The sequence below is a fragment of the Schistocerca americana genome, chromosome 2 (assembly GCF_021461395.2).
Source record: "Schistocerca americana isolate TAMUIC-IGC-003095 chromosome 2, iqSchAmer2.1, whole genome shotgun sequence".
NCBI classification, from domain to species: Eukaryota; Metazoa; Arthropoda; class Insecta; order Orthoptera; family Acrididae; genus Schistocerca; species Schistocerca americana.
In genome coordinates, this window is record NC_060120.1 from 927,475,446 (window position 1) to 928,628,878 (window position 1,153,433).

The 1,153,433-nt window shown below is 41.5% G+C and overlaps 1 protein-coding gene and 1 non-coding gene across 2 annotated transcripts; one reads left to right on the top strand and one right to left on the bottom strand.

The window, feature by feature from the left end:
* Positions 1 to 112,780: 112,780 nt before the first annotated feature.
* On the bottom strand, positions 112,781 to 675,938 carry LOC124594870 (diacylglycerol kinase eta). The gene is made up of 25 exons (XM_047133339.1): positions 675,862 to 675,938; positions 510,560 to 510,664; positions 449,334 to 449,433; positions 437,453 to 437,589; positions 437,190 to 437,281; positions 410,379 to 410,509; positions 400,795 to 400,966; positions 387,703 to 387,805; positions 364,116 to 364,261; positions 361,548 to 361,706; positions 330,096 to 330,255; positions 325,138 to 325,221; positions 320,239 to 320,418; positions 299,173 to 300,541; positions 265,035 to 265,211; positions 259,211 to 259,310; positions 233,823 to 233,991; positions 233,496 to 233,596; positions 222,131 to 222,318; positions 221,729 to 221,835; positions 207,769 to 207,968; positions 149,986 to 150,103; positions 148,986 to 149,081; positions 143,769 to 143,894; positions 112,781 to 115,677 (listed from the first exon to the last, which is right to left on the bottom strand). Exons 2-25 carry the CDS (start codon positions 510,611 to 510,613, stop codon positions 115,396 to 115,398), a joined length of 4,551 nt encoding a protein of 1,516 aa, XP_046989295.1. The 5' UTR covers positions 510,614 to 510,664; positions 675,862 to 675,938; the 3' UTR covers positions 112,781 to 115,395.
* A 406,055-nt stretch (positions 675,939 to 1,081,993) lies between these two features.
* Trnag-ccc lies at positions 1,081,994 to 1,082,065 on the top strand. The gene has a single exon. It is a non-coding gene; the product is annotated as a tRNA-Gly (tRNA).
* Positions 1,082,066 to 1,153,433: the final 71,368 nt, after the last annotated feature.

Consider the following 1,153,433-nt stretch of genomic DNA (forward strand, 5'->3'; position numbering starts at 1 on the left):
ACTGGAAGCGAGGTGTAGCAAAGCTAATGCAGTGAGTACTCAGCTACGATCTACCCTCTTCTGCAAGAAGGAAGTCAGTACCAAGACTAAGTTATCTGTGCACCGTTCAATCTTTTGACCAACTTTGTTGTATGGGAGCGAAAGCTGGGTGGATTCAGGTTACCTTATCAACAAGGTTGAGGTTACGGATATGAAAGTAGCTAGGATGATTGCAGGTACTAGTAGATGGGAACAATGGCAGGAGGGTTCCACAATGAGAAAATCAAAGAAAAACTGGGAATGAACTCTATAGATGTAGCAGTCAGGGCGAACAGGCTTAGATGTTGGGGTCATGTTACGCGCATGGGAGAAGCAAGGTTACCCAAAGGACTCATGGATTCAGCAGTAGAGGGTAGGAGGAGTCGGGGCAGACCGAGGAGAAGGTACCTGGATTCGGTTAAGAATGATTTTGAAGTAATAGGTTTAACATCAGAAGAGGCACCAATGTTAGCATTGAATAGGGGATCATGGAGGAACTGTATAAGGGGGGCTATGCTACAGACTGAACACTGAAAGGCATAATCAGTCTTAAATGATGATGTTGTTGATGATCAGTGCAGCAAAATTCTGGGTGTTGTCAGTTTCTTGTAGGATTGCTATATCATATCCATGTAGAAAGTTTCTTGGAGCCATGTTCATTACACTTTTCAGACCTCTATATTCCATAGGAGGGTCTTTAAGTTTCCTACTGTTTCTGTATCTTTGATTTTTTTAAACAGTGTTTTTGTGACTTATTCAAGGGATGCCCCTCCATTTTATTGGAAAAGGTCCTGGGGGATCTCAAGCATTCAACAGTGACCCCTACTGACTTGAATTCAGTTTTATTTGCCATTTATAAGTAGTTAAAGGGGAGTCTTATTTTTAAAAGATTTTGTGTTATTGTTGTTAGTCACTTCTTCACATATCAAATTTTCTTTGTCTCTCTTCTTACTGAGGAATTATTTTATTGAGTCTGATGCTGTCTCAGGTTTCAGTTGTCCTATGTAGAGCCAGGACCTCTTATCTGTGGCTTGTAGTTTTGCATCTCTTGGTCAGTTAAAGGTCAGTGACATGTGTTGCTTAACTGGTCTCCTCTTTTATGTGGGTTCCTGTCGTCCATTGCTTTTTGTTTATATTTTTTGATCTCATGTTATATTTCTTATTGCAGGTGTTTGGTCTTTATTCATGATGTGTGAGACTTTTACTGTCCGCCCTTCCATGTCAGTGTGTCTTTGTTGTGGTTTTGGTATCTTTTGTCTTGTGCTTTCAGTTTCTTCCTAAACCATTATGTTGCTATGAAAGCCAGCATTTTGACAACCTTGGCATGCAACAAATAGGCAATTTGTGGGAGATACATAACTGGAATTGAATGTGCTGAGAAGAAGAAGATACAAGATATCGGTATTATCAAGCAAATGTTTTGTGCAGAGGTGAATAAACTATGTAAGCACTGCAGCTATGACATCCTATTTATCTTCTACCTTTGTTGGCAAGAAGTTGACTTCCAAAGTAAATGCATCAATATAGACATATTAACCCAAGGGCAATAAATCCTCTGTAAACTTGCATATGGGTATTGTAATCTTGTCCTCCCACAGATCACCATTAAAGTTCTCGTTCTTTGCACAAATTTTTGAAAATTGTGAGAGGAGTAAGATTACAAAAGAAGAACTTTTTTACTTATCTTCATTATTTCATCGTTGTTGTATGTGGCTCAAAGTCTTGTGCAGGAGTACCTTCTTGCAGCTGAAAATTCGATTTCTTAGTTCCTTGATGACAAAGTAACTGATGAAGAGTTGCCTGTTGCTATGAATATCTTTTTATTTTATCCCATTCTTCTAAATCACACTGACTTTGCAATTTCCACATTCAAAAACCAATAATTTCATTTTTGTTGACAAGTGTAGCAAAATACGTTCATTTCCACCAGAGGAAAATACTGCAAAAGCAAAGAGAGCTTCACTGCAAATTTAAATGCAGCCAAAACCTCTCAGACAAACAGAAGCTAAATGATGTCACAGTTACAATAAGGAGGGCAATGCGTGAAGCATTCAGTGAATTCGAAAGTAAAATTCTATGTACCGACTTGACAGAAAATCCTAGGAAGTTCTGGTCTTATGTTAAATCAGTAAGTGGATCGAAACAGCATATCCAGACACTCTGGGATGATAACAGCATTGAAACAGAGGAAGACACGCGTAAAGCTGAAATGCTAAACACCTTTTTCCAAAGCTGTTTTACAGAGGAAGACCGCACTGCAGTTCCTTCTCTAAATCTTCGCATGAACGGCAAAAAAAATGGCTGACATCGAAATAAGTGTCCAAGGAATGGAAAAGCAGCTCAAATCACTCAACAGAGGAAAGTCCATTGGACCTGATGAAATACCAATTCGATTCTATACAGAGTACGCGAAAGCACTTGCCCCCCTTCTAACAGCCGTGTACCGCAAGACTCTAGAGGAACGGAAGATTCCAAATGATTGGAAAAGAGCACAGGTAGTTCTAGTTTTCAAGAAGGGTCATTGAGCAGATGCGCAAAACTATAGGCCTATATCTCTGACATAGATCTGTTGTAGAATTTTAGAACATGTTTTTTGCTTGTGTATCATGTCATTTCTGGAAACACAGAATCTACTCTGTAGGAATCAACATGGATTCCGGAAACAGCGATCATGTGAGACCCAACTTGCTTTATTTGTTCATGAGACCCAGAAAATATTAGATACAGGCTCCCAGGTAGATGCCATTTTCCTTGACTTCTGGAAGGCGTTCGATACAGTTCCGCACTGTCACCTGATAAACAAAGAGCAAAGTAAGAGCCTACAGAATATCAGACCAGCTGTGTGACTGGATTGAAGAGTTTTTAGCAAACAGAACACAGCATGTTGTTCTCAATGGAGAGACGTCTACAGACGTTAAAGTAACCTCTGGCATGCCATAGGGAGTGTTATGGGACCATTGATTTTCACAATATATATAAATGACCTAGTAGATAGTGTTGGAAGTTCCATGCGGCTTTTTGCAGATGATGCTGTAGTATACAGAGAAGTTGCAGCATTAGAAAATTGCAGCGAGATGCAGGAAGATCTGCAGCGGATAGGCACTTGGTACAGGGAGTGGCAACTGACCCTTAACATAGACAAATGTAATGTACTGGGAATACATAGAAAGAAGGATCCTTTATTGTTTGATTATATGATAGCAGAACAAACACTGGTAGCAGTTACTTCTGTAAAATGTCTGGGAGTATGCATATGGAACGATTTGAAGTGGAATGATCATATAAAATTATCTGTTGGTAAGGCGGGTGCCAGGTTGAGATTCATTGGGAGAGTCCTTAGAAAATGTAGTCCACCAACAAAGGAGGTGACTTACAAAACACTTGTTCGACCTATACCTGAGTATTGCTCATCAGTGTGGGATCTGTACCAGGTTGGGTTGATAGAGAAGATCCAAAGAGGAGTGGTGCGTTTTGTCAGAGGGTTATTTGATAAGTGTGATAGCGTTACGGAGATGTTTAACAAACTCAAGCGGCAGACTCTGCAAGAGAGATGCTCTGCATCACGGTGTAGGTTGCTGTCCAGGTTTTGAGAGGGTGCGTTCCTGGATGAGGTATCGAATATATTGCTTCCACCTACTTATACCTCCTGAGGAGATCACAAATGTAAAATGAGAGAGAATCGAGCGCGCACGGAGGCTTTGCGGCAGTCGTTCTTCCCGCGAACCATACGCGGTTGGAACAGGAAAGGGAGGTAATGACAGTGGCATGTAAAGTGCCCTCCACCACACACTGTTGGGTGGCTTGCAGAGTATAAATGTAGATGTGGATGTAGATGTAGGCATGTCCACGACTACCTAACTTCTGCAGTACTCACAATTTCCAAAGGGTTTACAAAGCAATAGAGTTTACAAACTTTCTTGACTGAAGAAATATCTTTACCAAATTATATCATTATTTCATAAATAAATCCAGAAACAAATTTAATAATTAGTGTTTGATTGCACAGTTAATAATATGAATTTTAAATACGCCAGAAATGTTGTAATTTCAATTATTTTTAAAAGAAGAGTAATTTTTAACTGTTAGTACAAATCAGTTGTAATACATTAATTTCTTTTTTATACATTTTAGCCTGAAATACAATACATCATATACAAAATCATACGAATTCTTTTAATGAAACAGCTGAGATAATTTTAACCTATGCAAGATTCAAGATTATACATGGTATCAGTTATCTCTATAAAAAAACAAAAGGGTAGGAAGATTCATTACAATATCCCCCTCACAAAATTTGAGAACATAATGTTTACAATATTTTGTGACGGACTACAAGGTTTGCCAAACAGTGTACAAAATGTTGCCCATGACAGCAGATAGTTGTATAGAAATATCTGATACATAACATATTACAGAGAACATAAGAAAAATATCTACCATAAAAATCATAATCTATACATATATCAGGAAATGGCATTCAGATTTTCAGACCTGTGAAACATACTGTCACAACACAAATAATGCAAGGACAAAACTACAACATTACACCACTAAACTATAGAAATAAATACAGAGACAATGTAAATTACTAGAAATTATACATTTTGAGTTAAGATCTATACAATCAAACCTTCAAAATCTTCAGAAGAGAAGAGAACAAATTTCAGAGCCTAAGTGTTCAACAAATGAGCCGACTCGAAAAATTCAATGACAGGTACAGACCAGAAGAATATACTCAATCAACCATAGTATTTACGGATATGTTGACTCATGAATGAACAAAATAATGGAAAAATATTAGGCCCTAAGTTTATGATGTGGGGATCGACCAATGGATCCAAACCATACAGGGTACAAACCATCAAAAAAGTTTTGACACAACAAAATGAATAAAGTTCATAATCATATCAATGAGTTCAATCATATGCAAAGAGAAATTGTGAGAAGCATCTGGCTTCAATCAATGGTTGTACACTGTCCTTGAGTACACACTCACCCAGTTGCGATGACCTGGGATACCCAAAACAGAACTCAGCATGTCTCTGCATACAACTCAAGATCCAGTGAGATACAATATTGCAATATTCAGGATAAATTCAAGTAAACATAGTCATAGTTAGCTTTGAATGATGGCACAATCCAGAAGCTTGAGAACCAAAATCAGACATGAAAGAAAACATGTATACATCTAATTATATTGTCCGTACTAGTATATGTCTTCCACACTAACCTACGTATACAAGGACCTAGAAGATTTATTTGCAATTGACATAAAAAAAACTGATTTAAATTTGCATAATGCTTGGAGAGTCAAGCCCCTGATAGTAAAAAAAAAAAAACACGATGCATTTATACTGAATAACATTGTCTTTAGCACTCTTGGTTAACAATTCACAAATGTCAGAGATAACACACATTCCAGTCGACAGATGCTCGAGTACGTTACCCAGCACCCATGATCTCTTGCAAGATGACTGGTCCGGCAGGGTACAGCCATACAGCAGTGTGGGGAGTGGATCTACCTACACCTTTCAGCTTCCTCCTTAGAGTTATCGTCACATGCTCCAACGGATAGGTAACTTCCTGTCTAGCATTCACATCAAATCTTGAAACATTGTTTTGTGTACTAAATATGTTGTTCAATACCTTCTTCACGTCACACAAGATATGTTCTCCATCTTCATTTTACATAGTTAAATGAGATTTATGTCAGTTGAGATTAAAAAATGTTCACATATGAAACACTAATAATCACAATTAAGTGCAATAAAAATGGACTAATAAGGTAATGCACACAGATATGCTCAAATACTATTCCTAATCTTTAAAGTACAAATTATGAATATTGTCCTATTTCAAAACTGTAAAAGGTTCTTCTCATTTTGTGTCATGGCATATATGTATCAAATTTGGAGTGCAAATCCATTACAGAACATAATTGTATAGAGTATCATAGATTTTAACCCAGTCAATACATAAGACAGAACTTCAAAATTCACATCAACTCACATACTAAATTTCAGAAAACAAAACACAATTATATAGTCTTATGAATCTACAGAGAGATTTAAACTATCTCAATGGATAAAATAGAACTCTGGGAATCACATCATCTTACATACTAAATTCATGGCAAACAAAACACTATTAAATAGTCTTAAAAGTCTACAGACATAGTGAATATTTTCTTCTAGACTAGGTGTCATTATGCATACATGTTCATATATCTTGTCCTTGACACTAAATGTTAACAGTACTTGGCATCTTACATACTTGCTGTGCTTATCAGTAGCTCCTCTTCTGTTTATACGTGCAATGGACATTTACACAGAATTCTGACTATATTGGTTCTCATCTCTGTATTGTTCAGACATGTCACAAATGGGCTGCCTGTATCAATCAAATAGTTCGCTTCCCACTGATCTATCTTAATTTTAATGCAAGGACATCCAAAATCTGAATTATCATCTCTGCTATTAGACACTTCAAGTAAAACATCACTTTCAATTTCATCAAATGCTACATCTACACTGTTTTTGCAAGGTTTTATCAACTTCACTGGTATCATAGCATTACTTTGGTTACACATGTTATCAGCTAAAGATTGAACTCACTGGAATGGTTCCATAGCACAACTAACATAACATATTACAGAATGTACACAAAATACATTACTGTCAAAATTCCATTTCCTTCTTAGATCCTCTTTCACTTCATTCCACCAATTTGGATACAAACTTTGACTAACCACAGGTATCTTATTCCAGAATGCAAATTTATCTATGTTACAGTGTCATCAATATAGTTCCAAAAAAATTTCAAAAAATTTCACCTTTATTCTCTAAGTTTACAGATAACCCACCTTTACTGCTTTGAATGTACTGGTATCCCATGACTCTGACTTACATCATCAAAAATATCACTTACCTTACCTGTATTTGCAAATAACTCTGCAACTCCATTATTCTTAACCAATACAAAAATGTGATGATGATGATGATCATCATCATCATCATAATCATTATTGTCATCATCATATTTTTTCAAAATTATTTCATCAACAACATCATTAACATCACAGTTCTCATCACTATGAAAGTCACGTACCTCACCTACATTCATTTGCAATAAGCTACCAGTCTCAGACTTACCAACCTCAGTCATTTTGCAGCTCTCATTCACATCTACATAAAAAATACCACCTAATTCAGATCCAGTACAGTCAGCACCTTCTTTCACATACTTCGATTACATGGTTTTCTGACCAAGAGAAGACATCATTAATACATACTATATCAATGGCACATCATTGTAATTAAACATAATATTCCAAAACTTTTGATCAAAACATAAATGAGAAATTGGAAGTTCCTTCTGTTCAACTTCAGATATCTGTGTTACATTATTAATACTGTTATTATTGTCTAAATGTAAATGTAAATTGGGGGTCCTGTATTTGTTGTGTTTCCTTGCCCCAGAACTGGGAACCTTCATTTAAGCGGACCACCATTTCCTGAATAGTTGCCTCTATGTTTGTTTCTCCTATTAAATTGCCCATAGTTATCCCCATTGTTCTTATTCTGCTGAGGTTCAAAATTTCTGTCTCTATTACTATTTTGACCCTGATTGAAATTACCATTATCTCTGCTTCCGTAGTTGTAACCATTGTGATTTCTATCATTACGATTTTTATGGTACATGTTTCTTTCTAATGCCCTATCAAGGCTGTCTACATATAGTAAAAATTGTTCTAGACAGTTGTCAGGTCCATGGACTAAATCCCACTGCAACCTTTCTGGTAATCTCCTTTTTAATGCATCAATTAAGGTCTTTTCATCAAATGGCCTGTCAAGGTGTGCTAATTTCTTAAGTTGATCCTTACAAAATTCTTTCAGTGTAACGTCCCTAGTCCTATAATTTGGACCATTCAGAAATTCACTTTTAATTCTACCTGACCAAAATTTATTTAAAAAACTTTTTTCAAAACTTTGATATGTCTCCCACTGACTTAAATTTAGATTTACCCATGACAGAGCTTCACCTTCAAGACATCTTTTATAAAATTTAATGTTTCGGTCATCACTCGTGCCTGACACAAAACTGTCTCTACGGTGGTGTAGAAAATCTACTGGATTTTAATTGTCTGATGGAAAACTTTTAATTGGAATGTTAGACCATGCAATACCATTGTTTGAATACAGATTACTGTGAGTACAATTTTCCTGAACTAATGAAATTCTTTGGTCTAAAACATTTACATTAGTTAGCATACTGTTTTCAATATTTATTATTTTTTGATCTAAACTACGTAAGTTCTGTTCCATTCCTTCTGCTATGGTTTTCTGTTCAACTCTCACATCACCAACATTCTTTGCTTGTTGTGCCGATTGGGCCACGAACTCATTTTCCAAAACAATAAATTTATTTTCTACTACATTGCCTTTCTTATTCACACTTTTTAATCCCTCTGACAACCCATTTTTTAGCTCTGAAACCTGATTACTAAGCAGGTCTATTTGGTATTGTACCCTGTCCATTTTATCATTGTTTTCAGACTGTTCTGTTTTAATTTCTGCTAACTGATCATTGACTGCACTAAATTTGCTATTGTTGTCCATTTTTATTCTGTTAACTGATCATTAACTGCACGCAGTTTTGCCAAAATAAGCTGCGTAATATCGGTTTTCACTGTTTCCTAGCTTTCTACACTTTCACTTGGTTCAAACATGTCTAGGCTACAACCTACAGCTTTCACTTCATCACCACTACCCACATCCCTATTCATTTTGCTAGCAATCACACGAGTCCACCAAGAAGAATTAATTTCACAAATGGTTTGTACTTATCTTTTCTGATGTCCTTCATTGTAGTTGTCAAGTCCTCTTTCAATTCATCTGCTCCATCACTGTTGATATTATATGAAATTCTCGTCACTAATGATAACGACTTTGTTGGGCAGTTCTCTGGTCTTCTTTTGTTGAGTAATTGGAGTTCCGAATCTTCATTTACATGAAAACTGAAAATACACATATCCAAAAACCATTCGTCTTCTGCCACAGCCAAAACTTCGTTATCAGTCAACAGATCCCGGCTGACGCCACCACTTGTGATCCTACCCTCCCACACATCACCATTAAAGTTCTCATTCTGTGCACAGATTTTAACTGTTAGTACATATCAATTTTAATACAATAATTTCTTTTTTTTATACATTTTAGTCTGAAATATAATACATTGTGTAAAAAATCATATGAATTCTTTTAATGAACCAGCTGAGATAATTTTAACCTATGCAAGACTCGAGATTATACATGGTATTGGTTATCTCTCTAAAAAAGATAATGTTAGGGGAGGATGATTCATTACTGGAAGAACAATCTCCATGATAAGACAGCTGATGGGAGGTATTCGTGTATTGAGTAGCAATGAATAACATACCTCATATGTTTTCCTCTCCACATTTTTTCAAGCAGTTGCAGTTATGATATGCACCCAAAACAAAGTAATAGAGAGCATGAAAAGGTCATAACAGGAGTTCCTGTATTGAATTGAATGGATGACTTCAATCAAAATACAGCAAGCTATCAATAGGGTTTCTTGCACAGAATCCATGGCAACAGTATCTACTGTACTTATACAAGAAAGCCTAAATGCAGATGTTGCCTCAGCAGTGTCAGAACCGGTGGCAGATACAGAAAAACCTCAAGGAGGGGGTGCTAAAGATATCTTGAGCTACCTTTACTTTTACCATTATAAAAAATAATCAAGTTACATGCAAAGTTTAAGAAAGTTTTATTTGAACTGATTATACATATATACAAGACAATGCCATCTTATGATATAAAAAAGTTACAGTTATGGTTCTCTTCCTTAAATGATTAATTCTATGTATCTATTCTTCCTGGGAAATTTGTTAATTACATCGTCAATACAACAATCAATGTCAGGGTGAGTGTTCAACAGAGCTAAGCCATTAAGTTGATCCTCTTTCATTGTTGACCTCAGCCATGTCTTTGTACGCTGCAATGTTGAAAAACTTCTTTCTACTGTAGCAATAGATGCAGGTAGGCAAGCAAATATTTTGTATACAGTGTGTGCAAAGTAGGATAGTCAGATCTAGGACAAACAGACAACAATTGCATAATCATTAAGGGCATTTATGCTCATTTGCTTACATTGAAGAATCTCTCCCATTAATCTCTTTTTAATCACAAAACAGTAAAATATTCGTGACTTTTCTCGAACAAATACCAGACAGAATAATGTATCGAGATCACTAGAATGTCTGCGACTTTTCTCGTAGGTATCAGTTAACTATCTGTGCGCCAGACAGAAATGTATAAAATATGATGACACGTGTGCTACATAGGAAAGTACAGCTACTCGATAACTCGATTCGGTGGAGTCGACTGACAAAAGAAATGTACGAATAGCATGCGGGCTGACAGAATGGCGTGGGTGGGGGACCTTGAATTGGAAGGGGGGGGGGGGGTGGCCCTCGCACCCCCCCCCCCCCCCCTGCCGCCCCATATGTATCCACCACTGGTCAGAACATTATGCTATTGTGATTACAATATTACAATAGCTTTTTGGATCCATTATTTTGCTGCCACAAAAAGGTTCTGAAGTGGTGTAGCTGTAATTTCATTTCCAAAGGTCCTTTCTCTATGTGGGAGCTGGAGTCCATTCTGTCTAAGGTTCTGGACATGTCTCCTGACAGTGATTAGGTCCAGTATAGCATATGGTAAAAATTTAACTGTCAATGAAAGACAACTGTCCCCTAACTTTTAGTCAAATGTGGCAGACATAATAGTTTCCACATTTTCAGAGAGAAACAATTGTCATCACCTTCCTGAAACCAGGGAAGTGATGTGCATGATTGAATGCTGACTGAAATGTTGCATTTGCTAGATGCTTAGAAAAAACTTTGAGTGGATAGTAATTACAATTAACTAGGGTTCTAGAAATCAAGATGCTCCTTAGTTGCTCCCAGTGTGGATTCAGGAGATATTTTTCAACTATTGATAATTCAACCAATTGGGGGCACCTATTAGGTGAGAACCTAGACAGTCAAAAACTAGTAGCAGTTTTCAAGGAGAGAGAGGAATGACACAATACTACTTAAATGCTTCACATTCTACAAGGACTCCACAAATGGAAAGTCTGCAGCCCCCAGCATTCAGAATCTGCCAAGTACATTGTGGCACTTAATACATGTTAAATTCCTGTTCTAATCCCAGAGTAGAGCCAATTGCCACCTTTTCATAATATTGTTACATTACAACTCAGATATAACTGTCATTTGAGATTTTCTTTGCCTCATGGATAACGTTGTTAAATATTGTTTTGTACATTTTGAAATATGGGTGAAATTTATCAGCCCCTATGCAAGTTTTTGAGATGTTATGAAGTTTTCATTTTTCTGCACAAGATACTGTAATACAAATAGAGAGCCGGGATAGATTTCTGACACAAAATTGAAGTTTTTGCTTTTTGACTGGGAATGATACATTACAATGATGGTAATTGTTTTTGGAAAACAAATTTTTCACATGTATTGTTATATACATCCAGCAATCTCAAAATAGCTTTAAGTTTATCAGCCAAAATTCTAAAAGGCATAGGAAATAAGCACACTGATTTGGACACCACAGCATGTATTAATAAACCCAATGTTTTAGTTATTACTGAGCTTTGATGCTCTGAAGAAAAAATTCTCACTATTCACCCATTAATAATGAATTTTTACCCAGCTTTCATTAGGGAGGAAATGTCTGATGTGATAAAATTTGCAAACTGTATAGTAATTATCATGCCGTTAGACATAGGTTGTCATTGAACTTTCTGCGATAAGATATAGAAGGGAGAGGCAACATATAATCGTAGATATATGTGGACCTCCATTTGCAAGCATAGATATTTTTCTAGCTAATCTCTATCAAGTGCTTGGAGAGATAGATGGCAGATACTCTGGGAAAGGTAGCTGGATAAATGTAATAGCAACTGGGAACATCAGTATTGATACTCTATCTAATAATCATACTATAAAAATTACTGCTCTTACTCAAAAGTAAAGTGAGTTCGAAAGTAAAGTTCTATGTACTGAGTTGGCAAAAAATCCTAAGAAATTTTGGTCTTATGTCAAAGTGGTAGGTGGATCAAAACAAAACGTCCAGACACTCTTTGACTAAAATGGTACTGAAACAGAGGATGACAGACTAAAGGCCTAAATACTAAATGCCTTTTTCCAAAGTTGTTTCACAGAAGACTGCACTGTAAATCCTTCTCTAGATTGTCGCACACATGACAAAATGGTAGATATCAAAATAGATGACAGAGGGAAAGAAAAACAATTAAAATCGCTCAAAAGAGGAAAGGCCACTGGACCTGATGGGATACCAGTTCGATTTTACACAGAGTATGCGAAGGAACTTGCCACCCTTCTTGCAGCAGTGTACCATAGGTCTCTAGAAGAGCGTAGCATTCCAAAAGATTGGAAAATGGCACAGGTCATCCCCATTTTCAAGAAGGGACGTCGAACAGATATGCAGAACTATAGACCTATATCTCTAACGTCGATCAGTTGTAGAATTTTGGAACACATATTATGTTTGAGTATAAGGATTTTTCTGGAGATTAGAAATCAACTCTGTAGGAATCAGCATGGGTTTTGAAAAAGACGATTGTGTGAAACCCAGCTCATGCTATTCATCCACGAGACTCAAAGTGCCATAGACACGGGTTCCCAAGTAGATGCCATGTTTCTTGACTTCAGCAAGGCGTTTGATACAGTTCCCCACAGTTTAATGAACAAAGTAAGAGCATATGGACTATCAGACCAATTGTGTAATCGGATTGAAGAGTTCCTAGGTAACAGAACACAGCATGTCATTCTCAATAGAGAGAAGTCTTCTGAAGTAAGAGTGATTTCAGGTGTGCCACAGGGGAGTGTTGTAGGACCGTTGCTATTCACAATATACACTCCTGGAAATGGAAAAAAGAACACATTGACACCGGTGTGTCAGACCCACCATACTTGCTCCGGACACTGCGAGAGGGCTGTACAAGCAATGATCACACGCACGGCACAGCGGACACACCAGGAACCGCGGTGTTGGCCGTCGAATGGCGCTAGCTGCGCAGCATTTGTGCACCGCCGCCGTCAGTGTCAGCCAGTTTGCCGTGGCATACGGAGCTCCATCGCAGTCTTTAACACTGGTAGCATGCCGCGACAGCGTGGACGTGAACCGTATGTGCAGTTGACGGACTTTGAACGAGGGCGTATAGTGGGCATGCGGGAGGCCGGGTGGACGTACCGCCGAATTGCTCAACACGTGGGGCGTGAGGTCTCCACAGTACATCGATGTTGTCGCCAGTGGTCGGCGGAAGGTGCACGTGCCCGTCGACCTGGGACCGGACCACAGCGACGCACGGATGCACGCCAAGACCGTAGGATCCTATGCAGTGCCGTAGGGGACCGCACCGCCACTTCCCAGCAAATTAGGGACACTGTTGCTCCTGGGGTATCGGCGAGGACCATTCACAACCGTCTCCATGAAGCTGGGCTACGGTCCCGCACACCGTTAGGCTGTCTTCCGCTCACGCCCCAACATCGTGCAGCCCGCCTCCAGTGGTGTCGCGACAGGCGTGAATGGAGGGACGAATGGAGACGTGTCGTCTTCAGCGATGAGAGTCGCTTCTGCCTTGGTGCCAATGATGGTCGTATGCGTGTTTGGCGCCGTGCAGGTGAGCGCCACAATCAAGACTGCATACGACCGAGGCACACAGGGCCAACACCCGGCATCATGGTGTGGGGAGCGATCTCCTACAGTGGCCGTACACCACTGGTGATCGTCGAGGGGACACTGAATAGTGCACGGTACATCCAAACCGTCATCGAACCCATCGTTCTACCATTCCTAGACCGGCAAGGGAACTTGCTGTTCCAACAGGACAATGCATGCCCGCATGTATCCCGTGCCACCCAACGTGCTCTAGAAGGTGTAAGTCAACTACCCTGGCCAGCGAGATCTCCGGATCTGTCCCCCATTGAGCATGTTTGGGACTGGATGAAGCGTCGTCTCACGCGGTCTGCACGTCCAGCACGAACGCTGGTCCAACTGAGGCGCCAGGTGGAAATGGCATGGCAAGCCGTTCCACAGGACTACATCCAGCATCTCTACGATCGTCTCCATAGGAGAATAGCAGCCTGCATTGCTGCGAAAGGTGGATATACACTGTACTAGTGCCGACATTGTGCATGCTCTGTTGCCTGTGTCTATGTGCCTGTGGTTCTGTCAGTGTGATCATGTGATGTATCTGACCCCAGAATGTGTCAATAAAGTTTCCCCTTCCTGGGACAATGAATTCACGGTGTTCTTATTTCAATTTCCAGGAGTGTGTATAAATGACCTTATGGATAACATCGGAAGTTCATTGAGGCTTTTTGCGGATGATGCTGTAGTATATCGGGAGGTTGTAGCAATGGAAAATTGTACTGAAATGCAGGAGAATCTGCAACGAATTGACACATGCTGCAGGGAATGGCAATTGAATCTCAATGTAGACAAGTGTAATGTGCTACGAATACACAGAAAGAAAGATCCTTTATCATTTAGCTACAATATAGCAGGTCAGCAACTGGAATCAGTTAATTCCATAAATTATCCGGGAGTAGGCATTAGGAGTGATTTAAAATGGAATGACCATATAAAATTAATCGTCAGTAAAGCAGATGCCAGACTGAGATTCATTGGAAGAATCCTAAGAAAATGCAGTCCGAAAACAAAGGAAGCAGGTTACAGTACACTTGTTTGCCCACTGATTGAATATTGCTCACCAGTGTGGGATCCGTACCAGATAGGGTTGATAGAAGGGATAGAGAAGATTCAACGGAGAGTAGCGCGCTTCGTTACAGGATCATTTAGTAATCGCGAAAGCGTTACGGAGATGACAGATAAATTCCAGTGGAGGACTCTGCAAGAGAGACGCTCAGTAGCTCGGTGCGGGCTTTTGTTGAAGTTTCAAGAACATACCTTCACTGAGGAGTCAAGCAGTATATTGCACCCTCCTATGTATATCTCGCAAAGAGACCATGAGGATAAAATCAGAGAGATTAGAGCCAACACAGAGGCATGCCGACAATCTTTCTTTCCATGAACAATACGAGACTGGAATAGAAGGGAGAACCGATAGAGGTACTCAAGGTACCCTCCACCACACACCATCAGGTGGCTTGTGCAGTATGGATGTAGATGTAGATGCATTTAATTTAAATTTACTAACTAAGGAACCAACTAAAGAGGTAAGTGACAGTAGTATCTGTCTGGATAATGTTCTCACTACAACAGAAAGTTTCAATGTAAGACAGCTGCCATACTCACTATCTCTGACCATCATGCTATGGCATTATGAAGTCCATCTAATATAAACACTCCACTCAATGAAGTGAAACAATGTACTGAAAAGAATTTTATACGAAGATCATATTGAGGAAATGCCGCATGGGCTGAAACAAACTGTTACACTTGTAAACATTTTGCTAGTGACTCACTCTACTATTTTGACACTGATTGCCCAATGAAAACCATAGCAGTGAAAAATAAACAAAATATACATGGAAGTAGGTGTAGTGACAACAAAGTTGTACAAGCAAGGAAAAAATTAACACTTTTCCCATGCAAAATGTTGGAACCTGGTAAAAATGTTTAGCTAAAAGAAGCATACGGCAAATAACATGAATATAATAAGGACTTATTAGTGTACACAAGAACTAAATATGTAACTCACATACTAAAAAGAATGGAAGCAATACTGTGGCTAGTGTCTGAAATGACATAAATAGCTTCTGCAAAAGAAAGGATAAATTTGTTCATGATTTTGTAATAAACTGCAGTGTTACTATTGAAGAATGCAAACATATTGCAAATTCTGTAGTTTTACTGAATAGTTCTGTTCTCTTAAGTCCATCAACAATAATTTCAATAACCTTAAACATGACTTTAAGGGCAGTTCTGCTGTATACAGCAAGTATTGGCAGCAATGAAGTAAACACCATAGAAAAATCATTAAGAAATTTTAAGTCTGCTGAATATGGTGTGCTAAATATAAACATTCTAAAGTCCTGCATTGGAAACATCCAGATCTCTTTTCAATGCAATTAATAGCATATTAATTAATATTAGAAGGTTTTCTTGGCCCATTGAAAACAGCCCAAATGACTCCTGTTTTCAAGAAAGATGACAGACTGAAAATAATAAATTTGCATAACCAGTTATGGTGCTATGAGCATTATTTTTGTTTGAACTATAGGCCTATATAGCAGTCACGATCTGTTGTCAGGATCAGTGCTCCCTGTACCATATGGATCTTACTTTTGGGAGAAAAGTATGTGTGGAGTTCTGGAAGAGAGTGGAGTGGGAGGCATTCAGGGTAACCTTGGCACATATATCTCATAATTTGCTTTAGGAGAAGCTTCTCAACTGTGTTCTTTGTAATTATGGCTGCTGTGAGGTGAAAATTTTGTAGGTGGTTTTTTAGGTCATCATTGATTTGGAACTACAGTGCTTCCTGAGGGTCAAGTGTTGAGTCTGGACCCATAGGTCATATGGATAATGCATCAGAATTAGCATCTTGTGCTGCCAGCTGATGATTATGAATTGCATAAATATAATTGCCAAGGAAGAGGGCCTAGCATTGGAGATGGGTCTTTTTTCAGAAAGTAAACAAGGAAATCTGTGGTTTATGGTCACCAATGAGGTGAAATTTTGTGGAGGAAAAAAAAGTTGAATTTCTGAATGTCCAGGATCACTGCAAGGGCGTCTTTTTTGATGTGACAATAGTTTATTGGAGCTGAAGCTAATGTTTTATATGCATATGTGATTAGTTGCTCATGCTCATCAGCATTTTAGTGAGAAATGACTGCCCAGACACCATGTTGCGAAGCATTGGTGGCTAGGATGAGACATTTTGGTGGGTCAGAGGGCACCAGACAAGGCTTGGACTTCAGATATTACTTTAACTTATTAATAATTCTTTTGAATACCTGAATGTGTATTGGAGATTAGAAATCTTCAATTATTTAAAGCATGAAGTAGAGAGCCACAGAATCAGTGAAAAGTATTTTGCACTTACCTTATTTCTCATTGTTTATTGTTGGAGCTTCTCTTTCTTGGAATAGCGGTCATAGTTTGGTGATGCCCTCATGCAAAAACTGCAAAGAGGTATCAGGATTTGGTTTATCCATACATAAAATCGGTGGCATCATGAAACAGGAATATAAATTCTCTCCATTATTAATTTATTTCATATTTTGCAGTTTCCACAATTTAACACACTCCTTTTCACTCACCATAACTGCATACAACCAACTTGTTGCATCTCAGAACAATAACTGCCTTCCACCTACCTCATTCCAAAACATAACACCCACTTTGCCTGTGCAGACAAGAACAGCTGTATCAAAATGATAGTACAAAGATATGTATGTTGACCAAAGAACTACAGTTGATTAATATTTTATGAAAGCAAAAACAAATACAGGCTTCTATTGATTTCATATTTTTTGAACAATTATGAAATACAATAAGTTATGTGAATTACATGAATACATGGTGCCTGTGCTTTTGGAGATGTATGAAAGAACATACAGTGCGATAAAGATAATTTGGGCAGGAAGAAATGAAACAGGTAGATTTTAAGATAGAGAAAGAGGGTGTAGCACAGAAAATGAGGAGGAAACAGTGCTACAGCAGCTTGGGGCCCTGTACTCACCAAACACATAATGTACTAATGAGTATATATTCCTCTGGAGGATTCATATACATTTTCATACAAAATTGACATATTGCATCAAAATAATGAAAATAATAGTAATTTCATGTATGTACATAAATTTGACAATCAATAAATGCATCTATCAATATTTGATTAATACAAGAAAATATTCAATTCTATTTCCAGTGAAAAATCTTTTTCTTTCAAGTACAAATTCTTTAAGAATTATCACCACCATTCTGCTTATATGGTTTCAAAGCAGTGTTCCTAAGCCCAAGAAATTTCCTAGATTTTGGGTAGATCAAGCAGTAAGCATTAGGATTTTGATTTTTCAAAATTTCAAATGGACCAATACATATATTAAAAAAAACTCTTTTTAATTCAGCAGTTAGCATTATACACCTTTCATGTGATTTGACACATACATAATCTAAATCTTTAAGTTTTGTTGTTTTTACTTTATCATCATGCCTTCTTTTTCCTTGTTCCCTATTTTTCTCATAGTTTCTTTGATAATTGCCTCAGGTTCATGTTCAGGCTTAAGTGTACATGGTAAAAACTCACTAGTTCAGAAATAATGTTTGCTGACTTTTTGTGAAAAGTAATTTCAAAAAGTGATAATCCACTAGAACTGTGTTGTAAGCTGTTCATAACATCCTCAAACTCACTCACACGTTCTTATCACATTTGACATTTATGACTACAACATGCACAACACAAATGCCTAATTTCATGCATGTACCTCTCTGCAGGATCTGATGGTGAATTCTGTTCTGAAATAAAAATGTGTATAATTTCAGAGTTTTCTATAAATGATTTCCAATTCTTACATAGATAAAAACCATGAACTATTGTCTCACAAGATAACTTTTGGTTTCTCAACATTTTTGAAGCAGTCTTTTTGAATTTTTGAAATAATTTCTGTACTTGTAGCTTTCCTGACAAGTACAACATCATGAATTTTGAGAAAACAGCTAGCACAATAAGAATATAATAGAGTGTGTCTTTAATTTCTGGTAAAGCTCCATAGAAATCAACAGCCACTAAAGCCAAAGGTTTTTCAGGAATAATATTTTGCATTTCACCTTGACCTGTCAATTGCTTACCTTGACTCAATGACATTTATCACAAGTTGATGACTCTTTCCATACATTTCTAGCCATATTATAAAAATAAACATTTTTCTGTAGTTTTTTCATGGTTTTTGAAATCACAATGACCATAGCTTTCATGTATTTATTTAACTAATCTCTCTGCTTCCTCCTACAGCCAGCATAATTTACAATTATCAGAATCTGCATATGCTCTCCTAAATAGTGTACCTTGTTATACTCATCCAGTTTGTCATATTTATTTTGTCCTAAACAGATTTTTACCTGTGATCATGATTCTGACTTCCCCTATTTTTTATTTTTATTTTTATTTATTTATTTATTTATTTATTTATTTTTTTGCCCAAGGACCTAATGATTTTTCCATTATGTATACCTTTCAAATAACTCATCTCAAATTTTTTTTCATTAAATTTTATTAATTCCCCCTAATAGCATTCTTGACCAAACATCTTCAACAGAGCCTTTAATATATCTCATTTCTGTCAATCTGGTAAGTCTGCTTTAAAGTCTACATTCCTGAAGAGATCTCAAAGCTTCATGATTTGAATCTACTTTTATATTGCAAAAAATAACTTCTGAACTTTGTAAATACCAAATGCATTCCTAATAACTTATTTTCAGTAAAGGTGTAAGATTTTTCATGTTTTAAAAGTGTTCTATTTATGAAAGCAATTGTGTCATGTATAATTTCTCCATCAATTTCTCTTTTCTGAAATAATTCTGCACCCAAACCAAAACCACAACCACTACTGTTGGTGTGTAAACAAAATGGTAAATTAAATTCAGGTCAAAGTAACACATTTTGGTTATTTGATTCTTTCTTGAAATTTTCAAAAGCTTAATGGCATCCTTTACTCCATACTCACTGTTCTTTCTGGGCAAATTACTTTGACAGTGTGAATTTAAATTTTGTCTACTGATAAATTTTCTGTAAAAAGCACACAACAACCAGAAAATAACTTCACTTATTTTCTGTTATGCGGGGCTGGACAGCCTGAAATAACTTTAATTTTCTCTGGCTCTGCTAAAACTCCTTCTTTAGTAATCACATCCCAAAAATTTTAATTCAGGTACTGAAAATTTACATTTTTCTAATTTTAATATCATTTCTTGTTGTCTTAGTTTTCCACATATGTGTTTCAACAGGTCAGTGCATTTGTTCCCGTCACACCTGGTTACCAAAGTGTCATCTAAGTAAACTTTTAATTTAGATACAAGTTCCTGTCCAAGTACATGGTCTAATGCTCTAATAAATTCTGCTACAGATGAGTTTAAACTAAAAGGTACCACATATCATTGATGAATATCCACAGTAAAGAAAAGCAGTATATTTTCTGGTTTTGGTGTTAAAGGAAACTGATGAGCTCTTGATGTTAAATCTAAACTTGAAATAATCTGAATATTTTTGAGTTTATGCATAAGTTCATTAGCGTTTCCAAGATGATCTGTTTCTCTATACAACAGTTTATTCAAATGTCTAGAATCCAAATCTTGCTTCACTCCTCCATCTCTTTTTGAAACAATTACATGGGGATTGTTGTATGGACTAACACTACTCCCCATAATAACACACATTCCTTCTTTGTATAACTCCTTTCCAATAGCTGCTCTTTTTGCAATGGAGACCCCATATGGTTTAATGAAAAGGGGTTGCTGCAGTTTTAACTGTAAGGTACACTTGCATCCTTTAATAATCCCTGGTATGTTACTAAAACATCAATATGTCCCAACAATAAAGATTCCAGCTCATCAGTAAACCCTCCTGTTTCAAAAATCTTTGTGTCTACCAGTATTTTAAAGACTGTTTCATCTGTGTCTAATCCTACAAGTACTACATCTTGTGAAAAATCTTATGCTGTTTATTTTGTCATTATAGGCTACATTTGATGTAATAAATCTAGTGCAAATACATTCTCCATGTGTGCTGTCATGCAAAACTTTTATCCTCAGTGGTTGAACCCTGCACTCACATTACCTATCCAAGCTGTCCCCAGAATAAAGTCCTCATAGAGATCAGGTGTAATTAAATATCCATGTGTAAAAGTCTCTCCTTCAACAGTAAAAGTTAATAAAGTTCAGTATTTTACTACCTTACTACATCTTCCATATTTACACCAATTACAGGCAACTTAATATAATCCTTTCCACATCTCAATTTTTTTACTTAAACTTGAAAGCTGTCTACCTCTGTCTATAACACACCTGCCTTCCCAAGAACCAATCTGTGGTTTGATAAACGGACTGTAGAATTCAATACTGTTATTAGAACCAACAGCTTCATGTAATAAGTCTACCTCAATTTCTTGAAAAAAAAAATAAAATAAAATAAAAGACCTCCAGATTTACTGTTATTTGCTATCTTTGTTTCCATGATACACTATCATTTAACTAACAGAAGCATCATCATAATTATTATTTTCATTAATAATTTTACTAAGCCAATTTCACTCATTTGTTTGACACTGTTCTTCACTATGGTATTTACTTTTCAGTTGTTCAACAATAGTGTATTTAATGTTATCTGGATACAAAGTTATAAACACACTGATAATCATTTTCCAGAAGTTCTCATCTTTACTAATAGCATCATTATTTAGATACAGGTCATAAAAATTTTACTTTTCCCCATTTCAATAGGGAACTTATCTTCACTGCCACATTAGGCAACTGAAATATTTTTAACATCTACGTATGTTTTTCACAAGAAATCAAATCAAGCAACTCATTAGCTACTACGCTATCATTAATGTTACTCAAGTCTCTAATAATGTCCTTTGGTATCTCCACAACATTCTTACCATCACTAATATCCTCATCAATTCCCACTGCTTCTAATTCCTCCTCAAAACAAAGAAAATACTTCTCTTCTTCATATGTTACTAAGTCACGATAGCCAATATTCTTCCTAAATAATGCCGCCCTCCACTACTCTTTCAACACTACTTGTACATCCAACTACATTTAAATCATTTTCAGTTAACACAGTCTTCACATCCTACTTACCTAATTCCTTTATCAACTTTGCAGTTCCTAAATCATTGTACCAATCAGTTACCTGCTCAGTTTCTGACAAGTGACAAGTTTCTACCCAGTTATAAAATTCTGCTAAGCTAATTACTTCATTTTCTTCACCAGCATGTGGACTTTTCTTATCTTTACCTGCATCTTCCAGTTTGACTGGTTGACATACTTCATTTTCAACAGACATTTTATTGATAGAATGATCCACATTTGAGAAAAATGCTAATTTCTTTATATGAGCCTTTGTGTTCTGTGTTGTTACTATTGGTCCATTGGTTATTCAGTTAATTTGCTTTCCCCCTCTCCTGTGCACCAATAATGGAGTGCGTGCTAGTTCTTCATTTCCTGAATAGTTACATTACCTTGTTTCCTTATGTCCATGCCAACTTCTGTTTCTATTGTCACAGTCTCTATTCCCATTTCTGTCCCAAACATTCCCATAGTGTCCCCTCATAGGAAAATGATTAGCAGTGTAATTATTGTATTCTCCTGAGTGAAGTTATCACCATTGTTATCACTGTGTTCCCTTCTATTATGGTTAGCATTTCTCCAGCTTTTATTACCTCCCCTTTTGCAAGAGACTTGTTGTGGTGTTGTCTGCCCATTTTCTCTGTTATTCTGTCTAGCTTGTCCATATATTTTAAAAACTGATCTATAGTATCATCTGGCCCATACACTAAGACCCATGAATGTCAGCTGGTAACCTCTTTTTCAAAGGATCTATCTATATGAACTCATCAAATGGTTTGTTTAAGCATGCTAACTTCTTTGTTTGATCTCTGCAAAATTGGTTCATGCTACTGAGCCCATCCATATAATTCAGTCCACTCAAAAATGCACTTCTATCCTGTCCTGCTCTTTTTCTCTTGAGATTTTATTTAAAAGCCTTTTTTTATGTTCTGAGTAAGATATGTCCAGAGAAAAATTATATTAGCTCATGACAGTGCTTCACCTTTACAAAATTGTTTGACAAACTTAATTTTCCTGCTGTTGCTATAAAGTTCTCTTTCTAATGTCACAAAAAGTCAATTGGATGCAAACTACCCTCATCTGAAAAGTTTTCACTTGAATGTTACACCAAATATGCCATGTGTCTTTTTAATTAAATACCATTTTGAAATAAAAATAAAACAAGTAGATTTTTCTTAGCAATATTATTTTTACATTAAAGCCTGTACTTTAACCTACTTCTTCACATAATTACCATCAATATCAAGGCACTTACCATATCATACAACCAGCTTTGAAAACCATCCTCACAGAAATCTGCCACCTGAGTGTAACTTTTGATAATTTAACAGGAAGTGTGCATCAAGCACACAAATATTGAACTAAAAACTGTATCTAATCACTTATCTGACTGTAAACAAATTAAATGTGGTGTACCCCAAGGATCAGTAATGGGACCCCTTCTGTTTCTTCTGTACATAAATGATCTAAGCTTAAATGTTGATGCGCACAAGACTATCATATTTGCAGATGACACCATGATTCTACTAAAAGGAGATGACGAATAACAGTTACAGCAGACAGTAAACACGGTCACGAAACAACTTAGCAGCTGGGCACAGAGTAATCAGCTTGTAATAAACAGTAAGAAAACCATTGCTCTAAAATTCCACAATGTTCCTAACAAGGACATGTTTATCCCATCAATCTCTATCAATGACGAACCAGTTGGTAACATTTCTGAAACCAAATTCTTAGGACTTTGGCTGCAGAGTAACCACAGATGGAATAAGCATATTGAATATATCAATGCAGAACTGAGCAAAACATGTTACCTTCTTTGTTCATTAAAATCATGCTGTAGTGAGAAAACAGTATTGAATGCATATCATGCGTACTTTCATTCTCATCTTAGATATGGGGTCACCTTCTGGGGAAACTCTAAAACAGCTAATAGCACTTTTAAACTACAAAAAAGGGCCATTAGAATCTTGTTTGGGTGCAAGCCTAGAGACTCTTGTAAATCCCTGTTTAAAAAATATGGTATTCCTCCATTACCATGTGTATACGTGATGGAAACCCTTTTGTTCTTTAAATTAAATGTAATAGGCAAGGACTGGAGACTGCAAAAAACTGTGATATACATGATCACTTTACCAGACAAAACAGAAACTTACATATGACTCAAATCAGCACATCACTGTCCCAAAAAGGTACTTTTCACATGGGAGTTAAGCTTTATAACAAACTTCCTGAAAACATAAAAGCTATCACTGAGGTCAATACATTTGGAAAATCTCTAAACTCATATTTACAGCATCACTGCTTTTACTCCATTGAAGAATATTTAAATTTATGAAATGTGCTATATAAATATTTACGTGTAAAGTGTATTATTGTAACCTTAAATATGTATGCCTTGAAATGACTTTCAGCCTGTATATTTATAACTTGACTTGTCCAATGTCTTATGCATAAGCTGCTATGTAGACAACAGGACCAACAAAAAATCAGTCTGTATATTTATAACTTGACTTGTCCAATGTCTTATGCATAAGCTGCTATGAAGACAACAGGACCAATAAAAAAATACAATACTATAAAGTACAATACAAGATGGCTGACTTTGCATCACAAGCATGCATAATGGAGCAGTGGTTCTTTATTGTTTCATCTCAATAATGTCGTCTTTTGAGAATGTTCTTGCTCAGCAGTACAGTTATTGGTATGCTTATATTTAATTGAGGTATGTGATTTTACACACATGATTTCAGTCATCTTACATGTTAGCGTAAAAAAAGAGAAATCCACTAAAATGAAAACTGAAACAAGAAATGAGATAGAACCCAAGGCTGATTGTAGCAACTTTGCTGATGCGGCAGTTGAGATTGCTGGAACTTCACTTCACATATTTTCACACATGCTAAGAACTCAGGTGTCCAACGCACAACGGGCACAATGATGCAATGTCATGCTCAACCATTCTGGGGCCTGAGTGCCAGACTTGATTGTCACTGTAACTACTGGGCACTGTAATCTCCCCTCTCCTTCCTTCTTCCATCTATTGTCCACATTACAAAATTCCCAGTCCAAGTAATTAATAAGCAAAGTCTTTTATGAACATTTGAGAGGAGTGAAGATTTCAATAAACTTTCAAGTTTACTTAACTCGTCGTTTTCAAATGGCACCAAGTTCTTCTTGTCTAGGGGTCTGATTCTTGAAGCTTAAAATCTAACATCAGGTCCTCATGGTTAGTTTGAACTAAATAAATTGGAAGATTGTTGTTGCAGAATTTTTTATGTAAATATATTTTCCACTGATTTTCCCACATTTTAGTATATCATACATCTCTCAAACGTCATTGTGCTCGATATTCCGCACAGGTATGACTTGCCTCAATTCTTGTGTGTTTATAGGGCATACATATACAAACAGTCAATATACAGAAATTTTCAACTGTTATGTGAATGTACAAATGGTTAACATGCAAAATTTTAGTAGAGAACTTTACACCACTCACGGCCTTCACCTCAATCGGCGTGGAAAAAGTCACTTAGCATCCACTATTTGTGAAATCGTCTAAATGCCAGGAACAACATATACTCAAGACACACACATTCAAAGAGTGAGTGCTCCACAACACAAGAAGACTGCAGGAATGGGTATAGACAGACAACATTGGACAAATGGCTGCTGAAAACACCAGGTAAACCTGATTCTTCCCAGTCTCCCAATACATGGAAACAGACCAACTCGACTAAATGGATAGTGAAAAATACCAAACTCACTCTGTCAACTGATATTTCTTTTCTAGGGATAAATGTGTAAGTGGTTATGGAAATCAAAATCTGACTCTTTACCATCAAAACATATGTAGCCTGAGCAACAAGATTAATGAACTCTTAATTAATATCCAGGAGCCACAAGATATAGATTATGCCCATGTTCTGTGCTTTAGTGTGCACCATTTTATGTTAGATATTGAAAAACTTGCTATAGATAATTACTGCTTAGCAACATCTTACTGTAGAAAATTCATAGAAAAAGGTGAAGTAGCGATCTATGTCAGAAACAGCATCACATGTAGTGTAATTAATGTGCAGAATTTTTGTACAGATCAACAATTTGATGTGTGTGCCATAGAGCTGGCTTTAAATAATTCTTATATAGCAGTAGTGGCTTTATACAGTGCACCTTCAGGTAACTTTAGCATTTTTTTGAAACAGTAAGATGCACTCTTAACATACGTATTTAAACTCAGTAGAGATGTCATAGTTGATGGCGACTTCAATGCAAATTTCCTAACGAGCTCCAGAGACAGAACAGACCTTGAGAACTTGATGTCCTCATATAATCTTGCTTCTGTTGTAAACTTTCCCACCAGTATAACTTCATGAACAAAATCATTAATTGATAATGTATTTATTGACATAACCAAGATTGATGATATAGCTGTCAGGCAAGTCCTGAATGGTCTCTCTGACCATGATGAACAAAGACCCCATTAACAATTCAAGAGATTAATAGCGGTCCCAACTGGAAAATTACTAGGAAATCTACTGATGAAACTACTGAGATCTTTAAATCACGTCTCCAAAAAGTACACTGGGGTCCAGTATATATAAGGGTCACTCCAAAAGCAATGCACACTATTTTTATAAAAATATAGTTTTCATTCTCCATGTGTGAAAGTTTTACAGTCTGTAGATACATCCTTTCCGCTTGTTTTCAAACTTAGTTCAACCTGTTCCCGTGAGTGGCGCCGTCACAGCATGTCTTCAAGATGGCTGCTACACTTGACGTTCATCAAAAGCAACATGCTGTCATAGAATTCCTGTGCTGTGAAAGTGAGACAGTGGGAAACATCCACAAGAGGTTGGAAAAGGTGTATGGAGCTGCTGCTGTCGATTGCAGTACAGTTAGTCAATGGGGAAGCAGGTTATGTGATGAAAGTGGGCACAGCAATGTTGAGGATTGTCCCTGCAGTGGCAGGCCTCATACTGCACACACTACAGACAATGTGCAGAGAGTTAACGAATTGGTGACTGCTGACAGACTCATCACAGTGAACAAATTGTCATGCTACATTGGGATAGGGGAAGGAAGTGTTTGCAGAATATTGAAAGTGTTGGCGTTAAAAAAGATTTGTACCAGGTGGGTTCCCAGGATGTTGACAGTGGCTCACAAAGAAACAAGAAAAACAGTATGCAGTGAACTTTTGGAACAGTACGAGAATGGTGGAGATGAATATCTGGGAAGAATTGTGACAGGTGAAGAAACATGGCTCCATCATTTTTCACCAGAGATGAAGAGGCAATCAATGGAGTGGCATCATGCAAATTCACCCAAGAAAAAAAATTCAAAACCACACATCTTCTGCTGGAAAAGTTATGGCTACGGTGTTTTTCGATTCCGAAGGACTCTTGCTTGTGGACATCATGCCAAGTGGGACCACCATAAATTCTGATGCATATGTGACGACACTCAAGAAACTTCAAGCTCAACTGAGTCGTGTTTGACCACATAGGCAAAAGCAGAATGTTTTGCTGTTGCACAACAATGCACGGCCACATGTCAGTCAAAAAACCGTAGAAGCGATCACAAAACTCGGATGGACAACACTGAAACACCCGTCTTACAGTCCTGACCTGGCTCAATGTGACTATCATCTCTTTGGAAAACTGAAAGACTCTCTTCATGAAACAGGGGTTGAAGATGATGACTCTCTTGTGGATGCTGCCAAACAGTGGCTCCGACAGGTTGGTCCAGAATTTTACTGTGCGGGTATACAGGTGCTGGTTCCAAGATGGCATAAGGCAGTTGAGAGGGATGGAAATTGTGTGGAGAAATGAAAATATTGTTCCTGAATGATGTACCTACACACTGTAAAACTTTCAAACATGTAGAATAAAAGATGGATTAAAAAAAAATAGTGTGCATTTCTTTTGGAGTGACCCTCGTAATGTATAAAATGCCAATTCCAAATGCAATCTTTTCAGTAATGAAGTGGCTATAATATTTGAAAGTACTTTCCCAAAAAGAATATATAAAACCCAAACTAAAAAATCCAGCAACAAGCCTTGGATTACCACTGGAACTAGGATTTCATGCAAAAGAAAGAGCGAGTTGTACATTGCCTCAAAAAATCAGATGACCCTACCCTTTTAAATAACTATAAAAATACTGTAAAATATTGAACAAAGTCATTCAGAAATCAAAAAGTATGTATCTGTGCTCAAAAATTAATAACTCCATTAATAAAATCAAAACTGTGTGGGAATGATAAGAAATGAGACTAGTGCAAATTACCCCAACAAGACCAAAAATATTGCTCTTAACAATGAAGGTAAGCTAGTTCAAAATCAAGATATTGTAGCTAAAATCTTTAATGGGCACTTTTAAACTGTTGCTGAGAAAACAGCATGCAAAGGCACTTCAGAAAAGGCAATAAAAACTCTGGAATAACATTTCCCTGATTCTACAGACATGATAGGTATGGCCCCCATAACTGTGCAAGAAGTAAGAAAAACCATAGTTTCTCTAAAAAGTAAAAATTTATCAGGTGTAGACAATATTTCCACCAAACTGCTAAAAGCCAGCTGTAATCAACTCTCTAAAGTTCTAGCTGATATATTCAATGTCTCTATAAATCAAGGAATCTTCCCTGACAGAATGGAGTATGTTACTGTGAAGCCCCTATACAAAGAAGGTGATCCCACAGATGTTTCCAACCGAATTAATAAGTCAAAATAAAACAAATGCAGTAAGTAAATTGTTAAACCCCCCACATACAAATCATACTATGGTTTTCATACCTACAATGGATGCAGAAGTGTCAAACCTAATAAAACAACTTAAAATTAAACATTCATCTGGCTTGGATGGTGTCACATCACATCTCGTAAAGGAATGCAGAGAATGTATATTAAAGCCATTGACACACATGCTGAATGCTGCGATAGAAGAAGGTATATTTCCAGATTCACTGAAAGTAAGTAAAGTGAAGCCAATATTTAAGAAAGGGAACAGGGATGAATTAGGAAATTACAGGCCAATATCATTGATCTCAACATTTGCTAAAATCTATGAAATGATAATAAAGAATAGAATTGTAAGTTTTATAACAAAGTACAGTATACCGCATTCATCACAACATGGTTTCAGAGAAGGGAAGTCAACAAAAACAGCATCAACAGATATAATTGAGCACATTCTTAATTTATGTGACAGGCAACAAAAGACTTGTGGGATCTTTATGGACCTATCTAAGGCATTTGATTGTGTGAACCACTCAAAATTAATGATGAAATTATATCAGTATGGAATTAGAGGAAAATGCTATGACATACTTAAATCATACATTACAAATAGGAAACAATGCACAGAAATCAGACATACTAGTGGGGGAAATATAACAAACTACAGATCAGAATTACAAACAGTTAAACACGGTGTGCCTCAAGGGTCTGTGCTTGGGCCAATACTATTTATACTCTACGTAAATGACTTCCCTAGCTATATAAATCAGAAACTTATAATGTATGCTGATGACACAACAATCATTTGCACAGCTGACACAAAGGAGGAGCTTGAGAAGGAAGCTCTCCTGACTATCAAAAATGCAAATAAATATTTAACACAAAACAACCTGTTTATGAATCAGTCTAAAACAATGAATGTAGTATTTCAGACCAAGCATAGTGAAAATTATAATATAAATGTTAATGTAAATGGAAAGACTATTAAAGAAGTAACCAGCACAAATTTTTTAGGAACTATAATAGACAAACATTTGGGATGGGAGGAGCACGTAGATGCACTGTGTAAAAAGATAAACAAACAGATCTTCATCATGCATAAAACAGCTAAGACTGTGGATGATAAAGTCCTCAGATCAATGTATTATGGACTTGTCTTCCCACATTTGTCTTATTCAGTTCATGTATGGGGAAGTGCACAAGCTGGCTACCTAAAAAGAATATTCACAATTAAGAAAAGGGCAGTGAGATGCATTGCAAAAATACCACCACCTGTAGGCAAGCTTTTGTACACTATAATATTATGACAGTATATTCACTGTACATATATCAAAGCATAATGGCGGTAAGGTCAAGTGATAAACACCTCCTAAATAAAGATATACACAAACACGGTACAAGAGGAAATGAAAATTACTACATGATAAACAGAAATCTAAAACTGTCTATGGCTGCCCCAGAAGAAGCAGGAAAAAGGTTTTTTAATAAACTCCCCAAAATCATTAAAAAAGAAACAGACCTAAAATGTTTTAAAAATCATTTGAAACTATATCTCACAGAGAAATGTATATACAGTTTGAGTGAATACTAAGATGGTGTTTAATATGTTATATCATTACTGAAATGTACGTTTAAAAATTATCATGTATGTCGTTTGGATTTGTGTGTACACATAATGTGAAACATGTAATACCTTTGTATGATTATGGACTATTTCTGTTTAGTCATTTGTTTCATTTATATATAATGAAATCAAGTTTGGTGTTAATAGCCTATTGTATGACACACCCAATACTCTCAGCAGAATTTCCAGTTGGAGTCCATGGGCAAAGAATAAATAAATAAATAAATAAATAAATAAATAAATAAATCTTCCTATCTCTGTTGTAACAGCATTTTCTAAAGTCTTTGAAAAATTAATACACGTCAGGATTGTCAATCACCTTGAAAAACTTACACTAATTAGTAAACAACAATTTGGTTTCAGATCAGGTATATCTACAACTGAAGCAATTTACGCACTTACAGATAACGTTTTAGAATGCTTTGACAGGAAAAAATTACCTGTTGGCGTATTCTGTGACCTGAGTATGACTTTTGACTGCATCAATCACAGAATACTTTTAGGAAAAGCAGCCCAATATGGAATCCATGGACAAATGGGTATCTGGCTCAGGTCATATCTAGAAGACAGACAGCAAAAAATAGTATTAGGTGTTAACAATCTAGAAGTAGGATAGGTAGAGTCTGACGGGCAAATAGTACACCATGGAGTTCCGCAAGGGTCAGTCCTTGGTCCCCTCCTATTTATTATATATATTAATGACCTACCCCTGTCCTCGAACAGTGTTAGCAACATCACAATTTTTGCAGATGACAGAAGTATAGTGACAGCCAGCAAAATCTCCACTGACATAGAGTTAAATGCCAACCAAGCACTTGCAAATGCTTTGAACTGGTTCACAGCAAATTCTATAGCAATAAACCTCAGTAAAACAAATTACATGCAATGCCAATCCAGTTACATAAGCCCAGAAGAGATTAATGTCACACATGAGAGCTAACAGTTACAGAGTGTTCAGTGCACAAAGTTCCTAGGCGTTCACATAGATAACCGGCTCAAATGGGAATTCCACATACAGCAAACACTAAAAAAACTTAGCTCAGCAACATTTGCCATCCGAATAATCTCCAAAATTGGAGACATCAACATATGAAAATCTGCTTATTTTGGCTACTTTCATTCAGTGATGTGCTATGGAATAATCTTTTGGGACAACTCAACATTAAAAAAAAATTTTTTTTTGTAAGCCAGAAAAAAGTAGTCCCAATTACATGTAGTGTTCCTCCAAGAACCTCATGTCGCAATCTTTTTAAACCTCACAATATCTCCTCTCACTCATGGCTTTCACACTTCTCAATTCCTCTTAATATGAAACAAATGAGGCATACCATCATTATAACACATGGCGGAAAGGTGAAATGCACTGTGAACAGAAAAATCTGTCTCTGGTAGAAAAAGGGGTAAAGTACACAAGTACAAAAATCCTTAACACACTCCCAGGTAATATAAAGTGTCTAAAAGAAAATGAAATGCTACTTAAAAAAATCTAAAGGAATTCCTACTGGAAAAATGTTTTCTCTCTTTAGATGAATTCTTCAGCAAGGATAAATAATTTGACTAGTAATTCAGATTATTTCCTTTGTCATTGTATCTGTATTGTTTTTTATCATTATTGTATTTTTGTATTGTATTGTTTATTATCTCTGTTATATTATTGTACTGTACCAGTTTTGAATCATTCATCTACCATATGTAATAAAGCAGTCTGTTTTGTATTGTATGATATCTATATTGTATCTGCTTTGACTAGTTCCACATCCATGCGTAATCATGCCATACTGGATCTATGGAGTATGTATCTCAAATAAAATAAATAAATAAATAAAAATAAATAAACAGTATTTTGATTTTTCTCATTAACAAAGCCAAAATTACATTATTCACACCTATTATACAAAAATACGTCCAATCACATCAGCGGCATGTTTATGACTCTCACACTTTGCAGAAATACCAATATTCCAAAGGGTTAAAAATTTTTCTTAATAAATGAATTCCAACTAATTTTCATTACATTATTAATTTTGATTATTATTTCATAAATGAATCCAGAAATAAACATAGTAACAGGATTGCATAATTAATGATACAAATTTCAAGAGTGCAAATAATTCATAATTTCAAATGTTTCTGAAAAAACAATTTCAACTGTACATTCAGAACTAATGCTTAACAATTATAGCATCAAAAGTGAAATATTTTATAAAGTATTTCCTTTTCATAATTTTTAGCTTGAAATATAGCATACTTTGTATAAAGTTACATGAAAGTTTTCAGAAAAACAACTGAGATAATACTGACCTGTCCAAAATTCGAAAAATAATTCTGGTATCGACAACTACTCTTGAGGAAAAGTAATGCTGCAGGAGGATGACCTGTTACAATATCCCCCTCACATAATATGGAAACAATGTGTTTACAGTATTTTTTGACCTACTATAAGGTAAGCCAAATGCTGTACAAAATGATGTCACAAGATAGAATATAGATTGTCAAAGTTAAATTCCAAAATTACAAAGAATTTTAGGTTATATGATCATCACTTCCCTATGAATGTAAGGATAGGATAGCTTACAAAAAACTGCAAAAGGTATAGAGGGAATACATAGCATCTGACAAATTACTGATTAGAACAGAGTTCTTCTTCCTTACAATTTGTCTATAGTCCAAATAAGTGTGAAACCTGAGTAGTGATATGGCAAAATTAACATATGGTGACAATTTCCCAAATTATGGATAAAATTCACTTGAAGTTGCTCTAACACATCTAGCTTCATAGAGAATGATGTAATCTAGTGTAATCTTTAAGTATCTTTCTGCATTGCAATGAATGAGGTTTAAGTATCTGTTAATGTTATGTAAAAATGAATAATGAAATGCTATAGAAAAATGTTACCATAATAATCTAATGTAAATGAACATAATACAAAAGTGAAACATTGTTCCTACAAACATAGTAAATACCACAAGTGTAAGCATATTAACCATCATAAAGTAGAATTCAGATGTATAGAAGTATCTGATACATAACACATAAATTACAAGATTATTAATTACACCAGTTTATAGGTCTCATTAACCAATATACTTAAGATTAAATGAGCTCTATGAATGTGAGTGACAGGCTGTTAGTTAAGAATGAAGTTATGCGAGAAACACTGCTTCAAATCAGCAACTTAAGAAGCAAGTACAACTTTAGTGCAATATAGGTTTAGATTAATGTGTTACAGAACGTAATTACAATGATCCCAAAACCAGAATCTTGACATATTACAGAAAATGTAAAAAAATAACTACTATACAAGTAATAATCTATACATATTTGAGGACATGGCATTCATATTTTCAGATCTGTGGAAATTCTGTCCCAAGACAAAAGATACAAAGTCAAAACTACAGCATTTCAACACTAAACTATAGCAATAAGTGCAGGGGAAATGTAAAGTACTAAAATTACAAATTGCAAGTTTACATCTATAAAGTCATATCTTCAAAATCATCAAAAGAGAAGAAAAAGTTCAGTGCCAAAGTGTGCGACAAGTGAGCTGACTCAAAAAACTCACAATGATGGGTACTGACCAGAAGAATATACTCAGTCAAAAGCAGGAGTACAGCACAAAATCAATCAGCCACATAAACCAGAGTATGTAAGGATATGTTGACTCATGAAAAGAAAATGTAATGAAAAAATATTAGGGCCTATGCTTATGATGTGGGGACCAACCTGTGAATCCAAACCATATTGGGTACACACCAGCAGAAATGTTTCAACACAACAAAATGAATAAAGTTCATAAACATATATCAATAAGTTCAATCATATGTAAAGCATAATTAAGGGGAAGCATCTTGCCTCAATCAATAGTTGCTCACTCTCCTTGAATACACAAACACAGTTGCAATAACTGGGGGTACACAAAACAGAGTTTAGCATGAGTTTGCACACAACTCTAGTTCCAGTGAGATACAATAACACAGTACTCAGGATAAATTCAGGTAATGGGAGTAATTAATAGCTTGGAATGATGACATAATCGAGTAGCATGAGGACCAAAATCAGTCTGTGAAATCAGAATTGTACACATGTTGATATACAATTTGCACACAATGTATGATCACGAACGGAAATGTCTTCCACACTATTTGCTAATTGTTCATACAGACTAACCAATGTACATAGAAACTTAGAAAATTCATTTACAATTGATAAAAAAATACATATTTAGTGCTGAGATAAGAAAGTTTATGAAATACACAACTAATAACTTAACAGTCCCTAATTTTATCAGATTTTGATAATTATTTACAACATGGTTCATAGAACATACTTCTGAACTTTTTAAGTTTTCATATTTCTGTATTGAACATAACAAATCATCAGTCATAGAATATCAACCTTCCACAGCATTAAACCCAAGTCAAGCAAGATTTAAAATTACATAATGTATTAGGAAGTTAATCCCCCTACTTGAAAAAACATACATTTATGTGGAATAATATGTTCATAGCAGTGAGTTTTTTTCCAAACAAATAGTTTCTTGAAATTTATTTAAATACAACAATTTTGCATATAGGATAATTTCTTGGCTAACAGTTTACAAATTTCAGTCACAAGACTGATGTAGTTGACAGATGCTTGAGTACAAGATTAAAGACATTAACGGGACCTACAACTTCAAATATACAGTCAAATTGCTCTCAGAGGAACACAGACAGAGACAAACTACTTACTTTTCTACAAGTTAACATACGTTGTATTAGAAATAAAATTTTAGAATTAGAACATTTATGTAACACTGAGCATGTAGATGTTATATGTGTATCTGAGCACTGGTTAACACAAGAACAAGTAAATATGTTCATTCCCCAAGGGTATGTTGTGGGAGACATGATATGTAGAAAACAGAGCAAGAATGGTGGGGTGGGAATTTTTGTCAAAGAAGGAATAATGTTTTCCAGAATTGATGTATCTACATACTCCTCAGAGCTAGATGGGGAGTTTAGTTGTGTAAAACTAATGAATGAAAATATAGTGGTAGTTAGTCTATATAGGTCGCCAGATGGTGATGTAAATTTGTTTATTGAAAAATGTGAATTAATAATTAAAAAAATATTGAAGAGTAAAATGAGAATTGCTATATGTGGTGATTTCAACATGGAAATGGTAAACACACAGAGACCAGTTGCTAGGACATTTTTGAATATGCTAAGATCATTAGACCTCTATTGTACAAATAACTGTGCCACACGTAAGAATGCCTGTATACACAATATTATTGTGAATTTCCATAGGGAGGATTTTACAGTTAGACTTGCAGGAAGTGGACTTGCAGATCATGAGCCACTACTCCTTACCCTCTGTAAGAGGCAGCCAGTTAAAACTGAAGAATCTAAAGTAGTAGTGGTACGAAGACAGAAGGAAGAGTACATAAATATGTTTGTTGATAGATTAGGAAGTGCAGATTGGGACTTTATACATAATTGTCAATCTGGAAAAAGGGAAGCTGAAATTAGCTTTGGTAACTTCTTTAAAAAGTACACAGATTTATGGTATTCTTGCTCACCAGTAAAAAAAAATAGATATCCAAATGAAATGAAAAAGAAAAGTCTGAACTGGTTCACACAAGAGCTAGTAGAAATTAGAGGAAACTTGCATATGCTGTACCAGATGCATAAACAAGCCTCTGACCAAGGGGCAGAACAGAGTGTGAACATCCATAGGTCATATCTGAAATGCAAAAAATACTATAAAGCTAAACTACTTCTGGCAAAAAAGCAAGCAGTGGAGAACTATATAGAAAGAGCTCCCAATAAATGCAAGGCAGCCTGGCAAACAATAAAACAAGAGAATACACCGAAACGCACAGAAACAGCTCTGCTTGATCCTGAAGAATTAAACGAGTACTTTTTAAACTCAGTTAGAGAAATAAGTAACAGTATCAAAGCAACAAATTCATCTGCAATGAACCTTGTTGGAACACCACTGCCTGTTAACCTGGCATTTCAATGGAGGGCTGTCACACCTGCTGATGTTATAAAAGCTGTATCCAAATTTTCAGGTTCTAAAAGTATGGACTGTTATTGGTTATCAAATAACATAATGAAAAAGACAATACACTCAATCGCCAAACCATTAGCTTATATTTCTAATAAATGTGTAGAATTTGGAGTTTTTCCCGATGCACTCAAGGTATCAAAAGTTGTCCCAGTTTTTAAAAAAAGAGACAAACATCTCCCCCAAAGCTACAGACCAGTCTCCATTGTTCCAATATTCTCAAAGGTATTTGAGGCGCTGATACACACACAAATAAGCAACTTCTTTGAAAAACACAATACCCTATGTAACAATCAGTTTGGCTTTCGAAAGGGGAAGAACACAACAGGGGCCATCTTGGAAATCATTGACCAAACCTTAACAGCTTTTGAAAATAATAACATGGTATCACTGGTATTATGTGACCTAAGCAAAGCTTTCGATTGCATTCCTGTTGACATACTACTGGGGAAACTAGAGTTTTATGGGGTGAGAGGGAGCACTTTATCTGTGATAAATTCTTATTTAAGTAACCGAAAACAATTCGTTTCAGTCAGAAATTTAAATTCTTCCATCATGGAAATCAGCACAGGTGTACCACAAGGGTCTATCCTTGGACCCTTCTTCTTCATTGTCGCTATTAATGATTTACCTAAAAATATAGCTCACCCTGTTGTGTGTTATGCTGACAATACAACACTACTTACCACACATCAGAACATTTCAGATCTGAATAACCTAACAAAAGAAACACTAGATAAGGCCCTGGACTGGTTTGCAGCCAATAAGCTCCTATGCAACCCTGACAAAACACAACAACTTTTAATGGGAACATCAAATGAAGTAGGCAATAAGTCGGTAAAACTCTTAGGTATTCACATTGACTCAAAACTATATTGGGAGGAACATGTCAATCATGTATGTGAAAAAATATCTCGGGTGGCATACCTTCTCTTGAAACTAAGGGAGGTAGTGAGCTTGGAGTACCTCAGGGTGATATACTTCGGGCTGTTCCAGTCACATATTTCATATGGTCTTATTATATGGGGGCACTCCCCTCACATCAAAAATGTATTGAAATTACAAAAAAAAGTCATACGTATAATATGTAAAAGAGGTCATAGGGTGCACTGTCGTCCTCTTTTCTCCAGACTCAGAATACTTACAATTATAAATTTATACATCTATGTGTCTGTACTCTATATTAAAAATAATATTTCAGAATTTATTGCCAGAAAGGGAATACACGAACACAACACCAGGGCGAACGGTAATTTAGACATACCGCGCCACAGATTAGCGAGAACAGGAAATTCCCACAAAGTTAACCCACTCAAAATGATCAATAAACTGCCAATTCATGTTCAGTCTATGGATACAAATTCTTTTAAAATTAAGTGGCACAGCTGGCTGTCAGATCATCCATTCTATGACATTAAAGAATTCTTTGAGATGCCTGAGGAGAATATAAGCATTTAAAAGTTGTCTGTAGTTAAACATATTATTTTGTGCTGTGGTTAATTGTGTGTAATTACAAAGTTTATACTATAAACAATAAAATACCTTATTATATTAGATTATAAGATAGCTTGTTGCGTTAGCTTTTAAAAGCTATCCTTTGTAATTTGGTGCACTGCCATGCTTCAAATGTATTTATAATGTATTGACACAAGTTTATTTTGTTATTCTGTATGTACTAGTACATCTTGTATGACGAAGCCAATATCATTGTAAAATGATCTATGGTGAGTAAAATTCTTGAAATTCTTGAAATACATTACACAGCACCTATGATCTCTTGAAAGTCAACTGGACCAACAAGGGCACAGCCATATAAGAGCATGGGAGTGTATCCACCCACATCTTTCAGTTTCCTCCCTAGATTTCTCATCACACACTCCAATGGATAGGTAACTTCCAGTCTAGCTTTCACACTGAATCCTGTAGCTCCTCTTATCTTTACACCTACAATGGACATTTCCACAAAACTCTTACTATACTTGACATTGTCTCTAAATTGTTCAGATATACCACAAATCTGTATCAATCAAACATTGGCTTTCCTACTTATCAATCTTAATTTTAATGTAAGGGCATCCAAAATCTGAATCATCCTCTCTGTTGTCAGACAGTCCATGCAAAAGATCACTTTCAATTTCATCAAATGGTCCATCCACACTGCCTTCACAAAGTTTTATTAACTTTATAGGTATCATTACATTACCTTGATTACTCATGCTGTCAGGTTTATTTATTTATTTAATCGTATGGCTAGGGCCCCCCATTTCGGACAGGCCGTTCTCTGGGTGCCGGTATTTCAATTTGATGCCACTTCGGTTACCTGCAATCGATGAGGATGACAGGATGATGATGAGGACAGCACAAAACCCAGCTGGGAATCGAACCTGGGCCCAGAGGATTGACAATCCGTCACGCTGACCATTCAGCTACCAGGTGCCAGACATGCTGCCGCGTAGAGATTGAACACAATGGATAAATTCCATGGCACAACTAACATCACTTGTTACAGAAGGAACACAAAACACATTACTGTCAAAATTACACTTTATGCTTAGATCCTCTTTCACTTCATTTCACCAATTGGGATACAAATTCTGACTAACCACAGCTAACTTATTTCAAAATGCACCTTTATCTAAGTTATCATTAATCTGGTCCCAAACAAACTTCAAAAAGTTTCCACCTTCATTCTCCAAGCTGACAGATACCTCATCATCACTGTTTGGATCATTACTGTGCATGGCATCAATGAAAAGCTGTTCTGACTGGACTGGTGTTCCATGACCCACACTTACAACATCACATATATCACTTACCTGTATTGCCACCATCATTTACAAATAACTCTGAAACTTTGTTATTATTAAACCCCATAAACACCTGATACTCATCATCATGACATTCCTCCAAAATTACTTCATCAACAACATCACTGACAATACAGTTCTCATCTCCATCAAAGTCACTTACCTCACCTATATTCATTTGCAATAAGCTACCAGTCTCAGACCTACTAAACTCAGTTACTTTACAGCTCTCATTCTCATCTATATCAAAAATACCTCCTAGTTCAGATCCAATACAGTCATCTCCTGATTGACATACATCAACAACACTGTTTTCTCCCTAACAGAAGAAATCATTAGTACATACTACACCAAAATTCTCACTACTCTTACATTCTTGTTTGTGGTTAGCACTTACATCACCATTATTAAACATAGTATGCCAAAACTTTTGATCAAAACATATATGAGAAATCTGATATTTCTTCTGTCAAATTTCAGATACATTGTGCCATATCATTAACACTGTTATTAGTGTCTAATTGCAAGTGTAACTTAGGGGTCCTGTGCTTGTTATATTCCTCATCCCCAAGACTGTGGACCTTCATTGAGGCAAACTGCCATTTCCCAAGTAGCTACTTCTGTGATTGTTTCTTCTATTAAAATGCCCACAGTTACTACCATTATTCCAATTGTAGAGCTGTTCAGAATTTCTCTCTCTGTTGTTACTTTGATCCTGATCAAAGTTACCATTATCTCTGTTTCTGTGATTACTCCCATTGTGATTTCTATCATGCCTATTATTATGGTACTTACTTCTTTCTACTGCTCCATCCAGCCTGTCAACATCTCGTAAAAACTGTTCAAAACAGTCACCAGGTCCATTACCAAATCCCATTGCAATCTCTCTGATAATCTCCTTTTAAGTGCACCAATCGAGGTCATTTCATCCAATGGTTTGGCCAGATGTGCTAATTTTTTAAGTTGGTTCTTACAAAACTCTTTCAAAGTGCTGTCCCTATTCCTATAATTAGAACAATTCAAAAATTCACTCTTGTTTCTCCCCTGTTCTGTTTCTGACCAAAATTTATTTAAAAATCTTTTCTCAAAACTCTGATATGTTTCCCACTGATTTATATTTAAATTTACGCATGGAAGAATTTCACCTTCAGGAAACCTTTTAACAAATTTAATTTTTTGATAGTCATTCACACCTGACACAAAGCCATCTCTGCAGTGGTGCAGAAAATCCACTGGATGTAAATTATCTGATGAAGAACTTTTGATGGGCATGTTGGACCATGCAATATCATTGTTTGCACATAGATTTTTGTTAATACAACTTTCATGAACTGCTGAAGTTTTTCGATCTAAAACAGTTAACATTAGTTTGCATACTGTTTTCTACATTTAAATTTGTTTGGTTTAAATTGGCAACATTTTATTGGGTGGTAGCTCCCAACTCGCACAGTTTTTCCACTCTGGCCTTCTGTTCAACTCTGATGTTATCAACTTTCTTTAATTGTTTCACTGACTCAGTTACAAAGCCATTTTCTAAAACAACAAAGTTATTTTCTAAAACAATATTATGAAAAGGAAAGTTGCTACTCACCATACAGTGCAGAGGCTAAGTCACAGATGGGCACAACAAAAAGACTGCTAGAAAGGCCTTCATCAAAAGTAGACAAGAGGACCCCGCCCCTCCACACACACACACACACACACACACACACACACACACACACACACACACACACACTAATGCCAATGCAACTCACACACTCACACACACAACTGCAGTCTCAGGCAACTGAAACCATACTGCGAGCAGCAGCACCAGTGCATGATAAGAGTAGTGACTCGAGTCGGTCGGGGTAGGGAGGAGGCTGGGGTGGGGAGGGGGAGGGCTAGTAGGGTAAGGGTGGCAGGCAGTGAAGTGCTGCAGTTTAGATGAAGGTCAGGAGGGAGGTGGTGAGTGGGGGTGGGGGTTAGGAGTAGCGGGAAAGGAGGGAAGTAAAGAGACAGGGTGCGATGGTGGAATGAGGGCCATGTACTGCTGCAATGGGGTTAGGGAAGGGGCTGGATGGGTGAGGACAATGACTAACAAAGTTTGAGGACAGGAGGGTTACAGGAATGTAGGATGTATTGCAGGGAAAGTTCCCACCTGGGCAATTCAGAAAAGCTGGTGTTGGTAGGAAGGATCCATATGGCACAGGCAGTGAAGCAGTCTTTGAATTGAAGGATGCCATGTTCGGCAGCACACTCAGCAACAGGGTGGTCCACTTGTTTCTTGGCCACAGTGTGTCACTGACCATTCATGTGGACAGGCAGCTTGTTGGTTGTCATGTCCACATAGAATGCAGCACAGTGGTTGCAGCTTAGATTGTAGATCACATGACTGGTTTCACCGGTAGTGCTGGCTTTGATGGGATAGGTGATTTTAGTGACTGGACTGGAGTAGGTGGTGGTGGGAGGATGTATGGGGCAGGCCTTCCTTCTAGGTCTGTTATAGGAGTATGAACCATGAGGTGAAGGGTTGTGTAGGGATGGACAAATATATTGTGTAGGTTTGGTGGATGGCAGAATATCACTATGGGAGGGATGTTAAGGATAACGGTTAGGACATTTCTCATTTCAGGGCATGACAAGAGCTATTTGAAACCCTGGCAGAGAATATAATTCAGTTGTTCCAGTCCTGGGTGGTACTGAGTTATGAGGGGAATGTTACTCTGCGGCCATTCCAGAAATCCAGCAGGATCTCCTGTCACTCCTCAAATTCTTAAGCCCATCCCAGAACCTCTCCCCAGAGTCCATCTCTCTGCTCACCCCTACCGCTCCCACCTTCTACATGCTTCCTAAAGTCCATAAATCAAACCATCCAGCATACCCCATTGTAGCTGGCTACAGTGCCCCCACTGAGAGAATCTTTGCTCTTGCTCACAATCACCTTCAACCTATTACCCGGAACCTCTCCTCCTATGTAATGCATACCAACCATTTTCTTCACCAATTCTCCACCATTTCTGTTCCTTTCTCACACGGTGTCCTGCTTGTTGCTATTAATGGCACCTCCCTTTATACTAACATCCCTAATGCTCATAGCCTTGGCACTATTGAACACTACCTTTCCCAACACCTGATGGATTCCAAACCAACAGCCTCCTTCCTAATTGTCATGACCAACTGTATCCTCACCCACAATTACTTCTCCTTTTAACGAATTACCTACAAACATATGTAGGGTAGGGCTATGGGCACCCACATAGCTCAATCCTATGCCAACCTGTTCATGGTCTAGCTAGAGGAATCCTTCCTAAACACTCAGAATCCTAAACTGCTCACCTGGTTCAGATTTGCTGAAGACATCTACATCTACATCTACATCCACACCCCGCAAGCCACCTGACGGCGTGTGGTGGAGGGTACCTTGAGTACCTCTATCGGTTCCCCCTTCTATTCCAGTCTCGTATTGTTCGTGGAAAGAAGGATTGTTGGTATGCTTCTATGTGGGCTCTAATCTCTCTGATTTTATCCTCATGGTCTCTTTGTGAGATATACGTAGGAGGGAGCAATATACTGCTTGACTCTTCGGTGAAGGTATGTTCTTGAAACTTTAACAAAAGCCCGTACCGAGCTACTGAGCGTCTCTCCTGCAGAGTCTCCCAATGGGGTTTATCTATCATCTCTGTAACGCTTTCGCGATTACTAAATGATCCTGTAATGAAGCGCGCTGCTCTCCGTTGGATCTTCTCTATCTCTTCTATCAACCCTATCTGGTACAGATCTCACACTGCTGAGCAGTATTCGAGCAGTGGGCAAACAAGCATACTGTAACCTTCTTCCTTTGTTTTCCGTATGCATTTCCTTAGGATTCTTCCAATGAATCTCAGTCTGGTATCTGCTTTACCAACGATCAACTTTATTTGATCATTCCATTTTAAATCACTCCTAATGCGTACTCCAGGATAATTTATGGAATTAACTGCTTCCAGTTGCTGACCTGCTATTTTGTAGCTAAATGATAAGGGATCTATCTTTCTGTGTATTCACAGCATATTACACTTGTCTCCATTGAGATTGAATTGCCATTCCCTGCAGCATGTGTCAATTCGTTTCAGATCCTCCTGCATTTCAGTACAATTTTCCATTGTTACAACTTCTTGATACACCACAGCACCATCTGCAAAAAGCCTCAGTGAACTTCTGTTGTCATGCACAAGGTCATTTATGTATATTGTGAATAGCAACGGCCCTATGACACTCCCCTGCGGCACACCTGAAATCACTCTTACTTCAGAAGACTTCTCTGCATTGAGAATGACATGCTGCGTTCTGTTATCCAGGAACCCTTCAATCCAATCACACAATTGGCCTGACAGTCCATATGCTCTTACTTTGTTCATTAAACGACTGTGGGGAACTGTATTGAACGCCTTGTGGAAGTCAAGAAACACGGCATCTACCTGTGAACCCGTGTCTATGGCCCTCTGAGTCTCATGGACGAATAACGTGAGCTGGGTTTCACACGACCGTCTTTTTCTAAACCCATGCTGATTCCTACAGAGTAGATTTCTAGTCTCCAGGAAAGTCATTATACTCGAATGTAATACGTGTTCCAAGATTCTACAACTGATCGACGTTAGAGATATAGGTCTATAATTCTGCACATCTGTTCGACGTCCCTTTTGAAAACGGGGATGACCTGTGCCCTTTTCCAATCTTTTGAAATGCTACGCTCTTCTAGAGACCTACGGTACACCTCTGCAAGAAGGGGGGGAAGTTCCTTCACGTACTCTGTGTAAAATCGAACTGGTATTGCAGTAGCCACCAGAAAGATCGCGGGAGGTGCACATCCACACGGCGCGTCATGGACGGTAGTTGCCGCAAATAGAGTCCCGTCCACCAGAGGGCACGCGAGAATTTGGACGCGACCTCTGCCAGCGGAACAACAAAAACTCAGGCAGCACGGGCCGTGCCCAGTCAGTTCACATCGGGCATGCCTATGAGACAGTTCCCGGTCTACTCAGAAGTGCGACGGAAAACGTGAACCGTGTTACTACAGGTTTCCCATCAGGTCCAGTGGCCTTTCCTCTTTTGAGCGATTTTAATTGTTTCTCTATCCCTCTGTCGTCTATTTCAATATCTTCCATTTTGTCATCTGTGTGACAATCTAGAGAAGGAACTACAGTGCAGTCTTCCTCTGTGAAACAGCTTTGGAAAAAGACATTTAGTATTTCGGCCTTTAGCCTGTCATCCTCTGTTTCAGTACCATTTTGGTCACAGAGTGTCTGGACATTTCGTTTTGATCCACCTACCGCTTTGACATAAGACCAAAATTTCTTAGGATTTTCTGCCAAGTCAGTACATAGAACTTTACTTTCAAATTCATTGAAAGCCTCTTGCATAGCCCTCCTCACACCACATTTCGCTTCACGTAATATTTGTTTGTCTGCAAGGCATTGGCTATGTTTATGTCTGCTGTGAAGTTCCCTTTGCTTCTGCAGCAGTTTTCTAACGCGGTTGTTGTACCACGGTGGCTCTTTTCCATCTCTTACAATCTTGCTTGGCACATACTCATCTAACGCATATTGTACAATGGTTTTGAACTTTGTCCACTGATCCTCAACACTATCTGTACTTGAGACAAAACTTTTGTGTTGAGCCATCAGGTACTCTGCAATCTGCTTTTTGTCACTTTTGCTAAACAGAAAGATCTTCCTACCTTTTTTAATATTTCTATTTACAGCTGAAATCATCGATGCAGTAACTGCTTTATGATCGCTGATTCCCTGTTCTGTGTTAACTGTTTCAAATAGTTCGGGTCTGTTTGTCACCAGGAGGTCTAATATGTTATCGCCATGAGTCGGTTCTCTGTTTAACTGCTCAAGGTAGTTTTCAAATAAAGCTCATAAAAAAATTTCACTGGATTCTTTGTCCCTGCCACCCGTTATGAACGTTTGAGTCTCCCAGTCTATATCCGGCAAATTAAAATCTCCACGCAGAACTATAACATGGTGGGGAAATCTACACAAAATGTTTTCCAAATTATCCTTCAGGTGCTCAGCCACAACAGCTGCTGAGCCAGGGGGCCTATAGAGACATCCAATTACCACGTCTGAGCCTGCTTTAACCGTGACCTTCACCCAAATTATTTCACATTTCGGATCTCCGTCAATTTCCTTCGATACTATTGCACTTCTTATCACTATAAACACGCCTCCCCCTTCACTGTCCAGCCTCTCTCTGCGGTATACATTCCAATCTGAGTTTAGAATTTCATTACTGTTTACATCTGGTTTCAGCCAACTTTCAGTCCCTAGTACTATGTGGGCATTGTGACCGTTTATTAATGAGAGCAGTTCTGGGACCTTTCTATAGACGCTCCTACAGTTTACTATTAGCAGATTAATATTGTTATTCCCTGTTGCATTTTGCCTACTCCTACCTTGCCGCATCTCAGGAGGCGTCTTGTCGGGTCCAAACCAGAGGACCGCGATCAGTTCTGGGAACGATACTACAAATAGTTAGCTCAGATTCCACCCCGCAAGCGAGGCTTTCTGCCTTCACTAATTCCGCCAACCGCCTGTACGAACTGAGGATGACCTCTGAACCCAGACGGCAGGAGTCATTGGTGCCGACATGAGCATCTTTGCAATCTGGATCGAGGGTGAGGACACCCTATCTACATTCCTCCAGTACCTCAACAACTTCTCCATTTCCTTCAACTGGTCCTACTCAACACAACAAGCCACCTTCCTAGATGTTGACCTCCACTTTAAAGATGGCCACATCAGTATCTCCATCCACATCAAAGCTAATAACCACTAGCAATACCTCCACTTCCACAGCTGCCACCCCTTCCAGACCAAGAAGTCCCTTCCATACAGTCTAGCCACCCATGGTCATCACATCTGCTGTGATGAGTGATCCCTCTCGAAATATACCGAGGGTCTCACTGAAGCCTTCACAGACTGTAATTATCCTCCCAAACCTGCACAAAAACAAATCTCCCATGCCGTATCTTTCCAGTATCCCACCACCTCCCAGAGTCCCACTGTCTGACCACAGAGGAGCATTCCCCTCATAACTCTGTCTCGCCCACGACTGGAGCAACTGATTTACATTCTCCACCAGGGTTTCAACTTCCTCTCATCTTGCCCTGAAATGAGGAATGTCCTGCCCACTATCATTCCCACCCCTCCCACAATGGTATTCTGCCATCCACTAAACCTACACAATGTACTCATCCATCCCTACACAACCCCTGTTCCCAACCTCTTACCTCATGGTACATACCCCTGTACTAGACCTAGATGCAAGGCCTGTCCCATACATTCTCCCACCATGACCTTCTCCACTCTGGTCACAAACATCATCTATCCCACCAAAGGCAAAGCTACCTGTTGTAATGCACCTCTTTCTCTGGGGGACAAATATTAATTATTATCAGTAGTAGTATATTAAGCTACAAATTATCATTTTAAACCTGTGTGGCCTCCCTGGTGTGCCTAGTCGACCACCAGTCCCTGTCATGCTGTTCACTCTAACAACAGAGTACATACAGGGTTAAAGACATGGAGAAAGATAGGTATCATCACAATTTGAATTTAGAGTAATATAACTTTCTTACCTTTATTGGTCGTTGTTGCACACTCGTCGGCCAGTGATGAATCTTGCCATCCGCTGTTTGTTAAATCAATTTGAGGTCCAGGGTGTGTATTTTGCTGCGTAAGAACTGACACATAGTTAAACTTCCAACTTTTATTTTATAAATGCTGATCATGACGATATTCAATAATTTTCATTGTAACAGGTTTTCCAATACATCATTTCGTTCACTCCATCCTTGACCTTCTGAAACCACGCGTATTACAAGACGTCTCAACATCAACTGCCCATTGTCTCTACACCCGCCAACAACTGGCTCCTGTTCACAGAGCTTACAAACTGTGCAGTACTGCCAACCTTGATTGTATATCAATATTTTACACATTGCACGTATACATATATGAAAAACATAGTATGAAAAATGAAAAGTGTTTATAATATAGTTCTGTGGCAATATACCTCATTATTGTCATAATATTAACAGTTTTGTAACAAAATAATAATATTTCACTTTATGTTTATGTAGTTAAAGTTCACTTGCTCCTTCAAGTTGACTGACGGCACCGCACACCTCGCCAGCCGGACTGGTGGTATCGGTAGTTTCAGTGGTCCATTACATTACACTGTGAAGCCAGTCATGTGATCTACAATCAAAGCTGCAACCACTGTGCTGCATTCTATGTGGGCATGACAACCAACAAGCAGTCTGTCTGCATGAATGGTCACTGACAAACTGTGGCCAAGAAATATGTGGACCACCCTGTTGCTGAGTGCGCTGCCAAACATGACATCCTTCATTTCAGTGAGTGCTTCACAGCCTGTGCCATATGAATCCTTCCCACCAACACCAGCTTTTCTGAATTGCACAGGTGGGAACTTTGACTGCAGTACATCCTACATTCCTGTAACCCACCTGGCCTCAGCCTTCATTAGTCACTATCCTCACCCATCCAGCCCCTTCCCTATTCCTATTCCAGCACTACACAGCCCTCATTCCACCATTGCACCCAGTCTTTTTACTTCTCTCATTTCCCACTACTCCCCAACCCTCCCCCCCCTCCCCACCCACCCTTTATCTAACATACAGCATTTCACTGTCTGCCACCCTTACCCTACTCTCCCTCCCCCTCCCCAACATAGCCTCCTCCTTATCCCGACCGACTTGAGTTGCTGCTCTTATCATGCACTGGTGCTGCTGCTCGCAGTGTGGTTTCACTTGCCTGAGACTACAGTTGTGTGTGTGAGTTGTGTTTGCATGTGTGTGTGTGTGTGTGTGTGTGTGTGTGTGTGTGTGTGTGTGTGTGTGTGTGTGTGTGTGTGTGTGTGTGCGTGCGTGGGGAGGGGGGGGGGGGGGGCTATCAATTATTTTTGATGAAGGCCTTACTGGCTGAAAGTTTTATTTGTGACAGTCTTTTTGTTGTGTCTGTCTGTGACTCAGCATCTCAGCTAGATGGTGAGTAGCAGCTTTCCTTTTCATAATATTGTTGCATTTCATTCTGGCTTTTCCATTGTTTTATTTTCTAAAACATCAACTTCTTCAGTCACACTTTTTAGCCCCTCTGACAACTCATTTTTTGTCTCTGAAACTTGATTAGTAAGTTGACCTATCTAATCTTGTACCCTGTCCATTTTACTATTGTTTTCAGTTTGCAAGTCATTTAATTGTCCTTATAGTGAAGTTTGAAAATCATTTACGCTTTCATTATTCGTACTAAATTTGCTATAATAATCTGCTTTTATTTGCTTTAGTTTTGCCAAAATTAATTGCAAAAACTTCAGCCTTTACTGTTTCTGTACTCTCTACAATTTCACTCAGCTAAAACATGTCCTGACTGGATCCTGCATCTTCCATTTCTACCTCACCTTTTATTTCATCCCTATTCATTTTGTTAACAAGAGCACAAGTCCACAAACAAATTAACTTCACAAATAGTTTGTCTTTAACTTTCCTTCTTGATATCTCTGGTTGTAGTTGTAAAATCCTCCTCACTTTTGTTAGATCTGGTCCATCAGTATTGGTAGTGCATTGTCACTGTTGGTATGAAGGTCCTTTGTTGGGCAGCATTCAGTACTGCTCCATGTGACCGAAATCTATTCATACCTAAATTTCAAAAATCAATGAAATAAAACAATTTCTGCAACAGACAAAACTTCATGATTAATCAGTTAGTCACAGACAACGCCCACACTTGTAATCTCCCCCTCCTTCCTTCTTCCATCTATTGTCCACCTTAAACAATGCCCAGTCCAAGTAATTAATAAACAAAATCTTTTATGACGATCTGAGGGGAGCGAAGATTACAATAAACTTTCAAGGTTACTTAACTTGTCATGTTGAAATGGCTCCAATTCTACTTGTCTAGGGATCTGATTACGAAGCTGAAAATCTAACATCAAGTCCTCATGGTTGTTTTGAACTAGATAAATTGGAAGATTGTTGTTGCAGAATTTTTTACATAAATATATTTTCCACTGATTATCTCACATTTTAGTATATCATACAGTTTTTTGATTTTTCATATTAGCAAAGCTGAAACTACATTGTTTACACCTATTATACAAAAATATGTCTAATCACATCAGAGGCAAGCTTATGACTCTCACTCTCTGCAGAAATACTAATATGCAAAAGGGCTTACAATTTTTCTTAAATTAATTCCTACTATTTTTCATACCATTATTAATTTTGATTAATTTTAGCTGTACATTCAGATTATAACATTGAAACTAAAATATTTTATAAAGTAATTCCTTTTCATAAATTTTAGCTTGAAATATAACATACTGTATATAAAATTATATGAAAGTTTTCAGAAAAGCAGCTGAGATAATACTGACCTGTCCAAAATTTGGAAAATAATACTGGTATCGACAACTACTGTTGAGGAAAAGTAATGTTAGAGGAGGGTGTGCCATTACAGTCCGCCATCATTATTGATTTGAACTGTACATTTTGAAATAATATAAAATTACCCAGCAGTGATACTTACACTTGCATGTCATGGATATTAGTTGCAAAAATGATTTTGACTCTGTGAATGCATTCATCACAAGCTTTAATAGTTTAACCACCATATATTGCACTATGAGTGATGGTTTGCAGATGAAAAATGAAAAGATCCCCCCACGGGATTACAGGTGCATGTAATACACCTAACTTATACTTTGTTATTACTATCTGTGTCAGAGTTTTACTTGTATCCTAATGAAGAAATTTTTTTCAATATATCGTATACAGGTCATACATTATGTAATAGTAATCCTATTGTACAACTGTTTCATGTAACCATGTAATGCTGGACTTGATGAGGCAATCCTGGGTTACAAGGAGAACTAAGCAGACATTTCCTGGTTGATGACCCCTCTATCAGAAATCTGGTCACTGAGATGGGTCCCACAACAGCCAATAATATTGCCTGTGCCTTATAACTGAATGGAACACCTGAAGCTGTCCTTTTGATGTTAATTATTGTATAGCTACCAGTTTTGGTGATTCAGTACACCATCTTCAGGCCTTAACTGATGCTGACAGTGTGAGCTCCAATCATATACATGATCCCATCAGTGGCCAACATCTATGAACTGGTTTCTGTAAATGTTATGGCAAGGACGGGTGGCAGAGAAACTATGTAAAGCCTGAAATGGACTTGAATCACGAGTCAGATGTTGAAGATGAAGTTGATAAATGCTGATGTTAATTACAGAGGTATGAATGAGAACACCATTTTGTGGAAGAAACATTCTTTATCAAAATACTGCTCTGCTGCTTTCGACATTTAAGCAGTTTTACAGAAGATACATAACTTTCTTCAAAATATTTGCTGTGCTGCAGCTGACATTTCAAAGGTTTTTCTGCTGTTCCTAGTACTTTCTCAAGAGTACGATTTATTGATTTCAGTGTCTGTGCACAAACTTCTTTATCAGATGCATACATAATTATTGCACCACAAACTAATGATTCAGCAGAGAATTGTTTACAACTTTGATTTCTGCACAAAAATTGACACTTTTGGGTCAGACTTCTAAGATCAGCTGCCCATGCAGCATATGACTAATGCAACTTCTTGTGACTATGGACATATGAGCCTATCTGCTACAACATACATTTGCTGCTTGTAATGCTTAGAGAGCAAAGCATTGCTTTCTGACAATTATAAACACTCAGGTTTAATGAGATGATGTAACTTTTGTAGGAGGCATATTACTTGGCAGGTTAGTAGACAGCAGAAATGTATACTGTTTAGAAATGTTGATTATATTTCACTACTGGAAGTGGAACTGTAGACATTTGTACTATCAGTCCTAGTCTTCTTCTTCTGGATGAAATGGCATGAATAGTGATGGTGTACACTCATATAGCTTGACATGCTGTGTAAGATAAGCTGCTGCTGTTCCACATTTTGTGTCTGCTGCCTTTTTTGTTTTTCTTGTTGTCATTGTTTTTCTTGTTGTGCCTGCTGTTGCTTTAATATCTGAAGCTGTTGCTGTCACAGATAGTTTCTCAGAAATCTGGTTCCATGATCACTGAACCTACTCTGTTGTTGTAACACACATGCTAAGTTTGAGCCCTGATTGCCAACATTACAGCTTATAAAGGGCAACGAACACTCTTTATTACACAATAAGGATATACACAATTATAACGTAGCAGATCACAAAACCAGTCCATGCTGGGTCATTGTAAAGTTATAGACACACACCAAGAGAAGAATTAAGGTAATCTATGGCCGTGATTGTCCATCAGCATCCATATATTCACAATTCAAAGAGTTGTCAATGGGAGATTTAGCAAGCAGTCCGGTTACATATGCACCGAGATATGCTACAATACAGCACAATATCAAGTGAATTCTTGTTGGGAAGGTGACTGGTTTTATTTTTTGCAAGACATCAGAAGCCAGGCTCATGTAATTGCTTGTGGGCATCTCTTATTGAATACAGGTCAAGATTGTGGTAGCATATATAGCATGTTATTGACATCGATGTCTTACGGCACAGATATAGCAATAATAACTGCTATCAAAAATAGGGAATATGTTATTGGTATATTCCTTGATCTTTATAAGTCATTTGTCTTTGTCAATGTAACAATACTTGCAGAGACATTATGGATCATAGGTATTACAGGCATTGTTTATAATCTGATAATACTTTATCTAACTAAGAGAGAGCAATCTGTACTATTGAAAGCTGCAAGTGGCACACACATGTGTAGTGTTACTGACATGAAATATGAGGACTCCTTCATTTCTTGATCTATGTATACGACATAAAAATGTCATTCCCCAAATTCAAAGAAAATTTTGTATGCTGATGATACATCTTGTTCTAACTAAGAACACAAGGAAACACATAGCCATAAAAGAGATACAGTTTATTGGGTCATGGGATGACGCAAACAAGAATACAGTGAATGTGGTTTACATACCTTGAACACATGAACAACTGAGGGCCCAGAGGCCCATCTATGCCCTTGTAAAGATGCTCTGCACATCAGATGTTGCTGGTGTAGTGATGCGTGTGCATGGTGGCCTCAATGACAGTGGCTAGCATCAGGGCTGCCTCAGTCGGCCACCTTGAGTAGTTGCTTGCATGCTGTTTGAATGTTGACACACGCTGCACTTGCTATAGTGGCCCAACTTACATCCACTGTGGCTGATAGGCATAGCACCCAGTGAGTTACTAAACTCATCTTTCCTTGCAGGGGAAAGACCAGAGGTTGTCATCCACAGTGTCCATGGTGGGGCCATGGGCCTAGCACCCAGTGAGTTACTAAACTCATCTTTCCTTGCAGGGGGAAAGACCAGAGGTTGTCATTGATGGAGTCCATGGTGGTGCCATGGGCAGTGACCATGATGTGAGAAGTTCCAGATCTTCCACCTGAAATGGTGTGTATGAACAAAAATGGGCTGACTGGCACCACCACTGCCTGCGGTCCCTGGGGTGTCCAGTGGACAGAACCAGCAACATGGAGGTGGGAGCTATCTGCACACCAGAGTCCATGATGAAAGGCATCCACCCAGGAAATGATGACAGCAGACTGAAGAGGAGAGGCTGTGATGTTGTTTTATTTATTTATTTACATGTCAAATTCCATGGTACCATATTGAGGAGCAAATCTCCAAGGTCATGGAATGCGTGAGTATATGAAATTACAACATAAAAGTAATAACAGATAAAAATAATATGTTTATGGACCCAAAAATGTCAAGCTGTAAGTTTCAGTAAATGCAGTCAACAACATAACATAAGAACCAGCTTAATTTTTTCAAGGAACTCCTCAACAGAGTAGGAGTGACCCATCTGCCATTGATGCTGACAAAGACCCACCCAGCAGGGCAAGGAGGCATGATCAGTCCTGCATTACCAGAGGTTGTCGTCCATGATGCTGTGACATGTCAACCATAGCAGTGCCATGGGCAGTGACCATGATGTGAGAATTCTTGATCTGATCCCGGGACCGGTGCATATGGACAAAAGTGAGTGGACAAGGGCACGCCTGCTGCTTGCGGTCCCTGTGGTGACCGTGGACAGAACCAGCAACATGGAGGTGGGAGCCATCCGCACATCAGAGTCCATGATGAGGGGCACCTTCCGGGCAAAGATGATGGCAGACTGGTGAGGAGAGGCTGTGTGACCCCACTGATGGCGAGTCTGGGTCAGCACAGTGGTGGCACCAGATGTGGCTGCAGGGAGGAAACCTGCCATTGGTGCTGATGAAGACCCATCCAGCAGGGTAGGGGGGCATGACCACTCCTACATGACCCCTGGAGTGGTGAGGGCTGATGAAAAACAAGGCATTGGGCCCACTGTCCAAGGAGATGGCCCTGCAACCATCCTGGGATGCAGCTGGTTCTGGTGGCATGCCACGAGTTGATCTTTGGTCATAACCATGAAGGCACATTGACTGCCCTGGCTGTGGATGACAGCTGGAATTGAGTGAAAGCATTGTCCAAATTCCCTGGCCAAGACTGGTGTGCTAGACATGAATCTCGACAAAACCAGTGCTGCTGGGGGCACCTGCCTGGCAGTAATAGGCTGAGCATTGTCCATGGCTGATAATCATGCAAGAACTTGGTGAAGTTCTTGGCCTCAATTGACATCATTATGTAAGAGTTTAAAAAGTGTGACAGCTTCCTGAGCTGGGAAATGTTCTATGTACTTGGGCATCTGCATCTTAAACGTTTAGGGAAGATGTTCTATCCTACCATTTTGCTGCAGATGGAAGGGAGGCGCCATGACGAGGTGAATGTTATTGTGTGTACAAAAGTCCTCGAAAAGTTGTGCCATAAACTGAGGACTATTGTCTGAAACCATGGTGCAAGGCAAGCTTTCTCTGAAGAATATCTTCAACAGGGCCTTGACAGTCATATCTGCTGTTGCAGATGGACAATGAATGAATAAGGAAAATGAGGAAAAGCATCAATTGCTAATAACTACAGTGTGTCTAGAAAAGGACCAACGAAGTCAATGTGGACTTCCCAAGGTTGTGTCGGGAGCATAGGGGCCAGCCATGGTGAAAAAAACTGTATGATTCCACCTGCTGGATTGAACACAGTGGCACACCATGACAAGGCACCCCACTTCCTGCTTGACACCCATCAAAAATACATGGTGACGTACCAACAATTTTGTGTGTAAGATCCTCCTGTGACCATGATGGAACAAGAGGAGGATCTCCTGCTGTAGAGCCACTGGAAACACAACTCATGGAGTAAATCCTTTCATTGACAGGTGAATAATGCCATCCATGAGGGAGAGGTGATAGTGACGCACATAAAAATGCTGAAGTAGGCCCCATGCCCAGCCATGCAGATGGTCATGCTACCCATGCTGTATCGTGCATACAACCTGATGGATCACCAGATCTATCAGCACAAGGGAGACATATGGGAACTGGTGAGTGTGGTCTAGTCCTTCAACCATGTGGTTCACCTCAGTATCCAGTTGAAAACAAAACAGTTCCTCCTGGTCGAACTAGGGCTCAGGGCCCTTGGGAAGCTAGTACAGGACACCTGCATTTACATGTTGTGATGTGGAACAAAAATGGACCTCATAATTGTAATGGAACAAGAACAGAGCCTAGCTGCAAAGACAATGAGTGGCTTTGTATGGTAAAGATGCTGACAGATTAAACAGGAAAACAAAGTACTTTTGGTCAATAATTAAATGAAATTTTGCTCCATACAAGAACACTTGATTTTTTTTAAGGCATAGACTATAGCAAGAGCCTCTTTTTCCCCATGAGAATAACGTTGCTAAGCCAAGTTGAGTGTTTTTGATGCAGAGGCACTAAGCTGTTCAGAGGCGCTACCCCATAATGGGACATGTTCATGGCCAGGAACAGATACTTGCTGTGTTGAAATGTTACAAGACAAAACATGGGATGAAGACTATCCTTAAGCTGCTCAAAATTATGCTCACAGGCTGCAGGCCAAACAAAAGGACTTTCTTTCCACAGCAACAGTTGCAAGGGGTAGGCGATAGTATTTGCTTTGGGAATAAGTTTGTTATAGGATGCCACTTTGCTAAGGAATATCCGAAAGTCTTGTAGACTAAGTGGACGGGGCAAAGCTGTAATTGCAATGTGTTGTTCCATGGGGAGCACACCATTCTGGGAAATTTTGTGACCCAAACAAACAATGGAAGAAAGGAAAAAGTGAGACTTAATGAGATTACATTTGAGGCCTGTAGCCTGCAGGACAGTACACAAAACATAGATTTTACATAGGTGATCCTCCATGGTAGCACCTGTTATGACAATTCACCAATATAGTTAATGCAATGAGGAACAACCATTGTAACCTGTTCTCAAAATGTTGAAAGATGGTAGGTGCACTAGTGACTGCAAGCATTAGCCACTGATTTAACTAGAGGCTGAAAGGCATGTTAACTGCAAGCAACTATTTTGATGCCTTGTCCAACAGAATCTGAAGGTAGGTTTCAGCCAAGTCAGTTTCCAAAAAGAATTTGACCTCCAGCCAACTTTGTAAGCAACTCCTCTGGGTGAGGCAGGGAGTAAGTATCTATGACTAACTGTACAATAACAGCAACCTTGAAGCCACCATAGAGCCAAAGCTGACTGGATGGCTTCTTTATTCTCATCAAGGCCACATTCCATTCACTTGAAGAAATCAGTCTAAACACTCCCAGTGACATTAAGTAATCCAGCTCAGTCTCAACCTGGTCATATAAAGCTATCGGCACCAGCCACACCAAAAAAAAAGTGAGGGTTTGAGAGTGATGTGTACTGCGCGTTTGCACAAACTAACCCTGGGGCAAACAGATCAGAAAACTCAGAATACAAGGAATCCAAATCATGATAAGGCACTTGGTCTGGCACCAGATACACTGCATCTGCAATAGGAAAACCAAAAGCAGCAAAGACATCTGACTCGAACAGATTTTCAGTACTCACATTGTTAACTGCCAAATCCACACTGGAACAGACAACTGAATTGACAATTGTGGTCAGCCATGAATCTGATGTTTGTTATAGCTTACTAATTGACACTCGATGCTTGCCAATGATGGGGACCCTAGCTTGGCATATGAGACATAACATGTCATACACAGAAGAGATGTTCCATGTCTTTGATACCCATTGGTCAACAAAAGATGTTCATCAGTTAAGGTAGTTAGTAAGCAGAAAGCTCCCCACTTTTGGGAGATTTTTTGATGGTTTATGCAGGTCAACATGGTACTGATCCTGTGCTATTGGTGATGTGGGCTGCAGTTTGGTGCTTTTACTTGCTGGGTGGAGCAGTTTTTTCAGGGGGGCTATGAGGGAAAGACATGGAGCACATGTGACCTTCATGATGTCAAAGAAATCATCACAGCATTGATGTTCATTTTTTATTGTACTATTGTTCTGAGTCTAATGTGAGACTAATGCATGTCAACATCTATCTGGAATGTGACACATGTGTAACTGATTTATTAAGAGAAGTTAGACTTCTATGTTATAGGAAATACATCGGGTTCAACTTTTTTCAGTGTGTTACTTCACTGAAACAAGAAAAGTCTCTTTCAGCGTCTTAGATGCAACAGAATGAACTTCATGGAGGAGAAGCTGTATCATGGTTCAAGGGTACTGAATGGCAGGACCCTTGCAGCATTGGTATTGTATCGTTACCATGGAAAAAAGTAAGAGAAGCACAATACCTAGCAAGATATTGAAGTTACGGATAGACTAGTGGGTTGTTTCAGTGGCCTACTCCCAGAACCCCCATTATGGAAATTATGACCATGGAAACATTATGTTTGTTGTAAAGGGACACTGGCATCTCAAATGGAAAGATAACTGAGAAATATCTGCCTTTAGAATAAGGTGTAAATATGCACGGGAAGGAAGTTGACATTACACAAGCATTCTCCAGGCTAGTGTAATGTGGTATGGACTTGGCAGATTAAACTTCATAAATCTGAGTACATTTCTAACATGGTTTAAGGAAGCAAGTATCTGAGGCAAGGAATAGAGAAACACACTTAATTTCAGTTCAGGAAGTAACTCTTTGAATAAATGAATGAATTAAATGATTACTTTAAAATTGTGAATAGTCATGATATGAATACCTCTGCCAAGATCTGGCATAAAAAGGACATGACAGTAAACTCTTGTCACCTGTGTACAGCAAAGAAAGCAAGATAATTAGTTAAGAGTAATACCTCGAGGAACGTACAGAAACATTTGTGCACGTCAGAATACCCATAGCTGAGGGAATATGAGATCATGAAGCTTGGGTAATAAGGATGAAAGGAGAATTCTAAAATGTAATCACACAATTAAAATATCAAAATGATTGAGCAGAGATGAAATTATACTGTGATAAACAAAGACTGCAATACAAAAGAGTAGTTGTATGTCACCAGATCTGAACATAGCTTGGTGTTGGGTAAATTTATGGCAGGAAGTAATTGGTGAAATATGAGCTGAGTTGAGTGAAACATTATGCAGAGTCCCAAAGGCAAATGAAATGCAAACAACCTTAGTATTTTGTAAAGTTATAACATTTACAACTGTCTGCAAATTGATGTTTATTGAAAATGTGCTAATCTTTAAGAATTAAGTTTATCTTTCATCACAGTGAGGGAAGTGGCATTTGCTGTTCCTGCAGCCAGCAATGTGTCTGTTCACATCAGCCTGATTGGCATGTTTGTACTGCGGCTGCTCCCCTCCCCACCACCACCAGGGCTGCACACTGTCAACAATGGTGACATCACTCCAATTGTTTCATTGTTGGACCATGGCTCAGGAGACCTTGAACAACTCTTGGACATTCAAAACCACTCCAGCATAGTGTCCTCAAACTAAAGGGCATGTTGAGGCACCTCCTTACTTGGAGCTGCACAAATAATTGCATCTCTGACCATGGTGTCCACATAAGATGCCTGAAAATCAGCCATGCCAAACTGATACTTATCACTGAAGTCATGAAGCTGGGCCACCCAAGCTTGATATGATTACTGTGGCTGTTTGTGAAACTGATAGAATTCAACATGTGCAGTGACCACAAGTGATAGGAGGACAGCAAATGACACATCTCAAAAGAATGCTATGCTAATTCTTGCAGAGATGCTAACTGGCACAGTAAGGCAAAGATATGATGCAGTATCCATGATAAGAGATGAGCCTTACAGGCGTCATTGTCAACCACTCGGAATGCCATGAAATGTTGGCGAAGCAGCTTCTCTAACCATCCTGTCTTCTGCGGATTTATCATAGGATAAGAATGGTGGCACATGAACAACCAGTGGCTGAGCTATGTCAGCGTAACCAACAACTATTCCAACATGACTGTATGTGCCTGCTGTTGTTGCAGAAGTGACTGGTATGAAGCAACAAACAGCAAAGAACCACAGACTCCAAAACATGTGAAAATCTGATGCTCATTGTTGCCACTTGTGTTCTAACTATGAGTGGAAGGAAAGGTATGGCTGTAAGACAGATACAATTATTTGGGTCATGGAGTGGCATCAACAAGAATACAGTGACTGTAGTTTACATGTCTCAAACATACTAACAACTGTGTGCCCTTATAAAAGATACTCTCCATGTCAGTTATCACTAGTGTAGTACTGCATGCACATGATGGACTTGGTGATGGTGGTTGGTGATCTGGTTGCCCCTGGCAGCTGCTGCAGGCACACCATTTGAATGTTGGTGTGCACTACAATTGCTGTAGTGGCCCAACTTACATCCCCTGTGCACAGTAGGTGTAGTAATCAGCAGGTTACTATACATCTAATGTGTTCAAGCACAAAGATTAAGAGCAGTTACAAACTTCTCATCCTGTATGGTAAGCCTCTCCTAACCCACAGTTCTGGGTGACTTTCCCAAAATCTACCCCTCTTCCTAGACCTCTCCAGTCATTTTCCTTCACCCTTCTTCCTTCTCGTTCAACGCTTCTGCCTGAAGAAGGAGCCACTGGCTCCGAAAGCTTGCCAATCACAGCAGTCTTTCATGTGTGTGTTCTGCCGCCGCTTGTTGAGTAGATTTTTTTTTATCCATCCAGTTAAATGAAATTGTTTGGTACTGCAGTGAATGTTATCTCAGTATCAGCACCATAGATGTTCCTTCCATTAAGACTTTGGATGGAGTTAAGGGCATTTTTCAATTTCTAAGGGGAGTACAGAGATTTCTACTTGGACTTCTGTGTAAACAAATAATAGCTATTTTAAATGTGGTGCATTCTGTCTCAGGCATTTCAGAAACATACTCTGCAACTAGATTTTCAGTGAAAGTTTAACTGTTCCTTTTGCAAAATTGATATTTCTATATTAGGAGGTAGAGCAATGGCAACCATCAACCACAAGAACAGTAACTCTTTTTGTGTTCTATGATTAATTGAGTGTGATTTCTGACTCCCTCATCACATGACTAAGAGAGAATTTGTCAGATTGGTGACCCTGGACTCATTTCATGTCTCTACTCCCATTATTTCAGTGACTGATTATGTTGAAGTGCTGTACCTTACAAACAATGAGCCTACCTCAATTCAGCTTGTCCACATTTAACCTTTGGACTTGATTGTAACTGTGTGTTACTCTCTGCAAACTGCTGTTATAATGCAACAAGAACACTCACCTCTCCATGCAACACAACTGGCCTCTTTAACCCGTTTGAGCCAAAAACGGTGCCGATTGCTTTGTCTTCCATCCTTAAGCAACATCACACTGACATCAGTACCATACAAGTTCCACAATCTGCTGCTCACATGTACTTCAGACTGGATATCACAGCTCAGAGTGGAACAATGGTATTTCATAGTTCACTGTTGACCTTTTCAAACTTCACTGTTGACCTTCAGTGTCAGTGACCATGAAAAAATGAACTATTTTGCTCATCATACTACACAAAGGACTGTACATCCTCTGATCATATATTTTATGCAACTTGCATTACCGTCTACCACAGCCACTGCTGTCCTATAAGCATTGGTCGACCATGCTTCTGCACATCCATCATTGTGGTATCTCCCCCCTCCCAGCCCTTACCCCCCCCTCCCCCCCTCCCCCCCCCCCTCTGGGGGCCTTGGGTGACACATCAAAAAGTGTGCTCACTCTGCTTGTACGTGTATCACAGCCACATGAGGTGACATTGGTCATCTTTTCTGTGCTGGTCAACTGTGTTCCCACATCTATCATGTCATGTTCTGCATGTAAACTTGGGTTACGGTGCTGTGGGACATGCCCACTGCTCAATCAAAATTTTGACATGTCATGTATGCATCCTCCAGGTCTGACACCAGCTTTCATCCAAACAATGGGTGCTGACAGGCAAGTTTCCGAAACAACTTCACATGTCGAAAGAAAACCATTGGACCTGGTTTGCTCTGGCTGTCAATCTCTTCTATCTTCACTATATTATGAATGATGACCCATGCTTTGCCTGCCTCATCAGCCATCTGCACAAACATATGGGCTTGATCAGTAATTTAGTTCTGTGCCCACCCACCCACCAGAAGTACTCTACTATGAAAGTCATGATCATCAAGTATTTATTGTGCCCGCTATCTGAAGTGTTACACCACATCATACATGAAGAGAGATTAGGATCATGGACCCCATCCCAGCTCTAGTAATACCTACATGCATTGGTCGATGTAGAATTCATGCTGGACATTGTGCTTCTGACTTATGACTTTTTAGACTTCAGTATGGGCTACAACTGCAGTTACTACATCACACTTCAGAACTTTTGGAGTCTAAGCTGTGCCTCACCAATGAAGCTTACAGCATTCTTCGGCACTGGCACTACCTCACCAATACAGGTGCCAGCGAGGAAGATAGTGTATGTGCCAGTGATTAACCCCACCACCTCCACATCGGCCAGCAAGCAGATGCCACTTGAGAGTGTATGCTCTACATCAGGACAACACAAGAGCCACTTCACAGCAGCCTCCACACACTACCTGCACTGAGCATTTGACCCTACCAATCATTGCCAAAGTTTCTGCCGACTGCATGGCAGACACCACTTGGACAACAACAGATGGCATGCGGCAGCACAGAATACACCTACCACGCATATCCACTGTCCTGGTTTTACACTGCACTACAGTATGGAATTGCCAACCTCGTTGCGCAGTCCCAAACTCTGCCCATGGACCAGTTTAGGTGCACAGGCCCGCGCCAACTCCTCATCGCACCTCACCAAGCAACAGTCAGTGTATGCAACACACGTACCACATGATCATCTATATGTAGTGGACTGCGCTTAAATATTTGATTGACACCAGCGTGGAGACCAATATAATTGCGATTGCACTTGCACCTGCATGTACATCACGAACAAAACTGATTTTATGCGCTATGAATAACTGTAATATCAACATTCAGGGCACTACAGACATTCATGGTCTTATAACAATGAAAACAAGCAATTATTGACAAAATTATTTAAATATGAATAAATATTAATATTATTAATATTAAATATTATTAATTAAATAATAACAATAATAATAATAAATAACAGTGTTAAATATTATTAATATTAAATAAAATTGTTAAATAATTTTGTCATGCATGGCCTTAGTTTTACATGGACTTTGCATGTCATGAATGTCAATGAACCTGTGTTAGGTATTCATTTTCTTAAATAATTTGGATTTTCCCCTAATATCCAGGATACTCCATTACTGCACCACACTTCCAGTACATTGGTGATACAAATGAACCTCTCAGATTGTTTTCCAAAAAATTCCTGCCTGCAAAGTGTAAACGGTCAGTGATCAACCGTGAGCATCTCAGAGTCTACGAGGTGTTCAAAAACATCCACAATGATACTGAGGGGTGTGAATTCATCTCCGTGCTCTAAAGAAAGACAGGATGTTCTGCGTCTGTGAATTTTACAGCCAGTCCTCAACATCCACACCATCACTGACAATTACCCAATCCCACATACACAGGGCTTTGCACTCAATAGTGCACAAATGTATATTGTACTTGATTTCATCAAGGCCTGCCATCAATTAGCTATGTTCAAAGATAACATTCCTAAGACTGCTCTAATCACCCCTTTCAGACTGTTCGAGTACTATTTCATGCTGTATGGTCTCAAAAACATGGCTAAGACACGGCAACACTTTATCGATTCAGTACTGTTTAAACTCACATTTGAAAGTCAAGGAACACAACAACTGGCTCAAGCCAAGGCAACAATGTGTAACAGTGGTATCAAAATCAGTCACAATAAATTCCAGGTAAGTAGTCCCATTGTGACTTTCCTTAGTAATACCATATCGACCAACGGTATTTAATGAACATTCAGTCATGATGAATTTATTTGTAACCTCCATATAACCATGGGCTACGGTGAGCTCTGCAGATTCCTTAGCATTATTAACTTCTACCATTGACATCTTCCCCATGCTGCATCCATGCAAGACCCCCATCTCTCACTGATGCTTTGATCAGAAAAACACAAACATGCCATGGACACATGAGACGCTTCAAGCCCTCGACAGCCTTAAGTCTACCCCTGCTCACACTGTCACATTAGTTCATCCAATACCTGACACCCACATCTCAATCATCACTGATGTGAGTAATACATTTGTATGCATGATGCTGTAACAGCATGCCAGTGACATCACCGAACCTCTCAGATTCTTTTCCAAAAAACTCTCACTTGTCCAGTATAAATGGTCAATGTTCAACCCAACTCCTCGCAGTCAATGAGGTGGTGAAACACATCTTGAATGATATTGAGGAGTGTGGACTTACCATCTTTACCGATCATCATCCACTTGCAGATGCCATTTGCAACCCTGGCAAGGATGGCCAACCCCCCCCCCCCCCCCCCCTGATATGCCTGCATGACATGTACGTAATCTGCCTGTATTTGATGCATGTTCACTATATACATGATACACAGCTCTGATTACATGGCCACTGACTATCTGTCCAGGGTGGACAGTATCATGTCCCCTACTGACATTGATGAACTGGCTTGCCTGCAAATCAATGACACCATGTTGACAGACATACTCAAAGACACAAATTCCATATTGACTCTTGAACCTACTTCACCCAGTAGTATCCCACTTCTTCAATGGGCAGTGTTTGCATCACCTCACAACCTAGCCCATCCTATCATCAAAGCCACTACTGAACTGATCAACGAACAATTCACCTGGCATGGGTCAAGAGTGACTGCCGCAAATGGATATGTGCTTGCATTCCCTGTCAGCAGACATGCAAAGCCTCCCCTCCTCCATGGTCATTCAACATCCCAAAAAGATGCCTGAGCCATATACACTTGGACATCATTGGCCCACCTCCTCCCTCCAATGGCTTCTACCATATATTCTCCACAGTCAACCAAGTTAAAAGATGGGTCACAGCTGTCCCACTAGTAGATATCACAGTTGCCCATGCTTTGGTTGCACACTTTCCATTACCTGTAACCAGGACCACCAATTTGAATCCTCACTGTTTTCCAAACTTTGCAGTGTTGACAAATTCCACACCATTGCCTATCACCCGCATAGAGCACTGCTACTGCACCCTTAAAATGACACTCATGTGCCACAGTGGTTTCTGGTCAGAGGCTCTTCCATGGGTCCTCCTCAGAGTATGCATCACCCACAAAGAAGATTTACAAACTTCACTTGCCAATGTACTCTTTGGTGAGCCCCTGAAACTTCTTGTTGAATGTATTGAACACACTTCCCTTCCAAATAATGACAAACTCCCTGCTCTGGTCAAGCATATACGCAATCACATTTCCCGTATCTGCACCCCTCCACAGAGCCTCACTCTGTACCATGAGCCTTTGTACATGAAGATCTCACACACTGTGATTTTGTCATGCTGTGTGATGATTCTCTCCATGTCTCTCCATAGCCCCTATACTTGGGCACTCAAAAGGTCCTCAGTTGAAGGTAAGTACCTTGGACAGGTCAAACAGTTTCTGTGAATAGAGTTAAACATTCATGGTCATTGGTTGATGCCCTCGTCTTTCAAGTTACCCACAGACACTGACCTCGACTTCATCACAGCCAACATTGCAGGCAATGGAACACCCTGTTACCATTGCTTGCCAATCCCAGTTTTTGAACTCCGCTCTGTTCGACGAACTACCTCTTACCCTCACATGTGGGATACCTACTCCAGCCTCCTAGGTGGATACAAAACTACATCATGGCCACCATTTCCTGTTCTGATCCTCCCCCAAACTATGCACTGTTGGAGGAGGGGAAGGGAGGCTTTGTGGTGACTATCAACAATAATAACATTATCTGTATTGTTTGACCTACATTCTCTTTGACTTATGTTCATTGCTTCACTCCTAATTGAGGGTTGTCACATGCTTGTTCATTGTGTTATTGTCTACTAGTGAATGGAAGTTTTCTATGATTAAACAAGTGTTCGTGGTTTCTGATTCCCTCATCATATTACTAAGGGATAGAATTGGCCATAAACCTTACCCTCCTGCTGTTCCAGACGACAACCAAAAGATTTGTATTATATTATTAAGTTACTTATGAGCATTACACTAGTTTTTGCTATCAGAAGAGAGCCGAAGTATTCGGGCAACCACAAACTTAATCATTATAAAATGAGGAGAATCTTCCGGTGTCTGAAGTGAGGCAAAGTAAAACATCATACACTAAAGAAATTACTAAGAATTCATTGTTGGATTACCTACTGACATGGACTAAAAACAGTTTTTCTTATTTATGAGTCAGTCTTATTAATCAATAAAATTCTTATAATATTGCACACTTACATTTGATTGTAAGTGAATGAGTACCTTACTCTGTAAAGAAACTGCTGCATTTCAGAGTACAGTATACAGTTCATTTACTGTGTACCCATGAAGAATGTTTCTACATATGCAATTTGAACAAATAAAAGTATTTTTATGTGCAACTGAATTGTCAGTATTTTTATTATGTGCATGTGGTGTTATGTGCCATAGAGAAACAATATTCTTTTGTGACTTATTTTTACATGGACATTAATGTTTTTTCATGATAAAAAGAGACCTGCATAGTATGTAAGCTTAAAATGTTGACAACTCTGGAAGTATCTTTTTTTTGTCTTACAACATTCTCTTGTCACTTTGTTCATTATCCTGTCCTAGCCTCTATCTTATTACGTAATTATGTAAGTTATTTTGGATAACAATAAGTATGATTGAACAGACATATAGCATTGTACTCATTGATTTTCTAACACTAATGCTACATTTTTAACAGCCCCTACTTTGAATGTGAGGGTGGGTTGGCTTCATGATCAGAATTAGCTGACTTTGACATGATCTAATTAGCCACCATTATGTCAATAACATTGATTCAAATAGCTCCAAGCACTATGGGACTTAACATATGAGACCATCAGTCCCCTAGACTTAGGACTACTTAAACCTAACTAACCTAAGGAAATCACACACATCCATGCCCGAGGCAGGATTCGAACCTGCGACCGTAGCAGCAGCACGGTTCAGGACTAAAATGCCTAGAACTGCTTAGCCATAATGACTGGCTATAGCATTGAGATAACTATTAATTGCAGTAATTATATAGAAGCTGCTAGTTTTTGCAAACACAAAGTCCAGTGCACGAGTGTGAATAAGAATAGCATACTAGAAATATTTAAAATTCTTGGTAACAGAAAAATTAACCATGCCAGCTACATTTAAAACACAATATTTCATGTTTTTCATTTAACAGTTGATCTGGAGATGGGACTTGGATAAACTGAAGGAACCAGAGGTTGTAGAGAGGGACAAATTGGCAAGAATGGGGGAAAGAAATACAGTAGAAGAAGAATGGGTACGTTTGAGAGATGAAATAGTGAAGGTAGCAGAGGATCAAGTAGGTAAAAATACGAGGCCTAGTAGAAATTCTTGGGTAACAGAAGTGATGTTGAATTTGATTGATGAAAGGAGAAAATATAAAAATGCAGTAAAGGAAGCAGGAAAAAAGGAATACAAACGTCTCAAAAATGAGATCGACAGAAGGTGCAAAATGGCTAAGCAGGGATGGCTACAGGACAAATGTAAGGATGTAGAGGCATATATCATTAGGGGTAAGATAGATACTGCCTACAGGAAAATTAAAGAGACCTTTGGAGAAAAGAGAACCACTTGTATGAATATCAAGAATAGGATGGAAAACCAGGTCTAAGCAAAGAAGGGAAGCCAGAAAGTTGGAAGGAGTATATAGAAGGTCTGTACAAGAGTGATGTACTTGAGAGCAATATAATGGGAATGGAAGAGGCACAGATGAAGATGAAATGGGGGATATGATACTGCATGAAGAGTTTGATAAAGCACTGCATGACCTAGGTTGAAACAAGGCCCCAGGAGTAGACATCATTCCATTAGAACTACTGATAGCCTTGGGACAGCCAGCCATGACAAAACTCTACCATCTGGTGACAAGATGTATGAGACAGGCAAAATACCCTCAGACTTCAGGAAGAATATAATAATTCCAATCTGAAAGAAAGCAGGTGTTGACTGGTGTGAAAATTCCCAAACTACCAGTTTAATAATACAACTGCAAAACACTAACATGATTTCTTTACAGAGAAATGGAAAAAGTGGTAGAAGCCAACCGTGGTGAAGATCAGTTTGGATTCCGTAGAAATGTTGGAACACATGAGGCAATACTGATCCTACAACTTAACTTAGAAAATAGATTAAGGAAAGGCAAACCTATGTTTCTAGCATTTGTAGACTTAGGAAGCTCTTGACAATGTTGTCTAGAATACTCTCTTTCAAATTCTGGAGGTAGCAGGGATCAAACACAGGGAGAGAAAGGCTATTTGCAATTTGTACAGAAAGCAGGTGGTGGTTATGAGTCGAGGGGCATGAAAGGGAAGCAGTGGTAGGGAAGGGAATGAGACAGGGTTGTAGCCTATCACCGATGTTATTCAATCTATATATTGAGCAAGCATCAAAGAAAACAAAACAAAAATTTGGAGTAGGAATTAAGATCCATGGAGAAGAAATAAAAATTGTGAGGTTTGTGATGACACTGTAATTCTGTCAGAGAAATCAAAGAACCTGGAAGAGCAGTTGAACGGAATGGACACTGTCTTCAAGGAGGATATGAGATGAACATCAACAAAAGCAAAATGAGGATAATGGAATGTAGTCGAATTAAATCAGGTGATGCTGAGGGAATTAAATTAGGAAATGAGACACTTAAAGCAGTAGATGAGTTTTGCTATTTGGGGAGCAAAATAACTGATGATAGTTGAAGTAGAGGGGATATAAAATGTGGACTGGAAATGCCAAGTAAAGTGTTTCTGAAGAAGAGGAGTTTTTCAACATCGAGCATAGATTTAAGGTTCAGGAAGTCTTTTCTGAAAGTATTTGTATGGAGTGAAGCCATGTATGGAAGTGAAACATAGACAATAAATAGTTTAGACAAGAAGAGAATAGAAGCTCTTGAAATGTGGTACTACAGAAGAATGGTGAAAATTAGATGGGCAGATCATGTAGCTAACGAGGAGGCACTGAATAGAATTGGGGAGAAGAGTACTTTGTGGCACAACTTGACTAGAAGAATGGATCAGTTGATAGAACATGTCCTGAGGCATCAAGAGATCACAAATTCAGTATTGGAGGGAAGTGTGGGGGGTAAAAATCATAGAGGAAGACCAAGAGATGAATATACTAAGCAGATTTAGAAGGATGTAGGTTGCAGTAGGTACTGGGAGATGAAGAAGCTTGCACAGCATAGAGTAGCATGGAGAGCTGCATCAAACCAGTCTCTGGACTGAAGACCACAACAACAACAACAACAACAACAACAACAGCTGGGCAGTCAATGTACATTTGGTGACAGCATGAAGAAAACTGTAGAAGCACTTCATTCAAAAGCTTGGAAAGTTATCATCTTTTTCTATATGCCTTCTAACAGTTTCTTTATAAGAACTATTTAATTTGGAAATACTTTTACTTAGTTTGAATACCCAAGTATTTACTGTCTGCTGTTAGCTTGTTTTCAGATGTTGCATTGGAATTCAAAGCTCTGCTTCACAAAATATGAAAATAAATACTGTTTCAGTAAGGAAAGCCGTCAATGGCAAACATAAAAACTGCAGTATAATTTTAAAAGCAGTTCATCTGAGGACAGCATCTCTCTCTCTGCCCCAACTGGCCTCTGGAGGCACAGCGGTACTGGTTGGCCGTTGTGTCATCCTCAGCCCAAAAGCATTGTTGGATGTGGATATGGATGGATGTGGTGTCAGTACACCACTCTTCTGGCCATTGTCAGTTTTCATGACCTACAGCCACCACCTCTCAGTCAAATAGCTCCTCAGCTGGCATCATAAGCCAACAGGACACAGCAGATGGTACAGTTATCTATAATGAAATACTATCTGAAAGAAGCTGAATAAATATTCAGTCAGACCTTGATAAGATTTCAACATGATGCAGAGTGTGGCAACTTGCTCTAAATGTTCAGAAATGTACAATTGTGCCTTTCACAACCTACAACTATAATATCAATGAGTCACTGTTGGAATTGGGCAACTCATACAAATACTTGGGAGTAACACTTTGTAGGGATACGAAATGGAATAATCACAAACGTCCAGTCATGAGTAAAACAGGCGGTAGACTTTGGTTTATTGGTAGAATACTGGGGAAGTGCTATCTGTTTACAATAGAGATTGCTTACAAATCATTTGTAAGACCCATCCTAGAATTCTGCTCAAGTGTGTGAGACCTGTACCAGATAGGACTAACAGGGGATGTTGAATGTATACAGAGAAGGGCAGCATGAATGGTCACAGGTTTGTTTAATCCATGGGAGAATGCCACAGAGATACTGAAGGGACTGAGCTGGAAGGTTCTTGAAGATTCTGAGAAATTCTATTAACAAAGTTTTGAGAACCAGCTTTAACTGATTACTCTAGCAATATGCTACTACCCCCTTTGTATTACTCACATAGAGATCAAAAGGATAAGATTAGAATAATTAGTGCATGCAACAGTCATTCTTCCCACACTCCAGAATGAGAATGGAATGAGAAGACACGCTATTAACTGGTACATTGGGATATACCCTCTGCCATGCTCCTCATGGTGATTTTCAGAGTACAGATGTAGATGTATTGCCCGGCAACAATTATTGTCAGAAGGGTTCACGACAGAGGAGGAAGCATGATGTTCTGGGGAATGTTTTTGTGGAATTGCATGGGTGATCTTGTCATTTTAGAATGCACAATGGATCAACACAAGAATGCATCTATCTTTGGGGACCATGTGCTCTGCTTCAAGCAGTTTGTTTATTTCTTGGCACAACGGCATCTACCAGTAGGACAACGCAATGTGTCACACAGCTCACAGTGTATGGGCCTTGTTTGAGTTTACTGTACTCCGCTACAAACTACCTGAATTGAAACCTGTTGTGACTCGCCGGTCTTTCAAAGTGCCGCCGCGCAGTTACGCACGTCCTATACATGCGGCGCTGTCTGCCAGCCATGCAGCAGCTGCGCCACCTAAGCGGCCAGCCAGCCAGCAGCCGCTAGACTTGGACTCAGTGCTGATTTGACTGTTACTGTGTACACATGTCTTACCTTGTCTACTTGCTCTGTGACTTACATGTGTTGAGTCGTTTTTTAAATATATGTGTTCAACTTGATGTTATAACAATTTGCGATGAGGTAGTGGATTTTTCCTTTTCATCGTTGACCCATGGTTACTTTAGAGCAATTATTGAAAGGTCTCATTGAACAGCAAACGCTTCTCACATTGGCGATTCGCGATTTTGTTGCGGCATCAAATGCGGGGCGTTTCTCGTCGTTGTCTATACCCCCTTTTCCTCCTTATGACGAGATGGGAGAAGACTGGTCTGATTACAAAAAACGTCTTCGACAGCACTTCTTGGCATTTCATGTCACAGATGAACAAACATGTAAGTCTCTGTTCCTTTCATGGATTTCACCTCAAATGTATCGGTTGTTGTCGCAATTGGCTCCTTTTGAAGATCCTGCGTCTTTGTCTTTTGCTGACATGTGCTCACTTCTGTCCTTATATTTTCAAAAGCATACGCAAGTGGTAGCCTCTTGTGTTGCCTTTTATCACTGTCAAAAACAACCACATCAATCTTATCATGCTTGGGCTGCTGAACTTCACGGCCTCAGTAGAAAGTGTCGATTTGTTACTGAAGTTTACAAAGAATCCTACGCCGATTCCATGGTACGGGATGCTATTATCAGGTCGGCACCCAACATAGAAGTTATGCAACATGCCCTTCAGTTAGCAAATCCAACTCTAGATAAAGTTCTGTCCATCGCGCAGTCATTTGAAATTTCTTGTGCCACTGGAGCGCAAATAGAGGCGTGGGGTGACGTTTGGGAAATACAACATTTGTGTGCTGTTGACGACTCGTGCGGCATGTCCCTGCCGGCCGACATGGCCACAGTACGCTCCCAAGTGCAGCCTCAGCCTAACTGTAAACAACCCTCTAAGAAACTGCAGCAAATCCCCTGGCAACTTCCTTCATGTCTGCGGTGTTTTACGTAACATTCACAGGAGGATTGTCCCCAATGTTGGGCCGTGTGTCACAATTGCAAAAAGAAGGGTCATGTGTCATCCGTGTGCAAATCCGACCGCATACATGATGTTCATGAACATGACACTGATTCTGATTCTGTGTTCTCTGTCAATTGTACTTCTTCCCTTTCAGGGAAGTTATTCCTCACGGTCCAAATACTTGGTCATGATGTTCGCATGCAGGTGGATGCTGGTTCTGCTGCCACTATCATCAATTCTCAGACGTATCTTCAGTTGGGTTCTCCAACCCTATCACCTGCCACTAGGCAATTACGGATGTACAATAAACAGAAGATTTCTCTCTTGGGACAATTTTATGCTGAGGTATCTTACAAATCCGTCATTCACACTGTTCCCATATTTGTGGTCAACCACAGTAATGCAGAGAATCTTTTTGGTTTCAATGCCTGTCATGTTTTTGGGTTCTCCATAGATGACTCTGTCAATATCGTCTATGATGCCATTCCTTATGCTCAATTGGATTCCTTGTCAATGACATTTTTATCCCTTTTTTCTCCTGGATTAGGCCCTGCAAATGATTTTGAAGCTCATATCATGCTCGGACCCACTGCTCGGCCTAAGTTTTTTCAGGCTCGGCCCATTCCTGTGGCCCTTCGTGATCGGGTCAAACGGGAGCTGGATCGTCTCACTGCTTCAGGGGTCTTGCTTCCTGTCTCTTCAAGTGAGTGGTCCTCTCCTGTTGTTGTCGTTGCTAAGCCTAATGGTGATATTCATCTCTGTGGCGATTTCAAAGCCACTGTAAATGCCCAATGCCTCATCAACACTTACCCTATGCCCCAACCTGAAGAATTGTTCACTAAACTTGCTGGAGGTCAGTATTTTTCTAAACTTGACCTGTCAGAAGCTTATCATCAACTTCCTCTTGATGCTGCTTCCCGGCAGTTCCTGGTACTTAACACGCCTTTTGGCCTCTATGAATACCAACGATTGCCATTCAGGGTTACCAGCACCCCTGCGCTCTTTCAGCACTTCTTGGAACAATTATTGCTCCCTGTCCCTGGGTGTATAAATTACATGGACGACATTGTTGTCACTGGCTCCACCACTGAAGAACATCTTCAGCATCTCCACCAACTTTTTCATGTCTTACAGACTGCCAGTCTTAAGTGTAACCTTCAGAAATCAAAATTTTTTCAGGCATCTCTCACATACTTGGGGTTTCAAATCTCTTGGGATGGTATTCGTCCGCTTCAGCAAACTGTCACTGCGATCGATGCTCTTCCTCGCCTTACATCTGTTAAGGAGCTGCAGGCCTTCTTGAGGAAAATAGCATACTATCACAGGTTTTTACTGTCTGCTGCTTCGGTGGCTCAGCCGTTGCATCGCCTGTTGCATAAAAATGTGCCTTTTCACTGGTCTGCATCATACGATGCGGCTTTCCAGAAATTGAAGACTATGCTGAAACAGGCTCTGTGCCTGGCTACTTACGACCTGGCCAACATCTTGTTCTTGCCACGAACGCCTCTCAATACGGGGTTGGTGCAGTCCTTGCGCACCGTTTTTCTGACGGTTCTGAACAACCGATTTCTTATGCCTCCAAGATGCTCATGGATGTCCAACAAAAATATTCTCAAATTGAAAAAGAAGCTTTGGCCATTATTTATGCTCTGCATAAGTTTGGTGCTTTTCTTTATGGATCCCAATTTCATATTATTACGGACCACAAACCACTTGTTTCCTTGTTTCATCCATCATCGTCACTTCCCGACAAGGCTGCACACCGCCCCCAGCGTTGGGCTCTTTACTTGTCTTGTTTCAATTAAGAGATTCATTTCCGGCCGACGGCTCAACATGCGAATGCTGATGCACTGTCTCGCCTTCGCATGGGTCCTGATCTGGCATTCGATAGGGAAGAACTTTTGTGTTGCCACCTGGATGTTGCCGAGCAGCGGGTTGTGGATGGGTTCCCCTTCACCGAGTACCGGCTGGTGGCTGCTACGGGTTCTGACCCTCCCCTCCCCCGGGTTTTACGCTGTATTCAGAAGGGTTGGCCAGATTATCTGTTCCGCTAAGACTTCTGCTCTGTTGCGGAACTACTATGCTTTGCGTTACCATCTCACAGCTAGGGATTGTGTTATCCTCCTTTCCACCGAAAATGCTTCGCCGCATGTGGTGGTAACTGCGTCTTTGCGTGCTTTGGTCTTGCGCCTCCTTCACCAAGGGCACTGGGGTGTCTCTCGCACAAAATCTCTGGCACGCCGTCATGTGTACTGGCCCGGCATCGACTCTGAAATCGCACACATGGTAACTGCCTGCATCCCTTGTGCGTCACAGGCCGCAGCCCGGAAGTCATCTTTGTCACCGTGGCCTTCGCCTGAGATGCCCTGGGAGCATATTCATGCTGACTTCATGGGACCGTTTTTAGGTACTTATTGGCTACTCGTAATTGACGCCTACTCTAACTTTCATTTCATTGTCCGTTGCACGTTTCCTACCACCGCGGCAACCACAAATGCTCTAGCTCGCATTTTCTCTTTGGAAGGCCTTCCTTCTACTCTTGTTACTGATAATGGTCCGCAATTTGCCTCTTCCAGTTTTGTGGATTTTTGTGTCTGTCACGGCGTCATGCATGTCACGGCTCTGTCGTTCCATCCACAGTCAAACAGTGAGGCTGAACGACTGCTCCGCACATTTAAGGCTCAGATGAGGAAACTCCTGACTTCTTCTGCTACTGATGATGCGCTTCTCCAATTTCTGGCTTCTTACCATTTAACCCCCATGGGTGACCACAGCCCGGCTGAGCTCTTACATGGCCGACAGCCCCGCACACTACTTCATCTTCTGCAGCCTTCCACCTCACGGCCATGGGTGCCTTCGCTTGGCCGGTTCACTGCCGACGACCTTGTATGGGTACGGGGATATGGCAGGTGGCCACAATGGAGTCCTGGCCACATCTTATGACACCGTAGCCAACGCCTGTATGAAATCCAGACGGACACGGGTGTTGCAGTGCGTCATTTGGACCAGCTTCGGCCTCGTGTGCCAGCAATGCCTGTTCCGAATGCTGCTACACCACCTTCGGCTCTACCTGACACTCAGGATCTTGGCATCTTTCATTACTCACAACGCAGCCCTCTCACCATCATCGCGGTGCCAGCACAGGAACGGACGCCACCAGGAGACGTGCCTATGCAGGAACTGGATGACCATCATCTGTTGGAACAACTCTACTCGCCTCCTCCTCCTATGGACACCAACACATTGCCCATGTCTCCTCTATAACAACCGGACTTGCCGCAACGGGCAGATTGGTGCACGGGGACCCAGCAGATTCGACCCCTATGTCTCCTGTCATTTCAACCCATTACCATCGGGGACACTTCCGTCCGTACGTGAAGCCGCCTCCTCGAGACTTTACGGCCAGTCAAACAACACCTATGGACATTAGCCATCTACAGGCCACATCCATCAAGACCAGTGCAAACAATTCAAAGGGGGGAAAAGTGTTGTGACTCGCTGATCTTTCAAAGTGTCGCCGCGCAGTTACGCGCATCCTATACGTGTGGCGCTGTCTGCCAGCCATGCAGCAGCCGTGCCATCTAAGCGGGCTCAGTGCTGATTTGACTGCTACTGTGTACACATGTCTTACCTTGTCTACTTGCTCTGTGACTTACATGTGTTGTGTCGTTTTTGAAATATATGTGTTCAACTTGACGTTATAACAAAACCCAATCAAGAATCTGTGGTATCACCTTGGTCATGCTGTTTGTGCCATGGATCCTCAGATTTGAAACCTGACCATGGCACTTCAGTCAGGATGGCTCCATGTCCCTGTTGGTACCTTTCAGAACCTCAATGGCTCTCTCCCTGCTCTTCCAAGTTGCAAAATGTGGTTATTCAGGCTTTTGACATGTGGCTGCATTAATGTGACTGGATCATGTGTAATACAATCAGGCAGCTCCCTACACAGACTAAAAATAGCCCAGTTTAACACTGAACATTCAAAAAGTTGACAAATACAAAACTGAAAATTATATACCAATCTTGAAACAATCTGTATTTCCTAACCAGGGAAAAATGGGAAGAAGTTTACAACATTGCAGGCACAAATGAAAAGTTTAATGCTTTCAGTAACACTTTCTGCTATTACTTTGAACTTGCTTCCCACCAAAAGCAAGAAGATAATACACAAAATTAAGAGAAGTAAGTTGCTCACACCAGACATACTGATATCACTTAAGAAAAAGAGATATCTATATGAAGTATCAAAATAAAAAAATCACAAGATTTTGATGGTTATTTTAGGAATATAAACATATCCTAAGCAAAGTCATTAAAATGTCAAAGAAACTAACAAATGAGAATTCTGTAAAATGTGTCTGAAACAAAATGATGGCTATATGGGACATAGTAAGAAAAGAAACAGGAAAACAATGTGAAGAACACCACAATATTGACTTGCTGGAAAACTCAATCAAAATATCAGACCTAAAAAAAGTTGAAAATAAATTTAACTCTTGAAACTTTCTGGCAGATTAAAACTGTGTGCCGGACTGAGACTCGGACTCGGGGCCTTTGCCTTTCGCGGGCAAGTGCTCTACCATCTGAGCTACCCAAGCATGACTCACACCCCACCCTCATAGCTTTACTTCTGCCAGTACCTCGTCTCCTACCTTCCAAACTTTACAGAAGCTCTCCTGCGAACCCTGCAGAACTAGCAATCCTGAAAGAAAGGATATTGCAGAGACATGGCTTAGCCACAGCCTGGGGGATGTTTCTGGAATGAAATTTTCACTCTACAGCAGAGTGTACATTGATATGAAACTTCCTGGCAGATTAAAACTGTGTGCCGGACTGAGACTCGAACTCAGGACGAGGTACTGGCAGAAGTAAAGCTGTGAGGGTGGGGTGTGAGTCGTGCTGTTTAAAAACAGCTAATGGACACAGGTAAAAAATTACAAACCAATCTCTTTAGTGTCTGGCTTTTCTTAAATATTTGGAAAAAGATTTTATAAGAGGCTGATTCATTTTATACAAGAAAATAACCTTTTCTCAAAATCACAGCATGGTTTCTGTAAATGTAGGTCTACAGAAACTGCCATCTTAGATTTTATAAATGAACCCCTTGTAATGCCACAACCCCTTTTGGGATCCTGTATCTTCATCCAGTCTCATCCCCACTCTCCCGAAGAAGGCATATGTGTAATATCAGTAATTTACACCAATTTAAACTGTCCTTTGACTTTGTCTTTTCTGGTTATCTGGATTCGAATACACTGAAGATTTTTTGTGCAACAGATTAGTAATTTGCACTAATTTAAGCTATTGATGTTTATGTTGGGCCTCACCAGTATGTGGAATGAAGGAAACATGTTGGATTAAAAGCTAATGTACCATAACAATTTGGACATAATACAAACTACAGGCACATGATAGGAATAAAATTGGTATTGTAATTATGGAGTAGTTAAATATTAAATTTCTGATATTTCTAGTCATCAAGAGACAGCTATTTTTATGCTATGTTAAGCCAAAAAAACTAATTGTATCCCTGATAGAAATAAAACATGATGATTTTTCAGTCAGAATTACACATATTCATGTTTTAATTGGTGTTAGTTAACAGAACTGTAATTACGACTATATAGGAATGTTGTTGTTTGTTGTGGCCTTCAGTCCACAGATTGGTTTGATGCAGCTCTCCATGCTACTCTATTCTGTGTAAGGTTCTTCATCTCCCAGTACATAGAGCAACCTACATCCTTCTGAATCTGTTTAGTGTATTCATCTCTTGGTCTCCCTCTACGATTTTTACCCTCCACACTGCCCTCCAATACTAAATTGGTGATCACTTGATACCTCAGAATATGCCCTACCACCAATCCCTTCTTCTAGTCAAGTTATGCCACAAATTTCTCTTCTCTCCAATTCTATTCAATACCTCCTCATTAGTTATGTGATCTACCCATCTAATCTTCAGCATTCTTCTGTAGCACCACATTTCAAAAGCTTCTATTCTCTTCTTGTCTAAACTATTTTTCGTTCATGTTTCACTTCCATACATGGCTACACTCCATACAAATACTTTCAGAAACTACTTCTTGACACTTAAATCTATACTCGATGTTAACAAATTTCTCTTCTTAAGAAATGCTTTCCTTGCCACTGCCAGTCTACATTTTATATCCTCTCTACTTCGACCATCATCAGCTATTTTGCTCCCCAAATAGCAAAACTCATTTACTACTTTAAGTGTCTCATTTCCTAATCCAATTCCTACAGTGTCACCTGATTTAATACGTCTACATTCCATTATCCTCATTTTGCCTTTCAATACACTGTCCATTCTGTTCAGTTGCTCTTCCAGGTCCTTTGCTGTCTCTGACAGAATTACAATGTCATCGATGATCCTCAAAGTTTTTATGTCTTCTCCATGGTTTTAATTCCTACTCCAAATTTTTCTTTTGTTTGCTTTACTGCATGCTCAATATACAGATTGAATAACATCGGGGTTAGGCTACAACCCTGTCTCACTCCCTTCCCAACCACTGCTTCCGTTTCATGCCCCTCGACTCTTATAATTGCCATCTGGTTTCTGTACAAATTATAAATAGCCTTTCACTCCCTGTATTTTACCCCTGCCACCTTCAGAATTTGAAAGAGAATATTCCAGTCAGAGTCAATGTTGTCAAAAGCTTTCTCTAAGTCTACAAATGCTAGAAACGTAGGTTTGCCTTTCCTTAACCTATTTTCTAAGATAAGTCGTGGGGTCAGTATTGCCTCACGTGTTTCAACATTTCTATGGAATCCAAACTGATCTTTCCCGAGGTTGGCTTCAAGCAGTTTTTCCATTTGTCTGTAAAGAATTCGTGTTAGTATTTTGCAGCCGTGGCTCAATAAACTGATAGTTCGGTAATTTTCATGTCTGTGAACACCTTTTTTCTTTGGGATTGGAATTATTATATTCTTCTTGAGGTCTGAGTGTATTTCACCTGTCTCGTATATCTTGCTCGCTAGATGGTAGAGTTTTGTTAGGCCTGGCTCTCCCAAGGCTGTCAGTAGTTATAATGGAATGTTGTCTACTCCCGGAGCCTTGTTTCAAGTTAGGTCTTTCAGTGCTCTGTCAAACTCTTCATGCAATATTATATCTCCTGTTTAATCTTCATCTACATTCTCTTCCATTTCTATAATACTGTCCTCAAGAACATTGCCCTTGTATAGACCCTCTATATACTCCTTCCACCTTTCTGCTTTCCCGTCTTTGCTTAGAACTGGGTTTCCACCTTAGCTCTTGATATTCATGCAGGTGGTTCTCTTTTCTCCAAAGGTTTCTTTAATTTTCCTGTAGGCAGTATCTATCTTGCCCCAGTGATATGCACCTCTACATCCTTACATTTGTCCTCTAGCCATCCCTGCTTAGCCATTTTGCACTTCCTGTCAATCTCATTTTTGAGACGTTTGTATTCCTGTTTGCCTGCTTCATTTACTGCATTTTCTCTTTTCATCAATTAAATTCAATATCTCTTCTGTTACCCAAGGATTTCTACTAGCCCTCATCTTTTTACCTACTTGATCCTCTGCTACCTCCACTATTTCGTCTCTCAAAGCTACCCATTCTACTTCTACTGTATTTCTTTCCCCCATTCTTGTCAATTGTTCCCTAATGCTCTCCCTGAAGCTCTCTACAACCTCTGGTTCTTTCAGTTTATGCAGGTCCCATCTCCTCAAATTCCCACCTTTTTGTAGTTTCTTCAGCTTTAATCTACAGTTCATAACCAATAGATTGTGGTCAGAGTCCACATCTCCACTTGGAAATGTCTTACAATTTAAAACCTGGTTCCTGATTCTGTCTTACCATTATATAATCTATCTGAGACCTTCCAGTATCTCCAGGTTTCTTCCATGTGTACAACCTTCTTTTATGATTCTTGAACCAAGTGTTAGTTATGATTAAGTTATGCTCTGTGCAAAATTCTACCAGTCGGCTTCCTCTTTCATTCCTTACTCCCATTCCATATTCACCTACTACGTTTCCTTCTATTCCTTTTCCTACTATTGAGTTCCAGTCACCCATGACTATTAAATTTTCGACTCCCTTCACTACCTGAATAATTTGTTTTATCTCATCATACATTTCATCAATCTCTTCGTCATCTGCAGAGCTAGTTGGCATATAAACTTGTACTACTGTGGTAGGTGTGGACTTCGTATCTATCTTGGCCACAGTAATGCATTCAATATGCTGTTTGTAGTAGCTTACCCACATTCCTATTTTCCTATTCATTATTAAACCTACTCCTGCATTACCCCTATTTGATTTTGTATTTATAACCCTGTATTCACCTGACCAAAAGTCTTGTTCCTCCTGCCACCGAACTTCACTAATTCCCACTATATCTAACTTTAACCTACCCATTTCCCTTTTTAAATTTTCTAACCTACCTGCCCGATTAAGGGATCTGACATTCCACACTCCGATCCGTAGAACGCCAGTTTTCTTTCTCCTGATAACAACGTCCTCCTGAGTAGTCCTCGCCCAGAGATCCAAATGGGGGACTATTTTACCTCTGGAATATTTTAGCCAAGAGGATGCCATCATCATTTAACCATACAGTAAAGATGCATGCCCTCAGGAAAAATTACAGCTGTAGTTTCCCCTTGCTTTCAGCCGTTCGCAGTACCAGCACAGCAAGGCGGTTTGGTTAGTGTTACAAGACCAGATCAGTCAATCATCCAGACTGTTGCCCCTTGCAACTACTGAAAAGGCTGCTGCCCCTCTTCAGGAACCACACATTTGTCTGGCCTCTCAACAGATACCCCTCCGTTGTGGTTGCACCTTCAGTACGGCTATCTGTATCACTGAGGCACACAAACACAAGCCTCCCCACCAACGGCAAGGTCCATGGTTATGGGAGGGGGGGATTTAATAAACTGAGTCTAGGCCTTTCATTCAAAAAAATTAATCCCTCCGTTCACCTGAAGATAGGGTGATAGGGTGATTATCCTTTAAGTAAGTAAAATTATGTATGCAAATTAATGAAATATATTGTTGCAATGATAAAACATGTAATTTATAGTCTTAATAGAAACAGATTCTTTCCTGTCTTTGTATGAAATTATTCACTGTTGTTTCGTGTAAATTTCTATGTAATTTGGGAAGACGTATGTAAAAATTTTAATTGTATAAGTCTAAAAATTTAATATGTAACAATGACAGTATGTGTTTAAAACCATATAAATAGAGGCACTTTGTACACCACCATAGGGTCAGTCTGAGGTCAGTCTTACATCAGTCATGAGGCAGTCTTAAATCAGTTTTACACATGTAATTCACCACATCTAGCGTGTAAAATAAAACTCTTTGTGAACAAGAAATACTGGAACTTATTTCTACCATTGCAAGATTCCCATGTGGTGATGCAGTAACATCAAAATGAACCTATGGCTGCATTAAGAAGCAGCACCCCGGATTACACAAGATACATATTATTTATTTGGTGGAGGTTATCCGTAATATGACGTGGTATATTGTTTTTCTTGTGTGAAGCAATAATACGCATTCCAGACTTTACCAACAAAAACGTTTTTGCCATGTTATTTACACTCTGACCTCAGTAGACCATAAACAACACTTACCTGCTATATTTTTGGACCTCACCAAAGCTTTTGATGTCATTAACCATAAACTGCTACTCTCAAAATTGGAACATGTAGGTGTCAGTGAAGTGGGATACAAATGGATACAATCATATCAGAACAACAAACAACAAATAGCGGAAGTTAAACATCAAGAAGGAAACAACATACATATGTACCAGTCATGGAAACAAAATGTTAAATATGGTATCCCCCAAGGTTCCACTCTAGATCCAATCTTGTTCCTGCTGTTTATAAATGACTTAGAGTCAGCAACCCATTCCCAGACATGTATAAAATTTGCAGATGACACCTGATAAAAGGGAAGACTGTAGATGAAATGGAGAATGAATTCAAAGTATGCATCATTACACATAAATGATTGGTTCTCCAGAAACAGGCTCATCATAAATGCAGAAAAGACAGTAACTATGCATTTACATACAACACACAGGGTACACCTCTCAAGTCCTGTCATAATGTTATCTGTCAGACAATTAGAAACTGTAAACTGCACTAAATTTCTTGGAATATGGATCCAAGAAAACCTAAAGTGAGACAAACATGTAAGCTTCACCAATATGAAATTAAGTACCACCTCTTATTGCATGAAAATTCTTACTGGCAGCATAACACAACAAATGATAATAAATATATATTACACACAGGCAGAATCACTGTTGAGATATGACATAATTCGCAGAAGTTGCTGTATTGTCCAAAGGAAATGCAACTACTAGAAGCTCATACAGGCCACTATTTAAGAACCTACAAAGTCTTCCACTATCTTGCTTACACATTTTGGAAGTTACATATTTCATTAAGAAAATATAGATACTGAAGACCAACTAGTAACCAGAAAATTAAACACTTCATAAGTACAATACACAATGGAAAACGGAACTGCATAGTGAACATGCAGAAACAGAACTTAGACAAGATGGGCCTCTACTAGCAGGGAAATAACATTACAACAAGTTACCACACCACATTAAGACACAAAAAATTAAGGAATTTTAAAATAGCATTAAAAATGTATCTTTTAAATAAACTGTATTATAGTGTTGATGAATATATACAATCATAAACTGTATAGAAGCTAGTGAAGCTAGCTGCTTTCTAAAATCTGGATGAGTTCCTGTAGAATACTTCAGTGTTAGTGTGTGTGATGTAAATTGTAAATTCTTTCTAATCTTTAAATTTGTGCCATTTGTACAAATGCAAAAGCTGTAAACTATAGTCATGGAGATGCCACAAAAACTGGAAATATTACCATGTTTTTATAATTATTTAGAGTAATTGTTGTTAATTCATAAGAAAAGTGTTATTATTTAACGTAAATTCATTTCCTTAAAAAAATTTGTATGCTACGATCAACACAATAATTTAAAGATCCTCTTGCTTTTTAACTAAAAAACAGATATAAGTTCTTCAGAAAAGGATAGAGACATTAACCTGTACCTATACGCTTGCTTCCAGTTTTCCATATGTAAATTTATTCATGCTGTAGTCGATATACAATTCGCACTCATTCTATAAATTCATGTTGACTCATCTCATCAACTCATAAAAACTGACGTGTCCAATATCAATTTAAAGCTATGTACAAAAATGAGGAAACAGACCAGTAAATAATTAAATCAATGCTTTAATGAAAGCCACCTAAATGTAAGAACCATGAAGTTCAATAAAAGTAGATTCAGTAACATAATTAAACTATACGTAGGCTATGAAATGGTAAATATGAGTTTACTGTTAATTTCCTGAGTTTAACTTTCAATCTGAAATGGGACACACGTTAACTCTCTAGCATGTAAGTTATATGAGAATGTATTTGCAATCAATACGATTAGTGTTGTCCTAAAGACTGTATACCAAACTTTATTTTCCTCTGGACTATAGGACAGAAATGTGAGGAGTGACAATAAAAGTAAATATAAATAAGGTACTGATTCTTGAAAAATGGGCTATAAGAATCATACATGGCACTAAATATAAAGAATCATGCCATGGCTTGTTTCCAAAACCCGGTGTGCTGCCCATAGCAAACATGTACATTGTAAAAGCCAAACTGCTTGTTAAGAGTTTGCACCCCAAATGTACTGTGATTTGCATCACACAATACCGGAAATAAAGACAGTCACTCTATCAAAAATGGTCCATTATGTGCACGATTAAAATTAACAAATGCATTTCACAGTATAGTTATGAGTCTTCCCACATTGAAGCTTAAGTTTCAGCTTAAGACATTCCTTTTACAAAACCCTTTCTACATATTAGAACATCATTCTTAGATGCAGAATAAAAATATATGTATTAATATATATGTATTGAATATAATAGAGGGAAACATTCCACGTGGGAAAAATATATCTAAAAAGAAAGATGATGAAACTTACCAAACAAAAGCGCTGGCAGGTCGATAGACACACAAACAAACACAAACATACACACAAAATTCTAGCTTTCGCAACCAATGGTTGCCTCGTCAGGAAAGAGGGAAGGAGAAGGAAAGACAAAAGGATATGGGTTTTAAGGGAGAGGGTAAGGAGTCATTCCAATCCCGGGAGCGGAAAGACTTACCTTGGGGGGAAAAAAGGACAGGTATACACTCGCACACACACACATATCCATCCACACATACACAGACACCGGTGTCTGTGTATGTGTGGATGGATATGTGTGTGTGTGCGAGTGTATACCTGTCCTTTTTTCCCCCCAAGGTAAGTCTTTCCGCTCCCGGGATTGGAATGACTCCTTACCCTCTCCCTTAAAACCCATATCCTTTTGTCTTTCCTTCTCCTTCCCTCTTTCCTGACGAGGCAACCATTGGTTGCGAAAGCTAGAATTTTGTGTGTATGTTTGTGTTTGTTTGTGTGTCTATCGACCTGCCAGCGCTTTTGTTTGGTAAGTTTCATCATCTTTCTTTTTAGAAATATATATGTATTAATATATATGTATTAATATCTGTATTAATTTGTAATCTTATCATAAGGTTATCAATAATGTATATGAAATAATGTATTATTGCATTATGTATCAAGAATTGTAACCTATGCTGTTCTTGTACATATGCATTGAATGATTCAGTGATGAATAATTAGATGCGGTACTATACATGAATGTAAAACCTTGTATTGTGCTTGAGTACATCACATTCTGAGGAAAGCTTTTTTTCAGTTGTTATCAAGAAGTAAATTTATTGGAATATAATTGTGAAGTATGCTCTATAAAGAAATCTCTACATAGTTTGCACAATGCTTTTACTGGTTGCTTGTGTTGTGTAAATACTTTCTTGTTGCATAAATACAGTCCATGTACATAACAACACATTGAGTGTTACTTCTTAGACCAAAATACATGGAGTGGTATTTGTTGGATAGCTTATGAATGTACTGATTGTAGTTTAATTCTTTATGCAGTAGGACATATAGGAATTTTATGTGCAGCATTTTGTTTCGTGTGTCATTTTTCTATTGATGTTGGTATTAACCTAATATTGGTCTTTGTGAGAATAAAAGTGAAATCACTGGACATGACGCCACTACATATCTCTTCAGCTATAGTCTTACTATGGTTCACTGTTGGTGCCACTCTTCACTGTGTTCCAGAAGCAAGCATTAAAGTTCTGTATAAACAATTAACACCTTCTAGAGGTTATTTAAATAGCTGAAAACTAAGAGATGCCATATGCATAAGTTTAAAGAATGCAGTGTTTCAGCTTCTCCAAATATGAGTTTACTTTTACTCTTGTGCAATGATCTGAGAATACTGAAAATGTGATAACTATGAAATGTTATGAAGAAGCAATTCATATTGGTTAATGACATATTTGTTTTGTGTGTATCCATAGTCATGCAATGGATGTGACAGAGTATATAGAAATGATCAGTTTCTCAATTTTGTTACATTTCATGATAAATGCATCTATGTGGTTATTACAGCAAGATAGCTTAAAATACCAAAGGCTTTAAACTATGATCTATAAGTTGATTCTGAAGTTTGGTTAATTTTGTTCAATACAGGATCTAGTATACCGGTTTACAAAATTGCAAAGAGGTTATGTATCAGAAACATTTAATTTGCAAATGATTATCAATGTCATTATTGCTTTAGATGAAGTATTCTGCTTCCAAATTCTGTTTCAAACATTCTAGACTATCATTAATGTTTCTTTTTCATCATATGGTTGTTAAATAATTGTGTTACTAGGAACTTAGCAGGTTATCTGCAATGATTAACATCAGTTTCAGAATGAAAAGAGAAGCAAGTACAGGATAATTCACAAATAGCTACAAAACTGTACAAATAACTTCTTTACTTTGCTGTAGTACTACAGTTACTATTATTATGCTAAAATCTTGCTTTGCATTTACTTTGAATGTAATGGTTACACAAACTATGTTGGTCCACTTAATAATATTGAAATAAAGTTGAACTTACTCTAAAATTACATCAAAGCATTCCATTTTGGAAAATGGTAGTTTTGTGTTATAGTTTTATTTGTGCTCTTGAACAGCTATGGCCCTGTTGTAATAACAGGTTCAACTAAACTCATAACATGTAGAAATGCAGAACATGTTAAGCTTGTAAATTTTGTATTCTTAATTTTTCCCTTCTCTGTTCTCATCTGTATGGAAACATGTGCAATGGTGTTTGTTTCTTTTAAATAGTGATTCAGGTACAAACCTAACACTTTAATTTCTCAAAAATTGTTCTCTAAAACGACTTGCAGCCAAACTTCTTTTTTTTTTTTTAATAGAACATAGTCCCAGTAGCCACACAATCATTTATCTTCTGGAGATTTGATAACTTTATGAACTTGCATGAACAATGAAAGTATTATGCAGAGCATAGGACACAATTATCTTCAATAACAGAAGACTACTTTCAAAATATGTAGGCTTCACTGCACCAGAGGTTACAACGACATGCATCAATATTTTGCCATACATAAGTTTTTGCAAGTGCAGGATAACTGTTCTGAAGTAACTTTGTGAGCACAAGAAGGAAAAGCAAATAAAATTTCCATCTCTTGCCTATGATTGGAAACTGCGATGTGAAAGAGACAATCATATACTAAAACAAAGGATGGACTTACTGTTTGTATGCTTATGTTCAAGAAACACAAGTTGAAAATATAAAACAATGAACTGCACAAAACCCTAAAAAGTGTTTCTTGATAAGTATCTTTATCAGATGTTCTAAAATATTACTGTGGGCTTTTTGTGCATTCTTCCAAAAGTTTTTCAACCCTAAAATAGAGGGAAGAAGAAATATATTGAGATTACTGATAGCTATATTCTTCTGTGCAATAAAAATTCATGCTGAACATATGAATATTAAAACAGACTTTTCTGTTTTCATCCAGTACTTTCTTCCAGTTTTAGTTGTCTTCTTTGATCTATTGATCCCTGTTCTTCGTTGTTAATATGTAGAGATTTGAATCTTCGTTGTTACAGTCCATTGTTACTTCTTACTGTTTTTGTCTTTTCGAATTCAGTACTCAAACTCATTTTCTTCTTTCCTCTTTCACATGTCAGTTTTTCTTTATAATTTCCTATATGCTTCTGTCTTCTGACAGCAAGTTTTGTAATGTTCCAAAAGATGAGTTTTCATGCCTTTGTGACATCAAAAAAAGGTTGTGGAAAAAAATCATATCAAACTGACTTGTCTCTAAATATAAAAAATGATTTATTTCTAAAATAAAATTTTTAGATGTCTGACTATGGCACATCACTGAACCCAAAGTCAAAATTTTTATATACTGCAGACCGTCAGAGTGAACCATTACATGTTTTCACAGTTAATGACAACAGAGAAGGCAACATTTGAAACGTGCTAACAAAAGTAAAACTTATTTTCACAATTAATGTGGAAGTTCAACATCATAACCAATTCATTATTCTTTTGAAGACACAGTTAAGATACAAATCAGTCATGTACATAGGCTGTAAAATGCATAGCCATACAACTCATCTGTGAAAATGGCAACGGAGCAACCAGGCAAATATCTTCAGCAAATAAAAGCAGTTTGGTTAGCATGTAGTGAATATCCTACATTGATTACATTTGTAAATATTTCTGTATTTTTAAAAATGGCTGAATAAGATTTCTTACAAATGTTTTGTTAGAGATCAAATGATATGTGCTTTACATATTGTGCTTGCTGACAAGTGAAACAGCAACACAGTTGACACGAACATGTAACAACAACACAAGAGATTGACACAAAGTCAGAGGTTACATATAACTGGAATGCCACAGTTAAGAGTTACTTGAAAGAAGTATGAACTAACTGAGGTTCCAATATTGACAGGATCTTGACATGTGAGTACCAGAAAGTTGAAAGAAAAACTGAGTGGTATTTTCAGTAGCTTCAGAATCCGTTCACATAATTTTACTATCACTTGCTAACAAACTCTGCAAATGGTGCTGTGACACTTCCAGTGTTCCTATCTCCCCCCCCCCCCCCTTCCCCACCCATCACTTTCATTCACACACACACACACACACACACACACACACACACACACTATTAAAAAACTTTCCTTTTTTTTGCTCTTTTCTTTCTTTTATTTTAAATTTCACCCACATTGGTGGGGAAGATATATCTGCATATCTCTCTCTTTCAGCAATATAGAAAGAAACTGATGGCTTTGATACACAGCTTACAGAAAAGAATGTCTTAAATCATCTCATCCATATTAAAATCCTTAGGGATGGAGAATAAACTTGTATAGGTCAAGGATAAGGAACTATCCTGACTTTCACCTTAATCGATTCAGGGCAACCACAGAACTTAAATTTGGCTGGCGAGATATTGGTTTTAACCCTGCACCCCCTGAATCAGAATTCAGTATGCTAACCATTGTCCCACCTCAGCTGGTGAACAACCTGTGTCTACAATTCTTCGTGTATGAAACTGTCAATCTGTTTACTGTTTCAAGTATCAGTTAACACATCTGTCTGGTAATTTGTATTGCTAATCAGTTTCACTTTTCTTGATTGATCTGATGAGAACAATCTCACAGAAAAGAACATTATTTTCTGAAATGACTCATTAAACCCAGTATTGGGAAAAGCATTACGAAATCGATTTTAGAATGCTTACATTTTTTTTCACAATGTCAGAAATCTTTGTAAGTTTTCTTTCTACTTTGTTACCATGATGACATCTTTAAAAAGAAGCTACTACTAATTGTATCATAGATTGTGTTCTGGTATGTTTTATTAATGTAAATAAAATTTATTTTAATAGCTGATAAGTATTGTTACATAATGTAACTGTTATTATTAAATGTGATTGAATTCACTCAGTGCATATAAATATTAGAAAAATTACAAAATTGATTGTTTTCAGTTGGGTCTATCAATCACTTTATATTCAGTTTATACTTATCTTTGCTACTTTTAACTGACAGAATATTAGTTGTATTGGGTACCATACATAACTGTATCTTTACTTTAGTACGAAAATAAAAGTATGTGAAAGTATGTAAAATGGTCACATTGTTCTCAACTATTTTATATGTTCTCTATATTATGTTTCTAGTTGATTAAAGTCCTAATATTACTATTTAATCTTTAACAGCCATTGTTATATTTACTTACATAATTACAACTTTCAGTATTAGAAAATACATAGTTTACTGACACATGCAATGAACTTTGATCACACCCCTAACATAGTGAGAGAATGAGGAGCATATAAAAAGATAGAGAACTCTTTGTAATATTTAATTATGCATAATATACAAGAAACAAAATTTTCTTCATCTGAAATGGGACAAAGAATAAACACTGTGCAATTACTTTGCCACAATGTGAACATATCAGCATATTTAATTACAATATATTTGTATATAAATAGAGGTAGATGTTCGTCCAAAATATATTCATCCAACATGTTCATTTTAAAAAGAAAACATAGTGCTGATTGTTATTTTAACAAGAACCTGCGTTCACAGTCAATGTGCCAAATAGTCAACAATTTTCTGAAATGAATGATTTACAGCATCCAGATAATGGGTATGTTTAGATTGTGTAATGTTAAAATTGTCAAATTCTGAAAAAGGCACGATTTCCTTAGACGACTATAAAGTACAATATTAAAATCATGCATACTCTAAGTTATCTTTATGACCAGTTCATAGATACACCCTCCAATACACTGAAATAAGCTGTCATGATACCAAAAGCATGCAAACAAAACTATAACATCCATCAATCATTCCTTCCTTTTCTGAGAAAAAGAGAAAGAGAAAGAAAGATAGATAGAGAGGGGGGGGGGGGGAGGAGGAGAGAGAATTGATCACATAAAATTACATATTAACTAGTTACATTTTTGCTTTTATGAAGGGCATTTTACAGCTGTATGTTATATTATTAATGAAGTTGTAAGTAAATCATCAAGTTATTTGACATTGCATGCTGAGAAAGTTCTTCCTTGCACACTGTCACATCTTTTTCTTGTGAAGTATGAGTGTTATTTACCAGTGATACCAAAAGCAAACCAGACTCTCTTTCTTCACTTGCTCTTTTACTGTCCTCCTCCAAACTTCCACAATACCACAGAAATTAGAAGAGACAAGAATAAATCATTTCAAAAGTGATGTTTCAGAAGAATGCTGAAAATTAGGTGGAATCATACGATAACAAATTAAAAGAGTCACCACACAGCTAGCAAGAAAATGACCATTTCAAAAACATCAACTACAAGAAGGGAAAGAATAAAAGGTCATTTGTTAAGACATCAGAGAATAACTTCCCTGGTACTAGAGGGAGTTGTGGAGAGTGAAATCTGTAGGCAAAGACAGAGCCTCTGATGTCGACAACAAATAACTAAGGACACTGTGCGTTGCTCCTAGATGAAGACATTGGCAGAGGAGAGAAAATCACAATGTTAGCATTAAACAATTAGAACAGCTGTTATCCAATTTCTAGGTTTCAAAGAAAACACAGGTGGAAGCTGCTGGTGTTACCAGTTGTTTCCTTTACTTTACGTCTCTGGTCACAAACTTTTTGTTAGCAGATTACCAGTTTCAGTCTATGGTGACCATCATCAGATCTGTTTCATAAAAACAAAGTTCTAATGTACTGCAGCCATAGTGGCATCGCCAAATGTTAAATGCAGAATCAGAACAAGCATCGTCAAATATATATAAGTAACATCATATGCACAAGTCATATTGTCAGTAGCAAGTGAGATGGGGCAGTCAAAGCACCTTAAAACTTTTTTGTGTTAATAGTAGAATATAAGTCAGATTAATGTTAATAGCGGGAAGTGTACATTGGCAAAGAAACATTGAATAGAACTAAGGTAATGAAACAGTGTTTTGGGGTCACAAACAATGGAGGCAAATAAATCTGACTGAATTTAATAACATTTATAATACAAGGAGAAAATAGATACAGGGGAGTTTGTGTTCCAGCTATGATACTATCTCCCTCAAAAAGTTACAATTCCAGATTAAGAGTGCAACACTGGTGTTTTTTATGCATGTTTTCAGTATTCAAAACTTAATTCACTATTAAGATGGGTGGTGGCCTGTTCATTTTGTGAAGCTCTCACTTATATTCTTTTGATGTAACCTATACCACCTAAATCCATGCAATCTGTAGGAACCACCAGCAAAGTAGAAGCATTTAGTGGACATTGGTGGTTACTCCATGACAGATGTCAAGCCGGAATATGTTTATTCTTTGTTTTTCTTGGTGAAAAGAGTTCTGTTTGTTTAGGCTTGACTTCACTTGTCTATGTAAGTTAATTTGCAAAATAAAGAGCTGGATAAACATAAAGTTTAATCTATAGTTATGTTAAAATAAGAGCTGCAGAGGCTAAAGCAGTGACCCAGAAAACTAATGGTAAACAAGAAGTACTATGTACAGGCGATCAAGATTATCAAGTCCAGTGGCCTTAGGCAAGATCGAGAAGATGTGATTTGTAAGTCTCCAAGATGAGGAACAGAAGCAACTCAAAGAACTTAAATTGATATTAGAGATGCAAACTACTCTAATGACTTGCACTTGCATGCCAGTGGACAGAAAAAGCATGAAGAAAAACAAGGAACAGATGAAAATACGGACACCACATTTCATACTGGAAAAACCAGAACTCTGGTTTATGATGATCAAATTCACTTTCAAGCAGAATGAGGGCATCATTGAGCACACAAAGTTCATACTGATGGTGAAGCTCAATGCCAGAGCAACAGCAGTGGGAGAGGACATGGTGCTTCAACCTCCAGCAGAACAACCATATACAACCTTAAAAAGATTCTTAGTAGCAGAATGCATAAATTGTTGAGTCAATTCACATGGCAAGCACTCAGGGAGGAACATATAGGGGTAGGATGCCCTCAGAGTATTGGAGACATCTATGAGGGATTGTCGAGGAAGTGAGTTTGACAGATGTGACACTCAAGCACATTTGACTGGCTCAGTTGCCAGGTACAGCAAAAGCAGTAGTTGTAATCTGAAGGAACAATGACACCTTACTATGTTGTAAATAGCTGACAGACCACACACAAACTTGTATTGATCGCATGCAACATATATAGCAGTAATTAAGGAGGGAGGTACATCACAAGTGGTGGCAGAAATACACAAAACTCAACAAATAGATGTCTCTAAATAACCACAAGAGCTTGCACAGCAAGTGACATTGTTAAAACAGCAGGTATCACAACTGTTGCAAAATGGAAAGAGCATGCACAGCAAGAATTATGAAAAGAGCAACGAGGCTAATCATGGATGTCAACAAGGACAAATGTGTTCATAGCACCAGCGTTTTGGGGATAGAGCTAAGAGATGTTCAAAGCCATGCATATACCCAAGTATTAGCAGCTGCCAGCAGTACATGCAGCGGACCACAACACTCAGGACAAGTGCCTACAACAGAGAGGAGGGCATGATGTGGACTTCAGAAGGGTGAGTAATGTTAAAAAGTTTCCTACCCCTCTAGAAGTTCATCAGTCAGGGATGTTAAATCAAACCACTCCACTGTTATCAAGTGGATACTGGATCAGATGTCAGTGTATTGTCTCTTGCAAATTATCAGACTGTGAATGTCATTACATTAATGCAATTAACTTCAGCAAATAAATTGGCCATAATTACTTATGGGACATCAAGTTAGAGGTGGATTTAGGACTCAAGCAAAGCAGCTGCTTCACTTTCATTCTGGCAGAGATTTCAGAAGCAGTATTAGGTTTTGATTTTCTTTATGGCATGGACATCTCAGTAGATATCAATTACGCACAGATTAAAAGAAATTACGAGACAGTAACTAGCATATTGGGACAAGACACTTACTTTGCCAATAAGCATAAATATGGAATGGTGTCACATGTCAAAAAGGCCAATACAGTGATAAGTGTTCCCACAGTGATTCACAAGACTGTGCATCACATCTACACCATACCTGGTTGACCAATCCATCAATGATCTTGCTGGTTAGCTCATGATCTGTTCATAGCAGGGAAAGAAGACTTTGAGGAAGTACCGACATCAGGTGTGACACATAGGTCAGATAGCCCATGGTTGTAATCTATACCTTTGGTGAAGAAAACAGATGGGCTGTGGAGGCCATGTGAAGATTTTTTACACATTGAATGCATGTACCATACCAGACTGTTACCCAGTTCCTAACATTCACGATTTCATAAATGTGTTAGCAGGGGTGAAGCTTTTTGTGTCACCGACTGTAACAAAGCTTATCGCAAGATACCATTAGTGGAAGAGGATGTATGTAAGATGGCAGTTACAACACCATTTGGTTTATTCAAGTATGTCTGAATACCTTTTTGGTTGAAAAATGCAGTGCAAACACAACAATGCTTTATTATTAACAGGGTTGAAAGTATGTTTTTCCAGTCTTGATGACATATTGGTGTCATCAGTGTCAGATGAACTGCACGAGGGGCTACTGTCTGCTGTGTTTGAATGTGTCAACAAGCATGACACAGTAGTCAATGACACAAAATGGAATATGCCCATTCAGGTATAAGATACCAATAATCAAAAAGATGACCTGACCAGTGATTTACCAGCAACTTTGGAGCTCTCAGGATGCAGTCAATTTCCATCGACAGCATCTGCCAAAAGCAGCAGAGGTACAGGCACTGTTAACAGACATTCTTGCAGGGAAATACACAAACAGCAAGTGCACATTACAATGGAATGCAGACTTGGACAGCCATTTTCAACATGTGAAGGCAGCCTTATGAAAAGAAGTACCAACAGCTTTCCCAGATTCACAGGCACCTCTATCAATAGTAGGAGAAGCTAGCAAGCGAGCACTGGAAGCAGCACTACATCAATGCATGAACAGGAGATGCTTCTTTTTTTTATTTCTCTTAATTTTCTGTCCATATGCTTACAGTATTGCAAATGAAATGGAGCACTTATGACAAGGAACTGTTGGCAGTCTAGAAAGTGGTTACATACTTCCACTCATATGTAGAGGAATTTATACAGTGTATACTGACCATAAGCCAATAACCTTTGCATTCAATAAATTGAAAGATGACTGTTCTCTATGACTAGATCACAAAAGCCAGTAATCTTGAAAAAAAAATTAGCATGAAATTCTGAATAACAATAATATGTCTTCAAAGTATCTAAAAATTTCCCTGTTCTTGCTACTGAAACAAAACATTAAAATTACCTACTCTACTAAGGATACAAAATAGTAATTTGTTTCTTCATGTAAAATTATGAACATAATATTAGACTAATGAAGTTAGTATAATACTAATTTCATACATTAAAAGTAAAAGGATGTGTTAAAAGATTGTGCTCATGATACTGTGCTTTCCCTCCCACAGCGAGTTATGGAGAAATCAGATTTGATGGATTTCAGTACCTTTCAGAGCATCATCTGATCTGAGAAAAACATTTACCAATAATAGAGAAAGTAAAAATATATTTTGTTTATTTTTAATTTCACAAAGAAACAGATGGCTTTCCAGTGTTTACCTCAAGTAGGTGGAACAATGTGTGTCCATCAGATGTACTGAGAGTTGCAATGTTACTTGATCTTTCATTCCGAGAACTGCAGAATTAGTACGCACACAGTACATAAAAAGAAAAGGTGTTTGGAAATATACCCACTCAGCTGCAGTTTTGATTTGCAAATAAAAACTTGCTGCAAAGAAACTGAATAAATGATTGATCCACAGACAGTCTATTAGTTTTTGTTATCCTTATGTATGATTTATGTTGTGTAAGGGAAGTGTGGTGCAATGATTGCATTCATACTTTTTTGTTTATTCTTAGTCATTCTTTGCTACTGTGGAAACAATTATAATAACGGTTTTTTTTTTTATAAATGTGACAGATGAGATAGACTTTGCATGTTACTGAATGGTATAATGTGGTCAGTCTTGCTCACTAAATGTTTAGCAAGAGAAAAAATATTTGTCCTGGTCTGCACTGAAAGATGTTTTTACAAGTTATCAATATTTTTGTCCTGACATAATATCTTGTTACAAAAGGCCTGGCACTCGCTGTAACAACTGATATATTTATTCATTTATTCAGATCTAATGTTCTGCAGATCTCAGAACATCCAGTAAATCAATGAACAGATCATACACTACACGAATGTTTACTGTTGGCTTCACCCAACTAATACAAAAAACAACAACGACTGTTCATCTCAGTACATAGGAATATTACTAGCTGGAATAAAAGCTGACCCAACCAGTTATTTTACTTGGCTATTGTTTTGCTGTTATTGTGTACTTGATGTATTTACATTGCTACATGTATACATAGTTGTAAAGGCACCTTATTTCACAAGAAAAGTATTTCATAGCTAATACTCGAAACATTGAATAAAGAACATGTGCAGCACATAAAGGCTTTAGCAACATATTAATCAAAATAGCACCCCTACCTTGTGCTGTGTAGCAGGTTCTTTGAAAATCGGAAGCTCTGACATCTTAGTTACACAGGTAACTAAATATTCACAATTAGAATGTGCTCTAAGGCCTACTATAATTTAACCAAGTTCATCAAAACAGAGCTGCATAAGAAAAAGACCTGGCTAAAGACAACCACCTGCCTGTAGAGAAAGCAGCAGTGAGTGAGTAATTCAATTATTTGTATTCCAACACCTAAATTTTCTATTATTATTTTGATTTAACAAAGTAATAAGTATCACTAATAGAACCAATGGATAGCATAACTACCTCAAACATCACAAATTCACAACAATTTTCTGACAAAAGTAAGACTTTAGTTCTTGAAACTAATGAGAACTGCAAATCTCCATATTACCCCGAAAATGTTTATTGAAAGACTACATGAACTTCACCAGTGCCACACACCTGGATGATCAACTGGTGGTGCCAGTGCCTCCTGGCCACAAACTTTCTCCATTGGAAGGAAGGTTAGCATTTAATATCCCACTGATGATAAGGTAACTGCTTAATTTTTCACTGATGATGAAGTCATTAGAGACTGAGCACAGGCTTCGATATGTGGACAATGAGGGAAACTGGCTCTGCTTTTTTTCCCCCAGTTTCTGCTTTAAGCAGTTTAGGGAAACCACATAAAACTTAAATCTGTGAAGCCAAATGGTGATTCGAATCACGATCCTCCTCAATACAAGTCCATTGTCTGTGTCTGACAACTGCACTACCTCGCTCTGCTTTCTCCTACATAGTTATATTAATAGCAGTTATGCTGCAAGAGTACAGCACTTACACATGCTAAATAATATAAGAAATCTTTAAATTTAATGAAGTGATTTTCTCCCATATTTGTCAAGTAATCATGCTAAGGCATCTCAGAAATTAAGTAAGTGGGCTTAGTAAGTGAAACATGAGTGCCAAAAATTACAGTTGACAGCTAAAAGAAAATATAATTTATTTCATGTTTTTATGCATTTAATGGTATAGAATCCAAGCAAGGTCCAGTTTGTCACAATATTATGAATTACATAGCAACTATGTTATCTTCTGGAGCTTGTTGCTTGTTTGGTGTGGTATGTTGTTGGCATTGGAGAAGTTTAAAAATGTTGGACAAAAAGGTAAGGTGGCACATTTATTATTAGTAACTGTAATACTTAGGTCACGTCATTTGTTAGTTAATTTCTTATACGATAATTTAGCTCCAGAACGAGCACTGAAAACATCTCATGTAGTTCATATCCCTATTGTGTGTTTAACCAATGCACTGCTGAATCCGTACACGCCAATATGAAACATTATTTTTCAGCCACTTTAATTTGTGAAATTATTTTGTATTCTTAAACCATGTTATACCTTTCAGTTTTTAGGGACTAAGTAGTTTTTGGGAAATTTAAAAGGGGTGCCCACTGGCAATTCCACTTCATGAAACTGAATTTGAAACTGTAAAGAGCAAGAATTATGGAGCTATGATGAACAACAGCTCAGTTATTTTAGTAGCTAGTTGAAAATGGATACAGCAAAAAATTGTCAGTTACTCTTTACCGGTGTGCTAGTTATTAAGAGATAAGGTAATAATCTATAATAAAACACCTATCTCACACTTTCAGGCAGTTTTTGTCTCTTGACATTTTCTTTCAGCTCTGCTTCCCGCATCGTACCTCATTATTGACCTCTTGTTTAGCTTCAATAAAGGCTACTCCATAAATAAAACCATGTTGTTGTGATTGAGTTAGACACAAAGAAACTTTCATAGTGGCACTTTTTGCCATTTTTACAAATAATTTGATTGTAAAGAGGAGGACCAAAAAGTAGAGAGTATTCATTTCTTCCAGAAGACAAAGCATGCTAGTTGCTTCATAATACACTGTTCTGAATCGGTTTATCAACATCTTCCAAAAGTGAGTATCAGGAAGACTTGAGTGCTTGTTTTCATACATTTGATGATTTTCACTTGCAGATAAGACAGAATAACTTGCTAACACCATATTCCATTCCTGTCAGTTGTGGAAATATTAGCACAGTTTCAACAGAATGCTGAGAGAAGCACTTTCTTCTACACCACTATGGGCAAAGAAAGCAAAAAAGATAAGCAAATTATGCCAGTTTGTTTATTGCAATGTGAAGGATTGGGTTTGCCATGATTTTGTTCCCATAGGTACCACAGGTAATCAGTATTACCAGCTCCAAGTGCTCAAATGATTGCATGAGCCATTTTGAAATAAACAGGACCTGCATTATAATGATAAAAGATGTAATTCCTCCACCATGACAACACTCTATGTCACACAGTGCTGACTGTCAAGCAGCTTTGGGCAGAAAGTAAAAATTATAATGGTTTTGTTCACGTCTTGTCCATCGAATCAGGCTTGGTATGACTCTTTCCTGTTCTGCAGAATGAAAAGGAAACTAAGGATGAACCATTTTCAGGACACAGAAGGGATGTATAAAAGTCCATTGAGGCCCTCTGTAGTGTAAGTTCAGATGACTTTAAAAACTGTTTCATCAGTGGGTGTAAATTTGGAACAAAAGCATTAGATCTGATGTACTCTGTTTTGAAAGAAATGTCTTTTGCAATGTGATGTGAAGTATGAAAGTATAAACGAATAATTCTAGTTAATATTGGGTTTGCCTTTTATAAACCATAAAATTCAACAAATAAGGTAATGTATCTAAGGGGTTCCCTTAAGTGACTCAATATTTTCACAGTCAAGATGAAAACTCATGGTTGCAGAAATCACAAACAGAATATCAATAAAATTCAAAATGGGAGAACATCATACATAACATTCCTCTTGATGTCAGTATTATTGTTTATAAGATGTAAAAAGAATGTTCAGAAATTTTAAGTTTTTTAGTGATAGGACGAAGACAACAATACTAGATGCATGAAAGCAATACATACACAGGCTTATAGTGGGTGCAGTGTAAACAATTGCACTCAGTCTTTACAAAATCCCACATTATGTAGCCTAATTACAAACTAATATCTATGATTTATCCACTGTGCATGAAAAAAAAATCATGGCATTCATTATCTACAAACCCAATACTCTGCTATTAAAAAAAAGGTTCTTCTGATGTAATATTAATCTAAAGATCTGTGTCAAAGTAAGTTTCTTTTCAGAAATTCTGGAAAAACATTTTTATGACAGGGACATAAAATTCATAAATAAACATTCACCTCTCACCATTTAACCATTTAACAAAAACATGGCTTTAGAGAGTCTAAATCTACACAAACAACAATTTTTGAATCCTTAGACTGTACTTTAAAATTTCTCTATCAATGTAAAACAACTGCTGCTTTTTCCAAGACTTTTCAGAAGCCTTCAGTATCCTGGATCATAATATCCTGCTCGAAAAATTAGAAAGTTGAGGTTTAAGATGTGTAGCAAATAGCTGACTATGACTGTGGCTAGAAAACTGCAGGCATCTAGAAAACTGCAGGCAGAAGGTACCACTTCACTAATGGTCTAAATCTCTGAACAAAACAAAAAACAATGTTTTTGTCTTCAGTGAATAACCAATAAAATATGATGTGCCTCAAAGCTCAACCTCTAGGACTGTTGCTCTTCTTGATTTATGTGGATGACCTAGTGTTTCAAGATGAAAACTCATGGTTATAGAAATCACAAACAGAATATCAATAAAATTCAAAATGGGAGAACATCATACGTAACTATAGGATCATTTTCTGGGGACACTGACACATAGAATAATTGTTTTTAGAATTAAAAAAGGAGCACTACAAATTTCTGTGAACTTCACTTCTGTGAGCTTGGTATTTTGAATATGTCATGCTTATTCATCTGAGAAACTACCATAGTTGCCAGTGACACAAGGATATTGCTCACTAGATCCAGCCCATAAACCTTACATTCTACAGTAGAAAGTTTCATGAAAAGGCATTCAGAGCGTTTCACCAAAAACAAACTAATTTTGATACTGAAAAAAATTTTGTATCAACTTTCATTTATTTCCGGCACCTAGACAACTGTCTATTCAAATAAGATTAAAAAATGATAATCTAAAAAAATGTGAATCTAACAAAATTATTGGATCTGTGGTGGTAATTGGGCTCTGAAATGAAACATACATGTAAATAACATGTCAAAGGAGCTCTCCTCTGCATGCTACTGTCTAAGAATGTTAAGTTCTGACACAAGAAATCCAACAGTACTGCAGGTACACTATGCACAGTTCCACTCACTGCTCCACTATGGGATCATCCTCTGGGGACACTCAGCTCATAGCATAATTTTTTTTAGAATTAAAAAAAGAGCACTAAGAATAATTTGTGGCTTTAAAGAAATTGAGGTCTATCATCTTCACTTTAACGACCTTGGTACTTTGAATGTTTGATGCTTATTCACCTGTGAAACTGTCTTATTTACTAGGATCTATGTCACGAAGACACACAATTTATTGCAGAACAAGAACATACACAGCTACTGTACCAGTGAGCTATGCAATATTCACCAAAATGTATTCCAGAACATCTTGAAAGAAATTAATTTTATGCAATGGCTGTTTTTTATATCATTTAATTTTTATTTTGCATAAAAAACCCAGTTCCAGAAATACCAGAAATCTTGAGATTTTCCACCAACAAAGTTAGAAATTTATGAAGATATCAAAACATTTAAAAACAACAAAACGAGTGCTGAAGACTCCATTACAGCAGAGCTAATGACATGGTCAGAATCAAAGATTGCAAGTTATCCGCACTTGCTTTTATCTACACTTGCTTTCTGAGAACAGTTGGAAAACAGAAAGGATTCCAGAAGAGTGGGAAACAACATTAATCCATTCGCTACATAAAAAGGGAAACAAGCAAAGTGCAAACAATTACAGAGGAGTGTCACTTCTGCCAGCTGCACACAAAATATTATACAAAATTGTCCTGCACATAGTTGAAGAAACTTTCGAACAACTGGTAGAATACCATCATGGTGGATTTTGAAAATGGAGGAAGCTGCATATAACAGGTTTTTAACTTAAACAGTAATTCACCACAGAATGTTAACTAACAAACCTATAATAGTATCATTTATTGATATCAAGGAAGAATTTTATTTTGTAGACAGGGGAACAACACATAAATTCGTTAGTAAATTTGGTGTTAAAGCAAAACTAGCAAACATAATTCATGAAACTGTAACACATATGATACCCAAGTTAAATTTATGGTAGAGGCATCTCAATCATTTGAAATGAAAACTGGTGTTAGACAAGCAGATTGTTTATCACCTTTACCATTTAATTGTGTTTATAAGAAAATTATAAGGATCTCTAATTTGGAGAAAAAACACAAAACTGAAGCAGTAATTCTGGGTCTGGAATTAAAGTAAACTGCCTGCATTTTGCAGGTGATATGCAACACTTGCAGAAAATCTGATAGAACCACTTACTTGAATAAAACTTCTGGAAAAAATAACTAAAAGGATCTGGTCTCACAAATTCAGTTTGGGGAAAGAAAATTCATGACAAATACAAAAATATGCACCAAAATGCATGGAAACACAAATAGATAAAATAGAGTGAGTTAGTAAATTTAAATATTCAGGTGAAACTATACAATGGGACAGACTAGACAAATTTGAAATAACTGTAGAGCTTAATAAAATAGAAATAGCATAAGGTTTGACAAAATATATATGCAGCAAGAAATGAATATCAGTAAAAACAAAACTAAAACACCACACCACATTGGTAAGAGCATAATGTTTGTATGCTTGTGAATCTTAATGAAGAGCTGTAAGTCAGACAGAACAAAGATATTTGAAAGATGGATTATTAGGATAGTAATACCAACTACGCCTACCCGGCTAGCCATGCGGTCTAAAATGCTGCTTCTCTAGCGTGCGGTCCCCGGCACAAATCCACCCGATGGATTAGTGTCAAGGTCCAGCATGCCGGCCAGCCTGTGGATGGTTTTTAAGGCAGTTTTCCATCTGTCTCGGTGAATGCGGGCTGATTCCCCTTATTCCACCTCAGTAACACTATGTCAGTAATTGCTGTGCAAACAGTCTCTATGCACGTGTACACCATAATTACTCTACCACGCAAACATTGGGGTTACACTCGTCTGGTATGAGATGCCCCTGAAAGGGTGTCCACTGGGGACTGAACCGCACCATAACCCTGGGTTCGCTGTGTGATGGCAATTAGGTGGGTGGTCTGCTGTGGGGTTGTGAACCACTGAGGGCAATGGCGGGAGGAAGCCTCTCTGTCATTTCTAGGTCCCCAGTTCAATACACAATACACATTACCAACTACAGATGTTTTGAAAATGAGAAGTAATGAGGAGATCTTTGAAAATATACAGGAAAAAATCAGAAGTAATGGCAAAGTGAAGACCACTCTTCTTGGGACTCCTCTACTGATGGAATGAAAACAGGCTAACAAAACAAATAGTCTTATACTTCTGGAAAAAGAAGTCAACAGTGTGATGAATTATAGAAATAGGACAAAGACTAGAAAGAAACATCATCAAAGAATTGGAAACAACAGAAAAAAGCTTTTTATGAATAACAAACAAAATTTAGAAGGCTTTGAAGGCAGAAGAACTAAGAAATTGTGAAAAACATTGGCAGAAGAAAGGAAAAGACAACTTGGGGATAAAATGAAGGAGTACAGGAAAAATAAGAAACAAAAACAAAGAAAGTAGATGAATTGAAATTGTTACCCTATCCTAGTTGGTCAATTTGGAAAAAAAATGAATATAAAAACAACCAACGTAGGAAAACAATTTCTTTCAAGAAATTTATAATGGCTGTGCACGGCGTTGCAACTGAAATATTCCAGAACATGTTACTGTTAGTGGAGCATAATTAACATTGGCATCATACAACACAAGAAGATAGTAGAGGGAGCACAATTGCTACATATGCAAAATTTAAAATGAAATATAAGGATTTCTAAAACAACACTGTTTCTGATCTGTACCAGAATTTCTGGATATGTAAAACCAGACATCACTCACCAATTACTGATAAATTTAGATTATAAGAATAAGTGCCTAATTTTAATCCACCTGCCTGTTTTGCTGATATTATCAATTACTATACCTTCACTTTCATCTGTCCTTAAACAGTTGCTGATAAACTTAGATTATAAGAAGATCCATTTACTTAACTTTCACTTCTTTTTTGTTGGCATTAAATATAAGTGTATTCTCATTTTGACCTGTCCAGTATCACTTGGCAATCTGTGCTATATGATGAAACTGGACAGATAAAAAAGAAAATCAGTCAATCAGTATTAACTTTTGATTCCTACATGTTTGTGACATTATTATCTTTTTGTAGACAAGATAGGAATTATTCGAGGAAAATCATGACTATCTTTTTGTAGACAAGATAGGAATTATTCGAGGAAAATCATGATGCAACAAAGCTTTATGCTTCTCACCTACCAATTCAAACTGTATGACTAAAAGTCCTAAATATGTACAAAAAAGTTTTATAATAAATTAAAATGGAAGATAACAACACAGTTGAAGTTAGATCCACTGAAAAGGAACCTATATGGTCTCACAATACACTGATACATAAGCAATATTATTCAGTGGAAGAATTGATGAAAAACAAACTAGTAATTTGAGCTGGATAAAACTTGTAATTTATTCAAACAAATGTCATTTCACTGTTATATTATTCTACATTTGTGTAAAAATTATTGTAAATATATCAAAAATTTCTGACAAGTCTGCTGTGCGGAAACCTAATGGTTTGCAGATGTTTGTCACATGATGTATAAACTACGGTTCACCTACAGACCAAAAGTTTAGATCCTAGTAACAGATAATACGTCACATACTACATGATACTCTACATTTAAAACTTCTTGTCATGAAAATGGATAATAAAGTGAGATTAAATGATTATTTTGATAATCTAATGAAATATTTATTTTACTCTGGTTTGCACTGCATGTATAGGTCATTACTTTATCTATAGACAATACAGATGTGCAAATTAGGATATAATTTTCCAAAACAATGCAAAGATAAACAAAACATTACTTACTGAAAGAAGTAGCAATAATATTGTGTAAAGTCAATACAAAAACTATTTGCAGAGTGTTTTTCATGTACCTTGGTGGGTATTTTCTTTTCGAAGTTATAGCTGTTCTGATAGTTAAAAAGTTTACTTATACCGGCTGAAGTATATGTACACACTAATTATGAATGTAAATAGGTTACAGAGAAGACTTCCTGCTGTTTGCTGCTGTGACATGCCTATGTAATTTAAAGCATTAACTTACCTCAGCTGTCACAGTTCTGTGTCAGTCTCTCACGAATAAATATTCTGCTTCATGAGAAGCTCTACAAAATACACAGTTCCTTCACCACAGGTAAATACAGGTAGCAGTGCACATGAACTAATATCTGTGCTAATCTCCAAGTCAGCATTTTAGGCAGAAAAGAAGTAGAGTTTCTCTCCTTACACGCATATCTCACACTGAAGACCATGAAGATAAGGCGATTTCAGCCATATCCTTAAGGCAAGCTGATGTTCTGTGATGGAAATTAAAAATATTATCAGAGCTCAGACCACATTTAACCCTAAATCATCTGAGGTTACCTCCTGTGTGTTCTGTCTTCCATTTATTTTCAGAATAAAAGACAGACTGTGTTCACAGACAGTTACTAATGAATACTCTTTTTGTCAGAAGTGTTTAAATTGATGTATGCAATGTGAACTGCAAATTTCCACTATAATTTTCCTTCCTATCAATGTTATTTACACTGAACAAATGAAAGCAAATAATTCTACATTTCCCAAGAAGGAGAGCAAATTGTTGGCAGAATAGTTGTGGCTTTTGTAAATTACTTGGTTAACTGGAAAGACACTGAATGTGACCCATAGTGCTTCAAATAAGTAATAAACTGATTTTTGCGATGCAAAAATATTTTTAAGTAATTCAGGATTCAGTTTTTAGGGAACACATAAAAAACTGACCGACACGAATTTCACTGTGAAACTTGAACTTCTACTGGCAAATTAAATGTTCAAATAACTTGTGGAAATGCAGATGGATAGCATTATCGATAACCATTAATATTTCAGCAGGTCATTAAAACTGATCATGAAAGATTGTAAGAGACATTCTGGCTGATAGCAGATATATTAAAGTCAGTAGAACTACAAACTTTATGAAAAAATTAGAAGAATGAAACCTTTGAGTGCAACCCATTCCACATGTATTGGCACAACAAAGAAAAATATGATAAAATCATCAGACATGGAATACAAAATGGACAAGACTGGGGAAGGAATCAATTGAGGCCTCACTGCAGAAGCAATCCATATAGAGATAATGGCTAAAGCATTTTCCGAAAAAGTAACTAATCTTGAAAATATTAACAAATGCATAGCAGTGATTCACAGAATGTGGCAAAGAATGCAAACAGAGATGTAGAATCATCTTTGGAGAATAAAAAGCCAAATTTAGAGCCAGAAATGCTGTGGAGGGATGAAATCATATTTTTGCCAGAACCAGGAGATGTTAAACACAACACCATGGAACTTTGCTGGTGTGATTGAGAATGACACATGAACAATCTAGAAACTTAGTATAAAATGTGACTACTGCCTATGTAGCCAAGATTCCTAATACATGCTTGATCTGTGGCACTTGGAGGAATCTAGTTTGAATCCTACTGACAAAGAAAATTTTTATTGGTAGTATTTTGATGCCAAGAGGATGAGAGATGGAGACAAAGCCCCAGATCACCAGGCTTTCCACCAGTGTCCTGAAGTATACTCTAAACCAATGTTCAGTATCTTGTGATGTGAGGGTATGTCATACTGTTGATGGTGATCAATCCATCAGGCACGAAAACTGAGTTTAGCAATCCCCTTAGGGATAATTAAGGAGAAAACTAAGTGTCAGAAAAGGGTTTCATCCTTTTGCTTATATCTGATGATAATGACAAGCACAATATCATCACCATCATCATCATCGGCAGTGAATCATACAGAAAATAAAAGTGACAGCAGCTAAAAACAACAATGAGAATTTTCTGTGGTCACAAATAAGTATCATTCAAAGATAGTTACACTTTTGAAAAAGAATTTTGTACCTGAGGAAATGAGTATTTAGAAAGACTTAAGATGTATAGAGCATGATGTATATGATGTTTGTACATTGGTAAACAATGAATTGAAATAAAGTGTATACTCATCATCATACTGATACCCAAAGGTGTCAAATACTTTCTCTGCAACCACTTTTGACCACATAAGATCATCAAGTTCAGACAGTTTCAACATTTCAGCATTTGTGGATGTTCAAGCCAATACAAATATGAAGGTTATTTGGAAAGTATAGTCTTGTTGGTCGCAAAATAGAAACCACAGGGGGAGGGGGGGGGGGGGGGGAACTTCGATTTCCAACAATTAGCTACACCTTCCAGCTACTTCCCTACATAGCTGCTGCTCCAACTTAGACATTTGTCATAGCATTGTACCAACTTTTCATTACCCTCGTCAAAGAAGACAGCTGCCTATGCTTTCCAACAGTTCTCTACGCTGGTCTGCAGCTAGTTGTCTGTGCCAAATGTTGTCTTTATAGTGAGCAGTTCATGTGAGCAGAGACGAAAATCAGAGGGAGCCACATCTGGACTGCAGGGTGAGTGATCAAACAACTTTTCATTGAAAATGCTGCAGGAGCATCCTCATTGCCCCTGCAGTGTGTGGCTGAGAAGTGTCATGAAGAAAGAAATGCGTGACAGTTACATTATGTGGAACTGCATGAAATCAGGCGAAATCTCTCAGCAAGCACCCAAACTTGATGGGAGACAGTATTTTTCTGGCATCTTCAGAATTGAAACCCAACATCTTTGTGCAAAGCTTCATTGGATTATCACTGTGGTTTCCATTTTGTGACTGATCGGACCTTACTTCCAGTGACCTCCCTTGTTAATGTTGTGTCCCATATAATGAAACCTGAAAGTATGATTGCTGACCAACAGGTTACATTATATTTTCCAGTTCATTAAAGTGCATAATGATGAAACAAGAATACAATAATTGAAAATCTAGAAGGTATGAAATTTTAACACACAATCGATAGCTAATATTTTAATGACTAAATTATAAGTGTGGAAAGGGTCAGCTTAATAACTAAATAAATGATGGAATGTAAAACTTAGAACTGATAATGTAATGAAAGATACTAAAAAGAGCTAATAGCTTAAGAACATGTTTTTGATCACAAAGAGAAAAGGTGAAGAATTTTGGATAGCTCTTGGCCTAGTGACCATTGTGTACTTATCAGAAAATGGGCATACTCTAGCTATCCTACCATATGGGGACAAACTTTAAACATTAAACACTTCCTCCAGCCCAGGCAAATTGAGCAAATTAGTTGGTTCTTTTGCAATAGGTGTGGTCTAAGGTTCTGAGGTCACCAACATATGTTTTTAATCACCATTTTTTCACCAATAAAACTTTATGATGGCTGTCTCAGTGTAATGAGCACTTCACGCCTATACAGGCTTTCTTGACCTGGAAATTATTTGATGGTGCCACCTGCTGGCATAAGCATCTTACAAAACATTATTTTGTCTTACAAAACCATTGTAGTTCCAAATCAAACACCACATTTTTTGGTACACTGTACATGTAACCTAAAAATGTTGTGCATTTTATGTAAAACAGTGTAAAGTGGACTTGTGTTGGATGGGAGATGATTTTCTATTAACCTTATATTATTCACTCATATTTGTTGTTTACATATACATTTCAAAGTATACAAATAAGCTGTCAAAACTTTACTGACCTACAGAATTTGTTTTATATAAGCAGCACTCCCTGCTGTAACAGGGAAATGAAGGCAACCAGCTGAAAAATGCTCTATTTGAGTGCAGAGAAGGCTATAATGCTCCTCTTTAAGAGACCCTGTCTGGAAAATGGGGACCCAGCTACCTCATTCCACCTTCTTCACCAAAAAGTTTGGTGTGTGAATATATAGGAGCTTTCTTGTGCTGAAAGAGAGTAACACAGAGATGGTGAAAGTGGAAGAGAGAGGAGATAGAGCCACTAGGAGAGGAAGAGAGAAGAGACAGTAACTGTGGGAGGGAGGAAGTGGCAGTGAAAGAGACAGAGAGGTGAATGAAATTGGAGCCAAACAGAGAGAGGAGACAATGATGATCAATGATATGCTGGCAGCAAAAGAGGAGAGAGATCAATGGAGATAGTAACAGTGGGAGCAAATGAGAAAAACAGTGGAAATGAAGGAGAGAGATGAATGGAGAAATACACAGGCTAAAGAGGGTCTGGAAAAACCCAAACTGGGAAACTTCAACACAAAAGAATCTGCCCACTTGCCCCCCTTGCCTATACCCATGTGTTGAAGTTTCCCAGTCTACATGTGAAAACCCCAAGCAACCCATTCCCACAGACATGTGTGGAGGAGAGACAATTGTCACTCAAAATTAAGACAGCAGACTGTAGGTGAAGAAGAAAGAGACAATAGCAACAGGGCGGAAAAATAATGTGACAAAGACAATGACAGGGGGACAGAGAGAAAGTGAAAGTGCAAGAGGAGGAGACATTGGCAAGGAAGAGTGAGAGAAAGGGATGAAAACAGTGACAACAGAAGAGACAGACAGGAGGATGAGTCAATGGAAGAAAAAGGAGATGGTAGGAGAGAAGCATATGAAGAGAGTAGCAGTCAGAGGGAGATGCCGAATTTGAAGGCTTCACTACAAAGAGAGACTAGGTAAAAGGATTTAGAATGTTGTATTAAAAGTGCATGAATATGTTTTAGTGAGGAAGGCGAACGAAGATTGAGGCAACTGGTTCCACACTTTGTTGTCAGATTCTTTTAAAGAAGAGTATATTCACTTTTTTTGTGCACCAACAGGAGCATTTTTCAGCTAGTATGTTAAATAGCTTTACGCAGGATAACTGTTTACCAATGGTATGCATTTAGTCAGTATGGTATTGGTCATACAGTAAAATAGGCACTGGGCCACTTGACATATTGAAGTGAAAATAATGAACTTATGTATTTAAATTATTGATGCAAAAAGAATGTTCACATCAAAGGGAAAATTTTCTTGAGAAAACTATAACTTCACAGTGATATAGAATAACTGGGTAGTATTTACCATCAAGTGGTGAAATTTCAGTACTGCCGACAGACACATTTAAAAGTGGAAACACTAATCCTAGTTTTCAGCACTAATAGTTTCTTCCTTAGGGTGGAAGGAGGGGAAGAGGTTTTCCCACATCCTCATCCTGGGTTCTGAAAGACATGTCACTCCTTTCTAATCTTCCCCAACACATTCCTCTTTCCTCCTTGAAGAAAGAATTCATAGTTGTAAAAGCTAGGATTATTGTTTTCATTTTTAAATGTGTCTATAAGCAACACCAGAATTTCACCTCCTGATGGTAAGTGATGGTCAGTCATTCTGTCTGTTTGTAATTTCACAGTTTTCATAACAACATTCATGAATCATAAGAGCTTTCCATGGTAAGCAGGACTAGAGACATTCACTAAGACACCAAGTCAGTTACCTTGTCTTCATAAGAGGGTGTGTATATAGCTGATCCTAATTTCCTTAGTTGTTAATTGAGAAACATTGTATGGCAGCATAATGTTTGCATGAAGCCTGGGGTTAGAATTAACAATGAATGTTGATATCAGTGGTTGAGTACTGTAATGAGGGACTTTCCAACTGGAGCTCATGGCCCAGTGGTTAGGGCTGCTGTCTCTAGATTGCAGGGTTCCAGTTTTGAATCCCAGACAGGTCAGGTCAGAGATTTTCTCCACCTGGGACTGGGTGTTTGTGTTATCCTAATCATTTCATCTTAACTTCATCCTCATTGATGTGAAAGTTGCCGAAGAGGCATCATATAGAAAGGCTTATACCGGACATCCGAACAATCCTACACAGTGTCTCCTGGCCAATAATGTTATACACTCATCTTATTTCATTATGTCAGTTGTGGCAGGTACAGGAAATGCTGCCAAATAAAATCTTGATAATTGTGTTGAACATGCATTGTATATGTCGGTGGGTCCACTCCGAGTGTAATTGAGTGTTCTGACTATTTGTTATAGAAACAACTGATTTATGCCTAAAAGTTTACACACTTTCAATGTAAGTCTGCAACAAATTCTCAAAAGTTAATGTCTGACCAAGAGAGAGTATTGAGGAATTAATAATCGTTTATGTTACATTAAACTTGTATTACTGCAGGAAGATGCTAGGTTTAGCTGACTCAGTAGCACTGACAGATGAAACAAGCTATCATTAAGATAAGGAAGATGCTATGTGGAGCAGTCAAAGTGGTCTATAAATTTTTGATTCCCATCTGGTCATATAGCCCTATCAGTGTCTTCTTATGTATTATGTAAAAATGTTTTTGGTGTGATGCTGCACTTATAACATCTACATACAATTATTATGGAAGACAGGTAATTTTATGCAATGAAAATAAAGAATGTGGAAGGGTGGAATAATTATGGTTAGATAATGTGATTGGTAGACCTTATTAAGAAGAGAGGTTCAGCACAAGGAAGCCATGATAATTTTAAACAATCAGCATGATGTGATCAATCACATCGAAATGTTTTACCCACTTTTTCCGGGTAGTATATAACAGTTAATTCATACTAATAAATATGGGTTTACTGCAATCTGAGATATACGTAGTCCTTATGTCCGTGTGTGTGTGTGTGTGTGTGTGTGTGTGTGTGTGTGTGTGTGTGTGTGTGTGAGAGAGAGAGAGAGAGAGAGAGAGAGAGAGAGAGAGAGAGAGAGAAAACCAACGCAGAGAAAATAAAATAATGCCAGTCAATTAATCTTTGATGTGCACAGAACTGTGTAACTATGACACAATCATGGTTCCATAAAGAAATCACGACTCATGATCAAATGGCAAAAGTTTCATCAGTGAAAATAAAGCGCCTCCTTAAGGACCTACTTTCTCAAAGGAAAGCCATCCTAACAACAAAATATATACAGTTTTCATCATTTTAATTATTTTAATCAACACCAGCACCTAAACATTGATAACTGGTAACTGATAATATTGAGCTGCAACTCACTAGTTCATGGCATTACTGTGTAGTGCTGAACTGAGCATTGATAATAACTTTTAATGCCCATGTTATACGGGATTTGTGATTTGTGTAGACAGGATAATACTCAAAGGTCTTTGATTAGAAGTTACTTTTATAGATTTCAAATTAAGTAATGTGCCAGAAGCATAGAATAATCTTTTCAAATATTTAACTTTTTGAACATTAAAGATTTCCAAAATGATAAATATATTTGAAACTATGGACAAACATTTCACTGATTTGTAATTCTATTCAAATCAATAGCAATAAAATTGTACCTTCCATTTCTCTTTTATACATTTAAGAATTTAGTACTGGTGCATGAGTGACTGATTGACTGCTCATCCCAGGAGCATATACCTGGCTTCTAACCAAGTATGCCTCACTCAAAATAACACGAAGTTCTGTGCGCTGCAGGACCAGTTCACAAGAAGGACACTACAACTTGAAGAGGCTGAGTACACAACAATCTGCCAGCCAGACCAGATTTCCACACAAATCTTCCCCAATGGAAATGAGGAAAAAAAGTGATAACCATTTTGCTGCCTCAAAATAGATGCTATAAATAAAACATAAAAAATATGTCAGTTTCAGATTATTTTAATTATTATTGTCTTAGTCTGTGAATTTCATCTAGACAGCAGATGTTATTCAGAAAGTTCATAGTGGCTGAGGACCCACAAGCAACAAAATTAATGGATGTATCATGCAAGCTCTAGTTAAAGTACCTGTATATCAGAAGAAGACGATCAAGTTAGTCAACTTGCCTGAAAATGAAAAATTGAATAGAAAATGTCCCTACGTATGTGCAAATCAAAGTAAAAATTACTGCTACAGCTTCTAGGTGCACAAAATCAGCATGTGAACATTTGTGGGCAATAAATGAAATACATAGTATTTTTCATTTTTAAAAGCGTAATGGCTGTATCTCTGAAGTGGTGTTAAACTAAAAGGCTTGCCTGGCTTTTATTTACTTATTAATGTAAATGATGACTAACTCAGTACTTCAGTACAATTCAAATAGCACCAAACAACAATACTTGCACTTTAACAAGTGCTATGCTTTACATCTGATACGTCCATACGAATCGTAACACCCAACAAAATTAAATATGTGCAAACAGATTTAGATGGGAATGTTGTGTACAAGAATAATTTGCAAATGATTCACAATGATGATGAAATTCCACATATTGGTATTACTGTTCCACAGTCACAAGGTGGAAAGTGTATGAAAGTGCTTGGCATTACTTCTGCAAGTGCACAATTACATGAATGTGATGGAGGTGGACTATGATGGACCAAGATGAACTGTGTGAGATTTTTGCATGGGAAAAACACGTAGTGACCCATAAGAACTGTGAGTAGCGAATGGTAGTGAAAGAGCCCTGTCACACGACATGTACAGCTTGTTCATTAGTGGCAAAGAAACCATATACAAGAAAGTGAGCAAAGGATAACTGCCAATAAGTAAAATATGAAAGAATACTGATGCATTGTCCTAACTGATTATGGCTGACAGGAAAATTATACAATTCGTGATAAACTCAGTTTTAAATAGAGAACATACACTGAGTATCACATCACTTGACATAGGAACAGAAGGAGCAACTAGTTAAAATACTGTTCATGATTACTGTAAATTAATACTGACGACCCAGTATATCTAAAAAGGTGCTTATTAGTAAAGAATGCCATCAGAGAACAAATTCTGAAATTATTAATGGATTCCTCTAGAAGTCTTCAGTACAACAGAAATCCACTTTGGTCCTGATGTTTGCAAGAAATGTTCACCAATTTTTGCCATAGTTCAGGCATAATTCTAATGATGTGGGTTACTTAATAAGTAACTGGCAAACTGGGTCTCTCATGTGACTGTGATAACAATGGAATAGAAACTATCATGCAGCACAGCCATATAGCATGGCAATGTGAGGCTTAATGCCAGTCATATTCATTAAACCTCAATCCATTTGGTTATTCATTATTTGATGACTTGAAAAATTTACTATAAATCATAAGTTCAGAAAACTGATGCATTGCCGGCAGCTGTGATGGCATAATACTCCCCACTGCTACTGTTACTGAGTGTATTAAGTGATTCCATACGTTGGACAAAATTTAAGAAACATATTTATTATTATGCTACTCTAAAATGTTTCTGAATTCCTCTTGAAACAAAAATTCATCTGTAGAGAAGAAAAACAGGATCTAGAGAAATTTGTATTCCTATTACATTCTGAAATGCATTTACTGTTTCACAAACTAGTAAGACATCAGCTCCTTCAAACAAAATTTGGAAATGCTACAGCTGTGTGGCATTTTATATTTAACTATGAATACTGGGTTCAATTATTCTTTCATAAATATTTAATTTATTTTCATTATGAGATAAATGTATATTTTATCAGCATTAGTTCATTCATAGAAGGTTAAAGAAATGACTCCAAACCCTCATGTAAATTTAGTTTATTAAGAATTCCACACGAAATAATTAAAAGACAGTAATTAACTGAACCGGAGATATGTCAGCCCTTTCAGAAGTTACAGAAGAGATATAACTGAGTTTTAAATAAGCTCTCCCAGGTAGACAGCAGAACATAATGAAAAATAAATCAAAGAGAAAAGTACCTGTTTGCAGAGATTCTCTTCACAGTATCATGTTCCACATCATTATGAAATGTCATATTCGTGATCTATAAAACAAGAATTAATGTAATGCCCTGCACTCGTAGGTAGCACACTGCACCTTGTACATGTCCACTACAGCACTCAGGGCTCGCAGCACCAAATTACGACACCTGAAGATGGGCGTATAAGACCCCGAAACCGGTCATGTGATAATAAAAGAACTTTACCACTGTAGCAGTATTTTTAACCTCTGGTAATGTGTGATTGTTTAAACTTCTTTATCCTTAATCTTACAATCTTACCTATCTCCTTCCCCAAATCTCTGTAGGCAAGTATAAATATGAGAGTCTGAAAACCTAAGATTACATCTGTAGCGTTTCAGCTACGATATCTGATTGTTGGTTAATGAAGGTAGTATCAGTACTGTGAACCTGTACTAAGCATGCAAACAACTGTAAAAATGTATTGATTATATGTATACTTGAAATAATTCTTCACATCAGGGTTTATTATGACACTTATATACTAGAAATGCAAAGTAAACGGATATTCAAATGCACATATTAAAACTACAGCATAAGCATTTTATGCCAACTCAATTAAATGGAAAAGCAAATTATCTGTGAATGTTTGGTCTACTTTAATTTTTTAGTATGCATGTAGGAATGTATGTTGCACAGTATATTTTTACTTTAGACTTGATATGAGCAAATAAAAAGCCAGAGTCAATGAATAAATAGATAAGCAGCATGCTTTGTGAATGAAACATCAAAAATAAAAATTTATGTCTTTAATTTATAGCACTGAAATGTTTTCACATATAATTCGATCTTTTGCTGTGTAATACAAACAAACTGCAATTTTCCTGTAAATAACAAGGTATAAACATACCCCAATACCTGCTTTACAGTGTGTGGAAACAACATTTGTAAATGAGATTAAAAAGTGAATACAAAATGAAGCATAAAATTGCATCAAAAATTCAGAAAATGTGTTGACTTTATGGCCATTACTGATTATGTAACCGCAATAGCGGATTTAGAGTGACCACAAATGTGGCCAATAACAATAACACGTTATCTCCTTATTTAACAGCAGTAGTAATGAAATTCTGGAGTAGAAAATAATTTTTCTGAACTCTGTACTACTGCAACGCTCAACAGACAAGAATAATAACAAGCTTTCCAAATAATTATTGAAACTTCTAATGAAGTTTAGTATTGCTCAGAAGGAATATGTACTACATATACATTTTCTAAATATATTATTATATCCTTTTACACAAGGTGGAGCATCCTTGCTTACACCACAAAGTACTCACAAATTTCTTATACCTGACTTTTTTCTCACTATTGTTTGTTTAAAAAATCTTCTAAAAGGAATTCTATAACACTAATCTAATAAGAAACTATCAGGCAACATTTTAACACACCAGTCTAAAAGTACAGAAACACATCATTTTACAGTAAAAGGAAAAAAAATCTAACATATGTCTTTATGAAAACTGTTTTGGAGATGTACTCCTATAGGAAACAGGCAGAATGTGGTTTAGTAGTGACTTAACTTAAGCTAGACAAAATTAAAATCAACTGCATTTACATTACCCGTACAAAGATACAAAGCAGGACATTACACTGAATTGCCCTGCTGTATGAGAAACAAGATTTTTATGAATTTAAGGATACTGCATATTGAGACATACGAAGCACCTAAAAACCTATGCCTAATATCACACACATTATTCAACTCATTCAATAATATTGATTCATTTTTACTAACCATTAACAGTGTTTCTAAAAATAAAAAGTGAGAACACAATTACCATTTCAGTAAATGCACAACCTCTCTTTAGGAAATGGTCTTTACCAGAGTCTTATTAAAGAATACTTAGTAACTATATTTACAAATTTAAACTCAATACACTACAAGGGAAAAAATATTTGTACATCAAAAATCACATGGGTTCTATATTCTGAGCTTCATATAGCTCTCTTTCTGGTAAGGCATGGAAGACACTAGGACTCAGAGGGCAGCAGCCACTACATAAGGAATGTTACAAAGTACAATGTTGAATTCAGGACTTATGGCACCATGGAAAAAAGTATTAACAACAGGAAAGAAAATTAATCGGGTAGTTAGTAGATACTGAAATGTTACTTCTGCTGTTTTCCTATGTTGAAGAGAACAGGCTATGTGATGTAGTGCTAGTATCTTGCTTAAATAAAATAATGTGACTGAAGAAGAAATAAAGCCATGAGTAAAGAGTACATAATATATCACACTGAGTATGCAATAACTTTTTCTTCTTTTAAACTAATCATTTCCTTCTTAGCAGCCATGTGAACAGTACACTCTCTTACCACTTTGCTCTCACTGTTCAAGACTTCATTCTTAAACTGAAGTATGATTTGTCTGTTCTACCATGATGTATGTCATCTTAGCTTCCCATTGACATAACCACTCAACAGACATCAAACATATTGGACAATTATAACCGATATCTTATATTAGAAATATGATGAGTATTATTCTTCACACTGCAAAAGTACAAACTTTTGACTTCCTGTATTCAACACTGACTTCATTGCAATTGAAGAGCATTGTGTTAATATGCTTAGCAAAATGTAGTTAAGCAAATTTCAATGAAGATGTAAAGCATCTCATAAAAAGTGAAAGTGAAGTATTAGGCACAGAGGTAAATCCTTTCTTATCTCATTTTAAAATAATTTTTCAGATCTAACCAGTAAAATCTTTTATACTTCATTGGTATAATTTTAGCCAATCTTATAAGATACAATGTTTCAATGTTTTCTCTCTCTCATTGCTGCAAAAAGATTACTGACTCTTTCTCAACAATATGTATGTTGTATTACTCAGTATGTAAACATTTCTACAAGAAAGCATTGTTTGAAGTATAAAAGAAGATAATTAAAGTTTTCTTGAAAATGTTCAATGCCACAGTGACAGATGTTCCACACCCAAAGGGACACGAGGCTATTTGCATTTAACCGAAGATCTATGCACCTGATTGACAGAAAAGGCACAAATGCCATAACAAGTATTCACGCATCCATCCATTGCATTTTGCAAATAGTCTGGAGAGAAGGCATACACAAATTTACCGTGTGCACACAGAAATATGTAAACACACACACACACGTGCGCGCACACACACACACACACACACACACACACACACACACACACACACGGACAGACAGACAGACAGACAGACAGACAGAGAGACAGAGTAGTAATAAGCGTAAATGAGACAGCTTCCACACTCTGAACTTCCATCCAGAGAAAGACACATCATAACATTCACTGTAATTTTGTTTGAGCACAGAAGGTCCTTTGTCCATATGCCTCTTATGGTTCAACTGAGAGATCGTGTAGGTGTTACCACCTACACGCTCTTGGATCACGAACTCAGGTCCCTTATGGCAGCAAGTATTCGTTTGACATGTCCAACTTTAACTACTCCAAGTTCACGTAAATCTCTGCGTCCAAGTGCAAGGAGTTCCCGACCTCGAATGTCATTGCGTGTGAAACTTTCAGCATACTCGGCAAGACCCAGGGCTTCAAGCCATGCTGCAACTTCAACAACACCCCATGCTGAAACTTCTCGTACTGCTCGACTGCTACCCCGTCGGAACTTGAGACGAAACAAACCACGTGATCGGCTCTTGCGTTCACCTGCACTCTGTAATACAAAATATACTACTATTACTTATACTGTTATTATCAACTAACGTAGAAAATAATCACTGTTCAAGTATGTAAAAAATAATTTGAGAAAGCTTTGTTATTCATTAATAGCATGTAACAATTAGATATAGATAAAATATTCAGAACATTTTAATTTACTTTAATTTCTAGTAAGACTCAATAAATATAGTTCAACACTTGTTCCAGGACCCAAGAATCTGAACTACAATATAATCAAATAATGATATTCAGAAAGTACACAGTGATAAATTTTATGGGTACTAATAAATCAGAACCTGCATTGGATAGCCCAAATCCTAGACTTTATGAAGTGTCATATTTCAGGAGGACTAGAGTAGTCCTGTCACAGGTGTCTCCGACCCCTCAAGGGCAGAGTCACCTGTGAAACCAGCCATGTGGACTATCAACTGTGCAGCATTCTATGTGGACATTATATCTAATAATCTGTCTGTTGATATGAATGGCCACTGCCAAACTGTGGCCAAGAAACAACTAGACCTCCAAGTTGCTGAGTTTGTCAGCCAACACGGCGTCCTTAACTTCAACAATCGTATCGCTGCCCAAACCATCTGGATTCTTCCTACCAACACTAGTTTTTCTGACTGTGCAGGTGGAACACCAGCTTTTCTGAACTGTGCAGGTGGGATCTTTCCCTGCAGAATGAACTTCATTCCTACAAACCACCTGGACTCAAACGTAACTAGTCCTTGTGCTCCTGCATCTTATCCCCTTCCTTGCTTCCACTCTAGGCTTACACTGCCTTCTATTCCCCCAGTGCACATGGGTAGTCTTTTCCCCTTCTGTACTTCTACTTTTCCATTCTCCCTCCTCCACCTCATTCCACACTTCTTCTATACCACAACTACTCAAACCCACTGATATTGCTGCTCACGACAATCAGGGCTCAGCATGCAGAGATGACAGTGGCCAAGTGTGTGTGTGTGTGTGTGTGTGTGTGTGTGTGTGTGTGTGAAACATGTGGATGGATGTGTGTATTTCTCTGACTGAAGAAGAACTTTGTTCTGTAGTCCAGTATATCTTGTAAAGAGTATGTAGAGTTTAAATAATTGCCAGTGTGTGCAAGATGCTGATGAGAAACAATTATACACATGTTTTATGGACTGTGATGATGCTTTTACTCCTGACTCATGATGTGCACATCTGTACCAATACTCCACAAGCCACCTCCTGACAGTGTGTGGTGGAGAATTTTTCTGATACCACTCACTGATCCCCCCTTTCCTACTCCATTATACTATCAGCAGTTTGTGGATCGAAGGAATCACTAGACAGTGGAGTCGTTTAACATACCAGCACTTCAGGACTAACAGCATGTAAATTTCCTTCCCTCGACATATCTAGTAAGGAAGTGACCATTATTATGAGATATTGTTACAGCTTGAGAAGTATACACCTTTTGCAAATTGCATTCAGAGAGAATATGTAAGATAACAGTATAACAGTTAGCACAATAGACCACCCTGAAGTCTTATTATCAATGAGCAATAATCACTATATGTACTACCAATACAACAGGGCTGTGTATTGTAGTTATTGTATTCATGATTAACTGCTGTACTATATGACATATTTGCTGCATTCTTTGATAGACAATTAGTGGAAGATACAGCACCAGACAGTACTGAACCAAGTTCAATCACAAATGAACTTCACAATGCAGCAGCAGAAAACAAAGTCAGACATGGCATTAACCTTTATTACTAGCTCTCACTTGTACCAAATTGTTGAAGAATAGTGATCCTACTAGTTAATTTATCAGTGCAGTGCTATCACCATTTGATCTAGAACATTTGCTCTTCCTTTTCAGTGTCTTCTGTATAATAGTATAAGTAATAAGATATATTTTTGTGTTATTTGTTTTGTTCAGTCAATAATTTGTGTGTGTTGTGTCTAGTCATATCAGATTTAGTGTTAATTAATTAAGTAATTAATTATTTTTTTCAGCACTCATGCTCAGTTTAAAATGGTGCCTCCAGAGCTAGGAAATTTTCAATCAGTTGAGGAGGTACAGGAAACAGGAGCAGTGAGCTAACCAGTTATAGATCCCTTAACTGAAATGTTGAAGTAACTAAGATTGTTCACAACTCAACAAACTGAAATGACCACTACACAAGCTGAAATAGCAACTAGATAAAGTGAAATAGTCAATAAAAAAACCAAAATGACTATCAAACAGAACAAAATGGCTGAGCTAGGCTTCCAGCTCTTGGCTGATACACATCTACAGAGTGGCAAATTAAGTGTTTCTCTTGTCCTGTGTTTTCCTCATAGTAAATTTATTAACCATTGTGTGTGTTTTCTGTTTGAGAGGTTCAATCTCGCATTTTTGTAAGGGTGAATTCATTCAGTCTGTAGTGCAGTAGCTGCTCACTGAACAACCAGTACACAGTTCACTAACACATCAGCATCTGTTGGTGACACATCAGGAGGGTAGCAAGTTGCATATCAAGAATTCTGTGTACTTTTACAGTTCACTTCTTCAGTTAGTCTTGCTAGGATGGTTAGAATCTGTGCCTCCAGATCAGCCTTCAGCCTATTCTGGGTGCAACCCATCTGATCACCTGTGATGTGCACACTTTTAGAAAGCATTGCTCCTGCAAAACTCAGCTTACCCTTTTCCCACATGGTTTATTGTGGACTGTGGATGAAGGGCAACAAGCAGATGCCATATTTATAGATTTCTAGAAGTTATTTGACACAATGCCCCATTGCAGGCTGTTAACAAAGGTACAGGCATATGGAATAAGTTCACAGATTTGTGAGTGGCTCCAAGACTTCTTAAGTAATAGAACTGAGTATGTTGTCCTTGATAGCGAGTGTTCATCACAGACAAGAGTATCATCAGAAGTGTCCCAGGAAAGTGTTCTCTGTACACGTAGATGACTCGGCGGACAGGGTGGGCAGCAATCTGAGGTTGTTTGCCGATGATGCAGTGGTGTATGGTAAGGCGTTGAAGTTGAGTGGCTGTAGGACAATACTAGACAATTTAGAGAAAATTTCTGGTAGGTGTGATGAATGACAGCTAGCTCTAAATGTGGGAAACTGTAAGTTAATGCACATGAATAGGAAGAACAAACCTGTAATGTTTGGATACAGTATTTCTAGTGTCCTGCTTGACACAGTCAAGCCATTTAAATATCTGGGCATAAAGTTGCAAAGCAATATGATATGGAATAAACATGTGAGAACTGTGGTAGGTTAGGTGAAGGGTCAACTTCAGTTTATTGGGAGAATTTTAGGAAAGAATGGTTCACCTGTAAAGCAGACCACATATCAGGGTGTATACATGGACAAGGAAAAAAAATTCCTGGATTTTTCCAGGATTTCCCGGTTCAAAATACACTTTCTCACGGGTGAAAATACACTTTTTCCATTTTAAGTGACAGTATACTTTTCCTCGGCACTGTAAAACTTCTCAATCCTTAGAATGTTTATGGTTTTCTACACAAGCGTAGAATTTTCCGGCACTTTAGAAAACAAAACACAGGAGGAATAAAAAAATGTTTTGGAAAGATCTTTGATGTGCAGCAACATGTAAGCTACATTGTTTTGTGTTACGGAGGTATAAATTCGAATTCCACCAAACAGTGCATGTTACTTTCCGAAGCAATGAAATCGAGATTGCGACACGCTTTTGTAAGACAGTCATGGCTCATGTCACGTGATCTCACCAGCTGATCACAGGACACATGATGTAGTCAGCCAATAGCAAGATCACTTGTAAGTAGCGCGAACACACAAAAAAGAAAAGTTAATGGTTTAAATTAATACACATAGTATTGCTACAACAAAAACAAAGTTTTCATAAATAATATTGGTCTTGAAGATTAATAAGCTGCAAGAGAAGCTAAGCTTCCACATATAATGCTGATCTTTTTGCGTGCGTTACACTTTAAGATACATCACACAAATGTGCCAGTAAAATTTTTAATAACGACGTAAATGTCTGATCTTCTGGGCTCGAATTTCTTCTAGATGGTTGCCCTCAAAGAGTTGATTATTAAATGAGAGTCAAACACTCTGTGATTTAAGAAATTCATCGTACATTCTCGCACATAGTTCATCTTGCGTAAAAGGAAATTTACTTTGAAAGTAACATTTTTCAACCCATCATTCGCAATATTTTCCCGTGACCTGTTAGAAATTGGTTCGTTTCAGCAGTTGCCAGAGAGCGCCAGATAACAGGCGTCACTGCGCCTGTGCAGCTACGATGACGCAGGAAGCCCGCATCTTCGTGCGTGTAAAACGTTAAAAGATCTTGCATTATGTCATAAAAGAAACAAGACATCAAAGGATACTTCAAGAGCATCGGAATTTTGTGAACCATACTAAAATGCATAATTCGGCTTAAAGTGCACAATCGTTATGTCCAGATTCGGATGTAAATTTTCTTGAGTACCAGTACTGTATTATCTCATGTTTGGTTCTTTATTATGGCATAATGCCATACGAGCTAGAAGATGGAAAACGTGCACTTGAAATGCAAGTTGAAACTAGCCAACAGTGTGAAATTAAACACTTCGTTTCAAATAAATTGACTGCCTCTGCACAAAAGATTAATAAAAGCCGAATCGTTTTAGCAAACCGACAAAAATAAGTTCATTGTTCTGCAAGGCGATTAATGCTTGACTGTCAGAAAGGTAGAAATAAAACCTCAAACTAACAACATATTTTAGCCTTCCGTAATTATGTGAGCGTATTTTAATTCATTTGGTAGCTCCTGACCACAGAAATCAGTTTTGTTTTCATTTAATGTGAGAGCAATAAATGAAGAGGAAACAGCAAAATCACTAAACGTAAGCACAGGTCACGTGGAGACTATCCACCGTCCCACTTCAACTCAGAGTGCTCTGTGCATCAGCCCCAGATCTACAATATATTTCCGAACCGGAGAAATTTAGATAGTGGCGCCCAGCCACACATATGTAGCCAGAAGCGGGAGAAGGTACTACTCATACGCGACTCAACTGCGCATGTGCAAGAGCCCGCCCGCAACTGCTCAAATGAATCTAATGTAAACAGCTGTCACGTCACGCTCACCAGAGGCAATTTGTTAGGAAGCACTGCATATTCTTCCTAAAGCCTTTGACACACTTTGGTTGGCAGATGCCTGTATGAGCACTGTGTTTTGTTGTTGTATATGGCACATTTCCTTTGTGACTTAAGTTTTATCTTCGTTTTTTTTTCTCTCGTTCATGTTTTGTTGCAGCAGCATTATTCTGCAGAAGCGGGATACAGTAATATACTTCATTAGCGTATTGGTTCTTACCAGTCAAAATCACATAAATTTAACTGGTAACTAAAACAATGAAAAATTTCCGGAATTCTAAAAAAAAAATCCTGGGTTTTTCCCGGTTTTCTCCCAGACGAAAAAATTCCCGGGTTTTTCCCGGATCTCCCGGGTCGTATACACCCTGTATATAGGATGCTGGTGTAACCTATTCTGGAGTACTTCTTGAGCATTTGGAATTCATAACAGGTCAGATTAAAGGAAGACATTGAAACAATTCAGAGGCAGGTGTACTAGATCTGATACCAGTAGGTTCGAACACTATGGAAAAAACTTAGAGAACTGGCATTTGATGATGACTGCCAAATGATTCTACTGCCGCCAACATACTTTGGGCAAGATACAATAAATTAGGGCTCATTCGGAAGCACGTAGATGGTTGTTTTTCCCTCGCTTTATTTGCGAGTGGAGCTGGAAAGGAAATGACAAGCAGTGGTACAGGGTACCCTCCATCACACACTGTATGGTGGCTTGTGGCGTACCTGTGTAGATTAAGGCCACTAAACAAACTGGAATGATAACTAAACAAACCAGAATGACCACTAAACAAATCAAAATGACCACTAAACAATTCAAAATGACCACTCAGGTTACAGAATTAGTAGAAGAAGGGGCAGAATAATGAAAAGCTGAAGAGTAAATTCCAGCTGTTATAGAACAGCTTACAGTCAAAGTTAATGATATTTGGGATAGACGGTTATCTGGAAGTAATATGGTAATAACTTTTCGAACAAGCAACCAGCTTGTCCACTGGTTATGAAGATAAAACAGGAGAAAAGTTCACCATACATAAACAGCAGGATTCAGCAGATACTTGAGTCAAGGCCAAGAAGGAACAAATCACATGATGTGTGAATCAACAAACACAGGCTACTGTTAATATGTCAAATGAAAATTCCCCACTGCAAGTGAATTGAAACTGGAACTGCAAGAAACAAGGGAACAGACAGGTTACGATTTCCCTCAGTGGACATAAAAATTGGGGAAACAGTTGAAATGGGCAAGAGAGAGATATGGGAGTCCAGGGGGCGGTGCGAGAGATCAAACGAGAATGACGCGATGTCAAAAGAGCACAGACCTGAAGACCCAGGTCACACTGTGACAATATGCACATACCAACCAATACAAAAAAGTCACATTCTGTGCATGGTATGTTGCCAACAACTACAATGTAAGTGAAAATGTTAACTCAGGAGAAAATGCTCAAATACATGCAGTTTCAGATATTTTCTCCATACAAGAAGATTGTAAATCCTGTAGTGTTTATCTGTGGATAAACCCTGATCTTGGGCGGGATCACAGAAGATTGTTATTTCACAGGATATATTTTTGGTGACAGTGCCCTATGAGCGACAGAAATAATCAGTTCATGAAAGATGTCTGAAGAGTTTGAGAAAGCATTTCTTGCTAAATACTGATCTTGTGGTATTCAGGAAAGATTGAAAAAGGAAGTACACAGTTCTTAACCTTTCTTGTTTAAGATTGGAAGTTTGTGAAGATATTTTGAAAAATATCTAATCAAGGTGTGTTACTGTGACAAGCCCATTTCACATCAAGATATTCTACAGATCCTGAAGGCAAAGCTGCCTATCAATATATACGAAAACCTATCCATATACCAGAGTTAAACTTAGAGGAATTCATGTCAGTCTCAGATTCCATCAATTTAATCCAAGAGGATATCAGATCATGACTGGGACATGGAGATATTTATTTGCAGGGGTCTAGGACAAACAACAGCCACAGTGAAAACCAACCACACAAACTGAATGTTAGTTGTCCAAAGTCAGGTAATCAAACACACAGGTTACCTTCCATTAGGAGAGTGTGTGCACTCAGTGACTGTGACATGATTTATAAATTATAGACTACAGCAATCAGTCATCCTTTTTTTTCTCTTTGCAAGTTTTATTTGGCAAATCCACATTTCAGCTAGTGCCTAGCTATTATCAATGCTAAAAAATGCAAGAAGAATATGGTCAGGCGATACAATAAGTTACAACTAATGGTATAACCTATATGGCTTATACATTCGATGACATACCGCTATTCTCTAGTCTTGATGCATGTTAGTTCCCTGTTGTTTGTGTGTTAGTCACAGGTTTTTGAATGCTACTGTGTAAAGGAGGTAGGCTGTGTGGAGAACACACTGATTGGTTTTATGGCACCCTACATATGAACTACGTAATATATAACATTTAAAGGAAAATAAAAAACATCAAATTTGCATGGCAATTACATAAAATAAAACATAAGTAAAATTCTTTACATTGCTGTCCAACTTATTTCCACATTTGCCAGTAAACATAGAAAATATAAGAAAATTTCCAGGTTCACTCCTTGTGAGTCAGTTGTTTTATTCTTTAAACACATATCTAATGTCAGATGGGCAAAACCGTTTTTTAAATTTATTTATAAGACACAAGGAGGAACATGCTATATATAACTATTAGATTTGATCTGATTAAATGTTTTTATCTTTGTATTATTTTTTCTCTTTATTTAAACATTATGGCAGGTATGTTGTTCCTCTTATTTACTGAATAGTTTGTAGATGGCACCAAATGTCAGCAAGATGGATGGTTGGTGTGACTTGGCATTCCGTTACAGATGTGGAGAGTACTAGTCTCTGTGTCACTTGAAATGGATTTTACTTATAAATACAATAAAACCAAGACACTGAATTGCTGTTATTAACAATGTACATGCATCTAAACTAACATACCATGGAGAAAGTTCTGTAGATTCAGTGTTATAACCAACATACTCGTACAGTATTATGCCAATGGCTGCTATATATTGACAAGACAGCAGGAGCTACCTGCGTCAGACCTTACACTGTTTCCTGTGTTCTCCACACAGCCTACCTCCTTAATAACAGAAGTAGCTGATGATAGCAATTGTGGTGTCAAACAGCTTCCAGTAAACTAACTCCAACCACATCAAGTCCCAGAAAATCAGTCATAACATGGGATAGGGGCTGTGACAAAACTATGCAGTTCTTCAGGTATGATGGTGGAGCCAATGTGACAGAGGAACACTGTGCAGATGTGAACAAATGCAACCAGGAATATCCATGAGTTCCATAATCTGCAGTTAGGGCCATGGTTGATGATATTCCAGTCACAACTATTTTGGACACAGACACATTAGTTGCTGTGTTCTCAGCAAGCTTTTTTAATAAGATGTTTGGGTTGCCAGTCTTTCCAGTGCACAGCTGCAAAATTGTTGGAGCAATAGGCATGAGATCAAAAGATGACAGTTAGGCTACAAAATGTAGTGGCTTAATGCAGCTTTTACATGGTTGAAGGATTAATTGAAAGCTGTATTCCAGACCCTGAATTTATTCACGAGAATTATTCAAGGTTGATGGAGCCAGAACTCAGCCTAAGTTGCTGTGGAAGGATGATAGCCACAGATTACACTGCCAAGGTTTCTGGATTGACTTTATTGTCAGACAATATCACAGGACGTGAACATTTCTGGTGCATTCTATAAAACTACCTGGGGTGGCAGCACATGTATAGTAACAGATATCAGAACCAGAGAACCTTACCAACAAACAACAGTGACAGTTTTTTGATCTCTTGACACAATATTTACAAGTGTTTAAAAAAAGCTTTGAATAATATGAGGATATAAATGTTATCTGTAAGTATTTCCACAAAAAACTTTGCCATAGTTTCCACACCATCCCAAAGTCATAACGTGAAGCCGTCAACCAAGCAATCAAAACAAAATATGATTGTGACAAAAGATTAATTAGGATACAAAGATTTCAAATGGGTGAGGAAGTGCTACTGAAAACCCATCCACACACACACTGATCTTGAACAAGAAAAACAAGAAGTGACATTTACTGTTCACTAGACCTTTTGAGATTATAGGAATTCCAAGTCCCAGTGCTTATTTACTAGGGTATCCAGACAGTCATAGAATTAGAATATCACATCAAGACTTAAAGAAGTATTATTTTTGATGAAAGTAGAGTACATTGTTGTGAACCACAACATCAATTTCATAATTTTTTAACTAAGGATTTGTTATACGTGATACATGGGTCAAGATTTTCTTAGACTTTTCTACATGATGTTTTATATTTAGATTTAAAGTATGTGTCTTAATTATTTATGATGATGCTACATGCATTTATGTATGATTTGTTGAACTAATGAAGTTTGTAGTTGATAAGTGTTATCCTGTGAAAAATCCTGGAGCTTTTGTTTTCTTTCACAATTTTCATCAGTTATTTTCTGAAAATATTCACAATGGGTCTTCACACTGTTAAGATTTTGCTTGCAATTGAAGTTATTATCACAATACAATTCAAGCAAGTTGGATATCTATATAGATGGAACAATTCTAACTTGGAAAATTACAGATCACTTTTCCCCTGCTATCAACAAGACTAGCAAAGAATTGAGTCAATCCGATTTGGAGGACATTTGAAAAATAATTAACATTTTAGAGTTGGTCTAGCTTGTATTTTAGAGTCCTGCATTTTTTCAGATCCCTTTCCAGAGCCATATATTGGGTTTCCATTACCAGTCTGGGGGTGGTCTATGATATATTGAGCACCTTGCTCAAAGTTTTCAGTTATTCTAAAATTATGACTTACGGAATTTCTCAATCTGTGAGGTCCACGAGAAACAGATTCACCACATGATGCCAAACAACAAACCTCCAAAGACAATGTTGTTGGGTTGAGATGTGTAAAAACATGTACACGCTCATGAATACACTCAAGTCCAGTGTCATGTGAAGTTTAACCTTTATGGGGTGCATGAATGGAATAAAAGAGTTCCAGCAGTTTGCTCAGGAATGCAGCTCCACAAATGGCACATGCAGACAGTATTGTTCCTGCTGTATTGCAAGGCAAGTGCCTCTACTGTTCTGATTTCATCTCGTGAATGTAATGAGGACACTTTGTGACTGTGCTACACAGGCATGAAACAGTTCGCCAGTAAAAGTGAAGTAATAGATTAGAACAAACCAAAAAGATTGTTCTATTAAGAATTAGTCTAATTTGTACTACAGCTCTTCCAAATCCAACAAATTCAGTACAGACCAGAAACTACAGCAAACAGAGTTTCTCTGACAAGGTAATTAAATGTGTACTAATCCCATGCGTTCCAGGTTTTTGAACCAATGGAACTTCACTCATTAATTTTTTACTATGTTTCACATTCACACACCATTGGTGTGAGCATGGTGTTTTGAGGGTCCAACCCCAATCGCTTTACTATCCTGTGATCAGCCATGTTGCTCTCCAACTCACATCCTGGCTGACTGAAAAGGGGCTTCAATGGCACACACCTCAAGTCCATGTCCAGCTAATCTTTGGCTTCATGTGAACATCATGCTGACATCATAAGAATCAATTAAGAGTCTTTATTTTTGTTCAAATATTATTCTCAACTCACATCATCAAACTTTAACATTGTATACTAAACTGACTTCTCAATGTAAAATATGAATACTTGTAAGCTAATCAAAATTTCACATGCATTACTTGCAATATTTTTGAAGATTCAGTTTCTAATTACAAAGAACAACTATTTATATATGTATATTCTTGACAGTAAACCAAGGTTGATCCAGCTTCGCTCCCAGTTTTCCAAAGTTTCCCACGGAGACTTAACCAGAATAGGGAAGCTATCAATAAATAGAATCACAGTTGCACTAGCTGCTAATAGTGAAGTAAAAAGTGCTAGTTGCCTAAATACGTCAATCTTAAAACTTTTTGGGTAGCACATCTATAACAGCTACCAAGTAATAATGGTGGAGTAACACACTGCTCATGCCATCTTATGCCGCCAATTTTATCATTTTATTTCAATGAGTGAACAGTCTCACGAATATCAACCCTATGAACAATCGCAATATTTTCTGCAAATTTATATGAAACCTGAATAATTTTACCTTTCCATAAGCATCAGGAAGTTCACCATAATAGAGCAATGTTGTTGTTGTTGTTGTTGTTGTGGTCTTCAGTCCTGAGACTGGTTTGATGCAGCTCTCCATGCCACTCTATCCTGTGCAAGCTTCTTCATCTCCCAGTACCTACTGCAACCTACAGCCTTCTGAATCTGCTTAGTGTATTCATCTCTTGGTCTCCCTCTACGATTTTTACCCTCCACACTGCCCTCCAATACTAAATTGGTGATCCCTTGATGCCTCAGAACATGTCCTACCAACCGATCCCTTCTTCTGGTCAAGTTGTGCCACAAACTTCTCTTCTCCCCAATCCTATTCAATACTTCCTCATTAGTTATGTGATCTACCCATCTAATCTCCAGCATTCTTCTGTAGCACCACATTTCGAAAGCTTCTATTCTCTTCTTGTCCAAACTATTTATCGCCCATGTTTCACTTCCATACATGGCTACACTCCATACAAATACTTTCAGAAATGACTTCCTGACACTTAAATCTATACTCAATGTTACCAAATTTCTCTTCTTCAGAAACGCTTTCCTTGCCATTGCCATTCTACATTTTATATCCTCTCTACTTCGACCATCATCAGTTATTTTGCTCCCCAAATAGCAAAACTCCTTTACTACTTTAAGTGTCTCATTTCCTAATCTAATTCCCTCAGCATCACCCGACTTAATTTGACTACATTCCATTATCCTTGTTTTGCTTTTGTTGGTGTTCATCTTATATCCTCCTTTCAAGACACTGTCCATTCCATTCAACTGCTCTTCCAAGTCCTTTGCTGTCTCTGACAGAATTAGAATGTCATCGGCGAACCTCAAAGTTTTTATTTCTTCTCCATAGATTTTAATACCTACTCCGAATTTTTCTTTTGTATCCTTTACTGCTTGCTCAATATACAGATTGAACAACATCGGGGAGAGGCTACAACCCTGTCTTACTCCTTTCCCAACCACTGCTTCCCTTTCATGTCCCTCGACTCTTATAACTGCCATCTGGTTTCTGTACAAATTGTAAATAGCCTTTCGCTCCCTGTATTTTACCCCTGCCACCTTTAGAATTTGAAAGAGAGTATTCCAGTCAACATCGTCAAAAGCTTTCTCTAAGTCTACAAATGCTAGAAACGTAGGTTTGCCTTTCCTTAATCTTTCTTCTAAGATAAGTCGTAAGGTCAGTATTGCCTCACGTGTTCCAGTGTTTCTACGGAATCCAAACTGATCTTCCCCGAGGTTGGCTTCTACTAGTTTTTCCATTCGTCTGTAAAGAATTCGTGTTAGTATTTTGCAGCTGTGACTTATTAAACTGATAGTTCGGTAATTTTCACATCTGTCAACACCTGCTTTCTTTGGGATTGGAATTATTATATTCTTCTTGAAGTCTGAGGGTATTTCGCCTGTTTCATACATCTTGCTCACCAGATGGTAGAGTTTTGTCAGGCCTCCCCACCAACGGCAAGGTCCATGGTTCATGGGGGGGGGGGGGGGGGGGGGGAAGAGCAATAATAGCAATATTAATGGCTTAAGATGCTGCTCCCACAGGGGGCTTGTGTAGTACATCTTGTGAAGAGTATGTAGTATTTGAATAATTTGTAGTGTTTCAAGGCCACCGTCAGTGAGAAACAATGACACAGATGTTCTATGGACCATAAAAAAGCTGTTTACTCCTGGAAGCTTCAGGGGGGGGATTATTCTTTGTGGAGGTTCTTGTTGGGAGAGTATGTCTGGATAGATGACTTGTATTGTTAAGAGACGCCATTGGAGCAATTTTGTAATTGTGAACCTATGATCTGAACTGTGGATCAGACTGAAGATTAATTTATGATTAATAGTAGAGAAAAGTGTTTCAGATGTACGAGAGTAAAACTCACGTACATGTTAAAGGTAATTATGATGTATTATTTTTGATGTCCATGATTCTACACTCCTGGAAATTGAAATAAGAACACCGTGAATTCATTGTCCCAGGAAGGGGAAACTTTATTGACACATTCCTGGGGTCAGATACATCACATGATCACACTGACAGAACCACAGGCACATAGACACAGGCAACAGAGCATGCACAATGTCGGCACTAGTACAGTGTATATCCACCTTTCGCAGCAATGCAGGCTGCTATTCTCCCATGGAGACGATCGTAGAGATGCTGGATGTAGTCCTGTGGAACGGCTTGCCATGCCATTTCCACCTGCCGCCTCAGTTGGACCAGCGTTCGTGCTGGACGTGCAGACCGCGTGAGACGACGCTTCATCCAGTCCCAAACATGCTCAATGGGGGACAGATCCGGAGATCTTGCTGGCCAGGGTAGTTGACTTACACCTTCTAGAGCATGTTGGGTGGCACGGGATACATGCGGACGTGCATTGTCCTGTTGGAACAGCAAGTTCCCTTGCCGGTCTAGGAATGGTAGAATGATGGGTTCGATGAGGGTTTGGATGTACTGTGCACTATTCAGTGTCCCCTCGACGATCACCAGTGGTGTACGGCCAGTGTAGGAGATCACTCCCCACACCATGATGCCGGGTGTTGGCCCTGTGTGCCTCGGTCGTATGCAGTCCTGATTGTGGCGCTCACCTGCACGGCGCCAAACACGCATACGACCATCATTGGCACCAAGGCAGAAGCGACTCTCATCGCTGAAGACGACACGTCTCCATTCGTCCCTCCATTCACGCCTGTCGCGACACCACTGGAGGCGGGCTGCACGATGTTGGGGCGTGAGCGGAAGACGGCCTAACGGTGTGTGGGACCGTAGCCCAGCTTCATGGAGACGGTTGCGAATGGTCCTCGCCGATACCCCAGGAGCAACAGTGTCCCTAATTTGCTGGGAAGTGGCGGTGCGGTCCCCTACGGCACTGCGTAGGATCCTACGGTCTTGGCGTGCATCCGTGCGTCGCTGCGGTCCGGTCCCAGGTCGACGGGCACGTGCACCTTCCGCCGACCACTGGCGACAACATCGATGTACTGTGGAGACCTCACGCCCCACGTGTTGAGCAATTCGGCGGTACGTCCACCCGGACTCCCGCATGCCCACTATACGCCCTCGCTCAAAGTCCGTCAACTGCACATACGGTTCACGTCCACGCTGTCGCGGCATGCTACCAGTGTTAAAGACTGCGATGGAGCTCCGTATGCCACGGCAAACTGGCTGACACTGACGGCGGCGGTGCACAAATGTTGCGCAGCTAGCGCCATTCGACGGCCAACACCGCGGTTCCTGGTGTGTCCGCTGTGCCGTGCGTGTGATCATTGCTTGTACAGCCCTCTCGCAGTGTCCGGAGCAAGTATGGTGGGTCTGACACACCGGTGTCAATGTGTTCTTTTTTCCATTTCCAGGAGTGTATGTTCCATTGTATTATCAGTAGTTTGAGGACTGAAGGAATCAATGGGAAGTGGAAATGCTCAAAAAGCCTGCATTTCGGAACTATCCCTGTTTAGGGAATTTTTAGATTAACTTTGAAATACAAATAACAGCTATAATCTAGTACCCACTGAGGCTGCCACTCTTGCGCAATGTGTGATCTTCCTTCTGTCTACAAGTTGTAAAAAGATTATAAGAGTAACTTGTATTTAGTAAAGAAATGATCTTTATGACTGGATACTGTTACAGCTTGGGAGGAATCCATCTTTCGCGCACTGCATTCAAAGAGAATACATAACACACCAGTTATAACAGTTAGCACAATGAGTCAAATGAAAGCCTTATTGTCAAAGATAAGTAACCTCTATATACAATCTACTTAGTGATCCTAAAATATCTTGAAGATATCCAACAGCCTACATGCAATGTGCCTGTCTGCTGCTCAACACCCATTATATGTCATTAGTAGCAATCTATCAGTGCATTGTTTTAACAACTATTCATCTACGTCAGGAAAAATAAAACGAAGAATGATTGGCTGAAAGAAGTTCACCATTATTTAGAAGTATGAAATATAACATTGCAACACATCAAAGGCAGATGAGAGAAGAGGATTCTATTCTGCAGTGGTATGAGACTCACAACTAAAACCATATGAATGAGGTCAACTCTGCATTGCTGATGAAGGAAGAACAGTTGTATTGTAAAAAATGCAAAAGTATTGGGAACAGAAGAGGAATCCATAAGAAGCATGTCTAGCTAATAATCCAAAGACTATAGTGAATTTGGACTAATTCAACTCATTAAACTATGTAAACAATAACAATAATAAATAATAATAAAAAATGGTATTTAAATATGTCTGCTTGTGTCTGTATGTGTGGATGGATATGTGCGTGTGTGCGAGTGTATACCTGTCCTTTTTTCCCCCTAAGGTAAGTCTTTCCGCTCCCAGGATTGGAATGACTCCTTACCCTCTCCCTTAAAACCCACTTCCTTTCGTCTTCCCCTCTCCTTCCCTCTTTCCTGATGAGGCAACAGTTTGTTGCGAAAGCTTGAATTTTGTGTGTATGTTTGTGTTTGTTTGTGTGTCTATCGACCTGCCAGCGCTTTTGTTCGGTAAGTCACCTCATCTTTGTTTTTATATATAATTTTTCCCACGTGGAATGTTTCCTTCCATTACAACAATAATAAATAATAAATATACATGTTGTCCAAAAATTATTTTTACACCTTTAGTCTTTGATAACCTGAGAACTGTGTTAGATAAGAGCAACTAGATTTCAACATGTTACAGGATAACAAAAGTTTTTTATTTTATTTCACAGCTTTTGCAGATTAGATGAAAAATGTGGAACCATAGGAGCAAGTTCAGTATACAGCATAATCTTAGAAACAAAATCTGATAGCCAAGTACAGTGAAATTTTTGAACACAATATGGAAATGATCAACCACCAAACCAACTATTCAGGCTCAGCATATGTCATTTATGGAAACAAGTAGCATTCTCCATAAACAAAGGGCACATTGCCCATCTGTTTAAGACACCAATCTACACAAATTATGGCAGGTATTTGCAATGAGTCTGGCAAAATAAGTGCATACTGTGGCGAGAGGGTTGGATATGCCACGATCAACAGGGCCCAAAATCTTACACAAGAGGTTATGTCTTTACACCTACAAGTTATCACATGGGCTATTATGCACTTCTCAGCTAGGAAAGCTCTTTGTCCCAATGGCATTTAAAAACCTGTCCTCAACGAGTTCATGGATAAAGCCATGGAATAGTAACATACATCATGAATGCCATTCTATGACACCAATTCTTCATTGTCTTTTGGAAGGTGGCCAAGATCCTGGTGTTCAGAAAGCCAGGGAAAGAACACTCCCTCCCACAAAACTACCAACCCATCAGCATCCTGAGTTTGCTCAGTAAGATTGTTGAGAAGGTGATTCTAAAACAACTCATTAAACATTGCATCAACGATGACACCCTGAGACTGGAGCAGTTCGCCTTCAGGAATCACCACCCTACAATGTAACAACTCCTCCATACAGGAGAACATATAACAGATAGCTGCAACCCCAGCTAAGAAACGAGGGCTGTGTTCTTCGATCATCTCTGGCACAACAGCCTCAATCATAAACTCAGTGGCATTGGTTACCCTGATGGACTCTTATGTCTCACACACTTATATGTAACTAACAGAAGTTTCAACTCTGACAGTTGAGGCAAACAATCAACACAACATGGTATGCAAACTGGAGTATCCTGGGGACCCTCTTGTTTAACCTCCACATTAATGATATTCCAATATGATGGTTGCCATCGATGCAGATGACACTGCCATCCCAGTGCAAGATTGGAAACCATCCGACATTGACTCACAAATACAAACAGCATTCAGAACTGTTGAGCCTTGCTTGAAGAGACAGCACATGAAGGTAAATGTCAACAAGGGCACGGCTGTTCTGCTTACATGCAAACCAAAACAACTCCCAAACATCAACATTGTAGACAAATGACTCTACGCACATTTCCAATATGTTTCAGTGAAAAAGTCAGATACTGCAGTATCTGGATGGATTGGAAACTAACATGGGGGGACCACATAGAAAATTTTGCTAAAAAAGCACATGCATGGCTCAAACAATTGTACCCTGTGGTTAACAGTCACAGCACACTGAGTATGAGTGTGTCTTGGTCCATGAACACAACACTTATTACACCTCTGATGACATATGCTGCTCCAGTCTGGAGTTACACAGCTCCAACATATCTGTGCTGTCTGTAGTTCATACAGAACAAGGTGTTATGGATCGTAAGCAAAGCTCCAATACACATACACACTGCGGATTTATATGATGAATTCTGACTCAGTACTCTTGTGGAGTTATTTAACAGACTCACCTCATGACTGTACAAGGACTCAAGACACTCGAAAACCTCTTCATCCTGAATCTGGGAACTCCAATTATAACCACAGGTGGAAGCATAAGCAGCCAAAAACATTTTTGCTTAGAGGCAATTGAATCACCTATGGAAGGCTTAATTTAAGCACACAAACAACACTATTTAGGCGAACTCCTGTACTACAGCAAACCTGACAGGCGCAGCCAGCTGTATTCATAAAGCCAACTATTTGGCTTGAAGCAGGGAAGTCGGACACAAAAAGCCACAAACAAACCCTACGTGACTCCACATAGCAAGTGGCCAATTTCATACTCAGGTAACAGTTGGTATGTTGTAGGAACACAAACACTGCAGCTGGCCCAGGAGATTTTATAGGAGGCCAGCTACAATGGTAAGATTTCCTAAGACCCAAGTATGAGCTGTCACTACTGGCACAAATCCAGTCTTACTACCTGCCCAGACTATCAAAGACCTTTTTTCTCATCCACAGTTGTTTCAGCCACTAAAGCTAATGGGAAAAACTCACTGTGAATATTTAGCAGCGGATATGCAGCCCATGACTGATGCAAAAAATGACATTTGGGAAAAGATTTGTTTCTTATGAGTCAACTTTTCATGTCGCTGGCAAACTGATCCATCATAAGGTTTATACATGGGGATCAGAGTGCCCTCATTTACATATTAAAAGAAAAGAATGGTAGCCAGCAAACAGAGCCATCATAATGTCCATACATGAGGTTCAGAGTGTCTTGCAAAATATGCACATGCTGATCGATTGTACTTGAGTAAAAGGTACACAGGGTGTATACTTGGACAAGGAAAATTAATTCCCGGATTTCCCGGTTAAAAATACATTTTCTCCCGGATGAAAATACACTTTTTCCGTGTTAAGTAACAGTATACTTTTCCTCGGAACTGTAAAACTTATCAGTCCTTTCAATGGTTGTGGTTTTATACACCGGCATAGAATTTCCCGGCACTTTAGAAAACGAAACTCAGGGGAAAAACACGTTTTGGAAAGATGTCTGATGTGCTGCAACATGTACACTGTATATTTTCGTATTACGAAAGTATATATTCAAATTCCACCAAACACTGCATGTTACTTTCCGACAAAAATAACTTCATTGTTCTGCAAGGCGATTAATGCTTGACTGTTAGGAAGGTGGAAACAAAATAAAATCTGAAACTAATAACATATTTTAGCCTTCTGTAATTATGTGAGTGTATTTTAATTCACTTGAAAGCTCCAGGCCACAGAAATCCATTTTGTTTTCATTTGACGTGAGAGCAATAAACGAAGAGGAAACAGCAAAATCACTTAACGTAAACACGAGTCACGTGGAGACTACCACCTCCCCACTACAACTCAGACTGCTCTGTGCATCAGGTCCCGATTACGATATTTCCGATCCCGGGCAATGTTAGATAGTGGCGCTCCTCCTTCCTCCAGCGTTTGAGGCAGGGCGCCAAAAATTTAAAAAATCGACTTTTCAAAAATATCTTCATTTTGTAGCGCACATCTTTCTGAAGAGTCTGATAGATAAAACATATATGTTCAAGGGAATGTAAGACATGTAATTTGGCCTGTGTGCCGAAGTGCAGTGCCACACCTCTTCACACAGCATTCTTCCATCGCATGTCTCTGTATTTCGCTCTGTGGAATTCAAATGTGTAATATTTTGTAATGGGTGCCATCAAACTATATTCAGGCCAGTGAAAATTAAAATGTCCTGTGGTGCCTCTCCCGCTACCAGTCGGCCAGTTTGACATCCTACCCCTCTTTAAAAAAAAAAAAAAAAAAACTTACAATTAATACTGGATAGCATTATCTGCAACCGGCAAAACAAGAATTCTTCAGATAATTTGCAGTCTTTACTGCCTATTAGCTAATAACTTGCTGTTTTGTGTGGCATAAAATTAAATATAGGATACATAAAAGAGTAAAGACATGAGACAAGCAAGACGGTACTCATTTCTTTAATCCTTAAGTCCTTGATTTTTTTTCTCTCTAATCTTGCCACAGCTTTATATGGCATACTTTCCTTTCTGGAAAACAATCTATTACCTCATCAAAGTTCTTCAACATTTTCCTACATGAAAAAACAAAATGTTGTTGTCTAATACTAGAAAAGCTGTTAATACAAATAGTACCCAAGACTGGTGTGGTTTCTTGATCTGTTTACGTGTATTTTGTCACTGTCTGCTAGATAAAACGAAGTAGGCTGGCCTAATATTGCAGCAATTGTTACACACCCCAAATAAACAAGACTGTTTTGGCACAAATGGTCATTTTTATACCACAACAGAATATAACAAACGAAGTACCAATATCAAATGCCTATTAGGCCTACTACAAGCAAAAAGTTTGATATTAGGAAATAGTTTCACATTTCATTCATACTCTCTAGCTTCTGAAGAATAATATGAATTTGACCCCCCCCCCCCCCCCCGAAACTGCCACCCGGGGCAGATATCCCGGTTTGTCTCTGCCCCCTAGTTTGGGGCCTGTTGCGCATATGTGGATCTGGCAGCTTAGGCGCATCAGTAAAATTTTTCCGGATAGCATCTGGCTGCTTGCTGCTACTGCTTATACAGCTAACTGCCATACTCCTGTAGCCAGAAGTGGGAGAAGGTACTACTCATATGCGACTCAACTGCACATGCGCATAAGCTCACTTGCAACCGCTCAAACGAATCTAATGTAAACAGTTGTGACGTCACGCTCATCGGCAGCAATTTGTTGTTATGAAACATTGCATAGTCTTCCTAAAGCCTTTGACACATTTTGCTGTTGGCAGACGCTTGTATGAGCACTGTGTTTTGTTCTTGTATATGGTGCATTTCCCTTGCATCTTAAGTTGTTTCTTCCCCCCCCCCCCCCCCCTCGTGTTTTATTGGTGCAGTATTATTCTGCAGTAGCGAGATACAGAAATATTCTTTCTCAAAGTATTGTTTCTTACCAGCCAAAGTTCCAAAAATTTAATGGCAAACTAAAACAATGAGAAATTCCCGGAATTCTAAATTCCCGGGTTTTTCCCAAATCTCGCGGTTGTCCCAGGTCGTACACCCTGGGTACATCTTTCACTTACTTCCACATTTTTTTGTTCTTGTGCACTTTCTTTGGTTTCTTTGTAAAAGATTTTGTGTGGAGACATTCTAAAATTATGGTAGACTGAAGGTTTGCGTACAAACATTTTGTTAATAATTTAGTTTTCCATTTTTATGTTACAGGCAGGGTCTCTGTGTAAGGGAGAGAAAACCCAATGAAGAACCTCTTTCCAAATTTTAGTTGCTAATTGATGAGTTCTCAATATGGAGCATCAGTAAATGAACTCCAGAGACATTGGGTGGAAGCTACAGAAATCACTTCTGATTACAGTTACAGAGCAGTTCAATGAAAAACAAAGAAAAGCTCAATCTACTCCATCTGCTAGAGCAAAAGTCATTCCTGTTTCAATGAGGGAAAGGAAAAATGTAATAAATAAATTTTGTTATTGATTTTGTGTTTCTGACTGAACTGTATCGCAGCTACAGTGGTTCACTACACATGATAAGTTGTAATAAATACAGGTGCAGCCTATTTATAAAGCAGTAGAAGATCATTAAATGCTAGAATGAATATCATACAATAACTTGAGTAATAATATTAAACTGAGTTATTCATGGAGTTTAGTCAAATTATGTCAGGCTATGCTGAGGGAATTATATTTAGAAATGAGACACTAAAGATAGTAAATAAGTTTTGCTGTTTGGGAAATAAAGTAATTGATGATGGGCAGAATTTAAAAGAAAAGGTGATAAAATCTGAACAGGCAAAACCAATGAGTTCTTCTGAAAAACAAAAATTTTGTTAACACTGAACATAAACTTAAATGTTATGGGGCCTTTTATGAAGGCATTTGTCTGGAGTGTAGCTTTTTACAAGAGAAACATGGATATCAAACAATTCAGTCAAGAAGAAAATAGAAAATCTTGAAATACTGTGCTGCAAGAGAATGCTGAAGATTACATGGGTAGATCACGTAACTAATAACCAAATACTGCATCAAATCAAGGAGAAAATAGATTTTTCCCACAACATGACCAAAAGAATGGATTATTTGATACGATACATCCTGAAATATCAGGGAGTGGTTATTTGGTAATGAAGGGAAGTGCAGAGGATAAAAATTGTAGAATGAGACCACAGTTTGACTACAATACAAAAATGGATGTAGGCTGCAGTACTTATGCAGAGATGAAAAGACCTTCTCAGGATAGGCTAATGTGAAGAGCTGCACCACTGTAGTATTTGGAGTGAGGACCACTAGAAGAAGAAGAACTACTACTACTACTACTACTACTATGTGATCAGGCCCAGTGGACCGCATGCATCTACAAGTTTCCTCCTCCACTGTATTCTGTCCATTGCTGCTATCCACCATTCATCCACATCTATTGACATTTGTTTTAAATCTTCATGGAGTCCATCCCTCCAACACTTCTTGGGTCTCCCTGGTGGTTTCTTTCCTGTAGGTGTGAAACCCAGGAGCTTCTGAGGCCATCTGTGATCCTCCATCCAGGCCACATGGCCGGTTCACTGCATTCGTTTGGCTTTGATAGTTGCTGCTATGTTGGGCTGCTGGTATAGTTCCTCAAGCTCTTGGTTGTGTCTGATCCTCCATTCCCCCGTATCTGCATCCAGAACCGGACCAAAGATCTTCCGAAGCACTTTTCTCTCAAAAACAAGGAGCTTATGGAAGTCCTGTTTCCGGATACTCCATGTCTCACAGCCATTTAGAACAACAGGCTGGATCAGGGTTTTGTACAGTCGAATCTTGAACTGTCTGGAGAGAGATTTGGACCGAAGCAGTTGTGCTATGCTGTGGTAAGATCGGTTTCCTGTTTGTATTCTGGCATTGATCTCTGCTTCACATGACGAGTTCTCAGTGAAAAGTGTCCCTAGGTATTTGAATTCTTGCACTCTCTTGTAGGAATGGTCCACAACCAGTAGTGATTGTAGATGATCAGCAGTCTGACAATGACCATGTGTCATAATGAGGTAGTCTGTCTTAGCTTCGTTTATGTTTAGCCCAAATTTGCTGGCAGCCTCCTTTAGTGCTTTGGTCATTTGCTCCAACTCCTCTTCCGACCTAGAGAGTAAACAGATGTCATCTGCATAGGCTAAGTATGCCAGTCTCTTTCCTTCGATTTAAATCCCTTCGTTCTCTTGGAAGGTCTCGCGTACGATCTTCTCGAGGGCAAAGTTGAACAGGATAGGGGACAACCCATCTCCTTGCCTGAGTCCTGTCACAATTTCAAATTCCTTAGTTATGCGATTTCCCATCTTGACCTTTGCATGTGTTTCATTTTGACCTTTGCATGTGTTTCATTCAGACAGATATTTATCAGATTGATGAGTTTCTCTGCTATGCCAAACTCCCTTAAACAGTTGAGCAGGCTCTTGCGATGTATGCAATCATAGGCCTTCTTAAAATCAACGAATAAAATATGCAAATCTTTACCATAGTCACCCAGTTTCTCAGTGAGCTGCCGGAGACTGAAGATGTGATCTACTGTTGACCGTCCTGGCTGGAAACCTCCCTGGTACTCCCCAATCACCGATTCTGCCACTGGCTGAATTCTATGTATGAGGAAACTGGACAGGATCTTATAGCAGACGTTAAGCAGGGCGATTCCTCGATAGTTGTCACATTTTAGTTTGTCGCCCTTCTTATGTATTGGACAAATCAGAGCTGTTTTCCATTCTCCTGGTAGTTCTTCTTTGGTCCATATTGCCTGTATCAGTCGGTGTATTTTTTCTGCAAGTTTCTCTCCTCCTGCCAGGATCATTTCAGCCTGTATTCCATCTTCACCTGGACTCTTATTCTGTTTAAGGTATCTGATTCTGGTTTTTATCTCATCCAGGGTAGGTGGGGGATAGTCTGCATAGGCTGTAATTGGGTACTGGAAATCAAACTGCAGTTCGGGTTCATCACAATTTAGCAGCTGTTGAAAGTACTCTTTCCATCTCTCAGCTATGTCCCTATCGTTCGTCAGGATCTTATCACGGGAATCTTTGACAAATTTCTGCTTGGCCTGGTGACCTTTGCAGAGGTACTTCACCCTCAGAAACATTTCCATCATCTTTTGTCCTCTGAAGTCTGTTTCTGCTTCAGTGATGATATTCCTTATGTATTTCCTCTTTGGTCTTCTCAGGATTGCTTGTGTAGTCTTTTGGACCTCCTCAAATTGTGCTTTGGCCTGTGCCAGATTTGTCCTCTTCAGCCATTTGTTCCTGGCTTCCTTTCTCCTTTCCAGGGCATCTGAACATTACTTTACAAACCAGATCTTCTTGCCCACTGGGTTTCCCATGAGTGTTTCCATTGCTGTATCCCTAACTGAGCTTTGGATGTTTCCCCACATTAGTTCGAGGTCCTGATTCACGTCCACTTCACTGAGTGCTTCAAAGCGGTTACTAAGTTGCAACTGGTATCTGGTCTTCGTTGCCTCATCTTTCAGTTTCTCCACATGGTACCTTTCCACTCTTTTTAACTTAGGCCCCGTTCTTCCTTTACACTGTGTGTTTAAACGGCCTCTGACCAGGAAATGATCACTCCCACCTTCGGCACCCTGCGCTGTCTTAATGTCTAACATCCATCTCTTGGCTCTGAGATCAATGGCAACATGGTCTATTTGATTTACAGTTCTCCCATCTGGTGATACCCAGGTTCCTTTATGTATGTTTTTCCGCTGGAAGTTTGTGCTGGAGATAAACAACCTTAATGATGTAGCGAAGCTGATGAACCTAACTCCATTGTCATTGCTTAGGTTGTGTAGACTGTGCCTACCTGTTGTGTCTTGGAATATTTGTTCTTTCCCAACCTTGGCATTCATATCACCAAGGAGGATTCTCAGGTGTCCATTTCGTATAGCGTCCATCACTGCCTCTAGCTGTGCATAGAACTCGTCTTTCACTTCACATTCGCTCTCCTCCGTGAGAGCATGACAGTTCACAAAAGTCGCTTTAATATGCTTTACTTCCAGTGTTAGAACAGATATTCTTGGGTTGCCTGAAATGAATTCTGAAACATTAGTAGCCAACGTCTTACTGACGCAGAAACCAGTGCCTAACAGATGACCTCGTTCACAGGCTCCATACAGAATTGTACAGTTTTCAACATCAATGCTCCCAGCATCGTCCCACCGGATTTCTTGCAGTGCAACTAGGTCTAGTTCGTACCTCTGAATTTCCTTGACCACACTGATTGCAGCTCCTGTCTTGTACAGACTCCTTACATTCCACGTTCCAAATCGTATACTGTTTCTTTGCCATTGATGTCGTCTATTTTTGTCAGTAATGTTCCGAGGCTTACTTGTAGTCTTGAAAGCATGTTTAATATTTTATGGAGAAAGGGTGCTGGCCTCCCGTCCAACCTGCGGTGTTACCCTCACAGCTCACAGGACTGCTGGCTTTTCTTAAGGGGTATGTCATGCTCTTCTATAAATAAATAAAAGAAAGTCCTACACTGTGGTTTTATCTGTATAGGAATTTTGATACAGTTTTCACTAATAGACAGGCTGATACACAAGGTAGGTTTACATAATCAGGCCTGGCAAAGCATGGCTCATGAGCCATTCACCTCCAGCAAGTGCTTTCCCCTCCAGCCCCACTCACATGGTCTCATTACAGCCTCACCTATGGTTTGCTTATTTGTCTGCACTACATGAAAACATATTTGCTTTAGTCCCATTGCTTGGAGAAACAGGCTTGAATATTTTTTAATGTCATTAACAAACCACGTGGTTTTCAAAAATGCCCTGCAATTTGTATCAATGGTGTACCAGCTATGGCCAGTAATGCATATGTCTTCATTGGTCAATTAAGAAAAAACTGAATAAATTGTTCAAATTTTAAGTGGATTATGTTTCAGGAATCACTGTGTGAGAAAAGGGTCTGAATGCTGCCCACAGTGAAAAAGTTACAAAAATTAAGAACATAATATGTGATGGAAATCAATTACTATCTCAACAAAAATCTAAACAATTTCTGGAAGAAGCTGTTGTGAAATATGGAAATATAATTCTTGATCTCCAACTTCATTGGCTGGGTGCAGCAAAATCTTTAGCCAACCCCCCCCCCCCCCCCCCCCCGCAATTCCCCACCAATTTTTTTTACTTAGAAAAGAACTTGTCAAAGAAGATATATAATCAGATACTATGGTATTTGAAAGTAAACTGAAGGATTCACTTTTTTATCAGAATTATCATTTCTAACAGATGTTACCAACACAAAATAGTTTGAATTTAAATTGAAAAGGAACAGAATACACTATTTCTGATATCTTTGTAGATATTAACTGATTCTGGTGTAAAAGTGCATTGTTTGAATTGCAACTAAATATGGAAAATGACTGTCATTTCTCGAGGTGCTATGAACTGAAACAAGACCACAAGGAAGTAAAATTTTCAAGATTTACTTCCATTATTGATGAAATCGCCAAGAGTTTCACAGTCATTTAAAATATACTAAATCTCTAGTGTGGGATATCATTTTCTTTAATAATCCAATGAAAATTAGTCTTTTAAGTGTTGGAAATGATTTTCAATTAGAAGTGTGCAGTTCAGAAAATGATTCATTAATGTTACCCAGAATGGAAAGTGATGCTGCAATTTTTGAAGTCATAAGCACAAGATTGGTGACCAACACTAACTGGTCTTGCTCTTAAAATATTTTATTTTATTTTATTTATTTATTTCTTTCTGACTCACAAATTATGAATGCATATTTCTTTCAAGCAATTACACTAAATGTGCTCAGCATAGTGAAGTGATCAATGAGTGGCTGGATCACCATCTTCATTTCGCTACAACATAAGCTGAAATTGATTTGCAGAATTTTTCAAGATAAAGCTAAGTGAAGCTAAACAAAAATTTAGATATCTTGTTAATGTAAGTTGAAGAGTTTGTGAGGAATAATGAAACACAAATCGAACTTTTAATAGTTTATGTCTCATGACATTTACATACAGGAAGTAGGTAGGGTCTATTGCCCGCGAAGATTGACAGTCGTCACTGCAGTTGGCCGGTGTGGCAGTGATGGGACCATGACAGTATCGCACAAGACAAGTGGGGGGAGAAGTACTCACAGGAGGGGAATGCCTGTGAACCAAGCTTTGCCAGGCCTGATGTAATTTATAAATATTTCGCACAAACTGACTGAAGTATGATGAATTAAAGTCTCCAGCTTCTGTGAAAACGATGCCATTGGGATCTACTGGAGAATGCCAGAACTGCTTGGAATCATCTGTATGTATCATTGTCATATGGCAGAGGGTGCTTTGTGCCAATGTTGCAAGGCAAAGGGTGCATCATATTGAGGTTACCTGGCAGAGGCTGCTTTATACCAATGTACCAAAGTTATGTGGCAAAGAGTGCTTTGTAGCAATGTTACATGATGAAGGGTGCTTTGCACCAGTGTTATGTGGTGAGGGTGCTCCGTGCCAATGCTGTGTGGCAGAACAGAGGTGCTCCATTGACTATAGAGGGTGCTCATACCACTGTTACTTACATATGGTTCTTTGTTACGATCTTTCATTGTGGAGGATCCTTCATACCAATATTGTGCATGGCAGATTGATGTTGCATAGCATGCTTTGTACAAATCTTGCACGGCAAAGGGTGCTTCATACTGATGTTTTGTGGCAGAGTGTGCTTCATAACAATGTTGTAAGGTGAAGGGTGCACCATACTGTTGTGTGTGGTAGAGAATGCTTTTTTGACAATGTTACTTTGTACTGATGTTGCATGGCAGAGGTTTCTTCATACCAATCTAGCATAGCAAAGGGTGCTTCACACCAATATTTCATGGCAGGTGGCACTTTGTAGTGATGTTATGTTTCAAAAACCAGGAAAAGGTCACACAGAAAATATAGCTTACAGAAGGCTGACACAGGAGTCAGGTGTCCAGCAAGTGACTGTATCTTGTGTTGAGCTCTGCTGCTATTGAGCAGACTGCACTATACCGATACTGCAGTCGAGTTGCCAGCGAGTGGCCGTAGCTCGTGTCGAACTAGCACTGCAGTTGGGCAGACCAGTCAGCATGTTAGCTCACAGATTTCATAACTGTCATGAGATGTCACTCCAAATGCCAATTAAATATGGAACAAGTAACATTTGTGTCTTATGCACACTTTCATGGCCTGCATTGCTTAAATCATTTTAAGATGTATGAAATTTATGATCTTCATTTACATAATACATTTCTCTGAATTTTAATCACTGCTATACACAGTGGCCCATAAACAAAATTACCGCTCTGTCAGATAAATTGTCTAGTCACTGACATGTGCGAAGCCAGGGCAAGGCACTAGTACCATTAAAAATGTGAAAGCAAATTAATTTTTTATCACACTTACATTTATAGTTGTGAAATTTAACTTTATGGGACTTGCCATTATTGTGAAAGACTCTGAAAATTTTATATGTACTATTTTGTTTGTACTTTTTTAACTTCTCACGATTTGAATACACGTTAAAAAGTGGAAAGTGGCTTACCTGGTCATCAACAAGTGGTTGGAAATGTACAAGGCCAGCGCTATCATATGTAACACAGCGCCTCAGCTCCATCTCAAGGCTTCCCAAGGCAGCACTTAACTTTCCTTCAAGGTCCTCTCGGATTCTCTAAAAATTTTATTTTAGTAAGTAATGTGAATTATGCCATGGAAACTGTTTACTAGGTACAGCATTAAATCGAATAGAATTACTTGTTTTTACGTGATTCATTTCTACGATTACAGTCTATGTTGTAAAAAGTGGTGTGAATAACAACACAATGAATTGTTTGCTCTGCAACTGAATGGAGACTGCAATGGACCTTCCTAAAAGATGAAAAGTCAGTGGGGTGCTCAAATTGTTGGCTTCTGCATTGAGTCACCTGAAAATTATTCATAGCCTGACTTGAAACTTCGGTGTGCCAGCAACTCTTTCCTACTTTTCTGAACTCAATAGAACATCTCCTGCATGTCTTGTTGGACTTGTACTCCGGGAAGGAAGTGTAGAGTGGAGAATAGTTTAACTATAAAGTCAGTCATTTTAAGAAAAAAATTTTGTCTTCCACTATGCAGCAACACTGAAAATACTACACCAAGTCTCATAAGTGACTTTTGAGACTAATGATCTTCCCAAATAGACCAGTTTTTCCTACTGTTCCAAACTCCACAGAAGCCTTTAAAAGGCACTAAGCCTCATAAGTGACTTTTGAGACTAATGATCTTCCCAAATAGACCAGTTTTTCCTACTGTTCCAAACTCCACAGAAGGCTTTAAAAGGCAAGAGATCAGGTTGAAATCCGGACAAAAACAAAAAACATCATTTTTATCTGCCAGCATGTATCATTACAGTGAACACTGTACTTAAAAGTGAAGAATTATGCTACAACGTTCTCTACCTTTTAGTTTTGTTGAAAATATAAACCAGCTAGGTATGTAAAAGGCCTAAATGAAGATGTTCCATAGAAGTTCTCAAATTCCTTTACTGACATAAGAGCATTTGCAGTTTTCAAATCCTTGACACTCCTGTTAATGAAATTGCATTATGTCTTATGCATTTTGGTTGATTTGTGTTATCTGATGTTTGTTTAACATTATTACCCCACATTTCACTTACTAATGTCTTTAGTATTTGTTCTGCTACTGTCAAATGAGCTTAAAATTTTAGGCTGAATGGCTTTTCTTCCCTATAAGTGTATAGTAATAGTGACACATACTATATCACTGCAGCTGACTGATGTTATTTCAAGGAAGATGTATTACAGAAATATATATGTTTCTACTGTAAGGTCCATGACATTTAGAAATCTTCCCATGGTTCCTGCTGGCAAGTAGCTAGTGCAAGTCCCTTAGGGGTCTTCTTATGAAGAGCACATCCATAAGTTGCACATGTGTGACAGAAATGTTTCCAGATAGATGATTATAACATGTCAAAGAGGCACCAACTGGAAACCAAGGGGTGACTTTTTCTGTGTGCACAGGACCATCAGTGATGCTGCTGGGGATTGCTGTAGCTGGGACGTGAACCAAGACTGATTGCTACTTGCATCCTCACTACGCTGTGATGAAGTTACTGTCTGAAATCCTTCTCTTGCTCTTTCCATTTGGAGGGTTCCAGACTGCACTGAGCTGGACTCCTTAATCCCTATTGTAATGTTGTTTGTCATGTGAAAATGTATCACCTCCATTAGAATGCAGTCTCAGAATGATGAAGTTTGGGATATAACCTACACCTACACTCCTCAAGACATGTTAGAGTGTGTGTGCTGCAGGGTACTTCATGTACCATAATGACTTCTTCCTCTTCCTGTTCCAATTGTGAAAGGTGCATGGGAAGCACAGCTGTTGGTAAACTTCCATTTAACCTTCAAGGTTTCATTGCAAGACAGATGCAGGAGGAAGTAATACATTGCCTGAGTCATCCAGGAATGTACAATCTAATAATTTTAGCAGTAAAACACACCATGATGAACAACATTTCTCTCATAGCATCTGCCACTGGAGTTGAATGAGCACCTCTGCATTGTGTTTGCACTTACTAACTGAACCACTGACAAAACATGCTGTTCTTTGCATCTTCTCTATATCCTCCATCAATGCTATCTGGTAGGTTGGAGTGGCAATAAATCAAGTATCGGTTCAATGCGAGTTTTGCATGCTATCTCCTTCATGGGTAGAGTCCAGTCCTTTGAGAATTCTCCCAATGAAGAAGAGACCACATAGCAATTTGATTTTTGTAATTTTTTATATTTATGGTATGTGAAGTTCAGAACTTAACAATCATTCAGTCAAAGCAATTCAATGCAAACCTCTAAAATTCTCCAGTAAATCATTTCTGATGTTTTCTAAGTGTCTTCAATACCCTAAAGTAAGGACAATTATTTTTGACCACTAGCATGGCTCTGTGGTAGAATGCTTGCCTGCCATGTAGGGATCCTCATTTCAATTACTAGCTGATGAAATTTTTTAAACAAAGGCGCCTGCTCTACTAGTGTTTATGTGATGCACAAGATGGAAAATAATCAGTAGCCCTCAAGACTGGTAATTGCTGGTTTGAGCTTCCATTCCAGATATAAATTCTTAACAACCTATGTCTTATAAAAGATTATTAATAAGGCTTGCTTAAATTAGAAAAAAAATTACAAATTATTATTTTTTATTCCTTATATATTTTACACTTCATGGAAACACTGATGAAACATGCACCTTTGTTTAAAAATCTACCACAGCTGGGAATTGCACCCAGGCTACCTCCATGATAAGTGAGTATTCTACAACAGAGCCATGCAGCACATTAAAAAAAAAGCTTTAGGGTATTAAAGATGATCAGAAAACTTTACAGTCAATTTCCTGCAAATTTTTGAGAGTTGCATCAATCTGCTTTGGCTGCTTCATATCTTAATTCTAAACTTCACATAGCACAAGTATAAAAAAATACAAAAATCTGGTTGCCATGTAGTCTCCTTGTCAGTCAAGACTCTGGCTACCTTAAAATTAGCTTTATGAGGTCATTCCACTTCAGATTTCTTTGTACACAAGCTCCCAGATATTTAACGGATTTTACTATTTCCAGCAACTCTTAGGTAATTGTGTAATCAAACAAAAATGGGTCTTTCCACCTGTTTATGCGCAATATGTCATATTTGTTTATTTTGAGGGTCGACTACCAATTCCTGCACCAAGTGAACAACACTCACTCGGAACATGCTTGAAGGTGCTTTTACATCTGAAGATTTCTCTCCCTTAAGGATGATATGTTGTGTCCTGTTTGCTAGGAACTCTTCAATCCAATTAAAAACCTGATCTGATGATTCCATATGCTCATACTTTGTTCATTAGCTCATAGTGTGGAAGAGTATCAAACAGCTTCCAAAAGTCAATGAACACACCATAAACTTGGGTATCAGTATCTACTACAGTATCTTTTTGTTCTTGTACATGACCAGAGTGAATTGAGTTTTGTAAGAATGTTGTTAGTGGATGTTGATTCCTAAAGAGAAGATTTTCAGTCTCCAGAGAGATGATAATATGTAAGTGTACATATATTCCAAATTTCTGTAGCAGACTGACATCTGTGATATAGACCGTGGTTGTGTATATTAGTTGTATGGCCCTTCTTTAAAATGGAACTGACCTCTGCATTATTCCACAGTTATATCTCATGGACACTTATCTCAGTATCTCTAGTATCTTTCATTTTGATCTGTGATCTTTATGTGACACTTAAAAGGAGGAACCAAAGTCTGATCTCCCTCAATGAAACAATTTTGGAAAACAGAAAAACAGAATAATCATTTCCGTTTCCACTCTACTATCCTCAGTTTTGCTGCCAGTGTGGCCACTGAGTGAATGGAAAGTTAGATGATCTGTTGACTGATTTAAGAAACGTTCTAATACAACATTTCATACCTCGTAAAGTATCATCAGAGTCCACACCTGAAAATGTTTTACAGCGTAAAATTGCATTTCTAAATTTATATAGCCCATCTGAAACCTTCTGGTGTCTTCAGATCTCTTCCACTTATACAACATTCTTTCATTATTCTTAAACCAAATGTTAAATGTGTATCATGTGATGTCTTATTATATTCTTTGTCTGCAGTCTATATTCTCCTACCATTCTGCCTTCTCTTCCTTTCTTTACTATTTCCAGCACCCCATCAAAATTAAATTTTTGTCTCCATTAATGTACTGAATAATTTCTTGTATCTTATCATATATTTTCTTTAAAATCTCATCATCTATGAAGACAGTAGGTAATCTACTTGTACTACTGGGGTGGCTCATAATTTTGTGTTTATCTGAGCTATGGTGATCCATTCCCTATGTTGTCCATAATAGTTTAACTGCATTCCTATTTAATTATTCATTTTTAGACCTACTTTGGTGTTATCTCTATTTGATTTTGTGTTGACAACCGGTCCAGTTGCTAAATGAACATGGTTCTCCTTTTAAAGCTGGACACAATTGTAAGTCATTTTCTGCCTACATGGTATCACTTCCCTAAATTATTCATAACCTTTTTACTATGTTTAGCTGTTGGTTGGCACAACAGTAACTTTGATTAAAAGTACAGTTTCTCAGTATATAAAATTTTGGAGTCTGTTTACTTGATTAAACAATTTATAAATTAGAATTTATCACAACTATTACATATTGCAATATTAATCCATTTTTGTAGCAAATTATCAAGTGTGCACTACATTTTAACTGTTTTGTCATTTCTTAGGGACTGTTTATTAATTACTTGGCTATCATTTCAAATCCAAAATAAATAAGATCTTCTTGAAGCTGCCCACACATTTCAGGGAAGGTGCATTGCAGTTTACTGATAATCTGTAAGAAAGCTTCATTTAAGTGTAAATGATCATCCAGTTTCAGCCTACTTTACACTACTCCATTAAGCAATGTTTCTGACATCTGCAGGCACCATCACCAATTTTAACATTCAGAATTTTAACATTCAGGCACATTCACAATGAATTACAATTATTGCATGTCCAGATTTTGAATACACATTGATGTTTTTATTAGAAGAGAAGGTATTTTAATTTTGCATGAAATAATGAACTATCCAAATAAACATAGTGCAGTCTCAGTTCTACTGTATATTGTATTAATTGAAATTTTACTGTAACTTGAAACACGTTTCATTGATTTTCCTGATTTTATGCAGTGATAAAAAATAATGTCTAAACAAAGACAAATCTAACTTTTGATTTACCAATGTCTGAGCTTTATCACGCAACAGACTGCAAGCTTCCTCATACAACTGACGTGCACTTGAAACCAGCTCTGTGACTTGAGGTCGTAGATTTGGCTGTAACATAAATAATAATAATAACTGTAACTGTTCTGTCAGTGTTCACACACTATTTTCATAACCAAAATTACAATTATTAGATATTAGTGTGAAACAGAAAACTAGCAGTGGGCAAATAAATGTTTGGTGAAAGTACAGGATTTTGTATGTTAAGCACACAAAACAGTTCTTAAATGCAAAATTAAGTTTTCGATTTCAGGGTTAAATTGTTGCTTATTTGTACTAATACTTTTGAATTAATTGTTAGTTTACAACAATGGGGAACATGGGGGCTCAGTGCAGACTAAACTGCTAAATTTATCTCTAATGTAGATTATTGATGGAGGAGATATTCATAACAACAGTAAAATGTCTAAAGTTTCTTATTGTATATCATAAAAATGACTATCTGTGTTTTTCTTATCATAGTTTTGCACTCTCATTATCCATTAGAGGCAGCATTCTGCAATACAATTGCTAAAGAAAATGACTACTTGCTCACAAATTAGTAACAGTTCATAATTTTGGCAATTTGGATGTATGTTAAAAATAACTGCTACATGTCAACTTAAGAATGAGCTATCCTTGTAATAAATGAGGCAATACACATTTATTCAAGGATACTTGTTTTGTAGTGATATCATGTGGAAAAATAATTAGCATATTAAAGTAAATCCAAACAGTGTCAATGATTATGCTACTTGGATAAAAATTAGGTCTTTGGAAATCATGTACTCATATGTTACTATTAATGTATACTTTTTTCATTGTGTGCATATTAGAAGTTGTAAGATTGATGCTGTGACTGACACAATCTACCCAGTCATGACTGGTGAATGACCAAATACAAGGATAAATTGTGATAGAAATAGCTCAAGTTTACATAAATAAAACGAATTGAGATAAAAGATATGAAACTTACTCCTTCAACAATTTTACCACCAGGATGCACTTTCTCAAGATGTGTAGACGCTTGTACAGCAAGTTGATAGAGCTCTGGTTCTATCATGGGGTGACTGATTGCTACCAGTTTTACATACCTGAAACAGATTTTGTTATCTCTTAGTTTTTTTAAAAAAACACTGTTATTTACAATATAACGTATGGTAAACAAAATTATCATATGGCATTATTGGCAGGGAGTTGTCTGGAGTTGTTTGGCCACCTGGTGAAAGTCTTTCTACCTGATACCACTTCAGCAACTTGTGCATCCCTGTGAAAATATGAGATGAAATGTTTTGGACAATGCAACCATATACTTTCCAAGTGAAGAAAATCTCTAGCCTGGCCTCATCATCTTTGAGGTTAGTTGCACAACTAATTTATGAAAGTCTTCAAAACAAAAATGCACTTCCATTAAGTTTCTGCAAATTTCCCCAACAGCATGACTTCATGATAAATAAAGTAGTTAGGAGAACCTCTTATGGCACACATGAATAAAAAGGACCAAGTGTCTTTGTAAAAGGGGCAAACTACCTAGCTCTTGGTCCTAATAGTCCCTACTTCTGGAAGAGAAGAGAAATATATAAGAGAAGCTTAAAAGGAAGGATAGGATACTCTGACCCTAGGACAAGAGAAACCCTTACTTGTAGTGAGGATGGGAGGAAACAGGTGGGTCTCTCCCATTATGGGGTCTCAATACCTTGTCCTTCCTTTTTAACCTTCTCTAACTTATACCTTTCGCCTCCCCAAAGGATGAGCTATTAGTTCCAAAAGCTAAGCAGTGTGTATGCTGAACTTTTATAAGTATTGGCAGTGCTATACATTTCATCTCATGATGTAAGTAGTAGCCAGCAATTCTGTCATAGCTGATTAGTTTTTTAAATTAAATTTTCCTTCGATTCAACAGAAACCTTGGTCTGCCAGACACACACACACACACACACACACACACACACACACACACACAGAGAGAGATAAACTTTCGGAATTACATAAATCAATTTGTTACAATTAAAGATGTCTTAAAAATAAAACAATATCTCTTCAGACATAGTTTACTTCTATAACACATTTCAGAAAACACAGACTTTGAATAAATGTGCTTGGGCAGAAAAAAAATTTAAGCAATACAAGTTGTTTGGTATCAGTGTTGCTTTACTGAGTTGTGATATAAGTCCTTCATGTGTATATATTACAAGTATTTATATTTGCAACTAAATACTGGATTCTGTATTATCTGGTTGACAACTACAATGCAAGATCATCACAATATATCAGATTAATTACCATAACACAATAGTGTTCAATATTTGAGGGAATGGACTACATCTCAACCACAGCAGGTGCCATGGATAGAAACAGCTGCTAAATTAACAAAGAAAGTCACAAATGTGCTTCAGTAATAGTAGTTAAGAATATAACCGTGTTCACATACATATTCTATTGAAACAGCAGTTGTAACCTGTTAGCTGTTAGACAAAAGTTGCACATCACTGTAAAAACTGCAGCAGATACACGAGAAAAGTCACCTTCCTGTATCTCATTAATCATGAAACCTACTGATAATATCTGTGAAACACATTCAAGCAACAGATAACAAACTGTCATTCACAAAGGTTATTAATGTATTCACACTAAGAATATGGGACCATTTGGGTAAAGTCATTCATCACTCATTCGTTCACACACCATGCTCTGCAAACCTCACAATGAAGGAGAGCTTTCAATGATCTGTAGCAAGTCATGCTATGCACTAATAGGCACAAGCAGTCACTGCAGGCAACTTCTGTATAATATGAACATTAATATTAACCAGATACATTATAGAAGGATTGGTATAAGTGTAATTTTTTTTACTTTGTTTTTGAATATCTGGCGATTTTCAGTTTTCTGCTTGACAACTACTTTTTTGCAATTCTTATGGTACCAACTGTGTCTTTATAAACTGCAATCAGTTCACCACTCTCATCTCCACAGAAGAAATGTTTAAATTAGCTGCCATGAGTCCCTGCTAGAGAGGGCTTGCCAGATATTGTTAGGCGGGACTACACACACCACAAGAGGATGCCATCTTCACATAACCTCACTGCCTGTAACTGTGATTTGTCCACGTGTCTTTTTACGCTGTTGCACTCAGTGCTTCATCTAAAATTATCCCAGATTGTCCACAGATTATCATTAGAATACTCTCCAATCACACCAAGCATCTGGATGACAGTGTAATAAGAAATTTTAAACTATGACTGCTCATGAGTACTGGTACACAGGACTAGTGGAACAGAAAGAGAGACTGCAGGATACAAAATTATGTATGCTTTATATTGAATATATTATAAGTAAAGAAATTAATGTTTTAATCCTCCAGTAGTGTTTGATATGTTCTAGAATGTTCATCCAAGGTGTTTACACCAATTGACACAACAATTCTCAACTCCAGTTAGGGTCATATAGTCTAAATAGAATTTATTTTCTCATCTAGCACTGTGGTTTTGAATTTCACAGTCCATTCTAAATTCACTCTTATTATTAAACACAAATGATGTTAGGGAGTAAATGCATTGGAATGCAAGTGTAGGAATCCCGAGGTGGTTAAAGAGGCTTCTGCAAGGTGTTCAGTTATCAGCTGTGCCTAATACTCTTACTGACAATTGAGAAAAGGGTAGATTACTAATCACTGTAAAGATGACAGTCTGACCAGAGCGGTCAGAGATAGCAGTCATGTGCTCATGAGGTGTGCCTGCTTGTGTGAACGTATGTGTGTTTTCCTGTCCTTTCTTAAGAAGGTTTTGGCCAAAAGGTCAGTGTGTAATTGTCTATTCATTGTGCTTGTCACAACTCAATGTATCATGTTTACGGTGAGCAGCAATCTATCCTTTTCAAACAATGGAAAATCCAGGATATGTTTGCCCCACTCCCAAACTCAATCATGCTGGACTTGTTAAAGATCTTCTTCCCTTCTCCCAACCCCTATACTGGAAACACTTTTTGCCACTAATCCTACCAATCAGACTCCACCAAAGACCAATGTTGAACCCTGCCTGACTTAGTCCATTCCTCCATCCAACTGTGATCTATCCCTACTGCCCCCAATTCACCCCTGTTAACTTCCCAGAATTTCTTAACCTTGAACTTAGCCTCATCATCACTCCCCAAATCACTCAACGTGCAAGCTAACCTTAGATCTGCAGAAAGAACTGCAATCCACCACCTACCAACTGATCCTGACCTTATAATCCTACCTGCTGAGAAAGGCTCCACCACTGTTGTTTTGAACTACAAGGGTTACCTGGCAACTGCCAGATTCGTCCCCTTTCTAGAAATCCAGCAGGATCTTGAGTCTCTCCTCAAATCCTTAGGCCCATCCCAGAACCTATCCCCAGAGTCTCTCCTACCTACTCACTCCTACCACTCCCCACATTCCTACCTACTACATGCTTCCTAAAGTCCATAAACCAATCCACCCAGCTCACCCAATTGAAACAGTTACTGTCCCTCACTGAGAGAATCTCTGCTCTTGCAGACCAACACCTTCAACCTACTACCCACAACCTGTCTTGCTATATAAAAGATACCAACCATTTTCTTCATCAAATCTCCACAATTTTTGTTCCTTTCCCACACAGTGTCCTGCTTGTTGCTATTGATGCCACCTCCCTTTATACTAACATCCCTAATGCTCATGGCCTTGGCGCTATTGAACACTATGTTTCCCAAAGCCCACTGGATTCCAAACCTACAACCTCCTTCCTGGTCACCATCACCAACTACATCCTCACCCACAACTACTTCTCCTTTGAAGGCATCACCTACAACCAAATCCAGTGTACAGCAATGGGCATTCACATGGCATCATCCTACGCCACTCTACTCATGGGCCATCTAGCAGAACCCTTCCTAACCACCCTGAATCCCAAACCCTCCACCTCATTCAGATGCATTGATGACATCTTCATGATCTGAACTGAGGGTGAGGGCACCTTATCCACATTCCTCCAGAACTTCAACACCTACTCCCTCAATCAATTCACCCAGTCCTCCTAAACTGAACAAACCACCTTCCACAATGTTGATCCCCAACACAAAGATAGCTCCATCAGTACCTCCATCCACATCAAACCTCCAACCACCAGAAACACCTCCACTTTTGACCACTGCCACCCATTCCATACCAAGAAGTCCCTTCCATACAGCCTAGCCAACCATGGACATCGCTTCTTTAGTGACAAGCAGTCCATCTCAAAATACACCAAGGGTCTTACTGAGTACTTCACTGACTGTAATTACCCTCCAACCTTGGACAGGAATAGATCTGCTGTGGCTTATCTCTCCTGCCTTATCTCTCTAGTCATGAAGCACTTCCTAAAGTCCCACCATCTGGCACTGGAGCAACTGAATCACATTCTCCACCAGGGTTTTGAATAACTCTCGTTGTGCCCTGAAATGAGGTATGTCCTACCCACTATTCTTCCCACCTTTCCCATACAGTGGTATTCTGCCACCCACCAAACCTACACTACATCCTCATGCATCCCTCCTCAACCCCTACTCCCAACCCCTTGCCTGATCACTCATATCCTTGTAATAGACCTAGCTGTAAGATCTGTCCCATACATCCTCTCACCACCACTCACTCCAGTCTAGTCATAAGCATCACCTATCACATCAAAGACAGGGCTACCTGTGAAAACAGTCACGTGATCTATAAGCTAAGCTGCAACCAATGCTCTGCATTCCTCGTGGGCATGACAACCAACAAGCTGTCTGTCCACATGAATGGGCACTGACAAATTGTAGGCAAAAAACAGCTGGACCACCCAGCTGCTGAGTATTCTGCCCAAAACAACATTTTTCAGTTCAAGGACTGCTTCACAGCCTGTGCCATCTGGATCCTTTCTACCAACACCAGGTTTTCTGTACTGCACAGGTGGGAAATCTTCCTGCAACACATCCAATGTTCCCATAACCCTCCTAGCCTCAACCTTAGTTAATCACTGCCCTTCATTCACCTATCCCCTTCCCTGTTCCCAGTCCAGCAATACACAGCTTTCTATTCTGTCAACATATTCATAGTGTTTTTACTCCCCCACCTCGCCCTCCAACTAACCACCCAACTGCATCTAGTTGCCTTACCCTCTCCCCATCTCATTTTCATCCCTGTATGCTCCCACAAGCAGCATTTTACATCCCCCACCCCTACCCTCCTACACCTCCCCCTTCGTGTCCCAGCCTCCTAACCTCTACCACCCAGACTGCTTCTCCTATCATGCACTGTTGCTTGCAGCCTGACCACATCAACCAGAGATGGTGATCATGTGTGTATGAGTCGCATTTGCATAAATGTGTGTAATTCAGAAGAATGTGTGTAATTCAGAAGAAGACCTGTCTGTGACTCAACATCTTCACAATGGTGAAACACTGTAGCCTTTCCATAATCTGTCCTTTTCATAATTGTTGATACTCAAACCTGAACTGAATGTTTCATTCTGGAGTGGAGTGTATGCTGTTTGGAAACTTCTTGGCTGATTGTAAGTGTGAGCCCCCCACCAGGACTCAAAGCCAAAACTTTGGCATTCATGGTAATGCTCTTACCAACAGGACAAGCAAAGTATAGCCCATCCTCACACTGTCACTTCTGCTAGTAACTCTCTCAAACTTTCCTAATATTACAGAAGATCTTCTGCATATGTTGTTGGACTAGCAGTCTTGGAAGTCACAGTCTGAGGGTTGTTTCCAGAATGAATGTCTCACTGCTGCAGAGTGTGGCTTTTTTGCAACCTTTTTGAGGGATTAAAGCAGCATTCCAAACAATTATACAGACATATTTGAAAGATACAATTTTTTGACAAAAATGATTTCTCAAACAACAGCAAAAGATAGTGCATCTACAAAGAGAGTAGTAGAAAAGAAAATCTCAAATGGAACGAAACTGATTGGAGTATGAAGAAGACAAAATGGAATGTTATATTGGGTAGGCCTCACTTCTCAGCAGTTAAGATGGCAGATGGTATAATAACTAACAGACAGGAAATTGAACAAGCATACGAAGGTATCTTTAAATATCTGTAAAGTTCAAGTGATGAATCAGAAACATAGACAATGAGGAATGAAACTAATAACATGCTGGGAGTAACGGTAGATGAGACCTGTGAAAGCTTTCAAGTAATGAAGAAAGGAAATGCACCTGGAGATTAGTTCTCAATAGAAATAGTTAAAGTGGGAAGAAAAATAATATTAAAGTAACTTCCAAAATTTTTCACAAAAATCTCCACAAAGGAAGACAGTTTTTTAAGAACTGGAACAACTTTGTACTTATGACACACCATAAGAAAGGAGATAGAAAAGACATACTCCACATCACCAAAACTATTCTCAGCAGTTCTAGAAGAAGTTCCCAGATCCATGAACAAAAACAAAGAAGGAATATATGTCAATGGAAGAAACATGAACCACCTTAGTTTACTGATGACGCTGTGCTGTTTACCTCTAGTGCAAGTTAACTTCATCAACAAATACAAAAACTCAACAAAGAACATTTGTAAGTAGCCTTGAAGATCAATTACAAAAGATTAAAATAATAAGTAACTAGCGTGTCAATAAGAAAGTAGTGTAAATTAATAAGGAATCCACAGAATCACTCTATAAGTTTTTGTTCTTAATGAAGTTAAAGACAGTGATTGAATGTATAGCAAAAGAAATAAAAAGTAAAGTAAAAATGGTATGGAGTGGTTTAGATAAACTAAAGAGGCTTTTCAAAACCAGACCTCCAATGTGTCTAAAGAGAAAAGTTTACAGTCACTTTTGACTTACTACAGTGAGCCACGAACTTGTAAATTGAAAAACATTCAAAAACTGAGTGTTGCTCAGTAAGAAATGGAGGGATGCATATTAGGAATTACTAGAAGAGACAAAATAAAAATAAATGAAATATGATTTAGAAAATAGATTGGAGTGGAACACCCAATGTAACTGGATGGGTGGCTCACTTAGCCAAGTTAACGGACGGCAGATGAACCAAGGAAGTTCTTTGTTGGATTTGAAGAGATAAGCAGACAATGAGATAATGACCTAAATGGAAAGTGGGTAGACGTCATTAGGAAACATTCAGGAGCAACATGGATGTATGGAGAAGTCACAGGAAGTCTTAATCCAGTAGTGTATGAGAACTATCAGATGGTAATGATGTTGTGATTATACAAGTGTTTTGTGTCTCATAAAGAAGGCACTAATCTGAAACAGGATAACCCTATCTTACTACAGGTAGGGATTAATGATTGTGGTAAAAAATTTACATTTCTTCCTCACCACTCTTTCTATGTACTGGTTGACCACACCTCTAAAAATGTGATGTAAAACATGGTCTTCATGGGCTATTGATAGAAGCCCATTTACACAATGATTTAAAGTGCTGGGCTGGAGGCAGATTAGGGCCACACGCCAGGTTACTATGACAAGCATAGTGCATGTCAACAATCAAACAACACACCACACGATGACCGAGAAGCTAGCACAGGCAGCCTGATTGGCAACAACAGTCACCTTGTCTGGTTTGCGTACACAGTGTGACACCAGCGGTGTCTATTGGTAATTGTATCTTTATACAGACATCCACGGGCCTCTGAACCCTCAATTCAAATGTATCTCTGTCATGTAACTACTCTCTGTATATTTGTGTTCTTGTTGTCACTCTGTGACCCAATAAACTTTGTTATTTTAAGACTGTGTGTTTCCTTATGTTCCTCGTTACAACACAAGTGGTGACAAGTGGGTGTAGAATTTTTGCGTGTTCTGGATCCTGTGGGCTTATTACCATTTGGTTCTATCACAGAGGCTCTCCTTCAGCCAGTCACCCAACAACAGTAAGATACTGTAGCCATGTTGGACTGGTGATTGGCTACATTGACTCAGGCTCTGGCACCAGTTGCTCAGCCACCAGTTCTCACCCACCACCCTCCAATCATTTGGCAGAAGACTGGGATCATTACGAGAACCAGCTGTGCAAACATCTTGTGCCATTTGGGTGGTTGATAAGAAGGTCTGTAAGACTTTTTTTCTTATCCTGGATCTCCCCTTGCATTTATCACTTACTGTGTCACCTACCACTTCAGCAGGAGCCAGTGTCACTTTCCTTTGATGATATGTGTGTTTGCTGTCCTCTCATCAGCCAAAAGCATATGCATGTAGCCACTGTGCAGAATCAATTCTATCAATGTCACAAACTGTCACAGGAATTCTTCCATGCTTGGGTGGCCAATCTTCACAGCCTCAGTTGTAAACATCTTTTGTCATGGCCCGGCCTCGGGAGATGTATGCGGGCACCATGGTCTGAGATGCAATCATTCTTTTGGCCACTGACAAGGAAGTGCACCACCATGCTCTGCTGTTTGAGGACCCTAAGTTGGAAGAGGTTTCGAATACTGCACAGTCATTTGAGGTTTTCCACACCATGGGCAAACAGTGGGAGGCCATTGTTGACAGCATAGAAACCTGTTATGAGCAGCCTAGCACGCTAGAGAAGGGGGACAAAGCTGCAGTACAAACACACTTGCCCTGCTGCAATGGGCAAACATATCAGCAACAGCAGGAACAGTGAACTCCACTTACTTTGTGTCCCCCATTTTGTACAGCATGAGTGGGTGGCCTCCCTCAGGTGGTGGGCCACTTGCCATAGATAATGCAGGAAGGCCACAAACAGCAGTAGGTCAATCTATAACCCCTCAAGAGTTGTTGCAAGAATCAGTGGACATAGATATTCATACCTGTTTCATTGTCATGTTCACCATTGTCGGAAGGCAGAACAAACTTTTCATTGAAGTCCAGGTGATAAATCAACCACTGTGGCTACAGGTCAAAATAGGAGCTGCTGTGTCCCTACTCAACTCACAGACATTTGCCAGGGTCAGGTCCCAACTGTTGGCCTGCGTGGAGCATTGATTGGTAATCTATAACAAACACCAGATTCCTATTCTCAGCTATTTCACACTCAACACTGTTTACAAATTCGTTGTCTGTTCTGCCACATACTTGGTGGTAAATGATGTCAGTACTGAAAATTTATTTGGGTTGGACACCTTTGCTACTCTTACATGAGATGTATTCACAGTTATGAATACTGACAACCATAAATTGTACAATGGAATAATGACAATGCAAATTTGTGTTGGACCAGGACTCGGACCTGGATTGCCTACTTATCATGAGCAGTTACAGTCTGGCACACACTTTTATTGTTGTCATTCCATTATACAGCTGATGGTTTGCCATATTCGCAACTGCAAATACATTTCATGTATTTCATAATGGCTACTGTCACATGCATGCATGCATGTCTAAAGGAACTTTGCATAGTAATTTGGAATAACACTAGCACTGCAATACTGTATTTGCTACTTTTGGTTTTTCTATCATGGATGTGGTGCTTCTGGTGCCAGTGCCTTACCACAATTTGGATTACATGTGTTCTGAGTTTTCAGATCTGTTTGTCTCAGGGTTAAGTTGTATAAACAATTTCAAGGCACATGTCATCCTTAAACTCTCAGCTTGCCCCCATTTTTTTCAGGATGGGCCAGTGCCAATAGCTTTGTATGACAAGGTTAATGTAGAGCTAGATTGCTTAATGTTGTTGGGAGTGATTAAATTGATTTCCTTCAGTGACTGGATTACGCCCTTAGTGACTGTAAAGAAGCCGTTTGGTCAGCTTCAGCTCTGTGGAGATTTCTAGGTAACTATCAATACACAGGCTGTCATGGACACTTACCCCTACTTCGCCCAGAGGAGTTGCTCTCTAAGTTGGCCAGGGACCACACTTTTTTCAAAATTCGACTTTGCTGAATCCCATTGATTCTGTTGGTCGAGGCATTCCAACAGTTACTTGTGGTCAATATGCCTTTTGGCCTCTATCAGCATCAGTGGCTAATGTTTGCGGTTGCTAGTGTACCACCCATTTTTCCATGTTTTCTAGGACAGGTCACATCAGTTGCTCCCAAGCTTATCAACTATCTTGATGATAGATGATATCATCATGACAGGTGCTGCCATGGAGGGTCACCTACGTAATCTCTGTTCCGTATGTACTGTTCTGCAGTCTGCGGGCCGCAAGTGTGACCCCCTAAAGTCTCAATTTTTACAGCCTTCCATTGTTTATTTGGATCATAAAATTTCCAAGCAGGGTATATGCCCCCATGTCAAACACCTGGTTGTGGCAATGGATGCATCAGAGTATGGGGTGGGGGCAGTTCTGGTCCAACGTCATTCTGATGGTTCTGAACAGCTGACTGCCTTTGTGCTCAAAGACTCAAATTGGCTCCACAGCATATTCTCAGGTGGAGAAAGAAATCCTTTCTATCATCTATGCCGTAAAAAGAACAATATGTTTTTGTATGGTTCCAAATTTCATATAATAACCAATCATAAACCTTTGGTTTTTCTGTGTAGCCCATCGGTATCCTTACCAGACGTTGTCTTCAGTATTGGGCCCTGTTTTTGTCCAGATGCAGTTATGAGATCTTTTTTCATCCTACATCACAATATGTGAATACAGGTGCACTATCCTGAATCCCCATGGGCCTGGACCCCTCTTTTGATCAAGTGGAACTGCTTTGTTTTCATTTGGATGCAGAGGCAGTACACAGAGTGGATGGTTTTCCCATCACTGGTTCCCATATTGCCTCTGCTGTGAAAACTGATCTAGTGCTCAGGTATGTCATTTCCATGATACAACAGGAGTAACCCATTCAGCTAAGAGTTTCATAGTCAGACTGGCTTCAGAACTATTATGCACTTGGAATCATCTGTCTCTCTTGGATGCTGTTATTCTCCTGTCAACTAAAGAGTTTACTCCCTGCATCATGGTTCTGTGACTCTGCAGTGGGAGGTTCTCCATTTATTGGATCTGGATCACTCTCTCACACCAAAATGTTGGTGTGCTGCCATGTGTTTTGGCTGGGCATCAACTGGGAGATGGAGCACTTTGCCATAGCCTTCCACAAGTGTTCAAGAGAGTAGGTACACTGCACACAGTTTTTCTGCCATGGCCGCCTCCTACGCAGCATTGGGAAAGGGTCCATATTGATTTTGCTGGTCCTTTCTTTGATACTTTCTGGTTGTTGGTAGCTGATGTTTTTTCTCATTTTCCTTATGTTATTCACTGCCTGTTTGTGACTTTCAAGGCCCTGTCTGAAATAGTCTGCACTGAAGGCTCGCCTTGCACCTTGGTTTTGGACATGGGTCCTCAGTTCGTGGCATAACCTTTTACAGATTTCAGTGACCACAATGGCATTTGCCCTGTAACACCACCAGCTTTCCAGCCACACGCAAGAGAGAGGGAATGCCTTATCTGAACATTTAAAACACAGCTGCACAAATATGTGGAAAAGTTTCCTGCTGAAGAGGCTCTTATGTTTTCCTTAAGCTCAAACAGAATGATGCCAATTGGGACCAAGAGTACTGATGAGCTCCTGTATGGCCATCAGCTGTGCACACTGCTTATCCTCTTGTTGCTGACTGGATGTCCCCAGCAGTGCAGGTTTCATCGATGTTTGCACCTGGCACATCTGTCTGGGCCAGAAGTTTTGGACTGGATTCCAGCTATCATCCACAGCTCGTGTGGCCACCATGTATTCATGGTCTTCATGGTTTGGATCATGGCATGCAACCAAAACCAGCTGTGTCACAGGAAGGGCACCAGGCCAGAGCTGGCGACCTGCTGCCACTGCCATCAGCTCCTTGTCCTGTGCAGGCCCTGACTGCTCTGAGGGTAGGACAGACATTGTTGTGCCCATCTGCCCAAGTGGTTGGGACTATATCAACAGTAACAGCAGTTCAGTTTCCTATGGCTGGTGTTGGCCCCTCCCTTGGCACTTTGCCAGTGACGCTGGCAGCAGGGAGGTACACTGGTGCCTAATCTCCAGTGTCTTTCCTCACCAGTCAGTAGTCATCACTCCCTGAGCTGGCACCCTCTACTGTGGACCCTCCCATCACTGGTCCTGTCTACTGGGTGCCCCAGATGGCAGGGGTGCCCTTGTCCTACTCTCTTTAGTCCATAGGCTCCAGTTCCAGCATATTAGAAACCTTTGACTGCTGTCACAGACATGATGGATGTCTGAACAGCCACAGCATTGTGGATAATGGCACCTGGTCTTTTCCCAGAAATGGAGAAGGAGTGTAGTAACCTGCTAGTTGCTATACCTGCCATAGCAGTAGATCACGTTACTATGACAAGCACAGTGTGCGTCAACAATCAAACAATGTGCTGGAGAACGACTGAGGCAGCCGGAAGGAATGGTCCAACTGCTGACAGCAGTCACCTGTTCCAGTGCAGTGCAATACCAGCAGTGTCTGCTGGAAATTGCCACTTTATGAGTGGGTCTCCTGAGCCCTCAGTTCAAATGTATCTCACTCATGTAGCTACTCTCCATATATTAATGTTCTTGTTGTCACTCTGAGACCCAATAAATTTTGTTATTTTATAACTGTGTGTTTCTTTTGTGGTACTAGTTAGAATAACTTATACAATGGAAATACAATAAAAATGAGTTTATAAACAATGTTAAAAACTATAAAAATTTAAGGAAAAGAAATGCCTAACAATATTGTCATTCAGTAACACACAAACAAATCTAAGGCGGGTTGGGCAGTTGTTAAACCAGAACTTTGAAGTAAAGCTCAGAACCAATTTAAAAAACTGAAATCCAAGGTATTTTAATTGTAAACCTTGCTCAAATGCCAGAATATTTCAATAATTTTTTTATAACTGCAGCAAAATATGACAGCAATGTAAATCATTATCTAGAAAATGAACATTGATTTCTTTTAAAATCAAGCTGTGACAGTGTTTCGGTAATTCTAGTGACAGGTGAAAAGGTAGAAAAAATAATATTACACAGAAAAAATTAAAACTTTTTGGTACGTTACACCCACTAATGTTCTTAAAGCATCTTGCAGTATAATAGCACGCCCATTATCAATGATTGTAAATCAGCCATTTGGAGAGGGATACTTTCCAGATATGCCGAGGTCTAAACCTTTAAAAAAAGGCTTCTAAGAAGGCACAGGAAATTACCATCCCATCTTTCTGCTTCCAGTGTTTTCTAAAATCTTTTCAAAGCTTGTTGGAAGACAAGTTAGGAATTTCATTAGAATATTTAATATCATCTCTGTAAATCAACTTGGTTTCCAAAAAGGCAAAAGCTAAATTTGTGCTATTAAGATTTTCTGAAAAGAATCAGTTCACATATATACAAGTCTCACAAAACCATGGGAATTTCTGTGACGTATCAAAAGTCTTCATCAGTGTAAAGCACTGTCTACTTCTATAAAATATGTAATTGAGGATTGCCTTTTAAAATTGTTTAAGTCACATCTAACAGAGAGAAGCCAAAGGTTTATCATTACATCAGGCAACAGAGGAGAAGGAGATTAGTGTTTAATGCTCTGTCGACAACGAGGTCATTAGAGAAGGAGCAGAAGCTTGGATTAGGGAAGGATGGAGAAGGAAAGTGGACATGCCCCATTGCAAAGGAACCATCTCAGCATTTGCCTTAAGCGATTTAGGGAAATCACAGGAAACCTGAATCAAGAGGGCCGGACATGGGTCTGAACTATCGTTCTTCCAAATCTAGCTCCACAAGGCTTTATATTAAGGCCAATATATTCCTTTGTTATTTAAATTGCGGTATCAACAGCATCTTCACTAAGCACACCCAGCATGCCACACGCAGCCACATGGAAGATGGCACATTTAGACCTGCTGCCAACATACTGCTGGCTATTTTGCTCTTTCATCGGTCACTGTCTGCTATGGGGGACACCATGCAAACATGCCACCAGAGGACATTCAATTCACATGAGCTCACTTCCTGAAACTCTGACATGCTAGTGCATCTTTTTAAGCAACCTCATTCTGAGCTTCGCTCCACATTCAGTGTATCTTCAGAGTTGTATTAATCTTAGTGCAGTAGACTGCAGTGAGAAAATATAACAACACAGGACAATGCTACGAAGCATTACTATTAGTCAGTGACTATCAGATTTTATTAGAATTCAATTCTACTTGTTTATATCAAGACCATTACACTCCTCGTACACACTCAGCACAGCAGAAAAACTCGCAACTCAAGGTTACAAATATCTTAAATATAAAAAGCACATATCATAAATAAACTTTTTAGTGTGATACCTTTCTGCACATGTCTGAGTACCTTTCTTGGCTTTATCAATTACTGGCACATCATAAATGACCTACCTCTCAACATAAATTCCCATGCACTACTATTTGCAGAGGATACATCAGTACTGATTGAAAACAATAACACAGACAAGCTTGCTATATGAGTCCAAGAAAAGTTAAGATACCTGGTCTCACTCAAATTGATTAAAATTAAATATTTCAAAAACCTAACTGATGCAGTTTAAAACAAAACAATCAAAACTCATAATTTAAGTATATCAGTTATATTTATATAATCCACAAAAATCAAGAACTAAATGAAGTCGATTAAATAAAAGTCTTGCAAATGTGACACAGTGAAAACCTGTCATGATAATCCACTATTGGATGTTTGAGAAATAAATTAAACAGGCTGGCATTTGCTACAAAAATCTTAGCAAAAAAAAAGCATGCAAGAACAATAGTATATAATAGTTACGTCATATCTGTGGTGAAGAGCAGAATTATGTTTTGGTGGAACACAGGAAACATGATGGAGTTAGACTAGGTTACAAATGGGACAACCTACAAATAGACTGACTAGTGTTTGCACACGACCTTCCCTTCCCCACCCCCCCCCCTCCCCCCACAGACTCAATGGAAATAGCCACTAGACAGACACAATTGCTGAATGAACAAGGTGAAAAAGCAGGCTTACAAATCCCCTTTGAGGAAACCAAGAACTAACAAGATGAAGTACCTAGAAGAAGTAACTGAACAAGACATTTTGGAGAAAGAATTCATCAGAGCAAGAGTTAATAAGATGAAAGGGATGAGTTAAAGAGCAATCATGGTACAGAAGACATCATAACTGTGAGCTTTATACACAAAGTGAAAAAGTAGCGGACATATTAGGAAAAGAAGACTAGCTTTCTATGGCAACATCCATACGACTACTCACAACAAATGACAAAAAGATTGTTCACTTTTTCAGTGAATTAAAAATGGATAACACATTGGGCAAAGAAGGTGGAAGGGATAAACTCCGAATTACTCCACAAGATACTGAGGAATGACTGCCACTCAGAAGGAAACTGCAAAATTCTAAAGGCTTCAATGAAGAACCCAGGAAGAAGATGGGAGCAACTTGGACAGAACAAAGAATATAGAAACAATGAGGAATGACGAGAGAATCTGGAACAAAAGAAAGGAGAAACACGTAAAAAATAACCATAGCCCACTGTGTCTCACATTTAAAAGAAGAACTATGTGTGAAGAAAGGCCAAAGGCCTAAGACTGGAATTCTGTCGTAGCTGCTGGTGGTAGTGGTCATGTGTGCATGAGGTGTGCTTGCTTGTGTGAATGTGTGTGTCTTTTCTTTGCTGAAGAAGGCTTTGGCTGAAAGCTATAATGTGTAACAGTTTTTTCATTGTGCTTGTCTGCAAATCAATGGATCATCTTTATGGTGAGTAGCAATCAATCCTTTACCTAATATATTTAATGGTCAGTTCAAATGGTTCAAATGGCTCTGAGCACTATGGGACTTAACTTCTGTGGTCATCAGTCCCCTTCAACTTGGAACTACTTAAACCTAATTAACCTAAGGACATCACACACATCCATGCCCTAGGCAGGATTCGAACCTGCGACCGAATGGTCAGTCCTTTTCGTAATACACACATCAAAAACAGTTTTGCATCACCTCAGTTCTGAGAGTTCCAGAACTTGTACAGAAAATTGGAATAGAGATCAACATAAACATCATTTCTGCCCTTTTTATTGCTCATGAAAACCACACATTGTACGTTGTACCACCATATAGTGAGACCTTCTGAGGTGGTGGTCCAGATTGCTGTACACACCAGTACCTCTAAATACCCAGTAGCACGTCCTCTTGCATTGATGCATGCCGGTATTTGTCAGGCCATATTATACACAAGTTCATCAAGGCACTGTTGGTCCAGACTGTCCCACTCCTCAATGGCAATTCGGCATAGATCCCTCAGAGTGGTTGGTGGGTCATGTCGCCCATAAAAAGCTCTTTTCAATCCATCCCAGGAATGTTCGATAGGGTTCATGTCTGGAGAACATGCTGGCCACTCCAGTTGAGCGATGTATTTATCCTGAAGGAAGTCATTCACGAGACGTGCATGATGGGGATGCGAATTGTTGTCCATGAAGATGAATGCCTCACCAATAAGCTGCTGATACGGTTGCACTATCGGTCGAAGGATGGCATTAAACACATACAGCCGTTACAGTGCCTTCCATGACCACCAGCAGTGTACATCGCCCCACATAATGCCACCCCAAAACATCAGGGAAACTCCACCTTGCTGCATTCACTGCAAAGTGTGTCTAAGGCATTCAGCCTGACAGTGTTGCCACCAACCCCATCTCCAACGATAGTTTGATTGAAGGCATATGTGACACTTATCGGTGAAGAGAACATGATGCCAATCCTGAGTGGTCCATTCAGCCTGTTATTGGGCCTACCTGTGCTGCACTGCAAGGTGTTGTGGTTGCAAAGATGGACCTCACCATGGATGTCAGGAGTGAAGTTGCGAATCATGCAGCCTATTGCGCACAGTTTGAGTCATAACACGATGTCCTGTGGCTGCACAAAAAGTATTATTCAACATGGCGTTGCTGTCAGGGTTCCTCCGAACCATAATCAATAGGTAGCGGTCATCCACTGCAGTAATAGCCCTTGGGCAGCCAGAGCGAGGCATGTCATCGACGTCTCCTGTCTCTCTGTATCTCCTCCATGTCTGAACAACATCGCTTTGGTTCACTCCGAGATGCCTGGACACTTCCCTTGTTGAGAGCACTTTCTGGTACAAAGTAACAATGCAGACATGATCGAACCGCGGTACTGACCGTCTAGGCATGGTTAAACTACAGACAACAAGAGCCGTGTACCTCTTTCTTGGTGGAATGACTGGAACTGATTGGCTGTCAGACCCCCTCCATCTAATAGGTGCTGCTCATGCATGGTTGTTTACATCTTTGGGTGGTTTTAGTGACATCTCTGAACAGTCAAAGGGACTGTAAATGATGTACCTTCACTCAAGACATACTTGATTTCAGAGATTGGGCACCCATACAACATGTGTAACACACTATCTTAATACATTGTGAGAACTGAGCAATTTGGAAGAGCCGTATGTTACGAGTTGTCATTGTGGTGCTACTTTTCACACCATTACTTTACTTGCTATTTGAACAGGCAGGTGGGTGACGAGATGGGACTCTCAATTTTTCCGGAATGGCAAGAGCTACGCGGAAAATCCGGTCTGATAAGGCAATGACAAGCTACCTGCAGTAATTAACACCCAAGTGATCCAAGAAATTCATGCACACCAAATGTAAGGAATAAATAAAAATGAAAACCCACTGATGATGGCACAGTGGTGCCGAAAAATGTTTGGGTACTGAGAAAAATGGTGTTTTGCATAAGTGGCGGACCACACATCCAACAATTTTAACTGCAAACACGGCCAATACATGGAGCTGCAAATCAAAATGATGGATAAGATGACACAGTTAGAGAAATAATCTTCGAGCTATTATGAAACTATATGCAATCATATCTCAGACACATATGATAGGGTAGAAGTATTAGACCTAAATAAAAAAACTTATTGAAATTTCTAGTGATCCGAATACTTTAACTGATTTGGAAAGGGTTTAGCAGAAATGGTAGAGCAAAACGTACACAAAAAAAGTAGATACCAACGATGTTATCTCCAATTCTGTGGACGATACTATTAACAATAAGAGTGAGTTACAGAACTTATGGAAAGAATTAGAAGATAGTGAACAGGAACTCGGAAGCAAAATAGCTACATCTAACACAAGATTGTCACCAGAATTATTAGATGAATTACAAACAGGAAATGGAGTTAATCATGCTAACCAGTTTCCAAAGCTTAAGCCAGAAGGAGAAGTGAATCCATTGTATTCCTTAAGAGTATTTTTTCAGTCTATTCCTCAGAAATGGGATGATATTTAAAAAATATATTTTGCACTTGGATATATACTAGCTGATGCAGTGGAAAGGAGAACAGCTCATTCACAGGAATTTAAATTGTGGGAATATTTTCAGGAAAAATTTAAGAGCAAATTTCGGTCCACAAGTCTGCAAGAAAAATTTACACTAGAGTTATTAGATCCTAAGCATTATAATAGTTCATGGGATCATATGAGAAGTATACTGAGTGATGTCTGACTAGGGCTAAGTATTTTGATAACCCACTAGATGAAAAACATTTGGTTCGTGTGCTGATAAAGAGACTGCCTTATTTCGCACATGTTGTTGTTGTGGTCTTCAGTCCAGAGACTGGTTTGATGCAGCTCTCCATGCTACTCTAGCCTGTGCAAGCTGCTTCATCTCCCAGTACCTACTGCAACCTACAGCCTTATGAATCTGTTTAGTATATTCATCTCCTGGTCTCCCTCTACGATTTTTACCATCCACCCTACCCTCCAATACCAAATTGGTGATCCCCTGATGCCTCAGAATATGCCCTACCAACCAATCCCTTCTTCTAGTCAAGTTGTGCCACAAATTTCTCTTCTCTCCAATTCTATTCAATACCTCCTCATTAGTTATGTGATCTACCCATCTAATCTTCAGCATTCTTCTGTATCACCACATTTCAAAAGCTTCTATTCTCTTCTTGTCTAAACTATTTATCGTCCACATTTCACTTCCATACATGGCTACACTCCAGACAAATAGTTTCAGAAACGACTTCCTGACACTTAAATCTATACTCGATGTTAACAAATTTCTCTTCTTCAGAAATGATTTCCTTGTCATTGCCAGTCTACATTTTATATCCTCTCTACTTAGACTATCATCAGTTTTTTGCTCCCCAAATAGCAAAACTCATTTACTACTTTAAGCATCTGATTTTCTAATCTAATTCCCACAGCATCACCTGATTTAATTCGACTACATTCCATTATCCTCATTTTGCTTTTGTTGATGTTCGAAATATCCTCCATTCAAGACACTGTCCATTCCGTTCAACTGCTCTTCCAGGTCCTTTGCTGTCTCTGACAGAATTACAATGTCATCGGCGAACCTCAAAGTTTTTATTTCCTCTCCATGGATTTTAACTCCTAGTCTGAATTTTTCTTTTGTTTCCTTTACTGCTTGCTCAGTATACAGATTGAATAACATCGGGGATAGGCTACAACCCTGTCTACCTCCCTTCCCAACCACTGCTTCCATGTTATGCCCCTTGACTCTTACAACTGCCTTCTGGTTTCAGTACAAATTGGAAATAGTATTTCGCTTCCTGTATTTTACCCCTGCCACCTTCAGAGTTTTAAAAAGAGTATTCCAGTCAACACGGTCAAAAGCTTTCTCTAAGTCTACAAATGCTAGAAATGTAGGTTTGCCTTTCCTTAATCTATTTTCTAAGATAAATCTAGGGTCAGTACTGCCTCATGTGTTCCAACATTACTACGGAATCCAAACTGATCTTCCCCGAGGTCGGCTTCTACCAGTTTTTCCATTCAACTGTAAAGAATTCGTGTTAGTATTTTGCAGCCGTTTAATAGTTTGGTAATTTTCACATCTGTCAATGCCTGCTTTGGGATTGGGATTATTATATTCTTCTTGGAGTCCGAAGGTATTTTGCCTGTCTCGTACATCTTGCTCACTAGATGGTAGAGTTTTGTTAGGCCAAGCTCTCCCAAAGCTTTCAGTAGTTATAATGGAATGTTGTCTACTCCCGGTGCCTTATTTTGACTTAGATCTTTCAGTGCTCTGTCAAACTCTTCACACAGTATCATATCTCCCATTTCATCTTCATCTACATTTTCTTCCGTTTCCATAATATTGTTCTCAAGAACATCGCCCTTGTATAGACCCTCTATGTACTCCTTCCACCTTTCTGCTTTCCCTTCTTTGCTTGGGACTGGGTTTCCATCTGAGCTTCATTCATGCAAGTGGTTCTCTTTTCTCCAAAGGTGTCTTTAATTTTCCTATAAGCAGTACCTATCTTACCACTAGTGATATGCACTTCTACATCCTTACATTTGTCCTCTAGCCATCCCTGCTTAGCCATTTTGCACTTCCTGTCGATCTCATTTTTGAGACGTTTGTATTCCTGTTCGCCTGCTTCATTTACTGCATTTTTGTATTTTCTCCTTTCATCAATTAAATTCAATATCTCTTCTGTTACCCAAGGATTTCTATTAGCCCTCGTCTTTTTACCCACTTGATCCTCTCCTGCCTTCACTATTTCATCTCTCAAAGCTACCCATTCTTCTTCTACTGTATTTCTTTCCCTCATTCTTGTCAATTGTTCCCTAATGCTCTCCCTGAAACTCTTTACAACCTCTGGTTCTTTCAGTTTGTCCAGGTCCCATCTCCTCAAATTCCCACTTTTTTTTACAGTTTCTTCAGCTTTAATCTACAGTTCATAACCAACAGATTGTGGTCAGAGTCCACATCTGCCCCTGGCAATGTCTTACAATTTAAAACCTGGTTCCTAAATCTCTGTCTTACCATTATATAATCTATCTGATACCTTTGAGTATCTCCAGGGTTCTTCCATGTATACAACCTTCTTTCATGATTCTTGAACCAAGTGTTAGCTATGATTAAGTTATGCTCTGCGCAAAATTCTACCAGATGGCTTCCTCTTTCATTTCTTAGCCCTAATCCATATTCACCTACTATGTTTCCTTCTCTCCCTTTTCCTACTCTCGAATTCCAGTCACCCATGACTATTGAATTTTCATCTCCCTTCACTACCTGAATAATTTCTTTTATCTCTTCATACATTTCATCAATCTCTTCATCATCTGTGGAGCTAGTTGGCATATAAACTTGTACTACTGTGGTAGGCGTGGGCTTCGTATCTATCTTGGCCACAATAATGTGTTCACTATGCTGTTTGTAGTAGCTTACCCGCATTCCTATTTTCCTGTTCATTATTAAACCTACTCCTGCATTACCCCTATTTGATTTTGTATTTATACCTGTGTATTCACCTGACCAGAAGTCTTGCTTCTCCTGCCACAGAATTTCATTAATTCCCACTATATCTAACTTTAACTTATCCATTTCGTTTTTTAAATTTTCTAAGCTACCTGTCCGGTTAAGGAATCTGACATTCCACACTCCGATCCATAGAACGCCAGTTTTCTTTCTCCTGATAACAACGTCCTCCTGAGTAGTCCCTGTCCAGAGATCCAAACGGGGGACTATTTTACCTCCAGACTGTTTTACCCATGAGGACGCCATCATCATTTAACCATACAGTAAAGCTGCATGCCCTCGGGAAAAATTATGGCTGTAGTTTCCCCTTGCTTTCAGCCGTTCGCAGTAGCAGCACAGCAAGGCTGTTTTGGTAAGTGTTAGAAGGCCACGTCAGTCAATCACCCAGACTGTTGCCCCTGCAACTACTGAAAAGGCTGCTGCCGCCCTTCAGGAACCACATGTTTGTCTGGCCTCTCAACAAGAGCCCCTCCGTTGTGGTTGCACCTACGGTACAACTACCTGTATCACAGAGGCACGCAAGCCTCCACACCAACGGCAATGTCCATGGTTCATGGGGGGAGCGGGGAGGGGAGCAATTTCGCACATAAGGAAATATTATATAATGGCTGGACTACCGTAGGACAATAACATTTGTAAATGATGTACCTTCACTCAAGACATGCTTGATTTCAGAGATTGTGCACCCATACAGTTTACAGGCCCACTTATAGAGGCCATCTGGGTTGGGCCCCTTGCACACTTTGGTGAGCCACCAACGAAATAGTATTATTTACATGATTGCAAACAAGTGCTCAGCCTATACTGTAACCTGAAATACTGTTGTCTAGTCAATGTGCTCAGTGCTATGCACAACCTGTACTTCATTGTATCTTACAAGTTTCTCTATACTGTACTACACTCCATATTTTGTGTTTGTTATTGCTATAGCAAACTTGGTGATGAGTCAGTGTTTTCTCTGCATGTTAGTGTCAGTGCTAACTCACCCGATGAGCACCTCAATGAAAGAAATACTACAACGTATCATTGTCCAGTAGCAAGCTTTCACAGAACAACAGCAGGCTCTCGCCACTGCTCTAAATCAAGGGGCCTCTGTGTGCTCACAGCAGGTTTCTCTCCTGTCAGTGCAACCATCACCTTTTCCAACATGTGATAAATCGGCTGAAGATTGGCACTACTATGAGGCACAGTTACGCCAACATTTCCAGATTTTTTGCATGGATGATGCAAACCTGTGTAGGACTTCCTTTCTTTCCTGGCTTTCCCCGCACATTTATCAGTTGTTGTGGCAACTTGCACCTTTGTAAGAACTGGCCAGCTCGCAAGTTTCGCTCAACCTATTACTATGACAGAACGCATGTTACTGCAACACGTGCCGAATTTTACCATTGTCAAAAATGGCAAACCCAATCTTACATGGGTTGAGCCATCATTGTAAATTTTTCACTATTACCCATCAAATACTGCACTGATCACATGGTGCATGATGTTATTATTCATCCGGCTCTAGATAGGTAGCTCCATGAAAAAGTACTTCAATGTGAGAATCGGACACTTATGGATGTGCTCAATGCAGCATGGTCCTTTGAAGTGTCATGAGCTGCAGGCGATCAGATTGCTGCTTGGGGGGAGATATCAGAAGTTGCTCAGTCAGTCCATGTTAGGCAAGCTGCAAATGTTCAGGATGAGGGCAAGCATTGCAGTAGTACGACCTTTGACTCAGCATTGCATGGGGCAGTGTCAGTTACGGCCATATCAGTAACAGGATGCATTACAGCAGTGGCCATGTGTCTCCCCTTCCATCTTGCCTGTACTGCTTCGTGCAACATGAGCATGCTGCATGCCCCAAGCATTGAGCAGGTTGGGCAGTTTGCAACAAGTGTCAAAAGAAAGGCCACATTGCATCAGTGTGAAACTCACCTTTAAACATGGCAGCACACTAGTGTTGATGGACATAAACTATATTACTACTGTTTCCTCAAACAAATTGTTTATTGACTTGCATTGTTTAACAAACTGCAAAAAATGCATGTAGACACAGAAGCTGCACTGACTTCAGTAAATGCACAAACATTCATTGACTTGGGCTCCCTTCCTCTCACACTGGTTTCATGGAAACTGGTTAGCTACAATAAATAGCAAATTCTAATCCTAGGTCAGTTCTCTGCTCTTGTCTCTTACAAATCTGTTGTTTGCCCTCTCACCTTCCTTGTTGTGGGCCATTCACACACAACAACCCTGTTCGAGTTAGATGCCCTTAATGCTTTCAGTTTCTCCATTGCCAACGAGATTAAATTTAGAGTCAGATCAAGTTCCAAATCAGCAGTTGGAATTCCTCTGCTCTGAGTTTCCATCTCTGTTTTCCCCTGGGTTGAGTTGTGCTACCGGTTTTCAGGGCCACTTTACCATGAGAGAGTCCACCCGCCCTCAGTTTTTTCAGGCTTGACAGATGCCTGTCGTGTTGCCTTATTCCGACAAGGCCAAATTAGACTGGTTGCTGTCACTTGGTGTCATTCAGCCTATTTGTTTCAGTTAATGGGCTATATCACTGGTCATTGTTAACAAGCTGATGGGTAAACTTCGCCACTATGATAACTTCGGTGTCACAATTAATGCACAGTCTGTGATAGATACATTCCCTTTGCCCTGTCCTGATGAGTTGCTTGCAAAATTGTCAGTGGCCACTACTCTTCCAAGACTGATTTGTTGGAAGCATACCTCCAGGTCCACTTGGATAAGACCACTAGGTGCCTTCTTGTTCTCAATACACCTTTTGGCCTACACTAATATCAATGCTTGCCTTTTGGCATCACTAACACGCTGATGCCTTACCTTGCCTTCTGATCAGGTCAGAACCGGTGCCTGATCAGGTAAAGTTGCTTTGTTTCTATTTGGATACTGAGAACCAGTATGTGGTCGATGGTTTCCTCATCACTAGTGCCACGGTACAATAGGCCATCACCAAGGATCCAATGCTCAGTCGGGTCTTCTCTTTTGTGCCGCATGGTTGGCTGGAAAAACACCCGGGCCATGCCTCAGATCCCTTGTGTAATTGATTCTCCCCCCAGCCCTGCCTTTGTGTGTTTTATGGGATTCTTTTGCTAGCTACAGAGAATGCTGCACCCCAGATCGTGATTCTTGTTTCCAGGCGTCGTAATGTACTGTGGCTTCTGTATGTTGGTCACTGGGGGACCTCTCACACCAAAGCTTTGGCCCACCAGCATGTGTATTGGCCAGGAATACCCCATTATGCTGCTTGCACTCACTGTGTTCAGTGACAGGCAGCCCTGATGGCATCTTTTCCCCCATGCCCAATGCCGCAGCACCCCTGGGAGTGTCTACATGTCAATTTTTCAGGGTCTTCCTAAAGTGGTGCATTATCCGTCCACGTCTGCAGTGGCCACTATTTTGTTCCTGTCTAAGATTTTTACAACTGCTAGACATATGTATACCATGGTTATGGATAACATCCCCCTGTTTGCATCTCACAGCTCTCCCATTTCATCTTTAATCTAATGGTGAAGCCACATGTATGGTCGAATGTTCAAAACTCAGATGTGGAAGTATGTATCCAGCAGGTCTCTTGTAGCTGCTTTAGACTGTTTTTTGAGTTTGTACCATTTCACTCTGGTGGCAGACAAGTGCCCGGAGGAGCTGCTACACGGATGACAACCACAGACTCTCCTTCACATGCTGCATACGACACCACGTTTGTCAACATTGCCAGCATCATAGATGGTGTGGTTTGTGCCGCAGCAGGGGTCACTGCCTGGCAGATCACTATCTGGGTTTCCTGTCTCTGCCCCCACTCCTTGAATGCCATCACCGGTGCAGACCCACTCCACCTGATGTCACAGCTGCTGCCACCTCTGTTGCTGGGTCCTGTGCTGCTGTCATCTCCAATGTCCACGCTGGTGCCTCCGGCATTGACCACTGACCTCGACAAGGGTGTCGCTGTGGGGATGCCATCCCTGGGCCTGCCCTATGGCCTCTCACAAAAGGGGGGATGGCATGCCAAACCATCCCCTTATCACTTCTGCCCCTACTTGCTGGTGCCTCCCCACCACATGCTGCAGCAGCCGTCATCATCGGGCGATGGAATGGACATTGTAATAAAACTGATTATGATAAGATAAATGAACTAACTGATCTTGGATCATATGAAGTGAACGATATCACACCACAGACATAAATACCAAAAATCCACTACTACACAGTTATGCAAAAATGTTTAAATGTCAACCTTTGTAAATACTTAATGTAATTGCAACAATGAATCTGCATTTCAAAAAGGATACATAATTATTTGTATTTTATTTGTGAAATGTATCTTCCAAAGATTATTTTTCATAAATAGATCGATGTATGATAGTAATTTCTTTGCTACAAGTTGTTAGAGGTATATCTTTGTTGTTTTGGTTAGTTGGCTATAGAGTTTGGAGTGCGGGGTTGGACAGCGAGTTATGTGTGTTTTATTGATTTGTATTGTGAAGCAAAATGACTGAAAATATATGTGTAATTCTGCAGAAAGTCCACCAGATTTCATGTTACTGAAGTAATATTCAGATCATCCTCCAGACAATTACAGAAAAATGAACCACAGTAAGGATGAGAACAATGAGCCAATGACATATAGCAAAGACGAGCAACAAAAAAGATGAGTATTTGTATTGTTAACTGAACTGGTTATTAAAATTCGACTGTCTGTGTCACCTGCTGCAATGTGCCACTAACTATCTCAATGTGGCAAGTGCTGTGAAAATGTGACCAGCCACCCAAATTACTAACTTACTCTAAACCTCACCAAGTTCAACACTGAGCAACAAGAGGTGGGGTTGGTCAGAACGTCAGCACAGTCACTGGTGTTTTCAGTGACTTGTAATCTCAGTGCCTTGTGAGATCAGTGCTTTATAGCACAGTACCGGTTGAAATATGCTCACTATTTTTATATACTTGAATTTAGCATATTTCGTGACAGTACTCACTTTTCCGTGGATGTTTATAAGATGATATTTGACTTTTTTGTGTTGGCTTCAGTCGTCTAGTGAAAGTATGATTCCATAACACTGTTTCGTTGGCTGCGGAAATGTCCTGGTTCAATGTGTTTGCCTCATTTTTGGTGCTTCAAATACCATTCTTCCGAATGTGCTTCCTTCTTGATGTTTATATAAAAAAGTAGTAGATTAACTCATTTTTGCTGGTCACTTGCAAATTATTATAACGGGGACCTGTACGTTGTTCCACCGTCACACACCAAGTGTTCACTGCCGACTGACTACTGTCAAAGACGACCTCAGCATCAAAGACATTTCACACAACACACAAGCTTCCACTTGTAACCAGTCTCTTTGATATTATTCGTCACATCTACTAATATTAATCAATATTCTGTCACTCTTGAACATACAAGCAAATTAGCGTAAAATAAGAAAAATTACAATTCACAAAAAATATTCTGACAAAAATATAAGAAAACATTTACAAAATGGTTCAAATGGCTCTGAGCACTATGGGACTCAACTGCTGTGGTCATCAGTCCCCTAGAACTTAGAACTACTTAAACCTAACTAACCTAAGGACATCACACACATCCATGCCCGAGGCAGGATTCGAACCTGCGACCGTAGCAGTCGCACGGTTCCGGACTGCGCGCCTAGAACCGCGAGACCACCGCGGCCGGCAAAACATTTACAACCTCCCTCATTAGATTTGGTATCGACAAATCCGGTAGAAAATAACACATCTCCCAGATCCATTACACGGTGCATTTTTGACACCAGTGTTTTTTTGGTACCAGTGAATTTTTTCTGTACCATGTATTCTTCTGTGCCCAGTGTTTTAATGTAAGTGGTTTTCTCACTCCTGGAAGGGAGGAGTGATGTACCTTCACTCATGACATGTACAATTTCAGAGATCATGTGTCCATACAGTTCACAGGTCCCCTTATATAGGCCACCTGGGTCAGCCCCCTGGCACCCACTGGTTAGCTGCCCGCCAAACAAACAGTATTATTTAAGCGATCACAAACAAGTGCTCGGCCTGTTCTGAAATCTGAATTACCGTTGTCTAGCCAATGTGTTCAGTGCTACACACAACCTGTACTTTACTGTATCTTACATGTTTCTCTATAAAGTGCTTTGTTCTATAAACCACACCTGTTATTGGTATAGCAGTACAAGGTTTGGATACCCTGAACAAAGAAAGAGGTGATTTTAATCATGCAGAAAACTGGAATACAGGAAATGAGGGGAACACTGCACATCTAAATTTTCCAGGATAAAAGAGAATAATATTTGTTGGATAGACAGGAGACCATATAATTATTGCAATAGAAAGAGACATAATAGTGAAAGGAATAATTCTCAGGTTTTTGTAACCAGTGGCCCAAGCACCACTGATGTTGTGGTAAAACAGAATGCATCATGTGTCAAAAAAAGTACAGATGCAAATAAATATCCAATAACAGTATCAGAAAACAGGTAACATCCTGGGGCTTGGGCCAAGATTCAGGATGTAACAAAACTATCACAGGTGCATACACTGAAAAATAAATTGCATTGACTCATATGATACCTACAAGAGAATGGTTATTACAAGAAGACAGTACAGAAGAGGAAAAGCAATTAAAACCACTACAGGGGAAAGGTATTACATATAAATGTAGACATTTATAAAGACTCAGGAAGTGAAATTTCATTAATTTCACAAGAATACCAGCGCACTCTTGAAAATAAGAATAAATGTCCCATATTACTGGTGACAGGAGTATATATTGTGAGAATGGCAGGAAGTAAAGGAAAGCAAATTAACAAGGAAACTCAGCTGCCATTAGAAATAAGTGATGTTGAATTTATGCAGACTATTAGTAGTACTAAAAGTGAACCTACAGATATTATTATACCTAGGCTGTTTATTAAAATGTAAAGTAAAATTTGACTTTGATGATAATGTGTTATACTGGATCAAGGAAGTCTCTAATCACATTACACCAATTAGTATAATAAATTATTAACTAATGGGGATTTACTACTAGTTGCCACTCCTGAGTTAATAAATGATGAAGAAGAAACAGACAATATGGAAGGGTGTCAGGAACAAATAAATATTAAATATCAGGAATTTAGCCTATTAAGTGAAGAGCAACAACACAAGTTGTGTTTGATCTTAATGAAGTACGAGTGTGTATTTTCTGAAAAACCTGGCGTGATTGGCAATACTATTTATCAATTTTCGATAAAAAAAATTAGGAAGCATTTTTTTTTTTTTTTTTGCAAAACTTAACAAGTTCCCATAAGTTTAAGACCAGTAGCACACGAGGAAATACAGAAAATGGTAGAAAATATGGTGATAGAAAGAAGTGTAAGTGCATGTAAAAACCCTTTACCTGTAGTAAAGAAACCAGCAGGAGGAATGTGACTAGTGTTAGATGCACGGACTTTAAACAGACATTTAGAGATTATTTATTATTTGTTAACAAAATTCAAACAAGAAAGGTATTTTAGTTCAGTTGACTTGGCTACCAGGTAATGGCAGGTTAAATTACATGAAAATATACTGTGTCCCTTTTCAATGGAAAGTGTTACCTTTTGTGTTAAACATGAGGCACAAGGTAAAAAAATTGCTACAAGAATGTAGATGATATTTTTTAGTATCCAGTACATGGGAAGAACACTGCATATTATTAACTGAAATGCTAGAAAAGTTTCACGAAAAGGGTGTTAGTAAAATCATGTTCTGGAAGAAAAGAACTGATATTTCTAGGACATTTAGCAGAGACGAAGGGAATAAGACCAGATCCTGAAGGAATAGAGGCCAACGAAGACTGTCCGGAATCATGAAATGTAAAACAGTTATGCATGTTTCTGGGATTAGCCAGATTCTATCGTTGCTAAATACAAGGCTAACCCATGAATGATCCCAGATTATTGTCATTACTGAAACAAAGAACAAAACTGATATGGGATGAAGGAGCATCCAAAGCATTCTCTAATATGAAGGAGGCACTGGTAAATGCACCAGTTCTGTGACATCCAGTAATGCATGAAGTCTTTAAGTTAGCAACTGATACTTCTAAATATGGTATTACATGTGATCAGTTCCAGGATGAATGGAATCCCGAATTAGATCACAGAACAATAGTGTTCACTAGCAGAAGTCTTGTTAAACACAAACCAAATTATACAGCAACAGGAAAGGGATTATTAGCTATTGTATGCAGTATAAAAAAAATTACTCATTTGGGTGTCGAAAATCATAATATATTTCGATCATCAGGCATTATATTTTCTTATCAAAAATATAGATTAATGAGATTAGGATTATTCCTACAGGAATATCAAATAGAAATTAAATATGTAAAGTGTTCAGACAATGCAGAACCATATGCAATGTCCTAACTATCTTTAGGTATGAATGACATAACAAGAACTAAAGGACTGGGAGTAATATTCAGTATTATCAGTATTAACTTCTTGGCAATGAGTTATACAAATGGCGAGGTAAGAAGACTAGCATTAAGAATAAAACGAGACATAAGATCAGATGGATATTTTAAGAAAAAAATTACAAAAATGTGGAAAGCCACCAATGTTGGTGGTTGTTGTTGTTGTCTTCAGTCCTGAGACTGGTTTGATGCAGCTCTACATGTGACTCTATCCTGTGCAAGCTTCTTCATCTCCAAGTACTTACTGCAACCTACATTCTTCTGAATCTGTTTAGTGTATTCATCTCTTGGTCTCCCTCTACGATTTTTACCCTCCACGCTGCCCTCCAATGCTAAATTTGTGATCCCTTGATGCCTCAGAACATGTCCTACCACCCGGTCCCTTCTTCTTGTCAAGATGTGTCACAACTTGAAGTCTGAGGGTATTTTGCCTGTCTCATACAACTTGCTCACCAGATGGTAGAGTTTTGTCAGGACTGGCTCTCCCAAGGCCGTCAGTAGTTCTAATGGAATGTTGTCTACTCCCGGGGCCTTGTTTCGGCTCAGGTCTTTTTATGCTCTGTCAAACTCTTCACACAGTATCATTTCGCCCATTTCATCTTCATCTGCATCCTCTTCCATTTCCATAATATTGTCCTCAAGTACATCGCCCTTGTATAGATCCTCTATATACTCCTTCCACCTTTCTGCTTTCCCTTCTTTGCTTAGGACTGGGTTTCCATCTGAACTCATGATATTCATACAAGTGGCTCTCTTTTCTCCAAAGGTCTCTTTAATTTTCCTGTAGGCAGTATCTATCTTACCCCTAGTGAGATGAGCCTCTACATCCTTACATTTGTCCTCTAGCCATCCCTGCTTAGCCATTTTGCACCTCCTGTCGACCTCATTTTTGAGACGTTTGTATTCCTTTTTTCCTGCTTCATTTACTGCATTTTTATATTTTCTCCTTTCATCAATTAAATTCAGTATCTCTTCTGTAGTAACACGATTCACGTTTCCGTCGTACTTCACCTAGTGTAGACCGGGAACTGTCTGCTAGACCTGCCCGATGTCAACTCACTGGGCCCGGCCCGTGCTGCCGGAGTAGTTGTTGTTGTTGTTGTTGCTCTGCCGGCAGAGGTCGCGTCCGAATTCTCGCGTGCCCTCTGGTGGATGGGACTCTACTTGCAGCAACTACCGTCGGTGATGCGCCGTGCCAATGTGCGCCTCCCGGGATCTTTCTGGTGGCTACAGCACTCCTCCTCCTTCGAGGGGTGAAGCCACTGTGATCCACTGCATCGGAAGGTGGAGCGTCGGGCAGGAGCGATGACCTCCACATCCATTGGATGGCTGGAGTCGAGGGGATCTGCCAACCCTCGAGCCGGAACCTTCGAATACGGCTGGAAGTGACCCACATGAAGAGGCCCCCGTCGTCCCACAACCGGAGCCCGGGACAGAACGGGCAACAAGCTGTCGAACGCCGGATCCTGTTCCACCTCGGGAGGGGCAAGACGCAGTGGCGGGGACGAAGGGGAAGGGACGACCACAGGTTAACCAGCCTCCTGAGAAACCGGGCCTGCTAGGGGGGCCGGCTCTCACTGGGGCATCTCGAACGATGGTGATGCTGGTGCTAGAGCTACTGGAGGCTGCCAAGGCTGAGAACCATCGCAGTGCGGCAGAGTCACAGCGGGGAGAGGAGGTAACGTCCCCTGTGAAACCAACACGGGTGCCAGCAATGGGGAAGCCGGTGTCTGAGAGGTCGGAGGGTGGGTGCCCGAACGTGGACGTAGCTGATTTTGGTGACGACGTGCCACCCGGTCCCCCGCCTGCAAGGTATGGAGCTGGCGGCCACGTCGGCACAGGACCACCGCCGGTATCCAACGTGGATTGTGACCAAACCCATGGGCCCAGACTGACATACCCAGTGGAAAGCCAGGCACTCCGTTTTGTGAAGGCTGGTGAGGACCAGGCCGGAGGAGGTGCAGCAGAGTCTTAGGTTGATGCCCACGGAGGAGCTCTGCGGGGCTGCGTTCTCCCACAGGTGTGGTCCGGTATGCCGTCAAGAAAAACGCCAATGCTTCCTCCGCAGGAAATTCATGCACATACTTTTTCATCTGCGTCTTAAATGTGCGCACCATGCGCTCGGCTTCCCCATTCGATTGTGGATGGAAGGGGGGAGAGCAAACGTGCCGAATACCGAAGGGCCTACAAAAATCCTGGAAGGTCTGCGAAATAAACTGCGGTCCATTGTCTGAGACCAGGGTGATTGGCAGACCTTCCACAGAAAAGATTTTTGCTAGTGCCTGGATTGCAACTTCTGAAGTGGTTGAAGAGCAGCGAACCACATATGGGAATCGGGAATAAGCATCAATGACAATGAGCCAAAAGCCATTGAGAAACGGGCCCGCAAAATCGATGTGAACACGTTCCCATGCTTGGGTTGCCGGCGCCCATGAAGAGAACGCTGCCCTGGGAAATGCTTGTTGGCTCGCACACTGGGAACAGGCGGCCACCAAGTGCTCAATTTCTCTGTCAATACCGGGCCAGTACACATGTCTGCGAGCCAAGGTTTTAGTACGGGAAAGACCCCAGTGCCCCGCATGTAATAAGATGAGCACCTCCCTTCGTAAACCCGCAGGAACAACCACGCGAGGAGCTGTATCATCGGTAGCCAGAAGGAAAACTCCTTCCAAGACCGAGAGGCGGTCTCGTAGAAGAAAATAATTACGAAGAGGGTCCGAGGCCCGGCCCGGAGGGCGGGATGACCACCCCTGCTGAATGAGGCGAACTACGTGCCGGAACTGGGTCAGCCACCGTTTCCCTGGCGACTCGAGAACTAGTGATCGGGAAGCCATCAACCGCTTGGTGGGACGCCACATCCAAATGAAAACAAATAATCTCCTCTCGATCGAACATAGGATCCGGGCCCACCGGAAGACGGGAAAGAGCGTCGGCGTTGGCATGCTGTCCTGCAGGGCGAAAATGAATGTCATAATGGTACTTAGAGAGGAACAAGGCCCAGTGCTGTAGACTGTGGGCCGCCCTATCCGGAATCTGAGAGGTGGGGCCAAATAACGATATTAACGGCTTATGGTCAGTGATTAACTGAAACTTCGTGCCATACAAGAAAGGGTGAAACTTGGTAACAGTGTAGACAATGGCCAAAGCCTCTTTTTCCACCTGGGAGTAATGGGCCTGCGCGGGACTAAGCGTTTTAGATGCAAACGCCAGTGGTTGCTCGGAACCATCTGCGTTGCGATGGGCCAGGACCACCCCCACCTCATAATGCGAAGCATGTCTAGCCAGGACCAACAGCTTATGGGGATCAAAAGTAGCCAAACAAGGGGCTGACATGAGGAGGCCCTTCAACGAGGTGAACACTCGCTCGCATGCAGGCGACCAATCAAAAGGAACACCCTTGTGCAGAAGGCAGTGCAGGGGGTGGGCTATAGTGGAAGCCCTGGGAATGAACAGGTGGTAATAGGCTATCTTGCCTAAAAAAGCTTGTAACTCTTTCAGCGAAGCGGGCCGAGGAAGGTTGACAATACCTTGGACCAAACTTCCGAGTGGCTGGATGAAGTGCCGAGAGATGGTGTAGCTCACATACTCAATGGACGGTTGGAAGAAGGTTGACTTATGCAGGTTGCAACGCAAGCCCACAGACCTGAATTTGAGAAAGAGGGTGCGAAGGTTGTGCAAGTGTTCCTTCGTGCTGCGGCCTGTGACAATTATGTCATCCAGGTAATTAATACAATGAGGGATTGTCGACGTGACATGCTCAAGATAACGCTGGAATATCGCCGGGGCACTGGATATTCCAAAGGCCAACCGTTGGTATTGGTAAAGGCCAAACGGGGTGTTGACGACCGCCAGCCATTTGGAGTCCTCATCAAGTGGCATCTGATGATAAGCCTCCGACAGATAGATTTTCCAAAAATATTGGCATCCAGCCACGGCGGAGAACAATTCATCAGCACGAGGCAAAGGATAGGTGTCCACCACCAATTGGGAATTAATGGTGGCCTTGAAATCGCCACAAAGACGTAATTTTCCCGAGGGCTTCCTTACAATAACGAGGGGCGAAGCCCACTCACTGGAAGAAATGGGAAGAACGACCCCTAGGGCTGTCAGCCGGTCTAGCTCTTCCTTTACCTGAGGGTAGAGAGCCAAGGGGATCTGCCTCGGGCGTAGAAAACGCGGGCGAGCCGACGCCTTCAACATCAAGTGAGCTTCAAAATCTGAAACCCGCCCCAGGCCCTCCTCAAAAATATCTGGAAAGTCTGAGATCAAAGAATCCAATGATTGATAGGGAACGTCTTCGGAGACCAACTGCATGGTGTCAGCGATAGAAAAACCGAAAGCTTGAAAGGCATCCAGGCCAAAAAGGGTAGCGGAGCTCGCATCACTGACAACAACAAAAGTAATAGGCCGAGTGGCTGATTTGTAAGTCGCATCGGTAGTGAATTGACGCAGCAGGGGAATTAACTGTTTACCATAACTGCGTAGACGCCGGTAAACTGGCGCCAATGGGGGCGATCCAAGGTCGGAATAAGTTTGTGCATTCAACAACGAAACTGCCACGCCCGTATCTAATTGCAGTTGTAACCGGCGCGACCGAACCGACACCTCGATAAAGAGTTTGGGTGCCGATGCGTCGGGAGCCTGGCCCGATGAAACTTCCTGAATGTCAATGTCCATGTCCTCTGTACCTGCTTCCTTCGATTCTTTTGAGGCTGAGCGGCAAACTTTAGCAATGTGACCTGTTTTATTACATTTGCGACAAACGGCCCAACGCTGGGGGCACTCTGACCGATCATGATGTATATAGCACAACGCACAGGACGGCAACAGGGGCCGGCGGCCGGGCATGGGCCGTGCGGGAGCGGCCGTAATGGCCGGATTGTACCGCTCGCATGTCGTCCACCCCGGACACAGTGGACGCGGCCGCGCCGCCCTGAACCTCCGTGACGTCGCACCATGCTTCCAGCTGTTGACCTGCTGCGTGAGAGACTTCATACGATTGAGCAATGGACAGGACTTCCTCGAGGGAAGGGTCTTCTAACTGCAGGGCCCGTTGCCGGACCTCCCTATCAGGGGCCGAACGAACAATGACGTCGCGGACCATGACGTGGGCATACGACTCTCGCGACTGCTCCGTGACAAAATGACACTTGTGACTAAAACCGTGCAGGGTAGCTGCCCATGCCCGTTAAGACTGATGGGGCTGTTTCTTGCATTGATAGAACTCGACCCTAGCCGCCACAACATGCGTGCGGCGGCGATAATATGAAGACAGCAATGAACACAATGCGTCAAAAGACAAGGACGAGGGTTCCTGCAACGGCGCTAGCTGCCGCAAAACTTGATACAGCGAGGGAGATATCCAAGACAAGAAGAGAGCACGACATACCTCTGCATCGGCAACATGAAACGCCTGGAAATGCTGCCGAAGGCGTTGTTCATATGCGTCCCAATCCTCCGCCGTCTCGTCATACGGGGGAAAGGGAGGAGGGAACTGCGCCGGAGCAGACGGCGTGGAGAGCAACGCCGGAAGCACTTGTTTCATGGTGGCCATGAGCTCCGTCTGCTGCGCAACCAAAACCCGCACCAAATCCTCCATGCCGTGGAGAAGCTGCGAAACCGGAACAACGACGCAACATGCGAAAGAACGACCCTACTCGTCGCCAATTGTGTAGTAACACGATTCACGTTTCCGTCACACTTCACCTAGTGTAGACCGGGAACTGTCTGCTAGACCTGCCCGATGTCAACTCACTGGGCCCGGCCCATGCTGCTGGAGTAGTTGTTGTTGTTGTTGCTCTGCCGGCAGAGGTCGCGTCCGAATTCTCGCGTGCCCTCTGGTGGACAGGACTCTACTTGCAGCAACTACCGTCCGTGACGCGCCGTGCCAATGTGGGCCTCCCGCGATCTTTCTGGTGGCTACAGCATCTTCTGTTACCCAAGGATTTCTACTAGCCCTCGTCTTTTTATCTACTTGATCCTCTGCTGCCTTCACCACTTCATCCCTCAAAGCTACCCATTCTTCTTCTACTGTATTTCTTTCCCCCATTCTTGTCAATTGTTCCTTTATGCTCCTCCTGAAACTCTCTACAACCTCTGGTTCATTCAGTTTATCCAGGTCCCATTTCCTTAAATTCCCACCTTTTTGCAGTTTCTTCAGTTTTAACCTACAGTTCATAACCAACAGATTGTGGTCTTAGTCCACATCCGCCCCTGGAAATGTCTTACAATTTAAAACCTGGTTCCTAAATCTCTGTCTTACCATTATATAATCTATCTGAAACCTGTCAGTATGTCCAGGCTTCTTCCATGTATACTACCTTCTTTTATGATTCTTGAACCAAGTGTTAGCTATGATTAAGTTGTGCTATGTGCAAAATTCTACCAGGCGGCTTCCTCTTTCATTTCTTAGCCCCAATACATATTCACCTACTACGTTTCCTTCTCTCCATTTTCCTACTACCGAATTCCAGTCACCCATGACTATTAAATTTTCATCTCCCTTCACTATCTGAATAATTTCTTTTATTTCATCATACATTTCTTCAATTTCTTCGTCATCTGCAGAGCTACTTGGCATATAAACTTGTACTACTGTTGTAGGCGTGGGCTACTTGTAGTAGCTTACCCGAACTCCTATTTTTTTATTCATTATTAAACCTACTCCTGCATTACCCCTATTTTGTATTTATAACCCTGTATTCACCTGATCAAAAGTCTTGTTCCTCCTGCCACCGAACTTCGCTAATTCCCACTATATCTAACTTTAACCTATCCATTTCCCTTTTTAAATTTTCTAATCTACCTGCCCGATTAAGGGATCTGACATTCCACTCTCCGATCCGTAGAACGCCAGTTTTCTTTCTCCTGATAACGACGTCCTCCTGAGTAGTCCCCGCCCGGAGATCCGAATGGGGGACTATTTTACCTCCTGAATATTTTACCCAAGAGGACGTCATCATCATTTATCCATACAGTAAAGCCGCATGCCCTCGGGAAAAATTACGGCCGTAGTTTCCCCTTGCTTTCAGCCGTTCGCAGTACCAGCACAGCAAGGCTGATTTGGTTAGTGTTACAAGGCCAGATCAGTCAATCATCCAGACTGTTGCCCCTGCAACTACTGAAAAGGCTGCTGCCCCTCTTCAGGAACCACACGTTTGTCTGGCCTCTCAACAGATACCCCTCCGTTGTGGTTGCACCTACGGTACAGCCATCTGTATCGCTGAGGCACGTAAGCCTCCCCACCAACGGTAAGGTCCATGGTTCATGTTGGTAGAAGATCAATCTATTTGGATGATAAGGAAAGAAGCATTATTTTGGAAATTATGTAATAATAATGCACAGTGGAAGTTATGTATTCCACAAACCATAGAGAATGAATTAATACAATTCCTATAGAAAGGATATGGACATTCTGGAGTGTGCAAATATATTAAGTATATGAGTAGTAGATTTTATTTTTTTAGGAGCTTAAATCAAGAAAAAAATAACTAATACATGTGAGATATGCCAAAAAGTTAGAGATGATAGCAACCAGGTATCATAAAAGATGTATCCTATAATACCAAAAGCTCTGTATGATCTTCTGGCAGCAGATATTTTTCGACAGCGAAGGAGTAACATGTATTTTTGTCTTGGTGGAATTTTGGTCAAAATACATAAAATTATATCCTATAAAAAAGGCAACCATGGAGACTGTAATAAACTACTTGAAAGAATATTTTATAAATATAGGAAAACCAAAAAGATTATTGACTGAAATGGATCACAGTTTATAAGTAACAATTTTCAAGAATTTTTGCTTGTGAAGGAGTTAAACACATATGTATATCGAAATACCACCAACAATTGAACTATGTGAGAAGATTATGAAGGAAATTGGTCATTTATGTAGAACATATTGCTCTGACAAACATACAGCTTGCACTTAGATGATTCCAGTGTCCCAAGTAATATTGAATGAACTACCTCATATGTCAACAGGATTGTCCCCTGTCGAACTATTTATTGAGAATTTTATCAGAGAACTTCTGCTAAAGCTAACTAAATGGCCATTGTTACGAAATATAGATTCTGAGGAAGTTGCAAAGATAGTAAATGACAATTTGAATAGTTAGGCAGAATTAAGAATACACAAATATAAAGGAAGGGCACAAATACCATTTTAGTACTAATAAAAGAGTGTTGACAGAGTTCAAATATTCAGTCCCAAAACAGGATCCAGAAAAGGACATTATAACAATGATACAATAAAAATGTTTAAGTCATCAGGATACTCTGCCCTCTTTAGTTTTCTATGAGGCAATTTCTTCCTCTTTAACTATTCTATCATCTTTCAACTTTCCCACTACCTTAGAGAGATTTAGTGTGCGTTGAAAAGGTACAGATTGTGATGAAGCAAGCTGGGATATTTTTCCTCCCCTCTTGTTTTACAATCTGCCTCCTTAAATTCGTTTTTTCAATTTTAACTAATTACAATTAACATAAATGAGTATAATCTGCATTTCCATAAAAGAGAAAGGTTGGCCCCCAGTTTTAAAGAATATAACACCAGATCTAATTTTGTACTTAGTTTTATGTATGTAACTGATTTTCTAATTTATTTTGACTATTCCTAGTTAGTATCCTTTGTTATTGGGTGAAATCAGTAATTGTTCCATAACTTAAATTCTATTGCTGGTGTATAAACAATATAAATTCTGTACTATTTATAAACATTTAGAGGAACAACTAATAGTATTCTTAGAAGATCTATTTGGCTTTATTCAAAAACATGTTAGCAAAGCCGGCTCTTAATTAATTCCAAAGTAATTAACAGTTTTGCCCAAAGTATTGTTTGCATACTTATATTTGTTAATTTCATGATTTAAACAAATAATTCGGCCTAACGCTTGTAGTAGAAGAAACTGTTAAAAAGAACAAAGTTTTCCATATATGCAGTTAATTTAATGATTTAAGTTTTAATTGTAATTTCTGTAAATTTAACTTCGAACAATGTGTAGTTTCAGCACCTATTATTGTGAGGACGTATAAGGGCCCAATTTTTAGTCCCGGCCGAGTCCATAGCCGAGTTTTAGACGACAAACCTGTGTTGGTTAGAATAACTACAATGCTCCAACTTAACTGTGAAATAAGTGTTAAACAATTAGGTCATGTGTTAAAACAATGACAGTGTCTGCTCGATATGCACCTTTCTATTCTTCAAGAACAGTGAACTTTGTGGTTAGGTTTTTACTGCTCGCAGATGTTCAAAAGTAAACTAATGTCGCAGTATGTGGAGGTTTGCCTGCAAACTATTAATGAGGCTAATGGAAGTTTAAACAATAGTGCACTGACCATACATAACTGTGTATTATTGGGAGGTTGTGAACAGTGAAAGTAAAAGACAGTGAAACGCAAGTGTGCATCTGTAGACTCCATCATTAACAGTAGACAGCAGTTGAACTTCCACCCCCCTATTTTTTCAGCCAGTACATTGACACCGAGGAAAATCAATGAAGAAATAAAAGTAGGCAAACCGTCACAAGATATACCTATATTCTGAATACATAAGTATAGCATAATCTCTGTAAGTTGGTGCAGGAAGGTAAAGGTTTACTATAATAATTGAAGAAAATACTAGAGTACAATAAAATTAGGTATTAACTGGTACAATCTTTATAAAAATGATCCAAATACTTTTATATAAAGGGTATTCCAAAAAGAATGACCCGATTTTAACTTGTAATGATAGTGAGACAAATGTTACTAGGTAACTGAAACAGCACTAGATATAATTGGCATGATCTAGAGTTCCAGAAAAAATCCGCTAGATGTCACTACGAGTGCAGTTTCCTCAATGCCAATGTGCCTCAACATTGGATAGGGCGTACAGGACCACGAGACCAAGCTTTACACTCTTGGTCTCCTAGGTCCCCTGACTTAACACCTTGTGATTTCCTCCTGTGAGGATATGTTAAACAATGTGTTTGCATTCCTCCCTTGCCTCAAGACAATGATGAACTAAAAACCAGAATATCAGCTGCTGTAGCTTCAGTAACAGAAGACACCTTATGCTCAGTTTGGGATGAATTCAGCTATTGGCTAGATGTCATCCGTGCAGCCAATGGAGGATATATTGAACATTTACGAAGGATTTTTATAAACTTCTGTCCTTTCTGAGTAATTTAGTTTCCAATTTGTTGGTGTTAAGCCCTCCTCCCTAATAAATAATTCTGTTTAAAATCGGCTCATTCTTTTTGGGACACCCTGTATTTTGTATGTGGAATTTTGTATTTTTTCCTTCCATTTCAACAATAGGTCGGGTTTTATGTATGTTTTATGGGGGGGGGGGGTTAACTACTGGAATAAATAACATTTTTCTAAATACAGTAGTACCTGTCACATGTTTCTTATACAGGGTGTATACATGGACAAGGAAAAAAAATTCCTGGGTTTTTCCCGGATTTCCCGGTTGAAAATACACTTTCTCCCCGGTGAAAATACACTTTTTCAGTGTTAAGTGACAGTATACTTTTCCTCGGCACTGTAAAACTTATCAATCCTTTGAACATTTATGGTTTTATACACCGACGTAGAATTTCACGGCAAACAAAACTCAGGGGGAAAAACACGTTTTGGAAATATCTTTGATGTGCAGCAACATGTACGCTACATATTTTCGTGTTACGAAGGTATAGATTTGAATTCCACCAAACACCACATGTTACTTTTGAAACATTGAAATCGAGACTGTGACGCGCTTTTGTAAGCCAGTCATAGCTTACGTCAAGTGATCTCGCCAGCTGATGACAGCATTGGACACTGATGTAGTCAGTCAACAGCAAGATCGCTCTTTAGTACGAACACACAAATAAGAAAAGTTAATGGTTTAAATTTATGTACATAATGTTGCTACTAGAAAAACAAAGCTTTCACATATAATATTGGTCTCTAAGATAAATAAGCTGCAAGAGAAGCTAAGCTTCCACATGTAACGTTGATCTTTTTGCGCGTGTTACACTTTAAGATACATTACACAAATGTGCCAGTAAAATTTTTAATAACGACGTAAATGTCTGATCTTCTGGGCTCGAAATTCATCTAGATGGTCGTCCTCAAAGAGTTGATTTTTAAATGTGAGTCAAACGCTCTGTGATTTAAGAAATTCCTCGTACATTCTCGCACAAAGGAAATTTACTTTGAAAGTAACGCTTTTCAAACCACCATTTGCAATATTTTCCCGTGACCCGTTAGAAATTGGTTCGTTTCAGCATTTGCCAGAGAGCGCCAGATAACAGGCGTCACTGCTCTTGCGCAGGTACGATGACACGGCAAGCCCGCACGTTCGTACGTGTAAAAAAATCAAAAGATCTTGCATAAATGTCATAAAAGAAAGAAACAAGACATCAGAGGATACTTCAAGGGCATCGGAATTTCATGAACCATACTAAAATGCAGAATAATAATTCGTATGTCAAGAGGCAGATGTAAATTTTCTTGAGTACCAGAACTGTATTATCTCATGTTCGGTTCTTTATTATGGCATAATGCCATACGAACTAGAAGATGGAAAACGTGCACTTGAAATGCAGCGAAAAGTCGAAACTAGTCAACAGTGTGAAATTAAACACTTTGTTTCAAATAAATTAACTGCCTCAGCGCAAAAGATTAATAAAAGCCAAATATCTTTAGCAAACCGTCAAAAATAGCTTCATTGTTCTGCAAGGCGATTAATGCTTGACTGTCAGAAAGGTGGAAATAAAACCTGAAACTAATAACATATTTTAGCCTTCCGTAATTATGCGACGTATTTTAATTCATTTGATAGCTCCCCGCCACAGAAATCCGTTGTTTTCATTTAATGTGAGAGCAATAAACGAAGAGGAAACAGCAAAATCGCTAAACGTAAACACAGGTCTCGTGTAGACTACCCACTACAACTCAGACTGCTCTGTGCATCATCCCCAGATCTACGATATCTCCGAACCGGGGCAATTCTAGACAGCCACACATCAGTAGTCAGAAGCGGAGGAAGGTACTACTCATACGCGGCTCGACAGCGCAAGCACAAGAGCCCACCCGCAACTGCTCAAAACGAATCTAATGTAAACAGCTGTCACGTCATGCTCATCGGAGGCAATTTGTTGTTAGGAAACACTGCATAGTCTTCCTAAAGCCTTTGACACACTTGGCTGTTGGCAGACGCTTGTATGAGCACAGTGTTTTGTTGTTGTATATGGCGTATTTCCGCTGCGACTTAAGTTTTATTTTCGTTTTTTTTTCTCTCCTTCATGTGTTGTTGCTGCAGCATTATTCTGCAAAAGCGGGATACAGTAATATCCTTTGTTAGAGTATTACCAGTCAAAATCACAAAAATACAACTGAAAATCAAAACAAAGAAAAATTCCCAGGTTTTTCCCGGTTTTCTCTCAGACGAAAAAAATCCCAGGTTTTTCCCGGATCTCCCGGTTCTCCTGGGTCGTAGACACCCTGTTATATATAGAATGACCAAGTACCCAAACAGTTGTTAAGATCCACAAAGGTGACTGAAAAAGACATTAAGACAAATGACAACAACTAAATGATGGATAATGTGTGACTAACAGATTTCTAATAGCTGTCAATAGGAGTGGATTAGGATCAATTTTCGGTGTCTGTGACAGAGAAGCTGTGACAGTCAGTTCTCTAGGGCAGTGTTTTTCAACCTTTCTGAATGCGCGACCCCTTTCCAAGAAAAAATATTCCTGTGACCCCCAGAACCATAATAAAAGTATGTCAGCGATTTCAAAGGCAACATATTCAATTTTCTTTCTATTGATACCATACCGATCGAGAAATCAAGTGCAATGTGAAAAGAGGTCGCAGTGCTCAGCGGGCAGAAATAAAATTATATTCTTTGCCGCGATAGCGGTGTGGGGGTGGAAAGGGGTCAGCGGGGGCATAGTCGCCGAGTACGCCAGTAAGTACTGACGTGATTATTATCTTCACTCTGAGTGAGCATAAAATGGGTAAGTTTCATATAAGATCTGTGCAGCCCTCCACATCTGGTACAAGTGGCAGTGGTGGAAGTGAATTAAAAAATATAGACTTTGTGATGACAGTTATCTGAAGTATGGTTTTACTGTCACCAACAATAAACCTCAATGTGGAAACCGCAGTGAATTATTGTCACATGAGAGTGTGAAACCATATAAACTTCTGCATCACCTCTCAACAAAACGTTCCAAGGAAGCTGATAAACCACTGGATTTCTTAGAAAGGAAACGGAAAAACTTAACCAGCAGCAAACTACTGTGATTCGGGTAATAAAATAGTAATGTTATTTGTTGATTTAAAATATTATTAATGTTTCTGATTTTTTATTTGTTTTTCTGATTTAACAATATTTTTTATCTGATTTTTGGTATCCAGTCTCAACGAGAAAGTGTTACTAACTAGCTACCGGATTGCATTCCAAGTTGCTAAAGCACGGAAGCCGCATACAGGTGCAGAGAATCTTATTTTGCCAACAGCCCTGGATATGTTTGAAATTAACCCTTTGTTTCCTGACATAAGAAAATTTTTACTTTTTAACATTTTCTTTGCAGAATTTATGCTATTGTGGCCTCAAATGCCGGTAGGACTTTTTGTAAAATTTTATTTTATTTTTTGCAACTTTTTTCTCTCCTGGTACTCAGAAGTACCGTCAGACTCCATGGACAGAATCACAACATGCGCAGAACAATGCTCCAATTTTTATAACTTGTACTTTATTCCACATAAATATTAAATATTTTTACATTAGAAAATTAACAGAAATATGATATTTCTGAATTTTTTTTAAAATTTTGCATAAATTTATTCTAGAGGAACTTCACAATACATAGTAACTTGGCTATACATTTTTGACAGTATATACGTATCACATATTTAGTGATACCTCATGAAATTGTAGGAAACAGTTCTTTTTCTCATTGCAGCACAAATACACTTTACATGTACTACATTGTGAATGTGGTCTCGACTGAATTTTATTTTTTGCACACATTTCGCATCGTCCTCTTTTACAACTGAACACTACAAAATGGTTTCCTCGGTTGCCAAGACGTACATCCTTCGGAACAGAAAAGTTATCCTTCCTTCTCTTTGGGAGAGTTATTTCATCTTTACCAGAGTTTCTCTTTTTGAGATTTTGCACTTGCTGTTCATTCATTAGCCCTAGTGCCACAGCACGCCTGAATTCCAGCAGTGGCAGTGCCCCATGTAGATCACTGAAAATGACGTAAGCATTGACAAAAGCAATTTCTATTGCTCCCCAGAAGAGACGGTGCCACCATTTCTTTGATCGCTTGTCAAAACCGTAAGTTGAACGTAATCTGTCTGCATGATCCACACCACCCATGTTTTTATTGTAATCACATACAATAACTGGACATGGTATAGTCATACTAGTTGCATCTTTCTGTTTTCTTGTCACTACGCTCTGTTCGGTGCTATGGAAGTTTGACTCAAAATACACTACTTCATTTTCCTTCCATTGAAATACTGTTAGTTCTAAAGATGACACTCTGTGATTTGATTTAGACATTTTTCTTTAGGTAAATTCCCTGGCAAACCTTTCCTGTTTGTTCTAATTGTTCCACAGGCAAATGTATTTACGGATTTCTGTGTGAGAAAAAGTGGACAGAACAACTAGTGAGAGGTAACGTGTTGTTGCTACAATAAAGTGTTCGCTCAACCTGATGGTACTAATAAGTCCGCCTTATATTTTCCACTTTATCTCATTCACTTGTAACGTAATGCTTCAAACTGTTATAAAAAAACAAAGAAGGTAAGTACGTACAATGGAAAACTCAACGGAAGTTTCAATAATTTGCGCACAAATTCAGGCAACACCATGGAAACAAGCACATACAATCTTCTGTTTTCACAGCAGCGCGCGAAAAACAATTTCAAGCTCTGACCACCAGAGAGGTCTATGTATTGCACAATAACAAGTATGATACAGTAGAGCAGAGTTACTGTTACGTACCGACAGGCTCTCAGATCACGAAACTGCACCACGAGAAAATAATGAGGGTCAAAACTTACTGGTACTTTTAAGTACCGTCAGGCAACAAAGGGTTAAGTTAGGTAAGCAGAGGCAAACAAGCTAAAAAGCAAATGATATGGTCGGTGACATTCGAGAACAATTAGTTGAAAAATTAAAGAAGAGCCCACATTCTGCTTTGCAGTTTGATGAATCTACTGATGTTTCAGATTGTGCTCAATTTACAGTATTTGTGTGCTTTGAAGCAGGTGAAAGTATCATGGAAGACCATTTTATTTTGCAAAGCACTCCCTGCGAACACTACTGGCCAGTGTTTGTATGATATGTTTTTAGAAAGCACTCGCAACTACGAGATTGATTGGACAAAATGTATCGCCATTTGTAGTGATGGTGCTAAAACTACGAGTGGCAGTGAAAGTGGGCTCATCGTGAAATTAAAATCAATAATGCCAAATTTTTCATGGACACACTGCTTTCTTCATCATGAAGCTCTGGCAGCCACGATTTTAACTTCTGATTTCAATGATTTGCTTAAAGAGGTGATCAAACTCGTAAACTCAATTAAAGGTAAAGCGTTGCAAGCTCAACCGTTTAGGATCATTTGTGAAGAGATGGGTTCACTCCATCAAAAATCTCCTTTATCACACAGAGGTCAGGTGGCTTTCCAAAGGAAAGGTATTGAAACGAGTTCTGGAACTGAAAGATGAATTGTTAAAGTTCTTACAAGATTCTAAATCTGGATGTGCGAATTACTTTTGTGACCCTGTTTGGCTATTAAAATCAGAATTTCTTGCAGATCTTTTTAACCACCTAAATATTTTAAACAAGAGACTCCAAGGGAAAGAAGAAAAAATTATAAGAGCTAAGGATAAAATCAAAGGATTTCTTGCAAACTTAGTTTCTCGTCAACGTTTTTACAAAAGATGATGTTTGCGTCTTTCCCTTCTATTTAGACAATTGTCGAAGAAATTGCAGTGGACCAGTCAGTGGTAATAAGTTCCCACATTCTTTGCATGATACAGAGCTTGCATAATTTGGAAGAGAAACTGATAAGTTACTTTCCAGAGCTGAACTCTGACGCTGACAACGGTCATCAGCGGATACTACATCCTTTTTTAGATATGTCAGAACAACTGGCTGATCTGAGCATGATGATGTAAGACACACACATAGATTTAGCAGCTGATGGGATGCTTAAAATGGAATTTAATTCACAAAAGATTAGACGTATTCTGGATGAAGAGAAAAGAAGAGAATCCACAGCTGGCAAAGCGAGCTTTGAAATTATTAGTGCCATTCGCAACTTCCTACCTTTGTAAATTAGTGTTCTCTTCAATGGTGAATATAAAAACTAAGAAGAGAAATAGACTTCAAGTAGATAATGATTTGATGTTTTTCGCCTAAGAAATAGAATCACAATTTGACAAATTATTAATAAATAAACAGGCACACCCTTCTCATTTAAACTGTTGTATTTTTATTGTAATCTAGGACCTATAACGTTTGCTTACTTTGATCTGGCTAAGTGGCACCCGCGGCAGGTATCCCTAGTGTCCCCCTATGAATAAAAATTCTTCAAAACAAAAAAATCTTAATAAGTGTCAAGTATACTTTTTAATAATACAAATGACAGAGACTAATCATAAGGCATCAAATTGCAGTTTTGCCTATAAAGTGTTGTGCATCAGCATATAATTGCTGGATAGTACCATTATTGTTATTGACTTTACTCTTGGCAGTATGACTTCTTATGATCCGTGGGAAAGAAGTGACAGTGAAATAACAGAAAATGTGGAGGAAAAGGAAGTGCATTGTTTTACATCAGTGTTATTATTATTATTATTATTATTATGAGTGAAGTACGTTAGATGCTCCGACAAAGACAATGCCACTGACAATGCAGCATTCAGATGTACTGTTAACGACACTCCTCACAATGCAATTATTGTAACCAATACCTCCACTCGGGTCTCCTCGACAAAGGTGCCAAATTCTTTGTGACAGTGTTGCAAGCGAGACTCATCTTACTTCATGGCATTGAAATACCTCTATACAAATTCCATTTTAGATATGTTGTTGTTACCCAACACAAATTCAATAAAGCTGTGCATTAACCAATATGTAGGCAGATGTTTCATTCAGCAAGCCATCTTCTGTGTTTATGACTCATTTCGAAGAGAAGGTAAAAACAAATGTCTCTAGATGACTTCTGATAAAAGAGGACATACATTTTATAAACTGAAACTTCCTGGCAGATTAAAACTGTGTGCCCGACCGAGACTCGAACTCGGGACCTTTGCCTTTCGGGCAAGTGCTCAACCATCTGAGCTACCGAAGCATGACTCACGCCCGGTCCTCACAGCTTTACTTCTGCCAGTATCTCGTCTCCTACCTTCCAAACTTTACAGAAGCTCTCCTGCGAACCTTGCAGAACTAGCACTCCTGAAAGAAAGGATAATGCGGAGACATGGCTTAGCCACAGCCTGGGGGATGTTTCCAGAATGAGATTTTCACTCTGCAGCGGAGTGTGCGCTGATATGATTAAAACTGTGTGCCCGACCGAGACTCGAACTCGGGACCTTTGCCTTTCGCGGGCAAGTGCTCTACCATCTGAGCTACCGAAGCACGACTCACGCCCGGTCCTCACAGCTTTACTTCTGCCAGCATCTCGCCTCCTACCTTCCAAACTTTACAGAAGCTCTTCTGCAAACCTTGCAAAACTAGCACTCCTGAAAGAAAGGGTAATGCGGAGACATGGCTTAGCCACAGCCTGGGGGATGTTTCCAGAATGAGGTTTTCACTCTGCAGCGGAATGTGCGCTGATATGAAACTTCCTGGCAGATTAAAACTGTGTGCCCGACTGAGACTCGAGCTCGGGACCTTTGCCTTTCGCGGGCAAGTGCTCTACCATCTGAGCTACCGAAGCACGACTCACGCCCGGTCCTCACAGCTTTACTTCTGCCAGTATCTCATCTCCTGTTTTAGTATTTTTTCGGAGTGGGATGTGGGATGCATTATCCTTTTTTTTACATGGATTCCAACAGAAAAATTTGTTTCGCCTAACGAGTGTTTCGCAGTGCAGGTAAGACTGAGAAGCAAATTATCCTCACTAAACAAGGTCCCAATGTATAGTCAATTTGCAAACAAGAAGATCTTTTTTCGAATTTCTCACAGTTACTTGTTGGATCTTTTCATTTAGTTATCAATTGGTTCCAGAAAACAGTTTTCCAGTTTTGCTTTTATTTATAGTTAACACAGTGTATTTATTATAAAACAATCTACATTATACTCAATTCAGAATTAATGTTAAACAAGGAATTATGTCATTTTAATAAAAAATAAATACCATTTTCCATAGGCCAATTTTTTTTTCTATAACAGAACCCCTAGTTTTGAGACATGTTGCAGGATGGTTATTTCATTTACTTTCATTCAGTTTCAAAAGAAGACAACATTTATTTTTAACTCATTGCGAGAATATGTAGTATATATTTTTATAAACGATGGTACTAGTTTTTTGTAAGATATTTTTTTCAACTATTTTTTTTATATATATGTTTGCATACCTATTCAAACTCTTCAATAGGTTTAAATTAAATTCGTATTCATTATTATAAATAAGTACCAGATCTGAACGAAAGTGAATTTGCAAGGTGCTTTCACAAAACCTTGTCACTTCTGTGTGACATTTATATATAGCAGATGATCATCATGAGACACATGCTGCAACTGCTTACTCCTGCAACTGCGACCCCCTGAGCAACGCTTTGCGACACCCCCCAGGGGTTCGCGACCCACAGGTTGAAAAACACTGCCCTAGGGAATGCCAACCATCTTCTACCTCCAGCGTTACAGTCATGAACCTTAGCAGAAGGGGAACCTTAGGTGGGTGGGGGAGGGATAGGGTTGATGGGTTGAGAGGGGGGGGGGGGGGGGGGGGAGAGAAATCTGTCTTTGGGGCCTATTATCTTTTTCTTCTCGATCCTACCACACTTACTCTTATACTTCCTTTCCTTTCTTCTTCCTTAGGAGTACCAATCCTATCCTCCTCTTTCCATATGCATAGTTATTATTGCTGTAACCCTTCTATTACCTGGACCATATAGTGGTAATGACACGCTGTTTTCACTGGCGAAGCTGATTGAACATGACAAAGATGACATAGTGACACAGACTAAATTTTTTTTCTCATTAAGGTGTTCAGTATTCCCCAGTCTTTTGAATGGGAGAGGGAGATAGGGCAGAAGGAGGTACAAGTTAAGAAATTACAAAGTGACATACTAATATAAGATAGGTTAGTCAGAGGCACTTATATCACATAAATAACAACACATTGAGAAACAGGAGTGATAAAAGAAAGAAAGTAAGAAACTAATATTTTATTTAGATTTTGGTAAGTTCACTTTTCTGAGGATAAATCTTTAGTATTAGAAGTGGTAAAAGATGTATGGTCAGAGACTAGGCATATAATTGTAAGCACGAAGGCGCAGTGTATCCAGATTCATAGAGAAGAAGGAAAATGAGAGGGTACATTTGCCTAGGAAAAAGGAAATCTATACCTGAGGCCAGGTGAATCCAGAGAAGGATGGACCTCAATCAATTTGTTAGGAATGAGAGATAGGTTTACCTTCGAAAGGGGGAACCCATACCTAAGGTCCTATGGTCAGGTGGATCCAAGAAAAACGAATTCCGAGATTTGTAAATGTGGAAAGTAAGGTAAGATGAAATGCCAAAATCCAGCCCCTTAAGGTTAATGGCAAGGTAAATTAACCATCTCATGGAAATTAAACAAACCATGTTATTAAAAGAATGATCTTAAATAAGTATAGTATGAAAGTTGGATAATAAAGAGAAACTGCCTCTTGTTTCATTAAGTTCAATTTGAAACTAAATGAGCTTTAAGCCATCATGATTAATGTAAGAAAATCAACCATTATGTATCAATTTGATCTTGAAAGGCATGCGCTGAATTTAGGTCACATGGCACCTCAACATAAAAGTGAAATAAAAATAATGGATTGCTTATAAGATAAGCCGCACTGTCTACAGTTGTGTAAGTTACTCCACATGACATCTTTCACCTTAGTGGGGGAATCTGTAGAGGTACTTGCTGCTATAAAGCATAGCAACATGTCTTACTTTCCTTTTACTAGAACGTTGAAAGATGTCCATGTGAAAAAAGTGACTTTAATTAGTAGTAGCACAAAGAGCATTTACTGTGCCAGAGTTTGTTGGAATTTATATGCAGATATGAGACAGAAAAGTGGAGGCACAGTGCAGAAAGTGACAGTGGACGGCCAGAGAGGGGACACTTGTACTTTGCTGTCATGTCTGAAGGCTGCTGTGGACTCCAAAGGAGAAACGGGCCTATTATCAACGGCCGAGCATTAAAGAAAAATGAATGTTGTTATAAGACTCTATGCCATGCTATCTTGAGTTAAGTATGAACTTATGATTTTGGTCAAGCACTGAGGCATCATGTATGAACATGTTGTCCGGTAAGCTTTGTTAATTATCAGCTGTCAGGAGTTGAGAACTTATTTGAAAGCAGAACAATTATGACAACAGTGTTTGTGATGTTGCAGTGAGTTGTTTATATGTAGGAGCTCACTTATGGCTCTCACCCTTATGCAATTGGAGAAGAAATCACCGGTCAAATACATGCCACTGCATAGCAGGATCACAACAAGCAGAGAAAATGAGACAGTGACTGGGAAATTCAGAAAAGAACGTAACTGTTATTACAGGGAATGAGTAAATACTTGGTATCTCACAATACATCGATTACTTAAAATCAACCCATAACAAGAAAAACACCTCTGTGTGTGTGTGTGTGTGTGTGTGTGTGTGTGTGTGTGTGTGTGTGCCATCCTCTTTAGTTATTTGCCATCTCCTTTTCATTTTTTAATTTCTCTATTAATTTAACTTCTTTAATTTCTCTATTAATTTAATTTCTAATTTCTCTTTCTCTCAATCCACCTTTATTTCTCATTCTATCCTTACATCATTTCTGGAATGAAGCTGACACAATGCTTATAAACACACTACCGTTGATCTCTTGCTCTTTTTAATGACTAGGGCCCAGATTTTCACTATGTAAAAAAACAGCAAAATATGCAAGCATTTGTGATCTAATTGTATATAAAAAAGACCTTAAAAATAAAATATGACTTTTTATAAGTTTACTTGAAAACATTCTTGATGACTACTTTATCAACCATGTAATACAAAATTCATTTCTGAATAAATTGTGAGCCTTGTATTTACTTTTTTCAGTGTCTGAAACTAACTACAACTTATTTTTGAAATGTCTGCATGTGTCCAAAAAAATGTGAAGTACAATGAAAACAATAACACCTACACAAACAATAAAACCATTTTCACTACTGCACACCACTTATTTAAAGTATTTCAAATTAGTTAACATATCATGTCAGTCGTCAGTTTCTGCAGAGTTGTGCTGGATCACAAGGTGTTTTCAGGTTTTCTATTTTTCAAAGGTCTATGGTTGTCACTGAGGATAGTTTTGTACTTGAAAAAGCGCCTCCCCATATCACAGAATGTCACAGGAGATTTTCTGAAGGCAGCGAGGCCACTGCAAGCCAGCTTTCCTTCATTGTCTTCAAATATTATGGCATTCCCACATAGATTGCCACTAATTTTGTATATTTAGAATATCCTGAATATTGATGGAGAACACAATGCAATTTGTTGTTCACTACGTTAGACACATGTGCACAAGCTTGAACCAACTTACTCTGCACATGTTGTACAGTATTCAGGGCATCACACAGTTGAGTACCAGCAGCTCCAGTCGTATGATGGCTTTTGACACTACTGATGTATGGCAAGGTTCCAGACAAAGTATTTGTAAAGACCTCTTCCACAGTTTTGGTAGGACTTGACTATACAGTGAGTAGCAATTATCCTTTTCATAATACTGTTACAGCCCATTATGGATTTTCCATTGTTTGAGTCAACAAAAACATTTTCAATATAACACCCACCCACATTGGTTGTTTCATCTGTGGATGCACAGACCTTTCGATTAGCAACACTAATTCATACTTTATTGAGCACCTCCTCATAGCACGTGGTTCTTCCTCAATGTAGATTCATCTAGAACTGGAGATGTATTCTTCTCCAAGAACTCTCTGAAATGTGGATTCTTCACCTTCTCCGATGGGATGCTGCAAGACACCACATCTCACACAAGTCCTTGAAGAATGACATATTTTATTTTAACTACAAGTTTACTCATAGTGATACAAGTTATATGATGAGCTTGTTTTGGTATTTTGCCATTATCAAATGTATCTATGAAAATGGTTTGGTATAATGCCCTAAAAATTCTACACAAAGTACAAGTAATGGACATACAACAAACATTTTGGAGGAAATGGAAATTTACACCCATACAGAAAAATACCCAGAAGACATACTCAATGACCAAACAGACTTTAAACATTAAAAAATACCTTGAAAGTTTTATTGACATTATAAAAGAAAAAGGGTAAATTATTGCAAAAGCCCTACTTCTGGGAAGACCTGATGGTACCCGTCCAATCGGAAGACCCAGAAAGCAATGGGAGGATGAGCTACAGAAAAACCTTTGCCAGCTAGGAGTCCATGACAACTAGATCTAAAGTGCACAAGATTGCCAACTACAGAGGAGCATTATGAGGTTGGCGCATGATCTACACGGTCCTCAATCGCCGATGATGATGATGATGATTGCAATAAACACAAGAAAATAGAGCACTTATCATTTACATAAAAACCACAAAAATGTTATCTCAGAAAACTTAAGTGTAATCACTGACTTTCCATGAAACAGAAATTCCACTGCAAATATATAGGATTGCTGGAGTCAAAGCCATCAAAACGGCATCAAAAATAACTTTACAAGATCACACAAATAAAAAGTAAACATATAAATAACACTCCGAGATGCTATACGTAGACATAGACAACATGGATATAAGGAGCAATATTAAGTCTATTATACCATATTCACAATTACACTTGATAATGGCAAATACAAAAACGAGCTCGTCATGTAACTTATATCACTATGAGCAAATAAGCAAATAGTGCGTCATAAAACTTGGTCATTCTTTAACCTCATGCAAGCTGTGGGCCCCCTGGAAAGAAATTCCTTGAAGAATGATTGCATGGTTCAAGATGGATCTTTTTTATCAAATAACAGTGTTTGTCTTTTTGCACTTCTATTTACACAGCTGCTGTATTTGATGGTATTACAATGTTATTGCACATTACAGTGGTTTTCTGCACTTACTTTAACTGCTCATAGTTTACAAAATAAGAGTTCTCCATCAATACTGAAGAAATCCTTTCTAAAATCACGAGCAGAACCTCACATATTCATGCTGCTGGATCAATTAACTTTTGGCTTTTGAACTAGACTAAGTTTGAATTCAAGTTGAATAGTGTAATCATGTGTGGAATGTTTATTATGTCAGCAGCCACCTTTGTTGACTTCGAGAGAATTTTGTGATCCCTCACAACAATGTCTCATGTCAGCAAACTCACTAGTGTGGGTTGCTTGTATAGTATAGTCCTGAAAAATAAAACTTTGGAGTGATTGTTGTGTTTATTTGTGACAACATCACTGACAACATTGCCATGTGAGCAACATTTTCATGTTTTTATTCTTGTGGTCTTAAAGATATGACAAATACATGAACTTTTGGCAAAAGTTAGCTAAAATATGATTTATTACTAAAAACTGTGTAAATATGACTTCACAGGCACAATAAAAATACATTTTCTGCACTACATTACATGGATTTGTGCATAAATTATTGTAAAATTCACCCAAAGGTTTAGGAAACAATGTGACTTGTCATTAAAATACAGGTGCTACTGGTGACCCCCATTAGTCTTTGTGTCTCCTCCTCTTGACAACAAGTTGGTCCCTCTTGTCTTCGAGTCTCAGTCACCTGTCCTTCCTTCACCTTCACTGATTTATCCCTCTTTGAATCCATTTATGAATAGTTCCAAAACCTAGGATTAATTTCTTCACTTTCAAATGTGTCTATTAGTTGTACTGGCATTTTGCCTTCTGAAGGTAAGTATTGACGAGTCATTCTGTCTGTAATTCTATGGTTTTCTCTAGAGATTTTTCCATTTGATAAAACCATTACAATATTCAGACAATATATGCCTCAATTCAAAGGCCACATCTTTCCAGTAGGCCAGTCATAGATCATGCAACAATATTACTAAACAGTTACCTGATTAAAATATCAGCTAGCAATATCAACTCACAAATGTTTTGTATTTATTTACAAATGTACGCATCGTCTTATGGTGTGAAATATCAGTAACCTCAACTGCTTGATTCCTGGAGCTAATTGGTACAGCAGAATTTTTTTTTGCAAGCCTAGAAGAAAGAATTAACAACCTCTGTGGACAGGTCCATACTTTGTGGAGAGCACATCCTGCCACAATGCTCACTCTGGATCAGTCCATTATGTAGACACAGTCAGATAATGGTGTGAACATTTATTACAATGGCATCAACACCATTGCAATGAATTGTGGTTCTACACTACCCTGGATGACCATCATCGATGAGTATGGCAGCAGCCTGGAGAGAGCTTCCATTTTTCCAGTTTTTTGAAGAGGAGCAGTATTGTTATTCCTAGTATCATAATGTGGGGAGCCATTGGATATGACTTCAGGACACAGCTGGAAGTGACTGAAGGAACTGTGACAACACAATGATACACCATGGACATTCTGCATCCTCTTGTGTTACCTCTCAAGCAGCACTACTATGGTGCCATTTTTCAGTAGGACGATGCTGATCTGCTTATGCCATGTGTCTCTATGAACTTACATGGCCACAAGATCTCCAGATCTGTACCTGATAGAGCATGGAGGGACTAGCTTAGACATCAATTCTATCCCAGTGCCAGTATACAGGATACCAAAGACCAGTTACAACACTTGTGGGGCAGAGGATATAATGACTTTACGACATGCTTCCCAAATGAATCAATGCATGCATCCAGGTCATAGGGATGCAACTTCATACTGATAAGTGGGCCCATACTGCCAAGTTCTTTGTTAATATTACTGCATTTTGTAATCACTGTAACGACATCAAGTAACCTCCAACATGTGAAGGTTCATTTATTGTCCTTGATCCATTCTAGGTGCTTCACTTTCTTTTCGTCAGGCAGGGTATAAACTGTATCTAGTGGATAATATCGGAAGTTCCATGGTGCTGCCTGCAAAATGCTGTTGTATACAGGGAAATCACAACACTACAAAATAGTAGCAAAATGTATAGGATCGACACTTGGTACAGGGATTGACAGTTGACCCTCACATAAAAAAATGTAACATATTGTGCATAAATAGATGGAAAGACCCATAACTGTATGATAACATGTTCTGAATCACAAAATGCTTTACTATCAATTTTCCAAGAGTGCATGTTCCTAGAAAGGTTAACTAAAATATTGTTTTCTCCTACATATATCTCATGAAAAGATATAAAAGTAAAATGACAAGAGATCTGAGCTCATATAGAGGCTTAGCAACAATCTTTCTTTCTGCATACCATTCGCTGCTGGAACAAGAAAGGGGATAAATAACAGAAGTACACAATTTACCCTCTGCCACACACCATATGATGGCTTGTGGTGTATAGATTTAGATGTAGATCAAGTTAGTACTCACCAAAATAGATAACATATGGGACTTTAAGTTGGAATGCATATCAGAGAAATATCTTTAAACATTAAGTAATGCTCTACTTTTGGAAGTAGTTGAAATGTCTCTCCATATTTGGTGCCACCAAAATTTCATGAGCTCCCATTGTTCAGAAATTATCCATCTATAAAAGCCTTCTTGGACCATTTTTCATGTCTCTATTGAATCAAAAAGTGCCCTGCTGAAAGATAATTATTAATTAACAGGAATGCTTCCTTACCACCCACCCCACAACTTAAAACAGTATACCATTTTTTTTATTTTTGTTTCCTTAATTCAGTAATCTAAAAGAACTCTTATTTGTTGCCTGTTGTCTGCCTCTGTAGCTGAGTGGTCTGCATAGCAGATTGCCATTCAGAGGGCCCATGTTCGATTCCTGAACAGGTTGGAGATTTCATCCACTCAGGGACTGTGTGTTGTGTTGTCCTCCTCATCATTCGATGATCACTGATACAAAAGTCGCCAAAGTGGTGTCAGATAAAAAGACTTGCACTGTGTGGCCAAACCACCCCAGATGGGAATCTCCTAGCCAATAATGCCATACAATCATTTCATTCTGTTGCCTGTTATCACGTTGTGTTATTACGATTTCTTATCAGGCTTATCTGTGTGTATGTTGTTCCACAAATTTATTTAACCATCAGATAAACCAATAATGTAATATGGTGCTGGCTCCTATGTGTTTACACCATACGCTAATACATAAATATTCATTCACTCATATACTATGTTTTGTAAATCCCATAATCAAGGAGAGGTTTCAAGGATGTGCAACAAGTCAAGTTATATAGCTTGGGGCAAATAAAAGTGGCCTGGGTGAGGGGTTATGATTGGATGTGAAGGTAGTCAGTAATTAATAGTGGAGGAAAAGACATACAGTTACTTCCAACAGGTTGGAGAAACTGTCCATACAGCCGGCCAAAATTTGGGGCACATTTTAACAATCTGCATGTCTGACAGAGTTGTTAGCGGAGGTCAGTCTGGTTGTGGCCCTAGGTCACCTGGTCTGCCAGTGTAGGATTACAATGTGTGGGGAGTCCTCAAGTCTAAGATGGATCACAACAACCCTTGTAGTCTTCAAGAATTGCAGCAGAACATTTCAGATGAGACTGCAGCAATTCCAGCAGTCCAGCTTTGATCTGCCTTCAGCAACTTGCTGACCAGGGATCAAAGGGGCCAAGAGATGAATGGTGGTCACTTTCAACATCTGCTTTAGTCAGGTTAGTACTGTGTTTCTTTTCTTCTGCTGTGTTTCTTTGTACCCTGGAACTCAGCTCTCTGGACCACTTTTATTTGCCCCACCCTGTACATTGACAGGCAGAGGCAGCCACTGCCTACTTCTGTAAAACACACTTACAACTAATTATGACTACTGCTAATCTATTCAAACTTATGATACTTACTTCCACGTTACTTTACATGAGTATCTTAAGAGAAATACAGCTTCTTTAAAAGAAGTCACTGATCCTCCTCCTATACTGCTCACCTAATGTTATAACCAAATATTTCAAACAAATTATCTATGTAAATTTACACGGACCACTATCAGCTGTGTATATACTGGCAAAATTAACCATGTAGGATAAGACAGATTGCTATTACCATGAAGAAGACATGTCAAGTTTCAGACAGGCACAATTAAAAGACACTTACATAAAGCTTTTGGCCATTGTCATCATCAGTAAAACACACACACACACACACACACACACACACACACACACACACACACACCATTCACACACACACAAGCAAGCACACTTCACACACATGACTGCGAACTCCAACACCTTGGGCCGGATGCTGGAATTGGCGGTCATGTGTGCATAAGGTGTGTGTGTGTGTGTGTGTGTGTGTGTGTGTGTGTGTGTGTGTGTTTGTGTTTGTGTGTGTGTGCATCTTTTACTGATGAAGACTATGGCCAAAAGCTTTATGTAGGTGTCTTTTAATTGTGCCTGTCTGCAACTTGACATGTCTTCTTTATCGTAACTAGCAATTTGTCTTTTCCTACATGGTTCACACCCTGACCTAGAGTTTCCATTGTTTTACACTCACAAAATTAGGATCCACCTAACACAAATACTACTGTTATGTAAAATTTATCTTCTTGAGTCCAAGTATTCTGTTAAATTATAATAGGAGTGACCTTTTGAAGCATTCTTTTATTTTATACATGTAAAAACAGAAAGTTACAAGTGGCAGAGAAACCAACTAAAAGGAAAATAAGACTGCAGAGACAAAAAATATACATAGAACAGGGACAAGACAGAGAATACTTAGAAACAAAGAACAGAATCAAGGGCAAGAAAGGCAAATACAAATGTTCTTATCTGGAGAATTTTCCAAAAATTAGTTAGTATGATTTTTATACAAACTTACATACACTATCAGATCACTTACTTGACAACAGTTGTAGTTGATTCAATAAAACTTAGCAGCAACTGGTTTTCCTGAGGACTGAAGGGTGAGAGGCGACTGGGGATAGACGGTCCCATAGCTTGTGCAGGTCCATGGACAGGCTGTGTCTGTGAGTGTGCAGACTGAGAATGCGTCATCTGTCGTTGTTTTTCTTCCCATGTGCGCAGTGATGTTTCCAGTGCCTGTTAAAAGAACAGGGTGCAAGGATCTGCACTGTAAATAAGTGCATGAAAATTTTTATGCATTATAGGAGAAGTTCCTATGTGATTGGTGCCATTAAGGAAAGAATTTATATGTTAGACTTCCACAAAAAAGTGAAACAATGTTCTTAAATTTCAGTTCCCTGTAAAGCAGTAAAATTCCCCTATCATACTACAAATGAAAGTTTCAAAAACTAATTTATTTCAAAGCAACACAGTTTCAAATAACTGTTAGTAAATTAAACTTAAACAATTCAGTCATATTTAGATCTTTTGACAAGCATAATGCCTTGCATTTAAAATGTTCATTTTAAACAGGCCCTAAGAATTCACATAAAATAAGAATAATGATTTTAACATGTTACTGACTGAAAACATCTTATTCGTAACTGTTGTTAATATGAATCAGCATGCAAGCATCCATCATCTACTTCTACATATATATCTACCCTGATACTCAGCAATCCACCTTACTGCACTTGATGCAAAGTACGCCATATCACTGCTAGTCATTTCCTTTTCTGTTCCACTCGCAAACAGAACAAGGAAAAAATGACTATTTACATGCCTCCTCATGAGCCCTAATTTGTCGTATCTTATCTTTATGGTTCTTACAGGAAATGTATGTTACAGGCAACAGAATTGTTCTGCAGTCAACTTCAAATCCCGGTACTCTAAATTTTCTCAATAGTGGTCCACGAAAAGAATGTCGCTTTCCCTCCTGGGATTCCTATTTGAGTTTCCAAAGCACCTATGTAATACTTGTGTGTTGTTTGAACCTACCAGTAACAAATCTAGCAGCCTGCCTCTGAATTGCTTTGACGTCTTCCTTTAGTCCGATCTGGTGCAGATCTCAAACACTTGAGCAGTACTCGAGAATAGGTCACACTAATATCCTACATGCAATCTCCATTACAGATGAATCACATTTTTCTAGAATTCTCCCAATAAGCTGAAGCTAACCGTTTGCCTTTCCTACCACAAGCCTCACATGCTCATTCCATTTCATATTGCTTTGCAATGTTATGTCCAGATATTTTAATGACATGACTGCATCAAGCACAACATTAGTAATGCCGTGTCCAAACATTAAAGGTTTATTTTTCCTACTCATCTGCATCAACTTACATTTTTCTCATTTAGAGCTAGCTGCAATTCATCACACCAACTAGAAATTTTGTCTAAGTCATCTTGTATCTTCCTACAATCACTCAACTTCAACACCTTACTGTATTCACAGCATAATCAGCAAACAACTCCAGATTGCTGCCAACCCTGTCCACCAAATCATTTTATATGTAGAGAATAATAGTAGTCCTATCACACTTCCCTGGGGCACTCCAGTTAGATATGATACTTTGTATACTTGTTATCACACTGCTTCCTATGCTCATGTATTGTTGCAACACATGAGGCAAGAAATCATGGCCTGTGTATGACCCTAGTGTATACACCCAGCTCAAACAGGTCTCGATGATGTATGTATGTATACTAGAATGTAAATTAGGCAAGCAGTTCCACTTCCAACCATTGCAACAGAGCTGATAAATAACTGGAAGTTCATTATTCTTTTCCTGTGATTCAATATTTCTGATGATGACACTTTGATGCTTAAAACTGCAAGAGATTACATTCAATTTTCTCTGCATCTTTAATTTGAATGCGTCAGTTGACAAAAGTACAATGCATTCATTTGACACAATAAGCTACTTTCACTGCAGTAAACTTCTTTATGCTCAAGGAAAGGAAACATCAGGATTTAAAATTCTATTGACGATGAGGCCATCAAAGTAACAATGAAAACCTGAGTATGGATAGTCAGTATAGGATCTGAATACCATTTCTCCTCACCTCAGTTGGTTGATGTTCAAGGGTGATTTACATGGGTCAGCTGGATTTCTAGCTTCAACCAGTAAGATACTTGTTACACAATGAAATGAAACTGATTACTATTTAGTATATGTCAACAATTTTAGACTTTTGCCCTCTAACAATTATGCCACTTGCAGTCACTGTCAGGCAATGGAAATATTACGTAATTTTCTTATCAAAAGTCAGTCTGTTTGAATGATATTTCAACGATACGTTACCTTTATTGCTGGTTCAAATGACATCATGTAACATTGGTGAATATGCACTGAAGAGCCAAAGGAACTGGTACACCTGCCTAACATTGTGTAGGGCCCCTGCGAGCACACAGAAGTACTGCAACACGTCGTGGCATGGACTCGACTAATGTATGAAGTATTGCTAAAGGGAACTGACACCACAAATCCTGCAGGGCTACCCATAAATCCACAAGAGTACAAGGGGGTGGAGATCTCTTCTGAACAGCATGTTGCAATGCATCCCAGATATGCTCAATAATGTTCATGTATGGAGAGTTTGGTGCCAGCAGAAGTGTTTAAACTCAGAAGAGTGTTCCTGGAGCCACTCTGTAGCAATCCTGGACGTGTGGGGTGTCACATTGTCCTGCTAGAATTACCCAAGTCTACCGGAATGCACAATGGACACAAATGGATGCAGGTGACCAGACAGGATGTCAATGTATGTGTCACCTGTAAGAGTCATATCTAGACAAATCAAGGGTCCCATATATCACTCTACCTGCACATGCCCTCACACCATTACAGAGCCTCTAGCAGCTAGAACATTCCCATGCTGACATGCAGGGTCCAAGGATTCAAGAGGTTTTCTCTAAATCCTTACATGTCCATCCACTTGATACAATTTGAAACGTGACTCTTCTAACCAGACAACATGTTTCCAGTCATCAACAATCCAATATCAGTGTTGATGGGCCAAGGTGAGGCATAAAGCTTTGTGTCATGCAGTCATCAAGGGTACATTAGTGGGCCTTCAGCTCCAAAAGCCCATATTGATGATGTTTCGTTGAATGGTTCACATGCTGATTCTTTTTGATGGCCAAGCACAGAAATCTGCAGCAATTTGTGGAAGGGTTGCACTTCTGTCATGGTGAACAATTCTCTTCAGTTGTCGTTGGTCCCATCCTTGCAAGATCTTTTTCCAGTCGCAGCGATGTTGGAGATTTGACGTTTTTCCGGACCGGTGACATTCATACTACACTCGTGAAATGGTCGTATGGGAAAATCCGCACTTCCGCTATCTCAGAGATGCTGTGTCCCATCGTTCGTGCGCTGACTATAACACCATGTTCAAACTCACTTAAATCTTGATAACCTGCCATTGTAGCAGCAGTAACCAATCTAACAACTGCACCATACACTAGTTGTCTTAAATAGGCTCTGCCAACCACAGCGCCATATTCTGCCTGTTTATATATATCTGTAATTGAATGCGCATGCCTATACCAGTTTCTTTGGTGCTTCAGCATATGTTTTAGTTCATGTAATATTCATCATCATTTCCAAAGAATGTATCGAAATTAAAGATACAAAGTACAAAAAATATTTGCTCTTACTTAACTTGAAATATATTGTAAGGTGCCTTTAGTTACTTTTGTACATGAAAACCGTCAATATCTGCTTATTTTGTTTGCCTTGGTACAAGCTTTTTCATTTCAACACTTTTGAAATGTTACACTTGTTCTCTACATTAACTTTTTTCAACATTTTGAACCTTATCACTTATCATTATCAAAATTATTTTCACCAAAGTCTTCCTCCAGCTTTGGAAACAATAAATTATACATTCTAATACATTTTACATTTTACCAAAACACTCTAAGGAATAAAATAAATAAATAATGATGCACCATGAAGGAGTTATGCAAATTGGCCACAAACTGCTACCATACAGGTATTGATGAACAATGCAAAATTGTAAACTTTGGCAGCCAATGGATGAATGTGTGATGCTGCAGTGCAGTTTCATCATACAGATGGCAAAGATGGTAAACAGCAGACATTTTGATAACAGGGCATGAATTTCATTCCTTGTAGTCAGCTGGATAGTAACTGTGCCTCACAGACAGGTGAATGAACAATATACTTAGATGTCAGTATTTGAGAGAGGACATGTAATTGGGGTCAAAAAAGCCAGTTGAAGTAATTGGCGAATCGCTTGATATTTGAATAGAGGTGCATGGCTAGTGTTCCCGCTGTCATGTATTTTACACCCTGTTTTTAACGTATTTCCACCTCACTACGTTAATTTAAATTACTACGGTCACCGAGTTGCTGCTTTGCCTAACCGTGAGCGGCATTAGCAGCGTATATCGATATATCCCATCTCGTAGTATATTTGCCTGACTGCTATTACTTCCCGGTCATTGTCTGTTGTAGTTGAGTTCGGGTTGCGAATTTGGGTCTGACAGTCAGTTGGAATGCGTCTGGATTTGTCTTCATGCGTGCTTAGTTACTGTTGGGTATTATTCAGGTTGGAATGCGTCTGGAGTGCATTCTGGACCTGCCAGTCAGGGAGCTGCAATGCGGCACTAGTGCAGTTGGGTTGGAGCAGCAGTGGGGTCTGCGTCAACACGGCTCACCTGACCATTGCCGCCACGCATCACTTGAGCTGGGCCGCAGTCTTGGTGGACCATTGGTCGGTCGTCCTACTGGAGGATGCGTTTTGGCTCACCGATCATTCATGAGTCGGCTGTGTGTGTGTGCATCGACTCCTGATTTGTCTTCATGCGTGCTTAGTTACTGTTGGGTATTATTCAGGTTGGAATGCGTCTGGAGTGCATTCTGGACCTGCCAGTCAGGGAGCTGCAATGCGGCACTAGTGCAGTTGGGTTGGAGCAGCAGTGGGGTCTGCGTCAACACGGCTCACCTGACCATTGCCGCCACGCATCACTTGAGCTGGGCCGCAGTCTTGGTGGACCATTGGTTGGTCGTCCTACTGGAGGATGCGTTTTGGCTCACCGTTCATTCATGAGTCGGCTGTGTGTGTGCATCGACTCCTGATTTGTCTTCATGTGTGCTTAGTTACTGTTGGGTATTATTCAGGTCTTCGTGCAAGTGTTTGTCAGGTTGTGCGTGTACTTGGCATTATTTCCACTGACGACAATTTCAGATGTTGTTGGCATTCTGAGGTGAGTTGGTCGGTTGTTGCGCACGAGGGAAGTTATCTCTGTGTGGTGCATTCGGCTGGGCCTGCTGGCAGTCCCTGCGCAGTGTTGGAGCATGTGTGGAGCTGTCCGATAGCTACGATGTTCGTGGTTCACCAACCCAGGATGTCAAAGTTGAGCAGTGGTTTCAACTACTCAAGCCATGGCCATCCATGTTGTGGTGGTTTGTTTCGGTGGTTTGCTATTGGGGAGGTTTTTCTGTGAGCAACACCAAGTGTTTCTACTGCTGAAATTTAGCCGCCATGCGGTGCAATTGACTATTTTGGTTGACTACAGTTCAAGTGCACCAGTGGAATGTTCTGCCTTGTGGCCATTAGTGTTCTGGTTACCTGCCCTGGGCACTGACGTAAATTCAAGCAGTGTTCTTTTGGGTGAAGTTAACTATATTGCCGTGTTTCAGATTCAAGTGTACCAGCGGAATTTTCTGGCTAGTGGCCATTAGTGTTCCAGTTGCCTGCCCTGGCCACTAACATAATTTCAGGCAGCATCCTTTCCTCACCTGTTGTCGCTGTCTAACATGGTGTGTAATTTTGACAGCTAATACATACTCCATAGTGGATTATCACGTTTGTATCCTTTGGTGTTTGAGTTCTCATGTACTGATTGATGGGAAACATGTCGTTGTGTCAGTTGGTCCATGGCTGTCCCCCGGTTGGGTTCCGACGGATCAAGTGTAGCTGGGCTCACCACCTGTCTCGCCTAAGTGAATGAGGGCCGAATGACCTCCCTGGAGGCTTCTGACTGCCATTGTCTTTACTCTCTTTCCCACCAGTGTTTAATTATCTGTTTTCAGGTACTTAAAATTTAAGGCTTATGGTTATTTTGTCTTTTTTTTTCTTAAAAATTTTGCAAATTAATTGTGGGCTTTCAGTCTTGCAACCTTATTCTTAAAATTATTTTTCAAGCTTAAACACTGTGGCCTTCTACCTTTAAAAGATTATGGCAATATATTTTAAAATTTTGAAACTTAATTGTGGCCTTCAGCCATTGGTATTGCACCTTGCATATGTTTGTTCCATCTGCTTTGCCTTGAGGCTTTCCACTTAGCTGTGATATATGTTTGTTTATTTTTTTAATTTGCTTTTTTTAATTGGATTTTTATCTTGTTGATTTTTAAGATTTCTTGTTTTTATACATTGTGGCCTTCTGCCTTTGAAAGTCTATGGTAATATATTTTAAAATTTTGAAACTTAACTGTGGCCTTCAGCCATTTGTATTGCACCTTGCATATGTTTGTTCTATCTACCTTGCTTTGAGGCTTTCCGTCTAGCTGTCATAGATGGTTTTTTTAAAAAATTATTTTATTGCTATTTTAATTGGATTTTTATCTTGTTGATTTTTTTAAGATTTCTTGTTTGGAGGCCTTCAGCCATGAAAGGGTTGCATTTGGTAAAGGTTCGGCTATGTGCTGCTTTGGTTGTAAATGTGTTATTAAATTACAATTAGAAGGTGAAACTGACCCCAACCTTATTTGGCCCTTTCCACAATCCTAATGACCTGTTCTTCCTAGTGGATTTAGTGTGCATCTCAGAGGTGATGACACTATTTGCCGATGTTGATAGGAATTCGTGAACCACAGCCGAACACGTCGAGATGGAAATGGTCGACACAGAGAAACGACTGAATGTGAGGACTGAGCAATCATCAAAGTGACACTCAAAACCATGGATTCACTATCATCATCATCAACCCAATGTGCAACTGGTGCTTCAGTCACCACAACAACCGTTAATAGTCGGCTCAGAGAAAGTAGGCTGAGCTCATGTCATCCTTTGCACCAACTTCTTTTGACATCTGTACATGAACAAGTCTGCTTGCAGTGGTGTGAGGCACATTTGACCTGGATTTAAGTGACTAGAGTAGAAATGGCTTCACTTTTGAGTCCTACTTCAAATTGAGCCCGATGATCAGTGAAGATGTGTCTGGAAATGCCCCAGACAGTTGTGGAATACCAACCTGACTGCCACCCACCATGCATCTGGAAATGCCCCAGACAGTGGTGGAATACCAACCTGTCACCCACCATGCGGCCCAACAAATAGGAGTGTTGATCTGGAATGCCATGTCATTTCACAGCAGGACCCCTTTGGCTCCCTTTGGCTATCATCCATGGCACACGTATAGCACAGCAGTACATAATGATATTCTACACTCCATTTTGTTGCCCTTCATGAAAAGCCATCCTGGGCTTACATTCCAGAAACATAATGCCTGCCCACACATGACGAGAGTCTCTAATGCTTGTTTTCGTGTTTGCCAAGCTCTACCTTGGTCACCATGGTCACCTGATCTCATCCAACAGGGAATATTTGGAGCATTTTAGGTATAGCTCTCAAAGCAGCTTGAAATTTTGATGATCTAAAACACCAACTGGACAAAATTTGGCATGATACCCCTCAGGAGGGCACCCAACAACTCTACCAAAAATGTAAAGCCAAACAACTGCTTGCATAATGGCCAGAGATGGACCAACACATTATTGACTTGCTCAAATTGTGAAGTTCTTTCTCTTGACTAAATCATCCAATTTTTCTGAAACTGTAATCATTTGTCTGTCTACAGATTTCCATCCCATTCAGATAATTCTTTTGTGGTGCATCATTTTGTTTTGTCTTAGAGTGTGCATGAGAAACAATGTTATAATTTTTTTATTATAATTAGATTGCTTGTGAATTATCAAATACTATGAGCCTGAAATACTAACAAAGCAGAACTTTTCTATTTATTTTTCATGAAAATGAAGAACCCATGTAGACAATAAATTGGATGCTCTGTTAAATTTATTTGAAGTTGGTTTTTTATTTTGGTGAAAGGAATGGATGTGATATTTTAGGAAGGGCGCTGGCTAACTTGTAGTGATTTTATTTATTTTTTTTTTTATTTTATTTTATTTTTTTGTATAATGCTATTCTGTTGCTTATTTCCTTGATGTTTGATTTTTATGTTTAGTATTATTCTATGAAGGTCACAGTTTAAGTTTGTATTCACTATTTTTGCACAAAATATTACTTTTAATTTGTATATACTTATAATCACATCTGATTTTGGAATTATAATCACATCTGATTTTGGAAACAGGCTGCAACATCATCCTCTGGTTCTGGCACTACAAATTATTCTGACAGCTATTTCTCACAATGTCAGTAATGTGTTTAGTGTGAGTTCTGTTGTTGAACCCTATACTTCTACTGTATAATTCAAATTTGATGAGGCTAATGAATGATGTGCAGTTTTTAGCACATACATATCTTTACAATATTTGCTAACCATGTTTATGGAAAATATCTTCTTAGCTAGCTTACAGGCTAGGGAAAGCTATAGGCATATCCCACTTGAGCTTGTCCTGGATTGTTATTCCCAAGAATGTTGGCCATTTTTCCTTTTTCTAAACTTTGTTTCTGGTGGATAATTTAGTACCAAAATATATTTGTTTCCTGGTGTTAAATTCTGTTGTTTCAGTCTTTGAAGCACTTATGGCTTTTATTGAAATCTTCACTAATTTGTTGGTAACACTGTTTCACAGCACCTCTAGACTGCCACAGCCTTTGTGTTTGCACACAATTAATACATCATCTGCATACAACATTTTTTTACAATTAGAGGAACTGTAATTCATATCATTAACATAAATCAAGAAAAGAAGAGTCTCAACACATAACCTTGAGACACTCCACATTGGATTTAAGTAATTTTGGATTTGAATGACCCTCTGTTTGTTTTAAGCAATATAAATTGTTTCTTGTTGCTATATATGGATTTAGCAACTCACAGCCTGATCCTCTAGTACACATGTCCCATCAGTTATTGTCAAGTTAATATACTGATGTTAGCACAACCAAATAATTTTTCAAGGTCAAGGAACTGTTCTCTATGGTAATTATGGTTTTGTCTATTAACTGTGCTGCAATTACTCAAGTTGACTTGATTTTCATAAAGCCATTTTGATTTTCAAATACTAGATTGTGTTAACTTAAGGATGTCATTAATATAGTGTAAATAACTTTCTAAACTAACTCAGAAAATTCAGCTGAGATTGAGATTGTTCATTAGTTTTCAGTTTAGATTTATTGCCTTTCTTGTAAATTGGTGTTCCCTGTGCTACTTTTAGAGTGAGAAACTACCTGACACAATTACATCATTTATTGCTGTTGCCATCATATCAGACATGTTGTCTACGCATATTTTTAATATGCTTAGAGACAGCCCATCATAGCTGCTGATTTTAAATATTTTACTGATCTGACTATGTATTTTATCTCACTGCTGTTAGCCCAAGTACATGCTTTGCTTAACTGAAATGCCCTTATATCTACAGTGGAGATTGTTCAAATGGTCACTGATGGATTTTTACAACAGAAGTAGTCATTAAAAACATCTGCAATTTGGTATTGGCATTTGATGATAATCTCTTTACAGTCGATGAGATGTGTTCCTTATCTGTTCCAGGATTGTTTGGCATTAAGATTAAATGTTTCATTACTTTCTTTGGTGATAATTGTGAGTGGAACCTTTCTTTTCATTCTTAGGTATCTGAAGAGCTATGAAGTAGAGCTGTCCACTTGAAGCAGTTTTTCTTATACAACAACAGTACAGTTCAGGCCTGGCAAATTGTGCCACAGTAAATGGACAATTGAGGAAACACCAGTCAGTTCCCCACAATTTTGTATAGTTTTGTTCTAGAACTTGATTTCACCATAGTATCCTTACTTCAAGGAGTGATAGTCCCTAAAGGTATGCAGGAGAACTTCTGTGAAGTTTGGGAATTAGGAAAGATGTTTGTCAAGGTATTTAATTTGGTGAACTACTCAACCAATTAGTTCAGTAGTTGAAGATGAACACTTCTCTCATGCACAGACCATGGATACTCCATGAGGTTCATATAACCCAAATGTTGTGACCAAGTTATTGTTTGCAAAGGTTTTAGATACTCACAAGGCTGAATTACAACTTTCCTTGGAATATACAACACTCTTTGGAAACATAAACTGGATGAAGGAGAGTAAATTCTCTCCAAGCAACCATCATCTGATTTGTGTAAGAAAACAGTGGGTTTACTCCAGAGCACAAGAAAACACACAATACGTGCAGACCACCATAAGAAACCTGTAGTATTCACTGTTAAAAAATCTATCTCTACACAAAACATTGTCTACACAATACATAAATTTTACAGTTAAGGAAAATGCATCATTACTGATAAGCCAGTCTTCACAGTGATCAGTCATTTAACTGAGAGCTTCCTGGGCCCATGTGAATTGCTATCACAAATGCTGTGCTGTTTACACAGATACATTGATGGATTTAATGAATGCTAATAACACCTTGCCATTTTGGCCATTATACAATATGTTACTTTGAATCTGACATTATACTTGCCTATGAATTGTTTGCTGTGGGAAGTTGTGGTTCACTGTGGATGTTCCTTATTGTGTATCTGCCTTTACACTGTCTGTGTGCTCATCATAGATTCAATACAGTTTTACTGGTACACTGATGCCATAAGGACAGAGGAGTGTGGAATGTTCTGTACATATGGCAACTGCTATGATACGGAAATGTAGGTTTTTGTAACATGAAAACGTGATAGAATATTCTTGGGTTTTTCGCTGTGTCAATTCACAGCACATCTGTTATGTTTTGGAAGGCATACACACTGTTAACCAACACAGAAAGAAACTCAAGAAAATGTTACTGCAATGTCTGTTACATTGCTGGCTGTTAAAAGTACAACACCATGAAGATGGCATGCAACATATGTCAAATTGACATGAAGTGTGCGAACATAGAATCAATGGGTTCAGGAGGGCTATGTTTATTTCCATGTGGTACATCAGTGACCCAACATGACTAGCACCTGAGAGGACAGACATACTGTTTGGCTATGTCAGATGAAACAGACATGTTAAGTACGCTGAGTGAGGAAATGGTCTAGTTTGCAGCAAGACAAGTAACCAATCAGACAATATGACAGTGTCTGGCACACCATCAACTGTCAGCCCAGCAACCATTGTTACAGTTTTCACTGGTGTAGCAGCAGAGGCAGGCACTCAACAACACTGGACACACGAGTCGCATCACATCACCTATTCATATGAATCCTGGTTCCATGTACAGCTTCATGATGGATGTACATTTGTAGAAGCTCCAAGAAGAAATAGCCTTCCAGATTGTATTCATCATTGACATACTGGCCCAGCACATGGCATGATGGTATCGTGTATCATTGGGCAATAACATCAACTGTGTTTGCATAGCCAGTAATCTGGACAGCAGCCAGTGGCTGTGTTTTATCTTTGAGTTCTCTATGACATTATCTTTCAACAACATAACATAATAGTGCACATTGGCTGTACTGCCGTGACCTGCCTCGATACAGATGGTGTATAGCTCCTGCCCTGGTGTTTGGCTGTCGCCCTGGCCAGCTCATTTTACACATCTCTCACTCATTTAAAAAATCTGGTCATAGGTTGTCAAGATACTGGCACTCCACCATTATACAGTCATTATCATTGGTGAACTCTGGCACAGAGCTGAAATAGCATGAAATGACATGCCCACATCTGTTATCCAAGCTCAGATCAACTTTATAACCAGCCACGTTTGAAGCTTTGTAGCTGTCAAAGGCAGCAGTTCTGTATACTAAGTTTTAAACCCTGCACATCACCCACAACAAATTTGATCAGGTATTCTTCCTTCCAAAATGTATATACACAATTAAAAGAACTGTTATATGGCCAGCAGTGTGTATTTGATGTGAACTCTGCAGTCTGCAATATCTTCGCAACAGATGCCTAGACTATTTTCAATGGTAATGAACAAAGGAAGTAAGTCTACGTAACTGGAAATTACTGAATAATATACTCATTTGTTGTAAGTACTAATGAACATCATTTACTCCACCAACAATATTTTCTCTTAAACAAATCGCTTCCATTATATACTGCTGTTGTTGTGGTTTTCAGTCCAGAGACTGGCCTAACGCAGCTCTCCATGCCGCCCTATCCCATGCAAGACTCTTCATCTTGAAGTACCTACTGCAACCCACATCCTTATGAAACTGCTTAGTATATGCATCTCTTGGTCTCCCTCTATGATTCTTACCCTCCACGCTGCCCTCCAATACTAAATTGGTGATCCCTTGATGCCTCAGAACATGTCCTACCAACCTATCCATTTTTCTAGTCAAGTTGTGCCACAAATTCCTCTTCTTCCCATTTCTATTCAGTACCTCCTCATTAGTTATGTGATCTGCCCATCTAATCTTCAGTATTCTTCTGTAGCACCATATTTCAAAAGCTTCTATTCTCTTCTTGTCTAAACTATTTGTTGTCCATGTTTCACTTCCATACACGGCTACACTCCATACAAATACTTCCAGAAAAGACTTCCTGACACTTAAATCTACACTCGATGTTAACAAATTTCTTTTCTTCTGGAATCTTTTCTTGCCACTGTCAGGCTACATTTTATATCCTCTCTACTTTGGCCATCATCATTTATTTTGCTCCGCAAATAGCAAAACTGATCTACTAATTTAAGCGTCTCATTTCCTAATCTAATTCCCTCAGCATCACCTGATTTAATTTGACTACATTCAATTATCCTCATTTTGCTTTTGTTATGTTTATATTATATCCTCCTTTCAAGATACTGTCCATTCCATTCAGCTGCTCTTCCAGTTTCTTTGCTTCTCCATGGATTTTAATTCCTACTCCAAATTTTTCTTTTGTTTCCTTTACTGCTTTTTCAATGTACAGATTGAATAACATCGGGGATGGTCTACAACCCTGTCTCACTCCCTTCCCAACCACTGCTTCCCTTTCATACCACTCGACTCTTATAACTGCCATCTGATTTCTGCGCAAACTGTAAATAGCCTTTCATTTCCCGTATTTGACCCCTGCCACCTTCAGAATTTCAAAGAGAATATTCCAGTCAACATTGTCAAGCTTTCTTTAAGTCTACAAATGCTAGAAACGTAGGTTTGCTTTTCCTTAATCTTTCTTCTAAGATAAATTGTAGGGTCAGTATTGCCTCACGTGTTCCAACATTTCTATGGAATCCAAAGTGATCTTCCCCAAGGTCGGCTACTACCAGTTTTTCCATTTGTCTGTAAAGAATTCATGTTAATATTTTGCAGCTGTATACTACTGTATACTATATGTAATAAATTTATGAAAAGGTAAGTTGCTGTTCACCATATAATGGAGATGTTAGATGCAGAAAGGCACAACAAAAAGAATGTTAGAAAGGTAGCTTTCAGTCAACAAGGCCTTTGTCAAAAATAGGCAACATACCCACACAATCACACAAACATAAGTCACACACACAAGATCACAGTCTCTGGTTCTATCTGCCAGAGGCTGTAGCCATATGTGTGTGTGTGTGTGTGTGTGTGTGTGTGTGTGTGTGTGTGTGAGAGAGACTCAGCTTCTCCACTATCTGGCAAGTAGCAACTATCCTTTTCATAATATTGTTAAGTTCCATCCTGGATTTTCTATTGTTTGATACTTCATAAATTTCATTTACTTAATTACTGTGCAATCACCATTCCCATCTCCCGACCTTGTCTCACACGGTTTGCCCCTCTTCCTTCGACAATATTCTTTCTTCATTAGCCACTCCCTGTGCATGGAGCAGATGAATGTTTAAATCAATATATTTACTCATAACATAAGAATAACATTACCCTGTTCCGGTACAGCATTTGCATTCGGTTTTTATGTATGATCCGTATCATCCCAGGAGGTTGAATCCAGGCTTCTCCATCCACTTGTACAGGTACACCTTCATCACCTAAGAATAATAAAGAACTTATTTAATTAGAAGATGACATATGGATTATAAAGACTGTTTGGACAACTTAAATAATAGATAAAATGTGCAATGGAACAAAATACGTCAATCTTTGTAAAGCTTTATTATACTTTTATAATGCTTCATCAACACAGCTTATACAGTCATATGTTTTGTAAAGGATGTTACACGTGGCCAAGAGTGTAACTAATTTTTGGCAGGGTTTATTTAAAGTTAAAACAAACTAAGCTGCATCATATTCCACAAACAAAGAAATTCTTAATAAATAGCTGACCTAATATGTTAATCTGGACTGAATGACATTGGGCGATACGATGGTGCTGCAAATTGATGAGACGTGAGGCTGCCATCTGAACTGAACCAAATACAGCTACAACTTCCAGAATACGATCATCAAAACTTGGTGCCAGGAAGATGTCATCCTCCTTGGTCCCACCCCAAAAATTGGTCCCACCCATGAAACTGAAAACAGAATATTAATATTTTGTTTAACTACCAGAAAGTTGTAACAACATTATTGAAGATATACTGAGCAAGAACTAATTTCAAATTCTGACAATATGAAGTATCATCACTAATTACGCAGCAGTTAGGTTTATACACTGCAACAAATGATACTACTATAACAAATATATTATTACAACCTATAAGACAGGGTTCTTTTTGTAAAGTCACTACATTTTTTATAAACAGCATATCAAAATGCAGTGAACTTTCCAAATTTTGCGGCCACTTCATATAAACTACAGTGTCTAAAAATTAATATAGTATCATATACTTTAACTGGTGTAAAGTAAAACATATACTATATTGTACCTTATGTATAGAACTAAATATACATGTATGTACTAAAATGAAAGCATTATGTTCAAATTTTATTAAAAAGAAAATAATATAATGCTACACTGACAATTGCAACATTAATTTACAACATGTTTCTGAAACTGCAAGCATACTCATTATATGTTAATTACTTTAGATCCTGTGTGAACAATTGGTTCAAAAATATGTGACAGATCTCTGTTCCTCAAACATTTCTCTTTGTGTAAATGTAAAGAATAAAAGAAAACTACCAGGACTGTGTAATACACAACTGTATATGTTGTTGTTGTTGTGGTCTTCAGTCCTGAGACTGGTTTGATGCAGCTCTCCATGCTACTCTATCCTGTGCAAGCTTTTTCATCTCCCAGTACCTACTGCAACCTACATCCTTCTGAATCTGCTTAGTGTATTCATCTCTTGGTCTCCCTCTACGATTTTTACCCTCCACGCTGCCCTCCAATACTAAATTGGTGATCCCTTGATGCCTCAGAACATGTCCTACCAACCGATCCCTTCTTCTGGTCAAGTTGTGCCACAAACTTCTCTCCTCCCCAATCCTATTCAATACCTCCTCATTAGTTATGTGATCTACCCATCTAATCTTCAGCATTCTTCTGTAGCACCACATTTCGAAAGCTTCTATTCTCTTCTTGTCCAAACTATTTATCGTCCATGTTTCACTTCCATACATGGCTACACTCCATACGAATACTTTCAGAAATGACTTCCTGACACTTAAATCAATACTGGATGTTAACAAATTTCTCTTCTTCAGAAACGCTTTCCTTGCCATTGCCAGCCTACATTTTATATCCTCTCTACTTCGACCATCATCAGTTATTTTGCTCCCCAAATAGCAAAACTCCTTTACTACTTTAAGTGCCTCATTTCCTAATCTAATTCCCTCAGCATCACCCGACTTAATTAGACTACATTCCATTATCCTTGTTTTGCTTTTGTTGATGTTCATCTTATATCCTCCTTTCAAGACACTGTCCATTCCATTCAACTGCTCTTCCAAGTCCTTTGCTGTCCTGACAGAATTACAATGTCATCGGCGAACCTCAAAGTTTTTATTTCTTCTCCATGAATTTTAATACCTACCCCGAATTTTTCTTTTGTTTCCTTTACTGCTTGCTCAATATACAGATTGAACAACATCGGGGAGAGGCTACAACCCTGTCTTACTCCCTTCCCAACCACTGCTTCCCTTTCATGTCCCTCGACTCTTATAACTGCCATCTGGTTTCTATACAAGTTGTAAATAGCCTTTCGCTCCCTGTATTTTACCCCTGCCACCTTTAGAATTTGAAAGAGAGTATTCCAGTCAACATTGTCAAAAGCTTTCTCTAAGTCTACAAATGCTAGAAACGTAGGTTTGCCTTTCCTTAATCTTTCTTCTAAGATAAGTCGTAAGGTCAGTATTGCCTCACGTGTTCCAGTGTTTCTACGGAATCCAAACTGATCTTCCTCGAGGTTGGCTTCTACTAGTTTTTCCATTCGTCTGTAAAGAATTCGTGTTAGTATTTTGCAGCTGTGACTTATTAAGCTGATAGTTCGGTAATTTTCACATCTGTCAACACCTGCTTTCTTTGGGATTGGAATTATTATATTCTTCTTGAAGTCTGAGGGTATTTCGCCTGTTTCATACATCTTGCTCACCAGATGGTAGAGTTTTGTCATGACTGGCTCTCCCAAGGCCGTCAGTAGTTCCAATGGAATATTGTCTACTCCGGGGGCCTTGTTTCGACTCAGGTCTTTCAGTGCTCTGTCAAACTCTTCACGCAGTATCGTATCTCCCATTTCGTCTTCATCTACATCCTCTTCCATTTCCATAATATTGTCCTCAAGTACATCGCCCTTGCATAGACCCTCTATATACTCCTTCCACCTTTCTGCTTTCCCTTCTTTGCTTAGAACTGGGTTTCCATCTGAGCTCTTGATATTCATACAAGTCGTTCTCTTATCTCCAAAGGTCTATTTAATTTTCCTGTAGGCGGTATCTATCTTACCCCTAGTGAGATAGGCCTGTACATCCTTACATTTGTCCTCTAGCCATCCCTGCTTAGCCATTTTGCACTTCCTGTCGATCTCATTTTTGAGATGTTTGTATTCCTTTTTGCCTGTTTCACTTACTGCATTTTTATATTTTCTCCTTTCATCAATTAAATTCAATATTTCTTCTGTTACCCAAGGATTTCTACTAGCCCTCGTCTTTTTACCTACTTGATCCTCTGCTGCCTTCACTACTTCATCCCTCAAAGCTACCCATTCTTCTTCTACTGTATTTATTTCCCCCATTCCTGTCAATTGCTCTCTTATGCTCTCCCTGAATCTCTGTACAACCTCTGGTTCTTTTAGTTTATCCAGGTCCCATCTCCTTAAATTCCCACCTTTTTGCAGTTTCTTCAGTTTTAATCTACAGGTCATAACCAATAGATTGTGGTCAGAGTCCACATCAGCCCCTGGAAATGTCTTACAATTTAAAACCTGGTTCCTAAATCTCTGTCTTACCATTATATAATCTATCTGATACCTTTTAGTGTCTCCAGGGTTCTTCCATGTATACAACCTTCTTTCATGATTCTTAAACCAAGTGTTAGTTATGATTATGTTGTGCTCTGTGCAAAATTCTACCAGGCGGCTTCCTCTTTCATTTCTGTCCCCCAATCCATATTCACCTACTATGTTTCCCTCTCTCCCTTTTCCTACACTCGAATTCCAGTAACCCATGACTATTAAATTTTCGTCTCCCTTCACAATCTGAATAATTTCTTTTATTTCATCATACATTTCATCAATTTCTTCATCATCTGCAGAGCTAGTTGGCATATAAACTTGTACTACTGTAGTAGGTGTGGGCTTCGTGTCTATCTTGGCCACAATAATGCGTTCACTATGCTGTTTGTAGTAGCTTACCCGCATTCCTATTTTCCTATTCATTATTAAACCTACTCCTGCATTACCCCTATTTGATTTTGTGTTTATAACCCTGTAGTCACCTGACCAGAAGTCTTGTTCCTCCTGCCACCGAACTTCACTAATTCCCACTATATCTAACTTCAACCTATCCATTTCCCTTTTTAAATTTTCTAACCTACTTGCCCGATTAAGGGATCTGACATTCCACGCTCCGATCCGTAGAACGCCAGTTTTCTTTCTCCTGATAACGACATCCTCTTGAGTAGTCCCCGCCCGGAGATCCGAATGGGGGACTATTTTACCTCCGGAATATTTTACCCAAGAGGACGCCATCATCATGTAATCATACAGTAAAGCTGCATGCCCTCGGGAAAAATTACGGCTGTAGTTTCCCCTTGCTTTCAGCCGTTCGCAGTACCAGCACAGCAAGGCCGTTTTGGTTATTGTTACAAGGCCAGATCAGTCAATCATCCAGACTGTCGCCCTTGCAACTACTGAAAAGGCTGCTGCCCCTCTTCAGGAACCACACGTTTGTCTGGCCTCTCAACAGATACCCCTCCGTTGTGGTTGCACCTACGGTACGGCTATTTGTGTCGCTGAGGCACGCAAGCCTCCCCACCAACGGCAAGGTCCATGGTTCATACAACTGTATATAATATACCTATAAGTACCATACTCTGATCTGTAAGTACTGGAAGGAGTAAAAGTAACAGCTCACTGCACAGTTAAGGAGTCAAATGGCTAAGAGCCACATAAAGGAGACTGAAAATTTTATTAACCTTTCCAATGATGTCCTTCTTCTGAGCTAGCTACAGAGTATACATACATATTATGAAAAGGACAGATTGCTTACTCACTATATAGAAGAGATGTTGATTTGCAGAGAGACACAACAAAAAAACTGCTATACATATGCAAATAACATTGCCATTATTCTACCTTAGATTTTCTGTTATTTGAATACACTTACATATGTATACAGCTGCATGGCTGCATTAGCTGAACTGACTACATTGTTACAAAATTGCAGCTCGATTATGGTGGGGGAGATGTATCAGATGAAGAGAGCAAGAGGACCTAGAAGGGAGGGAGGGGGAGGGGAAGCGATGGTTGGAGAGAAGGGTGGCTGACAACTGGGAGAGAGAGAGAGGTAACACGTGGGTGGAATAGGAATGTGTCACCAGTAATCTCATTCTGGCACAGGCAGGAGGAATTGCACGTGGCACATAATGACATGGAGGAGTGGACTGTGAGAAGAAGGCAGAACTGAGGAAAGTACTGACTGCACAGAGTAGAGTGTTCCTATGCTTTGAGACTTTGAAGCAGTCTGGCCTGGGCTGAGAGTACTCAGCCAAAGTTTTGCATGGTCAAGCCTTAGGACTCTTGCAAGCTAATATACAATTGGCAGTGTTTTTGGAGATCTTACTGCTATGTGTGTTTTCCTGTGGCACTGGACACCTGGCCTGGTTGAAGCAACACTGGGAGTAGTGGACTGGGAAACTCAGGCAATGGTTTTAGCTACTTTGTGTCCACATTTTGATACACAACATTTGGCAGATTACACATTTACAGTCACCTCAGAAATCAGCGACTTTAACTTTTTATTTGTGAACAATGAATTGTAGAACTTTTGGATCCAAAGATAGGGTGTTGATGCAGAAAGGGGACTTAACATCAAATGGCATATGGTACGGTTGACAGAAGTATGGAAAAAATGAAGAGTAAATAGAATTAAAATCAGGACATGTATTCTATTAAAGAAAAACAGTGCAGGGAAGATATTCACATTAGACTTCGTCACAACAACAATAAATTAAAAACAATATTACAGATAGTAAAAGAGTGTGAGACATATTACCAAGATTTCGAGTTATTTTAAAAATAAATGAAAGATATTCCATGTAAATCATTCAAGTTTGTGCATCTATGTGATTACACTCTAATAAGGAGACAAAAGACCTCTACAAAGAACTTCAGTGACTGGTACATGGCAGCAAACCAAGACAATAATTGGGGATTTTAATGTAAGAGTGATATCAGAAATGATAGGGGTCATATGTTAATAGAAACTGCTGAAATGAACACGAGATTTGACTTAAACAGATTTGTCCATAAGAGAGCCTATGGAGGATGGAGTTGGCACAGATTAACTGCAAATAAATCTGACCTTCAATTCATGAGGGATCACAGATTTGTAAGATACAGAGTAAAAATATAAGAATTTTTAACATTGTGCAGCTCTGTCAGCAACTGTGATAACTGAACATGTAAAAATACGTAAAAGTAAGTACAAATATAATAGAGGGAAACATTCCACGTGGGAAAAATATATCTAAAAAGAAAGATGATGAAACTTACCAAACAAAAGCGCTGGCAGGTCGATAGACACACAAACAAACACAAACATACACACAAAATTCTAGCTTTCGCAACCTATGGTTGCCTCGTCAGGAAAGAGGGAAGGAGAAGGAAAGACAAAAGGATATGGGTTTTAAGGGAGAGGGTAAGGAGTCATTCCAATCCCGGGAGCGGAAAGACTTACCTTAGGGGGAAAAAAGGACAGGTATACACTCGCGCACACACACACATATCCATCCACACATACACAGACACAAGCAGTGTCTGCTTGTGTCTGTGTATGTGTGGATGGATATGTGTGTGTGTGCGAGTGTATACCTGTCCTTTTTTCCCCCTAAGGTAAGTCTTTCCGCTCCCGGGATTGGAATGACTCCTTACCCTCTCCCTTAAAACCCATATCCTTTTGTCTTTCCTTCTCCTTCCCTCTTTCCTGACGAGGCAACCATAGGTTGCGAAAGCTAGAATTTTGTGTGTATGTTTGTGTTTGTTTGTGTGTCTATCGACCTGCCAGCGCTTTTGTTTGGTAAGTTTCATCATCTTTCTTTTTAGATATAAAGTAAGTACAAAGTTAGAAAGGAATAGGCTCATCTGGTGAGTAACCAAGAATGTAAAATATGAAATTTATTTGAGAAAAGGAAAGTATACCACATTAAATTTAGTAACAAGCCACAAGTTCAGCATATCGGAAAATGAAGATTACAACTAAATAGACAAAAGGAGTAATTATTTAGGAAACACACTTAGGCAAACAGCAAAGAAAGGTTGCATGTATCAAGAAAGCAAAGGAAAAGAAAGCCACAAATGGAACAAGGCATATCTTAAAAGGAAGGCGGGAGTCATGAGGAAACAATAAGTGGGACATGATATAATAAGCTGATTAAACAAAACTTACCACCATTGTCTTCAAGAACATGTAAGAAGATACAATGAGGAGTTGACTAGAGGAATGATTGCAGACAGTAAGAAAATGAAAAAGACAGGATCAAAAAAATGTGCTGACTAGACACCACGTTCCATCAGTTCTGGTGACAGATGCCACTGTAACTACAGAGAGAAAGAATCAGAAACACATTAAAATTATGGTATTCCAGAAGCACTGCCATAAGGAGTATATAAAGCCACTGTGGTGAACCAGAAGGAGGAGTGTCTGGAGAACATGGCTTTTAATAGCAGTTATTAAAGGTGAAGGAAAAGTAATAAAAAAAATGATTACCCACAACTTGAACAATGCTCTCATTTTTTACTTATACGAAACAACACTGGCAGCACTTTAGAAATTATAGATCTATCAGAATCATCTCTGAGGAGGTCTGATAGCATGTCTTTCTCATTCACCAAAGGTGAATCCACTGAATTTCTAGCTATGACGACATTTAAAGGCATTGGGGTGTGTTCAATCGATTGACAATGTGCAGATGTTACAGGAGCATACAACCAATGCAAGTAACACAGTCCAAATGGAGCCAAGTGCATTTGAGAGAATACATGACTCACTGCAAAGAAGGACTACTGAAGGAAGTGCATTAACAACATGCAGCAATGCCTATAAAGTCTACTTCTATGTAACAGACAGATGGGAATGAGAGGACGGAGTGACCCATATCTCAACAGTTATTGGTTTCTGGACATATCATCTTGTCTACCATGTAGTGGGCCCAGGCTCGATTCCAGGACAGGTTGGAGATTTTCTCCACCCGTGGCCTGGGTGTTGTGTTGTCAACATCACCACCATCATCATCATCATCATCATTGTCATCATTATCAACATATCATCACGAACATGCAGGTTGCCCAATGTGGCATTACCTGAAAGAAGACTTGCACTCGGTGACCAAACTTCCCAGGATGGGTCTAACGGCCAAACATGCCACACAATCATTTCACTTTTTTTCATTACAGGAACTTTTGTTCCAGTTTTGACCAACCTGTAGGAATATGTGGCACATTTCTTTGAGCAACCTATATGTCCTCAACAAATCAAGTTTTCAGTAGGGTTTTAATCTGCCCTGGACAATGTCTGCCTAAAAACTGCTGTTGTCATAATCATAATGTTATGAACCTTTGATTTTAGCACTATGGAGCTGACATTCTCGGAACACATATATGCTGTGTGCTGTTCCACCAGTGTGGGCTTAAATTTGACTGTGTAAACAGTCTGATTAAGTTGTTGCTGAGAACACTAGCAGATTTATAGTTTGCAGAACACATGGAAAAACACTATTAATCAATTGTGCTAAGAAAACCTGAGAGATCATATCACTAGGAGCATCATGATAATCAGAAACAGGTTTCAAACACTGGCTGACTATGTATCAAACATAATCTAGATTTGTGTGCTGAAATATCAACTTTGTATGGTATGCTGTATGTCTCCATTCCTGTGGGCTTTATAAGCAAGCTGATACTCTTGAGACTAGAGTTAAGCAGCTGGTTGACAGCTTCTTGCTCAGATAGGAAGAAATGGAATCTATGGCCTAATTTAGAACAGTTGGATAGGAATATTAATTTTTGTGCTATTTCTTTGAATATGCGGCCTATAAAAAGTGAACCCTAGAAAGAAATAAGTCAAGTTCTTGCTAGGTCAGGGTGTATACATGGACAAGGAAAAAAATTCCTGGATTTTTCCCACTTGAAAATACACTTTCCCCCTGGTGAAAACACGCTTTTCCCGTGTTAAGTGACAGTATACTTTTCCTCGGCACTGTAAAACTTCTCAGTCCTTTGAATGTTTATGGTTTTATACGCTGATGTAGAATTTCCCGTCACTTTAGAAAACAAAACTTAGGGGGAAAAAGCACGTTTTGGAAAAGACCTTTGATGTGCAGCAACATGTACGCTGCATATTTTCGCATTACGAAGGTATAAATTCGAATTCCACCAAACACCGTATGTTACTTTCCAAAGCATTGAAATTGAGACTGCGATGCGTTTTTGTACGCCAGTCATAGCTCATGTCACATGATCTCGCCAGCTGATAACAGCATAGGACACGTGATGTAGTCAGCCATAAGATATATCACACAAATGTGCCAGTAAAATTTTCAATAACGACATAAATGTCTGATCTTTTGGGCTCAAAATCTTCTCTGTGATTTTATAAATTCATCGAACATTCTTGCACATAGTTCATCTTGTGTAAAAGGAAATTTACTTTGAAATTAAAGCTTTGCAAACCACCATTTGCAATATTTTCCAGTGACCTGTTAGAAACTGATATGCTTCAGCGGTTGCCAGAGAGTGCCAGATAACAGGTGCCACTGCTCTTGCGCAGCTACGATGACGCAGGAAGCCCGTATGTTCGTACGTGTAAAACATTAAAAGATCTTGGACTATGTCACAAAAGAAACAAGACATCAGAGGATACTTCATGAGCAACGGAATTTCGTGAACCATACTAAAATGCATAATTCAGCTTAAAATGCACATTCGTATGTCCAGATTTGGATGTAAATTTTCTTGAGTGCCAGGACTGTATTATCTCATGTTTGGTTCTTTATTATGGCATAATGCCATGCGAGCTAGAAGATGGAAAATGTGCACTTGAAATGCAGTGAACAGTTGAAACTAGCCAACAGTGTGAAATTAAACACTTCCTTTCAAATAAATTGACTGCCTCAATGCTGAAGAATAATAAAAACCAAATCTCTTTAGCAAACCGACAAAAATAACTTCATTGTTCTGCATGGCGATTAATGCTTGACTGCCAGAAAGGTGGAAATAAAACCTGAAACTAACAACATATTTTAGCCTTCTGTAATTATGTGAACATATTTTAATACATTTGATAGCTCCAGGTCACAGAAATCTGTTTTGTTTTCATTTAACATGAGAGCAATAAATGAAGAGGAAACAGCAAAATCACTAAACGTAAACACAGGTCTCGTGGAGACTACCCACCTGCCCACTACAACTCAGACTGCTCTGTGCATAGCCCCGAATCTACAATGTTTCCGAACCAGGCAATATTAGATAAAGGTACCCAGCCACACATCCGTCGCCAGAAGCAGAAGGTACTACTCATATGCGACTTAACTGCGCATGCACAAGAGACCGACTGCAACTGCTCAAATGAATCTAATGTAAACAGCTGTCACGTCATGCTCATCAGAGGCAATTTGTCGTTAGGAAGCATTGCATAGTGTTCCTAAAGCCTTTGACACATATTGCTGTTGGCAGACGCTTGTATGAGCACTATGTTTTGTTGTTGTACATGGTGCATTTCCTTTGCGACTTAAGTTTTATTTTCGTTTTTTCCCCCCTCTCATTCATGTTTTGTTGTTGTTGCTGCAGTATTATTTTGCGGAAGCGGGATGAGTAATATCCTTTGCTTAAATATTGGTTCTTACCAGTCAAAACCACAAAAATTTGACTAAAAACTAAAACAATGAAAAATTCCTGGTCTTCTAAAAAATTCCAGGGTTTTTCCCAGTTTTCTCCCAGATGAAAAAATTCCTGGGTTTTTCCCAGATCTCCGGGTTGTCCCGGGTCATATACACCCTGTAGGTGAACCATTTGCTTAGAATTGCCAAACTGGAATTTGAGATTGAAACTTCCACATATGCGTTCAGCACTTTTCTGCTTTCTATAGACACAACACCACTAACACTCTTCCTCCATACCCACCACCAAGGATTATGGTTGGTATTCAGAAAGCTGTAACATGGAAGAGCCCTTCTTGTATTTCAATTCAACAAATCTGAGAATCTCACTTCCTTAGGTAGCCACAAATGGAAAATTATCTCATGTGATAGCTCTCTCTGAATAATATGTTTTTAATGTATCACAGGAGATGAATCAGGCAGCTGAACCACAACAGCAGCCTCACTGACTAATTGATTGCAATTGAATCCAAATGTTTGATCATGTGTCACTGGAAATATAACAAAATTCCTTTAGCCTACAGTCATTTGGTAGCTCTTCTACCATACTTTCCAGATTTTTGACGCACTTATATGCTAAAAATCCAGGATAGTTATTCAGCCCCCAGTCTTGTGTCCACAGAACTTATAAATTTATTTAGCAATTCTATAGGGACACACATAACTTTATAAACAGTATCAGAATAAGTTCAATGGTTTGAATTATTTCTGAAGAAGTGGGGAATCATGGAAACAGGGGAGATACAATCATTGTCTGATTTATTAGTGTCTGTGCATGAAAGTAAACAAATGACAACAATAAAGAGACTGAACAGCCTCAGAGCAGGTTGATGATGAAGTAGTTCAAAAAATACTAGCCTTGTTATAAAGTGTACTTTATCAGTAAGTTATTACTTCATACATCCTATCAAATAACTATCCTGCTTTCTTTGCCTTCACAGATTGCTGCATGTCCTCATTTTCCAGTCCAGAGTTTCCTTTCTGCTAGTCTATAATAAAATTCTCTCTGTGTATAGAAAAATGTTTGCACATACATATTTTTTGTTTATTATGTTTTTGATAATAAAGTAGAAAATTAAAAGTTTAAATATCATTAATTAATTTGCAATTTTTTAATGAAAATCTTAACAGTATGCTATATAATTTATGATGGAATACCTTGGAATGTTGAGTACAACTATACCCTGTAGTGACGGTAAAGGAATTCTTTGGCCATCACATTCAAGCTGTACACGCTGTTCCAAATTTTTATACGTTTTCTGTGAATGAAAAGGAAAAAAAAACAGGTCTTCTAACAAGCTCTGCTAATGATGTGAATGAAATCTTTCATAACAAATCATCTCCATAAAACACATGACATATATGAAGTGGATAAAAGAGAACCAAATAAACTTAACATATGCTCTTTGGCATGAAAGACAGAAAATACTGGATGAAAATTTGCACATAAATTATGTAATTTAATTTTATTATTTTTGTTGTTACCTGTAGCCATTCTTTGCTGCCCAGTACACCATACCACATATAGTTCTTAGCTCGTGATCGACATTTCTCTGGATGTTCTTCTCTTTTCTGATGGAAATCCAATGAAATTTTGGCATCAATTCCAATACCAAAGTAGTTGTTCATGACACACCTTTCATAGTAACCTTCCCTGCAACAGGATACATGTAAATTGCTAAAAAAACTGCTTTAGCCACAGGAATATCACATTATACTTTGACAACTGAGTTAATGTCTATAAAAACCACTTGTTTGCTAATGTCAACAGACATGTTATACACAACTGAATGCATGACTCACTGCTCTTCTTTAAAACTAGTCATATCGCAGGAAGGAGTGCTGTCTTTGAGCAGCTGTTTAATTGTATAAAATACCTAGCAGATAACAAAACTACACATGAGGGAAAAATCAGAAAATCTTTGTGCTTACATTTTTTTTTGTTAAATTACAGCTGTAAATGTGAAGTCAAAATATCCACTCCCAGTGATGGACCTTTCTTGGAATATACTGGCCTTATCTGCCAAAATCACTGCAGCTAGGCACTGCTGTCAGTTTTGCAGATGATGGTGTGCTTCACATGTCCACAGTGTACTAGTAGCAAATTGTGATTCATTTTCTATGGAGCAAGGGATGAATGTCTGTCAAAATCCACAGGGAAATGCAGCCCTCAAAAAATTTTCATGCTTTGAGAAGTGTGGGGTGGTGGCAGTGAGAGTTCGCATAAGGTGAAGAAAACCTGCATGACAATGATCATTTTGAGAGGCTGTGTTTGTTGTTGACTGACAACAAAGTTTCCTGCATGGATGCAGTGGTGAAAGTGGATTGGCATGTGACCCTAAAGAACACTTCCCATGAGCTTGGCATTTCATACGAAGTGTTTACAACATTATTCATTGCTCCTTAGGGTGCAAGAAGATTTCTTGTTGGTGTGTGCCTAAACAGTTGGATGACATGATGAAAGGCAAGTGAATGGTTGCTTCACTGAATCATCTGCAATGGCGTGCTAAGGAGGGCGACAATTTTCTGGACCACATTGTTACTGGCAATGAAATGCACATACTGTATTTCACACAATCAATGCTGACAGTTATTGTTACACACTGTCACATTTTCAGTCTGCCATCAGGAAGAAGTTCTGAAGGATGCTCTATGCAGACAATACGGTTAGCCTCCACAACAGTGCAATGCCACATGTGGCAATCAGAACTGCCAACAAGCTCTGGTCAGTTCACTGGGAGAGCCTGGACCACCCACCATACAGTATGGATCTTGTTCCTTAACGATTTTCACTTTTTCAGTTCCCTCAAGAAGCTCCTCACAGGACAGCGATTTGCATGCAATGATCAAGCCAAGACAGCAGTCTGACGGCGTTTCTGCAGTCAGTCAGATGAATTCTACCACAGAGGCATTTAGTGCTGCAATGGGACAAATGTCTGAACTGGAGTTGGAACTATGTGGAAAAATAGTAGAGGTACATAGAATTGTATGTATATTTGTAACTACCTGCATGCACCTTATTTTGGCTTTCATAAAAAAAAAGGAGGCAAAGACTTTCTGTTTCCCACTCGTATGAAAGTAATTTGAAAATGTTGCTCCTCAACTACTCACTAAAAGATTTATTGCCAATAAATTAATAGCTTATGTAATACAAAAGAATTACATGATGACTTCTATTGTTCAACTAAATACCGTTTTTATGTTATGTGAACTCATACAAAAATGATCAGCAGGCAGGTATAATTCAATTTTCCAGTAAATTGACTTGTTCTAAATCGTTAGAATATAAACTATCATAATTTGCTGCTTAATAATATTTGTGCTTATGTCAATTAAATGTAACCTAGTAAGTTAGCAAGAAAATTACTACCATGAAAGATAAAAATGCTACTAATTCTTCAGTTACAATAAATAGCTGCTGTTTATCACCTTTCAGGTTAATATTTACATGAATATAGAGGTAATTTAAAAGAAGATAGATAACTACATCTACAACAATGAAGGCCTGTTTGCAATACACTACCTATTATCTCACAGTTTTAGAATGTATACTAATATTTGCCATGGAGTTAAGAAAAACTTCCAGTCCACAATCTAGATAATTTTTAAGGGTGAGGTATTGGATTAATAGGAATCCCCAACATCTTGCTTTGGTTAGATAGGAGCTACAGCTACTACTACTTGTTGCAGACCTTTTCACCAGACTAATTAACTCCACTCTGAATCCTAGGCATGGATACAAAGTCTACATGAAAATCATTTTTGTCTTGTATTGTGTCTGTGAAAATAACAGTTCAGCTGATACCGATTTTTATGTTCAGCAACAAATGTTATTAAGGAGAAAATTTACTGGGGAAGTACTGTGGAGCCACCGTCAGCTGTACAGCAATTTGTGCACACTGAGTTGTTTAGCGCCACTGTCACACTTATGTAGATACTGAAGTGGCAACAAAGCACACTCTAATGTGTAAGATGCTACTTTTATTTTTCTTCCCTTTTCATAGTATTAATTTTGAGCCACCATGGACCCGATGTTACTGCAATGCTGGCAGGAGCAGTTGTGGCTATAGAAGGAGCAGCAGCAGCAAGAGCAGATCCAGGTGCCGATAAACGAGAATGCAGAATTGCTTTACTCCCATGCCAACTAGTTGACAGGCTAGGCTCCTGCTGGACTGGTTTCTTCCCTGCCCCCAATGCAGTTTGCCGATTATGATGAGTCTACTGGAAGGTAGAAAAATTATCTGCATCAATTCTTGCTGCACTGCCAGGTGAGGCGTACTGCCTATCTAGTTGATAATGCCATCTTGTTATTCTCCAGCTGAGTGGAATTATATGAAGTTGTGCACAGTTTGATGCCCTCCACTAAGCCCAAAGAACTACCCTTTGACAAACTTTGTTGGTGGTTTACACAATATTTTGGGCATCAAACCCATGTGGTGGCAGCTCGTTTGCAGTTTAATCGGTACCACAAGCACCCCGGGCAATCGATGTGGTATGGGTCACCATTTTGTGGAGTCTCTCACACAAGTGTATTTTTGAGTGTCCCAAATGCACTAACTTGTATGCAGGCTAGCTAAATTTGGAATATGACTGTCCAGTTAGCACCTGACGCTGAAGTTCAAACTAGGGTGTTGACCTCGACTGACCCTTCTTTAGCTGACTTTGCTGAATTCGAAGAATCATATGAGCTTATGGCAGCAGCAAGGGACTTCATCTTCATCATCATCATCATCATCATCGTTTTCTAATTCCTGAGTGTGGTGTACAAACACTCGCCATCTCCTTCGGTTTTGATACATCTTCTGTTCCAGGACAACTTCCCATTTGTGGGCAAGGGACATTCTTTCCAATAATTGGCTGGTGGAACAATCAGATGTGCATGGTAAACAGCCCCCAGTCCCCATGGGGAACCCCAGATGGTTTTCCTTCCCGCTGAGTCAATGTACACTATGTGATCAAAACTATCCGGACACCTGGCTGAAAATGACTTACAAGTTCGTGGCGCCTTCCATCGGTAATGCTGGAATTCAATGCGGTGTTGGCCCACCCCTTGCCTTGATTACAGCTTCCACTCTCACAGGCACACATTCAATCAGGTGCTGGAAGGTTTCTTGGGAAATGGCAGCCCATTCTTCACATAGTGTTGCACTGAGGAGAGGTATCAATGCTGGTCGGTGAGGCCTGGCACGAAGTCAGAGTTCCAAAACATCCCAAAGGTGTTCTACAGGATTCAGGTCAGGATTCTGTGCAGGCCAATCCATTACAGGGATGTTATTGTCATGTATCCACTCCACTGCAGGCCGTGCATTATGAACAGGTACTCGATCGTGTTGAAAGATGCAATCGCCACCCCCAAAGTGCTCTTCAACAGTAGGAAGCAAGAAGGTGCTTAAAACGTCAATGTAGACCTGTGCTGTGACTGTGCTATGAAAAACAATGAGGGGTGCAAGCCCCCTCCATGAAAAACACAAACGCACTACAACACCTCCACCTCCAAATTTTACTGTTGGCACTACACACGCGGGCAGATGACGTTCACCGGCCATTCACCATACCCACACGCTGCCATTGGATCACCACATTGTGTACCACGATTTGTCATTCCACACAATGTTTTTCCACTGTTTAATCGTCCCATGTTTACACTCCTTACACCAAGCGAGGAATCGTTTAGCATTTACTGGCACGATGTGTGCCTTATGAGCAGCCGCTTGACCATGAAATCCAAGTTTTCTCACCTCCCACATAACTGTCATAAAACTTGCAGTGGATCTTGATGCAGTTTGGAATTCCTGTGCATGGTCAGGATAGATGTCTGCTTATTACACGTTACGACCCTCTTCAACTGTCGGCAGTCTCTGTTAGTCAACAGACGAGGTCGACCTGTATGCTTTTGTGCTGTACGTGTCCCTCCATGTTTCCACTTCACTTCACTATCACATTGGAAACAGTGGACCTAGGGATTGTTTGGAGTGTGGAAATCTCACATGCAGACGTGTGACACAAGTGACACACAATCATCTGACCACGTTTGAAGCCCATAAGTTCCGCGGAGCTCCCCATACTGCTCTCTCACGATGTCTAATGACTACTGAGGTCACTGATATGGAGTAGCTGGCAGTAGGTGTCAGCACAATGCACCTAATATGAAAAAACATACGTTTTTGGGGATGTCTGGACACTTTTGATCACGAAGTGTATGCTGATGATTCTGGTGCAATGGCATTGTGGCAATCCCTGTCTTTGCCTGCATCAATCCTGGCATCATAATTCCCACCTGTGGCATTTTTTGGGTCCTCAAAATCACTCTACTTCCACTCATAGGGTGAGCTAGCAGACCTGCCCTGACTGTTTTCCACTTAGTAAGTGTATGTGACAGTCGGGGCACGCCATGGATTGATCAACGGAAGCCCTGTGTTTTCAATGGACTGTGGGGCTGTTTACAATGCCCTGCATGTCACCCCAGCATAGTTTGCTGACTTTGGTAGTGGAGGGTGAGCAGTTGAATTTCAAGTGGACACAGGAGCAACAGTTCATCTCATTAACATAGATACGTACAGGCTCTTTGCCTGCGCAGTGCTGTAAGGGCCACTATGTCAAGTTATTTCTTATGGTAGACAGTGTTTGAGGGGTTAATTCTCCATTTCACCATGTTATAAGAATGTGGAATGGCGACTTAGTGTATTTAAGCAAGTCTGGAGCACACTTTTTTTTGTACCATATGCAATATTCAATTTTGGGGTGCACATAAGATTCAGTGACACATTACATTCAAGTACAAACTTCAATCCGTCATTCACCAGCAATGCCACTGAAATTTAGATACTGTTCCCCAATGCATTGTTGTAATACTCACTTCATGCACACACAAGCACCACCTCCAGCATCTCTGGCCCAAGCCGCTGGAGTTGCCAGTCGTGTGTGCATGAGGTGTGCTTGCTTGTGTGTGTATGTTTCTTTACTGACGAAGACTGTGGCCGAAAGCCACATGTGTGTGTCTTTTAATCACACCTGTCTGCAACTTGAAGTGTCTTCTTCATGGTAAGTAGCACTCTATCTTTTCCTACATTGTTGATATTCCTACCTGGAGTTACCATTGTTTGATCAACTTCAGTACATTATTGTTGGCCAACTAAGACACTGTGTGTTTGCATTAGATAGACACAAAATGGAAGGCTACTTTCAAGCATATAGTAATTCTTTACGCTGAAAAATGTTGTTAACAGGAGGGCAGGACAAGAGTTCAATGTAGTTGAGAGTAATGTTCACTAATGGAAGAAACAGATATTGGCACTACTACTAATAGAAAAAAATTCACTGGCCCTTGCAAAGAGGGACACCCTGATGTTGAAGTAAAAGTTTTGAAATTCATCCACGAAAGGAGAAGGAATGGGCAATCTGTTCCTAGTGAGACCATATGAAATAAAGCAGAAGGGAAGCTGCAGTTCTTAATATACGTTAGCAAAACCTGCCCCATGCATCCCCCCACAACCACCTACTCCAGTCCTGCTACTGGTAAAACATACACAATTCAAGGCAGGGCCACATGTGAAACAACACATGTCATTTATCAGCTGACATGCCTGCACTGCACAGCCTTTTACATCAGTATGATGACAACTAAACTGCCTGAGCGCATGAATGGGCACAGACGAACTGTCCGCCTTGGAGATGTCCAATAGTGTAGCAGAGCATGCCATCCAGAACAATTCTAGGGACCTAGGAACTTGCTACAACGTAAGTGCCATTTGGCTCCTCCCACCCAACACCAGTCCCTCGGAACTGCGGAGATGGGAACTTGCACTCCAACACATCCTTTCATCCCGCCATCCCCCTGGACTGAACCTACGTTAACCAATCTCACTCCCATTTACTCTTCAGTCTTCTCCTTTTTCCCTCTCCTCTTTAGCCATTCATGCATCTTTTCATCCTACATAGTTGTGTTTATCTTTTTACTATATAGCTCTTTACTTCGGTACGCATCCTCTTTGGTTTGAAGCTGGCAAGTACTTAACAGTATAATATCTTTGGCTTCCCTCTGACAACCATGCCTCCATCCTTGCTACCCTCCCTGTTTACCTTTCCCTGTTGCTTCATAACCTGGGTTGTGAGTGACTGAATCCACTTTCCCTTCTTCCCTTTTTTCTCCTCTCTCCTCCCTGATGGAGGAACAAAGTTCCGAAAGCTAGGAATATAAATTTTCTGTTCTGTTTTGTAAATCTATCGGCTGTACTGAGCTAAGTACTGGCCAGCCCCTCAATCTCTTTGTTAGTATTTGGATTATTTTCTTATTAGCTCAGCCGGGACTTCATTCGTTAGATCTTGCTTGCTCTCTGGAAAGCCAACCTGATACAGTCAACAAATTATGCCCCGTTAAATGAGTCAGGTTTTGACCATAGGTCACTTTCTCAAACACTTCTGAAACAACAGGATTGCATTACGTGTCGTAAGTACAGTGTGCAGTATAAGTACAGAGTAGCAGAACTGTCTAGTCCACATACATTCATACTACCCATGGCATCACCTTTTGGAGACATAATAAGACAAACTTCACAACCAACTTCACTGTATAAAACAAACCTGTTACAATAATACCAACAGTCCTAGGGTAATATCTTCCAAACAATTATTTAAACAGCTAAATATTATACCCTTGACATGCATCAACATACAAAAAAGTGTAACTAATATAAAAAGATACAATGACAATTTCGAAACGAACTCAAATCTTCATTCTTACAACATAAGGATGTGCAAAGACAACCATATAAAAATAGTAAACTGGGCTATAACACAAAAACAAACAAACATTAAGTGTACTAGGTTGTACAACAAACTTCTGGCACAGATAAAATAAATTAAAAAAAAAAAAATCTTCGTTTAAAGCAGCAGTATTCAAATTTTGATGACTAGCTGCTATTATAGTGTAAATGAATATCTGCAATAAACCTGTAGCAAATAACTATATTCATTTACTCTACGTCAATAAGACTTCAAGTGCTTGCTATACTATGCAAGTGTTTTTTGAACAAAATTGTTGGAGTTCAGATTTTATTTGTATGTAAATACCTTTTGCATACATTTTCATAATTGGTCAAAGTTTTATAGGCAATTTCGCATATTATATTGCAAAAGGCACTATGCATCCTCGTATTATGTAGTGTACTGCACACACTAGTATTTTTTATAAGGAGTAAAATAGATCTAAAGGTGGGTTGCTCATCTCTGGTTTTACAATTGAATGTTACTACAGCACATTTAAATATGCTAGGAAATATGCCTTGAGACAATGACTGATTACAAATATAGCTATCAAGTCACCACAAGATTTTAGTCCTTTGCATGAAACACCACTGTAGTGTAGCATTCAAGTATTGACAGTAACATAGATGTCTTTACTGCCTGAGTGACATCAAGTAAATATTTTCAAAATTTTAATATATGTCTGTTTGATTTATTTCCAAATATTTGTGCAATTCTGTTTGTTTCTGTTTCATGGAGAGTTTATGAGTTCGTGACAACTTGGCATCATATGTCACTGTGAATTTTTTGACACTAATGTGTGTTGGTAGTGGTTTTTTATTACATGAATTGTTTTGACTAGTCTACGGGGGAAGGGGGGGGATTAATTATTAAATTTGATGGCCAATGAGACAACATTACTGTCACAGTCATTTCCTCGATGTTATAATATAATGGATATATATATATATATGAGCTCTCTACACAAGTAATTAGAGAAAATATGGAGAAAGGAAGAGTTGCCATATACGTCAAAAGTTATCATTGTGTAAAAAGTATAGAAACAAAAAAGTTTTGTGTAGAGAAACATATAGAAGCATGTGCCTGTGAGCTTAAATTAAATAAAGGCACATTTATAATTGTAACTGTATATAGGTCCCCATCAGGAAATTTTCATCTATTTCTGAAAACTTTGGACTCCTTGTTGTGCTATCTGTCAGACAGGGGGAAGCAAATTATTATTTGTGGGGACTTCAATGTAGATTCTCTGAAAGAAGGTAATAGGAAAAATGACCTTGAAGTATTACTTGGTTCTTTCAATTTGACACCCGTTATTGATTTTCCTACCCAGGTGGTAAAGGACAGCAGCTCACTGATAGATAACTTCTTTATAGACCAAGATAAGTTTAACCAGATAAATGCTCAGCCTGTTGAGAATGGTCTTTCTGATCATGGTGCACAGCTAGTTACAATATATGACATAGTTCCACTCAGCAGTACTAAACAGTCCTCCAAAGTAGTACGTTCAGTCAACGATTTAACAAATGCAAATTTCAGGGAAAGCCTACAGCAGTTAGACTGGGATGAGGTGTACCGTGAACCTGATGCCAATTTAAAATATAATTTATTTCATGACACTTTTGTAAATGCATTTGAAAACTGCTTCCCCAAGAAAATAGTTAAATATACTCTTAAGAAACCATGTAACAAACCATATGTAACAAGCATATAGCTAAGGCAGAATATTCAAAATTTTTAGGTGTGTCCATTGATGAGAGATTAAATTGGAAGAAACACATTGATGATCTGCTGAAACGTTTGAGTTCAGCTACTTATGCAATAAGGGTCATTGCAAATTTTGGTGATAAACATCTTAGTAAATTAGCTTACTATGCCTATTTTCACTCATTGCTTGCATATGGCATCATATTTTGGGGTAATACTAAGGGTAGAAAAATATCTTGTAACCGGAAAAGGGAAATGTATCTGACAGCAAGAAAGAGTAGTGACCCAGAAACTATCAAACATTATAAAAATTGCTGTGTTATATTAAGAAAAGTTATTAAAAAATCCAGAAGTATGTGTATCATGTCTGAAATCAGCAACTCTGATAATAAAATTAAGACAATTTGGAAAGTTATTAAAAGAGAAACAGGTCAACCAAGAGCACAGGAAGACAGTATTACCATCAAATTGAATGAAAACTTTACGAACAAAAGTCAGAAATTGAAAATATTTTTAATAATCATTTTCTAAATGTTGTGGATACAGTAGAATCCAGGTGTTCATTAGACGATGCTAGGCAGTTAATGGAAGAGGCCATACCCATGCAATTAGATACAATTGAAATCTCACCCACTTCTCCCTCTGAAATTAGGAAAATAATAAACTTGCTTAAAAGCAAAAACTCACATGGAATTGATGGCATTTCCAGCAAAATACTAAAAGCTTGTTCTCAACAGATAAGTAAGATTCTCAGCCACCTGTGTAATAGCTCTCTGCAACAGGGCATTTTCCCTGATAGACTGAAATATGCTATTGTTATACTTTTGCATAAAAAAGGGGATGGATCTGATGTCAACAATTACCGTCCAATCTCCCTTCTAACAGCTTTATCCAAAATTTTTGAGAAAGTAATGTATTCAAGAGTAGCTTCACATATCTGTAAAAATGAAGTACTAACAAAATGTCAGTTTGGTTTCCAGAAAGGTTTTTCAACAGAAAATGCCATATATGCTTTCACCAATCAAATTTTGAATGATCTGAATAACCGAACACCACCCATTGGAATTTTTTGTGATCTCTCAAAGGCTTTTGATTGTGTAAATCATGAAATTCTGCTAGACAAGCTCAAGTATTGTGGCATGAGTTGGACAGTGCACAAATGGTTTAAATCGTACCTAACTGGAAGAGTGCAGAAAGTTGAAATAACCAGTTCTCATAATATGCAAAGATCAGCACATTCCTCAAACTGGGGAACTATCAAGAATGGGGCTCCACAAGGGTCGGTCTTGGGTCCTTTGTTGTTCTTAATATATATTAATGACTTGCCATTCTATATTCATGAAGAGGCAAAGTTAGTTCTCTTTGCTGATGATACAAGTATAGTAATCACACCTGACAAACAAGTATTAACTGATGAAATTGTCAGTAATGTCTTTCAGAAAATTACTAAGTGGTTCCTTGTAAACGGACTCTCACTGAATTTTGATAAGACACAGTACATACAGTTCCGTACAATAAATGGTATGACGCCATTAATAAATATAGACCTTAATCAGAAGCATATAGCTAAGGTAGAATATTCAAAATTTTTAGGTGTGTCCATTGATGAGAGATTAAATTGGAAGAAACACATTGATGATCTGCTGAAACGTTTGAGTTTAGCTACTTATGCAATAAGGGTCATTGCAAATTTTGGTGATAAACATCTTAGTAAATTAGCTTACTACGCCTATTTTCACTCACTGCTTGCATATGGCATCATATTTTGGGGTAATTCATCACTGAGGAATAAAGTATTTATTGCACAAAAGCGTGTAATCAGAATAATAGCTGGAGTCCACCCAAGATCATCCTGCAGACATTTATTTAAGGATCTAGGGATATTCACAGTAGCTTCTCAGTATATATACTCTCTTATGAAATTTGTTATTAACAACCAAACCCAATTCAAAAGTAATAGCTGTGTGCATAATTACAATACTAGGAGAATGGATGATCTTCACTATTCAAGATTAAATCTAACTTTGGCACAGAAAGGGGTGAATTATACCGCCACTAAAGTCTTTGGCCACTTATCAAATAGTATCAAAAGTCTGACAGATAACCAACAAGTATTTAAGAAGAAATTAAAAGAATTTCTGAATGACAACTCCTTCTACTCCATAGAGGAATTTTTAGATATAAATTAAGAAAAAAAGAAAAAAAATATTTAAAAAAATTAAAAAAAAAAGTTGTTACATTAACTTCATTATGTTGTTAAATTAACTTAATTTTGTCATGTATTGGAAAATTTGACTTGTTTCACATCATTACGTAATATCGTATTCATGATCCATGGAACTAGTATTAATCTAATCTAATCTATTTGGATTACCAGGTTTCTTTCTTCCTCTTTAGCAACATTTCAAATTGTTTTTCGTCTATTCTTGAAGCATTATATTTTGTGAATAGTGCAAGCATTTTCATTTTTAATAATAGACCAGAGGATTTTATATCGATGGTGGTAATGGGATTGCAAGAATTTCTTACAACTTTTGCCCTCACTTAGGGTTGTTGAAATTTTTAATCCTACTGAGATATTTATTTATTATTTAAACACATAGTGAAAACATCATGCCACTGTTGTTACTTACACGTTTTGGAATGATTGAAATACAAATTTTAGTTACACATGGGAAAATGCAGTCATCTACAAAGCAGATTGCTTATACATCATTTGTATGTCTCATCTCAGAATACTGCTTACGCGTGTGGGACCCACACCATATAGGAGTAACGTGAGATATTGAACATACACAGAATTATAGCACATATGGTCACAGGTCTGTTTGACCCATGGGAGAGCACTGTGGGGATGTTGAAGAACTAGAATTGGCAGATACCTGAAGATAGACGCCAGTCATCAGATTAGGTTAGACTAGGTGCACTGCCTATGCACTAGGTTTCAAGAACCAGCGTTAAGTGAAGAATCTAACAGTATTCTTCAGCCCCCGATGTATCACTCACAGTAAGACATCTTAGCCTTGCGATTTGATTAGTGGCCAGAGTGACGAATGGTAGCTAAGGTGTGTGCCAAGTGATACAATAAAATAAGCTGAGCACCCAAATAGTTAAGAATATTGAACTGATACCAGGAAGCGATAGTGTGTGTGAATAAATTTATTTGTTGTTGAGGCTGGAGTGCCAAACCATTAATGTTATTGTTAGAAGAATATGAAAATAGCCTAAGTGCAGTTTAGAAACTATAATATATGTTTGTGTTTATATGTGTGATGAAGAATAACTTATACCAAACAATGGAAAATCCAGGATGGAATGTAACAATATTGTGAAAACGAAAGTTGCCACTCACCATATATTGGAGATGCTGAGTCGCAGATAGGCACAACATAAAGACTATAACAAATAAAGCTTTTGGCCAGTAAGGCCTTCGTCAAAAAGAGAATACACACACGCACACACAACAAACAAATGCAACTGCAGTCTAAGGCAACTGTAGCCACAGTGTGTTGTCTGTGGGTTTCTGTCCTGCTCTATTACTCTATCGTAAGTTTCAGGTTATGGTTTGCCTCAGTATGACTTTCAATGTTGAGGAAAAGAAATTAATGTTGGTTAACAAATTGTTTTAAAGAGTATTTGGTAACAAATGATGTTCAATAGTTTTCCCCAGCCCATCCTCTAGGACTTGTCAGTTGGCATCCTCCTAAGACACAATTGCTTGTTACCTGTATCAGTTGAGTTGCTAGAGCATGGTTGTTACATTCTAGTCCTACCCTCCTTCCACTGAACATCATTTGTTTTTCTTGTATTTTTTTTTATTTTCTCGTTTATTTTATTACTTAGTGTTGCATGGAAATTGTTTGGTCCTGATTATTGTTTCAGGTACTCTATGAAACTGGAATCTCATGCCATAATCAGAGTGAGAACCCTCAAGAAGGAGCAGCTTAAGCACAAATTGTGAGGATGGGGCCAAAGTGAGGATGGCGGCATCAGTGAGCTACATGTGCATCTCCGTGCAGCAGTCATGATTCCCTTGCACATCACAGAGGAGCGTGTAGGCCACATTAATATTGCACTAGCAAGTTTCTCCATTTCCCTGGTAGAGTTAGAGAAGAATGTCGAATCCTTGTCCGACACTACACCCTCTTGCCTGCAAATTTATCACTTACAAGTGCAGATTGCTCATTTGTCCAATCAAGTGGAGGACTTGAGATCTGTGGTTTCCGATGTTCCCTCTAGGGCTAAGGTAGATGAATTATTTCTCATGGTAACATCCATGCAAAGAAAGCTAAGTGCCTTATAACGGGACCAATGGTCCTGAGAGGGAGAGGGGAGTGGCCCTGCAGAGGAATATCCAGGGGAAACTCACAGCCCCAATGAAAAAAATATGCCTAATGAGGTGGTGTATTTTGCAATACTTCCCAATCCATTTCATAGCATGATTAAGGGTATAGATTATCTTGTCATGGATACTGCAAACCAGTTAGTGAAATTTTTGTGGTTCTCTGTAAACTTAGAGGAGCAAGTCACTGTATTTAAGCTATCTTGGAATTTAATTTTTCAAATCATTTACACACTCATGTACGTGTTTGTTAGTTGAAATTGTTTGGCCTGGTCCACAGGGGTGATTTGCATAAGTTACGCTTCATGGTCGTTCAGCAATGTCTGTCTGCTTGATTCAGGAACAAGTTAATTCAGAAATATTTGTTTCACATCCAGCAGGTTGGAGAACCTCTTACTGATTACATGTGTGAAGTGCATATCTGCCGCACTTGCATTCGAAATGCAACTTTCAGAGGCAGGAGTAGTTGCTAGCATTGTGCAGGGCACCAATTCAAAGAATCACTCTCAGGTTTTGTTTTTGTAAAGGCCTACCACACATCAAGATTTAGATCATCTGGTTTCTGATTCGTTGGGGTTACTACACCTGAGTACATTAGGAAACCCAGGCGTCCTCCGGGCAATAGGATTACTGTTACAACTAACATCACTTGCAGTAAGGGGTGGTGTTTCCATTACAGGGAGCTGGGGCATTTTGCCCACCGGCGATTGACCTCCTTCTGTGCGGATGCAGACACTTTGCCTGAACTCTTATGGGACTCAGTAGGACTGTCTGCTGCGAGTAATGAGTGTAATGGGCAGGGGCACTATGACTGTAGTGTGTGGACATTAAGTTGAGAATGTGGGTCTCACGGGGAGTGTGCAAGGGATAAATCCATGCAGTCCCACTATCCTCTGTGCCCTCGGTGGCTCAGGTGGATAGAGCATCTGCCATGTAAGCAGGAGATCCTGGGTTCGAGTTCTGGTCGGATCACACATTTTCAAACTGTCCCCGTTGATGTATATCAATGCCTGTCGGCAGCTTAGGGTCTTGATTTAATTGTCATTTCATTCTAGAGAGTTGCATGGTCACCGATGTTATCTGTTCTTTCGGACATGTCCAAAAGAACAAATACCATCTTCATATACCCCAAATTTTGATTTATCCTTTATTTTACAAACTGATGCTTCAAATTTGGAAATAGCAGATGTGTTGCTGCCCAAACAGGATGGGTGGCATGCCCTATCGCTTGTGTGTCATATGCTTTAATGACCATAGAGGCCAAATATTTGACCTATGATCTTAAGGTACTTGCTGTCCTAGATAGTACTGAAAATTTTAAGTTCTACCTACAGTACCATCAGTTTACTTTACGAACTGACAACCAGGCTCTTTCATGGTCATGGGACACCCCTGTCATAAATGGCATAGTGCAATGTGGTCGGTGCACATTTCTGCATTTAAGTTCTCATCACTGTTGTGCTAAGCCCTATGTTTGACTTGGGTTATGAGGAAACTTTGGTTCCACGAGTGTCTGACGAGGGAGCTACTATTAGGGCAAGTCTTGGTGGATGTGCCTGAGTTTGGTGATGTTGTGCAACAACATGATTCTGACCCAGAGTTGTTATATATTAAACAGTCTCTTCATTGTGGGGAGGAAGTGCGTGGCTACTAGATTCAAAAAAAGGAATTTTGTGTTCACAATCCAAGAGTGGTGGTAAGTGGAAAATTTGTTTGCCTTGGGATCTCAGTATATTTAATATTACCATCAGTTTCTGTTAAGTGGACATTTAGGCACTTATAAAAATCATACACAAGATTAAACAACTTGTGATGTGCCCTCACTTTACAAAGATTTAAGGAGAATGGTTGGATAGTGCAAAATGTCCTATGGAATGTATTTTCATTGATTATGTCAGCCCCCTTCCCTGGACTCAGATGGGTTACCGCTATATTTTTGTAGCAGTGGATGCCTTCTCACGTTTTTTATGGTTGATGCTGAGCATGAGGGGGGGTAACTGCAGGGGCCATCACTAAACATGTTATTAAAATCATTTCTCTCTTTGGTCCTCCTGTCATTTTCATCATTGAGAACGCCCCAGCCTTTGTGTGTCATGAAATCCGCTGGATTTGTTTTCGGCATGCAACTACCATTGCCTATTACCCTCAACCATCTTTTGCAGAAAGGGTTAACAGGAACTCGAAGGCTGCTCTTATTACTTACCACTCAGACGCTCTGTCAAAATGAGTATGTTCCCTCCCACAGTTGAATTTTGCCTCTAATACAGCAAGGCATGAAGCTCATCAAGTCGTACAAGCATCCATAATGTTTGTCCATCACATAAATTTGCCACTGTCCAACTTGAGAGAAATAGCAGCCTTGCTTCCTGATCAGACTACTCATGAGGTTCTTAGGGATAACTGATAGAGACCGAGAGCAGACACTGCTAGGGCCCATCAAAGGCTAATGATGTGCTTCAACTACAGATGCCAGCCTGCCACTTTTAAGGTGGTGACATGGTCTCCATTCATAACATTGGAGGTCACGAGGAAGGAGGAAATGTATCCAGTAAGTTTATGACATGTTTTGTGGGTCTGTGCCATATCCTGTGGTAGTCCACTCTCTAGTCACAATGTGAGTGAAGGATGAGGCATCGACCAGATGCAAAGGGTACATGTAAGTCAGGTTAAGCTTGCTGAACTCTCCAGGTGTTCAGTTTACGTGGGAGAGGCTGAGCCATGCACCAAGTTCAATACCACGTACCCGGCATGTTGAGCACATTCTTTGCTGATTACAAGGTCTCTTGTGTAAAAGAGGAAGTGGGCTGTGTAAAAAGGAAAGGTGCCGGTAGGGACTTGGAAGTTATGGTGGATAGTGTGTCCAGTGGAACATAGGGGGCTTCCTGGAGAGCAATTGGTCGGCACTGCTGGTGCACCGTTTTTCTGGTGCGAGCAATGGCAGTCGGCATTCTCCATGTATGACAGTGTGGCTGCTGTGGCAGTGTGGCTGCTGATGTGCCATGCTGGGCCAGCCAAATCCTGCTCCAGCTGTACTAGTTTGCACAGTAATTGAGTTCTTCCTACGGAATTTGGTGTTAGTCAGTGAAGCTCTCCAGTCATTTCCCCTTCTGCATTAGGTGACCAGAATGCCTTCACCACAGGATTTTACTGGGTACTGGGTCAGTACCTTCTTCAGGTTCCTTGGCTGAGAGGAAAGAGCCCGGTTGTCCTCCCTCAAGTATATGGTTGGCATCATATGTTCTCCACAGAATTGTCACCGATGCTGATGTTGGTTGTGTTCGAAGCAGCTCAGCACTGGTCTTCTGCTTGATTTTTCAATTTTTTTTAGTTGTACTGCACTCCTACATTTTCTGTTTAATGTGATTTTGAAGTGGTTTGTGGCATGTGTTCAGCAGTCTCCCATGGGGAAATTAGCTTCTTTCTAGAGTAAATGTTTTTAAAAAGAACTTGGGAACTTATTTTAAGTAAAATTCTGACTGTTGTTTTGGTGACTAAATCTTAAGGCCTAGAGGCCTATGCCAAATTCTGTGTCACATTTTGTCACTACGTTGGTCTTAAGAGAAGAGATCCACTTTATTTAGTGGCAGTGACTGATTTCTTGCAGCCAATAAGTTTTTTTTCCCTCTTAGGTACCATAACAGCCTTTATGAGAAATAATTGAAATATTTTATGTAATGCTTAATGATGTTTGCCTCTGTTAAATTGTATCTAAAACGTGCTAAAAGCAATTCCATGAGGACAATTAAATTTTTGACAACCTCTGATTTGATCATTAAGCTAATAAAAGGACTTTTGTACACCTTCGGTTGTGGGTACTAGTTTGAAGGCTCCTTCTGCATTTATTTATTAAGATTGTGGTTTTATTTGTTCTACACTTAAGATACTAATAATTTTTTATCCTTGGCCAGCAGTGATTCTGGCTTATAGTGTATACCTCAATTAAACCTGTTAACTTTAACTAGAACTGCAGTACAAGTTAACATTCACCAAAGGCTCTGGTTTTATCTAACCTGTTCACTGCTTGAGAGAGCTTTGCTGTGCACTACCTATTCTCTCTTGGCTTATTGTTACCAGGGGGCTGGGTCCAGAGGTCTACATCTGGGGTCTTTGTGTCGTCTGTGGGTTTCTGCCGCTCTATTACTCTATTGTAATTTACAGATTATGGTGTGCTTTGGCATGACATTCAATGTAAATTATTTTTATGTAATGTTTTGATGAATCGTATTTTTTCAATGAAAAAACTTTAAAGAATATCCAAACTGTTTTGCTTCTGGTATTTCACATTTAATGCATTTTCTTATAGCTGAAAGCTCAAGTTTAATCATTAATGTGTTTTTTAACTTGAGCCTTGTAAACTGTTGCTGTTCAGAAAAAGGAATTATTGTTGATTAATAAATTGTTTTAAAGAGTGCTTGGTGACAAATGATGTTCAACAGTTTTCCCCCGCCCTTATACAAGGACCTGTTGATTGGTGTCCTCCTAAGATATAAGTGCTTATTACCTAATCAGCCTTCTCTGAAAACTACCTAGAACAGATAGTTCAGAAAACCCCTTATGGTGGAAATGTACTGGATCTAATGGCAACAAACTGATCTGACCTCTTTGAGGATGTCTACATCAATACTGGTGTAAATCATAATGATGTGCTTGTGGGAACAATAATTAGCAAAGCACAAACGACAATTAAAACAAGTAGAAAGACATACAGAGTGTTCTGCTAAATGTGTTTGCTTGCCTCTGTAAGTTATGAAGTAATAGGCGACGGAAATATTCATGAATGGAGGGCTCCATGTGGTTCCCAAGTGGAAATATTTATTGCAATAGGTCACCATAAGAAATATTACACTGTCTGCGGAACTATGAATATAGTTTATTGTGTTACTATCCAAAGAGTTACAGCAAAATGATAAAATTTTTCAAATGGAAAAATAGTTGTTTCTATCATGCATTGGAATCAGTAACACCAGCTGTGTATACATCAATTTAAATTACATTCCTATCACTTTTAGTTTGGGAGCAACAACCCTTCAAAGTTTCAGGGGCAGATACCACATGCTGTACATAATACATGGCTGTGTGGTGGGTGATGGATGTTCTGGCAGTGGGAAGTTGATTTAAATGAGATGTTCAAATGTGTGTCCACGTTCCTGAATGCACAATGCAATGCGCCTTCTAAAGGATTTGCAGATGAGATGTAACATCGCTGGTGTCAAGGAGCAACATGTGTCCCCGATGCACCGTTTTACATCATCTGGGGATGTGGGCTCAGTGACATAAACACGTTCCTTTAGATATCCTCACAAAAAGAAATCTAATGTGTTAAATCGGGTGACCTTGCAGGCCATGAATGGGGACCATAGTGCCCCAACCACCTTCCTGCAAACCTGTTGTTTAGTTCTTCCACAACAGCACATGCAGAATGGGCTGGGTGACCATCGTGCTGCATCCATATACAGACTCTCGTGTGTAGACACGCAAGTTCAAGGAGACCACCCAAACTGTAGACTATAAATGTGCGATATAACTCACCTGTCAGTGTACCTGGGAAGTAGTGTGGACTGATGATTTCATCCCCAAGGATTCCACACCACACATTAATAGACCACCAACATTGACGGTCACCAGGTTGTACCCACCGAGGATTGTCTGTGGCCCAGTAGTGCATGTTATGGTGATTCACTGTACCATAATTTGTGAATATGGACTCATCAGAGAACATAACACCTTGTAAAGACTCCAGCGTGAAATTATTCATGGCCCATTCACAGAATGTAACTCTCACACGGAAATCATTCCCATGCAGTTCCTGGGTCAGTGGCAGGTGGTACGGATGAAACCTGTGGCCGTGTACTATACGCCACACAGATGTGAGACTGACACCAGTGACTGCAGCAATGGTTCGTAAGCTGACATGAGGATCATGGTGTACTGCAGCTAAAACCAACACCTCCGTCTTCTCACTTCTTGCAGTTCTTCATCTGTTACTGCGGCGCATTACTAAGCTGCCTGTTTCCTGCAGTCATTGTTCGGCACATAAGAATGTAATGTTTGCTGGAGCTCTTCACCTAGGATATCTCACGGCGTACGCCATGGCTGCTTCAGTGGCATCGTGTTGGCACTCGCTGAGCATCAGCAACATGTCAATGCACTCGTTGTTTGTGTATGCCAACTTCATCTGATGTCAGTAACTGTGGTATATTGAGCCCAATTTGTTTGTGTGGCTTGAACTGTTAGGTATACAGCTGTGTGCGGCGACAGTTGGCAGTCTAAAAGCGCATCAAGGAAGCTTCTCGCTCCATGACACCGGCGATGTTACAACTCGGCCGCACCACATTCAGAAGGCGCATTGTGTTCTGCACAGCGTGTGTGGTATCTACCACTGAAACTTTGAAGGGTTATAGCTCCCAAACTAAAGGTGATAGGAATGTAATTTAAATTGATGTGAACACAGCTGGTGTTACTGATTCAAGTTCATGATAGAAACAACTATTGTTACATTTAAAAAATTTTATCTTTTTGCTGTAACTCTTTGGATGATAACACAATAAACTATGTTCATAGCTCTGCAGACAGTATAACGTTTCTTGTGGTGACCTACCACAATAAATATTTCCGTCGCCTATTACTTCATAACTTACAGAGGCAAACACATTTAGTGAAACACCCTGTATATGTTCAGTACACTAGATAAAACAGCAGTAGTGTCATATCTCAATGAGGATCTTCAAACTCAGTACAGAGCAGGGCATAGGAACTGTGGCTCAAGTTTAACATAATAGTTAACCATGCACTGGATAGATATGTATGCAGTAGAGCACTCTGTAATGGGAGAGATCCTCCTTAGTATATAGTCACTGTAAAGAAACTTCTAAAGAAACAGAGGCAACTGCAGAATAGGGGTAAAATGAAGCACAGAACTGTAGATAGAGAGATGCTGAATGACACACATTTGGCTGTCAATAAGCCTTCAATAACAACCATAATAAAACATTGTCAAATGGTCCTTCACACATAGAAGAAATTCTGATTGCATGTACCGGTTGTTAGTGGCACCAAAGTTGGTGTCCAGTCACTCATGAATGTGACAGGAATTGAAAATGAGGGCAGCAAAGCAAAAGCTGAAATGGTTAATTCTGTTTCCAAATATTCCTTTACAAGGAAAATTACCCCAGTTTAATCCTCACACCACTGAAAATATGAGTGAAATAAGTGTTAGTGTCACTGGCATTGAGAAACAGCTGAAATCATTAAAACTGAACAAAGCTCCAGAGCTGATGAAAACACTATCAGACTCTATACTGAAATTGCAGCTGAGTCAGGCCCTCTTCTGACTATAATCTATCATAGAACACTGTAACAAAAAATGGTGCCCAGTAGTTGGGTGAAAATGCAGGCCACACCTATTTACAAGAAGCATAGTAGAAGTGATCCACAAAACTACAGTGTAACATCCTTAACATAGATTTGTTTTAGAATCTTAGAACATATTCTGACCTCAAACATAATGAGGTACCTCTAACACAATGACCTCCTCCATGCCAACCAGCATGGATTCCGAAAACATCAAACATGCGAAAACCAACTCACACTGTTCTCATGTGACATATTGAAAGCTTTGGATCAAGAATGTCGGGTAGATGCAGTTTTTCTTGATTTCTGAAAAGGACTTGACTCAGTATCACATTTATGCCTAAACTCTACAGCATGGTCACATGGAATGTCAAGTGAAACTTGTGACTGGACTGAGGATTTTTTGGTAGGGAGGACGCAGCATGTTATCTTGTATGGAGAGTCATTGTCAAATGTGCACTTCGGATGTGCCCCAGGGAAATGTGTTAGGACCCTTGCTGCTCATGCTGTATATATTCATGACTTTGTGCACAATATTAATAGTAACATCAGACATTTTGAATATGATGAAGTTATCCACAATGAAGTACTGTCTGAAAGAAGCTGCATAAATATTCAGTGAGATCTTGATAAGATTTCGAAGTGGTGCAAAAGTTGGTAACTTGCTTTAAATTTTCAAGAATGTAAAATTGTGCACTCACAAAATGAAAAAAAAAAAAAAACCGTAGTATTATATGACTATAATATCAATAAGTCACAGTAGGAACAGGCCTACTCATATAAATATCTGGTTATAACACTTTGTAGGGATATGAAATGGAATTATCACATGGGGTCAGTCATGGGTAAAGCAGGTGGTAGACTTCAGTTTATTGGTAGAATACTGAGGAAATGCAATCTGTCCGCAAAGAAGACTGCTTACAAAACACTCATGCAACCTTTTCTAGAATATTGCTCGAGAGTGTGGGACTGGTGCAAAACAGGAGTAACAGGGGATATTGAACATGTGCAGAGAAGTGCAGCACGAATGATCAGAGGCTTGTCTGATCCATGGGAGAGTGTCACAGAGACGCTGATGAAACTAAAATGGCAAACTCTTGAAGACAGACATACCGTAAACTATCCCAAGCCAACCTACTTTCAAACACTGCTTTAAATGATGATTTTAGGATTATGCTACAATCCCTTATGTATCATATAGGCATAATGATGAGAAAATTAGATTAATTACAGCATACACAGAGGCATTCAAATGATCATTCTTCCTGTGCTGCATATGTGAATGGAATGGGAAGAAACCCTAATGACTGATACAATGAGATGTCCATCTTCCATAATTTCACAGTGGTTTGCAGAGTATAGATGTATATGTTTGGAATAAGAGTATCTTTTATAAACTGTATTGAAAAGATCATAAAGAGATAACGCATTTAATGATGAAAACTGGACATAAACTAGAGATAAAAAAACATCTGCAAAGCTGGTGACAGTTGCTTTATTAGAGTTTATTCATTGTAAGTACACAATTAGTTTGTCATTTTTCTCAAACACTGGCTTTCTAAATTTACAAAGCAGTGTTTCAGAAGAACAAAGTTGCCTCTCTTCAAAAGATTCCACTTAAATTCTATGAAAATATGTTTCAGAAGAACAAAGTTGCCTCTCTTCAAAAGATTCCACTTAAATTCTATGAAAATATGTACTAGACCTGTTCTGATTTGCAACATATCTAGTGATGTGTTCCTCAATCTGACTGATGTTTACTGTCATGCATATTTAATAATGACTAACATGCAGAATCAGTACTCTACAATTGGTTACACTAGCATCCAGTATGCAATTCCTTTTAAAGATGTGCTATATTTTTCCCAGAACCCTACCAATGAAACTAAGTCCTGCACTTCTCTTTCAAATACTGGTTTCACATGTTCATACCATTTCATTTTGTCTCAACATTATTGCTTTTAAGTATTTAAGCACTGTGGCAGGCTAGAGAAATTCATTACAGAATATTATAACTGTTTTCAGTATGGAATTATGTCATTTTGTCAAGGGAGTTATCTTGCATTTATTTAGGTTTTGATAGTTGCCAGTCAGTACACCAAGTAGAAATACTGTTCTGTGTTTTCTTACAATCATCCAGTGACAGTCCTTTCTAACAGACAACATCAGTCAATACTCTAAAAGTGCTGCTGACTTTATCTGAGAAATCATTTATATGTACTGAGTTACTGGTGCTCCTATAAGGGGCAGTCAAATAAAAACAAGACAGATGGAAAAAGTTGTTAAACTGTTTAATACTTCAAAAGTAATTGCCATAACTGTTAATACATCCATCCCAATGTGATATAAGATAGTCAGTGCCTTTATGGAAAAACATTTGCAGTTGCCTATGGAACCACAATCAGGAATGCATCTCTTCGCCTGAAGTAAATTGATGGCAATGAATGTCTTTCTTCAGGGTTCCATGGAAATTGCATGGAGAAAGATCAGGACTGTATGGAGGATATGTAGGGCTTCCCAGCAAAACATTTGCAGTGTAGTTGAAACAACCTTGGCAACATGTGAGCTGGCATTATCCTGCAACATAATAATGCTGTCTTCTGACCTACTGTTCATTGACTTCCTGGGACACAGCGCCACAAATAACACACTGCAGGCACTATGCAAAAATTAAAGCATTCCATCAAGTCCAAACGCCTGGAAATGTTGACAGACAGCTTCATTCTGTTGTAGGATAATGCCCACCAACATGTTGCCATGGCTGTTTCAAATACACTGCAGATATTTCACCCTTATACATCCTTCATACAGTCCCGATCTCTCTCCATGCAATTTCCATATTTTTGGAGCCCTGAAGAACGATATTTGTGGCCATCAATTTGCTTCAGATGAAGAGCTGCACACCTGTATACAGTCATGGTTCTGTAGGCAATCACAAGCATTTTTCCACAAAGATGCTGACCACCGTGTCTCACATCAGGTAAACGTATTAACAGTTATAATGATTACTTATGAAATAATATGCACTTTACTCACTTTTCTCCACCTGTCTCATTTTCCTTTGGCTGCCTCTTATATTTTGCCTTTTTGAATACACCTGATGTTACCATCAATTTTGTTGAATATCTACATCTACATCTACATGGTTACTCTGCAATTCACACTTAAGTGCCCCTAGCAGAGGATTCATCAAACCATTTTCATACTACTTCTCTACCATTCCACTCTCAAATGGCACGTGGGAAAAAGGAACACCTAAATCTTTCCGTTCGAGCTCTGATTTCTCTTATTTTATTATGATGATCATTTCTCCCTACATAGATGGGTGTCAATAAAATATTTTCGCATTCAAAAGAGAAAGTTGGTGATTGAAGTTTCGTAAATAGGTCTTGCTGCAAAGAAAACTGCCTTTGTTTCAGTGACTGCCACCCCAACTCACGTATCATATCAGTGACACTCTCACCCCTATTGCACAATAACACGAAACGAGCTGCCCTTCTTTGCACTTTTTCGATGTCCTCCATCATCCCTATCTGGTAAGGATTCCGTAACGCGCAGCAGTATTCCAGCAGAGGACGTACAAGTGTAATGTAGGCTGTCTCTTTAGAGGATTTGTCCCATCTTCTAAGTGTTCTACCAACAAAGCGCAGTCTTTGTTTCGCCTTCCCCACAATATTATGACCTCGCACTTTTCTTTGTTTGGTGCAAGTTGCCACTTTTTGTACCATACAGTAATTTCCCTCTAGATCATTTTGTAATTGGAATTGATCGTCTGATTACTTTACTAGACGGTAAATTACAGTGTCATCTGTAAACAATCTGAGGGGGCTGCTCAGATTATCATCTATATCATTTATGTACATCAGGAACAGCAGAGGGCCTATGACATTACCTTGTGGAATTCCAGATATCACTTCTGTTCTACTCCATGATTTACCATCTATCACTATGAACTGTGACCTCTCTGAGAGGAAATCACGAATCCAGTCACACAACTGAGACGATACTCCAATGCATTCAATTTGATTAATAGTTGCTTGTGAGGAACTGTATCAAAAGCCTTCTGGAAATATAGGAATATGGAATTGATCTAAGATCCCTTGTTCACAGCACTCATTACTTCATGGGAATAAAGAGCTAGCTGTCCCATGTTATGTACTAGGTTCTGATAGAAAATTCAGTGAGAAAGAGAGATAGTTGTGAAGATTTGCTATGTAACTGTACAACTATGCTGGTTATCAGTTAACAATGTGCTACAGTCTGTAATGCTTTTTAGAAATTTAGGACGATAGAATATTTGAAAGATTTGTGTGATGCTAATTCTTTGGAGCAGCTTCTGTTTCTTCAGGTTTGTCATAATATTCAAGCATAGAATATACTCTAAGATTTTAAAAACTCCTGACATGTTCAGCAAGATGTCAAGGAGGACATGGAGACACATATATCTTTGTGTAAGGCGTGATGTACATACAGATCCAGCGGTTACATAGTTTTTATATGTAAGTACCCAATATATAATATAATGTTTTGACCTCGGGCCACAGGGACTTCTTGCCACTGTCTCACAGTTTGAGTATAATGATCAAGGCAGTTCTATCTTACATTATCATAACTAGAGAATTAGCGTCTACATTCTCTGAAGATAAACTTCAAAGTTAAGTATAATAAAACATGTTTACTGCTGTAATCAATGTTTATGAAACATTTTACTTACAAAAGTGTTTCATCAGGATCCATCAAAGGTGAAACAGCAGCACAAAGAGCATCAGCATTTGCCAAAAGTACTTTACTCACAACACCAGCACCACTTACATCTGCAAAAAATGAAACAGTGTACATTAGGAAACAGAAAAAATGGAACAGAATGTTAAGTACGAGTAAGTAATGCTAAATTCTCCTCAATATAAACAAAACAGTGCTTTTGATGGACACACTGCTGAATAACTATCATAATTATCAATCACATGTGACAGTATTACACCATTACTGACATACAGATGTACAAATCACAAGCTTTATGTATCTTGCCCTTGAAATATTTTTTTTCTTTCTTTTTCCATTAGTATCAACAAAAGAAGTATATTTCAATGATATTTAATGGAAGCTGAAGGTGAATTGTGGAGAAAGGACTACAGACTTTTATCTGATAGTACATCTTATATGTAACACTTTAATGATTCATATAATATGACCAAGAAATTGATTCTGAGAACAATAAACATAAATAATTACATTATTATATGAGAAATTCATAGGAGAGGATACCCCTTCCCACCCTCTCATCCCCAAAATAGAATTATGATTTTTGCAAATTGATCCTGCCTCCAGACAGACAGATATATCAATTTAAAGAAATCCAGAAAGTAATGGATATTGTCTGTAGCAAGTGTATAAAGAGGCACTTGGTGTGAATTCTCATAACTATTTCTCTTTTGTCATTATTTTCTTTGGATCTGAAAGTACCAGATGGCTCTGGGTTTAAAAAGCTCCCAGCAGAATTGTACCTTTCATTCACAAAGATTTCCTTGTGTTATCAGACAATGTTGAAAACTACTGAATGTGAAACATAAATTATTCATATGAACCTAAACATTATCTGCATGGCAGCAAAATATTATGTGCCAATCTCATACAAACTATCCTTTCTCAGTTAAGCACACTGTAAATAGCAGAAACCTATTATAAAGTGGTAGTATTAGTATGTTTGGTCATTAATAAGCACCATTTTTTTCAATAATTTTGGGTTTTATTTTGTTGAAGATTGTGCTTAAATTCCTCCACCTCTCCCTTTTCCACAAAACTAATAGGAGACCTGCCCCCACCCACTCTCCTAGCACAGATCCTGCGTATGCTCTTGGGCATAGATAATATGTATGGTAGCCCTAGAAATAAGAGAGTAAAATAGTTAATACTATGTTGTAGGAGAGGAAGCAGGTGGCATTTTATAACTTACAATACAATATTTGTTTTCTTTTTCTCTTCTGTAATAACTGGAATCCAATTCATGGAGACTGTTCTATCTTCCCAACTTCTGGTGTATTGTGGCAGTTGCTTCCGATTTAAATTGAACCAATCAGTTGCTTCCTTAAATATGAAGTTTTTGCATACCAATAGTCTCTTTCTTATTTCTACACTTTATGCACCTTTCTTGAAGCATAGTTCAGATTTGCTTGTGTTTTCATAGTATTCTATTTATCATCTAAACTTCTTTAACTCAGTTTTTCCTGAGAGAATTTTGACTTGATCTCTGTTATCAACATATGAATAGCTGTTTTCCTTTTCCAGCAAATGCTATCTTATTGGTTTAATTTTCCCCTTTTTCTTCCCCTTATAAAGGGAAACTCTTGTTGCAAAATGTCATTATGCATCTACTGCTATTTGAAGTCATCTTTTCAAATTAGAACTTCAATTACATGTAAATAGAAAAAACAAACACTCAGCTCATCAAGTTGTGCCAGAAGCACCTAACAAACAGTCATAAAAAATAATAATAATAAAACTAACAAGTCAGAACTGGGAGTTCACTTGACAAAATATGCAGAATGGGGTTGGAGGCAACAACACTAAAAAGAAATAACCAAGAAAAATCACTTCAAGCCATGAACACAGAGGTAGGATGAGAGAAAAATCAACAGTGAAATGTTAGCAACAGATGAAGTCCGAATACACTAGAGCTAGAGGGGTGGCAATGAGGACAACTCAAGAGACATATGATGACTAGACTAAGAATAACAAGCCTTATGAGATGTAAATGGATAGTAACAATTAAAACTGAACGATGGAGCAACGAGCAGAGAAGATGCAGACAAGGAAAGAAAAGTCCAAGAACGCTGCAAAATTCTCCCTTCCAGCAGCAGAACTTCATAGATGGAAACTTCCTCTTCACCATGATCTTGATCCCTCCTCCCATAAAGGTTCAACTCTATGTTAATCACTTCTGCAGCTATTAAGAAGTCCTCCCAAACACTTAAACACCTCAGCTCCATGAAAAAGATTTGCAATGATCCAGAATTCTTAAATTTCTATCATAGATACAAAAAGATCTATAGGAAGGTGCTGACTGCTGCAAAAAAAGCCATTTAATGACAAAATAACATATAATTCAGAGAATAAATGCAAAGCAGTCTATGATGTTATAAAAAAGGAAATGGGGAGAGGCAAACAAACACAGAATAACATACTTCTAAGGGAAGTTGCTACTCACCATATGACGGAGATGCTGAGCCGCGATAGGCACAATAAAAAGATTGACACAATCATAGCTTTCAGCCATTAAGGCCTTTTTTTTATTGTGCCTATCACGACTCAGCATCTCCGCTATATGGTGAGTAGCAACTTTCTTCTCTTGTACTGTTACATTCCATCCTGGATTTTCCATTGTTTGATACTTCAAAGGGAGGGGGATGAAGTAATAAAGGATCCACAGCAATTGGAAAACTATGTAAACGAGCATTTTTCAAGTAATGCAAAGAAGTTACAGCAAACATTGCCCCAAACAAATACAACACCTGTAAATAACGTTGCACTAAATACAATGATGTTATTTCCAACCACAGAGAATGAAGTTAGTACAACAATTCAAAAACTAAAAAATAAAAAGTCTTTAGGCTTAGATGAAGTACCAATGTGTGTACTGAAACAATGCATAGTGATTAGACAAGGCCCCTTAACAAATATAATAAATGGATCCTTCACATAGGGACATTTCCAGAGCAGTTAATACAGGCAAGAATTGTATCTTTCCTTAAGAAAGGTAATGCAGAAGACATAGAAAATTACCGGCCCATTTCCCTGCTGTCAGCATTCTCAAAAATAATAGAAGCAATTATGAAAGACAGATTAATGAATTACCTGAATAAATACAATCATTTAAGTGAATCACAGTTTGGTTTCCGAAGTGGCAAAAAATACGGAGTCAGCCACAGTAGAATTCACAAAAGTTGTACTTGATCCTCTTGATAAAGATGAGTCTGCCACAGGCATATTTTTGGATCTTTCTAAGGCGTTTGATATAGTCAACCACATGATTCTATTAAATAAATTAGAAGCATTAGGAATAAGAGGGGTAGCTAATGACTGGTTTCGATCATACCTAACAGATAGGATACAAAGAGTAGAGATAACACATACTTCAAATAGATCTAAACATTTAGTAAAACACTTATCAGAACCAAAATACATTAATATAGTGGTTCCACAAGGTAGCATATTAGGACAAATACTGCTCCTGATATACATCAATGAATTTCCCAGTAGTGTTACTCATGGTGAAAAAAATCCTCTTCGTTGATGACAGCAATATTATACTCACTGAGAAAACAAGAGAACTCCTTGCCAAGAAAGCAAATGAAACTCTCAAAGAAGTTTATGAGTGGCCAATAAGTAATAAAGTGACAATGAACATAAAGAAAACTAATGCCATGAATTTCAGTTTGAAGAGGAAAAATGACAATGTGAAATTAAATGTAGATGGCACTCCTATAGACTGTGTAACAAATGCAAAATTTCTAGGAATCAATATTGATTCTCAGTTGAAGTGGTGTGAACACACAAAGGTACTTGCAAACAATGTCATCAGCATGTTATGCCGTTAGAATCCTATCATCGGTGTGTAACATGCAGTGTCTTTTAGTTACATATTATTCATATGTACACTCAATTCTTAGCTATGGAATTCTTTTTTGGGAAACAAATGCACAAAATATGAACACAATTTTCAAACTCCAGAAAAGAGCCATAAGAATAATAACCAAAAATACTAGTCGAGCTCATTGTAAAGATCTGTTCAGAACACTGGGGATTTTAACAGCTCCATGTAAATACATTTACCAGTCAGTTGTACACATCAAAAATAACATTGGTAATTACTGCACAAACAGGTCTGTCCATGACCATGCAGCAAGAGATAGACTCAACTTACATTTACCAAGAAAAAATAAACATAAAACTCAAAACAGCATTTTCTACCAAGGAATAAAACTGTACAATAAATTACCAAAAGAGATTAAAGAAATTGCCAAAATACACTTATTTAAAAAGGCAGCTAAAAAGTACATGTTATGCAATACATTTTATACACTGAAGGATTACTTAGCTAAAACAGAGTAGGGGTTTGATAAAAAATGTTATACAAATAAATAATAATAATAATGATTATAAAATATCCAACATTCCACATAACACCTTCACTTTATGTTTTTTTCCTTCTTTTTTCCTTTCTAGAAATACTTACCCCCAAGCTATGCATAGCACAATACAAACACCTCTTCCACATCTCACTCATTATGGAGGGATGCTGACTGAGTTTTTCAGGATAGCACATGGGAAGTTGCGGTACAGAAAATGGCCCAGAGATCACCAGTGTGTGTGTGTGTGTGTGTGTGTGTGTGTGTGAAGTGTTATGAAACAATGTGTGTATAGTGTGTTAGTGTGTGCAGTGACTGACAGTGAGATATGAGTGAACAATGTGGCATTACATTATTTAATAAGTTATTTGTAAAAAAAGTATTATAAACCAGGAGTAAATCTAATGATTGTCTCTAACTAGAAGTCTGTAAATATGTGTATATTAGTTAGCTTATTTTAAACTGACCTAAATTTGTAAATACTTTGACATGTCCTGTTGTTGTTGTTGTGGTCTTCAGTCCTGAGACTGGTTTGATGCAACTCTCCATGCTACTCTATCCTGTGCAAGCTTCTTCATCTCCCAGTACCTACTGCAGCCTACATCCTTCTGAATCTGCTTAGTGTATTCATCTCTTGGTCTCCCTCTTCGATTTTTACCCTCCAATACTAAACTGGTGATCCCTCGGTGTCTCAGAACATGTCCTACCAACCGATCCCTTCTTCTAGTCAAGTTGTGCCACAAGCTCCTCTTCTCCCCAATTCTATTCAATACCTCCTCATTAGTTATGTGATCTGCCCATATAATCTTCAGCATTCTTCTGTAGCACCACATTTTGAAAGCTTCTATTCTCTTCTTGTCTAAGCTATTTATCGTCCATGTGTCCTATATCCTTGTAAAAAGAGATCTACTGATGAATAAAGCTACTACTACTACATCCTGTCATCCTTCCCCACACATCCATCACCACCATCATTTTTCATCTATTTTTCTTTCACATCTCTTTGAAAAGCTTGGCTTGTAAAAATTCTTTCTGGTGAGATGCAAGGGAAAGAAGTATTCTAAAATAAATACAAACATAAATCAATCTAATTTGTTTTTCTGGCAAAGAGAAGATGCTTGAGTAAGGTGGTCAAATACACTGATCTCATGCTCATCCGCTGACTTTACAGCTGAAAAGCAGTTCTACACAATCTCACAAACAGTGCAAAAAAGAGGTACCAAAACATATTTGAAGTAATTTTTCATAGGCAATAAGTAGCTACTCTTATTTGATTTGGTTTCTGAATAACTAGATGTTATGTGTTTTAAATTAATAACTGAACAACAGATAGAAAACTATATACAAAAATATATTTATTCTGAAAATTTGTAAATTGAAGATAATATGAAGTTCTTACTGTCTGGTACTTACTTGGCCACATGGGGAGACGAACAAGTGGATTGATGATGGGAAGGCGTCTGTTGCTTTTTGGAGTGTCCTCAGGTTCCTTCGAAAATGCATCTGATTTCATAAACAAAGAACCACTAGAAATTCTGCGAGTAGCTGCTGGTGAGCAACGAGTGCCTCCAAATGCTGAGGCTGCTGATACTGAAAAAGGAAACTAAATAATAGATCTCAATCTACATTGACAAATCTCCAATCCTGTCTAAAATACAGAATGTACAAGTTACTATGAACACCAAGGAGAAGAAATCATAGCAGTATTGTGATTCTTCGACTTCACCCAGCATAATTCATTGCAAAATAGTTCATGGGTGAATGGCAGAATGCCAATGTTTAGTGGGCCCATTGAACACTGACACCCAGCCATTCACCCAGGAACTATTTCATTCATTCAATACTAAACAACATTAATTATCTGAACTGTGTAATTATGAGCAAGATTATCAATGAAACGGTATGTGACTGGCAAATTTCACACAAAATAACTAATTAAGCAGTTAAGCTTCAGCAACTTGAACCCTTATCACATTGGAATTATTCTAACAAGGATGTAACAGAATGCTTAATATCCTTGCCAACAGCCAACATTCATAGTGACTCTGAGGTGCTATAGACTGTGGTCGGCAACAGCAATGGGGCAGGGCAGGTAGCTGTGATTCAGCCTAGTCAGTCTGTTGTGTGAGGTACTATCAATCGTGCCATTCTGCATTTCACCCCTTCATTGTACATAGACTTTCTTGTCCTTGTATTTGGCTTTCATTTAATATACTACTCTCAACAAACTTGGCTTTGTTTATAGCTCACACATTTGTGTCAGAAGCAGACAGAAAAGTGGTGATAAGGTCTTACCCTTTCATGCTTTCAGTAACATGATTGCACCCAGTGCCAGTGTCATGGATCACTTTCTGGAACTTTGGTAGCAACAGTAGCAATACCAGGAACTATACAGCAACAGCAAGAAAAGCAAGTGGCTGTCCTGCAGCAACAATGTCAGTTGGTGGTCACGGCTACAATGCCACCATCATTCACTGCCTTCAACCAGTCTTCTGAGAGCAGGGAAGTCTCCCTCAGTCACTTTGAGTTAAGATGTTTTGTTTATAGCACAGTGATTTGTCTTTCAATGCTCTCAGTGCTCAGTTAAAGCTATAATTTGTTCGCTGTTATAAACAACATGGGTTACTGAGTTTTGTATGTGAAATCACTGATTGGGATGTGCCTTGCCCGCCAATAGGAAAGTTTCAGCAAAAGCTTTGACCATGTCCAATCCTAGTCTCAGTGAGTTGCTTCACATTGTTAAAAAATTTCGAGATTGCACCTGTAGCTCAACATGCTTTCACAAATGAAAGCTATGTATCCACAATCAGTTCATCGCTATCATGAGCAGCAGTCAGCGGATGAGTCCTACTCATCATCATCCTTTTGCAACTTTAAGTTTCACTTGATTTTACTGGTATCTGTATTGTTGGCATCTTGTGAGAGAAATAAGTACATCAAACATTCTGCTCCTCCCTCACCATTGAGTGAACTTTTGTGTAATATTTTCTGTACAGGTCATAAACATCCTTCTATTGTTGACAATGTGATGTGCTTCATGTGAGTTAAGAAACTTCAGTCCTACCCTGACAGAGGTACCTGGCATTCCACAAGAAACTGTCTGCACCTTGAAATGGATTGTTGGGCCTGTGGCAAAGAAGGGCACCTCACAGCAGTGTGTCAACAGGTGATCTGTTATTTGCAAGCTCAGCCACGGCACAGGGACAGCACAGTGGTCCACATCTACACAGCTGCACACCAGACAATTCTCCTCGCACTGTGGAAGCTTACATTGTCCACGAAATTCCAGCTGGACACTGGCACTGCCGTGTCCTTAATCAATGGGGACACATATTAGCAGCTTGGCTTTCATTTGCTGTGAAGGAGCTGAAACCAGATCATGCCGTAGTAGAACTGTCACTCGCAGCTAAGTATATTAAAAAAAAGTTATATTAACCTTCTTAGTTCAACACTCTACTACTGCTGCAAACATTTTCAGCTTAGATGTCTTTACCAGTTTCATATCAAAATAGTTGACCAAGTCAATTTACTGTCCAAAACAGTTCCTTTTTCTGACCTGTACACACTATGAAATTCATACTATGAGCTCTTTGAACCAATGTTAGGATGAGCCCATAATTGTACCGCTCACATCTCTATGAAGTGTTCTCACTTACTTATTCAACTGACAATCAGGAACCTTGCATTTCATGCGCAAGTCTTACAAGATGCCTCCAGCAGATCCCGTCCAGTGCAGCTCCCATCCTGCTTCTAGTGAATCCTCGTTGTCATAGGTGTTTCCATAGTCCATCCTCCCATCTTGTTCATTGTCTTTCTCAGGGACACTTTCCCTCCGGTGTTCCTAGCAACACTACTTTTGGAACAGAATCATCTGTCATTCTCACAACATGTCTGTCCATTGTAGTGACTTAACATTTGCTTTTAGTACAATATTACGCTTGCTCATCATAGCATATATTTTTTTTTATTTTTCAGTCCCCTTTACTGTGTTTCTTCCTTCATTGGCACAAAAATCCTCATGATCCTTCTCTCAAAAACCATCAGTATTTCTCTATTGCTCTTGATGGCATTCAGCATTTCTATGCAATATAACAGCACTGGGGTCATTATTGCATCATATGTCTTCATTTTAACTTTAATTGAGATTACGTTTGATTTCATGACTGGTTTTAGGCTGTTATATGATCTGGAAGCATTAACAATTTTTTGGTTTACTTCGCTGGAGATTATTCCTCCAGTCGAAGCATGATACCAAATATTTAAAGTTCTAAACCATCTTCAACTTCACCTCTCCTATCTGTAAATCCTCAGGCACACTGTGGTTCATACTACTTAGTTCCATCAACTCTGTCTTTTCTGGGTTTATTCACAACCACTCCTTCCCTGCACTATTGCTTAGGTCCTCCATTGTTTTTGTCATTTTTTTCTCTTGACTCCGATATAGCTGTCATATCATCTGTATATGTTAGCATCTGCAGATTTCCATTCAGATTGATGTCCTTTACCACTCTTTTCATCTAGACCACAACAATTTCAAAGAAAAGGTTAAATAATATGGATGACAATGCGTGATCTTGTCGTACTCCAGTTTGTACCTCCACTTCCCTTGACTTTCCTCCTTGATATCTTACTTAAGCTTTTGTCTCTGTTGTACGCACTTTTAGCAGGTTCATTAGTTTCTCATGTAGTCAAAACTCCCTAAGAATGTTGTATAGGATCACTCTATGGATACTACTGTATGCTTCTGAAAACTCTACAAATTTTGTGGATACTGGTCTGTTAAATTCCTTATATTTTTCCCATGCCTGTCTCACAGTAAATATATGACCAATTGTAGATTTTCCTGGCCTGACACCCGCTTATTGCTTATCAAGGATAAGACTTTGTAGCTCATTTTTAACAGTGAGATCCCTCTATAAGTATTACAGGCTCGTTTCCTTTTCTTCTTATGGAGTGGAACAATGATAGCTAGCTTAAATTCTCTTGGTATCTCTTCCTCCTTCTGTATAGTTTTAGTTAGTCTGGTCAACTCTTTAATGAGATCCCTAGCTTTCTCCTTGATCGTCTCTGCTGTTATTTGATATTCTCCTGGCACCTTCCTCTTCTTCAGACTATTTATTGCCTTTCTCACATCCTCTTCAATAATGTCAACTGTTTCATAGTTCTTTTCTTGTTCTGTTTGCTGCAACATCTCTTCTGGGTCTTCAGCATTTAATAGACTAGCGAAGTATTCTGTCAATTTTTCTATGATAATTTCTTTGTCAAGTTTCATCTGTATATCTATATTGATAGCGACTAGTGACTTGCCTGTTCTTCCACGTCTCACTTGCTTGATATTTTGGAACATTTGACTACTGTTACTTTTTTGACCTGCCTACTAATTTTTTTATTTTTTTATTTTTAAAGGAAGGAAGTCAGATATATTCTTTTCTGTCATCAGTACTCTAGTCTCTTATTGCACTTTGAAGTATTCTTCATGACTGTTTTCACTGTTTATGTTGTTTATCCATATTTCTCTTGTTTTCCTTCTTGCTTTTACTGCTTACTCACATGTTTGATTTAGCCTGTTTCTTTTCTTCTTTTTCTTTTCACCTGTCATGTCCTTTTCTGCATCTATCACTCCTTCATTTATTCTGGTCCACATCATATCAACATCCACCTCTTTGCCATTCTGTTCCTTATTCCTCACAGCTACAGGGAGTTTTTGCACTCTCTCAGGCTGATACAGGTTAGCTACATCAAATGTTGTGTTGCTGTTGCTCATTTGTTTCCTCCATTACTGCATCTGTAGTTTTACCTTCTAACAAATAGAAAGTAATCCATGTCCCCATCTGCTCCTCTGTATGACCACACACCTTCTATGGTTTTCTGCTTCATGTCTACTACTAGGTGGTGAAGCTATCAGCAGCTCAAAAATGTAGAGCTCGCCTGCTACTATTTCGGTTAAAGAGGCTATTCAAGAGAACCTTGCCTGGCTTCAGGGCCAAGACATCATCTCTCTGGCTTCAACCAGTTAATGGGTGATGCAAATGGTTCTTCTCAGAAAATCTAACAGGCCTTTATGAATTTGTGGTGATTTTAAGTCCATTATAAACACCCAATCTAACACTGATCTCTGTCCTGTGCCTCGCCTGGAGGATTTGGCCAGGGGCCACAATGCACGGTGCCAGCTGCTACCCTTACATATGCTGTTCGGTTTCTACAGGTATATTTGCATACCATTTGTGTTTCTGGGATTGCTAGTGCACCTGCCATTTTACAAAAGTATTTAGAACAACTGAGTGAAGGTGTTTTGCACTGTTTTAAGTATTTGAGTGATATCATTGTTATGGGGTTGATACATCTGGAACACAACAGAACCTCAAATCGCTTCTCAATGGTCAATGGCTCCAGGAAAAAGGCTTAACCTTCAATTGGAAAAGTGCAGTTTCTTCACCTCCAATATGAAATAATTGCTGCACACTCTTAGTCATAAGGGTATCACATTCAAATGTGGCCACATCATTGTGATTACTAATGTGCTGACCCCTACTCAGCTTAAACAGTTGGAGCTGTTCCTGAGTAAAATCATGTATTACATTAAGTTTATCCCCCAATTGGTGCAAATTGCAAACCCTCTAAATCATTTGCACAAGAAAGGCATCAAATTTTTGGGACAGCTCCTTGTCAGCAAGCTTTCATCACCTTCAGGACAATATCAAGTTGGCACTTGTCTCATGCCATATGCCTGCCATTGACACTCACAATGGATTTATCCCAGTAAGGAATTGTGTCAGTTTTGTGCTACACAGATGGTTCTGAACAGCCAATTGCCATCACCTACAAGACAGAAATTATAAACTGAGAAGAAGACTTCAGCGATCATTTATGGGGCAATAAATTTCAGAAAATTTCATCACCTGTTGATTGACCATAAACCATTTATTTCACTGTTCAGGCATTGTTCTAAGCTCCAGGAAAGGACTGTGCAGTGTCTTCAGTGCTGGGAGTCGTTTTTAAGTGAGTATTACTATGAAATCCACATTCACCCAATGCCCAACACACCAATGCAGATGCCCTGTTCCGCCTCCCTCTCTGTCCTGACAGAGAATTTGATCACCAAGAAAAAGTTTGTTTAGCCCTGGACCAACATTAACAACAAATGCAGGTTGAAGTCCTGCTGAACACACGCGATGTAGCCATGGTGTCATCCTGCAGAAAGTTATATCTATGGTAAAGAACGAGTGGCTAGAGGATGTTTGCACTCAGGCCAACCCAGTCTTTTGAAATTATATTGGGTTGGAATACAGGCTCAGTATCACCACAAAGGGTTTCTAAACATTGGCTACAGAGGACTCTGACTGCAGCACTGTCATTCTGCACCTGCTCCATCCCACATTCTCCAATTCCTTCATGCTTCACTTTAGGGGATGATGTGCACAAAGGAAAGCAGAATGCCGTATTTACTCGAATCTAAGACGCACTTTTTTCCGGTTTTTGTAATCCAAAAAACCGCCTGCGGCTTAGAATCGAGTGCAAAGCAAGCGGAAGTTCTTAAAAATGTCGGTGGGTGCCGCCACAACTTAGTTCTGCCGTCGAATATATGTAGCGCTACACAGGCATGCTTTGTTGGGTGCTGTTTGTAGGCACACAGAGATAAATACTGGCGCCAAAACCTCTGCGTCAGTAAACAAATTAAAAAAAAAAAGGTGGAAGACAAGCTTTTTTTCTCCGCGCCGAGTTTCGACCACTGCATTTTCATACATTATCCAACGAAGTAAATACTAATTCCGTATTGTTCATCTTCGAATGTAGCAACATTTCAATGTACTACGAAAACCCGACTGGCAAGAATGTTTGGGATGTTTGTCAATATGGCCAACTCTACGTTCTGAATGTTTTCCTATCTGTGAGAAGAGATGGTTGCTAATACGAACTTTTATAAATTGTGAATCACATGCAGTATTCTCGTCACCATAAGAATAATACGAATATAAACATTTTGCCATGTATTGTTTCGCGTTTGCTACTATCTCATTTAAATCATGTCTGCGTAATAAACCACAAAACTAGAGTGAGACAACAGCAAACGCGGAAGAATATACATATCATGTCATGTGTATATTCGTATTATTCTTATGCTAAACAGTGATACAGTCAGAAATGAAGCGAGGCTATTGCCTAGATTTTTAAATCTAAGATGACTCTAATTTCTGTGCAGAATGTAATGTACTAAAGAGGCGCCTGCAAAGATTTTCAAATGGAGAAAAATTTTCGCTAAACTCTCGTTCAGAACATCTTCTATCATACGCAGTCTATTATTTGGTTCTTGTTAATCATTATCAAAGAAAGCAGCAGTGTAAGTAACAACAAGTAGCAGTCTCTTGCCATTGTTTCGCTAATGAGACGATTCCTCTCTCTCTCTCTTTTTCTTTTTTTTTATTTGTAAGCGGCGGTAGCGCGCTCAAAAGCAAGCCATGCCGCGATCGGCGACAGGCCGTAAATACGCAGTATCAGAGTACGACAAACAATGCATGACACAGTACAGTAATGCATTTTCAGCGTAGAGTGTTGTAAACACCTATAACAAAGAAAACTGCGCTTATCAGATCAAAGAAAAATAAGCAATCAATTCAAACCAGACGAAGCACGTGAAAAAGGAAGGGTACCCGTATAAATACGGACGGAGCGCCTGACGCATAGCAATGGCTACCTGGTAAAGCTTAACTGCTAAGCTTACGACTCGAACCAAACTACTGTAGCAGTATAGTCATTCATTCGACCTAAATTGTCTCATATTACAGTGGACCAACTTTGTTTCGATTTGGAGATGCTGCCTAAAACTTTTCTCTCCCCTTGAATTTCGAGTCTCAAATTTCAGGTGCGGCTTAGATTCGGGAAATTTTTTTTCCTTGATTTCGAGTCTCATTTTTCAGGTGCGGCTTAGATTCGAGTGCGGCTTAGACTCGAGTAAATACGGTGCTTATATATCTCTTGCTCAAGATCCGTCCTCCATGTAAAAGAAAACACGCTTTCAAGGGCTCAAGCAGAAATAAGAACAATCAAGAACTGGTGCCAACAAAAGTCAAGGGACACCAAAGTCTGTCAGATGGCAGGAACTTGCGAAGTTTTTATGCTGGATTAAAGAAATATATGGGCCTGTTCATTCCTTGTCAGAAACCTTGAAAGCCGCCAACAGTACAACCATCCTCATGACAGTCAACATATCTTGAATCACTTGAAAGAGTATTTTACGTCACTCCTGAACTGTAATTCTACTGTTGCTATGACTTTCTTGAACATGTCCCACAACAGCTAACACAATGTTGTATGACAGTCCCACTGACGTTTCATGAATTCAGCAAGGCTCTACAAAGTATGAAACTGAGAAAGGCACATGGACCTGACAATATCCCAATGGAGATCATTCAGATTGGTGGATTGCCTCTAAACACCAGATTCTTCTTTCTGCTTCCTCTAATTTGGGAAACCCATAAGGTACCAGCTAATATGTGGAACTCCACAATTGTTACCATCTTCAAAAAAGGTGATTGAGCATTGCTAATTGGTATGGCATATAAAATGAAGGTACTAGCACAGCTCCTGGAACTGTCTTTCTGGATTTCAATACATTTGTTTCCAGCACATCTTTGGAACAAGTATATCACTTCCTCTACCTAGGAGGTACATTTTCAACTAATTGCTCAACAAAAAAAGGTGTGGAGGAACAGTATACATGCTGCATATGTTGCTTTTGGATGTCTCCTACATTGGGTCTTCCTGAATAAAGATCTGACACTATACACTAAAGTGATGATGTGTTGAGCCGTTGTTTCTACCCTGCTCTATGGTTACGAAACCTGGACACTATATCACTATGATCTTAAGAAACTAGAATAATTCAATCAACAGAATCTTAGACACACAATGAACATCAAATGGGCTGACTTCGTGTCAAACACTACTGTTCCTGAGAAGGAAAAGATGTATAGTATAGAAACCACCATTATTAGACTGCGGATTTTAGGTAAAAACGTATTTTGTTCCTGAGTTCCTATTTGCATAAAAATTTGTACTTATGCATTTCATGACTGTTTACACTTAATAGCGTTAATTCTATAGGACCTAAAAAAGCCTATTTCAACATTAGTGCCTATTTTTGCCTATTTCGGCTTTAATATCCTAAAAAGTGCCTATTTCATCATATAAGACAGGGGCTCCAAGTTCTTCCACACTATACGACAGATGTAAAAAAAATTTCTGCCCAGCGTGCAGCAAGGTGGCTAGTTGATATGCGCTCATGCTTCGTATTTGCCTAACACTAACTAATTAAACCTAACTAACCTAAGGACATCACACACATCCATACCTGAGGCAGGATTCGAACCTGCGACCGTAGCGGTCGCTCGGTTCCAGACTGTAGCGCCCAGAACCGGACGGCCACTACGGCTGGCCAAATACTCTTTATACGTGTTTTATTATTCATATGTAAAAAATAGATCACGGATCTTTAGGTTAAAACCTATTTTTTTCCTAAGCTCCAATTTGCGTATAAGTTGGTACTTACGAGTTTCATGACTAACTGAACTGAATACCGTTAGTTCTATAGGACCTAAAATTGCATATTTTGACGTTGACGCCTAATTTTGCTTACTTCGGCATCAAAATCCTAAAAAGTACCTATTTCGTTAATCTGACAGAGTTCTTGTGTTTCCAAAGATTAGAAAAAGGAAGTAAACTTAGGGCTTTACGTCTCGTCGAAGGTCGTTAGACACTGTTTACAATTCCTTTGCTTGCCTTACTACCAACAGCACTCGGCACGGTTGAATGGTCATCCATCCGAGTACACGCTGAGCGCGACAGTGCTTAACTTCGGTGAGCGAATGGGAACCGGTCAAAGATTTGAGTTACACATTAGAATCGAACGGGACAGTAGCAAATGTTATGTTTGAAAATATTTCGTTCGTAGGATTCTGGCCAGCTGTGTATTCTCGCAAAGAAACGGTTTCATAGGCCTTAAGCTGAGCACAGATTAAAAAATTACAACGTTAATCGTAGACGCCCACTACAGCTAAATTACTGCCCTTCGCGCATTTTCTCGCTGCTGTCTACAGGCAGTCCTATCAAACTACTCTGTTTCATGAAAGGTATTATACGTGAATTTTCCGGTTCGAAAAATAATCTGCCAGTAGTGAGATGTTTTCATCTGAAGCACTGGTAGATTCCATTTGCTTGTTCAGAAGGGGCAGCCATCTGTCAGGTGCCATATGACCAGCAACGAGTACGGTACATTCCGTACCGCTCCCATGCAGCGCAGTTAAAAAAAAAAAAAAATACAGGTCATCTCTCACTTTTTCCCAGCGAAAACAAATCAGTACATTGTGTAGCGACCAACGTGTTAAGTGTTACTGACGTACTGATGTTCTAAGTGCAAAATAAATTCTAGTTTCTGTGTGAGAATACTACGCCATGCCGAAAACAGCTAGTTCAAAGTCTACTCATATAAGGCAGTGGCTGCAAGATTTTCCGCATTATACAACAGATGGGAAAATTAATTTCTGCCAAGTATGCAAGAAGGAGGTTAGTTGATGTTTTTCTTAGACTTCTTATTTTCCTGTCACTTAAGATTTTTTTTATCGCTATCGCTGCATATATGATAGCAGTGTTTCAAGTATTAAAAGTATTCTACCCATTCATGCTGCACGTAGCTTGTGTAGTGCATGGGATCAACTGCATAGCAGAGCAAGTAAGGCCACAATTTCCTAAAGTAAATAAATTAATATCTATGGTGAAGAAAATTTTTGTTAAGGCACCATCAAGAATACAGGCATTCAAAGAACAGCTTCCAGATGTCCCATTGCCGCCAGAGCCTGTTGTCACCCGCTGGGGCATGTGGCTGATAGCAGCAGAATACTATAGTACGCATCTCTCAGCTGTCCAGAAGGTGGTTGAAAATATACCGGAGGATGCTGCATCCGTAACTGCAGCAATGGAGTTACTCAAACATTCTTCTTTAAAACGGGACTTATATTAGGGCACACAACACATTTATGGCAAGAATAATTTCACAATTAGAAGGCTCAGGGATAACTATCTACGACAATATTTCTTTGCTTGAAGAAGTCAAATTGAAAATTAATGAAGCGTCAGGTGAAGGAGGGGAAAAAGTACGGGCAAAAATGCAAACGGTTTTGCAGAAGAACACTGGCCTGAAGGAGTTGTGTGCAGCTGCCGACATACTTAGTGGAAAATCCAGCACTCCTGACTGCAGCATTCCTGTCCAACATGTGCCGAAAATGAAGTACCCCCCTTTCACATCTGTTGATGTAGAACGTTCTTTTTCAGCGTATAAATTGATTCTGACTGACAAGCGCCACAGTTTTTCACTAGAAAACCTAGAAAAGATTTTGGTTATTTATTGTGAAGCCAACTATGGTCAGAATATGTGAAACTACGAATCTATTAATTAAACCATTGCCACATCTTTTTTACGGAGATCTTTATCTTGCAGGAACTCAAAAATATTTGAAGTTATGTTCAACATTAATGTTGTAGATTGCTATGCTCTGTAACTGTGTAAATATTCATGCTCCTTGTTTTAATGACTAATAAGATGTTCATACTGTCAACACTGTGTATTTTAATTTATTTTTATTTTTTCTGCATCATTTTTATTAGAGTCTATTTTAGGTTTTATATAGCCTAAATGAACTACTGAAGGAGCCTATTTTAGGTGCCTAAAACACACTTTTTTATGACCTAAAAATCCGTGGTCTAACCATTATTGATCACTAACTCAGATGGATTTGTCATTTTCAGTGAATGAGCAACAATAGACTTCCTAAACAAATTTCATATAGTGAAGTGAGTGCAAGCAGAAGTCCCCATAGTGCTCCTCTGAAGTGTTATATGGAGCAATTTAAGAAGAACCTGAAGAGTCTAAACCATGACCCAAGCATCTGGTACACAGCAGCAGGAGATCATAAACATTAGTGCACACTACTACTTCAGCTTCTGTCTTACATTTTGGGCAGGAATGTTGGAGGCAGGAATATGAAAAACATCAGAGATGCAAACTTCAACAGGCCCAGCCACACCCTTCATCTTCTTTTTTTTTTTTTGTTATGTGGCCACATGTTTCACACCAGGATTGGTCGGATAAACCATCAAAGGCATCTCCACAGCTGAGCTGTGATGCAATACTGGAAATGCAGGAGAAAAATGAAAACTTGGATACTTGTATCAGCCGGTGACATTACCATGAAGGCTACTGGCTCAGCACTGATGCTGACCATGAATGGATGTGCCACTCCTGTCATGCCTGCTACCTCAACCAGGCAGTCCCTACGCAACAATTTTTGCCATGGCCCCACCTTGACCACCCATGGGAGGGTCCACATTGGTTCTACTGAGCCATTTTAGAGAGCTATATGGCTGCTACTGGTGGATCCCCTCTTGAACTTCCCTTATGTGGTGCAGGTGCCATCTATTGCCACCCTTCCTACCATCTGTGCTCCGAGGGAGTGCCATGCTTCCTGGTGTCAGGTCATGAGCCCCAATTTACATCAACACAGTTCCAGCCCTCCTTTCACCATAACTGTCTTGGATGCCTGACTGTCACCCCCTTTTATCCAACCTCCAACATGGAGGCTGAGCGGATTGTATGTACATTCAAAACACAGATGTCGAAGGACTCGCAGACATCATCTATCAAGGAAGCCCTGCACAGCTTTGCTGTTTCATTAGTTATTTGGTGTCAACTTCCCTGGTCATATACATTCAAAATATGTTATTCATAATCTTTGGCCACAATTATTTAAAAGTTCAGGTAATTGATTTTGTTCAGTGATGAACATCTTGAGCTCTATTGTTGTACAGCTCTGAATATGTTAATCACTGACTGGATATAATTGTCTGGACTTTTATAAAACTGTGCTCAAAGATTGTGAATAAAGCAGTTTGAATATTCTCTGAATTACTGGCAACTATGGTAATTCATTTAAAGCATAATATGTCATTTGGTAATTGGATGTAATACATTTTCCAGCTGGGTGCATGCTGGCCATTTACAAATGTCTCCTGTACCTATATTTGCATTTTTTAGTTTCAAAACAAACCACAGTGCCATTTGAGAATTCCAGATTGTATGAGGGTGGTTTGAAAAGTTCTCAGAATCACACCAAGATGTGTCACTACTCCAGAAATCATTGTAAAAGTGCACAAAATGGTCATGGAGAATCGCCGACTGAAAGTGCATGAAATTGCTCACGCTTGCCATATGTCATCTGAAAGGGTATATCACATTTTAACTGAAGAATTAGAAATGAAAAAAAATTGTCTGCAAGATGTGTGTCGTGACTCTTGACACTGGATCAACGCGCACCTGCAAACATGTGCTGTTGCCATGGTAAAATTACACAAACTAAGGTTCGAAATGTTGCCACACCCGCCTTATTCACCTGATATGGCTCTGTCAGACTTCCATCCCTTCCCAAAACTGAAAATTTTTCTTGGTGGACAAAGATTCACTTCAAACAAAGAACTGATAGCCGGAGTTGACAACTATTTTGCAGGCCTGGAGGAAACTCATTTTCGAGATGGAATCAAGGCACTGGAACATCATTGGACCAATTGTATTAATCTACGAGACTAAATTGAAAAATAAAATAAAAAATTCAGTGATGTAAGTACTTTTTTTTCTATTCCGTTGTGAGATGTTTTCAAACCACCCTTGTAAAAGGACAGGAATTTGAAAATCTGAGAGACCATTTTTTAATGAAATGTACTAAAACAGGTTGTATACAGGAATAAGAAAAAGATATTCCTGGATTTCCTAGTTAAAAAACACACTTTTCACTGGGTGAAAATGCACTTTTTCAGTGTGGAAATACGCTATTTCCAGAGTGAAAGCACACTTTTCCTGTGTTAAGTGACAATATACTTTCCCTCAGAAATGTAAAACGTGTTGGCATAGAACTTCCCAGTAACCACAGAAAAACACAAGGCATTTTGGAAAGATCTTTAATGTGTGGCAACATGTAAACTGCATATTTTGGTATTACAAAAGTATAAATATGAATTCACAAAATACAGTGGGGTAGTTCCAAACACGGAATACCAAAATTAAGGAGCTGCAATGCCCATGCTATGATACGGAAGCAGAGACCGTAATAGTGCTCCGAGTGGCCTGTGGGGCAATAGTATGTATTCTTGCTTTGCAAAATATGACTACTAGATGACATTTTATCAAATAAAGCTAAGTTTTTACATATAATACTGGTCGCAAAAATTTTTCCTGTTTTCTTCCAAGAGTATGGTTAAATTGCAGCATATGAATATTTCTGACAAGCATGATCGTAAATTTAACTGCCATGCACTGAACATTTTGTGGGTTACCTGGATGGATACATGTTCCGTCGAGCACTTCGACTTTTCCACAGAAAAGCTGGTTATGTGTAAAATTGCTAAAGAACTCACCTTTCACTTTATTTTTGAAGGATAATTATGCTTTTTGCCATCATTATTTCATAATTTGTAATCTATGAAAGAACTAAAATAAATACGAAAAAATTAAAGTTTAAGACTGGTCTTATTTAGCGTGTGTTATCGTTTAAGATCAATCAAATATGAAAGTACTGGTAAAATTTTTAATGATAGCATAAATGGCTGTTCCTCTGGAACTGAAATTTTCCTAAGCGTCTGGTCCTTAAAGTGTTATGTTTTGAACGAGAGTGAAATGTTTCATGATTTAAGAAATTCATCACGCATTCTCATGCATAACATAATTCGTCTTGTGTAAAAGGAAATTCACTTTGATAGTAATGCTTCTCGAAACACCACTTGCAATATTTTCCTGTGATCTGTTAAAAATGTAAAGAATTGTGATGTCACTTTCACCAAAAGCAGTTTGTTGTTAGAGTCCACACAGAATATGGTGGCCGATATACAGTGACCAATTTTTGTTCAAAGCGCTTGGGGAGTTCATTTGTTTGTTTGGAAGCAAAGGGTGACACTGTCTGCCACCTTTCAGCTGGTCAGCAAAGACAGAATTGAGGTGCATGCCTTGCAACCTTTCTCAAATGATTTTACAGAAATTATTCAGTAAAAAATTTCATTTTTGCTTTACTTGTAGCTTTATATGTCAGCTTCATAATAACATGACCATCATTTTGTTATTTGTCATAGGTATTGTGATATTTACATGGAAGTAAGACACTGTGTGTAACTCAAAAAAGTGTGCACGGGAAACAGGACTCACTATGATTTTTTTGTTTGGTGCATATTACATATTATGTTGCTGCATATGAAGAATTTTTCTTTAGACTTGGGTGAGGATCTCTATCTGTCACCAATCTCGAGAAAAATGATCTGATGTAGCACACTCATATGCAATCATGCCGTGCCAGCGATAAAGCCCGAGTTAAATATCCACAACACTTTATAAACAGTTTGAGAGGTCAAAATGAGATTTTGGAAAATGACAGCTCACAAGGAGGAGAGTATTTTGTTATATGGTTAATATGCAAAAACAAGATGATCTATCATTTTTACCCACTAATTACAAACTCTTTCAGTGAAAGAATACAATATTTAAGAGCCTTCACTTGCTGGTGAAACGACTTATGCTATGGGTTTTGGTGCAACGTAAGTGAAGACATTGTTTATTTTATACCGAGAATGTGTTTCTTCACAAGATATTGATCTTACTTTTCTTCAGTTCCTCACTTAACAAACTTAATAAACCACTGTTTCAGTGTTCCCTGACAACTGCATCTGCACAACATGTTACTGAGGTGACACCGTGTAAACTCCATTGAGTTTTGGCAAAATAAGCAAATTTTAACATGGGAACACGAGAAATGTTTTGGTTTTCCTCAAAATTCTCCACTCGTGACACTTCTCTGAAAGTTACAAATGGTTAACAAGCCAGGTGAAAATAAATCATTGCATTTTTGGCTGAATTCTTTTTAGATACTAGCTGAAGCAGAACAGTCACCATGCAAGTGTGGGTGTGGAGGGGCCATGCTTAATATTTACAAAAAACATGAGGTGCTTCAGTTTAGAATGGCACTTCTCCTCCAGCATTTGGCATTTCCCCTACAGTGCCTGTTGGCAGCCCCGACCATTACCGCTTTCCCCACCCGTGCCCTGCCATCTGTGCATCTACTGGCCACAGTATTCTGCACATGCTCTACAAAGTTTGGCGTAGTCATCATCCTAAAGCATTTGAGACATTCTGCCAAGAGCAGATGCTATTATGTGCACTGTGTCTTGTTGTAAATCATGAATTTTCTTTGCAACTTAAGTTTTATTTTGATGGTATTATCTTGTTTATGTTTTATTGCTGCAGCATCATTCTGCAGTAGTGGGCTAGAATGTCAGTTCTTACCAGTCAAAATCACAGAAGTTTAGTTACAAATAAAATAATACAAAATTTCTGGACTGTCAAAAAATTCCCAGGTTTTTCTTGGATTTCCCGGTTGTCCTGGGGTGTATATGCCCTGTAATACCCATTAAAGTTGTTTGTAAATATGAGCACTACAATGTGAGATTCAAAACTGGTGGTCAATATTATTCAGTTTTGAAGACAAAGGAACCTTGTTCCAGAGATAAATCAATGTACTCTTATGCCATATAATACTCCATTTACAAGCTAATAATCTTAAACTGAAAGTCATCTACTGCACAGGCATGTTTACATCAGTCTTTCTTGTCATCAGCAGAACATTGTTCAAATACATCTGTGTTCTTCACACTGTCTGTGATATTTACATAGAATGACATACTGATGCATCTTGCTGTATTTTCATCGGTGATATAACTCCCATGACTATTGTTTTTACTAGCCATTCTGGTCCTGAGCTAATTCTGTTCCGCTGTGCACTTTATCCTTGATTAGGACATCAATCTCTCTTTTTGCATACCGTGGAGAGAAACATTTTATATGGATTGAATTGGACAAGCCATTGAACAGGTTGTCATCTCACTTGTGACCCAGATTTCGTCCAGTCATAAGTTATGTCTGACTGTACTATTGTGAGTGTTCCAAAATAAGCAAAAAAAATTGTGTTTCTTTGGGCTTATAATTACATCTACCTTCTTAATTTTTTTTCTGTATGAGCAGAAATTTAATCTGAATGTAAGAATGAATGTCCATGAATTGGGAAGAAAATCCATGTTTTTCACACTCACACTCACTGGTGATCTGCTCCATAAATGTAACACTATGTCTTGCTACATGCTACAACAGTGGTACGTTGTTAACTGCGCAAGCCACCTCATGGTGTGTGATGAAGAGTACTTCTGGTACCACTTTCTGTTTCTTCCTTTCTTGTTACATTCATAAATAGCATGTACGAAGAATGTCATCAACATTTACATCTACATGACTACCTTCCAATTCACATTTAGTGCCTAGCAGAGGGTTCACTGAAACACTTTCACACTATTTCTCCATCATTCCACTCTCAAACAGCATGCAGGAAAAATGAACACTTAAATCTCTCCATGAGAGCTCTGATTCCTCTATTTTATTATGATGATCATTTCTCCCCACGTAGGTGGGGGTCAACAAATTTCTTTTCTGCATTCAGAGGAGACAGAGACTGAAATTTTGACCAGCAGTAATCTAGCAGAGGATGGACAAGCACAGTGTAGGCAGTCTCTTCAACGAAAGTGTTGCATCTTATAAGTGTTCAGCAAATAAAACTAAGTCTTTGGTTCACCTCCCTCACAACATTATCTACCTGATTGTTCCAATTTAAGTTGTTCATAATAGTTATTCCTAGGTATTTAGTTGAATTGACAGCCTTTAGGTTAGTGCGATTTATGATCTAGTCAAAACTTAACGGATTGATTTTAGTACTAATGTGGATGACCTGCACTTTTCATTATGTAGAGCCAATTTCCACTTTTTATACCATACAGGTATCTTGTCTGCATCATTTAACAATTGGTTCTGATCTTCTGATGGCTTTACTAGATGGTAAATAACAGTATCAATTGCAAACAATCTAGGAGAGCTGCTCACCTTGTCTCCTATATCATTTATGTAGACTAGCAACAGTAGACTAACAGTAAACCCCTGAATTAGTTCTAATTTCTCATATTTTCTCATTGTCACCATTTCACCTGACACATGTGGGAGGAAGTAATATGTTACCTGACTCTTCATAGAATGTGCACTCTTGAAATTTCAATAGTAAACCTCTACATGATACACAACACTTTTCTTGAAGTGTCTGCCACAACCTCTACATGATACACAACACTTTTCTTGAAGTGTCTGCCACTCGAGTTTGTGGAGCATCTCTGTAATACTCTTGTGCTGACTAAATGATCCTGTGATGAAAAGTGTGGTTCTTTGTTGGATCTTCTCTATCACTTATGTTAATCCAGCCTGGTAATGGTCCCAGACAGATGAGCAGTTCTCAAGAAGTGGTCAAACAAGTGTTTTGTAAGCCACTTCTTTTGTGGACGAATTACTTTTCCTTGAGATTATTTCAGTAAATCTCAGCCTGGCATCTGCTTTTCCTACACTTTGTTTTGTGTGGTCTTTCCATGTTAGGTCACTCCAGAACACATTCTGACTTGCTTTACATTCCTTGAGATGGAAGAGCTTTTGTTCACAAATCAGCACCAATTCTGAAAGCATCAATTGTGCAAAATTCAGCTTGCCCTTTTCTCACATGTGGTCCCACAACCTATGGACAGAGGGCAACAGGTGGATTCCATCTTCTTATATTTCCAGAAAGCAAATGACATGTGTTCCACTGCAGACTGCTGACAAACTTCCAAGCATACATATTATGTTCCCATACATGTGAGTGGCTCACAGACTTTTGAAGTAAAAGGACCCAGTACATTGTTAAGAAGATGAGTGTTCATCAGAGACAAGGGTATCATCAGCAGTGCCCTAGGGAAATATGATAGGACCACTCTTACTATCTATATACACAAATCACCTGATGGACTGATAAGCAGCAATTTATAGCTGTTTGTTGATGACAATGTGGTGTACGCAAAGGTGTCATCATTGAGTCATTGTGGGAGGACATGAGATGACAGACAGAATTTCTAGCTGGTGTGATGAAAGACAGCTGCTGGTGAAGTATCAGTGCAGCAGTAGTGCAGTAGCGAGTCACATATTTAGCTTTCATATTTGTTTTGTAGTTTGATTCTTAATTTCTTTCCAAGTGTCTGTGCACTTGCATATTTAATTACATAAAATCCTTGCGTATTCTCGTGTTTGAGAGGAGTAATATTGCTTATTGATAGCCGTAGAGTATAAATTCGCAGAGTCACTAGTCAGTTGTTTGTTTTGGACAGCCAGTGTGCTTTTGACACAGCTCAGTGAGCCTTGAGCAGCCGCTGGTGAAGTATCAGTGCAGCAGCAGTGCAGTAGCGAGTCGCATATTTAGCTTTCATATTTGTTTTGTAGTTTGATTCTTAATTTCTTTCCAAATGTTTGTGCACTTGCATATTTAATTACATAAAATCCTTGCATATTCTCATATTTGAGAGGAGTAATATTGCTTATTGATAGCCGTAGAGTATAAATTCAGGGAGTCGTTAGATATTAGCAGTAGGATGGATAGGGTGTGTGCGTGCTGCGTGCGGGCGCAGGAGGAACTGGCCGCGGTTCGCGAGCAGCTGAGTGTGCTGTTGGCCACGGTCAGCCGCCTTCCGGCTGCTGCCTCGAGGTGCAGCGACAGCAGAGGGTCTGGCATGTCGCTTGAGACACCCCAGGTGTCGCTTGCTGCATCTGCTGACTCAGCCGCCGAGGCACCTTCTATTGTACCCGGCGCGTTGGGGCCCGAGCAGGCACATGGGGGCAAAGGCTTGCTGGTTATTGGGAGCTCCAACATTAGGCGGGTGATGGAGCCCCTTAGGGAAATAGCGTACAGGGCTGTAAAGAAATCCAACGTGCACTCGGTTTGTCTGCCGGGGGGCCTCATCCAAGATGTGGAGGCGGCCTTGCCTGCGGGTATCGAGCGTACGGGATGCAGTCGTCTGCAAGTAGTTGCTCACATCAGCAACAATGATGCCTGTCGCTTGGGTTCTGAGGCGATCCTCAGTTCGTACAGGCAGCTGGCGGATTTGGTGAAGACGGCTGGTCTTGCACGCGAAGCTCTCTATTTGCAGCATCGTTCCCAGAGTGGACTGGGGTCCTTTGGTTTGGAGCCGAATGGAGGGTCTCAAACAGAGGCTTCATCAACTCTGTGACGGTCTTGGCTGCAGATTTCTAGACTTGTGCTATTGGGTGATAGGTCAGGGGTGCACTACACAAAGGAAGCGGCTACTCGGATAGCAGAGTACTTGTGGTGTGCACATGGTTTTTTTTTAGGCTAGGCAGTAGTGCGAGGTGTCCTGATGAACACTCACCAGTCGACGTGCAGGCAGGGAACTCAGGACATGCTCAGTGTAAAGACACTTCAGCTATCAAGATATTAGCAGTAAATTTTCAGAGTGTTCAGGATAAAGTTCCTGAATTTACTGCTCTCCAGGAAGCGTGTGGCGCACAAATTATTCTCGGGACTGAGACCTGGCTGAACCCTGAGATAGGAAGTTCTGAAATATTTAGTGAGGGTTGGAACGTGTATTGGAAAGACAGATTAGACACCGTAGGAGGTGGTGTCTTCATTGCAGTTGACAAAAATATTGTGTCTACTGAGGTTGAAGTAGAGTGTGATTGTGAAGTTATCTGGACACGTTTAACTGGGCTAGGGGAAATAAAGTTAATTGTGGGGTGTTATTACCGGCCACCAGGTTCCACCGTGACAGTTCTAGAATCATTCAAAGGGAGTCTACATTCTGTATCCCAGAAGTACCCGGATCATGCTATATTAGTCGGAGGCGACTTCAACCTACCTAGTATAGACTGGGATGTCTATGGATTCATTACAGGTGGTACAGACAAACCGTCGTGTGAATTACTTTTGAACACATTATCCAAAAACTGTCTTGAGCAGCTAAATCGACAGCCAACACGTAATGGAAATATCTTAGATCTGGTAGCCACAAACGGACCAGACCTCATCGACGGTGTCAATGTTGAGACAGGGATTAGTGATCATGATATTGTCATTATGACTATGGTTACAAAAGTTAAAAAGTCGGTCAAGAATGCTTGGAGAGTATTCCTACTAGAAAGAGCAGATAAGCAGTTGTTAGCATCCCACTTAGTAAATGAATCGACTTCATTTACTTCCGGTATGATGGACGTGGAAGAATTATGGGCAAATTTTAAACACATTGTAAATCACGCATTGGACATGTATGTGCCAAAAAAGTGGGTTACGGACGGAAAAGACCCTCCGTGGTTTAACAGCGCAATTCGGAAAATGCTCAGGAAGCAAAGCCAGTTGCACTCGCGGTACAAGAAAGATCAGGAGAATGAGGACAGGCAAAAGTTAGTAGAGATTTGTGTTGCTGTAAAAAGAGAGATGCGCGAAACATTCAACCACTACCACCGTCATACCTTAGCAAAAGATCTTGCTGAACACCCAAGGAAATTCTGGTCTTACGTAAAATCGGTAAGCGGGTCGAAGGCTTCCATCCAGTCACTCACTGATCAGTCTGGCCTGGCAATGGAAGACAGCAAAACAAAAGCTGAAATTTTAAATTTAGCATTTGAGAAATCTTTCACACAGGAGGATTGTACAAACATACTGCTGTTTGACTCTCGTACAGATTCCCATATGGAGGACATAGTGATAGACATCCCTGGGTTTGTGAAGCAGCTGAATGGGTTGAAAATAAATAAATCACCACGTCCTGATGGGATTCCAATTCGGTTTTACAGAGAGTACTCTACTGCATTGGCTCCTTATTTAGCTTGCATTTATCATGAATCTCTTGCCCAATGTAAAGTCCCGAGCGACTGGAAAAAAGCGCAGGTGACGCCTGTATATAAGAAGGGTAGAAGGATGGATCCTCAAAATTACAGACCAATCAGTTTGTTGCAGGATTCTCGAACATATTCTCAGTTCGAATATAATGAATTTCCTTGAGACAGAGAAGTTGCTGTCCATGCATCACCATGGCTTTAGAAAGCATCGCTCCTGCGAAATGCAACTTGCCCTTTTTTCACATGATATCTTGCGAACCATGGATGAAGGGTATCAGACGGATGCCATATTCCTTGACTTCCAGAAAGCGTTTGACTCGGTGCCCCACTGCAGACTCCTAACTAAGGTACGAGCATATGGGATTGGTTCCCGAACATGTGAGTGGCTTGAAGACTTCTTAAGTAATAGAACCCAGTACGTTATCCTCGATGGTGAGTGTTCATCGGAGGTGAGGGTATCATCTGGAGTGCCCCAGGGAAGTGTGGTAGGTCTGCTGTTGTTTTCTGTCTACATAAATGATCTTTTGGATAGGGTGGATAGCAATGTGCGGCTGTTTGCTGATGATTCTGTGGTGTACGGGAAGGTGTCGTCGTTGAGTGACTGTAGGAGGATACAAGATGACTTGGACAGGATTTGTGATTGGTGTAAGGAATGGCAGCTAACTCTACATATAGATAAATGTAAATTAATGCAGATGAATAGGAAAAAGACTCCTGTAATGTTTGAATACTCCATTAGTAGTGTAGCGCTTGACACAGTCACGTCGATTAAATATTTGGACGTAACATTGCAGAGCGATATGAAGTGGGACAAGCATGTAATGGCACTTGTGGGGAAGGCAGATAGTCATCTTCGGTTCATTGGTAGAATTTTGGGAAGATGTGGTTCACCTGTAAAGGAGACCGCTTATGAAACGCTAATACGACCTATTCTTGAGTACTGCTTGAGCGTTTGGGATCCCTATCAGGTCGGATTGAGGGAGGACATAGAAGCAATTCAGAGGCGGGCTTCTAGGTTTGTTACTGGTAGGTTTGATCATCACACGAGTGTTACGGAAATGCTTGAGGAACTCAGGTGGGAGTCTCTAGAGGAAAGGAGGTGTTCTTTTGAAGAATCGCTACTGAGGAAATTTAGAGAACCAGCATATGAGGCTGACTGCAGTACAATTTTACTGCCGCCAACTTACATTACACAGAAAGACCACAAGGATAAGATAAGAGAGATTAGGGCTCGCACAGAGGCATATAGGCAGTCATTTTTCCCTCGTTCTGTTTGGGAGTGGAACATGGAGAGAAGATGCTAGTTGTGGTACGAGCTATCCTCCGCCACGCACCGTATGGTGGATTGTGGAGTATGTACGTAGATGTAGATAGATGTAAATGTAGAAAAATTTAAGTTGATGCGGATGAGTTGGAAAAGCAATCCTGTACAGCAGTAGTAGCATTAGTATGCTTTTTGATGCAGTCATATGCTTTTTACAAAGTCACATTGATTAAATATCAAGGCATAACACTGCAAAGTGGTATGAAATTGAATGAGCATGTCAGATTACCAGTAGGGAAGGTGAATGCTCAACTTCTTTTGAGTGGGAGAATTTTGGAAAAGTGAGCTCACCTATAAAGCAGACAGCATATACAATACTAGTGTGACCCATTTTGATCAACGTCCACATATTATGGAGCTGCTTCATGAACTCACATAGGAATCCCATGAGGAAAAACTGTTCCGGCATAACCACAAGCACCAGTACGAAGACCAAGAAAGCAAGAGCAGAGAAGGCAGTGAGACAACATCAGCCAATAGCCCACTGACTAGGACCGCACCACAACAGGAGTGGCCTCTGCAAGAAGAGAATACAAGGGCCGCTCCTGCCAGCCTCAGCCACACAGTATTTGCACAGTGCCAGACCGGGACTCGCAGACCAGCACAGTACTAGGAGAGCACTATGATAGCAATGACATGTGATCCATACCAATTGCTTACATGGACTCTGTATACAGCAAAGGATTTTGATTGCCCATCGCTTGCGACACTATTGTAAATTCAAAGTTCAGTACTGTCTATCTTCTTTATTGTAATAAAAACTATTACAAGGTGAATACACAGACAAAGGAAAAAAAATCCCAGATTTTTCCCAGACTTCCTGGTTAAAAATACGGTTTCTCCCAAGTGAAAACACACGTTTTCCATGTTCAATGACATTAGATTTTCCGTCGGAATTGTAAAACTTATCAATCCCTTGAATGGTTATGTTTTTATACACGGGTGTAGAACTTCCTGGCACTTTAGAAAACGAAACTCAGGAAAAAAAAAAAAACATGTTTTGGAAAGATTTTTGATGGGCAGCAACATGTACCTTGAATATTTTCGTATTAAGAAAAGTTTAAATTCGAATTCCACCAAACACGCATGTTACTTTCCAAACCATTGAAATCAAGATTACGATGTGCTTTTGTAAGCCATTCATAGGTCATGTCATGTGATCTCGCCAGCCGATGACAGTGGATATTCAGACCATAGGGCACATGACATATTCAGCCAATACCAACATCACTGTTGAGAAGTGCGAATACCAAAACTGGAAAAGTTAATGTTTTAAATTAATATACGTAGTGTTGCTACAAGAAAAGTAAAGCTTTCACATACTGTAACAGAAGCCAAGATTTCATATATAATGTAGATATTTTTTTGCACGTGTTACATTTTAGGATATATCCCACAAATGTGCCAGCAAAATTTTTAGCCAAGTCCAGTGACTTGTCCTCGAAGTTTTCCACAAATAAATTAGTTACCAGAGAGGACAGAGGACTTCCCATAGTACTACATCAATTTTCTCATAATAACGACATAGATGTCACATTTTCTGGGCTCGAAATTCTTCTAAATGACTCGTCACCAAGGAGTTAACTTAAAATGACAGTCAAACGCTCTGTGAGTTAAGAAATTCATCGTACATTCTTGCACATAGTCCAACCTGCGTAAATGGAAATTTTCTTTTAAAGTAATGCTTTTCAAACCACCATTCACAATATTTTCCTGCAACATGTTAGAAACAGCTTTGTTTCAGTAGTTGCCAGAGAGCGACAGATAACAGGCGCCACCGAGCTTGTGCATCTACGATGACACAGGAAGCCCGTATGTTTGGACATGTAAAACATTAAAAGATCTTACATGATGTCATAAAAGAAATGAGACATCAGAGCATACTCCAAGAGCATCTGTATTCCGTGAATCATACTAAAATATGCACATTTAAATTGTATACTTAAAGTGCATATTCGTGTGTCCAGATTCGCAATGAAGTAGACTTCGACCTGATATTAAGCTTTTCAGTGTGGTTTTGTGGGATGTAAATTTTCTTGGAGTACCAGTACTGTATGCCTCATTTTTGGTTCTTTATTATGGCATAATGCCGTACGTGCTAGAAGATGAAAACATGTACTTGAAATGCAGTGAACAGTTGAAACTAACCAATAGTGTGGAATTAAAAACTTCATTTCAAATACTATGACTGTCTCAGTGGGAAACATTAATAAAAACTAAATTTCCTTAGCAAACCGACAAAAATAACTTCATTGCTCTTCAAGGCAATTAATGCTTGTCTGTCAGGAAGGTGGAAATAAAATAAAATTTGAAAACTGAAACTAATAACATATTTTAGCCTTCCGTAATTATGTGAAAGTATTTTAATTCATTTGATAGCTTCTGGCCACAGAAATCCGTTTTGTTTTCATTTGAGGAGAGAGCAGTAAACGAAGAGGAAACAGCAAAATCACTAAATGTAAACACAGTTCACGTGGAAATTACACACTTCCCCACTATAATTCAGATTGCTCTGCGCATCAGCATCCGCACTTGGGCAACATTAGATAGCAGCTCACCCCCCCCCCCCCCCCCTCCCCCCCACCCCACCCAAGCCTCCGCCATCGAGTGTTTGAGATAGGATGTAAAAAATTCACACAGAATTTTTTTATCGCACGTCACTGTATTTCGCACTGTGGAATTGAAACATGTAATGGATGTCATCAAACTATATTCAGGACAGTGGAAATTAAAATGTCCTGTGGTGCCTCTCCTGCTCCAAGTCGGCCGGTTTGACATTCTGCACCTCTTAAATAAATGTCACAATTAATACTTGATGGGATTATTTGTAATCGGGAGAACAAGAGCTCAGAAAAATTGCGCTCTTTATTGACTACTAGGCAACAGCTTTCTGTTTTGCTTGACATAAAACTAAATATAGGATACATAAAACCAGTAAAGACAAGAGACAAAGCAAGACAATACACTTTTCTTCAATCTTTAGCTCCTACCAGTTTTTTCTCTCTAATCTTGCTACAGCTTTACATGGCATGCTTTCCTTTCTACAAAAGAATCTATTACCTCAACAAAGTTACTCAAACGTTTTGCTACATGAAAAATCGAAATGTCGCTGTCTAATATTGCAAAAGCTGTTAATATAGATAGTATACAAGACTGGTGTGGTTTTCGATGTGATTATGTCTATTTTGTCACTGTCTGCTAGACAAAACAAAATAGGCCTTTCTAATATTGCAGCAATTGTAACACATATCAAATAAACTAGGTTGTTTTGGCACAGATGGTCATTTTTTATAACACGACAGAATATAATTCACAAAGTACCAATATCAAATGCCTATTAGGCCCACTACAAGCAAAAAGCTTTTTAGTTTCACAATTCATTCATACGCTCCCGTTTTTCAAGCATGAGATTGAAATGTAGTAGTAGGAAATTTTTATATAAATATGGAATCGTAAAAAAAAAAACCTTGTTTCCTGTGCATTTGACACGTTCCACATCACAACGGGTTTTCCGTGCTATTGATCAATGGAACATGTAACTAACTAACTAACTTCCTAATTTGTCCCTTTTCCTCAAGAATATGAATTGCCCCCCCCCCCCCTGCCCCTCTACCACCACCACCACCACCACAGATCCAGGCCTGATGCGCATGCGTGAGTCTGGCAGGGAGTAAAATTTTTCCCGGTTGCATCTATCTGCTTGCTACAATAGGTTACAGAGCCAACAACCACATTTCTGTAGACAGAAGCAAGAGAAGGTACTACTCAACCGCAGCTCAACTGTGCATGCGCATGAGCCCACTTGTAGCTGTTAAAACGAATCTAAATGTAAACAGTTGTGATGTCAGCTCATCGGAGGCAATTTTTTGTTATGAAGCACTGCATAGTCTCCCTAAAGCCTTTAACACATTTTGCTGTTGGCAGACGCTTGCATGAGCACTGTGTTTTGTCATTGTATAAGGCGCATTTCCTTTGCAATTTAAGTTTTATTTTCGTTTTTTTTTTTCTCTAGTTCATGTTTTATTGCTGCAGTAGCAGGATACAGTAATATCCTTTGTAAGAGTCTCGGTTCTTAGCAGTCAAAATTACAAAAAATTAACTGAAAACTAAAACAATGAAAAATTCCCAGAATTCTAAAAAATTCCCTTGTTTTTCCCGCTTTTCTCCTGGATGAAAAAATTCCTGGATTTTTCCCAGATATCCCAGTTGTCCTGCATCGTATACATCCTGTATTAATGTGATTTGCTTGAATTGTTGTATAGCATTCCGAGAATGCAGCATCCTTTAGGCACCCTATAAGCAACGAGTGGGCAGGACCCCTCAAAAACAATGCTCATTATGTGAGGCACTATTGTGTAAATTTAGAGAACCAGCATTTTACGCTGACAGCAGAACGCTTCTACTGCCACCAACAAACATTTCATGTAAGAACCATGAAGGTAAGATGTGAGAAATAAGGGTTCATATGGAAGCCTATAGACAATCATTTTTCTCTTGTTCTTTTTTTGCGTGGAACAGGAAAGGAAATGATTATAATAGTGGTAGTGGTAAGTGGTATCCTCCACCACGCACCATATGGTGGCTTGTGAAGTATGTATTTGCAAGGGAAGATTGGAAAGTAATGCACAGTAATTTTACTACCAAAAAGTTTAGTACATAGCAAAACAATAGAATCACAAATGAACTTACAACTTTTACCTACTTTTGTACATAGTCACCAATGTTCTTAAAACATTTCTCCCATCATGGGTTCCTGTTAGTAGATGCTCATTTGGTTGGAGTATAACCACCTGCAGACTGCTGAATATACTTCTGCTTCTATCAGAAAGTGTCAACCAACCAGGAATTTCTTCACGGGACCAAACAGATGAAAGTCTGATGGTGCAAGGTCTGGACTGTATGATGGATACTGGAATGCCTCCCACCTAAATCTGGTGATTTTCTCAAGAGCAGGAACAGCAACATAGTGGCAAGCATTGTCATGAAGAAGTTTAACACTGTCAGCATTAATGTTGTGGAGTTTGTCACGAAGGGCATGATGCAACATAACCAAAGTTTCACTCTAGTCTGGAGAATTCAGTGGTTCCATGTTGAGCAAAGTTCATCTATAACAAACCACGTATGTCCCACAACACTGTCACAAGCGCTTTCCTAGCATATTGAGTCACTCTGAATTTTTTTCATACTGGGAAAGCAGCATGTTTCCACTCCAATAGAGGCCTGCTGGGATTTGGATGTGTAGTAGTATGCCCATAACTCATCACCAGGGATGATTCCTTTCACAAAGTCATGCCCATCTGTGGCATAATGCTTTAAGTGATCCAAGCTTGTCATTATTTGCTGGCCCATGTGGTTGTCTGTCAGGTTCTTAGGCACCCAGCGAGCACTAACTTAATGAAATTTCAATGTGTCATGAACAATATCATACACTGAATTACAGGAAATGTTGAACTACAGTGATAAGGGTCACAGTTGCACATTCGGTCATTCAGATTTGCTGACTCAATGGGTCTGACATTCTTCAGGGTTACTGCTGTTACCAGCTGTCCAGAGCATGGTGAATCACTGAGGTTCAAACAGCACTCTTGGAAGAATACACACCATCTGCAGACATTTTTACTGCCCATACAGTCGTCCCCATAAACATCACGCATGTCCCTCATAATTTCACTTGTTTTATGCCCTTTGACCCACAAATATTGAACTACCCTTCATTGCTCTTCACAGGTTGATAACAGTAACATGCATGCCATGTTTGTTTTGTAGTACAGGCTGTAGTACACACTGCACGCGAAAACAGAATAGCCTCTGTAGAGGAAACTTCAAACTATATCATTGTGAAATTTCAACATTCCAGCACAATACCAGGAGAAAAAATTCTTGTGTGTTACTTTCCAATCCTCCCTCATAGATGTAGATGATTATTCCTACGTATTTTATGCACCGCAGTGGAGTTCTTCACCCAGTTTAATTTTTTTTAACAAAAAACAGACACATACTATATTAGTTTCGCTGTTCTTCTGATTCACTCCAACATTACCCTCACTGGCCCACACACAGATTTTTGCAGCTTTGCTACTACACTGCAGTTAGTGAACTCATGTAATATTATCATCACCAATAGTAGGTTGGCAATGAGGAACATTTTCACTGTCCAGTACTTTCACTATGGATCCACAGTTTCCTGTATTATGGAAACAGCTGGAACAGCAGTAGCATCAATAACAGCAACAGAAGCAATAACAATAATAATCAGTCCAGGAAAACATGCAACTATCACAACTGCTGCCACAGTCAATAGCATCACCATTGCTTTTTGCTGCCTTCAATGGAACAGAAGAAAACTGTAATCTCTGATTATGGCATTTCTTATTCTGCTGAAGGAAAATTCATTTTCAGGCCCAGATTGGCATTGTGCTGTATTGTATCTTACAACTAGAGACCGGATTATATGCATATGCATGCTGCATATGCATTTGCATATTTGCATGCAATAAATTGTAATTGATGCTTTGGTCCAATAGTATTAATTAAAAGTTAATGCTGTTCAAAAAAAATTATGATTGTATGTTGTGTTTTAAATAAAATATTATGGAGTTCTTGAGCGTGCCCCTCTCCGTGTGACATATCTCGAAGTTGGTCCTGCACATATCGATTGTTTTGCTGCGACTCACTCACATTGCATCCGCTTGTTACCGAAAACAATAGCAAAGAAGAAACAATTCTTGAAACCCAGTATGTGTCCCCATTTTGCAAATTTTTAGAATATAATCTCAGAAAGCCCCCTTCCTAACCTCTACCAGAGAGTATTCAGAAAATATCAGCGTTCTAAATGTACGGATTTTTTTGCGTGGCTGGTACTCTTCCTAGTAATTGATATGCACAGGTTTGACTTTGAGATATAATGCATGGAGTAACTACCATGTTTTTTTTGTATTTTTTTATTTGATCTTGCATATTTCGACACTTTTCGTGAATTTTAAGAATTTTTCATGCATATTTTAAGGATTTTATGATGCGTATAATCCAGTCTCTACATATAACTGCCACTTACATGAAGTGGTATAAAAGTTGCAACCATTGGCTGGTTCTGGCATAATTTTTTCTGTTGTGATTTGCTGAGAAACATCACAGTGAGAACCTCACATTGTAGCTGCAAGACTTTAATTTAAACAATGAAAAAACAGATGTGTCAGTCCTATGAGCCTTGTATCACAGAGTTGCGGGGCTTATCCTGCCACTGCAATGCAATATATCTTATGCACCATCACTAATTCATGATGTCATTGCTTGGTAAGCACCAGACAAAACAAAGGCATTAAGTTTTCCAGACTTATCATTTGATGAGGTAGCCACTTCTGCTCAGCAAACCTTTGATGACAAAGTTTGTATTTGCACAATATCTAGCAAATAAAATTTAGTTATCTGTTGGGATCACATATATTTCTAATGTTGTGATCACTTTCAGTTCTATCAAATCACTTTCAGATCTTAGTATGTTGGCTACAAGAGTAACATTCTATAAGTGATATAAATATTGACGTTGCTTACGGAATTTGATGGATTACTTTTTATGGTAAGGATATTATAGGAGAAGCATTACAAGTGAGAGCAAGAGTTACTGCTGGCCTTCCTGAATCTTGAGAAGGTGTGCACTGCAATAAGGCAGAGGAAAACTTGGAGAACTAAGGTGTGAAAAAGTACACAGTTGACAGGATGAAAGAGATCCACCACAGAAGTAAAAGCAATGTTAAAGCTGAAAATGAGACAACAGATTAGATAAAGTTGAGAAGGGAGTTTGAAACAAAGATGTGCCCTTTCATGCTTAATTTTTGTCACTGTCACGGATGACATAATTTACAAGGTAGCAAAAACAGTAGGAGAGGACAGTGATAAGTTAATAGCCTTAGGTGATGAGCTAATGATCTGACAAAATAAGGAAAACAAAGTTCACAGCAATTAAATGTGAGGAAGAGTGAGTTTATGTTTGGGATCAGGAAGAGGGAGTGGACTGCCCCACTACTCATGCTGGCAGCCAAAACAAGCTGACAGCTCCAAATACCTTGGAAGAACAGAGACAGCAAATGGAAGAAATGGCAAAGTAAATTAAGGAGGGAGGTACACAGCAGCATTTCTAAGAAGTGTCAGGAGCTTTCTGCGCAATAAAGAGGCCTGCAGAAGATCAGGGGAATGGTTTATCAATTCTCCTATATGGCTATTCTGGCCTATACTTTTGAAATCCGAACAATGAAGAAAATACAGTTAAGGAAGACACAGACATATGAAATGAAATTTCACAGATGCAGAGTGGGAGTAACAAAGATGGGCTGAGCCATAAGTAAAGAGATCAAGGAGATAATAAAGGAAGCATCCTTTCAGAAGAGATAGGATCATTAAGGTGTAAGTGGTATGGGCATGTAAAGACAACCATTTGGGATACAATATGAAGGTAGATACATTAACAGGGTGTATATGCAGACAAGGAAAAACCAATCCTGGATTTTTCCCTTGATTCCCAGTTAAAAATACACATCTTCCTGGGTGAAAACACACTTTTGCCATGTTACGTGACAGCATACTTTCCCTTGGAACTGTAAAACTTATCAATGGTTTGAATGGTAAAGGTTTTATACGCTGGTGTAGAACCTCCCAGCACTTTAGGAAATGAAACTCAGCAAAAAAATAATGCATTTTGGAAAGATCTTTGATGCGCAGTGACATGTATACTGCTTATTTTTGTATTACGAAACTATAAATACAAAACACAGCACATTAGTTTCTGAAGCATTGAAATCAAGATTGCGATGTGGTTTTGTCAGAGTATCATACTTCACATCATGTTATCTCACCACCAAATGACAGCAGATATCCAAAGCATAGGACATGTGATGTAGTCAGCCACCAGCAACACCACTGTTAAGTAGCACAAACACACAAATACGAAAAGTTCACGGTTTACATTGATATATACATAACATAGCTACAAGACAAACTAAGCTTTCACATATAATATTGGTCTTTCTTCTGTGCATTACCTTTTAAGATATCTCAGGCACAAATGTGCCAGTAAAATTTTAAAAGATGACATAAATGTCTGGTCTTTTGGGCCCAAAATTTTTCTAAATGGCAGGTTCTCAAAGTATTAAGTTTTGATGAGAGTCAAACACTCTGTGATTTAAGAAATTCATCACACTTTCTCACAAGTAACATAATTCATCTTGTGTAAAAGGAAATTTACTTTGAAAGTAACACATCTCAAACCACCATTTGCAGTATTTTCCCATGACCATTGTTATGCCAGGCTCATCAAAAGCAGTTTGTTGTTACGAAGTATTGCAAAGTCTTGGTCCTAAAGCCCTTGACACATTTTGCTGTCAGCAGACACTTGTGTGCGCACTCTGTCTTCTTGTTGTCAATGGTGCACTTTCTTTGGAACTTAAGTTTTATATTGGCGTTTTTCTCTTGTTTATGTTTAATTGGTGCAGTGTTATTCTGCAGTAGCAGGCAAAAGTAAAATTCTTTGTTAGAGTATCAGTTCTTATCAGTCAAAATTTAAGGCAAAACGAACACAATGGAAAATTCGTGGAATTCTAAAAAATTCCTGGGTTTTTCCCTGTTTTCTCCCAGATGAAAAAATTCTACATGTGCCATCTCAAGTCTTCTTCTAGACCCCAGTTTCTCAGAACTCTGCAGGTGTCAACTGGAGCAATACCATGTCCTTGGTTCTTGCCACCCACCTGGTCTTATTTTATGTTAATTTCTTTGGTCTCAGCATTTCTTCATGGTAACTATTCCTTTCTTCATTCCCTTTTACTTTTCTGTATCTTTCATTTTCTGGTCTATCTATTTTCTGCCACCCCCCCTCCCATCTCTAAAACATAAACTGCACTTAGCTTTTCATGCATAATGTTTTGGCAGTAATCTCTGTCTTGCATTTTAAACTGTCTTCCACCTTCTAGCTCTCAGGTTTTCAAATCTCATCCAGTGCAGTCGCCAACAATCAGTCTTTCCTTCTCATCCTGTCTGGTAAGTTTCCTGATCCGGGATTCTGGACAACTTTACCGAACTCAACCTCCTTTCCTATACCTCGCCAGTCCTTTTCCTTCACTCTTCTTCCCTCTCCTTCAACCCCTATGTCAGAAGAAGGACCTACTGGTTCCAGAAGCTTACAAACTTGAATATTTATTATACATGTGTTCTCCTACTGTCAAGTGGTGAGTAGATTTTTATCTATCAAATTACATTATAGAAAATATATGGAGTAATTTTGTAATTTTGTGGGATACATTTCCTTTCCTCTCAATACAGTGGGAATGAAAAAGAAGCAAATAATGGCAGAAAATTAATAGAAGAACCTGATGGCATACGGGGGAAAATATTAAACATTGCAATTCATCAGATTGGTATGAAATGAAATGTAAACAACACAGTAAATTAAAGTAACACAGGCATCCAGCACGTATGCTGGTGTTCTGGAGAGAATGCCTATAAGACACAAAATCAGCAACTTTCTTCTCTTCTAACAATTTTGTGAATATTTTTCTCTCATTTATTGATAGATGGGGATTTGTTTCTTGTGTGTTTGCAACAGAGGCCTTGAAATCAAATATCTAGAAAAAAGAAAGAAAAAAAGCTTTTAAATGAACAGCAAAAGAGAGAATAGCAGCCCCCCTTGAAGAAACTTACATAAAACTGAAACTCTCAAAGCTCTGAAATCTTGAACCAAGCATATACTCCACAATCTTTTGTATTCTTGACACACTCTGAAGCATATGGCTAATAAAAACCTAAGACATATTACTTTGTGTGTTCCTCTCATTTTTGGTGTTTTGGTGAGTACAAGCATTCCATATGGTTTATTCTTTCTACTTGTTGTTTTTTGCTATTAAAGCTATTTGCTTTCTTTTTAAATAAACAAAGCTATTGTCATAAATTTCTTTGAAAGCTGCTTTTTCAGTCTTGGCTTCTGAACCAAGTGGAACTGAAGTCCTATCTCTCTTTCTTTTTTCTTAAGTGATTACAGAGATGTGATTTTAAATAGAAGAATTAAAAGTTAAGTAACTGAGATAAGAAATGAAAAGATCACTCAAAAATATCCTTAGACTTAATCCTTCAGTGAACATCAAGAAAAAAATTAGGATTTAATATGCCCTTCAATGATGATGTGCTTGGAACATCTTTTATAAACAGGAGAAAGGAATATGATTGTACTAAATTCTGTCACTGTTTGGAGTGGCATCATTTTTCCAGCCACATTGTTACTTACTGTCTGGCAGCCATTTATATGGAATGTGCCGATAAAGGGAGAAACACACAACTGAACATCGACATCCACGTTGATGTGTTAGAAGTAGAGCACTATTACTAGAAAATAACTGTCATCACTATGGAGTACTTACATTTTCCAGTGCTGTCATCACTGAATCTCCGGTATACTGTGGCCTCTCTGTCATCAGAATGTGCAGGAGACGGTGGGTCAACAATTACACTAATCACTGGGGGGAAAATATTAGGGCTTACACTTGGTCGCTCACCAGGACCTTCATCTGGGCTAATTAAGCCAGCTGCCTTCTGACCCATTATATGATACTGAAGCAACTCTTCATCAACTTCAGATGGTGTGAGACTTGGTCTATGTTCTACCTCACTAGTAGGTGGTGCTAGTTCTCCACTAAGGTTATTGTTAGAGCCCTGAATCTGAATTTTAACAACATCTAAATTTTCACTTTCATGTTCTGCTAAGGCCTCACTTTGTTGAATAGCTGATTTGTCAGTCGCAGTTTTACGTACAGGCTTTATTTGTTTATAAAAAGATCGTCTAGCAATATCGTTGCCTTCAGAAAAATGGGCCAAACTGCAGCCCCTTACAATTTTGGCAGTGTTTGTGCTTTCTTCATCCAAAGGAATTTCATCTTTCACTAACGGTTCTGTCTCATCCTCAGGAGAAGACACTATTCCACCACTATACACATCAAAACCTGCTGCTACAAGTTCACTTCGTAAACTTATCTCAGATAAATCTTCACCTTCCATTAATGTATCTGTTAAATGGTGCCTTACCACAAGATCAAGGTCATCATGCTTTATTACCAGAGTGTCATCCTCCAAAGTATCATCTGCAATTTGTTCACTATTGGGTTCCATTTCTGTAGTCTCTGGTGAATCTATGTGACCTAAATCTTCAAGGCACACAACAGATATTCTTCTGGCAACATCACGCTCCCGCATTTCTCTTTCTTCTGGACTAAGAAGATAATCCTGGTTTTCTTGTGGCTTACTGTCTATCAAATCCGCTCCTGCTGGAACATGAACTTGAACTGTAGCTTCAGCAAAAGCACTTTTCACCTCCAAATCACTCTTGGGAGAAGCATCTGGACTGATAACACTCACTCCTGATTCACTTGTTTCTGAACTGTAAGATTTTCTTGCGTCTTTGACAATAAGATTTCCAATATCCTTAGCTTCTTTATCACTCACTGAAGATCTCCTACTGCTGTTGTCATCATCAGAAGGCACTGTAAGGAATATCTCAACAGGGCTGGGACTGCTGGATGGAACGCGAGACGTGTCTGCTGGTGGTTCAAGGCTGCGTCTTCTTGCTTCCGCATCAGCAAACTCATCAGGGGCAGGCAGTGTAAGCATTTCATCATATGCTGAATCTCTTCTCAAGTCTGGCAAAGGTGAAATAGATGTCAGGCGTTCTGTGAGAAGTGGTGATGGGCATGGGCTTGGTTCAGTGCTGGATGCTGAGTCAATTGAAGAGAGTACCTGCAGGATGGATAAATCTTATTAATAAAGACACCTACTTGGTATTGTAAAAGTGTTAACACACCTAATACTTATGGTTAGTTTTCTGCAATCATTCAAAATTTTTAACTATTTAATACTATACAAATCCCCTTTATGAGATTTCAACCAAAGAATTTGCCCATTGTGGGCTACTTACCACACACGCTTACTTGTTCTAGCTGTGTGACATGCCTTTCGGGGGACTCGACAGAAAATAAAAATTATAGCTACTTAGCACAATACTATCTGTGGACCAGAGAAATATCAACACTTTACTGCTTGTATGGAGGTGGATGGAAAATAAAGTTCCCTACTTTATTGCTCAGAAAAAATGGGCATAAGTTTTGTTAGCATTAGTACAAAGATGCACATGAATTAATGGAAAAGAAACTTTCAGAGCATTGTGAAATGACAAGAGTTATCAGACAAGTTGTTGCAGGTAAGTGATGTATGCAACTACAATGTCTGGTATGAAAAACAATACACATAATGAATGTTACGTAATTATCTATTTAATCAAAATGCAGCAATTCCTCTTGTATTTTTAGACAGGGTATGTTACTGGTTTATTATTGGCATCACTTTGTGAGAAAACAATGAAGTGTTGCATTAGCCTTAATTGTTATTTTCTGTTCCAGCTGTAAAAGACAATACTGAATATTGGGCAATAATGTTTTACCACCCTTTTAATATTTATTGTCGTACCTTGCTCTTTTCTCCTTTCAAATACACATTTGTAGGATCTCATAATCAAGCTTTTGGAGTAAATGTGCTTCTAAAGCTGTTACTTTCATGGAAGATGGTCGCAGCATGCATTACACTGCGGAAGTATTGAAATTACACCTTTCATAATTTCGAGATCCATAATAATGCACAGGAAAAATGGATGTTATGCAAGGAAACAAGGCTCAGACATGAGATAAGCAAATTGACAAGAGAAGACCATTTCTTACAACTTAGAGTTCTCTGCAGCTGTCACACCACTACCATTGAAGCACAAATTCTAGACCACCAAATTTGAGGGGCCAATGTTACCGAGAAGAAGCCAGACTTCAATGCAGGAGACCTGCTACAGGACCAGAACCCATCAGGGAGTATCACACAGATCGACTATGTTTTGCAAACGAATATTGCAGCTGGAGGCTACAACAGTAGGAGTGAGTGTTGTTCAGCAACAAGTCATGATATGGCCTGCATGAAGAAGGCCTGGAGAAAGGTATTCCCCTTGCACATTCTCATCCACAACACCTCCAAGATGGTTCTCTGATGGTGTGAGCAGGAGTTAATGTGACTGCAAGGATGGAGCTGGTCTCTGTTGAGCATGGGAGCTTTGCAGCACGCTAATATGTGGAGTAAAGCCTTTTGTTCTATTTACTGGAGATGGCTTTACACTAATGCATGACAAAGTACGCATACAAGTTGAGAGAACTGTGTGAAAGTTTTTGGATGAAGAGGAGATTCATGTTATGCCTTGGCTTGCTCATAGTAATGATTTGAATCCTACTGAGCATCTATGGAACCAGCTGGGAAGAAGTGCCTATCAGCACTATTCAGAGGCCCTACAGCACATACAGGTGGTCATCATGAAAGAATAGGAGATGATACTGTGACTAGTGTCATCAAAATTCAACAACTCAGGGGCATGCATAAAAGACTGGATGCTACGATTTAGTGTGAAGTATATACAAACAAAACAGAGGTGCATTACCTTCATGAGCTTCCTTAAAATGTGCTGGTGTGTGAATCCATTCATGTTTCTTCCACATCTATGGCTTAATTTGTTTATAATTTTCCTTTTTTTCATTGTTCAGACACCTAGACGGGACTGTACCACAATATTTTATCATGAAATAGTAAATCAGTGTCATAAAAGTGACTGGAATTTGAAATTTTTCTTTAAGTTAACATGTTGGGTTTCTCGCACCTGTCAGTATATGTATCACAGATGAAAAAAAAATGACACTTGCTTGTATGAGTTATCATGGTGTAGCTGTGCACAATTGTTTCTTGACCTTGAACTGTGTCCTTGAATAGTTTCAGCAAAATTCAACAACCCAGTGGTATTATGTGAACAGTTTATCACAGATATCTGTTTAACCAGAAGACAGAAACAGCACAGCATCTATACAGTCTCATAGAAGAAGAAATGCATAAATGTTCTGAGCAGTGAAAGGAATGAAAACAGACATGAATAGACTTAAATGAGTCCTATAGTCCTTCGAAAGCAAGTTGGCTAAGCAGCCCTACCAGCAATACATCAATGAGAGCCAGACATTGTTGGCTTCCAATGTGGTGACACATCTATTGTGCAAAACATTAGATTAGGTTAGATTTACTTTCATTCCAATTGATCCGTAGTGAGGAGGTCCTTCAGGATGTGGAACATGCCAGAAAAACAACAATACATGACAAATATTTACAACTAAAACAAATAAGCTAATGTACCATTCAACAGGTCCCAAGTGTAATGATTGTCATTTTTTAATGAACACTATATGAAAGTCATTTTACAAGTACTAATGCACTGAATTTAAAATAAAAAAGTTTTTTATTTATTTATAAGGTAATAAACATGTAATACAACTACTATAATACTAATTTACAATGAACACATTACTGCACTGAAATGGTGCAGAAGTTAGATTGTACACACACACACACACACACACATATATATATATGAGGCAACAGTTTGTTGCGAAAGCTTGAATTTTGTGTGTATGTTTGTGTTTGTTTGTGTGTCGGTCGACCTGCCAGCACTTTCATTTGGTAAGTCACATCATCTTTGTTTTTATATAAACAAAGATGATGTGACTTACCAAATGAAAGTGATGGCAGGTCGACCGGCACACAAACAAACACAAACATACACACAAAATTCAAGCTTTCGCAGCAAACTGTTGCCTCATCAGGAAAGAGGGAAGGAGAGGGAAAGACAAAAGGATGTGGGTTTTAAGGGAGAGGGTAAGGAGTCATTCCAATCCCGGGAGTGGAAAGACTTACCTTAGGGGGAAAAAAGGACGGGTATACACTCGCACACACACACATATCCATCCACACATATACAGACACAAGCAGACATATTTGAAGACCATCAGGAAAGTGGTCTTCAAATATGTCTGCTTGTGTCTGTATATGTGTGGATGGATATGTGTGTGTGTGCGAGTGTATACCCGTCCTTTTTTCCCCCTAAGGTAAGTCTTTCCGCTACCGGGATTGGAATGACTCCTTACCCTCTCCCTTAAAACCCACTTCCTTTCGTCTTTCCCTCTCCTTCCCTCTTTCCTGATGAGGCAACAGTTTGTTGCGAAAGCTTGAATTTTGTGTGTATGTATGTGTCTGTTTGTGTTTCTATCGATCTGCCAGCGCTTTCGTATGGTAAGTCACATCATCTTTGTTTTTAAATATATTTTTCCCGCGTGGAATGTTTCCCTCTATTATATATACATATATAAATATGTCTGCTTGTGTCTGTATGTGTGGATGGATATGTGCGTGTGTGCGAGTGTATACCTGTCCTTTTTTCCCCCTAAGGTAAGTCTTTCCGCTCCCGGGATTGGAATGACTCCTTACCCTCTCCCTTAAAACCCACTTCCTTTCGTCTTCCCCTCTCCTTCCCTCTTTCCTGATGAGGCAACAGTTTGTTGCGAAAGCTTGAATTTTGTGTGTATTTTTGTGTTTGTTTGTGTGTCTATTGACCTGCCAGCGCTTTCGTTCGGTAAGTCACCTCATCTTTGTTTTTATATATAATTTTTCCCACGTGGAATGTTTCCTTCTGTTATATATATATATATATATATATATATATATATATATATATATATATATATATATATATATATATATATATATATATATATATATATATATATATATATATATATATATATATATATATATATATATATATATAAAAAAATAAAGATGATGTGATATATATATATATATATATTTCCTACGTGGAATGTTTCCCTCTATTATAACTATATATATGCAGCAGCCTTTTCAGTAGTTGCAAGGGCAACAGTCTGGGTGATTGACTGATCTGGCCTTGTAACAATAACCAAAACGGCCTTGCTGTGCTGGTACTGCGAACGGCTGAAAGCAAGGGGAAACTACAGCCGTAATTTTTCCCGAGGGCATGCAGCTTTACAGTATGATTGAATGATGATGGCGTCCTCTTGGGTAAAATATTCCGGAGGTAAAATAGTCCGCCATTTGGATCTCTGGGCGGGGACTACTCAAGAGGATGTCGTTATCAGGAGAAAGAAAACTGGCGTTCTACGGATCGGAGCGTGGAATGTCAGATCCCTTAATCGGGCAGGTAGGTTAGAAAATTTAAAAAGGGAAATGGATGGGTTAAAGTTAGATATAGTGGGAATTAGTGAAGTTCGGTGGCAGGAGGAACAAGACCTCTGGTCAGGTGAATACAGGGTTATGAACACAAAATCAAATAGGAAAATAGGAATGTGGGTAAGCTACTACAAACAGCATAGTGAATGCATTATTGTGGCCAAGATAGATATGAAGCCCACACCTACTACAGTAGTACAAGTTTATATGCCAACTAGCTCTGCAGATGACGAAGAAATTAAAGAAATGTATGATGAAATAAAAGAAATTATTCAGATAGTGAAGGGAGATGAAAATTTAATAGTCATGGGTGACTGGAATTCGAGTGTAGGAAAAGGGAGAGAAGGAAACGTAGTAGGTGGATATGGATTGGGGCTAAGAAATGAAAAAGGAAGCCGCCTGGTAGAATTTTGCACAGAGCACAACTTAATCATAGCTAACACTCGGTTTAAGAATCACGAAAGAAGGTTGTATACATGGAAGAACCCTGGAGACACTAAAAGGTATCAGATAGATTATATAATGGTAAGACAGAGATTTCGGAACCAGGTTTTAAATTGTAAGACATTTCCAGGGGCAGATGTGGACTCTGACCACAATCTATTGGTTATGAACTGTAGATTAAAACTGAAGAAACTGCAAAAAGGTGGGAATTTAAGGAGATGGGACCTGGATAAACTGAAAGAACCAGAGGTTGTACAGAGTTTCAGGGAGAGCATAAGGGAACAATTGACAGGAATGGGGGAAAGAAATATAGTAGAAGAAGAATGGGTAGCTTTGACGGATGAAGTAGTGAAGGCAGCAGAGGATCAAGTAGGTAAAAAGACAAGGGCTAGTAGAAATCCTTGGGTAACAGAAGAAATACTGAATTTAATTGATGAAAGGAGAAAATATAAAAATGCAATAAATGAAGCAGACATGTCTGCTTGTCTGCTTGTGTCTGTGTATGTGCGCATGGATATGTGTGTGTGTGTGTGTGTGTGTGTGTGTGTGCGAGTGTATACCTGTCCTTTTTTCCCCCTAAGGTAAGTCTTTCCGCTCCCGGGATTGGAATGACTCCTTACCCTCTCCCTTAAAACCCACATCCTTTCGTCTTTCCCTCTCCTTCCCTCTTTCCTGATGAAGCAACTGTTTGTTGTGAAAGCTAGAATTTTGTGTGTACAAGCAGACATATTTAAATATGTCTGCTTGTGTCTGTATGTGTGGATGGATATGTGTGTGTGTGCGAGTGTATACCTGTCCTTTTTTCCCCCTAAGGTAAGTCTTTCCGCTCCCGGGATTGGAATGACTCCTTACCCTCTCCCTTAAAACCCACTTCCTTTCGTCTTCCCCTCTCCTTCCCTCTTTCCTGATGAGGCAACAGTTTGTTGCAAAAGCTTGAATTTTGTGTGTATGTTTGTGTTTGTTTGTGTGTCTATCGACCTGCCAGCGCTTTTGTTCGGTAAGTCACCTCATCTTTGTTTTTTTATATAATTTTTCCCACGTGGAATGTTTCCTTCCAATATATATATATAAAGCGCTGGCACGTCGATAGACACACAAACAAACACAAACATACACACAAAATTCTAGCTTTCGCAACCAACGGTTGCCTCGTCAGGAAAGAGGGAAGGAGAGGGAAAGAAGAAAGGAAAACCCAAATCCTTTCGTCTTTCCCTCTCCTTCCCTCTTTCCTGACGAGGCAACCATTGGTTGCGAAAGCTAGAATTTTGTGTGTATGTTTGTGTGTCTATCGAAGTGCCAGCACTTTCGTTTGGTAAGTCACATCATCTTTGTTTTTTAGATATATTTTTTCCCACGTGGAATGTTTCCTTCTATTATATATATATATATAATAGAGGGAGATATATAAAAACAAAGATGATGTGACTTACCAAACGAAAGCGCTGGAACGTCGATAGACAAAGAAACACAGACACACACACAAAATTCAAGCTTTCGCAACAAACTGTTGCCTCATCAGGAAAGAGGGAAGGAGAGGGAAAGACGAAAGGATGTGGGTTTTAAGGGAGAGGGTAAGGAGTCATTCCAATCCCGGGAGCGGAAAGACTTACCTTAGGGGGAAAAAAGGACGGGTATACACTCACACAAACACACACATCCATCCACACATATACAGACACAAGCAGACATATTTAAAGACAAAGAGTTTGGGCAGAGATGTCAGTCGAGGCGGAAGAGCAGAGGCAAGGATGTTGTTGAATGACAGGTGAGGTATGAGTGGCGGCAACTTGAAATTAGCGGAGATTGAGGCCTGGTGGATAACGGGAAGAGAGGATATATTGAAGAGCAAGTTCCCATCTCCGGAGTTCGGATAGGTTGGTGTTAGTGGGAAGTATCCAGATAACCCGGACGGTGTAACACTGTGCCAAGATGTGCTGGCCGTGCACCAAGGCATGTTTAGCCACAGGGTGATCCACATTACCAACAAACACTGTCTGCCTGTGTCCATTCATGCGAATGGACAGTTTGTTGCTGGTCATTCCCACATAGAATGCGTCACAGTGTAGGCAGGTCAGTTGGTAAATCACGTGGGTGCTTTCACACGTGGCTCTGCCTTTGATCGTGTACACCTTGCGGGTTACAGGACTGGAGTAGGTGGTGGTGGGAGGGTGCATGGGACAGGTTTTACACCGGGGGGGGTTACGTCTATTGATGTGCCAGCGCTTTTGTTTGGTAAGTCACATCTTCTTTGTTTTTAGATATATTTTTCCCACGTGGAATGTTTCCCTACACACACATTAGTTGGTTTTACTGAGAAATTCATCAATGGAGTAGAAGGAGTTGGCCACCAATAAATCCTTTAGGCTTCTCTTAAACTGAATTTCATTGGTTGTTAAGCTTTTTATGGCTGCTGGCAAGTTATTGAAAATGTGTGTTCCTGAATAATGCACACCTTTTTGTACAAGACTAAGTGACTTTAAATCCTTGGTTTGAAAAAGTGATATACACTCCTGGAATTGGAAAAAAGAACACATTGACACCGGTGTGTCAGACCCACCATACTTGCTCCGTACACTGCGAGAGGGCTGTACAAGCAATGATCACACGCACGGCGGACACACCAGGAACCGCGGTGTTGGCCGTCGAATGGCGCTAGCTGCGCAGCATTTGTGCACCGCCGCCGTCAGTGTCAGCCAGTTTGCCGTGGCATACGGAGCTCCATCGCAGTCTTTAACACTGGTAGCATGCCGCGACAGCGTGGACGTGAACCGTATGTGCAGTTGATGGACTTTGAGCGAGGGCGTATAGTGGTCATGCGGGAGGCCGGGTGGACGTACCGCCGAATTGCTCAACACGTGGGGTGTGAGGTCTCCACAGTACATCGATGTTGTCGCCAGTGGTCGGCGGAAGGTGCACGTGCCCGTCGACCTGGGACCGGACCGCAGCGACGCACGGATTCACGCCAAGACCGTAGGATCCTACGCAGTGCCGTAGGGCACCGCACCGCCACTTCCCAGCAAATTAGGGACACTGTTGCTCCTGGGGTATCGGCGAGGACCATTCGCAACCGTCTCCATGAAGCTGGGCTACGGTCCCGCACACCGTTAGGTCATCTTCCGCTCACGCCCCAACATCGTGCAGCCCGCCTCCAGTGGTGTCGCGACAGGCATGAATGAAGGGACGAATGGAGACGTGTCGTCTTCAGCGATGAGAGTCGCTTCTGCCTTGGTGCCAATGATGGTCGTATGCGTGTTTGGCGCCGTGCAGGTGAGCGCCACAATCAGGACTGCATACGACCGAGGCACACAGGGCCAACACCCGGCATCATGGTGTGGGGAGCGATCTCCTACACTGGCCGTACACCACTGGTGATCGTCGAGGGGACACTGAATAGTGCACGGTACATCCAAACCGTCATCGAACCCATCGTTCTACCATTCCTAGACCGGCAAGGGAACTTGCTGTTCCAACAGGACAATGCACGTCCGCGTGTATCCCGTGCCACCCAACATGCTCTAGAAGGTGTAAGTCAACTACCCTGGCCAGCAAGATCTCCGGATCTGTCCCCCATTGAGCATGTTTGGGACTGGATGAAGCGTCGTCTCACGCGGTCTGCACGTCGAGCACGAACGCTGGTCCAACTGAGGCGCCAGGTGGAAATGGCATGGTAAGCCGTTCTACAGGACTACATCCAGCATCTCTACGATCGTCTCCATGGGAGAATAGCAGCCTGCATTGCTGCGAAAGGTGGATATACACTGTACTAGTGCCGACATTGTGCATGCTCTGTTGCCTGTGTCTATGTGCCTGTGGGTCTGTCAGTGTGATCATGTGATGTATCTGACCCCAGGAATGTGTCAATAAAGTTTCCCCTTCCTGGGACAATGAATTCACGGTGTTCTTATTTCAATTTCCAGGAGTGTATTTTTAATGACAAATTTCATTAAGGAATAAATATATTGGGAAGCAGTAGTTAGTATCCCTAGTTCCCTAAACAGGCTTCTGCAGGATGTTCTTGAGTTCACACTACATATAACTCTTACTGCACGTTTTTGTGCCCGCAAAACTTTAGCTTGGCTTGATGAATTACCCCAAAAAATAATCCCATATGACATTATGGAATGAAAGTAAGCATAGTATGCCAGCTTTTTCATTTTTATATCCCCTATGTCTCACAAAATTCGCATTGCAAACAGAGATTTGTTAAGACGCTTCAGCAGTTCTGTGCTGTGCTCCTCCCAGTTGAATTTATTATCAAGCTGTAATCCCAAGAATTTAACGCTGTCCACTTCTTCTATCTTCTTGTCATCATATGTTAGACATATACTCATGGGACACCCCTTACAAGTTCTGAACTACATGTAGTGTGTTTTTTCAAAGTTTAGAGACAAAGAATTGGCTAGGAACCAGTGATTAATGTCCACAAATATTTTATTAGCTGATCTTTATAAGACTACGCTTGATTTGCTATTTATTGCAATGTTTGTATCATCGGCAAACAAAACGAACTTGGCATCTGGTAATGTTACTGATGAAAGGTCATTGATATACACAAGAAAAAGTAAGGGCCCCAAAATGGAACCTCGTGGGACCCCACATGTAATTAGTTCCCAGTTGGATGATGCCTGCTAGCTTGATACATGTCTCTTTCCTAATAACACCCTTTGTTTCCTGCCAGATATATAAGATTTGAACCATTTTGCAGCATTTCCTATTACACTATAATACTCTAATTTACTTAAAAGGATATTGCGATTTACACAGTCAAATGCCTTTGACAGATCACAAAATATACCAGTTGCCTGCAATTTTTTGTCTAATGAATTAAGCACATTTTCACTGTAAGTGTAGATAGCCTTCTCAATATCAGAACCTTTTAGAAATCCAAACTGTGACTTTGACAGTATGTTATTTGAGATAAGATGGTTATAAAGCTGACTGTACATTACTTTTTCGAAAATTTTTGAGAATGCTGGCAACAGTCAAATTGGACGGAAATTTGATGCTATTTCTTTATCTCCCTTCTTAAACAGTGGCTTAACTTCAGCATATTTCAGCCATTCAGGATATATTCCACTGATAAATGACTGGTCACACAGATAGCTTAATACGTTACTTAGCTCAGAATCACATTCTTTAATTAACTTAACAACCAATGAAATTCAGTTTAAGAGAAGCCTAAAGGATTTATTGGTGGCCAACTCCTTCTACTCCATTGATGAATTTCTCAGTAAAACCAACTGATGTGTGTGTAGGGAAACATTCCACGTGGGAAAAATATATCTAAAAACAAAGAAGATGTGACTTACCAAACGAAAGCGCTGGCAGGTTGATAGACACACAAACATACACACAAAATTCTAGCTTTCGTAACCAACGGCTGCTTCATCAGGAAAGAGGGAAGGAGAGGGAAAGACGAAAGGATGTGGGTTTTAAGGGAGAGGGTAAGGAGTCATTCCAATCCTGGGAACGGAAAGACTTACTTTAGGGGTAAAAAAGGACAGGTATACACTCGCATACACACACATATCCATCTGCACATACTAGATGTTTTTGATTTTAAAGGTTTTATGATGGACATTATTTCTGTTGGGGTAGTGAGGGTCAAATTCATATTATGGAAGTTGCTTGAAATTTCTGGTCTGAGGTATTCCATAGCAGCATCTACCGAACCTGACAACCCCATCTTTTCGGTAACAGTTATAAAATGTCTATTAAAAAGTTCTGCAACACTATACACATCTGTCACCAATATATCATTTACTCTTAATGCTATTTGTTCCTCTTCATGTCTGGTTCTACCGGTCTCCTCCTTCACTATATCCCATATTGTCTTTATTTTGCTATCTGATATGACTATCTTTTCCTTGTAATATATTTGCTTTGACATCCGTATTGCAGTCTTTAATATTTTGCAGTATTTCTTGTAATGTGCTATAGCATCAACATCGGAACTGTTTCGGATTGACAGATACAGTTTTCTTTTTGTTTTACAAGACTCCTCGAGTAATCCATGGCTTTTTTGTAGACTTTGCTCTAACCTTGGTAAGTTTTGGGGGAAAACAGTGTTCGAATAAGGTAAGCACTTTATTAGCAAAAGTGTTATATTTTTCATTCATGCCATGAGCACTGTAAACATCAGTCCAGTGAATGTCTCTGAGGAGTGTCTTAAAATAGTCAATTTTTGGCTTATTGATTACCCTCTTGAGCTCAGATTTAACATTGTGCCTGCCAGTTCTAAAATAGGAAACCTCCAGCTGTAATTAAAGTTAAGAACAAATTTTTGATATTCTTAGAAATATTAGAGAGAAAATATTATGATGACAGGTATATTTTCGTTGTGTAGAGCTACCCGTACCTAATAAATATTCAAACACGCACTGAGAATGTACTTGAACGGTTTATTACTTAGTATTACAGAAAAAGCAGCACAGTAGCTATATGTAACTTGTAAACAACAAAACAGTAGCCAAGGAACAGAATAAACATAAAAACAAAAGTTATAACTCCAGTAAGTAGTAAACAACATTATTCAGTGCTCCAAGCAGCGGATTCAAACTTGGTGGTTTACGCCATACATTTGTTGCCGTGCAGTCACTGAATTCACGACACAACTGTATCTACAAATGGCACGAACAGAACTAACATATGCAGACACAGCAGTTGATGTGAGTAGCGGTCGCTACAGGAGCCCCCTTGATGAAAGCGGAGCATGGTGCGTCTTCTCTGAACCTGGCCGGGAAGTGGACATGTCGTCCGGAGCGGGTGGTGTGTGTAGGTTCTCCATCAACCAGTTGTGGTGGCAGTGCTGAAAGTCGAGGTGTTGCATCTGTCAAGCGTTGAGCTCTTGACCGTAAGGTGAGTGATGCCTCCTTGAAAATGTAAGTCGGCTTCACTCTGCTAAGAGACACAGTGGCCTGTTTGCCATTTACTATGATGACCATTGTGTGTGTATCTCTGCACAGGACACTATGAGGTCCAGTAAACGTGGCTGCAGGGGTGGCTTGACGCAGTCTGTATGTAACATAACATGCGAACAGCTTTTGAGGTTGTTATGCACAAAAGTTGTTGGACAATCATGCCTGGAGGACTTTGTGGGTTTGATTTGGCTTACATGTTCCTGTAACTTGTGAAGGAACTCTGATTGGTCGTCCATTTCTGACAGTAGGCTTGTGTCGACAAACTCCCCTGGTAGGTACAGAGTCTCGCCATAAACCAATTCAGCTGCCAAGGACCCTATGTCTGGTTTGTATGTGGTTCGTGAACCCAGCAGGACTATGGGTAGTGCAGATGTCCAAGATGTCCCATGGCATATTAGCGCAGCTTTCAGTGTTCAATGCCAACGTTCAAGCATGCCACTGCTGGCCAGATGATAACTGGTCACTTTGTGATGGACATAGCCACAGAACTTTGCCAACTGTGTGAACAAATCTGACTCGAACTGTCAGCCTCTGTCGGTGGTGATATGGAGTGGACAGCTGAATCTCGCCAGCCAGGTTAATGTGAAAGTTTGGCTAATGTTTCCACGGAGATGTTGTCCGTAGGTACTGCTTCAGGCCATCACATATATCTGTAAATCATTGAGAATATGTACCGCTGGCCATCCGATGGCGGAAATAGTTCTACCACATCAAGATGAACATGGGCGATGTGAGAAGTATCCGGGAACTCTCCTAATGGGGGATGAATGTGGTGAGTGATTTTGCAAATTTGGCTACGCTGACAATTTCTCGTCCATTCGCAGCAGTCTCTTTCTATCCTTGGCCACATGAATCTTTGAGACACTAGCTTGAATGTTTACCAGGCTCCTGGGTGGCAAAGATTATGTAAGGACTCAAACACTGGCCTGCAAAATGCAACGGGAACAAAAGGGTGTGATCTGCCATGTGACACTTCAAGTACAATTTCATGTTCACGCCAGGAATGTCGACTTGCTGTAACTTGAGTGCTGCAGTGTTGTCATGCAATATGGTGTGTAGCTCGGAATCTTCTTGTTGCACCCTGGAAAGCGCCATCATGTCCACAGGCTGTGAGACACTGGCAACTCTGGAGAGGCAGTCTGCAACCACATTAGTGATGATATATATGGCGGATATGGCGGATGTCCATACTAAACTGGCTAATAAATTCCAATTGGCTGTACTACCATGGAGAGCAAGTGTTGCTGTTTTTCTTGAAGGCATAAGTTTAAGGCTTGTGGTTGGTGTATACCACAAACTCTCGTGCCTCAAACTGTGGTCGAAAGTACTTGATTGCTCGATATATGGCTAAAAGTTCCCGATCATATGTGCTCCATCTTTGTTGTGCAGGTGACAGCTTGTGCGAGAAATAAGCCAGCGGCTGCCAGGCATCATCCACCCATTGTTCGAGTTCTGCACCAATGGCTAACTGACTGGCATCCACCACTAATGCCAGTAGAGCTTGGAGCTTGGGGTGTGCCAGCAGTGCTGCTTGTGCTAGGCTCTTTTTGCTTACTTCAAAAGCCACATTCATCTCCTTGGTCCACTGCACAGGAGAACTGCTCTTAACCTTGGAACCAACCAGTGCTGCGTTCAACGGCGCCTGTTGTTCGGCAGTGTGTGGTAAATGACGGTGGTGAAAATTGAGCATACCTAAGTATCTACGTAGCTCTTTTATTGTAGATGGCTTGGGAAATTGCAATATGGCTTCAATGTTCTCAGTGAGTGATAGTAAGACTGATGAAGATCTTCAATGACCCAGGAAATCGACTTGATGTTGGCCAAACACACATTTAGCTGTATTTAACACCATGCTGTACTTCTCAAAATGCTCAGAAACTTCTCTCAGGTGCTGGCGATGTTGCTCCTTGGACAATGAATACAGTAACACATCGTCCAGATAGGCAAAACAAAAGTTCAACCCACGCAAGATAGAATCGATGAACCTCTGCCAGGTTTGAGCAGCATTACGCAAGCCGAAAGTCAAACTTTCATACAACCCAAATGGCGTAATAATAGCGGTCTTTAGAATGTCCTCTGTTGCCACAGGAATCTGGGTATATGCTTTTGTGCAGTCTATAACACTGAATACAGTGGATCCATGCAGTGCGTGGATATAGTTTTTTAGTAGTGGCACTGGGTAGCGATCAGTCACGGTCCATGAGTTGATCACTCTGTAATTGCCACTGGGGCGCCAGGCTCCTCCCTTTTTGGGTACTAAATGCAGTGCAGATGACCATGGACTACTTGAGGGTCAGATGATACCTTCTCGTAACATTGTGTCAAATTCTGTTTTAGCAATGGCAAGGCGTTCTGGAGCTAATCGTCTCAGCCGGCAAGACACAGGCGGCCCATCTGTAGTTTTTATGTGGTGGACCATATCATGCAAAACTTGCTGTGGTGTGCTTGGAGGCCTCCTGAAGGACAGGAACTCATGCAGCAGCGAGCAATACTCCTCGTCTGCAACCTGTATAACCTTGATGTTGTTTGTTCTGGCATCACAATGGCACCCAGTGGTTGTAAGTCTGGTAACATTGTCTATTAGGCAGGAATTCGCTACATCCGGCAGGAGCTGATAGTGAGCTAATAAATCGGCACTAATTATTGCTTCGGCCACGCCTGCTAAAGTAAAGTCCCATGTGAATTGACGGCGGAGCCCCAAATTCAATTCTTCACACCGCGTGCCATATGTCGCAATTGCTGAATTATTTGCGCCAGACAAGCTAAATGCAGTGGGTGGCCTGCAACAGTGCAGTGACGCTCTTAGCAGGATACTAAGATCGGACCCTGTGTCTATTAAATACTTCCGGCCTGATACCCTGTCAGTAATGAATAGGGGCCGGGATGTAGTTGAGCAGTCGGTGGTGTCTGCGTCCGACCGCCAGTTGCATATGGGTAGGCACAGGGGCTAGTGCATGTTTTAGCCTGCTCACCAAATCATCTGTGGTACCAACAAGTGGTCAGACCAGCATCTGATACAGACTGAGTCTAGGAACAGCTCCTAGATCATTTGTGGCTACGTCCTCTGTAGCGACTAGGACATCCTTGTGACAACAGTGTGCCAATCTGTGGGCTCAGTGCATCAACTTTGGTGGACCAAGCATTGTAATCTGCTTGTGAAACAGGAAGGGCCACGGAAGCGACACTACCGGACATTGTCACAGCACTAACATGTTCGTCCAGAGCGACGGCATCTTGGATGTGGTTGGCCAGTTCCGTACTGGTTGGCCAGTTCCGTAACAGTGTACAGGGATGTGTCTGTCGCCTTTACCTGCGGCATAGCTCCATAGCGTATGCAGAAGATTGTCAGGCACTATTCCTAAGTCCACCTTGCTGTGGAGGTGACACAGGTACTGAGACGGTTTTCTGTCGCCTATATCTTCCTGAGTCAGCACTTATCTGATACTGTCTTACTGCGATGCTGAAACTCTACGAATAAGCTCAGTCTTTAATCTTTCTTATGCATTCTCAGTCGGTAGTGCTGTGATTATATCTTGAACTTTGGAAGCATAGGGTTGCTCGAGCTGACTCACTATTAATGCAAACTCAGTTGCATCTGCTGTAATTCCGGCATAGCAAAAGCTGTCCTCAACCTGAGTGTGTAACAGTCTTTTAATTGTGCCTGTTTACCATTCAAAATGTCACCTTTACGGTGAGTAGCAATCTATCCTTTTCATAATGCAGTATTGTTGATGTTCCAACCTGGAATTCCATTGTTACATACTATAGAGATCTACATCATATGAGAATTTCATAATTTTTATATGGTTTTTGTAGTAGTTGTAGACTGTTAACCTCATACTTGTTATGACTTAAATAATGATAAAATTAGAAAAAAAGCATTCTTTCCTTATGCTTACACATAGCAAATAATCTGAAATATGAAACTTTGAAGAGATCCATTGCTGAATGAAATACTTTGGTAATCAATGAAAAATATGTATTTCAATGAATTCAGTAATTTTCAAGTTATGGCATGATAAGTTTCCAAGACATGAAACATTACATCAGTTTCATAAAATTTAACATGACTCCAGTTCTAACTGAAATTAAGAACATATTTTCTATGTGTTTAATGACACTGTTGAGATATGTACTGCATGTGTATTTACATATTTTAATGTGATTTTTGTGGGAGAAACAGACTTTAAAGTGATTCTTTTTATGTTATGGAAAGTGGAGCACTGTGATAGCTTCCCGTAAGCAAGGCTAGTCACAAGAATTTTGCAACTTCTGACAATGCACGTAAGATATCAACTAATTTAAATAAAAGGTAATCATCACTATTAACTACACAACTACGCAAATTTGCAGCAGCAATCTTGTTTCTTTTGTCAGACATCATAAATGATATTTTCTGGCAAATCAAATCATCACATCTACAGTAAACTGATTTTCCACAGTCACTGACTTGCATATTTTAATTCATCTGCTTTCATTGACCAATTCCTCCTACTATCATATCCAATAGAAATTGCACACTATTCTGAGTGGTAATAGACAACAAAGCATTTGGAAGAAATTTGGACTGTTAACTCCTATGTTTTTGTTTTCTTGATTCTTGGATGGAATATGTGTCATAGAATACTTTTTACTGTAGCTGTGCAACAAATGACTGCATAGGAGTGCATGCTGCTCTGGAGACATCCATTATATCAAAACACTCAGCCGCACTGCTCTTATTACAGATATCATAACATTTCACCATACAATCCTAACCCACAAACAACAGAATGAGCGCTGAAGCCTACCAGTTCCAAACTCAATATCAAAACTATCCTCCTCAGTTTCCCCAAAACATATTCAATCATTGTAGGACTCCTTCTCTTTAAGCACTACCTCCCAACACTTCCTGAACCGTATCTTCAGACATTGTTCTGCCTTATTCTTGTATTAATGGTGATCTGCAATGCAAATAATTGTAAAGCCTCCAGACCTTCAGAAGATCTGATAGCTGTCACTATAGAACTTTTTACCTCTCCTGATTTGCACAACCTTGCCCTTTACCTACTAACTGAAATGCACAAAGATAATAATCCTGGCTGTTCAGATGTGGTAGCATTCAAAGTTTCAAACCAAATGGTTCTCAACTTTGGATGACCAGCTCAAGCAACCTATCACCTAGTACCTCTCATTCTACACAAGAATAACAACCACTTGCAGGAGCATCTCACATCCATTTCCTCTTTCTTGCTGCAACATCCCTTGTCACCATTAATATCTTTCTGCATCAACGTAGCACATACAAATAGAATCTCTGTCTTAAACACTACCTCTCCCAGTGCCCAACCGAGAGTCTCCCAAACACATTGCTCAACATGCTAACCAATTACATCTCGATCAATGAATTCTTCACCATTGGGGCGAGACATAAAAACAAATCGAGGAGGTGGTTGAGGAAAGTACAAGACTCTCAATATATGTTATCTTTTTCAAAGATTACACAGAGGAATCACACCTTAACTCCAAATACTCTATTGTGCCCCTAGCATAATAAAAAATTCACTAATGCTATCTTAGAGTTCTGGACCCACCAGCAAAGAAGAACTTCTTCACTTCATTCAACAGTACAACTCCTTCTCCTATCCAAAATTTACTTGATTCTTTTCCAAATGTGAAATGATTTCCAAACACAACTCACGATCCACTCTGCCAGTATCTATCATTATAACTTCACAGAAGTTTTCCTGTATTCCTCACAGGACTAAGACATCTCAAAGAAAGGATAATTTGGAGAAGAACCTGTCCACAACAGATAAAGGTCCTAGGTTCTATCCTCTTTTGGCACACAGTTTTAATCTGCCAGTAAGTTTTGAATCTGTGCACACTCTGGTGCAAAGTGAAAATACATTCTACAGACAATCCCCTAGGCCATAGTTAAGCTATTTCTTCACAATATCCTCTTCCAGGAGTGCTAGTTCTTCAAAATATGTAGAAGAAGTTCTGTGAAGACTGGAAGGTAGGAGAAAGGTACTGGAGCTTTGAGGGCAGGTCATGAGTAGTGTTTGAATAGCTAAGGTAGCAAACTATTTACCTGCAAAAGGCAAAGGTCCCAGGTCTGAGACCCAGTCCACCACACAGTTGTAATCTGCTAGAAGTTTCACTGTATGAACATATTTAAAACAAACTGAAAATGAATGGATTTAGACGATGTTTGTAAATAAAACATCTGACAATAATGTGGAGCTGCAATTTGCAGCCTGTCATGCTTTGTTGACACAATTTCAAAATGCCAAGTCTTGCTCAAGAGTGTTATGTTCTGGTTAATGTGTGATATATTGCAGTTCACATTGGGAAAATGTGGTTTCATGCTATAAGAAAAAATCTCATTATGCACAAGAGTTGAAAAGTATGTCTCCTCACGTTAAAATATGGACTAGGATGTCATCACACTACCTATAACAGATCATATTTTTTTAATGGGAACAGGAACTGAAAATATTATTTGGCAATGTTTTGTGAATTCATTAACGCACACTTTCAGGGCCACTGAATAGGTTGTGGTTCAGCAACACCTCCAGCTTCATTGAAACATCCAAGTTGTAGAGGACATGGAGATACATGGATCTCTTTGTAAGATGTGATAGTGCACATATTGGTCCTTGTGAATACATCATTTTTTATGTAAATCCTTTACTTTATAATTTACAGTACATTGTTTTGATCTAGGGATACAGGAACTTCTTGGACAAACTGTATGTACTAGGTAAAAACAATGCAGTTTACCTAAATAGGTTATATTAAATTTTAGACATCGAAGATGGAGACTTTCCAAAATGATTTTGAGATTACATCAGTAAATGACCTTATACACAAGAATGGAGGGTTTTGCTTAAATCCTGCATTGAATAATGCTTTCTCCCTTATATTAAAAAAAAAAAAAAAAAAAAAAAAAAAAAAAAAAAAAAAAAAAAAAAAAAAAAAAAAAAGGGACCAAGGTGGCACTTCTTGTTCACCCACTGTTAGGTGGCACTTCTTGTTCACCCACTGTTATTTAATGTTTCACTGTTGATAAGTCTAACACTGGTTATCTTTGGTTTGTGGTGGCGCTTGTTTACAGTGTGTATTATCTCCCTACATATGCTGTCTTTTGTTCCCTGGTTGATGTAGCCCTGCTCACTGATGGTTTAAGTTGCCATACATAATAATGTCCCATTTCCTTTGCACTTTGAAAATGATGGCATTTCACTTGTCAAAATATTGACAGTAGTTAGGAACATTGTCCAACTGCATTCCCATAACTGCAGTTGCTGAGTCATCAGTGGAAAGACTTGTATCACACTATCCCAGTACCCCTCCTATCCTCATGTATCCTTCTCCACACCCTCTTAATTTTCATCTGCCCAAGCAACTGATATCGATAATCAACAGTCACTCTCATCATGGCCACAAGTGTGTACTTTACTTTTGGGTATCTGTGTGTGTGTGTGTGTGTGTGTGTGTGTGTGTGTGTGTACATCTACTAGAAGAAGAGCAAGAGCTCAAAACTTACTATAAATAGTTTTCTGTTGTGTGTTTCTATGCACCACACATCAGTCAGTTACAGGGGAGTGGTTGCCTCTCCTTTATTTTACATATTATTCCATACAGGAATTTCCATTGGTGATATAACTGTATTTGTAATACACTTACATTTTGGTGTATAGCTTGATGTATTTAGAATCAATTTGCAACTTATGCAAGTACTAACATTATTTACTACAATTACTAAAACACACAATAAACCTTACTTTTTGCCATGAATATCTCAACCTAAAATGTTCATGTTGATTTATAGAGTAACTTCCATTTACATTAATTACTCTTGCGAGAGACTGTAGACCCTCTCTTTTTAATTTCTTATTTTCATAAGCTGATATTTTCTACTTCTCAAATGTATGAAGGATATAGTACAAAATGTAAAATAATAAAACTGACAACCTTTAGCGAGTCCATTGGCCGAAGGTCATGCGACCTCTTGCGCTGCTGCTGCTGCTGCTGTTGCTGTTGCTGACTATTTTGCTCATCAACAGCTTGTTCCGTATGTTCCACTAACTGCCTTACTGCTTTCTTAAGGCTATTTGCCCTTGACATTAATGCCTCTTTTTGGGCAAACTGCAACTACAACATAAGAAAGTAACAAATATTAGCATATATCACTTTTCTTTTCCTACTGAGTAATCTGTGAACAGTAACACACATATTGAAAATTTCCACTCAGATTTACAGCCTGTATTAGTTTCTTTAAACCGTTGTTAAGAGGGTATCAACTTGTTACCCAGCCAAATAGCATTTAACACATTTTTTTCATTTCATTGCTTTTCTTAATTTAATGTTCATTTGTCAATACAATCATTAGAGACAGTTCAAAGGCACAGGAACCAGTAAGGAAAGAGTCAACTGTCTTACCTAAGGAATCATTTCAAAAGTAATTTGAGGAAACCAATTAGGAACCTAATGAGAATATATTCTAGGACTGTATTCATGCATTTATTTACTGTAATATTTAGTATAACTTCTCTTCCTGTTTATATTATTCATCCATTCACAGTCAAACACAATTTTGTATGAATTCAGTAATCTCCTGTAATCAATATTTTATTTACATTATATTGTTGTTATGTAAATTATATTTGAACTTTGATCAATTTGACAGGCTCCATATCCTTATGATTCACTTGGTACCTGGATCCATGGAACATGAAATAAATAAAATTAAAAAAAAAATACATTATCTTCTCAAAGTATCTCTTCCTGGATTTCAAGTAATAACAGGCAGAGGTATAATTGGAGATGTGAAAATATCAGACACAATCAGGGGAGGGGGGGGGGGGGGAGAAGAGAGTCACATGTCATAGGCAAGAATAGGAATCCAAATTACGATATAACATTTTAACTTTGAGAAGATCATTAGAGACTGAGCCTGAGTTCAGTTGGACAAATCTGAGACAGAAAATCAGGCATATTTTTGTTGAAGGAAACCTGAAATGATTTATGAAACTGATAAAAAAGGTGTAATCAGTATAGTCAGGTGATGATTTGAATCCTGCTGCTGTTGAATAGGAGCTCTACAGTTTAACAATTTTGCTACCTTGCTTACTTTAAGAAGCAGGAAAAAAGTGAGTTTGTAAGCAAGATGCAAGCAAAGTGTACTAAATGATATCCTGGCTGCAAGATGGTGAAGACAAAACCATAACTTTACTATCATTGGAAATATATGACTTTCATAAATAATAATACTTATGATAGGTGCAATAATAGGGAAAAGCTATAATGTATGGACACCCAAATAGTGATGAATATAGGCAAGGCAGAAATATTGGCTGTTCTAATAATAAAGATATTATGATAAGGTCAATCATGAAGATGTACAGTAATAAGAGAAGACAGAATGGCTCTAGGCCACAAGAGCACAAGCGTGGCAAGAAGAAAACGTTATGAGAGAATGAAATGTGACATAGGACAGGAGGATACTACAACAGTTAAGACAGAGGAAAGGAAATCTAATTCACAAAAATGAATTGATAGAGAGGTAATGTAAATGTGACAATAAGCAAGTTTGGTACATGCCTGATGTAAGAAAAGCATTCAAGGAGTGAGAAGGAACAAAATGAACAAATGATGGACTTAAAAAGAAATTATGGACAGAAAAATAAATAAATTTATAAGTACAATGATCAATACAGTACCGAATAATGAGCTTGTGAATGCTGTGCCTCAGACTACTACGGACAGTCAAGGCTGGCATTTTGCTTATGTTAATCCAAACACGTATGGTAAACATATCAACAAAAAATAATCAATGTTTGAAAATATAATATGAACAGATATAAAATCTTCTCACCAAGTAGTGGTAGGAGAAAACATGAAAAGATCTGAAAATGCGTGATCTTCTGGCAGAAGGGTTGGGAGAAAAGGTAGAAGGATGAAAGGAAAGGCCTGGTAAGATTTAGAAAAAGGGGAAGAGTTACAGAAAAGTCACTTAGAACCCCAGGTCAGGCAAGACTTGCTTTACACTATGAAAAGGAAAGGCTGATTGTTGATACCTGCACTGGATAAGATTTGAAAACCTGAGAACTTAAAAGATGAAAGAATTAATAATAAGCAAGACAGAGATTACTGATGTCTCAGGTTTTCAAATCTTATCCAGTGCAGGTACAAACAATGTCTTTTCCTTCTCATACTTTAGTAAGTCTCCCATAACTTGGAGTTCTGGGTTGTTTGCATAAATCTTCACATTTTCTAAACCTCACCAGTCATTTTTATGGGCTTCCAGCCAGTTCCACCTTCATTATAGGAGTCATTTTAAAGCTGCACTATGACATGGGCAAGGATGTCAGAAAATCTATAGCACAGGTGAGGCACCTGGGATAGGCTGTGGTTGGCCTGATTACGCCTCAAAAAGTGCATTCTCCGAGACAAATTAACTAAGGCCTCCACTGACACAACAGAAAGTAGCAAGGTCAGTGAGCCATGCTATGAAATTTGTGGATATCACATAGCTGGAAGTGAAGAGGAGAAATTGTGAGAGAAGGCAGAACAGCTCCAGCAGATTAAAGTAGAAGCATACAAAGAAGAGAATATAATCTGAACAGCAATACAGGGTAAGAGGTGACTTAAGTGGTTACAGGAATTTTGGAAATTATGGAAAAGACAGTACACAAGAGGAAATTGCTTATTCACATTCTAACTCATTCAAATAGCAGTTCAATATACACTATACTGTGATTAAAATTGCTTGATAGTTGACACTCCATGTGTTGGACATGTCTTCTTCCAATCAGACCACTCAGTTTTGTACCTGAACTGTTCACCAATCCCCAACTGTCACAACAAATGGTCAAATAACTTCCAATGCCTTGTCTAGCTTTTTTTTCTTCTTGTGTTTGGATCTCGAATCCTGAGTTGAACCCTTTTATTTTGCATTTCATGACACATCAGAAACACGCATGCATGCTCACACAAGCGCGCACACACACATGCACACACAAAATATGATAACAAAATATGAATATTTCGTATACACCACTAGCGGACAGCTACTGGATGAAGGCAGAAAATGATTGTTGCAACTGGTTACAAAAATAAAACAATTTAATCGCAAAGAAGTACTCTGTAGCGCAGTGGTGACATCACAGACTGTGATGGAGAAGGAGGTGGGTTCAAATATGAAAATATTTCTTTTTCTTTTTTAAATATTTACCAAAATTACCATTATTGTTTCAATTAATTGGTTTCAAACAATTTTTTTTTTATTTTGAATCTTTTGCTGCATCATTTTCATCATCATACTTTTTTATTTGCTCATATTTTTCTTCCTATGATTCTGCTTTCTTTTGGGATCTGCCTATGTTGCCCATAACCTGTAAATGAGTTCCAAAGGTGAGAAGTTACAGTTCACTTTTAGTGCTGAACTGAATTTTTTTCTGTCTTGAGCTTGCTCATACAGTTCAGCTTTAATCACTGTGAGCAAAGCAAGCACGATGATTAGTTCTGCTGCAGGTTGCTGACCACTCTTTTCTCAGAGAGACTGCACATGAAGATGTTGTGGTTCGGTTAGGACATGAATGCAAATTCAGGGCTGCAAAATGTGCTGTCTGCCACAGTTCAGTCATTGGCCATTTAAAATCAGCTGTGGACTGAGTATCTTGTGTTCCCATCATACCTAATGGCAGCAGCTTCCAACATTGTTCTGATTTACATTAACAGCATTTCAGCACTCATGAAGCAACTAGCCACGCTTGCGTGTCATCTTTAACCAAGTGGTAGCCAATGTGGCAACACTGTAGCACAAAGTGATGGATGTCAACTATCAAGTAATTTTAAATGGAGTATAGTAATGAAAATCATAGCAAGTTAGATATATAAAAAGGGAAATTCACATGAGAAAGCATAAAATTATGAGACAGAATGGCTGGCCAGTAACCTTTCCTCCCCAGGGTATGAACAAATAGCTTCAAAAGCTAGGATAATTTCTTGTACTTTTCTTTCTTTCACCAGTACTAAGAATTTCACCTCCAGAAGGAAAGAACTGGCCAGCCATTCTGTCTCTTCATTTTGTCAGACTAGTTTGTGAGACAATGTCAGACTTATAGGAATACATGTGATTTCCCTTGGTTTGTTTATTTTCTTCACTACTTAATGAGCAAGTGAGCAGAGACCTCCAATTGTGTTTCTGCAATTCTACTACTAAGAGAAAAAGAATTTGTCCTTTGATGTTTCATACTAAACACTCATGGAACTGTTTTCTAACTTCTCATAAAACAAAACAGTTCAGCGAAAGGTTAGCAGTGTTATGGCCTCTAGTATCAAATTTTAATATTTTATGCTTTTAGCATTATTGCTTTTGGCGTTTTCATATGTAATTAGGTGTGTCCACTTAATATTGCCCTGCAAACTGGCAGAAAACTGCATTCTGCAAACATATTCCCTCACCCTCAATCACAGCATAATTACTGTTTACTTTACCTAAAGAAGAGGTCTCGCAAATAAAATAATACTGCTCACGTATCACATTAAGAATTAATTCTTATTATATGAGCATTAAATTTCATGGTCTTAGAGGGAGTTACACAACTTGTAGGATATTTACTGATTTAATTTTATGAAGGCTTTTTTCAAGTTATAATATATCAGTTGCAACAGGTAATCTTTCCACTTTCCTCTGGATATAATTTCTTCCTTTTGTGTAAAAAGAGGCACATTTCAGGCTCATTTTTAAAGAGCACAATAGTTTATTTGGCTATACTTTTTGGCATACTGGCAGTGTATTCTAGGATACACAGTAAAGCTTCAATGTTCAGAGTTACTGCAAATCAATATTTGAAATACAATGTTTACCCTTTTTGGCTGAGGAGTTTCTTTCTCAGGTTGTTCCACAATACCCTTTTCTTCTCCTTCAGGCAATATTCCAGTCACAGTTGGCTGAAAAGTAGTAAGCAAAATCAGTGAAATAATGTACTAATTCAATTCAAAACCTAATTATATCTTGTGTTATGTAACTAAAATTGAAATGCAAAACTGAAACATGACTATTAATAGATTCAGAACAGTAGAAGGAGAAGGTCTCCTTACTGACTTCAGACATAGCAACCAGAAAAAAGTGCACACACACGCTAAACACAGGAAAAACACATTGAACCTCTTTCATTTAGTGTTTTTCAAGATCTCAGAATTTTATGCTCACATATTTTTACAATGCTGGACAATAAATTCCTCTATAAAGGTCAACATGGTTTCCATAAACATTGACCCTATGAAATACGGCTCACTCTGTTTGTCAAAGAGATCCAGAGCACCATACACAGCAGCACCAGGTTGATGTTATGTTCATCAACTTCAGGAAGGTGTCATTTAATGAATAAAATATGATATTACCAAGGATTAAACCAGGTCCGTGTCTGGAATCAGGACTCCCTCATAGAAAAAGCTCAACATATACCCTTGGCAGAACAAAACTGACAGATTTAAAAGTAATTTCACGAACACCACAAGTGTGATAAAAGCATATATATAAATGATCTAGCAGATAACGCTGGATGCTTCATGAGGCTGATGTTGTAGTTGTCTATATGCCAGAAGATTGTAGCAAACTACTAGAAAATTAACAAAGGATTGACGATTGGTGCAGAGGACTGGCAGTTGACCCCAAACTTACATAAATGCTACATATTATGCATAAATAGGTGAAGAAATCCGCTACAGTTTCATTACAAAATTGACAAAAATTCACTGGAAGCAGTAGTTACCATACAATACCTAGAAAGTAACTGTATGGAACAACCTAAAGAGGAATGAACACACAAAACAATTTCTAGGAAAGCTGATACCAGAGTGAGATTCACAGAAAAGATATTAAAGAAATGTACTTCAAACCATGAAAAAAGCAGCTTAGAAAATAATTTTTTGTCAGTTCTTGAGTACTGTTCATCAGTTTGAGATCCTTACCAGCTGGGTTAATAGGGGAGATAGAAAAGAATAACATGTTTCATCCCAGGATTGTTTCATTGGCATGAGAGCATAACGCTCTTGACAGGCTCTAGTATCAGATGCTACAAGAGACACATAAGCATGACAGAGAAATTTACTATTGACATTCAAAGAGAGTAAGTTCTGGGAAGAGTCAGACAACACATTACCTCCTTCCATGTACATCTTGTGAAATCACAATAATGAAAAAAATATCAGAGAAATTGGATCTAATATGGTTTATCAACAATCATTCTTATAGCACACCATTCGCAAATAGACGGGGAATGATGGAAAAAGAAATTGGCACCATAAGTACCCTCGACCAAACACCACATGGTGGCTTGCAGACTATACATGTAGAACAAAGAGCAATAAAGAAAGCAGCAAGCGGAGTAAGTGCAGATTTCTAAAGGAAAGAAATCTATTAATTAAAAGGAAAGTAAAGTGCAAAAGTGGAATCCAAAAAAAGCTTCTTGTTAAACATCACATCCTTACATGTTTGCTATTGCATATTTTCTTTTCTGCCTCTCTCTTTTGATAAAGATATCATCAGAAAGTTGTGAAAACTAAAGATTCAACTGCTGTTATTCTTTTGTGTGTGTTAAACTTACTCCAGTAGTTGCTGTTTCAGTAACTGGTAAATTAATGTTTCTTTTCCATCCTTCCCACAAACCATATACACTCCACACAATATTATACACTCCTGACCAAATGAATTGCAAATAACTATTGTGTTGGAGGGAGATGGAATGCCTTGCAGTAATGACAGTGATGCCACATCAAATAGATTTCTTGGCATGCCTCTTGATCCAAAACCAATGTGGGGAAATCACAAAAACTACATATCTATTAAATTAGTCTGAGGCATCTATTTGCTAACTGAACTTGGGACTTCTGTAAGTGCCAAGTTATTACTTAACTCTTATTGTGCTCTTTTTCACAGACGTTTAACCTATAAAATATTGTTATAGGGCAATTCTTCAGGCACAAAAAGTATTATTTGGCAAAAATGGTGGTCAGGTGCATTTCTTGAGTGAGAAATCATGTATCCTGCAGATCATATTTAAAAAAAAAACTAAAATTGTTGACAGTTATATCCCTTCATATATGATGAATGAAAACATCGCTGACATCAGGTAAAACTCAGCTTTCATTGACCACACTACCAGTTTCACAGCTTACAGACACATCTTCAGGTCCAATCTACATATTTAAGAACTGAAACATAATTATAAACTTTTTTGTGCTATTATAGATGTTTATTTGAAGACTAGTACTTACAAAAAAGCAATTATATACTGAACAATATTAGGAAAAGGATACATTGCAACTCACTGTAAAGACGAACCACTGAGTTGCAGACAGGCACAACAAAAAGACTGTTACATGTTATAGCACTCAGCCATAGTCTTCTTCAGGAAAGAAACATACACACATTCACACAAGCAAGCACTCATCATAAACACATGACTGTTACCACCAGCACCTCCGTCTGGAATCTGGTCGGAGTTCCCTGTGGTAGCGGTCATGCGTGTATGAGGTGAGCTTGCTTGTGTGAATGTGTGTGTGTTTCCTCTGCTGAAGAAGGTTTTGGCCAAAAGCTATAATGCGTAACACTATTTTGTTGTGTCTGTCTGCAATTCGAAGAGTCATTGTTACGATGAGTAGCAATGTATTCATTTCCTAATATTGCTTGTATTCCAAACTAGAGTTTCCACTATTCAATCAAACACTTAGTTGTTTGTTGCTACCAAGGAAAACCTACAGAATCACAAACAGGAACAGTCTATATACAACCACAACACATATCTCAGGTAAATGATTAACAATGCATCACTGAATGTCTTTGGGAACACTACACAAAGATGGCTCAACCAAAAGGCATTATAGAATATAAAAAAATTTAAAACATTTAGCGAAAGTGATCTTTCTATTAAATATGGTATGCCTCCAATTATTAATGTTTCCTTTGTGGTGGTTTTCTAGTAGTTTACTGCACCATTTTATCCTTATTGTGTGTATTGTCCAGCTGTAGCATTACTTATGTTGCATACAGCTCATTTACATTAACACATTACTAACACAGATGCCTTATAATACAGATATGCACTGTACATATGTGTATGTATCACAATGACACTCCTTATTTTGTACAAACAATGATAAAATCAACAGTATTTACAATGCTTGATGATGGGTAAATAAATGAATAAATAAAAAACAACATTTGAAAGACAGAAGCCACTGTCAATTATCATAGATTGTAGCAACAGATAGAAGTTCCACAGTGGAGCAAATCTCTCGCCATTTCAATGCTGGACAACATCAACCAGTGACACAGCGTACTATTGTGAACCAACTCGTCCCTATAGGGCACAGAAACCCTATCTCAAAGGGCATTCAAATTAATGTGGCCAAAGGAACAACATGGCCACCAGATGCTCAAAATGTGGACAAAAGGTTACCTTGACTGGTTATTCATGGTATATGTTGGTACAAACTAATGGCAGAATACTGAGTACAAAAAATCACATGAGATGATGTAGTTCTTTTTTCAGCAGGGCACCATTCAAGCAAGTTCTGGAGGTATTCTCATGTGGGGCATATGTAAATGGGATGAAATGGTGGTGCCAATAAGCCTACCATTATCTGTCACCAGCTAATGATAGGCTACATAAGCCCACAGTTTGATAATGTGAATCTGTTTTATTGCCTTCAGTATACCACAGGTTACCTGCACCTTCAGCAGGACAAAGCACCAACCTATTTCTTGTAAACTGTGACATAATGATCTGAGGAAGGCTCCACAGTGACATGAGTGTGCTTGTGTCTAATGGAATCGAAGCCATAACATGTTGTCACCATCATCAAATCAGACAGAGTTGTTAACATGCTACTATGTAGATGCCCCTAATTCAGCTGCTCATTGGTTTACAACTGTGAAATCAGTAATTGTAACATGTTTTTATATCTGCAGCTCATGATCAAACAATACACCAAAATAGTATTAATAAACTAGCTTATTATTCCAGTGTGTCTCTAGCACATAAGATTCTCTTACATACTGAAGAAAATTACCATTAAAAGAAAGCATCTGAACTGAACATTCCCAGCTATAAAACACAATAAAAATTAAACCTATTACAAATTAATTCAATATTTTAACATTACTTTCAAACTTTTACATAAAGAGAACTATAAAAAGTTTCATAGAACTGACAAATATAGAAATAAAAAATTCACAGCAGAGGTAAATGGGTCCTATGCTCACAGTATTTGAAAGCAATACTTAATTCTGACACATGGGCACACAAACACACTTTTTTAACAAAACTATCTCAGACTTTAAACTGTTAGAGCTGATTCTCAAAAGGTGGCAGAATAGAGAATTAAGGCTCTTTGATTTGCTCAACAACACGCATTGCCTATGTAAAAAGATCAAATATTACTATGGTTAAAATTCTACATTCAACTGTACATTCTCATATAACAGGCTAAATGAACCAGTAGGAGGTTACAAGATGGCAAAGAGCAAACCATTCCCAACTATACAAAGGCTACTAGAGCATTATGGTGTTCAGACCAACATTCAAGTATATGACTGCATTATTTTACTTTGATAATTATTGGCTGAAGAGGTTCTTCACTGATAAATTGTATTGGTTCTTGGTTCTGAGTTAATCTGTTCTTTTCATTGTCACAAGAAATCAGAAACATCCACTTCCATTTCTTCAACATATTATGCTCATTTCAAACTCTCACTTAATCACTGCATTCCTGTGTTTGTTTGTGTGCTCATGATAATAAATATTCATTATGCACTATACCTCAGGCTTTGCAATCTTCTCTTCATCATGTAGTGTAGCCAATAGCAAATCAAGCTTCTCATTAAGAACTTTGCATTTTCCACCAAACTGATCATCACCTTGACCTAAACTGATTTCAGCTGCTCGCATTGTAAAATCCTTCACAGTCTCACACAAGATCCTGAAAATAAAATAACCTAGGTTAAGGATAAGATCTTGAATTTTTAAAATCACTAAAAAAGAATACTATTATTTATTTCTTTTTAAAATTCAGCTGCAATCACAGGCAAAGAAAACTTGGATTTTTAAAATCACTAAAGAAGAACACTATTATTTATTTCATTTTAAAATTCAGCTGCTATCACAGGCAAAGAAAACTGAAAATGGAACCATTCAAATGTAGATGGAGTGGCAAAAAGTTTGGGTGCTAACATGAAGAAATTTATGAGAATATTAGCTTCCCTTGCAAATTTCACTGGTGAAACCATTTTTGGTTATCAGTCAAGTAACAGTATGTCAAAACAATGTTTTGACAAGTTCCACAGTAGCCAGTTATAGGTACAGTGCCAGTTCCCACAAAAAATGACCTTTTATAGAGTTTGGGCTCTGCAACACCTATGCCCCAGGAATATCAGGCAGAGCAATTTTGAACCTCTGGAATGGCATGTTCCAGGCAATGATGGAGGCTGTAGTTAGTGGATGAAACTGTGTGCCTGAAATCAAAATCCTTCTACAGGTATATAGGCATACCTATGTGTATATATGGTTTGAAAATTTTACCACTAGATGGCACGGTAAGCGGCAGAATATACAAAATACACAGCTGTTCCTCAGTTTGCAATTGACCTGCTCAGCATGACTATTGCAATCCAGGAATACAGGTTCTTTTGAAGTGCAGTGTGGAAGACGGAGGAAGATAATTGACCCAAAGTCAGTACACGGTGTGACTACATCATTGCAGGAAAAGTCGAGTGGTGGTATGGTAACATGCAGGACATGGGGAATTGCCTGATCTTTGGACATGCCTGTCAGCATGGTGTATAAAATTCTACAAAACATCCTGCTTTACTATCCACATTAAATTATCATGTTCATGAGTTGCTTTATGGTGATCTGCCAGTAAGACAAACGTTTGTTCTTGAATTTCTGCAAAGGTAACTGTATGGTACGGTTCGACGGCGTCATTTATTGTATGGCCTTTTTTATATATATATATATATATTTTTAAAGTGAGTCCTATGGGTTCTGTTACCTGTACCATCACTGGTAAATACCAATGTCATTCCAGCCCTTCAACAGTGTTAATGTACGGGTAGGATCATTTTTATGCAAGATGGCACTCCTCCACACATTTCACAGCCAGTGAAGCAGCTGCTGCAGATGCATTTTGGAAATGCTAGAATTATAGGCAGTCATTTACCTACAGCCTGATCTTAATCTGTGTGACTTTTGGCTATGGATTCTGAATGTGACCCCTTTTGTGGAACATGCTGTTTCTTGATTCCAACCTATGGGTGAAAATGGTAGACAGCATACTGAGTAAACATGTCTTGCATCAGTTCCACAACAATTAAAAACCGATTTTGTTGTTGTTTTTCATCTGATTTTTGGCTTCAGGACAATTAAAAACCAATGTCATTGTTGCTTTTTATGAGGTTTTTGGCCTTGAGGGATAGGGAAGGAAGTCGGCCGTGCCCTTTCAAGGATACCATCCCAGCATTTACCCTAAGTGATTGAGGGAAATCACAGAAAACCGAAATCCATATGACCGGCCAAACTTGTGCAGTCACGCACATGGACAGTACATTTAGCTTAATGTGCAACTTGCACTATAGGCATCTCATTGCCAGTCATCTGCCATTTGTAGGTGAACCCATTTACGTTATGATGCTTACAGCACCATTTAGGTGGAAAATTTTCATTAAATTTCTTTGTTTCCACAATGTTTCCCCCTTCTTTGGCAATATTCTACTCAAATTGGACACCATTCTAAGCAGTGGTTTCCCATAGCATTTTGAAACTGGAACATGAATTATAACCACATTATGTTTACAATATGTGCTACTTTAAATATTACATTTGTAAGGTTCACTGTATCACTTTCACGCCATTTGCCAGAAACAATTGCTTGAAAATTACTGACCTACAGCTTCTAGGAAAAGGGACAGGCAAAACCTATAAATAGGATATTGGCTGTGAACATGTTTGTCTCAAGATGAATGGGCGAATAACAGAAAAACACTGCAGGGACATCCAGCACTGAGACTGGGGCCCAAAATGTCTTCAAACAGTACAACATGAATCACATGCACCATAGTGTACTCTAAAGAAAAATATTCATTGAAGTTATAATGGAAAACTTCAGGTTTCCATTTTTTTTATTTTTTGAGATATAATGGAGATGCTGAGTCGCAAATAGGCACAAAAAAAAGACTGTCACCAAATAAGCTTTTGGCCAACAAGGCCTTTGTCAAAAATAGACAACACACACACACACACACACACACACACACACACACACACACACACACACACAACTCACACACACACACATGACCCAGTCTTTGGCAGCTAAAGCCACTACTAGTTGTTGGACCAAAGATTATTCTGGGACAGTCTTTTTGTTGTGCCTATGCGCAAATCTGCATCTTTGCTATATGGTGAGTAGCATAATATTGTTACATTCCATCCTGGAGTTTCTAGTTTGATTTTAAAATTGCTTTCAGAAATTGCATGCTCCAATAAACATTTAAAGCCTTACAGAATGTAAAATTTGTTGATGTTTATGTCTAAGAAAGAAACCATTCTACAGGATACAGAATACACAGGAATCACTTCAGGGGAAAAATCCCTTGCAAACATAATCATAACAGAAACATATGTCTGAGAAGACACCAGTCACACTGAAAGAAACTGCTCAAAATAAAAACTTGAAATCATTTGCAATAGGAGAAAATCACGTGGCAGTGTTGAATAATCCAGTCGCAACAGCAGAAAGGAAATCACCACAAGGAGAAGAATCACATCAAAAATTATTATTCAGCTGAAACCCAGCACACAATGATCTTGCATCTATCTAGGAAGTCAAGTCCACAGGTAACCCCAAATGTGTTACGCCCAAACAATTCCACAGTGTCTCCAAAACTTTATGAATGGAGTTATCATTTGTGGTGTCAAATGTTTTTAATGGAAACTCATAAATAACCATAAACATAGAAATTCCAGATACAAAAGCTCAATTAAAATCACCACCTATTCAAATACAAAAGAGAAGATAACACCAAAATGAAAATGGCTGATCCATTTACGATTAAGAAGTGAGGACTTTTGGTGGTGAATTAAATATACCTGCTCCAACCAGTACGTCAAATTTCAGGCCAGTTTATCAAAATTTCCAATCTTTACCAGGCAAGATAAATGAAACTAAAATACTGACCTACTCCAATGAGCATTGGTTAATAATAATAATAATAATAATAATAAATATAAAAAAACACTAGCACTCAGAAGGCTTTGTGGTTTTAATTTGTCACCATATGTCTGCAGAAACACCTCTGCTCATGGACGAAAGAAAACGGAAGAAGGTGAGGGTCTATAAAGACTGGGTTGGTGAAGGCTGGGGAAGGAAATCAGCCACTTCCTTTCAAAGGCACCATCCAGTGTTTGTCTTAAATGATTTAGATAACTCACAGAAAACATAAATCTCGATGAACAGAAGGGGATTTGAACCACTATCATTCTGAATAATAGCCCAGCACCTTACCACTCAGCCACTCTGCTCTGTGCTCATGAACGAATGTGTATTTGTTAGGAGAGGTTTTGAACACTGACCTCTACAATTCACTGAAACTATAGTTACAGAGCACGTCTTTAAGTACCTGCGATTGAACTTATCACATTATAAAATAGATATTACTATTTGTTTTACAGAAGTGCACATGAAAATATCAGCAATTTCTTCAGCAAGCTGGAAAATGCTTTCAGTGCATCAGAAGACTTAATGACCGTTATAACCAGTGGAGATTTGAATCTTAACTTCAACAAGCACTCTGATGATCAACAAAGATTGAATGCCTTGTGTGTAACGTACAACTGCATACAACTATAAATTCCTCAACCATAGCTGTCAAATTATCAAGCACTACCATTGATCACAGAGACATAAATACATACAAAGAAGAATATAACATATCATTACAGGGTGCAATGATCATTATATTCAGTTCATTGTTCTACAAACAAAAATCAACCACCACATAGGGTTATTAGAGCAAGAAAAGACAGGGATTTCAACCATCAGACGTGCAATCTTTTAAGCTACTGAAGAGGGAAGCATGGGATGAAGTGTAGAGAAGAGAAGACACATGTGAAAAATGTTATTGTTTCCTAGAAACATTTACACATCACTTTAATGCATCAATTCCACGTAATAAAACAAACATTTAAAATGCAGTGGCAGAAATCTCTGATAATGTTAGTATTAATAATTCTTGTGCATAACAACAGAGACACTATGAGATCTCAAAAACTCATAAGGCGACTGGTGAATTTGATCAGTATTTCAAAACATAAAAATAATATCTAAAGCTATTAATCTAATGTAATCTATTCTCCAAGTGGCAGCAGGAGAAAAACAAGTTCTTATCAGTATATGCATTATGGATGATGCACTGCAACTGTGATTTAAATTGGTGACTTTTCAGAGTACTAAGTTTCTATAATGCCTCCATCTGATGATGAGCCTGCAGTTGTTTGAAAACTAGTTAACGGTACAATAAATCATATAAAAAATCCAAAAAGTAGTTGGCTGCACGTTTATACCCAGATAAATTACCAACTTATTTAAGTTACGGAAATGTTCAAGCTCTCGGAGCCAGTGGATCCTGCTTCTAACAGCAGGGTTGGAAGGAAAGGAAGAAGGATGAAGGAAAAGGACTAGCAAGGTTCAGGAAATGGGCAGAGTTATGGGACAGGTGAGACTTACCAAATGTTCAGTAAGTCTCCTCTGACTCAGGATTCGGGGTGACTTTTCCATAAATCTCCCAGTTTTCTGAAATTTTCTGAACCTTGCTTGTCCTTTTCCTTCATACCTCTTCCTTTCCCTTCAACTCTTCTGCCATAAAAAGGAGCCACTAGCCCACAAAGCCTTTTATAAGTGTTTTCTCCTGCTGCCACTTGATGAGGACATTTTTCATTTATGCAATTATATTTTCAATAACTGATTATTTTCATTAAAGTTATTAATCACACAAATGAATGTCCAGGTTAGAATATCAACAATTTATGAACAGAGTACAATGTTATTCACCATAAAGATGACACACTCAACTGTGGACGGGTCAATGAAAAGACTGTTACACACTGAATTTTTGCCCAAAGCCTTCTTCAGAAAAGAAAAAAACGAACTCACAAACAGTCACACAAGCAGGTGTGCATGAAGTGAGCCTTATTGTGTGAATGTGCACATCTAAAGCTATTACACAAGGTGGCACAAGTACATCTCATACACACACACACAACATTTGTGTGACTTTTTGTGTTTTCCTTTCTTTTCTCAAGAAGGCTATGGAAAAATGCTCAGTGTGTAACAGTCTACATTTTGCCTGTCTGCAGCTCAATCTGTCACCTTTACTGTGGGTAGCAATCAAGCCTTTTCATAATTGTTGATATTCCAACATCGACTTTCCTTTGTTACAATATTGTATTATATTCTGGGCAATACAGCATGAGGCAAGAAGATTTCTCAGATGCAAAAAAGAATTTTAAGGATAATGTAAGGAGTAAATAATTATTTAGAAAATTGGTTTTGTCCTAGTTGCTTGTGTATATATTTATGAGATTGTTATATTTGTTATGAAATTCACAACTGAAAATGGAATGCAGTTACCAGAATAGAAGATATGGTGCAGGAAATCCGTTTGTAGGCTAAGTTTGGGATATAGCAGTGGTTCAAGAAGGCCTCAGTGAGACCTTCAGCACTGTAACATATCTCCCAATAACTGGAGGAGCACCCCTCCAAGAGTTATTCAATTTATTGACATCCTATTCCCACCTTGGAGTAACACTACTCATCAACATCTATCATGTTCCCAGTGAACAACATCATTAACTCCTCATAGCATCTAGTCCTTGCCTTGTAGACCCTTTCCATCTGCCACATTCCCCAAGCTTCCCTCCAATATCCCACAAAACCCAGAATCTAAACAAACCCAAAATCAACCTTCGTCATCACTCTAATAAATGCCTGCACATCCATCTTCTACAAGTTTATCAAAATTCATAAACCCAACAATTCTAGAGACTCCATTGCAGCTGGTTACTGTGCTCCCACTGAAAGAATCTCTGCTGTTCTCTGCCAACAACTCCAACCAACTACCCATAGCCTAGCTTCTTATTTAATGATATGAACCACTTCCTTCATGAATTTAAATTATCCCCACCCAATTATCACTTAGATCTCTTCCTGCCACTGGTGCTGCCACCTCCCTATATGTCAACATCTCCCACATCCAACACCTAATCCCCCCGTCACCCTCAAGAACCAGCTACAAAGGGGGATCCCCCCCCCCCCCCCCAACCTCACACAATGTCATCCCAGACTGGAAAACTAAATAATATCCTTCATTACAGCTTTGGCTATCTATCATTAGGCCAAGAAATGAGTCACATTCTACCCACAATCCTTCCTATCCCCCTAAAGTCGTATTCCACTGCTCACCCAAGCTCCAGCCTCTTACCATATGGGTCATATCCCTGTGGAAGACATGATGCAAAGCTTATCCTATTCAGCCACCCAGCACATCCTACTCCAGTCCCGTCACAGGCCAATCCTGTCCCATCAGAGTTAGGGCCAGCCACATCATATACCATCTATGCTGCAATCACTGCACAGCAATTTATGTGGTCATGACCACCAACCAACTGCCTACCAAAATGACTGACCACCACAAAACTATGGCCAAGAGCAGAGTTGAGCATCCAGCAGCAGAACAGGTTGTAGAGCACTACATCCTCCATTTCACTGGTTGCTTCACAACCCGTGCCTTCACCCCAGCACCAGCTTTTCTGAACTACATGGATGGGAATTATACTTGCAACCATCCTTCACTCCCTAATCTCCCTTACTTCACTCTCAGCTAACCCCATGCACCCACACTCTCTTCTCCATAGTCTCTGTCACACCCTCACAATCCACTCCCTATGTCCATGGCACCATATTCTGTATGAACTAATTGGCTCAAGTGCCTGTGTGCGGTATCCCTATACCATACACCTGTTGCTTCTCTGTCCCACACTCCTATCTTGTACACCTGCTACCCCCCTCCAAGTTGTCAGCCAAAGTTCCCTAACTCTCCCTCCCACCTGTTTTCTCCATTTGCTCACTCTACCCAACACAACCTTTCACCCCAGTGTACCTGCTGGACTGCAGGTCATATTAGTCTCAAGGAGCAGGGAGCAGGAATAACAGGCAGCATTTATTCATATGTAAAGCAGAAAAAAGTGAAAAATACTTTTAATAAACATTTTAAACATGAGAATGCACTTCCACAAAATGCAATTTTTTAATTTAGTGTTAATTTTCTTGGATTTCCCGCAAATTTGTCAATTACTTTCTTTTCTAACAGCTCGCAGTTTTCTTTCATGTAACTTCCATGTATGCTCATCAGGCATAATCCAGTAAGCCCTTCATCTCCTATAATGCATGTAAGCCATGTCTTTACTCTTCAAAGTCTAGTGAAGGATTGCTACACAGTCACCATTGTGCACGGAATAGTGCTAAAATTTGTAGTGCTTTTCTCATGCTAGAGAAGAAGATATTGGTCTCATTAAACAGGCAATGACTTCTATGCCCTTTAATTTAGCTTTAGATATATTCTTTTTCATCCATAAATTGTACCACAGGCCCAGTCCCCTGGCAATGTCATCCAAACCATAATTTTATTAAAACAGTTCTACATTTTTATGAAATTCTGTTGTACTAGTTTTTCCAATATTCAAAGGATGTAGCTTATTATTTAGAGCAAAAGCTGGAGTATCTTTGGGGTAAAATCAAATACTAACACCGACATGAAGTGATTTGATGTATGGTATTACCAGCGAACATCTACCAGTATTTGCTGTCACTTTCCAACGGTGGAATGCTTCTGAATTTTTGCTTACAAGCAAAATGTGGAACAGCAGTTTCTATTTCCAGTTCCTCTGCAGTGGTTTCTGCTTTCCAAGTAATTCACTAGTTGTTCTGTCTTGCTTCCTTTCAGTCATTACTAAGAATGTCAAGGATTCCTTCCTTAGATTGCAGGACGTTAGCCACTGGTTCCAAACTGCTGAGTGTTTGGCTACAGTTTGTAAAGCAAAAAGGAACACTAGTTTTTTAATGGCTGAATCCAACTGATATTCAGATTTTCTCATTGCATAATTTCCCTCTGTGGACAATGTTTCTAGAACTCTCACAACCTCTGGGGAATGTTGAGAAAATAGTCTGATAGATTTATATTTTTCATACCATCTCGTCTCACACATTTGTGATAAATTGGGAGCACATTTCTGCTGTGTAGTCGATTCTCTAAAAATGTTTATAGTGTCTTCTATAGTGGCAACAGTCTTACTAATTTCTAGCACTGTATTTGCATCATTCACCACAAGGTTGAGATTGTGACTTGAACAATGAATGTATGAGGCTCAATAATACTTCTTTCCTAAAATGGCTTGCACACTGCTCTCTCTGCCTACCATTACTGAACGGGTGTTGAAGCCAAATACTACACAATCTTCTGCTGGAAGATTATTATGATCAGGAAACTATCAATTACTTCAGTGACTGATGAGGTATTTTGTGAATGTAGCTCTACAGAACCTACAAGTTCTTCCTGGATTTTCACTTTGCTTTCATCATAGAATCACATGCCTACTTATAACTGTCCCTTCCCAGCTATGTCTACTGTTTCATCAGCCAAGACTGCATAAAACATTGCTTTTTTATGTCAGTGGCTATATTCTCCTAATAACAATGCCAAACAAATTTATCAATTCATTTTGCATTTTCAGTGATTTGTAAACAGCACTGTGGTGACAATTTTCCAGATGATTCCTTAACTTGTTGTCACCAGAATCAATTCTTAAATCTGGTAAAACACCTTCATATGCATGTTTTCCTATAAGAGGCATATCATGTGCACCACAAAAAACTGTAAAAGAAAGAATTGATGACAATATCTGCCTGGTTTTATCAATCACTTTTTGATGTGCATTATGCAGACAGACATCTACAGGTACTTGTCCAAGAAAAGTTTTTGTTGCAGCTAATGCTGTTAACTGAGGCTGGGTTTTGACATGTTTCTGACAGTCTTCATGCATACTCTTGAATTTTGTGAATGGTATAATCACAAATGATCCCAAGATGCCTCTAACAGTGCCAGTGACAGGAGGAAACAAACACAGTGCTTGTATAGCGCTTCTTCTAGTAACTTGGAATATACTAGCTACAGTGCATACTTTTCTAACCATGTGCGATTAAATTTTCTTTACAAATGGCTTGCATCCCTTTCAAAGTCAGAATTTCTTGAAGAGGTCCAAGGATTTAGTAAGAGCTCCTTCTTCTTTTTCACTCTATCTGAGTAACTGGCCCAATATAATGACCCAGCTATTTTGATTGCAGTCACTTTTAATCGCAATTTCTGAACCACCTTTGAACATACAAGCTACTTGGGATGCTGACTGAGAATTATGGACAGGGACTACACAGTTACTGGTATTGTTGAATCTGATTGCTGCTCAGTGTCAACTTTAGGTGTTGATCATGACACTTCATTTTTGCTATGATCGTCATTGCTTCCATTGCCACTATTTTGATCCTTTTCCTTTCACGAGGATTAGAGCCTACAAAATATATACAGGGTTATTACAAATGATTGAAGCGATTTCACAGCTCTACAATAACTTTATTATTTGAGATATTTTCACAATGCTTTGCACACACATACAAAAACTCAAAAAGTTTTTTTACGCATTCACAAATGTTCGATATGTGCCCCTTTAGTGATTCGACAGACATCAAGCCGATAATCAAGTTCCTCCCACACTTGGCGCAGCATGTCCCCATCAATGAGTTCGAAAGCATCGTTGATGCGAGCTCGCAGTTCTGGCACGTTTCTTGGTAGAGGAGGTTTAAACACTGAATCTTTCACATAACCCCACAGAAAGAAATCGCATGGGGTTAAGTCGGGAAAGTGTGGAGGCCATGACATGAATTGCTGATCATGATCTCCACCACGACCGAACCATCGGTTTTCCAATCTCCTGTTTAAGAAACGCCAAACACCATGATGGAAGTGCGGTGGAGCACCTTCCTGTTGAAAGATGAAGTCGGCGCTGTTGGTCTCCAGTTGTGGCATGAGCCAATTTCCAAGCATGTCCAGATACACGTGTCCTGTAACATTTCTTTCACAGAAGAAAAAGGGGCCGTAAACTTTAAACCGTGAGATTGCACAAAACACGTTAACTTTTGGTGAATTGCGAATTTGCTGCACGAATGCGTGAGGATTCTCTATCGCCCAGATTTGCACATTGTGTCTGTTCACTTCACCATTAAGAAAAAATGTTGCTTCATCACTGAAAACAAGTTTCGCACTGAACGCATCCTCTTCCATGAGCTGTTGCAACCGCGCCGAAAATTCAAAGCGTTTGACTTTGTCATCGGGTGTCAGGGCTTGTAGCAATTGTAAATGGTAAGACTTCTGCTTTAGCCTTTTCCGCAAGATTTTCCAAACCGTCGGCTGTGGTACGTTTAGCTCCCTGCTTGCTTTATTCGTCGACTTCCGCAGGCTACGCGTGAAACTTGCCCACACGCGTTCAACCGTTTCTTCGCTCACTGCAGGCCAACCCATTGATTTCCCCTTACAGAGGCATCCAGAAGCTTTAAACTGCGCATACCATCGCCGAATGGAGTTAGCAGTTGGTGGATCTTTGTTGAACTTCGTCCTGAAGTGCCATTGCACTGTTATGACTGACTGATGTGAGTGCATTTCAAGCACGACATACGCTTTCTCGGCTCCTGTCGCCATTTTGTTTCACTGCACTCTCGAGCGCTCTGGCGGCAGTAACCTGAAGTGCGGCTTCAGCCAAACAAAAATATATATATATATATATATATATATATATATATATATATATATATATATATATATATATATATATATATATATAAAAAAAAACAAAGATGATTTGACTTACCAAATGAAAGTGCTGGCAGGTCGACAGACACACAAACAACCACAAACATACACACAAAATTCAAGCTTTCGCAACAAACTGTTGCCTCATCAGGAAAGAGGGAAGGAGAGGGAAAGACGAAAGGAAGTGGGTTTTAAGGGAGAGGGTAAGGAGTCATTCCAATCCCGGGAGCGGAAAGACTTACCTTAGGGGGAAAAAAGGACGGGTATACACTCGCACACACACACACACACATATCCATCCACACATATACAGACACAAGCAGACATATTTAAAGACGAAGAGTTTGGGCAGAGATGTCAGTCGAGGCAGAAGTGCAGAGGCAAAGATGTTGTTGAATGACAGGTGAGGTATGAGTGGCGGCAACTTGAAATTAGCGGAGATTGAGGCCTGGTGAATAACGGGAAGAGAGGATATATTGAAGAGCAAGTTCCCATCTCCAGAGTTCGGATAGGTTGGTGTTAGTGGGAAGTATCCAGATAACCCGGACGGTGTAACACTGTGCCAAGATGTGCTGGCCGTGCACCAAGGCATGTTTAGCCACAGGGTGATCCTCATTGCCAACAAACACTGTCTGCCTGTGTCCATTCATGCGAATGGACAGTTTGTTGCTGGTCATTCCCACATAGAATGCGTCACAGTGTAGGCAGGTCAGTTGGTAGATCACGTGGGTGCTTTCACACGTGGCTCTGCCTTTGATCGTGTACACCTTGCGGGTTACAGGACTGGAGTAGGTGGTGGTGGGAGGGTGCATGGGACAGGTTTTACACCGGGGGCGGTTACAAGGGTAGGAGCCAGAGGGTAGGGAAGGTGGTTTGGGGATTTCATAGGGATGAACTAAGAGGTTACGAAGGTTAGGTGGATGGCGGAAAGACACTCTTGGTGGAGTGGGGAGGATTTCATGAAGGATGGATCTCATTTCAGGGCAGGATTTGAGGAAGTCGTATCCCTGCTGGAGAGCCACATTCAGAATCTGATCCAGTCCCGGAAAGTATCCTGTCAAAAGTGGGGCACTTTTGTGGTTCTTCTGTGGGAGGTTCTGGGTTTGAGAGGATGAGGAAGTGGCTCTGGTTATTTGCTTCTGTACCAGGTCGGGAGGGTAGTTGCGGGATTCGAAAGCTGTTGTCAGGTTGTTGGTGTAATGCTTCAGGGATTCCGGATTGGAGCAGATTCGTTTGCCATGAAGACCTAGGCTGTAGGGAAGGGACCGTTTGATGTGGAATGGGTGGCAGCTGTCGTAATGGAGGTACTGTTGCTTGTTGGTGGGTTTGATGTGGACGGACGTGTGAAGCTGGCCATTGGACAGGTGGAGGTCAACATCAAGGAAAGTGACATGGGATTTGGAGTACGACCAGGTGAATCTGATGGAACCAAAGGAGTTGAGGTTGGAGAGGAAATTCTGGAGTTCTTCTTCACTGTGAGTCCAGATCATGAAGATGTCATCAATAAATCTGTACCAAACTTTGGGTTGGCAGGCCTGGGTAACCAAGAAGGCTTCCTCTAAGCGACCCATGAATAGGTTGGCGTACGAAGGGGCCATCCTGGTACCCATGGCTGTTCCCTTTAATTGTTGGTATGTCTGGCCTTCAAAAGTGAAGAAGTTGTGGGTCAGGATGAAGCTGGCTAAGGTAATGAGGAAAGAGGTTTTAGGTAGCGTGGCAGGTGATCGGCGTGAAAGGAAGTGCTCCATCGCAGCGAGGCCCTGGATGTGCGGGATATTTGTGTATAAGGAAGTGGCATCAATGGTTACAAGGATGGTTTCTGGGGGTAACGGATTGGGTAAGGATTCCAGGCGTTCGAGAAAGTGGTTTGTGTCTTTGATGAAGGATGGGAGACTGCACGTAATGGGTTGAAGGTGTTGATCTACGTAGGCAGAGATACGTTCTGTGGGGGCTTGGTAACCAGCTTCAATGGGGCAGCCAGGATGATTGGGTTTGTGAATTTTAGGAAGAAGGTAGAAGGTAGGGGTGCGGGCCGTCGGTGGGGTCAGGAGGTTGATGGAGTCAGGTGAAAGGTTTTGTTGGGAGCCTAAGGTTCTGAGGATTCCTTGAAGCTCCTGATGTCCAGGCAGAGCTTCTTGGAAAAAGGCACCCGTCTACAAGAAGGGTAGTAGAAGTGATCCACTAAACTACTGTCCAGTACCCTTGACATCGATTTTATGTAGAATCTTAGAAGATACTCTAAGCTCAAACATAATGAGGTATCTTAAACAGAATGACCTCCTCAATGCCAATCAGCATGGTTTTCGAAGACATTGATCATGCGAAACCCAGCTTGTACTTTGGTAGATGCAGTATTCCCTGATTTCTGCAAATCATTTGATGCAGTACCACACCTACGCTTATTGCCAAAAGTACAATCATATGGCATATCAAGTGAAACTGTTACTGGATGGAGGAGTTTTTGGTAGATAAGGTGCAGCCTGTTATCTTGGATGGAGAGTCATTATCATGTTGTTGTTGTTGTCTTCAGTCCTGAGACTGGTTTGATGCAGCTCTCCATGCTACTCCATCCTGTGCAAGCTTCTTCATCTCCCAGTACTTACTGCAACTTACATCCTTCTGAATCTGCTTAGTGTATTCATCTCTTGGTCTCCCTCTATGATTTTTACCCTCCACGCTGCCCTCCAATGCTAAATTTGTGATCCCTTGATGCCTCAGAACATGTCCTACCAACCGGTCCCTTCTTCTTGTCAAGTTGTGCCACAAACTCCTCTTCTCCCCAATTCTATTCAATACCTCCGCATTAGCTATGTGATCTACCCATCTAATCTTCAGCATTCTCCTGTAGCACCACATTTCGAAAGCTTCTGTTCTCTTCTTGTCCAAACTAGTTATCGTCCATGTTTCACTTCCATACATGGCTACACTCCATACAAATACTTTCAGAAACGACTTCCTGACACTTAAATCTATACTCGATGTTAACAAATTTCTCTTCTTCAGAAACGCTTTCCTTGCCATTGCCAGTCTACATTTTATATCCTCTCTACTTCGACCATCATCAGTTATTTTGCTCCCCAAATAGCAAAACTCCTTTTCTAATTTAAGTGTCTCATTTCCTAATCTAATTCCCTCAGCATCACCCGACTTAATTTGACTACATTCCATTATCCTCGTTTTGCTTTTGTTGATATTCATCTTATATCCTCCTTTCAAGACACCGTCCACTGTCAACTGCTCTTCCAAGTCCTTTGCTGCCTCTGACAGAATTACACTGTCATTGGCGAACCTCAAAGTTTTTACTTCTTCTCCATGGACTTTAATACCTACTCCAAATTTTTCTTTTGTTTCCTTTACTGCTTGCTCAATATACAGATTGAATAACATCGGGGAGAGGCTACAACCCTGTCTCACTCCCTTCCCAACCGCTGCCTCCCTTTCATGCCCCTCGACTCTTACAACTGCCGTCTGGTTTCTGTACAAATTTTAAATAGGCTTCCGCTCCCTGTTTTTACCCCTGCCATCTTTAGAATTTGAAAGAGAGTATTCCAGTCAACATTGTCAAAAGCTTTCTCTAAGTCTACAAATGCTAGAAATGTAGGTTTGCCTTTCCTTAATCTATTTTCTAAGATAAGTCATAGGGTCAGTATTGCCTCACGTGTTCCAATATTTCTGCGGATTCCAAACTGATCTTCGCCAAGGTCGGCTTCTACCAGTTTTTCCATTCGTCTGTAAAGAATTCGCATTAGTATTTTGCAGCTGTGACTTATTAAACTGATAGTTCGGTAATTTTCACATCTGTCAACACCTGTTTTTTTGGGATTGGAATTATTATATTCTTCTTGAAGTCTGAGGGTATTTCGCCTGTCTCAACATCTTGCTCACCAGATGTAGAGTTTTGTCAGGACTGGCTCTCCCAAGGCCGTCAGTAGTTCCAATGGAATGTTGTCTACTCACGGGGCCTTGTTTTGACTCAGGTCTTTCAGTGCTCTGTCAAACTCTTCACACAGTATCTTATCTCCCATTTCATCTTCATCTACATACTCTTCCATTTCCATAATATTGTCCTCAAGTACATTGCCCTTGTATAGACCCTCTATATACTCCTTCCACCTTTCTGCTTTCCCTTCTTTGCTTAGAACTGGGTTTCCATCTGAGCTCTTGATATTCATACAAGTGGCTCTCTTTTCTCCAAAGGTCTCTTTAATTTTCCTGTAGGCAGTATCTATCTTACCCCTAGTGAGATAAGCCTCTACATCCTTACATTTGTCCTCTAGCCATCCTGTCGATCTCATTTTTGAGACGTTTGTATTCCTTTTTGCCTGCTTCATTTACTGCGTTTTTATATTTCCTCCTTTCATCAATTAAATTCAATATTTCTTCTGTTACCCAAGGATTTCTACTAGCCCTCGTCTTTTTTTTACCTACTTGGTCCTCTGCTGCCTTCACTACTTCATCCCTCAGAGCTACCCATTCTTCTTCTACTGTATTTCTTTCCCCCATTCCTGTCAATTGTTGCCTTATGCTCTCCCTGAAACTCTGTACAACCTCTGGTTTAGTCAGTTTATCCAGGTCCCATCTCCTTAAAGTCTCACATTTTTGCAGTTTCTTCAGTTTTAATCTACAGTTCATAACCAATAGATTGTGGTCAGAATCCACATCTGCCCCTGGAAATGTCTTACAATTTAAAATCTGGTTCCTAAATTTCTGTCTTACCATTATATAATCTATCTGATACCTTCTAGTATCTCCAGGATTCTTCCATGTATACAACCTTCTTTTATGATTCTTGAACCAAGTGTTAGCTATGATTAAGTTATGCTCCTTGCAAAATTGTACCAGACGGCTTCCTCTTTCATTTCTCTCCCCCAATCCGTATTCACCCACTATGTTTCCTTCTCTCCCTTTTCCTACCCTTGAATTCCAGTCACCCATGACTATCAAATTTTCGTCTCCCTTCACTACCTGAATAATTTCTTTTATCTCATCATACATTTCATCAATTTCTTCATCATCTGCAGAGCTAGTTGGCATATAAACTTGTACTACTGTAGTAGGCATGGGCTTTGTGCCTATCTTGGCCACAATAATGCGTTCACTATGTTGTTGGTAGTAGCTCACCCACACTCCTATTTTTTTATTCATTATTAAACCTACTCCCTTTTTAAATTTTCTAACCTACCTGCCCGATTAAGGGATCTGACATTCCACGCTCCGATCCGTAGAACCCCAGGTTTCTTTCTCCTGATAACGACATTATCATATGTTGAAGTATATTCCGGTGTGCCGCAGGGAAGTTTGTTGGGACCCTTGCTGTTCATGTTGTATATTAATGACCTTGCAAACAATATTACTTGTAAAATCAGGCTTTTTACAGATGATGGAGTTATCTATAATGAAGTACTACCTGAGAGAAGTTGCATAAATATTCAGACAGATCTAGATAAGATTTCAGCATGGTGCAGAAGTTGGCAACGTGCTCTAAATGTTCAGAAATGTAAAATTGTTCACTTCACAAAACAAAAAAATGTAGTACCCTATAATATCAATGAGTCATTGTTGGAATTGGCCAACTCATACAAATACCTGTGTGTAACACTTTGTAGGGATGTGAAATGGAATGATCACATAAGCTGAGGCATGGGTGAAGTACATGATAGGCTTTGTTTTATTGCTAGAATACTGGGGAAGTGCAAACAGTCTACAAAAGAGATTGCTTACAAATCATTCGTGTGACCCATCCTAGAATACTGCTGAAGTATGTGGGACCCATACCAGATAGGATTAACAGGGGATATTGAACGTATACAGAGAAGAGTAGCACGAATGGTGACAGGTTTGATTAATCCATGGGAGAGTCACAGAGATACTGAAGGAACTGAAATGGCAGACTCTTGAAGACAGACGTAAACTATCCCGACAAAGTCTGTTAACAAAGTTACAAGAACTGAATTTCAATGATTACTCTAGGGATATACCACAACTGCCTACATATTGCTCATACAGGGATCTTGAGGATAAGATTAGAATAATTACTGCATGCACAGAAGCATTCAATCAATCATTTTTCCCATGCCCCATATATGAATGGAACAGGAAGAAAGCCTAATAACTGTTACAATGGGATGTACCCTCTGCCATGCACATCACAGTGGTTTGCAGATTATAGATGTAGATGTAATGCTACCTTGTGTTCAACATACGCGCAATGCACAGACACATTCTGTCAGTACTGTTGCTGATTATCTACACAAGCAGTGGTTGGTGCATCAGATAGGGCTCTGGAACTCACTACCGTCTTCATTGTGTATGCAACATTACTGGGTTGGTGCAGAAGTTTGTAGCATTCTTCCATAAGTTTACATGCAACAGAGACTTTAATCATCAACAATATATCCTCCTTCAGTGTGAACAAGACTACCAATGCTGGGTTAACTTTTCAATTCTCCGACTGTAGAAACCACATGGTTTTGAGGAGAAGAACTCGTTGAACCATGTTCAGAGTGCATTTTCATCAGGAAAGGAAAAGATGACTATCTGAGGGCACAAGATAAGATGAATATGGTGGATGCGGAATGACTTCCCCACCCAAATACTGTGTAGTGTTTTTTGTCAATCTAGTGGAATGCAGGCAAGTGTTATTGTGGAGTGCATCACTTTAAGCAGTCTTCCTGGTCTAGGATTGCAGCTGTAAGATGTCTCAGTTGTTGACAATAGATATCAGCAGCGATGGCTAGACATTGGGGAAGCAATTTGCGGTACACCACGCCGTTGCTGTTGTACCAGATGCATAACATTATCGTTTATGGATGACTGCAGGTCTTTGCATGGGGAGTTGCTGCATTGTTTGGGCTCAGTCATTCCTTTCTTTTCCTTACAATTGCATAAAGACACCGTTTCTCATCACCAGTAATGATACAGGAGGAATGGTCAGTGTTGTTCACAAGCCAACAGATGATGGGCAAGCACAGATGCACATATGGCCACCAACTGATTTTTGTGATTTTGGCACAGATGACAGCTTAGGCTGCATTCACAGTAGCACCAACAATGGTCATCAGATGCCGTTGCCAAAGGTTGCCCAATAACACCGGGCGACAGCTTGATCACTATGCATCCGATCTCATTTGTCAGTTTTTGATGGGATCGAGGAGGTTAGGTTAGGTTAGAATCCATTTTATGTATTAAGTTTATTATATTTTGACCTCCAAGGACATGATGTATAATATTCATGCAAACAAAGTTGACACTTGGTGTGGTGGCTGATGGGAGTGACTGTAAACGGCAAATGCCTGTACGGTCGCTTCCATCAACCACCATGTTGAGTGTCAACTTTGTTTGCGCTTGTAGTATTATGATGCATCCATGCTTGGAGACGAATGCTGCAGTGTGGCTGTTGGTATTAAAAGATGCATGTAAATGAGTTATATCTGTCTTGAAATGAACATGGTACTGTACATTCTGTCCTCAGTTACTGGAATTACGAGACAAGTCTTATGAATATGCAAGAGGAAGGGAAAAACACCATGCCACAACAGTTAAAAACACTTTAACTTTGTGATACCACTTTCCTTCGCTCAACAGTGGTTAGCAACAGAATCAGCCACCACCTTAGAAACTAACAAGCCGTAATTGATATTTTTCATATTTATACACTTGTATTACGAAAATATGTAGTATCAGTGATACACTGCATTAATGATCTCTCCAAACCTTGTTGTTTAGAGTGTTGTTTATTATGCTACAGTGGCAGGATGTGTGACTTCAGTGTGTACAGTTTTTGCCAATAAGGTTATGAGCAAGCAATGGTTAATTTATGTGGTGAAATTACATGTTTCTATTATACGATACATTGATAAAATTTGTGTAAGAAAGCAAGTATTATTCATTTAATGAAAGGCAGATTTGTAGTTTTAAAGCAGCTCACTTTATTCTAAAAATGATGAAAATTAATGCAGTAGGCAGGGCATTCAGATTCTAGTACACATCACTACTCTCTAAACACTTACCCAGTGGATTTGAGAAAGGAAGTAACACTACTCCTGGGGGCAGTATTACTTCAGATTGAGTGTTGATTTTAATAAAGAAAATCAGCAAAATTGCAGTGTCTTTTAGTGCACTTGCACGGCTTCAAAATTTGGCATAGGAAAAATTAAAAATTTCATAGCACAGGTATTTGAGGTGCAAGAGTGAAAATATTAGATCTTAAATTAGTATTCCAAGTGTCATAAATAACATCTAACATATCACAGAAAAATTTTGAAACTATGCTTTTCAAAACGTGGTATAAGCCTAAGTATTAGAAAGATGTAATAGACAGATGTTAAATATCGAAGTGTCACTTCTGGTTTTACTTGAACCAGAACTGCATTTTTAATGTGAGAATTGGATTTTTTAATAGACCTTGAATCACACCTCTACAAGTAGGGCCCTACTTGAAATCTGCTTTGCTGAATTTCTTTTACATTGTGCAAGCATACATCAATTAACCTTCGATAGCTGTCATTCAGTATATGACAGGCAAACAAAAAGTTCAGTCTACAGTGCTCTTAACATCTAAAGCACTGAAAATTGGGGAACACATATGTACACCACATTTGCAAATTGCATAATGTAACAGAATCACCACCCTACCGCCATAAAAACACCACCAGTAAGCAGTAATAATAATTTGTAAATAATCACAATCCAAAAATATTCAATATAATTATTTTAAGTAAAAAGTAAGACATCCTTGTCACTTGAACAAATTATTTTTCTAGCTTGTAATCCACAGGAAAAATGTTTGATAAAGAGTTTGCCCCTTTGTGGCTTCCAATAAACCTATGATTTCAGTCCATAGATTCTGCAAACTGTATCTTTGACTAAACTTATCAGCTCCCCACAGCTCATGTTTCATGTTTTGTTGGCCATTATGACTGGACACACACACACACACACACACACACACACACACACACACAACTGGTTTGAATTTCACCGGTTGTCATATGAAACACGTACTTTCAGATGATGAGGTCGGCTACATTGTGAGCACACATAGTGGTCTACCGATTTGAAATGATCAGCTATCTTCTGCCAATGTTGGTTGTCAGCAGAATCCACCAGCATCAGTGCTACTGTGACTTCAGCCTTACGTACTTTACGTGTGAATGGACTGTTTGTGTGTCATATTTAACCAAAATTTTCTCTTGTTAGAAAACTCTGACAGAGTTCTGATTTGGAGTAGATGAAAATGTGACGTATTCTTAAGCTTTCGTACACATAATGTTTTCACCTAACTTCAATATAGAAAAAGTTTCCCCCATGTCAAAAATTCTGTAACATTGTCAGAAAATGCATTTTCATAAACTGTCCATAAACTGTCCATGTATCGACTTTATAATTTGTTGCCGCACATAAAACTAAAATCGAAATGCAGTGCAGCTCTTCTAGAAAACACTGATGCCAGTTCCATACTTGCACTTTGAATAGTTTTGTAGCCACTATGTAGCTCCATTCTATTAATGATAGACTCATTCATATTCTTAATGTTCAACTTTATTGTGAAGCAATGAGCCAGACATTAACATAGAACATCTAAGACAAAAACAAACACAAAGCAAAGAGTAAATGATTATGTACACACTAGAGTCTTTGCCGCTGCCCCTATACTGTGCACACACAACTATTCATCTGCATGCTCCCACAGTTTGTCTGTTTGAGCAAGTTTAATGAAACATAAAATTACATATGTGTTCTGTGCTGGACATGGCAGAGGACATACACAGAGAGAATCTTCTCAAGAAGGAGGAGAGGTACTGAAGAACAACTCTGTCCTCAGAGAACATGTTTCAGATATTTTATTCTCAGAGAATGTTCTTTTGCTTTGAGTATCTTCTCTGGATAATGTTCCATTTTTCTTTCATATGACTGTCACAGATATACCACGCGAGTTGGGATGTCAATCATTAAAACTGAGGCTTTTTGTTGTGGAGAGATCTTTACACAAAATTTTAGTCTCTAACTTTCTCCCTCGAATATGAAAATATTTTGACATCCAACTACATACGGAGAAATGGTCACTGTAATAAAATAACAGAAATCAGAGATCACAAGGAAATATTTAAGCATTCATTTCTCCAGCACTATTTGGGAGCGGAATGGTAGAGAAATAATGCGAAATTGGTTAGATGAACCCATTGCCAGACACATAAGTATGTATTGGAGAGTAGTCATGTAGCTGTAGAATTTGTTTACGTACTACATCACATGTTACATCAGTTTATGTAGAGAACATCAAAATGTTAATAATCCTTTTGTTACCTCACAGATTACAGTATAATAAAGTAATGTCTTAGTTTAAAATGCACAAAAAATTTAGTTAAATGTCCTGTCCTTTGAAAAACAATAACAAAGAAGTAGGTAATGTAACTAAACTCTCCTTTTTTTTAAAAAAAATCCTGATATCTGTTTGATGATAATAATAACTTCACAAAACAATGAAAAACTTGGTAACTGATATATTCGAAAGATTGGCTCCCAAAACTAACGATCTGCTTGAACTTCTGCTGTTTACACCATTGTGGTGCACACTTCTTTATTGGTGCTGGCATTTGGAATATTTGCTGCTGTCCAGGGGAACACATTAACCCGCTCCCCGTGTACAGACGTAAATGTGTTTCGATTGTTGCTCGCATGACGTCACTGTGGAACGCTTGTTGCAATTTTTGTATGTAGAAAGGTACACTGAGTTTCTCATGTTGTTGATTTGTTTTCCATTGTTTCAAGTACTTCGATGCAGGGCATAATTTGTATGCAAAGATGATCGTAGAGTCTTACGCAATGCTAGGCTGTGCTTTTCTAAGTTGTAATTTGCACGATTGTAACACAAAAGGAAGTGAAATTTCACTAGCAGGCACGGTTAGAAGGAGTTTTGTTGTCAAAATTATGAAGAAAAAAAACAATCCGAAAGTAGCAAATGGTTGTATTTGCTCGTACCATTTCCAAAAATATGTTTAAGCAGGATACTTTTGTCGGTCATAATCGATGACATTACTGTATGAAAAAGTGTTTCAAATAGGTACATTCCATCAAGTACACTACAGGCCATTAAAATTGCTACACCAAGAAGAAATGCAGATGATAAACGGGTATTCATTGGACAAATATATTATACTAGAACTGACATGTGACTACATTTTCACACAATTTTTGTGCATAGATCCTGAGAAATCAGAACCCAGAACAACGACCTCTGGCTGTAATAACAGCCTTGATACACCAGGGCATTGAGTCAAACAGAGCTTGGATGGCGTGTTCAGGTACAGCTGCTCATGAAGCACGATACCACAGTTCATCAAGAGTAGTGTGAGCCAGCTGCTCGGCCACCTTTGACCAGACATTTTCAATTGGTGAGATATCTGGAGAATGTGCTGCAGTTGAACATTTTCTGTATGCAGAAAGACCCACGAAGGACCTGTAACATGCGGTCATGCATTATCCTGCTGAAATGTAGGGTTTCACAGGAACTGAATGAAGGGTAGAGCCACAGGCTGTAACACATCTGAAATGTAAAGTTCACTGTTTAAAGTGCCATCAATGCGAACAAGAGGTGACCGAGACATGTAACCAATGGCACTCCATACCATCATGCGGGGTGATATGCCAGTATAGCGATGACGAATACACGCTTCCAATGTGCATTCACCATGATGTCGCCAAACACGGATGCGACCACCATGATGCTGTAAACAGAAAAAATGACGTTTTGCCATTCGTGCTCCCCGGTTCGTCGTTGAGTACACCATCGCAGGCACTCCTGTTTGTGATGCAGTGTCAAGGGTAACCGCAACCATGGTCTCCCAGCTGATAGTCCATGCTGCTGCAAACGTCGTCAAACTGTTTGTGCAGATGGTTGTTGTCTTGCAAACGTCCCCATCTATTCACTCCGGGATCGAGACGTGGCTGCACAATCTGTTACAGCCATGCAGATAAGATGCCTGTCATCTCCTCTGCTAGCGATATGAGGCCGTTGGGATCCAGCACGGCGTTCCGTATTACCCTTCTGAACCCACCGATTCCATATTCTGCTAACAGTCATTGGATCTCGACCAACGCAAGCAGCATTGTCGCAATACGATAAACCACAATCACTATAGGCTATAATACGACCTTTATCAAAGTCGGAAATGTGATGGTATGCACTTCTCCTCCTTACACGAGGCATCACAACAACGTTTCACCAGGCAACACCAGCCAACTGCTGTTTGTGTATGAGAAATCGGTTGGAAACTTTCCTTATGTCAGCATGTTGTAGATGTCACCACTGGCGCCAACCTTGTGTGAATGCTCTGAAAAGCTAAGCATTTGCATATCACAGCATCTTCTTGCTGTCGGTTAAATTTTGCGTCTGTAGCACGTCATCTTCGTGGTGTAGCAATTTTAATGGCCAGCAGTGTACTTTCCCATGCAGTAGTGCTCAAACCATCAGAAAAGTGTCTTTGAATTAAAGTTTGTTCTTGTGCATAAACACAGCAACTTATTCTGAGCATAGCTCCTTTAGTAATGTACATGTATCCCTCTCTCAAAACATGTTATACTTTGATGTTACAACATACAGTCTGTGATTATGACATGCAATTAATGCATACGTCTTAACAGTATTATCTTTTGACAACAGTTATATAAAATAACCAAAATCGATCAAGAGCAAAATAAATGTTTTAAGTGCAACTGCCAAAGTTTGTCATATTTAATGCACTGCATGATAGCATCACTCTCATGAAGGCAAACTTGCATAGTTTCTTGTAGGTTATAATGTGCATCAGTTAATTCCTTGTGTTAACATATATCAAAAGATTGTGCTCCAATTTCCTGAATTTTTAACTCAACGGTTCGAATTAAAAGATGGGCCAGTGACAAAATACATATGTGATTTGATTTGTTACAAATGTGCGGTGCATAAGCCCATCTTAGGAAATGAAACATTTATAAAATTAATACTTTTACAGTAGGAAAGCATTTTGTATTTAAAAAAGCTGGGATAAATGATGTTGTTCATGGTGATGTCACAGCGCCCGAAAATGCTTCTAAATCCTTACATTTGTCCTCTAGCCATTCCTGTTTAGCTACTATGCACTTCCTGTCAGTCTCATTTTTTAGATGTTTGTATTCCCTTTTGCCTGCTTCATTTACTACAGTTTTATATTTTCTCCTTTCATCAATTAAGTTCAATATCTCTTGTGTTTCCCATGGATTTCTACTAGGCCTTGTCTTTTTATCTATTTGATCCTCTTGTAACAAAACAGGCTGTACTGGGTCATGTGGAGTACCCAATACAGCAGGTTTCGTAGTATGCGATACATATTGAAACAGATGTAGGTAGTGTATAAGGACAATCAGTGAATGAGGTCACTTACTGCAACAGTGTGAAATAGTTGTAACAAAAAAGTTAAACTGTGCCACAGACTAATTAATGTATGTTCTTAATCAGGTAAAGTAACGTACAGTTAGGATAAGTCATTACCATTTTGATATGAATTGCGGGACATTTTGAAGAGAAAGAACAAGTTCTGGAATCAGTGTTAATAGTGAATAAATGTTAGTAACCTTTTATATTCAGTTTTGTAATTATAATTCAATTAGTAAAATTCATTGTTTACCATAACGCAAATTAACTGTGTAAACCATTAATTTTCGAAAAGCTTAACATTTATGTATCTTTGCAAGTCAGGACAACATATTCTTATGGAAATCACCAACTAAAAATCTGTAATTAAGCTCATAATTATTGTTTCTGAAACATAATAGAGAAATTCAGTGCAGTGTCCACAAATTATGAAAACTAGAGAAGTTTCATTTAAACTGGAGACATAACCTGATTCAGAAAGACAATTTGTATCATAAATAATGTTAGAAGAATGAGTCATTAACCTTCTATAGCATGATTTAAAGATTTCAGGTTGTACATAATTATTCCACATTTTAGCCTTCAAATGTTATAAAAAGTCATTTTGAACATTTGAATTGTAATTTTGTTGTTGTAGAAATATTACCAGCTCAAAATTGTTTCCAGAATGAGATTTTCACTCTGCAGCGGAGTGTGCACTGATATGAAACTTCCTGGCAGATTAAAACTGAGTGCCCAACCGAGACTTGAACTCGGGACCTTTGCCTTTCGCGGGCAAGTGCTCTACCATCTGAGCTACTGAAGCAGGTAGGAGATGAGATACTGGCAGAAGTGAAGCTGTGAGGACTGGGCGTGAGTTGTGCTTCGGTAGCTCAGATGGTAGAGCACTTGCCCGCGAAAGGCAAAGGTCCCGAGTTCGATTCTCAGTCGGGCACACAGTTTTAATCTGCCAGGAAGTTTCAAAACTGTTTCATAAAATCGCATAATTAATTAAATTCCAAAAAGATATTCGCGAATGTTCTGGATTGAATAATAAGAACTTAATTGTTAACTGTATGTATGTTTTAAAATTGCACGTATAAAAGATAATTAATTTCAGAAATATGCATTATCATTGTACACATTTTAATTTCTACTAAGACTCCGTATTGTCATTTTTTGCTGGCTTAGCTTATTGCAATTGTAACATCAAACATGAAATAACATAATAATGTCAAAGAACGTAATTGTTAAAATATGTATAAATATACATTGTCAAAAAAGCTAGAAAGAGAGTGGTTGGAGGACTAGCTGGTGTGTTGTGGTGTCTGTAAAGTTGTGACAAATAAACAACTGTTGCTAACAGATTAATTGTGTTGTGACCCAAGACTTTCTGCAGCAAATTTATCACCTCCAAAAATGTAAAACATGTTGTGCTTCTGGATCTGGTTATGATTTAAATGGTTTGATGAGTTGGTATGGTTATGTTAGACTCTTCTTCCTTCACTATTTCATCTCTCAGAGCTACCCATTCTTCTTCTACTGTATTCCTTTCCCCTGCTCTTGCCAATCATTCCCCAATGCTACCTCTGAAACTCTCAACAACCGATGGTTCTTTCAGTGTATCCACAACCCATCTACTTAATTTCCTACCTTTTAGCAATTTCTTCAGTTTTGATCTACAGTTCATAACCAATAAATTGTGGTCAGAGTCCACATTTGCCCCTGCAAATATCTAACAATTTAAAATCTAGTTCTGAAATATTTGTCTTACCATTATATAATCACTCTGAAACCTTCTAGTGTCTCCATGTCTCTTCCATGTATACAAACTTCTTTCACAATTCTTAAACCAAGTGTTTGTCATGATTAACTTATGTGTGTGTGGTTTGAGGTTTCTGGGCGCTAAACAGCATGGTCATCAGGTCCCAAATTAACTTATGCTCTTTGCAAAATTCTGCCTGGTGGCTGCCTCTTTCATTCCTTTTCCCCAGTCCATACTCACCTATTGTTTTTCCTTCTCTTCCTTTTTCTACTACCGAATCCCAGCCCCACATGTCTAATAAGTTTTCTTCTCGCTTAACTATCTAAATAATATCGTTTATCTCATCACACGTTTCTTCAATCCCTTCATCATTTGTGGAGCTAGCTGGCATATAAACTTGTACTACTGTGGTGGGTGAGAGCTTTGTGTCTATCTAGGCTACAATAACGCATTCACTATGCTGTTAATAGCTTACCCGCACTCCTATTTTCTTATTGATTGTTAAACCTAAAATCACATTACTCCTACTGGATTTTGTATTTATAACCCTATATTCACCTGTCCCATTTCTCCTCCCATCTAATTTCACGAATTCCCACTATGTCTAACTTTAACCTATCCATTTCCCTTTTAAATTTTCTAACCTACCATCATTTAACCATACAGTAGAGCTGCATGCCCTCGGGAAAAATTACAGCTGTAGTTTCTCCTTGCTTTCAGCTGTTCACAGTAGCAGCACAGCAAGGCTATTTTGGTTAATGTTACATGGCCAGATCAGTCAATCATCCAGACTGTTGCCCCTGTAACTACTAAAATGGCAGCTGCCCCTCTTCAGGAACCACATGTTTGCCTGGCCTCTCAACAGATACCCTTCCATTGTTGTTGCACCTATTGTACGGCTATCCGTACCGCTTAGGCATGCAAATCTCCCCACCAATAGCAAGGTCCATGGTTCATGAGGGGGCATTGCTTCACACATACTGAACATTTTGTAAATGTTGTCAAAATTCAGTCACACTCGGTATGGTCACCAATTGCAAGTCACGTAGTGCCATCAACTGTTTTGTCACCTATCAGGCAGCTTCTGTCATGCACCATTTGTCTACAGTGATTAAAAAGTGGTGTTTTGAAGTGTAATTTTCTCAACCAAGTACCTCTCAAAACAAAGTGGAAGTGAACATATTAAGTGTATGATACAACAATGGCTGTATATCATTAACTGTATTGAGAAAGGTGAGGACAGAAATAAGATTGTGGAAGAATGTATAGTTGGTTCTTCAACAGTCTATGATGTTAAAAAATAAATAAAGATCAACTTCAAAAGTTTGCCTGATAGATAGTTGCAATAAAAGACAATGAATCATGAAAAACTTTGAAAAAGCCTGAACTACATCAGATGATTAAAATTTTGTACAAGTGGTCCTGCACCAAAAGGTCTGAAGGAAAACCTGTAACTTGACCTATGAATACGGAAAAAGGTAAGCAGTTCTGTGACAAATTGGGGTTATCAGAAACTGAATATATATTTTCTTTCTTACTGACTTACTTAATTCCTTTTACTCCAATGTGGAGCATAGGGCACAATGTATTTTCTTACAGATGGCTATACCAATTGCAAACTCATCATAGAATTTGGGGTGTTACAACTGGCAGATTTAAAAAAAAAACTTGGTTTGCCTGAGCAGAGAAGTGGTGTACTGTTGCTAGATAACTGTGTCTGAATTGATCTCAGGTAATATTTTCACCACTTACCTTCTGACAAATCTTTTTCCTTCTGTTGTTTTATACAGTATCACACAATTTTATCAATTTAACAGAAGCGGAGAATGTACAATACACAAAGGCCAGTCGCCCGTTGTTTACATTGTGTCAAATACACTGTACACTGCTATTTTTAGATGACACTGCAATTTACCATTTTTGGTATCCTGCACCGACAGGATACTGAAGGTATGGGATTAGAGGGTTTCTAATGTACATCTAAATGGATTTACAAGAGAAACATGGTGAATTAGTGATTGTTAGTTTAAGTAAGTGACTGAACACTGACGAACAGACAACATGAAATTTTATCTTGCACGCTCTCTCTGCAAAATTGATGGTTTGCATGTTTTTGGGATTACAGCTGAGCTGTTATTTTCACTTTATACAATATTTCAACATTTCCCCTAGTTATCTCCACCATGTGTCATATGCAGATCAGACATTGTTGCTCACTGTTTGGATTACAACCAAACTGAGAATAATACATATTATTTCCCACCATAAAAGTTGTCTCCAAGCACTTTTATATAATAAAACAGTCACAGAAATTCAAATCCACAGGGGATGTACACTGTCAGACAAACAAAGCCTCACAGAAGAATTCAGACAAGTGACAAAAATTTTAAAAAAGAAAAAGTATGTAGAACATCAGATTGAGCATTCCCTACTATGTACATTGTCACCACTTGCAGAAGGAAGCAACACCAATGAAAAGCCACCAGAATTCCGTATTTTCCATACACGGGCACAATCTTTGGGAAAATACGAGAAAATACTTAAAAAATACGACTTCAAATGTCTGTCCACCCATCCAATATCTATTCTGTTGTTTAGAAGATAATGTAAGACTTCAAAAAGTGGATTACATACGACAGCAGATGTGATATGCACATCATTTTCCTTTTTTAAACTTTTTTACACTTGGCATAGCTTCTCTGTTGGATCTGAATTTCTGCAGACTAACTGTTTAAAAGTATAGGGAAATAATACAGCAGGGCATAGTGTATACCGTTCACAGTTCAGCTGGAGTCCAAACAGCAAGCAACAAAATCTGCACTCAACACTTGATGACGACAACAAGTGAAGGTGTCGAAGTATTAAGTCAAGAGAAAATGACAGCTCAGTTGCAAACCCAAAAATTTGCAATCTGGCATTAGATTTATTTAAAAAATTAAATTTCATTCCTTGTATATCAGTGTGACATCAGCACAGAACACAAATGGGAACAAAACTATGTAGACTACAGCAATGAATCATCAGTGCTGTCCAAACATGCTCTAATCTTGTGATGTTCAATGCTTTCTGGCATATTAACTGAATATGTTGTTCTCAGGTGTACTGCTGAAACTGATTGTGCAAATGTAATGAAATTTCTTCAAGGCAATCCTCTCGACCTCATCTTATAAAATGCAGATTCTCGCAGAGGAATGAAAAGTCTTCTTTTTTGGAAATTAGTAAATATAGGGAGAAAAGTGTCTGAATAGGTTAACTATGACATTTTATAATGAATTTAGAAATCCTTCACAGTCTCTCCAGTAATTTCAACTCATTATGGTAGTCACACAAATGAGTTACATTCAACTTTTTTGGATGCTTTTAACATTTTATATTTACAAGTTTATTAGTCCCTTATACATCTCTAGTCTACTTTGTACAGAGAGGAGAGATGTGGGATAAAGCTGACACATTTATTTAAACTGATGAGGCATCTCATCCGTGTAAAGGTATTTTAGCCATTCTTTTCAAAGCAACATGAAATAATGTCAAGGACTTTTAAAATATAATGTCTCATAACATTAGAACCTGGAACTTCATATAATTTAAAGAATACAATATTAATAACACAAACATATTTCTTTTATTCATTCACACATTGTGTTCCATAAATCTCATCATGAAGGAAAAACTCCAGGAATATGAAAACAGTCAAGTATACATAACATACAGATGTAGACACTGCAGGCTATTTCTGTAAATTATACTAATAGTAAATTTTAACTCGAGTTAATCTATGCATATTGATAACTATGGGAAATAGTTCTAAAGTAATTTACATCTATTTATGTACTGTATGTAACAATAAAAAACAGCTACTTTGAAAATAGTGACAGTTTCTTCTTTTCTGCAGTTGAGCTACTGTTTTTATCTAATACTTCAAACAAAACATTTTCCCTACCCTCAGTGACTCAGTTTTATATTCACAAGTGCTTGTGTTTATTACCACTCTTTTTGAAGTCTATACGTACAGGGTGCCCCACGATGAATAGTCAATATTCAGGAATACGACAGGAATGATCATTTGAAGCAAAAAACTTCATATGGATATATACCCTGTTCTGAATGGTTTCTGAAATAGATTATTCAGCACTTTGTCAACTTTACACAGTTACAACTGTTAGTAAACATTACCACATGTGTTTTACAAAGTATCAATTTAAAAATATGTATTTTTAACACATTCACACATGCATTTGTGGGACATTGATAAATGCAGAAAGTCACCATGTGGTGGCAGTGAGACTATTCTGCATCATTTCAACAACGTGTTGCAGTTTATGCACAGGATGCTGAACTACACTTGCAGAAGAAATAGGGGAACATGGAAGAACACCTGTTTCATGCAATGTGAGAAAACTTTGGTAAACACTCTATGATCAGAAATTCTATGTGTCACTATTCTTCGACACCAACAGGTGCACTACCGTTGCAGAGGCTGTAAACATACATCATATATACATATTCTTCTTTATAGTGTAGAAGTGTGGCATTTTAGTTAGCACATGTACAAACACGGTTAACCGATGCTCCCTTCTGATATACTTTCAATCCCTTGCACTGCTTCACCCACTAAACACCATGGACAACTGCATGTACAACGGGCTATTTTAGTGGCAGAAGGACATTATGAGCAAAGAGGTTGAAAGCAATGAGGTGGCTTGCACTAGAATAAAACTTTAAAGTGGCTGGGTGGGCAATAAACATGTGTGTGCATCAACAGACCAAAAACTAATGTGCATTAAATGTGATCTATTTCAGAAACCATTCAAAAAAGGCCTTGTCCATAGGGTGCTTTTTGCTTCAAACGAGCGTTCCTGCCAAATCCCTGAATATTAACTCTTCCTCCTGGGATATTTTGTATAGTATTTCCCTCGTGTTTATAATTTGGTTGTACCTATATTCTAGTATCCATTATAAACATTTATAATTACAGTATTATGAGTCAGTAATCGATTTAACATACTGTACATGAAGTCACTTGAAGTTTCTGCACAGAGACAAAATTAAAAGCTTCTTTTTCTACTTACTTATATTCTTTCAACAAATTTCAATATGATTCTCTTCTGATACTGAAAAGAACATATTGCTGACAGAATTTAAAGAAAATATATTGAGTTCTGACTCACTTTGCAGATGAGATAACTTCCGAATGTTCATCTGACTGGAGAATTTTTGTCAGATGATTTACTACTGAATCCTCATAGGCAGCCATAGAGAATGCTGGATCAGTCTGGGACAGTTTTCGTGCAATAGTTATACTCCTTTCAAAAGTCATGATGCTCCACCTATGCAAAGAGACAGTTTTAATATTTTCACATTAAACTGCTTAAGTAAATTTTTTCTATACAAGAAATGTGGCTGATAGTCTACGGCTGTTTTTTCTGAGTTGGCCTCCAATGATTAGTTTTTGTCAAATGGCAAACTGAATACAGGTGTTCAAAAAACAGTTTAGAAAATAGTATACTTTTCACACTGTAGCAATAGTTTGAAATTGGGCCTTTCTGTATGAGCATGATAATTATTTTGATCACAAAGTAAAATCCAGAAGATTTGATGGCCTTGCCTTCTCAAAGATCCAATTTGAATTTAATCTAACATCTCTGGGATGAATTAAGCATTGGCTGCATGCTGGATAAATTCGCCCCCCAAACAATCAGAAACAATTATTTACCACATATGACACAATTATTTACCACGTATGACACAATTATTTACCACATATGAAACAAGTAAATAATTCCACCTAAGCTGTATACTGTAGCATCACGCAATGGATCCAACTATTCACCATACTTCAAAAAGAACAAATTAATTCTGCCTTCAGTGTATCAGAGATTCATAAAAAAACTTCCTCGAGATTAAACATAGTAATAGTATCAAAAGGCTGTCCCCTATACAGGCCACACGATGATCCAAACAGCTGATAGGGGTGCCAAGGTCAGTAGACAGGATGTATCACAGTCCATAGTGGCTGCTTGGTGCATCAAACTGAGTGATGCACTCAAACGCAAAATTTCTATACAGTGCGTATCACAATTAGTGTAGCAAAAAACAGCTATGGATAAAAGTTCATGAGGGAAAAGTGGGGTGGAAAGTGCCAAATGAAAGTTGCTTGTGTGGAAAAATGTTCTCGGACCGGTCCTCTCTAAATATTATCGGTTACATGACCGTTACCTTTGGAAAGAATAACACTGGCTTTGCAGAGACTTTTAGCCACAGACTGTACATTTATTTTTAGTCTATACACTAATTCTCCACCATATTTTCTGACATTATTTTAATTAATTACTTAAAAACAATGTTTACTTTAAGGGAAGAAAAATGATGCACCTCAAAGGAGTTGTACAGCTATGCGAATCAGCCAGAAAATGATATTTAAACAGGTATCAACAAAAAATGTAAACTTGTAAACTTTGGCAGCCGATGGACAAATGTGTGATGCTGTAGTGCAATTTCACTGTGCAGCTGCCAAGGATAGTAAACACGGGACATGTCAATACGAGAGCATAAAGTCTTCATGAATTTCATTCCATGTACTCAGTTGGACAGTAAATATGCCCCCCCCCCCACACACACACACGAACAATATACCAGATACCAGCATTTGAGAGAGGATATGTACTTGGGCTCAAAGAAGTAAATAGGAGTAACTGTCAAATAGCACAACATTTGAATATGAGTAATGTCACTGTTTCATTACGTTGGCAAGAAGGGCAAATCATAGTGTCAAAAAGAAAGTTGTCGACCTAGAGGGATGATGGAACATGAGGACCAAGCAAACATCAAAGAGGCACTCTGAGTCCCCCAATTCATCATTATGATTGATCCGACACGCAAGTGGTGCTTCAGTGACCCTAAAGACCATTAATAGGTAGCTCACAGAAAGGGGTCTCAGCTCACAGCACTGCTTGCACCAGCTACCATTGACCTCTGTACACCAACAAGCCTGGTTGTTTGCAGTGGTACTGGGCACAATTGAAGACAAGCCTGAAGAAGCCCATACAGCAGTGGGATATCAATGTGACAATCACTCGCAATACAGCCCAACGACCAAGAGTGATGGTCTGGGTAGCATTTCCTTTCATAGTAGGACCCCTTTGGTTGCCATCTGTAACACCCTTAGTACACAGCAGTATGTCGTCGATATTCGGTGCCCCATTTTGTTGTCCTTCAAGGCAAGCCATCCTGGGCTAACAATTCAACAAGCTAATGTTCATCCACACACAGTGAGAGTTTCTACTGATTATCTTCAAGCATGCCAAACCCTACCTTAGCCAGCAAAGTTGCCGGATTTCTCCCAACTGTGAATGTTTGGAGCATTACGGGGGTGGGGGGCACCTCCAGCCAGCTCAGGATTTTGATGATCTATTGTACCATTTGGGCAGAAATTGGCACGATATCTCTCAGCACAATGTCCAACAACTCTATTAATCACTGCCAGGCTGAATAACTACTTGCAAAATGGCCACAAGTGGACCAACACATTATTGACTTGCTCAATTTGTGAAGCACTTTCTCTTGAATAAATCATGCAATTTTTTTGAAATTGTAGTCATCATATCTCCTGATTTCCACCCCATTCAGATAATTCCTTCAAGGTGCATTGTTTTGTTTTTTTTTCTCTTTTTTTTTTCTTAGTGTGTATTTACTATGAACCTGCTTACAAAGAATTAGCACTGCTAACGCATATCTACCTGTCAAGCATTTTTGTGCTGGCCTTCTCATATCGCTCCAGAAGTTGAGGCAGATTGCTGTCATCATCACAAGAGCTGCCCCATCCCAGCACTCTGGCAAGATCATTGCCAGTGCCCAGTGGCAATACTCCTACCTGGCATTGCTTCTGTAAAACATATATGTAGTGACCAATTACAATCTTTACAAATATTTCTCATATCTTTACAAATATTTCAGTAACTTACAAATATATCACATTTTCTAGGGAAACATACTGTAGACAGTTTCAGATGAAAATACACTGATCAGCCAGAACATTATGGTCACCTTCCCAATAGTTTGTATTTCCACCTTTGGCATAGACAACAGAGGTGATGCATCATGGCATGGAACCCTAAAATTCACATACTCCTATTCCTGTGACATGGTGCAGTATCTTGTGGAAAAATGCCACTGGCATTGGGAAACACGATAATCATGAAGGGATATATGTGGTAAGCAGCCAGTGTACAATACTCCTTGGCCAGCACAGGGCCTTCCAGGGGCTCCACTGGACCCATGGATACCCACATGAATGTTCCCCAGAGCATAATGGAGCTGCCACCAGCTTGTCTCCGTCCAGCAGTACAGGTGTCGAGGAGCTGTTCTCCTGGAAGACGACTGATTTGCGCCTTCCTGTCAGCATGATGAGAAAGGTATTGGAATTCATTTGGCCATGCAATGCTATGCCACTGCACCAATATCCAGTGCTGATGGCCACATGCCCATTTCGGTCATAGTTCATCTACATCTACATCTACATGATTACTCTGCAATTCACATTTAAGTGCTTGGCAGAGGGTTTATCGAACCACAATCATACTATCTCCCTACCATTCCACTCCCGAACAGCGCATGGGAAAAATGAACACCTAAACCTTTATGTTTGAGCTCTGATTTCTCTTATTTTATTTTGATGATCCTTCCTACCTATGTAGGTTGGACTCAACAAAATATTTTCGCATTCGGAAGAGAAAGTCTTTGCTTTAATGACTTCCATCCCAACTCGCGTATCATATCTGCCACACTCTCTCCCCTATTATGTGATAATACAAAACAAGCTGCCCTTTTTTGCACCCTTTCGATGTCCTCTGTCAATCCCACCTGGTAAGGATCCCACACCGCGCAGCAATATTCTAACAGAGGACGAACGAGTGTAGTGTAAGCTGTCTCTTAACCCTTTTAGTGCCAAATACGATCTGATCGTGATCCAGATTTTCGGCGAAAAATGCCAGTAACGATCTGATCATGATGCCTTTCTCATTCATTTTTTCCGCGCTTGAAGGCAAAGTTGTTAGTATTTCCTAGCGAATGAGAAAGGCATCACGATCAGATTGTTACTGGCATTTTTCGCCGAAAATCTGGATCACGATCAGATCGTATTTGGCACTAAAAGGGTTAAGTGTTCTGCCAATGAAATGCAACCTTTGGCTCGCCTTCCCCACAATATTATCTATGTGGTCTTTCCAACTGAAGTTGTTCGTAATTTTAACACCCAGGTACTTAGTTGAATTGACAGCCTTGAGAACTGTACTATTTACCGAGTAATCGAATTCCAATGGATTTCTTTTGGAACTCATGGGGATCACCTCACACTTTTCGTTATTTAGCGTCAACTGCCACCTGCCACACCATACAACAATCTTTTCTAAATCACTTTGCAACTGACACTGGTCTTTGGATGACCTTACTAGACGGTAAATTACAGCATCATCTGCGAACAACCTAAGAGAACTGCTCAGATTGTCACCCAGGTCATTTTTATAGATCAGGAACAGCAGAGGTCCCAGGGCACTTCCCTGGGGAACACCTGATATCACTTCAGTTTTACTCGATGATTTGCCGTCTATTACTACGGACTGCGACCTTCCTGGCAAGAAATCACGAATCCAGTCGCACAACTGAGATGATACCCCATAGGCCCGCAGCTAGATTAGAAGTTGCTTGTGAGGAACGGTGTCAAAAGCCTTCAAGAAATCCAGAAACACGGAATCAACTTGAGATCCCCTGTCGATGGTGGCCATTACTTCGTGCGAATAAAGAGCCAGCTGCGTTGCACAAGAACGATGTTTTCTGAAATCATGCCACAACATTGGCTCATGCATAGGACATCGGCTCTGGAGGCCAATTGTTAGGAGTGCTCCGTGGACTGTGTGCTCCGACACACTTGTACACTGCCTAGCATTATATTTCTTCTGCCACAGTTTGCCATGCTATCCCGTTTTACCAGTTTGCCTGGCCTACGACGTCCGACATCCATAATGAGGGATGGCAGCCCCACGATGTCTGGTAAAGGTTTCACCACATGCTGAAAACACTCTCCACAGAACTCCTCGAACATCTTAAAAGTCGTGCAGTTTCTGAAATATACGTGTTGAGCCTCTGGGCCATCACAATCTGCCATTGGTCAAACTCAAATAGACTGTGTGCCTTCCTCATTTTACACACAGACAGCCAGCTCACTGATGCTACATGCAACGTGCATGTGTCTGACAAGCTGTCATTCCTTGGCAGGTGATGCTCCTATCGCCTGGAAGTGTTTATATCAATAGTAGGTCAGTCGTTGTAATGTTCCGGCTGATCAGTGCATAATCAATATATATCTATAAGGCACAAATTTCAGACATTCGCTAACTAGAGGCAAGTCTACAATGCCCTGGAACCAGTCTCACTATTAAGTAACAAGACTATCTGTTTATCACATGCCCAGTTTGACGAGATACTGAAAACAAAAATGAGAAAGAAGTTAGTACACAAACTCATTATGGCGCCTATGTGCCTCTAGTTTCTAATAATGAGGTTGTGTTTGTGTGCACACATACACACACGTGACCCTGCTTTTATCAATATGTAGTACAAAAATACTCCAATATTTTAATAAAACATACCATAAGGCAGAAGATTGTGCATTAACTCAGAAATTAACAATCTGATCAACAAGTGGTTTAATTTCACATGAGTAAGTGGAATGGAAATTGAATAAACTCTCCCAATATGACATTACAATTAAAATCAATGAAAAGGTTATAAACAGCCACTTACAAGTAGCAACTACTGTTATCTGATCATTTCCTCAATGGCATAAAGAAAATATGGTTAAACAGCTCAGAAGAAAAATGAATGCATTATATTGAAAATCAATCAAAAAACATGTCACTAGAAGTCTCAACCAATACCTCTTCTGGAAGTAAAAATATAATGAATTGTTTCAAAAACAAAATTCCTGTTGTATTCAATATCTTCGATAGAATACCTGGGAGTTGTTCTCTCAATTAAGTAATGTATTAACTGAAATATGTTAAATATCACCAGCTTGGAGCATTTTCTGAGAGAAATTAAAATACATCATCCTTAAATCTCTTAATATAAAGGACAATGAAAAGTTGTCAGTATTGACTCATCAGCTTCATTGCCATAATAATAACAGTAATAACAATAATGTAGTTTAAAAAATAATTATTTAGTACTCAGAAGGATTGCTAATCTAGGAATACCACTTATATATTCACCACATACAAGAACTAATTGTGATTGGTCCAAGGTATTTGTAAAAATCATTACATTTTTGTAAAAAAAAACAAAAAAAAAAAAAAAACTATGGCTTTAATATGTATTTAATATAGCAAGCACATGTTTCACATATTATTTAACTTTACAAGATGTAGAGGTAAACAGTTCAACTAAAGGAGGTAGTACAAAGTAGAATTAATCATATACACTTAGTAGTATTCATTGTACAGAAATAGGTAATATATACTGCTTATTCATGAACATCGTGTAGACAACTACTTTAGAAACTAGGCATACTAACAGGAGCTGCCCAATAAAACCAATAAATTTAATTTATGATTGATTTTGTTGGTAATAACCAGCCAGAATCTAAACTAATGGTAAGCATCGCATATCTAACACTATAAACAAAATTGTTTTCCAATATTTCCTTTTTTCATCTGTAAATGGATAACCTGCATCCTTATGAAAATAAATGAAACTAAATTAAACAAATAAAGTTAATGAAAATAGTCTGTAAACTATCCAGCTCCATGTGGAGATGATCTCATACAAATGGTTTATTGAGCATGAAACTAACTTATAAAATCTTTTTAATGGTCTCTTGACTATCACAGAACAAACTTTCATCACCTTGAGTAATACCATACTTCAAGACATTTCATTTGTATTGACAATTGTTGGGGCTGCATGGACTGACATTTTTTTGATTGTTGTATGTGTTTCCAAACTTTGTACACCCACTGTCAGTTGCACTCTGTGTGACAGAATTACTGAAAGCATCTTGTTACCATATTGTCATGTAGAACTGTGTCTACAGAAAACAAAAAAGTAAGAACTAAGATGGCACTACGTAGATGGTCGTAAAACACTTCATCCATAATGGAATGTTTACTGCAGACTGCAAATGGTTGAATAATAAATACATAGCATCAATATTATGCTGTTTGAGACTTTCCTGATGTAATAACTACTTTACTGCTTCACAGGCATAATGTCGGATAATGTTGTGAAACACGCACAATGGGAACTTTGCTTACTGAGGTGCTGCTGCAATTGTTTGTCAATATATACGCAGGCTCCCTTGAAAAGTGTAGGCACCAAGGGATGACCGAGCGAGGTGGCGCAGTGGCTAGCACACTGGACCCGCATTCGGGAGGACAACGGTTCAATCCCGCGTCCGGCCATCCTGATTTAGGTTTTCCGTGATTTCCCTAAATCACTCCAGGCAAATGCCGGGATGGTTCCTTTGAAAGGGCACGGCCGACTTCCTTCTCCGTCCTTCCCTAATCCGATGAGACCGATGACCTCGCTGTTTGGTCTCTTCCCCCAAACTAACCAACCAACCAAGGGATGAGGCTACAAAATCATTGTAGATGAATCATAGAGGACTTTGTCATTCAGAATGTTCTGCCAGAGAAACAGGCCATGTCTTTGCATATGTGACATGGGGAAAGTGTGCCACAAATCGCGGCCCAGTGCGCAGGTGCAGGCAGTTTGTTACTGTCCAGTTTAAGTATCCTAACTTCGATTCCTTGTCTCTCTTGATGTGCAGGTTTCATTCATCTGTGGACAATAATGCCTTAGTACTCCCATTGCTGGTTCCAGTGCCATGCTAAGTGAAATTCTGTGTCTCTATTAATCAGGTCATTAGTTATACATATTTCAACTGCTTCTCTAATTATGGAGTGCCAGTATGTGGAGGTGAAGAAAATAATCTTTGTCTTTCCATAGTTCATGCTACGTCCCATGTCAAGGCAGTGCTTAGCAACAGCAAGCTTTTCTGGCTGGACTAATCTAGTGCGACATCTATGTTTGTCGCATCGGTTTTAACATTGTGACACATTTGAGCAATGGAGGACTTCCCACACTGGTGTGGAATTTTATATATTCCTGGTATCCTTAGACCTGGGATATCTTTAACAGGACCAAATACCACTTGCACCCTTGTTGGAGGGCAGCAGACACATTTCATATGATGTTTCTCGAATAGCTTGCTGATCTTAACAGTCACATCACCAACATAAGGTAGAAAAATCATCCACGCAGAGTGCTCCCTTTCTTCTGACTGTTCTTGAGGCTTAGTGCATGCTGGTACAAATGCAGTTCAAATTTGCTAATCAGAGTACCCATTCTGGACAAACATTGAGCAAAGATAAATAAGCTCTGCTGATAAGCTTCTCTTGGTCTGAGGCAACTCTAGCCCTATTTGAACAACAGTCTGAAATACACCACTGCATAGCGATATGTGATGGCAGCTCATAGATATAGGCCATTGTGAAAAATTATTTTGAGCAAACAGATGGCATTGCTATCGGTAGCCCTTTGTCTCCCATAGTAGCTAAACATTTTATGGAAGATTTCGAGAACAAAGAACTTGAGTCAAGTGTTCTGAAACCCAAATTTTTCTGGAGACATGTGAATGATACTTTTGCAGTATGGCCACATGGAACAGCAACACTTCCTTCATTTCTGGAATACCTTAACTCAATCCAACCAACCATGTGCTTCACCAAGAAAAAAGACAAAAATGGAGACATCCTGTCTTTTTGATGTCTTGGTCCACAGAAAAGAAGACAGTTCTCTGAGTCACAATGTGTTCTGTAAACCAACTGAGGCTAACCTGTACCTATGAGCTACAAGCTGCCATCATCCACCTCAGTGCTGTGCTGTATTATGGACTCTTGTTCATAGGGCCCTGTGTTTCTCCAGAATGAGTACTCTGATAAGCAGATCCAAAACACATTACAATCAGCACGCACTAAAGTTCAAGACCAGCCAGAAGAATTCCACAAGGATGGTTTTTCTACCTTATATCAGCAGGCTATTCAAGAAATGTCGTGTAAAATGTGTCTTCCACTCTCTAGCTTGAGATTAAGCAATGATGGGTTATGTTAAAGACAGCCTCATTCCAAGGAGACCAGGAATACATAAAATCTTGTGTCAGTGTGGGAAATCCTACACTGACCAGATGTGTTGCACTGTTAAAAATACTTGTGATGAATACAGACATCACACAAAATTAAGTCAGCCAGAAAAGTCTGCTGTTGCTGAACACTGGCTTGACACGAAACGTGGCACCAACTGTGGAGGCATAAAGATTCTTTCTTCCATCTCTGAGTACTGGGACTCCATCATTAAAGAAGCAGTCAAAATACGTATAACAAATGACTTGATTAAAAGACACAGGATTTCCACTTAGCAAGGCATGGGTACCAGCATTGGTGGTACAAAGGCATATTCACTGCAGACGAATGACTCCAATGAGTCAACACAGACAGGAAATCAAAGTCAGGACACATAAATAGGGTGCCAACACACTTTCAACACGTGCTGGGCTGCTATTTGCAGCTGCTCCTTTTCTGTGTTGAGTATGTGAAGACCATGAGGGCTACTTTTCCAGTAAGAAGCTCTGAATGTTGCAATCCTCTCTGCTTCATCTACAATGGAGTTATAGCCCCATCCCTTGGCAGCTACACTTTTCTAGTGAACCAGCACATATATTTTCAAGCATCTGCTGCAAAATGTCAGTAAGCAACTGAGGATGATGAGCAGCTGTCTTGTTGAACTATTGTGCATCTTTCACAACATTATCTGACAAGATGTCTGTGAACCACTGGAGCAACTTTGTTACTATTAGAAAGTAAAGCTGTCATAAATCAAAAGGTTGGTTTGAACATCACAGTGCTTTATTACGTATGGCCCAAATGCAGATGGTATGCTGCTGCCTTCCTCCAACCTTCATACTAGTTAACCCAATCAATTATAGTGTTATCTACAGTTTAACGTGGACTCTGAACCACAATGTAATTCAGAAGTTTTCACATCCACAAACATGTTGCAGATATTCTGTAATGCGTCCACTATGTGTTTTGATGGTAATTACATCAGGTGACTTTCATTCTGTTTACATCATGGACTGCATTTGTGACATGCGCTCATGATGACTTTTTGGCAGCCATTGGTGTGGCAATTAGGTTATGTGTCATCTTAAAACATTACAGATAATCTTTTTATCTTATCATTTATCAAAAATTATGCAATTCACGAAGTAAACAGAACAAAATCCACCTGCTGCTGAAGGAATGTTCATCAATACATGCAATGGGCTTAAAAATTTGATGTGTTTCATGATAATGTGTGTATGTATGATTTACTGTCCACAAAATTACTGAAGGGAAAAAGGCAGCAACACAAAATCATGAAAATAAAATTGTATGTGAAGCAGGTACATCATTTTAATAATTGTGAGAGTAGACATCAGAATTTTGCAACTGCAAGAAGAATTGATGCCAAGGGCTTGATGTACATAAACTGTAAAACTGTGTATCATTTCACATGCGTATGTGTAAATCCAATATGAAAACTATGGTGTTGTAAAATGTGTAATGAATATGGTCTAGGCAAACCAATAAAGAAGGAGGATTCCAACTCAAAATTATTGCTTTGCTGTTAGAAAAGGTGCTTGCTTTAAAACAAAAATGTGACAAACTGAAGCAGCCAAACAGTCAGCTGGATATGGGAAAAAAGAGTGAACTGTTGTAAGATACTGGTACATGGACTACTGAACAGAAATGTGATAGCGTTTGTAAAAAATACGCGAAAACAATCGAAAATGGATTGATAAAATGTCACTTTCAATGTGTAAAAGTGGACTCCTCATTGAGAGGAAATGAGGACTGAATTAAAATATGGTTGTGTAATGGGTGTAATAATATATCAAGTAGGTCTACAAACATTATTTTCATGAATAGAGTTCTCAGTGACGTTAGTGACAATGGTGCCGTTGTAGGTCATACTAAACATATCCAAAAACTGTGTGCTGCATTAACACTTCACAAAATGCTATTGCTTCTAAATCTCAACATGAAGATATTCCAGTTCCGTGTGGTGCTGTTTCCACTCCTCGAACACAATTCAGATTGTAACTGGTTGAGAAAGCTTGTCAGCAGCCACAGATGTAGGATTGCTTCTCACGTAAATGAAGTGCCAACGACAGTAAGGCAACAGGTTTTATAAAGCAAGAAATATCCTTGTCTGAAATAGGACAGCACATTCTTTTCAAAGGAATGGCTAAGTTGTTGAAGGATTTCATTGTACTATCTGATGGTTCAAATAAAGTCTACAAGAATGAAACATCAGTAGGCTACCAAGAACTAAACAAGTGCTTGTGTTATCTGGGGCACATGAATGTTACATAAATGGTTTTTCTGAACCAGTAAGACTTACCAACTAGGTCATGTGTAAAGAAAGAGTTTAGTGTTGCAAGTGAACAGCTTTTGAATATATGTAAATAGTTCCATTTGAATATACATAAATAATTCCAAATGAGAATATTGACCAAAGAGTCCACAATATGTATGGTCTTCATCTGATTGGCCTTGGGGAAAACAATCATAACACAAAAACATAATTTCTTCTTGAACCTGTTGATTCCACAGCTGATATTAATGTTAATGACTAATGGAAACCACCTTGGCTGTATTTATACACATTTATTGCATTATAACTGGTTTTGTTTCTCTGAACATCTTCATGTTGCCAGATTTATTCTTGTCTGTTGAATTGCAAGGGCTGTTCATTACGCATGGTCAGGCAGACAGGAAAAAATCTTGATTATCTTGGACCCACAGATGATATTAATGTTAATAATTAATGGAAACTACCTCATTGTAAAATGTAAACATTCATGAACAGACTAAAGACCCTACTGATAAAGTTCTTAGAACTATTATGCGGTTGATGAAGTCCTTTGTCAGCTGGAGCAATCAGAAAAGAGTGTACAATTCAGTTGAGCTACCACCAAGACTCTGTGGGCCGCTAAAGGTGCTTAAAGAACATGTTTCTTTGAGATCTATAGTGACTGCCATTGGTTCACCCAGCTGTTCAATTGCTAAATTCTTGACAATATGACTGTCTGAAAGGCTGTATAGAGAGGCTACAGAGATCGTTAAACACACCAGGAATTTCAATAGGAAGGAGGACAGTATGAAACTGAATGACATCTGGATCCTGGTGCTGAAGAAGATGTGTATGAGTATTTCACGATGGGGTGACAGCAACAGTGGACGACAGCAATCTACAACAGCCAATTGTGCTCAAGTATTCAAAGCCTGTGACACCACGCCACTGTGTGGGAGCATGCGTAGCATGTCAGGGCGTGAATTGGATGCTCAATGAAGTTATAACCTCCTTGAAAGTGTCCTCTGCAGATGGGGGTGAAACACTGGGTTTTAATGTGAAATCTACCCGACCACACCATAATAGCTTGGAATATGTTATTAATTACGAAAACCATCAATCTGCATTTTTACACGTTTATTGGGTCTCAGCATAATAGCTTGGAATATTTTATTACTTGTGAAAACCACCAAGCTGCACTTCTACACATTTGTTGTATTACAACCGGTTTCATTTCTTTGAACATCTACAGGCAGCAAGTTTTAATCTTGTCTGCTGAACTGTAAGGGCTGCTTGTTTTGCCTGGTCTGACACATAGGAAATAATTTTCATCATGTTGAGCCCACAGCTGACATCAATGTTAATGATGAATGAAAACCATCTCAGCTTTATTTTTACACATTGATTGATTTCTTTATTAATCCATGTAACAATTTACATTGTGTGGATTTCGTCCGCAAAATCATATACAATACAATATACCTACAATTTATACACATAAAATTAATATTTACACACATTTTTAAGGTATCTTACATTAGTTTTTTATCCTTATGTAATTTTCTTATGGTACTGAACAATTCTGGATTTCATATTATAATTTTTTTCCTTGTGTATTACAATACAGGCTACTTTAATTACACTGTTGTTGTTGTTGTGGTCTTCAGTCCTGAGACTGGTTTGATGCAGCTCTCCATGCTACTCTATCCTGTGCAAGCTTCTTCATCTCCCAGTACCTACTGCAACCTACATCCTTCTGAATCTGCTTAGTGTATTGATCTCTTGGTCTCCCTCTACGATTTTTACCCTCCACGCTGCCCTCCAATGCTAAATTTGTGATCCCATGATGCCTCAAAACATGTCCTACCAACTGATCCCTTCTTCTAGTCAAGTTGTGCCACAAACTTCTCTTCTCCCCAATCCTATTCAATACCTCCTCATTAGTTACGTGATCTACCCACCTTATCTTCAGCATTCTTCTGTAGCACCACATTTCGAAAGCTTCTATTCTCTTCTTGTCCAAACTGGTTATCGTCCATGTTTCACTTCCATACATGGCTACACTCCATACAAATACTTTCAGAAACGACTTCCTGACACTTAAATCTATACTCGATGTTAACAAATTTCTCTTCTTCAGAAACGATTTCCTTGCCATTGCCAGTCTACATTTTATATCCTCTCTACTTCGACCATCATCAGTTATTTTACTCCCTAAATAGCAAAACTCCTTTACTACTTTAAGTGTCTCATTTCCTAATCTAATCCCCTCAGCATCACCCGATTTAATTTGACTACATTCCATTACCCTCGTTTTGCTTTTGTTGATGTTCATCTTATATCCTCCTTTCAAGACACTGTCCATTCCGTTCAACTGCTCTTCCAAGTCCTTTGCTGTATCTGACAGAATTACTATGTCGTCGGCGAACCTCAAAGTTTTTACTTCTTCTCCATGGATTTTAATACCTACTCCGAATTTTTCTTTTGTTTCCTTTACTGCTTGCTCAATATACAGATTGAATAACATCGGGGAGAGGCTACAACCCTGTCTCACTCCTTTCCAAACCACTGCTTCCCTTTCATGCCCCTCGACTCTTATAACTGCCATCTGGTTTCTGTACAAATTGTAAATAGCCTTTCGCTCCCTGTATTTTACCCCTGCCACCTTCAGAATTTGAAAGAGAGTATTCCAGTTAACGTTGTCAAAAGCTTTCTCTAAGGCTACAAATGCTAGAAATGTAGGTTTGCCTTTCCTTAATCTTTCTTCTAAGATAAGTCGTAAGGTTAGTACTGCCTCACGTGTTCCAACATTTCTACGGAATCCAAACTGATCTTCCCCGAGGACCGCTTCTACTAGTTTTTCCATTCGTCTGTAAAGAATTTGCATTAGTATTTTGCAGCTGTGACTTATTAAACTGATAGTTCGGTAATTTTCACATCTGTCAACACCTGCTTTCTTTGGGATTGGAATTATTATATTCTTCTTGAAGTCTGTGGGTATTTCGCCTGTCTCATACATCTTGCTCACCAGATGGTAGAGTTTTGTCACGACTGGCTCTCCCAAGGCCATAAGTAGTTCTAATGGAATGTTGTCTACTCCCAGGGCCTTGTTTCGACTCAGGTCTTTCAGTGCTCTGTCAAGCTCTTCACACAGTATCTTATCTCCCATTTCATCTTCATCTACATCCTCTTCCATTTCCATAATATTGTCCTCAAGTACATCGCCCTTGTATAAACCCTCTATATACTCCTTCCACCTTTCTACCTTCCCTTCTTTGCTTAGAACTGGGTTGCCATCTGAGCCCTTGATATTCATACAAGTGGTTCTCTTCTCTCCAAAGGTCTCTTTAATTTTCCTGTAGGCAGTATCTATCTTACCCCTAGTGAGACAAGCCTCTACATGCTTACATTTGTCCTCTAGCCATCCCTGCTTAGCCATTTTGCACTTCCTGTCGATCTCATTTTTGAGACGTTTGTATTCCTTTTTGCCTGCTTCATTTACTGCATTTTTATATTTTCTCCTTTCATTAATTAAATTCAATATTTCTTCTGTTACCCAAGGATTTCTATTAGCCCTCGTCTTTTTACCTACTTGATCCTCTGCTGCCTTCACTACTTCATCCCTCGGAGCTACCCATTCTTCTTCTACTGTATTTCTTTCCCCCATTCCTGTCAATTGTTCCCTTATGCTCTCCCTGAAACTCTGTACAACCTCTGGTTCTTTCAGTTTATCCAGGTCCCATCTCCTTAAATTCCCGCCTTTTTGCAGTTTCTTCAGTTTCAATCTGTAGTTCATAACCAATAGATTGTGGTCAGAATCCACATCTGCCCCTGGAAATGTCTTACAATTTAAAACCTGGTTCCTAAATCTCTGTCTTACCATTATGTAATCTATCTGATACCTTTTAGTATCTCCAGGATTCTTCCAGGTATACAACCTTCTTTCATGATTCTTGAACCAAGCGTTAGCTCTGATTAAGTTATGCTCTGTGCAAAATTCTACCAGGCAGCTTCCTCTTTCATTTCTTCCCCCCAATCCATATTCACCTACTATGTTTCCTTCTCTCCCTTTTCCTACTGACGAATTCCAGTCACCCATGACTATTAAATTTTCGTCTCCCTTCACTACCTGAATAATTTCTTTTATCTCGTCATACATTTCATCAATTTCTTCATCATCTGCAGAGCTAGTTGGCATATAAACTTGTACTACTGTAGTAGGCATGGGCTTTGTGTCTATCTTGGCCACAATAATGCGTTCACTATGCTGTTTGTAGTAGCTAACCCGCACTCCTATTTTTTTATTCATTATTAAACCTACTCCTGCATTACCCCTATTTGATTTTGTATTTATAACCCTGTAATCACCGTACCAAAAGTCTTGTTCCTCCTGCCACCGAACTTCACTAATTCTCACTATATCTAACTTTAACCTATCCATTTCCCTTTTTAAATTTTCTAACCTACCTGCCCGATTGAGGGATCTGACATTCCACGCTCCGATCCGTAGAATGCCAGTTTTCTTGAACCAAGTGTTAGCTATGATTAAGTTATGCTCTGTGCAAAATTCTACAAGGCAGCTTCCTCTTTCATTTCTTCCCCCCAATCCATATTCACCTACTATGTTTCCTTCTCTCCCTTTTCCTACTGATGAATTCCAGTCACCCATGACTATTAAATTTTCGTCTCCCTTCACTACTTGAATAATTTCTTTTATCTCGTCATACATTTCATCAATTTCTTCATCATCTGCAGAGCTAGTTGGCATATAAACTTGTACTACTGTAGTAGGCATGGGCTTTGTGTCTATCTTGGCCACAATAATGCGTTCACTATGCTGTTTGTAGTAGCTAACCCGCACTCCTATTTTTTTTATTCATTATTAAACCTACTCCTGCATTACCCCTATTTGATTTTGTATTTATAACCCTGTAATCACCCTACCAAAAGTCTTGTTCCTCCTGCCACCGAACTTCACTAATTCTCACTATATCTAACTTTAACCTATCCATTTCCCTTTTTAAATTTTCTAACCTACCTGCCCGATTGAGGGATCTGACATTCCACGCTCCGATCCGTAGAATGCCAGTTTTCTTGAACCAAGTGTTAGCTATGATTAAGTTATGCTCTGTGCAAAATTCTACAAGGCAGCTTCCTCTTTCATTTCTTCCCCCCAATCCATATTCACCTACTATGTTTCCTTCTCTCCCTTTTCCTACTGACGAATTCCAGTCACCCATGACTATTAAATTTTCGTCTCCCTTCACTACCTGAATAATTTCTTTTATCTCGTCATACATTTCATCAATTTCTTCATCATCTGCAGAGCTAGTTGGCATATAAACTTGTACTACTGTAGTAGGCATGGGCTTTGTGTCTATCTTGGCCACAATAATGCGTTCACTATGCTGTTTGTAGTAGCTAACCCGCACTCCTATTTTTTAATTCATTATTAAACCTACTCCTGCATTACCCCTATTTGATTTTGAATTTATAACCCTGTAATCACCCTACCAAAAGTCTTGTTCCTCCTGCCACCGAACTTCACTAATCCTCACTATATCTAACTTTAACCTATCCATTTCCCTTTTTAAATTTTCTAACCTACCTGCCCGATTGAGGGATCTGACATTCCATGCTCCGATCCGTAGAATGCCAGTTTTCTTTCTCCTGATAACGACGTCCTCTTGAGTAGTCCCCACCCGGAGATCCGAATGGGGGACTATTTTACCTCCGGAATATTTTACCCAAGAGGACGCCATCATCATTTAATCATACAGTAAAGCTGCATGTCCTCGGGAAAAATTACAGCTGTAGTTTCCCCTAGCTTTCAGCCGTTCGCAGTACCAGCACAGCAAGGCCGTTTTGGTTAATGTTACAAGGCCAGATCAGTCAATCATCCAGACTGTTGCCCCTGCAACTACTGAAAAGGCTGCTGCCCCTCTTCAGGAACCACATGTTTGTCTGGCCTCTCAACAGATACCCCTCCGTTGTGGTTGCACCTACGGTACGGCCATCTGTATCGCTGAGGCACACAAGCCTCCCCACCAACGGCAAGGTCCATGGTTCATGGGGGGGGCTAATTACACTACGTGTTTTAATTCAGATAGTCCATTACTGTGTAATAACTTTTATTTCATAAAAGATATTTTTAGTTTTGTTTCGAACCTTCCAATTGTGTCAATATCTTTTATATTTTGGGGTAATTTATTATATAATTTAACGGCATTGTACAACAAGCTCTGCTGAGTTTGAACTTTATTTTTCCTCTTTAGGTGCACATTGTATTGGTTTCTAGTTTATAGCTGTGTACTAAAGAATTTTTAACATGGCAGTCAACATTTTTTTTTACATACATAATACTTTGAAAAATGTATTCACAGGGGACAGTTAGGATTTCCAGCTTTTGGAAATGTTCAAGGCAGTGAGCCCTGGTTATTATACGAATTGGTCTTTTCTGTAATTTGAAAACTATTTGAATATTTTTACAGTTGACTCCCCAAAATATTATTCCATAGGTAATAACAGAGTGGATATAAGAAAAATATACAGATCTGACACATGTAGTATCACACACTGCAGTCAGAATTCTAAGAGCATAGCATGCAGTAGCGATTCTGTTACTATGTATTTTAATATGTTCTTCCCACTTTAACTGACTGTCAACATGCATACCAAGAAATTTTGTGTAGTCTACACATTCTATAGTTTCATCGTTTAACTTGCATTACTACCGATTTCATTTCTCTGTCAATGAACAAGACTAAAACTGGGAACCTGAAGATGTTCAAAGAAACGAAAATGGTTATAAAACAATAAATGTGAAAAAATGCTGCTGAGGTGGTTCTTATTAATCATTAACAAAAATAAAATCTTCTGGTGACAACCCATCACAGTAAATGTAAGAAAAAACGTTTTTTTACAGTAAGTGTTCCCCCACAAACAACTAAAATTAGTGATGCCATCACCAGATGAATATTGTAAAGCGTTAAAACTAATACACCACAATATTCAGTCTCTGGAAAATAAGTTCCCACAGTTCAAATTAGTGAATCTTGAACTAAACATTGATATTTTATGTGCAACTGAACACTGGTTAGACAAAGACCAGATTGTGTCAACTATGATTTCTGGATACAAACCTGGCAGTTATTATCACAGAAGTGGTAGCAAATGAGGTAGAACAGCTATTTCAGTGTTACTTAAAATTTACAGCAGTAGAAAAAAATCAAAGTTTGTTAGTGACAAAGACTTTTAACTATGTGTACTGTAGTTGATTTAGTGGAGTTTAATATCTCAGCTGCAACATTTTATAGATCTCCATGACTCTGGAAAACATTAACTACAAATTCCAAAAGGCTGCTTAATAATATTAATTATGACAGAGTGTGGTTATCTGTGGAGATTTAAATGCAGACAGAGATCCAAACCGCAGACATGAGTTGTTAAATATAGTTAGGTAGTCTTGGGTCTATACCAACAATCAGCTTTCCAAGTAGAATTACTCCTGAAAGTAAATTTGTAGTTAATCTTTTTTTATAAGACTGTGATTTTAACTGTAACAGCAACATTAGGAATATATGGTACAGTGATCATGAAGCTCAGCTTCCATCAATTAAACAGTGAAAGACAATGGTGATCAAAAACTAAAATATTTGAACAGAGAGAGTTCAGTGATGAAAACATCAGAGTATTTAATTTTGTGCTATCAAGGGAAACATGGGAGTATATCTTCAGTAAAGCTGAAGTAAATAGCATTTTCAATAGCTCCCACAATGTGCATCTGCAATATTTTCATATAGACTTCCAATGAGAATGAGGAGGATTAAGAGAGTTAAAAATAAGTTTTGGATATAAAAAAGCATTACTCAAGTATAAAGAAGATATTTTTCCAGTCTTTCAGCAAACCCAATAATACTACACTAGAATTTAGAAATTATTTGAAAAAATGTAACAAAATATTTAACAAGGTGATAAAAGAAGCCAAAAAACAGCAGTGATAAAATTTCAAGGTCATGAAACAAGAAAAAACTGTGTTGAAGGTTGTCAGATTAGAAACTGGCATAGAGCAGCCACATCAAAAAATATTTCTCTGGTAACAGAAAATAACAGACTCTCAGATTCAAGGAGTATAGTTCCTACGTTTAAGGTGTATTTTGGTAACATAGCAAGTCAGTTAATCCAAAATTACTATGCCAGTTGACTTGTGTGTCTTCCAAACTATTTAAATAATACTCTGAAGTCCATGTCCCTTCAAGAGGTCACACAAACAGGGAACTAATAATAAAGGAACTCAAAAACAAATATTTGTGTGGAGTGGATGGTCTGCCAGATTTTGTGCTTAAAAAATTCTCTAATTATTTAATGAAATCGTTAATGTACATAGCAAACACATTCAACTCAATAGAAAGTAGCCTTATGTAACTCCTCTATTACATACAAAAGAGACACTGATAACGTAAACAATTGTTGTTCAGTATCTCAACTCATTGTTTTCTCAAAAATAACTGAAAGAGCTTCCTGTAGTGGGCTTCAAAGCTACATTACAAAAAATTCATTATCAGCACCAAATTAGCATGTACTATATAGCAAATCCAGTCTACCTAAACAGCTGTGTATGAGTATTTAGAAGCTCTTTTTAAAGCACTGGATGACAGAGAAAGTGCTACTGGTATTTTTTCTAGATCTGTCAAAAGCATTTGATATAACTGACCATGACAGTCTCAGCCACAAATTAGCCCAAAAAATTGTTGGAATGATCCCAAATCTCTGGATAAGTTCTTACCTAGAACACATGCAGTAAATGATGATATTAAGGAATGATGACTCCAGAGAAAATGTCATTACAATAACAACAACACATTTAACCAATAAACTGACAATTAAGTATGGAGTCTAATTGTGCAATTGACTAGATTAAAGCAAAAAAATTGCATATGACACCAGCATTTTAATTACAGTCCAATTACTCACTGGTTCCAACACAGGAAGACAATAATTAAAAAAAAAAACATTTCCATGAATTTCCACTTTACCTCACTTTTACAAGAACACAGTGACAACACATTACCAAATTCAGTTACTGAATCTAAAGTTCTAGGAATACGTGTAAAAAATTATCTAAAAAGGGACAGTCACATGATCCCTCTCAAAACAAAGGTTTCAAAAGCTTGTTATACTCTTCATGTTCATATATAAGACAATACCTCTTTTATTGGTAAATTGTACAGCCCCTTTAAATAGAGATTTTCATGACCGCAACACAAGAATTAGGCAAAATTCCCACATTGTCGTGAAAAGATTGAAAATGAGAGGTGGGGTCCTACAAATGCAGTAAGCTTACAACAGCCTGTCATTTAGCATAAAGAGCATAAAAGAGCTGAGCAGTTTCAAAAGAAAATTGAAGGACCATATAATCTCTGGGTGTCGGCATGAGGTGCAGTAGTACTTGCACGCAAAGCCATAGGACAAATGTAAAAGTGAAGTTGGAAATAGAGTAAAATACTCTTTTTTCAAGTGGAAACAAATTTCTTGAAAAAAGGAAAAAGTAAAACAAAGTGTAATGCTAAAAGTACAGAAGAGAATATATATACTAACAAGGAATAGTCCAGTCAGACATGTCAAAAACTGCCCTGAAACTTTTTATACAGGAAGAATACAGTGAAAGAAATACACAGTTAAAATTTTAGCTGCAAAGACGCACAGTAAGTATTTTTTAAAAAATATTGAAAACTGACAAATTTGTAGCCCACCAGGCAGCCGGAGAAATGTATACCACTAACAGGGCTGTGGCATACTGTGCATACACAAATGGCAGTCGGATGTACTTGACTGATGGTGCATCAGTAAACAGATAACACAACACAATCCAATCATAATTGTAAAGTGAATTTTGATAAATGTTAACAATGGAGATAAAACTGAATTAATATTCATTGTATTTTCTTCATATGAGCATGCTAATAGCATCTGTCTGTTTCAGTAATGCAGACTCCAATTAATGTTCCCAGTCTTGCAAAGGCAATATATGAAGAACATGGTATGCAGTTGAAATCACCTAATTCTCCTGAAGACCTATATACATGTTATTTGTTAGTTAATTTCTTGGACTTTCATCTGAATGATGTCGACCTTTCATTAGAAACTGTGGGAACTTCAGAAGAAGTATGTCATGCCTTTGATGATTCTCCAAATTGTGAATTGTGATTTGAATGACAATTATTGTTCCAATAAGAGTCTGGAACAAGAATAACCTAGCCCAAAGAAAACATGAAGAGACATGAGTGACAGAGAATAGGCTGCGAATTTATGGTTAAATGAAGGAGGGAGAAAATGCTTAAAATTAAGCAGTGCGCAAAGCTGGTTTCATTTTGTGAAATATGGATGTAGCCTGTATAAATAGAAGACAGACTTACACGTACTAAAAAATATGCATCAAAATGTATTTGAAAGATTTAGAACTGCTTACAAGAGATACTGCATCATTACTGTGGGAGATCTACGAATTGCAGGTGAGATGAAAATTTTTGGTTTCCATGCTTCTTTGACCTGATTAAGCTGATTCAAGCATTTAACAGGCAGTACTATAGAGAAATTTGTAGCTTGCTTGCTTGAATACGAAGCTTCCTGTTATTCCCATATTCGCTGGGTACAAAGCTGATCAGTCAAATTTCGTGAAAGAACTGCAGGAAAATCACACTGTATCATTTCAGTCCTGGGTGGGAAGGGGGGGGTGGGGGGGGTGGGGGGGGGGGGTGAGAGAGGGAGTAAAAAGAAGAGGAAAAAAAAAGACAGAGCTAGTTGTGCAGATGACGAACCCTATGACACATTCGTATACTATAATGCCAGTGATAACTATTAGTAGTCTACTGTTCCTCTACCTTTATATTTGTTGTTGGCAAATTATGACCACAAATAAAAAGAAAGGAGTCTTTAGTTGCAAAATTCTTATAATGGACGTGTTAAAATTAGGAAAAATGGGAAAGAACAATTTAAAACATTTTATTCAGAAACACTGTTGATATAACTGGGGTTCCAACTGGAATAAGTAGTGTGGGTGAACATGCCGATAAGTAACTTTTTTGGCAATGAAAAACATTTTTCAGGGAATTGTTAGGCAATATAACATCTGATAACACTTTGTCATTCCCGTTTTATCATCGGAACAGTGTTCTCAAACTGGAGATATTTGTGCATTATCAGTCTGCGTCACCACGTTTTATGAATATTATCAACTATGACTGCTTTGAAGTGTGATATGCCAAACAATGGCATCCATCCCCAATTTGTCTACATAAAACTAGTAATTCTGTGCCTGAAGGCATTAATTTATCTTTTATCAGATGTTCCTGGTGTAAGGAGAATGTCTGTTTTCACATTTCAATAGACACTTTGCATTTTTGTGATATCTATAGGGAAACAACAAGGAACTGTTGCAGTGTTAGTAAATTCACATTATTCAAAATTATTATAAGAAATGTGATACAGTCATTATTACTGTGTAAGAAATATTTCACTTCTACAAATTAAAGCCTTGATTGATGGAAGTCGTTTGTAATGCAACATCAAACATGGCCTTAATTTATTTTCCTCTGCTAGTCACCTTTGTAAATACTACATCCAAAACAATTCACCTACCAATATGACCCACAAGTTTTTCAAAAAAATTTATTATATACAACTTCTTGGTACGGCTTAGTTGTTTAAAATTCACATATGTGCAGCCTGCATTTTTCCCCTATGCTCTCTTGTCAAGGCTGTTTTGGCTAATTTGTCAAGCTGTACACTAGGTAGGAAGTGCTGTAGAAACTGCTATTATCAGCAGTTTTCACTTGGCAAAAATGAGCACCTTCAACATTTTTTTAACAAGTACTTGCAGTGTGTCTTAACAGCTAAAATTTTCACAATGCATTTCTTTGGTGAATTCTTTCTATGTACAAAATTCCATGTAGGTTTTAACATTTCAGACTGGACCACTCCCTTGTAAGTGTATTTGGAGCAAATGTGATTTAAATGAGTTTTTACTATGTATAAATGTCCAAATTTTTCTGCATTTATGATCCAAAAATGTTAGTTTTCAGTTTGTATAAATACAGTAGTATTTTCAGCAGATGGCAAACACATAACTTTGTAGACTTCCTTATATATGCAAGACTGTTGTGAAAGTTAACAGGCTATTAGTATATATTGTCCTGTGTATACACTATTGTTTATCTGTAAACATAATTATTATGAAAAAATTGTTTTATGTATGAATGACAAATTTCTAAGAAATTTGCATATTCTGTATTAACTGGCAACATGACATATCTAATATCATCATACAATATGATTTATGGACAAAAAAATAAACTATACTGTACTACGTGATAAACCAAAGTTTAAACAGGCCGACAGTGATTCAGACATACACTCCTGGAAATTGAAATAAGAACACCGTGAATTCATTGTCCCAGGAAGGGGAAACTTTATTGACACATTCCTGGGGTCAGATACATCACATGATCACACTGACAGAACCACAGGCACATAGACACAGGCAACAGAGCATGCACAATGTCGGCACTAGTACAGTGTATATCCACCTTTCGCAGCAATGCAGGCTGCTATTCTCCCATGGAGACGATCGTAGAGATGCTGGATGTAGTCCTGTGGAACGGCTTGCCATGCCATTTCCACCTGGCGCCTCAGTTGGACCAGCGTTCGTGCTGGACGTGCAGACCACGTGAGACGACGCTTCATCCAGTCCCAAACATGCTCAATGGGGGACAGATCCAGAGATCTTGCTGGCCAGGGTAGTTGACTTACACCTTCTAGAGCACGTTGGGTGGCACGGGATACATGCGGACATGCATTGTCCTGTTGGAACAGCAAGTTCCCTTGCTGGTCTAGGAATGGTAGAACGATGGGTTCGATGACGGTTTGGATGTACCGTGCACTATTCAGTGTCCCCTCGACGATCACCAGTGGTGTACGGCCAGTGTAGGAGATCGCTCCCCACACCATGATGCCGGGTGTTGGCCCTGTGTGCCTCGGTCGTATGCAGTCCTGATTGTGGCGCTCACCTGCACGGCGCCAAACACGCATACGACCATCATTGGCACCAAGGCAGAAGCGACTCTCATCGCTGAAGACGACACGTCTCCATTCGTCCCTCCATTCACGCCTGTCGCGACACCACTGGAGGCGGGCTGCACGATGTTGGGGCGTGAGCGGGAGACGACCTAACGGTGTGCGGGACCGTAGCCCAGCTTCATGGAGACGGTTGCGAATGGTCCTCGCCGATACCCCAGGAGCAACAGTGTCCCTAATTTGCTGGGAAGTGGCGGTGCGGTCCCCTGCGGCACTGCGTAGGATCCTACGGTCTTGGCGTGCATCCGTGCGTCGCTGCGGTCCGGTCCCAGGTCGACGGGCACGTGCACCTTCCGCCGACCACTGGCGACAACATCGATGTACTGTGGAGACCTCACGCCCCACGTGTTGAGCAATTCGGCGGTACGTCCACCCGGCCTCCCGCATGCCCACTATACGCCCTCGCTCAAAGTCCGTCAACTGCACATACGGTTCACGTCCACGCTGTCGCGGCATGCTACCAATGTTAAAGACTGCGATGGAGCTCCGTATGCCACGGCAAACTGGCTGACACTGACGGCGGCGGTGCACAAATGCTGCGCAGCTAGCGCCATTCGACGGCCAACACCGCGGTTCCTGGTGTGTCCGCTGTGCCGTGCGTGTGATCATTGCTTCTACAGCCCTCTCGCAGTGTCCGGAGCAAGTATGGTGGGTCTGACACACCGGTGTCAATGTGTTCTTTTTTCCATTTCCAGGAGTGTATTATGCATACTTCCATTAATTATTTTGATATGGGTTAATCTTCTGGTAAGAACTCAGTCCTCAGCATGTAAGTCTTTAAGATGCAGAAAAAAGCTGTCTCTGCTATTTGAAATTTAAAGAAACTTGAAACATATAGATCACACTTCATCCAACTAAAAATAATGAACCTATCAAGCTACAACATACCCCAACTGTCCATAAAGTTTCTAGAGTTGATTAATAAAATACAGTAAAGTTAAGATGGTGATTGTAATGCTTCAGGTATTCTACATAGTCTCATCCCACTTGAGTACAATGCACAGAATGTTCATATTACTATGTGAAATTGGCATAAAAGTCCAGTTTTGGGATGTTGTTCAAATCCTGTGTCACCACACTGACCTGAATGTCAGTTATGTCATCAAAGTGTTAACCCTTCACGTGAATTTCCATGCTATGTCATTTTGTGGTAGGTTCACATTTGTAACACCAAGCCTCATCACCAATGATGATGCCATTGATCATGGGAGCTGTTGTAAGAGACATGTTGATTCAAGTATGGAAGGACATGGACTATCGACTAGATATTTGCCATGTCATGATGGGTGACAATATTGAGTCTTTGTAAGATATGTAAAAAAACTTTGATATACTACCTTACTTTTCGTATGTTAAGGATTCTAGTATCATTTCAGAAGGCCCATGAACATTCTTTAGAAAAGAGTGCATTCTTTTCTAGACACCTTGTATATATCTCAAAGCAACTTAGATAAAAATAAAGTTTCATAAACAGTCATGCTCATGAACAGTACAGTAAAAATACAAGTTCTAGGTATATTACACATTTTAGAGAGGTAGTCACATAACATTCAAATTTATGTTAATAAGATGATTAGCTGCAAGTAGTTATACTTACATTAGATTACAATGAAAAAGCATGAACATAAAATATTAGCAATGAAAATATTTTCCAGTATGTGATGAATTATATATTGCAGCCGTGCATAGCTTCTTTCTCCCTTAGTGCCACAATATTAAAACATGAGTTGTAAGTAAAGTGCTCACATGCATATCAAGACGGTCAATCTCTGACAGCACCCAGCCCACTGAACCATCACCACTGCACACCAGGATTCTGAATGGTTCAAAATGGCGAAAGAGACGCAGTCTGAAATGAACACCAAAGAACTGTTTTCCTTTCTGTATAATTCATTATACATTATGATAGTGCTAAAAGTACAAGCTTCAATTTAATCATTTATATGTATTAAGGGACAAAAATGATGGAAAGTATGATGTCAAAAAAATTTATTAAACCTAAATATAGAATAAAAACTGTCATTTTAAACTGAACGACAGAATGGTTCCTGAACCATCAAGTTACCTATCTCACAGAAGATACTAACATAACTAAATTCACTATACATGGAAACAGCATTACCAAAATATTTAAAAGATGGCTTTGAATGACTATTCACATTTTTCTAGTTATATCAACCTTCTTCCCAAGTATTTTATGAAGTCAAGCTATGTGTTAAAACACAGAAATGCTGACACTAAGCCAATAGCTTCAACACACACAAAAGCACAACAAATCATTGCATGCAAGCTGTCATTTGGAAAAAGATAAAGTTTATGAAGTATACAAACATTCAGTGAAATTGCAACAGTAATAAATATGAGGCATATTCCAAATCTAAGATTTGTGTGATCATAACAAAAATGAGCTCATGAGAAAAGATTTTTATTGAGTAACATTTTACTACACAACTGCTTTGCTTTTCCACATAATCACTGTTCACATCTATATACTTTCTGCTTATACTGTACCAGTTTCTTTAATGACTCTGCTGCCTGCGAATTGAGCCAGTTAGTAACTCAAATCTTGTGTTCATAATCATTTTGAAACTGTTGTACACCCAGCCACTTTTTCGAATGCAAGAAGACAAAATAGTCACTTGGAGTGAGGTCAGGACTGTACGAAAGCAGCTCAAAAAGTTCACAACGGACATTGTGAATATTTTCCTTGGTTTTGACAGCAGTGTGAGGGGGTGCATTGTCATGGAGGAGGATTATGCCAGATGGCAAGATAACCTTTTCATCCCAAAAAAACAGTATCCATTATTTTTCAATTCAAGAATGGAGATTGTTTAAACTTTTTTTGTTTGATTGAACTTGAATGGCACCACTGCATTGATTGTTGTTTCGATTCTGGACTTGTGTATGATATCCATGTCTTATCACCTGTAACAATGTGGGTAAGCAAATCATCTCCATCTTTTTTACAACACTCCAAAAACAGTCACGCACTACACATTCTTTGCCCTTTGTGCTGATCAAATGGTTCAAATGGGTTTGAGCACTATGCGACTTAACATCTGAGGTCACCAGTCCCCTAGAACTTACAGCTACTTAAACCTAACTAACCTAAGGACATCACACAATCCAGGTCCGAGGCAGGATTCAAACCTGTGACCATAGCAGTTGCGCGGTTTCAGACTGAAGTGCCTAGAACCACTCGGCCACCGCAGCCGGCTTTGTGCTGATCAGTGAGCATTTTAGAAACCAACCTCGCATACAGTTTTCTGATAGCCAACCTGTTCAACGACAAGCAACATTTTGGAATTCGTTAGCCAGACCACAAGTCATCAATTGCCGACTGCTTTGAAGTTTTTGGTTCACTTGATCACAATGTCATAAGCCTGAATAATGGGCCTGCCACCCCACTGTTCGTCATGAACATCTGTGTGCCCATTTTTAAATCCTCAACACCATTTTCAAACTAATCTGTCTTTCTTTACTCCAAGTCCATACACTAGATATAGCTTATGATGTATTTCAACAGCTGAAGATCCTTTTGCTACCAAAAATCTAATCACATTACACACTTCACAACTGGTGGGTCTTATGATTGTCTCAACCATTGTGATCTGCTCTCACTGATTGGCAAATGACTGTTGGAAATTTGTGATAAGTTCCTATGGGACCAAACCGCTGAGGTCATCCAATCCTAGGCTTACACACTACTTAACCTAACTTAAACTAACTTATGCTAAGGACAACACACACACCCATGCCCGAGGGAGGACTCAAACCTCCAACAGGGGGGAGCCTTGTGAACCGTAGGCAAGGCGCCTCAGACCATGCAGCTACCCCAGCGGTAATGATTACTGAATCAAATCAACACTGCAGTAGTTTCCTAAAGAGTTGGTAGACAATGCTGCATGTGTGAAGCTTCATTCAGGGCTACCAAGTTAATTAAATATCAGTTACTGGACTTTAGTTTTGGAATATGTCTCTTGTACATGTGACTAAAGTGAACTTTATACCATAATTTAACTAGTGACAATACAAAAATTATTAGGACTGCAAAACTGTACATGGCATTTGAATTTGAGAATACAACACTGTTTGAAGCCTCCATGTGCTGCAGTCAGAGCCTCTAAATATTTTGGAACCAGGTCAAGAAGAGTCTACACATGTTCCTGAAGATTGTGTCTTGATACAGTTTGTGTGAGAATCCACAAAATGTCAACAATGGTTTCTGGAGGGCTTTTAAGAACAAAATGCCAATCAGACATTTCGTAGGAAACACACAGTGCCCAATGAAGAAGGTTTGCACAGCCCGTATCACATGATCCCAAACTGCAAGATCAGACAGAATCAGCAGAGTGATGCCTGTGTTCACCTGTGTTACATTGCACACTGCCCCACCACTTGAGTCTGCATGTGCTTACCTCTCTGAAAGCAATTAGAGGTGACCTCTTCAATCTATGTACAGTAAAACTACAGAACCAATTAACTTTATATTAAACAGAGTGTCTTACGTACTGAGATGTTGTTTACTGTTTTCAACCACCTAATATATATTAGATATATGGGATGAAATCCTTAATAAGGTTAATAAATACAGGATATATATGTGGACAAGGAAAAAAATTCCCAGGTTTCCCGGTTAAAAATACACTTTCTCCCAGGTGAAAATAGATATTTTCTGTGTTAAGTGACAGTATATTTTTTCTTTGAACAGTAAAACTTAGCAATCCTTTGAATGGTTATGGTTTTATACACTGGTGTAGAATTTCCTGGCACTTTAGAAAACATGTTTTGGAAAGATCTTTGACGTGCAGGAACATGTACACTACGAAAGCATAAATTCGATTTTCACCAAACACTGCATGTTACGTTACGAAACATTGAAATTGAGATTGCGATGTGCTTTTGTAAGCCTGTCATAGCTCATGTCACGTGATCTCGCCACCCGATGTCAGCGGATATTCAGAGCATAGAACACGTGATGTAATCAGCCAATAGCAACATCACTGTTCAGTAGTGGGAACACAGAAATGGGAAGAGTTAATAGTTGAAATTAATATACAAAATGTTGCTACAAGAAAAAGAAAGCTTTCACATAATAAGATTAATAAGCCGCAAGAGAAGCTAAGCTTTCACTTATAAAGTTGATCTTTTTTGCTCGTGTTACACTTTAAGGTGCATAACATAAATGTGACAGTAAAACTTTTAATGATGGCATAATTGTACGATCTTCTGGGCCTAAAATTTCTCTAAATGGTCATCCCCAAAGAGCTGATTTTTAAATAAGAGTCAAATGCTCTGTGATTTAAGAAATTCATTTTACATTCTTGCACATAGTTCGTTTTGAGTAAAAGGAAATTTATTTTGAAAGTAACGCTTTTCAAACCATTCGCAATATTTTCCAACGACCTGTTAGAAATAGGTTCATTTCAGCAGTTGCCAGAGAGCGCCAGGCAACAGGCATCACAGCGCTTGCACAGCTACGATGACATAGGAAGCGTGTATGTTCGTACATGTAAAACATTTAAAGATCTTTCTTTATGTCATAAAAGAAACAAGACATTAGAGGATACTCCAAGAGCACCGGAATTTCATGAACCATACTAAAATGCATAATTCAGCTTAAAGTACATATCCATATGTCCACATTTGGATGTGCATTTTCTTGGAGTACCAGTACTGTATTATATCATGTTTGGTTCTTTATTATGGCATAATGCCACACGTGCGAGAAGATGAAAATGTACACTTGAAATGCAACAAACACTTGAAAGTAGCCAATAGTGTGGTATTAAACACTTCATTTCAAATAAACTGACTGCCTTACCAGAAAAGATTAATAAATGCCAAATTTCTTTAGCAAACTGACAAAAATAACTTCACTGTTCCGCAAGGCGATTAATACTTGACTGTCAGAAAGGTGACAAGAGACAAGCAAGAGAGTATACATTTTTTCAATCCTTAAGTCCTGGCATTTTTTCCTCTCTAATCTTGCTACAGCTTTACATGGCACACTTTTATTTCTGAGAAAGAATCTATTACCTCATCAAAGATCGTCACACACTTTGCTGCATGAAAAAACAAAATGTCATTGTCTAATACTGAAAAAGCTGTTAATACAAATAGTACCCAAGACTGGTGTGGTTTCTCAATCTGATTATGTGTATTTTGTCACTGTCTGCTAGATAAAATGAAATAGACCTGCCTCCTAGCGCAGCAATTGTAACACGCACCAAACAAACGACACTGTTTTGGCACAAATGGTCATTTTTATAACACAACAGAATATAATTCATGAAGTACCAATATCAAATGCCTATTAGGCCTACTACAAGCAAAAAGCTTTTCGTTAGGAAATAGTTTCATATTTCATTCAAATGCTCCAGCTTCTCAAGCATGAGATCGGAAAGCAGTAGTACAAATTTTTATATAAGTTTGGAATCGACATATTCTTCCATAATTTCTGTGATGTCCCTATTTCTTTTCCTCCCTTATTCTAATAAACAATCTTTTCATCACTAATTCTGTAACTATTTCTGCCATTGTCAAAACTCATTCTCTAGTTAACTTCACTAACCTGCCACAATCACCAGTTTAGTTATTCTGCATTTATTCTCTGGTTAGGTGTTATTACGTGTCCATACAATGTGTTTTCCATGCTACTCCAAGAATAGAACTTAAGCAGCTGCTAGCCAGGAACTGTAAAACTGGCCCTTACTAGTATAGCAGTCTGGCCAAAAATTTTCTGTCAAAATTTGATCTTCTTGGATACTTGGATACACCGAGAATATAATACGTAATCTGTTTTACCTGTTACCACTGTTAGTCATTTATTTCCACTCTAGTCTGAATCTATGTATTTCACTAATAATTAGAACAATGGTGATTTTGCATACCCAATCAACCACATAAAAAAACAGCATTCGGGTTTATTTGGCTCAGCTCGTGTAGACCCATCCCCTTTTGTCTGCAGGAAAGATTTTTACTTCTTGATGTGCCGGGGTTTCCCCTGGCAGACACATCATGTAAACTGTGCAAGCATTCAAAAATCAGCTTATGGTTCATTCAGAAATCAACTTAGAATATGTTCAAAAACCAACAGGGCTGCATATCAAAATCATATGGCCATTACAAATGTCTGCTTGTGTCTGTGTATGTGCGGATGGATATATATGTGTGTGTGCGAGTGTATACCTGTCCTTTTTCCCCCCTAAGGTAAGTCTTTCCGCTCCCGGGATTGGAATGACTCCTTACCCTCTCCCTTAAAACCCACATCCTTTCATCTTTCCCTCTCCTTCCCTCTTTCCTGATGAAGCAACCGTTTGTTGTGAAAGCTTGAATTTTGTGTGTATGATTGTGTGTCTATCGACCTGCCAGTGCTTTTGTTTGGTAAGTCTCATCATCTTTGTTTTTAGATATATTTTTCTCATATGAATAATCGATAGATCAACATGTGGTGCAGGAAGCTAGACGCTTTGTGAAATAAGTTTTTTTCCTCAAGAATATGAATTTCACCCCCCCCCCCCCCCCCCTCCTGAAACTGCTGCCCAGGGCAGATACCCCAGTTTGCCCCCTAGATCCGAGCCTGTTGCTCTAGCATGAATCTGGCAGCTTGCTGTTACTGCTGACACAGCTAACAGCCGCACTTCTGTAGCCAGACGTGGGAGAAGGTACTCATATGCGACTCAACTGTGCACGCGCACGACCCTGCTTGCAACTGCTCAAACGAATCTAATGTAAACAGTTGTGACATAACGCTCATTGGAGGCAATTTGTTGTTATGAAGCATTGCATAGTCTTCCTAAAGCCTTTGACACATTTTGCTGTTGGCAGGCGCTTGCATGAGCACAGTGTTTTGTTGTTGTATATGGCGGATTTCCTTTGCAACTTAAGATTTTTTTTATCTTGTTCATGTTTTATTGATGCAGTATTATTCTGTAGCAGTGAGATACAGTAATATCCTTTGTTACAGTATTGTTACAGTACTCTTATCAGTCAAAATGACAATGAAATATTCCCAGAATTCTAAAAAATTCACGGGTTTTTCCCGGATGAAAAAATTCCTGGATTTTTCTCGGATCTCCCGGGTCGTATACACCCTGAAATAATAAATGTCCCCCAACATGCACATTAGTTCCCAAAAATTACAGTTTGTAATTAACAGTTACACTGAGAAATTCTCCTTCTAGTGTGTCAACAATTACAAAAGGGATAGACTGCTACTCGCCATAAAGATGACACTTTGAGATGAAGACAGGCACAACAAAAAGACTTTTACATACTAATCTTTTGACCAAAGCATTATTCAGTAAAGTAAGCAGGCACACCTCACACATAAATGACTGTTATCTCTGGCCACTCTAATTGGACTGACACTGTAGCGATGAACAACAGCAGCAATTGGGAGTGTAGCAGGGAAGGTGGAGGGGCAGGAGAGTACAAGTGGAGAGAGAGAGAAGAGTAATGTCTTGGTGGCAGGTGCAGCTCTGCTGCAATCATTGCATCACCCCTACCACTCCTGCACTCCATGCTTCCTAAAGTCCCTAAATCCAACCAGCCAGGATGCTCCCTTGTGGCTAGTTAATGCTCCCCCACTAATAGAATCACTACTTTTGTAGCCTATTACCTACAACCTACCCTCCTACATAAAAGACACCAACCATTTCCTCCACCAACTCTCCACAGTTCCAGTTCCTTTACTACACAGTGCCCTGTTTATCACTATTGATGCCACTTTCCTTTACACTAACATCCCTACTGCCCATGGCCTTGCCACTATCGAACACGACCTTTCCCACCATCCGATGGATCCCAAACCTACAACTTCCTTCTCGGTCACTGTGACCAACTACATCCTAACTCACAGTTACTTCTCCTTTAAAAGCATCACCTACAAACAAATCCAGGGTCCAGCAATGGGGAGCCATATGGCACCATCCTATTCCAACCTATCCATGAGCCATCTAGAGGAATCTTTTCTAACCACCCAGAATCCCAAACACCTCACCTGGTTCAGATTCACTAATGACATCTTTGTGATCTGGATTGAGGGTGAGCACATGACATTGACATTCCTCCAGTACCTCAACACCTTCTACCTAATTTACTTCACCTGGTCCACCTCAACCCGACATGCCACCTTCTTCGTTGTTGACGTCCACCGACATGGTGGCTGGATAAGTACCTCTGCCCATATCAAACATACCAACCACCAGCAATACCTCCACTTTGACAGCTGCCACCCATTCCATACCAAGAAGTCCCTTTCATACAGTCTAGGCACCCGTGGCCATCGCATCTGTAGTGACAAGCAGTCCTCCTTGAAATACACCAAGGGTCTCACTGAGGCCTAAGGAGACTGTAATAAACGTCTGCTCCTAACCACTTGCCTCACGGCAGATATCCCTCTAATAGACTTAGATGCAAGACCTGTCCCAAACATGCTCCCACTACCACGTGCTCCAGTCTGGTCACAAGCATCATCTATCCCATCAGAGGCAAGGCTACCTGTGAAAACAGTCATGCTAAGCTGCAACCACTGTGCTGTATTCTAAGTGAGCATGACAATCAACAAGCTGTCTGTCAGCATGAAGGGCCACTGACAAACGGTGGCCAAGAAACAACTGGAACACTCAGTTGCTGAGCATGCTGCCCAACACAATGTTCTTCATTTTAAGAAGTGCCTAAGAACTCTCCCTGCAATATATCCTACATTCCCGTAACCCTCCTGGTCACAACCCATTAGCCATTGTCCTTCAACCACCTATCCCCTTTCCTGTTACCTCTCCAACACTACACAGCTCTCTGTTCCCTACCCTCTCTTCCCCTCATCCCTGTATGTTCCCACAAGCAGCACTTTACCCTACCCTATACTCCCCCCCTCCCTCCTGACCCAGTCTCCTCCTTACCATCACCACACCGACTGCTTCTCCCATCAAGCGCAGCTACTCGCAGTCTGGCCTCGGCAGCCAGACAGTGGTCACATGTGTGTGAGTCACATTTGCGTGAGTGTGTGTATGTTGTCTAATTTGGAAGAAGGCCTTTTTGGCTAAAATCTGCCTTGTTTGACAGTCTTTTTGCAGTGCCTATTTGCAATCCAACATCTGCGCTATATGGTGTGTAGCAGTCTATCCTTTTGATAATAATGTCAATGGAAATATTAAGTTTAACAACACAAGTTATAACTGAGTCGGGTGTTAAGCATTAGGCTGGTAACTAAACAGGATTTGTAACTTAGCTTTCAGTCAATGTCCTTCACAGTACAGTGTGTGCACACGTGTGTGTGTGTGTGTGTGTGTGTGTGTGTGTGTGTGTGTTAGCTGTGAAGAAGAACAATGTCCAAAAGTTAAACTATGATTTCCAAATGTTGCTTCTGTGCCTGCCTATTGCTCAACAGCTCATCAGCTACACGAGGCCTGGTTATCTTTACTCTTTCCAATGCCTGTATTCCACCTAGGACTTCCCAGTATCACATTTAATAACGTTCTATTATCATGGGATATAACTGCTAGGTTTCCAATGATTTTTAGGGTTCTCTGCCTCAATCTGTAAGAAGGTAACCCTTACAGGATCACTTTATTGTCTGTCAACCTGTCTGGCTGTCCAACTGTTAAGAACCCTTTTTCTTAGGAATGGGCAGATTTATCAAGTTTAAATTTATTTCACATGCTAAGGTCTATGGTCCCTTGACGGCATACAAATTGTAAGCTTCTAAGTCAATGCAATCAAAAGACACGAGCATTTATATAACATATTTTGACCCTCAAAAACTTACTCATCAAAATGTGTAGGGTGCTTCCCATTGACCTACAACCATGAAATTCGACAAGAAGAAAGCTTTCACAGTACAAGTACAGTAAAAAATCTGAAACTTGTAAAATTTTGATTATATCACATAAAAAATATTTTGTTGAGATTCTCGATTCCTAGGATGGAAGGACTGTATACATTACGGTGACAAAAGTCATGGGATGCTTCTCAAAATCATGTCAGACCTACTGTTGCCCAGTATAGTGCAGCAAGCTGATGTGAGATAGACTCAAGTTGTAGAAAGTACTGTGCAGAAATATTCAGCCATGTTGTCTCTATAGCTGTCCATAATTGCCAAAGTGTTGTCAAGGCAGGATTTTGTGCACGAACTGAACTCTCAATTATGTCTCATAAATGCTCGATGGGATTCGTGTTGGGCGATCTGGGTGGCCAAATAATTTGGTCATGTTGCCCAGAATGTTCTTCAAAACAATTGCGAACAGTTGTGGCCCAGTGGCATGGCACACTATCATTCATAAAAATTCCATTGTTGTTTGGGAACTTGAAGTCCATGAATGGCTGTGAGTCATCTTCAAAGTAGCCAAAACTAACCATTTCCAGTCAATGATCGGTTCACTTGGACCAGAGGACACAGTCCATTCCATGTACGAGGGTGGTTCCTTAAGTATCCAACCCAACTATTTTGGAAAAAAATGTATTTATTTTTCAGCATAATCTCCTTTCAGCTCTATACACTTTTCCTAGTGATGTTCAATAAGTTTGATACCCTTTTTATAATGAGAACTGTCTAACTCCTCAAAATAGCCATTAACTGCTGACGTCATGTCTTCATTTGTTGAAAATCTTCAACCACCAAGCCATTTTTTCAAGTTTGGAACAGAAAATAATCTGAGGGGGCTAAATCTGGTGAATAGGGTGCATGAGGTAGCAGTTCAAACTTTAATTCATTAATTTTGGCCATTGCAATAATGGCTTGATTTCTTTGCCCAAACGTTGCAATAAGTTCACATAATACTTGCCATTGATTGTTTTTCCTTTTTCAAGATAGTCAATGAAAATTATCCCACACGCATCCCAAAAAACCGAAGCCATGACCTTGCTAGCAGATGAAATCGTTTTCACCTTCTTTGGAGTCAATTCTCCAATTTGTGTCCATTGTTTTGATTGTTCTTTTGTCAATGAAAATTATCCCACACGCATCCCAAAAAACCGACGCCATGACCTTGCCAGCAGATGAAATCGTTTTCACCTTCTTTGGAGTCAATTCTCCAATTTGTGTCCATTGTTTTGATTGTTCTTTTGTCTCGGGAGTGAAGTGGTGGACCCATGTTTCATCCATTGTTATGAAATGGCACAAAAAATCAGCTTTGTTCCAGTGAAACTTCACTAAACACTCAATGGAAACATCTTCACGACACTGTTTTTGCTAGAGTATGAGCAAACGTGGCACGAGCCTTGCACACAATTTAATCATGTCCAAATTTTCAGATAATATGCGATGTAATGCACTTTTGAAATGCCTACTATGTTTACTAACTCATGCACTTTTAGTCGACGATCATCCAGTACCACTTTGTGGATTTTCTTCACCATTTCTGGAGTCATCACCTCATTTGGTCGACCACTGTGATGCTCGTCTTGGCAGCTTGTATGGTCTCGTCTAAACTCAGCTACCCAATATTTTACTATTGACAATGAAGGAGCAGACTCTCCCAAAGTAGAGTCTAGCTCAGCTTTAATTTTAGTTGTGCTGAGGCCTTAAAAAAAAAAAAAAAAAAATATTGTGTCACGTAACAATGACCAATTTTCTCCATTTTCACAAGTTCACTCACAACGTTCACTATTGATGGCTGCGAAACAAATACTAAACAATGTGGCATCTTCAAACTTAAAACATATGCTTCATAGATCGTATACTTTCTAACCGAGAGATATTTTTCAACAATAACTGCCATCTCTCAGGCAGGCCAGGTACTTATGGCACCACCCTCGTAAAGACAGCCCACACTATTATGAAGCCAACACCAACTCACAGTGCCTTGTCGACTACTTGGGTCGATGGCTTTGTGTAGTGTGTGCCATGCTCAAAACCCTACCATCATCTGTTACCTCCTGAAATTGAGACTCATCTGACCAGACCACAGTTTCCCAGTTGTCTAGCGTCCAACCAATATAGTCACAAGGAGAGGCTCTGTGGGCACTGTCATGATGTTAACAATGGCATTCACATTGTTTGTCTGCTGCATAGCCCGTTAACACCAAATATTGCCACACTGTCCTAACGAATATGTTTGTCATATGTCCCACATTGATTTGTGCGATTATTTCACTCAGTGTTGTTGGTCTGTTAGCACTGACAAGTCTGTCTAAATGCCGCTGCTCTTGGTCATTAAGTGAAGGCCGTCAGCCACTGTGTTGTCCAGGCTGAGAGGTAATGCCAGAAAACTGTTTTTTTTTCGACACTCTCTTGACACTGTGGATCTCGGAATATTTAAATCCCTAACAATTTCCGAAATGGAATGTCCCATGCATATAACTCCAACCATTCTGCACTCAAAGTCTGTTAATTATGGATGTGGGGCCGTAATCACATTGGAAACCTTTCCATTTGAATCACCTAAGTGCAATGGCAGCTCTGCTAATGCACTGACCTTTTAGATTTTGTGTATGCAGTACCACCACCATCTGTATATGTGCATATCGCTAGACCATGACTTCATATCTCATGACTTTAGTCACCTCAGAGAGAGAGAGAGAGAGAGAGAGAGAGAGAGAGAGAGAGAGAGAGAGAGTGTGTGTGTGTGTGTGTGTGTGTGTGTGTGTGTGCGCGCATGCGTGCGTGCTTGTGCATGTACGCTTATGAAACCATTAATGTGTGAGTCCCACTTGCACCTGGCCAATTTTTTTTCATATTCATAACTCACAAATCTCCTTGCGTCACAAAGTTCTGGACAAAGAAATTTGGAAATACTTTTCAACTTATTCCTTGCAACCTCCTTAGATCTTTGTTTATATGCCTTTACTCACTGTTCAACCCGTCCCCCCCCTGTCTCTCTCTCTGTGCCCACTATAGCTGTAAACCATAAAGCAATACAGCCACACAGGAAATGGAGGCAACAAAATAACATGAACGATAACTTCTAAATAATTTCTAGCACTATACCTCACTAGCAGGAATACATAAGAAATGCACAAAAGATTGTACTGAGGCACTACAGGAGCTAATTATTACTCTGAAAGCAGAGGCCTCTGACTTTAAAATAATATTTTTTATTTCTGGTTACAATCAGTTGTTACTTCTGTTCTGATGTGAGTTTCCTGTTGAGTTGTCCTAGTAACAAAACTTTTCATTTTCCTCTTGTCTTGCTCTTTAATTCCCAATGATGAAAAATGATTCTCATGCAATTCCCTAGATTTAAAATAATGATGTGATTTTAGTGGGTTCAACCGTGGATTTTTGGTGAATAGATGTATATCGTATATTACTTATGTATATTGTATTACCTAAGTGAAACACTTTTTTAGCCTCGTTTCACAAACTTTTTTATTACTACGTGACATAAGTATCAAGTTATAAGCCCAGTTTTTAGTACCCACAATAATAAAGTTTGTGAAACATATATATATATACTTTTTTTTTTTTTTTTTTTTTGCATGTAATGTCTCGAACTAATATGTTATGAAGTTGGTTGCACAGAATATCTTTTATGAGAGCGCAGTATCAATGAGACAAGATGTACACTGATACAATATATACACTGCTCTTAGAGAAACCAAAACATGCTATTTGATAGAATTTTGTATCTAAAGGAAAGGTACAACAGCAATTTTTTTGTCACAATATTCCATCAAGATTGTAATTTTAATTTCTTTAGTAAGTAATTTTGGCTACTGTCATCATCAGATTCTGTTAAAACACAAAATGACAACAGGTCATTAGAAACAAACTAAATAATTTTTATTATTCTGATTTTTATGGCTTCAGCTGCCAAGAATTGCATTATTTAGTAGTTATGCCAAACTATATTTTGTTTTTTCAAACTGCCCTGATCAGTATTGGTCAGTGCTTACCCAAGACGAGGACCTCCATGAATGAGATCAAACACCTGGGCAGGATTCAGCAGTTGTTTGAAGCGGCGCAAGAATTTCACTCCTTGATTATCCCCTGATTTAGAATTGACAAAGACGAGTAGTGGTGAACAGCCTTGGGGCCTTACAGCATCCCAAACTTCATCACTCCCCGCTGTAATGAAACAATGTTAAAGAGTATAGTAATTTTTTGTTCCTGTATTAATGATATATGAATGACACAAAGCAGAAACAGAACAACACATGGAAATTAAACGATTTTTTCTCTTGAATGCAATTTTCTTAATGGAGAACCACTTATACAAACCGTAAACATACATGTCACGTTAATTAACACTGCAAACCTTATTTTGATATAAGATCTCACAAAGAAGCATACTCACCAATCTATAGCAGAGCTTAAGTAAACAAAAAACTTCATGACTGAACAGTGTGTTGCTATTGATGCAGCAAAACAAAACAAATTAACCTAATGGTACAGTCAATAAGGAGTCTACTTACACAATAACCATATAAAAAAAATCAGGTCCCATGTGCACGCATGTGTGCAGGCCCCCCCACACACACACACACACTGCATTTATTGTTTTAGACAATTTGGCACAGTATCAGGGTTCCATAACTCAATTGGTAAAAATGCAATCCTTATAGGAACACCCTGTTATCCTTCCATGTAGGCTTTCACGGCCGGCGTCTTTATCAGTAAACTCTTCCGGGCTAAGTTGCCGTGGTCGATCTGTAGAACTTCTTCTCCCTGACGTTTCGTTCTCAACTACGGAGAACATCTTCCGAGGTGAGTCGACGACTGGCTGCTAGGAGCTGGGGCCGCCGCTTATATAGAGATCGTAGGGGGCGCCACCACACGTCACATGGCGTCGATGTGCAGCTATCTCTGGCTATCGTCTGTTCTCTCGATTGCAGGCAATCGATTGTCACGTGATTGATGCAACGTCGACCGCCATATCTTATCCAATTTTAATCCTTCTTCTTTACGATTAAAATTGTATTGATGTTTGTGGATTTCAATTGCCTCTCTATACATACGTGTATAATAGTGCGACGTCCTCGCTAGCACGCTTGTTTCATCAAATTTTATGTCGTGATCTCCATCCTTAAAAACATGTTCCGCTACTGCCGATTTGTCGATATGTCCCAAGCGACAGTTTCTTTTGTGCTCCGTCAACCGTGTATTGATGCTTCTTTTGGTAGTTCCTATGTAAACCCTGCCGCAACTACACGGAATTTTATATACCCCTGGGGTGGCTAGGGGGTGACGAGCATCTTTTGTTGATCTTAGGCATTCACTAATTTTCTTAGTAGGTCTAAAAATGGTCTCTACCTGAAACTTGGCTAGTACTTTTCCAATGCGATGTTCCTTTGAGACCAATAGTCAGCGCAATTGGAGCTCCTACCCAAGAACTAGCCAGACACCTTGTCTCTTTGTTACAACCTCACATAGGCAAAACTGAGAGTCATATTAAAAACTCTCTACACTTCATTGAGAAATTGAGGGAAATTACTGTCGGTCCTAATGACATACTTGTCAGTTTTGATATAGTGTCTTTGTTCACGATGGTTCCAGTTGATGAAGCTCTCTCCCATATAGCCAATATGTTCCCTACTGATATAGTAGCCTTGTTCCAACACTGTCTATCCTCAACCTATTTTCAGTATAATGGTGAATTTTATGAACAGATCGATGGGGTAGCCATGGGAAGTCCCCTAAGTCCCGCAATTGCGAATTTATTCATGGAATATTTTGAACATCAAGCATTGCAGTCGGCCAAAAAAAGCCCCTCGAAGTGGTATCGGTATGTGGATGATACCTTTGTAATATGGAATCATGAGGAAGAAGACTTGAATGATTTTCTGGTACACTTAAATAGCATCAACCCAAAGATTAAATTTACTATGGAGAAGGAGAAGAATGGACAACTTAACTTCTTGGATGTATCAGTTATCAAACGGGCGGATGGGACCTTAGGCCATAAGGTCTACAGGAAAGGTACACATACCGATCGCTACCTCCATAAGAACTCAAACCACCACCCTAGGCAAAAGAGGGGGGTTATAAAAACACTAGTGGATAGGGCCAATAATATTTGTGAACCAGGCTACTTACAAGAAGAACTAAATCATTTACGAATGGCCTTTGCGAAAAATGGTTATACAAAAAACGAGATTAATCGAGCACTTCACCCAAATAGAAAAATGCCTAAAAATAGGAGACAGCAACGACCATCAGCTGGAAAAGTATTTCTTCCGTTCATCCATAATATCACGGATCGCATTGGAAAAGTACTAGCCAAGTTTCAGGTAGAGACCATTTTTAGACCTACTAAGAAAATTAGTGAATGCCTAAGATCAACAAAAGATGCTCGTCACCCCCTAGCCACCCCAGGGGTATATAAAATTCCGTGTAGTTGCGGCAGGGTTTACATAGGAACTACCAAAAGAAGCATCAATACACGGTTGACGGAGCACAAAAGAAACTGTCGCTTGGGACATATCGACAAATCGGCAGTAGCGGAACATGTTTTTAAGGATGGAGATCACGACATAAAATTTGATGAAACAAGCGTGCTAGCGAGGACGTCGCACTATTATACACGTATGTATAGAGAGGCAATTGAAATCCACAAACATCAATACAATTTTAATCGTAAAGAAGAAGGATTAAAATTGGATAAGATATGGCGGTCGACGTTGCATCAATCACGTGACAATCGATTGCCTGCAATCGAGAGAACAGACGATAGCCAGAGATAGCTGCACATCGACGCCATGTGACGTGTGGTGGCGCCCCCTACGATCTCTATATAAGCGGCGGCCCCAGCTCCTAGCAGCCAGTCGTCGACTCACCTCGGAAGATGTTCTCCGTAGTTGAGAACGAAACGTCAGGGAGAAGAAGTTCTACAGATCGACCACGGCAACTTAGCCCGGAAGAGTTTACTGATAAAGACGCCGGCCGTGAAAGCCTACATGGAATGATTCGACGCCTCTACGGGGAGGAAATGTCAACTAGGGTACGACGACTGGAGAACCTACGCAAGAAGAAAGGTCAACAACTTTGCTCACTCACTTTTCTGCTACGCTGCCGTGATACCGGTATAGTTCCCAAGTTTTTAAAAGTGAGAAGAATGTTTCATTCGCCACAAGCTAACCGTATTTATTCTCGTATGGAACTGGCATTACTACGTGAGCGGATACATCAGACACGACGAGGACTGGCGGTATGTGATGGCCAACTGCTAAATCTTCATTTACTTATTAGCAATACTATGCAGTTTTGTCATTGGAACAAAGTGGACAGTTTAACATTTAGATCTATGGAGATTAGTGCAGAAGTGTCTTCCAATAGGCAGAAGGACAAGTTTGATCGTCTACAAGAGGGTCGACAGGACACAGCGATTCCAAACAATTCCCAAACGGTTATTAATTTATCGGAAAAAGAATTGTCTAAGGAAGAACTTTCTGTTCTGTCTAAAGGAGGGAATTTTGCAATAACTCCATCCAAGATTCCTGTGGAGGACATTATTGCTAATATAGAGGCAGGAATTCGTCAGTTACCATCATATTCTGCTGATGAAATTAGAATGGAAACCTCCAGGATATTACGCAAAGCTAAGCCACCCAGCAGCAATCTGTCTCAAGGGGAAAGGAAGGCATTGCGGGAGATCAATGCAGACAAGAATGTTATTATAGTTGCCGCTGACAAGGGAAATGTTACTGTTTTAATGAATACTGAGGATTATCACAAGAAGATCAGTGATCTCCTGGAACCCAGCACATACAAGAAGTTGAAAAAGGATCCCACAACGAATGTGCTGAATGCCACCAAGCGTCTGATAAAACAGTCTTCAATTCCTACAGAAGTCAAAAAGTATCTTTGTGACACGGAGGCTTATCCTCCGAGATTATATGGATTACCAAAGATACATAAACCTGATGTTCCTTTGAGACCAATAGTCAGCGCAATTGGAGCTCCTACCCAAGAACTAGCCAGACACCTTGCCTCTTTGTTACAACCTCACATAGGCAAAACTGAGAGTCATATTAAAAACTCTCTACACTTCATTGAGAAATTGAGGGAAATTACTGTCGGTCCTAATGACATACTTGTCAGTTTTGATATAGTGTCTTTGTTCACGATGGTTCCAGTTGATGAAGCTCTCTCCCATATAGCCAATATGTTCCCTACTGATATAGTAGCCTTGTTCCAACACTGTCTATCCTCAACCTATTTTCAGTATAATGGTGAATTTTATGAACAGATCGATGGGGTAGCCATGGGAAGTCCCCTAAGTCCCGCAATTGCGAATTTATTCATGGAATATTTTGAACATCAAGCATTGCAGTCGGCCAAAAAAAGCCCCTCGAAGTGGTATCGGTATGTGGATGATACCTTTGTAATATGGAATCATGAGGAAGAAGACTTGAATGATTTTCTGGTACACTTAAATAGCATCAACCCAAAGATTAAATTTACTATGGAGAAGGAGAAGAATGGACAACTTAACTTCTTGGATGTATCAGTTATCAAACGGGCGGATGGGACCTTAGGCCATAAGGTCTACAGGAAAGGTACACATACCGATCGCTACCTCCATAAGAACTCAAACCACCACCCTAGGCAAAAGAGGGGGGTTATAAAAACACTAGTGGATAGGGCCAATAATATTTGTGAACCAGGCTACTTACAAGAAGAACTAAATCATTTACGAATGGCCTTTGCGAAAAATGGTTATACAAAAAACGAGATTAATCGAGCACTTCACCCAAATAGAAAAATGCCTAAAAATAGGAGACAGCAACGACCATCAGCTGGAAAAGTATTTCTTCCGTTCATCCATAATATCACGGATCGCATTGGAAAAGTACTAGCCAAGTTTCAGGTAGAGACCATTTTTAGACCTACTAAGAAAATTAGTGAATGCCTAAGATCAACAAAAGATGTTCGTCACCCCCTAGCCACCCCAGGGGTATATAAAATTCTGTGTAGTTGCGGCAGGGTTTACATAGGAACTACCAAAAGAAGCATCAATACACAGTTGACAGAGCACAAAAGAAACTGTCGCTTGGGACATATCGACAAATCGGCAGTAGCGGAACATGTTTTTAAGGATGGAGATCACGACATAAAATTTGATGAAACAAGCGTGCTAGCGAGGACGTCGCACTATTATACACGTATGTATAGAGAGGCAATTGAAATCCACAAACATCAATACAATTTTAATCGTAAAGAAGAAGGATTAAAATTGGATAAGATATGGCGGTCGATGTTGCATCAATCACGTGACAATCGATTGCCTGCAATCGAGAGAACAGACGATAGCCAGAGATAGCTGCACATCGACGCCATGTGACGTGTGGTGGCGCCCCCTACGATCTCTATATAAGCGGCGGCCCCAGCTCCTAGCAGCCAGTCGTCGACTCACCTCGGAAGATGTTCTCCGTAGTTGAGAACGAAACGTCAGGGAGAAGAAGTTCTACAGATCGACCACGGCAACTTAGCCCGGAAGAGTTTACTGATAAACCCTGTTATCCGTCTGTCTGTTTGTCCATCTGACTGTTAAGAACTCTTTCTCAGAAAAGGATACACATATCAAGTTGAAATTTATGTCAAATACTAAGGCCTATGGTTCCTTGACGATGTATGCAATTTAAGTGGCTTTGTCAGTGCAATCAAAAGATATAGCAATTTATGACACATAATTTGATTCCTGCAAACTCACTCATCAAAATCTATAGGGTCCTACCTGTTTACCTAAAATCATGAAATTTGAAAAGGAGTAAGGTTTCACAGTACAAGTAATGGAAAAAAATCTGAAAACAGTTAATTTGTAATTATATAACATGAAAAAAGTATTTTCTGTCATGTTATCTGACTTTCTGTCTGTCTGTCTATCTATCTATCAGGACCCCTTTTTCTCAGGAACAGGTAGACTTATGAAAGTGAAATTTATATCACATACTAAGATCCAAGGTCTCTTGCAGTGTACAACATTTAAGCTACCAAGTAAGTGCAATCAAAAGACAGAGGCATTAATGTCACATATTTTGATTCTTGCCCTGTATAGATATCAATAACAGGGAAAAGTTGTCAAGATTCTCGATTCCCAGGGTGGATGAACTATCTACACACATAATTAAGCTTGTACAGAATCATCAGTGTGTGAGGAGTTGTTACCTTTACTCCAAAATTACACGCTTTCATTTCTTATTTTTTTCTTCTTGGGTAACGTCACATCAGAAACACATTATTGTTAGCATTAACAGCTGCACTACAGTGTCTTCACATCAGGAGTATCATACTACTTTATGAATTTTGCAATATTATTCTACACTACACGCCATGAGTGGTCGCCCAATCCCTTTGCTGCTTGTTATGAAAACCAAGGCATTACAGTCAAGGAAGTCAATAGTAGACAACTTTATCACACAAATGACTTGTATTTACACTCCTTGCAGTGGGCCAACAGTAATAAAAATGGTATCACATTTCCTTAGTTTCAAATTATGTTAACTGAATTCACTTACGACAATATTCTACTTTTATATGGCCGACAGAGGTGCTGTTGCCTCAGTTCATCTGAAAGCATTACACGATCCTATCATAATCAAGATTACAGGCATGGAGACTGTGACAAAAGCAAAAAAAGAATCAAATATATATTAGGCAGCATTAAACAAGATGAGAAAAGGAGATACTTCGGTTTCAAATTTGTAATTTCTACAAAGACGTCTTCAAACAGGTATTACCATCAAATGGTAGCCTATCAATTACTAATAATGTTTTTAAACATGTGGAAACACCATAAAAAAAGATAGCAGTCATTCCAATAACATGGATGTTCTGTAAACTATTATTATTATTATTGTTGTTGTTGTTCCAAACCTATATAAAATTGTAAAATCTGAAGAACATAATTAATTTCTCTCATAAATATTCACTTACCACATCTTTTACTACTCATATCTGAATGGGATGAGTGGTTCAGATCAGTAAGTTCAGCAACTCTCTTGTGAATGGCGCAAGGCCCTCTGCATAGAGCTCAACTCATTACTAACATTAGCTGTTAATTTCTTTGCAACTCAGTTGGTTAGCAAATTGTCACTAATTGGCTTTGCACATGGTGAAATAGAAGTTCACAATAGCAGTAGCTTGTCATTTGCTTCATTTAGCATAGTGCACCCACTTGCTGGCACACAATACAGAAAATTCCACACACTTTAAAGCATCTGTGGCACAAATTCTTGTGAGGAGTACATATTGCTTGAGAACTGACACTATCAAGTTTAGAAAGGAGTGTAAACAAAATTCTGGATTTTTATATATAATGGAACTGTGGACTTTTAATAATGCCTGAAAAAGTTAACTGAATTTCATAAAATACATAAAGTCTCCTACAAAGAAGTAGAACTTATATTCCTCATCACAAAGAAATTTTGGTTCCACTTATCATTTGCACTTGAATACTTCTAGTGAGAGCTTACTTGCAGGATTAATTACCAGAATAATCTCACCTAGTCAAAGCAGTAGCCATATTATATCTGGGTTTTTCAACGTTTTTTCCTTGGCATTTTAAGAGTATCTTCTCCTGAAAGACAGAGCTACAGAAAAAACATTTAGGAAAAATGTTCACATTACAGATTAAATAAAACAGAAACCCACTGATGATGGCACAGAGGTGCTGAAACATTTTTTGGAGCTTGGAAAAAATGGTGTTTTGCATAACTGGTGGAGCTTACATCCAACAATACAGTTACAGTTAAAAAAGATACTAGTAAAACAAAATACTCCAGCCTGCTCATGCTCATCGATCTTACAGAAAATTCATTTAATTGCTTCCCACAAAACATTATAAGCCCCATAAACAAAAAGACTGAGTTTTTAATGTACATACTGTAAAGTTAAAGAACTGATGGATCACCAGCAAATGTGTTGTGCTTATCAGAACATCACATGGAAATCTATGAAATGGAGCAGATACAGCTTGTTGGATGAAAGCTATATAAGCTAATATCATACTCTTGTAGTGGCAGTGATTTAGGAGGAGGGACTTCTTCTACAAAAAGTTGATTTTTAATCCCAGAGTCTTCAGTTTCAAGAATATTGTGCTCAACAGCTCTTTAAATGCTGTGCCACAACAGTGATCACTAAACACACAACCTAATAGTACTGACACACTACAGACAATCAGTAGTAAAAATCTAAAGCTGCCAAAAAAATAAAAAGCTAGAGACAGTTTAACGACACTATGGCAGACTAAATATGGGAATCATTGTTTATGGAGACTTTGATTTTCTGTCACTTAGTACTGACTAATGACACATAGAGTTGTTGATGCCCAGCTCTGAATTATTTCACACAGTGAAGGTCCTAAAGAGGAATGATCATGTGAAGCAATAGCTTATGGTTTATCTAGCCATGGTCATCAAATGTTAACAATAAAATATTCTGACTAACTGGGTTCAGATCAAAGAAGAAAAGTATTATTACACAGAGTCATTAACAGTGTCTCAAACATAGTGTTTAGGGAGAAATGATAGGAAAAGTATTGGCACAAGATTTATAATGAACACTGTGTAGATGGAATATTGAACTTTGTCTTAACTCAACACAGTGAAATATTCATTCTGGAAACAATACCCGAGGCTGTGGTTAAGCCATATCTCCACAGTGTCTTTTCTTCCACGAGTGTTAACCCAGAAAAGTAAACACAGAAAACTTTTTGTGAAGTTTGGAAGGAAAGAGGGACAGACTGTCTGAAGTAAAGCTGAGAGGGTGAATCTGAGTTCTGCATGGATGGCTGAGTCGATAACAGCACTGGAACTTCCTGGCAGATTAAAACTGTGTGATGGACTGAGATTCAAACTCAGGACCTTTACCTTCCATGGGCAAGTGCTCTACGAGCTAACCAAGCAAGACTCACAACCTGTTGTCACAGCTTTACTTCCACCAGTACCTCATCTCCTATCTTCCATACTTCACAGAAGCTCTCCTGCGAATCCTGCAGGAGCAACACTCCTTGAAGAAAGGGTATTGTGGAGAATGGCCCAGCCACAGCTCAGGGGATGTTTCCAGAAAGCATTTTTCACTCTACAGTGGAATATGTGCTGATGTGAAATTTTCTGGTAGATTAAAACATTGTGCCACACTGAGACTCAAACTCGGAATGGTTGCCTTTTGCAGGAAAATGCTCTACCAACTGTGCTACCCAAGCACAACTCATGACCTGTTGTCACAGCTTTACTTCCACCAATACCTCATCTCCTACCTTCACAGAAGTAATCCTGTGAACTTTGCACAACTAGCATTCCTGGAAGAAAGGATAGGGATAAGAGTGTAGACTGTGAAATCAAGGTTCCAGCATACATTTTAATCAATTAGAAAATTCCAAAACAACACAAACTTTACTGCGCAGTGGAAGATACATTCTGGAATGTTAACTATGTGTAGTAATGTCATGATTACACCTGTTTATCAACAGTATATCAGACCAATTTAAACATCCTCAAGATATTCTGCATGAGTAAATTCAATTAAAAGCTGTACTGACCAGCGTTATGTAAGGCAGTTGGTGGTACAACACTGAGGCGACTCGGTCCCAGTAGGCAGTGAACTGGTAGCAAAGGTCTGCAGGCCGTGTGGACAGTCGTATGACACCACAAGCAGCGCCAGTCTTGCAATCTGAAACAGTTCCATAGAATAAGTGCTGACAATGGAGTAAGGTAATAAATTCCTAACACCTAAAATGTTGGAAAAAGACAAGATTACTACTTACCATAAAGAAGACACGTCAAGTTGCAGACAGGCACAATTAAAAGACACTTACATATAGCTTGCGGCCACAGTCTTTGTCAGTAAAATAAACACACACGCACACACACACACACACACACACACACACACACACACACACACACACACGAGACAAGCACATCTCACGCACACACAACCCCGCCAACTCCAGCGTCTCGGGGCCATGAGTTCGCGTCGTGTGTGCATGAGGTGTGCTTGCTGGTGTGTGTGTGTGTGTGTGTGTGTGTGTGTGTGTGTGTGTGTTTTACTTATGAAGGCTGTAGCCAAAAGTTATATGTGAGAGACTTTTAACTGTGCTTGTCTGAATCTTGATGTCTCTTCTTTATGGTAAGTAGCAATCTGTCTTTTCCTGCATTGCTGATATTCCTATCTGGAGTTTCCATTCACTGATTTCTGTCATCTGTTAATCATATTGAAATTAACAGTGGCATCAGTATTTAGTGAGGTGGCAGACAGGAAAAACTGAATTGATAGAAATCTAAATACAATGACTGGTACTGAATGTTTCAAAGTGGTAACTGTTAACTGGTGGGAGCAAGAAGAAAGCATTCAATAACAACAGATGTCATTTTATTTCTATCGATTTGGCTAATCTGTACAGTCATCTCACCAAGAGTTTTCTTAGAGTGTACATGAGACTGCACACAGAAGAAGCTATAAGATTAATCTCTCTCTGACAGCACCAGAATTATAAATACATACAATCCTTATGAACATAAGTAGCTTTCAGAATCTGGACTTCCTTCATTTGATGGAAAGAGTTCTGGGAAAATCAAGAGATTTGAAATGGCAGAGAGAGCAGCTGGCAAGTTAAAAATATACACTGCAAAACTTGTTCTATGCCACAATCCTGCCAATGATTATCTAAAATCAATAAGCTATTTACCAGATGGACTTTCTATGTCAGTATGACAACAATCGCCAAGAAAGTGTAGATGCAGACAAAAATTTCTATTGGCAACAGAGAGTACTTTATCTATAGCACAAAGTCTGCTTCAGCACATGGATGTCTTGGATTTTATTTCCAGCATTAGTAGCTTGGAATTTCGTGGAGGATATTTTTCAGTAATAATGTTGGCCTCCTCCACACACACATCTCTTCCATTGTCGTCCAATTCTTTTTTGAGCTGAAATTTCACACTTCACACCAGGCATCCTTACTCAGACCCTGTATTTTCACCACACCTTTTTAGCCTCTCTTTACCTTCCACTATCGAATCTGCTCTGTTTTTCTGCTGACCTGCATTCTTCTACATTATTCATTTTACTCATACATGCACGTGCCCAAAGGCAAGTGCACACACACAGACACAACCTTTCATTTATTTTCGAAATTCATGAAAACTGTGGACCTAAGCTCAAAGAAAAACACACACAATATTATTTATAGTTTTCTTTTGTTCTTTCACTCACCTATTTATTATTCTGACCTTTTTTACAAATATAATTAAATTGTGATTTAAACCAGTTTAAGATCAGTTTTATCTACATTTTTCATACTCTTGCTTCCCAAACCTCAAACCTGTTGACGTCCTTACCAGATTTGGAAACCTCATATATTGCTGGTGTTTTGTTGTTGAGTTCTGTCTCATTCTGTGCTGCTGTACCTCCATTTAATAAATGAGTGACTTTCCTGTTAATACAATTCTAGAATCCCATTTTCTTTAAAACTTTCTTTTCATTTAACCATGTGAATAAACCCAGGTTCCAAAAGTTGGTTTATCTCTGTCTACCTGGCAAATATGCACACATTTACAGTCAAAAGTCAAATGCCTCACTAAATAAGCTTACAGACCTCTATGCACTATAAATTATTATTTGACAAAGTTTCAGATGTTTTATGTGCTATAAGAATTTTAATTATTTAATAGGTATCCAATCCACAAACAAATTATTCTGATATTTCTTTTTGTTTAGAGCACAATACAAGTTAATTCTCTGTTATTCTACAATGCCACAATGCTGGCTGTTGGACAAATTGTGAGTTACTAATTCATTCCATGTTGTCTTAGCTTTGACTTTAACTTTTCCATGAAGACATACTGGTATGTATGAATAAATGAAAATAAAATTGCTTTATCTTGTGTTAAATTTGTCTCCCTTAAAACAGTTTTGTGCTGTTGTGTGTTTAATGATGTGTAGATACTATGAAGATTACCTCTTTTGTCTATTTCAGGAGGGCGCCTAAAGGCATACCTAATTATGTTCATTACGCAGTTCTGAAGAGATAGTATCTTCAGTATTCATCTCCAGCAACAGTGGTACTGTAAACACTTTAACATGGTGTCCAGTACTCTGGAATAAATATTTTCCTTTCTTAGGTGGTGTGGTATCAGTTACAGGGATAGAAGGGTATCCAAAGCAGAGTGAAATAATGAGCATTGACGGAATGACACAAGAGGCCGAAAATTAGTGGATATTACCGTAATATGATGGCTTCAACTCTGTTGGGACACTTTCGAGGAGGTGTCTGAATGTCTATGGAGGAATGGCAGCCCATTCTTCCTCAAGAGCTGAAAACGAGAATGTAGTGACGCTGGGATCTGGACTGAAGTCATTGTTTTAACTTATGTCAAAAGTGTTACACTGGCTTCAGGTCAGGGCTCTGGGCAGGACAGCCCACTTCAGGAATGTTATTGTCCACAAAACACTACCTCACAGACGTTGCTTTATGACAGACTGTATTGTCACATTGATACAAACAAACTCCATCTCCGAACTGTTCCTCTTCTGTAGGCAGTACATAACACCGTAAAATGTGTTCATATCCTTCTGCATTTGGCATTTACTTTAGTGAATTAGTGGCTGAAAAACATCCCCTTACCTTTTAACACCTCTTCAATGCTTCACTGTTGTTACTACACATGAAGGCAAGTAACATTCTCCAAGCAGTCATCAAAACCCAAACCCTTTCATAAGACTGCCACAAAGTATAGCATGATTCACTGCTCATTTCCAGTCACCCACAGGCTTCTTTCCTAAAGTGCACTTAACACTGACCACAAAGATGTAGGCTTATGAAGAGTTGCTCAACCAATGTACCCTATTCTTTTTAGCTTTCTATATGCCATCACTGTGGTAGTTGGACTATGGGTAACACTCTGAAACTCACAAGTTATTCCTTCTTCTGACTTCATGCAATTTTTTACAACCGCCCTCGGCAATGCGTGACAGTTCCTGTCAGTCTGTATATGACATCAGTATTATCTTTGTTTAGCTGTGGTTGTTTCTTCATGTTTCCACTTCACTATTATTACACTAACAGTCAACTTGGATAGCTTTACAAGGGGTGAAATGTCCCTGATTGATTTGTTACTCATGTGATATCCAATGAAAAGTTCACATTTGAAGTTACTGAGCTCTCCTGCCTGGCACACTCTGCTGTTACTGCTTCTCTACTGACAACAGGATATCACAGTACTCCCCATCTTCTTTTACAGTGGTGGGTCCATCTCTCATAACACCTAGTGATCAATGCCACATTATATAGGAGTGCATGGATACTTTTGATCAGATAGTGTACATAGAAGAGTCAATGAGGGAAGCAAAGGACTATCTCAAAATGGGAGTTGTTTACTACAGGCAGAAAGTCAGCATTACACAATTTGCTGATGACATAATATTGGTCACCAAAAGTGTACAGATGTTGAATGAAATGGAATGTGTTCTAACAGATAGCTATAACATGCACATAAACAAAAATAAAATTAAGGGAACAGTATGTGCAGCTGTTGCGCATGATGGATTATTAAATGTCAAACTAGGGCAAGAAACTCTCAAAGAGTTAGACGATTTGTCTGTCTCAGAAGTAGGAACGATAAAGAAGGAAGATATAAGAAAGAGGCAGAAGTAAGGACTGCACAAGGCAAAATGGTTTTGCATGAAAAGAAGTATCTGCTAATAATCAGAAATATAAAACGTGAGGTCAGAAAACAGTCATAAAAAGCTATGTTAGGACCACAGCTCTGTATGGGTGGGAAACATGGAGAACTGAAAAGACAAAATTAAATGATTAGATGTCTTTGAAACATGATCTTACAGTTGACTATTGAGGTCAAGGTTCAAGACAGTGGGGTGTCTGAATTTTAACTCCACATCTGAATGTCAAAATATGTTGACAACGAAAAGTCCTTCACACAGTGTAAAGCTTTTCCAAACATTTTGTCATCATTTTTTAAATGTTTCCTGTCTTTTCTTAGTGACGATTAAAAGTGCACGTTAAGTGTCAAGTTGAAATGTGTTCGTAAAATGTCCAAAAATCCAGACTGACACATATACACTAATAAAATACTCAGAGCAAGTTGGCTACCATATTAGACATGCAATAAAGTGATTCCTAATTAAGTGTTGATTTGAAGTGAATAAGACACTCTTCAGCAGAAATTGTAGGGCATACAGCTATCTAAGTACCAGTGGTTCATTGTTAGTGAAAACAACATCATCTTGAAAATTAAATAATAGCTTAAATATGATGACACGTCAAGGTGCTCGTTGCACACGGTCCCACCCTAAGAACAAAAACATGGATGTTTCTTGCCGTATATGTGGTGAAAGAGTGATAAAAGGTTTCCGAATTTGTGTTGAAACCCAACTAAGGATTCATTCTTTCTGCATCCAGTGGCTCAATACAAAAAATTTGTTATGTTAGAGTGACAGTGAACAGTGCATGCACACAGCCAAGATGTTGTAAACTTGTGATTTAAATACTGAACAATTTGTCAAGGGAATGCTCATAAATGATATCTTCCAATTAAAAGAAGAACTACAACTATTAAGAACAAATACACATAGTAATAACAGAAGTGTGTGCATCGAACAAGAAAAAGAAAATGTAAACACTATTGAAGAAAAATTTAAAGCATTCAACAGGCCCGCAGAAACAATTGGTAGTAAGTGAATAGAATTTAACACAGACAATACATTGCCAACAGTTGTGACAGGAAAAAATTATAGTGTATTAGCTGAAGAAGAAACTGAGCCAAAGAATAAACTTTCCAAAAAGCAACCTAACCTCATCTGCAAAATATGCAAACATCGTTTCCTCAGCATACATGGCCAAGATAATGCCAGCAAATAATAAACAAGCAACGTTAAAAAAACAAGCTGTGATGCTTGGTGACAGCCACTCCAGGAGAAATGCTGAAACAAGAAATGATTACAGTACGTCACTTACGGCCACAGGAAAAACAAAACCAAAAACACCTTTGACAGAGACAATAAAAAACGGTAACTCGCTGAATGAGTTATCTAAGAATGATACAGTCATTATCATGGGTGGAAGCAATGATGTTTACCAGAATGAGGGCAAACATGCTACACAGTGCTTAAAAACTACACTACACGATCTCAAAGTGCCCAACATCATAATTACTAGCATGCAACACAGAGACGACCTGCAAGATAACTCAGTCATAAATTTGGAGCTTGAAAAAATAAATAGACAGTTTGAAACAATATGCAAGGCCTATCATAATGTGACATTCTTCGAACTTCCCATATCAAGAGAACTGTTTACGAAACATGGACAATGCTGTAACAAAACTGGGAAAGTTGCTCACTGGTAAACTGCTAGCAAAATTAATACAGAATATTGACCACATTACAAGAAAACCAACTGTTGTAGAACCAGTCTCTACAAAAACAGTACCTAGTAACTGTCTGAGAAAACCTGAAACATGTAATTCAGGAATTATTTGTGATGAAACTTCTGCAGCTATGAACAAACACAGAAAAGAGACACCGATAGGCAACAAAACTAAAATGTCAAAAAATAAAACCACAGCTACAGGGAAAAAGATGTCCACAGTCAGAAAACAAATAAACTGTAAAAGATAACTAGCAACAAGGAACCAGGATTTTTATGGCCTCACCAGAAAAAGAAGACTAAGCAGACACCAGTGGTGAAAATGAACAGGCAAAAAAGAAGGTAAGTGGTCAGTTACATATGCTTGAACTTGACAGAAGTGCAAAATTTATGCTCTTTCATCAGAATGTTCAATCTTTTCTGAATAAAATCAAGAAATTCGAAATACTCTTGTCAGCTGAGCTCAAGGAAGCTTCTGTTGTATGTTTAAGTGAACATTGGTTGAGTAGTGATATGTTAGCAGTCACAAAATTACCAGGATTAACATCATCCTCATCATTCTGTAGGACATCCTCTGCCCATGGTGGGACATGTATGTTTGTTAGAAGTAGCACCGAACATCACTGCTTAAAATCCTTAGAGATACTGTGAAAAGAAAAAGACTTTGAAATTTCAGTTACAGAAATAACATCACTAAAACAATAATAATTTACCTGTACAGCAGCCCAGATGGAGAGTCACAATTTTCCTACAGAAACTAGACAGTGCACTCAGAAAACTTAAAGCTAACAAGAAAAATCTAATAGTATGCAGTGACTTCAATATAAATTACCAGTAAAACTTAAATGTAAAACAAAATCTCACAACCATTCTTTCAATGTATGGTTTATAGGCCACTATAATCTCTCCTACTAGAATTACCAAAACTACCTGGACCACTATTGACTAAACATTCATAAATGCAGAAAAAAATGGCTTCCAGGCTGGAACCATAAAAACAGGATTTAGTGACCATAATGGACAGTGTATTTCTTTCCATACACTACCAATACCTAAACCCACAATGCCAGCAGAACTAGTCAAAGAAGAACGAAACCTAAGCAAACAGAAGATAGAAACCTTCAGACAACTGTTAGCTAAGGAAACGTGGAATGCAGTATATGAGCATGGAAGTACATGTGAAAAGTCCAACAGAGTTATGGAAATATTTAGCAAGTACTATGAAACTGCATTCTTCATAAAGAAACATAGACTGAGGTCTAATAATAGAAACAGATCTTGAGTAAAAACTGGAATAAGGATCTCAAGCACGAAAAAGAGAAAACTATAAAAAAAGGAAACAAAGAAGAAGTTGACAATTACAGGCCAATTGCCCTATTGCCTGGATTCTCAAAAATTCTAGAAAAAGTTTTCCACAAAAGACTTTCAGTCTTTATGGAAAAATATCAAACCCTATCCAAAGCACAACACAGGTTTAGAAAGAGCTGTTCAACCAACAGTACTATCTATGAATTCCTAAGTGAAATTTACAAGAAAGTGGACAGTGGTGATTATATCACTAGTGTATGCCTTGACTTGTCAAAAACATTCGATATTATAGATCATGAAGCACTCCTACAGAAATTAAATCAACTAGGCATCAGAGGCACACCTAATGACTGGATCAGGTCATACCTTTGCGGATGGAAATAAACAGTGGAAATACAACACACTGGTTTAACAGAATCACAAACCATACACAGATTACCAAGACATGAAATATGATGTTCCCAAGGATCAGTACTGGGACCAGTGCTGTTCCTCCCATATATACTCTTAAATGACCTACAAACAAACACACAGTGCCAAAATGCTTACCAGTTTGCTGATGACACAAATTTTGTCATTACTGCAAAATCAGAAAACCTACTACAAGAAAACAAGACAAAGACATTGGATAGCGTAGCAAAATGGTTCACATACAATAAGTCAGTCATAAATGAAGGACAAACTGTAGCAACCAACTTCCATAACGTCAAGGAAAAGGTTCCACAAACTGCAAATATCAGATTGTCAAATAAAGCTGTAAATATAGTTGACCTGGCAATGTATCTCGGGCTGTGGATCCAGGATGTCAGGTGGGGAACTCATATTGACAATCTCAGCAAAAACTTGAACACATTCTGCTGTGTGATGAGGATCCTTGAAAGCTGCTGTAGTAAAGACTGCCTAAAAAGTGAGTGCCATGCCTTAGGGGTAAGTCTTTCCGCTCCCGGGATTGGAATGACTCCTTACCCTCTCCCTTAAAACCCACTTCCTTTCGTCTTCCCCTCTCCTTCCCTCTTTCCTGATGAGGCAACAGTTTGTTGCGAAAGCTTGAATTTTGTGTGTATGTTAGTGTTTGTTTGTGTGTCTATCGACCTGCCAGCACTTTCGTTCGGTAAGTCACCTTATCTTTGTTTTTATATATAATTTTTCCCACGTGGAATGTTTCCTTCTATTATATATATATATAAAAAATTGTTATAACTCCATAAAGATTTACTGTAGACCTTACAGAAAATTAGCCTTTGCACTGATGAATTTCATTTTGAAAAGAAGACAAAAAGAAGGAAGATGTTAGAATAATACACATAGTGTATACAGTAACAGTGAGCCATGATTTTGAAGAGAGCTTGATATGATGCCCATCAAACTCAGTTATATGTATAATATTCCTCAATGTATTTTTATATCATTTATACTACTCTCTGGAATGTAGGAGTTCACAGTCTGAACACCAGTTGGGGCTACAATGTTTGTTACAAATTGAAGGTTTGGTATGGAGGCAGAGAGATGGGTGAAGAAAAATTTGAGACTATTGAGTTTTTTTGTTAGGAAGCATGCGGCATGTTATCTCAGATGGAGAGTTATCATTACGTGCACATTGGGTGTGCCCCAGAGAAGTGTGTTGAGACTCTTGCTATTCATGTTGTACACTAATGATCTTGTGGACAATATCAATACTAACCTCAGACATTTTGGTGATGATGTAGTAATAATAATGTCATGTGACGAGGGCCTCCCGTCGGATAGACCATTCGCCTGGTGCAAGTCTTTCTATTTGACGCCACTTCAGCAACTTGCGCGTTGTCTTGTGACAGCCAGAGCGACAGCACCAGCAGCAGCGAGTACTGTTTGTATAAAGCGTTTATTTTGCATTTTGTTTACGACCTTCCACTAAGGAAGGGGTTCTATTTGTGTTTATCTGCTCTGCATAGTAACTAACAGTTCTTGATAAAACTATACGTAGTTTTCGTGTTAGATTTCTTAGTGTTTTCTTGATCGTTTAGAACAGAAAGCGCCCTAAAACCGTCTTTTGTTTGTTTCGCGGCCGTTAGCCACTAGTCACCTGAATCGGCAGTTGTCTTGTGACAGCCAGAGCGACAGCACCAGCAGCAGCGAGTACTGTTTGTATAAAGCGTTTATTTTGCATTTTGTTTACGACCTTCCACTAAGGAAGGGGTTCTATTTGTGTTTATCTGCTCTGCATAGTAACTAACAGTTCTTGATAAAACTTTACGTAGTTTTCGTGTTAGATTTCTTAGTGTTTTCTTGATCGTTTAGAACAGAAAGCGCCCTAAAACCGTCTTTTGTTTGTTTCGCGGCCGTTAGCCACTAGTCACTTGAATCAGCAGTTGTCTTGTGACAGCCAGAGCGACAGCACCAGCAGCAGCGAGTACTGTTTGTATAAAGCGTTTTTGTACTTATTTGCTGCGCTTAGCTTTTAAATAGTTTTTCTGGGAAAACCTAGCGTAGTTTTCGCGTCTCGTATTTCAGTGAGTGTTTCTTGATTATCAGAGTAGCTCATCAGAAGATTATCTTGGGAATTTGTCACCGTATAGAGTAGGGTAAACATAGTCATGTGTAGGGGCTGTGGTTGTTGTGAGCGGACGCAAGGAGAATTGGCCACTCTTCGGGGGCAGGTGGAGGCTTTGTCTGTTAGGCTCATCGAGCTCGAGGCGCAGGCGTCGGCTCGTAGTGGCGTTGGGGCAACTGTGGTGAGACCTATGCCTACTTCGGTGGCCTTGGAATCACATGGAACCCCTGATGTCGCTGCGTCTTCCGGCAGTGAGCATCTTACCGGTCAGCCATCACTCCAGGGTGAATGGCGGACAGTGGTGGGCTCGCGCGTGCCTGGCCGAAAGGCGAAGGTGGGATCTGGCCGCGTGGCAGCTGCCTTACCCCTTTCCAACAGGTACGGGGTGCTTCCTAGTGGTGATGACATCGTTTCCGAGCCACCACAGGGTGCCTCGCCTGTTGGGCCAGTGGCCGATTCTCCGGCAAGGTCCCGACAGTCACAGAGGGCGGGCCTATTAGTTATAGGGAGCTCCAACGTTAGGCGGGTTATGGAGCCCCTCAGGAAAATAGCGGGTAGGTCGGGGAAGAATGCCAGTGTGCACTCGGTGTGCTTGCCGGGGGGTCTCGTCCGTAATGTGGAGGAGGCCCTTCCGGCAGCTATTGAACGCACTGGGTGTGACCGGCTGCAGATAGTAGCACATGTCGGAACGAATGACGCCTGCCGCTTGGGTTCTGAGGCCATCCTTGGTTCCTTCCGGCGGCTGGCTGATTTGGTGAAGACAACCAGCATCGCACGCGGAGTGCAAGCTGAGCTTAATATCTGCAGCATAGTGCCCAGAGTCGATCGCGGTCCTCTGGTTTGGAGCCGTGTGGAGGGTCTAAACCAGAGGCTCAGACGACTCTGCGACTATAATGGTTGCAAATTCATCGACCTCCGTTATTGGGTGGAGAACTGTAGGGCCCCCCTAGACAGGTCAGGCGTGCACTACACACCGGAAGCAGCTACTAGGGTAGCAGAGTACGTGTGGCGTGCACACGGGGGTTTTTTAGGTTAGAGGGACCCCCCCTTGGGCGAAACGATAAAATACCTGACGGCTTACCAGAGAGGACATTATCATCGTTGATAAAGAATGTCCGTCCTCAGAGACCAAAAACAGGAAAAGTTAACGTAATATTGGTAAACTGCAGGAGTATCCAGGGCAAGGTTCCTGAATTAGTATCCCTTATTGAAGGAAATAGTGCGCATATAGTATTAGGAACGGAAAGTTGGTTAAAATCGGAAGTGAACAGTAACGAAATCCTAGACACAGAATGGAATATATACCGCAAGGATAGGATAAACGCCAATGGTGGAGGAGTATTTATAGCAGTAAAGAATTCAATAATATCCAGTGAAGTTATTAGCGAATGCGAATGTGAAATAATCTGGGTTAAGTTAAGTATCAAAGGTGGGTCAGATATGATAGTCGGATGCTTCTATAGACCACCTGCATCAGCAACCGTAGTAGTTGAGCGCCTCAGAGAGAACCTGCAGAACGTCGTGAAGAAGTTTCGTGATCATACTATTGTAATAGGGGGAGACTTCAATCTACCAGGTATAGAATGGGATAGTCACACAATCAGAACTGGAGCCAGGGACAGAGACTCTTGTGACATTATCCTGACTGCCTTGTCCGAGAATTACTTCGAGCAGATAGTTAGAGAACCAACTCGTGAAGCTAACGTTTTAGACCTCATAGCAACAAATAGACCGGAACTTTTCGACTCCGTGAATGTAGAAGAGGGTATCAGTGATCATAAGTCAGTGGTTGCATCAATGACTACAAGTGTAATAAGAAATGCCAAGAAAGGAAGGAAAATATATTTGCTTAACAAGAGTGATAGGGCACAAATCGCAGAATATCTGAGTGACCACCATCAAACGTTCATTTCTGAGGAAGAGGATGTGGAACAAAAATGGAAAAAATTCAGAAACATCGTCCAGTACGCCTTAGATAAGTTCGTACCGACTAAGGTCCAAAGCGAGGGGAAAGATCCACCGTGGTATAACAATCATGTACGAAAGGTACTACGGAAACAAAGAAAGCTTCATCATAGGTTTAAGAGTAGTCGAATCATAGCTGATAAGGAAAAGCTGAACGAAGCGAAAAAGAGCGTAAAGAGAGCAATGAGAGAAGCATTCAACGAATTCGAACATAAAACATTGGCAAACAATCTAAACAAGAACCCTAAAAAGTTTTGGTCATATGTAAAATCGGTAAGCGGATCTAAATCCCCTATTCAGTCACTCGTTGACCACGATGGAACCGAAACAGAGGACGACCGAAGAAAGGCAGAAATACTGAATTCAGTGTTCCGAAACTGTTTCACTGCGGAAAATCGTAACACGGTCCCTGACTTCAGCCGTCGCACGGACGCCAAAATGGAAAATATTGAAATAAACGATATCGGAATTGAAAAACAACTGCTATCACTTAGTAGCGGAAAAGCATCCGGACCAGACGAGATACCCTTAAGATTCTACAGTGATTATGCTAAAGAACTTGCCCCCTTTCTATCAGCAATTTATCGTAGATCGCTGGAAGAACGTAAAGTACCTAGCGACTGGAAGAAAGCGCAGGTCGTTCCCATTTTCAAGAAGGGTCATAAATCAGATGCAAATAATTATAGGCCTATTTCGCTTACGTCAATCTGTTGTAGAATAATGGAACATGTTTTGTGTTCTCGTATTATGACGTTCTTAGATAATACAAATCTCCTTCATCATAACCAACATGGATTCCGCAAACAGAGATCATGTGAAACTCAGCTCGCCCTATTTGCCCAAGAAATTCACAGTGCCGTAGACACTGGCGAGCAGATTGATGCCGTATTCCTGGACTTCAGGAAGGCATTTGATACGGTTCCGCACTTACGTTTAGTGAAAAAAATACGAGCTTACGGAATATCGGACCAGGTTTGTGATTGGATTCAGGATTTCCTAGAAGAAAGAACACAACATGTCATTCTTAACGGTTCAAAATCTGCAGATGTAGAGGTAATTTCGGGAGTACCGCAGGGAAGCGTGATAGGACCTTTATTGTTTACAATATACATAAATGACTTAGTTGACAACATCGGTAGCTCCGTGAGGCTATTTGCAGATGACACGGTTGTCTACAAGAAAGTAGCAACATCAGAAGACTCGTACGTACTCCAGGAGGACCTGCAGAGGATTAATGCATGGTGCGACAGCTGGCAGCTTTCCCTAAACGTAGATAAATGTAATATAATGCGCATACATAGGGGCAGAAATCCATTCCAGTACGATTATGCCATAGGTGGTAAATCATTGGAAGCGGTAACGACCGTAAAATACTTAGGAGTTACTATCCGGAGCGATCTGAAGTGGAATGATCACATAAAACAAATAGTGGGAAAAGCAGGCGCCAGGTTGAGATTCATAGGAAGAATTCTAAGAAAATGTGACTCATCGACGAAAGAAGTAGCTTACAAAACGCTTGTTCGTCCGATTCTTGAGTATTGCTCATCAGTATGGGACCCTTACCAGGTTGGATTAATAGAAGAGATAGACATGATCCAGCGAAAAGCAGCGCGATTCGTCATGGGGACATTTAGTCAGCGCGAGAGCGTTACGGAGATGCTGAACAAGCTCCAGTGGCGGACACTTCAAGAAAGGCGTTACGCAATACGGAGAGGTTTATTATCGAAATTACGAGAGAGCACATTCCAGGAAGAGATGGGCAACATATTACTACCGCCCACATATATCTCGCGTAATGATCACAACGAAAAGATCCGAGAAATTAGAGCAAATACGGAGACTTACAAGCAGTCGTTCTTTCCACGCACAATTCGTGAATGGAACAGGGAAGGGGGGATCAGATAGTGGTACAATAAGTACCCTCCGCCACACACCGTAAGGTGGCTCGCGGAGTATAGATGTAGATGTAGATGTAGATGGGGATGAAATGATAATGATTAGGACAACACAACACCCAGTCCCTGAGCGGAGAAAATCTCCAACTCAGCCGGGAACGAAGCCGGGCCCTTAGTATTGACAGTCTGTCGCACTGACCACGCAGCTACCGGGGCAGACAGATGATGTAGTTATCTATAGTTATATATAGTGAAGTACTGCATAAATATTCAGTCAGATCTTCATAAAATTTCAAAGTGGATTGGAAACTTGTTTTAAATGTTCAGAAATGTAGCACTGTTCACTTCACAAAAAATAAAGAAAATCAGTGTACTATGACCATAATATGAATGAGTCACAGCTGCAATCCACCAAATCCAACAATACCTTGGTGTGATATTTGCAGGTATATGAAATGGAATGCAGTCTCCATTTTATGCACAAAAAATGGCTTCCTCTCATGTTAAATCAGTGTCCGGAGGTAAAATAGTCCCCCATTCGGATCTCCGGGGGGTGGAGGGGGGGGGGACACAACTTGAAAGGAGGCAAAAAATCAAAACGAGAATTGGTACCTGGAATGTCAGAACTCTGCTACAAGCAGGAAAACTAGAAAACCTTAAAAGAGAGATGGAAAAGAATCATATGGACCTCGTAGGAGTTGCTGAGGTAAGATGGAATGGACATGGAGAGTTGCAGTCAGATGAATATGTATTCTACTACTCAGGAGGAGAAGTAAAAGGAATTAATGGAGTAGGAATGATTATGACAAAGGAATTGACTAAATGTGTGGAATATGTAGACTATGCAAATGACCGGGTTATTGGTGTAAGGCTGAAAGGAGCACAAAAAGATTTACTGATTCTCCAGGTGTATACGCCAACTTCAGAACATGATGACCAAATTGTAGAGGAAACATACAATGTAATAGAGAGAATAATGGACGAAAATAAAAAATGCTGCAAAATAGTAATGGGAGACTGGAACGCCATTGTGGGAGAAGGGAAAGAGGGAAACATAGTAGGCAGTTATGGTCTTGGAAAGAGAAATGACAGAGGTGAATGGTTAATTGATTTCTGCAGGGAAAGGCAGCTGATAGCGGCAAACACATGGTTCAAGAACCATAAGAGGAGGCTCTACACTTGGAAATCACCAGGGGGTAAATATAGAAACCAAATCGATTTTATACTGGTAGAAGAAAGATACAGGAATGGAATCAAGAAGGTGCACACATTACCAGGTGCAGATATTAATAGTGACCACAACTTACTTATGGCAGAAATAGAAATAAGAATGAAAAAACTGAAAAAGGCGACAATGGTGAAGAAGTGGGATCTAGAGAAGATAAGGTCCAACAAAGAACAAATTACAGAAATGCTGTCTCGGGACTTTCTAAACACATTACGAGACAAAGAAGCACCTGATAATGCCAACGAGTACTGGAATATGCTGAAAGAAGGAATCATTAAAGCAGGACAGCAAAATATAGGATATGTAAAAGGTCAAAAAAACCATGGGTCACACAAGAAATGATTTCCAAGATGGAGGAGAGAAGAAAATTGAAAAACAAGAACACTGAAGATGCAAGAAAGATGTACCGAAGGTTAAATAACGAACTGCGAAGAGAAACAGAGCAGGCTAGGAAAAAATGGCTAAAAGAGGAATGTGATGAAATTGAAGAACTGGACAGGAAGGGAAGATACGACTTACTATATAACAGAGTAAAGACTATGACATGGGAACAAAACAGAGTAGGAAGTGCTACTATGGAAATTTTGAGTAAAGACGAACAGGTAGCGTACAAAGATCGTGACGATGTCCTCCAGAGATGGGAAGAATATATAAAAGAGCTATATGACACAAATAGCAAACCAGAAACTCAGGAACTTGAATCACACAACAGTGTAAGTGATGAAGAGAAAGGACCGACCATCATAATGGAAGAAGTAAAGTCTGCCATTGCTGCAATGAAAAATGGCAAAGCAGTAGGTACAGATACAATACCGGGAGAAATACTAAAATGCTTGAACCACAATGGAATAAGAGAAATATTGAGGTTATGTAATAAAATATATGACAGTGGTGAATGGCCTGAGGACTTTTTGACAACAGTAATGATTCCATTACCGAAAAAACAAGGAACCAAGAAATGCAGCGAGCACAGGACAATCAGCCTCATTTCACATGCAACCAAAGTGATGTTAAGAATAATTAATAAAAGACTTGAAAAAGTAATAGAGGAGAATCTCGGCGAGGAGCAGTTTGGCTTTAGATGGAATACGGGCACCAGAGATGCAATAGGGCTCCTATGAATCTTGGGAGAAAGGTTTATTGAAAAAGGAAGAGACCTATATATGTGCTTCATCGATTTAGAAAAGGTATTTGACAATGTGGTTTGGGTCAAGCTGGCGACTATTATGAGGGAAAAGAGAGTGGACTGGAGAACCAGAAGACTTATAAACTCATTGTACCTTAATCAAAAAGTTTCAGTTAAAGTGAGAGGAGAAAGTACAAACTGGATAAGACTAGGGAAAGGAGTAAGACAAGGATGCTGTTTATCACCTACTCTTTTCAACCTGTACTTGGAAAATATGATTGACCAATGCTCATTAGATGACAAAGGAGTAGAAATTGGAGGAAGAAGAGTAGGATGCTTGAGATTTGCTGATGACATGGTCCTTCTAGCCACAGGGGAAAAAGAATTACAGGATTTGGTGGACACCATTGCAACTAACGGAAAAAAATATGGAATGAAAATTAACACAAATAAAACAAAAGTATTGGCAATAGGAGGAAATAAGGAAATAAAAATTGTGCTGAATGGAGAAACACTAGAACAGGTGCAAAATTTTAAGTATCTTGGAAGCAGGATAGACACCGACTGGAAGTGCACCACAGAAATTAAAACAAGGATAGCAATGGCAAAAGAGGCGTTTTATAAGAAAAGGAGAATCTTCTGCAGCGGTCTGGACAGAGAACTCAGAAAGAGACTCATAAAATGTCTTGTATGGAGTGTTCTTCTATATGGCGCTGAAACATGGACTATGAGGAAAAAAGACAGAGAAAGGCTGGAGGCTTTTGAGATCTGGACATGGCGGAAGATGGAAAGAATAAGTTGGATGGACAGAGTAAAAAATGAAGAGGTACAGAGAAGAGTGGGAGAGAAAAGACAGTTACTAGATGTAATAAAGAGAAGAAAAAGAAATTGGATTGGGCATATATTAAGAAAGAATTACGGACTGATAAAAACAGTTTTAGAAGGTTATGTAGAAGGGAAAAGGAAGCGAGGAAGGAAGAGATTCCAGATACTGGATGACATGATGGACGGTACAACATACAGCAGCCTTAAGAAGGAAGCAATGGATCGCAGAAAATGGAGAGGCAAAGGACCTGCTAATATAGCAGATAACTGATGATGATGATGAAATGGAATGAACACACAGGCTCAGTCAAGGGTATAGCATGTGGTAGACTTCGATTTATTGGTAGAATACTGGAAAAATGCAGTCTGTAAGAGAAATTGCTTGCAAATCACTCATGTGATCCATTCTGGAATTATGCTCAAGTGTGTGGGATGGGTACCAAACAGGACTAATAGGGGATATTAAATGTTTACAGAGAAGGGAAGCACAAATGGTCACAGGTTTGTTTGTCTCATGGGAGAGTAACACAGAGATGCTGAATAAACTAAACTGGCAGACTCTTTGAGGTAGATGTAAACTATCCTGAGAAAGCCTACTTACAAAGATTAAACAACTGGCTCTAAATGACGTCTCTAGGAATATACTACAACCCACTACTTATCACTCAAGTAGGGATTGTGAGGATAAGATTAGATTAATAACAGCACACAAAGGCATTCAAACAATCATTCTTCCCACACTCCATTAATTAATGGAATGAGAATTAATCCTAATACCTGGTACAATGGGGCGTACCCTCTATCATGCACTTCATAGTTGTTTGCAGAGTACAGATGTAGATGGATGTAGAGATGTTTTAAACTCGGACAAATATTTAACTTCATTCCAGATATACCTATATATGTGAATGTCTTAAGCATAAAAACTGATTAAGTTTAATGGAATTATAATTCTGTACGCAAATGTATGAATATAGCCGTGAACATCATTTAAAGCTAGATATACAATCGTTTGGCTGCCACTTCATACAATCTGTGACAGCAAGATAAAAATTTCTTGGCTTGACAATGAAAGATTGTTGTTTTTTTGTAAGAAATTAACTTTTTTGTGGTATAGTTTATTTCAGTTCAAAGCACTTTATTCAGCATAAACACTTTATTCAGCATTTTTCCAGTGAATAGATTCTATCCCTCAAGAGTGATTCCAGAATTTCAGCAAAGATAGTAGGGAAAGGAAGAAAAAGAAAAATAATAAGAGAAATTGGGTTACGGCAAAGAAATGAAGAGGAACCCATCCTGTAGAATTTTGCTTGGAGCATAATTTGATCATCATTAACACCTGGTTTACGAATCATAAAAGAAGGTTGTGTATGTGGAAAGATATGGGGATGCTATAAGGTTTCAGATTCATTATCTAATGGTAAGAAACCAGATTTTAAACTATAAGACATTTCCAGGGGTAAATGTGGACTTTTACCATGTTATGAGCTGTGGATTAAAATTGAAGAAAATCATAAAGGTAGGAATTTAAGGGGATGGTACCTCAATAAGTTGAAAGAACCTTAGATTACTGAGAGTTTCAGAGGGAATATTACACAACAGTGGACTGAAACAGGGGATGAGAACAAGATAGAAAATGGATGGATAGCTTTACACGATGAAAAAGAAAGAACAGCATAGGATCATGTAGGTAAAAAGATGTGGCCTAGTATGAATCCTGGGATAAAAAGGATGAGCAGAATTTAATTGAAAAAAGAAGAACATTTAAGAATGTAACAACTGAAGAAGGCAAAAGGGAACATACACATCTATACAAAGGCAGAGATTTAGGAACCAGGTTTTAAATTGTAGGACATTTCCAGGGGCAGATGTGGTCTCTGACCACAATCTATTGGTTATGAACTGTAGATTAAAACTGAAGAAACTGCAAAAAGGTGGGAATTTAAGGAGATGGGACCTGGATAAACTGAAAGAACCAGAGGTTGTACAGAGTTTCAGGGAGAGCATAAGGGAACAGTTGACAGGAATGGGGGAAAGAAATACAGTAGAGGAGGAGGAGGAGGAGATTACTGTTTAACGCCCCGTCGACAACGAAGTCATTAGAGACGGAGCACAAGCTCGGATTAGGGAAGGATGGGGAAGGAAATCGGCCGTGCCCTTTCTAGGGAACCATCCCAGCATTTACCTGAAGCGATTTAGAGAAATCACGGAAAACCCAAATCAGGATGGCCGGATGCGGGATTGAACCTTCGTCCTCCCGAATGCGAGTCCAATGTGCTAACCACTGCACTACCTCACTCAGTAGTAGAAGAAGAATGGGTAGCTTTGAGGAATGAAGTAGTGAAGGCAGCAGAGGATCAAGTAGGTAGAGGGCTAGTAGAAATCCTTGGGTAACAGAAGAGATACTGAATTTAATTGATGAAAGGAGAAAATACAAAAATGCAGCAAGTGAAGCAGGCAAAAAGGAATACAAACGTCTCAAAAATGAGATCGACAGGAAGTGCAAAATGGCTAAGCAGGGATGGCTAGAGGATAAATGTAATGATGTAGAGGCTTATCTAACGAGGGGTAAGATAGATACTGCCTGCAGGAAAATTAAAGAGACCTTTGGAGAAAAGAGAACCACTTGCATGAATATCAAGAGCTCAGATGGAAACCCAGTTCTAAGCAAAGAAGGGAAAGCAGAAAGGTGGAAGGAGTATATAGAGGGTCTATACATGGGCGATGTTCTTGAGGACAATATTATGGAAATGGAAGAGGAGGTAGATGAAGATGAAAGGGGAGATATGATACTGCGTGAAGAGTTTGACAGAGCACTGAAAGACCTAAGTTGAAACAAGGCCCCGGGAGTAAACAACATTCCATTAGAACTACTAACAGCCTTGGGAGAGCCAGGCCTAACAAAACTCTACCATCTGGTGAGCAAGATGTATGAGACAGGCGAAATTCCCTCAGACTTCAAGAAGAATATAATAATTCCAATCCCAAAGAAAGCAGGTGTTGACAGATGTGAAAATTACCGAACTATCAGTTTAATAAGTCACAGCAGCAAAATACTAACGCGAATTCTTTACAGACGAATGGAAAAACCGGTAGAAGCTGACCTCGGGGAAGATCAGTTTGGATTCCATAGAAATGTTGGAACACATGAGGCAATACTGACCCTACGACTTATCTTAGAAGAAAGGTTAAGGAAAGGCAAACCTACATTTCTAGTATTTGTAGATTTAGAGGAAGCTTTTGAAATTGTTGACTGGAATACTCTCTTTCAAATTCTGAAGGTGGCAGGGGTAAAATACAGGGAGCGAAAGGCTATTTGCAATTTGTGCAGAAACCAGATGGTAGTTATAAGAGTCGAGGGACATGAAAGGGGAGCAGTGGTTGAGAAGGGAGTGAGACAGGGTTGTAGCCTCTCCCCGATGCTATTCAATCTGTATATTGAGCAAGCAGTAAAGGAAACAAAAGAAAAATGTGGAGTAGGTATTAAAATCCATGGAGAAGAAATAAAAACTTTGAGGTTTGCCGATGACATTGTAATTTTGTCAGAGATAGCAAAGGACTTGAAAGAGCAGTTGAACGGAATGGACAGTGTCTTGAAAGGAGGGTATAAGATGAACATCAACAAAAGCAAAACGAGGATAATAGAATGTAGTCGAATTAAATCGGGTGATGCTGAAGGAATTAGATTAGCAAATGAGACACTTAAAGTAGTAAAGGAGTTTTGCTATTTGGGGAGCAAAATAACTGATGATAGTCGAAGTAGAGAGGATATAAAATGTACACTGGCAATGGCAAGGAAAGCGTTTCTGAAGAAGAGAAACTTGTTAACATCGGATATTGATTTAAGTGTCAGGAAGTCATTTCTGAAAGTATTTGTGTGAAGTGTAGCCATGTATGGAAGTCAAACATGGCCGATAAATAGTTTAGACAAGAAGAGAATAGAAGCTTTCAAAATGTGGTGCTACAGAAGAATGCTGAAGATTAGATGGGTAGATCACATAACTAATGAGGAGGTATTGAATAGAATTGGGGAGAAGAGGAGTTTGTGGCACAACTTGATTAGAAGAAGGGATCGGTTGATAGGACATGTTCTGAGGCATCATGGGATCAGCAATTTAGTACTGGAGGGCAGCGAGGAGGGTAAAAATCGTAGAGGGAGACCAAGAGATGAATACACTAAGCAGATTCAGAAGGATGTAGACTGCAGTAGGTACTGGGAGATGAAGAAGCTTGCACAGGATAGAGTAGCATGGAGAGCTGCATCAAACAAGTCTCAGGACTGAAGTCAACAACAACAACAACAACAACAACAAATAGGTTGACAAAATGCACATAATGGAAAACAGGAGTGGCTAGAACACAAATGCAGAGGTATAGAAACACACATAAATAACACAAAAAATGGCTGTCACATACAAGGAAATTAAAGAGAAATTTGGAGAAAAGAGACACAACTGCATACATATCAAGAGCTCAGATGGCAAATCAAGTATTAAGCAACAAAGATAAGACTGAAGGCTGGAAGGAATATGTGGAGGGTCTTTATAAGGGAAACATACTGGACAATAATTTTATTTTATGAGAAGAGGAAGTAGGTCAATATGAGATGGGAAATTTGATACTGGGAGAAAAATCTAACAGAGCAGTGAAAGATCTAAGCCCCATGGAATAGACGGCATTCTGGCAGAGTTATTGAGATCTTTTGGAGAACCAGCCATGATAAAACTATCCCACCTGCTTTGCAAGATATATGAGACAGCTGGAATAGCCTCAAGCTTCAGGAAGAGTGTAGTAATTCATATTCCAGTGAAGACAGGTGTTGACAGGTTGAACACTACTGAACGTTCTGTTTAATAAGCCATGGTGGCAAAAAAACTGACACAAATTATTTACTGAAAACTAGTAGAAGCCAAACTTGGAAACGGTCAGTTTGGGTTTCAGAAAAATGTAGCAATATGCAAGGAATATGCAAGGTAGGAACACTTCGACTTGTCTTAGAAAACAGAATGATGAAAGACACCTACATATATAGTATCTGCAGATTCAGAAACATCTATCGACAATGATAACTGGAATATACTCTTTGACATTCTGCAGGCAGCAGTGATAAACTATCGGGAGCAAAAGGATATTTACAACTTGTACAGAAACCAGACTGCAGTAATAAGAGTCAAGGATCATGAAAGGGAGGCTGTAGGTGAGAATGAAGTGAACCAAAGTTCTAGCCTACCCCTAATGTTATTCAGTCTGTACACAGAGCTATCTGTGAAGGAAACAAAGGAGAAACTTGGTGAGGGAATTAAAATGCAGGGAGAAAAATAAAAACTTTGAGTTTTGTTGATGATACTAATTCCTTCACAAGAGCATTTGAATGGAACAGTGTCTTAAAAATAGATTATAAGATAAACATCAACAAATGTAAAAAAAAAAATGGTATGGAATGTAGTCAAATTACACTCCTGGAAATGGAAAAAAGAACACATTGACACCGGTGTGTCAGACCCACCATACTTGCTCCGGACACTGCAAGAGGGCTGTACAAGCAACGATCACACGCACGGCACAGCGGACACACCAGGAACCGCGGTGTTGGCCGTCGAATGGCGCTAGCTGCGCAGCATTTGTGCACCGCCGCCGTCAGTGTCAGCCAGTTTGCCGTGGCATATGGAGCTCCATCGCAGTCTTTAACACTGGTAGCATGCCGCGACAGCGTGGACGTGAACCGTATGTGCAGTTGACGGACTTTGAGTGAGGGCGTATAGTGGGCATGCGGGAGGCCGGGTGGACGTACCGCCGAATTGCTCAACACGTGGGGCGTGAGGTCTCCACAGTATATCGATGTTGTCGCCAGTGGTCAGCGGAAGGTGCACGTGCCCGTCGACCTGGGACCGGAGCGCAGCGATGCACGGATGCACGCCAAGACCGTAGGATCCTACGCAGTGCCGTAGGGGACCGCACCGCCACTTCCCAGCAAATTAGGGACACTGTTGCTCCTGGGGTATCGGCGAGGACCATTCGCAACCGTCTCCATGAAGCTGGGCTACGGTCCCGCACACCGTTAGGCCGTCTTCCGCTCACGCCCCAACATCGTGCAGCCCGCCTCCAGTGGTGTCGCGACAGGCGTGAATGGAGGGACGAATGGAGACGTGTCGTCTTCAGCGATGAGAGTCGCTTCTGCCTTGGTGCCAATGATGGTCGTATGCGTGTTTGGCGCCGTGCAGGTGAGCGCCACAATCAGGACTGCATACGACCGAGGCACACAGGGCCAACACCCGGCATCATGGTGTGGGGAGCGATCTCCTACACTGGCCGTACACCACTGGTGATCGTCGAGGGGACACTGAATAGTGCACGGTACATCCAAACCGTCATCGAACCCATCGTTCTACCATTCCTAGACCGGCAAGGGAACTTGCTGTTCCAACAGGACAATGCACGTCCGCATGTATCCCGTGCCACCCAACGTGCTCTAGAAGGTGTAAGTCAACTGCCCTGGCCAGCAAGATCTCCGGATCTGTCCCCCATTGAGCATGTTTGGGACTGGATGAAGCGTTGTCTCACGTGGTCTGCACGTCCAGCACGAACGCTGGTCCAACTGAGGCGCCAGGTGGAAATGGCATGGCAAGCCGTTCCACAGGACTACATCCAGCATCTCTACGATCGTCTCCATGGGAGAATAGCAGCCTGCATTGCTGCGAAAGGTGGATATACACTGTACTAGTGCCGACATTGTGCATGCTCTGTTGCCTGTGTCTATGTGCCTGTGGTTCTGTCAGTGTGATCATGTGATGTATCTGACCCCAGGAATGTGTCAATAAAGTTTCCCCTTCCTGGGACAATGAATTCACGGTGTTCTTATTTCAATTTCCAGGAGTGTACATTAGGTGATGCTGAGCGAATTTGATTAGGAGACGAGACACTAAAAGGGCAGTGAAATACCTGATAGTGAGCTAAGTAGAAAGGATATAAAATGTCTGAAAAAGAGGAATTTGTTAACATTTAATATACCGTAAATTTATGAGTTAGGAAGTCTTTACTGAAGGTATTTATCTGGGGTGTAGCTTTGTATGACAGTGAAAAGTGAACAATAAGCAGATCGGCCAACAAGAGAATGTGGTGCTGTAGAAGAATGCTGAAGATTAGATGCGTAGACTGAATAACAAATGAGGATGTACTGGATCAAACCAGGGAAGAAGAAATTTATGGCACAACTTGATGAAAAGATGGGATTGCTTGATAGAAGACCCTAAGGCATCAAGGAGTTGTCAATTTTGTAATGAAAGGAAGTGTGTGTGTGCGTGGGGGCGTGGGGGGGGGGGGGGGGGGTATAAACTGTAGAGGAAGACTAATGCTTGAATACAGTAAGCAGATTCAGAAGGATGAAAGTTGCACGAGTTATTCCGAGATCAAGAAGCTTGCACAGGATAGAGCAGCATGCACAGGGCATCAAACCATCTGCTAAATATGGTGAAAAGAGAGTGTCCAATAGTTCACACTCCAAATCCCTCACTTTCTCCTGTGCCAACAAGTTTTCGGGGGTACCAATGAAATATTTTTTTTCCTTTCAATCATGATGCATTTGTTCATCCAGTCAGTCCAGAACATTTCTGTAGCATTTGCAGTTATTATTTTACCCTGTGCTGAACAAGAATAAACTCTTTTATATCCTCTGAATTACTAGCCATAATATTTCCAGCACGTGACATTACATTCACATTTTTGTTGCTGGGACATGGCCTTCTTTCACCAACTATAAATGAACTTCAGTTGAAGATAAACCACTGCATATTCTCTTAAACATCTGTTAATTTAGTATTATTATGGGCCTAATGTTAAGATAAGCAACCCTATGTCTGTTATCCTGAATACTAAGTCTGCATCATTAAGAATCTTCATGTAGTCTGTGACTCAGACTATTTGTTGATGAATTGTAGGTGTAATGTGGATGCAAGACCTGTGACACACCTGTTTCAATTTATGTAATATCATTTTCTGCCTAGTACCTTCAGAAACTATTTACATTTAACATAAATCCTAAAGCAACATATTCATTCATAAACATGGAGCTATTGCACTCAACAAATAAGAACAAAAAAGTTTCAAATAAAAAAATTACAAAATACTGTTCTTAGACAGTGATCTGAATTTGTTATGCTAGTTTGCCATAAAATATTCTCATAAAAATGTATCACATGCTATTGATAAATAGTAAATGCTAATGAACACAAATTTCATATCACAAATCATATTGCATCAGTAAAGATCTTTGTTATTTATTCTAGATAATTCAGGAAGGAAGGAACTTTATAAAAGCTTAACATCCTGTCAATATTGAGGTGATCAGATGTGGAGCACGAGGTCAGACAGTTAAGGATGGGGAAGTGAACTGGGAATGTATCATTGGAGGAAACTTCTCAGCATTCACCTGGCATGATTGAGGAAACCAGAGGGAAACCTAAATGAGGGTGCAGGCCATGTATTTGACTCTCATTCCCCCTGAATATGAGTCCTGTGTCTTGCATAATCAAGTGGATCAGTTATAAAGGATGTCCCAAAAACATAGTGCATAATTTTAGGTACAGTATGTGTTCCTCATATTAGACAACAGTAAAAGTTCATTACATCATATGTTCAGAAATCCTTGGTTTCCAAGTTAGAGCCTACAAAATAGTGATATTGAAGGGAACATTCTTCTGCTTGCAGGTAACTACCATGACATCACACAGTTAATTTTGAGGCAACATTGAGTATAGTGCTTGGTGTTTCACATGCACTTAAATTAGGAGCTGCCAGAAGTGCACTTCACATATGGCAAGGCGGGGGGCAATGCTCTACCAATTCATCACTTGTATCAGAAGAGGTACCAAAAGTCAGGATATCCGGCTTGGAAGACATTTGAACATTTCCAATGCTGTCTGTGCATTCATGGAAAATACAATTCTCTTTTTTACAAGAAACCTTATTATCTGATGTGTTAACCTTCCCTTATCCATCCTAAGGAAGTGTTCAAAGAACACAGTTCTCTTCCTGACAGTGTCTTGTAAGCACACAGTGCAAAAAGTGTGGTTGCAGAAAAAGTGACATTTTTATACCCTGAAAGCAATGAAAAGACAGTTTTACCAATTTTAGAGGTGTTTATTGAAGATTATGAATAATTAAACATACTCAGTATATCATTTAGTTGTCCTACCAGAATAGTCAAACATGCCCTAGAAATCATAAAGAGAAAATGCCAGCATCACCTTGTTGTATCACTTAATTTTTCCTACTGCTGACAAAGAAACCTCTCTTCCTGACACCTTTAAATTCTTACTGGCAGACTTCGAACCAGTCTTTGGACTGAAGACCACACCATCAATGGCAGACTGCTTGTATTTACCCTATATCAGATGCTCTACAGCTGATAACATATAGGAGCAATGCTTTGCAATTTTCTGAATTTACAGAATTCTTTTTTCATGGTGCCACACATGCAATACATTTGATATCACAGCTCTAGCTCTGCACAGGAGACTCACAAGCTCTGAGAGCATGTGCTAGATCATTCTGAATGTTAACCAGTCAATGGTATAACATCTGTTACTCTACACAGGTGGAGAAAAGTTACTTTCAGATGAATAAACTCTGTCCATATGTTTCTTTGTCCTCAGAAATCTTATCGGTCATTTGGCTGAGGACAGAGGAGATTTTGTAGCTTGATAGGATAGGAATATCCTATTGCGAAGTAAACAGCCACAGACAATATCTGAGCAGATATCTAAGAAAAGTGTGACTGGATCTAGTACACACGAATTATGGAAATGTGGGAAAGAAGACAGATGAAAACTGATCTGAAAATATAAGAGAAATTCTCATGTAACATGCTATTAATAACACAATATATTTAAGTACAGCAGTATATTAATACCAGTACTTTATACAATTAACAATTGAGCTACCCCCTCTCTAAAAACCTCCAGTTTAAACTCTTCAATCATAATTTCACTATTTTAATCTATTTATTGTACAGTTCTTTCATTTTATCTCCAGTGTACCTTGAAGATCAAAATGTCTTGATAAAATGCACACATTATATGTAATGACATACCTTAATACTGAACCACATGTTCGTTCACAAACTGCACATTTTGCTGAAACGGGCAGATTTCCTTCCATCCACTGGTGTGGCATTGTGAGATTCTGTAAGGTTGAAGAAAAGGTTCAGAGCTGAAGTACAGGAGGAAGCAGTTCACAGCAGCATCAGGAAAGACTTCTGTGCTATCAGAAGAAGTAAAACACTAGTATCATAAAGCATTAAACATTATAAATAATGGCATTAAGAAATGTAAGAGATTAACTGCCGTAACATACTCCATCCATATCTTCGATAATGTCCTTCCCAACACTGGAGAGAGTGGTCCACTTGCAGTTACTGATGGCCTTGACTGCACATCTTTTATGAACTTTGAATTTACACACCTCACAGCTGAGACCATGCGACATGACGCCTGAAAATAGGATAAAATACATTGTACACAAAGCACAAATATTGTAAATGTTTCTTATGTAATGCCAATAACTATACAACTGTTCATTATTTAATGACCAGCTTTCATATTTGACAATGATGTTTTTGTATAATGTACAACCATTCATAGAGTGGACAAACATTTAATTTTGAATTTTGTCCAGCTGAAGTAAACATATATTCAAGATTTATGAGTTCCTTAATCATTACTGAATGAAAATATTCTTTAGAAATTATCTTTACTAAACATGCTCTTTTATCATGAATTAGTAAGCTGCTGCTTTTAATTTTCTCTCTTTTCTTTTTTGTTGGACATCAGAATGGCAACTAAGAACATTTATAGCCTGAAGCAAATAAGTTATATTAATAAAATCATCTGAACATTGTCTTCAGTCATGTAACATAAATGAAAAGAAGTTGTGAAACTTAAGTACACAGTCACAATTAGAAAGGTTTGAAAAATTGATCGCACAATCAGATCACTTTCAATGACTGCTACTGTGAAGACACAACATCAGGTAAGAATAAACTGCTGGTTAAGAAATTAACAGGGACCACTAGTCAACAAGAGCATGGAGAAATGACACACATACACAACACACACACACACACACACACACACACACACACACACACACACACACACACACATCAAAAACAATTTTGCATCACCTTGATTCTGAGACTTCTGGAACCTGTACAGAAAATTGGAATAGAGATAAACATAAACATCATTTCCGCCCTTTTTATTACTCATGAAAACCACACATTGCATGTTGTACCACCATACAGTGAGACCTTCAGAGGTGGTGGTCCAGACTGCTGTACACATCGGTACCTCTAATATCCAGTAGCACGACCTCTTGCATTGGTGAGGCCTGTATTTGTCACGCCATACTACACACAAGTTCATCAAGGCACTGTTAGTCTAGATTGTCCCACTCCTCAACGGCGATTCGGCGTAGATCCCTCAGAGTGTTTGATGAGTCATGTCACCCATAAACAGCCCTCCTCAATCTATCCCAGGCATGTTCGATAGGGTTCATGTCTGGAGAACATGCTGGCCACTCTAGTCGAGTGATGTCATTATCCTGAAGGAAGTCATTCACTAGATGTGCACGATGGGGACGCGAATTGTTGTCCATGAAGACGAATGCCTTGGGTATATGCTGCTGGCATGGTTGCACTATCGGTCGGTGGATGGTATTCACGTATTGTACAGCCATTATGGTGCCTTCCATAACCACAAACAGCGTACATCGGCCCCACATAATGCCACTCCAAAACAGCAGGGAACCTCCACCTTGCTGCACTCACTGGACAGTGTGTCTAAGGCAGTCAGTCTGACCGTGTTGCCTCCAAACATGTCGCTGACGATTTTCTGGTTGAAGGCATATGCGACACTCGCTGGTGAAGAGAACATGATGCCAAACCTGAGTGTTCCATTCGGTATGTTACTGGGCCCATCTGTACTGTGCTGCATGGTGTTGTGGTTGCAAAGACGGACATCGCCATGGATGTTGGGAGTGAAGTTGTGCATCATGCAGCCTATTGCACAAAGTTTGAGTTGTAACACAACATTCTGCGGCTGCACGAAAAGCATTATTCAACATGGTGGCATTGCTGTCAGGGATCCTCTGAGCCACAATCTGTACGTAGCAGTCATCCACTGCACGATTAGTCCACGGGCGGCCTGAGCAAGACATGTCATTGACAGTTCCTTTCTCTCTGTATCTCCTCCATGCCTGAACAACATCGCTTTGGTTCACTCCGAGATACCTAGGCACTTCCCTCGTTGAGAGACCTTCCTGGCACAAAGTAACAATGCGGACATGATCGAACCGTAGTATCGACCATATAGGCATGATTGAACTACAGGCAACACGAGCCGTGTAGCTCCTTCCTGGGGGAATGACTGGAACTGATTGGCTGTCGGACCCCCTCCATCTAATAGGTACAGCTCTTGCACGGTTGTTTACATCTTTGGGTGGGTTTAGTGACATCTCTGAGCAGTCAAAGGGATTGTGTCTGTGATACAATATCCACAGTCAACGTCTATCTTCAGGAGTTTGGGAACCGGGGTGATGCAACAGTTTTTTTTTATGTGTGTGTGTGTGTGTGTGTGTGTGTGTGTGTGTGTGTGTGTGTGTGTGTGTGTGTGCGTGCGTGTATATATAATTTCAGTCACACATGAAACAGTATATCTAATATCGCTCTCCATTACCTGTGGATAACACCCCATCTTGCAGGTGATATAAAAAGGAAGGGCAGGATCAAGTTGAAATGTAGTAAGCATTGAAATGTAGTAAGCTTCCCTGTCAGCTTCCTTGTAACATTTATTTTACAGAATAACACTCATTTTACAGAACTATTGCAGTTTATTTGTTCATGTATGGTACGAGCAGAAAACATTAAAGTCTTTCAAACTGGATATCTGCTAAAATTAACATAATAGATTCATTGACACATTTTTTTCTGAATTCAGTAGAGTATTTGGAAAATCCTGAATGGACTAGCAATATGAATTAGGATGGACTGCTAATCATCATACACAGGGGGCACTGAAGAGCAGACAGGCCCATTTTAAAGAGTACTGTAGGATACATTTATTTATCAGACAAAGTCCTTTACCAGGTGAACATGTGTGTATGACCTCTAACAAACTGTCTGTCCAAATGAATGGCCACTGTCAAACTGTGGCCAAGGGACAACTGGACTATCCAGTTGCCAACTATATCACCAATGTCGTGTGCTTGACTTCAATGGCTGGATCACAGCTCATGTGTGTCATCTGGATCCTACCCACCAACACCGGCTTTCCTGAACTGTGCAGGTGGGATTTCTCCCTGCTGCACCTTTGTTTCCATTAACACCCCCCAGCCCCCTCAGCCTTTGCTAGTTCCTGTCCTTCACCTGCCTCTATCCTGTTCCTTGCTCCCATTCATCTCACACAGCCTCATAAACCCACAGATCACTTGTGTATGCCTTACCCTTTCTTTGCTTCTCTCCTCTCTGGTTCAAATGGCTCTGAGCACTATGGGACTTAACATCAGAGGTCATCAGTCCCCTTCTTCTCTATGGTTCCTTCTTACATTCTCTTACATAGTTCTCCTGATGTTGCACCAAGCAGCCTACCATACTGTTCCCACCACATCCCTGCTCTGCTATCCCTCTCTCTATACAACCCATGCCTCTTCTGCACCCACTGCCCACCCCAATGTAGCAATCTATCCTAAATTCATACACTTATGTTTTCAGTTTGACCTAAAATACTTCTTCAAGGCAATAGTAAGGTTTACGAATTGTACCTTGTATCAGGTATAGAATTTAATGTCTAGGTCACACTATAAATTCTCTTAAAGATAATGATTTACATGGTTTCCCTGTGAGTAATGTGTCTAAACATCATTTTGTAAAATATTTTCAACCAAGAACTGAAAACCATACCTCCAAAATATGAGTTATTGAGTCATGTTTAATACTTTATAAATATTTGTCTCCCCCCCCCCCCCCCTCCATGAACCATGGACCTTGCCGTTGGTGGGGAGGCTTGCCTGCCTCAGCGATACAGATAGCCATACTTTAGGTGCAACCACAACGGAGGGGTATCTGTTGAGAGGCTAGACAAACGTGTGGTTCCTGAAGAGGGGCAGCAGCCTTTTCAGTAGTTGCAGGGGTAACAGTCTGGATGATTGACTGATCTGGCCTTGTAACACTAACCAAAACGGCCTTGCTGTGCTGGTTCTGGGAAAAGCTGAAAGCAAGGGGAAACTACAGCCGTAATTTTTCCCAAGGGCATGCAGCTTTACTGTATGGTTAAATGATGATGACGTCCTCTTGGGTAAAATATTCCGCAGGTAAAATAGTCCACCATTTGGATCTCTGGGCTGGGACTACTCAGGAGGATGTTGTTATCAGGAGAAAGAAAACGCATTCTACGGATCGGAGCGTGGAATGTCACATCCCTTAATCGAGTATAGATTTAAATGTCAGGTAGTCATTTCTGAAAGTATTTGTGTGGAGAGTAGCCATGTATGCAAGTGAAACATGGACATCAAATAGTTTAGACAAGAAGAGAACAGAAGCTTTTGAAACGTGGTGCTACAGAAGAATGCTGAAAATTAGATGGGTAGACCACATAACTAATGTGGAGGTATTGAATAGAATTGGAGAGAAGAGAAATTTGTGGCGCAACTTGACTAGAAGAAGGGATCGGTCGGTAGGACATGTTCTGAGGCATCAAGGAATCGCCAATTTAGAATTGGAGGCAGCATGGAGGGTAAAAATCATAGAGGGAGACCAAGAGATGAATACACTAAGCAGGTTCAGAAGGATGTAGGTTGCAGGAGGTATTGGGAGATGAAGAAGCTTTCACAGGATAGTGTAGCATGGAGAGCTGCATCAAACCAGTCTCTGGACTGAAGACCACAACAACAACAACAAATATTTATGTATACAATGAAACACTTTTATGTATTATGCTAATCCAAACTGTCAGAATGAAATTTTGTGAACTATGGAGGGAGGGGTAGTTATTAGGAGAAGTATTAGAACCGATATGAAACAACAGTGGCGCTGTCAACTAGCAAGCATTAAAAATTGGTGTAGCATAAAAAAATTGTCTGAACAGTAACAGCAGCAAGACCTATATGAGTACGGTCATGGAGAATTAACTGGTGGCAATTTCTAAGAGTAGTATATGAAAAACTATTGTGAGTGAAAATCATTTAACTGTGTATAAAAATAATTACAGTGATTTTAAATAGTTCTCATGAATCTTATTCTGACTTAACAAGTATGGTAGACCCTCATGGTAGTTGCTGTATACATCATTAGAAGATCAAGCAGAAGCACTGTGAACATGACATCATCAAAGTGTGAGTTTTTCTTTTCTTTTTTGTAGTGTCTGTAAATAAAATGAAACACTTGAAGTTTATCTGCAATGTGACAGTTATTGAGCAATCACATGTCAAGCTGATGAACTTCCATGTTATGTAAGATGATGCTAACAGAACAAAAGACTAAACGAACTACTGCCAAATGAGTTAAAGTTCTTCAATGGCCTATGTGGAACAAATGGTCAAATGGTGTCACTTGACCAGGCCAATAATTCAGAGAGAAATGTAATGAAAACTCCATTCTACAACAGTTTTATACTGTGATTTGAATTTCTGACCAACTTAATAAAGGAGCGTATATTTTTCCATAGTTTTATAAAGCAATCAACATTAATAAATCTCCCCGATTGACTTTTCGAGAATATATTGTAGATCCTGTATTCCTTAGAAATGCACACACAAAATAACAGCATTGTGCTTCATATTAAAATAATTTAATCCTTAACCAAGAGGGAACTGCTGGTGCTTTCTGTGAAATTGTAATTTTGTAAGGGAACTGTCTGATACCACTATGCATCTGGTTCTACACTATACAATGAAAATTTACATTCTTTTTGGAAGTCTGGCCAATGTAATTATTGATCCCCCTATGATCTATGGACCTTGCTGAGGTGGTGTGATCACGATGGAGGGTACCTGTGGAGCGACCAGGTTAATCCATGGTTCCTGAAAAGAGACAGCAGTCTTTACAGTAGTTGCATGGGCAGCAGTATAGAGGCTTGACTGATCTGACTTGTTGTTGTTGTCTTCAGTCCTGAGACTGGTTTGATGCAGGTCTCCATGCTACTCTATCCTGTGCAAGCTTCTTCATCTCCCAGTACCTACTGCAACCTACATCGTTCTGAATCTGCTTAGTGTATTCATCTCTTGTCTCCCTCTACGATTTTTACCCTCCACGCTGCCCTCCAATACTAAATTCATGATCCCTTGATGCCTCAGAACATGTCCTACCAACTGATCCCTTCTTCTAGTCAAGTTGTGCCACAAACTCCTCTTCTCCCCAATTCTATTCAATACCTCCTCATTAATTATGTGATCTACCCATCTAATCTTCAGCATTCTTCTGTAGCACCACATTTTGAAAGCTTCTATTCTATTCTTGTCCAAACTATGTATCGTCCATGTTTTTTTGACCATCATCGGTTATTTTGCTCTCCAAATAGCAAAACTCCTTTACTACTTTAAGTGTCTCATTCCCTAATCTAATTCCCTCAGCATCACCTGACTTAATTCGACTACATTCCATTATCCTTGTTTTGCTTTTGTTGATGTTCATCCTATATCCTCCTTTCAAGACACTGTCCATTCCGTTCAACTGCTCTTCCAGGTCCTTTGCTGTCTCTGACAGAATTACAATGTCATCGGCGAACCTCAAAGATTTATTTCTTCTCCATGGATTTTAATACCTACTCCGAATTTTTCTTTTGTTCCCTTCACTGCTTGCTCAATATACAGATTGAATAACATCGGGGAGAGGCTATCTGACTTAAGTCATTTAAAAGTTTGCTGTGCTAGTACTGTGACCAGCTCAAAGCAAGGGGAAACTACAGCCATAATTTTTCTTGAGGACATGCAGCTCTACTGTGTGTTTAAATGATGATGGGATAGTCTGAACGTAAAATAGTCTCCCATTCGGAGTGGGGGCTACTCAGGAGGATATCATCATCAGGAAAAATAAAACAGGTATTCTATGGTGAGAGCATGGAATGTTAGATCACTTAATTCGGTAGGAAGTTAGAGCATTTAAAAAAGGGAAATGAGTAGGCTGAAAGATACAGTGTGAATTCGTGAAGTGTAATGGCAGGAAAAACAAGACTTCCGGTACGATGAGTATGAGATTATAAATACAGCATCAAATAAGGCTAATGCAGGAGTAAGTACAATAATGAATAAGCAATACAAAATCTCATAAGCAACTATCAACAGCACAATGAACACACCATCATAGACAATAAAATGAAGTCAACACCCATCCCGGTAGTACAAGTTCGTATGCCAACTACCTCCACACATGATGAAGAGGCTGAAAGAATGTATGATGAGATAAAAGAAATTATTCAAATAGTTAAGGAAGATGAAAACTTGATGGGGACTTAAATTCAATATTAGGAAAAGGAAGAGAAGGGAAATAGTAAGAGAACTTGGACTGGGGGGGAAAGGAATGAAAGAGGAAGCCACTTGGAAGAATTTTGACTCGAGCTTAATGTATAGTTGGAGCCATGAAAGATGGCATCGAGTTTAGGTTGTTCTTCCCACCTATGTCACGCATTCTCCAACATTCAGTGAATGTTCAGTGGTGTTCTGAGCACTCTGCTGTGAATGCTGTAGCTAAAGCGACCATTAAATGTGACTGTAGCAAGTTGCTTAGTGAATTTCTATTCCATCTGTTGCGGGTTATCATCACTAATGGTGGTAGTAAACAACAAATTCTGCATAAGCAAGTGGGACACATAATTTGCAGGATTTCAAGTGCAAAATATGTACATGAGCCTACCGCAACTGTTGCTTGGAACTGGCAACAATACAATCAACATCCATGCCCCAACATACACGAACTGCCATCATTCATGGATCAGGCTACAGTCAGTGCTAACACTAGGTTTAAGAATAATGGAAGAGGTTGTATACACGAAAGAGACTTGGGGTCACTAGAAGGTTTCAGATTAATTATACAATGTTAAGGCAGATATTACGAAATCGATTTTCAACTGTAAGACATCTCCTGGGGCAGGTTTGAACTAGAAATTTAAGGAGATATGACCATGATAAGTTGAAAGAAACTTACACTACTGAGAGATTCAGAGGGAGCTTTAGGCAATTCTGATTGAAACAGGGGATGAGAACATAGAACAAGATGATTAGGTAGCTTTGAGAGATTTAATAGTAAATCCATCTGAAGATCAGATAGGGAAAAAGACAAAGTACATTATAAGCCCTTAAATAACATGTGAGATACTGAATCTAACTGAGGAAAGGATAAAAAGTAAAAATTCATCCAAATGAAGCACATGAAAAGGGTACAGACATCTAAAAAATAAGACTGATAGAAAATGTGAATGATAATGTAAGAACAAAAATCAAACAATGGATAATCCAGGATGGAATGTAACAATATTAGAGAAGGAAAGTCGCCACTCACCATATGGCGGAGCTGCTGAGTCACGATAGGCACAACAAAAAGATTCACACAATTATAGCTTTCGGCCACGAAGGCCTTTGTCAGCAATAGATACACATACACACATGCACACGAACTCACGCAAACGCAACTTGCACACACGTCTGTAGTCTCAGACAACTGAAACCACACTATGAACAGCAGCACCAGTGCATGATGGGAGCGGTGACTGTGTGGGGGTAAGGGGGAGGCTGGGGTAGGGAGGGTTAGTGACAGTATGGTGGGGGATGGTGGACAGTGAAGTGCTGCAGTTTAGACAGATGGCAGGAGAGAAGATGGGGAGGGGGGAGGGTAAGTAGTTGAAAAGACAGTAATAAAAGAAATTAAAAGACTGGGTGTGGCGGAGAGATGACGGCTGTGTAGTGCTGGAATGGAAACAAAGAGGGGGCTGGATGGGTGAGGACAGTGACTAACGAAGGTTTGGGCCAGGAGGGTTAAGGGAAGGTAGGATATATTGCAGGGAAAGTTCCCACCTGAGCAATTCAGAAAAGCTGGTGTTGGTGGGAAGGATCCATATGGCAAAGGCTGTGAAGCAGTGATTGAGATGAGGGATATCAGGTTTGGCAGCATGTTCTGCAACAGTGTGGTCCACTTGTTTTTTGGCCACAGTTTGTCGATGGCCATTCATGTGGACAGACAGATTGTTGGTTGTCATGCCTACATAGAATGCAGCACAGTGGTTGCAGCTTAGCTTGTCAATCACATGACTGGTTTCACATGTAGCCCTGCCTCTGATGTGATAGGTGATGTTAGTGACCGGACTGGAGTAGGTGGTGGTAGGATGTATGGGACAGGTCTTGCATCTAGGGTATGAGCCATGAGGTAAGGTGCTGGGAGCAGGGGTTTTGTAAGGATGGACGAGTATATTATGTAGGTTCGGTGGATAGTGGGATACCACTGTAGGAGGGGTGGGAAAGATAGTGGGCAGGACATTTCTCATTTCAGGGCACGACGAGAGGTAATAAAAAGCCTGGTGGAGAATGTAATTCAGTTGCTCCACTCCCGGATGATACTGAGTTATGAGCGGAATGATCCTCTGTGGCCAGGCTGTGGGACTCTGGGAGGTGGAGGAGGGCTGGAAAGATAAGGCACAGGAGATATGTTTTTGAAAATAAGGTTGAGAGGATAATTACGGTCAGTGAAGGCTTCAGTGAGACCCTCGGTATATTTTGAGAGGGACTGCTCATCACTGCAGATGTGACGATCATGGGTGGCTAGGCTGTATGGAAGGCACTTCTTCATATGGAATGGATGGCAGGCACCGTTTGGTAAAAGGACAGAAACCATGGTGAGTCGGTGGAGGAAATGGTTGGTATCTTTTATATATGAGGATAGGTTCCTGGTAATAGGTTGCAGATGTTGGTCTACAAGAGCAGAGATTTTCTCAGTGGGGGCACAGTAACTGGCCACAATGGGGTGTCATGGGTGGTTGGGTTTATGGACATTAGGAAGCATGTAGAAGGTAGGAGTGTGGGGAGTGGTTGGAGTAAGTAGAGATGGACTCTGGGGAGAGGTTCTGGTATGGGCCTAAGGATTTGAGTAGTGACTGGAGATCATGCTGGATTACTGGAGTGGGGTCACTGTCGCAACGTTTGTAGGTGGAAGTATCTGACAGCTGATGGAGTCCTTCCGCCGCGTAATCCTTACTGTTCAAAACAACGATGGTGGAGCCATTGTCTGCAGGTACGATTAAAAGGTTGGGATAAGTTTTTAGATGGTGGACTGCAGTTCTTTCTGCAGATGTAAGGTTAGTTTGCATGTTGAGGGATTTGGGGAATGATGGTGAGGCAAGGTTTGAGGTTAAGAAATTCTGGAAAGTTAACAGGGGGTGGTTTGGAGGTAGTGGGTGTGGATCACAGTTGGATAGAGGAGTGAAGTGAGTTAGGCAAGGTTCAATATTGGTCTTTGGTTGAGTCTGATTGGTCGGGTTGGTGGTGAAAAAGTGTTTCCACTGTAGGAACCGGGAGAAGGAGAGAGTCTTTAACTAGTCCTGCATGATTGAATTTGGGAGAGGGGGAAAAGGTGAGGCATTTGGAAAGGACTGATAATTCTGTGGGACTAAGGCTTCTGCAGGAAAGGTTCATGACTGCATTGCAGGTCTATAAGACATATGAAAGGGTGTAGAAACATGCATAAGTAAGGGAAAGACAGATCACACATAGAAAAAGTGAAGAGACATTTGGAGAAAAGAGGTGCAACTGTACGAACATGAAGAACTCAGATGGCAAGCCAGTTCTAAGCAAAGAGGCGAAAACTGAAAGATGGAATGATTTTATATAGGGGCTCTACAAAGGAAATGAACTTGGAGACAATATTGTTGAAAGGAAGGTAGAGCTAAATGAAAATGAGATGGGAGATACGATACTTTGAGAAGAATTTGACCCAGCACTGTGTCGGAACAGGAATCCTTGTGTTGATTACATTCCCTCAGAATTATTGAGATCCTTGGAAGAGTTAGCCATGACAAAACTATTCAACCTGGTGTGTAAGATATATGAAATGGGTGAAATACCCTCAGACTTCACGAAGAAAGTAATCATTCCAATTGCAAAGAAGGCAGGTGTTGACAGATATGACTATTTTTCTTGAACTATAAGTCTGATACATCATGATTACAATATATTGACACAAATTATGTTCAGAACAATGGAAGAACTGATAGAAGCCGAACTCCGATATTACTTTGGGCTCCAGAGAAATGGGAGGAACATACAAGGCGGTACTGACCTAGACTAATCTTATTACATAGGTGAAAAAATGGAAAATCTACATTTACAGCATTTGTAAATATAGATAAGGATATATCATTTTATTCACAGCTGTTATTTTTCAGTTGTGAGTTACACAGATATTTTTATTTCACTTTACTGGTTTGGACAAATTAATTTTTGTATCTGTAGAAGTTTACAAAATTACAGGAAACTCACCACAACAATTAACATTATTCATGCCTTTTCTTGTCACTCCTTCTGCTATCACTACTGAACTTGTTAACCTAAAGTATATAGCAGTTAAAAACACATATCATGCAAGTCTTGTACGGAAACTTTATAAAAATAACACCAACAAGAATGTAAACCCCTCTACAATCAATAAAAAAGGCCATATTCTTAAGAAATACACTACAATCCCATTTTTTGGTGACATTTCATATTGTAAAGTTAATTTGTTCAAAAAATGTATGACATTACTGTGCTCTTTACGCATAACGAGAAACCTCCAACTGACAAATTTCTCAAACCTGGGGTACATTCAGTACAATGTAATACATGTTCAAGTTTTGTAAAGGATAGGATGGGAGGGTATTTAACATCTGCTTTTGTGAACACTTGCTCAACAGAGAAGGAGAGATTTCATATAAGTAAACTTTTGCAAAATATCTCAAAATTGAGAAACACACTTCTTCCACCTACATCCTTGCTTAACATGGCAGTTTTCATATAGTTGCCAGGGGCTACAAAATGAACCTATGAACTGTACAAACATTCCCACCTAAATGTAAAACATTTGTTGGATTGGCTTATTTATATTTTAAATACCAGTATTCTCTCTCTCTCTTTCTCTCTCTCTCTCTCTCTCTCTCTCTCTCTCTCTCTCTCTCTCTCTCTCACACACACACACACACAATTAGTTCTCCTTGGTACTCACCCGACAAAGCTTCTCTGCAGACATTGCAATAAGTGGGACGAGCATGGGATGTTGCATACCAACGGTGCTGCCCTGAGAGAAAGTCATGATTCTCTCCACTCTAGAAAAAAATAATAAATTTCAAGTTAATGTCAAATTAGAAATCATTATTATTTGTGTTGTCAGCAGAGAAAACCAAAGCCATATAAGAAACTAGTTACTGAAAAATTATTATCTAGAATTACACAAAAGATGTTAATATAGCAAACTACTAAGAAATGGCACTGATAGTGTTTGTTTCATCATGCCACAATTAAAAGTACATGCAACAGGTAATTAATCAGTAAAGACTTTTTCAAATCATGATCGCATAAATATTTAATTATTTACAAACAACCGGTTACGACACATTTTGCTCTTATCTTCAGGTCTTCAAAAATTGTTGTTGTAAAATGTGTTCATTTTGGGTTGGATTCCACGCTAACTTGTCATGAAGATAAAGTGTAGCACATTATTTAAAGGTTTGTCATAAATAAAACATTTACAATCAAAAAGCACCTTGTGCACATGGCCATGTCCATGTATGCAGCCCTCACTGATGATTGTTACGTCATAAAAAAGACGGCACACAATAAAATGCTCAATAGCATAACTGTTAACCTTAGCTGGACATGTAATAATCATTGAAGATTCACTTTAGATGGCATATGCGAGGACATGCGACGTGAGCCAAATATATCTTCTTTTAAATTCTCGAGGAAAGTTACTATCCCCTGTTTTCAGGTAAGGGCGAGGTTTTAGAACATAAATTCGAATTGACCGATCGATTACTTTACAGAAATTGGCTGCTTCACTGCCTATTTGAGTGACATTTTCACTAACATCGATGAACGAAATTTAACCCTTCAAGGCAAACAAGTGAAAGTACTTATCGCTCAAGAAAATATTCTTGCTCTCAAGAAAAATGAATTTTGGAGAATTTGTATGCGCTCCAGTAAGTGTGGCCGCTTACCAACAACAACATTCTTTCTAGAAGAGGTTGGGAGTTGAAATGAAAGACACATTTATTGAAAAATTATACAGCACTTGAAAGGTTTGAAAAAAAGGTTTCAATCCGTGTTTTACAAATGAAACCAAATTAAATATCAAAGTGAATTGTGGGATTAAATATTCAGTCATTGTCAATACACGCCCTTCGACAGTGTCAGCAGCTGAATGCGAAACTTTTATTGCATTTACCCTGGAAGAAGAAATAGAAATTAATGCCGTTAGCAGAGTTCTATCGCGGTTCAAGAAGATGAATATCCTAAATTGCAGCAATAGACTGTGTTGGTACTTTTAAAATTTGAAATTACATTCATATGCAAAACATAGGTCTTAGCTTATGTGTCGAAACAAATACATACCGCAACATACTTTTCGCCGAATCTGTCATGAGAATTCTACCTCTAATCTACAGAACCTGATATTCTGTCCCATGTAAAAATAAGAAGTGGGCCTACTCTTCTCATTAAAATTTAGATTTCATAGTCATATTTGGTTATGTTCTTTATTAAAGCTAGTACTTTAAGAAATTTGGTATTATTTTTAAATAATTTTTTGAAGCATATAAATATTGTTGTAATAACCTACTTACAGAATGTTGCGTTGAAAAATACTACAGGAAAAAACCACGGGTTCTGCAAGTGGGTAAAAGTGGATATTAAAAAGGTTCCATCTTCAGAAAAGACTAAGAAACGCTGCTCTAGACGAATCGTTTTCGTAATTCTCAATGCTGTTTGGTTATTTAGAACATTCGTTAATCAAATCCTAAAAAAAATGACGTTTTTCGAATGTTTATTTCCGAAATAGAGCCAATTACATTTGATGAGCGTTATTAGAAAGAAAATATTCCATTGCATAACCGAGCGAGTGGCGCAGTTGTTAACACACTGGACTCGCATTCGAGACGACACTGGACTCGCATTCGAGACGACGACGGTTCAAACCCGCGTCCGGCCATCCTGATTTAGATTTTCCGTGATTTCCCTACATCGCTTCAGGCAAATGCCTGAATGGTTCCTGCCTTCCCTAATTCGATGGGACCGATGACCTCGCTGTTTGGTCCCTCTCCCTAATACAACCAACCAACAACCATTGCGGGATTTCGAAATCCACAATGGCCTCAGTCCTCGCATCGGGAAGAGATCCTATAGTCGAATGGAGAGAAGTGTTTGTCTAATGAGGGCAGAATTGTGGCATATTACACTTCTGGAGAAATTATTTGGGACAAATGAAAAAGTTAACAAAAGCCATAGCTTTATACAGTAACATTGATTAGCCTCAGCTCAGAGAAAGAGAGAACTCAATATCATCCGCAGAGACGCTTTGGTACACTGCAAACAGAATAGCTCCAAGCTCCAGCTGCGACTTTCCGCATACAGACTGTGCTTAGCTCGACTAAATCAAGGTCTTTCTGTGTCCTTGGGATTATGATGGTGGGAGTTCATTTGACCTTCTGTAAATTTAAGCCAAACTATGGGCTGAAAGGCACAGTAGATAAAGTGATTGGGATAATATGGAGAATACAGACTGACAAACCAAATGAAGACCAAATTCTTAGCAGCGTGTTGCTACACCTTTGTTACGCAATACAGCAACGATTCTGCATGCCATGGCTTCGACACGTCCTTCCTTGGTAGGTTCGCGTGAGCAATGGTCTCCTGCAAGGTACCCGACTCCAAATGTACATGTTCCCTTCGCAAAGTTCGCTAGGAAAGATTATGTAGGATGGTGTGTGCCCTTTCGGACACCCGATAGAACAGGAACCATTCATTCGATCAGCAACTGTATTCAGTTCATGACGAAACAAATATCCAACATTTAGTAGCACTGGGGCATTGGACTCAACGGTGACAGATGACAGATGAGCGAACATGGATGTCTGAAAGGGCAGGCACCAGCCATATACACTGAAGAGCCAAAGAAACTGGTACACCTGCCTAACATCGTGTAGCGCCGACGCAAGCACGAAGAAGTGCCACAACACAACGTGACATGGGCTCGACTAATGTCTAAAACAGTGCTGGAGGGAACTGACACCTTGAATCCTGCAGGGCTGTCCATAAATCCGTAAGAATATGAGGGGATGGAGGTATTACCTGTACATCGATCGGTGTCAGACTGTAGCAGCAATCGTAATACACTCCTGGAAATTGAAATAAGAACACCGTGAATTCATTGTCCCAGGAAGGGGAAACTTTATTGACACATTCCTGGGGTCAGATACATCACATGATCACACTGACAGAACCACAGGCACATAGACACAGGCAACAGAGCATGCACAATGTCGGCACTAGTACAGTGTATATCCACCTTTCGCAGCAATGCAGGCTGCTATTCTCCCATGGAGACGATCGTAGAGATGCTGGATGTAGTCCTGTGGAACGGCTTGCCATGCCATTTCCACCTGGCGCCTCAGTTGGACCAGCGTTCGTGCTGGACGTGCAGACCACGTGAGACAACGCTTCATCCAGTCCCAAACATGCTCAATGGGGGACAGATCCGGAGATCTTGCTGGCCAGGGCAGTTGACTTACACCTTCTAGAGCACGTTGGGTGGCACGGGATACATGCGGACGTGCATTGTCCTGTTGGAACAGCAAGTTCCCTTGCCGGTCTAGGAATGGTAGAACGATGGGTTCGATGACGGTTTGGATGTACCGTGCACTATTCAGTGTCCCCTCGACGATCACCAGTGGTGTACGGCCAGTGTAGGAGATCGCTCCCCACACCATGATGCCGGGTGTTGGCCCTGTGTGCCTCGGTCGTATGCAGTCCTGATTGTGGCGCTCACCTGCACGGCGCCAAACACGCATACGACCATCATTGGCACCAAGGCAGAAGCGACTCTCATCGCTGAAGACGACACGTCTCCATTCATCCCTCCATTCACGCCTGTCGCGATACCACTGGAGGCGGGCTGCACGATGTTGGGGCGTGAGCAGAAGACGGCCTAACGGTGTGCGGGACCGTAGCCCAGCTTCATGGAGACGGTTGCGAATGGTCCTCGCCGATACCTCAGGAGCAACAGTGTCCCTAATTTGCTGGGAAGTGGCGGTGCGGTCCCCTACGGCACTGCGTAGGATCCTACGGTCTTGGCGTGCATCCGTGCGTCGCTGCGGTCCGGTCCCAGGTCGACGGGCACGTGCACCTTTCGCCGACCACTGGCGACAACATCGATGTACTGTGGGGACCTCACGCCCCACGTGTTGAGCAATTCGGCGGTACGTCCACCCGACCTCCCGCATGCCCACTATACGCCCTCGCTCAAAGTCCGTCAACTGCACATACGGTTCACGTCCACGCTGTCGTGGCATGCTACCAGTGTTAAAGACTGCGATGGAGCTCCGTATGCCACGGCAAACTGGCTGACACTGACGGCGGCGGTGCACAAATGCTGCGCAGCTAGCGCCATTCGACGGCCAACACCGCGGTTCCTGGTGTGTCTGCTGTGCCGTGCGTGTGATCATTGCTTGTATAGCCCTCTCGCAGTGTCCGGAGCAAGTATGGTGGGTCTGACACACCGGTGTCAATGTGTTCTTTTTTCCATTTCCAGGAGAGTATTTAATTGTAGTTACACTGGTAAATATGCTCCTGGCTTCCAATATTCTTGTGAGGGTAGTACGTATTTGATGATCTGTAAAGAAGTTTGCCGGTGTGACTGTCAATGCAATTTAGCGATCTGTGCAAAATAATTTTACCGCTGAAAGTCCTGTCTGCAGAAAGAAAGAAAAGGTGGATGATGCTTCGATACCGGAGGCATTAGTAATTCGGTGGGTAAATTCGATAAGATCGATCATAATGGTCGATTCATTCACATCCTTTGTGCTGGGATATAGAAGCCTCTACATAGTGGTGAGAACATTTGTGTCTGTTGAGAGCGGGAATGGTAACATGTTACGAGCGCTGGGAAGAGTGCGTTCGACGTTATTCTGCACTATTTTCGTAAACAGGTTCTGTTAGGGCAAGAATTTCGGCGCATACAAGCTGAGACAACAGGAGAACTCCGACAAAAGCGCAGGTTAAGTATTTCTGGGACAGTACGCAAATTAATATAGTTCGACTTGGTTATTATTTTAGATAGGAATGTGGCTCCAGTATAACATTGAGAACGTTGCTAGATGCGCTTGCGATGGTAAGTAGCTACGTGCAGTGATACGTCATCCACACGTCATGCATGGTCTATTAGAATCACTAAGGAGAAAGCAGCTCGTGCTATTCTGGAACGGATTTCTGCAGCGTCTTCGCCGGGCCACAGTTAGAGGGAGGGTAGCGACGAACCCACGCGCACGGTCCAGCTTGGAGCGTCTGCGCTCTGTAAATACCTAGTACGAAAGGGATGTTGTTGCCTCATGCGTGCGGGTATCTGTGTGTGGTTTGACAGCTGATGGCCGCATCAGTTCATGGGGCTGTCGGTATCCTCCAGTGCAGTCCAGTGGACAGGGTGTGGGGGAGTGGTGCTTGCGCATGTTGATCGCATTATTTTGTGAGGGGACCTGTAGGCTGTGCCATGCACTATTTGGACAGTTTATGAGTACTAAGCGTGTCTAGACATCACTGTGCTGCATTATTTAGAGCAGTTTGCAGGTCTGTACTGAAATTATTTTGGAAAATTAGGGAGTAGTTTACATGTCTGTGGGCTGTGTGGCATGACCCCAGCATGTGTTTTGTACCAGTGTAATAAATATACTCCATCCCTAAATAAAATATTTCAAAATAAATATAGGCCTAGTATACTCCTTCCTTACTCTCTCTCGCAGTCCAGCACAGGCTGAGTCATTTTTGTGCCATTATCCCCCCACATACCACCATCTCGGATTATGTCACAGGAGGGATGACAGCACCCTCTGGTGGCAGTATTGTGTACTAGGTCAGTTGGAGTCTAGGTCTCATGGTGGAGACACTGCCTGCAAAATAAAAACTCCTGTTCACCACAGGCAAAGTCGTTTTCCCACCATTTACCCCCACCATCTTGGGTTACGTCATGAACCAGACAGCAGTGGTCTCTGGTGGTGGTTCTGAGTACTAGGCCCAAACCTTGTGGTGAACACACTATTTGAAGGCATCTTGGACAACGGTACTTGAGTCATCACCTGACATCATGAACGCCATTTTGGACGACAGTGCTCTGTGGTGGTGGTAATGAGTACTAAATCAGTTGGAGTGCGGACCCCCTGGCGAACACACTGGATGGTGGTGCTGTCTCTAATTGCTTAATTAAAGACTGGTGCATGATTTCGACAGCTGAGGATTAGCAAGCACGTTTGCAGAATGTTTTAGATAGATTATTAGTTTGACAATTTAAGAGTTGTTTGGCTCTCTGGACGTATATGTATTGCATTATTTACGAGTGGTTTGCATGTCTGAAGGCTGTGCAGTGCATTATTTTTGACAGTTTACAATTAGCAAGTGCATGTGTAGAGCATTATACATGAGTTATTTAGGAGTAGTTTGCAGGTCTGTATGTTGTTTGGCATGTCAGAGTGTGTGGTCTGTATCACTGTGATAAATATAATACATCCCTAAATAAATTGTTTGAGAATAAATAAAGTGCACTCCTCCCTCTCTCCAGAAGCGGTGGCGGTCGTTTGACTTAGGTTAGTGGAGGTGCACTTTGTTTCCTGCAGTTTTTTTTGGTTGGTAGCGAAACGCTAAGTGACATTTCTTTACCACTAAAACTTGACGCCAGTTCGTAGGAGGAGGTGGCGGTCGGATGACTTACATTAGTACAAGTGTTCTTTCTTTGGTGTCATTTTCTTAGATTAGCAGCGAAACCCCAAATGATCTTTGTTTACTGTCAAAATTCAAACTTGGCGCCAGTTCACAGGAGGAAATCGCGGTTGTGTGACTTAGGTTAGTGGAGGTAGCCCAAGTGACTCATTTTCCCGCGAATTTCTTTGCTTAGTAGAGATAACTGTGGTGTGATGCATTATCCTGTTGGAATTTGAACTTCCCACCCTTTTTCGGCGGGGGGGGGGGGAGGGGTTAGGTTAGTGGAGGAACCCAATTTACCATCTTCCCGCCAAAATTCAAACTTCCCACAATAATCCGCCATCTTGTATGACGTCATCGCCGCCATCTTGGATGGAATCATGCACTATTGCCACAACTACACGCCGCCATCTTGGATGACGTCATCGCCGCCGTCTTGGATACATCTGGCAACAATGCAGAATGGCATAGAAATCTCTTTGTCCCAATACTCCCGTCGTGTGGCCATAATGACATCAGAAACCATACAACATGTACCACCTGTGTACAAATACAACATGTATCACCTGTGTACAAATAACAGCTCCACCAGTGCACTGCCCTTTTATATCATGTGAATGCTATGCTACTGCCATCTGTATATGTGCGTATCGCTATCCCAGGACATTTTTTGTCACCCCAGTTTAGCTAGGTTGCGAGTAAGGTTATCAGTGGATAAGGGGCGCTACTCTGCAACGTGCGGAATATGGAGATTTGGGTCGGACGGGATGTGTGTACAGATGGCCGAAGCACTAAAGCAACCGCTCGTGTAAAGCGGGTAAATCCGGGTTCGACTCCCCGTCCGGCACAAATTTTCACCTTTTTTTGCTCCTTCAACAGCGGTTGAGATGACCTGCATTCCCTGGGATAGATAGATGGATGGATATGTTGGTATGGGCGCACAACAGCAAGGTCTTCAGCACCCGCGCGAAAACAGTTTGGGACGAGTGTCGGGAAAATACACAAAACAGGAGTATAAAACAGAACGGAAACCAAAAGTAACAGAATGTGGAAAACTGTGTGTCTACCTACATGGAAGCACGAAACGAAGTAATGCCAATATTAAAACATCAACCAAACACGAAAAAAGTGGTATAAGGAGATAAAACGATATAGCAGATGGACGTGATTGGCTGACCGCAAGAATAAAAAACGGGTGAACTAGCCACTCTGCAGCACACTAAAACTTTCAGCCTAAAAGCTTAGAAGGGAGTCCAGATACATCACAAAACTTGAACACTTCAGTCACACTCGTCTCATCATCATCTAAAATAGAAGGTAGATCCCAACCGATATTTGCTTTTGCCCTTGCTTCACGGTATAAAATGAACTCTGTTAAAATGTGGCGTACAGAGATGTGCACGTCACAAGCATCACAAAACGTGCGATCCTCGCGCCTTAGTAAAAGGCCACATGTAAGAGGGCAGTACCCAATGCTAAGACGTGCGAGGGGTCACTTCATGCCGCCTGAGCAACAGGCAGGAGGAATGCCACGGCCAGATAGTCGACTTCACCAGCTGCAGCTCATTGTCCGTTACTGCCAGCCATTCCTCGACCCTCGATAAGGTGTGACATAAATCTCTAGTTCCCATCGGTTAGGATCTTTCTACGCTCACTGTTCGTAGGCCATGTTACATGCCTGCAAGTGGTATCCCATTTCCTGTAGACACGTTGGGCAGTCCACGATGATGCACCAAGAAATCAAGCAACTTCATGCACGCTGTACTTATGGGCCCGGCCAAATTCGATGGCTCCTTTCTGTCAATTTGTCACGTCTCCACGTCGACCCATGACACTGTGCTGACTCCAGACAACCGACTGTCACATACACAGAACACTTCACTGCCATGACTATACAGTCACCAGTACAGAATTACATTAGTGTTTTTAGATATCCATATTTTCGCGGGATGTCCCGACTTTTTTGGGGGTGTCATGACCAGTACCGCGTAAGCCTTAAACGGGTCGCCATATATCCCGACTTTTGCGAACTGTTAACAATTCTCTTAAAAAATTATAGGCTACGTAAAAGTTCAGAAATGAGTTTCTGAACGCGTCGAGGGTGGTAAGGAAGAAATACGCGGCGTCTCGAAATGGCGATCAGACGATGAACTAAAGTAGGGATGGGATATCGGACATTGAACATCGAAACGTCGATTAATCTCTATCAGTTACGCGATGTTTTTACTAGATTTTTATATCGGTAACATATTTTGTGGCGATAAATCAGAAAATATTATTTCATCAAATCTATCATAACTAAGATAACATCACTTTCTTTTAATATTGAAATAGTCACAATAAAAGAACGGTAGCTACGGTTTTATTTTTCCTTATAAGTTCTTAAAAAAATTTCGACTTGTCAATAGTGTATTTTGGTAACCTCCTCTCACTCGGAAGTAGGCTGGTAGAAAAGTTTGAAATGTAATTCTCGAAACATGGAAGGTAAAAAAAAAAGAGAATAACTCTAGACATTGAAGACACTTCTCCAGAGTTACCAGTATCTTTATGAATGCCACCTGTGGATGGTCAGGTGATAATCCATTCACAATTTGGAAGGAAATATCTCAAATTAGTTCCAGTCTGTATCAGAAAGCTAGGAAATATTTATTAATTGGTCTTCAGTTCCGGCAGAAAGACTATTTTCAAAAGCTGGTGAAGTGATTTCTCTCAGAGAAGTAGATTGAAAGCAGAACTTGCCAACAATTTTTTTAAGTTCTTTAGGAGATAAATGTCATTTGTAGTATACGTATTTTGAGAGTTTTTTCTTTCTTTTGTTTCATACGATATAGTACAACTTTTTAAATTTTTTCCTAAGAATTTTCTGTTTGTATGTAAAATAATGTACGGGAAACAGGGTTATTTGGCGCACAGCTTGTACTGGGGTAGCGGGGGAGCGGGTGAAGATGCAGCATCAACCGTAACTTCAGTCTGCTTGGAAGCGCCATGAAAGAAGGACCCTTGTGTCATCGTTTTTCTGACTGGTGAGTAAATTTTTTCATTGCAGATTCTGTGGATCAAATTGCGGCTGTAGTGATAACGGTTTTCGAAAGTGTGGTTAGTTGTGGTTGTAGGCATGTGTCATTGATCTTTTGTTTCCGATGTTATGGGTTGTGTGGCATCCATTCCACTTTTCGTATTTCAGTGGGGCCAGTTGGCGTGGTTATGTTTGGGATCGGCTGCCTTAGCTATGGCAACTCGCCTATGCGAACTAACCCCTCCGTTATTGTTCGTTAAATAATAAACAATTTCCGTAAAAAATGACTAAATTCACATCACCAAAGAAGAACCTCGGCCTTTTCCCAAAGCCGGGCACGACAGCAATCCAGGCATGGCAAAAAGAGGAGCTTTATTGCCATTGTTACAGACAGTACCATCAGAGACAGAATCGCGGCTGAAAGGGCCTATAAGAAGAAAAAGGCGCCATGACTAAAGTTCACAAGTAGAAGAAAAATAACTTCCCGGGAGAAGTCGATTCGAATTTTCTTATAAGGATTCTGATGAAGGCGTGACAGACACTAGCTATGTCGAAAATGACGACAACCTGCCCTTCCTTAATGATAGTTCAGATGCTGAAGAACCTCTCCACGGCGACGAGCTTTCATCCTCAGCCTCTTGCCAAGACGATGAGACGTGATGAGGGTTCTCATTCGACAATTCCCATGAATCTTCGGGGACCTCAAAAAGATACCGACGGATGACATCGAACGAGGCCAACAACGAGTCTTCCACGGTCTTAATGGCCTGATCATCCTGAATACCACGAAAATGACTTTGTTTTGGCGAAGTAGCATGACCGCCAGTACTCTGGTCCGATTGTCAACACCGATGGCAACGAATTTTCGTGCCCACCATGCTCAAAAAGCGGAAAAAGTGGACGTGGTCAAACAAGGATTATTCAGTCTGATGTGGCCAAAGTACAAATGCGCGGAAATTGAACTCACCCGTTCAAATAAACGAGCGCCGAACTCCTACACTCGTGGCTGATTTGAAATACTGAGCTAATTCTATTTTAATAATTATAGGTATCCACAATAACAATCGGAATTTATTTTTCTTTACGGAATCACTGTTCGTTCATACGTTTAAGTTCATTCTACTGTTTATACGTTTAAGCGGAATTTATTTCTGTTCGAGTATTATTTTTTCACGAAGAATTTAAATTTGAAGAATTTATTCTTTGAAAAGGAAATAACCGGAAGTTTTGATAAAATAAAACATTTTTCATCGAGAATTGTTGTGTTCCACCTAAGGATCGCTACCCATTCGTATGGGTATGCCAACTAACGCCACACTCGAGGGGCGCCGCATTCGCCAGAATCTCTCCGACATCTGCACAAAAATATAGAGAAATCAAAAACCAAAAACTAAGCCAACTGCCCCTGCTCTCCCCTATTATTAAATTTGGTTTTCCTTATCTTTTTTATTATCCATAAAACCTACTCCTCTCAGCTGTAAATAACACGTGAAATCAGTATCTGAATTCTAAAACTAAACTTTGGAGTCGATATATCGATACTTTTCATCGTTAATCGCAGATATTTGGACCAGCGCCAGTCGATTACGTCAAATATCAATATGAATCTGTCGACGCCAGATGCCTTAACTAAACGGTCGCCTCAGTGCATGCGGCAACTGTAAGTTTTTACAGACAGCCGCGTGGTTTCCATTGTCCTATCGTTAACGCCACGCAGCTGCTTTCTGAACAATTTCATCTTCGCCCGTTGACAGCTTCCAACTTCTGATTACCTTACAAATGAGTTATGTGTCAAATACGAGGGTGTGCTCGAAATTAATGCTTACGAAATTTTTTCTTCTGTGTCAATATCGGTTGAGGTATTACATGTCATGCATACTACTCGATCGACTCCGCTGACAGGTTGCAACCCTTACCGCTAGAGGGCTCCGAATTGTGGCAAGTAGTGTGGCGGTGTGCCGTGATCGAGTTTCGAACGGGAAGAGTTCATCAACACATGGTGAATACTCTTCTTCAGCATGACAATGCCAGTCCACAGACGAGCGCTGCGACATGTGCAGCAATCCAACACCTTGGGTTCAGTGTCTTCGCTCATCCTCCTTACAGTCCCGACTTGACCCACCCGACTTTCAGCTGTTTCCAAAACTTATAGAACACCTCCGGGGAATTCACTTTGACTGTGATGAAGTGGTGCAAGCACAGGTGAGGTTGTGGCTCAATTAACAAAGTCGAACACGCTACAGCGACCGTATCAACAAATTGGTCTCTTTGGATTAAATATGTTTGTCGTCAGTGTGACTATGTTGAGACATAAATATGTAGACTTGCAGAATAAAGATGTAGAATGTTACTGAAGTTTATTTTATTTAAAAAGCTGAAAGAGCTTTTATACACACATCAAGAAAGTTTTGCATCACCTCGGTTCCGAGAGTTCTGGAACCTGGACAGAAAATTGGAAGAGATAAACATAAACATCACATCCACCCTTTTTATTGCTCATGAAAACCACACATTGTATGTTGTACCACCATACCGCGAGACCTTCAGAGGTGGTGGTCCAGATTGCTGTACACACCGGTGCCTCTAATACCAATAGCACGTCCTCTTATAATGATGCATGCCTGTATTCGTCGTGGCATACCATCCACAAGTTCATCAAGGCACTGTTGGTCCAGACTGTCCCACTCCTCAACGGTGATTCGGCGTAGATCCCTCAGAGTGGTTGGTGGGTCACGTCGTCCATAAACAGTCCTTTTCAATCTATCCTAGGCGCGTTCGATAGGGTTCATGTCTGGAGAACATGCTGTCTACTCTAGTCGAGCGATGTCATTATCCTGAAGGAAGTCATGCACAAGATGTGCACGATGGGGGCACGAATTGTACTCCATGAAGACGAATACCTCGCCAATATGCTCCCGATATGGTTACACTATCGGTCGGAGGATGTCATTCACGTATCGTACAGCCTTTACGGCGCCTTCCATGACCACATGCGGCGTGCTTCGGCCCCACGTAATGCCACCCTAAAACAGCAGGGAACCTCCACCTTGCTGCACTCGCTGGACAGTGTGTCTAAGGCCGTCAGCCTGACCTGGTTGCCTGCAAACATGTCGCTGACGATTTTCTGGTTGAAGGCATATGCGACACTCATCGGTGAAGAGAACGTGATGCCAATCCTGAGCGGTCCAATCGGCGTGTTGTTGGGCACATCTGTACCTCGCTGCATGGTGTCGTCGTTGCAAAGATGGACCTCGCCAAGGACGTCTGGAGTGAATTTGCGCATCATGCAGCCTATTGCGCACAGTTTGAGTCGTAACACTATGTCCTGAGACTGCACGAAAATTCAACATTGTGGCGTTGCTGTCTGGGTTCCTCCGAGCCATAATCCGTAGGTAGCGGTCATCCAGTGCAGTAGTAGCACTTGAGTGGCCTGAGCATGGCAAGTCATCGACAGTTCCTGTATCTCTGCACCTCCTCCATGTTCGAACAACATCGCTTTGGTTCACTCCGAGGCGCGTGGACACTTCCTTTGTTGAGAGCCCTTCCTGGCACAATGCGGACGCGATCGAATTGCAAGGCATGGTTGAGCTACAGACAACAAGAGCCGTGTACATCCTTCCTGGTAGAATGACTGGAACTGACGGCGTCGGACCCCCTCCGTCTAATAGGGGCTGCTCATGCATGGTTGTTTACATCTTTGGGCGGGTTTAGTGCCTTCTCTGAAAAGTCAAAGGGACTGTGTCTGTAATACAATGTCCACAGTCAACGTCTATCTTTAGGAGTTCTGGGAACCGCGGTGATGCAAAACTTCTTTTGATGGAGTATAAAATATTCGGAGGCATTACTTTCCAGCAGGCTTTCGTATTTGACTTTAAGTATGCAAGTGAGAAAAACTTTAGGAAAGGTTTGAAATTACGTGCGAAAATTGTTGGAAGTAACTAAATGCTGTCATTCTCAACTATTGGATGAATACAATTCGGGTATTTGCGCGCCATCATTTTACGCTACCTCAAACTTCTAACGTAGGATTATACCACATAATAAGTAAATTATACATCATTTTAAATTTTTTAGTGCGGTCAATAATAACGCGAGATATTGAAACAAGAGGTTTTGGTGCCCCTGGAAAGCGTTAGATAGGCCACCCTCAACTAGTACCGTGTACCGGGGTGCCGGTTCAATAACATGGAGTCCATTGTGGTGGAAGTCCCTCGCGCCCGATTGTTCGTTCGTTCGAGATTTTGTTTGTAGTTAGAAACAAAAGGCAATGAAAATTAAATGTGTGGCTAGGGCCTCCCGTCGGGTGCACCGGTCGCATGGTGCAAATCTCTAGTCGACGTCATTTGGGCGACCTGCGTGCCGATGAGGATGATATGATGAAGACTGCACAACACGCAGGCCCCGAGCGGAGAAAATTTCCGACTCTGTCGGGAATCGAACCCTGTTCCCTTGCATGACATTCTGCCGCTCTGACCATTCAGCTATTATTATTATTATTATTATTATTATTATTATTATTTTCAGCTCATTATGTTCGTTATTGGTAGTTGTATTTCTTTGGGGCGGACGTCTAATGACGCTTGTTCGATTTCGTCGTTGATCCATTAACTCAGTTTTTTTTTTTTAATTTTATTACAGGGGGCAGCTCTATGGCCAAACATGCTGAGCTACCGTGCCGGCTACTATCGAGGCGAACATAAAAGGCAATAGGCACGTGTCTTTTGGGTGTCTGCACAACGCCTCGTCACCGTTCTCAGTTCCTTCAGTTCAGTCAGCGGAAACGCGACTGCTAAGTAATTTATTGGATATATGTTTGAAAACACAGCAATACAAACAATCAGAATGAAGCTAAATGCTAGATATATTAAGGAACTGCACTTCACAACGCTAAACACTAGCGTTGAGCCGGCCGCGGTGGCCGAGCGGTTCTAGGCGCTTAGTCCGGAACCGCGCGACTGCTACGGTCGCAGGTTCGAATCCTGCCTCGGACATGGATGTGTGTGATGTCCTTAGGTTAGTTAGATTTAAATAGTTCTAAGTTCTAGGGGACTGATGACCACAGATGTTGAGTCCCATAGTGCTCAGAGCCACTAGCGTTGAGTAGTATTCTTGAGACATGCGAAGCATAATTATTTGTTAAATGTGCCTTTCTTCGTGTTTAACACTTAAATGCGCGGCTTTTTGTATTAACGTTTTATTTATTTATTTTTATATTCGAGATTACAAGTCACAAATATCTGGAATATTAATGAGAAGTCAAATCTAATTTTTGCAAATTTTTGTTTGTTTCCGACTTGAAGTTGGTACATTTGATGAACAAAAGAATAGTTTTGAGTACAGCTGCAACAGTGTGTCAATTTTGTTCAATATATATTTTAAGAAAATACTTATCTAATGATTAAAATTTCACTTCCTTTTATTTCGTGTCCCAACTTTTCGGTCTTCGCTCCGCCGATTTTTTAAACCACCTCTTCCTAAGGCCCGATTTTCCGCAAACAGGATCTCTCAACACTAGGGTAATATGGCCATCTACAGCCCTCCAAAGAAACCAGTGTTCTTTATAAATGGAATGGCTAATATTTTATCCGATGAGCTTACGTAAAATATAAAAGTCCGGGTGTAACAGAAATAATGATATGATTTCTTTGACACTACAGTAAGCTAAATTTTGAATTCAATCCGGACTGAAATAAAGTTAGCAACTCCTATTGATGGTTAGTTTGTGCAAGTGAACAGGCAGCATCCGGTTTACCGTCCAAGCGAAGTAGACAACTAGCCACCTCGGTCGCCTGAACTTGGGGCACAAATCCAAAAAATTCCTACAAATTGAGTTTTCTGTCAGTTTATTTCATAAGCTATTTTTCCTGTTGACCACTGCAACATAAGCATTTCTCTTGTGGTCAGGCTATCACCAGTCACCTGCCGCAACTTGCTAGCCTAAAAAGGTGTTCCCCGTACTTCACCATAAGAAAACGATGTACATACTATGGGTATTACGTCCATATTAAAAGTTTTTTTTTTTTTCATACCTAGCTACTTATTTAAACTTATATATGAACATGTGTCCAATTCCTGCAAATTAGTCGTTAGTCCTTGTAGGCTTAATAGTTAATTATTGATTAGTAAATCCACTGCGCATCATGTCGTACAGTCTAAACAATGACATCGGATGAGCTGTCTAGTATTCGTGGTAAAATTTAAACCTCAGTTTTCGTGTCCAAATTGTTATTAGTGGCGTAGAAGTCGAAATTAAATCGGCGTAAAATGGTTCAAATGGCTCTGAGCACTATGTGACTTAACATCTGAGGTCATCAGTCACCTAGAAATTAGAACTACTCAAACCTAACTAACCTAAGGACATCACACACATTCATGGCCGAGGCAGGATTCGCTATGAACACTGGTAAGTGTGTGTGTGTGTGTGTGTGTGTGTGTGTGTGTGTGTGGTCAGCTCCGTCGGTGAAAGCATTAAAACTGTGAAAGGTAAGTTTCTGCGTTCGATCACTGGCCAATTTTCCAGGAAGTTTCAAAACACTGTACACTGCACAGTGAAAGATTTTTTTTCTGGAAAATGCCTGTTGTCCGAATGAAATCACTTGTTAGTTGACACTTCACGCCTCGGACCTCCATTCGGAGAACATAACTCACACACAAAGCTATTCGCCGTTGCTTGTATGCCACTCCGAAGTCTCGCTATCAGTTCACTTATGAACAGCGGCTAATTTGACGATCGCCAAGCGCTGTGGGAGAAGTGAATTTTCCGGCCGGAAGATGCCCATTCGACCGAGCCTTAAACGATGTGCAACTGAAATTTATTGCGCCAAAGCTGTAACACCAATACTGGTAGTGGTAACCGGCAGACATCAGTTAACACGTAAAGTGGCCCCTAGACGGTCAGTATCACTGCTGAGTATTTCGGGATGTGCAATAATATTCAGCGTGTGTTGGTTAGACTGAGCAATATAACTGAACACACTAAAAATTGCCGTTTCTGGGCAATATTGACAGTGTCCTTGTCTGTCGCTCACGCCCCTGGGCGTCTATGCGTTCGGTATTGTGTCTACTTACTAAAATGAGTGTAGAAGAAGAAATATCATTCGAGAACCGTAAAATTACGAATGATTCTTGAGCTGTTGCCCACTAAGTACAGGAGAGCCCTACCATGTAGCTACGAATGAAGATTACTTACTTAAGAACGAAATTCTTGACGCTCCAGTACATTCATTTTTCATATATCTTTATTTATTCTTATGCTTGCAACAAAGTAGCGCAATTACCACAGCAGCAGCGTCTTGATAGTCCAACAATATAACCAGACTACTGCACGATATTATTGCCCATTTTTATTCAGAAGACTACGGAGAAGAGCTATAATATTGCATTTTTTTTTTTTAAAAAAAAGATAATGTTGTACAAGGCTTGCAAATAAGAGTGAAAGCTAATCAGTTTACTGAACGGAATTTCGATATACGTATGTTTCCAGTAATGGCAATGGATTAACTCCGCGCTGTGCATAAATGAAGGGAATTAATATCCTTGGCCTCGGCTGTGTAATTAGAATATCTGGGCTACAGAGTGCATTGGATTTTTTTCTAACGAGAAGAAATTGCAGAACGAATGTGTTCATTAATCACTGAAACCTTTGACGTTACTAATCCATATTATTACGAAAATCCAAGCAAGTTGTAATGATGACAAAACATATGTCCATACAGTAATGTTTCTATTTCGACTGCGCCATCTGTAAGGCTAGTGATCAGTCTGCAACTGCTAGTTGCAAATGACTGTAGTCGATAACATTATTCACCAAAATACAAAACACCCTGTCTTTATTGAATCTAACAATAGTACTGGAACAATAGTATCAACACTTCAGTGTTATTTCTCGTCTTTTGTTTCAGATTCGATGAATAATCTTGAACAACGGATTCCCAACATTTACACCATTTACGTGATGCAAATACATCAAACTGCTCAGTAACTACACTTCGGTCAAAGTCAATTACTGACACTGAAATGTACAAAGAAACTAGTTTCATTACAACTTTTCAATATTTTTTACTTGCCCAAATATCACAACCCGCTGAACAACTCGGTAATTGACATTCATCGATCTTAAATCTTACGGTTTATTGGTGTGTTAACATTACTTGCTTCCTATTGACGCTTTCGTTATGAATTTTTTCTGGTAATTCTCGTCTACGATACATGCTGGAGAAATATTTAAGTATAGATGCCTACTGTTCATGTCCAATTACGAACTACAGCAGCATCTCTTAAAGCAGTTTGCGGTTATAAAAACCTACCTACTGTTCCATTAGCTTTTAAAACTACGAAATAAGATGTCAAAACACTTACAGTCAGAAAACAACAACAGGCACCCATCTATTCTTGGAAGGAACAACATTACGTGTTTTGCCAGTATTTGTAGAACATATCTGCTCGCTGATTACGAAAATCCTAAAAGTTACAAGCTATAACATGACAAATAATGTCTGACAGTAGTTTATTTCTGAGATCTGTAAAATACACACGACTTCGGCTACTACTGAATACTCGACGAGACAGTGATACAAATACGTTGCTGTGGGCGACATGAGCGCTATCCGTGGCCGATTTAATAAACTAAATCGAACCTCTGTACATCAGCCAGGATAAAAGTAGGTGGAGACAAGTTTAAGATCTTGTAGCGTACTTCACCTTCTGTTTCCACTTATTGCATACCCGTACACAATCACCACGCTTACTTGCAGAAAATTTCGGAAATCATTTATCGCTGTTGTGTTTACATCTTAAGCCTAGTTTACACGACGACACTAGGTTGCAGGCAATTGCGCTACGGGCCACTGCACATGGGCGCCGCGCGTTTGCGCAACTCGTTGGTGAAACTAAAATTTTCGGCGTGTTCAACTTTGGCGACACCAACTAAAATTTTCAGTGTGTTCCAACTTTGGCGACACTAGTTGCATGAGTTTTGAGGTTATGTATGGTCGTAGAGTGTAGACAAACTGAATTACGAAGTGGGGAACGGAGAATCATGTTCGCTTTTTGGATATCTATGCTTTGCATAGGTGTTTGTGGGATTTTAGTGATGCTGATTACAAAAATAAGCAACATATTGCTACAGCTCAGACCGTCATGTGCGATCATAACATAGATGGTTTGACAATATCTGAGTTGCAGGACAAAATTTATTGAGTTAGGAGCACATATACAACTGAATTAAGAAAAATACAAGGTAGTGTAATTCTAGCTGTGGCAATGCTCTCGTCTACAAGACTAAAATCCCATCGTTCGAGGAGGCCAATTCTTTGTTAAGGAATATTGTTGGCATGAGGGAAGGCTATACAAATTCAAGAAGCTGCATTCTTTATTCAATATTCATCTATTTAAAACGTCGCTGCAGTGCTCCCAATTTACATATGTTAGAAGTTTGAAATATTGCCACTGTATAGATCTGTCTTCAAGAGAGTAGCTTGCAAACCATTCTCTTCTTAATGCGGCCTGCTTCGAATAATTATTGTTGCTAATGTTAATAATCATTATTGTTAACGTTAATAATTATTGGTGTTAATGAAATAGCGTCTTTACCAACTAAAACCGTATCTTATAACATGCCAAGTGTTCTCGATTGTAATGCACGCAATATGATACATAATTTCAGTTCTGGCGACAGTGCTTCATGCATTACAGTACCTTTATTCCTTATCGCATGATTAACTCTATTTAGAAGAAACGTGAACAGTTCTGGAGACATTCTAAGATAATTAAAAGAACTTCTGGGATCTTCCATTGTAAATTATTTCAGCAAAGGTGCTGAGCAACTGAGCTGACGTCTTTTCTTCATCTAGTCACGAATCGAAACACGTTTCTAATTTTTTTCTTATGCACCGATTCCACGCAACAAACTTTAGCTCCATAACATCTCGTGCGACGTGCAGCTGCCAAAACTTTCATTTCAGACACGTCTCAGCGACCCACTAAACGACGAAACTGAAGTATACACTGGTTTCGCCGTGTCTATAGTCAAATATGAAACCATTTGCGTGCAACTCATTCCACTCAACGAGTGGTGCAACCCAATGTCGTCGTGTAAACTAGGCTTTAGGCGTGACTCGATTTTGTCGGTCCGATCACGCCGGTCTCCCCGGCGTCTGTTGTATTGTACAGGGATGGTTATACTTAAGAGATGGGTCAACTCGAGTTACCAAACCGGGTTAACTTTGGTTAAGAGGATTTCAAGTCAGCCCGCGTTAAACTGTTATTTAACCAAGTTGTGCTCGCGGGATGAGCGGTGGCCGCCAATATCGATGATGGTTTCGCCGTCGCGCCGACTGTACCCGAATTGAACAGTCAGAGCGGGACGTCACACTCTATGATCTTTAAAAGTGCAGTAGCTTATTATAATTGGTTTGGTTACAAAACATAAGCTTTATGGCAACTCGGAAATTAAAATTTTGAATAGAAAGTGACTGAGGGAAACGATAACGAAGTGGTAACTTTACACCATTCAAGTTCGAGAGTGGTATTTAGCTACCTAAATATCGTCCGATAGTGTCAAAATCCTTACAATAAATTCCAGGAATGTCATGAGTGTATTTTTGAATTGCGACCTACAGCACGGCAACCATTCATGCACATGTCGAGGCATTTAGCTACCTTAAGATCGTCCGATCACAGTTCAAATCTTGCAGCAAATTCATAGTGTCTCATGAGTACATTTTTAGATTTCAGTCTGTAATGTGGCATCCATTAATCCTCTTGACGAGACATTACAGCATATACAGGGTGTATCAGCATCTTCAAAAATTCATGTCAAAAGCTAAGACGAGTTGTCTTTTTTGTGTTCGCCTAGCTATCACTCGCATGAACACGTGATATGATGCGTATGAGCTGGCAACTCTGTTTCACACCATTGTCGTTTGTCAGCCACAAAGCAACTTTAATCGGAGAATAGTGAGCCGAAATGAAATGATCGTATGGCATTGTTGGCAGGGAGGCCCCATGCGGGAAAGTTCGGCCGCCGTATTGCAAGCTCTGTTTAGTTGACGCAACTTCGACGACTTGCGTGCCTCAATGATGATTAAGAACACACAACACCCAGTCATCACTAGGCAGAGAAAATCCCTGACCCCGCCGGGAATCGAACCCGGGACCCCGTGGGCGGGAGGCGAGAACGCTACCTCAAGACCACGAGCTGAATAGCGAGCTACTGAGTACAGAATGAAACTCCTCTGGTTTACCGAGCGAGGTGGAGCCGTGGTTAGCGCACTAGATTTGCATTCAAGCCCGAGTCCAGCCATCCTGATTTAGGTTTTCCATAATTACCTACATCGCTTCAGATAAATGCCGGGATGGTTCCTGTGAAAGGGCACGCGCGACTTCCTTTCCCATCCTTCCCTAATTCTATCGGATGGATGATTTCCTGTTTGGTTCCTTTCCCACGAATCAACCAACCACCCTTGGTTAGCTGCCATGCCACTTGGAGCGCTGCAAGTTCATGAGTCCATCATCTCTCTTTCTTATTGGTTGATTTTTAGTCTTCCATGTCTATTTTCTTTTCTTAGTTAATAGAAGTTGATTTTATTACAGTGTCCTTCTGGTTACAACTTCTCGAGTGTATTGCACTCTTTCAATTGCATTGTAACTTGTCGTGCTTCTCGCATTAGTAATTTCGGATAAAGTAAATAATTCCAAATTTTTCTTGTTTCATATAAAACAGAAGCTGCTTTCGTTGCATGATGTTCTGCGGACTTAACGTGTAACTGTTATTGCTTACGAATCTTAGTGTGAACAGCATGATTTAAATGCATTGTAAGTTGTTGTTTGTTGTGGTCTTCAGTCCTGAGACTGGTTTGATGCAGCTCTCCATGCTACTCTATCATGTGCAAGCTTCTTCATCTCCCAGTACCTACTGCAACCTACATCCTTCTGAATCTGCTTAGTGTATTCATCTCTTGGTCTCCCTCTACGATTTTTACCCTCCACGCTGACCTCCAATGCTAAATTGGTGATCCCTTGATGCCTCAGAACATGTCCTACCAACCGATCCCTTCTTCTAGTTAAGTTGTGCCACAAACTTCTCTTCTCCCCAATCCTATTCAATACCTCCTCATTAGTTATATGATCTACCCATCTAATCTTCAGCATTCTTCTGTAGCATCACATTTCGAAAGCTTCTATTCTCTTCTTGTCCAAACTAGTTATCGTCCATGTTTCACTTCCATACATGGCTACGCTCCATACAAATACTTTTAGAAACGACTTCCTGACACTTAAATCAATACTCGAGGTTAACAAATTTCTCTTCTTCAAAAGCGCTTTCCTTGCCATTGCCAGTCTACATTTGATATCCTCTGTACTTCGACCATCACCAGTTATTTTGCTCCCCAAATAGCAAAACTCCTTTACTACTGTAAGTGTCTCATTTCCTAATCTAATTCCCTCAGCATCACCCGACTTAATTCGACTACATTCCATTATCCTCGTTTTGCTTTTGTTGATGTTCATCTTATACCCTCCTTTCATGACACTGTCCATTCCGTTCAACTGCTCTTCCAAGTCCTTTGCTGTCTCTGACAGAATTACAATGTCATCGGCGAACCTCAAAGTTTTTATTTCTTCTCCATGGATTTTAATACCTACTCCGAATTTGTCTTTTGCTCCCTTCACTGCTTGCTCAATATACAGATTGAATAACATCGGGGATAGTCTACAACCCTGTCTCACTCCCTTCCCAACCACTGCTTCCCTTTCGTGCCTCTCGACTCTCATAACTGCCATCTGGTTTCTGTACCATTGTAAGTATATTACTCGTGTTCTACGTTAAAGTTTGCTTCCGCTTTCCATATTTTCTTGCATTTAATGGAGAACTCCTTGTTAGCTGGTTTTGACAGTACTGGTATTCAACTTTATTATATCTTGCCACGGAATGGATATGTAATTCGCCTTCAATGGTGTTGCTTCTTGTTACTGAGTGCCATGCGTTTCACAGAGGCTTGCAGAGTACGGATGTAGATAGAGATGAGTAGGCCCTATGCTTTGTAGTCTCGGTGAGTAGGGCACTCTTCGCAAATGCTAGAAAATCGATAGTAGTTACGCAAATGTTTTCACATGTTATTATCAGGTACTACAAACAGTATATTTTAGCAGAAGTCAAAGAAAATGTCGGTGGCCTCCATTAAATGCGGGAGTATGAAAAACGGTTGGTACCAAAATAATGTAAAATACTAGCAATATGTATGTACAGAGCATTTAAACCGAGAAATTCACACACGGATTCGTATGCAGTAACAAACAGATGAGACCACAGAATACCATGTGACGAAAGCACTCTCTGTTTCATCTGAAACAAGAACAAATATGTAATCATTTACTTCCCTCCTGCCCTCCCCCCTCCCTCCACTTACGTGTTGTGATTTGGCAAGACAGCCAAGCCACTAGGAGATAGCCGAAAGGCACGCGTTTAAGCTCACGCAGGCTGGCGTGAGGTCTGGAACAGTTAAAGGAGTTGAATCTAGTAAAAAAAGTACGTAGCTTCTGGAAAACTTTAATCCATAATTGGTGAACATCGGTCTGACGGTACATGCATCACAAGATAAATAGCAAATGATAATGGCGCCTTGCTAGGTCGTAGCAAATGACGTAGCTGAAGGCTATGCTAACTATCGTCTCGGCAAATGAGAGCGTAATTTGTCAGCGAACCATCGCTAGCAAAGTCGGCTGTACAACTGGGGCGAGTGCTAGGAAGTCTCTCTAGACCTGCCGTGTGGCGGCGCTCGGTCTGCAATCACTGATAGTGGCGACACGCGGGTCCGACGTATACTACCGGACCGCGGCCGATTTAAAGGCTACCACCTAGCAAGTGTGGTGTCTGGCGGTGACACCACATTACGGATGAGAACAAAAATTAACCAGAATGCGAGCAACATATTTACTTTGCAATTCAAAGAGCAATACGCACAAGAATGTCGTAATCAAGAACATAGCTTCCACTTGGTAACAGCCAGACGGTCGAAACTGGAATACTGCGTTTTACAAATAAATACACTTTACCGCCAGACCCACGCATGAAAAATAAATAAACATATTGTCATATAGTACCTGTATTTTGAAAAAAATTATATTGACTTCTGCACCGTATTTGTCGTATTCAGAGTTCACTGCCACGCCACGCTATCGTTCTGCTTCCGTATTGTAACACGGGACGTGCACTTTTCATATTTTGGTGTTATTTGCTATTGAGCTCACTGACGGATGGTATATGTACATCAACTACAGGGTTTCAGGTGCGTGATGAAGTGAGGTTTTCAGTACTTTCATAACATTTTAAATAAAATATGCATGTCAGCGAACTCGACAGAATTAGGAGGAGACTGTAGAAGAAGAGATGTTTAAAAATCTTATGCATACCACTTAGTGCGTAATAACTGTTTTGTTAACACACCTAAATCACGTCGTTGTGGAAAAAAGTGCGAACTGGTGATTTTTGGAAGATTATCTTGATAATCTTTTGGCAACCTGGAATGGCTAGAAAATTACCGAATGAGTAAAGACATTCACAACCTCCTCCTCCTGCTCCCCCCCCCCCCCCCCCCTCACACACACACACACACACACACACACACACACACACACACACATATACATATATATATATATATATATATATATATATATATATATATATATATATATATAGAGTTAGCGAATGTATTGTCACTGGACAGTGTGTACGACAGCCTTTCCCATTGAAAGCAAGTGGGTAGAGCAGTTAACAACTGGTCAACTATCGAAAATATTCAGTTAAATAAGAAAAGTGAATAACTTCCTTCACTCAACGCAAACCCGCTTCGTCCGCACTAATCAATATCTTTGAAGGTGAGGAGGAACCTGAGAACGGTTGGGCGTTAATCATTTACACTGGAGCGAATATCAACTGTGGAAGAGGCAATCCAACGGATGAAAGCGCAGTTAGAGAATAGATATTGGAGTGCTTACATGAATAACCAAAGCGGTATTGGGAAATCAGTTTACGGAAACTGGCTTTGGATGTCCCATGTTGCCGGCTGAAGTGGCCGTGCGGTTAAAGGCGCTGCAGTCTGGAACCGCAAGACCGCTCCGGTCGCAGGTTCGAATCCTGCCTCGGGCATGGATGTTAGTGATGTCCTTAGGTTAGTTAGGTTTAACTAGTTCTAAGTTCTAGGGGACTAATGACCTCAGCAGTTGAGTCCCATAGTGCTCAGAGCCATTTGAACCATTTGTCCCATGTAAACATGGTAAAAATTACGATTGGTATGGTTAATGTGTGTGTCTAGCTGGTTGTTTGTTTTTTTTTTTTTTTACTTATGTACGCATTTATTTCATCTGGAAGATACGGGCCTTCAGTTTCTTTCTTTCACCCAACCGGATGTCCTTAATGAATCAACATTACAATTTATATAATACAGGAGTAATATACTGGATGTTTCACAATTCCAGTTACAGGTTTATAAGGGGTGTAGAGAGGGCATCGTAGTTAAAATTTTGATAAGGAACTCATGTCCGGAAATGTACCGCTTGGATACAAAATAAATTTGAATCGGGTCACTTTCAAATCTTTCGCTATACTGAGAGGAGCGCGCCGTCGTCACTCCTTGTTATAATTACATTTCATATAATTTTCGACCGACTAAAACAATGGCTGCAAGAAACTGATACATTCCCAAATGGGAGCGCTGACCGGTTTCTAAGGACTTGTAGATACGACAGCTTGGCGATTCGATGATTTCCTAATCACCCTGACTACGCTAGTGCCACAACACCTGACAGATGGTTCAAATGGTTCAAATGGCTCTGAGCACTATGGGACTCAACTGCTGAGGTCATTAGTCCCCTAGAACTTATAACTAGTTAAACCTAACTAACCTAAGGACATCACACACATCCATGCCCGAGGCAGGATTCGAACCTGCGACCGTAGCGGTCTCGCGGTTCCAGACTGCAGCGCCAGAACCGCGCGGCCACACTGGCCGGCACACCTGACAGACTTCACAGCTACTCCGACAAAAACAACTAGTTTGTTGCCGCTCGTACGCTTAGTCATTTCTTGTCGGTAGTTGTATTTCTACTGTGCGCGTGTCCAATCAAAGTGATGGAAAACAGCTTAGTTTGCGCGGTGTGAGAAACTTCCGTGCGTGAATAGCCTACTAATTATGCGTGTTAAAAGATGCTCATCAGAGATCTTGCGAAGATGAACTTGCTCTGTTCTTCTGCGAGATCAGCACTTTGGCTGATCCGCGTTCCTCGATTTCAGAAAGGCACTTGACATCGCCCAGCACTACCTTCCAGTGAAAGAAAAAAAAAAAAAAAAAAAGATCGAGACTACTGAGTATCGGACGAGATTTTCGACTAGTTTCAAGACTTCCTTGCAGACAGAACTCAACACGTCGCTCTTAACGGAACAAAATCGACAGAAGCAAAGGTAATTCTGAGAGTACGCTATGGAAGTGTGACAGAACCGTTACTATTAACTCTATATACAGGGCTATTACAAATTATTGAAGCGATTTCATAAATTCACTGTAGCTCCATTCATTGACATATGGTCACGACACACTATAGATACGTAGAAAAACTCATAAAGTTTTGTTCGGCTCAAGCCGCACCTCAGGTTTCTGCCGCCAGAGCGCTCGAGAGCGCAGTGAGACAAAATGGCGACAGGAGCCGAGAAAGCGTATGTCGTGCTTGAAATGCACTCACATCGGTCAGTCATAACAGTGCAACGACACTTCAGGACGAAGTTCAACAAAGATCCACCAACTGCTCACTCCATTCGGCGATGGTATGCGCAGTTTAAAGCTTCTGGATGCCTCTGTAAGGGGAAATCAACGGGTCGGCCTGCAGTGAGCGAAGAAACGGTTGAACGCGTGCGGGCAAGTTTCACGCGTAGCCCGCGGAAGTCGACGAATAAAGCAAGCAGGGAGCTAAACGTACCACAGCCGACGGTTTGGAAAATCTTACGGAAAAGGCTAAAGCAGAAGCCTTACCGTTTGCAATTGCTACAAGCCCTGACACCCGATGACAAAGTCAAACGCTTTGAATTTTCGGCGCGGTTGCAACAGCTCATGGAAGAGGATGCGTTCAGTGCGAAACTTGTTTTCAGTGATGAAGCAACATTTTTTCTTAATGGTGAAGTGAACAGACACAATGTGCGAATCTGGGCGGTAGAGAATCCTCATACATTCGTGCAGCAAATTTGCAATTCACCAAAAGTTAACGTGTTTTGTGCAATCTCTCGGTTTAAAGTTTACAGCCCCTTTTTCTTCTGCAAAAAAAACGTTACAGGACACGTGTATCTGGACATGCTGGAAAATTGGCTCATGCCACAACTGGAGACCGACAGCGCCGACTTCATCTTTCAACAGGATGGTGCTCTACCGCTCTTCCATCATGATGTTCGGCATTTCTTAAACAGGAGATTGGTAAACCGATGGATCGGTCGTGGTGGAGATCATGATCAGCAATTCATGTCATGGCCTCCACGCTCTCCTGGCTTAAACCCATGCGATTTCTTTCTGTGGGGTTATGTGAAAGATTCAGTGTTTAAACCTCCTCTACCAAGAAACGTGCCAGAACTGCGAGCTCGCGTCAACGATGCTTTCGAACTCATTGATGGGGACATGCTGCGCTGAGTGTGGGAGGAACTTGATTATCGGCTTGATGTCTGCCGAATCACTAAAGGGGCAATAACGAACATTTGCGAATGCCTAAAAAAACTTTTTGAGTTATTGTATGTGTGCGCAAAGCATTGTGAAAATATCTCAAATAATAAAGTTATTGTAGAGCTGTGAAATCGCCTCAATCATTTGTAATAACCCTGTATAAATGATCTGGTAGAACGCGTCGGAAGCTCTTTAAGGCTGGTCGCAGATGAAGCAGTTGTCTGTAAGAAGGTACTAACGCCAGAAAACAGTAACGATTTGTGGAATGACGTACAGAGGATTGATGAATGGCGCAGAGATTCGCAGTTGACCCTGATCGTAAGTAAATGTGACATGTTACGCATACATAGGAAAAGAAACACACTACTGTACAACTACACTGTTGATGACGATTTGCGGGAAACAGTACACAGGGTGGTCCATTGATAGTGACCGGGCCAAATATCTCATGAAATAAGCATCAAACGAAAAAACTACAAAGAACGAAACTCGTGGTCTTGCTCGTACTGAGAATTATCATGTAATAATTTCAACAACTTCACTAGTTTTGTGAGAGATATTAGATGTTTTAATTAAGGTGAACTTTTATTAGATGTTGAGATGGACCAATTAGAAGCGAGTTGGAGGAGATAGGCGCGAAACTGTGGTTTAGCGTCTGCAGGGGTTGCGATCTGAACTGAATGGTGTAGAGACGTGTGTTGTAAGTGATAGCACACTGAGTGACACTGAAATGTTTCGTTCGATATTGCTGGAAGATACACTCCTGGAAATTGAAATAAGAACACCGTGAATTCATTGTCCCAGGAAGGGGAAACTTTATTGACACATTCCTGGGGTCAGATACATCACATGATCACACTAACAGAACCACAGGCACATAGACACAGGCAACAGAGCATGCACAATGTCGGCACTAGTACAGTGTATATCCACCTTTCGCAGCAATGCAGGCTGCTATTCTCCCATGGAGACGATCGTAGAGATGCTGGATGTAGTCCTGTGGAACGGCTTGCCATGCCATTTCCACCTGGCGCCTCAGTTGGACCAGCGTTCGTGCTGGACGTGCAGACCGCGTGAGACGACGCTTCATCCAGTCCCAAACATGCTCAATGGGGGACAGATCCGGAGATCTTGCTGGCCAGGGTAGTTGACTTACACCTTCTAGAGCACGTTGGGTGGCACGGGATACATGCGGACGTGCATTGTCCTGTTGGAACAGCAAGTTCCCTTGCCGGTCTAGGAATGGTAGAACGATGGGTTCGATGACGGTTTGGATGTACCGTGCACTATTCAGTGTCCCCTCGACGATCACCAGTGGTGTACGGCCAGTGTAGGAGATCGCTCCCCACACCATGATGCCGGGTGTTGGCCCTGTGTGCCTCGGTCGTATGCAGTCCTGATTGTGGCGCTCACCTGCACGGCGCCAAACACGCATACGACCATCATTGGCACCAAGGCAGAAGCGACTCTCATCGCTGAAGACGACACGTCTCCATTCGTCCCTCCATTCACGCCTGTCGCGACACCACTGGAGGCGGGCTGCACGATGTTGGGGCGTGAGCGGAAGACGGCCTAACGGTGTGCGGGACCGTAGCCCAGCTTCATGGAGACGGTTGCGAATGGTCCTCGCCGATACCCCAGGAGCAACAGTGTCCCTAATTTGCTGGGAAGTGGCGGTGCGGTCCCCTACGGCACTGCGTAGGATCCTACGGTCTTGGCGTGCATCCGTGCGTCGCTGCGGTCCGGTCCCAGGTCGACGGGCACGTGCACCTTCCGCCGACCACTGGCGACAACATCGATGTACTGTGGAGACCTCACGCCCCACGTGTTGAGCAACTCGGCGGTACGTCCACCCGGCCTCCCGCATGCCCACTATACGTCCTCGCTCAAAGTCCGTCAACTGCACATACGGTTCACGTCCACGCTGTCGCGGCATGCTACCAGTGTTAAAGACTGCGATGGAGCTCCGTATGCCACGGTAAACTGGCTGACACTGACGGCGGCGGTGCACAAATGCTGCGCAGCTAGCGCCATTCGACGGCCAACACCGCGGTTCCTGGTGTGTCCGCTGTGCCGTGCGTGTGATCATTGCTTGTACAGCCCTCTCGCAGTGTCCGGAGCAAGTATGGTGGGTCTGACACACCGGTGTCAATGTGTTCTTTTTTCCATTTCCAGGAGTGTATATAAACTAAATATTAAAGGATATTATGTGCACTGAGACTGTTATTTAACGTGTTCAGGAAATATTTCTTACATATTCCGTCCTCACAATCGTATTCTGCACATCAAGACGATTCATTCGAACCCAAACTCGATAAGGTAGAGTCAATTTTGTATGAATTCATGTAAGCAATATTCAAATCTAATAAGTAAATCGCAAGTGTGCACCGAGGTTGAAAAAAGTCGAGGCTGGCGTACACAACATGACAGCCACAGGAATTTTCGTTCTAAAGAGGAAACCAGCCCGATGAGTAGACCTTCCCTTCAGAGGGCTGGGTCAACAACATATCTACTTGGGCCGAAGCGACCGCCCAGAGAGAAGACAGCTTTTGCTGGAGCGAAGGGATAACGACCCCCGTGTTCGATTTAAAAGCAAATTCCGCTACATTGTGTGGGAGCGCCCAGAAGACGCATTTTTTCACGGACCGACTGCGTAGTTACGGAGTTCTCACAGGAGGACAGTATACGCCTAACGGAGATACTACAGATTTCCGCATTGGTCGACTTAAACGAAACGTCATTCTCCCGTTTGAAAGAGCAACGCTGATTGGCGGAAAATTTCTGACACAAAGAGTCAGAGGAGTGAGGGAAGGCAGCGAATGATATACCCTTGCAACTTTTTCAGAAAAAGGGGCCATTCCGTTGTCGCTCTTGGAGCGGGAACACGTAACAAGAGCGAGTGCGCTCGTACGTGTACGCAAAGAGCGGGGAACAAAGTCTCTCTTCAGTACTTCACTGGGAGAGCACCTCTGTCGTTAGCGAATCGGAGTGACACACTATACTGAGTCGCTCGTGATTAAGTGTTGTTCACTGTGTTGGTCGCCACACTTATCGTGCGGTGTGAACACGGACAGAGTACTACGAGGGTTGTTTTTTAAGTAAGGGCTGTTCGCGCGTATAGTCCCGTAGTTCGCGCGGACGCCGCAACAAGCCACCACGCCACTTGCCGGCATCCTTCCCGTTCACACTGATGCAAGTTGCAGCTCTGTAGCTGATGTGTACGCATCGCTGTGCTACTTTATCATGTTTACGATTATTGAATCGCCCGGCGCGTGTGAGATACGATCAGTGATGCGTTTTTTGACCGCGAGAAGCCTATCAGCTGCAGAAATTCATCGTCAGTTAACAGAAGTTTATGGCTTGAATGCAATGAGTGAAGGTAAAGTGCGTCAATGGTTTAGAGAGTTTAAAAATGACCATCAAAACGTCCATGACGAAGAACGCTCAGGCCGGCCCTCTGTGATCACTGATGATTTGGTGGCTGCAGTCGAAACAAAGATTCGTGAGGACAGAAGATTCACAATTTCCACTCTTTCTTTGGAATTTCCACAAGTTTCAAGATCGGTTTTGTACAAAATTGTGTCTGAAAACCTAAACTTTAAGAAACTGTGTTCTTGGTGGGTACCGACTCCTCACAGGAGACCACAAAGGGAAGAGATTTGCCACTTCATTGGACTTTTTCATTCGTTACGAGGAAGAAGGGGATGACATGCTGAGTCAAATTGTCACTGGAGATGAAACATGGGTATCCCATATCACTCCCGAAAGCAAGCGACAATCGATGGAATGGCGACACACAACCTCACCCGTTAAGGTCAAAGCCAAACAAACGCTGTCAAAGCGCAAGATTATGGCAACTGTGTTCTGGGACCGGCGCGGTGTTTTGCTAGTGGACTTTATGCCACGAGGAACGACAATCAACTCAGATGCCTACTGTGCAACTCTAAAGAAGCTCCGCAGAGCAATTCAAAACAAAAGGCGCGGCATGCCGACAGAAGGAGTTTTGCTCCTGCACGATAACGCTAGGCCTCACACCTCTCAAAAGACTCGGGATTTGATTAATTCTTTTGGCTTGGAAGTTTTGGACCATGCACCATACAGCCCCGACCTTGCTCCTAGCGATTTTCACCTTTTCCGGCACCTGAAACACCATCTTGGTGGGCAGCGCTTCAATGACGACGATGAAGTGAAAGCGGCCGTGAACTCTTGGCTGTCGGAGCAGGCGGCCGAATTCTTTGAAGAGGGGATTAATAACTTAGTTGTACGGTATGACAAGTACTTAAATAAACAAGGGAACTATTTAGAAAAATAGGTAAAAGCGTGTAGAATCAGAAAATAAAAAGTTTATTTACAAAAGTATTTGATAAAAACGGCCCTTACTTAAAAAACAACCCTCGTAGTTAAACGCCTGCGAGCGAGTATTGAGTGGCATTGCGGTGGACTGGTTATCTGACCGGTGTACCATGCCAATAGTTAGACTAGGGGCGGATAGGAGTCCTTGACTTCATCATGGTGTAGGAAGAGTTTGATTGGCGAAGGTCAATCCAGATAGTTGTGTTATTTGTCAGTAGCAAGCGATGCAGGCAGCAGTCGTTGCAGCCCTTGGTATTATGCGCTACAGCATATGCGAGCCCCATCTGTCCTCCATAAGAGTACACTCCATTACACTTATCAGGTGACAGCCTTGACCATACATAGAAAAGTTATTCAAGTTGTGTAGGTGCGGCTCTCAGCCATTCTGCCAAGTAAATACATTCTTAAAGAAAATGGAGAAAAGAACCTTACCATACTTTGTAAAATAATAGCATTCCTATCCATAAGAGGCAATCTACTGTTCCAAAAAGTTTCACTTTATTTCTCAGAATTTTTTTATAATAAATAATATTTTTCGTTCGTTCAATGTTTTTCTTACACTAACTAGCAATACTCCCGTACCCAAGCACTCCACTAGTTACGTAAGAATATATAGAATATTTTTGTGTCTTTTCCTTACAGCGGATGACTCCAGAAGATATTTGTTGCTGAATATTTTTCAAGCAGTTCTTGTTGGTACATTAGGAGCGTCTGTCTGAATTCTGTAGTAGTGTGAGGTGGAAACTGTTTCTTGCAGAAGCCAAAGGGTACTTGTTGGCTCAATCCATTGTGCAACTTGACAATATAAAACCCACACTCTCACAATGGCAAAATTCGAATAAATCTGGAGCGCTATTTGTGGCATCCTAAGTCACTGTCCATTCCTTTATTTCGGCTGAGTCATAATTTGGAATTTTGTTTTGCACCATTGTACGTCCTTGCACCAATCGATATGGGAGCAACGAACTCGCGTCCCGTTGAGAAGAAGAGTTCAGTGGGGACATCAACATCTACAAATGGCATCTACAAGACATCTGCATGAGACGCCTTGTGAGCTAAAACACCTTCAGATAATCAGTGAAGATATAGGGTGCAAATGCAGAACAGTATTAGAGACTGAAATTCAGTGCCGGCTGGTGTAATGTGTGGAATCGGAAGCCCGCATTTTCGGTAGTATCTAGTAAGCACTGAGCATATGCGTTGAAGACCATCGTTTAGATGATAAAAAGGCTTAATAATCTGCAGTGCACATCACTTTCCACTGCTTATTTTAACTTCGCTATTTTTCACCGTATTTGTGCTATAAAATGGCTTCCAAGACACTCGTCCAACCATAGGCGACTGGGTTGATTGGTTGGTGTGGTCTTCAGTCCTGAGACTGGTTAGATGTAGCTCTCCATGCTACTCTATCCTGTGCAAGCCTCTTCATCTCCCGGTACCTACTGCAGCCTACATCCTTCTGAATCTACTTAGTGTATTCATCTCTTGGTCTCCCTCTACGATTTTTACCCTCCACGCTGACCTCCAATACTAAATTGGTGATCCCTTGATGTCTCAGAACATCTCCTACCAACCGATCCCTTCTTCTAGTCAAGTTGTCCCACAAGCTCCTCTTCTTCCCAATTCTATTCAATACCTCCTCATTAGTTATGTGATCTACCCATCTAATCTTCAGCATTCTTCTGTAGCACCACATTTCGAAAGCTTCTATTCTCTTCTTGTCTAAACTATTTATCGTCCATGTTTCACTTCCATACACGGCTACACTCCATACAAATACTTTCAGAAACGACTTCCTGACACTTAAATCAGTATTCGATGTTAACAAATTTCTCTTCTTCAGAAACGCTTTCCTTCCCACTGCCAGTCTACATTTTATATCGTCTCTACTTTGACCATCATTAGTTATTTTGCTCCCCAAATAGCAAAACTCCTTTACTACTTTAAGTGTCTCATTTCCTAATCTAATTCCGGCAGCATCACCCGTATTAATTCGACTACATTCCATTATCCTAGTTTTGCTTTTGTTGATGTTCATCTTATATCCTCCTTTCAAGACACAGTCCATTCCGTTCAACTGAATAGGCGACTATTGTTCATTAATCTGGGACCTTTACCAGGTAGGACTGATAAAAGAGACAGAGAGGATCCAACGAAGGAAGGGCGGCGCGTTTCGTCACGGGATTGTTTAGTCCGCGCGAGAACATCACAGAGATGCTCAACAGATTCTAGTGGCAAACGTTACAAGTGAGGCGCTGTGCATCACGGAGAGGTTTATTGCTGAAATTTCGAGAGAGTAATTTACGTGAAGAGCCGGACAAAATATTACATCCTCCTACATACGTCTCGCGAAACGACCACAACGAGAAATTAGCGTCGCTGGATGCGGGTACGGAGTGGCATGTGGTCAGTACACCGCTCTCCCGACCGTTGTCAGTTTCCGTGACCCGGAGCCGCTACTTCCTGATCAAGTACCTCTACAACTGGCCTCACAAGAGCTGAGTGCAACCGGCTTGTAGCGCTCTGCAGAATGGGCGGTTACCCATCCAAGTGCTAGCCAAGCTAGACAGCGGTGATCCGTCGGGAACCGGTGTTACCACAGCGGCAAGGCCATTGGTAATATACAATTATGAGGAAATCTACTTTGTTAAACAGCGAAGTCGGTTCAGGGCGCACAGTCCTACTTACAGGTTGCCTACCTAAAGGCCTCCAGATTTTAAATAATTACTGACCGAATTTAAAATACTGGCATAAAGTTCTAAAACAGCTTGGGCGTTACTGTACGGGGTGGTCTACAACAGACTGCAAAGCTTATAAGCCTGTTGCAGGGTAGGTTTTGCTGAGAAATAATTGTCAAGAAAAATTCGATACGTTCCGCCGTTTAGGAGTTAGTTACACTACTGGCCATTAAAATTGCTACACCAAGAAGAAATGCAGATGATAAACGGGTATTCATTGGACAAATATATTATATTAGAACTGACACGTGATTACATTTTAACGCAACTTGGGTGCATTGATCCTGAGAAATCAGTACCCAGAGCAACCACCTCTGCCTGTAATAACGGCCTTGATACGCTTGATCATTGAGTCAAACAGAGCTTGGATGGCGTGTACAGGTACAGCTGCCCATGCAGCTTCAACACGATACCACAGTTTATCAAGAGTAGTGATTGGCGTATTGTGACGATCCAGTTGCTCGGCCACGGTTGACCAGACGTTTTCAGTTGGTGAGAGATCTGGAGTATGTGCTGGCCAGGGCAGCAGTCGAACATTTCCTCTATCCAGAAAGGCCCGTACAGGACCTGCAACATGCGGTCGTGGATTATCCTGCTGAAATGTAGGGTTTTGCAGGGATCGAATGACGGGTACAGCCACGGGTCGTAACACATCTGAAATGTAACGTCCACTGTTCAAAGTGCCGCCAATGCGAACTAGAGGTGACCGAGACGTGTAACCAATGGCACCCCATACCATCACGCCGGGTGATACGCCAGTATGGCGACGACGAGACACGCTTCCAATGTGCGTTCACCGCGATGTCGCCAAACACGGATGCGACCATCATGATGCTGTAAACAGAAACTGGATTCATCCGAAAAAATGACGTTTTACCATTCGTGCACCCAGGTTCATCGTTGAGTACACCATTGCAGTCGCTCCTGTCTGTGACGCAGCGTCAAGGGTAACCGCAGCCATGGTCTCCGAGCTGATAATCCATCCTGCTGCAAACGTCGTCGAACTGTTCGTGCAGATGGTTGTTGTCTTGCAAACGTCCCCGTCTGTTGACTCAGGGATCGAGACGTGGCTGCACGATTCGTTACAGCCATGCGGATAAGAGACCTGTCATCTCGACTGCTAGTGATACGAGGCCGTTGGGATTCAGCACGGCGTTCCGTATTACCCTCCAGAACCCACCGATTCCATATTCTGCTAACAGTCATTGGATCGCGACCAACGTGAGCAACAATGTCGCGATACGATAACCGCAATCGCGATAGGCTACAATCCGACCTTTATCAAAGTCGGAAAGGTGATGGTACGCATTTCTCCTCCTTACGCGAGGCATCACAACAACGTTTCACCAGGCAACACCGGTCAACTGCTGCTTGTGTATGAGAAATCGGTTGGAAACTTTCCTCATTTCAGCACGTTCTAGATGTCGCCACCGGCGCCAACTTTGTGTGAATGCTCTGAAAAGCTGATCATTTGCATATCACAGCATCTTCTTTGTGGTGTCACCGCCAGCCACCACACTTGCTAGGTGGTAGCCTTTAAACCGGCCGCGGTCCGTTAGTATACGTCGGACCCGCGTGTCGCCACTGTCAGTGATTGCAGACCGAGCGCCACCACACGGCAGGTCTAGAGAGACGTCCTGGCACTCGCCCCAGTTATACAGCCGACTTTGCTAGCGATGCTACACTGACAAATACGCTCATTTGCCGAGACGATAGTTAGCATAGCCTTCAGTTACGTCATTTGCTACGACCTAGCAAGGCGCCATTACCAGTTATATTGAGCTTATCATTAATGTACCGTCAAGAGCGATGTACACCAATTGTGGATTAAAGTTAAGTATTACATCAACTACGTACTTTATTTGCTACTAAAAACTCCCTTAACTGTTCCAGACCTCACGCCAGCCTGCGTGAGCTTAAGCGCGTGCCTTTCGGCTTCACCTCATAGTGACTTGGCTGTCTTGCCAAGTCACAACATTCTTCCTGTCGGTTAAATTTCGCGTCTGTAGCACGTCATCTTCGTGGTGTAGCAATTTTAATGGCCGGTAGTCTACTTGAGGAGATATGGTGTCATAAACATTGAGATGCGTGTAAAACTATCTATTACTTCAAAAGGGGCACAAATTACCCAGAATTTACCTATTAATCCAGTGTTTGGTTATGAGAGTACTTACCTACTACGGTCGCACGTTCGAATCCTGCCTCGGGCATGGATGTGTGTGATGTCCGTAGGTTAGTTAGGTTTAAGTAGTTCTGAGTTCTAGGCGACTGACGACCTCAGATGTTAAGTCCCGTAGTGCTCAGAGCCATTTGAACTGAGCTATTTTCAGCAAATCAAAATGTAATTTCAACCTTTTCGAAACTTTTTGTCTCCTACATGTTGAACCTCACATATTTAACACAGTAACTCACGTTTAACGTATCGAGACGTTTGAGGCCGGTTTGTATGTGGGTGTACGATTCTTTAAGATTGTGGTGGGGGTTTATTGTTTTTTAACTAATGACTGAAAATGTCTTTTATGTCCCACTCTTAGATCCTCAAAAGGCTGATTTTTTTAAATCATCGGTCCGTTATTCCTGACTTTCTGCAAATTGTTTTTTGACAGCACTAGTCGGTAATCAAGTCTAGGGGTACCCACTACAGCCTCCACTCACTGTTTCGGAATTCGATGCCCCCCGTATGGCAAGTCAATGGCTACCCATGCTTTCTACCATGGCTCGTAGTAACACTTCCCAATGTTGCATAAGTGACCTCTGAAGATCAGCAGTGTTTGACAAGCACTTATGGCCAGCCGTTTTGTGCAAGCTTGTACAAATTGCCACAGCTTCCATATAGTTCAAATATCGCTTTGTATTTCATATTGCGTGTCTCGGACGACGAAAACATGCTAATTTTGTCCTAATTTGCCCTTGTGATGCGAAACGAAACGAATGAGGTAACGTGAGATGGGAATAAAGACCAGTCAATGAAAAGTAAAATGTAGATTTGCTATTACGTTGGACTGAGCTAGGGATGGCAGTTATCGTTGAAACAACTGTTATACAAGTGTTTTTCGTCTTTGTTTTAATCTTGTTGTTAAAGCTGCTCAAAATAACCGGTTTCTGAAATAACCGATTTTCGGTTTTTTATTGCTATTATTGCTAGCAATAAGTGCAAACATCGAACAAAGATTGAAAATTTCGAAACCTCTCTCAGATTTTTGCATTATACTTTTCAAGATACGTGGATTCAAAATATGAAATACGTTAAAAAAAAAAAAAAAAAAAAACTTCGTCCGCAACCATTCACTGCTTTTGTCGAAAAGTAATGAGGGGTTAAATACTGCAAAAAAGCACCTGTATTCTCCTATTGATTGTAATTTTTTTAAACTAAAGAATGCTGCTGTAATCGACGACCACACCGATGTTTGGACATTACGATTAGTCAGTGCTAAGGGGTGAAAACTAAGGTCGGAGAACTCTATTTTTCGTGTTAAGTTGTCCGTTTCCAGGGGCTACAAGTAGACGAAAGGATATTATACAGACACAAGCAGCAGATCAGCTATTTATATTTCCATAATAAAATAGGGCCGATGGCTGAATTATTGTCTCAGCAATGACAATGACAAACCAATTGGGGGAAATCTTAAGCTCTGCACGTGCATGTTCGTCGTCTAACATGTCACGCCACACAGCAACAGTTTATACTATTGTGTCCGCGATGCTGTAACGATTCTTACTTCATGTGTTTGTTCTTCAGTGCCAAATGTCGGCGTTGTTTTTGAAAGAGCACTGAACGCTTTTCCCATTTTCCGTAATAAACGAATGTTTCAAAGCAATGGAAATGTTACAAATAAATATTACTCGTTTTTTAAAAAAAGTTTTATTTAAAAGCGAAAAATTTTAGCATAGCCGCTATGGCATTTTACCCAGTTTTTAATAAAAAATAAAAAAGAAACCTACTGCAACAAAGACCAAACAAATCGCGAAAAATACCTGTTATTCAGAGTTAAAATACCGGTACTGGTTTTAACGGGTCGGCTTTTCCCATCCCTTCTCTGAGTTAAAGATATATCTACACGGTTGGATACAATTATTTTATGATCATGATATGTAACAGACCAGCTTAAGAGGTTTAGTGCAACGACAGTCCAGTTTAAGAGGTTTACTGCAACGACAGATACTACAAATTTTGGTTTATTTAGGGCATGCAATCACCCAGATTCCAATAAACACTATAATTATAATGTAAATACAACGTTTGCACCAGTAATCTCTACCTTGTGAATGATATAAAGTGTGTATGATGTTGAAAACAATGCACCAAACCTATAGAGCCCAGTTAATTTGTAGGAACGTCTGATATTAACGTAATTCTGTTCTAATTATTGAATAATGAAATCCTATCATGCAGTGTTATTTAATTTTCGTCCATTGGTCTAAATACCTGAAGTAACATGTGATTTGATACTGTCAATCTGTAAAACAAATGTACATAATGTAAGTCTTTAATTCTCAAAGTAATTAAAATAATATTCGAAATAATGCAGCCTGAAATATGTAAACACTTTACCAAACAGAACTTATATCTAAAAGAACAGAAGTATTGCTCATACTCATAAAAGGATCTAACCATACATAAATTAGAAACATATTATGAGAGTCATGCTTCATTCTGTCATCATATTATTTAGGAAACTAATAAGTTCATTGCTTGTTTTACATATTTGATGTAAATTCCTGTAATAACATTGTAGTTTGGCTAACTTTTACGTCGAAAACAGAAGATAGTATTTGAAAAGATATTTTACGCAAGTCACTTCATTTGGATGCAATTATTTTAATTGTGTCGAATATCTGTAACAGCAACAATGAAAACGTTACCTGGAATCGTTACAGCACGAAGTGCTGTAACTGTATGAAAAAAGCGAGCGGAATCGCTGTTTGGGAGAAGGGGGGCTCTTGCTGCTCGGTTCCTATTTGAGCTACGAACATCGGGTACAAAGTTTTTGGTTTAGCCCAGACCAGAGGCCGTTTTATAGCTGTTCGAACATCTGTGTTACTGGGCTATGATACCGTATAGTAAGCGAGATCTGAAGGAAGGAATAGAACTGGAGCCCACGTAAATTGTACGGATCGATTAATTCCTTTTGCAAAAAAATTTGAATTGCGCTGAAATTAATGTTCAGCTAATTACCAAACAGAACTATGTGCACCGCTCGGATTTTACGTGCAAAAACAATCATCCTTGAATAACTCCGTACTGGAGCGAAAGTGATCGTTCAAATTTGCTCCACTGGTGTTTCGGACCTTGATCTAAGATAAGTTTTAACTGTTTAAAAAAAATCTTGCTTCATTTGGATTTTATGTGGAAAAAACAGTTTTCTTGGGAGGTTCTCGAAATGTACTATTTCTATTCTTTAAACTTGTACGAACCTGTTCAAACTTTGCACGAACTTTGAATTAAGACAAAACGAATTTTTTTGTCCAGTGATCTTTACCCGTTGTCGAGATATGACGGTTTAAAGTCAAGCTAAATGTAGCAGGTAAACTTTGTTCTTAAGTGAACTGAATGCGCGGAAACACTTCAAAGTGAATCAATTAAATACAAATGCATTCTTACGATAAAATTACCAACTCGCTTTCGAAAATCTAGTTTCATTCGCATTTTACGTCAAATAACACGTTTTTTGTGAGTTTTTTACGCCCGCCACTTCTATGTTTCAAACTTGTGTGAATAGATCAAATTTTGTAAGAAAATAGACAAATACATGTAATTAGTGGTCGTCCTGTTGTTTTGTGAAAGCTTTACCCGTTGCTACGATATCGCGGTCTAAAGCTGCGCGCAATATGCCCATAAAATCCGATTGTACGCGAATCGTACCTGCTGAGGCTGTTTAAAGTGACACAGATGATATTAAAAATATATTCTTACGTTAATTATAAGAAGCGTTTGTAAAAATCTTTCATCGTTCGGGCTTTACGTGCGAAAAGTCACGCGGTCGGAAGTGAAACTGTGTTCCGTAGAAATGGGTTGCATTCTAAGCACTGCATTTGGATATAATTAAAGACTGGATATTTCAGTTGATTATCGTTCGATTGTTTATAAATTATGGATTTCATTCATCAGTGGCTTAATCATCGAAATATCTCTGGACGTGCAAAACAATGCATGCACCAAATCAAAATTATGCCCAGCTTTGTACGAAATGGTATACCGTTTGATCAATCATTTAAAGCGTCATCGACGACCACGCAGTAACTTAAAGTAACCCTAAAACTGCTATAAAAATAATTATCGAAGGAATGTCACCTTGTTTGTCACCAACAGAAAATCTTTTACTGCGTTTCCTTCAAAAACTATCATGTCATACAAAATTGATTTTTGGAGGAAACAACTTAAATTCGTCAATTTTCGCACAGGACTGAAAAGTTGATAGTATTTTGTCGAGTATACATCGCTTCGCAGTTCTTCTGCTTATTTCAGTCAATCGTACTCTTACTTAGTTCGGATTGGTTGTTGCAACATTTCACGCCAAAATTGTTCATATGAGCTTTTTAGCGGCAGTTTCTTGGATTTCAGTTTTTGTTTTTGCACACTTTAAATAAACAATGACAAGAACTTTAAGATAAGAGATCGGTGATTTTGTTCCTGTGGGGACACTAAAACAAATTTTAAATTTCTGGCTTTGGGAGAGCAGTTGATTTTTTCCCCAAGAGGACCATTTCTCCCCAAATCCACTTACTGTTACTTGCATGGTTGGGGGTGTAATAACAAATAGACACAAATTTATGTGCTTCTGGAGAATGGGATGCATCTGCAATAGGAAGCATCCGAGAGTGGAGGTGGGTCTATAATATGAATTATCCCAGAATGACGATGCTTGCATTCTAAAATTAAATGACACTTTGTATCATATTGCACTACGTGACAAATGCCGTGTTGGATGGTGTGAAGGCATGTGTCATATTACACGATATGACATCGTGTACCATGTTACTTTACTTGACACGATGCAAGATACAGAGTGTCCCACATAAAACCGGTAAGCTTCGTGTACGGGTTAATCATCTGTAGTCGAATTGCTTGTGAAGTAGCAACACAGTCCTGAAAGTTGACTACACAGCATTTTAACGGAAAGTTGCGTCATTTGTGAGGAGCCCGTATTGTTATTACAGAAATGGAGCAGTTTGCATTAGAACAGCGAACTGATATTGTGGAGTGTTACGTACAGACAGGCTCTATCAAGGAATGAAAATAAATGTTCCAAGCGAAATATGCTGGTAGGAAACTCCCCACGACCAACACTATCAAGATCTGTACAAGAAATGGAGATCTGTCTCTGAAACTACAGAGAGAATTGACGTGGACGTTACAAGAAGTACCCGTAAGTCGCTAAGGAAGTTTTCGCAGCAGGTTGGTGTATCTCGTACATCGTGTACGAAAAGATATGAAATTCAAAGCCTGTCGTGCTGAGCAAGAGTTGAAATTTGAGGATCAGGAAAAAATAGAGTTATAGAGTTATTATTGTAACTGGCTGTTAACATCAATTGCAAATGATTACTTTAAGTCAGATGAGACATGATTTCATTTGTCAGGTTATATAAACTCCCGGAACTGCAGATACTTGACGCAAGACAAAACACATATTCTGCATGAATAACCTCTCCATTCAGAAGATAGGTGTTTGGTGTGCATTGTCCAGCATTTGCATGATTGGTCCTTTATTTTTCTATTACACCATAACCAGTACCAGATATCTAGAGATCTCTGACTTTTTCTATGCACTGTTAACAAAGACAGAGAAGCTGTATTCAGTATTCCAACAACATGGAGCAACCACTCATACATCCAGCCGAAGTGAGGCTCACATCAACAACGTATTCCCTGAAGAGTGACTTGTCAGTAGAGGCTTCTGGCATCCAAAGACCTCGGTATTAACACCGTGAGATTTTTTTGTTTATGTGGCACACTAAAAAGCAAAGTGTATGCTGACAATCCTCGCACAATCGACGATCTTAAACAGAACATCAACATTAAACAGAACATCAACAACATCACGCCTGCAGAATTAAAGCGTGTTGCTGGTAACGTCATCACACGAAGTCATGAAACCTTGATGCCCATGGCCACCACTTCCAGCCTCTCTTATAGACTGATAACTACACGTTTTAACCATACTGTAATCTATTCTTTTTAGTTAGTTTGTTGTTACTTGAATCTTGGACGTGACGCTTATTGCTGTTATGTGGGACATCCTGCACTAAATAACACGGATACTAATGCTAACAAGTTAAAAAAATCGCGAATATGCAAGATGTTTTGATTTAAATCTCTTTGAAGCAACTGACAAATAAGCCGAAAAGCTAGTTAGTTCCCTTCTTTTACATAACTAACTTTGCCCAAGACATATTCGCTTTTTTGTGTGATGATAGGAGCATTTTCCAAACTGGTGATGTGTAAGGAAGAGAGCAAGCTCAGTGGCAGGCTTTGTTGTTCACAGGTCTTGTGACACAGGAGTTATGTCACTGTGTGCAATAAATATGCAATGAGAAGCATACAAGGTACCCGTCAGGTTAGCCGAGAGCGCTAATGCGCTGCTCCTGGACTCGGGTAGGCGCGCCGGCCCTGGATCGAATCCGCCCGGCGGATTAACGACGTGGGCCGGTGTGTCGGCCAGCCTGGATGTGGTTTGTAGGCGGTTTTCCACATCCCGCTAGGGGAATACCGGGCTGCTCCCCACATCCCGCCTCAGTTACACGACACGCAGACATTTGTAACACTTCCGCACTATTTCATGGTTTACACTAGATGCGGACAACTGGGGTACACTGATTCCATCCTGGCGGCAGGAAGGGCATCCTTGCCAAATCCGTTGTCACCACGCCGACCCTGCGACCATTGCGGGACAAAGGCGCAAGTGAAAGAAAGACAGAAAGAAAGAAACAAAGCATTCAAGGTGATTCAGATGCCCCTGCCTACAGGTTTTATGCCACCCGCAATGCTTTCAGATGCCACACACAAGATTTTCATATCCTCTCGTTCGCTTTTTTTTATGTGCAAATTATCAGTCCTAGAGCAAAAAGGAACAGGAACTTTTTGTAGGAAATTTAGTGTACGAGGGTAATCCCACAAGTAAGGTCTCCTATTTTTTTTATAAGTACAGAACTCTGTTTGTGTGGCAGTTAGTCACACAGTTATGAAGAGTGCTTCACGCGGTGTGTGTAAACATGTGTACACCGCGCTGAGGTGCTCAGTCTTGGCTTGGCACTCGTTGAGAATGGAGCTCCCGTTGGATGTTACTGCCAAGTGCGAATTGCGCGCAGTAATTCGGTTTTTGAACGCAAAGGGCACTGCGCCGACTGAAATCCATCGCCAATTGACGGAAGTGTATGGTGAGTCGTGCATGGATGTCAAAAAAGTTTGTAAGTGGTGTAGAGAGTTTGCGGATGGTCGGACCGAAATTCACGACGAACAAAGGAGCGGGAGACCATGAATTTCTGAGGAGACAGTGTTGAAGGTTGAGCAAAGCATGCCTGAATATCGGCGGATCACCCTGGACGATCTCTGCACGTTGGTTCCTGAGGTTTCCCGAAGCACCGCTCACAGAATTTTAACGGAAACATTGAACTACCGGAAGGTGTGCGCAAGATGGGTGCCACGAATGCTGACTGAGGACCACATGCGGTAACGAGTTCATGCTTCCCGCGCATTTCTTCACCGCCTTGCAGCCGAACAGGACAACTTTCTGGACTCAATTGTCACGGGTGACGAAACCTGGCCATACCACTTTACATCTGGGACCAAGCAACAATAACGCCAGTGGCGGCATCCTTCTTCGCCAAAGCCGCGGAGCTGGCGGCGAGCTGGTATGACATGGGCATACAAAAACTGCCACAGCGTCTACAAAAATGCATCGACAGAAATGGTGATTATGTCGAAAAATAGCTAAATGTTCGAGATGTAAACTGATGTAAGCCATTGTAGAAATAAACAGGTTTATGTACTTATAAAAAAATAGGAGACCTTACTTTTGGGATTACCCTCGTAGTTAAACTCTGTCCTGGGTTACGTTCTCGCTAGAGGCTGTAGTTTTCGAATTATTCAAAGAAAACATACAGAAGTTACCATCAAACGGGTTTTTTCTTGAATAACTCCGAAACAGTAGCCTCCAGTGGTACAAAATGTAACTCTATTAACATCTCAGCAAGTGAGAGAATAAGAAAATCTAGCGCATGGTTTCTGAAGGTGTTGCGGGTTGCATAAAACCCACACGTATGGGCAGCTGAATCACCGTGTATAGGCGTATCCAGCTCTTATTTCACCTTATATGCCGTTTGAATCTGAAGTGTGAATCCAGTTATCGGCTAAAATTCCAGGACAACGAGCAGACTTCAACATAAGTATTGTGTGATTTTCAGTTACACCTCCCATACCGACCGTTTATATTTCATCGATCTTCCGACTGCAATAACTTTACGTAAATTCGTTTCATTTCAAAGAGAAATATTACGTCGCAACGTGGTTGCTGGGAGCGAATTAAGTTGTAACGTAATAATCAACAGAGCAACATAAACTGAATGAATAAAATGTTAATGACCCTCTCCCCCCTTAAAATAGCACACTGGTCACTTTGAGCACTGGTATATAGGGTGAAAAGTATTTGAACCGACAAACTCTGGGAGGTTGTAGGGGACATCAAAACAAATATTTTCCCCTACTGTCATTTTTTCCTATGAGGATTATTTAAACCGGTGGAGGCTGTATTACGCTCTTCAGATTTTAGAGGCCGTATTACGATCTTTAGTTGTTAGAGGGCGTATTACGCTCTTCAGTTGTAGGTAACTGCTGTCCACCAGTGTAGTAGTGCATTGCCTCTGTTTACTAATGGAGCGATACACCTGGAGTGAGAGCACGGATGCGGTTGGTGCGCACTACATAGCGCACCACTACGGACTATCCGCACAGCGGATTGATCAACAAGTTCGGTTCTTCGTTAATGTGTGAGTCGGTGTTGTTGGGGACTGTTTAATTGGGCCGTATCTGCTACCTAGGCCGTTAAATGGCAGGCACTATTACAATTTTCCCACCAGAGCATTTCCAGACTTGCTGGAAGACGTCCCGCTCCCTACAAGACAACGCATGTGGTTCCAACATGACGGGGCGCCAGCACATTTCAGTCGTCGTGTGCGTCGATTCCTGGACCGAAGGTTCCCAAAAGCGTGGATTGGCAGAGGTGGTCCTGTACCATGAGCTGCTCGACCCCAGATATGTCCGCTCTGGACTTTTTTGTGTGGGCAGAGGTGCGCAACCTTGTTTACACAACTCCTGTTGCATCAGGAGAGGATCTGGTAGCCCGGATAGTAGCAGCAGCAGGAACAATTCAAGATACTCCTGGGGTTTTTGCCCGTGTCAGACAGAACATGATCCGACGGTGTAAACTTTGTTTAGGCCTACATGTCAATGGAGGCATTTTTGAAAATCTACTGTAACTGAAATTGGGTTGTGTTAGTGTGTTGTCTCCTGGTCATAAAAAATGGAAAAGTATTTGTTGGTTTAATTAATTTGCCGCCAGAGAAATCTTCCTCTACATTAGAGAAAAATATTTGTTTTGAGGTCCCCTACAACCTTCCAGAGTTTGTCGGTTCAAATACTTTTCACCCTGTAGAACTGGTACCAGGCGATCACGTGACCCTCCACTGCTGAGGTAAGTTACGGTAGTGAAGTTGTGTGTATGTGCCAGCGGGCTGTGTGGAATCAGTGCAGTAAGACGGATCAACGTGGAGACGTGACGGAGTGGCATAAATGAGCTCCCGTGTTTAGAAGTGTCCACGACCACACCTTGAGTGAAGCTGCCCGGTACCTTAGTGCATCAACGAAGGCTGTCCAACGAGTATAAGATAAATGTTGTACCACTCGCAGGCATGTAACGCTGCCTGAGAACAGCGGTCGTATGAAGACACCAATCGGCGGGGACCGGACACGGGTGTCACGCCCAAAGATATAAAATACCATAGAGAGGCAACACCGCGACCAGAGTGAAGCAAATTCAACAACCCTCCGCCATGTTTTTGGAAGTTAAAACAAAGGGGCGTGGTACATGAGAGCGCGTACGGAAATTAGGAAACCTAGCCTAAAATAATAAATTCACATATTCACGTAAAGTGAAACACATGAAAGTTCTTTCTGTGCCGATTTATTTCGTTGTTTCTTTATTATAGCTTGCATGTAATGACACTACGTTGTTACAATTAAATGTTAGCTAAGGACATATCACTTGCGAAAATCCTTAGGAAGTATTAAGACGAACGATAGTAATTTTCGAAACTATAACCGATCGCTATTGTCGTACCGTTAGAAACGAGCAATGGGGGAGTCAAAGGAAGTATGTTCGTATCCCGGTACATGTTTTTCTTTTAATCTTCGCGTTTGTAGCAGACTATGGGACATTTTTATTCATGTAACAGAATTACATTCTGCAACGTTTGATGTTACCTGCTTATAAGAGAGTGCTCAGTCAGTAATAAGTTTCTTCGATTTCGTGACTGTATTCGGATTAACAAACGAAAGATGACGTTGCTGCGAGTGAAACAACCAGCAATGACATTTATATTCTTTCTCGTCACAAATATCTGAAATTATTTTCAGAATATTTTGCGATTTCAAAGGGTGTGGTTAGGCAGGAATCTAATCTAACTGCTGCGAGTGAAATGAGCACCAATGACATTTATGTTCTTACATGTCAGAAATACTTGGCTGTTTATTTCCGAATATGTTGCGATTTCCGACAGCGTGAATAGGAAGGAACCTGCAAACACAGCTTGATTTGCTGCGAATGAAACGAGCAGCAATCATATTTATAGTCTTGAATGAGATTTTCGCTCTCCAGCGGAGTGTTCGCTGATATGAAACTTCCTGGCAGATTAAAACTGTGTGCCGAACCAAGACTCGAACTCGGGACCTTGCCCGCGAGAGGCAAACGTTCCGAGTTCGAGTCTCGGTCCGGCACACAGTTTTAATGTACCAGGAAGTTTCATATTTATAGTCTTGTTTGTCACAAATATTTCGCTGCCATCGAATTCTTAACAACGATTTTGAAAATTTGGCCGTCAGGACAAAGATCGCACCACGCAGCAAACAATTAACACCACATGACCGATTTCCGAACGCCAGTTGCAAGCGGTAATCCTTCCTCATTTTTAGTCGCTCGTACACAATGTACGCGCGGAAGTACTTCCTCATTTTTAGTCGCTCGTACACAATGACTTCCGAAAGTATGGCGGATAATAGTACATGAGGCACCGCAGTGAGTGTTGAACAACGTGGCGCAGCCTGTCTATTTATACTCTGTCTCTTCGGTCACGCTTTTGACATACGATTTCAAACCTGACAGAAACTGCGATTGGCAGTGAATGCAGATCCATCTTAAACTACACTGAAGTTCCAAAGAAACTGGTATAAGCATGCGTATCCAAATACAGAGATATGTAAACAGGCAGAATACGGCGCTGCGGTCGGCAAACGCTTATATAAGGCAACAAGTGTCTGGCGCAGTTGCTAGATCGGTTACTGCCGCTACAATGGCAGGTTATGAAAATTTAAGTGACTTTGAACGTGGTGTTATAGTCAGCGCACAACCGATGGGACACAGCATCTCCGAAGTAACGATGAAGTGGGGGTTTTCCCATATGGACATTTCACGAGTGCACTGTGAATATCAGGAATCCGCTGAAACATCAAATCTCCGACATCGCTGCTCCCTGAAAAAGATCCAACAAGAACGGACCAATGACGACTGAAGAGAATCGTTCAACGTGACAGAAGTGCAACCCTTCCGCAAATTGCTGCAGATTTCAATGCTGGGCCACTAAAAAGTGTCAGCGTGCGAACCATTCAATGAAGCATCATCGATATGGGCTTTCGGAGCCGAATTACTACTCATGTACACTTGATGACTGTATGACACTGAGCTTTACGCCTGGCTCTGGTCCGCCAACACCGACATTGGACTGTTGATGACTGGGCACATGTTGCCTAATCGGACGAGTCTTGTTTCACATTGTATCGAGCGGATGGACGTGTACGGGTATGGAGACAACTTCATGAATCCATGAAGGCTGCACGTCAGCTCTGTAATGATGTGTCGCGTGTGCAGTTGGAGTGATATGGGTCCCCTGATACGTCTAGATACGACTCTAACAGGTGACACGTACGTAAGAATCCTCTCTGATCATCTGCATCCATTCATGCCCATCGTGTTTTCCGACAGACTTGGGCAATTCCAGCAGGACAATGCGACACACCACACGTCCAGAATTGCTACAGTGTAGCTGCAGGAACACTCTTATGAATTTAAACCCTTCCGCTGGCCACCAAACTCCCCAGATATGAATGTTATTCAGCATATCTGTGAAGCCTTGCAACGTGCTGTTCAGGAGAGATCTCCACCCCTTAGTACTCTTACGGATTTATGGAAAGCCCTGCAGGATTCATGGTGTCAGTTCCCTCCAGCACTACTTCAGACATTAGTCGAGTCCATGCCACGTAGTGTTGCGGCACTTCTGCGTGCTTGCGGGGCCCCTACACGATATTAGGCTGGTGTACCAGCCTCTTTGGCACTTCAGTGTGTACACACTTACGAAAAAAAATCGCAACACCGAAAAGTAATTAATACCGGATATTGCAATTTTGGGAGTACATTCGCCGAGCTAAGATGTTTAAGCTATTTAACACTGTAAGATACCAGGTTAATGCAAGCGCTAGACAAGCCATTGCAAATGTGAAATGCTGGTATATTAATAACCGGTGGAACCGCTGGAATGTTGAATGCAAGCATGCAGACGTGCATGCACTGTGTTTTACAAGTTCCGGATGTTAGTTTATGGAATGGAGTTCTACGCCTGTTGCACTTGGTCGGTCTATACAAGGACGATTAATGCTATGTGGATCGCGCTGGAGTTGCCGTCCGACGATGTTCCGTGTGTGCACGATTGGAGACAGATCTCGTGGTCGAGCAGGCCATGGCAACAAGTCGACACTCAGTAGAGCTTGTTGGGTTTCAACAGTGGTATGTGGGCGAGCGGTATCCTGTTGGAAAACACGCCCTGGAATGTATTCATGAACGGCGACACAGCAGGTCGAGAGTACAAATCTGCATTCAGGGTGCGAACCACGAGAGTGCTCCCGCTGTCATACGATATCGCACTCCAGAACATAACTTTAGGTGCAGTTTGAGTGCGTCTAGTACACAGGCAGGTGCCCTGCAGGCGCACAACAGGCCTCCTTCTAACCAAAACACGGCCATCAGTGGCTTCGAAGCAGATCTCTACCCTACCCTCCAGTGAGGTCTCACTTGGCACCACTGACGTCACAAATGGCGGTGTTTTGGGTTAGTGGAATGCACGCTACAGGCCGTCTGGCTCGGAGCTGTCCTTGACTTAACAGATTTGTAACAGCTCGGTGTGTCATTGTGGTGCCAACTGCTGCTCAAATTGCTGCTGCAGTTGCAGTACGATGCGCCAGAGCCATACACCGAAAACAATGGTCTTTTCTGTCATTAGCGTCACATGGCTGCCCGGATCTCAGTCTTCTTGCGAAGGTACATTCTTGTGACAAGCGCTGCCAGCAATCATGTACGGTGGCTACATTCCTGCCAAGTCTTTCTGCAATATAGTAGAAAGTATATGCATCTTCTCGTAGCCGAATAACACGACCTTGTTCAAACTCAGTGAGATATTGATGACGGTGTCTTTGTGGCCCTAAAGGCATTCTTGGCCAACATCAACTCACCACGGCCACTCTAGAGGGTAACTAACGCGTGTATTTAATGCTAACCGGATTTGCGTCCTCACAGTGGCTCTACTAGCGCCACTCATAAGTGACCGGCGTGAAATTTGAATAGACATGTAGAAACACGCCTACCAACTTTCATTCGCATCGTAAGACACCCCCTCAGTATTGCGATTTTCTTGCCGTTAGGGTAGGTACCGAGCATTCGCCCCCTTAGCTGAGTGGTCCCCGTGTCTGACCTAAGAGTGGCGATTTTTCCTCTTTTCAAATGATGTCGTCCGGTATGGCCAGTTTGATGTTTAGCAGTTATGATGGGGCTATATTAATATACAGGGCTATTTCAAATGATTGAAGCGATTTCATAAATTCACTGTAGCTCCATTCATTGACATATGGTCACGAAACACTACAGATACGTAGAAAAATTCATAAAGTTTTGTTCGGCTGAAGCCGCACCTCAGGTTTCTGCCGCCAGAGCGCTCGAGAGCGCAGTGAGACAAAATGGCGACAGGAGCCGAGAAAGCGTATGTCGTGCTTGAAATGCACTCACATCAGTCAGTCATAACAGTGCAACGACACTCCAGGACGAAGTTCAACAGAGATCCACCAACTGCTCACTCCATTCGGCGATGGTATGCGCAGTTTAAAGATTCTGGATGCCTCTGTAAGGGGAAATCAACGGGTCGGCCTGCAGTGAGCGAAGAAACGGTTGAACGCGTGTGGGCAAGTTTCACGCGTAGCCCGCGGAAGTCGACGAATAAAGCAAGCAGGGAGCTAAACGTACCACAGCCGACGGTTTGGAAAATCTTACGGAAAAGGCTAAGCAGAAGCCTTACCGTTTACAATTGCTACAAGCCCTGACACCCGACGACAAAGTCAAACGCTTTGAATTTTCGGCGCGGTTGCAACAGCTCATGGAAGAGGATGCGTTCAGTGCGAAACTTGTCTTCAGTGATGAAGCAACATTTTTTCTTAATGGTGAAGTGAACAGACACAATGTGCGAATCTGGGCGGTAGAGAATCCTCACGCATTCGTGCAGCAAATTCGCAATTCACCAAAAGTTAACATGTTTTGTGCAATCTCACGGTTTAAAGTTTACGGCCCCTTTTTCTTCTGTGAAAAAAACGTTACAGGACACGTGTATCTGGACATGCTGGAAAATTGGCTCATGCCACAACTGGAGACCGACAGCGCCGACTTCATCTTTCAACAGGATGGTGCTGCACTGCACTTCCATCATGATGTTCGGCATTTCTTAAACAGGAGATTGGAAAACCGATGGATCGGTTCGTGGTGGAGATCATGATCAGCAATTCATGTCATGGCCTCCACGCTCTCCCGACTTAACCCCATGCGATTTCTTTCTGTGGGGTTATGTGAAAGATTCAGTGTTTAAACGTCCTCTATCAAGAAACGTGTCAGAACTGCGAGCTTGCATCAACGATGCTTTCGAACTCATTGATGGGGACATGCTGCGCCGAGTGTGGGAGGGACTTGATTTTCGGCTTGATGTCTGTCGAATCACTAAAGGGGCACATATCGAACATTTGTGAATGCGTAAAAAAACGTTTTGAGTTTTTGTATGTGTGTGCAAAGCATTGTGAAAATATCTCAAATAATAAAGTTATTGCAGAGCTGTGAAATCGCTTCAATCATTTGTAATAACCCTGTACTGCCATACTGACGTGACGTGAAAAGATACGTAAATAACATACGATTGTAAGAACTAGGTTATACCAGCTCATGTATGACTGATTGTACTCTATGCATTTCTGGTTGTTTCATGCATGCTGTACACCGATACTGTGATGATGGCTATAAATCGAAACTGGTTGTGATAATAAGGGACGTATAGACAGCTGCGTGTCATGCATTTCATAAAATACACGGCGATCCAGAAAGGATACTTAGTATTCAGGGGTAAGACAGGAACGATCATTCCAAAGCAAAAGCTCTAGTGCACATGGGCTCTAAGATATATACTTTAAGAGCTATGATTATTTGTTCACAATCCATTATATGAAGCTATTTGTTTTCCATATTTTGAGAGGAGGTAGTATTGACAAAAAAAAGAAGAAATGTTAGTAAGTATTTACATGCAGTCATAATAGTCTGCACTTGTCATCAATAATTCACGGACCAGTCACATTAATATGACCACCGGAGTTCGACGTCAACACGCAATAACCACTCACAGACGGCAGATTGTAGGATTAGCAGTTCAAATGTTCAAATGTGTGAGAAATCTTATGGGACTTAACTGCTAAGGTCATCAGTCCCTAAGCTTACACACTACTTAACCTGCATTATCCTAATGACAAACACACGCACCCATGCCCGAGTGTGCTCCCTGCCGCCGTTGGATAAGCAGCTGCCAACAGAATGTCGTATACTCCCAGCTCACTTATTTGTTACATAGTTTAATTCTTCATTTCTCTACGTGTTTTTGGGTACTTGCATTGTTTAATTCATAAATTTCGGGCGTATTATAGTATTTGAGAGTTGTAGCATCGCGTTTTAGTACCTGAATAGTGTAAATTCGCGTAGTCGTCTGTCTTCTGTTTTTGTTTTGAACGGCCAGTGTCGGTTGGTCCCTTCGCTCACAGCTGCAGGCGGCGCTGACTTCGGATGCGCATCTTGAGGCTGTTGCCAATGGGCACCACTGTGGGGAGCCGGACTTGGGTATCATGGGCATGTCAACCTCGTCCCATCTGTCCCCAGATTGGTCTGCTGCTGTGGTTGCCCCGGTTGCTGCCCGCAGTGGGGCTGAGCCCTCGCCTGTGTTTGATTGGGAGGTCGTTCCAAGGAGTGGCAGGCAGCAAAAGACGTCCCCAGAGGCTGATCAGAAAGCCTCCCCGATGCGTCTGACAAACAGGTTTCAGGTACTGTCTCTGGCTGAGCCAGATGCAGCTGCCTGCCCTGTTTCAGAGGGTGATTCTCAGCCTTCAAGGTCTGGGCAATCACAGAGGGTGGGCTTATTGGTAGTTGGGAGCTCCAATGTTAGGCGCGTAATGGAGCCCCTTAGGGATATGGCGGCTAAGGAGGGGAAGAAATCCAGTCTGCACTCCGTGTGCATTCCGGGTGGAGTCATTCCTGATGTGGAAAGGGTCCTTCCGGATGCCATGAAGAGCACAGGGTGCAGCCAGCTGCAGGTGGTGGCACATGTCGGCACTAATGACGTGTGTCGCTTTGGATCTGAGGAAATTCTCTCTGGATTCCAGCGGCTATCTGATTTGGTGAAGGCTGCCGGTCTTGCGTACGAGATGAAGGCAGAGCTCACCATCTGCAGCATCGTTGACAGAACCGACAGCGGACCTTTGGTGCAGAGCCAGGTGGAGGGTCTGAATCAGAGGCTCAGACGGTTTTGCGACCGTGTTGGCTGCAGATTCCTTGAATTACGCCATAGGGTGGTGGGGTTTCGGGTTCCGCTGAATAGGTCACGAGTTCACTACACTCAGCTGGCGACTACACGGGTAGCGGAGGCTGTGTGGCATGGACTGGGCGGTTTTTTAGGTTAGAAGGCCTCGGGAAAGTACGGGGTGGGCTGCAATCTCAAAGGGTGCATGGCAAATGCAGGACGTGCTTGATCAAGGAACAGTCGGAATTGTAGTTGTAAATTGTTGTAGTTGTGCTGGGAAAGTACCTGAGCTTCAAGCGCTAATAGAAAGCACAGAAGCTGAAATCGTTATAGGTACAGAAAGCTGGCTAAAGCCTGAAATAAGTTATGCAGAAATTTTTACGAAGTCTCAGTCAGACGGTGTTAAGGAAAGATAGATAAGGCAGAATTGGTGGTGGAGTGTTTGTGTCTGTCAGTAGTGGTTTATCTTGTAGTGAAGTCGAAGTAGATACTCCGTTAATAATTGGCTCCTTCTACCGACACTCAGACTCCGATGATATAGTTGCTGAACAGTTCAGAGAAAATTTGAGTCTCGTAACAAATAAATACCCCACTCATACGATTATAGTTGGTGGGGACTTCAACCTTCCCTCGATATGTTGGCAAAAATATTTGTTCAAAACCGGTGGTAGGCAGAAAACATCGTCCGAGGTTGTCCTACATGCTTTCTCCGAAAATTATTTCGAGCAGTTAGTCCACGAACCCATGCGAATTGTAAATGGTTGCGACAACACACTTGACCTCTTAGCCACAAACAATCCAGAGCTAATAGAAAGTATCATGACTGATACAGGGATTAGTGATCACAACGTCGTTGTAGCTAGGCTCAATACTGTTTCTTCCAAATCCACCAGAAACAAACGCAAAATAATTTTACTTAAAAAAGTGGATAAAGTGTGACTAGAAGCCTTACTAAGAGACAATCTCCATTCCTTCCGAACTGACTATGCAAATGTAGACGAGATGTGGCTCAAATTCAAAGATATAGTAGAAACAGCAATTGAGAGATTCATACCTCATAAATCGGTAAGAGATGGAACTGATCTCTCATGGTACACAAAACAGGTCCTAACGCTGTTGCAGAGGCAATGCAAAAAGCATGCAAAGTTCAGAAGAACGCGAAATCCCGAAGATTGGCTCAAATTTACAGACGCGCGAAATTTGGCACGGACTTCAATGTGAGATGCCTTTAATAGGTTCCACAATGAAACATTGTCTCGAAATTTGGTAGAAAATCCGAAGAAATTCTGGTCGTATGTAAAGTACACAAGCGGCAAGACGCAGTCAATACCTTCGCTGCGCAGTGCCGATGGTACTGTTACCGACGACTGTGCCGCTAAAGCGGGGTTATTGAACGCAGTTTTCCGAAATTCCTTCACCAGGGAAGACGAATGGAATATTCCAGAATTTGAAACACAACAGCTGCTAGCATGAGTTTCTTAGAAGTAGATACCTTAGGGGTTGCGAAGCAACTCACATCGCTTGATACGGGCAAGTCTTCAGGTCCAGATTGTATACCGATTAGGTTCCTTTCAGATTACGCTGATACAATAGCTCCCTACTTAGCAATCATATACAACCGCTCGCTCACCGATAGATCTGTACTTACAGATTGGAAAATTGCGCAGGTCGCACCAATGTTTAAGAAGGATAGTAGGAGTAATCCATCGAACTACAGATCTATATCATTGACGTCGGTTTGCAGTAGGGTTTTGGAGCATATACTGTATTCAAACATTATGAATCACCTCGATGGGAACGATCTATTGATACGTAATCAGCATGGTTTCAGAAAACATCGTTCTTGTGCAACGCAGCTAGCTCTTTATTCGCACGAAGTAATGGCCGCTATCGACAGGGGATCTCAAGTTGATTCCGTATTTCTAGATTTCCGGGAAGCTTTTGACGCCGTTGCTCACAAGCGATTCTAATCAAGCTGCGGGCCTATGGGGTACCGTCTCAGTTGTGCGACTGGATTCGTGATTTCCTGCCAGGAAGGTCGCAGTTCGTAGTAATAGACGGCAAATCATCGAGTAAAACTGAAGTGATATCAGGTGTTCCCCAGGGAAGCGTCCTGGGACCTCTGCTGTTCGTGATCTATATAAATGACCTGAGTGACAACCTGAGCAGTTCTCTTAGGTTGTTCGCAGATGATGCTGTAATTACCGTCTAGTAAGGTCATCCGAAGACCAGTATCAGTTGCAAAGCGATTTTGAAAAGATTGCTGTATGGTGTGGCAGGTGGCAGTTGACGCTAAATAACGAAAAGTGTGAGGTGATCCACATGAGTTCGAAAAGAAATCCGTTGGAATTCGATTACTCGATAAATAGTACAATTCTCAAGGCTGTCAATTCAACTAAGTACCTGGGTGTAAAAATTACGAACAACTTCAGTTGGAAAGACCACATAGATAATATTGTGAGGAAGGCGAGCCGAAGGTTGCGTTTCATTGGCAGGACACTTAGAGTATGTAACAAGTCCACTAAAGAGACAGCTTACACTACACTCGTTCGTCCTCTGTTAGAATATTGCTGCGCGGTGTGGGATCCTTACCAGGTGGGATTGACGGAGGACATCGGAAGGGTGCAAAAAAGAGCAGCTCGTTTTGTATTATCACGTAATAGGGGGGAGAGTGTGGCAGATATGATACGCGAGTTGGGCTGGAAGTCATTAAAGCAAAGACGTTTTTCGTCACGGCGAGATCAATTTACGAAATTTCAGTCAGAAACTTTCTCTCCCGAATGGGAAAATACACTCCTGGAAATGGAAAAAAGAACACATTGACACCGGTGTGTCAGACCCACCATACTTGCTCCGGACACTGCGAGAGGGCTGTACAAGCAATGATCACACGCACGGCACAGCGGACACACCAGGAACCGCGGTGTTGCCCGTCGAATGGCGCTAGCTGCGCAGCATTTGTGCACCGCCGCCGTCAGTGTCAGCCAGTTTGCCGTGGCATACGGAGCTCCATCGCAGTCTTTAACACTGGTAGCATGCCGCGACAGCGTGGACGTGAACCGTATGTGCAGTTGACGGACTTTGAGCGAGGGCGTATAGTGGGCATGCGGGAGGCCGGGTGGACGTACCGCCGAATTGCTCAACACGTGGGGCGTGAGGTCTCCACAGTACATCGATGTTGTCGCCAGTGGTCGGCGGAAGGTGCACGTGCCCGTCGACCTGGGACCGGACCGCAGCGACGCACGGATGCACGCCAAGACCGTAGGATCCTACGCAGTGCCGTAGGGGACCGCACCGCCACTTCCCAGCAAATTAGGGACACTGTTGCTCCTGGGGTATCGGCGAGGACCATTCGCAACCGTCTCCATGAAGCTGGGCTACGGTCCCGCACACCGTTAGGCCGTCTTCCGCTCACGCCCCAACATCGTGCAGCCCGCCTCCAGTGGTGTCGCGACAGGCGTGAATGGAGGGACGAATGGAGACGTGTCGTCTTCAGCGATGAGAGTCGCTTCTGCCTTGGTGCCAATGATGGTCGTATGCGTGTTTGGCGCCGTGCAGGTGAGCGCCACAATCAGGACTGCATACGACCGAGGCACACAGGGCCAACACCCGGGATCATGGTGTGGGGAGCGATCTCCTACACAGGCCGTACACCACTGGTGATCGTCGAGGGGACACTGAATAGTGCACGGTACATCCAAACCGTCATCGAACCCATCGTTCTACCATTCCTAGACCGGCAAGGGAACTTGCTGTTCCAACAGGACAATGCACGTCCGCATGTATCCCGTGCCACCCAACGTGCTCTAGAAGGTGTAAGTCAACTACCCTGGCCAGCAAGATCTCCGGATCTGTCCCCCATTGAGCATGTTTGGGACTGGATGAAGCGTCGTCTCACGCGGTCTGCACGTCCAGCACGAACGCTGGTCCAACTGAGGCCTCCAGGTGGAAATGGCATGGCAAGCCGTTCCACAGGACTACATCCAGCATCTCTACGATCGTCTCCATGGGAGAATAGCAGCCTGCATTGCTGCGAAAGGTGGATATACACTGTACTAGTGCCGACATTGTGCATGCTCTGTTGCCTGTGTCTATGTGCCTGTGGTTCTGTCAGTGTGATCATGTGATGTATCTGACCCCAGGAATGTGTCAATAAAGTTTCCCCTTCCTGGGACAATGAATTCACGGTGTTCTTATTTCAATTTCCAGGAGTGTATTATGTTGAGCCCAACCTTCATAGGTATGAATGATCATCAAAATAAAATAAGAGAAATTAGAGCTCGAACAGAAAGGTTTAGGTGTTCGTTTTCCCCGCGCGCTGTTCGGGTGTGGAATGGTAGGGAGATAGTATGATTGTGGTTCGATGAACCCTCGGCCAAGCACTTGCATGTGAATTGCAGAGTAATCATGTAGATGTGGATGTAGATGTCGAGGACTCGAACCTCCGCCGGGATCAGCCGCACAATCCATGACTGATTAGCAGTGGACAGTAAGTAACGCGTGTGAGGGGTACGCGGAAAACAGTGCAGTCTTTGCCGTAATGCGGAGACGGAGCGATTTATCTGAGGCCCAAAAGGACGTGAGAACTGTCTTTCGGACCAAGGGTGGAAGTATTTCCGAAACTGCCAAACCTGGAAACTTTTCGCCTGCCATAATGGTTAAAGTATACCGTGCATGGTAAAATTGCGACTGTGGTGCACCACAGCCCACAGATAACAAGGGTGAACAACGGCTCGGGAGATGTGTACGGGCAGATAAACGCGCAACTGTTGATCAACTGTTGAGTGAATGTTGCTGCGTATGGTCCTACATAGCAGTCGCCTAGATCATGCACCCTTGCTGACTGCTGTTCATCAACGACGGAGGCTGGAATTTGCATACCAGTAGCGTAACTCGATGTCCAGTGAGTGGCGACAGGTGGTCCTTTCAGAAGAATCGGACTTTATGCTTCATCGGACAGATAGCCATCAGCATCTACGGCGTCAAGAATCTGAAAGCAAACACAACAGCCGCAGGAGGGTGCGTTATGGTCTGGAGAATGTTTTCATGTCATTAACTGCGTAATCTTGTCATTCGGGAAGGCACAATGGATCGGCACAAGTATAGATCTATCCTCGGGGAGCATTACCACCTTTTCATGCAGCTCTTTTTTCCGGACACGATTGCATCTACCAGCAGGACAATGCAACATGTCATACAGTTGGCATTGTACATGCAGCAGGATGAATTTATCGTATTCCCCTGTCCACCAAAATTACCCGGTTTAAGCCCAATCGAAAATATTTGGGAGCAGCTCGATTGGGCTGCTCGTGCCATGGATCATCAACCGAGATACCTAGCGCAGCTGGCTGCGGCTGCGGCACTGTAGTCGGCACGGCTGCACAGCCCCTTGGTACCTTTCAGAATCTCACTGGCTCTCTTCCTGCACGTCTCACATAATCAGGCTTTTGACAGGTGGTCACATTCATGTGACTGGTCAGTGTAGTATGCGCTTTCACACAGGCGGGTATAGCTTTTTCTTCGGTTGCGTGCAACATTCATCAGCAGGGTGGCGGTCGCGAGTTTAGGCATCCCTTGTAACAACGAGGCGTCTTTCTTCCTGCAAGTTTCACATAATCAGGCATTTGACAGGTGGTCACATTAATGTGACTGGTCGCTACATCTACATCAACATCCATACTCAGCAAGCCACCTGACGGTGTGTGGCGGAGGGTACCTTAGGTACCTCTATCGGTTCTCCCTTCTATTCCAGTCTCGTATTATTCGTGGAAAGAAGGATTGTCGGTATGCTTCTGTGTGGCCTCTAATCTCTCTGATTTTATCCTCATGGTCTCTTCGCGAGATATACGTAGGAGGGAGCAATATACTGCTTGACTCTTCAGTGAAGGTATGTTCTTGAAACTTTAACAAAAGCCCGTACCGAGCTATTGAGCGTCTCTCCTACAGAGTCTTCTGCTGGAGTTTATCTATCATCTCCGTAACGCTTTCACGATTACTAAATGATCCTGTAACGAAGCGCGCTGCTCTCCGTTGGATCTTCTCTATCTCTTCTATCAACCCTATCTGGTACGGATCCCACACTGCCGAGCAGTATTCAAGCAGTGGGCGAACAAGCATACTGTAACCTACTTCCTTTGTTTTCGGATTGCATTTCCTTAGGATTCTTTCAATGAATCTCAGTCTGGCATCTGCTTTACCAACGATCAACTTTATATGATCATTCCATTTTAAATCACTTCTAATGCATACTTCCAGATAATTTATGGAATTAACTGCTTCCAGTTGCTGACCTGCTATTTTGTAGCTAAATGATAAGGGATCTATCTTTCTATGTATTCGCAGCACATTACACTTGTCTACATTGAGATTCAATTGCCATTCCCTGCACCATGCATCAATTCGCTGCAGATCCTCCTGCATTTCAGTACAATTTTCCATTGTTACAACCTCTCGATACACCACAGCATCATCTGCAAAAAGCCTCAGTGAACTTCCGATATCATCCACAAGGTCATTTATGTATACTGTGAATAGCAATGGTCCTATGACACTCCCCTACGGCACACCTGAAATCACTCTTACTCCGGAGTCAGTGTAGTATGCGCTTTCAGACAAGTGGGTATAGATTTTTCTTCGGTTGCATGCAACATTCATCAGCAGGGTGGCGGTCGTGAGTTTAGGCACCCCTTGTAACAATGGGGCGTCTTTCTTCCTGCACATCTAGCATAATCAGGCTTTTGACAGGTGGTCACATTAATGTGACTAGTCAGTGTAATATGTGCTTTCACACAGGTGGGTATAGATTTTTCTTCGGTTGCGTGCAACATTCATCAGCAGGGTGGCGGTAGCGAGATAAGGCACCCCTTGTAACAACGGGGCATCTTTCTTCCCTCACGTCTCGCATAATCTGGTTTTTGAAAGGTGGTCACATTAATGGACTGGTCAGTGTAGTATGTGCTTTCAGACAGGTGGGTGTAGATTTTTCTTTGGTTGCATGCAACATTCATCAGCAGGGTGGCAGTTGTGCGTTTAGGCATCCCTTGTAACAACGGGGCGTCTTTCTTCCTGCACGTCTCGCATAATCAGGCATTTCATAGGTGGTCACATTAATGTGACTGGTCAGTGTAGTATGCGCTTTCACACAGGTGGGTATAGATTTTTCTTCGGTTGCATGTAACATTCATCAGCAGGGTGGCGGTCGCGAGTTTAGGCACCCATTGTAACAACGGGGCATCTTTCTTCCTGCACGTCTCGCATAATCTGGCTTTTGAAAGGTGGTCACATTAATGTGACTGGTCAGTGTAGTATGCGCTTTAAGACAGGCGGGTATAAATATTTCTTCTGTTACGTGCAACATTCATCAGCACGGTAGCGGTCGCGAGTTTAGGCAGCCTGTGTAACAACGGGGCATCTATTGCGCTGGAAGGAACCTGAAAATGGCCACTAAAGTTTTCTGGCGCAAAGGAGAGGAATTACGCAGAACTTGCATTCTTTAGGATACGTATTCAATATGTCTGCGCGGCGCAAATTTGAAGGCCTACAGCACCACACTCACCTCGTAGTACTCGCGACTGCTGGAAGCTTTCAGCGCCGATATCCACTCCTCCATCTCCTTCCGCGATTCTGCACACAGCACCAACCGCCGGAATGGGGTTATCACCTGCAACACGGCCAAAGGCGTCGGCAATTAGCAAAGCTCAAGCTGTACTCTCTCCATGCAGCTATTGCAGCCGTGAGTACACTGCTTGGCAATTGCTAAGGAACAACTAACACTTGCTGAGGAACAACTGACAATTGCTATCGAGCAACCGACAAATGCTTCGGAACATCCGACCAATAATAGTAAAAGGAAATGTAGGGGGCGGGACGTGTTAACTGCAGCGAAACCAGCGCGTTCGACAATTCATGAGGTACGGTTTATGACAAAGGTTGTCGTCAACTGATTAGTGCGACATTCTGTGTGGTACAGCAACATATCTGCAAGACAAAATTTGAGTGCTTACGATCGTGGACGTTCAGTTGGGCGACCACGGTAATGGGTGTGTCCAAAAGTGTCATATCGCGATTACAAAAGGTCGCCGGAAACATGCCAGTGGTTGTAGACGGACTAGCACATCGCAAGAGAGTCAATACGTTGCCCAAGTGGCGAAAAGGAAGGGACATCTCACTCCGAGGCAGATCGCTGCAGACCTCGCAATCGCTGCGGGTACACCTGTTTCTGCTAGTATCATTACACGGTGTTTAAATGCTCAGAAGCTTGTTAAATGCATCGCACTTCAACCAGTCGTCATCAGTAAAGAGTTCGTTGGTGTAGGGATGTAAGGAGTATGTTGGTTGGAATCAGGGAACAGTAATGACTCCGACGAATCCCGCTTCACTGTGGCAAGTATCCCAGTTAGTGTAGAGAGAGAGAAAGAGGGGGGGGGGGGGCGGGGGACACGTTACACACCACAAAATGTTCATGAACGTCCTCTGTGTGGCTCTGAGCACTATGGGACTCAGCTTCTGAGGTCATTAGTCCCCGAGAACTTAGTACTAGTTAAACCTAACTAACCTAAGCACATCACACACATCCATGCCCGAGGCAGGATTCGAACCTGCGACCGTAGCGGTCTCGCGGTTCCAGATTGCAGCGCCTAGAACCGCACGGCCACTTCGGCCGGCTCCTCTGTGTGGCCTAGGAGTTATGATGTGGACAGGCATTACGTTGTTGTTGGTTGTCAGTATGTTAAGCGGGCCAATGTTGACAGTAGCGTCGGCGCTAACATGTCTACAAGTTGCGAAGAGGGTGTTTTGGTTGAACAGCGTTGCGTATCTTTGCGCGTGGTACCGCTGCAGCACAGTGAGATTATTGTGGATCATATCCGTTTGTTTAGGGGTGCGATAGGTTCCGACCTTTACGGGTGACAGTGGCCTTCCATCCAGGACCTCTCAGAGAATTGGAAAGTGAAGCTACTGAAAGTATGGAATGGCCTGCATACTTCCCGGACATAAAGCCTATAGTGCATGTCTGGGATGCTCTTGGTAGACTTATTTTTCAACCAAAAACCCTCTCTTCTAACCGTGCAAGAACTGAAAATTGCCTTGAGTGGGACAATACCCCACAAGAAGTCCTAAACTGTTTGGTAGCCAGCGTGAATAACAGGGGCAAAATGTGCCCTACTGCCCGAGGAGGGCATGTTCCTTATTGAGAGTCCGATGCTGACATTTTGTTCGGAGCCTGACCTGTATAAGACATTAGGTGAAATCTGAACCTTTTTCTTTATAAATGTACCACTGACCACTATTACGTATGTATTGTGTGTCTCAACGTCGTCCACCACTGCCTGTGATTATTCCTGTCCAACAATGTCTCTGCTCCTTAGCAATTATCAAGCGGTGTACTATCGTCGTGCCACGAGGTGTCTGTTGTCTCAGGGGCGAGGGATAGGGTGAGAGGAACGTGCATTGTGTGGCCTTTTGTTATCAACATTTTGTTGCTTGTTAGTGCGTTAAGTGGGCCAATGTAGCAGTTCAGGCTGCAGCGTCGGCGCCCACTAACATACGTAGGAGCTGCGTGGGCATTAGGCACACCGTAGCTTTCCAGAAAACAAAGAGTTCTGTGATTTAACACCCTGGACTGTATCTTTGGTTTTTCATAAATCATGAAAATAAGATTTCGATAAAACAAGCCAACGAAAAAGTATATTTTGCTAGGTAGCAGCTTAACCCCACAATTTTTTGGGCACTGAATCCTTATCCCAACTCAGTTTTCGCCTGTCGCTTAAAATTTTGTCATAATCTAAGTTCGTTATAAATTAGAAAACTGCCAAAACATGTGAAACTGGAATAAAAAAAAAATTAATTTTTCAGTATGTGCAATATTAAATCCAGTGTAGACTTTCGAAGACAGCTCTCAGAGAGTTCCTGATCAATACAGGTGTGAGGCAAGGAGACGGTATTTCGTGTATGTCGTTCAAGTGTGTTCAGAAAAAAAAAACAATGCAGCGGGCTTCGGATTAAAGATGAGGATCACAGTAGATAACCTAAGGATCCCATGCCTGGTCTTTGCTGATGACCTGGCTTTACTAATAAATGACATGCAAGAGGCTCTCATTGAACTCCAGAAACTATATTAAACATCAGAGAAAACAGGTCTATTCATCAAACTCTGGAAAGACTGAATTCGTTACCAATATTAAAGGCGTCCCTAGGATGATAAGAATGAGAGCTACATGATGAAAGATTTATAGACGAGGGTAGGATACTCTTAGCAGTTCCAGTTGTGTTGACAGTTCGAGCGGCGCCGTCTATTGGCCGATGAATTTGTAGCAGTTCTGAAGCGAATGCCTTGAAATGTACAGTTTAGAAATGGTGTTGAACTTACGAGGGCTTAAGTTCAGTAGATGCGTTTTTTAAAAGGGCACAGTTTCAACGCGACAATTAACCAGTGTATTGTGACTGTTTGATAAGCAAGCCATTCCGTGGACTGTTGGTAGACATTCTTTATATTCAGTTTCACTTACCGAGAGTGAGATTCAGTTTAGAGTAATTGGCATTATAAACTGTGAATTTAATTTACAGTTTACGTTCATGTTCAAAAGTAGGGTAGCAAAGGCTATTCTAGATCATAATAAATGAGTGACATGTAAATCAGAATTTAAAAGTCACACAGTTTTGAACTGCAAGTTTTTAGATAACAAATTTTAAGCTAATTAATTTCACTAACAAAGCATATTAAGAGAGTCAAAACCATGAAGTACCTTGGAGAATGGATCTCAGATCATCTTAGTGAAACTGCAGCTCTCTAACAAAGTAGAAACATACTACATAGACAGGGCATACTGTGCTTGGAAAAAAATGTACGCCTCAAAACATCTACCGATGAAAATCAAACTAAGATCCTATAACACAGCAGTCAGGCTGTCAGTCGTCTAGGAAGCAGTGTGTCTATTCCTAACCAAGAACATCCTAATAAGAATCCTCGAATTACGAGAAAGGAAATTCCTGCGAAAGATAGTGTCATCAAGGATCCTACCAGGTGGGAAACGATAGTACTAACCTTATCGTGGACTCAACCAACACAAAGAAATCTCGCTGATACCACCAGAAGAAGACAACTAGCGTTCTAAGGGTACCTGTTCTATAAGAGCTTCAGAATAGCGAACAAGGGTAAAGCCATTGGATCCCTGTGGATCAAGCAAATAAGAAAGACCATGCAGAACTTCATATTAGGTAAGGCATAGTAACTAATAGGAGTGCCTACCAGTTTGCTATTGAAACCAGGCCCTTCATAGCATCTCTTACATAAGACCAGTAAATGGTCCCAATAACACAAAACAGAGTGCACCAGGAAAATGGAGTAATACTGGGCTAACACGAAAGCTCAAGGTACTAACAAGGAGACATCTACTAAACTTCACCAAGAGCATCAAATGTGGCAGACGACAACAGCACAGCAAAAGCACAAGCAACTTGATCCACAGATGAACCAAACGACTTTTAAAAAAATGACAAAGATTTTACTGAATTATAAACGTGAAACACCTCTTTTATTACAAAGGCATTATGTGTACTTTGGCTTATAAACTGTAACGTAACAGCTTAAATTAGGCCAAAAAATTTATTAAAACTTTTTCGGTTAAACCATGTCCATAAAAATCGAAACAAGAAGTATCAACGTTTTTAACTATGTGAACTGTAAGGATGTTTTCTAACTACGCTGAATGCCTTTGATAATCGGTTAGAAAATGGAGTAATTAATATAGTTTAACGAAATTAGAAGTATTATAATGAATGATTTTTATAATTATAACGACTGTAATCTGCATAGGGTATTTAAAAATGTATGATACTTTTGAAAAAGCAAATAAGAAAGTAAGGGATCCACTTTAGGTTTTCAACATGTGGTTTTCTTGCTGAACTTGGCGCAAAGTGGCACGGAGAGGACAGTAGGGAATGAAAGACGATTGTCACAGGCAGGGCAGCCTGGGGTGTGTTCATACATGTGTCATGTCTGGCGATGTTAATATTTTATGAGTGCTAAAGCTATGCATAATCGAGTGAAAGTTGGGGTGGCGACGACATTTCTGACGTACGGTCGTCTCCAGAAACTGCGATTTTTGGAAAGTAACAATACCCACCATTAACATAGAATTTGGAGCCAACGCAACATTAAGAAAAATGGCTACCACAGGCAACGTGGTAGTAATAAATTAATTTCATCACACTGGAGACATGAAGAGCCTTGCCAATTATCATTATGCAATTTACCATTGTCGCATCACAACAGCCACAATAAACAAGGCAAGTCTTTTTTATTAAATATGAGTGAACAGAGGTGTAAAAATATTACAGTCAAAAACTTCATTTGCAGCTATTGAATAGTTTCAATTATTTAAAAGTATGTGTTAAATTCATTATCCTAAAGTCACAAACTGAGTCCTAATTTCCTGTTCATTCTGTTTAAATAATTCTGAGCAATACTAACCGGTCAAAAGAACGTATAAAATAATTTTGGAATCGCAATAATGAAAGATTGTCGTAAGTGTATTTGAAAAAGACGGTTTTTAAATTTATTTGTGTGCACATTAAATTGACTGGTCGCGTTACTAATTCAGTTAATGCTTCATATTTTGAGATATTTCACTTAATTTTGAGTTATTTCATTTTCATTAATACGTAACTGCAAAATTTAAAGATGGTAGCCACTGAGCTATGTTATAAACTCACAGCTGCTTTCGTCTTATCTACAAGTAGAACATTGAAAGTTAATTATTATAACGTAAATTCATTTCAGTAGCAGTTAAATAACTTCTGAAAGAATAAAGGTAAATTGCTCCCTGAGAGCTGGCGACCACAAATCTTCGTAGGGACTATTGTACGGTAAGATTATATCAGTCTACAATCCGTCCACTACTGTGATGGAGATAAAGCTACAAGGTAGACAGTGACGTGTAATATCCTTTTTTGTGCACCGAAGTCATTGGAGGTCAAGCCCTAATATTTGCAACGCATTTTGGAGAGAGGTCCAAGAGAAAAATAGATGCCTAAAATTAACAATATTCCGTTGGGTTGCATACGATCAAATCAACAATTAAACATTGTCAGAGTCAGCAAAATATTAACAGTTATAAAGTGCAACGTAAATACCAATGCTTTACTGAGTGCACAAAACGGGTGATACAGCAGCCTGTTTTTTCGTAGCTCAGTAGGTGTCGATGCACTTTCTTTCAGTAACTTAAAATATTATTCTGTATCATATTACACATCACAGAGAACAAATACAGCTATTGGAATAACTACAAGCTGCCAGTTTTGTAATTAAAAAGAAATGCTTTTCCCACTAGTAAAACATTAAAAAGTCCTATTACACGCGATTCATGTACTTTAAAAATTTTAGACGAGTCGTTCACACGTGAAATCGGCAGATTCGTTTTCAAAGCATACTGGAGACTCCCAGGAGAGACACACACAAACCATTTGTATGTTTTATGTTTTTGTTTGTGTGTGATATTCAGAAGTACAAACGTGGGTCATTAGTCTTTGTATGGCCCATTACGTATTCCTCTCCAGTACTGACCTCTTCATTTCAGAGTAAGAATGGCAACCTACTCCTCAGTTATTTGCTAGGGTATTCCCAGCTGTCTGCCACTACAGTTTTTACTCTCTACAGCTTCTTCAAGTACCATGGAAGTTATTCCTTGACGTCTTAACACATAACTTAACATTCTGGCACATCTTCTTTCCAATATTTTCCACACGTTCCTCTCCTAGCTTATTCTGTAGAGAACGTCTTCTTTTCTTATTTTATCAATCCAAATTTCCAACATCCTTCCGCAGCACCACATCTCCGACACTTCGATTCACTTCCTTTCCGGTTTTCCCACAATTCATGAATCATTTCCACACAATGATGTGCTCCAAACGTACATTCTGGAATTTTTTTCCCTCAGGTTAAGGCTGATGTTTGACACCAGTAGACTTCCTTTGGCCATGAATGCCCTCTTTGCCTGTGTTAACCTGTTTTTTATCTCTTCCGTGCTTCGTCCACCGTACGTTATTTTGCTTCAAAGGTAGCAGAATTCCTTCACATTGTCTGCTTCGTCTCCCACAGTGTTGTTGTTAAGTTTAGCAATAATCCTATTTCTGATAAACGTCAATACTTTCGTTTTCTCCTGTTTATTCTCAATCCATATTCTACACTCATTAGACCATTCAATAGTATAATTTGTCCCATAATTCGTCATCACTTTCACTAAGGATAGGAATATTATCAGCGAGCTTACCACTGGCAACATTTCAATCTGGATTTTAGCCCCGCTCTTGAACCTTGCTTCTTAGACGTAAAGAGTTAACCGTAGGCGTGAAAGACTACATCCCTGTGTTATACCTAGGATTGCCATCCGTCCCGACATATCGGGGCCATCACCGTTAAGGACCACTTTGTCCCGACATAACCAAATTTCGTCCCGATTTTGCAAAATACTGTACGAGCTTGGCTCAAGTACTGAAGTAACACCATCTGATGTCGCAACATATGAACGCGGCCTCCGTTAGTTTTTTGTCAACAAGTTTATGTTGACAAGGTCGTCTCACAGATGGCGTTGCATGATGCAAGCACCTTATAGATCTATCACCATCATTCCAGAAAATACCAGACTTCTCCAGTAGTACGGGACTGAAACTATTTAAGCAGCGCCAAGCGGAAGAATCGGGCAGTTCCCATTTTGATAGCGTTCTGATAAGACGATTCTTTCTAAACGTAATACGAACAACGAGTACAAGTTAGTACTGTTTGAAGTGTTCACCGCGGGTACATAGAGCGTGAAGCGTATAGCGACGTGGCCTTCAATTACTATAGTATTATTTTCAACTTTTACGAATACCCAACCCCCCCCCCCCCCACCCCCCCCCCCCCACCCCCACCCCCACCGCCCTCGTGAACCATGAGATAGCAACCACAACGGAGGGGTATCTGTTAAGAGGTCAGACAAACGTATGGTTGCTGAAGAGGGGCAGCAGCCTTTTCAGTAGTTGCAGGGGCAACAGTGTGGATGATTGACTGATCTGGTCTTGTAACACTAACCAAAACGGCCTTGATGTGCTGGTACTGCAAACGGCTGAAAGCAAGGAGAAACTACGGCCGTAATTTTTCCCGAGGGCATGCAGCTTTACTGTATGGTTAAATGAAGATGGCGTCCTCTTGGGTAAAATATTTAGGAGGTAAAATAGTCCCCATTCGGAACTCAGGGCGGGGACTACTCAGGAGGACGTTGTTATCAGGAGAAAGAAAACTGGCGTTCTACGGTTCGGAGCGTGGAATGTCAGATCCCTTAATCGGGCAGGTAGGTTAGAAAATTTAAAAAGGGAAATTGATAGGTTAATGTTAGATATAGTGGGAATTAGTGAAGTTCGGTGGCAGGAGGAACAAGACTTCTGGACAGGTGGATACAGGGTTGTAAAAACAAAATCAAATAGGGGTAATGCAGGAGTAGGTTTAATAATGAATAGGAAAATAGGAATACGGGTAAGCTACTACAAACAGCATAGTGAACGCATTATTGTAGCCAAGACAGATACGAAGCCCACACCTACCCCAGTAGTACAAGTTTACATGCCAACTAGCTCCGCAGATGACGAAGAGATTGATGAAATGTATGATGAGATAAAAGAAATTATTGAGATAGTAAAGGGAGACGAAAATTTAATTGTCATGGGTGACTGGATAGTAGGAAAAGGAAGAGAAGGAAACGTAGTAGGTGAGTATGGAATGGGAGTAAGGAATGAAAGAGGAAGCCGCATGGTAGAATTTTGCACAGAGCATAACTTGATCACACCTAACACTTGGTTCAAGAATCATGAAAGAATGTTGTATACATGGAATAAGCCTGGAGATACTGGAAGGTCTCAGATACATTACATAACGGCAAGACAGAGATTCAGAAACCAGGTTTTAAATTGTAAAACATTTCCAGGGCAGATGTGGACTCTGACCACAATCTATTGGTTATGAACTGTAAATTAAAACTGAAGAAACTGCAAAATGGTGGGAATTTGAGGAGATGGGACCTGGATAAACTGAAAGAATCAGATGTTGTAGAGATTTTCAAGTAGAGCATTAGGGAACGATTGACAAGAATGGGGGAAAGAAACACAATAGAAGAAAATGGGCAGCTTTGAAAGATGAAATAGTGAAGGCAGCAGAGGATAAAGTAGGTAAACATACGAGGGCCAATAGAAATCCTTGGGTAACACAACAGATACTGAATTTAACTGATGAAGGGAGAAAATACAAAAATTCAGTAAATGAAGCAGGCTAAAAAGAGTACAAACGTCTGAAAAATGAGATCGACAGGAATTGCAAAATGGCTAAGCAAGGATGGCTAGAGGACAAATGTAAGGTTGTAGAGGCGCATATCACTAGGGTTAAGATAGATACTTCCTACAGGAAAATTAAAGAGATCTTTGGAGAAAAGAGAACCACTTGCATGAATATCAGGAGCTCAGATGGAAACCCAGTTCTAAGCAAAGAAGGGAAAGAAGAATGGTGGAAGGGGTATATAGAAGGTCTATACAAGGGCGATGTCCTTGATGACAATATTATAGAAATGGAAGAGGATGTAGATGAAGATGAAATGGGATATATGATACTGCATGAAGAGTTCGACAGAGCACTGAAAGACCTAAGTCGAAACAAGGCCCCGGGAGAAGACAACATTCCATTAGAACTACTGACAGCCTTGGGAGAGCTAGGCCTAACAAAACTCTACCATCTAGTGAGCAAGATCTATGAGACAGGAGAAATACCGCCAGACTTCAAGAAGAATATAAGAATTCAAATCCCAAAGAAAGCAGGTGTTGACAGATGTGAAAATTACCGAACAATCAGTTTAATAAGCCACAGCTGCAAAATACTAACACGAATTCTTTACAGACGAATGGAAAAACTGGTAGAAACCGATCTCGGGAAAGATCGGTTTGGATTCCGTAGAAATGTTGGAACACGTGAGGCAATACTGAGCCTACAACTTATCTTAGAAAATAGATTAAGGAAAGGCAAACCTACGTTTCTAGCATTTGTAGACTTAGAGAAAGCTTTTGACATTGTTGACTGGAATACTCTCTTTCAAATTCTGAAGGTGTCAGGGGTAAAATACAGGGAGCGAAAGGCTATTTACAATTTGTACAGAAACCAGATGGCAGTTATAAGAGTCGAGGGACATCAAAGGGAAGCAGTGGTTGGGAAGGGAGTGAGACAGGGTTGTAGCCTATCCCCGATGTTATTCAATCTGTATATTGAGCAAGCAGTAAAGGAAACAAAAGAAAAATTCGGAGTAGGTATTAAAATCCATGGAGAAGAAATAAAAACTTTGAGGTTCGCCGATGACATTGTAATTCTGTCAGAGACAGCAAAGTACCTGGAAGATGGTTCAAATGGCTCTGAGCACTATGGGACTTAACATCTGAGGTCATCAGTCCCCTAGAACGTAGAACTGCTTAAACCTAACTAACCTAAGGACATCACACACATCCATGCCCGAGGCAGGATTCGAACCTGCGACCGTAGCGGTCGCGCAGTTCCAGACTGAAGCGCATAGAACCGCTTGGCCACAACGGCCGGCAACCTGGAAGAGCAACTGAACAGAATGCACAGTGTCTTGAAAGGAGCATATAAGCTGAACATCAACAAATGCAAAACGAGGATAATGGAATGTAGTCGAATTAAATCGGCTGATGATGCGGGAATTAGATTAGAAAATTAAACGCATAAAGTAGTAAATGAGTTTCGCTATTTGGGGAGCAAAATAACCGATGATGGTCGAAGTAGAGGGGGTATAAAATGGAGACTGGCAATGGCAAGGAAAGCGTTTCTGAAGAAGAGAAATTTGTTAAAATCGAGTATAGATTTAATCGTCAGGAAGTCGTTTATGAAAGTATTTGTATGGAGTGTAGCCATGTATGGAAGTGAAACTTGGACGATAGATAGTTTAGACAAGAAGAGAATAGAAGCTTTCGAAATGTGGTGCTGGAGAAGAATGCTGAAGATTAGATGGATAGATCACATAACTAATGAGGAGGTATTGAATGGAATTGGAGAGAAGAGAAATTTGTGGCACAAGTTGAATAGAAGAAGGGATCGGTTGGTAGGGCATATTCTGAGGCATCAAGGGATCACCAGTTTAGTATTGGAGGGCAGCATGGAGGGTAAAAATCGTAGAGGGAGACCAAGAGATGAACACACTAAGCAGATTCAGGAGGATGTAGGTTGCAGTAAGTACTGGGAGATGAAGAAACTTGCACAGGATAGAGTAGCATGGAGAGCTGCATCAAACCAGTCTCTGGACTGAAGACCAGAACAACAACAACGGTCTAATAAACTTATCATAGCTTATGAAAATACCTAAGGATGGAAAGAGAGAGTTTCACATTTCGGATGATTACATGCAGTAAGAGTGGTATTTTATCGAGAAAGGACGAAGGGATCAGGAAGCGTTGTATGAGATTTGTAGCTGTTTCATCTTAGCAACTCCGCGGTAGCATCGACATCAAAGCATATTTCTACATTCATGACTAAAGAAGATGCTCACGAAGAACTGCTCGTTGCTGCTGCAGAACTAACAACAGCTTATAAAGTTGTCAAACATCGCCAATCCTTAAGTTTTATTGACTGTATAGTAAAACTGAAATGCCGCAATGTATCCTGACTCCAAAACTGCCGCAAAGCAGTCTACAATCAGGACCAAAGCTACACCGATTGCGGAAAATATTCTCATACCACACTCCGTGTCAGAATGCATAAAACTATTGCAGAATGTTTCATATTACGGCACAGGCACTGACATATCGAACTACAAGGCTGAAAAGACGTTTCCATTAGTAGTTCAATACTTTACCGAAACTGACGGAATCCAACAGAAGCTGTTGAGCTTGTTTCGCTGAATTACGAAACACCGGGGCAATTGCATAGTTTTGTCTAGACACTTTAAGACAGCTGCAAATTTCATTAGATAAATTAATCGCTTTTTGTGGAGACAATACTGCGGAGGGCTTCAGCGACGCGGCGAGCGGAATGTGTTTCACCAAATTAAAGAAGAAGTAGGGAAAAATGTAGAAGGAACTGGATGCCCTGCCCATATCTCCACAATATTACATCAAGCGCTGCTGTCGACATTGAAATAACCATCAAGAAAATATTTAATTATTTTTCAATACACGTGGTATGGACATATAAGCTGAAAGAGTTCTGCTTATACGTTGATATCAATCGTCAGAGTCTTCTATCTCGAAAAAAAAAAAAGGACGGATGTCGTTAATGTCTGCAGATCAAAGAATGCGTAAGCTTTGTATTCCATTAAAATAGTTTTTTGACCCAGAAGACAGACCACCTAAAATAATTTCAAATTTCTTCAGTAGTTCGCTTAGTGAAATGTAGGCCTACTTCATGTTTTCACAATCAAACTTGGATCTGAAAAAAAACACAAAAAGCGTGGAGAAAAATAAAGTATCGAAAATTGGAATAAGAAATATATCAATCGACACTGAAAGATTTCTGAATGAAAAGAAGACTGCCAATTTTATTAGCAGGCAAGCCAAGATGAATTTGAAGAAATTAAAGAATAAGAATAATAAATGAAAAGCACCAGTTTGCTTTTGTTCTACAATATTACTTTTACTGTTAACCGGTTTTCTGCTTACAAGGCCATCTTCAGACATTATAAAAGTAATATTGTAGAACAAAAGCAAACTGGTGCTTTTCAATTACAAGAACCAACGGAAGATTCTGTTAATAAAGAATAAGGACTTAAGAAATAATTTGATTTCGAAATTTGTGGCTTTCTATACCATAGCACTTGATTAATATCATGTATTTGATTGGATTACGCTATTTGAAACGCCAGATTGGGTGATGTTTGAAAATAATGTTATACACTTGACTAAAATGGCACGAAGATTTCAGGCGACAATTGTTTTCAGGTATATATTTATCTGGAGAGCCTTTTAGAAACCAAGTATGACTCGGAAGAATGAAAGTCTAAACACTTCGTGGGAGAAAGGTGGTTTTACTTTGTTAAGGAAACCGAAAATCCTGAACGCAAATGCCAACTGCTAAAATTACGCGAATATTTGTTTCCTATTTACACACAGAACGCCACTGTGCATAGAATATTTTCACTGTCGACCCATGGACTCATGAAAGAAATCGACTGCTGCCAGAGACTGTGAAATCAATGTTACAGTGCCAGTTTAACTACACGGAGTTTTATAAATACGTAAAAGGGAATAAAAGACTTGCTGGAAAAGTTGGCATCTTCGGAAAAATATGGTGCACAAACTACTTCTGCCGCAACAAGTTCCGTCTAGTTGTGTTCTAAATAAAAAGTAATTAGATTAAATAAACGTTTTACTTCATTTCTGCACCCCTTCTCAGAGTGTCCCGACGAGGGTCCGGCTAGATATGGCAACTCTACATATATCTGATCTAATTGGAACACTTCGTTGTTGGTCTTCTATTTTTTCCCATCTTGGTTTTTGCCTTATAATGAGATCGGACTTGAAAAACTCTACAAGGCCACAGTCGCCCGGTGTGTACATGTATTGAATAAAATTTTGCCGATAAAATAATTAACAAGTGAGGGGCGAAACAATGACTTTGATATGTAACAAATTCACAGTAGTTGTACCCCACGTTAAGAAAAATCATCCATTTTAATTTTCCGTGGTTTCCTTAATTGCTTAGGTGAGCTGTCCTTTTTGGAAAGGATTGCAGTAGTACAATATTCTTAATGTGGGATAAGTTCGTTATTCAGCCTGCAGTATGTATCTAAGACGACGTCGTATTCTTCGTCAGATCGCAAGCTGCGCCCCCTAAGATCATATCTCTCACACATCGGAAGATAATTCAATAATTATAGATTCTTGTACGCTTTCTCGTCTGAGTGTGAGCGTTAGTTTTATAATGCACCAGTTAAATACTGTTATTTTCGAAAATACAGTTTTATAATCCGCAACAACCGGATTCGTTGATTTCTCTCTTGCTGTACCGACCGAGAGATCACGCTTAACTGCAATATTTTTTTCCGATCCGTCAACTTTGATATTCTCAGTACCTTTACTATCTAAAAATCACTTAATTAGTGTATCGTCAGTTTCATTATGAACATGAACATTTAAAATGAAATAGTCATTTACTTATTGGACATACATGGGCCTATAGTATCATGAAATTTCAAACGTTTGTACTTGGTTTGTTTTAACCAGAGATCATAACTACTTCTGGGTAGTTAAATGATATATAATATCCACCTTTACAAATCAAATACAAATTGGCTGTAAATTTCAGCACTCGCATCTCCGAACTGTTTATAACGTGCTAAATAAAGAATGTTTCAGTATCAGCCACAACTTTGAACTGATATCCAATCAGTTAAATAAAGTTATTTTTCCCACTTAAGTAAGTTTTCATCAGCCAAAGATAACTTTTACTTTTTTCTTAGCATCAATAAGAAGCTAGTGTTTTTTTACTACAGAATATGGCCAATTCTAGACCGCTTAGAACCGAAGACTATGGTGCAATTTTTTTTTATCTTCCCAGAAATACATGCGTTGGCTGATGGCCTACCTATGTTCACTCGATAAAAGCTCATATTTAATTATGTAATTTCTGACATCAGCGCTACTGACTCTTCTTATTACTTTTTCAAATATTCTCTTCTCGAAATTATTAAGAAAATACGAACGCCAAGATTTTCTAATAAACCTCAGTATTCATGATTGTTTTATTCCATCAGCTGCGTAAAGTGTAGTGTCACGTAATAACTTTTAATTACAAGATCAGTAACAACTCTTCACATTTCCAGATCTCAAAACAGACTGAAAATTTTATTATACAAACTATATCTTTCTTTTTGTATTCATTGTTAACAAAAATAGTCTTAGCAAGAACTTAATGTTCTTGGCGTCTTCTTCATCTCCTTGGCCGTCGAATTAATGGAGAGTACAGCCGGTGGCATTAACTGCTCTCTCGGATGTGAAGAATGCCGTCACTGCCGATGTTGCACTCATAGAATAAAAAAAAAAAAACACCTTTCGTACTTACATGCGAACAGTACAAATTAAATTAACATAACGTCATAAATGATAATTACTTTAAAACTTAAATTCAGCTTACCACATATCGTCGTTGCTGAAAAGAACAGTAATGATAAGACTGAATATTCAAAAATGGCTTAAATGACTCTAAGCACTATGGGACTTAACATCTGAGGTCATCAGTCCCCTACACTTAGAACTACTTAAACCTAACTAAGGACACCATACACATCCATGCCCGAGGCAGCTTTTGAACCTGCGACCGTAGCAGCAGCGCGGTTCCGGACTGAAGCGCCTAGAACTGCTCGGAAACAGCGGCCGGCGACTGAACATTCCTTATCACTTCAGGACACTGCCAACCTCCTTTTCCATCTTGTACCTTCGCGAGCTTGTTCTTCATCTCCAGTCGCCCTGTCATCGACGCGAAGTCCAATGCTAACAAGGCCCTCTCCCCTTCCACCAGGGTGTCCCTACAGCAGAGCTCATCACAGTTACCTCGGAGCGCATGTCAGAAGGATGAGGCATTGTTAGTCACGTTCCAAAAATAGCATGCGGAACTGACTCATGTCGGAACACTACGTGTCTGACGCATTTCAATGGCAGTAGCTCGCGGAGGTTTCCATTTGACTTCATCCCCCATGTTGCGGATAGGGAAAAAAGACTGCTCCAGTAACAATGCAGACGCAAACAAAACAATGTAGTACAAAAAATGAAAAACAATGATGGAAGGGCTTCTCTGGGCCAACTGATGGCTCGCCGCTGCCAAGTTCGCTGCGGCGCACAGTAGCAAACACAATATACAGTACATCGTCCGGCTGCGCCGTCCATCGCTCGGAGCAGTGTTTGCTGCCGCCGAAGGGGTGCGAGGTGATGTCTGGAACCTGTGTGTGTGTGTGTGTGTGTGTGTGTGACCTGCACAGTACATGCACACGCACGGCCAAATCCAATTACGGGCTGTGCTGTTCAGGTGTTTGTGGAAGCATCGATCGGCAATGTGGCGAGCACTTGGGCCGGCCCGCAGCGTTTATTTTGCCCTTTTATAGGCGGGCCACCCCCTCCCCACCTCCCCCCTCCCACTCCAACCCTCCGGGCATACAGTGCTGCACCCAACCCCTTTTTTTTTTTCCTTTCTCGCCACCAGCAGTGACATGACACACCACAGGAAACAAAAGCAAACAGAAGCTCAACTGGAGCGTCCCTCTTGGGAGGAGTACAGTGGCGCTGCGCAGCGGACCAGCAAATCAACTAATCTTCCGCCGCTTTCACGCGGCCGGGCCTATGGATAATAACGACGTTTTCTCTCGGCTGCATCTCGTCGCTGTGCTTCAGCGATGAGACGGCAGGAGAGACTGCTGGAGGTCAGCAGACGACGCTCGACCACGTTTTGGTTTGTTTTTTCCTAACTCATGTAGCCATTGTCAGGGATTTAAACCAAATAAGTATTATTTTTAGTCCCTAAGAACAGTATGTTTTGTCTCGCACATCTCCCCTCCTTAGTGGCAGGAATCTATTGGTTGTTACTCGTATAGAGGGGTCCAAAAAATGTATCCACTGTTTAAAAGTCGATAAATTGCAAACTAATTGACGGTCTCATTTTTGGTGCCGGCCGGAGTGGCCGTGCGGTTCTAGGCGCTACAGTCTGGAGCCGAGCGACCGCAACGGTCGCAGGTTCGAATCCTGCCTCGGGCATGGATGTGTGTGATGTCCTTAGGTTAGTTAGGTTTAAGTAGTTCTAAGTTCTAGGCGACTGTTGACCTTAGAAGTTAAGTCGCGTAGTGCTCAGAGCCATTTGAACCATTTTTGGTGAAAGTGTAGCTTAAAGTCCAACTTAAAGATATCACTGTAGGTGTTCGGAATGGTCACCATTAACATCCACACACAAACGATGCCGCCGAACTGCAGCACGAACTGACTGCAACGTGTTCTGTTGGATATTTGCACGTGAATGTACGATGGATTCTCGAAGTTCATCCAATGTGCGTGGCTTTTGTCGATAAACGACGTCCTTTAGTGTTCCCCACAGGTAAAAGTCCAGAGGAGTTAGGTCTGGGGAACGTGGTGGATACTCCACAGCACCTCTAAGGCCTATCCATCTTCCTGGTAGATTATCGTCGACATACGCCCTAACACGATTTTGTTAGTGGTCTGGGGCACCGTCTTGTTGAAAGTAAACTCTTCCGTCTCCACACAAGTCTCGGATGGCAGGTAAATTGGATGTCTGAAGTTTCTGAAGGTACACCTCACCGGTAACTGTGCCGTCAAAGAAGAATTGCCCAATCAAGCCCCGGTAAGACAACCCACACCACACATTTACTCCTGGCAAATTCACGGCTTTGTCTACATGGACGTTCGGATTTTCGACTGCCCAGTAGATGCAATTGTGGCAATTTACTGTACCATTGAGTGCCTCATCAGACCACACAATCATCTCTGCAAACTCTTCATCGTTGCGCACCATGTTAGTAAACCACTCGCAGTACTCCATTCTACGATCTGGCTCGTCCTCGTTCATTGCGTGTAGCAACCGTGGGATGTAGCACTTCGCTGTCTTCAAAATTCGCCGAACACTTGAGCGACTCACTCCAGTTTCACGGGCACACTGTCACAGGCTTCTGTAGTGAGCGAGTGAATTGTTGCAACACACGACGGGAGTTAGCTGGACTTGTTACTGTTACAGGTCGTCCAGATCGTTGTTTGTGTGCATCTTTAACGCAGCCTTCGGCTTCAAATTTGTCTCGAATGCGACGAATAGTTAAACATGTCGGTGGCTCTGTTTGATACTCATTTCGCCATTGCCGTTGAACCTCATGAATGCTTTCGTACTTAAAATACCACTTCAAAACTGACTTCCTTTCATCGAATGTAAGCCTTGCGCCAGCCATGTTTACTCGAGTAACTAGGTGCAACTAAGAGCAAAACACTGACTATCTGGCGACTGTCATCTGACATAACAAAACAACGCAATACAACGCTTGTGTGGCGATTGCCGAACTACAAACTATTACACTACTAAATATGAGACAATTCCGTCAATTAGTTTGCCAGTTATGGACTTTTAAACAGTGGATACATTTTTTTGAACCCCTCTGTATTATTGCCATTTTCGTAGAATTTATGTACTTACCTTTATGAGCTAGGTTCGACCGATAACCTACGCGTCATTTCTTCAAAGACTGAACTCACATGTATCAAACAGCTTCAAAAATCTTCCTATAGGTGACCCTATAAATAGTTAACGTGTTAAATATTTGATGTTAAGCGTTTAAATAATATATGGTTGAAAACGCAAAACCGAAATTTAGTTAGTTTCATTAGTTTTGGGGTATTCACCCATCAACTAATGAGAAACTCAAAACCAAATGTGGTAAACCAAAATATAGATGCCTATAGTCTGGGTAATTTGTGCTCCGGTTTAAGAAAATGTATTTTGCCACATTTACCAACGTTTATGATGTCATACCTCCTGAACTATGTGTAACAGAGAGATATAATTTCGCAGGTACATTCAGTGGTATATGTGGATTCTGTCTGTAAAAAATGGTTCAAATGACTCTGAGCACTATGGGACTTAACTTCTGAGGTCATCAGTCCCCTAGAACTTAGAACTACTTAAACCTAACTAACCTAAGGACATCACACACAGCCATGCCCGAGGCAGGATTCGAACCTGCGTCCGTAGCGGTAGCGCCGTTCCAGACTGTAGCGTCTAGAACCGTTCGGCCACACCGGCTGGCATTCTGTCTGTAAAATTTGTGGTGTTTGGACTAGTAGTAAAGGAGTAATAAATTAAATCAGTATGCCAGACGCTGAACTTTTACTGCATGGTCAGTGGAAACGTGCTAAGCAATAAACCTTTTTTCTTTCATTCTTTTGTGGGGGTTGTCAGCGAAAAAAAGTTTCAAAATGATTTGAAATTACGTGCAAAGTTTGTTGGAAACTGGTAAGCGCTCATATTCTCAGATAAAGGATGAATATAGTCTGGGTGTTCTGCGCAACGTGAATCACGCTGGCTCAAGACATATGCACAATTTCTAATCGTAATATTTGTGTTAGTGTGCTTAACATTTAATGAGAAGATTATGAGAGCTTTTTCAATTTTTAAATTGTGTCAGTAATTATATGGGATACTGAAAATCAAGTTTTTATTGCTCCGATGAGCCTGTAGACAGCCAGTATGCAATTGGGATCTTGTGACCAATTTAACCTTTTTAATAATGTAGATAGTGACTGATAGGGGTAAGGGTGATATCATGAACGTGTGGTAGTAATTTGGGCCCCGTCAATATCTAAAAGCAAAGTCGCGCAGTGTTGTGGTGAATTGAAAAGATCCAAGAAATCGTGGTCTCTAAGTACGCAGGATGCGAAGCTCGGAGTACTGTACACGCCCGAGGGCATCAGTAGGGCACTGTTGGCTCTGAATATATTTATTGTCAGCATTCATACAAGGGTTGCCCAGAAAGTAATGCACCGCATTTTTTTACCAATCCTTGTCCTGGTGGCGGAGCCAGTGCTTCAGTGTGTGAACTTCCTTTGTTGATTGACAGATGCAACTGCCGAGTCGTAATGCGTCTGTTCTGTCCTTGCGAATGACATCAACTCGCTGCATCATGTCAGGTGTGACAGCCATGGATGGTCTCCCCGACCGCTGCAAATCGTGGAGCTCAGCCGATCCGCTTTCTGATGACCTCACCCTCCGTGCCCAGCGACAAACTGTACTTCTCTCGACAGCAGATGCTCCATAGACTTTGCACAAGCGTTTGTGAATATTCCCCATGGTTTCTTTCTCTGCAGTGAGAAACTGAATAACGGCACGTTGCTTGTAACTTACATCACCTACAGACGCCGTTTGGAAACAGACCTGCAGCTACCCTATCTGTCGGAAGTGACGGAAACTCGGCGCGCTCACTCAGGAGACTTCAGATAATACGTACGTAAGGTTTCGCATTTGTAGCATTGTTTTCGGCTGAGAAAAAAGTGCGGTGCATTACTTTCTGGGTAACCCTCGTACACTTAACAAGGGGAGGCCACGACGATTGGAACGCAGATTTACTGTAAACTTCGTACACTCGTAGTAATCCAGGAGGACAACAAAATGCGTAAGCAGTAGCGCGTACTTCTCAAGCGTTACTGAGAAAATCGCAAGATAATTTCAGTCGTCAAATGTATATCTGTGCGTGGCCATTTTAACCATAAAGTGGCTGCAGCCGAGTGGTGCCGGCACGGTAGCTCAGCGTGTCGCCGGCACGGTAACTCAGCGTGTTCGGTCAGGGGGTTCGTTGCCCTCTGTAATAAAGAAAACTGAGTAAATGGATTAGCGACGACCTGAAACGGGTGTCTACCGACGTCCGCCCCGAGCACATACAACGAAAACGAACAAAATGAGATTTTTTTTAAAAAAAGCGTGTACGGTCAGAGCGTTAGCTTTCCTTTCTAATAAAAAAAAAAAAAACTGAGCGAACGGATGAACGACAAAACTGAACGGGTGTCATCGGACGTCCGCCCTGAACAAATTCAGCCAACAATAAAGAACAATTTTTTTTAAAGGTGGTTGGCGTTCAAGTCGCTAGATCGCTGGATCGAGTTCCGTTCGTCAGTTTTTTTTTTTTTATTTTCAACGAAGTCATTTTCTTTACTGTTTATATTACAATTGATATAATGGGGAAAATACGTGTAATCGGATGGATTATTTGTGACGATAAAAATTAGTAGACTGCCAAATAGCATTGTAAATTTAATAAAAGTTCATCCGATTACACGTATTTTCCCCGTTACATCAATAGTAATATAAATAATAAAGAAAATGACTGTGTTGAAAATAAATAAAAAAAACTGACGAACGGAACTCGATCCAGCGATCCAACGGCTTGAACGCCAGCCACTTTTTTTTTTTTTAATTGATCTACATTATCCGTTGAATTTGTTTAGGGCGGACGTCCGATGATACCTGTTCAGTTTGTTCGATGGTCCGTTCGCTCAGTTCTTTTATTAGAAAGGGTAGCTAACGCTCTGACCGAATACGCTTTTTTTTTTTAATTGATCTCACTTTGCTCGTTTTGGTACGTTGTATCTGCTCGGGCCGGCACCACTCGGCTGCAGCCACTTTATGGTTAAAATGGCCACGCACAGACGTATATTTGACGACCGAAATTATCTTGCGATTTTCTCAGTAACGCTTGAGAAGTACGGGCTACTGCTTACACATTTTGTTGTCCTCATGGAGTACTACGAGTGTACGAAGTTTGCAGTAAATCTGCGTTCCAAAGGTCGTGGCCTCCCCTTGTAAGTAGCTTCCTAGTGGCATTGACCGGTGACGGATGGAGCGGCGTCCGTGGCTGGGAGTCGCTGACTCGCCCAGCTCAGCACGTGTCGACGTTGCTTTGTGTCGTCTGGGACCGCGCACTCGGCGAAAGCGGTGTCGTATAAGATGTCACCCTGACTGTTTCCAAGCATTGCCTGTCCAGCAGGAACGGTAACAGCTTGGCGAAATTTTCCACCTAGGCGCTCCCGTGGTCATCATAGTTTGCGTCCTGACAAGGGAACCTCCCCGTCGCACCCCCCTCAAATTTAGTTATAAGTTGGCACAGTGGATAGGCCTTGAAGAACTGAACACAGATCAGTCGAGAAAACAGGAAGAAGTTGTGGGGAACTATGAAAAAAATAAGCAAAATATACAAACTGAGTACTCCATGCCCAAGATAGGCGACATCAATGAGCTCAGGAGTGCCGTGGTCCCGTGGTTAGCGTGAGCAGCTGCGGACGAGAGGCCCTTGGTTCAAGTCTTCCCTCGAGTGAAGAGTTTACTTTTTTATTTTCGCAAAGTTATGATCTGTCCGTTCGTTCATTGACGTCTCTGTTCACTGTTCACTGTTTAGTGTCTGTGTTTTGCGACCGCACCGCAAAACCGTGCGATTAGTAGACGAAAAGACGTGCCTCTCCAATGGGAACCGAAAACATTTGATCGCAAGGTCATAGGTCAACCGATTCCTCCACAGGAAAACACGTCTGATATATTCTATACGACACTGGTGCCGGCATGTGCGTCACATGACAGGGATAGGTTGTCGTCCCACCTAACTTGTACACTTGGCGAATGGGTAAAAAGATTCTTCTACCTTGCCCGATTTAGGTTTTCTTGTGGATGTGATAATCACTTCCAAAAAAGTGATGAAAAATTAAGAGTTTGTCACATAAACTGCAACAAATGAATGCAACAGTTTCACAGTCGCACAGTTATCCCTCTGCTCTGTCAAAACATATGTTTTTAACGTTTTCAAATTTTTCCGTTTAGGTGTAGCGTCCCCATACTACGGCGCAGTTACCTCGCATCGGACAGCGGACGGACGGACAGATAATAATTGTCTGAAAATAAAAAATTAAACTTTTCACTCGCGGGAAGACTTGAACCGAGGACCTCACGTTCCGCATCTGACCACGCTAACCACGGGACCACAGCACTCCAGGGCTGCTTATCTTGCGCATGGACTACTCAGTTCGAATATTTTGCTTATTTTTTTCATAGTTCCACACAACTTCTTCCAGTTTTCTCGATTGATCTGTGTTCAGTTTTTTAAGGCCTATATACTGTGCCAACTTATAACTAAATCTGAGGGGGGTGCGATGGGGAGGTTCCCTTGTGAGTGGCGGCTATGCATGAGATAGCTTCGTTCACTGGAATAATGGTAAATAACGACACGACATGAAAACTAACAAGAATATCACCTTGGCCCAAGTGCGTTTCTTTTAATTTGTCAACGAAATGATATGATTTTTGACTGTCAGTTCCTCCGACACAAGGTTGCAGCAGGGAGGCCAGGCGTCTAGCTAATTCGTGGGTGGGAGACCCCAAAGCTAGGAATAGGAAAAACTCGTTTAAACGATAACGCGACGAATAACGCGAATTTGGTGCTTTTTAAGGAAATAACGGGAATTCAGCTGTTTTTAAGAAGGTAACGCGAATTCGGCGGTTTTTAAGGAAGTAACACAAAATCGGAGTTTTTCAACAAAATTTCTCTGTGACCTCGTAAGAAGTGTCGTAAATCTAGTGACGTTTAATGTTGAAACGTTCTATGTTCAACTGTCGCACTACTTTTTTGCAGTCGTGACGTAACTAGTGGCCTTTCGACTATCGATTTTTGAGTGCGAGTACGAACGATCGCTGTGTGAATTTCGATTATTTATTTCTTTTGCAGTGTATGTGACGCAGTGTGTCGTTTCAGAGCAATGGCGCATTGGAAATCTATCAAAAACACATCACCAATGTTTATTAAATGCGGTTAATAACACAGCAACGATATAAGGCTTGAAGAAATGTGATCACTGAGACGAGACAGTAGCTGAATGAGTAAGCCATGACGTCACGGATAGTTTCGTGGTTTACGATATGAATGGACGTAAGTTTGTGTTCCACTGATGCTAAAATGTATACCTTTCCATCGTAGCGTTCTCGACACAGTCTGGTTCTTTTGTTATAAGTGTAATGAAAGTATTTGGAAGGAGGGTGAGTGCGAACACTGCCAACACCGACATCAATCATTAAGCTTACAACTCCACCACCTTTCACAGTAAAAGTAAAGGAAAAAATCCGAAAGTGTAATACAAGTATGTTCTGTAATAAATGATGCATTTCCGTCTGATTAGAGATCGAAGAATGAAATAAATATTTGGGTGTTTATTTCCGAATATGTGATGAGTTCCGAATGGTTGGTGAGGCAGGTATCTTACAGGACAGCGTTAATTTCTACGACGTAAACGAGTAGCTATAAAATTCATCTTTTTGGAATTCCAGCACGCTGGATTAATAACAGGACAGCAACCTGAGTTAATCAGATTGATGTAGAAAACAGCCAGTTACTTTTGTTTAATTGATGATCGGTTTCACGTATCAGAACCTTTTCTCAAATCATCCAAACAAAGAAAAAGGTGTACTCCGTGATAGTACGCAAACCACGCTAATATTGTACATGATTGTGTTTAAGCCATTAGTCAAGTTCGCAGAGACAATTCATTGGCAGGACAACTGTTTTACGTATGCTCGCTGCCAACCCTTGCTAATGAGTGCGTATTTTTCTGCGTGTATTAATTACGAAAATTTTAATTAATATGGATATGATTGTTTTCAAATTTCGTTGAAATAAGGTTTGTTTAAGCAGTTACCAGACAGCTTGCCGCGTATGAGCAGAGCTGAAATCGCGTATAAGCAGCGCCTACTCCTGCTTCTGACTACTTGGAGTGTGGCTGTTTGGTGTATAAACAGTGAGAGAAAGCAGCCAGCATGTACCCGGAAAAAAATTTTCTGACGCTGAAAAGCTGCCAGATCCGCGAATGCGCATAGCTGTCTGAGTTAGAGTGGGGGTACACTTCACTTGATTCGTGTTTTGTTTGTGGCGTGTTTTTCGATCGTTTCGAAGCTATTGCAGTTCCCACGTTCGGATATTTCACGTTTACACTTCACTGTTAATAGTAAGGTAAGCATATCAGATGTTTTGTCTGTTTGCGCCCCCTTTGTGCAGGTCTTGTTAAAAACAGCTGAAAATGCAGTACATAAATGAGTCATATTACCAGTTGTATATGTGTGTCAGAAGAAAAGATACTACGTTAAAAGAAAGTATTTTTGTATCAAAAGGCTGTGTTACTCATGGAAAATAGAATTTAAAACTCAAAACGTGTACTGAAACATATTATAAACTTTGTTTCCAAGCAACGTATGAGTGCACATAAAAAAATTAAGAAAATTAAATTTTGTCTTATTTTTAACCCTAGTTAAATACCTTTTGTAAATGTTTATAAGTATTTTGTTACTTAGGAATACTTAAAAAATAACCTTCAAGCCTTCTTGGTGATATTCACACAGAAAAATGTCTTGGGGAGCAGCCAAGACATTTTATTTATTAAGAATAGCATTGCAAAGGCAGACATTTTTCTTTACATTAAAAGATATTCTTCTATGTTTCATTATTGTTATCCCATAAGAAATTTGAGCCATTTAACATAAATATTTAAGTCGATGAGAAAAGTGATCAAGTGTCAAAAATTTATTGCAGACTGAAAAAAAGGGAACATAAATATTTAAGTCGATGAGAAAAATTGTCGAGTGTCAAAAATCGATTGCGGACTGAAAAAAGGGAACATAAATATTTAAGTCGACGAGAAAAATTGTCGAGTGTCAAAAATTTGTTGCGGATCTGAAAAAAAGGGAAGTTCTGTATATTTTTTAATCTGCTGGATACATCATTGATAAATTATTTTTCCCAGTATTTAAATTATATGTATCACTCGACACCACTCTGGCCAAGCGCAGCAGCAACAGTGTACAAACGTTAAAAATTTACATAATAGTCTCTGTTGCAGATACTTATTGATGACAGGTTTCACGCTCCTAGCGGATCTTCAGATCATTCTTGAGCAGCGGAGACCGGCTTCTGTGGTCTCCACGGCTCAAGAACGATATGAAGAAGCGGGAAACATGTCATCAATAAAATATCTGCAACAAACTGTTATTTTAATTTTTACCTTTGGTGTTTGTTTTTAATTAATTATTTGTGCCAAAAATTTTTGTTAAAATAATTTTTCTCTACACTTGTCTCATGTTTGGCCCACCCTATCTTAGGAATAGTTCCATTTTCAACACAGCATTGAAAAATGGATAAATATGACAAAAATAGATAACTGATAAAAGAATAAGCTTGTCAGAAAATAACACCGACAAATAACACCGAAAAGTGCAAAAAATAACACCGATTTGTTCCTGTCCCTACCTATAGCAATACGCGATGTCAGTACCAGCCTTGAAAGCTTACATTGTATCATCATACCTGACATTATTTTTCAACACAGTCACCAAGTCACTGTAAACCACGGTCTGAACTTTCTACCAGTGGTTCAATTCCACGACGATAGAAATCGCGCCATTCCAGAACCACTGTTTGAATGTCCTTATCATTGGAAAATTCTAGCCCAGACGTTCTTTCAGCTTACCGAAAAGATGAAAATTGCAAGATGCAAGTTCTGGACTTTCCAAACTGTACCACCAGCGTCTGTGGCGCTTTGGTCAAGTTGTTGGCGCCATTTTACTACGACTGGACGCGACATTGTGTTTGGTCCATACATCGCCAGAATTTCACGGTGAATCTGTGTGCAATTTACAGTTTCAAAACACGAGTTTATTGAAAACCGCTAACATCGTCAGCTTCTCCTGGTCTCCTCTACCTACATTTGTTAACTTTTTACCAGAAGATTCCGTATAACGGCACAGACAGTCTCTAACAGGAGCTCAGTACGATTCCCTGCCCGCTCATCTAGCTGTATGTTTCAGTGATTAGGCCTTCCCTAAATCTCTTAACGCAAATACCAGGATGTTTTTCCCACAAGAATCGTACTGTCCTGCTTACTTCAGAGTACGTTTCCAGTTGGGGCACCATTGCAAACGACACTGTGATGCACCTGCTATCCGTTCCGCAGCACAACCGTGTCTGCAAGAAATCTGGACATGTAATGTACTCTCTTCTAACACTCTTGTTGCGCAATGGTCTTAACGTGGGGCGACATGGGTAAAATAAAATCTGAAGTCTATACATAGGTACAATAAAAGGCCGTTTTACTAATATGTGCGAAGAAAAACAGTTTAAAAACATGAGTTTATTGAAAACCGCTAACATCGTCAGCTTCTCCCGGTCTCCTCTACCCACATTTTGTTGTCTTTTTACCGCATAACGGCACTGACAGTCTCTAACAGGAGTTCAGTTCGATTCCATGCCCGATCATCTAGATGTATGTTTCTGTGATTAGGCCTTCCCTAAATCCCCTAATGAAAATACCAGGACATTTCCTTGGAAGAGTACACAACCAATTTCCTTCCTCATTCATTTTCATCCTAGGTTTCGTTCATCTCATATCTGCGGAATGTTAAACACTAATTTTCCTTCCTTCTAACGGAATTACACGTTTCGTGGTGGATTCCTACATTAATTTTTGATCCATCAGATTCCTAGAGCAAAGAATTTTTCAGAAATGGACTTAGAGTTGGGGGAGAACCATTTCCGAGAAATTTGTCGTTTCTTGCTTTGAGAATATCAGGCATATAATTAAGACTGTCGATATTTTTATAAATATCGGGAATTCGATACATCGATATTTTAAAAATTATCGGCCATGGAAATATGGAAAAAAGTATCAATATATGGACGAAAAAATATCGACTTACCGGCCTATAAAAATATCGGCTGCACGTTGTTGATATACTGCCGGTTTTATACCTTTATAAAAAATGGTTCAAATGGCTCTGAGCACTATGCGACTTAACTTCTGAGGTCATCAGTCGCCTAGAACTTAGAACTAATTAAACCTAACTAACCTAAGGACATCACACACATCCATGCCCGAGGCAGGATTCGAACCTTCGACCGTAGCAGTCACGCGGTTCCAGACTGAAGCGCCTTTAACCGCACGGCCACACCGGCCGGCTATACCTTTATATTTAAGTATTGATTTATTTTTAGATATTCTGTACACCAACAAGTTATCTGTCTGCTTATGACCCTTATGGCAAGAGTTGGAAATAAAACGACCCACGTTCACGCTTGGCGATAACCATCTTGCTAACAATGGTAACTGCATGAACGGGGCGACAATTATTGAACAATATGAAATAAAATTGTCACAACTTCTGAACGGTTTGCGTTAGGGCGTTAAACCTACACGGTTGGCGCGGGGCATGATGGGAATTAGTATGATCATTGTTGTTTGGTTTTGCGACGAGCTACGGTCGCAGGTTCGAATCCTGCCTTGGGCATGGATGTGTGTGGTGTCCTTAGGTTAGTTAGGTTTAAGTAGTTCTAAGTTCTAGGAGACTAATGACCTCAGAAGTTAAGTCCCATAGTGCTCAGAGCCATTTGAACCACTTTTTTGCGGCGAAGCCCACTTTCTTTTGGATTGGGAACTGAGAATCCGCATTTTGCGATTGAGAAGTCTCTTCACCCTCAACAGGTGACTGTGGTGTGCAGTGTCCAGTCACGGAATAATCGGCGCGATATTCCTTGATGGCACGGCGACTACCGAACGGTACGTGAAGGTTTTGGAAGATGAATTCATCCCCATTTTCCAAAGTGAGCCTGATTTCGACAAGATGGAACTCGGCTCCATAGAAGCAGTTTGGTCTCCTGGAGGAACAGTTAGGGGACCGCATTCTGGCTCTGGGGTAGCCAGAGGCCACTGGTATGGGCCTCGATTGGGCGCCATATTCTCCTTTTTGTGGGACTATATAAAAGAGAAGGTGTACAGCAATAACCCCAAAACCATTGCTGAGCTGAAAACATTCAGGAGATCATCGACAGCATCGATGTTCCGAAACTTCAGCAGATCGTGCAGAATTTAGCTATTCGTCTATGCCACGTCATCGCCAATGATGGCAGATATATCGAACATGTCATAACCTAAACCCGAATATCTGTAGTGACGTTTACATGTTAAATACAGGGTTATTACAAATGATTGAAGCGATTTCACAGCTCTACAATAACTATTTATTTGAGATATTTTCACAATGCTTTGCACACACACACAAAAACTCAAAAAGTTTTTTTAAGCATTCACAAATGTTCGAAATGTGCCCCTTTAGTGATTCGGCAGACATCAAGCCGATAATCAAGTTCCTCCCGCACTCGGCGCAGCATGTCCCCATCAATGAGTTCGAAAGCATCATTGATGCGAGTTCGCAGTTCTGGCACGTTTCTTGGTAGAGGAGGTTTAAACACTGAATCTTTCACATAACTCCACAGAAAGAAATCGCATGGGGTTAAGTCAGGAGAGCGTGGAGGCCATGACATGAATTGCTGATCATGATCTCGACCACGACCGATCCATCGGTTTTCCAATCTCCTGTTTAAGAAATGCCGAACATCATGATGGAAGTGCGATGGAGCACCATCCTGTTGAAAGATGAAGTCGGCGCTGTCGGTCTCCAGTTGTGGCATGAGCCAATTTTCCAGCATGTCCAGATACACGTGTCCTGCAACGTTTTTTTTCGCAGGAGAAAAAGGGGCCGTAAACTTCAAACCGTGAGATTGCACAAAACACGTTAACTTATGGTGAAATGCGAATTTGCTGCACGAATGCGTGAGGATTCTCTACCACCCAGATTCGCACATTGTGTCTGTTCACTTCACCATTAACCGCGCTGAAAATTCAAACCGTTTGACTTTGTCATCGGGTGTCAGGGCTTGTAGCAATTGTAAACGGTAAGGCTTCTGCTTTAGCCTTTCCCGTAAGATTTTCCAAACCGTCGGCTGTGGTACGTTTAGCTCCCTGCTTGCTTTATTTGTCGACTTCCGCGGGCTACGCGTGAAACTTGCCCGCACGCGTTCAACGGTTTCTTCGCTCACTGCAGGCCGACCCGTTGATTTCCCCTTACAGAGGCATCCAGAAGCTTTAAACTGCGCATACCATCGCCGAATGGAGTTAGCAGTTGGTGGATCTTTGATGAACTTCGTCCTGAAGTGTCGTTGCACTGTTATGACTGACTGATGAGAGTGCATGTCAAGCACGACATACACTTTCTCGGCTCCTGTCGCCATTTTGTGTCACTGCGCTCTCGAGCGCTCTGGCGGCAGAAACCTGAAGTGCGACTTCAGCCGAACAAAACTTTATGAGTTTTTCTACGTATCTGTAGTGTGTCGTGACCATATGTCAATGAATGGAGCTACAGTGAATTTATGAAATCGCTTCAATCATTTGTAATAGCCCTGTAAGGTGTGTGCTCGCTATAGTTTGGCCTCACGGTTAGAGGCGCCATGTCACTAATCGTGCTGCCCCTTCCGCCGGAAGTTCGAGTCCTCCCTCGGGCACGGGTGTGTGTTGTCCTTAGCGTTAAGTTAATTTAAGTAGTGAGTAAGCCTAGGGACCGATGACCTCAGAAGTTTCGTCCCTCAGAAATTCACACAGATTTGAACATTTGAGCTGTAGTTTTGTAACTAATGTATAAGGTTTTTTTCATATTGTTCAATATTGTCACCCTGTAAGTGCCACAATAAAAGATGTCCGATGGGTCCGTCGTCCGGTTTCGTCACATATCGGATTCGTCGAACAGTTCACGCCGACTTCCTGTATTTTCATCTCTGCAAACGCCATCGACCTAACAGTTGTAGTGTAAAATTGCGTGGTGAAGTTAAACGTTGCACTTTCTGCCGGTAGCGCCGAGCACCGATTACGTCAGCGACACAGGTCTCCACCCACCGCAAAAACCAATCTTGTCATTTAGTTTATGATAATTTTTTTCAGCAGATGTGTCTGAAGACTGCAGATGTGAAGAAATTGCACACTAGTTACGTTAAAAACTGTTTCATAACGCAAAAAAAGAGAAATGGTTCAAATGGCTCTGAGCACTATGGGACTCAACTTCTGAGGTCATTAGTCCCCTAGAACTTAGAACTAGTTAAACCTAACTAACCTAAGGACATCACACACATCCATGCCCGAGGCAGGATTCGAACCTGCGACCGTAGAGGTCTCGCGGTTCCAGACTGCAGCGCCTAGAGCCGCACGGCCAATTCGGGTGGCTTTTTAACGCAACTGACGTGCTAGTTCTCCACGTCGGAAGTCTTGTTATTCCATTCACATCACCATCCCTCAGTGCAATCGCACTTCTTGTTTGTGTCACCTATACTTACTTCACACAATCAAAGGGAAAGACTGGACGTGATGCGAGCTCAGATAGTAATAAGACTCCCTCACACAGTGGAAGTAAGATTATGTTCTACTACCATTTCAGTAGAATAATTTCATATATTTACCGAAAATTGCGAAAAAAGTGTACTATAAAGTAAAAACATCGGCGCTCGATACCGAATTCTCAATATCTATATCGATATATCGTGAAAACGACGTGTGTCTATATCGATTTGTTGAGGTAAAATATCGACGTATAGATGTTTCATGAGCAGACGCACATGTGACATGGTTTAAGCTTAACCACATATATATCGAATCAGCGCGCCGGTTTATCCACCTTTGGTCTGATACGCAGACCAGCCTGCGCGTGGTCTGTTGTGTAATCTCGAAAGAAGATCCCTGATGTCGGCGGTATTGTTACATGCTTCCAACTGCGTAGCGCAAACGGCTGTAGGCTAAAACAATAAATTAGTTTCTATAGATGTGCGGCAACACCGAGGCGTTGCCATAAGACGTTTACAAGATCGCGTTACGTGACTGGTTGAGGTAGTGGCCCGAAGCAGTCGTATCAAGCGCACTGCCGACTCCACTTTAGTACTTTTAGTTTTTTTCATCTGTGGGTCGCTTTTACGAGGATATTGGATTTGTGGTGCAGTCAATAATTAGAAGTTCAAGGGACCTCAGAAAAATTTCGAATAATTGAGCTTTCGATTTAATGAAAGTGTAACTGATATAGGAAGAGTTAAGAAATAGTCGAAGTAAAGTATCCCCTCTACAAATAAAGTTAAAAAATTTCGTTTCAGTTCGTATTTCCTTACAAAGCAGTAAACAGTTCTCAAGAGAAATATAATTTTTTTTTTTTACGTTTCATTAATTCTTACTTAACATGTAAAACGAAAGGCACACACAAATTTCCGAAAATACAAAAGAAAATTTCAGTTTTATTTTGCAAAGAAATGAATGAACTTTTTCTGCTTCAGTAACCTCCAGCGTGCCTGGTCACACACATTTCCTACTCGACCAAAACCTAAAATATGTCATCGTTTACTTCCATTCTAAGGGAATACAAGCATAACGTCTCCAATGACGACTTTTCCTCTTTGGGATCACAGATAGATTTGGTGCTCCTTATTGTTCTTGAAAATGGTGTTATCGGGTCCGCTTTGTCCCTCTGTACGAAACATTTTCAACGGTCCCATATATTTGCTTCAGGACTGTCGAAGGTGGGGATAACAGAACTTCCAGAGTTTTCACTATATCCTTTTCTTTTCACGCTATATTCCAGGACTTCAAAAACAGAGAGTCAAACACTTGTGCTTCTATGATATCACTTTTACACCTGATTTATGTACTTTAATACGGTATGCATTATTGAATGAACAAAGGACTGTCGCGAAGAGTTGAGTGACGAAACAAACACGGAAAAAATTGAAAAATCAATACGAAAAAAAATTGTTGTAAGGTCTTATGGGACCAAACTGCTGAGGTCGTCGATCTCTAAGCTTACGCACTGCTTAATTTAACTTAAAACAACTTACGCTAAGAACGACACACACACACACCCTTGCCCAAACAATTCTAATTACCGAGTGTGAGACGACCGCTCGAGTCACAGAGTTTTTTTTTCTACTTTATTAAATGACTTTTGGACATTCTACGTACTCAGCTTCAGAATGATTTTCAACGCTTAAATGTATAACAGACTGAGCAACGGAAAGATAATAATTATCCGATACATTCATTTAACTTGGAATTAAGTTAGAGATCTAAGAAATTTAAAATACAATGAATGAAAAATTTTAGCGGACAATTTAGCAGCATGGTCACCTCAAGAAAGATTTCCACAGATGGGGATCTAAAAAACAAAAGGGAGCCGGAAGCGCATTCGTAGATGGTAAAACTAATCGACAGGGCAAATTCAAACTCTCTGAAGTAGCTTCCAAACTCACTGCTGAACTTATAACGGTTTTAGAGGGATTTAAATACGCAAAAGAAGTTCAAGAAGAAACAATCATTATTCTATCACATTCACGCTCAGCACTGATGCTGTTAAAATGCTATGTGGTCAACAACTCCTAAAATGATCTTGTATACCACATTATAGAAGCAATTCAGGAACTGTATCGCTTCAATAACACTACCATCACATTTAGGGTGAAGGCACACAGCGGAATAAAGGGAAATGAAAAAGTAGACCCTCTGGCGAAGGAAGCCGTGTAGAGTAGTTCAGTGAAATATGGTAAAGTTCTACCTGAAGATCTCCTGCATACTGTAAGTATTAGACACAGGGCCCGATGGAACAAAAAGCTCCATCGATCTTACGAAATTAAATGGAGACATGATGTCGCAGTGCTAAATAATCTCCCATCATGTCCTTGATACCAAAATTGCATGTACAGGAGAAACCTTACAGCGACAATAGCACAACTATGATTCAATCATCAGAGAGTTCAACAACATCTCTAACACCTCAACATTGTTGAGAAATGAGAATTCTTTGATTTCCTGCATAAAATGAAATACAGAACGTACATTGGGACCGAGCGAGGTGGTGCGTGGTTAGCACACTGAACACGTATTCGGGAGGACGACATTTCAAACCCGCGTCCAACCATTCTCATTTATATATATACTAAGATGGTATCCGTTCTTTCGGACAGATGAAAATATGTGCCCCGGTTAATTGATCACTAACTTGATAATGCATCGAACAGTAATGTTTGATAAATGAATGAAAGGAAATTTTGGTCGGCAGAATTCTCGACCTTTTTTATGGTATAAAGTAGCTTATCCTTTAACGAGCCTTATCTATTGAGAGAGGTTTCTGATTACTTTGTGTGGAAGGACTCCAATATACTTGTAACGACGGCTTGGAAAGACTCAGTTGCTTTGTTTGACAGTGAAAAGAGTCGATGTGTTACTCCATTAGCATTCAGCTTAAATTATAGATCGTCAAATTACTCATTATATTCTATGGCACGAAGGAAAAAAAAGGAACAACGTTATTTTTCATTTAATGAAAGTGGTGATTCGAGTTTCTACAAATCCCTGTAACAATTTAAGAGTAAAGATAAATAGGACCCGACACCAAAGTTTTGTTATAATAAAGAAAATTGTTAATTGATGTGGTAAGTATTTTCTCTCTCTTTTTTATTTTGTTAGTTTAACCTGATACTATTCAATAAAGAAATAAAATATTGGGTCAAGTCCCTGAGAAAAAATGGTTATAAAAAAGTTACCAATCTATGAAAGTCAAACACAGTGTTAGGTGCTTTGCATATTAATAAGAGATAATTACAAGCTATCATCTAACTTTGAATATCAAAGAAAAAGGGATATTAGATCATACAGTCAGATCAAGATTTATGAAATAAGGATTATAGAAAGAGGGAAATATCAATGATATTATCTTTTTATTGTGTAAGATCAAAAGAATATAGGTTGAAGGTAACCAGTAATGTAAAAGAAGTTATCTCTGACTAGGAACTTCTTTCATCTCTGAATTATTGCTACATTTAATAGCAAAGAAAAGCTTTACTATGAAAGTTTCTGCTTTACGTAATAATCGTTCTGTAATTTTAAAAGGGAAGGTTTAACTACAACTCCATGTTAATACAGTAATTAGAAACCTCCAACTGGGAAAGCTTGTATTACTTACATCATTAGCAGCAAAGAAGTGACAGATTACTCTTAGCTAGCAGTAATTACTCACGGTCGTATTTATTTGGATCAGGAGGAATATTCATTACGAGCCAGCTTTGACCAGTGACATAATGTAAATGGCTGCTGTAACGTCACATTTTGGTGTGTGTATTGACAATTTTGTTGTTAGTTGGCGAAGCTAAAGAATGTGAAAGCAAAACAAAAGCTGGTTGTGGAGACAGATTTATCTGTAGCTAAGGTCTAGATTAGGTTGGAAGGTGACAGTTCGAGTATGAGTTGGCAAAGCCAATGAATGTGAAAAAATAAAGGCTTGCACCCGGCGAACGGTCTACCCGACGGAGGTCCTAGTCACACGACATTTTAACACATAAAAATCAGAATACGTTTAGTGATAATGAAAGTGCTATATGTTAAAAATCTATGATATATACGTAGAAAGACAGGAAGAATGGCAGAAACAGAAAAGAACCGTGAGTAACGATAAGAATTAATAATTTTTATAGTAGTAAGTTAAAGCGTACGAACTGTTCATGATATTAGCAAACAAAATTGTAAGAGATAAAAAACAAATATTCTTACAGCGACCAAAGAAGATACTTTAGAATAAAGTGAAACGCATTTGGTCTCAAAAAGGCTTCCATTACAGTTGTAAAAGAGGGAATTTAAGCTATACAACTTTTGTATCAGCAACTGTGAAAAAAAGAGGCCGAAAAATAAAGGAGACAGTGTGTTCAAAAACATTCCTTTTATAAAGATTTTCTTTATACAAGTACTTTTAAAAGAAGTAATTACGTTAGCTAGAGACTGGTCATCTTATTCTTAAAAAAACGAATAGAACAATATCAATTCGAAATAAAATTCCATGGTCATAGCTTTTGAATTTTACATATTGCTTCCGAAGGAGAGAAAGATAAGACGGTAAGGCCAGGGCACACTTTGAGACAGTACAAAGGTCACATTTTCACGAAATGGAAATCATTGTGAGTTTTTATCAACTAAATTAACATATGATCTATATTTCCAGTATCATGTGATTTGCTGTTGGTACATTAATAAAAAAAAAAAAAAAAAACACAGAGTTTCTTTCCATGAGAATTATGTTATGCGAGAATTCATATATAAAGTGTGTTTCAAAAAGAATGACCTGATTTGGACGCTAATAATTACGAAACGTGGGACGTCAAGGCAAGGAAATTTGTGTAATTTGAATGGGTGTGGCCTAGAGTTTCAGAAAATCGCCTTTAGATGTCAATGTGTCTTCTCAGTTTGCAGTCAGTCAGAAGTAAGATGAAGATGGTGTCCGCTCAACAGAGGGCGTTTCCTGTGCTGCGGTTTGTGAAGAGTGAGTCAGTGATTTCGGTCCACCGTGCTTTTCGCTGGCGTTTTGGCATTGATCCACCTGCTCTCAAAAACATTCGTCGTTGGTATCGTCAGTTTGAAGAGACAGTATGTCTGTGCAGTGATAAGAGTCCCGGCGGACATCCCACTTCTGATCACATTGTGGAAATAATTCGGCAAACGTTTGAGCGGAGTCCACGAAAGTCCGTCAAACAGAGAACTGGCAATGCCCCATACGACTATCTGGCGACTGTTACGGCATTGTATAAACCATGCAGTCTACAATAAGCGTAAGCATTTCAGGTTGGTGGTAAAGGAAAAAGGTTGACTTCAGGAATGCTCTGCTAGAGGACAGGGAAAACGATTGCCGAGAAGACCGCCTTCCGCTTGTGTCCTCGAGCAGCATCGTCTGTTTCTGGCGAGTCCACACCAGGCCGTCTTCAGTAAACATTCTAGGGGGCAACAGCCTCCAGCCTTAGCTTCTGGAATAGTAGTTGAACTTCAGGATCTGCTGCCTGACTCGATTTGTACGAAGTTGAGTATTCGTCAATAAATGTGTGTCTTCTTGTCACTAATCACTATCAGTGTTTCAGTGTAGAGGGTGACGACGAGTAAAATCTCCTACTGTGATTTTATCAAAAGTTCAAAGTATGATACAACAAACCCGAACTCGCTTCAGTAGCCTTCATTACTTACCTGATGTAAAACATTCTTCTGTGGCACCACATTTCAAAATCTCCTGCTCTTATTCCCTGTACTGTTTATTGTTTAAGTTTCACTTTTAAACAACGCTACACTCCAAAAAAATACTTCCAGAAAAGATTTCGCAACACTTAAATTAATATTAGATCTCAAGACTTTTTTTCTTGCTGTTGCCAGGCTGCATTTTGCATCTTCTCTATTGCTGTCAAAATAGCAAAAGTCATGTACTACTTCTATATAGTGTCTCTTTGCTCATCTAATTTTTTCAGGAACAGCCCATTAACCTTGCTTTACTTTTCTTGGTGTTTATCTTCTTAGCCTTTACAATATTGGTTTACCAAAAATGAAGTTCTCATTCAAGAATGATTTTTCAAACAATTTTCTGAACAATTCCTGTTTAATAAGTGACAGCGACAGTGTCTCTCATCGTTTACTTTGTCGGAAACCTGCTTCTTTCTGCCCTAGCCTATACTACAGCAATAAGTGAATGCTCACATTCTTGATACCTTACTGGACGTGCTACTGCAGCTGTAGCCAAAGATTCAAATCCCGCTGGAAAAATATTGTTCAAGTCAGATGGCTTTGCTCCTCCCCTACTGTCATTGAAAACAATCACAACGAAATTAAATATAGGAATCCTACGAAACCCTTGAGTTCATACTGCGTTGCTGTGCAGATGAAACAAGTAGTTTTTCACAATTATCATATGACAGATGGAATTCGTCAGCTTGCACTAATTATGAGTGCATTATTAATTGTTGGTTCACAGGCGCTTTTTTGCCGCTTATTGTTACTGTTTTTTGAATGTTAGAGGTGGAAGAATAGAAACATCAGATTTTCGCCATATGGATTATTTGAATTCACCTTTAAGTCTTCACGTTTCGAGTAAAGGTAGAATATCCGTCAGAAAAGCTGACAACAAGAAGCCAAGCCTGTCTTCTGGCGGATGTGCCAATGACATTGATCTCAATAACAATATTGTATAGGAAAGATACGTTGCCATCTCAACCACTGGAGAAGATCCAAAATTATGAATCGCGTCTGGTGAATACGCTTTCAAGGTTTCGGTCCGATTAAGACAGTAAAACACAAATAATTTGATTTTTAGTTTGCACTCAGTGCATCGATGTATTACAAGTAATTACACTCGAGCCCCAAACCTAGTTACAGAAATGCGAATAAGACTCATTGACATAAAATGAGGATATTGCGGCTCTTGCCACCCGCAACTTTGAGACGAAGCTATAGTCACTTCCGAGGTCACTCACAGAACACATCAGCTAGTATCCTTCCTGGCGGTATAACTGAAACTTGGAAACAGCACAGAATATGTTAACAACTCTGTGATCGACGAGTTACTTCCTTGATGACACAGAACTATCCTGCTAGATTCACTTGATATTATCGTGTCATTTCAGTTGAATAATGTGCGTGATTTTCTCTTGAGATGTGGCATAAGGATGTCAGTTAATGATTTTGAATCAACGAAAGTCGTTCCACACGGGAAATTCAACTACTATCGTCTGTTATGCTGCGATTTATCTGCCATAGCGGCTACTGGGCCAATAAGTAAGTCAAAGACACCGCCCCTGTTCGTTAGCTCCTAGGTAACGTGTTTGCCTATCATATGCACGCTGACTTTGTTCGCCTTTCGAGACTCGCTGACCGCCAGATTTTTAATTCTTTTGTAGCAGAGCTACAAGCAGGCAGATATAGTCACAATAAGAGAACAGGAAGACAACGCTCGAGCAAAATTCGTCTTGCTACTTTTAGTACCTCTTAGTGTCCGAGAGAAAACCTTACGGTACTGCAAAATTCATAATGCCACTTTTGTTTTCTGCCTACATATTTTTTGTTGTTGTGAATACATAATTTTATCTATGAACTGCCACATTTTCATAATACTCGTGAATGATAACAGGACATGAAGTAACTTCTGTGACTTGTTCCTACCACACTTATAAAAGTGCCATCATCTTCTTCCGATAGTTCATCTTACAAATTAAGAAAACATTTGCGTATATTTTGTGATACATTTCAGGTCAACTAACTGGGGGCAATGTACCACCGAGCATACCTGTTTTGTTGAGCCTACAACTAGTGAAGTAAACACATAGGATAAAATCGATAATATTAGAAGGTAAGTGGCAACGTCTCCTACTCAACAGCGAACGATACACAGAATTTGTTCCAGTTAAGAAAGGGCCGTCGGTACAACACTTATATTGATTTGCAAGCCTTTAAACACACATTACAATTTATGGTAACATTTTTGGGAAAACAGCGATCTTGTAATCTAAGTAAAATCAGTGAAAAAAGTCCTTATCGCGATGGTTATTTTATTAAAATGACCGGTTTCGGCCTAGGCTTAGGCCATCTTCAGACAGCATCATCAGCTGATGCTGTCTTGTAATCTACATAAAATCAGTGAAAAAATAGTTCTGATCACGATGGTCATTTTATTAAAATGACCGGTTTCGCCCTAGGCTTAGGCCATCTTCAGACAGCATCATCAGCTGATAGACCATTAACTGATGCTGCCTAGACCGAAATCGGTCATTTAAATAAAATAACCACCGCGATCAGGACTCTTTTTTTCACTGATTTTATTCTTTTTACAATGGTGGCAAGTGTGTTTTCATTGTTGGCCGTCTTGACATTTTTTTTCTATGGCAGGGCCTAAAAGTGCCGTTGACAATTAGATTATTAGGGACGAAACACAAGCGCTGTTTACGGAAGTATGGGGAGGCATATTGGCCGTGCGTTTTCAATGGAACCATCCCATCCCGCCATTTGCTTTAAGCGGATTAGGGAAATAAAGGAAAACATTAATCAGAATGACCGGACGGGAATTTGAACCGTCGTCCTCCCACAATAGGAGTCCAGCGTACCAACACTGCGTCATCTCGCTCAGTCTCCTTGCGATAGAAAACGTAGATTTACGCTTCTGTAGTCACTGTATGAGTCGTTTTTCCCTCGTTCTATTTGCGAATGGAACAGGAAAGAAAATGATTAGTAGTGGTACGGGGGACCTTCGCCACGTACCGTAAAGTGGACTCCGGATTACCGGCGCAGATGTAGATGTAGATACGAAAGACACTGTAACGCTTCTCCCTAGATTTACGTAAGACAGATTAACTGGTAGAGACGTTTCGTTTGACGGAAATATTTGACGTATCCTGTAAGCTAATTACTGCAGTCACTTCGTTTCACTTAAAAGTTCGGACTGTCTGATGGAAGTTAGGAATCCCTTCCATATTACGGAAAGCAAAACTTATGACGCGGCTCAGAGAGCTCCGCCGGAACTTTGGATCTCTGAATTCGATGTTAATAACAGGGGATTTCCTTCCCTTATAACGCCTTTTAAAAAGATTTTTTGACTGGACTGGATGAGACATAATTTACCAGAAAATTTTCACATTCCACTTAAGAATGCTTGTTAAACTATTTGAAGCTTTTTTCGCGCAAAGAAATGGCGAAGCAGGGCGCAGTAAGTGCTAAATAAATTTCTTTTATTTCCTTCTGTGACCACAAAACTTTTGTTCTTTAGACCGCAGGTTTCTTTCAGCGATGATCATCTTCAGATCTGCAGGAAAACGTGGAAAACCAAATACAAAAACTGGATAGTTTGCTTCTTAAAAACATGAAATATGCCATAATGAAAATACAGGATTGATTGTAATTATTGTGGTAAGTATTATATCAACCGAACTGGCCGCTCTTTTAATGTGAGGTATATGGAACATTTGCAGCCACTTGACTAAAATGCCTTGGCTTGCACTTAACAGAAACCGGCCGTACTGTAGGAAGCATTAAGAACAGTACATGATTATTCTTCACAGTCAAATAAAGGTTGTGCTCTTGATATGTTGGAGAACAAGAGTGCTCAATACGCAGAGCGATTTTGTGCGCAGTACCTACTACGATATGTTTTATAATTAAACGCCCCTCTTTCGTATATCTTGCCTTGTCGTTACCTACTACAGAGTGCATTACATGCTTGTTTTATTTTCTTACGCTGATCGTTTTACCCTCCTGTTTGATTGTTCCTTCTCTGCTTATATAACATATTTCATTGGCTATGCAGTCTTATTAATTAACTAATAAATGATTTAGGACACAAAGGGATTACAGACATTGGCTGCGAGTGGGCATTGATTTAAATCAATGGGGAAAGTTGAAAATTTTCGCCGGGCAGGAATTCGAACCTGGGTCTCCTGTTTACTAGGCAGATGTGCTAACCACTGCAGTCATGGCAACTGAACGGACTACTCCAGCATGCCTACCGACAGCTCTATATTCTCAACTTATCCACACACTACTAATGTAGTGCCCCTTGCCCATTATCCTCATTTCTCGCGAAATTTAGCGGATTCTTGTAAGAGTTAGAGTCTGGTGTGCATATTAACTGAGGAGCCCACTGACCGTCCTCACCTAAATTATGTATGACATGTCACTGAGACATTCCTAGATCTGCACAAGGCCTAGACCATGTTCCACACCATCTTATTTGACATGAATTACGATCTCACAACTTCCCTGAAGCCTACGTCTGTTGGGTCCTACTGCTGTATCGAAATGTCTCCAGCAATGTCCGATGTGCAGTGGGAACGCCACCCCCTTTTACGATCAATGTCGGAGTACATCAAGGTTCAACATAATTGCCTCTACTGTTTATTATCTGTATGGACAATGTGACCTACGGTCATCTCACCCTTGGTCATTCTGAAAAATTAAGAGTGACAGTGCTGATAAACCTCTTACGTTATTTGATTTTCAAACAGCTGACCAAAACTGAACGTACTCAGACATTTCTCTCTTTATTTATTCTGATCAACACTAAACTGACACACAATATTTTTAGCGCAACGCAATCTGACTTTCAATAATCCCCACAAAAGAATGGCCCTGACTAACAGTAACCTGTACCTTTCACGAATCACTTACATCACAAAAATCTTCGTTACTCGAACTACTGTAATACAGCGTGCGCCAGTACTGCCAGCTAAATAAAAGATTCTAACTACTGAAGGCACTATATATATATATATATATATATATATATATATATATATATATATATATATCAGTTCATAATATCCGGTCTTACAAATTTCATTTTTCTGACGGACACACGTCCAGATCGTCCGCCCTCAGGACTCTGCCATCTCTCTCCCCACATCCACCACTGCTGGCGGCTCATCTCCAGCTGCGCAACGCTACGCGCTGTTCACATCCATCTGCCCAACACTACAATACCAAATATTCCAACAATGCAAACCGGCCACAGACTGCACACAGCACAGTCAGTGATTTTCATACAGAGCGCTACGTGGCGTTACCAACATAGAAACCTAAACAGCTTACGATGTTCTACTGGCAAGAGAACACCTTGAAGACCTTCACGAACAGACGCAGCAATGTAATCAAAGACTTCGTAAATTTAGCCTCCGACTGAACACCAAGAAGACAGAATACATGGAGTGTGGTATTGAAACCGATGGGACTATTAAAGTCGGTAAGGAAGACTTGAAGAAAGTCGTGCAAGTTCAAATACCTTGGCTCCCTCGTGTGGAGTGATGGCGAAAGTCTACCGGATGTCCGTGCCCGTGTTAACACAAATTGGATAAAATGGCGCCAGGTGACCTGCTTCCTGTGTGATCACCGTAAGCCTTTACGCCTTAAGTCAAAGGTTTATAGGACTGTGATACGCCCTGTCGCACTTTATGAGTCGGGGTGTTGGCTAACGACAATGAAGCATGAGCAGGCTCTCCACGTGATGGAAATGCGTATGCTCCGATGGTCCCTTGGGCTTGCCCGATTAGACCATGCGACAAACGGCAACGTTCGATGGAGACTTCCAGTTGCACCCATCTCAGCAGGTTAAGATGGTACGGGCAAGTCATGCGCAATAAAGCAGACTCGGTGGCAAGAACAGCTAGGCACCTGGACATAAATGGCCGGTGACTCGTGGCGGACCGAAGACACGATGAATGGACCGTATCAATAACGATACGGAATTAATCAATGCCACCTATGAAGATGCCCTGGACAGGCCCAAATGGAGGCAGATGCGTCAACAAGCAGACCCTGCTTGCGCGTGATAAACGCTAAGTAGAAGAAAAATATATGACATGTTCAAAAGAGCAGACACCAAATATAAACAATGAATTGATGATCCTTTTCTTGGAACGGCGTATTACAGGATAAGAGAGGGCCCCTGACGGCTAGGTTCTTCCGACCACTTCTCGCCTATGAAGCATTCCAGCGGCTACGCCAGCCGAGGGCGCTGATTACATGCTTCAGTCTATTGTTCAGCAATTTGGCTTCCTTTCCTAGTACACTACTGGCCATTAAAATTGCTACACCACGAAGATGACGTGCTACAGACGCGGAATTTAACCTACAGGAAGAAGATGCTGTGATATGCAAATGATTAGCTTTTCAGAGCATTCACACAAGGTTGGCGCCGGTGGTGACACCTACAACGTGACGGCATGAGGAAAGTTTCCAACCGATTTCTCATACACCAACAGCAGTTGACCGGCGTTGCCTGGTGAAACGTTGTTGTGATGCCTCGTGTAAGGAGGAGAAATGCGTACCATCACGTTGATAAAGTTCGGATTGTAGCCTATCGCGATTGCGGTTTATCGTATCGCAGCATTGCTGCTCGCGTTCGTCGAGGTCCAACGACTGTTAGCAGAATATGGAATCGGTGGGTTCAGGAGGGTAATACGGAACGCCGTGCTGGATCCCAACGGCCTCGTATCGCTAGCAGTCGAGATGACAGGCATCCGCATGGCTGTAACGGATCGTGCAGCCACGTCTCAATCCCTGGGTCAACAGATGGGGACGTCTGCAAGACAACAACCATATGCACGAATAGTTCGACGACGTTTGCAGCAGCATGGACTATCAGCTCGGAGACCATGGCTGCCGTTACCCTTGACGCTGCATCACAGACAGGAGCGCCTGCGATGGCGTACTAAACGACGTACCTGGGTGCACGAATGGCGAAACGTAATTTTTTCGGATGAATCCAGGTTCTGTTTACAGCATCATGATGGTCGCATCCGTGTTTGGCAACATCGCGGTGAATGCACATTGGAAGCGTGTGTTCGTCATCGCCATACTGGCGTTTCACCCGGCGTGATGGTATGGGGTGCCATTGGTTACACGTCTCGGTCACCTCTTCTTCGCATTAACGGCACTTGGAACAGTGGACGTTTCATTTCAGATGTGTTACGACTCGTGGGTCTACCTTTCATTCGATCCTTGCGAAACCCTACATTTCAGCAGGATAATGCACGACCGCATGTCGCAGATCCTGTACGGGCCTTTCTGGATACAGAATATGTTCGACTGCTGCCCTGGCCAGCACATTCTCCAGATCTCTCACCAATTGAAAACGTCTGGTCAATGGTGGCCGAGCAACTGGCTCGTCACAATACACAAGTCACTACTCTTGATGAACGGTGGTATCGTGTTGAAGCTGCATGGGCAGCTGTACCTGTACACGCCCAGCTCTGTTTGACTCAATGCCCAGGCGTATCAATGCCGTTATTAAAGCCAGAGGTGGTTGTTCTGGGTACTGATTTCTCGGGATCTATGCACCCAAATTGCGTGAAAATGTAATCACATGTCAGTTCTAGTATAATATATTTGTCCAATGAATACCCGTTTATCACCTGCATTTCTTCTTGGTGCAGCAATTTTAATGGCCAGTAGTGTAAGTTTATTATGCTTATATTATTTTCGTAGTAGCTCAAGCTCGTTCTTGCGGATGTTACTATTTTTAATCTGAAATCACCGCAAGAGCTTCACAGAAACTCATGTTGTCACTTAACTATTTTCTTTTTAATCATTTAAAATTAAATATTATTCCTGTTTTTGATTTACTACATTTTATTACTGTAACAACTTACATACTTTATAAGCCCACTATAACTTTTACATGTATGTAACGAACCTACGGCACAAACTTATTTTGTGGCTGTTGTGTGGATACAGTGTCTCTACTTTGGGGTCGCTGATGGTGGCAGCAATCTGAAACGTTAACAGACGACGAAGTATTCCGAATTTTCCGACTTTTAACGATCAGTACTTGGCGTTCGGCAGCCGGTATGTCGGACTCCTACTATAGCTAGTCTATGGGGGGTTCATAATATGCCTATTTATGTGGATTACCAATTAATAATAACAACACTATATATGCAGCCGCAGGTGGCGTCCCACAGTGTCAGTACTGGCTCTTATGCAAAAAAGTTTAATGACCACTGGAATATATGCTTCTATACGCGTCCAAATCTCTCTTGTCTTACACACATGATGGGGGCAGCAGAACACGCGTCTTCGAATACAAGATCTCTAAGTTTACCCACCACGATTTTGCGAAAACTGCGTCATTCCATGGATTTCTGTGTAATGTTGAAAGGGAAACAAGTCTCTCAGACGTCACCAGCAGATAGTCTAAAACCGAAAACCAAATCATGATCAAATAAATAATATTTGCAGAACGTCAGGGAAACGTTTCCTCTTTAACACTAGAACAGTGTAAATGTGATAACCCTAGAACAGCGGAAACGGATCATTTGACACCTAATGAGATTGTCATTAAAAATTTACACAGAAAAAGCTCTACACTTTTTTCCCCATTCAGCGGTATGTCATCTACACATTTCAGCGACGCCTTACATCAAAGTTCTGACAACTTTACATTACTGCTTTGTATATAAAATGTTTCATGCCTACCCCGAAATGTGACCTGCGCCACGTGTGAATTAGTGTGGTGTTTGATACTGGACTGCTTGAATTCAGAAGTGCTGTTGAATGCGGAAAAGTGGATTTATTCAGATGTGCATATTGTTCTGTTCCACTATGCATTGACTACTTGACTGAAATCCCACACCTGCACGCTGAAGACTGATTAGATGTGTAGCACTCGGTAGAAAACGTTGGTTGTTCAGATAGCGTGATTATTTTAAGGTGAGGGAAATACAGCAATGGTAACACCGGTTCCCGTTAGATCACCGAAGTCTGCCGGGTATTGTTGGCAAGCGGGGTGCACTCAGCGGTTATGAGGCCAATTGAGGAGTTACCTTGCTGAGAAGTAGCGGTAATGGTCACGAAAACTGGCAACGACTGGGAGAGCGGTGTGCTAATCACATGCCCCTCCGTATCCGCATCGGGTGACGCCTAGGGGCTGAGGATGACACGGCGGCTGGTCGGAACCTCTGGGCCTCCACTGTCTGTTCGGATGGTGTTGTTGCTGTTGTTGAAATACACCAATAAGTTATGACATTGAAATGAGTGTTTTTTTGTCCCGTGATAGCAATATTTTATTTCTTTGTGCTACCGAAGCTCATCTCATAGACCTTGAACAGGTGATCACTCAACCATGTGACGTGGTAACACGCGCAGTTTAGCATGTGAATGGATCATACCACTGTTTTTGGGATAGGCGATTTATACCCCACGAGCATTTTCGTATCTTCTGAGCGTTCGGGGTCATTCACTTCCCTTCTGAATACGTACACATTCCCCGTTAACGTGCAGTATGAAGATCTCCGAGCAAGATCATAGCAGTCTTATTACTTCCCTCAGCAATTACACATATTCCGGACAAGAAACATGCTACGTAGAGAAACAAAGTAGATAAGAACGAATCAGACAATAATTTACAGGCCGCAATTATCGTCCGCTGCTGAACCGGTAGCTACGTAAGACAAAGCTGTCGGAAGGACAGACGGTGTGGTCAAATTCTGGCTCTGATTAATTGTTGCTAAGGCAGCTGTCCGTAAAAAGCTAACTGCCAGTCACTTTTCATTCTCGTACAAGTATAGACAATGTTCAGCGAAACAGCAAGACAATCCCTCCTGCCCCAATTTTAGGAGAAATCCGGCACCCAACCAGCCAGGCTCCAATGAAACCCTTCCTCCCCCAAAACGTACCCAGGTTTTGCTTATACATTTTGTTAATCCGGCTATAGTCTATTTACTATCAGTACAGAGGATAAAAGCAAATTTGATTTATTTGTACAATATATGTTTAATCAATGATATTTAATATATTTCATAAAAACAAATTTATTGTGATTTTTCACAATTTATAGCCATGGTACTTTCAATGACCTAAAATTAACATAAGCTTTAAATATTACTGAGCGCTTGTAGACGGGGTTCATTGTCCACGGAGAAAAGGGTATTTTTCACTGCTTACAAATGGTTCAAATGGCTCTGAGCTCTATGGGACTCAACATCTGAGGTCAACAGTCCCCTAGAACTTAGAACTACTTAAACCTAACTAACCTAAGGACATCACACACATCCATGCCCGAGGCAGGATTCGAACCTGCGACCGTAGCGGTCGCGCGTCACTGCTTACAGCCTTCTTGATATGTCTTTGTTCTTTGGGACATAATGGTGAACTTCTAAACAGTCGAGTTTGTAATTCTGCAAGATTACTTCAAGAGAGTCCACCATCATTCTGTTCCTTTCACCAGTCCATTCATGAACGAAAATATTATTTCATCATTGGCATTATGGTCTGGTATTGCAGACCAATTATTACCGTCTCAGAATACTGCTGAAAATTGTCACAGCTTTTGAAAAAGCTCACCCCCTTCTCATGACACCGCAATAGTACTTCGTTTTCATCATTCTACTTGCGAAGATTTTCTTCAACGAAATTTGTCAGTGTCCCGAATTGATTAAAGAGAATGGAGTCATCGATTTAAATTTTTTTCTTTTTCAAGTAAGAAACTGTCTCTTCACTTTATCGTTTTAGCACTCTGCCTCCATAGTACCGCTAAAAATAAATTATTGTTTCAGTGTGTCAATATTGATATTGTGACTCCTTGGGACTATGAATGTTAAAGAAATAAAATAAAACGCATTAATTTATCGTATTTTATTCCGTTTAATCGAGCAAAATCTCAAAAACTTATGGAATTTCGTAAAAGATATTTAAAAACTTCTTATGAGATGTCCGAAACAATTTTTCGGGACACTGTATGTTGTGGCGAAAAACCGGAACAGTCACGGTTTTCCCAGACCTTGTTACCTCTTCTCTTGCCGGAAAGAGCGTGCTCAACTCCGATTGTTCCCTAGAATGCGTAAGGGCGACGATTGACTACACTGCACCACTACCGGAAGTGGTATCCCTCACACACGCACCAAGGCTCGTATAATCCTGCTCCAGATAAAGATCTTTCCATAACAGGAAAAACCAGTTCAAAATTTTCGTGACAGCTCTGTGAAACGCAATCAAGCCCACCCGCTTCATTTGATAAAAGACAGACTTGACAAACAACATTTAAATTCCTCACCGGCTTGCTGAGAAATGGGTTTAATTTAATAATTTCTCTCATTAATGGGGCCATATATATGTTATATATGTTATTTACAGTATTATTCTAAACAACTTCAATTGTATTTGTCTGGAATGTGCGGGATAAGCAGTTCCAACAAGAAGAGAATAGCAACTTTCAAATGTGGTGCTTCAGAATAACGCTGAAGATTTGGTGGGTAAATCGAATAACAGATTTAGAGGTACTGAACTGAATTTTGGAAAGAAAGAAATTGATGGCGCAACTTGACTAAAAGAAAAGATCAGTTGATAGGTTATATACTGAAGCATCAAGGAATTATCGAATTGATAAATGAAAGGAAGTGTGAGGAATAAAAATCGTAGAATGAGTCCAAGACTTGAATACAGCAAGCAGCTGTAGGTTGTGGCAGCTTTGTGAAGGTGAAGAGGCTTGCTCGGGATAGAACAGTGTGGAGAGCTGCATCAAACCAGTCTTCAGACTGAAGACATCAACTACAACTATAGAAAGACTACAACATATGATCACTAAAATAGTGCAGAGGAACACACTACCTAACAAAAGTGAGGCACCCAAAAGACATAATCGGATGTCAATGTAACTTCCTACACGTACACTCCATCGGCGCGAATGTATGTGATTAAAACTGCAGTTTTCCGTGACAAAATAGTGTTGTTCGTGTTTAGTGTTGATACCAGGCATGGTAGGATATAAAGAGATGTGGATAGTGTCAGATGTTGCGAGATCACTGTGAAGGACACAGGGATGCCGCATACTCGAGTGCGACAACGCTATCGCCACCTGACGGAGTTTGAAAGGGACCTCATTGCGGGTATCCGTGAATGGCGGCTGGCGTATCCTGTATTTCTACATCATATTATCGATCACATTTATTGTAATGAGTCCTTTTTTCTTTAATTCCTTATTGATACTTGTCCAGTAGGAAAGGGAGCGAACGAAAGGTTTTCGGTCGAAGGAAAAGTTTTCTTTCGTTTCTACATCCCGGTGCTTATATACCCGCAACTGAGTCTCGCTGGGTTGCAATGCGCTGCAGCATCGCCCTCAAACGGAAACTTCGTGATCGCCACTCATACAATCCACAAGCTAAATGTCAGTAGCCATCCTCCAGTCTGTCAAAAAGATACAAAATTCGTTCTGTGGAACTGTGCGCTTCACAGTTCCAGAGACGTGCAGTTCGGGTGTTGAACGCAAGCGCCCGTATGAAGCTGCAGGCGAGGCTACGAGGGGAAAAGAGCACTGTCGCTACCGCAATACCGACTGCCGAACCTGGCGGGCTGGTGCGAGGTAGCTTTTTTTATACTTAGCCTGTGTTGTGCTCAAAAACCTGAATGTGATAAAGTGCAGAATTAGATTATTATATTGTTTCCAGATATTCTGTTGTTTTTTTTCGGTAGTTTTATTTTAAAAACAATTTTAACCATGGCCTTTTATGCCAAAGAAATAAGTTCTGTGACTGTAAGTGAACATGTATGTTTTTGGATAGGGGTAAAAATAGCCTACAGGATAGACAACTCAACACAGAGAAAACTAAGGACAATCAACACAAGCACAGACAAACGCAACACATCTGGTATTTAACAGCTAAGATGCCAGGACTGCAAAGCAGTTTATATAGGGCAGACAAGCAGAAACTTTAATACCAGATACACAGAACACAGAAGAGCATTAAAAAGTAACAGCTGTCATTCCACATTTGCTGAACACCTCATGGACATGAAACATAACCCAACAACCATCAGTACGGATTTGAAAATTCTCAAATGCAGCAACAGCCCCCCACAAAAACCAATAATTGAAGAAAATTATCAGATACAAAAAGCCACACTGGAAGGCAAACAAGTAATAAATGAATACACAGCTCTCTGCAATGGCACTCTGATCTCTGCCCTCAAGGAATTATTAGACAAGACCAACCAATAGATCTCTCACGCCCCCTCCCCCCACCAACCCCCTCCCCCCCCCCCCCCCCACACACACACACAAAGGTAAAAAGAATCACTAACACCTCTGAAAGATTCAGAACAACCGCCAGGAACACCTACAACTGTTCCACTGTCAGCCATCTTGTTTTTACACCTTCAATTGTTCCACCGCCCGCCATATTTGTTTTTACAGCTGGTAAAGCAGTGAAACAGTTACAGTGACAGTGACTACTCAATATATAGAGTTTGACATTGATGAAGATGATTAAAAGGAAAACGTAAGTGAAACATTATGTAAATAGACACACACATAGAATTAAATAATTTCAGACATAGAAATAACAAGTTTTCAAATCGTTATTTTGGCTTAAACAATTTGTTTACTTTAAGGTATAAGTGGTTGCAGATGACAAACTGTGCAAAAAAACGGTCACTGTAGAAACACAACACACCAGAAAAACCACACGATGTGGTAAAAAGATGTGAATTCGTAATTCATGTGTTTTTTTTCAAATATCTGTAATTACGATGTAAAAACTAATAGCTACATGTATACAAACAGCACTCTTGATCTTTAACAGATGGAAAATAAAAGCCCACTGAAGATGCTGCAACTGCAGTGAGACATGTTTGGGTTAAAAAGCAAAAAAATGTGTTTTGCTTAAGACAGACCCTATCCAGAAACATACATATTGTTAAAGCAAACACGGAAGAAAAGAGCTTCAGCCCCAAGATGACTGTAAGTGAACGTCAATAGCTTACGTTTCCACAGCTGTCTCTCCACGGGCACTTAAGAAAAGAGCTCGTTCAACGTCTGATAGTCGCCCGCTGTGACCGAGCGGTTCTAGGCACTTCAGTCTGGAACTGCGCTGCTACGGTCGCAGGTTCGAATCCTGCCTCGGGCATGGGTGTGTGTGATGTCCTTAGGTTAGTTAGCTTAAAATAGTTCTAAGTCCAGGGGACTGATGACCCCAGATGTTAAGTCCCATAGTGCTCAGAGCCATTTTTGAACATCTGGTATTCTAATTTCAGACAGGCATAAGCAACAATAAGAAATATATTTCTGAATTTAATTTGAATGGTACCAAGCATTAGCAACAACAAGAAATATATTTCTGACTTTAATTTGAATGGTACCAAAGAAAAAGTTGGCTTTGCGGCTTTGAAGTAAAAAAAAAATGCATTGTTTTACTTTCTGTGTTTGATGTTCGGAGATGATTTAACTTGAACAAAACATGATTTTAGAAATACAAACAATATGAAAGAAAAAGATAAAACGCACGAGAATTCAAAGCAGCACGATGATAATACAGTTTCCACAGTTTTCGTCCATTTAGTCTTTGAGGAAAAACATCGGAGGTTTTATTACTTGGATGCACCTCCTAATTGTTCAAGGATCAGGACTGTAATCATGACAGGGTTGTTGTTGTGAGCCATTCTTTGTGGAGTGGATGCCGGATAGGAAACAACTGACTACCAGCAGAGCGAAATTTAATTTGAATAGACCTGAAAACCAAACTGTTTTTGTTTACAGCACGACCTGACCATCCTCTCCCTCCCTCACCTTCAAACAGCCATCCACACTTCTGAATTTTTAGTTGTGGAGGCAGACTGATATGTATCATAGCCTGAGGTCTAGGTTATGTTGGCTAGTGACAATAGGGCCGTGAGTTGGCGAAGCCAACGAATGTAAATGTGGAATAAAGGTTATGGTAACAATAATCCATTAACTTTCGGGCACGCAGCTGCGCAAATTCCAACTCTTCAACTGTTATTTCAGAGCCATAACGACAGTACTTGGAGTGAGCCAAGAACCTCTTGCCTGAAATTTACTGGATTATTCAATACACCATGAAAAGCTGAAAATGCACGTTTTGAAAAAAATATATATGTCGCATAGTCCGAGGTCCTTGTTCACTTCATATTTAACTCACTCTCCGTTATAAAAAATTAAAACTGCAAGTATATTAAGAAAGATTTCATTACATAGCATACAAATCACTGATGAGTACCTTTTTCTGTAAATTATATAAATGGATATGCAATAAATGAATAATCATTGCAGACGTGCCGTATTAACAAACTTGTAACAAAAGATACTAAGGTTCATGTGGTAATTTTTAGACTATTTAGCCACACGTGATCAGTCAGAAAATCCGTTTTGCCACACATATTTACATTGAACACATTATTGAAATGAGGATGTGCAGAAGTCACATTTTACGTAGCACCCACATTATTTGATTATTAAATTCAGATCGGTACAGATACTAAGTTTCTAAGATAGTAAGGACAAGAAAACAGTTCCAAAGTGAACAAAGAGAGGAAAAAGAAGCCCACTGAAAGGATCGATAAATGTTATAGAGAAATTGTGCTAAACGCATTCCCTGAAAATTATTTCGAGCAATTACTTCATGAACCCCCGCGATTAGTAAACGGATGTGAACACACACTTGACCTCTTAGCAACAAATAATCTTGAGTTAATAACGAGCATCAAAACGGGTACAGGGATCAAGGAACACAGGGTTGTCGTAGCGAGACAGAATATTGTAACCCCAAAATCCTCCAAAAATAAACGAAAAATATACCTATTCGAAAAAGCAGATACAATTCACTTGACGCATTCCTAAGAGACAATCTCCATTCGTTCCAAATTAATAATATAAGTGTAGACCAGATGTGGCTTAAATTCAAAGAAATAATATCGGCAATAATTGAGAGATTTATACCAAATAACTTAACAAACGACGGAGCTGATCCTCCTTGGTACACTAAACGGTTCCGAACGCTGTTGCAGAAGCAACGAAGCAAACATGTCAAATTTAAACAGACGGAAAATCCCCAAGATAGGCGATCTTTTACAGAAGCTCGAAATTTAGCGCGGACTTCAATGCGAGATGCTTATAACAGTTCCCCACGACGAAGCTTCGTCTCGAAATCTGGCAGAAAATCCGAAGAAATTCTGGTCGTATGTGAAGTATGTTAGCGGCAAGAAACAATCAATGCCTTCTCTGCGCGATAGCAATGGAGATACTATCGGAGACAGAGCTGCCAAAGCAGAGTTACTAAACACAGCCTTCCGAAATGCCTTCACAAAAGAAGACGAAGTAAATATTCCAGAATTCCAATCAAGAACAGCTGCCAACATGAGTAACGTAGAAGTAAATGTCCTCGGAGTAGTGAAGCAACTTAAATCACTTAATAAAAGCAAGTCTTCTGGTCCAGACTGTATACCAACAATTATATACAACCGTTCGCTCGACGAAAGATCCGTACCCAAAGACTGGAAAGTTGCACAGGTCACACCAATATTCAAGAGAAAGGTAGTAGGAGTAATACACTTAATTACAAGCGCATATCATTAACGTCGATATACAGCAGGATTTAGAACATATATTGTGTTCGAATATAATGAATTACCTCGAAGAAAATGGTCTATTGACACGCCGTCAACATGGGTTTAGAAAACATTGTTCTTGTGAAACACAACTAGCTCTTTATTCACATGAAGTGCTGAGTGCTATTGACAAGGGATTTCAGATCGATTCCGTATTTCTGGGTTTCTGGAAGGCTTTTGACACTGTACCACACAAGTGACCTGTAGTGAAATTGCGTGCTTATGGAATATCATCTCAGTTATGTAACTGGATTTGCGACTTCCTGTCAGAGAGGTCACAGTTCATAGTAATTGACGGAAAGTCATCGAGTAAAACAAAGGTAGTGTTATAGGCCCTTTCTGTTCATTATCTATGTAATCGATTTGGAAGATAATCTGAGCAGCCGTCTTCGGTTGTTTGCAGATGGCCGTTTATCGACAAGTCAAGTCATCAGAAGATTAAAACAAATTGCAAAACAATTTAGAAAAGATATCTGCATGGTGCGAAAGTTGGCAATTCCCCCTAAATAATGAAAAGTGTGAGTTCATCCACATGATTGCAAAAGGAATCCGTTAACCTTCGGTTACACTATAAATCAGTCAAATATAAAGGCCTCAAATTCAAGCAAGTACCTAGGAATTACAATTACGAACAACTTAAATTGGAAGGAACACAAAGAAAATGTTTGGGGAAGGCTAACCAAAGACTGCGTTTCATTGGCAGGACACTTAGAAAATGTAACAGACCTACTAAGGAGACTGCCTGCACTACGCTTGTCCGTCCTCTTTTAGAATACTGCTGCGCGGTGTGGGATCTTTACCAGAAAGGACTGACGGAGTACATCGAAAAAGTTCAAAGAAGGGCAGCACGTTTTGTATTATCGCGAAATATGGGAGAGAGTGCCACTGAAATGATATAGGATTTGGGCTGGACATTATCAAAAGAAAGGCGTTTTTCGTTGCGACGGAACCTTCTCACGAAATTACAAAAGCCAACTTTCTCCTCCGAATGCGAAAATATTTTGTTGACACCGACCTACACAGGGAGAAACGATCACCACGATAAAATAAGGTAAATCAGGGCTCGTACGGAAAGATGTAGGTGTTCGTTCTTTACGCGCGCTGTATGAGACTGGAATAATAGAGAATTGTGAAGGAGGTTCGATGAACCCTCTGCCAGGCACTTAAATGCGATTTGCAGAGTATCCACGTAGATGTAGATGTAGAAGAACTGCAATTGGCTCCTGGTCTCCAGATGGTGTCAACGACAGGAGGAAGAAGAGGAGACGACGAAATGAAATCTATAACTGCGGTGCAGTATGTATGTCTGTTTCCAAGACACGGTCCGAGAATATTATTTTTCTTTCTTTCCCCATATGGACAAGCGGGTGGGCTGCCAGCGGCCAACAGCTTTTTAAGAAATATAAAACGTGGGAAACTATAAAAACATTGGATTATACTCGCACTTACATAAAAAGTCAGACTGTTGTCTTGTTTAAAATTAAAACCAACGGACTAAAAATTTAAAAACACACACACACACATATATATATATATATATATATATATATATATATATATATATATATATATATATATAGTTGAAAACAAAATTGTTAAGGCTTTTCTGGCCTCTTGTTGACACCTTGCCTGTTCGCTTCTGTCCCAGATTCTTCGGCCGATGTTTGTTTGATGGCTGGCATGATCAAAGCTTCACCGTCCACCACCGGCAGCGGAGGGTGAGCCTTTGACAACGCCAACCACTCGTGCTGACGAAACGTGAGAAAAATCATCAAACATTGGCCGAAGAGTCCGAGACAGAATCAAACAGGGAGTTCGTCACTTAAAAACACATTGCAGAAAGGCTGACTTTCGTTTAAGAAACAACACTGCACTTTCACTTAACAGCTGAACAATCTGCACTGGGATAAAAGAATTTTGGGAGGAGAGAATGTGATGTGCAGGGTTGAGGGTTTGTGGGTAGAAAAAAAATAGGGGTCTGTAAAGTAGGAGACTACAGGGATGAAGGTTGGGAGACAGAAGGGGAAGAGGAGTCTGGTGGATGGGAAGGGCTTTGATATCAAGTGGAGATGGGGTGGAAAGAGCGAGGGGGGAGCCGTGATGTGAAGTGAGTTAGTTGAGGAATTATAATTGGTAGGACAAATCGACAGGGTTCTTTGCCTGGGAGAGGGAGTTGGTTGAAGCTGCTCTGGGATAGGATGTGGAGTGTGTAGGTGTAGTGACGATGTCATGTATTTGTAAAGGCATGGCAGCATACCGGCATTGGTGATCAAAGGAGAAACAATATGGTTATGGGACTCCACCCTGCAAATAGCGAAGGATACGCGCAGACGTTCGATGTGGCAAGGAGTGGGAATTTGATGAGATGGTAGAGGACCCACGTGGGAGAAGGTAAACATATACGGAAAGAGGGGCAGAGTGCATGACGTTCAAAGAATTGGAGGGACTTCGAGGAGTTGGTGGGGCGGATAGCTGTGTGCAACATTAGCAAAAAAGAGTACAAGTTCGATCAAGTTTAGTGTGTGTTGAGGATACTGGAAGGGTATAATCTCCAAGTTCGGCTAGTTAGTAGATTTAGTCGAATGGTTAATAGGTGAGTTTCCATGATAGTGGGGAGTCGAAGGTAGTTGTATAATAGCTAGCAGGGTAGGAAGTTCATAAATGGTAAGGTAAAAGCCACAGAGATTTAAAAATCTTTTCCACACAAGCTACATACCGGTGTCATTTGTCCACATCCCCCCCCCCCCCCACCCACCTTCCACTCGTTTTCCTCATTCCCTCATAGACTTTCACCCGTATCAGTTTTCGCTATTAATTGTGATATACATTGAAGTAAATAAATCTTGCACCGGGGCGCCCATGGCGCTACTTCTGAGCAAGGCGCCCCAAGCAGCTGAACAAGGGAACCTCCCCATCGCACCCCCATCAGATTTAGTTATAATCTGGAACAGTGGATAGGCCTTGAAAAACTGAACACAGATAAATCGAGAAAACAGGAAGAAGTTGTGTGGAACTATCAAAAAAATAAGCAAAATATACAAACTGAGTAGTCCATGTGCAAGATAGGCAACATCAAGGATAGAATAAGCTCAGGAGTGTCGTGGTCCCGTGGTTAACGTGAGCAGCTGCGGAACGAGAGGTCCTTGTTTCAAATCTTCCCGCGAGTGAAAAGTTTAATTTTTTATCTTCAGACAATTATTATCTGTCCGTCCATGCGTCCGATGCGTGGTAACTGACGGTCTACACACGGAAAATTTTGAAAACGTTAAAAACATATGTTTTGACAGAGCACAGGGAAAACTGTGCGACTGTGAAGCTGTTGCATTCATTTGTTGCAGTTTATGTGACAAATTCTTATGTTTTCATCACTTTTTTGGGAGTGCTTATCACATCCACAAGAAAACCTAAATCGGGCAAGGTAGAAGAATCTTTTTACCCATTCGCCAAGTGTACAAGTTAGGTGGGTCGACAACATATTCTTGTCATGTGACGCACATGCCGTCACCAGTGTCGTGTAGAATGTATCAGACGTGTTTTCCTGTGGAGGAATCGGTTGACCTATGACCTTGCGATGAAATGTTTTCGGTTCCCATTGGAGAGGCACGTCCTTTCGTCTACTAATCGCACGGTTTGGCGGCGCGGTCGCAAAACACAGACGCTAAACTTATTACAGTGAACAGAGACGTCAATGAACGAACGGACAGATCAAAACTTTGCGAAAATAAAGGAAGTAAGTTTTTCACTGGGGGGTGGGGGGTAGAGACCTGAACGAAGGACCTCTCGTTTCGCAGCTGCTCACGCTAACCACGGGACCACGGCGCTCCTGAGCTCATACCATCCTTGATGTTGCCTATCTTGCGCATGGACTACTCAGTTTGTATATTTTGCTTATTATTTTCATAGTTCCACACAACTTCTTCCTGTTTCCTCGATTGATCTGAGTTCAGTTTTTGAAGGCCTATCCACTGTGCCAGCTTATAACTAAATCTGAGGGGGGTGCAATGGGGAGGTTCCCTAGTAAGAAATAGTTGTAACGTCCTGGGTAGAAATCTTACTGCCGTGGTGCCTCAGGCACCCCTGTCAGCTCGGCTCGGAGGTTTGTGTCGCTTGTGCTTTAAACCGAGCCTGTCTGTCTCAAAACGAGGTGACAATGTACGCGTTTGGAAAATAACCAATCAATAATAACCTACAAAAGGACTCTGGCCGCTGCACGAGCTGTTTTGTTCACTCTGCTTTTGTTCCGGCGGTATACGATGCAACACGAAACCCGTGTCTCTGCAATCCGCTGAGCTCTCCGTCTGCAAGCTCGTTAGTTCCAGACAGTAATTCTAATATAGCAGAACGGGTAGCTAGCCGTTACACAATCTCCGTTGCTCGCTTTGTAATTAGGAAGCCCGCCACAAGAGCGCGCGTGCGCTGCTCTGTTTACGCTTCTCCGCATGGCTTGCTTTTTTTGTGAGGCTGCGCGGATGAGGCGCGGAGAGTGGGGAAACCGACGACCGTGACCACCAAAGCGAGCCCGCGCTTTTTCCCATCCGCGCCGCGCCCGGAGTTATGAATCATTTATGTACGGAATGACATGGCCGGATTTATGGCGAACCGACGGCGCACACCGTGTTTACAACGGGCCCGCAATCCACTCTCGTCGAGGCATAAATCTGCTGCCGATTTGGTCCGGTACTTTCGATGCATCCCCTAGCTACGGACGGGTCGTAAAATATTAGCGATGGCCGTTATTCGTAGCTGCACGACGGATCAACTGCCGGCTAGGGCTGTGATTTCAAAATCTACCTGCACATTCTGCAAACAACTCTGAGGTGTGTGGCAGTGGGTACTTAGCATTTTACCAATTGTTAGGATTTCTTCCCGTTCTAATCGGGTACAAACAGTGGCAATAAAGACTGCTGAAATGACTTTGTAATTAGTCTAATCTTACCTCAAGACTCCTGTTGTGGTCTTCAGTCATAAGTCTGGTGTGACGTAGCTCTCCACGTTAGTCTATCCTGTGCAAACCTCTTCCCCTCTCCATAATTACTACAATTTACGTCCATAGACCTTGCTTACCGTACTCAATCATTGGCACCACAATACACTTTTTGTCCTCACATTTCCTTCAGTTACCATACTGACAATTTCTTGAAGCGTCAGAATGTGTCCCGCGGACGGATCCTTTCCTTTAGTCAAGCTGTGTCATGAATTTTTGTTCTTCTCATTTCGATTCAATACCTCATCAATTAAGCACACTACCCTTCTAATCTTTATCATTCTTATTTAGCACAACAGTTCCAAAGCTGCTGTTCTCTTCTTGTCCGAACTGCTTATTATCCATGGTTCACTTTCGTACAAGACTACACCACACACAAATACCTTCAGAAAAGACTTCCTACGACTTAAATTTATATGAGACATTACCAAATTCCTCTTTTTCAGAAATGATGATCGTGCTATAGCTAGTCAGCGTTGCTTATACTGCCTACTTCGGCCATCACCAGTTATTTTGATGCCAAATAGCAAACTCATCGACTGTTTTTAATGTCTCATTTCCTGATATAATGTTTTAATGTCTCATTTCCTGATATAATTCTATCAGCAATGCCTAATTTAATTCGACTACATTCCTTTACCATTGTTTTCCTTTGGTGATGTTAAATTTAAAATCTCTTTTAAACACATTATCTATTCCGTTAAGCTGCTCTTGCAAGTCCATTGCCATATCTGACAGAATTACATCATCGCAACCTTCCATGTTTATATTTATTCTCCATAAACTTAAACAATTTGTACTTTTCTCCTTGGTTTCCTTTACGAATTGCTCTTTGTATAGATTAAGTAACTTCGGGAAGAACCTATCTTACGCTGTTCGCAGCTACTGCTTTCCTTTCGTGTTCTTCGACTTCTGTAACTACAGTCTCGTTTCTGCAAACCACTTTTCGCTTCCTGTATTTTACCCCTGGTACCTTCAAAATTTCGAAGTGTGTAGTCCAGTCAACATTGTCAAAACGTTTCTCTAAATGTACAAATGTTACAAACGTAGGTTTGCCTTTCTTCGACCTATTTTCTAAGAGTGTCGTACGTCCAGTATTACCTCGAGTTTTCCCACATTTATCCGGAACTCAAACTGATCTTCCCCAAGATCAGCCTCTACCTTTTTTTCCCATTATCCTGTTAATAATTCGTGTCACATTTTCCAGTCATAATTTATTAAACTGCTGGTTCAATAATATCCGCCCTTGAGTGAAATTTTCACTCTGCAGCGGAGTGTGCGATGATATGAAACTTCCTGGCAGATTGAAACTGTGTGCCGGACCGAGACTCGAACTCTGTACCTTTGCCCTTTTTTTGTCTCATTTGTTCGCCATTGATCGTTGCATTAGTTCGCTGCGAACATCCCACGACAACCGTGCAAGTTCATCGTTGATCCATTTACTCAGTTTTTTTTAATTACAGAGGAGAGTTAATCCTCTGACCGAACATGCTGAGCTACCATGCCGGCGTGCCTTTCGCCGGTAAGTGCTCTACCAACTGAGCTACCCAAGCACGACTCACGACCCATCATCACAGCTTTAATTCCAGGATTGTTACTTCTGTAAGATTCGCAGGAGAGCTTCTGTGAAGTTTGGAAAGTAGGAGACGAGGTACTGGCGGAGGGGTCGTCAGTCATGCTTGGGTAGCTCAGTTGGTTCAGTACTTGCCCGCGAAAGGCAAAGGTTCCGATTTGGAGTCTCGATCCAGCGTGGTGTATCTTTTGAGGGGTGCATTCGTCCCTGGCTTAATTTTTTATGAAGATCGATGTGCGACCGCATTAGCTGCGCTGGTGGAGAAGCTCTTGGAACGAGAGGATATTCGGCGAATGGACTGGCCTGCCCGACACTCCGACTTAAATCTCATAAAGCACCTGCGGGACGCGCTGCGTCCGCACGGGATTAGCCGAGCGGTCTAAGGCGTTGCAGTCTTGGACTGTGCGGCTGGTCCCGGCGGAGGTTCGAGTCCTCCCTAGGGCATGGGTGTGTGTGTTTGTGCTTAGGATAATTTAGGTTAAGTAATGCGTAAGCTTAGGGACTGATGACCTTAGCAGTTAAGTCCCATAAGATTTCACACACATTTGAACAATTTTTTTTTTTTTTTTTTTTTTTTCGAGTATCCAACATTTGTCAAACGCGCTGATGGAGGACTGGAGCTCCCTACCACAAGGGCCCCTTAGCAACCTTGTGGCCAGCATGGGAGCACGTTGCAGAGTATGCATTGCCGTCCGCGTTGATCATACATCCTATTAAGAACCATGTAATGTTCAGGGGACGATCATAAATTGTGGTTACTTCATTGTAATTATTGTCTTTGAATAGAAGTGTCATTTCTGTTCGTCTCCTTGCGTATTTCTTTCAAATGCCTTCTTTAGTATTCTGTAGCATTTCTTTCTATTTATGGTCCCAGTTTCATTGGGCCAACTTATTCGGCAATGAGACATCATGCGAAAGTTATTTTCATCGTTAAGTTTTGCACGCCAGTGAGCCATCCGTGTCGCCATGAGATAACCACAACACCCCCACCGTTTGTCGTCGCTACGACCACTGTCCTACGTGTTCAATTAGATCTTTGATTTCTCTGGTACCTCTCGAAATCATCCCGCTGCAGTATGACCAGCGCATAGGTAAAATGTGGCTTCTAGTACACACATCAAAATGTCTTGCATCGGCCCAGTTCCCAGAATTCCTGAAGATAAATGTTGACGGTGGATATTGTAACACAGACACAAACCCTTTGACTGTTCAGAGATGTCGCTAAACCCGCCCAAAGATGTAAACAACCATGCATGAGCAGCACCTATTAGATGCAAGGGGACGGACAGCCGAACAATCCCAGTCATTACACCAGGAAGGAGGTACACGGCTCGTGTTGTCTGTAGTAAAAACATGCCTAGACGGTCAATACCGCGGTTTGATCGCGTCCGCATTGTTACTGTGTACCAGGATGGGCTCTCAACAAGGGAAGTGTCCAGGCGTCTCGGAGTGAACCAAAGCGATGTTGTTCGGATTTGGAGGAGATACAGACAGACAAGAACTGTCGATGACCTGCCTCGCTAAGGCCGCCCAAGGGCTACTACTGCAGTGGATGATCGGTACCTGCGGATTATGGCTCCGAGGATCGCTGACAGCGACGCCACGATTTTGAATAATGCTTTTCGTGCAGCCACAGGACGTCGTGTTACGACTCAAACTGCGCGCAATACGCTGCATGATGCGCAACTTCACTCCCGACGTCCATGGCGAGGTCCATCTTTCCAACCACGACACCATGCAGAACGGTACAGATGAGCCCAACACGCCGAATGGACTGCTGAGGATTGACATCACATTCTCTTCACCGATGAGTGTTGTATATGCCTTCAACCACACGGTCGTCGAGTCGTGATTGTAGGCAACCCGGTCAGGCTGAACGCCTTAGACGCACTGTTCAGCGAGTGCCGCAAGATGGAGGTTCCCTGATTTTTCGTGGTGGCATTATGTGGGGCCGAGGTACGCCGCTGGTGGTCATGGAAGGCGCCGTAACGACTGTACAATACGTGAATGCCATCCCCCGACCGATAGTGGAACCATATAGGCAGCATATTGGCTAGGCATTCGTCTTCATGGACGACAATTCGCGACCCCACTGTGCACATCTTGTGAATCTCCAGGATAACGACGTAGCTCGACTAGAGTGGCCAGCATGTTCTCCAGACATGAACCCTATCCAACATGCCTGGGATAGATTAAAAAGGGCTGTTTATCGATGACGTGACATACCAACCACTTCGAGGGATCTACGCCAAACCGTTGAGGAGTGGGACAATCTGGACCAACAGATTGTGGGGCGGCGGTTAAGTTTGTAAAAATAAAATGAATTGCTGTATAAATGCTTGCAATACAAATGTTTGAATGTTGAATCAGTTTCTGGCTTTTAGAATGTTGTTAATGCTGTCTTTCGCCGTTCTCAACACTGGCTCTCTATTTACTTTTTAGCACCCAGAAAGCGATTTAACAAACCGTGGAGCCAGTAATTAGAGATCCTAGTGCCCACTTCATCTGAGAATACCATTTTAGCTGCAGCTTATAGCTCTGAGGAATTAGGAGATTGTCCGGGATTTCTAATCAAAAACGGTTTTCCAAAATAGTTGAGTATATTCTGAAATTCACTGATAAAAAACACAAGTATCCCTACAACCTAACTAACAGAGCAGTTCAGAGTCTAATGCACTGGTGCAACTATAAATGTCCGAATTAAATGTTAAAAAGAATGCTCGCCATAATTTGATGAGAATATTTCATCAAACGCCACGCTAAATAATTGGTAGAATGTCTGTCCCGCGACGGCACGTGAAAATACGACAATACGCAAACTGAAGCTAGATAATGAAAATCATCCCAGAATTAACACTTCACATGAAATGTTTTCATGGTTCCGCGTATCTCTAGTAACTTAATACGGCACCCGAGGCTGTTTGTAGCAGTGATACCGATGCGACGCGACTCCCGACACAGATGGCGTGTCATTCAGCGTCTGGAGAGAACTGGGGCCTTGCTTCCTCGCGCAGCGTTCTTATATATAAAGCCGCGGTGCGGACGCCTAAGGGAACGCCTGATCAAATCGGCTCTCCCGACTAGCCGCTGGGCTAGTAACGCACCACTTCAAGTTACATAATAATTTATAGCTTCTTTTGCTGATGGCCAATGAAGCTCTTAATTTAAACGTGCATTCAGCACGCAGGTAAGTATTGATAATAAAATTTTGACGTGGCTAAGTTAAATATTTTGGGCGAGAGAATTAATTTAATTGCCCTGCACGCAGTAGATGAGCTCTGAACTGTCCTTTTTGAGATCCGCTATCGCTATAATTTTATAGGTATTCAAAAGAAACTTTTCACATCTTCATAGTCATAGCGGACCTCCAACCTATTTAAATCTAAACATCCTAGCCTTATTTATTAGTCTACTTAATCTATCTTGCTTCCTTCAGTTTTGAGACGAAAACCAGAAAATCATGAATTTCCACTAAAATCTTAATTTGTTAAATCCAAAGTACTGTTTTTATTAAATCATTATGAAAGATGAATCTAAATATAAATTTTGAAGTCTCTAGCTCTTTTCTGTTGCGCCAATGATTTTTTCAGAAAAACGTCCAAATTTCGAAAATGGCTGAAGTTATCGAACTGATATTTAACACACATTAATTTAGTATTATTCCTGACATGATAGAAAAGTTTTAGGTCATTTGCTTGATTTTTAAGGTATTGCGCAACATTTATGACGTCAGAGCTAGTTACAGCAGACTGGCTGGCACACAATGGAAACTGATGTGAATTTACTACAGCGTGAGTAGGCTGCTTCCCTACAAGATCCTTGATGAACTTGTGGATAGTATGCCACGATGAATACAGGCATGTATCAATGGAAGAAAGTGGTTCAAATGGCTCTGAGCACATCTAAGGTCATCAGTCCCCTAGAATTTAGAACTACTTAAACCTAACTAACCTAAAGACATCACACACACATCCATGCCCGAGGCAGGATTCGAACCTGCGACCGTAGCGGTCGCGCGATTCCAGACTGCAGCGCCTAGATCAATGGAAGAGGACGTGCTACTGGGTGGTGTTAGAGGTACCGGTGTGCGCAGCAATCTGTACCACCACCTCTGAAGGTCACGCTGTATGGTGGTGCAACATGCAATGCGTTGTTTTCATGAGCAATAAAAAGGGCGGAAATGATGTTTATGTTGATCTCTATTCCAATTTTCTGTACAGTTTCCGGAACTCTGGGAACCGAGGTGATGCAAAACTTTTTTTTATGTGTGTATAATGGCATTTGTTCGCCACTTTGTTACTACCTCCTGCTTAGTAAGAGGCTTATTCATAAATTAATCTCCGATTGGCTGTTAAAAATAATCAAGTGCTTTTAGCTTCATGGCGCTTATGTGTTTGGAAATTGATATTTTGAAGACCACGCAGCTTGAGTCGGTTCTCTGTTGCGTTCGTCAGTGTGTGAGCAGCAATCGACTGAAATTGGCGGCGTCATTGCGTCTCCCGCCAGTTGCGAGGTATGTGCTTTCGTTTGCTTCTTGCAAGAAGATGGACTCATTGTCGCCGCGATTCATCGCCGATTGTGTCGGGTGTATGGGATTGGGGTTATGAGTGACGGTGTTGTGAGGGACTGGTGCACAAATTCATGACTGGTCGCGCAGATGTGGGTGAGTAAATTGGTCGAAGAAGACATTCAGATGTGACTGATGAACTTGCGCAACACGTTGACGAAACTGTAAGTAAAAGACGTCGTTTCAAAATTTCCAAACTTCCTGTGTCTCAGATTTCAAAGACACTGCTCTTGTCACAGAGAACTCAGGTTACCATAAGTTTTATGTACAATGGATACCGAAACGATTAATTGATTGTCACGTAATTGAAGGAAAAGGTTCGATATTGACCTTACTCCAGCGCTGCCATGAAGAGGGCGAGGTATTTCTGAACAGAATTGCGACTGGGAACTAGACATGAGTGTAGTACGTGAACTCTACAACTAAGGAACTGCACAAATAGTGGATGGACACTCATACTCCCAAAAACTTTAAGCAGTCGCTGTCAAACCGCAAAATGATGGTTTCAATTTCCTAAGTCAGCAAAGAAAATTTGACATGTTTCGTGAGAGTAATGCCTGAGAATGCAGCAACAACACATTATTATTGTAGGATTAACGAAACTGCTGCGTAATTCTTCCTATGCTCCACATTTAGCAACATGCTACTTTCATCTCTTTCCGAAGATGAAGCCTGGTTGGCTATTCAGCACTTCAAGACCGACAACGAGCTCAAGGATACTATCAACAACTGGCCGAAGCATCAGGCGTCACTATTCTTCGATGAATGGATAAAGAAGCTTGTGTTACCGCATGATAAATGTTTGAGTGTGGGTGAAGAACTATGTGAAGAAGCAATGTCAACCTCTAAGTATGGACTGTTTATAAACAAAAGTTTTCTATTTTTTTCAGTGGCCTAGCAGAGACTGCTTTATGAGCAGCTCTCGTAGCTTATCAATAGCATCTATTTCCATTCAAGTACGTATTTATCAATGTTTTGCAGCTCATATTCTGCAATGATTTCTTTCTTATATCAGTACATTGTAGCGCTGTTCGCCGCAACGTGTAAGATCCTGATTTTTCAATATAAAGTATACGTAAAAGCTCCCCGCTCTTGACCTGACGGGATAGCCGCTCCGACCGACCGCCGTGTCATCCTCCGGCAATGGTGCCATCGGAAGTAATAAGGTGGGGCGTGGGATCAGCACAGTGCTCTTGCGGGCGTTGCTGACTTTCTCAATCTTGGATCTGCTACTTCTCACTCAGATAGCTCCTCAGTAGGTATCTCGAAGCTAGGTGCATGCCATTCCAGTTTTTCACCGAGGAAACTTCCCTGGGGGTTCCGGGAATCGAATCTGGGTCCTCCGCATAGCATCCCGAGACGTTAACCATTAAGCTATGGAGGTGGACTACTTTTCAGTATAAGAACTTTTAAATGATAAACTTTTATTTATGTGTTGTAACCTCTTCGACCCCCTCAGTATGTTAATTAATTAGTTTAAATTAAGTTAATGTGGATGAGTAGGAAGAAAAATCCTGAAATGTTCTATTACAATATTAGTAGTGTCGGTCAAGTCTTTTAAATATCTGGGCGTAACATTGGAAAGCGGTATGAAGCGGAACGAGTATTTGAGAACTCTGGTAGAGAAAGCGAATGGTCGACTTCGGTTTATTGGGAGAATTTTAGGACACAGTAGTTCCTGTAAAAAAGACCGCATATAGGACGATGGTGCGTGTTATTCTTGGGTACTGCTCAAGTATTTGGGATCCGCACCAGGTCGGATTGGAGAAACACGTCGAAGCTATTCAGAGCGGGGCTTCTAGATTTTTTACCCGTAAATGTATTACGGAGATGCTGCGCAACTCAAATGGGAATCCCTGGAGGGGAGGCGATATTTTTTTTTGAGATACACTATTTTTCCCTGTCGTACAGGGGAGACCTAGATCAAAAAGACAAAACTGAGAAAACTAACTATTGGCACTATCAGAAGAGCCCTCCAGCATAAAGTAAGAACAGAAACATATCTAAAATTTTATATAGTTATGTCAGTATGTGGGGCGGCGGACTGTATAAGTTTGTAAAAAAAAAAATAATTAATCTATTGCTGTATCCTTGTTTGAATGTTGTAACATTCCCGGCCGATGCACCATATGTGGGGCGGCGGATGTATAAGTTTGTAATAATAGTAAATCTACTGTTCTGATTGCTGTATAAACGCTTGCGTGTTGAATCAGTTTCTAGCTTTTAGAATGTTGTTATTGCTGTCTTTTGCCGTTCTCAACACTGGCTCTCTATTTACTCCGTGACCCCCAGAAAGTGATTTAATAAAACTTGGAGCCAGTAAATAGATATCCTAGTGCCCACTTTACCTGAGAATGTTCTTATAGCTGCAGCTTATAGCTCTGAGGAATTAGGAGATTGTCCGGGATTTCTAATCAAAAACGGTTTTCCAAAATAGTTGAGTATATTCTGAAATTCACTGATAAAAACCACAAGTATCCCTACAACCTAACTAACAGAACAGTTCAGAGTCTAATGCGCTGGTGCAACTATAAATGTCCGAATTAAATGTTAAAAAGAATGCTCGCCATAATTTGATGAAAATATTTCATCAAACGCCACGCTAAATATTTGGTAGAATGTCTGTCCCGCGACGGCACGTGAAAATACGACAATACGCAAACTGAAGCTAGTTAATGAAAATCATTCCAGAATTAACACTTCACATAAAATGTCTTCATGGTTCCGCGTATCTCTAGTAACTTAATACGGCACCCGAGGCTGTCTGTAGCAGATACACTGATGCGACGCGACTCCCGACACAGATGGCGTGTCATTCAGCGTCTGGAGAGAACTGGGGCCTTGCTTCCTCGCGCAGTGTTCTTATATATAAAGCCGCGGTGCGGACGGCGAAGGGAACGCCTGATCTTTCCGCTCTCTCGACTAGCCGCTGGGCTAGTAACGCACCACTTCAAGTTACATAATAATTTATAGCTTCTTTGGCTGATGGCCGAAGAAGCTCTTAATTTAAACGTGCATTCAGCACGCAGGTAAGTATTGATAATAAAATTTTGACGTGGCTAAGTTAAATACTTTGAGCAAGAGAATTAATTAAATTGCCCTGCACGCACTAGATGAGCTCTGAACTGCTCCTTTTGAGATCCGCTATCGCTATAATTTTATAGGTATTAAAAAGAAACTTTACACATCTTCATAATCATAGCGGACCTCCAACCTATTTAAATCTAAACATCCTAGCCTTATTTATTAGCCTACTTAATCTATCTTGCTTCCTTCAGTTTTGAGATGAAAACCAGAAAATCATGAATTTCCACTAAAGTCTTAATTTGTGAAATCCAAAGTACTGTTTTTACTAAATCATAATGAAAGATGAATCTAAATATAAATTTTGAAGTCTCTAGCTCTTTTCTGTTGCGCCAATGATTTTTCCAGAAAAACGTCCAAATCTCGGAAATGGCTGAAGTTATCGAACTGATATTTAACACACATTAATTTAGTAATATTTCTGACATGCTAGAAAAGTTTTAGTTCATTTGCTTGATTTTTAAGGTATTGCGCAACATTTATGACGTCAGAGCTAGTTACAGCAGACTGGCTGGCACATAATGGAAACTGATGTGAATTTATTACAGCGTGAGTAGGCTGCTTCCCTACATCACCCTCTACTTAAATTTTTTTTTGTTTATGAATGTTAGTGAATGAAAAAAAATTTAATTACAAAAAGGGAAGCAAGAGTACAGTTTAACTCCCTATGAAAATTCAAAATTGAAATATAAACCTGTAGAAACATTAAAGAAAACTGATTACCTACATTAATTATTTAAATTGTGGGCATGTTCACTGCCTTTTTAAACAATGTCATTACTCAAATTTTTAAAGCAAAGTCATGAAATATTTTGGCATACATATTGCCTTAGACAAACAAACACATAGAAATTGAAAAATTATAAAAATCTTAACTACATTAAATACATTTTTACATACACAAATTCAAAGAAAATAACATGATACATAAACAGATGATTATCTCTTAGCAGTCTTTTCTAAACCTGAAAGAAAAGTTCACAAATAATTTTTACACACGTGGTTGTAGCCGCTTTGGCTGGCGTCCTACACTTCCATTCACAAGGGTAGAGGAGGGGAAGTTGCTATGGTGTGCGTCCTTCACGTTCTCTCTAAATTACATGGGGGAAAGGGGAGGGGTCACTGTGAGTTGTGTCCAAGTCACTCCACGCTTTCACGCAGCTACCAGGCTGCCATAATCTGATTTGTCCTGTAGAACAAACAAAAAGAGTGCCTCAGACTCTGTTCACTTAATATCTATGGGTGGATCACAATGAAATGGGGATATATACATCTTATCTTCCAATATTTTGCTGGAAGAAAGTTAACAGAACTTTTTCAATTTTACTCTCGCGGTTACTTAACTGTCATAAAATTGGTAAACAAATGGCTCAAAACGCCGTTAGTCACGTACTAGAGAAAATTAAAGTTCAAGGCATACAATCATGAATCATATTTAATCTGAATTTATTATTTCTGGGCCGGAACACTGAACCAATGCTCGGTACATTCCTGATACATTTGCATTTTAAGCACTTAACTGACTCATCTTTGATTACCTTATTCTTAGAGATAGTATGAGTATGATTAGTGGTTATTTTCTCAGCTTCTTTGTACATGTGAGTAACTTTTGGTAATAGTACAGTTGTGAGTGTTCAAAACACACTACGTTTAGTTGACTAATAAATCCGCTTATTGGTCCTCTGCTGTTGTCAGTTCCACATCTGCAATTAGGTACTTACTTACTTTGAAGTGTATTTATGCTGAGCTAATATAATGTTTCACGTCTGTCAGTATGTTATTTATTTATTTTGCTAGTGTATGTACTTATTTAACACTCACTCTATTAATATTTAAAGCATAGGATGGCACATTTACTTCATATTCATAGTGTACTGCAGCTGATTAGTTTGCTCACGTGGCAATCCATATCCACTCGATCGGACGCTGAAACCTCAGGTAGTCTCTCTCGGACCTACCACTAAAGTGCGTCAAGTAATATGGACGAGCGTAATGCTAAATTCCTTAAACCTATAGGACATCATGAGCTGCTTTGTCTCATCTAACATAAGGGTACCTATGGTCGCATTCACGCCTCCAACTCATAACCTCAATACGTGTAGGTGTATCCTGTCACACACTACACTAAAATAATGGCCAGCTCCAACCTTATAAATACTTCAGGGACGTGTCCTTCACGTCTCAACCACAAACACTGCTCAATTATATTACACTGCCTTTCCTTGCTACACAAGTGAGTTCATCCTTACAACTTATCTGCATATTTTTCATAACACTAAGCAATCTCTTTCTTACTATTTCTTAGTTAGCTCTAATGCATACACTAGGTTTCACTACCACTTCAGATCCTGCTTGTACATGAATTCATACATCTTTTTAAATTACTATTGGTGGACCATTTCCAATAAAACAACACTTTGTACTTACTATATTACCAGGGTACTATACATAATTGTTACTCAAATACATTTTATATCTTAATTACGTCATACTTCTCTATTGTTTGTCACTATTAGGTTTGTCACATTAGATATTTTTCTTCACTAATTGGTGGATAGAATGGTTACAGAACTCATGGCTTGATAGCCATGACAGAAAATTTTCATGTCTGGAAAGAAGAGGTCGAAATTTTTGTGGATAGGAAAGATGAAGAATGAGTGAGATCTGAAATGGGAAAGAAGATCTCACACAGCTGGGACTGCACAGCTGCCACACTGTGTAGAGGTTACAGAACAACCTCCTCCCTACAGCATTCATTAGCTTAATGCTGTAAAGTAGAGTTAGAAATTTTCGGTGGATAGAAAAGATAAAGAGTGAGTGAGACCTGAAATGGAAAGAAGATCTCACCCAGCTGGGACTGCACAGCTGCCACACTGTGTAGAGGTTACAGAACAACCTCCTCCCTACAGCATTCATTCACTACCTATGAATTTCTTTAGGTCAATCACGTTCCTGAGACCTAAGAGCTTCTTACTTTTTGGGTACTCCAGCCTATATGCATTGGCATGTGGCTTTCCTATTATCCTGAAAGGTCCTTGGTATACGAACATGAATTTCTTGGTTTCTGCATTTACTTTCTTTGATTTTTCTTTGGTTTTGACAAGGACTAATTGACCTATTTCAAAGCTAGTAGGTACAGCTTTTGCGTCATGACGCTTCTTCCTATCCAACGCTCTTTTTCTCATATTAGCCCTGGCCTTTAGTTTCTTCTCGTCTGTGGATATTTGCGTTAGAATAGGGAATTCTACCATATCTGCAATCACATTGTGCGGTTCTTGGCCAAACATCAATTCGCAAGGTGCAAAACCAGTTGCATCATGTCTTAAGTTGTTAATTACATTCTCAAAATACTTAATGTGCTCTGCCCAACTTGAGTGTTTCCGAGCACAATAAGTTCTGCACAGCCTATTCAATTCCCTCATAATACGTTCACTCATATTTCCTTGGGGGAAATACGCAGATATTTTCAGATGTTTCACGCCGGCCTTATCTAGACATTCCTTAAATCTATCAGAAGTAAATTGAGGTCCATTGTCTGACAGCAAATTCTTCGGAACGCCAACGTTCACGAAGAAATCTTTTTCCAACTTTTCAACCAATGTTTTTGCATTTGCTCTTTTAATTGGGTATAGTTTAACATACTTACTGAATCCATCCACCACAACAAAAACATGGGTGCAACCACCTCTCGAAACAGGAAGAGGGCCAAACAAATCACAAGCCAGTAATTCTAGGGTTTCAGTTGGCTCTACTGAATGCATATCTCCTTGTATTCTGGTGTTGGCAGCACGGACTTTCTGGCACACTACACACGATGCTAGACGCTTGGCCACACGGCGGTACATGTTGTCAAACACAACCTTCTCTTGTAATTTGGCAATGCACTTCTTTGCACCGTAGTGCCCATACCTCAGGTGTACATAGTCGATTAGTAAGTCTACATGTTGTGAGGGAAAGCACAGCTTCCACTCAGAAACACCTACCTTCTTCCTTCTAAACAGAATACCTTTATGCAGACAATAGTATTGCGAAACCTTAGGATAGCTCGCATTTCCTAAATAGCTCTTCACTAATTTCAGTTGGTCATCTGCATTCTGCTCACGTCTCAAGTTCTTAATCACCCTCTTTAATGCACTTTCTTCCTTTACTTCGTGCAATGCAAACATTCGAATTTCATTTGGGTCTGTTGCTGTAATTCCTGCGTCATCACAGAGCTCCGCACTCCTAGATAACCCATCAGCTACTAGATTGTCTTTCCCTTGAATATACCTAACCTCAAGGTCAAACTGCTGGAGATACAAAGACCATCTTACCAAACGAGAATTCCTCAACTTACAGGTCTTTAAAAAGGTCAATGCCTTATGGTCACTGTAAACAATTATCTTGTGACCTAATAGATACTGCTCAAACTTCTGTACCCCAGATACAATTGCTAATGCTTCCAATTCTGAGATGCCATAATTTCTCTCTGCTGCCTGTAAAGATCGACTGGCGAAAGCTATAGTCTTGTGCACTTCTTGTTCGTTCTCTATTTCTACTTGGAATATCTCCACAGCTATACCATAGCCACTAGCATCAACAGACATACAGAATGGTTTTTCAAAGTGAGGATGATGCAAAATTGGACTATTAATTAAAGACTGTTTAAGCACCTCAAACGCCTGTTGACATTCTGCTGTCCAAACCCAAGGGGTATTCTTTTTCAGCAGGAGGTGAAGACAGGGAGCATTAAAAGCCTGATCACTAACAAAACGCCTATAGAAGTCGAAAAGACCGAACATTGATCTCAACTGCTTCTTGTTTCTGGGAGCCTCAAATTTTTCAATTACTGCTAGCTTGCCTGGGTCAGGCAGAATACCTTTTCCACTTATCCTATATCCCAAGAAACCTATTTCCTCTTTAACGCACTCTGTCTTTTCAATCTTTAGTTTCATGCCACCTTTCTCAATAGCCTCTAACACTTCCTCTAATAAAGCTATGTGTTCTTCCCAGGTAGGAGTTGCTATTAACAGATCATCTACGTAAACTGTTATTTTATTACTTAAAGCTGGTCCTAAAACATGGCACATCACACGTACGAAGGCACAAACAGAGATATTAAGTCCGAAAGGTACCACACGGTATTGGTAACAAACTCCTTCGTACAAGAAAGCTGTGTATTTCCTTGAACTTTCCGCCAGTGGCAAATTCCAATACCCACACGTGATGTCCATAGACGTTAAGAATTTTACTCCCCGGAATTTTTGCAGTAACTCGTCCATGTTCTGCGGTCTATCACTTTCCCTAACCACTATTTCATTCAACCAACGAGCGTCCAAGACCAATCTGACACTCCCGTCTCTTTTTGGTACAACAACAAGAGGATTATTGTATTCACTGACCGCTTTCTCAATCACACCCCACTCCAGCATTCTCTGTATCTCCTTTCGAACCGCCTCCTTCCTTGCTACATGTATTTGGTATGGCTTCCTGAAAAACACTTGGCCGGGTTTCACTTGTAATTTACATTCATAACCCCTGACTATGCCAGGTCGATCCGAAAATACTTTGTGATGCCTTTTTAGAACCTGTCTCAGTTCTTCCTTTTGATTGGCTGAAATCCTATCGATTTCCTGCAATTTAGTTTCTATTTTGTCTAAAATAATTGCTTCTTCTTCTTCTTCTGTATTCAACTTATTGTTATTAAGATCAACACCTTCGTCCCAATACCTCCTATTTTTCAGAACTCGTATAGGCAGCTCCCAAGTTTCATGATCAGTTACTACATGTTTATCACTAAAAGGTACTATAATTACTCCGGTTATTGGCAAGACCATTTTTAACTGGCTTCTTTCAAAGTCAACAACACTCTGATATTTTGACAAGAAATCTATGCCAATTAAAACCTCAATACTGAGATTGTTTACAATTAAACATGGATGATCAATTAAATTACCATTAATGTTAAAGGGCAGCAAAGCTTCTTGCTTTACCGTTTTTGACACCTTGCCAGTAGCACCAATTATTCTTAGTCCTGATACCCTCATTACAGTAAGTTTGTCTTTACCAGGTAATGCATCAAAGAAGGATTGAGATATTGCACTCACCTCACTTCCACTGTCTAAGAGACAACGTACATTGATACCCAACATATTCACTATTATTATAGGGTGGCTTATTCTAGGTTGTACAGGTGGTTCCTCAGATTCATCTAGTAGTTCCTTTTGGATTTGTCTCCAACTAAAGTGATCGACATCTATCTTCATTACATTTAGGCCACAGTGTGTAGGGGTTTCCTGAATTACATTTTCAGCTGCCTTTTCCAGTCGGTCTATTAATTTTAAATCGAAACACCGCACGACTTCATTACATTTAGTTTGCTGAACATGACCCAAATTACTGTAGTCTGAGCGATTCTGCGCCTCCAGACCGGGCATAACATTAGTTACAGCTAAACCACTTTCACCATTATCGTCGGTTTCCTTCTCAAGTGACAACTGGTCACAGCTACTGGGTTCATTGACCCCAAACAGCCTACCCTCTACATTCCCACTTATCTCCTGTTCTAAATCTATTAGTACATTATCAACATCCTGCACAGGCACTTTAGATAAGAGCACATCATCCTCATCGTAAATATAAGCATGAATTTCTTCTGCTTCTTCCCCTGACAATTCAGTATTTTGTAGCTCATCCCTACTGTTACCCTGCTGCGCCTTCTCTTTCTCTTCCCACTTAGAAAGCGTCTCTAACACGGTATCTATCAAATACTGTGAGTGATCTAATATTTCTGTAGTATCCTTAGGTGCTACCGACATTTCATCCATCTGTTCAGTTGGAGTATTCTGATCTGTCTTACCATTTCCCTTAACTACTGGCTTAGGAAAAGTAACCGCCTGGTGAGCGCCAGTGTCCTCATAGACGGGAACTAGTTTTCCTGCCTCGGCCTACTACTGTTTCCTTTAGTTTCATTATAGTTAGCTGGCATAGCCTTACTTTGCGTACTGTTGTTTACATGCAAATTTCTGTTTGGAACAAAATTATTATCCCTTGGATGCCATTGTTGGTTCTGATAATTATTTCCCCAATTCCTACCTCTCTTAGGATGACGAACACCTACTGTTCTGATGTTTACATTGCCATTTTGCTCGTTCCTAAAATTACTACCATTATTATTAGCATTTCTATTATTACGTGCTTGCTCCTCATTGGCAGCAACACGTTCTATACGTTCCAAGTACTCAATGAAACGATCCAGATTGTCTCTAGGGGCTGATATAATTCTAGTTTGCCAGTACCATGGCAGTTTAGCTTCCAGACCTAGTATAATCATTTCTTGTTTTAGCTTTTCCGCCAAATGTGACAAACGTGAAATCCATGACCTAGCAAACTCTTTAATAGATTCCTTGCCTGCATTGAAGCGTTTTCCACTCCAAAATTCTCTCAACACTTCATTTTGCTTATTGCTAGACCAATACTCATTAATAAAAGCTGTTTTAAATTCCGCTAATGTTTTACATTTCAACATAACATCAGCTGACCAACGCATGGCGTCACCTGCTAAATGGCTTCTAATAAACGATATTTTCTCTCGCTCAGACCAAGTTGGTGGAATCACATCTTCAAAATCGTTCCAGAAATCTAGCGGGTGGATATTTTTATCTGGATCGAACCGCAAGAACTGCCGACACCCGATAAAAGTGGCGTTTGCAGCTACAATTTGTTGTATACCACCATTACCAGAAGTTACTGAAGCTACTTTACTTTCAATGTTAGCAATGTTAGTACTGATATTTTCTACTTTCGTTTCAACATTATCTACTCTTTGCACAATATGAGTAGTATCAGTTTTGATTGCATTTACTTCTGCTTGACATATGTTTACTTTTATGTTAACATCTTTAAATCTATCTGAGCACAGTTCAGATTCCGCCTCGATCTTTTCTGTTAACTTGTGCTCCAGCTTCGCATCTTCCATTTGGAAGTCCTTGCGAACCTCAGCGACTTCGGATTTAACTGTTTTATACATTTCAGAAAACTGTTGAGCAACCTTTTTCTTAATATCCTCATGATTGCAATCAATTTTATAATTCAAACTGTCTAGATCCTCTTTCAACTTATTGCAACCAGCCTTGAAGGTATCGTCCATTACCTCCAATCGTTTATTAAAATTAGTTTGGCTGGCCATAATCTCATACTTTAATTCAGCATTACTGCTCTTGACCTCACTTATTTCAGACTTTAATTCAGCATTCATTCTAGCATTACTGGCTGACATTTCAGCATTACTGCTTTTGACCTGTTCACTTATTTCAGACTTTAACTCAGCTGTCATTTGTGCATTACTGGCAGCTATTGCTTGTAATATAACATTTAGATCCACAGCCCCAGCACCTTTGGGTTGCTCACGAGCTGGCTTTTTATCACACTCAGGTGACGAAAAACTAGCTCCAATACCAGAATCATCAAAACTACATGAAACTTCTGATTGATTAGTCATATCCAACTGCTCCTTCTTAAACTCTACCATTTCTGATGACTGTTTCATTTTTAATTCATCAGAGAAACTATCATCCAATAAATTTACAATTTCTACTTTCCGCTTTACTACAGGGGTCTCTATTATTGAATCATTGCCCCTTCCCACACTACTGTCAGGAGACAATACTTCATTTTTCACTTTAACATTACTACTTTCATGCATATTTACACTTGAACCGTTGTCTGGATTTACAGTTCCCTCAACAGACATAGGTTCTAATTTACGTTTAAACTCCGTTTCTTTTGGCGGTTCCATCGCCGACAGTCTTTTAGTGCAGGTTAGTAAAATTTTTAACAGCTTTTCACTTATCTTAGTTCCTTCTGCACGACGTATGGCGTTGCCGGCGCGGCGTACCAGGATTCCTGATGCGACGTGGCACGTTGAACTGCAGACGGCTCTCCGACGGCTGTTGTGTGTTGTTAGCGTGGCCCGCAATTGCAGGCTCTGCGCCGGCTGCTCCAGCGGACGACTGCGGTGCGGCGAGACTGGCTTCTCGCGATGCCAGCAGCACCGCTAGACTCAGTGCCAGCTCCGTCAATCCAGATGCGTTGTTAATCCAATTGCGTCGTCCACATACACACGTAACACATTCACTGTTCTATTCTCAGTTGCGTGTCGCATTTCACTCGCTAATCCGAATAGTTAAAATCACTTTCACTTAGTTGATTTCCCGGCCGATGCACCATATGTGGGGCGGCGGACTGTATAAGTTTGTAAAAAAAATAATTAATCTATTGCTGTATCCTTGTTTGAATGTTGTAACATTCCCGGCCGATGCACCATATGTGGGGCGGCGGATGTATAAGTTTGTAATAATAGTAAATCTACTGTTCTGATTGCTGTATAAACGCTTGCGTGTTGAATCAGTTTCTAGCTTTTAGAATGTTGTTATTGCTGTCTTTTGCCGTTCTCAACACTGGCTCTCTATTTACTCCGTGACCCCCAGAAAGTGATTTAATAAAACTTGGAGCCAGTAAATAGATATCCTAGTGCCCACTTTACCTGAGAATGTTCTTATAGCTGCAGCTTATAGCTCTGAGGAATTAGGAGATTGTCCGGGATTTCTAATCAAAAACGGTTTTCCAAAATAGTTGAGTATATTCTGAAATTCACTGACAAAAACCACAAGTATCCCTACAACCTAACTAACAGAACAGTTCAGAGTCTAATGCGCTGATGCAACTATAAATGTCCGAATTAAATGTTAAAAAGAATGCTCGCCATAATTTGATGAAAATATTTCATCAAACGCCACGCTAAATATTTGGTAGAATGTCTGTCCCGCGACGGCACGTGAAAATACGACAATACGCAAACTGAAGCTAGTTAATGAAAATCATTCCAGAATTAACACTTCACATAAAATGTCTTCATGGTTCCGCGTATCTCTAGTAACTTAATACGGCACCCGAGGCTGTCTGTAGCAGATACACTGATGCGACGCGACTCCCGACACAGATGGCGTGTCATTCAGCGTCTGGAGAGAACTGGGGCCTTGCTTCCTCGCGCAGTGTTCTTATATATAAAGCCGCGGTGCGGACGGCGAAGGGAACGCCTGATCTTTCCGGCTCTCTCGACTAGCCGCTGGGCTAGTAACGCACCACTTCAAGTTACATAATAATTTATAGCTTCTTTGGCTGATGGCCGAAGAAGCTCTTAATTTAAACGTGCATTCAGCACGCAGGTAAGTATTGATAATAAAATTTTGACGTGGCTAAGTTAAATACTTTGAGCAAGAGAATTAATTAAATTGCCCTGCACGCACTAGATGAGCTCTGAACTGCTCCTTTTGAGATCCGCTATCGCTATAATTTTATAGGTATTAAAAAGAAACTTTACACATCTTCATAATCATAGCGGACCTCCAACCTATTTAAATCTAAACATCCTAGCCTTATTTATTAGCCTACTTAATCTATCTTGCTTCCTTCAGTTTTGAGATGAAAACCAGAAAATCATGAATTTCCACTAAAGTCTTAATTTGTGAAATCCAAAGTACTGTTTTTATTAAATCATAATGAAAGATGAATCTAAATATAAATTTTGAAGTCTCTAGCTCTTTTCTGTTGCGCCAATGATTTTTCCAGAAAAACGTCCAAATCTCGGAAATGGCTGAAGTTATCGAACTGATATTTAACACACATTAATTTAGTAATATTTCTGACATGCTAGAAAAGTTTTAGTTCATTTGCTTGATTTTTAAGGTATTGCGCAACATTTATGACGTCAGAGCTAGTTACAGCAGACTGGCTGGCACATAATGGAAACTGATGTGAATTTATTACAGCGTGAGTAGGCTGCTTCCCTACAAGTACCAACATTACTATATGGAAATGAATTTTGGGTAACGAGAAAGAAAGATAAAATTAGATTACAATCCAATGGAATGAAATTCCTCAGCTACATAGTAGGATACACCAAGCTAGACTACAAAAGAAATACAGATATCAGGAAGGAATTAAATATTTTCGACATAAGCAGTAAGGTTGACGAATACCGACAAAAATGGATATCCCATATGTTACGAATGGACAAATCAAGATTACCACTACATTTTTGCGATATACTTCGCAAGGTAAAAGATGCATTGGAAGACCTCCAAAACGATGGAAGGACCAGGTGTAGCTGCAACAGGCGGAGGGAAAGCCTAATGCATGACAGAAGAAGAAGACTATTGAGAAAATTTAGAGGGTCGGCATTTGAAGCTGACTGCCGAACGATTATGCTACTGCCAACATACATTACGCGTAAGGACCACGAAGATAAGATTCGAGAAATTAGGGCTGATATGGAGGCACATAGATAGTTGTTTTTCCCTCGCACTGTCTGCGAGTGCAACAGGAAAGTAAATGACTAGCAGTGGTACGGTGTACCCTCTACCAAGTGCCGTACGGTGGCTTGCGGAGGGTCGATGTATATGTAGATGTTGATGAATTTTTTATCCCCTGCAAGTAGGGACGAATTCAACACCGCTACATAGTCAAGATATCTAAATTAGATTCAGTGTCCCACGGGCAGGCACGAGGAAGATGCTTCCCCTACCCCCCACCTGAAAGTTAGGACTTCCGTACCTGACTTTACTGTCTCAGGGAGAAGATAATCACTCCACCCTCCTACGTTACATTCTGTTTTTTATGACAGCATTCACTGAGCTTACTGCACGCACATTGTAGTACTTTAGACATCAGACTTCCCTTTTGCAGTCGCTTTCCGTCTCCTGTACTGGTGCCACTTTCCCCAACTCTCGTGTTATTCTCGAGATCTGAGCAGGATCTGCAGTGAAACGCGCTTACATCAGCCTGCCCGGGAGGTTGGTGAGCCGAGATTAGAGATGTATGGTTGTGAATAGCGGCTTGGCTGAGGTTTACAACCGGCTTTCCGGACTGCAGTGACGGCGCACCGCAGGGTCTCAGAAGCTGTACAACCATGTCTCCCTTTCTGCCAGCAACGCTGCTCCACCAGAGCTTGCGACCTTCAGATTGGTATCCGAAAAGACGTCTGCCACTGAAACTGCACACCCAGGTTTCCTGCTGTTGTTCAGATAATGACCAATCATCAAGAACACATTAGTAGACGCACTGTCCAACAGCAGTTTAAGTTACCTGTACCTAGTGTTGTAAAAATACCGTAGGCTACTGTAGACTACCATAAGTAAGCACAGACTACGGTAGTTTTCTTAGTAGCCTTGCTCAGTTAAGATCGTAACCACGTTACCTGTACGTTAGGCGTGTTGCATACCCATCAGGCGATACCCTGGAAGCTAGAAGTGGTGAGCTGTCTAGAAACTGAGCGACGGTATATAAAGGGCCAGGTAACTACGGAACGTTTTTGATCTACATAGTCATCCTCCTACCTGTTACTTGAAAACAGACAGTATTTATAGCAAAATTGAAACCGTCAGCATTTAATTCGGCTTTTATTCGAAACTCTATTATTTCTAACTAAACAGAGCGATGTTGTAACAAAAATAAAAAACAATACAGATTTTCATATAGCACTAAAAATCGCGATTTCCTCAAAAGAGGTGAAATTTAAAAAAAATACCGCAAAACGATAACGTATCAAATAGCATGTTTCTGTTATTCAGAAACAATTTTCATACTTATCAATAATAATAGAAAAATCTTGCCGTTTGATCATGATGGTGAACGTTCCACTGAGCACAAAACATCAGCAAAAAATATACAGATTTTTTTACGTTCGTGCATGTAAACTATACTTGCATCGAAAGTAATTCTTCTGGTTACATAAAAGCACAGAGATTTTGTGATCAAATAATTTTTATTACTTATAAAATGCAGTTTACATTTAGTAACGATATCAAATACAAAATGGACTAGCACTGAACGGTGTGCAGTTCTAATCACGTGAAGAACAAACAAACAAAAAAGATAAGTCGTCGTCTCCCAGTTTTGTCCCCCCACACATCCATTTATGTTTCTTTCCCTGCCAATGCTACCAATAATATTGGTAAACCTGCCATTTACTTCGTCATTTATGGACTGTATCAAAACTACCGAACCGTAGTTTTGTTAGAGCGCAACTCTGCCTGTACCAAGTTACAAAGTGAAATAAGCAAAGAGGTACACACATAATAAATAGTAAGAAAAAGAAGAACAGAAACAAAACTGCGTACGGGGCATGCGTACATTCGCGGTACATTATATGACCAGAATATCCAGATAATAACTGTTTCTTGTCTGCAAACGCCCCACCTACCACAATTTAATTCATGCAGCAAGTTTCGACAGATCTGTTTCGAGATTCTTTTGTCTTTTTAACCTTAGCGGCCTGCTTAAAGACTCTTTTGTCTTTTAAAGTACATCAATCTACCTGCTTCCAATACATAATAGATTACTGAAACAGTTAATAACGATGTAACACAACGAAATCGATTTTTTCTTTTCTCAGTTCACTCGTATTTATTGCTACTTACCAGAAAAGATGCTCAGCTTGTAATTATAATCTATATTTCACAACAGAGATCGATAAGTTTCACATTCCACAAGTGTGTTGACAAAATTTTCACACAGAACTGACATGTAATAGTATCTGACACGGATCTTCACTTTTTAACTACCTGCCATCGATTCTAGAACCCTACTCGTTGGATGCTCGTTACAGACTACTTTATGTATGTGTTTAACCAGAAGCTGTGTAATTAGATAACGAGAAAAATCATAGGTGCCTCTTTATAAGAGCGAAGTTTCAACATGTACAGGGATTCCCAAAGTTCGTCAAGAATTTTCTATAGAGTGAAATTTTCTAATTGGAGTAGTTAATTAACTAACTGGTTATTTGAGTAAAAAATATACATTTCTAGAAAAAAATCAGCTCTGCATAAATATAACACTCGGTCTTGGAAACAATTACATCTTAATATCGGAACCCTCTGAAACACGAAAATTTTCAATAAAAATTACTTTTCAAACATTAAGCATTAGGAAAATGTAAAATGATTACTTCAAAGAGGAAAAGCTAGCTTTCAAATTAGCTGTGTTAATCTAGAAATAATTTCTTAGGAGGTGGAATTTTGACGATCACGTGATTTACAAGTGTAGTAAATAATGAATAGTACTATAAAGATTTCCATATGAGCTATTTACACTGTTTCCATCAGCATCAGGAGTGGTGTAAGAACAACCTGGATAATCTCACCTTGATCTGTTATAAGATACACCTGCAGTACGTTGAGTAGTCTGACACGGCCGTGGCCATGGTGGCAGGAAAATTCCTCTTGAGGTAAGGGATTGCTTATATGAGAGTAGCGGGAGAAGCGACAGTCAGACAGAGAGAGTCAGACTGACATCTTTAATACTCAACCAGTAGGATTTCGACAATTCTTTCATCAAACTGAGTTTTTAAAATTCTGCATCAGCTTATTCATTGCAGAATGGCGGTTGACATTTTAAGTTTTCACAAATATCGGCTACACGGCACTATTGATATGCACATCACTAGTTTTAAGATTTGTCATTTGTTATTATTAATACAACGACAGCTGAGAAATTAGCCGAATAATTTGTATACAGTGCGCGTTTAATGAAGAAGTATTATGAAAAGTGGAAATTTCATGTGGAGGTTGTTGCTGGATGATTTTTTTACGGATTTTCTAAAAATTCTTACTTCTCAGTCGGTAGAGCACTTGCTTGCGAAAGACAAAGGCCCAAAGTTCGAGTATCAGTCTGGCACACGGATTTTATCTGCCAGGAGATATTTTTTCAGTCCTCTGATATTTACTCAAATTCTCACATGTGACCATGTAAGAACTACGTTCATTAAAAAACTACGTCCGGTTTCATTATACACACATTAAAAAAATTTTTGCGTCACCTCTGTTCCGAGAGTTCCGGAACCTGTACAGAAAACTGGAATAGAGATCAACATAAACAGCATTTCGGCCCTATTTATTGCCCATGAAAACAACACATTTCATATTGTACCACCATACACCTAGACCTTCAGAGGTGGTGGTCCAGATTGCTGTACACACCGGTACATCTAATACCCAGTAGCGCGTCCTCTTGCATTGATGCATGCCAATATCCGTCGTGTCATACTGTCCACAAGTTCACAAAGGTGCTGTTGGTCCAGATTGTCCCATTCCTCAACGGAGATTATGCGTAGATCCCTCAGAGTGGTTGGTGGGTCACGCCGTGCATAAACAGCCCTTTTCAATATATCCCAGGCATGTTCGATAGGGTTCATGTCTCGACAACATGCTGGCTACTCTAGGCGAGCGATGTCATTATCCTCAAGGAAGTCATTCACAAGATGTGCACGATGGGGCCGCGAATGGTCGTCCATGAAGACGAATGCCTCGCCAATATGCTGCCGATGTGGTTACACTATCGGTCGGAGGATGGCATTCACGTATCGTACAGCCGTTACAGCGCCTTTCATGACCACTAGCGGCGTACGTCGGTCCCACATAATGCCGCCCCAAAACGGCAGGGAACCTCCAACTTGGTGCACTCGATGGACTGTGAGTCTAAGGCGTTGAGTCTGACCGGGTTGCCTCCAAACACGTCTCCGACGATTGTCTGGTTGAAGGCATATGCAACACTCATCGTTAAAGAGAACGTGATTCCAGTCCTGAGCGGTCCATTCGGCATGTTGTTGGGCCCATCTGTACCGCTCTGCATGGTGTCGTGGTTGGAAAGATGGACCTCACCATGGACATCACATAGATGTCACTCAGTAATAATACGCTGAGATCATTTAACAGTTCCAGTAATCGCTGGGAACTTTGCAGATAGACTATTCAATTAAGGGCATTACCTACTATAGAATCTAAATTGCTGACTTTACGCAGAGCTGTAAAACTATCTGATAATCTAACTAAAAAAATTTAAAAAAAGCCAAAGGATAGAAAACATGACTTTAAAAACAGATTTAAGATGCCTCTCCTTAACAAGTTACTACTATCCAATGGGACGTCGATTAGATGCAAATAATCATTTACGTACCTATGTGACCTCAGAATACAAATATAGGTACCTTTCATTATTTCACCAATGACAAATTTTACTGCACTGATCGTAAGCTACAGGACACGTAATTATGTAACTCGTATCTGACTAATATCGGTTTGAACCGCAGTCCGCTGCCGATCAGAAAACTGTTTCACTCATTCCATAATGAAACTGTAATAGCGATCAGTTTGCTGAATCGAAATTAAGACTGTGTTATTGATCAAGTTCATTAATGCTTGACCAGAGAGCTGTCCTATCAAATACAGTCATATGCATTCGGTTTTTATACTATTCCTTACTGTGTGTCACACGTTACTGCCAACTAAGTGAATCACACTACTATTAAGGTCATAATTATAACAAACACCTTCATAGTTGCGTTTTATTTAATTTTAATTTTTAAGATGATAATATACTGTACAAGGTGAGAATTTGGGTACGACGAGAGTTCACGCTGTTGCGATGACCATTGTGTCCGGATGGCGCAGAGGTCAGCGTATCTGCCAAGTAAGCGGTTCGTGTTCGAATCCAGGTCCAGCACAAATTTTCTACTCTCTCCATTGATTTCAACTAATGCCCATTCGCAGCCAATGTCTGTAATTCTTTTGTGTCTTCACTTGTCATTTGCCGCAGGTGCAGATGATGTATGTTGGATTGCATATCATAAGATGCATGAAAAATTTCCTGCGTCCGTTTTGTTCGTTCCGTATAAGTTAGTTTTTATAAAAAATTAAAACCAGCCACTCTTGATGATTACTGGCTTGCAACGGACAGGTCCACAGCCAGAAGACTATTCACGTTTATATTTAGATTTATCAGACGCTGTACGTGCGATGTTGACTGTTTTCCGTTGTGGCGAAAGCTCCTTGGTATATAGAAAATTCTGCCTCATTATGTACCATAGTTAACTGCTTTTGGAGAATTTAATATTTCGCAGAAGAGTTAGCAAGAATATTCTGAACCTTAAGATACAGACAGTGTATACAGAACACAAACACGTACAACAAAATCGAGTATACCGACCACAAGGATGTTTATAAAATTTATTAACAGTAGTTGGTTGCTGTTTCTTAGTTTTCTGTAAGAATTAACCTGTACCTTTACACAGTCATGGATTCTGTATGGTAGTTCGAGACAAAACAGATCTCTTGAACAAAATAGAGATACCTTTATATCTCTTCGATACGAATCTAATGCTGGCAATACAAAAACACAACATCAGAAAAATCGTAAAATAATATACAATGAAGCGCCAAAGTAACTGGTATAGGCATGTGTATTAAAATACAGAGGTACGTCAACAGGCAGAATACGGCGCTGCGGTCAGCAGCTCCTATATGTGACACAAAGTGTCTGGGACAGTTGTTAGATCGTTTACTGCTGCTACAATGCCAGGTTATCAAGATTTAAGTGAGTTTGAACGTAGTGTTATAGTCGGCGCACGAGCCACGAGCGACATGACTCAGCATCTTCGAAGTAGTGATGAAGTGGGGATTTTCCCGTACGACCATTTCACGAGTGTACCGTGAATATCGGGTATTCGGTAAAACATCAAATCTCCGACTTCGCTGCGTCCGGAAAAAGATCCTGCAAGAACGGGACCAACGACGACTGAACTGTATCGTTCAACGTGACAGAAGTGCGACCCCTTCGCAAACTGCTGCGGATTTCAATGATGCGCTGTCAACAAGTGTAAGCGTGCGAACCATTCAAAGAAACATCATCGATATGGCTTTCGAAGCCGAAGGTCCACTAGTGTACCCTTGATGACTGCACGACACAAAGCTTTACGACTTGCCTGGGCCCGTCAACACCGATATTGGTCTGTTGGTGACTGGAAAGATGTTGCTTAGTCGGATGTCGTTTCAAACTGTATCGAGCGGATGGACATGTACGGGTATGGAGACAACCTCATGAATCCACGGATCCTGCGTGTCAGCATGGGACTGTTCAAGCTGGTGGAGGCTCTGTAATGGTATGGGCCGTGTGCAGTTGAAGTGATATGGGACTCCTGATACGTCTAGATCCAACTCTCACAGGTGACACGAACGTAAGCATCCTGTCTGATCACCTGCATCCATTCATGTCCGTTGCGCATTCCGACGGACTTGGGCAATTCCAGCAGGACAATGCGACGCGCCATACGTTCGGAATTGCTACAGAGTGGCTCCAGGAACACTCTTCTGAGTCCAAAAACTTCAGTTGGCCACTGAATTCCCCAGACATGAACATTATTGAGCGTATCTGTGATGAACTGTGACGTGCTGTTCAGAAGATGACTCCAACCCCTCGTACTACTATGGATTTATGGACACCCTGCAGGATTAATTGCGTCAGTTCCCTTCAGCACTACTTCAGACATTAGTCGAGTCCATGCCACGTCGCGCTCCGGCACTTTTGCGTGCTTGCAGAGGCCCTATACTATATTAGGTAGGTGTACCAGTTTCTTTGGCTCTTCAGTGTAATTATGTTGAAGTGTTAAAAATTATCACTGTCCTTCTTTGTGTTATTTTTGTTGAGTATTATTGCCGCGTCCTTGCAAATTTATTCAGTCTGCTTTCAGGCATCGTTTGTTTCCAAATCTTCTGGATATTTGGTGGGATACTAGAGTCAGCCAACGAACTCTGAATGTCCGTATTGACATTTCAAATGTCAGCAGTGCATGGAGATGTCGATCACTGATTATGAAGTAGAAGAATTTAGAATTATCAAGAGACCACAGACAAACTGTCTACTGATAATGTGGAGAAGGACAGCGTAAGTTTGGGGTGATGTGCAGGAGTAAAAAAGGTAAAGGGATGCATATGAAAAACAGCAAAACGAGAAAAATAGCTCGTAAAGATGCAGTTGTTCCAAGTACTGCAGGAACAAAAGGCAGTGGTCCTCACAGTGATAACGGCACGCATGGAGATTTGTTGAGCGTAAAAAGAAATTTGCAAAACAATGAGAGAAACAGCAGCAGAAATAAACTTGCAAATGAGGATGCAGATGATCGATGAGCACTCAAGGGTCGTACGCACTGCGAAAAAGATGCCATGCGAATAAAAAAAGCAAGCTTGGCACGAATTTTCTGCAGCACTTCAAAACGCGCGAAAGAAAAGTTTAGCCTGGACGCAGGTGGATGCATATTCATGAGTTAATGCTCTCTGCTTTTATTCTGAAGTGGCCAAAAATACATGCGCAGTCAAAAAAGGAAAGTTGGCTCGTGCCCTAAACGCCGATAACCCACTGTAACCACCTGCGGCAGGGCTTAAGAACTTCTTCTCGCTTGGAGGACAGACGCCGCTCAATTCAATAAAATGAATTGAGGCTAGCTGGATAATTCTATTATTTTTCTGTCACTTACATTACAAGAAGAAACTGACAGTGGTCATATTACCACTCTTCAGCTCTTGTGTTAAACAACTAAAAATAGGTAGTGAATATTCACTATTGGGAAAAAATACTCATCTTAAACTTGAAAAAATGTTGATCACGTGTGGTCTTGAAAACTATGGGTCGATAGTTAAATTTGTAGGTAATGGATAAGGAAGCATACTACACAGTCTGCCAAAAAAAATGAATCACTCAAGAGGAGAGGAGGAAACAAAATAAAACTTCGCATGTGATGGTATTTCAATAAACAAAAAATCGGGACAAATTTACGAAGGATTTGACAGTATGAGCCCACTTATCATACGACGTTGCACTTTCTCTGTCCTATATGCACGCATTGAACCGGTTTGGATGAGTGTCTCAAAGATATTGTATCTTCTGTTGAGGCACGCTGGTCCACTAGTGTTGTAACGGGTCCTTGGTATACTGATACTGGAAGTGGCATGGAGGTGTTTATAAAGACACGTGCCATTTGTGGACGAGAACGTACTGTTGAAAAACGGCATTGCAATACTGTCGCTTTACAGGTAACAGCTGAAGATACAGGATGTCTGTGATGAACCTTTGACGCCAGGAGTAACACCGCTGTGCCTCTCCATAATGTTGGAAGAACGGGACCACCAACTGCACACCCCTTTCTCCGGAAAGAAAGCTAACTATTCACACTGAGGGTAGCAGTTGTTATAAAACATGCTTCCTCTGCACCTCTTCTCTCCCTAATGACAATTGTTTCACTCACACCGAGCATCGCCATTTAAAATACTTATTGTTTGTAAATCACTTGATTGCTGGCCTCCTTACTTCTGAACTGACAAACTGGAAGGCTTTAGGTTGCTACTGCCTTGTGTCCGACCGCCATCAATAATAATAATAATAATAATAATAATAATAATAATAATAATAATAGTAATAATAAACCCCATGGAGGCCCGGGAAAAGAATAGGCCTCCGGTATGTTCTGCCAGTCGTAAAAAGCAACGAAAAGATCAAACCACTAATACGGCTAACCCCCCTTTTAGTGTGATTAGTTGGTTCAGGACAGAACTAATGAAGCCTCGGACAAGCGCTGTCATGGTCGGGGACGATGCTTGAACCCTATGCCCGTCCACAATGGTAACGACACTGGAAAATGATTTAAATCCAAATAGAGGTGTTTTGCAGGATATCCTTCCTGCAACCACTCTAGAAGGAAAACAAAGACAGAGGATGAGATGGTCAGACGAAGTTAATCGACACCTCATGTTCTGTTATTACCAAGCAACAAACCTAGGAACCAACACAACTGGATACAGATCACAAGTATACACAACATTTATTACCAGATACCCAGAATAAAATTTTTTAACAGAACAACGACTAGCAGATCAGATCCGTGTAATAATCAAAAATAACAGGATACCCCAGTCAGAATTAGAAAACATCAAACAACAAGTACAACAAATGCTGGAACAAAATAGTGTGTAATCAGAAGAAGAAGAAAATACAGTAATGGTCTCAAACATCCCAGAGCAAACAAACAAAGAACAACACGCATCAATTAAACAATCAGAGGAAAACGAAATCTTAAGACAGCCACCAGAATAAGCACAAATAGAATACGAAGTGACACACATGTTAGGTATAGAGGAAAAATTTCAGCTAACATATATTGAATACAAAGACACAAATACAGACATTAGACCATTCTTGGATAGACCACCAAACAACCCACAAGTCGAAACAACAATAACAACTATCAACACAATCATACACAACAAAATAAATGAAAATACAACTATGGAAGAGTTACAACTACTGGTTTATATAGGAGCACTCACTACACAAAATATACACACTAGGCAGAGATCAGAACCAACCAACACACAGAAGAAACCCACAAAACCAGCATGGCAACACAGGCTACAAATCAGAATAGAAAAACTGAGAAAAGACATCGGACAGCTAACACAATTTATAAGAAATGAAATATCAGACAAAAAACGAAAAAGGTTAGGTAAAATCTCACAACAAGAAGCGATAGAGCAATTAGATGAAAAGAAGCAGAAATTACAAGCATTGGCCAAACGACTTAGAAGATTAAAAAAAAGTGAAAATAGAAGGAAACAAAACCAAACATTCAACACAAACCAAAAGAAATTTTACCAGACAATAGATAACACACACATTAAAATAGACAATCCACCAAACATAACAGACATGGAACACTTCTGGAGCAACATATGGTCAAACCCAGTACAACATGACAGACATGCACGGTGGATACAAGCAGAAACAGACACATACAAGATAATACCACAAATGCCTGAAGTGATAATTTTGCAACGTGAAGTCACCCGAGCAATTAATGCTACGCAGAATTGTAAAGCCCCTGGAAAAGATAAAATAGCAAATTTCTGGCTAAAGAAGTTCACCTCAACACATTCACATCTAACTGAATTATTTAACAGTTACATTGCAGACCCATACACAGTACCTGACACTCTTACACAAGGAATAACTTATCTGAAACCTAAAGATCAAGCAGACACAGCAAACCTAGCAAAATATCGCCCCATAACATGCCTACCAACAATATACAAAATATTAGCTTCAGTCATTACACAGAAATTAATGACACATACAACACAGAACAAAATTATAAATGAAGAACAAAAAGGCTGCTGCAAAGGGGCACGAGGATGTAAAGAGCAGCTGATAATAGATGCAGAGGTGACATATCAAGCTAAAACTAAACAAAGGTCGCTACACTACACATACATTGATTACCAAAAAGCTTTTGATATTGTACTCCACTCATGGTTACTACAAATATTGGAAATATACAAAGTAGATCCTAAATTGATACATTTCCTAAACATAGTAATGAAAAATTGGAAAACACACTTAATATCCAAACAAATTCAAATAATATCACATCACAGCCAAAACAGATTAAGCGTGGAATATACCAAGGAGACTAATTAAGTCCTTTCTGGTTCTGTCTTGCTCTGAACCCACTATCGAACATGCTAAATAATACAAATTATGGATATAATATTACTGGAACATACCAACACAAAATCAGACATCTGCTATACATGGATGATCTAAAACTAGTGGCAACAACAAATCAACAACTCAACCAATTACTAAAGATAACAGAAGTATTCAGCAATGATATAAATATGGCTTTTTGAACAGACAAATGTAAGAAAAATGACATAGTCAAGGGAAAACACACTAAACAAGAAGATTACATATTGGATGACCTCAGTGACTGCATAGAAGAGAAGAAAAAAACAGATGCCTATAAATATCTAGGATACAGACAAAAAATAGGAATAGATAATACAAATATTGAAGAAGATCTAAAAGAAAAATATAGACAAAGACTAACAAAAATACTGAAAACAGAATTGACAGCAAGAAACAAGATAAAAGCTATAAATACTTCTGCTATACCAATATTGACCTACTCATTTGGATTAGTGAAATGGAGTAACATAGACCTAGGAGCACTCAATACACTTACACGATCACAATGCCACAATTCACATTAAGCTCAAAGGAAGGAGGAAGGGGATTTATCGACATAAAAAACCTACACTATGGACAGGTAGACAATTTAAGAAAATCCTTTATAGAACGAGCAGTAACTAGCAAAATACACAAAGCAATCACTCATATAAATACATCGGCTTCACCATTGCAATTTCATAACCACTTCTACAACCGTTTAGATCACATAATATCAACAGATACGAAGAAAGTAAATTGGAAAAAGAAAACACTACATGGCAAGCACCGGTATCATCTAACACAGCCACAGATCGATCTAGACGCATCCAACACATAGCTAAGAAAAGGCAATATATACAGTGAGACGGAAGGATTCATGATTGTAATACAGGATCAAACAATAAACACCAGATATTACAACAAGCATATTGTTAAAGATCCCAATGCCATAACAGATAAATGCAGACTTTGCAAACAAGAAATAGAAACAGTAGATCACATCACAAGCGGATGTACAATACTAGCAATATACAGAATACACCAGAAGACATGACAATGTAGGAAAAATAATACATCAACAACTTGCCATACAACATAAACTAATAAAACAACACGTTCCCACATACAAGTATGTACCACAAAATGTACTGGAGAATGATGAATACAAATTATACCGGAACAGAACCATTATAAAAGATAAAACAACACCACATAACAAACCTGACATCATACTCACCAGTAAAAAGAAGAAATTAACACAACTAATCGAATTATCCATACCGGATACAGAAGATAACAGGAGAAAAAATTGAAAAATACATCCAACTGGCTGAGGAAGTCGACACGTGGCATCAGGATAAATTTGACATTGTACCAATTATACTATCAACTACAGGAGTCATACCACGCAATATCCACCAGTACATCAACGCAATACAGCTACATCCAAACGTATATATACAACTACAGAAATCTGTAGTTATGGATACATGTTCAATTACCCGAAAGTTCCTAAATGCAATGTAACATATACCGTACAGTTAAAAAGAAGTCACGCTTGATCAAGGTCCGCGTCACTTTCAATTTTTAACCAGAGATAACGTCTGAGAAAGGAAAGAAATCATCATAATAATAATAATCATACTAATAATATGGCGTAGGCCCAATACCATTGTAGTAGTAATAATGTAGTTACTGTTTTTTTAGTCATTTAGTTTGCTTTGCCTGTTACGAAGTGAACAATGAAGCAATTTTTGGTCCATTCCGGGAACTACGTACCTATAACTCAGAGTAGGCACTTTCATGAGATATGGTGTGTATACTGTATTTCAATTTTATTGTCATAGACGCATGGTAGTGGGTGGGCTATATGAGGAAGATATTCATGAATTCGTTTCACAAGCTGTGACCTTCACCACATTGTGTCACGCGTTATGCTAGTATCTGTAAAAATGTTATTATTCATAGCTTATGCAATCAGTGTTACAGTATCAAGAAATATTAATAATAGTAAAAATCTTTTAAAAATAAATTTGCTCTCGTGAGAGAAACACAATGGAACCTTTTGTTTTTATCCCTTAGAGAATTTAATTTTATTCTTCAGTGGGTAATTACCCCCAGATTGGGAAAAACTGGTTTTCTCTACCTCTACCCTCTTTCCGCCCTCACTCTTACTTTCTCCGTTCCTCTTTCTTCTTTCATTCGAACCAACTGCAGTAGTGCGCGAGTCAGGTGGCAGAGCGCTAGAGTCTCGCAGATTCCAGGTCCAATTTGGCAATGGATGAAGGTACAATGATGATCACCCACTTGATAGAGCGTTGGTCCACCTTTGGAATGCAATATAGCAGCGATTCTGCGTGCCGTGGATTCGCCAAGTCGATTAGTTTCCGGAGATATATGCCACCAGGTGTCTACTCGAAGGCCACGCAGTTGTCGTAATTTACGGGCCCGAGGTTTATTGGCGCGAAACTGACTACAGATAGCGTCCCAGATGTGTTCCATCGCGCCAGTTCAGACGTATTTGATAGCCCAGTCATCAAACGTAAATTCACTATCACGCTTCTCAAAGCGCTATAGCACGATTCTAACTAACTAACTAACTCCTCCCGAACAGGCCATGAAGGCTCAACGGTACCGACCGGCCGCCGTGGCATCCTCAGCCCACTGGCGTCACTGGATGCGGATATTGAGGGGCATGTAGTCAGCACACCGCTCTCCCGGCCATATGTCAGTTTCCGAGACCGGAGTCGCTACTTCTCTATCAAGTAGCTCCTCAGTTTGCTTAACAAGGGCTGAGTGCACCCTGCTTGCCAACAGCGCTCGGCAGACCGGATGGTCACCCATCCACGTGCTATCCCAGCGCGACTGCGCTTAACTTCGGTGATCTGGCGGGAACCGGTGTTACCACTGCGGCAAGGCCGTTGGCATAGCACGATTCTGGCCCTTTTAAATGGACAGGATTGATTAGGTAAGGAATGAGGAGGTTCTGTGCAGAATCGGCGAGGAAGAATATATGGAAAACATTGACAAGAAGAACGGACAGAATGATAGGATATCTGTTAACAAATGGGATAATAACTTCCATGGTGCTGTAGGGAGCTGTAAAGGGTAAAAACGATAGCGGAAGACAGGGATTGAAATACATCCAGCAAATAATTGAGGACGTGGGTTAAAATTTCTGCTCTGAGATGGTTCACAGATCATAGTCCAAGGGTGGTATGGTACTTTTGGTTACTAGCACAGGCCCTATGGAACTGAATATCACCCATGGCATAACACTGCCCCGCCAGCCTGTGTCCGAGGCGCGGTACATGTTTTGAGCAACTGTTTGCATGGATGACGATATATCCGGACACGACCATCGATCCGCTGTAACAAGAAACGTTATTTATCCAACTAGGAGCGACGATTCCATTGATGTCATATATCCGGACACGACCATCGATCCGCTGTAACAAGAAACGTTATTTATACAACTAGGAGCGACGATGCCATCGATGACGTTAGGTCAACATGGGAACAGGTAGGTGTCTTCTACAGAGCCCCATGCTCAGGCCGGCCGCGGTGGTCTAGCGGTTCTAGGCGTGCAGTCCGGAACCGCGCGACTGCTACGGTCGCAGGTTCTAATCCTGCCTCGGGCATAGATGTCCTTAGGTTAGTTAGGTTTAAGTAGTTCTAAGTTCTAGGGGACTGATGACCACAGATGTTAAGTCCCATAGTGCTCAGAGCCATTTTTGAACCCTTGCTCAGCAGTGTGCGCTGATTGAGTTTCTCCGAAACACTTCTGCCTGCTCCAGCACTGTGTTCTGCCGTCAAATGTGCCACACTTCGCCATCTGTCCTAATTTACAACGCAGGCAAACCTCTGATTGTCACATTCTGCGACGTCGCGCTGAGATCCAACAACATGTCACCTTCTCCTGGTTTCACTATCGTGCAAGCACTTTCCACAGGTACTCACGACAGTAGACTGACAACAGCAGATCTACTTCGCCGTTTTCGTGGCGGTAGTTCCCAGTATTTGGACGGTAACAGTCAGTCCGTTGTCAGAGTCTCTTATGTTAGTGGATTTCTCCATTTGCGACCGGTATCATCCGCATAATTCCTCATTCGTCTCTGCTACGTTTACACGGCGTGTAAAAAATTACGTTTGCAAATTTGCGGAGTTATTACAAGAGGTAAAAAGAAACGCTTTTGTTATGTGACGCAAATGTCATAGGTACTCTGTCTCCTCGGTAGGGGTCTTTGAAGGGTTTGACATTGCACTTCCTTCAGGTCAACATTCACAGCTTCGTATAATATACGTTGGTAGTTGAATCTGATTTGCAACAAACTTACATCTTACTGCTAGGGTGGAAACTTTCCACTACTGCTTATAGTGTCCGCTTCCATGGATAAACAATTCCATTATTATTTTTTATATTTTGTTATGTTTATATGAGCAATGCAACAACAAATATTACAGTAATAACAACAACAACAGCCATAATAAGCAGAAGTGAGAAGAGTGTAGATACAAACCTAGTTATATGCTGCATAGTTATAACAACCGCTAACGAAACAGTCAGCAGCAAAGGTAGAATAACCAGAACTGGCAAGATTATCAGCCAGTAATTACGGAAGTCATCGATGATACAAACATTGAGACAAACAATAGGTAGAAAACTTGACAAGACCGCATCTAGCACCGACATGTCGGTCGAGGAATGGAGCAGGGGCTGTGACACAAGGATAAATCTTCTTAGTGTAGACATTAAGTTCGAGCTGTGCTCCAATATTAAAAGTTGTAAGTTGTTCAAGTTTCACAGTCCGCAATGAATGCACAGATAGTAGACTTAACTGTAAGAATAATTTTAGACACAGGATCGGCTGTAAATGTGGTGTCCACAGACTTACACACCGGCTTTTGTAGACAATAAAGGGTTAAAATTTTACCAGTGAATAACTGTAGAACGTTTCAGGGAAAATATTGCGATGGTATAAGAGTAACTTAATAGAGACAAACAAGGTAGATAGACAACAGCCTGAAGCTTCCTTGTACATTGAAGAATCAAAGAAACTTGCACACTCGCCGAACATCGTGTAGGGCCCCGCGAACACGCAGAAGTACCGCACCACGACGTGGCATGGATTCGACTAATGTCTGAAATAGTGCTGGAGGGAACTGACGCAATTAATCTTGCAGGACTGTCCATAAATCAGTAAGAGTAGAAGGGGGTGAAGATCTCTTCTGAATAGCACGTTGCAAGGCATTCCAGATGTGCTCAATAATGGTCATGTCTGCGGAGTTTGGTGGCAATCTGAAGTGTTTAAACTCGGAAGAGTTTTCCTGGAGTCACTTCGTAGCAATTCTGGACTTGTGGGGTGTCGCATTGTCCTGCTGGAATTGCCCAAGTTTGTCGAAATGCACAATGGCATGAATGGATGCAGGTGATCAGACAGGCTGCTTACGTACGTGTGACCTGTCGTAGTCGTATGTAGACGTACCAGGGGCCCCATATCACTCCAACTGCACACGCCCCACACCATTATAGGGCCTCCACTAGCTTTAACAGTCCCCTGCTGACATGCAAGGTCCATGGATTCATTAGGTGTGTCTCCATACCCGTGCACGACCATCCGCTCGATACAATTTGTTTTCAGTCATCAACAATCCAATGTCGGCGTTGGCAGACCCGGGTGAGGCGTAAAGCTGTGTTTCGCGCAGTCATCAAGGGTACACGAGTGGGCCTGCGGCTCCGAATGCCATATCGATGATGTTTCTTTGAATGGTTCACATCTTGACACTTGTTGATAGCTCAGCATTGAAACCTGCAGCAATTTTCTGAAGGGTTGCACTTCTGTCACGTTGAACGATTCTCTTCAGTCGTCAATGGTCCCGTTCTTGCTGGATCTTTTCCCACGCGCAGCGATGTCGGAGATTACACTCGTGAAATAGTCGTACGGGAAAATCCCCACTTCATCGCTACCTCGAAGATGCTGTGTTCCATCGCTCGTCAACCGACTATAACACCACGTTCAAACTCACTTAAATCTTGATAACTGGCATTGTAGCCGCAGAAATCGATCTAACAATTGCGCCAGACATTTGTTGTCTTATATAGGTGTTGCCGACTGCAGCGTCGTATTATGCCTATTTACACACCTCTGTACTTGAAAACGCATTACTATACCAGTTTCTTTGCGCTTCAGTGTAAAAGGGAATGTAAGGTGGCCACTCCGAGCTCCTGCTACACCGACCACTCGCGCGAGGGATCTGTACAGCGGGCTCCGGGCACATTAGGGGTTAGCTTTGCCGGTTCCCAGGTGTACGGAAACTCTCATCGTTGGCCACTTGGCAACCGCACGAGCGCTACCAGAGGTCGGGGTATGTACGGTTGTACTTTCTTTCGCACACCAAGTGACAGGATATAGTCAGGAATGTATCATGGAACCTGCGTACTATCTAGGCCCGCGGGGAGGCACGAGAGGTGTTCACACCGAGTGCGCCGATCTTGGTAGCAGCCGAGGTGCCGTCCACAGTCCGCTGATCGTCGACACTGGGCGCGGCAGGAAGTAGCGCGCTGATAATCCAACATGGCGCCCACATCCGGTATTTTTAGCAGCGGATCGCGCTTTGTTAAAACTATAGCGCGATCCTCCGAGCTCTAGCGGCGGCTGAGCGAAACTCGTTCAACGTCAGCCGCCAATATGGCGGCGCACACAGCCTTCGCGTCTTCAAAATCCCATACAAATACCTGGTATCCGACGGTGCTCATGCAGGCTTACGCGAGTAACTGTTTTTGCTGAGTAACTTTTACGGCAAGATCGAACTTCCGTCTTGGGCAGTGGTATTAACTTGTGTGTGGACTGGAACAATTTTTTTGATTTAATTTCTTTATTGTGATCCTCAGAAGTGGCTAGTAGAACGGTTACTTTGTGTGTCTGAAAAATGTTTTCGGTTGGCAGTCAGACTGGTAATACAATCCTTACAACTGATTTGGAATTTTCTTTTTCTGTCCTTAGCCGGTAGGCATAGCAGAATGCATTGAATTGATTTCAGAGTCAAGCTCCTTAACTGGAAGCCAACACCCAGAATTGTTGGATATATTGCTCAGGTTCACAGATGTGTTTGGAGAGAAGCCTAGAGCAATACGTGGCTATCAGTACTGCCTAAACCTCTTAATGATAATTAATCCAAGGTTAATTAAAATTAAAGAACCAACCTTGAGCACAAAAGTAGACACAGCAAGAAAAACTGTAAATGAAATATTTTAACAAAACACTCAACTGAACATTTCTCCGAAAGGACATATCTGAACTGAAAATCTAAGCTGACGTAAAGTACGTCAAATTAAAAAATACTAAATATTAGTTTTAGTGCGCACGCTGGCGAAACTGTTTTTATGTATCTAAAAGGTCTATTTTAAACACTTACGTGTTGAAATGTATCTTGAAAACATAACAAACCTTTTCCTCTGCCACAACAAAGGAAAAAAATTGCGAAAGCAGTTTCTCAGAGAAGAAAATGAACAAAAATGACAATGGGCTTCTGCCACAGAAGTTATACTGGGTATAACTTTAAAATCGGTAACATATTGTACAGATAACAGCAAAAATAAAGACAACTGACAGGAACATGCCAAACATACAGCTGACCACCAAGAATTCCATTTGGCCATTTGGATGAATAAATAAAAATCTGAGGCTTCTGTCAGTGAACTATCCGGGCGTTCATCGTACAAGCAAAACGACCGGAACCCTAAACCGCAAAATCTGAGAATTTTGAACACCATTCTTCGCGAATACACGTCCGTTGTATTGGCCGTTGCGCAACGTCGCTTACTGATTAAGCGGAGCGGCTGCGGTGTTGTCATTTGTTTCGGCTCAGAACAAATTGGGGAAAATAGTCGTTTGCTTTGGAGGGACGGCGAACAAACATTGCGCGTGCGCACTGTGTCAGGCCAGCAAACTCCGTAATTAATTAAGGGGGCGCTCCACTGCGCCAGCCATTGCCACCCGGTTCCAAGTTCGCTTCTTTGGAAATTATTCGAGGCTCCAACTCGCCAAGTGTCGCCTCCAGACGCTGAGGATTCGTCCCTATCTCAATGAAGCACTATTGCTTGCTGCTGCAGTGGCGTACCCGACCGAGTTCTGCCTGCGACGGGTCTGTCCAAGTCTGCCAGACAATACACAACTGGAAATCAAAATCATTTCCATTCCCACTTGCGGGAACTGGGTCGCTGCTCTAGAAGTGGCTTTTCTCAAAATGCACTGGACTAAGGTCACTCATGCAGTCCGCCAAGGAAGCGTCTAAAATCGCGTAAAAATGATTTGGATGATGAAAACTGCCCCAGTTACTTACGTTTTTCTATGCATACCACAACGATTTCGAGAATTTATTTCATTTCTCAGTGCAGTTGTGCGTTTGTAGACAGGAATATGTTGGGTGATTTTTACTTGTGTGGTTTTCTGCCTCTCTTCCGTCTTTTTGAAGGTAGACTGCAATCGGAAAATCGGACAAAATGAAACTTTGAGTGTTGTAAACGCCAATGTTAGAAATAGTATTTTTACCATATAAAATAATATATCATATTATAATATATACAATAATACCATTTTTAACATTGGCATTTAAAAACACACAAAGATTCATTTTGTCCGATTTTCCGATTGGAGTCTAATTTCAAAAAGCCACAAGAGAAGCAGAAAACCACACACCCAGTCATCATCAAACATATTCATGTAAGAAAATGCACAAATGTACTTGAAAATGAAAGTAAATTTTTGAAGTGCATTGTGCCGTCGGAGGTTTGAGTCCTCCCTCAGGTATGGGTGTGTGTGCTGTCCTTAGCGTAAGTTAGATTAAGTGGTGTGCAAGCCTAGGGACCGATGACCTTAGCAGTTTGGTCCCATAGGAACTTACCACAAATTTCCAAATTTTCCCCCCGTCGGAGGTTCGAGTCCTCCCTCGGGCATGGGTGTTTGTTGTCCTTAGCGTAAGTTAGTTTAAGTTAAATTAAGTAGTGGGTAAGCCTAGGGTCCGATGACCTTAGCAGTTTGATCCCATAGAAACTTAACACAAATTTCCAAAAAATTCCAAACACTTCTGACGTGCGTTTGGTTCTGGTATTTATTTAATGTGTACTTCAAATAGTAAATGGCTTATAACTTACGGCGTGAGGCCTAAAAAACATTAATGGCCAAGACGCCCATTCTTCGCAGGTGCTCAGCAAATGCAGAAATTACAGTAGGAGGACCCACACGACTCGCTGGGTAGTTACATTGTACACGACGAGACTTAACAGAAGGGTCGCTCAATAAAAAATGTTGCAAGTTTCTTGTCAGTGCTTAATGTATATAAGGAAACATACTTTTAGGTGCTTCAAAGTTGATGTTTCTTCTGCATGTGTGTGAAGTTTCGAACAATTGCGATAGATGACATAGCCTTAGTTAGTCATCAAAGTGGCGTCTATGCAAGACAATCGGTACAAACAAACTACTGTAATCGATGTGCATACTCTAAACAAACTCAAGAACGTTTCCGAAACGTTCGGTTTGACAATGTCAAGAAATATTGCTCCAACATAACATTGCACGTCCACGCACAAGTCTCAGAACCTGGAACTCATCGCCAAACTGGATTGGACATCATTGCCTCATTTACCCTGTAGCCGAAACGTGAAACCCTCAGACTGCTATCTATTTGATCCATGTAAGGTTTCTCTATACGGGACACACTCTGAAGATAATGAGATGAATGGAGTGGAAACATGACTACGAGCGTAGGACAGGAGCTGTTATCAACAGCGAATACATCCTTTTACACAACGCTGGCTTAAGGACATAGAACGTGATAGAGCCTATGTAGAAAGATAGTACACGTAAAAGAAACGTGTTTGAGAGATATTGCCACCAAATTCTAACTTTTAAGAATAAACATGTTGTGACAAAAATTGTGGAGCATTATTTATTGAGCAACTCTCGTGCATAACGAGAGATTCGAGAGATTTGAACAAGCACAAGACCTTTGGGTATTTTTGGCCTGGGACATTTTGTTCCAGAAATAAATTAAAACTGGCTCCAGTCCTCTAATTCTGGCGAAGGTTTGCGGGAGGATGCTCTGTGTTGTAACGCAAAGGTATGAACTGGAAACCTCCCCATTTCTCAAATGGAATCTCATTTGGCTCACTACCAAATCGCCAGGTAATTGACAGGAAACATGATCGTCTAAGAAGCTGAAAACCGGCACGTGAACAAATAAATAATAGTTACAGAACATCAAAGAAGCTACAGTTCTCGTTAAATGAACATTAATTTGTTCTTGAATGATACTGGGATTTCATATTCTCGTTATACGATTGCTTCAAAAATGTAAAACTTTAAGCAGTACGTACATATGGTACTATCATCTGATAGACAGTCCGTAATATTGTGTAGAATTTCTTCCAAGCTATTAGTTACGATCAATGATAGAGGTCTAAAGAGGACTGCATGGACAGGGAATGGAAACAGCGTTAAAATAAACTTCCTTGCGCGTTAGTAACAAGTAGCATCACCGGATTGTCATCATTAGTGATACTCTTCTCCAGTCGTGGGATATACTTAGTTATGTTTCAGCATAGCATTTTCCTCTCACATTTACTGATTCCTTCTGGCAAAATTAAGCCGTAGCCTTCGTGTTCTGTAAATACTGTTTCCACGTCTTGTTGACGTTTCGTGACCGTGACTGCTCACCAGGCACGCGATGGAGGGTTTCGTCTCACGGAATACTTTGCGGCAATCAAAGGAGGTGTGCTGCCTCTTGCAGCATCCCTATTTTCAGTAAAACTAACGCGCCGATATTCTGACCCATGTCCAGGAAGTATTTCAATTGCTTAAGAGAAATTTTGGTTCGTAAAACGAGAGCAAAGACACGAAAGATAAGAATACAGAGCGCCGGTCGAATGTAGCGTATTTACACTTAAGGCTTAGAGGGGAAGGTAAAAGTCACCAAAATTTACCCAGCGGGGGCACTATCAATAATTTACATAACATATGTTTTGAGTGGGGTCCGCCTATAGCAAAACACAAGTTTGCTTTTTGTCCCAGACATGTTTCACTGCAGTTGCAGCATCATCAGTGGGTTTTTTATTATTATGGCTGTTAAACATAAGGAATGTTCTTTACTGTTTAAATACAGATAAATATTACTTTCTAAATCGTAATTACAGGTTCTTGAAGAGCATATAAAATTGTGTATTCATACCTTCTTACCACATGGTGTGGTTTTCCTGCTGTATTACAATCACTGTAAAAACGTGTGGTTTTCCTTATGTATTTCTGCTGGATTATTGTCCGATCGAACACGTCGGAAACGATTCTCGAGTTTATTCAGAGACTTGACCCTCTTCTCCACGAGAATGACACCATCACAATCCCAGAAGACCGTCACCATGACTTTTTCGGCAGTTGGGATTGTCTCCAATTTCTTCTTTTGTGGTGAATGAGGATGATTCCACTCCGTGGACTGCCTTTTTGTTTCCTACACAAAGTGATGCCGCCAGATTTTGTCCCACGTAACGATCCGTGACAGAAAGGCCTCTCCGCTGGTCTCAAAACGCTCCAACTATTCAAATGAAATGGCCTTTCGTTGAATCTTGTGGTCCGTTACGAGCATTCGTGGAACCCATCATGAGCACCTCTTTGAATATCGGAGAGTCTCGATCATTGCAGACGCACTTCCAATGCTGACCGACACCTGTAGAATTAATTTTCGAGTTGTTATGCGCCGACCGGCACGAATAATCACATCCGCACGATTCAGCAAGTCTGGAGCAGTGGCTGTGACAGGACGTCCCAAGCGTGGCTGATCATGGAGCTCTGTTTCTGCATCTCCTGAGGCTGTAACTTTCTTTACCCATCGCCTAACTGTACTCCTATCAACTGCAGCATCACCATACACTGCACACAAACGTTTATGGATGTTCACCACGGTTTCTTTTTCAGCACACAAGAATTCAATAACAGCAGCGTGCACGTGAGTCGTATGTAGACCCCATTTTGACGCTGTACTACGGCTCTGCCATTTGCCAGAACGGTTCGAAACTTCAATGGCGTACAGAACAAACGTCAAATGTGAAGCACCAACTAGGACATTTGTCTATGTACGAGGGTTGGAACTTAAATAGTGGCAACTATTTATTCACAACCGGTACAAAAGATTTACAAGTTTGCACCTGTTACTGTCCTTGGAAGTAGTCACCAGCATTGTGTAGAACCAGTTGCCAGCGATGTGGAAGGCGTAGTATACCGTTAGCAAAGCCTCTTCTGTTTGATGGAGTGAATGGAGCGGCCTAAAGTTATGGTGATTCTCGCGTACGACTTTGATGGTGTTATCCTAACGCATTACGTTCTTCCACGGCACGCCGTCAATGCACAGTATTTTGGAGCATCACCTGCGACCAGCTTTGCGAAAGAAGCGGCGGAAAGCACCCATCATTTTGCACGACAATGCGCGGGCGCATACAGCGCAAGCTGTGGCTGCTCTGTTCGGTCGATGGGACTGGGAAGTACGGTACCATCCTCCATACTTCCCGGACTTAAGTCCTTGTGGCTTTGATTTGATCCCGAAGATGAAGAACCACTTCGTGGCATTCGCTTCAGAACTGTTCCAGAGATTCGACAGGCAGTAGACCGCCCTATTCACACCATCAACAGAACAGGCTCTGCTAACGGTAAACTACGCCTTCCACATCGCTGGCAACGGGTTCTACACAACGCTGGTGACTACTTTGAAGGACAGCAACAGGTGCAAACATATAACTCTTTTGTATCGTTTGTGAATAAATAGTTGCCACTGCTTAAGTTCCAACCCTCGTGTATACAGAGCTATGGAGCACAAATATTTCAAAATCCATGCAGAGATATTTCCATGGGTGAAAGTTAGAATGTATGTAGCTCCATAATTTTTAAAATTCTATGAGTAATGAAGATTTTGAGGCGACAGAATGTTGTTATCTGACTCACTACAACAGTTTTCCCTATAATCAACGTTTTGTAATACGTATTTTGCTTTTTATCTTAGCGTTGTTTCGGAATCTATATTGAATTAAGCAAAAATAATAGAACATAAACAGTTATTTTGTGCAAAAACTGGTCATTATGTATAGAAATGTATATTTCCTACAGTAAAATAATAAAATGTTTGACACGTATTGTTAAGGAATGGAAAGAAATCGACATGTTTCCTGCCAAACTCATAATACGTCTTCTAGTTTTTGCAAGAAGCGAACTAAATGACTCATAATCCAACAAGATAAGAAATTTACTGAAAACTGCAATTCTGCCGTTCGAAAACTGAATTGTCACTACAGTGTTTCTAACAGATTGTTCGCCTAAAACGATAACCATCACATTAACTTAGAGAATTTTGGAGAAATGATGTTAACTATACTGCCGCAAGAGTAATGTCAGTACTGATGTTCAGTTGTTCGAATCAATGTTTGATTTCGGGGTAACTGAAGCTGTAAAGTATAGTGCCTGATAACAGAAACTCAGCTTTTTTGCCATCCGTCAGGTGACTTACATGTTGGTTTAAAACCTTAAGACGGCAAAGGTAATGTGTGTGCGCTGTCTCCATGTATCTATGGCGTGGAGGGAACACGCGATTGCCATGGGTCTGCAAGCAACGTGGTCGCGCGCTTGGTCGACTTTCGTACGGGATCACTATGACGAACCACCACAATGCAGACACCGGCAATTGCTGCCTGCCACCAGTAACCAGCAACCATCACCTAACGACGTAGAGCATTCGCGTCGAGGAAATGATGTGGGTTACACAAAATATGATCCGGCGCCAGACCCGGGAGCCATCTATTGACAGTGTTTATGTTACAGTATCTGATCTATGTAACTAAAAAAGTGAAAGTTCCATTGTTCAAAATCGTGTATCTCCAAAGTTCTTGACTGATTGATTTGAAATTTTGACAAAACGTTGAGTTCTAATATAACCGCGTTTCTAGGTACCTATTTCTTCACTAAAAGTGTTTGCATCGGTAACTTACAAAGTAACAGGTGACGGGAAAATTTATTGCTGTAGGTCTCCACTTGTTGTAGAGCTTTCAACGTAGTTTATTGTGTTATTTTCCAAAGAGCTACAGCAAAGAGATACTTTTAAATGGAACGAAAGTTGTTTCTAACATGCACTCGAATCATTCAGATCAACTGTATACAAATCAATTCAGATCACATTCCTATCACATTTAGTTTGGGAGCTACAACCCTTCAATTTCAGGGGCGGATAGCACACGCTGTACACAATACGTGACACTGTGGTGATGGATGTTCTGACGGCCGAATGTTGGTTTAAATGAGTTGTCCAAATGTGTACCTATGTTCCTGAATGCATAACGCGATGTTCCTTCCAAAGAATCTGCGGACGAGATGTAACGTCGCCGGTGTCACGGAGTGACATGCTTCCTCGATGCGCCGTTTTAGACCATCTGGGGTTGTGGGCTCAGTGACATAAACACAATTATTTAGATATCCCCACAGAAAGAAATCTATTGCTGTTAAATCGGGCCACCGTGCGGGCCATTCGTGAGGACCACGGCGCCCCAACCATCTTCCAGGGGATCTGTTGTCCAGTTCTTCCACAACAAGTGACCATCGTGCTGCATCCACATATGGTCACAGATGTAAAGCTGATACCAGTGATTGCAGCAACGTCTCGTAGGCTGACATGGGGATCGTGGTGTATTGCAGCTAAAACAAACACCTCCGTCTCCTCATTTCTTGCACGTGCTCGTCTGTTCTGCTGCGCCTTCCCAAGCTGCCCGTTTCCTGATGTCGTTGTCCAGCACGTAAGAACTTAATGGCTGCCGGAACTCTTCTCGTAGGATGTCTCACGGCATACGCCATGGCTGCTTCAGTGGTATCGTGTCGGTATTCGCCGAGCATCAGCAACATGTCAACGTACTCGTTGTACGTGTATGCCTTTCTTCGCCTGATGTCAGTAACCGCGGCACACTGAAACCCGTTTATTTGTGTGGCATCGGTCTGTCGCGTATACGGCCGTGTACGGCGACAGTCGACAGTCTAACGGCGCATCGAGGTAGCTTGTCGCTTCGTGACACCGGCGGCGTTACAGCTCGTCTGCAGCAGCTTTAGAAGGCGCATTGCGTCATGTACAGCTTGTGGTATCCATCCCTGAAACTTTGAAGGGTTGTAGCTCCCAAACTAAACGTGACAGGAATGTGATTTAAACTGTTTCGTACATAGCTGGTTTCAATGACCCCAGTGCATGGTAGATACTATTGTTCCATTTAAAAAATCGTACCTCTTTACTGAATCGCTTTGTAATATAAACAATAAACTATGTCCATAGCTTCGCAGAAAGTGTAACGTTTCTTACTTTGACCTACCGCAATACATATTCCTGTCATCTATTAGTTCGTAAGTTAACGTTTCGAGATTTTTTTCCTATTAACATTTGCCTACCATTAAATGTATAAAATATTACATGTATTACATATACTTAAAATAGGTGTAGAAAAACAGGCCTATATTAGAATGCAACATTGTGTCAAAATTTCAAAGCAATTCGTCAAAATTTTTTGGAGATTTGCGATTAGGAACATTTACAGTTTCTATACAAGTAAAAAGGTAGATTGTTGGATGTAAGGTCTGCTAGTTATGCAAAACACGTTGTATTCAACAATTTTAACTGCAAACACGGTAAACAGAAGGAGCTACAAATCCAAATGATAAAAAAACGTAATGGTCGTTTCTTCAAATCTCAAATTTCCGGAAGTTCTCAAGTACTGATTTGAAATTTTGTCACAACATTGATTTCGAATACTCATGTGTTCTTATACAGCTACTGTTGTTTATGAAATATATACATGAAATAAAAGGGAAACGTCATAAAAAAAATGTGAATGTTGGTTTGTACAAAATCGTTAATCTCCGACAGTTGTTCACCGATTGCTTAGAAATTTTGACAAAACGCTTCTTTGGTATACGTGCGTGTTTATATTTACCTATTTTTTAAATTTATACAGGGTGGTCCATCGATAGTGACCGGGCCAAATATCTCACGAAATAAGCATCAAACGAAAAACTACAAAGACGAAACTCGTCTAGCCTGAAGGGGTAAACCAGATGGCGCTATGGTTGGCCCGCTAGATAGCGCTGCCATAGGTCAAACGGATATCAACTGCGTTTTTTTTAAAATAGGAACCCCCATTTCTTATTACATTTTCATGTAGTAGATAAAGAAATACGAATGTTTTAGTTGGACCACTTTCTTCGCTTTGTGATAGATGGCGCTGTAATAGTGACAAACGTATAAGTACGTGGTATCACGTAACATTCCGCCAGTGCGGACGGTATTTGCTTCGTGATACATTACCCGTGTTAAAATGGACCGTTTACCAATTGCGGAAAACGTCGATATCGTGTTGATGTATGGCTATTGTGATCAAAATGCCCAACGGGCGTGTGCTGTGTATGCTGTTCGGTATCCTGGAGGACATCCTCCAAGAGTCCGGACCGTTCGCCCAAGGGGCGTGTGCTATGTATGCTGTTCGGTATCCTGGAGGACATCATCCAAGAGTCCGGACCGTTCGCCCAACGGGCGTGTGCTATGTATGCTGTTCGGTATCCTGGAGGACATCATCCAAGAGTCTGGACCGTTCGCCGGATAGTTACGTTATTTAAGGAAACAGGAAGTGTTCAGCCACATGTGAAACATCACCCACGACCTGCAACAAATGATGATGCCCAAGCAGGTGTTTTAGCTGCTGTCGCGGCTAATCTGCACATCGGTAGCAGACAAATTGCACGAGAATCGGGAATCTCAAAAACGTCGATGTTGAGAATGCTACATCAACATCGATTGCACCCGTACCATATTTCTATGCACCAGGAATTGCATGGCGACGACCGTGAACGTCGTGTACAGTTCTGCCACTAGGCACAAGAGAAATTACGGAACGATGACATATTTTTTGCACGCGTCCTATTTAGCGACGAAGCGTCATTCACCAACAGCGGTAACGGAAACCGCCATATATGCACTATTGGGAAACGGAAAATCCACGATGGCTGCGACAAGTGGAACATCAGCGACCTTGGCGCGTTAATGTATGGAGCGGCGTTATGGGAGGAAGGATAATTGTCTCGCATTTTATCGATGGCAATCTAAATGGTGCAATGTATGCTGATTTCCTAGGTAATGTTCTACCGATGTTACTACAAGATGTTTCACTGCATGACAGAATGGCGATGAACTTCCAACATGATGGATGTCCGGCACATAGCTCGCGTGCGGTTGAAGCGGTATTGAATAGTATATTTCATGACAGGTGGATTAGTCGTCGAAGCACCGTACCATGGTCCGCACATTCTCCGGATCTGACATCCCCGGATTTCTTTCTGTGGGGAAAGTTGAAGGATATTTGCTACCGTGATCCACCGACAACGCCTGACAACATACGTCAGCTCATTGTCAATGCATGTGCGAACATAACGGAAGGCGAAATAGTCGCTGTTGAGAGGAATGTTGTTACACGTATTGAGGTTGACCGACATCATTTTGAGCATTTATTGCATTAATGTGGTATTTACAGGTAATCACGCTATAACATTCTCAGAAATGACAAGTTCACGAAGGTACATGTATCACATTGGAACAACCGAAATAAAATGTTCAAACGTACCTACGTTCTGTATTTTAATTTAAAAAATCTACCTGTTACCAACTGCTCGTCTAAAGTTGTGAGCCATATGTTTGTGACTATTATAGTGCCATCTATCACAAAGGGAAAAAAGTGGTCCAACTAAAACATTCATATTTCTTTACGTACTACACGAGTATGTAATAAAAAATGGGGGTTCCTTTTTTAAAAAACCGCAGTTGATATCCGTTTGACCTACGGCAGCGCCATCTAGCGGGCCAGCCATAGCGCCATCTTGTTTCCCCCTTCAAGCTAGACAAGTTTTGTTCTTTGTAGTTTTTTCGTTTGACGCTTATTTTTTGAGATATTTGTCCCAGTCACGATCAAGGGACCATCCTGTATAATCCATAAATTTATATAAATTTAGTAATAGGAAACGTTATAAAATATCAATAGTGAAACATTACTAGTAAACAGAAAGTGTTATTTATGGTTTATTGGTTTGAAATTAGAATATTACTGCATAATATGAATTTGCAACATCTATAAACAAGGCTCAAGGTCAGAGGGAGGAGGGAAGAGGAGATCGACAGAAGAGTGGGAGGAAATGGACATAGAAAACGGGAAAGAGGATACGGACAGAGAAAGGGGGCAAGAGGAGATGGAGAGAGAAGGAGGGAGAAGAAGATGGACACCGAAAGGGAGGAGGAGATGATTGAGTGAGAGAGGGGGAGAAAGACTGGCAAGACGAGATAGCGAGAGGGGGGGGGGGGGAGAAGATGGAGAGAGAGAGAGAGAGAGAGAGAGAGAGAGAGAGAGAGAGAGAGAAGGGGGGAGGAGGGAGGAGATGATGGACAGAGAGAGGCGGAAGGAGGGGGAGGAGGTGGACAAAGAAAGTTGGAAGGGGAGATGGGCAGAGACAGGGGAGAGAAGGAGATTAGGACGTATGTCCAGTTCACATACATATTAGAAACTTGTATTTCCTCCTTACTTTCTTTTTCATTTAAGCAGAATGAGACATAGCAGAACGTGGCCGGGTACAGTTGGTTATTTATAGAAAATCATATGTAATAAGTGATGATAGAGCAGAAATAATAATAATAGAAATAATAAACATTAAAATTTCAGTTAAAGAGAAAATATAAATTAATGCTAGACAGGTAAAACGTAGCTCTTAAATTGTGAATGTCTAACCGAACTACCAGAGACAAAGAACTGACAGCTACTCATATGTATGAGACTCAAATAAATCCTTGGAGGTGAAAGTCCATCTTATTTAATGTTTGATTCCGTAATATTATTGCCCCAAAGCAAAAGAGTAGTGTAGGACGAAGAATCGAAAATGTTTTACTGTCAGGTGAAGAGAAGATTTACCAGTAAGTCAACTAAACTGATGATTCACTTGTGGTCCTGTTCAAGAAGTTCATAGTTTTAAGAGACAAAGACCGATATACAATTCATCGGCGTATGTAATCATTTGGAGAATAACCAAGAAAATGCTAGCACCAAATAGACTCAGTGATAAGAAATAAGGTATGCTGGTTGGCAAAGAACACCGTAGTAATAGAAAAGCAAAAAGTACGACCATTAAGCACTTTTATGTAATCTCAAGACAGCCACAGACAAAGAGGAAGGATATCGATTTTCTATGTGGACAGTGCTGCGAGGAATTAGGTAGAGGGATTTCCGCATGATTTTGTGCTCCAAATTTAGCACCATTTGTAATGTGCGGCGGAAAGAGAATTTAGGATGCTTTCTCAGAGAGAGGTTCAGAACAAATGGATGTAAACAAAGGCATTACTCAGACCGGCGGAAGCTGCGGAAGTAATAACCGAAACATATAAATTGTGTGCCACTGCAGCAGAGCACTCGGGCAGAGTTTCCGGCATTAAAAGCGGACCTCAGGGCTGGGATTAAATTACACGGAAGAGATGACCTGCATGGAACTTCGTAACTTCTAAGAACTTCTACCCGAATGGTTTCGTTGCCACGATAAATCGATTACTGTCACCTCATTCTTTAATTAAAGTGCTCTGGAAATTACTAATACTAACTTACTTTTCCAAATATAACGACAGCAAATCCGATGGTGAAAAGGAAGGGTAGAGAGCTGGCGGGGAAGGCGGCGGGTTGGAGTAGGTGAGAAGGTCGATGAACTACATTGGAGCTTGATAAAGAGGATAACTGGTTCGTATCCCATTAATGGAATATCTGCACTGACGAAAACAAAAGTCGCAAATCCAAGAAGGAGTTATGTCACATAAACTAAATAAAGTTGGTAGGCGTGTTTCTACATCTGAAAGATGTCTGTTTAGATTTGGCTCCAGTCGCGTAAGAGTGGCGCTAGCTGCGCAACTACGAGGATGAAAATCAGCTTTGCTTTCAATACACGCTGTAACGATAGTCAGCATTAGTTACCTCTGACATTGGACGTGTTGAGTTCGTGTTAGATAAGAATGCCTTGGGAGAGCCAGTCCTGACAAAACTCTACCGTCTGGTGAGCAAGATGTATGAGACAGGCGAAATACCCTCAGACTTCAAGAAGAATATAATAATTCCAATCCCAAAGAAAGCAGGTGTTGACAGATGCGAAAATTACCGAACTATCAGCTTAATAAGTCACGGCTGCAAAATACTAACGTGAATCTTTACAGACGAATGGAAAAACTAGTAGAAACCGACCTCGGCGAAGATCAGTTTGGATTCCGTAGAAATATTGGAACACGTGAGGCAATACTGACCCTACGACTTATCTTGGAAGCTAGATTAAGGAAAGGCAAACCTACGTTTCTAGCATTTGTAGACTTAGAGAAAGCTTTTGACAATGTTGACTGGAATACTCTCTTTCAGATTCTGAAGGTGGCAGGGGTAAAATACAGGGAACGAAAGGCTATTTACAATTTGTACAGAAACCAGATGGCAGTTATAAAGAGTCGAGGGGCACGAAAGGGAAGCAGTGGTTGGGAAGGGAGTGAGACAGGGTTGTAGCCTATCCCCGATGTTATTCAATCTGTATATTGAGCAAGCAGTAAAGGAAACAAAAGAAAAATTCGGAGTAGGTATTAAAATCCATGGAGAAGAAATAAAAACCTTGAGGTTCGCCGATGACATTGTAATTCTGTCAGAGACAGCAAAGGACTTGGAAGAGCAGTTGAACGGAATGGATAGCGTCTTGAAAGGAGGATATAAGATGAACATCAACAAAAGCTAAACGAGGATAATGGAATGTAGTCGAATTAAGTCGGGAGATGCTGAGGGTATTAGATTAGGAAATGAGACACTTAAAGTAGTAAAGGAGTTTTGCTATTTGGGTAGCAAAATAACTGATGATGGTCGAAGTAGAGAGGATATAAAATGTAGACTGGCAATGGCAAGGAAAGCGTTTCTGAAGAAGAGAAATTTGTTAATTTAGAGTGTAGATTTAAGTGTCAGGAAGTCATTTCTGAAAGTATTTGTATGGAGTGTAGCCATGTATGGAAGTGAAACATGGACGATAAATAGTTTGGACAAGAAGAGAATAGAAGCTTTCGAAATGTGGTGCTACAGAAGAATGCTGAAGATTAGGATTGGGGAGAAGAGAAGTTTGTGGCACAACTTGACTAGAAGAAGGGATCGATTGGTAGGACATGTTCTGAGGCATCAAGGGATCACCAATTTAGCATTGGAGGGCAGCGTGGAGGGTAAAAATCGTAGAGATGAATACACCAAGCAGATTCAGAAGGATGTAGGTTGCAGTAAGTACTGGGAGATGAAGAATCTTGCACAGGATAGGGTAGGATGGAGAGCTGCATCAAACCAGTCTCAGGACTGAAGACCACAAGAACAACAAGAATGCCTTTAAGACGACGAAGACGCCATTATCAGCACCTTACTGAATCTGAACGAGGTCGTGTAATACGACTAATAGAAGCTCAGTGTTACTTCTTCGGTATCGCAGAAAAACTGGGCAGGAATGTAGCCACTGTACGTGATTGCTGGCATCGGCGGTTACGAGAACGTATGGCCGCAAGAAGACAGAGTTCCAGGCGGCCACTTGGCACTACCGAAAGGGCGTATCTCTCTGGCGCATCGTACTGCATCTGCAGAAGCAACGGAAGTTGGCACGACGGTGAGACAACGAATTGTTACAAATCGGTTACTGCAAGGACAGCTCCGAGCCACACGCCTTCTAACACGTATTCCACTGACCCCAAACCAGCGCCATTTGTGACTTAAGTGGTGTCAAGCGAGCTAACCTAAGGACATCACACACATCCATGCCCGAGGCAGGATTCGAACCTGCGACCGTAGCGGTCGCGCGTTTCCAGACTGAAGCACCTAGGACCGTTCGGCCACATCGGCCGGCCACGCGAGATCTCATTGGTGGGCAGAGTAGAGGTCTCCTGCGTTTTGTGATGAAAGCTAATTCTGAGTCGGTGGCTGTGGCGGTCACATGTTCGTTAGACGGATACCAGTTGAGAGTCTGAAACCAACCTGTCTGTCTGCTGAAGGTACTGGCCCTACACCCGATATTGTGGTCTGGGGTACGAATTCGTATGACAGCTGCAGAACTCTCCTGGTTATCCTTCGCACCCCGACTGCAAATTGGTAAGTGAATTTGGTGATTCGACCTGTTGTGCTGCCATTGTTGTGCTGGTGTTTTCCAGCAGGATAACACTCGCCCACATACAGCTGTTGTAACCCAACATGCTGCACAGAGCGTTCTGCTCGATCACCAGATCCGTCTCCAGTCGAACACATATGGGGAATAATCTGCAACAACTCCATCGTCATCCAGAAGCAGCATTAACAGTCTCTGTATTGACCGATCAAGTGCAACAGGCATGGAACTCCAACACACAAACTGACATCCGGCACAACTACACTACTGGCCATTAAAATTGCTACACCATGAAGAAATGCAGATGATAAACGGGTATTCATTGGACAAATATATTATACTAGAACTGACATGTGATTACATTTTCACGCAATTTGGGTGCATAGATCCTGAGAAATCAGTACCCAGAACAACCACCTCTGGCCGTAATAACGGCCTCGATAGCCTGGGAATTGAGTCAAACAGAGCTTGGATGCCGTGTACAGGTCTCCGAACTGATAGTCCATGCTGCTGCAAACGTCGTCGAAGTGTTCGTGCAGATGATTGTTGTCTTGCAAACGTCCCCATCTGTTGACTCAGGGATCGAGACGTGGCTGCACGATCCGTTACAGCCATGCGGATAAGATGCCTGTCATCTCGACTGTTAGTGATACGAGGCCGTTGGGATCCAGCACGGCGTTCCGTATTACCCTCCTGATCCCACCGGTTCCATATTCTGCGAACAGTCATTGGATCTCGACCAACGCGAGCAGCAGTGTGGCGATACGATAAACCGCAATCGCGATAGGTTACAATGCTACCTTTATCAAAGTCGGAAACATGATGGTACGCATTTCTCGTCCTTAGACTAGGCATCACAACAACATTTCACCAGGCAACACCGGTTAAGTGCTGTTTGTGTATGAGAAATCGGTTGGAAACTTATGTCAGCACGCTGTAGATGTCGCCACCGGCGCCAACCTTGTGTGAATGCTCTGAAAAGCTAATCATTTGCATATTACAGCATCGTCTTCCTGTCGGTTAAATTTCGCGTCTACAGCACGTCATCTTCGTGGTGTAGCAATTTTAATGGCCAATAGTGTACAATGTAATGCATGCACGGTCGACAGCGTGCATTCAACATTATGGCAGTTACAACGGTTATTGATGTACCAGCATTTGAGATTTGCAATGACTTATCTCCCGCTTGCGTTAACCTGTGGTCTTGCAACGTTAATCGATGAAGTATGCAAATTTCATTACTCTACATTAATTATATTTTGGTATTGCGATTTATTCAGTCACTCCTCATCCACAGGTTCAAAATGTTTCAAATGGCTCTGAGCACTATGGGACTTAACATCTATGGTCATCAGTCCCCTAGAACTTAGAACTACTTAAACCTAACTAACCTAAGGACATCACACAACACCCAGTCCATCCACAGGTTACTACGTAAACTTTCCCGACGTTTTAACTGACGATATTCTTGCCAGGTCTGTAGCCAGACCACGCAGTCATATGAACACAACATTTACGCTGTCCAGATGCCCGCCATCTTCATGTGGGAAAGCTGTATGCTACTATTGCCGAGAATTCAGCGTTCTCACGTGGAGATGGCAACCAGATGGATCTCGTAAATACTGTGTACAGATGATTGCATGATCTGACTGCTGCCGACCCGACAAGAATATCCTCAGTATCTACAGTCTGGAAGCCGCCATACGATGGGTGGCGGAGGATACCTCTCTTCCCTGATAATTTTCATTCTTTATGTAGTTCTCCCTCCTCCCCCCCCCTCCCCCCCGCCCCATGTTAAACACCACAATGCTTTGTTACACTAACAAATTTGCAATTACGTTAAAATATTATGTGCCATATTCATGCCAATTAATGTGCAACATTTGATATGTTCCTGTATTTAGATAACAGACTAAAAGAAAACAGCAGATAAATAGTCGTAAATAAGCAAATAAATGTCATTTTCCCTCTTCTCTGTTTCATTTGCCCGAGAAGAACGACTATAAACTTCCTATGAGCTTTAATTTCTCTGATTTTTTTCATCCTGGTCGTTTCGCGAGACATATGCATGAGAAAATAATATGTTGCCAAATGTTTTTTCGGAAAGTACGCTTTCGAAAGTTCAGCAGTAACCTTCTCCGCCTATAACACCTCTTCCGCAGCAACCCTCACTGGAGTTTGTTGCGCATCTCCGTAATGCATTCGCGCCTGCTAAGGATGAAACGTGCTGCTCTTCGCTGGCTCTTCTCTCTCTCTTCTCTGGATCCTAATTGGGTCCTTTAGTGATGAACAATACTCAAGAACAGGTCGAGCAAGGGTTTTGTAAATCACTTCTTTCGATTATGAAATACATTTCCGTAAGATTCTTGCAATGAATCTCAACCTGGTGCCCGTTTTTCAAAAATGGTTCAAATGACTGTGAGCACTATAGCATTTAACATCTGAGGTCGTCAGTCCCCTAGAACTTAGAACTACTGAAACCTAACTAACCTAAGGACATCACACACATCCATGCCCGGTCCATTCTGCGACCGTAGCGGTCGCTCGGTTCCGACTGATGCGCCTAGAGCCGCTCGGCCACAGTGGCCGGCCCCGTTTTTCACACAGTTTGTATCATGTGGTCATTCTGCTTTAGGTGGCTCCGGATGATTACTCCTGAGTGTTTTATGTTACTGGTGGTTACTGTTTCCTCCGATTTTTCACCAATAGCGTAACTGAACAGTAATTGATCTCCGCTTACTCACGCGCATACCTTACATTTATTTACTATCAGGATAAGCTGCCAGTTCCTTTACGAATTATCGATCCGAAGGTCTGTCTGCTAAGGTCTTCCGGAGTTGCAACTATCCTATAGTCAACAGCATCGTCTGCGAAAAGCTTCACAGGGCTTCCGACATTATCCACGAGGTAATTTGTGTATGTTCATCGGCAGAATAGGGCAGAAAAAGAAGGGAACGCAAGATGTTGACTTATAAACTGTGGCTACACTTGTGAATGAAGGAGGACACAAGACACTGCTGGTGGTGTCGATCTTGAGGAAGGTATAATTATGACCAAGTCTTCATATCAGCGGACGAAAGTTTGGCAGTTCATAGTGGGCAAGTCCAACAGGCCAGGCTGGCTGCGGTCCCTAAAGTAGCAGCCATTTGGCAGCCGCGAGGGATTAGCCGTCTAAGGCCCTGCAGTCATGGACTGTGCGGCTGGTCCCGGCGTGGGTTCGAGTCCTCCCTCGGGTATGGGTGTGTGTGTTTGTCCTTAGAAGAATTTAGGTTAAGTAGTGTGTAATCTTAGGGACTGATGACTGATGACCTTAGCAGTTAAGTCCCATAGGATTTCACATACATTTGAACATTTGAACAGCCATTTGGCGAACAGTAGACAGCGCATCACGAGTCCTGCCTCGATGCTGGCTGGCTGCAGCTGGAAAGGGAGTTCGTGTATGTATAGTGTTTGTCAGAGATAATGACGTTATGCCTTGGCAAGGACGACCAAATGTAGCCTCGTTTTCTAGGTCTGTCAGCGGACTTCACTGCACTTCGGTATCATAAATGTGACTTTCAGCTCTCCAGCTTGTGCTTTCCTGCAGTATCAGCAGGCGGAGAGGGGCTCTTGTGTATGATTTACGTGTAGTTAGGGCACCTTGCAGTGCTATCAAATGACGTTATGTTCCTTCCAAAGTAACTTCATCGTGCTGAATTGGCGATTGGTACCTCTCCCTCAAGCAGTCTGTGGCAATGACTTCTGTTATGTGCCACTATAATGCACTATCGGCTCTCTTGCCTGTTTGTCATTCCAATTGCGACACTGTGCTCGATGTTGCCTTGCCATGGCTCAGCGCTGGCTGGGAAAAGCTCGAACTTTTTTACATTCACCCAGTATATCGTTCTGCAGTGCAATAGCATTCACCAAAATATTTTTAGAAGTGCGTTTATTATTCTGTCCGTACACATCACAATGCATACTTGACTCGCTGCCAACGTTGCTGCCACACACGTACTTCTCAGCAGCTGACAGTAAGTGTAGAGGCGCAGGATACGCTCCTGGTTAGCAAAGGGAGAGTGGGCGGCCTTAGGAAGTGTCAAAGGAGAAAGAGAAGTGTTTCTTTTAACAATAAAGGTTTATTCCTCCACAGATTACAACAGGGACCACACAACAACTTTGCTACACCACCAGCCGGGCTTCACGGGGCCAGAAGTTGGGCACATCATAAGAGTGATATATGGGAATGAGATCCATGTAAGAGCAAGAAAGGCAGCGCATCCTAAGTAAAAAGCCCTTAAACAGGCAATATCGCATAAAATATTTCTTTATTTAAGATAACCCGTTTCATAGGGATTTGCTGTCGTCTTCAGGCCTTAAAACTCTTTTCGTTTACGCTTAACCTCAAGCACAAGATGTCAAGTGGATATCCACTTGACATCTTGTGTGTGAGGTTGAATTGAAAGTGCTTGTCGCCGATGACAGCAAGCTGTGATCCCAGGGATCATATACATATCATCGATTACATGTATATCGGTAAACCCCCAACCCCTGTTTCTTGGAAGAATCGAACTCTCATTTATAAAACTTCATATCTCCCGAATAATGTGTCATAAAGTGACATAATTTTGTTGGTGCGAGTCATTCAGTGTTAGATGTGGGTACAGTCACCAAAATCTTTGCGAATGGAGTTAGTTCTTAGGAAGTGATAAATTAGGATGCAATGTCTGATGCTAAGGTTTTACTGCATGTCCACTGATAACGTACTAAGAAATAAATCCTTTCCCTCCGTTATTTTATTAGGGGCCAGCGAGAAAAATTTTACAAAGATTTTCAATTACGTGCAAAGTTTGTTGAAAGCCGCTAAGTGCTGTCATTCTCAAATACTGGATTAGAAGGCGGTTATGAGGTTTGTGTCACTGGCTGAGGGCCTCCGTTGGTATCTGTCAGGATTACTGCGGGCACTGGGTTCATGAGGTACAGAAAAAAGAGAATTATTTCTGTAAGGATATTTGTAATGACGTCATCGCTACGCCGACCCGACACAACACCGACTCAAAGGAAGGCCTCGGCGCTTGTTCGTGACGTCAGGTGAGCTAGGCACGGCGAACGCCAGGTCTGTTGCAGGCATACTCATAATGGTGGTGTCTCCCTCCCCGACACAGGAAAATGTGAAACTGTTGGAAGCAGTTGACCAACACACATTGTTCTGAGAGATTTCTGCAGTCAATTAATTGTGCAATTCATTACACTTCTTAACAAATAGTTTACTCCTGAACTTAAATTTCCACCTGTTTTAAGGATTGACATGCAAAACAACTTCATGGTCCAGCAGCAACAGAATTCGTGCTTCTTTACCTTATTTGTAAATCTGAGGAAGTTACGTTTGTACTGGGTTGCTTTTACAAGAAACTGTGAACATATTGGTGCTCTTCTTTAGGTATCTTGGTTAACTATGGGGCGAGGAGCACTGAATGTTAATGAAATATCTTGCGATTTTACACGTTGGGGGAGAGTGTGGGGGACAGAAGAAGAGGTAAATGAGAGATACTTGTTTTATCAAACAAATTTTTTTTATCTTATAAAGTTTCTCCTTCCAGTTGCAAGAGGGGAATATTTATCTTTTCTAATGTGCATGATTAAAAAAGTTTAAGCTCAGCAGTATTTTCGATGATTGAAGCTATTTTGTTGCCTGTTTAGAATTAGTTTCGTTGAAAACAACTGTAATCTAAAGACTGGCAACATTTGGACATCTACACATGTAAATTAGTTCACATTTCCAGTGACGATGTCAAACGAAAATAAATAAATAAATAAAAGAAACGAGTTCATTGTAAGGGGATTGGAGTAAGTTTCGATAACAAAATGGATCAAGTAAATATAATTTATTGAATGTAAAATTTCCGAAGCTTGCAATGGGGCAAAGTATCTTCTCATATTGATCTACGTTTGTTCCGACAGGATTCAGTAATACAGAACTATGATCTTCATTTGTAGATTTACGATAGTAAGAAAATCTTTCATCTAAATAAAACTGCAGAATCCAAAACAATACCAAACAGTTTGTCCAAAAATAAGAGATTTATAGTGATAAGCACGCCCAGGCGTTTCTGCCTGCAACAGACCTGGCGTTCGCCGTGCCTAGCTGACGTGACGTCACCAGCAAGCGCCGAGGCCTTCCTTTGAGTCGGTGTTGCCCGACATAACTGTATCTGACGTCCTACCACGAACAAATACGGACTTGTAGAGATCCCACTGTGAGCCGAAAAAGACATAAATTACGCGTCAAAACCACACGCGTTGGAAACAGTTCTGCCAGTTCAGGCGCCGGCGACGCGACGCAACCACTATTGTGGGCGTGCAGGTGCTCTGCGGCCGGCATATACTGTCCAGCACAGTTCCTCAGCATTCCACGATAATTCCAGCTCGCTCTCGTACCCGCACGTGTCGTCCGCATCCACGCCTGTGATTCTTTTAAGATGAAAATACACTACTGGCCATTAAAATTGCTACACCAAGAAGAAATGCAGATGATAAACGGGTATTCATTGGACAAATATATCATACTAGAACTGACAGGTGATAACATTTTCACGCAATTTGGGTGCATAGATCCTGAGAAATCAGTACCCAGAACCACCACCACTGGCCGTAAAAGCGGCCTTGATACGCCTCGGCATTGAGTGAAACAGAGCTTGGATGGCGTGTACAGGTACAGCTAGCTGCCCATGTATCTTCTACACGATACCATAGTTCATCAAGAGTAGTGACTGGCGTATTGTGACGAGCCATTTGCTTGGCCATCATTGACTAGACCTTTTCAGTTGGTTAGAGATCTGGAGAATGTGCTGACCAGGGAGGAAGTCGAACATTTTCTGTATCCAGAAAGGCCCGTACAGGACCTGCAACATGCGGTCGTGCATTACATGCGGTCGTGCATTATCCTGCTGAAATGTAGGGTTTCGCAGGGATCGAATGAAGGGTAGAGCCACGGGTCGTAACACATCTGAAATGTAACGTCCACTGTTCAAAGTGCCGTCAATGCGAACAAGAGGTGCCGAGACGTGTAACCAATGGCACCCCATACCATCACGCCGGGTGATACGCCAGTATGGCGATGACGAATACCAGCTTCCAACGTGCGTTCACCGTGATGTCGCCAAACACGTATGCGACCATCATGATGCTGTAAGCAGAACCTGGATTCATCTGAAAAAATGACGTTTTGCCATTCGTGCACCCAGATTCGTCGTTGAGTACACCATCGCAGGCGCTCCTGTCTGTGATGCAGCGTCAGGGGTAACCGCAGCCACGGTCTCCGAGCTGATACTCCATGCTGCTGCAAGCGTCGTCGAACTGTTCGTGCAGATGGTTGTTGTCCTGTAAGCGTCCACATCTGTTGATTCAGGGATCGAGACGTGGCTGCACGATCCGTTACAGCCATGCTGATAAGATGCCTGCCATCTCGACTGCTAGTGATACGAGACCGTTGGGATCCGGCACGGCGTTCCGTATTATCCTCCTGAACCCACCGATTCCATATTCTGCTAACAGTCATTGGATCTCGACCAACGCGAGCAGCAATGTCGCGATCCGATAAACCGCAATCGCGATAGGCTGCAATGCGACCTTTATCAAAGTCGGAAACGTGATGGTACGCATTTCTCCTCCTTACACGAGGCATCACAACAATATTTCACCAGGCAACGCCGGTCAACTGCTGTTTGTGTATGAGAAATCGGTTGGAAACTTTCCTCATGTCAGCACGTTGTAGGTGTCACCACCGATGCCAACCTTGTGTGAATGCTCTGAAAAGCTAATCATTTGCATATCACAGCATCTTCTTCCTGTTGGTTAAATTTCGCGTCTGTAGCACGTCATCTTCATGGTGTCGCAATTTTAATGGCCAGTAGTGTAATCTCGATAATTTGCGCGACGTGAGTTGCACAGCCTCGAGACATATACACGATTTCTAATTTTAATACTTTAAGCCTACAATGTAAGATATTGCCGCTGGATTATGACAGAATTTTAAACTTTTAAATCCAGTCAATAATTATGTGACATAATGAAAATAGAAGTTTTGTTTCCCCCGGAAGGCGTTAGATAGACAACATACAAGTAGGACTGTGCACCGTCTTAACAGTTTAGTAATATACGTATACAGAGTTCATTTGAGGATGGAGCTGGTAGCTCCAAAGTCGATAATCCATACAAACACTATAAATGCGAATATAAGTGTGGCTGTTACGTTTTCAGTACTAAACACTGAACCGATTTCGATGAAATTTTGAGTGCAGAAAGCGTGAACCTTGAGGAATAATATAGGCTGCTTTAGAAAGTGTGTAATACAAGATATTTATTGATTTGAAGAATATTACCGGAATAAGGGAAAACTTTTTTTTGAGTCATCAGTCTCCTGATTGGTTTGATGCGACACACCACGAATTCTTCTCCTGTGCCAAAATCTTTATCTCAGAATAGCACTTGCAACCAACGCCCTCAATTATTTGCTGGATGTATTCTACTCACTGTCTTCCTCTACAGTTTTTATCCTCTACATCTCTCTCTAGCACCATAGAAATTACTACTGGTGTCTTAATACATATCCTATCATTCTCTCTCTTCTTCGTGTCAGTGTTTCCCCACATATTTCTTTCGCCACCGATTCTGCGAAACCACATCCCTACTTACCTTATCAGTCCATCTAATTTTCAACATTCTTCTGTAGCACCACATCTCAAATGCTTCGATTCTCTTCTGTTCCGATTTTCTCATCGTCCATGTTTCACTATCATACAACTCTGTGCTCCAAACGTACATTGTCAGAAATTTATTCCTCACATTAAGGCTTATGTTTGACACAGGTAGATGTCTCTTGGCCAGGAATGCCCTTCTGTCTGTGTGAGCATGCTTTTTTTTGTCATCTTTGCTCCGGCCATCATGGGTTATTTTGCTATCTAGGTAGCAAAATTTCTTAACTTCATCTACTTTGTAATCATCAATTTCGATGTTAAGTTTCTCGCTGTTCTCATTATTGCTACTTCTCATTACATTCATATTTCTTCGTTTTACTCTCAATCTATATTCTGCACTCAGTAGACTGTTCATTCCATTCACCAAGTCCTGTAATTGCTCTTTACTTTCACTGAGCATAGCAATGTCATCAGCAAGTTTTACCATCGATGTCCTTTCACCTTCAATTTTAATCGCACTCTTGAATCTTTATTTTATTTCCGTCATTGCTTCTTTGACTAATACATCCCTATCTTTTTTTTCTTGAATCATCAGTCTTCTGACTGGTTTGCACTTGATGGCAGAAACGAGACAGGAGGAAAATTAATTGAGTTTTGCAATAACCATCAACTATTAATAGCCAATACTCTGTTCAAGAAGACGTAGTCTTGTCTGATATGATTCGCTGATGACATTGCTGTCCTCAGTGAAAGTGAAGAAGGATTGCAGGAATTCTGCTACCTGGGCTGCAAAATAGCGTATGATGAACGGGGCAAGTAGGACGTCAGGGAGTAAATTCCATAGTACTAAACGGAACTGTATATGGTAAAAACTATAGAAAAAGACATAGATTGAAATACATCCAGCAAATATTTGAGGACGTGGGAAGCAATTGCTTCTCTGAGATGAAAAGATTCGCACATTAGAGGAATTTTAAGCGGGTATACATATGAAAAGATTTCCTCATTAGAGGAATTTGTAGCGGGTATGTATCACGCATCTTTCCCTACAGTTTCGCCCATTTTTCTGAGAATTTCGTACATGTTGCACCATTTTACACTGTCTAACGCTTTTTCCAGGTAGATAAATCCTATGAATGTGTCTCGATTTTTCTTCTCTCTTGCTTCCATTATCAACCCCAACGTCAGAACTGTCTTTATGTTGCCTTTACCTTCCATAAACCCACACTGATCGTCATCTGACACATCCTCAATTTTCTTTACCATTCTACTCCACATTAATCTTGTCAGCAACTTAGGTGCATGAGCTGTTAAGCTGTTGTGCGATAATTCTCGCACTTGTCGGCTCTTGCAGTCTTGGGAGCTATGTAGTTTTCCAAAAGTCTGATGGTATACCGCCAGTCTCAAACATTCTACTCATCAACGTGAATAGTCATTTTGGTGCCATTTCTCCCCAATGATTTTAGAAATTCCAATGGAATCTTATGTATACCTGTTGCCTTACTTGATTTTAGGTCTTCCAAAGCTCTTTTAAATTCTGATTCTAATACTAGATCCTCTGTCTCTTTCATATCGACTCTTCCTTATTCTATGGCGTCATCAGACAAGTCTACCCTATTAAGGAGGCCTTAAATGTACTTCTTCGCCGGCCGTTGTGGCCGAGCGCTTCTAGTCGCTTCAGTCTGGAACCGCGCGACCGCCCCGGTCGCAGGTTCGAATCCTGCCTCGGGCATGGAAGTGTGTGATGTCCTTAGGTTTAAGTAGTACTAAGTTCTAGAGGACTGATGATCTCAGATGTTAAGTCCCATAGTGCTCAAAGCCATTTGAACCATTTGTACTTCTTCCAGCTATTCGTTTTCTCCTCTGCATTTAACAGTGGAATCCCACTGCACTCTTTGAAAAAAGCTATTTACTCTTTGACTTTGGAACTTTGTCATATTTGTTACGATGCTTTATGTGGTTGATATGTTCTACTTATGTACTACGATAACGTAATGAATACAACGCTTATACAATCCCCAACAAGTTTAAGTTGTACTAATGTTATTAATGCTAATTATTATGTTTTCACAACTAAACTGGTGAACGAATTTCGATGAAATTTAGAATGGAGACAGGCTGAACGCTGAGGAAGGACAAAGGCTACTTTAGTAAGTAGAAGTAAGTAAATGAATAAAACCGACCTCTAAGAGGGCGAAGTAGGGAGTGGGACACCTTTTTTCCACGTCGATGAACATAAACCATGTTAAATTTTTTTTAAATTTGTTGAGTGATGTACACGTTGTGTAATGTATAACTACTTCAGTAGCACAATGCATAGATGTGCGTTTCTGCCTGCCACGCCCTCTGCACGTACTGCTTGGAAGCGAAGTTGCAGGTTTCGCTGCATCGTCCATTGGGGCAGCAGGGTGCCGGCATAGGGGGGTGGTGAGGGGTGCTGGCTACACACAGCACGAGCTATGCTTACCCGAATAGGTTGGCACGTTAGGACAGTTGACGTTATTGCACATGCAATAGCTTACTTACCCAACAACACTGCAAGTACAGCCACGGGTAACAGCTAGTGCTACAATAAAAAAATTGAAGATTATTCTGCAACTAGAACCAAATATACGAGGGCGGTTCAGAAAGTAACCTCCGATTGGTCACAGTGCGGGTTTTGGGGGGAGTAGCGACGCCATCTGCGCGTTCACGCACTCAACAGGTCAGTCGGCATCAAGCCGTGGTCGAGTGAACGTCGTACCTGCGCTAGTTTAGTTTTTGTGGCAGTTTGAAATGTGTGCTGCAATAGAAAACTCCGCCAAATGTGAAGTGCGTGCTGTCATAAGGATATTCTGCAGCAGCTATTCATCGTGAGCTTTGTGCCGTGTACGGACCAAGAGTTATGAGTGAAGGAGTTGTCCGTGAATGGGTACGTTTATTTAAAAGTGGACGAGAAAACCTTCATGATGAAGAGAGGAGTGGTAGACCATCATTGGTGACTGACGAACTCGTTCAGACAGTTGATGCAAAAGTTCGTGAAAATCGACGTTTCTCAATGTCGGAGTTGTCTACTGGTTTTCCACAGATTTCTAAGACTCTCTTGCACGAGACAGTGACAGCAAGATTGGGTTACCGTAAGTTCTGTGCACGATGGGTGCCCAAAATTCTTACCGACCACCACAAAACTCAAAGAATGGCCTCTGCATTAGACTTTCTGTCACGTTATGAGGACGAATTAGAACATTTGTTAAACAGAATCGTGACCGATGACGAAACCTGGATTAAGTACGTGAACCCTGAGACAAAAGAACAATCAAAGATGTGGGCGCATTCAAATTCGCCTACCAAACCAAGAAAAGCCTCGCAAGATTTTTCTGCCAGAAAACTGATGGCAACGGTGTTTTGGGATGCCAAAGGGGTGTTGTTGGTTGAATTCATGGAACGTGGTACGACCATTAATCAAGACGTGTACTGTGAAACAATAAAAAAGTTACGACGGGCTATACAGAACAAACGCCGTGGTATACTGACTTCCGGTATCGTTTTTTTGCACGATAACGCCCGTCCTCACTCTGCTCGCAGAACAATGGCCCTTCTTGAGTCCTTCAAGTGGGATGTTATCAACCATCCACCTTACAGCCCAGGCCTGGCACCAAGTGATTATCACCTCTTCATGCATTTGAAGAAATGGCTCGGGTCACAGTGGTTTGATGACGACGAAGAGCTCAAAGATGCGGTCACAGGCTGGCTCCAGGCAAAAGCGGGTGATTTTTATGCAAAAGGAATTTCAAAGCTTGTGAAGAGATACGATAAGTGCCTCAATCGCTATGGAGACTATGTAGAAAAATAGTGCAAAGATGTAGTTGTAAGATGTATATATTAAAATATTTTTATTTAACTTGGTGTATTTTTTTAAATCAACCGGAGGTTACTTTCTGAACGGCCCTCGTATTTATAATTTCAACCGATCATGCGACTGTGTCCTCGCATTCCATCACAATGGAAACTTTAAGTACCTCACGTACGAGGGGTATTGGGAAAAAGTAGGGTCCGTTTGGTCGCGAACTGGAAACCACTGTAAAAATCAAATATGTCTTATCTGCAACACTTAGCTACACATTCCAACTATTTCTGTACATAGTCGCCTCTCCGACTTAGACATTTGTCGTAGCGTTGTACCAACTTTCCAATGCCCTTGTCAATGCGCGCAGCCGACTGTGCTTTCCGCCAATTATCGAAGCTGGTCTACAGCTCGTTGTCTATGTCAAAATGTTGTCTTCACAGCCAGCGGTTCGTGAGCAAAGAAAAGAAAATCAGAGTGAGCCACGTCCGGGAGTTACTGCGGGCGATCAAACAGTTCTCATCGAAGACGCAGACGGAGCATCTTCATTGCCCATGCAGTGAGCGGCCAAGAATTGTCATGAAGAAGGAAACGCGTGAAGGTTACGTGATTTGGGCTGCATGACATCAGGCGAACTTCTTACCCGACCCTCATACTTGGCAGGAGACACTATTTATCTAGACATCTTTACGTGTTCGCTGTGCACTCAGAACTGAGAAGAATAACGTGACGTGGTAGACGGGGTTTTACTAGAGATACTAGCATACACATCTATGCACAGCTTTATCGGATTTTCACTATGGATTCTATTTCGCACCTCATTGGAGCATATTTTCCGAATAGCCCTTTATTTCCTGAAAGGTTCAAGACGTAGAAACGAGGTTTTCAGTAAATAATGGTACGCAGAAGAACACGAAATTGTATTGTATGTTTGATACCCTTAACTTAGAAAGAAGTAGATTCTTTGAAAGAAACGATATATTTCTAACGCCATTCAAAAGTTCTAGGAAACAGGGTTGCAGTGATGCAAGAACTCTAGGAAACAGGGTTGCAGTGATGTAACATTTGTTAATGTTCCCACTGAAACATTTCGAGAAATGTAATAATTTTCAAAGGCAATGTGGCCGACAGTTGCTGCTGTGGTGTTAAAACTGCCAAGTTGGACTCTCGCGCCAGACTCCGCCGTTGTATCTAGCATTTCGATTGTTTACTCGATTTCACAAAAGCTGTTTGCTTCAATATGAGAACATACACACATCGGAAATAGACTAATACGCTAAAATCTGGCATGCAATTCGACTTACAAAAATTATAGCTCATCATGAGACTATGTCTACAGCTACATCTACATCCATACTCCGCAAGCCACCTGACGGTGTGTGGCGGAGGGTACCTTGTGTACCTCTATCGGTTCTCCCTTCTATTGCAGTCTCGTATTGTTCGTGGAAAGAAAGATTGTCGGTATGCCTCTGTGTGGGCTCTAATCTCTCTGATTTTATCCTCGTGATCTCTTCGCGAGATATACGTAGGAGGGGGCAATATACTGCTTGACTCCTCGGTGAAGGTATGTTCTCGAAACTTCAACAAAAGCCCGTACTGAGCTACTGAGCGTCTCTCCTGCAGAGTCTTCCACTGGAGTTTATCTATCATCTCCGTAACGCTTTCGCGATTACTAAATGATCCTGTAACGAAGCGCGCTGCTCTCCGTTGGATCTTCTCAATCACTTCTATCAAGCCTGTCTGGTACGGATCCCACACTGGTCAGCAATATTCAAGCAGTGGGTGAACAAGTGTACTGCAACCTACTTCCTTTGGTTTCGGATTGCATTTCCTTAGGATTCTTCCAATGAATCTCAGTCTGGCATCTGCTTTACCGACGATTAATTTTATATGGTCATTCCATTTTAAATCATTCCTAATGCCTACTCCCAGATAATTTAAGGAATTAACTGCTTCCAGTTGCTGACCTGCTATATTGTAGCTAAATGATAAGGGATCTTTCATTCTATGTATTCGCAGCACATTACACTTGTCTAAATTGAGATTCAATTGCCATTCCCTGCACCATGCGTCAATTCGTTGCAGATCCTCCTGCATTTCAGTACAATTTTCCATTGTTACTACCTCTCGATATACTACAGCATCGTCCGCAAAAAGCCTCAATGAACTTCCTATGTTATCCAGAAGGTCATTTATGTATATCGTGAATGGCAACGGTCCTAGACACTCCCCTGCCGAATGTCGTGTGGAGTAGAGCCAAGAGGAAATACTGTACGTTTCTTCTTAGAAGAAATGGCCTATATTTTTGGTACATACTCGACGGAGAGTGGTATGCGAGGACGACTAGGTGACGTTTACACCCCAATAACCGATTCCGGCTATATGCGACTTAAGCTGTACACAGTGCCTGACATGGGAGGAAAAAAATCTAAGATTTACAGAAGTTGCATTAACGCGCTGGACATGTATAGCGTCCATAGTACGCATGTTATTTGCTATCCCACTCCTCCCAAGTTATTGTTGTTTAACATTTGACTTCCCTCTCCGACGTTCATCAGCATCAAAATGTCTCTTATTTCTTCTTTTACTTACTTAATCATTATATTCATTATATGTCCCGTTCCATTCATTGTGGATATACATTTGGGATCTGTGATGTACACAAGATTTGGGTAATAGGATGCCTGACACATAAATTAACACACACACACACACACACACATATATATATATATATATATATATATATATATATATATATATATATATATATATAGAGAGAGAGAGAGAGAGAGAGAGAGAGAGAAAGAGGTAGAGAGAGAGGCGGAAGGAGAACTCTGACATTCTTTTTATGACGTCACAACTGCCCACAGTACGTGGGTGGATTCCACAGTTTACCAGCTCGTCTTACGATTCCAGGCACGTCCCGTCCGCTGGACCCACGTTACTTCATTTCTGCTACGTGATTTGAAAGTCTCCCATAGTCCACAGAAAATAGTGGGTTCAATTTAACACACAGGGACACGTTGCCGAATACCAAGTGCTCGTTTAAACATCGCTAGAAAAGGACCTGAATCGAAAACCGCTACTTGTGGGATAGCTGTCGTTATGCTTTCTTGGAGGAGAAGATCTCTATTAGCAGCGGTGCCTTTTGTGCTTAGGTAATACGGAATCTCACTGCGTTCTAAAACTGCATGCATTGTGTTGTACAGGTGCAGGTTGTCAGTTTGTGGGATGGTGGTCCATGCCTGCAGCACTTAGTCGGTCAATACAGGGACGGTTAATGCTGTTTGTGGATCGAGCAGGCCAAGGCAACATGTCGGCACTCTGTAGAGCATGTTGAGTTACAATAGCGGTATGTGGGCAAGCGTTATCCTGGCACCACAACAGGTGGAATCATTAGCTAGATGTACAATTTTGCAGCCAGCGTTCATGGGACAACCACGACAATGCTGCTACGGTTAAACGAAATTGCACCCGATAACATAACTTCAAGTGTAGGGCGAGTGTATCTAGCATGCAGACAGGTTGGTTACAGGTATCGTCCTTAACAACATCCGGCCATCACTCGCAACGAGGCAGAACAAGCTTTTATCAGAAAACGCAACAGACCTCCAACCTGCCTTTTAATAAGCTCTTGCTTGACAACACTGAAGTGGTAAATGGCGGAGTACAGTAAGGGCCCCCTGGCTCGGAGCTGTCCTTGAAGTAACCGATTTGCGACAGTTCGTTGTGTCACTGTGCTGCTCTAATTGCTGCCACAGACGCAGCACGATGCGCCAGAGCCATACGCCGAACACGATGGTCTTCCCTCTCGGTAATACCACGTGGTCGTCCGAAACTCGGTCTTCATGCTATCCCACGTTCTCGTGACCACCGCTGCCAGCAGTCATGCACTGTGGCTACATTCCTGCCAAGTCTTTCTGTAGTATCGCAGAAGCAACATCCAGCTCCTCGTAGCCCTATTACACTACTTCGTTCAAAGTCAGTGTGTACTTAGAGCAAATAGTATTTGCATCCACAAAGTGGCTCCACTAGCGCCACCCTTACGCGACTGGTATGAAATTTGAATAGACACCATCTTACACACTTAGAAATACGTCTAATAACTTTCGTTTACGTCGGACAGCTTCTTCTTGGTTGCGTTTTTTTCCCCGCTCGTGTATTTGAATAACTATAGGTAGCTATAATAATAAGCAGAACTTAATTCTTTCGAAGTAATTATTGTTTATTCATACATTTAAGTTCATGCTATTGTTTGTACTAATAACTCCTGGCCCACGCCGTGAAGACCCAATGGATGTCTACCGGCCGCCTTGTCATCATCTGCCTTGTGGCGTCATGTGGACGCAGTATGGAGGGGCATGTGGTCGGCACACTCTTTTCCTGGACGTTTTCCAGAGTTTCCATGCCGTGGAGCCGCTACTATTCGGTCAAGTAACTCTTCTATAGGAATATAGAGGCTGAGTCTACCCTGTACCAGTCCTCCCACAGAGGTAAAATCAGTGACATTACCGGGAATCGCACCTGGGTCCTCCGCATGGCACCCATCACCGCTGACCACTTAGCTATGAAGGAGAACTTGTATGTATAAGCAGAAGTTATTTTTGTTCAAGTATTATTTCCACACGAGGAATTTATTAAGAACTTCTTCTTTAAAAAGGACGTTACCCAAAATTCTGATAAAATAAAATGTTTTTCCTCGAAAATTGCTGCGTTCTGCCTAAGTAGTACCCATATAGGTAATGCCAAATCACCCCTAGGGGTACCCCAACTAACCACCGATCCGGGTTAGCTGGCGTCGTTCGAAGCTTTTAGGAAAAGTGTTTTTGGTGTTACCTAAATACCTTTGTACTTAATGCAACCTACCTGATTAGACGTGGATATAGAGACAACAGTGCTACAGATCCAGCTGCTGTTAGTACTCTCTCTGGGATTGGTTTGTGTGTTTTTACAACAGGCATGACTGCTCGCATATGCTTAGATTCGGCTCACGATTTTCTCGGACCCTACTCCATTCTCTCCATTGAGCTGATGACACCGCTTTTCTAGTCCCGTACCCTAAACTCCAGAAGATCTTAAGAACTCTCCGTCTTCATCTTAATGTTTTCCTCATGCAGTGACCAAAGGCTTTTCGAGATACACTCTTCTAAAATATGATGATGATGAGGTCCGATACTCCGAGGAGCGTACGGGACGATGCGGGAGACCCGCACCGCTGTCCTAGGCAAGGCCCTAGTGTAGGTGGTTTGCCATTGCCTTCCTCCGACCGTAATGGGGATTAATGATGATGATAAAGACGACACAACAACACCCAGTCATCTCGAGGCAGGAAAAATCCCTGACCTCGCCGGGAATCGAACCCGGAACCCCATGCGAGGGAAGCGAGAACGCTACCGCAAGACCACAAGCTGCGGACCTTCTAAAATGTATGCAATACAAACAGGATGAATCACTTGCATCTTTCGCATTCATGACTGCTACGTAATCATTTACGACAGTCCTGTCCATTGAAGTAATACACTAAAATACTCTGCCTGCCAAAAATTTGAAACATACAAAAGCCGTGGTAGGATGTCAAAGTACTTCGTAAAGGGTACGTCCACACCACCGGTGGGTATATAATTGATTGGAGTTGCAGTTCTCTGTCGTTGGTAGAACGAAAACCGGAGTGCATTAGTGTTGCTCGTGTTTGGTGTTACTGCCAGGCCGGGTAGGTTACATAAAGGGTGTGAACAGCGTCAGATGTTGAATGATCACTGTGGAGGACACGGAAATTCGTGTACACGTATGAGGCAGAGTTATCAGCACCTGACGGAGCTTCACAAGGCCTCGTTATGGGTTACCATTTGGCCGGCTGGTCAGCTTGTAGAATGTCCAATTCAAACGTGACAGTTGTCCGATGTTGGACTGCATCGAAAAGTGACGGCAGGCAAAGGCCTTCTCGTCATCACGGTTTCTGTTAACCCGTCTGAGTGGCCGAACGGTTCTAGGCGCTTCAGTCTGGAACCGCGTGACAGCTACGGTCGCAGGTTCGAATCCTGCCTCAGGGGTGGATGTGTGTGATGTCCTTAGGTTAATTAGGTTTGAGTAGTTCTAAGTTCTAGGGGACTGATGACCTCAGATGTTAAGTCCCATAGCGCTCAGAGCCATTTGAAGCATTGAACCCGTCTGACCACCACAAGGGGATATCACCATGTTGTCCACCAAGCACACCGTAACTCCTTCAGACGTGCACCTTCCGTCAGTGAATAAGTAACGGATTCCCTGCAACAGTCTGAGTCGTCCTACACCCTCGCATATTTCCACCCGTCTCTAAAGGGCATTGTTGGGCTGCATCCCCAGTAAAGGAGACGGGGCCCCTTTGGAGCGCAGCGCGACCGAAATTTTTGCTTTCGTGTACAGGGTATTTTCAAAACCATTCGACGAAATTTGAATGTGCTCTCCTATTTCGGATCCTCCTGTGACTTGATCATGATGGGAGGGAGGGGGTGCACGACATTCACTGACAAATGAATAAAACGGCAAAGAGTTTCTCTAAGAGCACCCATCTTTATTGGGAATTTTAGTAATGAACGTGTGCAGAAACAACATGTAAAGTAGTCCTAGGCGTTCGTAGGCTGGCAACGGAATATGCACGGGTGTCAACGAGTTGCCTACCTGTAGGCGCCAGAGACTACTTTCTACGTTGTTATCTGTACACGTTCATTTCCAAAATTCTCAAGAAAAGTGGGCAGGTGCCATCAAAGGGTTTGCCAAACTGATGGGTCTCAGAGGGACACTTTACCGTTTTATTCACGAGTGTATCAATGTCGCATCGCCCCCAGTCATCACGCCACAGAAGAATGCGAAACAGGTGAAAATGCATGAGTACCTTCTGCTGCCTGAGTCACGTTTTGTCGAATGGTTTTGGACGGACCCTACCGGTTCCAACATGTACACAAGAGAAAACAGTGGCCTTCGCGCTGCACTCAAATGGGAGCAATCACATTTAATGGGAATGCAGTCCCATAATGCTCTTAGAGAAGGGTGGAAACATCCGAGGGTTTCAGCAATGTTAAAGTTTGTCAAGATCGTCTTCCTGCTGATCATCGCACTGCAAATTGTCGTTTTCGATCGCGAAATGGATGGCAATCAGAGCCCCAGGGAAAGGGATGGTTCCATTGACGCCCTTTTGTGCCAACGCTTGAGGTCTTTTCGCGCCGATTCTGGAATGTTTCCCTCTGTCACCCATAAGGCCACGGTGGCACTGGACAGAACTGTGGTGTACGTCAGTGCAGCAACTGGACGTCCACTGAGGGCCGACAGTTGGTCTTTTCAGATGATTCACGTTTTATGCTCCATCGGACAGATGGCGCGCACCATGCAGCAATATTCGGAAGGGTCCAGCCCGGAGGAGGGAGCATTATTGTGTGCAGAATGTTTCTGTGGCACACCCTGGATCAACACAAGTATGCAACTATCCTTGGAGATTATGTCCACCCTTACATGTAGTTTGTTTTTCCTCAGCATGATGGCATCTACCAGCAGGACACTCCAACGTGTCACACAGCTCGCAGTGTACTTGAGTGGTTCGAAGAGCACCAGGATGAGTTTACGGTACTCCCCTGGCCTCCAAAATCCCCGGATTAAAACCCGGTCGAGAATCTGCGAGACCACCCAGATCGGGCTGTTTACACCAGCGCAGCTGGCCACTGCACTACAGTTGGCATGGCTCCACATTCCTGTCGGTACCTGAGCCGTGCACGGCTCGCGTTCATCCCATTTATTGTTTGTCACCTTCTATTACGATACTGTCGCCTCGTTTTCTTATTTCATTTACTGGCGTCACTAACTTCCTGCCTTACTTGCCCGTGAGCGGCAGCAGCAGTGCGTATCGATAATTGCACTGTCGTACCATCTCTGTAGCGACTGATAGTATTTCCGAGCCGTAGTGTGTCTGGTAGTCAGTTGGAAAAGGACCAGCAGCGCAGTCGGGACGCAGTAGCAGTGAAGTCGTGGACGGAGCGCCGGTGAGGCACCGAAAGCGAGTGCTCGCCGACTGCTGGCGACACACATGAACTGTTCGACAGAGGGAGATTGGAGTGGGACAACTGTTGGTTGGTCGTTCGGTTGGTCGTCTCATCGGGCGACGATATATTTGGTCCTTTCACCAATTCCGGGCCTGGAGTTGGTCGGTTGGCGAGGACCAGCGAGGAAATCTCCACGGCTCGTGGTTTGGCCGGGTGCTGTGTGTGGTGCTGTTCCCATTGCTACGAGGTTCGTGGCTCACTGATCCTGCACATGAAAGTTGAGTTTTGTCTTAATCTACCAGCAAGTCACAACTGTTCACATTGTGTCGTTTGTAGTTCGTTGTCGGCTGTTGGGACATTCCCGCACGCAACAGCCTGTGTTTTCAAGTTGGCAAAGTTTAACCATACTCTGGTGGAGTTTAACTGTGCTTGGTTATTTGAACTGAAGTGCACCAGCGGAATCTTCTGCCTTGTGGCCGTTAACGTTGTCGTTACCTGCCCTGGCCATTGACGTAAATTCAGGCAGTGTATTTTCCTCATCGTGTTGTCGCTGTTCAGCACAGTGTGTAGTTTGACAGCTCAATCTATAATTGGTTGTGGGCGCCAATACCTTCTACGTTGTTCCCTGTTGTGTGCTGGTCGGTTCAAGCGGAGGTTATCTTGACGGTGGGCCCAGTGACTGTCTGTCGGTTGGGTTGTCGTCTGATCGACAATGGTTGGGCTGATTGCCTGTCTCACCTCAGCGAGCGTTAGTGTTTGAATTCCAGGCAGACTTCTGAGCGCCCTTGGGTGTACTGCCCTTTCTTGTTTGTTCTTGTTGTTTGTACTTGTATGGCTTCTAGCCGATTTTTATATTAAGGTTGTTTTGCCCTTAAGGCGTCAGATGATTTGGGTTAAGGTTGTTTTGCCCTTAAGGCGTCAGATGGTTTGGGCCTTCAACCTGATTTAAGAACTGTTTTACGTAAAGCGTTTGGCATTTTTAAAATTAATGTTATTGAGAAGTGTTGGGCCTTCAGCCGATTGTGAATTTAAGTTGTTTTGCTCTTAAAGTGTCAGATTCTTTGGGCCTTCAGCCTAATTAAGGAACTGTTTTAAGATGAGGCTTTGCCTTTTAAATTTCTGATTTAGGTTGAGCTTTATGTTATTGGCTTTCAGCCATTTTTGAATTAAAGTTCTCTTGCCCTTAAGGTACGAGATTGTACGGCGCATTCATCCGCTAATTATGTTCCAAAACTAAAGCTGTGTTTTTTTTTTAATTTTCTTAGCTCTTGTAATGTTTGATCAAATAAAAGGTTGTATGTTCGAGTGTAACTGACAGCCGCTCATTTTGGCCCCTTTCCACAACGTTAACTACCTGTCCTGTCCTGCGGGTTTAGCACGGCGTCTCGGTACCTTTCAGACCCTCATTGTCTATCTTTCTGCACATCACGCAGTGGTCTGCACTCCAAGATGTACTTATTCTGGCTTTTGGCAGGTGATAACATTAATGTGGCAGGACAGTGTTATGTAGTGTCTGAAAACAACAGAGTTTCGTTTTGGAACTGATGAAAATTTGATGCGTTCTTAAAATTTAGTTCGCGTAATGCGTTCATCTAAACTCAATAACAAAAAACTTGTCGGCAGTTCGGTAACATAATCAGAAAATGCAATTTGTGTAAATAGCCCATATATCGTCTTAATAATTTGCCGTCGCAAATAAAACTAGAATGAAAACGTAGTGTAGTTCTTCCAGAACATGCGAGTTCCATGTTTGTACAGTGAGTTGTTTGCGAGCCTGAGCGAGCTGACTGAAGTGCAAGATTTTGCGTGTGTTCCATGCGGGACGTGGGAGCTCTAGTCCGCACCTCCACGTGCTCCTGCGGAACTGTCGATCCTAAAGTAATTTTGGACAGATACATGATCTTTGAGAACCAGTGTCTCTCTCTCTCTCTCTCTCTCAAGATTATAATGGAGCTCAAGAGCACTTATGTAGCCGTAGGCGAATAGTGAGGAGAGCTACTTAATTATCAGAGGGAAGTGCCACATAGTGGAAAATATGGTGAACATTGCACTGTGGTTCACGTCTGACTACGTCATTTCTTGAAAGGGAGATATCTCTGGATCGGTATGTTTTCTGTCGAAGGGAGACAGAATATTTTTCACTCTCATGCATTTCACACGGGTATTCCCATAACGCGGGGAAATCCTAAGTTTTAAAATGGGCCTTTGTATGCACTTACATAATGACCTCTTGTGTACCGAGCGTTTTAGCTGGCCCACGTGACTTTTGATTCCATTCATGTTCGCTGAACTGTGCGAGCCTTTTATTGGCGCGAGTTTTCTTTCCCTCTTCTCTCTGGTGGGCTGAAGTGCGCCGGCCATTAGTGCCAGCAGCAGGGTGAGGCTTTTCGGCTCTCCCATACAAACATCTACCTCTGCTGTCAATGAGTGTATTCTGTGAGCCGACCATTTTATTGCATCCACCTTAGATTTTACTGGCGCTTTTCTCCCACTACGTTTCTCCTTATGCATAAAAGGCGCTGTTTTTATAACAGGGGACTGTTTTATGCGTTGTTATTGCGATCAGACAGCAATATATAAATGAGCATTAGACCCAGAAGAAGGCCGCTGCAACCGTGGCCGAAAAGTTGGATTTTCTCCAGCAGCAGTAGTTTTATACATTATGACGCGGTGTCATACCCAGAAAACCTCTATGTGGACTGACTCTGGCCGCGGAATCCTCCGCAATTATAAATATATAAATAGTTACCTCAGACCATTCAGAGTTATCCTATGTTACGAAATGCCTAAATCGGTCCTATAGTCCCAATTGCCCGTTGCCTATGACGTGGACTCTAACGACAATAAAACGATTTTCAGTATTTTATATAATTACTGTCCGACTTAAAAAATTTACACGCTATCACACTCTCTTCATCGAAATCTTAAAGTCAGAAACTGTACGGACGTCCTGTGATAGCGCAAATAACCCAGACTAAATTCATCCAATATTTGGGAATGAGACTGCTTTATGGATTCAAACTTCATATTCGTGATTTCAAACCTTTCTCGCTGACTCCGCCCCCCGTCAGAAACACAAACAAAACAATTAAAAGAAAAAAAGTTTGTCGCTTATTAAATTTTCGCTGTTCGTGCAGCGAACTTTTCAGCAACAGGCATGACATTTTAATTTATCACTTCTTTATTGCTAGCTGTCTCTGGAACACATTTTGCACACTGTGTCAACATATACCACTGAATATACATGAAAAATTATATCATTGTACGAGGAGTTATGACGTCATAGAAATTAGCGTAATATTCCTTAAAATGGAATGTCTTCAACCATAAATGTTTTACGTGCTCATCGGTCAAATATTTAATGATTTAACTCGTTTCTGAAGTAATCAGACGTTTTGTGCAGGTTTACACATCTGTGTTCGATTCTTTAAGTACTTTAACGAATTTGACTATCCGCTTAATCATCTATCTGGCTGGTGCATAAATTCGTAGCGTTTCTCCATAAGTTTAATGAACACAAAACATACACATAACAGAGACTGTAGTAAACGATAATATATTCTCCGTCACTATTTTTAACAGTCTGCCAAAGCTGAGGTAACTTTCCCATTCCGTTACTGTAGAAATCACATGGTTTTGAGGCGAAGAACTCGTCGAGTCATGTTCGGAGCGCATTTTCATCCGGAAAGGACGTTCCTTGAAGGTTTTTTGACAGAGAACGGAAAAGGTGAAAATCTGATAGCGCAAGGTCAGGAGAATAAGGTGGGTGAGGAATGACTTCCCGATGTATCTCTTTTATAGTGGTTTTTGTCGGTCTAGCAGAACACGGGCAGGCTTTATGGTGGAGTAGCATCACTTCGCGCATTCTTCCTGGTCGTTGTTCTAGGATTGCGTTGTTGACAAGAAATGTAAGGAGTGACCGTTATATCTCGGGGAAGCAATTCGTAGGACACCACACCGTCGCTGTTCCACCAGATGCATAACATTACCCTTTGTGGATGCACGCAGGTCTTTGAATGGGTAGTTCCTGCTTTGTTTGGGATCAAGCATTCCTTTCTATTATTAACATAAAGACACAATTTCTCGTCATCTTTAACGGTTCAGGATAGGAATGGCCCGTGTTGTTCACAAGCCAACTGATGACGAACTGATTTTTGTGATTTTGCCCTAGAGCATGCGTGTGGGGCGGCGGGTGGAAAATTTATTTCTATTGTTTACCGTTCTCAACACAGGCTCTGTAACTACAATGTTGGCAACCAGAAAGTGATTAGCAAAAACGTGTGCCTGTAATTAAAGTTCACTGTGCCCATTCTGATGGAGAAATAAAGTTATTGATCATTGAAGTTAATTACTCTGAAGATTTAGGATGTCTGGGATTAATAGAAAACGCAGTTTAATATAACAATTTTCACTACATTCTGAAAACGATTAAGTGCAAAATTCCAGATAAATGTTTAACCAAGCAATGCTACTATCAACTATTGTACTATCAGAGCTGTTCAGAGTCTATTGCGCGGATCCTATTATCCCTAGATAACGAAACAGTTCAATAACCGTTGTCGATGTAAATGTTCAAAGTGAATGTTCGCCAAAATTTGATGTTAATACTCATCAAACGCCATGCTAGTAATGATAGAAGGTCTGTCCTGCGGCGACACGTGAAAATACGACATACGCAAACTGAGAATTAATCACTGAAGTCGTTCCGCAATTAACACTTTATCACAATGCGAACTCATTGTTACGTGCATACCGAGTTATGTAATACGGCATCCAAGGCTGTTCCTTGCAACTGCACAAACGCGACGCAGCTTCCGACACGGAGTGCCCGCTGATACGAATCTAGAAGAGAACTGGGGCCTGACTTAGCTCGCAGCGCTATTATTTATATAGCCGCGGTGCGGACCGCCAAAGGCGCAGTCGACAACATTTGCCTTCCTGGCTAGACGCTGGGGCTAGCAGAACACCGCTTCCAGTTACTAAATAATTAATTGCTTCATTCTCTGAAGGCCAATGAAGCTCTCAATTTAATTGTGCTATCAGCACACAGGTAAGTATCTGTAATAAAATTCCGATGTGACTAAGTTAAATACTTCTGGCGAGGGAATTATTTTAGTTGCACGGCACGCAGCAGATGAGCTCTGAACATGCCCTTTGGAGAGACGCTACAGCTATAGTTTTATAGCTACCTTTTGAAAACTTCTCACATCTTTGTTATTATAGCGCATCTTTATTCTACCTAAATCTAAACATCCTAGCTTTATCTAATCACTTACTTAATCTATCTTGCTTCCGTACTTTTAGGACACAAAAACAGAAAATCATGAATTTCAACCAAAATATTACTTTGTGAGATCCATCATGCTGTTTCTATTAAATTACAATGAAAAAGGAATCCGAATATAGATTTTGAAGTTTCTAGCTCCTTCCTGTTGCGCCTATGATTTTTACGTAAAACTTCCAAATTTCGAAAACTGTTAAAGTTATTAACCTGAAACTTAACACATTATCATTTTAGCATCATTCCTGATATGCTATTAACTTTTCAGATTATTTACTTTACTTTTAAGGTATTGCGCAACATCGGTGACGTCATAGCTAGCTACAGCTGACTAGGCTGGCACACAGTGGAAAGCATATGAATTCTATATGGCGCGAGTAGGCTGCTTCCCTACATGCGGTACCCATATAACCGATTTTTGAACCTTCTCCACTCCCTGAAAATGTCACACGCTGGTGGAATGATCACATTCCATCACATTTGCCAGTTCTAGAGAAATCTGACGTGGAGTTGCGTATTAATGGGTTTAAACGATCTTCATCAAACCGCTACGTTAAGTTTTAAGATTCAGCTTGTACGACACTCGAGCGATTCTTGAGAATAGTTCATCCGTGTGTGAATTAACCAAGTAGAATTAACTGAAGAGATAGAGAAGATCCATCGGCGAGCGGCAAGATTCGTCACGGGATCGTTAAGTCGACGAGAGAGCGCTACGGAGGTGTTCAACAAAATCCTGTGGCAGTCGGAACGGCGGAAGCGTTGTGTATCGTGGGGACGGTTACTGTTAAAACTCTAAGAGCGTAGTTCGAAGACTGGTCGGGAAACATATTTCTTCCTGACACATACGTCTTGCGAAATGACCACCACCAAAAAATTGGACACATTAAGCTCATAAGGAGGAGATGGTACAAGAAGCACCCTCCGCGAGACACCGTAAGGTCGCTTTCGGAGATGCAGATGTAGATAATCTGCGACTACACTGCAATCCTACATCTTTTTCCAGGGCAACAGGAAGGTTGGGTGTTTCATTACCACAGATATTTTATTTGCTTTGATAAACGAGAATTTCATAGTACGTTCAGCTCTAGGACTTTGATACCTCATTATACAGAGGTTTATTGCCATTTATGATAAATATTTTTCGGTATCAGATGAGCTTTTACTGGCAACAAAAGGATGTTCAACTCTATGCACTCGTCAGCTACACTGCGCGGTGCGATTTCCACTCCCGTTTCCCACTCACGACGTGCGGTTCATTAACAGACAGTGTCTGACCCGGTCTTGATTACTGGCAGTATTTCTTGTTCAGTTTGCGCAGGTCGTGGTCTAGTGGTCAGTGGCGCTTCCCGGTATCCCGAGTTCGGTTCCCAGACGAGTCGGAGACTTTCTCCGCTAGGGGACTGGATGTCTGCTTTGTCCTAATAATTTCGTCTCAACCTGATCAACGCGCAAGTCGCCAAAGTGGCGTCAAATGGAAATACTTGCTCCTGGAAACCGAACCAGCCCAGACGTGTCTACCGCCAATAATGCCGCACGATCACTTCCTTATTCAGCTGCGAAAACAGATGGAACAAAAGTGGTATGCCAACAAACAGTACTGTGGCACACACCTGTATTGTCGTCTCCAAGCACGATTGAAGAACTCTACAAGGTATTTCAAAAAGATCCATCTAATTTCACAGAACTACACATTTTACATGAATGAAGGTGGAAACTTAGGGTACATTATAACTTACGCATGAAAACTAAAATTTTACCTCGGCGTCAGTTGTTGAGATGGAGATAACAAAGGAGAAAGAAGGAGTTTAACGTTCTTTCTTTCAACAGGTGCAATTTGGATACAGCTGTGCGGCGTGAATTCTGCCGAGCGTACGGAAATGCATCTATCTTGCCCACCCAGTGTAATTAGTAAGTTAAGCCAGACACAGATCGATTCCGCGCTGCGGATTAATGACCGATGGTCTAGTACACCGGCCAACCTGAGTTGTTCAGGCTGTTTCCGACGCTCATTTTGGCAAATGATGGGCTCGTCCCAATATCAATATTTCGCTCAGAGGACCCAATACGCAAACATTTAAAGTACAGTAACACAGAGGACAAAATTTACACGATTCACAGAGGAATAGGGTACACGACTGACCTCACTCAAGCGGTTGTCACACGGACAGTGCATCGAACTTCAGAGTCGAGCATGCCGAGTTTCTGACGTCAGAGCTTGGAAAAAGCATAGAGGGGAGTCTTTCCGGACGTGTGGAGTAACATCAAGCATGGCGCATATTTTGAATTTGTGTTTGAACGTAAACCAGTGAGATGGAAGGACGCCAGCTACGTCACATGCACGTAATCCCCTTTTGGTACAGGGTATGGAGACGCCTTATTGGCATTCAGTTGAAGCATGCTAGACAAATTTAAATGGGAAAGCTTGGAAGAAATACATCTACATCTGCATCCATACTCCGCAAGCCACCTGACGGTGTGTGGCGGAGGGTACTTCTATTCCAGTCTCGTATTGTTCGTGGAAAGAAAGATTGTCGGTATGCCTCTCTGTGGGCTCTGATCTCTCTGGTTTTATCCTCATGGTCTCTTCGCGAGATATACGTAGGAGGGAGCAATATACTGCTTGACTCCTCGGCGAAGGTATGTTCTCGAAACTTCAACAAAAGCCCGTACCGAGCTACTGAGCGTCTCTCCTGGAGAATCTTCCACTGGAGTTTATCTATCATCTCCGTAACGCTTTCACGATTACTAAATGATCCTGTAACGAAGCGCGCTGCTCTCCGTTGGATCTTCTCTATCTCTTCTATCAGCCCTATCTGGTACGGATCCCACACTGGTGAGCAGTATTCAAGCAGTGGGCGAACAAGTGTACTGTAACCTACTTCCTTTGTTTTCGGATTGCATTTCTTTAGGATTCTTCCAATGAATCTCAGTCTGGCATTTGCTTTACCGACGATTAATTTTATATAGTCATTCCATTTTAAATCACTCCTAATGCGTACTCCCAGATAATTTATGGAATTAACTGCTTCCAGTTGCTGACCTGCTATATTGTAGCTAAATGATAAAGGATCTTTCTTTCTATGTATTCGCAGCACATTACACTTGTCTAAACTGAGATTCAATTGCCATTCCCTGCACCATGCGTCAATTCGTTGCAGATCCTCCTGCATTTCAGTACAATTTTCCATTGTTACAAACTCTCGATATACTACATCATCATCCGCAAAAAGCCTCAATGAACTTTCGATGTTATCCACAAGGTCATTTATGTATATTGTGAACAGCAACTGTCCTACGACACTCCCCTGCGGCACACCTGAAATCACTCTTACTTCGGAAGACTTCTTTCCATTGAGAATGACATGCTGCGTTCTGTTATCTAGGAACTCTTTAATCCAATCACACAGTTTGTCTGATAGTCCATATGCTCTTACTTTGTTCATTAAACGGTTGTGGGGAACTGTATCGAACGCCTTGCGGAAGTCAAGAAACACGGCATCTACCTGGGAACCCGTGTCTATGGCCCTCTGAGTCTCGTGGACGAATAGCGCGAAGTAGTTCTCGCGAAACGTGTTATGTGAATTTTGAGAATTCGATTTCAGTGAGAAATATACGAGTTCTGCTGCCACCATCGTACCTGCTGAGGGATCGTGTGAGTAAACTAAGCGAAGTAAGGATGCATACAGCGGCATATAGACAGTCATGGAACAGAGCTGAAAATCTGTAATAATAATATGAGACGCCCTCCGCCACACACCGTACTGTGTCTTCTGGAGTACTCACCAGATAAAATACAGTGTGAGCCTTAAGATAGGCAACTAAACTTACATAATTATTCCATGTGCAGAAGATGTAAGTTGGGTTTCCCGTCTTAAGGCGAATCAAATATTTTCTAGGCCAATTTTGTTTTGTCCACCGCGTATGAAGCATCTCCTTAAAACCGCACACAGGCTACTTTGGAGCGCCATACATGATGCAGAACTGGTAAGGGCAGTCTAGTGTTCTTCCACTAACGAAAGTCATGGCAGTGAAGTAGTACGTACGTGACAGTACGTTGTAGTATGCAATCAGTGCAATAATATGGGTCGACGTGGAGAGGTGACGTGCCCATGACCACACCGTCAGTGAATTGTACTGATTTATTGGTGTACAAAGGCGGAATGTGCAGCGCGCGTAAAAGGAGTAGTGAAACAGTTGCAGCCACCTACGAGTAACACTGTGTGGCAACAGTTGTAGCAAAAAGATGCTAAATGACAGAGGCGGGAGACAAGCTTCAAAACTGATAGGAATTGCTGCTTTCAGTTGAGCGTGCCCATCTTGTAAAAGTTTAGTCCGTATTCAATCAAATTTTGAACAATTATCAATTTTCAAGTATGGAGCCCTAGATAACGAAACCTGACGTGTTAAAACTGAGGTACAGACGAGGTAGACTCTTCGCAATTGGAACGAGATGTAAGTAATCTTGCCTTAAGGAATCGATTCATGCGGGACAAGTGTTCTTACCATTTGTTATGCACATCAGCTCAAAATTTCTAAACAGTGATATGTGATGGACCTGAAAACTGTCAAATTCCTACTCCAAGTTGCCTCTCATAATCTGTATCACGGTGCACCTACCGGATTTCTGTAACATCTTGCGAAAAAAAAGCAGGTGTGCGCATTGCAAAACAAATGGATGCTTTGATTTCAAGATAAACTTCACAGGAAAAGGTGCCAATAGGCCGCCTCGTGACAGTTTGAACGAATGAAGCCACGTGGCTATATAGGCTGACAAACGAAAATTTCCCACTTCAATAAATATTCGTACGAAAAATCTACAATAATGTTTGAAAAAAAAATAGTACAGATATTCGAGAGCTTATATCACCAATCAACTGGCGCACCAGTTCACAAATCCACAATGAAAGCGACAAAATGTTTCCAGCGCCTTTTACGAAGTGAAGAGAAGTATCATAAGCAAGTTCCCCTCATGGATGGAGAAGTTGTAATTGAATAACCTCATCCATGCGTGCACGTGGCTTCTGAAAGCACACAAAGAAATTGTCAAACGCGGCTTTCGATAAAATACACTGCAAATCAGAATTAAACTCACGCATCTTAGCTGAGCACGTTACTAATATACCTGCCTGAAACTTCGGCAAACATTACACCTTGCCGCTGCTGTAGCTCCTGAAGGTAGGCAAACCCCACCTATGTCGAAAGGGTTGCATAATCTTCAGGTGCTAGAGGAGCCATGAAGCTTAACGTGTGTAGAAGTTTCAGACTGGTAGATAGGTAACGTGCTCACCTAAGGTGAGTAGGTGGCTGCCAGGGTGTTGCCGAAATGATGGTCTTAGAGGGACAGTATGCTGTTTTATTCATGCACATCTTCATATTGCCCCCATCGTGATCACGCCAGAGGAGGGCGCGAAAAATGAAGCGTGAAAATGCTTAAGTACCCTTTCCAACCACGGATCACGTTGATGTTTCGTAGAATGGTTTTGATCGGTTCCTGGTGATTACAACCTGTACACGAGAGCAAAAATTTCCGTCGTGCTGCCTTCCAAAGGCGTCCGATTATGTTTAATGGCGATGCACCCTCACTATGTTCTTACAGAAGGGTTGAAATGTCTGACGATGTCAGCAGTGTCCAAAGTTGACAACAACGTCCCTCTGTTGCTCGTTATGAAATGTGTGGGAATCAACGTCCCAGGGAAAGTGGTGGGTTTATTGATGCCCTTTATGCCAACCCCGATTCCTATTCGGAGCACCGATGTCCCTGTAACGTTTTCCTCGGCCACCCGTAAGAAAATCGAGTGATTTCAGCGCTGGGCGTCGCGTTTTTAACCCTCCTTCGCAGAGGCGTCAGAAGAGTGGTGAAATGTGGATAACATCGGATGTGATGACCTTTCCACCGTATGACACGACCATAGTGGCTTTGGGCAGAATTGTGGCCAATGTGACATCATTAGCCCACCTTACACGTCACATGAATGCCTGAGCTGTGGCGTTCTTTTCACACGTGTTCATACCTTGCAGTCTGAAGCATCGCAGAGTCCGAGAGTGACGTCGCAGGACGATTAGCTGTTGCAGTATTAGAGAGGGAGGTTGTAGGCACCTTTGAGCCAAATTTCAAGCTGATGTATCGCAATGGGTGGGATTTACGGGGTTTAGAAAAAGCGATCCTTTAATTCAGTTGCACAGTGTACTTGGAACGACCGTCACTAGAAATGTATGTTTAAAACACGAGAACCTCAAATAGACCACGAATGAATGTCGTGGCTACCATCTGCAGCAAGCAGCGTGTTTACCCATTTGTGCTAAACAGTGTGCTGAAGTACACAAACACCATCATATTCCTGCAGAAATCTAAACTACGCCAGAACGGGAACGAGGCGCAATATCGTAGTTTCCTCCGTTGAGAGCAAGTCGGTACAACTGAATTTGGAGGCCTGCCCTCACATGGGATTGCACCAGTCAAGGTACCTGAACTAACAAGATATGATACTCCAAGTCGCGCAGATTATTGACCACCTGCCTATCGATTTCACGTCGTGCAGGGAGCGCTAGTTGGGAGTTATTTAATTATGAAGCATGGCGCCGGACTGTTTCACAGTGAATGTAGGTACGTCTTAACCAATTTTCGAACGAACATTACGAAGTGAACTGCATAAAACGGACATTCGGAATGGAGAACCGCAGAGAAGTTCATTGCCGACAGTGGCAAGTAAAGACTTACGCCTACAGTGCACCAAAAAACACAGAAACTGGACAATATCTGACTGGTGGTGTGCAGTTTGGTCCAGCGAATCTCGATGAAGTCCCTTTTTAAATGCTAAGCGTCGAGCGTCCCGACGATCGAATGAGACGTTTAGCTTGCAGTGTGTGGAGGGTGTACTTCACGCTGGAGATGGTCCTGCAACGTTTTGGGGGACATTTTTCGTGTTATTACCATCCCACTCATTCGGATTGCCTCGAGCATGAACAAGGCTGCCTGAAATGTCCTCTGACGTTTGCGCCGGACGCTGTTGTGGAAACTGCATAATATACTTCGAGTCAATTGCTCGTCATCTTCAGGTACGTTGGTTCTCTAGAAATGAGCTGGTTCCTGGAGACGGTGCTAAAGCGTCGTACCTTGTGGGTCTGACACCGTGATACCGAGAGCCCCCTGCCGGAGAAACAAGCTGAGGAGTGCGCATGCGCGCCGTGGAGAAGCCAGGTCGCAAGCTGTGGACACCAGCATATGAGCGAGAACATGCTGTTGATAACCGGCCTAGCTGGCCTCTCTTCGATCCCCCAACAGTGTGATCTAGTTGACATATTGTGCACATCCACAACACCAGCCGACACAACGCCCGAAAACCTTTCAAGCGGTTATAACGTCGAGAATGCCTCAAACAGCAGAAGAACCGGAATTTTTATTTCAATAATCTGGTACTGTTTGGAGTAGCGGGTTAAACGTAGCATTCAACACCTCTCCAATTTGGTAGCTCTACTAGGTTTCATCATTAATGAACAGCTTCAGCATGATATTGAATATCTGTAGATTCTGGCGGACCGTTTTTCCTCGCTGACTTGAGCCATTATCAAGGTTAGAATGGACGGTACAAGCCATTAGCGGATTGGCTCGTGGAGGAGACTAATTTTAAGTTCGGTCTGCTTATGATCATACGGATTGGCATATGCTTTTCGCTCTATGAAATTTTGGGCTAATAATGTACACTGGACAAAATGAAAGTAACAACGGGTTCATCCAGTTGTAGCCTAATAGAAACCCTGATTCTCTCGTTACACAAGAACAGTTCGCCAGATAGCGTTAGCAGCACTGTCAGATTGTTCGCAAAAAAGTTGCTGTCGGAGGAAACTATTATGGTTGGACGTTCGAAAGGAAGCGGGCATAGCATAGGGCAAAACTTCTCTTGACGAAATTAATGACAACTGTCCTTAAATTTGAATAGATAAAAGATACAAGATTAGTGGTGAGTATCTCGAACGTTTCAAATTGTATGAGTACACTGCCTGATAAAAACGGCGAAGCACTCAGAAGGGGAGAAGAAAACGAGATGAAACTTTTCAGTCTTATTTCAGTGACCACAAAATCGAGTCGAATTTACAAAGAACTTGGCAGTATTATTCCACATATCACTATGACGTTGCACAACGTTTGGCCTGGAAGCATGTACAAATTCGGACAGCAATTCTATCCACTTCTGTGGCAAGCTTGTCCACAACTGTTGTAACAGGCCCTTGATACTTCGGACACTGGGCTGAGATGACACCCGAGCTGGTCCTACACAAATTCTATCGGAGACAAAACCTGCGGTCCTTCTGGCCGCGTCGCGCGGGGTAGCCCGACACCACCTAGACTACAGGCCTGCGCGCACAGTTGTGACGTCACATACTGATGGCCCGGTCTGTATCGGAACGCTCCTGCTAAGCTATACCAACCATACGAGTTTTAGAGCTGAGACCGCATAGGGATTCTCGTGCTTTCCTCTTCTGCACGGCCTTGTAATGAAAGTATAAAAATTTATATCATTGCGTAGAGTAACTGAACAAAACTGCCCTATAATATTTCAAGATGTAAAATTATTTTGGCGATTTGCCTTAAATACGCGTTTCTAGGCTCGAATACAAACCGTAATTTTAAATTCTGTCTTTTACCTCAGGAGCTGTTTTCTTTTAGTAAGAAATCGGCAATATGCCGACGTTTTCGGTCTTAAATAAAGCAGCTGGAGCTCCTACAGAATTTAAGAATTTGCTTCCACGGTTATTTTCGTAAATTTTCCTTAAAAATTTGCTGACCTCAACAGAAACTCAAATCATTCGACGAAATTGAGCACCTCCTGACGTAATGTTTCATAAATCAAAAAACCTGAAATAATATTTTATTTCCCTTTTCTCCTGAACTTTAGAACCTTAAACATGAAAAGATAGTTTCTCCTATATCCTTCACTGAAATTCGTGTCACGGAGTGCTGTTAATTTAATCACAATGCTCTTACATCGAAATTCTGCTTTCTATACTGCTTAATCTGTCGAACACTGAATTCATTAAAGCAATTTTCTAAGGTAGTTTACTCAAAACTGAAATTATTTCCGAATAGCTGTATATGTAAAACTAAACAAAATCATTCTGTAGCTCTTCCAAATAAAAGTACTGGAAACTCAATAATCTGGTAGCAATGATAAGGAATACTAAACATTTTTCGAGTCACACTTATTAACATAACTATTCTGTGTGACAATAGTTGCTTCGTATTAACCTCGCAGCAATGGTCCAGAATTAAGAAACAAATTATACTGGTACATGATACATAACTGCTGCCGGCCGGAGTGGCCCAGCGGTTCTAGGCGCTACAGTCTGGAACCGCGCGACCGCTACGGTCGCAGGTTCGAATCCTGCCTCGGGAATGGATGTGTGTGATGTCCTTAGGTTAGTTAGTTTTAAGTAGTTCTAAGTTCTAGGGGACTGATGACCTAAGAAGTTAAGTCCCATAGTGCTCAGAGCCATTTTTGAACATAACTGCTTTTAAAAACAATTGGCAAATGAGGTGCAATGGAAACAAATAACACGATATAAATTTTTTGTCATTTACTTACCCTTGAATGATAAGTAGACACAAATTCCTGTCTCGGAATAGCTGCCATCCAGCGATTTCTCAACTTCACACATTTGGGAAATAGAAACGTGCACTTTCATGCCTTTTTGGGATTTATAATTTCCCTGCCAAAAGGGAACGCAACACTTGTATACCATACTTCGAAGAACTGTAGGCGAATACCTTATAAAATATATATCACTTTCACGTGGCACACACTTTCAACATAACATAGACGCCAACAGGACTGCCGACTACAGATAAGATGGCCAACAGTTTGCGACGTCACTTGCCAATATAACCGCTGTGCGTAGGCCTTGTATGTAGAAAGCTTTGGGTAGCCGCGCAGTCTGTGGCGCCTTGTCACGGTCTGCGCGGCTCCCCCCGTCGGAGGTTCGAGTCCTCCCTCGGGCATGGGTGTGTGTGTGTGTGTGTGTGTGTGTGTGTGTGTGTGTGTGTGTGTCGTCCTTAGGTAAGTTAATTTAAGTTAGATCAAATGTGTAAGCCTAGGGACCGATGACCTCAGCAGTTTTGTCCCGTAAGACCTTACCGCAGATTTCCAATTTCCAAATCTCCTGGCCACAGGGGTACCTCAACTTCACGCAGACATTTCACAGGGACATGTGCCCTGTTTGGATGAGTATTATCCTAGAATGAAAATTTCACTCTACAGCGGAGTGTGCGCTGATATGAAACTTCCTCGCAGATTAAAACGGTGTGCCGGACCGAGACTCGAACTCGGGACCTCTGCCTTTCGCAGGCAAGTGCTCTACCAACTGAGCTACCCAAGCATGACTCACGCCCCGTCCTCACAGCTTTAATTCCGCCAGTACCTCGTCTCCTACCTTCCAAACTTCACAGAAGCTCTCCTGCGAACCTTGCAGAACTAGCACTCCTGGAAGAAAGGATATCGAGCTTCTGTGAAGTTTGGAAGGTAGGAGACGAGGTACTGGCGGAATTACAGCTGTGAGGGCGGGGCGTGAGTCGTGCTTGGGTAGCTCAGATGGTAGAGCACTTGCCCGCGAAAGGCAAAGGTCCCAAGTTCGAGTCTCGGTCCGGCACACCGTTTTGATCTGCCAGGAAGTTTCGAGTATTATCCTGTTTAAAACTTGCAACACATAACTGTCGCATGAGACTAGTTCTCAGAATGTAAGTAATTACCAGCCATGAGCTGAATTCAATCCCGATGGCACCCACACTGACGTCCGGATTAATACTGCTGTACCTCTCCAAAACATTGGGAGAAAGGGTGCCTCTAACCAGATCGCCGCCATACTCGCCGACGATTATCATCTGGTATAATACAGAACCACGATTCATCTCTGAATACATTGCAATGCCATACGCCAGAGCTTGACGTTTGCCGGTTATAGCACCATTTCAAACGCAGTCATTTGTGTTGCGGTTTTAACGGCAGCCTATCCATGGGACGGGTATTCCCTAGCGCAGCTGTTGCTAGTTTATGACCAATAGTGCAGCACGACACGGAATGTTACAGGGAATCTGTAACTTGTTCTCGGATTAAAGGCACAGGTGTGAAGGGGTTAAGATGTGCTTTATGAACAACACCGCGATCCTCCCGTGTGGAGGTCGGACGTGGTCGACAGGAACCGTGACGACGAGTGTGTTTACTACTTGACTCTGAACGGTAAGGAGAGGTGGGCTACAGACCAGTAGCTGTCGTCGTAGGGAAGTTGGACAGGAGAAAAAACGATTATCGATCAAGTAAATACAGTAAACAGAAGTTTTGCTTGTACACTACTGGACATTAAAATTGCTACACCACGAAGATGACGTGCTACAGATGCGAAATTTAACCGACAGGAAGAAGATGCTGTGATATGCAAATGATTAGCTTTTCAGAGCATTCACACAAGGTTGGCGCCGGTGGTGACACCTACAACGTGCTGACACGAGGAAAGTTTCCAACCGATTTCTCATACAAAAACAGCTGTTCTGTTTACAACATCATGATGGTCGCATCCGTGTTTGGAGACATCGCGGTGAACGCACATTGGAAGCGTGTATTCGTCATCGCCATACTGGCGTATCACCCGGCGTGGTGGTATGGGGTGCCATTGGTTACACGTCTCTGTTACCTCTTGTTCGCGTTGATGGCACTTTTAACAGAGGACGTTTCATTTCAGATGTATTACGACCCATGGCTCTACCCTTCATTCAGTCCCTGCGAAACCGTACATTTCAGCAGGATAATGCACGACCGAATGTTGCAGGTCCTGTACGAGCCTTTCTGGATACAGAAAATGTTCGACTGCTACCCTGGCCAGTACATTCTCCAGAGATCTCACCAATTGAAAACGTCTGGTCAATGGTGGCTGAGCAACTGGCTCGTCACAATACGCCAGTCACTACTCTTGATGAACTGTGGTATCGTGTTGAAGTTGCATGGGCAGCTGTACCTGTACACGTCATCCAAGCTCTGACTCAATGCCCAGGTGTATCAAGGCCGTTATTACGGCCAGAGGTGGTTGTTCTGGGTACTGATTTCTCAGGATCTATTCACCCAAATTGCGTGAAAATGTAATCACGTGTCAGTTCTAGTACAATATATTTGTCCAATGAATGCCTGTTTATCATCTGCTCTTCTTCTTGGTGTAGCAAATTTAATGGTCAGTAGTGTATTTTCTCCAAGTGTTCCGAAGAAAATTTACAAATGAACAAACAATTATAAAGTCCAGCTATTACAAGAAGCAAACTAGAGAGTGTCAGGCAGTGTAGGTTCCCACTGCTAATGGATGAGCGAGCTGTTGAAGGCTAAGATTAAAGACTGTGGATGACTGCGACAGAGTGGGCCATGTAGCTGGCGCCAGATATCCTATATTATGGCGGCAGAGGGCTTCTGAAGGCAGAGCCACGGAAGGCGTGGCTCAGCGGGCACACGTCATTGGATCCACTGGGTTACCACGTGACCACTATCAGCATTTCTGTTGCCAACTGTGAGACGTCGGTGCGTGTGGTACTGATCTACGGTATCACACTGAGTATGGGTAATGCGACACTCCCATGCAGTCTAGCATCAGGTCACTGTCATATCCTAATGCCCCACAAATCTGGCTATAGCACGATTCGACCAGCCGGTCAATTAGTTCAAATGGCTCTGAGCGCTATGGGACTTAACATCTGAGGTCATCAGTCCCCTAGAACTTAGAACTACTTAAACATAACTAACGTAAGGACATCACACAAATCCATGCCCGAGGCAGGATTCGAACCTGCGACCGTAGCGGTCGCGTGGTTCCAGCCGGTCAAATGGAGATCCACAATGCTGATAACACTACTGAGAAGAGCGTGAGACAGGTTTGTAGCCTATTCCCTATGGAGTGAAATTAAGTGTTCCTTTTTCCCACGCGCCATTCGAAAGTGGAATGGTAGAGAAGTAGTATGAAAATGGTTTCATGAACCCTCTGCCAGGCATTTAAGTGGGAATTGCAGAGTAACCATGTAGATGTAGTTATAAAACTCCTGCGAGAAGAAATAAAAATTTGGGGGTTTGATGATGAAAACTGTAGTTTAATCGGAGATGGAAAATGACTTGGGGGAATAGTTGAGCAGAATGGATAGTGTCTTAACAGGAGGTTATACGATCAACAAAAACATAACTAGGGTAACAGAATGTAGCCGAATTAATTGAGGCGATGCTGAGAGACTTAGATTGGGATATGGGACTCTAAAAGTAGTAGATGGATTTTTCTATTTAGTTAGCAAAAGTAACTAATGTTGGCTGAAGTAGGGTAGAACGAGAAAAGTATTTTTGAGAAAGAGGAATTTGTTAAAATGGAGTATAAATATAAGTGTTGTCAAGTCTTTTCTGAATGTACACAACTCTCATCTATCCGCAAGGAAAAGGGTCAATGTCCGCGACGAAGAACACCCTTTCCGACAGGCAGGTGAACACATTCCGTTGAATATCCCAACCGCCCTGTTTACACTGACACTTTTTTGTAGGCATAACATTTTCTTGTACGGATGTGAAACGTGGACGACAAGATTTTTAGACAGAAAGAGAATAGAAGCTTTTGAAATGTGGTGCTACAGAAGAACGCTGTAGCCTAGATGGGTCGATCGTATAACAGCTGAGTAGTTAGAGTGGAATTGGGGAGAGAAGAAATTTGTTGCGTTACTTGACTAAAAGAGTGGATCGCTTGATAGGACACATTCTGAGACGCCAAGCAATCATCAGTGTAGTTTTCGTGGGAAGTGTGTGTGTGTGGGGGGGGGGGGGGGGGAGGGGTAAAAATTGTGCAGGTGTACCAAGGCTTGAATGTCATCATCATCATCATCATCATCATGCTACGTAAACATAGCACTATATTATACTACTGGCCATTAAAATTGCTACTCCAAGAAGAAATGCAGATGATAAACGGGTATTCATTGGAGAAATATATTATACTAGAACTGATATGTGATTACATTTTCACGCAGTTTGGATGCATATATCCTGAGAAATCAGTACCCAGAACAACCACCTCTGGCCGTAATAACGGCCTTGATACGGTAGGGCATTGAGTCAAACAGAGCTTGAATGCCGTGTACAGGTAGAGCTGCCCATGCACCACAGTTCATCAAGAGTAGTGACTGGCGTATTGTGACGAGCCAGTCGCTCGGCCACCATTGACCAGACGTTTTCAATTGGTGAGAGATCTGGAGAATGTACTGGCCAGGGCAGCAGTGGAACATTTTCTGTATCCAGAAAGACCCGTAGAGGACCTGCGACATGCGGTCGTGCATTATTCTGCTGAAATGTAGGGTTTCGCAGGGATCGAATGAAGGGTAGAGCCACGGGTCGTAACACATCTGAAACGTAACGTCCACTGTTCAAAGTGCCATCAATGCGAACAAAAGGTGACCGAGACGAGTAACCAATGGCACCCCATACCATCACGCCGGGTGATACGCCAGTATGGCGATGACGAATACACGCTTCCAATGTGCGTTCACCGCGATGCGACAATCATGATGCTATAAACAGAACTTGGATTCATCCGAAAAAATGACGTTTCGCCATTCGTGCACCCAGGTTCGTCGTCGAGTACACCGTCGCAGGCGCTCCTGTCTGTGATGCAGCGTCAACGTAACCGCAGCCATGGTCTCCGAGCTGATAGTCCATGCTGCTGCAAACGTCGTCGAACTGTTCGTGCAGATGGTTGTTGTCTTGCAAACGTCCCCATCTGTTTATTCAGGGATCGAGACGTGGCTGCACGATCCGGATAAGATGTGTGTCATCTCGACTGCTAGTGATACGAGGCCGTTGGGATCCAGCACGGCGTTCCGTATTACCCCCCTGAACCAACCGATTCCATATTCTGCTAACAGTCATTGGATCTCGACCAACGCGAGCAGCAATGTTGCGATACGATAAACCGCAATCGCGATAGGCTACAATCCGACCTTTATCAATGTCGGAAACGTGATGGTACGCATTTCTCCTCCTTGCACGAGGCATCAGAACAACGTTTCACCAGGCAACTCCGGTCAACTGCTGTTTGTGTATAAGAAATCGGTTGGAAACTTTCCTCATGTCAGCACGTTGTAGGTGTCGCCACCGGCGCCAACATTGTGTGAATGCTCTGAAAAGCTTATCATTTGCATATCACAGCATCTTCTTCCTGTAGGTTAAATTTCGGGTCTGTAGCACGTCATCTTCGTGGTGTAGCAATTTTAATGGCCAGTAGTGTATATACGCTACAAATACACATGCGACACAAGTCTCACCTATCTGCACGGTAGGGGACAACGTCCGCAGAGGAAGAACACCCTTTCCGACAGGCGGTTCAACACACTTTTTTGGATATCCCAGCCACCCTGTGGCATTGACATTTTTTTGGAGACACGACTTTTACTTCAGTCTCCTTAAATAAATGCGTCCTCATTTCACAGATCATACTGCTTGTGTGATATCATTTTTCAGTTACCCATGATATATAGATTGATAGATAGATAAATAGATAGATAGATAGATAGAGAGAGAGAGAGAGAGAGAGAGAGAGAGAGTGAAATAAAATTAATTCAGAATATATGATTACAGATTCATGATGCTGACGAGACGGCGAGTTTATTGAGTCTGAGCACGGACCTATCAACTACGCAATTAAAAAGCTCGCTAATTATGTCAACCAATTTGCGTATCAAAACTAATTTTCTACAGCCAACAAATGCCACCGACGTCATGCCTGCATGGCGGACTACAGGGCTGAGAGGAGTAAACGTTTTTCCCCCTTCAACCATTCAATTAATATTAAAATCACTCAAGATTGTGAGTTTTCTTAAAGTTGGAGCCGTTACTTTCATACTTGATCAGAGGGCTTACGGTCTATCCAGTGACATATGCGGTTGGTTAGAAAGTTTTCTAACAGGCAGGGAGCAGTATGTCGTCCTGAACGGACAGAAACAAGAGTAACTTCAGGTGTGCCCCAGGGCACCGTAATAGGTCCTCTGCTTTTTACGATTTACATAACCGATCTGGTTGATGGTATTGACAGCGGCCTTAGACTGTTTGCCGATGATGCAGTAGTCTACAGGAAAGTAGTATCACACGAAAGTTGTGAACAAATTAATGAGGATTTGCAGAAAATAAATACTTGGTGTAATGATTGGCAGTTATCTCTCAATATTAGTAAGTGTAACCTACCGCGTATAACAAGGCGAATCCCCATTAATGTATGAGAAAAAAGTAAAAGATCAGTCTTTGGAAACGGTAACATCAGTCAAGTATCTGGGCGTGACTGTTCGAAATGATCTCAAATGGAATGATCAGGTTACACAAGTAACAGGTAAGGCGAACACTAGATTGCGGTTTATTTGTAGAATCCTGAAGCGATGCAGTCCTTCAACAAAGTAAATAGCTTACAATACGTTAGTTCGTCCAGTCTTAGAGCATTGTTCGTCTGTATGGGACCATTACCAGCTGGGTCTGATTCAAGAGATTGAGAAGGTCCAAAGAAGAGCGGCAAGATTCGTGACTAGTACATTTAGCCATCGCGAGAGCGTTACAAATCTCATTGAAAGTTTGAAGTGGGACACATTTGCAGATAGACGGCGCGCTAAGCGGAATGGGCTGCTCACTAAATTCCGAAATCAGATCTTCACCGAGGATGTAGAGCATATATTATTGCTACCAACTTTCAAATCGCGCAATGATCACCATTCAAAGATAAAGGAAATAAGAGCTCGTACTGAGGCGTTCAGACAGTCGTTTTTCCCTCGCGCGATCCGCGAGTGGAACAGAGGGGGGGAAATATGACTTTGACGCGAAATGTGCCCTCCGCTACACACCGCTTGGTGGCTAGCGGAGTATATATGTAGATGTAGATGGCACAAGGACACATAGGGTCACGAATTGCCTGTGCATTCGAAGAACTGCACCGAAACAGATCCTGTAACGCAAGTGATTCGTGCGAAAACCGTTATCAATACTTGGCGCTGCAGCGTAACTCCTCTGACTCGTTGTATGGCAATGCGGCTCGAGCGTTCCGCTAGGGGCAGCGACGTAGTGCTTTGTGAGGATAAACGCTCTCGCATGAATTAACGGCAAGGAGGTTGGTTGACCGTCCCCCTGCAGTACTGCGACTTGTGGGCGACATTTGGTTGACGGCTGCATGTAACAGTCAAGGGAGTGGCTTCGGTTGTTGGATCAAACTGAAGGATCGAGGCGGTAGCGTTGAATGTTGGCGGGGGCTGCCACGCTGATGGAAATGGCTGTTTGGTTCCTGCTTGAGCAGCGGCGAGTGGCAGAATGAAGTCTCAGAGTCCCTGAAAACTCTGCCTTGCTGGTGGACGGGGCACTTGTGGATGTTTTAATTTCATGCAGGAACATCGTGGAAACTACGGCGGGCATCTGCTTTACAGCCATCAGGTGTTGGGAAGAGAAAATTTTGGAAAATCCCTATGATGTGCCGTAAGGTTCTGCCATCCTGATTATCGAGACACATTGCGCTGTGATATTGTGCGCTCCCCACCTGCGTGGGTTGTAACACCCTAATGGACCCCAAAACCCAATTAGGAAAGACCATCACGATGTAAAGTAGGGAAAAGTTATCCTGACAGGTACCACAACTTTGCTGATGATTTAACAGCAGAAAGTCTTGATAAACACCAACATTAAGCATTACAGAGTGTGTTTTAGCAGAAAGGAAAAAGAAAGAAAGGTCATCTTTAGCAATTTGCCAAACATCTAAGTAATAATTGCAAATTAGTACCATGAAAGATAAGTCCAAAGAAATGTCGGTCAGAGATAACTTTTATGTGGAAGAGAGTTGTAAACGCAACGAAGAAATTCAATGCGTCTACAATACTCATTCACGGAAAAAGAGTTGCTTGCTAGCTATCGTGCTATAAAGTCATACGAGAGCAGCTCTTGCCATAGTTGAGCGAACGAGATTGTTTTACTTTCAAGAGTCGTTGTTGCGTGATGTAGACGCACAGATTTTGTGAACTGATATTCAGACTAGAGACTTGAACCGAGATAGTATGCTGACTGTGTATACCGAGTTGTTGGACTTTATTAACGGAAGTAGGCAATATTGGACTCAACATTCATACAAGTGAACTTACAGAGAGGAATGGGCAAAGTTTCAAAAGACTATAATGCACGTTTAGTCTCGAGTAGGAGACATTGACACGAATACATGAAGGAGATACAATTACGCCGAGCGTTAAAGCTGTCGTAATTGTCACGATACCTGAAACTAACAGAACTGCCAGTGCTGATTAACCGTGTGTGCATGGGGCGTGATGTTTATAAAGTATCTAGCGAAAAGGAACAATAAAATTGTTCATCAAAAGTGGAAATTCAGCGTGTCGCCTCCATCATTCGATGGATATTTGGTAATCGCTCATCAAAAGTTAATGAACAGTGACTATTTAACTTGGAAGTAAATTCGTGGACTGTTAGTTGTGACGAGGAAGGTTTGGACACACATAACATTACGACGCAAGATAATTAAGACATTGTTAAAGAATATCTGTGGATCTCACGTCATATAGAGCGAACAATTTTACTTAGCAACGAACAAACAACGACCAATACGATCTGCAATTGAACTTTTTCCTCGCTCTTGGTGATGTGGACGATGCGCATGAGCAAAGATTCATCAATTACTGCACTAAAATGTTAACTGAGCACATAATAATTCAACTTCAAACCATAAGAGACAAACAGAGTGCGCAGTTTGCATTAATAAGGAAACTGTGCGGACTCGCAATCAAACTTTAATCATTACGCGAGGAACGATTTGTTAAGAGCTTTTTCAGATCTTGTCTCTCGTTAACCGACGGAGACACCCACCATCGCGCATCGCGTCTCGACTCCACCGACCGAGCTGTAGCAGTAACAGCTCCACGACGTCGACAACACCAGCACGCGGCGGAGAGGGGACGTCACAGAGTGCACTGGTTTTGTCTGTTCTTGTAATAAGCACGTTTCTTACCTCTCGTTAAATTATTATAAAGTTCTGCCTCACAGTTAGCAGTAGGCAATCTATTTCATTTGTTTTTGCATTGTATGTAAAACTGCATGAGGCAGGTGGTATTGAAAGAAATACTGCTCTCATTTATTATTACTTGGATTTCGACTCGTCTCGTGACCCTTCAACGTTAACTGGTATTCATATTTTGATTCTTGTGGCCCCTCACACTGTTGGCCGTTTGGCGGTTGCTCTTTGGTATATTCTTTATTTTTATTTCGCTGTCTGAAGACTAAATATTTGATCTACATTTTTATTTTAAATCCAGGTTTAATTGTGTCTGCTTGTCGAATTTTAAATCTTAAAGACTTTTGATGTGTTTCAGGCAGCCTTTGCTGTTTATGGGCCTTGACAATTTAAGGAATTTAAGTTTTGGTAGCTCACTGGAGATGTAGTTGTCCTCCTCCCGCAGATAGTTAAATTCTGATGTTCTTTGTTTTGGTAATTTAAACTGACTGCTGTCAACATTAGTTGTCAAACGTGATCTTTTAAAATATTGTTTATCTTGGTTGTCGACTAGGGCGAGCTACTAACTGTGGATGTTTTTAAATTGTATTTAAACACACTGGTCGCCGTGAAGGCGCTTAGTTAATTACGTAGTTTCTTTATTCTGTTGCCTTTTAAGGTGGCTAATAGATGCAATTTTTTTCAAAAAATGGTTCAAATGGCTCTAAGCACTATGGGACTTAACTTCTGAGGTCATCAGTCCCAGCCGGCCGGAGTGGCCGAGCAGTTAAAGGCGCTACAGTCTGGAACCGCACGACCGCTACGGTCGCAGGTTCGAAACCTGCCTCGGGCATGGATGTGTGTGATGTCCTTAGGTTAGTTAGCTTTAAGTAGTTCTAAGTTCTAGGGGACTTATGACCACAGCAATTGAGTCCCATAGTGCTCAGAGCCATTTGAACCATCATCAGTCCCCTATAACTTAGAACTACTTAAACCTAACTAACCTAAGGACAACACACACATCCATTCCCGGGGCAGTTTCAAACCTGCGACCGTAGCGGTCGCGCGGTTCCAGACTGTAGCGCCTAGAACCGCGCGGTCACTCAGGCCGGCGCAGTTTTTTCATATTTTATTATTTGTACCTTCAGTATTCTGAGTCCTTACCAGAACGGAAAACTTAATAGGACGAAGTGTCCATCTGGAACTTCAAGAGAGCTAAAACTTTTTGTACTTTTTATATTTGAGCTCATTGTTAAATAAACAAACTGAAACTGTATAAGTTTGTTTGATCCAGTACCTTACCACTGACCAACCTAGCTCTCTGCCGTTTCACCAAAGTTCAAACGCCCGAGCCGCATCGCCTGTCTGCGGCCCCCAGTTATTGGCTATGGGCACTTCTTCCCCTTCCGCGGAAGCATACTGTGGGGTGGTGGCGGAAAAAAAAGCACAGAGAACCGATCTCTGGCTCTCAGTTGTACGCTGTCGCTTGAAGATTTTAGATATGTTGCTCAGTGAACAGCTGCAACGCAGAAATTGCCGCTATCCTTGAACACGACTCTATCTCCATCACACTGGAAGCAGCAGCGTGTATGCAGCAGGCAGAAAGCGAGTTAATATACTGGCGTGACAAAAGTGATGGGATACCTTCTAATATCGTGTCGGACCTCCGTTTGCCCGGCGTACTGCAGCAACTCCACATGGACTGAACTCAACAAGTCGTTGGAAGCCCCGGCAGAAATATTGAGCGATGCTGCCTCTATAGCCGTCCATAACTGCGAAAGTGTTACCAGTGCAGGTTTTTGTGCACGAACTGAACTCTCTATTATTTCCAATAAATGTTCGATGGGATTTATATCGGGAAATCTGGGTGGCCAGATCATTCACTGGAATTATCCAGAATGTTCTTCAAACCAATCGCGAACAGTTGTGGCCTGGTAACGTGGCGCTTTGTCATCCATAATACACTACTGGCCATTAAAATTGCTACACCACGAAGATGACGTGGTACAGACGCGAAATTTAACCGACAGGAAGAAGATGCTGTGATATGCAAATGATTAGCTTTTCAGAGCATTCACACAAGCTTGGCGCCGGTGGCGACACCTACAACGTGCTGACATGAGGCACGTTTCCAACCGATTTCTCATACACAAACAGCAGTTGACCGCTGTTGCCTGGTGAAACATTGTTGTGATGCCTCGTGTAAGGAGGAGAAATGCGTACCATCAAGTTTCCCACTTTGATAAAGGTCGGATTGTAGCCTATCGCGATTGCGATTTATCGTATCGCGACATTACTGCTCGCGTTGGTCGGGATCCAATGACTGTTAGCAGAATATGGAATCGGTGGGTTCAGGAGGGTAATACGGAACACCGTGCTGGATCCCAACGGCCTCGTATCACTAGCAATCGAGATGACACACATCTTATCCGGATCGTGCAGCCACGTCTCGATCCCTGAATCAACAGATGGGGACGTTTGCAAGACAACAACCATCTGCACGAACTCAGTTCGACGACGTTTGCAGCAGCATGGACTATCAGCTCGGAGACCATGGCTGCGGTTACCCTTGACGTTGCATCACAGACAGGAGCGCCTGCGACGGTGTACTCGACGACGAACCTGGGTGCACGAATGGCAGAACGTCATTTTTTCGGATGAATCCAAGTTCTGTTTACAGCATCATGATTGTCGCATCCGTGTTTGGAGACATCGCGGTGAACGCACGTTGGAAGCGTGTTTTCGTCATCGCCATACTGGCGTATCACCCGGCGTGGTGGTATGGGGTGCCATTGGTTACACGTCTCGGTCATCTCTTTTTCGCATTGACGCCACTCTGAACAGAGGACGTTACATTTCAGATGTGTTACGACCCGTGGCTCTACCCTTCATTCGATCCCTGCGAAACCCTACATTTCAGCAGGATAATGCACGACCACATGTTGCAGGTCCTGTACGGGCCTTTCTGGATACAGAAAATGTTCGACTGCTGCCGTGGCCAGCACATTCTCCAGATCTCTCACCAATTGTAAACGTCTGGTCAATGGTGGCCGAGCAACTGGCTCGTTACAATACGCCAGTCACTACTCTTGAAGAATTGTGGTATCGTGTTGAAGCTGCCTGGGCAGCTGTACCTGTACACGCCGTCCAAGCTGTGTTTCACTCAATGCCCAGGCGTATCAAGGCCGTAATTACGGCCAGAGGTGGTTGTTCTGGGTGCTGATTTCTCAGGATCTATTCACCCAAATTGCGTGAAAATCTTATCACATGTCAGTTCTAGTATAATATAATTGTCCAATAAATACCCGTTTATTATCTGCATTTCTTCTTGGTGTAGCAATTGTAATGGCCAGCAGTGTAATTCCATCGTTGTATTGGTACATGAAGTCGATTGACGGCTAGAAATGGTCTCCAAGTAGCCCAACACAACCAGTTGCAGTCAATGATCGGCTCAGTTAGACCAAGCCTATTCCACGTAAACGCAGCACACACCATTACGGTAGCACCACCAGCCTGCGCAGCGCCTTGTTGACAACTTGGCTCTATGGCTTCGTGGGATCTGCGCTACACTCGGACACTCCCATCAGCTCTTCCCAACTGAAACTGGTACTCACTCCTCTCACCAGGTCACGGTTTTCCAGTCGTCAAAGGTCCAATCGAGCCCAGGCGTGGCACTGCAGGCGATGTTAGCGAAGGCGCTCGGGTCGATCGTCTGCTGCCATGGCACATTAATACCAAATTTCGCCACACTGTCCTAACAAATACTCTCGTCGTACGTCCCATATTGACTTGTGCCGTTTTTCCACGCAGTGTTGTTTGTCTGTTAGCACTGACAACTCTACGCAAACGGCGCTGCTCTCGTTCGTTAAGTGAAGGCCGCTGGTCACTGCGTTGTCCTTGGTTAGAGATGAAGCCTCAAGGTTGGTATTCTTGGAGCACTCTCGATACTGTGGATTCAGAATATTGAATTCCCTATCGATTTCCGAAATGGAATGAGCCATGTGTCTAGCCCCAACCACCATTCCGTGTTCAATGACTGTTAACTTCCGCCGTGCTGTTATAATCACGTCGGACATATGTCCGTTTATCCGCCAATTCTGCGGAGAACCCCCTTATTCCTAACCTTATCTGTCCAATTGATTTTCAACATTCTGCTGTAGTACCATATCTGAAACGCTTGGACTCGTCTTCTGGTCCGGTCTTCCCACTGTCCATGATTCGCTGCCGTACAATGCAGTGCTCTAAACGTACACCCTCAGAAATTTCTTCCTCAGTTTAAGGCATCGTTTGATACTAGCAGACGTCTCTTAGCCACGAATCTTCTCTTTGCATGTGCCAGTGTTTTCTGTCGTCCTTGCTGTGTCCGTCATGTTACTTATGTCTTTCTCCGATTAGTTCTCATTCCACATTCTTCGCTCATTAGGCAAGCGTATTAAAATACAGAGATCTGTAAACAGGCATAATACGGCGCTGCGGTCGGCAATGCCTATATAAGACAACAAGTGTCTGGTCCAGTTGTTAGATCGGTTACTGTTGCTACAATGGCGGATATCAAGATTTAAATGTGTTTGAACGTGGTGTTATAATAGGCGCACGAGCGATGGGACAGAGCATCTCCGAGGTGGCGATGAAGTGGTGATTTTCCCGTATGACCATTTCACGACTGTACCGTGAGTATCAGGAATCCGACAAAACACTAAACATCGCTGCGACCGGAAAAATATCCTTCACGAACGGAACCAACGACGGCTGAAGAGAATCGTTCAACGTGACAGAAGTGTAACCCCTCGAAAAACTGCTGCAGATTTCAATGCTGGGCCATCAACAAGTGACAGTCTGCGAACCCTTCCACGAATCATCATCGATATGGGATTTCGGAACCGAAGGCCCACTTGTGTACTCTTGATGACTGCAGGACACAAAACTACGCGTCACTGGGCCCGTCAACACCGACATTAGACTGTTGATCACCGGAAACATGTATCCCGGTCGGACAAATCTCGTTTTAAATTGTACCGAGTGGATGGACGTGTACGGATACGGAGACACCTCATGAATCCATGGACCCTGTATGACAGCAGGGGACTGTTCAAGCTGGTGGAGGCTCTGTAATGGTGTGGGGCGTGTGAAATTGGGGTAATATGGGACCCCTGATACGTCTAGATACGTCTCTGACAGGTAACACGTACGTCGCCATCTTTTCTGATCACCTGCATCCATTCATGTCCATTGTGTATTCCGAAGGACTTGGGAAACTCCAGCAGGACAATGCGATACCTCGGACGTCCAGAATGCTACAGAGTGGCTCCAGGAGCACTCTTCTGAGTTTAAACAATTCCTCTGGCGACCAGAGTCTCCAGACTTGTACATTATTGAGCATATCTGGTGCAAAGTGCTGTCAGAAGAGATCTCAACCCCCTCGTACTCTTACGGATTTATGGTCAACCCTGCAGGATTCATGGTGTCCAGCACTACTTCAGAGGTTAGTCGAGTCCATGACACGTCATGTTGCGGCATTTATGCGTGGTCGCGGGGGCCCTACACAATATTAGGTAGGTCTGCCTGTTTCTTTGGTTCTTCAGTGTATATCACCCACCGTTTCCCGTTGCTTACTCCTATTTTTCTCATAATTTAGAACATCTTGCACCTTTTCCTACTACGTCCATATTATATACAACTCATGTTTTGGTACAATGGAACCAAACTCTGAGGTTGCACAAAGAAAAAAAAAATGCATCTTAGAAAATAAGTATAACGCTACTGGACAAGTATTGGGAGAGAAGTGGGCTGCGACGTCCATGAAGTAGCCGTTCGGCTGAAATGATTGAGACAAGCAACAGTGAGCCTGCAGTCATGAGTACATAAGAAGAACCCTTACATATTAACAGAATCTTCTGTCGGTTCTTGGAAGAACAACATTATAATAATAAATGAAAAGCACCAGTTTGCTTTTGTAGAACAAAAGCAAACTGGTGCTTTTCATTTATTATTAAGAACCCTTACAGCTCGCAGCGCTGTTGCAAGATTTCAGATGCGAAGGGCAAACGGGAGAAAACGAAAACAGTAGCCGGCCAGAGAGCTGCGACCACACTGAGACGTTGCCACGGAGTCGTTTACAAAATTGTGACGATACTGGTTGAGGTAGGCGTGCGAGGCTGCTCCGCCCAGTCCACTGAAACTGTCAGGGATCAGCTACACTGACGGAGAAAATTCGCAACACTAAGAAGGAGTTGTGCGACGTAAACGGAAGTTGGTAGACGTGTTTCTACATCTGAAAAATGATGCCCATTCAGAATTCACACCAGTCGGATAAGAGTGGCGCTTCGTAGTGCTACTATGAGGGTGCAAATCAGGTATGCTTTAAAAATTCACTGAGTTTGGACGAAATAGATTAATAGGGCTATGAGAAGCTGGATATTCTTCCTTGCCGACCGCTGTGGCCGAGCAGTTATGGGCGCTTCAGTCCAGAATCGCGCTGCTGCTACGGTCGCAGGTTCGAATACTACCTCGGGCATGGATATGCGTGATGTCCTTAGATTAGTTAGGTTTACGTAGTTCTAAGTCTAGGGGACTGATGGCCTCAGAAGGTAAGTCCCATAGTGCTCAGAGCCATTTGAACCATTACTAAATTCAAGCCTTGGTCGCTCTCTACAATTTTTACCCCTCCCCCCCCCCCCCCCCACCCACATACACACACACTCCCCACAAATACTACACTGATGATTGCTTGACATCTCAAAATGTGTCATATCAAGCGATCCACTCCTTTAGTCAAGTAACGCAACATATTTCTTTTCTCCCCAGTTCCACTCAGTAACTACTCAGCTGTTACACGATCGACCCGCCTAGGCTTCAGCGTTCTTCTGTAGCACGACATTTCAAAAGCTTCTATTCTCTTTCTGTCTAAAAATCTTGTCGTCCACATTTCACATCCGTACAAGAAAATGTTATGCCTCTAAAAAAGAGTCAGTGTAAACAGGGCGGTTGGGATATTCAACGGAGTGTGTTCAGCTGCCTGTCGGAAAGGGTGTTCTTCGTCGCGGACATTGACCCTTTTCCTTGCGGATAGATGAGAGTTGTGTACATTCAGAAAAGACTTGACAACACTTATATTTATACTCCATTTTAACAAATTCCTCTTTCTCAAAAATGCTTTTCTCGTTCTACCCTACTTCAGCCAACATTAGTTACTTTTGCTAACTAAATAGAAAAATCCATCTACTACTTTTAGAGTCCCATATCCCAATCTAAGTCTCTCAGCATCGCCTGAATTAATTCGACTACATTCTGTTACCCTAGTTATGTTTTTGTTGATCGTATAACCTCCTGTTAAGACACTATCCATTCTGCTCAACTATTCCCCCAAGTCATTTTCCATCTCCGACTAAACTACAGTTTTCATCATCAAACCCCCAAATTATTATTTCTTCTCGCAGGACTTTTACAACTACATCTACATGGTTACTCTGCAATTCACACTTAAGTGCCTGGCAGAGCGTTCATCGAACCATTTGCATACTACTTCTCTACCATTCCACTTTCAAATGGCGCGTGGGAAAAAGGAACACTTTAGTTTCACTCCATAGGGAATAGGCTACAAACCTGTCTCACGCTCTTCTCAATAGTGTTCTCACCATTGTGGGTCTCCATTTGACCGGCTGTAACTACGCGACCGCTACGGTCGCAGGTTCGAATCCTGCCTCGGGCATGGATTTGTGTGATGTCCTTAGGTTAGTTATGTTTAAGTAGTTCTAAGTTCTAGGGGACTGATGACCTCAGAAATTAAGTCCCATAGTGCTCAGAGCCATTTCAACCATTTTTTGAACCATGGGCGGTGGATCTGCCCTCACGACTCAACGCGCCGTAGCTACTGGCCCCGCTCCTTCGTTGTCCGACTCGTCCTCTTGCGCTACAGTTTGGAGCCACGCGGCCGCTACGGTCGCAGGTTCGAATCCCGCCTCGGGCATGGATGTGTGTGATGTCGGGTTAGTTAGGTTTAAGAAGTTCTAAGTTCTAGGGGGCTGATGACCTCAGAAGTTAAGTCCCATAGTGCTCAGAGCCAATTATAGAGTCCGAAGTTCAATTGCAGTGCAAAGTTGAGTACATTTCTATGTCATTTCCTGTCTCGTGGATCTCTCGTATTGATTTGAATCCTTGATCTGCTCGCGTCTATCGCTAATTCACACGCAATATTGAAGCGACCTCATTTTAGGGGTATTGTCATATGGTCATGTTCTAGTTGTAATCATTCTAAGAATATTGTTGATTAATCAACTAAGCAAATTTGAAGATTGGCTTGGTCAAAATTAAAGCACCTCCTTAATTGTTTTAGTCATTTGTATCTAGTTTTATTTACGAAAGTTGGTTAGCCAAACTTTAAAAGATCTGTGTTCTTACCCTTAATCTGTTCCTCAGCTGATTGGAAGTAATGAGAGTTCTGATGGGAATTGTATGGACATTTGTACTATTTAAGTGAAGCTTATCCTGAGTATATTTACCCTGACGCATTCAGATTTCATATTTTATGGGACTTGTTCCGGTTAAACAAATTTATTTGTTATTTGTCGAAGTGATCTTGCCTTGTAAGGCAGTCTCCTGTATTACTGTGATTGTGATTTTATAATGCTCTTGTTTGTAATAAAATATGTAGCAACTACAATGGATTACTATCGTAATTTTGGTGTGTCATTACCACATTTCACCTAAATTTCATTACTCTAAATTATGTCTCTTTTGCTGTTGCGATGTTATTTTCCGTCAGTGTATGAATTGAGGTGTCCAGACGTGAATTTTGGACTCTCCATCTGCCGAGTATTAATGTGACGCCTGCGGCTGAGCGCCAGGTCGCCTGGTGTAATTATCCGACGGGGCGTTTATCTCGGCAGCGTCGCGACAGTGGACTGGCCGGAGTGACGGAGTGGGCATTAATGTGAGTGATCTGCTGCGTGGCGGCGCTGGGGTTTACGAGCGGCGGCAGCGCCGGTCACGTGGACAACCAGGACACGCCACGCCAGCCCAGCAATTAGTCGGAGAGCAGGGCCTGGGCTGGGCGCAGTTGCGCCACACCGTCCGCTGTTTCATCGGACTGGCCCGCCTCTTCTTTCCTCGCCTCGCGCTCTAATTACGCCAGTGTGCTCACCTGGAAACTGTGGTTCGCGTTCTTGATGCTGCACTCGGCGAAGCTCAGGTCCGTCAGGTCGATCTCATCGAAAATCACAGCCTGCAACAGAAAAGGAAACATGTGTTAGCGACTCGGAAATAATCTGCACGCCAAAGGTTCGCAGAAGCGCCCACTGGAAGGTTTCTCGCCAACGGCTGGCCACGCAGCGACGACCTCGGATGATCCCGACGGATTCTGGAACAACCAGGTTCCTAACCTGTGCGATTGTGGAGGGGCCACGGGGAGTCCATTAGCCGCAGCTGACGAAACCGGCGGTCCTACGTACCCCGGGTTGGCGCAGACGAGCGGATTTCTGCCACGGACGACGTTCACAAACCCCACGAGTTTCCCTTTGGTTCTACATAACAGCAAGTTTTAGTTGCTTCAGGGGTGGTGGAGGAGCGGACACATGACCACATTAAAACCCTACTCTGAGATGATATCTCGTAATATTGTGTCGGACCTCCTTTTTACCGTCTTTGGCAGCAACGCGCAGTGGCATGGACTCAACAAGCCGCTGGATGTTCCGAGCCATGATACATCTATGGCCATCCATAAATGCGAAACTGCTGTTGGTGCAGGATTTTGTGCACGAACTGACCTTTGGATTATGTCCCATAGTAGCTCGATGGGGTCTATTTCGGGCGATCTGGGTGGCCAAATCATTCGCCCGAACTGTCCAAAATGTTTTTTTCAAACCAATTGGGAACGGTTGTGGTCTGGTGACATAACATCGTTCTTTGAGAACGTGAAGTCTGTGAATGGTTGCAGATGGCCTGCAAGAACCCGAACATAAAACGATTTGCAGTCAGTGATCGGTTCAGTTGGGCCAGAAGACTCAGTCTATGCCATGAGAAGACAGCCACACCATTACGGAGCCACCAGCAGCCTGCGCAGCGCCTCGTTGACAACTTGGCTCCATGACTTCGTGGGTCTGCGCTACACTTGAACCCTACCATCAGTTCTTACCAACTGAAATCGGGATTATCTCACCAGGCCACGGTTTTCCAGTCGTCTAGCCCACGAGAGGCGCTGCAGGCGATATCATGCTGTTAGCAAAGGCACTCGCGTTGGTCGTGTCCATTAACACACCATTTCGCCGCACTGTCCTAACACATTCGTTTGCAGTGTGTCCCACATTGATTTCTGTCGTTATTTCACGCAGTGCTGCTTGTATGTTAGCACTGCTTTCGGTGATTAAGTGAAGGCTGTCGGCCACGGCGTATGGTGAGAGGTAAAGCCTGGAATTTGGTATTCTCGCACACTCTTGACACTAACATTCCGCTTTCCAAGTCTGTTAACTCCCGTTGTGCGGCCACAATTCCGTTGGAAACTTTTCTACATTAGTCACCTGTATACAAATGACAGCTCCAGAAATGCACTGTCCTTTTATATTCTCTGTAAGAGATAGTACTACCATCTGGACATATAGCTATCCCATGACTTTTGTCACCTCAGTGTATAGTGTATACAACTGTGCCGCAAAATACCTCATTTCCCGATAGGGTCCCACGAACATTACAAGAAAAAGAATGTAAAAAATAGAGACTGCGAAGAGATGGTTGAAACATTTTTAGGCGATATTTCAAATGCGATTCGAAATGTAAGGAAAAAAGCAGTTACAATATTGCTCCATAAAACTTCGGGACAACTGTCGGATGACTGCAACTAGCTGCCACGATATTTGGGCGCAGAGTCTTCTGCACTGAGCTCCCGCATTTAATACGCCGCCAACACATGCATGGTGTATCCAGAAATGCAATGAAACAAAAATTGTGGCCGAAACCTCAAAATTTTGGAACTCCTGCACCAATGAATCAGTGGAAATACGACTGAGTACCTCACTAATCGAGACGGCGGTTTCCAGTTAAATTCCGTATGGAATCCGGTTGTAGAAAAAGTTCGGGATCGGCGCAGTCGCGTCGTTCTGCGATTTTACCGTACGATGACAGTCGATTTGATATCGATGAGGCGAGCTTTCAGCACAGAAGGCGCGCGGGGCAGCTTTCAGACTTGCAACAGAAGCGCATGTGAAACACCATCTGGGTACACCACGCTGGCGGGGTCTTAAATACGCGAGCTCGGTGCGTTTTCGTTAGTATTCACCTGAAGATGGCTAGAAGACTCTGCGCTGAAATATCGTGGCAGCAAGTTGCAGGCATCCAGTAATTCTTGCAAAATTTTGTGGAACATTCTCTACGCACGCCAGCGGAACCATTCCGCTGTGAGCTCTATGTGCAACAGCATTCAAGCACTATGCCTCGTCGACGTCTGTATCGTCTACGTCGCCACTGCATGCCTGTCTACAAGCATATTATTAGCCTCGAAAATAAACTTGGACAAAATGGAGCTGCCCAAGCAGTTATATTGAATGAACCTATTTTCTTTCGTGGCTGCAGGGTTAATTTTACCCTCGATGTCGCTACCGGAAATTCTGGTACTGGTTGGTTTACTCTGGCCATTGTTCGTTGTGAATATGCCTCCCTTCCTGGACTGGAATCCTTCGCCGATCGAGATGTCATCGGCTAAAAGACCTGGCATTGTGGTATAGATCCCAAGACCCGAACTAGCCCTAGATATGTATATAGTAATATATGCCATTTACATTGTATACACGCTCTTGTAGAAAAGTTAGTAATGATGAAAAAATACACGTATGGACGAAAGGACTCGGTTTACTAGCTGAAAATGTAACTATAATTGGAGATATTACATTGTACTATAATTATTAATAAAGTGTGATCCTTGACCTCTGTAACAGCTAGTCGTACATCGCGAAGCGAGGGCTCAAGGATGCAACAGTTTGAAAAACACAACGGTGGGGGATGAAACTGTTAAAGTGACACAATAAATAAAGTCTGCAGAATGCTGAATAGGTCGTTGAGGTAAAAGTCATTGACTGGCTGCAAGCTCACTTTATTGTTTCAATATCACGCATTTCAGACATTGCCATTATCAGATATCCTACACATCATGATACAAAAGTTACATGTTGTGGTAGTAACGATCGTATGCAGACAAAAGAAACTCGTATAGGAAGGGAGATTAAGTTATTGCTATTTTTCGATGGTATTGTGGTGTGAGGAACCAAAGGTAAAGATGTACAAGAACACACAGCCATCTTAAATGAAAAATCGGAAAATTTGGAATGAAATGCAGTGTGGAGAAAATGAAGACTATGGTGGTAACGAGATGAGTCAGAAAAGGCAGGGGACAAATTAATATTAAAGGACAAGGTACTCAAATTCAAATATCGAGAAACTGCGATGGTGGAGAATGCAAGAATAGAGGCAGGAGTTAGCAAAAGGGAGCAACATTTTGTCATTGCCAGTGAAGTGCAACGAAGTGTTGTGCAAAGCGTATTTCACAGCCATTCTGACTTATGCATTGGAGACGTGAACAGTGTCAATAAGAGCAGAGTGAAATCCAAGCCACTGAAATGATATCCTAAGAAGAATGCTAGGGAAGTCGAGAAGAGACAGAGGGAGATATAAACATGTTGGGAACGAAATTGGATTCGAAAAGCTGAATGAGTCAACTGAGAAGAACGGGCTAAAACGGTTTGAACATGCAATGAGAATAGGATATCGAAGAATATCAATGCAACTGATGGAGACCAAGTTTGAGGGCACGAGGGAGGCCTAGAGCCAGACGAATTGAATCAGCGGAGATTAGTTTAAGAACATATCAGTTATAGAAGAAGAAGAATGGTGGAAAGAGAGGAGAAGGTGGTTATTATTTAGCGTATGTGGTTTTCAAGTACAAATGGTTTCATGTTTAAATACATACAGACAGATAAAGATAAAATCAACATACATTATAACACATAAATAATGTCTCGTCTTATGGACATTCAATTAAGGATAAAGTAGGTATACACAGGTTGTTACAATAAGGTATCTTGTCACAGATAAGATAAAATTATCATATAGAAATTGTTGCTATAAGGTCATTCAGCAATCACATATATGGAATCTATAGAGTCTCTTTAAAGTTCTATGTCTAGGTTTCCCATCCACTCGACGGCTGCAGGGGAGGCTGCATAAAGTTCTCGAATGGATCCTTTAAACGCACGTTTAGGGCACTCCTGAATGATGTACTGGATCGTTTGCTATGGATGTCCACAATCGCACTGTGGTGAATCTCGTATGCCCCATCTACAGAGCATCTCGCCACTTCTGCCATGACCAGTTCTGAGTCTATTGAGTATAACCCAAGTTCTTCCTGGCAAGTCTCTACCAGGTAGGTTTCCACCAGGTGATATTTCATTGCAGTTCTTGGATAGTCCAGTCTGAGACCATTCATTTTTCCATGAATCCATAGCATCGTAGGACGTAGCCATAAGGTTTTGAGCTGTTCTCCATGGTGGTCTTCTAGATCTTAGTCGGGAAAGATTTGGGGCAATGTCCTGATGGATTGGAAGGTTGGTATTGGAGGAGATTTTACGCCATTCATTAACTAAGGCGGTTTGCCGCCTAAGATGTGGTGGAGCTGTACTGCAGAGAACAGGAAGCCAAGGTAGTCGGGTGGATTTAATGGTCCCACTTATGGTTCTCATGGTATTGTTTAGTTGAGTATCCACTTTAGACGTGTGGCTGCTGTTAAGCCAAACAGGGCTGCAATATTCCGCAACAGAGTATACCAGCGCTACAGAAGAAATCTTCAGAGCATGTACATCAGCTCCCCAGCTAGTATTGGCTAGCTTTTGAATAATATTATTTCTTGTACGTATCTCAGCAGCAGTATCTATTAGGTGTGGTTTGAATGTAAGCGATCTATCCAATTTAATACCAAGATATTATGGGTTTGGGTTATGCTTTAACTTTCTACCAGCAAAGGTAACGTCAAGGGATCGGGTTGCCTGTTGGTTGTTTAAATGAAACACTGTAACTTCTGACTTTATTGGGTTAGGAATTAATCTCCAAGATCTGAAATATTTACCCATTACTCCGACGTCTTGGTTAAGGGAGTTTTCACACTGTTCAAAACTTTCTTGTTGCACAGCCAGGGCCATGTCATCTGCGTAACAGAACTTCCGCGCATTTGTTGTTGGTATGTCGCTTATGTACACATTGAAAAGTAATGGTGCCAATACAGAAACCTTGTGGTAAGCCGTTGATTGAAACAATGGTTCGACTCTTCTTTCCTTCTAAATGAACTTCAAGGGTTCTATTGCTGAGCATATCACCTAGTAATTTGTACAAGGTCTGGCAAGGGATAATCTCAAGTATCTTGCTAAGAAGACCATGCCTCCACACAGTATCGTATGTAACGGTTAAATCTACAAATGCAACAACTGTTTTAAGTTTCTGTTCATAACCGTTCTCGATATGTGTTGTTAAAGTCAGTACTTGGTCGCAACAGTTACGTTGCGGTCGAAAACCAGCCTGCTCGATGGGGATTCTTTCATTCAAAGTCGTCCCAATACGATTATACAAGAGTTCAAATGGTTCAAATGGCTCTGAGCACTATGGGACTCAACATCTTAGGTCATAAGTCCCCTAGAACTTAGAACTACTTAAACCTAACTAACCTAAGGACATCACACACACCCATGCCCGAGGCAGGATTCGAACCTGCGACCGTAGCAGTCCCGCGGTTCCGGACTGCAGCGCCAGAACCGCACGGCCACCGAGTATACAAGAGTCTCTCCAAGAGTTTGAAGCAGGTGCTCAGGAGAGAGATTGGTCTAAAATGTTCAGGCTTGTCTGGTGTTTTCCCAGTTTTTAATATTGGCAATACTTTAGATCCTTTGAATATCTTAGGCACTCAGCCTTCTTCAAGGATGTTATTATAGAAGTTCACGAGCCAGTTGATAACATTTTTCCCACTATACTTAATAAATTCTGGGTATAGCTCATCTGGCCCAGCTGCCTTCCTTGTTTTGATGTTCGAGACAGCCGTTTTTAGTTCTTCCACTGTGAAAGGTGCTGCAGGATGTGATCTTTCAGTAGCTTGTCTCCACCGTGTTTTAATTAGTTTCTTAATGTTTCTGGCGGTTTCTTTGTCAAGAGGTGCCCTGGACATATTGGCTATACGGCCTGCAATTGCGTTGGGAGTGGTTTTTGCTCTTTCACAGGAATTGTATGCACCAGATCCTAGTTTCCTGAGCAGGGCCCACGCTTTTCGACTGGACTTTCTAAAGTCTATACCTTCCACGGTTTTTTTTCACTTTTCTCTTCGGGCGCTGTCAAGTGACTCGATAAGTTCCTCTGCCACTTCCCTGTCTCCCGATTCTTTGAACTCGTGATAGAGGCGTTCAGTTGTTTCATTCCAGGCAGGTGTTTATTCTTTCCTGAAAGCGCGTGGTATAGTTTTCTTAGCTGATGCAATAAGAGCTTTACTTAACCGTTCATAGTTGTTAATGATTGGCTTTATCCATCGTACAGTGGCATCGGCACGTTTTGCGTATGACTCCCAATCAGCCTTTTCAAAATTCTATCCTGGTTTTGGAGCTGATTTTATAAGAGGGACTTGTATTCCAATGTGGACAATGACAGGTCAATGCTGGCTATGTGGGAAGTTAGTTAATACTTTCCTGCTTGATGGGTAGCCTTTACTCTTGTGGTCTTTACTAACAAAGCACAGATCTGGGTTGAAACGGCGTTGCCATCTAGCTGACCAGAAGGTGTGTCTCTCTTTAGCATCATATATTAGTTGCAGGTCTACAATATCTGCCCACTCAAGTAGGGCTTGACCATTATCATCGTTCTCACTATAGCCCCATAAACTGTGGTGGCTATTTAAACCGCCCATTAGGAGGGTAGGGTATTTTGTTTCAGGGAGTGCTTCTTTTGGTCATTGGATGTTAGGAGGCTTATATACATTGACTATTGTGAGGTTACTCACTAGTGTTTCTATTAAAAATATGTTATCCGAAGAACTTATTTTTATTGGAGCCCAGTTATCAATGTCACTACGCACGTATATAGCAGATATATAGTTTTCATGGTGAATAGCTCCAGCAACGGTGTATCCACTTATGAGAACTCTTTTCATGAGACCTGCCTCGTGATTTACATGTGTTCCTTGGACCAGTATAACATGTATATTGTTATTCCGTGCTGGTCTTGAGAGGATATCACATTTAGTCTTACTTATACCTTCTATGTTAATTTGCAGTACTCGGACTGATGGGCCGAGGTCTCTTGTCATTGGGTTTCGAGAAGACCCATTCATTTTATTGTTTGCTTCCATTTGCACTTTTAAGCCGCGAGATGAGTTCACACTCATAGTGCAGCGCCACGATAGTAGTAGACTTTTAGCTACCTTTCGGCATTGCCCGAGGTGTACCACTTGGAGGCAGTCTGCTTTTACACCCCAGGAGAAAGTGGTGAAGTACCATAAGTGTCCCAACCCGGCTTGATGCTCAATTTAGGGAAACAAAGACGAGGACTATAATTTTTGAGATAAAGTTTCAGGAAAGTGCTCAGAAATGGTGTGTTTTATTCATGACCCCCTTTTCCGCTTGTTTAAGAGTAAACAAATGGAAAAGGGGATCGTGAATTGTATACACCAAATCTATGAGTGCAACATCGACGGTGTCTGCATCAACGGCACTCGGCGCTTCGCGAGCCGCATTCATCTCCGCAGAAGAAACATTTAATCGGTCGGTGTGAGTCCCTGCTTGAGAGGGCTCACGCTACGCACGCCACCAGAGGACGCCGAATTCGCATCACCTCACTGTCTGCATTAGTGATCGGACTGCGCGTATTTCAACCCGCCGCACTCAGAGCTCTGCTTCCTTGATTCGACCCATCCCTATGCCAATGTTGCAGGGATATTTGCCCAACCCAACTTCCAGAAGTCCCTCCAGATCGTTGAACTTCATCATACACTCTGGCGTCGCTTTCCGCATCCGTTTATCCCTTGCCCCCCCTCCAGGATCCTTTACCGTTTCATCAACATTTCTAACACAACATCTCCGAAGAACCTACACCATCCTCAATCTGAACTCCAATACTCCTTCAGTTCCCTCTCAAATTTCCAATCCTAATTGTGGTGTCACCGCCAGACTCCACACTTGCTAGGTGGTAGCCTTTAAATTGGCCGCGGTCCGTTAGTATACGTCGGACCCGCGTGTCACCACTATCAGTGATTGCAGACCGAGCGCCGCCACACGGCAGGTCTAGTCTAGTGAGACTCCCTAACACTCGCTCAGTTATACAGCCGACTTTTCTAGCGATGGTTCACTGTCTACTTACGCTCTCATTTGCAGAGACGACAGTTTAGCATAGCCTTCAGCTACGTCATTTGCTACGACCTAGCAAGTCGCCATATTCAGTTACTGCAACTAATTACTTCAAGACTGTATTCTGAACAAATAATATTGTGAATCGTGTACCGTCAAGAGCGACGTTTATCATTAATGGATTAAAGTTAAGTATCAATCTAATTCCGTTGGCTTTCTGAATTATAATTCCTTGTCATGTTCCAGACCTCGCGTCAGTATAGTCCTTCCCTCCTCACGCCAGACTGCGTGAGGTAAAACGCGTACATTTCGGCCTCCATTCATAACACGGTGTTGGCTCTTCTGCCAACACAACACTAATAATACCCTGCCGTGGCTCTATCGACACAATCCACCAATTCCGTCCACATTCTCTTCCAAAGAAACCTCACTATTTTACCCTCGCAGACCATGAACTACCTCCTGACATTTACCCTTCAAATCCACGTCACCAACGGTCCATTTCTCCTTCTTCCACATTTCCTTACCCCTTTTCTCGTTACTCTTTCTTTCCCTAGCCCCGTCGATACCACGCACCTGTCGCCCGTCCTTACATGACCACCCTCCTACCTTCAACGACGAACCTTTTCACTTTTAAACGACAACCTATTCCATGGCAGCTCCTTCCTCTTTTCTAACAGTGAAGAGCTTGTTTTTAAGATCAATGTTTTCTTCAACATGTTTTAAATGTCTTTGTCTTTCGTTTCACCCTTTTATTATTATTGTTCTAAAACAAACATGAACAAAGCTATGTTTCTTATACATAGAAATGCTTATATCACTTTCGCCCTTCAACTTTTTTGAAATCACTTGTAACTATCTCACCTTTGGGTTAATGTTTTTTAATTCATTCAATTTTACTTGTCAGTTGGCTGAAGAGTAGGTTGAATGTATCGCTGGCAGCCCCCCTCCCCCCTTTCCCCGCCCATATGGGGCGAGGGAGAATGAGATAAAAACAACACTTCACAGGGGGAGCCCATACTTTGGGATCACTGATTTACTTCAAACTTTGTACAGCTTTAGTAGCCCGTTAAAATAACATAACATAGTACCATAACATAGTAAGGAACACTACTCAGGAAATTCCGAGAAAATCGCAAGAGAAGTTTTACGCGTCTGTTATGTGGCTTATGTATCATTGCACGGATTTGAAGTTCAGGTCAGTGGTTGCCGGCAAGGCAGCTCAGCGTGTTCAGTCAGAGGATTAGCTGCCATTTGTAATAAACAAAACTGAGCGAATGGATCAACGATGTACTTGAACGGTTGACATGGGACGTCGGCCCCGAACAAATAATTAAAAAAAAGTGGTTAGCGTTAGAGCTACAGAAGATGAACCTGTGAGAGGCGACGATTCGACTCCCGCACAAACTTAATTTCTAAACTATTTTTTTCATCACTGGTTATATTATTTAATTTATGACATTTGAGAGGTAATATAATTTTAAAAAAAACACATGTATATGCATGAAGTTTTAGTGAATTTCACTTTATTTGACTACTTACTATTTTTAAATAAATTTAATTATTAGAACAAACATATTTATAGCCATCGACAAATAAACGAAGAAACGCACAGAGTTTTCCTGAAAATGTATGCCTGTCGGGATTTGCGAAATTCCTTATACATGCAGTCTGGTAAGGTACCCGGAACTACACTACTGGCCATTAAAATTGCTATACGGACAAGCAATGCAGATGATAAACATGTATTCATTGGACAAATATATTATACTATAACTGACATGTGATTACATTTTCACGCAACTTGGGTGCATAGATCCTGAGAAATCAGTACCCAGAACAACCACCTCCGGCCGTAATAACGGCCTTGATACGCCTGGGCATTGAGTCAAACAAAGCTTGGATGGTGTTTACAGGTACAGCTGCCCATGCAGCTCCAACACGATACCACAGTTCATCAAGAGTAGTGACTGGCTTATTGTGACGAGCCAGTTGCTCGGCCACCATTGACCAGACGTTTTCAATTGGTGAGAGATCTGGAGAATGTGCTGGCCAGGGCAGCAGTCGAACATTTTCTGTATCCAGAAAGACCCGTACAGGACCTGCAACATGCGGTCGTGCATTATCCTGCTGAAATGTAGGGTTTCGCAGGGATCGAATGAAGGGTAAAGCCACGGGTCGTAAAACATCTGAAATGTAACGTCCACTGTTCAAAGTGTCGTCAATGCGAGCAAGAGGTGACCGAGACCTGTAACCAATGGCACCCCATACCATCACGCCGGGTGATTCGCCAGTATGACGATGACGAATACACGCTTCCAATGTGCGCTCACCGTGATGTCGCCAAACACGGATGCGACCATCATGATGCTATAAACAGAACCTGGATTCATTCGAAAAAATGACGTTTCGCCATTCGTGCACCCAGGTTCGTCGTTGAGTACACCATCGCAGGCGCTCCTGTCTGTGATGCAGCCTCAAGGGTAACCGCAGCCATGGTCTCCGAGCTGATAGTCCATACTGCTGAAAACGTCGTCGAACTGTTCGCGCAGATGGTTGTTGTCTTGCAAACGTCCGCATCTGTTGCCTCAGGGATCGAGACGTGGCTGGACGATCTGTTACAGCCATGCGGATAAGACGCCTGTCATCTCGACTGCTAGTGATACGAGGCCGTTGGGATCCAGCACGGCGTTCCGTATTACCTTCCTGAACCCACCGATTCCATATTCTGCTAACAGTCATTGGATCTCGACCAACGCGAGCAGCAATATCGCGATACGATAAACCGCAATCGCGATAGGCTACAATCCGACCTTTATCAAAGTGGGAAACATGATGGTACGCATTTTTCCTCCTTACACGAGGCATCACAACAACGTTTCACCAGGCAACGCCGGTCAACTGCTGTCTGTGTATGAGAAATCGGTTGGAAATTTTCCTCATGTCAGCACGTTGTGGGTGTAGCCACCGGCGCCAACCTTGTGTGAATGCTCTGAAAAGCTAATCGTTTGCATATCACAGCATCTTCTTCCTGTCGGTTAAATTTCGCGTCTGTAGCACTTCGTCTTCGTAGTGTAGCAACTTTAATGGCCAGTAGTGTATATTATTACATGTCGAACCTAGCGAGTTCTTCGACTCTGACGATGATGGACATTGTGGTGAGTTGTCTGATCCTGACTATGTGAAACTTGCCTCCCGATCGAAACTGCAAAAATGAAAATGAAATAAAGGGATTTTTTAATTCATCCAATAATGGACAGCCTGGTAACGTATTTTGAGAAAAACTATTTTAAATCATCTGCAAATATTTCTGCTGTCTGGGATCAGCGAGTCCAGAAATAAAGTTTTCAGTACGTTACCATATTTAAAATTGTGGTGTCACCGCCAGACACCACACTTGCTAGGTGGTAGCTTAAATCGGCCGCGGTCCATTTAGTACATGTCGGACCCACGTGTCGCCACTGTGTAATCGCAGACCTAGCGCCACCACCAAGGCAGGTCTCGTGATACGAGAGAGCACTCGCCCCAGTTGTACGAGAACCTAGCTACCGCCCTGTTGTACGAGAACCTAGCTACCGACCAGATGTACGAAGCCTTTCTCTCTCATTAGCCGAGAGACAGAATAGCCATCAGCTAAGTTAATGGCTACGAACTAGCAAGGCACCATTAGCCATACAGTGATTGAACTTAAAGTCTCCTGTGTATCGTCAAGATCGATGTACCACAATGATATTAAAGATAAGTATTAATCCTGCTCCGTACTTTTCTTCCTAACATTAATTACGTATCCTGTTCCAGTACATCACGCCCGTCTGCGTTAGTCTAGCGTGCATTTTCAGCCATCTCAACTTCACGGTGTCGGCCCAGATACCGACACAACATTGGCGACGATTTAAAGTGTTCTTTCTGATTGCTTACATTTAATTGTGTCATGGCTTCGCCACATTCCCCAGATGTACTGTCCGAATTTTATCGCTTGCAGAATCAGCAGACGCAGGCGTTATTGGATGCCCTTGGACAGCTCGTCCAGGGTCAACGTGCGCTGCACACCGATGCGGCCGCAGCCGCTTCTTCGCTACCGCTGCCACTAAACGCTGTTGCACCTCCCTTTCGACCATACGTGGCAGCCGATGAGACCTGGCACGAGTGGTCTCGCCAGTTCAACTTTCATCTAGCAGCCTACAGAATTCAAGGTAAAGAGCGGCAGCCGTTTTTGCTTTCTTGTGTCGGTGTGTCCACATACCGTGTGATAGTGAAATTGTTTCCCAGACGCGACGTAGCAACTCTGTCCTACGAGGAAATTTTGTCTGCATTAGATGCCTATTTCAAAGAAACAGTTAATGTGGTTGCAAAACGGTATACGTTCTTTCGTACAAAACGTACGGCCGGTCAAACTAATAGGGAGTGGGTAGCAACATTGCAAGGACTTACTAGGGACTGTGCCTTTGAATGTGACTGTGGTCTTTCTTATTCAGATACAATGGTGCGTGATGCAATTGCACAGAACGTTTCTGATGTTCGCATACGGGAGCAAATTTTGAAACTAGTTAATCCCTCCCTTCAACAAGTGATAGACATATTGGATAGACAGGACACACTTGACTGTGCTCAGGAATCTTTTGCAACTTCGCCAGCCGTGTGTAACATTAACCGGCCCGCTGGACGCGCTGCGCGGCCCGGTAACCGGGCCTCGCGCACGTCCGCACAACTGCCAGCGCACAAACAAACGCAGCTGCCGCCGCGCGCTAAGCCACGTGTGCCGCGCCAGCCCACAACTGTAGTGAAATCATGCCCGCGGTGTGCTACTAGACATTCGCGTGAACATTGCCCGTCACGCCAAGCTATTTGCTTTTTCTGCAATAAGAAAGGACATGTTAAAAGTGTTTGCCAGAAAAAGCTCAGATCAGACAATCACAATCATTCCAGGCCCTTTGCTTTGCGCCGGAATCGAACCAAGGACACTCAGGCTCGTGGACCTTCGCCTATGGACATTCATGTCGTTAATTCCACTTCGTCCAGTGACACTTTCTCTAACAGTAACTGTGTTCGTCCCACAAAAACTGTGCGTCGACGTCGCCGGAAATCACGTCAATTAGCAAGTGATTCTGTACCAGTGTCTATTCAAATTGCACAAAACAGTCGCTCTTGTCGTCAGCGGGACAATAAACTTTTTGTGGACTTAGACTTTGAAGGCAAAGTGATACCATTCCAGCTCGATACCGGAGCTGCCGTTTCATTGCTCAATCATGACACGTACAAACAACTGGGCAAACCTCCGTTGCGTTCCGCAAATGTTAAGCTAACTACATATTCCGGACAGACAATTCCTGTGTTAGGACAGTGCAGCCTTCTTGCAACATACAAGGGACAAACAAAACTCGTGTCATTTTACGTTCTTCGTTCTTCTTCTGCAGTGAACTTGTTTGGTCTAGATTTATTTCAGTTGTTCCACATGTCTGTTGTAAATCAGGTCCTATCAGTGAATCAGACTGTGCCTACAGACAGTGTTTCTCGGCTGTGTGACGAATTTGCAGACATTTTTGCACCGGGCTTAGGTTGCGCTAAAAACTATGAAGCACATTTAGAACTGAAGGTAAACGCGCAACCGAAATTTTTCAGGGCGCGCAATGTTCCCCACGCATTGCGTCAGGAGGTCGCAAGAACATTGAACAATGTAGAATCACAAGGTGTGAGTGAATGTGCGCAATGCCTCTTTCATTTCAGCTCCGCTTCATCGCTTACGCCGTAAAGGTGTTCCGTTCGTCTGGACGACGGAATGTGAACGCGCCTTTCGCCAGTTGAAATCGGCGTTGCTTTCTAATACTTGCCTTACGCCTTTCGATCCCCAGACACCCCTTTTGTTGATGGTAGATGCATCGGATTTCGGGATCGGTGCTGTGCTTGCGCACAAAGTTGGCTTCCATGATCGCCCTATTGCCTTTGCGTCCAAATTGCTCTCGTCTGCGCAAAGAAATTATTCACAAATAGAGAAAGAAGCTTTGGCTCTCGTGTTTGGTGTTACTAAGTTCCATGATTTCTTGTATGGTCGTCACTTTACCATCATCACAGACCACAAACCTTTGACATCGCTTTTCCATCCGACCAAGCCTGTACCTCCACGTACAGCGCAGAAATTCATTCGCTGGTCTATTTTCCTCTCGCAGTACCGCTACGATATCTTGTATCGGTCCACTGCTAAGCACGGAAACGCCGATGCGTTGTCCCGTTTGCCTGTTGCTGAGGATAAACCATTCGATTCTTCCGAACTTGCTTGCATGTTCATTGATTCGGAAACCGATGAAGTGGTCGAATCGTTTCCGATTGATTTTCGTCGTGTCGCTACAGCCACAGCTGCTGACCCTGTCCTTGCTACTGTTTTACGTTTTGTTGCTACGCAATGGCCTTTGTCTAAGTCTCGGATCGAGGATCCGTTGGTTCGCCGATTTTTTGCTCACAAGGAGAGACTTTTTGTTCGACGTGGTGTTTTGTTGTTGCGTTCTGATAATGATCAGTCCAGAGTCGTGGTCCCACGTTCGTTACAGTCCTCTGTTTTACGGCTTCTTCACCAAGGACATTGGGGTATAGTGCGAACGAAACAACTTGCTCGTCAGCACTGTACTTGGTTCGGAATCGATGCTGCGATTACGAATATGTGTTCTTCGTGCCCGGCGTGTGCCGAACAACAGTCCGCACCGCCGCGGAAAGTCTTTGCATGGCCAAAAGCCACTTCCCCTTGGCAACGCTTGCACATTGATTTTGCTGGTCCATTCTGGAATGCTCGATGGTTGGTTCTGGTCGACGCCTTCAGTAATTTTCCTTTTGTTGTCCGGATGTCTTCCACGACGTCCTCCGCCACCATCCAAGCGTTGTCTGCTATCTTTTGCATAGAAGGTCTTCCGCAGACTATTGTTTCCGACAATGGCCCACAATTCATGTCCGCAGAATTTCAGTCATTCTGCCAGGCCAATGGTATTCAACATCTGACATCCGCGCCGTTTTCGCCTCAGTCCAACGGTGCCGCTGAACGATTGGTCCGGACTTTCAAGTCACAGATGTTGAAATTGAAAGAGTCGCATTCTCGGGAGGACGCATTGTTGCTCTTTTTGTCTTCGTATCGCTCTCAGCCCCGAGATGGTCGCTCGCCGGCTGAGTTGCTCCACGGTCGTCCTCATCGCACCTTGATGTCTTTGCTGCATCCGCCGCATCAGGTTCCTGTGCAGCGGCAGACTCCTGCTTTTGCTCCAGGCGACGTTGTATTTTATCGCCACTATCGAGGTTCACGGCGTTGGCTCGCAGGGCGCATTCTTCGCTGCCTCGGCCGCGCGATGTATTTGGTTTTGGGGGCCTCTGGTGAGGTGCGTTGGCATCTCAATCAGCTGCGCCTCTGTCGTCGCTCGGGTTCTGCCGCTCCCCGTCTGCTTTCAGCGACGGTGCCGTCCGGTCAGCGCCCTGGGGACCCATCTACTGGCTCGCCTCATCCCCAGGTGTTACCGACGATGCCTTCCATTTTGCCCCATGGCGACGCGCCGCCGCCGCCGCAGCAGCAGCAGCCGCCGCCGCCGCCGCTTGTTCTCCCGCCGGCGCCGCCCGCATTCGACGCTTCGTTGCAGCCGCCAAGCGCCTCCCAGGGTCACGCGCCGCCGATCGCTTCCCGTGACCAACTGTCCTCCGCCTTGGAACTCCCGCCCGCTCCGGACCACATGACGTCATCGCGCGTCGGCTACCCCGACGCAATGGAGGTTGATCCTTCGGTCACTCCTGTCTCTTTACGGGCGCATACACCGCATGTTGACGTGCACCCTGGACTAGTTTTTCAGGCGTTTCCTAGCTCCCCTCGGACCGAATGGCCGGGTGCGGGTGGCACAGCCTCGCCTGTTGTTAGGCTCCCCACCTCATCGCATACGTCAACATGTGGTCCTCCCCACGGCGGGCGGAAGCCTTATCACACGACCGTTCGCCGATTTGCGGGGGAGGAATGTGGTGTCACCGCCAGACACCACACTTGCTAGGTGGTAGCTTAAATCGGCCGCGGTCCATTTAGTACATGTCGGACCCGCGTGTCGCCACTGTGTAATCGCAGACCTAGCGCCACCACCAAGGCAGGTCTCGTGATACGAGAGAGCACTCGCCCCAGTTGTACAAGAACCTAGCTACCGCCCTGTTGTACGAGAACCTAGCTACCGACCAGATGTACGAAGCCTTTCTCTCTCATTAGCCGAGAGACAGAATAGCCATCAGCTAAGTTAATGGCTACGAACTAGCAAGGCACCATTAGCCATACAGTGATTGAACTTAAAGTCTCCTGTGTATCGTCAAGATCGATGTACCACAATGATATTAAAGATAAGTATTAATCCTGCTCCGTACTTTTCTTCCTAACATTAATTACGTATCCTGTTCCAGTACATCACGCCCGTCTGCGTTAGTCTAGCGTGCATTTTCAGCCATCTCAACTTCACGGTGTCGGCCCAGATACCGACACAACAAAAATACTGAGGTGCAAGCAACTTCATTCCGTGTTCTATGAGGTCAAAAAGGTGTATGGGAAAGGGGGTGAGGGACGATGTATGGGATGGGGGGCGGGTATGGGAAGTTGGCACCCAGAGTTCTGCATTGCCTGGATGAAGCTGCTGAGTCGGCACTGTGGTTAATGAAAACAATCACAGGTCTCATCTCTCCACGTCGTCGGTTCTGAAGGCCGCCTAGTAGTTCAGAAAGTGTTTGTCACTACTATTCAAAATGTTATTGACATTTCAGATTTCCTGCAATCGCCCACGAACAAACACTTTCGTTTGGCCCCAGGGCATAATTGCCTTGGCAAATCTGAATGCCGCAACTACATCAATTGCTATTTAGAGCTTACATGTTTTCTCGTGTCCTATTTTGAAATGAAAAAATATCCAGTCACCGTCAGACGAAGCGAAACTGTTTAGTTTTGCAAACGTTGTACCTCGCTGTCGCGGTAACAGGAAACAATAATGGGACGAGGATTATTTTAAAAAGCGAAGCTTGTGATTAAAAATTCATAATTTTTTAAATATATGTCTTTCTCCTCAAATGCCTCAAATCGATCTATCGTCCCGATAAAAAAACCTTCAATTTCTTGAAACATTCTTGAAACAATTGAAGCAGTTCAGGAGCCCATACGAAGTACAAATAGTTGCTAAAACGTACTATACCTCTTAGCGACGAACTAGCAAACATAGAGCCTGTTGACAAACACAGGAATTAGCGCAGCGAGACTGAATACCGTAACGTTCAAGTCCACCAAAACGAACGCAAAATATATCATTAAAAAAAGCAGGCTGGCCGAAGTGGCCGTACGGTTAAAGGCGCTGCAGTCTGGAACCGCAAGACCGCTACGGTCGCAGGTTCGAATCCTGCCTCGGGCATGGATGTTTGTGATGTCCTTAGGTTAGTTAGGTTTAACTAGTTCTAAGTTCTAGGGGACTAATGACCTCAGAAGTTGAGTCCCATAGTGCTCAGAGCCATTTGAACCAACCAAAAAAAGCAGATAAATATTCTCTTGACGCCTTCCTAAGAAACACTCGTCATTTATTCCTTATCGACTGCGTAAGCGCCGCCAAATGTGGCTTGAATTCAAAGAAATGGTACGGACTCCAATTGGGAGTATCGCTCCAAGTAAATTCATGAGACGTCTAACAGATCTGCCATGCTACAAAAACAGGTCAGGACACTGTTTCATAAGGAACGAATAAGGCACGCGTAATATGCAAACAGATTCTCTTGTTGTTGTGAAGCAACTTAAATCACTTAATAAAGTCTTCTGTTCCGTATCGTATACCAATCAGATTCCTTTCAGAGTATTTTGATGAAATAGCTCCAATTTTAGCAGTTATGTACAACCGCTCGCTCGATGAAAGATCCGTACCTGAATACCAGAAAGTTTCACGGGTGACACCATGACAGATGAAAGCGAATTGAAATAATCCGCTGAATTACGTATCCATATCACCGAAATCGATTTGCAGTGGGGTTTTAGAACACACATATTCTGAAATCCCTCGGAGAAAAAGATCTTCTGACACATAACTAGCGCGGTTTCAGAAAATATAGTTCTTGTAAAACACAACTGGTTCTTTATTCGCACGAAGTTCTCAGTTTTATCGACAGGGAATCTCAGATTAATCCCATAATTACAGATTTCCAGATTTCCTCACAAGTGGCTTTTAGTCAAATTGTGTGGCTATGGAGTATCGTAGAACGCCAGTTTTCTTTCTCCTGATAACAACGTCCTCCTGAGTAGTCCCCGCCCGGAGATCCGAATGAGGGACTATTTTACCTCCAGAATATTTTACCCAAGAGGACGCCATTACCATTTATCCATACAGTAAAGCTGCGTGCCCACGGGAAAAATTACGGCCGTAGTTTCCCCTTGCTTTCAGCCGTTCGCAGTACCAGCACAGCAAGGCCGTTTTGGTTAGTGTTACAAGGCCAGATCAGAGTAGAGAGGATATAAAATGTAGACTGGCAATGGCAAGGAAAGCGTTTCTGAATAAGAGAAATTTTTTAACATCGAGTATAAAATTAAGTGTCTGGAATTCGTTTCTGAAAGTATTTTTATGGTGTGTAGCCATGTATGGAAGTGAAACGTGGACGATAAATAGTTTGGACAAGAAGAGAATAGAAGCTTCCGAGATGTGGTGCTACAGAAGAATGCTGAAGATTAGATGGGTAGATCACATAACTAATGAGGAGGTATTGAATAGAAATGGAGAGAAGAGGAGCTTGTGGCACAACTTGACTAGAAGAAGGGATCGGTTGGTAGGGCATATTCCAAGGCATCAAGGGATCACCAGTTTAGTATTGGAGGGCAGTGTGGAGGGTAAAAATAGTAGAAGGAGACCAAGAGATGAATATACTAAACAGATGTACTGGGAGATGAAGAAGCTTGCACAGGATAGAGTTAGCATGGAGAGCTGCATCAAACCAGTCGCTGGACTGAAGACCACAACAACAACAACAACATCATGGAGTATCGTCTCAGTTTCGTGTCTGGATTCGTGATTTCGTCATGAAGTTCGCAGTTCGTTATAACAAAGTGGAAGTCATCTTCTGAAACCGATCTGAGCTTCCTCAAGAAAGTGTTGTAGATTCTCTGCAGTTCTTAAAATGGCTTAGGAGGCGATTTGAGGAGTCCTCTTGAATTCTTTGCAAATGCTACTGTCGTCTACCACCTAGAAATTTAAAACGAATTAAAAACTGATTTAGACTAAATATCTGCATGTGGTGAATGCGAGGTCCTCCGTATGAGTGCTAAAAGAATAACGATAAATTTCGGTTACATGACAAATTATACAAATTTAAAGGTTGTCGATTCAACTAAATACCTAGGGATTGGAGTTATACACAGCTGCCTTCCGAGGACTTTAAAATCCCGCCTCATCGCGTGCGCGGCGCTGTCTGTCAAAGTTATGATCCCTGGCGTCTCTTTTCGCGACTGAGGCTTGCAGCGGCCAGAGACGGGGATCTTCATCCGCGATGAGATGTGCAGTTTAGCGAAACGAATCAGCCGTATGGGCCGTAGCGGCTGTGGTGACAGGCTTTTCCTTCTTGAGTCGCTGAGGCGTGAAATCATTACGTCGATGTTGTTGTGGCAAGTTTCTATCACACCATCATGGGCAGCAGAGTGGAGATTCATACTATTCAATGTTCTGCCAAGTGGAGGTAGTGCTTAGCTTATGTTGATCAGTCGTACGACCGTGTAGCTACTTAGTTGCGAATTGATAGAACATCAATATTGTCATTCAGCCCAGTTGCCAATCGGTGATTAATGCCTCAACAAGTGTCGGGAGAGCATTATTCCATTTTCAAGTGGTTAACCATTTCTTTATGCCACTAGACCTCGTCACAACTTAAAAACAAACTGCACATGTGCATTGTCAACTCAAACCATAAAACATCACAAGCTGGCATATCCTCCATTCCCGAGGTTTATTAATAACTGTCACTCCGATGTTCTGCACCGGTCAGCGTTTGTACTCCTGGTGAGTTTAGGCATCACGTCTAGGGAAATGGGTTCTGTCTCGCTTTCGAGTGTTTTCACAATGGGGAAACATTGTGATTGCTAAACTGGGACATTAACATTTTCCTTGGTTGCGAAACATGTTGAAGATCAGGGACCACTAATTTGTTGTCTGATGCTGCGTGCCATCAACTGTCATTTTATATCTTTGACCTGGTGGAACTGATTTATTTATTGTAGTGATGTAGTACATCAGTGGTTGCACCATTCGGGTAGTGAGTTCAGTGATGTGCAGTGAAATATGCACTGAGATAGATACTATGCAGTATGCTGTTGGAAGTTGAAGTTTTTTAGATGCTCCTCCCTACAGTCATTTGGCTTGGTAACTCAGGTACGAATTGTGAAGACACCGGCTAGAGTGGGTCATGATATGTCGGCAGCAGTGGAGTGTTTGTTTCCTATTGCGGCAACCGGGAGGCTGACCTCCTAATGACCCTGCGGCGAGTTTGGTGAGCGTATATGTTTCAGGTTAATTATGTATTATTGGTTTTGGCTTGCTTGCGAGTGTTTTCGCAACGACTTGTGACTGCTGATAAGGTACAGTTGCGTTAGGTTTGCTTTGTCTCACGCAAGCCGAGTGGTGGATCGATTATTGCTAGTCTGGCTTCTTGTATTGGCTATGGTGATTTTGAGATGCTTGTGGAATCCAATTGAAAAGCAGAACTGGTTCACTATACCAGTGACTGTGTGGCACGAATGGTGAGTTTATGGGTGGGGATATGAGTTTTGCACGTCATTCTAGAGGAAAGGACCAGTAAGTCTCGCTGGCACTTGGTGGTCCATTGATCGTGACCGGGCCAAATATCTCACGAGATAAACGTCAAACGAAGAAACTACAAAGAACGAAACTCGTCTAGCTTGAAGGGGGAAACCAGATGGCGCTATGGTTGACCCGCTAGATGGCGCTGCCATAGGTCAAACGGATATCAACTGCGTTTTTTTAAATAGGACCCCCCATTTTTTATTACATATTCGTGTAGTACGTAGAGAAAAGTGAATGTTTTAGTTGGACCACTTTTTTCGCTTTGTGATAGATGGCGCTGTAATAGTCACAAACATATGGCTCACAATTTTAGACGAAAAATTGGTAACAGGTAGGTTTTTTTAAATTAAAATACAGAACGTAGGTACATTTGAACATTTTACTTCGGTTGTTCAAATGTGATTTTTTTTGTGAACTTATCATTTCTGAGAACGCATGCTGTTACAGCGTGATTACCTGTAAATACCACATTAATGCAATAAATGCTTATTTCGTGAGATATTTGGCCCGGTCACAATGGACCACCAAGTATATTGCGCGGAATCTATAGCAGCTGTTGCTGCTTTGTACTAATGTGGATTAAATTGTCGCTCGGTGGGATTGTCAGAGAACGTGTGGTTTGTGAGAGCCGTATCTGAGCGACCATTAAGTTAGGATTTTTCTGTTTTATCAATTTATTTTACTCTTTTTTGCTGTCTCTGTATTGAACAAACGTGTGCGCATCTGGTCAGGTCCTTGCCTTGTGCTGGTTTGTTTGCGTTGAATGTTCTCGTCGTGTTTTTGGTACTGTGTATTGAACACACGTCTGTGTGTTTATTTAAAGTTGTCCTCGGGTTTTGCCATTGAGTTTTGGTTGGTTGTAAGGAACAACGTCCTTGGTAGCTGTGGTATGTGAACCTTTCATGTCCTTGTTGGTTCTGTTTGTTGTGCACACATGCGTGTGTTTAAATTATCCCCTTGTGGCGCATGTAATGACCAACGGAACTGCGTTCGTGGTCGAGGTTGTCAGCATTTTTCAGTGGCTATGCTGAGCTCTTGTTAGGAAAAACCTAAAGCGAGAACTGTTGTAATTATTTTAGTGGTAAATTGTCTCAGAGCCGGTCGCAGGTTCGAATCCTGCCTCGGGCATGGATGTGTGTGCTGTCCTTAAGTTAGTTAGGTTTAAGTGGTTCTAAGTTCTAGGGGACTGATGACCTCAGAAATTAAGTCCCATAGTGCTCAGAGTCATTTGGTCTTAGGGCGCGGATTACTACTAAGCGTGACTGATGACCATGGATGTTAAGTCCCATAGTGCTCAGAGCCATTTGAACTACTAAGCGTATCGCCGTATGCTTGTTTGTCAGCAAAGGGGTCAAGTCTCCGGTCTAAACCGGAAGCCTAGAGTAGCTGGTTCCGATTAGCATAAGAGCATTATCACCTGGCAGTTGCGTGATATCTTAAAGTGACTACTGGCGTAGTACTAAGTTTTACGGAAAAATATAAGCGCCATTTGACTGTATGATATGCTTTATTTGGTAAAGAAGGATGTAACTTCTAACGAGAATTATAACCATAATGTGCCAAACACGCTCTTGTGTAAGATGTTTGTAATCCTTAACGATGTTTATAACAATTTATTTTTGTAATGGACCATGTATCAAATATTTAACAATCTCACAAGGTTGAACTTCTATATCTCTTAAATTAGGAAGGCGTATGTCGCGATCTACACGCACTGTGGACATGCGCTGTGTTGTGACTGACAGTTCGGAATTTTTCACAAACTTTTGTTTACGTAAGTTTACAAGGTTAATGACTGAAAGACAAACGAACGGTAACAATAACAATGTTAGTAAAAGTTCACTTTTAATTTTCTACGAAGGTTCGTGGTAACACACTCACTAGCAAAAGTCCAATTCAGAGACGGAGACGTAATCTTCAGCGGCCGAAGTCCACAAGGTCGGCATCCGGAGTGAACTGAACTTCGGGCCTGGTTCTAGCCCCTAAACAGCTGTCTCCAGCCAGTCAGGTTTTGGCGTAGTGATACTTCCTGCAGGCTGTGGCTCGAGCTCCCCCTGCAGGCAGTAGTGCTCGGAATATCTAATTCCATTATCTTATATGTAAATAGCCAGTGTTTACCATGGTGCTTTTGGTACGTCTTGAACAGAGACAACGCCGTTCTCTGTGGTGTAATATGGGTTGCCGGCCCTCAGGGGCTACCTTGGCTCCGGCATAACAAACTGTGAAGTTGGTTCTCCATGCCATATAGTGTAAACATGGGCATGTTGTACCTGTTGTAAAGCTAATGTAACCAGCTTGTTATATACGCAGTTACACAACCTTGTTCCTTGACATACGAGGGTAAGTCAAATGAAAATCTTAAATTAGTAATAACAAAGCGAAATTTCGCGCCGTTATCCTGTTAGTTGGTAAGCATGCTACCAACAGCGTCAGAATGGCCTGTAGGTGGCAGCATAGTGCAGATGCACACATACCGTCGCAGTATCAGTATAAAGATAGCCGCCCCACTTGCGACTTGCACCAGGGAAGAACAGCGTTCTGTTATTCGGTTTTTGCGTAGTGAAGGTGTGAAACCTATTGAAATTCATCGACGAATGAAGGTTCAGTACGGTGATGCATGTTTGTCACAGCAGCAAGTCTACTAACGGAGAAGGAAGTGCGCAAATCGCGTGACTTCAATGGAAAATGCTCCTCGCCCAGGTCAGGCACAACGAGTTGTGACTCCACAGAACATTGCAGCAGTTGAAGCCATAGTGAAGGAAAACCGCCGAGTGACACTGAATGACATTGCAGCGTTTACAGATTAGTCATGGGTCAGCACAGCACATTGTGCATGATGTGCTCCAGTTTCACAAAGTCTCTGCAAGATGGGTGCCATGGCAGCTGACTCCTGAAATGAGAGAATGACTTATTGATGCTTGTGAAGAACTTCTTCGGCGCTTTTAATGAGAAGGTGATGGCTTCCTTGCAAGAATCGTTTCTGGGGACCAAACCTGGGTTCACTTCCACCAACCACTTCCTCACCCACCATACTCCCCAGACCTTGCCCCAAGTGATTTCCATATGTTTGGACCATTCAAAACCGCAGTGGGAGGAAAGGAGTTCCGTTCTGATGAAGAAGGGCGCCACGCGTCACATGAGTGGTTGCACGGACTACCAAAAGAATTTATTTCTAAATGAATTTATGCACTTTGTAAGCTCTGGAGGGCTTGCATTGAGCGTGGGGGAGATTATGCTGAAAAGTGATACAGCTTTGTACCATTTTTTGCAGAATAAATAATATTTAAAAAAATATTTAAGGTTTTCATTTGACTCACCCTCGTACTTTAGATTACATGGTTCAGACTGTGATGTCTCTGTGACGATCTTTGACGATCGTTTTACTTATGTTTACGTTGGTTGCTGCTTAGACACAGTGAAACGAAGTGCAAACCTTTGGTCATATATTTTATTTCACAGCCTTATCATACGTTATGCAATTCGCCAGCCAATTAATATATCACAAAAATGTTTTCACTTTAACTACAGGTTTATATTATCGAAGATTGCAAATGATTTTTGACATGTAGGTAAAAAAAAAAAAAAAAAACCAGATCGTGTAATCTATACATTAATTATATTTTCGCCGTATTTCTCTGCTATTTGTACTTTTATTGCGTTCACTTATTCCAGTTGTAACACTTGAAAATGGCCTAAGGATGAAATCTAGATCGTATAATAAAACATATCATACAGTCAAATGGCGGTCATATCTTCCCGCAAGTTTTACGCTACTGTGACTCTACATGAAGGAAAAATCATCAATAGTTGCAAGTGACGTTAAGGTGATCAAAGTTAACAAGCTGTAAGTGAGCGCTCTAGTTTAAGTTGCTTGGTTGTGGCTTATAGCGTGGCCGCGACTGTTGGTAAATTTTCTTTCTTAACCTGGAATATGGTGATGTCTGTTACGTACGTAATTACTTTACCGCGAATGTTGTTTCTTGACCGTAACGCGCTTGCCTTCACATTTGAGGAACGCCGGAACAAAAACCGATAAATCCGCATTTGCTGTCAACACAGAAAGTAACAAATAGTGATCTCTGAATGGCTCCACAAGCTATAAAAAGAAGAAACACACCATAAAACACTTGATGTCGCGTTGTGCTGAAAATTATTTTGTGGCTGCATGTACGAGGGTTATTCCAAAAGTAAGGTCCGATTGATTGCCAAATTGAAACCACAGTGAACATCAGAAATGTTTTACTTGTAACAATTAGCTACACCTTTCAGCTACTTCTCTACGTAGTCGCCGTTCTGACTTAGACTTTTGTCATAGCGTTGTACCAACTTTTCAATAGCCTCATCATAGAAGGCAGCCGCCAGTGCTTTCCGCCAATTCTCCACGCTGGCCTACACCTCGTTGTCTGTGTCAAAATGTTGTCTTCAAAGACAGCGGTTCATGTGACCAGAGATGAAACTCAGGGGGAGACAATTGCGGACTGTATTGTGGGTAATCTAACATTTCCATTTGAAAACGATGCAGGAGCATCTTCATTGCCCCTGCAGAATGCGGCTGAGAATTGTCGTGAAGACGAAACAGCACGACAGTTATGTAATGTTGGCTGCATAGCTTCAGGCGAAATTTCTCACCAGGCCCTCGTACTTGGCGGCAGACACTATTTTCTAGACATCTTTACGCACTCACTGCGAGCTCAGAAATGAGAAGAGCGACGTGATGCTAACTGGGGTTATACTAGAGACACTACCCAACGCATCTGTGCAAAGCTTTATCGGATTTTCATAGTCGTTTCCATTTCGCGACCGATCGGACCTTACTTTTGGAATAACCCTCGTATTATTACTCCTATATCTCCCCTACAGCTCAAACACGCGAATACAGCAAAAGTGGATATATCAGGTGTTGTTCCGGCGCTCCTCACTTAATAGTTGAGACGAGGTATTTTGTCTCTATTTAATGATTACGCGATGTATTTCTGCTCAACTTTTAGACCATTGCTCGACCGAAAGCTTTTGTTTGATGTGCTTTTATGGATATGATTTGGACGTTCCAGTGTATAAATTTTTTACGACTCTGTGCAGGCTTTTTATTTCAATTTCTGTCATACACAACATGCTACGTGCAACGAACTAGTCTTTCTTTTAGATAATTATTTCTTATTCTTATTTGTTCGCCAGTACATAATAAATTTGCCCTAACGTTCGTTTTAGGCTGTACATAAGAGATTTTACCTGAAGATTTAAAATATGAATGTTATGGAGGACGGAACGGTATCGTACATTGCTACTGCAACTACATGCGATATGTTAATTCCCAATAAAAATTTTAAAAGTAAGCCAATAGTTTTCACATAATTTTGTTACTTAAAATAATTGTTTCGTTTGATTTGTGACATGCTTTTCAGTTTGGACCACTACCTAAACCAGCTGGAGACACTTTTAGTTCTGTGGCTTTCCTTCCATATGCTGGGACCGTGTCTGCCAAGATAGGTAGAATTTTGAAGAAATATTAAATCAGATGTGTGTTCCGTCCGCCAGCTACGATTAGAATACTTCTTAGCTCTTGAGGAAGCCTGGCTTTTACAAAATACCATGTGAGTGCGGTAAAATATAAGTTGGCCAAACTGTTCGTACCGTCAATGACAGACGAGTTGAAAATCATCTCCATACGCAATTATGACAACCTGACAAATCTGCAATGACTGAACACGTGTCTTGCAGAGGGACATAGGGTGTTATACAATGAGACAGAAGTGGTTGCAAGCGCCTCGCGTTACTGGGATTGTGTTTTGAAAGAGTCTATCGAAATCAGACCAACAGATAATGTCATTGACTGTGATAATTGATACCCGCTAAGTAAAACTTGGAATCCTGTTTTATAAGATATGAAGAAACACCGACATCTCAGCCGATTATGAGTAACAATTTTTAGCGACATATTGTTTTTCGACAGTTTTAACACTAGAATCACTGCAACTTCTCTTGCATTACTTTAGCTCAGGCGCTTTCGTATTTTCGCTACGTATAAAGGTTCCGTCGTTCACGGTTTGTATCAGTTATCGGCGAGAGAGGCTTAGCTTTTCTCACCTGATGATGGTGGCCAGGTGGACAGCAGAAATACTGTGTGAAAATGACAATTTGATCCGGCCGAAGACCCGACAAGAATTTGATCTACACTTAAGCGCCAGCCGGCCGAAGTGGCCGTGCGGTTAAAGGCGCTGCAGTCTGGAACCGCAAGACCGCTACGGTCGCAGGTTCGAATCCTGCCTCGGGCATGGATGTTTGTGATGTCCTTAGGTTAGTTCGGTTTAACTAGTTCTAAGTTCTAGGGGACTAATGACCTCAGCAGTTGAGTCCCATAGTGCTCAGAGCCATTTGAACCAACTTAAGCGCCAAACAAACTGGTATAGGCATACGTATTCAAATACGGAGATATATAAACAGGCAGAATACGGCGCTGCGGTCGGCAATGCCTAAATAACACAACAAGTGTTTGGCGCAGTTGTTAGATCGGTTACTGCTGCTAGAATGGCATCTTATCAACATTTAAGTGGCTCTGAACGTGGTGTTACAGTCGGCGCACGAGCGATGCGACACACTATCTCGGAGATAGCGATGAAGTGGGGGTTTTCCCGTACGACTACTTCACGAGTGTACCGTGAACACCATGAATTAGGTAAAACATCAAAGCTCTGACATCGGTGCGCCCGGAAAAAGATCCGGCAAGAACTGGACCAACGATGACTGAAAGGAACCGTTCACCGTGACAGAACTGCAATCCTTCCGCAAATTGCTGCAGATTTCGAAGCAGGGCCATCAACAAGTGTCAGTGTGCGAACCATTCAACGAAACATCATCGATATCGGCTTTCAGAGCCGAAGGCCCACTCGTGTACCCTTGATTACGGCCATCACAAAGCTTTACGCCTCGCCTGGGCCAGTCAACACCGACATTGTACTGTTGATCACCGGAAACATGTTGCCTCGTTGGACGAGTCTCGTTTCAAATTGTATCGAGTGAATGGACGTGTACGGCTGTGGAGACAACCTGTCAGCATGGGACTGTTCAAGTTGCTGGAGGCTCTGTAATGGTGTGGGGGGTGTGCAGTTGTAGAGACGGGGACCCCTGATACGTCTAGATACTTCTCTGACAAGTGACACGTACGTGAGCATCCTGTCTGATCACCTGCATCCATTCATGCCTATTATGCCTTCCGACGGACTTTGGCCGTTCCAGCAGGACCATGCGACACTCCACATGTCCAGAATTGCTACAGAGTGGCTGAGACATGAACATTTTGGGCATATCTGGGATGCGTTGCAACGTGCTATTCAGAAGTATTATGGAGTTATGGACAGTCCTGCAGGATTCATGGTGTCAGTTCCCTCCAGCACTACTTCAGAAATTAGTAGAATCCATGCCACTTCTTGTTGCGGTACTCCCGCGTGTTCGCGGTCGCCCTACACAATATTAGGCATGTGTACCAGTTTCTTTGGCTCTTCGGTGTACTTCGCCTTGTGTTTCGCGAAACTACAAAATTTTACGCAGCTTGTTGAGGCTAGTTCGTTGTTCCTCGGATATTCCTTGCTGCTCGAGTCAAACGTCGCGTCACTGTTCTAACAATGTCGATAGCGTATCGGGCGTTTGGGAAAATCTCGAACTCATTGGAAAGCGAGTTGTCGTTCGCCGCTCCGTACCTCGACCGCTGCTGACTTGGAGGGCCTCTGGAGGAACAGAATATGAGCGCAGAAGCCCGCACGCAGCAAAGGCAGTCTATCGATCGGACGCATCACTGAGTGCTCTCCAGGTGTGGGCCAGGCACGGCACCTCACCTCATCCACCACTTCTCACGGCTGACACTTTGTTTCCGCTCTGTTCTGCTCGAGGAAAGGAGTCCGCAGGGCTGCCGCCACCACTGATATGTATTTTCACTTCCCTTGGAGCGATTGCTGCTTGGTGAGTAATGGACAAGTTTCTGACGGGGCAATCGGCAGGCACTCAGCGCTTCGCCAGCATGATAGTCCTATACATCGGTCAGACTTTAAGATGAATGTACAGTACTGGCCATTAAAATTGCTACACCAAGAAGAAATGCAGATGATAAACGGGTATTCATTGGACAAATATAATATACTAGAACAGACGTGTGACTATATTTTCACGCAATTTGGGTGCATGGATCCTGAGAAATCAGTACTCAGAACAACTACCTCTGGCCGTATTAACGGCCTTGATACGCCTGGGCATTGAGTCAAACAGAGCTTGGATGGCGTGTACAGTTACAGCTGCCCATGCAGCTTCAACACGATACCACAGTTTATCAAGAATAGTGACTGGCGACTTGTAACGAGCCAGTTGCTCGGCCACCATTGACCAGACGTTTTCAGTTGGTGAGAGATCTGGAGAATGTGCTGGCCAGGGCCGCAGTCGAACATTTTGTGTATCCAGAAAGGCCCGTACAGGACCTGCAACATGCGGTCGTGCATTATCCTGCTGAAATGTAGGGTTTCGCAGGGATCGAATGAAGGGTAGAGCCACGGGTCGTAACACATCTGAAATGTAACGTCCTCTGTTCAAAGTGGCGTCAATGCGAAAAAGAGGTGACCGAGACGTGTAACCAATAGCACCCCATACCATCACGCCAGGTGATACGCCAGTATGTCGATGACGAATACACGCTTCCAATGTGCGTTCACCGCGATGTCGCCGAACACGGATGCGACCATCATGATGCTGTAAACAGAACCTGGATTCATCCGAAAAAATGACGTTTCGCCATTCGTGCACCCAGGTTCGTCGTTGAGTACACCATCGCAGGCGCTCCTGTCTGTGATGCAACGTCAAGGGTAACCGCAGCCGTGGTCTCCGAGCTGATAACATATGCTGCTGCAAACGTCGTCGAACTGTTCGTGCAGATGGTTGTTGTCTTGCTAACGACCCCATCTGTTGACTCAGGGATCGAGACGTGGCTGCACGATCCGTTACAGCCATGCGGATAAGAGGCTGTCATCTCGACTGCTAGTGATCCGAGGCCATTGAGATCCAGCACGGCGTTCCGTATTACCCTCCTGAACCCACCGATTCCAATTTTGCTAATAGTCATTGGATCTCGACCAACGCGAGCAGCAGTGTCGCGATACGATAAACCGCAATCGCGATAGGCTACAATCCGGCCTTTATCAAAGTCGGAAACGTGATGGCACGCATTTCTCCTCCTTACACGAGGCATCACAACAACGTTTCACCAGGTAACGCCGGTCAAGCGCTGTTTGTGTATGAGAAATCGGTTGGAAACTCTCCTCATGTCAGCACGTTGTAGGTGTCGCCACCGGCGCCAACCTCTGAAAAGTTAATCATTTGCATATCACAGCATCTTCTTCCTGTCAGTTAAATTTCGCGTCTGTGGCACGTCATCTTCGTGATGCAGCAATTTTAATGGCCAGTAGTGTAATGAAGCCTATTCCAAGGAAGGAAAGTCCTGACAGGTATGAATATTTCCGACATCAGTTTAGGCCTTAGCGCTCGAGTGGCGGGCCAACCCCGACCTCGTAAATATCGCAATAGACATGCATGTTGCCCTCCTCCCCCAACCCCCCCTCCCTACCCCTGGTGCAATCTTCAGTTCGCTTTAACTAGTATGTCGGGGCTCTCACCACCGTGTGTGTTGTACTGGTGTGACATCCATCCGCATTTGTCGAAACCATACCGCTATTGTTTCGTTTTCAATTTTCTAGTCCACTCCGAAGGCAGTGTTCGGAACCTCAACACCAAAAATGATGAATTTACGTGACAATCCTAAAGGAATGCTGGAGACATTGGATGAAAGTGTGAATGATATGAGTGATTTGAGCGATGACAGTAGTAACAAAACTGTGCCAGTAGTCAATCGATTCGTATTATACAGTCTGGTTGCTATTTACAACCAGAAACCCAATTTGAGCCACAAGAAAGAGTGGCATTTCTGAAAGCTGTGGCTGGAAATGTACGTAACAAACGGAAAAAGAGGAGAAGGGTATCTACTTTCGATGAGGAGGACAGACTATTAAAGCAGCTACAGATGATTTACTCCAATGGGAAGAGTAACTTTAGGGATTGTGCTGTTTGCAGTAATAAGAAGATAGAAGGTGGTAGAAGGGAAAGTAATTACTACTGTAACACATGTCTCAGAAAATCAGCACTCCATCCGGGTGAGTGCTTGGAAAAGTACCGCATCTTGAAGAAACATAGGGCCTAAGGGACGAAATAGATGAAATGAAATACAAAACATGACTTTTATTCAGTACTATAATGTACGTGTAATTTGTTTTACATCTCATTTATACTCCACAAGCCAGCTGATGGTGTGGGGCGGGGAGTACGTTTTGTACCAGTAACTGAGCCCTCCAACCGTGCTCTTCTCGCGAATAGCGAGTGGGGAGAATGATTGTGGGTAAGCCTCTGTATTGGCTCTAATTTCTCGAACTTTATCCTCATGGCCATTACGCGAGTCGTGTGTGGGAGGAAGTAATATAAATAATTCAAAAGCCAAGATCGCTTTACTGGACAACCGGTTTCAACACAATGCAGGAGCCATCATCGGATATGAATGTAGATTAACATTTATAAACCATTTGGATATAACGATACTTGAGGCAGACCAGCTGATATAAAATCATTTTCATGAATCAAATGTTAAGCTACATTCAGATCCGACGATGCCACCTTCAGTGTGTTGAAACCGGTTATCCAGTAAACAGTATTTAAGCGATCTTGGCTTTTGAATTATGTCTACAACAGAGTGATCGCCCCACTACGCACTATGTGTTCACTGCAAAAAAGAAGTAATGTTGTCCGACTCTTTGTGGAATGTGCTCTCTCGAGATTTCAGTAGTAAATTTCTCTGTGATGCACAACGCCTCTCTTGTAACGTCTGCCAATGGAGTTTGTGAAGCATCTCCATAACGCTCTCGTGCCAACTAAACGATCCCACGACGAAACGCGTCGCTCTTTGTTGGATCTTCTCGATCTCTTCTATCAGTCCTATCTGGTAGGGACACAGATAGATGAACAAAAGAATCGGTCAAACAAGCGCTTTGTAGACCACTTCCTTCGTGGATGAGTTATATTTCCTTAAGATTCTTCTTATGAATCTGAGTCTAGCGTCTGCTTTTCCCACTATTTGTTTTATGTGGTCATTCCACTTAAAGACGCTCTCGATAGTTACTCGTACATATTTTACGTTAGATACTGTTTCCAGCGGTTTTTCATCTGTAGTGTAGTTGTCCAATAGTGGATTTCTTTTCCTATGTACGCACAACAAGCTAAATTTAGTTACGTTCAGTGTCAATTACCGGAGCCTGCACCATTCATCAATTCTCTGGAGGTCATTCTACAAATCATTACTATCTTCTGGCGTTGCAACATTATTACAGACAACCGCGTCATCTGTGAATTGCCTTAAAGAGCATCCGATGCTCTCTGCTAAATCATTAATATATAATGTAAACACTAACGGTCCTGTTACACTTCCTTAGGGTACTCGGGAAGTTACCTTTACATCTGTCGATTTTGTTCCGTTAAGAGCGACGTGTTGAGCTCCATGTACAAGGAAGTGTTGAATTAAGTCGCAAATCTGCTCCGATACCCGGTGTCAAATGCCTTTCTGAAGTCAAGGAACACGGCATCAACTTGAACGCCGTTGTCTGCGGCGGTATGGATCTCATAGATGAACAGAGCGAGCTGAATTTCGCAGGATCTCTGTTTGCGGAATCAATATTGACTTTTATAGAGGATATTTTCCTTCTCCAAGAACGTCATAACTATTGAGCATAAAACATGTTCCATAATTCTGCAACAGATTGACGTCCACGATAGAGGTCTATAACTGCGTGCATCTGTCCTAAGGCCCTTCTTAAAAACGGGAATGACCTGCGCTTTCTTCCAGTCGCTAGGCACCCTTCGTTGCTCAAGCGATCTACAATAAATTACTGCTAGAAGTGGTGCAAGTTCTTTCGCAAAAGCTGTGTAGAATCTTACAGGTATTTCATTTGGTCCTGACGCCTTTTCACTACTAAGCGGTTGTAGTTGTTTATCTGTTTCGCGATCTGGTATGTCAATACCTGCTATTTGGACGTTAGTACGACGATTGAGACGAGGGACCGTGTTACGATCTTCCGCGGTGAAACAATTTCGGAAGGCAGAATTCGGTATTTCGGCCTTCTCTCTGCTACCTTCCGTTTAGGCGCCAGTATGGTCACTGAGTGAGTGAATAGACGATTTTGACCTACGATTTTGCATACGACCAAAACCTCGCATGGTTTTTACTCAGATCGGTTGACAACGTTTTACTTTCAAGGTTACTGAACGCTTCTCCCATTGCTCTCCTTACGCTCATTTTCGCTTCGTTCAGCTTTTGTTTGTGAGCTAAGGTTTTACTTCTCTTGAATCTGAGATGTTCTCTTTGTTTACGTAACAGTTTTCAAACACGGCTGTTAAATAATGGTGGGTCTTTCCCATCCATTTAACCTTACACGGAACATACTAGTCTAGGGCATAGTGCACGATAATTCGATTTTTTTCCATTTATTTTCCATATCTTCTGTTCTCATCACCGACTATTTGTTGCTGACTGCTCAGATATTTTGTTTAGTTTCTAGTTAGCTTTGGCATTATTTAATTATATGTAATAGAGGTTACTTTCAATGCAAATACTACAAGTGCAGTGGCAGTACAAGGCGGAAAAAAATATTGAGTGGAAAGGATTAATATGTTATGTTTGCAGATTACTGACACAAATTGTTTGCAGAAAAATCGAAAAACCGGTAGAAGCCGTTCTCGGGGAAGATCAGTTCCGGTTGCGGAAAAATATCGGAAGGCGCAAAGACATTCTGACCCTACGACTTGTCTTAGAGGATACATTGTAGTAAGACACCCTACGTTTGCAGCATTTGCAAATTTATGGATCTACGACTGAGGTTGGATGGATCACCGCCTCATGACACCAAACTTTTCAAATAAAACATGGTCCGTTGTAGGCTGTATATTTAAGTTCTTTATTTAATTTGTGAGAGTAGCTAATTTCGACATAGCGGTATTTTCAAGCACACGAGTGACATATATTTATGTACATCACGTTTTTCACTGTGTAAATATCGGATTCATCTTACACATATATGGCTACACGTTGTAAAACCCATAAACGCATATGGACAGACGTCAAATCAGAAAGCTACACCATCACATAATCTTCATTTAGTCTAGTAGTATGTGAATATTATGCTACTATTATGAAACTACAACTTTAGTACTTGTCACGTGTGATGGTGTAGAATTATGATTTGGAATTTTTCCACATGCGTGTATGGGTTATGGCGTGTAGCTATGTACAGGGTGGTCAGTAACGGTCCGTAAAACTGGTAAGGGTGCTGAGAAATATTTGTTATGAAAAAAATCCGATATGTTGTGCCGTTTCCGATTTAATTAGCACTGCAGTTAGCCAATCAGATCGTTGCGCGCGAAAATTCAAGCAGCCTGCCAAACACATAGTCGCTAGACGTGTTCTTTGTTTTGTATCCTGAAACCGAACAGTTCTACATCTACATCTACATCTACATTGATACTCCGCAAGCCACCCAACGGTGTGTGGCGGAGGGCACTTTGCGTGCCACTGTCATTACCTCCCTTTCCTGTTCCAGTCGCGTATGGTTCGCGGGAAGAACGACTGTCTGAAAGCCTCCGTGCGCGCTCTAATCTCTCTAATTTTACATTCGTGATCTCCTCGGGAAGTATAAGTAGGGGGAAGCAATATATTCGATACCTCATCCAGAAACGCACCCTCTCGAAACCTGGCGAGCAAGCTACACCGCGATGCAGAGCGCCTCTCTTGCAGAGTCTGCCACTTGAGTTTATTAAACATCTCCGTAACGCTATCACGGTTACCAAATAACCCAGTGACGAAACGCGCCGCTCTTCTTTGGATCTTCTCTATCTCCTCCGTCAACCCGACCTGGTACGGATCCCACACTCATGAGCAATACTCAAGTATAGGTCGAACGAGTGTTTTGTAAGCCACCTCCTTTGTTGATGGACTACATTTTCTAAGCACTCTCCCAATGAATCTCAACCTGGTACCCGCCTTACCAACAATTAGTTTTATATGATCATTCCACTTCAAATCGTTCCGTACGCATACTCCCAGATATTTTACAGAAGTAACTGCTACCAGTGTTTGTTCCGCTATCATATAATCACACAATAAAGGATCCTTCTTTCTATGTATTCGCAATACATTACATTTGTCTATGTTAAGGGTCAGTTGCCACTCCCTGCACCAAGTGCCTATCCGCTGCAGATCTTCCTGTATTTCGCTACAATTTTCTAATGCAGCAGCTTCTCTGTATACTACAGTATCATCCGCGAAAAGCCGCATGGAACTTCCGACACTATCTACTAAGTCATTTATATATATTGTGAAAAGCAATGGTCCCATAACACTCCCCTGTGGCACGCCAGAGGTTACTTTAACGTCTGTAGCTTTCGCTCACCTAGTTTTAATTTATCACTTCTGAAAAAGACATTTATTATCTGGTAATGAGCGTTTTAACAAGTGCTAACATACGGACCCACGTATGTCTGTGCATTATCCTATTTTAGCGCGCAAGTGCTTAAATTTGCTCGCGTAACGACCTGATTGGCTAACGTCTGTGCTAATTAAATTGGGAACGGCGCAGCGTATCGAATTTTTTTTATAAAGCACAACCTACCTTGCACCATCCTTACAAACTTTTCAGACTGTTTCTGACCACATCGTATGAGTAAGATGAGTCTGACATTTACACAATACAAAACCTAATGTACGTAAGTTGTCAGACATGTGCTTCGAAACGACGTAATGTTGAAATTAGCTAATCGCGCAAATGAAATAAATAACATTATTATAAAACCTACAACAGACTATGAATTCATTTGTAAAATATTCACAGGCTTTGAGCCTTGGGGAAACAAATTTCCTCTCCTAACTGACTGATGCCTTTCATTCCAGCGGCGTCTCTGTGATTCCGTTTCTGGTGCTTCAGTGTGGGAAACGAGAGCGAGAGTGGAAGAGCATCGTCTTTCGTTGGGCTTTAAGCGAAGGGAGTCCGTGAACAGGCACGTGGGCTATTGCCTCGCGCTCTGGAGGGCAGTGGCACCAATGACCTGGCCTTCTACCTGTCGAAAGCAGGTGTCGCCTTCTCACTGGCCCTCCCTCCCCCACCACAACGCCATTCCTATCCCCTCCCCAACACTCAATCGTCGCTTGCCTCCCCTTTGTGTGGGGCGACTAGCCTCTGGTGACGTCAGTGCGTCCGAACAGCCTGTGAGATAGAACTACGTGAGACCAATAGACGGGTAATACCACACGACTAGCCTCATTGCCTTGGACTGCTGGATACCCAGCTGTTCTCTCAATTCTCGCATTTGCCATGTTGCAACGTGTTGTCTGGACTTCGTGCAGAATAGGAAGCAGTTCACTAGTTTAGGCAAATTAGACTTCCGATGGTCAATAAGTTTACACGAACTGGAAATTATTTTAATCGACGGTAGGCATCCCATGCAAGAGTTAAATAACTTTGCGATGTTTTGTGGCTAGTGCTAAACTTTTGAGGGCCGAAAAATCACGAAATGTTTGGACTTTTTCAGTTTTTCGCTTGTACTTCGAAAAAGCAAATACCACAGAAAATTTTCAAAATACCAAGATGAAAGGACATAATATTTCGCATAGAATGGCAAACTTAAAAGTTAAAATCTGTTCAACGGTTTTGCCGCAATCGATCGTCAAAAATAGGCAGTTTTTGCTGACGTGGCGGAAAAGTGCGTTATGCTCACAGTCCAATGGCTGCAACTCAAAAATGGCTACTCCAAATGAAAATTTTCTGTGGTATGTCTCGTTTTCGAGTTATAAGCGAAAAAATGACAAAATAGTTCAATTTTGTCGGCCCTCAAAAGCTTAACATAAGCTAGAAACCGACGCAAACTCATTTACATCTTATTTGGGATGCCTAAAGTCGATTAAAATTATTTCTAGTTTATGCATGTTTACTGATCAGCGTGGCCTTGTCCTGGGCTACTTTTCCTAGACTACAGCGTTAACATTGCGTGCCTTCAGCCGGAAGACTAGTTTGATGCAGCTTTCCTGTGAAAGCCTCTTCATCTCCGAACAGCTGCTGCATCCATTTGAACCTGATTACTGTATTCATGCCTTGGTCTACCTCCCCTCCTCCCCCTCCTCACACTTTCACTCTCACTCTCCCACTTTCTCCCTCACTCTCTCTCTCTCTCTCTCTCTCTCTCTCTCTCTCTCACACACACACACACACACACACACACACACACACACACACTCACTCACACATACACTTTCCTCGATTTGAAATTCACAAATCCTTCATACATCAGAATGTGTCCTATAAGCCAATTTTCGCCAAGTTGTCCTATAAATTTCGTTTCTCTCCATTCGATTCAATATCTCCTCATTAACTGCACGATCGAAGCATCTCATCTCCGGTATTCTTCTGTTGCGTAACATTTCAAAAGCGTCTATTCTCCTCTTGTCTAAACTGTTTATCGTCCACTTTTTACTTCCGTACAATGCTACATTCCTACTGCCTTCGGAAAAACTTCCTAGCACTTAAATTTATACTTGATGTTAACAAATTCTTCTTGTTCCGAAATGCTTTCCTTGTTATAGTCAGTTTGTATTTTATATCAAGCAACGGAAGAGATTATAAATGATATTTCTCAAAGAATTATACAGTGGTTCTCAGAAAATGAACACTAGCGACATTTGAAAACAAACACTATAGTCAGTTCCGTACGACAAATAGACATACCAGTCACTGATATTGCACATTACGGAAAGTCAGTAAATAGGGCAAAATGTTTCAGATTTCTGGGCGTTCATATTGATGAAACTTTGAACTGGAGGAAACGTATTACTGAGCGTCTCAAAAAATTAGGTTCAGCTACTTTTGCTCTCCGTATAATTGCTAATCTTGGAAACAAACGAATAAACCCTTGGACATATTTTTCGTTTTCCCATTCAATTGTGTCTGATGGAATAAATTTATGAGGTAACTCATCACTTTGAAAGAAAGTAATGATAGCACAAAAGCGAGTAGTAAAAGTAGTATGTGATGTTCAGACACGTACGACATGTAGGTACCTTGGGCCCGAAAACTTGGGGGAAATCGGTTGATAGGACAAATTCTGAAGCCTCACACTACATATATTCACTCATGAAATTCATCATAAATAATCCTTCGCAAGTTTGAGAAGAACAGTGATGTCCAGATGTACAACACTAGAGCAAAAAATGACCTTTATTACTCATTATTAGAGGCGTCAGTAGCCCAAAAAGCAGTTCAGTATGCAGCAACAAAAATTTTGATCCTTTTACAAATACCACAAAAGTCTGTTAAATATCACTTAAAATCATTCGTCCTCGGCAACTTCTTCTATTCCAGTAACGAATTTGTTTTTAAAAACTAGTAGCCAATAAAAATAAGTAAACAAACTTGTTTTTTAGTGTAGTTGTATTAGTACAACTACAAAAATTAGTGTGTTCAATAATGCTAACACTAATGATGTACACACATCTTTTACACTGACTCGTTCCACTTCATTTCGATAAAAGAATCATTCGAATGATCTACGGAACATATAAACTAACTAACTAACTAACTCTGCTCTGGGCATCATCAGTTGTCTTGCAGCCCAAAATAGCAAACCTCAAAGTTTTTATTTCTTGATTCTGAACTTTATTTCCTTCTCCACATGTTTCTTTGGTTACCTTCATGGCTTTCTCACTGTTTAGATTCATTAACATCAGGGACTACAACTCTGTCTCCCTCCTTTCTCAACTACTACTTCCGTTTCATGTTCTTCGATTCTTGTAACTGCAATCTGGTTTATATACAAGCTTCTCTTCCTGTGTTGTATCCCGAGATCATTACTAACATTACTTTTAACTCATAGGACTTTTGGACTCACAACTTTTAAGTCGTCTAGTGAAACAACCAAACACGAAAATCAAACTGCTGAAATGGATCTGAAGCGCTCTTTTCTCGGTATAGATACAGTGTGTAAAGCATCTTTCTTGTTGAAATGAAGTAAAATATCAACAAACAGAGTAATGCATAATGTACTAGTATGCCTTTGCCACTTTACGACGACTGTGATCTTGGTTTTATGACTTCGTTTTCACTTGACTAGAGACGAGTTGTATGGTTTTTTTGTTTGTGGTCTTGTTTTTCAGGACTAATGGGTTTCAAAATCCCTTCCAGGTACTTTAAGTCACAGTTTTCAGTTCTTTCTCTATATCACTTCGACAGAATTCTGGGGTAGTTCCTTTAACGGTGGCGTGGTAGATACCCACCGCCAAGATTGTTAAAATGAGTGAGTGCTTCGACGATAGTGTCCTCGACTAACTTTGGGAATCCAGAGAACAGATTGTACCGAATATATGCATACAATCGGTGAAATGAGGATCATGGCAATGCAGTGCACGAATAGGTAGAACAATATAACAGTCTGAGGTGGCAGAAGTCATGAGATACCTCCTAATACCGTGTGGAGCCTCTTTTTGTCCGGCATAGGGCAGCAGTTCGACGTGGCACGGATTTAGCAAGTCGCTGAAAGTCCCCTGCAGAAATATTGAGCCATGCTGCCTCTACAGAGGCGCAAAAGCGTTGCCGGTGCAGGATTTTGTGCAAGAACTGACTTCTCGTTATGTCCCATAAATGTTCGATGGGATTCATGTCCGGTGTGGGTCGCTTAGACATTCGCTCGAATCGTTCAGAATGTTCTTCAAACTAGTCTAGTAGTATTGTGCTCCAGTGACGTGGCGTATTGTCATCTATAAAAATTCCATCGTTGTTTGGGAACCTTAAGTACATATATGGCTCCAACTGCTCCCCCAGTCGCTAAACATCCAGATGACACAGTCCATTCTATGTAAAGACATTCGACACCACTATGGAGCCTCCATAAACTTACACAGTGCCTGATGACAACTTGGTTCCGTGGCTTCGTGAGGTCTGCACCATAAAAAAAATGGTTCAAATGGTTCTGAGCACTACGGGACTTAACATCTGTGGTCATCAGTCCCCTAGAACTTTGAACTACTTAAACCTAACCAACCTAAGGACATCACACACATCCATGCCCGAGGCAGGATTCGAACCTGCGACCGTAGCAGTCGCGCGGTTCCGGACTGCGCGTCTGCACCATACTCGACCTTACCATCAGCTCTTATGAACTGAAATCTGGACTCGTTTTACCAGGCCAGGGTGCAACCGATATGGTCACGAACCCCGAAAGGCGCTGCAGGCGATGTCATCCTGTTAGCAAAGGCACTCGCGTCAGACGCTTGCTGCCACAGACCATTAACGCCTATTTTCGCAGCACTGTCCTGACGGCTACGTCCGTCGTACGTCCCACATTTATTAACGAGGTAATTTCACACAGTTTTGTTTATCTGTTAGCACTGACAATTCTACCCAAACGCCGCTGCTTTCGGTCGTTAAGCGAAGGCTGTCGGCCACTGTGTTGTCCACAGTGAAAGGTTGTTGTGGTCTTCAGTCCAGAGACTGGTTTGATGCAGTTCTCCATGCTAGTCTATCTTGTGCAAACTTCTTCATCTCCCAGTACCTACCGCAACCTACATCCTTCTGAATCTGTTTAGTGTATTCATCTCTTGGTCTCCCTCTACGATTTTTACCCTCCACGCTGCCCTCCGATACTAAATTGGTGATCCCTTGATGCGTCAGAACATGTCCTACAAACTGGTCCCTTCTTCTTGTCAAGTTGTGCCACAAACTCCTCCCCAATTCTACTCCATACCTCCTCATTAGTTATGTGATCTACCCATCTAATCTTCAGCATTCTTCTGTAGCACCACATTTTGAAAGCTTCTATTCTCTTCTTGTCCAAACTATTTATCGTCCGTGTTTCACTTCCATGCATGGCTACACTCCATACAAATACTTTCAGAAACAACTTCCTGACACTTAAATCTATACTCGATGTTAACAAATTTCTCTTCTTCAGAAACGCTTTCCTTGCCATTGCCAGTCTACATTTTATACCCTCTGTACTTCGACCATCATCAGTTATTTTGCTCACCAAATAGCAAAACTCATTTACTACTGTAAGCCTCTCATTTCCTAATCTAATTCCCTCAGCATCACCCGATTTAATTCGACTACATTCCATTATCCTCGTTTTGCTTTTGTTGATGTTCATCTTATATCCTCCTTTCAAGACCATGTCCATTCCGTTCAGCTGCTCTTCCAGGTTCTTTGCTGTCTCTGACAGAATTACAATCTCTTCGGCGAACCTCAAAGTTTTTATTTCTTCTCCGTAGTTTTTTTATTTCTTCTCCGTGGATTTTAATTCCTACTCCAAAATTTTCTTTTGTTTCCTTTACTGCTTGCTCAATATACAGATTGAATAACATCGGGGAGAGGCTACAACCCTGTCTCACTCCCTTCCCAACCACTGCTGTCCCTCGACTCTTATAACTGCCATCTGTTTTCTGTACAAATCGTAATTAGCCTCTCGCTCCCTGTATTTTACCCCTGCCACCTTCAGAATTTGAAAGAGGTGAAAGGTAATGTCTGAAATCTGGTGTTCTCGGCACACTCTTGACATTGTGGATCTCGGAATACTGAATTCCGTAACGATTTCAGAAATGAGGTGTCCCATGAATCTTGCTCCATCTACCATTCCGCTTTCAGGGTCTGTTAGTTCCCGTCGTGCTGCGATAATCACGACGCAAACCTATCCACATAAATGACCTGAATACAAATGACAGCTCCGCCAATACGCTGTCCTTTTAAACCACCATCTGTATATGTACCTATCGCTATCCCATGGCTTTTGACACCTCATCGTAAGGTGACAATGAACAGTGTTGCCAAACTCCTTTCTGAATCTTGATCCGTTTAGTTGCACCATATAAAATTCTCATTATGGTTTCTTGGTGAGTGTATAAATTCCGTATGAGGCAAATGAGGTGCTCTGGCACTTCCATATTTTTGAGTTCTTCAGATAATTCATTGTAGTCGACACAACCAAAGGCTTCAGCATAATCAACAAAGCAGAGTACACAACTTTCTGGAATTATTTTGCGTTTTCTGTAATCCGTCGAATGTTGGCTATTTGATCCCTCTTCCCTCACGAATTCCAGCTTGTTATTCAGCTACATAACGGTCTATATGCTTCCGAAGTTTTTAAGCATGTCTTTGCTAGCATTTGAGGTAAGCGTAATTGCTCGCTAATTCGATCACTCTTTAGAAATTCCCTTCTTTGGAATCGGGACAAATACTGACATTTTTCAGTCTCTTGGCCACTATCGAGGTCTCTATATTTGCTGAAATAATTAATGTAGCGCTTTCAGCGCATTCTCTCCAATAACTGAAAGCTTCTGCTGGAACTCCACGTCCACTTGCCTTGTTTTTAGTTATACTTTCTAGGGCTCAAAATGGCTCTGAGCACTATGGGACTTAACATCTTAGGTCATCAGTCCCCTAGAACTTAGAACTACTTAACTAACCTAACAACATCACACACATCCATGCCCGAGGCAGGATTCGAACCTGCGACCGTACCAGTCCCGCGGTTCTGGACTGCAGCGCCTAGAACCGCACGGCCACCGCGGCCGGCATACTTTCTAGAGCCCATTTTACTTTAATTTCTAAAACAACTGGTTATCGTTCTAAGATCAGATAACTTCATCATCACAAGAATGCAATTCTTCTTACATAAATCTTCTCTATACTCATCTGCTTCCGTTAGGTCTGTATAATTTCTATGTTTCATCATTCCAGTTTTCGCCTGGAATTTTCGTTTGATGTCTCTAGCTTTCTTGTAAAGATCCCTTTCCTTTCCCAGTCTGTTATTCTCTTCAACTTCTCTTCGTTGTTCGTTTAAGAAGGTATTCTTGTCTCTTCTAATTTACGAACCTTTGCATTTAATTTAAACATTTCTGATGTATCCACTTCGATTTTTTTTTGCTTTCTTTCCTTCTGCTACAATTTGCAATGCCTCAGCCGATAATCATCTGGCTTTCTAGTTATTCGTTTCCTGTGGAATGTGTTTTTCTACTGCCTCCTCGACAACGTAGAATACATCCGTCCACACCTCTTCTGGGTTTTTGTCTTCTAACTGTAATGCATTAAATTTCTTCCTGACTTCTAGTGTATAATGAGAAGGTATGCTGTGAAGGTCCTCTCTGTAAGATGGAATAACTTTGGCTACTTTCCTCAGTTTCAGCTGGAATTCTGCTATTAAGAGCTCATGATTTGATGCGTAATCAGCTCCAGGTCTTGTTTTTGTTGACTGTGTAGCACTCTTACACCTCTTATTACAAAGTAGGTAATCTGTTTCTCTCCGGCATTGGCCGTCAGGTGAAGTCCTGGTTTACAAGCGTCGTTGGTAATAAGCAGTGGTTGGATTTTCTCATTTACATGAAGGGGAAGGAGCGATCTGTTTTACTTGTGAAAAACTTTCTAAAGCCAAGATCGCATAAAAATTTCTATATTTTCAACGGCAGGTTTCAACAGACTTTGCTGTCACCCTCAGGTCTTCAAAATTTTTCCTAAAAAATGGTTCAAATGGCTCTAAGCACTATGGGACTTAACATCTGAGGTAAATCAGATCCCTAGAACTTAGAACTACTTAAACCTAACTAACCTAAGGACATCACATGTATCCATGCCCGAGGCAGGACTCGAACCTGCGACTGTAGCAGCAGCGCGGTTCAGGACTGAAGCGCCTAGAACCACTCGGCCACAGCGGCCGGCAAATTTTTCTTAAAAAACTTGTTCATTTTGAGTTGGAACCTCACCGCCTGGTTGCCATGTAGCAACATATACAAAGGTTGACAGTACTAAAACATTTGCAATCAAAACGCGAAGCACTCACAGATGATTGTTACGTCATAAAAATCACAATATACAATAAAATTCACAATTGTACCATATACGCCGTCTTTGGAGGATCAGAAATCAACGAAGTATGTCGAGCTAAAGTAAACAGATGTAATGCCGTGCATTTTATTATATAGTGTGATTTTTATGTCGTAAGAACCATCTGTGAACGATGTGTATACGGACGTGGCCATGTAAACAGGGTGCTTTTTGACAAACAATTGTACAAGTACCTACATTTTATCCACTAACATGGCAACCTGGCATGAAGTTCCAGCTGAGGACGAACACGTTTTCTAACAAAAATTCCGAAGACATGAGGCTGACAGCAAAGCCTGACGAAACCGGTTGTTCAAAATAAATGTTTATGCGACACTGGCTTCAGAACGTTCTTAACCGAATAACCAATGAATCTACCACGGGTATTTTTTTAAAGGTCAGATCGATGGCGAAATTAAAACCACGATGAAACAGCGATGTAGCCATGTGCAGATATGTTGCGCAGTGTCTCTAGTATGCCTATCGATCATATCTCGTCACACTTTTCAATTCCTGGGCCAACGAGATATAGGGGCCCTGCAACGAACCTGTGACGTTACGCTAATCAGGTTCTCCCCCACACTTCGCGAACGCTCGGCTTCGTGAGTGGCTAACGGGAAATCAATATGCAACGGAAAAGGTATTCACTAAAGGTCTTAAATTTCTCGTATGCTATCGAGTGCTTACACGTATATAAACGAACAGTCAAGAATTTTTGAACTCGTCTAAAATCGTTACTCGCTCCTCGCCGGAGACGGCTGCTGGCATTCGGAAGACCTGCAGAGTCACGTGCTCTGACGTACGCGCCACGGCCTTTCTTTCTCGTGGGCCTCGTTTCTCTTCTGACCGCACAGTGAGCTCGTGAAGATGCCCAGAACAATAGTCTCCTTCCAAGAATGACGTACGTGCTGTCATTTAGTGTCTTCATGATGAGGATTTTCGCCTGATTTCATGCAGCCCACGTAACGTAACTATCTGTTTAATGCGTTTCCCTCTTCATGACATTTTCCTGCAGCGTTTTCAATGGAAGTGATAGCCACCAGACAGTCGAGAGATAGCTCCCTCTAATTTTCATTTCTTTGCTCACGTGAATCGCTGGCTATTATGACAGCAATTTGGCAGTGCCTTCTACGACGAGGGTACCGGAATGTCAGTAAAACGCTATGACATTTATCTAAGTCTGAGCGGCGACTATGTAAGACGTAGCTGGAAGATTTAGCGAACTGTTGCAAAATAAGACATTTTTGATTTTCTCTGTGTTTTCCATTTCGGGCCTTAAAAAAAAGTTGTCCTCGTATGTATATGGTAGGAATTTAAGGAGATGTGACCTGGATAAATTGAAAGAACCAGAGGTTGTACAGAGCTTCAGGGAGAGCATATGGGAACAGTTGTCAGGAATGGGGGAAAGAAATACAGTAGAAGAAGAATGGGTAGCTCTGAGGGATGAAGTATTGAAGGCAGCGGAGGATCAAGTAGGTAAAAAGACGAGGCCTAGTAGAAATCCTTGGGTAACGGAAGAAATACTGAATTTAATTGATGAAAGGGGAAAATATAAAAATGCAGTAAATGAAGCAGGCAAAAAGGAATACAAACGTCTCAAAAATGAGATCGATAGGAAGTGCAAAATGGCTAAGCAGGGATGGCTAGAGGACAAATGTAAGGATGTAGAGGCGCATATCACTGGGGGTAAGATAGATACTGCCTACAGGAAAATTAAAGAGAGCTTTGGAGAAAAGAGAACCACTTGTATGAATATCAAGAGCTCAGGTGGATACCCAGTTCTAAGCAAAGACAGGAAAGCAGAAAGTTGGAAGGAGTATATGGAGGGTCTATACAAGGGCGAAGTTCTTGAGGACAATATTATAGAAATGGAAGAGAACGTAGATGAAGATGAAATAGGAGATATGATACTGTGTGAAGAGTTTGACAGAGCACTGAAAGACCTAACTCGAAACAAGGCCCCGGGAGTAGACAACATTCCGTTAAAACTACTGACGGCATTGGGAGAGCCAGGCCTAACAAAACTCTACCATCTAGTGAGCAAGATGTATGAGAGAGGCGAAATACCCTTAGACTTCAAGAAGAATATAATAATTCCAATCCCAAAGAAAACTGGTGTTGACAGACGTGAAAATTACCGTACTATCAGTTTATTAAGCCACGGATGCAAAATACTAACACGAATTCTTTACACACGAATGGAAAAACTGGTTGAAGCCAACCTCGGGGAAGATCAGTTTGGATTCCGTAGAAATGTTGGAACACGTCAGGCAATACTGACCCCACGACTTATCTTAGAAAGAGCTTTTGACAGTGTTGACTGGAATACTCTCTTTCAAATTCTAAAGATGGCAGGGGTAAAATACAGGGAGCGAAAGGCTATTTACAGTTTGTACAGAAAGCAGATGGCAGTTATAAGAGTCGAGGGGCATGAAAGGGAAGCAGTGGTTGGGAAGGGAGTTAGACAGGGTTGTAGCCTCTCCCAGATGTTATTGAATCTTTATATTGAGCAAGCAGTAAAGGAAACAAAAGAAAAATTCGGAGTAGGTATTAAAATCCATGGAGAAGAAATAATAACTTTGAGGTTCGCCGATGACATTGTAATTCTGTCAGAGACAGCAAAGGACTTGGAAGAGCAGTTGAACGGAATGGACAGCGTCTTGAAAGGAGGATATAAGATGAACACCTACAAAAGCAAAACGAGGATAATGGAATGTAGTCAAATTAAGTGGGGTGATGCTGAGGGAATTAGATTAGGAAATGAGATACTTAAAGTAGGAAAGGAGTTTTGCTATTTGGGGAGCAAAATAACTGATGATGGTCGAAGTAGAGAAGATATAAAATGTAGACTGGCAATGGCAAGGAAAGCGTTTCTGAAGAAGAGAAATTTGTTAACATCGAGTATAGATTTAAGTGTCAGGAAGTCGTTTCTGAAAGTATTTGTATGGAGTGTAGCCATACATGGAAGTGAAACACGGACGATAAATAGTTTGGACAAGAAGAGAATAGAAGCTTTCAAAATGTGGTGCTACAGAAGAATGCTGAAGATTAGATGGGTAGATCACACAACTAATGAGGAGGTATTGAGTAGAATTGGGGAGGAGTTTGTGGCACAACTTGACAAGAAGAAGGGACCAGTTTGTAGGACATGTTCTGACGCATCAAGGGATCACCAGTTTAGTATTGGCAGCGTGGAGTGTAAAAATCGTAGAGGGAGACCAAGAGATAAATATACTAAGCGTTGCAGTAAGTACTGGGAGATGAAGAAGTTTGCACAGGATAGAGTAGCATGGAGAGCTGCATCAAACCAGTCTCAGGACTGAAGACTACAACACAACAACTATTGTATATTACTAGACGGCTTAAAACGCTCAACGGGTCACCTATACCAATTGCAGGTTACCAATTTACTGGCTTTTACAGGCAACAAAAATTTGGTTTTCAGTATTTGGTTTAATTATTGACGGAATTTGAAAATTTAAAGTTCTGCGATAATCGACTCACTAAAATAAACACAATAAGTCAAGTATTACAGTTAGAAACTTCGTGTGTGTCTTAAGGCTATGAAAGTCACGGCATATTTCACATACGGTTTTCATTCAGTATTTTAGAGCGAGAGCACTTACCGACTTCCAACAAACTTTACACGTAATTTCAAACCTTTTCCAAACTTTTTTCTCTGACAGCCCCTCCTCAGCACCAATACCACCACCACCACCACCACCACCACCACAACCACAACACAATATAAAGAGAAAAGTTTATCGCTTAGTACACTTTTTCCGTTCATGCAATAAAAGTTCAACATCAGGCATTACGTTTTAATTTATTACTTCTTCACTACTAACTCTATTGCCAATACGTTTTGCAGAAAGTGTGTAAATGCACCTGCACTTCTTTTTTTTATTTAGTGACACATAGTTCAGTAGATATGACGACATAAACGTTGCTTTCGTGAAAATCTAGCTTCTTTAAAACGAAGCGCAAATTACCCACACTGTTTGATGTTGTGTTTGATAATGAGAGCACTTAGCGATTTCCAAAAACAACTTTGCACACGGTTTCAAAACTTCTCAAATTCTTTCTCTGTTGCAACCGCACAATATAAAGAAATGAAAACAGTTTATCGCGTACTAGATGTTCGTCGTTCATGCGGTAAAACGGCAACGCGCTTAACGTTAAATACTTAACACATTAACTCTTTTGTAATCAGACGTTTGAAACTGTTTTGCAGATGTAAGGTCAATTCCTTAACGAACCGTTGCTAGGGTGGAAGGAAACAGTGATTACTCGGAAATACCGGTTCTACAAATTTACAGCCTGATCCATGAACACCACAGTTCACTAAAATAAGGGTTGACACTTCGCTGAATAAACCGTTAGTCAACCAATACAGCAGCAAGTGCATTTCAGATCAAGTAATTCAGTGAGCAAGCGTTTCTGTACGGAAAAAAGCCACCTCGCAGGATTAGAGCTTGACCTTCATTCCTTTAACTGAGACGTCGGGAAAATGAGAGAAATTTCGTGGCAGCCTTTAGGGAGATGAAATTTCAGCAACACTGTGTTGGAGGCGTATCACAGAGAGAACGAGGGAGTTATTAGGATTATTGCTATGGTTCGATATGTATGCGCCAGGATTTCTTTTTGTTGCGCCTGTAGGTCTCGTTGGTAATTGGAGAGACATTTTTTTCTTTTTACCTCATGCTATTGGCTATTTTTCTGTTTTTTCCCTTCTGTCTGGGGCGCTAATTGTGTTTTCTGTTTGTTTTTCATGTTGCGTGTTTGTCGCTGCATGCAGTTCGCGTATTTGTGTTTCGCCCCGCCACGGGTGGTGCGGGTGTATTTGGCAGTGCGCCGTCAATATTATTGTTTACGTCCATGTTAACAGTTTTTTCTGACCTGGCTGAAAAGAAAAAAAAAAAGGTGAAGGAAAAGGAAACGGTAAGTCGAAGCTGTTTTACAAGTGCTCTCTTTTCCGCTCGATCAGACGTCAGCAAAAAATTCCGCATCCAAAATAAAATTTAAAAATAGTAGTCCTTGAGACTGGAATTCTAATTAATCTTAAATGCGTCAACGTCGGAAAAAATCATATTCTGCCTCGAGACAGAATGCTATTCTTAAATTCTTTACTCTAAAGACGATGTGACGGAATTTTTTCTTTGCTTCATTTTTTCGTCCTTTATTAAAGTCATCTACAAGCACATGAGTTTCACTGTGATTTTCGGTGACAAAAGTCATGGAAGAACTCTTAATATTGTGTCAGACCTCATTTTGTCCGGTGTACTGCAGCAATTCGGCGTGGCGTGCACTCAACGAGTCGTTGGAAGTCAAGTCCCCTGCAGAAAGGATGAGCCATGCTCCCTCTATAGCCGTCCACAATAGCGAAAGTGTTGCCAATGTAGGATTTTGTGCACGAACTGACCTCTCAATTATGTCACATAAATGTCTAGGTGGCCAAATCGTTTGCTCTTAACTATCCAGAATGTTTCCAGAATGAGATTTTCACTCTGCAGCGGAGTGTGCGCTGATATGAAACTTCCTGGCAGATTAAAACTGTGTGCCCGACCGAGACTCGAACTCGGGACCTTTGCCTTTCGCGGGCAAGTGCTCTACCATCTGAGCTACCGAAGCACGACTCACGCCCGGTCTCACAGCTTTACTTCTGCCAGTATCTCGTCTCCTACCTTCCAAACTTTACAGAAGATCTCCTCGCAGGAGAGCTTCTGTAAAGTTTGGAAGGTAGGAGACGAGATACTGGCAGAAGTAAAGCTGTGAGACCGGGCGTGAGTCGTGCTTCGGTAGCTCAGATGGTAGAGCACTTGCCCGCGAAAGGCAAAGGTCCCGAGTTCAAGTCTCGGTCGGGCACACAGTTTTAATCTGCCAGGAAGTTTCATCCAGAATGTTCTTCAGACCAATCGTGAACAATTGTGGCCCGGTGACATGGGGAATTGCAATTCGTAAAAATTCCATCGTTGTTTGTGAACATGAAGTCCGTAAACGGCTAGAATGGTCAAGCCGGGGTTTTCCAGTCGCCTAGAATCCATCCGATACGGCCACGAGCCCAGGAGAGGCGCTGCAGGCGATGTCGTTCTGTTATCAAAGGCACTCGCTTCGGTCGTCTGCTGACATACCCCATTGAGGCCAAATTCCGCCGCAGTGTTCTCACGGATACGTTCACAGTACGTCCCGCTTTGATTTCTGTGGCTTTTCATATAGCGCTCCTTGTCTGTTAGCACCGACGACTCTATACTTACGCCGCTGCTCTCTATCGTTAAGTGAAGGCTGTCGGCCACTGTGTTGTCCGTGGTGAAAGGTGATGCCTGAAATTTGGTATTCTCAGCACACTCTTGCCACTGTAGATCTCACAGTATTGAGTTCTCAAACGATTTTCGAAACAGAATGTCCCATACACCTAGTTCCAACCACATTTCCGCGTTAATTCTGTTAATTCCTGAAGTGCCGACATAATCACGTCGCAAACCTTTCCACATGAATCACCTGAGAAATAAATGACAGCTCCATCAAAGCATTTGCCTTTTATACATTGTGTACGACCACCATCTGTATTTGTGCATATCACTATCCCATGACTTTTGTCACCTTAGTGAATGTCATATGACACAAGCAAACAAACACATAAAATGCAGCACGTCTAAATTTTCTGTTCTGTGAATGCTACCCCAGAGATTTTTTTTATCTATATACAGGGTGGTCCACTGATCGTGACCGGGCCAAATATCTCACGAAATAAGCGTCAAACGAAAAAATTACAAAGAACGAAACTTTTCTAGCTTGTAGGGGGAAACCAGATGGCGCTCTGGTTTGCCCGCTAGATGGCGCTGCCATAGGACAAACGGATATCAACTGCGTTTTTTAAAATAGGAACCCCCCATTTTTTATTACATATTCGTGCAGTACGTAAAGAAATATGAATGTTTTAGTTGGAAATATGAATGCTTTTCCACTTTGTGATAGATGGCGCTATAATAGTCACAAACATATGGCTCACAATTTTAGACGAACAGTTGCTAACAGGTAGGTCTTTTAAATTAAAATACAGAACGTAGGTACGTTTGGACATTTTATTTAGGTTGTTCCAATGTGATACATGTACCTTTGTGAACTTATCATTTCTGAGAACGCATGCTGTTACAGCGTGATTACCTGTAAATACCACATTAATGCAGTAAATGCTCAAAATGATGTCCGTCAACCACAATGCATTTGGCAATACGTGTAACGACATTCCTCTCAACAGCGAGTAGTTCGCCTTCCGTAATGTTCGCACATGCATTGACAATGCGCTGACGCATGTTGTCAGGCGTTGTCGGTGGATTACGACAGCGAATATCCTTCAACTTTCCCCACAGAAAGAAATCCCGGGATGTCAGATCCGGTGCACGTGCGAGCCATGGTACGGTGCTTCGACGACCAATCCACCTGTCATGAAATATGCTAATCAATACCGCTTCAACCGCACGCGAGCTGTGTACCGGACATCCATAATGTTGGAAGTACATCACCACTCTGTCATGCAGTGAAATATCTTGTAGTAACATTGGTAGAACATTACGTAAGAAATCAGCATACATTGTACCACTTAGATTGCCATCGATAAAATGGGGACCAATTCTCCTTCCTCCCATAATACCGCACCATACATTAACCCGTCAAGGTCGCTGATCTTCCACTTGTCGCAGCCATGGTTGATTTTCCGTTGCCCAATAGTGCATATTATGCCGGTTTACGTTACCGCTGTTGGTGAATGACGCTTCGTCGCTAAATAGAACTCGTGCAAACAATCTGTCATCGTCCTGTAATTTCTCTTGTGCCCAGTGGCAGAACTGTGCACGACATTCTAAGTCGTCGCCATGCAATTCCTGGTGCATAGAAATATGGTACGGGTGCAATCGATGTTGATGTATCATTCTCAACACCGACGTTTTTGAGATTCCAGATTCTCACGCAGTTTGTCTGTTACTGATGTGCGGATTAGCCGCGACAGTAGCTAAAACACCTACTTCTGCATCATCATTTGTTGCAGGTCGTGGTCGACGTTTCACATGTGGCTGAACACTTCCTGTTTCCTTAAATAACGTAACTATCCGGCGAACGATCCGGACACTTGGATGATGTTGTCCTGGATACCGAGCAGCATACATAGCACACGCCCGTTGGGCATTTTGATCACAGTAGCCATACATCAATACGATATCGTTTTCCACAAGTGGTAAACGGTCCATTTTAACGCGGGTAATGTATCACGAAGCAAATACCGTCCGCACTGGCGGAATGTTACGTGACACCACGTACTTATACGTTTGTGACTATTACAGCGCCATCTATCACAAAGCGAAAAAAGTGGTCCAACTATAAAACATTCACATTTCTTTATGTACTACACGAATATGTAATAAATATGGGGGTTCCCATTTTAAAAAACACAGTTGATATCCGTTTGACGTATGGCAGCGCCATCTACCGGGCCAACCATAGCGCCATCTGGTTTCCCCCTGCAAGCTAGACGAGTTTCGTTCTTTGTAGTTTTTTAGTTTGATGCTTATTTTGTGAGATATTTGGCCCGGTCACTATCAATGGACCACCCTGTATAATCAGAAGAACGGAGATTTGAAAGAAGGTGATGGGAGGGAAAGAAAACAAAGCGCTGACTTCAGATTTCCCGGGCATCGAATGTATTAAAATGAGGATCGGAACGATTCGAGGACTAAATGTTTAGCAAAAAGTGTTGAAATGTGGAGTAAAGGACTCGTGATTCCAACTGAATAAAGTTGTTGAGATTCTGCAAGCGATTAATGAGTGTTGAGCAGCTGATGTGGCTGTTACACGGTCAGTACTACTGACATAATAATATTGTTTCAGTGTATCGCGCTGCATAGACAAAAACGTCACTATAATATTTTTGATCGGGAGGAGTAAGTTAGAGCTCTGCCTTCATCGAACATTTCGGCGCTCAGCGATGTGGAACTCACATATATCGCTACTGAGTTGTTTCCAATGGAAAACATTGTCACAAATTATGCAGGACGGGCGAAACAGGTCTGAAAAACTTCCAGTTTAGATTAGATTAGATTTACTTTCATTCCAATTGATCCGTAGTGAGGAGGTCCTCCAGGATGTGGAACATGTCAGAAAAACAACAATACATGACAAATATTTACAACTAAAACAAATAAGCTAATGTACCATTCCACAGGTCCCAAGTGGAATGATCGTCATTTTTTAATGAACACTAAGAGTCATTTTACAAATACTAATGCACTGAATTTAAAATAAAAAAGTTTTTTATTTATTTATAATATAATAAACATGTAATACAACTACTGTAATACTTATTTACAATGAACATATTACTGCACTGAAATGGTGCAGAAGTTAGATTATACTTACACACACACACACACACACACACACACACACACACACACACACACACACACAGACACACAAGTTTTCAATGAACACATTACTGCACTGAAATTGTGCAGAAGTTATGTTGTACTTATATACAAATCAGTTGGTTTTACTAAGAAATTCATCAATGGAGTAGAAGGAGTTGGCCACCAATAAATCTTTTAGGCTTCTCTTAAACTGAATTTCATTGGTTGTTAAGCTTTTTATGGGTGCTGGCAAGTTATTGAAAATGTGTGTTCCTGAATAATGCACACCTTTTAGTACAAGACTAAGTGACTTTAAATCCTTGTGAAGATTATTCTTATTTCTAGTATTGATTCCATGAATTGAACTGTTGGTTTGAAAAAGTGATATATTTTTAATGACAAATTTCATTAAGGAATAAATATATTGGGAAGCAGTAGTTAGTATCCCTAGTTCCCTAAACAGGCTTCTGCAGGATGTTCTTGAGTTCACATCACATATAACTCTTACTGCACGTTTTTGTGCCCGGAAAACTTTAGCTTGGCTTGATGACTATTTCAAGCGGCTAGGGGCTCGTGTACCCGTGGTCTAGGGAATCGTCATCGGTCCCGAGTTCTACACCTACTATCGTTTAAGTTTTGATTAATAATCAGCATTGTCAGCGGAAACTTGCGGCATAAGAAGTCGCCCTCATTCTGCCAGCGGCCTTGTTAAAGAGGGCGGTGGAGCGGTTCTTGTCCTTGGGGTGGGAAAATGCCCCTAACGGCGGAAAAATCAGCAATGATTATCGGCATGAGGGTGCAGAAGACAATGGAAACCACTGCATTAAAGACACATAACGTGTATCCACAGGACATGTGGATGACTTAAAGAGGAGGGCTTAAGAACAAATTACGAATAAATAACATTCTATCAGAATTTCTAAAATCATTGGGAGAAGTGGCTTCAAAATGATTATTCACGTTGGTGTGTAGAATGTAGGAGTCTGGCGACATACGATCTAACTTTCGGAAAAATATCACCAACAAAATTCTGAAGACCGGAAGAGCTGAGAAGTGCGAGAATTATCGCTCAATCAGTTTAACAGTTACTTCATCAAAGTTGCCGACAAGGGTAATATAAAGAAGAATGTAAAGGCACCAGAGAGGCAATTATGACGTTGCGGGTGATGATGGAAGCAAGACTATAGAAAAATCAAGACACCTTCATAGGATTTGTATACCTGAAAAAAGCGTTCGACAATGTAAAATGGTGCAGGATGTCCGAAATTCTGAGCAAAATAGAAGTAAGGTATAGCAAGAGACGGGTAATATTTAACGTGTACAAGAGCCAAAGCGGAATAATAAGAGTGGACGATCAAGAACGAAGTGCTCGGATTAAAAAGGGTGTAAGACAGGGACGTAGTCTTTCGCCGCTACTGTTCAATCTGTGCAGCGAAGAAGCAATGATGGACATAAAAGAAAGGTTCAGAAGTGGATTTAAAATTCAAGGTGAAAGGATATCAATGATACGATTCGCTGATGACATTGGTATCCTGAGTGAAAGGGAAGAAGAATTAGCGTGATGTGCTGAATGAAACAGAATATGGTTTGAGAGTAAATCTAAGAAAAACGAAGGTAATGAGAAGTAGCAGAAAAGAAAACAGCGATAAACTTAATATCGGGATGTGTGATCTCGATGTAGATGAAGTCAAGGAATTCTGATACCCAGGCAGCAAAATAACCCATGACTGATGGAGCAAGGATGATATAGTAATTATACTAGCACTGGTACAAAGGGCATTCCTGGCCAAGAGAAATCTGCTTGTAGCAAACATAAGCCTTAATTTGAGGTAGAAGTTTCTGAGAATGTACGTTTGTAGCACAGCTTGTGTGGTAGTGAGTCGTGGACTGTGGGAAAACTGGAAAAGGACAGAAGCATTCGAGATGTGGTGCTAGCTACAGACGAATGTTGAAAATTAGGTGGCCAGATAAGGTATGGAATGTGGAGTTTCTACGCAGAACCGGCGAGAAAAGGAGTATACGAGGAACACTGACAAGAAGAAGGGACAGGATGATAGGACATCTGTTAAGGCATCGGTACTGGAGGGAGCTCTACAGGGTAAAAACTGTAGATTGGGATACATCCAGAAAATAATTGAGGATATAGGTTACAAGTGCTGCATCGAGATAAAAAGGTCGGCTCAGTAGAGGAATTCGTGGCGGCCGGCATTAAACATTACTCAAGAAAAGTCTGCTAACGTTTTGGGGCATCTAACATGGCGGCGCCGGCTTCAAAACAACGTATAACGTTAAGGATACAGCACCTTCTCCCCTTATCGTAGCTTCATGGGGAGATTTATTTGCGCACAGAAAAACGTTGACAGCAAAAGAGAACAATGTAACCTGTGAACGGTATACATAGCAAGAACCAAAATACAATTTGCAGACTTCCTTCTCGCCGGCGGTTGTGGCAGAGCGGTTCTAGGCTCTTCAGTCTGGAACCGCGAGACCGCTACTGTCGCAAGTTCGAATCCTGCCTCCGGCATGGATGTGTGTGATGTGCTGAGGTTAGTTAGGTTTAAGTAGTTCTAAGTTCTAGGGGACTGATGACCTCAGATGTTAAGTCCCATAGTGCTCAGAGCCATTTCAACCACTGAACCATTTTGAACTTCCTTATCTTAAATAAAAAAAAAAAAAAAAAAAAAAAAAAAATTATTTATTTACAAGCAGCTAGGAGGCTAAATTAACTGAACAGCTGATATATTTACTTCGCTTGAGCATCACACACACACACACACTTTTCTGCGACAGTTGAAGGCATTGACCCAGATATAAGTAGTTCCATTTGCCAGGACCCGACCAAGGTTATTGGGGAGTTGACTAGCAGGCGAATGCCGGAGATAATAGTCCCCTTCCAGATATTCCAGATCGGATTCGTTCTGCCCCATTGCCAGCCTGCTGGGACCTTCTGGCTGAAAACAACCGCGACGGCCTAGATGTTTAGTGGGCCGGATCTCAAACACCCCACTGTGCTCTTTAGAGTAGAGAATGAGAAACGCTGGTGAACAGATGTTTAAAATGTAAATATCATTTTTCATAACTTGCACGCTACTTTGTAGCCAGCGGTACTTTAAAAGACAAAATATTTTGGAAACAGTAATTGGTTTGTTAAACGAATACGATGTAGGGCTATAATAAATGACTGATTATTTTCGGTGTTCTATATTTCCTAACGTATTACCTGAACAAATACGACTGATGCATGGAATAGAAATGTAACGTCACGAAGTTTGCATAGTGCCAACCATTTGGCGTTGCGAGTGCTGTGCCTTGACAAAATGGAAGCAAAGCAAGAAGAGAATTTTTGTGTGGTTAAATATGCGAGATGTTTATCTGTTAAAACACTGTTGTGCGCATTCAGAAGAAATTATGGAAAAGAACCGCCACGTACACAAAGCAATGCGCATTGGTACCGACAATTTAGGGGCACTGGTTGGCTTTGTAAACAGAAAAGTACGTGTCGACCGAGTGTGCCAGATGCTGCCGTGGAGAGTTTCGCACGCACTCCACAAAAATCAACGGTTCTCGCAAACCACGAGCTTGGAATATCGCAGCGAACTGTCTGGAAGATTTTGCGACGGCCACTACTTTTTAAAACTTACCGTCCGCAAATCGTGCAACAGTTAAAATCGGACGACTATCGACGGCGCCTTGAATTTTGCATCACATTGCAGGAAGCTCTCGGGGATGAACATTTCGCCTACAAGTTGATATTCAGTGACGAAGCAACTTTCCATTTATCTGGAAAGATTTATCACCACGGTATGGGAGTGTGGGGTACTGAACATCGTCGTGAAACAGCACACGTGAACGAGATTCGCCGATGGTTAAAGATTTCTGTGCAATGTCACAGACGACGCTGTATCGTTCCTTGTTCTTCGGCAAGAAGACTATGACTTTTACCTGATTGTGTTGCATTTGTCGTCGTTTCTGTAACTGACTGCTGATTCCGAGAATTTCATCTTAAAACTAGACGGAGTATTGTGTCACTGGAGGATCGATGTTCTTCCCTGTCTAAACTTCGAACTTCCGCATCGCCGAATGATGTGGCTCTGTTCCCTCGGATCAATATATCGCCTGACTTAGCGCCTTATGTCTATCTTCTTTTGGTGTGCATTAATGACCGTTTTTACGTGTCTCTACTACCAAGAACACTGGAACTGCGCAGAGAACACATCAGTGCTTTTGACCACTGACAGGATGGTCTTCCATAAACTATGGAATGTAAATAAACTATACAAAACTGCAACCAGTCACTTTTTGAATAATTATGTTCCATGAACCGGTTTTCGAACCTTTTCAGGTTCATCTTCACATGGTTTCAGGAAGTTACAACATTATTGCTAGCATAATGCTGGGTGCTGGCTCTATGACAAAAAGATGGAACACACTTTAATGTATTGCCATGACTATAGCTTACCCGTCGATATGGATGTAACGCTACCACAGTTCATCAAGAGTAGTGACTGGCGTATTGTGACGAGCCAGTTGCACGGCCACCATTGACCAGACGTTTTCAATTGGTGAGAGATCTGGAGAATGTGCTGGCCACGGCAGCAGTCGAACATTTTCTATATCCATAAAGGCCCGTACAGGACCTGCAAAATGTGGTCCTGCATTATCCTGCTGAAATGTAGGGTTCCGCAGGGATCGATTGAAGGGTAGAGCCACGGGTCGTAACACATCTGAAATGTAACGGCCACTGTTCACAGTGCCGTCAATGCGAACAAGAGGTGACCGAGACGTGTAACCAATGGCACCCCATACCGTCACGCCGAGTGATACGCCAGTATGGCGATGACGAATACACGCTTTCAATGTGCATTCACCGCGATGTCGCCAAACACGGATGCGAGTATCATGATGCTGTAAACAGAACCTGGGTTCATCCGAAAAAATGAGGTTTCGCCATTCGTGCACCCAGGTTCGTCGTTGAGTACACTATCGCAGGCGCTCTTGTCTGTGATGCGGTGTCAAGGGAAACCGCAGCCACGGTCTCAAAAATGGTTCAAATGGCTCTGAGCACTATGGGACTTAACATCTGAGGTCATCAGTCCCCTAGAACTTAGAACTACTTAAACCTAACTAACCTAACGACATCACACACATCCATGTCTGAGGCAGGATTCGAATCCGCGACCGTAGCGGTCGCGCGGTTAAAGACTGAAGCGCCTAGAACCGCTCGGCTACAACGGCCGGCCACAGCCACGGTCTCCGAGATGATAGTCCATGTTGCTGCAAACGTCGTCGAACTGTTCGTGTAGATGGTTGTTGTCTTGCAAACGTCCCCATCTGTTGACTCAGGGATCGAGACGTGGCTGCACAATCCGTTACAGCCATGCGGATAAGATGCCTGTCATCTCGACTGGTAGTGATACGAGGCCGTTGGGATCCAGCACGGCGTTCCGTATTACCCTCCTGAACCTACCGATTCCATATTCTGCTAACAGTCATTGGATCTCGACCAACACGAGCAGCAATGTCGCGATACGATAAACCGCAATCGCGATAGGCTACAATCCGACCTTTATCAAAGTCGGAAACGTGATGGTACGCATTTCTCCTCCTTACACGAGGCATCACCACAACGTTTCACCAGGCAACGCCGGTCAACTGCTGTCTGTGTATGAGAAATCGGTTGGAAACTTTCCTCGTGTCAGCACGTTGTAGGTATCGCCACCGGTGCCAACCTTGTGTGAATGCTCTGAAAAGGTTATCATTTGTATGTCACAGCATCTTCTCCCTGTCGGTTAAATTTCGCGTCTGTAGCACGTCATCTTCGTGATGTAGCAATTTTAATGGCCAGTAGCGTAATTTTGTTAACGAATTAAAGACATACAGCGAGAGAACATCAGTAATGAATTAAAATACAGTTAAAAAAGTTTTGATGTTGTTATAGCCTCTGTCATTGTTCTCCTGCAACCAGAAAATTTCAATTAATAATGACATATGATGTTCAACTAAAAGCTAATGAACCAAATCCGACAATAGAAAAGTTTTTTCTTTTTTCTCCCCCTCAGTGAATACCAATTCCATATCTTCTGTCCCGTGCGCGACGTGCGATACTGCAGCCTTAATGGCCCCTGCGGCGGCCATCGCACGGTGGTACCGGCGATGGGAGATGCCGCCACTTCCAAGGAACCTATTCGCGTCCGCCACACCGTGACCAGAAAACAGTACCGCGAGTTTTCCGTCGCCGGCTGCTATGAAGGTCGGCTCCAGACCTACGAAAGTCAGTTATTCCGGCTTCGAGAGCCTCTCCTAGCCTCCGGTAGGGCACTACGCGCCCCATCGTCTCACGACGCTCACGAAGTTCATCGTAGGAACGACTCTGCGTGTTCACCGTTCATCGTTGTTCCCTTCGCGCAATCAGACTGTACCCGGGACAGACTTTTCTGTTCATATTCTGGTGTTATGCAGGACAGCTTATTCGGAGTTAGAATATTTTCCACGCAAGTGTATTTGCCTATGGAGATCCTAACGGTGTTACCTTGTCAGACTCTAGAATCACCATACTGTGAGGCACTACAATTATGGTTTTGATATTGTCATCGACGCAGGCGTTTCTTTGATTGGTCAGTGAACTTTTGTAAACTTTGATCACACTTATTCCTGTGCCAGTGCAAGCGACACATCACGTACCCCATCAGGTCTCAGGTGGATACTTCTCTCAAAAGAGTCGCGTCGATAGCAAATCACGCCTTAAGTGCCACATTATGCCGAACATAAAGCAGGAATTCTGAACGAGATGTGGGAATGCAGACGGACGAAGGAGGAAAGTAAGTTTATGTATTTAAGCTTTCCCACATTTATGGAATTCAGGAACGCAGTTTGCAGCAGCATGGACTATCAGCTCGTAGACCATGGCTGCGGTTACCCTTGACGCTGCGTCACAGACAGGAGCGCCTGCGATAGTGTAATCAGCGACGAACATGGGTGCACGAGTGGCGAAACGTCATTTTTTCGGATGAATCCAGGTTCTATTTACAGCATCATGACGGTCGCATCCGTGTTTGGTGACATGGCAGTGGACGCACATTAGAAGCGTGTATTCGTCATCGCCATACTGGCGTATCACCTGGCGTGATAGGAGGGGGTGCCGTTGGTCACCTCTCGTCGCATTGACGGCACTTTGAACAGTGGACGGTACATTTCAGATGTGTTACGACCCGTGGCTCTAGCCTTCATTCGATCCCTGCGAAACCCTACATTTCAGCAGGATAATGCACGACTGCATGTTTCAGGTCCTATACGGGCCTTTCTGGACACCGAAAATGTTCGACTGCTGCCCTGGCCAGCACATGCTCCAGATCTCTCACCAATTGAAAACGTCTGGTCAATGGTGGCCGAGCAACTAGCTCGTCACAAGTCGCCAGTCACTACTCTTGACGAACTGTGGTATCGTGTTGAAGATGCATGGGCAGCTGTACCTGTACACGCCATCCGAGCTCTGTTTGACTCAATGCCCAGGCGTATCAAGGCCGTTACTACGGCCAGATGTGGTTGTTCTGGGTACTGATTTCTCAGGGTCTATGCACTCAAATTGCGTGAAAATCTAATCACATGTCAGTTCTAGTATAATATAGCAATTTTAATGGCCAGTAGTGTAGATATGTTGTTCACCTGTCAGGATGTGTGAATAACGGCTACTAAAATTAACTGGAGCTGTTATGTTTAATATTCATTGAATTTAATACTGAATTAAACTTAACAGTTGCATCCTAAAGAGTACTTGGAGGTCGCGCCAAATTTTCATAGTGAGGCAGAATTTCCAGGGGAGTTTGGGAGCTTTGGACGGCAAACATATAGTACTGTAGATCCCGTACAACACTAGAAGCAGCTATATCAATTAAAAGCATAGTTTCAGCATTCTTAAATTTACTTTCGCCGACGCAAACTACTTATGAATGAGAGCGATCCGCAAAGAAGAGCCAGGACGACTTTGACACATTCATAACCCCAGAACCAGTCTTCATCTTCAGTACGTATTCGTCGGAAATACGAATGATTTTTAAATTATTTTTCAGCTTTGTCTTTGTTTTGTTTCCAGGTTGTTCCTATTTGTGAGGAACTGTAGATAGGCATTTCGTTTCACTCTGTCTTCATAATCCCTGGAACCAACCGCAAATAAGGAATGGTCGATAATCCTTCTCAAATTTCACGTGTTTGTCGTTAGACGACTCGGCCAAAGTGCTAACGCAATGGCAAATTTGAATCCCTGAGAAAATCTGCACCTTTTACAGTCTGGTTTTCGTGGAACACAAGCGAGCGAGCATTCGCAGACAATTCACTACCAAGCACTTCTATCTATGAACAAGCGTTTGCAGTAGAAGGAACGGAAGGGAACATGAGGTGCCGCGCATGTCCTACGTACGCTGCGTTATTTTTCATTTTATTTTATTTCTTTTTTAGGTGGAAACGGGATACGACACTGTTCAGTTATAGTAACGATGCAGAACTTTGATATTCACAGAGGATTATTTTGCATGGTGAGCGCACGGTATTTGAGAGGCAAGCAAAATGGCACAGGAAAAGAAGAATTCAGTTACACGAATTTGTATGTAAACGTGAAATACGTCAAGGTAGTGCGCTCAGTACTGACACTGTGTTTCAGCTTACCTTAGTATTATTCCAAACCTTTCCACATGTGCCGTTTCACGCTTTTCCTCGGCTTCTGCTTACAGTCGAGGAGGAAATTTAAAACAGAGCACTGACTACCGACGAGTGACTTAACCTGATGGAAGGCTAGCATTTACACTCTGGTTATCAACAACAAACACATTTTAAAAGCTGCCATTTATCAGATAGTTACTGTTGTCTGCAGTGACATATACGAAACACATCAATGATTGTATTAAAGTACATACAAGAGAAAAATATCGATAAGTGAGTATGATTAACGTAATGTGAAATATACGTAGACAAGTCACACTGGCTGCTTGATAAAATCTGATGCATAGTGCGGTCAGAAACAGTCTTAATAGCTTGTAAGGGTGTTGCAGGGAAAGTTATGCTGGGATAAACTGAAGAGCCAAAGAAACTGGTGCACCTGCCTAATATCGTGTAGGCCCCCGGCTAACACGCAGAAGTACCGCGAAACGACGTGTCATGGACTCGACTAATGTCTGAAGTAGTGCTGGAGGGAACTGACACCATGAATCCTGTACGGCTGCTCATAAATCCGTAAGAGTACGAGAGGGTGGGGATCTCTTCTGAACAGCACGCTGCAAGGCATCCCAGATATGGTCAATAATGTTCGTGTCTGGGGAGTTTAGTGGCCAACGGAAGTGTTTAAACTCAGAAGAGTGTTCCTGGAACCACGCTGTAGCAATTCTGGACTGTGAGGTGTCGCATTGTCCTGCTGGAATCGCCCAAGTCCGTCGAAATGCACAATGACATGAATGGATGCAGGTGATCATACAGGGTGCTTACGTACGTGTCATCTGTCGAGTCTTAGCTAGACGTATCAGCGGTCCCACATCACTCCAACTGCACACGCTCCACAGCATTACAGAACCATCACCAGCTTGAACATGCAGGGTCCAGGGATTCATGAGGTTGTCTCCACACCCATACACATCCACCCACTCTATACAATTTGAAACGAGGCTCGTCCGATCAAGCAATATGTTTCCAGTCATTAACAGTACAAAGTCGGTGTTGACCCAGGCCAGGCGTAAAGCTTTCTGTCGTGCAGTCATTAAGGGAACACGAAAGGGCCTTCGGCTCCGAAAGCCGATATCGATGATGTTTCGTTGAATGGTTCACACGCTGACACTTGCTGATGGCCCAGCATTGAAATCTGCAGCAATTTGTCACGTTGAACGATTCTCTAAAAATGGTTCAAATGGCTCTGAGCACTATGGGACTCAACTGCTGAGGTCATTAGTCCCCTAGAACTTAGAACTAGTTAAACCTAACTAACCTAAGGACATCACAAACATCCATGCCCGAGGCAGGATTCGAACCTGCGACCGTAGCGGTCTTGCGGTTCCAGACTGCAGCGCCTTTAACCGCACGGCCACTCCGGCCGGCAACGATTCTCTTCTGTCGTATTTTTTCCGTTCTTGCAGGATATTTTTCCGGCCGCAGCGATGTCGGAGATGTGATGTTTTACAGGATTCCTGATGTACACGTACACTCGAGAAATGGGCGTACGCGAAAATTCCCACTTCATCGCTACCTCAGAGATACTCTCCCATCGCCCATGCGCTGGCTATGACACCACGTTCAAACTCGCTTAAATATTGACAACGTGCCATTGTAGCAGCAGTAATCGAGCCCAACTACTGTGCCAGACACTTTGTAAGAGGTATGCGCTGTCTGCGATATGTAAGCTATAAGAGAATCTGAGACCAAAGAGCAGTGTTGACTGCAGTACGAACTGTGTAGTAGTAGCAGTAAATTGTTGCTAGCGAGCAGTCGCCTGTCTGCTCTGGTCTGGTGTATCATGTTGGCTGGGCCGGTCGCGGTGCAGCGATGCCGAAGCCTGAGTATTATTGCATATGGTAAAAAAGAAGCCTCGCGCATATCTAGTAATGTTATGTAAAGTCCCATGTAAATCTTTTAAAAATGTTCTAATAATAATCTTCGTGATATAAAGTAATTTCTAAAAAACATTCATTTCAGTTTAAAGAATTTACTAATTTCTTCAATCCATAATCATTCCTATTGTTACAAAAGAAAAATCAGTTGCTTCCTTTCATAAATGACAAATCTATTGGTCAGCATTGCACAGAGCTGTCCCGGAAAGATTTTATATAAGAGCAGATATATTCGCCGTTTTTATTGAGGTAAGAATTTTTCCCTTTTTTATTCAGAATGATCTTATAGGGCCATGACGCAGCGCTGCTGTCGTCCAAATTCTACCAGGTTACTGAATTTATTTTTTATTTCGAGGTTAAGGAATTTTTCTGTTTCGAGCTTTCATTAAATGGGAACCAGTTTTGTTCTGAGGTTACACTAAAATTAGTATCATTATCCACAATATTTATTATAATATTTTTTTTCTGTAGGGAGGTTACAAATGTGAAAGGAATGAATTTTGTGGGGACGTTACACTTAAATTAGAATCATTAACCCAATAATATTCATTATTTTATTTATATTTTTTGTGGGGAGGTTACAACTCGTTGTCTTATATAGGCGTTGCTGACCGCTGCGCCGCATTGTGCCTGTTTACATATCTCTGTATATGAGCATGCATGCCTATACCAGTTTCTTTGGCGATTCAGTGTATATAACTTCACTGTCGAAGCAAAACGATTTTGTGATCGGCCGAACGAAAATTCATTCATGCACGCGTAGCTCAACGTTGCACCGTTGCATACTGTCTCCCCCCCCCCCCCCCCCTCTCTCTATCTCTCTATTGCCTCTTCGTGCAACTGCCACGCGCCGGGAGTTTCCCCATGTGGACGCACCTTCTTGACAGTAGATTCAAATTTGCTGCTATAGGAAAGCAAAAGGAAGGGAGCGGGGAAGAAAGGATGTGGAGGAAATGGGTTCCTTTGTTCGAGATGGATGACGGATCGGCCGAGGAGGGTCCAATCGCACAAGGGTGGCGCCGCCCGCGTGACAGATCGCCGCATCAGAGCGGCCATTTCTCACGGGCCGGCCTCGCGAGGTGGACATCATCACGGACGGTACGCTCTCCGCCGAATCCAATACCGGGGCGGCTCTCACCACTCCGCCGGTGGCCGGAGCCTCGCCTCCACGTAGCGGAACGACGTCGCCGCGGCCTGCTATCGACTGCCGCTAACCCCTTGACATTTAAAACGCTTTTCGGCTCTCCGTACCCCTCCAGCTTGCATGGAGGATCAATACCACCAGCCAGCACTTCTTGTCGATTTGTCGTCGCCGCACGCGCGTTGCAAAGAACCGGCCCGAGCCAATGCAATTCCGACGTCTTCGTCCACAGATTCTTCTGCCTCGGTAGAGAACTGATCGACGTTCCGAGAGCGATAGTAGCAACCAGAAGCTCCCCACTCCAGCCTCCACCTCCCCCAAACCCGGTTATTTAAATAATCGGACTCCCATGTACAAAGGACCGGCCGGTGTGGCCGTGCGGTTCTAGGCGCTTCAGTCTGGAACCGCGTGACCGCTACGGTCGCAGGTTCGAATCCTGCCTCGGGTATGGATGTGTGTGATGTCCTTAGGTTAGTTAGGTTTAAGTAGTTCTAAGTTCTAGGGGACTGATGACCACATATGTTAAGTCCCATAGTGCTCAGAGCCATGAACAAAACACCTTCAGATCTCTGCCTACCTTACAAATCAGTTAACAAGTTAAATATTTGACGTTAAGCATGTAAAACGTTTGTGGTTGAAGGCACTGTAGTTTTTCAAGCATCTCAGTGTTCACGACATCATATCTCTTGAACTGTTTGTCGTACAACGATATACGAGAGCTATCCACAAAGTACATTACGTTTTGGAATAAAAAATAAAGTATTGTAAATTTTTTTTATTATATACAGATGAAAGCCACACTTAAATACTACTTTTCTACATAGTTGCCATTTAAATTAAGGCACTTATGGTAGCGATGGACGAGCTTGGAAATTCCTTCGTCGTAAAATTCGGCCGCCTGCGCCTTCAACCACGTGGTTACCTCTTCTTGAAGCTGTGCGTCGTCATCAAAACGCTGCATAGCCAACCACTTCTTCATTGCTGGGAATAAGTGGAAGTCGGTCGGTGCCAGGTCGGGACTGTACGGCGGATGAGGAAACAACTCCCACTTAAAAGATTCGAGAACTTCGCGAGTGGCATTTGCCGTGTGGGCCCGAGCGTTGTCGTGAATCAGCAAGATCTTTGAGCCCAACTTCCCCCTGCGCTTGTTTTGTATTACTCTTCTGAGGTTGTGCAGAGTTTGGCAATACCTTTGAGAGCTTATTGAAGTGCTTGTTTCCAGGAAATCCACAAAAACCACACCTTTTCTGTCCCAAAAGATAGTCGACACGTAGTTGAAGGCACAGGCGGCCGAATTTTACGACGAAGGAATTTCCAAGCTCGTCCATAGCTACGATAAGTGCCTTAATTTAAATGGCAACTATGTAGAAAAGTAGTATTTAAGTGTGGCTTTCATCTTTATATAATAAAAAAAATTTCCAATACTTTATTTATTTTTAATTCCAAAACGTAATGTACTTTGTGGATAGCCCTCGTAATTTTGTAGGTCAATTCAGTGATGATGTGTTTCGAATACTGTAAATAAGTAATAGGCAGTCCAGTCACATTAGTGTCACCACCACATACACTATGTGATCAAAAATATCCGGACACACCCAAAAACATACGTTTTTTTATGTTAGGTGAATTGTGCTGCCACCTGCTGCCAGGTACTCCATATCAGCGACCTCAGTAGTCATTAGACGTCGTGAGAGTGCAGAATGGGGCGCCCCGCGGAACTCACGGACTTCGAATATGGTCAGGTGATTCGATGTCACTTGTGTCATACGTCTGTACGCGAGGTTTCCTCACTCCTAAACATCCCTAGGTACACTGTTTCCGATGTGATAGTCAAGTGGAAACGTGAAGAGACATGTACAGCCAGCCGCGCGGGATTAGCCGAGCGGTCAGGGGCGCTGCAGTCAAGGACTGTGCGGCTGGTCCTGGCGGAGGTTCGAGTCCTCCCTCGGCCATGGATGTGTGTTTGCCCTTAGGATAACTCAGGTTAAGTAGTGTGTAAGGTTAGGGACTGATGACCTTAGTAGTTAAGTCCCATACGATTTCACACATTTGAACATGTACAGTCCAAAAGCGTACAAGCCGACCTCGTCTGTTGACTGGCACAGAGCGCCGACAATTGAAGAGGGTCGTAATGTGTAATAGGCAGACATCTATCCAGATCATCACACAGGAATTCCAAATTGCATCAGGATCCACTGCAAGTACTATTACAGTGAGGCGGTATGTGAGGAAACTTGGATTTCATGGTCGAGGGGTTGCTCATAAACCACGCATCACTCCGGTAAATGCCAAACGACGCCTCGCTTGGTGTAAGAAGCGTAAACATTGGACGATTGAACAGCGGAAAAACGTTGTGTGGAGTGACAAATCGCGGTATACAATGTGGCGATCCGATGGGAGGGTGTGAGCATGGCGAATACCCGACGAACGTCACCTGCCAGCGTGTGTAGTGCCAATAGTAAAACTCGGAGGCGCTGGTGTTACGGCGTGGTCGTGTTTTTCATGGAGGGGGCTGGCACCACTTGTTGTTTTGCGTGGCATTGTTACAGCAAAAGCCTACATTGAAGTTTTAAGCATCTTCTTGCTTCCCACGGCTGAAGAGCAATCGGGAATGGCGACTGCATCTTTCAACACGATCGAGCACCTGCTCATAATGCACGGCCTGTGGCGGAGTGGTTACACGACAATAACATCCCTGTAAAGGACTGGCCTGCACAAAGTCCTGACTGAATCCTATAGAACACCTTCGGGATGTTTGGAACGCCGACTTCGTGTCAGGCCTCACCGACCGTCATCGATACCTCTCCTCTGTGCAGCACTCCGTGCAGAATGAGCTGCCATTCCCACAGGCCTCACCGACCGTCATCGATACCTCTCCTCTGTGCAGCACTCCGTGCAGAATGAGCTGCCATTCCCCAAGAAACCTTCCAGAACCTGATTGAATGTATGCCTGCGAGAGTGGAAGCTGTCATCAAGGCAAAGGGTGGGCCAACACCACATTGAATTCCAGTATTAGCGATTGAGGGCGCCACGAACTTATAAGTCATTTTCAGCCAGGTCTCCGGATACGTTTGATCACATAATATATGTTCGATGTCAACGTGCAGTACCGGCTCATAGACGACAGATGGTAGCACAAGCAGTAGAGGGTCTGTAAGGCGCCTCGGAGGATGTCGAAACAGTGCAGTCGTTCTCGTTGTCACTCTCTCTCTCTTCCTCGTTGTCATTGTTATAGACTCCGTCTCTCATTGTCATTGGCTCTCATTTACTTCCACTTCCACCTGTTTATTTCTGTCCCACTTGCACTGTCTTCTTGACTATTTTCATAGCATTGTTCAGTCACTATCAGCTATGTTCCACTGTCACTGTGTCCCCTTCGTTCTCTCATAGTGCCATCGTGTCCTTTGCTCTTTCTATACCATAACCACTGTCTACCATCTTCCAGTGTATGATACTTTTCCATCTCTTTCCCACCGCCACTATCTCCTTCTCTCTCAGAATAGAAAAGAGCGAATATGTTCGCATGCCATAATTTTTGGGAAACTTTTTAAAGGGGCTGAGGAAGGTAGAATGCGTCAGCTGTTCCCCCCTTTTCCATCGGATTCTTTTAAACTGGAACATATTCGCCTTTTTGTGCACTGACATGAGCATTTTCCTGCTAGTTCCCATCTTTCTCCTGCCACAGCAGGGTATGTCACCCATGCGATAAGAACTTTATGATCCAGTAAAATTTTGATAGTCTTAACGTGAAACTGAAATAAAGCAGTAGTAATTTTACACCTCAAACCCGATTTTACGTGCACAAAAATTTTGAATGTCTTTCAGTAACTACAACATGGGGCTCCAGGAAACCTTCTGATGATAACGGAGACACTCTACACCGTATTTAACCATGTTACGTTACCTTATAAACTACATTATCTCCCACACCTTGCGTATTTTACCTGTGCAAGTAGGGTAATTTCCAACCTCTGTATATTGAAAACAGTTAAAGATATCAAGAAAACTTTAAGGGTTTTCGAGATAGGTATAATTTTATCGTAAAAATGTCAGCCATTTGCTGTACATAGCCCTCTTGGAATCCGCAGCTCGGTTCTGGTACGAGGAAATGGTAAAGCCCCTTTTTCTGCAGGTTTTCTAAGGAAACGCACAAGAAATAATGATGCCTCCAGAAGCCCCTTAAGGCCCACCGTAGACCACAAATTCAAAAAGAACCATTTGCTTAAGGACAAGGAAATGAGCAATCTTCATATGTTGCTCCTGTACTGCAGGACAGTGATATCAAGACGATCCTTCTGTTGGGTATACATATTGTCCCTAGCCCAAGGATTATTCAAAACTCTTGACCCTATCATGCAATGACGAATAGAACACATGAGCTCCGGAAGAATCTCGTTCTTATGCGCGGCGTTTTTTAAGATTACTACACTACTGGCCATTAAAATTGCTACACCCCGAAGACGGCGTGCTACAGACGCGAAATTTAACCGACACGAAGAAGATGCTGTGATATGCAAATGATTAGCTTTTCAGAGCATTCACACAAGGTTGGCGCCGGTGGCGACACCTACAACGTGCGGACATGAGGAAGGTTTCCAACCGATTTCTCATACACAAACAGCACTTGACCGGCGTTGCCTGGTGAAACGATGTTGTGATGCCTCGTGTAAGGAGGAGAAATGCGAACCACCAAGTTTCCGACTTTGATAAAGGTCGGATTGTAGCCTATCCCGATTCCGGTTTATCGTAACGCGACATTGCTGCTCGCGTTGGTCGAGATCCAATGACTTAGCAGAATATGGAATCGGTGGGTTCAGGAGGGTAATACGGAACGCCGTGCTGGATCCCAACGGCCTCGTATCACTAGCAATCGAGATGACAGGCATCTTATCCGCATGGCTGTAACGGATCGTGCAACCACGTCTCGATCCCTGAGTCAGCAGATGGGGACGTTTGCAAGACAACAACCATCGCAACGAACAGTTCGACGACGTTTGCAGCTGCATGGACTATCAGCTCGGAGACCATGGCTGCGGTTACCCTTCACGCTGCATCACAGACAGGAGCGGCTGCGATGGTGTACTCAACGACGAACCTGGGTGCACGAATGGCAAAAAGTCATTTTTTCGAATGAATCCAGGTTTTGTTTACAGCATCATGATGGTTGCATCCGTGTTTGGTGACATCGTGTGAACGCACATTGGAAGCGTGTATTCGTCATTGCCATACTAGCGTATCACCCGGCGTGATGGTATGGGGTGCCATTAGTTACACGACTCGGTCACCTCTTGTTCACATTGACGGCACTTTGAACAGTGGACGTTACATTTCAGATGTGTTACGACCTGTGGCTCTACCCTTCAATCGATCCCTACGAAATCCTACATTTCAGCAGGATAATGCACGACCGCATGTTGCAGGTCCTGTACGGGCCTTTCTGGATATAGAAAATGTTCGACTGCTGCCCTGGCCACCATATTCTACAGATCTCTCAGCAATTGAAATCGTCTGGTCAATGGTGGCCGAGCAACTGGCTCGTCACAATACGCCAGTCACTACTCTTGATGAACTGTGGTATCGTGTTGAAGCTGCATGGGCAGCTGTACCTGTACACGCCATCCGAGCTCTGTCTGACTCAATGCCCAGGCGTATCAAGGCCGTTATTACGGCCAGAGGTGATTGTTCTGGGTACTGATTTCTCAGGATCTATGCAACCAAATTGCGTGAAAATGTAATCACATGTCAATTATAGTATAATATACTTGTCCAATGAATACCCGTTTATCATCTGCATTTCTTCTTGGTGTAGCAATTGTGATGGCCAGTAGTGTAGGTAGGTAGCGCATGATGTCGCAAGCTTACTTACAGCGTTATTTCCTTCCCCACACCATCTTCCTTCCGAGAAATCAATGAGCTGAGTACAGTGCGCTTTCCAAGGTGCACTTTGACCTGATAGTAAAACGGCCATTTACTTGCGAAGCGCTGCTCTTCCCACGATTCATTATTCTAGCGTTTTAGATGGACCCATGCTTCGTGCACTGGTCACCTACAGATCGTAGAAAAAATTTGCAGGGGCCGCCAAAATGGAACCCGGCAGAACACTGTAGGTCGATTGTGTACTTGCACCCTGGCTGACCAGAGACACTACCCCTCCTCCTGTTGTCAGGGTCTCAGGAGTCAGTCTTTGTCCCTTAGAGCGTAACACTGCAGGGATCTCCACCTGCAGACCGGCTGTGGCTTACTGCTGTCCCTGTTTATTAGATTTTGTATTAAAATTTCTTGGTACACCCTGCAGTATAGAAAAAAATGTTTTCGGGATTACAGGAAGCAGTGAAGATGCAGTTCCAATAGTTGACGAAATTGTGCCGTCAGCAAATTTTTAGCTGCACCTTTGGGACTCCGAGACAATTGAGAAAAAGGAAGTGTGCTCCGGACGCCGTTTCCGAGTTGCGAGCGCAAAATCAAGCGGCCCGTCAGGTACAATTAGTGCCAGTATTTCTCACAGCGTAGACGATAGCGCATAAGATTGTCATGCCTCTGGCTCGAATTCCATCATAACTACCGTTCCATGTCCAATTTTTGTGTCGCTCTCTTGCGACAATCTTATGCGCTATCGTCTACGCTGTGAGAACTACTGACGGGCCGCTTGATTTTGCGCTCGCAACTCGGAAACGGCGTCCGGAGCACACTTCCTTTTTCTCAATTGTCTCGGAGTCCCAAAGGTGCTGCTGAAAAATTTGCTGACGGCACAATTTCGTCAACTATTGGAACTGCATCTTCACTGCTTCCTGTAATCCTGAAAACATTTTTTTCTTTACTGCAGTTCTTAAAAGTAATGTAACATACACTATAAATTTTTAATATATATCAGTAACTCACTTTTTAGCTGAAAACATAATAAGCATCTCTACTTCTGCCTTCCTGCAATTTTAATGTTCCAGATAGGAACTTATAAATTTTTCCAACGTTTCTGTATCTCCTTATCCAAAATAAAATTTATATACCGTACATGCTAATGACCCGCCAGGTAAACCGAGAGTGTTAATGCGCTGTTCCCTGGACTCGGGTAGGCGCGCCGGCACCGGATCGAATCCGCCCAGCGGATTAACGACGAGGGCCGGTGTGCTGGCCAGCCTGGATGTGGTTTTTAGGCGGTTCTCCACATCCCACTAGGTCAATACCGGGCTGGTCCCCATGTTCCGCCTCAGTTACACGACACGCAGACATTTGAAAACGTTCGCACTATTTCATAGTTTACACTAGACGCAGGCAGCTGGGGTACAGTAATTCCGTGGCAGCGGGTACGAGGTGACGACAGGAAGGGCATCTGGTCACCCTCCGACACTAACATCGCCAAATCGATAATAACAAGGCCGAACCCGCGTTGAATTGGGACAAAGGCCCAAAGAAAATGATGATGATCATGATGATGATCCCATAAATGATAACACACCGATTACAATTTTTTAGGAAACTCATTTTTTTCACTTCACTTTGAGTTTCTACTTGTCGCTTCTTCGATTGCACGTATCATTCGTGATACAAACGTGGCTATATTGGAGACGCTCGGAAAAGAGTTCACGAAAAAGCCAACAATTAATGATTAGATGGAAATCAGTCATAAGTATTATGCGTTTCCCTCACTGTGTGCGAGCCATTGATGGGAAACACGTCAGGATACCAAGAAGTTTTTAATTAGAAAAAGTTCTTTTCGATTGTTCTAGAAGATGTAGCAGACAGCAATTATTTGTTTCAGATACAATGAAGCGGGAGGTTATCTGCATAAAGGAGATTCAAATTTGTTCACGGCAATTGATCTAGAGGGAAAAATCTAGGTAGCTCGCATTGAGTCGAAAACATCTCCAAAGTGTCATAATGGTACACCTGTTCTATTTGCATTTCATTTGGCTGACAAGACAGGTGCTCTGTGTGAAAACCTTATCCAGCAAAAATCTTGACACCTCAAAAAAAAAAAAAAAAAAAGTTTTCAGTTTTCAGCTACAGATTATCAAGTGACAGGCGTTGTGTTGAAAATGAACGGCGGATTTTGTTGACCGTATAGCTAAAACATGTTGTGTACTTCATTACTATGTTAGGATTGTTGAAGGTTACAACTCTGAGGGCACTATGACAAGTATAATTGTATGCGGAACTACAGGAATCACAAGCGAAAATTTTGTCAGAGTACTCTTTGTTTGTTTTGTTTTGTTTTAGGGCGCAAAACAACTGGGGTCATTTGCGCAGAGACCACTTTGTGGAAAACTTCTGTGCTAATCGTAGAGTAAAATTGAAACTGTTTTTCTGATTGGAATTTTAAGATGCTTGTAAATATGTGCGCATTAATGAATGAAATATTTTATATAGTCCTCGCACTTACCAACTGTATTTCTTTCTTCCGATTCCATTTTCTCCTACTCACCCCCGATAAATGGCATGGTAATTACTTGCCACGACTCCACATTCACACGTTTTTATAGTCTGACCACCTTACATCATAAAAAAAGTAAGTAAAGTTCCGAGTTCTGGGCCCAGACGGGTCATTCGGACCCTCTGCACAAGGCGTTATTGGATGTGATCAGCGCACCGCTCTCCCTGTCGTTTTCGGGTGTCTTGACTGGCTATTACTTGATTAAGCAGCTCTTCTGTTCGCCTCACGGGGCTGAATGCGTCCTTTAGCTGTGCTCCCACCAAGGAAGACAGAAAGAGAAGTTCAGGCAGTACCAGGAATCGAAACCGGGCCTCCCGCAGGGCAGTCGGCCGCTCAGCCACTGAGGCGAACGTGTTGTATCATAAATTCATATATAATTTTGTACTTACAGAATTAGGAACTCAGTTCATGTCATAGCTGCGTTCTGGTCGGGAGCGCGTGACAGGCTAAAGGCTGCTTGAAAAACTACTCCTGTGGCCACTCACTCAACTGGAATCCTAACAGAGAAACTGGCGGTGGCGCGTTTTGCTACGTGCCACCTTGGAAACGCGCTACGACTGTGCAGCAGCTGCGTACATTCCAGCGCTGTTTGGCTACCCTCATTTAGAGGCAACGGTTCTAATTCTCTCGCGTTTTATCTCCCTCGAATCCTGCTGGACAAAACGAACGGTGCGCCGTAGCCTGAAGGTGAATGAAACGATCGTTGGTACAGACGGCCGGGAGTTCACACCTGGGGAAGATTGGCTGCCAAGTTGCAAGTCTTTTTCAAGTGACGCCACACTGGTACACTTGTGTGTTGATGATGATGAAATGGTGATGCGGACAACACAAAGCCCAGTCCCCGAGTGCAGAAAATCCCCGACCAGGCCGGGAATCGAACGCGGGCCCGTTGCGTGGCAGTCAGACGCGCTGACCACTTTTTTTTTTCTCTTCACTTTGTTCTTCATTGTTCTCATTATCTGGTCTACGGGGACATCACATGAGACTCTTTCAAGTTCATCGCCGAATTGTTCACTCACTTTTCTTTGTGTTACAGAGGGCAGCCAGACCTCTGACCGAACACGCTGAGCCACCATGGCGGCGATCACTGAGCGGACAGCATGAAGGTGAATTCTCTTGTTTCTGCTCCTATTCACGCTGCTTACTTCTCCTCCTCCTCCTCTCCCGGTAGAGTGCTCCTGGTTGGTTTATTAATCAAATCAGCGCTACGCTACGCCATCGAATCGAGTTAGAGAAGTCGGTGAGCGTGCTGTGTATGTGGGACGGCGGAGGCAACGTGAACAGGACAACGGCAGGTAGCTAGCGCGTTCGGAGCCGAAACCTTCACAGCCGGGGACTACCACTACGATTCATTGATATTTTAGTGCAGCGGTAGCAGTTAGCTGTTGTACATTGGCGGTGGTGGAGCGTCTATCTCAAACACGCCCCTGATGTGCGTGCTTTGTGTGTGTGTGTGCGTGTGTGTGTGTGTGTGTGTGTGTGTGTGTGTGTGAGAGAGAGAGAGAGAGACGTTTCACGGCTTGTTCTTTTCTCTTAAAACTGCCCCTGTGTTTATATATTTCGATGGCATCTCTGTATAGCCGTTGACAATATTTAGTCATTGTAGACAAAATTTTGATATTCTGGGAAGCTTAATGGTTTCCTGACTGAAGAGGATGCTCCGCTACAGCTGATTTTTCAATTTTTCCGTAACGGACAAACACTTTTGCCTTCGTCAGATGGGTATTTGTTTCAAAGTAACCATCTGGTGACTGTGGTGGCTAGGGGTGATGCCGCAATTCATCCTCGTGCACACAGAACCAGCCCAGAACGATTCGATCTGTGTGGACGAGGCCCCTGTTGTCTTGGAACACAGCATCACAATTGGGGAACAAACATTGTACTATTGGATGTACTTGGTCAACCAAAATGCCCACATAATCCTTGTCGATAATGCGACTTTGCAGAGTAACCATGGGCCCGTGGAATACTACGATATGGCTGCCAAAATCATCACCGAACCCGAGCCATTATAACATCCACGATATATATATATATATATATATATATATATATATATATATATATATATATATATCGTGGATGTTATATATATATGTTATATATATATATATATATGTTATATATATATATGTTATATATATATATATATATATATATATATATATTACGAGTGGAATATGAACGTGTGGAAAATTATGTAACTCAATAATATTCATTCAATTATGTAATTATTTCTTAAAAAGATGATAATTATGTAAAACAGAGACAATATTTGTCTCACATTCTTTGTTAATTTATGTCATTCTTTTCTTTTGTTTTGTACCCTTTTGTCGTCTTCTTCTGATGTACGTCGCCGACGCAAGACGCGAATCGATTAGAGGACTGTTGAATGAAAAACATTTAATGTAAAATTATTGTACTTTTACGGTCATTTTCTGGTAAAAAACAAATAGAGTCAAATGCGTTAAAACTATTTATGATTAATTATTGAAAAATCAGTACCTCTTTTAATTATAAATTTGTATTAATTGTTTTATCATAGCTGCAAGAAGCGCAGCCATTGTTAGTTGCGATTGTATAGCAACTTCGTCTGTACTTCTGGTTGAAAATAGCATGGGTATGTATTAAACTAATTTGCAAAACAATTTAATACTTTTTTTATTGGTGGCATCAATTTAAATGATTAATTATTTATTGAGCAAAGGAAAATCTTAATTAAAAAAGAAATCCTCTATCTTTTGTTGGCTGCCATCTTAACTTTTATCACAGCGGCAAATTTAAATTACTTGAAACTGCAAACAATATTCCGATGTGTAATAAATAAATGTGCGCCAGTGGTACTGAACTCTATTGATAAAAGAAAAAAATTAATCGAATCAGACTGCATTTTCTAAGAACAGTGCTGATGGTATTTATTGTTGAACAGAATTTGATTGCTGATGTATGACGCCAAAATTAAACTACGCACGAATCACGGAGAAAAATATTTCTGGTAGCATACATCAGTGTTGTGTGCGGGTGTTACTCTGTGGTTCCTTTTCATGGTCAATTTGCTAAGAATAATTGAATCCATCGAAGACAAAAGTTATAAAAGCTCTGACGTACGATCTGTAATTTTAGTGATATGTACACAACTTACAGTCAACATTATTACACTACGTCAGGTGGAATTCTTGTGCAATTTGAACAAAATAATTATCCGGGAGAAGTTGTAGTATGAATAATGCATTATACATGTGTATAATATTGTCAGTATCATTTACAAAATCAAATCAATGCAACTGCTAAAAGAAAGAGTGAATTCAAACCGCAGAATACCTTAGAGTATCGTATCATCCATATTCATTGCATTTGTCCATCTTGATGATACACAAAAACCGCCACAACATATTTCACTGTCGGGGTGTAAACTCGGGTAGAAGTTGTAAACAGTGTCAAAGAAGACTCATCCGAACAAGTGACATACTTACACAACCCCATAGTCAAGATTTTATGACTTTCGCACAACATTTTCTTGCTACGGGCATTTGGATTTCCAGTTCACCCTGTAATTCCCTGCTTCTCGAGCTCCACTGGTGTTGCTTTGGCGCTGACAGGGTTCACGAGTGCGACATTCAGTTGTGTAGTGACTTTCGCAACTATCGTCCTCCCCTTTTCATTACTATCCCCTTCATAACTCAGTACACACTTTCGTCCGCAATGTGACTTGGCTGTTGATATTTTTCTGCTTTGCCTTTGTGCGGTATAAACCTTCTATACGCTGCCTCTTGAAACAACAAACACTCCGGCTACCTTGATTGCGGAAGTACCCGCCATGCGAGCACCAACGATTCGCCCAAGTTCGAATTCGCTTAGCTCCGACATAATGCACTCACAACTGGATAAAACATTGTTACGACCACGATTGGTACCTGCAACTTATTGAAGGCAATGCGCAAGTGCTGTTCGAGGTCAAATACAACAGCGCACTCTCCAAGGTTGACTAGCATCTGCGTTCCTCTCTCATGCAACCCCTGCGCACTATCATAGCAAGAAACGCTGCATATATACATTGTAGTAACATACACTATTGGCCATTAAAATTGCTACACCAAGAAGAAACGCAGATGATAGACGTGTATTCATTGGACAAATATACTAGAACAGACATGTGATTACATTTTCAAGCAGTTTGGGTGCATAGATCCTGAGAAATCAGTACCCAGAACAACCACCTCTGCCCGTAATAACGGCCTTGATACGCCTGGGTACTGAGTCAAACAGAGCTTGGATGGCGTGTACAGGTACAGCTGCCCATGCAGCTTTAACACGATATCACAGTTCATCAAGAGTAGTGACTGGCATATTGTGACAAGCCAGTTGCTTGGCCACCGTTGACCAGACGTGGTAAATTGGTGAGAGATCTGTAGAATGTGCTGGCCAGGGCAGCAGTCGAATATTTTTTGTATCCAGAAAGACCCGTACAGGACCTGCAACACGCGGTCGTGCATTATCCTGTGAAATGTAGGGTTTCGCAGGGATCGAATTTTTGGTAGAGCCACAGGTCGTAAAACATCTGAAACGTAACGTCCATTGTTCAAAGTGCCGTCAATGTGAACAAGAGGTGACCGAGTCGTGTAACCAATGGCACCCCATACCATCACGCCGGGTGATACGGTAGTATGGCGATGACGAATACACGCTTCCAATGTGCGTTCACCGCGATGTCGCCAAACATGGATGCGCCCATCATGACGCTGTAAACAGAACCTGGATTCATCCGAAAAAATGACGTTTTGCCATTCGTGCACCCAGGTTTGTCGTCGAGTACACCATTGCAGGCGCTGTGATGAAGCGTCAAGAGTAACCGCAGCCATGGTCTCCGAGCTGATAGTCCATGCTGCTGCAAATGTCGTCGAAGTGTTCGTTCCGATGGTTGTTGTCTTGCAAACGTCCCCATCTGCTGACTCAGGGATCGAGACGTGGCTGCACGATCCGTTACAGCCATGCGGATAAGATGACTGTCATCTCGACTGCTATTTATACGAGGCCGTTGGGATCCAGCACGGCGTTCTGTATTACCCACCTGAACCCACCGATTCCATATTCTGCTAATAGTCATTGGATCTCGACCAGCGCGAGCAGCAATGTCGCGATACGATAAACCGCAATCGTGATAAACTACAATCCGACGTTTATCAAAGTCGGAAACGTGATGGTACGCATTTCTCCTCCTTACACGAGGCATCACAACAACGCTTCAGCAGGCAACGCCGGTCAAGTGCTAGTTCTGTATGAGAAAGCGGTTTGAAACTTTCTTCATCTCAGCACGTTGTAGGCGTCGCCACCGGCGCCAACCTTGCGTGAATGCTCTGAAAAGCTAATCATTTGCGCATCACAGCATCATCTTCCTGTCGGTTAAATTTCGCGTCTGTAGCACGTCATCTTCGTGGTGTAGCAATTTTAATGGCCAGCAGTGTACTCCGTCCCTGTACACCTTTAGTTGAATACAGTGAACTTCCGATATTGAAGCAACATTTCGTAAGTCACAAACGTCTCCCAAGGAAATGACATTGTTTCTTTTGTTTGTATGCGTGGAACGTACATGGGTCCGGTCTCGGAAACTGACACATGGCCGGGAGATCGGTGTGCTGACCACCTGCCCCACATGTCCTTATCCAGTGACGCCTATGGACTGAGGATGTAGAGGTCATGTAGATTGCTAGCTGGAGGATGGTAATGAAGTATACGTCTTCCCAACGCATCCCAGCCACGCTCTGTGGGCGACCAGTCCGAGTATTGGGCAGACCACTCAAGGCTCCGTCACTCCTTACGATGTTTGTGGTATGAACCCTGTGTTTAGTCCTTGCATTTTCCTGCTTGTGTATGCTGTTTAGTACCCTGGTCCCATAACATTGCCCTGACCACCAATACAAGCTTTCCATCAATAAAATCTAAGCTCAGGGCTGAGGAGCTTAAATGGATGTGAAACATGGACGATAAACAGGATAGGGAAGGATGAGTGGTAGTCCCCTCTAAATGTCATGGCACTATTTCAGCCTATTTACAATTTGACAGTAAGCCCACTTGACGTATTACTGGTGTTTGAACAGTGATCGTTGTATCTTCTATCTATCCCCATATTTGGATCTCACGCCACGTAATTTATGAGGGTATTTATATGACAGCACCATTACTCGGGTTTGGGATAACGCTGCTGTTTTTGTAATAGATATTCCCCATTTATTGAGATACCCACTTGGAGACGTGGTTTTAAACTACGAAACCTGTTGTGGTTACAAACAAAGGATCTTAAATACGGCTGTTCGCGGTCTTCATTATGCAAGATTTACTTTCACAACTGCGGTTTCCCTGAACAAAAAATTGTTTGCAGTGTAATGGTCGACCCGGACCTTCCATCTTCGGCCACAACATACGACTTCCAAAGGATAATGAATAGTTCCACAAAAAATTTTTCACGGATTGCTGCACGAGATTATGAATAAAAAAAACAAAATGCTGAAACAATTGAATTAAACACAGAAATAAAACATATAATTAATAAGTTACATCATTATAACACACGAACTGAGACTTGATCTCGCAAAGGAATTAGCAGGCTGGGGAAAGATTTTAGTTCCGAAAGGAAAATTTATTAATACAGGGTGATTAAATTAGGAAAAAAAAAAAAAAACAGATTTCAGTTGTTTGTTACAGACAAACTATGTACCGTATAGTGTCTGTGAGAAATTATAACTTTGAACCTTCCTCTACCAAGTGACATGCACAATATGTTCTGTCCTTCAATCAACAAGAGCACCATGCTTTCCTCAAGAAACATCAAAACGGTAGCCCATTTCGTTCCACTTAAAAGTCAACAAGTCCCTGATTATTGAATCGACAGTTAGATTTCTCAGCAGTTCCTGGCCTGTCCGACTTGCGGACTCCCGAACGCTCGGTGTGAACGCATCTCGGATACACTCGACAGTTTCATCAGAGGTATGTGGCAAACCAGTACTCTTTCCTTTGCATATGCACCCAATTTCCAAGAATTTTATATGACGCTCATAAGTCTACTTGTGCAGAGGCATCTTCTTCTGAATCGACGGCGAAATGAACGGCGCACTGTATTCATTATATATTTATATTATGCATTGACCTCGTAAAAATTTCAACACGAAATGATTTTTCTTGTAGTGTAGTTACAATGTTGCTAGAAACAAACAACAGTCCATCTGTGTCAAAACTTTAAACCTTCCTGCATCCAGTGACATGTGCAACGTGTTTCTATCTTTTATAGTTTGTCTGTAATAAATAACTGACATATGCTATTTGTTTTTGAAAGGCTCAGTGTGTAATTCACATAAATTATAATCACTTTTTCGTTCGTTTCTAGGACAATTATGGGCATCGCTTAATCTCTGAGTTATTAGGAGCTTCAGCTCGTAAACGAATGACATCACCTAGGACGTTACGGCTCAAAGCTGACGAGTGGTATCGAACAATTAAGTTGACTCAGATATTCTACATAACATGGAAACAACAACTTGGCTGAACACCCGGAAGCACGCCACTAATTTATCAAACCGAGGAAACCTGAGAGATCGTCGACGACGACTGGGGTTGTAGAACTACCGTAGGATACTGTAGACTATCATTTGTAAGAGTAGACACCGTAGTTTTCTAGGACCCTTTGTCAGTTAAGATCGTAATAGCGTTATGTGTATGTAAGATGTGCTGCCGACCTATTGGGTATTGCCTCATTCCGATCCCATAGTTTGTGTATCCGATGAGTGTCTTGCTAGGTTCCCCTAGAAACCGGAAGCTGTGAACCGTCTAGAAACTGAGTAAGGCTCTATAAAGGGCCGCGAAACCTACAGAACATTTTTATTCTATGGTGTTATCCTTCCGTCTGTTACTTAAAAATAAACAGTTTTCACCACAAAATTGCAACTGTCAATGTTTAATTCAGATTTTATTCGAAAGTTGTTGATTCGTAATGTGATACGAGGGATGTTGTAGTAAACATATAAAACAATAGAGGTACATCATATAGCGCTACAAAACGCAATTTCCTCAAAAAAAGTAAAATTAAAAAAAAACGCTGAACAAGAACATATCAAACATCGCTTCGTCGAGCTTATATAAAACATGTTTCTGTTAGTCTGCTATTAATAAACAACTGTCTGTCACGCTTATCGGTAATGACAAGAAACTTTTGCCTCTGGTGATGCTGATCAATGTTGTACTGAGTATAAAATAAAAGCAAGAATTATACAAATTTTTTGTGTTTGTCCCGGTAAACTATAATTGCAGTAAAGTAATTGCTTCCGTATCAGAGCGCAGAAGTTAGGCGTTCAACTAATTTTTATCACTTATAAAAGGTAATTTATATTTTGTAAGGATGGAAACTTTGAGGTTTGCCGACAACATTGTAATTCTGTCAGAGACAGCAAAAGACCTGTAAGGGCAGTTGAGCGGAACAGACAGTGTCTTGAAGGGAGGATATAAGATAAACATCAGCAAAAGCGAAAAGAGGATAATGGAATGTAGTCGAATTAAATCAGGTGATGCTAAGGGAATTAGTTTAAGAACTGAGACACTTAAAAGAAGCAGATGATTTGCTATTTGGGGAGCAAAATAACTGGTGATGGTCGAAGTAGAGAGGATATAAAATGGACATAAAATGGAAACTGGCTATGGCAAGGAAAGTGTTTCTGAAGAAGAGAAATTTGTTAACATCGAGTATAGATTTAAGTGTCACGAAGTCTATCCTGAAAGTATTTGTATGGAGTGTAGCCATGTATGGAAGTGAAACATGGACCATAAATAGCGAAGAAGCTTTCGAAATGCGGTGCTACAGAAGAATGCTGAAGATTAGACGGGTAGATCGCGTAACTAATTAGGAGATTCTGAATAGAATTTGGGAGAAATGGACTTCGTGGCAGAACTTGACTAGATGAAGGAATCAGTTGGTAAGACACATTCTGAGGCGTCAAGGGATCACCAATTCAGTATTGGAGGGAAGTGTGGAGGTTAAAAATTGTAGAGGGAAACCAAGAAATGAAATCACTAAGCAGATTCAGAAGGTAGGTTGCATAGGATAGAGTAGCATGGAGAGCTGCATCAAACCAGACACTGGGCTGAAAACAACAACAACAACAAGGATGGAAAATACGAAAAGGACTAACACTGAACGACACTGAACGATGCTCGGTTCTAATTATAAGGAAAAAAAAACAACAGAAAACATCGTCTCCCAATTTGTCTCTCAGACACTTATTTACGTTTCTTTCTCTGCCATTGCTACCAATACTGCAGTAGTCCTGCCATTTAATATTTTGAACACGGTTGCACTACAGCAACGGTTACAGAACAGCAGGCTTAATATATAACCAATCAGTTGCAATAAATGGTGGTTTTCAAATAACTTTTACGTTTCGACGCATTTAAACCCGTCTTCCTCAGAAGGACAACAAACTTCACATTAGCAATTAGTCATTAAAGCCATCTCCACGTGACATGTGTCGGCAATGGTCTGTACGCCCACATGTAGAACTTAAGGCCCCTGGAATCAAGGGCTTGTCACATCAGTAAAACCAATCTCATACAGTAAGAGACCATGTTATTGTATGCAGCCATTAACCTGGCCTGTTACTGTATGAGATTGGTTTTACTGATGTGACAAGCCCTCGATTCTAGGGGCGTTAAATTTTACATATGAATATACAGACCGTTGGCTACCCATGTCATGTGGAGATAGCTTTACTGACTGATTGCGAACGTGAAGTTTGTTGTCCCTCTGAGGAAGACGGCTTTAAATCCGCCGAAACCATGGTAAAGGTAATTGGAAAATCACCATTTATGGAAACTGGTTGGCTGTCTATTACACCAATTGTCCTATCATTTGTCCGCAGCTCGTGGTCGTGCGGTAGCGTTCTCGCTACCCGCGCCCGGGTTCCCGGGTTCGGTTCCCGGCGGGGTCAGGTATTTTCTCTGCCTCGTGATGACTGAGTGTTGTGTGCTGTCCTTAGGTTAGTTAGGTTTAAGTAGTTCTAAGTTCTAGGGGACTGATGACCATAGATGTTAAATCCCATAGTGCTCAGAGCCATTTGAACCATTTGTCCTATCATTTACTAAGTCGTTTATGTCTGTAACAAAACTACCGAACCGTCGTTTTGGTAGAGTGCAGCTCTAATGACGACAGTCTTCCAGACACAGAACAGGGCATGTGGACGTCAGTGGGAAACCGGCCTATTTTCATCCCCGATACGACTGAACGGAATCTCTGCCTTGACTCCCACGTCTCCACGCTGCAGGGGACCTCAGTCACCGTACAGTTCCGCAAGCCTTTTTCTTCAGCTTTGTGCTCGCGATAGAAGTTGCGCATTCTGCTCGGGAGCTTTCCGTGGAAGCGGCGATCTGGTTATGCAAAATCAGGGTTCGGCGCCGACCTTGAGTTGCGCAACTCCTGGGAGGGGCTGGGGTTGTGGGGGGTGGTGGGTTGTAGGGGGGGGGGAGGGAGGTCGCGTGCTGTTTGCACGTAACGTGCTCCCTGGCGGCAGCGGTCGATGCAGCCAGCCCCGATTATTATGGACCACACTGGAGCGTTGCGCCGGTCACCGCCCGGCTGCCAGTGTCACGAAGGAATAACAACAGCCTGCACACCGTAGCACACTGCTGACGATTGCAACTCCAACATCAGGAAGCGTAGCAAATAACGTAACTTATTGTGCGTGTACAGCATATTAGGGGCGTTCAATAAATAATGCTTTTTCTCGACCTTAAAATTGCGTCTGTAACGGAAGTGCGTTCCGAGTGGAGAGTTGCTATTGAGTTTCTCTTGGTGGAAAACCGAAGCATCGCAGTTGTTCAAAGGCGCTTGCAGAATGTCCACGAAGACCGGGCAGTGAACAAAAGCACACCGAGTCGTTGGGCGTGCCGTCTGTAATCACAATCCTGTCCGATCTCCCGCATGTCTGCCGGCCGCACACGACTGACTCGTACAGTTCTGGAAAGAGCGAAATCTCATTCGAAGTGTTCCATTAAGTTTCGGGTGTGCAGCCGCAAGAAATCTCCTTCTTCTTCTAATATTTCGGCTGTGTAACGTTCAGCCATCTTCAGAGGAGCCGCAAGACTGTCGCTCCAGTGCTCGCTTCGTCTCTTTATACTATTTTACCGCGCGACTGTGCATGCGGCCACAGATGCAAATGCGCCAGAGACGTTGGGCGGCAGAGACGTGGATAATGCGCGAGTTGTATCTATGATTCCGCAGTTGATCTGTGTTGGCATATCGATACATCATTGTGAGGTGCACTGTGATGACGTCTTTGCGAGTTTATTACAGCAAGTGCCGGATTCCAGGATTTATCAAGATTGAAACCACTATCTCTATTAATTAAATTCGTCGTCAAGCGAATTTCAATTGCCTCCTTCACTATCGAGTCCCAAAAGGATGATGTAGTTGCCAAAATTTCGACGTTGTCGTACAACATACTGTGACCATTATCAATACAGTGCTCTGCCACTGCCGACTTGTTAGGTTGTAAAAGTCGTGTGTACCTCCGGTGTTCTGTACATCTTTCTTACACAGCCGAAATATTAGAAGAAGATGGAGATTTCTTGCCGCTGCACACCCGAAACTTAATGGAACAGCCTTTGCGCCGCCAAAACCTGAAGATTCACTCATTCGAAGTGATCGAGAGATCACAATCAGGCACCTCGCTGCTGAACTGGACGACTCTGTCGGTAGTGTTTGCACGCTCGCCCATTAGTCGTGGTACTCAAAAGCGTGTGTCCGCTGGATTCCTCCCCACCTGACCGACGACCATAAAGAGCAACGAAGGACTGTCAGTGCTGAACTACATCCGCATTACGAGGCTGATCGTGACAATCTTTTGTCGAACATCGTCACAGGCGATGAAACATGACTTATTCACCTCGAACCGGAAAAATACGGCAATCCATGGAGTGGCGCCACATCACTTCTCGTCCGTAGGAAAAGTTGAAAGCCACACCCTCAGCCTGTAAATTTAATGGCGACGGTCTTCTGGGACTCTGAAGGGGGTGTTCAGTTTGATGTCCTCCCTCACGGAACAACGATCAACTCTGAGCTGCATTGTGACACCCACCAGGAAACTGAACAAACGACTTCAACGTGTTCGTCGCTACAAAAATGCAAACTTCTTCTCTATGACAATGCAAGCCCTCACACAAGTCTGCACGCCCAAGAAGAGCTCAGGAAACTTCACTGGGCTGTTCTTCCTAATCCACCCTACAGCCCCGATTTCGCACTTTCCGATACCCATCTGTCTGGCTCACTCTGCGGGAAGAAGTACGTCGATGATTGGGAGGTTATTGATGCAGCAATACGTTGGCTCCGTCTTCGACTGGTTAAGTGGTACCGTGCGGGCATACAGTCATTCCCAATAAGATGGCGTAAGGCCGTCGCTCTGACTATGTTGAAGAACAGGATTTTGTAGCGAAAATAGTTTGGAATAACATGGTATATTGGAATCCTGTACGCCCTCTGTAGCTGAATGGTCAGCGTGACGGATTGTCAGTCCTCTGGGCCCGGGCTCGATTCCTGGCTGGGTCGGGGAATTTTCTCCGCCCAGGGACTGAGTGTTGTGCTTTCCTCATCATCATCCTATCATCCTCATCGACTGCAGGTCGCCGGAGTGGCGTCAAATTGAAAGACCGGTACCCGGCGAACGGTCTGCCCGACGGGAGGCCCTAGCCATACGATTAAATAAATAAATCAACTGGAATCCTGAATAAGAGCAATTAGATTTCAGGAAAAAAAGTGTTGCATTACTGACTGAACGCCAATATTTAGCGACAAGTTGAGTTACGCATAGTCTGCTGTCAATCTGTGCGAGGAATGTAAGCGAAATTTGTTTTTCTGCAGAAACTTCAAAACAACCACGGAATTGAAAAATAAATGGGATTTATAACGTATGCAGGACGTCGAGAAAATTACTGCTTCTCCTGTCTATACTGCTTCTCCTGTCTTTACGATAATTATCCCCCTAGCACGTGTAAATCATCACCTACAAAATAATAAAAATATCTAATTTTGTATACCAAGTATTTGCGTACGGCTTACGATATTTTCCTAGACATTTATTTTCAATACCAATTTTTCCCTTCCCTTCACCTTTCACGCTTTTTATGAAAACATCACTAAAAGCAAGACAAAAAATAGAAAAAGATTCACCAAGGAGCAATTATCCGAATGGAACGGAAACCGGTAGATTATATATATATAGGCAAACAAATGATTACAGTTTCACAAAAAAATGAATGATTTATTCACGAGAAAGAGCTTCACTAATTGAGCAAGTCAGTAACTCATTGTTCCACCTCCAGCCTTTACACAAGCAGTTATTAGGCTTGGTCTTGATTGACAGACTTGTTGGGTATCCTGCTGAGGGATATCGTGCCAAATTTTCTCCAACTGATACGTTAGATCTTCAAAACCCCGAGATGGCTGGAGGGCCCTGCCCATAATGCTCCAAAAGTTCTCAGTTGCTGGCCAAGGTGTGGTTTGGCAAACACGAACAAGAGCAGTAGAAACTCACCGTCTGCGGACGGACATCTTACTGAGATGTAAGCCCAGTCGGGCTGGCCATTAAGGGCAACAAAACGAGACGTAGAATATCGTCCGCGTATCGCTGTGCTGTAAGGGAGTCGTGATGACAACCGCCGCCGGGAGTGGCCGAGCGGTTCTAGGCGCTACAGTCTGGAATCGCGCGACCGCTACGGTCGCAGGTTCGAATCCTGACACGGGCATGGATGTGTGTGATGTCCTTAGTTTAAGTAGTTCTAAGTTCTGGGGGACTGATGACCTCAGAAGTTAAGTCCCATAGTGCTCAGAGCCAAACCACGATCGAAATCGCTGAGCTCTTCTGCCCTATTCTGCTGTTAATGCTTCATTACTGACAATCCTATTCTTCCCCCCCCCCCCCCCCCCTCATTTTATATTAGCGGATCCGCCGGTCGTGATACCTGGTTCTCAGTTCCACATTACGCAGGGGAGTACAGATACATTTGATCAGATGATGTATTATAACATAACATAATATGCAAATAATATATGAACATTTATACTGTGATGATGGATACTAACTGAAACCTGTCGTGCTAAGAAATGATGTACAGACAGCTGCGGGTCATACATAATCATCATCATCATCATCATTTTCTTTGGGCCTTTGTCCCACTTCAACGCGGGGTCGGCCTTGTTATTATGGATTTGGTGATGTTAGAGCATAGCCAGATGCCCTTCCTGTTGCCATCCCATACCCCTCGGGACGGAAATAGTGTACCCTAGCTGTCTGCTTCTAGTGTAAGACTTGACATAGTGCGAACAACTTCATATGTCTGCGAGTCGTGGTACTGAGGCGGGACGTGGGGACCAGCCTGGTATTCATCTAGTGGGATGTGGGAAACCGCCTAAAAACCACATCCAGGATGGCTGGCACACCAGCCCTCGTCGTTGATCAGCCGGGCGGATTCGATTTGGGGCCGGCGAGCCTTCTCGAGTCCACGAAGCACCGCATTAGCGCTCTCAGCTAACCTGGGGGTCACAGCTGTGGGTCATACGCTTTCCATAAAATACTTGACAACTGTTGGGAACCGCCTTAAAAAAGTGCAGTTGCACGTCACTTCAATTCATCGTCGCGGAAAGGGATATCCGAAATCTTAAGGCCAGCAGCTTAGTAGCTATTGTTTATGGTCGCTCTCAGCTACCTACCTGGAGGAGTGTGGCTTTTAGTGCCGCGAGTTCGCCTCCCAGTAACACTGATGAATGTACACGGCGTGATCTGCAATTCAGATGAAGTGCTTCACGTTCGGTAACTAGGTGTGACACTTATTTGCAACCTCGGCTAAGTTTAACAGTAAGGAGCTTTGGGAGGCATCTCGACTTGGATGGAGAAGGGACGGGAAACCAATTTAGAGTGAGTTACGCCACAAGCCCTTTCTGCTAAGGCCAGATACACACAACAGCTTCGTGAACAGACGAAGAGCTCTGACACCACAGACCGAGCGGGTTGGAGCAGTGGTGTATTACATTTAGGTAGAATGGGTTCAGGTCTTGGTACTACCACGCAGATTTATGAGAATAAATCAGCCTAGATTTTTTAATATATTTCTTTATTTATTGCGAGGTTTCAGCTACGTGCATCAACACATAAAACATAGAAGTCGTATAACGAATTTAACAAAGAATTATTTTGTTTTTGGTACCAGTCTCGGCAATTCAATATGCCATCTTGAGACCCCTGCATGATAAAAAGAATATATATGTAGTGTATATCAAAGTGCACCACAGCACGGTTTACAGGAAGTAACAGGTAATAATAATACAGAATGTAAGTAGAAGCGTTAAGACAAATCCCAGTGTACATACAGCACATAAAAATAGAATATGTGTACATAGTGGGTAGCATCGAAACTATTTTAATATCAGAGAATTATAAGAGAACATGCCAACATTAAAAATAACAAAAGTAGACAATGTACAATCAGAAGCTCAAACGGACGAAGCTTTCCAATTTTTTTAAATATAAGAAGAACCTACATGATTGTCATAGATGAGAAAACCCTAGTTCATATGAGGGCCTATCCTCATTCAAAGTAATATGCCGCACTATAATCTATGGAGTACACAATAGAGTGCATATCTACAGCCTAAGTATTATCGCCACTGGTGATATATCATAATTAGTTCTCACAGCATCAAAAATGTAGCCTGTCGTAAAACCCAACGACAGACAACATATTAAGTGAAAACCGGAATGCAAAGAACACGCGAAGAATACTCAAAAAATACCCTGAGAACATACGCTATCTACCAGATCAAAGTAAAAAAGACATGACGTGATGTTCCCTACATCACTTAAAGCCGGGCAATACAAGAGTGGGGCCAACAAGGACCTCAACTCCATGTTACCTGAGGGGAGTCATGACTTATCTACAGAATGATGCAGCCGTCCAAATAGGAACTGACACATAGCAAGTTGTATCGCGATAGGTAATGCGGGAATGGACAAAGCTAAAAGATGTATAAATGTGCGGAGACCTACAAAACACCAAAGTATAACAAAGCTGAGTGTCATTTACGAAAGGTCTTCAAAACCGTAAGTTACACATTATTAAGATCAAGTATTATTGAATCCTACACTAAACGTCAAAGTGACACTTGACGCAATTTTTCAACATAGTCACCAAGTGTCTTTAAACAACTTTTGAAACGTTCTACCAATCGTTTAGTTCCTCGATGACAGAAATCCGCTTCTTGGTCGCGGAGGCATTCGAGAACCGCTATGCCAACGACATCATCGTCGGAAAATCTGCGATTACTACGTATCAGTTCCTCGACCGCCTTGAGCTTTAACATCTGTGGTCCGCGTTGATGGCCTTCCTTCTAGATCAGTATCAGCCACGTCTTTGAGGCCTTGGTCAGCTTCCACAGCACATGAAGTGCTGAGTGGTATTGACAAGGGATTTCAGATCGATTCCGTATTCCTGGATTTACGGAAGGCTTTTGACACTGTAATACACAAGCGGCTCGTAGTGAAACTGCGTGCTTATGGAATATCGTCTCCGTTATATGACTGGATTTGCGATTTACTGTCAGAGAGGTCACAGTTCGTAGTAATTGACGGAAAGTCATCGAGTAAAAGAGAAGTGATTTCAGGCGTTCCCCAAGGTAGTGCTATAGGCCCTTTGTTGTTCCTTATCTATATAAACGATTTGGGAGACAATATGAGCAGCCACCTTCGGTTGTTTGCAGATGTTGCTGTCGTTTATCGACTAATAAAGTCATGAGAAGATCAAAACAAACTGTAAAACGATTTAGAAAAAAATATCTGAATGGTGCGAAAAGTGGCAGTTGAGCCTAAATAACGAAAAGTGTGAGGTCATCCACATGAGTGCTAAAAGGAACTCGTTAAACTTCGGTTACACGATAAATCAGTCTAATCTAAAAGCCGTAAATTCAACTAAATACCTAGGTATTACAATTACGAACAGCTTAAATTGAAAGGAACACATAGAAAATGTTGTGGGGAAGGCTAACCAAAGACTACGTTTCATTAGCAGGACACTTAGAAAAGTACCAGACCTACTAAGGAGACTGCCTACACTACGCTTGCCCGTCCTCTTTTGGAATACTGCTGCGCGGTGTGGGATCCTTATCAGACAGGACTGAAGGAGTGCATCGAAAAAGTTCAAAGAAAGGCAGCACGTTTTGTACTATTGCGAAATATGGGAGAGAGTGTCACAGAAATGATACAGGGTTTGGGATGGACATCATTAAAAGAAAGGCGTTTTTCGTTGCAACGGAATCTTCTCACGAAATTCCAATCACCAACTTTCTACTCCGACTGCGAAAATATTTTGTTCACACCGACTTACATAGGGAGGAACGATCACCAAGCTAAAATAAGGGAAATCAGAGCTAGTACGGAAAGATATAGGTGTTCATTCTTTCCGCACGCTATACGAGATTAGAATAACAAAGAATTGTGAAGGTGGTTCAATGAACCCTCTGCTAGGCACTTAAATGTGGTCTGCAGAGTATTCATATAGATGTAGATGTAGAAAGTTACTCTTTTCTTAAAACAAAAAGTTTTATTTAACAACGAAAAGTTTTACCACTGCTGCTATAGCTAATTGATACTTCGGTCTTTTTACTCGGTTATTGATAAAAAATGAAAAACAACTTTAAAAACCGAGACCAAACAAATACCGAAAACTACCGGTTATTCAGAACTAAAGTACCGGTTTCGGTACCAACGTATCGGTTTTTCAAATCTCTAACAGCGACCGACGAGGCTACGAACAAAGTAACACGAGCGGATAAAGTGCGGCACTATACAAGACAAAGGACCTCATGCGCAGAAATGGCAATCATCTTGCAAACAACGGGCGGTACTTCTGATTCTCCCAGAGCTACTGAGAACATTAAAACAGCTTTCCCGTTTCCTATAAGCTTTCGGATGGAAATTATGACCCATTGAAGTAGTTCAGGTTTATCTGGATCGCCCTGTAGTTAGATGTAGTTCCATGTGGGGAGCAGCGTCACTCCTGCCTAGTTGGCGGTGACACTGAGTAATTAGGTTGTGTGGGCGGGGACAATGGCCAGAGCCGTGTTGATAAACACACTCGCGGCGCTCCGTAGTAGGGCAGTGGTTGTCCGGGCAGGAGATTGGCGGAGGCAGCCCTCGCCGGCGGCAATTTACTGTCACAATGGAGGGGTGCGCGCGGCGCTGAGCGGCGCGCCACGGCGGGATGAAATTTCCTTTTTGCCGCCGGCGCGTTATCGGCAGAGCGGTTACGCGCCAGCGGCACGAGGAAAACACTGTGACGCGCCGCAGAGAGGACCGGTGTCAGCCCATACCTTCTCCCTGTGTCGTGTAACAACGTTTGTAAGCAGACGGAACGTAATTTTTCTTTCTTTCCACCCGTGTATTTGAGTTACACTGAATTACATTTGAAGGTTGCCTACCTAACGGCTCCTATGGGCAACAAAAATTTGAGTTTTAGTATTTCATACACTTGTAATTCTGTCAGAGACAGCAAAGGACTTGGAAGAGCAGTTGAACGGAATGGACAGTGTCTTGAAAGGAGGATATAAGATGAACATGAACAAATGCAAAAAGAGCATAATGGAATGTAGTCAAATTAAATCAGGTGATGCTGAGGGAATTAGATTAGGAAATGAGACACTTAAAGTAGTAAAGGAGTTTTGCTATTTGGGGAGCAAAATAACTGATGATGGTCGAAGTAGAGACGATATAAAATGTAGACTATCAATGGCAAGGAAAGCGTTTTTGAAGAAGAGAAATTTGTTAACATCGAGTATAGATTTAAGTGTCAGGAAGTTGCTTCTGAAAGTATTTGTATGGAGTGTAGCCATATATGGAAGTGAAACATGGACGATAAATACTTTGGACATGAAGAGAATAGAATCTTTCGAAATGTGGTGCTACAGATCACATAACTACTGAGGAGGTATTAAATAGAATTGGGGAGAAGAGGAGTTTGTGGCACCACTTGACTAGAAGAAGGGATCGGTTGGTAGGACATGTTCTGAAGCATCAAGGGATCACAAATTTAGCATTGGAGGGCAGTGTGGAGGGTAAAAATCGTAGAGGGAGACCAAGAGATGAATACACTAAGCAGATTCAGAAGGATGTAGGTTGCAATAAGTACTGGGAGATGAAGAAGCTTGCACAGGATAGGGTAGGATAGAGAGCTGCGTCAAACCGGTCTCAGGACAACAACAACAACAAGGTGACAAAAGTTATCAGATAGCGATATGCACACGTACAGATGACGGTAGTATGGCACGCACAGTGTATAAAAGGGCAATTCATTACAAGTGTAATGTGCTGCGAATACATAGAAAGAAAGATCCCTTATCACTCAGCTACAATAAAGCAGGTCAGCAACTGGAAGCAGTAAATTCCATAAATTATCTGGCAGTAGGCATTAGGAGTGATTTAAAATGGAATGATCATATAAAATTAATCCAGACTGAGATTCATTGGAAGGATCCTAAGGAAATGCAATCCGAAAACAAAGGAAGTAGGTTACAGTGCACTTGCTCGCCCACTGCTTGAATATTGCTCACCATTGTGGGATTCGTACCAGATAGGGTTGATAGAAGAGATAGAGAAGATCCAGCGGAGAGCAGCGCGCTTCGTTACAGGATCATTTAGTAATCACGAAAGTGTTACGGAGATGACAGATAAATTCCAGTGGAAGACTCTGCAGGAGAGACGCTCAGTAGCTCGGTACGGGCTTCTGTTGAAGTTTCGAGAACATACCTTCACCGAGGAGTCAAGCAGTATATTGCTCCCTCCTACGTATATCTCGCGAAGAGACCATGAGGATAAAATCAGAGAGATTAGAGCCCACACAGAGTCATACCGACAATCTTTCTTTCCACGAACAACACGAGACTGGAACAGAAGGGAGAACCGATAGAGGTACTCAAGGCACCCTCCGCCACACACCGTCAGGTGGCTTGCGGAGTATGGATGTAGATGTAGATGTAGATGTTTCCGACGTGATTATAGCTGCACGGCGGGAATTAGCGGTCTTTGAACGCGGAATGGTAGTTCGAGCTAGACATATGGGACACTTCATTTCGGAAGTCGAAAGGAAATTCCGAGACCCACAATGTCAAGAGTGTGCCGAGAGTACCAAATTTCAGGCGTTACCTCTCACCATCGACAACGCAGTAGCCGACCGCCTTCATTTAACGACAGAGAGCAGCGGCGTTTACGTAGATATGTCAGTGTTAACCGACAAGCAGCACTTCGAGTCTGTCTATAAGAAATGATCGTAGGAAAAATTTAAAATTTCTTTGATATTCTTCGGTCAGTTTATATTAGACTATTTGGTACAGTCTCAAAGATTCTTTTGTCTGCATATTAAACTTCATTCTGAATCACTGTTAGCTCTAAGAATGAGTAATAAACACCATATTATTTTCGTCTTGCGTTGTAGTTGTGGAATTTCATTAGCGAATACACATATTGTGAAGGCGTAATTAAAATGGCCATCTAGTTGAAGCGGCCCCTACAAAATGAGTGTGAATGAATAAGACGTAGTATTCTCACTGTTCGTATTTGTGCGTCAGAACTATATTTTTAAATTAGCGCAGAAAATTATAGCGTAGGATGTTAATAAATAAAAAAAATGCGAATATGTTATTGCCTAAGAGATTTAGTATATGTAGTCGTAATGTATAGGCCTTAATTTGGGGAAGAAATGTACGTTTGGACCACAGCATTGTATGGTAGTGGAACACGGACTGTGGGAAAACCGGAACAGAAGAGAATCGAAGCATTTGAGATGTGGTGTTACAGACGAGTGATGAAATTAGGTGGACTGATAGGGCAAGTAATGAGGAGGTTCTGCGCAGAATCAGAGAGGAAAGGAATATGCGAAAAACACTGATAAGGAGAAGGGACAGGATGATAGGACATCTGTTAAGGCGTCAAGGAATGACTTCCATCGTACTAGAGGGAGCTGCAGAGGGCAAAAACTGTAGAGGAAGACAGAGAATGGAATACATGCAGCAGTTAATTGAGAACTTAGGTTGCAAATACTACTCTGAGTTGAAGAGGCTGGCTCAGGAGAGGAATTCTTGTATTGCTGCATCAAACCAGTCAGAAGACTGATTACTAAAAGGCGTACAACTTTGCTTCCGCGGTTTGCCGATAGGTGGCGACAACGGTAAGTAGCCGTCGAAAGAAACAGATCGCAGATGTCTGGCAGTTAGTTTGGACCTCGGGCAAGATAAACCCATTCAAACATTAGTCGATTTGTGTCTGCATCATAAAGCTGTTCTTGACTGAAAACGTCAGTTTATGAGCTTAATTCTCGTCATTTGCGGGAGGTGTTACAGTTTTGTTTCAATATGAAGCGGCTGAGTCTCATCGAATGCTCTCATGTACGTACGGTAAGGACGCTATTAGTGAAAGAACGTGTCGTGAGTGGTTTCAACGCTTCAAGAACGGTGTTTTTAACGTCATAGACCTGCATAGTGGTGGAAGAGAGAATGTTTTGGAAGATGCAGAATTGAAGACATTGCTGAGTGAATACTCGCGTCAAACTCAAGAAGAATTGGAAGGATTAGGGAGAGTGACACAGCAAGCCATTTCAAAACAAGTCTGTGGGCAAAATTCAGAAAGGAGGAACTTGGGTCCCGTGTGAGCTTAAACCAAGAGACGTTGAACGGCGTTTGTGTGTTTGTGAACTGTTGCTTCAGAGGCAAAAACGGAAGGGATTTGTGCATCGCATTGTGACCGGGGACGAGAAATGGGTTCATTACGATAACCCTAATCGCAAAAAATCATGTGGATATCCCGGCCATGCTTCCACGTCGACGGCCAAACCGTATGTTCACTGTTCCAAGATCATGCTCTGCATTTGGTGGGACCAGCTCGGCGCCGTGTACTATGAGGTGTTAAAACCAAATGAAACAATCACAGGTGCTCGTTATCGAACGCAATTAATGGGTTTGAGCAGAGCATTAAAAGATAAACGGCTGCAATACAGTGAGAGGCACGATAAAGTGATTTTGCAGCACGACAACGCTCGACCCCCACGCTGCAAAAGACGTCAAAACGTACTTGGAAACGTTAAAATGGGAAGTCCTACCCAGCCGCCGTATTCTCCAGACATTGCTCCCTCTGACTATCACCTGTTTAGATCAGTGGCTCATGGCCTGGCTGACTAACACTTCCGATCTCATGAAGCAGTCAGAAAATGTATCGAATCGTGGATCGCATCAAAAGATGAACAATTTTATCGATGCGGGATTCGTAGACTGCCCGAAAGACGGTAGAAAGTAGTGGCCAGCGATGGAAGATACTTTGAATGATACATGTGTAACCAATTTGTTTCATTAAAGCCTCAAATGTTGGGTAAAAAAGTTGTACACCGTGAAGAAGAAGAAGAAGAAGAAGAAGAAGAAGAAGAGCCGACCGGAGTGGCCGTACGGTTCTAGGCGCTACAGTCTGGAGCCGAGCGACCGCTACGGTCGCAGGTTCGAATCCTACCTCGGGCATGGATGTGTGTGATGTCCTTAGGTTAGTTAGGTTTAATTAGTTCTAAGTTCTAGGCGACTGATGACCTCAGCAGTTAAGTCGCATAGTGCTCAGAGCCATTTGAAGCATTTTTTGAAGAAGAAGAAGAAGAAGAAAAAAGCCGTACAGTGAAGTCTGTAAGTGCCTGCTACCCACCCTTGTCCGACAAGAATTGTAGACCTCCAAGTCTTTTTTTTAAGGTAATGACGGCGTGATAATCGCGTGGGGGGAAATCAGGACTGCAAGACGGGTGCTCGAGTGTCACTCATTTGAGTTGGCGTAACTTGTGCAGTACGACGTTTGCGACATGGGGAGATGCGTTTTCGTACAGCAGCAGCACCCCTTGTCTCAGTTTTCTAGGAGGTTTCGTCATAATTGCCCGTAGTAATTTCTCCAGCACTGCGGACTGCCGTTCCCCAATGATGAAGAAACCAGAGTTCCTTGAAATCAATAACCAATGTGGCTCGGTAATTAAAGAACAGGGTGAGCATTACCTTTTCAGTAGATGGCTGGATGTCGAACTTGTTGAGGCGAGGTGACGAACTATGACACCACTACATCGTCGACGCTTTCGACTCCGGTTCCCAGTGGTTGCACCATCTCTCATGACGCCGCTGGCCTCCCAGATTGACGGGCGTCTCGTGTCGAACCGCGACCAGTACAGAACTTCTGCATAAATGGGTACACATTCTTCATTCTCCGACAGATGGCTACCGGTGTCTGAACTCCGGGAGCCAAGAAAAGAATAGCAGCACGTTAGTCCTATTTGGACTCATTTGGTAATAACGTCGCCATAGTTCACGTTTCCGTATTTACCACACGCACGTCGGGAAGATACAAATGACACGCTAATCCCTTGCCTACTTGTCGATGCTTATATACCTAGATCAGAGTCGCGCTTTGTTGCATATACACTGCAGCAGAGCTCTCAAACGGAAACTTTTTGATTGCCCCTTATATTTTAATTTCCTTGAGTTTTAGTACCTGTAGTCGAAGGCGTTCGCCAGGTACTGACAGAGTGTGGCTTTTGGTCGGCCATACAGAAAAACTCATGGAGTGTGTAGCGCACTTTCTTCCGGCTCAGCATTCTGTTTGCAACTTTATGGAAACCACCTGCCATTTAATGAATAGTAGGCACAGTACTAAACATAGCTCGTCTCTCTAGCATGTTGCTGTAGATTCATAGGAAATGATAGACCAAAGGAGATGCTGTCAGCGGCATGGTAGCTAGGGAGGGAGCATCAGCAAATCCAAGCATTGGGGACGATTAAATTGCCCGTTGGTGTGCTGAAGGAACTACCTTGGCATAAGCTGTCAGTGCTCTAGGTACGCCATGTCGAGGCTAGAGCGGATTGACTAGAAGCAGATTTGATTCTCGTTCCTCGAAATAGGCTATTCTCGGCCTATGCCAACGTAGCGTTAGGCTGCGTTCACACTGCCGGCCGGGCCGGGCCGGGCTGACGCGTACTGGCTCGGCTCGTGCCTAGCCAGCTCAGGCCGACGAGTAGTGCATTCACACTGCGCGCCGCGCCGAGCCGGGTCGGCGAAATGGGGGAAAATCCACTTCTCCGATTTTCATGTTCTAAAAATTCTTAGCGGCATATAAGACTGCGCCACATCGTTTTATGAACTCATTTTTTCCTTAAAAGCGTTACTTACGTCGTGAAAAAAGAAAAAGTCTACTTTTCGTTTCGCGTGATTTCTTAGTTTCGTAACGCTTCCCAACCGATTTTGAAGAAAGTATGCGGCTAAAAAATCTGATTTTTGTACACGTGCTAGTGTAACATCTTAGCTTCGTATTGAATCATTTATCTTTTCATATTTCTTAACAGTCATTGTGAAATGATGCTATTTGTCAACGTTGTGCACTTGATTTACAAATCTTGTAGTGAAAAAGTTATGTAGCGGGTAGCTTACTGTTAGATGCGTTTTACACCATACATTGTTGCGAATGAAATGTAGCTAAAAGTACCAAAAAGTTTTTGAAATGATAATGACACTGATATCTGTCTCTGGTCACAAGGAATGCGAGATATTCAGTGGCGTCAGTGCCGCGTCCGCAAGCCACGGAGTTCGAGCGGTTACAGCTTGGTTTAATGTAGTCATATAATGCAGGACAGAAAAAAACTAATTACTAGTGATCAGTGGTGTAAAACTAATCACAAAAACAAACTGGAGATTTGTGATACGTTTACTGCAGAAACTGAAGCGCAATTCTGTAGTCTCGTTGTCTACTTTGACAGAGAAAATAATGGAGAGTTAATGAAACTACTGTACATCGACACAGACGTGCGTTTCATTGTTCTTCATTGTTTTTTTTTTCTTCCTTGGCGGGCTGCGCTGCACTGTCAAGGTAATACCCACTCTTTGGCTAAATGGATGTCAGCTGCCGGAGGCCAAATAAATAAATTTAAAAAAATCCCCACCCTTCGACAGCTGACAAGCAAGTCAGTAGAAAACGCAGCTGCAGCCAACAGCTGCTCGCCTTTACCTAGTCTGTGCTGTGTAGAACAATGTCTTCACTCTTTTATTGGTATTGTTTTGACTCTGCATTTAGGAGAGTTTTTCTCTTTATATGAAGAACTTAAAAACTATCCTGAAAAATTTTATTCAAATTACAGAATGAATCATCATACATTTCAGTATGTGCTGCAGAACATTCAAGACAAAATTTCTAAACAGAACTCAAATTTTCGCAGAAGTATAACAGCAGAAGAAAAATTGTGTATAACGATAAGGTAAGATTCGTTAGTACACACTTTTTGGTTTGTAGTAGAACTTTGTACAGCATTCGCTACCTCCAGTTAATTGTAGTCATGCTTTTGTATTTTAAATTTCACAAACACTAACCTCTGAGGGGAAGAGAGTTTATGGGACTCCTGAGAATCATTAGGAAGTAATTAGCTTCGTCATTTTGGGTAATGTCTTGCTGTGCCTTCAACGAAGAATCGCAGAAATACTCCTTCAGAATTTTCCAACTTTTTTCTTCTTTTTTCTTCATGATGCAGCGCTTGGCAGTGGTGATGATTCATCATGTGGAGCCACTGATGACCTCACAGAATTCTTTTCATTACCTTGTAAGATAGACAGATTGATAGGCGAAGAGTTTTGAGATAATGCCCTTTGACTCAGTGGTTCTATCTCCACTGATAAGGAACTGCCACAGCATGACTTTACAATGCATTATCATCTGGTAGGGACACCTTTCCGTCCCTCAGTGACACTCATATCTGTCTCCGTTTACAAGTAAATGCGAACTATTCAGTGGCGGCAATGCCGCGATCGCTGGCAAGCTATTGTTGTAAATGCATGCAAATACGGTAGATTAAATAAATGAAATAAAAGTTATTTCGCATGTATCATCATAATAAACGTAATTTTTCCTCACTGATTGTGAAATGTGAGGTAACATCTTTAAATAAGACGTGTGCAGTCACACTTGTGAAGAAAGCAGAAGGGAGACGTGTGATGCGTGTACTGCAGAAGCTGTAGTGCTGCTCCACAGGCTCGCGCCTGCGGTCGGCTCGCGCCGGCAATATTAAACACTCCGAATGTCGTCGGCTCGGCTCCGGGAGGCTCACGCCGTGTCGGCGCGGCCCGGCCGCCGGTGTGAACACCGCAATTCAAAACCATGTGTTTGATATCGAAGCGGGCGGCGGCCCGGCCAGGCTCGGCTCGGCCCGGCCGGCAGTGTGAACGCAGCCTTAGGCCTCCACAAGGCCGACCGTACACGGAGCGACTGAAAAGGATCGCAACGGGCAGAGGATCTACATTTGCAACTGGTTGTCGAATAGGTGGCAGTGCAGTTCCGCACGCTGTACAGTTCTGAAGTGAGAAACTGCAGCTGACGTGTGAGATCGTGGAAGAGAGGCAGTACTGTTTGTTGCATCCGAGCGTTTTTTGGTTAGACTCGGCAAGTCGAGCATAGCTTCAAGATCAGAGTAAGATGAGGTTCTCCATTATTACACTACTGGCCATTAAAATTGCTACACCAAGAAGAAATGCAGATGATAAACGGGTATTCATTGGACAAATATATTATACTAGAACTCACATGTGATTACATTTTCACGCAATTTAGGTGCATAGATCCTGAGAAATCAGTACCCAGAACAACCACCTCTGGCCGTAATAACGGCCTTGATACGCCTGGGCATTGAGTCAAACAGAACTTGGATGGTGTGTACAGGTACAGCTGCCCATGCAGGTTCAACAGGATACCACAGATCATCAAGTGAGTGGCGTATTGTGACGAGCCAGTTGCTCGGCCACCATTGACAAGACGTTTTCAATTGATGAGAAATCTGGAGAATGTGCTGGCCAGGGCAGCAGTCGCACATTTTCTGTATCCAGAAAGGCCCGCACATGACCTGCAACATGCGGTCGTGCATTATCCTGCTGAAATGTAGGGTTTCGCAGGGATCGAAAGAAGGGTAGAGCCACGGGTCTTAACACATCTGAAATGTAATGTCCACTGTTCAAAGTGCCGTCAATGCGAACAAGACCGAGACGTGTAACCAGTGGCATCCCATACCATCACGCCGGGTGATACGCCAGTATGGCGATGACGAATACACGCTTCCAATGTGCGTTCACGTGATGTCGCCAAACACGGATGCGACCATCATGATACTGTAAACAGAACCTGAATTCATCCGAAAAAATGACTTTTTGCCATTCGTGCACCCAGGTTCGTCGTTGAGTACACCATCGAGGCGCTCCTGTCTGTGATGCAGCGTCAAGGGTAACCGCAGCCATTGTCTCCGAGCTGATAGTACATGCTGCTGCAAACGTCGTCGAACTGTTCGTGCAGATGGTTGTTGTCTTAGTAACGTCCCCATCTGTTGACTCAGGGATCGAGACGTGGTTGCACGATCCGTTACAGCCATGCGGATAAGATGCCTGTCATCTCGACTGCTAGTGATACGAGGCCGTTGGGATCCAACACAGCGTTCCGAATTACCCTCATGAACCTACCGATTCCAAATTGTTCTAACAGTCATTGGATCTCGCCCAACGCGAGCAGCAATGTCGCGATACGATAAACAACAATCGCGATAGGCTACAATCCGACCTTCATCAAGGTCGGAAACCCGGTGGTACGCATTTCTCCTCCTTACAAGAGGCATCACAACAACGTTTCACTAGGCAACGCCGGTTAACTGCTGTTTCTGTATGAGAAATCGGTTGGAAACTTCCCTCATGTCAGCACGTTGTAGGTGTCGCCACCGGCGCCAACCTTGTGTGAATGGTCTGTTCGAATAAAAACGGACACAAAATACAGTTCGAAAATACAAAAGTGTTGGCTCATGCATCTACATATTGGGACTCCGTTATAAAGGAAGCGGCCGAGATTCGTTTAAACAAAAATTTCAACATAGACCAGGGGTACACACTCATCAGGGCATGGGGGCGGGCGTTGGACATCGAAAGAAAGCGAGACAGATGCGCGACGCGAGAGCCGCAGTTTCAAACGTGGCGCCAGCCCCTGGTGCTACCTGGCATCACCGGTGCTGCCACGGACAATAGCTCCGCTAGCTACTCGCGTCGACTTACGCGCGCGCACCACATTGGGTCTATCTGATTGGCTGCTGATGATGTCATCATGCCTGTATAAGCGAGAAACCGTAGTAGCCCCGGCAGTTAGTGAATTCCTGACGACGATGGTGGAGATAGTCATCGAAAGCTCGAGGATTTTATTCGAATTGAAGCGGCTTGAAAACCGAGAACGTTTGTTTCATAGCTCATCTCTCTATTCTGTCGATGTAGATTCACAGGAAATGATAGACCAAAGGAGATGCTAGGTACGCCACATGGAGGCTAGAGCGAAAATGAAGAAATTTCTGGATTCATCTACCTCTACATTTATATGACTACCCTGCAGTTTGCCGGCCACAGTGGCCGAGCGGTTCTAGGCGTTTCAGTCTGGAACCGCGCGACCGCTATGGTCGCAGGTTCGACTCCTACCTCGGGCATGGATGTTTATGATGTTCTTAGGTTAGTTAGGTTTAAGTAGTTCTAAGTTCTAGGGGACTGATGACCTCAGATGTTAAGTCCCATAGTGCTCAGAGCCACTTGAACCCTGCAGTTTACACTTAAGTGTTTTTCGAACCACTTTCAAGTTGTTTCTCTACCGTTCCACTCTCTAACAGTGCGTGGAAAAAATGAACACTTAAATCTAACTGTATGAGCTTTAATTACTCGTATTTTATTATGATGATCACTTCTCCCTTTGTAGACTGAGGATAATAAAATTCTTTCTCCTCCAGAGGAGAAATTTGGTGATTGAAATTTAGTGAAAATATCTCGCTGCTCCGTGAAAAACGTCTTTCCTTTAATAATTGTCACTGCAACTTGTGTATCACATCCGTGACACTCTCTCCCCTATATCGCGATAATATAAAGCTGCCCCTCTCTGAACTTTTTCGATGTCCCCTGCCAATCCTGCATGGTAAGGATCCAATACAGCACAGCAATATTCCGGCAGAGCACGAACAAGCATAGTGTCTCTTTAGTAGATATGTTGCATCTTCTAAGCGTTCTGCCAATAAAACATACTATTTGTGTTCGACTCCCCCACAGTATTATCTATGTGATCGTTACAATTTAAGTTGTTCGCAATTGTAGTTCCTAGGTACTTCGAACCGACAGCCTTTGAATTTCTGTGATTTATCGTGTAACCGAAATTTAACGGATTTCTTTTCATACTCACGTCGGCGACCTCACACGTTTCCTTACAGAGAGACGATTGCCACTTATCGCACCACACAGCTATCGTTCTAAGTCATTTTGCAATTTCCTTTCATATTCTGATTACCTTTTTCTCGTCAGTATTTTGACTGGTTTGATGCGACTCGCCACGAATTACTCTCCTGTGCCAACCTTTTCATCTCAGTGTAGCAATTTCACCCTACGTCCTCAATTATTTGCTAGATGTATTCCAATCTTTCTCTTCTTCTAGAGATTTTACCTTCTACAGAACCCTCTAGTACCACTGAACTTTATCCCTGATGTCTTAACAGACGCCTTGTCATCGTGTCCCTTCTCCTTGTCAGTGATTTCCATACATTCATTTCCTCTTTGATTCTATGGAGAATCTCCCCAGTCCTCATTTCATCTCTCTATCTGACTTTCAACATTCATCTGTCGAGCCACATCTCAATTAATTTGATTCTCTTCTGCTCTGGTTTTCCCACAGTCCATGTGTCCCTAACATACAATATTGTGCTCCAAACGTATGTAATCAGAAATTTCTTCTTCATGAGTTTACTAGACGGTAAATAACAAAATTATCTGCACTCAGTCTAAGAGATACACTCAAATTGTCTCGTAAATCGTTTGCGTGTAGTAACTTACGAGCAGCAGAGGGACTAAAAGACGAACCTAGTCGTATAAGAAATATAAACTGCGTGCTGTATGTAGCAACTAAAGAGCTCCAGACAGAGAGATTCGAAATTCATAGTGTCTTATAGAATTACTAAACAGCAATACAGCGATTTGGAACGGTTGATTTCTTCTGCCATAACACAGTGTTAATTTTGATTTCAATAAGCAAATATCTTGATCTTTATATACATGGAAATATGATGATCGTGGTTTGTGTTCGTTAAATGTTTGAACAACATTGAGTTTACATGTATCGGAGATTTGTCGTTTTTCTCTCGCTTACCAGCCGTTTTCGCGGTTCGTTTCCAGTTGACAAAGTAATTTTATAGACGAAAAAACGGTGCTAGTAAAAAAACTGTACTAGCGGTGTGATTTACAGTTTTATTGTACATTTCCTTCCTGTGACGTACCAGCAATTTCATTTTAAACAGTAGAGGTACAGTGCATGTCATATGAAAACACTTCACACCACGCTTTCTCGGCCAAATCTCTCCTGCAGTAGCCTGATGGCATGTAATTATATAAAATGGGATGTTTCTCGACTTCCCTTACAAAGCTAATGTTAGAGTACACGACGCAAGTCAGATCGCTTGGCAACGCGAGGGCCCAGTCACTGGCAAATGGTTGGCAACGCGTTACAAGCGACGTACTGGTGAGTCACTCTGCAGTCGCGCCGTGTGCGGAGCCCTATTTAACTACACAGGAAGTGATTCATAATCTATCGGTTACCAACTCGAATCGGCAACGAGTTTCATTTGAGTCGCTCCTTATGGGTAGGGCCTAAAGCGGCTGTCGCAAAAGACGAGGCAGCTAACGTGGACGTGGACGCGGACGTGGATGGGACATCCAACTTCACGAGAGAAGCGCCGTCGGTACACGAGACGAGCTGGTTAACGTGATCTGCGCTCTCAGCGCTGCCGGCTTTATTTGACTCGTAAACCACACATTCTGTTTACGAAACTGGACTCTCGTAAAATAGCTGCGTCAACTCTCATACCGACTATCGAAGAAGAACGGAGAAAATCACAAAGAAGATTCTGGTCTCGTAGATGGATTGAAGAGCGAATTGCTAGTGGAGGAACACAACATAATGCTGTTCGACGATCTGAGATACATTCTAGCAGAAGTTATTCATTAACTCAACTGAATTTTCATCCAATTGTCGATTTATACTAAATATAGTTAAGGTATAGTGTCTGTCGTCAGTTTGCGCGCGTGCATAATGTCCACATTCTCGATGTTGGATTTACTACCAACACTCAAAGTAACGAGCTTCATGACATAGTTTCCAAGCTCGCGATTCGTAACGTAATTTCATTCGAATGGAACGGGAAATGTTTTCGAAGCTGATTATTTCACTGAAACAAGATATTCATCGGCAAGATGCAAACACGAGTCATCTCGTAAACCAAGAGATAGCGCCAAAGAAACTGGTATACCACGCATACTCAAATACAGAGATACGTAAACGGGCAGAATACGACGCTGCGGTCGGTAACGCCTATATAGGACAGCAAGTGTCTGGCGCAGTTGTTAGATCGGTTACTGTTGCTACAGTGGCTGGTTATCAACATTTAAGTGAGTTTGAACGTGGTGTTATAGTCTGCGCACGAGCGATGGGACACAGCATCTCCGAGGTAGCGATGAAGTGGGGATTTTCCCGTACAAACATTTCACGAGTGTGCCGTGATCATCAGGAATCCGGTAAAACATAAAATCTCCGACATCGCTGCGGCCGGAAAAATAGTCTGCAAGAACTGGACCAACGACGACTGAAGGGAATTGTTCAACGTGACAGAAGTGCAACCCTTCTGCAAACTGCTGCAGATTTCAATGCTGGGCCATCTTAACAAGAGTCAGCGTGCGAACCATTCAACGAAATATCATCGACAGGGGCTTTCGGAGCTGAAGGCCCACTCGTGTGACTGCACGACACAAAGCCTGGACCCGTCAACACTACCATTGGACTGTTGATGACTGGAAACATGTTGCCTGGTCTAACGAGTCTCGTTTCGTACTCATGAATCCATGGAACCTGAATTTCTGCAGGGGACTATTCAAGCTGGTGGAGGCTCTGTAATGGTTGGGGGCGAGTCCAGTTGGAGTGATATGGTACCCCTGATACATCTAGATACGACTCTGACACGAGACATGTAAGTAAGCATCCTAGCTGATCACCTGAATCCATTCATGTCTATTCTGCATTCCGACAGACTTGGGCAATTCCGGCAATACATTGCGACAACTCACACGTCCAGAATTGTAGCAGAGTGGCTCCAGTTACACTCTTCTGAATCTGAACACTTCCGCTGGCCACCAAATTCCCCAGATATTAACATTATTCAGCTTATCTGGGATGCCCTGCAACGTGTTGTTTAGAAGATCTCCACCCCCTCGTATTCTTTCGGATTTATGGACAGCCCCGCGGGATTCATGGTGCCAATTCCCTCGAGACATTAGTGGAATCCATGCCACATCGTGTTGCGGCACTTCTGCGTGCTCGCGGAGGCCCTACACGATATTAGGCAGGTGTATCAGTTTCTTTGGCTATTCAGTGTATATATTACAGAAAGTTTCAGTACAGCAAAAACTACCAGTGTTTATCTTGTGGCTAATTTTAGATATAGACTGGCAACCACGTTAAGATTTCTGGTCACTGGGGAAACATTCCAGTCCAGCCGTTGGCCTTGGCAATAAGAAGGCAACAAATATTATTTATAATGAATAAGTCTACTTTTGAGACAATACTTCTTTTAGAAAACGAAAGATGAAAAAAACATTGGGAGGATGTGGACCTAAGCCCAGTACTTTCTTCTTTCAGCTCAAGAGTACACGATGCTACCAACTGCTCTACAGCATCGGCGAAGCTAAAAAAGGCTTCCGTATACGACACACATTGCTTACGGACTGTTTGTACAAATGTCTTTATTTGAAATTTAATATGCAAACTGTAACAAAAGGACATGCTTATGAAAGATCATTGAGCCGTAGAACTGAAGCAGTATACATTCGCAGCACACAAGCTGCAACACGAAAAACATCAGCTATATGAAGGATTTGCTTACGAATACGTAGTTTCCTGTCATTTTATAACAACAAATCGTAGCTAAAACGACGCGTCTTCGAGAAATCCTACCGATAGAGGTGTTGCATAGGATAGCCCACTGGACTCGAATTCGGGAGAACGACGGTTCAGGCCGCTTGCGGCCATCAAGATTTAGGTTTTCCGTGATTTCCCTAAATCGCTCTAGGAAAATGACGGGATGGTTCCTTTCCTATCCTTCGGGCTTGGGCTCCATCTCTAATGACGTCGATATCGATGGGATGTTCCTTCCATCTTCCTTCGCGAGATCGTCAGTTTGCTGACGCTTTGAAACAGCTTATATTGCTACTACGGGCTTCGCCGTACAATATCGCGGCTCCGATGTTCTGCTTGCGGCGTAAAACTATGTCGCAGCTGAAACTTCCTGACAGACTCAAACTGTGTGCCGGACCGAGACTCGAACTCGGGACCTTTGCCTTTCGCGGGCAAGTGCTCAAGCAACTGAGCTACCCAAGCATGACTCAGGCCCCGTCCTCACAGCATTACTTCTGCCAGTATCTCGTGTCCTACCTTCCAAACTTTACAGAAGTTCTCCTGCGAAACTTGCAGAACTAGCACTCCTGAAAGAAAGTATATTGCGGAGACATGACTTAGCCAGAGCCTGGGGGATGTTTCCAGAATGAGATTTTCACTCCGCAGAGGAGTGTGCGCTGATATGAAACTTCCTGGCAGATTAAAACTGTGTGCCCGACCGAGACTCGAACTCTGGACCTTTGCCTTTCGCGGGCAAGTGCTCTACCAACTGAGCTACCCAAGCACGACTCACGCCTCACAGCTTTACTTATGCCAGTATCTCGTCTCCTACCTTAGAAACTTTACACTTCACACTCCGCTGCGGAGTGAAAATCTCATTCTAGAAACATCCTCCAGGCTGTGGCTAAGCCATGTCTCCGCAATATCCTTTCTTTGAGGAGTGCTAGTTCTGCAAGTTTCGCAGGAGAACTTCTGTAAAGTTTATAGGTAGGAGATGAGATACTGGAAGAAGTAAAGGTGTGAGGACGGGGCGTGAGTCGTGCTTGGGTAGCTCAGTTGGTAGAGCACTTGCCCGCGAAAGACAAAGGAACCGAGTTCGAGTCTCCGTCCGGCACACAGTTTTAACCTGCCAGGAAGTTTCATATCAGCGCACACTCAGCTGCGGAGTGAAAATCTCATTATGTCGCAGCTCATTGGCCATGTTCCTCTCGACGAAGCAAAAGTCTGTCATGCCACATACCTCATTTCAGGCTTCGCAGTGCAGTGGAACGTAAATTTTCACGCTGTGGCGTCACCTACTCCCAGTCCACGTGCGTTTCCACATCCCGTGAGAGGACGCCTTAATGGGTAGGCGAGCGCAGAGTTAGATGCCGGATACTGTAACGCCTGAACGCGCATCGTAGTGGGATCCGCTCGGCGCGCTTTGAAGTCCTCTTGACTACCGAGGCGCGGCATGCAGGGAAGGCCAGTGACGACACCCTGCGAGCTAAAGGCGGTCCTGCCGCCGTCGCAGCGGGCGTGAACAATTCGCTCCGCAAATAAAAGTATTTTTAGACGGCGGTGCCAGTCCCGACGCCAGCGTGGCCTCGTTGCGAGAAGAGCTCCAGCGAAATTGTGGGCGAACTTGGCACTAAAATTAAGCAACGTTCTGTTGCACTGTCACACTGATATAGTGAAGAGCAACTTTCGGAATTTCTGATCAGTGGCGGAAGTGACATCTAAACTACAGTTCAAGTTGGTTGGTACACTACTGGCCATTAAAATTGCTACACCAAGAAGAAACGCAGATGATAAACGGGTATACAATGGACAAATATATTATACTAGAACTGACATGTGATTACATTTTCACGCAATTTGGGTGCATAGATCCTGAGAAATCAGTACCCAGAACAACCACCTCTGGCCGTAATAACGGCCTTGATACACCTGGGCATTGAGTCAAACAGAGCTTGGATGGCGTGTACAGTTACAGCTGCCCATGCAGCTTCAACACGATGCTACAGTTCATCAAGAGTAGTGACTGGCGTATTGTGACGAGCCAGTTGCTCGGCCACCATTGACCAGACGTTTTCAGTTGATGAGAGATCTGGAGAATGTGCTGGCCAGGGCAGCAGTCGAACATTTTCTGTATCCAGAAAGGCCCGTACAGGACCTGCAACATGCGGTCGTGCACTATCCTGCTGAAATGTAGGGTTTCGCAGGGATCGAATGAGGGGTACAGCCACGGGTCTTAACACATCTGAAATGTAACGTCCACTGTTCATAGTGCCGTCAATGCGGACAAGACCGAGACGTGTAACCAACGGCACCCCATACCATCACGCCGGGTGATACGCCAGTATGGCGATGACGAATACACGCTTTCAATGTGCGTTCACCGCGATGTCGCCAAACACGGACGCGACCATCATGATGATGTAAACAGAACCTGGATTCATCCGAAAAAATGACGTTATGCCATTCGTGCACCCAGGTTCGTCGTTGAGTACACCATCGCAGGCGCTCCTGTCTGTGATGCAGCGTCAAGGGTCTCCGAGCTGATAGTCCATGCTACTGCAAACGTCGTCGAACTGTTCGTTGCGATGGTCGTTGTCTTGCAAACGTCCCATGTGTTGACGCAGGGATCGAGACGTGGCTGCACAATCTGTTACATCCATGCACATAAGATGCAAGTCTTCTCGACTGCTAGTGATAGGAGGCCGTTGGTATCCATTACTGCGTTCCTCATTACCCTCCTGAACCCACCGATTCCATATTCTGCTAACAGTCATTGGATCTCGACCAACGCGAGCAGCAATGTCGCGATACGATAAACCGCAATCGCGATAGGCTACAATGCGACCTTTATCAAAGTCGGAAACGTGATGGTACGCATTTCTCCTCCTTACACGAGGCATCACAACAACGTTTCACCAGGCAACGCCTGTCAACTGCTGTTTATGTATGAGAAATCGGTTGGAAACTTTCCTCATGCCAGCACGTTGTAGGTGTCGCCACCGCCGCCAGCCTTGTGTGAATGCTCTGAAAAGCTAATCATTTGCATATCGCAGCATTTTCTTCCTGTCTGCAGCACGTCATCTTCGTGGTGTAGCAATGGCCAGTAGTGTACAATTTACAATGCCTAGCAAAGAAAAGTGAAGTAGCCAGAACACTGGGTCGGATGTCAATGTAACTTCGTACATGGACACGTCATTTGCAGTTATGTTCATCATTAGAGTTACAATTCTTTGTGGCAGGTAAAATGGGAACGTGCACTCAACGTGGCGTGGACTTAACACATCACTGAATCGGTGGAAGCCCCCTGCAGAAATATTGAGCCATACTGCCTCTACAGCCATCCATAATTGGGAAAATACTGCCTGTTTAGGATTCTATACACGAACTGACCTCTGGATTATGTCCCGTATATGTTGGAGGGGGCTCATATCAGGCGATCTATGTGGCCAAATCGTTCGCTCGAATTCTCCAGAATGTTCTTCAAATCAATGGCGAACAATTGTGGCCCGGTGACACGGCGCATTGTCATCTCCCCAAAAGAACCCATCGTCGTTTGGAAACATGACGTCCATGGCTGGTCTCTAAGCAGCCGAAGATAACCATTTCCAGTCAATGGTCGGTTTAGTTGGACCAGAGGACCCAGGCCATTCCAAGTAAATACAGACCACTATGTTATGGAGCCACCACCAGCCACCATTATGGAGCCACCAACAGATTGTACAGTGTGTTGTTGAAAACTTGGGTCCATGTCCCCGTGGAGTCCGCGCCACACATGAACCCTACCATCACCTCTTACCAACTGAAATCGGGGCTCGACAGACAACGCCACGGTTTTCCAGTCGTCTAGGGTCCAACTGATATCGCCACGAGCCCAGGAGAGGCGCTGCAGGCGATGTCTTGCAGTTAGCAACGGCATTTGCGTCAGTCGTCTGCTATCATAACCCAATAACGCCAAATTTCGCTGCAGTGTCCTAATGCGTACGTTCGGCGTACGTGCCACATTGATTTCTGCGGTTATTTCACCATTAGCTTATTGTACCGGTGGTCTAGGGGTAGCGTCTTTGATTGATAATCAAAACGTCTTCGGTCCCGGGTTCGATCCCCGCCACTGCCTCAATTTTGATAAATAATCAGCATTGGCGGCATAAGAAGTCAGTCTCATTCCGCCAACGGCCTTGGCAGAGGGCGGAGGAGCGGATAGAGGTTCAGTGCACTCTCTTGTCCTAGGGGTGGGAAATTGCCCCTAAAGGCGGAAGAATCAGCAATGATCAACGACATGAGGATGCAGAAGGCAATGGAAACCACTGCATTAAAGACACGTAACGTGTATCCACAGGACATGTGGCCTGTAATTGAAGAAGTGTCATGATGATCTCTCCATTGGCAAAAGATTCCGGAATAGTCCCCCATTCGGATCTCCGGGAGGGGACTGCCAAGGGGGAGGTTAACATGAGAAAAAGATTGAATGATCAACGAAAGGATAACGTTCTACGAGTCGGTGCGTGGAATGTCAGAAGCTTGAACGTGGTAGGGAAACTAGAAAATCTGAAAAGGGAAATGCAAAGGCTCAATCTAGATATAGTAGGGGTCAGTGAAGTGAAGTGGAAGGAATACAAGGATTTCTGGTCAGATGAGTATCGGGTAATATTAACAGCAGCAGAAAATGGTATAACAGGTGTAGGATTCGTTATGAATAGGGAGGTAGGGCAGAGGGTGTGTTACTGTGAACAGTTCAGTGACCGGGTTGTTCTAATCAGAATCGACAGCAGACCAACAACGACAACGATAGTTCAGGTATACATGCCGACGTCGCAAGCTGAAGATGAACAGATAGAGAAAGTGTATGAGGATATTGAAAGGGTAATGCAGTATGTAAAGGGGGACGATTGGAATGCAGTTGTAGGGGAAGGAGTAGAAGGAAAGGTTACAGGAGAATATGGGCTTGGCACAAGGAATGAAAGAGGAGAAAGACTAATTGAGTTCTGTAACAAGTTTCAGCTAGTAGTAGCGAATACCCTGTTCAAGAATCACAAGAGGAGGAGGTATACTTGGAAAAGGCCGGGAGATACGGGAAGATTTCAATTAGATTACATAATGGTCAGACAGAGATTCCGAAATCAGATACTGGACTGTAAGGCGTAAGCAGGAGCGGACATAGACTCAGATCACAATATAGTAGTGATGAAGAGTAGGCTGAAGTTCAAGACATTAGTCAGGAAGAATCAATACGCAAAGAAGTGGGATACGGAAGTACTAAGGAATGACGTGATACGTTTGAAGTTCTCTAACGCTATAGATACAGCAATAAGGAATAGCGCAGTAGGCAGTACAGTTGAAGAGGAATGGTCATCTCTAAAAAGGGCCATCACAGAAGTTGGGAAGGAAAACATAGGTACAAAGAAGGTAGCTGCGAAGAAACCACGGGTAACAGAAGAAATACTTCAGTTGATTGATGAAAGGAGGAAGTACAAACATGTTCCGGGAAAAATCAGGAATACACAAATACAAGTCGCTGAGGAATGAAATAAATAGGAAGTGCGGGGAAGCTAAGACGAAATGGCTGCAGGAAAAATGTGAAGACATCGAAAAAGATATGATTGTCGGAAGGACAGACTCAGCATACAGGAAAGTCAAAACAACCTTTGGTGACATTAAAAGCAACGGTGGTAACATTAAGAGTGCAACGGGAATTCCACTGTTAAATGCAGATGAGAGAGCAGATGGGTGGAAAGAATACATTGAAAGCCTCTATGAGGGTGAAGATTTGTCTGATGTGATAGAAGAAGAAACAGAAGTCGATTTAGAAGAGATAGGGGATCCAGTATTAGAATAGGAATTTAAAAGAGCTTTGGAGGACTTACGGTCAAATAAGGCAGAAGGGATAGATAACATTCCATCAGAATTTCTAAAATCATTGGGGGAAGTGGCAACAAAACGACTATTCACGTTGGTGTGTAGAATATATGCGTCTGGCGATATACCATCTGACTTTCGGAAAAGCATCATCCACACAATTCCGAAGACGGCAAGAGCTGACAAGTGCGAGAATTACCGCACAATCAGCTTAACAGCTCATGCATCGAAGCTGCTTACAAGAATAATATACAGAAGAATGGAAAAGAAAATTGAGAATGCGCTAGGTGACGATCAGTTTGGCTTTAGGAAAAGTAAAGGGACGAGAGAGGCAATTCTGACGTTACGGCTAATAATGGAAGCAAGGCTAAAGAAAAATCAAGACACTTTCATAGGATTTGTCGACCTGGAAAAAGCGTTCGACAATATAAAATGGTGCAAGCTGTTCGAGATTCTGAAAAAAGTAGGGGTAAGCTACAGGGAGAGACGGGTCATATACAATATGTACAACAACCAAGAGGGAATAATAAGCGTGGACGATCAAGAACGAAGTGCTCGTATTAAGAAGGGTGTAAGACAAGACTGTAGCCTTTCGCCCCTACTCTTCAATCTGTACATCGAGGAAGCAATGATGGAAATAAAAGAAAGGTTGAGGAGTGGAATTAAAATACAAGGTGAAATGATATCAATGATACGATTCGCTGATGACATTGCTATCCTGAGTGAAAGTGAAGAAGAATTAAATGATCTGCTGAACGGAATGAACAGTCTAATGAGTACACAGTATGGTTTGAGAGTAAATCGGAGAAAGACGAAGGTGATGAGAAGTAGTAGAAATGAGAACAGCGAGAAACTTAACATCAGGATTGATGGTCACGAAGTCAATGAAGTTAAGGAATTCTGCTACCTAGGCAGTAAAATAACCAATGACAGACGGAGCAAGGAGAACATCAAAAGCAGACTCGCTATGGCAAAAAAGGCATTTCTAGCCAAGAGAAGTCTACTAATATCAAATACCGGCCTTAATTTGAGGAAGAAATTTCTGAGGATGTACGTCTGGAGTACAGCATTGTATGGTAGTGAAACATGGACTGTGGGAAAACCGGAACAGAAGAGAATCGAAGCATTTGAGATGTGGTGCTATAGACGAATGTTGAAAATTAGGTGGACTGATAAGGTAAGGAATGAGGAGGTTCTACGCAGAATCGGAGAGGAAAGGAATATGTGGAAAACACTGATAAGGAGAAGGGACAGGATGATAGGACATCTGCTAAGACATGAGGGAATGACTTCCATGGTACTAGAGGGAGCTGTAGAGGGCAAAACTGTAGAGGGAGACAGAGATTGGAATACGTCAAGCAAATAATTGAGGACGTAGGTTGCAAGTGCTACTCTGAGATGAAGAGGTTAGCACAGGAAAGGAATTCGTGGCGGGTCGCATCAAACCAGTCAGTAGACTAATGACCAAAAAAAAGGCACTTAAAACTCTACGCAAACGCTGCTTATCTCGGCCGTTAAGTGAAGGCCGTTGCCCACAGTGTTGTTCGGGGTGAGATGTAATGCCTGAAATTTGGTGTTCTCGGCAGTCTTGTTATTGTTGATCTCGGGATATCGAATTCCCTAATGATTTCCGAAATGGAATGTCCTATGCATCTAGTTCCCACTATCAGTTTGCGTTCAAAGTCTGTTAATTCACATCGTGTGGCCACAATCGTGTCGGAAATTTTTTCACACGAATCAAATGAGTACTAATAACAGCTCCGCCAATGTACTGACTGCCCTGTTATACACGATGTACGCGATACTACAGCCATCTGTATATGTGCAAATCACTATCCCGTGTCTTTTGTCACCTCAGTGTAAGGTTGTTCTGTTTATTGGTCTGGTAGGGTATGTGTGGGGCGTGAAAAGCAACAGATAATGGTCACTGCGAAGGACACGGAGATGCCGCGTACACGAGTGAGGCAGCGTTATCAGTACCTGCCGGGGTTTAAACGGGGCCTCAGTGTGGGACGAATCGTGCAATATTCTTATTTGTGGACCATTAGATGTTGGACCGCATGGGAAGGCGAGGACATACAGACTCGTCTCAAGTTTCCCATAGAACACGTCTGACCACTACAAGAAAAATTTGCCGTATTGTCTACGAAGCACATCGCAACCACATCTGCGTCTGTCATACGACAACAAGTAGTTTGTGTGTGAATACTGTCTCCAAAGTTTGTCGTGAATATTGGTAGTACTAAAGAAGTAATAAATAAAAAATATGGACTGAGACACGGTCGTAAGCCAGACCCGTATCGAAACTGCGTACTGGATTAGCGGCCGTTGATCTGGAGCTCCGGCCAGCCTGATTGGGGTTTCTAGACTATTTTTCACGCTTGTTTAGGCAAATGCTATGCTGGTTCCCTGTCTCTGCCTCAGAAAATTCGATAACAAAATACGATCACACACAGAACAGAGTTAATGCGATTCACAGACAGGTGGCGCAACCGACTTCCCTCTCACAGGTTAATGTTGACTTTGCTGACAGGGAGGACATCCGGCCACAAAGTTAAAGTAAAATAAATCTGCCAGATCATGAGCGGATTCCGTACGACAGGAAGTATAAAGAATGGAAATGGAGACGATGTAAGTGCTACTTTTTTTCAAAAACCCTGTCCGAGTGCTGTTGTGAACTCAGTACTCTGTTAATGCCCCTCCACTTGTTCGGAGTGTGAAAGCACAGAGAAAACGTTTTAAACATTCGTTACCGGTTAACACATGATGTTTGTGCCTATGGCCGGTTCGATACCATTTTTCCACACAAGCGACTCATCATTTGGCGCCTCTCCCTCCAACGCTTTCCACTTTTCCCTCGTACACTTTCACGTGTGTCATGTTACCATCTTTACAGTTATTCATTTGATCTAAAATATTCTCTGCGTTTGTAATTCGTCATATGTTTGTTGTATTGTTTCATTATCTTTCTATGTCTCTCCCTTTTATTTCACCTGCTGCTCCTCACCCCTTTTCCCCCAACTCATTCTCTATTCCACTACTTTGCATTCACCGTTCACCCAACTTTGTCCCCCACCTATCTTACTTCCCCTCCACACCTACTCACAATTGAGATCTTCAACTACATCACCACTCCATCATTTCCCTTATACTTTAATAAATACATAGAAGATAATGAAACAATACAACAAACATATGACGAATTACAAAGGCAGAGAATATTTTAGATCAAATGAAAAACTAACTGTAAAGTTGGTAACATGACACACGCGAAACATATTTAAACAGAAAGATAGAAACAAAAGTGATGCTACATCGTGCTGTGTTTCACATAAAGAAATGCGTAGTTCTCTAAAACAGTGTGGGATTAGACCAGAATCAACTATGTCAAACGGAGGAATACCTAAAAAAAACAAAAAAAAAAAAAAAACGAACAAGCAGACAGCATTTTCTGACGTGAGCGAAAACCAGGCATAAAATACCGTAATACAATCAACCCGTTTTCTAACTAACTGGTTTGTGGCCTAGAAAACAAGCCAAACTGTAAATATTTTATTGCAGACCAGTAACGATATTTTATTTCAATAAAACAAAAAGTGTTTGGTGACAAAATGCCCATTTTCTTGTAGTTGCAAAGATGGATTTGAAGTACCTTCAATAGCACTGAGATATTGTTTCTTAAATTTAATTATGTATTTCTCTTGTAAAAAGATTTATGGATACAGGGTACTTTTCCAGTTCAATATTACGTAAAAATCAACACTTATTTCTTTCAGGCACTGTTTATAATGTATGTGTTTAAGGGATTTTTTGTTGATATCAGGTAATGCAGCACATTTTCTAAACAAGTTAGCAGTGTTTTGAATATTTTTAACCTGCTTAGGGTTATTAAAAAATTACAAAGAAATAGATGCAATTTTTTTCCAAAATGCTTCCTCAAATTAAGGTACCATTTAATCCAATGTTACACGTTTTAAGGGGACCAAATTTTTACCAGACATGCATGACATGTACTAGGCCTATTTGATTCCAGCTATTATCTATATTACAAGGATCAAAAATATCACGTTTTACATTTTAATTTTTATAATTTTTTTCCGAATAAAAATGTTATTTTTCTATAATTTAGTTGATTCTGCAATAAAGCTTAGGTCTGCTACACAAGTACGGACGATTGCAAGTTAAAGAAAAAAATTAGAGAAATGCTTTATAAACTTTAGGAAATAGTACCTGAATTCTGAAAATTGCAACTTGTCGGAAATTGCGAATGAAGATATGAGTCCAATTAAAGTGTGCCTCACAACATTCCTGAAGCACAGTCCTCATCCTGCAGCATTTCTTCATCTTCAAGCTTCCTCTTGGCATTCCTTTTAGCACCTCTTGCTTCTTTGGTAAATTGAACAGCGAATCTTTCAGCTTCATGCATCCGTTGTCTGTTACACGCAAACAATTGATCTTCCATATTAGAGCCACATATTATGCCTAAATTTCTCAAGACTTCCAACCTTCCTGTCACTCCAACATGGAAACAAAAATTTGAATCACCAGGAGGCGTGCCATGTGGGAGTTTCTTCCCAGAAGAACTGACGCATAGGTGACTTTCAACAGTGTGGCTTGATTTGTTTGTGAACTGGTTACCACAGAATTTCTTTTTATTGAATTTCTTGGTGCGTGGCATAGTTTCGTATTTATTGCACGCTAAAGGATATGTATTCCACAAATATATGTAGCACTTGGGCAACAAACATTCAGTAACATGTGAACAAACTGCTTCAGCGAAAGAAAAATAAATACTAGCAAAGATAATCACTTACAGACACTAGAAATCCGCACTGTTACCAACATATACAATGTATCATATGTATAATCGCTGGAAACAGAACGTTCACAGTTCTTTTCGAAATAATACTTCTTTCTGTAACAGAAATAATGGGACGTGGCGGAATACATGACCGTAACTTTAAAATTTGGTATATATAGATCACTTTTCATTTGAAACCCAATAATGTATATATCAATGTAATCTGGAAAGACTATAGAACTTAATAGAGTAATAAAGAATTTTGATTTTTTCCACCATTTATAAGTACTCTGTACCCTTAAAAGGAATAGGAAATGGCTTTTTGGACTACATTTCTACTACTTAAAATATTATTGCAATATTTCTGTACCGTATTATCACAGATAAAACGTACAGGCTCTGCACTGATGACACTTGAAACACAAACTTTTTTATTGGGCTGTAGAACCAGTGAATTCCCTGATCTGGCGCTTAGAACGTTTTTAATGAGACATTTATTTTCTAGTTAGTCTCATTATTTTATGCAGGGATAAAATGTGCAGCATAGTTCTGTGGAATCAGAATACCTCCATAATTATTTTGGATACGAATAAATTATGAAGTTGTGTACACAAAATATATATATTTTTTGATTCTACTGACAAATATAAGAACTTTTTACATGTCCCTTCTTTAAATATTATGAAAGGGGGAGTGAGTGAGTGAGAGAGAGAGAGAGAGATAGAGATAGATAGAGATAGAGAGAAAGAGAGAGAGAGAGATGTAAGTTTGAGCTTTTCACTTTAGTGACGTGCTACGTGAATGGACGCGGTGAGACGATTTATTATCTGCGATGTGGGCTGTGATTCATTTCTCCTAACTTATTTCCAAACGGCTTTTTGCTTTTCTGCGTTTATCTACTTTTCTAGCCGAGAAGTAGAGTTTAATTTCTCTCTGGCCCTACCTCCGTTCTCTGTTGACGACACAGTTTGCAAAATTCGTTTAGAAAATGGGATCTTGTTTAAGCATTACCTAATACGCTTTTTTGACCTCAGAAAGTACCTCGACATCGGGCGAGTTTTTAACGAACTGCGTTAGCTTTACACTCTATTGGAACGGCAGAATGAAGAGTTCTGATAGTTAAACAGCTGACTTACGTGAAAGAACTTCCTGTTTTCCTAACCGGCAGGCACAAAAATGTATGGTGGCGGAAAGTCTCTAATACTCCACCCGTTTCAAAAAAATGGCTCTGAGCACTATGGGACTTAACAGCTTTGGTCATCAGTCACCTAGAACTTAGAACTACTTAAACCTAACCAACCTAAGGACATCACACAACACACAGTCATCACGAGGCAGAGAAAATCCCTGAACCCGCCGGGAATCGAACCCGGGAACCCGGTCGTGGGAAGCGAGCACGCTACCGCACGACCACGAGCTGCGGACTCCACCCGTTTCGTCCTGAATAAAATCGACTACCGGCGGCCACTGGAGCTGCAGTTAATTTGCGGTACTTTTCCGGCCTCTGCTGGCAGTTGGTTGCTTCTCTGCCTCCTAAAGCAGGCGTCGTAGGTTTGTATCTCAAATCAGGCCTAAGTATGAGTTTTGTGTTATTGTGTAAGTCCTATGCAGATGAAGAAGTAAAAGACAGAAATGCGTATATATGTGTAATAGTCACATACGAGCTAAAACATATCCTCAAAAGACAATACAATTCAGTTTGTGAAATACGTGTGACTATAAGTACAAAGTTAGGAAAAACACGTTAGCATGTGGGTCAGATAGTAGTAATATGAATCTTTTAAAATACGCTGATCCCTTTCGTGAATTTTGGTTATTATATTTATTTAATTAATTCTGTAAAGTCCCAATTTTTTGGAAAATATCAGAAGGGATAGCAATTCTTAAAGAAGGTCAGAGAAATAATTGTGAAAATTTTAGAGAATTTGTCTTTTTAAGATCAGTATACAAAATATTTGCAAAAAAGTCTATAATCGTTTAAAAATCACAACAGAGACTCTGCTATTAGAAGAACAATGTGGATTCTGAAAAGGCTGTTCATGCAGTGATAATGTATTTACCACGTAAAGAATGTTAGAGAAACGACGAAAATTCAGTTTAGACAGACATATAGCTTTTATTGATTTCGAAAAAGTTTTTGACAATGTGAACAGAAAGAAACAATGGAACATAACAATTTAAGCTGGATAATCTAGACATCTAGTTGATGCTATAAAAAGCTTGTATGTGGACACAAAAGTAACAGTGGAAGTTGGTAATAATAAAACTGAAGAAATGACTACCATCAACGAACTCAAACAAGGCTTTATCCTTACCGCCAACCCTACTTAATGTATACATAAATGATTTGACTAGAAACTTGGAAGTAAATCAAGGCACACAGATTAACAGAAATAAATATGCTTATATTCAGACAATATTACGATTTTGAAATAAACTGAAGATAAACAAGGAAAAGCAGTCTATAAATTACATCAATCAAGGAAAGGAGAATACAATTTTCCTGTGTTAACAAAGAACACTAGAATCATGGCTCATCATTGGAAATACCCCACAAGCTCTAAAACAATAATAGATAATACATCACTTGAGCAGATATCTGACATTAAGTTTTTAGGTTGCGATGTAAGCTATGAATTGGACAAGTACATAAACAATTATCAGTGAGTATGCCGAATGATAAACAAAACGTTCCAAAGCAAAATACGGAAGGAAACAAAATTAAAATAAAAAAAAAGAAAGAAGAATGGAACGCGATGAAAGCAAACTGCAAGCAGCGGTAATAAGATTTCTTAGGAAAGTGTGACGCGTTGTCAGGGAAGACCGTATAACAAATGAAGATATTAGGAATTAACAAGATATTTATAATATTTATGAAAAGATTGAACAAAATAAAACAATATGAAAGCGTCACCTCCAAAGAATGACTCCAGTGATAATAGAACGTCTGGCCATGCCGTACCAGCCAAGAGGGAGAAGGGACGCCGGAAGACCCAGAATCAGGTGACAGTGAAAACTGAAGACAGAACAGGCACAACTAAGCAATTCATGAACGGCAGAAGAAGAAGACAGACGTTCAAGTATTGAAATATGGCTAAATGAATAATATCTGAAAGCCAAATGTAGAAAAAACTGAAAGAAGTGTATGAAACCTGTCGAACCTGAGTCGATCCTATCCACCGTCAGACCTCCAAGAGAAATCTCGTACTCACTTGGAGAACAGACAACTATATGCCCTTGACAAGCATCCGCTTGTAGCGTTTGCTCTAGACGGCTCTTTACACAATGAACCAATCTACATGTGCATCCACATGTCCACCGACATTCTGCAATCCACCTTACTGTGTGTGGGGATCGATACTTTGTGCACGTATCACTGCCACTTTCGCATCCCTTCTTTTATCTTGCCTTCACTGACTCTTCTTTCCAAGAAGGATCAAAGGTGGATCTGAGAGGATAGGTTAAAGATGACCAAACCTACGTTTTTAGCATTTGTAGATTTTGAGAAAGCTTTTGAAGATGTTGGCTGAACTGTACTCTTTGAAATTTGGAAGGTAGCAGATTATTCATAACTGGTACAGATACCTGTCTGCAATTCAAAGAGTCGCAGGACACTAAAGGGAATTGCAAAGGAAACCGAGTAGAAATTTGGAAAGAGGACTATAATTCAGGAAGAAGAAATACAGATTTTGAAGTTTGCCGTTGTCATTGTAATTCTGTCAGAGACGCAATGGACTTCGAAGAGTAGTTGAACGGAATGGTAAGTGTCTCAAACAGTGATTATAAGATCAACATAAAAAAGTAAAACAAAGAGAATGGAATATAATAGAACAAAATCAGGTGATTCTGGCAGAATCAGATTAGGGAACGAGACCCTAAAGTAGTAGGTAAGTTATGCTGTTTGGGCTATAGTAAAGTAGCAGCGGAGTAGCAGTAGTAAGAAAATCATTTCTGAAAAACAGAACTTTTGTAACATCTAAAATAAACTGAAATGTTAGGAAGTCTTTTCTGACTGTATTTATACAGACTGTAGCCTCGTATGGGAGTGAAACGTGGGCGATAAACATTTCGGACAAGGAGAGAATAGATTTTGAAACATGGTGATGCGGAAGAATACGGAAGGTTACATGAGCAGAATGGTAACTAATGAAGAGGTACTGAACAAAACTGAAAAAAAAGGAATTTGTGGCACAACGTGATCAAGAGAAGGGACCGTTTGATAGGATACATCGTGAGGCATGGTCAGATTGGTAATTGAAGGCAGTGTGGATGGTAAAAATTATTGAAGGAAGCTAAGGGATGAATACAGTAAGCAGTTTCGGGTTGATGTAGGTGCAGTAATTATACAGAGATGAAGAGACTTCTAAAGGATATTTTAGAAAATGCATTTTAACCATCAGCTGTTTATTTGTCACGTTAGTCATCTGGACGTTTCGGTTATTAACCATCATCCAGGATAAAGTTGAATATGAAATGCTTTTAACTAATCTATTGAACCTTACATCCTGGATGATGGCTAATAAGCGTAACCGGTATGTGACAAGAGGGATAAACAAATAGCTTATGATAAAAATGCATTTTATAAAACACTTTACGGCTGTTGAACCTCATTTTATGGAAACATTCTAACGGATAGATTCATTGGAATGTAGGTTGCAGTAGTTTTGCAGAAAATATCTGTACAGGATAGACTAGCGTGGAGAGCGTCATCAAATCAGTGTCCGAACTGGAGAGCACAACAACAACGAAATGGAAGGCTTAGAGTAGGAGCGATCAGAAAATTCGCGCGTTGTCTACTACAACTTAACGACAACTGCAACTCGTTAAACAAACTCATTGCTGATACATTTTGCGGTGGTCTGTCTTACGTACCGCACACTGCACAAACATGAATACAAACTCGTCACACAAAATCTGCATACAATGTGAATAAAGTTTCTGTATATCGGATATTGCACAGTGTTAAGACGGTGGAAACGCTTTCGGAAGGACAGAGGAACTTCCTTTCCCATCGCTTCCCAATTGGAGCTCGAGTTAATGACGTCGTTGGCGACGGGGCGTTAAATCCAAATTTTCCTTCTTTCCTATATAGTCAGATATTGCATCATTAAAGGGGAAAATAGCGTTGGTAGTAACGTTAGGTATCGGGCAGACATTACTATCAACACAGTGCACAGCACGGGTTTATGCTGAGAGACGGTGACTTAACGGCTGATTTTCTTCTTTTTGTAGCAGGGCTTGCGTTTACAATTTTGATGTCCTGCTGAAACAGAGCTTGTTAGTACAAAATGCTTTACGGAAGGAAGGGCGGTCGTTATTTATTATCGTGAATATCATTAGAAAAACAATTGAAAAAAAAGACAAGTCAAATGTTTTGTGAAATGATCTGTCCAAAACTAAGAAATAAAATAGGTTAGAGAAACATTTGACGTGTCTGTGAATGATGCTGGAAATCATATACAGCGAAAGAGGTGCGTCAAATGTTTCTCTAGTCTGTCTTATTTCTTGATTTAAGGCAAATCAATTCACGAAACATTTGATCATTTGTTTTCAAAATTTTGTTTATTTCGTTTTGATCAGAAACCGTTCTCTAAATGTTTTAAACATAGTACTTGATTCGAAGGCACTCATTGTAAAATCAAATTTCACATAAATGCAAGTCTTTGTACGCAAAAGAACTACACCTTGAAGAGATGACCTTTTTGACATCTCATAGTCATTGTCTTCCGATCTTTTAATGTCCTGAAATTAGTAGGCCTACTTGATTCGAAGGAAGCCATCTTGACATTTAAATATCCCAAAAATGTAAGTTTTTTTGCGGAAATATCAGCATTAGAGATGAAATTTTTTGAGACGTCGTTTTCATAGGCAGCAGCAGATGTTAGTGAAATATTTGTTTTATCTCAAATCAGTCATAAGTTTCTCTTAATGACCCTGATTGTTTTCAAGCAATTCCATCTTTTGTTTTGAAAAACTAGACCTCTCGCTGTTCAATTTGATACTCCATTTATCGGTTTCTCGCTCTCAGTTTGGCTGTATAACTGCAGACAAGAATCAATTTTCTAATTTTCTCCCAAATCACTAATTATATTTTTCTTAATTACGCTGATCACTTTAAAGCAGTTAAATCAATCCATAATAAACTAGACCTCACTGTGGTTAATTTGATACCATATTTTATCATTTCTAACTCTTCGTATTACACAAACCCTTTGTGTAATTTCTAGGCAGTCTTATTTTCGCCTGGTTGAGACATTTGACCAAAAACAGCACGAGATCAAGTGGATGAAGTTCAGTGAAGGAGAAGCTTGTCCACTTAATGAGAATTCCGCTACTTACCTGAACCATTTAGGAAACCAGAGACAGTGTAACACCATTAGCTCCTACAGCGATTTGTAAGCGTATTATCATATCGCTGGTTTAGTTGTGGAGTATCTTTGGGGGCAGCCGTGTCTAGAGAGTCGAGCACGGGACACGAAACTGTTATGCTGTGTAGTGTGTAGCTCTGCAGGCAAGAAGCATTTGTTAGTATTCAAGTTGAAGTGTTGCTACAAGTGCTATTACAGTAAAGTGTTAAATATGGAAGTAATTCAGAGGAAAGTGCGTCAAGATCTAATTAAAAATGAGCAGTGCCGCCGATAACGTATTTGTGTATCCTCTCGTTGTGTGTCGCATAGTATCAATCATCCGCTCCGTGTTCGGTCTCCCAGAATGAACTGATGTGAATCAGTAAAAATTAGTTACCATAAAAGAGTGCAATCAAGTGCCAGTGTCTTGCAGCGAGCGTGAGGACGTGCGTTCGACCATCGCGTTTCCGCATTATAAACAATTAGCCGCGCCGCGACGGTTACGCGCACACTCGTACAAGAGAGAACTGAGAACTGAAAAATTAACTTTACGAACAGTGTTATATCATTACTAGTGACAAGGAGGACTATTACCAGATATCTGTATGTGTGGCGAGCGTAAGAACTTTCTTTCGATCATTTGGCTTCCGCATCATCAACAATCATCCGCGTCGTGTTGGTTACGCGTACGCTCGTCCGAATGATATTTTGGACTGTTAATCGTCAAGATTGTTAATTGGCATAAACATTTACGATTTAGAGCGTAAACAGTGCAACCTGTGGTTTCCATATCGTCTCCGAATATAGATGTTCATACCAGACATAGGACAGTGTTGTGTTTTAACGTTGAGCGGCTCCCCCAAACCCGCTTGCATATTTCCATAGATCATTTCAGGCAAGTCAACAGCAGTGTGGAGCAGGACAATACGACCGCCGCGGGATTATCAGGTACGTGGTGTGGACAGGGCGCACGGTCACGAAACGAGAAGTCAGTTTAAGGTACTCCACCCATTTGTACTCCAGGGCGCGTTACAGATTGAACAGTAAGAAAAAAAAAAAAAAACAAAAAAAAACCACGTGCTCTTTAATTTTGTGTGCATTACATTCGACATACGCAGTCCGCATATGCGAATTTTACAAAAATTCATAAATTTCGTTCTCTGAAAGAAGAAAAAGAAAAAAAAAACAGAACCTAAGATTCTTAATTTTGTAGTCGAGCCTCAAGCTAGATGAATTTATATAAAATGGATGATTTAGAGGTTAGTATTCCCACGGAGTACGAGGGCTATCCACAAAGTATATTACGTTTTCGTTTGTGTCCGTTAGGGGCGGGGCTAGCGCGGCCATCTTGGTGTCATGGCATTCCACCGCTCAGTCGGCATCCTGCCGTGCTAGTGAGAGGTTCGTGCTGTACTCCGTTGAGTTACTGTGACAGTTTGAAATGTCAGCGGTAATTGAAATTGCCGCGAAGTGTGAAGTGCGTACTGTAATAAGGTTTCTGACTGCAAAAAACTGTACACCGATAGAAATCTATCGGCAGCTTTGTGAAGTGTATGGGGACAACATAATCACTGAAGGTGGAGTGCGTCAATGGGTCATAAAACTTAAAAATGGCCGAACTAACGTTCATGACGAAGAGCGAAGTGGGAGACCCAGCATAGTGACTGCCGAACTTGTCGAAAAAGTCGATGCCGCGGTCCGTGAAAACCGTAATTTCACAATAACGGAACTCTCTATGAGTTTTCCACAAATTTCACGGAGTTTGTTGCACGAAATCATTACCAAAAAGCTTGATTACCACAAGTTTTGTGCAAGATGGATACCAAAAATCTTGACAGAGATTCACAAAAATCAGCGAATGGCTGCAGCGTTAACGTTTTTGGACGCTTACGAGAAAGATGGCGTTTCATTACTCGATCGCATCGTTACTGGTGACGAAACATGGGTTAAGCATGTGAATTGCGAGACAAAATTGCAGTCAATGCAGTGGGGGCACACAAATTCCCCCCAAAAACCCAAGAAATGCATGCAGACAATGTCGGCAAGGAAGGTGATGGCGACTGTCTTTTGGGACAGAAAAGATGTGATTTTTGTGGATTTCCTGGAAAGAGGCACTACAATAAGCTCTCAAAGGTATTGCCAAACTCTACACAACCTCAGAAGAGCAATACAAAACAAGCGCAGGGGAAAGTTGGGCTCAAAGATCTTGCTGATTCACGACAACGCCCGGGCCCACACGGCAAATGCCACTCGTGAAGTTCTCGAATCTTTTAAGTGGGAGTTGTTTCCTCATCCGCTGTACAGTCCCGACCTGGCACCGAGCGACTTCCACTTATTCCCAGCAATGAAGAAGTGGTTGGCTATGCAGCGTTTTGATGACGACGCACAGCTTCAAGAAGAGATAACCACGTGGTTGAAGGCGCAAGCGGCCGAATTTTACGACGAAGGAATTTCCAAGCTCGTCCATCGCTACGATAAGTGCCTTAATTTAAATGGCAACTATGTAGAAAAGTAGTATTTAAGTGTGGCTTTCATCTGTATATAATAAAAAAAATTCCAACACTTTATTTATTTTTAATTCCAAAACGTAATGTACTTTGTGGATAGCCCTCGTATTATACCTTTCACATTATAATAACCCAGACCACCAAAAGGATTATGTTTCACGTGATTCTCGACGTACTCCCGTATGGCGGGAGGTGGCAACAACTAGTGCACCCAGGAACGTTATCGAAGACGAACCAATAAAGTATATCTGAGAGCTCGATTCTTTAAACAGTCACGGTGAGAGCGTTGCTGGTAGATTAGAATTAGGAAAGGTGCTATAAACAGATGAGAGGTGCAGGCATTAGAGAAGGAACTAAAGACAGGGAAAGGACGAGAAACAGTTGTGAGCGCGAAAATCTTCTTGTAAAGCCGTTCTTTCAGCAACTTTGCGACTCCACCAGGGGTGTCATAAATCCGGCCTGAGTAGCATTAACCCCGGAGCGACACTAATCATAAACCCAAAGCAGCGCTGACAACCTGATAAAACCAGCAGATCCGCCACGAAGCGAACAAAAGGCCGAGCAGCCAGCCGGGACAAAGGGGGCTATCCATTACGCAAATGTATTCCGCAGCGAAAGAAAGTTCTTCATTCTTGACTCTGGACGCCTTTCTGGAGAAGTAATCCTTCACACTATGGGACAAAGGCCTGCAAAATGCATGTTTATGTATGAGCACGGGAATTTCTCCAATGATGGAAGTGTGAAATAAGAGGAAACTGAGATTTCGAGGCATGGGATGAAGTAGGGCGGAGTCTCATGAAGCAAGTCACTTCTTGCGCAATCTTTTTCACACATCAGGCGAAGCCACTTCCATCTACGTCTCTTAAATCTATCTTTCTCTCTCTTCCTCGTTCCACTATCTACAATCCCGTTTGAATGTGCATGAATGAAATGTGGTAGATGCAGTTATCATGGCTGCAAAAATGCAGCTTTCAGAATGTGTCCAAATAATTCTTTGTTGCCTTATCAGTACACACTTGAAGATTTAAACACAAAATCTGTATTCGTTGCTGAGTAAGTTATAGAGAATGTATGTATCTCTGTTGGTGCACGTGTAACATTTGAACATTACACGCCCAATACATCCATTAGTTTCTAACTGTTAGATTTCTGAATTTCTCATACTTCTGTGTCGCAGAATGGAACTGTAAATTTCTCATACTTGTTAGACGTATAACAGTCCCGCCTTAGAATTGTTTGTTGCTTGAATTGTGTTACTGAAAGTGCAGACAAATTTCTGTAGATGTTTTAATGAAGTTTGTGAGGCGATTCTTTTTTAGTTAGAAATGGGAAAGCTCAAAGTATCTTATAAAACGAAAAGTGACATGCTATCGTGGAAGCAGAAATAATAATTTGCAGACGAATGTTAATGATAGTAACCATACACCAAATATTCTGATGAAGAAGGTGAAATTCTATTTTAGTCCTACGTCATCTACAGCAAATAGTGGAAAAGTGATTTGTAATATAGATTTAACTTTTAAGGGAATAAAAGGTGCGTGGGTGCATCACTCAAAAGGTTATGAGTAATACCACTCCAGGATATGGAAGAGAAGTGGAAAGACTAGCCTTTTTGGAAAAAAACAGTGCAAATAGGAAATCAATGCTCTGACTACTTTTAATGACGGAACGAATGGCAGATTAAAGGTTATTGAGATGTTCAAAATACCTATGGTGCCAAAAATAATAAAACTAGCCTAATATCCGGCATTGTTCGATTATGTATTTGTTCAAATCTTCTGTTGTCCGCAGCTCGTGGTCTAGTGGTAAGCATTGCTGCTGTTGCCTCTGGATCACGTGGTCCTGGGTTAGATTCCCAGCCGGGTAGAGAAGATTTTCTTCGCCCGGGGACTCGGTGTCGTCCTCATCATTTCATCATGTTTCGGGAAAATGGCGAGACTGGAGAGCGAAACGACTGGGAATTTGGCCGGCCGGAGTGGCCGAGCGGTTCTAGGCGCTGCAGTCTGGAACCACGCGACCGCTACGGTCGCAGGTTCGAATCCTGCCTCGGGCATGGATGTGTGTGATGTCTTTAGGTTAGTTAGGTTTAACTATTTCTAAGTTCTAGGGGACTTGATGACCTCAGAAGTTAAGTCCCATAGATCTCAGAGCCATTTGAACCATTTTTTATTGGGAAAAAAGTGGGTAAAGAACCCAATTTACTATAAAACTTTTTCCACGTGGAATAGGTTGATGATCCTAGAGGATGTTCTACCCACAAGTTAAAGCCGCAAGATCCAATGGGAATAATGCAAAATATTTATTACATATTGAGTTAGCAAGGAAACCACGAAAATCAACACTGTTGCAAGGTTCAATTTTAGTTGTTACTAAAGACATACGTAATCTAATTATTTATTCAAGTATGTGTCTTTCCCGTTGCCTAAATGCTATCTCTCCGTGCAAGAAAATGGCAAGGAATTATGGTTTATTGTTCTTGAGAAATAATACTTAGAATGTACCTTAACTGTATTGAGCAATAACTTTATCCACCCATTTGAGAGAGATGTGAGAAAGATCATAGTACGGACTCAGGGTGCATTTCTGCAATACTTTTACTGGGTGCTTAACAAACACTCATAAATTAGGCTCGTCTTCGATGCGTTTGTTACGAAATGTGTTAACTACAGGACTAAAGAAATGATGTGGTAATGAGATGCAGGAAGACCTTAGAATTTGATGGTAAATCGATCAGTTTTACAGATCACTGGTGAAGTGTAGAGTGCTCGCAATTTGAGTTGAGTTGTATCTGCACAGCAAACGAACTAGAGGGAGGGGGGATGGGGGGGGGGGGGCACTCGTAGCGTTGGGAGCTCCAGCCTTAAGGACGACTGAGTAGTGGGTGGGGTGTAGTCCGACAGCTGAAGGCTATTCACAAGCGCATTTCTCGCATTTATAAGCTACTTCTGGCGATTCTGTAAACGGTTGTATTAACGTGCCACGGCTAATAATCTGACGAATATAGACTTTCATGGTCAATAGCTTCTGACTAGACTACCGTAATAATTACTGTAAGTAATCACATAAAGAAAGAATCATTCGATGAAAAAGACCATGCGTTGCCAGAAGGAAATCCCATAATACAAAGAAAATACTTACCAAGTGCATGTTCGACTTGCACTCTGAGGGTCCGTAGAAACTTAATTACGTATATACACAGTTGATCTATCCTGGGAATCGAGACTCGAGACGATTTTTGCCTGTTATCGATATCGGTACTGGCAAGATACTGGTCCCGGGAATTCAAAGATCGCACCAGAACCTCTACAGTAGTTCCCGAGACTAGCTGGACATACAAAAAAAAAGGGAGCAGGGAACTTCGGTTTATATATGTATATAGAGAAGATTTTCATAAAATATTTTTATTTACTTACGGAACACGACAACCACTTACATTTTATGCTTGCATTCAGTAACATTCTTCATTATGCTTTTGGCAGACGATGAATGCTGTGTACATTCGAATAGGGAAAAGGTATTTTTTTTTGCCATGTAATTACAATTTATCAATTTTAGGATTTTTCCTTTACTTCCTTCTTGCCAAATTTAGTGACTCTATGGCGATGGGAGGGTACCCTGTAGGTTTTGATCAGCGAGTTTTCTAGTTCCAAAATCTGTGACATAAATGACCATATTTTGTGAGTGCATTGACTTAGAGGCTGAAATGTTTCACATAGCCATGGGACCATAGATCTTAATATGCGTCACATGTTTGAACTTGATACGTCTACCCATTCCTGAGAAAATGTGTTCTTAACAACCTGACAGACAGACAACAAAACGATCCTATAAAGACTCGGTTTTAACGCCTAAGGTACGCAGTCCTAAAAGTGAGTAATTATGTACCGTAGGAGACAATGTCACTTACTACAATGTTGGAAATAATAAATTACGTGGAAACTATGTGTCCTTGGAGAGTGAGAAGAAGTTCGGCAATATGACCTAAAAAGCAAATTTTCATCTTCTTCTTCTATGTCTTTCGGAAGTAGCGAAACCTTGGGATCACTGGCAGCCAATTTTTCTCCCCTCTCCTTCGTTCTCCTGATCGTGCGACGGTATGGCTAGCGGTTCCTGTACCCCTCTCAACCACAGTTTCTAAAAGGTATTTTTGCTTCCTTGTTTTCTTCTTGCTACACGAATTCTGTGGAACTGCATGACAATCACACTTGCCTCATTATGAAGAATTTTCTCACCACATACGCCGGCCGGTGTGGCCAAGCGGTTCTAGGCGCTACAGTCTGGAACCGCACGACCGCTACGGTCGCAGGTTCGTATCCTGCCTCGGGCATGGGTGTGTGTGATCTCCTTAGGTTAGTTAGGTTTAAGTAGTTATAAGTTCTAGGGGACTGATGACCTCAGATGTTAAGTCCCATACTACTCAGAGCCATTTGAACCATCAGCACATACCGCGTGTGAAGACTGTAGTGCCGTGTCATGCGATGCGATGTGCATACGGCATATTTGCCTGGGAGTCCCCTCCCAGGCACTTCAGCTGCCTGGTGTGAGTCCTTGTACTCGAGGCCACTTCGGTGACTTGCGCGTCCATGATGAAGAATTGATGATGAGGACAACACCCACACGCACAACCTTTTGTAAGTGGAGAAAATCCTCGACGTGGCTGGGAATGGAAACCGGGCCTCATGATCAACAGTCAACAGTGATAATCCCAAGACCACCAGCTCCTGGCAGTGCCGTTCTGTGTAGTGCAGAGAAAGAAACGAGACCTCTGGAAGTACACAGATCAACAGGCTACAGGTCACTGCGGCAGCCGCACCTTCTGAACCACTGGGCTCAGGACAAATATGCGCTTATGCGCAAGGGACACCATATTTTGCTTGAACACTTCCATCCATTAGGTTTCCTTGTAAGTTCGAGGATAGATAGACTTCCTTGCACGGTGTCACTTCGTTTGAGCTTAGTCGACACACGAAATGAATGTGAACTTTATACACTGAGGTGACAAATGCCATGATATACCTCCTAATGTCGTGTCGGACCTCCTTTCGTCCAGGGTAGTGCAGCGCCTCGACGTGGCATCGACTCAACAAGTCACTGGCAGTCCCCTGAAGAAATACTGAGCCATACATAGCCGTCCATAATTCCGGGAGTGTTGCCGGTGCAGGATTTTGAGCACGAACTGACCTCTCGATTACGTCCCATAACTGTTCAGTGGGATAAACGTCGGGCGATGTGGGTGGTCATATCATTCACTCAAACCAATCGCGAACAACTGGGGGCCGGTGACATGTTTGGGAACATGGCTGCAAATGGGGACCAAGAATCTGAACGCAACCATTTCCAGTCAATGATCTCTTCAGTTGGACCAGAGTACCCAGGCAATACCATGTAAACACAGCCCTCACCATTGTTGAGCGACCACCAACTTGCATAGTACCTTGTTGACAACTTGGGTCGGTGGCGTTGTGAGGTCTGCGTCACACTTGAACCCTGCCATCAGCTCTTACCAACTAAAATCGGGACTCAGTTAATTAGGCCACCGTTTTCCAGTCGTGTAGGGTCCAACCGAGGCTGTCAACAGCCCAGGAGATGCGCTTCAGGTGACGTCGCGCTGTTAGCAAAGGCACTCGGCTCAGTCGTCTGCTGCCACGGCCCATTAACGCCAAATTTCGCCTTACGTCCCACACATATTACTGCGGTTATTTCTCGTAATGTTGCTTGTCTGTTAACATTGATAGCTCTCGCAAACGCCGCTGCTCACGGTCGTTAATGAAGGCTGTCGCCCACTGCGTTTTCCATGGTGACAGGTAATGCCTGAAATTTGGTATTCCGGTACAACTTTGACACTGTGAATCTCGGAATACTGGATTCCTTATCGATTTCCTAAATGGAATGTCTCATGCATCTAGCTCCTATTATATTCCGTGTTCAAAGTCTGTTAGTTCCCATTGTTTGGCCATAATCACGCCGGAAACATTTTCACCTGAATCACATGAGTAAAACCGACAGTTCCGTAATGCACAGGCCTTTTATACCTTCTGTGCGCGATACTATCACCATCTGTACGTGTACATATCGCTGTTCCATGACTTTTGTCATCTAAGTGCGTTTTGCGTGATAGATACCATCCATAACGTTTCCCGTTAAATTGAACAATAGTTATATATGCTTTTGCACGGTTTCGCTTCTTTTGGGAATAGTGTACAGATGAACTGAAAACTGCGTAAGGGGTATTCCTTAAGTAAAATCTCCCATTCGTTTTTGTGAAAATGAGATACATACCGACAGGGCAGTTACGCGATACGTAACAAGTTTTCCTCTGCAGTGAAGAAGTTTCAGAACACCACTGCTGTGGCTGGCATTTGGTAGCGAGGTCGATACTTCGCAATTTCCGCTATCAACGAATCCTTAAGCGGCTGGTAAGAGGCACCTGCGGCCCACAAGAAAGAAAGGTCGTAGCGCGTACGTCACAGCACGAGACACTGCAGGTCTTACGAGGGCGCGAATACCTGATTCAGAAAAGTTTAATGATTATTGACAAGGCGATTATATGCATGCAAGCTCTCTATCGCACACAACAAAGTTCAAACCCGACCCGGCCAGGAATCGAACCCAGCCCTTCTCGCTTAGAAATCTGCCGCGCTGACCGCGCAGTTATCGAGGCTAACCCTAGCCGAGCCTCCATGCATTCGCAAAGTGTGGTGGACAAGCCGACTAATGTGACGTCACAGGTTCACTGTGGGACCTGCCTTCCTCGTGGGCCTCGAGAGGCACAGTGGGATGTTACATGAGCCACTGACGTCAAGTCAGATAAAAACAGGCCACTGGGCCGTTGCAAAACGCTTTGAACTGTGCTGTGCTAAAACATCTCGCTTCCACCATAACTCAGTGACCTGGATATCTACTGGATTTCAACGGGGCTACGTTTTGGATTGCTGTTCTATGGATTATTGATGGATCTGCAGTACCCTGAACTAAATAGGTGACTCCCTTGTTGTGTTCTACAATTTAAGACGACCTCGCATGTCCTGGAATTGTGAGCTATTAAGCGATTACGATGTACCCATGTCTTTTGTATAAAAAAGTCTGTGTTGCACCATAGCAGGTGTAAATCCAACCTCGTAGAATGCTGTACCAGTAAGGCGACCTTCGAACACCTCCAATGAGAATAGCATTACCACAGGTACCCTAATTTAGAAACTAAGCGATGAAACGCCATGGAATAGGTACAGCACTTGCAGTCGGGTGCAACGGATTTCAGATCCATGCCCGCCGTATAGATTTACATTTTCTGTGTTTTTATTAAATCACTTAAGCCGAATAATCCCTTAGGATTCACTGATCTCTTCTCCGTACATGTCTATTTTTTATCCTTCTATAAGGACCCCCAAATGTCTAGGAGTGACATTTGAAAGATCTCTTACTTTCAAGAAGCACTGGATGAACTACAAGTCAAAACTTTCAACCAGGATGAATCTTCTACAGAAACTGGCCGGATCACAGTGGGATAGACAACCGAAAACTATACGAAATTCTGCAATGACACTATGCTATTCTGTGTCAGAAAATGCTTGTCCTCTGTGGTATAATTCAACACAAGCCAAACAAGCACACATAGCTCTCAATGACACCTGCAGAATCATAACAGGTTGCTTGAAATCCACTCCAGTGGAATGGCCTTAAATCTCGTAGTGCACCATCTCCTGTTCGAAGAGTAATACTGCGTATGAGGAAAGAAAGACGATGTATCAGGGGAGAACCCAGACTCTTTATGGGCACGAATCGCACTCACAACGACGGAGGTCAAGGAGGAGTTTCCATAGAACATCGACAGCACTTAGAAGCACCGCTGAAAAAGCTAGGTTACAAATATGGAGGGCTGGGAACTACTTCCCCCTATCTTGCTGGAAAAAGTGTATCTCAAACTTTACCTCATGGCTATGATGAGAAATGGACGACTTGGAGGACCCTGAATAGATTGAGTTATGAGATTAAAGGTTGATTTGGCAAGATGAGGCTCCACTGACCAAGATGACATTCAGTGTGAGTGTGGAGAAGTCCAGACTATTCATCATATCATATGCTTCAACACAGACTGTGTCCATCCTCCTGTACAGAAGATTATCATTATCAAGGAACAGAAAATGCGTTGGAAATGGCCAAGTTTTGGGCAAAAATAATATAGTCATGATGTGCATGATATACAGTGTGAGTCACTAACTATTTCCACCTGGGAGCTGAAAAGTTTTTGGGACAGAAGTTGCATGGGACAACTGGGGTCATAATATGATGTTAGTTTTTTGTTGCTAGGTGGGGTCGCGTCAGAGATATGAAGGTCAACTTTGAATTTTTTAAAATTTTTAATGGGATGCTATAGTTTGGTACTTATTCTGTCATAGCAGCCATCTAGACGAATCCAATGACGTGTAAGAGTAAGGCCTTTGAAGGTCAACGATGGTCACAAAGGTGGCATGAACGTCCATTTACTGCAGGTGTCCGAAGTGATGACCATTGGTATCAATGCAGTGCTGCGATTTTCTTATCGTAGACTGAGTGGTATTCCTTATCACATCGGCCCTTATCGAAGCTCATGCTCTGACAGTTCTCTCTCGCATATCTTGAGGTGTAGCTGGAACGTCTTTATAAACAATGTTACGAATCCCCACAAGAAAAATTCCAGAGGCGTCAAGTCTGGCAAACGAGCCGGCCACGATACATCTCCTCAGCGTCGAATCCAATGATTTGGGAATTGTCACTGAAACTCATTTCTAGCCAGCAGCGAAAAATGTGCCGGACACCCATCGTGTTGATTCCACATTCTGTACCTTGTTTCTAAAGATGTTTCTTCCAATAACAGACCTCATGTTTGTTGCAGGAATGTGGTGTACTTCCTACCATTAAGATTTCCTTCGATGAAATAGGGGACTGAAATTGTGTCCTTCAGAATCCCACACCATACATTCACCGACTACGGTTTTTGGTGTGCAACTTGCCGCAGCCAAACTGGATTTTCAGTTGCCCAGTAATGCATGTTATGCAAATTAACATTTCCATGGTCCGTGAATGTAGCTTCGTCAGTAAATAAAATCAAATAAATGAATGTGTCATCCCTCTGAATTTGAAGTGGAGCCCATCGGCAGAATTCAGTGCGATGCGTAACATCCGTACCAGTTAATTCTTAGCGGAGACTGATACGGTAAGGATGATATTTATGGCGATGCAGAACACGAACAACACTACTCTGGCTCATGCCAGGTTCCCTTGCGATTTGACGCGAACTAGCACAAGGATCTCTAGCCACTGTGGTAAGAGTACTAATTTCCGTTTCCTCATTAGTAACTTTCCTTTGCCGGATATGTTTCCGATGCGTTAAAGATCCATTTGTTCTCAATTTATCATACACATATTAAAATGTACGAGGTGTAGGGTGAGTACGTTGAGGATATCTTTCAGCGTGTAAGTCTCTAGCTCTCAGTGAATTTCGTTCGCATTCTCCGTAAATGAGAAGCATATGGACTTGTTCTTCGAAGGAATACATCATTCACATTCGCTTGATTCGACGATACTAATCTTACCGTTCCTATTAGTGTTGTATTGTGAAACCGTCAAATGGTGTTTACATGTCAATAGCACGTTAGATGGATACGCCGTATGCGGTGAATATTTACTATTTGCACGATATGCGAGAGAGAATTGTCAGAGCATGTGCTTCCATAAAGACGTTCCAGCTAGACCTGAAGATATGCGAGAGAGAATTGTAAGAACATGAGATTCGATAAGAGCCGATATGATAAGGGATACCACTCAATCCATGATAAGATTGCAGCACTGCATTGATACTAATGGTCATCACTTCTAACACCTGTAAATGGACGTTCATGCCTCCTTTGTGACCTTAGTTGACCTTCAAAGACCTTACTGTTACACATCATTGGATTCGTCTCGATAGCCGCTATGAGAAAATAAGTACCAAAAGATAGCATCCCATTTTTTTTAAAAAAAAAAGAAAAGTTGACCTTCATATCTCTGACCCGACCCCACCTAGCAACAAAAAAACCAACGTCACATTATGACCCCAGTTGTCCCATGCAACACTTGTCCCACAAACTTTTCAGCTACTATCATACTTCCGTAGTTAATCTGGGTGGCAATAGTTAGTTACTCACCCTGTATATGTTTCTGGTACGAGAATAAATAAAATGAATAACGACCACCACATGGATGGCACTTCTTTGTATATCATACATTCAGAGACGAAGATCTGAATGCGCTAAGTCTGGACAATACTATAGGTAGGATATGACAGTCCATCCAGACAATCAGAAACTGGGATACGACCAGTGTTACCGTGCTTTAAGAGAAATACTTTCTTACTCTCTCTCCATTCCGTACATTTGGGCCTACACATAAATAAGCACACTCAGTAAACGACAGTTTCTCCAAACTACTGGAAATCACAGGATTCACAAGCTAACTATCACAAAAGAGCCTGCACTTCGAACAGACCAACATGAATGACTTGGTCATGAATTTTCAGATAAAGTTTTCAATATTTACTCTTTCTCCTGGCTTTCCAATCGCATCACTGACTATGTGCCTCATTCACGTGCAAAACAATTTTGGATGCATGAAGGCCTGTAGAATCCATGTACTTGATATTCGTAATTAAAAGGAAACAAAGCAATTTTAAGCTGTATTCGAGGTCAGCTCATCATCTACTACTGTCGAAGTCATCTACGCGAGTATTTGTTGGCAGCAGTTAAGTTGCAGCAAATCTCCACTCTTCACGCCTTTCCGATTTCCCCTTCATTGCTCTGTAGGTCTCACATCCAACATCTTTTGAAATTTGGTTTATGTACTTACAAGGGAACATTCTCAAGTGCAAATAAACAATCTTGGCTGGTATGCAGAGCGGCCAAAATAATGCAATATGTGTTTTTTTTCGTTTTTACGCAGTTTTAATGGGTAAAACAAACCTCAAAAGGTAATTTCGAATATTAGGGTTGGAGGTAATATCTTCAAAACCATGACATACAAAAATGTGGTAACTATAACATTTGAAATGTAATTTACGTTCTTGAAAAGAGTGTAATAAACTTTTGTTATAAACTCAAATTTTACAAAATACTCCGACATTAATTTTGGAGAACGAAAAATTATGTTACAATATAAAAAGTGACTTTCACGCTACATCCACCCATGTGTAATATAGAATGAGGCAGAGTTGTAGTCAGATCTCATTCAATTTGTAAATTGAGCAAGCAGTAAAGAAAATCAAACAGCAAATTTGGAGAACTAATTGAAGTTCAGGGAAAAGACAAAAAATGAGGTTTGTTGACGACATGTGATTCTGTTGGAGAGAGCAAAGGGCTTGGAAGAGCTGTTGAACAGAATGAAGAGCATCTTGAAAGGAGGATATAAAATGAACTTCAGCAACAGCAAAAAAATGTAACGGAATGTACTCGAATTAGTAGGCGATTCCGAAGGAGAATTATATTAGGAAACGAGAAACTCAAAGAAGCAGATGAGTTTTGTTATATGGCCACTAAAATAACTGATGATGACCTAAGCGGAGGGGATATAAAACGCAGAGAGGTAATGGCAAGAAAAGCGTTTCTGAAGAAGAGACATTTTTTAACATCGATTATAGATTTACGTGTTAGGTAGTCATTTCTGAAGTTATTTGTCTGGGTTGTAGCCTTGTGTGGAAGTAAACGTGGACGATGAACAGTTCAGACACGAAGAGAATAGAAGGTTTTGAAATGTTGTGCTACAGAATAATGCTAAAGATTAGATCGAAGGATCTTATAACAAATGAGGATGCACTGAATGGAACAGGGGAGAAAAGAAATTTGTGGTATAACTTGACTAAATAAGGGATCGGTTGATAGGGCGCATTCTGATATATCAAGGCATCACCAATTAATTACTAATTAATTACTGGAAGGAAAGGGGGGAATTAGAGAGGGAGACCAGGAGACTACATTAAGAAAGTGCAGAAGGATGAAGGTTGCAGCAGTGATTCGGAGATGAAGAGGATTGCACTGGATAGCGTAGAATGGTCAGCGACTGTTAGCATTGCTTTTGTTAGTCAAATCTGGAGCAGATTACCTTGACATGAAAAATGTAAACATAAAATGTAAAGAAAAAAATTGTTTCGATACTTAAAAACCTGAGATTCGTAAGAAATAAAGTTTTCTTGAAGAACATAACAACGTAAATACAGCTCGTCCTCTTGACGGCTTCAATACAAGACCAGGACCTACTGACAGGGATTGCAAGGCTTTAGAGAATGTTTTAATTTCAAATTTAAAGTCGGGTAACAAATGACAAAAGTAATATTTTTATGTGATATAATTATAGATTAAAAATTTTGGATTTTTCTCTTTACCTGTACAATGAAACCCTGCTTATTGCCAAATTTCATGATTCTACGTCAACGGGAAGTACTACCCTGTGGGTTATGATTAGTGAGTTTTAGAGTAACAAAATATGTGATATAAATGGGCGTATTTTCTGACTGAATTGACTTAGAAGTTTAAAATTTTTACTCAGCCTAGGTACCATAGATGGTTATATGTGATGTAAACCTGAACTTGATACACTCACTCTTTCCTGAGACAAAGAGTTCTTAACAGTTGGACAGAGACAACAAAGCGATCCTATCAGGGTTATGTTTTTACAAACTGAGTCACGGGCCCTTAAAATGGGGAAAAATAGTGTGAACGTATTTTATGAATTTGAATATCTCGGGTGTATTCGGAAATACAACCGGCAACTTGTTACGAACCTCCTTGGATAGGCAAATAAATTCAGTTGCCTGTACTACCGTCGCAGATCACAAAGCGGTAGCATATCGCTATGAAACACTAAGAGTGATTATCTGTACAAATGAGGTGCTTACAGGAAACGTTAATCTAAATCGTAGCTTCATCAGGGGGCCTCACTTAAGTGGGTGTGGTTGGAGGGCATTGGCAATTTAATTATAATGGTGGGATAAATACTTGAATCATGGAGTTTGATCTGCTAATTGGCCTTCCGGAGCCCCGGATTAAACTGGTCAGTCCGTATTCATGTTTACTCTCGCTGGAATAGCGAACTCTGTTTCTGAATCGCCGTTAGTGCGGTTGCCCCGTGGGAAAGGCTGTTTCTGCCTCGAAGTTAGAGTTCGTCCAAGCCCAAAAGCAAGAAGATATAGAAGGTGGTCTTGTAAACTCAAGTGATGATACGTTTCCCCAGTATTAGAACAGAATTGATATAAAAGTTCATTGTTGCCCTTGACCACTTACGTGGTGAAGCACGGGAACAATTCGATCAAGGGAAGCTAATGTCTGAATCGAAAGAGAAAAGGAGGGTAATAAGCAAGAGGTATGGAAATAGTTATTAAAATAGGAATAAAAATGTGAGAGGACAATATGGCACAGGCCAACATCCCACAAATTAATGATAGATGTTCTATTATTATTTGGTTGTGTTATATTTTTCATCAAAATCTTGCTCTGTGTTATCTAAGTAACCCTTCACTGTAGACAATGTATTACTCAACAGGCGTCTTTTTAAATAACCCGTCTGGCCAATCCAAATAAAACATACCAAGTGACCGAGACGGCTTCTTTCTTCTTTGTAACTGGAAGTGGTCGCGGTTTCCTGAGACATCATGCCTTCAATTATGGACTCTATCTCAAAAGAACGCCGAACAGGAATTTCCGAGCAGACAGATATCGGTTAGGCGACGGGCAACTCAGCTTACAGTACGCCTCGCCATAAGGGACAGATATTACCGAGGACCAAGACCACTGCAACATGAGGACTAATCTATACCGAATTTCACCTCTGTCGATGAACCGTAATTTTATTTTTTGGCTGCTCAGTCTCCTAACTAGTTCGAAGCACTCCGACTCGACGTTCCCTCTTCATCTCAGAGTGGAATTTGCAGCCAAACTCCTTAACTTTTTGTCGTTATGAAGACTGGCACCTCCTCAGGGACTGCCACCTTACCGTTGGCGATGAGGTTTGTGCACTCTGCTATGAACCAGAGAGCTATGCTGGCGGAAGTTTAAACTCCTGGTAGGGCCACCAAAGCTGGACAGTCTCTTGGTCTCTCTGAGACACGTCTCAGATGAAGAGCGGTCACAACGTACGGGGGCGTGTGGTTGGGGCAATGGGGCATCTAGGTGTAGGGAAGCCAACTCTCCTAGAAGAGACAACCATGATGAAAGACCTGAGAGATGGATCCAGAGCTGTAGTGAAAGCAACAATATAAGGAAGACAACCCAAGAGGAAAAACAGGTGTGCTGGGATACCTGAAGGTGACAGCCCCACAATCTAGTTGCCATGGCTACAGGTCGGTGTAATGTAACGCGCAGATTATTTCTCAGCATCTCCAGAAAGAAAGCAAATCGGACGTCAGAGGGTTTTATCAATTTTAAAGGGAACGGAACGAACCAAAAGACTCAATCTTTGATGTAGATGCTGGTAACAGGCTGGTACGGAATTCGAAAACGTCGAAGTTCGTAACAGAATGTGGATATCGCCCACTAATAGGGTCGCATTCATGCAGAGTATCGAAGCGCAAAGGCAATCACATTGTTTTAACTGAAACTTCGAAAAAATAAAGTTACGTAATGAACTTTTTTAGTTTCGTAGTCCTGGATTACACTGGAACTCCACGACAAGCTAATGTTGCTCGCCAATAGAGATGCGGTAACTCGTTTCGTGCTTTTGAAACGGAAACAACGCAGCAACAAATCTATGCTTAGTGGAAGCGTATGGCAAAACTGTACCATTGTGACTAGGTGGCGTAGACTTTTCCAATCTGATCAGATCTGCTGATATGCCTAAACCACCTACTATCAGTCCACCTCCTTCAGTTGCTGATGACACCCCTTTCGCCACCCTCTACCCTGTACTCCAGAAATCCCAACGATCGCTCCAAATCCACCTCAATCAGCTTTATCTCCTGGTGTAACCAATGGCTCCTCAAGTTCAACAACTCCATAGCGAACCTTCAGCCTCGATGACTTCTACCTTACCATTTACAACCGTCCTACCCAGTTAACGAGCACACTAAACCTCGATCGGCAACTAACATCGAAACCTCACCTATTAATCATCAAAAAGAAAGCCCATAATAGACTAAAACCACTAACAGGACGAACTTTGGGATTATGCCCCTCCACTATTCTCCACAGCTACAAAACCTTGATGCGGGCCCTCCTCTGCCATGCAAATTTTTCACGGATCTCCGCCACATTGCAGTTATGTAGGCTCCTCCATATCTTCGAATACCATGTACTCCCTTTCGATTTTCGCATCTTTTTACCTTCCCTCACGTGGATACTCTACCAATTCTCACCCACATCGAACACCTCCGCATCTCCTGTACTAGCTGAAAACTAGATTCCAATTGCCCCATTGTCTCCCTCTGATCACCAATCCTGGTGTGCTGCCGCGCCTTCACAGACTCATCCCTCTATCCCTAAACCTACACACAAGTCATATACTGTCCAATGCAATTTCAAATAACTCCCTCTCCCAGGCAATGAGGTCCGCCCCGATATTTATCCCCCCTACCAAGTATAACCCTTCTCCACTCCACATCAGGGCTCCTCCCTCCGCCCACCCCTATCCCTTTCCTCTTGTACCACTACCCTCCCCACATATCATTATTCCTCCTCACCCTCTGTCTTTCCTACCGTCTGTATTCCCACTACCCATACCATAATCTCCACAGTTTCCCCACATCACAGAACCCTAACTTTTTACCCACGCACCTCAACATCTATAGAACATATTCTTTCTCCCACCCCCCCCCCCCCCCCAGTTTCCCCCCTGCACTCCCCCCCCCCCCCCATTTCTTCTTATCCACTGCAGGTCCTTCAGATGTTAAATGAAAGTGCAGTGCTTCAGTGCTTTTTCCGTAAAAGAATATCATTACGTTGCAATTGCGTTTTTAAATTGTGTATGGTTTTCGTCCTTTTAGCTACCCGTCATTATTCTTTTTAATTTCAAACAAATACAGTTCTCATAATTTTTTTCTTTCATTTTTGTTACATCCTTAAGAATGCTCTTGGCTGAACAGCGAAATTTTGTACCACTGACAGACCCCCCCCCCCCTCCCCGCCCATGTGGGGCAATGAGGGATGAAATAACAATAAAGGGGGAAAAAGCGGCGCACGGACCCTGGACAGAGACGTCCCGTCGAGCGAGCTTTCTGGGCCAGGCGCCGCATGCTTATTGCATTTGCACAATCAGGAGCTCACTCCAGGGTCGTCGCTATGCTGCAATCGCAGTCGGAGTCAGCCTTTTCGCTCTGGATGGTGCAGCGTGGCCTCTCTATAGAAGACGCCTCCCCGACAGGGAGACTGATTTTTGATTTCGTAATATTTCTGTGATTGCATCGCCGGACGTAGATCATTTTTCTTTGAAACTTAGACCCTAACTAAGTAAAGAAAACGAATCACCACAACCGTATCATCAAAGAAATTTATTTCAAAAGACTAGTTTCACTGCAACGCTTACGCCATCTTCAGGTCCACTATGAACCGAAAGGGTACTTTCTATTCCTTGGCCCATGTATCGTAGAACCCGTGTAATACTCGTTGTCGTGAACTGCATACGTCACTAGAATATGGTCTACAACGCGTCGTCACTGTTCCCTACCGAATTCATTTGTCAGATTTAGAATTTCTATCTGGCTTTGTCATTATCCTGAATCTTCAGACAGAATCTGCCTAAATCTCTGCACAGTGCTCTTCACTGCTAGAGGGGAAACTGATTATCACTCATCCTGTACTGCAGCTGTAACGTTCCTGCGGGAAAGGAAACTTCTCCCACGATAAGCGCTGCTCGCTTTTCATTCTCCAGAAAGACTACACCTCCCTAGCATTTGCTCTCCATTTCTCTTACACGAGTAGACAAAATAACTTCACTGAGCTCGTTTTTATGTAGTGTATTATTTTTTGTTTATGAAATGAGTAGCCTACGCATTTGTAATTGTTAACTACGACAAAATCATTTTTCCCCTATTTTTTTTTTCTCCGTTGACTGGACTATAAGAACTAGTGGCCGAGCAGCTGTCTGTGGGAAACCAGAAGTCACAGTAGAAGAGGAGGCCACGGTGCTTGGTTAGCGAGGAGACAGGGGAAGACGTAAACGTCAGTCACGCATCCATTGTCAGCGTCGTGCGCGACATTTTGAGCGCAACAAAGGTCACTGCGAGCTGGGTTCCGCGACTGCTCAAGCCCACTGGAAAAAGCTGGCCGAACCGAGGCAGCGGGGCAGCGGCTGTGTCAGGCCAGTCCAGCGGACTTCTTCAGCCGCCTGGCCACCGTGGACGAGTGCTGACTGCATCACTACGACCGAAGATAAAGGGGGAAAGCAAATACTGGAACATGTGGATTTACCAACGCAGAAAAAACCGAAGACCTAACCATCAGCGAGGAAAGCGATATTGAGCGTAAAGGAAAACGCAGCATGGGATGCAAGTTTGCTTCATCTATGCAAATAAGTTTTACAGTTCTGCTCTCCTTCAGCCAAACGCAGATGTGAATTCTATTCTTTCCGTCGTGGAGCGAAATATATTATTTCTTTGGACACTTCAAAATTTTGTGGAAGACCGGTAAACGAATCTTTGCTGGCAGGAAACAGATTTAGGCCTTTTAAAGATCATAAAGACATGGCCACGATCTTGTTGAATGGAATACAGAAGCTTCATACGAAATACACACGATTTCGAAATACTTTTTCAATTGTTTGAGGGTTGCATTTCGAAATATGACGATAATTTAAGACTGCCAATTTCCTTCTCATTGGTAGTCGCAATTGATACTCTTAATTCGCCAAAAATCAATTGAACAACGACCAGTGAGTTACTTTCGGCCTTCTTTGAATCAAACCTACATGTGGACACAATTCTTTGCATGGCACAGAGAACTAGTTTTCAGTCCACGACAGAGAATTGCGGCAATGAGTATCAACAACACATCACAGTGAGTACTAAGCTTCATAAGAGGTGTGCTGTACGACCAGCTAAACATGCGGATCATGTGAGATTTTTCTCTTTTTTTTTTATTTGTGCCATATCAACCCGCCGTCGGTACATGTCGATTCTCTCTCTCTCTCTCTCTCTCTCTCTCTCTCTCTCACACACACACACACACACACACACACACACACACACACACACAATAATTGATTCGCGTACAGTATTTACATTGACTGCAAGACCCGACAGGTTAGCTGAGAGCGCTAATGCGCTGCATCCTCGACTAGGATAGGAGCACCGGCCCCGGATCGAATTCGCCTGGCGGATTAACGACGTGGCCCGGTGTGCCAGCCAGCCTACCTGGATGTGGTTTTTAGGCGGTTTTCCACATCCCACTAGGTGAATACCGCCCTGGTCCCCACATCGCGCCTCAGTTACATGAGTCGCAGACATTTGAAACATGTTCACGCTCTTTTATGGTTTCCACTAGATGCAGACAGCTGGGGTACACTGATTCCGTCCTCGGGGATATGGGATGGCGCCGGGAAGGGCATCCCGCCACCCACTTAAATTAACTATACCAAACCCGATTGCATAAATGCCGACCCTGCGGCACCTGTGGGATAAGGCACAAGTACAAGAAGAAGAAGAAGATTTACATTGATTGCAAAGATATTGCCTACATCGCAAAGTGCTCTCATCATTTCCATGAGATGTCACTCCAAACGCCAATTCTATGTGGACCACATAACATTCTTGCTTCCATACAACTTTTCCTGCTGTGTGCTGCATATACTGGAGAAGTTACATGAAAGTGCCGATAGTCAGTTACTTAACGTTGTTCTCTGAATTTTATTTATAACTGAGCTGTGGTCCGCAAACAAAATACGCTACACAAGTCAAGAGATCAGGCCACAGACAATGCTATGCGTTCGAAGCCGGGACGGGTGGTTAGTGACTAACATTTGACAGTATGGAATATGCGACTAAAACTTTTAACTCGACTTAATTTCAGTTTCCAATGCTGCAAAGAAAATTTCACAAAAGTCGTTTCACTAATAACATCAGAAACTTATAACTTTCTGTCAAGAATATGCCAGGCTACGTTGTATTAAAATGTGGTCGTTATTGTTCTCTACTTTCTTTAGCGATGTAATGTCATTCCAAAAGTAAAGAACGTTAGTTTCTGCAGACTTACGCTTTTTCAGTTAATTGTCATTTATAAACTGCTGCCCACCAAAAAAAAAGCCTTCAATTTGGAGAAAAGGCGGTACTCACTCGGGGCCATTTCTGGGCTATTAGGCAGATGTTAGAAGTTCCCACTTAAAAGCCGAAGCAAATCCTTTGTCAACGCTGCAGAATGCGGGCGAGCGATATCGTGAAGAAGTACGACGAGGCTTGACAACAGTCCATGCCGTTTGATTAAAGCGACGCTGCACAGTCGGTGAAGGGTCTGGCAGTGGGGCGCCGCATTTGTGGGAGGGGTGTACCGACTTGCCTGTAGTATGGACCGCAAACGGCTCATTGTGACTGCTTAAGGACTGCAATTTCAAAAATAACGTGCCGTCAGACGAGTTATTGTTCCGAACTGGCATCGCCTCTATGCCCTGTCCAAGTGCCTGCCATCCATGTGGAGCACGTATTGGTCTCATAGCGGATTTCTAGTACTCAGCCACGCACAACTGATATCACCAAAGTGTACAGGCCTCAAGATGAAGTTGACGCAATGTCGAAACTAGTAGCCAAATAAATATGAAATCTTAAGTACAGCTGGAGGAGTTTCGTTATTGCTAATTTCCAAGAATGATTGCCTATCGAAGTCGCGGGATCCAAACGATGCATATCGAACGTGAGATTGTAAAACTCTTTGAAGGTCGTCCTCTCTGCTTCTTCCTATGCTATGTGAGATTCGTTCACTTCAACAACTTTACTCGGTCCACCAGTAGGTACAATGTCGTTCGTCACTACCACATATCTCACTTTTCTGCAAAACCAGAAATATTCGCACATGGTAGTAGCACATAAGTCAGTTTCCGATGCTGTTACTTGAAAGGTGCAGTCTCGAATCCAACAAGATAGAAGAATTACGCTGGTCTGGATGGATAATTTGGAAGAGTCGAACCATGTATTCTCGTTAGTTTTCCTCAATGAAATTGTAACGCTATTTCAGCATCCAAACTCTTCTTACAAAGTTTTACACACTTCGCACCACCACAGTCTGTGCAGTCCCTCCTTTCCTCGTCCGGTAGTACTCCATATTTGCTACAAAAAGTGAAACAATTTTCTACGCTGGATAAGCATGGAATTAGATTTTTCCATGTGACAGAATCTGCCGAAGAAACGTCCAGAACACCAGACATCCCACTCACTGCCGACCTAAATCGTCTGGGTTTCCCTAGCGACTCACAAATAATTTGTGGAGGTATGTAACTTAGAGCAACTAAGGGAGCGACGGAAAACAGATAAAAATGACAATCACAAATAATTGATCATAAGGCCCGCCACCAGTCGCATGATCGATTTACAATCACACATTACATATGTATCGTTTGGACCCCGCGACTTCGATAGGCAATCATTCTTGGAAATTACCTCCTTTTTAATAAAAATTATACCAGAATGAGATTTTCACTCTGCAGCGGAGTGTGCGCTGATATGAAACTTCCTGGCAGATTAAAACTGTGTGCCCGACCGAGACTCGAACTCGGGACCTTTGCCTTTCGCGGGCAAGTGCTCTACCATCTCAGCTACTGAAGCACGACTTACGCCCGGTCCTCACAGCTTTACTTCTGCCAGTATCTCGTCTCCTGCCTTCCAAACTTTACAGAAGCTCTCCTGCAAGCCAGTTGATGTCCCACCATCATCCAATTTAAATATGGATGTACGAAGATGAAAAGATTTAAGTTCTACAAGAGTCCGCTCCATTCTTGTCAGAAAAGAATGAAAGATGAGAAAAAAAATAGAAAACGGAACGCTGAGGGTCGGGCCATCATCAGATCAATGACAAGTCGCATGAAGCCCGCGGTCTGCGCTTCCCTGATTTATGGTTTCTCCTCTAGGCCTGAAGTTGATGAGCAGGGCGTTCTTTCTGTCTCAGAACACTGTGGCCGTTATCTTATTGCTTTTTAGAACGTATTCGGCTCTTTTTTACTCTGTTGGGTTCCATTCACTAGCGCTTTGTTTATGTACATTAATGGGAAACACGGGTCTCGTCACCAGAAACAGTGTGGTTCAAGAACTCGTCATCCTTGTCGTGCCGAGTGAGAAAAGACAGTGCAGCTTCTATTGTTTGTATTTTTGTGTTAACGTATCAAATGTTGAGGGACCCACCTGGGACATAGTCTTCTATAGTCCGAATTGCCACTGACGTTTTAGTAAAGAACTGACCATAAAATTTCAGGAAAGCACATACTCAGTCCATCAATTTTTCTTCAGACCGTGATTTGAGTTCGTGAGTCACAAATGAAAGTCGGCCTTAAGATTCTTTATCACGAATACTAATTCGTCCTCATTACATATGACGCACAATTTCCAAACTGGGGCTTCATCCAAGGATACGGGCAGAATTGCGCGGGCTCTAAGGTCAACAAAATTTCGAAGTTGCTGAAATGGTTTAAATGGCTCTGAGCATTGTGGGACTTAACATCTGAGGTCATCAGTCCCCTAGACTTAGAACTACTTAAACCTAACTAACCTAAGGACATCACACACATCCATGCCCGAGGCAGGATTCGAACCTGCGACCGCAGCAGCAGCGCGGTTCCGGACTGAAGCGCCTACAACAGCTCCGCCACAGCGGCTGGCTTTCGTAGTTGCCTCCAAATTAAATGCTAGTGAGAAAAATAACGAGGACATGTGCTGAAAGGAAATGCCTCCAAATGTTTCATGTGAAAATTGTTAAAACTTTTTAAATAAAATAAACATTATTAACATTCTACATTGTTCTTCGTGTCTTCATATTTGCAACGCTTTGCCGCTAGAGGGCTCCGAACTGTAGTGTGTAACATGGTGGTGTGCAATGTAACTAACGCGATGCCTAAGAAACAGAGTACTGTAATCGAGTCTCGAATTCGAAGACTTCGTCCAGACGTGGAACAGCCTTTCCTTCAGCTTGACACCACCAGACCACACACGAACGCTGTAGCATCTGCAACAGTCCGACGTCCTGGGTTCACTGTCATCGATCATCCTCCACACAGTCCCGTCTCGATCCCATCCGATTTTCATTAGTTTCCATACTTACAGCAACTTAGATGACTATGATAGTGACGAAGCGGTGTAAGCAGAAGAGAGGCTGTGACTCCGTCACCAGTGTTCGTTCGAGGGTGACCATGTTGAGAAATAAACATACAGACATGAAGAATAAAGATGTAGAACGTTAATGACGTTTGTTTTATTACACATTCTTTAAGAGTTTCCCACAAAAAATTCGGATGTATTACTCTTCATCACGCCATCGTACGTAGTTTACCACATATTCCGACAGAGTACACACTGCATTGCACAATTGTGGGCAGATATGGTATCAGGCGTGTCGTCAACCACAGCACAGGATACGTGGAAGCAATAAATCGCAAGTGTATTCGATGCTATCGCTTTCGGGCGGTCACACCTAAGTCAGGTCACCGCTGACAGTCTCGACACGATCGCTCGTATTTCCGTTGAGCCAGTCGTGCATTACCTACATAGGGACGGGCGAGGGCCATGCATAAGACAGGTGACCGACGGAATATGTCCGCCTCCAGTTTGTTAGTGCTTCGGTAGGCACTGGTAGCAAAGATAGCAGCGCTGAATAATACACCTGGAATGGGAGTGCTACACCTGGCGGGGTCTGAAAGATTCAGCACCATGGAGGCGGTGGTTATTCGAAATGAAAGTAGCCGTCGCAACCTACGCCGCCTATTGTACAACGGCACGCTGTCGGCGCACGGTCGGTCAGAAGCCCGGAGGAAACCTACATCGTAGGCTAGATATTTCGTGACAGGCACATGAGAGAAAAAAGTAGTGACTACCAGGAGACATCACGCTAATACCGAGTAACGTCGTATGTAGACTCGGTAAGGACCTCAGTTTGCCGAGGAAGAGGGCCAGTAACTGTCTACGGGTACTGTCTAGGGTTCTTGGCTACTACCGTAGAACCGTCCCACTTTATGACAGTTTGTGAGGTTTCTTTTAAACATAGCTTACTTAATATTTCACGTTGGAGAATGAGGATTCACTCAACATAGCTACACACCTTTCGAATCCCCATTTTTTAAGAGGTGCTGAGGAATTTCTTATGTGTGTCTCATTGTTGAAAGCGCCAGTTACCCAACAATGTGATACTCCTCATTTTACTTAGAAAACCATCCATAGTGGATGTGTCAAATTCTGGAAGTGCCTTTTCTGGATCTATAGAGTTTACTTGTCACTAATTGTCAATTTTAACCCGCCACGCTTCAAAATATATACTTGTGAACAGAAATCTTACGAACAAATCAAACTGTTCTAGTAAGAACAGGAAAAAATTGTCCATGTGCGAGTAGGACTGCTCCCTGAGGATTCCGTACAAACTTAGTCATGTAAATAGACAGTTTATCTAGGGACTCGAGAATCTCGACTGTTATCGACATTGAGACTGGCAAGATATTGATCTCTGGAATTCCAAGATATTCGAGAATGTTTTAATTTTAAATTGGAAGTCGGTTAACAAACGACAAGAAAAGTAACTTTTCCGTGTGATATGACTAAAATTTAACAATATTGTAACGTTTTCCTTTACTTGTACTGTGAAACCTTGTTTCTCGTAAAATTTTGTGACTGTAGGTCAACAGGAAGTCCCCTTTAGGGTTTGGGTGAGTGAGATTGCAAGTACCAAAATATGTGACATAATGGCAGTATCTTGCATTGACTTAGAAAATTACATTTATCACACAAGGGGCCACGTTTTTAACAGTCGGCCGGACAGGCAGACAAACAGACAGATAACAAAGCGACCGTATAAGGATTCCGTCTTTACAGATTAGAGTATGGAACCCGAAAACTAAATAAAAAAATTAATAAATGAAAAAATAATCTAACGCACCCGAAGATAGAGAACTGAACAGGGAAATTCAGTTCCTCGGGTCGGCAACAGAGACACCTGGCGTGATTTCTCGTGATGGATCTATTCGGCGAAGAATTTGATTTGACTTATACCACACAACATCAGGAGGATTGGGCCACGTCCAGAATTTTCCTACTTTAGTCACTGCTCGTACTGGTACTTCTCCTGTCTTGTAGGTGTATTCCATACCTTTTATTAGCGTGACGAGCTGTGATGCTTTTATTCTTCACGACACACAAGATCTTTTCCACTTTTACACTTCTCTTTGTCCATCCCTTCCTCCCGCTTCTCTCTGTCCATCTCTTCCTTCCGCTATCTATCTCCTCCTCCCTCCTCTCTCTATTTATCTCCTCCATTCTCCTATGTCCATGTCCCTTCACCCTTCTCTGTGCGTTTCCTCTTCCCCCTCTCTCCGACATTAAGTCTTGTGAATTGTTATAGCTAATGAAAGCTTCATTGGAAATGAAAGTCGCTTTTAAAAAAATGGGTAAATCGGTTCAGATCATTAGTATACAGAGTATGAGAGACCTCTCCTGCTGCCGGATCTGTAAGGATAGTAGCTTCAATGATAACATTTCGTATAGTTCTAATCTGCAAACGGGAAGAATTACAAAGTTTCGGACGATGCAAATTCCGTAGTAATATTCTAATCATAGCCTATAAGCCATAAATACAGCTTCTTGTTTCCTGTGAAAAGCAACTGCGAGTAAGGAAACAAAACAGCACATAGTCTACACTATGTGATCAAAAGTATCCAGACACCCCAAAAACATACATTTTTCTTATTAGGTGCATGCGCTGCCACCTACTGCCAGGTACTCCATATCAGCGACCTCAGTACTCATTAGACATCGTGAGAGAGCAGAATGGGGAGCTCCGCGGAACTCAACGGACTTCGAACGTGGTCAGGCGATTGGGTGTCACTTGTGTCATACGTCGGTACGCGAGATTTCCACACTCCTGAACATCCATGGGTCCACTGCTTACGATGTGATAGTGACGTGGAAACGTGAAGGGACACGTATAGCACAAAAGCGTACAGGCGGACCTCGTCTGTTGATTGACAGACACCGCCGATAGTTGAAGAGGGTCGTAATGTGCAATAGGTAGATATCTACCAAGACCATCACACAGGAATTCCAAACTGCATCAGGATCCACGGAAAGTACTATGACAGGCGGGAGGTGAGAAAACTTTGATTTCCTGGTCTAGCAGCTGCTCATAAGCCACACAACACGCCGTTAACTGTCATATGACACGTCGCTTGGTGTAAGAGCGTAAACATTGGACTATAGAACAGGGAAAAAACGTTGCGTGGAGTGACGAATCACGGTATACAATGTGGTGATCTGATGGCAGGGCGAGGGTATGACGAATGCCCAGTGTACGTCAAATGCCAGGGTGTGTAGTGGCAACAGTAAAATTAAGACGCGATGGTGTTATGGTGTGGTCGTGTTTTTCATGGAGTGGGGCTTGCATCCCTTGTTGTTTTGCATGACCCTATCACAGCACAAGCCTAAATTGATGTTTTAAACCCTTCTTGCTTCCCACTTTTGAAGAGCAATTCGGGGATGGCGACTGCATCTTTCAACATGATCGAGCACCTGTCATAATGCAAGGTCTGTGGCGGAGTGTTTGCATTACAATAACGTCCCTGTAATTGACTGGCCTGCACAGAATCCCTACCTGAATCCTATAGAACACGTTGGGAATGTTTTGGAACGCCGTGCTAGGCCTCACCGACCGACATCGATACCTCTCCTCAGTGCATCACCCCGTGAAGAATGGGCTGCCATTCCCTAAGAAACCTTCCAGCACCTGATTGAACGTATGCCTGCAAGAGTGGAAGCTGTCATCAAGGCTAAGGGTGGACCAATACCGTATTGAATTCCAGCATTATCGATGCAGGACGCCATGAACTTGTAAGTCATTTTGAGCCATGAGTCCGGATACTTTTGATGACATAGTGTACGTCTAAATATTTTTTAGAGTATGAGGTAAAAATTTGAAGGCAATCGATCATGAACTTTTTAAGATTTTGGCTAACAACTTTAAACATAGACTTGTCTTCACATTGTAGTATAGATTTTAATTATATACACTCCTGGAAATGGAAAAAAGAACACATTGACACCGGTGTGTCAGACCCACCATACTTGCTCCGGACACTGCGAGAGGGCTGTACAAGCAATGATCACACGCACGGCACAGCGGACACACCAGGAACCGCGGTGTTGGCCGTCGAATGGCGCTAGCTGCGCAGCATTTGTGCACCGCCGCCGTCAGTGTCAGCCAGTTTGCCGTGGCATACGGAGCTCCATCGCAGTCTTTAACACTGGTAGCATGCCGCGACAGCGTGGACGTGAACCGTATGTGCAGTTGACGGACTTTGAGCGAGGGCGTATAGTGGGCATGCGGGAGGCCGGGTGGACGTACGGCCGAATTGCTCAACACGTGGGGCGTGAGGTCTCCACAGTACATCGATGTTGTCGCCAGTGGTCGGCGGAAGGTGCACGTGCCCGTCGACCTGGGACCGGACCGCAGCGACGCACGGATGCACGCCAAGACCGTAGGATCCTACGCAGTGCCGTAGGGAACCGCACCGCCACTTCCCAGCAAATTAGGGACACTGTTGCTCCTGGGGTATCGGCGAGGACCATTCGCAACCGTCTCCATGAAGCTGGGCTACGGTCCCGCACACCGTTAGGCCGTCTTCCGCTCACGCTCCAACATCGTGCAGCCCGCCTCCAGTGGTGTCGTGACAGGCGTGAATGGAGGGACGAATGGAGACGTGTCGTCTTCAGCGATGAGACTCGCTTCTGCCTTGGTGCCAACGATGGTCGTATGCGTGTTTGGCGCCGTGCAGGTGAGCGCCACAATCAGGACTGCATACGACCGAGGCACACAGGGCCAACACCCGGCATCATGGTGTGGGGAGCGATCTCCTACACTGGCCATACACCACTGGTGATCGTCGAGGGGACACTGAATAGTGCACGGTACATCCAAACCGTCATCGAACCCATCGTTCTACCATTCCTAGACCGGCAAGGGAACTTGCTGTTCCAACACGACAATGCACGTCCGCATGTATCCCGTGCCACCCAACGTGCTCTAGAAGGTGTAAGTCAACTACCCTGGCCAGCAAGATCTCCGGATCTGTCCCCCATTGAGCATGTTTGGGACTGGATGAAGCGTCGTCTCACGCGGTCTGCACGTCCAGCACGAACGCTGGTCCAACTGAGGCGCCAGGTGGAAATGGCATGGCAAGCCGTTCCACAGGACTACATCCAGCATCTCTACGATCGTCTCCATGGGAGAATAGCAGCCTGCATTGCTGCGAAAGGTGGATATACACTGTACTAGTGCCGACATTGTGCATGCTCTGTTGCCTGTGTCTATGTGCCTGTGGTTCTGTCAGTGTGATCATGTGATGTATCTGACCCCAGGAATGTGTCAATAAAGTTTCCCCTTCCTGGGTCAATGAATTCACCGTGTTCTTATTTCAATTTCCAGGAGTGTATTTATATACCATATATATTTGAAAATACGTAGTCTATGGCCTTGTGAAGGTTTTTGAGAATGTTTTGTAAAAATCTGATGTAGATCTATCAAGAAGGTTTGAGCTTTTTGGTAACAACTTTAAATGTTGTCTCGGCGTTATATAGTAGTATAGATTTTAAATATACATTTATATACCACACTATTAAAAATATGTAGTCTGTATCAGTCCGAAGGTGTATTAGAGCTGTCGTGTATAACCTTCATGTAAATTGGCGAAATACTTTTAGAGATTTTTGGTAATAACGTGAAGCAACGAGTTGTCTTTGTACAGTAGTGCAGGTTGATTCTAATCTATGAGGCCTTCGCGAGGAAAGTTTATTTTGGAATTAAAAAAAAATTAACGGATTACTGCTCAACTGCGGACAAATAAAACTGGCCCGGAAAATACAGTGTGTCCATAACGGAATGTAGAAGTTTCGCGCGATTATCATTAGTCACGTCTTGCAGCAGTGACAGCAGCAACTACGACATGTTGAAGATATCGAACAGTAGCTTCGATGAAATATTGGGAGATTCACAGAATATGATCCGGCGACAAACCCGAGCAGTGTGTTTGCAGCCTTAACTTTGGCTTCGTCTACCTGTACTTGTGTCGGCGAAACAAAAACAACTTTCCGGCGTCAGATTGAACGCCCACGCGTCGGGCGAGGTTTCCTACACCGGGTCTTCAAAGCCACTCCATCTGTGAATAACGGGGAAACTACCAGTATCGAGGGCCATAGCGCAGGCTCATCCCGTCATATCACTCTGTAAACAATACCCAAATTTACCTCTAGCAAGTTCTTTTGTAGCTATCAGAGGAAATATGTGTTCCTTCGTCTGCATAGGGAAGGAACGGCGCCAGACAGCGCACATCAATGTTTGCTTCTGCGCCTCCGCACTCCACAATTTTCGAGAACGTGACGACTATACGTACCCTGACAAAGAGGCCCTTAATGCTAATCTGCGGGCACAGACGTTCGTGAGCTCCATTTTCACAGAGCGTGTGTGTAGGTAGGCTACCTTGTGTACTCTCACCATGAGGAGAGGAATTTCCCTTTGCAGAACCTTACAATAGAAGCGCTCGCTACCTACGTGGCGGCCGATAGACCGTCTCTAAAAATAGCCCCCATCTATATGCTAGTTGGAAACTCTTTACCATACTGGATATATAAAAAATTGCCCTTAAGAAGTGGGAGACTCGGCTACATTACTGTGAGAAAAAGGAGTATGACTATCGTCTCAGAGCGCCTATCACAGTGGCGCCTATCACAGTGGCCTAGAGCTGGCTACGACAGAAAATGTGCGGTACCAGCGCGGATGTCAACTCCGTCCCAGTTATAGTATCCTGGATATCAAGGAGGATTTAATATAATCCATTATGGAGTCGAGGTAGCAGTTGTCGTTATACTGGTTATCACTGTTACCATTCAACCGCGATTCTTATACATATATTTTAACAACGCATTTCAAGAGACAATGCTCTCATCATCAGGTTGTAAACTCTATGTCATGAAATTAAACGGACTAAAAAGACAAAATACCATCACAAATAGTGCGACAGCATACTTGGTAGTTATGGGAAGGGCCATCGACTTGTGTCAACAACTTCAATGTAAGACGAGGACCCACAGTCCAATATACTTTTAATTCTGTTCTGTTTTACTCTATGGACTTCCCAACTATTTGTGATGGTATTTTGTCTTTTTAGTCCGTTTAATTTCATGACATAGACTTTACAACCTGATGATGAGAGCATTGTCTCTTGAAGTGCGTTGTTAAAATATATGTATAAGAATCGCGGTTGAATGCTAACAGTGATAACCAGTAAGGAGCATTTACAACAGCTGTGGACCAGATTGCCTCAAGAGAGAGTGCAAAGACTTTATGACATCATTCCCAACTGAATCATGCATGCATACAGCCCGGAGTGAGTGCAACGTCTTACTGATAAGTGGACGCATACTGTTAAGTTCTTTGTGTTTCGACTAGATTTCGTAGTCACTGAAATGTTATCACATACCCCTTTAACCAGTGAAATTTCATTTCGTTTCCTCATTCTCTTTCTCACTGATTTTGAGAGGCAGTGTACATCCGTTGTGGAGAAGTGCGTAGCTCACATAATAACTCATTTATTATGAAGCTTGATGCTGAATTGACAGAGTTAGTGTACATAAGACTAATGCAGGCAGATTTAAATTCGAGATAGCACTCAGTGAGTTGGTACTCGGAGTCCAGTATTGTAACAGGTAGTACAGTATTATGTTATAGGTCTAACGTAATCAAATTATTAAGTTAGAAACTATAGATCTGTCTTGAGACAACATAGCCCATGGCGCGCAAATTACCCTGACTATATTCATCCAGAATTTGAGAGCGAGAGCACGTAGCGATTTATAACATACTTGAAACATAACTTCAAATCTTTTCTAAGCTCATTGTCGTTTGAAGCCCCGTAAAAATAACGACAGGGACACAGTTTATCGTTTAGCGTGTGTTAGATGTTCGTTCTGTAAAACTGCAGTATGAAAGCCTGTTTTATACACGGGAGTTCGATTTTTAATAAAGAACTGAGAATAGGGAAGGGAATTATTGTTAGAATAAGATTTCTCCATTAATCTGGATCTCTGACAGTACTCGCAACGTCCCTCTCATGTTTAGCCTAGTACAGCGATGACACACGAACTACAAGAATTTCATTTCTTAGTTTTGCACTTTAGATTCCCGTTCCTGAAGGGAAATTGCCAGCAGTTTGAGAGCACTTTATTTTGCTCTTTCTGGTCGTAGAAAATACATATATTATATTTAATTACATTATTTCTTTTCTTAAGTTCCTGTACACCAGCTCTTGAGAACGACATAGCTAACATACTGCGAAGCTGTAACTGAATCGGGAGAGACTGTGAATGCGAGGCTAGCACACGCAAACCTTACGAGGGGCATTCAATAAGTAATGCAGCACAATCTTTTATCGGACAGTTTCGATTGAAAAAATGGGGAATTGGTAATGGGACATTGTGCAATATTCCCGCTTCAGCCTCTACGGTTTCACGATGTTCAGATAGGTGCCGACGCTGTATGTAGCCCTCAACATGACGTCGGTAACGGAGGTGCATTCCTAGCAGAGAGTTGTCACTGAGATTCTTTCGGTGGGAAACCAGAGCATCGTAGATATTCATAGGCACCTGCAGAATGGCTGATTCTTTGGGGTCTCAAAGCTCTATATTTTAATTTTACCGGGGACTGGTATTATCACACGCATTCTATGTCAAGAAAGAAGAAAAATTGAATTATTGGGAGCACTAGGTATAATTTATGCTGTATTATCAGTTGGACTATGTAATACAGCGTGATTCAAAAAGAATATCACAACTTTAGGAATTTAAAACTCTGCAACGACAAAAGGCAGAGCTAAGCACTATCTGTCGGCGAATTAAGGGAGCTATAAAGTTACATTTAGTTGTACATTTGTTCGCCATTTCAGCCAATAAAGTTTTTGGTCCCTTTTTCTTCGAAGGTGCTACTGTAACTGGACTACAGTATCTGGAGATGTTAGAGAATTGGCTGTTCCCTCAGCTCGAACAAGAAGCACAACAATTCATATTTCAGCAGGATGGAGCGCCACCACATTGGCACTTATCTGTCCGTAACTAGCTGAACGTCAACTACCCGAGGCGATGGGTCGGCCGCCAGGCAGCCCGTGACAGAGCACTTCATCACTGGCCTCCAAGAAGCCCTGATCTTACCCCCTGCGATTTTTTCTTATGGGGGTATGTTAAGGATATGGTGTTTCGGCCACCTCTCCCAGCCACCATTGATGATTTGAAACGAGAAATAACAGCAGCTATCCAAACTGTTACGCCTGATACGCTACAGAGAGTGTGGAACGAGTTGTAGTATCGGGTTGATATTGCTCGTGTGTCTGGAGGGGGCCATATTGAACATCTCTGAACTTGTTTTTGAGTGATAAAAAACCTTTTTAAATACTCTTTGTAATGATGTATAACAGAAGGTTAGATTATGTTTCTTTCATTAAATACACATTTTTAAAGTTGTGGTATTCTTTTTGAATCACCCTGTATTTCTGGCTTAGTCAGCCATCATATTAGGCTCCATGAAGCTGTTCCCAGAGCAGTGGAGATGCAACAAGTATATAGATGGTGAAATGTGGTGTGAGGTACCTGTTCAGAAATGGTTCAAATGGCTCTGAGTACTATGGGACTTCACATGTGAGGTCATCAGTCCCCTAGAACTTAGGACTATTTAAACCTAACTAACCTAAGGACGTCACACACATCCATGCCCGAGGCAGGATTCGAACCTGCGACCGTAGCGGTCGCGCGGTTCCAGACTGAAGTGCCTAGAACCGCTCGGTCACACCGGCCGGCGAGGTACCTGTTACAGATTCGGTACCATTCCCGTGAGAAAGACCGCCTGCATAATGCTACTGCTCTGTGATTGGCTGCTGTGTTCGGAGCAATTGCGCCAAAACGTTAAAGTATAGTTATTATTATCAGTTAAAATACTCACTGGAATGAAATCACCTTTTAATATAAATATCTCTCAACAGCTGACTATCAATCAGTCATTTTTAGAATTATTAAAAACAATTTAAATAAAAAACAAAAGACTGACGAAATTGCAGATGAGGCATTTCGGAAGAGTTCGGGTCACGCCTTTTCTAGTATGGCGCGCGAAGTGTTTCGGGCTATTCGTGACTCTGGATTAGGCAGTCCAGAAGAACAGACATGTTGTCTGTCGTAGGATGTGTTTCCAATTTTTATTTAAGTTCCTGTTGGTCACTCTGGATTAGGCAGTCGAGATGAACAGTCATGTTGTCTGTGGCAGGATGTGTTTGCTAGTATTCAGTATTAAAAGATCCACTCCGGTAGTCATGAGGCCACAAATAGTGTAAAGATACGTTTTCGTAAGCATTGTGTTTGATCATGTACTTTGCTGTATCAGAAGGTGTATTAAGATCATGTAGTCTTCTCGTGTGGCTATATTGAAATACGCAAGTGGCATCCCAAAGAAGTGACATTATTTCAGAACAGAACCTCGCTAAAAGTCAGTTTCAGCTTCAAGATACAGAACCTACGACCTGCATGCTGTTTTCTGCGGTGGGGACATCAACTTGAAGACAGCAGGTTAGTGGACTGTAACAGAGCCTTCGTATTCCACACAGTGCAGTGGAAACAACTAGGTGCCTCACGTGTACTGCATGCACAGAACAAATGTGCTCAGTGACACGTCATCTGCAGTAATGCAGACGAGGTAAAGGAGGATGATCGTTATTAACACCAACAATCAATTCATTCTTCCTTTCTTGCCGTAACTAACAGGATTTATTGTATGAACATACCATATATTTACAGTGGGAATGGATGTTGATACACTATCATACTTCACATCAGCAACAATAATTATTGCTGTACCAACATGATAACTGACAGTGAAGAAAAGCACGGGAGTTGTCGTTGTACGAGGCGTCTGTCATTATCGCAACAAGGTCGTGCAAACCTGTCCAAGCCCCCGCGTGTCGGCCGCACACAGCCACGAATCCTGCAATTTTGGAACGTGTGGACACTCTCATTCGAGGTGATCAAACACCTCGCTTCTCAACTGGACGTCTCTGTTGGTAGTGCTGACACACTCGTCCACAAGTTGTGGTACTCAAAGGTGGATGCCTGCTGGGGTCCTCGCCACCTAACAGAAGGCCATAAAGAGCTTCCATCTGTTTGGCCCATTGAAGGATGCACTCTACAGGAAGCAGTACCTGGGTGAAAGAGGCGGGGGGGGGGGGGGCGGGGGGGAGTGATTTATAGATCCAGTAGATGGATGGATGGATGGAGAGGGTTGTATGGGCGCACGACGGCATGTTCTTCAGCGCCCGCTCGGTAACAGATTGAGACGGGTGTCAAGAAAAGACTCAGAACGTAAAACACAGGTAACAATCTTGGAAAAATATGTGCCTACCCACACCGAAGCGTGCCGCCAGCAGTAAGACATGGACAACGCAGGAAGAAAGTGGTAGATGGAGCTAAAACAATATAGCAGATGGAAGTGTCTGGCTGACCGCAAGGAAAAAAGGGAGGAGCCAGCCACTTTGCAATACACTAAAACCTCCAGCCTAAAAGTTTAGGCCAGAGTCCAGACACATCACAAAACTTTAAAACCCTAGACACACACGTCTCATCATTAGCTAAAACACAGGGCAGGTCCCCATCAACTTGTGCTTCTGCCCTGTTAAAATGTGCCGGACAGAGATGTGCACACCACAAGCATCACAAAACGGGGGATCCTCCCGCCGTAATAGGAAGCTATGAGTGACAGGACAGTGCCCAATCCGAAGACGCGTGGGGGGTCACTTCTTCCCGCCTGAGCACGGCCGAGTTGTTGACTTCACCAACCGCAGTTTATTGGCCGTCACCGCCAGCCATTCTTCCTCCCACAACTCCATGAACTTCTTGTGGAGTGCAGAGATGACAGACTGCAAGGGAATTGGACACTGGACCACATCCTGCTCTCTGCAGGCCTCCTTGGCAGCCCGATCGGCCTGTTCATTGCCCCAAATTCCTACATGACCAGGCACCCAGCAAAAGGACACCTCATTACCCCGCCGTTGGAGCAAGTACAATTGGTCATATATCATCTGGACCATCTCCTCAGTTGGGTGCAGATTCTGCAATGATTGTAAGGCACTAAGAGAGTCGGAGCAGAGGAGAAATCGATTGCCCCGAAAACGGTATATTCATCATGGAGGCGAATCTGGGTAACATGATCAGGGAACACTACAGAACAGCCAGGAAATCCTCCTGTTTGGAGCCATCAGTGTAAATGTCGGTAAAACCGTGATGCACATCTAAAATGTTAAAAAACAGATTGGAATATAAAATCTGGTGTACTATCTTTCTTAAAATTAGTCAAATCTAAAATAAGTCTGGGCCTCCGGAGGAGCCAAGGTAGAAATGTGCTCCAACCGCGACGGAAAACATGAAGACCAGCCATATCCATCGCAGAAAGTCAATCCTGAGCGCGAATTCCATAGAGCCGCGTCGGTCGTTGCTGGTTATGAAATAGCCGTGCCAGAGGAGGCTGAGCAACGGTATGGTATGCAGGTGGTTGTGTGGACAAAGTTTTAAACGCCTGGCGCATATGAAGTGGCGGTTCACCAGCCTCTGCACAGAGGCCTAGTATGGAGCTGGTTCTGAATGCCCCAGTGGCCAACCGAAGCCCTTCATGGTGCATAACGTCCAACATCTTTAAGTAAGAAGGAATAATGTGGTGTTTTGGAATCCTGAATGAAAACAACAAACAACCTGCTTTCAGAAAAAAACTATGTTGCATTATTTATTGAACGCCCCTCGTAATTCCTTTTACCGCTCAACGAACGGATACTCGGTGCACGGTTTTGCGCCACATAAAAAAAGCTTAAAAACCGAGACCGTAATTCAAAAACTGTTCTCGACACGCGGATTATTGAGCCGTAATCTGCGCCAAATATAAATCGGGGGGGGGGGGGCGGGGGGGGGGGGGGGAGAGAAGAGAAGTTGCAACGAGTCGGTAATGAAACTCGGCCGAGTGCCCCGCTTTTGCGGGCGGAGGGTTTTTGAGACACTAGACAGCCCCGGCTAGAGTACTGGACTACTGCGCGCTCCGATCCGCTGCGCGCGGCGAGAGCGCGATTACGAACCGTGAGGAGGGTAGGGGGAGGGGACGGTCCCGCCAGCGTTCCAGCAAGCGGGGACCGGAGCCTCTTTTTCCGGCACGCTGCACCCTTTTAAATTAAACTGCCGCGCGTTTTTATCGTCCATCTTTGAAACCACCGCACCAGCGCGCTTCGCCGCGTCGCGCGCGAATCTCTCTCTTGGGACCGCCGCAGGCGGCGGCAGCGTGTAATCACCTCCAGCATCTGTAGCCTCGCTCCCTTCCCCTCCCCCTCCGCGCCCCCCCCCCCTCCCACACACACAGACACAGTAGCACACACGTCACTAGCAACGGGCTCTCACAGTTAATTACTGCCTGCAGGCTTTGAAAGGAACAATTGGCCGATTGAAAGCGTTCCTTCGTCGCCGCTACGGCGCGTCTTTATTTCAGCGTTGCCGTGTCTGTGTGTCTCTTTCATTCCTCGCCTTTATTTCCTTTTTCCGACCCTTGTTCTTCTCTCTTTGCGGCCGTCGACGCACTGTGCGCCTCTTCAGCTTTCGCTAGTTTTGTTGACGCGGGACGGACTCGCACTATTGTAGCTTGTATAATCGTTGAAGTGTTTCATCCGCGGAGTGCCAACAGATGACCAACAGATTACATACCGAATTTGCGGCTGGGTTAGCCACTACGTTAGTCGTATTATACCGTAAAATAGCTGACACGGCGAACTCTGTTCCGCCTTAAAGCCAATAAATAATCAGATTTTGGATGTTAAGTTCAATTTTTTTATTAGGAAATACAAATAAAAAAGTAAGTATTTTAATGATTCTTTATTCTTTATGTTTTTTGCTGCATAGCTTCCACTCTTCAATTAAGTACCTTGTGCTACACGAAATTTTTTGTTTTGTTATCAGGTGCAAGAACAAACAACGCAGATGGTCTTCCGACCCGTGAACATGCCACGTATAGTTGTCCATGTGAAAAACATGAATATTCCAGATTTAAACCACCTCTTCATCGTCCACAAAATATCTTCCACGAGTGGCATCCTTTAATGGCACCAAAAAGTGGAAGTCCGAGGAGGTTAGGTGGATGCGGTAACATCGTCCAACTCTGTTTTGCGATGTGTTCAGCAGTCCTCAGACTTGTGATTGAGAAGCACGAAGTCATGCAATACTAACGCGGCGCTCTTCACGGGCAATTTGTTGTTCTTCTGCAGTCCTTTCATTCAGTGTATTGTATCCTTCTTGCATTACGGCTTTGTCGAGAAATGTACAAATTATTTCTTTAAATTTTTAATTAATGATATATACTGATACTTAACCATAGACATTTAGCTGTCATTTGCGTTTTGTTATTCCATGTCAGATGCGTTTTTGTTATACCACATTTTATAGTGACATTTAGCTGACATCTGCGTTTTGTTATTCCATGTCAGATGTGTTTTTGTTATAACACATTTTATAGCGGTCGAACGGGATAAAAAGTATCCTGTGTCCGTCTCCTGGTTCTAAGCTACCTCTCTACCAATTTTCAGCCAAATCGGTCCAGCCGTTCTTGACTTATAAATAGTGTAACTATTTTTTAAAAAAATGCCATAACCAGTAGTTGGAAGAAAGCAGTGGCGCAGAGTGGACAAAATAAAATTGGTCTTTCTAGGACAGAGGCGGAACTGAACCTTGTTACTGAACAGGCGAACCGCCCATCACGGAAAACGTACTGTCGTGCAAAAGCTGAAGCCTTCAGACGATCGTTCGTGTGTCAAGTTCTACCGGTGCTTTCTGAGTGCAGTCAGGGGAGGCTCCGCCTGTCAGGCTACGTTAGCTCACAGACCTGCACTCTAGCCAACTACGGTTCTGTAGTTTTGGTATAGTACATACATGGTAGTACTAAATGGTAGTATTAATAGCACTGGTAGGAAAAGAAACGTAAGTGTATTTATGAGAGAAGCTGGAAGCCGGTGACTTCTCTTTGTTTGGTTGTTTGTTTGTTTTGCACATAATTAGAACCGCACATCGTTTAGTGTCAGTCCATTGTGTATTTTATATCCTTAGCAAATACAGTACAAATTGCTTTTTATAAGTAATAAAAGTTAGTTGATCGTGTAAATTCTTCGCTTTTTTGTAACCTAAGCGATTACTTTTGATGCGACCACGGTTTATATGCACAAATATAATAAATATTTATAATTATTATTACTATTTTGTACTAAATAGAAATTTCTACATCGTGAACAGAGACAAGAAATTCCTGTTATTTTTGGTAAGTGCAAAAGTTGTTTACAAATAACATAAACATGTTTTACATAGTTCCGACAAAGTATTGAAGTTTGATATGTTTTTGTTGTATGTTTTCTTTTTAATTTTGCCTTTTTTGAGGAAATGGCGTTTTCTGGTGCCATATGATAAGCCTATACTTTTTTGTATTTTTACTACAATATCCCCCTTATTCACACAACTAATCAACAATTTTCAAATAAAACTTGAATTAAACATTGTCAGTTACAATTTTGTTATAACTACTGTGAGGGGGCCACTTGTACAGTCGTGGACAAAACGAGCGTGACCCCTCGCCTTTCCGTTATGCTGATCCGCACAGCTTTAAAGTCTGCTACACAGCATAACAGGCAAGGAGACGAAGTGCTACCAACATACTATGTACAGGCGTGAAACCGTTTTCAATCATGTGTAAGACTGTATTAATGTTGATTAGTGTGTTAAACATAACACGTAAATATAAGATACAAATGAAAGAAGAAACGCTAATTAGTATGAACTGTACTAAAAAAATGAATTTCAGCTTATAGAGATAACATAACTGTTTTAGTAATACAAAGTACCGCAGATTGTTACGAATTAGCAAAACAATATTCGCTTTCGGCCGCGAAACGGTCTGTGTCAACGTTCAGACCAGTCATACTGGATTACCGTTGCTGACCTACCATGAAAGTGAGCAAAACTTAGCAATGTGTGAAGATTCATAACGAAATTCAGTTAAAAATCGTTCAGTGCCTCTCTTAAGTCAATTCGACTATTGACAGAAGCGGAAAAAGTAGGCAGTAACCAGTATGAAATTCTAAGAGAGTTTCATATTGACATCCACCAGGCGCCAGTACAGAATAAAGGTAGCAATAAAACGTATTGAGGCGCGATAATTTCTTAAAATTGCTTTTTGTCATGTAACAATTCAAGTATTTTTAATTACGTCAGTAGGTGAGAATCTTAAACAGTTGAGAAGTTCACTGTTTTTGAAGTTAATTTAAAATGTTTCGTATCAGATTTTGTGAAGGTGAACCCTTATTTGGAACACAATTTTCAAACCGAAGCATTCGGTTCTTAGCATATCCCCTTATCAGTACCTCGTCCTCTTACATGTCCAGTTTATTTGAACCCAATGAATATTGTTTTTAAGAAATCATTTTTCAATCAGTCAGAAAAATATAAGTGCTAGAAGCAGAAAAGTATTAATGTTTGTAACAGCTTCATTGCGGGCAACATTGCACAGCGCTGAGCCTATAAACAGTATTTTCACTGAACATTTGCAAGGTTATTCATTTATCAACTAATTTACCGACTTTATTTGTATGAAGCTATTTTAGGGCCAGAATTGCACTTGGCTGGGCCAAGACTGAATATTTTCTACGCCTACTGTGGAGAGAACAGAATACCAAGGTTTCATACGTTGCGATTCAAAAACTAAGAAATATTTGTGTTATTGTTTATGCGCAGAGGGAATTTTATCAATTTATTGCACAGGGCCATAGAACTCAGTGCTCACGAGACTGAGTAAATTTCAGAGGATTCACTTCATTATAGGCATTACATACTAGTTTTCCAGATTAAGTTGTTCAATTTTTTTTTTTGGATTACAGTAAAACTGATTCTCAGTAAATTTCCGTAAGACAAACATTACGCATTGCATATTCCTTAACAAACAAACTCAATCCTTTTAAAATGACGTTACAGTAGTGTTTATTTTTGACTTGGTTTTTGTACTGACTGGAATCTATTTGAATTTAATAGAGTTTCTTTTGGGCTGGCGACAGAGGTTGCTGTTCTGCGCAATTGGTGGAAGTTGTAATTACTAATGTGAAGTTCAGGTTCGTGTACCACTATTTAGACGACTTGGTGGTGTACAGTAATTCGATTGAAGAGTAGTTGCTACATTTGGAGGAATTCTTGGGCGGTTATGGGAGGTGGGACTCACGGTAAATCCTGAGAAGGTGGTTATTGCCTCTCCTTCGATAAAATTAGTGGGAAATATTGTGTCCAGAGAGGCGATCTCCATCGATGCTGACCAAGTGGCGGTTATAAATCATATGCTTCGTCCTTGTGATCTTAAACAGATTGCACAGTTTGTCGGGACGGAGAATTTCTTATGTAAGTTCCTTGACAGGCTCTTCCACTCCCAGACAGCTTACGCCAGTAGTGCGTATCAGTATCATGTGGTAATGGAAACAGTATCCATAAAAGCTTTCAGGTGTTCAAATTCCAAAATTAGTCCAGAAAATAGCAGCCAAAGTAGCTTTGTTGTTTGCTATAACCAAGTCGTTGATGGCGCACGATTCGTCCAGTTCTATATATCAGCAAGTGGAGTGAATTTGCCGTTTGCAGCGTTTATCAGTTCTTTACACCGGGATACGCCTGTCCTTGAAAAATTCAGAGCTTTATAGGTCGTGAGAGGGAGTTCAAAACCCGAAGAAAATTCCTCTTCCGAGTCACTGAGTGAGATTGTTGGAGACGAGTTCTTGTATAGTTCTACTCAGCCTTTATAAGTTGACTATAGGGTTGCTTTGACTGATTGTAAAAACCTTTGTCTTGATTTCAGTCTCAGCGACTGAGGAATATCTCCAAACTGGGTTTGTGAGATATCTTGCTTTTGTTCTTGGCCTCTGCAGTCAATCTTCTCCTTATTTTTGGAGGAGCTATGCCCATAAACCTATAGCCCATATTTACAGGGGTAGGGCAAAGGCATCCTGTAATGATGCTTCCTGTCTCTTACAGAGCTACATCTACTTGCTGGCATGAGCAGAGATTCGCCAGTCAGGACCGCATACTCAGCGGTGGAAAAACAAGAAGGCAGGTCAGACACATGCAGACTGTGGGTTCTGCTCCCCATCTCCTTTTATCAGCTTTCGTGTTAAGTTATTCCGGCTGCACACTTTCATTTTTGTTGTCACACAGTTTTCCTTGTAGGTAAGGCTGCGATGAAGTATAAATCTGAAATATTTCGGGATGTAGCAATGTGTGAAGGGATAATCATTCCATGCTACCGCCGGCCGGAGTGGCCGTGCGGTTCTAGGCGCTACAGTCTGGAACCGCGAGGCCGCTACGGTCGCAGGTTCGAATCCTGCCTCGGGCATGGATGTGTGTGATGTCCTTAGGTTAGTTAGTGTTGTGGCGTAGGTTAACAGCCACGCCACTCGGAAGTAGCCGAAAGGCACGTGTTAACTCACGCAGGCTAGAGATAGGTCTGAAACAGGATACGTAATGAATGCTATAAAGAAAAGTACGTAGCTGCTGGAATACTTAACTTTAATCCATCCTTGTACATCGCTATTGACGATACAAGTGAGACTCTGTAGATTCAGGCAATAAACTACTAATGGCGCCTTGCTAGGTCGTAGCCATGGACTTAGCTGAAGGCTATTCTTTCTGCTCGGCAAAGGAGCGAGGCTTCGTCAGTGTAGTCGCTAGCAAAGTCGTCCGTACAACTGGGGCGAGTGCTAGTCCGTCTCTCGAGACCTGCCGTGTGGTGGCGCTCGGTCTGCGATCACTAATAGTGGCGACACGCGGGTCCGACATGTACTAATGGACCGCGGCCGATTTAAAGCTACCACCTAGCAAGTGTGGTGTCTGGCGGTGACACCACAGTTAGGTTTAAGTAGTTCTAAGTTCTAGGGGACTGATGACCTCAGGAGTTAAGTCCCATAGTGCTCAGAGCCATTTGAACCATTTGAATTCCATGCTGCCGTAAGCTCTGTTGCGCAACTGGGAAGGAGAAACTTGGATCTTTCCAAGGTTCAGATTTAAATTTTTGTTGTATGTTCTTGACTGTCTCCAATATTTTAATTTTGAGCTGAACGGAGATGTCTGCATCATCTGCATCGATAAACGAACGGGTGTCAGGTTCGATCAGTTGGTGGTTGGTACGAATATTAAATAGTAGCGGGGCGAGAATATACCCTGGAGAACGTTGTTTTTGCCGGCCGGAGTGGCCGAGCGGTTCTAGGCGCTACAGTATGGAACCGCGCGATCGCTACGGTCGCAGGTTCTAATCCTGCCTCAGTCATGGATGTGTGTAATGTCCTTAGTTAGGTTTAAGTAGTTCTAAGATCTAGGTGACTGATGACCTCAGAAGTTAAGTCCAATAGTGCTCAGAGCCATTTGAACCATTTTTTTTTTTGAATGCTGTTTTTAAGATCTGCCATCGACTCCTCTTTGTTTATAGTGTAAGAAAGAAGCGTCTGTTTTCTTATAAGCACTGCATGAATTGTACCAGTCTAAAATCTTTCATTGGATTGTATATTTCTGTTATCCGTTTCTTAAGATTGGCGACTGGCAATTTATTCGCTACATAGCATCACTAGAGAACTGCTAGCGCGTCGGCACGAAGCGTGTGCGGAAGTTAAGGCGAGTAACGAAACATATCAGTTAATCTGAGGCCGGTGGGGATAAAGAATTGGAGTAATATCAAACTCGCAGAACATCATAAAGAGGCAACACTGTGTAATCGAAACAGAGGAGGGTGGTCCACGATAGTGTATAAGGAAATTACGAAATAACCTTAAACTGACAGCGATTAGCCAAAAAGAATGGAAAAGTATGGACAAGAAACAGTTGACGATGCTTTCGATGTGTTGAGAATGGTGTGTGAGGCTCCTGCAGACACCTTTCAATCGAAACCTTTCCGTACATTGCTGTCTCCGCGTTATATTTTTGTGCAGGTGACTCGGAAAATCGAAAATACTAGACATAGCTTTGGAACTTCCTGGCAGATTCAAACTGTGTGCCGGACCGAGACTCCAACTTGGGACCTTTGCCTTTCGCGGGGAAGAGCTCTACCATCTGAGCTACCCCCGACTCACACCCCTTCCTCACAGCTTTAATTCTGCCAATGGTGGAGCACTTGCCCGCGAAAGGCAAAGGTCCCGAGTTCGAGTCTCGGTCCGGCACACAGTTTTAATCTGCCAGGAAGTTTCATATCAGCGCACACTCCGCTGTAGAGAGAAAATTTAATTCTAGGCGTAGCTTTGTTAAATACTCGCCTTTATTCATTCATAAATATAAGATAAATTTGGTTTTAAAATGTAAAGAACAAATCCGAGGACGTTCTGTCAGTAACCAAGTTTCTCTTCTCATTGTGGTGACCCATTTCTTCGTTAGCAGCTCGTTTTTCAATGGAACCCTAAAGCTGAACATAAGCAAGTTCTTTCTTTGGTGACGAATACGACAAACGAAGAAGACCACTACCATATACTATTTTTAAACAAGTCACTTGAAATGAGAAATATTAGTAGTTTTATTGTATCTGTTTGTGCAGTTGAAAGGTGAGGAACGGCAGACAAGATTTCTAAAAGAAATTCGCAATTCCTTATCTTAAAAGATCACACTTCAATTCTCTCTCTCTTCCAACACAATCGCAGAGTGACCACACAAAACATGGCGACGGGTAAATACACTCCTGGAAATGGAAAAAAGAACACATTGACACCGGTGAGTCAGACCCACCATACTTGCTCCGGACACTGCGAGAGGGCTGTACAAGCAATGATCACACGCACGGCACAGCGGACACACCAGGAACCGCGGTGTTGGCCGTCGAATGGCGCTAGCTGCGCAGCATTTGTGCACCGCCGCCGTCAGTGTCAGCCAGTTTGCCGTGGCATACGGAGCTCCATCGCAGTCTTTAACACTGGTAGCATGCCGCGACAGCGTGGACGTGAACCGTATGTGCAGTTGACGGACTTTGAGCGAGGGCGTATAGTGGGCATGCGGGAGGCCGGGTGGACGTACCGCCGAATTGCTCAACACGTGGGGCGTGAGGTCTCCACAGTACATCGATGTTGTCGCCAGTGGTCGGCGGAAGGTGCACGTGCCCGTCGACCTGGGACCGGACCGCAGCGACGCACGGATGCACGCCAAGACCGTAGGATCCTACGCAGTGCCGTAGGGGACCGCACCGCCACTCCCCAGCAAATTAGGGACACTGTTGCTCCTGGGGTATCGGCGAGGACCATTCGCAACCGTCTCCATGAAGCTGGGCTACGGTCTCGCACACCGTTAGGCCGTCTTCCGCTCACGCCCCAACATCGTGCAGCCCGCCTCCAGTGGTGTCGCGACAGGCGTGAATGGAGGGACGAATGGAGACGTGTCGTCTTCAGCGATGAGAGTCGCTTCTGCCTTGGTGCCAATGATGGTCGTATGCGTGTTTGGCGCCGTGCAGGTGAGCGCCACAATCAGGACTGCATACGACCGAGGCACACAGGGCCAACACCCGGCATCATGGTGTGGGGAGCGATCTCCTACACTGGCCGTACACCACTGGTGATCGTCGAGGGGACACTGAATAGTGCACGGTACATCCAAACCGTCATCGAACCCATCGTTCTACCATTCCTAGACCGGCAAGGGAACTTGCTGTTCCAACAGGACAATGCACGTCCGCATGTATCCCGTGCCACCCAACGTGCTCTAGAAGGTGTAAGTCAACTACCCTGGCCAGCAAGATCTCCGGATCTGTCCCCCATTGAGCATGTTTGGGACTGGATGAAGCGTCGTCTCACGCGGTCTGCACGTCCAGCACGAACGCTGGTCCAACTGAGGCGCCAGGTGGAAATGGCATGGCAAGCCGTTCCACAGGAATACATCCAGCATCTCTACGATCGTCTCCATGGGAGAATAGCAGCCTGCATTGCTGCGAAAGGTGGATATACACTGTACTAGTGCCGACATTGTGCATGCTCTGTTGCCTGTGTCTATGTGCCTGTGGTTCTGTCAGTGTGACCATGTGATGTATCTGACCCCAGGAATGTGTCAATAAAGTTTCCCCTTCCTGGAACAATGAATTCACGGTGTTCTTATTTCAATTTCCAGGAGTGTAGTACAACGGCCACAGCCCCTCTATGTATATTCTACCTCTTTGAGGAATACCGACTTGCCTCTAGCCCGAAACGAACTGCGAGTAGGGAACAAAAGATGCGAGTGCTGGAATGTTTCAGGCAGCAACGAGACGGTACTTCGAAACTCATGGAATATTCGTTAATGAGCGGTGTATGTAATGCCTCCAGGTGCTGTATTCAACAGCTGGCAGCACTGACGTTTCAGCACGTTGCGTGGAGTTTTCTTTACGAACCATCCGCTGTCATTATTTGCGTCGCTATCGTGGCCGAAATGGAACCGTGTGCGGGGAGATAAGTTGAACCGCGACAGTCGCAATGGGCTAGGCGCGTCACCTTCGCGTGCCTACGCCAACCAAGCCATTTTGTGAACCTCTCTATGACAACTCCACAGTTTTCACAGATCTATAGGCGGCTATTGTCTTCGCCTGCAGATTACTGTCCATGGAAGCATTACTTGTCTACCAATCCTCGCAAGTGCTCTAATTCATGGTGGTACATTTGCCATTTCAAATGAATTCATCAATAAGTGATGAGTTTTGACTGTAGCATCACTGCCTAACTTGCAGACCCTATATCCTTATAGAAACCTATAAAGTTATTGGAACATATTACTTAAAAGCATTGTGTTGCTTCGAATTCTGTCAGTAACTTACTCTGAATCGATGTCGTAAAGTTATCCCTGTGACAGTGGAGACATCCTCTCATGGTACCTTGACACTAGAGGATGTCCTCAGCCATGGTGGCTTACCTGAAACAAATAGAAAGAATTTGATGTAGTGCAAGAGTCAACAGATGAATCTCCAGCTATGTTTACAGCTACGTTATGTAAGGTATTGTGAAGTGCATAGCTGAGGGTATTTCACATTCGACCTTTTATTAAGCCAATTTCTCTTTTCATTCATGCATGGAGCGCGGGAAGAATAGTTGATTAAAAGCCTCACTACAGGCTGTAATTTGTCTAATCTTGTGTTCATAATCACGACTGGAGCAGTACGTATTGGGTTGTTGTATTTTTCTAGATCCAAAGTTAGCGCAGTTCTTAAAATTTTTTTGTAGTACACAATTTTACGTTTCTGAATTTTGCTAGCAAGTTTCGAATCTTTCAACCACTTTCATCTACGTCTACATCTACATTTATACTCCGCAAGCCACCCAACGGTGTGTGGCGGAGGGCACTTAACGTGCCACTGTCATTACCTCTCTTTCCTGTTCCAAACGTGTATGGTTCGCGGGAAGAACAACTGCCGGAAAGCCTCTGTGCGCGCTCTAATCTCTCTAATTTTACATTCGTGATCTCCTCGGGAGGTATAAGTAAGGGGGAGCAATATATTCGATACCTCATCCAGAAACGCACCCTCTCGAAACCTAAACAGCAAGCTACACCGCGATGCAGAGCGCCTCTCTTGCAGAGTCTGCCACTTGAGTTTGCTAAACATCTCCGTAACGCTATCACGCTTACCAAATAAACCTGTGACGAAACGCGCCGCTCTTCTTTGGACCTTCTGTATCTCCTCTGTCAACCCGACCTGGTACGGATCCCGCACTGATGGCAATACTCAAGTATAGGTCAAACGAGTGTTTTGTAAGCCACCTCCTTGGTTGATGGACTACATTTTCTAAGGACTCTCCCAATGAATGTCAACCTGGCATCCGCCTTACCAATAGTTAATTTTATATGATCATTCCACTTCAAATCGTTCCGTACGCATACTCCCAGATATTTTACAGAAGTAACTGCTACCAGTGTTTGTTCCGATGTCATATAATCATACAATAAAGGTTCTTTCTTTCTATGTATTCGCAATACATTACAGTTGTCGATGTTAAGGGTCAGTTGCCACTCCCTGCACCAAGTGCCTATCCGCTGCAGATCTTCCTGCATTTCGCTGCAATTTTCTAATGCTGCAACTTCTCTGTATACTACAGCATCATCCGCAAAAAGCCGCATGGAACTTCCGACACTGTATACTAAATCGTTTATATATATTGTGAAAAGCAATGGTCCTATACTCTCCCCTGTGGCACGCCAGAGGTCACTTTAACGTCTGTCGACGTCTCTCCATTGAGAAAAACATGCTGTGTTCTGTTTGCTGCAAACTCTTCAATCCAGACACACAGCTAGTCTGATATTCCGTAGGCTCTTACTTTGTTTATCAGGCGACAGTACGGGACTGTATCGAACGCCTTCCGGAAGTCAAGGAAAATGGCATGTACCTGGGAGCCTGTATCTAATATTTTCTGGGTCTCATGAACAAAAAAGCGAGTTGGGTCTCACACGATCGCTGTTTCCTGAATCCATGTTGATCCCTACAGAGTAGATTCTGGGTTTCCAGAAATGACATGACTCGCGAGCAAAAAAACATGTTCTAAAATTCTACAACAGATCGATGTCAGAGATATAGGCCTATAGTTTTGCGCATCTGCTCGACGACCCTTCTTGAAGACTGGAACTACCTGTGCTCTTTTCGCCGGCCGCGGTGGTCTCGCGGTTCTAGGCGCGCAGTCCGGAACCGTGCGACTGCTGCGGTCGCAGGTTCGAATCCTGCCTCGGGCATGGATGTGTGTGATGTCCTTAGGTTAGTTAGGTTTAAGTAGTTCTAAGTTCTAGGGGACTGATGACCACAGCAGTTGAGTCCCACAGTGCTCAGAGCCATTTGAACCATTTGTGCTCTTTTCCAATCATTTGGAAACTTCCGTTCCTCTAGAGACTTGCGGTACACGGCTGTTAGAAGGGGGTCAAGTTCTTTCGCGTACTCTGTGTAGAATCGAATTGGTATCCCGTCAGGTCCAGTGGACTTTCCTCTGTTGAGTGATTCCAGTTGCTTTTCTATTCCTTGGACACTTATTTCGATGTCAGCCATTTTTTCGTTTGTGCGAGGATTTAGAGAAGGAACTGCAGTGCGGTCTTCCTCTGTGAAACAGCTTTGAAAAAAGGTGTTTAGTATTTCAGTTTTACGCGTGTCATCCTCTGTTTCAATGCCATTATCATCCCAGAGTGTCTGGATATGCTGTTTCGATCCACTTACTGATTTAACGCAAGACCAGAACTTCCTAGGATTTTCTGTCGAGTCGGTACATAGAATTTTACTTTCGAATCCACTGAACGCTTCATGCATAGCCCTCCTTACGCTAACTTTGAAATCTTATCAAGCTCTGAGCGATCATTTTTGCACCACTTTTCACACAGTACTTCATTATAGATAACTGCATCATCTGCGAATAGTAGGAGATTACTATCAATATTGTATGCAAGGTCACTTTTATACAACATGGTCACTGTTATACAACATGAACAGCGAGGGTCCCGAAACATATTCCTGGGGCGAACCCGACGTTACTTTGATATCTCTCGACGAACTCTCGTCTAAGGTAACTTTTTGCGTCCTCCTACCAGGAAACCTTCAATCCAGTCACAAATTTCGCATGCTAACCCACACATTACTATGGTACTTTAGACAATAAACGTATGTGTGCTACTGAGTCAAATGCTTTTCGGAAGTCAGGCCGTACTGCATATATCAGGCTGCCTTGATTCTTAATTTTCATGACGAGAAAAGCGCGAGTTGGGTTTCAAATGACCCACGTTTTGAGAACCCATGCTCATTGGCTTGGAAGAGGCCACTCAGATAGAAATAACTCATTAAGTTTGAGCTCATAGTATGCTCTAAGATTCTACAACAAATGTATTGAACTGTAGTTATGCGTATCACTTCTCCTGATGCCCGTTTCGTAGATGGATCTGTGCTTTCTTCCAACCATTGTGCGCCTATTTCGGTGGAGGGATGTACGGTATATTATGGTTGATAGAGGGACTATGTAATGTTGATGCATTAATTTTTTCTGAAAGCGGTGCTGATATTCAAGACAATAAAAACGGGTTAAAAGCTGAGAGCTATCTGGGGAAGTTAACCTCGCATCACTGAGCACCTGTTTCACCATGTCTAGCTTACCAAATTCCCAACCAGACTAACACTAATTATAATCTTTTAGTAGTCATCTTACGATAACCGGTGATTATATATATAAAGACAATTTAAATGAAAAGAAATAAATCAATTTATATTTGGACATTTATTTTAACATTGACCATTGTTCCGTTAAAATTTCAGCATATTAAACTTGATTCATAACTAAACTGGTGCCTTATTTAGGATTGTGAAAATGTGAGTTTGTAATCCTACGGAACACATCAAATATGGAGCCAAGATTGGGAGACTACATACAACACTGCATTCATAAAATAACACACGAAGAACATTGAAACATATCCAAGAGGAAATCAACCACAACCAACCGATTCAATTTCCACCCAAAGAAGTTACGTTCGTAGCGCAATCCTGTCTGTCATGAAATTACCACACACTGTTATAATAAATTCATACTAACTCTCTGTGAAATCTTCCGGAAAAGAATAGCTGAGGGCTACTTTGATGATTACACTAAATGCTTCACGTGGTCAACTTGGATTACACAAAGAGTGTAACTCCACAATAATTTTGATAATTAAAATAAATTACATCGAAACACAAATTACAAAAGAAAAACCTCGAACTGGTTACTATCGTCTTACTATTAACCTAATGGGTCAAACAATTGTAACCGAGCGAGGTGGCGCAGTGGCTAGACACTGGACTCGCATTCCCGCATCCGGCCATCCTGATTTAGGTTTTCCGTGATTTCCCTAAAATAGCTCCAGGCAAATGCCGGGATGGTTCCTTTCAAAGTGCACGGCCGACTTCCTTCCCCGTCCTTCCCTAATCCGATGAGACCGATGACCTCGCTGTTTGGTCTCCTTCTCCAAAACCAACCAACCAAACAATTGTATAAGCACGTGGTACTGGTCTCACAAAGTACACCCCACGTGGGTTGAACATAAATAAAAGTTGCTATATTGAAAAATATTGTCAAGACGAGACGTTATAATCTCACGCACATTCGCATTTAAGATTGATGATCTTAATTAGAGTTACGGATCATCCACACGTAGTTCCACTTTACTCACAAAGTAGTGACAAAGCAACTACTGGAAGATATTCTGAACTTCACACTCGAATTACACTGCGTTGCAATTTAAGATAACATTAGATAATTTAGATCTAAACCTGAAATAAAGGTGATTAAATTTTCAGTTAGGCTGAACTTAAGAAATCCATTGTCCTACGGACTTAGCAGAGACGCGCTTAGCCGGAGATCTTACCACTTCAGACGCTCGCCGCGGACAGACTGCTGTGGGCCCCTACCAAGGGTGCTTCCAGATACAAAACGGAAGTGACCAGAGAGGCAGCTTCCTATACCAGCATGACAAGGGACGGACAGGACCAGACTAAGAATAGAAACTTATTTGCTTTTAGGAAGCGTAGCTACCTGTTCCGACGTTGGTCCTACCGTTCTCTAGCAGACAGGCTTATCTGCTACCATCAAGCATGCAACTAGAAAAACATTCATCCTTTCACACAGAAGGGAAGGGGGATGACAGTATCTTATCATATACAGTATATAAAAGAAAGCGGATGTAGGTTCCGCATGAGACTGTGTGAGATGAATTACATGTAACCTGTGTTTTAAAGTGTAGTAGTGTGACAAATCGTTCTTGTTTATGTGTAAAATTAACACGTTCCACTGCTCAGTCTCCTCCCAGATAGAGTCAGAAACACCACAGTAAATTTAGAAGTGGAATGTATGCCGTAAATGACAACAGATTTAAGAAATTAACATGAAAGGAATCCAACAGAGACCTTTCAACTACCTCGCGCGCAAATAAACGCTCCTGTCTACAAAATTATACATACTTCATGATAACTGTCTCGTTGCAGCCAGTAAAGCCGCGTGTATAAGCAAATAAAAGATGGAATATCATGCCATTACAAAGACTATTAGTTTTCATCTTACTTCATTCTACATAATTTAGGTAAAAAGATGGGAAATTAAAAAAAAATAGTAAATTTTTGCTTCGTGGATATCACGATCAACACGACCCACCTCTTTCATCCACGCACTCGGGAGAACAACGGCTCAAACCCTGACCAGCAATCCTGACTGAGGTTCTCCATGATTTCCCTCCACTAAGCCAAAATCTGGGCTGCTTCCTTTGAAAGGGCACTGCTGATTTCCTTCCCTATCCTTCCTCAATCCGAGCTTGTGCTCCGTCTCTCATGACTTCATTGTCGGCTGGACATCGTGTAACCTGAGTTTCTACAGGCATATAAATTCAAGCAACTTACGGGAATGCAGCCGGGTGACGCCTTCGACAGCCATTGACATCTCCACAGGTGCACACACCGTCATTACAATGCACAAATGCAGCAGGGAAGAGCTATGAAGGGGGACCAAAACCTCCGTATTCAGAGCATAGCCGCAAAGCTCTCTCTCTCTCTCTCTCTCTCTCTCTCTCTCTCTCTCTCTCTCTCTCTCTCACACACACACACACACACAGTGTAAATACTTAAACAAAAAATGAATCGTTTGTTATTAAAGTTCACTATCGATAACTTCTAACGTCGGTCATCTTTGGTTGTGTGGTGGCACTTCTGTCTACAGTATGTGTGTGTGTGTGTGTGTGTGTGTGTGTGTGTGTTTTATCTTTACGGATGTGCTCTGCACAGCGGTTCTTTTCTGCAGTTTTGCCTTGAAAATTACATCGGCGGTTGTCGAAGACGTCACTCGGCTGCATTCCAGTAAGTTATTTGAACACTGATCTTTCTTCCTTCAGCTCCGCGCCTGCGAGCAGGTGTAGTGAAGACAGTGTCTCGGCAGTATACGGGGTGTCGTCACATGCGCCACCGAAAAACGTTCCTCTATTGCCCTGAATTTCCTATAAAACCGAAATTTAGGAAGCGTGCATACAGGCAGTACAGCATCCTCAATTGAATATTTTCGGATAAGGAACTAATGGTCTGAAATGAGATTTCTGGCGGCACGACGTCTTGAGTGAGCAGTGCTTGTGTGTTTGTAACCTTCTTCTAACTGTCTGCTATAGGGTATATCCACCAATCGCAGTTAGTGCGTGTCTAGGGCACTGTGACCAGGGTGACCTACGTGAATAGCATGCTACGACCCATAGGCAATACCCTTTCTGCACAACACCAAAGACGCTATTTTTCAGCAAAACAATGCACGACCACATGTTGCTGCACGTGCACGTGCCTTCTTGGTGTCATAGGCTGTCATCCCTTTGCCCTGGTCCGCCAGATCACCAGACTTGTCGTCAATCGAAAATGTATGGGATATGGTGAAACGACGGGTGCAGCATTATGTCTCAATGCCAACCACCACAGATGAACTTTGGAACCAGGAGAATCCAGCGTGGGTGGCTGTAACCACAGGATGTCACTCGCACCTTATATGCTTAGATGCTATCACGCATGGAACAAGTTATCGAGGCCCATGGCGGACCCTGTGCCTACCAGGTAACAGGACACATGATGAATCAAGGTGACTGAAATGCTTATCATTTCTGCAGAACATACTAATGTACAGTAAATTTGAACATCCTATCTCTAGCCGTTCAAGGTATTCTTTTTTTCTGAACATGAGTATACATCGTGTGCTTGTGCTGAAATGTGAACCATTTGCATATCCCTGAACGTACGATATCTCTCCATTTTCAACCTCCGATCGGCTGTTAAATGGAAATCACAGTGAAAATCAAAAATGTTTCATTTGTAATATTTAGCTGCAATTCCCAACTACATGTCTACATAGTGGCTACGCCGCCTTAGAAATTTGTGGTAGCATGGTACTAAGTTTCCAATACCCTCGTCATAGAAGTCAGCCACCCGTAATTCCTGTAAAGTCCATTGGCTGGTCTGCAGCTCTTGTCTGTGCCAAGCTGTTTTCCTCATAGCCAGGGGCACATGTGAGCGAAGAATGAAAATCAGAGGGAGCCAACTCTAGGCTGTACGGTTGATGTTCAAACGCTTCCCAACGAAAACGTTGATGGAGCGTTTACGTTGTCTCTGCAGTATGTGGCCGAGATTCGAGATTTGTTATGAAGAAAAACACTCTGCAGGACTTCATACTTGTCAGGAGACACTATTTTCTAGGCACCTTTACGTGTTCATTGTGCGCCGAGAAATGAAATGTGCGACGTGACGCGATAGACTGCTGAACTAGAGACATTGTGCATCACTGCATTTTCACTGGGATTTTAATTTTGCGACTGATCGGAGGTGCAAAAAAAAAGAGCCCTTCTACTTCATTTCTTTTGACCTTTGTTCTCTTCTGCACTCTCTCTCTCTCTCTCTCTCTCTCTCTCTCTCTCCCTCTTTCTCTCACAGGTCCATGTCACCTCTACCTTTTCCCCTTTCTCCATCTCATTATCAACCATTTTCCATTTCCCTATTTTTCATTAACTGTTATTACCTGTACTCATCTTAGCACCCCCAACCATCTACTCGCTATTTAGATAATTAACCACTACACCACTCCTTCAACCCGTATATATGTTTAAATAAATATGTATGAACGTAAATAAAACCATATAATCCACAACACATGTCAAGTCACAGATAACGAGAACGTTTTTGATATGAAGTGAAATCCACAATAAGCGGATACGTTGGCTGCAATAGATACAATGATCACACATACATACATTTTGTCAGAAGAACATAAATCAGCAGCGGGGCTGCAATATTTTATCGTGTTTTACGTTAAAAAGATGTATAGTGCTTGAAGCCAAAGCGAAATTAAGCGGAAAAATTAGTGTCAAATACGAGAATTGCTGGAAAATGTGCAAGCTGTCAACACATACTGATGTAAGCAAAAATCATTCAAAATTTTAAATACCTTTAAGAACTGTGAGGCGACTACGGTCACTATGGTCACATAAATGAACTTAATTTTACTAAATTAGTGACAAACAAAATGCACTAAAATAGACAGAAGTACATAGGTGAAATAGAAATGGTTGGCAACTTAAAGTGTTTGTGCAAAGACATGAAACAAAGATCTACGTAAGGATTAACGAAATGGAACGACCGTACCCTTAAATGAAACGCATTTACAGTAAGAAGTGTATCTCTAGAAAAATAAAACTTTGGCTTTCTATTACAGTGATAAAAAAAGAATTTTTATCAGCTTACGGGTGTTAAAACTAAACTAAAAATGATGAGCTCTGTCAAAATGTTCACAAAATATCTGAAGTAATGGCAAAACAACGACCAATCGTTTCTTTACACTTCTACGAAATGAAAGAGGACACACTAACATAACAAATATTCCTGTCTTTCTAGAAAAAGTAATCAGAGAAACAGAAAAAGAACTATAGCGGAAAACATCAAACACTCAGAAATAGCAGATAGAAACTTTTCAAAGATTCTTAATTTAGAAAGCTGCAGAGACAGAAAAAGTCCAGGAACTACATAGGCAGAAGAAAGGAAAAAGCAACATGGGGAGGGGCTGTAACACCAAAAAAAGGAAAGTAGATCAACTTAAGATGTTGCGTGATCCCATTTAGTCAATGGAAAAAATTATCATCTGCCACACACTTCGTATAGTGGGTCTCAGAATGCAGGTTGGTTGGATATTTAGTGAGCTGCATGTTCCATACAGCATTCGAACGATGTTTCTTTATCGAAATAATGTTCAACGAGCCAGTTTATATGTGTACATGATTTGTTTTAAAATTAATGAACATATTACTTTTCAGTCCTGCTCATGAAACTACACTTAGAGACATTCCATGTTACTAGACAAATTGTTGTGTTGCTACATACACAACTGCTTTCAGACCCACTGACAGTTTTAGTGATGGATAATAAAGATTATTTTTCCTCCAGAGCTGTAGGCGTGGACACCACTGTTGTACTCAAAGTGTTTTGGACTATTTATGAAGAATTTCTTTAGCAAAAATACACGGCAAACCAAAGCTCTGTGAGCGAATGTAAACAAGACACATCGCGCGTACTGTGGACATTTCCACCGTTACGCCCTGTTTTCAGTTCAACACAGGTACAAAGCTAATTGGGGCAACAAACCAAACGAAATGCAGTTACTTTGTAAAGAGCCACTAGAGACTGTGGGTGTACTATACAAAAAACACCTTTTGAGAATTTGTTTGTGGAATCCTGGTTAAACCTGCATATATTTGTATTGTAATTCTGCATTTAAAATTCCAAAAAAACTTGGAGCCGTGCTTACAAGATGGCTGCCGGTGAACACACATTATTCTTACTGTTTACTTTTGTGCAATCAATACTTTCTTCGCCGGCCGGAGTGGCCGAGCGGTTCTAGGCGCTACAGTCTGGAACCGCGAGACGGCTACGGTCGGAGGTTCGAATCCTGCCTCGGGGATGGGTGTGTGTGATGTCCTTAGGTTAGTTAGTTTTAAGTAGTTCTAAGTTCTAGGGAACTGGTGACCTCAGATGTTAAGTCCCACAGTGCCCAGAGCCATTTGAACCCAATACTTTCTTCGTAAGTGATGAACATCTCCAGAAATTTAGTCCACAAGACACTACTGAGTGGAAATATGCAAAACATGTTATAAAACTGACTCGTTTGTTTTCGAGACTACCAATTATACGAAGAGCAAACGTAGCCGATTGTAATTGTTTGAGCAGCTCAGTAATGTGTGTCTTCCGGTTCAAGTTTTCATCAATACGCACACCCAAAAATTTGGAGCATTTGCTGATCGCTGTTCATGAACCACATCAGCTATCGGTGTTATTCAGTTTGTTATACAGAAGCGAATATTGTGAGGTCCCTTAAAATTTAAAGACAGTCCATTTTCAGGGAACTACTTAATAATTACTTCAGGAAACTCGTGACACTTGGCTGCATTAGTTACGTTTTGTATTTTTTTGTCTTTATGACGTTTCCTTGTCATTTCCGTTTTTAACGTTGTTTCAGGTGTCAGATGATGGCCGTTGACCGAAACTGATAGCAAATTAATAAACTGTTCTCTGCAGCCAAGTGTCATGAGTTTCAAATGGTTCAAATGGCTCTGAGCACTATGGGACTTAGCTTCTGAGGTCATCAGTCCCTCATGAGTTTCCTGATACATATATATCCGCAGCTGAAATTTGCCTGAAGAAAACATTTTAATAATTATTTGAAATAAAAACAGTAACAATCTCTACTGTTGCTCTGTCTCTTATGAGATTATAACGCTAGTACCGTTTGCAAAAAGTACTCATTCTGCTTGATGAATGCTAAGTGGAAGATCATCCACATACATATACATACACTGATAAACCAAAACATTATGACCACTGCCCACGGGGACGTTGGTAGCCACGTGGTGGCATTGAAGGCACATGACGCGCTAACAAAAGTATGAAAGCGGAGCAGACACTGACGGGAGAACATTATAGCGAAGATATGGGCTGCTAATGGGGAGATCTACTGAGATAAGCGACTCTGACAAAGGGCAGATTATTATTAGGCAGAACGTATGAAGAAGGATCTCGAAAATGGCGACGCTAGTGAAATATTCAAGTGCTGCTGTCGAGAGCATCCAGGGGTTAATGGCTGGTCGTCCATGACTCTTCACAAAACGTGCTTATCCACTACGTAAAGTAGGACAGACGGTCATCTGTGGCATTACTGTCGAAAGAGCATTATGCTGGTGCACGCACAAGCGTTTCGGAGCACACCGTTCATGTACATTGCTGAACATTGAGCGCCGCAGCAGACCACTCCTAGGTGTTCACATGTTGACTCAGCAACATCGTCAGTTACGAATGCAGTGGGCACGGCACCATTGGGATTCGACAGTCGATCAATGGAAACGTGTCGGCTCTTCGGGTGAACCACATTTCCTATACTGGTCGATGGTCGTCTCCACAAACGCCGTCGTCGAGGTGAATGGCGGCTAGCCGACCGCGGTTGCCGAGCGGTTCTAGGTGCTTCAGTCCGGAACCACGCGACTGCTACGGCCGCAGGTTCGAATCCTGCCTCGGGCATGGATGTGTGTGATGTCCTTAGGTCAGTTAGGTTTAAGTAGTTCTAAGTTCTAGGGCACTGATGACCTTAGATGTGCTCAGAGCCATTTTGACCAGCCCTTGGACATAAAATGCCACATACCTCCACAACCGCCGGATCCATGATGTGCAGAATCAGGGATGTATTTCGTTCCAAAGAGGGACAGACAATCTATTAAGCAGGTGGTCATAATGTTGATAATGTTTTGGCTCATGAATGTGTAAGGAACGGGAGTGTACACAAAACTGAACCATGTTGGACTATGTGATTTCTACCCAGTCACTAATATTTTTTCTCGTTCCAACGTTAGCTGAATAACTCAGCACAAAGTTTTGCATTATGGTCGTTAAGTATCATTTGGACCAGTTGTTTATAAAGCCTAAGTCACGTAAAACTTAGGTTTTTTGAGAAAATAACACGATGCAAGGAGCGAAACGCCTTGAAAAAATCTGGATGTAGGTATAAACGTAGAGTAAATCAGGAAAAAAGTTACAAACCAGAAAACGCATGAAAAGGAGCTATGAAAAAGTGGAAAGACGACTGGAATGCGAAAACGGCACTAGCGAGCAGGGGTATCTGTGGTCGTTTGAGAAGGCCAGTGTGCGCGGGACCAACACCGCTGAGAAGTTTCTGGGGTGTGTTTTCGAATCGGCCTCGTACACTGGCGCCAGTGAAATCTCGGGGGCGCCATCAGGGCCCAGATTACAGCCCTGCGCGGCTGTTCACGGCGACTTACCAGCGATTCATCACGGATCACTCCCTCCGCCCCCTCTCAGTTCCGATGATGAGAAAAGTTCTTCGGGCCTGTTCTCATGGCTCAGCTCCTACACCGCTCCGGTCGGTTCTAAATGATTCCACACAGAATCTTCTTTGTTTTCAGGGCCAGCATGTGGATCTGTCTCGGGTCTTATGAAGCAACTGGAGATTTCCCTCCATTGGTTACGGACTTTTGTCAGAAGAACAAGTGCTCTCGCTAAACAGTAGTGATTGCTTTTAAAGATGAACCGTTTGAAAATGATTCTACATCTGCATCTACACGTATACTCTGCAAATCACACTAAAGTTCCTGGCACAGGTTCATCGAACCACCTACACAATAATTCTCTATTATTCCACTCTCGAACAGTGAGCGGAAAAAACGAACACCTACATCTTTTCGTGCGATCTCAGATTTCCATTATTTTCGCATTCGGAGCGGAAAGTCGGTGATTAAAATTTCGTGAGAAGATCCTGCCTCCCACCGAAATGATGTCCACCTGAAATCTTGTATCATTGAAGTTAAAATCTTCTGGGTTATTAGGCTGCGTCATGTTTATTCTAATAAGAATGACGAGGAACCTCCTTCTCACTCCGTCAGGTTACCGTTCGTTTCTGGGGTCACTGACCGCATAAGCATAAATTTAAAGAAATATGGTGTTCAGACATGTTTCTTCAGTCAAAACAAAATAAAAACCTTTTTCCGACGGAAAACGGATGCACCTGATTACTTCCACAATGCAGGCGTCTATCAAGCGTCATGTGGCTGCGGCAAAGTGTAAATAGGCGAAACGGGAAGAACTGTTAAAGAACGCATTAAGGAACACGAACGGCACGTGCGGCTAAAACAAAGTGCAAAATCGGCAGTAGCGGAACATCACGAGAACTGCGGTTCTGACATCGATTTTAATAAGGTACGTGTATTGGTTAAAGAAACAAACATTTATAGAAGAAAGGTCCGAGAAGCGGTTGAAATTTCTAAGAATGCATCTAATTTCAATAGAGAGGACGACTATAGGCTTCCGGCGTCGTGGCTCCCCGCCATCTAGGAAGTAAATGCGCGGCCACGGTGTGTGAGCAACATAAACAACGCGCTAAAAGTCACCTCGGCGGACAATAATATTTTGGCTAAACATTTCCACCTCTCTTGTCCTGTCCGTTTCGAATCTAGCCACTGATGACGACCGACCCACAGCGGTAGCAGGCATTTCAACCAATAACCCTTATACAGCATAAGTGTGGAATAGTGCCTTTCTATCCAATGACGATGGACCGCCAATGGTATCCACAGGAGATGAGCTACCAGCGCCCGTTCTTCTACATCAGAGCGGGAATATTAGCCTATGACTATGGTCCACCAATGGTAGCCATATGAATTGTAACCAATACTATCACTTCTCCAGCACGAACGCCAGAAAACTCCCCCTTTGTAAGTGGACACGACACTCGTCTCTGACTGTGTTCTAGCAGTAGTGCACACCAAAAGATCCTGAGGAAGATCCCAGCAGAGGGGTCGAAACGTCGAACATTTTAGAAGAAACATGACGCGGCCTAATAACCAAGAAGATTTTGACTTCAATGACAACGGCCACGAAAGCCTGCAGACTTACATCTTGTATCATGTCCATGACATTCTCACCCCTATTTCTCGATAGTATAAAACGTCTTGCTTTTCTTTGTAATTTCTCGATGTACTCCATTAATCCTACCTGGTATGTACCCCACATCGAGCAGCGCACTGCAGGCAGACTCTTCAGTAGATTTGTTGCATCTTATAAATGTTCTGCTAGTAAAATGCAGTTCGCCTTCCCCCAAACATTTTCTGTGTGTCCTTCCCAATTTAAGGTGTTCCAGATTGTAATTCCTACCTATTTAGATGAATTTACGGCCTTTAGATTTGACTGATTTATCGTGTAACACAAGTTTAACGGATTCCTTTTAGCACTGATGTGGATGACCTCACACTTTTCATTATTTAGGCTTAATTGCCAATTCTCGCACCATACCGATATCTTTTCTAAATCGTTTTGCAATTTGTTTTCTCTTTCATTTGGAGAAATGTAGTTGCTGGTACAGCCGACTCAGGTGGATTCGATCCTCGATAAACAGAATGTTTTGATAAACAGAATCTATCGTCGAGTTGCTCGAGAAAACCTGGACAAAGCAAAAAAATCGAAGCGACTTTGATGACAGACAGCCTGAAAATACACTATAATTTGAAGTCAACGGTTATCTAATAGTCGGTAATTAGAACTGTTTCATCAGTTGTTCAGCGAATTATTTCGTAATTTAACTCTTCGTAACACTAGTTTTTTTCTTTTTTTTTAAACCAATGCATAAATTACGACAGTACACAAATCAACTGTAACATTGACTTCAGAGAAGTTCGATACAACTGTTTGACTTACTCAGGATTATAGCTGGTTCTTGAGACCCTGGACAGACTGCAAAGAGCAACGAAACGTTTTTTTATTCTGTCATTCATGCTTAGAAAAATTGCTAAAATTGTGTCATTAGGAGAAGGAAGCGAACCTTTTCAGAAAAATTGTTTATTTCCGTACGATAACAGCTACACATCTGTGTTAATAGATGCTAGGAAGGCATCTCTTTAATTACAGAGATGGTGTCCTCTGTGTTCCCTATAATGGTTACCATCACTCGTCATTCGGTGTAAACGGACGTATAAAAGAGTCCTCATCATTTTCCCACGTATTTTGGTGTTCAGCTATTCGTATTCACGTTGTTCCCGCATCTTTCATAATGTTGTCTACCCATCTTCCATTTTTGCTGCTACTGCAATAAATTCGCTTGGTTACACGCCTGGCACAGTTGCACTTCAGTTTCACTACAATCGCGATAGTGAGCCTTCACAGCTGCAGCTCACTAATCCAATGTCGTCATATTAATACAATAAACATAGAATAACATATAGTGGCTTAACGCATGTGATTATTTGAAACGAAATCTCAGGGCACCGAGTTTTGCTATATTATAAGTTTCTTTATGAAGTGAGCAGCTGAGATACCATTGCTCAATACACGAAGACACAAGTACTGTGTTTCTCATACTGTTCTCGCATTTCTCGATACTTCTTGTTGCGTTTTTCTCGTTACAAAACCAGATGAATATAAAATTTTAAAAATAATGGGGATTGCAAACGCTATAGCTAAATATTTGTCTTTCACAGTCTTCTTTCATACCACTGAAAAAATCTGGTTAGTGAGAAAGGAACTCGTACAAAAGAGTACTGTGTTCCACCAAGCGAATTTTTCGAAGGCATCATATCCACATACATAACGATGTTTTTATTTCTTATTTTTCAATGACACAAAAATTGCATTTTGTTTGTAAGCAAGAGTTTTAATTGGCCACGTCATCTGCCTCTGTCATGGCCTAAATTAATCCGATTTCACTGCAATCGGCAGTCATAGGGCGTCCTCTTTGGCAAGTATTCCTAATAATAGCAGAGCCCGACGTTTTTCATTTGGTATTTGCCAGAGGTGAAAGAGGCGTTTTGGTGTGAGTTAAAATTATTGCCGTTTGTGAGCATCAGACACGAGACCTTTCACATACTAAACAAAATCCAATCCGACAGACCATCCACATACAGAAATATACACAAAAACGGACTTCTCGATGATCGCCTTACATTGAAATTGGATACATTTTCCAAGCAGCGGGCGTAATTTGATACTGTGAGCAGCGAAAGAAAAGTACTCGATAACTTGTGAGAAGTAAACTTTTGTGCCTAATATTCGAGTTTTCGGCTTTCGTCTTCGTGACCGCAGCTCTACTTTGTGAAAGCAAGGAGAAAAATATTTGAGGATAAATCATTTTTACGCTGATCTCTTGGAATTATTCTACTGTGGACGCTGAAGTAGAAGGACAGTATTAGACTGTCGTGAATTGGTATACAGAAATCAAAACCACGATTTCTTGCCAGGAATCAATAGGTGCGTGGTTTCTGGGTGGTGCTTGTCACTTCTGCGTAAATAGTACGCTCCTGCTGAAGTTCGAAAATCGGTAATGCTAAGGTATACGCGTTTTCTAACAGGAAAGTTCCTTTACCAATTCGATCTATTTTTTAACATACGCTACGTTCATGGCCAAGACATGAAATAGGCACAAGCATAAAACGCATTTTTGGGCCAAGCTCGAGAAGCTCGCATTAAATGTCTTCTTTGCTGTACGTAATATTCACTGGTATGCAAAAACATTATGACTACAGCCCACCGCGACGTTGAAAGACGCCAGGTGGCATTGTCGGTACGTGACGAGTTAGCAAAAGAATGTAAACGGAGCAGACACGCACGGAGGATCATTCTACGGCCTACAAATTGGGAAATTCACTAAGCGGCTTTGACAAAGGAAAGATTATTATGACGCAGTGCCTGTGAACGAGTATCTCGAAATCGTCGAAGCTGGTCGAATGTTCACGTGGTGCTGTCGTGAGCATCTAAGAATAGAGGTAGGACAGTGAAACTGCCGGCCGGGGTGGCCGAGCGGTTCTAGGCGCTACAGTTTGGAACCGCGCGACCGCTTCGGTAGCAGGTTCGAATCCTGCCTCGGGCATGGATGTGTGTGATGTCCTTAGGTTAGTTAGGTTTAAGTAGTTCTAAGTTCTAGGGGACTGATGACCTCAGAATTTAAGTCCCATAGTGGTCAGAGCCATTTGAACCATTTAGAACAGGGGAACTACCATAAGCGCTAAATCGTTCGGGTGGTTGTCTGATGTGTACAGTAGGACAGATGGTGATCTGAGGCATCTCTGCCGAAAGAGCACAGTGCTGGTGCACACACAAGTGTATCGGAGCACACCGTTCATCTTACATTGTTGAACACGGAGCCAGGCAGCAGACTACCCCTTCGTGTTCACATGTTCACCCAGTGACGTCGTCAATTGCGCGTGCAGTGGGCACGGGACCATCGGGATTCGACTGTCGATCAATGGAAACGTATCAGCTCTGCGGGTGACTCACATATTTGCCGCACTAGGTGGATGGCATCTCCGCCGATGCCGTCATCTAGATGAATGGCGCCTCGAAACGTGCAGCGCCCCACGGACGCCCATCGGTGGGAGCATTATTATGCTGTGGCAGATGTTCTCCGGCGCTTGCACGGGACCTGTGGTAGTATTCGAAGACAAGCCGACAGCTACAAACCACCTGCATCTCTTCACGCTTGATGCCTTCCCCGACGGCAATGTCATCTTTCAGCAATATAATTGTCTGTGTCTCGGAGCCAGAACCGTGCGACATTGGTTTGAGAAGCATTAAAGTGAACTCACGTTGAAGTTTAAGCGACCAAATTCCCTAGATGTAGATCCTATAGAATCCATCTGGGTCACTACCAGGCGCCAGCATCGCGGATGCAAACCAGTGGCACGTTCTTTACGCGAATTACACGACCTGTGCGTAGACATCTAATGCCACATACCTCCAAAAACCTACTAACAAATTGTCAGGTCTCTGATACGCAGAATCAGTGACGTACTTCGCTCCACAGGAGGACAAACAATCCATTAAGCAGGTGTCATAATTTCTCACTCATCACTGTGTAATATGTTCAGTTTGTTTGTAGGGTATGGCGGTGAAGGCATAAAAGCACAGATGCGTAATACAAAGCACTAGGATCGAGTGCATTTCCCAGCAGGATTTTTACTGTGTATTCATTTGTGTGAGTAATTAAATTTGCAATCTGTATATTTGATAATCAGCCACTGGCCATGCCGCAGTATTAACACCGGTTTCCGCCAGATCACCGAAGTTAAGCGCTGTCGGGCTTGGCTAGCACATGGATGGGTCATAGTCTTGGTATAACGAGTACTGTTGGCAGGCGGGGTGAATTCAGCCCTTGTGAGACCAATTGAGGAGGTACTTGACTAAGAAGTCAATATTAGTAAGTGTAACCTACTGCGTATAAGAAGGCGAAAATCCCCATTAATGTACGAGTACAAAATAAATGCCCAGTCTTTGGAAGCGATAACGTTCGTCAAGTATCTGGGTGTGACTATTCGGAATAAGCTCAAATGGAATGATGAGATTACACAAGTAACGGGTAAGGCGAACTCTAGATTGCGGTTTATTGGCAGAATCCTGAAGCGATGCAGTCCTTCAACAAACGAAATAGCTTATAATACGTTAGTTTATCCAGTCTTGGAGACTGTTTGTCTGTATGGGACCCTTACCAGTTGGGTCTGATTCAAGAGACTGAGAAGGTCCAAAGAAGAGCGGCAAGATTCGTGACTGGTACATTTAGCCTTCGCGAGAGCGTTACAAATCTCATAGAAAGTTTGAAGTGGGATACACTTGCAGATAGACGGCGCGCTAAACAGAAGAGGCTGCTCACTGAATTCCGAAATCCGATCTTCACCGAGGATGTAGAGCATATATTATTACCACCAACTTTCAAATCGCGCAGTGATCACCATTCAAAGATAAGGGAAATAAGAGCTCGTACTGAGGCGTTCAGATAGTCGTTTTTCCCTCGCGCGATCCGCGAGTGGAACAAAAGGGGGGAAATATGACTTTGGCACGAATTGTGCCCTCCGCCAAACACCGCTTGGTGGCTAGCGGGGTATATATGTAGATGTAGAAGTAGCAACACCAGTCATGGAAACTGACAACGGCCGGTAGAGATGTGTGCTGACCACGCTCCCCTACGTGTTCGAGGACGCGCGGGATTAGCCGAGCGGTCTGAGGCGCTGCAGTTGGGGACTGTGCGGCTGGTCCCGGCGGAGGTTCGAGTCCTCCCTCGGGCATGGGTGTGTGTGTTTGTCCTTAGGATAATTTACGTTAAGTAGTGTGTAAGCTTAGGGACTGATGACCCTAGCAGTTAAGTCCCGTAAGATTTCACACACATTTTGAACATACGTGTCCGATGACGTCTTAGGCCGGTCGGTCGGTCGGTACCGTTGGGCCTTCAAGGCGTGTTCGGACGGTGTTTGTGTATTTCATACTCAGAAATATACAATTTATGTGTCCAATAACCGATTTTTAATGGTATACAGTATCGAAAAATTTGAACTATCTATTTAACGTAGTCATACCACATTTTACGCGAATTTAGTATGTAAATATTTGAACTGTCCACTCAACCAGTTTGTACAAGTCTCGCAGTCATTGTGAGAAATGTTGCTCGAATAACGAATACACTTTTCAATGGCTAGCTGAAGGCAGTGGGCTGGCCGCGGTGGCCGAGCGGGTCTAGGCGCTTCAGTCCGGAACCGCGCGACTGTCGCAGGTTCGAATCCCGCCACGGACATGGATGTGTGTGATGTCCTTAGGTTAGTTAGGTTTAAGTAGTTCTAAGTTCTAGGGGACTGATGACCTCAGCAGTTAAGTCCCATAGTGCTCAGAGCCATTTGAACCATTTTGAAGGCGGTAGAAACTCTGTTTGTGTGCAGACGTTGTGAGCAGATCGTCTCTGCCATGGAGAAAATGGTACGGAGATATTATGAGTTTGAAAGTGTTCCGCAGTCAGATCATATTTATGCATAAACGATTTCATTAATCAGAGGTTTTAGGACACATAATGTACACATCAATGTACAGCATCGACAGGAAAAGTAGCCTAAAGCTGCTACGTATGCCGCAAAGTACATTTACAGTTGCCGCAGCTGTTGCAGGTAATCGGTTACGGTGTGGGCATGGGTACTGCCGAAGGGTGGGGCCCCTGTGGGAAGTTGAAGGAAGAGTTGACACACTAAACTACACTTCAGTTCTGAAGAATATGATGTTCTCGTCTGTGAAAGTGATATTTAGCGATGATCAGATCACGTTTCAAGATGATCACTCACCCATTTATGTGGTTGAGAGGTCGTTCGATCGCCACAGAAATGTTATTGTACTGGAATGGCCACCTAAAGGAGCTGACGTGAAACAGATCCGCTGGCCGCGGTGGCCGAGCGGTTCTAGGTGCTTCAGTCCGGAACCACGCTACTGCTACGGTCGCAGGTTCGAATCCTGCCTCGGGCATGGATGTGTGTGATGTCCTTAGGTTAGTTAGGTTTAAGTAGTTCTAAGTTGTAGGGGACTGATGACCTCAGATATTAAGTCTCATAGTGCTCACAGCCATTTGAACCATTTTTGTAACAGATCCTGAGACATTCAAGGATATTGTAAAAACTTGGTTGACAGTTTGTCTTGGAAATCTGATCTCACTAGGCCACACACACTTTCGACGTTTCGGTGGATATCGAAGTTGAATGTCTCCCTGAGCGAGGTTCATGTTCAACGTGTTCTTGGCCTTCCAAAAATGATTTGTGTCAGCGAAAAACTTGTGCTCTTGGTAAGGAATGTTCCACATAGGCCTGTTTCAGCTTTTCAAAGGTCGCACTTGCGGGTTCCCCAAGTTTAACAGAAAACTTGATGGCATAACGTTGCTCTAAATTCCGCTGTTCCTTTTTCGTAACACGCAACAAATACACAACTTCAGTGATGGCGCTCTCAAAAATCGTGTCAGGACTGTACGGAACTGAAAGCCGGACTGAGCATCTGGAAGGGATGAAGACACTGTTCTTCACAAGCAGAATAAAACAGTGTTGCCAGATCGCATGCACCGTTGTCGGTCTCATTGCATTCCTCACACACTTCATAGACTTAAACTGAATGTATTACTGCTATCGGTCACTATGTAGCTTCAAAAATGCGGGTGAAATATCATGTTTTAAGCTCGGCGGAATTTCCCGCTGAAGACGCTATATCTGGTCTCGACATGCAGATAGAGTTTGTCCGAATTAAAAAATGGTTCAAATGCCTCTGAGCACTATGGGACTCAACATCTGAGGCCATCAGTCCCCTAGAACTACTTAAACCTAACTAACCTAAGGACATCACACAAATCCATGCCCGAGGCAGGATTCGAACCTGCGACCGTAGCAGTCGCGCGGTACCAGCCTGAAGCGCCTAGAACCGCTCGGCCACCACGGCCGGCCTGAATTAAAAGTTACGACATTTCTGTCAGAGATTTAGAAGGTGCGACATTTGTAAAAGTACAGGAAGCCAATATCGAGTCAGCACTTTTGTCGTTAAAGCAGCTTCCCTGAATAGCATATTGCTGTGTTACGAACATGTTAGATAAATGGAAACGCTTGTTAATAGCAATTTCAAGTAGTATCGTGAATTACTAAACGAAGCAGTTGACTAAGATTCTCACCAAAACTGTAAAGTCCACGAAAGATATCCTCTGGAATACCGTTATCGATAAGATAGAGTCTGTGGCAAATGCCATTGACGAAATAACTGTGATATTAACAGAATGGAAGCAAATGCCTCGATTAGAAGGCTGCAGTAGGAAGCTTGCAACAGTTATGATTCAGTTTCTCTCAAAATTTCAAGAAGACACTTACGAGCTTCAAGCAACACCATTTTGTTTTGATAATATACTACTACACACCTGCTCACTGGTCTGTTGCAGAAACTTCTCAGTCAACGTCATCGGAACTGGAGTTGTTGGTACGTGTTCCATCTGATTCTTTGTTAACAAGCATTTATTGCTGTTGAAGGAGATGGCATTTTAGGTCTTATTTTATACTGTAGACAGACATCACAGAACTTAAGTGCAGGAAGAAAAAATCTTACTTGATAGTGATTTACAGCCTGTTGCAGCATTTTTGTACACCAGTATACGAAATCTCAAGAATCTGAAGTCAGAAGAGACACAGTAAAGTGCTTCGTAATGTGCGCAGATGGTCTGGTATATTAAAGGACAGTAAATCTCAGCTGCATTGTAAGTGTGACACACTAGCGTTAATTCCAGGAATAAGTGCTTTTCTGTATTCTTTGCTCTTATTTTTCCCATATTTCCTTCTTTTCAAAAGTCTTCTTTCTTTGTTATTATTTTTCTCTATAACTCAATCATCCCCTCTCTCTCCTTAATTAGATTAGATTAGATTCAATTTACCTTCCATAGACCCAAAAATGAGACTATTCTCATGAGTGCGGAACAAGTCAGAAAGTGTAACATAAAAGCAAACATTTTAATATAATACTCACGTCCCTGATCATTTGTCAGGAGACTGTCAGAATATGTGAATACAATACAGTAAACGGGAACTGCTAATATTTACATAATTAATACACTGTCAAAATGTAACATAATTATGCCCTTTTAATAAATTTATCATATACAAAATAGGTAATCTTGACTGTTGTAACCAAGTGCTAACAAAACCGAAATGTAACAGACATTTTTATTTAAGCTGGCCTAACAGTCCCTATTCATCTATAGAGTAGAAGGAGATGCCTATCAAAAAGGTTCGCAAATTTTTTAAATTGTGCTTGATCTGAAACCAAGTTTTCGGTGGTTGCTGTCAATTTATTGACAATGTATGTTCCTGAATACTTGACCCCTTTTTGGACCAAGGTAAGTGATTTTAGGTTTTTATGCAGATTGTTCTTATTCCTGGTATTGATACTATGAAGTGAGCTATTGGTTGGAAATAGAGATATATTTTGGCAGCAAATTCCACTGAGGAGTAAATAGACTGAGAAACAGTGGTTAGAGTACCCAGTTTCTTGAACAGGTTTTTACACGATGTTCTTGAATTTACATCACAAATTACACGGTTTAGCACTCTAATAGGTTTGCATTGGTTTGACGAGTTACCCTAGAATATAATCCCATATTACATAGTAGAATGAAAGTTAGAAAAGAATGCAAGGTTTTTTATATTTGCATCTGCTACATCTGATATCATTCGCATTGCAAACACAGGGTTATTTAGACGCTTCAGCCTTCCCAACTGAATTTATTGTAGAGTTTATCAGAAATTTATCACTCTCAACCTCTACTATTTGCATGTCTTCATATATTATACGTATGCTGGAAGGAAATCTCTTACAGGTTCTGAACAGCATACAGTAGGTCTTCCAAAGTTTATTTACAGTGAACTGTCTTTAAACCATTTATTAATGTTATGAAAATTTGTTTTGGAGTCACTTCTGAATCTTTACTTGACTTGCTATTTATTGGAATGTATGTATCACCTGAAAACAATACAAACTTAGCACCTGGAAATGCAGCAGATAAGAGTTCATCAATGAACACAAGAAAAAGCAACTGACCCAGGATGCGAATTTGAGGAACACTACTTGTAATTAAGTCCAAATCAGATGACGACTGATTGCTTACTTCACAGGTATTTCGCAACTTCGGCCTTTTTTTCCTGTTAGTTAGGTAAGACTCGAACCGTTTCGCAGTACTGTCGGTGACACCTTAATATTCTAATTTATTAAAGAGAATGCTGTGATTCACACAGCCTGAGGCTTTTAAGAGGACACTGAAAACGCTACTATCCTCTAATTTATTACTTAATAAATTAAGTATAGTCTCACTGTATGTGTAAATAGCATCCTTTATGTCGGAACCATTTGAAATGTGGTGGTTCTGAGGAACGCTATAGCTTAGATGGGTGCGTTAACTAACTAATGAGGGTGTAATGAACTGGACTGAGAAGAATAAATTTTTCCACCTGTAGTGGTAAGTAATATCTGGGCGTACCATTACCTGGCTTGAGCGCAGCAACGATATAAGGAAAGTCACAGCGCTTTTTATTTGAGTATCGATTTATGAATGCACGTTAATTAAGCTTTAATTTTAGCATGCGATTATAAAATATGTTTATTTTTGTGTTACATGAGAAGTGCAGGAACTAACTAGCAGTCGACGGCAGTCTTAAAGCCCGCAAGTGATCATAGCGTGTAGGCTCACCTCAGATGATGTTGCCCGCAGCTGGCAACGAAACGTCAGGGAGAAGTATTTCTACTATTGGACCACGGCCTCTTAGCCCGGAAGTTTTAATTTCCCGCAAGTGATGTTTGCATTGCTGGATGTGTTCGTCACCGAGTCGAAAGCCAGGAATAGAAAGAAGAAGACAGAGGCTACAATTAATTGCTATGATCACTATTTATTAACAATGAATAAATGACAGTTTTGTATGTAATGTATACATGCAGCCGCGATTGACTACAATATACATAAAAGTGTGATAATTTCAAGTAATCGCGTGGCAAAAGTCATTACTCTGCTATGTGGAAAATTTTTTTTTGATGTGTTGAAGTGGATCGCATCTGGTGGTATCGTGATTTATCCTGAAACTACAAATCTGAATCTATCTGAAAATTATGTACAAAAGGGATTCCAACATAATTTGAAAATATGAATTTAGAGTAAACATCGGTTACGAGGCTCAAGTACGAAGTTTGAATATTGTGATATGAAAGAAAGGGGCCATACGTCTTTGAATAGTGAAAAGTGCTTTAGACTTTATCATTTCTAAAGTGGCCATACGAATGAGCGACTCTATATTCAAAGACCAATTTGATCAATTTGTTATTGACTGAAAGTAACTGTCACATACAAGATTAGATCAGATTAGATTAGATTAGTTTTTCGTTCCATAGATCCGTGCTGAGGAGATCCTCGTGGATGCGGAACATGTCAATTTTTTTAAAGCTGAAATAACAATACTAATAGTATGAATATATACAATACATCAGTTGTTTCTATTAAAAAATTCGTCAGCGGAGTAGAAGGAGTTGGCCACGAGTAAGTCTTTCAGGCTCCTCTTAAACTGATCTTTATTTGTAACTAATTTTTTTATGTTTGCTGGCAAATTATTGAAGATGAGTGTTCCTGAGTAGTGGACTCCTTTTTGGAAAAAAGGAAGTGCTTTTAAGTCCTTGTGCAGATCATTTTTGTTCCTGGTATTGTATGTATGAACTGAGCTGTTTGTTGAAAAAAGAGATATATTATTTAGGACAAATTTCATTAAGGAGTAAATATACTGAGAGGCAGTAGTTAGTATACCCAGTTCTTTGAAGAGGTTTCTACAGGACGTCCGTGAATTTACTCGACAAATAATATGTATTACACGCTTTTGGACTCTGAAAACTTTTGTTTCACTTGAAGAGTTGCCCCAAAATATTATACCATATGCCATTATATAATGAAAGTAGGCAACGTATGCAAGCTTTTTCATTTTTATGTCGCCTATGTCTGCTAACACTCGAATTGCAAATACAGATTTGTTAAGGCGTTTCTGCAGTTCTGTGGTGAGCTCCTCCCAACTGAATTTATTATCAAATTGTAATCCCAGGAATTTAAGACGGTCAACCTCTTCTATTTGCTCTTATTCATACTTTATGCATATGCTGGGTGGAAACCTCTTACAGGTTCTGAATTGCATATAGTGACTCTATTCGAAGTTTAATGTCAGTGGCCGGCCGAAGTGGCCGTGCGGTTAAAGGCGCTGCAGTCTGGAACCGCAAGACCGCTACGGTCGCAGGTTCGAATCCTGCCTCGGGCATGGATGTTTGTGATGTCCTTAGGTTAGTTAGGTTTAACTAGTTCTAAGTTCTAGGGGACTAATGACCTCAGCAGTTGAGTCCCATAGTGCTCAGAGCCATTTGAACCATTTAATGTCAGTGAGTTGGCTTTAAACCATTTATTAATATCCATGAAAATATCATTAGCAGATCTTTCTAGAACTACACTCAACATACTATTCATTGCAATACTTGTGTCATCTGCAAACAAAACGAACTCTGCTTCTGGCAGTGTAACTGATGAGAAATCATTAATGTACACAAGAAAAAGCAATGGCCCTAGTATGGATCCTTGTGGGACAACACATGTAATTTCTTCCCATTCTGATGATGACTGATGACTTAATTCACTAGTCCCTAGCACTGACACCCTTTGTTTCCTGTTAGCGAGGTATGACTTGAATCATTTTGCAGCACTGCCCATGACACCATAGAATTCTAATTTATTTGAAAGGATGTTGTGGTTCACACAATCGAATGCCTTTGACAAATCACAGAAAATACCTGCTGCTTGTAACTTGTTATTTAATGAATTAAGTACATTTTCAATGTAGGTGTAAATAGCCTTCTTGGTATCAGAACCCTTCAGAAATCCAAACCGTGTTCTTGATAAAATGTTACTTGTGGTCAGATAGTTGAGAAGCTGCTTGTACATTATTTTTCTAAAATTTTTGAGAATGCTGGCAAAAGTGAAATCTGTCTGTAGTTTGATGGTATCTCTTTATCCCCTTTCTTGAATAGATGCTTAACATCTGCATTTTTTAGCCAGTCAAGAAATGTCCCAGTTATAATTGACTGGTTACACAAGTAACTTAGAATTGTACTAAACTCACAAGAACATGCCTTAATTAACTTTGTTGATATTTCATCGTAACCACTAGAATGCTTTGTTTTTAAAGATTTTATTATGGAAGTTATTCCTTTTGGCGAAGTGAGTGACATATTCATGTACCTGAAGCTATTTTTAAAGTCTAGTTTCAGATATTCAAGGGCATTATTTACTGATCCTGACAGTCCCATTCTATCAGTAACTGATATAAAGTACTTGTTAAATGGATTTGCCACACTACGCCCATCGGTTAGTAATGTGTCATCTACCCTTAGTGCTATTTGCTCCCTTTCTGGTTCTACCAGTCTCCTCTTTCACGATGTCCCGTATTGTTTTTATTTTGTTCCCTGACGTTGCTAACTTCTTCTCGTAGTGCATTTGTTTAGATGTCTGAATAACTTTTTTTAATATTTTACAGTATTTCTTGTACTTAGCTAAATCGTCAGTATTGGAGCTATTCTTGGTCGACAGATACAAGGTGTTTCCGTAAGAGCACGCAAAAATGTAAGAGGATTTAGAGATTGCTCCACTGAACAATTTGAGGTAGTGAACCTCCAGTCGGAAAAGCCAGCTGACGGAGATATGGAAGTAAACTTGTGTACCGCTTTGTCTAGCATTACAGTTTCCCATCTTTCCTACAGCTAACATGCGTAGAAGTTTGCACATACTGTGCTGTTTATTTACACGTACATTCTTTATTTCCTGCAAGGAATCGAGAACGACGAGCGTGCTTGCTAGGAAGTAGTTCCTGGTCGATGGACTGGAAGGGGAGGTACTATTCCATGGCCTACGAGGTCACCTGACCTGAATCTCGACTGCTTCCTATGGCGATATCTAAGGTCAATTGTCTATGAAACCCCATTGGAAACGGATATGGAATTAGTTGTCAGAATTGTAGATATCTGTGATGTGAGACGAAACACACCAGAGATACTTGTCAGGGTGTGCCAGAATGTTGTTCACCGATGTCTTGCTTGATGGCCGACAGTTTCAGCATATTTTGTAAAATACAGTAAATATGGTACGTTCAATGTGTCAACGATAGCATTTGCAGTTAACTGCAACTATCATCACCATCATCATCATTTAAGACTGATTATGCCTTTCAGCGTTCAGTCTGTAAATAAAAAAGGGTTGTACCTCTGTCACGTTGAACGATTCTCTTCAGTATTCGTTGGTCCCGTTCTTGCAGGATCTTTTTTCGGCCGCAGCGGTGTCGGATCTTTGATGTTTTACCGGATTCCTGATATTCACGGTACATTCGTGAAATGGTCGTATGGGAAAATCCCCACCTCGTCCCTACTTCGGAGATGCTGTGTCCCATCGCTCCTGCACAGACTACAACACCACGTCCAAACTCACTTGTCATTGTAACAGCAGTAACCGATCTAACAACTGTGCTGGACACTTGTCGTATATAGGCGTTGCCGACCGCAGCACCGTATTCTGCCAGTTTACATGTTTCTGTATTTGGGTAGGGATGCTTATACGAGTTGCTTTGGTACTTCAGTGTATATCTGGACACCATACTAACGAAAAATTAACTACGCTGCCGCAGTGAATTAAAATCTGCATTTGACCAAACTGAATTTCTTAATTAATTCATTCAAAAGCTAGTTCCACCATTTGGCCGCAAGAGCGGGAAATGATCTCAAAGTAATCATTAATTTCTTTGGATGTGAGCGCAGTGTGGTCTTCGTTGCCAGTTTCTTTTTTGAGTCACTAGTCTTCTTACTGTTTTGATGCGGTCCACCACAGATTCCTCTCCTGTGCCAACCTCTTCTTCTCAGAGTAGCACCCGCAGCCTACGGCCTCAATTATTTGATCGATATATTCCAATCTCTGTCTTCCTCTACAGTTTTTGCCCTCTACAGCTACCTCTAGCACCATGGAAGTTATTTCCTGATATCTTAACAGATGTCCTATCATCATGTCCCTTTTCTTAGTCAGTGTTTACCACATATTCCTGTTCCCTCCGATTCTGTGCACAACCTCCTGATTTCTTACCCTATCAATCCACCTACTTTTCAACAATCGTCTGTAGCACCACGCCTCAAGTGCTTCGATTCTCTTCTGTTCCGGTTTTTCCGCAGTCCATGTTTCCCTACCATGCTGTGCTCCAACGTACATTCTCATAAATTTATTCCTCAAATTAAAGCCTATGTTAGATTCTAGTAGACTTCTCTTGACCAGGAATGCCCTTTTTGCCAGTGCTATTCTGCTTTTGATTTCCTCCTTGCTCCATTCGTCATTGGTGCCTAAGTAGCAGAATTCCTTAACTTCATCCACTTCGTGGCCATCAATCCTCATGTTAAAATTCTCGCTGTTCTCAGTCTGCTACTTCACATTGCTTTCGTCTTTCTTCAGATTTACTCTCAATCCGCATTCTATAGTCATTAGACTATTAATTCCAATCACCAGATCAATAATTATTCTTCACTTTCACTCAGAATAGCACTCATAATCGAATCTTGTCACTGATATCCTTTTACCTTGAATTTTAATTCTACTCCTGAACCTTTCTTTCACTTCCATCATTGCTTCTTCGATGTACAGATTGAGCAGCAGGAGCGAAAGACTACATCCCTGTCGTACACCCTTTTTAATCCGAGCACTTCGTTCTTGGTCGTTCAACCTTATTATTCCCACTTGGCTCTTCTACATAACTCTTTTACATACTGTATATTACGCAGAATGAGATTTTCACTCTGCAGCGGAGTGTGCGCTGATATGAAACTTCCTGGCAGATTAAAACTGTGTGCCCGACCGAGACTCGAACTCGGGACCTTTGCCTTTCGCGGGCAAGTGCTCTACCAACTGAGCTACCGAAGCACGACTCACGCCCGGTACTCACAGCCTTACTTCTGCCAGTACCTCGTCTCCTACCTTCCAAACTTTACAGAAGCTCTCCTGCGAACCTTGCAGAACTAGCACTCCTGAAAGAAAGGATATTGCGGAGACATGGCTTAGCCACAGCCTGGGGGATGTTTCCAGAATGAGATTTTCACTCTGCAGCTTTCCAGTCCAGATACATTAGGTACGCCTGTACCACCACGTACAATTGCAACTGTTAACCATCCGTTCCCATGGGTAAAGGAATCATTGATGTCGATGCTGAAGTTGAGTCTGCAACCACAGAAGACAGCGGGTCCATCCAATAGCGAATGTGCAGCGACAGATTTGATGACATTCCTTTTCTTGTCGGCAGCTGATGTAGTCATTTCGACGTCCTCAATTGTTTTATATATTGTCTGTCTTGCACGCGAAAGGCAAAGGTCCCGAGTTCGAGTCTCGGTCGGGCACACAGTTTTAATCTGCCAGGAAGTTTTGTATATTACCCATCTCTCCCTACAGCTTACGCCTATTTTCCTCAGGATTTCGAAAATCTTGCACCATTTTACATTGTCGAACGCTTTTTCCAGGTCGACAAAGCCTATGAACATGTCTTGATTTTTCTTTAGTCTTGCTTCCATTATAAACCGCAATGTCAGAAGTGACTCTCTGGTGTCTTTACCTTTCCTGGAGTCAAACTGATCGTCATCTAACATATGCTCAATTTTGTTTTCCATTCTACTGTATACTATTCTTGTCAGCGACTTGGATGGATGAGTTATTAAACTGACTGAGCCATAATTCTCGCACTTAGCAGCTCTTGCAGTCTTCGGAATTGTGTGGATGATATTTTTCCGAAATTCAGATAGTATGTCGCAAGATTCATCCATTCTACATACCAACGTGAATAGTCGTTTTGTTGTCACTTCATCCAACGATTTTAGAATCTCTGATGGAAAGTTATTTATGCCTCCTGCCTTATTTGATCTTAAGTATTCCAGAGGTCTCTTAAATTCTGATTCTAGTACTGGATCCCTATCTCTTCTAAATCCACTCCTGTTTCTTCTTCTATCACATCAGACAAATCTTCCCCCTCATAGAGGCCTTCAGTATACTCTTTCGACTTATCCACTAAATTTAACACTGGTATCTCCGGTGCATTCTTAATGTTACCACCCTTTGCTTTTAATTTCACCGACGGTCGATTTGACTTTCCTATATGCTGAGTCAGTCTTTCCGACAATCATTTCCTTTTAGAATTTTCACGTTTTTCATGCAGCCGTTTCTTCTTAGCTTTCCTGCACTTCCTATTTATTTCATTCCTCAGTGACTTTGTATGTTCCTGAATTTCCCTGAACCTATTTGTACTCTTTCCTTTGATCAATCAACTGGAGGATTTCTTCTGTTAACCATGGTTTCTTCGCAGTTACCTTCTTTGTACCTATGTTTTTTCTTTCCATCTTCTGCGACTGCCCCTTTTAGAGCTGTCCATTCCTCTTCAACTTTACTGCCTACTGAGCTATTCCTCATTGCTGTATCTACAGCCTAAGAGAACTTCAAGTGTGTATCGTCATTCCTTAGTACTTGTGTATTCCACTTCTTTGCGCGTTGATTCTTCCTGGTTAATCTCTTAAACTTCAACCTACTCTTCATCACTACTAAATTGTGATCTGATTCTATATCTGCTACTGGGTAAGACTTACAATCCACTGTCTGATTTAGTAATCTGACCATGATGTTCTCTAACTGAAATTCCCCGTACCACCCGGCCTTTTCCATGTATGCCGTGGCCACTTGTGATTCTCGAACAGAGTGTTCGCTATTAGTAGCTGACTTTTATTACAGAACTCAACTAATCTTTATCTTTCTCATTCCTTTCCCAAGCCCATATTCTCCTGTAACCTTTTCTTCTACTGCATTCCTGTCCCCCATGACTATTAGATTTTCATCTCCTTTTACGTACTGTATTACCTTCTCAGTACCCTCATATACTTTCTCTATCTCTTTACCTTCAGTTTTTGATCTCGGTATGTAACCTGCACTATTGTTGTCAGTGTTGTTTTTCTGTCGATTCTGATCAGAACAACCCTATCACTGAACTGTTGACAGTAACTCACTCTCTGTCGTACTTTCCTATTCATAACGAATCCTACTCCTGTTGTACCATTTTCTGCTGCTGTTGATATTACCGTATACTCGCCTGACCAGATATCCTTTCTTCTTTCCATTTCTCTTCACTGGGCCCTACTATCTAGACTGAGCCTTTGCATTTCCCTTTTCAGATTTTCTGCCATCGCTTCCACGTTCAAGATTCTGACACGTTCAAGATGCCCCCGACTCATAGAACGTTATCCTTCCGTTGCTTATTTATTCTTTTTCTCAGGGTCATCTCCCCCTTGGCAGTCCCCTCCCGGAGATCCGAATGGGGGACTATTCCGGAATCTTTTGCCAGTGGAGGGATCATCGTGACACTTTCTCAATTACAGGCCATGTGTCCTGTGGATACACGTTACGTGTCTTTAATGCAGTGGTTTCCATTGCCTTCTGCTTCCTCATGCCGTTGATCATTGCTGATTCTTACGCCTTCAGGGGCAGTTTCCCAACCCAAGGGCAAGAGAGTACCCTGTCTGCTCCTCCGCCCTCTTTGACAAGGCCGTTTGCAGAATGAGGCTGACTTCTTACTCCGGAAGCCTTCGGCCGCTCCAGTACCGATTATTAATAAAATTTAAGCGGTGGCGACTTTCTAACCCGGGAAGGATGACGTTCTGATTACTAATAAAAGACGCTACCCCTTTTCTTCCTTTTTTAAATTCTCATTTTGTTCGCTCCTTTTGTTCGGGGCGGATTTCCGATGCCACTCATTCAAGTTCATCGTTGATCCATTTACTCAGCTTTTTGTTACACAGGGCGACTAACCCTCTGACCGAACACGCTGAGGTACAGTGCCAGCGTAGATCACGGCATAGCGAGTAATAAGAGAAGCGAAGATACGTGGCAACATCGAGAATTACACAGCGCTGCTTCATTATGCTACAGTAATGTGTTAAAAAGGCCGTACTGCTGCAAACCTGACTAAAGAAGGGCTCAGTTGATGGTACGCATCGTCTATTTACTACTGAAGGGAAGCGAAGGAAGTAACAGGAAGATGTAGGCTCGAATATAGTAAGTTAGTTCCTTGGGACGTAGATCGCAGTATATATCCAGAGATAACGAGACTTGCATAGGATAGTCTAGCGTAAGCATCAAAGCAGTCACTGGACTGAAGATCATAATGACTATAACCATTTTTCAACTATATTTTCTTTAGGCTTATGAACTATCCGTAAAACATGGTCATACGATGACTCATAAGAGCTGTGATCAGTTTCCTCCATAGTACTGATGATCTCTTGGAATTCCGATAGAATACGTAAATCTCCTAATAAAAACCTAGTTAAAGTCCGATTTTCGGCAGAAGGCATAAAACACCTACCTGCAAATTTGCGAGTCACTTCTGTTAAATACAATTGCACCATTTGAATGAATTACAAATCTACGCAATATTTCGAGTTCCAGAATCTATCATTTGTCATTTTGTTTTTTAAGAAGAGCGTATATGTGGAATTTATCGCATGGAAAGTTCAGACTTTGTCCAAGCATGCACTGACATACAAACATAACATTTCAAGTCTCTTGACGAAAAACTGTAATGGCTACCAACTGTGATTTTTTGGTCATACAACTTTTACGAGGTTAGCTTCAAATTGTATTTGAAGACATCTTCAACAGATACAACGACTCGATGATAAGAAGTTCGAAGCTTATTGTCACGCGGGGTAGCCGCGTGGGCTCGGGTGTCTTGCCACGGTTCGCGCGGCTCCCCCGCCCCCTGCCCCCTGCGTCGGAGGTTCGAGTCCTCCCTCGGGCATGGGTGTGTGTGTTGTCATTCACGTGGGTTAGTTTAAGTTAGATTAAGTGGTGTGTAAGCCTAGGGACCGATGACCTCTGCAGTTTGGCCCCATAGGAACTTGCCACAAATTTACAAAAAAATTCGAAGCTTATTGTAATTTTTGTCTACACTTTGCTTTGGTATCAGCTTACAAGCACTTAAATTGTTTTGAACAGATAAAAATATTGGAATAAAGACTAATAAAAACAGCAACCAACTGTGATGTTCATATCAGTATGTCAGCAACATGCCATAAGTAAGCTAAAATATCGTGTTCAATACTTTTGACTGATTTCAACTTTAGGTTATGATGTGTTACACATTCCACAAAATACAGGGTGACACACGGGAGACGGACGGTTTTGAACTGCGTGGTACTGAGGGCGCGGTGGTGGGAGGTGGTCGCGGTGGGGATAGTTCTGATCCGCACAAGACGCCATTTCATTTACTCGGTCACTGTGGAGCAGTGGGACTTGCAACGTCGAGTGTTTGTCTATGATAGTTTCGTGAAAAGTGGAGAGTCTATTATTGCTACGCAGCGATTGTTTCGTGCACGGTTTAACATCGGTCGACATGGAGCTGTTCCGAGCCGTAACACAATCCTCAGATGGGTGGAAAACTTCAGATCAACTGGAAACATACTGGATAAGAAGCATCCTGGCCTGAGACGCAGAGTAACGACATCAGAAAATGTTGAAAGGGTAAGGCAAGCGGCAGTCAGAAGCCCAGGACCATCAGCTAGACGTCATGCTAGTGAGTTACAAATCAATCGTGAATCGGTTAGATGAACTTTGCATAAAGAATTAAAATTCCATCCCTACAAAATGCTCGTTGTCCAACTACTTAAGGAAACTGATTTTGCTGTACGAGAAGACTTCGCTTACAGAATGGAAGTGATTTTGGGGTCGAATGAAAATGAAATTTTATTCATGAGCGATGAAGCTCATTTTCATTTAAACGGGACCGTGAATAAGAAAATTCTACGTTACTGGGCTCCAGAGCACCCACACCTTATCCACCAGCGTCCTCTACAATCAGAAAAAGTAAGTCTGGTGTGGTCTTGGCTCTGTTGGCATTACTGGACCTTATTTTTTTGAAGAGAACGGGGCCACAGTTACTGTTAATTCGGTTCGTTACATTCGTATGCTTGAAACATTCTTGAAACCAGAACTAAAAAGACGACGAATCCCTTTAAAATGTGTTTGGTTCCAGCAGGATGGGAAAACATCGCACACCGCAAACCCTTCAATGACAGTTCTTAGACGCATGTTTCCTGGCCGGATTATCTCACGTTTCGGCAATGTTCCTTGGCCTCCCAGGTCTCCCGACTTGTCAGTATGTGACTTTTTTCTATGGGGGTACCTTAAGAACTGTGTCTATAACCACAAACCACGAAATTTGGACGACTTGAAGAACGCAATCATTCAAGAAATCGCTGCCATCCCTGCAGAGATTTTAGTCCGTGTGATGGAGGATTTTGAGAAGAGACTTGAGTCCTGCATTCGAAATGATGGACATCACCTTGACGACATTACTTTTCACAAATAACTTTAACTGAAATGTCAAATAATGAGCTTTGATTTTGTGCAAATAAACATGTATTAATTCTACAGTTGGCTGAGTATTATTTCATTAGAAACCGTCCGTCTCCCATGTGTCACCCTGCACAATTTTAGTGCAGCATACACAGCCCTTTCGGGAAATGACGTTGCCATAGCGGTAACCCTCGCTTTTGTCATAACACAGAAGTTAAGCGCTGTCGGGCTTGGCGAACACTTGGCTGAGTGACCGTCCGTGTCTGCCGAGCGCTGTTGGCGTGCGGGTTGCTCCCAGCCCTTGTGAGACCAACTAAGGAGCTGCCGGATTCAGAAATAACGGCACTGGTCATGGAAACTGACAACGGTCGGAAGACCACGTGCCACTCCAATTCGCATCCAGCGCATCCAGTGGCGCCTACCGGCTGAGGGTGACACCATGGTGGTCAGTACTGTTGGGCCTTCCGAGGACTGGCTGGATGGAGTTAAGTTTTTAGTTTATACACACATTTTTCAAAGCAGAACAATTTGTTACCAGGCTGTAGAGGTAACGTTAAACTTCTCCTTTAGCAACGCTAGAAATCGTTACCGCAAAACACTGTAACTAACGTGCAGACTACACAGAAATAATAAAATACATATTTCTAGCTTAATTCGTTGCAAAATGTCCGTTTCACAATGATATAAACTAGGAGCAGAGTCCAGTAGTAGACCGTTAGCAAGAAAACCTGCCCTCATTTAGCAAAGCGCCAGTATAATATACGCAATTTCAAATACGTCAAAGAGCTATTTAGAAAGAGCGAGCATTTACCTACGCTGTTCACAAAGAGAACACGGCAAGTGCCATAACCCGATTTCCCAGAAACTTTTCTCTGTGCAAAACGGTTCAAAATAAGTGAACACATGTCTCGGATTATTCGTAGGTACTCGACCATTTCTGAGGAAACGGCGGTGAAAGTTTCCGAAGCAATTTAGATGCCTTTCAGAGCGCAGTAAGTTCAGCCGAAGTGGTGACACAGTGACTAGCGTTGCGGCTGCAGACTTTCGCGTCTCGTGTTGGAAACCAGATTACTGTTTTTATGTTGTTTTTCCCTTTTTCATTTTTCTACCCTTTTCTATAGAAGATTTCTGCACGAAAGTTTCTTATGAAGTTAGGTGATAAAAGGGCACGATATTCATTGTAAAAGTACAACTGTATTTCACAAGAAGTATCATACATCATTAAACAATATATGTATGAATGGTATTTTCAGCGATTGCAATCTTTTTAAGTTCCCATATTTTTATATTTCTTTCATGTATTAATTCGAATATTTTATTTGTATGTTTATTCTTCAGGAACGTTTGGTATATTCCCTTTGCCAGCCGGGTTGCCCGAGCGCTACAGTCTGGAACCGCGCGACTGCTACGATCCTTAGGTTAGTTAGGTTTAAGTAGTTCTAAGTTCTAGGTTATAGAGGACTCATGACCTCAGAAGTTAAGTCCCATAGTGCTCAGAGCCATTTGAACCATTTTTTGCATTCCCTTGGATGATACCGATCGTGGGAATTTACGAAACAAATTCCGAACAGCATTAGCATCGCGTGAAAGCAGGTTTGACACAGTCACCTTTCTTCTCATGCATCTCATTCAGGAACAAAACGCCACACGTTGGAAATAATTTTGCGCTAAACCACGCATAACAATGACTTTTACGAAAACTGGCGCTTGCAGCTGATTATGAATCAATGCATGGACTTTTATTGCGTCGCATCTAGTTGTCCTTTTTTTTAATTTTCTGGAAAAACTATATGTCACAAGGTTGACAGAGCGACGTACACTACGGATGAATTAACGAATTAAACTCATGTTCAGAAAAAAAATAGAACACCTTGAATGACTAAAGATAGGACGTTCATATTCGCAGAACCTGTACTTTCGTATGCTCTGCAGAAATGATTAGCATTTGAACCATGTCCGCCCTCGGGTTCATGGACATCTACATCGCGGCGCAGCACCGCCTACCGGTAAAATTTACCTGCGGTTCTCGTTGTCGCTATAAACCGAAGGTAACGGATCAGTGTGTGAGTCGTGCACGGCTCGTGTTCATGCCATTTATTGTTTGTCATCTTCTATTTCGGTATGGCCGCCTAGTTTTCTTATTCCATTTACTGGGGTCACTAACTTCCTGAGCCGGCCGGGGTGGCCGAGTGGTTCTAGGCACTTCAGTCTGGAACCGCGGGACCGATATGGTCGCAGGTTCGAATCCAGCCTCGGCATGGATGTATGTAATGTCCTTAGGTTAGTTAGGTTTAAGTAGTTCTAAGTTCTATGGGACTGTGACCTCAGATATTAAGTCCCATAGTGCTAAGAGCCCTTTGAACCATTTGAACTAACTTCCTGCCTTACTTGCTCCTGTCTGGCAGCTGCAGCGCGTATCGATAAGTGCACTGGCTTACCATCTCTGGAGCGACCGTTAGTATTTCCGGGTCGTCGTGTGTCTGGCAGATCGGTTACAGTCGGACCAGCAGTGCAGTCGGGACACAGGAGGAGAGCAGTCGGGAATGGAGCCCCAGCGAGGTCAGCACAGCCAGTACCAGCGGGAACGACCGTTGGTTCGTCGTTCGGTCGGCCGACTCATCGGCGACGTGTGCAGAGATGTCGGTTGTGTTCCCTCTGCTTTGTTGGGTCTGAGCCAGTATCTCTGGGTCTTCGTCCGTTCGAAGGAAGTCAGTGAGTCTGAGACGCACCAACAGTGCAGTAGCGGCGGAGCAGCAGTCGCGGCCGGACCAGCAGTCCAGTCGGTCAGTTGGCGTGGAACAGCAAGCAAGCCCCCGTCGTGCGAAGTCAGGCTGGAGCCGCTGGCGGCGTGCACGCGCGTTTGGAGTGTGAGATGCTGCTTGCGAGTGCTATGAAGTTCGTCGCCTACCGATCTTGGACATGAAAGTTGAGTCTTAGCTTAACTTACTATCGAGCCTCAGCTGTTTACATGTCTTCGTTCGTTTCTGTGCGTCGTTGTATTGAAACCTTGTGGTTGTTTTGCTGGTGGCGTCGAGCAGAACTGATTTGGTTGATTGGTCGATCGGCTGTCTGTCGGTTGGGTTGCCTCGCGATTAAGAGATTGTTGGTCAGGCTGCCTGTCTTGCCTAAACGGGCTTCAGTGTTACAATTCCAGGCTGACCCTTTGAACTTCTGAGTGCCGTTCCGTGTCTGTTACATAGTAACTTCCCTGTTTGAGTTTTAGTTATTTGGTTGATGTGTGGTCTTCAGCCGAGTTTTTTATATCCTGAATTAATGTTATAGTCTTACCCTTAAGGCATGAGATTGTTGTTCTTATAGCTGCCTTCAGCCGAATTTTACATCAAATCTTTTAAGACCTTAAGCCGTTTAATTATTGTGTTGATGTGTGGCCTTCAGCCAAGTTTTAATATCTCTTAAATTAATGTTCTTGTCTTGCCCTTAAGGCATACGGTTGTGATGTTTTGGTATTGGGCCTTCAGTCGAATTTGTTTCAATTGTTTTAAGGTTAGGCCTTCTGTCATAGAAATGAAACACTTGTTATTGCTTAATGTCTGGCCTCCAGCCGAGTTCCATAAAAATTAAAGTGTTAAGGCCTTCAGCCTGTTTAGATTGAAGATTCAGAAAATATTTTTGAGGGACACCTCCAGAAGAACCTTCTACGTCAGTTTTTTACTTAGCCCTTGCATCTTGGATATTGAGTGTAGCCTTCAGCCGATATAAGATTAATCGAAAGAGATTCATTACAACTTTGAGTGTTTTGCATTCTTGTGTAACACTGTGTGTGGACAAATAAAGTTTGTATGTTGAGTGCAACTGACAACAAACTCATTTTGGCCCCTTTCCGCAACCTAACCCGCTCTGTCCTGCTAGTTCAGGCGCTTCAGTGTGACTTGACCAGACATGCAGAAAGTATCTAACCAAAATTGTATCCTTTTATTCTGTGAAAGTATCAGTGATAAGATTGTTCACTGCGTCTGTGAACTTGTTTCTAGCACTCCTCCATTTTGCCAGAAATGCAACATGTATTTGACTCAGCAATCAAGTTTAAGAGAATAATGCCGTTTGTGCAATGGCATTAAGATGGTCCTGGAAAATTAACTTTTGGCCCTGATGTTTACTTGGTTTTTTCATTGGTGGGTAACTTTAGTTTACTACTCAATTTCATATTCAGTACAAGCAAAGGATGTGGATTATGATTCAGGTTGTCAGATTTAAACATAATGTTGATCTCAATATATATATTGCTAAAATTTTAAGTCATACACAAAACCTACCATTTCAAACATTTTCGTAGCACGAATCACTCTTACAAAAAATTTTACAAAACGCTTACTGCGTCAAACCTTGGACATACAAATCCTAACTCTGAACATTGTCTAACAAAAACCAATTTGAAATGATTATATATCTTCTCTCATTTACGTGCTAAAGTTTGGTCAGGGGCAGCGACCTAACTTAACGCTGTCACTACACGTCTGCTTCCTCCGGGCACCTACCAGCGACCCCTCGGTTTTTTACTGCACGCGCCCGGCTCTCATAACCATCAAAGACCCTCCTACTCAAAGATATTATACTCGTTCCACCTTGCGGTTGGCAACTACCGACTATTTTCTGGAGCTACCCTGATCAGACCTTAGCACATACCTTTCAATGCAGGATGCCACGCAGAGACATTCGCGAACCGTACCGGCACATCAGTGAATTTGAAAGAGGGCGCATTTTGGCGTGAGGGAATGTGATGGATCCATCCGGGAAACTACTCTTGTGTGAGACGAACTGTGTCGTCAGTACAACGAATGTCTGCAGAATGGTTCACTGAAGGCCGTGGAACACAACGATATGGGTCACGTCGCAGCACCCAGATCATCTCTCCCCCCCCCCCCCCCCCCCCCGCAAAAGAAATCGACACCTCATCCGAATGGCAGATCTGCGTCCTCCTCGGCTCTGCCGCAACAGTGGAACAGTCGAATACATCGTACACTATCAGGAGGGGTGGTATTCGGTTGCCGTTTATTACGGCATGGCTTACGTTCGCATCGTCTCTTTCTCCGCCTACCTTTGACGAATGTGGAGAAACATTTTGGACGGCAATGGTGTACGGAACGACGTCACTGGGGACAGGAACGGCATCAGATAATGTTTTCCGACGAGTCCAGGTTCTTTTTGTTTGAAAATCATGGCTCCATTTTGTTTCTCCACAGGTATCACAGTGACTGCATTCGCATAAGACATACAGCGCGAACTCGAGGCCTTACGGTGCTGAGTGCTACTGGGTGCTGCCACAAATCACAGTTGGTGCGTGTCCTGGGTACTGTGACCAGTATGACCCATGTGAATGACATCCTGCCACCCGTAACTCTTACCTTTTCTGCACAACACCCCAGACGCCATTTTTCAGCAAGAAAATGCACAAGCACATGTTGCTGCACGAACATGTGCCTTTTTGTTGTCACAGGATGTCAGCCTTTTGTCTGGCCCGCCAGCTCACCAAACTTGCCGCCAATCGAAAGTGTGTCGGATATGGTGGAATGATGGGTTCAGCGTTGAGAGCCAATGTCGACCACCACAGATGAACTTTGGAAGCAGGTGAATACAGCATGGTTGGCTATACCACGGGACGGCATTCGCGCCTTATACGCGTCGAACAAGTTATCAGGGCCCACGCCGGACCCTGTACCTACTAGGCAACAGGACACATGCTGAAGCGAAGTGACTGAAATGCTAATCATTTCTCCGCAACATACCAATGTACTGGGTGATCAAAAAGTCGGTATAAATTTGATAACTTAATAAACCACGGAATAATGTAGATAGAGAGGTAAAAATTGCCACACATGCTTGGAATGACATGGTGTTTTATTAGAACAAAAAAAAACAAAGTTCACAATATGTCCGACAGATGGGGCTGGACAGCAAAACGTCAGTGACGGCGCATGACAATCGTGTATAAAAGGAGCTGTAATGAGAGAGAGAGAGAGTCAGATGCGCCAGCAGTCGCAGCATGTTGACGTTGCCTGAAAAGGCGCTTTTAGTGAAGCTGTATTATCAGAATGGAGAATGTGCTAGTTCAGCGTTACGATCCTATCGCCATAGGACGGGGATTCGAACGGGTAAAGGTCCGTTGACAAATGCAGCTGTGGCGAGAATGATTTCGAAGTTCGAAGCCACGGGTTGTTTAGACGATAGACCCCGTAGTGGCCGACCGAGCACAAGGCGTAATGCTGCTGAGACAGTTCAGGAAGAAATGGAGACCGTAGCGGGATCGTCTATGCACGGAGAAGTCAGCGCTCGTGCAGTCGCATGTCGCACTGGCATTCAATACACTGCTGTTTCGTTGGCACTTAGGCGTACCCTCCGATGCTATCCGTACAAAATCCATCGGCATCATGAACTGTTACCTGGCGATTTAGTGAAGCGGAGGGCATTTGCGGTGTGGGCGTTTCAAAATATGGCGGAAGATGACGATTGGTTGAGTAACGTGTTGTGGACCGACGAAGCTCATTTCGCGCTCCGAGGGTCTCTCAACGCCCACAACGGCAGAATTTGGGCTACCGACAATCCTAGAACTGTCGTGGAAACTCCATTGCACGACGAGAAAGTCACGGTATGGATCGGATTTACCACATCTACCGTTATCGGGCCTTTTTTCTTCGAGGAAATGCGTGATTCTGGTTTTGTAACTGCTACCGTGACGGGCGAGAGGTACGCCGATATGTTACAGAATCGCATCATCCCCAGCCTGGCTGATAAACTCCCGCTGGAACGTACGATGTTTACGCAGGACGGCGCTCCACCCCATATTGCTAGAACTTTCGTCATGCTTGGCCTCCCAGGTTCCCAGACCTCGGTCCGTGCGATTATTGGCTTTGGGGTTACCTGAAGTCGCAAGTGTATCGTGATCGACCGACATCTCTAGGGATGCTGAAAGACAACATTCGACGTCAATGCTGGACATGCTTTACAGTGCTGTTCACAACGTTATTCCTCGACTACAGCTATTGTCGAGGAATGATGGTGGACATATTGAGCATTTCCTGTAACGAACATCATCTTTGATTTGTCTCACTTTGTTACGCTAATTACTGTTATTCTGATCTGCTAGAACACTACTGTTCTATCAGTAGTGGACACCAGACGATCCTGAGGAAGATCCCAGCAGAGGGGTCGAAAGGTCGATCATTATAGAAGAAACATGATGCGGCCTAATAACCCAGAAGATTTTAACTTCAGTGACAACGACCACAAAAGCCTGCAGACTTACAGTTTAGTAATTATTTACTATCAAAAAAACTTACAGCCACTATTTTACCTCCTTAGTGACTGAATTTTTAAAAATTATGAAAGACATATTTTTTTATTTTCTAACTGAGAAACCAAATATCAGTTTACGTAGCTTCGCTTTAAAATTTCCTTACAAGCGACATACTTTCAAAAAGCCTTTCTTTCCCTATTTCATCCCCTTAGGAGAGGAATTACGGACAATCCCTTCTTGAACGATGCCTACAGTATAAGATCCACACCCTCCCTTAAGTTCAAGTTTAGCAGTCTGAGTTGGACGAAACTGCGTGAGCCTATTTCACCCCCTTACGGGTTGAATTTCCAAAAACAGTGACAAGCGAATATTTTATTTCTAACAGGCCAAATTTCGATTCAGAAATGCATGCACAATAAAATATTTTCATTAAAAACTCTCATCCCCTGTTTCACCCCCATTGGGGTTGGATGACCAAAAACAGCGAAACACGAATTTTCAAATTTCTAACTGAGAAGCTAAATTTAAATTTTCATTGATTTAGCTGTAAAATGCTTTCTTAATAAAATATTTTCGTAAAATATCTCATCCCGTGTTTCACCCCATTAGTGGTTCAGTTTCCAAAAAAACTGAAACACGTATTTTTTTATTTGTAACCGAGAAGTCAAATAGCTCATAGATGTAGCTTTAAAAATACTTCAGTACTTCTTTAATAATGGCATATTTTCAAAGGAAAATTTTCATCCATATTTCACCCCATAGGGCTAAATTTACAAAAATGCTGAAACACATATTTCTTTATTTCTGACCGAAAAACCAAATACCAATTTTCGTAGGTCTAGCTTCAAAATCGTCCAATAGTGACATTTTTCAAAAAACTTTTCATCCCCTATTTCACTCCCTTAGGGTTGGAAATTCGATAAATCGCTCCTTGAATGACATCTAAAGAATACGATACACACTTTCTCCAAATTTCAAGTTTCTATTCTTAGCGATTTGGGCAGGGTGATGTTGAGATTTCCAATAGTTTCCAATAGTCGAAAGCATTGTCGAGAAACTGCATTCGAAGACTTACGGTGTAGTTCTTGCACACTTGGTATGTGCTTGTCACACTGGAGCATTGAAAGCTTAGTGGAAAGCGCTCCTCGCGAATGTTAAGTATAAATTCTGAGTTCACATATAGATAGCTTTTTTTCAGTATGCGCTCATTTAACCTTGTAAATTACAGGTACTATCATATTTTATATTTATGAATGTTCGTGTTGTGTGTCCTAAAACGTATGATTAAGAAAATAGTTTTCATAGAAATATGGTCAGTCCGCAGAACATACTCATACTATGACGTAAAGCGTCTCTGCTCCATTTTCTCCATGGTACTGATGATCTGTTTAGAACTTCTCCAAGCAAACAGATATTCCATTGGGTGTGGGGAGTAAAATGAGAACACTGCCTTTATCTAGCGATTGAAAAATATTTCGGTTATTCGTCCAACAGTTTATAACACTATACTGCATCGCATATTATATTAACATACAATGTGTATTACCAAATATGGCATTACGATGCAGTAAATGTTACCCTTTGGGAGGATTTAAGTAAAATTGACCGTGAGTTACCTAATGGGTTTGGCTTATCGAATGTGAATTCAGCGCTACAGAAGAAACCAGAGAGCTAAAGACTGAAATTTGGAAAATGTTTTAAGTAACCAAGTTTTCTCAAATGGATTAAAAACGGTCGCCAGCCTAATTAGGCACAGTAATGTGGAACATTACTTTTATATACTTTCATATAGATTTATGATAAAGGAAAGCTGCTAATACTTCTTTCCCAAAGAAGCGCAATGAAAACTACTATAATCAGACAAGTGGAACAGTGATGCTAGCAGTTATAAATAGTATATGCAAGTTCTCATAGAAACAGTTACCAGCTTATTTCTTCTCAATAGTAATTACTTTGTTATATATGAATTATGTGATCACCAAAAATTATGAAAGTTAAACAAAATTGTTGGTGGGGGCTCTCAAACTGGCTTTCCAATTTTCATACCACAAAGTACACAAAATTCAAAATTAACTTCAACTGAAATTAATATATTCGTTATTCAAGAGGGTTTATTCATTTTAAGCAACTCAAAATTGGGGACCCTTAAACTGTCCAATACCATAAAGCAAACTAAACACACTTTTCTGAGACAATTTGTAAGATGCAAATTTTGGTATTATTCTTTCACTAATTTCACTCACCTTGCAGGAATTTTAAAACAGTTAATGCCAGTGATTTTTCATACAGGCTCTCAAGTACGACTTTAAATGCATTTTACTCAAACTAACCTTTTGTCATTAGCACAACAAGTTATTTTCACTGACAGAACTAAATGCAGTAAATCTTTGAAGCACAAATACTTTGAATTAAAAAAAAAAAATCAAACATTATGGAGGTTTTCATAAATGCAACACAAACTTCCTCCCTTGACTTCCATTGACAACACAGTATCTGTAGATATCTTTTTGCATTCAGAGTTATGCAAATAAACAAATATTCATTTTTATCAATTTTTAACACACAAGATTCTCGGATGTCAGTATTTATTTGGAGTGGATCCTAAGAGGTATCATGAGAGAAACCAAATCAAGGATCGGACACAAGTTTCACAGAATTTGTCTTATTATTGCAAATTAAACAACACTTAAATGTACTGGTTCATACTTTGACAGAATTCTGACCTCTTATAACTGCCGAAGTGATTGCGCCATATCGGTATATCGGTAGCGAGTGCATATCGGCTACTGGTCTCTCCTCTGGATGTGATTGGCTCTATTGTCTTCTTGGCGACGACATTTCCAACATTATAGTCTTTTCCATTAATATGGCACCATTTTACAGCCGTACAGACATCCGAGGCCTTTCCATAGTATATCCACGTACTGGAATCCTCACCCGGCACCTGAGCAGTTCACTCTATTGCTGCTCAGACCAAAACTGTCCAGTAGCTAGTTGCCGACTGCCTGGGGTCTCACTCGGCGCCCAGACTGAGCGCCACATCCACCTTTTACCCTGCGGCAACCACTTTTTGGTGCGCGTCAACTCACTTCCCTTGCAAGTGGGAAATACTGTTGCTTTTCATTTTACACAATGCAAGTCCTTAGGTAAGAACCAGCTTGTACATAGTTGTAAACAAACATCTTTTTTTTTTAAATCCCAACAAACTGTTCAAATGTGTGTGAAATATTATAGGATTTAACTGCTAAGGTCATTAGTCCCTAAGCTTACACACTACTTAACCTTAATTATCCTAAGGACAAACACACACACCCATGCCCGAGGGAGGACTCGAACATCCGCCGGGATCAGCCGCACAGTCCATGACTGCATCACCTGAGACCGCTCGCCTAATCCCGCGCGGGAAAATCCCAACATTTAAACACATTAATGTCAAAATAAAACAACCATAATTAAATACTACTTTCCTCCAATTAATACAAAGAATTTAAATGGTAAATAGAAAACATTTTACACAACTTCCCATTTCATTATACACTCCTGGAAATTGAAATAAGAACACCGTGAATTCATTGTCCCAGGAAGGGGAAACTTTATTGACACATTCCTGGGGTCAGATACATCGCATGATCACACTGACAGAACCACAGGCACATAGACACAGGCAACAGAGCATGCACAATGTCGGCACTAGTACAGTGTATATCCACCTTTCGCAGCAATGCAGGCTGCTATTCTCCCATGGAGACGATCGTAGAGATGCTGGATGTAGTCCTGTGGAACGGCTTGCCATGCCATTTCCACCTGGCGCCTCAGTTGGACCAGCGTTCGTGCTGGACGTGCAGACCGCGTGAGACGACGCTTCATCCAGTCCCAAACATGCTCAATGGGGGACAGATCCGGACATCTTGCTGGCCAGGGTAGTTGACTAACACCTTCTAGAGCACGTTGGGTGGCACGGGATACATGCGGACGTGCATTGTCCTGTTGGAACAGCAAGTTCCCTTGCCGGTCTAGGAATGGTAGAACGATGGGTTCGATGACGGTTTGGATGTACCGTGCACTATTCAGTGTCCCCTCGACGATCACCAATGGTGTACGGCCAGTGTAGGAGATCGCTCCCCACACCATGATGCGGGGTGTTGGCCCTGTGTGCCTCGGTCGTATGCAGTCCTGATTGTGCGCTCACCTGCACGGCGCCAAACACGCATACGACCATCATTGGCACCAAGGCAGAAGCGACTCTCATCGCTGAAGACGACACGTCTCCATTCGTCCCTCCATTCACGCCTGTCGCGACACCACTGGAGGCGGGCTGCACGATGTTGGGGCGTGAGCGGAAGACGGCCTAACGGTGTGCGGGACCGTAGCCCAGCTTCATGGAGACGGTTGCGAATGGTCCTCGCCGATACCCCAGGAGCAACAGTGTCCCTAATTTGCTGGGAAGTGGCGGTGCGGTCCCCTACGGCACTGCGTAGGATCCTACGGTCTTGGCGTGCATCCGTGCGTCGCTGCGGTCCGGTCCCAGGTCGACGGGCACGTGCACCTTCCGCCGACCACTGGCGACAACATCGATGTACTGTGGAGACCTCACGCCCCACGTGTTGAGCAATTCGGCGGTACGTCCACCCGGCCTCCCGCATGCCCACTATACGCCCTCGCTCAAAGTCCGTCAACTGCACATACGGTTCACGTCCACGCTGTCGCGGCATGCTACCAGTGTTAAAGACTGCGATGGAGCTCCGTATGCCACGGCAAACTGGCTGACACTGACGGCGGCGGTGCACAAATGCTGCGCAGCTAGCGCCATTCGACGGCCAACACCGCGATTCCTGGTGTGTCCGCTGTGCCGTGCGTGTGATCATTGCTTGTACAGCCCTCTCGCAGTGTCCGGAGCAAGTATGGTGGGTCTGACACACCGGTGTCAATGTGTTCTTTTTTCCATTTCCAGGAGTGTAATAGGTCAGAGACATTAATAGTAAAAAAATACATACTTGACATTAAACAGAATTAATTAGTACGAAATATTAACAGTATTAATTATGGATTTACAAGTTGTAACAGCTATTACGTGAGTCATCGTATGAATGGGATGAATGGACATTTCAAATTTTTACATACTATCTCCTTTAAACAGTGGTATCAACGGAATGCTATACTCCTTTAAAAAGTGGTGATAGGGCACGTAACGTGTGTATTTCTGAGTATCAAATAAAGAGACTGGGAATTTTTTATGCTCACAAGCAACGACAAATTAAAAAAAAAATACTTGCTGGAAAATTGGTTCTGTCCTAGAATCACGTTTTACGCCTGCGCCATCAATCCCCAAATATAATACGAAGATATTATCTATTGTCCGCCTCTGTAGCGGGGTATTCAGCACGGCTGACTGTCATGGGGGGGGGGGGGAGCAAGTTTGTTCCCCGGTACTGGCAGGGATTTTTCCATGGTGGTAAGACTGGTATTAGGTGTACTAAGCCTCGTGATGCCAACTGAGGAGCTACTCGGCTGATCAGGGGCAGTTCCAAGCGAGAACGGGAAAGCGATGTGCTGACCACATGCTGCCCTCATACTGCAACCCGTGACGCTATTGGCAGAGGGTGACATGGCTGCTGATGGGGCCCGACTGGCCCGTCTAGGGCCATAACGCCGAATTTTACTATTCCCTTTTACATTATGCATTACGAATAGCACTGACAAGTTTTGAATTCAGTTTCCTTGAGGCTGGCTCAAAATTGTTTGTTTGTAGTAGGAACACTGTGTCTTGGTAATTTATTCTACTCTGAAGAGCTGAATAACTCAGGGTAGTTCGACATAAATAAGTTTTATGCGCAGACCATTCCGTTCGAAAAAGGTTTTCTAGTTCGTGGCGTGCTGATACAAAAATCACTATGTAGAATGAGGAGAAGAGAACGGTCGTCGTTGCGATGTTGACTAATTAAACAGTAATTTCAACAATGCAGGCAAACCGATTTTATTCTCCTCATTGGACGCGGGCGTTAAATTTTACCGAATTTTCTTCAACCATTGGAAAGAGGGAAACTTTATTTCCCTAGGTTATAGAGGTAATTTTGTGGCGGCATATTAAGTTTCATAAATGAAATTAGAGACATTTATGAACTGTTTAGTAAAAGAAGATAAAGTTTTATTTCGCAATGTAACTTTGTTTCAAAATACAGTTCTCAGAAAATTGCATTAAATATGCTGACAATGTTTTATCTCATATCACTGCAGTTGTAAGTATCTGACATTTTGAGCTAATTACCTTAGATAGAGAATATTGTGTTAAATGTTTTATGATCAGTTTTTTCCCTCATATCGTAGCACTGAACAGATGCTTAAATAAGTATCTTACTTAATGCAGTTCACATTTTTTCATAATTATTTAAATTTTTAAAAAAATTGAAAAATAAAGCTCGCGAAGTTGGTAAACTTTGAGACATTTGTTTTTCTGTGTATAGATAAAACAGAACTCATAAAACTTGGAAAATTTGTAACAAAGTTATAACTTTGTGTCATAAACTCTCAGTCAGATATATTTAACTCTACTTTCCCTGTCTTAGATTTCATGTCACAATGTTGTCCTGGGCTGGAGGAGTCGGGGTTAACTTATTGACAATTAATACTCCACATTCCAAATATTTATTGTGCCTTTGTCCCATATCGGCGAAGGTTCGGCAAGGCTATTAACGGATTTGGCATGGTTAGTTTCAGGGGTGTCTGGACGCCCTTCCTGTCACCATCCCGTTAACTTCGTGGGCGGGATGTGTGTGCTTCAACTGTCTGTGTGTAATCTTATTCATGTGACAGTGAGGGAAAGTTTTCTACGAGGGTCAGTCCAAAAGAAATGCACACTATTTTTTTAAAACCCATCTTTTATTCTACATGTTTGAAAGTTTAACAGTGTGTAGATACATCCTTTAAGAAAAATATTTTCTTTTGTCCACATAATTGCCATCCCTCTCAACTGCCTTACGCCGTCTTGAAACCAGCGCCTGTATACCCGCACGATAAATTCTGGACCAACCTGTTGGAGCCACTGTTTGGCAACGTGCACAAGGGAGTCATCATCTTCAAAGCTTGTTCCACGAAGAGAGTCTTTCCGTTTCCCAAAGAGATGATAGTCACATGGAGCCAGGTCAGGACAGTAAGGCGGGTGTTTCAGTGTTGTCCATCCGAGTTTTATAATCGCTTCCATGGTTTTTTGAATGACATGTGGCCGTGCATTGTCGTGCAACAGCAAAACATCCTGCTTTTGCCATGTGGTCGAACACGACTCAGTCGAGCTTGAAGTTTCTTCATTGTCGTCACGTATGCATCAGAATTTATGGTGGTTCCACTTGGCACGATATCCACAAGCAAGAGTCCTTCGGAATCGAAAACCACCGCAGTCATAACTTTTCCAGCACAAGGTGTGGTTTCGAATTTTTTTTCTTGGGTGAATTTGCATGATGCCACCCCACTGATTGCATCTTCGTTTCTGGTGGAAAATGATGGAGCCATGTTTCATCAACTGTCACAATTCTTCCAAGAAATTCATCTCCACCATTCTCGTACTGTTCCAAAAGTTCGCTGCATACCGTTTTTCTTGTTTCTTTGTGAGCCACTGTCAACATCCTGGGAACCCACCGGGCACAAACATTTTTTAACGCTATCGCTTTCAGTATTCTGCAAACACTTCCTTTCCCCACCCAACGTAGCGTGACAATTCGTTCACTGTGATGCCTCTATCAGCAGTCACCAATTCGTTAACTCTCTGCACATTGTCTGGAGTGTGTGCAGTACGAGGCCTGACGCTGCGAGGACAATCCTTAATATTGCCGTGCTCGCTTCCATCACGTAACCTGCTTGCCCACCGACTAACTGTACTGCGATCGACAGCAGCATCTCCATACGCCTTTTTCAACCTCTTGTGGGTGTTTCCCACTGTCTCGTTTTCACAGCACAGGAATTCTATGACAGCACGTTGTTTCGGACGAACGTCGAGTGTAGCAGCCATCTTGAAGACATTCTGCGACAGCGCCACTCACGGGAACAGGTTGAACTAAGTTTGAAAACAAATGGGAAGGATGTATCTACACACTGTAAAACTTTCACACATGCAGAATGAAAACTGTATTTTTACAAAAATAGTCTGCATTTCTTTTGGAGTAAGTGCTTGCGAATCGTATAACTGAGGTTAGGCTAGACTTAGGTATTATCCTAGTAGTCACCTAATGGAACGTGGAAACCGGCTAAAAACCACATTCAGGCAGTGTGGCAACCTGCGTAGCACAGCGACGCATCTCAGTAATCAGCCCGGCGGGTTTTACTTGTGGTCAGCGCAGCTCTCCGACCAGTTTAACATGCACGGCTATGCAGGTGGGTCATATTCCAAATTCCTCATTGCAAATAACTTTTTTGCTGTCAAAATTAGAATACAGGTTATAAAAATTGACAAAGATGGGACATTAACTGTTTTTCTGCTGTGGACGTGTATTCACATCTCGCTCTGCCGCTGAGCAGGTGTTGTGGACGCGTATACACGGCCCGTTTGGGTTTTCCCACACTGCTACTTAGGTCAGTATGCGTCCTGAGCCGCTGGCCTCTCACTGCAGCAAAGAAGTTGGTTCCATGAAACTTCCTGGCAGATTAAAACTGTGTGCTGGACCGAGATTCGAACTCGGGACCTTTGCCTTTCGCGGACAAGTGCTTTACCATCTGAGCTACCCAAGTACGACTCACGCCCCGTCCCCACAGCTTTACATTTGCCAGTATCTCGTCTCCTACCTTCCAAACTTACAGAAGCTCTCCTGCGAACCTTGCAGAACTAGGACTCCTGAAAGGAAGGATATTGCGGAGAAATGGCTTAGCCACAGCCTGGAGGATGTTTCGAGAATGAGATTTTCATTCTGCAGTGGAGTGTGCGCTGATAAGAAACTTCATGGCAGATTAAAACTGTGTGCCAGACCGAGAGTCGAACGTGGGACCTTTGCCTTTCACAGGCAAGTGCTCTACCATCTGAGCTACCCAAGCACCACTCACGCCCCGTCCTCACAGTTTTACTTCTGCAGTTTGGAAGGTAGGAGTTCGAGTCTCGGACCGGCACACAGTTTTAATCTGCTAGGAAGTTTCATTATGTACCATATTCATGCAAATTCATGTGCAATATTTGGTATGTTCCTGTATTTAGATAACAGACTAAAAGAAAGCAGCAAATAAATAGTGGTTAATAAACAAATAAATGTTATTTTCCCTGTTCTCTGTTTCATTTGCCTGAGAAGAACGACTGTCGATAAACTTCCGAATGAGCTTTAATTTCTCTTATTTTTTCATCTTGGTCATTTCGCGAGACATATACATGGGAAAATAATACGTTAACCAAAGTTTTTTGGAAAGTACGCTCTCGAAATTTCAGTATTAACCTTCCACGCGTATAACACCAATCCCGCAGCAGCCCTCACTGGAGTTTGTTGCGCGCCTCTGTAGTGGGTTCGCGCCTGCTAAAGACGAAACGTGCTGCTCTTCGCTGGCTCTTCTCTCTCTCTTCTCTGGATCCTAATTGGGTCCTATAATTCTGTCAAGTTGGTTACATATCTTGGTGAAAAAAAAGGTATTGAGTACTTATCATACAACATATGTTCCTATTTGCGTCCTATCACTAGCAAAAAAAAAAACCTTGTTTTGATACCCTGAAACGCTTATGAAATATGGCGATTGTTATGACCGCATAGTTCCCGATGCACAGGGACTGAAATGGGCGCGTCGCATGATCGTCTGTCAGGTTTAAAAATGGATAACTCGAGAACGAAATGAGATATCGTTCTGTTCTCAATTTACGTTACCTACATTTCGCGTAAGGCAATGTACGAACTAAAATCAACCACGAGCACAGTTTACCCAATGCATTTTACCACAGCAAAATCTTGAAAATTTTGTGCTATATTTTACTTAATTTGATGCAGCGCTGTAGCTACGGCGAATAACGAAAAGCAATTCAGTTCTTTATCGAGCAAAGATGTTAGAATGTGATATGTACAAAAGTCCAGTTTTCCTTTGCATTTTTTCTTAAGATGGTGAGGTGAGTATCTCACAGTAGCCGAAATGCCGTCTCTAAACACAGGTAGCAGCACTTGTCGAGAAGTACTGCCGCAGCGAAGCTGCCCTCACAACTGACCACACACGGCACTTCTGCAGCAGCGAAAGGGTCAAATGTAGCGGTTCATATTTTACTAAGGCTGTGTTACAAAAGGTGGTAAAAGTGTCTGAAAGCTGCCCATTTTTACTGTACTACTCGTTTATAAATTTCTGTTCGTTCATATTACACTACCGGCCCATAAAATTGCAACACCACGAAGATGAAGTGCTACAGACGCGAAATTTAACCGACAGGAAGGAGATGCTGTGATATGCAAATGATAAACTTTTCAGAGCATTCACACAAGGTTGGCGCCGGTGGCGACACCTACAACGTGCTGACATGAGGAAAGTTTCCAACCGATTTCTCATACACAAACAGCAGTTGACCGGCGTTGCCTGGTGAAATGTTATTGTGATGCCTCGTGTAAGGAGGAGAAACGCGTCCCATCACGTTTCCGAGTTTGATAAAGGTCGGATTGTAGATTATTGCGACTGCGGTTTATCGTATCGCGACATTGCTGCTCGCGTTGGTCGAGATCCAATGAATGTTAGCAGAATATGGAATCGTTGGGTTCAGGAGGGTAATACGGAACGCCGTGCTGGATCCCATCACTAGCAGTCGAGATGACAGGCATTTTATCCGCATGGCTGTAACGGATCGCGCAGCTACGTCTCGATCTCTGACTCAACAGATGGGGACGTTTGCAAGACAACAACCATCTGCACGAACAGTTCGACGACGTTTGCAGCAGCATGGACTATCAGCTCGGAGACCATGGATGCGGTTACCCTTGACGCTGCATCAAAGACCTGCGCCTGCGATAGTGTACTCAACGACGAACCTGGGTGCACGAAAGGCAAAACGTCATCTTTTCGGATGAATCCAGGTTCTGTTTACAGCATCATGATGGTCGCATCCGTGTTTGGCGACATCGCGGTGAACGCACATTGGAAGCGTGTATTCGTCATCGCCATACTGGCGTATCACCCGGCGTGACGGCACTTTGAACAGTGGACGTTACATTTCGGATGTGTTACGACCCGTGGCTCTACCCTTAATTCGATCCCTGCGAAGCCCTACATTTCAGCAGAATAATGCATGTCCGCAATTTTCAGGGCCTGTACGGGCCTTTCTGGATACAGAAAATGTTCGAGTGCTGCCCTGGCCAGCACATTCTCCAGATCTCCCACCAATTGAAAACGTCTCATCAATGGTGCCCGAGCAACTGGCTCGTCACAATACGCTAGTGACTACTCTTGATGAACTGTGGTATCGTGTTGAAGCTGCATGGGCAGCTGTACCTGTACACGCCATCCAAGCTCTGTTTGACTCAACGCCCAGGCTTATCAAGGCCGTTATTACGGCCATAGGTAGTTGTTCTGGGTACTGATTTCTCAGGATCTATGCACCCAAATTGCGTGCAAATCTAATCATGTGTCGGGTCTAGTATAATACATTTGTCCAATGAATACCCGTTTATCATCTGCATTTCTTCTTGGTGTAGCAATTTTAGTGGCCAGTAGTGTATTTGTTTTGGAAGGTATGCTTCCACACGTACGGAGCCCTGTAGATGAGGGATGTTTAATACAACAAATCAGCCACAACGAGCCCCTGTTCATCAGACCGCCAGGTTCACATAGAGGGGCTCGGACTCGCGAACGCTGTAGAGCGAGGGGAACGCCAGCGGGTTTCGGCGTGACGTCAGAGCGTCGTCGTCAATTATTCAGGGCGGGCAGGCCAGCGCCGCGGCGGCCGGGCTCACTAATTCATGACGTCGCGCTCACAGCTCACAGCTCGCAGTGTCACGTTGTGAACTGGAGGGTGAGAGGTTTCACCCACCGTGGCCCGCGAGGCCGGTTACTACCTGCGCTGTGAAAAATCCAACCAGATCGCCCGCTGCGCTCTGTTTAACGCCACCATGAACTTTCCCGTACCGTATTCGATTCGACCTTTAGCATCAACAACAATACATATCTATCTGGAGTAAAAGTATGGATATCGACAGTACTAAAAGATGTTGATTACTTTTTGATGTATTTTGTGTAGGTGGTGTTGAACAGCTTTTAGGAAGCTTAAAATCTGCATTATAAAATGCATAGCTATACCACTATTTTTTTTCTTGAAGACAGTTGATTTCGGTCCAACATCTACATCTACATCCATACTCCGCAAGCCACCTGACGGTGCGTGGCGGAGGGTATTCTGAGTATCTCTATCGGTTCTCCCTTCTATTCCAGTCTCGTATTGTTCGTGGAAAGCAAGATTGTCGGTATGCCTCTGTCTGGGCTCTAATCTCTCTGATTTTATCCTCATGGTCTCTTCGAGAGATAGACGTAGGAGGGAGCAATATACTGCTCCACTCCTCGGTGAAGGTATGTTCTCGAAACTTCAACAAAAGCCCGTACCGAGGTACTGAGCGTCGCTCTTGCAGAGTCTTCCACTGGAGTTTATCATCTCCGTAACACTTTCGCGATTACTTAATGATCCTGTAACGAAGCGCGCTGCTCTCCGTTGGATCTTCTCTATCTCTTCTATCAACGCTACCTGATACGGATCCCACACTGGTGAGCAATATTCAAGCAGTGGGCGACCAAGTGTACTGTAACCTACTTCCTTTGTTTTCGGATTGCATTTCCATAGGATTCTTCCAATGAATTTCAGTCTGGCATCTGCCTAACCGACGATCAACTTTATATTATCATTCCATTTTAAATCTCTCGTAATGCCTACTCCCAGACAATTTATGGAATTAACTTCTTCCAGTTGCTGACCTGCTATACTATAGCTAAATGATAAAGGTTATTTTTTTCTATGTATTCGCAGCACATTACACTTGTCTACATTGAGATTCAATTGCGATTCCCTGCACCATGCGTCAATTCGTTCAGATGCTCCTGCATTTCAGTACAATTTTCCATTGTTACAACCTCTCGATATAACACAGCATCATCCGCAAAAAGCCTCAGTGAACTTCCGATGTTATCCACAATGTCATTAATGTATATTGTGAACAGGAACGGTCCCACGACACTCCCCTGCGGCACACCTGAAATCACTCTTACTTCCAGAACACTTCTCTCCATTGAGAATGAAATGCTGCGCTCTGTTATCTGGGAACTCTTCAATCCAATCACACAATTGGCCTTCGGGTGTCAAAAAACTAAGTTACACAATTGCAGTACCATTTATAACTTAGGCACAGCTCCATAAAGTTCTAGGACTCAAAACGTGATGACAGGGTGTACACAACCGTCACTGATGTCAGGGCATAAATGTTACGCATAGACAGCGAATGATAGTAAGGCTCTGAGCACTATGGGACTTAACATCTGTGGTCATCAGTCCCCTAGAACTTAGAAGTACTTAAACCTAACTAACCTAAGGACATCACACACAAATGTAGACTGGCAATGGCAAGGAAAGCGTTTCTGAAGAAGAGAAATTTGTTAACATCGAGTATAGATTCAAGTGTCAGGAAGTCGTTTCTGAAAGTATTTGTATGGAGTGTAGCCATGTATGGAAGTGAAACGTGGACGATAAATAGTTTAGACAAGAAGAGAAAAGAAGCTTTCGAAATGTGGTGCTACAGAAGAATGCTGAAGATTAGATGGGTAGATCACATAACTAATGAGGAAGTATCGAATAGAATTGGAGAGAAGAGAAATTTGTGGCACAACTTGACTAGAAAAAGGGATCTGTTGGTAGGGCATATTCTGAGGCATTTAGTATTGGAGGGCAGAGTGGCGGGTAAAAATCGTAGAGGGAGACCAAGAGATGAATACACTAAACGGATTCGGAAGGATGTAGGTTGCAGTAGGTACTGGGAGATGAAGTAGCTTGCACAGGATAGAGAAGCATGGAGAGCTGCATTAAACCAGTCTCTGGAGTGAAGACCACAACAACAACAACGATATTGCAGTGCCTGTTGTACTGAGCAACACGATGCAAAATTCCTTCCGGTATGCATGCATGTCAGAAGGAACATGCACTGCGGTGACTACAGCCGTTATGAAATACTTAAATGTATTCGCAGTTGCCAACATGGACAACCAACAGCTGTATAATGGAATGAGGGCAATGAAAATCTGTGCTGGAGCGGGACTCAAACCCAGATTTCCCGCTTATCGCTTCCCGCTTACCATTTGGCTTTCCAACCACAACTCATGGCCAGAACCAAACTTCCATATTTCGTCAACCATGTGTCTGCATTCTATACTCGCAGATCCATTATGTATATTCCCGTACAGGGGAGACATTTTACTTGAATACGATATTGCTGTGCTTGTGTTATTCTGAATTACAGAGCTATGGAACTTTAGATTGTAATTCAGTGTAACACAGGCACTGCGAGGCACTGCGACATCGTATTTATCCTATGTTACATGGCAAGCGACTTTCAAGTAAAATGTCTTCCCTGTAGAGGGATGTACATATAGGAGTACAGGATGTAGACACATGGTTGACGAAATATGGAAGATTGTGTCTGGACGTGAGTTGTGCACGGATAGCCTAATGGTAAGGCGACCACTTGCGACAAGCGAGAAATCCGGGTTCGACCACCGGTCCGATACAAATTTTCATTATCGTCATTCAATTATACAGCTAATGGTTGTCCGTATTTGCAATTGGGAATGCATTTATGTACTGATATTATTCAGTCTGTTCAGCGAGCAAATAGTGGAGGAAACAATGGAGAAATTTGTATAAGGAATTAAAATGAAGTGATAAATACACCTTTGATGTTTGCTGATCACACTATAATTGCAGCGGAGATGACAAATAACTTTGGAGAGCAGTTGAATGGAGTAGACAGTTCCTGAAGATGGGTTATAAGATGAGCATTAACAAAAGTAAAACAAAGGTAATGCAATACAGTCGAATACTCAATGAACTGTGGATGAAGACCGACCAACAGGCATTACATGCATCAAAAATGATAGTGCATTGTGAATGGCTAGTTTCTAGCTGAAATCTAGATCCGCCAATAAAATTTAAAAAAGACGACTGATAGTCAATATAACAGTCGCTGCGTGCAACAGCCTTCTGAATGGGATGTAACCTGATAATTAACTGTATTCAGATTGACGTTATTGCGGCCGTTTATTCATTTCACTGATGTATTAAAACGATTGCCTATTTTCCTGAATGTACAACCTAATGTGCCTTCTAAGCGACCACGGAACGAAGAAATTAGTGGGCATGAGCAGTAAACAGAGGAGATATAGAATAACCAGGAAAAATGCATTTTCAGTTGATCATCAGATCTGTCTGCAGGCAGAGTCCAGCCTTTTGAATTTACTGTACATCGATGCAACAAATCCAACAACAGACATCTATACAAATTGTGCGATTGTTGTGCAGTCAACAGTGCTCAAATATCATCTCATTTTTAGAGGCACCTTTTTTGAAGTCTACTTTTTTTAAAATTTTGTCGAAACGTTTTAGTAAATTAATGTCTGCTCACAGACTTGCAAATCCTATACGAGGGACGTTTGAAAAGTTCGTGCAAAGGCCGTGAGATGGCACCACCGGAGCGTATCGATGTCATGTTTGGTTAGTAGCACCTCTGGAAAGAACGCACACCAAGTTTCAGCCATATTGGTCTATTTCTTTGTATTTGTCATTTATGTGAATCAAGGATGTCGAGTAATTGTCAAAGAGTGGAAAAAAAAGAATTTCGTGTGGTGATTAAACATTACTTTACGAAAGACGAAACGCCTCAGGAGACTAAAGAGAAGCTTGGTAAACATTATGGTGACCCTGCACCTTTGATTAGAACAGTTTATAAGTGGTTTCAAAATTTTCACTGTGGCCATGTGGGCACAAGTGATGCTGAACGTTCTGGAAACCCTTTGGAGGTTACGACTCCAGAAATCATTGATAAAATCCATGATATGGTGATGGATAAGATAAGAGTTAAGGTGCGTGAGATTGCTAGTACTGCGGGCATCTCGAATAACAGAATATCTTGCATAAACATTTGGACATGAGAAACTTATCCGCAAGATGGGTTCCGCGATTGCTCACCCTTGACCAAAAACGGAATCGTGTGAAGTGTTGCAAGGATGGTTTGCGGCTGTTCAGGAAGAATCCATAGGACTTTAAGCGTCGTTTCGTCACTGAGGATGAAACAAGGATACATTACTATACTCCTGAGACCAAATAACAATCTAAACAATGGGTTACCAAGGGAGAATCTGCACCAAAAAAGGCCAAGACCATTCCTTCGGCCGGAAAGGTTATGGCGACTGTCTTTTGGCATTTGCAAGGGATAATCCTCATTGACTATCTGGAAAAGGGTAAAACTATTACAGGTGCATATTATTCATCGTTATTGGACCGTTTGAAAACCGAGTGTAGTGTTGGCAGAAGCGCCAACACTGTTTTTCTAGAGGAGGCCGAAATGCACGCGTTTAATTACACGCTGACTGGCGTGAGGTTTGGAACAGGACACTATCTTGAGAATTGCAAATAAAGTACGTAGTTGATATAATACTTAACTTTAATCCACAATTGTAGAACATCTCTCGTTACGGTACATGCTTCATAATATTAATTATCAATTGAATACGGCGCCTTGCTAGGTCGTAGCAAATGTAGCTGAAGGCTATGCTAACTATCGTCTCGGCAAATGAGAGCGTAGTTGTCAGTGAACCTTTGCTATGAACGTCGGCTGTACAACTGGGGCGAGTGCTAGTAAGTCTCTCTAGACCTGCCGTGTGGTGGCGCTCGGTCTGCAATCACTGACAGTGGCGACACGCGGGTCCGACGTATACTAACGGACCGCGGCCGATTTAAAGGCTACCACCTAGCAAGTGTGGTGTCTGGCGGTGACACCACACCGAGCTGCAAGAAAAACGCCAGCGATTGGACGGCAAAAAAAGTCCTTTTCCATCACGACAATGCACCAGCACACACCTCAGCAGTTGTGGTCGCAGAATTATTGGAAATAGGATTCCAACGCGTTTCATACCCCCCTATTCTCCAGACTTGGCACCCTCGGACTACTATTTGTTCGCTAATTTGAAGAAGTGGCTGGTGGGACAAAAAGTTTTATTCAAAGAAAGAGATGATTGCAGCAACTAATAGCTATTTTGCCGACTTGGACAATTCCTATTATTCGGAAGCATCAACAAATTAGAACAGTGTTGGATGAAGTGTATAAGTCTAAAACGAGACTACGTCGAAAAATAAAAAAAGGTTTACCTCAATCACGTAAGTAGTTTTTATTTTTGCATGGACTTTTCAAACGCCCCTCGTATATACAAGTGAAGAAAATAGAACAGTGCCACTCCGTAATGTCCTCTTGTCAGATAAACTCTCATATGTACGGCCACAGCCGTTAAATCTTCACAACTTGCAGTCTGACCAGAGAAAAAACACATACAGAGCGTGTAACAAATCCGCAAATAACCGAAATACATTTCAGTCATTTTCACACCTCTGTAAAAGAACGACTCGCTGAGTGTGACATCTATTGGCAGCCCTAGGTACCTGGTTGCCTGACATCGTGAGAGGCGGCCCCCGAAAGCTCAGGGTTTAACTTTTGAGTTATATGCACTGGTGGCGCCACCGCACTTGTATGAGAGTAAAACCTTGCAGCTAACTTCTGTTTCTTCTTAGTGTCGACAGCTTGGTCCTCTCGATGCTCCTGACGAAGGCGATGGTAGTAATCGCCGAAAGCTTGAAAATTTCCCGAGGATTCACCCGGCATTAAGTTTGAGAATATATTATACAAGAGTGTAGTCACGAAAAACTTGCTGTTTTGGAGCACTTCACATACACTGATGTACGTTTGTAGGTGGGTGTGTTTGTGACCTCACAGATCTGGATTCTATGGAGGAATTCGATAAACTTCGTATGTGTATGAATTTGTACCTGGTGAGAAATACTGTGTAGATAAGACATACGTAGCACACCAAATACTCTGATACGGGTGTAGTAACATCTGGATCAATTCTAAGAATTAGTTCTAAGATGAAATTTAGGGAATATGATTGGTGTTCAGTTTATACGAGGTGGGTGAGAGAAGTGGTGAGACTTACAATACTGCGAGTGATCTCGCAACGCTGTGCTGTTCCACTTGTGTAGACTGGTGTGTTCATCCCTTCCAGATGCTCAATCCGTCTTTCAGCTCCGTACAGCCGTCACGTGAGTTTCGAGAGCGCTATCAGTGAATTAGTGATTTTGTTGTATTTTACGAAAATGGAGCAGCGGAATTGAGACCAACGTTATGCCATGAAGTTTTGTCTTGAACTTTGGAAATCCGAGAGTGTGATCTTCGAAAAGTTGAAATAGGCCTATGGGAAGTATTCCTTATCAAGAGCACAAGTTTTTCGCTGGCAGAAATCATTTTTGGAAAGCCGAGAACACGCTGAAGATGAACCTTGCCCAGGGAGATCTTCCTCTTCAAAAACCCACGAAAACGTCGAACGTCTGCGTGCTTTTGCAAGATCAGAACGAAATTTAAAAGGATGATAGATGCCCTGTTAAACACTTTCAGCGTACGTCAAATGTTGATTCAAGTTTTGAATATGGGAAAGATTCGTGCCAAAATGGTGCCGAGAAACTTCGCAACTGAGCAGAAAGACAGTCGAAGAAACGTGTGTGTTGATATTCTTCAGAAGATTGCCAATGACCACAAATGGTTTAGTCGTGTGATCATAGGTAATAAACCCTGGATTTTTGAGTACGATCCTGAGGCAGAGCGGAAAAGTGATGAGTGACACGCTGAGGCACCTCCTCGACCGAAAAAAACTCGAATGGGCAAATCAAAGATCAAAACAACGCTGATTTGATTTTTTAAAAGCAGGGGTATCGTGCGTAAAGAATTTGTTCCTACAGGACAAACTGTGAACCAAGTGTTTTACAAAGACGTCCTTGAAAGGCTCAGGAAAGTATTGAATCGTGTGAGACCGGACATTGTAGGCAAGTGGATGCCGCACAATGAAAACGTCCCATGCCACACGTCCACTTAGAACACGAAATCCTTGATCTCGAAAGGCAGTCCTATTGTTTCACAGCCCTACTGTTCACTCGATCTAAGTCCTTGCGACTTTTTTTCTTTTGCGGATGTTTAAAAATGTCTTAAAAGGACGTCATTATGGGATTCTGGAGAATATTCAAAAGAATGTGACCAACATGTTAAAGGCCCTACCAGTTGAAGCCTTTCACCGCTGCTACCAAGACGAAACAACGACTCCGCCGGTGTATAGCTCACGGAGTGAACTACTTTTGAAGGGAACAATATTGTTGTTTTAAAAAATAAAAACTCTGGAAGATAAAAAAAACTGTCCCGTTACTCTATCCACACATCTCGTAGGTTTCCTTTTGCTGACTGCTGACAGTCCCGATGGCCTTTAAGTAGAAGTTTGTTACAATTAAAAAAAACAACGCACAGAACTACGTAGAACCTTCTAAAATTACTAAATCGACAAGATATGTTTCTATAACGCTTTTATGTTCTGAGAAGACAAGTAACTGGCCAATTTATGTTTAATCAGTAAGTAAATGAATATAAAAATTAACGTATACTTGAGATCGAGTGTCATTAAGACATAGAGCACAAGTTTGGACCGGATAAGAATGGTTAGGGTGGTGATGATAATTATGATACTTTTGTGTTTAGGGTGTATTAGTGCCTATACTGATAAGAGACCAGTATTTCTGAAGAAATGTAAAATACTTCTATAAAACAATGTATTTCAAGCATTAGATACGCAGCTACAAAAAGGACGTACAGAACGGTAAGTAAAAATCTTTGTTAAAATTTAAACAATGAGTAAAATAGTGAATTGTGAATAGACCTTCTCAGTCAATGACTGACTAGAAATGTGAATCAGTCACTCTCACACACATTAAAAGTCAATCACAGGTATAAGTGTTAGGTCTCACAGTACCGTTTATTAAGAGTGATCTTGAAGATTATACGCTGTAGGCGAAAGGTTAATGCCAGTGTTAGAACTTCTTGCGATTATTCGCACAGAATGCGCTGCAGAATAAACGGATTTTTCTCCAAGCATTTTACATCATTCGTATGGCAGCTTCCTGCCACCCTATACCCACATATTTGTTTATTTTTCTTGAATAGCCCTGCCGACGAGAGCAATGTAGCTGCCATCTACTCTCCACAATAGTCTATGCTGTGCAAGGCTCATCATTTTTGTATTGCTGCTGCAACCTACCTCCATGAGAACCCTGCTAGTTATTTTCAATCCTTGATCTCCCTACATAATTTTTAACTCTCCTCCCCCTCCTCCCTCCGTTACCATGACTTGATGCCTCAGGATTTCCTGTCAGAGAGGTCACGGTTCATGGTAATTGACGGAAACTCATCGAGTAAAACAGAAGTGATTTCTGGCGTTCCCCAAGGTAGTGTTATAGGCCCTTTGCTGTTCCTTATCTATATAAACGATTTGGGAAACAATCTGAGGAGCCGTATCAGGTTGTTTGTAGATGACGCTGTCGTTTATCGACTAATAAAGTCATCAGAAGATCAAAACAAACAGCAAAACGATTTAGAAGAAATATCGAAATGGTGCAAAAAGTGGCAGTTGACCTTAAATAACGAAACGTGTGAGGTCATCCACAAGAGTGCTAAAAAGAACGTGTTAAACTTCGGTTACACGATAAATCAGTCTAATCTAAAAGCCGTAAATTCAACTAAATACCTAGGAACTACAATCACGAACAATTTACATTGGAAGGAACACATAGAAAATGTTGTGGGGAAGGCTAACCAAAGACTGCGTGTAATTGGCAGGACACTTAGAAAATGTAAAAGACCTACTAAGGAGACTGCCTACACAAAGCTTGTCCGTCCTCTTTTAGAATGCTGCTGCGCGGTGTGGGATCCTTACCAGATAGGACTGACGGAGTACATCGAAAAAGTTCAAAGAAAGGCAGCACATTTTGTATTATCGCCAAATATGGGAGAGAATGTCACAGAAATGATACAGGATTTGGGATGGACATCATTAAAAGAAAGGGCGTTTTTCGTTGCGACGAAATCTTCTCAAGAAATTCCAATCACCAACTTTCTCCTCCGAATGCGAAAATATTTTGTTGACACCGACTTACATAGGGAGAAATGGTCACAAACATAAAATAACTGAAATCAGAGCTCGTTCGGAAAGATGTAGGTGTTCATTCTTTCCGCGCGCTATACGAGATTGGAATAATAGAGAATTGTGAAGGTGGTTCGATGAACCCTCTGCCAGGCACTTAAATGTGGTTTGCAGAGTATCCATGCAGATGTAGATGTAGAGGATGTGTCCTAGCAATTGATCTCTTGTTTTATTCAAGTTGCGCCATAATTTTATTTATTTATTTTTTCCGTTATTCGGCTCAGCACTTTGTAGCACCATGTTCCGAAAACTTCTGTTCTTTTCTCGTTTGAACTGTTTATTGTTCACTTTATACTTTCGTACAATGCTACACTCCAGACAAACTCATTCCGAAAACCCTCTCTAATATTTAAATTTATATTCAATGTTAACAAATTTGTTTTTCATAAATGCTTCTCCTGCTATGGCTTTTCTGCATTTTATATCCTCTCTACTTGGACCATCGACAGTTATTTTGCTGCCCCAAGTAGCGAGAGTCATCTACTTTTAGAGCCAAATTTCCTAATCTAATTACTTCAGTATCACTTGAGTTAATTCGACTATATTCCATTACCGACGTTTTTACTTTTGTTAATGTCTATCTCATAGCCCCTCTTCAACATTATCCTGACCACTCAGCTGAAAGTCGTTTGCCGTCTCTGTGGGAATTACCATGTCATCGGCAAAGCTCACAGTTATTACTTCTTCCTGTGTCCTTAATATGCCTTTCCAGAGTTCTCTTTGGTTCTCTTCAATGGTTGTTCATTACGGATCCTGTCTCACTCCTTTCTCAACTACAGCGTCCCTTTCGTGCCACTGGAACCTTACAACTGCAGTCTGGTTTCTGTACAAGTTGTACATAACCTTTCACTCCCTGTGTTTCAGCCGGGCGGAGTGGCCGAGCGGTTCTAGGCGCTTCAGTCTGGAATCGCGCGACCGCTACGGTCGCAGGTTCGAATCCTGCCTCGGGCATGGATGTGTGTGATGTCCTTAGGTTAGTTAGGTTTAAGTAGTTCTGAGTTCTAGGGGACTGATGACCTCAGCAGTTAAGTCCCATAGTGCTCAGAGCCACTTGAACCATTTGAACTTGTGTTTCATCGCTACTACCTTCAGACTTTTAAAGAATTTATTCCTGTTAACACACTCAACAGCTTTCTCTGACTCTACAAATGCTATAAACATAGATTTTCTATTCTTTATCCTATCTTCTAAGTCAGCCAGCTCGCGTGCCGCAGTGGTAACACCGCCTTCCTTAAAATCAATGAAGTTAAGCGCTGTCGGGCTTGGCTAGCACTTTGATGGGAGACCGTCTGGGTCTGGCGAGCGCTGTTCGCAAGCGGGGTGCACTCAGCCCTTGTGAGGCCAATTGAGGGGATACTTGACTGTGAAGTAGCGGCTCCGGTCACGAAAACTGACAACGACCGGGGGAGCGGTGTGCTGATCAAGTGCTCCTCCATATCCGTATGCAGTGACTTTTGGCGGCCGAGGACGACACGGTTGTTCAAATGTTCAAATGTGTGTGAAATCTTATGGGACGTAACTGCTAAGGTCATCAGTCCCTAAGGCTACACGCTACTTAACCTAAATTATCCTAAGGACAAACACACACGCCCATGCCCGAGGGAGGACTCGAACCTCCGCTGAGACCAGCCGCACAGTCCATGACTGCAACGCCTCAGACCACTGGGCTAACCTCGGGCGGCAGGCACGGTGGTCGGTCGGTACAGTTGGGCCTTCCGAGGCCTGTTCGAACGGAGCACTTCCAAGTTCGTTGTGTCAGTATTGCCTAGCGCATGGATTCCCAACCTTTTCAGCTGGCGGACCCCTTCTTCAGTCGAAAATTCACGACGGACCCCTAGTCAGTCTAGAGCACAGTAACCGTAAATTTCAGAGCGAGACCCATGGGAACTGAAAGCTTCTTAATGCAAGTTCCATGTTCCCAATGACCCCCCCCCCCCCTCCCTCCCACCCGACCGAAGTATCAATAGTCTTTGGTTTAGAGATGAATGAAAACAACTTGAAATTAATGATCCAGTTTGAATTCCCACTGTATCCACACACTTACTAGTGGATTTACTCCCTTTGTTCAACACACTATAGCCTTAAATGAAACAACAAGTTCACTGTTACCAGTCACCGTTTTATTTATTTCCACGACGCGTTTCGAAGGTTTAAACCTCCATCATCGGGTGGATTTACATTAGTAAGTATTACATTTGTGTTACGATTTTTTGGAGGAACTTGTGGCACTGCCTAGCCTGATTAAAATTACTTGATAATTGAAATTTCACATGATGGAGCTGTCTTCCTCCAAGAGCTATCAACGTCACGTCCAAACTGTTCGCTGTTGAGAAGCTGCCGCTTATGGTCTGTTTACTTCCACTATTTGGCTACTGTTGTGTAAGGAGTGTGAATATTTCGTAACAGTCGTCTGTGTGCGTGTGTGTGTGTGGGGGGGGGGGGGGGGTTCGTGAAATCCGAAGAGAAACGTTCAAATGGATGTAAAGTCTACCTTTGGTCGTCCTCCCTCCTCATTCATTTCAACTGGAAACTTCCCTTGTTGTGAAGGCGATGGAGAAACTGCACCCTTCTTCAATGATCCCGACTTCAGCCACCGATCCATGTTAGAAGTAATAAACTGGTCAAAAATCGACTTATGAAATAGGTAGTGCACTAACAAAGCAAGTTTAACATTTAATGATGCCTGGGACGGCATACGTGCCACCGAGCGCTGTGATTGGTCGACAAAGCTCGCTCCGCGCATGCGTTAAAGGTTTCAGCGCATCTAGCGCCGTGAGCCGGCGCACAAACGTCCCCCGTATTGTTGCTAAACAGCCGATCAGAGAAACCGCATTCTCCGGCACTAAATTGTATGTACATTCTCACTTAGGAACCGCAAAGGCTGCTTGGGGATACGACCTGAAGTAAAAGTACTAATATTTTTCACACGAAAAAAAAAATTAGTGATGAATTTGATTTTCACATTTTTATTCAATAATTTTACTCATTATTTTACACGATTTGCTGAAAGGTGGCCGCGGACCCCCTAGAAAGAGTCGTTGGGAAGCCCTGGCCTAGCGTTTTCGTACATTGCTCCAGAAACGAAACTGATCTTCTACGAGATCGGCTTCTACCAGTTTTTCATACTTTTAATGAGAGAACTTGCTAAAATTTCGTTATGCTCACTTCCAAAATGAAAATGATGTTTCGCTTGCAAATGCAACGGAATTATCGCTGGTGCTTTGTGACCGGCAGAAACACACTGGAGGTGAGCAGGCAGAGCTACTAACCTAGGTCGATAATATCTTAACCCGCCTTAAAAAACTAAAGTTTACCACGTGAAACATGGAACCGTTAAACAAATGCTGCACACAACAGTTCACGTCTATCAGCGAGATGCCGAAACAGACGCGGGGCTTGGGGAGCGGGCAGGACTCCTGCCCCTGCAGACTGTATCGGAAGACGCTATTCCGTTCACGTAGCGGCGACGACGCGTAACCCGAGGGCCGGGAGCGCTGACGAGCATCGACTTCCCCCGGCAATCCGGTTTACGCCGTAGCCTTATCAACTCTCTGGCGTTTCCTCCCCTGAGCCCTCAGCTCCGTTTCTGGCTTCTCTAAACGTGGATGTTTCCCACACTTCAGGTTTAGTGCAGCACCGGAATGAATGACGTAGTCAGCTGCAAAAATTTTTCACGAATTATTTAATAAATAAACAAACAGTGCCTGGATCACAGACTTAAATTTACCGACTACCGGTTTCAATCTGCGCCGCAGATCAATCAAAAAGAGCGACAACTTTTTAATTACAAAAATGCGATACTACACATTCTTTCTCATTGGCTCTAGAAGTAGCAATAAAATATCGGGAACATACCTGACACCGCAGACTGTAGTTTGTCAAGAGTTGTATAAGATTATGATTATGCGTCTTTATTGTTTTAATTTTTAATCATAAGATTATGATTATGCGTCTTTATTGTTTTAATTTTTAATCTGTGACATGGCCAGTGTTTGGTTCTCAAAATAATTTAGTTTTTTGTTCTGAAGAAGATTCCATTACTGGAATCGAAACCTACGTAAACGAGTAAAAATTACCTTGCAACTGAAGGCTGAAAAAAAATTGTTTATTTTCTATACATATACGCGCTGCATGATGTTAAAGATTTGTAAATTTATTACTGTCTCTGAACAAAGTACAAGATAACCGTCTCGTCTGAGTTGACTATAAACTTCGCTACGTGTTTCTTTCTAATAGTACTCTCGCACTGCTGGCTGTAGTGAGACGATGCTCGATGTTGTCGTCTTGATTGCAGAGTTGGTGGCGGTGGGTCACAGTGGGCGGGGGGGTTGAGCGGAATTCGCTGTGACGTAAACAAGCATGCTGCGGTGGTAGTATATGGAACTTTGAGCGACTGTCTTCGCCGACGTGCCCCACTCGCTGTCGCGTCTGGAAACGTCTGTGCTTCCTTGCGATTCCATCGCGAGGTACTAACCTTGCCTTTTGACCCCGTTCCTCGGAACACTACTCACAGAGCAAAGATATACAGACGTTATAAGCTGTTGCATATTTAAGTTATAATATTCAGTGCAGTCCAAGAAATAATGTAACTTATATCATTATTTCTTACGTAATAAATTAACAATTACAAAATATATAAAAATTGTACACGGCTATTTTCAAACGGAGGAAGGTAATATCATCCAAAATATTTCAGTTATGTAGGCTACAAATTTTGACGTTAGCCTGTCGAGCTTCTATTGTCTTCTCTTCTAGATCGTCTGCTGCGCAACAGGCTCTAAGCTTCTTGTATGTCGATTTGACGTGCACACACATTATCACGCAATGCCTGACCCAAAATGTGCTGCCGCCATGTTGCTGGCTGTAAGCGACATTAAAATGTAACAGCGTGTGTCGGATGTGACAGCAATGAATTATTCCTACCGTACTTGTATTCTGTGTAGTTCAGACGCGTTTTTCTGCTATCACTGAAAATGTGCAGTCGTAATTTCTGTCCAAAATGACGTGAAACAAACGAATAGAAAATACACTATTGGCCATTAAAATTGCTACACCACGAAGATGACGTGCTACAGACGCGAAATTTAACCGACAAGAAGAAGATGCTGTGATATGAAAATGATTAGCTTTTCAGAGCATTCACACAAGGTTGGCGCCGGTGGCGACACCTACAACTTGCTGACACGAGGAAAGTTTCCAACCGATTACTCATACACAAACAAGTGTTGACCGACGTTGCCTGGTGAAACGTTGTTGTGATGTCTCGTGTAAGGAGGAGAAATGCGTACCATCACGTCTCCGACTTTTATAAAGGTCGGATTGTAGCCTATCTCGACTGCGGTTTATCGTATCGCGACATTGCTGCTCGCGTTGGTCGAGATGCAATGACTGTTAGCAGAATATGGAATCGATGGGTTCAGGAGGGTAATACGGAACGTCGTGCTGGATCCCAACGGCCTCGTAGCTGCATGGGCAGCTGTACCTGTACACGCCATCCAAGCTCTGTTTGACTCAATGCCCAGGCGTATCAAGGCCGTTAAGACGGCGAGAGATAGTTGTTCTGGGTACTGATTTCTCAGGATCAATGCACCCAAATTGCGTGAAAATGTAATCACATGTCAGGTCTAGTATAATATATTTGTCCAACGAATACCCGTTTATCATCTGCATTTCTTCTTGGTGTAGTAATTTTAATGGCCAGTAGTGTAGTACCACGAACACTTGTTTGTCGCAAGCATTCTCTCCCTCGTAACCGACGCAGATAATTAAGTTACGAACTGTTACCACCTGTTAGAGGTGCACGTGTAGTAGCTGGTATGTAGCTCCATACAAGTCTGTATGACATTTAGAGCGATTTTAAAGAACAAATAATAAATAAAATCTTTGGTCTACGTTCCAGTTGATATCATTCCTGCATCAATCACATTCTTTATCTGATAATTTTATTTCATTCTGCGAGTTTAAGCAATGCTACTGCCTTGAGATGTGTTACTTTTAATTTAAAATATGCAGACATAAAACAGGACGCATAGATCAACAGCTGGATATCTGTCATTGTGGTTCTAAATTTGCCATTTGGGTATACTTGGAGTTCTTGAAATTTTTATTAATTTAAAAAAAAAATCCAGAGTGGTGGTAAAATAACAAAGTGGTATCCTTAACAAAATCTTTTTTGAAGTTCAGAGTGGGTCTGAAAGGACTTTAAACCTTTGAAAATTCATAAAACTCATTCATACGACATAGAAACCTACTCTTGATGTTATTATATACGATAATACATTACGTTTTACATTATGTACTATGCTAGTACGAATCAAATTGTCGCAAGTGCTACCGCCAGTTGTAGCAAAGATTGTCCTTCATTGGTTTTGAGCGTGTTCGCTGTGTATTTTCGTTTGAAAAATCGGTGTCCGTGACAAATGTGGAACGTAACTTTCGTACAGTCTACGGTTAAGATCCTCCTTATAGGCATATCATTTATGACTGGTATTAGTGTTTTGGTTGAAACAGGGTTCTAAGCAAGCAAGCCAAAAAAATCTTGATAGACCTCGAGTGCCTGTCGAATTCGTAGAACAAGTGAGGCAAAGCTTTGTTAAGAGTCCAACAAAATCGGCCCGCCATGCTTCTCGCGAGCTGAGCATCCCACAAATGACTCTTTGGCATATGTTAAGAAAACTTTGTCACCTCAAACCATACAAATTCGGTTTAAGAACTAAAAGAGACTGACAGGACTGCTCGTAAGGAATCTTTGTACATCCGTCCTTGCAGTAGATGGTTACTGGGACTTCGGTTGTTCAGTAAGAAATGAAAATTGAAACACCTCCAGCGTCTCTGTTGCATTTAATTTATTTTTACAACCAGTTTCGGTGTTCCATTACATAATTTTCAGGCTCCTTGACGAACGTAAATTAGGAGGAATCCTATCTTGTGTGCAGTCGGTCGTCGGTTGATGAACGTAATGATAGTGTCGCGCACACCAGAGATCTACGGACAACAGTTATTTAATATTGGGTTGGGTTATGACTGCACACGATATCGGATTCCTCCCAGTTTACATTGTTCAAGGGGCCCGAATATGGTGTATTTAGAACACTGAAATTGGTTGCATAGATAAATTAAATGCAAAAGAGACGACTGCAGGTGTTCTAGTTTGAATTTCATGCTGTAAGGAAATGTTTCAAATAGTTCAAAAGGCTCTGAGCACTATGGGACTCAACATCTGAGGTCATCAGTCCCCTAGAACTTACAACTACTTAAACCTAACTAACCTAAAGACATCACACACATCCATGCCCTAGGCAGGATTCGAACCTGCGACAGTAGCAGTCGTGCGGTGCCGGACTGAAGCGCCTACAACAGCTCGGCCACCGTGGTTGGCTTGTAAGGAAATGGACTAATGTTTTATCGGTTGGATAAAGATGAAAATATCATCTTCAGTGATTAATCGATTTTTCACATATGTGGTAAAGTTAAGAAACACAGTTGTAAGATTTCAAGTAGCAAAATTCACTGCAAACCTTTCAACATGCCTGTGATGTCCCAAAAGTTGAGTCTTTTGTGTGTAGATCAAGAATAAAGGCTACTGACCTCTCTTTTTGCAAGAGAAACAGCATATAAACACGGTAGAAAACTTTTTAATCCCGCTGATTGACGAGGCTGACCGAGAATGCAACGTACGCCTCAATCAAGACGGTTCACCGCCTTATCGACGCCCGGAACTTCCGCACCGCTTTCCAGGTAAGTGGATTGGTTGAGTTGCACCGATTGCATGGACCCCACGTCCAGTGCACCTGAAACATCTTGATTTTTTTTTCTTGTGGGATTCATCATGGATAAAGTATGTGAACCACATCAAATCGCGTCTGTGGCAGAGCGCAGAACCAGAACAAGATTAAACAAGTTTTACGCCTGACATTCTGCAGCAAGGTAGGCAAGAAATAGACTTCAGATGGGATTAGTGCCATATAACAAATGGAAATCACATTCGACCTTGCAATGGTTCTGTATTTACGTGACCATTACGGCACTCCAACCCCAGGTCTCGATACCAGTAATATCGTACTACTATTATGCGAAGTAACAGACATATTTTTGTGACAATATTCACATTTGGTTTTATTAATGTATAGGTATTCCGATGTATCGATAAATTACGGTGATATGGTTCTTGTGTGTATTCATTTCTGTGAGACTGTCATAATCTTTGAGTTACTTGTAACTGTTTTGGCGCGAATGCGCACAGTGCAGTCTTTGTTTCACATTGCAGAAGTTAAGTTTTTTTTTCTTTTTGCTTTGTAAAAGAACAATCAAGTCTTATGTTTGGTTGAAGTGGAAATTAAATACATGAAGACTGATACAAAACTGTTTGCTTGATGATGTCACAATTAAGAAGAAGTATATGTGAATTTGATGATGATGATGATGAGTCCCATACTTCTTTACAGAGCGTAGTGGAGGTGATTTGACATTGCCTTCCTCCGACCGTAATGGGGATGAATGATAATGATGAAGACGACACAATAACACCCAGTCATCTTGAGGCAGGAAAAATTCCTGACCCCGCCGGGAATCGAACCCGGGACCCCGTGTTCGGGAAGCGAGAACGCTACCGCGAGACCACGAGGGGCGGAAATATGTGAATTTACAATAAGTTTAATAAAAATGTGGATCGTGAACACCAAGTCAAAAATTATTTCTACCATACCATTGTTCTGATCTGAGATTGTTTGATCATTAATAATTTCCTGAAAAACGCATTTTTTAGGTCTTCAAATATCGCTAAAATACAGACCTGGACCTTCTAGCAGTCAAAGCGGAATCACTCTAGAATCAACAAGATGAGCCATAACAACTTCGACGAAATCTACGTGGGAAACCATTCAAGATAAGTGCAAAAATTAATGACTTTTTTTAAAGTGACTTCATTATGCCCATTCTGACGATACCATCCAAAGTCTATAACTTTGTTGTTGCCCGATAAAGCGAACATATGCTGCGTGAGCAACATTATTAATCTGATTTCTAACCTACTTTGCAAATGATGGTATTGTTAGAACCTGTTTAGCTATAAGGTAAAAAATTGATGTACTTTGCTAAATGAATGAGAACAAACCAGGTTAATAAATATTTACGAATTTTCAAACTTGTGAAATGCTTTTAGAAACATTCTGTGTTTACTAATTTATTATATTTCTTCTCCCCCTCTATGTACTTTGTTGGAGTTTCTTTGTTGCCTGGCTCGTACTTAACTAATATCCTGATTTAACAGCTTCATCCTGGCTGTTAGCCAGGTTGCTACTCGCACATCGCGACTGGAGTCATGTGTCAACGATCTCGCTTCTGGTGTATGTCTAGCTTACCTACACAAGTTCTTACGTAATTTTTTGCTGGTTTTCACTTTGATAGCCCAGATTTTTACTCTGATAGCCCAGATTTTTACTCTGATAGCTCACAATCGCTCGGTGGTGGTCCTTTACGGTTCAGTATACCCTACAGCCTTCAAGAGCGGCCCATAGCAGTACACAGAAAATCATAACCCGGAACCTAGGCCGTAGACTTCGATATCGTTAATCGCTAGACCGTAAAATTCTGAAATGAACTCGTGCCCACAGCAGCGCGTAAAGGTTGCGCGTAGCTGAGGACTGATAGCTCATTTCCTGACGAGGATATTAGAGAGGGGAGGTTTAGCCTATAGTTCTATCGCCAGTTCCGTATCTGTGAACGTCATGCTCTCCACCTCGCCTGTCGCAAGTGTTTATCTTCCTTCAGACGGATCCTTTACCATCTGATCACATTCTGTCTCTCCTCGACACACTGAATACCATGGTATATCCTGCACTCTCCGCTGACTCGAATAAAACAATCTCATTCTTCTCAAATTCTGGTAAGCTGCCTCGCCTATACTTATACTTTCTACCAAACGTATAGCTGCTGACACCCAATACCTCCTCAACACAAAACCTGAATCGTGTCCCTCTTACAGAGCACGAAATCCATGCCGTTACTTTTTCGTACTATCAGATGAAACCTTTTTCTCCCTGTCCCACCACACACTGGCCGTCCCTCCATTTCCATCTTTATCTATTCCCTTCCCCTTCATACCCCATCTGTGGCCTACTACTCTGAGTTCTACTCCACTTTTGTGTCCTACCACCCACCTCTCTCCTTCCATCTTTCTCTACTCCTTTCTTGTTCATACTACGGTCCAACCAAAACTGCACCCCCCTACTCCATTTCTGTCTCCTCACATACGTCCCTCTCCAGCACTGAGGTTCCTCTCCGTATAACGACCCACCTGCTACCTATACTTCTGCCCACAAACTGTTATTCCATCATCAGCCTTCCGACTGGTTTGATGTGGCGCACTCCGTTTTCCTCTCCCGTGTTGAAGCCTGATGTAAAGACAGGCAAGGGATGTGCATGCCAACTACCCTAGCATTCTGCAGCTGGGTGCTACAATGTGGTGCTGCGCGGCTCTGAAACTTGATTGAAATAGCAGGTAGCGTGGCAGGCGGGAGTGACAGGTGCTGCTGGTTTACCTGGACGAAATTCAATTCATAATTTATTAATAGAAACAAAATCGGAACACTGCATATGAATGTAAGAGCGATTTCACTCTGGCTGACCACAACCGTTAGATTTTGGAATATATTTGATCACAGCAAATCTTTGCTCTTACAACTGGTAGCAAAAGATATGGCTGTAATCTCTCATACACTCTTTATAAAAAACAAATTCAGGCATATTTATATTATTGGGGTGCAACGATTCATGATAGGTTATAAAAGACTGAAGGCTAATGACCAATATTAAAAACCAATATATTATGACGAAAATTAAAATTTACAAAACAGCAACTTCTGATCCAGTGGTATCTTCTCCGTGTGAATTGTGAAAGACCTTTATGAACAATCAGATATTTCTTTAACCGAGTATTCATGCAAAAACTCTACAGAATATAATGGCAGATACGTAAGTTAACTTGAGACATATCGAAATTGTTTCATACATTGGCGCAACTGTTGCGCTGAACTTTACAAAACTAAATGGTGATTCTCTGAAATCAACAGCACATACCGCACCAATGATAGACAACCTAAGCGCTATCAGCACAATAAATATTTAAAGTTATTGGAATAGCGGAAAGATTCACAGCTAAACATCTCAATAAAGCATGACTGTCCTTCGCAACACTTAAAACCCATGATTTCAGACATAGTTCAACATACGATAACCCACATTTAATAATAATTTTAACAAACGGGAGTGAACGAGAATGAAGCTTGACATGGCGTAACAGGCCTCCTCGCTTACATGAGAGAAGAACTGACTTATACAGTTTAACAAGGGCACTACCTCACGCGTGGCAGGCAACTCTAACGCAAACGCAACCAAATAAACGACACAAGCAAGATGCAAGAGTCAGCAAGAAGCTGCCGGCCTGTGTGGCCGAGCGGTTCTTGGCGCTTCAGTCTGGAACCGCGCGACCGCTACGGTTCGAATCCTGCCTCGGGCATGGATGTGTGTGATGTCCTTAGGTTAGTTAGGTTTAAGTAGTTCTAAGTTCTGGGGGACTGATGACCTCAGATGTTAAGTCTCACAGTGCTCAGAGCCATTTGAACCATTTTTTCGGCAAAAATTCAAAAAACAAATGCTGTGCGAACCTTCATGACTGATAGAACAAAGACGCTCACACACATAATCGACCTGTAGCAGTCTCAGTTGAGTATCATGCTAATGTCCCCGAGGATCTACTCCTCACACACATCAGCGAGAAAATAGCGAGCCGACAGCTTACATTCTTTGCTTGTGACTCCACAGCATCCATCTGGGCGTCGTATTCGGTACACGGCACTGAGGCAATGGCAGGCCGACAGCCTGCTCCCGTTGACTGTTACTCCACAACATCCATACCGGTACCGTTCTCCGTGCATGTCACACTTGATGCGCACAGCTCAGATCCGCGCCGGTAGCTCAGAGCTTCAGTATATGGCTGGCTGCTACACAAGGCTCTACAGCGGACCATGTGCTCCGTTTCTTGTTCGCATGCAGATTAATGGCTGAGACCAGGCTCCAGCCAGCGCTGATTCGCTTCCACCTCGGCCAGAGATTACAAGTGCCACAGCGCACTCGCGACACCCCCTCTCTGATGCTGATTCCCAGAGATGTGCTGGCAGTGCTCAGCGACGTTCTGCCATAACTGGATGGTTGTCTTGCTACCAGGCGTATCACAAGACAGCGTTTTTAGAGCGAAATACGTTACAGGAGCCTACCATCTGTCATAACATATCCAGTCTGAGTGTAAATGCTTCCAGCTCAGCTGATAACGTCATTCCTTTGGTGACGCGCCTTCGACAGGCGCAGCCTTCACGCCAGTCATCAGTCGCATATGTGGCAGACTCCGGCACCGACATCGGGGGATTCTGGAGACGACCGACTTCGGCTGAAGAAACACTGTGTGCATAGTCTCAGTGCATCTGATCTTAATGCTCTAAGGTACAGACTTTGGACGACGATCGGTGAAAAACGATTTCATTTCTTTGGTCGAAATGGGCTATGTTTCCACATGTGTAACATGGGTTGTCACAGACTTATAAGTTTAGTACAAGAAAGAAGGATTCTTCCGGGTTGTATGGCCGTGGTCCATGGAACTCTTCTATCCCTGACGTTTCATCCAAGGCTGCGTTGGACACCTTCGGAGGTAATCCCGGTTGTGCTGAATCTTGCCGACTGACGAATCGGACGTCGAAGAATGGCCTAAATACCGCTGAAAGTGGGCGTGGTCTGGATTTCACGTGATAGCAGAGATAAACGTTGTCAAAGATAAAATATAACTATCGATCATATACGTCAAAGACAAAAACTACTCATCGATTCTGTAGCGCCACTGTCCATATCTCGCTAAGTTTCATGGATTCTTCTTTTCTGTTAAAGTTATCCCCATATTTATATATTTCGATGGCTTCTCTATACAGGCGTGGATAATAGTTCGTCACAGTACATAAATCTTCAGTTTCCGAAAACTTCACTCTGTGATAACCTGACTGAAGAGCACATTCCGCCACGGCTGATTTGTCTGTTTTCCCTAGTCGGCAAAGACTTTTATGTTCCTTCAACCGTGTATTCACACTTCTGTTTGTAGTTCCAATGTAGACCTTACCACACGTACAACGGAATCTTGTATACACCACTTGCAGGAAGAGGGGGACGTTTATTCTTAACAGAACGAAGTGATTGGCCTGTTTTCTTAGTTGGTCTGAAAATCGGTCGAACGTCATGGTTCCTTAAAATTTTGCAGATTTGATCCGTTACATTTTTGATGAAGGGTAGAGAAACCGTGTTCTTCCATCGCTGTGTCCTATCGTTGTCCTTAGGCCTCCTGTTATTCGCTCGCAAAACTCTATTTATTTCCTTACTAGAATACCCATCATTCTCACAAGCCTGCTTTAGATATTTTAACTTGGCGTCCAGGTGTTCCGGCGTACAAATCCTTTTAACCCTCTCCACTAATTGAAAGTCTAGTGGAGAGGGCTAACAGGGATGTATCGTGCTTATCACTACATGACAAGCTTCAGATTTGAAATATTCCAGGTATTTAATCCCCTGGATAACTTTAGCTCAGTCTGTCTACTTTTATGTGCATTTCAAATACAACTGAGCGGTTAGAATGGTTAGAATTTAATCTAATCTGCAAACATCTAATCTACGTGAAAATGTTTATTGGCTACAATCATAACCATTGCTAACTAATGTAGTTTATTCGGAAAATAGTATGCTCGTCTGCTCTGACGAACCAAACACAAATTAACTTTAAAGAATGACTGACAGGTGGAACGTCTTTGTCAGATATCTCAAAGTATCGTATTTGCTGGAGTTGCCACAAAAAATATTTACAAAGCTCTACTGCTGCACACATAAACAAAGTTCCGCAAAAGTTTACTTTTAATACGTACAAAGTGATATACACCCAAGCGCGAAAGAAACTGGTATAGGCATGCGTATTCAAATACAGAGATATGTAAAGAGGAAGAATACGGCGCTGCGGTCGACAACGACTATATAATACAACAAGTGTCCAGCGCTGTTGTTGGATCGGCTACTGCTAATACAATGGCAGCTTATCAAGATTTAAGTGAATTTGAACGTGGTGCTGTAGTCGGCGCATGAGCACGGGACACAGCATCTCCGAGGTAGCGATCAGGTGGGGATTTTCCCCTTACGATCATTTCACAAGTGTACCGTGATATCAGCAATCCGGTAAAACATCAAATCTCCGACATCGCCGCGTCCGGAAAAAGATCCTGCAAGAACGGGACCAACTACGACTGAAGAAAATCGTTCAACGTGACACAAGTGCAACCCTTCCGCAACTGCTGCAGGTTTCAATGCTGGGACAACAAGTGTCATCGTGCGAAGCATTCATCAAAACATCATCGATATGGGATTTTGGAGTTGAAAGGCCACTCATGTACCCTTGATGACCGCGCGCCTTCCATAGTCAACAGCGGCATACGTCGGCCCACATAATGCCACCCCAAAACAACAGCGAATCTTCACCTTGCTACACTGTCTGAGCAGTGTGTGTAAGGTGTTCAGCCTGACCGGGCTGCCTCCAAACACGTCTCCGACGATTGTCTGGTTGAAGGTATATGCGACACTCATCGGTAAAGAGAACTTGATGCTAATCCAGAGCTGACCATTCTGCATGTCGTTGGGCCCATCTGTACCATGCAGCATGATGTCGTGGTTACAAAGATGGACCTCGCCATGGACGTCGGGAGTGAAGTTGCACATCATACAGCCTATTGCACACAGTTTGACTCGTAACAAGACGTCCTGTGGCTGCACGAAAAGCACTATTCAACATGGTGGCGTTGCTGTCAGGTTTCCTCCGAGCCATAATCCGTAGGTAGCGGTCATCCACTGCAGTAGTAGCCATTGGGCGGCCTGAGCGAGACATGTCATCGACAGTTCCTGTCTCTCTGTATCTCCTCCGTGTCCGAACAACATCGCTCTGGTTCACTCCGAGACGCCTGGACACTTCCGTTGTTGAGAGCCCTTCCTGGCATAAAGTAACATCGCGGACGCGATCGAACCGCGGTGTTGACCGTCTAGGCATGGTTGAACTACAGAAAACACGAGCCGTGTACCTCTTTCCTGGTGGAATGACTGGAACTGATCGGCTGTCGGACCCACTCCGTCTAATAGGCGCTGCTCATGCATGTTGTTTACATCTTTGGGCTGGTTTGCCGCGCGGGATTAGCCGAGCGGTCTAGAGCGTTGCATTCATGGTCTGTGCGGCTGGTCCCGGCGGAGGTTCGAGTTCTTCGTCGGGAATGGGTGTGTGTGTTTGTCCTTAGAAAAATTTGGGTTAAGTAGTGTGTAAGCTTAGGGACTGATGACCCTAGCAGTTAAGTCCCATAAGATTTCACACATATTTGAACATTTTTTTGGGCTGGTTTAGTGATATCTCTGAACAGTGAAAGCGTGTCTGCGATACAATATCCACCTTCAACGTCTATCTCCAGGAGTTCTGGGGGCCGGGAAGACGCAAACTTTTTTTGATGTGTGTAGTTGGAGCTAGGCAGGTGAGTCACTCCGTTTCGCCAAACTTTAGGGAATTCAGTATTCCCATATCCACAGTGTCAAGAGTGTGCCGAAGATACAAAATTGCAGGCATTATCTCTCACCATGGGCAACGCATTACCGATGGCCTTCATTTAACGACCGAGAGCAGCGGCATTTGCGTAGCGTTTCAGTGCTAACTGACAAGCAACAGTGCGTGAAACGATCACAAAAATCAATGTGGAACGTACAACGAACGTATTCATTAGGACATTGTGGCGAAATCTGGCGTTAATGGACTACGGCATGAGACGACCGACTTTGCTAACAGCACGTCATCGCCTGCAGCACCTCTTTCGGGCTCGTGACCACATCGGTTGGACACTAGACAACGGGAAAACTGTGGCCTGGTCCGATGTGTCCCGATTTCAGTTGGTAAGAGTCGATGGTAAGGCTCGAGTGTAGCGTAGACCTCACGCAGCCATGGACCCAAGTTGTCAACAAGGCACTGTGCAAGTTGATGGTGGTTCCATAATGGTTTGGGCTGTGTTTACATGGACTGGACTGGGTCCTCTGGTTCAATTGAACCGATTATTGACTGGAAATGGCTGTGTTGGGTTACTTGGGGACCATTTGCAGCCAATCAAGGACTTCATGTTCCCAAACAACAATAGAATGTTTATGGATGACAATGCCCCAGTCAGCCGGGAACAATCGTTCACGAATGATTTAAAGAACATTTTGGGCGGTTCGAGGGAATGATTTGGCCACCCACATCAACCGACATGAAAACCATCGAACATTTATGGGACATAATCGAGAGGACACTTCATGCACAAAATCTTGCACCGGCAATACTTTTGCAATATAGACGGGTAAAGAGGCAGCAGTATTTCTACAGTGGACATCCATCGACTTGTTGAGTCTGTCCCAGCTGAGTTTCTCCACTACATTGGGAACAAGGACGTCCAACGTGGCGTTAGGAGGTATTCCATGACTCTTATCACCTCAGCGTATGTATGGGATGAGACGGGGAGATTCAGAATCATAAGAGCGCTACTTTAGGAAAGGAGATGAATTCGGGCTAATCTTATGTTCTGCAAAAGAAATAATATTTATGAGTGATGTGTGTTATTAAGAGCGTTAAAATGTACACACCTCCCCGTTAACAGTTTCATTTTAAAGAATTTGCTGAAATATTTATTCTAATATTTTGAATTTTCATATTGGCCACTAGCACGTAGTTTATTACGTTTCGAGTATCGTTTTGCTTTGATCATATATGTACACCTGAGGTTCTTATTCGGTGTTTTTATATAAAGTGCATGAGACACCACAGCCATACGTTTTGATACCAGTTATAAGATTAAAGATTTGTTGTCTTGTAGTCACAAGTAACTGAGCCGTGCGCGGCTCGCGGTCATGCTGTTTATAGCTGGTCATCTTGCTTTTATGGTTCTGTCACCTCTTTCTTATTCAATTGTTTGGGCGTCACTAAGTTGCTAGTTTGCTTGCTCGTGAGTGGCAGCAGCAGCAGCGCTTATCGATAACTGCACTGTTGTACTATCTCTGGAGTGCCGGCCGCGGTGGTCTAGCGGTTCTAGGCGCGCAGTCCGGAACCGCGCGACTGCTACGGTCGCAGGTTCGAATCCTGCCTCGGGCATGGATGTGTGTGATGTCCTTAGGTTAGTTAGGTTTAAGTAGTTCTAAGTTCTAGGGGAATGATGACCACAGTAGTTAAGTCCCATAGTGCTCAGAGCCATTTTATCTCTGGAGTAACTGTTAGTATTTCCGGGTCGTCGTCTGTCGGCAGTTCAGTCGGGGACGGAGCGCCAGTAAGGTGTGGACAGCCAGTACTCGGCGACCGCTGGCGACACACACGAACCGTCCCAACGGAAGGAGATTGTAGCGGGAACGACCGCTGGTTGGTCGTTCAGTTGGTCGCCTCATAGGGCGACGTGTATTTGGTGTTTTAACCATTTCTGGGCCTCCTCAGTTGATCATCTTGTCGGACGTGGGTCGATTCCTTCCTTGTGTAGAGATGCCGTGGCCAATGGGCAAGAGTTACCTCTGCATGGTTGGGTCCGACCCTGTGTGACCGGGTAGCCGTGTGTCTGAGTTCAGAACAGACATCGAATTCAGTCGGGTTGGAGCTGCAGTGAGCTCTGGACACCCAAGACTCGCCCGACCGTTGCCGACACTCAAAACTTGGGTGGGGACGACCTTGATTGGTCGTTTGGTTGACGTGTATTTGGTCGCCGCCCACTTATGGAAACTCTCCGTGTGTGTGACTTGTCTTTCCTCCTTGTTGTTCCACGGTGATTGGTTTTAGGGTTGTCAGAGTTCTTGGTGCAAGTGTTTATGTGGAACTGTATGTAGCTCATGTGATTTCAACTGACCAGATAAATGCTGTCTGCATACTGTAGTAGCCAGTCGGTCGGTTGCGACAGAGCAGCGAGGAAGTCTCCGCGGCATGTGGTCAGGCCGTGGCCGCTGGCCGGGTGCATGCGTGGCTGGACTTATGAGGATTTAATTTTTTGTCTTTGCGTGGTTACTGTGCCTTGACTGTGTTTAGATGCCAATTGTCAAGACGTAGTGCTGCTGGGATCTTCGTCCTCGGTGATATTTTCGGTTGTCGTGCCGTTGGTCGGGTGGGAGGGAATTGATTACGTTGTTGAGTGGTTCGTCAGCCATCCCTAGGTCGTGCTGCCACACGATTATTTAGTGTTACGCTTGGCTGTCTGTCTCACCTAGACTGTTGTTAGAGTTTCCTGCACAGGTCGACCCTTGGAACACTTCGCCCGCATCTCGTGGTCGTGCGGTAGCGTTCTCGCTTCCCACGCCCGGGTTCCCGGGTTCGATTCCCGGCGGGGTCAGGGATTTTCTCTGCCTCGTGATGGCTGGGTGTTGTGTGCTGTCCTTAGGTTAGTTAGGTTTAAGTAGTTCTAAGTTTTAGGGGACTGATGACCATAGATGTTAAGTCCCATAGTGCTCAGAGCCATTTGAACACTTCTGAGCACCACTGTTTGTTGTTTGTGATTGTGATTTTCTTTTGTCGCAAGTACTGTGCCAGGCCTTCAGCCGTCTATTAATTTTGTCTGTTCTATGTTCAGTATATGGCCTTCAGCCGAATCTTATGTGAAGTATTTTAAGATTAGGCCTTCAGCCGTGTTTCATTTAAAATTTTTGTTTGCTCTGCATTTAGGCCTTCAGCCAAGTTTGTTTTTAAATTTGTGTCTTTCAGCCGTAGTGTGTAAATTCCTGTCTGTAAGATTTCTCTTTAATTATCTTGAATTCGTAAAATAGTCTTCAGATGTACTGTGTAAATGTTTATCTTAAGGTTTGTCTTTAATTATTTTGAATAATTGTTTGGGCCTTCAGTCATAAAGATGTTTCAAGTTTTCTTTAAATGGTTGTCTGTTGTATTGTGTAAATGCTTGTCTTTAAGGGTTGCCTTTTATTACATTGGAATATTATTGGGCTTTCAGCCGGGGAATTAATTCAAATTTCATTAATATGGCTTTTAGCCGACATTGGTAACTGTTTGCCTTTTAAAGAATTTCCTTTGCTGATCTGAAATATTATTCAGGCTTTTTACTTAATGTAAGGCCTTCAGCCATTTGTCTAAATTCTTGTGCCTTAAAAGGAATTATTTAAGGATATTTTAATTTTACTTAAGTAAGGCTTTTAGCCGTTTCTCTAAATCCTTGTGTTTTAAAAGGAATTATTTAAACCTTATTATTGAGAAGTTACTTGGGCCCTCAGCCGTGAATTGATCCTTGTTGTTTTAAAGGGAAAACTGTGCATTGTGTTTTCGAGGAATAAAGCTCTGTGTTCTTGTGTAACTAACAGTAACTGATTTTGGGCCCTTTCCACAACCTGATCCACTCTGTCCTGCGAAACCAGATTTCAGTAACAAATATATTTCGAGAAATAACTGCTATGAACTGCCAGTGTGAATTAGCTCCGCAATGATGTGTAAAATTTGGTTTTAGTTGCTATTAATAAACTATGAAGGTCAACCTGTCCAGTAAAACAACGAGAACGTTACACTCCACCACTCTCACGCTTCCCTCCGTTTTAATCTGTAGAGCCAAATTATGTTAATTAAAATGCGGTTACACGTGCAGAAATAATGCGCTGTCATGAAGTTGCGAGTAGTAAATATTTGCACACTAAAATTAAATGCGGACGTGGAAGCTGACCTGTTCAGGTAGCCTCACGCTTAAGCCATTAACTGATGAGACTGTGAGATGAAACGGGTAGGGATAAGAAACAATGCACACGGATGATTAAAATCATGGGATTGTGATACGCAAGTATATAGATGGCCGTAGTATCACGTACTCAAGATATAAGGGTGCACTGCATTGGCGGAGCTATCATTGTTACTCAAGTGATTATGTGAATGGGCTTCCTATGCGATTATGGCCGCAAGGTGGGAGTTAACAGACTGTGAACTAGAGGTGGTAGTTGGGATAGGCGCATGGGACATTCCATTTCGGAAATTCACACTGGCATTTGGGACTATTCACCGACGGCGGAGTGAGTGACTTCCAACAATGGAGCAAGTGAATGAGCGGTAGGCTTGGGTGCCATCGGGAACCTAACATACAATACTCTCTAATTCATGGATTGGGTGCCGTAGGCTGTAGCAGCGGTGGTGGTGGGGGGGGTGGGAGGGGGAGGGGAGGGTGCGTTATGAGCAGGGGTTGCCCGTATTGGAAGCACGTTCAGTTCATAAACCATGAGAAACTCTGATGCCGCCATGATGAATATCAGATACAAACAACATGAAGATCCATTCAGTAACTGCGAGAAATCAGCTGTTGAGAAACGTGTGTACGCAATGGACCATTCTCGTAAGGGAACAGAAGATGACTCAGAACTGCTGTACATACGAAGAAAGGACGTACTCGACTTACTGACACAATCTCCACTCCTTCCAACTAACAACGGAAGCGTAGACCAGATATGGCTTGATTTCAAAGAAATAGTATACACAGCGATTGAAAGATTTATATCAAAGAAATTAACAGACGACGGTGATGATCCCCCTTCGCACAGCAGAACACTGTTGCACAAACAACGGAAAAAGCATGCCAAATATAAACGAATGCAACATCTCCAAGACTGGCGATCTTCTAGAGAAGCTCGAAATTTAGCGCGGACATCAATGTGAAATGCTATAACAGTTACCACAACGAAACTTTATCTCGAAACTTGGCAGAAAATCCAAAGAGATTCTGGTCGTACGTAAAGTCTGATGGCGGCATTCACAACCAATGCCTTTTCGGCGCGACGCCTTGCCAATGCCTTGTCTGGTGCAATAGTTAGATCGGTTATTGCTGCTACAATGGCAAGTTATCAAGATTTCAGTGAGTCTGAAAGTGGTTTTATAGTCGGCGCACGAATGATGGGACAGAGATTCTCCGAGGTAGCGATGAAGTGGGGATTTTCCTGTACGACCATTCCACGGGTGTACCGTGAATATCAGGAATCCGGTAAAACATCAGATCTAAGACATGGCCGCGGCCGGAAAGAGATTCTGCAAGAAAGGGACCAAAGACGACTGAAGAGAATCGGTCAACGTGACACAAGTGCAACTCTTCCGCAAATTGCTGCAGGTTTCAGTGCTGGGCCATCAACAAGTGTCAGCGTGCGAACCATTCAACAAAACATCATCGATATGGGCGTTCGGAGGCGGAGGCCCACTCTTGTACCCTTGATGACTGCACGAAACAAAGCTTTACAACTCGTCTCGGCCCGTCAACACTGACATTGAACTGTTGATGACTGGAAACCTGTGGCCTGGTCGGACGAGTTGCATCGAGTGGATGGACGTGTACGGGTATGGAGACAGCCTCATGAATCAATGGACCCTGCATATCAGCAGGGGACTGTTTAAGCTGGTGGAGGCCCTGTAACTTTGTGGTGTGTGTGCAGTTCGAGTTATACGGGACCCGTGATACGTCTAGATACGACTCCGACGGGTGACACGAACGTAAGCAGCGTGTCTGATCAGCAGAGTCCATTCATGCCCATTGTGCATTTCGACGGACTTGGGCAAGTCCAGCAGAACAATGCCATACCCCACACGTCCAGAATTGCTACAGAGTGACTCCAGGAACACTCTTCTGAGTTTAAACACTTCCACTGGCTACCAGACTCCCCAGACATTAACATTATTGAGTATACCTGGGATGCCTTTCAACGTACTGTTCAGAAGAGATTTACATTCGATTAGATTCAGCTTTCGTTCCGTACACCCAAAAAATGAGATGATTCTCGTGGGTGTGGAACCTGTCAGAAAATATATCATAAAAACATAAAACATTTGTATAAAATAGTTAATACCCTGATCATTTGTCAGGAGATTGTCGAAATAGGTGAATACAATGCCGTAAAATGGAACAGCTAATATTTACAGAATTAACACGCTTTCAGGATGAAACACTGTTATGCACTATTAATAAATTTATCATACAGAGAATACCTAATCTTGGCTGTTGTGACAAAGTGCTGTCAAAACAGAAATCTGAGAGGTATTTTTACTTAAGCTGGCTTAACAGTCTCTGTTAAGACATTCATCTAAGGAGTAGAAGGAGTTCCCTATCAAAAAGTCTTTCAAACTATGTTTAAACCGTGTTTTATCTGAAACCCAGTCTTTAATGGTTACTTAAGCTGGCTTAACAGTCTCTTTTAAGACTTTCATCTAGGGAGTAGAAGGAGTTCCCTATCAAAAAGTCTTTCAAACTATGTTTAAACCGTGTTTTATCTGAAACCCAGTCTTTAATGGTTGCTGTCAATTTATTGAAAATGTGTGTTCCTGAATATTGGACCCCTTTCTGGACCAAGGTAAGTGATTTTAGGTCTTTATGTGGATTGTTCTTATTCCTACTATTGATACCATGTGCTGAGCTATTGGTTGGAAATAGAGATGTATTACTTGCAACAAATTTCATTAAGGAATAAATATACTGAGAAGCACTGGTTAGAATACAAAGTTCCTTGAACAGGTTTCTATATGATGTTCTTGAATTTACACCACAAATGATTCTTATCACACGCTTTTGCAACCTAAAAACTTTTGCTCGGTTTGATGAGTTGCCCCATAATATGATCCCATATGACATAATAGAAAGAAATTAAGCAAAGTATGCAATTTTTTTTATATTTATATCTCCTACATCGGACATCATTCTCACGGCAAATACAGACTTTTTAGGCGCTTAAGCAATTCTGTGGCATGCCCTTCTCAACCCCCTCGTAGCATTACGGATTTATGGACAGCTCTGCAGGATTAATGTTGCCAATTCCCTCCGTCACTGCTTCAGACATTAGTCGTGTCGGTGTCACGTCGTGTTGAAGAACTTCTGTGTGATCCCAGGGGCCCTAGACGATATTAGGAAGGTGTACCAGTTTCTTCAGCTCTCCAGTGTAGTTCATATTGTAACGGAAATATGAAGAAACTTAACGCAAGTTCTCAATAAAGAGAAAGAGACAGAAGATCTTGATGTTGGTGGTCATGCTTAGATATGACAATATTATGTATGTATGTATGTGTGTGTTGAACTGGGGATCTAGAAATGACGGGGAGGCTTCGTCCCGCCGTAGCCCTCAGTGGTTCACAACCCCACAACAGACCACAGCGGCCCACAACCACCGACGCCCCATACCGAACCCAGGGTTATCGTGCGGTTCGGCCCCCAGTGGACCCCTCTGGGAACGTCTCATACCAGACGAGTGTAACCCCATGTGTTTGCGTGGTACAGTAATTTTGGTGCCGCATACGTGGAGACAGTGTTTGCGCAGCAGTCGCTGAGATAGTGTAACTGAGGCGGAATAAGGGGAACCAACCCGCATTTGCCGAGGCAGATGGAAAACCCAGGCTGGCCGGCACACCAGACCTCCGGCGGATTCGTGCCGGGGCCGGCACGCCTTTCAGTTCGGGAAGCAGCGCGTTAGACCGTGCGGCTAGCCGGGCGGGCATGACAATGTTAAGTTACACGACTCAAGGAAAAATTTAAAAACACAGAGGTAGTACTTCCAGCAAAGGTCTTCTCATATTAATATCATAAATTAAATGCGAACTTCCAGAACTAGTCGACGAGCCTTATTCAAAGATTTATCAGATTACTATATCCTTGCAACAAGCGGTTGAAATTTACTCTTTGTCCGCCCTTACCACAACAAATTTTTACGTGCAGTTCATCGGTCTCTAAATATGATTGTAATAAGTGAAGACAGGTACATATAAGAACAGTGTCAACTTACAGCGCTCGTCTAAGGAAATCAGTGCAAGAAAATCAGTGTTTAAATAGAAATCAGAAATAAAAAAATGCAATTCCTAATGTTACACTTTGGGTGTGACTAAGAATACAAACAATTGAACATACCGAGCTTTTGGCGAAGTTTTATGTTCTTTTCATACAACTGACACTACATGCCCTTACTGCGTGAAACTTTACTGACTCTCACAGTTTTGTATAGCATTATGGCACGGATATTCAGAACTAGTGAGCTTTAATTTTAGTCGAACCTTCTTTTTGTAAATCTTCCAAAATAAAAGTAAAATCATTATTAAAGATGATTATTAACTCATCTGTACATCCAGAAACTTTTTACTAACATCCAGTATGCATCCGTGCATGTTAAAAGGAACATTGCATCATTCTTATTAAAAACACAAGCATTGCAATACCGCATTTTGAGTGCTGGTTTCTCAGGATGTGGCAGGATAAGGTTACGATTGTGGAAGGGGCCGTAATCAGCTACTCTCGGTTGCACAACAAATACGTAAACTTTTTTAAAGAAATTAATATTTTAAAACAATATCTTAAAAAAACACACAATTGACTGTATGGCGGCAGAAGGCCTTATCACAGAAAATAAAAAATTCCACAATTTTAGGGCCGAAGGCCACCAACAATAACCTCAAACGACAAACGGCTGAAGGCCTGAATTAGAAGTCAGAGAAACAATTCCAAATAGCACATTTTAAAATAAATACTTCGTTTTAAAACAAACTGTAAAACGGCTGAAGGCCTTATTATGAAAGAAATTAAATTACTGCTCGGCTGAAGGCCACACACAATTTCACATCACAAACGGCTGAAGGCCTGAATTAGAAGTCAGAAGAACACTTCCAAATAGCACATTTAAAATAAATACCTTGCTTTTAAAACAAGTTTACTTTGCAAAAAACTTATTGTAACACGGCTAAAGGTCGTATTATGAAAAAGATGAAATTATTGCACGGCTGAAGGCCACACACAACTTCAAATCACAAACGGCTGAAGGCCTGAATTAGAAGTCAGGAAAACAATTCGAAATAGCACTTTTAAATTAAATCCCTTGCTATTAAAACAAGTTTTCTTAAAAAAAAAAACCTTACCGTAACACGGCTGAAGGCCTTATCACCAAAGAAGTGAAATTATTGCTAGGCTGAAAGCCACGCCAACAATAATTAGAAAATTACAAATATCCTTAGAACAAACATGACAATCGAAGGAATCAGGGCAAGCAGTTCTCGGCAAGTGTTCCACGGGTCGACCTGGGAAGGTAAGTCAAACGTAAGGTAAGGTGAGACAGGGAGCCAAGAGTTGTACTCACGTAACAGGATGGCAACTCAGACTAGAGGCAGCTTAAGCGGCGACCGACCGACTAACCAATCCGCCTAACGTCGGATCACCTGTACAAAGATGTAATATTTTTAGGCAAGGGCGAAGAGAAAACATCAGAAAACACCCAAGGCCGAAGGAAACACTAGAACCAAGGTAGACCTCCCAAAAAAATAGCACAGTACAATACGAGAGGCTGTAGAACTACACGCCGTGTCGGACAGCATCAACAGAATGAGGAAAGCTACACTGCCAGAAAAGTATGCTAACCTCCAGGGCAGGTAACTGCGGCCACAGGGCAGAAAATACCGCTGGTTGCACTTCACTAGTAAGAATAATACTTAATTCAATGATGAATAACAAATAGAGAAAGATGGCGGCAAAATTTCACTGCCTCGAAACACTTCACTTGTTGCCACCAGGCTCAGCGGCCCTGGGAGTAACAACCCGCCGAGCAAAGGCGAGATCTCAGAAAAGTCGAGGTTGCATTAGCAGTTAACTCTTCATTCAAACGTCCAGGGCACAGTGTGCAACGAAGTCGCAGCTCTCGCAGCTACTCCTCCTCGATGCAGCAGTGGGAGCACGCCGCCAGCGGCCCCGGCTTCCCTCGCGCTGCACGAACCTGCTCGCTGCGGCACCCCAAACGATCTGATGTCTGTTGACCACTCTCCCCCCACACAACGTGACCCGAAAATGCTAGCAGTCGCTCCAAAGATAGTACCACAGTACTGGTATCGATAAGCGCTGCTGCTGTCACTCACGGACAGGCAAGCCAGCAACTTAGTGACGCCAGTAAATCGAATAAGAAACGAGATGCCATAACTGCAATGACAAGATGCCAAGCAATAAACGGCATGAACACGAGCCGCGCACGGATCACATTTATCCACCGATTCCAGGCAACAGCTTTCAATTAAAATGTCCTCCTCTCTTTATGAATTACGTAATGTCTGTTAATACAGGTTGTGGCGCAGGAACGACGATATACATAAGTTTGGATCTGATCGAGAGTAGTGCACGGGCACCCAAAGCGGTTAACGCGACCGCCCATGTAAAGCGGAAAATCAGGGTTCGAATCCCCATTGAGGCATAAATTTTCACTGTCGTCATTCCATTATACAGCTGATGGTTGTTCGTATCCACAACTGCGAATACATTTTGTGTATTTTTTTACAGTTGTAATCTCAGTAGTGCTTGTCCCTTTGGATTTGCATGAATTCCCTACAGAACACGGCATCGTTCACTTCTACATCAAAACAGGCACCGCGACATCGTAAATATCGCTCTGTTGTTGCGTTTTAAGAATATTATGTTTCATTTTATTAATGGCAATATCTTCTTCTACCAGTGCATCTACATCTAAATGGATACCCTGCAAATCACACCGAAGTGCCTGGCAGAGGGTTCATCGAACCACTTTCACAATAATTTGGCCACGTGGTTTAGGCGCAATGTCACGGATTGCGCGGGCTCTCCCGCCAGAGGTTCGAGTCCTCCCTCGGGTATGGGTGTCTGTATATATTGTTCTTACCATAAGTTAGTTTAAGTTAGTTTAAGTAGTGTATAAGTCTAGGAACCGATGACCTCGGCAGTTTGGTTCCTTAGGAATTGACACACATTTGAACATCTGAATACGATAATTCTCTATTATTCAACTCTCGAACAGCGCGCTGAAAAAACGAACACCTATATCTTTCCGTGTGAGCTGTGATTTCCTTTATTTTATTATTATGATCGTTTTCCCTATGTAGGTCGGCGTCAACAAAATGTTTTCGAATTCGCAGGAGAAAGTTGGTCTTATACAAGGTGTTACAAAAAGGTACGGCCAAACTTTCAGGAAACATTCCTCACACACAAATGAAGAAAAGATGTTATGTGAACATGTGTCCGGAAACGTTTAATTTCCATGTTAGAGCTCATTTTAGTTTCGTCAGTATGTACTGTACTTCCTCGATTCACCGCCAGTTGGGCCAGTTGAAGGAAGATAATGTTGACTTCGGTGCTTGTGTTGATATGCGACTCATTGATCTACAGTGTTAGCATCAAGCACATCAGTATGTAGCATCAACAGGTTAGTGTTCATCACGAACGTGGTTTTGCAGTCAGTGCAATGTTTACAAATGGGGAGTTGGCAGATGCCCATTTGATGTATGGATTAGCACGGGGCAATAGCTGTGGCGCGGTACGTTTGTATCGAGACAGATTTCCAGAACGAAGGTGTCCCGACAGGAAAACGTTCGAAGCAATTGATCGGCGTCTTAGGGAGGACGGAACATTCCAGCCTATGACTTGCGACTGGGGAAGACCTAGAACGACGAGGACACCTGCAATGGACGAGCCAGTTCTTCTTGCAGTTGACGATAACCCTAATGTCAGCGTCAGAGAAGTTGCTGCTGTACAAGGTAACGTTGACCACGTCACTGTATGGAGAGTGCTACGGGAGAACCAGTTGTTTCCGTACCATGTACAGCGTGTGCAGGCACTATCAGCAGCTGATTGGCCTCCACGGGTACACTTCGGCGAATGGTTCATCCAACAATGTGTCAATCCTCATTTCAGTGCAAATGTTCTCTTTACGGATGAGGCTTCATTCAAACTTGATCAAATTGTAAACTTTCGCAATCAACATGTGTGGGTTGACGAGAATCCGCACGCAATTGTGCAATCACGTCATCAACACAGATTTTCTGTGAACGTTTGGGCAGGCATTGTTGGTGATGTCTTGATTGGGCCCCATGTTCTTCCACCTACGCTCAATGGAGCACGTAATCATGATTTCATACGGGATACTCTACCTGTGCTGCCAGAACATGTGCCTTTACAAGTACGACACAACACGTGGTTCATGCACGTTGGAGCTCCTGCACATTTCAGTCGAAGTGTTCGTACGCTTCTCAACAACAAATTCGGTGACCGATGGATTGGTAGAAGCGGACCAATTCCATGGCCTCCACGCTCTCCTGACCTCAACCCTCTTGACTTTCTTTTATGGGGCCATTTGAAAGCTCTTGTCTACGCAACCCCGGTACCAAATGTAGAGACTCTTCGTGCTCGTATTGTGGACGGCTGTGATACAATACTCCATTCTCCAGGGCTGCATCAGCGCATCAGGGATTCCATGTGACGGAGGGTGGACGCATGTATCCTCGCTAACGGAGGACATTTTGAACATTTCCTGTAACAAAGTGTTTGAAGTCACGCTGGTACTTTCTGTTGCTGTGTGTTTCCATTCCATGATTAATGTGATTTGAAGAGAAGTAATAAAATGAGCTCTAATATGGAAAATAAGCGTTTCCGGATACATGTCCACATAACATATTTTCTTTCTTTGTGTGTGAGGAATGTTTCCTGAAAGTTTGGCCGTACCTTTTTGTAACGTCATGTATAAGCGTTGCCGACCGCAGCCCCGTATTCTGCATGTTTACGTAGCTCTGTATTTGAACACGCATCGTACCAGTTTCTTTGGCGCTCAAGTGTACCAAAGTCCTCAGTTGCTGTAACTATAATGAAGCTTAATGCACCAAAAGCTTTATCAAATACTATTCTTCTCAGCACAAGATGGCAAGGTAAAAATTCTCAACCCCGCAATGAGAAAGTATCATTTACTTAGGTGACAAATGCTTTTATTTATTGACATAATGCCCTTTTAGGTCAATACATTATGTTTCATGTTTTTACAGTGAATGGAGTACAAGCCTCAAATTGGATTGTGGGATGTCAGAAATATCCACATTGCGATCAGACAAAAAAATGGAAAACACCGCGAGAAATGCGTGGTTGAACATAAATGCTGCTGCTGTCCAAGCCTGCTAGTTGCGACGTTGTATTTCACCACGAACGGCAACTGTGCAATGTCCTCAATACGTTACAAGTGCCATTTGAGGTCAAAATAGTGTTCTGTGTGGTAATGAGAGCAGTATGTCGGAGCTAATTGAATTCTGACGTGGTCAAACTCAAAGAAACTCATACACTTCCCTACCAGGGCTGTACGACGGAGTGAAGATCTCTTCTGAAGAGCACGTTTCAAGGCGTCCCAGATATACTCAATAACGTTCATGTCTGGAAAGTTTGGTCACCAGCGGAAATCTTTAAACTCAGAAGAGTGTTCCTGCAGCTACTCTTTAGCAATTCTGGACGTGTGTCACATTGTCCTGCTGGAACTGACCAACTACGTTGAAATACACAATGGACGTGAATGGCTGCAGGTGATTCGACACGATACTTACGTACGGGTCACCTGTCAGAGTAGTATCTAGACGTATCGTGGGCTCCATACCACTCCAACTGCACACGCCCCACACCATTACAGAGCCTCCACCAACTTAAACAGTCCCGTACTGATATGCAGGGCACAAGGATTCATGAGGTTTTCTTCATACCCGCACACTTCCATCCGCTCGGTAAAACTCGTCCGACCAGGCAACAGGTTTCCAGTCATCAACAGTCCAATGTCGGTGTTGACGGGCCCAGGAGACGCTTAAAGCTTTGTGTCATGCAATCATCAAGGGTACGCGAGTGGGCCTCCGGCTCCGAACGCCCATATCGATGATATTTCGTTGAATGGTTGGCAGGCTGACACCTGTTGATGGCCCAGCATTGAAATCTGCAGCAATGGTTCAAATGGCTCTGAGCACTATGCGACTTAACTTCTGTGGTCATCAGTCGCCTAGAACTTAGAACTAATTAAACCTAACTAACCTAAGGACATCGCACACATCCATGCCCGAGGCAGGATTCAAACCTGCGGCCGTAGCGGTCGCCCGGCTCCAGACCGTAGCGCCTAAAACCGCACGGCCATGCCGACCGGCAATCTGCAGCAGTTTGCGGAAGGGTTGCACTTGTGTCACGTTGACCGATTCTCTTCAGTCGTCTTTGGTCCCTTTCTTGCAGGCTCTTTTTCCGGCCGCAGCGATGTCGCAGATTTGATGTTCCACTGGACTCTTAATATTCGCGGTACACCCGTGAAATGGTCGAACGACGAAAATTCCCACTTCGTTGCTACTTCGGAGATGCTGTGTCCCATCGCTCGTGGGTCGACTATAACGCCATGTTCAAACTTACTTAAATCTTGATAACTTGCAACTGTAACAGCAGTAAACGATCTAACAACGGCGCCAGACGCTTGTCTTATATAGGCGTTGCAGATCGCTGCGCCGTAATCTGCCTATTTACATATTTCTGTGTTTGAATATGCTTGCCAACCAGTTTCTTTGGGGCACCAGTGTATCAGAGGCAAAAAGTTGTGGGACTCTTTCAGCCAATCCTTACGAATGTCATTTTGAATATTACCGCAGTGGAGCGCTATACTATTGTGAACAGACTGCTACTACATCTTAATCGTACAGTGTAGGTTTTCCCGGCCTGTGTTTAGAGGAGTTAAAATTTCTACGAGAACCTGAGGTTTATGGAAGCGTTTGAGTAACTGGCAGCCTATAAATGAGCAATTAAGTTGGCCAGTGGTACTTTGTAGTATGGACACACACTAAAACGAAATTGGATGTCTTGTTGCTGTATTTCAATAGTATCAGCTCGAATACTGAATTTAAGATTTAAGATGGGAAGGGGAGCTAGGGCGAACCAAATTTTTTAGATGAATCAATAATAAAAAGGGTGGACTGGATTTTCGGTCGTAAGGTGTATTGGGTACTACACACACTGATCGATACCTCCAAAAAGAATCCAACCATTAGACAAAAAAGAGTTGTCATTAAAACAATGGTAGACAGGTATAAAAATTTTGCAAAAACAGACATAATGTCTTATGGGACAACCGCAATCAGTGATTTTATAATGTTACTTAAAATCCGTCTTGATTGCAAATTTTTTTATTATTCATATGACCGGTTTCGGTTCATTCAGAACCATCTTCAGATCTGTAAAAATAATTATACTAATTTACTATTTCACGAAAGCAAATCTTTTTCATCCTATCTTATCAACATCAAATGTACCAGAACGTACCTGATATTTAAGTTACAGGAGTAACCCGTCCAATTCAGCAACTTTCACATGCTACGTCACATAAAATTGGTTGGCAGAGTGCACGTCATTTATATTAATTATAACACTATTACCGACAGGTGGCGTCTTGTACATTTGTTACATTCCATTTGCACATGCTGTATTCAGTAGATCTTTTTTATATTAAAAATATTTAATTAAAGTATGTAGATGTCAAAGCTAAAATCTGTACTTGTCAGGATTAAAAAACAGTAAAATTATCATTTTTATACGATCTAACAGGCATAGGGCGATTTATATATCTATGGTGCTGGTGTCAACTTGTTTTCTTCTACGGTCTGCTTCCGTGGTTCCCGCCACTTTGGTGTTGTGCCGCGGTCCGCTCAGTCGTCTGCTGTCCATCGCCGAATATCTACTGAATACAGTATGTGCAAATGGAATGTAACAAATGTACCAGACGCCACCTGTCGGTAATAGTGTTATAATTAATATAAATGACGTGCACTCTGCCAACCAATTTTATGTGACGTAGCATGTGAAAGTTGCTGAATTGGACGGGTTACTCCTGTAACTTAAATATCAGGTACGTTCTGGTACATTTGATGTTGATAAGATAGGATGAAAAAGATTTGCTTTCGTGAAATAGTAAATTAGTATAATTATTTTTACAGATCTGAAGATGGTTCTGAATGAACCGAAACCGGTCATATGAATAATAAAAAAATTTGCAATCAAGACGGATTTTAAGTAACATTATAAAATCACTGATTGCGGTTGTCCCATAAGACATTATGTCTGTTTTTGCAAAGTTTGTGCCACGTCAGGCTTCGGGATACATTACGAAGTTCTTTCGTATTAGGACAAAGATAATGAAAGAAAACTTGAAAATAAAATTTAACAAAACATGCTTAGACGCAGGGATTACTCCTAACTACGCAAAAGTAAAAATCAGGAATATGTCAAACATAGCACAAATAGTAAAACGTAAAAGTGAAGTATTATGGATTAAAACTCAAATTCGAGAAGCATATAAAATGAAAGACAAGTTAAATAGAGAAGCTTTTAATCTTCACTTGATTTAAGGTGACATTTTGTCTCCATTACAGTTCACATACGTAAGCAGAGAGATTGAAAATAGAATTGGCAGGGAGCGAGAATTAACTCTTAACAGACATCAGAAGAAGCTTTTTAACCTAGGTGTAGATTTTAATACTGATAACGAAACGGCGTATAAAAAGTTGCATACTTTTTGTGAGAGGGTCGTGAACTTAACTGAGATAGAATTAACAAAAGATGAGCAGAATCTTTTAAATAAAGGCCTGTAATATAACCTAAATCCCGCAATTAACTCAAATACAATAAAAAAGACTGTCGCAGAAGTGAAAATTGCATGTGATATCGCAAATATGAATAGATACGAACAGACAAACACGGCAATTAAAGTAAAGAAGTCGATTATAGATGAAATGCACTCTGCTCACAAGAACAGAAACGAACTACTAACTCTTAAGGGCTTGAATAAGAAGTTAGAATCACCTAAGGCTATCGTCACAAAGGCAGATAAGGGCGGCACTATGGTTTTAATACACGATACAGACTATATAGAGAAAACTGAAAAGTTCTTTATGGAAAACGGAATAGTAGAAGTCAAGAAAGATCCAACCAAGAAATTTCAAACAGAAATAAAGAAACAAATAGATAACAGTGTGTTTCTATTCACAGAGGAGGAAAAGTTTAAACTGAAAGTAATGAATCCGCGAATCCCCGAATTACGATCACAAATAAATCTCCATAAAGTTGAAAAATCGATTCGCCCAATCGTTAATAACACCAGCAGCCCAATTTATAAATTAAATAAAGAGCTAAATAACAGATTGAAGGCGGCATATACATATCGTCGGACTTTCAACATTAGCAACAGCTACGAATTTGCCGAGCAAATTAAAGACGTACTTATACCTCAGAATGCGTCACTAGCTTCATTGGATGTCACCAATCTGTACACAAACATTCCCGTAAAAGAAACGATTGAGATCATTAAGAACAATCTCCTCACTCATGGTAAATTGGCACTGGGGGAAGTGATTGAACTAGTGGAAATGTTGGAACATGTCTTGTCGTTCAATTACTTTACTTTCAATGGTAAAATTTATCAACAGAAAGACGGGCTGGCAATGGGGAACAGTTTAGCTGGGACGCTGGCTGACATTTTTGTAAATCACTTAGAAAACAAATTCTTTGATGAAAATCCTAATATCGCTGAGAAAATTGTATATTACAGGAGGTATGTGGACGACTCCATTTTATTATACAAAGGAGATAAAAATGATATCGAAAACTTAGCACAAAAAAATGAGCTCTCAACACCCGAAAATTAGATTCACCATGGAATTTGAAGAAAACAACCGTATAGATTACTTAGATTTAACACTAATAAAGAAAAATGGGAAGCATGAATTTAGCATATTCAGAAAACCTACGTGTACAGATCTAGTTATCAACGAGCGCTCTTGTCACCCACCGCGATACAAATGGGCATATTTTACCTCGATGGTATACAGGCTACTAAGATTGCCACTAAGCCAACACGAAGTAGAGAAGGAGTTAAGTATTTCAAAACAAGTGGCCGTAGCGAACGGATATACGTGTAAGCAGGTGATGAATATTTATAGGAAGATAAAGAAGAGGCAAATGGAACAAACAGAAGGAAGGCAGGTAGCAGTTAAGAGGAACAACAAGAAAAAATATGTAGCTCTCACTTACAATGGAAGAATTGCAGACAAAATTGAAAGATGCTTTCGTAAATCCGACGTTAAAATAGGGTTCCGAACAAATAACACGTTAAAATTGAAGCTCCGGCATAGAATGTGTAATAGTAGGAATAAATTTCAGGATTCAGGTGTATATAAAATCAAATGTAATGACTGCTGTAAGCAATATATAGGGCAGACTGGTAGGGACTTTGAAACCAGATTCAGGGAGCACACCTACTCTCAAAACAAAACAGCTTTTGGGGCGCATATGGCTGCGACAAAGCACTCAGTCACGAATATTGAAAACAACTTAGACATCCTGCATAGAGCTCACAAGGGACGGTTCCTTAACATTTTAGAAGAGATCGAAATATACACCCACAAAAATAAAGATCCGGATTTAATCCTCAACGAACAAAGCGAATTCAATCATAACGCCTAGTTTAGCATTTATGACGACCTACTAAGATGACAACTGTTGCGTATGGAGATCCAGGCCGAGGGATGAGAGATGGTGCGCGGTGGAGAAGCCGGAAGACGCGTGCAACGCCTGGCGTCGTTGACGGGGCCCTCCTGTGCGGCCCTCTTGCCCGCGGCGATGGACAGCAGACGACTGAGCGGACCGCGGCACAACACCAAAGTGGCGGGAACCACGGAAGCAGACCGTAGAAGAAAACAAGTTCACACCAGCACCATAGATATATAAATCACCCTATGCCTGTTAGATCGTATAAAAATGATAATTTTACTGTTTTTTAATCCTGACAAGTACAGATTTTAGCTTTGACATCTACATATTTTAATTAAATATTTTTAATATAAAAAAGATCTACTGAATACAGTATGTGCAAATGGAATGTAACAAATGTACCAGACGCCACCTGTCGGTAATAGTGTTATAATTAATATAAATGACGTGCACTCTGCCAACCAATTTTATGTGACGTAGCATGTGAAAGTTGCTGAATTGGACGGGTTACTCCTGTAACTTAAATATCAGGTACGTTCTGGTACATTTGATGTTGATAAGATAGGATGAAAAAGATTTGCTTTCGTGAAATAGTAAATTAGTATAATTATTTTTACAGATCTGAAGATGGTTCTGAATGAACCGAAACCGGTCATATGAATAATAAAAAAAATTGCAATCAAGATGGATTTTAAGTAACAGGTATAAAAATATTTGCAAGCCGGTGTATTTACAACATGAGCCCGAAATCTCTTTTGGTCGGCTTTGAAGGAAAATGGTTCTCCAGTAAGCAATTCAAGCATACTGTGTACTTCAAAGAATGTGGATCCATGATGTATTAAACTAGTGGTGTAAACGAAAACAAGTGCAGAAAATGTGCACTGTTAATCACTTCAACATCTAACAAACATCAGTGGATTGTTATGTGTGTGGACATCCTAGGTTACACAAGGTGCGTTTTTAATGTTTTGTTTTTACTTGAGCCGGCCGTTGTGGCCGAGCGGTTCTAGGCGCTTCAATCAGGAACCGCGCTGCTGCTGCGGTCGGAGGTTCGAAACCTGCCTCGGGCATGGATGTGTATGATGTCCTTAGGTTGGTTATGTTCAAGTGTTTCTAAGTCGGGGGGGACTAATGACCTCAGATGTTAAGGCCCATATTGATCAGATCCATTTGAACCATTTTTTTTTTTTTGGTTTTTACTTGTGACAAATGGTTCAAATGGCTCTGAGCACTATGGGACTTAACTTCTGAGGTCATCAGTCCCCGAGAACTTAGTACTCAAACCTAACTAACCTAAGGACATTACACACATCCATGCCCGAGGCAGGATTCGAACCTGAGACCGTAGCGGTCGGGCGGTTCCAGAATGTAGCGCCTAGAACCGCTCGGCCACCTCGGCCGGTTTTACTTGTGACGAACCAGTTTTTATTTGTAACAAACTTTGTGGCATGTGCTACATAATATCCAGTAGCATGTCAACATGGTATGTGTGATACAGTCATAATCGAACAGGGCGTATACGAAAAAGTTTCTTAAACATCTTAAGATGAGAGTCTTAACTGTTGAAACCGGTAATCAGGAATAAACTGTAATGAATACGATTTTGGCTATTAGATTTTCTTCTGAGATCATCGGTGTCAACAATCGTCTAAGAAGCTCCCGTCTTCTGAGTTTTGTTATTGCAGTATCTTCCTGAACCTGAGCCTACGCAAAATAGAAATAAAAAGTCATAAAAATAAACCAACGTTACTTTAAAACTACAGTTGCAGCTGTCTTGTGCATTTATCAAGACGACGCACTGATGTTTTTCTTCTAAGTCCTTGTATTTTTGCAGCAGAAGCGTACATTTTTTCGCTGTCCTGGAATTCATTTCACGAAGTGCATTAGAACGGCAGCATCCTGAAGGTGTGAGTTTTCCTTTCGAGGAGACGGTAACGCCGACAAACAATCCTTTTAACTTGAGATGTTGGAAGCTCGCAGTGGCAAATCTAATGCATGTCGGCAGACAGTGCTATCTTTTTACTTAACTTGCAACTGCTCGCTCTCCCGGTGAAAAGGGATTTTATTTTATACTCATGCACATCACATCTTCTTCGAGAAGATAGAAAGTATAATGGGCAGTCAAATGAAAACTGAACAGATGGAGAGAAATAAGTAAACTATTATTTCAATAGCAATCGCCGTAATTGTTAATATTCGTACATTTATCCCACTGCGGTCAGCGTCTTCATGGAAAAATGTTTGCGGTTAATTACGGAACCATGATTGTACCCACGCGTGCATCTCTTCGACCGAAGCAAATGCACGACCACGAATGCCTTTCTTCAGGGCTCCAAACATACAGAAATGGGGTATGGAGAGTCGGATCTGTATGGAGGATGTGTAAGGGCTTTTCAGCGAAACTTACACAGCGCACTCGAAACAACGCTGGCAACACGCAGGCACGCATTTTTCTATGACGGAATTGACAAAAAATGGTTCAAATGGCTCTGAGCACTATGGGACTTAACATCTATGGTCATCAGTCCCCTAGCACTTAGAACTACTTAAACCTACTAACCTAAGGACATCACACAACACCCAGTCATCACGAGGCAGAGAAAATCCCTGACCCCGCCGGGAATCGAACCCGATAACCCGTGCGTGGGAAGCGAGAACGCTACCGCACGACCACGAGCTGCGGACACGGAATTGACAATCTGTCTTACGGTGAGATAACTGTATTAACAGTTACGGCGATTACGTTTGAATTAATAAACGATTGACTCATTATATTCCATCAGTTCCGTTTTCATTTGACTATCCCTAATACATTAACTTATAAGTTTTGCACGGAAATATAGTAAAGCTCTTTCAGTCTCTAGAATATGATCACTTATCAGTACTCTTCCGAACACTGTTACTAGCTACACAAGTTCCTTGAAAATTAAAAAAAGCATCAACAATTTTTTTTAAATGTTCAGCTATTTACATTGCCCTTATTCAGAGCCGGCTCCTCAGCCGATAAAAAAATTACACACATTTACACGCTGTATTGAAGAAAAATAACTGCATTCTGTAGTAACTAAAGTACTAATTGCATAAAGTTCTCAAAAAAAACCCTGAAAGTATTTATTGTTTATCGGATATTTTTCGTCACAATATTTTTCAATGACTGTCGTTCATATTTTTTTTTGGGTCAGTTTTTGCGCTCCACCTTTGCTTGTATCCATGGCAGAGGCCTGTTCACCACACCCTTGGTATGGCCCTGTTGACACTAGTTTCCAGGTTTCCTTAGGCCATTAACTGTGAGCGCAGGCAGGTATTACGTAGTATCCTCTCCTCCTCCTCTCCCCCTTCATCACCAGGAACTCCTCCCAACTAATTCTACAATGAAAAAGAAATTTCTTTCAACATTTTTTTCTTTGAAAATTATGAATGAAATGATATTTAGTTTTTGTAGGTGTTTCATTAGACCACGAACTTGGACAACCTTCTTTATATTTGCTTGTTTCTCATTCAGTGCACATCATAAATCCATTCAATTCCTTGCTTTTATTTGCATTGCTGTCATTGTCAAAAATCTACTTTCCCAACAATGAATACTGAATGCCACACTGTTTTTCCATGTGCTGTGTTTGGGTAGTGTGTGTGTGTGTGTGTGTGTGTGTGTGTGTGTGTGTGTGTGTGTGCGGTTGATGAACGGTGAAGCAATTCCTCGTGCATCACGAGTGCTGCCTACAGCTCTTTCTCATAAAAGAAAGCCAACTATCCACATTGGGGAAGACACTTGTTACAAAACACGTTTCCTCTGCACCAATTCTCCCCTAACGACACTTGATTCACTCGCACCCTGCACCCCCATTTGCAGTCAACCAAGTTAAATTATATGCACAGCTGGTAGGTCAGTTGACTACTGTATTCCTTACTTCTAAAATGGAAGAGAATGGTGAAGACTTCAGGCTGTCAGTGCTTTGCGTCTGACGACTGCTACTAAATAATAATAATAATAATAATAATACATGTGAAGCACTACAGTTGCCATTACGTAGTAACTATTGCCCTGTGGTGTCAGTTACACTCATGCTCATAAATTAAGGATAATGCCGATACATGGTGAAACAACGCTCTGGTAGGCGGTTTGCGGGTTTAAAACACCCCGGGGTATGACCATGCGGTGCATTTGACCTGCGGTCGTCGCACGGCGGCGCTGGCAGCAGTCCGCATATGCAGACGTGTGTTGGTGCAAGTCAGAGAACGGTGCAGTAAGTGTGCAGACGTTTCCAGACGTGCTAATGGTGACTGTGTGTTGAAAATGGCTCAAAGAACACATACTGATGACGTTTTGCGGGGTAGAATACTGCGGCGACTGGAGGCTGGTGAAACACAGCCGTCCGTGTGCCGCAAAGTGTGATCTCAAGATTATGGCAACGATTCCAGCAGACAGGAAACGTGTCCAGGCACTAGAGTACGTGACGTCCACAGTGTACAACACAAGAAGACCGATATCTCAACATCAGTGCCCGCAGACGGCCACGGAGTACTGCACGTAGCCTTACTCGGGACCTTAACGCAGCCACTGGAACAGCTGTCTCCAGACACACAGTCTGTAGACGACTGAACAGACATGGTTTATTCGCCTGGAGACCTGCAAGGTGCATTACACTGACCCCTGGTCACAGGAGAGCCCGTAAAGCCTGGTGTCAAGAACACAGTACATGGTCATTGGAACAGTAGTCCCAGGTTATGTTCACGGACGAGTCCAGGTATAGCCTGAGCAGTGATTCTCGCCGGGTTGTCAACTGTCGTGTACCAGGAACTGGATACCAGCCCCTTAATATCCTTGAAAGGGACGTGTGTGGAGGTCGTGGTTTGATGGTTGGGGGTGGGGTTATGATTGGTGCACGAACATCCTGCATGTCTTTGACGGAGGAACTGTAATAGGTCAGGTGTTTCGGGATGTCATTTTGCAGCAGTATGTCCGCCTCTTCAGGGGCGCAGTGGGTCCCACCTTCCTCCTGATGGATGATAACGCACGGCCTCACCGAGCTTCCATCGTGGAGGAGTACCTTGAAACAGAAGATATTAGACGAATGGAGTGGCCTGCCTGTTCTCCAGACCTAAACCCCATCGAGCACGTCTGGGATGCTCTCGGTCGACGAATCGCTGCACGTGTTCAAACCCCTACGAAACTTCAGGAGCTCCGACAGGCACTGGTGCAAGAATGGGAAGCTATACCCCAACAGATGCTCGACCACCTGATCCAGAGTATGCCAACCCGTTGTGCGGCCTATGTACGAGTGCATGGTAATGATATGTCATATTGATGTTGGGGTACTTGCGCAGGAAAAAGTGGCGTTTTGTAGCACATGTGCTTCTGGACGGTTTTCTCAACTTATCACAAATACCATGGACTTTCAGATCTGTGTTGTGTGTGTTCCCTATGTGCCTATGCTATTAGTGCCAGTTTTGTGTAGGGCCATGTTCTGTGGCACCACATTCTGCAGTTATTCTTAATTCATGAGCATGAGTGTAGTCTGTTTTGGAAGTGAGTATTACAGTAATTTCTGGACCACTGGAGGAAGTATGAGGGCATGCTGAAAATTAATGTCTCCAAACTGTCTATATGAACACTAAAAAGGTTTTTAAATAAAACAGACTTCATTAATTTTCTCCAACTTTTTACATCACATCTGCATATTTATTTTTCGGTGTAACCAACCTGGCGATGAACCCATTTCTCCCAACGAGAGATCAATTTGTTGATGCCGTCACTGTAGAGTGTTTGACTCTGTTAATGGCGCCACAACCTCACCTCTACTTGCACCGCTTCATCACTATCAAAGTGAAGTCCTCGAACGTGTTCTTTAAGCTATGGAAACATGAAAATCGAGTGAGCCCAAGTTGGGAGTTTATTGAGGATGATGGATGACAGTGAAACCAAGGCGTCGGATTCTTGTTGATGTCGCAGGACCCTGCATGGTCTGGCACTGTCTTGCTGAAGGAGCGGGCGCTCCATGTGTGAACGAAATTTTCGAATTCGTGCATTCAGTTTTCTGAGGGTCTCACAGTACCTTGCAGAGTTTGTAGTTGTGCCTTCAGGTACTAATTCCAAAAGTACCATACCTTGAACATCTGGACACACTGTCAGCATGACTTTGCCAGCTGACGGCAAGGTCTAAAACTTTTATGGCGTCTGTGATCCATTATTGAGGAACTCCCACTGATGCTCTCTTGTTTTCGGGGTCAAAATTAGGAATCCAGTTTACAACACCTGTCACAATGTTGTTAAGGGAACCATCACCCAAACGCTCCAAACGCAAAGGAAATTGTTGGCAGATGTCGAACCTCCTCTGTACACGCTCTCATGAAATGGCACACTTACTTGAGAGCTGTGTCTGCGTTGTCCGACGATTTCCTCTTATCAGTTCATTACTCCGATTCCGATGAGGTTCGTCGGTTGCTGTACGCGGTTGTACACTCCGAGATCCGTCACATTCGTTGAGGTTAGCACCACTGTTTCCTTCATACGACCAGGAACAACCCAAAATTTGCACATTACTAACGTCATCACTGAACACAGCTTTCATTCTTCTATGGATTTCAGTTGGAGGCACGGTTCCTGCTGAGATAAATTCGATTACAGCATGCTGTTTCTGACGTACCAATGTAGTTACATTACCCATGCCACGTTACACAGTACAATTCGGAGCCCTCTAGCGGCAGAGGGATGAAACTTGCGTCAGCGAAGCGGGAAAGTCGACCCAGTAACAAGGCATACCCTAACTGACATTGAGAAGAGAAAAAAAATTTCGGAAGCATTTCTTCTCTGCACGCTTTCTTATCTAGATCTTGAAGATATTTTCATGAGATATTTATCATTTGTTACATATAAGGAAGAGTCAAATGAAAATGGGGGCGAGGGAGAGAAAAGAGTAAATCGTTTATTGTTCCATTAAGTTTCGGGTGTGCAGCCGCAAGAATTTTCCTTCTTCTTCTAATATTTCGGCTGTATAACGTTCAGCCATCTTCAGAGTGAGCCGCAAGACTGCCGCTCCAGTGCTCGCTTCGTCCCTTTATACTCGTGTACCGAGCAACTACGCATGCGACCGCAGATGCAAATGCGCCAGAGACGTCGGTCGGCAGCAGAGACGTGCAAAGTGCGCGAGTTACATCTATGACTCCGCAGTCGATCTGTGTTGGCATGTCGATATATCATTGTGAGGTGCACTGTGATGACGTATTTGTGAGTTTATTACACCAAGTGCCGGATTCCATGATTCTATCTCTATTAATTAAATTGGACGTCAAGCGAATCTCAATTGCCTGCTTCACTATCGAGTCCCAAAAAGATGATGTAGTTGCCAAAATTTCGACGTTGTCATACAACATACTGTGACCTGTGTCGATACAGTGCTCTGCCACTGCCACCTCTGGTGTTCTGTACATCTTTCTTGGACAGTACGAATTGTTTGTCCAATGTAAGAAAGGCCACATTCACATCGAATTTTGTAAACTCCAGCTTTTCGGAGCAGCAAATCATCTTTGACGGAGCCCACGAGTGCAGCTGTCTTGGGTGGAGGATGAAAAATCACTTTTACTTTGTGTCTGCTGAGAATCCGTCCTATTTGTGATGAGGGGCTACCCACATATGGCAGGAAGGCCATCGATTTAAAGGTTTCTTCGTCTTCTTCTGCTTTCTTTGTAGTCTTTTTCGGTTTCGTTTTCAGTGCCTTCTGTATTTGCTGTGGGGAGTACCCATTGTCTTCAAACACTCTTTGTAAAAGGGAAAGTTCATCTTGCAGACTGCTTTCGTCAAAAATAATATACGCTCTATGGGTCAAACTTCGGAGAACACTCATCGTCTGGGCAGGATGGTGGCAGCTATTTGGACGGAAATACAAATCCGTGTGCGTTGGCTTCCGATACACTTCATGTCCCAAAGTGTCGTTCTCTCTGCGCCGAACCAGAACATCCAAGAACGGAAGGCATCCCTCCTTTTCAATCTCGATTGTGAACTTTATTTGACAGTGGAGGTAGTTCAGATGTCTTAAGGAATCCTGCAAGTTATCCTCACCATGGGGCCAAACTACAAAGGTATCATCAACATACCTCCAGAATACCGTGGGTTTCAACTCAGCGGGTTCAAGCGCCTTCTCCTCGAAGTCTTCCATAAATAAATTGGCCACCAGAGGGGATAAGGGACTACCCATGGCGACTCCGTCCGTCTGTTCAAAAAATTCTTTGTTAAATAAGAAGTGTGTAGAGGTCAGAACATGTTTGAATAAATCTGAAATCTCTTTGTCAAAACTTCTTTCAACAAGTTTTAGAGACCAACGTCTCTGGCGCATTTGCATCTGTGGCCACATGCGCAGTTGGGCGGTACACGGGTATAACGGGACGAAGCGAGCACTGGAGCGGCAGTCTTGCGGCTCACTCTGAAGATGGTTGAACGTTAAACAGCCGAAATATTAGAAGAAGAAGGAGAACTCTTGCGGCTGCACACCTGAAACTTAATGGAACAGTCGTTGCGCTGCCAAAACCTGAAGATTCACAAATCGTTTATTATTTCAAAAGTAAACGTCGTAATTGTCAATATATTCATCGCACTGTGAGACGTGACGTACGCCGTCTTCATGGCAAAATGTTTGTGGTTGCCTCTGGAACCGTGACTGTACCCAAACATGCACCTAGTGGTGCAGACCAAATCGACGGCCAGGAACGGCTTTCTTCACGGATCCAGAACTATAGAAATTGCACGGGGAGAGATCGGGACTGTGTGAAACTTCTCAGTGAAATTCCTGCAGCGTACTCGAAACAATCTTGGGAACATTTAATGTATTCACAACTGCGAATATGGACAACCATCAGCTGTAGAATGGAATGACAACAATTACAATTTGTGCCGGACTGGGACTCGAACCCGGATTGCCCGCTTATCGCGACCGGTTGCCTTACCAGTTGGCTACCCGTGCGTGACTCACGGCGGTGTCGGCGAATAAATACGATATTGCTGTGCCTGTTTTATTCCGAATTACGGTGCAAGGAACTTTGCGTCGTAATTCGGAATAACACAGGCACTGCAATATCGTACCTTGGAAACATGTTAGCGGGAATTGCGAAATTGTTTCGACGACATTGCAGAAGTTTCGCTAGGAAGCCCTCACACGTCCTCCAAACAGCCGGAAACTCTCCCCACGCAATTTCGCAATTTCATACAGGCACGATTCCGTAGCCTAACAATACCACCACTTGCAAAGTAGGTTAGAAATCAGATTACTAATGTTGCTCACGCAGCGTATGTTCGCTTAATCGGGCAACAACAAAGTTATTGACTGTGGATGGTATCGTCAGACTCGAAATAATGAAGTCACTGAAAAAAGTCATTAATTTTGGCACTTATCTTGAATGGATTCCCACGTAGATTTCGTCGAAGTTGTTATGGCTCATCTTGTTGATTCTATGGTGATTCCACTTTGACTGCTAGAAGGTCCAGATCTGTATTTTAGCGATATTTGAAGATCTAACAAATGAGTTTTTCAGGAAATTCTTAATGATCAAACAATCCCAGATCAGAACAATGGTATGGTAGAAATAATTTTTGACTTGGTGTTCACGACCCACATTTTTATTAAACTTCTTGTAAATTCACATATACTTCTTCTTAATTGTCACATCATCAAGAAAACAGTTTTGTATCAATCTTCATATATTTAATTTCCACTTTAACCAAACACAAGACTTGACTGTTCTTTTACAAAGCGAAATAACAACTTAACTTGTGCAAAGTGAAACGAAGACTGCTCTGTGCGCATTCGCGCCAAAACGGTTACAACTAAGTCAAAGATTATGACAGTCTCACAGAAATGAATACACACAAGAACCATATCACTGTAATATATCGATACATAGGTGTACCCATATATTAATAAAACCAAATGTGAATATTGTCACAAAAGCCGGCCGAAGTGGCCGTGCGGTTCTAGGCGCTGCAGTCTGGAACCGCGAGGCCGCTACGGTCGCAGGTTCGAATCCTGCCTCGGGCATGGATGAGTGTGATGTCCTTAGGTTAGTTAGGTTTACCTAGTTCTAAGTTCTAGGGGACTAATGACCTCAGAAGTTGAGTGCCATAATGCTCAGAGCCATTTGAGCCATTTTATTGTCACAAAAGTATGTCTGCTACTTCGCACAAAAGTAGTACGATACTACTGGTATCGAGAACTGGGGTTGGAGTGCCGGAATGATCACGTAAATAAAGAACCATTACAGTAGGGAACGGGGTTGGGTTGTTTGGGGAAGGAGACCAGACAGCGAGGTCATCGGTCTCATCGGATTAGGGAAGGACGGGGAAGGAAGTCGGCCATGCCCTTTCAGAGGAACAATCCCGGCATTTGTCTGGAGCGATTTAGGAAAATTACGGAAAACCTAAAACAGGATGGCCGGATGCGGGATTGAACCGCCGTCCTCCCGAGTGCGAGTCGAGTGTCCCTCGTTTTCATTTGACTGCCCGTTACATGTGGTTGACTTTTACCGTCAAAAATGCGTGGTACAAAGCACGAACTTTTTGTATACTGGGTGGACCATGTTATTCATACATTTGTTTCACAAGTTGTAGCCTCTAACACATCGTGACACGTTTTGATACTGTTAACTGAGAAAAAGTGTTATTACTGGTAACTTATGGCACCGATGTTAGAATATCACAAAATTGTGACAGTAGTAACGATGTTTTAAAAATAATTTACTTTCATGAGTAAACACAATGGAACCTTTACTGTTTTTTACTCTCTCAGAAAATTTCATTTTGCTCCCTCCCCCCCCCCCCCCCCCCCCCCCTTCCCATGCGGGAAATTACCATTGCATTAGTACATTCCGCCCGCCAAGCGCCTTTTTGAGGTACCAATGTTTTTATGTTGTTGGAATCCAGAGTAATTCAAGAAGACGTCTGGAGTACAAGCAGAGGGCACTGCGATTGCATGTGGCGGCGCAGCCTAGCAGAAGGGCCGCGGATACCGCCGTGTCCGTTGCGCGGCGGCCGGAGCGCAGGGGGCGCTGGCTAGGCCGATGGGGCGCGCAGGGTTCAGCGGTGACGTCACGCGGTGGTGCGCGGCGCCGGGCCGGGGCAGGGCAGGGCTCGCTCGATATGGTGGGGAGCAGCGGCGGCGGCAGGTGCAGGTAGCAGCCGCACCAGGTAGCAGGGGCACCGCCAGCTCTGGCTGCCGTAGCGGTGCGCTGCGGACGTGCAGCCCGCGACGTGGCCCCCTAATCAAAGCTGCCCAGCCAGCGACAACACAGAGGTCGCTGTCCGCAGGTGCGGCCTGTACGCACTTCCTCTTACCGTGTTCTCCTATCAACTAAAGTCCTTTTAACGCAAAGAAAATTAAACACACATTCGTTTTATAAGCTCAAACGTTTTCTTGCTTCACTCAATATTGATTCACTTTCCACACTCCTCTTCACCTTTTACATTAAGGTATCTTCAGTGAATCTAAGCTGGAACAATGCAGTTTTATTTTCATATGCGATGCTTAGAGATCTTAAGGGGAGCCGGAGGTGGTCAAATCCAAAAAATTACGATTTTTTTTTTTTTTTTTTGCTACCGAAAATTAATTGGAACATTCCTCTTTAATGTAAACTTTGAATTATTGTTCTACTCGCCCTAGAAGTGGAGCTATTACCATTTTCCCCCACGCCTGCAGAGGAAATGGGCGGCCGCTGAATGCATCTAACACCCTCTCGTGACTTCCTGGCGAACTGCTTGGAATTTTCTCGGCCTGTTACACATACAGCGCCTTATGTTACGCATACAGCGAATGTGCAAGCGTTGACTACATTGTTTTCTGTGACAAATATTACCCGTATTTCCTTACAGCTTACTCCTATTTTCCTCAGAATTTCGAACATCTTGCTCCATTTAATATTGTCGTACACTTTTGTTCTGGTTACGATGCCACGTTTTAGTAACCGTGTATAAAAGAAGAGGAAGAACGTAGAGAAAAGTAAATTAACACTAATACCAAGTTGCGATACTACAATGAATAAGAGCGCGGAACATCGTATCTTTGCTGTTTACCGTTTCGAATTAGTTCAGTGTTGCGCCTGTTGTGGGTAGTATTATACTTCTTGTGTAAAGCGGGTAATATGCAGTATGTACAAGAATCAGGAGGCAACAATAAAACCAATTTTTCATGACTTAGCACAGCCAGAATTGTTACAAAAATGTCTACACGGAAAGACGCAGAATCCTAATGAGACCGTAAACAATTTGATTTGGAAAGTGATTCCTAAAAGGGTGTTTGTAAGCATAAAAACACTGCACTTTGGCATTTATGATGCAACAGCAACCTACAACCAAGGGAACAGTTTGAAGTGTGAAGTTCTGAAGGTATTAGGATTTACAGCTGGGGTGAACACTGTACGAGCACTAAGAAATATTGACAGAGAAAGGTTAAGAGGAGCAGAAAGAAGAGAAAGGCATATGAAGTATGATGGAACAACAGGCCAGAAAAGAAGAAGAAGCTTTTGGAGGATGAAGAAGAAGACCCTGATAATCCATCCTATAGTGCAGGAATGTATTGAGAAACTTTGATAGCCATTTCCCGTAAATTAGAATTTTTCGAATATAAGGAACATTTTCTCAAAATCCACTGAAGCTAGAGAGATGAAATTTTCATACAGCACTCCTAGTGGTCAAACTTACATTGTAACACAGTCATTTGGCAATATGTTCAGTAGTTTCATTTCAGTTTAATTATAAAGCAATTATTTGTAAAAAAATTTGGGTCATTAATAAAAAAAAATAATTGGAAGGAAACTAGAAAAGATACTCCAAAATCCCTCTGTCATAACTGCAATACTAAACCACTCTATATGCAAAAAAAATTCAAATTTTTCTATTTGGTAGTTTATTCATAAATGTTCCTCAAACTTAGTGATTTTAACATGGGCAGCATAGGCACCTCCGGCTCCCCTTAAAACATTCACATCATAATTTTGACTTTAATAAGTTACTATTTGCAGTTATTCGTTTTCCAGATTGCACAGCAATTTCACTTATAAAACACTGGCACATTATCACGTCGAGATCTTTTTGTTTCGCACTTACATTTCGTCAGCTAACTGGAGCACTAGTACTGGTCTGGCACGAACTGTAAATTTTTCTTATGAGAACTGAGAGTGATTTCTGTTGTAACTGCTTGTCCATGTGATGCCTCTTTTCTCATTTGTTGATGAAGCTGTTGTCAGCTTAACGACATAAATGAACTAGCGACAGTTAATTTCTGCCGGCCGGAGTGGCCAAGCGGTTCTAGGCGCTACAGTCCGGAACCGCGCGATTGCTACGGTCGCAGGTTCGAATCCTGCCTCGGGCATGGATGTGTGTGATGTCCTTAGGTTAGTTAGGTTTAAGTAGTGCTAAGTTCTAGGGGACTGATGACCACTGCAGTTAAGTCCCATAGTGCTCAGAGCCATTTGAACCATTTAGTTAATTTCTGTCCTCCCTATTTATGTGATAGTGTGTTTGCTTCCGTACATTTGTGCATCCATCTTCTTTCTTTCTTTTTTTTTTCTTTTATTACTTCGGAGATGTTAACCTTTTGTTAAAATATTTTTGAGGGGATAGGATTGAGTCCAATCAGGGAGAGGGCTGCGGAAAAAATGGTTCAAATGGTTCTGAGCACTATGGAGCTTAACTTCTGAGGTCATCAGTCCCCTAGACTTAGAACCATTTAAACCTAACTAACCTGAGGATATCACACACATCCATGCCCGAGGCAGGATTCGAACCTGCGACCGTAGCGGTCGTGCGGTTCCAGACTGCAGCGCCTAGAACCGCTCGGCCACCCCGGAGGGCTGCGGAAATTTGACTGTATATCTAACAACTATCGCGGAGGGGGTTGATAGTCCTAGGTGATCGGATGAATGTATTTTTATTTCAGATGTTATTTGGAGGGCATAACGGGAGAGTGAGGTGAAGTGAGTTGTGTGGCATTAATCATCTGTTGGGACGTTACTCTACTATTTTATCTGTTAATGTGAATAGTGAGCTGTTTGACATTTACTCTTAGTCTTTTTTTATGTTCACAGTTCTCATAAGAGAAATCTGCAGATAGTGGCAGACCAGCAATAGTGTTCCACAGCAGTTAACTTACGAGATATGAAAAATAACAACCAGAAGGATCGTGACGTGAAAATATGTTGGTGTCTTACAAATGACACTAACCTAACCTATAATAAGACTAGAGGGAACGGGAATTTCGTCCGCAATAACGAATAACTATAAGTAATAATTTATTAATGTAAACATTATAATAACCGCTAACTTATAAGTATCGCATAGAAGAATTTGTAATATTCCAGACTAAAGCTAACGAAGCTGCCATAACGCAAACGGCGAAACGGGCCTGGAACATAAAGAAATATAGATTGCATCGAAAACAAGGCGTTTCAGTTTATAAAACCAATATTTGTAATCTAGCTGCGGATTACTAACATAGGCATTTTATTGCTTCATTGCTGTTAACAAACGAAGTATGTAGTCTCTTTACCTAATGCAGTTTGTACAGTACAGATCGTAATGGCATCACTGGAAACTGCACGTCTTGATCTTGTTCCAGAATTAGTTGGCGTTTGGAGTGATATGTCGTGGCAATGATGGGAGCTGCAAGCTGGTGAGCTACATCTGGATGTGTGCTTCGCAAGCCGTTTTGCGGCGTGTAGCGGAGGATGTTCCGTGTACTAGAGTCACTTTCGGTCGCATATGGTTCCAGTGTCACTTTCCCCTTTTCCTGTTCCAGTGCTGTGCGGTTCGTACGAGCAACGATTGCTCGTAATCCTCCATGTGGGTTCGAATCTCTCTGATTTAATTTTGATGGTCTTTTCGCGAGATATGCGCAGGAGGAAGCAATATATTGGTTGACTTTTCTGGAACGCAAATTCTCGGAATTTTAACAGTAAACCATACAGTGATTCAGAATGCCTCTCTTAAAACGTCTGCCACGGGAGCTAACTGACGTTTATTGTGCCGCTGCCAGCCGCGGTGGTCTAGTGGTTCTAGGCGCTCAGTCCGGAGCCGCGCGACTGCTACGGTCGCAGGTTCGAATCCTGCCTCGGGCATGGATGTGTGTGATGTCCTTAGGTTAGTTAGGTTTAAGTAGTTCTAAGTTCTAGGGGACTGATGACCATAGATGTTAAGTCCGATAGTGCTCAGAGCCATTTGAACTGTGCCGCTTTCGTGCTTTGTAAATGAATTCTTTGGAGATTTTTCCTCTATCAATTCTGTCTGGTACGGATCCCGGACTCACCAGAAATATTCAAGTATTGGTCGAACGTATGTTTTGCAACCTACTTCTTTTGATGGACTAGAGGACCTGAGGATTGTTCCAATGAGTCTTAGTCAGCAGTCGGCCTTACTCGCAATAAATTTTGTGTGTTCGTTCCACTTCGAATCGCTCCATACGTATACTCCTAGATATTTAGTGTAAGTAACTCTTCCAGTGATTGTTCTGCTACCGTATAATCGCACAATAAAGGGTCTTTCTATGTATACGCAGTGTGTTCCATTCACTCTCAGCACCAAGCGACGACTCTCTGGAGGTCTTTCTGCATTGCGCTAGAATTTTCTAGCGTTACGACTTCTTTGCATACAACTGAATCGTCCGCGAAACGCCTCGTGGAAGTTCCGATGTTAGCTACTAGGTCATTTATACTGTGAAAAGTAATGGTACTATAACACACCCAAGGGGCACATCCGAAGATACTTGTAGTCTGAAGACTTCTCTCCGTTCAGAATTACATGCTAGAGAGGGGGCGTATCTGGCGGGAGGAGCAGTAAAGTAACGGACGGTGCAAATCGAGATAGCTGCGAGGCTTGATCAGAACATACACGTATTATAAATTAAAGGCCACTGATGGGTTTTCTTTCTGTGAAGGCTAGTCTCAGGATCTTTTTTAGGGATTTTGATACGGTATTCGCCGATAGATTGACTCACAAAGAAGGTCTGTGTAAACGGTCACCTAACAGCCGCTTACACTAAGGGGCGAGGTAGGATCAAACAAAGCGTCCCCGTTCAAGTGCGACCGCCTTTCATACGCTTTAAAGTGAATGTCTATCGTCGAATGAATATCTGTATCGCCTTTAGGCAGGGCGGAGAAGCGTACTTTCAAGCCGTTTGCTATATAGACTGGCGTCCTATCAGCCCTTCGAACCTTAAACATAATGGCTTTCTGTATAATTTACACTAGGTAAAATTGTGGTCCTACGAAGGACGTAGGAGGAGGTGGCGAAGGATGAGCAAGACAAGAAGAAGGAGGAGGAGAAGCAGAAGGAGCGATAATTAAGATGGGATAGAACCAACTAGCAGTAGCTGTGTAATATATCTGGAAAATGGACCCTTTCACCAAAAATATTAACAGAAACGCATGAAAAATTGCTAAAATCAACACTTTAAAGCTCTCCCTCATTCTGTGTATGAGTCTGTGCGTGTGTGTGACAATATCTAATAGCTGTTATAACATCGCGACAGCCTTAAAAATAAAATCCATGGTGGATATACACGTTACGTTTACTGTAAACTTATTTGTTTAGTAAGTCTCTCGAGGGAAACGAAAGAAAAATAAAGTAGGCATAGATTTTCACACCTTGTTCGTTCATAAGAATATTAATAATGACCTATTATAACTACTACATCATACCAGTTTAAAAATTCTTGGTGGATAGTAGAGGTCAAATTTACTGCAGTGTAATTTATTTCCTAAACTTCCAGAACAGAACGTGCATTAAAAAATCCCGACTTCGTTTGCACAAAACATACACAAAAGATAAAAAATTATGTAAGGGACGATCAGAAAGTTTCCCGTTGAGGACATTGGTGCAGCATATATGCAACGTAGCGCGATGCGGGAATATAAATACAGACATGCATGCATGGGATTGGTGTGGAATTCGTCTCTTTCCAACTTGCGTGCAGTAAGTGCGGAAACGTGAACTATGACGAAGTTATTACCAAATGCATTCAGACATCTATTGGAGAATGAAGAATATGTACTGGGCAGCATGCCTGTCGAAAATCATCATTGTGGAATGGTGCACGAACTTCCGTGGAACAAGGCATGCTGCTATTTCATGAAAACACACGTCCCATTATCGCAAATTTTACACCAACTCTTGTGGAAGACACTCGAGTACCTGCCCTATAGTGCTGACCTCTCCCCATGCGATTATCACGCCTTCGGCCTCTTAAAAGAGGCCATGAAGAGCCCGCGGTTCCTGTCGGACGAGAACGTATAGCAGGCAGTTACAGACTTCTTCACGCAGTACGACCCTTTTTTTTACCAAACGGGTCTCTTCAACCGGGTGCGTCCGTGGGATGATTGCCTCAATGCTCACGGCGATTGTGCGTAGTTGGTGTACCGATTGGGGACTGTACGGCCACCTAAAGTAAACGGTTTGGTGGTCCCTTACATTAATTTGTTGGACTAATGCAGTCTGAGAAGATATAGAACATACAGATGAAGGTTTTCTTACTTTATTTTATTGGTTTACTTTTATTTATTTATTTAAATGTTTTGTCAGACCCTCATTATCAGAATATAATTTACTGAATGGTGACTGAAAAATTTATAAAGAAAAGGAACTAAACAATTAATTAAACATGGAAAAAGGAGAATATAAGAAGAAATAAAGCGTTACTGAGAAAATTTGACAACTAACGCGAGAAATTCCTGTATAGAATATAATGAGTTTGCCACAAGGAAACAATTCAACTTTCGTTCGAAGAACTGGTACGTACCACTCAATTTTTTCAGTTATACTGGAAGCCAATTGAAAATCAGACCTGCTAAGCACTACACCCCTTTCTCTAGCGTTCTTAAGGTAGTGCTACCCAAATGTAAATCATTTCTCTGTCTAGTATGACGCTGAAGGACGCTGCAGTGTCTTCTGAATGAGTCAATATTGTCAACATCGAATCATGAATAACAATAATAACACTCAAAACTCAATAACCATTCAGATTATCATAAAAATTATAACAAGTAAAAAGCCAAGATTGATGAGGGGTTTCCAAAACCCACACAGCTGTATGAAGGTGCTTTTTTAGCAACTAGATTTCACGTCAATATGGAAGCCTCTTCAGGTTTACCTGGCAAGAATACAAATCGCTGTGTGAAATTTTTGAAATGGTAGGTATACAGAATCATAGTGTTGGCGTTAACAATAAACAATGACGAGTACTCAGAATGGTGACGGCACTTTGAGCAGTGGGCGTTACATTTCAGATGTGTTACGACCCCTGGCTCTACCCTTCATTCGATCCCTGCGAAACCCTACACTTCAACAGGATAATGCAGGACCGAATGTTGCAGGTCCTGTACGGGCCTTTCTTGATACAGAAAATGTTCGACTGCTGCCCCATTCTCCAGATCTCTCACCAACTGAAAACGTCTGGTCAATGGTGGTCGAGCAACTGGCTCGTCGCAATACGCCAGTCACTACTCATGAACTGTGGTATCGTGTTGAAGCTTGGTGGTTGTTCTGGGTACCAATTTCTCAGGATCTATGCACCGAAATTGCGTGAAATTGTAATCATATATCAGTTCTAGTAAAATATATTTGTCCAATGAATACCCGTTTATCATCTGCGTTTCTTCTTCGTGTAGCAAGTTTAATGTCCAGTAGTGTACTTCAGGAAGAAGAAATAAAAACTGTATACTTTGCCGATTACATTGTAAAACTGTTAGAGACGAGAAGAATTAGCAAGACCTGTTGAACAGAATGGATAGGTTCTTGAAAAGAGATTATACTGTGAATAGTAAAAAAAAGTGAAAGAAGGGTTATGGTGAAATCAGATAATGCCGAGGGAACTAAATTATGAAATAAGACACTGAAAGTATCACATCACTGACGATGGCGAAGTATAGACGATATAAAATGCAGATTGGAAGTATCAAGAAAAAAGATTCTGAACAAAAAAAGTTTACGTTGAACTTAAATTTAAGTGAAATGAAATGATCGTATGGCATTTTTGGCCGAGATGTCCCATTCGGGTTTGGCTGCCAAGTGCAAGCCTTATTTCATTCGGCGCCACATTTGGCGACTTGCGGCCGATGATGAGGATGAAATGACGATAAGGACAACACAACACCCAGTCACTGAGCAGAGAAGATCTCCGACCCGCCTGGCAATCGAACTCGGGCCCCGGGCATGGGAGGCAAACACGTAACCACTCTTTTTAATCTCATTTTGCTCTATATTGTTCGTTGAATTTATTCGGGGCGGACGCCCGATGACACCCGTTCAGGTTGTTCGTTGATGCGTTCACTGAGGTTTTTTTTTTTTTTTTTTTTTTTTTTTTTTTTTTTTTTTTTTTTTTTTTTTTTTTTTTGCTAAGGGTAGTTAACCCTCTGACCGAACACGATGAGCTTCCGTGCCGGCTACCACTCCGCTAGGCAGGCGGACATAAATTTAATGTTACGAAGTCTTTTCTGAAAGTATTTGTTTGGAGCAAGCCTCATATGGGAGTGAAACGTTGGCAACAAAATGCACATACAGAAAGAGAACAGAAGGTTTTGAAATGTGGTGCTGCAGACGAATGCTGAATATTATATGGGTGGATCGGACATCTACATCAGACAGTGACTGCAGTCTGGGAGAAAATATATTTATTGTTCATTTTGACTAAAAGAACATAAAAGTTGATAAAGAGGAAATTCAAATTTCTAGAACTTGTAGAGGGGAATGAGTATATAATATTTTGAATGGAAGCCATGTCCGGAAACGCACTGTTTGCGTTATACTAGGATTCGTCATGGTATGCAGTAGAGTAGATGGGATGATGTGTACTACGTCAGACGGCCATCTGATGTAACGTGACGTCTGCCTTGCTGCGAGACCTATTCAATGCCTGTGCGTCTCCGAAACATGGGTCGGTACACATTTTCAGATTACGCGGACATGCTCCTTGTCTATGTCGAAGATCTAAATAACGGAAGATCTGCTAGTCGGCTGTATCACGAACGTTTTGCTCAACGTAGCACACCATCGCACAAACGTTTTGCCCAAGCTACGCAGCGGATCCGTGTAACAGGTAGGCCGGACTGCGGTGCTCTACGGCAACACAGTACGGCCGAATTTGAAGATGTACCGCATTGAAGAAAACCCGTCAACGAGCATTCTAACAATTGCCGGTGCAATAGGTGTTAGTAACAGCATCGTCTGGAATGTTCTGCGTGAGCAACAGTTGCAGCCAAACCACTTACAAAAGGTACACGCTTTTGCGCCAGCGGATTTTGGTTCAAATGGTTCAAATGGCTCTGAGCACTATGGGACTCAACATCTTATGTCATAAGTCCCCTAGAACTTAGAACTACTTAAACCTAACTAACCTAAGGACATCACACACACCCATGCCCGAGGCAGGATTCGAACCTGCGACCGTAGCAGTCCCGCGGTTCCGGACTGCAGCGCCAGAACCGCACGGCCACCGCGGCCGGCAGCGGATTTTGCCTACTGCACGTGGTTCCTGCACCGCTGCATCGACACGCCCCTGCTCCCACGTTCACAAGTTCACAAATGAGTAAGTTCACTAAGGACTGTGTTCTGAATTCGCCAAACCGCCTTGTCTGGGCAGAAGAAAAACTCTCTTGCCACGCACGTTCAGGGATCTCAGCAGCTGTTTGGTATTAACGTGTGGCCAGGTATTCTGGATAGCCATGTGATTAGTCCATACCTCCTTTCAGTCAAAGTGACTGGTCCTGCATACCTGATCTTTCTACGAAACGCATTGGACCCGTTCTTGGAGGCTGTGTCACTGAATGTCCGTCAGGAAAAGTTGTTTCAGCATGATGGTGCACCAACTCACTTCTCGCATGCGGTTCGGTGATATCTCAACAGACGATATGGTGAATGATAGACAGGCAGAGGTGGTCCAACTGTGTGGCCGCCGCGATCGCTGAGTTGAGCTTCTATGGAATATTTCTTGTGGCGTCGTATGCGAAGTTTAATTTACGAGACTCCTGTGACTACAGAGGAAGACCTGCTGGTACGAGCTCTGGTCGGTGCACTAGAAAGTGAAGAGACACCATGTGCGATAGAGAGTCTGTACCAGAATGTGTTTCATAGGTACAATGACTGTAACAACGTTGGTGGTCGCCGCATCAAACCGCCGTTGTAATGGATTAGTACTGTTCTCTATGTACAGTACACCAGCTTCTTTTTTGTTTTGGAATAATGTAAACACGTAATGTTTAAGTGTTAATACAAACAAATGTGATTAAGTGATAAATGGATGTTTCATTATGTTTCCTTTCGAGTTGTTAGCTAATAACTGCACTGCGTCACGCCTAATTCAATGCCTCAAGCAGAAGAGGAAGAGTTAGACATCTGAACTGAAACCGTCGTAGAACGGAAACAGTACGTTTCCAGACATGGGTTCCTATTCAAAATATTATTGGGTATGTACTCAATCACCTCCGCAAGTAACCTGTACAACACAACCTGAGGCATCAAAGAATAGTCAGTTTTGTAGTGAAGTGCACGAGCGGTGCTAGGCGCTTCAGTCCGGAACCGGACTGCTGCTACGGTCGCAGGTTCGAGTCGTGCCTCGGCCATGGATGCGTGAAGTCCTTAGGTTAGTTAGGTTTAAGTAGTTCTAAGTCTAGGGGACTGACGACCTCAGATGTTAATTCCCATAGTGCTTAGAGCCATTTGAACCATTTGAAGAGAAGTGCAGGGGGTAAAAATTGTAGAGGGAGCCCAAGGCTTCACTAAGATCAGTGGGTTAAAGTGGATGCAGATTGGATAGTTATGCAGGGATAAAGAGACTTGCACAGGATAGTCTAGGGCAGGGAGCTGCACCAAAGCAGTCTTCTGATTGAAGACTACATCAAAATCAACCATGCACACTCAAGTAATACGAGGGCTATTCGGAAAGTAAGTTCCTATCGATCGCGAAATGAAATCCACTGTGAAAATCCGATGAAGCTTTGCGCAGATGTGTGGGACAATGTCTCTAGGACGCGCGTCGATCGCGCCATGTCGCTTTTTCCAGTTCTGAGCGCACAGCCAGCATATAAAGACTTTTGGTAACATTTTTGGGAAGCATCGATATTGCAATCTATATGAAATCAGTGAAAAAGCAGTCTAGATCGCAATGGTACATACTTTATTAAAATGACCGGTTTCGGCCTAGGCTTAAGCCATCTTCAGACAGCACCATCAGCTGTAGCTGGCAGTTCGTAAACAGTCAATTGACGATTCTAGGCATCAACTTCAGCTGATGGTGATGTCTTATGATGGCCTACGCCTAGGCCGAAACCGGTCACCTTCATAAAGTACCTTCGCGATCTGACCTTTTTTTTAACCGGTTTTACATAAAGATGCCTAGAAAATAGTGTCACCAACCAAGTACAAGGGCCTGATGAGAAATTTCGTCTGAAGTTATGCAGCCACATAACATAACTGCCTCCTCCAAGACAGTTCCCAGCCGCATTCTTCAGGAGCAATGAAGATGCTCCTGCAACCTTTCCGATGAGAAGTGTTGGATCCCCCACAATACAGCCCTTAATTGACTTTCTCTGAGCTTCATCCCTGCTTACATGATCCGCTGGCTATGAGGACAACATTTTGGCACAGACAGCGAGCTGTAGACAAGCGCAGAGAATTGGCGGAAAGCAGTGGTTGGTGCCTTCTATGGCGAGGGTACTGGAAAGTTGGTACAACGTTACGACAAATGACTAAGTCGAAGCGGCGGCTATGCAGATAAGTACCTGGGAGTTGTAGCTAACTCTTGCAAATAAAACAGTTTTGATTTTCACAGTGCTTTTCATTTCGCAGATGTTCGGAACTTACTTTCTGAATACCCCTTTCATGAAAGAAAGTGCAAATTTAAAACTGAATATATTTTAGAGAATTTATTTTTTGAATTATGTATGGGCGATTTTGTGTCTTAACTCTTTACTCGAAACAGTATTGTAATTCAATTTACCGTCTGCACCAATTCACTGCATTAACATTTGTATTTAGTGACCTCCAGAAGGATTTTTCTGCCAGCTTCGCTTCTGATTTTCCAGGTGCCCAAGCGGAACAAGTTCATTAACAGGGATAAAAACTATGCAAATTTTCTAAAAAATTTGCATTGTATTTATAATTTAAATGAAATGAGTTATTCATTTGGCACGTCCAAAAAGGTGGTATTTCTGCTACGAAACGTGTTCTTGTAATTTTTGTCCTACTCGATAAAAAGTCATTGCGACAGAAATCACTCCTGCCATTGCCTCCATGCTGTCATTTCAATGTTGTTCGGGGTCCATCCTCTTCACTCGCTATAATTTCAAACCATGCATCGTAGAAATCCACCAACATATCTCACAGTTTACTAATAGCCATTATTTATGTATCTGACATTACCGCTAGCCGTTTCATATGACAATGTGCAAAATTTAAAGAATTCTAAAGCAATAACATCTAGTAAATTAAAGCTGTATCTTAAAAGTCATGTTCGAGGGGGCACATTTATAAAACCTTTAAAATACATGTAAATGCAAGGAAAATTCAAATGTATATAAAATACTGAGTATTTGGAATGAAAAATCAATACAATACCGAGTATCACCAATACAGCTGGGAGGAAAGCAACAGTTTATTAAAATAAGAAGCCTGACATTTGTAGAAGATTTTCAGACGCGTAATCTACCATGACTGATTTCTGTCTGTACCAAAATAATAATTCTTATGTTTCATAAAATACTGGTTTCCTCGTCTCCTTTTTCCGCCCCGTTCCATCCCGCCCACGACAAATTTTCTACCGTCGGTGTCTTATATTATATGACCTGAAATGTACGTTTACATTACTATTTAATATTTCGAATTTATAGCTTTTGTAAATCATTAAAAGACACAAGGCTCAATGCCTTTATTTACAATTGTGCCATAATCTTGTGCTGCTATTATTTATTTTAATTTTAGATCCTCTATAATATATCGCGAAGTTGTTGTTTCTGTAGCTTTTGACAATGTGTGGCGCCACTTAATACTCCCGAATTTAACAAATATTTTGTGTGATTTTTCGTCACTGTAAAGTCATTACCACGTGCTTACAGAAAACTTTTGTGTTATAATGAGTTGGTTCACAGCCGTCACACACACTGTATGATAAATGTACATTAGGTGATGCGCCTTGGCGCCACTACACATTGTGTAATAGTAGCTGGTGGCAAAAATGTCTTGGTCCGCACTATGCAAAATTGTGTCTGTCGTCTGAGAAAGTTTGTTTCACTTTTTTTTTTTTTGGTCATCAGTCTACTGACTGGTTTGATGCGGCCCGCTACGAATTCCTTTCCTGTGTTAACCTCTTCATCTCAGAGTAGCACTTGCAACCTACGTCCTCAATTATTTGCTTGACGTATTCCAATCTCTGTCTTCCTCTACAGTTTTTGCCTTCTACAGCTCCCTCTAGTACCATGGAAGTCATTCCCTCATGTCTTAGCAGATGTCCTATCATCCTGTCCCTTCTCCTTATCAGTGTTTTCCACTTATTCCTTTCCTCTCCGATTCTGCGGAGAACCTCCTCATTCCTTACCTTATCAGTCCACCTAATTTTCAACATTCGTCTGTAGCACCACATCTCAAATGTTTCGATTCTCTTCTGTTCCGGTTCTCCCACAGTCCATGTTTCACTACCATACAATGCTGCACTCCAGACGTACATCCTCAGAAATTTCTTCCTCAAATTAAGGCCGGTATTTGATATTAGTAGACTTCTCTTGGCCAGAAATGCCTTTTTTGCCATAGTGACTCTGCTTTTGAAGTCCTCCTTGCTCCGTCCGTCATTCGTTATTTTGCTGCCTAGGTAGCAGAATTCCTTAAATTCATTGACTTCGTGACCAGCAATCCTGATGTTAAGTTTCTCGCTGTTCTCACTTCTACTACTTCTCATTACCTTCGTCTTTCTCCGATTTACTCTCAAACCATAATGTGTACTCATTAGACTGTTCATTCCGTTCAGCAGATCATTTAATTCTTCTTCACTTTCACTCAGGATAAGAATGTCATCAGCGAATCGTATCATTGATATCCTTTCACCTTGTATTTTAATTCCACTCCTGAACCTTTCTTTTATTTCCATCATTGCTTCGTCGATGTACAGATTGAAGAGTAGGGGCGAAAGGCTACAGCCTTGTCTTACACCCTTCTTAATACGAGCACTTCGTTCTTGATCGTCCACTCTTAATATTCCCTCTTGGTTGTTGTACATATTGTATATGACCCGTCTCTCCCTATAGCTTACCCCTACTTTTTTCAGAATCTCGAACAGCTTGCACCATTTTATATTGTCGGACGCTTTTTCCAGGTCGACAAATCCTATGAAAGTGTCTTGATTTTTCTTTAGCCTTGCTTCCATTATTAGCCGTAACGTCAGAATTGCCTCTCTCGTCCCTTTACTTTTCCTAAAGCCAAACTGATTGTCACCTAGCGCATTCTCAATTTTCTTTTCCATTCTTCTGTATATTATTCTTGTAAGCAGCTTCGATGCATGATCTGTTAAGCTGATTGTGCGATAATTCTCGCACTTGTCAGCTCTTGCCGTCTTCTGAATTGTGTGGATGATGTTTTTCCGAAAGTCAGATGGTATGTCGCCAGACTCATATATTCTACACACCAACGTGAATAATCGTTTTGTTGCCACTTCCCCCAATGATTTTAGAAATTCTGATGGAATGTTATCTATCTCTTCTGCCTTATTTGACCATAAGTCCTCCAAAGCTTTTTTAAATTCCGATTCTAATACTGGATCCCCTATCTCTTCTAAATCGACTCCTGTTTCTTCTTCTGTCACATCAGACAAATCTTCACCCTCATAGAGGCTTTCAATATATTCTTTCCACCTATCTGCTCTCTCCTCTGCATTTAACAGTGGAATTCCCGTTGCACTCTTAATGTTACCACCGTTGCTTTTAATGTCACCAAAGGTTGTTTTGACTTTCCTGTATGCTGAGTCTGTCCTTCCGACAATCATATCTTTTTCGATGTCTTCACATTTTTCCTGCAGCCATTTCGTCTTAGCTTCCCTGCACTTCCTATTTATTTCATTACTCAGCGACTTGTATTTCTGTGTTCCTGATTTTCCCGGAACAAGTTTGTACTTCCTCCTTTCATCAATCAACTGAAGTATTTCTTCTGTTACCCATGGTTTCTTCGCAGCTACCTTCTTCGTACCTATGTTTTCCTTCCAAACTTCTGTGACGGCCCTTTTTAGAGATGTCCATTCCTCTTCAACTCTACTGCCTACTGCGCTATTCCTGCTGTATCTATAGCGTTAGAGAAGTTCCAACGTATCTCGTCATTCCTTAGTACTTCCGTATCCCACTTCATTGCGTATTGATTCTTCCTGACTAATGTCTTGAACTTCAGTCTACTCTTCATCACTACTATATTGTGATCTGAGTCTATATCTGCTCCTGGGTACGCCTTACAATCCAGTATCTGATTCCGGAATCTCTGTCTGACCGTAATGTAATCTAATTGAAATCTTACCGTATCCCCCGGCCTTTTCCAAGAATACCTCCTCCTCTTGTGATTCTTGAACAGGGTATTCGCTATTACTAGCTGAAACTTGTTACAGAACTCAATTAGTCTTTCTCCTCTTTCATTCCTTGTCCCAAGCCCATATTCTTCTGTAACCTTTTCTTCTACTCCTTCCCCTACAGCTGCATTCCAGTCGCCCATGACTATTAGATTCTCGTCCCCCTTTACATACTGCATTACCCTTTCAATATCCTCATACACTTACTCTATCTGTTAATCTTCAGCTTGCGACGTCGGCTTGTATACCTGAACTATCGTTGTCGGTGTTGGTCTGCTGTCGATTCTGATTAGAACAACCCGCTCACTGAACTGTTCACAGTAACACACCCTCTGCCCTACCTTCCTATTCATAACGAATCCTACACCTGTTATACCATTTTCTGCTGCTGTTGATATTACCCGATACTCATCTGACCAGAAATCGTTGTCTTCTTTCCACTTCACTTCACTGACCCCTAATATATCTAGATTGAGCCTTTGCATTTCCCTTTTCAGATTTTCTAGTTTCCCTACCACGTTCAAGCTTCTGACATTCCACGCCCCGACTCGTAGAACGTTATCCTTTCGTTGATTATTCAATCTTTTTCTCATGGTAACCTCCCCCTTGGCAGTCCCCTCCCGGAGATCCGAATGGGGGACTATTCCGGAATCTTTTGCCAATGGAGAGATCATCATGACACTTCTTCAATTACAGGGCACATGTCCTGTGGATACACGTTACGTGTCTTTAATGCAGTGGTTTCCATTGCCTTCTGCATCCTCATGTCGTTGATCATTGCTGATTCTTCCGCCTTTAGGGGCAATTTCCCACCCCTAGGACAAGAGAGTGCCCTGAACCTCTATCCGCTCCTCCGCCCTCTTTGACAAGGCCGTTGGCAGAATGAGGCTGACCTTCTTATGCCAGAAGTCTTCGGCCGCCAATGCTGATTATTTATCAAAATTTAGGCAGTGGCGGGGATCTAACCCGGGACCGAAGACGTTTTTGATTATGAATCAAAGACGCTACCCCTAGACCACGGGTACATGCAACCTGCAAAATCTCTCGCTCTTGGGTGGGTGTATTACAGTTCGTGCCAGTTGATTTAAATCGAAGGGGAATGTTATAGCTATACTTTACTACGTTTTATAGAATAGTTCTGTATCCGATTTTTTGGGGGTCATATGAGCAATAAAGTCTCTCCCTGCCTATGTTTGACTTTTACCGCCGGCCGCGGTGACCGAGCGGTTCTGGGCGCTTCAGTTCGGAACCGCGCGATTGTTACGGTCGCAGGTTCGAATCCTGCCTCGGGCATGGATGTGTGTGATGTCCTTAGGTTAGTTAGTTTTAAATAGTTCTAAGTTCTAGGAGACTGAAGACCTCCGATGTTAAGTCCCATAGTGCTGAGAACCATTTTAACTATTTGACTTTTACCATTGCAACCCAGTCAGCTTAAATGTAGAACTACTGATTATTTGAATTAATGCACACCACCTACTGACGTTGGCGTGAGGTGACACAGATAGGAAGGAACTGTATGCAAGCAGAGCAGAGGCGAATGAGGATTCATTCGAGAGACGATGCACTGATCTGAGCGACTTTGATAAAGAAAAGAAAAGGAAATGGTTAGGATATAGCGCCTAGGAAAACGGTATGTTTTACTTACGATCATGCTTCTAGTACAGTCAGTCCCTTGCATACCTGTAAAAAGAAAAATAGGAATTTTAAAGTTGGGTAATAAATAAGAGGAAAAAATGAAATCATATACAAAACATAAAAATTGCAATCTGTCGACGACTGTTATGGTACAAACTAATCTACACAGGTTGCGCATCTCAAGTATTAATTACTAACCAAGAGAGTTATTGAAGGAAAACAACTTGGTTCAAATGGTTCAAATGGTTCTGCGCACTATGGGACTTAACATCTGTGGTCAGTCCCCTAGAACTTAGAACTACTTAAACCTAACTAACCTAAGGACATCACACACATTCATGCCCGAGGCAGGATTCGAACCTGCGACCGCAGCAGCCGCGCGGTTCCGGACTGCGCGCCTAGAACCGCTAGACCACCGCGGCCGGCGATACAACTTGATTAGCAGCACGTAATAAGAAGTGAATTAGGGTTTAACGTTCCGTCGACACAGGTTCATTGGAGACGGATCTTACGATTGGATTGGGGAACCATCCCGAATTTCTTGATCGATTTAGATAAATCGCCAAAAAAGTAAGTCTGGATGTGAACCTGGTGAGTTTTGGTTTGTGGGCATTAGTCTGTAGTCCAGGGCATATTTGTGTCTTCGTCTCCTAATGCCTACTCCCAGATAATTTATGGAATTAACTGCTTCCAGTTGCTGACCTGCTAATTTGTAGCTAAATGATAAGGGATCTATCTTTCTATGTATTCGCAGCACATTACACTTGTCTACATTGAGATTCAATTGCCATTCCCTGCACCATGCGTCAATTCGGTGCAGATCCTCCTGCATTTCAGTACAATTTTCCATTGTTACAACCTCTCGATACACCACAGCATCATCTGCAAAAAGCCTCAGTCAACTTCCGATGTCATCCACAAGGTCATTTATGTATATTGTGAATAGCAACGGTCCTATGACACTCCCCTGCGGCACACCTGAAATCACTCTCACTTCGGAATACTTCTCTCCATTGAGAATGACATGCTGCGTTCTGTTATCTAGGAACTCTTCAATCCAATCACACAATTGGTCTGATAGTCCATATGCTCTTACATTGTTCATTAAACGACTGTGGGGAACTGTATCGAAAGCCTTGCGGAAGTCAAGAAACACGGCATCTACTTGGGAACCCGTGTCTATGGCCCTCTGAGTCTCGTGGACGAATACCGCGAGCTGGGTTTCACACGACCGTCTTTTTCGAAACCCATGCTGATTCCTACAGAGTAGATTTCTATTCTCCAGAAAAGTCATTATACTCGAACATAATACGTGTTCCAAAATTCTACAACTGATCGACGTTATAGATATAGGTCTATACTTCTGCACATCTGTTCGACGTCCCTTCTTGACAACGGGGATGACCTGCGCCCTTTTCCAATTCTGTGGAATGCTACGCTCTTCTAGAGACCTACGGTACACCGCTGCAAGAAGGGGGGCAAGTTTCTTCGCGTACTCTGTGTAAAATCGAACTGGTATCCCATCAGGTCCAGCGGCCTTTCCTCTTTTGAGCGATTTTAATTGTTTCTCTATCCCTCTGCCGTCTATTTCGATATCTACCATTTTTTCATCTGTACGACAATATAGAGAAGGAACTACAGTGCAGTCTTCCTCTGTGAAACAGCTTTGGAAAAAGACATTTAGTATTTCGGGCTTTAGTCTGCCATCCTCTGTTTCAGTACCATTTTGGTCACAAAGTGCCTGGACATTTTGTTTTGATCCACCTACTGCTTTGACATAAGACCAAAATTTCTTAGGATTTTCTGCCAAGTCAGTACATAGAACTTTACTTTCAAATTCATTGAACGCCTCTCGCATAGCCCTCCTCACACTACATTTCGCTTCGCGTAATTTTTGTTTGTCTGCAAGGCTTTGGCTATGTTTATGTTTGCTGTGAAGTTCCCTTTGCTTCTGCAGCAGTTTTCTAACTCGGTTGTTGTACCACGGTGGCTCTTTTCCATCTCTTACGATCTTGCTTGGCACATACTCATCTAACGCATATTGTACGATGGTTTTGAACTTTGTCCACTGATCCTCAACACTATCTATACTTGAGACAAAACTTTTGTGTTGAGCCGTCAGGTACTCTGTAATCTGCTTTTTGTCACTTTTGCTAAACAGAAAAATCTTCCTACCTTTTTTAATATTTCTATTTACGGCTGAAATCATCGATGCCGTAACCGCTTTATGATCGCTGATTCCCTGTTCTGCGTTAACTGTTTCAAATAGTTCGGGTCTGTTTGTCACCAGAAGGTCTAATACGTTATCGCCACGAGTTGGTTCTCTGTTTAACTGCTCAAGGTAGTTTTCAGATAATGCACTTAAAAAAATTTCACTGGATTCTTTGTCCCTGCCACCCGTTATGAACGTTTGAGTCTCCCAGTCTATATCCGACAAATTAAAATCTCCACCCGGAACTATAACATGGTGGGGAAATCTACTCGAAATATTTTCCAAATTATCCTTCAGGTGCTCAGCCACAACAGCTGCTGAGCCAGGGGACCTATAGAGACATCCAATTACCATGTCTAAGCCATTCTTTCTGAGCCATTCTTGCTGTTACTGTATACTGCTTACAGGCACAAATATTTTCCATTTCGAAAGTTTACTCATACTTTTAGACTATATCTCTACACAATGGATATTTTGGACGTTTTTGTCATCCTAGTAACCACTTCAAATGGTTCAAATGGCTCTGAGCACTATGGGACTTAACATCTACGGTCATCAGTCCCCTAGAACTTAGAACTACTGAAACCTAACTAACCTAAGGACATCACACAACACCCAGTCATCACGAGGCAGAGAAAATTCCTGACCCCGCCGGGAATCGAACCCGGGAACCCGGGCGCGGGAAGCGAGATCGCTACCGCACGACCACGAGCTGCGGACAGTAACCACTTCCTGCTTTACTTAAGGAATTCAACTTTGTGTTTAATACGTCCATGAGAACTGACTCGGCCGGCTGTTGTGACCGAGCGGTTCTAGGCGCTACAGTCTGGAACCGCGCGACCACTACGGTCGCAGGTTCGAATCCTGCCTCGGGCATGGATGTGGGTGATGTCCTTAGGTTAGTTAGGTTTAAGTAGTTCTAAGTTCTAGGGGACTGATGACCTCTGATGTTAAGTCCCATAGTTCTCAGAGCCATTTGAACCATTTAGAACTGACTCAATGTTTCTGACATCATATCACCTGAATTATGTGTCGTAGAATGACACAATTTTGCAAGCACATTCAGTGGTGTAATTATGTGGATGCTGTTTGCAAAATGTGTTGCGAATAGAGTTTGTAGTAAACAAGCAATAAACTGAAGCGTCATAAGTAATACTGAAGTTTTACTGCATGAATAGCGAAAAATGTAGTAATCGACGAATTTCTTCCCTTTCATTATTTGATGCGAGAAAAAGTTGCGGAAAAGTTTGACCTAGTGTTGTCATTCTTCTACACTCGATGAATATAGTCTGGAGAATTTGCACGACCTGAGTTATGTTGCCTCTAAACATTACGAAATTTCTGAGTTTAATATATGATTTACTGTGTTAAAACATTAACGTAGCCCGCATCTCGCGGTCGTGCGGTAGCGTTCTCGCTTCCCACGCCCGGGTTCCCGGGTTCGATTCCCGGCGGGGTCCGGGATTTTCTCTGCCTCGTGATGGCTGGGTGTTGTGTGCTGTCTTTAGGTTAGTTAGGTTTAAGTAGTTCTAAGTTCTAAGGGACTGATGACCATAGCTGTTAAGTCCCATAGTGCTCAGAGCCATTAACGTAGGATTGTGCCTCTTAACTAGTAGATCTACATTTACATACATACTCGTTAAGGCGGAGGGTGCGTAGTACTAATGGTTATCATTCCCTTTGCAATTGCATTTGCAAACAGAATGAGAAAGAAACGACTGCTGTATGCCACTTTACGAGTCCTAATTTCTCTTATCTTCGCGGTACTCACGCGAAATGTGCAATGATGGCAGCAGAATCTGATACGTGGGGCCGTTGGCGCCAGCCGCTTCTCTGTATTCATTTAAGATCTCTGCGATCGACTCTGTGTCGCGTGGCCGGGGTTTTCCTCTTTGGTCACTGTGCTGCAGATCCGTGGCATCGAGCAGAAGTGCACATAACTTAGTTCTGTACCATATGTGTGAGCGTGATCGAAAAAATTTGTGGGAGTCATTTGTGTACATCACTATTTCATGTTAGTAGGAAGTGCTGAATGTGAAAGGCTTCTGGGTCCCTTGTGGCCGTATTCCTGTTTTGAAATTTTTCTAATGTTTTAAGGATTGTAATACTCTGGATACTGATCAGTTGCTGTGTTGTTTTATGTTGTTGTTTCAGTGGTATAATCAGCGGTGCGCGTCATCCGTTGTAGTTGGTCGTTTAAATGGGGAACGACGCCTTGGCGGTGGCCAGTTTGAATTGTAACCGATAGCGAGGTCGCTGTGTTTATCAGCAGACTCCAGTTCTTCGGCGAATTTAAGTTGAGTATTCTATTATTTGTTCCTGGTGACGCCGAGGCGTCCGTCTTTCCTTCTTCACATTTCCTTTCAGCTTTCCTTCAGACTCGATCTGAGTCGTAGTTTCCGCGCATCTCTGATGTGCCATTACTTGTCAATGAAATGTTGTAATGCCTGAAAGATTCCTTTCATTGTACTGGGTTTTTAATATCTTATTCACAGAGAGAAATTGTGGGTTGCTTCTGCTGTTATGTCTTAAAGGATGTCCTGCTTCTGTGGAAGTTTTTCTCGGTAAGCCATTTATAATTTGTGCGGTTCTTCAGATTTATGTAAAGAGGGCTTTGAAATTATTTATTGTTTGGGGTTGGCTTTGACGCCCGTAGACATTTCTAGGACAATTATGTATATTATTCTGGGGTATTGTTAAATAAAATCTGTTGGAAATTACAAGCCAGATGAGATGTGGTACTTAGGGAAAGGCAGGATTCAGTGTGAATGGGGCCGTACTCTGTTATCATTGGTTGCTCAGTTTTTTTTAAATCACGTACTCTTTATTTGAAAACATTTGGAAATGAGGTTGACAATAAGGAGTAATTATCAAATTTGACTCTAAAGACACAATGTCTAATAAAACATTTCTTAACCAAGTTGCACTCACGGCTGACCAGAAATTCAGCTTACTGGTCGGCTGAAGGCCCCAATAGTAATAACTCAAAAAACAATTTGACGGCTTCTTTGTATACCTTTAATATCTGCTGATCTATTTGATACGCATCCCACGAGCGTTTTGTAAGCGATCTTCTTTGTAGACCAATTGTATTTTTCCTGTGTCCTACCTATAAACGACTACACCCAGGGAATAGTGTTTGTTCTGAGCTTTTGAGGTAATTTCAAATGTTGAAAGTACAAGTGACTTATTTAAATTCATTTCAGTCGTTTTTTCAGTGGACAGCACTCTGGGAGCAAAGCCATACAGAGAGTTACAACTACGTGATAAACGATAGTTTGGGTGTAATAATATTTGAAAATTAGTTCCTCTGTTCCACCTTTTTCATCTTTTTCTTGTTTTCGATAGAATAACAGCACGAAATCTACAAGTACCTGATGCGGAACATTAAACAGATGTGAATGAAAGGTAACGAAATATTACCTCAAAGTTAGAGGCATACAATTCGCTCTTCCACAGAAAATACAGTAATAATGTTGGGTCGAATTTTCCTGTCTTTATCTACCCTGGTTCAATAATATTCAAAATAAACTGGAAACTCTGTGGCGAGGTTCGTAAATGAGAAGAGCTCTGGATAATTTTTGAGCTGTTGGAAGAACTGGTGTATGTCTCTGCAATGCGGAAGGTCTTCATTCAATTGGTGTATCCATTCCTCCTCTTCTCTTTGCAACAGCCACGTTTTTGGCGTGAACGAACCGCCATTACTGTCGTCAGACGCTGCAGAGAATGTTGTTTTTGCTTTTCACGCTGCAAGTAATCAACAATGTGAAAAGCCACAGGGTAGAAAGAGAGCTGCCTGCATGACAAGTGATATGTCAGCAACGAGGCTTTAGGCTAAACGAGCCCTATGTGATGTCGGTGATCTCTCTCGTCTGAACTGCTGGGTACCACATCTTTTCAGTGCCCTTTAACAGTGACTCTGTGCAGATACACCACTGCATCACCACACCTATTGTGGAAATCGCGACGTTTTCTAGAACTCAACAAGTAGTGTTCACAAACTTATACTGTTTTCAAATTTGAAATACACAGTCATCAGATTTCCACAGAACGTTGGCCGAAAAATAAATTCGAAACCTCCTTGATAATGTCTTATTTACAAACTTAATTTGGTCCTAATGGGGCATAAAATTTCAAGGTATAGGGCTATCTTCATGCCGTACAGGATTTATTTGTTTCGTCTCCTCTCTCCCCCACCTAATTCCTTCCCTGTTTGGGTTCGCATGCGGGGTGCATCAGGCAGCAGATACCATATTACGCGCTGTGACCTTCTCCATCAGCACAAATTGCCTAATGAAGCGGCAAATACACGATATGCCTTTCCGCTTAATCTAAGCTGGAAATCCAATCAAGCACGTCGCAATATGTAATTATTTGCCAGTGTTCACTTACCTCTCGATGATCTAACGGCAGCTGGAACCAAATGTCACCGAGCGAGGTGGCGCAGTGGTTAGCACACTGGACTCGCATTCGGGAGGACGACGGTTCAATCCCGTCTCCGGCCATCCTGATTTAGGTTTTCCGTGATTTCCCTAAATCGTTTCAGGCGAATGCCGAGATGGTTCCTTTGAAAGGGCACGGCCGATTTCCTTCCCAATCCTTCCCTAACCCGAGCTTGCGCTCCGTCTCTAATGACCTCGTTGTCGACGGGACGTTAAAAAACACTAACCACCACCACCACCACCAAATGTCACGCTCGTTTTTCCACCATATAACCCACCGTGCAGTTCCCGTGATCGTAGAGTATGCCGTCAAGAAAATTTTTCGTTGGCGACGTGCCTGGTCCATTTGTTGTTCAATCTCGCATCGGGACTTGGTGCCCATCCTTTATCTAATCAAAAACACCCGGGCACCTAATTGTTCAGCCGTCGCCTTTATGACGAACTGAACACTTTCAATTAGACATCTGTATGCGTACGGAGGAATAGCAGACATTCTTTCTCAAGATCCTTAAAGCAGAGAAGGTAATTATGTTGAATGATAGGGTCTGGTGCGAAGTCGACTTTTTAAATCATCCCCTTGGGCTCAGGTTGGGACTGAGGACAGGTTAGTCCATTTCAGGAATGTTATTATTCAGGTAATTACCTCGCAGACGCTGCTTTGTGGCAGGGTGAGTTGTCATGCTGATACAAACAAATATCGTCTCCGAACTGTGCCCCTACTTACTGTACTCAATACACAATGCAGTAAAATGGGTTCGTATCCTTCCTCATTCAGCGTCTTCTTAAGCGGAGTAAGGGACCAAACCCTAACCACCTCCTGCATACTCCACAGTCGGCGCTACACGCGACGTCATATAACGTTCTCCAGGCGTTCGCCAACCCAAACTGGTGCCGCGCTGTGTAGCCGCGTGGTCTGGGGCGCCTTGCCACGGTTCGCGCGGTTTCCCCCGTCAGAGGTACGATTAGTCCCTTGGGCATGGGTGTGTGCGTTGTCCCTAGCGTAAGTTAGTTTAAGTTAGACTAAGTAGTGTGTAAGCCTAGCGACCGATGACCTCAGCAGTTTGGTCCCACAGGAACTCACCACAAATATCCAATTCTTCCCAAACTGGTGCATAATTGCTACTGTGTACAGTGTGATTTACCATATCACATCATTCGTTTCCAACCATCAAGTGTCCAGTGAAGGCGGTTTTGGATCATCTCAAGCGTCTTCTTACCATTGGCTACAGAAATGTGTGATTGTAACTCCTGGCACACAGTCATTGTGTTAAGGGGACTACTCGTAGCAATTTCGAGCTTACCAATGACTGATTCCGCTGGCATCAGACGATTTTTTAGAAACACCCTACTCAATTCTCGACGGTCCCTATCCGTCATTACGTGAGAGGCTGGCTGGTCTTGGTTTATCTGTGGTTCTTCCTTCGCAGTTCCACCTGCCAGACACATCACCAACAGGCGACATGCGCAGCTTTAGAATGGTTTAAATATTCTTAATGGAGTTGTTACTCAGGTGACATGCGATGACTACTCCACGTTGGAATTCGCTGAGCTCTCCTGACCGATCCTTTCTTTCTTTCTTTCGCTTACGCCTTAGTCCCGCAGCGATCGCAGTGTCGGCGTGGCTACAACGGATTTGGCAATGTCACTATTAGGGGTGGCCGGATGCTCTTCCTGCCGCCACCCCGTGGTGATGCCCCGAGAGTAAAACAAACCCGTAAACATACGTGTTTCCCATCACTGTATACGAGGTGTGTTTTTAAGTGAGTACCGTTTTGTAATTAAAAAACGCATGTTAAGATATCTCAATAATTTTATTTTTACATGAAAGCCTGTACCTTAATCTACTTTTCTACGTAATTTCCGTCAATATTGAGGCACTCGTTATAAAGTTTTACCAGTTGTTAATACCCTCCTCATAGAAGTCTGCCGCCTGACTTGTTAACCACTGCATCACCACTGTTTTGAGTTTGTCATCGTCTTGAAGACGCTGACCACCCACGTGTTTCTTCAAGATGAAACATGGGCGGCCTACGTCACACCAGAATCTCATGGCGGCAATCAGATTCACCCAGAAAAGTGAAGTTTAAGAAAACAATTTCTTCCCGGAAAATCATGTGCACAGTTTTTTAGTACAGAAAAGGAGTATTGCTTGCACAATTTCTGCCTCGTAATGAGACAATCAATGCAGCAGGTTACTGCAAGACATTGTACAATCTGCGCCGCTCAATTCAGAACAAAAGTACTGGCAAGTTGAGCAAGGGCATCGTTTTGCTGCAAGACAATGCCCGTCCGCAAGTGGCGAATTTGACCAAATCTCTCATCACATCTTTTCGATGGGAAACTCTAGATCATCATCCGTACAGCCCCGATCTTGCGTCCAGTGAGTACCATCTGTTCCTGCACTTGAAGGAACACCTGGGTGGTCAGCGTCTTCATGACGAAGTCAAAACAGTGGTGATGCAGTGGTTAACAAGTCAGGCGGCAGACTTCTATGAGGAGGGTATTCAAAAACTGGTACAACGTTTGACAAGTACATCAATATTGACGGAAATTATGTAGAAAAGTAGATTAAGGTACAGGCTTTCACGTAAAAATAAAATTATTGAGATATATTAGCACGTCTTTTTTTAATTTCAAAACGGTTCTTACTTTTAAAAAAAAACATGCCTCGTACTTTCAGTAACAGCTCTCAGACCTATCTGATACGGTCCCAAAACAGTCACCATTGCAGGATGTGTCGCACGAGTGTTTAGTAAGCAAAATCTTATACTGACTGACTGCATTTTCATACTAACCCGCTGATTAACTGAAACCTGCCACCCGTCTCCCCTATGAGTGAGGCTATGTGATCATTCCATTTCATGTCCCCAGAAATAACCCAGATATCTAATCGAGTTCGCTGTTTCTACTTTCATTCGCTAATAGTGTAATCACAGTATACTAAACATTTTGAACATTTAAAGCAAGGCTGCCAGTCTTTGCAGTCCCATTGAGTATTATGATGATCTGGCTCTGCATATTTGTTCAGCGATTTTCAGATAGTACTTCATGAAGGATAACTGCATGATCTGTGAAGTGTCGTGTTGTTAGCCACAGGGCAAGGAACAGGGGCAAACACTGTCTCGTTTGCAGTCTTAACTAACTCCATGTAGTAAATACTATAATCGACTCGCTGTCGACGGATACACAGTAATCAGCCGAAACATTATGACTACTGTGCTTCGCGAGACTGAATGCCACGGGAAAAATCTCAAGCAAAGATACGAGCCACAAATGGAGAACACTGATGTAGGTGACTTTGACGAATGGTAGATTATTGCGGCCCAGCTCATGGAAACCAGCATCTCGTAAACGGCGAAGGGGGTCGGCTTTTCGCTGGCTGTTGTCGTGAGAATCTATGGAAAGGGACTGAAGTACGGTGAAGCCGCAAGTAAGCGACAAGGTACTGGAATGAAACTTCCTGGCAGATTAAAACTGTGTGCCAGACCGAGACTCGAACTCGGGACCTTTGCCTTTCGCGGGCAAGTGCTCTACCGACTGAGCTACCCAAGCACGACTCACGCCCCGTCCACACAGCTTTAATTCCGCCAGTACCTCGTCTCCTACCTTCCAAACTTTACAGAAGCGCTCCTGCGAACCTTGGAGAACTAGCACTCCTGAAAGAAAGGATACTGCGGAGACATGGCTTAGCTACAGCCTGGGTGTTTCATATCAGCGCACACTTCGCTGTAGAGTGAAAATTTCATTCTAGAAAGGTACTGGAAGTCTACGCCTTATCATATAACTCGAAGTTCGGAGGCTTACCCACTCTCGAAAGCATGATGAGTGGCAATCTGTGGCAGATCTGATGACAAAGCACAAAGCTGGTGCAGCCATAAGTGTTTCGCAGAAAACTGCCGAACATGGGGTTCCAAGGCAGACGGGCCCTACATCCTAGCTTTCTGCCCTCCCTTTACAGGCTACTAGCGATTAAAGAAAAATTCTAAAATTTGCCTATATAACAGAAGTACTCGTCCAGAAGAAATGATTTTAGCTTTGATTTAGAACTTGTTTCTCTACCTGTTAGACATTTTATGTTATTGGGCAAATGATCAAGAATTTGTGTTGTGGGCGTGGACATCAGTATTCTGCTCAAATCGTGATGATTACTTGTTAAGAGTCCGCCACATTAGCTGAACGGTCAGCGCGTTGGAATGCCACGCATGGGGGCCAGGACTCGATTCGCGGCTGGGGTGGGAGATTTTTCTCCCCTCAGGGATTGGGTGTTGTGCTGTCCTCATCATCGTTTCATCCATATTGTCGACGCGCAGGTCGCCCAATGTGGCGTCGCACTCAATAAGACCTGCACTTGGCGGCCAAACTTCCCGCCTGGGCACTTCCGGCCACTGACGCCACACGACCGTTACCATTTCCACTTGTGAAGAATTTTGTTGTTGTTGTTGTGGTCTTCAGTCCTGAGTCTGGTTTGATGCAACTCTCCATGCTACTCTATCCTGTGCAAGCTGCTTCATCTCCCATTACGTACTGCAGCCTACATCCTTCTGAATCTGTTTAGTGTATTCATCTCTTTGTCTCCCTCTACGATTTTTATCCTCCACGCTGCCCTCCAATACTAAATTGGTGATCCCTTGATGCCTCAGAATATGTCCTACCAAGCGATCCCTTCTTCTAGTCAAGCTGTGCCACAAATTTCTCTTCTCCCCAGTTCTATTCAGTACATCCTCATTAGTTATGTGATCTATCCATCTAATCTTCAGCATTCTTCTGTAGCACCACATTTCGAAAGTTTCTATTCTCTTCTTGTCTAAACTATTTATCGTTCACGTTTCACTTCCATACATGGCTACACTCCATACAAATACTTTCAGAAACGACTGCCTAACACTTAAATCTATGCTCGAGATTAATAAATTTCTCTTCTTCAGAAACGCTTTCCTTGCCATTGCCAGTCTACATTTTATATCTTCTCTACTTCAGCCATCTTCAGTTATTTTGCTCCCCAAATAGCAAAACTCCTTTACTACTTTAAGTGTCTCATTTCCTAATCTAATTCCCTCGGCATCACCCGACTTAATTCGACTGCGTTCCATTATCCTCGTTTTGCTTTTGTTGATATTCATCTTATATCCACCTTTCAAGACACTGTCCATTCCGTTAAGCTGCTCTTCCAGGTCTTTTACTGTCTCTGACAGAATTACAATGTTATCGGCGATCCTCAAAGTTTTTATTTCTTCTCCGTGGATTTTAATTCCTATTCCGAAATTTACTTTTGTTTCCTTTACTGCTTGCTGAATATACAGATTGAATAACATCGGGGAATAGGTTACAACCCTGTCTCGCTCCCATCCCAACCACTGCTTCCCTTTCGTGCCCCTCGACCCTTATAACTGCCATCTGGTTTCCGTACAAATTGTAAATAGCCTTTCGCTCCCTGTATTTTACCCCTGCCACCTTCAGAATTTGAAGGAGAGTATTCCAGTCAACATTGTCAAAAGCTTTCTCTAAGTCTACAAATGCTAGAAACGTAGATTTGCCTTTTCTTAATCTATTTTCTAAGATACGTCGTAGGGTCAGTATTGCCTCACGTGTTCCAACATTTCTACTGAATCCAAACTGATCTTCCCCGAGGTCGGCTTCTATCAGTTTTTCCATCCGTCTGTAAAGAATTCGTGTTAGTATCTTGCAGCCGTGGCTTGTTAAACTGATAGTTCGGTAACGAATATAAATATGCAGGTTGTAATGTACACATGTACAGATACTTTTATATGCCGTACGTTAATATGTACACACAGCAGTGTGTTGGTTGTTTTTTCTTCGTGTCGACCAGTCTTCCAACGAGCACGTCTCGACCTATATGACCTGAAGTTTTCTGCGTAGTCGTGCAGCACCACTAAGTGTACTATGCTTCTCAGTATAGATCATCCCTTTGGCGCCCACGTGTCCACAGTTAAACACCTGATCTGCTGTCCAGGGGAAATTAATCATTAATGGTTTGCTACTGTCACATGTACTTGGAGGTACCAACGAACCTAAACACATATATCTTGTAATGACTACAATTATCATTCTGCAAATGTTGCAAATACTGATGTAATGTTGTTCAGTATATCGTTTTCAGTCCGTAATAGAAATACCTGCTGCGACCTTACATATACATTGTGAAGGCGCACTTAAAATGCCTCTTTGAAGAGGTACTTATAAAAAGACTGCAGGTGAACAAAACATACAGTTCTTGCTGCTCTCTTTGTGTAATCAGTACTTTGCTTCCAAGAGTAGCAATTATAGGAAGAGCGAAACTACCTGGACTTATTTCTTTGAGCAGCTCAGTAGTATTTTTCTTCCAGTTCATGTTCTCATCAATATGTACAACATAAAATGTGGAGCATTCTGCATAAGTTGTCGGTATGACTCTATTTGTTGTACAAAACTGAATATAAGAAAGGAAGCAAGACTGGGTTTAGCATCACATCGACATTGAGGTCATGAGACACGCAGCACAAGCTCGGATGGTGTCAAGCATAGGAAAGTGAATCGGCCGTGACCCTTCAGGGGAACCATCCCTGCATTTGACTGGAGTGATTTAGCGACATCACAGAAAACCAAAATCTGGTTGGCTGGTTGCAGGTTTGAAGCGTCGTGCTCCAGTGTGCTAACTACTGCGCCAACTCGCTGGGTGAAATTGTACGAGGGCAGTTCAATAAGTAATGCAACACATTTTTTTTCTGAAACAGGGGTTGTTTTATTCAGCATTGAAATACACCAGGTTATTCCCCAATCTTTTAGCTACACACTATTTTTCAACGTAATCTCCATTCAATGCTACGGCCTTATGCCACCTTGAAATGAGGGCCTGTATGCCTGCACGGTGCCATTCCACTGGTCGATGTCGGAGCCAACGTCGTACTGCATCAATGACTTCTTCATCATCCGCGTAGTGCCTCCCACGGATTGCGTCCTTCATTGGGCCAAACATATGGAAATCCGACGGTGCGAGATCGTGGCTGTAGGGTGCATGAGGAAGAACAGTCCACTGAAGTTTTGTGAGCTCCTCTCGGGTGCGAAGACTTGTGTGAGGTCTTGCGTTGTCATGAAGAAGGAGAAGTTCGTTCAGATTTTTGTGCCTACGAACACGCTGAAGTCGTTTCTTCAATTTCTGAAGAGTAGCACAATACACTTCATAGTTGATCGTTTGACCATGGGGAAGGACATCGAACAGAATAACCCCTTCAGCGTCCCAGAAGACTGTAACCATGACTTTACCGGCTGAGGGTATGGCTTTAAACTTTTTCTTGGTAGGGGAGTGGGTGTGGCGCCACTCCATTGATTGCCGTTTTGTTTCAGGTTCGAAGTGATGAACCCATGTTTCATCGCCTGTAACAATCTTTGACAAGAAATTGTCACCCTCAGCCACATGACGAGCAAGCAATTCCGCACAGATGGTTCTCCTTTGCTCTTTATGGTGTTCGGTTAGACAACGAGGGACCCAGCGGGAACAAACCTTTGAATACCCCAACTGGTGAACAATTGTGACAGCACTACCAACAGAGATGTCAAGTTGAGCACTGAGTTGTTTGATGGTGATCCGTCGATCATCTCGAACGAGTGTGTTCGCACGCTCCGCCATTGCAGGAGTCACAGCTGTGCACGGCCGGCCCGCACGCAGGAGATCAGACAGTCTTGCTTGACCTTGCGGCGATGATGACACACGCTTTGCCCAACGACTCACCGTGTTTTTGTCCACTGCCAGATCACCGTAGACATTCTGCAAGCGCCTATGAATATCTGAGATGCCCTGGTTTTCCGCCAAAGAAACTCGATCACTGCCCGTTGTTTGCAACGCACATCCGTTACAGACGCCATTTTAACAGCTCCATACAGCGCTGCCACCTGTCGGAAGTCAATGAAACTATACGAGACGAAGCGGGAATGTTTGAAAATATTCCACAAGAAATTTCCGGTTTTTTCAACCAAAATTGGCCGAGAAAAAAAAATGTGTTGCATTACTTATTGAACTGCCCTCGCATATAGCGCGTTTTCTCAAAATTTAGGAAGAGTCCATTTCCAGACTCCTACTTATAATCAGTCTTTGAAAAATATCAGTAACAACAGAAGAAATGTTGGTGTGTTACCTCTGATGGGATTTATTGTAGCACTCCTGTTTTCTGCAAAAAAGTATCAGTACTGCTTGATAAATTTTAAGTGGAAGGTCATTCAAATATATATGCAGTAGGAGTGAATTCAAAATTGAACCCTATGGGTCTTCTTTCATGCTTTCTCTCCAATTACTAAACCCTTCCCTCCTTCCAAGATTTTGTTAACAACGTAAATTTTTTTATGCATCAGAAATGGCCAGCTTCAGTGTCAGAGGCCAGTGTCAAGAGGAATCAAGAAGCAATCAACACCATCCGTGAAAATCCCAAGGAAGAGGACACATTTGCAGCATCGGTACGAGCTTGATTCCCGTGCTGCGCCTTGTATCCCTCGCACTGACAGCTGACGCATTTGTATGCTTCTCGGTGGCACACGGTGGTCCATAAGACTGAAACTGATCAACTGTGATACGCAAATAAATTACAATTTATGACAAGACCTTACATGCCCAACGGAATCAACGTTTTAACGTGTAAATTACTTGATAAGATTGGTTGAAACTAACGAAAGTAAAACGTCTAATAGCTGGTGCTACATTCCCCATCCAAAACACGATGGAGGTACAAGTTTTAATAGAGCTTACACCCCAGGGTACGTAGCTGTTGCTTGCTCGAATAACTCTTAAAGCTAACCCGAAACGAGATTTGTTCATTAATGAGGGGATACGGCGGCGTCTAAGGCGTGCCCCATACAACTTCGAGGGCCGCTGCCTGCTGTGTTTGTCTTGCTGAAGCGGATCTGCGCCAGTTCGCAAGTCATTAGAACTCGCGCCAGCTGTGTGCACGGCTACACTTCGCCGTCGGCTGCTTCATCACAACAGTATGTTCTCATCGGCTCCGTTAATTCCGTGCATTCTATGCGAGCAACGACATAAAAAAATCTCTTTCTGTCTCATAGGTACGGTGACCACATACAGAGATCGTTTAAGATTATAGTAAGAAAAATTGGATAACATGATACTCTTGGGAGGCTATGCGGCCTAAGTATAACATAAAGCAAGATTAACTTCCTAGAGGTGGTGACAGTTTCTTCATAGAGTACCCAGTTCTCAATGGCAGATTCGCCCTTGTCAGTGACTACTCACACAAACAGTCCACCGTGCTGGATGTCTATAAAGTCCCAATGTCATTTCAAAAAATCACGCGATATTCTGGGGGTGGAAGAGTTTATAATACGAAGCCAGCTGCTGAAGGTGTTGTCGCAGGACTGTAATTAGTTCACACACAACTAATATTATTAAATAATTTACCCCTTGCACAGGCAAATCGGATTTAGTTTCCTACATGCTGGTGAGGATTGTGTCCTGTGATTATTTTACTGATAGTAACCATGTGTTGCAAGGAGAAGGTAACACCTCCCTACCGCCGTTACGTGCCACATTGCTAAGATAAATCTGTCATTGAGAAACAAGCACCAGAAGTTTGTTAAGGAGTTTAGCAAAAAGTATATAGTTTGCTGGTTGATTTGGGGGAGGGGACCAAACAGCGAGGCCATCGGTCCCTTCGGATTAGGGAAGGAATGGGGAAAGAAGTCGGCCAAACCCTTTCAATGGAACCATCCCGATTTAGGGAAACACGGAAAACCTAAATCAGGATGGCTGGACTCGGGTTTGAACCGTCGTCCTCCAAATTGCGAGTCCAGTTTGCTAACCACTGCACCACCTCGCTCGGTGAGTACGTCGTTCGACTACTAGAAACATGATCAGTGTTTTAATTTTGCGCCGGCCGTTGTCGTTGAGCGGTTCTAGGCGCTTCAGACTGGAACAGCGCGACCGCTACGGTCGCAGGTTCGAATCCTGCCTCTGGCATTGATGTGTGTGATGTCCTTAGGTTAGTTAGGTTTAAGTAGTTCTACGTTCTAGGGGACTGATGACCTCAGATGTTAAGTCCCATAGTGCTCAGAGCTATTTTTCGTCTGGGCAATGAGTCAAACAGAGCTTGGATGGCGCGTACAGGTACAGCTGCCCATGCAGCTTCAACACGATACCACAGTTCATCAAGGGTAGTCACTGGCGTATTGTGACGAGCCAGTTGCTCGGCCACCATTGACCAGACGTTTTCAGTTGGTGAGAGATCTGGAGAATGTTCTGGCCAGGGCAGCAGTCGAACATTTTCTGTATCCACAAAGGCCCGTACAGGACCTGCAACATGCGGTCGTGCATTATCCTGCTGAAATGTAGGGTTTCGCAGGGATCGAATGAAGGGTAGAGCCACGGGTCGTAACACATCTGAAATGTAACGTCCACTGTTCAAAGTGCCGTCAATGCGAACAAGAGGTGACCGAGACGTGTAACCAATGGCACACCATACCATCACGCCGCGTGATACGCCAGTATGACGATGACAAATACACGCTTCCAATGTGCGTTCACCGCGATGTCGCCAAACACGCATGCGACCATCATGATGCTGTAAACAGAACCTGGATTCATCCGAAAAAAATTACGTTTTGCCATTCGTGCACCCACGTTCGTCGTTGAGTACACCATTGCAAGCGCTCCTGTCTGTGATGCAGCGTCAAGGGTAACCGCAGCCATGGTCTCCGAGCTGATACTCCACGCTGCAGCAAACGTCGTCGAACTGTCCGTGCAGATGGTTGTTGTCCTGCAAACGTCCCCATCTGTTGACTTAGGGATCGAGACGTGGCTGCACGATCCGTTACAGCCATGCCTGTCATCTCGACTGCTAGTGATACGAGGCCGTTTGGAACCAGCACGGCGTTCCGTATTACCCTCCTGAACCCACCGATTCCATATTCTGCTAACAGTCATTGGATCTCGACCAACGCGAGCAGCATTGTCGCGATACGATAAACCGCAATCGTGATAGGCTACAATCCGACCTTTATCAAAGTCGGAAACGTGTTGGTACGCATTTCTGCTCCTTACACGAGGCATCACAACAACTTTTCACCAGACAACGTCGGTCAACTGCTGTTTGTGTATGAGAAATCGGTTGGAAACTTTCCTCATATCAGCACGTTGTAGGTGTCGCAACCGGCGCCACCGGCGCCAACCTTGTGTGAATGCTCTGAAAAGCTAATCATTTGCATATCACAGCATCTTCTTCCTGTCGGTTAAATTTCGCGTCTGTAGCACGTCATTTTCGTTGTGTAGCAATTTTAATGGCCCGTAGTGTATATTACCTAGAAAAATGTATTCCCAAAATTTTACTATCCTACATTCATTAATTTTTGGTGTTGCAATTTTTTTCCGCGAGTCTATTAGAGGCAGAGAATCGTGGTTTGTTGTAAAACGTTCAGCAGTTCTCACGGTTTCTTTTCCTTTGTCCTTTGGTGCAGATTCTAGTTGGAGAACGCCGATTTCCATGCACACACTTTACTGCTAGACTGCGGGACCCGACATATGTGAGGTGTATGAGAAAAGTAACGAAACTGTTTTTTTACATACCAAATTTTTCATTTTTTTCGAACAACAATACTGTCTCCTTCAAAGTCGTTCCCTTCGACAACTACACACCGGCTGACTCCTTGTCCCCAGTATTGGTAGCAATGCTTCAAGGCTGATGGGGCCTTTGACATGTTGGTCATATTCTTTGGAATTTTCTCGAGATCCCAAAATGACGTCCATTCAAGACATATTTCAATTCTGGGAAAAGAAAAATGTCACAAGGACTCGGATCAGATGAACAGGGGGCCTGTGGAGCCATAGGAATGTCTTTTGAGATCAAAAATTTCGTGATGAAAGTGGCCGTGTGACATGGGGCGATGTTATGATACAGCATCCACTTTTGTGCAATGTCAGGTGCCACTCTGCTCAACCTTTTCCCGAGTTTTTCAAGGACGCCTTTGTAAAACCCTCGGTTGACTGTCCTGGAGAAACAAATTCGTTATCCACGATACCCCTACTGTCAAAAAAGCATACCAGCACTGATTTTGTCTTTTATTTGCTCATTCTTTTTTCGGTCGAGGAGGTGTTTCATTGTGCCACTCCTCACTTTGGCACTTTGTCTGAGAATCGTACTCAAAAATCAAGTATTCATCATCTGTGATCACACCACTGAAACATTCGTAGTGATTGGCACTCCTCTCAAGAATATTAATGCAATTGTTTCTTCGATTGTCTTTCTGCTCAGTTGTCAAGGTTGTCGGTACCGTTTTGGCACAAACCTTTCGCATGTGCAAAACGTCGCTCAAAATTTGATGTGCGGTGGAAGTGTTTAATTTAACAGGTCACCCATCTTCCTTATTGTTAAACATCGGTCTGATCTCACAAGTGCGCGAACATCTTCGATGTTTCCAGAATGAGATTTTCACTCTGCAGTGGAGTGTGTGCTGATATGAAACTTCCTGGCAGATTAAAACTGTGTGCCCGACCGAGACTCGAACTCGGGACCTTTGCCTTTCGCGGGCAAGTGCTCTACCATCTTTTTTTTCTCGTTTTCTTCGATGTTGTTCGTTGTATTTGTTCAGTGCGTATGTTCCAGGACACCCGTTCAAATTCAGTGTTGAGCCGTTGACTCAGTTTTTTTATTACAGAGGGCAGCTAACCTCCTGTCCGAACACGCTGAGCTACCGTGCCGGCACTAAAACTGCAGTTTTAATCTGCCAGGAAGTGTCATATCATCGCACACTCCGCTGCAGAGTGAAAATCTCATTCTGGAAACATGCCCCAGGCTGTGGCTAAGCCATGTCTCCGCAGTATCCTTTCTTTCAGGAGTGCTAGTTCTTCAAGGTTCGCAGGAGAGCTTCTGTAAAGTTTGGAAGGTAGGAGACGAGATACTGGCAGAAGTGAAGCTGCGAGGACCGGGCGTGAGTAGTGCTTCGGTAGCTCAGATGGTAGAGCACTTGCCCGCGAAAGGCAAAGGTCCCAAGTTCGAGTCTCGGTCGGGCACACAGTTTTAATCTGCCAGGAAGTTTCACCTTCGATGTTTTCGTCGGCTTTTGCAGTTGAAGATCTCCGTGAGCGAGGTTGATCGTCAACGTGTTCTCGGCCTTCTGAAATGATTTGTCCCAGCGAAAACTTCTGCTCTTGATAAGGAATGTCCGCCATAGACCTGTTTAAACTTTCAAAAGTCACACTCGCTGATTCCCCAAGTTAAACACAAAATGTTATGCCGTAACGTTCATCTAAATTCCGTTGTTCCATTATCGTAACGCAACAAAAACACAGCTTCACTGATTGCGATCTCAAAAATCGCATGATAGCTGTATGGAGCTGAAACTCAGACTGAGCATCTGGAAGGATGAAGACACCTTTTTGTACAATTAGAACAACACAGCGTTGCCAGATCACTCGCATTGTTGTCAGTATCATTGTCATTCACACACACCTCGTATCCTACTAAAGCCATGCTGCTTTCTGGAGTTGTGCTGACTGTTTATTTACTGGTCTGCCAATGAAATACCGCTCATCTGCAGCTGAAGAGCATGTATCTTCCATCATTGTCCTGAGATGCCACTCCAAACGCCAATTAAATATGGAACAGAAAACAAATACATCTGTTACGCACTCATCTATCCTTGGCAGTAATAAACTACATACAAAAATTTTCCTCGTGAATAGCTCTATCCATTAGTGTAAACCGCGTCGAAATCCCTACAGTGGTTCCTGAGATTATATACAGCAATACAGCAGTAAATCGTGGAGAGGGCACTTTAATTAATAGTATGTAAAGATACTTATAAGAGTAACTACTGTAGTAAAATTTGAAGATATCGAAAATAAAATAATGAATTGGCGATTACAATATAAAAGTAATAACAATATTCGGGAACAAAAATGACTCCACTATTCACATCTTAAACTTAATACTGCACCAAATGGTAGCAGAGTATGCACCCATCCAAATATTTGATCATATTCTTCGTCAATTCAAAATGGAAACAGACGACGAAAAAAAGTTACGACGAAACTGAAAACATTTAGGATTGAAAACTCCCTCTCCTCCACGGACGACTTTCTGAATAGACCCAGTTACTAAATTTACATGTACGTTAAGAATAGTACCCAAGTCAATAGTGTAAACTGTCAGCAAGCAGCCATATTTTCAGTGACGAAAGTCACTTATAGACTAACTTACTCGTTTCGTATCATAGTGAGGTATCATGAATATGATCAGTGGAACTAAATGCACTGAACTGTCACTCCGTACCATTAACGGTCACTCATTCTCAGAGCTCGTAAGTTATCCAATACTTAAAGTCAGTCACAATGCTCTCCAAAAGTATAATGGAGCGAACTTCATGCTTTTCCGGATCTGGCCCCGACACGGCCAGTTTGGAAACTTCTCGAGTACAACAGAGTCGCAAATAAGGTCTCGTGGCTTGTGGCACGTCATTCAGACGTTCCAGGAAATCGCAGAGCCGACTTCTGTGAAGACAACCTTTTTCCAATTCTATTACGGCCAATATTTACGCTTTCCTGGTAACGCTAGTGAAAAAAGATGATTAAAAAGACCGCAAACGTTCAAGGCAAGAAGCATTATGTTAGACGTGTGTGGGACCGTGTTTGTCTCCAGGAAGCAATTTTCTTCCAACGAAATCTATGCTGCCACATGGATATATGTATTTTTTAGACAATCTCGTAACAGGAATTAATTTGCTTTCCAACAATCAACACCAGTGCTTGCAAAAGTCACAAGATATGTTCTGCCACTTTTGTTATTACGTTGTCATAAGAATCAGTAAATAACAAATCACAAAGTATCTTTTTTCTTCAGAGTATAATATATTACTGTCTGCAATATCGCAATATAAACGCGGACTAAGCACTACTTTACTGTCTTCGTCAGCACCGAGTAGTTCCTTTATCGTCTACAGAGCCTCATAAAAGAAATTTAAGTTGATTGTGTTCTTAGCATTTATTTACCAATTATCAAATGGTTCAAATGGCTCTGAGCACTATGGGACTTCACTTCTGAGGTCATCAGTCCCCTAGAACTTAGAACTAATTAAACCTAACTAACCTAAGGGCATCACACACATCCATGCCCGAGGCAGGATTCGAACCTGCGACTGTAGCGGTCGCGCGGTTCCAGACTGTAGCGCCTAGAACCGCTCGGCCATTCTGGCCGGCTACCAATTATCCTTCAGACCATTACGTCAAACTGTGAACTTTCAATAAAACTTCCGGAGTTACTCGTTAATTACATACATTAAATTCCAAGTAATACATTAAAAAATTAAGGCAAAAATTTTTCTTGGGGACGTTGGATTCTATCTGTGAAAACTTTTCAAAATATTTGCTAGTGTTTGTGTTCCAAAGGTTCGATAAACTATAGAAATGACACGTAACAGCGTAAGCTGCTTATACAGGGTGATTCAAAAAGAATACCACAACTTTAGGAATTTAAAACTCTGCAACGACAAAAGGCAGAGCTAAGCACTATCTGTCAGCGAATTAAGGGAGCTATAAAGTTTCATTTAGTTGTACATTTGTTCGCTTGAGGCGCTGTTGACTAGGCGTCAGCGTCAGTTGATGCTAAGATGGCGACCGCTCAACAGAAAGCTTTTTGTGTTATTGAGTACGGCAGAAGTGAGTCGACGACAGTTGTACAGCGTGCATTTCGAACGAAGTATGGTATTAAACCTCCTGATAGGTAGTGTATTAAACGTTGGTATAAACAGTTTACAGAGAATGGGTGTTTGTGCAAAGGGAAAAGTTCTGGACGGCCGAGAACGAGTGATGAAAATGTAGCATGCATCCAGCAAGCATTTGTTCGCAGCCCAGGAAAATCGGCTCGCAGAGCTAGCAGAGAGCTGCAAATTCCACAATCAACTGTATGGAGAGTCCTACGAAAAAGGTTAGTTATGAAACCTTATCGTCTGAAATTGGTTCAAGCACTGTCTGCAGCTGATAAGATTAAAAGAATCGATTTCTGTGATTTTATCCTTGCTCAAATGGAAACAGATGAATCTTTCGTTTCAAAGATTGTGTTTAGTGATGAAGCAACTTTCCACACTAACGGGAAAGTCAACCGTCACAATGTCTGTATATGGGGCACTGAGAATTCGCGGGAAACAACTCAGTATGAACGTGACTCGCCTAAGGTGAACGTTTTCTGTGCCATTTCAGCCAATAAAGTTTTTGGTCCCTTTTTCTTCGAAGGTGCTACTGTAACTGGACTACAGTATCTGGAGATGTTAGAGAATTGGCTGTTCCCTCAGCTCGAACAAGAAGCACAACAATTCATATTTCAGCAGGATGGAGCGCCACCACATTGGCACTTATCTGTCCGTAACTACCTGAAGGTCAACTACCCGAGGCGATGGATCGGCCACCAGGCAGCCCGTGACAGAGCACTTCATCACTGGCCTCCAAGAAGCCCTGATCTTACCCCCTGCGATTTTTTCTTATGGGGGTATGTTAAGGATATGGTGTTTCGGCCACCTCTCCCAGCCACCATTGATGATTTGAAACGAGAAATAACAGCAGCTATCCAAACTGTTACGCCTGATATGCTACAGAGAGTGTGGAACGAGTTGGAGTATCGGGTTGATATTGCTCGTGTGTCTGGAGGGGGGCATATTGAACATCTCTGAACTTGTTTTTGAGTGAAAAAAAACCTTTTTAAATACTCTTTGTAATGATGTATAACAGAAGGTTATATTATGTTTCTTTCATTAAATACACATTTTTAAAGTTGTGGTATTCTTTTTGAATCACCCTGTATAATGTCTTTTCCAAAAATTTTCGAACTTTTACTCATTTTGGCTCATTTCATCACGTTGTGTCTTGCGTCCTTTTGGTGCTATGGCTACGATATAAGAATATAATTATCAGTTGAGAGCGATATATTCTATTGCCTGTACTTATACTGTCGCTATATATATCAGTGCGTGCAAACATTCTCGCGATCCCTCCACGCTGCAGCATGCAGCAAAAACACTAAATCACGTATACGAATCATGAACATAGGAAAAGATTAATTGCTCGAAAATCAAATTTTCTCTTACGAAATACAATTAAGTCTTTCGAGATGCATTACGTACAAACGGTGCTGATTGTAGCTGGTAAAGAAAAGTTTGAGTCCCCCTCATTACTCAAGTTCTACTGACATATGTGCACTTGACGATGTGTTATATCACGAAACGGTTTGTGTTTCTGTACGTAAAGGTTCATATACAGCTGGAAGCGATGTATTTGTCAAATACGGATTACTTCAGCTGCGGTTCAATACAGATTAATATTTTCAATGAAACTTAAAATTAGAGCTATTCAAAATAATATTTTCACTGCACAAAGAGCAAATATTAAAATACCATCTTAAATTTCCGTAAAGAGGTTCTTGCAAGAGACGTATTTTAATTTTATCTGTGAATGCAGCACCTTCAATGTCATACACAAGTACCTGACTGTGTCTGAACAAGTAACTGCCACCTGTTCGAAGCAGCTTTTATACCAGTCACCGAGTATTGATGTGAGGTATTGCGGCGTTGACGCAATAGCGCAATCAACAATTATACTTTTCGATTAAAGGGTTTTCTTACCTAGAAATTAAACTTAAGGTATGTAAAATACATTTACAATTGGACTTCTTTGAAGAAAAGTACGTTTACAAACGGTCGATTGAGAATTAATAGTTGTTTCTTTTCGCGTTTCTTCCTTGTAAAGTAGTATAAAAAGTATTGTTCGCTGAGTTCAACTGCAAGACAGTGTACAAAGTATGACAGTGTTCCAACTTCACGCGATCATTGAAAATCAAAGGCCATCTGGAACACGAAGATATCAGTGACAGGCCACTAAAATGAAGTTTACGTCCATAGTCTAACGTTTAATGAAATTAAAAAAATTAAATAAATAATTAATTAATAGTTACCTTTTTTTTAAAAAATACGTTTTTCATTTTATTTTTTTTCTTTCCTTCTGTACGTACGAACTTTGTTGTAGGACCTCTTATTTACGTGTGGTAACAAAAATTCATTTACACAGAATTAAGTACGTTTAAAATTATGTGAATTCATATTAACTGATTAAGAATATTTAGTTGAGAATTAAATCCTTTATATAACTCGGCCTCGGCACACATTTTCTAAATGCAGTGGTTTTTAAGAAATATTTACTGAACTCTTTCCCGGCGTTAGCTATGGAACACAAGACTGTCTCTATTAGCAGAAAATGGTTAAATATTGCCAAGCCGACGTTTAATTATTATCGATAAAACACACTTCACTATACATTTAAGTTATATGAAAGAACCAAAATTGTTAAATTCCAACGTTAACTATCCGCCTATGAATGCACAAATGGGAAACTAGTAAATAACTCCGTCAGTCTCAGGATCGCTGTAAAAGAAAAAACATTTTCTCAATTCACTGCTAATTTTTATCTGCTCCCGATTTACGGGTTTGGTTAATTTTTCTTAGCGGAACAATTTTTTAAATGTGCCGCCGCTGCAAATCGTTCGGTTGCGGCACAGCCCAGCAACACCGCTAAAAACGCTGAAAATTCTTTAAAGAAATATTATAGATGACATGGACAAGCTAATTTACATTAATAATACACACTTTTGATAAATTATAATGTATTTAGACCACAACAATAATTCAACTTACATTAGTTTGTAATTTCTCCTCTAATGGCGGCTAAATCTAGATACAGACAGAAGAAGTCTACCCGTTCATAAAATGCTACGTCACAGCTTGCTCTCACTTTCAGCTCTACAGGGAGACAACAAAGAATACACACTATGTAGTGGTTTTTATATTACTGCTGACCATTAACATTTCTTTGTAATCTTACAACATTATTTTCCTCTGTGGCTGAATTTTACATTTTTGTTATCGCAGATATTGACACATTTCGCAATTACATTATGAGTATAGAAATATTACAATCATAAATACATCGAGAATATTACTACAGAAAATATTACAATAATAACGAGTGTCTTTTACACAAAATTAAATAATATTTTTTTGTTAAATAATTACAGTATATACAAATTGCTTCATAGCAGCGTATATGGTACAATTAAATTTTTGTTTATTAATAGTGTGAGTTTGCCAGGGAACGTTACAAACGTCAAAGCAAATATGTCTAATCAGGTACACTGTTTATCTCACATACCGAAGGCGCAGATATACTTTGTGAGTGACAAAGTGAAACTGCGTTCTTATTCGTTCATATAACCATTCAGAGACATGGAATCAAACTGGGAACCTTTAACAATCAGGAGACAAATCATATCTGGGGTTCAGCAACGAAATGGAAAGGCTAGAATCATAATGTTTACATGAAGTACCAGGGCTTACACGACGTCTGCTATTTATACTCTCATCGATATGTTTTCAATTTTAGTAAATTTTAAATGACGTCCCGAATCTTTTTGCAAGAGCCGTAGCAAGCACATTGCTGAATGTATGCGCAATGAGGTAATAAAGAAGGTCATGTTCATGCAGATTTAACCACTCGGTAATCAATACAGTTGTAGCTTAGCGATTTTGTCGGAAGACATAACGGTTCCTTGGGACTTACGAAGGCAGAAAACTAAGCTTTGCGTGCATAATGAGCATTTCGGTACAGCTAGGAAATTCCTTTCCAGCTGTTATTATTGGAACGAAGGAGTTAACTATTTACTCACGTTCCCGCAAAACAATTATTTTCATATTATTGCATACAAAATATGAAATTCGGGGCTAAAGATTCATACTTCGCCTTTCACGATAAATTATATTTTGTGGTTAGAAATGTTTCTCTGTGACATCAAGTTTATCTTCGAAAGTAACATTATTTCATCTGAAAATGACTTTGTAGCCCAAACTGGCCAGGAGCGGTATAAATAAACACGATGTACACAGTATCAGCAGATTTGTTCTACGAAATTCCCAAACTCTGCGGAGAATACGCTACACTTCGTTTGGAATTTTTTTTTCCGACCAAGTATGCAATACCGATTTCATAATGAAAATGAACATGTCTACCAGCAAAAAAAAAAGGGAGTCCAGTTGATATAGGTGCCAACGTAAATCAATACCTGAATACTGGAGCCCCATAAATCTCGTTGTGGGTTATTGGAACGAAAAAAACACCAGAGCAAAAGCTTTTACGAAATTATCCGGCAAAGAACGACACAGCATCGAAGCGAGCTAATTGTTATGCCGATATATGACACTGAAAAGCTGAAGATCGTCATGTACCAAGGAGTTAACGCAAGCGACAGATGATGATAGGGGGAGGAGAATTAAGTTTTCCTGTACCGTCGAAATCGAGTTGTTAACAGATCTACACTATGTGGTCAGAAGTATTCGGACGCCTAGCTGAAAATTTTTCATATATGTATATAGCTGAAAATGATTTAAAAGTTCGTGGCGCCCTCCACTGGTAATGTTGGAATTCAATATAGTGTTGGCACACCCTTAGCCTTGATGACAGCTTCCACTCTCGCAGGCATGTGTTCAATCAGGTGCTGGAAGATTTTTTGGGCAGTGACAGCCCATTCTTCACGGAGTGCTGCACTGGAGAGAGGTATCGATGTCGGTCGGTGAGGCATGGCACGAAGTCGGCATTCCGAAACATCCCAAAGGTGTTCTATAGGATTCAGGTCAGGACTCTGTGCAGGCCAGTCCATTACAGTGATGTCATTGTCGTGTAACCACTTCGCTACAAGCCGTGCTTTATGAACAGGTGCTCGATCGTGTTGAAAGATCCAGTCGCCATCCCCAAATTTCTCTTCAACAGTGGGAAGTAAGAAGGTGCTTTAATTGTCGATGTAGGCCTGTGCTATGATAGTGCCACATAAAACAACAAGGTGTGCAAGTCCATTCCATGAAAAACACGACCACACCATAACACCATCACCTCCGAAATTTACTGCTGGCACTACACACACTGGCAGATGACGTTCACCGGGCACTCTTCATACCCACACCCTGCCATCGGATCGCTACATTTTGTACCGTGATTCGTCACTCCACACAACATTTTTCCACTGTTCAATCGTCCAATGTTTACGTTCCTTACACCAAGCGAGGCGTCGTTTGGCATATACCGGCATGATATGTGACTTATGAGCAGCCACTCACCATGAAATCCAAGAATTCTCACCTCCCGCCTAACTGTCACAGTGCTTGCAGTGGGTCCTGATGCAGTTTGGAACTCCTTTGTGCTGGTCTGGATAGGTCTGCCTATTACACATTACGACCCTCTTCAACTATCCGCGGTCTGTGTGAGTCAACAGACGAGGTTGGCCTGTACGCTTTTGTGCTATACGTGTCCACTTCACTATTACATCGGAAACAGTGGACCTAGGGAGTCTGCAAATCTCGTGTACAGGCGTATGACACAAGTGACACCCAATCACCTGACCATATTCGAAGCTCCTGGGTCCCGCAGAGAGCCTCATTCTGCTGTCTCAAGAAGTGTAATGACTGCTGTGGTCGCTGATATGAAGCACCTGACAGTAGGTGGTAGCACAATGAACTTTTGATCACATAGTGTAGCTCAATGCCTCATTCTGCTGTCTCAAGAAGTGTAATGACTGCTGTGGTCGCTGATATGAAACACCTGACAGTAGGTGGTAGCACAATGAACTTTTGATCACATAGTGTAGCTCAATGCGACGTAAAAAAAGGATCGGAGGCTAACGTAAAGGAACGAAGGAAGGAAGATTAGGGCCTCACTAAGGAGGTAGCGCAAGCTACGATAGTAATTGCTGATGAGTTGTGGTTTGTATGAGTATGCTTGAGGTAAATGTATTAACTGACATCGCCAATTACACTGTAAACTACGAAGATGCGATACTCTGCTCACAGCGGACCAACCTAACACGATATAGAGACTTTGGTAACTTCAATCATCGTTAAGTGTTCCCCTGGCTGATACAGTTATTTTAAGTGTATGCTATGTTCGTTACTCGCCGTTCCGTACCGAGAGTCACCTAGGAATGTGTCCCATGCGACATTTAGGGGAACTATATAGACTTCATACATAAGAGCAAGGAAACCAGTGTAACAGTGATCCCTATCTATACTGCATCAACCTCTGCAGTTAATTCGTCCGTTTATGGTGTTACCAATTTCGTGGCGCGTCAGCGTAATCGTGTGATAATGAACTCTGCAAATATAGTGAGAATGATTGTTAGCCATCACAAACAAAAGGGGATCCGTAGAAACTACGGTAAAGGAGAGAAAGGCAGATGCATTCATAATCGATGTGACAGATAAAACAGTAGCAACCAACGGTAATAATATACATCACTAAAATACAATAGACTGTACTACAGTATATGAATGTGCAGGAAAAGACTTGGTCTGATTGTGAAAAACTTAAAAATGATTCAGAAGCTGATAGTGACGATGAGTTGTTACGAAGTGATGAAGCAAGTCGTCTGCTTATCTGCCAAGCCCACCGAAGAGGAAGAAGTGGCTTGTTATATGTTTTGGAAAGGCAAAAGAGACAACTGTATTCCAGGATTCTCGGAAAACTAATACACGAAGCTTCAATATAGTACAGAAACGATATCGCATGATGCAAGACTTACATTATCTACGATATTTACGTCATGTGGTAGACAAAAGAGGAGGAAGGCCAGCGGCCGGCCGGGGTGGCCGAGCGGTTCTAGGCGCTTCAGTCTGGAACCGCGCGACCGCTGCTGTTGCAGGTTCGAATCCTGCCTAGGGCATGGATGTGTGTGATGTCCTTAGGTTAGTTAGGTTTAAGTAGTTCTAAGTTCTAGGGGACTCATGACCTCAGATGGTAAATCCCATAGTGCTTAGAGTCATTTGAACCATTTGAATCCAAACCGTCACGTCAGCAAGTATTTCCAAAGTTGCTGGTAATTTACCAAGAACCTAGAGGTCAGTTTCGAGCGCGAGTATTGCAACACATGCTGAAACCGCAAAATCTGAGACAAGTTGCCTCGAAGTCCTTCCTAATCATGAAAAAAATCCTGATGCACATCTTTCAGGATGTCTACTTCCCATACGCAGCGAAGGAGTCTCTTTTGGTTGATTCATTCGGGACATATCGTGACAGGGCACGTATCGATGCTATCCTACCGTAAAATACGGTGTGTACAGTCAAGACTATTCGTCCTGGATGTAAACTTTACATTCAGCCTCTTGATATACCAACAATTCAAGACAGTGATGTAGCAGATTGAAGTTTACCGTATCCTTAACGACTATCAGTTAACACAATCGTCGAGGAATTCAATTTTGTTGTTGATATATATCCTACACAACCAATTCTGCCGGATGGGGTGGCCGAGCGGTTCTAGGCGCTACAATCTGGGACCGCGCGACCGTTACAGTCGCAGGTTCGAATCCTGCCTCGGGCGTGGATGTGTGTGATGTCGTTACGTTTAAGTAGCTTTAAGTCTAGGGGTTTGATGACCTCAGATGTTAAGTCCCATAGAGCCATTTGAACCAACCAATTGTTGTCCACCCTTTGTTCGGCACTCCTGTATTCTAGCTGGATATGACTTCAGACAAGGGAGGTTTCACATAACAGCCTGAACGAATTTTTATATTAAATTGCAGTTAACTCGGAAGACTGTTTCATGCATGAGTGTTCCTACTGTGATAAGCAACTCTGTTTCTGACACTTTATACTCTGGGGTCATGTTTCTGCTCGTAATCTTTTGTCAAGAACTACCAACAACCCTTTTTTGAACTCGGTGACTGAACATGCGCACGGCAGTCAAGTGCAGTGTAATTGTGGCATTGCAGTTGCTATTCCAACCACTCACCCGTGGTCTTACTAGCCACACGGCATTCGTGCCCTATACGCCACAGGTTAAGCATCAGATAATTTATTAAAGATTTATGGTTCAAAAATAGCAGTTTTTCTTCAAAAATGGCTGGAAATTTAAAACTTGGGATCGGTGCATTATCCTACTGCTTATGGGAATGGGCGCAGCCTGCATGGTTGACAGATTTTATGTAGGGGACATGTATCTACCAAAAGACTGTGTGGACTCTTGCTACCTAACAGTCACTGTCTGTAGGCACAAGATTCATTTAGTACACAGTTTCTTGCTCCAAGTATAAATGGAAGGTAACTCAAAAACGAGTGCTTACACACATCACTCTAGACATGGAACACAGACGAGAAATTACTGATAGCCTTTGTTACCCAGTCGGATGCAGCAAGACGTAAGGTCAGGGACAATTGGAATTTATTAACGCAGTGACTGGCGAGCGCAATAGCAAGCAGTCTTACAGTGTCGGACGTATCAGAAGGCAGCCTTTGCCCACATGTCTGGAGATCATATGCATCTCGCACTGATCCTGTCGACAGCAAGTGTGCAAATGCTGGATCCTCCAGAGCTCACAGCACACCCACATTGGACTGGAGCCATACTCTCTGAGAGGATGACGCTACAGTACCTGCCTCATTATCCGATACAACTTTGGGAAGGGATCCACACACACACACACACACACAGGTTGTGCCACATAACGGATGCAAATCACCGCGAGAGAAAAAATATCTCCAGGATTAGCACTAGTGTTGGCAGGAACAATTACTAATCACCATACTCAGAGGTGACAAAAGTCATGGGATATATCCGAATATTGTGGCGGACCTCCTTTTGCCCGACGTGGCAGGACTCAACAGGTCGTTGAAAGTCCCCTTCAGAAATACTGAGCCATGATGGCTCTATAGCAATCCATAATTGCGAAAGCGGTGCCAGTGCAGGACGTTGTGCATTAGCTGACCTCTCCATTGGGTCCCATAAATGTTCGATCTGGATGCTCAAATCATCCCGAATGTTATTCAAATCAGTCGCGAACAACTGCGTTTGGAAATAAGAAGTCCATGAATTCCTGCAGATGATCTTAAAGTAGACGAACATAACAATTCCCAGTCAATGATCGGTTCAGTTGGACCAGAGGACCCAGTCCATTCCATGTAAACAGAGCCCACACCATTATAGATCCACCATCAAGTTGCACAATGCCTTGTTGACATCTTGTTTTCATGGCTTCATGAGATCTGCGCCACACTCGAACCCTATCGTTAGCTCTTACCAACTGAAATCGGGAGCAGGCCACGCTTTCCCAGTCAACTAGGGTCCAACCAATGATCTCTATACAACGTGGATGTAGAAGTCTGGCCTCTGAGTACAGAACTGAAGCGTGTCTGCAGATTCGAGTGCTCTGCATCGTCCGCCATGTTGTAGTTTGGAAAACAAATTTGCATCGGGCTGCCCGTATCTCGTGGTCGTGCGGTAGCGTTCTCGCTTCCCACGCCCGGGTTCCCGGGTTCGATTCCCGGCGGGGTCAGGGATTTTCTCTGCCTCGTGATGGCTGGGTGTTGTGTGATGTCCTTAGGTTAGTTAGGTTTAAGTAGTTCTAAGTTGTAGGGGACTGATGACCATAGAAGTTAAGTTCCATAGTGCTCAGAGCCATTTGAACCATTTTTTTGCATCGGGCTGTACGTGACGAAGAATTGGAGACTTATTTCTTGCCTTGAACTTTACGTCAACGTGTGATGTAATAGGCTCATGTGGGGCGGAATCGAAAAGTATTTTCTTTTCGTGTTCTAGTGACACATCTAAGCAGCCATGTTGTAGTTTGGCAAGAAACGAGATATGAGCATCTATGGCTGGCACGATCAGGCAGCTGAAGTTCAACATCCAGGTAGTACAGAGATCACTGGGTCCAACCAATGTGGTCAGAGTCCAGGAGGGGCGCTGCAGGCAATGTGGCGCTGTTAGCAAAGACACTGGCATCGATCGTATGCTGCCATAGCCCATTAACGCCAAATTTCGCCGCGCTATCCCAACGGATACGTTCGTCGTCCGTTTCACGCTGATTTCTGCGGTTATTTTACGCAGTGTCGCTTGTCTATTAGCACTTACAAATCTACTCAAGCGCCGCTGCTCTCGGTCCTTAAGTGTATGCCGTCAGCCAAAGCGCTGTTCGTGATGAGAGGTAATGCCTTAAATTTGGTATTCTCGGCACATTATTGACACTCTGGATCTCGGAATATTGAATTCCCCGAAGATTTTCGAAAAGGAATGTTCCATGCGTCTAGCTCCAGCTACCACTCCGCGTTCAACGACTGTTAATACCCGCCGTGCGGCCAGAATCACGTCGGAAACATTCTCACATGAATCACGTGAATACAAACGAAAGTTCCACCGACGTACTGCGCTTTTATACCTTCTATAGGCGATACTACCACCATTTGTAAATGTGCATGTCACTATCGCATGGGCTGTCACCTCAGTGTCAATTTCAATGACATAATTTTGAAAAAACACTTTTTGGAACTATAAATCATTATTAAGAACCTTCACAGACGTACCCAGGATCTGAAATCTGAACTAGGGGGGGTGGGGGGGGGGGGGGGCAGGTCATACTAGACTCAGGAAACAAGGACGCGAGACAACATACAGCACTTCTTATTAAATAAAACAGTAAACCAGTGAAGAACTGCTTTTAATAAACATTTTAAATACAAGAATGCACTTGTACAATCCGAGAAAACATGCAGCATTTCTTATTAAATAAAACAGTAAATTAGTGAGAAACTGCGAATATCTTCTAGGGGGGGGGGGGGGGCGGCAGAAAATGCATTTCCACATTAGCTGTTTCTTTCCGGTTACTAAGGACATCCATGATTTCCGTTTTGCACATATAAGACATCGTGTACCTCCAGTTAATCATAATACGAGCACAAAGATTTATAATAGTACGCCCTGGGGCCGCCCAATATGGTCTATAAAGGAAATAATCGTGCCCCCTAGCAGACGCCACAAACCGGTGCGTTTGACGGAATTTTTGAGACGCCACATACCGTTTCGTTTGGCCTATTCATACGTCCAAAGTAGCAGACTACTTAAAGTAGTCAATAATCAGATAGTGTAAATAACGAGATAGGGAACCGTTCTGTACTGTCAGCTATTGATATAGCATTAATTATAACCGCGCTGCAACGTCGGAGTGTTTAACGCTGTCCGGCCTCGCTTTCCCACGCAACGAGCTGAATGGCACGTGTCGTCATTGCAGGTACGTGTCGAGCTGATAGGAGCCGGCCCGCTATGGCACAGTCTACGCTTCCAACTTGAATGTCGTTTTGTGTAAGAAATACATCCGCTTCCACCTTCGTGTGGCGTCAACGGGCTGGACCTGTGTCGGAGAGCGAAGAAGGGTCTAGCACGTGCTACATAGACGGCAGACCTGGTGAGGCGCGGTAGGAAGGGTGCACTAAGCGCCGTAAGCACAGCGTGGATAAATGGTATAAAAGGGCAGTGCATTGGTGGAGCTCTCATTTATACTCAGGAGAGTCTTGTTAACGGTTTCCGACGCTATTATAGCTGCCCGACGGCCATTAACAGGAATTCAATATTCCGCCATCCACAGTATCAAGAGTGTGGCACCGAAAATATCAAATTTCAGGCATTACCTCTCACCACAGACTAGATAACGGTGGGCGGCATTTACTTAACGACCGAGAGCAGCGGCTTTTGAGCAGACTCGTCAGTGCTAACAGACATCTACATCTACATCTACATTTATACTCCGCAAGCCACCCAACGGTGTGTGGCGGTGGGCACTTTACGTGCCACTGTCATTACCTCCCTTTCCTGTTCCAGCCGCGTATGGTTCGCGGGAAGAACGACTGCCGCAAAGCCTCCGTGCGCTCTCGAATCTCTCTGATTTTACATTCGTGATCTCCTCGGCAGGTATAAGTCGGGGAAAGCAATATATTCGATACCTAATCCAGAAACACACCCTCTCGAAACCTGGACAGCAGGCCACACCGCGATGCAGAACGCCTCGCTTGCAGAGTCTGTCACTTGAGTTTGCTAAACATCTCCGTAACGTTATCACGCATACCAAATAACCCTGTGACCGAACGCGCCGCTCTTCCATGGATCTTCTCTATCTCCTCTGTCAACCCGACCTGGTACGGATCCCACACTCATGAGCAATACTCAAGTACAGGTCGAACGAGTATTTTGTAAGCCACCTCCTTTGTTGATGGACTACATTTTCTAAGGACTCTCCCAATGAATCTCAACCTGGCATCCGCCTTACCAACAATTAATTTTACATGATCATTCCACTTCAAATCGTTCCGTACGCATCCTCCCAGATATTTTACAGAAGTAACTGCTACGAGTGTTTGTTCCGCTATCATATAATCATACAATAAAGGATCCTTCTTTCTATGTATTCGCAATACATTACATTTGTCTATGTTAAGGGTCAGTTGCCACTCCCTGCACCAAGTGCCTATCCGCTGCAGATCTTCCTGCATTTCGCTGCAATTTTCTAATGCTGCAACTTCTCTGTATACTACAGCATCATCCGCGAAAAGCCACATGGAAGTTCCGACACTATCTACTAGGTCATTTATATATATTGTGAAAAGCAATGGTCCCATAACACTCCCCTGTGCCACGCCAGAGGTTACTTTAACGTCTGTAGACGTCTCTCCATTGAGAACAACATGCTGTGTTCTGTTTGCAAAAAACTCTTCAATCCAGCCACACAGCTGGTCTGATATTCCGTAGGCTCTTACTTTGTTTATCAGGCGACAGTGCGGAACTGTACCGAACGCCTTCCGGAAGGAAAGGGGTAACTGCCTGGGAGCCTGTATCTAATATTTTCTGGGTCTCATGAACAAATAAAGCGAGTTAGGTCTCACACGATCGCTGTTTGCGGAATCCACGTTGCTTCCTACAGAGTAGATTGTGGGTTTCCAGAAATGACATGATACGCGAGCAAAAAACATGTTCTAAGATTCTACAACAGATCGATGTCAGAGACATAGGCCTATAGTTCTGCGCATCTGCTCCACGACCCTTCTTCAAAATTGGGACAAGGAAAGATGCTGTCATAACGCAGAAATCAATGTGCAACGTACGACGAACGTATCCGTCAGGACAGTGCGGTGAAATTTGGCGCCGGCCGCGGTGGTCTAGCGGTTCTAGGCGCTCAGTCCGGAAACGCGCGACTGCTACGGTCGCAGGTTCGAATCCTGCCTCGGGCATGGATGTGTGTGATGTCCTTAGGTTAGTTAGGTTTAAGTAGTTCTAAGTTCTAGGGGACTGATGACCACAGATGTTAAGTCCCATAGTGCTCAGAGCCATTTTGAAATTTGGTGTTAATGGGCTACGGCAGCAGACGGTCGACGCGAGTGCCTTCGCTAACAACACTATATCCCCTGTAGCGCCTCTCATGAGTTCATGACCGTATCGGTTTGACCCCAGACGACTGGAAAATCGTGGCCTGTGCAGATGAGAGCAGATTTCAGTTGGTAAGAACTGATGGTAGGGTTCGAGCGTGGCGCAGATCCCAGGAAAGCCATCGATCCAAGTTGTAAGCAAGGCACTGTGCAAGTTAGGTGTGGTTCTATAGATGTATGGGATGTGTTTACATTGGACGGATTGGATCCTCTGGTACAAGTGAACCGATCATCGACTGGACGTGGTTACATTCGGCCACTTGGAGACCATTTGCGGCCATTCACGGACCTCGTGTTTCCAAACAACGATGGAAGTTTTATGGATGACAGTGCACCATGTCACCTGGCCATAATAGTTCGCGATTAGTTTGAAGAACGTACTGGACAATTCGAGCGAATGATCTGGTCATCCAGATAAGCCGACATCAATTTGATAGGTCAGTTCGTGTACATAATCCTGCCCCGGCAACAGTTTTGGACCTCGTGTTTCCAAACAGCGATGGAAGTTTTATGGATGACAGTGCACCATGTCACCGGGCCATAATAGTTCGCGATTAGTTTGAAGAACGTACTGGACAATTCGAGCGAATGATCTGGTCATCCAGATCAGCCGACATCAATTTGATAGGTCAGTTCGTGTACATAATCCTGCCCCGGCAACAGTTTTGGACCTCGTGTTTCCAAACAACGATGGAAGTTTTATGGATGACAGTGCACCATGTCACCGGGCCATAATAGTTCGCGATTAGTTTGAAGAACGTACTGGACAATTCGAGCGAATGATCTGGTCATCCAGATCAGCCGACATCAATTTGATAGGTCAGTTCGTGTACATAATCCTGCCCCGGCAACAGTTTTGGAAGTATGGACGGCTATAGAGGCAGCATGGCTCAGTATTTTTGCAGTGGACTTCCAACGACTAGTTGAGCCAACGCTACGTCGAGTTGCTGCAGTGCGGCGGGCAAAAGAATGTCTGACTCGATGTTAGGATATATCCCATAACTTTTGGCGCTTCAGTGTATGGATGTACGCTACGATGGCGACAGACGGTGCACTAAAGCAGGTCGCATCTAGTCGTGTCATATTACATGTTGACCTTGGGTGATCGTGTCCGTTACAGTGTTACCCAACTGCGGAAATGTTGTTATAAAACAATAGTGGACTTTGCGACGACGAAAGCAGGAAGTGGCGACGGAAACAGACGTGCGATGGAACGTTCTATCAGACAGTACTATTAGCTAATTCCTATATTTATTTATCATTTATCCATGTTTCTTTAGTATTCCAAAAACGACCAACTCTAATGAGTGTATCAAGAAATAATTAATTTAGAGTAATGAAATTTCGTGAATTCATTTGCCTAGGTAACGTACGTAAGTGATTAACGTTGCAAGATCGCCGGTTAATGTAAGCGCGACATAACCCATTGTAAATTTGAAATTCTGGTTCATTAATAATCAGTGTGAACGCCAGAATGTTGAACACAAGCATACAAACATGCAAGGTGCCTGATGTCAGGTTGTTGGATAGAGTTCCATGCCTGTTACACTTGATCGGTCAATAAAGGGACGGTTAATGTCGTTTGTGGATGGCGCTGGAGTTGTCCGCTGATATCCCATATATGCTCGATTGCAGACAAATTTGGTGGTCGAGCAGGCCAAGGCAACATGTAGACACTCCGTAGAGCATGTTGGGTTACAACAGAAATATGCGGGCGAGCGTTATCCTGCTGGAAAACACCCCCCGCAATGCTATTGATGAATGGCAGCACAAGAGACTGCATCACTAGGTTGACGTACAAATTAGCAGTCATGGTGCGTGGATAACCACCAGAGTGCTCCTGCTTTCACACGAAAGCACACCTCAGACCCTAACTCTAGCTGTGGTCCTGTGTGTCCAGCACATAGCAGTTACTGGAACTGAGGCAGAACCATTTGTCAGAAAACAACAGACTTTCACCCCGCCCTCCAATAAGCTATCGCATGACACCATTGAAGCCGGTGGTTTGGGGTAAGTGGAATGCACGCTACAGTGGTTCTGCTTCGGACGTGTCCTTGAACTAGCCGATATACAACAGTTTGTTGTGCCACTGTGGTGCCACGTTGCGACTTTTTTTCCGTTAGTGTATAAGCTCTTGTACACAGATGCCTTCCACATCTCCGTCAGAGTATCCCTACCAGTAAAGAAAATTGTACGTCTTGGAGTAACTTGATATGTAACGAAACTTGCGTAAAAGGGGTGTTTGAAAAGTCCGTGCAAAAATAAAAACTACTTATGTGTTTGGGGTAAACCTTTTTTTATTTTTCGACTTATACACTTCGTCCAACGCTGTTCTTATTTGTTGATCCCTTCCGAATAATAGGAATTGTCCAAGTCTGCAAAATAGCTATTGGTTTCGGCAATCACCTCCTCGTTTGAATAAAATCTTTACCCCGCCAGTTATTTCTTCAAATTGAGGAACAAATAGTAGTCCCAGGGAGCCAAGTCTGGAGAATAGGGGGGATGTGAAACGAGTTGGAATCCTATTTCCATTAATTTTGCGACCACAACTGCTGAGATGTGTGCTGGTGCATTGTCGTGATGGAAAAGGACTTTTTTGCGGTCCAATTGCCGGCGTTTCTCTTGCAGCTCGGTTTTCAAATGGTCCAATAACGATGAATAATATGCACCTGTTATAGTTTTACCCTTTTCCAGATCGTCGCCGAGGATTATCCCTTGCGAATCCCAAAGACAGTTCCCATAACCTTTCCGGCCGAAGGAATGGTCTTCGCCTTTCATGGTGAAGATTCTCCCTTGGTAACCCATTGTTTAGATTGTTGTTTGGTCTCAGGAGTATAGTAATGTATCCATGTTACATTCACACTGACGAAACTGTGCTTAAAGTCCTGCGGATTCTTCCTGAACAGCTGCAAACCATCCTTCACACGATTCTGTTTTTCGCCAAGCGTGAGCAATTGCGGAACCCATCTTGCGGACAGCTTTCTCATGTCCAAATGTTTATGGAAAATATTATGTACCCATTCATTCGAGATGCCCACAGCACTAGCGATCTCACGCACCTTAACTCTTCTGTCATCCATCACCACATCAATGATTTCTGGAGTCGTAACCTCCACAGGGTGTCCAGAAATTTCTGAAAATGTATGTTGGAGCATTGTATGGTAGTGAAACATGGGATGTGGGAAGAACGGAACAGATGAGACGATGCACTCGAGATATGGTGCTACAGAAGAATGGTGAAAATTATTTGGATTGATAAGGTAAGGAATGAGGTTCTCCGCGGAATAGACGAGACAAGGAATATGTGGAAAACACTGAAAAGGAGAAGGGACAGGATGGCAGGATACCTCTTAGGCCATCACGGAATAAATTCCATGGTACTAGAGGGAGCTGTGCAGGGTATAACTGTAGAGGAAGACAGAGAGTGGAATAAATTCAACAAATAACTGAGGACGTAGCTTGCAAGTGCTACTCTGAGATGAAGGGGTTGGCACACGAGAGTAATTCGCGGCGGGCCGCATCGAAGGTTGATAAATAAATAAAAAATTCTGTCCACATTATCTTCAGAATTTCAAAGACTGTAGTCCAGTCAAAATACTGCTAAGATCTTTATATCAGTGTACAAATACTAGAAACGTAGGTTTACCTGTTCTTGAATCTACAAATATTTAAATATTTTTAAGTCGAAGGGGCAATATTGTCTCGCATGTGCTACATTTCTCTGGGACCGAAACTAATCTTTTTCTAAGTCGAGCCCATCCATCCCACTTCTCTACGAATAATTTGTGTGAACTCTTTTTTTTGTGTGTAGTCAGTCTTCTGGCTCAGAGTAGCACTTAAGCCCAACATCCCCAATTATTTATTGGATATACTTCAATCTCGGTTTTCCGAAAGAGTTTTCACTCTCTGCACCTCCCTCAAGTTCAATGGAAATTTTCCCTCTAGTATGAAGGAGATTATTCCCTGATTCCTAACATTCTGAACCTTCTCCTTATCAATGTTTTCCACATAATCCTTTCGTCTACGATTTTGCTGATAACTTCCTTAGTTTTTATCAGGCCGCACAAGGCAGCACGGTTGACTCTCATGTGGAACATCTACTTTCGATTCCCGATACTGGAAGGCACTTTTTCTTAGTGGGAGGGTTAGTACAGGATGCACTCAACCACGTGAACCAACTGAGGATCTACTCGACGATTAGTAGCAGTTCCAAGGTCAAGAAACCCGTCAACTCCCGGCAGAGCGGTGTGCTGATCACATGCCCCTCTTTACCGCATTCGATGACGGCACTGGCAGAAGAGGATGACACGGCGGTCGGTCGGGCCCAAATGAGCCGTCTAGGGCCATATCTGAAACGTATCAGCTCTCTTCTTTTCCAGTTTTCCCACCGTCTAGGATTCGCTCCCATACACTGCCGTGCGCCAAACGTACATTCTTAGAAATTTCTTCCTCAAATTAAGTACTACATTTTTATGCTAGTAAACTTCTATCTATCTACATTTACATGGATACTCTGCAAATCACATTTAAGTGCCTGGCAGACGGTTCATCCATCGATCTTCACAATTCTCTATTATTCCAATCTCGTGTAGCGTGCAGAAAGAACGAACACCTATATCTTTCCGTACGAGCTTCTATTTCCCGTATTTTATTGTGGTGATCGTTTCTCCCAGTGTAAATCGGTGTCAACATAATATTTTCTTATTCGGAGGAGAGAGTTGGTGACTGGGATTTCGTGAGAAGATTCCGTCGCAACGAAAAACGCCTTTCTTTTAATGATGCCCAGCCCAAATTCTGTATCATTTCAGTGACACTCTCTCCCCTATTTCGCGATAATACAAAACGTGCTGCCCTTCTTTGAACTTTTCCGATGTACTCAGTCAGTCCTATCTGGTAAGCATCTGACACCGCGCAGCAGTATTCTAAAAGAGTGCGGACAAGCTTATTTTAGGCAGCCTTCTTAGTAGATCTGTTACATTTTCTAAGTGTCCTGCCAATAAAACACAGTCTTCGGTTAGCCCTCCCCACAACATTTTCTGTGTGTTCCTTCCAATTTAAGTTGTTCGTAATTGTAATTCCTAGATATTTAGTTGAATTTACGCCTTTATATCTGACTGATTTATCGTGTCCTCTTAAAGAGGAACGCCCTCTTTACCTGTGCTACTCTGCTTCTTAAATCCTCCCTGCTTCGTGCATTATTCGTTATTTTGCTTCCAAGGTAGCTGAATGCCTTCATTTCCTCTACATCGTGGTATCCCATTATTTTTGTTAATTTCATGACTAATCTCATTCTGTTATTCCTCACTACTTTCGTCTTTGCTTTTCTCTCAATCTATAGCGTGTGGGCCGGCCTGAGTGGCTGTGCGGTTCTAGGCGCTACAGTCTGGAACCGAGCGACCGCTACGGTCGCAGGTTCGAATCCTGCCTCGGGCAAGGATGTGTGTGATGCCCTTAGGTTAGTTAGGTTTAAGTAGTTCTAAGTTCTAGGCGACTGATGACCTCAGAAGTTAAGTCGCATAGTGCTCAGAGCCATTTGAACCATATAGCGTGTGCTCATTAGAGTGTTCATTATTTTCAACAGAGCATGGACCTCTTACTCCGTTTCATTGCGGATAGAAATGCCTTCAGCGAATCTTATCATTGATATCTCTTCATCCTGAATTTTAATCCCATTCCTAAACCATTCCTTCATTTTCGTTAGTGCTTCTTCGACGGAACTGTTGGGGCAAAAGGCTACAACCCTGTTATACCCTTTCTAATTCGATCACATCGTTCTTTTTCTTGAAGTATTAATTTTCCATCCTGTTCCTTGTACATAAAGAATCTTAATTGTCTTTCCATATAGCTTACACCTATTTTCCTGGGAATTTCGAAGGTCTCACACCATTTTACATTGTCGAACACTTTTTGTAAGTAAACAGATCCCATAGACGTCTCGTGATTCTTCTGATACCTTGGTTCCATTACGAAGCGCAGCGTCAGAACAGCTCTTTGGAGCTTCCTAAAATGTCACGAACGATTAAATCGTGCTTTGTGCAAAATATAGCAGTCGGCTTTCCCTTTTGTTCTTTTTCCCCCCGTCCAATGTTCGCACTCAAGTCCCCCATAACAATTAGGAGTTTGTCAGTGGCGCGGTACTCGGCTGCTAGCTGCCACCGCCCTAAACAAGAAATAACGGCGGTAGCAGGCGCACGCTTAATCAGCGCACCGAGCGGCCAGGTATCAGCGGCGAGCCGGACTTTATCGGGCCACTTCCCCCCATTCCTCTCTACTCCTCTCCCCATCCTTGCCCTGCCTTCACTCCACTTCACTTCAGACGGGATGGCGAGCCGCTGGGATGGGCAGCCCGGAAACTAATTGCAGGGGACTGACGTCGGGCCGAAATCCGATAAAGACGGAGGACGGGGGTGGGAGAATTGGAGGTGGGGGTTGGTTGGCTCCAACCGGCCGCGTTGAGCCATGGCAGACCACACCACGGGCCGCACTCTGTCCTCATTTGTCAAGCTAACCGCCTGATAGAGGAGCACAGCAACACAACACCCCTACTGCCTGCACTTCAAATTAGTTTCTGCCTGTGTCACCGGTGGCCTACCTTCGAAGGCGTTGGAAGTTCTGACATCTGAAAGAGATGGCCGTGGTCAGTACCGAGATTTTTCTCCTTTCTGCTCATTGCGTCACTGTCGAGTGGCTCCTCTCAGTTCACGCGCGTTCTTACCTGATGAAGCGAGTAAGTTTTGTGTTGCTCCTTTTCTTTTTCTGTTCCATCCTGTTTTTGTCTTTCTGTTTCACAATAATAACGCCGAATTCGTCTGAAGTTGTACATGTAAACAATAATCAGAAAATCAGTGAAAATTTACTCAACGACTAATTAACATGTGATCAGTCCGTTAAATTTGCTACTACCTGTAACATACGTTTTAATGAGGACGCTTCAGTCCGGAACAACGCGGCTGCTGCGGTCGCAGGTTCGAATCCTGCCTCGGGCATGGATGTGTGTGATGTACTAAGGTCAGTTAGGTTTCAGTAGCTCTAACTCTAGGGGACTGATGACCTCAGATGTTAAATCTCATAGTGCTTAGAGCCATTTGAACCATTTAATGAGGACGATTATTTAGTCTCGAGGTAGAATTATTGAAAGTTTTAACAAACAAGTGCTTAAAACCTACTTTACACCTTATTAAAGCCACTTTTGCTGTTGCACCGTCTCCCAACCAAAAGGTATCACAAGGAAATGATAAAAGAAATGTTCGTGAAAACCATAAAAGTATACTTAACACACTAATTTACGGTCACCGAAGAAGAAAGGAAGAGGATCAAAGCAAAGAAGCAGAAGAAGGCCATATAGAGGTTGAAATTAGGGAACTTAATAACGAAATAATAAAACAGAGAGAAAAAAATCAGCCTTTAATAACAGAAAATAGTTCCGTTGTTATTTGACATTTTCAAATATGGAGACAGGTGATCCGTAATGTTAAAATGTTTGGATAAAAATCCTAACTCATAATCGCAAAAATTCTATTATTGATAAGTAGGTCCACCTCGTTGAGGAGCCACCTTCAGATCAACAAAATTTATTACTTAGCACATATCAGCCACCAGGCATTACAAATCATCATAATCTTTTGAGCTGAATGGCTCTTGTTGCATTGTACATACTACAGTGAAAGATCATCATGGTTATATGCGATTTTGACTTAGAATTTTTATTCACACTTTTAGAAAACAGCCGGCCGCGGTGGCCGAGCGGTTCTAGGCGCTTCAGTCCGGAACCGCGCGACTGCTACGGTCGCAGGTTCGAATCCTGCCTCGGGCATGGATGTGTGTGGTGTCCTTAGATTAGTTAGGTTTAAGTAGTTCTAAGTTCTATGGGACTGATGACCTCAGATGTTAAGTCCCTTAGTGCTCAGAGCCATTTTTTTTAGAAAACAGTTCGCTGAGAGCAAAAAAACAAATTACTGGCTGTTGGTTTACGTGTACGGAGGCAGCCAATGCCGAAGCCTTTAGTTTCGACTCAGGGTCAAACTAATAACTAAAGCAGGAGAGTGTTGTACCTAGAAGATAGTGTACCTAGGAACACTCAATTTTTTTTGGTCGGTGATTCAGTCTACTGACTGATTCTTGAATCACATGATAGAATGCGCATTAGAGGCTGCCATAAGCTATTTCCACCATTTTAGACAGTTGTTGTTGCTGTTGATGTTATTGTTAGAGCTGAGGTTGTGTTTTGTACAAATATTTCACGTTATACACATTTATGTGTTGTATAATAAAGCTATTTCGAAAGTTCTGTTAATTCTTCAGCTACAGTCATGGACTGTGCGGCTAGTTCCGGCGGAGGTTCGAGTCCTCCCTCGGGCATGGGTGCGTGTGTTTGTCCTTAGGATAATTTAGGTTAAGTAGTGTGTAAGCTTAGGGACTGCTGACCTTAGCAGTTAAGTCCCATAAGATTTCACACACATTTGAACATTTTTTTCTTCAGCTACACAATTTTATGGTTAAAATACTGTACGTTCTTGAAATATTCATAGAACATGCGGGCGGTTACGTCATGCATCATCAGTCGTGTACCATCTTTCGTCTTGAAACCAGTGGCGAAGCTTTAGGTATTCGTAACTGTAATCGCTCTTACAAGTTGTTGAAAGTAACAATATTGCTGATGTATTTCTTCTTCTTCTTATTATTATTATTATTACAGCCATTGTTATTATTGTGTTATTGTTAAGGATTATCCAGCTTATAGTATTCTTGTGGTAATTATTATTATTTTATTGTTTACAATTATCCGTTGTTGCGTCGCATCACGCCACAGTATTACACTGAATAATGTCCTATGCCGACTATTAAAGTACAAGTGGTACCAGATACTTAAAAAATACCTGTTATTGCATCTACATGAATAAGGATGATATTTAAAGTTCCGGTACTAATATTTTTATTTATGTATGACGTCAGTTCTGCGATCCTTTTTTCGGAAACTTCAATCACCAAGTCATAGAATGACACTTGTTGTTTTACGGATTTGAGCAGTCGTTTTCAGTGGACAAGAAAGCAAGGTCAGAAAGTCTAACTTGCGACTGACAATTTCGAAGACAAGTTTTGACTGTCTTCTACGCCGGAAACAATCTTTCCGCCAAAACACTGGTTCGCAGGAGTGGCTTAAATGACTTCAGCAATGGAATAGATGAGGTCATTCTGTATGTTACTTAAGATACAGGGTGCCTATTATAGAACTATATGAAATAAAATCGTCATAACTTCTGAATGGTTTGCTTTATGACGCTAAAACTGCACGGTACCCCGTGGGGCATGATGGGAATTAGTATGCGCATTATTTTGTTTAGCGACTAAGCCCACTTTCATTTGGATGGTTTCATCAATGAGCAAAATTGGCGCATTTGCGGGACTGAGAATCCGAATTTCGCGACCAAGAAGTCTCTTCACCCTCAACGGGCGACTGTTGTGTGCAATGTCCAGTTACAGAATAACAGGTACGATATTCCTTGATGGCACGGTGACTACCGAATGGTACGTGAAGGTTTTGGGAGATAATATCATCCCCATTACCCAAAGTGATCCTGATTTCGGCAAGATGTGGTTCATGCAAGACGAAGCTCGACCCCGTCGAAGCAGGAGAGTTTTTGATGTTGCGGAGGAGCACTCTGGGGGCCGCATTCTAGCTGTGGGGTACCCAGTGGCCACTGTCGCGGGCCTTGATTGGTCGCCATATTCTCCGGATCTGAACACATGCGACTCCTTTTTGTGGGGCTGTATTAAAGAGAACATGTACAGCAATAGCCTCAAAACCAATGCTGAACTTAGCGTAGGCATTCAGGAGGTCATCGACAGCATCGATGACCCCACACTTCAGCGATTCATGTAGAATTTCGCTATTCGTCTGCGCCACATCATCGCCAATGATGACAGCGATACCGAACATGTCATAACCTAAATCCGAATATCTGTAGTGACGTTTACATGCTGAATAAAGTGTGTTCACCGGGTGGTTTGTTACTAATTTACTTTTTTCCATGTGGTTCAATAATTTTCACCCTCTATATTAAAAAACAATAGAAATCTGCCATCGATTTGACTAATATTCGTCTTTTTGTGCCATTAAGCGTAACAGTTTACCATTATAGCCTCGATTAATTACTGTCCTCCGTTTCAACGTGTCCTCTGAATGTAAGTTCTTGTACAGCTGGGAACATGTGATATCAATTAAACAGCTCGTATGTGTCTATTTTTCTTTACTTGTCATTTACGCTTCTGAACATTTAATATCAAGACTGAGCTGATTTTGTGTTTATCTTTTGACGATACCACTATGGCTCCATGATACTAGGACATGTTTTTAAAACAGACCTGAAGAAGGTCATTGCTGACTGAAGCCAGTAAAACGAAGGATCTAACCTTTGTGATCGTAGACAGAAATAAAGAAATTTAGTTTGTCTTTGTACTAGTAAACTTAATGAGTGTCCCTTTACATGTAATATGGTCCTTGAAAGTTTGGTGCTGTTTCCTTACGTAGTTGAAATTGTTCGTGTCACTCACGGGATTGTTTTTTGTCCATAACACATCGCAAGTAAGAAAACGCTTGCCCAACCGTAAAATTTTAGTGTTTCTTTACAGTCACATAACCGTTTGCAAAACGAGAACCAAGATTCTTGAAAATATCCTTACATAACTTGTGATTACTGTATTTAAGTGTGGGAGACCTGGAGTAGGCCGTCCCTGTTTGATCACGTCTCTTTTCTGCTCAGATGTATGTGCTCCAAATGGTTATTTCCACAGAATTTCCAGCGCACATTTACAATCCGATATGTCTGTATCTTATGAGGAGCTCGCAACTGCGTCCGTATTGCTTCAGCAACCCAACTTCACACTTACGCAGGAACTAATTTAAAATCATTAAAGATCACACCACTTCACTAAAACTATAAAGGATAAATAATACCATGTACCAGAACACTATGAAATGCTAATATATGTTCTCTGTTTTGTATCTGAACACTTTCCGCTCTGTAGTTTCCAATAGCTTAGACTACAAAATGGATTTAGCTTGTAACTGGTTTTTGATAATATTTCTACACAATTTGATTTCATTTAGAGACTATCGGCATTTAGTAACGTAATAATATAACAAACAAAGTATCAATGAACAGATTTTCTCGATTGCAACGCTTTTAAATTTCAATCTAATATTTGTTTCCTGAGTACACGACCTTGTTGTACCTTGGGACGTACTTCACATTTGTTAAAAGTGTTAATGTTAGGGAGCAAGTTTTGTAATTTCAGAGAAAGATAGCGACACATAAAAGTTAATGTCAACATTTAAAAACTGAATAAGCAAGCATACTGAACTTTTCTTAGAGGCCTTGCTAGAAATCTCAAAAGCCTGAAGTTGAGAAGTTTTGTTTGTGATTTTGGAGAGAAGTTCTTTAGTACTTACGGAGAAATATTATTTTGTAAGCTAATTTTGAGGAAAAGATTGAAAAAATATAGAAAGGATAAGTTTCTATGAATCGGGTGTGCAATGTCAGAAGTCTGAAAGTGGTAGAGATGCTAGAAAATTTGGAAATGGAAATTCTAAGACTCAATATACACTGAAGAGCCAATGAAACTGGTACATCTGCTTAATATCGTGTAGGGCTCTCGCGAGCACGCAGAAATGCCGCAACTCGACGTGGTTTGGACTCGACTAATGCCTGAAGTAGCGCTGGAGGGAACTGACACCATGAATACTGCAGGGCTGTCCATAAATCCGTAAGAGTACGAGGGATGGAGATCTCTTCTGAATAGCATGTTGCAAGACATCCCTGATATGCTAAATAATGTTCATCTCTGGGGAGTCTGCTGTCCAGCGGAAGCATTTAAACCCAGAAGAGTGTTCCTGGAGCCATTCTGTAGCAATTCTGGACGTTTGGGGTGTCACATTGTCCTGCTGGAATTCCCCAAGTCCGTCGGAATACACAATGGACATGAGTGGATGCAGGTGATCAGAGAGGCTGCTTACCTACGTGTCACCTTTCAGAGCCGTATCTAGGCGTACTCAGGAGCAGATATAGACTCAGATCACAATATGGTAGTGATGAAGAGTAGGCTGAAGTTCAAGACATTAGTCAGGAAGAATCAATACGCAAAGAAGTGGGATACGGAAGTACTAAGGAATGACGAGATACGTTTGAAGTTCTCTAACGCTATAGATACAGCAATAAGGAATAGCGCAGTAGGCAGTACAGTTGAAGAGGAATGGACATCTCTAAAAAGGGCCATCACAGAAGTTGGGAAGGAAAACATAGGTACAAAGAAGGTAGCTGCGAAGAAACCATGGGTAACAGAAGAAATACTTCAGTTGATTGATGAAAGGAGGAAGTACAAACATGTTCCGGAAATAATCAGGAATACAGAAATACAAGTCGCTGAGGAATGAAATAAATAGGAAGTGCAGGGAAGCTAAGACGAAATGGCTGCAGGAAAAATGTGAAGACATCGAAAAAGATATGATTGTCGGAAGGACAGACTCAGCATACAGGAAAGTCAAAACAACCTTTGGTAACATTAAAAGCAACGGTGGTAACATTAAGAGTGCAACGGGAATTCCACTGTTAAATGCAGAGGAGAGAGCAGATAGGTGGAGAGAATACATTGAAAGCCTCTATGAGGGTGAAGATTTGTCTGATGTGATAGAAGAAGAAACAGGAGTCGATTTAGAAGAGATAGGGGATTCAGTATTAGAATCGGAATTTAAAAGAGCTTCGAAGGACTTACGGTCAAATAAGGCAGAAGGGATTGATAAAATTCCATCAGAATTTCTAAAATCATTGGGGGAAGTGGCAACAAAACGACTATTCACGTTGGTGTGTAGAATATATGAGTCTGGCGATATACCATCTGACTTTCGGAAAAGCACAATTCCGAAGACGGCAAGAGCTGACAAGTGAGAGAATTATCGCACGATCAGCTTAACAGCTCATTCATCGAAGCTGCTTACAAGAATAATATACGGAAGAATGGAAAAGAAAATTGAGAATGCGCTAGGTGACGATCAGTTTGGCTTTAGGAAAAGTAAAGGGACGAGAGAGGCAATTCTGACGTTACGGCCAATAATGGAAGCAAGGCTAAAGAAAAATCAAGACAGTTCGAGATTCTGAAAAAAGTAGGGGTAATCTATAGGGAGAGACGGGTCATATACAATATGTACAACAACCAAGAGGGAATAATAAGAGTGGACGATCAAGAACGAAGTGCTCGTTTTAAGAAGGGTGTAAGACAAGGCTGTAGCCTTTCGCCCCTACTCTTCAATCTGTACATCGAGGAAGCAATGATGGAAATAAAAGAAAGGTTCAGGAGTGGAATTAAAATACAAGGTGAAAGGATATCAATGATACGATTCACTGATGACATTGCTATCCTGAGTGAAAGTGAAGAAGAATTAAATGATCTGCTGAACGGAATGAATTGTCTAATGAGTACACAGTATGGTTTGAGAGTAAATAGGAGAAAGACGAAGGTAATGAAAAGTAGTAGAAATGAGAACAGCGAGAAACTTAACATCAGGATTGATGGTCACGAAGTCAACGAAGTTAAGGAATTCTGCTACCTAGGCAGTAAAATAACCAATGACGGACGGAGCAAGGAGGACTTCAAAAGCAGACTCGCTATGGCATAAAAGGTATTTCTGGCCAAGAGAAGTCTACTAATATCAAATACCGGCCTTAATTTGAGGAAGAAATTTCTGAGGATGCACGTCTGGAGTACAGCATTGTATGGTAGTGAAACATGGACTGTGGGAAAACCGGAACAGAAGAGAGTCGAAGCATTTGAGATGTGGTGCTATAGACGAATGTTGAAAATTAGGTGGACTGATAAGGTAAGGAATGAGGAGGTTCTACGCAGAATCGGAGAGGAAAGGAATATGTGGAAAACACTGATAAGGAGAAGGGACAGGATGATAGGACATCTGCTGAGACATGAGGGAATGACTTCCATGGTACTAGAGGGAGCTGTAGAGCGCAAAAGCTGTAGAGGAAGACAGAGATTGGAATACGTCAAGTAAATAATTGAGGACGTAGGTTGCAAGTGCTACTCTGAGATGAAGAGGTTAGCACAGGAAAGGAATTCGTGGCGGGCTGCATCAAACCTGTGAGTAGACTGATGACCAAAAAAATAAAAATAAAAATAAAATAAATCTAGACGTATCGGGGCCCCATATCATTCCAACTGCACACGCTCCACACCGATACGGAGCATCCACCAGCTTGAACAGTCCCCTGCTGACATGCAGAGTCCATGGGTTCATGAGGTTGTCTCCATATTGCTACACATCCATCCGCTCGATATAATTTGAAACGAGACTCGTCCGACCAGACACCATGTTTCCTTTCATCAACAGTCCAATGTAGGTGTTGATGGGGGCAGGGGAGGCGTAAATGTGTCATGCAGTCATCAAGGATACAAGAGTAGGCCTTTGGCTCCGAAAGCCCATATCAATGATGTTTCGTTGAATGGTTCGCAACCTGACATTTGTTGTTGATGCCTCAGCATTGAAATCTGCAATTTGCAGAAGGGTTGCACATCTGTCACGTTGAACGATTCTCTTTAGTCGTCTTTTATCCCGTTTTTGCAAGATCTTTTTCCGGCCGCAGCGATGTCGGAGATTTGATGTTTTATCGTAGTCCTGATATTCACGGTACACTTGTGAAATGATCACACGGAAAAATCCTTACTTCATCGCTATCACGGAGATGCTGTGTCTCATCACTCGTGAGCCGACTATAACACCACTTTCAAACTCATATAAGTTTTGATAAGCTGCCACTGTAGCAGCAATAACCGATCTAACAACTGCTTCAGGGACTTTTTGTCTTAAATAGGCGTTGCCGAACGCAGCGCTGTATTCTGCATGTTTATATATTTCTATATTTGAGTACGCATACCTATACCATTTTCTCTGGCGCTTCAGTGTAAATATATTGCAGGTCATTGAAATGAAATTTTAAAAAAAGTGACAAGGATTTCTGCTCAGATGAGTGTAGAGTAATATCTAGAGCAGCAGAAAATGGTATGATGAGAGCAGGATTCGTTATGAACAGAGTAATAGGGCAGAACGCGAGTTACTGTTAACATTTCAGTGACAGGTTTGTCCCCATCAAAATCGACAGCAAACCGACACCGACAACAACAGTTCGCGTATACATGCCGACGTCGGAAACAGAAAATGAAGAGACAGGGAAAGTATATGAGGATATTTAACGCGTAATTCAGTAAATAAAAGAAGATGAATATCTAATAGTCATGGGGGACTGGAATGCTGTTGTGGAGGAAGGAATAGAAGAAAGGTTTATGAGAGAATATGATATTGGTAATAGGAATGAGGGAACAAGAAAACTACTTGAGTTCTACAATCAATTTCAGATTGTAAAAGCGAATAGTCTTTTCAAGAACCACAAGAGGAGCAGGTATACTTGGAAAAAGCTGAGAGGTACAGGAAGATTTCAATTAGATTACATCATGGTCAGGCAGAGATTTCGAAATCAGATATTGGACCGTAAGGTGTACCTAGCATCAGATACAGTTTCAGTTCACAATTTGGTGACGATGAAGAGTGGGCTGATGAGACTTATCAGCAAGAATCAATGAGCAATCAAGTAGGATACGGAAATACTAAGGAATGAAAAGACGCCTGAAAATCTTTGAGGTTCTAGATACTGCACTAATGAATAGCATGGTTGGTAGTTCAGTTGAAGAGGAATAGACATGTCTAAAAACAGGAGTCACAGAAACTGGAAAGACAAACATAGCTACAAGGAAGGTTACTGAGAAGAAACCATGGGTTCTACAAAAAATACTTCAATTGACCGATGACAGAAGGAAGTACAGAAACGTTCAGGGAACTTCAGGACTGCAGAAATACAAATCACTTAGGAAAGAAGTTCAGGTAAGATAACGCGAAATTGCTGCATGAAGAATGTGAAGAAATCGAAAAAAGATTGTCCGAAGTACTGGCACAGCATCTAGAAAACTAAAAACGATCTTCGGTGAAATTGAAAGCAAGGGCGCAACATTAAGAGTGCAATGGAAATTCCATTGCCAAATGCGAACGAGAAAGAGGACAGGTGGAAGGCCTCTATGTGGGGAGGCCTTGTCTAGTTACATGGTAGAAGAAGAAATAGGAGACAATAGGAAGAAATAGGGACTCCAGTACTACAATCAGAATTTGAAAGAGCTTTGCGCTACTTAAAATCAAATAAGGCTGAACGGATATATAACATCCCATATGTACATCTAAAATCAGTCGGGGGTTGGGAACATTCGCGACTATTCGCGTTGGTGCGTAGGGTATATTACACTGCGATATACCTTCAGACTTTCGAAAAACAACCATCCGCACAATTCTGCAGACTTCAAGAACTGACAAGTGCGAGAATTATCGCACAATCATCTTACCAGGCCATGCATCCAAGTTGCTGACAAGAGTACTATACACGAACATGTAAATGAAATTGAGGATCTGTTAGATGACGATCAGTTTGAATTTAGGAAAGGTATGGCAGCAGAGAGGCAGTTCTGACGTTGCGGTCGATTGTGGAGGCAAGATTGAAGAAACATCTGGACTCGATCATAGGCCTTGTCCACCTGGAAAAAGCATTCCACAACGTAAAATGGTGCACTATGTTGGAAATTTTAACAAAAGTAGGGGGGGTGGGGGGTAAGCTACAGGGCAAGACCAGATAATATACAATACGTACAAGAACCAAGAGGGAACAATAAAACTGCAAGACCAAAAACGAAGTGCTCTTAAGTGTAAGACGGGGATGTCGTCCTTCACCCCTACCTTTTAGTCTATACACTGAAGAAGCAATGACTGAAAAAAAGAAAGGTTTAAGAGTGGGATTAAAATTCAAGGTGAAAGAATATGAATGACACGATACGCTGATGGCATTCCTATCCTTAGTGAAAGTGAAAAAGAATTACAGGATTTGTTGAATGCAATGAATAGTGTAATTATTACAGAATATGGACTGAGAATAAATAAAGACGAAACCAATGGTAAGTAGCAGAAATGAGAAGAGCGATAAACTTAGCATCACTCTTGGTGATCAAGAAGTAGATGAAGTTAAGGAATTCTGCTATCTAGGCAGCAAAATAACCCATGACGGACGAAACAAGGAGATAAGAAACAGACTGTTAATGGCAAAATGGCATTTTTGGCCAAGAGAAGTCTACTAGCATCAAACATAGGTCTTAATCTGAGGAAGAAATTTCCGAGAATGCACGCCTGCAGCCAGCATTGTATGGTGGTGAGACAAAAGAGAGTCGAAACATTTCAGATGTAGTGCTACAGAAGAATACTGAAAATTAGGTGGTCTGATAAGATAAGGAATCAGGTGGTCCTCTGGAGAATCGACGAGGAAAGGAATGAATGGACAAAACTACTAAGAAGGAGGGACAGGGTAATACGATATCCAATAAGACATCAGGAAATATTTTCAAGTGCTGCTATGAGACGCAAAGGTTGGCACAGGAGAGCAATTCGTGCCGGGCCGCAAACCAGTTAGGGGGAAAAAAGAAAAAAAAAAAAAAAAAACCAAAGCCACTGGAGCAGCGAAATTCGGTTGTGGAGTTTTCGTGTGACGTGCAGACACACCAGACTTTTATTACATGCAATGAGATGATAGAAGTCAAGAGATACCTCCTGCACGACTTAGAGCAGCAGTTCGACGTGACATGGACTCAACAAGACTCTGGAAGTCCTCAGCATAAATATTGAGTAATTTTGCCCCCATAACAGTCCATAATTACGAAAGTGTTGCCGGGGCAAGATTTTATGCATGAACTGACCTTTCAATTATGTCTCATAAATGTTCGATGGATCTCATACAGGGTGATCTAGGTGGCTGATTCATTCGTTCGAAATGTCCAGAATGTTCTTCAGACCAATCGCGAACAATTGTGGCCTGGGGGCATGGTGGATTGTCATCCATACAAATGAAGTCTTTGAATGGCTTCAAATTATCTCAAAGCAGCTGAAGATAACCATTTCCAATCAATGATCGGTTCAGTTGGACTAGAAGGACCAAGTCCAATCCATGTAAAGACAGCACACACCATTAGACACAGCGATGTCGTCCTGTTACGAAAGGCACTCGCGTTGGTCGTCTGCTGCCATAGCCCATTAACGCCAAATTTCGCCATACTGTCCAATCCAAACGGATACGTTCGTCGTACGTCCCACGTTGATTTCTGCGGCTATGACTGGCAGTTTTCCTTGTCTATTAGCACCGACAAATCTACGCATACGCTGCTGCTCTCTGTCGTTAAGTGAAGGCCGTCGGCTACTACGTTGCTCTTGGTGAGAGGTAATGCCTGAAATTTGGAATTCTCGGCAACTCTTGACAGTAAGAATCTCGGAATATTGAATTCTCTACCGATTTCGGAAACGGAATTTTCCATTTGTTTCGCAAAAATACTACTCCTCGTTCAAAATCTGTTAATTGCTGTCATGCGGCCATAATCACATCGGAAGCCTTTTCACGTGAGATGAGTACAAATGACAGATTCGCCAATGCGATGGCCTTTTATACTTTGTGTACGCGATACTGCCGCCATGTACATATCGCTACCCCACGACATTTTGTCACCTTGGTGTATCAGCTGTTATTCACGGTTGCACTCTCATTATCAGTAATTTTTGTTAAGACGTCTGGTAGTGAGTAAGCTAGCTTCTGCACGTGCAGTAAGATGAGCTGCCCTCAGGTGTCTAACTGTTTGGCTACGCATAGCTCTTCACTCTCCCTTGTCCCAGCGCACGATGCATCAGCTTGCGCAACGTTGCTGCCGAGCAGTGTGTGCGGAGGGGCGTGGGCAGAAGGGCGCATCTGTGCATCGTGCTATTACAGGTGTGTGCAAATCATGTAGCACTTATCAAACAATGAAAGTATTCTCACAAATATGATGAAATTCAAAATTCAAAGAGTAAATGTTTATTTTATTCTTCAGATCAGTAAGTACCTCGTACTACATACTTCATAAAGTGGACTATGTTCTTACTCAGGGTTCATCCTTTCTCCTTACCAAATTTCGTCTGTCAGTAATAATAAATTTAAACCTCATGCAGGATTCGGCAGCTTTTAACGAATCTCAGTGTTTACGACTTCATATATCCTGCAAGCTGACACTCTCCGTACATCGGCCTTATCTCTCGTATATCCTGTGGATGAATAGTGCGCGCCTGTCTGGTACAGGAGTGTGCATGACAGTAAGATTGATGTTCAGCTGAATGACACCATGAGAATTGTAACGGGCACCCTGAGATGAACCCCACTACCTCGGCTGTCTGCTCTCAGTAGCATCGCCCCACCACATTTGAGACAACAAGAAGCAGCGGCCCGCGAACGGGGAAAGATTAAAAACGAAAAGTTTCCCCAAAGGCTACCCGCCAAGCAAATACTGCTCAATCCACCCTGCAAGCGTCTCAAATCACGAAAACCGTTCTGGACAGCTCGAGAACCCGAATCATTCGAGATTGAAGATGTGTGGAAGGAGAAATGAAAAAACGGCACCATCATACTTCGCCGTGGCCTCGAAGACCCTACACGCATATCAGGTTTCCAACTACCTAGAAGAATCTGGTGCGTGCTCAACAGAATCCGATTGGATATGGGAGAACTAAGTCCTTCAAGTACAAACTGGGACTCTCAGACTCCCCGATGTGCGACTGTGGAGCAGCAGAACAGACTATTGACCACATTGTAGAGGAATGTTCAAACAGATGTTTTAGTGGAGGCTGGAACGACATAACCAACACCTCGCCAACAGCACTGGATTGGATAGAGTCTCTGGATGTAAGTTTGTGATATAATTAGTGACCATAACTCTTGTACATTCCTTTTGATATGTATAAATATTTCTTTTGTGGTGTGTAAATATAGCTATAAATTACATGTGTATTTCCATACAATAAATAAATAATAATTTTGCATGTGCATTCAGTGGTATTCGTGAACACTGTTTGCAAAATGTGTCGCGAATACATCTAGTAGTAGAGAAACAACAAATAAAAACATCATGCCTTATGCGAAAATAAACAATGAAAACGTAGTAGGCGATGAAGCTTTTTTCCTTTCATTACTTGGTGTGAGACGTCAGAGAGAAAAAACGGTTTGAAATTTTGTGGAACGTTCGTTGCAATGACTGAGTGCTGCTGTTCTCAAATACTGAATAGTTTAAATCTGAGTATTCACGCAGTGTGACCTACACTTCTTTTTCATCCTCGCCCTCACCTCTTTGATGTTTAGATGGTTCTTACCTCCACAGCGATTCTTACCAGACAGTAAGTGATATGAGTACCAAGTTTGGTCATAATCGAGCCAGTATATCGAAGCAGATGTGGAACAGACATACATAATTACCTTTTTACAATACTATTGACTATTTTCGTGATTCGATTTTGATGAAATAAAGTCTATACGGCCTTGCCTTGTGAGAAGGAGACCCAGGTTCGAATTCTGGCCTTGGTACAGATTTTCATTCGTCGCTTTCGTCTGCATATATCCATATTGGGATTGTGTCGGACGATAAATTATTTTCGTAACAAAAAAGGGAATATCGCGCCTTAATTTTTTTCGAGGTGATACTTTGAAATACCCGTCACATGGAAAGGCGATGAGAGGAGTGGACGGGAGACAGGGAGTTATATAGGAGGAGGAGGGACACAGACAGAGGAAGGGAGACAGGAGGGGGAGGGAGAAAGAGATAGATAGAGAGAGACAGAGAGAGAGAAGAGGGAGGGAGGGAAACGTGTAAGAGAAGAAGGCAGGATGAGAGGTAGTATAAGACGGCGAGGCAGCTGGGAAGAAAGGCGTCAGGAAGGGAATATTTGAGGAGGAACTAATTTAGGAAGGGGCCTGATGGAGGCTGGCCAAGGGCCGGTATTAATTTCGGCTTTGCCTGCGAACAAAGCGACGCCTCTCTGTGGCTGCCGTGCCCCAGGCCAGAGCTACTCCCCCCCCCCTCCCCCACCACCCTGCACATCACCTCTTCGTTCCTGTCTACCGCACCACGACGTGCAAGCCGCAGTCACTGGGCCGTGGCCTACGGTGTGTATTGTACAGTGTGGGCCAGTGCAGAGATTGCCAGCACGTGCATCAAGCTGCTCGCTAGTTAAACCCCTTTACACTGAACTGAACACAGACGAACGTGTAACAACGAGAATTCTCTCTGGTGTAAACGCTAGGTGTGCAAACGGCACAACTCATATTAATTACAAGCAGAAGTTGTGATAGGAATGATCCGCTGGAGCTTATCCCAAAATTACCATCTGCCAGTGGCAAGGAACTGATGTGACCACAAGCCAGGAAAAGTTGTCGAAAATGAAAACGTGAAATTATTTTGGGACACCCGACTTCAGACAGATAGAATGGTAGAATACTGTACGTCAGACGTCACAATTGTGAAGAAAACGGAAGTGTCGATCACCTACACTGCTATCCAAGATGATTACCATCTGCCAGTGGCAAGGAACTGATGTGACCACAAACCAGGAAAAGTTGTCGAAAATGAAAACGTGAAATTATTTTGGGACACCCGACTTCAGACAGATAGAATGGTAGAATACTGTACGTCAGACGTCACAATTGTGAAGAAAACGGAAGTGTCGATCACCTACACTGCTATCCAAGATGATAGCAGAGTCGATGAGAAACAAATGGAAAAACTTCCCAGATACGAGGACTCGAAAATCGATTTACAGCGACTCTGCCGTAAGCCTGTGAAAGTAGTCCTAGTGGCTATCGGCACACTGAGTGCAGTGCCAACGCATCTTAGTGCCCACTTGTAAACCATCTGTCAACTGCAAAAGTCATTTTACTGGGATCTGAACGAATTGCCCACCGGTACATCATCTAGTCCTACACTCTTGGAAGGTGTCCGACTTGTAATAAAATACGTAATTTAGAACAGTGAACTCATTTGTTGCGTTTACTACTGCAAGCAATATGCTTAATAATGACAGTAATAATAAACAACCATACACCTTAAGACAAAAAATTTCGCACCACGAAAGAATTATCCGAATAGGACGGAAATAGGCAGATGTGATGTACATGTGCAGAAAAACAGATTATTGCAATTTCAGAAAAATTGGATCATTTATTCAAGAGAAAGAGCTTCGCAAATTTAGCAATTCAGTAGTGCGCTGATCCACCTCTGGCTCTTATGGAAGCTGTTATTCCTCTTGTATTGATTGACAGAGTTGTTAGATGTCTTCCTGAGGGATGTCATGCCAAATTCTGTCCGAGCTGGTCCGAGTACCCTGCTCATCATGCTCGAAACTTCCTCAATTGGCGAGAGACTCCACGGCTTTACTGGCAAGGGTTTGGCAAGCACGAAGGCAAGAAGTACAAGCTCTCGCCGTGTGGGCGTGGGTATTATCTTGCTCAAACATAAGAGCAGGATGGCTTCCCATGAATGGCAACACAACTGAGCGTATAATATAAACGACTGTTCAAAGCTTCCAACTTTCTGTCCATCGAAACAACGGGTTTCTTTGGCTTTGAAACCATTTCAGCCACGCACGCTCAGAACACGAAAACAAAATAACAGTGTCAGTAAAGCTTCTTATCTCAGTAAGAAATAGATCCTCACAAACTGTCGTAATGGTAGCTGGAAACGTGGACTGACGATCTCTATGCTACCTGCGGTGATACACAACAACCTTACATACACCGTGCCAGACCAACTGTATATCGCATATTTTCGCTTTAAAAAGGAAAAGGAAACGAAAAATGAAACCGGATAAACCAGAAATACGCCTTAATGAGGACAGGATAAACGAGGCTGTTAATCCATCGCACTGACATACGACTGTAGATGAGCAAACTTCGAACAGTTCCATGGTGCTCTCGGAAATCCATCTTCTGGGACTGGCTGCTTATTTACACCTCAGGGGAAAATTGAGAAAGATCTTAAAACTATAATACTTCCTTTTTCTTATGTTTTCTTTCAGCTAGTCCTACGGTAGGATACATGGTCATCCAATCTTCGGGTTTTACTTAAGGCAGATACCCTGAAGGCGACGCACTGAACTTCTGATCTCAACGTAAGTGACTGAGTTTTTACTTTTGTAGCAGCGGTTTCACGTGTATTTTTCACTGTCCTAAAAGGTTAGTATCAGCATTTGTTTCTGTTTGAAGGTGATAAACAACATCTATATTATGCAAAATTAATTACTGATTTTACTTGTTTGCCATACAAGGGAACGAGTCTGAAAACTGAAGAGAACCTGAGGACGTGTATCTCTAGATGGTGCACCAACGCTAAGTATTCTAACCACGAAGACTGTGCATTTCACAACCTACATATTTACGTTCATGGATGCTCGCAGAACGTATTAAATAACAAATAAATTTGTTAAATAACTAAAGAGAAGACTAGGAGTTAACAATCTGTGGCTGTACAGTAGTGTACTACGATGGTTACTGGTATAACAGTCTCCATTCTTTTGTCCAGAAACTTTTACTTTTTGTCGAAAAAGCTACATTATGTAGTACTCTGCAAAACAGTTAGTGACGACCAGCATCAAAACCTCATTTGATACACAGTAAGCCACATTTATAAGTTTGGGAAATAGGAAGAAGTTAGGAGGAACCGTGTTTTGTTTAGAAACTTTGTAGCATATAAAAGCTTTGTGCTGGATTCGGACTCGAACCAGGAATCTTACTTTTCACGGGCAAAGTCGCGGTGACGTCTGTAGTATATTCACAAAAAAAGATGAGTTCATAATACTTAACATACAGTAGTCCACAAGGGGCACTGCGACCTTCCGCAGTACAGCCGTGTTTGCGGGGTTGCCTGCTACACAGACGTAAGCACGTAACTAAAATATAGGCTACACTGCGCAACAGTATTAACACTAGAACCACGACTGGGTCACTCGTTACCCGCTTCATAATTCTATCGTTTGTCACACTTTTGCATTATGCCTAGAGTGCTGAATTTCTGTGACTTTTAATTAAATAATTTCACATTTTATGGGGAAACCTTAAAAGAGAAATAGGAAGATTCACCTAGAACTGAGAACGAGTCAGTTGTGACCCCTCTGTTGCAGCCGCTATAAGAATCGCATTTTTCGTGTACTTTCAAGCTTATTGTTAGATTGTGTTTGGTAAGCAATCGCAAAACTCCCTTTTATCACACTGCCTTATGACGCTGCAGTTTTCCAGCAAGGGAGCCGAGGAAGAGCAGGTTGAAAGACGTCTGACCGTGTATGCAACTACGGCGCAGCCAGTGCTTTGCTTCATGAAAGGCGGTTTTAGTAGCGCATTCTAACTGTATAAATAGTGCATGGCCAAACGTCTGCGAACAGAAGAGGACATTATAAATGCACTAAATGAGGTTTTGGATCAAGAATCGGAGGGCGAGCCGCCAGAGTCTTCATCTGAGGAAGAATTACCACCACCTGTAGTTCCAGGTTTTTCATGAGAAAATTATGTTACTCCTCAGGATGTTCTGCTGAATACTGACGAGGAAGATATGCATGTTCATTTGTTTGTTTTTATAATAATTATTGTTTATTTATGTGCTACACAGACACAGATTTCAATTGCAACAATTACGTTTATATGAATTTTTACGAGTCTTAAGTGACATTTATGAAAGTGTGTATTTTGTTATAATATTTCACATTATATTGAGTACCAGTAAGTGTGATAATACTAATTACTACTATAGCCCGCCCGATTGGAAGGCGGGAAGGAGCGCCTGGTCCACGGCACGAATCCGCCCTGCGGATTTGTGTCGAGGTCCGGTGAACCGGCCAGTCTGTGGGTGGTTTTTAGGCGGTTTTCCATCTGCCTCGGCGAATGCGGGCTGGTTCCCCTTATTCCGTCTCAGTTACACTATGTCGCGATTGCTATGCAAACAAGTTCTCCACGTACGCGTACACCACCATTTCTCTATCATGCAAACATAGGGGCTAACTCGTCTGGTGTGAGACGTTCCCTGGGGGGTCCACCGGGGGCCGACCACACAATAACGCTGGGTTCGGTGTGGGGCGGCGGAGGGGTGAAGTGAACTGCGGTAGTCGTCGTGGGGTTGTGGACCACTGCGGCTGCGGCGGGGACGGAGCCTCTCCGTCGTTTCTAGGTCCCCGGTTAACATATAATACAATACATACAATTACTACTACGACCAAAAAGGCTACGTCAGTCCGTGGCCGTGGACGTCGTGGACAACAAAATGAGCAAGGAGTGCACTATTTCAGTTTCCTTCAGGTAGAGATATTATGCACCAGATGGAACGACCTGGAAAGTGGGAATTAGAGGTAACTGATCATATGGCAGATATGGACGAGTATTTTCAAAGACCATGCAGGGTTATCTCCACATACAGATCGAAACGTGAATGAGACCTGTTATACTGCTTGGCGTATAATGATAACGGACACAGTGTAAAATTCGTTGAGTGTGAAGCGCATCGAGTATTGGGTTTAGATGATTGGCTATGAACGTTGAAGAACTGGAAGCTTGTACAGCTATATTATACGTCCGTGGTGCTACAGAAGCGAAGAGCTTAGAACTTAACACTCTATTGTCAATGAAGAGGGGAAATAATTTTTTGAAGTCAACAATGGCTCGTGACAGATTCAGAGAGATAATGCGCTATCTCATATTTGACATGAGATCCACAAGATCAGGACTACTGAAAGAAGACAAGTTTGCTTTGGTATCAGAAATCTGGCATGCGTTCATTGTGAACGCACAATGTAGCTACAAACCGGGTCCATATATAACAATCGACGAACAGCTTTTTCCTTCGAACTACTGTTGCAGATTCAAGCAGTTCATGGCCTCAAAACCGGACAAATGCGGGCAAAAGTATTGGACGGCAATAGATAAAGACTCCGAATATATTGTGAATGGCTTTTCCCTATCCAGGAAAGGACGACACTAGGCCGAGTGATGAGCATCCTGGCGATTTTGTTGTGAAAAAATTGATACAACCTTAAAGGAAGGAATATCACATGTGACAATTTGTTCCCCTGCTTGGCTATCTATGAAACCTTGCAAACAAATCCTACAAGTCTACTGGGCACCAGTGATCGATTTCAGAGGGTAATTCTAGTCTGCATCAAGAAGCCAAAAAAAGTGTTCTACAGCACAGTATTGTAGAACAAGTACGATACCACACTGACAGTTTAGTAGGGACAGAGCATCCTTATGTTAAAACTGATGGCGGCTTGCAATGGCTCTAAAGATGGAGTCGACGTGGTTGACCAAATGGCTCACAAATACTCTGTCAAAGCGCCACCGAAACGTTGGCCTGTTCACACATATTACAATTCGCTGGATTTGGCAGGTGTGAATGCCTGGGAATGTACGATGCTCTAAACGAGAAAAAGTTGAAACGCAGAGACTTTAGCTAGGAGTGGAGCTTGCTAAGAAGTACGCAGCAACCCGGAAGACTAGTAACTCCGTCACACCCAAAGACATTTCTGAGGGACAAGAAATGCGAACAGGTTCCCTTTTTAAGTCCAACCGTGAAGGAAACAAATCATTTGTAAGGTGCTATATTTGGAAGAAAACTGTCTGTACGTCAAAACAGTATTATTTATGCTCATTATGTGATGGTAGCGAGTAGAGGCACCCAGCAAATGTGTGTAAGTTTTTAAAATAATGAATGATAATTTGTGAAAAGCTACCTTATTTTTGTTGATTTCAAAGTAAAATTTCCAGCACCTCAAAGAAGAGATTCATTAGTAGTAACAATAACCCACTGACACAGGATGATACAAGAGAAAGATACGGAAGACATTAGTGACCCAGCCACGGTTCTAGGTACGTCCAAATATCAGCGGTTCTAAGGATTATTCTTTCGAAATTCCTATAAAAAATAGTGAAAAAGCGTGACGCCATGCGGCCTCACCTAACGTTGAAATAACGCTGTTTTCTTGTTGGTGGCTGAGGGAAACGCTTCACACACACCGCCACCGACACGAAAAGCGTCAGGGAGTGGCATTAGACGTCAACTCTACCAACCCTTTCCTGGGGAAGTCCACTTCCACACTTTTCGCACCTCTCTGGAGGGCAGCGCGACCACAATATTTGTTCTCGTGCACAGGATGGAACCACTAAGGATCGTTCAAAACCATTAGACGAAATTTGAACGTGATCAGAAGTAGCAAAGTCTACTTACGCTTCTTCAGCGCTCTTGTTTCGCGTCCTCCTGGGGCGAGATGTCCGCGGAGTGCAATATTAGCATGTGCGTGAAGAAAATGAGAAACGCCCCTCTCCCCCCCCCCCCCCCCGCGTCTAAGACCAACGCAAATGCCTCTATTGAGCAACGAAGCCTCGCAGCCGCTCTAGCGCCTGCAGGTAGGCAACCCTTAGCCAACGGTTATCGAATAGGTTCCCTAACACGTCCACGGTGGCGTTTGGCAGAACTGGGGTGCAATTTGGTGCCAATGTGACATCAATAACCAACGTACAGCTCAGTGAACTTCTGAGCTGTGATCTTTTTTTGTCGACACCTTGCTGTTTGAAGCGTTGTCGTGCCCTACGGTGATGTCAAAGGGCGCCTTGCTTTTTCTCAATTACAGGGAATCGTCATACGCTCTTTTGAGCCCAATTTCACACACGCAATGGGAGGCAAGGCCGTGGATTCGGAAACATGATCCTTTAACTCTGTTGCGCACTGTAGTTCCAGTCAGGCTAATGGATGGCGTCAACTCTGCCATAGGGCACCAACACGGACGCACTATTTTACAACGCCAGTCACAGATACTGAACTAGACTGTGACAATATGCTTCTGCTTGTCGGGTATTTAGCGGGCGGCACGGCCCAAACGACGACGAGATGTTTTCGAGCGTCTGCGAGTCGTCTTCGAGTTGTATACGAGTGTCACCTACAGCAGTCTACGAGCATCGACTTGATGGACGACGCCCTGCAAGCCAGCATCCGTCGAATGGACATTGAGTTCAAAAAATGGCTCTGAGCACTATGGGACTTAACACCTGAGGTCATCCGTCCTCTAGAACTTAGAACTACTTAAACCTAACTAACCTAAGGACATCACACACATCCATGCCCGAGGCAGTATTCGAACCTGCGACCGTAGCAGTCGCGCGGTCCCGGACTGAAGTGCCTAGAACCGCTCGGCCACCGCGGCCGGCGGACTTTGGGACGAGTAAAGAGCTAATTATAGTTAGTGGACACGTATGTTTTACTTTGATACTCTTCATAAGAGCTACAACTGTATTTACTCTGCTTGTAACAAATGTGTGACTCCGTAGTTGTGTATCCACGTTAATAACCTCTACGTACATACAATATATGGTGAGGACAGTCACAGCAGTAAGAGAAGTACATGATTGCAGGTTACTGTTACCTGGTGAAAGCGCACAGACATCACGTCCGTATAGGTTCCAAACTACCTGAAACAGTGTAACGTGCACTGAATGTATCCATTTTCTGCCAACAGCAATACTATACACATAACGGTCAGACAGGCAAGTATATGAGGTGTGTGAGAAAAAAATGGACTGACAACAATGCTAGCCATATGGAAATGCTGTGTTGTTATACTTTTGTATTGTATTCATACCTTCCAGATGCTCCATCCGAGTTTCAGTAAAGCCATCACGTGAATTTTGAGAGCGCCATCAGTGAAGTTCCGTTTTTGTTGTGTGTTACGAAAGCGGAACAGCGAAATTTAGATTAACGTTAAGCACTCAAGTTTCCTGTTAAACTTGGAGAGCCCGCGAATATCACCTCTGAAAAGTTGAAACAGGCCTACGGGAACATTGCTTATCAAGAGCACAAGTATTTCGCTGCCGCAAATCATTGTTGGGATGCCGAGAACACGCTGAAGATGAGCCTCGCTCAGGGAGACTTACAACTTTAAAAACCGACGAAAAAGTCAAACGAGTGCGTGCTCTTGTGGGATTAGACCGGTAGTTAACAGTAATGATGACGGGTGTCCTGATGAACTCAAACAATTTCACGGCATACCAAATTTTGACCGAAGATTTGCCCATGAGAAATGTTTGTGGCAAAATGGTGCCGAAAAACCTTACATCTGAGCAGATGAACACTCGAAGAAACGTGTGTATTGATCGTCTTGAGAGGAGTACCAATGATCACTAATGGTTCAGTCTTGTGATCATAGGTGATGAATCCTGGATTTTTGAGTACGATCCTGAGAGAGAGTGGCAAGGGTGCAGTAGCGCAATGAGGCATCTCCTCGACTAAAGAAGCTCGAATGAGCAAAACAAAAGTCGAAACAATGCTGTCAGTAGGGGTGTCGTGCATAAAGAATTTGTTCCTCCAGGACAAACTGTCAACCAAACGTTTTACAAAGGTTTCCTTGAAAGGCTGGTGAAGTGGGTGAATCGAGTGAGACCGGACATTGCAGACAAGTGGATGCTACATCATGACGACGCCCCATGTCACATGGCCACTTCCATCACGAAATTTTTGACCTCAGAAGGCATTCCTGTCGTTCCACAGGCCCCTATTCATCTGATCTGAGTCTCTGTGACATTTTTTCTTTTCCTGAAATTGAAAAATGTCCTAAAAGGATTTAATTTTGGAACTCTCAAGGACTTTCAAGAGAATGTTAAAGGCTCTACCACTTGAAGCTTTTCAGTGCTGCTACCAAGACTGGGAACAACGACTCCACAAGTTTATAGCTGCCGAAGGTAACTACTTTGAAAGGCACAATTTTGTTGTTAAAAAAACTTTCGTAGATAAAAAATCTGTCTCAGTACTTTTCTCACACGCCTCGATTATTCCCTATAGCAGTAGTAAACACAGGGATTTGTACTCACAGGTCAGCCTCCTGAAGCATCGACTCACCTGGAACAAAAGGAAAAATATTGTTCATGCAAAATGTTAGATAAAGAAGCTATTTCCACAATGTAAACGATGAATTTGTCAGACACGTAATACGATACACATACATTGTTTATTATCGATACTACTGTATCTTTCCAGTTTGTATTCTGAGAAGCGAAAAAATACCATAATGTAACGCAGCCCTTCGTTTTTCTGCGTAACAATGACAAAGAATGAGATTTTCACTCTGCAGCGGAGTGTGCGTTGATATGAAACTTCCTGGCAGATTAAAACTGTGTGCCGGACCGAGACTCGAACTCGGGACCTTTGCCTATCGCTGGCAAGTGCTCTACCAACTGAGCTACCCACGCACAACTCTCGACCCCTCCTCACAGCTTTACTTCTGCCAGTACCTCGTCTCCTACCTTCCAAACTTTACAGAAGCTCTCCTGCGAACCTTGCAGAACTAGCACTCCTGAAAGAAAGGATATTGCGGAGACATGGCTTACCCACAGCCTGGGGGATGTTTCCAGAATGAGATTTTCACTCTGCAGCAGAGTGTTCGCTGATATGAAACTTCCTGGCAGATTAAAACTGTGTGCAGGACCGAGACTCGAACTTAACATATCATCGAGAACGACGGAGCACGATCTTTAAGTGCACGAGACTAGCGAACGAAATCCTCCGAATCTTTGCCAGGGAACCATCACAGCACACTCCGTGAGTGATTTAGTGAAAAACCTATATATGAATGGCTGTCCTTGCGAATATCAGTCCAGTGTTTTATCGTTGCGCCGCCAGTCTACATCCACATGACTACTCTGCTGCTCACACTAAAAGTTTTTGACAATGAGTCCAGAGAACCACTCTCGCACTATTTCTCAACAGTACCACTCTCGAACAGCATGTAGGAAAAATGAACACACAATTCTTTCCGTTAGAGCTCCGATTCTTTTTATTTCTTTACAATGATCATTTCTCCCTGTGCAGGTGGGAGCCAAAAAAATATTTTTGCCTTTGGAAGAGAAAGTTGGTGGTTGAATGGTGAAAAAATGTCGTCGAAACGAAAGACGTTCTTGTTTTAATAACTGCTACCTCAACTTGCTTATTATAACTGTGACTCTCTCTTCCCTATTTCGTTGTGGTACAAAGAGAGCTGCTCTTCTCAGAACTTTTTCGATGTACTCTGTCAACCCTATCTGGTAGGAATACCATACCGCTCAGCATTACTCCACAACGGGGCGTACAAGGGTAGTGTAGACAGTCTCTTCAGTATATGTGTTGCATCGTTTAAGTGTTTTGCCAACAAAACGCATTGAATCATTGGTTCGTCTTCCGCACAGCATTCTTTACGTTATGGTTTCAATTAAAGTTTTTTGTAATTGTAATCCCTAAGTATTTTGTTGATTCTGAAACCTTTAAATGTGTTATTTACCGTGTAACCAAAACTTAACAGAATAAACAAACGAAGCAGGCGGAATTCAGTGGAATGCGTATCTATAGTTCCGTCCACTACAGTAATTGTAATCTACTTAAATGAGCGCCCCTATAACGAATTAGACCTACCTCGAACTGTAGTTACTATAGTCCGTATGGAGTGAGGAGGACCCAGACAGATAATGTATGTTAGGCACGGCTACTATGATCAACCATTTAACGCGATTTTTTATACTTTTATGGACACGTCTTAATGTTTGATTTTATTTGTTTATGATTAGTTTATAGATAGCTACCTTCCATCAACGGAAACTTAAAAACTAAATGGCTGGCAGGTTTCCTCAACGATATCACTGAAGAGGAGATACCATGCAAGTGGACAATGACCATCACAGTCACAATTTGGAAACGTAAGCGGAGCTCGGCTGAATGTTCCATTTACCATCCTGTACGCCTCCAATCATATAAGATGAAGATCTTAGAGTGCATCATAGACAGAAGAGTACGCAAGATTGTCAGTATTACCACCAGTCAGTGTAGTACTGTGATAGGCTGTGGGACTCTGATGTTATCCACTCAAACCTTAGTACTTTTATCTACTACATTATCAAAATACAATTTTATAACGAAGATTGCAAAGCAGTACTCTGCATGTGATTTGCCAGTAAGAGCAAATATGCTTACAAGTAAAATTATTAGTAAAATAATGATTGTTATAAAACCTTAGCAGCCTTTTGCTTAACTAGTTATCTTTATTCGATGTATTTCGGCGTCTTTGTTGGGTCTGTAAGCAGAAGTAGGATATTTCTGCCTCAGGTAGGTGAGATGACTTTTCGCACGCCCCTTTATATTTCACACAGAATATTTTATACTCATCTTTTTGTTCCTGCACAATTTCAGTATTCAAACCTATATGAAGCTCAGAATACAACATGGCACACACAGAACAGCAACTTCCCGCCAACTTCACACAACTCTCAACTAACCAAAAAGAGCAAAGATAACACATACATCAAAGAAAGTCTCATTCGTAACAAATGATTTACTCATCAATAATCTTTTCTGAATTTATTTTGGAAGTTCAAAATCAAAAATTTTAATGTCAGTAGCTTCAAGTGTAATTACAATTGCATAATTAAATTATGAAATAAATCCAATACATTATGTTATCTGAAAAGTAATATAATTAATATTATTAAATGCAGATTCTTATTTGAACACATATTGTGTATAGGAGTGTACAAATCGCTTTGTTTATGTCACTGAAACTATACAAAATATGTAATTATGATTTTGAATTTACTTTTATTGTATACTAAACATACTGAGTGTATCGGATTGTCCAATACATGTCATCCTCTGACCAGTTACGTTACACCATATATGTCTCTTATTTAGTAAGAAATAATAGAAGAAACCTAAGCATGTTCACTTCACTTTCTTGCACCTGGAATAGGCTGCTGACAGATCTAGTATTGTCTGCTTTCTGAGAGAATGAGATACCTGAAGAACTAACTGAATAGAACGGGTGCTCGACCACAATCCTAAGACTCTAGTATTAATTGCTGCTGTTTCTATGCATGCCTATCAGGGAACAGGTCTTTCTCCTCTTCTCATCACAATAACGGACACAGTCACTAGAGACCAACAGAAATTAGCACTTTCTTTAACAGATAAATTTATTGAGAAATGGAAATATATATATCAAAGGTCACGTAAAAACGCGTGTCTTAAAAAATTTAACGAGAAAAATTTTAATATAATAATGTTCTTGAGCAGCAAAAGTATTTTTTTCAAGCTTCATTCTCTTCTTGTAAAATATATTATTATCTTCTCTGTCTTTCTTCAGTCCTGCAATGGACTACGCTACTACACGTTTTTCAATGTTAGTACCATCATGTTGCCAAATAATATAAGGGGCAATCAAAAAACTTCCGCTTTAGGACGTTGTTGTAGCGTATATGCAACCCAGTGCAATTTAGTTCCTGACAGGTAAGTCACTAACTGCTGATAGGCACAGTTAGCAAAGGAAAGATTTTGATAAAGAACAAACAATGTATTTACCTTAATAGTGTTCAAAAGTCGTAAAATATATATCAGTTCATGACATCCCGTCTTACTAATTTACTGCCTCTGATGGACATACGTCCAGATCATCCGCTCTCAAAACTCCGCCATCTCTCTCCCCACATCCACCACTGCTGGCGGCTCACCTCCAACTGCGCAACGCTACGCGCTGTTAACAGCCAACTGCCCAACACTACAATAACAAATTCCAACAATGCCACCCAGCCACAAGCTGCACACAGCACAGCCAGTGATTTTCATACAGAGCGCTACGTGGCGTTACCAATATAGAAACCTAAACAGCCTACTTACATAGGCCCCATGCTCCCCACAAAAAATTTTACAAATTGTTTTGGGCAGTGGCCAATACATATTTGAAAAAAATGTTATAATTACAATAACAAAGAAATCAAATGCACACACTTATTGATGTACTGTTCGTCAAAAGCAAAAATTGTTCTCATAAAGACAGTCCTGATCATTCATCACAGTATAATTTCATTGCACAAAGTCTGATCAGTAAAAGAAAATGCACACGGAAGTAGTGGATTTCCATGCTGCCTTGAAGAAGTAGTGTTGTCCTTCCAACGGAAAGACAGTGCTGACTCTTGACACGCAGGGGCCAGAACAGAGCAAACCTACCGCAGAGTCAGTCGACGTTTTGAAGAATATTGGTATGTAGGTCATCACAGAGCAGACCCACTGTAGTCCTGGTAGAGATTATAGTATTGGTGAGCCACCAGAGGAGCTGACCCACTGCAGTTCTTGTAGAAATAATGGTATTGGTGGGTCACCAAAGGTGCAGACCCACGGTAGTCCTTGTAGAGACGGCCAGCAGCCTTCTGTTGCGACTGTGCAGGTGCACTATCACCATCGAAGAGTCTTGCGGACAATATAGCAAGTCCATAAACCACCACTTGTGCACTCACAAACTGTTTGGTAAGTCCTTAGAACCAGTAATGCTGTTAACCAGTCCCTTGCTGAATTATCAACACACGTGCAAACACTAACAGTCCCAACTTCTCATCTATTGTGCATATACTATGACCAACAGAAACGTGTGCAGTGACATGTAACTTAATTTTAAGAACTGGTATCTATACAATTATAAATTTAGAACATAAGAATACAATTACAAAGGTACAAAATACATCATTAAAGAACATAACAATACAGATAACATTTGTAGTAATACGGGCTTTACAAAAGAATAGAAATAAACATATACATCAATGTTACAGGAATTATGGCATAAGTAAATACATCAAAGATCAGAATAGCTTTCGAAAATAATGTCTAAACATCTATGCCTATCAGTAGTTCGTGACTTCAGTAGTTAGAATCTTTTATTTAGCTGGCAGTATTGGCGCTCGCTGTATTGCAGTAGTCCGAGTAATGAAGATTTTTGTGAGGGTAGCGATTCATGAAAGGTATAGGTTATTGTTAGTCAGGGCCATTCTTTTGTAGGGATTATTAAAAGTCAGATTGCGTTGCGCTAAAAGTATTGTGTGTCAGTTTAGTGATGATCAGAATAAGTAAAGAGAGAAATGTCTGAGTACGTTCAGTTTTGCCCAGCTGTTTGAAAATCAAATAACGTAAGGGGTTTACCAGCACAGTAATTCACTAATGTTTCTAAGGGGACGTTTCCACCATAACTGCGAAAGTATTGTCGGTGCAGGATTGTGTGAACGAAGTGGCCTCTAGATTATGCCCCATAAATGTTCGATAAGATTGTCGGGCTATCTGGGTGGCCAAATTATTCGCTGAAATTGTCCAAAAACACTGGACGACTGTGGCCCGGAGACATGGAGCATTCTCATCCATAAAATTTTCACCGTTGTTTGCGAACAAATGGACTCCAAGAAGCCGAAAATAATTTCAAGTCAATGATCGGTTCAGTTGGACTAGAAAACCCAGTTCATTCTATGTAAACACAGCCCACACCATTATTTCACATAGTTGCTTGTCTGCTAGCACTGAGAGCTCTACGCAACGCCGACGGCCACTGCGCTGTCTGTGGTGAGAGCAAATGTCTGAAATTTGGTATTCTAAGCACAATATTGACACTAGGGAATCGAAATACTTAATTACTTAACGATTTCCGAAATAGAGTGTCTTATGCGTCTGGATCCAATTACCATACCGCGTCCAGTTTGTTAATTGCCGTAGTGCGGCCATAATAACGTCGGAAACAATTTCTCTTGAAACACCTGAGTACAAATGACAGCTCTGTCAATGCATTACCCTTTTATATCTTGTGTACGCAATACTACCGCCGTCTGTGTATGAGCATACTGCTATCCTATGACTTTCGTCTCCTCAGTGTAATGCTGTGGTGTTTAGAGTTGTTGGTCTGCTGGGGTATATACGTGGCGCGGAAAGCGAAACAGTGCGATGTAATTACAGATATTACGAAACTGTTGTTGTTGTGGTCTTCAGTCTGAGACTGGTTTGATGCAGCTCTCCATGCTATCCTGTCCTGTGCAAGCCTCTTCATGTCCCAGTACCTACTGCAGCCTACATCCTTCTGAATCTGTTTAGTTTATTCATCTCTCGGTCTCCCTCTACGATTTTTACCCTCCACGCTTGCCTCCAGTACTAAATTGGTGATCCATTGATGCCTCAGAACATGTCCTAGCAACCGATCCCTTCTTCTACTCAAGTTGTGTCACAAACTCCTCTTCTCCCCAATTCTATTCAATACCTCATTATTTATGTGATCTGCCAATCTAATCTTCGGCATTCTTCTGTAGCACCACATTTCGAAAGCTTCTATTCTCTTCTTGTCTAAACTAACTAACGAGAATGACCATGTCTTTCTTACATTTGTAATTTTAATCAGCATAACAGATGCAAATGCGCACTTTTTTCTATCAAAGTAATTTTATGAGCTTGTCCCTTTTAACAAAAGGAAATATAACGTTAGCGCTTATTTGGCCAATTCCCGTCTGATGTAAGCATCTCACGTCTCTAGTACGACTTTTGAGTGCTTCTGCAATTTTCTACCCATCATACTACTTGTCCTCAGGCATTTGTGTTGTTGATCTCCAGGATTCTTCCATCAGTAACTTTACATTTTCTTCCGACCATTTCACCGCTGATGCAATTCGTGCCAACAACAAAAATAGACAAGAACTGCTAGCACCGAAATGGACAGGATGCGAGTTATCTTTGATGGTTTGCTACAGACATAGAATCAGTAGATTACGTGTGAATACTGGTAAATGCGAACCGGAAGCTGTTCGCTCGCCGTCGTCTGTATTTTACGACAGAAACAACTCTCGTTCGCTGATTCTCGTTCGCTTGTATTCGCTCCTATGTGAACCAGGCCTAAGGCGACACGATAGTGAGCGTATCGTCTTTGGTTGACCATTCTAACGCTGTTAGACATTTCTCAAAAACTATTTGCTCAAATGAAACCAAATTTGGATCGTGAATAAGTTGTAATATCTTCTTCGAAGTGTACAAGTTATATTACAGCAGAAATTTACAGGAAAGTATGTGACCTACAAAAACAGACAAATAAAAACTGATATCTAAATATTTTACAAAACTTATATTTGATTGCCATAACTCGAACTAAAAATTTCGTACCTTCGAGAAAATGCAGTTAAAGATTTTGATACGATCTGCTCAATCTATATTCAAAGTTAAAACACGGCAGGCCCTCTTTCGAATTCTGGCCTCTTTTGTCATTTGTGGGACACTTTTCTCAGTCTTCCTAACTTTCAGCTGGTCAACTGACAGAAGATAACTCTTCATGTTCACCTTATGTTCTATGCCCACATGACTGAAAACTTTCAGCCTGCTGACTGACCCATCACTGAAAAATAATGCGTCCATGACACCAGTTTTTATGACATAGAGCCCACAAATACTGTTTCAGGCAAGCATTTCGACACGCAGTTGGCATTTCGAGTTCTTCCATGGATGCACTTAGCACGGAAGTTTTAGCTAGATGAGTCTCAATGAACAGGTTTTATAACATCTGCTGTTGACAATGGTAGGGCACGGTTGTTTCTTTATACATCACCAGGTGCAACAGCTCTGACATTTAGAACATGACCCTGGGCCCTGTGGGTATACAGAATGACAAAGGTCTTCATCTGTAGGAGTCCTGTGAAAGAAAATGGACCGCACAGCTATTCTCATTTCTTCTAAATTATTATTATTTCTCCGTATTATTCTACCCACACTTTCAATCTACTAGGGTAAAATATAACTATAAACACAAGATTACTTCCTGAAACTCATTGCCGGAAAACACAAAAAGAATGCCGAGCTGATGTTGAGCTGTTAGCTGCACGAGCTTAGTGTTGTTGTTGTGGTCTTCAGTCCTGAGACTGGAGAACCCAGTGCATTCCATGTAAACACAGCCCACACCATTATGTCACGTAGTTGCTTGAGAAACGCAAACGCCGACGGCCACTGCGTTGTCTGTGGTGAGAGGAAATGTCTGAAATTTGGTATCCTCGGCACAATACTGACACTGGGAAATCTCCAGTCCAGTTTGATGCAGCTCTCCATGCTACTCTATCCTGTGCAAGCTTCTTCATCTCCCAGTACCTACTGCAACCTACATCCTTCTGAATCTGTTTTGTGTATTCACCTCTTAGTCTCCCTCTACGACTTTTACCCTCCATTGGTGATCCCTTGATGCCTATGTCCTACCGACCGATCCCTTCTTCTAGTCAAGATGTGCCACAAACTTCCCTTCTCCCCAGTCCTAATCAATACCTCCTAATTAGTTATGTGATCTACCCATCTAATCTTCAGCATTCTTCTCTAGCACCACATTTCGAAAGCTTCTATTCTCTTCTTGTCCAAACCATTTATCGTCCATGTTTCACTTCCATACATGGATACACTCCATAAAAATACTTTCAGAAACGACTTCCTGACACTTAAATCTATACTCGATGTTAACAAATTTCTCTTCTTCAGAAACGCTTTCCTTGCAACTGCCAGTCTACATTTTATATCCTCTCTACTTCGACCATCATCAGTTATTTTGCTTCCAAAATAGCAAAACTCCTTTACTACTTTAAGTGTCTCATTTCCTAATCTAATTCCCTCAGCATCACCCGACTTAATTCGACTACATTCCATTATCCTCGTTTTGCTTCTGTTGATGTTCATCTTATATACTCCTTTCAATACACTATCCATTCCGTTCAACTGCTCTTCCGAGTCCTTTGCTGTCTCTGACAGAATTACAATGTCATCGGCGAACCTCAAAGTATTTATTTCTTCTCCATGGATTTTAATACCTACTCCTAATTTTTCTTTTGTTTCCTTCACTGCTTGCTCAATATACAGATTGAATAGCAACGGGGAGAGGCTACAACCCTGTCTCACTCCCTTCCCAGCCACTGCTTCCCTTTCATGCCCCTCGACTCTGCTATCTGGTTTCTGTACAAATTGTAAATAGCCTTTCGCTCCCTGTATTTTACCCCTGCCACCTTTAGAATTTGAATGAGAGTATTCCAGTCAACATTGTCAAAAGTTATCTCTAAGTCTACAAATGCTAGAAACGTAGGTTTGCCTTTTCTTAATCTAGCTCCTAAGATAAGTCCTAGGGTCAGTATTGCCTCACGTGTTCCAACATTTCTACGGAATCCAAACTAATCTTCCCTGATATCGGCTTCTACCAGTTTTTCCATTTGTCTGTAAAGAATTCGCGTTAGTTTTTTGCAGCCGTGATTTATTAAACTGATAGTTCGGTAATTTTCACATCTGTCAACACCTGCTTTCTTTGGGATTGGAATTATTATATTCTTCTTGAGGTCTTAAGGTATTTCGCCTGTCTCATACATCTTGCTCACCAGATGGTAGAGTTTCGTCAGGATTGGCTCTCCCAAGGCTGTCAGTAGTTCTAATGGAATGTTGTCTACTCCCGGGGTCTTGTTTCGACTTAGGTCTTTCAGTGCTCTGTCAAACTCTTCACGCAGTATCATATCTCCCATTTCATAATCACTACATCCTCTTCCATTTCCATAATATAATCCTCAAGTAGATCGCCCTTGTATAGATCCTCTATATACTCCTTCCACCTTTCTACTTTCCCTTCTTTGCTTAGAACTGGGTTTCCATCTGAGCTCTTGATATTCATACAAGTCGTTCTCTTTTCTCCAAAGGTCTCTTTAATTTTCCTGTAGGCAGTATTATCTTACCCCAAGTGAGACAAGCCTCTACATCCTTACATTTGTCCTCTAGCCATCCCTGCTTGGCCAATTTGCACTTCCTGTCGATCTCATTTTTGAGACGTTTGTATTCCTTTTTGCCTGTTTCATTTACTGCATTTTTGTATTTTCTCCTTTCATCAATTAAATTCAGTATTTCTTCTGTTACCCAATGATTTCTACTAGCCCTCGTCTTTTTTACCTACTTGATCCTGTGCTGCCTTCACTACTTCATCCCTCAAAGCTACCCATTCTTCTTCTACTGTATTTCTTTCCCCCATTTCTGTCAATTGTTCCCTTATGCTCTCCCTGAAACTCTGTACAACCTCTGGTTTAGTCAGTTTATCCAGGTCCCATCTCCTAAAATTCCCACCTTTTTGCAGTTTCTTCAGTTTTAATCTACAGTTCACAACCAATAGATTTTGGTCGTAGCCCACATCTGCCCCTGGAAATGTCTTACAATTTAAAACCTTACCATTATATAATCTATCTGAAACCTGTCAGTATCTCCAGGCTTCTTCCATGTGTACAACAAAGAGCTTAGTAGCAACTTGAAAAGCAGTGGCTAAATAATAAACAACAGAGTAAGTCTGTTGTACCCGGTATAAATACCGTTACATTGAGGAAAGGGAGTGTGTCGTTGAAAATGCTCTGTCTTTCCTTTCAGTACACACCAAACATACAAAAACCATACATGTTCTTGTTCAGTAGGACTAGGGTATAACTTAACACAAAGAAATTCGTTATTTCGACAGATTTTCACTTCCTGGTTCCCTTAAAAAGGCGCTTAGTTAATGCCACAGTTTCGTCGTCGTGGTTTACGAATATCGAACTCACTGGGTTCGTAACTGAGGTTCTGCGTAGACGGGAGCTGGTGAAGCGTATTAGTGGCTGATAATGAAGGCTGACGGGGCCTGCCGGCTGCGGTAACTGCCTGCTGAAGACGTGCGTAGAGAGTCAGCATAAGCCCCGCCCTGCCTCCTTCACATCGTCGTAGGGTGTAGGGTGTAACATCCACGTGATAAATTTTTGGCTACAGTGCGACGAGAGGAAATTATGCCTCTAACATTTATAAACATTATCTATTCGACATATAAAAAAACAGTGAAAACGATGATAAATATTAATTATTTATATAATATTTTATGATGTAATTGGACATATCGATGTGTATCATACAAAGACAATGATAATTGTAGATTCCTTTTATGATCTGCGTTTGTTTTCCTTTGTTTTTACCTTTTGTTGGTTGGCTTTTGTAGGTTGCGGACGCATATCTAACTGAGGTCTGTTAAGAAATTGTAATTATTTGTTAATTATTAGTTGAGAATAGAGTTCATTATTATTATAAATATGAGTGAAAAATTATTTGTAACTTTAATTCCTCTCTCAGTAAGCATTATCTGTGTTAATTATTTCTTTCTTCTGCAAGGAGCACAGCCATTGATGATAGCGATTTGTATCGCGTTTTTGTCTGTGTTTTCCTTAGAAAAAAATCAAATGTTTGCTTGATGAAGTCTAAATAGTGCACAATACGCAAGTAAAGTTTAATAAGCATTTCAAATACTTATCTTATTTGCTCTAACAATAGAAAGTCTCTATCAATTGTCTGCCACCATCTTAACAATTATCTCAGCGGCAAATTCAAATTATGCAACTCTGCAGACATAAATGCCGAACGTAATACAAATGTGTAAAAATAAATGTGCACCGGTGGTCCCGAACTCATTTTAATGAAAATAATTCGAATCAGATTGGTTGTTTAAAAACAGTGCTCATAGCACGATCCTTATAAAAAACTTTTCTAGCTGATGTATGGAGCCGAAATTAATTAAGCACGCCGGCCAGTGTGGCCGAGCGGTTCTAGGCGCTACAGTCTGGAACCCCGCGACCGCTACGGTCGTAGGTTCCAATCCTGCCTCGGGCATGGATGTGTGTGATGTCCTTAGGTTAGTTAGGTTTAAGTAGTTCTAAGTTCTAGGGGACTGATGACCTTAGATGTTAAGTCCCATAGTGCTCAGAGCCATTTGAACCATTTAATTAAGCACGAGTTGCGAAGAATATTGTTTCAGGTAACATACGTCAGTGCTGTGTGCGGCTGATATTCGGTGGTTTTAATGATCATTTTGCTGAAGATAACTGCTTCCATCATAATCAATAGTTGTATAGAATCTGTTGTATGAACTGTGATTTAGTGACACTTACACAACTTACAGACAACACATTAACACGACGTTAACTTGGAGTTCTTTAGCAACTTGAGCAAATCTTTAGCCGGGAGAAAAATTATTTAGTAATTACTCAATGTAATAAAATAAGATTATCATTTTCATTTACAAATAAGTTAAATACCAAACAACTGAATAACACAGCGAACGCCACAGGTGACACATCCTTGAATCTCCGGCAGCCTTAATTACCTGATGCATTAGGCCGCGCAAAATCGGGAGTGACTGCTATGCCGTAAACTGCAACTGATTTAGGACTACTACAACCAACTGTTCCACAAGCTGCAACATAGTCGTAGATTGAAACAGTGATCCAGGAAGTGCAGAATAAATCTCTTTTATTTCCGTGAATGATCGCAAAACTTTCTGTTCTTAGACTACCGGTTTCTGTCAACAATGACCATTTTCGGATCTGCAGCAAAACATGGGAAACGAAGTACAACTAATAGACGATTTACATCTTGAAACAATAAATTCTTCTTCTTTCTTCTTCGCGGATGGAGCACTTAGGACCACGCGTCATCAACATTTGTTGGCCTTCCTTTTCGCCCAGTATTCCTTCATAAACAACGAATGGGCTAGCTTTCGTTGCGTAGACCACGTATGTCGGTTAGTTTTTCTCTCTTCTTCCTCAAAACCGCGTGTGTTTTTGATTTTTCTGATTTAATTTCTATCGTGTGGATTTGGAGACCCTAATTCTCTCGTGTCTTTTTCTGTCTGTTTGTACCAGTTCGGTCTTGTAGTTTTGTTCTTTAAAAATATGTGGATTTTGTGCGTTAACCTGTTTGAGTCCATTCTTTCTAACTACCCCATGAATTGGATTCTTGTCATGCGCATTGTGTCTGTTATTTTGGAGATATTTTTATATATTTCTGCATTGGGCTTTGGATAATGCACACTATCTTTAGTTCTTTGTCCTACGATTTTCCTCATTATTTTACGTTCTTTCACTTCTAATTCCTCTTTTAGTGTTCTGTGTTGAAGGTTTAGTGTCTCAGATGCGTAGAGAGCTACGGGTTTAATTACTGTTGTGTAGTGTCGTATTTTGCAGTTCCACGAGAGACTCTTTTTGTTGTAAATGTTTTTTGTTAATTGAAACGCCATCTCCATTTTCTAAACTCTTGATCTGACAGATTTCTTTTCATTACAATTTTCTGCAAATCAATTCACCTAAATATTTAAATTCTTTTACTCGAGAGATGTAGTTATTACCAATTTTGAGATCAGAAGGTGCATCTTTGATGTCCGTCATAAATTTTGTGTTTTCAAATGAAATTTGTAATCCTATTTTTGCTGCCTGCTCTTGTAATAATTATAGCTGTTTCTGTGCATCGGTAATGTCTTGGGCGATCAGTGCCATGTCATCAGCAAATGCTAAACAGTCTAATTCTATGCTCTTACGTCTTGGTCCCAGTCTGTGTGCTGGTGCACCTGCTTTCCTCCATTCCGTAACAAATTTTTCAAGAGCACTATTGAAGAGCACTGGGAACAGTACATCCCCTTGTCGTACTCCTGTGTCTATTTCAAATTCTGTGGTGAATTCTCCCATAAAGTAACAATAAATTATTATATAAAAAATTATTAATTTTGTAGATGTGGAAACTTAAACTCAAAATATGACGAGGCATACGTGTTTTACAACATGTTCTAAGTTAATGAAGGCGTAGTGGCATACTCACAAAACACACACAAAATTAGCTTAGCATCGTTGCGCTTATTTAGAATATGTGGTACGCTAGGCCACAGTGCCGGCGGACAAAACTATGTTGTGGCTGCAGTTTTTTATGAAATGTAACGCTATTAACAATATGATACCGCTGGCACTGTGGCTTGCTACAGGGTGTTTCAAAAATGACCGGTATATTTGAAACGGCAATAAAAACTAAACGAGCAGCGATAGAAATACACCGTTTGTTGCAATATGCTTGGGACAACAGTACATTTTCAGGCAGACAAACTTTCGAAATTACAGTAGTTACAATTTTCAACAACAGATGGCGCTGCGGTCTGGGAAACTCTATAGTACGATATTTTCCACATATTCACCATGCGTAGCAATAATATGGCGTAGTCTCTGAATGAAAATACCCGAAACCTTTGACAACGTGTCTGGCGGAATGGCTTCACATGCAGATGAGATGTACTTCTTCAGCTGTTCAATTGTTTCTGGATTCTGGCGGTACACCTGGTCTTTCAAGTGTCCCCACAGAAAGAAGTCACAGGGGTTCATGTCTGGCGAATAAGGAGGCCAATCCACGCCGCCTCCTGTATGTTTCGGATAGCCCAAAGCAATCACACGATCATCGAAATATTCATTCGGGAATTAAAGACGTCGGCCGTGCGATGTGGCCAGGCACCATCTTGCATAAACCACGAGGTGTTCGCAGTGTCGTCTAAGGCAGTTTGTACCGTCACAAATTCACGAAGAATGTCCAGATAGCGTGATGCAGTAATCTTTCGGATCTGAAAAATGGGCCAATGATTCCTTTGGAATTTGCATTGAGGATGCAGGGACGATGGGACTGCAACATGGGGCTTTTCGGTTCCCCATATGCGCCAGTTCTGTTTATTGACGAAGCCGTCCAGTTAAAAATAAGCATCGTCAGTAAACCAAATGCTGCCCACATGCATATCGCCATCATCAATCCTGTGCACTATATCGTTAGCGAATGCCTCTCGTGCAGCAATGGTAGCGGCGCTGAGGGGTTGCCGCGTTTGAATTTTGTATGGATAGAGGTGTAAACTCTGGCGCATGAGACGATACGTGGACGTTGGCGTCATTTGGACCGCAACTGCAACACGGCGAATGGAAACCCGAGGCCGCTGTTGGATCACCTGCTGCACTAGCTGCGCGTTGCCCTCTGTGGTTGCCGTACGCGGTCGCCCTACCTTTCCAGCACGTTCATCCGTCACGTTCCTAGTCCGTTGAAATTTTTCAAACAGATCCTTTATTGTATCGCTTTTCGGTCCTTTGGTTACATTAAACCTCCGTTGAAAACTTCGTCTTGTTGCAACAACACTGTGTTCTAGGCGGTGGAATTCCAACACCAGTAAAATCCCCTGTTCTAAGGAATAAACCATGTTGTCTACAGCACACTTGCACGTTGTGAACAGCACACGCTTACAGCAGAAAGACGACGTACAGAATGGCGCACCCACAGACTGCGTTGTCTTCTATATCTTTCACATCACTTGCAGCGCCATCTGTTGTTGAAAATTGTAACTACTGTAATTTCGAAAGTTTGTCCGCCTGAAAATGTACTGTTGTCCCAAGCATATTGCAACAAACGGTGTATTTCTATCGCTGCTCGTTTAGTTTTTATTGCCGTTTCAAATATACCGGTCATTTTTGAAACACCCTGTATATACCGTATTTTAAAATACGTACGACGATGCTGAGGTGATTTTATGTGCATTTTGTGACAATGGCACTAGGGTTTCATTGTATTGAGCCATATTATGAAACAGGTAAGCTTCGTCATATTTTAAGTGCATGTTTCCGGATCTATAAAAGTAATACTTTTCATTATGGCATATTTCATTGTTTCAAGATATAAGCTGTCTACTACTTTTACCTCACTTTTCATGTTTTTCAGCAGAATTGAAGATGGCCATTGCTGACCGAAACCGGTAATCTAAAGTACCGAGAGTTTTGTGATCACTGACGGAAATAAGAGAAATTTATTCTGCAACCAACGGTTTCATTTTCGTCATTATTGCCGACGAGGAGTACGCCACAACATCTGAAGCCCTTTCCTAAAAATGACAATAAAAGGGTGCAAGTCTTCTTCTGAGTAATCGACACAGTAGACATAATTCTCATATCAAAGGTTTTCTGTCGGTCGTCAAGTTAGTGGGATCCTGTAATGTCTGACTGGTAAATGCTGTGACGCAAAGGACGGCTATGCATGACAATTTAGCGTCTCTGAAACATCCACAACATACAAACTAGGCACACCAGACAAAAAAGTAATCTACTCCCAGGAGGAAACGCGCCTATACTATGCAGCAAAGCCTTGTTATTTACGAAGAAGAGAGTCGATAAGTTTGTTCAGGTATGCTATGTCTGTCTGAATCCACTCACAGATGGTTAGATCCCGTAGGGAAACCAAATTGTGGAGAGGATGATCGCTCCGTTTCACCCACTGTTACAGACACTCATAAATTATGTAAGGGATTAGTATCGGGCCACTTAGCAGCCAGCTGGGATAAGGTGCCTGATTGTTTGGCAAACCAGGAACGTGTGTGTGAAGCGCTGCGAACACGGTTGTTGTCACCACATAAGACGAGAGTGCCCACAGCTTATTCATCTTGAAGATGTAGAATACACAGCACAACTTGTCCACCGAGAATGTTGAAATAAACATTCTGGCTTGTGATCACCGTATTCCAAATAAGGGACCCAATTCATGGTATGAGAAACATAAAAGAACCACCTTCGGCCTCAACTACACCCCACATACACCGCGGGTTAACTGCCTCACTGAGTCGTGGTTGCACTAGCTTCTATTTCAAGAGGGGCAAAATCGCGAACCTACGAACTGCGCTAACATCCCCATTCAGCTACTGTCAGATTCTGTGTTGTTTTGCCAACTGAGGACGTACAGTTTCATGTACCTTTGAGAGGTACCCGACAAAAAATTGTCCACTGCATAAAGATCCACTCACCACATTCGCTGCGTCGACGGTTTTGGATATCACCATTTCGCCATGCGCGGTGTACTTTAACCACGATTTAACCACGACAGAAGGCGAACGGTTTATAAACCCAGCCGTTTCGAAAATGCGTCCACCTTTGGCGCGAAGGTGGATGATCATGCCCTTTTAGACTTCAGATTAATCGCTCCGTTTCCGTATTACAACAACAATTGCACAATTGTTTGCATCCCCTGGACACGATTTACATATCTTCCACTGGTAGTGTTGCCACCTGACATCTGCGAATACTTGGTGCACATTGACGTCGAACATAGCCGGTGATCGAATTAATGTGACTGGACCGCGTAAATGCAGATGGCTCGTCTTTGTCTGTGTCTGACGTGAAAACCGGTTCATCCAGCAGACATTGAAAGATTGGACCTTGGGTTTAGGATGAAAGTCCAGTTGTTGAAACCACTCATAAACTACTACGTATTCGGAATGGATAACAGTTATATTGTCCAGTGATTCACGTTATATTGAAACAAAGAATACATTATAATAAGACAGATTTGAAAGACTGTCTTTTGATATTTTGATACACTACTGGTCATTAAAATTGCTACACCACGATGATGACGTGCTACAGACGCGAAATTTAGCCGACAGGAAGAAGATGCTGTGATACGCAAATGATTAGCTTTTCAGAGCATTCACACAGGGTTGGCGCCTGTGGCGACACCTACAACATGCTGACATGAGAAAAGTTTCCAACCGATTTCTCATACACAAACAGCAGTTGACCGGCGTTGCCTGGTGAAACGTTGTTGTGATGCCTCGTGTAAGGAGGAGAAATGCGAACCATCACGTTTCCGACTTTGATAAAGGCCGGATTGTAGCCTATCGCGATTGCAGTTTATCGTATCGCGACATTGCTGCTCGCGTTGGTCGAGATCCAATGATTGTTAGCAGAATAGGGAATCGATGGGTTCGTGAGGGTAATACGGAATGCCGTGCTGGATCCCAACGGCCTCATATCACTAGCAGTCGAGATGACAGGCATCTTATCCGCATGGCTGTAACGGATCGTACAGCCACGTCTCGATTCCTGAGTCAACAGATGGCGACGTTTGCAAGACAACAACCATCTGCACAAACAGTTCGACGACGTTTGCAGCAGCATGGACTATCAGCTCGGAGACCATGGCTGCGGTTACCCTTGACGCTGCATCACAGACACGAGCACCTGCGATGGTGTACTCAACGACGAACCTGGGTGCACGAATGGCAAAACGTCATTGTTTCGGATGAATCCAGATTCTGTTTACAGTATCATGGTTGGTTGCATCCGTGTTCGGCGACATCGCGGTGAACGCACATTGGAAGCGTGTATTCGTCATCGACATACTGGCGTATTACCCTGCTTGATGGAATGGGGTGCCACTGGTTACACGTCTCGGTCACCTCTTGTTCCCATTGACGGCACTGTGAACAGTGGACGTTACATTTCAGATGTGTTACGACCCGTGGCTCTACCCTTCATTCGATCCCTGCGAAACCCTACATTTCGGTAGGATAATGCACGTCCGCATGTTGCAGGTCCTGTACGGGCTTTTCTGGATACAGAAAATGTTCGACTGCTGCCCTGGCCAGCACATTCTCCAGATCTCTCACCGATTGAAAACGTCTCGTCAATGGAGACCGAGCAACTGGCTCGTCACAATACGCCAGTCACTACTCTTGATGAACTGTGGTATCATGTTGAAGGTGCATGGGCAGCTGTACCTGCACACGCCATCCAAGCTCTGTTTGACTCAATGCCCAGGCGTATCAAGGCCAGAGGTGGTTGTTCTGGGTACTGATTTCTCAGGATCTATGCACCCAAATTGCGTGAAAATGTAATCACATGTCAGTTCTAGTATAATATATTTGTCCAATGAATACCCGTTTATCATCTGCATTTCTTCTTGGTGTTGCAATTTTATTGGCCAGTAGTGTAGCTTTGCACATTCTGCCTTAATATTGAATTTCTTTTTCGTACTTCTAAGTTACTGAAATGTTATCAGTCTTTGTTGTACCTTCAATTTTATAATTGTATATTCCTTGTGTACAGGCTGATTTTTTTCCATCGTGTGCAAATTCTAGGCATTGGTCTATGAGAGGATACGGAACAAAATAGCTCTAATGAACTTATGTCCGGAAATGCATGATTCCCATACTAGAGACCATTTATTCAATCATAATTTGTAACACAGACTGCGGTCTAATGCGTGCTGTGCCATGCACCCACAGTTACAGTATGCATGATATCCTCCTAGAGGGTGGTACTGTTTCTCATACCTCATGCCTTACCGCCCTCTCCTGCCATAGTAATTGGTAATGTTGTGTCAGATTCACTTCTCTTGCTGACTCACCTCGTAGGGGATGTGATACAGCGTTGTATACAATGGTTCAGTATTCGAATCGAGGGCTTGCCGACATGGTGTTTTTTTGCGGAAAGACAAATGGCAACGTGCAGCGGGCAGGAAAACTGTATCATGAGACCTATCCCCGTTTACAAGAACCACGGCATTCAATGTTCGAAACAGAGTTTCGCCGCTTGTCTGTGACAGGTTCGTTTAAGGAAGCAGGTAATGGGTAAGGACACACCCGAAATGTTCTGACGCCAGATGTGATTAACACTGCGGAAGGCGACTGTCGTGTTAGTACCAGGAAGTTGTTGCGTCAGTACAAATGATCAAATGTTCAAATGTGTGTGAGTGAATTACTGAGGGACCAAACTGCTGAGGTAATCAGCTCCTAGACTTACACAATACTTAAACTAAGTTATGCTAAGAACAACACACACACACCCACGCCCGAGGGAGGACTCGAAGCTCCGGCGGGAGGGGCAGCGCAATCCGTTACATGGCGCCTCAGACCTGGCGATAAGCACAGGGTAAGCCAGACGACCGTGTGGAACATTCCCCTTGACAATTGTTTCTACTCTTATCACTTATAGCGTATGCAGGGTTTACTAGCGTCAGACGTTCCACATTGGGAGCAGTTTCGTCATTGTATTCTTCATCAGGTAATCACGATTCCGTGATTTGTATCATCGATCCTGTTCACAGATGAGGCCACCTTTAGGCGAAGTGGTATCTTCGACTTTCATAACAGCTATCTGTGGGATAGTATGCAGAACCTCTTGGTATGGTAACAGAGAATTATCACCGTCGGTGCAGCTGGAATGTGTGGTCCGGGAAAATTGGCTACCGTATTTTAGCACCTGTCTTTCTTCCACGTCGCCTAGCAGGCCGGAACTATTGTCGTTCCTTGCGGGTGACTTTGCCTCCCCTGCTAGAAGAAATGCCATTGATGATTCATAGGGTTATATGGCGGCTACGTACTTCGCCGTTAACGTCCGGACACGTCTCAATCGTTTCTTCACTAAATTTTGTACATGGCTGCACGTTCAGAGACCGTGAATAGTTACAATTAAAAGAAAACAGCCCTCGGTCACTAATTTTTAACGAATTGACCGGGTTTCGACACTGTTAGGAGTGTCTTCCTGAGAATTTACACCAAAGAATGGTCTATAACATGGTCACAGAATTATGAATAAAGAGGTATGATACAAATTTTAAGTACGGAATTGGTTCAAAAATGGCTCTGAGCACTATGGGACTCAACTGCTGAGGTCATTAGTCCCCTAGAACTTAGAACTAGTTAAACCTAACTAACCTAAGGACATCACAAACATCCATGCCCGAGGCAGGATTCGAACCTGCGACCGTAGCGGCCTTGCGGTTCCAGACTGCAGCGCCTTTAACCGCACGGCCACTTCGGCCGGCTTCAGACCTTTTCTTGTTCCGTATACTCTAATCGATCAATCCCTAAGGTTTTTAGAGAGCGGAAAAACATCCTGTAGAGTTTTCGAGTATTTATTATTTGGCAGAGTATCAGTTACTTGTCACTGTTGTCCAAAACTTGCTCTCTTTACAACTTTCTCTTACAAAATCTCTAAGAACTATGTTTGTTTACTCGTTGATTTCAGACATTTGTTGTAGAATGAGTACATGATGCAGATGATGTTCCCTTTCTGAATACGTTAGTTCCTCATCATTGAGAACAAAGCTTGCTACAAGAAAACATGAACGTTTTCATTTTTCTGACGAGAGAAACTATCGTCTGTTACCTTGAATCTTCTGCTGGCAGTGAAAAATAGCAAACCCTGATCGCTGGTTTAAAAAAAAAAAGAAAAAAGAAAATCCAGCGCTAACAGCACACCAGATGTCCACACCTGCTACGCAGCCGAAGCGCTGCAAACAGGAGGCATTAAAGCAACAAACAGCAGCAAACCAGCCGGAAAAGAGGGCAATTAAATAGCAAGCCGCTGACTGGAGGGAAGGCCTACTGGCCTAACAACTTAAGTTACAATTTTACTGTCACCAATCAAAGCTCCAAATGTTTCCTAGTTGGGTAATCGAATACCGTCTGTAGAGGCATTTTCGTGGTCAGGGAAAGGATTTGGTAGGCTCAGTTTGTAGAGAAAGTGGACTGCAGACGGTTAAAGTGACTTCGATAAAGGTGGCTGGCGTTGGCCTTGCGATCAGAAACCAGTATAATGATTTTTCGTCATTACGGGTTACTGACACTGGATGAACGATGACGGACTCGCTAGTGAACTTCGATGTGTTATCCATGAAGACGTGTGTATCTAATAACTGGTAATTTGTGGCGTAACTCACAACAGAGTACGAGGCTAGCCAAGACACAGATGTAATGTTTCGAGGAAACCCTTTGCTCCATGGTTATAGAGGACGTCCGCACCTAATTGTTGATCCTCCACATGACCGATAGTCAGTCTGTTTAAGTGAGGCGAGAGGAGTTCCTCCAACCTCGTGCCCTGTCTGTGCGAAAATCGATTACGATTTCCGGTGTAAATCTTGACCGTGTAAGGCAATCGAACTCGTCCGTAGTTGCAAGGAGTTTCAAATAGACTAGTTAAAAAACTAGAGAGGTCGACACGGGTTTCAATACACAATATTCGTATATTGAAAGAAAAATCTTTCATGGTCTTCTTCCGGATGTTCTGCCGTGATTTTGTTTCCATTTTATGCACAATATTTCGATGATCGATTCAACCGTTTTCTGCTGGTGTTGCGAGTTTTACTGTTATGTGTACTTGTTGCCTGGACTCCAACCATCGAGTTAAGGGAGCATGGAATGACGAGCCTGTATCTATCTTCCAAGCCCAGTTCGACTTGATACCCTTCTGAGTTGGAGCCGCTGCTCTTACCAGAGGAGGCATTTCCGTATACCATATAGATATTTAATCATGTGGTTTTCCTACAATGCTTCTTGGACACGACAAGTAACATATCGTCATTTACTATCTTTCTTGGTGTTCAATATTACAGAGCAGTAGTGTATTATGGTACGTTTACCGGCGACTATTCCCAGGAAATGTTCTTAGCAATACATTTATGGACCAGAAGTATTTGCAAGGGACCACACAATTGTCACAAAATAGACGAACGCGAGCTAGTGGAAATGAGTGCAGCTCTAAGCTTTTACATCAAACAAGGAATCAAGTTGAAAAGAACAAGAGAAATCCGACTTTGTGGGCGCGTTCTTCTGTAAGTAATTGGAATGCTACCGAAAGTTTAGCTAGTGGACTGATACTGGATACATACCAGTTCCAGAAGTTTACCAGAATGTCAAAACACGATTTAGAATATATCGAGGAAAACAATTTGTCCAAGAACTGCTAAAATCGATGCATATACATTGCTGGAAAAAAATTAGTACACCTAGAAAGACGAGGTCGATTTTCACCCGCTGGCGGCATATGCCCTCTGAGGACAAACAGATAGCATAGTTACATAGCTACCAGAGCGCCATATGTGTGTACCCATTAATCGAGAATTCTTACAGCCAGAAGGCTGTGTGGTGCAAACGTGTGAAGCAAGCACTCGTGCTTCATACAGCCAAATGAGCGAGTTTGAGATAGGACGAACTGTGGCCTTTCGAGTGACAGGATCGTCCCCTCGGAGAACTGCCACACAAGTTGGACGTGCTGCGTCAGTTGTGAAATGTTGCTAGTACCCGAGGTTACGTGAACATTCTCACACCCGTAGACGAGGTTCTGGGCGTCCACGCAGGGCAGACACCCACCACGATATTCGTATTGTAAGGGCAACAGTGGTAGGTCGTACAGTTACCACAGCACAGATAAGAGGGCTTGTAAGTCCAGACGTGTCAACACGAACTGCTGCGAACCGGTTATTAGCAGTGGGACTACGGCCACGCACACCTTTAGCCGTCTTCCATTCGTGCCACACCATAGATTTCCGCGGTGCGACTGGTGCCGGCAGAGGATCACTTCGAACTTGGAATGGCGTGTCGTGGTCTTCAGCGATGGAAGCAGATTATGCTGCAGGCAAGTAATGGTCGTTTGCGTATACGACATAGACCTGGTTAGCGGTTTCGTAGAGTGCATTTGTCCAAGACACACTGCACTGCCCCCCCCCCCCCCCCGCTCCCCCAAACGTCTTATGGTCTGGTGTGCAATAACCTTGTAATGCATATGTGCATTCCATTCACTTGTTTAAGCCAAGTATTATGCATATTTATGCGATCGGGAATGCTCAGTAGCAGCCAGGCTACATGTACATTTAACAATTAAGCGTCAGCAAGGAGCATTAGTGATGAAATCATAGGAGCCAGTGTTGTGCAACCTTAGTAAGGACAGGATCCGACTATTCGGGAGTAGGATCTTGCAATCTGAGACAGTGTTCCGAGACAAACTTCCGTCACAATGTCCGCAAACGTGACATCAGATCCGTCTAGCAACAGCGATCTTAACGGCTATTGGCTGAAGGTTTGGAGATATATATATATAGGAAACGAGAGAAGTGTCCTCATTGGCCGGGAGAGAAAGGTGGGGTGGTCTCTCTTGTCCTTCGGGAAGACAAGGAGTGAGTCGCGAGGAGCCACGCAAAACGCACGTCGAGTAGCGGCTCTAAAAGTGCATATTTCTTGTTAAACAAGATATAAAGTGAAGTTACTAGTTATAAGAACGCCACCTGTCGTGGGCAGTGTCTATCATTATGTAAAGTCAGAAAACTGTGTTAATGTGTGTAAAGGATCGAATATAACGGCGTAGTCCAGAGCCGCCATATTGCAAATGCTGATTCTCTGACGTGTGTGACAAAGCAATTTCTGTATTAAAAGAAGTATAGTACAAACGTTGTTGAGAATTAACAACTGGCATCCCTAAACACTCCAATTCAGCAGGATCACCACCTACTTGGAACCTGGCGACTGAGCGCTACTTCTGTGCTACGAGGGACTTACCGAAGCAGCAGGACACCAGGTTAGTGATACCGCCCAGAGAAGCACTCCCTTCTCGCTACAAGGCCAATGAGGATGTTGTAGCCTTTGGTGTTAATGGAGGGACCGCTAAACAGTGCTGGATATGTGTAGAATGTTGTTAGCCTCGTTCTTTTGCCGTTCTTGCAACGAGAAGATGATGTGCTGTCCAACAGGCGACACACTGTCCGTGAAACTCAACACGCTCTGCAGGACGTGCACAAACTTCCCTGGTCAGCAGGATATCGGGGCTTGCCTCCAATCGAGCACGCGTGTGATGTGATACGACAAGAGGTCACTCGTGCGACTCGTCAACCACCAACACATACAGGCCTGCATGAACAGGTCGAGCACGCGTGAAATAACGTATCCCAGGACAGCATTCGCCAACTGTACGATTGTTTGGATGCCTGAGTCAAAGCCTGCATTACCGTCCATGAGGGCTACACCACGTACTTACACGAGTACTTAGCACCTCAGAACTGTTGGTGCTATTGAACTACAAATATCGTAGTACCATGTACTCTATATACATTGTTGCGACGATAAATATTGAGTGAGTAGGAGACCTCGAAAAACCTATTTGATCAAAAGTATACGGACACCTGGCTGAAAATGACTTACAAGTTCGCGGCACCCTCCATCGGTAATGCTGGAATTCAGTTTGGTGTTGGCCCACCCTTAGCCTTGATGACAGCTTCCACTCTCGCAGGCATACGTTCAACCAGGTGCTGGTACGTTTCTTGGGGAATGACAGCCCATTCTTCACGAAGTGCTGCACTGAAGAGAGGTATCGATGTCGGTCGGTGACACCTGACACGTAGTCGGCGTTCCAAAACATCCCAAAGGTGTTCTATAGGATTCAGGTCAGGACACTGCGCAGGCCAGTCCATTAAAGGGATGTTATTGTCGTGTAACAATTCCACCACAGGCCGTGCTTTATGAGAAGATGCTCGATCGTATTGAAAGATGCAATCGCCATCCCCGAATTGCTCTTCAACAGTGGGAACAAGAAAGGTGCTTAAAACCTAAAACATCAGTGTAGGCCTGTGCTATGATAGTGCCACGCAAAACAACAACGGATGCAAGCCCCCTCCATGAAAAACACGACCACACCATAACACCACCGCCTCCGAATTTTACTGTTGACACTATACACCCTGGCAGATGACGCTCACCGGACATTCACCATACCCACACCCTGACATCGAATCGCCACATTGTGTACCGCGATTCGTCATTCCACACAATGTTTTTCTACTGTTCAATCGTCCAATGTTTACGTTCCTTACACCAAGCGAGGAGTCGTTTGGCATTTACAGGCGTGATGTGTGGCTTATGAGCAGCCGCTCGACCGTGAAATCCAAGTTTTCTCACCTCCCGCCTAACTGTCATAGTACTTGCAGTGGACCCTGATGCAGTCTAGAATTCGTGTTGATGGACTGGATAGATGTCTGCCCATTACACATTACGACCCTCTTCAAATGTCGGCGGTCTCTTTCAGTCAACAGACGATGTCCGCTGCACGCTTTTATGCTGAGAGTCTGCCTTCATTCCCTTCATGTTTCCACTTCACTATAATATCGGAGACAGTGGACCTATGGATGTTTAGGTGTGTGGAAATCTCTCGTACAGACGTATGACACAAGTGACACCCAATCACCTGACCACGTTTGAAGTCCGTGAGTTCCGCGGATCGCCCCATTCTGCTCTCTTACGATGTCTCGTGACTACTGATGTCGCTGGTATAGAGTACCTGGCAGTAGGTGGCAGCACAATGCACCTAACGCACCTAACATGAGAAACTATGTCATTGGGGGTGTCCAGACACTTTTGATCACATAGTGTATGAGAGAGAGAGAGAGAGAGAGAGAGAGAATATATCAGTTACAACCAGATTGGCGATTACTTTTCGGTTTTTAGCTATTGGTGATTCGCACAGCAGTTTAATGTATCCTTCTAAAATTCTTTTTTCTTCAGGAAGTCTCGTGCTACCAGAAGCGCAAAATGCTTTGGTAGAAGGCCTGAAAGCTTTTATTAACTGGGGTTTGTGATAAAAAGACAATTATTATTTTATTTTTGTCCACAGTGCACAAATCACTGTTTACACTCACTTCTTGCTTCAGGTACGTATCTAGATAACATAAAACGAGTGACATCTAATACCAACCACGTCGATAAAGAGCTCCCAGCGATTTCACTCTTCCCAAACAATTTTTTTACCTTATATTTGGCATCGCTTCGAGGACTTAGGAATTTTCTGTACGATTCCTCAAATGTGATTCCAAACTTATTGGCAACAGCCTGAAAACTGTTTTTTCAAGTTGCGATCTCTGTGTAGATTAATTGCGACGTCCTGTAACCCGGCTCGTAGATGAATCGTATGTATAAAAATTATACACACATCAAAAAAAGTTTTGTATCACCCGGTTCCCATGAGTCCTGAAGACAGACGTTGACAATGGATATTGTATCACAGAGACAGTCCACAGAGATGTCACTAAACCCGCCCAAAGATGTTAATAACCATGCAAGAGCAGCGCCTATTAGACGGAGGGAGTCCGACAGCCGATCAGTGCCAGTTATTCCGCCAGGAAGAAGGTACACGGCTCATGTTGTCTGTAGTTGAACCATGCCTAGAGGGTCAATACCGATCGCGTCCGCATTATTACTTAGTGCCAAGAAGGGCTCTCAACAAGGGAAGTGTCCAAGCGTCTCGGAATGAACCGAAGCGATGTTTTTCGGACATGGAGGAGATACAGAGAGTCAGGAAATGTCGATGACATGCCTCGCTCAAGCTGCCCAAGCGCTACTACCGCAATGGACGACCGCTACCTACGGATTATGGCTCGGAGGAACCCTGACAGCAACGCCACCATGTTGGATAACGCTTTTCGTGCAGCCACAGGACGTCGTGTTACGACTCAAACTGTGCGCAATAGGCTGCATGATGCGCAATTTCACTCCTGACGTCCATGACGAGTTCCTTCTTTGCACCCACAACACCATGCAGTGCGGTACAGATGGGTCTAACAACATGCCGAATGGACCGATCAGGATTAGTATCACGTTCTCTTCACCGATGAGTGTGACATATGCCTTCCACCACACAATCGTCGGAGACGTGTTTGGAGGCAACCCGGTCAGGCTGAACGCCTTAGGCACACCGTCCAGTTAGTGCAGCAAGGTGGAGGTTCCGTGATAATTTGGGATGGCGTTATGTGGGGCTGACGTACGCCACTGGTGCTCATGGAAGGCGCCGTAACGGCTGCACGATACGTGATGCCATCCTCCGACCGATAGTGCAACCATATCGGCAGCATATTGGATAGACATTCGTCTTCGTGGACGACAATTCGCGCCCCCATCGTGCACATCTTGTGAATGACTTCCTTCAAGATAACGACATCGCTCGACTAGAGTGACCAGCATGTTCTCGAGACATGAACCCTATTGAGCGCGCCTGGTATAGATTGAAAAGGGCTGTTTATGGGCGACATGATCCACCAACCACTCTGAGGGATCTACTCCGAATCGCCGTTGAGGTGTGGGACAATCTGGACCAACAGTGTCTTGATTTACTTGTGGATAGTATGCCACGACGAATACAGGCATGCATCAATGCAAGAAAACGTGCTACTGGGTATTAGAAGTAACGGTGTGTACAGAAATCTGGACCACCACCTCTGGAGGTTTCGCTGTATGGTGGTACAACGTACAATGTGTGGTTTTCATGAGCAATAAAAGGGGCGGAAATAATGTTTATGTTTATCTCTATTCCAGTTTTCTGTACAGGTTCTGGAGCTCTGGGAACCGAAGTGATGGAAAACTTTTTCTGTTGTGTTTAGTTCATGCGTTTGTTCACTTCTTAGTCGCTGTACAGAACTAACGCACAACAGGAAAAAACTACAAAACATGTACGTGTGCAGATTTTCGTACGAAAACGAAACGATATTGTTTTCGCTCAGACACATGACTGGAGCGCTGTCGGTGAGAGAAATAGGAAACGAATGTGAGAGCGACAGGGAAGAATTTACAGATAAGGACATAAATAGATATTGTTCTACCACTCGAAATTTTCTCCACACTTAGTGGACACCACCGTCAATCCCTCTGCATTACGTCGCCAACTATCTGTAATAGCCTAGAACTTCAGAGATATTGTCCAGTCATACACGAAAATTGCAGCCACATTGCAGAGACGTTGACGGCAACGCTATTATGGCCAAATATTACCGTAAAATGTGGCCCATCCAAACGCAGCTTTATGAATTAAAACTAGAAATTTCAGTGTGGATACTATACGTTTAGCAACTGGCTCACTAATGAGGTGGAGATCCGTACCTCATGCGTCACACACAGGTGGGTCCTTCGATGAAAACAGGAAGCCATGTGTCAATGTAGCGTGTCCCACACGAGGGCTGGTCACGTGGGCCCTATTTCACGTCGGTGAATGGCTGGAGACGGCACGTATCCGTGTTGATGGGCACAAGAAGAGCCATACATTAGACATGCTGCAGTAAACGGCTGTAGGGGCCGTATTTTCGGACTGAGGGTTGAACTGCGCTACTTTTTCCGGACATTTTCAGTCATAAATTCTCGATTACCCGGTCTCTGCCGCTCTTCGTTTCGTCAGCGGAAGTCGTAAATAGCTCAGGTCGTTCTGGCCCACACCGGCCTCTGTTTTCCCAGAAAGAAGTCTTTGCAGCGTCCAGAAGAACGGCCACTTGCAACGCTGCGACGTCAAGAGTTCCGTCTCGCCAGCTGAAGACGTTCTACTCTGATCCTGGCTGTGGATTTACGGGCGATGCGGTTACGCCCAATCGAAAACGAACGACTTTTCCTGCTGTGATGCAGAAACGAATGCGTAGAAGATTTGGCGCAGTGCCGGGCTGATACATGTTCAGTGTGCGAGACTACTTGTTTCTTCACTTTCTGTTGACTTACTGTACATCGTAAAGCAATGATTCAGAAGAGAAGACTCAATGATTAGATTCACGGATGATATTGCTGTGGCATGTTGAGGTGAATAAAAACTACAGAACGAAGACAAAGTAAATCAAAGAGAGACTGCCTATGAACATTAGCCACAATCTTTGCAGGATTTTGACATATTAGCCAACATCACACTGTCAAACGTCTTCGCAGTGTACAAAAATGGAATTCTGAATTTTCTTCATTATTCCCTTACTTTCAAATTGCAATATCAGAAGCTGTTACTCATATCTTTAACCTTTATGCAACAATTATATTTCACACAATATCTCTTTAATATTCCGCTCTATTCCGCTGCATATTATTTTAGCCAGTAGTTACAACTACGCTATGTCAGGCAAGTCGACAAATAGTTCTCTGTTTATATAGTAGTTCCTTCTCTGATATTATGACCACACTTTCCTGGAAAGCTGGTTGTAAGTACTCTGTTAAAAGTACTTTCGATACCACAACACATAACCTACCAGTTCTGTATCTTTCATTCATTGTACTGTCTTCGAGCAAACTACTTCGATTTGAATTTGTTCAGTGCGTCGTTTAATTTTGAGTGGCTAAACTAAATACGAACTTCCCGCATGCTTGAGTAGCTTCGGTCAGCAACTTCTATTAATCTTTACAACGAAAAAGCACTCCCAGTTGCAAATTTTTACTTTTTATTCATTCGATCGCTAGTTTCGGACCTAGACCCATTTTCAAATCATTACAAAAAAATACGAAAATGGCATTTCCGAAGATGTCAAAAACGTGCAATAAGCATTTACATACTGGTTTTCCGTTCTATTGGCTAAACTACACTGAAACGCCAAAGAAACTGATATAGACATGCGTATTCAAATACAGAGATACATAAACAGGCAGAATACGGCGCTGCGATCGGTAACGCCCATGTAAGACATGTGTTTGGCGCAACTGCTTGGTTACAACTGCTGCAGTGGCATGTTATCAAATTGAAGGTAGTTTGAACGTGGTGTTATAGTCGAGCGATGGGACTCAACATCTCCGAGGTAGTGATGAAGTGGGGATTTTCCAGTACGATCATTTCACGAGTGTAGTGTGATATCAGGAATACGGGACCAACGATGACCGAAGAGAATCGTTCAACTTGACAGAAGTCCAACCCTTCCGCAATGAGCTGCAGATATCACTGCTGGGCCATCAAAAAGTGGCAGCGTGCATACCATTCAACGAAGAATCACCAATATGGGCTTTCGGAGCCGAAGGCCCACTCGTGTACTCTTGATGACTGCACAACACAAAGGCTTACGCCTCGCTTGGCCGGTCAACACCGACGTTGGACTGTTGATGACTGGAAACATGTTGCCTGGTCGGATGAGTCTCCTTTCAAACTGTAGCGAGCGGATGGACGTATGTGGATATGAAGACAATCTCATGAATCCGTTGATTTTCCATGTCAGCAGGGGACTGTTCAACCTGGTGGAGGCTCTGTAATGGTGTGGGGCATGTCCCGTCGCAGTGCTATGGGACCCCTGACACGTCTAGATACGACTCTGACGGGTGACACGTACGTAAGCATCCTGTCTGATCACCTGCATCCATTCATGTCCATTGTGCATTCTGACGGACTTGGGCAGTTCCAGCAGGTCAATGCGACACCCTACACGCCCAGAATTGCTACAAAATGGCTCTAAGCTCTATGGGACTTAACATCTGAGGTCATCAGTCCCGTAGACTAAGAACTACTTAAACCTAACTAACCTAAGGATATCACACGCATCCATGCCCGAGGCAGGATTCGAACCTGCGACCGTAGCAGCAGCTCGGTTCCGGAATGAGCATTGCTACAGAGTGTTTCGAGGGACACTCTTCTGAGTTGAAACAATTCCGCTGGCCACCAAACTCCTCAGTCATGAACATTACTGAACATATGTGGGACACCTTGCAACGTGTTGTTCAGAAGAGATCTCCACCCACTGATACTCTTACAGATTTATGGACAGCCCTGCAGGATTAATGGTGTCAGTTCGCTCCAGCACTACTTCAGACATCATTCGAATACATGGCACGTCGTGTTGCGGCACTTCTGTGTGCTCGCGGGGGCCCTACGCGATATTAGGCAGTTTCCCTGGCTGTTCAGTGTATTGCCCCCCATGCAAAGCTACTGCTCCTGGTACACCACACTCTGCGAGTGTTGCTTTCAGGCGTACAAACCACACATCTCCATATATTTAACGATATCGCCTATTTGTATCTCCTACTTTTCGGGCTTTAGTGTGTATTTCGAACAACATGCCTTTGAACTTCTGTCAGTTATTCATTTACCTCTTTCAGTCATAAGTTCAGATTTGGGTTGGCATCACTTAGCGTTCTTTTACTGCACAAACTAAACAATTACATTCGATTTATTATCATAAACTACACATCTGAGGCAAAACAATATCCACATTTGCTTAGCAGCACATTGGTCCACCTTCTGAACGCAACACAGCAGCGATTCTGCGTGGCTTGGATTCGAGAAGCCCTTGGCAGGGTTCGAGAGGTTTGTAGCACCAGATATATACATGCAGGACTCGAATTTTCCGCACATTACAGGCCAAGGAATAGCGGGCGTAGAACTGGCGCTCGATAGTGGCTCAGATGTGTTCTATCGCGTTCACATCAGTCAGTCTGGTGACAAATACATCAACGTGTGTTCACTAAGATGAACCGCATATCACGGCTCCATCATTTTGGCCTTGTGCCACTCACAGTTATTCTGCTGGAAAATGCCATCGCCGTCGCATAGGCTATCAAGGATGAAGGGATGCACCCCAGCCTAGTAATCCACTGCTGTTACGATGCCTTCGGTTACTACCACAGATCCCATGGAAACTCAGGCGAATGACCCTTGCATCACAGTACTGCCCCCAGCGGCCTGCGTCCGTGGCACAGTAGATATTTTGCGTAGCCGTTTTCTTGTATGAAGGTGTATCCCGACATGACGATCGACCAAGTGTAACAAGAATTGTGATTCATCGGACCAGGCTACACTTCTCCACTGACGCACGGTCCAACAACGGTGATTCCCTGCTCACTGAAGTAGTAATGACGATGTCACTGGGTCAATACGGGAACACGCATGGATCGTCTGTTACGGAGCTTTATATTCAGCATTACAGAACTACCAGTGTAATAAGTCACGGTTGAAAAATACTAACCTGAATTCTTTACAGACGAATGGAAAAACTGGTAGAAGCCGACCTCGGGGAAGATCAGTTTGGATTCCCCAGAAATGTTGGAACACGCGAGGCAATACTGACCCTACGACTTAAGAAATGGCAAGCCTACGTTTCTAGCATTTGTAGAGAAGGCTTTTGACAATGTTGACTCGAATACTCTCTCTCAAATTATCGAGGTGGTAGGGGTAAAATACAGGTAGCAAAAGTCTATTTACAGTTTATGCAGAAACCGGAAGGCAGTTATTAGAATTGAGAGGCACGAAAGGGAAACAGTGGTTGAGAAGGGAGTGAGACAGGTTTGTAGCCTATCCCAGATGTTATTCAATATTTATATTGAGCGAGCAGCAAAGGAAACAAAACCAAAATTCGGAGTAGGAATTAAAATCCATGGAGAAGAAATAAAAACTTCGAGGTTCGCCGATGACATTGTAAATCTGTCAGAGACAGAAAAGGACCTGGAAGAGCAGCTGAACGGAATGGACAGTGTCTTGAAAGGAGGATGTAAGATGAACATCAACAAAAGCAAAACGAGGATAATGGAATGATGCTGAGGGAATTAGATTAGGAAATGAGACGCTTAAAGTAGTAAATGAGTTTTGATATTTGGGGAGCAAAATAACTGATGATGGTCGAAGTAGAGAAGATATAAAATGTAGAATGGCTATCGCCAGGAAAGCGTTTCTGAAGAAGAGAAATTTGTTACCATCGAGTATAGATTTAAGTGTCAGGCAGTCTTTTCTGAATGTATTTCAATGGAGTGTAGCCATGAATTGAAATGAAACATGGACGATGAATACTTTAGACAAGAAGAGAATGGAAGCTTTCGAAATGTGGTGCTACAGAAGAATGCTGAAGATTAAATGGGTAAATCACGTAACTAATGAGGAGTTACTGAATAGAATAGGGGAGAAGAGGAAGTTGTTGCACAACTTGACAAGAAGAAGGGATACATTCTGGCGCATAAAGGGATCACCAATTTAGTATTGGAGAGAAGTGTAAAGGGTAAAAGTCGTAGAGGGAGACCAAGGGATGAATACACTAAGCAGATTCAGAATGATGTAGGTTGCAGTAATTATTCGGAGATGATGAGGCTTGCACAGAATAGAGTAGCAGGGAGAGAAGCATCAAACCAGTCTCTGGACTGAAGACCGCAGAAACAACAACAACAACATATTCAGCAATGCGCGCTGAACTCTGAAACATTTGTGCGTGCACCAGTAGTGTCGTTCACATCGCCACCCATCATGCTTTACAGAGCAGACAAGCCTCCGACCTCCACCTATTCGTGGCTTCATATTCCTTAAACCACTTTCCAGAGACGGTCTTGGCTGTAGCACGTCAACAGCCGCCCACTTTCGTCATAAGACACTCGTCCGCAATTATCGGGCCACAGCAATTTGCCCTGTGTGAAAGTCTATACGAAACTTCCTGGCAGATTAAAACTGTGTGCTGGACCGAGACCCGAACTCGGGACCTTTGCCTTTTGCAGGCAAGTGGTAGAGCACTTGAGTTCGAGTCTCGGTCCGGCACACAGTTTTAATCAGTCAGGAAGTTTCACATCAGAGCACACTCCGCTGCAGAGTGAAAATCTCATTCTGGAAAGTCGCTTATGTCGGTGGATTCATCAATTTGCTGATAGTCAGCAATCTCCAAACGGTCCCTTTCACGTTCCTTCAAAAGAAGTAAGACGCATTGTTTACCTTTAGGGCATTTACTGCTAGGGCTGGTTAGGCATAGGCTTCAGGGACATCTCTATTAGGTTTGCATCCGATTAGTGGGAATTAATACCTGATAATTTACTTCACGTGTGGGTCTACTGCTCAGAAGGGCTACCTGCCGCTTATAATGGTCTCGACTGTATCCGGCCTTCTTAGTTGCTGGATAAGTGGATTACTTGACGCTCTAGTCTGCTTGTAGAATATTACAGTTGTTTTCTTAAATCTTTCATGGACTTCCAGCTCTTCGGCGGCTGCGTACGAGTAGAATGAATTAATTCCCATTCGTTTCTCCTTCACTTACATACTTTCCTTGAAGCCCACAACGCCACCTGTCCACATTAATTGTGGAGAATGGTCATAATATCCTGGCTCATCACTGTATGTTTCACATGTAATAAAGTGATTCAAATGAAAACCCTATTTCTGTTTTACCTGACTGTTACATACAGATGTTCGCATATCTCACCCAGGCAACTGAACAGTAAGACGAGTAGGCAGACGACAAGCAGAGCAGCAACTATATATAAGTTCTTACAGAAGTGCATACAAGCGGTTTGACCTGATAATCAGCAACCCAAAAACAAAGCTACTCACACAGCGAGTTTTCCAGATTTCAGTATCTCTATTTCCAGCAAATCTCTGAAACAAGTAGATAACGTTCTCCATTCAGGAATTACATTAGTGACGAACCAGTAAACCCCATATTCGTCAAAGAGTCGAACGGCAGTGCTTCAAAGAACTTCAGATGTCTGATTACTTTACAAATCAGTGTCTTAAATATACACTACTGGCCATCAAAACTGCTACACGACGAAGATGACATGCTACAGACGCGAAATTTAACGGACAGGAAGAAGATGCTGTGATATGCAAACGATTAGCTTTTCAGAGCATTCACACAAGGTTGGCGCCGGTGGCGACACCTACAACGTGCTGACATGGAGAAAGTTTACAACCGATTTCTCATACACAAACAGCAGTTGACCGACGTTGCCTGGTGAAACGTTGTTGTAACGTCTCGTGCAAGGAGGAGAAATGCGTACCATCCCGTTTCCGACTTTGATAAAGGTCGGATTGTAGCCCATCGCGATTGCGGTTTATCGTATCGCGACATTGCTGCTCGCGTCTGTCGAGATCCAATGACCATTAGCAGAATATGGAATCGGCGGCTTCAGGAGGGTAATACGGAACGCCGTGCTGGATCCCAACAGCCTCGTATCACTAGCAGTTGAGATGACATGCATCTTATCCGCATGGCTGTAACGGATCATGCAGCCACGTCTCGATCCCTGAGTCAACAGATGGGGACGTTTGCAAGACAAAAACCATCTGCACGAACAGTTCGACAACGTTAGCAGCAGCATGGACTATCAGCTCGGAGACCATGGCTGCGGTTACCCTTAACACTGCATCAAAGACAGGAGCGCCTGCGATGGTGTACTCAACGACGAACCTGGGTGCACGAATGGGAAAATGTCATTTTTTCGGATGAATCCAGGTTCTGTTTACAGCATCATGATGGTCGCATCCGTGTTTGGCGACATCGCGGTGAACGCACATTGGAAGTGTGTATTCGTCATCGCCATACTGGCGTGTCACCCGGCGTGATGGTATGGGCTGCCATTGGTTACACGTCTCGGTCACCTCTTGTTCGCATTGACGGCACTTTGAACTGTGTACTTTACATTTCAGATGTTTTACGACCCGTGGCTCTACCCTTCATTCGATCCCTGAGAAACCCTACATTTCAGCAGGATAATGCACGACTGCATGTTGCAGGTCCTGTACGGGCCTTTCTGGGTACAGAAAATGTTCGACTGCTGCCCTGCCAGCACATTCTCCAGATCCCTCAGCAATTGAAAACGTTTGGTCAATGGTGGGCGAGCAACTGGCTCGTCACAATACGCCAGTCACTGCTCTTGATGAACTGTGGTATCGTGTTGAAGCTGCATGGGCAGCTGTACTTGTACAAACCATCCAAGCTCTGTTTGACTCAATGCCCAGGTGTATCAAGGCCGTTATTATGGCCAGAGGTGGTTGTTGTGGGTGCTGATTTCTCAGGATCTATGTACCCAAATTGCGTGAAAATGTAATCACATGTCAGTTCTAGTATAATATATTTGTCCAATGAATACCCGTTTATTATCTGCATTTCTTCTTGGCGTAGCAATTTTAATGGCCAGTAGTTTATGACATTAAGCATGTAAGCGAGAAAAAGTTTAGGAAAGGTATGAATTACGCTTAAAGTCTGTCAGAAGTCGCTAAGTGCTCACATTATGAAAAGTCGGATGAACATAAACTGGGTAATTTGCGTTCCATTTTAATCAAGATCTAATTTTTCGCATACCTCAATTTTTATAAGGCACATCTCCTGAATGAAGTGGCGTACAATGATGGAGTTTTGCAGGCACATTCAGTATTGTAGATACTGACTGCAAACTATGTTGCGAATAGAATGAGTACTAAAATGTTAATAAATTAACACCCTAGTTGAAAAAATCCAAAGTAAACTTACAAACTAGTAAAGAAATGGAAAAATTTGTCTGTCTTCCATTCGTTGGTAAAGCGTCAAATAAACCTTCAAATCTTTTCAGACGATTCAACGTACAAATGTCATTCCACATTGACAGTGAACTACAAAACAAAACTGTTCACAATCGTAAATCCAATGGAGATTGGCATAAAAATTCTGGCATATACAAACTCTTCATACTCGTTTTCTTGCTTCTACATAGGTGAAGTAGGGGAAAAATTTTGCAACCTGCTGCAAAGAACGTATGGACGCCCCTCAACTCAAAACTTAAATAAGTTCAGCTTTGCGTAGCATATTGCTCATCATGAACATTTTGTTGGCGATATCACTGACAATCTTTCTGTGCTACACATTGCTGAGAAAGGAATACAGATGGGCCTCCTTGAACAATTACAGATTTACATCCGCAAACTAAAATCACCTCAGAAAATCCTTAATGAACAAACTGAATCAACACAGAATTCTTTCTTCGAGTATTTCCAAGACATCGTGGCTCTAAAACACCTAAAAGGACAATAATAACACATATTCATCTTGCTGCATAAATTTGATTTTCTTTGTAATGTAATAAGTGTGGCATCCTGTAACGTATATAAAAAATTTTGATTACATAGTAAATATTCGACTCTGTTTGTTTATCTTTCGTATAACTTTCAACCCATCTCACATTTACGAGTATGCTGTCAATACAAAAATACTCCTGCAGCTAGAAAAAATTTACTTAAATATAATATCGGTATTAGTAATATTTGTACTGTACTACAATGTTTCTCATACCACAGACCATGAAGAAGCAAAGTGTAATATCTGTCTTATCTAGATTCTTTGCAAAAACATCCAGTGTTTACTTTATGTGAATCAGTGTAAAGACCATGAAGAAGTAAAGTGTAATATCTATCTTATCCAGATACTTTGCAAAAACATCCAGTGTTTACTTTCTGTGAATCAGTGTAAAAGCAAATGTAGCTTTGTGTACATTACTTGATAATGTGCATTATAGGAACAGATTTGATATGGATACCACAAGGCAGTGCACTGTAAATACCTAAAACATAAGAAACTTTCGGTTTCATAAATGTTTCGTCACCGATTAGCAAATTGCCGTCATTTCCTCCAGCAGCATCTGCACAGCACCTAGCTACAGTTGGTCCACAGCATAACGTTCTTGTAACACCTCCATCTGACGATGAGACTGGATTGGATCGAAAACATGTTTATGGTTGACTAAATCGTATCAAAAACCTAAAAACAGGCGACTGATTGCAATTTTTTACCAGATAAATTGCCAATAAGTTAAAACGTCTTGTCCGAGGCATGAACAGCGAAAATGTAGTAAACTATAAATTTTTTTCCTTTCATCGCTTTGTGTGTGTTTGTAGGGTAGAGGGATCAACAATAAAGAGTTTCGTTAAGGTTTGAAAGTATGTGAAAAGTTTGTTGGAAGTCCCTACATGCTCTCACTCTCAAATATCGAATGGATAAAGTCGGGGCAATTGTGCGCTGTAAGTTACCCTGCTTCAAGACAAAAGATAGAGTTTTCAGTTGTAATACTTGAACTACTGTCTTAACCTTTTAACCTAAGATTATATCTCTTAATGAACAGATTATGATAGCGTTTTACATTTTTAAACTACTTCAATAATTACACGAAATGCTAAAAATCGAATTTTTGTTGCTCCTATGCTGCAACTGGTACCAGGTTCCGGGTCCCGAGACAGCGTTTTAGTAGCGTAGATTCCTCATCGGGAAAGGACGTGGAGATCAGAACATGGTCTGTCCATGTTGCTTACGGACGTCGGCCACATGGGGCGAATCTTGAAGAATGATCTAACACTGCGCAGCAAACTGACGTTTTATCGAGCAGTAGTAATTTGTATTCTGCTCTGTGGTTGCAAACCTTGGCCATAGATCGTCTTGATCTGAAATAAACTAATACGCGTCAACCAACAGAAGCTTAGATGGGGTATCAAATGGGATGTCTTAATGTCAAACACAATTGCTCCTGAAGAGCCAACGTGAACAATTTAAAAGCCACCGTCATTGGTCACCAATTCAAATGGACTGCGATCTCCGATGGATAAGAATCGGGAGACTTCATCGACAAATTTTATACAGTGAAGTGGTCACATGAAGCGATATAAGGAACAATGCAAGAAGAACCTAGTGAGTTTAAACAATGATCCGGGTAATTGGTGAGCAATAGCAGACCCGTTGGTGCACAACTCCTTTAGCTGCTGTTTTCAGCAGGAGCGTAGAGAGCTGAAAAATGAGAAACATCAGAGATGCAAGCTTCGCCAGGCCCAAGGACACCTCTATGCTCTGATCTGCGTGGCTGCATATTTCATGCTAGAATTGGTCTGCTGAGCCGTCAAAATCGTCTCCACACCTAAAATGCGATGCAATAAAGGAAATACAGGAGAAAAATGAAAACTCGGATATCAGCCAGCTGTGTAATAGTTTCTTCTGTTTCTGATTTAATTCGCGTGACGTGTAACGCGGGTAGAGATTACCTAGTAAAGGTGGGCACACATACTGAAAAAGAAATTTTCTGGTGACGACTTTACTTAATCGCGTATGGCGCTTTTCACAGCGACATTGGAACGGAAATGCTTTCATCTCAGCGCCCCTTTCAGCAGTCCAAAGACGTGAAAATTAATGACACCGAGGATCTCACATGAAAGACCCTCAGACATCATACCCGAGGTGGGCAGCTGACACGGCACCCGTCTTCGAACCGCAGCGTGCGGTGAACGATGCGGCGTGCTGATCCGTTACTAATGCGCATATTTGTGGCCATTTTCTTTGCAGTTGCCTTTGTCTATGTCTTCCACCCGGCTTTCCTCTGTCTATTTCTTCCGCCGCTATGGCTTTCTCTTCCGTAGTTACCGTGTGTGCCTACGTTCGCCTTGGTGCGTTCTCTAGTGTAATTCATTCACTTAATCACCTGTCCAAAGGTGGGCTAACAGCAGTATACTGCTCTTTAGCCGAGAGCATTTTATAAAATATGAAAGCATAGTTTTGAAATATTAATGGGAAGTGTTACACCCTGACCGAACGCTTCTACATTAATATTCCAGTGTTCCCATGTTTGTAGGACATTTTTTGCTTCATCCTCTTCCTCCCCCTTTCTTCATAGACTGAAGCCTGTTTCCCTCAGTACGCTTCACGCTACCTTTAGGTTGTCGCTCCATCTTTTCGTTGGACGGCGTGTTTTTATTTTACCAGCTGGCGATTTATTTTTTACGATTTTCAGAATATTCCGTTCATCTACGTTCTCTATGGTCCCTTTCATACTTTTTCTTATATACCCACTTTTCTTCTAATACTTTTACTTCTCTCTCTCTCTGTCTCATAGTATCTTCTCTGCAATTCCTCACAGATTTTGTTTTCCGCGTTTTTCAAAAGTCTTCTACTTTTGATGTTTCAGATCTTGTCTCAATTTTGTATGATATAACTGGTCTCACTATTATTGTAAATTCTTGCCTTTGCGTATTTTCCTAGATGTTGGTTTTCCAAATTGTTTTATTATAAAACCATACCACTTTCTTTGCTTTAGCTCTCATTACTGAGGTGTTTGAGTTTCTTACTGTCATGTTAAATAGACTATGTGACCAAAAGTAACCGGACACCTGGCTGAAAATAACTTACAAATTGGTGGTGCCCTCCATCGGTAATGCTGGATTTCTGTATGGTGTTGGCCCAACCTTAGCCTTGATGACAGCTTCCATTCTCGCAGGCATACGTTCAATCAGGTGCTGGAAGGTTTCTTGGGGAATGGCAGCCCATTCTTAACGGAGTGCTGCACTGAGGAGAGGTATCGATGTCGGTCGGTGAGGCCTGGCACGAAGTCGACGGTGCAAAACATCCCAAAGCTGTTCTGTATGATTCAGGTCAGGACTCTGTGTAGGCCAGTCCATTACTGGGATCATACTGTTGTGTAACCACTCCGCCACATGCCGTGCGTTATGATCGTGTTGAAAGATGCAATCGCGAGCCCCGAATTGCTCTTCAACAGTGGGAAGCAAGAAGGTGCCTAAAACATCAGTGTCCGGAACCGCACGACCGCTACGGTCGCAGGTTCGAATCCTGCCTCGAGCATGGATGTGTGTGATGTCCTTACGTTAGTTAGGTTTAAGTAGTTCTAAGTTCTAGGGGACTTATGACCACAGCAGTTGAGTCCCATAGTGCTCAGAGCCATTTGAAAACATCAGTGTAGGCCAGTGCTGTGATAGAGCCACGCAAAACAACAGGAGGTGCAAGCCCCCTCAATGAAAAACACGACCACACCATAACACCACCGCCTCAGAATTTTACTGTTGGCACTATACACGCTGGCAGACGACGTTTACCGACCATTCGCCGTACCCACACCCTGCCATCGGACCGCCACATTGTGTGCCGTGATTCGTCACTCCACACAATGCTTTTCCACTGTTCAATCGTCCAATGTTTACGCTCCTTACACCAAGCGAGGAGTCGTTTGGCATTCACAGACGTGATGTGTGGCTTATGAGCAGCCGCTCGACCGTAAGATCCAAGTTTTCTCACCTCCCGAATAACTGTCATAGTACTTGCAATGGAATTCCTGTATGACGGTCTGGATAGATGTCTGCCTATTACACATTACGACCCTCTTCAACTGTTGGCGGTCTCTGTCAGTCAACAGACGATGTCGGCCTGTACGATTTTGTGCTGTAAGTGTCCCTTCACGTTTCTTCTGCACTATAACATCAGAAACAGTGGACCTATGGATGTTTAGGAGTGTGGAAATCTCGCGTACAGACGTATGACACAAGTGACACCCAATCACCTGACCACGTTCGAAGTCCGTGAGATCCGCGGAGCGCCCCATTCTGCTTTCTCTCGAAGTCTAATGACTACTGAGGTTGATGGTATGGAGTACCTGGCAGTAAGTGGCAGCACAATGCACCTAATATGAAAAACGTATGTTTTTGAGAGTGTCAGGATACTTTTGATCACATAGTCTATGCCTAAAAGTTCCTACATGTTATCTTCACTGTTTCGTTGCAGAACTTCATTACCTATTGAATACTTTTTCCAGCGACTTACAGTTTTCATCTAATTGGTTCCCACATATAGTCATACATCTGGTTTTTTGAGTTGATATAACCATATTTAGGTATGAAGGTACCACGTAAAACATGTTTCGTTTCTGAAGCGTATGGTCATTGTTTGTTAGCAGAACTGCATCGTCAGTGTAGCACATGCTTTTTATTCCTTCGTCGTCCTTTCCATTATGACTAGTAGCCAATAACTCGTTTATCACGTTGTCCGTGACAATAAAGAAGTGAGACATGTGGGATATTTTGATTAAAATTTCATACTTTTGCGAACTTATTTTCAGTAGGGGACCGTGTCCTACCTTGGAATACTTTTCATACTTGCGCGTCAAGGCGGCCCTACAATACAGGTTTAATGTATCTTATTATTATGTTTTGTTATGACATCATTCACTTTGCATGTGTTCCAGTGTTTTTCTGAACTTGCAAAAATTACACCAGGAAAGGAAGGTTTTCCCAAATGTGAAAAACTGTTCCAAGATGCAACATGGTCTTGTACGTAAGACGAACCTTCTATTCAAATTTTAATGTGTTGCAGTCGAGATAATTTTGTGAATACTCTTTTGAACAGTCATCGTGATACGTACAACTAAACATGAATACCAACAGTCAGTAAGTGAAATTAAATTAAGAAAAAGTGTTATCAAAAAACAGTTACAGCCTGAAATAGAAGCTTTTGACAGCTAGTGCCAATTCGAATTTAAAACTGATGAAACTGATAAGACATTAAAGAAACTCAGTTAGTTTGTAAGTATCACGCGTTTCATCGCACAGAGACCATCTCTTTCAAGGTACAAAATCGTGCACGACTGACGAAGTGTGGCTGAACCGTGCAGACGTTACGTAAATACTTTTAAAAATCCGTGGAATTTTACACACCATAAAACTCTGTAATTGACGAATTAACGATATCGTCGAAATAGACTGAAGTGACGAAAGTCATGGGATACCTCTTAATATCGTGTCGGGCCTGCTCTTGACCGGCGTGGTGCAGCACAGTCGCAGCTTGTCATTGAAGCCCCTGCAGAAATACTGAGTGTCATACAGCCTCTACAGCGATCCATAACTGCGAAAGTGTTGTCGGTGCAGAATTTTGTGCACGAGCTGGCTTCTCGATTAAATCCCATAGATGTTCGATGGGATCATTTCGAGGGATTTTGGTGGCCAAATCATTCGCTCGAACTGTCCAGAATGCTCTTCAAACCAATCACGAACAACTGTGGCCCCGTGACTTGGTGCATTGTCATCTATAAAAATTCTATCGCTCTATGGAAACACGAAGTCCGTGAATGGCAGCCGAACATAACCACTTCCAGTCAATGATCGGTCCAGTTGGACCACAGCACCCAGTACATTTCCTGTACATGCAGCCGACACAATTCTGAAACCACCACCAACTTGCACAGTGCCTTGTTGACAGCTTGGGTCAGTGGCTTCGTGGGACATGCGCCACAGTCGAATCTCACCATCAGCTCTTACGAACTGAAATCGGGGCTCATTCGACAAGGTCGCAATTTTCCAGTCATCTAGGGTCCACGAGCGTAGGAGAGGCGCCGCAGACGATGTCGTGCTGTTAGAAAGAGCACTCACGTCGGTCGCCACAGCCCATTAACAACAAATTTCGCCGTACTATCCTAACGTATATGTCTGTCGTATGTCCGTCCCACATTGTTTTCTGCGGTTATTTCAAGCAGTGTTGCTTGTCTGTTAGCACTGACAACTCTACACAAACGCCGCTGTTTTCGGTCGTTAAGTGATGCAGTCGCCCATTGTATTGTCCGTGATGAGAGGAAATGCATGAAATTTACCATTCTCGGGGTACTGTTGACACTTTGGATCTCGCAATATCGAATTCCCAAACGAATTCTGAAATGGACCGTCCCATGCGTCTAGCTCCATGTTCAAAGTCTATTAATTCCCATCGTGCGGCCACAATCAGATGGGACAATTTTTCACCTGAATCACATGAATACAGATGGGAGCCCCGCCGGTGCACAGCCCTTTTCTACCGTGTGTTCGCGCTACTACCGCCATCTGTCTATATGCATTTTGCTATCCAGTGACTTTTGTCGACTGAGAGTAGTTTTGGTATGTTACCCAGCGCTTAAATACGTAGAACTATTAATACTTACAAACGCTGCTAAAAACACGACCTCACACGTTCGTAAATGTAGTATTGATTTGCATTTGAATAATGGGACCAGCTGCATTTTTTTCTTTTGAATGTCACAGCTGGTCCCAGAGACAAGTTTCCAGTGGCTATATGGATATCGTGTGCACCTCCACAAGGGCGGTGGTGGTGTAACGGTCAGCATGGTTGCTTCCCAAGCAGTTGATCCGGGTTCGATTCCCGGCCACCGCACGATAGGTACATTTTGCCGGCACGGTAGCTCAGCGTCCTCGGTCAGAGGGTTAGCTACCCTCTGCAATAAAAAGACTGAGTGAACCGATCAACAAAGAACCTGAATGGGTGTCATCGGACGTCCGCCCCGAGCAAATTCAACGAGCAACATAAAACAAAATGTCAAAAAATAAAATAAAATAAATAGGTCGGTGGTCAGCTTAGATGGCTGCCATGTGGAGGACCCGGGTTCGATTACTGGAACTGCCAAGGATTTTTGCTTAATGGAAGGACTGGTACAGTATGCCCTCAGCCTCGTGATGACAGTTGAGGACCTACTTGACCGAGTAGTAGCGGCTCCAGCACCTGGAAAGTATGAAAAACTTCTGGGAGAGCTGTGTGCTGACCACATGCCCTTCCATACTACATTCACATAACGAAAAAAGGGAGAAGATGACACCGCGGGCGGTAGACATCCCTTGGGCTTTCATAGCCTGGCGAGGAGCCCGCTTTTTTATTTGTGTATATCAACCATCACGGGGGCACACACACACACACACACACACACACACACACACACACACACACACACACACACCGATTCTATGTTTCGTACAAATAGACGCATAGCCAGGCTCGGTTCGATGGCATTTTTTCACACAAGTAACTTTTCGTTTGGCCTCTCCCCCCCCCCTCCCCCCTATTTATCAGAAACTTTACTCAATGGAAAAAGAGTCGTCAAAATAAGCGAACACGTGTCTCCGTTTATTCGTGGACACTCGACCATTCCTGAGAAAACGACGGCCTAAGTTTTCGAAGTAATTTAGATGCCACATAATGTCAGCTGAAATGGTGACGCAGTCTCTCACTTCTGGGCCCCGTGTTAGCAACCAGATTATTCGTTTTTATTTCCTTTTTTTCATTTATTGAACCGTGGTTGTAGAAGGCTCCTACGAGTAAGTTTCTTATCAAGGTAGGAGTCACAAAGACGTTATATTAATTGTAATTAATTGTAAAGTTACAATCGGGTTTCACAATGTGTGTCACAGATTTATTATATAACTTACGTGTGTTAGTATTTTTAAGGCTTACAACGCTTTTAAATTCTGGTATTATTATATCTCATTCTTACATCAATTCTTATGTTTCATTCTTCTGGATGAATTGGTGCATTTCTTTGTGTTACACCGATCGTAGAAACATTCGAAACAGAGAAGTTCTGAACATCACGACATCGCCCGAAGGCAACTTTGCCACGGTGACATTTCTTTGTGTGAGCCGCACTCAGGAAAACGTTGCTGAAGGTTTCACACGTTGGCAATAACTTCGCGGCAGACAACACATAACGGATCATTTTACCGCAAACGTCCACTTGTAACTGATAAAGAATCAAGATACACTATAGGAATTAAACCAGAAACAAGTTCAAATAGTATTCTAGTTCGTTCATTGGTTCTTTTCCTTTTTTAAAATTTATTCACCAGATACGCAGTTAGCAGGAGGATAAGGACGACGACAGTTCAGTACCAAGAGGTATACATTCGTGTACACTACTGGCCATTAAAATTTCTACACCAAGAAGAAATGCAGATGATAAACGGGTATTCATTGGACAAATATATTATACTCGAACTGATATGTGATTAAATTTTCACGCAGTTTGGGTGCATAGACCCTGAGAAACCAGTACGCAGAACAACCACCTCTGGCCGTGATAACAGCCTTGATACGCCTGGGCATTGAGTCAAACAGAGCTTGGATGGTGTGTACAGGTACAGCTTCCCATGCAGCTTCAACACGATACCACAATTCATCAAGAGTAGTGACTGGCGTATCGTGACGAGCCAGTAGCTCGGCCGCTATTGACCAGACGTTTTCAGTTGGTGAGAGATCTGGAGAATGTGCTGGGCAGGGCAGAAGTCGGCCATTTTCTGTATCCAGAAAGGCCCGTACAGGATGTGCAACATGCGGTCGTGCATTATCAAATGGTTCAAATGGCTATGGGACTTAACTTCTGAGGTCATCAGTCCCCTAGAACTTAGAACTACTTAAACCTAACTAACCTAAGCACATCACACACATCCATGCCCGAGGCAGGATTCGAACCTGCGACCGTAGCGGTCACGCGGTTCTAGTCTGTAGCGCCTAGAACCGCTCGAGCACTCCGACCGGTCATGCATTATCCTGCTGAAATGTAGGGTTTCTCAGGGATCGAATGAAGGGTAGAGCCACGGGTCGTAACACATCTGAAATGTAACGTCCGCTGTTCAGAGCACCGTCAATGCGAACAAGAGGTGACCGAGACGGGTAACCAATGGCACACCATATCATCACACCGGGTGATACGCCAGTATGGCGATGACGAATACGCGCTTCCAATGTGCGTTCACCGCGATGTCGCCAAACACGGATGCGACTATCATGATGCTGTAAACAGAACCTGGATTCATCCGAAAAAATGACGTTTTGCCATTCGTGCACCCAGGTTCGTCGTTGAGTGAACCATGGCAGGCGCTCCTGTCTGTGATGCAGCGTCAAAAGTAACCGCAGCCATGGTCGTCGAACTGTTCTTGCAGATAGTTGTTGTCTTGCAAACGTCCCCATCTGTTGACTCAGGGATCGAGACGTTGCTGCACGATCCGTTACAGCCATGCTGATAAGATGCCTGTCATCTCGACTGCTAGTGATACGAGGCCGTTGGGATCCAGCACGGTGTTGCGTATTACCCTCCTGAACCCGCCGATTCCATATTCTGCTAGCAGTCATTGGATCTCGTCCAACGCGAGCGGCAATGTCGCGATACGACCTTTATCAAAGTCGGAAACGTGATGGTACGCATTTCTCCTCCTTACACGAGGCATCAAAACAACATTTCATCAGGCAACGCTTGTCAACTGCTGTTTGTGTATGAGAAATCGGTTGGATACTTTCCTCATGTCAGCACGTTGTAGGTGTCGCCACCGGCGCCAACCTTGTGTGAATGCTCTGAGAAGCTAATCATTTGCATGTCACAGCATCTTCTTCCTGTCGGCTAAATTTTGCGTCTGTAGCACGTCATCTTCGTGGTGTAGCAATTTTAATGGCCGGTTGTGTAATAATCTTCTACGGACATTGGTACATAAATGAAAAAATAAAAAATAAAAACGAGTTTCGAAAGCAGGGCCCAAATGTGTGAAGCCGCTACTCAAGCCAATGTGCCACCGTTTCGGTTGAGCTAGTTACTCACTAAAAGGCGCATAAAGTTCCTCGAAAACTTTTACCGTCGTTTTCTTAGAAACGGTCGAGTACCCGCGGATAAACTTACTTTGACCCCTCTTCTTCCCAGTTAAGTTCCTGGGAAGTCGCATTATGGCACTCGCCACGTTCTCCTCGTCAATAAGTAAATGTGTTAACAAATCAGAGCGCATCATTCTATTACTGTGAAACAGCTGACCTTCAACGTCAGCGCTGATGCGTTGTTTCTTCAACAGCATGCACACTTAAATCAGCCCACAAATATTTATAACAAAAAATGACAATTCCATCTCGTGTGAAACCAGCTTCGTATGCGAAAAGTTATCCTTGTTGTGAAAAGTGGGTCTTCACCATATCTTTGCAAATGACTGGAAGAACTACGTTACGCCAATCTGATCGTGCAGGCGGTGGGCACAGGTACAGCAACTGTTCACCGGGATCACTCAGACAAGAGGATAGCTGACCCTGATATGTGGTAAAATTCTACACACTAGATCCACGATCTTGTTCAGTCGCTGAAACACACACTCCTCCACAACAGGAGTACGAGGACTGCCACAATCCGCCCTTATTCTAACTTCGGAGTCAGAATCACTGGAAAAGATGGCTGAATAGTCTGGCACAGGGCACCCGATGTTTTGGATATTTTTCAGCAAACTGAACACTGGATCGACGGTTGCTGTAATCTGTTAAACCATAGCAGAAAATCACATCTGCGCGGAATAACAGGCTTCCATCAAGCTGGTAAGTGCAAAGACAAAACTACAATGTAAGAGCGTTTCACAAACTTTTCGAAAGTCGGGTTCCATTAGGACCAATGTGTGCGCTGCACTTGCTCAGAACTGTGAATAGACGATACTGTAACAACACTAACAGGGGTTTACAGCATGTTGTATCTATGCACAACAGGAGAGGAATTTGTTCTCGTTTGTTAGAGCTGTACAAACGATACTCTCCTTCTAGATGTCCCGATACACTGCAGCGTTCGATTCAGTATCGAACTTATTCGATTAATCACTTGACATTTGACGCGCTTCGCGAGAGTACAAGGGATACGCAAGAAACGGCAAACTAGCCACAGCAATAAGCTATAACTCTGCTTAAAATTATACAATTTCGTAAAACATTGGAGGACCAAGCATTAAATTGCTGCTCAAACTCCCATTGTGTTTAAACAAATTTACGATATTTCTCGTACAGTACCACTAACTGTCGATATATAAACATTTATGCTGATTTTAATAAGGAAATCAGACGTGGACGAAAATGTTGTCGTAAAAAGTATCACTTGACTGAATCCACTGCCATATTTTTTTTTCGAAAGACGGTAATGGTTTACCAAACAAGTTGCAAGAGAGCAATTGTTCCAAATGAGCGGTTCAGTCGCTGTTGACATATTGGAATAAGAGGTAAAAACATTAGCAGATTTTAATTAGTTTGAAAACAAGACGACAACATTCAGATGAAACAGTCAAGAATTAAATGCCGAACAAAAGAAATCTGTAGTATTAAAGTGACTGTAATTTTTATCGCGAGAATGAATTACAACGGAAAGATCCGTCTTGTTGATAATACCGCCAGACGTCACCAGATTGCGGGACGAGCGAAAGCTCGAGAATAGGAATAGAATCATGATTACTATCTTTTATTTATTTACTATTTTCCATTGTTTTTTGCATGACCTTCACCCTAGAAGATATATCAGTCCGTGTTTCAGAGTTATTTTTGTTATTAAAATCCATAGTTCATTAAAAAATGCCAAGACCGATCGTTGGGAAAGTACAACAAAAATCGCTAGATTGCAGGCCGATCAAAATATCGAACAAAACCCGGAATTTCCCGAACTGCGACGAAAACTGCTCGAACAGTTCGAGTTGTGTTCAAACATAGCCCTGCTCATTTGCTTACTGTGTTTTGTAAGTCATCCATAATGCCAAAATAAAAGAGATGTCCTCGAAAGTAGCGACGACGAACAAGTCCTCATAGCTCTTAAGGCAAGCATTTTAGAGCTCATGTCCACTGGACATTTTTGTCTTGTTTTGATGCTTACTACCACCTCTCAAAATATGGAATACTTTATTTTTAACACCCTGTGTATCTGCTCCAGTAATTGTCCTTTTTATGTGAGCCCTTTACCGTTAGTGTAACTTCGTAGAGATTTCGAGAGCACATTAGTGAGAAGTCAGTTGTCGCATCATACGCAGTGCGTCTACCTCGAACGTGGTGCGGAGACCTGGTTTTAACCAGTGTTTGATCACGCTCCCAAAGTGCATCGACGTTTCGACCGCTAGCTCAGCACGTACGATGTCGAGATGGCACGGCGGCGTGCCGTTTTTACGCCAGCCCCTACGCGGCGATAGCGCAGGACGGTGGGGTGTACGTGAGGCCCGGCCTCAATGGCCGCCAGTGTGTGACGTCACGGAACACATCAGAGATAACATTTTACGGCCGGCGCGACGGCGGCAACTTTAATGCTCGGCCTACTTCCAGCGTCGTCGAGAGAGGCTGCGCTGGTAGTGCCGCTATTTGAAAAACAATGTTACGAGCAAGAAGTACTTGTTTTTTCGAGTAGATAGGAGTGATAATCCTATATAATTCCGAGCACTGATTTTCTCTCTTATGTTTGTGTTAGTAACCACCTTCGACAGAGTTACAAAAATATTTTCTACCTCCTGCGTAGCAAAAACCGAGGTAGTTTCTCAGCAGAGGCTGAAAGCAAAATACGGCTCGTGAAAAATGCTTGCAAATTCCAGTACCCTTAAGACGAAAGAAAAGAACAAATGAAGAAAACATCTTGCGAAGCTCATAAAGAATCCATTGTACCGTTAATTACTGGCCTCACATGACACCTTGATTATCTGAAACCATAAGTTTGTAAATAATATTTATTTCAACCTTTTATACAATAAAATTTAAAGGTTGCAATCACTGTGAAGCAAGACTTATCCAACCAAATTCCATTCTTTAATTACTCCATAGTCCAGATTTTATGGCTTCGGGACGTGTTCCGGTTAAGGCATTTACAAAACTGATATGCGGATGTGGAATTCTAGCTCTCCCTGAAATTCCCTCTTTGTAGAGCTCCCTTGGTGTCGTTTTGCTGCTGACAGGATTCGTGAGTATGACATTCATTTCTGCAGTGACTATTGCAGCTGTCTGCATAACGATCAATGAACGCACACTTTCGTCCGCGTTCGTTAGCGGATGATATTTTTCCGTTTTCCCTGTATGTGGCACAGATCTTCGATACAGTGCCTCATGAAACACCAAACACTGCGGTTGCCTTTGTTACAGAAGCACCCAACACACAGGCACCAACTATTTCCCCATGTTCGAATTCGCTTAGCTCCAACATGTTGCATACACAAGTACACGGAACATTGTTCGGACTACGACTGAGACTTGAAATGTATTGAGGACATCGAATGGATACCATATGTGGTCAAATACAATAATGCTTTTGTGATTTTGTGTTCAAGCATGTATTTCTGCCGGTGTTTCCATACTTGTGTTGGCACTGTGCAGCTATCAAAAAAATGCGTGTTCTTACTTTCCCCCATCCAACGTACTATTAACGAAATAAGGCGAATTATTACTGTTCGATTATGACGCTCCATACATTCGACCTCATCGGTTGAACACCTGTCGAAGCCACTGACGGGTTTTCGTTGACCAGTAGGGAAATACGGAAGCGTCCGATCTAACCCGTCGGCTTTGACCCATGACGTCACAAATATAGCGGAAACGACAATTCCAATATGGCGGATATAGAAACGTTGCATACGTATCACAAAGACGAAAACACATAGAAAAACAACACACACAAAGGTTTCACAAGAACAATCTGCTAACATTGATAGCAAACAAAGATAATAATAAACAAGTGGTACTCAAGGCCAGGCAGGGGGGGGGGGGGCTGCGCCCCCCCCCTGACCCCCCCCCCCCCCGCCAAAAAAAAACTCCCAACCTAACCTCGTATTCAGGGCTACGCTACAGATCAATGTGTAGGTCAATCAAAAGATAAAAAAAAGAAACAAATAAAAAAAAAGAAAAAAGCAATATTGATTCATTAGACATAACGAGTAGCGACAAAACTCCGCGCCGTAATGACGTCACAACACCCTTACGTCACGGGTCAAAGCCGACGCGTGAGATCGGATGTTTCTGTTGACCCACCAGTAGTACACGTTTCTCAAATTTACAGTCCCTTGATTTGTGAAATAGGCCTCACCAATAAATAATACTTTCTCCAGAAAATTATCATCTTACCGCAGAACCCACTGACAATACTCAACACGGTTTTGAAAATCACTGCCACATAGCATGCTGTAGACAAATATGGAATGGGTGACATTTATGTCTATGAAGAATACGCAAAACGCTTTTTTGGTTGATGCCGTCTTCTCTTTGAATGTGACGGTAAGCAGCATGAAGATTGACTACAGTGGCTGCAAGAACCACTGCTTCTGTAGATTTTTTGTTAGCGGCCTTCCTTCGTATACTTTTTCTTGGGGCAAAACTTCCTGTCTCGCAAAGTCTTTTCATGATACTGTCCAACGTAGCACTATTTCGACAGTGTCTACATGCAAATCGTTCTAGAAACCTCTCTGGTGCCCTTGATAAATTTTGGTGACTTTAGCCATCAATTAAGAAAATGTCAAACAGTTCTTCATTAGCGAGTGTTCTTGTATTCCAGCTAATGGTTTATGCAACACCAACGAATCGACTATGCACAACTATTACAAGAAACACACCGTAAATGAATTACAGCATTGCTCATTACAAACCTAATCTACGTACATAGCGGTTCCACTGAGTTACGTTAAACCGTGTGAAGAGTAACCTACAAATAGGGACGATTCTCTTGCTTCGAAAAAACAGGTTGCCGTTGAGAGCAGCATCAACAACACGTAACTCTTGGCTGGTGGGACGAGGTTCCTTGGAGAGTGACAGACTTGTCGGTGGTGGGCCACTCAGCGGCGGCAAAAACAGCACAAAAGTCGCTATATTAAATGTATTTTTACTCTACGATTAACTGCTAGATCTACAAAAGGGTCACATCACGGAAGTTTTTCTCATCGACGTAGCACAGTTTCATTAAAAAATATAACTAAGTTGATGCCTTTATCTTATTTCCTAATGAGGCTGCAAGAACGTACTACTGTTTGTTTCAAGAGACCGTAATCACTGTTTGTCTAGGCACAAAAACCTACAAATGTAATTTTGTGTAGCAAGTGCAGGCATTCTCTACACAGGAAGTGACTATTAAAACTAAACTTTTGAAAACAGCCACAAGTCGCAGGTTTTTATTTTTATTAATCGGTTTCGCTCTTCAAATGAACAAGAGGATCATCAGAATACACAGTTTAAAGCTAGCTGACATCACTAAAAATTGCGTATAAAGTTGGTTGACGGCATCAAAGATTAAGGAGGATGTACTACTTACAAGGGAACCTCCCCATCGGACCCCCCTCAGTTTTAGTTATAAGTTGGCACAGTGGATAGGCCTTGAAAAACTGAACACAGATCAATCGAGAAAACAGGAAGAAGTTGTGTGGAACTATGAAAAAAATAAGCAAAATACACAAACTGAGTAGTCCATGTGCAACATAGGCAACATCAAGGATAATATGAACTCAGGATCGCCGTGGTACCGTGGTTAGCCTGAGCAGCTGCGGAACGACAGGTCCTTGGTTCAAGTCTTCCCTCGAGCGAAAAGTTTATTTTCTTTGTTTTCGCAAAGTTATGGTTCAAATGGCTCTGAGTACTATGGGACTCAACTGCTGAGGTCATTAGTCCCCTAGAACTTAGAACTAGTTAAACCTAACTAACCTAAGGACATCACAAACATCCATGCCCGAGGCAGGATTCGAACCTGCGACCGTAGCGGTCTTGCGGTTCCAGACTGCAGCGCCTTTAACCGCACGGCCACTTCGGCCGGCCGCAAAGTTATGATTGTCCGTTCGTTCATTGACGTCTCTGTTCACTGTAATAAGTTTAGTGTCTGTGCTATGCGACCGCACCGCAAAACCGTGCGATTAGTAGACGAGAGGACGAGCCTCTCCAATGGGAACCGAAAACATTTTATCGCAAGGTCATAGGTCAACCGATTCCTCCACAGGAAAACACGTCTGATATATTCTATACGACACTGGTGACGGGATGTGCGTCACATGACAGGAATATGTTGTCGACCCACCTAACTTGTATACTTGGCGAATGGGTAAAAAGATTCTTCTACCTTGCCCGATTTAGGTTTTCTTGTGGATGTGATAATCACTCCCAAAAAAGTGATGAAAACATAAGAGTTTGTCACATAAATTGCAACAAATGAATGCAACAGTTTCACAGTCGCACAGTTTTCCCTCTGCTCTGTCAAAACATATGTTTTATCATTTTCAAATTTTTCCGTGTGTAGACCGTCAAATCCTGCATATGTCCAAGCAAATCTGAACATGTTCTGGAATCTTCGAGAGCGAAGTTGATTATGTGTGAGTGCCTGAACTTTGAAAATTGTCTGTAAATAAAAAATTAAACTTTTCACTTGAGGGAGGACTTGAACCAAGGACTTCTGATTGCGGAACTGCTCACGCTAACCACGGGACCACGGCGCTCCTGAGCTCACACTATCCTTGATGTTGCCTGTCCTGCTCATGGACTACTCAGTTTGTATATTTTGCTTATTTTTTTCATAGCTCCACCCAACTTGTTCCTGTTTTCTCGATTGATCTGTGTTCAGTTTCTGAAGGCCTATCCATTGTGCCAACTTATAACTAAATCTGAGGGAGGTGCGATGGGGAGGTTTCCTTGTTAGTACTAATATTGACGTATAAAGGACGTTTAAAGTACATTAGGAAATAAAGACATTGACAGCGCCAAAGATTAATCCGCTCTTGTTCATCTGAAGAGCGAAACCAGTAAATAAAATATACTAACTGCGACGTGTGTCTTCAGCTTACTGCAGTCAAAGAGTATTTTTCGCCAGGTACATTTCGCTTTTATTTATAAAGTATCTTCTGCAGTCATTCTGGAAATACGCTACGCTAAACATAATATGTCTCTACACTTCGGTATTTACAGATTAAAAATAGTATTTCTCTATGAAATTGGCACCTCTTTTTACATGTACTGATCTCCTGTCCTTTTCTTTCACTGTTAGCAAATGTTGAAATTACAAAAGAATTCTCTTTCGCAATTTTTCCTTCTTTCTATGAACACGGTTTTTCTTGTGATGTTTCCAATTCATCTCACTTTTGTAAACCTCACAGGAGAAACAATACTATATTTTTCATGTGATCTGCACTCACCACTGTGTTAGCGTTTATTCACTCACTTTTTGTGTAGGTCGTGAGTATTGTGAACACTGTGGGTGCAATAACTTCGCACTAAGTATGTACGGCGCGACGAGTTGCTTGTAATATGTAGAGATTTGTTCAAGGGTTTCTGTAAATCAGTCTACAGAGGATGCTGAAATTGCCTTTTACGCACAGACAGAAAAATTCAGCGGGGTAATTAAATTTATAATATGTATAGGGCTTATAATCTGGTCAAGCTTCTCTGCGCTCCAGAGTTGCGGTGGATGTTTTTTCTGCTTTTCCAACCGGATATTGCCTCCTTTGTACCTGACCAAATAGTAGCTTTCCACGAGATGTCACTCCAAACACAAATGAAATATGGAACAGGTACACACACACAAACACAAACACACACACACATACACACACACACACACACACACACACACACACACAAGCGGTCTGAAGCGCTTGACAAATTGGTTCGCGCGCCTTGCCCCGTCGGAGGTTCGAGTCGTGTTGTCCTTAGCGTACGTTAGTTCAAGTTAGGTTAAGTAGTGTGTAGGCCTATGGACTGATGATATCAGCAGTATGATCCCGTAGGAACTTACTACAAATTTCCAAAAAAATTTGAACTTCCGCTAACAACAAAAAAAAAAACGAAGGTCTTGAGAACATTTAAAAAGGCAAAAACACCGTGCGGTAATTGTGGACCAATTTTATAAACAAATGTTGTTTTTAATCTATAAGTACCTATACGTGAGGAAAAATTATGATTCCGGTAGTATATTTAAAGCACGACCATAGAAGACGCTTCATAAATAAAAGCGAAACGCTTCTGATGAAACATAGTCTTTAATTGCAGTAAGCTTAACACATAAAGACCAATAATAATTGATTATAACAGCTGCTGAGGAAAATAGCGAGCCAAAGAAACATGGTAAACAGTCTTTGACGGATCAAAAGCAACTTGAGGCGAACGAATTAATTGCCTCCCCCCGCGGATTTTTCCTGGTGTTTATCCTGCCGCATGGGGGCCGCTGTTTCCATGATTTGGAAAATCTGTTTTACCTCTCTGTTCGGATGCCCTTCCTACGCCGTTTTGAAACGATTCCTCTCGTTCAATCCACGATGACCTCAGCAGCCTGGTCTCAAAGGCACTTACCACCACCAGTACCATCCGGTGAACACCCATTCGAAATGGCTCTGAGCACTATGGGACTTAACTACTGAGGTCATCAGTCCCCTAGAACTTAGAACTACTTAAACCTAACTAACCTAAGGACATCACACACATCCATGCCCGAGGCACGATTCGAACCTGCGACCGTAGCGGCCACGCGGTTCCAAACTGACGCGCTTAGAACCGCACTGCCACATCGGCCGGCTAACACCCATTCGAGGCCGCGACCAAAGTCATACTGCTACATTAATACTGTCAGTCTAAATAAGGGTCGCCAGCCTTTATTTTACCTGATATACAGGGTTAAAATTGTCACTACTGCTATAGAACCAGTCAGTGTCCTTTGGTCATCTGCTCTCCAAAGAGTCTCCGATCTGACGACTGGATTGGTAAACGAACATCGCAACATTCACTACACCGTCTCCATGTTCCTAGTATGTCCTGAATAAGTGTACCTCATATGGTTCAGATGGCTCTGAGCACTATGGGACGTAACTTCTGAGGTCATCAGTCCCCTAGAACTTAGAACTGCTTAAACCTGACTAACCTAAGGACATCACACACATCCATGCCCGAGGCAGGATTCGAACCTACGATCGTAGCGGTCACGCGATTCCAGATGTAGCGCCTAGAACCGCTCGGCCACTCCGGCCGGCCAAGTGTACCTCTTCAGCATATATCCAAAAGTGGTTGTTTTAACTTGGGACAACTAAATATCTCGGAAACGACGCATCACACGAAAAAAAATGTTCTGGGTGAAAACTTAATATTAGCAGCGGGGGGAGGGGGGGGGGCATCTGTCAGTGCTACAGCTGACCACATCCACATTCTAACCATCCGTACTGCATGGGCGGGGTCAACTTTGTAATTTTCAAAAAGGAACCCTCCATTTTTACTGCATATTCGGATTCTACGCCCAAAATACGTACGGTGTACTCAAAACGTTGTGTCCCAGTCGTCGTAGATGGCGCCGTATGGGAACCGACGCATTTAATTCTGCATTTCATTTGCGATGGCAGTGTAACCCTTTGTGTTCCAATTGTTGATAATGATTTTCGAAATTTAATGTAGTGTTGCAGATTTGATTTACCAATATGCTGTGGTTAGACGCTTCAATGCCTGGTTAAAACTAAGTTTAGTGTGGCCAGAAAAAACGATGCAAATGTAACAGCTTTCCTTTTTCCGACAGGATGCTCAATATCGGTGAGTCCCTTTGCCTGTCACCATTCGAGTGTTCATTTCAGTCAGTATCCACGGCAGGTGTGCCTGTCACTACAACTTCATGGATATTAGTTTGGTACGTATCCAGCGGGTAGCTGAACAGCGGCCAGCGCGAGAGCTACGCAGGTTGGATGGATTCACCGAAATTAGTCACCCAGATTTCGGGGTTCGACGGCGTCCACCGAAATGAACCATTCCGATGGTTTCGTAAATCACCACAATCAACACCGTAGGCAACAGAAAACTACGTTACCATTTCAGCAGCTTATTTTCCAGAAATGACAATGTCCAATCGTATTATTTGTGCACTACTGGCCAATAAAATTGCTACACCACGACGATGACGTGCTACAGACGCGAAATTTATCCGACAGGAAGAATATGCTGTGATATGCAAATGATCAACTTTTCAGAGCATTCACACAAGTTTGGCGCCGGTGGCGACACCTACAACGTGCTGACATGGGGAAAGTTTCCAAACGATTTCTAATACACAAACAGCAGTTGACCGGCGTCGCCAGGTGAAACGTTGTTGTGATGCCCCATTTAAGGAGGAGAAATGCGTAGCATCACGTTTCCGACTTTCATAAAGGTCGGATTGTAGCCTATCGCGATTGCGGTTTATCGTATCGCATCATTGCTGCTCGCGTTGGTCGAGATCCAAAGACTGTGAGCAGAACATGGGATCGGTGGGTTCAGGAGGGTAATACGGAACGCCGTGCTGGATCCTAATGGCCTCGTATCACTAACAGTCGAGAGGACAGGCATATTATCCACATGGCTGTAACGGATCGTGCCACCACGTCTCGATCCCTGCGTCAACAGATTGGGACAACAACCATCTGCACGAACAGTTCGATGACGTTTGCAGCAGCATGGACTATCAGCTCGGAGACCATGGCTGCGGTTACGCTTGACGCTGCATCACAAACAGGAGCGCCTGCGATGGTGTACTCAACGACGAACCTGGGTGCAAGAATGGCAAAACGTCATTGTTTCGGATGAATCCAGGTTCTGTTTACAGCATCATGATGGTCGCATCCGTGTTTGGCGACAATGCGGTGAACGCACACTGGAAGCGTGTATTCGTCATCGCCATACTGGCGTATCACCCGGCGTGATGGTATGGCGTGCCATTGGTTACACGTCTCGGTCACCTCTTGTTCGCATTGACGGCACTTAGAACAGTGGACGTTATATTTCAGATGTGTTACGACCCGTGGCTCTACCCTTCATTCGATCCCTGCGAAACCCTACATTTCAGCAGGGTAATGCACGACCGCATGTTGCAGGTCCTGTACGGGCCTTTGTGGATACAGAAAATGTTCGACTGCTGCCCTGGCCAGCACATTCTCCAGATCTCTCACCAATGGAAAACGTCTGGTCAATGGTGGCCGAGCAACTGGCTCTTCACAATACGCCAGTCACTACTCTTGATGAACCGTGGTATCGTGTTGAAGATGCATGGTCGGCTGTACCTGTACACGCCATCCAACCTCTGTTTGACTCAATGCCCAGGCGTATCAAGGCCGTTATTACGGCCAGAGGTGGCTGTTCTGGGTACTGATTTCTCAGGATCTATGAACCCAAATTGAGTGAAAATGTAATCTCGTGTCAGTTCTAGTATAATATATTTGTCCAATGAATACCCGTTTATCATCTCCATTTCTTCTTCGTGCAGCAATTTAAATGGCCAGTAGTGTAATATACAACCAAAATTTCATTACTCAAGTATAGTTTGAACATCAGTATCAGCCGCTAGAATACAAAGGTTTACATTTACATTGTAAATGAAACGTAGAGTTAAATTCACCGATTACTAATTCCAAAAACGGGCATATTTGATATTTCTCGATTACAGCGCCACCATGTACCACGAAAAGGAAACTATGGCTTTAGTAATCCCCTCGTATATTTGTGGCAGAATCCAAATATGCAATAAAAGTATTGGGGTTCCCATCTGAATAAACAGAGCTGCCCACGGCCACGTAGCAGAAGTGGTTATTAGGTGGCCAGTTGTAATGAAGAGTTGTCGCCTTCACTAATATTAACTTTTTACGTAGAACATTTTTTTGTACGATGCGACGTTTCAGAGATATTTAGTTGCTTCAAGTTAAAAGAGATACCGTGTGTACAGAACTTTTTTTATACACTGATGAGCCAGAACTTTATGACCATCTACCTAATAACCGGTATGCCCACGTTTGGCACGCATAACGGCGGCAACGCGTCGTCGCATGGTGGCATGGAAGCAATGAGGCCTTGATGGGTCGCTGGAGGAAGTTGGCACCAAATCTGTACACACAAGTCACCTAATTCCCGTAAATTCCGGGGAGGGGGGCGATGAGCTGAGATGCTGGGTTCAATTACATTCTAGATCTGTTTGATTGCGTTCATATTTGGCGACTTGCGGGTTCCAGCACATCAACTGGAACTTGCCACTGCGTTCCTCGAATCACTCCATGCGGCGTGGTGCATTATCTTGCTGAAAAATGCCACTGCTATCAAGAACATGACTCTCATGAAGGAGTGTACGTGATCTGCAACCAGCGTACGATACTCCTCGACCGTCATGGTGCCTTGAACAAGCTCTACTGGACCCAGAGATGCCCACGTCAGTGTTCCCCATAGCATAACGCGACCGCCGCCAGCAGGTCTCCATCCCGCAGTACAGGTGTCAAGGAACTGTTCCCCTGGAAGACAACGGATTTGCGCTCTCCCATCGTCATGATGAAGAAGGTATCGGCATTCATGAGGCCATACAAAACTCTGCCACTGTGCGAACGTCCAGTGACGATAGTCACATGCCCTTCTGAGTCGTAGTTGGTGATGTCGTGGTGTTAACATTGGCACATGGATGGGTCGTCGGCTGCGGAGACCCATAGTTAGGAGTGTTCGGTGCACTGTGTGTTCAGACACACTTGTACTCTGCCCAACATTTAAGTCTGATGTTAGTTGCGCCACTGTTCGCCGTCTGTCCTGTTTACATGATGCTCTGTTGCCTTGGTGGATGACGGTCTTGGAAACAAGTTTGCATGTGCAGTTTATTTTTGTCCTGTACACGGAAAAACATTGAAAGCTGGAACTCTTGAACTGCACGTGTGGATATCTTAGATTATTGCATAAAAGAAATAGGACAGATACAGGAAATAGATGTAAAAACAACGACTTTGAGGAAAGAGTGCTAAAAGTATTGAGCTACAGAAATCAAATATTTGTGGGTAGATCTAGGTTTCACAATAAAGACACAACGGTAAATGTGGACAAGAGAAGAAAAAGTTTGTTAAGTTCCAGAAACGAATTCTAAGACCACGTAGATAAGGTGTCCAATGAAATATTATTTACATGAAACTCCATCACTATCTATAGGGGGAAGAAGCGATGATAGACGAAACAGATGATCGACAAAATAGATGCATAACGCAAGTCTCACCATCTCATGAGCTCTGCTGCTAGGAAGAAGACGAAGAAAGAAGAAGAAAGAGAATATGAAAACACTCAGAAACCTCTATAACTGCATTCCACAACAACGGCTTTTTTGGTTGTTTTACAGCACTACTGAATTCCTATGTTATCGTCCCCATGCTGCGATCTTTTATTTCTTTCTAACTTGAGCTACATTCAATACTTAGCGAAGTTTCTCAATGTACGACACTCATTTCAGGAAATGTTTCCATAACGGCTGGATAATATTGTTTTATGCTTGCTGATCGTCACTTCTAACAACAGTTATCCGAAGAACTGGTGCAGCATGAAAATGTAACAAAATAGTTCGGAGCAAAGGATGAAATTAATTGTTGTTCTTTTAAAGCTCCACGCAGTGTGTAACATCATGCACTGTTTGTTTTTAAGTGAAAAAGATTCAAAACAATACAAAAAAAATGTTTCCTTCCTCTTCGAGGCTTAAAAGACTACTACATTAGCTTTAATCGCGTTTATTTCTGCAAAAAGTGAAATTTCTGCGGGTATTTATATCTCGCTCAGTCATCTGAGAGCCGTTTTCTCCTCGGTTAGATGTGATATGATCCGTCTCAAGATATTTATTACGCTTTCCACACGATTATAAGGTTTTAACGAGGCTGAGGGTGAAATTATTCTCCCTAACGCGCTACTGTCTTCCATCGACTTTGAAAGCGCAGTTTAATGAGGGACGGATACGATTTTCCTTTCAAGTACCCTTTTGGTTTCTATAGCCCCTTAACGTGTGCTGCACACTCTGACATTTACTCTCTGTTTACATCATCCATCTCTGTCTCTCAATCTTTCTCTCTCTCTCTCAATCTTTCTCTCTCTCTTTATCTCTCTCTCTCTCTAGGTCTCTCTCTCCCTATTTTATTTCTTATTCTTCTTCGTCCTTTTCTGTAGCAGGCTATGGATTTTAGTAACTCTTCTTTCGTTACTGTTTGAAAGCAGCTCCCTTTACTATATCCCTTGAGTCTCTTTCTTGGTCGCTCCCTCTGAGCTTCATGGTCACATTATACAGGGTGGGCAAAATATCTCTCGGGAAATATTTCATGCACCTTAAAGAGACAACCCAGCCCACATCTTCACACCTGAGGCCGATGATGTATACTGACTCGCATTCGGGAGGACGACTGTTCAGACCCGCTACCGGCTATCCTGATTTATGTTTTCCATGATTTCCTTAAATGGCTTCAGGCAAATGCCGGGATGGTTCCTTCAAAACGGTACGGCTACTTCCTTCCCCATCCTTCCCTAATTCGATGGGACCGATGACCTTCCCTGTTTGGTCCTCTGCCTCAAACCAGCGATGACGTAAGTTGGGCTGCCTCTCTTAAGGTGCACAAAACTTTTACCGAGAATTTTGTTTCCCACACCCTGTATAATATTTCTTCAGAAAGTAATTTTGGCATTTCTTGCTTCATCATTCTTTTTCTCCATTTCCAATTATCTCACAAACAAATCTAGTAAAAAGAGTACAACTTCTCAAAAATCTATTTCGCTGGTTGGTACCTCAGCCATGACGTACATTGCATTTAATTTACCTTTGATAATTCCATATATATGACGATTCAGGCTTACAGCCATCCAGTAGACATGTTTTACTATAATGCAGACTTCCTACGTCATGACTACTCATTTTCCCTCAATACACTTTGTCATGGTTTATCATTGTTGCGAACATACTTTGATATTTAATTGTCCAAATATCTTTCGTTGTTGCTGTTGCTGTTGCTGTTGTTGTTATTGTCTGTGTGTGTGTGTGTGTGTGTGTGTGTGTGTGTGTGTGTGTGTGTGTGTGTGTGTGTGTCTACGAGCGAAATAGTTCACAGATGAGATTATTACGCTCCGAGAATGGTATTACCTCGAGGAATGAGGAGTGGAAACAGACTATGAATGAGTAAATTATATGAAAACTACAAAAATGATTGGATGACTGTCTACTGCATCTGGGCTTGCACGTCACCCACTAACTCTTAAGCACCAATGATTAATTCCCTACAAAATCGCTACGTTTCCGAAAACTGGTGCCTTCATGTCAACATGGAAAAACGAAAGGAATAGTTGAGCTTTAACGATAAGACAAACGTTGCAGCGAACCTTGTAACTGTCTTCAGAAGTAGATGCTCCTGATGGAGTACAAGAAACAACTTGTGATGAGCATTGCCTTCACAGGATTGAAACCGTAACTAACGGCAATTACATCCAATAACTCGAAATAGGCATCAACCTGTAGCCAATGTGAGGTAAATGACCGAGAAGACTATACTATGTGATATTGTGCAACAATTACGAACGCAAACACGTTCCTAACATGACGAAAGAAACAAAGAATTCGGCAAGAGATTACTGAACGTCCGCATATGCCCGCTAAATATTTTCTTACACTTCTACTCTAATAACTTTAGAGAAACCTATTATAATGATGAGATGTTTCAAACAAGGAGTAGTACACATTATTGTTTAATTTGTGAATGCTACTACTCCTATAACAGAACTTACTCGTAGCAACATGATGCTATAAACGTCTGCACATAGTTAATTAATCTTGGTTTTTCAGCGATCGGAACTGCCGCAACCGATGTGCAGGAAAGAAGGAAAGAACGTCCGCACGAGAAGGCAATCCGTCATCAGACTGGCAGTCTGAGTGATTGAGAGAGCAACTGGCAGTTGTGACGTCACCGAACTTTGTCCTAAATGAACTTTCTCGTTCTAAAACTGAGCACCACGAACTCAGAGCCGGTGATGTGCGCTGAACTCACTGAGACGGTCTCGTTGACTGTTACTTTGAGAACAATTCCGTCGCACAATGTTATACGCTTGTGGGCTTTTGCGCGGAGAATACGTCGAACTGCAGTGCAACAAAAATGAGACCACATGGCAATAACATTTTTGCAGATTTTCTATATTGTTGGTACTCAAATATTAATATCCCAAAGCAGTTCGATGCAACTCTCAAAAATTCTCGAGAGAATCGACTTTGAAATTTTCCGAAAATCTGTAATAAGCTACAGTAAGGACAATTTTCCGACAAGCAGTTTGGCTCTGTGTAAGAATGTTTGTGTGGCGTTTGGGGGGAATATGTTCGATTCCTGCCCAAGGTACATTTTTAAACAAAGGTGCATCGTGAATTGTAAAAATCCTAAGGATGAAAGAAATACGCTACTGGCCATTAAAATTGCTACACCGAGAAGGAATGCAGATGATAAACGGGTATACACTGGACAAATATATTGTACTAGAACTGAACGCAATTTGGGTGCATATATACTGAGAAATCAGTATGCAGAACAACCATCTGTAGCCGTAATAACGGCCTAGATACGCCTGAGCATTGAGTCAAACAGAGCTTGGATGGCGTGTACAGGTACAGCTGCCCATGCAGCTTCAACACGATACCACAGTTCATCAAGAGTAGTGACTGGTGTATTGTGACAAGCCAGTTGCTCGGCCACCATTGACCAGACGTTTTCAGTTGGTGAGAGATCTGGAGAATGTGCTGGCCAGGGCAGCAGTCGAACATTTTCTGTATCCAGAGAAAGCCCGTACAGGACCTGCAACATGCGGACGTGCATTATCCTACTGAAATGTAGGTTTTCGCAGAGATCGAATGAAGGGTAGAGCCATAAGTCGTAACACATCTGAAATGTAACGTCCACTGTTCAAAGTGCTGTCAATGCGAGCAAGAGGTTACCGAGTCGTGTAACCAATGGCAGGCCATACCATCACGCCGGGTGATACGCCAGTATGGCGATGACGAATACACGCTTCCAATGTGCGTTCGCCGCGATGTCGCCAAACACGGATGCGAGTATCATGATGCTGTAAAAAATAGCTGGATTCATTCGTCTTTGAGTTCACCATCGAAGGCGCAACTGTCTGTGATTCAGCGTCAAGGGTAACCGCAGCCATGGTCTCCGAGCTGATAGTCCATGCTGCTGCAAACGTCGTCGAACTGTTTGTTGCGATGGTTGTTGTCTTGCAAACGTCCCCATCTGTTGACTCATGGATCGAGACTTGGTTGCACGATCCGTTACAGCCATGCGGATAAGATGCCTGTCATCTCGATTGCTAGTGATACGAGGCCGTTGGGATCCAGCACGGCGTTCCGTATTACTCTGCTGAACCCACCGATTCCATATTCTGCTAAGTCATTGGATCTCGACCAACGCGTGCAGCAATGTCGCGATACGATAAACCGCAATCGCGATAGGCTACAATCCGACCTTTATCAAAGTCAGAAACGTGATGGTACACATTTCTCCTCCTTACACGAGGCGTCAGAACAACGTTTAACTAGGCAACGCCAGTCACTCCTGTTTGTGTATGAGAAATCGGTTGGAAACTTTCCTCACGTCGGCACCTTGTAGGTGTTGCCACCAGCGCCAACCTTGTGTGAATGCCCTGCAAAGCTGCATGCTGTGAAAAGCTGCATATCACTGTATCTTCTTCCTGTCGGTTACATTTCGCGTCTGTAGCACGTCATCTTCGTACTGTAGCAATTTTAAGAGCCAGTATTGTATTTGTAATGATTTTTAATTTTATCAATCTTTATTAACATTCTTTTATAAAAGATCCTTAATTAAGGTATTATATTTGCAATAACAACTGGATTTTTGTGTGTGGTATGTGAAATAAATAGACGTGCATTATTTATAAAAATATCAAATGCGAGAGGCGTTCGATAAGTAATGGAATTTTTTTTCTGCAAGCAGGTTGGTTCTATTCAGGATTCTTTTACACCACATTAGTCCCCACTCTTTTGGCTACAAAACTCTATTTTTCAACATAATCTCCATTCAGTGCGACGGCACTACCCCACCTTACTCGGAGGCCCTGTATGCCCGCATGAAACCACTCTACTGCTCGACTCGGAACCAATGTCTTGCTGCATCAATGACCTCCCCATTATCTGCGCACAACTTTCGACGGAGTTACTTTTGAATGCATTACGGGAACAGCAGTGATCAATGTCTTATAAATAATTACTATTAAAAATAGTCTTGATCACGATTTATTTAACAAGGTGACCGGTTTCGACCACTACTGTGGTCATCTTCAGACCATTGAGTAGGAACCTCTTTCTGTTGGAGAATTCTCCAACAGAAAGAGGTTCCTACTCAATGGTCTGAAGATGACCACAGTAGTGGTCGAAACCGGTCACCTTGTTAAATAAATCGTGATCAAGACTGTTTTTAATAGTAATTATTTCCACGGAGTGCTTGCTTCATTGGGCCAAGACTTCTTTATGGTCCTCTGTTAGGCGGTGAGGAGCCCAGTGGTCACACACCGTTGCATACCCCAAGTGGTGGACGAGTGTTTCAGCACTACGAAAAAAGACGTTCCGTTTTGCAGCGAAGTATTTGATTGTGATCCGTCGAGCGCCTCGAAAGAGTGTCCGCACGTTTCAACATTGTAGGAGTCACAGCTGTTGTGTATGGCCGGCCGGCACGCGGGAGGTGGGATAGGTTTGTGCGACCTTCTCACGATGATCCCTCGCCCACCGACTCACCGTGCTTTTGATCACCGTCAGGTCTCCACAGACATTATGCCAGCGCCTATGAGTACCTGCGATGCTTTGGTTTTCCGCCAAAAGAAATACACTCCTGGAAATTGAAATAAGAACACCGTGAATTCATTGTCCCAGGAAGGGGAAACTTTATTGACACATTCCTGGGGTCAGATACATCACATGAGCACACTGACAGAACCACAGGCACATAGACACAGGCAACAGAGCATGCACAATGTCGGCACTAGTACAGTGTATATCCACCTTTCGCAGCAAAGCAGGCTGCTATTCTCCCATGGAGACGATCGTAGAGATGCTGGATGTAGTCCTGTGGAACGGCTTGCCATGCCATTTCCACCTGGCGCCTCAGTTGGACCAGCGTTCGTGCTGGACGTGCAGACCGCGTGAGACGACGCTTCATCCAGTCCCAAACATGCTCAATGGGGGACAGATCCGGAGATCTTGCTCGTCAGGGTAGTTGACTTACACCTTCTAGAGCACGTTGGGTGGCACGGGATACATGCGGACGTGCATTGTCCTGTTGGAACAGCAAGTTCCCTTGCCGGTCTAGGAATGGTAGAACGATGGGTTCGATGACGGTTTGGATGTACCGTGCACTATTCAGTGTCCCCTCGACGATCACCAGTGGTGTACGGCCAGTGTAGGAGATCTCTTCCCACACCATGATGCCGGGTGTTGGCCCTGTGTGCCTCGGTCGTATGCAGTCCTGATTGTGGCGCTCACCTGCACGGCGCCAAACACGCATACGACCATCATTGGCACCAAGGCAGTAGCGACTCTCATCGCTGAAGACGACACGTCTCCATTCGTCCCTCCATTCACGCCTGTCGCGACGCCCCTGGAGGCGGGCTGCACGATGTTGGGGCGTGAGCGGAAGACGGCCTAACGGTGTGCGGGACCGTAGCCCAGCTTCATGGAGACGGTTGCGAATGGTCCTCGCCGATACCCCAGGAGCAACAGTGTCCCTAATTTGCTGGGAAGTGGCGGTGCGGTCCCCTACGGCACTGCGTAGGATCCTACGGTCTTGGCGTGCATCCGTGCGTCGCTGCGGTCCGGTCCCAGGTCGACGGGCACGTGCACCTTCCGCCGACCACTGGCGACAACATCGATGTACTGTGGAGACCTCACGCCCCACGTGTTGAGCAATTCGGCGGTACGTCCACCCGGCCTCCCGCATGCCCACTATACGCCCTCGCTCAAAGTCCGTCAACTGCACATACGGTTCACGTCCACGCTGTCGCGGCATGCTACCAGTGTTAAAGACTGCGATGGAGCTCCGTATGCCACGGCAAACTGGCTGACACTGACGGCGGCGGTGCACAAATGCTGCGCAGCTAGCGCCATTCGACGGCCAACAGCGCGGTTCCTGGTGTGTCCGCTGTGCCGTGCGTGTGATCATTGCTTGTACAGCCCTCTCGCAGTGTCAGGAGCAAGTATGGTGGGTCTGACACACCGGTGTCAATGTGTTCTTTTTTCCATTTCCAGGAGTGTACAATGACATCTCTCTCCTTGAAACGCACCTCCGTTACAGATGCCATTTTGCAGACTATGTATAGCGCCGCTAACTATTGGAACTTCATGAAACTGTAGGAACTGAAATGGGAATATTCCACGATGGATCGAATCTCCTTTGTTCTTTTTTTGGCTCGGTTCAGATAACTACTTTATTTAAATATGAAATTCATATATCCATTATTAATATGTACGAAGTATATTCGATAAGTAATGAAACGGCGAATTTCCGTGGAAAAAGTACACTACTGGCCATTAAAATTGCTACACCACGAAGGTGACGTGCTACAGATGTGAAATTAATCGACAGGAAGAAGATGCTGTGATACGCAAATGATTAGCTTTTCACAGCATTCACACAAGGTTGGCGCCGGTGGCGACACCTACAACGTGCTGACATGAGGAAAGTATCCAACCGATTTCTCATACACAAATAACAGCTGACCGGCGTTGCCTGATGAAATGTTGTTGTGATGCCTCGTGTAAGGAGGAGAAATGCGTACCATCACGTTTCCGACTTTGATGAAGGTCGGATTGTAGCCTATCGCGATTGCGGTTTATCGTATAGCCACATTGCTGCTCGCATTGGTCGAGATCCAATGACTGTTAGCAGAATATGGAATAGCTGGGTTCAGCAGGGTAATACGGAACGCCGTGCTGGATCCCAACAGCCTCGTATCACTAGCAGTCGAGATGACAGGCATCGTATCCGCATGGCTGTAACGTATCGTGCAGCCACGTCTCGATGAGTCAACAGATGGGGACGTTTGCAAGACAACAACGATCTGCAGGAACAGTTCGACGACGTTTGCCACAGCATGGGCTATCAGCTCGGAGACCATGGCTGCGGTTATCCTTGACGCTGCATCACAGACAGGAGCGCCTGCGATGGTATACTCAACAACGAACCTGGGTGCACGAATGGCAAAACGTAGTTTTTTCGGATGAATCCAGGTTTTGTTTACAGCATCATGATGGCCGCATCCGTGTTTGACGACAATGCGACGAACGCAGTTGAAAGCGTGTATTTGTCATCGCCAAACTGATGTATCACCCAGCGTGATGGCACGGGGTACCATTGGTTACACGTCTCGTTCACCTCTTGTTCGCATTGACGGCACTTTGAACAGTGGACGTTACATTTCAGATGTGTTACGACCCGTGGCTCTACCCTTCATTCGATCCTGCGTAACCCTACATTTCAGTAGTATAATGGACGACCGCATGTTGCAGGTGCTGTACGGGCCATTCTGAATACAGAAAGTGTTTGACTGCTGCCCTGGCCAGCACATTCTCCAGATCTGTCACCAACTGAAAACGTCTGGTCAATGGTGGCGGAGCAACTGGCTCGTCACAATACACCAGTCTCTACTCTTGATGAACTGTGATATCGTGTTGAAGCTGCATGGGCAGCTGTACCTGTACACGCCATCCAAGTTCTGTTTGACTCAATGCCCAGGCATATCAAGGCCGTTATTACGGCCAGAGGTGGTTGCTCTGGGTACTGATTTCTCAGGATCTATGTACCCAAATTGCGTGAAAATGTAATAACATGTCAGTTCTACTACAATGTATTTGTCCAATGAATACCCGTTTATCATCTGCATTTCTTGTTGGTGTAGCAATTTTAATGGCCAGTAGTGTACTTTTTCTACTGAAATTCCCCGTTTCATTACTTATCGAATATACCTCGTACATATTAATAATGCATATATGAATTTTATATTTAAATAAAGTAGTTATCTGAACCTAGCCAAAAAAAGAACACAGGAGATTCGATCCAGCGATTACCAGTCTCGAGCGATACTGATTTTTTTCCCGTTTTTATGTGTTTTACTCTTCATGGAAGTACTCATAGAACATGGAGGAACAGAGCGAGCTGGTTTTTGCAAAATCTTTTTCTGTGGGATCTATGTTGATTTTTGTGCAGGATATTATAGTTCTCCAAAAATGCCGTAATTCTTGAGCGTAAACCATGTTCGATATTTCTACAACAGACTGAAATCAACGATATAGGTCTCTAATTGTGTGCAACTGTCCTATGGCCCTTCTTGGAAAAGGAAATGACCTGCGCTTTTTTCCACATGCTAGGTACTCTTCGTTGCTCCAGTGATCCACAGTTAAATGCTGCTGCAAGGGGAGTAAGTTCTTTCACATTATCTTTGTATAATCCTATAGATATCTCATCTGGTCCTGGTGTCTTTCCACTACTAAGCGACTGTAGTTGCTTCTCTGTTCCTTGATCGGGTATTTCAGTATCTGCTATTCCGACGTTCATACGTCGAGTGAAAAGAGGAACTGTGTTACGCTCTTCCGCTGTTACACAATTTCAGAAGACCGTATTCACTTTTTCTGCCTTCTCTCTGTCACAGTGCCGCAAATTGTCGAAGAATTTACCGTTGCCATGGCTGATAATGCTGGGCGGAATGTGCAATCTTGGATCAGGGCACGAACTGTATCACGACAGCTGAACATTCCATGGTCCACCTTTAGAAAACTGGTGCGAACAGTTGTCATATGGTATCCCCAGTGCGGTCCCAAGCTGTCGCGGATGAATATGGTCGTTACGTTGAGCAACGTTTGTAACCTAGAACATAAACATGGTATGCACTAAGAAATTTTACCTTCTCACGTGGGAAATAAAATGTGTTTCTGTCAATCGTTTATTCGTTGCTTCTGTTCCACATGTCCTTGCAAATGTTTCCACAAAGTGTATTGTCCTATGATCACTCTCGTTTTTCATGGGGACACTAAGGTAGCGAAAGTCTAATTATAACCATCCTTAATATGTGATTCGACGATAGTTGCCAATCAGCCACTGGATGCATTCAGGAGGGCGTAGGTTCAGTATCTCGCCCGGCCGTCCAGATGAAGGATTTCTGCGGCTTCCCTAGAACGCTGAAATCAAATGCTCAGATGACTTCTGTGAAGACAGCACGCTTCTCCATTTTTACTGTACGAGCTTCTATCCTGTCTCGTCGATGACAAGACATTAAACCCTAAGCTGTATGCTTCATAATCACTGCTCATATTGAATGGAGCAAAAGGCAACAGCAGACCTTCACTCCTTCCACCGTAGAAAATCGAGCAGTTCAACGGCTTTGAAAACTGTGACGTGTCGTCATGCTCAGCTGAAGGGCCACAACGAAATATACAGGGTGAAAGGTCTTTCTCCGATTGCAAAACGTTGTTTATAAGAAACTAAGCTAGAGACAACTACGCAGTGTGTTGCAAATTGTAGAGTACCTCATGAAGTTTTCATGGACAAACCTCTACATGCGCTCTGACAGCATCTGACTTCTTTTCTCTCTCTCTTGTTACAGGTAGCATAATCTAGAAGTGCTGCTGTTACAATATGGTCTACACAGTTCACCTCATTTTCAACACTCTTCTGTAGCACCATATCTCAAATGCTTCGAGTCTCTTTTTTCCGTTTTTCCGACAATTTCTGCTTCAGTACCATACAATGGTGTGCTCCAAATGTGCATTCTCATAAATTTTATCCTCATATTAAGGACATTGTTTGATACTAGTAGATTTTTCTTGGCTTTTTTGCCATCGCAAGTCTGCTTTTTATGTCTTCCTTATTCCGTCCGTCATGGGTTATTTTGCTACCTATGTGTCAGAATTCCTTAACTTCATCTACTTTGTAATCACCAATCTTGCTGTTAAAAGCAGCCATGGCAACGGTAACTTCTTCGACAAAAAAGCATAAAAAGTACGAAGCGCTGCAACTGGAGAAATGCGAAGCTAATTACCGTTTACAGAAAGGGACATCGAATGGACACACAACTGTAGGTCAAATAGCTGAGGTTAGTCTGTTGTACAGTTTTCAAATACATTACAGGAGGCCGAAAATGCCGCGCGGGATTAGCCGAGCAGTCTCAGGCGCTACAGTCATGGACTGTGCGGCTGGTGCCGGCGGAGGTTCGAGTCCTCCCTCGGGCATGGGTGTGTGTGTTCGTCCTTAGGATAATTTAAGTTAAGTAGTGTGCAAGTTTAGGGACTGATGACCTTAGCAGTTAAGTCCCATAAGAATTCACACACATTTGAACATTTTTGAGGCCGAAAATGTCCTCTTACAGTATCACAGTTCTGAATTAACAGAATATTTAGTTTGAGAAACGGAAACGTCTACAACTCATATTATTGGAAATACGTTGCTGTACAGATCAAAACGCTACGTGAGTGTGATGTGTTATACCCTCCATCCATCCCATACATCATAGCTTTCTTCTTGATAAAAGTGAGTTATGTTTACTCCTTGTTTATGTTTGACACTTAATTGTTTAAAGTTCTTGTAAAATCTGCTTTATCTAACTGCGTAAAATGAAACAGTTAAATCGATTATTGCAGCCTCACTGAATCGGTATTATCGAAGAATGGAACCCGACTAACAAGTATACCAACATATTGCTTCCTCGTACGTACGTCCCTCGAAAAGATCACATCTACACATTTTCATCTACATCAAGGACTGGACCTTTTGGTCAGTTTCGGTCACCTTCAAAATTGGCCAAGCCATCTTATCATTCGTCTTCCTAAAGATATTTTGCCTCTTGGTTTATATCGTTTTATGGCTATAGTGATTCTTGCATCTGGCATACGTTCTATATGTTCTTTTCATCTTAACTGATATTGTTTTATTATATGAATTGTGTTTTGCGTATTCAGTTCAGCTGTGATGTTATCATCTCTTTTTATCCATCTATGTATCTAAGGAAATTGGTTTCACACGCTTCTATTCTCCTTTCGTCTATGTTCTTAAGAGTCCAGTCTTCGCATCCATAGTGCAATGCTGCTATGGCCATAATCTTTGGAACGTCAGTAGAGTATCTCTGTGGACTTTCTTTTTCAATGTTCTGCGTAAATTCTACAGAAATAGTTAAATAGGTCTAACTTATTTTGTATTCCATTGTTTGTACTGTGTGTAACACTCCACACTAAAGGTTTAATTGTATGAACCTGCTCTCTGAGCTGTTTGTTAATTCAATCTGAACGCGCATGGACTAGTGTCCCAAAAAGTCATTGAATTTGCCTTTATGATAGAAACGTTCAGATTGTGTTCTCTGGCTATTTTACTTAAATTAAACACAGCTTCTTGTAAGACATTTTCAGTTCGACTAATAATTACTTGGTCGTCAACAGAAAGTAGTGTAATAACATCCGCATCGTTCATTTTAAAATGTTTCATTGTTGTAACGAAGTTATGGTTACATCGTCGATATAAATGTTAAAAATAGTGAGTGAGAGATGACACACTTGTGTAATTCCTCGGTTTATTTCAGCTATGTTACATCTGATACCTGGTATTTTTATTTGTATACTGTTAATCATACATACACCCTGCACAGCTCTTAGTAGATGAGAAGGAACCCTCTCTGTTTCTTAAAATTTCACACAGTTTGTTTCGATTTACTTTATCAAACGGCTTTTCGTAGTTAATTAAGGCAAGAAAGTTGGTAAATTGATTCAAGATGTTTATTTTAAACGTTAAGATACAGTCCGAACATGATCCGCCTTTTTAAAAACCACGTTGGGCATCAGACAGTGCAGTTTCAACGATCGGCGATAGTCGTTTTGTTAAAATTCTAGCATACAATTTATACCATGAATTCAGAAGACTAATATCTCTGGAGTTATGACATTCGTGCCTGTTTCCTTTGTTATAAATTGGGCGTATCTGGGCTATATTCCATTCTTCAGGTATGTAATCAGTTCGCCAGCACATATTCATAAAATCGAATATTCTTATTGTTGCAGTATTTGGTGCAAATTTTATCAGTTCTATATTGATTTTGTCGCACCCTACAGTCTTCCTGTTCTCGCTAGAGGTTACTGTGTCCTGTCGCTACTCAAACATAATTAAGTCTACATTTCGATTTGGTTCAGACAGAACCACCTGTGTATCTTGCACATACGTTCAGAGTGTTTTACAGTATTGTAACCAATTACACTCAGATATTATGTTCATTTGCAGATGTCCTTATCTTCTTTGTTTAAATGTTCTTTTTAAATTTTGTATTCTTTGTCTTGTCTTCCTCTTATATCATGTTCAATATTTATAATATGTTTGTCTCCATTAAGGTTTTTAACTTGTCTGACTTTCCTTTTGACTACAGCAGATTTCCTTTTACAGTATAGTCTCAGATCTTGATCGTCTGGGTAGTTCAACATATTTAAGAAGGCATGGTTCTTATCTTCAGCTATACTACGTATTTCGTCATCCCAGTACCGCAGGCTACTTTTGGAGGGAAAAAAAAAACTTTTCTTTCTTGTACAAAGTGCTTCTGTTGCTGCTTTAATTAGCGCTTCCTTTATGTTATTCCATTCTGGTTGATTTATTCGTTTTTATATTTAAACTTTTATATGCTTCAAGCCTTTTCTGGTATAGTAACCTGATACTCTCTCTTCTTCGACTAAATGTACTTTAAATGTTGCATCGGCATTATTTTGTTTCTGTTTGAAAGATATCTTCCATCTTTAAGTAGTTTTATTTTTGATACGACAAGAATTCGTGATGAAGTTAGAATTAGAGAGATTCGAGTTCACACGAAGGCTTAGACGCAATCGTTCTTCCTTCACGCCATTCGCGGCTGGAACAGCAAAATGAGTAGTAGGGTTGGTGACGGGGTGATGGAGAGGCCTGGGCAACAGTTGTTCACGTTGTACCACCAGACACCAAAAACTAGCGGAGTATGGTTATTAAGAGAAATACCCACAGCAAGCGTGGGTGAAACACCGGTTTTATTCATCAAGTAAGAGTCATTTAGAGCGTCGCTTACACGGGGAGCATGGAAGCGAATAAAAGCGAACAAGCAATCGCATATAAATTCCATAGCGTTCACTACCATATCCCCTTGAATCTGCGAACAAGCCTTTACGTTAGGGGAAACGGAACGGAAGAGAACACGAGAACATGACACAACGAGCATGCCCTATGAAAGCTGCATTGTGTTTTCTGGCGCTAATAATCCGTACACAATGTGCAAGACTGTATAAGTAGAGTCACGATGCAAAGTCTGACATTCAGAGAGGATTATTTGGCGTGGCAAGCGCGACCTTTTTGACAAAGAATGAAAAATAGCGGAAGAAAAGAAGGGTTTAGGTATCTAAATTTGTACGTAAGCGCGAAATGGGTGGAAGTAATGGACTTAACACTGAACATCAGTCCCAGCTTGCCTTAGTATTATTCCAAAACTTCGTTCATACGTCGGTTGACGCTTTTCACTGGCTTCTCATTACGTTTAATGCGGAAAGTTAAAAGCAGAAATCTAATCACCGATGAACAACATAATATGAAGAAAGGCTAGCATTTACACTCTCGTTTCGTATTTCGATAAATTTCTGCAGCGACATATGCGACGCATTTCAAGGATTTGATTAAAGTGTATATATATATATATATATATATATATATATATATATATATATATATAAATATATATATATATATATTGTCGTATAATCAAGCTTAATTTCTGATACCTCCAAAATGCTGACAAGAATAATATACAGAAGAATGGAAAAGAAAATTGAGGATCTGTCAGAGGAGGAGGGAGTTCTGACATTACGACTGATAATGGAGGTAAGACTGAAGAATTATCGAGACACTTTCATTGAATTTGTCGACTTGGAAATGTGTTCCACAAAGTAAAATGGTGAAAGATGTAATAAATTCTGAGAGAAATAGGGGCAAGCTATTGGTAAGGACGGGTAATATGCAATATTTACAAGAACCAAGATGGAAAAATATATGCGTAAGATCAAGCACGAAGTGCTCGTATTAAAAAGGGTATAAGGCAGGGACGCAGTCTTTCGCCCCTACTGTTCAATCTACACGTCGAAGAAGTAATGACAGAAATAAAGGAAAGGTTCAAGAGTGGAATTAAAATTCAAGGTGAAAGTATATCAATAATAATATTCGCTGATCACTTTGCTATCCTGAGAGAAAGTGAAGAAGAATTACAGGAAGTGTTGAATGGAATGAACATTCTAATGAGTGCAGAATATGGATTGAGAGTAAATCGAAGGAAGACGAAAGTAATAAGAAATTTTAGAAATGAGGACAGCGAGAAACTTAACATGAAAACTAGGGGTAAAGAAGTAGATGAAGTCAAAGAATTCTGCTACGTAGGAAGCAAAATAACCCACAACGGACGGAGAAGGGACACAAAAAGCGGACTAGCACTGGCAAAAATGGCATTTCTGGCCAATATAAATCTACTAGTATCAAACACAACCCTTGATATGAGGAAGAAATTTCTGAGACTGTACGTCTTGAGTACAGCATTGTATGGCAGTGAAACACGGACTGTGGGAAAATCGGAACAAAAGAGAATCGAAGAATTTGAGATGTGGTGCTACAGATGAATGTTGAAAATTAGATGGACTGATAAGGTAAGGAATGAGGTTCTGAACAGAGTCGGAGAGGAAATGAATATATGGAAAACACTGCCAACAAGAAGGAAGAGAATGGCAGGACATCTGTTAAGGCATCACGGAATAGCTTCCATGCTACAAGAACGAACTGTTATGGGAAAAAAGTGTGGAGGAAGACAGAGATTGGAATATATCCAGAAAATACTTGAGGACGTAGGCTGGAAGTGGTGCTTTGACACCAAAACGTTGACACAGGAGAGAAATTCGTGCGCACGCGTATGTTTAATATCTCCTCCTAAACCAATGGATCCATTTCAACCAAACTTTGTGCACACGATCATACAACACCTTCATGCAGGCGACTATCGCTTTTGGTGTATGAATCACGTACCGATCAAAGAGGTGGGGATGAGGTTAAAAAAAAGCGTATCCGGCGACGAGTGAACTCCCAGACTTTATTAATCCAGTATTAGAGAATGAGAACAGTTAGCGATTTGCAACAAACTGACACATTTCAAACCTTTGCGAAACTTTTTTCCACTGACATCCTCTACAGGATGATGAAAGGGAAAATGTTCATCGCTTATTACTTTTCCGCTGTTCATACAGTATAAGTACAGCATGAGGCATGGCGTCATAATTTCTTACCTCTTTACTACTTTCTCAATTCGCGACGCATTTTGCAGACAGAACGCACATGCGCCATTGAGTGTAAGTGCAAAATTGTATCATTGTACGACACATAATTCACGAGATATGACGTCATAAACAGTGGCATGCGTAAAAAACTGACGCATCGTGTATAAGGCTTAGATTTATGACTTCTTTGCTGTTAACTCCATTTTAAAAACATTTTGAGGCAGTATGCACATATGTCGATGAATGTACCTACAAAACTGTATCATTGTACGATACATAGGTCAGGAAATATGACGTTGTCAACATTACGCACAACACAAGGCGCTGCGTGGTACGGGCAACGCCTAGGCAACACAAGGTTTCTCCGCTAGTATGGTTAATAATACGTCAAATATATATAAGACCAGTCACAAAGGCTACTTGACGGACTGTGTTATACAGTTTGTTAGATAACAGATATCGTGATCCTGGGTACACCACTCATATGTATCATTAAAAGCCTCTAACGTAACACAATACATCAGCCATGTTATTAAAGCTACCATGAATCTAAGCAAAAAGAATGATCAGGTCTTTCACATATTTTTAATTTTAACCAACATAATAGATAGAGGAGTGAGGGGGAAAGTGGGCAGGCTGAGAAATGTGGCCGTTGCATGCTTTTTTCCATCAACAGTGCCCGTACCTGCCGAGAAGTGGTCATGTCAGTTTTAATATAATCCATCACTGTTCTCAGTGGGTTTGACAGAAGAAACTTGCTCCGTTTTTTTTTTTTTTTTTTTGACAAAAATTTTTGTTGTTAGATTTCCCAAGAGTTTTTTTTAATGTGTTTACGCCAACATGAGTTAGTTACTTCCACACTCTATACATATCATTGCAGACTGACTTTTAAATCTCTTTGCACCAATATCATACTTCATTCTACCCTTTTTGACGATTTAGAATTCAGTCACTAATGTTATATAAAACAATCTCTGTTCTTTTATATTTGGCTTAGTACAAAAATCCTATTGAAAACAGTCTGCAGCAGGTGCCTGGCAGGCTTTCAGATACTAGTGCATCAAGGAACCTAGAAAATATGTACTAAAATCAGAGCAACAAACTTGGGCCTTGTTGCGACGGAAAATGCGACTGAAGTCCTAAAGAATGATTCCACAGCAACAAAGCAATTTCATGCAATAAGCTGAAAGGAGCTCAGTTCTAGGTAAAGTAGATATGCAGTACGTGGTAAAGATTATGGTAAATTTATGAAGTTTTGTACAATAAAGAACAAAAAATCCTTTTTTCTTTTTTTAAACTGTAAAGCGACGTTATGTCTTTACAGTAAACGATCTACGGAGATTAGCATTCCAGTTGGAAGAGTGCAGCAAAATCACACAGTCGGAGGTGGCAGACAAAGATAGCACCCTAATATTAGTGTTAGGTAGCCTACATTAATGACTAGAGGACGAGGTCAACGTATACTAGTTTTTTTATATTCTTACAACATTGCAAGAAAAATAATTTTATCCTCGACATCCTATTTACGAGGATGAAACCGTTGACAGTTCATCAAGTAACAGCAAAGAGCTTGCACTTAGAGGAAGACGACAAGCCAGTGACGTTAATTCAGTCGAAGGAGGGTTGCTGTCCACTTTCAGAGTATATATGTTCGCACTGACCATCCTCGTTAGGGTGGGATAATTGTTTACTATTCAAGGCCTCAGAAAATGCATATAGATCCTATTCATTATATATTTACTTTACGTGTAAATATTCATTGTGATATAATGTGTAAACTCAAATAGGTAAGCGGCAAACTTCTATCGATGGCCATGATTCGGTGGAAATTTAATTTCCATTAGTGTTGCCACTTTACCCAGAGACTGCATATTTTTTACACTTGTTTATTTTTAGAGAAATGTATTGTGTTTTTCCTTTTTAACGGAAGAATTACAGAGCCTGTGCTCATTTATTGACTTCCCGCCTGATGCAACCAACTAATGATCTAGGAGACAATTTGGGCAGCCGTCATAGTTTGCATATAAGGCTGTCATTTACCGTCCAGTAAAGTCATTAGAAGGTCATAACCAACTGCAAAATGACTTACACACCATGTCTTTGTGGTGCGAAAAGTAGCAGTTGACTCCAAATAAGAAGTGTGAGGTCATCCACACGAGTATCACGAAAGAAGACGAAGTAAATATTCCAGAATTCGAATCGAGAAGAGCAGCCAACATGAGTAACGTAGAAGTAAATACCCTCGGAGTAGTGAAGCAACTCAAATCACTTAATAAATGCAAGTTTTCAGGTCTAGGCTGTATACCAGTTAGGTTCCTTTCGGAGTATGCTGATGCATTAGCTCCATACTTAACAGTCATATACAACCGTTCACTCGACGAAAGATCCGTACCCAAAGACTGGAGAGTTGCACAGGTCACACCAATATTCAAGAAGGGTAGTAGGAGTAATCCAGTAAATTACAGTCCCATATCGTTAACGTCGATATGCACCAGGATTTTAGAACATATACTGTGTTCGAACATTATGAATTACCTCGAACGAAACGGTCTATTGACACACAGTCCACGTGGGTTTAGAAAACATCATTCCTGTGAAACACAACTAGCTCTTTATTCACATGAAGTGCTGAATGCTACTGACAAGGGATTTCAGATCGATTCCGTAGTCCTGGATTTCTGGAAGGCTTTTGACACTGTACCGCACAAGCGGCTCGTAGTAAAATTGCGTGCTTATGGAATATCGTCTCAGTTATGTGACTGGATTTGCGATTTCCTGTCAGAGAGGTCACGGTTCGTAGTAATTGACAGAAAGTCATCGAGTAAAACAGAAGTGATTTCAGGCGTTCCCCAAGGTAGAGTTTTAGGCCCTTTGCTGTTCCTGATCTACATAAACGATTTTGGAGACAACCTGAGCAACCGTCTTCGGTTGTTTGCAGATGACGCTGTCGTTTATCGACTAATAAAGTCATCAGAAGGTCAAAACAAACTGCAAAACGATTTAGAAAAAATATCTGAATGGTGCGAAAAGTGTCAGTTGACCCTAAATAACGAAAAGTGTGAGGTCATCCACATGAGTGCTAAAAGGATCTCCTTAAACGTCGGTTACACGATAAATCAGTCTAATCTAAAAGCCGTAAATTCAACTAAACACCTAGGTATTACAATTACGAACAACTTAAATTGGGGCAGACTAACCAAATATTGCGTTATATTGGCAGGACACTTAGAAAATGTAACAGACCTATTAAGGAGACTGTCTACACTATGCTTGTCCGTCCTCTTTAAGAATACTGGTGCGCGGTGTGGGATCCTTACCAGGTAGGACTGACGGAGTACATCGAAAAAGTTCAAAGAAAAGCAGCACGTTTTGTATTATCGCGAAATATGGGAAAGAGTATCAGAGAAATGACAAAGGATTTGGGCTGGAGATCATTAAAAGAAAGGCATTTTTCGTTGCGACGGAATCTTCTCACGAAATTCCAATCACCAACTTTCTCCTCCGAATGCGAAAATATTTTGTTGACACCGACCTACATAGGGAGGAACGATCACCAAGATAAAATGAGGGAAATCAGAGTTCATACAGAAAGATATATGTGTTCATTCTTTCCGCGCGTTATACGAGATTGGAATAATAGAGAATTGTGAAGGTGGTTCAATGAACCCTCTGTCAGGCACTTAAATGTGATTTGCAGAGTATAGATGTGGATGTAGATGGAGATGGAAATGTATTACGAATCCGTTAAAATTTCATTTATACGATAAATCACACCAAGCTAAAGACTATCAATTCAGCAAAATGTCTAGGAACAAACAATTACGAACAACTTAAATTGAAATGATCTCATAGGTAATGGCTGTGGGAAAGATAAACCAAAGACAGCAATTGATCGGCAGGACAACAAGTCTATTAAAGAGACTGCCTACACTACGCTTGTCCGTCCTCCGCTAAAGTAATGATGCGCGGTGCGGGATCCTTGACAGACAGGACTGTCGGAGGAGGTTGAAAAAGTCCAAAGAAGGGCTGCTCGTTTCGTCGTATTGCGAAATATGGGAGGGAATGTCGTGGATATGATAAGCAAGTTGGGATGGCAACCATCAAAACGATATTTTGGCGTGACGGGATCTTTCCGCGAAATTTCAGTCACCAACTTTCTCTTCCGAATGCGAAAAAATTGTACATAGGAAGAAATGATCATCATAATAAACTAAGATAAATCAGAGCTCGTATAGGGATTCGAGCCCACACGGAGATATACCGGCAATCGTATCCCCCCACCCACCCCCCACTCCGGACCTTATGCGACAGGGGAATGAAAAGGGGGGAGTGACAGTGGTACACGAAGTACCCTGGACTGGCGTGAAGAGGGTGGATGCAGACAAAGAAAACATTTAAATTAGTTCGCATCCCGATATTGGTACCCAAAGTCATAGACACAAACACCTCAAGAGTGATGCTGAAAACGTTGCTTGTCTCCGCACTGTCCAGCGGGCGGTCTGAACAATTGATGACGTAGAAGGAAAAGCGCAGAGTAACTTCCGCTGTGCAGAATGTCGATTTATATATTTCGCGAGCGGCTTGTGCAGCGAGGGAGAATGGAGAGCGCTGTCATCACTACCAGCCTACGGGCTTCGTGAGTGGTTGTGGGGAGGGGGGGGGGGGCAGCCGACAGTGCGGCTAAAACAGCGCCGGACAGCCGTCAGAGTGGGCTGGCTGGCAACACACGGAGCAGAGCACAGTGGATATTCAGACACGGTGAGCCGCAGCGCACGCCCTCTTTGTGGCGGGTAGCCGCAGGTACTGCCGGAGCCCAAATAAAATATTAACGGCGCCCGCTCCGGAGGTCAAAGGTCACAGTTCAGGCCCTGGCAGCGGCTCCGCTTTCCCAACCCTCAGCCCCCGTCCCTAACCCCATTTCCACCACCCACTTCCTCTCCCCTCGCTTTGTCGCACCCCTTCCTCCTCTCTGCCCCTTGCCGTAATCGGTCCCTTCCAGACCTCACGCCCGCCGTCGACAGTGCCCAAACGCAGCGCTTAGATATATAAATAAAAATTCCGAAAAAAAATTGCAAGTGTCAGTATTCTTTTGTCTTGTGTGTGACGCTCTTGACAGTGTAGACTGGAATAGACTCTTTGAAATGGCAGCAGTAGTAAAATACAGGAGGCGGAACGTTATTCACAACTTGTGCATAAACCAGTCGAAGGCAACAAAAAGAAAGGTCAAGTTGCGAAGGGAGTGACAATTGTAGTCACTTCCTGAGACGGATTTTAAGCTGTAGACTGAGCGAGTAGTAAAGGATATCGAGGAGAAAGTTCAAAAATGAATTAGAGTTTTTGGAGAAGGAATAAAAAATTTTTGCCGGCCGGTGTGGCCGAGCAGTTCTGGGCGCTACAGTCTGGAACCGCACGGCCGCTACGATCGCAGCTTCGAATCCTGCCTCGGGCATGGATGTGGTTGATGTCCTTAGGTTAGTCAGGTTTAAGTAGTTCTAAAGTTCTAGGGGACTGATGACTTCAGCAGTTAAGTCCCATAGTGCTGAGAGCCATTTAAAAAAAAAAAAAAAAAAAATTTGGTTTGTTAGTGACATTGTAATTCTGTCAGAAATGGAAGAGGAAGTGGAAGAGCAGTTGAACGAAATGTACAGGGCCTTGAAAAGGATTTGTATGATGAACATGAACATAAGTAGAACTAGGGTAACGTAATGTAGTTGAATTAAGTCATGTGAGGTTGATGGAATTAGATTACGAAATGAGTCACTAAAAGTAGTCGATGAGTTTTGTTATTTGGACAACGAAACAGCCTACAACGACTAATGTAGAGAGTGTATAAAATGCAGACTTAAAAAAGTGCAACAAAAGTGTTTTTGAAAAAAATGAAAAACAGTAATTTTTAATAATTTAATCACTACGAAGTCTTTTCTGAAGATATATTGTGTGGGCTGTACTCTTGTATGGATGTAAAACATGCAGGATAAGCTGTTCTTACAAGAAGATAATGGAAGTTCTCGAAATGTGCTGCAGCGGAAGATTAGACGGGATAATCGAGTAGATAATGAGGAGGTATCCCCGTACCTTTTTTTGAAAAAAAAAATGTGTATTCAGTATTAACCTCCATCAAGCGCATTGCTGCAAAATATCAAGCGTCCACTAGAGTTTTTTAATTCTCTAAAAAATGTCAGCGTTTTGCTGCAAATCCCAATTCCAGGAGAGTATATCACTAGACTGCGTACTGGATTCCCCACTGCATCCTCCCCAACGGAAAACATCCGATTTAAAAACAAAAATCATAACTCTTACGTTATTCGAGATATGAGCGTGAACAACGTACTGTTGGAACTTTACGTGGTTCCCGCTAGGTAGCAGCAGTGTGCGCCCACTTCAGTTCTAGTAAAAATGGTATCGGGACAGTAGAAGTCATTTTGTGTTCTACGTTTTGTGCAGTGCGGGTCAGTAATAACTGTTCAGCGTGACTTTCGTACTACGCATAGTGTGGATCCTCCTACAGCACACGCCATTAGACGATGGCGTGAACAGTTCCGAGAAACACCTTGTTTGTGTAAAGCACATCGCCGGGCCATCCCCGAGTGTCTAACACCGACGTCGAACGCGTCCGCCATAGTTTCACAAGGAGTCCATAGAAATCTGTTCGCCGTGAAGCTCGACAGCTCAACATGCCCGCGATGTCCGTATGGTGTGTGTTGCTTCGACGTTTACACTTGAAATCATATTAAATTCAGCTACTGCAAGCTCTTCGTGAAGGTAATAAACAGCAACGTGTGGTGTTCTGCAATTTCGTTCTTGTCAAGATGGAGGACGACAGTTTTCTTCCAAGCTTAGCGTTTAGTAACGAGGCAACATGCCATAAAAATGGGAAGGTGGACCTTCATAATGCGAGAATATGGGGTACTGAACAACCACATGAAGCTGTACAACATGAGAGGGACTCTCCAAAATTTAATGTTTTCTGTGCAGTTTTACAGGAAAATGTGTATGTTCCACGTTTCTCTGCCAAGAACACTGTTACAGGATGCACATATATCGATATGCTTGCGAACTTTCTTTTGCCCCAGTTGGAGACTGAATCGAACGGCTCCATTTAGCAACAGGAAGTTGGAAGTGCGGGAATTTTTAAATCAAAGAATTACTGAGCGATGGATCGGTCGCACTGGATCATATGATTCAGTCTTACATTCCTGGCCTACAAGGCCACAGGACCTGACTGTATGTGATTATTTCCTGTGGAGGTGTATAAAGGACTCTGTTTATGAGCCTCAGTTACCAACAACATTGAATGAAACATCGCATAGCAGCATCTGCGGCAGCTGTAACTAAAGACATGCTCGCTGCAGTGTGGGAACGATTTGAATACCACACTGACATAATGCTGTGCATCTCAAGGGGAGCATACTGAACACCTATACAAACCTGTGAAAAAAAATCTATTTGAGTTTCCCGTCCATCAAAAAACAAAATTCATTGTATATGTTTATTAGTTTCAGAAATATGAACGTGCCAAATCGGATGATTCTTTTTGATACATCCTATAATTTGCACAAATCTCACATCGCAACCCACTACCCACAAACGTACACCAAATCCCACCCACGTTTCTTACTGATGGTGAAAATTTACCCGTTATCGAAAAAATTGTACGTATGCGTTACCTAATTTTTGCTTCAAGAGTAAAACTATTTCGTATACAACCTAGAGAAATTGAAACTTTACTCTCTATAAAGAAAGTAACTACTACTCTTAACCTTACTACTCCACACCTAATACTAGTACCGTAAATAGTTCACACGATTACTTTTCTGTAAACAAAAATTTCACGCGTCCGCTGGTACACTCAGCGAATTTCAACACTAGACAGTGAGCGAATCTTTCCGAAAATCTTTTCTACACTTACTTTACAAGAATCAGCAAGAAATACCAGTTCAAAAATCCTAAAATTAGTAACTAACTACAATCCATGAACAAATATATCAGGAGTTAGCTTCCTCTCATGACCAACCCTGCTAGCCCTCATAGTTTGAATTCGTCTTCAAGTAAATTGGCTTTATTGTTGTACTCGTGAAAAAAAAAGAATGTAAACTATATCCATTTTTTCTCTTTCGTCACTACAGCACTTACGAAATGTGTCATACTGTTGTGCATTATATGTAACTGTAACATGTGTAGCGTAGTAAAAAATATAGACTGCCAGTTCAGATGTGTAACGTGCAGTCAAATGAAATCGAGACAGATCGATGAAAAATAAGTAAACTGTTTATTATTTCATGAGTAATCACCATAACTGTTGATACATTTATCCCATTGTGAGACAAGCCGGTCAGTACCTTTATGGAGAAATGTTTGCAGTCGCCTGCTGAACCATGATTGTTCTCAGGCGTGGACATTGACGTCCGAAGCAAATCATCAACCACGAATACCTTGCTTCAGAATCCCAAGTATACGGAAATCGCACGGGGAGAGATCGGGACTGTATGGGAGATGCGTAAGTGTTTCGCAGCGACATGTTTTTAGTGTAGTCGAAACAACCTTTTCAACATGCAGATGGGCCTACTCAAGCCAAGGCTGTTTTGAGTACGCTACAGAAATTTTGCTGCAAATTCCTTAAACATCCTCCTCGCTCTTCCGATTTCTCCCGATGCTGTTTCCAGTTTTTGGTGTCCTGAAGAAAGACATTCGTGGAAGTCGATTTGCGTCTGATGAAGAGGTGCATGCCTGGGTGAGTCATGGTTCCGAAGGCAGCCACAAACTTTTTTTTCTCGTCTCTCTCGTTTCTATTTCACTGTTCGTTGTAAGAGAGGGTCTGATGTCACAAAAAATTTGCAAATTCCAGCTATATAAAAACGCAGAAGCATATTCTGTATATTAGTACAGGGTGTAACAAAGATGTATAGCACAAACAGCACGATACATTTCTCGTGGACGAAGAAATTATGTTGTATAAACATAGGTCAGGAAGCGCTTTGTTTCCATGTTACAGCTGATTTTCTCCAACTCATTAATCATGCCAAACACACACGAACAGAACGCACCAGCATAACATTTTGTGTTGTTTCCACTGTAGAGTCTTGTAGGATGGAAAACAAGGGAGAGGATGTTGCTTGGTGGCTGATATCCTCTGCTACAACACATCTGCACACATCTGTTAAAAGGGTTCTTTATTTACCAAAACAGAAAGCCACTTATCTTTAAGCTAGTCCTTGTGTTGAGGTGCAAGCTGTTCCGTAACAGTCCACGTTAGCCTCACTACTGGTGAAGTACAAGTCGTGCTATAAACACTACAAGCTTGTAGCTGTTGAAGTGAACTGAAAGACGCCAACTAAAATAGTAACTGAGCTAGAACTGAGCTGACTGCGACTGTGACTGACCTTATCTGCGACTGGACTGACTGACTGTGACTGATGGGGCCTCTGGTCCACGGCGGCGATCTAAATACTGGCAGTCGAGAGGGCGTTGGTGGAGCGTTGCTTGCGAGTCTGTCTTTGGCCTCTTACCTGATAGGCGCGATGATTCAGCACGTACTATCGATCTTCTTGCAAGCTCTTTGCTGACTGATGTGCTGGCGACAGCTTATGCATGCATATAACATACGCACTCTTTCTCACAGGTAATGTTCAATACGGCGTGTGTGGGCATTGATACATGCATCAACCCGCCATCATATTGAATTTCAGATGCACTGATGTATCCATGAAGTATTGACTACGGTTCCACAGCCTTCCACTGAGTACAGAGACTTTGAACAGCTCGTATTGGGGTTCCACACATATGACCTTCCAAACGACACTAAATAAAAGTCCAGTGGGTTTAGATCCAGAGAATGAGGAGGCCAGACAGCTCGTCCATATCTACCTATCCATCTGTCACCGAATCCGTTATTTAGAACCCAACGGACATTAACATTAAAATGACATGGTCTATCATGCATGAAGAACATGTTTTGTCACACATCTGCTAACAGGTAAGGTAGAATATTATCTATGACATTATGATAGCTTTGTCCATTGAGCGTGGGTGGAAGAAAGTGAGGCCCTACGAAACAGTCACCAAGAATGCCGACTCAAACACTGACAGAAAATCTTCGTTGATGACTTCTTCAACAATTGCATGAGGACTGACGTCTACCCATCCATGCTGATTGTGAAAATTTACGAACTGATCCTGTTGAAACGACATCTCATCTGTGAACAGCACCACTGCACTGAAATTAGAGTTGACATTTATCTAATAAACTAGAAGAGTACGCACGCAGGAAAATCAGCTGCAGATAGTGCTCGCACACGCTGTAAATGGTGTGGATAGAGCTGGTCCTAGTGTAACACTCGCCAGACACTCATATGTTCAACGTTCAGTGTTGCAGCTACAGGTCTTGTACTGACACTTGGGTTGTCAATTGCATGAAGAATTTCCGCTTTCCGTTGCGGTGTCTTCACCCTTCTAGACCTCTCCCGGTCGCGAGTATCAAGCTTAAATGCTCCATGTTCCCTAAGTCGACGATCAACGACTTCTAACTTTTTCCTGTCGGGGCACCTTCGTCCTGGAAATCTCTCCAGATACAAACGTTGAGAGCGAGCGCCATAGCCGTCAGGCAATCCGTACATCAAACGGGCATCCGCCATCTCTGCATTTGTGAACACTGCCACTGCACGAACCAAGTCTGTGGTTAACTTTACGTAGTAGCCCGTGAGACTGCAACGGCCGTACGCTGGAACAGTTGACGTTACCTGTAAACAAGTAATGACGTACGCCGCATTGCAACAGGGACACGTAAAACTAAACAATGGCGGTGCACAACGTAACCAGACGTCACCAAGAGTGCACGTTCCCCATGATTCTAACTTTCTGTTCTTGTGCGTTCCCCATGATTAATGAGTTGGAGAAAATAAGTTGTAACATGGAAACAAAGCGATCAAGACCCACGTTCATATAACATAATTTTTTCGTCCAAGTGTGAAGAATGTATCCTGCAATTTGTGCCGTACATTTTTGGGATAAATTCTAGTGTCCGTTACCACCCGCCGGCTTTCACCAATGACGTCATACGTAAGGCAAAGATGCTGCAATGGACAATCTCTGAATGGAACGGATCATACTCGTAAACAAACGAATGCAGCATGCCATAAAATAATACATTTAAGGCGACTATTATTTACGCGCGAATTTAATTTAAACGAGTTGAAGATGACTGAAATAAGTAAGAACACGAGGGCAATTACGAGTGCGTATATTACATTATATTTTCCACGCGTACTGCAAAAACGATGTAAATAATGAACCATCGAATTATTGGAATCTATAACTAGAAGGAACGTATGAGGGAGGTCATTTCCAGTAACAGATTCTACTGTTTGTTGCGCAAATATCTTACAACATATCAGAAAGGTGCTTAACAATGTTGTTGTTAGTGAACTACAAAAATGGTTCAAATGGCTCTGAGCACTATGGGACTCAACTGCTGTGGTCATCAGTCCCCTAGAACTTAGAACTACTTAAACCTAACTAACCTAAGGACATCACATACACCCATGCCCGAGGCAGGATTCGAACCTGTGACCGTAGCAACAAGTGAACTACAGAATACGGCTAGAATTCCAAAAAATGAAAATCTTTAGACACATTACTACACACGCAAAGAAATAAAGCGCAAAAATGACCAAACCTTGCAACCGATAACTATACTACACGAAAGTCACACTAGCGACAGTAGCTCCAAATGACAATCAGTAAAATCGATACACCAATGAGTGACAGTAAAAATAAGAGCAGTGTAGCAGAAGCATCGAAAAGGAAAACGTAAAAGTGGCTACATAAAAAGAAACTTACCGCATATGAACTTCCAAAGGAGACAAAGATCGAGGCTGACAAGAACGAAATAAGGACATAACAAGAAATAATAATGTTAGAAGGTCAAACTGTAACGAAAGAAGCAAAATCCAGCACAACTAATGAAAAAAATAATAAGAAACACAAACTGCCAGGCACGAATGAGGCACCACCCAAATCAGTTTTTCCCAACCATCCGCCCTCAATCAGACGCAAAATTTTAAAATAACAAAAAAAAAAAAAAACCACCAGTCAATCACATGAACCCTCCGGAAAAGACACAGCAATACCCCTCGGCCCACCATTGTAAACAGAAAATATTAAAACGACAGAAAAACCTCCCTCCAGAGAAACCAAAAAAGTAGCACTCGCAGAATACAGCAGCACAAAAAAAAAAACGCAACGTAAAACAAGAAAAAAGTATGGGACCCACCAGCACCTAACTAACGAAACGAGGCTTGTACATTTTGCTGACTACTTTCATAAATGCAAGAAATAAACAATAACCTTTAAGAATAGTCTTCCTGCAACAGTATTCATCTAAATGGCCTTCCAGAACTGAAATCCTTCTCTTTCCCCGCCCGACAACAGATTTTACAGCCCCCCCAATACCCTTCGGTAATATTAGTACATGCCCACGTCTTATAATCTTTAAATGAATATTGTGATTCACGACCAAATGATGATAACCCCTTTCACCCAACCCCTTGTACGAAGCAAACCCATCCGACATGACTACAGAACCTTCTTCCACATAGTCTTCTATTTAAGATGTCAAGACTTCCTTTGTCCGATTTTGTACAACCCTAAGTACAACATCAGCACAATCTCCTCCAGAAACTACTACTCCAAAAACCCAAAGCCCTAAAACCTCGTGCCCCCTTTCGTACTTTCTCTTTCCAAAATGTGACTCATCTATTTCAACTTTAACCCCTGCCCCGTTCCCTCCCCCCAATGAGCCCCTGCACTTTACAAATTCCCCGCAGACTTCTCTACAATACGACAACCAGTCGACTACAGTGCCACACGAAACCCCTGCTCCGTGCATGACAGATTTGCAAGAATATTCATAGCAAAAACAGTAGGTTAGCACGACAATTACTTCTAAATTCAGCCTCGATCTTTCGAACCACGTCCCTGTGCGCATGAATCTCCACGTTATTTTTTTTCTGCACCTCCACTTCTTTTCTTCGAAAGTTCGTGATAACGCAGCCTTCGTCAAAACCATCTAATTTCCGCAGACACTGCACTTGCAAAATTGAGCAGTGATGCCCAATGATTGCAAAAATTTTATAGTTGATTTACGGTCACTCATTTTCTGAAGCAGAATTTTCGGAGCAAAAACGACTGACTCATCCATAACGAACAGCGTGAGAAATCAAGACCTTATAAATCACGACTACTTTCATTAACATAAGATGCTGAAAACAAATTACGAGATGAAAACAAAACAATCTACATCGAATTTTAACATACGCGAGTAACGAGGAAATCCCGAGAAATCATTTAACGTTCATCGACAGCAATCTGCGGCGCAAACAAAATAGCATCACACATTACGTCTTTGGTCAAAGCCGAGGGAAGTGTTCGCGTTCCAAGCTCAATACAGGAAGAATCTGTCGCATAAACAAAAAAGAAATATGCTGTACATTACTCGCAAAGTGCTTTGCAACATCGGAAAGTAACACGAGTGTTGGTGCGCGGCTCGACCCGCCGTGTAGGACCCTTGCGCACTCCATGCCAACGGTGGAATGGGGAGTGGTGTGGTGTGACGGAAAGGCGGAAAGAGAGAGAGAGAGAGAGAGAGAGAGAGAGAGAGAGGCATTCCTGGCGTCGTCGGTGAAGCGGTGGAGGTGGGGCGGATTGTTCCCAAACTGCGTCACGCGCCAGCCTGGGGAAGGGGGGGGGGGTGGGAGCGGCTTGGGACTGGGAGCCATTACAGCCGCCTCCACCGCCTCCTCTCCCCATCCCCCTTCCCGACAAGTTCTTCTACCTCCCGTGGAATACTGGGCCACGGGGCCGCAGTCCGGATTGTCATCTCGAGCTGAATTCGCGGGGACATCGGGGACTCAGTTTTCTCCATATTCTCTTCTGGCTCCCACGTGCTTAAAATTCTAGCACAAGAGCAAAATTCGCGTACCTGCTCCCAAATCGGCTTGCAAAACCGTGTCCCTTAGGAAACAAGTCGCGACGAATAGAGCAAAGGTCATAAGTTTCACAAGACGGTTTAGATGGCGAATAATGGCTTCGTTTAAGATAACTCTCATTTGTTGTTGAGTCTCAGTTGACTTACTGTGATATGTGGTTCCCAGCAGACAAGACGGTTTGCTGACGCAACTACTTACAACTGAAGTTGATCCCGAGTGATCGAAACATGTAATCTAATCAGAAATCTGCAACAGTCTGAAAAATAAACGATAATTATCTTAAGTATCAATACAGTTTCTGACTCCCACTAGAGAATGTAGACTTTAGTGAAAAACTGATTCGTTCACTATTTACATCTGTAGTCGCGCTGCCATCATTATTCGTGTGATAAATGGCAGCTTGCTCTAAATGATGGAAAACATTAATGCGGCTGAATAGCACAGGGTGTTCAAAACGTCTCTCCGCAGTGCCGTATGACTGTTAGCCGCGCGTGCCGTATCATTGTTCGCCTGCCTGGGTTACTTCCCATATTTTTCAACGAAACAATAAACGCACAACGATACTGCAGTGATATTCTGTACCCATTCATAGGAGAACGTGTGTTAAGTCAAATACTGAACGGTTATTTTCAACAAGGTGGTGCAACTGCGCATACAGCTTGCGTTTCAATGTCACTGCTTGCTGATGTTTTTGGTGATCGCATAATTTCACAGGCACTTTGGCCTCCACGATCACCTGACTTAACAACACCTGATTTTTTCTTTTGGGGTGCAGCGAAAGCAACTGTCTATAAAAACCGTCCAAACTCCATCGATGAATTGAAGACTGCAATATTCGCTTCACTGTTTCTGTTACGCAGGAAATCTTACAGCTTGTGTTTGGAAACATGATTAGACGAACTGAATTGTGTATTCAACAACAGGAGGGACACTTTCAACATTCAATGTGAAAATCTGTTAGTAAAAATGAATTTTCAATAAATTAATAACTTGTATTTCACTGAGTTTCATTTCGCGGCTAACAATCATACGGCACTGCAAAGAGACTTTTTGAACACCCCGTATATATAATCCTCTAATGTTCGAATACAGTATTCGTGTGTTCTGCCAGTCACAGCTAAACATCCGGGTGTAACGTTTCAAAGTGACACGAAATGGAACGAGCACGTAAGTTGTAGCAGAGGCGAATTCCGGGAGAATTTTAGGCAAGTGTAACTCATATTTAAATGTAACGACGTACGGAACACTTGGTGATCCACACTTGAGTACTGCTCGAGTGTTTGGGATACGCGCCAGATCGAATTAAATGAAGACATTGAAGCAGCTCAGGGGTACGCTGATGGGTTTGGTACCAGTAGTTTCGATCGAAACACATGTGCAAACTTCGTGAAGTGAAGTGAAATGAAAAAAAAAAAAAAAAAAAAAACTATTAAGACAGTTTAGACTATCTGCATTTGTAACAGACTAAAGAATGCTCCTGTCACAAATATCCCGCTTAAGGACGACGAATAGAAGTGGAATCAGGGCTCGTACGAAGCATATGGGCAGTCGTTTCTCCTTCCCTCCGTTTGCGATTAGAATAGGAAACGGAAAGACTTAGCAGTCGTGAAAGGTATTCTCTGCCAAGAACGGTACGGTGACTTGCAGAGTATCTATTAGATGTAGACATAGCTAAGGGTACAGTGGTAGAGATACGAAAATTCGCGTAAACATCAAAGCGAAAAATAACGTGAAATTGGCGGTTTTTATCGACCTAACGCGAAAATGACAATTTTTACGAAATGTCACCAAATTTGGCAGTTGTCCCGTTTCCTTGAAAATATAAGAGCAGCAATTTACTAACATTGGTAACTGAAAGCTATTTAATGAAAGTGCGCTACAGTTTTCTCTTAAAGCTGAAGTACGCGTGCAATCTTAAAATGACTGTTTATTCCCCATGTAAAGAATTGAACCTCTAAACATGACGTCACACGAGAATACCCTCCTTACAACGAACTCTATACTAGGAAAAGTTTTATTCTCTGTCGTCATGCCGGCGACATCTTCTCAGCACATATCATACCAAAAATGATACAATGTAGAGATATTTTCACTGCTGTCGATCAGCTGAACTATACAGCGCAAATATAAATACGAAATCCACCGAAGAAGACGATTTATTTTTGCAATTGGTAATTCAACATGATGTGTGGTTGGTTTGCTGCTATCAGTCAATAAAAAGCACAGAACACGTAGACACATAGAGCTATGATAGACGAAAGAACTTAAACCATGCTGCACAAGTAGTACGATAGCTTTTTATGGAATTGCGTTCATTGGCTTGGCTAACTCACAACGAAAATATTGGCTTTCAACGTAACCTGCACGTTTGGCTGATCAGGTTGTGAGCACAAACCTCATCGACATAACAGAAAAAAAATGATATTGAATAAATATTGAAACAAACATTTTCAATGTTCTTCTGTACCTCCAGAAAGCCTTTATATGACGTCACGTGTCCTGTGTAGTGATTGACTAATAAACATAAACTAAGCTGGAGCTGTATTGATTAACGTGTTTGCAAAGCTGTGGTGCCGTATTTGATGGTTTCGTGCTTGTGCTTGTGTACTACGAAAATACACAGTTTTATTGACGTAACGCAAAAAAGATACAACAAAATACGTCGTTTTTGTAAGGATTTTCGAGGCAAAAGTGCCAACAAATTTGGCGTCATCGGATAAAATTTTTTACCCCTATTCTGGATAAAGACAGTCTGAAGAGGGCTTCATTACTGTTGGAAAAAGAATTACTGGGGCCAAACCAGCAAGATTTTGAGAAACATAATTGGAGAACTACGTTAGGCGCACCGTCAGACAAGTATGCTAACTCTTATGATGAGATACCCATGAAAGTCATGTTTCAGTCATCGGATCATTACTCTGGTATACACTGTTACATGCAAGCAGGGACACTCTTGTAAACAATGGCAAAATGTGTGTTAGATATACCTGCAGTGGCAGGTCTTAGTCGTATAGATATTTTGAAATAATACAAATATCTTCACAATTTAGTGGAAAAGGAACTTTTTATGCCAGTATGAAATGCGGTAATTGTCAGATGTCTGGTGTTGTGATGAAGACAGTTTGTCTTCCGCGTTCACATACAAACTCGGGCAGCCTGTTTCCACGTTACAATGAAGTGTTGGCGGATCGGCGGCGTAACGTCTCGGGAAAGTTCTGACGATGCTTTCTTTGAAAACTTCCAGCTGTGTGGTTACAGATCTATTTTTTCAGTTAACTGGCTTCAATAATTTTAACGGAACGTTTTTTTTTTCTTTAATGTGGAGAAATGTGATGTTAATAAAGTAACAAAAATGTATTTTCATTTTCAACATAACGCTGAAAAACAGATTAAATAAGCCAAAAATAAAGAACGTATTGTGGCGGAATTTTCTTTGTTTGCCTATTTAAACATTTCTCTTTCTTTTTGCTTCATTAATATTGTCTACGGTATTTGAATTACGTAAATTTGTATGTATGTAAGTAATTTACAGGTGTTTTTCTGTCATATGGGTGCTATGCGTAGAAAGATTAATGCCTGTGTGAAATCAGAGGAACGTGCAGCTGGAGAAAGTCGAAAGGAAGAGAGACGATGTTTCCACCCGAACGACCAAAAGAAATTAAAAAGTGACGCAGAGAAGCGCCCGTGTTGAACGTTCAGGATTTACTTGTATGTTTCCACGCAAAAACAAGTGACAGTTTCATAGAGAGAAACAAACTAACATTATGTCAGTACCACGGGAGGAAAATGATACGTAATCCAATGACTTCAGTGTATCATTATATTTTCAGTCAACAATGCCAAAACACTTGAAGTAATTATAATAACACAAAACACAGATACCCTACACACGTGATAGTACTTATACTAGTACTCACAGTGTAGATGTGGGATTTCGGTGAGTGGTTAAAACAAAGTGGAAGGAAACAATGCGCACACCTCACTAAATCCGTATTTTTACATTCAAAATCTCTTTCGGATTCAAGCAGAGCAATATGAGAAGCAATACTAATTCAATTTTCAAATGACGATATAGGTATGTCAGTGTCATAACCTGGCTTTCGCCATGCATATTGTAACATAGGCGTGTACTTTGGTGCAGAGAACTCATTGTAAATCACAGAATGAAGTTTGATGACGAAATAACGATCATGTACAATGTAGTCTTGCAAAATCAGCCGTCCTTCTGATATACAAATCATATTTCCGAAAGAACAGACATCAGGGGGTTGGAATTTTTTCTATTTTAGTTAGCAATATAAAATGTTCAGCATAACATCTCTGTCTGGAAAACTTGCATCTAGAAGGGTACGATCTACATGACCTGACCAGGAATCAAATAGCAATAGGTTCTTTGCGCTTGTTCAGGGACTCAAGTTAGAAAACGTTTCATGTAATCTTTAGTCATTTTTCCCCTTTTACTTGCCTCTACATGAACGTTTCGTGGGCAGTTTTTTTTTTTAAGCTCCTTTGAAATATTTGGCCCGAAAGAGCCTTGTGCCTCTCGGAAACAGACGTACAACTTTTTTGTTACTCTGCCTGCCACTGATAAAGCCACATCATTTGTGTAGCTGTATGTGATGCTATGTACAGATTACAACACACTACCTGTAGTTTTCTCTTCTCTGAGAGACAGTGTTGATGACGAAGACATTCCATACTACAGTTGACTCTTGTCACTATCCTCTAGAAATTGTCACTATCCTCTACAAAATGTTGTGCTTTCTGACTTATACTACTATCATCTCCTTTGCCTGGGTAAAATACCATATTTAAACTTAATATTGTCGATAAAAGAAATCGAAGGTTTTAAATAATGAAAGACAACCATTTTAGACATTTTAGTGACCTTATTTGCAGGTGCCAATTCTGAACTCTTGACCCATACGACCTCGCTCTACCAATTTGCGATATTACACGCCCTTTTACAGTTTGTAATGGCGACAGTATGTTTCGTCAGAAACGAGCTGCTGCGCGCTTCTTGCTAGATACATAATTTAGAATTAATCTTCAATTTTATATAGTTTTAATGCTCTATAGCCCCATTAGTTTGCTGTAGAAAATGAAGCCACGAGTTTAATAGTCTTTATAAATATTCTCTAGCACTCTGTCATCAATATCTTCTACTACACCTGGCCTCGACTGTTTGGTGGAGACAGGTCGTACTTTCTTTCGCTGGACCGTGTTCCTGTTGCTCTGGGGATGAACGTCGTGTACTGTTTGAACAGCCACCTTCAAATTCCAGTTCTTCGTGTCCTTAAATATCAGTATATCTATCCAGCATAATGTTGTGTGTTTTTCTGTCATCCCCATACGTTTATGAATTATTATGTTATGTGATATATCTGCGAACTCTATATCCTCGACCCCGATTTCATTTCCATATTGAGCACGCCGCAACTTTGTCCCTGATATTTCGAACACATTCGTAGGATTATTTTTCATCATATCACTGTACATAGTTTGTACAGTAAACACATGAGAACACCCCAAGAGACACATCCATACTGTATCTACACTATTCACGCAGCTCGAGCACTTGTTAGGGCAGCTACAACATGCCACGGTCTGATGGCGCTAGCAGACAAGTGCGGAGTTTTGCACGGTAATGACATAGTCCAGTGTTATTTTTATGATCAAGTGTTAGTCTAAGCATGGCTTCGTGCGCTTCCGAGCGTTCGAAGTCAAAGGTGTCACTTTTGAACGGGTTCGAGGGTTCGAGCGTTTAACTCGCTGCATGTCGGTGGGTGCCTAAGCAGTTTGAAGACATGATGAAAGTCAAGCGAACGATGTCTTCATTGAATCATCTGGAACGGTAATCCAAAGAGGGTGAAGGCTTCCAGGACTAAACTGTTATTAGTGATGAAACGCGGATACTGCATTTCACGCCGCAATCCAAGCAACACCACATCCGGATTCGCCTGTGACAAAAAATTCAGTTCAGCGCCATCTGTTGGGAAAGTGATGTTGATGCCCTTCTGGGACAGCTGTGGGATGCTCATGCTGGATTTCACGCCTCAATGTGCAACAATCAAGGCTGACAGTTACGGATCCACACTGTCCCAAGTCTGAGGGCTGTTACCAGGCGAAGGCGCCGAGGAGTTCTCGATGTTATTCTAAAGACAATGCTAGACCACTTGTGGCAATCAGAATACCGCCCAGACCTCACCCCTAGTGATTTCCACGTTTCCGAAATGCTGAAGAAGTTCCTCGTACGACAGCGATTCACAAGTAACGAAGAAGCCTAGACAACAGTCCAACGGTGGTTCCACTGTCAAATTTGAAAATTTGTGGTAAGTTCCTATGGGACCAAACTCTGAGGTCATCGGTCACTAAGCTTACACACTGCTTAATCTAACTTAAACCAACTTACGCTAAGGACAACACACGCAGCGATGCCCAAGGGAGGACTAGAACCTCCGACGGGGGAAGCGGCGCGAACCGTGCCAAGGCGCCCTAGTCGGCGCTGTTTTCCATTGTCAGCCGGACAAATTCTACCGCAGGGGCATCTAAAATTTAGTGCTGCGATAGGACAAATCTGCGAAACGGTGTGAAGACTATGTGGAAAAATAGTGTCTGCATGTACCTTACTTTAGCTAATAAAAATGGGGGCAAAGACTTTGTGATTTGCCCTCGTAATAAAAGTCTCGCGACGCGACACTCATCGGTGCCACACTCGCATTCTAATTGGGGCGACACGATATGTGATACGATAATATAATGGGACTTGCATTACGACGAACAACAAGACAGCACGAACCACGCCTCTGGCTCAGTTGCAATCATGAGCATATTGAAGAGGACGTTATTGTGGGTATCAAAATTTAAAACTCAACAGAAAAAGAGAAGGAAGTACTGGGTGCACCCGTACAATGCTATTAATATCAAACATATTTTGGCTGAAGTTTCTCGTGAGCTCTGTCAACACGATCACAAATTCCAGGAATTCCTCAGAATTGGTCCAGATAGTTTCCATTTTTGGAGCAACAGTATCAGGCACTCTATTTACGAGGGCAGTTCAATAAGTAATGCAACACATTTTTTTTCTGAAACACGGGTTGTTTTATTCAGCATTGAAATACACCAGGTTATTCCCCAATCTTTTAGCTACACAACACTATTTTTCAACGTAATCTCCATTCAATGCTACGGCCTTACGCCGCCTTGAAATGAGGGCCTGTATGCCTGCACGATACCATTCCACTGGTCGATGGTGGAGCCAACGTCGTACTGCATCAATAACTTCTTCATCATCCTCGTAGTGCCTCCCACGGATTGCGTCCTTCATTGGGCCAAACATATGGAAATCCGACGGTGCGAGATCGGGGCTGTAGGGTGCATGAGGAAGAACAGTCCACTGAAGTTTTGTGAGCTCCTCTCGGGTGCGAAGACTTGTGTGAGGTCTTGCGTTGTCATGAAGAAGGAGAAGTTCGTTCAGATTTTTGTGCCTACGAACACGCTGAAGTCGTTTCTTCAATTTCTGAAGAGTAGCACAATACACTTCAGAGTTGATCGTTTGAACATGGGGAAGGACATCGAACAGAATAACCCCTTCAGTGTCCCAGAAGACTGTAACCATGACTTTACCGGCTGAGGGTATGGCTTTAAACTTTTTCTTGTTAGGGGAGTGGGTGTGGCGCCACTCCATTGATTGCCGTTTTGTTTCAGGTTCGAAGTGATGAACCCATGTTTCATCGCCTGTAACAATCTTTGACGAGAAATTGTCACCCTCAGCCACATGACGAGCAAGCAATTCCGCACAGATGGTTCTCCTTTGCTCTTTATGGCGTTCGGTTAGACAACGAGGGACCCAGCGGGAACAAACCTTTGAATATCCCAACTGGTGAACAATTGTGACAGCACTACCAACATAGATGTCAAGTTGAGCACTGAGTTGTTTGATGGTGATCCGTCGATCATCTCGAACGAGTGTGTTCGCACGCCCCGCCATTGCAGGAGCCACAGCTGTGCACGGCCGGCCTGCACGCGGGAGATCAAACAGTCTTGCTTGACCTTGCGGCGATGATGACACACGCTTTGCCCAACGACTCACCGTGCTTTTGTCCACTGCCAGATCACCGTAGACATTCTGCAAGCGCCTATGAATATCTGAGATGCCCTGGTTTTCCGCCAAGAGAAACTCGATCACTGCCCGTTGTTTGCAATGCACATCCGTTACAGACGCCATTTTAACAGCTCCGTACAGCGCTGCCACCTGTCGGAAGTCAATGAAACTATACGAAACGAAGCGGGAATGTTTGAAAATATTCCACAAGAAATTTCCGGTTTTTTCAACCAAAATTGGCCGAGAAAAAAAAATGTGTTGCATTACTTATTGAACTGCCCTCGTATTTATTTATTTATTTATTTACTTATTGTATGGCCACAGCAGCAAATATTGAGAAATATACACAGTTTACGATTATACATTTAAGGATTTGGGCAGCAAGCTAATATGTTCAGATTATTAAAGTTAATAATTGAATAATGATAGAAGGAGTACATTTAAACTACAAAATAAGGTCCGTTAATGAAAGTAGATACATTTAATCAGAGTTCAACATTTACTGAATAAATCTAATTGATAGCAGAATCAGCAGCACTAATAAATTCACTGAATGGTCCTGGGTACTTGCTCAGAAGGCAGTCTCTGACTGAATGCTCAACGCTTTGTTCTTGGGCCCCACAGCCACAGGCTGGAGAGACCTGGAGTTCCCAGTTGTGCATCAGAGCACTGCACCTGGCGTGACCGGTCCTTATCCTGTTTTGTCGTATCCATTCACTTCTCATCATATCAAAAGTTGTTTTTTCCATTTCGCCACACTGGAGTACGTGATATCAAACTGTCTGGAGGAGTGTCATATAAGGCTGTATGAATTGGAAAGTCTTGGGGGTAGTGGGGGTGATGCATCTTCCTCCATTCTCGATCGATTGCTTCTCGGGGTCGCAATTCAGGTGGTGAAGTATCACTGATGGTGTGCAGCCAAGGGATCGGTGTGGATTTTAGTGTCTAGTTTCCTTGTATCAGCAGTGTGTTGCCCTACTGGGGTACGATATTCAGCAACAACTATACTAGTGACACAGCTCAGGTTGTGCATCAAGTACTCCGACGAAGCAGGACACAAACTGGGCCTGTTCAGTTTGTATATCCACAATTCACATTTCCAGAACCTTAGATAGGGGTTCCTCCATTTCGGTTTCCAATGAAGTAATTTTTAGAATACTATTAACATTTTACAATCAGCGACCAAAGTTGTAATTTTGCTATCCGAATAAGGAACGGCAACAACGAAGATAATAAGTTTTAATGCTGGTACATATTCGACAGCACATTCTTGTCTGGTTCTTTCATTTCCATTACCCTTAAACCGAACAAAGACCCAACAAAAGTAGAAAGTTACCGCCCAATAGCCCTGTTAAGTGTTACTTACAAACTACTTGAACGACTCATCTACAACAGGATCTATGAAACGATTAGCAAACAAATACCCATAGAGCAAGCTGGATTCAAGCCTGGTAGAAGATGTAATGACCTAGTGTTTGCATTAACAACCCATAATGAAAATGGGTGTAAGAAGAAATTCGTGAGCATAGCTGCTTTCTTGGATCTATCCGCCGCGTAAGACATCGTATGGCGAGAAGGGCTTCTCCTAAAATTTGTAAGCATCATTCAGTCTCGGAAACTCACAAACCTACCCAGCAACATGCCAAGCAACAGACTTTTCCAGATTTACTCTGATAACGACAGAAGCAAAGTCTTCAAAGTGAGTGACGGACTACCTCAAGGATCTGTATTGGCCCCTCTCATTTTCAATTTATACATTTATGACCTGCCAGCCACAACCTCAAGGAAATTCATAGATTCTGTTAACCGAGAGCTCCCGTTTCACCACTGCTGAAAGCACATTAATTGCCGACATGGAAATCCTGAACCTTCAGAAATCTGTTACTTCCACCTACGAAACAGACACTCTGACTATAAACCAGAAGTTCCGAAGTACCTCGGAATAACACTCGATAGGTCCCTAGCTTTCCGACAACATCTCTCCAACGTGGCCGCAAAAGTGATGACCCGTAGTAATGTCCTTCAGAAGCTTGCTGGTACCTCCTGGGGTTCCAGCGCTCAAACCCTAATATCAACTGCTTTGGCACCATCATACTCTGTCGCTGAATACTGTTGTCCAACTTGGATGAACAGTGCTCACTGTAGCAAGATAGATGCGCAACTCAACCAGACCATGCGACTTATCACAGGCTGCATACGTAGCACTCAAACAGCATGGCTACCAGTTTTAAGTAACATCCAACCTCCACCTCCACGAAGATCAGATGCTCTCCTGAAGACCTGGAGAAACATTCGGAGGAACCCCCAGCTACCCGTAAAAAGCGATATATTAATAGCAGAACATCAGCGTCTGAAGTCAAGAGTCCGCAGCTCGTGATCGTGCGGTAGCGTTCTCGCTTCCCGCGCCCGGGTTCAGGGGGTTCGATTCCCGACGGGGTCTGGGATTTTCTCTGTCTCGTGATGACTGGGTGTTGTGTGATGTCCTTAGGTTAGTTAGGTTTAAGTAGTTTTAAGTTCTAGGGGACTGACGACCATAGATGTTAAGTCCCATAGTGCTCAGAGCCATTTGAACCATTTTTTGAAGTCAAGAAAACCATCTTAGCGAACTGCACGACATCTTGAAGCCTCCGACTTTAACATCAACGAAGTATAGAGAACTCAGTGGGAAGAATCGTCAGTGTTCAACGGTCATCTGGTTGAAAAGCCTTCCATGCGAGTTCCAGGTTTCACACTCCCCAGACGCCAGTGGAGAACCATCAACCGCATCCGAACAGGACAAGGGAACTGCGGATATCCAAAGCACAAATGGGGCTGGGCCACATCTCCAGATTGTAACTGTGGAGTTCCCTGCAAACAATTAATCACATTGTTGGTGAATGCCCGAAACGAGTGTTTGGGGGATCACTAATGACATCCACCATGCATCACCTGAAGGGCTCAACTGGATCAACATATTGGACTTATAAATCTAAGAACTTGTGTAATGTGTAGATAATTTAGCATAATACTCTGAACATTTGATTCTGTACATGTATTTTGCTTGTTATTTCTTACCCTGTATACTCTTAAAATCATGTATTTGATCCAAGCTCTGTATCATCATACGATAAATAAAATAAAATAAATTTCCATTATTATCTTCCTCCACGCCAAGATGGTCACATCTGACCTCGCATGCTGTTTCACAATATACTCCCACACAGAACGACTTTTCTAAACAAACTGAACGAAAGATGATATTTTCGTAGGTCCTCTCGGTGTGACTGGCATATCAACTAGACGCAGCACAGAAAGAAATGCACAAGTCAAGACGACTTTTCAGTTCGAAAGCACACGTGTGAGAGAATGCTTCGCCTTGTATATGCAGCAACACGAGACAGCTCCACAGAGCACTACGCGCTGTCAAAGCGTTGAGCGCTGCGCCTCGTAGTCAAACGCCTAAAATAGCGATATATATGGCGGCGACAGCCTTTTCTCTGATATGTAGATATCGCAATGGCAATGTCGAGTGCTGATATTTTTATTTTGTAATATATTTTTTCGCAATTTTCGGTAAGTATTTGAAAATGTTCTTTTGAAATTGTAGTAGAACATAATTCTATTTTCACTATGTGAACCAGTCTTACTACTTTTTGGGCTTCCATCACGTCCAGTCTTTCCCTTTTACTGTCTGAACCAAGTATAGGTGGCACAAGGAAGAAATCCAATTGCGCTGGTTGGTGGTTGTGAAACTGGAATAACAAGATTTCCGTTGTGAAGAAAATGCACACCAGGTGCGTTAAAAACATTTTTTCTTCTAAAACAGTTGCTGAAAGTGATGAACAAAAATCTAAATGACAAGATTAGTCATTGCAGCGTGGCGAGAAGTGTGAGGGGAAATGCCGACGTCTTCGGCACTCGGCGCTGCCAACAGAAACTGCAACGTTTAACTTCACTGCGCAATTTTGACGCTGCAATGCTACGTCGCTGGTGTTTGTAGAATGAAAAAAAAAAAAAAAAAAGGGAAGTCGATATGAAGTGTTCCGGACAAATCAGATATGAGACGAAACCGAATGACGGACCCATTGGACACCATTTATTATGTCACATCGATGCAGTTACCATTGTTAACAAAGTTGTTATCGCCAAGCACAGCATGAAATAATTATTGATACCTACCCTATCACCTATTACCAATCCTACCTCTACAGTTCCTAGTGAAACTTCCAACCAAACTCTTTCCTCGTGCGTAATTGCTATAATACTCATCTACAACCATCTACATATGGCCTCCTAATCTTTCCTAACACTCATCATCCGTTTTCATATCATTTACTCTCCTATCATTTATATCAGGTCACCTTGTCTAAAAGATTCTACCGTTATCCCACATTTCAGGACTACTCATCTCACTAGCACGTCATCAAGATTCAGGTCAGCACATTTATAAATAACAACTAATTTTTCCTTATTTCAAAAGTCTAAGAAGCGGTAGTTAGCCGGTCCAGTATGCAACAGCTTAAAAAAAAAGTGTGAATGCATTGACCTCGCTTCGGTCATTAAGTAAACTGTGGGGAGATATTATATCTGCTTTATTGTTTCAATGCTTAACTTTTTAGATAGAACGTGAGAGAAAGGCTAGGCCAAATAAAACGCCTGGAAATGAAACAGATAAGCCAGAACATTATGACCACTGCGACATTGGATGCCGCCTGGTGGCTTTGCGGACACGTGTCGCGGTAACAGAATTATACACTGAAGAGCTAAAGAAACTGGTACACCTGCCTTACATCGTGTAGGGCCCCAGCGTGCACTCAGAAGTGCCGCAACACGACGTGGCATGGACTCTACTAATATCTGAAGTAGTGCTGGAGGGAACTGACAACATGAATCCTGCAGGGCTGTCCATAAATCCGTAAGATACGAGTGGGAGGAGATCTCTTGTGAACAGCACGTTGCAAGGCATCCCACACATGCTCAATAATGTTCTTGTCTGGGAATTTGGTGGTCAGCGGAAGTGTTTACACTCAGAAGAGTGTTCCTGGAGCATCTCTGCAGCAATTCTGGACGTGTGTCGCACTGTCGTGCTGGAATTGCCAAAGTCCGTCGGAATGCACAATGGACATGAATGGATGCAGGTGATCAGACAGGCTGCTTACGTACGTGTCACCTTTCAGAGTTGTATCTAGACGTATCGGGGCCCCATATCATTGCAACTGCACGCGCTCCACACCATTATAGAGCCTCCACCAGCTTGAACAGTCCCCTGCTGACATGCAGGATCAATGGATTCGTGAGGTTGCCTCCACACCCGTACGCATGCATCCGCTCGATACAATTTTAAACGAGACTCTTCCGACCAGGCAGTATGTTTCCAGTCATCAACAGTCCAATGTCGGTGTTGACGGTCCCAGGCGAGACGTAAAGCTTTTTGTCGTGCAGTCATGATGCGTACACAAGTGGACCTTCGGCTCCGAAAGCCCATGTCGATGATGTTTCGTTGAATGGTTCACATTCTGACACTTATTGATGGACAAGCACTGAAATTTGCAGCAATTTGCGGAAGGGTTGCACTGTCACGTTGAACGATCCTCTTTGCTCTCGTTCCTGCTGGATCTTTTTCCATCCGCAGCGATGTCGGAGATTTGGTGTTTTGCCGGATTCCTAGTACTCACGGTACACTCGTCAAATGGTCGTACGGGAAAATCCCCACTTCATCGCTACCTCGGAGATGCTGTGTCGCATCGCTCGCGCGCCAACTGTAACATCACGTTCTACGCATGCCTGTACCAATTTCGTTGGCGCTTCAGTGTATAGGCGGAGTACACACGGACGGGGGATCGCCGTAACAAAGGTATGGACTGCAAATAGGGAAATCCATTGAGATAAGCAACACTGCCAGAAGGACAATAATTATTACACAGAGCCTGTGAATGAATATCTCGAAAACGGCGAACATGGTCGAATATTCACGTGCTACTATCCTGAGCATCTACAGAAAGAGGTAGAAGGACTGTGAAACTACCACTAGGCGCTACATGTTTGTACGTCCACGACTATTCACAGAATGTGGGGTTCGGAGGCTTGTTGCTGTGTTAAATGGGGTAGATGGTGGTCTGTGGCATCTCTGCCGAAAGAGCAGAATGCTGCCTCATGCACAAGTGTTTCGGAGCACACAGTTCATTATACATTGCTGAATACGGCCCATCACAGCAGACCACCCCTACGTTTTCACATGTTGACTCAACGACATCATCAATGCAGTGGGCGCCGAACTATCGGGATTCAACAGTCGATCACTGGAAACGTGGCGGCCCTTAGGGTGAATCACAGTTTTGCTACACTACGTTGGAAGGCGTCTCCATAAACGCTGTCATCGAAGTGAACGGCGACTCGAAACAAGCAGCGCGCCTCGGAAGCAGGCTGGTGGGAGCAGTTTTATGCTGTGAGAGATGTCCTGCGCTTGAATGGGGCCTGTAGTACTAATAGAAGACACGCTGACGGCTGCGAACCATCTGCATCCGTTCATGCTTAATGTCTTTCCCGACGGCGATGTCATCTTTCAGCAGTATAATTGTTCGTGTCTCGGTGCCAGAAACGTGTTTCCGTGGTTTGATGTCTCGGCGACCAAATTCGTTTGACGTAAATCCTATGTAACCCATCTGTGTCGGTATCGGGATCCATCACCACGTACGCTGATTAGAGGCCCGTTATTTAGGCGAATTACATGACCTGTGCGTAGACATCTGATGTCACATACTTCCGCAAAGCTACCAACAAACTGTCGGATCCCTGATACGCTGAATCAGTAATGTATTCCGTTCCAAAGACTCCCAAACAATCTATTAAGGACGTGGCCATAATCCTTCGCCTCATCAGTGTATTTTATGCAACCCAATTTGCATCAGCTGCTCCAAGTGTGGAAGAAGTAAGTTGGGTTGTCTGTCTTAAGGTGTATGAAATATTTTACAGTGCACTTATTTTTCTTGCCCTCTGGGTACTGCTTGAAAAGGAGAGATGTTTCTGTTTTCTTAGTGGAAAATGGGGCTACAAAATGTAAGAAAGTGTAGGACAGATATGAGGTATAGAACATAGGATAACTTAGTATCCTCCAGCAAAGAATCGTAAGATTTCAGAAAATAAACGACTTTCGCAATCCATCCCTAAATCTACATTGTTTATACCTTAATACATCCTACTTTACCTAAAGATTTCTCCCTTTGTTTATTAATTACAAGCTACTTGGAGTTTTGTGAATGGGTTGACAAAGTTTAAATGTGTTCTCTTGACGTAAGAGCTCAGCAGTTCAGTGGCGAACTGCCAAATTACATATCTGAAGGTCTTCGCTCTCCATAACAGTCCTACCATTTTTTTGTAACTTTTCATCTCGCCCATCTCTGACACCGGTTTTAATTTGAAAAATGGCGAGTTGCAACTCCGTATTCCGTATTGCCATCTTAAATTTATTGTGGAACTCAACTGGACTTTCTCCTATCTCGTTCCTAATGCCAAACTCTTATTCTTTCTTGTAGTCCTTCACCTACAACGGCGTTCCAGTCCCCAATGATTATTAGATTTTTCTCCCTTTAAATACTGAAATACCCCTTCACTATCATCGTATACTTTTTCCATCTCCCCATCTTCTACTTGCTATGTTGGCTTGTCCACCTCAACTATCATTGTCAGCATTGGTTTGCTGTTGCATCTGATGAGGACAATACTGTCAGTGAACTGTTCACAGTAGCTCACACTGTGCCCTACTTTTCTGTTCATGTGGAATCCTGCTCCCGTAACCATTTTCTACTGCTGTTGATATTAACCTATATTGGTCTGACCAGAAGTAAGTATCTTCTTTCCATTTCATTTCACTGGCCCCCACTATTTCTAGCTGAAGCTTTTGCATTTCTGTTTCGATATTTTAGAGCTTTCCTACGACATTCCACGCCCCAATTCGTAGAACGTTATCCCTTCGAGGGTTAATCCATCTTTTTCTCACGGTTACATCCTCCTTGGCAGTCCCCTCCCAGAGACCCGATTAGGGGACTTGTCCGGAATGTTTTGCCAATGGAGATATCATCAAGACACTTTCTCAATTACATGCCACATGTCCTGTGAAATTACATTATGTGTCTTTAATGCAGTGATTTCCATTGCCTTCTTGAATTGAATTGAATTAAATTATTTGACCCTGTAAGATTACATTGTGTACAGTAAATGTACGTGTAATTTAGGACATGTCAAAGTAGTAACATTCATTATCACTTATTTTTCTACTCCTTTAGCTTACATTTTTACATCAGAAACATTTTTAATTGAATAAACGAGTATAATGAGGTAATGAACGTAAGTGTGTACAGTTTAAAAACTGTAGGAGCTACAGGAAAATTGAGGAAAATGGTGAAACATCAAGTAATTTTGAAATGTAGACGGCTAATTTTATTATATTGAAACAGTATTACGTCTATTACTTGGACAGTAAGAAATTTACAGGCAGAAATAAACAATGTTTTAAAAAATGTAGCACATGTAGAAAAACATTAATATACGCGTCATCAGTCAGGACTGTGCAATATCAGTGTTTCACTGTTGACACAATACATGTGAGCATACACATACACTATAAACGTATTAGCTCTCCAGCTACGATATATTTTTAAAAAATGTACCTTATATCACAAAAAATTTTACATTTGGAAGGCGTCAATTTCTCTTCCCCTCTAGATAGGCAGCCCGACTTACGTCATCCGAACTCACTGTGGACGTTGCATGCCGGCCGTGGTGGCCGTGCGGTTCTAGGTGCTGCAGTCCGGAACCGTGGGACTGCTACGGTCGCAGGTTCGAATCCTGCCTCGGGCATGGATGTGTGTGATGTCCTTAGGTTAGTTAGGTTTAAGTAGTTCTAAGTTCCAGGGGACTGATGACCTAAGATTTTAAGTCCCATAGTGCTCAAAGCCATTTGAACCATTTTTTTTCTTACGTTGCATGACATATTTGTCGTGCTGGTTTCATTTTGCCTACCCTCTATTTACGTCAAAGTACCGGCATCCTTAAAATCAAGAGACAGTTCATGTACGGTCCCATATACTACCATGGTTGTACAGCTGTAATGGCGAGTCAAAATAGGCGACATTAAATTATTGTACCAAAAATTTACTTTCTCCGTGGTAGCAGAGGACATCAGATGCCTCTGAAGACATTACACGACGATTGTGTTACACGAAGTGTTGTCACATTTTTGAGCAGGTGCCAGTCATGTTCCTGCACTGACAGAGCTCTTGCGTGACGTCACGTAAGCCCAGAACAAGGCAAAGACTGCTGTGTTGGAGCAACAGGTGGCGCCCTCACGCGACGCTCAAGACACGTACGCCGCCCCATCATGCACTCTAGGGGTTTGTGGAAGTTTCTCCCGAAGACTCCCACTTTTCTTCCCTTTGATCTCACTCTTCCTCTGTGCCTCGCCTGTCCGCTCGCTGAGAAATTCGAAAGCATTCAGAAAAACTCCCGTAGCCAAGCGTACTTCGACATTTCAAACTGATTCACACTACCATGTGAAGTGTTTTCTGATTATTTTACGTACGGATTTATATTTTAGAAGGCTACATGCCAAGAATTTTTGTTGTGAGTCTCACTCTAGAGCCAGGTGCGATGCAGTTCTGCGCACTGTTCTGCGCACTGTGCAAGCCTCATCTCTCCGCAACAAATGCACCCTACATCCACTTGAACATGCTTACTATAGTGAAGCTTAAGACTCCCTCTACAATTTTCGTGCCCCAGACTTCCCTCCATTAGCAAACAAAGCATTATTTCCTGTCTCAGGATGTATCCTTACGAACAAATGGTTCAAATGGCTCTGAGCACTATGGGACTCAACTGCTGTGGTCATAAGTCCCTTAGAACTTAGAACTACTTAAACCTAACTATCCTAAGGGCATCACACACATCCATGCCCGAGGCAGGATTCGAACCTGCGACCGTAGCGGTCGTGCGGTTCCAGACTGTAGCGCCTTTAACCGCTCAGCCACTCCGGCCGGCTTACGAACAAATCCCTTCTTTTAATCAAGTTGTGGCATAAAATTATTTCCTCCCTAATTCGAGGCAGTACCTTCTTATTAACCATTCGATCTACCCGTCTAATTTCCAGCATTCTTCTGTAGCACCACATTTCAAAAGCTTCCACTCTTTTCTTCTCTGTGCTGTTCACTGCTATGTTTTGTCTCCATACGAAGTTATACTTCAGACAAATACCTTCAGAAAACACTTGTTGCCATATTAATCCCCAACAGACGTTAAAATTATGCTCTTTCTCAGAAACTCTTTTCATTCTATTGCCGGTCTGCGTTTTATATCCTTCCTACTTCGACTAGTCAGTTATTCTGATGCTCTAATGGCAAAACACATCAACTACTTTTACTGTTTTATTTCCTAATCTAACTGCCTCAGGATCTCCCGATTTAATTTGTTCACACTCCATTGCTCTTGCTTTAATTTCTTGATGTTCATCTTATAACCTCTTTTTCAATTTACTATCCATTCCGTCCATTTGCTCTTTCAAATAGTCCGTCTCTGAGAGAAGTATGATGTCACCGGTAAATTTTAAAGCATCTCCATTACAAACGGCAAATACATTGTACAACATATTTGTCTGCAGCAAATAGCACTGCATACTAGCTATTGCGACTGGTTATCTTCTCACATGTCTTTCTTAATCTTTCTTAATTGTACTTGCGCTACATACTATTGGGCTTGTAGCAGAGATACGAGATGCGTTGAATAAATGTTGCAACGTATTTTTTTAATGAAAAAGAGTGTTTTTATTCAGGATTCCAATACACCACACTATTCCCCTCTCTTCTGGCTACAAAACCCTATTTTTCAGCATAATCATCGTACTGTGTGACGGCCTTACGCCACCTTGCTGGGAAGGCCTGTATGCCGTCATTGCACCACTCTACTGGTCGACGTCGGAGCGAATGCCTCCTGCATCAATAACCACCTCATCATCTACGTACTGCTTCCCGTCGAGCGTATCCCTCATTGGGCGAAACAGATGAAAATCGGAAGGTAAGAATCGGAAAGTACGAGATCCGAGCTGTAGTGTAGAAGAGGAAGAACAGTCCAATGACGTTTTATAAGCTCCGCAACTGGTGGATGAGAGTGTCAGCGCTACCAATACAGACGTGCAGTAGTGCAGCGAGGTGTTTGATTGTGATCACCTCGAATTAGGGTGTCCGCATGTTCCAGCGCTGCTGACACTGGTCGAGGAAAAAAAGTGTTGCATTACTTATTGAACACCTCTCGTATTTGCCGAAAACATTCAAGTAATGTTTCAAACAAATGGTTTCTAATAACACTGAGCAACAAATTTGAAGTGAATATATGTAAGTTGTATGATTTTGAGTTAGTTATATTTATTTCAGTTTTAAATGATACAAAATCAACATCTTCATAAATATCCAGCTCTAGTTTTTTAAGAAAACTAATCTACATTTTTGTATAAATAACCTACTAACTAAATATGCATTCATGTTCTAAGATTCAGCATAACAAATTTTAAGTGAATAATTACTTGAATTATGTTACGTATTATGCATTGATAAATGTCAGTGCCATTCTGGAAGTACAGAAGTTAAATATTAAGAAAAAATGAAGATAATACTACATGAATGAAAATACTTTCTAATTCTGCTTTGGCCGGCCGCGGTGGTCTAGCGGTTCTAGGCGCGCAGTCCGGAACCGCGCGACTGCTACGGTCGCAGGTTCGAATCCTGCCTCAGGCATGGGTGTGTGTGATGTCCTTAGGTTAGTTAGGTTTAAGTAGTTCTAAGTTCTAGGGGACTGATGACCACAGTAGTTAAGTCCCATAGTGCTCAGAGCCATTTGAACCAATTCTGCTTTGTACCAGAACTATGTAAAGCACAAAAGAAAATATGTAAATTAACTGGTCACAAATGTATATAGAGGATTACAAATGTTAAATGTCCATATGTACAGTACATACAATTACATATTTTGTTCAGAGATAAATTCGGAAGATGGCCGTTTTCGCTTAGTTTGACGTTTATGTACACACTCAGGAGCATCCCTAATGACAGTCCATCAGTAACCTGCTAAAACAGTAGGGCTCCACTTTCCGGCATACCTTTTCTCAAATGTGGCAAATCTTGATGAAATCGCTCCCCATGACCATCACTTACCGCATCACAATCTTTGGGGAAGAAGTCAAGATGACAATCTAAGAAATTAATTTTCAATGACACGTTGCAACCAAGTTTTTCATAAGATGACAACATGTTATCTACAAACTCCTTGTAATTTATTGCTCGTTTTTTCTCTAAGAACTGTAAACAGAGTGCCTCTAAACATTCTCATGCATGCTTCTCATCACCTAGTATTGTTGTTGTTGTTGTTGTGGTCTTCAGTCCTGAGACTGGTTTGATGCAGCTCTCCATGCTACTCTATCCTGTGCAAGCTTTTTCATCTCCCAGTACCTACTGCAGCCTACATCCTTCTGAATCTGCTTAGTGTATTCATCTCTTGGTCTCCCTCTACGATTTTTACCCTCCACGCTGCCCTCCAATACTAAATTGGTGATCCCTTGATGCCTCAGAACATGTCCTACCAACCGATCCCTTCTTCTGGTCAAGTTGTGCCACAAACTTCTCTTCTCCCCAATCCTATTCAATACTTCCTCATTAGTTATGTGATCTACCCACCTAATCTTAAGCATTCTTCTGTAGCACCACATTTCGAAAGCTTCTATTCTCTTCTTGTCCAAACTATTTATCGTCCATGTTTCACTTCCATACATGGCTACACTCCATACAAATAATTTCAGAAATGACTTCCTGACACGTAAATCAATACTGGATGTTAACAAATTTCTCTTCTTCAGAAACGCTTTCCTTGCCATTGCCAGCCTACATTTTATATCCTCTCTACTTCGACCATCATCAGTTATTTTGCTCCCCAAATAGCAAAACTTCTTTACTACTTTAAGTGTCTCATTTCCTAATCTAATTCCCTCAGCATCACCCGACTTAATTAGATTACATTCCATTATCCTTGTTTTTCTTTTGTTGATGTTCATCTTATATCCTCCTTTCAAGACACTGTCCATTCCATTCAACTGCTCTTCCAAGTCCTTTGCTGTCTCTGACAGAATTACAATGTCGTCGGCGAACCTCAAAGTTTTTATTTCTTCTCCATGAATTTTAATACCTACTCCAAATTTTTCTTTTGTTTCCTTTAATGCTTGCTCAATATACAGATTGAACAACATCGGGGAGAGGCTACAACCCTGTCTTACTCCCTTCCCAACCACTGCTTCCCTTTCATGTCCCTCGACTCTTATAACTGCCATCTGGTTTCTGTACAAATTGTAAATAGCCTTTCGCTCCCTGTATTTTACCCCTGCCACCTTTCGAATTTGAAAGAGAGTATTCCAGTCAACATTGTAAAAAGCTTTCTCTAACTCTACAAATGCTAGAAACGTAGGTTTGCCTTTCCTTAATCTTTCTTCTAAGATTAGTCGTAAGGTGAGTATTGCCTCACGTGTTCCAGTGTCTCTAGTATTATTCCATTAAAATATGCTCTCCAAAAAGCACGAATCTGTGGTCGTACAAAGATGCCCTCCTTCACTTTAGCATCACTTAAGTAAGAGAATTTTTGCTTAAGTACTTAAACGCGTCACCATATTTGTTCATTCCCTTAGCAAAGTTTTTCATGAGACCCAATTTGATGTGCAAGGGCGTGAGCAGAATCTTCTCAGGGTCACTAGAGGTTCACTCTTAATGTTCTTTGTACCTGGTTGAAGAGATTTTCTTGTGGGCCATTCATGTTTGCTGTAATGAGATGCACGAGCTCGCCTATCCCATTCACAGAGAGAGCAGCAATATTTAGTATACCCTATCCGCATACCTAATAGCAGTGCAAACACATTCAAGTCGCCACAAATCTGCCATTGAGAGTCATTGTATTTGATGGCTTCTAGTACAATGTTCATGTTTTGGTATGACTTTTTCATATGCACACTATGCCCAACTGGAATAGAAAGAAACTCATTATCAATATGTAAAAGCACTACTTTTAAACTCAACATTTTACGAATCAATAAACAGTTTCCACTCATCAGGGTTGTAATTAATTCTGAGAGCCTTCATTAGACCATTTATGTCTACACATGCCACAAGACTATCTTGCATGTCAAAAAAATTATATAATATAATATAACCCATTGTTACTAGTTATTACGACTTTGACAAACCATTATAGTATTTGATTTCAAATTTAACATAACAATCCGTATATAATTATCTCACAGTAATAAAACAGTGTAAAATGAAAATTAGAGCTAATTTTGAATTGTCTTTGTGATATTCCCGATCAGCACATTAGAACTGATAGGAATTGGCTATTTTCATTAGATTTATGTTTTCATTGTTGAACAGCCTAATAAAAAATCATATAAATTTTTGATGTTATACAGTTAGTAAGTGCCATCGGCCTTACATCATAGATTATAAAAGGTTCGTTGGTATCAGAGAGTAGGAATATCTATCGAGTGAACATACAAAAGTGTAGAACAGGATTTTTGTGACCAAAATACATCGCTTCCAAGGTCATGTGGATATGGTACAGCGTAATACTGCCGGTAAGCTCCCTGTAAATTTTGAACACTATTACTTTGCTACTACTGGAAGATCCAGATATTTATTTACTTATAAATAATGTTTTACCTATATTGTACATGTACTTTGTTAGTATTCGTGTTTAAATTTTGTTCTGAATGGGGACATTTTCTATACAAGCATAGTTAGATTTGCGATGATAGGATAGGGGAAAGTTGGAGGGAAGTCCCTCATTGTTAGAGAGGTAAGAAAACGCGCCAATGGACTAAGTGGAGGTTACGAAGCGAGAACGCCAGTTGAGAACAAAGTATTAGTCGGTCGTTAGCTATAGGACCGTACGTACGCTAGTGTGGAAGTTACATTTAAATGTCCCTAGGAATCGGAGCCTCGTATGGACGTTGGTTTCTGGTCATATGCTAAAAACTTGCTCCATGGTCATAGGTAATTGGAAGAAGTGCCTTGTGAGAGCTATGTAACTGCTGCCTACGTAATACTAAAGTGCGCGTCATTTATGTTGGCGGCCGAGTTTAGGTTCGTTCTGCGCATCTGATGTCACGAAACACAGTCAGCCAATGAACAGAGAACGACGTTGCCAGAGCTCGACTGCAGTGCAAAGCACGGACGAGTGTCTTCAGTTTTAGAAACGTTCAGTCATAAATAAAGTAACTGAACAAAAGCAATGTCTTGATAGCAGACTTTCTTTTATTGAAAGTTTGGAAAGAGCGTTCCTTATACCAACTGCTTCATATTCTATTAATTAATTAAACCAAACAAGCAATAAGACTCCTAATTCAGGCGATAGCAAGGAAAGGTGTTTGTATCATTCTCACTAACCGTTTTTTCGCAATAAAGAACGGCGGTAATTGTTTATTTCCTATTGTACTTCGACGAAGTATGAGTAATTCATAGTCATACCAACAGTGTCAGTATTCTGCGTGACTTATTATACTCCTCATGGAGACACATCGTTGGACGAGCTGCGTTAGCGTAACGGTTAAGGCGTTGGTTAAGAAGGCGATAGGTAACGAGTTCAAACCTTGTGCGATGCTAAATATTTTTTTTATTTTAAAACAATATCGAAGTGTCTTACTTCACGAATTTTATTCGTTTGAATGCAATTTTTTGAAATTTCTAGTGCTTTGTCTCTTCATTAACCCTTTCGCTGCTGCAGTCACGTGCTCCCCGCATTCCGCGCTGTGCGCGATTTTGTCATCACTGCACTGCTCGCCTGAGCAGACACATGGTGTTCCCACTGCTTTGACACACTTATCATTCGATTTCACAAAAACTATTTGGCCCAAAAATTAGATTTTTACACATCTTCTTGACTGATACCTTCCGCCCATAAATGATTTAATTTTGTTTCGATGTTCAACCCAGTTATTGTGCAGCATTAAATGTAGTAAACCATTGCACGACATTTTGAAGAGTTTGCAGAGGTAAAAGTTCATAGAGTATACTTTCCGTATGGTCGATTTTGGTTGCCACAATGTTGAGAATGAAATGTGGACAAGATACCTAAATTTCATATAAAATTTACTGTATAACAATATCTCACTTAATTTAAGTACCGCATAGGTGTCGTATGTAATATTGAGAAGTGTTCCGTCTTTCGCGACTGTAATAAAAGTTTTATTTACACTGGGCGCGTTTGGCTTTATTTTAAAGCACTTCAATCAATGAAATGTATGGCACATACACACTGGTACTCATGTTCTCTTTCTTGTTTTTGTTCCACAGTGGCAGTTTTACCAATGGTATTGAAATATATCCCTCTTCTGCAACTGTAATAAGCGGCTTATTTAGACCAGACGCATTTCTCTCTTTTGAAGCATCATAAGAGGACTGTATTTTGTGTCCTCCATTGCCAAGTCACCTTTCGTAGTTTTGAGCTGCGGTAACGCAATATTCAACGTTTGTGTCGGCTGATCAGTGTTTTAGCAAATAAATGCTGTTTGTGTGTGCCACACACAAAAATTATATTTGACATAGCTCTGAGCACTTCACTGATAGACGGTATATTCAAGTCCTAATGTTTTTGTTAGTCCACAGTTTTGTTTAATGTATTTTGTCTACTTCCTTTTGATTGATTGAAGTGCTTTAAAATAAAGCCAAACGTGCCCAGTGTAAGTAAAACTTTTGTTACAGTCGCGAAAGGTGGAATATTTCTCATTATTACATACGACACCTATGTCGTACTTCAATTAAATGAGATATTCTTATACAGTAAATTTTA

What these genes read in the sequence shown, in the direction of transcription:
- LOC124594870 (XM_047133339.1), bottom strand. Translation starts at nt 510,613, where the DNA reads ATGGAGGAGTGGATATCGGCGCTGAAAGCTTCCAGCAGTCGCGAGTAC. An exon ending in GGCCAATGGACTCGCTAAAG is followed by an intron (nt 300,542 to 320,238) that starts GTTGTCAGTTTT and finishes TCCATCCTGCAG; the next exon opens with GTACTCTCTTCAATTGACTC. An exon ending in GCAGCAAAGAATGGCTACAG is followed by an intron (nt 233,597 to 233,822) that starts GTAACAACAAAA and finishes TTTCATTCACAG; the next exon opens with AAAACGTATAAAAATTTGGA.